Genomic DNA, 1,153,433 nt, shown 5'->3' on the forward strand with positions numbered 1-1,153,433 from the left:
GTATTTTCTAGATCTTAAAACAATTAAAAGAAATCTTCTGCATCTATTTTCTACTAGATTACATTCATCCCCAATCTCAGCTGACTTACTGTCAACCTCCCTCATTTTTTCCACTTGAAAACTGCAGTCCCAGCAGCTTATGGCTTGGTGGGCATGTCAAAACAGGGTCATGTCTTCAAAAATTAGATTTGAAACCTCACTGAGTTCTGAAATATCCTTTGGCAAGGGCATGGCTATAGGATATCCGTCCCCTGAAATTTCAGAAAAGATGTTTATTTTCATCATTAACATTATTCACCTATCCATTCATTCTTACTCGCTTATCAAATACTACATTTATCATGTGCTAGGTACTAAGAATATAGAGATAGAAATATATGCCCTCCGGCTCTCAAACACATGAAAGTTTACTAAAGTCACGGACACAAACAGAGACACACACAGAATTACACCACTGCGTGCTAAGATCTTAATATTTGTAAGCTCAAGTATATGGGGTGGGGGGAACGAGCTTAATTCAGTAGCTTTACATTTTAACACGGCATTTATAATCCATGACAAAGTGCACATTTATCATTTTTATTCCTTTATAAGGTTCTTAAAGTGATTGATTCTTAACAGAAACTATGGACCAGAAATGCAAGAAGGGTTTGGCACAACATGACTGCTGTGATTATTAGCCTAGGTAGAGAAAGTGCCATTTAGAATCTAGTGAGTCAGGGCCCACGGATTCTTATACCACCTGTCACTCTCTCTTAACAGCTCTGATCTTGGTCAACTTCTTAGAATATTATTGCACTCTCTTTCTGTCTCGGCCTGCAGTAGCTTAACACAGTCACTGACACTTTTCTTGCAATCTAAGTTGGTATGGACAAGCATTTTTGAAGGCAGCCTTAAGGCCAAGAACAGTATTTATATCTACTGCCATTCAGAGAATAACTGAGCCAGTAAATCACTTGATAGATTTTGCACTTTTCCCATTATGTTTCTGGGCTTCCTGTGGGTATTCTATGAAAGACTGTGGGTGTTCTTAATCAAGAAAAACAACATATTTCTTCCATCATTCTGTATTTGCTATGTTTTCATTTATACAGATTACATGTCAAGTGATATTGAAGTGTCAAAAATATTTTCTTTATACACTGGAACATGTACAATGGCTCTAATGTATTGGTATTCATTGACCACATTCAATTAACTTTGATAGACTAGGAAATGCTTTGAGGTTTTTCACATAAAAGTTTTCTTCCTTAATACAAGACTACATGAAACTCAGGCATTGCCAATGCAGCTAAAAAAAACAAGTACCTAGTAAAGCTCCAGCATGAATATAACAATCCAACTTTCCTTAAAGTTGAAAACTTGTGGAATGTAGAAATGTCTAAGATGCTATATTAGTTATTGTTAACTGAATTTATTTCAACAGGGAGAACTCTTTATCTCGGAGGCTTCCTGGTACTTGTAAAATCAAGATAGATAGATAGATTTGTTAGATGATAGATAGGTAAAAGAAACAAGGAGAAACTAGATATTGAATCTGCCCATATCTACAGAGTACAAACTATCCACAGAGTTTGATTTAAGCGACTGAAAATACCTTGTACTTAAAGAATTGAGTAAGGAATCCATTACATTCTCATCCATTACACTCTCTCACATCAGCAATGGAAAATAATAGAGGGCTATTGGAGGGGGAATAAGAAATAAAAATGGGCTAACTTATCCAGAATATCATGAAGAGGATCATGCTAAAGAACTCATATCGTTCTACTGCAAAAACCTTTAAATTCATCAATCTGTTATGATATATCCATGATCAGAGCAAACAGTGTTTTATGCGATACTCATTTCTTCCTTTACTTTCATCTCATCTTAAAGTGAAGATTCTGCAACATAGAATTTGATGATTCCTAATAATATTTAGCCTTTCTTGTGATTATTAGATGCCAACTCTACCCTTTAATATATCTAGATCTCACCAGAATCTATAACTGCTGTTTTTACCTACCTTACTCTTCTATTTGCGAAGCTTACGGAAGACAAAGAACTGACCCTGTCTGAATGAGAAAGTTATGTTTTTATTTTTCCTAAGGAATGGAGGTTGCAAGAAAATCCCTTTCTTAATGTCAAACACTTCATTTGGATAATGACTAATTAGATTATGAGGCAAATTGTTTCATATGCTCACATCCTATTCTGAACATTTAAGCAAGTATGACTTAAAATATATGAATTCACAGAAACCACATGCGTTCAGTTACAAGTCACTGCAGCAGTGATAAATCCTTCATACAGGAATTATTTGACTGATGCTCTTCATGGATAGTTGTCAGGAAGATAAGAAGAGGGATAACATTTTCTATATTGGTTTTAGTAAACTGATAAACACACAAGCAACGTGATGAGTGAGCTGCACAATCAAATCTATCAGACTGTAGAAAATTGAAACTACTCTTTAAAAACAGAAGTAAAGATGGAAAATCCTTTTGAGTTTGCTGAATTCAAATATTCCTTTTCATGTTCTCAGACTTGTGAAAATTAAAATATTATTTATTAATCTAGCAACTCTGCTATAGTTTAACTTATTACAAGACTTTCATCCCTAGAAGTAGGTTAATTTTTTAAAAATACAAACATATTAAATATTGCAAGCATGCCACTAAATGGCTTCTCACATAATGAAAAAATTCAAGGTTAACAGAAAAAATAGATTACATAATTTTTTATTGTTGTTTTACTATATTTAAAACATTATGTTTAATGATTGAGTGTGATTCACTGGACCTAGCAACATAAAGAACACAGCATCACCTACAAGTCCTAATTTCGTAGGCTAAAAATCCAAGGTTGTGGAAAGTTCTGGAATCATTTATACATGATATGTACTCATTCACATTGTGTAATTTTTTTTTTTGTCAAATCCTGAATAAAGAATTGCGAAAGATCCTATAGTCAATGCCTTAAAATCACTATGGAAAATTTGAATTCTCTTAACAGAATAATTAGAATTTGAAAACAATTGAAAATATAAGTAATAATGAAAGATGATGGAATGGAGATAATTTAGTTCAGAGAAGCCCAAATTTATGTACCTGAATTTAGCCAACTTCTGTGGGCCAGATGCCACAAACCTAAAAGACAGTAAGAAGAGTGAAGGTAGCCTCTTCATGTAGGATCATGTGCTAAATTGTCGTATACTCTAAGTCTAAAGAGCGGATGCAGGATTAAAGTGAGAAATGGCTAATGCCCAGGAAAAGACAAGAGCCCCAAATAAGGGTCCTTGCCATGTTATTATTAGGATCAGAAGGCTTACAAACATGGTGACAAAGGGACAATGAATCTGTGAACATTAACTTGTGGACCTGAGGGAAAGGGGATCTTGAGGATCTTCGTGGTTAGGGGTTTGGGTTAATACAAAACAAAATCTGGGCACTGAGCAGTCGGGAGGAGGGTTGTTTACAGCAAACATGAGGTGGCATCTCTGTTTATCTCAGCTAGCCTAGTGGATGAGACAGATAGCAGAAATAACCTCGGTGTTGACAAAGCACCTTTTCTTTGTTAACCATCTCCACTCCGGGCTGCTTTGCCAGCAGCGGTCCATAGTCCAATTCACCAATTCACCGACCCTGGCCCTATCCTCCTGTGAAAGCAGCTTTTCTGCTACAGTAGTAAATTGGGGGTGCGTTCACCCTGAACATCTAATCTTGTTTATTTCATATTCCTATGTATTGGGCACCATTGCACCATTTCTATATCAGGCCTTTGCCTCTCCCTATTTTGGGGGCTCTGCACCCCCTTTTTGGGGTGCATTTGCACCTTCCTATTCCTGGCATCTTTGCTCGTCCCTATTCTCCGAGTGGCTTTGCACTCCCCTATTCTTGGTTTACCCAATCTGGTTTACCCAAACTCGGGTGTGAGCATTTTATGACTTTGTAATTCTTTATGCCTTGCTAACCCACTGGTGTAAGCCCTGGGGATTCCGAAGCTTATCTCCCACACTAAATCATCTCTAAACATTTATGGAGGATGCTATATGCATCAAAGTCCATTAGACATCAATGATCCCGGATGCCTTCTTTTTGTCTAAGGAACAGAACACACTCCTTTCTACCTTTCTTGATTTTTTCCCTTAGCTCTTCTGTCCCATAATATCTGCCAAATCCCTCTTTAGTTTTCCTTATGGGCTAGTCATGGTTTCATCCATTTAGCAAATGCTAATTAAGTATCCATACTTTCTGGTCAATGGCAATGCAATATTGAAGAAGGAAACGTCCCTGAGCTTATGCGGCTTACATTCAAGTGGCAGAGTTAAGAAAAAAATGAACAAGTAAATTTATAATGTCAACTTTTGATAAGTGCTATGGAAAAAATGTGGCAAGTTATAGGAATAAAGAGAGAGTGGTGAAGGCATTAGGGCCCTATTTTTAAGGAAGTCTTACTAAGAAGTGGGGAGACCTAGTCCATTTTACTATCTAGAGAAAATATTCTCCTCTTGCTGCATCAGCAAATGCCAGAGGCCTGAGGTGAAAATCAGACTAATGTGGCAGAAACAAAACAGAAAAGAACAAAGCGGTGGTGATGGGATAGTTCAGATCCTAGTGGATCAAAATACTAAATTCAGGTCAGTAACAACTTCACAATCCTACAACAGCCTTCAAATAGAGTGATTTGGCATTTTTCTCTAACCACATAAGAGAACATGCTTTCAAATTAAAATCTAACATTTAAACATAACATCAAAATAATATTTCAGTAACAAATATTATTAATCACAAGAAGAGATCACTAACAACAGTTGTATCATCTTTTCAGGAGATCATATTTTTAAAAAATATTCATTCATTTATTCATTCCGCAAACATGTATCAGGTTTCTCCAATATGAATATGGTAACATTGGCATTGAAAATATAGTGACAGAGGCATAGTTTCTGCTTACAAATTAATTACAGTAGGAACTTTGCTAGATAAATATAAGATATTAAAGAAAAAACAGATATTCCCTGTACTTTCCTTTCACATGAGTATCATATTGCATTGATATTGTTTAGTTATTCCTAACCTCCTCCCTCTCTTATTGTAAGTTTCAGAAGCGAAAATTTTATATGGTTTTTTTTATTGTTGTATCTTTGCCTCAGAACAGTCAGCTTTCAATAATGATTTGTCTCAGGAATAAACAAACGAATAAAGCCAACAAAATCAGCAATCACAATGTGTGGTAAAGGAAGTGGGACACACTTTCCACCAGGGAAGTAATGCAGGAGAGTTCTTTAAAGAAGGCTCCCAGAGGAGATGCTGGCAAAGTTGAATTTTTAGGCACTTGGAAGAGAAACTCAGAGAAGTGAGGGAAAGCATTTGTAAGAGAGAGAACGATTTTTATGAAGACGTATGGTTGAGAGAACATCATCCCAAGGCTTTTCATCCATTCTCTGCTACTCAAGCAAGGAAGATCTATGAAAAAAAAAAAAATGGTTTGTGATGAAAAACAGTCTTATAAGTCATGCTAAATAGTTTGCATTTCACACTAGGTGTGAGAAGAATTGACTAAAGAAATAGTTCATTAGATTGCCATTTAGCAAGATCAATCTAATGGGAATGAGGAGGGGCACCTGGGTGGCTCAGTCGGTTAAGCGTCCGACTTAGGCTCAGATCATGATCTCATGGTTTTTGACTTTGAGCCCCACATCGGGCTCTGCGCTGACAGCTCAAAGTCTGGAGCCTGCTTCGGATTCTGTGTCTCATTCACTCTCTGCCCCTCTCCCCACTTGTGCTTTGTCTCTGTCTCTCAAAAATAAATAAATGTTAATAATAATAATGAGAATGAGGAAGGTATGCTGTCGGTGGAAAGAACAGAGCACAAAAGCCAGTTAGGAAATGTTTGCAGTATTCCAGTTAGAAATAATAAGCACATAGTAAGGGAGGGGATGAGGCAAAAAGAGGATTGAAGATACATATACCAACACATGATTGCATATCGAGAATAAGAGGATAAGAGTTGGTTAGGTTGGCTCAACAACTTTGGGACAGCTCTGAAATTGTCTAGGATTTATCTCTCTCCAAGGGAGAAAATAGACAAATATTCTTTTCTTGATATCTAATTGCCATTTTAAAAAGTCAAAATACCTACCTTCAAAGCCTTAGCTCTACTTTTATGAACAAGTCACTTAACTTCATTTGGTTTTCTATTCATGGAATTGGTTAGAAAATCAATGGCACAATGGATGAGAAAATATTTTAAAAGTTGCAAAAGGTCTAAAAATATGAATGTCATTATTTCATTATTTTTCTCTACTACTTGTACTTTCTATTCTCTTACTTATTTGGTTTTTACTTAAACTTTCCCCTAATCCTCTTCATCTTCTCTATCTTTGTTATTTCTTTTCTCTTTCAACATAATGAAGTAGCTTATTAGTGCCACATTAATTAATTCCTTTTTATTCACAAATGATCTCATTATTAGAGAAACTTCAATAAAACATTACAATATTTCATGTATCAGGGCGCATGCATGGCTCAACTGGTCAAGCATCTGACTCTTGATTTCCGTTCAGGTCATGATCTCATGGTTTATGACTTTGAGGCCCGTATCAGGCTTTCTGCTATCAGCACAAAGCCTGCTTCAGATCCTCTGTCTCCCTCTCTCTGCCCCTCCCCCGCTCACACATGTTCTCATTCCCTCTCTCTCTCTAAAAAATAAATAAACATTTAAAAATAATATTTCATGTATCTAGAATATAAGTATACAAATTCTAAGAGTTACATAGAGTATGTCACAGAACACAAATTTTATTTATTTATTTTTTAATATATGAAATTTATTGTCAAATTGGTTTCCATACAACACCCAGTGCTCATCCCAAAAGGTGCCCTCCTCAATACCCATCATCCACCCTCCCCTCCCTCCCACCCCCCATCAATCCTCAGTTTGTTCTCAGTTTTTAACAGTCTCTTAAAAAAGAGCTGAGAGAACACAAATTTTAATAATGACAATGGTGGCAATAAAAAACTGATATTTTTTAAAGACTTCATGAGCTCCAGATTTACTGAGCTTTGCATGACTTTATTTATTCTTGTTATAATCTTGTGTATAGTTGGCATTATCCAATTTTACCTGGACACTGAGTCTTAAGTAAGAATATGTAGCATACTTAGTATATGAAATTGAAGATCAAATTCATGTAGGTATGTCTCCAAATACTTTGCTCTTGGCATTCACTCTCTCCCACATAAATATACCTGCTGAGTCAAAAATATATTTTTGTCAGGTTACTACCTTCCTCTTTCTAAATTTGTTCATTCTCTAAGCATATATTTGGCATAGTACTGTGTCTGACCTTAGCAAAAAAAAAAACAAAAACAAAAACAAAAACAAAACACAATAACATGCACAGGTAATGTCTGTAAGTATTAAACATATATAGGTATATAAATAAATTATAGTTATTTGTAAATAAATATAAAATGTTCTACACATGAAATTATATTTGAAATTGAGGAATTTGCGAAACAAAGCATAAAAGCATACAAATAGACAACATGTTCAGGAAAAATCAAGTAGCTCAAGGTATCAAGAAAACCAGGGTCTTCACCCAGGAGAATGCAAAGCCTTAAAGGCTTTCTGAGGTAGCAGGGCCTACAGGATTCTAGGTCAGTGGAGGGCTTAATGACACACATATGACCGGGATCTGGGCCCAGAGTTGTTGACCTTCTATGTTGTGCACTTGAAACTAATGTAACATTGTGTGTAGACTATACTTCAATAGAAAAACAAATAAAGGGGCGCCTGGGTGGCGCAGTCGGTTAAGCGTCCGACTTCAGCCAGGTCACGATCTCGCGGTCTGTGAGTTCAAGCCCCGCGTCAGGCTCTGGGCTGATGGCTCAGAGCCTGGAGCCTGTTTCCGATTCTGTGTCTCCCTCTCTCTCTGCCCCTCCCCCGTTCATGCTCTGTCTCTCTCTGTCCCAAAAATAAATAAACGTTGAAAAAAAATTAAAAAAAAAAACAAAAACAAATAAAATGCCAAACCATATTTTTAAAAAAGGTTTTATATGAGAACTTGAGTTTAACATGTTGATATCTAAAACATATTGCAAATTATATTATTTGTAACAAGTTACATTTGTGATAAAAAGAACTTAGCTATTAACTGAAAATGGGCAAGGGATATTACTATTATACAATATTCTTAATATCCTCAAACAAAAAATATAATGTACTCTGGCAAAGACTTTATAAGGGAGGTATAAATGAGGTGTGCATGAGAAGATGTAGAATGAACACTTGGTACAAAACGTGGAGTACTTTAATAATTTGGTAAGCCTTAAATTTTCTGCAAACAGTGGTTTTTGAATTAGGGAGTGACCCTGAATAGGAAAAAGATAACTCTGGCTGCACTGTAATAAATGGGATGGAATAAGTGAGAAACCAGAAGCGACTGAGATGCATTTAGGTGATTATTACAGTAGACAATTATAATATATAGTGCCAACTAAAAATAATGATGGTTTCTTAGTGAAATAGTGATATTAAGGATAAAAAAAAAGGGGGGGTGCCTGGGTGGCTCAGTCAGTTGAGTGTCTGACTGCGGCTCAGGTCATGATCTCGCGGTTTGTGAGTTTAAACCCCGCATCTGGCTCTGTGCTGACAGCTCAGAGCCTGGGGCCTGCTTTGGATTCTGTGTCTCCCTTTCTCTCTGCTCCTCCCCTGCTCACACTCTGTCTCTCTCTCAAAAAATAAAGATTAAAAAAAAAAAACACCCTGGGTGCTGGAGTGGGGGAAATTATGGAGACAAAATGTCCACAAAATGGGGACTGTATGCAAGAAATGAAGTATAGTAGTCCCCCTTTATCTGTGGTTTCATTTTCTGTGGTTTCAGTTACCAGTGGCCAATTATGGTTCTGAAGCAGATGATCCTCCTGACATTTCATGGGCTGGTCATTAGGAGCCTAATGTCATGTCACAATGTCCATGTCATTCATTTCACTTCATCTCATCATGTAGACATTTATCATTTCATATCATCACAAAAAGAAGGGAGAGAGAAACCACATTCGTACAACTTACATTGCAGTGGATTGTTACTATCATCGTTTTTATTATTAGTGTTGTTAATCTCTTACCGTGCCTAGATTATAAATTAAAATTTATCAGGTGTAGGTGTGCATAAGAGAAAACATAGTGTATATAGGGTTTGGTAATATCCGTGGTTTCAGAAGTTCTTGGAACATAGCCTCCACAGATAAGGGTGGACTACTATTGAAGAATCAGTGATGACTCTCAGTAAGCGATGCTCAAATTTCTATCTCTATATCTGTCTTTCTACCTACCTATTATCTATCTGTCTATCTATCTATCTATCTATCTATCTATCATCTATCCATCCCGTCTCCCCCAACCATTTAAATAAGCTTTATGTGTATTTAACTGTCTCCTGGACAATTTAGATATTTTACTAGCACTTCTAGTTCCTGTGCCCCAAAAAGAACTAATTATCTACTCATCACTATACTAATCACTTTCTCTCCAACTCTCATATACTCTTGAAAAGAAGATGCATTCTTTTCTTGTTGGGTAAAGTGTTCTTCAAATGTAAATTAGATCACATTGATTGATGGTGTTTGGCCAGCACTTCTATATTCATTTTATTTTCTGCCTGTTCCACAAATTACTCAAGAGAAGATGTTGATTAGAAAGGCCATATATGGGGGCGCCTGGGTGGCTCAGTCGGTTAAGCGTCCGACTTCAGCCAGGTCACGATCTCGCGGTCCGTGAGTTCGAGCCCCGCGTCAGGCTCTGGGCTGATGGCTCAGAGCCTGGAGCCTGTTTCCGATTCTGTGTCTCCCTCTCTCTCTGCCCCTCCCCCGTTCATGCTCTGTCTCTCTCTGTCCCAAAAAATAAATAAACGTTGAAAAAAAATTAAAAAAAAAAAAGAAAGGCCATATATGAAAAAAAAAAACACAACTAACATCATATTCAGTGGTGAAAAACTGAGAGTTTTTCCCACAGAATCAGGGACAAGACAAGAATGTCCGCTCTCACCACTTTTATTCAACACAGTTTTGGAAGTCCCAGCCACAGCAATCAGATGAGAAAAAGAAATAAGAGACATTCATATTGGTAACAAAGAAGTAAAACTTCCACTATTTTCAGATGACATGATGCCATATATAGAACACCCTAAAGACCACCAAAAAACTACTAGATTCAGTGAGGTTGTAGGATATAAAATCAATGTGAAGAAATCAGTTGCATTTCTATATACTAATAAGGAAGCAGCAGAAATAAATTAAGAAAACAATTCCTTTTACAACTGCACCAAAAATAATAAAATAGGAATAAACTTAACCAAAGAAGTGAAAGACCTGTACTCTGAAAACTAGAAATGAGGAAAGAAATGGAAGATGACACAAATGGAAAAAATATTCCATGCTCATGGACTGGAAGAACAAATATTGTTAAAATGTCTATACTATCCAAAGCAATATGCACATTTAATGCAATCCTTATCAAAATACCAACAGCATTTTTCACAGAACTAGAACAAACAATCCTAAAATTTGTATGGAACCACAAACACCAAAGATTGCCAAAGCAATCTTGAAAAAGAAAAAAACTGGAGAAATCACACCCCAGATTTCAAGATATACTACAAAGCTGTAGCAATCAAGACAGTATGGTATTGGCACAAAAATAGACACATAGGTTGATGAAACAGATTAAGGAACCTAGAAATAAACCCATAATTATATGGTCACTTAACCTTCAACAAAGGAGGCCAGACTTCACAAGTGGAAAACGACGGTCTCTTCAACAAATGGTGTTGGGAGAACTGGAGAGCTACATGCAAAAGAATGAAACTGGGCACTTTCTTATACCATACACAAAAATAAACTAAAAATGAATTAAAGCCCTAACTGTGAGACCTGTAATTAAAAAAAAATCCTAAATGCGTGCACACACTATAATTTATCTGCATTTGATGGTAGCAACATTTTTCTAGGTATGTCTCCTGAAGCAGGGAAATAAAAGCAAAAATAAGCTATTAGGAGTTCATCAAAGTAAAAAGCTGCACAGTGAAGGAAACAATCAACAAAACTAAAAGACAATCTACTGAATGAGAAAAGATATTTGCAAATGACATATCCAATAAAGGATTAGTATCCAAAATATATAAAGAGCTTATACAACAAGTTATACAACAAGTTATACAACAAGTCATACTTATCCCACTGGTGCCTGATCTCAGTTCACATTGTTCAGTCAATTATTTTTTAAGATTGAATAATTTCTGTTGCTCTATATTCAAGTTCACTGTTATTTTTCTCTGTCCTATTTATTACAATAATGAGCTCATCCCGTTATTTTTTCTATTCAGTTATTGTTTGACTTCTAAAAATTTTATCTGGTTCTTTATTATTTTTTCCTTTTCTTTGCTTGGACTTTACATCTGTTTTAAGAGTGTTCAAAATTGCTGGAGGATTTTTATAATAGCTGCTTTAAAATGCTTGTCAGATAGTTCCAACATTGTGTCATCTCACTGGTTTTATTTACTGATATTCTTTTCCCATTAAATTTGAGATTCTCCTTGTTCATGTTCAGGTAAGTACTGTGGATTATATCCTGAACATTTTGGCTGTTATGTTATGAGATTCTGGTTCCTATTTAAATTCTGTACTTTAGTAGGCAGTTAACCTGTTAGAGTCAGGATGTATATCTTGACTCACTTGTGTTGGCTATGGTTTAAATGTCAGTTTAGTTTTCAAAATCTTTGCATGCTATGCTACTCTGCCCTAGTGGTGTGCTACCTACAGGCCAATCAGAAATATGGGTGTTATTTCATAAAGTGGCTCTTTTTGTAAACATTTGCTCTGTTATGCCTGAATAGTTTCACACATGAGCCACACAAATTCCACCAGGACTTCATACACAAAGTTAAAGAATCCTTTTTTCTAGCTCCTTTCTAGATTTTTGTAGCTCCTCCCTATCTGTATTCCTCCATTAATTCTCTAGCTGGGAGCAGTGAGGAGGTAGATCTTTGTTGTTTTTCATTTAACAAAGTCAATAGGGCTCCGTCCCAAGGTCTCTCCAGTGACTGATAGGGATGAGAAGGGAAACAGACTCATTAATGTTGAATGGAAGTAGGTGTCAAGCTTCTACTTATAGTCTCCATGGTCAGAGCACTCAGTGGGGAAACAGAGGGACATGGCTTTTTGCATAATGTTATTCTAGAACGAAGCAGATAGAGTCAAAAAGATCTGTCATGTAGGGCTGCTCTTCTTTTTCCAGGTATTTTTCTTCCCTTTTCAGAGACTTCTTATAGAATATTTGTGTATATAGTCTGGAGTTTTTAGTTGTGATTAGTGGGAAAACAGGATGGAATGTGTTTTTTCCAACTTGTCCAGAACTGGAAATCTCATCTGCTCTTCTTGTATTCCCAAAGAAAATAGAGAACACCAACATCATTCATTAAGTTGGCCATGATCAAGCCAGGAACTGAGTTTGAGACTAAGTCCCACAATCCTCCAGAAGTTATGTTCTCTTCATCACCAATGCCATTGACCTAGTTTAAGTACTATTCATTGTTAATTGTCTTTTTGTACAGGTAACTGAAAATTTTTCATGGATGTACTTTACTTCTAATATTTTTATACTTCCAGTCTATTCTCAATTCTCTAATCAGAATAACCATTCCAAACTGCAAGTCTTACCATATTATTTTACTTAAAAATTTTCATCAGTTTCCATTTCATTTAGGAAAAGTTCTCTGTTTACATGATCGTTTGTCATCTGGACTCTCCTACTTGTTCACTCCTGCTTTTACACATTCTGTTCCAACTACCAGGAGCTGCATTCACTTCCAAACAGGCCATGCTTTTCTTTTTCTGAAAATAGCCTTCCCTTTCACCTGGGTAGCTATAACTCCTCCTCATCACCACCTGCAGAAGAAAACTGTTCCTAAGTGTTTCCTGGTACTGCTCCTTAAAGACCTCAAAAAGTAGCACTTATCACTTAATATTAATCAAGTTTCTGCTTTCTCCAATAGACTATAAGCTTAATGAGAAGTTGTAATTTCAATCTGTTCATCTGCCTATTTCCAGAATCTGACACATTGTGCACTTAAAAAAAAACAGAAACAAAAAGCAAAACAAAAACAACCTTACTGGTTTGAAGTAATGAATGTGTGAATCAAAGTGCTTGAGCCTGGGTGACTGAGAAGATAATGGTGCCATTATCTAAGTTAAGGAACTCAGTAGGAGATCTGGTTTCCTGGCAGATGAATTAGACTAAATCCTCCTTTGAACTTAATGGCTTTGTTGTGGCGATAGCACTTCCGTTCTCACATATATCTAAGTATGAGGGTATGTGGGTGTGCCTGCATGGTGGTTTCCTACCTAAACAAATTGCAGATAGTAATATGTGTAACTAAGTATAATATGTGGAGACAGAAATATTTCAAGCTCACGAGGAAGAAGTGTTTCTGCTAATATAAAGTCTGAACATGTTTAGTTGAGAAATATGTGCTATTATAGAAGAATTGAATATAGACTTGTAGCTGTAAATCCAGGAGAGCAGAGGGAGTTTGCAGAGGTCAATAACACATGAGGAAAGTATAGCCTCTATAAATGACTGGGATTATTGAGTGAGAAGTATTGTTTGTCCTTGGGTCTGAGGTTTCTACAATTCAGTGTTTCTTTAAGGTTATATGTCCAAACCCTAATGTTAACAAAACTTTGCTAGTTCTCGAAATGTAACAAACAGGCATGCGGCATAAAAAACATCTGAGAAACTAATTATTTTTAATGATAGTGTGTAGACATTAAAATACGGCTGCTGGTTCCAGTATTGTCTCTTTTTTGAAATTGATAATGTTCAGCAATTTATGTGGAAAGTGCAGTAATGATAAGAAAAAAAGGACAAATGAGACTTCCAGTATCCATCTGGTATATAAGGAACTTAGAAGTCACAACTCTATCCTAACAAGTGAAAAGATGAACTGAAACATGTTTCAGTTCCCAGAGCCTCAGTTTTCATATCCATAAAGTAGGGTAGAAATACCTCTTCCATAACTATGCCTGGCCTTCAGCTTTATAATACATGTAAAACATTTACTGTATGTCTACGTCAAAGTAATCATAAGCAATCATAGAATTCAAAGAAATCATAAGAAGAAAATCTGAAGGTCTTTTAATGGGCTATGACAAAAGGAGGCAAAATTTCTCTTCTAAAAAGTATGTAGAGAGAGGCAGGACTCATTTTAGGCTTACTTCATTGAGTACTAAATCACTGAAAAGTGTTAAGTCCTGTTCAGAAGGCCCATGTGCCCCTAACAAGCTTTGCATCAAAATGTAAGTAACTCTTATTTTGTTTCTCTTTTCCTTTTTTTCATTCACTTTCTTATTTACAAAGAAATAATTACCCAAACATGAAAATATGCAACAACAGATTCTTTTATATTGTGAATTTCCATTTTTAATAAGCTCACCTCATAGTCATCTAATTCTCTCAAGGGATAAAATATGTGTTTGATGTTTTCAGCCCCATAAACTTAGAAATTAAAATACTGAAAAATGATAAGCTATAATATGTGGCCTATAGAAATGACAATCCTGTAGCTTCTGGTTTTGCTACTCTGTGGAAAATTAACCAATCTTTTAGGTAACTAGGCATTCTTACTTTTGCAGTGTTTCTTTAATGACTTATTTAGACACCTATAAATACGATCTACTGTCTTTCTTCTGGTGCAATAGAGAAAAATTTTGATCTGAGCCAAAACAGAACAAAACAAAACCACTAAACAAAACAAACCCTTTGTATATTTTTTATTTACTCAACTTGTTTCCCACCTTCCCTTTCTTTTAAGTGCTCCTTCCTTCCCTCCTTCTTACCTTCCTTTTTTCCTTTTTTCCTCTTATAGACTCTCTCTCATCTTCCTTTCCGTTCCCTTAAGTACTTCTTTCTTTCTTTTTTCTCTTCCTTTCTTTTTTCTAACTTTACCGATTTTTGCCCAAGCTATAAACTACACTACTACCATTTTTTTTATGCACTAAGAATATTTGTTACCTCAATATAGCCTTACTACCATGCAGCATGAAATGCTTGGAGTTCATGTCATTATCTTTCCTCCAGAAGTAAGTAACAGACAAATATGATGAACTATCCTACTGTATAAATTATGAATATTGATTATATTTATCTTGAAAAAGTAAATTAATGAGATAATCAAGTAACCTGGGAAACAGACTCAGACTGCATACAGAAAGAAGCAAACGGCACTTGTGTAAATTGAGGGAAAAGAATTGAGAAGAGGAAGAATCTGAATTGCAATTTCTTATTTTAGACATTACATATAAATGAAATTATACATAAAAAAAGAATTGATGTTCCAGAAATTGCAAAATAATGAATCTCAGTAGGCACTGAACTTATTTGTTAGGATAGTGGGTTCTTGTATAACCGGTTGAGAATGTGAATATTACACTCCAGAACAGGATGCTACATTAGTGGGGCACCAATTTATTGTAATCCTCAATACAATATCTGAAGTTGCTATCTCACAAATTTGACTCTTTATGTTAGTCTTCTCGGCAATGGCTTTGCCTTAAACTGCATTATGAGGGACAAATGAAAAAAAATGCACAAAATATTAGAAGTGTGTGACTAGTATATAAAATTCAGTGTCCAAAGTCCAAAAACTAAAACAGTAACACAGTCTAAAAACAGAAAACTGACAAAGTGTAAACTAAAAATGTTGCTTTGCTATTAATGACACTCGTAAGAGACACCCACAAATGTGAAATGTTTGTAAACCTAGCTTGGATTGTAAGCTCTAACCCCGTGGTAGAGCAAATTATATAAACCAAGAGCAAAATCATCACCCTCTCTCTTTTTTTTTTAATTTTTTATTTTACTTTTGAGAGAGACAGAGTGTGAGCAGGGGAGGGGCAGAGAGAGTAGGAGACACAGAGTCCGAAGCAGGCTCCAGGTTCTGTCTGAGCTGTCAGCCCAGAGACGGATGCGGGGCTCAAACTCATGAACCCTGAGATCATGACCTGAGCCTAAGTTGGACGCTTAACCGACTGAGCCACCCAGGCGCCCCTCTCTCTCTTTTTTATAGAGTTTTATTGGAACACGTGGCAATTATTAGCATGATCCATAAAACCTAAGATGTTTACTCGCTAGTCCTTGACATATAATGTTTGCTGACTCCGAGTGAAGACTAACGGTTTAAAAGAGCCTCTGCTTTCTCCTGAACCTAGATTAAAATCTTGGAATTCCCACCCTTTTGGTGAGCCACATGATTCAGGAAATAAAAGTACTTTATTTTTCCAATTTAGGCATTGGGGTGCCTGGGTGGCTCAATCTGTTAAGCATCTGACTTTGGCTTAGGTCATGATCTTGCAGTTTGTAGGTTCAAGCCCCGCGTCCAGCTCTGTGCTGACAGCTCAGAACCTGGAACGTGCTTCAGATTCTGTGTCTCCCTTTCTCTCTGTCCCTTCCCCACTCTCACTCTGCCTGTCTCTCTCAAAAATAAATAAACACTAAAAACAATTAAAAAAAAAGTACATTTAGGCATTACAGCCCTCAAGATCTCAACAGAAAACATGGGTCGCTTAAAATCACTTCAAGAGATTCTAGCAATAAAACATTTATTTAAAATAGTGTGGATGTATATGAAGAAACTATAAGGAAAATACAATAACTTTGGAGATGACTGTTACCAACACAAGATCTAGAAATAATGAAGGGAAGGACACAAAGGAAAGAGACTTGTAGAGAAGATTGCCTTTAGAGAAGCAGTAACCTTTGCTCCAGGAACTCAGTAATCCTGAGGTATTTCTCAGGGAAAGAGTCAGAGCAGTAACTCCTTGACATCACTTTCTCCCTTCCTTGAATCTCTTACTGTGATATTCTATTGGGGACCAGAAAGTAGGTCTTTGGTTGTAAACCAGGTCAGCATCTTAGGGCATTGAGCAAAGTGAAGAAGGGTGAAAAATGGATCAAGGAGAAGAAATGAAAAGGCAGAAAATATGGCTAGAATATGGCTAGAATAATATGCATGACTTTTTAAAATAAGTTGGGGCACCTGACCAGCTATTAATAAGAATACACCCATCAGTGACCTTTAATCAGACTAGCAGAGTATACATTTGTGCAAATGTGTGTGTGTGTGAGCGTGTGTGTGTGTGTGAGCGTGTGTGTATAAGAAGAAGACGAGGCAAGAACAGCTGAGGAGTTCACCCCAATGTCTGTATAGGTGCATAGGTACGCAAATTTCAGATATAAAGGGAAATGATAATAGAAGGCATTTAACTATTTCCCCTAAATATGCAAATTGCTAACATGATTTCTTCCAGGTCCTCTAGTTGTTTTAGAAGTTATTGAATACTTTCAGAAAACATCAAGTGTATTGATCCCTTTAGCATGTTTTTGTCAAATCACTATCTATAAATTATTTAATGGAGAAATTTTCAATAGCAACTGTGGCCAAATTCGAACAATGACATCAAGTTTTGGGGAATATCCTCTGTCCAAACTTATGTACAGAGGTTGTAGCAAATACAAATTATATCAGCAATCTTTAAAATTCACCCTCTAATTCTTATATTTGTTCCACAAAATGTATTTAACAATTTAAGTCATTCGTTTGGAAGCATAAGTTTTACCTAATCATCCATCTTATTAGTCATAACACCACAAGTTATTTTTTTTCAGATATTTCTTCTGCAATTTCATAGAGTCAGAGAAATTTGTAATGGGCAAAACTTTGAAAGGGTGCAAAAAAGATCACTGGGTAGCTATCTTTGTCTTTTATTTACTCTGAGACATTTTGCACATCTGTAGATTGTAAAAAAAAAAAGATAAAATATTACAGACAATTTTGTCTGTACGTATGAAAATAAACTCTGTCCAGTGGAAAGTAATCGATTATTCCCTGTGGATATTAACCAGTTTTGTTTCTATTTATAAATTTAGTTCAGCATTACTGAGTTACTTATACATGTGTGGTTATTTGAATTCTCCTTGGAATCAACCGTAACATCTTAATGTTTTCCTCATTAATTATTGATTAAACAAAATCTTTAACTGTGTCTATTTCCTATTTGTATGAGAGTCATGATTTTACCATTACATTTTTTTTTCTCTTTACTGATAGTGTGGCTAGAGCCAAGGGTCATGATTTAAACTGAATAAGGCACATTGGTTTTTCAAGAAGCTTTAAAAGATGTTGCTGATTCCCTAGAGGATGGAAGAAGGATTGCTCAGCAGCAGTTCAAGTAAACATCAATTTAAGCACCATAGGCTTTATGTGTCAAGTTGATAAAGGAAACAACTTAAAAAGACAAACACATACAATGCTTCTTAACTTGATCTGTGATTTTTATGATCAACTACGGTATTTAAAAAGCCTGCTGTGTAGTACGTTGAAAATACCTTAGAGAATGACAGGGTATGATTTCTGTTCTTTTTTATGGCAGAGAAAAAAGTAATTTTATTGTTGTTTGAATATTTTTACACACATCCTTCACGCTTGGGCTCCCTTATCATGAAAATTGTGGGTTTCCTACTGCTGCATACTGTTATCAGGTTAAGGACAAAAGGTTTACATCTCATGCAAGATTAATTAGGTTTTTGCCAATTTTAAAGGTATCATCTATATCCTGTATGCTCAGGGAGAATGTGGCAGCATCGTCAATCACTTCCCAGTTTGCCTGTATACGAGTATATACAAATAACCTTAAGGCAAGCATGCTTTGTGTATAATCACAGAGAGAAATTTTTTTTTCTAAATTTTTCAATTTCATGTAAAGATGAGCCCACAAGTACCGTTGATAATAGTCCAAAGTCTCTACCTATATGAAGTGCCAATGTTAAAGTAAATATATATATAATTTTATTGGTGTTCTTTGGCATGAGAATCAGGCATGGGAATGGCATGGGAATTAGGGAATTAATGCCATAAACTATAGTTATAGGAGCTGAGTAATTAGATATACATACTCTAGGGGCGCCTGGGTGGCTCATTTGGTTAAGCATTGGACTTCAGCTTAGGTATTTCCTGTATTATAGGTATATATCTCTGTATTTCCTGGGTTAAAGCCTCTGCGTTGGACTCTGTGCTGACAGCTCAGAGCCTGATTTGGATTCTGTGTCTCCCTTTCTCTCTGCCCCTCCTCCACTTGCTCTCTGCTCACTCTCTCTCTCTCTCTCTCTCAAAAAATGAATAAACATTAATAAAAAAAAAAAAAAGAAACACAAACTCTATTTAAAGGTTGCTTAGTAAGTGGCACTGTGTTTTTTTTTTAAGTTTATTTATTTTGAGAGAGAGAGAGAGAGAAAGAGCCCATGTTCTTAAGAGTGAGTGAGGGGCAGAGAGAGAGGAAGAGAGAGAATCTTAAGCAGGCTCTGCGTTGTCAGCTCAGAGCCCGAAGCAGGGCGCGATCTCAGGAACCATGAGGTCAAGACTTGAGCCGCAATCAAGAGTGGGTCACTTATCCAAGGAAGCCACCAAGGCACCCCAGGGGCACTATAGTTTAAACAAACAAGATACTAGGCAGTTAGGATTTAGATCTACTAATTGCTTTTGACATATAAGAAAATGTTAAGGGAAAAAGTGTTTGTTAAATGTTAGTGTTAAATCTAGTTAAAAATTACTACAATATGGAGCTAGAGAGTATAATGCTAAGTGAAATAAGTCTGAGAAAGACAAACACTATATGATTTCACTCATATGTGGAATTTAAGAAACAAAACAGGGGCACCTGGGTGGCTCAGTCGGTTAAGTGTCCGACTTCGGCTCAGGTCATGATCTCACAGTTCGTGGGTTCGAGCTCCGCATCAGGCTCTGTGCTGACAGCTCAGAGCCTGGAGCCTGCTTCGATTCTGTGTCTCCCTCTCTCTCTGCCCCACACCTGTTCACACTCTGTCTCCCTCTCTCTCAAAAATAAATAAACATAAAAAATTAAAAAAAAAAAGAAACAGAACAAAAGCGCAAAGGTGAAAAGAGAGTGAGAGAGAGAAAGAGAAAGGGAAACCAAGAAACAGACTCTTAACTATAGAGAACAAATTGATGGTTACCAGAGGGGAGGTGGGTGGGGGGATGGGTGAAATAGGTGATGAGGATTAAGAGTACATTTATCATGAAGAGCACTGAGTAATGTGTAGAACTTTGAATCACTATATCGTACACTTGAAGCTACTATAACGTTATATATATATTTTTTTAATTCCATGATAGAGTTAGACGTTCCTCATTGCTTAGCTCCTAAAATATAGGGTAAAATCCTTTATTCATCTTCATTCCCTACAGACCCTGAAGCTTTGAATTTATTCTTACAGGTTGATGGAAATAAACACAACACCAACACATTTCTTTTAAACAAGTTCTGACTTATTACTACTGACCAAAATAAAAAAAATTTACCATCAAAATATTTTTCTCAGAATAAGACATACCTATTTGTGGTGCTTCAGGATCAATGACCTGTGGTAACTTTTTTGTTATTTGCTATGTTGATTTTAGTCCCAATCAGTCTTGGAATGTAGCCAAGAAAGCATTTCTTTCTATCTTCCCCTTTTCTTTTTTTCTTTCTTTCTTTCTTTCTTTCTTTCTTTCTTTCTTTCTTTCTTATCTTTATTTTTTAGAGAGAGAGAGAGACCAAGAATGGGGGAAAGGGGCAGAGGGGGGAGAGAAAGAGAGAGCCAGAGACATAGAGAGAGAGAATCTTAAACAGTCTCCATGCTCAGTGAGGAGCCCAACGTGGGAACCCAATCCCACAACCCTGGGTTCGTGACCTGAGCCAAAATCAAGAGTCAGATGCTTAATGGACTGAGCCACCTAGGCGCTCCAAAAGTTAAAGTGTTTAGAGCCTGATAAACAGATAGATAACAAACAGATTTATTGACCTTGGTGCTAATTACAAAACAATTTCTTTACTGGGGTCAGATTAATAGTTTCTCTCAAAGTAGAAGACTGTCATTTAAAATGATTACTAGCTATGCGGTAATCCAAATTTACAATGCATATGCTTACTAGTAAACAAGGAGATAGTTACTTCATCAACTACCAATTAGAATTCAGGCAGCAGGGTAAGTCTGTTTCTGCTTATGATACAAATAAACAATTGATCAAGAAGTTAATTTGACCAAAAGTAGAATGATTTAGACTAATGTGCCATTGATTGCTATTATATGTTGACTTATTTCCCCATTATCTTTTTGGACAGATGATGAAGGACAATTTATGGGTTTCTATTCCCAGGGCAAAGTGGATTTGCCTTCATCAGTATTTATAGTGTTAAGATTCTGTGATTTGTGACATCAATAGACTATAAGGCTAACCATAAAATGCAGACATGTTTAATACTACTCTTATTTATCACAGATTTTGTTAACACAAACATACAGATAAAAAGATATAGAACAAATACTGTATAGGTTCTAAAGCTTCAAAAAATAATTTTAGGTTTGAACTCTGTTAGGGCACTCAAAAATTGCATTAGCCTTTTGTGTATTGACCAAACTTTTAGTACAGGACTCTCATACACTTGTTTCACTAATGTACAGTGGTATAATAAAAGTTATTGAGAACTTATACATGCTAATTATGTCAGCTATACACCATGTTGACTTATCCTATGGTCTTAAGGTTACAAAATCTTTGCTCTTTATTCTTACTGTGTTTCTACTTTGCCACTCATAAGAATGGGAGTCCCCTTTTATGAACTGGGTGCTGTTCATCTTAACATAGAAATTTTTTAGAGCATCACCGCTTCCCATCAGCCATGAAATGCCCCAGGAACACCTTGCTTTTCCCAGTAGAAGGTTTAATTCTGCTGTTAAGGAAACCCAATTCCTTGTAGTAAACTATAGTGAAATCAGAAGAAAGTCAGCATATGGGCAAAGCAGATGTGAATCTTGACTGCTGAGGCAGCCAGGTGATATCAGAGAAAAAGTTTGAAATTTTTAATATTACCAACGATCAGCTCTTTTCATTGTACTCTAGAACACCCTTCAGCCAGCTTAACTATATCATGTTTAATAAGGGATTGACCTATAATATTGCCCAACACTCTATATTCATATCCCACATAGTCAAATCCCAAGATGCTATTGTCCCTTTGTGCATAAGGGTGGGGAGGTGGCGAGCACTACTGGTTTAAGGCCCTGAATTTACTTCGAATAGTCCTATTTCACTTCATTCAATTTATTAATAACATTTCCATTACGGCAGGTACAGAATGACAGCTGTGACAATTTTATGTAAGATTGGATTATACTTATCTACAAGTCTTGAAACACATAGAATGAGTGTAAACTAACTATACATTTTTTTAATGTTTATTTATTTTTGAGAGTGAGAGAGACAGAGTGTGAGAGGGGGAGGGGCAGAGAGAGAGGGAGACACAGACTCCGAGGGGGGCTCCAGGCTTGAGCTGTCAGCACAGAGCCGGACGTGGGGCTTGAACTCACGGACCGTGAGATAACGACCTGAGCTGAAGATGGACGACCAACCCACTGAGCCACCCAGGCTCCCCTAGTGTAAACTAAGTGTAAAACAAAAACTTTTATATATTTACTTTAGCATCCAGATCTAATATTCACTGATTAAAAACAAAAAGCAAATCATGGAATTGATATTGTCAGATATTCAGAGCAGTCCACCTGTGCTTTAAATTGTAAAGGAAGCAGTCAAATAGTAAGCACAGATTTTTCTGTGACATTTCATTGCCTGTCCTGCTCATTTCTTCTGATCCTTCTCTTGGGATCATTTACTCCAAGTGTCTATCAGATGAGAACAAGGGGTTTGGGCAGCTCTTCAGAGTGACACGACTTTTTTTTATTTAATGACAAACTGCTCCTCTGCCCTTTCCAAGTTGGGAGATAATACATCTTCTATCACAGACACTGTGATTGAAACTGTTTAATGGCCAGATATTTAACCTCAGCCAATGATTTTCTCCCAAAAGCTATTCCCTATCTGTAACATACAGCATTGCTTTATTTTAGAAGCCTAATAGTTGCAAGCAGATGTTCCCTAAGGTAGGATGCCAGCTACTCCAATTTATACACAGATTATCTGCTGACATCTCTTCTATTCCTCCTCTGAGTAGCTGGGCCAAATGGCAGGGAGGGTCTGATTAATAAAGGGTCTGATCACCAGGTCAAACTCTATTCTCCACCTAAAAAAATTCTTTAAAAATTCTGTAAATGGATTATATTAATATGATAGACTTCATGACTGATGGAAGGATGGATGCTCCCCAAGAGCATCTAGTTAAAAAACAAATTGTCTGTGCTTATAGCAGGCTTATTTCTAAACTTTACATGACTCGCCAAAACTGTAAGTCCACTTGCTAGCATGCTTCTTTCTTTGTTTATAATAATTACACATTTGATGTGATACATCGTCTACATATTGTAAACAGCTCTAAATAGGGATGGGCCTGTGAGCAAGCTATAAGGTATGTCGTATATCTCTATCCACAGAGTCTCTACCATATAGCTCTTTCTTATACTGTCCTCTGTTCTTAAACTCAAAATGCTTCTTCCATGATCCTTATGCTCAAATGATGAACTTCTTTGTTATCCATTAACAATATTAGAGCAAAGTGGAGAAATCTTTCATAACTTCCTATAATCACATCTACTCACCAGCCTGCCTCTGAGTCCATATACTATGCACTTCATCCTATTATTTTAGGTCTGCCTAAAGCTATACATCTAAGTTACTCTCTAAGGCCAAAATTTCCATTGTGCCCTAGTTTTCACTCCTCTTGCTTACTCAGGAACTTTTCATCAGCGAAACTATTGTATATTTTATGCATCACTAATGTTTTCCCTTTCACTGGATTATTCACATCAGCATATAGTCATGGCTTAATTTCTCTCATATTTTGAAAAAAGTCTCTGGACTCCACCTATGCTTCAAATTACCACACCACCCCTCTTATTTCCTCTCAGTCCTGCCTCCAATATAATTCTTTATTCATCTCTAAAACCTCTAAACTCCACTCAAGATTTTTCCCTTGTTATTCTAATGAAATAATTTTCTTCAGAGTTCCAGTTACATGCATATCCTTAAATAGAAGACCATTTATCCACTCTCATCATACTTGACCTATCAGCAGCATTTAACTCAACTTACTTGTCCTTTAAAACTCTTTCTTCACTCAACTGCTAGGATACCATGCTTCTTGGAAAAAAAAAAAAAAAAAAGGATACAGGGCCAAGTATGAGAGTGTGGGAATGTTAGGTAACAGATTTTGAAGGGTCTTACATTTTACATTAAGAAGCTTGAATTTATCTGGTAACCACCTGGAGCCAAAGCAGGATTTCAAGCAGAAGAGTGACCAGTCGGAATTTGTTTTGAAAGTTTGACTCTGAAAAGAATGTTAAAAAACAAACAAACAAACAAACAAACAAACAACACAGGGGATTTTAATATTATTCCCTAAAATTCACCCTCTCCCCTGTAAAATAATTATACATCCATACTCTCTGCCAAAAGAAGCAAAGTATATCTCTTTAGACAGATAATACTCCTATATCCATCTTTATGCTTGGCCATATGACCTACCTCCACCAGTGAAACATAATTAGACTTGAGTCACGTCGTGTTCAAGTAGAAGCTTTGCATGTAATTTTGTCTTTTGCCTTGTCCTATTGTTTTCTTGCCTTCCGCAATGAGAACAACACGTTCCCAGGAATAGTTGGTTCTTTAACCTGGGCCCTAGAAAGGAAAAACACATGGGAGAGAGGCAAGCAGAGCCCAGCAGTCACAGCCAACCCACAGATCTATAAACTAAAAGTGATATTAAGTCATTGCATTAGAGGCCAAGCCTAGGTGTTTCCCAGTGTAAATTCAAAAGATTTTGGTAATTAATAATTTGAAATATAAACGAAGGGGAGTGAAAGAATGTTGTTAGAGTAAGTTTTATTTCAGAAATGTGCAAGCATGGTTAAAGATACAGTCATCTTTCTCCAGAGATTATATTGAAAGCAGAAAATCAATAGAAGCCAGAAAAACAATGACCATGGATATGAGCACTGGCATTCTCAACACAGCGCAAAATTGCGGTGGAGAGGAAAATAAGATGCTTGGATACATATATTTTAATCAACACACTGGTAGTTGCAATAGGAAAAATATTTCAAGAATTATTTCTAAAACAACTCTTAGATTTAGGCTGAATAATAACAACAGTTTCCTGCTAACATTATTGAAGAAATTAAGCAACATTTTTGTTTAAAATTTAGTTAGAATAATATGTAATTTAGGGCTTAAAAATTTGAACTTGTCTTTGGGAATATAGATTGTTCCTCTATAAATGTAATAGCCAAGTATCTAGCTAAACTTATTCATAGAATCTTTTTAACTTTTTCTAAATAATGTGAATGACTGGCTCAATATTAGAAGACAGAATGCAGCTCCTTGAACAGCAATTAAATTATTTCCTTTTTGCCTATTTTTAGAAAGTCAAAATGGGCGCACCTGGGTGGATCGGTCCGATAAAGTGTTCGACTTCGGCTCAGGTCATGTTCTAGCAGTCTCGACCTAGAGATCGAGCCCCATGTCAGGCTCTGTGCTGACAGCTCTGAGCCTGGAGGAGGCTGCTTCGGATTCTGTGTCTCCTTCTCATTCTGTCCTTCCCCCATTCGTGCTCTGTCTCTCTCTCTCTCTCCCTCTCTCTTCTCACAAGAAAAAATAAACATTAAAAAATATTTTTAAAAAGCCAACATGCATAAAGCATATGAACTAAACTTGTTTAAACCTGACAATAACCTTACATTACCTGCTATTCCTCATTCAATCCTCATAACAACAAAAAGTAGATATTATTTTTATTTTTCCCATTATTCAGGTGAGCATAGGTAATTTTCCCAAGCTCACACAATAGGATAGGAAGCTACCCTCAAACCTAGGGATGTTTGCTCACTACACAGATATTCAGCTTCTATGGGAACTATGTAGGCATTTAATCCAAAAAATATTGTAATTTGACATTCATGGATTTTAAATACTACATATTAAAAGAAAAGTAACAAATGTTAAAATTATCATAGATACAGAATTTATCTCAGACTAAGTTGTATATCCATTATTTGGACATTAAAGCACAAAGCAGGAGTTAGTTATTGTGGTAATATGTATGGAATTGCTTAGAGAATAATGTTACCTGACATCCACCCCCAATGTGTGTGTGCAAATATGCATATGTGCACACACACACACGCGCACACACCTTTATCTCATGGCCAATTATTTTTCCATGATTGCATGGTTACCAGACATCTCTCTGTTATTACAATATTATACTACCCATTTGCTCTACATGATTGTTGGTTCCAGGATATGCTAGGCCTATGCGACAATAGAGTATAACCCTTGGATTTTATATATTGAAACTAGACTTGACAAAGTTATTCAATCTCACGTTAGAGCTAAAGTTATAACTTGGAAAACTCAGGGAGTATTATAAGTGGCCATGAGTCATTCAATGACAGACTCAGTTAAAAGAAAATAAAAGCTGAGTGAGGAGTTTAGGAAGATGGAAGAGTAGTAGAACCCTGAGCTTTTTCAATCTTGTTTTAAATTAGCTACCATCCACATCCAAGTCAATAAACTAGAGAGTGATCCAAAGACTAGCAGGAAAAAAATTATACAACTAAATATAAAAAAGAAGCTGCATTAAAAAGGTTGGGAAGGTTTAAAAGGCGAAGGGAGTTGCCCATAGGAAGAAGGGAGATGTGTGCATGGAATGGGCAGAGAAATAGGCCCTTGCACCAGGGAGCTCACAGGGGAAAGACTAATCCCTATAAAGTCTGGCTTCAAAAACCAGAGAAACTGATTTCCATGAGTTTGTAAAACCAGTGGGACTTGAATCTGGAGCTTTAAAAGTCAGTTGACTCAGCACTGGGTGAAATGGATGGTGAGTGAGAGAGTATGTTTGCTTCCCTCAAAAAGACAGCAGCATGTGCAGCTATCTGCTGCATGAAAAGGGAAGTTTACCCAACACAGGTGGCAAATAGGAGACAGATCTGTTCATGATAATTTTGGAGCGTACTGGGAGACTTCTCCAAAACTGGAAAAGCAGGCAGGCACCAGTTTCTCCTGGCCACCTTCATAAATGCAGAGCCACCTGCAGTAGGTGGGGCTACACATACACTTGCTCCAGAACCTGCTAGCAGTGCACCACACTCATGAGTTCTCCTGAAAACTCGTACATTCCAATCCTGCTAGCCTCTGCCCTGGGTTCAGGACAAATTCTCTTAAAGTCATGTATATGCTCTATCCAGTTGCCAGGTGCTCAGCTGCTACTGTGCACCATGCCTAGTTACTACACTGGGCCCAATAACCACTAGCCACAAGAGTGTTTCAGGGGATCTTAGGACTAGTGGCCTAGCACAAACATTTCTAACACTACCGCTTTGCTCCCCAGTTCCCCAGTAGCATGCCTCCGCAGAGCTGGTCTGCCTGGATCCATTAATACAACAGAGAGCAAGCACAGCCCAGAATAGGCAGAGAATCAGTACAGGCAATTGCACTGAAAGGAAAAGTGACTCAGATATAACAGAAGTTCATAGCAACACACATAGGATACTCTCATGAAGTACCAGGTTCTGGTGAACAGGGGACACTACACTGCAAAGCATTCCATGAGCTTTTCTTCATAAAGTCACGCATTTCAAGAGAATATACAGCTGACTTTCTTAACACACAGAAACAGAGAGAGGAAGACAAAATGAGGAGACAGAGAAGTTTATCCCAAATGAAAGAACAGGACATGGCCATAGCCAAAAATCTAAGTCAGACAGATATAACTAACATACTGATGGACAATTTAATCATTTTAAATGTTTATTTATTTTGAGAGAGACAGAGATGGGGAGGGGCAGAGAGAGAGGGAGATTGATGATCCCAGGTAGGCTCCAAACTATCAGCACGAACCCAAAGTGGAGCTCAAATTCATGAACCATGAGATCATGACTTGAGCCAAAAATCAAGAGTCGGATGCTTAACTGATGGAGCCACCCAGGCATCCCTAAAGAAATGATTGTAAGGATACACACTGGACTTAGGAGTGGATGATATGAGTGAGACCTTTAACACAGAGATAAGGAATACCATAGCAGAATTAAAGGGCACAGTAAACAAAATGAGAATCACACTTGATGGAATGAATGGCAGGATGAAAGAAGCAGAGGAATGAATTAATGACCTAGAAGACAGAGTGACAGAATAATCAAGCTGAACAATAGAGAGAGAAAAGAATCATGCAAAACAAGAATAGATTTAGGGAACTCAGTGACTCCATCAAATGTAAAATCATTTGTGTTATAGGAGTCCCAGAAAAAGAGAGAGAAGAGGGGGAAGAAAATATATTTGAAGAAATAATAACCAAAAATTTTCCAGATCTAGAGAAGGAAACAGATATCCAGATCCAGGAGACACAGAGAACCACCAACAAAATAAAAAAAAAAAAAAAAAAAAAGGGACCCACACCAAGCCATTGTAATAACATTGGTAAAATAGACTGATAAAGAAAAAAAAAATTCAAAGCAGCAAGACAAAAGAAGTCCTTAACTTACAATGGAAAACCTATAAGCCTAGCAGGAGATTTTTCAACAGAATCTTTGCAGGCTAGAAGGGAGTGACATGATATATTCAAGGTGCTAAATGGGAAAAATCTGCAACCAAGAATACTCTATCCATAAAGTCAGCAAATTGAGAATAGGAGGAGAGAGAAAGAGTTTCATAAAAAAAGAAAAATTAAGGAGTTCATGACCACTAAATCAGCTCTGCAAAAAAAAGAGATGTTTTTATAATTTTATAATTATGAATTTTATAATTTTATATAAAATTATTTTATCATTGTTATAATTTTAATATTTCCACTTAAAAAATGATGTTTTGAGTGGAAAGGAGGAACCAAAAGTGACACTATAGACCTAGGAAACATAAAAACAGCAATGACAAATATTTCTCTAAAAAATCAGACAAGGCACTCAAAAAGAGCAATTAAATATAATAACATATACCTAAAATGTGGGGAGGAGAGGAGAACAGAATGGGTTCAAACTTAAACAACTTTCAACTTAATATAGAGATATTAATATATAATGTATATAATATATGCAAAAAGGTTATATGCAAACCCAATGGTATCATATATTAAAACCCACTGATAAATATGCAAAGAATAAAACGAAAGAAATCCAAATATATCCCTAAAGAAAGTCAGCAAAAGTTGAAAGAGAGAAATATAAGAAAACATCAGAGGAGATATTCAGAAACAACCACAAAACAAGTAATAAAATGGCACAAAAAAAATACATAATTACCAGTGATTACTTTGGATGTAAATGGGTAAATGCCCAAATCAAAAGACATAGGGTAATGGAATGGATTAAAACAAAATAGCAAGGCTCATCTATATGCTGACCACAAGACACTTATTTTAGACCTGAAGACACCAGCAGATTGAAAGTGAGGAGACTGGAGAAATATCTATCATGCCAGTGGATGTCAAAAGAAAGAGAAGCAATAGTTATATCAGACAAACTTTACTTTAAAACAAAGACTAACAAGAAACAAAGAAGGACACTATATAGCAAAAAAAAGGGGGGCAATACGACAAGAAGATATAACAACTGTAAATATTTATGCACCCGAATACATGAAACAGTTAATAAGATATATAAACAAACAATTTGATAAAATCACAGTAATACTAGATTTTAATATCCATTTATATCAATGGACAGATCATCTAAACAGAAAGTCAATAAAGAAAGAGTGCCTTTGAATGATACACTAGACCAGAGGGATATAACAGATATATACAAAATATTACATCATAAAACAGCAGCATATACATTTTTTACAGGCACACATGAAACATTCTCCAGAATATGTCACATATTAGCTCACAAAACAAGTCTCAACAAATTCAAAAAGATCAAAGTCATACCAGGAATGTTTTCTGAACACAATGTTGTGAAACTAGAAATCAGCCACAAGAAAAAAAAATCTGGAAAGATCAAAGATACATAGAGGTTAAATAACATGCTACTAAACAATGAATGAGTCAACCAGGAAATAGAAGAAGAAATAAAACAGTACATGGAATAAAATGAAAATGAAAACACAATGGTTCAAAACCTCGGCAATACAACAAAAGCAGTTCTAAGAGGGAAGTTTATAGCAATACATGCCTACCTGAAGAAGAAAAAATTCAAACAATTTAACCTTACACCTAAAAGAGTAGAAAAAACATAACAAATGAAATCTAGAACCAGCAGAAGGAAGGAAGGAAATAGTAAAAATTAGAGCAGAAATAAATGATATAGAAACTTAAAAAAGAAAAAAAATAATAGAACAGATCAATGAAACCAGGAGATGGTTCACTGGAAAAAAACAAAACAAAACAAAAAGAAAATTGATAAACCTCTAGCCAGAATTATCAAAACAAAGGGAAGAGGGAGACACAAATAAATAAAGTAACAAATAAGAGAGAAGAAATGACAACCAACACCACAGAAATACAATAGAATATTATGAAAAACTATATGCCAACAAATTGAGACAATCTAGAAGAAATAGATAAATTCCTAGAAACATAAACAACCAAAACTGAAGCAGGAAGAAATAGAAAACTTGAACACAATAACCAGTAAAGAAATTGAATTAGTAATCAATAAACTCCCAACAAAAAAAAATCAAGGCTGGCTTTATAGGCGAATTCTACCTAACATTGAAAGAAAAGCTAATATCTATTCTTCTCAAACTATTCCAAAAAATAGAAAAGGAAACTTCCAAATTCATTCTATGAGACCAGCATTACTCTGACACCAAAACCCAATAAAGTCACCACTAAAATGGAGAACTGTAGGCCAATATCTTTGATGCAAATGGATGCAAAAATTCTCAATATTAACAATATTAGCAATTGAAAATCAATTAAATACATTAAAAAAAACATTCACCACTATCAAGAGGGATTTATTTCTGGGTTGCAAATGTGGTTCAATATTCACAAATGAATCAATGTGATACATCACATCAATAAAAGAAAGAAAAAGAAACATGATTTCAATGGATGCATAAAAAGCATTTGACAAAGTACAACGTCCATTCATGATAAAAATTCTCAACGACGTCAGTTTAGAGGGAACAATCCTCAACATAATAAAGAAAAACCCATAGCTAGTATCATCCTCAATGGGAGAAAACTGGGTTTCTTCTAAGGTCAGAAATAAGACATGGATGTCCACTCTCACCACTTCTATTCTACATAGTACTGGAAGTCATAGCTCCAGCAATCAGATAACACAAAGAAACAAAAGTCATCTAAATTGGTAAGAAAGAAGTAGAATTTTCACAGTCTGCAGATGACATGATACTACATACAGAAAATCCCAGTAACTCCACCAAAAAACTGCTAGAACTGATAAATGAATTCAGTGAAGTCTCAGGATACAAAATCAATGTACAGAAATCTGTTGCACTTCTACACATTAATAATGAAGGAGCAGAAAGAGAAATTTTAAAAAAATCTCATTTACAATTGCACCAAAAGAAAATAGATATCTAGGAACAAACTTAACTAAGGACGTGAAAGACCTGTACTCTAAAAACTGTAAAATACTGGTGAAAGAAATTGAAGACAACATAAAGAAATGGAAATACATTCCATGCTCATGGATTGGAAGAACAAATTGGTAAAATGTCTATACCATCCAAAAGCAATCTACACATGTAATGCAATTCCTATCAAAATACCAATAGCATTTTTCAAAGAAATAGAACAAAAAATCCTAAAATTTTGTATGGAACCACTAAAGAGCCAAAGAAATCTTGAAAAAAGCAAAGCAAAACTGGAGGCATCACAATTCCAGACTTACATATATTATGAAGCTGTAGTAATCAAAACAGTATGGTACCGACTGGCACAGAAATAGACCTATAGATCAATAGAAGAGAAGTTCCAAAAGTAAACCCATAATTACATGGCCAATTAATCTTTGGCAAAGCAAGAGAGAATATCCAATGGGAAAAAAAAGTCTCTTTAATAAATCGTGTTGGGAAAACGAGACAGCTACATGCAAAAGAATGAAATTGGGCTATTTTCTTATACCATGCACAAAAATAAACTTGAAATTGATTAAAAACCTAATGTGAGACCTGAAACCATAAAAATCCTAGAAGAAAACACAGGAAGTAACTTATTTGACATTGGCTGCAGCAACATTTTTCTAGACATATCTAGAAGCAAGGGAAACCAAAGCAAAAATAAACTATTAGGACTACATCAAGATAAAAAAGCTTTTGTACAGTAAAAGTAATGATGAACAATACTAAAAGACAACCTATGGAATGGGAGAATATATTTGCAAATGACATATCTAATAAAGGGTTCCTATTCAATATGTGTAAATAACTTATAAAACTCAACACCAAAAACCAAATAATCCTGTTAAAAAATGGGCGGAAAACATGATCAGACATTTCTACAAAGAAGACCTCCAGATGGCCAACAGGCACATAAAAAGATGCTCACTGTCACCTATCACAGGGAAATACAAATCAAAACTGCACTGTCAAAATGGCGAAAATCAACAACCCAAGAAACAACAGGTGTTGGAGAGGATGTGGACAAAAAGGAACACCTGTGCACGTAGGTAGGCCTATGAACTGGTGCACCCACTCTGGAAAACAATGTGGAGCCTCTTCAAAAAGTTTAAAAATATAGCTATCTTATGATTCAGCAATCACACTCCTGGGTATTTACCCAAATAATGCAAGAACAGTAATTCAAAGGGATCTATGTACCCCAATGTTTATAGCAGCATTATTTAGAATAGCCAAGATAGTGGAGAAACGGGAACCCTCTTGCACTGTTGGTGGGAATGCAAATTGGTGCAGCCGCTCTGGAAAGCAGTGTGGAGGTTCCTCAGAAAATTAAAAATAGACCTACCCTATGACCCAGCAATAGCACTGCTAGGGATACAGGAGTACTGATGCATAGGGGCACTTGTACCCCAATGTTCATAGCAGCACTCTCAACAATAGCCAAATTATGGAAAGAGCCTAAATGTCCATCAACTGATGAATGGATAAAGAAATTGTGGTTTATATACACAATGGAATACTACGTGGCAATGAGAAAAAATGAAATATGGCCTTTTGTAGCAACGTGGATGGAACTGGAGAGTGTGATGCTAAGTGAAATAAGCCAAACAGAGAAAGACAGATACCATATGGTTTCACTCTTATGTGGATCCTGAGAAACTTAACAGGAACCCATGGGGGAGGGGAAGAAAAAAAAAAGCGGTTAGAGTGGGAGAGAGCCAAAGCATAAGAGACTCTTAAAAACTGAGAAAAAACTGAGGGTTGATGGGGGGTGGGAGGGAGGAGAGGGTGGGTGATGGGTATTGAGGAGGGCACCTTTTGGGATGAGCACTGGGTGTTGTATGGAAACCAATTTGACAATAAATTTCATATATTAAAAAAAAATAAAAATAGAATAGCCAAGATAGGGAAGCAGCCCGAGTGTCCATCCATAGATGAACTGATGAAGAAGAGGTGGTTTATGTCTACAATGGAATATTATCCACCCATAAAAAGAATGAAATCTTGTTATTTGCAATGACACAGATGAAATTAGAGAATAAAATGCTAAGCAAAATAAGTCAGTGAGTGACAAATACCATGAGCTCACTCATACGTAGAATTTAAGAAACAAAACAAATGAGCAAAGGGAAAAAAGAGAGCGAGAAATCAATCAACAGATTCTTAATTATAGAGAACTGATGGTTAACAGATAAGTTAAATAGCTGATGGGGATTAAGGAGTATACCTCTTTTTTCTTTCTTTCTTTCTTTCTTTCTTTCTTTCTTTCTTTCTTTCTTTCTTTCTTTCTTTCTTTCTTTTTTGAAGAGGGCACCTGTCTTGATGAGCCACAGGGTGATGTATGCAATTGTTGAATCACTCTATTGTATACCTGAAACTAATATAACACTGTATGTTAACTAACTAGAATTAAAATAAAAAACTGAAAATAAAATTAATACAAATTTTAAAAGTTTTAAATGAGCTGAGCAAATTAAAATGTCTCAACCTGATGAATGCCATATATGACATATTTAATGATAAAATATTGAATTTTCCCTTTATGATAATGAGCATACTAATAATATCTGCCCATACCTATTTCCTGATCCTTGCAACATTTTGAAATGTATAAAAATTGAAGATGAAGTATTTGATGAATAAAGTGATGGACAGATAGAAACTTAACAGGCAAACCTAGCAAATTGCTAATTATAGACTCTAGGTGGTAGGTATGCACATGTTCAGGCTGTATTTCTTTCAACTTACCTATATGCTTGAATATATTCATAAAAAGATGTAGGAGAAAAGATATTCAAAGTCCCACGTTAAAAAAAAAAACTGTTTAACTTTAAAAAAAACAAAAAAGAGAGAAGAAAAAAAGAGCTATTCTGCTTCGGAAAGAGAATGAAACTGACAGGCAGTGAAAAGCAGAGAAAAGACAAGTCCTGGTGAGGGCTCATGTCTCTGGTTCCAGGTCCTGCATCTCCTGTGGTCTGTTCCACAGATACTTAAGATTCCCTGAGGAAATGAATTCTACTTTTTGCTTAAGCTGGTTTGAATTCAGATTCTATCGCCTTTAACCAATGTGGTCCTAACTAAGACAATATTTTAGACAGACTTTATCTTAATTTAACAAAGTTCTTTCTACATTTATTACATACACATTGCAGGGTGGGCTCACAAACTGGAGGACAGAGATAAAGCATTGTGCCTTTCACAATGGAGAGAAGAGAGAAACGATAAGGAGAAGCAAATGGGTCTTCCACAAATGTACAGAAATTACTACAAACAATAATGAACTTTGCATATTTCATCTAGCCAGTGATTAGATTTAACAAAATCCTTGGCATCTTCCAAGGTGAATATGCATCATAATCAAGGATGAATTAGCTTTTTAAAAAAGTCGATTGATGTGAAAACATCATAAAAATGTCAAAATAAAATTCTCCATCACTTACACACAGAAAAGGATAAAATGCCAAACAAGGAGAACTCCCAGGTGCTCAGTCATTGAGGAACAAGAAAATGAAAATGCAACTCAAGCATTTAGCTTGAGGTGATTGGAAATTATTCAAGATTTATCTTCCTTCCATAAACTAAAATTTGAACATATTAAAATATGCATGTATGTGTATATATATACATATATGTGTGAGTGCATGTCTGTATGGATGTTTTATATGCCTATGCTCAATTATAACCACCCTCATTCACAATTTCTTTATATTTTAATTTTTCAGTGAAGCTTAATAAATGAATAAAAAATTCTCCCCCCTCCCCACCCAAGGGAAGGAAAAAAAAATAGTTGCAAACAGAAAGGGAGGCAAACCATAAGAGACTTTTAAATACAGAAAACAGGGGCGCCTGGGTGGCTCCGTCGGTTAAGCGTCCGACTTCGGCTCAGGTCATGATCTCACGGTCCGTGAGTTCGAGCCCCTCGTCGGGCTCTGTGCTGACAGCTCAGAGCCTGGAGCCTGTTTCAGATTCTGTGTCTCCCTCTCTCTCTGCCTCTCCCCCGTTCATGCTCTGTCTCTCTCTGTCCCAAAAATAAATAAACATTAAAAAAAATAAAAAATAAATAAATAAATACAGAAAACAAACTGAGGGTTGATGGGGGCGGGGGGAGGAGACGAGGAAAATGGGTGATGGGCATGGAGGAAGGGCACTTGTTGGGATAAGCCCTGGGTGTTGTATGTAAGTGATGAATCACAGGAATCTACTCCCAAAGCCAAGAGCACACTGTATACACTGTGTGTCAGCTAACTTGACAATAAATTTTATATATATATATATATATATATATATATATATATATATATGTAAGAAATTCTCCACCGATACATTTTTTTTTCTTTTCTGTTCATTGCTGTATCCCTCACAACCAAAAATTATTCCTGACACAGAGTGGGTATCAATAAGGAATTACCAACCTGATAGATTCTATTAACATAAATGATATTAAATAATGGTGAAATGAGATGGGAAGCATAAAGAAGTCATTTCATAATAATTCTGAAACCTAGTTCCGTGGGCACATGCTGGAAATTGTTTGATTAGATTTCAGGAATAGAAATAGCTTTCCATGGCCCAGGCTCTGCCTACTGGGCTTTGGCTTCTCTGAGTCATCCCTTTGCTACTTGCCTCCCCAAAACTAGCATGGGTTTTCAAATGAGTATTTTATAAGCTCACTTTCTTTTAGTAGAATTTTATGGGTCTGATGACCTCTTTTCATTTTGTACTGTTTCTATTCCTTTCTGTTAAAGGTATCATTATTTCCGTGAATATAATTAGCCCAGTATCATTGTGGCTCTTCCATAGATTTTTGAAGATTAATCATGTAGATGTCAAAAGACACAACCACAAGAAGATGGGCTCTTCTCTACATTGGGCTCCTGCTGAGGCTGCTGTGGTAGAACTTTAAGTTTTCTAGATGCATTTTTTTTAATTGAGAAGCTCTGTGACGCACACCCTTTGACCTTAAAGAACCTTTTGTTTAGCACCACCTTCGGCCTTTCTGACATTTTAACAAAAGTTTGTACAGTCACATCTTAAGCTTACTCTCTAGACTATGTTTTCCAATTCTTAATTTTGGCATCAGTTTTCTTTAGGAAAAGTTAAGTATTTTCAAAACCATCAAGTCATGGATTCTTTATGTTTAATAGTCTTTCCCCCAATTTATCTATTTTCACATTTCACTCTAAACAGCATAAAGAAATCAAGTGTCATATTTAACACTCACCTTAGAATCGCCTTTGCTAGATTACGCAGGTAACTGGGCACATTTTCTACTTCATGTTTTAGTGCACACAATAGTGTTACTAATCTCTTTGAAATTACGTCAGATGGATTTGTCTCCCTGCAGTTTCCAGTAACATATTCCTTACCTCCTTTTGTGGCCTCAGTGACACTGTCCTCAATGTCTGTAATTGTATGAACAGTTTATTGAAGGCAATTTAGACTTTTTCTAACGCACTTCTCAAAATTCTTTCAAACTCCACCCACTGCTCAATTCCAAAGCCACTACCACATTTTAGGTATTTGTTATCGCACCACTCAACCTGCCAGTACTTGATTGCTTGCAGTATTTATTTATTGATGCGTAAAAAATACCCCACACCCTAGCAGATTAAAATAAACAAAGAACGACAATGAACAATTATTACCTCATAGATTTTATGGGTTGGGAAACTAGATGTGGCTCAGCTGGTAGCTCTGTGTCAAGGCACAGTGGTCACCCCTTATCTGCAGTTTTACTTCCCATGGTTGCAGTCACCCATGATCTAGAAGCAGGTGGTCTTCCTTCTGACTATTGTCTGAAGGTCAGTATGAGCCTAACACTACATCACGATACCTACATAATTCACTTGTAGGCATTATATCATTTCACATCATCATAAGAAGGCTGAATACAGTATAAGACACTTTGAGAGAGACACCCCACATTCATATAACTTTTATTATAGTATATTGTTATAATTGCCCTATCTTATTATTAGTCACTGTTATTAAACTCTTAATATGCCTAACTTATAAATTAATCTTTATCATAGGTATGTATGTACTATAGTAAGAACATAGTATATACAGGGTTTGGTACTATCTATAGTTGCAAAAGCATCCACTGAGGGTCTTGGAATGTATCCCCCCCCCCCCAGATAAGGGAAGATACTCTATATTCTCAAAGTCTGCAGTGAAAATGTAAATTAGGGCTGTGGTCTCATCAGAAGATTTTATTGAGGGAATATGTGTTTTCAGACTCATTCAGTTGGTTGTTGACAGGATTTAGTTCCTTTTGGACTGTTGAACTGAGAAACTCAACTATTCACCAATAGTTGGCCAGAAGCCTTTCTCAGTTTCTTGCCTTGTAGGCCTCTCCAAAGAACCACCTACAGTTTGGCAGCTGGCTTCATTCAGAACAAGTAATTGAGGAAGAGATAGATAGCATTACATTATAAGAGAGACACCTCAGTCTTTTTGTAATTTAATCTCAGAAGTGATGTCTCATCACATATGCCACATTCTGTTTGTGAGAGGATCCAGTCTATCCTCATAGGGTGAGGAGTACACAGGGCATGAACACTAAGAGATGGGAATCTTTGGGATGTATTTAGAGGCTCCCTAACACAAGGTCCCTGTCTGAAATTTTTCCTCCACACCACATGACAAATTTCTGGTTGCGTTCATTTTGGATCCCTGAGGTAAGATGTAATTGCGGAAATACAACCCACATATGACAATTTTTTTATAATAGTACTGTACAAAATATAATCCATTTTACAATTATACATTAAGGTTTTATGATTAAAAGATGGTAAAAATGCCCAGAGTAGGTTTTCTAAAACTATTAGTGTTAGTCTTCTATTGCTATTTCTATTAGAGTTAGTATTGTTATTTTGAGATTAATTAGAGGCATTTTTAATGGATTCCTCACAGTTTTGCACATCTTATGTGTGAAATAGTAACCATAATTTGTTCCATATTATCTTCTCAATTCTGTTTGTATAACAGATAGCTTTGGAAAGTCTCCCTCCAGAGCAAAAGGCAAATGTATTTATAGCCAATATTTAAATTTTTGATTTCCTAAACTCAATGTTCCTTTTCTATAATAGAACACTGTACATGGAACTTCTCTCTAGCTTTCTTAATGTGGGAATTAGTGCCCAGAGAACAAAAATGCTGATATTCTGGTTATTGCTATGGCTGTGAATAATATATCCTCCTTCATCTCTGACCCAGGAGTCTTGAGTTTTTAACCAGAATCCATGAAACTAATGCAGGCTAACATGTTGCCCTCCAAGTATGGTAAAATCTCAGGACTTGTAGTTGTTTTGAGAATGGTGTTTGTAAGATGTATTAGATTTTTTAAAAGGTCTTTATTATTTATGGGTAATGTTTCATTGTATGGATGTAATTTATTAATCCATTATTTATCTTTAAGCTAATATTCTTTGAAAAATGATATCTGATTTAGTCATTTTAAATTTCAATTGCCTAGAAATAATTGAAATTGCTTCCATTCAATTTTGTCTATTCATGTCATTGAATGCAAAGAAAAACTGAAACTAAGAATTAATGACCATTAGGAAAGTATTCTGTTCACATTATTAGTACCTTTTATTCCACTTGTGTTCCCTTTCCAGAAAATATCACAGAATTTAGATTTATGGAGAAATATCTTAAAGAGAAACAATTATATATTTTCTATTTTTCAGTTTAGAAAAATGCTATTATTTAATTTTCAAAACATCTCAGTCCAAACTGAGGAGCACCTGTTTATCCTGGAGCATAGCCCAAGAGTCACTGCAGAATTCCATGCACCAGAACAATAAACACCTGTGTATTTGGTCATGAAGTTAGTGACCTTATGCCAAGGGAAAGTGAGCTTGGCCAAAAAAAATTCTATTTTCTAGTAAAATCCTGATATATCTTAAGATGGTTATGTTGTTATTCTGTTAGGAAATTCTAAGTAGTAAGTGTTCTATTCACTCAGTTATGTATCCTTTAACTTAACTTTTTTTTAGCACTTTATTAGTAGGATTTAACTATGAAAATAGAAATCATTTTGGGTATTCTGGATGGAAAGGTATTTAAGACTGGGAATTAAATAGCTTTAAAACCACTGGTAGGGTGGGAGAACAAAGTTTGAAATTTTTTTCAGGAAATTCCAAATTACAATGATGACAAGGTAACCATCACTAATAATATCAGCCACTTCCAGCTCTGAAATGGACAATTCTCAAGAAGATGCTTCAAGCTACATATGAAAGTTCATATTTGTTCTCTCTCAAAGCCCACATACCTTCTAACAACAGCATAGTGGTGTCGTCTTTCTTTTATGTCACCAAAATTTTGCTCATTTGCCTCCACAAACACATGTAACTCAAGCTCAATGTCAAGGGAGTCTCAATATTATAGTTTCTAGACTTGACCTCCTTGAAAGACTTAGAAGGGTAGGGATGGTATTATCAATGAATGATATCCAAAAAATGTCCATCCTTTATTACCCTTCTATAGAAAACCAAAAACCCAAACCCAAACAAACAAAAAATGGTGAATTTTGGAAACTATGCTAGAGTACAGATTTGAAGTTTAGAAAGGTCAAAAGATAAATAGAAGATGTAGAGATTGTATGTCATCTAAGAAGTTTTATACAATGTAATTCAAATTCTGATCAAATGAAATAGAATTTTAGGCTCTGTTTCCTTCTTAAAAAAACTTATTTCTTTATTTTGAGAGAGAGAAAGAGAGGGTGCACGAGCATGAGCCAGGGGATAGGGGAAGAGAGAGAAGGAGAGAGAGAATCCCAAGCAGGCTCTGCTTTGTCAGCATGAAGCCTGACCCCATGAACTGTGAGATCGTACCTGAGCCAAAATCAAGAGTCAGATGCTCAATCAGCTGTGTCAAACAGGCGTCCCTGTTTCCTTCTTATTAAGATTAATTTAAAGGTTAACATCCCATTAACCTGGTTCTTTGATTCCTGATCTGTGGAGTCTAGATTTCCAGGGAACATACTGGCACAACACCTTGAATTCATAAAATACTTTCTCCTAGATGATGCTGACCTGTATTTAAATAAGCCATTACTTCATTCTATAAGGTCACCTGTTTCTGTGTGTTAAGGTTCATACTGAAGCTGGAGAATAGCATACCTACTACTCCATTGCCTAATATTTAGCATTCAGAAGCATTGCTGTGTGGAATACTATAATAATGTACAGTAAGTCAAACATATAAGTCTGAAAGAGACATGATTGGCATAGGAATAAAATACAAGTTCTGAATGCATTAATTTAATTGAGTACAAATTACTACCTTTTGCTTTCTGTAAGGATACTTTGCTTAACATCAGGTATCTGGCTAGTTCCACTAAAGTCTGGCTATATTGGAAGCTAAGACAAATTGGGCATCTGGCAGTGCCCAGATCAGACTTGGTGAAGCAAAGACCTTATTTTCGAGCCCGTGTTTGTTTTTCATACTTACCTGTATAGTAGTCAGATAGTTTGAGAAGCCAAATGGTCATGCAATGAGGAGCCAAGGAAAAGTAGATTGACTAAAATATATAGAAAAGTTGATATGGATAATAAACAGCCTTCTTTGTAGTAAGGCCTCTTTGGCAAACATTCCTAAAGGACACACATACTAACTAGGTCTGTTCTGAAAAGTCAATTCACTGTGGTTTTCTATATTTTTTGTTATCGGTCTTCTTATCTGTCCTGCCAAGTGCTCGGTTATCTGAATAACTGTTGGCTCCTCGAATCCAACCATCTCTATTTCTATGAAAAGTGGAAAACAAGATGCCCCAGTTGATCTTTTCACTTGGAAGATTTACTTTCTTCAGGGTCCCTTATAGTCATTCCAAATGGAATTGTAGTATGGTAGTAGACCATTTTTAATATACGCCACCTTACCATCCAGAACATTCTGTAAAAGAAGCTTTTTGTTTCTTATTTAATTTATGGCCTAAACTTACAAACACGTTGAGACAGGTACTGCACTGGCTCCATAGTTGAACTACAGCACATATCAAGAAATTTCTATAGTGTAATTTACTTGTGTCCTAAGTAACTACTAGAGCTAGATATCTTATATGTCAATTCTACTTAATTGAGCACTCTTTAGTTTTAGGACTCTGTGGCTAGATGTATCTGAAGCCACTTGATTCATTTTGGGCAGCTCTGGTCATATGATCAAATGTCACCTAAAAGTCATATATTTACACTCCATCAGATCCTAGTAGAAATCCAAAGAGCTAATTTGTCAAAGATATTACTTTCTGAAGATGGGATGGCTGTGCTTCAAAAGCTAGTATCATTTTCTATGATCTTCTAATGCAGTTTGCCATCATTATTGTTCAGCATCCTAGCTGACCACAGATACCTCAAGCACATAGTATTACTGGGGCACATAGGTGAGTGGAAGAACAACTTATTGTGCAGTGCGGTTACCATCTACATAGCCATTTTTTTCTTTGCATCTCCATAAAATCTGATAAATTTGGGGCCAAAAAGTAAACTAGGTCAAGGCAGAATTCCAAAATGTTACATATTTACTAGTAATAGATTATTCAAATCATTAAAGGCGTTTATCGGGAAACATCAATGTTGATAAATTAGAAAGACAATTATAGTGACAGAATTTGAGACAGAAGAAAGCAAAATATTTAGGAAGTCATTTAGTTAGTCTAAGTAGGATAGACTAAGGTTCATAATAAAGACCATGAAAATAATAGTTGAGAAAATGAGACTCCATTGTTAACATGAAGAATAGTTTGGGTTAGTGACTAATTATGTTAGGAAAGAGAAAGGAGTTGAAACGTTGTCCAGATTTCATGTTTTAGCAATTGGTTGAGTAAAGGTTCCTTAACAAAAATAGAGTATGGAGTAAAGTCTCTGGAAAAGGAATGAAAATGAGAAGAATTAAATTTTTTAACATGCTTACTTTGAGGTGAGGCCTGTTAGATAAGAAAGGCTAAAGGAGAAAATAGAAACTTGAGCAAGTGATTCAGAAGTCATAATATTTGGCTACTGGTAATTAAATCCACTGAGGTTGGTAATTTATCCTTTAAAACTGAAATATAGAGCTGTAGATGCACAGCTACCATTTAGTGACAGTTATTCTTGGCAGTTTCTTGGCTAATCGTTCCATTATTACTATTAACATATTAATTCCCTGATTTTCTTAAAACAATAGTAATTTAAACAGTTAATAAGTATAAACAGTGGCACCTGGGTGGCTCAGTCTGTTAAGCGTCCATCTGGCTCAGGTCATGATCTCACAGTTCATGAGTTCGAGCCCTGCATCAGGCTCTGTGCTGTCAGTGCAGAGCCTGGAGCTTGCTTTGATTCTGTGTCTCCCTCTCTCTCTGCCCCTCCCCCGCTCGTGCTCTGTCTTTCAAAAAGTGAGTAAACATTAATATGTATAAAGATTTTGTGGATTGGGGCGCCTGGGTGGCTCAGTCAGCTAAGCGTCCGACTTCAGCTCAGGTCATGATCTCACAGTTTGTGAGTTCGATCCCAGCGTCGGACTCTGTGCTGACAGCTCAGAGCCTGGAGCCTGCTTCAGATTCTGTGTCTTCTCCTGTCTCTGCCCCTCCCATGCTCATGCTCTGTCTCTCAATAATAAAAATAAACATTAAAAAAATTTTTTTTAATTAAAAAAAAGATTTTGTGGATCAAGGATTTGGGGGGGAGCTTCTATGAGGAGTTCTTGATTAGGATCTCTCATGCAGTTTGGATCAGTTGTTGGCTGGAGCTCCAGCTACCTGAACGTCTGACTGCTGATGTTGAAGATGACTCACTCACATGGTAAAGTTGACCACAGTGCCTACATATGTCCATGTAATGTCTTCTTCACAGCTTATGGCCTCAGGATAGCTAGAATTCTGAAAAATAACTAAAGATTTCAAGTGTGATTATACCAGCACAAAGCAGAGTTCTGGCCAATGGATTTTGATAACCTAGATTCAGACTTAATGCAGCTTCCTTTCTACTGCATTTTGTAGGTAAGAGTAAGTCACAAATGTCACCACAGATGAAAGAGAAGATGACAGAGATGCCTGTCTCAATAGAAGGAAAGTCAAGATTTTTTCAGACATGTTTTAAAACTGCCAAGCTTCCTTGCTAATGGGTTTCCTCTTAGCTTTCTTGTATTAGTTTCCTCTAACTGTTGTAACAAATTACCACCAACACAGTGGCTAACAAAAACACGTATCTATTATATTATTGTTCTAGAGGTCAGAAGTCTGCAACGGGGTCTTATGTGGCCTTAATCAAAGTATGCCTTCATTCTGGAAGTTCTAAGGGAGAATTTGTTTCTTGCTTTTCCTAGCTTCTAGAAGCTGCTTGCATTTCTTGGCTCCTGGCCATATCACTCTGATCTCTGTGTCCATGTATCCCATGTCTTTTTCTGACTCTAGTCATCCTCCTCCATTTTATAAGGACCTCTGTGATTACACCAGGCCTACTGGATAATCCAGGATAATCTTTCCATCTGAAGATCTGTAGCTTAATCACATCTGCACAGTCCCATTACCATGTAAAGTAATAGGGATTAGAAAATGGATATAATTGTGGCCCATCATTAGGCCTTTCACATCTCTTGATGAGAGTTGGAATGTTTACTATATCTTGACACAACAGTTTGAATGCAAACAGAACAGATAGATACGTGGATATTGATCTGGTGGGCACCTCAGTCTACTAAGATCTATAGTTTCAAAACGTATTAATAATTATAAGAGTATGTCAAGATAATTTTGCACAGGACTATAATTTTATAAGTTATAAAGCTAATTTTTCATGAGATTACATAATATATTCTAGCCAACATTGAAAGAAGCATAACTTAATACCTGATTTGCCTGTCTCCTAGGCTAGTGCTTATTTAATTATACTATTTGCCCTGCAAGTTAATAGAAAGCCATAGTCTTGGTGACACTGAGTGCCAAGAAAAACAGTGAAAAGGTATTCAGAAAGAATAAATCAGGGAGAAATAGAAAAACCTGTACAGACTAACAATGAGTAAAGAATGAATAAGTAATCACAACCCATCTCACACAGAAACCCTAGAACCCGATGGCTTTACTGGTGAATTTTACCAAATATGTAAAGAATTAACACTGATTCTTCTCAAGCTCTTCTAAAAAATTGAAAAGGTGGAAACACTTCCAAACATATCCTAGGAGAATAGCATTACCCTGCTATCAAAGCCAGGTAAGGATACTATCAGAAAAGAAAACTTTGGACCAATATCCTTGATGAAGATAGGTGCATAAGTTCTCAACAAAATACTAGCAAACTGAATTTCAAGAACTCATTGAAAGAATTGTACACCATAACCAAGTGGAATTTATCCCTGGGATGTAAGGATCAACATATGCAAAATAATAAATGTAATACATCATTTTAAATGAATGAAAGATAAAAATTGCATGATTTTTGCAATAGACGCAGAAAAACACTAGATAAAATACATCTTCTCATGATAAAAACCTTTAACAGATTTGGTAAAAGTAGTAAAAATTTAAAGCAAAATATTCTTCTAAGATCAGAAACAAGAGAAGAGAACCTACCCTGACCACTCTTATTCAATAGCACTGAAAGTCATAGCTAGGGCAATTAGACAAGACAAAGAAATAAAAGGCATCCGAATCAGAAAGGAAGAAGTAAAATTGTTTTTATTTGTAGGTGATATAATCTTATATAGAAAATCCCAGAGGGTCTCCAAAATGCTGTTGGAACTAATAAATTCAGTAAAGTTGAAGGATATAAAATCAACATACAGAAGTCAGTTGCATTTCTATAATAACAAAACATTTGAAAAAGAAATAAAAACTATCCCATTCATAACAGCATCAAAAACAATAAAATAACTAGGAATATATTTAACTAAGGAAGTGAGAGATCTGTATAATGAAATCTGTAAGACTTTGGTGAAAGAAATTGAAGACATGAAAAAACGTAAAGACTTCCTGTGTTCATGGATCAGAAGAATTAATACTGTTAAAATGTTTATACTGCCCAAAGCAATCTATAGATTTAAGGTAATCCCTATCAAAATCCCAATGGCATTCTCCACAAAAATGGAAATAAAAAGCAATCCGAAAGGTTGTATGGAACCACAAAAGACCCAAAATAGCCAAATCAATCCTGACAAAGACAAACAAAGCTAGAGGCATCACACCTCCTCATTTTAAACTATACTACAAAGCTATAGTAACTAAAGCAGTATGATATTGGCATACAAATAGACACATAGACCAACAGAACAAAACAGACAACCAGGAATTAATATGCATTCCTGCACATATGGTCAACTAATATTCAACAAGGGGACAAAGAATACCCAATGGGAAAAAGACAGTCTTTTCAATAAATGGTGCTGGGAAAACTGGCTAAATGTAGCAAAATGAAATTGGATCTCTGTCTTACATAACTCATAAAAATTAACCAAAAATGGATCAAAAACTTAAACATAAGACCAGAAAACATAAAACCCCTAGAAGAAAACACAGAGAGGAAAGTCTTTGGCATTGATATTGGCAATGCTTTTTTTAAGTGTGACACCAAAAGCTCAAAAACAAAAGCAAAAATCAGTAAGTGACACTACATCATATTTAAAAGCTTCTGAATAGCAAAACAAACAACAAGATGGAAAAAAAAAAAACACAACTTACATAACAGGAGAACATTTTTACAAATCATATTGGATGAGGGATAAATATCCAAAATACATAAGGAACTCTTACAACTCAATAACAACAAAAACAATAAAAAAATTAAAAAATGGACACAGACACTAAATAGACATTTCTCCAGAGAAGAAATCTAAATGACCAATATGTACATGAAATGATGTTCAACATCACTAGTCATCAAAGAAAGGCAAATGAAAGTCAAATTGAGACATTATCTCATACCTGTTAGAATGGCTATCATCAAGAAGATATAGGATAAAAAGTGTTAGCAAAGATATGGAGAAAAGGGAACCCTTGTACACTGTTGGTGGGAAAGTAAATACGTATAGCCACTATAGAAAACAATATAGTGGTTCCTTCAAAAAGTAAAAATAAATCTACCATATGATCTAGCAATTCTACTTGTGTATAGCCAAAGGAAATGAAAACAGGATATCAAAGATACATCTGCACCATTATTCACAATAGCCAAGGCATAAAAACAACCTAAGCAGACCTAAGCGTCTGCCAAAGAATGAATGAATAAAGGATATGCCATATTCATACATACATGCATGCATATAATATATATGACATAAATACGCATATGCACATTCATATACAATGGAATATCATTCAACCACAATAAAGAGAGACATCCTGCCATTTGTGATAACATGGATACACCCTGAGGATATTATGCTAAGTGAGATAAGTCAGAGAAAGACAAACACTAGAAACACTAGTTTATATATGAAATATTAAAAAAAAAAAGCAAACTATAAAAAACAGGAAGTAAAATGGTAGTTATCAAGGGATGGGGTGGGAGGTTAGGACAGATGATTTTTAAGGATTTAAACTTAAAGTTAGTAGTAAATAAACCCCAGAGATCTAAGGCACAGTATCATTAATATAGACAACAATATTGTATTAGCATCCTCAAACATGATAGAGTAGGCAGTTAGATAAGAGCGTAATATGGACTGTTCCACCACTATTGCAGAGGGCAGAAACCACCAACTACCTCCAGAATGCAAACAGCTGGGGAAAACTCCCAGAAACACACATGCACTGTCCCCTATAACTGCTGCCCTAAAGCAACATCCAACTTCATTATAATACATTTACATTGCGGCTTTGACACCCCTCGGGAGGAATGGCTGCCATGACAGTTCCAACAAGGACCACATAAGGCTAAAAACTCACCCCTCCCAATGGGTAAAAGGAGTCCCTTAGATGATTGGGGGCAACCTCAGAGACCCATAATCCTTGCAAGTATAAAAAAAAAAAAAAAAAAAAAAAAGACAACCCTGACCCCAGGGCAGTGGCCCTCTCTGAGCCTGCCTTTTCTCCCATTTTGAGTGTACCTTTGCTTTGACCACTATTAAATGCTTGCTTGCTTAAGAGTTTGGCTCTGAATTCTTTCTTGGTCAAACACAAGAACTGAAACCAGGGAACAGGACTATCTGCTAACAAACATGCTTAGAGAGTACATCTTAATTATTTTAACCACTAAAGAGAAATGATAATTTGGTGACATGATAGAGGTGTTAATCATCACTGCAATGGCGATCTTATTACAATATCTAAATGTATCACATCATTATGTTGTACACCTTAAATTCATACAACATTATATGTTAAAGATATTTCAATTATCTTTTTTACTATAAAAATGTTTTTAATTAAAAAAAAAGTCATTCAGACTCAAGCCTTTCTTATGCTAACTGCATCATGATGAGAAATTGCCATAAAAAGGATGCTCATGATGATGGTACATCTAAAAAGAAAATCACAGGCCCAAAATGGGGTCACCTAGGACAAGTCACCAAATAGAGGCTTACTACCTAACCAAATTGCACTTCCAACCTCCTCCAGAAATGTGGTCTTGACTGGTCAGACAGGCATTTTCTGGTAAGTACCGATGAGGTAATCTGTTCGCCTGGGTCCCTTTCAGCCCCCAAAGGAGGATGAAGTAATCTACATAAGGTCCCCTGCTCTTACCCCTAAGGGAAGCTGATCTTCCTGAAGCAATCCTGTCTTTCCATTTGCTAATAGCTTCTTGCTTCCCCCTCCTCTCTATAAGAACCTTCCATTTCATGTAACTCCTTGGAGTACCCTTCTACTTAGTAGTTAGGATGCTGTCCCAATTCATGAATCATTGCATAGGGCCAATTAGGTCTTCAAATGTATTTGGTTGCATCTTATTTTTCGATAGTACCAAAATTAAAACTAATCACCTATTCCTATGCTCCACCTTGAAACCAAGCTAAATCCTCCATCATTTTACTTATTTGCCACCCCTCCATGGACTTGTTATTTACTTTCAGTCTCTAACAACATATATACATAATTTCACTTTCCATTCTGACTAAACCTAAGTGCCTCAGTGCTTAGAACTGGATATTATCTTTTCACTTTATCTGTACTTATTCCTAAAGGATGAAAGTATTTGCTGAAGCTGAAGAATTCAGTAATACCCTATATTTATTTTAAGTTAGTTTACTGAGTAAACATGCAGGCATGTATTTGTCTTCCTTAAGAAAAGAGACACCTTTATTAATTTATGTTTCTATTAATTCAAAATAATTTTCAATGTTTATGACAGGTGGCTTGGGGACACCAATCATATTTCTGCAAGAACAAGTGACAGATTTAAGTCCCAGTTCAACAACCCACAGAGAGAACTCTTAGGGTAGTTCTTTAACCTCGTCAGGTGGTTGTCCGCATGAATGCACATTATGTTGGAGACACTGGTTTATAAACTGAAAAAAAATGTTACACAAGCACAAGATATTATTTCTATTCCCCCATTCCTTGTCTTTCTTTCAGAGCAGCTATTTTTCCCTGTAAATCAATAGAGCATCACGTTTATCTCTAGGTATAAATAGCACCTTCAGGGATACTGTTAGGGTATGTTTTTAAAACACCAGAAAAATGATTAAGTCATACAGAAGAAAGAGTATGGTTCAAGATCTGAATTAAAAAAAAAAAAGTCTGAATTTACCTGTGTTGAGAACAATGTTTTGAAGGTCATTATCAAGACCATCATAGAGAGTCTAGGCCTGCTTTTTGCCCGCCTGCAGGGTAGAAGCAATTTTTTGCGTATCATTACCTTTAGCAACACTCTACTGTCTTTGTGCCCTCCTCTCACAGTGCCCTTATGTTGTTTTTACCCTGAGGAAAGTGTTGACATTGTTAAATATACAGATTCCTGCCTTCCACTCCTGGAGATTCTTGTGGAGTGGGTTCTGGGTAGGGACCAGGAATCTATATTATTGATGTGCCCCAGCTGATTCCTATGCAGCCAGTAGATGTACCAGGAAACAGAGACCCATTAGAGTCACCCTAGAGTCTGGGCTAGGTAGAGGCACAAAAATAGACCTAAAACTTATTTACAACTCAATTTATGGATTTAGGTCAGTTATGAGACCTAGTTATCTTCATGCAATTCCTACACTACTTTGTGGAATTTGCTGAAGTACTTTCTCTCCCTAAGGGACCTGACTTAAATAGCATTATTACAACTGTTTTTTTTTTTCCAACTTTTATCTCTTCAAAAACCCTCTTTATCTTAGACCCACCGAGTGTGAAGCTCTTATTTACTAAATGTTTCCTTCGTGTTAAGGTAAATGAAAGTAATGAATTTCGAGAAAGTATCTTCTCTTCAAGAAATAGGGTTTTTTTCAACATATAGTTTTTATTTTGCTAGAGTGTCCTCAGCTATGCCGTGGACAGTGGGCTCAGTGTTTACCGTATTCTGTCACGTTCCTGAGGAATTGGCTTTCATTTAGTGTTAGGAGATATATTTGAATGACCTCATTAATGATTTGGGGGAAAAGGTCAAGAAATGTATCTTTTACTTAATCCCTTGGTTTCTTGCACAGAATCCATTCAGTGTACATAACACTGACTTGAGGAGGCATAAGCCACTTGTAATTTACAAAGCATTTTCAATATTAGATCTTGCAATCTTCTCAGAGACAGATATTATTGCCAGTCTCATCTGACGAGGGAGAAACTTGGCTCAAAAGTGATTCTCTTGAAAAGCTCACACAAAATCCTAACCCACCACTTCTCTTATTGATTTTGCCTATAGCGAGCAACATGTTTGGGGATGCAGACTTTGGGGTTAATAGACCTGTGCCTCTTTTTCTCCCTTTGCTTTACTTTCCCTTTTTATGAACCCAGGAAACTCATTTGTAAATACATGTACCCACATTCTGCCATCTAGAAAGGGAAATGATCATATACATGGGAAATTCTCAGCTGAGTTAGGGAAGGCTAAGGCTTTAGCCTTTTAATTTGTCTTAAATATTTTTCCAGGGACACACACACCTGTCTCCATCTTTTCTTCAGCTTTATTCCTCAGTGGTGCCCCCCAAAATAACTACCGTACAACAAATACATAGACTGTGTGGTATTTAAGGATACAAATCTGTATGAGAAGGGACTTTTGGGGCACCAGGGTGGCTCAGTCGATTGAGTGTCCAGCTTTGGCTCAGGTCATGATCTCACGGTTTGTGGGTTCAAGCCCCACGTCAGGCACTGTGCTGACAGCTCAGAGCCTGGAGCCCGCTTTGAATTTTGTGTCTCCCTTTCTCTCTTCTCCTCCCCTGCTCACACTCCATTGCTCTATCCTACGAAAATAAAATAAACATTCGGAAGGGACTTTTGTGCATTTAGTAAGTTGCTGCTTTGCTCACACAAGAATTAATTAAAGGTGTACCACTAGTAGCTATCTGGGTCACTGGGTCATAATTTAGGAATAGAAGAAATCTAATTGAGTTCAAAATATAGTCAAAGAATTATCCATAAAAGAATGGATAAGAAATGTATAATTTGAAATAGGTTAAGTCAAAGTGTGAAATCAATTAAGAACAGTTAAATATTTATAGATTACACTGATTCTTTGAAGTGTCAATAAAAATAAAATACAGTAAAATACACTAAACAAACCAACCAAAAACTGGAGCTTACATTTCCTGAATAAAAACAAACAGTTCTACATTCAAATGATATTGTCGCTTAAATAACGACAAATAAAAGCAGTGCCCACAATCTCTAAATCCCAAACATTTAATAATGGATAGAGTAGAGCTGCCTACCTGGACTAAATTAATCTCTAGTGTATGTTATGACCTTTCCGATCACTTTTTATTATGTGATTGTCCTTAGTGAATTTTTTCTGATGTGCCTATACCTTTCAAACCTCCGGGGGTGGGGGGGGAGAACCTAAAGAGAAAGGTCACAGCACTGCACGGTGTGCAGCTCCAATTTCAAGGGAATATGAAATTCAGATACTGAGTAGCTCTGGATCGCGTCCATGAAGCTGTCAGGAGAAAGCAGCAGCCTTTAATGATCACAGGCCTCTATGTTCAATTGAGTGTGACTAGATGAAGCAAGAATTCAAACGGAGTCTCCGCGGCGAATTGTCTGCTGATTGAGATGTAGCTCTGCGAGAGGAAAATGCTCCCAAGGGACTAGGACTACTGAGAAGGCAGGAGCAAAACCTGGTTTCAGCCAGGGGAGTGTGCTTGGATGTAGGTGCTGGTAGGATTCTAATCCAGTAAATAAGTAAAGAATGGGTTGAAAGTTTTTAAAGTGCTTTCCTTTTTTTTTGTTGTTTTTTTTTTAGATATTCCAGATATTGTTTAGGAAATATTTTTTTTATTTCTCCAAATCTCAATGAAAAATAATTTTTATTTCAGTAAATCATGGCATCTCTATCAGCATCTTCCCCTCCGCTTGTACCTACATTTCCAAATAGCACATATTACTTAAGTCTAAATAGATCAATTTGTATTGAAATAAAAACAGAATAAAAGGGATAATAGTAGGGGCGCCTGGGTGGCTCAGTCGGTTGAGCGTCCAACTTCAGCTCAGGTCACGATCTCACGGTTCGTGAGTTCGAGCCCCGAGTCAGGCTCTGGGCTGATGGCTCAGAGCCTGGAGCCTGCTTCCCATTCTGTGTCTCCCTCTCTCTCTCTAACCCTCCCCCATTCATGCTCTGTCTCTCTCTGTCTCAAAAATAAATAAACATTAAAAAAAAAAAGAAAAAAAAAGGGATGATAGTATCCAACTTATTTTTTGTGCATAGTATTATTTACATGTAATAAAATTACATTTTATCATACAACCTAAGGATTGGGTTACAAAATGCTATGAAGGATGTTTAAAGTAGAAAGGTATAGAGGTCATGTGATCCAACCCATCCATTTTACAGATGAACAAACTGAGAGCTTCTAGTACCTTGTAAGTAACGGGCATATTAACATTTCCAACATACTTCTCTTTCTCTTTCTAATAAGAACTCTCATCTCAAGTTTTAATAATGAATAATTTTGTGATTATTTGACAAAAGCTTTTTGCTTCTTCTAGTGTGAAACTTCAGTGCAAATTTCTCTGATTTTTCAGATCATATTTCTCTGCTTCTTAATATTCACTCTATGGAAAGCATGGCTATATCATGGGTCTTAAATTAGTATTTGTTCTGTTAAGGTACTAGAAAAGACAAAATCTCGTAATTCCAATTTCAAATGATCAGTAAGGAATCTTGCTGGAACACCTAGATTCAGTTTTCATGAAATCCTGCTAGAGGACTGGAAAACATAGTGTAAACATTATTATCAGCATCTCAAGCTTGAAGCCACAAAAGTGGAGCAGTGGGTTTTCATGAATTCAAAATGTACACAAAAAGGAAATTACAAATTTCCTTCTTCAGTATAACTCGCTTGTGATTAGACTTCTTTGTAGACAAAGCTGCTATTTTGTATTATACCCAGACATCAGCACAGTGATTTGCGTGTAGAATGCATTCAGTCAATAATACATTTAGTATTCTAAATTTAAATAAGTAATAGATATTGGAGTTTTAAAAATTGTAAATTTACTTTTATTATCACCTTGTCAAGGTCAATGTCATTACCTTTACTAACATATAAATTAAAAACAAGCTTTTGCACACCTGTAAAAATTTATGTATATTTGTGGATAACTACATAAAATCATTATGTATGGAAGTGTTGAATCACTATATTGTACTTGAAACTAATATTATACTGTTGGTTAACTAAAAAAATGAGTGTATGTATATATATTATATAATTATATATAATTATATAATATATATATCAAAAAAGCAGCATGTTGGAATGTGTATAAAATAAAAAATAAGTTTCTCAAAATAGCTTGCAGATAAAGACATAGATGAAAAATCAGTAGATTGAAGTGCATACAACTTTTGATGCTCAATGTAGATGTAGGACATAAACAATAAAATGTCTTTAAGCTTACAACTGGCCCCTCTTCAGACTATTTATGTTTGTAATTTCTAGTGTTTTTGGCTCAGTGACTTAGAGTAAGAGTTAGCATACTTCTGATTTAGGAGAGAAATAAACTTTAAACCATTTCGTGTTCTTTTTACATAGAATGTATTTTGTTTGCACTTATAGAAATATATTGCTAAGACTGAACTTCTACCCGATATTTAGCAAAGGATGAAATTCATAGGTGACAAAACTTGGGGAAAAAATTCCCCAAGAGTACCTCTCCTGCATCATCGCTTAAGCCTTTTTAATGAAAAACTATGAATTTAAATTAGACAGTTTAATAGATGCAAATTAAGAAAATGAAAATTAAAAGTGCAGGTTAGAACACTGTTGCATAAGTGCTAAAATAGAAGGTGATTAAAAAGGTTTCTTGATATTCCACTATGGATAAAAAGTTGCTCGATTATTCACAGATATCCCTGTAAGCAATGTATATTCTAGTACGATTTAAAGACCTAAACGTCTGTCTTGGGATATACAATGGTACAATACCTAGTTAAATTCCTTTAAACCCAAGCAAATCTCAAAGCTGCATTAATTTTCTGTGATAGCCAATGTATTTGAAAAATGGAATGATTAGGCACTCATTCTCAAGTTGTAAATGTATCAAAAAATAAAATTACACAATTAACATTTCCTGTTATTTAAAATTACTCACTTTTCAGTTCCTTACCTCCAATTTAGGTGATTCGTTTAGTTTAGTTTAGTTTAGTTTAGTTTAGTTTTAATTTCTGAATTAAGACCTCAAAGTTTATTTCTGCGTTAGTTTAAGTCTTAGTTTGGAGTTTTGGGAGTCACAAAATTATATCATATAGCTCAAAAAATCAATATGTGAAGCAGAACTGTCAGGAGGGACATATTGTTACCTATGGCTACCAGATTTGTTTCTCTTCCTAATGATGTGAGCCAGACATTTCATTAGCGACTTTTCATTCCCGGTTAAAACTCAGCAATGTGCATGAACACCCCAAGTCTTAAACTTAACAAAAATCATTAGGTGAGACAGACCCCTACTTTGAGTGTAAAACCATTATTTTTAACATGAACATCTAATATTTATAATTAACAGTCAGTCGTGAAGCTGATAAATGAGTTTCATAAGGGAAAATACAGGATTTTCAAAAAGGCGAAGTTATAACGGTCTTATTTTATGGTTAGGTATAATCATTAGGAGAAATATTAAAAATATTTATATTGAAGAATTTATGTATGATAACATTGGGGCTGAAATGATGGTTTTTTCATAAACATAGTACTAGTTTAAAAAAATAACTCAAAAAACCTTATAAATGGTTTGCCTGGGAATGGAGGGCACTAGGAATGGGGGCTGGGATTAGTACTCAGAAGCAGTCTCAAATATGACCTGATAAAATACAAATTCCCAGTATCTTCCAATATGTTATTGTGTCTGCCACCCACTGATTTCCTTCCAAGGTTCTTGTTCTTTTTACTTTTTCCCTTACTTTAATACTTTTTATTGAAATATACATAAAGTGCACAAATTTTTTTTTAGTATGAAATTTATTGTCAAATTGGTTTCCATACAACACCCAGTGTTCATCCCAACAGGTGCCCTCCTCAATGCCCATCTCCCACCCCCCATCAACCCTCAGTTTCTTCTCAGTTTTTAAGGGTCTCTTATGGTTTGCCTCCCTCCCTCTCTTGTTTTTCCCCTTCCCCTCCCCCATGGTCTTCTGTTAAGTCTCTCAGGATCCACATAAGAGTGAAAACATATGGTATCCGTCTTTCTCTGTATGACTAATCTCACTTAGCATAACACTCTCCAGTTCCATCCACATTGCTACAAAAGGCCATATTTCATTCTTCTCATTAAAGTGCACAAATCTTACGTGTACCTCTTTATACATTTTTACTTGTGAATATACCCGTGTACTTATCACCAAGATCAAAATGTAGACTATTTCCAGAGGGTGCCTTCATTCCCCTTTACCTTGATCCCCCACTTTTCCTCAACTTGAAGGACTTCCATCACTCATGTTGTTAGTTTTGCCTATTTTGGAATATTTTATACATGTGAACTTATAAAGTATACTATTTTTGTCTGACTTTTTTTTGTTCAACATTATGTCTATGAAATTTAGCTATGTTATTGTATCTTTTTTTTTACATTTAAAAATTACATATATGCCAAGGTTTTCTATCCCTTTTGGGGGATGTCATTATTTGTCACATCATCTGATGGATTCAAAAACTCTGGAGATGACACATTTGAACACCACAGATTAGAATACTAACAGAAGGATACCGGTTACTGTTTGTGGCCCAATTCTAAGTCAAGAGCCATGAGTTTCAGGACCACACCTGGAGAACAGATTCCATCTCCACTATGAAGAACTCTCAGAACAAGAGGTGAGGGTATTAGCCAAATTACCTATTATCACAGTTTCTTCATTTTGTTCCCACATCTTCTAATGTTAAAAATTAGAAAAGTCTATAGAAATATAACTACAATAGTCTTCTAAAATGGCACATGTACTGCTTCAGGAGGTTAATGCCATAACTTGGGTTGCTCTGTTTTGAATTGCCATCTGTCCAATCTCAGGACTTTAGGTGAGTAGTTTTATGGACTCACTGGGATTATATATGATCCCTGTCAATGTTGGGCCATAGCATTTAAGATTCTACCCACTTTCCATGAATCTTGTAAAGCCTGATATGAAGATACTAAATGCTAAAATAAAGCTAGCTAGTATATTCTTTGAATGGTTAAGGTTTTAGATAGTGAGTAGAGACTCAGGTTTTCTCTTTCTCAACTTCATCTCTTTTACCCCTTTCTACATTGTAAGCATCTGTTCATTCATATAGTCCATGTAGCAGCCATTTCTTACAACACAGACTGTGTCTATAGCATAGTTCTTTCCTGCTCTGTGCTCCACTCAAAGCTAACTTTCAAGTCATTTAGTAACAGAGGACCAGAGAGGGTTTCTAAGTGTGGAATATACTGAACTTTAGAACCCAAAGAAGCTTGACAGATAATGTTCCTCCTTTTCATGGTGGGAGATTCAAAATGTAATAATTAGCTTTTACTTTAGAGGGCATATATAGACATTCCCCTGACCACTGGACTCCTGGACTTCCAAAAATTATGCATGTGTCCAGGTCACGAATCTACAGAGTTTACTCTTCACCTCTGGAGCACATGTGTCTTACCAATGGCTTCGGTTACTAGCTACCTCTTGCTCAATCTGTACTGTCAATATAATGTCATTAATATAATGGGCTAGTATAATACTGTGCAGGATGTCTAGATAGCCCATATTTTCTTAGACTCTCCTATGCTAGAGGGTAGGAGAGTTAATATAGCTTGGAACAACAACTGCAATTTTTTTTTATTTTTTTTATTTTCCATGTGAGTCTAAAGTGTTTCCTATCATCTTTTCTAGCTGGGATAGAAAATAATTTATCCACCAAATCATTGGCTCATATCACCTACCTCAGGGTCATACAAGACTGCTATAGCAAAAAATACTGTAACTGGCATCACAGCCACAATTGGGGCTACTTTCTTCCTGAGCTCGTAGTAATCAAAAGTAATACTGGTGAAGGTTTTCACAACTGAACTGTCACTTTGTATTGGGCTGTATCCATGCTTCACCTGTTATCATTGATACGCCTTCACTGCAGCCAATGAATAATTCAGTTATAAAACCCCCATCTTAAACATGGTACTGCTATTGGATTGTCTAGAAGCAGGTGCTGAGATAGCTTTGAATGTATGGTGATAGGGAACAGCACCTGTGAAAAGAAAGGGAAGTAAAAAAAAAGCAGCTAAAGTATGATATAAACCTAAAAAAAAAAATTTGGTCAACTTAGTAAAGAGCTCTAGAAAAATTATTGCCAAGAAAATTTTTCCGTTGTAGATAGAGGTGACTTTCCCTTTTCCCTCCACCTTGCTCAGACACAGATATGGACTTTTTTGGGAAGGGTGTAACATTGGACAAAGTGCTTCTCTTCAGGGTAAGCCAAACTCCAAAGGAAGTGTCCACTGAATGTAGTTCTTACTACTGGGCAACAAGTCCTTTCTTGAAGAGAAATCTGGGTGGTGCATGTCTGTGCCTACCACAGATGATAATTTCTGTTCTATGATACCTTCTGAATAGCACATTCATGGATTCCTAGCTCTCTTGAAGAGTGCTGCAGTTAATTTCCACAAAGAAGCGAGCTCAACTGAATCCATTTGCTCAACTCAACGTGATGAGGCATTTAAGTTCATGGAAATATTTATTAAAAGAATTGTATGTATTAGAGTACAAAAAACGAAATATCTTTTCTCAGGTTTGTGGACCATGTCCTCGTCAACGTTTACTTTTTAATTTACTCTTGGGAGGTAAATGATTTTTAAGCAGTAAAACATCCAATCTGTGTAAAGCAAAAAAACCTACACTGTTTAGAATTTCCTTCTTCTCTAACTTGGTCTTCCTTCACCTTGGGAAGCCTGTAGGTATCAAGGCACACGAACACTTCCTTTTCTATACTTCTTGTAGTAAACCTGGTACGGCTAAACTCCCATTTGTTGCAGAAAATGCCACTTCCAATAACAACCTCGACATCAGTTTCTTATCTAAATATACATGCCAACATTGTTCTGCTGATATCAGCTTTCCTCTGGGAACAAGGACCTTTTGTGTGGGGTCCTTTCCAAAATAGCTCATAGTCGACTCTATTTTGCAAGCTCTACGTCTGGCCCCCTGAATCCTTAAGCACCCTTTCTTGATCTTGCCAAGCTAGACATTTCAAAAGTGAATCAGATACCATTCCCTGAACTATCCCATCTCCAAAGCACACACGCCAAAGTCCACAAATAGCTATCTTGAACTATCCTTCACCTAACTTGAAGTGATATAGGTTTATCCAAAAGCACAACAGACAGGCAATTTCTCTGAAATAAATTCATGCTCTTCAATCTCTACAACTTTCAAACAAATCTCATTTATGTTTTGAGCTGGATAATAAACTAAGGGTCACAAACATGTTTCAAAATATTGTATCCAGTATGACTTAGTGGTGCAGCACTCATTTTACCTTTCCACACATCTGGGATCTCTGCCAAGACTTTTAACAATAGGAAAATTCTCATTTACAATACACGTGTATACAGACCACCTTTTCCCAGCCATGGAGAGTCAGCATAATCGTAGTATTGTTCTTCAGCAGAAGAGGAAAAGTCAAGTCAAGATAAGAGAATGGCCTAGGATTTCACAAAGGGAAAATGTCAAAAGAAGTCATTAAATTCCAATATAGATTACATTTAAGTATGTTCATGGTTCTGTATCTCTTTCATAAATGTCTAAATGTACTGTGCCTACTTCATAACACGTGATTTGTTCTATCCAATCCCACATTATCCTTGAAAATGTGGTCCAATAAATACCTCCATTTATTGGATGAGGAAACTAAGGATCCAAGATTTGTTAAGGTTTTCTTGCAAGAAAAATGGTGCATCAAGGTTCAAATTCAAGTCTGTTAGAGTCCAGAGACCAAGCATTTCCAAGGACATTTTTCTAGTCAGTCTTTAGTATGACTGTCAATAAAGAGAGAAGTTAAAGGCCCTGTTTAATCTGCTTACATTTATTTACAGATCTCAGTTATTAGAGCTAATTTTTAGTTTTAATGTAACTACTGTCATGCCAGTAACCAATTTTCACCCGGACAATATAATGTGCTTGCACTGAAAAAAAAATTTATCCAATATTGAAATGGGTACATCAGATCTCAATATTAATGACTCCACAATGCAAGTATTAAATGATAATTAATATTTATGTTAATTGGTGGAATTTAATATACATATGCACGTATATGACATGTATTGATGTGTATTATACAGCAGATATATATTTATTGTACATGTATAGATGTATGTGTGTATATACACATATATACATAGAAAGAAGGAGAAGAGAAGGACAGAGAAAGAAGACTCATTTACATATATAAAAAAGACATTTGCACAAGAAATGAGAGCACAAAACTGAGGATAGACATTATTTAGATTGGTGTAATGAGCAGGAAAGAGGTGTTTATTTAGGCCACCTACAAGTAGCTAGTGATCGTAGCCATAATAAACATGGTTTAGAGACCAACTATATAACAGGTGAATAAAATAGAGACATCCACTGTCTTAATGGAGCTTACACTTCATTGAATTCAGCAACTAAACAAGTTATAATAAGTATGTTGGGTTGAGTGCATGGTGGCTGCCTCCTCAATGCTTATCACTTAACTCATGCCAGTAATTAAAGGTAATTAGCAAACCCTCTGCTTCAAACAATTGTAATTACAGTTGCCTAATGCTTTCCAAAATATTTAGCAATTTGCCTTGTATTGCTTCTTCTATGAAGAGCCAGCCTTAGGTTAGAAAGAATATTCCCTCAGTAGGCAAATGATTCCTTAAGGTGAATCCACAGGCTATGAAATTGATCAATTGATATAACTTAAACACTTGTCGGAACCAAATTATCTTGGAGATTTAGACTAGTGAATATGCTTTGCCTGTCAAGAACTCTTGAATTGCATATCGTAAAAATCTATTTACCATTTGTAAGAAACTTAAAAAAAATCTATCATTTGGATGAGGTCGGATCACTAATTCACATCTTCAGAATATCTTGTTCAGTAGTTACTTTGGCTTGAAACTGAGCATGAGGAGAAGCTGCATGAGGAAAGTTTAAAGTATTTTAGCCTGGACCTAATAAGAACCTAAATATTTTATGTTACTATCCTGCACAAGCTCGAAATGACCAAGAAGCCAGATCATCACTGCTGCTATTATTGCTACAGGTTGAGGAACCCCATGTTGGCAGCACTAATTGCCAAGGCAAGTCCATTGTAGCAGTGCACCAGCCAGAATGGACCCAGGGAAGACCTAGCTTCCCTAGTGACAGCCTGGAGAGGTTTTGATATATAATATGTAGATGCATTATGCCCATGGGGACATTGACTAATGGAATGTAGTTTTTGGCGGAGAGCTTTAGGATAAATTCTTCTTCCTCCTCCTTTACCTAGAAAGGTCCCTTCTAAGACCTGGTACTCCACATGGTCTCTGTAAAGATATACAGGGAATCAGCATTTGGCTACTTCTTGCTAGGATAGCATCTTATAAGACTCTATTTCTTAAAAGTCCCTACTAATTTGGTGAATACTTACCCAGTTTGCCTTAAATAAAAGATGTCCTACCAATTATCCCATAACCAAATTACCCTCTTGTTTATTATTTTTTATTTTACTTAAAAACTGTGGGTAGAGCGCCTACTGCATGCTAATAACTATTTAGGATATAGCATCAAAAATAATTGAAATAGCTTCTGTCACCATGGAGCTTATATTCTAATGTTAGAGACTAAAATAAACAAATGAATACATATACATTTCTGTAGCAATAGCATGTAGCGATACGTGCCACTATGTTTGTAGGGGCATTATTTACAAAAGTCAAATTATGGAAGCAGCCCAAGTGTCCACCAACAGATGAATAGAAGGAAGTTGTGATATATATATATGTGTATATATATATTATATATATATATATATATATATATATATATATATATACATATATGTGTGTGTGTGTAATATTATTCGGCCATAAAAAGGAATTAAAGTTTTATATATGGAATATTATTCATCCATAAAAAAGAATGAAAATTTCTCATTTGCAACAATATGGATGGAGCTAGAGAGTATAATCCTGAGCAAAATAAGTCAGTCAGAAAAAGACAAATACCATATGGTCTCATTCATGTGTGTAATTTAAGAAACAAAACAAATGAGTAATGGAAAAAAAGAGAGAGAGAAAGAAAGAGAAACCAAGAAACAGACTCATAACTATAGAGGACAAACTGATAGTTACCAGAGGGGAGGTGTGTGGGGGAATGGGTAAAACACGTGATAGGGAGTAAGGAGTGAACTTGTGATGAGCACTGGGTGATGTATGGAATTGTTGAATCACTATATGTACACCCGAAACTAAATATACACTATATGTTAAACATACTAGAATTAAAATTTTTAAAAATTAAAAGAACATACTTTGCATTTCACAGGGCCAATGCTATGCTAGCTTCCTTTTGATCATATTTATCCAAATTTAAATATAATGAAAATGTTAATAGCATTATTTTCAGAGTTGTGTTTTTCCCAAGATGTTGTCTCTCCACTTGTCATTCATTCAACATAGGTTTAAAAAGTGCACATTGTGTTCTGTGTACTGAGATTATAAATAAATAAACAGATAAAATATGGTTCGTGTACATTAAATTTGATTAAGTGTGGAGGAGTCATGAACAAATAATTACATTAGAATTTGACACTTCACTGTTTTACCATATTCTTTCATTACATAAATACATTTGGGGGGGTGTAGATTATGATGCAGACTCTGTGGTTAGAAAAATTAAAAAAAAACATGGAATCTATTTACAAGGAACCCATGAAATAAATACTTGAAATATCTTAAGAAGATAATATGGAACTATATTATAAATGCTTCTTAATAATATAGAAGGGAGTGATAGAATTCTCAAAGCATGTGATCAGTCATCAACGGCAGGGAGTTTATCATATAAATGAGCGGGAAGAAAAGCAATCCCAGTAGATGGGGCATCATGAAAAATAACAGAGAAGAAAAAGGGATTATGGAATTCTGGAAATGGCAGGTTTGTCAATAATGGCTGTACACAAGAGTGATTTTCAGCAGGTAAAGATTTTCACTATAGTAGCTGTTGAGTGAATAATTTAGAGGGAGCTTGACTGAAGAAGTGAGATATTGGGAGTAGTTTTTATTAATAATCCAGAGAAAAAGGTAGTGACGCCCTGACTTAATAAAGAAGAAATAAGAAACTAAAAATAAATAAAAAGTTAAGACATAGTAAGATGAAGAGCTGGTTATTCTTGTTGACTGGTAGGGAATAGTAGGTGAGAGAAAGGAGGAATCAAGAAAGACTCCAAGTTTTTAAGAGTAATTTTTGGAAAAACTAGAAGCATAAAAGCATAATTTCCTGAGATGAAATTTCAAAAACAGCACAGAATTTGGATAGACTATATATTCACTTTGGGAGTTTAGAGATAGCTAAACATTAACAGAAGGCAGGAGAGAAAAAAAGTGTGGTCTACCATGTCAAATGCAACAAAAAAGAAAAGTGATAAAAATATTGAAAGTAGCCAGTACATTTCCTAAGTAGGACATTTTTGGTGACTGGGAGAAGGAGTTTCAATGAACTGGTAAAAGAAAATTTATGATTGTAGTGAATCAAACATAACAACTTGCAAAATCTACATTACTTTGTAAGCAAAAGGTTGTAATAGTAAGCAGAAACGTATTTTCTAGATATTTCATTTTCATTTAAATATAGTAGAAATATATTTATTTGCATTGGGGGAAAAAAGAACCAGTATAGATGTGAAGATAAAGACAGAACTAAGAGTGGATGGGGAAGAAGTCTCTAGAGAGATGGAAAATTATTCAAAATATATCATGAGAACACAAAGGAGGAAGCCACCTCTTTCTGGGAGAATAACCAAATGCTTCATGGGTAATGTCTCAGGCTACCTATCACATTTTAAAATAGTAACTTGTGGCATACTCACATCTATGTGCCTTTCCTTCTTTTTTAAATAAAGTTGTAAATTATTACCAGGGTTTCTTTTCTGTAGTCTCTACATAGCACACTGCCATTATCCAAGTCAGTTTATCCAGCCTAAACATATCTATTTCTGGAATAATAAGAGAATGGAAGACCCATGAAATGATTTAAATCTTCTCTGCTCTAAGTTTTACTCGATCAATCTTATTTTCTTTTTAAAGATCACATTGCTAGTAGTATGTGTGTCTGTTTCCACTTTGCTCAAACATATTCAAAGTTTACTAATGGCAAAACGATGGATGAGCCTAAATTGAAGAAAGGAAAAAGGAAAAGATAACATTATTTTTTTCTTTATGGAGTGGGGAAAACATGATCATAGTTTTAGACTTTTGTATGACTAAGCTTGTTCTTAGGAATGCACTGCAGTTCACTCTAATCCCTTTCATTAAGATCACTCTGCTCAAGTAAACTCAGAGTGATACTATGTACTTGAAGGAAGAGCTTCCTCAAGAGCATTTTTTTTTAGAATAATATCCTCAAGATGTTAAGTAGTGTCATCTGAGAGAAAACCATGGGCAAGAAAATGAGACAATTCCAGTTCAACAGATTGCACTGTCTTAAAAATTCGAAGCATCTACATTGGCTTTAACACACATCTGCATATTCTTTGATACTTTCTCATCAAAAGAAGGAGTCTAATTCTCCTTCCTTAAATATGTGCTAGCCTGAACAACTCAATTCCAACCAACAGTATGAGGTGGAAATGATAATGTATGATGTTTGCTAGGTCATAAAAGTTGTTAGATCATGTAGATTTCACTGGCTCTCTCTCTATTCTTAGGACGGTCATCTTTGAAATACAGCCACCATGCTATGCAAAAGCCAAAGAGCCATATGGAAAATCTATTTTTTGGTGTACCAGCAACCTCTCCAAGTGAGGATCCAGCTGACAACTACATGAACTATGAGACATATGATCTAATGAGAGTAGGGGTGGTTCCAGCTCTTACCTCTGCCCAGACCCAGTGAGCTGTCTCTATGAAGCCTTTCTTCAGTTGCAGATTCACAAACAAAATTAATTCATCATAGTTTTAAGCATTGACTTTCAGAGTGGTCATTCAGCAATAGACACTAAAATGTCCTTCCATTAGCTAATGATACAATGGACTTCATGAAAGAAATACACTACATATTGTCTTCTGAAATTATTTTCTCAGGTCTTGTCTCTATAAGCATTGCACAGTAGTGTATGTAGGACCCAATTTGGGCAATGTTTAACATTAGTCTTTACATTTCTCTGAAATTTTTGGATTAATCACTTTTTTTTTAACCATATATCTATGGTTTTTCTTTCAGGAAAATACATACACATATATATGTGTGTGTGTGTATATATATATATATATATCAATATATCTGGTTTTTCTTTCATTAACATACATATATATGTATATATACATCAATATATATGTATATATCAATATATATGTATATATCAATATATATGTATATATCAATATATATACACATATATATCAATATATATGTGTATATATATCTATATATATATATGGTTTTTCTTTAATGATTATCAATAATTAAAAGACAAAAATATTGAATTCTTCCATGGAGCCATCACTGCCATTGAACTGGAAAAAAAAAATATATATATATATATCAGAAATATATATATATATATATATATATCAGAAAAGAATTTATGACCAAAATAATTCAAGAAATTCTCAGACACTATATTTTAAGCAAACACATTCTCAATACAGCTGGCTATTTGAAGTATTTCCATGAAAATGTGTGGTCTATCAAACTATTTTTTTCCATCTATATAAAAGTGCACACCATATTGCCTTATTCATATCATTTCAGTCTTATTCTTCCTTGGTTATCAGCAAGCTTCTACCTTCACATTTATATATTTCCATGAAGGTATATGCTTTCAGGTACTGAATTTTTTCTTCTGCCTCTGCTCTTAAGAAGTACATTTCTTTTGAAAATGGAACACCCATCGCACATTGCCATTTTCCAATTTTGATTTCCATTTCACAAAGTTGCAGTGATGACAGTAAAATTATATTTACTGTTCTGTTTTAGAGTCTCAATTTAAGGTTACTTATTACTCATCCTCACTGTGTTGGTTTACAGATACCGAAATATACTGAAATAATAACATTTTAAGCCATGCTACTGAAATCCAATTTCAACTCACAGATGACATTTTCAAACAAAGATACCTCCTTATAGGTTTTATTTTCTCTTCTGTAGTCCCAAGCCTCTAGAATATTGTGTTATGAAGTTGATAATAGGTTTCATTAGATTTATTGGGTCTTAAATCTAGATATTTAAGACACAGTACTAAAAAACAAACAAAACACCAATATTTATTAACTTTATGCTTTTCTTTCTGTACCTATTTGCCTCCCTACCTGTAGTCAAATGTCATAATTATATCATTTTAGTAGTTTTGTATCGATGCAAATTCTTTATAAATACATATGACAACCCCTTTTAAAAGAGTATCAAACTTAGGCAAAACATTATTGTAATAATAAATGAGGTACTTTTTATCTCCTTGCTGTTTTTTTTGTAGACCATCTATAAATGAGACAAGAACACAACATAGCTGAAGGAACCTAGAACTGATTGTTAAAATCAAGATAGTAAATTAAATTTTTTGATCATTTAATAAATTAGCTGAGTAGATGAGTGAAGGGGAAGATATAATTCTAATAAAACATATATAGTATCCCCAGATAGTATCCAACATTATTTTTATCAGTTTCTAAAACATGTAAAATATTTTCCAGAAGTTATTCTGAAGATAAGAAAATTAATTTAAGAAAAAACAGTTTAAGCAGAGGAGATAGTGAATAGAAAAAAAACCCTTGCCAGCCTTAGAATGCATTCTAACCAAAGCTTCAGAGATTGCATGTGTCAGATGAGGAAACAACATAATTTCAGGAAATTCTAAGTGCTAAGAAAAAAAAATAAGTCAGGAATTAATGAAAAATCATGAACTAGGTTGGCAATTGTACACCTTGGTGGAGGGAGAAATAGACTACTTACAGGATAAATAAAACCTATGGTAAAAAGAATAATAATAGGGTGCTTGGGTGGCTCAGTCAGTTAAGCGTCCAACTTTGGCTCAGGTCATAATCCCATGGTTTGTGAGTTTGAGCCCCGCAACAGGCTCTATATTGACAGCTCAGATCCTGGAGCCTGCTTCAGGTTCTATGTCTCCCTCTCTCTCTGTCCCTCCCCCACTCACGTTCTGTCTTTCTCAAAAATGAATGTTTAAAAAATAATTAAAAAAATAAGAATAATAATAATATTTGAACTTACACTTGAAAAATGTATGAAACCAAGCCATGCAATGACCTGGGACAGTACCATGCTATACAAAGGGAAAGGCTCTTCAGAAGTCTTAGATAAGAGAATAATCTTGAATATTGAAGAAGAGAGCAAGTCTTGGCTGCAGAAGTAGAAGGAAAATAGCTAAACCAAGCATGACAGGGAGCACGGAGCCTGCAGTCAGAAGGTCTCAATTAAATTTTGGCTCCACTATTTCATAACACGAAGCAATTTATTTAGTCCCTCTAAGCTCAGTTATTTAATCTGTCAGTTGGGACTAATAGCACACCTGTCTCCTAGAATCACTGTAAGTATTGAATAACTAATACATCAAAAGTTCTCAGGAGAGACTAGGAGTTGTAGGAGGGTCTCCCTCTGCTGCACTTGTGGTAGATGAGGTCAAAGAGTCAGGTAGGACTAGATTACATCTCACCTTGCAGGCCATATAAAAAGTTTGAGTTTCATTCCAAATGTGAATGGAACACTAGAGAATTTCAAGCAAGTAACAGATGTGAACCGATTTATATTTTTGAAAAAAAATCACTTTTTTTGGTGAAGTATGGCATATGAGCATGAAAGAAAGAAAAGGGACCAGTTAGCAAACTATGTCACTAATCCCAAGCAAAAGAAGGCTGAGCTGAGCTACAGTCAAATTAAAGTACTCTTTAGTTTTGGTTTTCTTTGCCATAATGTGTTTCCAGGCCTGAAAAACTATCTCTAGGACTTCCAGATCTTATGGAACAATAGAAAACCACCAACCTTTAAAGGGGAAACATAAATCTTGATTTTAGTTCTACATCTGCTTTTAGTACATTGTGTTAACTTGAATGATATTTCTAATATCATGTTTACACAACATCAGTCACTAAGCTAGATGATAATGGCTATTACTTCTTGTTCTGAAAGTGATAAATGTTAGAGTTTTGAAAATATCTATATATATTTTTTTAATTTTTTTTCAACGTTTATTTATTTTTGGGACAGAGAGAGACAGAGCATGAACGGGGGAGGGGCAGAGAGAGAGGGAGACACAGAATCGGAAACAGGCTCCAGGCTCTGAGCCATCAGCCCAGAGCCCGACGCGGGGCTCGAACTCACGGACCGCGAGATCGTGACCTGGCTGAAGTCGGATGCTTAACCGACTGCGCCACCCAGGCGCCCCTGAAAATATATTTTAATATGGAAAGAGAGATGTTACATACTATTATATCAAAAAATAATTTAAAATATTGACCCACTTAAATGTAGCTTTTTTTTCAAATGATTTTTTGTTATGTTTGAAATTGAAACTTTTTTATGTCAAATAATTATTTTTAATAACTGAAAGAATTCCTCATTTTTAATAAGACATGCATAATTCCTTAATTTTACAGTGATGGATTAGGATAAAATACTAAACATTTCCAAAATTTGCATTTAATGAATTGTTCCATTATTTTCAGAACTATGCATGATTAGGTCTAAAAATATTTTCAGAATAAAAGCATCTCAAGAGTTCACATGAATATTGATTTCCTCCTGTAGACCACAGTACCTCACTAACATTTATCCTATTTCTGCTTCTGTCAGCTTTTTCTTCCATTTATTTCTCCAACCCTTACATGTTCTTTTCTATAGCCAACAACCTACCTTCTACGTCAGTGCTGTCTTGCTTTTTCTTAAGCATTTCATATGGTCTGTTGAGCATTAAGGCATTTTGTGGAAATATGTGATCACTGCAACATTAGTAATCAAAATACTTTTAAAACTTCTATGTCTTAGAGTTGGAACTCCTTCTGAGGCTTTAAATTTCCAGGTTTTTCTGACTAAGCTTAAATAGTAAGGATATTTTCCACAAAAATATAGCCATTTTTCATTGGTTGTATGTTTTACCCCCCCCCCTTTTTTTCCAAATGGCAACATTAAAAATTTGTTGCTGTAAACCTTTTAGTGTCAGGCACTTCTTATTGAAAATACTGTATCGCCAAGGAACATTTAAATCAGCAAACCTAGTATTAAAGTAAATTAATGTATGCAATAGTTACTTAATAGTAATTTGCCCATGGTTCTATATAAACCACAGAATCCATTTTCTTCCAATGATATCATATATATTGATGGATGCTAGAAAGTACTCAATGGTTGGTTTTACTTCAATATGATGTAAAATTTATTTCATTCTTCTTTTGTCATTTTCATTGCTTTATAAATGATCATGCTAATAATATAGGTAGTTTTTCATTATTATCAAGTACATCTCTAGGTAAACATCCATAAACTTTTAATAATGTGTTTAAACAGAAATGTTCTTGGAGAAAATGCTAGATACTAATACTAAAAAGTGACTGTGAAATACAATTTATGAGGAAAAAAAGGATGAGTGTAGTTTCAAAAACACATTCCAAAAATATCTAAATATCATTAGAATAAATGTTTTTATAATAACAGAAAAAAAATCCACTTTGAAATGGTTCTGAACTAAAATATCATTACTATAGTAGCCCATAGAATATTTGAATTTACATGTTCTTTGAAATTATAACACATTCAAGAAAAAATTACTCAAATGGCATTTACTATCATATTGTCTTGAATATGATGAGGCCATTTTGGTCCTTACCATGAAAATAATATTTCTGTGTATATTAACACTAGTCTTATAATAAGGGGTATGGTTACTCTCCCATTTCATATATTTTCTTTTGCTTTTGTTAAAATAGACTATACAATAGGCAAGAGAAAAGAAGGCTCAGAGCCAATTTTAAGTACTAAAAACAATGGCATCCAAATCTCCCTGGTTTTAGTGATGTGAGGGCATCGGAAACAGCAGAGCAATGCTGGTAGAGCTTAAGGTAGATGCTTGAAAATGAAAGTTAAAAAATAAATAAATGCAGGTTTTATCTAGAAGGGCTGTAAAATATTCTCTTTCAATTATCTTGGACAATTAACTCTAGAGGTCCACCTAATTTGAGAAGTAAAGGAAAACCCGTTAAGATCGTATGTTAGGGTCTTTTTTTTTTCCTGTACAAAATTTCTCTATAAAGTTTCTTACAAATATTCTTTTCCAGGGACACCTGGGTGGCTCAGTCAGTTGAGCATCCGACTTTGTCTCATGTCATGATCTCACCGTTCACGAGTTTGAGCCCCATGTTGGACTCTGTGCAACAGCTCAGAGCCTGGTGACTGCTTTGGATTCTGTGTCTCCCTCTTTCTCTGCTTCTCCACCACTTGCACTCTCTAATAATAAATAAACACTTAATAATCGATTTGAGTTCAGAAACAAAAATGTGAAAAATAATAATACCATGGGAATTGTAAAGAGCACACACCTTGAATTTAAAAACTAAAGTGTAAACTATATTCAAGAAAAACATATCTATAACCTAAGAAACTTCAAATAGGATTTCACTAAAATTTCCAGACTTAAATAAATAATGTTGTTTAGTCAGGTATAAAGAACAATTTACCTATGTGGAAAAACGTTATTGACTTCATCTCCCTCTTACCCTCACGTATTATTACATTTTAGAAGTCATAGTAACAGTGCCCATAAACTTATTAAGCAAAGAAAGTGGTAACCAAGAATTTTATATTTGGACAGACTGACATTTGTGCGTAAGAGCGTCAGGAAACATTTCCAACTTCAGTTCCAATTAAACCTCTCTGAGCTTTCTGGAGGATGAACTTTAGCCAATCAAGGCATGTATGAGAGTAAATATGTAGACAGACTGAAACTGAGTATTGTATCTATTATGATTAAACAACAGCATCTAAATGCTGTGAACTCTACTTACAGTTTTTATGATGTGAATATTAATAGTTAAAACTAAAAGTTAGAAATAAGCTACAAGACAGTGTATACATAATAATTTTCTCATCTTTAATATACGGAAATTTAATAGATAGTCCAATAATAGACTGTTAGTATATTTAAAATACAAACATTTAACCAAATAACTCTTAGTGATGTTTCCTCAGAATAGAGAAAGGAAGGATCAAATATAAAGTTGTTCATTCTCCCTAGGATTTTTTATAAACAATATAATCTCAAAAAGTTCTGGTTATATTTTAAAGAAACAAGCATGTTCTAAAGCTTTTATAGAAAAGAAGAAAAACTAAATTGAAAAAAATAGAAATTTAAGCAATAGGCCTCAATACAGATAAGGATTTTTAAGTGATAAAACTTGAATTTTCATTAAGTGAGTCAACTATACATTATTCAATAAACAATGGCACTCTATGGATTTGCCAAAATAAATTTAGATGGATTAAATATTCACATAATAAAGTACTTGAAGAACAAAGAAAAAACTTTATTTTGTCATTCTCAGAGAAGGAAAGAGTTTTCTAGATAAAACTTAAACCTTAGAAGCCATCAAATAAGAATAAATAATTTCACGTCATAAAATTAAAAAATAGATAGATGGGAAATCATTAACAAACCAAAAACAATTATGGAGAAATATTTTCACCATATATCACAAAACAATATATCACAGAATTTATTTCTTTATAGGTAAAAAAAACTCTACAAAGTCAAAAAAAAAAGAATGAAAAGCAGCAAACAAAAATGGGCAAAAGAACAGACATTTGACTAAATAGCTTTTGAGTAACTGGAAAGTCACTCTATCTCACTATGTCACTTATAATAATAGAAATGAAATGCAAAAAAGCACTAAAGTAAGACAATTTCCACTTTCTACAATGGCAAGATGAAAAATTTTGGAAACATGGAATGGTTACAGGTTTTAGAAAACAGACACTATTGAAAAAGGCTGGTGAATGTGTAAACTGGTAACACCTATGGAGAACAACTTGAGAATTTGTCCCTACACTAAATAAAAAGAAAATACATATATGGCAACCCAGTGATAATTCTTTTAAGACTCTATCATACATATTTATGAGAAATGAAATATGTACATATTAACTTCATTATTTTTGTAATAGCAAGAGACTGAAAAACATCTAAATTTCTAATGACAAGAGTTAAATAATTCATAGTGTCAAATGTTTACTCCCCCCAAAACTATACCAGAATAATCTATCAAGCAAATAAAACCAAGTCAATTAGTTTTAGTCTCCTTATTAAAGATATTATTTTGAACCTTAACTGTATCTCAGATGAAGAAAATTGGGGGGAAATTTATATATTTATAGGCCCTATAGGATTTAGGATATGTAGGATTTGGGTGTTTGGGTTCAAGTGACTTAAAGCAAGTGCTTTAAGGCTGAGATGTGACTGGAACTGGGCAAAGTTGAGATGGCAGAAAGGTCCTCAAATGAAAATTGATGAGTTAACAAGTTATTTACCTGATAAAAAGGATGTTGTCCAGATGAGTGACATTATTTCAAATAGATTGGTTTAAGAAATTTCCTAAGTTGTTTTAATATCTTTATTTTCCTAGCTAAGAATTACCTAAATAGCAAAGTACTTTTGAAAAAAAATGGTCTCATTTTTCAGTCACCAACTTGATGTCCTTTTTCAGTCCATTTCCCTCTAGGGACCTAATCAGCCCACATATATACTATTTGTGATGTTGTCACATATCAAGTTATTGGTGTCAGTTGAGTCAACCTTTATTCAGATCTGATTTTTATCCTCTTAGTCTAGTGACAAACTTTAAATCATTAAATGGGGCTAGCAGCTTCATAAGGACATTTAGGACTGTGGACATCACATGTTTAAATACTAAAAATAAGTGACTATGGAGATAAAAATTATAAAAGTTTTTAGTCCATTTATAAGCCAGGAGCTCAGAATACCCAAATTGAACACAGAGCACAGATACTATCTCTAATCCAAAGAGTCTATAAAACCAGATTTGGGCACATTAGCAAAGTTACCTGAAATTTCATTATTTTTACATTCGGTTCTTAGATTATTTTAGTACATGAAAGTCCCAGGAAAGTACTATACTACTGTAAGTACAACTTTTTTTTTTCCTTCTAAATAGTACATGCCATCTTTATCTCTAATAGCTTGGCTTTGAACCACTAACATTCATGAGTCACATGAAAGTGTATATGAAGTGTTCTATGGCCTTTCTGACATTATTAACATCCCTGGTAATCACTGGTATGGGAATGTCCCAACTTGTGGGCCCTTTTGTGAAATGTGAATTGTAGTTGCCATGAAGATAGATGAAAGCAGACCATAATTTCCCATGGGTAGTTGATTTTTCAGACCTTAAGTCAAGGTCTAGTTTTTATTCTTTTGAAAAAAAAAAGTTATTTAAGGAAGGAAAGCTGGTAGTCTAAAATAAAGCCTGATGGATCCCAGATATTATCTGGAAGGTAGGCACGAGTTTACCAATAGGCACCAGTTTGCCAAAATAACAAAATCTTCTCCATGTTTCAGGTAGGACTCAGTAGCCTTTTTTTTTTAACAGCTTTATTAAAACTCTGGTGGACAGACTCCAAGGTAACCAATAATTCTTTTCTGTTGGTATTCACACATCTGTAGACCCTATCCTCTTGAGTGAGGGCAGTATGTCTTTCCTGCGATTACATTACGTGATGTGAGTCTCCATTTTAGCAGATGGGAGTTAGAGACTCTCTTTGCATGTTTGATGAAGCAAGCATCCACCCTGAAGTCAATATAGCAAGGAAATTTGGGCAGCTTCTAGAAACTGCAAGTGTCCCCTTCTAGGACCTGAAGATGGCAACCTGCAAAAAGCAGGGACCGTCAGTCACACTGCAGATATATGAATTCTACCCAACAACTTAAATGAACCTGGATGTTGATTCTGACCCAATCAAGCCTCAAGATGAGGATACAGGCTGGCTAACACCTTCACTGCAGCTGTACCTAAGATCCTAATCCACAAAAACTAACATGATAAATGTGTGTTGCTTTAAGCCTTTATGTTTTATGTGGTGATAAATAACTAAAACAGAGATATAACTGAAATACGGTAAAGCGAACATACCTAAAGTATACACTTTTATAAGTTATAATGTATGCATACACCTATGAAACCATCACCACAATACATCACACCAAAACTTTCCTTGAGCCTTTGTAATCTCTCCCTACTTTCCCTTTTTGCACCATCCTCAACTCTTCATTGAATTATTAATATAATTTTGATTTTCCAGGACATTATATGAGTGGAATCATCTCCGTACTTTTTTGTTTTGTTTTCTTTTCGATCTGGTTCCTTTCATTTGGCCCAATTATTCTGAGAGCTATCCATCTCGTTACATGCATCAACAGTTCATTCCACCTCATTGCTGAATAATGCTCCGTTGTATGATTATACCAAAATTTATTTGCTGATGCATCTTCTGATGGATATTAGTTGATAGATGACACAGCTGCCACTTTTAGCTATTATAGTTAAAACCCTAAGAAAATTTGTGTGAAAAATATGCTTTCATTTCTTTCAGGTAGGCCTAATAGATTGGCTGGATCATAAGTGGAAAGTTTACTTATTTTTTTAAGAAATCTCCACACTAATTTTCAAGGTGACTATGCTACTCTGTTTATTTTATATTTTGACAGCTTTATTCAAGTATAATTGGTACACAAAAACTGAACATAATGTATACAATTTGGTGAGTTTAGATATATGTACACATATTACCATTATTTATTACCACAATCCAGGTAATAAGTATATATATCATATCCAATAGTTTCCTTGTCTCCCTTTATTGGGGGAAGAGGTATTAGTGGTGAGAAGACAGTATGAGCTTTACCTTCTTAACAAAATTTTAAGTACACAATACATTATTATAAACTATATATGTTGATAACAACTCTATGTTGTTCAGCGGATCTTTGGCACTCACTCATCTTGTGTAACAAACTTCCTACCCATTACCCCTTCTCAATACCCCTTCTTTTATTCCATGGTAATCACCATTTTATTGTCTACTTCTATACCTTTGACTATTTTAGATAACTCATATAAGAGCAATCATGCAAATTTGTCCTGCTGTGACTGATTTATTTCATTTAGTATGCCTTCTACATCCATCCTGGAAGACATTGTTGCAAATGGTGGCATTTCCTTTTACAAGGCTGAGTGATATTCCATTGTGAGTATATGACACACTTCTTTTTCCATCCAACCATCAGTGGACATTTGAGTTGTTTCCATATGTTGGTTATTGTGAATTAACACTGCAATGAGTGTAAGAGTACAGTTATCTCTTCAAGATGCTAATTTCAGTTCTTTTGTGTATTCTGTTATAATTCATTGCATAAAAGAGAAAACTCAACATCAAATTGTTACATAGTGATATTCAAGTCTTCTGTTCCCTTACTGGCTTTCCATTTACTGATTCCATCAATAAATAAGAAATATTGTTAAAATATTCAAAAATAGGGGTTCTTAGGTGGTTCAGTAAGTTAAGCATCCAGCTCTTGATTTCAGCTAAGGTCATAATCTCATGGTTCATGGGATCCAGCCCTGTGTCAGACTCTGTGCTGACAGCACAGATCTTGCTTGTTATTCTCTCTCTCTCTCTCCCTCTCTCTTCCCTTACCTTGCAAGCAAGCACACTCTCAAAATAAATAAAGATTTTTTTTTAATTTTCAAAAATAATTGTGGATTCATCAATTTCTTATTTTTTCTATCAATTTTTGCTTAATTTATTTTTAAGCTTTGTTACTATATATTCATTTATAATTGTTATGCCATTTTGCAGACTGATTTCTTTAGTACTAGAAAATGCCTCAGTTAACTGTTAATATTTGATAATTTTAAGGTTATTCTGACTGATATTAATATAACCTTTTAGTTTTCTTAGAATTAGTGTATATATGATTTGACTTTTGTGTCCTTTTACTTTCAACCTACCTATAAATTTCTTGATATTTAAATGTGTTTCTTTTATACAGCATATATTTGGGTCAAGCTTTGATATACTGTCTGGTAATCTTTTTAAATTAGTGTGTATGGGCCAAAAATATTTAATATATTGGTGATATATTTGGGCTTAAATCTACTAAACAGCTATGGCAGTTTTGTGTGTCTGCTTCACTTAGTGAAGATAGTTACATTATCCAAATCTTTAAGAAACAACCTAGAATCATATATTATTGTCTCTTAGAGTCTGGGCCATGATACTAAGCCCTTTGCTATAGGAAAGCGTTTCAGTAAAAAATGAATAAATAAATAGATTCCTCATCCATACAATCATCTTAATAAATGCAGGAAAAGCATTGGACAAAATACAACATCCTATAATAAAGACTCCCAAGCATAGGCATAGGAAGAATTTACCTCAACATAATAAAGGCTATTTATGAAAACTCACAGCTAACATCATTCTCAACAGAGATTGAAAGCTTTTCCTCTAATATCAGGAAGAGTACAAGAGTGCCCACTTTCACTAGTTTTATTCAACGTACTACTAGAAGCCCTACCTAGAGCAATTAGGTAAGACAAAGAAATAAAAGGCATTCAAATTGGAAAGAAATAAAATTATCATTAATTCAGTAAAGTAGCAGGATACAAAATCAACATATAGAAGTTAGTGGAATTTCTATATACTAATAACAAAATTCCTGAAAAAAAAAGAAAATCATCCCACTCACAATAGATTCAGAAACAAACAAAATACTTTAATGAATGAATTTAATCAAGGGGCTGAAAGATCTGTACAATGAAAAGTACAGGATTTTGATATAAGAAATCAAAGATAACAAACAAATGGAAAGGTATCCTATGTTCATGGACTGGAAGAATTAACATCATTAAAATGTCCATATTACTCCAAACCATCTATAGATTCAATGTAATTCCTATCAAAATCCCAATGTTATTTTTAACGGAAATCAAAATCAATACTAAAATTTGTACAAAATCTTAAAGACCCCAAACAGCAAAAGCACTTGAGAAAGAACAAACCTAAAGGCATCACACTTCCTGGTTTCAAACTACATATCAAAGCTGCAGTAATTAAAACAGTACAGTACTGGCATAAAAGCAGACACACAGAACAATGAAACAGAACACAGAGTCAGATTTGAACACCTGCATGTCCACTAATATTTGACAACGGAGCCAGGAACACACAATGGGGAAAAGATGGTTTCTTCAACAAATGCTGTTGGCTATCCTTGGTAACCACATGCAGAAAAATAAAATTGGATCTCTATCTTACACCATTCATAAAAGTTAACTCAAAATAGATTAAACACATAAAAATAAGACTTGAAACATAAAACTCCTAAAAGAAAACATAAGAGATAAGCTCCTTGACATTGGTCTTGGAAACATTTTTTGGGTAGAACATTGAAAGCACAAGCAACAAAGCAAAAATCAACAAGTAGGACCAAATCAAACTAAAAATCTTCTGGACAGCAAAACAACAATCAACAAAATTAAAAGGCAACCTACAGAATGGGATAAAATATTTGCACACCACATATCAAATAAGGATTAATATCCAAATTATGTAAAGAATTTATACAACAACAAAAAATATGATTTAAAAATGGGCAGAGAAATTAAATACACATTTTCCCAAAGAAGATATCTAAATAGCAAACAGGTACATTAAAAGATGTTTAACATCATTAATCATCAAGCAATGCAAATCAAAACCACAATGCAGTATCACCTCACATTCATTGGAATATTTATCATCAAGAAGATAAGAAAGAAGCATTGGCAAGGATGTGGGAAAAAGTAACCCTTATACACTGTTGGTGGAATCTAAAGTGATATAGCCACTATGGAATAAAGTATGGAGGTTATTCAAAAAATTGAAAATACAACTACCATAGGATCTAGCAATCCCAACTTTGTGTATATATCCAAGGAAATGAAAGCAGGATATCAAAGAGATATCTGCATTTCCATGTTACCTGTAGCATTACTTACAATAGCCAAAACATGGAAACAACCTAAGTGTCCATTAATGGATCACTGGAAAAAGAAGATGTGGTATGTATACACAAAGAAAACCATTCAGCCATGAGAAAGAAAGAAATCCTGCTATTTACAACAACATAGACGGACACTGAAGGAATATGCTAAGTGAAACACGTCAAAGAAAGACAAATACTATATGCTATGACTTATACATGGAGTCTAGAAAAGCAAACTTGTACAAAGTAAATGGTGGTTACTAGTGACTGGGGATAGAGGAATTAGGGAGAAGTTCTTTAAAGGTACAAACGTGCAACCAGTAGATAAATCCTGGAGTTCTACAGCAGAGATAGTAACTATAATCAACAATACTGTATTAGAAATTTCAAAGTTGCTGAGACACCAGATTTTAATGGTGCTCCCCCAAAAAGGAAATGATAATAAAGGATGTGATAGAGGTATTAGCTAATGCTATAGTGGTAATCCTATTTCACAGTGTAAATATCAAATCAACATATTTTATACCTCAAACATGCACAATGCTTTATGACAATTATACCTCAACTAAAAAAAATATATTTACAGGGCAGAGGCCACTGTGCAGACCTGAGTTCACTCCCTTGGGTGTATGCTTTGCTCTGCTTTCTCTGCCAACCAAGTCTGATAAACCCAGTATGGCCGAGATTGAGAAATTCAAGAAGTCAAATTGAAGACGACAGAAATGCAAGAGAAAAATCCACTGCCTTCAAAATAAACGATTGAACAAGAGAAGCAATCAGACAAACCATAATGAGGTGTGCACCGCCAGTATGCACTGTGCACTCCACAAGCATTGCCTTCTCATTTTACTTCTTTTAGCTGTTTAACTTTGTAAGATGCAGAGGTTGGATCAAGTTTAAACAACTGTGCTGCCCCTTTTTACATCAAAGACTCAAGAGCTACTGACAACAAAGGCTGTGCCTGCCTCTCCCACCTGCCTGTTTGGCATGTTGGTGAAGGAAGAAGCTGGCTGGGACCTCAGTGAAATGAAGAATTAAAAAACCAAGCTGGTCCAAGGTGTCCTGCAGGCTGTAAAATGCAGTTTAATCAGGATTCCATTTTGTTTTGTTCAGATGATTTCAATGATTGGAATACACAATTTCTAACATGCAGATATAAAGTTTTAAAACTGGAAAAAAATATTTACTTATCCAACATATGTCTTACTCCTATAATCCAGTATCTCCTCGATCATATACACTGAAGATTTAAAAATCATTTCCGGAGCTCTAATACTCTTACAATTAAGTCTTGGGTTTCATTCTCAGCTTTTCTACCCACAAGTCTTTGTAAATATTGGCCAAATAGTCTTCTCTTTCATATTTGCCTTAAGTTAGTAGTTAATCAACTCTGGCATTTCATTATATTTTTTTTTCTCAAATACATCTAGGGATTCTCAGCAAAAGCCATCTAATTGCATGTTTTTATAATTCATAGTTCTCAATAACTTCCTTAGTCCTTGAGATATGACACATAGCAGTGTATTTTCTTCCACCAATATTCCATCCTGATGCACCCATAATGAACATTTTAAAGATTGTGGCATCTATCCAAATTCTTCCTACCTCCAATGATGGGGCCCTTGTTACCAGTTGGCCCCAGCTGATCCAATTCCAAAATTCTATTATAGAGTCTGCTTCCATGGACCTTTCCACTGGCACCATCCCTGTTAGGTTGGCTTCACTGGAACAGACTCTGAGGCAGGCATCTGTTTGCCAGAAGTGTAGGGGGGGGGGGGCGGGTGTGCAGAGGAGCAGCACTTGTGAGGGACTGAAAGCAGGATTAGCAGATGGGAGAGATGAGGCAACTATAACTCAGTTCCAACAGGAGCTTCCTCTGGTTCTGTGTGGAGCCCTGGAGCTAAGATGACCTTTCAGAGTTGTCCTAAATTCAGGTTAAGGGCTGAGTCTTTGCATCTTCACATTGACAGTCACTGGAATTGGATTACCCCAAGAAAGGACAGAACCTTCCTTGGGTAAGACTTTCCTTCCACTGGGGGAGATGCCTGGGGAGACACTCAACTGTGAGTGATCAGCAGACAATAAAGAGTCCCAGCGGTGGAGGGAAGAAGGATTGTCTCAGTTTTGAAGGTGAGAATATGGGGTTGCATCACAGGCTCCACTTCATTTTCCTAATGGACCAAAGGATAAAGGGGAAAGGGAGAGTTATACAATCATCACCCAGGAAAGCAGGAAAACAGGCTCACTCTGAAGTTATAAGATTAAAAGATTTCATTCAATGATCATTTGAGATTGAAGACCAGATTGCCAAAGTGAGACCAGTGGCTCAAATAAGGGTTTAAGATAGGCAATAGGGTTTCACCAAGGTTCGAGGTTTGCTAGCGTGGAATGAATGAAAAAGAAACAGGCAAGGGAGTCGGGGTAATTGTAGAGGAATGCTAATGATGACTCAAGGAATCTCACAGGATAAGGAGTACATGCAGTAGGGAAATGCGGGAGATACTTTGGGGAAAATGGTGGGACCAGGAAGTACTTGTTAGAGTGTGACAATTATGAACATTTTCTGTCTTCTAATTTTGAATTCACCATTTCTCCCAAATTTCCACGCATTTTATTTCTGCATTCATTTCTATTTTATGCACCAGCAAATTAAGAATGAATGAAGTCAAACTTTTTCAGTGTATACCAATTTCTCTAGACAAATATTAACATAAGTAAAGAAAATTATATTTTAATTTTCCCTGCCCTAAGTTCAGTGGGAGATTTCCAATCACAAATGAAATCTGTAGAAAGAACTTATATTGGAATCTTCGAAGTTTAAAGACAATAAACTAAGACTTTTTTATGATCCTTTGTTAAGTGTACTGAGAAAAATATTTACATGAAAATATATCTCTGTTGCTATAAATACCATTTCATTTTTAATTGGATAACTTGATATTGATTGTATTTAGTATATATTATCCACTTTTTATGTTATGACATGGTAACTTATAATTTATACTGCTTTTGCAGTATTTGTGGAAATTTCCTGTGGAAACCTGTAATCCACAGGTTATTTCCACATTATAATTCTGCTGTCATTGCTAACCTCTTTTTCTGTAGAGAAATCATTTTTGTTTTTTGTTTTTTTTTTTACCCTATGACTCGAAATGTCAGCTATAAGCAAGACAAAGGTTGTTTTCATGAAACTCTTACCATTCAATGCCTCTAGAAACTTCATACAAGAATAGCATTAATTTTTCATGAAAAACTAAAAGCAACTCTGCTTGTTCATTCAAGATTTGGGGCTTTCAGGAAACCATGATTCACAACATTGGTTTCTCTAATTAGGGAAGCAATAGGAAGAACGCATAAATGTGCATATTTTTATTGAATCGTGCGTGTATGTAACATTTCTATGCAGTTTCTAGTTCTTACAAGTTAAGGCAGTGAGCTGGTAATCGGTTTTAATGGAAGAATAATATTTAGCATCTGGTCTTTGACCTCTTATTCTTTCTGAACATTTTCACCTCTTGAACTGGTTACAGTTGACCCTTAACCAATGCAGGTGTTAGTGGCTCCAACCCCCCATAGAGTCGAAAATCCATGCATAACTTGTGACTCCTCAAAAACTTTACTAATAGCTTACTGTGACCAAAGCCTTATTGATAACATAAACTGTCAATTAACACATATTTTGTGCATATATGCTGTATTCTTATAGTAAAGTAAGCTAGAGAAAATAAAGTGTTATCAAGAAAATCATAAAGAAGAGAAAATACCTTTATAGCACTCTAAAAAAATCTACATATAAGTGGACCAATGTAGTTCACCTAAGTTTCTCAGGGGTCAACTGCACAGGTCATGAAGCATGAATCCACAGATGAATAATTAGTATATGATAAGCCTTAGAAATAGTTTGATCTCTCATATAATACACAGTCTATAAGATTTCTATAGTACAAATATTTTGTCGCTAAAGATCAGACCATTTTTAATGTATAGAACCCCTAAGTGCTTTAATTAACCAGGCAAACAAGGTTAATACCAGTTCAGCTTTGTTCATTCTATGCCTACAATGGATTTGTAGTAAGAGATTAATCAAAGTTTAAAGTTCATCCATTAGTCACTGTGTTTCTCTATGTGTTTCCATATGTCTGCAAAGTTGCTTCCTTTCAACTATTTTTCCTACTAACCTCATTTCCTTGCATAAAGGCTATAGGGAGAAAAAAACTCAGATAAGCCTTTGATCAAAATGTACAGCTGTTGAAGAAACTGAAGTTGATTACTCCTAAGGGTGAGGAATCACATTTTTTCCAGCCATAAATGGACAAAAATCATCCCCACCCGCTTCTCTGATCTAGTGCTTTGAATTTTTAATGATGGCAACTAAATAATAAAAGTTCCCAAAGGTAGCAAACACACAGTAACATGCTGGAGGGTCTCTTTAGGCAGATGTGGAGACAAAACACCTGTGAAGTATATTTTTCTTTAATACTATGGAAGATATGACCTTTAAAATGTCAACAAAAGCACATCTTTAGCTACATACTGAGAAATAGAGGGTAGTGTTTACATTGCAAATGCTTCTATTCGCATAAGCAGGAAAAGGTGGGAAAGTCCAGGGTTACCATGACTGGTTACATAAGGTTAAGAATAGTGATTACTTTTAACCATTTCAACATGCTCGTTCTTACATCTATTTGTTGCATAGTTCTGGTCTGGAGAATGATCAACTTGTGGGAGAAAGTAAAGCAAGGGATGATAAGCAGTCAAAGGCTAATGGAAATGACTTAAAATTATAAACTCAAGAACATTAGATAACTGGATATAAAAGTGTGAATTAAAGGGTTTGAATGGTACCTTTTAGAAATAAATATGACTCAAAGACATTTTAACACATTAAACTCAAAAGAAATACATTTTAAAAGCAAAACCTCTTACTATATTTAAAATTACAATGATACCTTAAGGGAAATGTTCCTGACTTTCAAACACTTGACTTTCAAATAACCTGTACTTTCATATATTAAACTTTGATGTCTAAAATTTTCGCATTTATACAAAGGGTTGTTTTTCATACATCACTTGATCAAACATTTTCAACTTGCCTGCCAAACTCTGATGTTGAGGAAAGACTCAGGTCTCATCCAAATCAAAAGATGGCATTTGTCAATTTCCAATGTGCCCTAGGCGCTGTGTCTAGTGTAAGCACCTCTGTATCCGGTACTGGCTGCTATGTGAACCATAATTTTCTATCACGGTTTTAATATAGTTCTGACTCTTCCATATAGAATTACCCTCATGAAATACATCTATAGGTTATTCTTCCGATAGTCAGCGTTTTTTTTTCATAAATGCAGTCAGAAAACCACCTCTACATAGGAAAATAAACCTGAGCTAACTTGATTCATCCTATTATTTATCTTAACAAAGGCATTTCAGGAAATTATTTGTAAACTTCATTAAAAGATTTTCAGTAGAATACGAATCACAATTATTTCCTATACCATGACCTTCTTTTCCTGACTCAATCAGCCTATCATTCATCTGCTCAGTTATGTAATAATATCCATAGAATACACAGAACACCTGTACTGATACTAATAGATGGTACATGATATTTTTTTTTAATTTTTTTTCAACGTTTTTTATTTATTTTTGGGACAGAGAGAGACAGAGCATGAACGGGGGAAGGGCAGAGAGAGAGGGAGACACAGAATCGGAAACAGGCTCCAGGCTCCGAGCCATCAGCCCAGAGCCCAACGCGGGGCTCGAACTCACGGACCTTGAGATCGTGACCTGGCTGAAGTCGGACGCTTAACCGACTGCGCCACCCAGGCGCCCCTGTACATGATATTTTTAAAAATCACAACTCTCTGCTTGAAGCACTAATAAAAACAATGTTTGGCAATTGGTTTCAATTAACAATATCCTTCCTTTGAAATTGATTAATTTTATTTTTTAACGTTTATTTATTATTGAGAGACAGAGAGAGACAGAGCATGAGCATGGGAGGGGCTGGAACTCACAAACCGCAAGATCATAACCTGCGCTGAAATCGTACTCTTAACGGACTAAGCCACCCAGGCGCCCCTGAAATAGATTAATTTTAAAGAATTTTTAATGTTAACACCTCCTCCAGTGTTTCAGAAAGGAAATAGATTTTTATAAAATAGTTCTTTATTATTCTGTTACCTTAATTAGGATGGCTTTGACTCTAAGAACTTTCATTCTTTTCTTCCAGTGTTGAATTCATTTTTTCCCTCTGTCTCTTCTGCCCATAATTTCACTTCAAATACAGAATTGGCATTCTCCAAACCCTTTATAAAATATGGATGTTCTGTCAAACATCACAAATTCCCAGCAACTTGGTAAATTTAATCTGCAATGCTGGATGCCAGAGAAACCAACAATGGGAAATAAGAGTTAATCAACTGTGCCTTGAGCTTTTTGGGAGAAGTTCTACATCTATTTTATTGGTAGGAATTGAGGAGAGGCACAACCAGTTGAGGAGAGAGAAAGAGAAGTGGGGAGAGAAGTTTCTGTATTATGGCTTCCTTCTAAATAAATAACATTAATGATCTAATGTTTAGCCAGTTGATTTGAATCCTGGCTTTGCCAATTCCTAGCTGTGTGACTTGGGACAATTTACCTAAAAATTCTATGCCTTAGTTACTACATCCATGAAATGGTGATGAAATTAGTAACACTGACCTCACAGGGTTGTTCTAAAAATTAGAGTTAATGCTATAGCTATTTAGGATAGTGTCTGGCACATAAGTGCACAATTAATATTAAAGATTATTATCATTTTGTGTGTAAAGTCATGTTGAATTACCACCTATCGATGTCCATGTCAGAAAAGAAGGGACTTTAAGGTCATCTATCATAACCACCCAGCCATGCTTGAATCTTTCCCACAACATTCCTGTCAAGCAATCATTTAATCTCTGCTTCCACCTTTTGTTTTATCCATTTTTCATGTACTTCGAGTTTCATTATCTCAGTCCCTTCTTCTTAACCTCAGTCCACCTGTGAATACCCCTTTAGAAGGTGAGCCTAGAATAAGACAAAAATGCTTTGCTATGAAATATAAAATAACTAACTACTGAGTTCAGTGTTCTAGATACTGCTTCCTTTTTTTTTTTATTTGTGCAGCTTAAGATAAATTATACTCGGGAGCTATAGCACACCATTTACTCCATTCTGCTTTCAATAAATTTTGCCACTTTGACAACTTTTCAACAACTTTGTGATGGACAATATGCCAAGAAGTAGGATTGCAAGTCGATGTCCTTCTGTAAGGAACCCAGTCTGGTATATTAACCACCTAGAAACTCTGTGGTAGGAACTGAAGGAGAAGTCTGATGAAGGAAATCACTAGAGGCATAAAAGTCTATCTTTTTCATTAATGTCATTAAGACATAATCTCACCAAATTGATTTATTCATTATTTTGAGGGACAAATACAAAAGCAGCCTATATTTTGAGTTAATAATTGTGCATGTAGTTAAATGTGATCCATTTATTTTTTCCAGGCTGGCAGAAACTCATCTGTTCATTTGATATGCTATTTCTAATATTTATAAGGTTTAATGTGATCTCTGCCTTCACTCAAGTAATTGATAAAAATACAAACTATTGCAAGGTAGACTCAAGTCTTGCTCCCTTACATACAATTTTTCATTCTGAAGCCAGAGTGATATTTTTTGACAATAGTCTATATCTTTATATAATAGGATATGATAGGAATTTTATATCTTTCCTAGGACTTGGGTCTAAAGACAAGGTACTTAAACTTCAGAGATTCACTGCTACCATCTGGAGCTAGTCAATGTCCTGTAGATGCTAGAACTCACCAATCTACCAACGTTCCACCGTGTTCCAGGCAATAGAGAGGATAGAGAAGTGGGATGGTTGTCAGCCTTGTGGATGAAATGTGCAACATTGTGAGAAGTTATTCTCTTCCTTCTTCAAGGAGGATGCAATAAATAGTTTCCCCTTCAAGTCAACTGAGTGAGGGAGTCTAAGAAAAATCATTCCTTTGGAGGAAGAAAGTGGTATCTCATTCTCCTGCTAGATGTTGCTGATATGCGGAACTTAGAGATCTACCCAAAAGGCACCATAAGAATTCAATGTAATGAGTTCATAGGTGAGCATTCTGAGAGCCTAAGAGAATGGTGGATTGTGTTAGTGAAGAGGAGAGGGATGCTTACTTAACAAAAGATCTCTGAACTTTGGGGCACAAATCAAAACAGTCTCAAAAAGCCTTCTAGTCTAGAGATCTCTGAAGGCAGGTGGGATATCTTTAGTGGTTCATACTAATCCTCTTTTAAAAAAATCCACTTTATCCTTGTTTTTCCTTGCCTCAGGTGATATGCAAAGAGGGTTTTTCATTTTTGTGTCTTTCTCCTAGCCCAGTGAATGGTGGTGGGCTGAAGTAACATATCTATACAGGCAACTACAAAGCCAAGAGATTATTATGCCCATTTTGGAGAAGGGATGAGGTATATATAGCTAAAGAGGACAAAGGGACACATGGGATAACTCTTTAGGAAGAGGAGGTTTGGGGCTAGAAAGAACAAAAACAAAATTTCGCGTATATCCAAGGAACACAAGCACACAAACTCAGAGACTACAGTATAATCAGGGCCACCAACAGTACACAGACACTGACTGAACCAGAGGAAGACCTTGCACTACTTGTCATCGCGTAAGGAGGCATCTGTCATCTGGTATCTCTACCTTGGAACACAAAGGCACTTATGCCTAGAAAAGACAAGAAGCCAGGACTTTGAAGTCTGACCACACCCACTTTCCTCTACTTTAAACAGCAGTAGACACATTAGTAACCATCTCTTGGAAAGAGGTAAGATTAGTTTCAACTGATGTAAGACCAAATTTTGATATAACAAGTCTAAGAATTAAATACTGAAATTATAGTCTCCTAATCAATCAAAGTGACAAGATGATTACAGAATCAGAAAAGAAAAAAAAAAGTGTTGAAGATCCAGGCATCTAGTAGGTGAGAGAAAGGAACAGTACTAAAAGAAATAAAAACAACATACCTAAGACTTACACATCAGCACTTAATGAATGGATTTAATCTAAATGCTCAAAAATGGCAGTCTCTACAAAAGAATTATGGTCACAGAGCCCTGGCCATGGGCGTGAGTATACATTAGGATTTTTCGAAAGAAAACTAACAAGTAGTCAAGTCACAGTATGTACATAATTCCAGAGCACTCATTATTGTATAGATTAGTCTAAACCTTGGAGGGTTTACACTGTAAGCAACATTCCAGTAGAAAACGCCTGTTGCCCCCATATTTATAGGGACCTTGGAAGACAATTTACGCCTCCCTCTTTGTAACAATGGCAACACTGTAGCTGCCCAGGGAGGTGGCTTTATTAGAAAGGGGAGCCTCTGGAGCTCAGGGCTGTCATCAGACAATTCTATCCAGGAATTAACTCAAAGCTCCTGAGCCAAATCCCTGCCTAATTCTCAAAAGGACAAGGGAACCTTGAAACTGTGAGCCCCCCAGGCCAACAGATCTGTCAAAGTCTTTGCCCTCAGGTATTTGCATTCTATTGCTATGCTCTGTTTTCTCTGATCTGCTATTCTGGTAACCTGCCCTAAAAAGAAATGAGGTTAGTTGACATGAATTGCACTTAGTCTGACCATGCTAGGTCTTAATGATTAGGCCTTCCTCTCTTAGGTGCTCACAAATCATCCACTTAATAATTGGATTTAAAATCATTTTGAGAATTGATGTCAAGGTCATAGACATGCAGTTTACATAAGGTACCTGCTTTCCCTTTTGGAGAATCAGAGCAGCCAACTCGCAGACCCTCTCCTGTTTGCCGCAGCTCATGCAGAGCCCTTGCCAATGATCTCCCTGGCGAAATGTTTCAGTGCCCTAGCCAGTCCTTGTCTGAGCCTGGAGAACAGAACTAATTTAAAGTTGCTAAAGGGGTTTTCTTCTAAACTTTTCACCCATCTGAATTCAAATTCATTTTCCCCAATGTTCATTCAAATGTTTTTGTCAGAAATTCATTTTATAAAGAAGAGAGTAAAATCAATGCATTGATATTCCTTTGTTGAATGAGAGTGATTGTACATCTTACATAATCTGCTGATGCAATGAGGCTTGATGCTACTGAATTATGAAATCTTATGCTCTGCTTCTGCATGAAATGTTGCTAATAAATGTACCCTTATTACTTAGCTTTGAGAGATCTAACTCATCCTTTAGGCCCCTGCTGAGGCATATGCAATGTTTAACTTTTTTGTCCTAGTGTGTTTATGTATATATATATACACACACACACACATATATATATATATGTGTCTTTGTGTGTGTGTGTATGTGTGTGTGTAGATATATATATATATATATATATATATATATATGCCAAGTCAGATTTCTAAAATCCGGTTTCAATAGGTGGAAACAAGTCTTAGAAATATTTGTGGCAGGGCACCTGGGTGGTTCAGTTGATTGAGTTCCCGGCTCTTAATTTCAGCTGAGGTCATAATATCAGGGTCATGGGATCAAGCTCTGTGTCAGGCTCCACACTGAGCATGGAGTCTGCTTCAGAATCTCTCTTTCTCCTTCTGTTTCTCTCCTCCCCTCTTGCTCTCTCTCTCTAAATTAAAAGAAAACAAAACAAGAAGAAGAAGAAATATTGGTGGTAAGACAAGCAACGTCTCAGAATCAACTTTTTAAAAAATTGTTTAAATTTGTTTCATTTTTCTTCTAACTCCTCTGAGTATCTCACATTTTCACATGCAAGAGACTGCCTTTAATATAGGTAGGCAACTTTAACTCTATTAAGTGAACTAGTATATTTCATCAACAACCAAAGGCCCTATCGTGTGGGAAAAAATTTAAAAATATATTTTAATTAAAATTGTAGGGGTGTCTGGGTGGCTCAGTCAGTTAAGCACCCAACTCTTTTTTTATTTTTTTAAATTTGTTTTTAATGTTTATTTTTGAGGGAAAAAAAGACAGAGAATGAGCAGGGAAGGGCCAGCGAGAGGAAGACACAGAATCCGGAGCAGGCTCCAGGCTCTGAGCTATCAGCACAGAGCCTGATACAGGGCTCGAACTCACAAATGATGAGTTCATGACCTGAGCCAAAGTCAGATGATTAACTGACTGAGCCACCCAGGTGCCCTATGTTCCCAACTCTTGATCTCACCTCAGTTCTTGATCTCAGGGTTGTGAATCCAAGCCCTCCATGCCCAGCATAGAGCCTACTTAAAAAATATAAATAAATAAATAAATAAATAAATAAATAGTAAAACCCCCTTTTTTTATTTGTAACTCTCATTCTTAGATTTTCTTTACTGTGTACCATAGTTTGTTTGTTTTTACTTATTCTTATGATTCATGCATGTGGTTCTTGTTTTTCTTGGTACAATTTCATGTAATATTTCAAAGTGTAACATACAGTTGGGTTAATGGAATAGTTCATTTTTTGTTGCTTTATTTGGTTTTTTTCTTTAAATTTTTTTTATATTTATTTATTTTTGAGAGAGAGAGAGAGACAGAGCACAAGTGGGGGAGGGGCAGAGAGAGAAGGAGATGCAGAATCCAAAGTAGGCTCCAGGCTCTGAGCTGTCAGCACAGAGCCCAACGTGGGGCTCGAACTCAGAAACCGTGAGATCATGACCTGAGCTGAAGTCAGATGCTTAACTGACTGAGTCACCCAGGCACCCCTAGTTTCTGCTTTATCACATCCAGTGTGGAGTAGATAATGAGAGACTGATTTCCACTCAACTTAATAGAGTTATTGGCAATAATAGTGAAAATCATGGCTCCCTCCTGCCCATACTCTTCCCCACTCTCACCCCCAGGAGTAAGTAAATAGTATTTGTAGGGTAAATATATATTTTTAAGTTATATGTTTAAAATAATAAGTTTCAAAATGCTATTGATTCTAAAGGAATTGCAGTTTTAAAATTTTTCTAAGGTTTATATGATAAACCTGCTGAATATTATTATTGTTGTTTTTGTTGTTGTTGTTGAGGAATAGTCTGGCTTTTCATATTTTTTTTATTTTGTTTAATGTTTATTTATTTTTGAGAGAGACAGAGACAGAGTGTGAATGGGGGAGGGGCAGAGAGAGTTTATGTGAAGCCATGAGATCATGACCTGAGCCGAAATTGGACGCTCAACCGACTGAGCCACCCAAGCGCCCCCATATTTTTTATGGCTTAGAAAATATAACCTAAATTTAAAAACTCAACAAAGTACATAACACTGTACATAACAGATCTTAAGCACCTCAATTAGTCTGAACTACTTTAAAAGTTAAGCAAATAAGACAGATACTAAGCTCATGTACTAATTATAACTTACATGCTTATAATCACCTACAAAGTCAAACATTGTTATCATCTAAAAATACATATGGAAATATGAAAACAACATAAACAACTTGAAAACAAGTGAGACAATGGAATTGAAAGGGTTTTTTTTCCCTAATAATTGGCAGTAATATCTGTCCATCTGTATAATCTGTATCTTTAAACTATACATGAAAAATTCTGTTCATGATTTGTCCAGTATCAGTTCTACAATATCAACCTAATAAAAGACAATTTGTCATTGAACTATACAGGTAGATATTTACAACATCCCAGAATGGAAATTATTTACAATATTGATAAGGATCATATACTACATCATTGAAATTTGCCAGGTGAAATTTTCTGGGACAAAGCAGGAAAAAATGGAAACTTCAAAATTTTACTGAAAGAAAAGCTTCACCCTAAATCATTTATAACATGGTTTATTCCAAAACTCCTTGAGGAAGAGCATGGTGCCATCTTTACATCTTTACAACATAAGGACACATTACTTATGACTGAGTTTGCACCATATGGAAAAAAAAGTTTTCATAAACAGGAGACTGTCAAATAGAAAAAATAAAAAAAATATACTGATTCATTGGGAAGCGTATGAACTTAATACAGTTTCTAGAATTCAAAAAAAGTTACTGATATAAATGGTGCAACGGTATAAAAAGAGTACAGTGATTGCAACTCTCAGAAACATAAATTTTACAGATGTGAACTCCATCATACACAGTCAACTAACATTTAAAAAGGAACCAGGAACATCTAGTGAGAAAGTATGGTCTCTTCAATGAATGTTGCTGGGAAAAATGGATAACTGCATGCAAACAACAACAACAACAAAGCAATTAGACTCCTTTCTTACACCACTCACAAAAATAATTAGCTCAAAATGATCAAAGATTTAAACATAAAGCCTAAAAACTAAAACTCCTAGAAAAAAACATAGGGAAGAAGTTACTTGACATTGGTTTAGGAGATGGTATTTTTAGATATCATCAAAGAACAAGCAACAACAACAAAAAATCAACAAGTGGCACTACATCTAACTTCAAAGCTTCTGCACATCAAGGGAAATCATCAACAAAATGTAAAGACAACTTACATAAAGGGAGAGAATACTTGCAAACCATAAATGTGATAAGGGGTTAATACCCAATATCTATAAGGAACTCCTGCGACTCATCAACAATGAAATACAATTAAAAATAGGCAAAAGAACTAAAAAGCATTTTCCAAAGAAGACATTCAAATCGCCAACAGGCATATGAAAAGTTGCTCGACATCACCCATCATCAGGGAAATGCAAATCAAAACCATGATGGTATATCTCCTCACACCTGTAAGAATAGCTATCATGAAGACAAGAGGTAACAAGTGCTGGTGAGGATGTGGAGAAAAGGGAACCATCATGCACTGTTGGTGGGATTGTAAACTTGTTTAGCCGCTATGGAGAATAGCATGGATGTTTGTAAAAAAATTAAAAAATAGAACAACCATTCTATCCATCAATGCCACGTATGGGCATATATGCAAAGGAAATGAAAACATGATACCAAAGAGACATAGGCAGTATCATTCACAATAGCTAAGGCATGGAAGACACAAGTTGTTTTCTAAGTGTCGATGAATAGATGAATGGGTAAAGAAATGGGGGTAAATAGATATACAATAGAATACTAACCACCCAAGAGGAAAAAAAAGACCTGCCATTTGCAACATGGAAGGAACTTGACTACATTATGTTAAGTGAGACAAGTAACACAGGAAAAGAAGAAAAAGATTATTGTATCTCCCATATGTGATATCTAGTGAAATGGTGGTTTCCAGAGACTGAAGTTTGGAAGAACAGGAGAGATGTTTAAGATTACATACTTGCAAATGGTATATAAATAAGTCCTAGAGACCTCGTACACAGCACAGTAATTACAGACAATAAGATTGTGCTATAAAACTTAAACTTGCTAAGTAACTAGATCTGAATTGTTCTGAACAAGAGAAGAAATGATAATTATGCAACACAACAGCAGTATTAGCTAATGCTGAAATGACAATCATACTGAAATCAATCAATACATTGTATAACTTTAAAATTACACATAATGTTGTATACCAAATACATTTAAATAAAAAGTAATGAGTTGTTTGTCAATAGAAAGGGGATATCTATATTCTAGCAAATTAATTTATTCTGACATAATTGCAGAAGAATTCATTTTTTCTTTACAAAACATCTATGTTTTGTAAAGAGAAAAGCAATCACAAATATATACCGACCAAAATAATGAAACCTACCAGACCAAGTAAAAATAGTATGTTTGAAATTTCAATCAGAAATCACCTTCTGAATCAGTTTATTATTCTCAAAAAAAGCAATAAAATTATTTATGAGTTACCATAGTAATTTCTTATGTTAAATGTGCAAGACATTTTGATTGTTCAAATGACTTGTGTCTAATAAGAATTACTTATTATTCTTAAATGGAAGAAATAATTGCCACACTGAACAGATCTAAAAGTACAATCTAAAATTTATAGGAAGACACACAAAGAAAGTCCCGAAGCATCTGTAAATATAAGTATCACAGAAATATACAGAATAGAGTCACATACATCATTTTGGTTAACATAGGTTTCCCACTTCCCAATTCTAAGTGTTGTAGCATTTATAATTTCTCCTCCACTATAAAATGTGCCAACATAAAAGAACATTTTAGTCTTTAGTTTCTATGGTGTAGTGGTTAGCACATCTGCCTTACACACAGAAGACCCTGGGTTCGATTCCCAGGGGAACCATGAAGTTACCTTGGCTTCCATAAAAGAAATTTTAGGAGGTGCCTGGGTGGCTAAGTCAGTTAAGCATCTGACTTCAGCTCAGGTCATGATCTTGCAGTTCATGAGTTTGAGCCCTGCTTTGGGCTCTGTGCTGACAGCTCAGAGCCTGGAGCCTGCTTCAGATTCTGTGTCTCCCTCACTGTCTGCCCTTCCCCCACTTATTCCCTCTCTCTTTCTCTCAAAAATAAATAAACATTAAAACTTTTTTTAAATAACATTTGAGTCCTACACTGTCTTTTTGTAGTGTAGTCTTAGTCAACAAACCAAACAAATATGTTCTAAAATTTTTACAAACCTAATTTTATATTATTGAAATCAGTAAAAAATGATAACACCTGAAAATAGTTAAATGAAACACAAAATCAATATAAGTGACTTAAATTTTCTTCTAATTTAGTTTATCTATTCAAATATTCTGATATGAATAATCAAGAACTGAGTATATTCTAATAAATAAATAAAAGTCTTCTACACTCTTCATGGAGACATTTACTACAAGAAAATAATTATTAGGATTGTCTTTGGTTTTGTATTGTATATTCCCTACAATTGCTATGATGTTGGAAAAAATGCACATATGTATATAGTGTCTATGTGTGTGTATGTTTTGTTGAGAATTTAAAATTATACCTGCAGATTGCTTAAATTAAAATTTATCCTCTTGAATATTGCTTGAATTAAAATTTCAAATGAAATAATGAGTGTAAAAGTGCCCAACTTAGGGCTTGGCAAGTAGTGAGTATTATGAACATTGCCTGTTCTTATTTTTACCTGTAGATTGGAGGATCTCTGTCTCATATACAAATAGACCAAGAGTAGATAGAGCTCAAGGCTCTATGCCTACACCTTTGTGAACACACAGCAGGAGTAGAGGACTTCAACTCTTTTGTGGATGAGTAAAAAGCAACAGAAGCAATTATGATGAGTAAACAAAAAAATGCATAGTTTATGGAAAATTACAGTGCATGGGAAAAAAAGGACTTTGGTACATGCTGTTCATTCTACCTGGAAAGCTTTTTCACTATATATTCCCATATGTTCCCTTTTCTTATTAAGATGTCACCTTAAATATCACCATCTCAGAAATGCCTTTGTGGATAACCCCATCTTCTGCTTATCTTATCTTTCCCTTATCTTGCTTTATACTTCTTTTCTGCTATTAGTTATGGCTGGTTGGCCATTTTAAACCTATTAGTTATGGCCATCTTGGCTATCTATCTATCTATCATCTATCTATCATTTATCTATCTAGATTTATTTCTTCCCACTAGTACATAAGCCTTTATAGCAGGACTATTTTTTATTGTTCAATGTCTTATTGTATCTTTATTGTTTAATGTCCAATATACAGAAAATCATCTTCACAAGGTAAGTACCATGTAAACATTTCTTTAGTGGATGGATGAATGTATATCATTTGAAAGAAGCATATTATAGTTTCTGTTCCATATTAGTCAAAGGCAAGAGTTACACTTAAGACAAGGCTCTGGCCAATATACACATCATATAGATGTATTTGCAATTAAATATGGCTAACACTTACTAACTATCAAATATAGGACAAATTTTGCATTGTGATTATATTTCTTCACGGTGCCCCAATGACGCAGGTAATGGTTAGATTCCTATTTGGCCACAAGAAAATGAAGCTTAGAGAAGTTAAATAACTTGCCCAGTTAGCAAGTGAAAGAGCCAAGATAAGTATTTTGTGTCCAATTTTATTTCAGAGATAAAGAGATACACAGATGAACAATGCTACAAATCCACCCTACACCAAGAAGAGCGATTAAAAATCACATCCTGCCGTGATGGCTCAATAGCACCATTTTCACATACAAAGACAAAAATATTAGAGAGTGCGCTTGGAATCGTGACCCACTTAATGCCAGATCAAAGAGTTATGTGTATTAGCTAATTAGGAACTAAACAAAGGTCTTTAAATCCTCTAATGTGTTTTAGATAGAAATTAGCAAAGCCATTGCCAAATTCCTGGTTTATTTGCCTGAATGGTCATTTTTTTTTTTGCTATTAATAACCAGTGTACCAAGTATTGAAAGCCTTTAAAAATCAATGACTATTGCTCCTGTGTAATCATCAGGCTGAAGACCATATAGAACTACATCATAGATTTTCAATAAGGTGGTAATTGTGGACAAAACTGTAAAGGCAATTTACTCAGCAGTGATGTATTTCATAATACCTGTGCTCACTGAGAATTCTTACCATCTGCTTTTTTTTTTTTCAAATGTAGGGCTGAAAAATTGGAGATTATTGATTGGAGTTAATAAACTATTAAGATTTTATGATAGTAACCAGCAATAAGTAATTGCCCATTCTATTTAACAAACAGGTATTTCTTATTCAAAATACAACTGGCCAAGAGAAACTGATTATCTGCTTGGCATCTTATGAGTTGAGTGAGAAATTGTTTATTTCTGATCCTCATTGTAAAATATGAAAATTATGAAGTGCAATTATCAATTCCATCATCATATACAGTATGTATGTGTTATCAGTCACTGGGACACATGTATAGTTTCTAGATTGAAATTATCTCTAGAGGAATGGCGCAGATAAGCCAAACATTAAAAGAATGTCAGCTGTGGTTAGAGAGATACCATGTAATTTTAACTATTTTCCTTGTTTTGAAAATACGAGATATGTGGAAATAGTGAATAGATTCAAAAATTAAGTAACTTTTGATCTTTTGAGAAACAGGTTTTCCTTACCAATTATTAACTCTCCTTCCCCCCACTTCCACTTTACTAGCTACCTCTCATTAACTCAAACTAAGCTTCTTGGTTATACCATTTTATCAGCAATTTATAATGTTGGTTACTTACTCCTTCCAAGCATTTCTTTTCACTAGTATTTCTAACACCACACCATACTGATTTTCCTCTTAAAGCTGTAGTTTTCCTCTTCCTCTTTTGAAGTCTTGCCTTTTTTTTTACCAGGTCATTAAATGCTGACATTCCTCAAGCTTGGGTCCTAGAATTACTCTTCATTATATTTAACATTTTCAAGATGCAGGAGTCAACATCTACCTATATATACACTATTCGTGAATGTATATTCTAGCCCAGAAATTTTCTATTAGCACCAGGCTTATATTACAACTTCTCATAGGCAATATATTTTTTTTATTTCAAAAATGAATTTATGGGGCGCCTGGGTGGCTCAGTCAGTTAAGCAGCCGACTTCGGCTCAGGTCATGATCTCGTGGTCTGTGAGTTCGAGCCCCGCGTCGGGCTCTGTGCTGACAGCTCAGAACCTGGAGCCTGTTTCAGATTCTGTGTCGTCCTCTCTCTGACCCTCCCCTGTTCATGCTCTGTCTCTCCCTGTCTCAAAAATAAATAAAATGTTTAAAAAAATTTAAAAAAAAACAAAAAACAAAAATGAATTTATGATATTAGTTCCAAGTCTCATCAATTTCTCGTGATACTCATCTTACTAAGTGGTATCACTCTCAATCCCGTCACTCAGTCTTTCTCTCCTCTAATTCCCCATGTTTGGTGCATCACCAAACAAGGAAATATTCTATCCTACACCTTGATTCTTTTTCATTGATTTCATTTCTATCACAATCATCCTAGCCAGTCTCTCCTCTGATTTATCAAAATAGTCTTCAAGCTATTAGCAGCCATGTCTGCACTGTTCATTCCTCCAAGTTCCTCTCTACAATGCAACTAACATGATTATTCCTGAACTCAGGGCTAACAATGCTAGTACCTTGCTTAACTCCCTTCGATGGCTTCCCAGTAGGCTTTATTCAGGGAAACAGAAAAAGCAATAGGTATTCAAACAGAAATGATTTAATTCAAGAAATTAAAGCTTGCAAACTAGAAGAGCAAACATTGTGATGATCAATAGTTTAGCTACAGGAAAAGGCTACTACATCTAGTATTGGGGACATAAAAGGGAAAAGTATTACAAGACTTTAGGGACTCAGAAGAGGGGTACTACTGGAGTCTTGATCAGATTTCTGACAGGAAGTTTCATGCAGCTGATGCAAAAAGTGCCAGTAGAATTTTGCATCCCACTGCCGCTGCCACAATGCTGATGGAAAACTAGAAAACAGGAGGAAAATCATAACTTTCTTCTTCCTCCCTTCCAATCTCCCTCTAGCCTGCTTTCCTAAGGGCAGAGTTTAATAGAAAGCACTGTGCTCCCAAGAACTATATTGTAGTTTGTTCTGACTGCTGTATCAAAAACAGCACAGACTGGATGGCATATAAACAACAGAAATTTATTTCTCACAATTCTGAAGGCTAAAAATTCCAAGATAAAGTTGCTGAAAGATTCAGTGTCTGGTAAGGGCCTGCTTTCTAGTTCACAGAGTACTGTCTTCCTGGTGTATCCTCACATGATGGAAGGTGCAGAGAAGCTCTCTGGAGTCTCTTTTATTAAGGCACTAACCTCATTCACTTCTCAAAGGATCCACCCCCAAATGCCATTACACTGGGGGTTAGAATTTCAACATATGAATGGGAGAGGGACACAGATACTTAAGTTATAGCATTTCTTCCTTGGATCCTCAAAATTAATGTGCTCCTCCCATGCAAACTACATTCACTCCATCCCAGTAGCCCCCAAATTCTTGACTTATTTCAGCATCAACTCAAAATTCAGAAGTCCAGTCTCATTTAAATATCATTTAAATCAGATAGAGGTGAGAGTCAAGATGCTTTTCATCCTGAGGCAAAATTCCTCTTTACTTGTGAAACTGAACAAGTTATGTGTCTCTAAAACAAAATGGTGGGAAAGGCATAGGAGAGACATTCCCATTAAAAAGGGAAGAAATAGGAAAGAAGAAAGGAGTGAGAGATCCCACACAAGTACAAAACTGAATGCAGCAAACAATATTAAATTGTGAGGCCCAAGTATCATCTTCCTAGGCTCAATGCTCTGCCTTCCAGTGGATTGACAATATCACCCCTTCAGTTCAGCCAGATGGCCTCCCAGTGGTTCTGTGCCCTGCCACAGCTCTTTGTTGGGAGCTTGTGCTCACAATTGTGCCAAGCAACCCTATTCTTTGAAATCTAGCTGCTGGCAGCATACCTCCATAGCCTGTGACCTCAAAGCACTAGCCAAGATTATATTATAAAGATGCCACCAAAGTTTCCTGTATGCACCCTCCTCACAATGGCCCATATTGCACAGGGGCCCTTTAGAGCCCAAACATGAATAACCAAGGAACATGGTACCTGAAACATGAGGTGGCACTGGGCAGAACCAGTCCCACAGATGCCAGCAACCTCTCCTCTGCAACCACTTTGCCCACATCCCCCAATAACCCCATCTGCCCACTCCCCCTCCCACATATACCCCACCCCTACAACACACACATTGTGAACCTGTGATGGGAGCGAAACCCCTGATGGATCTCTAAATTGTCTTCAGGGTCATCCTTGCCCTGTCTTGAAGAATAGCTCCTGGCTTCTGTTGAGGTAATGGATTCACACTAATCTATCAAAAGTTCCTCATTCTTTTCAATATGGCTAGCCTGTGAATTTTCCAAATCTTTAAATTCTTCTTCCTTTTTGATTAATAGTTCCATCTTTAAATCATTTGTCTTCTTGAATTTTACTACAACCAGTCAGAAGGAACGAGATTTCTCCTCAACACTTTGCTTAGACATTTCCTTAGCCAAATATTTCAAGTTCTACCCCACAAAACACTAAGACAGGAACATAACTCCAGCAAGTTCTTCGCCACTTTATAACAAGAATCACATTTCTTCCAGTTTCCAAAAACGTTCCTCATTTCTGTATGAGACATCATCAGAATAGCTTTTACTGTTCATACTTCTGTCAACATTCTGTCCAAGGTCCTTTATTCTCTAAGCAGATGGAGGCTTTCTTTCCAGCTCTCCTCTATTCTTCTGAACTCTACCAGAATCACCTTCATGGTCCATTCACAACAATGCAGACTTTTTTCTAGCATGCACCTCAAAAACTCTTCCAAACTTTATACCCACTACCTAATTCTACAGCCTTTTTTATGTGTTTTATGTATTATCACTGCAATGCCCCACTTCTGGTACCAATTTCTATCTCAGCCTCTTCTGCTTGCTATAGCAAAAATAACAGACTGGGTGCCTTATAAACAACAGAAATTTATTTCTCACAATCCTGGAGGCTAAGGAGTCCAAGATCAAGATGCTGACAGATTCAGTGTCTGGTGAGAGTCCAACTTCCTGGTTCAAAAATTGGTCATCTTACTTTTCTAAAGAAGATATCTATATGGCCAACAGGCACATGAAAAGATGCTCAACGTCCTCCTCATCAGGGAAATACAAATCAAAACCACACTGAGATATCACCTCACGCCAGTCAGAGTGGCTAAAATGAACAAATCAGGAGACTATAGATGCTGGAGAGGATGTGCAGAAAAAGGAACCCTCTTGCACTGTTGGTGGAAATGCAAACTGGTGCAGCCACTCTGGAAAATAGTGTGGAGGTTCCTCAAAAAAATTAAAAATATATCTGCCCTATGACCCAGCAATAGCACTGCTAGGAATTGACCCAAGGGATACAAGAGTGGTGATGCACAGGGGCACTTGTACCCCAATGTTTACAGCAGCACTTTCAACAATAGCCAAATTATGGAAAGAGCCTAAATGTCCATCAACTGACAAATGGATAAAGTAAGATGTGGTTTATATATACAATGGACTACTACTTGGCAATGAGAAAGAATGAAATCTGGCCATTTGTAGCAATTTGGATGGAACTGGAGAGTGTTATGCTAAGTGAAATAAGTCAGGGAGAGAAAGACAGATACAACATGTATTCACTCATATGTGGATCCTGAGAAACTTAACAGAAGACCATGGGGGAGGGGCAGGGGGGAAGTTATAGAGAGGGAAGGAGGAAACCATAAGAGACTCTTAAATGCTGAGAACAAACTGAGGGTTGATGGGGAGTGGGGGAGAGGGGAAAGTGGGTGATGGGCATTGAGGAAGGCACCTGTTGGGATGAGCACTGGGTGTTGTATGGAAACCAATTTGACAATAAATTATATATATAATTATATATTTATTATATAAATTATATAAACTACATTATTATATAATTTATTATATTTTATATATTACATTTATATATTATTATATAAATTATATGTGTGTGTGTGTGTATATATATATATATATATATATAAAGATTGGTCATCTTCTCCCTGAGTTTTCACGTGGTAGGAAGTAGTGAGGGAGCCCTCTGGGAGTCTCTTTAATAAGGGCACTAATTTCAACTTTACACCCATGACCCTTATAATTACCTCCCAAATTCCGTAACTCCAAATATTGTCACGAACCAGACTCCAAGAGTTGACCTTTACCACCCCTCCACCTGCTTGTATGTATATGCAAACCTTTATCCTACATTTTTCCTTAAGCTTTTCTTTCCAGCTTATCTTTCAACTCAAGCCAAAAGACCTGAAAAACACAGCATCCATGATGAAAACTGAAACTACCCTTCCAACAGTAATGACTGCCTGGATGAAGAGCCCCAGCCAGCCCAGACCACCCAGACCAGTTTGAATTTAACTCTCAACTCATGCCTATTCAGATGGACCATGGAGTGTGACCTGTAGAGTGACCAACAGTTACCTTTACCTTATTATTTTACTAAAATCTCTGCCAATGGAGGAGCACAGGCTTATTTACATAACATGCAATGTACGTATAGGCATGTTTCCTTAGGGTGCATGTGCAACGTTATGCCTACCTCTATATATGATGACAAGACTCCCCATTCTAAATGTTCATCCTAACCCCAAATTAAAGGAACCATTCACCTTTGCTCATGGAGTCACAGCTTTGGAAGTTATTCCCTGTTATCTCTTTATGTGCCATAAATAAAGTTTACTTTGTGCAACAACTCCACGTGATGTAGTTTCTCTCTGTGGCTCACAAAGAAGCAAACACAATTCGGTTACAATACCATCACGCTTTTGGATAGTATTTCAACATATAAATTTTGTGTGTAGGGGAAAAGGAAGGAACACATATTCAGTTTTCTGCAGACCCTGATAGGAAACAGTGAGAAACATGTTCCTTTTCCCAAGAATAAATAGCAAACAAAAAACTACCTGTTTATGATTTTGAAAAGAAATTTTAATGAAGCTTTTAAGAGCTGATATTGCACATAAGGAAAAGGAAAAAGTCATATTTGTAGCATTGACCAAAACTACGGTTACCATAGTAACTGCCACCTCTCCGCCTTATCTACCACCAATTTCGGTGATTCCTTTCCCATGTTAACTAAGGGTCAAGTTTGGAAACACTAAGAATCAATCATGTTACTTCCCTTGATGTATTTTTGAATATGATTAAATAACCATCTAGTGCCTTCCAATAAAATAAAATTGAAAATAATGTTTATATATAGGTCTTATTTATGTGGTTGTGTAATTCAGTTTTGCTTTGTCTGGTTCCCACAGGCGAAGGTAAAATTTCTTCACTGAGAGATAAAATGATCACTCTAAATTTCTTGGAGCTGTACTTTAGTGATATATGACAGTTTTCATTAGTGGAAGCAGTGCTTAATAGATATAAAAATTAAACTGTTACAGCCTAAAATTTTCCTTGATATCATGAAAATTTAATTGGAGAAAATTTTAAGTGGGATGAAAGGCAAAATTATGCTGGAGGGTGATATTATTAATAACATTTTCCTCATTAGAAAGCCAGGAAAAAATGTCATAATTATATATTAAAACCAATTTAAAGATGTTCCCTTTCGTTGTACTGCCAAAGTACAAAAAGATATAGAAATTAATTGTACTCAAAGCAAAAAGCAAAGTAGAAAGGTTTGTCAAAAGGAGGTTTATATCTTCAGGACTTATTCAAAAATTTAATGAAGGATTACAACCGGGACTTATAAAAAAATAAAGCACTCTGTGTGGATTTAGCCTGAGAAAAATCATTTTAGGCTGGAACACTGATGACTTAAGGATTTTAGGATTTAAGCTGTTCACTTTTTTATGTGTGTTAAGATTATTTTATAATACCTTTATTAAACTTTGTCTGAACCATTAAAGAATCATTTGCCAAAACAATTTTCCAGTATTGTCCAGCTTTGTAGTGATTTTCCCTTTGATTTTGAAGATTAGAAGTCTCTTCTTCCTTTCACTATAACTGAAAATATTTTCTTTTCAGTTCACCTCACTTTTTTAAAAAATATTAAAGCTGCTAAAGAAATGATTACCTTAATTTTTAATAGACAATTTTTTTTCATGGCACCAACAATCAGTTCACTTAAACATTGCCTGTCTCAGTGACTTATATTAATAACATTGTGGATATCTATTAGGATTCTGATTTTTTTAAAACTGATAAGCACTTTTTACCCTTATTATTTGCTCTTGATTATGTTTGATAAACTTAAATATTTTATTTTAAAAACTAACATTTTTAAAGAAAACGTTTAAATTATTTTCTCGTATGGGTATATAAATGTATATTAGATACTAAGAAAATAAAGAAGAAAAAATTCACTGGTAGAATGAGTGGTTTGGTGGTAAAGTAAAACTTTGGGACCCTCCTAATCTAAGTATTGGATTTAGACTCATAACAGGATTTAATACAAGGACGGAATTTTCCTCTATTTCAATGTAAAAAAACAAGTATTTCATATTTGGTTATTTATGCTATTGTCACTTCTTTAATATCATTGCTTATTAGAAGATGGCACTCAATTTGCATTTAAAAATTTTAAGACTGATTTTCACCAAGTATGAGACATCTGCAGACTCTCTGCTGAGACTGTCAGCATTGCAAACAATCAGAGTAGACATATTATACATCTGCCATCCTTTATAATCTAAACTGCTGCGAGAAGGAAAATGCATTTATATTTCATAATGAAAAGGAAGTGTCTGAATGTCATCTACTACACACAAAAGATTGCTATCAGAGTTGCTAAGCTTGGATTGTTTGACGTTAAATGTTTTAGCAGCTAATTCTTATGAATTATTGATGTTCTCATCATTTAGCAAATGGATCACATCACTATAGTAATTAGCACCCTGCCTCTTCTGCTTATCATAGTTAATGTGTCATGAAAGAGCTTAGTTTAGGCCTTTAAAAAAAGATGAGATTTGTTTATATTCCATTCCTAAACAGAAGATACTTAGTCTAGATCTAAGGGATGACGTTCAACAGGTTAATGGTCTCAACAGGGTATGTGGGGAGCTACTGTTTTTCTTTCAAGTATTGCTTTGGAGGAGTAATACTAATCCGTTCATTTGGGGAAGTTCAACTTTAGCATGTAGCAAAAAAAACTCACATCACTTCTAATCACGCAATTGGTTTCAGTCAGGCAGAGGAAAATTATTTCCAAAACAGTTACCACTTTCTAACCAGGTTTATGTCTATTCTTTATTACTGATAGTTATAACTGAACATATTCTACTTAAAAAATACCTTAAACAATTGTCATATAAATAAATGTTAAATACCGAAAAATAATAGGCATGTTATGGATATTATACTTGTTACAGATATTTATTTTTGGCTTTTAATCCCAATTTATAATGCAGTAATAATATCAAGACTTCATTGTCTTGTTACTATTGTCACTTGGATTACATTTAAGAATTCTCAAGAAGAGAACAATATAGTCTATAGGAATTTAATAATCTTACAGTAATTTTAATAAGGTCCATTTTGTTATCATAAAATGTCTTCTTAATGTACTTAATATTGCAAAACTAATTCAGTTTTTCCAGAAGTCTAGTACCCCAACTTGTCAAGTAATTTTGGTTTCAAGAATTCTCTATTAAGAAAGTCATTTAATCTGGAAAGAAAACACATGTCAGCTTCTCTTTTACCTTGCCTAATTGAACACCAAAAATGAAGATCCAGAATGTCTCACAAATAGCTCTCCAGCAGTTTGTCCATTTCCACTGGCAATAAAATTGGTTCTGATTGTCAGCCAAGTGATTGCATGTTTTTTGAGGTCCTGGGGTTTTAGGAATGTGATGAATCAGAATCCATGAACTATACCCAGAATATATCTCCCTTCTTCCTATTTGCTTTTGACTGTCTATAAAATGATGGAAATTACATTTGCTTTCTATCTATAGTTCCCAGGTACTGGACTGTCAGAACAATAAGAATTGCTGGAGCAGGAAATAGTTTTATTGACTGATACTAATTATATCCCTAATAGCTTGAGGGAGTATGTGTACCTGTAACAGAGCATTACATAGAAATTGCCTTTGCCCTATAAAGTTTGAAATTTAAGGCAGCCAAAGTTGGTCCTGGCAATCACAAAAGATACATACAAATCATGAATACAAATGGTGAGCAAAAAAACAAATCAAGATAAGACATCAAGTGGGAACATTTCAAGGTGTTTTTTTTTTATGGATTAATGATAAGTGCCTTATAAAATTGAAAGCAGTGAATATGAGCTCTGTAACTATAGTTGAAGGGTTTTTATTTTTTTTCAAGAAAGTATTCAGTTATACTACTCAATGCTCTTTGATTTCCCTTGAGACCTCTTTTACATCAACCCTAGAGCACACCTCAGACCTGAAATCATCAAGTCTCTGACTCTCTCTATGGAGACAGCATGTGATTGCACAAAAACAATTCTTCATCATACGTTGGTGTGAAACCTTTAAGCTAGTTTATCTCTCTCTTCTGGAACTTAAAACATGAGCAAATTCACCTAAACTCTATACATTGTAGAAACTCTCTACTGTCACATGGTATTAATTCAAATCATGATATCACCTCCATCATCACCATAACCACATGGAAATCGTATTTTTAGATATTCTTTTTAATAATGAATACTTATTCTGCATCCACAAGTTAAATCAGTACTACTTTATGGGTCTATAAAAAAAAACATCATTTTTCTGTTTGACAACCTTATCCTATAAAATATAGCACAGATGATAGCATCAAAATGTCTTCAATGATCCATGCTACAATCTTTAAAGTCAATAGGTCAATCAAAATATATTTATTGAAGTGTGCTATATGCCATATCATGTGTTGTAGATGGAAAGGATATAATAATGTGTAAGACACAGAGTCTCTGAATTCAAGTAATGATCTTCTTTCTTTATATTCAGAAGACTTGGACAAAAATCACAAAGTAGTATATAAAAGCATTTTTTGGCACTAATGAAAAGATAATATAGGATGTATGATAGAATTTTGGTAAGAGATGGTAGTGGGTGGCATGAGAGTTGAAGTGTTCCTCTAGCCAGTGTAGTATTGAAGGTCTTCTTGAGAAGATGACATCTGAATTGAGAAAAACACAATCATACAGAGACTTTGGAGAACAAATTTTAAGCAGAAAAGAGAACAAGAACGAAAAACATGATATGAGGATTAGTATGTTGTATTGAATGAACAAAAACTGGCAAATACGCCTGGAGCAGAGGTAATCAGGTGCAAAGTAGATAATTAACAAAAGATGGCCAGGGTCCTATAACCATGGGGCAACTGCAAAGTAAGGGGTTGGCGAAGCAGGTTTTGATTGACTCACTGGCCTCAAGCATTTATACAGATATCTCTTCTTTTAAGTTATTTGAGCTGATGAGGTTTAGCTCCTCTAAAAATTTATTGCATTTAAGTATTTAAAAGCGAAATCTTTACCAGAGGAATTTCCTGATAAAGTAGCAAAAAATGAAAATGGTCAATAGTGGTACTGTAATAATTTGGGCTCACCTCTTTTAGATTTATATCCTATTTTCTCCTTAATGCCAAACTATTGTCACTGAGCCTGACTTTTTAGCTCTTCTCTGACACAAAATACCAGACAGAATAGTTGGTAACCACAAGGTAACATGAACACACAGGTCAAAATAACTAGATTTCTAAGAATAAAAACAACACACTTCACAGCATATACCATCTGAAGCAGACTTACAGAAAGAAGAAAAACGTAATTAAAAACACCCCAAAATATACACAAAATGTTAAGGAGGATACTAACAATATGAAATAACACAAAAAAATGCTAATAAAGGACTCAGTGAGATTTGACTGGTCACCAGATGGAGAGTTAGGAGGTCCCAACACTCATCTCCCCCTGAAAAGCATCTACAAACTGACAAAAATAGCTCTGGGAAAGCTCTGGAGTGCCAGGAAGGAATAGCAGAAACTCAGTAAAGCTCAAAAACTAGGGTGGCCACATAGGAAAGTAAAAGAAGCATTTTATCTGTCTCACCTCATATCCCAGTCCGTCCTAAGCAGCTCAGCATCACTAGGGATCCCCTCAGGGAAACTTTACCCCATACGGCTTTACCCCAAAGGGCTCTGTGCCCTTCCGTGGGTTGTTGATGAGGGTTTTGACCCATCATTATTGGGGCAATGGAACCAAAGCTCTGAATCCCACCCCTTAGATACTAACATATAGATTTAATGGTCAATTACTGCTGCTGTTCTGCTACTGTCTCCTGAGGCCAGAGTCGGAGCATGGACTCATCATCCCCTAGATGTGCTGTTACTGCAGCTTGATCTCTGGGACCAAGCCACCATTGTACCCCATTATGCCAGGGCTTACACTGCTGCTGCAACCTTCCCCCAGATGAGTCTTTGCAAAAAACCCAGAGACCTATGCCCTGGTTTCATAGGAGGTCTGCAAATTCTTATACTTGATCCAAGCACTACTGCTGCAACAAGTGCACCTGCGATGAAGGACCTAGATCCTATGTTAGCTCCACACAGGCCTGAATCTAGGACCTGGCTGCCATTGCCAGTGTGTCAGTGTGCTAGGCCTGGCACCAAGAGGGTTTCACCTTGGCTAGAATTTCCTCCAAAGTGCAAACAAGAGCAAAAGGACCCTAGCACCTTTTGACTTTGAGGAATTCAGTAGTCCTGGCCAGCACTGCCACACACAGGACTCCTGCGTTCTTGTGCACGGAAGACCAGTATAGTCTTTGCCATCACTGAACTTTGCTGAGAGCTGCATGGATGTATGACGATGTGGTAAATTAGAAATTAGAGATGGCACTCCCCATCCAGCTACTGCCCTCACAGCCACCTTCAGGTGAAAGTATTTCTCCAAAGAGTCAGTCTGAAATACTGGAAGATGTGACTGATCTCTCAAATTTGTTGACATCAATTCAAAAGCATCACAAACACACATGAAAAAGCAAAGAAACATGATTCCACCAAACAAACGGTATTTTTCCAATAATGGACTCCAAAGAAAAGAGGATCTGGGAATTAACTGAAATAGAATTCAAAGTAATTATTTTAAGGAGACACAGTAGTACTCAAGAGAATACAAACTGACAACCCAATGAACTCATGAAAACAATGCATGAACAAAACAAAATGTTAAAGAAATAGACATATTAAAAATTATGAAAAGATTAGGAGCTGAAAATACAATAAATAAAATGCAGTAAAGAGCTTCAACAACAGATTCAATCAATCAAATTAATCTGTAAACTTTAAGACAGATGTCTAGATATTATGCAATCAGTGGGGATGGGGGAGGAAAAAATTTAAAAGTGAATAAAGCTTATATGAATTATAAAATATCATGAAATGAATCAATATTAACACTATGGAATCCAGGAAAGAATAGAGAGAAAGGGATAGAAACATAAAGAAATTATGTCAGAAAACTTCCTAAATAAAGGTACATGAAACTCAAAATGCCCCAAAGAGATTCAATCCAAAGATATTACCAAAACATATTATAATCAAATACTAAAAAACTAATAATAATTTTAAAATTAGCAAGAGACAAAAAAGACTCATTACATATGAGGAAACTCCAGTTAGTCTTTTAGCAGATATTGTAGCAGAAATTTACAGGCCATGTGAGTGGGATGATATATTCAAAGTACTTAACGAAAAAAAAAAAAAAACAGCCAAACAAAATACTTTGCCAAGCAAAATTTCCCTTCAGAAATGAAGACAAAGGAGTGCTTGGGTGGTTCAGTTGGTTGAGTATCTGACTCTTGATTTCAGCTTAGGTCAGGATCCCAGGGTCATAGGATCTAGACTCCATCAAGTGTAGTAACATTCATATTATAGGAGTTCCAGAAGAGAGAAAAGGGGGGGGGGGCAGAAAATTTATTTGAAGACATAATAGTTGAATTTCCCAGATCTGGGGAAAGAAACAGATATCCATATCCAGGAGGCACAGAGAACCCCTAATAAAATCAACGAAAGCAGAGCCACACCAAGACGTATTGTAATTAAATTGGCAAAATATAGTGACAAAGAAAAAAAATTAGAAGTAATAAAACAAAAGAAGACAGTAACATATAAGGTAAACCCCACACAGCTATCAGGCGATTTTTCACCAGAAACTTCCCAACCTGGAAGGAAATGGCATAATATATACAAAGTGATGAATGGGAAAGTCTGCAGCCAAGCGTAAAGCTATCATTCAGAATAGAAGGAGAAATAAAGAGATTCCTAGACAAACAAAAGTTAAAGGAATTCATCACCACTAAATCCAGACTTACAAGAAATGTAAAAGGGAATTCTATGAGCATAAAGAAAAGGCCATTAATGGGGGTTAAGAAAGAAAAAAAATCACAGATACATATAAACATAATAAAGTAATAGATTAATCACTTATAAAATCGGTATTGAGGCTTAAGCACAAAAACAGTGAAATGATTTATATTTATAAAAATAAGTCAAATGATTCATAAAATAAAAGAATGCAAAATATGACATGCACATAAAATATCAGAGGAGGGTGAAGTAAAATTTAAGTGCTTTCAGGATGGGTTCAAACTTATACAAGCATCGATCTAATATACACTGCTATATGCACAGGATATTATATTTAAGTCTAATGATAACCACAAATCAAAAACTTGTAATAGATGTAAAAAATAGAGAGAAAGAAATTGAAGCATATCATCAAAGAAGGCCATCAAGTTACAAAAAGAAAATAAGTACAAAACTCTCAATAATTACTTTGAATGTAAATAGACTAAATTCTCCACTCAGAAGACAAGGAGTGATTAATGGATAACAAACAAAATCCATTTATATAATGTTGACAAGAAATTCATTTCAAACCTAAAGACACATGCAGATTTAAAGTGAAGGAATAGAAAAACATCTATAATGCAAAAGTAAATGGAAAGAAAGCTGAGGCAGCAATACTAATATTGGAAAAAATAGACTTTAAAAAGACTGTAACAAGACACAAAGAAGGACACTACATAACCAGAAAGGGAACAATCCAACAAGAACATATAACTGTTGTAAATACTTATGTACCTAACATGAAAGCACCCAAATTCATAATTATTAACAAACATAAAGGAAGTAATCAGCAGTAATACAATAACAGGAGGGTACTTTAACACCCCACTTACATCAATACATAGATCACCCAGACAGAAAATCAATAAGGAAACTATGGCTTTGAAAGATACATTAGATCACATGGCCTTAACAGATGTATTCAGAACACTCCATCATAAAAATGCACAATGCACATTCTTTTCAAGTTCACATGAAACATTCTCCAGAATAGATCACATGTTAGGACACAAAACAAGTCTCAACAAATTCAAAAGGTTGAGATTATATTATGCAACTTTTCAAACCACTATGCTACAAAACAAGAAATCAACCACAAGAAAAAGTCTGGAGACAATGCCAATACATGGAGGTTAAATGACATGCTGCTAAATAGTAAATGGGTGAAACAAAAATCAGTAAATCAAAAAATAACTGGAGACAAATGAAAATAAAATCTCAATGGCTTCATATCTTTTGGATGCAGAAAAACTGTTCTAAGAGGAAAGATTATGGCAATAAATGCATATGTCAAGAAACAAGAAAACTCTCAAATAGAACAACTAACCTTAGACCTAAAGGAACTAGAAAAAGAACAACAAACAAAACCTAAAACCAGCAGAAGGAATGAAATAATAAAGATTAAAGCAGAATCAAATGAAATCAATGCAAAAACAAAAACAACAAACACTAGAACAGATCAATGAGACCAGGAACTGATTCTTCAAAAAAATCAACAAAAATGATCCAGCCTTATCCAAAAACAACAGAGAGAGAGAAAAAGAAAGACAGAGACAGAGAGTGCTTAAATAAAATCGGAAATGAAAGAGGAGAAATAACAACCAACACCACAGAAATACAAAGGATTATAAGAGAATGTTATTAAAAATTATATGTCAACAAATTGGACCACATAGAAGAAATGGATAAATTCATAGAAACATAAACATCTCAATATTGAATTAGATAGAAAGAGAAAGTGTTATCAAACCAATTACTATCAATGAAATTCAATAAGTAATAAAAAACTTCCAAGATACAAAAGTCCAGGACCAGATAGCTTCACAGATTAAATCTACCAAACATTTAAAGAAGAGTTAAAACATGGTCTTCTCAAAATATTTCAAAAATTAAAAGAGAAAGGAAAGCTTCCAAATTCATTATATGAGGCCACCATTACCCTGATACCAAACCCAGAAAAAGACATTACAAGAAAAGCAAACAGCAAAGAAACAAAAAGAAACACCACAGGTCAATAGCTCTGATGAACATAGATGCAAAAATTCTCAACAAAGTATTAGCAAACTGAATCCAGTGATACATTAAAAAAATCATTTACCATGATCAGATAGAATTTATTCCAGGAATACAAGGATGGTTCTATTCACAAATAAATCAACATGACATATCACATCAAATAGAGAGGATAAAAGCCATATGATCATTTAAATAGATGCAGAAAAAGTTTTGGACAATATTAAAATACCATATTCATTTATAATAAATGAGAAAATTAAGAAAACAATCTCCATTACATTTGTACCAAAATAATAATATATATAGCAATAAACCTAACCAACAGGTAAAAAGATATGTAAACTGAAAACTATAAAACATTATTGAAATAAATTGAAGATGATATAAACAAATGGGAAGGTATTCCATGCTCATCGATTGAGAGAACAAATATTGCTAAAATGTTCATAATACCGAATGAAATGTATAGATTTAATGCAGTCCTTATCAAAATACCAACAGCATTTTTTACATAACTAAAATAGATAAAACCAAAATTCGGATGGAACCACAAAAGTTCTCAAATGTTAAAGCAATGTTAAAAAACAACAAAACTGGAGATAGCACAATTCCAGATTTCAAACTATACTACGAAGCTATAGTAATCAAAAAGTAAAGTACTGGTACAAAATAAGACACACCAATCTATAGAACAGAATAGAGAGCCCAGAAATAAACTCACATTTACATGGTCAATTAATCTATGACAAAAGAGAGAAGAATATACAATGGAGAAAAGGTAGACTCTTCAAAAAATGGTGTTAACAAAACTGGATGGCTACATGCAAAAGAATGAAACTAGACCACTTTCTTACACCATACACAGAAGTAAACTCAAAATGGATTAAAGACATAAATTTGAGACTAGAAACCATAAAATTCCTAGAATAAAACATAGGCAGTAATATTTTGACATCAGCTGTAGAAACAGTTTTCCAGATATGTTCCCTCAGGCAAGGGAATCAAAAGCAAAATTAGCTATTGGCATTATACCAAATAGAATAAATATATTTTATATACATATATATATATGCACACATATATATAAAATAAATGGAATAAATATATATATTATATATATTTATTATTTATAAAATAATTTATATACATATTTATAAACATATATATATGATATATCCAAAATGTATAAAGAACTTCTACAACTCAACATCAGAAAAACAAACAATCTAATTAAAACAGGGCAGAAAACCAGAATAGATATTTTCCAAAAAAGATACACAGATGGCAACAGACACTTGAAAAGGTGCTTATCATCCCTAGTCATCATGGAAATGCAAATGAAAACCACAGCTTCATACCTGTCAGATTATATAAAATCAAAACAGAAGGAAAAGGTGTTGGTAAGGATTTAGAAAAAAGCAGGGGCGCCTGGGTGGCGCAGTCCGTTAAGCGTCCGACTTCAGCCAGGTCACGATCTCGCGGTCCGTGGGTTCGAGCCCCGCGTCAGGCTCTGGGCTGACGGCTCAGAGCCTGGAGCCTGTTTCCGATTCTGTGTCTCCCTCTCTCTCTGCCCCTCCCCCGTTCATGCTCTGTCTCTCTCTGTCCCAAAAATAAATAAAAGTTAAAAAAAAAAAAGAAAAAAGGAATCCCCATACACTGTTGGTGAGATTTCAAGCTGTGCAATCACTGTGGAAATAGTGTGAAGGTCCCCCCCAAAATTAAAAATATAAACACCACATTGTCCTGTAATTCCACTACTGGGTATTTACACAAAGAATACAAAACACTAATTCAAAAAGATATAGTCATCTCTATATTTATTACCTCATATTAACAGTAGCAAAATATGGAAGAAACCCATGTGTCACTCTATAGATGAATGAATAAAGAAGGTGTAGCATATATGTATGTACGTATGTATATATTTTTGGAATATTTTTCATTCATAAAAAATGGTATCTTGCCATTTGCAACATGTATAGATTTAGCATGCATAATCCAAGTGAAATCAGTCAGAGAATGAAAATACCATATGATCTCATTCATGTGGAATTTAAGAAACAAAGAACAAAGAAAAAAAAAGAAACAAAAAACCAGACTCTTAAAAATAAAGAATAAACTGGTGGTTGCCAGAAAGAAAGTGGGGGGGGGGGATGGGTGAAACAGGTCAAAGGGGATTAAGAATACAAGTATTGTATGAACACTGAGTAATACATAGACTTTTTGAATAGTTATATTGTACACCTGAAATATAACCCTGTATGTTATAACCCTGTATGTTAACCCTGTATGTTATTGGATTAAAAGGTTACTTAAAATTTTTAAAAACTAAATAACCTGATTTAAAGATAGGCAGTGAATTTTTTTTTTAATTGATTTTTCTTATTTTTTTATTTTTTATTTTATTTTATATTTATTTATTTATTTTAATATGAAATTTATTGTCAAATTGGTTTCCTTACAACATCCAGTGCTCATCCCAAAAGGTGCCCTCCTCAATACCCATCACCCTCCCTCCCCTCCCTCCCACCCTCCATCAACCCTCAGTTTGTTCTCAGTTTTTAAGAGTCTCAAGTTTTGGCTCCCTCCCTCTCTAACCTTTTTTTTTCTTCCTTCCCCTCCCCCATGGTCTTCTGTTAAGTTTCTCAGGATCCACATAAGAGTGAAAACATATGGTATCTGTCTTTCTCTGCATGACTCATTTCACTTAGCATAACCCTCTCCAGTTCCATCCACATTGCTACAAAAGGCTATATTTCATTCCTTCTCATTGCCAAGTAGTAGTCCATTGTGTATATAAACCACAATTTCTTTATCCATTCATCAGCTGATGGACATTTAGGCTCTTTCCATAATTTGGCTATTGTTGAAAGTGCTGCTATAAGCATTGGGGTACACGTGCCCCTAACATCAGCACTCCTGTATCCCTTGGGTCAGTTCCTAGCAGTGCTATTGCTGGGTCTTAGGGTAGATCTATTTTTTAATTTTATGAAGAACCTCCACACTGTTTTCCAGAGTGGCTGTACCAGTTTGCGTTCCCACTAAGAGTGCAAGAGGGTTCCCGTTTCTCCACATCGTTGCCAGCATCTATAGTCTCCTGATTTGTTCATTTTAGCTACTCTGACTGGCATGAGGTGGTATCTGAGTGTGGTTTTGTCTTGTGTTTCCCTGATGAGTATCAACGTTGAGCAATTTTTCATTTGCCTGTTGGCCATCTGGATGTCTTCCTTAGAGAAGTGTCTATTCATGTTTTCTGCCCATTTCTTCACTGGATTATTTGTTTCTCTGGTGTGGGATTTGGTGAGTTCTTTATAGATTTTGGATACTAGCCCTTTCTCCGACACGCCATTTACAAATATCTTTTCCCATTCCGTTGGTTGACTTTTAGTTTTGTTGATTGTTTCCTTTGCAGTGCAGAAGATTCTTATCTTCATGAAGTCCCAATAGTTCATTTTTGCATTTAATTCCCTTGCCTTTGGGGATGTGTCAAGTAAGAAATTGCTGCGGCTGAGGTCAGAGAGGTCTTTTCCTGCTTTCTCCTCTAGGGTTTTGATGGTTTCCTGTCTCACATTCAGGTCCTTTATCCACTTTGAGTTTATTTTTGTGAATGGTGTAAGAAAGTGGTCTAGTTTCATCCTTCATGTTGCTGTCCAGTTCTCCCAGTGCCATTTATTAAAAAGACTGTCTTTTTCCCATTGGATGTTCTTTCCTGCTTTGTCAAAGATTAGTTGGCCATACTTTTGTGGGTCTAATTCTGGGGTTTCTATTCTATTCTCTTTGTCTATATGTCTGTTTTTGTGCCAATACCATGCTGTCTTGATGATTACAGCTTTGTAGTAGAGGCTAAAGTCTGGGATTGTGATGCCTCCTTCTTTGGTCTTCATCAAAATTACTTTGGCTATTCTGGGTCTTTTGTGCTTCCATACAAATTTTAGGATTGCTTGTTCTAGATTCAAGAAGAATGCTGGTGGAATTTTGACTGGGATTGCATTGAATGTGTAGACAGCTTTGGGTAGTTGACATTTTAACAATACTTATTCTTCCAATCCATGAGCACAGAATGTTTTTCCATTTCTTTATATTTTCTTCAATTTCCTTCATAAGATTTCTATAGTTTTCAGCATATAGATAGATCTTTTGTATATTTGGTTAGGTTTATTCCTAGGTATTTCATGCTTCTTGGTGCAACTGTGAATGGGATAAGTTTCTTTATTTGACTTTCTGTTGCTTCATTATTAGTGTATAAGAATGCAACTGATTTGTGTACATTGATTTTGTATCCTGCAACTTTGCTAAATTCATGTATCAGTTCTAGCAGACTTTTGGTGGAGTCTATCGGATTTTCCATGTATAATATCATGTCATCTGCAAAAAGTGAAAGCTTGACTTCATCTTTGCCAATTTTGATGTCTTTGATTTCCTTTTGTTGTCTGATTACTGATGCTAGTACTTCCAACACTATGTTAAACAACAGCAGTGAGAGTGCACATCCCTGTCGTGTTCCTGATCTCAGGGTGAAAGCTCTCAGTTTTTCCCCATTGAGGATGATATTATATGTGGGCTTTTCATAAATGGCTTTTATGATGTTTAAGTATGTTCCTTCTATCCCGACCCTCTCGAGGGTTTTTATTAACAAAGGATGCTGAATTTTGTCAAATGATTTTTCTGCATCGATTGCCAGGATCATACAGTCCTTATCTTTTCTTTTATTAATGTGATGTTTCACATTGATTGATTTGTGAATGTTGAACCAGCCCTGCAGCCCAGGAATGAATCCTACTTGATCATGGTGAATAATTCTTTTTATATGCTGTTGAATTCGTTTTGCTAGTATCTTATTGAGAATTTTTGCAACCATATTCATCAGGGATATTGGCCTGTAGTTCTCTTTTTTTCTGGGTCTCTTTCTGGTTTAGGAATCAAAGTAAAGCTGGCTTCATAGAATGAGTCTGGAAGTTTTTCTTCCCTTTCTATTTTTTTTGGAACAGTTTCAGAAGGATAGGTATTATCTCTGCTTTAAATGTCTGGTAGAATTCCCCAGGGAAGCCATCTGGTCCTGGACACTTATTTGTTGGGAGATTTTTGATAACTGATTCAATTTCTTCACCGGTTATGGGTCCGTTCAAGTTTTCTATTTCTTCATGTTCGAGTTTTGAAGTGTGTGGGTGCTTAGGAATTTGTCCATTTCTTCCATGTTGTCCAGTTTGTTGGCATATAATTTTTTACAGTGTTCCATGATAATTGCTTGTATTTCTGAGGGACTGGTTGTAATAATTCCATTTTCATTCATGATTTTATCTATTTGGGTCATCTCCCTTTTCTTTTTGAGAAGCCTGGCTAGAGGTTTATCAATTTTGTTTATTTTTCCAAAAACCCAACTCTTTGTTTCATTGATCTGCCCTACAGTTGTTTTTAGGTTCTATATCATTTATTTCTGCTCTGATCTTTATTATTTCTCTTCTTCTGCTGGGTTTGGGGTGTCTTTGCTGTTCTTCTTCTATTTACTTTAGGTGTGCTGTTAGATTTTGTATTTAGGATTTTTCCTGTTTCCTGAGATAGACCTAGATTGCAATGTATTTTCCTCTCAGGACTGCCTTTGCTGCATCCCAAAGTGTTTGGATTGTTGTATTTTCACTTTCATTTCTTTCCATATATTTTTAAATTTCCTCTCTAATTACCTGGTTGGCCCATTAATTCTGTTACGGTGTTCTTTAACCCCCATGCTTTTGGCGGTTTTCCAGACTTTTTCCTGTGGTTGATTTCAAGTTTCATAACATTGTGGTCTGAAAGTGTGCATGGTATGATCTCAATTCTTTTATATGTATGACGGGCTGTTTTGTGACCCAGTATGTGATCTATCTTGGAAGATGTTCCATGTGCACTCGAGAAGAAAGTATATTCTGTTGCTTTGGGATGCAGAGTTCTAAATATACCTGTCAAGTCCACCTGATCCAATGTATCATTCAGGGCCCTTGTTTCTTTATTGATCCTGTGTCTAGATGATCTATCCATTGTTGTAAGTGGGGTATTAAAGTCCTCTGCATTACCACATTCTTATCCATAAGGTTGCTTATGTTTGTGATTAACTGTTTTATATGTTTGGGGGCTTCTGTATTTGGCACATAAACATTTATAATTGTTAGCTATTCCTGATGGATAGACCCTGTAATTATTATATAGTGCCCTTCTGCATCTTCTGTTACAGCCTTTAATTTAAAGTCTAGTGTGTCTGATATAAGTATGGCTACTCCAGCTTTCTTTTGACTTCCAGTAGCATGATAGATAGTTCTCCATCCCCTTACTTTCAATCTCAACATGTCCTCAGGCCCAAAATTAGTCTCTTGTAGACAACAAATAGATGGGTCTTGTTTTTTTATCCATTCTGATACCCTATGTCTTTTGGTTGGCACATTTAGTCCATTTACAGTCAGTATTATTATAGAAAGATATGGGTTTAGAGTCATTGTGATGTCTGTAGGTTTCATGCTTGTAGTGACGTCTCTGGTACTTTGTGGTCCTTGCAACATTTCACTCACAGAATCCCCCTTAGGATCTCTCGTAGGGCTGGTTTAGTGGTGATGAGTTCCTTCAGTTTTTGTTTGTTTGGGAAAACCTTTATCTCTCCTTCTATTCTGAGTGGCAGACTTGCTGGATAAAGGATTCTCAGCTGCATATTTTTTTCTGTTCATCACATTGAAGATTTCCTGCCATTCCTTTCTGGCTTGCCAAGTTTCAGTAGATAGGTCTGCGACTACTCTTATGGGTCTACATTTGTAAGTTAGAGCCTGTTTATCCCTAGCTGCTTTCAGAATTTTCTCTTTATCTATGTATTTTGCCCATTTCACTATGATATGTCGTGCAGAAGATCAATTCAAGTTACGTCTGAAAGGAGTTCTCTGCGTCTCTTGTATTTCAATGCCTTTTTCCTTCCCCAGATCAGGGAAGCTCTCAGCTATGATTTGTTCAAGTACACCTTCAGTCCCTTTCTCTCTGTCTTCTTCTTCTGGAATTCCTATGGTACAGATATTGTTCCATTTGATTACATCACTTAGTTCTCTAATTCTCCCCTCGTACTCCTGGATTTTTTTTTTTATCTCTCTTTTTCTCAGTTTCCTCTCTTTCCATAATTTTATCTTCTAATTCACCTCTTCTCTCCTCTGCCTCTTCAATCCAAGCTGTGGTCGCCTCCATTTTATTTTGTACCTCATTTATAGCATATTTTTAGCTCCTCATGACTATTTCTTAGTCCCTTGATCTCTATAGCAATAGATTCTCTGCTGTCCTCTATACTTTTTTCAGGCCCAGCGATTAATTTTATGACTATTATTCTAAATTCATGTTCTGTTATATTGCTTAAATCATTTCTGATCAATTCGTTAGCTCTCACTACTTCCTGGAGTTTCTTTTGAGGAGTGTTCTTCAGTTTCATCATTTTGTGTAGTCCCTTGGATGGCACCAACCCTCAAGGCACTTCCCCTGTGTTGTCTGGAGTAACTTGTGTTGGTGGGTGGCTGCAGTCAGATCTGATGTCTACCCCCAGCCCACCGCTGGGGACACAGTCAGACTAGTGTGTATCTTACTTCCCCTCTCCCAGTGGCAGAACTCACTGTGGTGTGGTGTGGCCCCTGTCTGGGCTATTTGCACACTGCCAGGCTTGTGGTGTTGCTTTGAGGAGATCTGGCATATAAGCTGGGGGGGATCCACAAGGTGCACAGGGGCAGGAGGGGCAGGCTCAGCTCAATTTGCTGCTTTGCTGTAGGGTGGTCCCCTGCAGGAGGGGCCCTGGAGCACCAGGAGGGAGGCAGGCAGACCCTTCAGAGGGATGGATCCACAGAAGCACAGCGTTGGGTGTTTTGTGGTGCAAGCAAGTTCGGGGATGGGAACTGGTTACCTTTGGGATTTTGGCTAGGGCATGGGAGATGGAGATGGCACTGGCCAGCGCCTTTTCTTCCTGCTGAGGTGAGCTCTGTCTCCCAGGATTCAACAACTCTCCCTCCCGGTGTCCTCTCACTTTTCCCACTCCCTGAGAGCAGAGCTGTTGGCTACTAACTTTCTAAATATTAAGTCCCACTGGCTGTCAGAACTCACACAGTCCAGCCCCTCCACTTTTACAAGCCAGACTCAGGGGCTCTGCCTTGCTGGGTGGGCTGCCCTTCCACCACCCCAGCTCCCTCCCACCAGTCGTTGTAGTACGCACCTCCTCTCCGCCTTTCCTACCCTCTTCCATGGGCCTCTTGTCTACGCTTGGCTCCAGCGAGTCCATTCTGCTAGTCTTCTGGTGGTTTTCTGGGTTGTTTAGGCAGATGTGGGTGGAATCTAAGTGATCAGCAGGATTAGGTGAACCCAGCATCCTCCTACTCTGCCATCTTCCTCAAAATCCCCAGCAGTGTATTTGAATATACATTTTTTTCAAGAAGACTTACAGACGTCCAACAGAACCATGAGAAGATGCTTAACATCACTAATATCAGATAAAAATAAATCAAAACCACAGTGATATATCATTTCACACCCATCAGATTGGTATTATCACAAATACAAAAATAAGTGTTGATGGGGTGTGGAAAAAAGGGAATCCTTGTAGACTGTAAATGTAAACTGTACAGCCACTATGGAAAACAGTGTGGAGATTCCTCAAAAAATTAATACTGGAAATACATGGATCAAGAACACTATTTCTGGGTATTTACCCAAAGAAAATGAAAATATCAATCCAAAAAGATATGTGCACCCTCTGTTCATGGCAGAATTATTTATAATAACAAAGATACAGAAGCCACATAAGTGTCCATGAATAGATGAATGACTAAAGACAGTGTGGTATATATATATATAACTTTTCAAATTGTTGCCGAACTGTGATGGGTCTTCCAATGAAAGAGATAAATGTCTCTTTGTAACTTACCAAAGAAGTGCTCTGGCTCTCCCACTTCACCTTGTATTGTTTGTCAGCAGCCCTTAGCTTCTCTAAAGGACTTTGATACAACTACACAGTAACCAGTCAACTCTGCTATCTTTGTAGGGACCCTACAAATATATATTTGTATATATACAATATATATACAATATATACAAATACATATATATGGAATATTACTCGGCCATAAAAAAGAACAAAATCTTACCATTTACAACAACACAGGTTGACCTATAGGATATTACGCTACATGAAATAAGAAAGAAAAAGACCTATACTGTATGATTTCATGTTTATGCATCTAAACATACATAAACTAAAATACAAATGAGAAACCAGAAACAGACTGTTTCTTTCATGAGATACCATCCATTCAGTGAAGCGCTTCTCCTAATGACACCTCTAGCTCAAGGACTCAACATTAACCAAACTGAAACTTCCCTGGAATTGTGCTGCAATCCAAGATATTTCCTACTCAATCCTTCCTTTTCTCCCACCTCCTATGGTGTAAAATATGCATCATTGTCTAAAACCCTTGCCTGCTCTCTTCCCCCAAAGTATCTTGTACATACAATCAAACTTTGTGTCTGCTTCTCAGCTGACCTGAACAAATGCAAATGGTACCGAGAGTTGTCTAAAAACATACATTAAAAAGAGAATTTCGACTGGCTCACTCATTGCCAGGAAGGCAAAAAGTACACCATTCTGCGTAGTGGGACACAGACAACCACTCACCTAAAGTGTCAGCCATCTGCAAAAGTTTTTACTTACAGTGATATGGGGAAAGGACAGATGTGGGGGAAGTATGCTCAGACTTCTGTAAGATACCAGAGGAGGGGAATTTGTAGGGTCCCTATAAAGATAGCAGAGTTGACTGGTTACAGTGTAGTTGTATCAGAGTCCTTTAAAGAAGCTAAGGGCTGCTGACAAACAATACAAGGTGAAGCAGGAGAGCCACAGCACTTCTTTGGTAAGTTACAAAGAGACGTTGATCTCCTTCATTGGAAGACCAGTCACATTTGGGCAACAATTTGAAAAGGTAATAGTGGCACAGAGCTACAGACATTTGAACGTTCAGCTAATATTGATGTGTCATGTTAAGTTCAAGGCCCCAGGACCCTGAAATGCCCTATTGAAAGATGGTATATGGCCTCTCCTACTGTGGATTATAATAGGATTAAATACTATCATAATGCAGATGGACATTTACTGGGCTTAGAAAAGGAGAAAAGAAACTGTATATTGAAGAGTTGCAAAAATAAGGTGACAGAGAAGTGGCTCTGGGATTGGTTGATCAAGACACGTGGATACAAGGCTGCATGAGAATCATTCATTGACTTGGGGACACTTTCTAAGCACATGGAGTTTAACAAAGATTGAAAACTTGTCACAGTTGGCATCAGAAAAAAAGATCGTTAATGCTGAGGAAGACATAGCTTCTGGAGGTGTGATGGACATTTATACTACTTTATAAAAGGTGATAAAGATTGCTCTTATCCATGATAAGGCCTAGCACTTGTAATTTACAAAGCTGCCCAAGCATCAAGCCCATCTCTGTGTGCTTGCTTCCATCAGTGATGAGCCTGTATATGCCAAATCAGTGGAGGCCCTTTGTGCTGAGCATCAAATCAACCTCACCAAGGTGGATAACAAGAAACTAGGGGAATAGACAGACTTCTGTAAAACTGACAAAGAGGGAAAATGCTGAAAATGAGCGGTTGCCGTCGTGTGGTGGTCTAGGACTATGGCAGAGTCTTGGACCAAGGATGCCACTGAGAAGAACTTCAAGAAATGAACAAATGAAAACACGTGACTCTTGCTCAGCAAGAAGAACCTAGAACATACAACCGAGCTGACCATACCAGGCTATTTCCTAAATGTCAGTGCTGCTCTTCTCTTTCTCAGTCGTACTTGTATTTGAAAACAAAGAATTAAAATAAATATGCATACAGAAATACATTCAGGCCTGCTTTGGCTAACTCCATTGCTTTTAATTTCAGTGGAAATTTTAAGTCGGATAATGACAACATTGTAATACATTTTTGTGAGTTCTGTCAAACCTCCTCCCACAGCAGATTAGTGGTATTTTTGGTCCACTTTTTGTTATTCCTGAAATATATGGTACCAGTAAAGACAATTACATATTGTTGCAGTAGAAGTTTTTATAAACAAAATAAACGACTGTATTTTTCAATTTGCCTTCCTTTACTTAACATCACGTAGAAAAATATTTTGAATTGCATTTCTAAAATATGTTTCAATTTTTTACAACATGTGTGTGAAGGCAACAAATATAAAATGGCGTGGATAATGTAATACTGAAAATTTAATCAGTTAAAAGTATCATATAGTTGAAGGTCTTCTTTCAGATGACTGGGGGAATAAAAATAGTTGAATGGTTTGCAATCTAGCAGGACCACTTAGACAAATATACATAAAAAAGACCTCACAAAGCTAAGTAAAAAAGGCTGCAGATATAAAACGAGTGCAATAAATAACATAAATTTCAAAGAGAAAGAGGGGCGCCTGCATTGTTCAGTCAGTTAAGCACCTGATTCTATTTCTACTCAGGTCATTATCTCACAGTTCATGTGATCCCAAGAATCCTGCTGGGGATTCTCTCTCTCCCTCTCTCTGCCCCAACCCTGCTCATGCACATGCACACGCACATGCTCTCTTTCTCTCTCTCAAAATAAATAAATAAAACTTTGACATTTCTTTGACAAAGATGGAGTTTGAGCCAGGATCTGGAGATTTTGATAGGCTGAGAAAGAAAAGAACATCATTAACAGGCATGTATATGTGCCTGAAACCCTACACACTTGATATAACTTAATCCTACCACAAGCCAATCAACTGAGGCCCAGACAATTTAACTAAATAGCCATCTTTCACACAGCTACCTATCTGCAGAGTCCTTATCCAAATCCAGATATTGACCTCCAAATCAGTATACTTTCCATTATGCAGTGTTGGAAAGTATATTATTATCTAAAGATAGGCATACAAGGAAACCAAAATTGAGGGAAAGGAAGAGATCAACAGGATTAGAACATCCAGGGTTTATCCAAAATAATTTGGCTAGATCATATGGTTGGTTTGGGAGGAAAAGGCTAAAAGTAACCAAAAGATAAATGGAAGATAAGGCTATAATGGTTGAAATTGCCTTATGCACTGAAAGCAAGCTATGGTCAAAGGAATGAAATTATAAAAACATCGGTTTAAGAAGACGAATGTTAATAGGCCCAAGAGATTGAATGGAAAATAAATTAAAGGTAAGGAGATCCGTTAATTATGGCAACAATAAAGAAAAATCTGACAGAACTTTGGAAACATTTTCTAAGAATCTCAAGATTTGAAGTGTCATAAAAATAAAGGAAAATATTAATGTTCAATTGACTAAAGTGATTTTATTTTTAGGTTGGATAATTACCTTGGAAGCACTTCAAAAATCAATTGGATCACTTTCCTCTTGTGATCATAGCAAGTATAAAACAGTATAAACAAGATGTCCTTTATACCTCTCCAATTTTTGTACCAGCAGTAGAAAATTAATTAAGGTTACATACGTGGAAAATAAAAGTAGTGTATACTTATGTATTGTAACATTTTTAAAATGCTTAAATTCTTTGCCAACTTTACAAATATCTCTTTGTTTAATTCACACAATTTCATGAGTCATGTGCTGTTGTATATATATGTAACAGAGAAGTAAACCTAAAGCACATAAAGGTCAAATAACTTATCCAAGGTAATACACAGGGGATAACAAACCTGGGGGGGAGCACCATTTTAACTTTGTTGACTTCCCATTGCTGCTAATTTAAATGATGGATACAATAATTGTGCTAAGCATATTTTAATTATTTTCAGTCATTATAATTTCTTTCTAAAACACACAACTGGTCTATTATTCAGTAAATGAAAATTTTTTTCTTTAAATTCCATACATGAAGTAATTATCTGTGGTCATAAATATGATTTTCCACATTAGCATAAGGTAATTCTTGATTTTTTAGACTATATAGTTAAGAGTTCAAATTAAAGGAGTGACTAGGGGGCTTAGTCGGTTAAGTATCCAGCTTTGGGTCAGGTCATGGTTCCTGAGTTCGAGCCCTGCATTGAACTGAGAGTGCGAGCCTGCTTTGCATCCTCTGTCTCCCTCTCTGTCTGCGCCTCCCTCATTCATGACCTCTTTTTCAAAAATAAAGCTTTTTAAAAAGAGGTCAAATCATAGAAGTTGCATGGGCAAACTCAAACCTATAGAGAAGGAGGGAATGACCTTGAATGCGAATAAATTCAAATTGACATATTTTGAGCACCTATAATGTGCAAGACATTATGACTGTTGTGTAACATTCAACTTGTGCGTTTAAGGAGATGGCAAAATAGTGGTAGATTAAATAATGGTATAGATATTGATACTGATAATGAGTGCTATGAAGGCAATCAAATTGGAATGAGGGAAAGATCAAGCTGAGGTTGAAGGAATCAGAAAATGCTCTCAGCAGAAGAGTTTTCTAATACAAACTTCAAGAAATGAGTAGAATTTTAGTAAGTTAAAATAATAGATATATTCATCTGGAAAGAAGTAAAAGGATGGGCTGTATGAGTAGGTCAAGATATAAGAGGGTAATGCTTTCATACATACTATACTGAATTAGAGTGTAGCAAAAATGTTACAGAACCTTATATTTCCACATGATACTAGCAAAATGAAGACCTATCGTGCTTTGACTATTTCTTGTCTTAGTACGTATGCCTCAGACTTTCATTAGGACATACTAAATTTAAAACCTGATGAAAGGAATCAAAATATAAGGGGTAGAATATGTAAAAGAATACTTGATATGTCAAGATATGAAAGCTCTAAATTGTTGGGAAAATATTTCTTCCTGTCATAAAAACAGAAAGCCCAGAAAGGTAAGGTTTCAGTGATTTTAACAAAATATATATGGAGTAAGTCAGTATTTTCAGCTAGCCACTAAGACATGATAAAGTGACAGCCCAGGTTCAAAATTTATAGAGGTTTGAGGACTGATACTCTGAGGAACGGGATATAGAATAAATAAAAGTTTCTGAATAACAATGAACTATCAGCTGAGATTAGGTAACATGATTTCCAAATGTATAGGGTAAAGATTTCTCTTTTTTTTTTTACATATAGTATGATTTATTTATATGAAATTCCAAAAAAAAAAAAAAAAAAGAAAGAAAAGAAAAGAAAAACAAAACTATAAAGACAGAAAATAGATTAATAGTTTCCAGGGTCCAGAATTTGGGGTTTAAGGATTAAATGCAAAGCAGCTCAGGAGAAAGTTTGGTTGTGGTAGAAATATTATATATCATGACTATAGGATAAAGATTTCAATACTGCCCAGGGAACTTCAGGACACTGAAATATAAGAAATGAGCTGTTACCTGGATCAGTTGCAAACTTATCAGTTAGACCAATTTAGTCAATATTGGGGGTTGGGTGGGAGGTGGGCTAAACTGGTGATGGGCATGAAGGAGGACACTTGTTTGGATGAGCACTGGGTGTTATATGTAAGCGATGAGTCACTAAATTCTACTCCTGAAACCATTATTTCACTATATATTAACTAACTTGGACTTAACTAAATAAATAAATAAATAAATAAGGTTTTTTTCTATTCTTACTAATTTTGTCTGCATGTTACACCAATTACTGAAAGAGAAGAAATACATATATATATGTATATATACACACACACATATATATATATATATATATATATATATATATATCAACTATAACTGGAATTTGCTTTTGTTTTTCACTTCAGCTAATTTTTGGTTTATGTTTTTTGAACTAAAAAACATAAGTATGGAGTATGGTAAGATATGTAAGTATATGAGCCAGAACAGGAAATTAAGATATAAAGAGGTAATGCAATATGCCCAAAAGGCATACTAATATGGAATGTAACAAAATGTCATGTATAACAACCTAAAGAAAGTTTGAGGTATTTGTACTGAACAGGAAACAATCAAAACCTTACAGATTTTTATTTTTGTTTTCTTGTTTTCTTGGTTTTTTTTTTGTTTTTTTGGGGGGGTTGCTCTGCCTTCTTAACTGATTGACATATTGATCGTTATAAAATGTCCTCCTTTATCCCTGGTGATATTCTTTATGCTGAATTCTATTTTGTATGATAGTAACACGGATATTTTATTTTGTCTTTTTTTTTTGCTGTTAGTGTCTTTATGTATAAAGTATATTTTTATAGGTATCCTCTAAAAATATGTTATAATTTCTAAATATATGATCATCTCTGCTTTTAACTGAAGTGTTGAGAAAATTTATATTTAATGTAATTTTTTATATTTAATCATCCATCTTGACATTTTCTTTTATTTTTCTTATCTGGGTTTTTTTTGTTTGTTTGGTTTTGGTTTTTTGCCCCCTTTTCAGTTGAATACAGGTTTTGAAAGTGTACTATAATATCTCTACCTTTGGTTTATTGGCTATATTATATACCTCTGTTTTTTCTTTTTTTCTTTTTTTATGTGTTTTCTCTAGTACTTAAAGTATCTTATTTTAACACATTTCATTCTATCTTTAAACAACCTTATGTTATTTCACATATATTGTAAAAAACCTCATCAGTGTATTTCTATTTCCCTTTACTTTTATTATTCTGTGTATTTGTATATTTTATTTTCCTTTATTCTGACTTGATTACCTTGATCACTTCTTAATTTTATATACCTTATTTTTCTTTAGTGGTTACAACAGTGGTTAATGACAACACTTAAGAAAATATGGAGCTCTTATAATTAAAGGGCCACAAATCCATTTTCTCCTTGAAAGTGCTTAGTGATTAGGGGAATTTTAATTTATTTTTTTAAATTTTTTAAAAAATTTTTATTTATTTTTGAGAGAGACAGAGACAGAGACAGAGAACAAGCAGGGTAGGAGCAGAGAGAGAGGTGTAGACCCAGAATCCAAAGCAGGCTCCAGACTCTGAGCTGTCAGCACAGAGCCCAACATGTTTGGAGCTGGAACCCAGGAACCATGAGATCATAATCTGAGCCAAAGTCTGATGATTAATCTACTGAGCCACCCAAGCACCCCTTTAATTTCTTTATTAACATTGTGAAATAAGAGAGACAGTAATCAAAGTGTAGTTTGTTTCTTAAGTGGGAAATTTAGCAGGAGTGCATCTCAGAATAAGCTGCATCCCTAAAGTTCCAGTTTGAAGCATGTAAGTATTGCAGACATGTATTGCCCCTAATGCAGAATTAAAAATTTCCCCCCCAGAATTAAACATTTTAATATTTGGGGCATACAACGAAATTCAAACTTTAATATTGATTTAAACATTGCTTGAGATCTATCAGGTACCTGACATGAGTAAATTGGTAACATTCTTTGTAGAAATGTTTTTTACACCTCAATTTTTGGAATTACAAATAATTCCAAAAAATAATTAGACCATATAAAGTGCTCAATTAAAATTACACAAGGCTGAACAAGAGTGGAAGACAAAATTAAAACCACGAGTAAGGACAAAAATAGAAGAAAAAATAACAAATGTCATAGATACAAATCCAACTGTGTCAGCAATCACTTTAAACATCATTGGTATAAATGCACCAATTAAGAGACATAAATTGTCAGAAAGCATCAAAAAAGAAGACCCAACAATATGTTGTCTACAAGAAACCCACCTCCAAGAAGATAAAGCACTACCAAGAGACCACCAATGTGAACTAAAAAGTAGTGGAATTGCAAAGACAGTAAGATGAAGCCACTATTATCATTGGGGACTTCAAACCTCCTCTATCAGAAATGGATAGGTCTAGCAGAAAATCAGTAAGGACATAGTTGAACTCGACATCATCGTCAAGATGGATGTAATATCTATAGAGTACTTCATCTGTCAACAGCAGAATACATAGCCTCAAGATCACGTAAACATTCACCAACATAAACCACATTCTGGGCCATAAAATACGCCTTAATAAAATTAAAAGAACAGAAATAATACAATGTCTGCTCTTGGACCACAATAAAGTTAAACTAGAAGTCAATAATGGAAAGATAACTGAAAAATCTGAATACATGGAGATTAAATAACACATTTCTATACAACACATGGGCCTACAAAAAAGAAATCTTAAAAGTAATTTTAAAATATTTTGAACTAAATGAAAATGAGAATCCAATTTTCCAAAATTTGTGGGATGTAGAAAAAGCAGTTTGTGGAGGGAAATTCATAACGTTGAATTTATATATTTGTGAAGAAAAATATAAAACCAATAATCTAAGTTTCTATTTTAGGAAACTCGAAAGAGAAGAGCATACTAAGTCAAAGAAAGCAGAAGAAAAGTAATAATAATAATTAGAGCCAAAACCAGTGAAATCTAAAAACAGGAAATTAATAGAGAAAATCAGTGAAACTAAAAGCTAGTTCTTTGAAGAGATCAGTAAAGCTGGCTCTTTGAAGAGATCTATAGGCCTCTCTACAGGCTGACTAAGAAAAAGAGGACATAAATTACTAATATCATAAATGAAATAGTGGCATCTGTACAGATCCTATGGACATTAAAAGAAAATAAATAAGTATTAATAACAACTCCATACCCACAAATTTGAAAACCTAGATGAAATGCACTATTTCTTGAAAGACACAAGTGCCAAAACTCAAACAAGAAGCAATATATAATCTGAATAGGCTTATATTAATGAAATTGCATCAATAATTGATAATATTCTAAAACAGAAAGCACTAGAATTCAGTGGTAAATTCCATCAAACACTTAAGGAAGGAATTATACCAATTCTTCACATTCTTTTTCAGAGAATAGCAAGAGTAAATATTTTCTAACTCATTTTATTAGCCTTGAATTATCTTAATACCAAAACCAGAAAAAAATATTACAAGAAAACTACAGACCACTATCAGTCATAAACACAGATGAAAAAATCTTCAATAAAAATTAGCAAATCTTATCCAACGATGTATAAAAAGAATGATACCTCATAACTAATTGGGTATGCAAGGCAGGTTCAACATTCAAAAATAAATTAATGTAATCGTTGACAATGACAAGCTAAAAAGTCGTATATAATCATATCAATGCATGCAGCAAAAGCATTTGACAAATGCCAACACCTATTCATGAAAATTTTTTAGAAATGTCAGTAAACTAGGAGTATATGGAAACATTCTCAACTTTATGAAGAATACCTTAAAAAAAAAAACCAACATCTACCATTATAAGTAATGGTGAGAAATTCAAACTTTTTTCACTGAGATCAGATACAAGGCTGGTGTATTCCCTCTCACCACTCCATTTCAATACTGTACTGCAAGATCTAGCTAGTGCAGTAAGACAAGAAAAGGAAACAAAAGTTATACAAGTTAGGAAAGAAGAAATAAAGGTATATTTATTCACAGATGGCATAATTGTAGAAAATCCAAAAGAATTGACTAAAAATTCCTGAAACTAATAAGTGACTAATAGCAAGGTTGCATGATACAAGGTTAAAATATAAAACCAATCATTTTTCTATATGAGAGTAAGGAACAAATGAAAACTGAAATTTAAAAAATAATACCATTTACATTATATCACCTCCTCAAAAGTGAAAAATTTAAGAATAATTTTTAAAAACTATGTAATTTCTTTATGAGAAAAACTACAAAGTACTGATGAATGAAATGAGTAAGAATTAAACAAATAGAGATTTATTCCATGTTCATGGATGGGAAAACTTAACATTGTCAAGATGTCAGCTCCCAAACTGATCTATTGATTTAATGCAATCTTAATCAAAATTCCAGCAAGGTATTTTGTGTTTATTAACTAACTTATTCTAAAGCTTATATGGAGAGGCAAAAGACCCAGAATAGCCAACACAATATTGAAGAATAATAAATTAAAAAAGTAATGGTACTTAATACCCAGATTTTCTATATAACAATGTGGCATTAATGAAAGAATAGAAAGTAGGCAAATGAAACAGAATATAGTTTTCAGAAATAGAACTTCCTAAATATAGTCAACCGATGTTTTACAAAGGACTGAAGACAACACAATTAGGCAAAGTGAATCTCCTCAACAAATTATACTGGAACAACTGGACATACACATTAAAAATAGAAAAAAAAAAAAGGATCTAGGCAGAGGCCTTACACGCTTCACAAAAATTAATCAAAATGTGTCAGAGACCAAACTATTAAAAAAAAATGTAAAACTCCTAGAATATAGAAGAAAACCTATATTCCCTTGGTTATGGTGATAACATTTTAGATAACAAAACCAAAGAAGAAAACCATGAAAGAAAAAATGGATAAGCTGGATGATATTGACATATTAATTAAAAATGTTCTGCCAAAAAAAATTGTCAAGAAAATGAGAAGAAAAACCACACACTAGGAGAAAATATTTGCAGAACACACATCTGATTGATACCCAAAATATAAAAATAACACCTGAAACTCAACAAAAAACCTAAAGGAAAAAATAAACCAAACTATTGTCAAAAATATAAGAAATAACAAACATTGGGAAGAATGTGGAGAAAAGGGATCCCTTATGTATTGTTGGATGACATGAATGGATTTAAGGGCATTAGGATAGGAGAAATAAGTGAGACAGAGGAATACAAATACTGTATAATATCACTTATCTGCATAATGTAAAAGAAAATGAACTCAATGAAACAGAGAATAGAGTAATGGTTATCAGGGGCTGGTGGGGGTGGGAGGATGGGGAAGATGTTCGTCAAAGGATACAAATTTTCAGTTATAAGATGAATAAGACCTGGGGATCCAATGCCCAGTGTGGTGACTAAAGTCAACAATACTGTGTTATATGCATAAAAAGTGCTAAGAGAATAGATCTTAGATGTTCTCAACACAAAAATAAAGATACTAATTATGTGGTGTGATGGTGGTGTCATCTAATGGTATAACAACAATAATTTTGTAACATGTAAGTATATCAACACATATATACCTTAAACTTACACAATTCTATATGTCATTTGTATCTCAATAAAGCTAATAAATAAATGTCAAAGACATTAACAGATAGACAAAAGAAGACACAAAGATGGCAAATAAGCAAATGAAAAGATGCTCCACATCATATGAAGAAAATGCAAATTATAACATAATACCATTACAAACCTTTTAGGATGGCCAAAATAGAATGCTGCTAGCAAAAAATAACAAAAATAGTTTCTTACAAAACTAAACATACTGTTACCCTACAACACAGCAACTGAGCTCCTTGGTATTTACCTGAAGGAAATAAAAATTTGTGCCTACACAAAAACCTGCACATGGATATTTATAGCAGTTTTATTCATAATTGTCAAAACTTGGAAGCAAACAAGATGTCCTTCAGTTGGTGAGTGAATAAACAAACCATGGTACATCCAGACAATGGAATATTACTCAGCACCAAAAGTAAATGAACTATCAAACTACAAAAGGACATAGAGCCCTTAAATTCATATTACTAAATAAGCCAATCTGAACAAGCTACATACTTCTAATTCTAATTTATGTCATTCTGAAAAAAGTGAAACTCTGGAAACAGTGAAACAATCAGTGGTTTCCAGGGGTTGAGGGCTTAGGGGAAAATAAACAGAGCACAGAGGATTTTGAGACAGTGAATATACACTTTATGAAATCATAATGATGAATATATGTGGTTATAAATTTATCCAAACCCATAGAATGTATAGCACCAAGAATGATCTGTCAAAAAAGTAAGAGATGTAAGGACACCATGATAAGTCCAACATATATTTAATATATTATGACAAAACCTGATTTTGTTTTACAGCTTTGATCTCCTATATTTGTAATCTACATAAAAAATAAAAGTTAATCTATAAAATCCTAATTACAGTATATTTGTAAAATGAATTTCTGCTTATGAAGTTTAAAAATGCAATATGCTTTAATAATTATCAAAGATACAAGTAGCTAATAAATGAGAATCAAATGAAAATTCTTGGCTCCTTGTAAGTAATGAAGTATTTCATTTATTTTTACATCAGTCTAAAAAAGAAATAAGAGTAATAGATCATTTTTGTATACTGTACATAATTTATTATTTATATTCTACACATTTAAAATTTAGCCATATCATATCAATTTTGTCTTTGTTAAATAATTACCCAAAATATTGTGAAATTGTCTTATGATCTTAGGTATTTTGAAGCTACTAATTTCCCTGTATTCTTGAACTAGAATAAAAACATATTGCCAAGTTATATTTTATTTGTATTAAAGCTAGCCAAAGGGAACTTTGTTAAACACAGATAAAAAGAACATTAAAAAAAAATAGAAACAAAATTAAAGCAGAAGAATACCAGAGTAAGAAGAAAGACATCATGAAGAAGACATTGTGAAGACTTTTTTTCAAATCTATTTTAATAATGACCTTAAACGGGGCGCCTGGGTGGTTCAGTCAGTTGAGCGTCCAACTTTAGTTCAGGTCATGATCTTGCGGTCAGTGAGTTCAAGCCCCGCGTCGGGCTCTGTGCTGACAGCTCAGAGCCTGGAGCCTGTTTCAGATTCTGTCTCCTTCTCTCTCTGACCCTCCCCTATTCATGCTCTGATGCTCTGTCTCTCTCTGTCTCAAAAACAAAAATAAAAATAAACGTTAAAAAAATGACCTTAAAAATAGTGCCAAGATAAAATACTATATCTCAATAGGGTGTATTTCTATGACATTTCTGTGGTCCCTCAAAGACTTACACTGGTAGTAGGAACATTAAACAGATATAAGTAACAGATGTGGCCCCAATTAGAGATGTTCCCTAGTTATTTGGTATTTAATAATAAACACAAGTACTGAGATCATAAGGCTTATGACATTGATTATTTCTTATCAATCCAGAAAACAAATCAGAAGTCTCCCAAATGTAATACAGAAAAAAAAAAAAAAAAAAACCACAATTTTTTAACTCCAAAATATATCTGAGCTAAAAATTAACTTCAAAATGGGAGGAAAGGACTATGCCTTCCATTATTTGAAATGTAAAAAAAAAATCATTTAAAAATTTGGAAGGACTTTAATGGCAACAAATATAACATAATCTTTCCAAACTATGAAAGACAGAGTATCTAGCAAAATGTCAAGTTTATGCCAATATAGGAATAAAGGAAAAAGTTACATATTCTTAGATCTCAGCATGGTAGGTATATCCCTAAAAGTCCACATATAACTTTTGACTCCCCAAGAACTTTATTAATAGCCTACTATTTACCAAAAGCCTTACGGATGACATGAACAGTTAAGTAACAAATATTTTGTATTTATATATGTTGTATACTATATTCTTACAATAAAACTAGAAAGAATGTTATAGGAGAATTTTAGGGAAAATATATTTACAGTACTATACTGTATTTATCAAACAAAAATCTATATTTAAGTAGACCTGTGCAGTTCAAGCCTGTTGTTGTTCAAAGGTCAACTGCACAAGTCATAGTCAGAAAACTACTAGTACACTATTTATGTGGATAGGAGACATGGAAAGCATTCCTTGGTTTTTCCTCTATCCCTTCTTCTCTTCTTTTTTTTTGTTATTCGTTATATATTCTGCATCCTTTCATCATTTTGAAGGTTATTATTGTATATTTGTTCAGTTACTATATACTGCTTAGTACTCTCAAGGAAAACCAAAAGTTGTCTATGTATTTGTCAAGAGGATCACATAGTTTAGCAAGTGTGTATGTTGCCTGCACAAGAGATTGTAGGTTTGTTTGGAATTGATGCTGAGTTTTACATGAAGAAAACACATATTCTGCTGCTATAGCATGTAGTATTCTCAAAATATCAACAATTTCAAGTGTGATATTGGTCTTTCTTAGGTCTTGATACCTTTCCTTTTTTATTTTTTTCTACTTATATTGATTAGATACAGGCTTATTAAACTCTCCAGGTATAATTCTGTATTTGTCTATTTCTCCTTTGTATTTTCAAACTCTCATGGTATGTGAACACATACTTAGAATTGTTGTATGTTCTTAATTTGCCCCTTTTCCATATGTAATGTTTCAGAGACAAAGGGGGGCATTACATAAAGGTAAAACTGCTTATCTAGTAGAAAGACATAGCCACCCTTATTGTGAACATATCAAACAGAGCTGAAAATGTGTAAAGCAAAAACTGATAGAACTACAAAGAAAATCAAGAGGGTTGGACACCTCAGCACTCCTCTCTCAACAATTAGTAGAATAACTATACAATGAATGATACACAATTCAATACCATCAACCAAGAAAATATAACTGACAGTCACAAAATACTCTCCTAACAGCAGCAGAATAAACATTCACTTCAATTTCCCACATGTATAAAAAAGACCAAATGCTGATTCATAAAACAAATGTCAACAAACTTACAAGAATTAAAATTAGACTGTGTTCTTTGGACAAAATGGACTCAAACTAGAAATCAATAAGAGAGATAACAGAAAAATCCTCAAAGAGTTGGTATCAACACATCTCTAAAAAAATTCTGGTGTCAAAGAGGTAATCACAAATGAAATTCAAAAAATGTATTGAACTGAATGAAAATGAAAATATCAAACTTGTGGGGCACAGTTGAAACCATGTTGAGAAGAAAATTTATAAAACTATATGTGTGTGTGCATGCGTGTGTGTGAATGTCTACATATATGTGTATATACATATACACATATATATATACACACACATATATACACATACATATATATGTATACATATATATGTATACATACATGTATACATATATATGCATGTGTATATGTGTATATACATATACACATATGTATATGTATATGTCAGAAAAGATCTCAAATCAAGACCATCAAGGACAAAAGAAAAAACAGCCAAAAAAGACCATAAAGAGGAAGGAGATAAAGATATTAGCAGAAGTCAGTAAAATTAAAGAAAAAATACTATATGTATGAAAGAAAAAGTTGTTTATTTTTAAAAATCAATACAATTGTCAAACCCCTACATGATTAACAAAGAAAAAACAAATTAATACTAGGAATAAAAAAAAGACTGCTGTAAACTCTGAAGACATCAAAAAGATAATAAATACTATGAACAACAACTACACACATAAATTTGACAAATTATTTTTAAAAAATCACAGAAAAAAATCACTAGGCACATATGGCTTTATTGGAGAATTCTACCAAATATTTAAAGAAGAACTATCACTCATTCTACAGAATCTTTATGAGAAAACAGATAAGGAAGGAGCATTTCAAATTCATTTTATGAAGATAGTATTACTCTGACATCAAAACTAGACAAAGTTACTAAAACAAATACACACATGCACACACACACACACACACACACACTGCAGACTACTATTTATCAGTAATGTCAATGCAGAAATTCTTAAATATTAGCAAATAGATTTCAGCAATATTATAAAAAAATATACCATGAACAAGCTGAGTTTATACCAGTGATGGAAAGCTGGTTGATATAAAAAAAAATCAATATAATCCTCCATATTAACAGGCTGTAGAAGAAATCACATGGTCATATCATTTGATGCAGTAACAACATTTGACTAAACTCAAAACCCATTCACGTAAAAAAAAAAAAGAACAAAAAAAGCCAATTCCAACATGACAGGAATAAAGGAAGATTTCCTTAAAATTATAAATACCTGTAAATATCCTACAGATACCATTATACTTATGATGAAAGGCTGAGTGCTTTTCCCCTACTATGTGGAAGAGAGCAAGTACTTCTACTCTTATCATTCTTACTCAAAATAGTTCTGGAAGTTCTACTCTTGTTTAATGAGAGAAGGAAAAAAATATAGCACACAGATTGGAATAAAGTAGACTATCTAAATTGCCCCAATATGATTGTGTACATAAAAATTCCAAAGAAGAATCTGCCAAAAAAAAAACTTTAGAAAAGGTGATTTCAACAAGATCACAGAATGCAAGATAAATATAAAAAGATCTATTGGATTTATATATATATATATATATATATATATATATATACACACACACACACACACACACATATATATATATATATATATATATTATCTGAACATGTGGATGCCAAAATTATAAATACAACACCATTAACAATTGCTCAGAAAAATAAAAATCTTAATTATGAATGTAACAATCATTTATACAAGACTCAAATGCTAAAAACTATGCAACACTAATCAAGTCAAAAATCTGAATAAATGGAGAGACAAACCATGTCCCTGAACTGAGGGACTCAATGTAATGAGTCCATGCAATTGTAATGTATATCAATTTGGGGTGAATAGATAAGTTTAATGCATTTTCTTTTAAAAATCCCAACAATACTTTTTATATAGACAAGATTATTCTGAATAGTATATGGCAAGGGAAAACGAAGCAAAAATATTGAGAAAGACTGAAGTAGAAGGAATGATTCTGCATTCTTCTGGATTTCAGTAACTATTATGTGTTATAGTAATAAAGACTATGTGGTTTAAAGGGAGGCATAGACATGTAGATCGATAACAGAAAAAAGAATTCAAAAGACTCCATACAAATGTATTCAATTAATTTCTGACAGTTTCAAAGCTAATTTGATGGAAGAAAGATAGGCTTTTCAAGAACTTCAACTTCAATTTAATACGTCTATAAAAAATGGACTCAATATTGATCATGAAATTAATTATAAAACATAAAATATAAAATTCTCAGAAAAAATTGGAAAATTTGAGGTTCTAGGGCTATATAAGTTCTTAGACAATACCAAAATTTTAATTACTAAAATAAATAAATTTGACTTCATAAAAATTAAAACCATTTGCCCTGTAATCTTAGGAAGAAAAAATAAAAGCCACATAGAGGGAAAAGATAATTACAAACCATCTGTCTGATCAAGTATTAATATTTAGAATATATAAGGAACTCTCAAAGCTCAATGGTTAAAAAAAAAAGCAAACAAAACTTAACAGCAAAAAAAGGGGAATAATCCAAAACTAATACAAAGGACATAAAGAGACATTTTTTTAAAATATGTAGACAGCAGATAGGAAAAAAAAAAAAAAGCCCAGCATCATTAATCAGTGAAAGAATTGAATGATAGCAAGGATAAGAGATACTGCATCACTTACACATTTCTGGTGGAAATGTAAAATGATACAGCCATTTTGAAAAATAATTTGGCAGTTCTTTAAAAACTAAATTAGTATAGAACCCATCAATTTTACTCCTGGGCATTTATTATAGAGGAATTAAGACATATTCATAAGGAAAGGACAAAGTTTATGATCTTATAACCTAAGCAGAAATCTGTGCATGTTGGTTGTTGCTGATTTCTTTAAAATAAACAAAAAGTGGAAACAAACCAGATGTCTGTCAACAGGTAAGTATATTACATTCATACCATAAAATACAGCTCAGCCAGAAAAAAAAAGTGGGGGGGGGAGGGAAAAAAGGAACAAACTACTGTGCGATAATCTGGAGAATTCTCCAAAAATGTATGCAGTGTGAAGAAGACTAACTTTAAAAGGTAACATGATGCATTATTGCACTTATATAATATTCTTGAAATAAAAAAATAAAAGAACTGTACATATTAGTGGTTGTCAGAGATCAAAAAAGGGGCGGGAGCAAGACAGAGAGGATGTGGCCAGAAACATGCAACTTGAGGATCCCTATGCAGATGGAAATATTCTATGTCTTCACTGTGTCTATATCAATACCACACTATAGTTCTACAACTCATTATCATTGAGGAAAACTGAGGAAAAAGAGATGGGATCCCTCAGTATTATTTTTTTAACTGTGTGTGAATTTGGAAATCTGTTAATTATCTCAAAATAAAAACTTTAAAAAATTATTCATCTTAGGAAATTAGAAAAAGAAGAGCAAATTACATGCCAAGTAAGCGTAAGAAATAAGAATTAGAGCAGAAACCAATGAAGTTAACAGCAGGCTATTGATAAATAAAATGTACAAACTGGTTCCTGGAAAAGATCAATAAAATTGATGAACTTCCTGCCACATTAGCTAAGAAAAGAAGAGAGAGGATACACATTAATAATGTCATAAATGAAAGAGAGGACATCACTACATAGGGAATGGACATTAAAAGGACAATAAAAGAATATTAAGAACAACTATGACTACAGATTTGATAACCTACATTAAATGAACCACTCCATGACAAACACAAGCTATTAAAACTCACACAAGATGAAATGTACAATAGAAACAGGTCTATATACCTAAAAAATTGAATCAATAATCATTAACTTTCTAAAACAGAAAGTGCCAGGCTCAGATGGGAAACTAAAAATAGAGGTGAACCTCCGCAAATCAATAAAGAACGTCTACAAAAAAACCTGTAGCTCGCATCATACTTAAGATGAGAAACTGGAAACGTTCCTACTAAGATGAGGTATCAGACAAGGATGTGCACTCAGCATTCCTCCTTTTCAACATTGTGCTGAAAAATCTAGCTAATGCAGTAAGACAAGAAAAGGAAATAATAAGTATACAGATTGGGAAGGAAGAAATACAGTGGTCTTTGTTTATAGGTGGCATGATTGTCTATGTAGAATATCCACATTATTAAACACACATGCATACACACACACACACACACACACACACACACACCATAGAAAATTCTCTAGAATAAATCGCATATCAGGCCACCACACAAGTCTCAACAAAATCAAAAAGTTCAAATCCATACCATGCATCTTTTCTGACCACAACACCATGAACCAAAAAATCAAACACAAGAAAAAAATGTGGAAAGAACCTGAATATATGGAGGTTAAATAACATGCCACTTAATAAATAGGTCAACTAAGAAATCAAAGAAGAAATAAAAATTACACAGAAACAAATGGAAATGAAGACACAATGGTCCAAAATCTTTTGAATGCAGCAAAAGTGGTCCTAAAAGGGAAATTTGTAGAAATACAGGCCTACCTCAAGAAACAAGAAAATCTCAGGTAAATGACATAACTTACATTTAAAATAGCTACAGAGGGAACAGAAAAACCTAAAACCAGAGGAGAGAAGGAAATAATAAAAATTATAGCAGAAATAAACAATATAGATACTAAAAAAAAAAAAAACAATTGAACAGATTAGTGAAACCAAGGGCTGTTTCCTTGAAAGGAAAAAAATCAGTAAAATAGATAAGCCTCTAGCTAAACTCAAGAAACAAAGAGAAAGGACTCAAAATCACAAATGAGAGAAATATCACCCAACACCACAGAAATAGAAATAATTTTAACAGAATATGATGAAAACCCATATGCCAACAAGTTGGAAAACCTAAAATAAATTGATAAATTCCTAGAAACATAACCTACCAAAACTGAATCAAGAAGAAATAGAAAACTCTAATGGACAAATTACCAGCAATAAAACTGAAACAGTAATAATAATTTTTAAAAAAAACCTCCCCACAAATTAAAATCCAGGACCAGAGACCTTCATAGGGGGATTCTGTCAATGACTTAAAGAAGAATTAATGCTTATTCTTCTCAAACTACTCCAAAAAATTCAAAAAGGAAGAGAAACTTCCAAATTCGTTCTATCAGGTCAGCATATACCTGATATCAAAACCAGATAAAGACACCACCAAAAAGGAGAACTACAGGCCAGTACTCTGATTAACACAGATGCAAAAGCCTTCAACAAAATACTAGCAAAGCAAAGCCAACAATACATTAAAAAAATCACTCACCATAATCAAGTGTAATTTATTCCCATGTTGCAAGAATGGTTCAATATTTGCAAATCAGTCAATGTGATACATCACATCAATAAGGGTAAAAACCATATGATCATTTCAATAGATGCAGAAAAAGCATTTGACAAATACAATGCCATTCATGATAAAAAACCTCAACAAAGTAGGTTTAGAAGGAAGTACCTCAACATAATAAAGGCCATCTATGAAAGAATCACAGCTAACATCATACTCAATGGGGAAAAACTGAGAGCTTTTCCCATAAGGTCAGAAATAAGACAAGGATGTCTACCCTCACCGCTTTTATTCAACATAGTATGAGAAGTCAAAGCCATGGAAACCAGACAACAAAAAGCATTAAAAGACATCCAAATTGGCAAGGAAGAAGTAAAACTGTCACTATTTGTAGAGGACATGACACTATATGTAGAAAATCCAAAGACTTCACCAAAAACTACTGGAACTGACAAATTCAGTAAAGTCTCAGCATACAAAATCAGTATACAGAATTTGTTGCATTTCTTCTATACACTAATAATGAAAGAGAAAAAAGAGAAATTAAGAAAGCAACCCTATTTACAATTGCACCAAAAATAAACTACCTAGGAATAAATTTAAGAGGTGAAAAACCTATACTGTGAACACTATAAAACACTGATGAAAGAAACTAAAGAAAACACAAAGAATGGAAAGATATTTCTTGCTCATAGATTGACAGAAAAAAAATATTATTAAAATGTCTATTTATTGCAATTTCTGTGAAAATACCAGCAGTAGTTTTTTTACAGAATTAGAACAAACAATTCTGTTGTTTGTATGGAACCACAAAAGACATCAAATAGCCAAAGTGGTCTTGACAAAAAACAAAGCTGGAGGTATCACAATTCCAGACTTCGAGTTATGTCACAAAACTGTAGTAATCCAAACAGTAAAATACCGGGACAAAAATAGAAACATAGATCAATGCAACAGAATAGAAAACCCAGAAATAAACTCACAATTATATGGTCAATTAGTCTTTGACAAAGCAGGAAAGAATATGCAATGGGAAAAAGACAGTCTCTTCAATAAATGGTATTTGGAAAACTGTATGGCTACATGCAAAAAATGAAACTGGACTACTTTCTTACACTATACACAAAACTCAAAATGAAGTAAAGACCTAAATGTAAGACATAAAACCATAACAATTCTAGAAGAGAGCAAAGGCAGTTACTTCTTTGACTTGGCCAGAGCAGTATTTTTTTAGATGGGCCTCCCAAGGCAGGGGGAATAAGAGCAAAAATAAACTTTCGGGGCTGTATCAAAATAAAACGTGAAGGAAACAATCATCAAAACTAAAAAGCACCCTACAAAATGGGAGAAGATATTTGCAAATGACATGTCTGATAAAGGGTATCCAAAATATGTAAAGAACTGAAACAATTCAACAGCCAAAATGCGAATAATCCAATAAAAATAAGCAGAAGACATGAACAAACATTTCTTCAAAGATGACATCCAGATGGTCAATAGACTATGCTCAACGTCATTTATCATGGGAAATGCAAATCAAAAGTACAATGAGATATCAAATCACATCTGTCAGAATGGCTAAAATCGAAAACACAAGAAATAGCAAATGTTGGTGAGGATGTGGAAAAAAGGAACCCTCTCATGCACTGTTGGTGGCAATGCAAATCAGTGCAGTCTCTGTGGAAAACCAAATATAATCCCTAAAAAATTAAAAATAGTATTATCCTACGATGCAGTAATTCCACTACAGGGTATTTACACAAAGAAAATGAAAATACTAATTTAAGAAGATATATGAATCCTATGTTTATTTCAGTATGATTTACAACAGATAAGATCTGGAAGAAACCCAAGGGTCCATACATAAAAGGATGAACAGATATAGAAGATGTAATCACACACACACACACACACACACACACACACACACACACCACACAAAAATAATAATGAGATCTGGTCATTTGCAACCACATAGATGGACTTAGATGATATAATGCTAAGTGAAATAGGTCAATCAGAGAAAGACTTATACCGTATTTCATTCATGTGTGAAATTTCAGAAACAAATGAATGAAGAAATAATGAGACAAACAAAAACAGACCCTTAATTACAGAGAACTGGTAGATGCCAAAAGACAGGTGGGTGAGGTGAGGGGTAAATAGTTAAAGGAGATAAAGAGTACACTTACCTTGATGTGCACTGAGTACTGCATAGAATTGTTGAATCATATTGTGTACCAGAAACTAATATAACTCTCTAAGTTAATCACACTTCAAAGTATTCTTATTTGCTGAGGAAAAGGTCAGTTATTTGTAATTTGAATCACAAAGTGTTGTTTATTTCCTTGAATATACTCTTTTCTAGGTTTGACTTTCTGTACACAGGAAGAAGACAGGATTTGGAAAAGAAATATGAATAATATTTCTAATTATTTGATAGAGAGGGTAAGAAATCAGAAAAGTTTATGGCAAGGTTAAAAATTGATGCGTGGGAGGCATTAATAATCAATTCACAAAGTGAGAGGGCGGGACCCAGAAAGCAAATAATTCACCTTCAAATAAAGTATGAATGATTCATTTTCTTAGAAAATGAATAACTGGAAATACAATTATAAAGGAGGAGAAGAAAATTGAGAACATTTATGTGACACACTTTTATTTTCTTGTTGAATTGATACATTGGCTTATTTACTGAGAACCACAATGAGCAAGAAGTAACCAATGGGTCCAGATAAATAGTCACAACTAAAGAGCCACAAACTAAAGAGAAGGATAACAAATGCAAAGTGAGAATGATAGAAACTTACACTCTTGGGGTCATTTCAACAAAGAGGACACACAGATTGTTTCCCCCCGAGTCCCTGGTTGTAGCTGATAGGTGCTATTAGGCAAGAAGAAAACCAGAGGTAAGTTGACTGCACTCACCACCCCTTCATAAGGATCCTGATTAAAACAAAACAAAGGGAACCCTGTTATTTCAAAGACCTGTCTTCATTTAATTTGTCAAGCATAAATTGAATTGGTCTTTTGAGTCATCCTTTTCTTCTGTTTTCTCATATAAAATATTATCTGATTATGCAAAGTTGATGCAATATACAGAATGGTGACATTCAGATCAATTAGAAAATGAAATTATATGAACATGAAATAGGTTATTTTCTTTTAGACTGGACATTATTTTATGTTAAGTGTACTAAAATTTCCTCTGGCCAGAGCTCTTTAATGGAAGTCTGTCTGGACAAAGGGGCTCTGAGGTAAGGAAAATGCCCCAATTAGAAAGCCATGGGCCTGGAGGCTACATTCTAAGGAGAAGGAGAAAAAAAAATGCCAGAAGGTGATGGAGGGGATTTCTGGTTTTCAGTTGAAATTGTTTTTCTGCTCTGTGCTGTATTTCCTTCCAGGAAAACTTCATTATACAATAAAACTCAGTGTTGGTCTTATATTAGCTGTGACTAGAGAATAATGAAAGAGATCTGTCAGTGTTTGGGACAGACTGGACCAGAGAGAGCCTAGAACATCCTTTAAGGGCCTTAGTAAATTTCTACATGATTGCAATACAGCTGGACATAGTAGTTAAAATAAGAAGAAATGTGCCACTCAGGGAGGAGCCAAGATGGCGGAACAGCATGGAAGCTTTTTGTGTGTCTCGCCTTCATGAAATACAGCCAGACCAACACTAAACCATCCTGCACACCTAGAAAACCAATCTGAGGATTCACACAACAGTCTACACAACCTGAACCACAGAATTCAGCAGGTACACAGCACAGAGAGGTGAACTGAGGGAGAGAGAAGCTGTGGAGGACAGGGAGCCACTTTTGCATGTGGAGAGAGGGGGGAGAAGAATACAGGAAAAGCACCTCCCCCGAAAGCTGCTGGAGAGAAAGTGGAAAGTGGAAACAGCCACAGGCACTGAACTAAAAAGGGAGAAAGGAGAGGGTTTAAATTCCATTCAGACTATAAACAGGGGGAGCGCAGAGTCTGAAACTCCACAGCTCAATATCTGGCGGCAGTCTGGGGGGAAGGGCGAATCCCCAGGAGCAGAGTGGAGTCCGGGGTTCTTCAGGCTACATAGGGAAAAGTGGTTCCCCTGCTGGAAGGACACCTGGTAGAGGCTGTGTGGGTCCCCCAAAGGCAAGGCCCCACTGGACCCGGGAGAACAACCACATTTGCTGGTGCTGGAACAAGGTCATTAAGGGTGAAGCCTGGTGCCAGATGTGTGTTGTGATTTTCCATATTCCCTGAAATACTGTTGCTACACTATCTCGTGAACTTTTTCTGGGGCGGACTGCCACCCGGCCACAGTCTCTGGACATCAGCAACAGTATGGTTCTACAAACTTTACTGGGTGTGACAACACCCAGCCATTGCTCAGTGAGACCCTCCTGCAGAGGGAAAGAATGGGTCAAAATGCAGCAGTCCCTCAGAAGTAAGGGGTCGGGAAAGAAGCCAGAGACAAAGGACGGGTGCATGATTGCTGATTAGGGAGAACAGTTTCAATACTAGAGACTGGGTAACTGGGTGACGCCATTTTCACCACTCCCCTGCATGCGCATATGCACCTACAAGCACCACAATCCACACCAGTACACTAAGCAGCGCCATCTAGTGGAGAACAAAACCATTACACTAAGCACCACCCAACTGGGCCAACCTTGCTCTTCAGAAACACAAGTCTCTCCACGTGCTTAGTTTATGGACTATACAACACTTCATAGTTTGACTTCTAGGGGAAACCGAAGTAATTTCAGTTGCATTTACATCTGTTTGCTGGTCCATCTATGCAATTTTCTTTCTTCTTTTTTCTTTTTTCTCTTTTTCACTTCTTTTCTTTTCCTGAATACAAAAGAAAAAAAATTCATTTTTATTTTCAATTTTTATTAAAAATATTTTCTTTAATTTTTTTCTACTATATTTTTTACTTTTGTGTAATTTTTTTCAAATTCTATTTTACTTCCATCATTTCATTTTAGTCTACTTCCCTGTATCCATTTTTTCAAAATTTCAAATGATTTCCTTTTTTTTCTTTCCCCTTTTTTCCCTAATCTATCAAGCCCCTTTCAACACCCAAACCAAAACAAACCTAGGATCTAGCATCATTTGTTCGATTTTGTGTGTGTGTGTTTGTTTTTAATTTTTTAATTTTAATATTTTTTATTTTAATATGTTTTTAATTTTAATTTTCTTACCTCATTAATTCCTTTTCTATTCACAATGATGAAACAAAGGAATTCACCCCAGAAGAAAGGGCAGGAAGGAACGACAGCCAGAGATTTAACCAACACAGATCCAAGCAAGATGCCTGAACCAGAATTTAGGATCACGATAATAAGAATACCAGCTGGAGTTAAAAATAGATTAGAATCTCTTTCTGTGGAGATAAAAGAAGTAAAAGCAACTCAGGATGAAATTAAAAATACTATAACTGAGCTGAAATCTCTAATGGAGGCCATGGTGGCAAGGATGGATGAGGCAGAACAGAGAATCAACAATACAGAGGACAAACTTATGAAGAATCATGAACCAGAAGAAAAGAGGGAGATTAAGGCAAAAGAGCACAATTTAAGGATTAGAGAAATCAGTGACTCATTAAAAAGGAACAACATCAAAATCATAGGGGTCCCAGAAAAGGAAGAGAGAGAAATAGGGGTAGAAGGGTTATGTGAGCAAATAATAGCAGAAAACATTCCTAACCTGGGGAAAGATACAGACATCAAAATCCAGGAAGCACAGAGGACTCCCATTAGATTCAACAAAAACTGACCATCAACAAAGCATATCACAGTCAAATTCACAGAATACTCAGGCAAGGAGAGAATCATGAAAGCAGCAAGGGAAAAAAGTCCTTAACCTACAAGGGAAGACAGATCAGGTTTGCAGCAGACCAATCCACAAAAACTTGGCAGGCCAGAAAAGAGTGGCAGGATATATTCAGTGTGCTGAATCAGAAAAATATGCAGCCAAGAATCCTTTACCCAGCAAGGCTGTCATTCAAAATAGAATGAGAGATGAAAAGTTTACCAGACAAACAAAAATTAAAGGGGTTTGTGGCCACTAAACCAGCCCTGCCAGAAATTTTTAGAGGGACTCTGTGAGGGGAGAAAAGATGAATGAATGAATAAATAAATAAATAAATAAATGCCAAAAGCAACAGAGCAAATAAATAAATACCAAAAGGACCAGAGAACACTACCAGAAACTCCAACACTACAAGCATCATAATGGCAATAAATTTATATCTTTCTGTACTCACTCTAAACATTAATAGACTAAATGCTCCAATCAAAAGACAGGGTAACAAAATGGATAAGAAAACTAGATCCATCTATATGCTGTTTACAAGAGACCCACCTTAGACCTAAAGACACCTTCACATTGAAAATAAGGGGCTGGAGAACAATCTGTCATGCTAATGGTCAACAAAAGAAATTCGGAGTAGCCATACTCATATTAAACAATCTAGACTTTGAAATAAAGACTGTATCAAGAGATGAAGAAGGGCATTATATCATAATCACGGGGTCTATCCACCAAAAAGACCTAACAATTTTAAACATTTATGTGCCAAATGTGAGAGCTCCCTAATATAGAAATCAATTAATCACAAACATAAAGCAACTCATTGATAGTAATACCATAATAGTAGGAGACTTCAACACCCACTCACAACAATGGACAGTTCATCAAATCAAAAAATCAAGAAGGAAACAATGGCTTTGAGTGACACACTGGGCCAGATGGAATTAACAGATATATTCAGAGCATTTCATCCTAAAGCAGTGGAATATACATTCTTCTCCAGTACACATGGAACGTTCTCCAGAAGAGACCACACACTGGGACACAAATCAGCCCTCAATAAGTATAAAAAGATCCAGATCATACTGTGCATATTTTCAGACCACAACGCTATGAAACTTGAAATCAACCACAAGAAAAAATTTGGAAAGGTAACAAATACTTGGAGACTAGAGAACATCCTACTAAAGAACAAATGGGCAAACCAAGAAGTTAAAGAGGAAATTTAAAAGTATATGGAAGCCAATGAAAATGATAACCCAAAACCTCTGGGACGCAGCAAATGCGGTTATAAGAGGAAAGTATATAGCAATCTAGTCCTTCCTAAAGAAGGAAGAAAGAGCTCAGATACACAACCTAATCTTACACCTGATAGAGCTGGAAAAATAACAGCAAAAAACCGCCAAAACCAGTAGAAGACAGGAAATAATAGAGATTAGAGCAGAAATTAATGCTATTGAAACCAAAAAACAGTAGAACAGATCAATGAAACTTGAAGCTGGTTCTTTGAAAGAATTAATAAATTTGATAAATCACTAGCCAGCTTGATCAAAAATAAAAAGGAAAGGACCCAAATAAATAAAATCAAGAATGAAAGAGGAGATAGCACAACCAACACAGCAGAAATAAAAACAATAAGAATATTATGAGCAATTATTGGCCAATAAATGGACAATCTGGAAGAAGTGGAAAAATTCCTAGAAATATAAACACTATCAAATTGAAACAGGAAGAAATAGAAAATTTGAAGAGTCCCATAACCAGTAAAGAAATTGAATTAGTAATCAAAAATCTGCCAAAAAACAAGAGACCAGGGCCAGATGGCTTTCCAGGGGGATCCTACCAAACATTTAAGGAAGAGTTAACACCTATTCTCTTGAAGCTGTTCCAAAAAATAGAAATGGATAGAAAACGTCCAAACTCTTTCTATAAAGCCAGCATTACTTTGATTCCAAAACTAGACAAAGACCCCACTAAAAAGGAGAACTATAGACCAATTTCTCTGATAAACATGAATGCAAAAATCCTCAACAAGATATTAGCCAACCATATCCAACAATATATTAAAAAATATATATTCACAATGACCAAGTGAGATTTATACCTTAGATTCGTACCTGCTACACTATCTGCAAAACAATCGATGTGATTCATCACATCAATAAAAGAAAGGACAAGAACCATATAATCCTCTCAATAGATGCAGAGAAAGCATTTGACAAGATACAGCATCCTTTCTTGATAAAAACCCTCAAGAAAGTAGGGATAGAAGGATCATACCTTGAGATCAGAAAAGCCATATATGAATGACCCAACCGTAATATCATCCTCAGTGGGGAAAAACTGAGAGCTTTCCCCCTAAGGTCAGGAACAAAACAGGGGTGTCCATTCTTGCCTATTCTATATTATACTATATTCTATACTATATTATTCAACATAGTATTGGAAGTCTTAGCCTCTGCAATCAGACAACACAAAGAAATAAAAAGCATCCAAATCAGCCAGGAGGATGTCAAACTTTCACTCTTCGCAAATGACAGGATACTCTATATGGAAAATCCTAAAGACTCCACCAAAAAACTTCTAGAACTGATTAATGAATTCAGCAAAGTGGCAGGATATAAAATCAATGCACAGAAATCGGTTGCATACCTCTACACCAACAATGAAGCAACAGAAAGAGAAATTAAGGAATCGATCCCATTTAAAACCACACCAAAAACCATAAAATACCTAGGAATCATTCTAACCAAAGAGGTGAAAAATCTCTATACTGAAAACTATAGAAAGCTGATGGAAGAAATTGAAGACACAAAAAAATGAAAAAAAGATTCCATGCTCCTAGATAGGAAGAACAAATATTGTTAAAACGTTGATACTACCCAAAGCAATCTACATATTCAATGCAACCTCTATCAAAATAACACCAGCATTCTTCACAGAGCTAGAATAAATTATCCTAAAATTTGTATGGAACCAGAAAAGACCCTGAATAGCTAAAGAAATCTCAAAAAAGAAAACAAAAGCAGGAGGCATCACAATCCCGGACTTCAAACTGTATTACAAAGCTGTAATCATCAAGACAGTATGGTACTGGCACAAAAACAGACACTCAGATCAATGGAACAGAATAGAAAACCCAGAAATGGATCCACAAACATATGACCAACTAATCTTTGACAAAGCAGGAAAGAATATCCAGTGGAATAAAGACAGTCTCTTCAGCAAGTGGTGCTGGGAAAACTGGACAGCAACATGTGGAAGAATGAACTTGGACCACTTTCTTACACCATACACAAAAATAAACTCAAAATGGATGAAAGATCTAAAGTAAAACAGGAAGCCATCAAAGTCCTCGAGGAGAAAGCAGGCAAAAACCTCTTTGATCTTGGCCTCAGTAACTTCTTACTCAACATGGCTCTGGAGGCAAGGGAAACAAAAGCAAAAAATGAACTACTGGGACCTCATCAAAATAAAAAGCTTCTGCACAGCAAAGGAAACAATCAGCAAAACTACAAGGCAACCGACAGAATGGGAGAAGATATTTGCAAACGACATATCAGATAAAGGGTTAGTATCCAAAATCTATAAGAAATTATCAAAGTCAACACCCAAAAAACAAATCATCCAGTGAAGAAATGGGCAAAAGACATGAATAGACACTTCTCCAAAGAAGACATCCACATGGCCAACCGACACATGAAAAAATGCTCCACATCACTCATCATCAGGGAAATACAAATCAAAACCACAATGAGATACCAACTTACACCTGTCAGAATGACTAACTTTAACAACTCAGGCAACAACAGATGTTGGCGAGGATGCGGACAAAGAGGATCTCTTTTGCATTGTTGGTGGGAATGCAAGCTGGTGCAGCCACTCTGGAAAACAGTATGAAGGTTCCTCAAAAAAGCTAAAAATAGAACTGCCCTATGACCCAGCAATTGCACTACTAGGCATTTACCCATGGGATACAGGTGTGCTGTTTCAAAGGGATACATGCACCCCCATGTTTATGGAAGCACTATCAACAATAACCAAAGTACGCAAAGAGCCCAAATGTCCATCGATGAATGAATGGATAAAGAAGAGGTGGTATATATATATATATATATATATATATATATATACACACACACACACACACACACACACACACACACACACACACACAATGGAGTATTACTCGGCAATCAAAAAGAATGAAATCTTGCCATTGGTAACTACGTGGATGGAACTGGAGGGTATTATGCTAAGTGAAATTAGTCAGGGAAAGACAATAATCATATGACTTCACTCATATGAGGACTTTAAGAGACAAAACAGATGAACATAAGGGAAGGGAAACAAAAATAATATAAAAACATGGATGGAGATAAAACAGAAGAGACTCATAAATATGGAGGACAAACTGTGGGTTCCTGGAGGAGTTGTGCGGGGGGGGAATGGTCTAAATGGGTAAGGGGTACTAAGGAATCTACTCCTGAAATCATGGTTGCACTATATGCTAATTTGGATGTAAATTTTAAAAAAAATAAAAATTATAAATAAATAAATAAATAAATAAATAAATAAATAAATAAGAGAAGTAATGTGCCACATAGATTATAAACAATCTATACTTAAAAAATCTTCAGAAATAGTTTGGTGGAAACTGAGTTTTTCTATAATCAATTAGCAGTAGACAATCCTATGGTCAATGGTGCAATAGCACCTCTAAAGGAAAGGTAATCTCAAATGGCCATAGGATTTTATGTTATGTTAGAAGTAAAAAAAAAAAAAATAACCCAAAAGGCAATGAACTTGTGACTATATTGCCAATGAATTGAACTTCTCTAATACCTTATAATCAGTGTCAATAAATCAATCTATAATATGTCTAGAATTTAGGTAATTTCCAATGATATTATTCTCTCTAGTGCTTTAGGGAGACTCACATATTCTATTGAGGAAATAGGTTATCATTTGTATAATTACCTGTATATCTAAATTATGTCTTTGAAGGGTGCCTGGGTAGCTCAGTCGGTTAAGCATCTGACTTCAGCTCAGGTGGTGATCTCACAGTCTGTGAGTTGGAGCCGTGCATTGGGCTCTGTGCTAACAGCTCAGAGCCTGGAGCCTGTTTCAGATTCTGTGTCTCCCTCTATCTCTGCTCCTCCCCTGTTCATGCTCTGTCTCTCTCTGTCTCAAAAATAAATAAAGGTTAAAAAAAATTATAAATAAATAAATAAATAAATAAATAAATAAATAAATAAATTATGGTTTTGATATTCCTCTAGAAATGTATGCAAATTCATTTTCAAAAATATCTTAATTTGAAGAGAGCTTTATTAATTGTCCTATAATTGATTATAAGCTTGAGTATAAAATTATATATGATTAAGTCTAACTCAGACCACCTTCAAAATGACCAATTTCATTCCTACTCCAAAAATGCAGTCATTTCTCAAACGGGACACATGATAACTAGTTACTAATCCAATGTGTGAGGAACTTTTTTTTTCCAAATTGGTTTGTACGACAGATAGGAAATTTGAGACCGGATCATAAGACCCAAAAAGGGAGTTAAAACTTAGTATGCTATGGAAATGTATTCCTCAAATGACCATCTGCTCAGTGGGAATTTTACTATTTGGTGAGAAATGTATTATTGTCAATTTATAATTATAGAAGTTTCAAACATTAACTTATTCCAAATGGTAGTCAATAACTTTTAGTGTCTCCGTCCATAAACTTTCTATGGCATTATACCGTAAGTGCTATATAATCAAGAAATCCAAAAACATATTTCTTCAGAGACGTGCTTTTAAAACTTATAGGAGGTGCCTGGGTGGTTCACTCGGTTAAACACCTGACTGGATTCTGGCTCAGGTCATGATCTCGTTGTGCTGAGTTGGAGCCCCATGTCAGTTGTGCTCAGCACTGGTAGTGGTGTGGAAACTGCCTGATATTCTCTGTCTCCCTCTCCCTTTGCCCCTCCCTTGCCCTCACATGTGTGTCCACTCTCTCATGCATGCAAGCCACTGTTTCTAAAACAAAAGAAAACAAAAACCAGGAAGAAAAAATGTCTATCATATAAAACATATGACATAATATAGAGAACACAGGAATCTGTACCAAACTTGGAGTCCCAGTTTACAAGACACTATAATGAATTGTATAAATGGATGTTAATAAAAGCTGCCCTTTATAAAAGCTATAGCATATGGAGATTTTAGTGCAAGAATTTAGGTGTTAGATAGAATTTATGAGGTAATTTCAGAAAGTATAACCATTAGCTCATTGATTCTATCAATATTTTAGATGCCTCCTTTGGTTTAGCCCAAGTACTAGGAACTGGAGGAAAATGTTGAACAAAACCAGATATGATCTCGGCCGCTGTGTAGCATACAATCTTATAAAGTAGACAGATATTGATCAAGTGTTCAGCTACATATGAAATTCTAAATGTGATAAATGCATTGAAAGGATTTCTGATGCCATTAATGCCTCCAAGAGAGGGATCTGACCAAGCCTCACAATTTCTTCTTACATGTTTCAAGACATTAAAAGCTCTAGCAGCTTAACGAGAATTTCTCTCTTTCTCTGCTGTTATATATTTTTCTTTCTTTCTCAACTCTGAATCTAAAAGGCAACATACCATTATACAATCTATTCTATTTTAAAGAGGTTCTTTCTTAAATTTATAATAGTGGTGGATGGATTTCTTTTATGAACCATAGTTGAACATTTACTTAAATTTACCATATCTTTCTTCTCCCCTGTCCATTCTAGCACAAAAATTTCTCCATCTGAGTTACTTTCTCAGAAACATGAAATAAGTACACTTTTCCAACCTATTTGTACTTGTCAGAAGAAAAATGTATTGTTACAAAAATTGTCAGAACAAATTACGTCATAGAAATGTAATAATTCATTTGGGAAATCATGTTGTTCAATTTGCTTCATTTTGTGTAGTTTAACATAATTCAAAAAAAATGCACTCTTTAGGAAATGTATGAACACCAAGAGGAAGACAGTTTTGTGAAAAGCTGTCTCTGGCTAAATGATATATACTTCCAGACATGAAAACAAATAAGTGAACAGTACATTAAAGATTGATGTAAAATTTATTATCTTTGACTGCTATATAAACATCTTAGTAATGTGAAGACTTTAGAAGGTATACTCAATTTCTCTGCCAAGGAAGTTTGTAAGAAAATATGGTTAAATGTATGACACCATAATTCAGTCACAAATTGTACATTCACATTCATCACTAGACAGAAAATATAGTTGCAAGATGAAAAAAAAGGATTATTCAGCCTAATGATTAAATCATTTTCCAATTTCACTGCTCTAGATTACACATTAAGACCTGATAGATTCCTAACTTAGAACCACATACAAGGTGTTAAGGCTATAATACATTATATATTCATATAAACTTTAAGTTGATATTGTCATTAAAAGAAAACAGTCAAAAATGGCATTAGACACATTCTTCGAAATGCTCTAATTTTGTGCTGGTACCTATTAGTTTAGGTGAGAAGAGTTAAGGAGGCAGCAAAAAAGAGTAGATAGAACATAGAAGGGGCAGAAAAACTGGAGTTGAATTCTGCTTTTTCTACTTACTAATAATACTAAAACAAATACAGTCAGTATATTAAGACTAATATAATGAAGCAAGCAACTATACTAACTAGTCAGTTTTAACCCTCCCTGAGCCTCGAAGGAGAAGAGGAAAGAAGAAGAAAGAAGAAGAAGAAGAGGAAGAAGAAGAAGAAGAAGAAGAAGAAGAAGAAGAAGAAGAAGAAGAAGAAGGCGAAGGAGGAGGAGGAGGAGAGCAGTTATCTTTCTGGGCTATGGAAATGTAAAAGATAATACATTTAATGTGCCCAAAACGGAACCCAGTACATTTAAAAAGGCCATCAAAGGCAGATTTTCATTTGTTCAACAATATTATATAAAGGCATTTTGATCAAGATTTGAGTAGTTAAGTCATTTCAGGAATCAGTATTTGAAATTAATGCTGGTGCTGTTATTTAAATATAGGTCACAATCAAAGCAACCATATTTCAAAACATGGAACATTGTATTATTTTCTCCAACATTCTATTACACAAAAATTAAAAAAACATATAGAAAAGTTAAAATAATTTTACAGTAAACACTTACAAACTACAACTTAGATCCTACCATTAACATTTTATTATACTTTGTCATATATTTATCATTTATCTCTCCATCCATGAATGCATCTTGTGTTTTTATGCATTTCAAAATAAGTTCAAGATATCTTTATTTTTCTGAATATCTCAGTAAGCATATTATATAGATATCCATGTTTGTTTACAGTTTTCTTCTTTTCGTATAAAACTTAGGTACAATTAAATGCAAATCTCAAGTGAACATTTACTGAGGTTTTGGAAAATGCATATATCTGTGTATTCCAAACTCCATAAAACACAACCATTATCATCTCATCACAAAGTAAAACACTTTTCAAATACAAGATACTTTAGTCATCTGGTGAATCAAAGTGAAAGAATTATTCATTGATTAAAATTCACATTAGAAATATATAAAAATAAATGAACTAAAGGTCTTGAAATTCTTAGCCATGACAACTGTAAAGGACAGAAAATTGAGACTTGATTGCAAAGAGAAAGCTACATGCAAATATGAGAGTAGGTAAGAAAATCATTCACCTAAGAACCAGAAAGGTACTGACCAAATAGTGCAGGAAGGGATCATTTTAAGCCCAGGAATCAGAATTCAAAGAAGATGAAATCATTGGATAGATTTGCGTAACAAATGACAAAATGCATTCACATTCATGTGTATGTACTCCATACACTTACCTCTCATTTAAAAAGTGAACACTTTGAAAAAAAATTAAAATAAAATAAAAAGTGAATACATTGATTTTATTAAGGAAAAACAATTAGATAAAATGTGTAGTTAGTCCTAGGATGAGAGATAAATACAACTTTTATGACATATGACATAACATTATTGAAATAGGAAAGTTATTATTTCCTGATGTTGAGAGAAAAATTAAAAACAGAGATTCGAGAAACAGATTTTGTTTTCCTTTCCATTCTGAGTTCTCTATTTCTAATCAATTTCAAGAGGCAGGTGGCTACAACCAGACAGCTTTCTAAAGAGTGTTCGTTTTGCAAATTATTATGTTAACTTCTTTCTTTCTAGTTTTCTATATCTAGGACTTTGTCAACTTGATACAAGCTTCAGTGCTTATTTTTGCTTTTTATTATCCATTTATTTATTTTTATACATAGAGCATGTAGGAGCAGAGAAAAGCAGCAGAGAGAGAGAATCTTAAGTAGGCTCCTTGCTCAGGGCAGAGCCCGATGCAGGGCTCTATCTCATGTTACTGGGATCATGACATGAGCCGAAATCACGAGTTTAAAATTCTCGGGCGCACTTGGGTGGCTCAGTCAGTTGAGCATCTGACTCTCGATTTCACCTCCGGTCATGATCCCAGGGTTGTGGAATTGAGTACCGCATTGGGCTCCATATTCAACATGGCGACTACTTGAGATTATCTCTCTCTTGCTCTGTCCCCCTTCCTCTGCCCCTCTTCCCTGCTCATATATGCATTCTCTGTCTAAAAATGTAAATTCATTAATAAATAAAATAAAATAAAATAAAATAAAATAAAATAAAATAAAATATAAAATGAAAAATAGAGCCAGATGCTCAACCAACTGAGCCACCCAGGCAAGCCCCTAAGCTGCAATTCAAAGACTTGAGAGCTGGAGGTTAGGAGGCTAACCAATTGTTGAAAACATTGAAATAAAGGGTAAGCAGAATGTAATCATGGGTGTACAAGACAAAATAGCAGTTAGAGTAGTGTTTCTCATGTAGCTGCAAAATGTTCTGTTGGAATGCCTATCATAAAAAAAAATGACTAAAATAAATAAAGTCATGTGGAATTTGAATGTATAACTAGTTCCAAGGTCATTAATAGATAAATCAGGTTACAACTTGTATAGATTAGCAATCAGAAGAGTGCCATTCTGCATTCATCATATATATAGCTATCCACAAAAATAGCACAGGAAGTAATTTTTAATAGCATGAGTTAATGGCAAAAGTACTCATTGCAATAAATAAAATCATGTGTTTTCTTTGTTCATGTGATAGTCTAGTCTTGTCACTCATTAATAGGCTTCAGTATAATCACATGAATTAAATCCTGATGATATTCCTTCATTTAACATGCCCTATAAACACATACTTGCACATTTATATACACACAATTTTTGACTCAGCTGGTTGAAATAATCTATTTTCAATCCACTCCCTGGTATTGCAAAATCTCATCCCTAGCCTATTTAATTTCTGTATGTTAATGATATTTCCAAAGTGACTAGAAGAGTCTATCTCTTTTTGCTGATCCACCAGTCCCTAAAAGATTGACATTTCCCCTTTCATGCCCCAGATTTCTTCCTATTCTCTGCAAGACCCACATTCTGCCCATCTTCAGAATATGTTGACTGAAACTTGTTTCATAATTGTACTCCATCTATTCTCCGGGTTCCTCCAAACTAAGTACAGCAATACTATTTTCACTTACCCAGGCAGTGGGAAGAAATATGGACCTTCTCTGAACCTCACACCTACAGGCTCCATTTTCCCAGACAAAATCATTTATACTGGTGGGATGCCTCAACTAGAGGGCGTGTGGGTCCGGATACTGTTGCACTGCAGCCCACATATGACGTCTCTCCTTTTGTGATTGTTGTAGTTTTATTGATTTGTGGGAACTTCGATTCTTGTTATCAGAAAATTTGTTCTGAACCCCACGAAGCACTGTTTTAAAAAATCAGTAGCCCAGGCACCACAACTTTTGAAACCCATCTCTTTATAGCATGGCAAATGTATTAAACTTTACAAATATCCCATTTTGAACAGTTTTGTTGGAAACCTTTAAAGTTATTTTTACTGACTAGAATTGTATTAAAATAAATCATTTTGCTTTATGATGTACATTTTCTTTCATCAACATAATTTAGTCATTAATTCATATATTTAAATTTAATATGTTTTTCAGAATTTAAATAGTATAACTTTGTTTATGTGTGTGTGTGGTAGTAGGTACATATGCAGACACAGGCATGCCTGTGTTTAAGTCCCCAAAATATTTGTAGATTGTTATAAAGCTCACAGACTTTGGTTACTGAGTTTATAATACTCAGTGTTTAAAATGCCTTTCCCCAAATTTAGGAAACAAAACAAACAAGCAAAAGAAAAAAAAAAGAGAGAGACAGAGAAAGAAACTAAAAAACAAGCTCTTGACTATAGAGAACAAACAGATGGTTACCAGAGGGGGGATGGGTGAAATAGGTGATGGGTATTAAAGAGGGCACTTGTCATGATGAGCACTGGGTAATGTATACAAGAGTTGAATCACTATATCGTACACTTGAAATTAATATAACAGTGTATGTTAACTACTCTGGAATGAAAATTTTTGAAAAGAAAATTTAAAAAAATCAAATAAACAGATAAAATTTCCTCCCCAGGCCCACCATTGATAACTTGTTGTTCCAGACTTGTCTGCAATAGCTGTAAACAAGAGCAGAATACATGATAATGACACACTCAGCCCATTAACTCATGTTTCATTTACATTTTGCAATATGAACACAAGAACAAAACTCTTAGTGCTTTTCCTCAGCGTGCGTTTTCTCCAAACCATCTATTCCTATTTTTCTCTGAACCTTACCTTCTTTAATTTTTCATAGCTCCAAGTCCCTCTTTTATGTATAACAACCATTTCGTAATTTTGTATCTGGAATCCTCTAGCTCACCTAATCCCTTTATATACAATTTCTACGTAATCTTTTAAAAATTAAATTATTTTTCTATCACAAAGGTAGTATGAAGTCATAATAGAAATTACAGAATACTAGCAGCAAAATTATCTGTACGCTTTTAGTTCATATTTTAAATAGTTCCTATTTTGGTGTATTATCTTTACCTATTTTTGCATTCATATTGCATAAACAAATCTGTATTACTGCTTTTAAAATAATATCACCAGAAACCTGGGTGACTAAGTAGGTTAAGCATCCAACTCTTGATTTTGGCTCGGGTCATGATCTCACAGTTTGTGAGTCCCAGCCCTGCATCAGTCTCTGCACTAACAGTGCAGAGCTTGTTTGGGATTCTCTCTCTCTCCCTCTCTCCTTGTTCCTTCCCTACTTGTGCTCTAAATAAATAAATAAATAAATAAACAGTAAAGATATAAATAGATATCAATCAATCAATCAATCAATAAAATAGTTTTACTGAGTACAAAGGTAACAATTGATCATCATACATATTTTAGGAAATTTAAACACATTAAGTTTTTAGTAAAAACACCCAGGATCCCCTTAACACAACTACTGTTAATAATTTCCTAAATGTTCTTATAGTCTTTCCATGCATGTATTTATATTTTTGATACCCTCTATATGTGTCTTTATAGCACAGTTATCAAAGAAACATTAAGTTTCAAAAGTAATGATTAAAGGAAAGGAACTTATTGAAAACAGCTCCAAGAGAGTGTTTCATTAGTATTTTTCAATTTAAAATACATATTATTGTAGAATTTTAATGAAGGAGAAAATGATTTCTTAGTTTGTTCTTTAAAAAATAAAAGTGTTTTTTTTCTTTTATAAGAATTGCAAACAAATAAATAGCTACCATTTTGTGGAGCATTGATTCATTTCATGAAGCGATGATAGTAGCTACCATTTCGTGAAGGCACACTGTGATCTGGACATTGCTGCTAAGTGTGTGTATGTGTGTGTGTGTGTGTGCACATGTGTGTGTGTGTTTTAATTCACAATAATATAACTATATAATACTTTATCCTGTATTTACAGATGAACATAGTGAGGCAAGAAGAAGTTACATAATATTATTTTTTATTAATTATTTTTTGAATGCTTAGTATGCTAGGCCTTGCATTAATTTCAAAGAGTGGAACAGTAAGAGATACCCCACAATCCTCTGACATTAATGGCAGGCCAGGATTTGAAACCAGTGGGACTCCAGAGCAAAATCGATGCTACCATGTTTTTGCTTTCCAGATTTGTCAATGAATAAAACCAATCTGTTATTTCTTCCAGAGTGTCCTAAATGTACAAATATTTTAGCAATTTTGCAAATTAGTAAAACAGAATATATAAATATTTTATGACCATTAAATGTAGCAACAAGTTTCCTGTGAAATGTGGAGGGAAGGATGTATTTATAGACTATTTGTTATAAAAAAAATTGAAGAATAGGATTACAGAAGAGTTTAGGGCAAGATAACAGATCATACAGGTAGGTTTCTAAATTTGAGGCTTATCTTTATTAAAAGAATATACACAAGGGCAGAGAAAGCAATCTGAGAGATATCTCAATGCCCAAAACTGAAAAATTTGAGCAAAAAGATGAATAGAATTTCAAAGCATTCAAAAAATTCATATCCATACTAATATAAATGAATAACCAAATAGATATAGATAGATAGATAGATAGATAGATAGATAGATAGATGATAGATAGAGCTCTTCTATACAGAAGAATTCAAATTCACAAATGTAGAAGGAATGAAGGAAATAGAAAATTATCATTAGAGCAACTTAGAATAGTTGTTTCATTGTCAAGATTCAATAAAGCAAGCTACAATTAGTGGAAAAGTTTGAGAAGAGATAGGATATTTGCAGGGCACCTGGATGGCTCAGTCAGTTGAGCATCTGACTCTTGATTTCAGCTCAGGCCATAATCCCAGGGTCATGGGATCAAGCCTTGTATTGGGCTCCATGCTCAGCGTGGAGTCTGCTTAGGATTCTCTCTCTCTCTCTCTCTCTCTCTCTCTTTCTCTCTCTCTCTCTCTCTCTCTCTCTCTAATAAAATAAAAAAACAGGGGCGCCTGGGTGGCTCAGTTGGTTGAGCGTCTGACTTTGGCTCAGGTCATGATCTCACAGTCTGTGAGTTCGAGCCCCACGTAGGGCTCTGTGAGGACAGCTCAGAGCTTGGAGCTTGCTTCAGATTCTGTGTCTCCCTCTCTCTCTGCCCCTCCCTGCTCATGCCCTGTCTCTGTCTCTGTCTCTGTCAAAAATAAAAATAAACATTAAAAAAAATTTTTTAAATAAAAATAAAAATAAATAAAAAATAGAATATTTGCAGAATGTATTAGTATCTTACCGAGATATTTTTTGATTAGTTAGAGAAAATGGTTACTTTACAGTGGGGACACCTAGCAGACACCACCTTATGCAATTGACTAAAGTTAATATCATCACTGATAAGACACCAACCTTACTAACCAACCAAATCCAATGATACATTAAAAGTATTATTCACCATGATCAAGTGGAATTTATTCCTGGGCTGCAGGGCTGGTTCAATATCCACATATCAATCAGAATGATACATCACATTAATAAGAGAAAGGATAAGAACCACATGATCCTCTCAACAGATGCAGATAAAGCATTTGACAAAATACATCATCCTTTCTCGATAAAAGCCCTCAAGCAAGTAGGAATAGATGGAACATACCTCAACATCATAAAGGCCATATACGAAAGACCCACAGCTAATATCATCCTCAATGGGGAAAAACTGGGAGCTTTCTCCCTGAGATTAGGAACACAACAGGGATGTCCACTCTCTCTACTGTTGTTTAATACAGTGTTGGAAGTCCTAGCCTCAGCAATCAGACAACAGAAAGAAATAAAAGGCATCTAAATGGGCAAGGAAGAAGTCAAACTTTCACTCTTTGCAGACAATGTGATACTCTACATGGAAAACACAAAAGATTCCACACAAAAAACTGCTAGAACTGATCCATGAATTCAGCAAAGTCTCAGAATATAAAATCAACATACAGAAATTGGTCACATTTCTATATACCAATAATGAAGCAGCAGAAAGAGAAATCAAGGAATTGATCCTATTTACAATTGCACTGGAAACCATAAAATACCTGGGAATAAACCTAACTAGAGGTAAAAGATCTATGTGCTGAAAACTATAGAAAGCTTAGGAAATAAATTGAAGAAGACACAAAGAAATGGAAAAACATTCTATACTCATAGATTAGAAGACATATCAACCTTGCTTACTCTTAGATATGATGAACTTATAGATTCCTCACTTCTGTGGTATTTTTGTCAAAAATAACCTTATTTAAATCTTAAGAAAAATCAGACAAAACTAATTAAGAGATGCCTTTCAAAATAAATAACCAGTACTCTTCAAATGTCATGACTATGAAAGATTGAGGAATGTGACTTCCCCCCACCCCCAGTAGAACCGTGATCTGGCCTGGATACCTAATCCATCAGAACCTTAGTTTACAGACCACTCCATATTCTAACGATTTGTGTGGATTTACAATATTTGTCATTAGATGAATATAAATGTTACATCCTTGAGAATACTGCACTCCAACAAGGCGTGATCCCAATGCTAACTCCTTAGATGAGTCTTTAATAATGTATTTAATGTTCTATTTGGCTGCATCCAAGTGATATAGAAAACAGTGGATTTCATAAAACTTCCTTGAACCAATCCCTTATGAAATCCATTGAAATAGATCTACCATTCTGTAAGATTACTTGGAGAGTGATAAGCCAGTAACATTGTAGGCAGAAGAGGCAAATCCACATCCAACAGAGTTATCAATCCAGTAAGGACTAAATATAGACACCTTCAGATCGGAAAGGTGTGATGTAATCATATCGACACTACATGGCCAAAAGGTCTTCTTAAGGGATGGTGCCATATCAAGGTCTCATCTCCTGTCTCTGTTCTTGGCACGTTGGACAAGCAGCAGCACGAGAAAACTATCAACCTTGGGGAGAAAGAAATGCTGCTAAATTTCTTCACAGCTTCCATCACCGATTCTATTCATGTGCCTGTTACATACACAAGCACTAAGACACAGATATTCTGAAAATCAAACATGTGGTGTATATTTTTACATTCTTATAAACTTGCTATCAAAACACTGATATTTAATTATATTAATATAAAAATATCTTTTCTTATAAAAAAATTTTTGGCTTAATATCAGGATTAGTTCCCGAGGTTCAGAAATTTTCCTTTATTAAATATCAAGAAAGATATCATCCATTATATTGCATTCATTTATTCCAAGAGCTCAGAGGTGAATTTGGTATTCAAATATGGTAATGAAGTTTTATTCAGGTTTTTCATACCCTCCTCCAATTTATTATATGTCTACTGATTGACACATCAATCTATTTTTTTTAATTGCATGTATACAGAGAGTGTGTTATAGAATAATCAGCAATGGAGGGAGCTGAAATATTGGAAATTGAGAGAAGCTTTGCCATGTAATAATTGGTCATAAAGCTCTAATCTCTGTGAAACCTACAATAATAACATATACATATGAAGCTTTTTGGAGAATGAAATAAAATAATCTTTTTTATATAAAGTATAAAAAATTAATACAGTTTGTCATAAATAAAGCAGAAATTCAAATGCCATGTGCATTGAGTTTGCATAATTAGATACAAATTTATGAAAGACATTATATAATTGCCCAAACCTGAAAGCAACCTGCTTATAAAGTGTCAATGAAATAATTTTGTTAAATATATTTTCCAAAATGCTAAAAATTATTAAACATATAATTTTAACGACAGATAAAACAAAACATATAAATTAAACAAAAATCTCACTATTTAACCACCTTTACTTTCTAATAAATGTGAAATTTGCATATATGACAATTATATCTTCAAGAATTGTCTATTCTAATTTACATTTTTATTTTTTTTTATTAAAATTTTTTTTTCAACTTTTATTTATTTTTGGGACAGAGAGAGACAGAGCATGAACGGGGGAGGGGCAGAGAGAGAAGGAGACACAGAATCGGAAACAGGCTCCAGGCTCTGAGCCATCAGCCCAGAGCCTGACGCGGGGCTCCAACTCACGGACCGCGAGATCGTGACCTGGCTGAAGTCGGACGCATAACCGACTGTGCCACCCAGGCGCCCCTCTAATTTACATTTTTAATTTATACTTTCGTCAAACACACTATTATGTTAGTATCGAAAAAGCAATTGAAAATCACTAAATTGGGGTTCCCATGTGGCTGAGTCAATTGAGTGTCCAACTACTAGTTTCAGCTTGGGTCATGATCTCACAGTTTGTGGGTTCAAGCCCCACATCAGGTTCTGCACAGGCAGTGTGGAGCCTGCTTGGGATTCTTTCTCTCTCTCCCTCTCTCTCTGCCCTCTCCACTTACACTGTGTATGTTTCTCTCTCTCAAAATAAATAAACTTAAAAAAAAAAAAAAGAAAGAAAATCACTAAATCAATTAATCAAGCAATAGGAAAAATACACCAAAAACTGAACATAACAGCAAATGCGATTTTATAATTCTTATTACTTGCTAATATGTAATCTAAAATTATATAAAATTGAAGCATCTGGGTGGCTCAGTCGGCTGAGGGTCTGACTCTTGATTTTGGTTCAGGTCATCACGGTTCATGGCATTGAGGCCCACATTGGGCTCTGCACTGACAGCATGGAGCCTGCTTAAGATACTCTCTCTCCCTCTCTCTCTCTCTCTCTCTCTCTGCCCCTCCCCCCTCTCAAAAATAAAGAAATTAAAAAATAAAATTAAATAAAATCATACCTCTCCAATTTCAGGATCATCTAGCTGAGAATTGCAAAATATAATACAGATCATTATTCTAATGCATACAATGAATTGAAATAAAAATTAAATTCAATCATTATAAGTCAAAAATGTTAGTAACCGCTTTTCCGAGCTCTTCCCAGATGAAAACTTTCAGTTTCTTGATAACATTGAACTGTGTTGGTCGTTAAAAATGTAATTGCCCACATTTCAGCAAAATGCACGCTTTTGGCCCTGAACAGAAAATGATTAAACAACATACGTTTAAAACTGAATAACTTGTGACTACAAATATTTCTTCAGGAAGGGTGCAAAGAGTATCTCAAAACTGATCTAAAGGATATGAAAGACCTGTGAATTCTTACAAATTTTGAAATACTCTTGAATTATTTTATAATGGCTTAACAAATACAAACAACAGAAAGAAAAAAATGTTCAACATAGCACCAATATAAACTACTTTCACTCGGTTCTATGGAAATTAGCAGTGAGGTTTTGGGTTTTAAAACATTGACTACAAGTGTGGTAATAAGTAAGTCTGGAAAGTATGACAGGGATTATTGTCTGCAACCCCTTCAGTCTTAGCTTCTGAACATGATCACATCACATGTTTACAAAAGAACTTCGGTTTTGAAGATATAATCATTAATGAACTGAACTACCAGGTTGAAAATTAAATTACTTCCTCAGAAGCAGTATATTTTAACAAATAGGATCTTAGAACTATCAGAGCAATAAATTGCCTCAGATAATTTTAATCAAAATTTAATAACATTTAAATAAAAATCAAATCACTCTGATTATGTCAAAGGATGCATGGCATACGCATGCTTGCATAATTTTATGATCCAGAAAGCTTTATGATTGCAAAAGTACCTGCAAAATAAAAACCTATACTCAAACATTTGAGGCTGTTCATTTTTAATTGCTATATCTAAGATTCCAGAATTCCCAATTTCCCAAGAAAGGCAAATGGATTACAGTATTAATGACTAACATATCAATATCTACCATTTATGTTAAATAAATCAACAGGGATAATAAATGATTTAATGCTTCAATGCATACAGTTATACAAATATTTATTCATGTTCTGTAATAATGTTTTCACAGTTGATCAAAAACTATCTGAAGTGAAAATTTTCTCTTAATTATAAGTTTTCCTTTGGTATCCTTTTGAATTCACATATAATATGTAATATATGTAATTAATATATGTAATTTTTGCATATATAATATATATATTTTTTCCAAAGTTTGGCTTAAATGGTATTGTGATTTCATTCATCTAGACCTAATATGAACTAAAAAATTCACATCATTGGATAATAATAATAACTGAATATCAAGTCAAACTTTATATTTGACCAAAAACATACTTGGCTTTTGATTAACAGTTCAGGATACATTCTATAAAATATACATTAAATTATTATAATCAATATTTACAAATAACTTGGTTATAAAATGTGCTTCTCTGTTAAATTTTAAAGAAATGAGTTAACACAAAAACACTTCTGTTTCTATAGCATTGTCTTCATGTTCTTCCCTTCAGAGCATCAAAATTTAAGTTCAATGAGATCAGGAATTTCTCTTATCTTGTTCTTTGATATATTCCAATCATTAGGAAGAATGCCCAGAAGAAATTAAATGAATCTTCCTCAGAGAGGCTTTAGTGGCAGGGTATCTATCTTTTCTCCAAACTCAGGATTTCATATAAGGTCATAACCTCTGTTCTGACCTTAGGTCTTTATTCCATATCAATCAGTTTGATCACTGGACTGCGAAATATTTTTAAGAAACAAAATTTTTAAAAAACAGAATTTCAAAACATAAAGAGTATACCAGGTTTACAGTCCTTTAAAAGGACTGTGGGCAATGAAAAGTTGTAGAAGAATATGTCCACATTTTAAGTAACCAAAAATCTCGATTAAAAAAATATGAAAGTATTTAAAGAAATCAATACAGCAGCCAGGCTGCTTTATGAAATTGCAGACTTTGAAAGAGCCAAGTATGATGGAATAGCTAGAAACAAAAGGAAAACAAAATTCCAAAATAAACCCAAAATAACATCATGCCAACCCCTGGTTTTATCTCTAAGTTTTTTCACTCACCGTCCCTGCCTCTTTCCCCCTCTTTGCCTAAAGTTAATAAATGTACAAAAATTAAAAGGATAAAATAAAATAAGCCCATAATAATTTTGTCAAAACTATTAAGCACAAAGTATGAATCACCAAGAACTGAGCACATTGTTTTTTCACTTCTGCTTGGAACATGAAAGACATGTGTAACTCTAGTTGGTAGCTAATATGTTAACAGATGACAGGGAAGAAATAAATTCGTGTTTCTCTTTAGCTTCTATATTTCCTGATGAAGAAGTTAATCTTCAACCTGAAAGAACAAAACCACATAAAAAAAGATTTGGAATTAAAATTCAGGTTTGAGGAAGATCTGATGACAGTTTACCATATCCATTTAAATGTAACTTAGGTCTCCTGGCTGAAGTGAGTTAGATCATAGAACCAAAGGTTTGCAAAAATGATCTCGGGTCCAGACAGGGCAATGTATTTAAGGAATCATATGACATGACAAGGTTGACAAAAGATTCAGTGTAGCCAAATATCATGAGTTACCAAAAGAAAAAAATTATAGAATTCAGAAGTAATCGCTAAGATTTATGTCAGTCTACACATTCACATTCTGTTCTAATGTGTATTAAGCCATTATTTAATTAATTTGTGGGGTTACTTAGCAAAGCATAAGTAGATTCTAAATACCAATCATTAAGGCTATAATGATAATCACTTTTTCTTTTTCCATGTTTCTTTTGATGGAAACGTAGAGAATTTATACAAACACACTATGCTACATTTATTTCATTTTTTTGCATAAATAGCTATTGTGCAAGTTGGAAGATTTTGTAGTTAATTATAGATTTACTCAAAGGGTATACCCTAATAATAAGGAATAAAAAATGTATGTAAGTCAAGAAGTCTGTCTCTGGCCCTACCCTGTTCCATATTTCAATTAATTATATCAAAATATAAAATACAGGTTGACCACAATATCACACCTACATTCAGTTGAAAGCATACATTTTGAGGGTAACTGGCAAAGTACCGAATATCCAAAGGTAATGGCTAAGCAGATGAAGGCAAGTAAATGTAATGATTAAACAGAAAAAAAATAAGTATAAAAGAACTTAAAATATCTAGTCCAGAGAAGAAAAAATGGAAATTATCCAAAATCAGGGATATTTAGGTTTAAAAGGGGATATTTTAGACTTAAGATTTTTGAAATCGGTAATCTTTCCTTATCTCTTAATATATGCTAATCCAGAAATACAGATGTGTAAAAAAGTAGCAAGAAAAGGCAGAATGAGTTATGTGTCAAAAAAGAAGAAACTTGGCATAAGATTAGTGTACAGAGCATAGAGTTGCGAGAGTGTTGCCGGATGCTATACAAATAATGAAATACTGGAAATTTAGTCATATGGTTGGGGGCATTGGGTAGAAGAATTTCCCAGATGGAAGAAGAAGCATAGAGAAGACAGCTGTAGAAGCTCACTTTGATAGAGCAAACAGTCACATCGATTAAGGTTTTGCCCATGAGGGGTAAGTGTTTTAGTTTTGTTTTGTTAAAGGGGTGATATCATTACATTTATGCATCAGAAAACATATTTGTCAGTGATAGTGGAGGCAAGATAAAAGATTGCTCTAATGAGATTTGAAGCAAGGCCATAGTGGTGGGAACGGAAAAAAGGAGCCAAATATATCGTTAAGACAGAGTTGACAGAACTTAACAACTAACTCACTGTCAAGGAAGAGAACCCAATAATATAAAATCATATCTCACAAAGGAAGAGGGAAGGGTGCCTGGGTGGCCCAGTCGGTTAAAATCTGACTCTTCATTTTGGCTCAGGTCATGATCTTATGGTTCATTGGATCAAGCCCCGCTCTGTGCTGACAGAGTGGAGCCTGTTTGGAATTCTTTCCCTCTTCTCTCTCTGCCCCTCTGCTGTTAATGTTCTCTCTCTCTCCCTCTCTCTCAAAAATAAACAGTAAATTTAAAAAAAATAAATTAAAAATTAAAAATTAAATACAGTTTAGAGGAATTCAACCAATCTTTAAAAAAAACTGTATAACATACATACATGAAAAAGGCATAATTTCATGCACATACAATTTGATGAATTTACAGTAAAAGAGCTTGTCTGCATAACCAGAACCCAAATCCAGATATAAAACATCTTTATCACCATAGAAGCTTCCACTGAGCTCCCTTTAAGTAAACTGCTCTCCTTCAAGTGTAATCACTATTCCAATTTCAATGCCTTGCTTTTATATTATAGAAATGAACCAATACAGGAGTATCCACTTTTATGTCTTTTTCCTTTTGCTTAAAATTATGTTTATAAGACTTAGCCATATTGCTGTATGCAGTTGAAGAGCTTTTGATTTCGTTGCTATATATGTGTGACTATCATAATTTATCCAATCTCCTCTTGATGACATCTGATGGGTGCTTGATAAATGTTTAGATTTTGTATATTACGAATTATGCTACTATAAACATTATTATATGTGATGTTTGGTAAATATATTATGAATTTCTGTTGGAATTGTACCTTATAACTAAGACAAGAATCACTGGGTCAAAATTATGTATATGTTCAGTTTTAGTAGACAGTACCAGATTTCCAAAGCAGTTACACTGTGTATGTTCCCACAAGCAGTGTTAGAGACTTCTGGTTGTTTGACATTCTCACCAATACTTGAAATAGTTAGAGGTTCTCATTTCAAACATTCCAGTGTATGTGGTGGCATTAATTTACATATCTCTAAAGTAAATGAATTCAAACATCTTTTACATGTTTATGGGTCAGGTATATATTCCATTTAATAAAATGTCTGCTTGAATAATATATTTTCCATATTTTTTTGTCCTTGATCAGTAGTAGTTCTCTACATATTCTGAATGCAGTACATATCTCATGTATGTACTGCAAATATCTTCACTTATTCTGTTGTTTTCCATTTCACCTTTTCCTTGTGACTTTTGATGGAAATTCTTAACAATAACATAATCAAATTATGACATGTTTATTCCTTTAAAATTTGCATTTTTAAAATTATGTTTGAAAAGTCTTGACATATTCCATCATGAAGTTGTTATCTCATATTATCTTCTGAAAACTTTACTGTTTACCCTTTGCATTTAGACCAACACCTACTGATAATTTGTTTTCTGAATGTTGTGAGAATGCAGTCAATACTGGTTTTCAAACATGAATTTTCAGTTATAGAAACTGTTTTTTTCTCACTGTACTACAGGGTCACTCTCATCAAGCATCTAATGTCTTTTATACATATAGGCCTCTGTTTCAAATCCATTCTGTTGCATTGATCTATTTTTCATCTGTGTAACAAGACTGCTGTTTTCATTACTATTCCTTTATATAGGTTTTGAAATGTCATTATAAGATCTACAATTTTGTTCATCAGACTGCCTTGATGTTTCTTAGACATTTGTATTTTATTTCTTTTTCTTTCTTTCTTTCTTTCTTTCTTTCTTTCTTTCTTTCTTTCTTTCTTTCTTTCTTTCTTTCTTTCAGAGAGTGTGTGAGAGTGTAAGAGGGGGAGGCGCAGAGAGAGAGGGAGACAGAATACAAAGCAGGCTCCAGGCTCTGAGCTGTCAGCACAGAGTCTGACGTGGGGCTTGACCTTGTGAACCACGAGATCATGATCTCAGCCCAAGTCAAATGCTTAACAGACTGAGTCACTCAGGCGCCCCTGGACATTTGTATTTTAATATAAGTGTGAGGATCAGCTTGTCAGTTTACTTTTTTTTATCCTTATTGAGGAATAATGGTATAATGTGTGTGTGTGTGTGTGTGTGTGTATATATATATATATATATATGTATTTGAATTTACATACTACATTTTCTTTCTTTATATATTCCCCATCAAGAGATAGTTAGGTTGTTTGCATATCTTTGCTATTGTGAATAATGCTCAATGACCATGGGAATGCAGACATCTGTTCGATATCCTGTATTTTGGGGGGATATGTACCCAGAAGTGGGATTGTTGAATTATATGCTAGTTCTATTTTTAAGTTTTTGGAAAGCTCCATACTGTTTTCTTAATAGACGCACCAATTTACTTTCCCATCAGCAGTGCACAAGGGTTCCCTTTTCTTCACAGCCTCACCAACGTTTGTTACCTCCCTCTTGTCTTTTTGAAAATAGCCTTTCTAACAGTTGTGAGGTTATATTTTACTGTGGTTTTGATTTTCATTACCCTGATTAGTGATGTTGAGTACCTTCTGTGTACCTATTGCCCATTTCTATATCTTCTTTGGAAAAATGTCGATTAGGTCCTTTGCCCATGATTTCGGCAAGGGATTTGGTTGGATTACATGATTTATTGCTATTGACTTGTAGGAGCATTTTATATATTTTGGATATTAACCCTTCTCAGATATAAACTGCAAATATTTTCTTCCATTTAGTATGTTGCTTTTCAACTTATTGTTTCCTTTGCTGTGTAGAATCTCTTTAGTTTGATGTAGTCCCACTTGTTTATTATAGCTTTTGTTGCTTATGCTTTTGTGTCCTATGCAAGAAATCATTGTTGAGACCAATGTCAAAGAGTTTTTTCTCTATTCTTTGTATGTATATAAGTTTTATAGTTTCAAATCTCCATGTAAGTCTTTAATCCATTTTAAGTTCATTTTTGTGAATGGTATGAGTCCAGCTTCATTATTTTGCATGTAGATGTCCAAGTGGTTTTTTTTTTTGTTTTTGTTTTTGTTTTTTTTTTTTGGTGAATGATGATTTTTTGTAATGATATGCTTTGACTTTCTTTTTGTCATTTATGTATCTATTATAGGTTTGTACTTAGTGAGTACCATTAGGCCTACATAATACATCTCATAGTGGTAACAGTGTCTTTTAAGATGATAACAGCTTCAATTGTATAAAAATATTTCTACACATTTACTTGCCGCCTCCACATTTTATGTTACTGATGACTCAATTTACTGATGTTTTATATTTTTCATTTTAGAGAGAGAGAGAGAGCATGAGAAGGGGAGAGAGTGGCAGAGGGGGGAGGGAGTGTGTCTTAAGCAGGCTCTACACTATTAGCACAGAGCCTGATGTGGGACTCTGTCCCATGACCCTGAGATTATGAGTCAGACACTCAACCAATCAAGCCATTCAGGCATCCCTAAATTTACATATTTTTATGTATCTATTAACAAATATTTTAAGTATAGATAACTATAGTAACTATAGATATTTTGGCACTTTTTTCTTTGATCTATAGAGTTCAGAGTGATTTACACGCCACCATTTCACTATTAGGGTATTTTTAATTTGACTATATACTTACCTGTACAGTGAATTTTACACTTTCATATGTTTTCCTGTTCCTAATAGCATCTTTTCATTTCAGCTTGAATAACTCCTCTTAGCACTCCTTTTAAGGCATGTTCACTGGTGATAAATTCGCTCAGTTTTTTTTTAGGAAAGACTTCTCTCTTTACTGGCTAAGATATTCTTGGATAAGTTTTCTTTTTATTTTTTTGGAACATTTTGAATATATCATCCCCCCATTCTCCTGACCCGCGAGGTTTCTGCTGAAAAATCAGCTTATACCTTTCTCAGGGCACCCTTATGTATTTTGAGTCTTTTTTCCCTTTGACAATTGCATAATTCTGCTTTAGTGTCTGAGAATTTGATTTAGTGTGTTTTGGTGAAAACCTCTTTGGTTTGAATCTCAGCACTTTGGTGCCATATCTCTATGACCATACACGCATGACCTTATTTTTCTCCAACTTTGGGATGTCTTCTGTCATTATTTCCTTGAATAAGTCTTCTGTCCTTTTCCCTCTCTCTTCGCTCTCTAGGGCCCTCATAATGTCAATATTGATTCATTTCATACTATCCCATAATTCACATAGGCTTTCTTTACCCTTTTTAATTCTTATTTGTTTTCCCTTCTCTGATAGCATGGTGTTACGAGATCTGTCTTCAAGCTCACACATTCTGTCTTCTGTTTGATTGTTGAAACTCTACTATTGCAGTTTTTATTTCATCTATCTATTCTTCAGCTGCAGAATACTTGTCTGGTTCTTTTGAAGGTTTCTATTTCTTTGTTGAACTTATTTTTTCAAGCATTGGTTTCCTGAGTTCATTGTTGTCTTTCTGTGTTCTCTTGTATCTTACTGACATTTCTTTTTTAAAAAAAGTTTATTTCCTTTGAGAGAGAGAAAGAGTGCATGCAAGTGGGGAAAGGGCAGAGAGAGAGAGAGAGAGAGAGAGAGAGAGAATCCCAAGCAGACTCCATGCTGTCAGCATAGAACCCAATGAGGGGCTCTATCTGATGAACCATGAGATCATGACTTAAGCAGAAACCAAGAGTCAGACACAATCAACTGAGACACCCAGGTGTCCTTAGTGACATTTCTTAAAGTAATTATGTTTAATACTTTCTTTCAGGTAATTTTCAGATATCCATTTATTTGGGGTCAGATACTGGAAAGTTATTGTGTTCTTTTGGTGATGTTAATTTCCCTTGCTTTCTCATATGTCAAATGGCTTTGCACTGACATCTGTGCATTTGGGGGAACAGTTACATCTTTTAGCCTTATCTGACTGGCTTTGGTGCAGAAAGGTTTTCACCAGGTTGTGGCTGTGAGGGCATTGGTCTCTCGCTCCTGGGGTAACACGTTGGCATAATCTTCATGTGTCTCTGTCAGCTGAGGTAAATAATGGATAAGACTTCTAGGTGGGGAAGCGTCTTCTAAGGGCAAGATTATGGAGGTCCCATGTGTAGCAGCAGTGGCTAGTTTTCTTGGGCTTCATGAAGATGAAGACTGCTGTAGTCCTCATTTTCCTTTTTTTCCCCTATGGGGGGAAGTTCTGGCCAAATGGATCTTTTTTGTCACCAGCGTTGGCGTGCTAGCACTCAGAGTAGCAGTGGAGCTGGGATCCTGGGATAAGATGCACATGGAATTACCACAGCTCCTAGGGTCTAGGTGCACTTACTGTGGTATGGCACCAGTGTCTGAAGTGCAAACATGTGCAGATTTCCCATGGAACTGGGATCTCGTTCTTCAGTGTTCACAGAAATGATTCATGCACTGGGTAAGGGATAGGAAAGCAGTAAGCAATAAGCAGTAAGCATCCAAGGGTCTTAGGAAAGACCCTAAGATGACAGGGTCTTTCACTGCTGGAGCAGTGGCTTGACCCTAGGAGGCAGGGTAGAGCAGCAGCACACTCTGGGGATCATGGCCTCAAGCCCCAACTCTAAGAGACAGTACTCATAGACCAGCAGCAGCTTGCCCAGTGATGGCAGGTCACAGCCTCAACTACGAATCCTGGAGTGAGGCACAGAGCCGCGACAGCCAAGTCTCAGTGATGACGGGTCAAAGCCAAGACTTTGGACTTGGGGTTGAGATGCATAGCAGCAACAGCAGCACTGCGGTTATGAGGGATCAAAGCCCCAATGTAAGATGGTGGGGGACAGAGGGCAAAACATGGCAGCTCAGTCTTGGTAAAGAAAGTTCAGAACAAAGACTTGGGACCTAAGGGTGGGGTTCAGAGCAGCAACAGCTCTGGTGTCTCAGAGGATAAGGTACTGTGGTGGTGGCAACCTAGTCGCAGATAGCAGGGCACAGCAGTGACTAAGGAACATGGGCACAGGTCTCACTGCCGTGACATCTCCAGCCTCAGGAGGAAACATAGTAACAGAGACTCCGGGCAGCTCTGTCAGTTGTGTTCAGCACTGGTGAAGATGTGGAGGTCCTCAGTAACAGAAGCTACAGATATTTGTGGCAGTGAAGCTTGCTAGGATTCTCGTGCTCTCCTTTTCCCAATCGGATGAAATCCCTCCAAAAGTATATTTCTTGGCACCATGGTGCTCTGGAATAGGGGATGGGGTGGCATAGGTAATATGCTTCTTATGGTTTTTTTATGTGGCTATCATCAGTTTTTGAACTCCTCAAGATTTACGCCGCACCTGCATTGCAGTTCAGGGCTTTCCCGTGAACTATTTTCATTGCTTTATTATTTATTCATTTTTTCATTGCTCATGTATGGGAGATGATCATTGGAGCCTTCTTGCCCTCCATCTTACATCTTGCTGAAGGAACCTTAGCTTGCAGTTCACACACACATGCACATGCTCACGCACATGCACAGGCTAGGATTTTGATTGTGATTACACTGAATCCAAAGATAAGTTGGAGAGCATTGATGTTTTACAACACTGGGTCTTATTATCCATACACATACAATTATATTTCTTAAGACATTCTTTAATTTCTTCAAATAAAGTGTAAAAATTTTAGTTTTGTAGATGCCTTACATATGTTTTGTTAGATGTGTTTGTAAACATTTCTCTCATTCTCTTCTTTAGAAAACCTTTCTGGTAGTGGAAAAAAATACACCATAGTCCAATATTGTATAGTTTTTGATGTTTTTTATGTTTTATTTCCTTAAAGTCGGGTTCAGTGAACTGTTACTGTAGGTCAGTCTTTAGTTCCCATGACTTATTTCTATAAACTCTTCTTCTTTTGTGGATGCTTTTAGTTCCTTGATATTTTTTTGTAGGATGACAAAAGGTTATGAACTCTACTATTCTCATTATACAGTTAGGTTACAGAGTTCTCTAAACCCCGTGCTGTTCAACAATTCCTTAGGTCAGCAGTTTCTGTCACAATTGTCATCTGCAGGAATGACAACAAAAAAGTAAACCACCTGTATGCATTGTGGCAAGGTCATGGTAACCTTTGTGTTTTCTTCTTTCAGCTATAGAACCTATTTACTTAGATAACAATGGCTAATAATAAGAATATATACTAGCAGATTTATTTTTAATTATTAAAAATAATAATACCAGGAAGTAAATAACCCATAATAATATATAAATAAATGATGATGAATGCTTTGAGAAAAGCAAAGAGTTCCCTAGATATGAAAGTTATCTGTGTAGTACATATTTTTCCTTGAGTAGTCCATCATAATAATAAAGGTATAAATATAAAGTAAGATTATATAGGAGAGTAGAAGAAGGAAAATCAATTGAATCTAAAATACAACCTGTCCCTGCCATCCATTTTGGACACAAGTCTCAATGGAACCTCATGGTGATAAAGCAAGCACATTTGATTTTTTTCACTCAGTCAGGAAAACAGAGTTTTTGTTTTTTGTTTTAAATATAGAGGGTCCACTAAAGAAAATAAATGTTCATGACATAATTAATCCGTAATTATCTCCTAACATGTTCACGAAGAATAACAGTGATAGAGTATAGCCGGAAGGGTATGAATCTTTCACTTTTATAATAAAGATTGGTTTAAGCTGGTAACAAATATGATTATTTAAGTTTAGATAAGATCAAATGCTATGCAACAGAATTCACCTATTCATCCTTTGGTTTTATTTTGATTTTTCTCAAATATTTATCAAGTACATGCTCTGTATGAGAAGAAACAAAAGGGAAGGGGAAGAAAAGGAAAGAAAAGGATGTATGTTTCTTATCTATGAGTTCTCATGCAGAGGACATTAAACATTCTGATTTATGAACGGTGAGTTGATACTGAAAACAAATATAATACTATCATTTTAAAATAAGCTATTGGTTTTTAACAGTGAATATATAATGAGGGTTTGATATGCAAATTTCAGAAGGTAAGAGTGAAAGGATCCACTTAATTGGCATACAAAAAAGCCAATGTTATCAATATTGGCTTTGTAAAATTTTTGGTAATCGTAGAAAATACAAAGAGTGAGCAGTTACCTGAGGCAGGCACCTCTTTCACACAACTGTTGAGTTGCAGATGATCCAGAGTTGAGTAAAGCAGTTATGTTCCTACCTCCATGAAGGCTTCCTGAGTGTTCAAAACTCCCTTCCACAGAGATATATATTTGCCATATTTCTTGTCAAGTGTAATTGCGAAGCTATGTTCTGAAAGAAAGTATACAGTTGTCTTTAAAGAGATAATAATATTCTAGAACACTGGGTAGACAAAAAACTTTCCTAACTGAGAATTATAAACAAAGAAGCAGCAACCTGTTTGCCCTCCACAGTAGCAAATTACTTCACCTTGCAGACTCAAAGGAAACAATAGCAGAAGTAAACTACTGGGACTTCATCAAGATAAAAAGTTTCTGCACACTGAAGGAAAGAATCAAGGAAACTAAAAGGCAACCTTCAGAATGAAAAAAGTTATTTGTAAATGACATATCTGATAAAGGGTTAGTACCAAAACCTATAAAGAACTTATCAGACTCTCCACCCAAAAAACAAATAACCCAGTTAAGAAATGTGCATGTTTTCAGTTAAGAAAACATGAATAGGGGCGCCTGGGTGGCTGAGTCGGTTAAGCGTCTGACTTCGGCTCAGGTCACGATCTCACGGTCTGTGAGTTTGAGCCCCGCATCGGGCTCTGTGCTGACAGCTCAGAGCCTGGAGCCCATTTCAGATTCTGTGTCTCCCTCTCTCTCTGCCCCTCCCTGCTCATGCTCTGTCTCTCTCTGTCTCAAAAATAAATAAAAACATTTAAAAAAAAAAAGAAAACATGAATAGACATTTTTCCAAAGAAGACATGCAGATGGCTAACACGCACATGAAAATATGCTCTATATCACTCAATATCAGGAAAATACAAATCAAAACCATGATGAGCTATCACCTCTACACCTATCAGAATGGCTAAACTTAACAACACAGGAAACAACATATGTTGGCAAGGATGTGGAAAAAGGAGAACTGTCTTATACTGTTGGTGGGAATGCAAACTGGTGCAGCCACTCTGGAAAACAGTATGGAGGTTCCCCAGAAAGTTAAAAATAGAACTACCCTATGACCCAGCAAATGCACTACCAGATATTGACTCAAAGGATACATAAACAGAAAATTGAAAGGTACATGCACCCCGATGTTTGTAGCAGCATTACGTACAATAGCCAAGCTATATAAAAAGCCCAAATATCCATCAATTGGTAAATGGATAAAGAAGAGGTAGCATATGTACACACACACACACACACACACACACACACAGGAATATTACTCAGCCATCAAAAAAAGAATGAAATCTTGCCATTTGCAACAATGTAGAGTATTATGCTAAGCGAAATAAGTCAGTCAAGGAAAGACAAATATTATGGATTTGACTCACATGTGGAATTTAAGAAACAAAACAGATGAACATATGGGAAGGGGAAAAAAGAAAGGGAAACAAACCATAAAAGACTTGTAATAATAGAGAAAAAAAAGGAGAATTGCTGGGGGGGCGGGTAGGGAGACAGGCTAAATGGGTGATGGGCATTAGGAGGGCACTTGTGATGAGCATTGAGTGTTACAGGTATGTGATAAGTCACTAAATTCTACTCCTGTAACCAATAATATACTGGATGTTAATTAACTAGAATTTAAATAAAAGTTGAGAAAAAATGGTGACTTTTAAAAACTTTTTCCTAAGTTATATTTTTTTCTTTCAAATGAAGCAATAAAGGACAGTCAGGGTTATATTAGTTCTTTTTCCTCTTGCTTTGCCCTACGTATCGGTGCTTATTGGTAACGTTATTTCATAAATTAATTCATGAAGTTGTTCTACAACATTTCATTGAACTCTCTGCTTACTTGATTTGGGTGACTTCCTTTTCTAAGTATTTCAGAATAATATTGGTAAAATTCAACAATTTCTGAATGATTTTCATTTAGTGGAAAATAATATTTCAATCATAGTTTCAGAAAGCAAAATCCAAGACTTACTAAGTAATGGCTCTGACATTTCTTTCCATTGATAATTTGTAATTACAGGGAAGAGTTTTTATTTCTTAATTTTTATTTACTTTTTATTATTATTATTATTTTAGGGAGAGAGAGAGAGCATGCAGGTAGGGAAGAGGGGCAGAGGGAGAGAGAAAGAATCTAAAGCAGGCTCCATGCTTAGCGTGAAGCCCAACAAGGACCTCGATCCCTCGACCCTGTGATCATGACCTGAGCCAAAATCAAAAGTCAGATGCTCAACCAACTGAGCCACCGAGGTGCCCCTTAATTTTTATTTTTGAGAACATGGGGGCACCTGGGTGGCTCAGTTGGTTGAGCTTCCGACTTCCGCTCAGGGCATGATCTCACAATTGTGGACTCAAGCCCCACATGGGTCTCTGTGCTGACAGCTGGGAGCCTGGAGCCTGCTTCCGATTCTGTGTCTTCCTCTCTCTCTGCCCATCTCTGGCTTATACTCTGCCTCTCCCTCTCAAAAATAAATAAACATTAATTTTAAAAATAACATTATTTGAGTTGTAGAAATACATACATACATATACATTTATGAAATATAAATATATATATATATTTATAAAAAGAGAACAGAAACTCAAAGAGAAAAAATTGGATCCAGCAGGAGGCTCTAGATAGTACATTTTCACTATAGAAATAAGACAGCTTCTGAAATTTAAAATAAAAAAAAAAAACAGGATACATCAAGAATTCACCCTTACCCATGTGGAATTTATTCTGCTTGATAAACATTTGTTGGGACCAGCAAGAACACTGAACAATTGAAAATGAACTTAAACCGGGGCACCTGGGTGGCGCAGTCGGTTAAGCGTCCGACTTCAGCCAGGTCACGATCTCGCGGTCCGGGAGTTCGAGCCCCGCGTCGGGCTCTGGGCTGATGGCTCAGAGCCTGGAGCCTGTTTCCGATTCTGTGTCTCCCTCTCTCTCTGCCCCTCCCCCGTTCATGCTCTGTCTCTCTCTGTCCCAAAAATAAATAAACATTGAAAAAAAAATTTTTTTTAAAAAGAAAATGAACTTAAACCTATAACAAAATATTCAGTGCCTTATACAACCCAAAATAAAATGATTTCTAACTTTAGCATTGGCACCAATCTACTTGCTTTTAATTTTTTTTTAATTTTATGATCTAGTAAATAAATTCTAGCTGCTAATTGTGAGATACGTGTTAAGGAAAATTGCCGCAATCATTGCCTTGCTTTTTCTTAAATTAATATGTAAAGTACTTCGTTAAGCTACGGTTCTCAAGTGTTGAAATAAATGAGCTTGCTTTGAAAAAAATATATCAACCTAATTATGCAGTCAAAGATTCTGGTAAATCTCTTTAAAATTTTCTTTGAGAACTATTTTTTTTTCATTTAAAAAATATTTTACAAAAAGAGAAGTGCCTATGTGGAAATTTATTTTTTAACATTTTAGCTTTTTTAGGCAAGTAAATAAACTGTATGAATTTACGTCAGTTTACAGTCCAGATTTTCTCTAGAATTTCATTTCTTTTTTAATACGGTAAAATGTGTAGGACATTTATTCATGTATTTGTTTTATCATACAATGACAACATGAGGAATCTATTTTCATAGAACCATTGTTTTCCTATTTATCTGTGGATAGTACACTATTTCCAATGGCTCAAATAGATTTGAATCAATTTGCTGATGCTTACTAATTTTTAACCATTGCTTTTTTATCCATATAACCTTTTCTATAACCAGGTTATTGGAGAAATAAAGCAATATTAAGCTAAAGTTGTAAGTTTCTGTCTCATATCTTTTATGAGAACATAAGGTACATGTGACAGAAAATCCAATTTTCCTTTGGATAAGATGGGTAAAATATAGACTTGATTCTAAGCATGTGCTTCAATCCTTGATGAAACATTAACCTCTAAGTCACCAGTACTCTAAAACCCATATAAATCATACTTGATATCCAAATATTATTTAATAAAAGATATATAATATCCCTTTTCATGTCAGTATTACCCTCCAAAGTACATTTTAATAACCGTTTTTTCATTTTTCTCTTTTCACGTTTGTAGGATATGAATGTTGCACACATAAAGAACTCAACAAATTATGTTAACATGACATTATAAATGTTTTCTGTGTTCTACTATTATGCTTAATAGTTGCATCTACCATTTCTCCCAAATTTATTGTGATTTCTATCAAGTTCAAACTTTCATCCTAGATAGGGAATCATTTAGAAATAAATTTCAGGGGCGCCTGGGTGGCGCAGTTGGTTAAGCGTCCGACTTCAGCCAGGTCACGATCTCGCGGTCCGTGAGTTCGAGCCCCGCGTCGGGCTCTGGGCTGATGGCTCAGAGCCTGGAGCCTGTTTCCCATTCTGTGTCTCCCTCTCTCTGCCCTTCCCCCGTTCATGCTCTGTCTCTCTCTGTCCCAAAAATAAATTTAAAAAGTGGAAAAAAAAATTAAAAAAAAAAAAGAAATAAATTTCATGAGAGAATTAGACACAATGTGCACTTTAAAGAAAATATTTCCATATAAAAAAGTTGACTAGATGATGCATGTGACAGAGTGACACAGCAAAAGTTTTGCTGCCTGTAGTGCAACAAATGGGACACTGACAGTCACCGCAATGAGCATTCGCTGGGTGGCAGTGACCTATGTCAATGCTTCACTTTATTCCATTCAATAAAAACGTGTTTGATTGAAGGATTCTTCTCAGGTAAACCGTAACAGTTACCTCACTAATGATCCCAATTTCAACCAGTGACCCAGAAATGAAACACTACATTTCACAAAACTCCTGGAGTGCGCTATAAACAAGACTTACAAAATGTCATGTCCTTGAAAACATGAAATCCAACACGCTGGTATGTGTCTTTCACTCAAAATTGAGTTCAGAAATAAAATGTTTCATGGGCCACAGAAGGAGGCTAGGTCTAAATTTGAAAAGAAACACAAATCTTTTCTCCTCTAGAAGTTAAACAGCAGAAAATCCGAAATGTGAAGTTATAGTCGTACAAGACTGACCACCCAATTCCTTTCATAACCTCAAGGTGCCATCTCAATATTATTTATAGCTCTGAGGAGACTACACATAGGTTTCATGAAATTTATAAGGCGTTGGCCTGGGAAGGCCTAGAGAATCCAGGTGTGTCCAGACAAAAAACATATTAAATCTATTTCAGCACTAATTGCCTGATTTTTTTTAACCCAAATGATAAGTATGCCGACCCACTTCTTAAACCCTTTGCTTAATAATTTATATCTTGAAATGTTCTATGTTCTTTGATTCTCACAGCCAAAGTACAAGTTTAACTCTAACAAGTACTCAATTTAGGTGCAATATTAATATATACATGAAAATGCATTTGATATCAACCTGTGTAGACATTTTCTTGACTATTTATACACCAAACACTTTTAAATCATAATGCTGCACTTGCTTACCCAAGAAATCAGAGTGACATAAAAGAATTAATTCTGTAATTGTTGATTTGTCAACCACTTTGCATCAGTGATTGCCAAGTGACTGTGGCTAAAGTGTCCTCCAAAGCACTCTTCGACTTTTCACTCCTACCAGCAATATATGTGAGTTCCAGTTACACTGTCTTCTCACCAGGATTTATTATGGCCAGATTCAAAAAATTTTGTAGACATTCTTTATGGTGTGTGTAGATATTGTATGGGTTTTCAATTTGTATTTCCCTGATGAATAATGATGTTGAGCCTCTTTACATGTGCTGATTTGTCACGTGCACATCTTTGTTGACAGGTGTTTTCAAATCTTTTGTCTATTTTCAGATGTTTATCTTTATGACTATTATTCAGTTTTGATAATTTTTATGTATTTGAGAAATGTTTTTTATCATAGATGTGATTTGCAAATATTTTCTTGCATTCTGTGTTTTGTCTCCTTGTTCTCCTAACAATACCTCTTGAAGTCCACCTTATCATTGTTTTCTGTTATGGGTTGTGCTTTTGATATGTTATCTAAGCAGTATTTGCCTAAACTAAAATCACAAACGTTTATAGTTTACTCCAGAAGTTTTATAATTTTTGGTTTAACATTTAGGCCTATAGTGCAATTTGATTTAAAGTTCATATATGGTGTGGTTCATACTGAAGTTCACTTTTTGCATATGGATATCCAGTTGGTACAGCACTATTTACTGAAAAAAATTCACTTTAAGCATTGAATTGCCTTTATATCTTTGCTGGCAAACATATGTTGTCTATTTCCAGATTCTCTATGTAGTTTCATTGATCTACATATCTATGCTTTTCCTTATACCAGGAGTCACCAAACTTTCTGTAAAGGACCATGTAGCAAATATTTTAGACTTTGAAGACATCATATCTTTCTTTTTTGCTTTTATTTAATTTTAGTAAATTTAATTTCAAACCTACATAACGTAGGGTCAGGTTCTACCATTTTGGACAGGGTAGGTCTAGAAAAGGGTAAAAGTCTTACTTTATATTAGTGTTTGATAACTCAAGGATGCATAATATAATCACTACATTAGGCATTAACAGAAAGAAAAAGACACATTTAAATGCTAAGCTTAGTAGGTATAAAGATAGAATGATAGGGACACCTGGGTGGCTCAGTTTGTTAAGTTGCCCCAAACATCCGACTCTTGATTTCAGTTCACGTCATGATCTTACAGTTCATGGGTTCAAGCCCCACATGGGACTCCTCACTGGTGGTGTGAAGTCTGCTTGGGATTTCCTCTCTCCCTCTCTCTCTGCCCTTCCCTCACTCACACTGTCTCTGTCTCTCTCAAAATAAATAAATAAACTTTAAAAAAGATAGAATGATAAAAATATTCATTTAATCTAAAAGAGGGGCCCTGGGTGGCTCAGTTGGTTAAGCATCTGACTCTTGGTTTCAGCTCAGGTCAACATCTCACAGCTGTGAGTCCGAGCTCCACAGCAGGCTCTTCACTGACAGCTCAGAACCTGCTTGAGATTCTCTCTCTCTCTCTCTCTCTCTCTCTCTCTCTCTCTCTCTCTCTCCCCCTCTCCCTCACTCTCTGCCCCTCCCCTGCTTGCTCTCTCTCTCTCTATCAAAACAAATAAAGATGTAAAACAAATAATTAAAGCAAAGAAAAAGTAAGAGAAATAAAATATTTAAATACAAATATATCAGAAATCACATTAAATATATGAAGTAAATGCAACAATAACGGGACAATAGCTGTCTGACTAGATTAGGAAAATGGATGACACAACTAAAATATAAAGAACTGAAAGGAAGAACATGAAAAGAACCAGGAAATCCATGACTAGCTATATTATGAAAGCATTAAACCTAAACAAGGTTGGTTTAGTTATATAATTAGAAAATGCAAATGTTAACATGAAAAATATTACACAGATAGAGACAATCTTTACATTGGTAATGGTTTCAATCTGCCAAGACACTGTAACAATTTTACTTTCATATACCCTAAAATATGAAACAATAAAAATTGACAAAACTAAAACAAATAGATTATTTGACAATCTTGGGGTATCTAGGTGGCTCAGTTAGTTGAGTGCCTACTCTTGATTTCAGCTCAGGTTGTGATCCCGTGGTCATAGGATTGAGCCCAGTGTTGGGCTCTACAGTGAGCATGGAGGCACTTAAGAATCTTTCTTTCTTTCTCTCTCTCTCTCTCTCTCTCTCTCTCTCTATGCTTCTGCCCCTTTCCTCTGCTAGCACTCTCTCTACAAAAATTAAACAAAGAAAATAAAGAGAATTAAACAATCTTATTGCAAGATTTTAACAGATATCTCTCAATAACAGATGATACAAGTAAACTAGTAAGATTATAAATATATAAAAAACATAAACTTTTCCTAAACAACATATGCACGGTATGTACAAAAAAATTGCGGAAAAACATACTTTTCCAATGCACATATTTAAAAATATTTTTTAATTTTTTTTTAATTTAGTTTTGAGAGAGAGAGAGACAGATACAGAGGGCGAATGGGGGAGGAGCAGAGAGAGTGGGAGACACAGAATCCAAAGCAGGCTCCAGGCTCTGAGATGTCAGCACAGAGCCCGACAAGAGGCCTGAACCCAAGAACAACCGGACCATGACCCAAAGTCTGACCTTAACCAATTGAGCCACCCAGGAGCCCCACCACATGATATTTTTTTAAATTACCCTATGTTAGGGAGCATCTTGGTGATTCAGTCAGTTAAGTATTAGACTTCGGCTCAGGTCATGATCTCATGGTTGTTGGGTTAGGGCCCTGTGTCTGGCTGCGTGCTGACACCTTAGAGCCTGGAGCCTACTTCAGATTCTGTGTTTCCGTCTCCCCCGCTCATGCTCTCTCTCTCTCCCTCTGTCTCTCTAAAATAAGTGACCAAAAAAATTAAATTCCCATATGTTAATATGTTAAGCATCTAAAATGTCAAAAATTTTAAAACATATAATATATGCTATCTGACAGCAATGGTTTTATAATAGAAATTAAAAATAAAAGGGTGTCTGGATGGCTGGGTTGGGTAGGCATCTGACTCGATTTTGGCTCAGGTCAGGATTTCATGGTTTATGGGACTGAGTCCTTCACTGGGCTGTGCACTGACAGTGTGGAGTTTGCTTGGGATTCTTCTCTTCCTTTCTTTCTGCCCCTCCCCTGTACCCCCTCTCTCAAAATAAATAAGCAAATATTTAAAAGTTTATGATATTAAAAATAAAAATACTAAAGTAATTCTCAGGTTAATAAATATGGAAATTAATTCTTAATAATCAACAGGTCAAAAACTCACAAAGAGTTAGAAAATATTTGAACTAAATGATTACATACACGTGTAATAATAAAAACACATAAATATAACATTATTATATACCACATATAGTCATTTTAGAATGCAGCTAAATCATAACTAGAAAGAATTCTGCAGCTTTAAATTCACTGTACATATTAAAAGTGTAAGACAGCAAATCTATTTTGAAAACATTCTTCACAAGAAGTTATTTTAAAAGTCAAATGGAAGTCAAAGAAAGAAGCAAAAATGAAAATAACAAAAGTGGTAGTAAACTTTTATGGAATATGTGTGTATGTATATGCATGTGTATATATTATGAACACTGTTATGCCAGTTAATTTCATGATTTAGGTGAAATAATCAAAATTTTAGAAAAATATAACTTTTGGAAACAAGAGGAAATAGAAAATATGAATAGCATATACTTATTAAAGGAAATTTATCTATAATTAAAAAAACTATCTTAAAAAATAATTCCATGACCTGATGTCTTAAGCCATGAATTCTAGCTAAGAATTAAGAAGAAATAATGCACATTTTATTCAAACTTTTCCAGAGACTAGCAGAAAAAGTGAAGACTTTCCCAGCATTTTTTCTTTTACATCATAAACTTGATATCAAAACCTAAGAAGGATATTAACAGACCAGACTAGAAAATTATAGCTTTTGTCATAAACATAGAAGCAAAAATTTTCAAATTAAAATATTAGCAAATCAAATCTAATGAAATAAAAAAGGATAATAGTTCACAACTAAATTAGATTTAATCCAGAAATGCAGTTAGGGTTGCCTCGGTGGCTCCATCAGTTGAGCGTTTGACTTTGGCTCAGGTCATGATCCCAGGGTCATGGGATCCCCAGGTCAGGTTCTGTACTGAGCATGGAGCCTGCTTAAGATTCTCTATTTCCCTCTGCCTCTCTCCCCTGCTCACACACACACCCTCTCTCTCTAAAACAAAACAAAACAAAAAATGAAATAAAATAAAATAAAAAATAAAATAAAATAAAATAAATGCAAAGTTGACTTTAACATTTAAAAACATCAGCTAAGGTAACTCAACTGATAGAGTTGAGTTGAATAAAATAGAAAAATGACATAATCATCATTATAAATGCAGCAATGCCTCAAAATCAACTGATAAAATCACATATAGGTGAAGGTAACTCTTTTAATCTCTAATTGATATTGACAAAATATTTGCAGTAAATCATACTGAATGGTGATGTTTCAAAAGTATTATCTGAATAGATTAAAGACCTAAATGTGAGACAGGCTACCACTAAAATCCTAGAGGAAGAGCACCAAAGTGGCTCAGTTGGTTAAGCATCCAACTTTTGGTTTTAATTCAGGTCATGATCTCACAGTTTTGTGAGTGCAAGCCCCACATGGGTCCCTGTGCTGGCAGTGAGAAGCCTCCATTGAATTCTTTCTCTCTCCCTCTTTCTGCCTCTCTCTCTCTCTCTCTCTCTCAAAATAAATAAATAAATAAATAAATAAATAAATATATATATGTATATATATATATATATAATTTAAAAATAAAGTAAATAGATAAAATAAAAAAATAAAATCCTAGAGGAGAACCCTGTAGTAACCTCTCTGACATTTGCTGTAGCAACTTCTTACTAGATATGTCTCCTGAGGCAAGGGAAACAAAAGCAAAAGTAAACCACTGGGACTTCATTAAAAGGAAAAGCGTCTGCACAGTGAAGGAAACAATCAACAAAATTAAAAGGCAACCTTCAGAATGGGAGATGACATTTGCAAATGACGTATCGGATAAAGGGTTAGTATCCAAAATCTATAAGGAACTTATTAAATTCAACACGGCCCAAAATAACGCAATTTAAAAATAGGCAGAAGACATGAATGGACACTTTTCCAAAGGAAACATACAGATGGCCAGTAGACACATGAAAGGATGCTCAACATCACTCATCATTAGAGAAATACAAATCGAAATTACAACGAGATATCACCTCATACCAGTCAGTATGGCTGAAGTTAACAACACAGGAAACAGGTGTTGGTGAGGATGTGGAGAAAGGGGAACCCTCTTACACTGTTGGTGGGAATGCAAACTGGTGCAACCATTCTGGAAAACAATATGGAGTTTCCTCAAAAAGTTAAAAAAAAGAACTACCTTAATGTCCAGTAATTTCAAGAGTAGGCATTTACCCAACGAATATAAAAATACTGCTTCAAAGAGATACATGCATCTTAATGTTTGTAGCAGCATTATCAATAATAGTCAGATTATGGAAAGAGTCCAAATGTCCTTCAACCGATTAATCAATAAAGAAGATATATAATTTTATATATAAAATTGTATATGTAGTATATATGTTATATGTTTATTATATATTGTTCATATATTTATATACTATGACATATATTGTATATATATTATATATAGTGTATATATTATATATATTATTAAATAATGTATATGTACTATATATTGTATTTATTATTGTATATATTATATATTACATATATACAAAATGAAATATTACTCATCCATAGAAAAGAATGAAATATTGCCATTTGCAGTGCCTGTGTTTTTTCTATATGTGTTTTACTTCAGAATTTTTTAAAGCCAGAAAAGACACAAAAATAGGAGAAGTCTATGAGTTTTTAGATATAGAAGTTTTTTAAATGCAGATCTCCTTGTATTAGTCAGGGTACTCCAGAGAAACAGAACCAATAAGATATGTATGTATAGAGAAAGAATTGTTTTCTAGAATCAGCTCATGCGATTAGGAAGACTGGCAAGCCCAACACCTGCAGAGTGAGCTGGTCTAAAGTCTGCAGGGTGGGCTGGCAGGCTGGAGACTCAGAAAAGAGCAGATGTAGTTCAAAACTGATGGCTGTCTGCTGGCATAAATCTGTCTCACCCAGGGGAGATCAATTTTTTGTTTTGGTCAGGCCTTCAACTAATTAGATGAGGCCCACCTACATATGGAAAGCAATCTGATTAATTCAAAATGTACAAATTTAAGTGTTAATGTCCCAGAAAACATCTTCACAGAAACATCCAGAATGTTGAGCCAAATATCTGGGCACCATAGCCCAGCAAAATTGACATATAAAATTAATTATTATACTCCTTTCCTGAAGCATATTCATATAAAATTCTTCAGTAATTAAAGAAATTGAAATTTTTCAAGAATATAAATGGATATTGTATGCAAATCAGAAAGTGACATGCAAAGGGCTAAAAGCTGTTGCTTTTATTCTTTAAATCTCCCTTTGTTGTCAAAATCCCAAAGGGAACCAGTTCCTGTCAGGGAACTTGCTTGCACCGCACAAACACCCAACTCTGTGCTTCTGTGGATCCATCCCTCTGGCGGGTCTGACTACCTCCCAGTGCCACAGGGACCCACCCGAAGAGGATCCCCAAAGGAAAAGTGAGCTGAGCCTGCCCCTCCCACCGCTGTGCACCTTGCCGATCCACCCCAGTTAATACGCCAGATCCCCAGCACCACAAGCCTAGCAGTGTGCAAGTAGCCCAGACAGGCCATGCCACCCCACAGTGAATCCCGCCCCTAGGAGAGGGGAAGAGAAGGCACACACCGGTCTGACTGTGGCCTCAGCAGTGGGCTGGGGGCAGACATCAGGTCTGACTGTGGCCCCAGCCACCAACAAAAGTTATTCAAGACAGCAAAGGAGAAGTGCCCCGCAGTTCCCCACCACTCCAGGGACTATCCAAAATGACGAAATGGAAGAATTCCCCTCAAAAAAACCTCCAGGAAATAACGACAGCTAACGAACTGATCAAAAACGATTTAAACAATATAACAGAAAGTGAATTTAGTATAATAGTCATAAAATTAATCGCTGGGCTTGAAAACAGTATAAAGGACAGCAGAGAATCTATTGCTACAGAGATAAAAGGACTAAGGAACAACCAGGAGGAGCTAAAAAATGCTATTAATGAGCTGCAAAATAAAATGCAGATGACCACAGCTTGGATTGAAGAGGCAGAGGAGAGAATAGGTGAACTAAAAGATAAAATTATGAAGAAAGAAGAAGCTGAGAAAAAGAGAGATAAAAAAAATCCAGGAGTATGAGGGGAAAATTAGAGAACTAAGTGATGCACTAAAGAGAGATAATATATGCATAATTGGTATTCCAGAGGAGGAAAAGAGAGGGAAAGGTGTGGAAGGTGTACTTGAAGAAATAATAGCTGAGAACTTCCCTGAACTGGGGAAGGAAAAAGGCATTGAAATCCAAGAGGCACAGAGAACTCCCTTCAGACGTAACTTGAATCGATCTTCTGCACGACATATCATAGTGAAACTGGCAAAATACAAGGATAAAGAGAAAATTCTGAAAGCAGCTAGAGATAAACGTGCTCTAACATATAAAGGGAGACCTGTAAGACTCGTGACCGATCTCTCTACTGAAACTTGGCAGGCCAGAAAGGAATGGCAGGAAATCTTCAATGTGATGAACAGAAAAAATATGCAGCCGAGAATCCTCTATCCAGCAAATCTGTCATTTAGAATAAAAGGAAATATAAAGGTCTTCCCAAACAAACAAAAACTGAAGGAATTCATAACCACTAAACCAGCCCTACAAGATATCCTAAGGGAGATCCTGTGAGACAAAGTACCAGAGACATCGCTACAAGCATGAAACCTACAGACATCACAATGACTCTAAACCCATATCTTTCTATAATAACACTGAATGTAAATGGACTAAATGCGCCAACCAAAAGACATAGGGTATCAGAATGGATAAAAAAACAAGACCCATCTATTTGCTGTCTACAAGAGACTCATTTTAGACCTGAGGACACTTTCAGATTGAAAGTGAGGGGATGGAGAACTATTTATCATGCTACTGGAAGTCAAAAGAAAGCTGGACTAGCCATACTTATATCAGACAAACTAGACTTTAAATTAAAGGCTGTAAGAAGAGACAAAGAAGGGCATTACATAATAATTACAGGGTCTATCAATCAAGAAGAACTGACAATGATAAATGTCTATGCGCCAAATACGGAAGCCCCAAATGTATAAAGCAATTATTCATAAACATAAGCAACTTATTGACAAGAATGTGGTAATTGCAGGTGACTTTAATACCCCACTTACAACAATGGATAGATCATCTAGACACATGGTCAATAAAGAAACAAGAGCCCTGAGTGATACATTGGATCAGATGGACTTGACAGATATATTTAGAATTCTGCATTCCAAAGCAACAGAATATACTTTCTTCTCGAGTGCACATGGAACATTCTCCAAGATAGATCACATACTTGGTCACAAAACAGCCCTTCATAAGTATACAAGAATTGAGATCATACCATGAATACTTTCAGACCACAATGCTATGAGGCTTGAAATCAACCACAGGAAAAAGTCTGGAGGAAAACCTCCAAAAGCATGGAGGTTAAAGAAAACCCTATTAAAGAATGAATGGGTCAACCAGGCAATTAGGGAAGAAATTAAAAAATATATGGAAACAAACAAAAATGAAAATATAACAATCCAAACGCGTTGGGACGCAGCGAAGGCAGTCCTGAGAGGAAAATACATTGCAATCCAGGCCTATCTCAAGAAACAAGAAAAATCCCAAATACAAAATCTAACAGCACACCTAAAGGAAACAGAAACAGAACAGCAAAGACAGCCTAAATCCAACAGAAGAAGAGAAATAATAAAGATCAGAGCAGAAATAAACAATATAGAATTTAAAAAAACTGTAGAGCAGATCAATGAAACCAAGAGTTGGTTTTTTGAAAAAATAAACAAAATTGATAAACCTCTAGCCAGGCTTCTCAAAAAGAAAAGGGAGATGACCCAAATAGATAAAATCATGAATGAAAATGGAATTATTACAACCAATCCCTCAGAGATACAAGCAATTATCAGGGAATACAATGAAAAATTATATGCCAACAAACTGGAGAACCTGGAAGAAATGGACAAATTCCTAAACACCCACACACTTCCAAAACTCAATCAGGAGGAAATAGAAAGCTTGAACAGACCCATAACCAGCAAACAAATTGAATCAGTTATCAAAAATCTCCCAACAAATAAGAGTCCAGGACCAGATGGCTTCCCAGGGGAGTTCTACCAGACGTTTAAAGCAGAGATAATACCTATCCTTCTCAAGCTATTCCAAAAAATAGAAAGGGAAGGAAAACTTGCAGACTCATTCTATGAAGCCAGTATTACTTTGATTCCTAAACCAGACAGAGACCCAATAAAAAGAGAACTACAGGCCAATATCCCTGATGAATATGGATGCAAAAATTCTCAATAAGATACTAGCAAATCGAATTCAACTGCTTTAAAAAAGAATTATTCACCATGATCAAGTGGGATTCATTCCTGGGATGCAGGGATGGTTCAACATTTGCAAATCAATCAACGTGATACATCACATTAATAAAGAAAAGATAAGAACCATATGATCCTGTCAATCGATGCAGAAAAAGCATTTCACAAAATTCAGCATCCTTTCTTAATAAAAACCCTCGAGAAAGTCGGGATAGAAGGAACATACTTAAAGATCATAAAAGTCATTTATGAAAAGCCCACAGCTAATATCATCCTCAATGGGGAAAAACTGAGAGCTTTCCCCCTGAGATCAGGAACACGACAGGGATGCCCACTCTCACCGCTGTTGTTTAACATAGTGTTGGAAGTGCTAGCATCAGCAGACAACAAAAGGAAATCAAAGACATCAAAATTGGCAAAGATGAAGTCAAGCTTTCACTTTTTGCAGATGACATGATATTATACATGGAAAATCCGATAGACTCCACCAAAAGTCTGCTAGAACTGATACATGAATTCAGCAAAGTTGCTGGATACAAAATCAATGTTCAGAAATCAGTTGCATTCTTATACATTAATAATGAAGCAACAGAAAGACAAATAAAGAAACTGAGCCCATTCACTATTGTACCAAGAAGCATAAAATACCTAGGAATAAATCTAACCAAAGATGTAAAAGATCTGTATGCTGAAAACTATAGAAAGCTTAGAAGGAAATTGAAGAAGACATAAAGAAATGGAAAAATATTCCGTGCTCATGGGTTGGAAGAATAAATATTGTCAAAATGTCAATACTACCCAAAGCTATCTACACATTCAATGCAATCCCAATCAAAATTGCACCAGCATTCTTCTCGAAACTAGAACAAGCAATCCTTAAATTCATATGGAACCACAAAAGGCCCTGAATAGCCAAAGTAATTTTGAAGAAGACCAAAGAAGGAGGCATCACAATCCCAGACTTTAGCCTCTACTACAAAGCTGTAATCATCAAGACAGCATGGTATTGGCACAAAAACAGACACATAGACCAATGGAATAGATTAGAAACCCCAGAAGTAGACCCACAAAAGTATGACCAACTAATCTTTGACAAAGCAGGAAAGAATATCCAATGGGAAAAAGACAGTCTCTTTAACAAATGGTGCTGGGAGAACTGGAACATGCATAAGAATGAAACTAGACCACTTCTTTACACCATTCACAAAAATAAACTCAAAATGGATAAAGGACCTGAATGTGAGACAGGAAACCATCAAAACCCTAGAGGAGAAAGCAGGAAAAAACCTCTCTGACCTCAGCCGCATCAATTTCTTACTTGACATATCCCCAAAGGCAAGGGAATGAAAAGCAAAAATGAACTATTGGGACCTCATGAAGATAAAAAGCTTCTGCACTACAAAGGAAACAATCAACAAAACTAAAAGGCAACCAATGGAATGGGAAAAGATATTTGCAAATGACATATCGGACAAAGGGCTAGTATCCAAAATCTATAAAGAGCTCACCAAACTCCACACCCAAAAAACAAATAATCCAGTGAAGAAATGGGTAGAAAACATGAATAGACACTTCTCTAAAGAAGACATCCAGATGGCCAACAGGCACATGAAAAGATGCTCAACGTAGCTCCTCATCAGGGAAATACAAATGAAAACCACACTCAGATATCACCTCTTGCCAGTCAGAGTGGCCAAAATGAAGAAATCAGGAGACTACAGATGCTGGCGAGGATGTGGAGAAACGGGAACCCTCTTGCACTGTTGGTGGGAATGCAATCTGGTACAGCCACTCTGGAAAACAGTGTGGCGCTTCCTCAGAAAATTAAAAATAGACCTACCCTATGACCCAGCAATAGCACTGCTAGGAATTTACCCGAGGGATACAGGAGTACTGATGCATAGGGGCACTTGCACCCCAATGTTTATAGCAGCACTCTCAACAATAGCCAAATTATGAAAAGAGACTAAATGTCCATCAACTGATGAATGGATAAAGAAATTGTGGTTTATATACACAATGGAGTACTACATGGCAATGCGAAAAAATGAAATATGGCCTTTTGTAGCAACGTGGATGGAACTGGAGGGTGTGATGTTAAGTGAAATAAGCCGTACAGAGAAAGACAGATACCATATGGTTTCACTCTTATGTGGATCCTGAGAAACTTAACAGAAACCCATGGGGGAGGGGAAGGAAAAAAAAAAGAGGTTAGAGTGGAAGAGAGCCAAAGCATAAGAGACTCTTAAAAACTGAGAACAAACTGAAGGTTGATGGGGGGTGGGAGGGAGCGGAGGGTGGGTGATGGGTATTGAGGAGGGCATCTTTTGGGATGAGCACTGGGTGTTGTATGGAAACCAGTTTGCCAATAAATTTCATATATTAAAAAAAAATCTCCTTTTGCCACCTAACTTTTTCTTTCCTATTTCTCATAAGGGATTTATAGAGACCAATGAAACCAGTATATAGGCAAAGGTAACAGAGAACAGTTTAGTGAACGGAGTATAATCTGGAGAGTACATTTAAAGTCCATGCTACGAGATTTAATTTTGGATAGGGAAAGTTTTGTTAATAGTCAGGAAAACTTATGTTTATCCCACTGTAGTGTAATTGCATAATGGTTTGAAAACTATATATCTTAGAATGCTAAAGTTATATAATCCAAATTCTTGCCTACAAAGCATTCAGTTTTTATTTAGCAGTCACTATGCTGTCTAAGCGTAACACAAAAGGCTTCTTTTAAAAATTCTGTTAGCAAAATGGTTAAGCTTAATAGCAGTTTTCCTGTAAGTTAATTAGAATTCTAAGGATTTACCTTTTGGTTTAGTTTAATATGTCTGTCAGATGGAGTCTTAAATTATATAGTAATCTGTGAAGGTTAAATTCCTTTGTAATGGCATTGTTTCAAGATTTATTATGCTGATTAATCCAAATCTCTAAATGGCTTCTTTATTGTTTATCTGTAAAGCTTGATTCAATTGAGAGAACACTCTGGGTCAATTGTTCTCATCAGTTAGGTAGTGACTTTCCCTCCGTCACTCCCCCCCTCCTAGGCCCCCATTGGAACTTGGCTGTGTTAGTGTGTATTTTTTAATATCATTGTATCTGACATATTTATGAAATCAGAATTGTATGCTCAGAGTTTGAACAAATGAAGTTGATGCGTACCACAGTTAGGAATGTGTTAATGATCTTTTATGCAACCTGTCTTAAGAAATACAAAGATATGACTTATTCCTTAGAGATTTGCAAGTACCTTTTTATAATTTCAATTTCCATGAATTGAGTGGCTTTGTTTTATTTTATTTAGAAAAGTAAGAATATAAACAATCAATAGTCAATTAACACACATCCTAAAATTCTCTCTACGCTTTAGAAGGTACTCACAGTTACCTCCTGCTCTATGATTTCCAGGGTTCTTTGCACACTTCTGCAAACCTTTATCAACCATGACCACTAAAAACACACCATACAAGCAAAGTATTCTATTTGTTCACATGTAATGAGACACCCATTCTTTTTTCATCTGTCTTTTTCCCTTTGCCCTTTTATATCCTTTTATATACTTTCCTTTACTCAAGGTAAAATTGGTTCATAGATTCAGCCCTACCAGGGAAAGAAAGAAGAAAATAAGTTAAAATAGGTTATAAATCAAGTTAAATAAGTGAAACTCATATTTAGAATTTGAATCTGTAAAATAAAGTTGCATAAAAACAAAGGAATAATGTATTCCTGACTTACAGGCATCTTTAGAGAAATCTAGAGTAGTATTTTTTGAAATGTGGACTGTAACCTCTAAGTGACCATCCCTGGGTATCTAACTGAAATATAAATTTCTGAACGCCACCCAAATATATGAACCTGGAGTTGGCAAATCAGGATGGTGTAGGAGGAAAGTGATAAAGCCTAGGAGTCTATATATTCATTCATAATTTTTCTTTACACATAACTAAAAAATCACTGTCCTAAAAGTTTTGACAAATGGGTAGATTTTTATTAAGAGAAATAGTAATATCTGTAAAGAAAGCCTCTTCCAATCACATTCAACTTCAATGAGTTTTCAAAGTAAAAATTATGAGAAGTGACATACAAAAACTGGCTAAGAAAACTTCTTTAGGTCAGTTAAATCTAAAATTCCAGGTCTAGAGAGTTTCCCATCTTGGCACTATTTCCACCTGATAATTCTTCATTGTTTGGGGTCATTGTGGTCTAGATTTAACAACATCTCTGGCCTCTGCCTATTAGATGCCAGTAGCACCCTGACCCCATTTGTGGCACCATAATATTCCTAGACACTGCCAAATGTCTCCTACAGGTAAAATTGCACCCACCCACAGTTGACAAACTAGTCCAGGGAAATGTTTATGGGAAACAGATTTCTTGTTCTTGTGTATTCACTCACAAGTGCTTTATAATTTGATGACAGCGAAATCTAGATAGTTTGAAGAATATTTACCATTGATTTTGTTCATATTTCTAGCTTTTATTACAGTTAGGCTACAAAAGTTGGTCCACTTCTAACAAATTGACTTTTACTAAAAAGACTCATATTCTTTCCTGCTTCCCTGTTTTATTGATCAACTTTTTATTTTACCCAAGCTATATTCTTGTCCTTCACTATTATATTTTAATAATAAATTGAGAGAGAACCTTTTTTCATGGATAGAAGTGGATGTCAGTTTGTAGAGAGTCAAAAGTTATTTCAGAGCAAACTATTTTTTACTATATACGAATGCTCTTTGTCCTTCTTCTTAAAAAGCATGACACCGTGTAACTTTCATTAGCTATATCGCTCATAAATTATTCACTGAGTATAAACACCGGTAAGCACAGTCTAGTAATTTTGCATAAAATCCCTAGTCTTCCATTAACTCAATTTCTTAATTTCTCATTACTGAGGAATTCAGTTTAATGCTACATTGGATGTTCTCCAGTGTTTCAGATCTGCGTGATCAAAAGTTCCCAAGGTCATGCCATTCTCAGTCCCAATGTGAGCTTTGCTGTTCTTGTGATCTACAGAAACAACACCCCATTGACATCACTGGAAGTCACACTGAGGACTATGAGGAACATATGGCCTTTCTATTGCGTCCTTAGGGTCATAATGAAGAACAAGCCCGGAACACATCAAAATTATGCCACGCTGTCAGGAAAATTCTAATCAGTGTAAGCTCAACAGCTTTATTCTCTAGAAACAGTGTTCTGTTTGTAGAGAGCTTCCGATATGGTCATAAAAGTGGAAAAAAGCAGTAGTATATGCATTCCATTAGCTGGAATGTCTCGTGCTTTCCTTAAAACTACTTTCTAATCTATCCCCATGAAGCATGTTATTCTATTTCCAGTAAAATAAATTTAAATTTAAAATTAGTGTCATGAAAAAATAAAAAATAAAAAAATAATAATAATAAAAATAAAATTAGTGTCATGTGCAAAAAAAAAAACTGAGTGTATTTTAAGAATGGTAAGATTTTTTTTTAATTAAAAAGTGTCCCCACTAGTAGCATATCTTGCTGTTCGTATAAGGTTTCAGAAATCACAAGAGGGCACTCTTTTACTAAATACCTCAGGAGAAAGGGCAATGATTTGAGTGACTTTTTAAAATAGTTTTTAATGATATAGTAGTCCTACTCATACACATCTAATACTATTTTTCAATGTTAAATTTAGACTATTTTAAACATGTGATCTTACCCATAAAAAGTCCTTTTTTTTACAAAGGGGATTAAGAGTACACTTAGCATGATGAGCACTGAGTAATGCATAGAATTGTTGAATCACTATATTATACACCTGAAAGTAATATAAAACTGTATGCTAAATATACTGGAATTCAAATGTAAAAAAGTACTTTTTTGCATCAAAAGGTTAGCAAATTAAATTTTGAAATTGTAATACAACAAAAACTTCTCTTGAAAATGAATTAATATTTTGACAGAACAAAAGATTTTGTTGGTTTTTTTTTTAATTTTTTAAAAGTTTACTTATTTTCGAGAGAGAAAGAAAGAGACAGAGTGTGAGCGGGGGAGGGGCAGAGAGAGAGGGAGAAACAGAATCCAAAGCAGATTCCAGGCTCTGAGCTGTCAGCAGCGTCCTAAGCAGAGCTCAAACCCAAGAACCATGAGATCATGACCTGAGCAGAAGTCAGACGCTTAACTGACTGAGTCACCTACGCACCTCAGAACCTAAGTTTTCAAATATTTACTCAAATTTGTTTTCTTAGGCACCGAATATTTTTTTTGAAAAATCATTTTTTCTGTTGATACTAAAAAGAATATTGATGAAGCTACCATTTGTAAATATTCTTTTTGTTGACTAAAATACATTTAATCTTTCCCTGAATTATATATTTGAGGTACTTTAGCAGAGATCAGTAATATATCCTACATTAAAATGAAATTTTATTAATCTCCCTATACTATAATAATGCTATTTTGAGTGTTTCAGGGATGATGATATTTGAAAATAAACACAGGTACATTATTTGCCCTTATGACCATAATTAGAACTGGAAATATTAGATGGTAGGAATGAGAATAAACTAAGTGGGCCACATAAGGACAAAACCAGCATTACACTAAGTAGGAATATAATCTATTACCCTATGATTAACAGAAGTAAAAATAAAAAGTAGAAAAAATTTCAAAAACTGTAACAATCATAGCTTAATTACTTTCTAAGTGAAGAGGATAAGGGTAGTCCAAGATTTATTTAGACTTAAAGTGTTTCAAATAAAAGATTCTAATTAAAGGTAATCCAAGAGATGATAAAAATTATAGATCATAAATATAATCACTTTTTTTTCAAAGAAAATACCGATAATACCTAGAGAAGAGCCTAGAGTAGTTAAAATTTGCTAGAATTAGCAAAAAGCACCCTAACTTCACAATTGGAAACTTTAGCTACATTTTTGGCTGTGTCCTTTTATTAGTTGTGCAGCTGTGGGCAGATCAGTTAACCCCTGGGGTTCTCCATTATTCTGTTGCAACATAAAAAAATAGATTAACTTTTGAGATCCTTCTGTCTCAAGTATCTATGATTTCATTAGTTATCTTTGATCATATTTTTATCTAATATAATAAGCATTCAGTTGCAATTTGTTCAAATAATTAAGGATCAAAAAAGTTGATAAATGAAGCAAAGTACTTAGGCTCAAATATCGGGTTACATGGTGACACATATTCTAAGATTTCAACGACTCTATGTCAAAATTTAATGCAATTTATTTTTATAATAGTTTATATTACAATATATTTAAAATATTTGCAGGATCTAGGCAAGCTTATACCAACAAAGTTATATGAGTTTTGAAAATATACACTGTTAAGCAACCCTGGGGATATGACAGCCCTTATCATAATGAGCCATCATGAAAATCTTTTATGGCTTCTTCTCATTATGTGGAGATTTGCCTTTTAGAATTTATGCAAAATATTATCATATCTTGGTTGCAGTTTTAGATATAAATTTGTATTATATAGATTTTTAAAACTATTACTATTTACTCTTACACCAAGCACTCATTCTGACACGGGATTTAATCATCAAATTTCAACAATATTTGTTGAACTTCGTTCTCAAAAGTGAAGTCGTTTGTGACCATGAGTGTTGTTAGGTAAAGGCTTGGAACTGGAACTCAAGTTTTCTCACTAAAATCTCAGTGTTTTCCCACAATGTCATAGCTACCAAAAATATGTTTTCTGTGCAGGTGACCAAATCTCAGGCTTTAGAATGAAACTAAATTTTAAATATTAATTTAAATTTTGAGTTGGCAGATACTTGAGATGACTATGCTTATCATCATTTGCTTCTAGTAAAAGAAATTTCACTTTAATTACGTGGCTTTCTTAAAGAAAACTGCACTCTCTGAAAAGAAAATCTAAGTTTTCTGTCGATACATTTTAGTAATATTACTGGAGGATATGTCTATATCCTAGTCAAAACTGTTCTCTGTTTTGAAAAAAAAATATGATAATAACGCTTACAAATGGAAGGTAAAAACAACATTAAGGTGGCTGGAGAAGTGTTTACAAGCTCAAGGCATTAGGAAGCAATACACCTTTGTTGTTCATGATACAATCGTTGGATTCATATCTGAATTTCTGAGTAATGCACATGTGCTAGGAATGATAAATTACATTGAGAAAATGTGATTTATATAACTGCACAGTCTCTGTATAATCAAGATTTGAGCCTGAAGCATCTTCATCCTTTCTTTTTTCCGCCCGTTTTTCCCCTTTATCCTTCCCTCTCTCTGTCTTCAGCCCTTCCTTTATCTCTCTTCTCTTACAAGCCATCTTTCTCATTATCCTTCCCAATGCCTTTTCCTAAAAAATATTTCTTTTTTTGAGAATATAATTGTCTTGGGGCGCCTGGCTGGCTCAGTCGGTTAAGCGTCTGACTTCGGCTCAGGTCATGATCTCGCGGTCTGTGAGTTCGAGCCCCGCGTGGGGCTCTGTGCTGACAGCTCGGAGCCCAGAGCTTGTTACAGATTCTGTGTTTCCCTCTCTCTCTGACCCTCCCCCGTTCATGCTCTGTCTCTCTCTGTCTCAAAAATAAATAAACATTAAAAAAAATTAAAAGAATATAATTTTCTAACAACTTTTTCACAGTGCCACATATCTACATTGTCTCAGAGAAAATTTTTTAGCCATGCTAGTGAGAAAATATATGTATTTCTGTTTCCTACATTTCCTTCCCCACTAATGATTCATTCAGAAATTAGTGAGGGGTTAATTCAAACTAGATTTTTATGCCAATGAATGTAACAGTTGGCTGAGTTCTTTCTTTTCCAACACAACTTCTATGTGAGTAGGTGACTCACCAGCTTTCTTTGAAGTATGAGGTTGTGGTTTTTTTCCTGTTAGTAAGCAACAATACTCATTGGGGAAAAAATTCTACAATATAGAAAATCAGAAAGAAGACAAGTCATATTACTATGATTATTTTACTTGATATTATCTTTGTTGTTATATTAGCCTTTTCTTTGTATTAACTTTTATAAATTTGTAATCACACAGTTTGTGCAGTTTCTTTGTCATTGCTATTGTTTTTGTATGCTTTAAAATTTGTTCCAAAATATAATAAATCCCATATTCCTTTAAGATCTTTGGAAATACTTTCAGTTTGCATAATATCCCATTGGTTAATTATCTGGTTATCTCATAATAATTCTCAATTATTTGTTAGGATTGTATAGTGATAAGTCTGCATTTTATCTGAAGCACAGCACTGCTCATACTGTTGACGAGGTTATCCACCCAGTTGTAGCTATAAATGATACTGTAATAAATATTTTTGAGTGTAATAGTTTGCTATTGTTGTTGTTTGACTTCTCTATGGTAGACTAACACAGACGAAATCATTGTCACGAAGGATAGTAAACATTTTAAGATTTTTTTATAATAAATGTCAATACTCTTCTAAAGACTGTGCTTCTTTATTTTCCCATTAGTTACATATGAAACAGCCCATTTGATAGCATCCTCTGTCAGGTTGTCAGTGATTTCCAATGCTGTTTTAATCCACTATAAGGAAAATGAATTCCAGAACTTGCCCTGATGTTCTATTTGATGTTATTTTCCACTCAATGTCAACTAGCACGAAAGGAAGCATCCTTTTTTCAAAATTTTTTAATGTTTCTATATTTTTGAGCAGGAGAGAGAGAAAGAGAGTGCGCTGGGGAGGAGCAGAAAGAGAGGGAGACACAGAATCCGAAGCTGGCTCCAGGCTCTTAGCTGTCAGCACTTCACCAACTTAACCGACCGCTTAACCGACTGAGCCACCGGGTGCCCCTAGAAGCATCCTTTTTTTAAAGCAAAGTTGACTGTATAAGATCTCTGTTCTAATTAATTAAGAAGTTCTTTCTATTAACAAAAGAGTAAGGAAATGCTACCAATATTTTCACAGCTATGTTTCAGCAATCCTTATTGATTAGATGCCCTTTTGAGGATTTTCTTTTTTACTCAATTAATATATCACATTTGTAATGTCATCAGAGGATGACCTCAAGAGTATTTTTCTCAGTGAGACTTCATCTATTTATACAAACTAGAAAGAGCACTACCTAAGGATAGCATAGTGAGCTGTCTGCAGTAAAGGACTTTGATGTTGCTGTATCCCTCCTATGGACACATTGGTCTTTCCTACTGTCCATTTTGGGTTGACCCATATTAACTTAAGTTCCAAGCTGACCTATATCTTAAACTGAGTCTGTATAAAATAGTACCCAAAAATGATTTGAGGGTTTCCATCCTGTTGTATAGCATCATCACATTTTTACTTATCTAAGAGATAGATATTTGGCTCCAAAATTTACAGTCAAACACTAGGCACCAAGGATACACAATTGGTAAAGAATCTTCCTGCCCTTAAGCAGTTTAGATTGCAGAGGGGAATGAGACAGGCAAATAATTAATAAAAATGATTCTTTCATGTTTCATGGGCACTTGGAACATCAGTATAGAAGCAAAGATAGTCACCAAAAGGACCTCAGGAGATTTCAGAGACATTTGAAAGATGATTGGAGGTTTAAAAGGAACTGGTTAGGAAGTGGAAATAACATGTGTTCATGTAAGGAAAACTTTACACATGTATTGTGAAAATTCAAGGAGCAGAGATGTGTAAAGGAAGCAATGCTATTTGTGACCTCAAGGGGAGTCTAGCAGTGTGATATGGGTTGAGTAGAGAAGTGAATAGTGTGTGGAAAGTAGAATGAAATGACATGAAAGATATAGATTAATATGCAGATGGTAAACAGGATTAAGAGAGGTTGGTTTTATTTCTATTTTCATCAGTAACTCACATTAATTGGTCACTTGTTCTTCATCCTAAGTAGTAGAAATGTAGTAGAGAACAGGAAAGAATCTCTATCCTCAAGTTGCTGACTTTCTATTGGGGGTTGGGGGCTACAATATTAACATTTACACAATAAAATAATCTTAGTTACAGATAAATTCAATAAAGAAACCAAACAAGGGAAGAGCTGCTTGGGCTAGGGAGTCATGGAAGACCCTACGTCGAAGGGATATTTCTATTGAGAATTAAATGTTCAACATTCTTGGGACACCTGGGTGGCTGAGTGGCTTAAGGGTCCGACTTCAGCTCAGGTCATGATCTCATGGTCGGTGAGTTCGAGCCCCGTGCCAGGCTCTGTGCTGACAGCCTGCTCTGGATTCTGTGTCTCCTTCTCTACCCCTCCCCCACTTGTCCTCTTTCTCTGCCTCTCAAAAATAAATAAATGTTAAAAAAAATTAAATGTTCAACAATCTCAGTTATGGAGGCAGCCATAAAAAGATTTGGTGGGAGAGGATTCTGAAAAAGACAAGTAAGGGCAAAGACCTTGGAACTATTAAGAGCCTCACTTGTTGGAGGGGCAGAAATTAGGATAATGGGCAGTGAATGAAGGGAAGAGAGGAGAGAACAGAGAGAAAAAGGAGGATTAGCAGGAATGTACTGGAAGGCCAAGCAGAGTGGAGTTAATTGTTTCAATTTGTATTCTAGTTTCAATAGCAACCTATTAAACAGCCTTAAGTTAGGAAGTGACATAATACATACTTTAGGAAAATTGCTCTGCCTGCTCTATTGACTTTCAGAGAGGGGAGAGAAGAGCATGACAATGAGTGGAACCAATAGGAGTTAAATTTGCTGCTAATTAAAGCTGCTGCCTTGGGAGAGAGTTGTATTCTTCTGACAGTGCACTATTTTTTTGAGTATATTACACGCTGTAAAATTGTGCAAGCTACTTGAACTTTATAAGCTTATTAGCCTCCATTTCCTTAACTTTGTAATGGGCTAATAGTAGTAATTTTCCTACTTCTCACCGGTTTGTTGTTTGGAATAAATAGGGACATCTATGGGAAAGCCTTGAGTAAGCTATAAAGCATTTGTCTTGTGTTTTTATGGTCTGTTCTGTTAAATCGTCATTTGGCAAGAACATCTGCTTCCTCAGAATTGATTCTGACATTGAAAAGGCTAAGAAGAAATATAACATACAACAGTTTGCTTTGTGAAGCCCACCAAAAAAGTACATGCCTTTCTGTGAAATACGACTTCATGTTACTGTTTTTGATATTTAGTGACTTATCCAAATTCCCACAGCTATTTAGTAGCAGACCTGCACTAGTTGATTTCTCATGTTCAAATGTATACTCTTTCCTTCAATATTCAGAGATCAAATATTAACATTCCAGCCAGAATAGCTTAATAATAAGATTATGGGGCACATTTAACATAATCAAGTCGAGAAATTTGTCAAGCTATTTGCCTATCCACCTATCTATCTATCTCTCTATCTATCATCTATCTATTCAGGTGGCTGTTATCCTGATTAGGTCCAAAAGAACTCAGAATGGCTGAATCACAAGTTACACACACATTTTGGGAAGCATTCAAGGTTTTTGATCTTCTCACCAATATTGTCTCTATGTCTAATTCAAAAAATTTCGCTTTTAAATTAAATAGTACTTGAAGCTCCAAAGTCACTAATGTTATGTTTGACGTTCAATGTGTTCTAAGTACATTCACCTTTCTGCTTACTAAACTCAAGGATACAAAAAACAATTTAACATCTAAAAGACACTGCAATTTTTTTTAACCTGGCATTTTCCATTTGTTTTGCCAATTATGTGTAAATTTGAATGTCCCATCCTAGGTATTTAGTTGACTTCTTGACCTGTAAGTTTCCAACCAATTCTCAATTTATCATATTGCTCCATTGCATTTGTGAGCAGATTTTTTTTTCTTTTATTGAAACTTTTTACACTCAAATAATTTTGAATTTTTTCAGACTGCAAAAATTGGTCAATAACTCTATAACAAGATTACATACTACATGGAGCGAATCTGTTGTTTTGGAATGAACCAAATTTGAAGCTAACACGTATTCATTTCTTTAAAAATTGGATACAAGCTATGTGCCAGGAATTATTCTTAACACTTGGTTCTTATCAATGGAAAAAGAAATCCCGGAAAACATGGAACTAAGTTCCTACTGTAGGAGACAAACAATAAGCCATAAGCATAGTGTTGAATCAATTATATATTATGTTAGAAGAAAATAAACACTGTGGCAAAAGTCGAGCTGAGTAAGGATTTGGACATCTATTTAAATCATTTTTTTTTTCTGCTAATCCACTTTTACTGAATTGGCAACCTCAACATCAAACTCTGCTTTTACGGTCCCATTTTGGTGTTCAGCCCAGACTGGCAGGAATTTTTCAATTCCATTTCCTAATTCCGATGGGAGGGAATCTGATTGTTACAATCAAGTGAGGGTTCCAGTCAACTGTGGACAAGAGCCAATACATGTCCTATAAATCTACAGTTAGAGGTTCATCCCTGTGTACAGAGAGGGTCTCACAGAAGAGAAATGAGGCCTGGACAACACACAATACATTGCCTTTTTATCCTTCAGTTCATAATCATGAAATGGCTTCCAGGACCACGTTCTCAGAGAATTCATTCAGTGTTTTGAGCTGGAGGCTGGTTGGCCAGTTTGCTAAGACAGTTATACTCCCACGTCTCCTTCTTTCAGGAATGAATGTCTTCTCCTGAAGTGTTGCTTCAGATTTCTCAAATCTCGTCAGTCAAGACTAGGGCACAGGGGTTGAAAAGTTAGTATCTGGCATTTTGATACATTTATTTGAAGGACGGGCCATTGCCAGTAAGGAAACAGTGATAGAAGATTTAGGCAGCCCATGGTATCAACTAGTCTCAGATTACCATACATTTTGATATTCTGCCAATATTTTTACCTTAGCTGCATTTAATTTGTTCTTTACTCCTACTTACCACCTTTGGGGACCAATTTCTCACAATTCTTTCTTTCTCTATCATTATACAAATCAAAGGTGATGTATGAAACAGACATAATGCTAATCCTAGTGGTAGAAAACCTCTTCCCCTTGTGAAATGATCTTAAATATAAGTACAGACAAAAATGCTGTAGAACTGGCTTCTCACTGTGAGACTGTGAGTGATAACCCTCATAAAAGTCATAAAGATGGGGAATTTCTACAACGTTTTACAAGGAAAACTGAGTTAGTGAAAATTTCCAAGAAACATCAGGAAATTCACTCCTTCAAGAAATGTTTGCCCATCTTTAAATTGGATTGTTGGTTTTGTCAGCATTGAGTTGTAGAAGTTCTAATAAAATCCACTTTAAGTGTGCCAATGTCTACTTTGACGTAAATCTAAGGCAAAAACCTAGAGTTTTTAGATAAAGCATATAAGAAATTTTTGCAGAATGAATTTTTCTTGCATTGCTATAGAGCAAAATCTCAAGTCATTCATGTAGAGATAAATATGTTGTTCACAAAGGCATACGTTCTAATTTTTTTTAGTTTGTTTTTTTATTTTTGAGAGGGAGAAAGAGAGAGGCAGAGAGAGAGAGGGAGACAGAGAATACCAAGCAGGTTCCGCACTGTCAACGCAGAGCCCGACGTGGCACACGAACTCATGAACCTGAGCCAAAATCAAGAGTCAGATGCTTAACCTACTGAGCCAGCCAGCTTCCCCAAGGAGATACTTTCTATAATAAAGATGAACGAATATAGTACGGATGTTACTCATTCTCTCATTTAATACATAGTTTTGACTGACAGATACTATTCTCAAGCTTAGGGTGCAATGTTAAATTATTCATGTATTCTGGGTCAGGGATCACAGTCTTCTGATAAATATATTGACATGAAAAAAAATTTAAAGTAAACCTGAAAAGCTCAAATAGAAACATGAACACAAGATATAATATATTCTGGAAGCATGGAGGACGAATATTTAGATTTGCATAGAGGAACAGAGGATGTTTCCAGAAAAGGGGGGCATCTGAGCTGGTCAAAGGAAAAGCATTTTCCTAGACGGTATAAAAGGGAGGGCCTTCAATGGGAAGATATCAACATACACAGAAGCACAGAGGTAACTGCGCATTCAGGAATACCTTAACCTGAGCAAGAGTGGCAATGAGGAAGCAGATGGATAAGAGACTAGTGGTTTAGACACATGGCAGTATATCCTGGGAGCAGGTGAGAAGCCTGCTGTGATGCTGAGCATGGGAAGTTTATTTTGCAAGCCCGGGGAAAACTGCAAAGTCACCAGAAGTGTTGAAAGAGGGATGGTATGAACTAATTTAATTTCTAAGTTATCATCCTGACAACCAGAATGAGATACCATGAAACACCCACCAGATGTCAAAAACTAAAAGGACTAACGACACGAAAAGGTGTCAAAGGTATGGAGCAGTGGGTGCACTCAAACAATTCTGGGGGAAGTGCAAAACGTACCATCACTTTGGAAAACTGTTTGGCAGCTTTTGACAATGTTAAAAGTATATAACATGACCCAGGAATTTACCCCAAGAGAAATGTAAATATATGTTTGCAAAGACGAATGCTCAAGAATTTTCACAGTGACTTTATTCATAATAGCCAAAGTATGGAATTAATCCAAACGTCTGTCAATGGCAGAGCAGATAAACAAACTGTGATGTATTCACAAACTGGAACACGACTCATCCATAAAAACTAATAACCTCCTTTGAAATACAACATGAATAATCTCAAAAAATACTATGCTGAGCAAAAAAGCCATGGAAGAATATCTATAGTCTGAAGCCATTTATATGAAGTTGAAAGAAAGCCAAATTAATCTATTATTATATCAACAACAATAGTGATTTCTAGGAGGGATAGGCTTTACTAGACGGGCTTGAGGACATTTTCTAGAGAGATTAAAGTTTTCCAATTCTTGATTAGTATCATGGTTACACAGAATATGTATTTTTAAAAAACTCATTGAATTAAGATTATCTGAATATCCTTAAGGTTGTTGACTGAGGTAAATGTTACCTTAATTTCCAAAAAGGACAACTTTGACAGCAACATGGAAGTGAACTGCAAAGGGAAGAGGTTGATAACAAAAATGCTTCTGAGGAGAATGATGTCTTATTACAGGTAGAGGTAAAGATTTGAATGCCAACAGTGCCTGTGATGACACATAAGAGAGCAGATTTCATGAGGAAGAGGAACTTCAGAGGAAGGAATGACTGTGTTCATAATATGATGATGGTGACAGTGGTGGGTAGAGAAAAAGAGAAGAAAATAAAGAATGGATCTATTTTGATGTCATTGTTAAAAATACACATTTTTTTAAAAAATTTAATGTTTATTTTGGGGAAAGAGAGAGAGAGAGAGAGACAGAGCCAGAGTCGGGGAGGGTCAGAGAGAAGGGAAGACATAGAATTAGAAGCATGCTCCAGGCTCCGAGCTGTCTGCCCAGAGCTCGATGCAAGGTTTGAACTCATGAACTGTGAGAGCATAGCCTGAGCTGAAGTCGGACACTTAACCAACTGAGCCACCCAAGTGCCCCAGAATATACATATTGAAAGGCAAAAGACTCAGTATAGCTAAAACAATATTGAAGGATAAAGTCAGACTAGATTTCAAGACTTACTTGCTACAGTAAAGCCACAGTAATTTAGACAGTGTGATATTGGTGGGAAAAAATAGACAGGTCAATGGAAAAGAATAGAAAACCCAGAAATAAACCATGCACAGTGATCTTTGACAAAGGAATAAAGGTAATTGAATGCACAAAGGATAAGGTTTTTTTTTCCCAACAAATAAAGCTGGAACAACTCATAAAACAATCTGAAAAAAAAAAAGAAAGAAAGAAAGAAAGAAAGAAAGAAAGAAAGAAAGAAAGAAAGAAAGAAAAAGAAAAAAAAATCTGGGCACAGACTTTAGACCTTTCACGAAAATAAATTAAAATTGATTACAGGACTACATGGAAAATGCAAAACTATAAAATTCCTGGAAGATAACATAAGAGAAAACGTACATGATCTTGAGTTTCATAATGACTTAGATACAATACCAAAAGCAAGAAAATAAAGAAATATGGAAAGGTTGTTAAGGGGATATATGAAAACTAATGATTTCAGTCTGATATGGATTGTTTGGATACATGTTTGATATGCAGGTGGAGAAATATAACAGCAATGACCATATCTTATTGTATGTCAATCTTCAGAAAGAAATGGATATATGTGTAGAGGAAGAAAAAGGATAGAGTCTATGTCAGAAATCTAAGAAGCACCAGGTGGAAGAGCCAGAAAAGAAGAGTGTAAAGGAATAGTTCAGTAAGAGAGGAGAAGAAACAATAGGTTGGTTTCATGTGAGCCAAGGTTGAGTATGTTCTGTCGTGTCAAATGCTGCAAAAAGATACAGTAGTTTATGAATATGAGGAAACATTGTGAAATCTAGGCTACTATTTTTAGTAAAGTGGGAGGACGCAGGCAGGTTTGCAATCAGGTGAATAAAGAAAAGGTTTTGAGAAATAAAGTCACAAGTTCAGAGCAATAATTGAAAAGTGTGATGACAAGAAAGAGGAAAGGCCAACCATCACTCTGTCGTAACTCACTAAGAAAAGTACAAGGCAGCTCTCTTTACTTCACAGGTCCTAAAATGGGGGATCCAGGTCTTTGATGAAGCTGTCTCATAGCTACTGTTGTTGACAGAGCATAAAGCTAGTTAATAGTATTCCAGTGAGTTTTGAAATGTATTCCTACAATGTGATACTCTTATGTAATCTTAACTATAAAAAGGAGAGTCCTCCAGCATATGTTTAGCAACGAATGATTGAATATTTTAACTGATGCTAAATATTCTACTTGGGATATTGAAACAGAATCCTCTGGAAAATTAATGATGGTTTTACAGAATTTCTTGTTTGACCTCTTACCTATGCCTTGTTTTTAAAATTTAAGATAAAGTGTCATTCTGAAAGCGATAGCTGTTATTTTAAAATGATGTATTGGTTAACACAAAGGCATTTCTTTCATTAAAGTTGATTTCCTACGACAATCAGGGTAACCAGGTAGACCATAATAATTCTGATCAACATGAAGGTGATCTGAATGGTATATCCCACTTTGTTTTGTTTAGCATATTTATTCTGCTCTCAAAAATATTTATCAAAGAAATAGCAATAATCATATTAATATAAAGATGATTTAATGAATAAACAATTATTCTTTTAGAAACAGATAAAGTGAAATTTGGGGTTATTTATTTTCTGAAGTGATTTTGGTTTTAATAAGGTAGTTTTTAAGGCTGGGTCTATATTTCCAAAGAACACAACTGTTTTTTTTTTCAAGCAATAATTTATTTTAGTCTAAGTGGGCATTTTGTTCATTGATTTTTACTGAAAAAAATGTAAGTGTTGAAATATATTGTATAACGTATTAAAACAAGTGTGAGTTCTCAAACATTCATACTCTTTAGTTGTGACTATCCATAAATAGTGCAATATGTCAAAAACATTGCCCCCGTCCTCAAAAAAGGTGGTTCATTTGTATTGCTCTTGTATTTGAACATGAAAATTAGACTCCACAACATCTTCAGCAAATAAACCTCAAGAAGGTTGTGGCATTCTTCAAGTTCTCTATTTGTAGCAATTAAATCAATCCCATATGACAACTTTAGAAATTGCTAAGTATTCTATGATAATAAGATCTCTATCAATGAAGTGCTTATCAGGTTGCTATGGTCAATGCAATTAAATTAAGAATGTTGGTTGGCATAAAAATGGTCAGATTGCCACAGGGTAATTAGTAATAATTGTAGAAAATTCCAAAGTTTTTCAATTTTATCTAAGATAAATGGCGATGGAATAAAACAAATTTAATTATGTTAATGTAGCAAAGATTTGCAAGAATTTAGATATATAATAAAAGGTAATTGGTTAATTTGACTATAATGCAATCATTATAGTCAATATTATATGTTAAAGTATTAACTTCATATATTCAATATTATATATTAAAGATGATGTAATGATATAAAAGAGATTAATAATATTTAGGTAAGGGGGTAAATTCAATTTCAGTGCTTTTGGGGTGGGAAGACTAATCACTAGTCCAGAAACAAGTGATGTCCCCCTTGTAGCTTCTTGAGAACTGATTCCAGTCTCACAGTGAGAAGAAGCCAATTCTACAGCATTTCTGTCTGTACTTATATTTAAGATCATTTCACAAGGGGGAAGAGGTTTTCTACCACTGGGATTAGCGTTATGTCTGTTTCATAATAGAGAAAGAAAGAATTGTGAGAAATTGGTCCCCAAAAGTGATATTTTTTTTTCAAATTAAAGTTATAGAAAGTTACATTTGGAAAAAGTCCTAGAAGATATCTAGTCTTATTTGTTATTTTATTAAGAACAGTAAAGGACTGAACAATGACTTATCCTAAGCTGCACCATTGATGGAACATTTGGGGCTAGAGTTCAAGACAGAAGAGTAATTCAAAATTCATCATTGCTTTTATTTTCATTTTTTTAAGTTTATTTATTTTAAGAGAGAGAAAGAGAGAGCATGAGCAGGGGAGAGGCAGAGAGAGAGTGAGACAGATAATCCCAAAGCTGACTCCATGTTTTCAGTGCAGAGCCCAATGTGGGGCTCCATCCCAGGAACCATGAGATCATGACCTGAACCAAATCAAGTCCAGTCCTTAACAGGAGCCACCCAGGTGCCCCCTGTCATAGATTTTAATACCATGAACTTGAAGTTCAAGTTCTATCAGTGTTTGTTTTTGATATTTAAAAGCTATGAAAATTTTTGAATTATTGCTGTCTTGTATTATATTTTACACCTCTCTTAATTTAATCTGACTGCTTTTCTATTGGATTGTAAAATATTTTATTATTGATTTATAATTTTTTGCATAATAAATTAACACTATGTTGTATATGTGTCAAATATATTTTCTGTCAGTTTTTTGTTATTCTTTTGTGTTGTCTGTTTTGCATAACAAGTATTTTCATTTTTATGTGATCAGATTTATCCTTTTTCAAGTTTTTGCTTTCTGGACTATGGTTATGCTTAGTAACATATCCCCCATTTCTAAGATTATGAAGTTAATACTTTTTTTTAAAGATTCTCTTTCTATGATTTAAAATGTTTAATACATCTAAAATACCTTCTAATTTGATGAGTGAGGTATTCTATTTTAGAACCAGTGTTCTGCTGGTTTCTACAATATTTCTTTCTCTCTCAGATAATTTGAATAACTTCAAAAGCATCTGTTTCTAGAAGAAACTTTAATAAACATTCATCTATGTAAGGACCCGAGTCTGGTAATTTTTCTCAAGTCCATTTATGATTTTTAGCACTTTTAGTGTATTTTTTATCTTCTCTGTAGTCAACAAAGGTGATTTATATTTGTACTGAAAATCATTAGTTTGTTCCAAATTTTTAAGTTGATGTGCCCACAATTGAGTAAGACATATTTTTATTATTAACATGTCTGCTCCAAAATATGCGGTTACCTCTCCAATTAGAATGGGACATCATTTGTTTGTTTTGTTTTTCTGGATTGGGTGACTAAATCGTTTTTCATTTTACCCAACTATTTCATCTTACCCACCACATCTTAAATCTTAAAATGTATTTGTCGTTTTTCTTGTTTGATAAACTAGTATTTTAAAAATTTTTTCTTGATTTTTCCATGGGGTTTCCACAGATCGTTTGTTCTTTTTTGTTTGTTTATAACTTTTTTTCTGAAACAAATGCTTAGTTTATTTAGTATAAATGTTTCTATTTTTCAAAGACATACATTCGAGGTTATGGATCACTTCTTCTGACATACCTTTTTTTTTACTAGTCTAAATATTTTACAGGTAGTTCTCCAGCTTTTCTGACTGCAGTCAGAAATCTAATTTGACTGAGATCCCAGTGATGTGGGCCTTGCAGATTTGAAAAGCCTAAATACTTCTAGTCCACAAAAGGAACTAATTACAAATTGCAGTGCAACAGCTGCCTTAGCAGAAATTAAGACTCTCACTTCAAGTCTGTTTCAGATTCTTTCTGAAGATGTTCTCTGCCAACAATAAAATCAAGCCCTCTTTAGAGGCTGTGAGGCCAAATGGTCTCAGGTGATGACCAATACTTATAAGGTCTTTGGGCTTTATTCACTTGTGCATGCAACTGAGAAAAAGCAATAGCTAAGAAATACACTACAATTGGGGAAAGTTCCTTGTCTAGCAAGTAACCTGTGATGGTCATGCCTTGAAACATTCTACTGGGCTCCGAATCTTTTCCAGTACCAGCAACCGCCTTGGTGGTGGCTGTGGAGGATAAGGAACAAGAAGTAATCTGGCCGAGGAAAGAACCTTGGAGGATAACAGACAAGATTTTTTCCCCAGATAAGAGATAAGGATAGTAATATTGACTAATCAAATCAGTTACTCCTTAAGGGAAGAGATCTAGTGCTGGCAATTTCGGATGCACTGACTCCATTGATCAATAACTGCTGTGTTTGTTTCCCTTTACAAATGGGACTTTTTATTTGATTATTCTGTTGTTCATCCTCCATTTTACATTGAAGGTACTGTAGGCAGAAATCATGTCTATTAGCTAATTGCTAGGCTGTGATTAGCTGTATATGAGCTTGATGGAGAGGATGGCTTATTGCCCAGAAGACCTAGGAAGTTGTTTCAGAGAAAGAGAATAGACTCTTTGTTCCTTCCTCACTTCTATTGTTTGAATATGATGTTTAGAACTGTAATAGTCATCTTAACATGAGAGTCACTCCCGTCAAATTCTTTAGAGAGCTTGAAGATATTCAAGTGTCTAATTACTATGGAGTTTCCTGGAAAGACATGCTTATGTCTGGGATTTTATTATGTACTTCTATACGAGTTAGATAAAGACACTGTTAATTTGGATTCCTAGCATACATTTAGTCAAACCTACTCTCAACTGGCATAAAAGTTCTGTCAACTGCTTAAAATTGTATTATTCAGCTTTTTCATATTCCTGTTTGCCAATTTGGGTTAAGAAATACGAGCTAATATTTTGCTATTATTAAATTTCTATTAATTTCTTATGTAAGGTATTTATTATTTAATTTACATATTCAATATGATACAACTTGATACAATTATATGCATATTTATGACAGTGATTCTAATAGCATCAAAAATTCTCAGTCTGAGGCAACCTTCTTAGCTTTGATAATTTAAAAAAAATTTTTTTGAAGCTTATTTATTTATTTTGAGAGACAGAGTAGAGGAGGGAAAGAGAGAGAGGGAGAGAGAGAATCCCAAGCTGGCCCCATGCTATCAGTGCAGAGCTCAAGGAGGGGCTCTAACTCACAAACCGTGAAATCATGACCTGAGCTGAAATCAAGAGCTGGACACTTAACCAACTGAGTCACCCAGGTGCTTCAGCTTTTCATAACTTTTAAAAACTAATTCTCCATTGAATTTGACCATATGCGGTATTACTCTAACAACCTCTGCTTTCTTTCCCTTATATGTACTTGATCTTCACATTTTAATGTGTCAGCCTTTGGAATTACTTTCTGTTTGATAATCTCTTATGTGTTGTTGTAGTTTGATTTCATTTCTTGATTGAATCTAATCATCTTTTTTTTAAAAAAAGCTGAGCAGATCCCATTTACACGTATTTCATAACCAGTAGTTGACCTTAAGCCTATTATATAATTTTAGTGTTTTTTATCATTTATTTTCAAATCACTGTGTTGATATTTCATTTGGTTTCTCTTTTTAATTATATAATCTTTTTTCTTTCCTTTCATAATTGGAAAAGAGACTTTGTTTCTGTTCTTTTAATGGTTACTATTTTAACAGTGAATAATATAGTTAAATGTTTATTTTTTAATTTTCAATTAATGGGTTCAGATGCCATCCCAGTTCAGGGAGGGCAGTGACTTCCAAGAAGTACTCGATCTGGGCCCATCTGTATTCTGCTCTAATCAGTGCTATGACGCAGGGGGAATGGTGACCAGGGAGACTCAGCACTAAGCATGCTTCTCTGAGTCTAGTTTTCATAGGGACAATCTCCAGGAATTTGGGTTGGGGTCTTGGATGAGGATATGGAGTGGGATGGGTATAATATAATTAATAACGTTTAAAGTTTAGACATATGATATGTGGGCCATGATTTGTTCTCTTTTGCCTAGACGACACAAATAATAAGGGCAGGCCTAAATTTAAAAAGCTACCATAGAGAAACATAATTATCATTGAACAATTAAACTAACATTAAATATGTTGAAAAGCTTGTTTCATCCATAAATATTGGGGTTAAGTTAATATGCTTATTATAAATGTAATCAGGAATACTGTGGCTATGAAAGACACAAGCTCTCCCTGTCTCAGAAGCATAAAACCGAATTCCAACCACATCCAAACCCTTCCAATGTGAATCTACCAATTATTTAAGTTATATTCACCTTCTACATAGGAGGGTATTAAATATTCTGTATTTTTTATTTACTCATGATGAATTTTTATGTTCATTGGTCTGGTTTTGTAAACAACCGTGTGTGTGTGTGTGTGTGTGTGTGTGTATGTATATTATATATATATATATATATATATATATATATATATATATGATATATAGAATATATATGTATATATTCTAAATTCGCTGCCTATCACTCTTATATCCCTTTAATCCCTTGAAGCAAATACATTCTTCTGTTGTTTAAATTTAAGGAAATCTTTTTCTTGATTACAATTTGTGAATTCAAAGGACTGCTTTGAGTCAATTACCATCTAAACCAAGATGTAAAAGAAGTCTGATGACACTAGTATAAGAAAAAAGGAGTTATCTGTGATAATGGTACAAATATTAAAAAAAAAACTCACAAGCAGCAGCAGCAGTGAATCATACATGCCTGAAATCTCACGTAGTAGGATATACCTACCTACTTTCTTACCTTTTGGTTGTGATGTTATGTAATTTTAATTGATTATGATCATTCAAATTATCAGTGTGGTTTCTTTTTGCCCTACAGTTCCTTTAGAGGCATTTTAAAAATTTATTTTGAAGAATAGGATTCTCTCTCATAGTAAAGAATTTTCCATGAAATGCATCAGAAAGACGCATTTTACTAAATATCTAATAAAGGTACATTGTCCTGTTTTAAAGTGAGAAAGTTAGGCTTAATTCAGAGCTCATAATATACACTTGGCTAGGACAGACAACACTGGCCTTCTAAGCTTCCCACAATGTGGTCTATGTGAGTTTGTCCTAGTTTTTAAAGCTAAACTGAGATCTCAATTTTAATGTTGACAATGTGAAATATCCAATAGTTTCATAATTATATCTGGAGAATAGAAAGCATTTTCTCTTCCTAAACTAACAAATAGGTTTGGAAGTAATCTAAAACTGAAGACAAAATTTTAACTCAAAACTCTCCAAATGTTTCATTTTATTAAAAATAATTTTCAGTTGACAAAGGGCTTCCAGAAAGGTGGCAACATAAATACAAATGTTAACTTTCACCATCTCCTGAAACCACCATAAAATAAAGATAAATGGATTTTTTTAATTTTTTTTTCAACATTTATTTATTTTTGGGACAGAGAGAGACAGAGCATGAACGGGGGAGGGGCAGAGAGAGAGGGAGACACAGAATCGGAAACAGGCTCCAGGCTCCGAGCCATCAGCCCAGAGCCTGACGCGGGGCTCGAACTCACGGACCGCGAGATCGTGACCTGGCTGAGGTCGGATGCTTAACCGACTGCGCCACCCAGGCGCCCCAGATACATGGATTTTTAAAGATGCATAACACAAGGGAAGAACAGAGCAGATAACATCAACCACAAAATGATGATGGAAGTTAGAAGGTCAAGGGAAAATGATAAGACCCAAGAACACAAAATCATGCAAAGGTAGGTAGGAAAGAAAAACATAAACCATAATGACACTGCAAGAATTCCAGGAGAATCCAAAATTAGCGGTACCTAGTTACTTCTTCACGTTGAGGTAAAAAAGGAGAAGCTTAAACTAAGGAAGACTGATGAAAATCCATTTAAGAAGTAGTCAGACCTATTGTTCCTTTCCCTACTCGAATTTCCCTTCCTTCACCCCTGCAAGAGATGGTGGTTTATTTTCTAGAAATGGTAAAACACATGTTTTCTGATAGAAACTCATCAAGCACAGATGTGTAAAGTGTTGCATCCAAAAGCAGAGAGATTAAGCAAACATAAACATAGTGAACTAAGATACCTCACTCCACCCCAGTCCATTTCATATTACCTTGTTTCCTGCAAATTAGGCTTTTATCTTTTTGCATCCTAAAAGAGTCTCCCCACAAGAATCTGAGGAGCAACAGGGGTAAGTACCAGAGATGATATTAAAGCAGAAAGGGAAACTTTGACATAATATTTGGAGATTACCTTCTCAGATAGAAGGGTATTATTTTCTCTGACAGTAGAGAAAAATACAAAAGATCAATAAAAATGAGCCAAAGACTTAAAAAAAAGTTCAGGAAGTTAAAAACACAAATTAAAGGAGCTCTAGAAAAAGAGAAGCAAGAAAAATAGAAAGAAAAATCACTCATGAAACAAGCCAAGAAAACTTTACATAACCAGGAAAGTGTAGTTTCTAGAATGAGTAAGTACCTAACATAATGGATCAAAGTAGATCTATCTCAAAGAACTTCCTCTGGAGATTTTAGACTATAACGATATATATCTGAAGAAAATAAAATCACATGTAAAGTAATTAGGAATCATCCTGAATTCACATTCAGACAGTAACACTATATAGTAAAAGGCAATGGAGAAATACTTTAAAAATTCTGAATAATAATCATTTTAAAACTAGAAATCTATATCAAGAGAAGTCATCAACCACAGTTGGGGGTGGGATCAACATCTGAAATTTCAAATTGTTTATTTTCCTTGTATACTCATAAGAGAAGTTACTAGATTATGTATTCCACCAAACATAGGCAAACACCAAAAAGAGGAAGACATGGGCATAGGAAATGGAAGATCAATTACAGGAGAGAGGCATCAGGACTCTGCAGAGTGGTGATGAAGGTTAATGTCAGAATGACAGCTGTCTACCTATAGAGAAGACAAACAGTCCAGATGAAAGTAGACAGATGGTTCCAAATCAGATTTCTTCAAAAAGATAAAACTGGTGAAACTATTTTCTCTGGAAAACTTGAGAGAAGATTGAAATAATTGGTGAAAAGTTTTGAAGTGTTAAATATCTTTTAAAAACCTAGAAAATACAATTATTAACTCTAAGAAAACAATTTTGTAAAAAGAAAGAGAGAAGGAAAAGAAAGAAGGAAAGAAAGAAAGAAAGAAAGAAAGAAAGAAAGAAAGAAAGAAAGAAAAAGAAAGAAGCAAGAATGAATTTAGAATTTATTATATGGTTCAACTGTGAAAAGAATTTACTTCATCAGGTTATGGGAAAGCTGTGTATTTGTATAACAAAAATTACAATACACCTATACTGGGATGATGGGAGGATGATAAGAGTGTGTGTGTGTGTGTGTGTGTGTGTGTGTGTGTGTGTGTGTGTTAGAGGGTATGGTAGAGAAAAGCAGGAAACGAGGAAAATCAATAAGAAATACCTAACACTGTAGACATAAAAATAATAAATATAATGTAGAGATGTGGAAATAAAAGCAAAATTAAAAAGCTGAAACATAGAAATAAAAAAATAGATGGGGACAAGGGAGAAAAGTCACTGTTTTCCATAAAAAGCCATGTAGAATGATTTATCTTTTAAAATACAGCATGCATCACTTTGATTAAAGTTTTTAAAAAAGCCAGTTTAATGTTTTTGAAAGTGCATGTCAAACCCATTTGTGAGTTAGGCAATTTATATAAATACTCTCTGCTTTAACAAAGTGAAATACAACTGAAAGAGATAATACAGAAAATATCAAGGTAATATGAATTGTGTTATCTATGCAGTAAAGGTGTGTTGTTTTGTGAAACATGCGTGGGCATGTTTGAATGAGTATGCTATGTGTATACTGTGCCATAATATAAAACGCATCGTTTAGTTATTATTTGAAAATACGTTGCTTAATCTAATTCTCTAGTTATAAAAAGGGAAGGAGGCCCAAAAAAGTGTTTACTTTCACACCAGCAGAAACACCTGAGAACAGAACTCCCCTTACAAGAAAGTTGTTTACAGTATGACATCTTTTTAATGTAATGGAGTGTCCATAGACTATAAAATTCAAAGACCCTGCATTAATACTCCAGCCTTTCCATTTAACTGATTTACCACGTTGTTGGCCTGTACAATTGTTTGGGTGTTGTTGTTTGGATGTTTTTTTGTGTGTGTGCAAATCACTTAAAACATGTTTGTTCCTTTATTATCATTTTTGAGACTTTCTAAGGAACCAGAGATAAATGCACAGACTTAACCCATCATAGTTAAACACAATTCTGTCTAAGCGTTTACTTTTATGTCATGATCAGAAAGAATATACCCCCTGAGGGCTTCTGTTGCTAATCAACTTTTATCATTTGGGATAATATTTATTCTTTGAACTTCAACTTCCTCATCCATTAAACAATGAAGCTGGACTTGTTTCTTTTTGTCTCTAGAACACACATTTTAAAATCTAAGCATTTCCTATGTTTTATAACACATTATTCCTCAACTCCCATTTTTACATTTTTAGAGTCAATATGTCCTATAATTTGTATAACTAATAATGTATCTTACAATTCATGAGGGATTATTTCTATTTTTCAGAAAAACCATGCTAAATCAAAGGTATGTCTTGTCAATTAACAATTTTTCCCTACAAATATCTTTTATACCAATTATTTTTTTCAGCTACTCCCTGACCCCATACAATAACTAAAAAAATTGCCAGTCATCACTCTAAATAGAATCTCTAAATTAGTGTCTCGAAGTAAATGTGGAGAAAGATTGCCATATTTTATGATACTTTTTTGAACGACTTCCTGTTTGAGGAGCTTTTCTGAGTTCTGCCTATCTACAACAGAAGCTAAAACCTTGCTTGTATAGCCTTCTTGAAGTTTGGCTCCTCCAGCCAACACTAAATATTTATTACTTCTCACACTTTCTGTAGATAAAGAATTCAAGACCAGCTGACTAGACAGTTCAGGCTCAGAGACCCTTATAAAGTGGCAGTCAAAGTCTTGGCCAAAACTACAATCATTCAACATCTTAACTGGAGCTACAGCATCCGTTTCAAGGCAGCTCACTCACATACCTGGCAAATTGGTCATGGCTAATTGTAAGGAGCCTCAGTTCTTCTCTATAAAAGATTCTTCAATGTTCTCACCACACGATGGCTAGCTTCCCATAAAACAAATAATCAGACAGACATAGGCAGAGAGAGCCAGAAAGCCAGAAGGAAATTATTCTTTTCATTATCTAGCCTCAGAAGTCACATAGCACTATTGCATCCATATTCTATTTGTAAGACATGAGTCACTAAGTCCAAAACACTTGCAGACATATTTTAAAATCACCATTCCTATCTTTTTGTTCTGCCATCCTCAACAACTGACTTGCATTATGAAGATCTCAAGATGGCTCATGGAGCTCTAGTCATCCAGGTATTTATTTTAGCAGCAGGAAAGAGAATACTTGGCAAAATTGTGCACCTTTTCCCTTTTAAGGACATTTCAAGGAAGTCTCAGTGAATGTTTCTATTTAGGCTTCCATGGGTAGAACTCTGTTGCTCCCTCAGCTGACAAGGAGGCTGAAAAACATAATCTCTTATTATTTATGATAATATATCTAACTAAACATTGGGGTTCTGTTATAAAGAGGGATAATGGAAGTGGACATTAGTGTAGGCAACCATCATTTGCTACTCAGAAAGTCAGTAAATTATTAAAAAAAAAACAATCAAGAGACTACTAGTTCTGATAAAAAATGGGGAAGCCTTATTTCTCCCAATTTCTCCTTCTTTTAGCTGAAAAACTCTGAACATATCTCCAAAAATAATCCTAGGAAGACTCTCATCGGTGGAAATTAGAAGGCAGTTGCCTAGGGACAGCAGATCTTGAGAAAGACCATGTAGATGAGTCCTGGGTTCCTTACTGCTGCCTGTATATCACAGACAAGGCACTACAGAAAGTTCTAACTTGGAATCTTCAATGGGAACAGACAAAAACCCACTCTAAAAATCTTATTCTCCCAAGACCAAGGACTTAGAAAAGGATGGCCTACTAACAGAACATATTTTTTGGCAATAACTGCCCTACTCCAGCCCAACACCAATGCATAACCCTATTCCCTTCAGTTTCACTGTGGAGGTGAGCTTTCACCTGAACAGGCATCAAGAGATTGAGCTAATCAACATCTTCTTGGTGTCAATGGGTTCCAAGGAAGCTGATCTTCCATCCCTACTCTGCAGCAACAAAGAAGTATGAGTGAATCCTCCACCCAATTCTATTCAGATGTCATCCGTGCCCACCATGGAACTCAGCTACTTCTCTCATTTCCACTCCCCACGTTCCAAACTCAGAGGCAATGAGAAGTCTCATTTTTGCTGGGAAGATGTTAGCAGGGACTGAATTTCCAATCCAACCATCTTCAGAGGCAGTATGAATATAAGTCAGTTCCCCATTTTGCAAGTAGTGGTTTTGGCAGGGTCCAAATGGGAAGTTAAACTTATATATCCACCTAACACTGTGGCTATAACTTCATAGGAAACAGCGTACTTAAAAGAATTTAAACTGGAACCAGTCATAACATAACATCCAAAATAAGAAATACACTTAACAGATACAAATATCAAGATAAAATCAGTTGTTTGAACTATCTAACAAGGATTATGAAAGCATAAAAGTGCTTCAGCAAAGAGTTACAAATTCTTTTGAAACAAATGAGAAAATAGAAAATTAAAGAAATAGAAATTATAAAAATAACTATATAGAAATATGAAAATTATAAAGCTGGAAAATGTAACTGAAATAAAAAAAACTCACAATATGGGATAATTGGTAGAATGAGGATGACAGAGAATAGAGTCAGCAAACTTGAGAATCTGTGAACACATCATTTGAATTTCTCTAATCTGAATATCAGAAAATGGACCAAAAAAGTAGACTCTCAGTGATACGTGAAACAAAAGAACTAATATCCACATATTTGCATTAAAGGAAAGGAAAGGACAGAGAAGGAGACACTGACAAATAGGTACTTGAAGAAATAAAGAACACTTCCCAAATATGGTGAAAGACACATACCTACAGATTCAAGAGACTGAGTTAACACTAACTAGGATATATCCAAATAAATCAAATCAATGAATATTTAGAAAGAAGAAAGAAAGAAAGAAAGAAAGAAAGAAAGAAAGAAAGAAAGAAAGAAAAAGAAAGAAAGCAAGCTTGTTTAAAATAAGGCTAGAGAGAGACCACATTACTTATAGAGAACAATTCACATGACGGTGGACATCTGAACCATGGAGGACAGAGGAAAATGACACAGTTTTTAAGTGCTGAATGAAAAGAACCGTCGACCATGAATTCTGTATCTGGTGAAATTATCATTCAGGAATGAAGAGGAAAAAAGACATTCTCAGATGAAAGAAAACTAAAAGCAATTCTCGCTAGCAAAATTATCTTTGAAGTATGGCTAAAAAAACTTTCTGAAGACAAATAAAATGGTAACAAAAGAAGGCTTGGGACTTCAGAAAGAAATAGGAACATTGGAATGGGTTAAAAGGAAGGGTAAACATAATAGACTATTTTTCTCATGAGTTTATTAAATCATATTTGATGGTTGAGGCAAAATTATAACATCACCTAAGTCATACCCTATATATGTGGAGGAAATCCTTAAGACAATTATATTTGAAAGTGGAGAGGGTAATTGAACCTAAATAGAAGCCAGGTTTCTATACTTTGTTGAGATAAAAGGTACAAGAGTTAAAATTTCCATATCAGTAACTGTCATAAGTTAAATATGTATATTGTAATATCTAGAGAAACTAAGATAGATTATATCTTTGGTCATAAAGTAAGTCTCAATAAGTTTAAAAGAACTAAAATCATACAGAGTATATTCTCTGACAATATGGAATAAAATTAGAAATATTTAACAGAAAAAGAATAAGAAAACCTCCAAATCTTTAGAAATTAAACTATACACTTGTAAACAATCTCTGAGTCAAAAAGGACATTTAAAAGGAAATAAAAATTCATGGAACTGAATGGAAATGAACACAACACATTAAAATATGTGAGATGCAGCTAAAGCAGTGCATAGAGGGAAATTTGTAGCATTAAATACTTATAATTAGGAAAGAAGAAAGTTGTCAAATTAATAATCTGATTTCTTTCCTTGCGAAATTAGAAAAAAAGAGCAAAATAAATTCAAATAAGCAGAAGGAAGGAGATAGTGAAGATAAAAGGAGAAATCAATAAAATTGAAAAATAGAGAAGATAAATGAAACAAAAAAGTCATTTCTTCGTAAAACCACTTAAAATTATAAATCGCAGCAAGACTGACAAGGATGGGAAGAAGTCAGAAATCTTAATATCAGGGCTATAACTAAGGATCCTACATCCACGAAAAGGGTAATTGGGGAATATTATAAATGCACACTCATCTGTTTGACTATTTATAAAGAACTTACAAATTCCTTGAAAACTACTATTGACCAGTCTGTAACCATAAGCAAATATACAAACTGAATAGTCTTACTCTAAGTAAAGAAATTAAACTTGTAATTTAATAAGCTCCCAAAAGAAAAAAAAAGTCAACAAAAATGTCTCCATATCTCAGTTCAAAGTACAACGTACACCAAATTGAGCTATATTGTTGATTGTAATCCAGAGCTTCATTAGTACAGCAGATCCTTTTAATTAGTGTTGCTTGTTCCAAAAATAAATAAATAAATAAAAGGAGCAAAAACATTTCTCTACCAAAAAAAAAGTTGCAGTATTGATGTATGATGCTATATTTCTTTATGTTCTAAAAAATAAGTGTTTTCTTGATTCACAGGGGAAATCTCTGTGTATCTGTGAACACTGGAAAGTATTTTATGCAACTAAGTGAGGAATTTTATACTATTGAAATTATATTGAAATACACCTTTAAGATGTATTTTAAGAGGGAATATTTTTTGCTTTGATATTTTTTCTAGATATGGTTGTCCATTCTATTTGTGTCTAAGTAATAGTTTTGATACAGAACAAAACACCTAAAAATGTGATCACCGTGTTATTTCATAGTTCTCTAATTTTACCTGTGTTCTTTCCTCTGAAAGGCATGTTATTTATGTCATACTTCCCCTGGATAATAACTCATCCTTCAAGAGTAATACGTCTTATCCCTTAAATTACCTGTGTCTTTGCTCCCACAGTATCCTCCACAGACCTCTGATGTAAATCTGTTACTTTTGCCATCCTTGACACTGGCATTTTTAAGACCATGCTCTGACCTTCCTTACTTCAGGGAACTAGTCCGTCCTCACCTCACAAATCAAAGATTTGATAGGGTCTGTTGTGTATCACTGCTCCTACTATTACTGGGACCTCCAATATTCCTTGGCACAGGCCTTTGTTCAGGATTGGGTATTTAACCAAGTCAAAACCAATGTGATTCAAAGAGGCAAATGTTGTGCCCAGCCATTTATTAACACCATGAACAAACGTGAATTTGATGGGATAGAGTTTCATATTATTAAGTTGGCTCATGGTGGAGAAACCTGGTCTTCAATAGTTTTGTTTGAGCTATTTGTCTGAGATCAAGTCTATCTCTAAACTTTTTTTTTAAGTTTATTTATTTATTGTTGAGAGAGAGACAGAGAGAAAGCATGACTGAAGGAGGGACAGTAAGAGAGGAGAGAGAGAATCCCCAGCAGGCTCTTCACTGTCAGCGTAATGTCACGAACTGTGATATTCTGACCTGAGCCAAAATCAAGAGTTGGATGCTTAACTGACTGAGACATGTAGGCGCCCCTAAAATTTTGTTTGTATGTGACAGTTCACTGAGTCGTGCTTTTGGTTCAGGAAGATACTTGCTCAACATAATTCCTATCTTAAAACTCATCATACTCGATTTAAATTATTAATTATTTAAATTTAATTATTAATTAATCAATTAATACTTTAATTATTTAAATCAACAAGAGTCTGAGTTCTGGTGGAATGTGATCAAGTAGCAGCTTATTCATATATATTTTTTTGCCACTAGAGAAGTTTTATTTTTCACACATTTTCTTCCCATCATCCATGTCATAAGACCAAAGACATGCCAATCACAGATTCAAAATCTGAGCTCTTTAAAGAAAAAGAGGAATTGTATCAATATAACAAATGATATTCCAAGATAGATAATCATAGTCTTTTATTGATTTTCTTGCCATTCTTGGCAGGAAGTGGTGTCTATTTTTTCTTAAAATAGCTTCCAATTATTTTATTTAATTTATCTATCTGTATATATATATATATATATATATATATATATATATATATATTACATGTACATATATATATTAGATTTTTATTTTAATTCTAGTTAGTTAACATACATTGTTATATTAGTTTCAAGTATACATGACAGTAATTCAACTTCCATTCAACTTTCACTTCCATACACCACTCTGTGCTCATCTTCACAAGTGCATTCCTTACTCCCCATTGTCTATTTAACTCATTCCCTCACCCACAACCCTCTGGTAATCATCAGTTTGTTCTCTATAATTAAGAGTCTCTTTCTTGATTTCTCTCTTCCTCTCTCTCTCTCTCTCTCTCTCTCTCTCTCTCTCTCTCTCTCATACTTTTTCCCCTTTGCTTATTTGTTTTGTTTCTTAAAATCCACATATGAATGAAATCATATGGTATTTATTTTTCTCTGACTTATTTCCTGCAACATTATGCTCTGTAGCTCCATCCATGTCATTGCAAATGGCAAGTTTTCATTCATTTTTATGATGGTGTATATTATATGTATATGTATATGTATATGTATATGTATATGTATATGTATATGTATATGTATATGTATACACCATCTCTTCTTCAACTATCCCTCTATGGATGGACACTTGGGCTGCTTCCATATGTTGGCTATTGTAAGTAGTGCTGCTATCAACATAAGGATGCATATATCCCTTTGAATTAGTGTTCTTATATTCTCTGAGTAAATAGTAGTGTGATTGCTGGATCATAAAGTAGTTCTATTTTTAACTTTTTGAGGAACCTCCATACTATTTTCCACAGTGGGTGAGCCATTTTGCACTCCCACCAACAGTGCACAGGTGTTCCTTTTTCTCTACATCCTCGCCAACACCTGTTGTTTTGTGTGCTGCTGATGTTAGCCATTCTGATAGGTGTGAGGTGATATCTCAGTGTAGTTTTGATTTGCGTTTTCCTGATGATAAGTGATGGTGAGCACGTTCAAGCATATTGCATAGCATTTAGAGAGCAATCAATAAATATTTTTAAGGTAAATAGCAAGAGAACAGCTTTTTAACTTTAAGAGAGGAAGAATTTACATTATTTGTGAATTGTTTCATGTTGTTGTTTAACTTCTAATTAAATACTTCCTTTACTTTCAGCAATCCTATAGAGTACAGGACTCTTGACACACATTATGGACAGTAACAGAGCATTCTCTTTTTTAACACAATTGCTTCTTATGGAGAGAACACCCCATTTATCCAAGAGGACAGAAGTAAGTGTCAAGGTTTTTCAATATCATTTGGAATACTTTTTATCCCCTGAAAATAGGTTACCAGTAATAATGTAATAAAGTGATATATGAAGTCTGTTTTGTATTAGTCAGCTAAAAATAAGTAAATAAACAAAAATTCACAAAAATGAAAATAAACAGTTCTTTGTAGATCTTGATTTAGAAACTCTACAGCCATTTGAGAACAGAATACCACTCCAAATGACATTCTGACTCAACACAAATTCTTATCTAAAGGTTACTATATGAATAATCTGCAGGTCGAACGAATTTAAAAAAAAGTCTGTATTTAATTTCAAGGAAAGAGGTATTTGTAAAAATCGTTTTGACTTGCAGATTTTAAAATTTCATAAATCTAGCATAAGAATGTGTCTTACTGTGTATATGTAGAGTGTATTGTTTAAATATTCTTGTACATTTCATTTTAACCATTTTTGTGTCAGTAGTTTATACCCTTCAATAAAATTTATATTTTTCCTTAAAAATAGTCAAGAAATATATCTCAGTATAAAGTAAAACCAAATTTAATTGCCTTATTGGACACTTTCCAGGATCATCTACTTAGCAATCAATTAATTGAATCAGATTCACCCTCTGGTTTAAATGGTGAAAAATGCATTTTTAAGAATTACAGTAATTGAAATGATTGATGTGCTTCCTATGTTTATTACAGCTTTTAAGTCTGTTTATCTATTCAATGTTTTAGATTAAGTTAAATCACAAGAGGACCTGTTTATCAAATTAGATATCTGATATCTTCTAAGTTTGCTTAAGTGGGGTTGGTCTCCGAGAACAAATGAGCAGACAAACAGCAAAGACCATTATACTATTCTGGCAATTCCATTCTAGTTTTTAAATTTTTTTTTTATTTTTTATGCACCTAATGCAAACCTTAATAATTAGTTCTACTTTCTGTTAAATCAAACACAGATGCTTTATAAGACTTCTAAATTTTCAGTAAATAAAATTCCCAGAATGAGGACATTGAATGCTTCTTCCTGATATGCTTTTATGGTGATGTTGGCAGATCTTTAATTTTCTCCTGAATTTTTAATATCCAGAGTTTGCTTCATTTTTTATACGCTGAATTCAAGCTCATAGTTCATGGATTTGGCATAAGGCACCACTCTAGATAGTTAACTTTTATAGATCGTCATGTTTCCTTCACCTTATAATGAAATATTTCAGACATAGTCAAACTGTGCCTTTAGAATAACTCATCTATCATTAAACCAAACTTCTGGTTACTTCAGATACTCTACAAAGCCCCTTACTGCCCATCTCTCCTTACCTTCCACCAGCTGGCTGTATTGGAAAGGCAAACATTTGTTTCACTGGCATAAGAGATGGAGGCAGTCTTGATTAATTTTCTTTCCAGCCAAGCAGGTAGATTGTCTGCTGGACTCCTGGCTTGATATTGTTGAGACTAGAGGTCTGAGTGAATAAGGTCATTTGAGTAAGGGACTAAGGTATTCCCACTTGAAGTGGAGTGACTTCTGTCTTAGCTTAGCAAGCTCCTTGACTTAACCATCCCCCCATTCTTTGACTACCAAGAGATGAATCCTCACTCTGCCTGAAATTAAGTCAAATGAATGCACAAGTGGAGGAGAGATACAGCGGAAGTAGAACTTAAGAACATAAACACAAGATCCAAACAGAGATATTTCTGTATATAGAAAGACAACCTAGAAGCAATGTAGCATTGTCATTCTTGAGAACTTCACAGCCCCTCAAAAACCCTTCCTTTGTGTTTACTAACCATGGGATCCTGGGCATGCCTGGCACATGGAAGATACAGTGACTTATACCTTTCTATATAGGCTCAGGATAGTTAGGAATAACATGTTTTTATAGTGGCTGAGAAGGAAAGTAACCTATGAAAGACAACTAAGGGATATTTGTGTGTGTGTGTGTGTGTGTGTGTGTGTGTGTGCACGCACGCATGTGTGAATTAAAACATATGGAGTTCCATTAAGGTCTTCATAGATCCCAATCTCAAAGGCGGTTATAAGTGGATTCCTTGTCACCATATACTTAGTATTTATTGTTCTAGAACTATGGCAAATCTAAAAATGAGATTAAGAGAATCTGGAAAAGAAACAGATTTATTATAAAAATAATTTTTATGAAAATCTTGGAAATATTTGGTAACAGATGTTTGATGACTGATTGACTTAATGTTTAGTAAAAGAGTGAAGAGAAGGAAACAAATATAGAGGTTGGCTCAAGCTTGGAGTGGCCTTCATATTGGCTTTTCATAAAGGTACGTGAATAATTATCTGGCATACAGTGACAGAAGTGCCGGTAGAGGAACTGGGAAACTGAAGACATATGGGTTCCACTTTTGTAAAATATGATCTCAAACACAAAACCAAATTCTTGCTCCCTAACTTACTTCTGGCACCAGTGTCTTATTCTGCCCTCTGAGAACACCCCACTCCACTTTGCACTTTTTTAGCTTTCCCAGTTCCCCACAAAAGTTCTCAATAGAACTGGGAAGCAGTCAGTGAGTTATTTTCCTCTGTACCAACTCACCTTGACTTGCAAAGTTCCTACTACTCCTTCCATATTTTACCTCCCACTTAATACTCTTCCTGTATCCTTCCCTGCTGCGTTTTGCTCTCCTGCAAGCTTTCAATTAATCTTCATTGAGGTGTTAACTGATAACCAAGGTGTTAACTGAAGTGTGAATTCTCTCAGGATTATTTAAATTTTGAAAGCAGGCTCTTTGAAGACCCAAACATTCAGTTATATAGAGTAACTGAAGACTTCCCTGTGATTAATACATCAAACTATTACACTTAGTAGACTTTTTTTTCTGACTACTAACTTGCCCAGAAACTTAGCCTTAACAATGGTGCGTGGCTTTGGAAGAAAGGTAGATGTCCAAGGAGCTCTGTGAGGAGTAGTAGTCGATGAACTGAACCCACAAAAATGCACTCGTTCTATCTCTTTTGACTTAACAGCATTCCAAACCTGCAGTTTGTTGGCAAATCCTGTTCTACTGTCAGATATGGAGTTTGATACCCTATTAGAGGCTTTTCTCCAAAGATAGGTACAAGCAGTGAAAACTAGATGCGAAGAGATTCTGTGAGCATGTCAGAGTCAGCAATGAAATGTATGCAGTTTGGGGTAAATGAATATATATGCTATGTTAACATATATAACAGATGCTGACAATGGGGGTGGGGGAGTATTAGAGCATTATCCCTCATCAAATATTTTAGAGCAAAACCATGTCTCTTTATAAAAGGTAGTTTACAAAGGCTAGAAGGTAATTTTCAATTTAAAAATTATTAACTTCTGCTGGGCATCATAGAGTCATCTAAGACATAGTTTTTGTGCCTTTTGCATTAGATTTAAATTAAAAAAAGAATGACTTTTTTTTTAATGTTAAAGTATTCTCATTGAATTAAGAGGAAAATACTTTTTCAAATTTTGAGGTAGAGGGGTTAAGACAGGGCTGTAGGGGGCTGAAGGATGGAATGCAGAAAGAGAGATAGGTGGAAGGTGGACCTCCCAATGGTTATCTAAACGGTGCCCTAAGCAAGAATTAGAATATTCTGAAATACATCACATAGCCAGCTGTGACTAAACTGAAATAAATATCATTGGAGGATTAGTGCACATCAGTGTTTTTAAAGTTATCTGAAGTGATGGGGTGCCTGGGTGGCTCAGAGGGTTATGTGTCTGGCTTCAGCTCAAGTCAGGATCTTGTGGTCCCTGAGTTGGAGCCCCACATTGGTCTCTATGCTGACAGCTCAGGGCCTGGGGCCTGCTTCAGATTTGGTGCCTCTGTCTCTCTCTCTGCCCTTCCCCCACTCATGCTCTCAAAAATGAGTAAACATTAAATTTTTTTTTTAAGTTATCTGATGTGAGTCTACATCAATCAGGGTATCTCTGAATTGCAATTGTAGATTCTTGGTATTTTTTCTCCCCTTCATCAGAGTGAGAACGGTGACAGATGAGGAAAATATCTTTTTTCCTTTCATTTAACTTACATATGATGCATTCATTTTAAATCCTATTATTTACAAAAAATAGAAATCATTGTTAATTATCCTGTTAGATTCCTATTTTGGTATAGTTTGACAAGTGTTACACAAATGTTATATCAGCCGGAAATGGGAAATATGAATGGAACGTGACGCTGCTATTGAACTAGCTCCTGAAGTTTTGGAAACCACATGAAATTTGCAAAGGTCACAGCTTTGAGAGATACAGTTTTAGTTGAAATAACCCCTAATAATTCAGAGATATATAACATTATTGTGGTCTTTTAGCCTCCACAGATCTTCTGATTTACAGATAATATTCACTTCATCTAAATCCTCTAAGTCTGTGGGAGAGATTCTCTTCATCAGAATCCGTTGGGGGAGGGCACTAATTACTAATTTCCTTCCAGTTTATTTTGAATATGTGCAGAAGCAATGAAAAGCCAAGTATTTTGTCATAAATGGAGGTTTGGAGTACACAATTGGTGTGGGGTGTTGAAAATGCTCTTCCATTCTTCAGTAGGGAGACATAGATTAAGATTAAAAAAATTTTGATTCAGGTCCTAGAGCATAAAATGCACTTGTCAATGAGTTTTTAAGGGGCGATAATCTACAGCTTGGGGAAAATTTAGGTGTACTCAAACTTCCTACCCACTCATGATTCTCTGTTTAAAAAAAGAAAAGAACTTCCACTAAAGAGTGAAACGTCTGCCATTTGTCATAATCCAGAAGTTCACGCAAACCTTCCTTAAATTTTCGGTATTAAACACATCTCCCAAGACCCTGCAGCTATGGCTTTGCCTTAGGGTGGAGCTCAGTCCAAGAGGTTTTCAGGACCTAAAGTGCAAGGGATTCTTGGCTTGGTGATGCATAAAGTTTTCTTCAGATCTCATTTCCCACGTCTGAGTGACCAGCTTCGAAATCGCAGAGCCGAGGCAACTAAGAGAGATACAGTATATTTCGTGTTAAATCGGTCCAGGAGCAGAGAGAATGTGCAGGCAGTCTCGCGACCATGAGAACCTCTTCTGGAGGGGAGAGGTTATAAAGCAGATAAGGATTGCTGGGCGAAGAGCTACCGCATCCTCTGCCTTTAGCCGACCGTCGCATCCGGAGTCCACGGCAGCTCGGATCCAGAGAGGAAGGTGGGATAGGAGGAGGTGGAAAAGGGAGAGGAAGGGGAAAAAAAAAAAAAGAAAAAAAAAAAAGAAAAAAAATAAATAAAAAAGGAGCTGGGGGAGGGAGGGGTGAAGCCAAGGGAGTAAGCGAGGGAACAGCGCGCGGGGGGAGGTGGAGATGCGGGGAGCGCGCCTGGCGCAGAGAGCTGAGTGGACCGCTCCAGACAGCGGCGCGTGCAGCAGCTCCTGAAAGCAGCGAGTTGGCAGAGCCGGGCTGCGTTTCCAGCAGGAGCTGCGAGCTCAGTGCGGGCTCACAACAAGGTGATGTGCCTGGAAGCATTCTTTTGCCCCCTCGGGCTGCCGCGGTTGGGGCTTCCTCCCTCATACCCACCTCTCCTCCCCCAGGTCTGCGGGTCTGCGTGTGTGTGAGTGCGCGGGTTGGGGGGTAAAGCCTACGGGGAGGGGGCACTCCGTCCCCGCTCGTCTCCTCCTCCCTCTACCCCTGTCGTCGCTGATGCATGCATTCCCGGGTATCCCGGTCTTCTTACCCCTTCTTTGACACTGCCCCCCCCCGGGCCCCCCGGTTGTGTCTCCTTTCCCAGATGCTCAAGGTGTCAGCCGTATTGTGTGTGTGTGCAGCCGCTTGGTGCAGTCAGGCTCTCGCAGCTGCCGCGGCGGTGGCTGCGGCCGGGGGGCGGTCGGACGGCGGTAATTTTCTGGACGATAAACAATGGCTCACCACGATCTCTCAGTATGACAAGGAAGTCGGACAGTGGAACAAATTCCGAGACGTAAGTGCTGCGCACCCCCGTCCCCGGGCACAAGAGCGCGCTACTCCCAGGCGGGGGCCGCGGCGGCTGGGGATGGGTGGGCAGTGGGCTCGGTTTTCCGAGGCGAGGGCTTTGGGGAGACGCGGCGGCGCTCAGGGTCTGCAGAAGTTGGCAGTTCCGATGCCCCCCTCCTGGCTAGTGCAAGGGGACGGCGAGCTCGCCGGTGCACTGGAGTTCGGGTCTCACCAGGTTCCCGCTCGCCTCCTGCCTCTTCGCTCTCCCACTGTGTCTCCCCACCTCCCTCGGCCCCCAAAGGTTTGCAAAGTGCTGGCTCAACCTTCCCAACTTTTGAATGGTGTTTCTGGCAATAGTAAACACGGCAGATGCGCCTTTGCTGTGCAGTGCTTGCTACTAAAGTAACTAGGATCGATCCCGTTACTAATGGTCCATTAAGGAATTTGAGGGAGGAGGTAGGAAGATGTAAGATTTATAAATGCCGGCTCTCCAAGGGGCGGGAGGTTGTTTGGCCGCGCCCGTCGGCAGAAGTTGAACGGCTCTTGATGACATAAAATTGCTGATCAGATGTGTGCTTCGGCATTAACTTTGACACGGAACATGTTTACAGTGCGTTGGATAACGTTGTATTCCGAATTGAATCACTGCCGTAAAACCCGCCGGGTGAGAGGGTCGCGAAGGGGGAAAGGGACTTCTTCGCAGGGGGTAGCTCTGGAAGGGTTAAACTGTAGACTGCCCTGGGGAGTTTCCTGGAGGCTTGTTAAGACCGAGGCTGGTTTAGGGACGTTCGTTGGCGGCTGAGCCAGTGGCCGCGACTCGCCGGTCAGCGCCCCCCCCCCCCCCATCTGATCTGAATGGAGCCGAGTGAGAGAGCCGCGGGCATCAGGAGCGCGGTTCACCTCCACGCATTCAACTTGGATGTCCCAGTGAGGTCGCTGCCCGGGCAGTGGCAGTCGTTCGCCGCCCCCAGCCCACCCTTTAAAACCCGGAAGGCCCGAAAGGAAGCGAGAGTGATTCACAGACACATCGCCAACCTTTACTGTGACATTTCAGAGAATTTCTCGTGGAGTCCATCTGCACTGCCCTACGTGGAGATGAGTTAACTTCTTTCATCCGCTGTCGCCCGGTCACGATTTGGGAAAATAAATGGAAGCACAGATTAGTTTTCATCTTGGCTCCCCTAACCCCTTCTCCTGACCCCCCCCCCCCAACCTGTGTTAACTGAAAAGCCAAAACACGTAGCTGATTCTGGCAGAGGGATTCCCGAAGAAACGCTCATTTTTACTTCAAAATTAGATGTAGCTCATTGATACTAGGCATGGGTGCTGGGATGAAAAATGGTAATGAGAATGATAATACTTAATGAAGGGTTTTGTCTTATATTCTTTATGAACAAAGCTTAAACATCATTTTATTTCTAAGTGAAATCCCTTACACATTTGTTTTATTTAAGTTTGTGCTAATATTGAATACAATCAAAAAAGCAAGAGAGCAAATGAGGTATTTCTAAACCTGGGGAAGAATTTCTGCTTATCATATTCTCGTTTGGAAAAAAAAAATATTGAAGATTTTTCAGTGTTTGAACAGTGCTTCGCATAATGACATTTTATTTCTTCATGGGTGCTTGAAAATCTTTTAAAATAAATTTTAGGCTTCCTTTTCTAAAATATGTTTTAAAACTTTAATATATTTTCAAACTTAGTATTCTCTGACTTTATTCAAATTACTTTATTGAATTATTTAGAGCCACCAGTTGTACTTGGACAGTTTGTAAATGTGTTTGGTTTAAACTATGGAAGCAAGCTGAGTTGCCTGAAATAATTAAATATTCCAGGAATCATTTAGCCAGCTTCTACAGACAAAGAGTAAAGCATTTTATTGCTGTAGTATTTTCAGTTATTCTTACTTGGTCTCTGGGGAAAAAAATCCATCAAAAGTGTATGTTAAAGTTAAGTAAAATACTTATGGAAATATTTTTAGCAAATACCTGTTTTGAAATACACGCAATACATGAAAATATAATAATTGTCTGTTTAAAATACAGCAAGTTTTAGCATTACCATTTCAGTAAGATCATTATCTTTTTGTAAAGATAACTTCAGGAGGGCATAGAGAAAATAAGTGCTATCTTTTTTTCCCCCTTAACCACCTGTTGCTTATTATTAACATGATAAAATGTATGCCCATGGTGTGACTCAGAATGCATAATATAGAATCCTTACTTCAATACTATATAGAATATAGAATGCAACTCAGAATGCATAATATAGAATCCTTAGACAATCCACCTCACTGCTGATCTACAGATTTTTTTTTTTTTTGCCTTTTTTGGGAATCATGAGCTCACTTACTTTTTTTTTTCTGTATCTTTTAAGGAATTGTTTATTTTTTCATCCATTTTCATCTGGAAGCCCATGTACTGCATGAATCTGCCTTTAAATGTTCTGCATCAGCATTGATGTCTTAAGTAGTTGATTTGCCACTTAGGTTATACGAAGGCAAAGAAACAAGGAAATCATCCAATTTAACCGAAGTACTTTTTTTGTACTTGTTTAGTGCTTTTCTTTCATAAAAATATAGTGAATTTTATTTACAAAAAAAGCTTTGGAATGCCTAAGCATAAGTAATACTAGAATTAACCTTCTTGTTAATTTATACAGTCAACATTATTTTACAAATAATTCCTAAATGGAAGTTGAACTTTTTTAAAAAATGTAATGTTTATTTATTTTTGAGAGAGAGAGAGAGAGAGAGCACGAGTGGGGGAGTGGCAGAGAGAGAGACACACAGAATCAGAAGCAGTCTCCAGGCTCTGACTAAGCTGTCAGCACAGACCCCGACCTGGGGCTTGAACCCATGAACCATGAGATCATGACTGAGCTGAAGTCGGACACTTAATGGACTGAACCACCCAGGCGCCCCTGAACTAACTGTTCTTTTCAATTATATTTGAAAACTACTTTGAATAGTATTTGACAATATAATCCATCATTATATTTTAATTGAATGATTTTTAAGATAAATGTACTTTTCATAGATTATATGTAATAGATACAACTACATGTTATATATATAATTAAGCGTTAAGAATAAGGAACACTGATAGGAAGTATTATGTGAGAATAGATGAACATCGGAAGCACTTCCATTGATGATTCATTTTTCTCAATTTCCTCAATATAAATCACAGAGAAATAATAAACCAAAGGCAAGCTTAACATAGAAGAAACTTCAAATAATTTTGACTACTTTCTACTAGCAGTGCTCTTTGAATAAAGTTTTGTTGCCCTTTAAAGTGTACAGAATGTCATTATATAGACAGAGAACTTTTGTCCTTTTGAAAATCATTAATGTATTTGGTTGTTAGAGTAAAAATTCCTGTGGATATTCTAACTTCTATATTTTAGGGAAAATTAAAGTTTAACTTTTTAAAGGTGTAGAAAAGTCAACTAGTTTGAAAATAAGTATAGTAGATAGAACCAGCATGTAATGTTTAGGGAATAATTATGTGATTTGAAAATAAAGCAAACAACAGAAACTTTCAACAACAGGATATATTTAGAAGATACACTGGTTACAAGGCATTTGCTATTTTTTTTAGTTCTGGAGAGTAGTGGTAAAATCAAGAACACAGGATTCCCCAGTGGGAGAATTGTGGAAATACTAGTTTACCAAGAACAGGTGTAAGGAATTCCCTCACTCCATTCTTGCATATATAATATTTACATGCCTGTTAGGAAAATTGAAAGTCAGGATCATTATAAGAAAACAGAATCATCAGCTCATGAATCAAATGGTCCATATACTGCATATTCAAATATTTATGTTGTATAAGTCAATTAAATTATACCTTTAATCACATAATAAATGAGTATGAAATTTGGAAACCAATGAATTAGTTGATAATGAATGATATAATAAAATAATCATTCTTAAATACTGTTTCACCAAAGTACATATTGTAATTAAGAATGACAGAAAAGATACTCTATGTTGGAAGCAATATAATAAAAATGTAGCATAAGAAGCAATGATGGCCACACTAATTACAAAGAATTCACACAATGAAATCAGATTTGTACCCATACGTTGAAATTCAAATACTTCTAGGTTAGAGTTCTTTTTTGATAAAAATGCCTGGGAGTGGGGGATAGTGGGTAGGAGGAAAGTTGAATAGGTGGAGCACAGATTTCTAGGGCAGTGAAAATACTCTGTGTATTTGTATAATGATGAATACATATCATTATACATTTGTCTGAACCCATAGAAAGTACAGCTCCAAGAGTAAACTAAGGTAAAGTATGGACTTTTGGGTGACTACGATGTGTCAGTGTCCATTCATCTATTGTAACAAATGTAGCACTCTGGTGGGGGATGTTGATAATGAGGGTTATGCTTTTGTGGTAGCATGAGGTATATGGGAAGTCTCGGGACTCTCCTCTCAATTTTTCTGTGAACCTAATCGGCTCGAAAAGAGAGTCTTAAAATCATCACCACAACCTCATTACCTTAAGAAAACAAATAAAAACCTAGGGGTCACACTGAACATTGTTTTAAGAAACGGTTGCCATTCTTATTGCAAAATCCACAGTCAACTTCAGGGTACCCTTATCGCTTAAGTAGTTTTTAATACCCTTCAGATATGTTGAAAGCAATAATAAAGTCTTACAATTTGACTTTAGAAATTCAACCGTAAGTTAAAGGACATGTAAAGTGTGAACATGTAAAATATAGGTTTACATGTCTCAGAGGCACTCAAATTATAAGTTGACTTTCAAAATGCTTGATTTGGATGTGTTGAGTAGGTTGGTAACCTTTCTTAACTTCTTTCTCTTTCTTTTCTCATCTGAGTTGAGGTTTCATTTTAGTAGAATGTACAGATTATTTGAGAGATAATGGCTGATGGGGAGGGATATTTCCTGCCACTTAGTGGCTGTAGCGGAGTAAAGCCCCCTGAGAGTCTATCAACTTTTACTGCTGTTAGTTGGTAAATGAACAATTGGTTTCTAGACCTGCTCCAAAGTATTTCGTTGCTTTAAAAGGCCTTACAATTGAAACAATGAGAACCTTTAAAGAATACTGTCAGTGCTTTCTTTAGATTTGTGATACACTCTCGTATTTCCTGAGAAGCCAGCATACCTTTAGCACTGACGGCTTCTCCTTCGTGGTACCTTTTCCTGAAATTAATTTTCTTAATTGACATATAATTGACAAAAGTTGTGTATATTTAAGGTGTGCATATTTAAGTTGTGTATATTTAAGGTGTATATGATTTCATCTTCATATACATTGTGAAATGAATACTTCTGGGGAATGTTAATAGTCGGAAGGAAAACTTTGCCGTGTGGCTTAACAATATGTAACAAAAACAATTATTAATAATTGGAGAAATCGAACAAATTAAACTGCTGCTCTCTTTGTTCAGGAATACTTTTCAATAATGAACACCTAATTCTGACTTTAAAAAAAGGACATTTTTGGTGTTTTTCACTATGAAACGATATTTTTAACTATGGTAAACATTACCTATATTTTCTCACAGTGCGGCACATAGGCTGTCCTTGGGAATTCTTCACAGTTAATTTGTTGCATTCTCACAAGTGTTTTGCTGGCTTTCTTTTGATCTTTTTTTTTTCTTTTGATCTTTTGATGACTGTGGGCCACACCCTGTTTACAAATCTGTGAAATTGTATGTGGTGTATATATAGTGCACATATTTGCAGAGCAGACTTGGTAAAGACTATAGCATGCAATATTTTTATATTTGACTATTACTCATATTGTTTAAATCATTAGAGGATTTAGTCATTAGAGAGGCAATTGACTGTAAGAGAAGCAATAGGCAGTTTTTGAAGATTATTATGGGGCTACTAGGGCAGCAAAGGGCTAGCTCCATGCAGCATCCTGACCCCTACCCATGTCATCTGGGTCCTAGTCAGGCAATGGTTGTGGTACTGTTGGAAGAATTCTTTACCTCAAAAGCCGGGGCTGGTTGTCTCGCCGCTTTGAAGAATGAAGAATGAAGAGGTGGACACAAAATGAGCAGCAGACAAAAGTGTATTAAAGTGTAAGATCAGAAAGGAAGAATAGTATGAAAGCTCTCTTTTACAGAGAAGGGGCATTGGAAAGTGAATACCCACCACTAGAGGCCAGGGTCTTTGTTTTATAAGGTTCTGGTCAGCACTACCCCTTCGTTCCTTCTCAGGTCCCACCCTTATTGACTTGATGACTCTGGGCACTGGGTTGTCCATTCCTGATTGGCTTGATTCCATTTATGAGGGGTGGTCTAAGGCCACAGATCATTCCTTGGGGATCATAAGTTTTATGGTCTACTACTTATTTTTAGTCAGGTCTTTTGTCCAATTCCTGAAGGGAGACTGATGGGGAATGAGTGGTGTCTGTTACATTCTTAAAAGGAACACTATGCCTGAGGGGGTTTGCTGTGGTCAGACACTCCCAGCATTGTTCTAAACTATGTGTTTTTTCCCACCCAGGGACCGCAGGTCCTAATCTTTCCCTCTATCTTTCCCCTATCCTAGTACAGCCTCCACACCCTATTTCTTAACCTACCCACCCACCCCCACCACCATCACTACCATACTCACCAGTCAGGATTCAAGATTGGTTTTGTCAAGTCAGATGTCACAGGAGGAAGGCAGGGCCAAAAATACCCACTGATTTACTGATTTCTGAAAAAGGACTGTCAGGTACAACCGTATCACCTTATCAGGCAAAATTTAGTTGTTTTGCCATGGGAAATTATAGGGAAGTACACAACACTTTAACTCTCCAGCTCTCATAGTTTCTAGTGAAGAATTAGGAAAGTAGAACCAAGTGAAATGAGAAATAAACTACTGTGTGTGTGTGTGTGTGTGTGTGTGTGTGTATGCGTTACACATTTGTATGCATGTATATACAGGTGTATGCGTAAATATATACGTATTACACATATGCTTTAAGTGTGTATTCCTTCAAATAAGTAATAGATGAAATAATCATAAAACCGAAGTGATTATATATTGCATTATAGATATTTTTACATGCTAATTAGAAAATAGGCACTCCCTCTAAAATGTTGTTAAGACATGTTTTAGGGGTTTTTTTGTTTGTTTTTTCCCCTAGTGAAGTTTTTCCACCTCTCACAATTTACAAACACGATCTCCTTTGCTGTTATATGTGTGGTCACCGTGTGCCTTTCTGGTTCTCATGGGAAGTCAGCAGCTTGTTTGGGATTATATGCTTAAACTTTTTACCTAACATACAAAAAGAACATCATGTACTGCTATGAAGCATCTATTTTCCTACTCTTACAACAAGACTATGATAAGACCGCTTTTAGATCTCATGATTCTGACTCAGACTAACATTTCATGTTCTTATGCAACTTCAGTTTTCATGATCTGGGCTAGAATTATTTTATTATATTTTATGTATTTATTTTCTAAAGTCCGATCTGTGAATTTTCTATACACACCATTCAACTCCTATGAAATCCTAGCGTATTTACATACATTTTCCCCATTTACGAAAATCCTTTCTTTTTTTTTTTTCTACTCTTTCTTCCTTTCTTAGTTTACAGATTCTGCTCCCTATTAGGCTCTGAACTCTCTACAGTTAAAGATTGTAGTCTCTTCCCCCTCAAAAATCCAGCAGTTCACCTAGCATGATCCCTGTGACAGACTCCGACTTAGCGTTAGAAAAATATTAAATAAATAAAGGAACATTATATTAAGTGTGCAATGCCATCTGAACAGTCCTTAAGCAAAGGCTTTTAGAACGGCGTTGTTTTTTATTGACCATTTCCATTTCTGACCACTGTTAGCCCAGTTTTGTAATATGAATGAAAATTGAATTTTATATAAAATATAAGGCTTCAAGTACAAAACTGGTTTAGTCCATAAGTTTCAAAGTGCACTAAAATGGGAATTCTGTGCCAAACTGTCAAGTTCAATTTTAGAGTGGTAACAGTAGATGGTAATTATATGGCTCTTGGCACTCCCTCTGCCAATTCATCCAGTTCTTTTCTGATAGTTTCTCCTTGACCACATAAATTTTTGCTCTAAAGTCTTTAAATATTTTTATCTGCCTACTATGTCATATTAAACACCAATAGCTCCCTCTTTTTCAACTACTGTGCTTCATTAATGGCTGTGTGTGTGTGGCTGGATCCAGATATTTCACAGATAGTCTAGATTTATTTCATTAACTTCTGCCTCAGTTACAATTGCCAATGCCTTGGTTAAAAATAGGTGAAGTTCTTGCTAAATGGAGGCCCTGAAACAACATGCCTGAATTAAGATAGAATTTTATTTCACGACCACGTAAAGGTTGAGATGGGCTTGACGAAATGAGTTTTCCAGGCCTGAACTTTCAGGCTTATTCTTTCAGTGTTCTCTATCATCAGTTATCATTTCCTATCCAGCAGGAAGGGTTTAAGACAAAGTCCAGGACATGCAATTACCCTGTAAGTTACCTGGCAGTTGTTCCACATTACTTCTGTGTGTATCTCACTGACCTGAACTCAGTGACATGGCTATACCTGGCCAAAAGGGAGGCAGGGGAATGTCATATCTAATGGGAAAGGATTAACAATAAAAGAAAGAAGGCACAGCTGGATACTGGAAGGAAAACATTGGCTTCATCCATCTAAATATCTGTTTCATCCATCTAAATATCTCTTGAAATTATTCCCTGTGCCCATGGAAAGGAATTTTTGTCATTTACCATTAATTGTTTGCCTTGCCTTCTGTCTTGTTCCCTCCCTAATTTCAGATTATCCCTCTATCCTCTGTTCAAGATAGAACTGGAGCATCTAGCATTTAAGGTTCTGGATATAGGCCCTTGAGAGAGTAGTAGTCTGCCAATGTCTAGGAGGAAATGTTGGAGGTCAGACCAAAGAAGAGCATCCACATATGTTTTTAAGGAGAGCCTTCATCTGATGGCAAGTCCTACTTCATAGTGAAATCATTTAGCATTGTCTTCTGTGAAACCTTTATCTTTTTTTCTTTTTAAGTTATGGATCTTTGGTCATAGGTCCAGGTAGGTAATGTAATTGGTGGGAAGGAATTAGAATTTGTCACTCCTCTTAGTTGGAAGATAGAATACTCTCTCTACAAGGTTGTATTTACTCTGATGCAGAAAAAAAGAAAAGACAAGTATGGTTGATGCGACGTACCTTTCCCTGGAATAATAGTAGAAATGATGCCATTGCCGAATTCATGCAACTCCTAGTCCTGGAAGCAAAGAAAATAATCTCAGCATTAGCATTTCTGGGAGAGTTAGGAGATAGAAACTGTACCAAGTAAGATTTGCCAGAAAGAGAGTTTGTTTCTTGACATCAGAGAGGGCTGAGCTCCTTGCCTAGATCATAAGTAGAGATAGGGCATCACACTCTTTTGTTAAGTTTATTTATTTATTATTATTATTATTATTATTATTATTATTAAGAGGTCTTTGGGGCACCTGGGTGGCTCAGTCGGTTAAGTGTGGGACTTCAACTCAGGTCATGATCCCGCTGTTTGTGTCTTGGAGCCCTGCACCTGGCTCTTTGCTGACAGCTCAGAGCCTGGAGCCTGCTTCAGATTCTTTGTCTCCCTTTCTCTCTGCCTCTCCCCTGCACTCTCTCATGCACCTGTCTCTCTCTCTCTCTCTCTCTCTCTCTCTCTCAAAAATAAATACCCATTAAAAAAAAAGGAGAGCTTTGAATACTTCTTCATACTTGCAAATTGAAAACTTTGGTACTTATTTTTCTTTCATGTATATAGTTTTAAAAGTAATCGGAAATAAAAAAAATCTTTACAATTTGAGTGAGGTAGACTCCTTTTTATATGTAGTTTATGTGCTTTGTGTACTTTTAATCAGCATTATTGTTCTTATTGTAAAATAGGGATAATTAAATAAAATTCAATATTATGTTTTCATGGTTGCTTCCTTGGAAAAAATACTCATTTTTAAAGTTATACTAGTTAAACATGCAAGAGAAAGTATTAAGTCTCTTGCCATTACAGCAATATGTGATTTTTATTATTTTGTTAGGTTTATTATTTGATAGTTTGGTTTATTAATGACATAAATTAGAAAAGGAACTTAAATTTAGTATATATGTATATATTTCTACACACGGTCACATAGCAAGTAGCAAATAGGTCAGTCTTTCTTTGCCCCATACACTTCTTTTAGGCTCTTTATATTAATTTAGGAATTAACTGTATGATAATGTGCCTTTTTTCAGATGATGGTTTTGGTATTTTCTCAATAATACCATATTTTTATGTTTTCTGAACATACGAGGGAAAATAAACTACATTTAAACTTGGCCAGATTATTTTTTTATAATGGGTATCCTCTATTTTCCTTATTTTATTTTTGAAAACTAACCATTTGTGCTAATTATGTTGAAATTAAAAAAAAAACTTAATGTAATGATTACATCTCTATATCTATCTGTGTGTGTGTGTGTGTGTGTGTGTGTGTGTGTGTGTATGTGTGTGTGTTTGCGTGTATCTCAACTGAAATGCCAAAAATAATGTAAATGAGAAAAAAGATGGCTGGGAAGCGGGGGAGAGAGAGAAGCCCAAGCAGGCTATGAACTTGTGGGCATAGAGCCCACTGTGGGGCTCAACTCACCAACCACAAACAAGATCATGATCTGAGCAGATATCAAGATTTGGATGTTTAGCTGACTGAGTCACCCAGGTGCCCTAGAATATTGTAATTTAATGAATAGGTATTACTCTAAGCCAATGGCTTTTAAATTATTTAAGTGAATAAATTTTTATACCTCATATGAATAAGCTACTCTTAAAATTCTACTCATAAATAGAGGGGGTATAATGGTAAAAATGTACTAATTCAAAATATCAAATGAGGCAAATATTTAAAATAAAATAAATTATAATAAATATATAGTATGGGGTGCCTGGGTGGCTTAGTTGGTTAAGCTTCTGGTTCTTGATTTTGGCACAGGTCATGATCTCACAGTTCTTGAGATCGGGCTCTGCACTGGGCTCTGTGCTGAGTCTGCTTGGGATTCTCTCGCCTTCTCTCTCTGCTTCTCCTGCTAGTGCCGCCTATTTGTTCTTTCAAGAACAAACAAATAAACTTATTTAAATATATATTAAGTAATGACAGATTATTCCTTGTCTAGATATTGATAATAACACAACAATAAGCATTTTCATAGAGTTTATCTGATGCCAGTAGTATTGTAAGTTTTTAGATATTCATTAGTAACAATCCTTCCTATAAGGAAAGCACAATTATTATCTCAGTGTGTAGGTGAGGAAACTGAGGCCCAAAGTTATACAGGCAATAGTATCAGTCGGGTTCTGTCTAGTACTGGCATTTTGGCTCCACAACCTTGTCCTCACATGCAGTCCTGTAATGCATCCTGGGGTATAATACTATTTTCGGGTATCTGTTATAGTCCAGGAATTTTATTTTTTTCAACGTTTATTTATTTTTGGGACAGAGAGAGACAGAGCATGAACGGGGGAGGGGCAGAGAGAGAGGGAGACACAGAATCGGAAACAGGCTCCAGGCTCTGAGCCGTCAGCCCAGAGCCCGACGCGGGGCTCGAACTCACAGACCGCGAGATCGTGACCTGGCTGAAGTGGGATGCTTAACCGACTGCGCCACCCAGGTGCCCCATCTGCATCAGGAATTTTAAATACATAATCCCATTAGTATAATCTTTAAGAAGCAGTTTATTTTTCATTGTAGTAAAAAGGCTTACATAACATTTACTATATCCTTTTTTAAGTACACATTTCAGTAGTGTTAAGTATATCCACCCTTTGTATACCCAATCTTCAGAATGTTTTCATCTTGGAAAACTGAAACTCTACCTATTAAACAACTCCTCATTCTCCCTCTCCCAGCATCTGTCAACCACCATTTTATTTTCTGTTTCTGTTAATTTGACTACTTTAGAGAGCTCATATAAGTGGAATCATATAGTGTTTTTCTTTTTGTGACTGGTTTATTTCACTTAGCATAAAGGCCTCAAGGTTCATCCATGTTGTTGCAAATGGCAGGTTTTCCTTCCTTTTTATAGCTGGATAATATTCCATTGTGCGTACAGATCACATTTGTTTATCCATTCGTCTGTTGATGGACACTCGGATCGCTTCTCCATCTTGTCTATTGTGAAAAAGGCTGCTATGAGCATGAGCGTGTAAATATCTTTTCAAGGCCCTACTTTCAGTTTTTTTTTTTGATATCTCTGAATTGGGATTGCTGGATCAAATCATAATTCTATTTAAATTTTTTTTAGGAACTGCCCATTTTCCAATTGAGTTATTTTTTGGTATAATCTTTTAATAACTTTAAAAGTAGACATTATTAATTTACTTTTATAAATGGGATCACTTAATATCAACAAATTTAATTAATCTGCCCAAGGAATTTGAGTCTACTTTCTTTAGCTCTAAAGATCATGTTTGTTTGTTATTCTTATTTATTAACTCTTGGCCACTTTAAATAAGTCATTTCAGACAACTCCCAATTGTTTCTCTGTCTTTTAAAATGTTATATTTGGTTGTTTTAAATGGTCACAATAATTGTCTTTATTTCCATTTCTGTTAGATAAATAAATTGATAAAGATTTGGAATTTTTATTACGATTATTGAGGGAAGGTCACTTACACAAAATGACAGTGATTTCATTATAATTTGATAATTGTATCTTGACTTCCAGTAGCTTGTCCCTCATTAATTTTAGAGTAAATTACATTAGTGAATGGAAAGCCAGTGGTTGCATAGCACAGTATTGTTCAAAGAATAAGGTTTATTCCAATAGACATACTAAATATGACAATTGCATAGTATTGCATTTTTATTAGTGATTTTTTTTTGATATCACAACGAAATTCTGAATATCTTAGGTAGTCAGAAGTGGCTGTTAAAAGGAATACTAATTGTTCTTACAATAGGTATTGTTTGGCTTATAACTAAAACATCTTTGGAAACTGTTAAGCATCATTGAGCCTAAATTCCACCCATTACAGTTGTGGATTTATTTTCAAAGTAGATAAAAGTAGAAAAGGAAAAGGTATTATTTCTTACAATTGAATACCAAGAATTCACAAATTATTATCATATACAATCAAGTGTAATCAGTATTGAATGGGTGCTGAGGCAGCCTACCAATTTCTGTCCATAGTAGATCACTTATTTTTCTATGTGCTCCATGTTGAATATCAAAGATTGTTGCAATTCTGTTGGCTTAAAAAGAAATGAAATTGCATCATATATAAGATAGATTATTGTGTGTCTAATGTTTAAAATAATTTTGTTGTTTACATATAATCTAGAGACTTTTCGATTTAGAATTCGTTAAATTTATTAAGTATGAACTATTTCACTGAAAGTGGCCTCTTTTGTTTTTAGAGTTTTGTAGTACAAGAGTGAAATTAATTAGATGCCAGACTGAAGAAAATATGGAGTGAGTGAATAAAATTCAGTGATTTCCCTGTTTTGTACCGATTAAAGTTAGGTAATAGTGAACTTATTTGATGCTAAATTTTATACTAAATATTTATGTGAAATAAATGGCCAATTTATATTATAATTAATATTTATGTGAAATATTCTCTGATAAAAAATTAAAATAAATGTATCTGGTCAGTTTTGGAACATGTTCAGTGTTCTAGATATTTCTGTAGGTTTTTTTATTCTTAGCATAAGGAAAGGCCCATTATTTAGCAGGATTGAAAGAAGGAGAGGGACTAAAAATGCAAGAACTTAATTTAAGTGGGTCTCCAAATATATAAAACATTACAGGGCCTTATCTTCCTGAATATGGTAAAATGCTTACTAGCTATAGCTCCTAAATATAGTAATTTGATAGTCTCTACCTCACAGCGCTCTTTTACTTTTCTATCATCAGGCCACTTTGTGACTTTCAAAATATTTACATAGGGTACTCTAGGCAGGATACTCTGAAATATGAGCTTGCTAATTGCTTTGGCACATGGTATTAGCATCTGCTGAAGAACCAGTTTTAGAATATCAGGAGAATATTTATAGGCCTTTCATGGCATACAGTATAGTATGAAATTATAGGCAACCTCCTAGTCTTCCACTAAGATTGTCTAAGGTGCCCTTGACAACATCTGATATTCTCCGCAAATGTCCGGGAGGCAGCCAGATTCATCTAAAAGGAACATTCCTTGAGGCAAAACTTTTCTAGAACATTGTATCAACAAGCATTGGCCTAGGATTACCTAAGAAAATTTTCTTAGACATGAATGTAATTTCTTGGAGCTAAGTGTTATATATTTTATGGTTTTAAATAACTATTGCACCTACTGAAACTACGTGAATCAAGGCATATTTTCACACTGATAACTGAAGAAGTGCTAGTTTGGAAGCTGTGAAGTTTCAAAGTAACCTTAGGCAAAATAATGTTTTTACATACATCAACACATTTTAGTATATTATTCCCAGAATTTCTTGTTGATTAAACATGTCAACTTTGCTGACTGATGTTACTGTCATTTGAAATTCTTTGTTTCAGAATCGAAAGTTTTATGTGTTTTTTAAATTCTACGTATTTTCCTAATTTTTTTTTTTTTTTTTTTTTGTCTTTTAAACGTGGGAACATTGCCAGTGGAAAATGACATGTTTAATTCAAGTAGCAAATTAGTAGTAAGTATAGGGGAAAACACCCCACAACATCTTTAGGGAATAAGACGTACTTGAAAAAGAATTTAATTTTGAATGTATGCCATGCATCAAGTTTTGAATATCATTGAAAACCACAGCATTTATATCAGTGAATGAGATCTGGAAATCTAATTTCAGAATTGCTCTGTTTGCTCTGAATAGCAGAAAGCCACCTGGCTTTTGCCGCCCAGAGTCTTGTGTTTATTCTTAGAATGAGTGTCCCTTTACGCACGCTGTTTGCTCCGATGTGTGGATTTGGGAGAGCACTAAAAGAAGCTTGCCACCAGTCACAAAGGTGACAAAAGTACCTCTGATATTACTCTTGGTACCCTTGGCACCAACATAAGAGTAAGGGTACAACATCAAACATCATCGAAGGCAAAGGTAACGTCCTTGGGAATCTGGGACAGTTATTTGGCTGTTCACACACAGTCATTTCTGAGTTAAAAGCAATTTGCTGACTCCCCCCCCACCCTTTAATGTTTATTTTATTTTTGAGAGACAGGGAGAGGGAGAGAGAGTGCATGTGTGCGCATGGGTCGGGGGAGGGGGGCTGGAGAGAGAAAGGGACAGAGGATCTGAAGCGGGCTCTGCGCTAACAGCAGTGAGCACAATGTGCAGCTTGAATTCAGGAACTGTGAGATCGTGACCTGATCCAAATCCGTACACTTAACCCACTGAGTCACCCAGGTGCCCCACAATTTGCTGACTTCTGATTGATCTGCCTATGTGTCCTTGAATGGCTTTCAAATTTCCTTACTCCATAGCCTGCCATCTTAGACTCCAAAAATAAGTTCTTTGTGAACCGTCCTTGTTAGTGGTAGGTAGTTTTAGGATTGGATAGTCTTAGGTGTAATTAAAACATGTTTATTCTTAATTCTTCCACCTACAGAGGTTTTTTTTTTTTTTTTATTTTTTGTCCTTAGACTAGATTATGATGTTTCTGATTTGCATTATTAATTGAACAAAAGCCCTCCTTTTATTGTGTTTTGTGAGCTTAACTTTTTAAAACTTGAATGAAACTATAAATTTAAATAAATTTCTCCTAGATGGTATGATAAGAATCCCACAATTTAATTTTTACAGTGATACAGCAATATTGGTATTATATAAAACTATCCAATATTTGAAAACATATTGACTGATATTTTAAGTGGACATAATGTGTATGTTCATTACTGAGTTTCTTTCTTTGTTTTTTAATTAATTCATTTGTTTTGAGAGAGGGAAAATGCGTGTATCAGCAGGGGAGAGGCAGAGAGGGAAAGAATCCCAAGCAGGCTCCATGTGGTCAGTGGAGAGCTGATGTGTGACTTGAACCCATGAACCTTGACATCATGACCTGAGCCTAAACTAAGAGTAAGAGGCTTACCTGAATGAGCCACCAGGCACCCCCATGAAGTTTCTTACTGAAAAAGATATTGGCTAAATCACATAGAAACCAAAATGAGCTGTATAAAAAACATGATAATAGAATTATGTGTATTACAGAAATTTGATGTAGCGTATTTCCCAAGCTTTAATATTTTGCTGTATTTTGATTTTTTTAAGTTTACTTCTTTATTTTGAGAGAGAGAGAGAGAGAGCATGGGCTGAGGAGGGGCAGGGAAACAGGGAGATAAAGAATCCCAAGGAAGCTCAGGCTGTCAGTGCAGAGCCTGACTCGGGGCTCGATCTTACAGACAGTGAAATCATGACTTGAGCGGAGATCAAGAGTCAGATGCTTAACCGCCTGAGCCACCCAGGTGCCCCAATATATTATAATTTTTAACTGAAATAACTTTGTATACAAAATTGACCAGCTAGTGAAGGAGATTTAGATTATTTTTAACAAAAGTTTGTTTTTGTTTTGGAATTCAAAGGCTAAAGTAGAAGAAAGGAAAATAAAAGAATAAGCAAAAAAGGCAAAAAAAAAAATAGCATCATAAATTCCATCTCACACTGTTTAACAAATAGATTTTTTTTTTCAACAAAACTTGGCATAGCGGGTTATTTATAATAAGGCAATAATTAGAATAAATCTATATATGTGTATTTAGTTTGGCATCGAAGTTTAATATATTTTTTAAGTTTATTTGTTTATTTTGAGAGAAAGAAAGAGGGAGAGGGAAGGAGGGAGGGGCAGAGAGAGAAAGAAAGAGAATCCTAAGTAGGCTCTGTGCTGCAGGGCAGATCCCGACCTGGGGCTCAACTCATGAACTTTGAGATCATGACCTGAGCCAAAACCAAGAGTCAGATACTTAATCGGCTGAGCCATCCAGATATTCCAAATTTGGCAGACAAATTTAGTCAAATCATGAGTCCTGTTAAGGTCTCTGTAGTACTTTTCAAATCCAGAAATTCACTCAAATTCACTCTTCCTTGGCTCAAATCATTACCTCTCACATAAGCTAGTCTTATATAGGACTTTCATGTGTTCAGGCTCTTCCTTGCCTATGGCATCTAAAGCTTCATTGATAAATGAATTTACTCAAATTAGCTCTGATCTTTTTGCTTCTATGTTCAAAAACGCCCATTCATCCTTTCATTTATTATAGAATAGGACTGCATATAACTGCAAATGTAAATTACCCTGAAAAAGTTTGTGAACAGAATTATGCCCCATGGGATAAATTGTGGAATCCACAATAACGGGTCAGTTCATATGTTTGTAAAGTCATCTTAGAGATGATGTGAGTCCTAAGTCTGTTAGAGTTATCGTAATCTGTTTGAATATCATAAAATATACCTGGGGGAAGACTGTTCATCAGGAGTCTAAAATCAGAAAGGGAGAAATAATTCACCCAGGCAAGCTTTGGCCGCGCTCAGGAGAGAGAGACAACGGTCACTTTAAATGTTTTTCTAATGTTCTGTAACATGTAGATGACAAAAATATTCCCCTGTCTTTGATTCCATGCTCACCTCGCAAACTTCTGATTTTAATGTAGCTCAGCCTCAGGGAGAGAATGTACCAGTCATGCTGACATGTGTTTTCTGCTGACAGAACCAGGTTTCTGAGGCGTCAGGGCTGAAGGCCAGAGCCTGGATGGTGTTAAATTCATCAAGGTAGTATCACAGTGGGAGGTCTTTGGTAGGCACTGGGAGCTTCCTGGTGATAGACACATCTTGCCAGGAGCTTTCTATTTAAATGTCAGTACCAAATAAAATCCAAAAAAAAAAAAAAAAATTTTTTTTTTTCTGTTCTCAAATCCAAAAGCCCTCATGTCCTGTCTCTGAACTTTCTCATCCTTATTTTCTCTTTCATGCACTTTTCACTCTGGTTGAATTGAGTTATCATCTATCTTCCTGCTACACCTTCTGTTTTTTGTGTGGCTTTCTCATAAACTGTCCCTCTGGAATGGAAGTCTGATTTTTTTTTTCTGTTTCCTAGTATTTCTCATTTTTCATGGCACATTTTATATTCCCCTTTATCCTAATATCTTCTGTGATTTCCACAGTCAGAGGCAATATTTCTCTTCCTTAAACTGCTGCAGCACTTTTTGAGAGGCAGTGGTAACAATGGAAAGACCCATGCATCTTTAGAGGTCTTTGCCTTGCAATCCAGGAGTGTAGAAGGAATACTCATAAAACTAATGAAATACATGGATGGGTGAACGAAGATATCACTGGTTCTCTTCAGATCAAATATAGGAGGTAACAGTTAATATAGAGCTAAAAACCCATGTTAATACTATTAGTTGATATCACAACATCTTATCTTATTTTTTCCTAGACGTTTCATTGAGTGTGTCACTTATGGATCCTCTACTCATTCCCAGTTTCTATGCCGTCTTTCTTAAATGTCTGATTTCTGTATTTAAGCTCTCGTTTATCTTACAAGAATGATGTTGATTTTTACCACCAATTGTGAACTATAGTTTAAAAAAAAAGAAGAAAAAGAATATTAACAAGGGTTTGCCATGTCATATATGACACATTTTTGCTTTTCCAAGCAGCCAACTCCTGATCTATAATTACTATGAAAATGTCAACAGTAGGCTGCTGGATTTTTGCCATAAATTGTCACAGAAATTAGCCACCCCACAGCCGGCTTTCAAAGAGAGGAAAAGGACTTTCCCTGCCTGTTTTTGTCTAAACTCAAGCTTTCTAAAAATGAGTATCCTAAGGAAACATTTTAAACTACTGTTAAGACTCAAACGATTGATTCATTCACTGTAGGTAACATTATATAAGAGGGAAATATATAGAGATTTATTTTCTCTGGAAGAGCATCTACTGAAAGTAAACTTCTTAACCTGATTTTATAATAAAAATACAATGTTAAGAACAATCATTTTTGGAAAACACCTTTTGAAAGATACAAATGTTCTGAGATATACTAGGTAGTCTGATGTTTTGCTTTCATAAATTAAAACATAAGATTTTTTAGTATCCCAAATGAAATTTAAGTTACAATTTCTCGCATAAACTTTTCTTTTTTTTCTTGCTTGTAATCTTATCGTCTTATGCATTCAGTTTGGGGGAATCTAAAATACCAATGAAAGTTGTATAATCTATAACATAGATTAAAATTACCTAAGAAAGAAAAGATAACAACTACTGTTTGTAGATATTTCATATCTTAAACTATGTAAAAACAGTAATGACAACATATATGAGACCAAAACCAAGAATTACAATCAGTATCTATTGAGTGTTTTTACACTGTTGTGCTTTCCTATTTTCTGAAAATGTTTTGCAAATTTACATCTTGGAAGACATCCTGAACCCAATTGATGGAAGCAGTGTCTATGCCCTTAAAATTGAAAACAAAAAAGAGGCCTTTGAAAATAATTTGAAAGGTACAAGGCTTGTCTTAGGTGCCCCAAGACAGGTCGATTTCTGCACCTGTCTGCCAGAACCTGAAAAGCTGAGTTCACAGAAGCAGAAAGTAGAATAGTGGTTGCCAGCAGCTGGGGGCCAGGAAATGGGGAGATGCAAGTCAAAGGATACAAACTTTTCAGTTGTAAGAATGAGTTCTGAGCATCAAAGGTCCCCATGATACCTATAGTTAATAGCATGGTATTGTTCACTTAGGAGTTGCTGAGACTAGGGCGTTTGGGTGGTGCAGTCTGGTACCTTAGGACTTGAGCTCTGGTCATGATCTCCTGGTTTGTTTGAGCCCCGCGTAGGGCTCTGTGCTGACAGGTCAGAGCCTGGAGCCTGCTTCAAATTCTGTGTCTCCCTCTCTCTCTCTGCCCCTCTCCTGCTCTCTCTCTCTCTCAAAAATAAATAAACATAAAAAAAAATAAATTAAAAAAAAAAGAAGCTGCTGAGACTGGATCTTAAGCATTACCCCAAGAACAAAAGCAGAGAAAAGTTAACTATGTGGATGGATATGTTTATTATCTTGATCTTGCTAATCATCCCACAATATGTATGTATATCAAATCTTAAGTGTTGTGCACTTAAAATATATGCGATTATATTTGTCAATTTTCCCCAATTACTCTTCAATAAAGTTTAAAAAAAAAGGAAAAAAAAATGCTCATATAGAGGCCTTAAGTGGGTTCGGTCACGTACACAGTCCAGAGGGTCTCAACAGCACATTACTCTCCCAGGCTGCATCTTTCACTTGGCTCCTAGTGTGGGAATAGGGAATAGAGTGTACATTCCAAGGACAGGGGAGGAAATAAGGAACTTTTGATGCCCAGGTCCAGCTCTTGGTTCAACTGGTGGTCACGTCCTTTCGATGACCTCCTCCGACAAATTTGACACTGAAATTGATCGTGGGGAGAAAATTTCTATTTTCCTCATTGTATTTAAATGAAAAGTTCCGGTAATACTATTTACGTTTCAAAGTAAAGCTCTACATTTCTTATTTAGCACTAAATACAGCTGATACTGGTGGAAAAAACTATGACATAAAATTAAAATCTTGCAAATATTGAAGTTTTCCACATTTTTTTGGAGAGTTACTTTTAAACTATCACTTAGAACATGTATTTGGAACATTTTTTTTTAAATGTTTGTATTTATTTTTGAGAGAGACAGAGTGTGAGTGGGACAGGGACAGAGAGAAAGGGAGACAGAGTCCAGAACAGGCTCCAGGCTCTAAACAAGCTGTCAGCACAGAGCTCGACGTGGGGCTGAACTCACAAACCGCGAGATCATGACCTGAGACGAAGTTGGACGTTTAACCCACTGAGCCACCCAGGTGCCCCTAGAACGTATTTTTTAAGATTATCATTAGTGAGGTTAAATGGGATGCAAAAAATGGAGTGAATACTTAACATATCTTCACGTAGCAGAAAAGATTTAACAGTGATTCCAACTTTTTAATAAATTATTGTACATCTATAATAGCAATATCAAAGTAATTTCGAATGCCATTTGACAAAATTTTGTTGCATAAAAATAATCAAATTATAATTAGAAAAGGAGAAGCAAATCAAAATTTTGTGATCTAAGTACTATTCACGAAAAAAAACCCCATCAATTTGGTACTATTTTATAGGTATCAGACATCATGGCAAAATAATAGAAAAATGAACATTTTAGGGGCACCTGAGTGGCTCAGTCCATTAAGCATCTGACTCTTGATCTCAGTTCAGCTTAGGTCTTTCTTCCTTTTTTTTTTTTCCTTTTTAAGTTTATTTTTGAGAGAAACAGAGGCAGCATGACTAGTGGAAGGTCAGAGAGAGGAGACAGAGAATCCCAAGCAGTCTCGGCCCTGTCAGAGCATAGCACAACCTGGGGCTTGAACCCATGAAATTGCCAGATCATGACCTGAGCCGAAACCAAGAAGAGTTGGATGCTGAACTGACCAAATCTCACCTCAGGACTTACTCTCAGGGCTGTGAGCTCAAGCCCTGCATTGGGTTCCACACTGGGCATAGAGCCCAAATAAATAAATAAATAAATAAATAAATAAATAAATCTATTTTAGTTAGATGTGATTTTTTTTTTTCCCTATATGAAAATACCAGAGGCGCCTGGGCGGCTCAGTCAGTTAAGCGTCCAACTTTGGCTCAGGTCATGATCTCACAGTTCCTGAGTTTGAGCCCGAGGTCGGGCTCTGTGCTGACAGCCTTGAGCTGGAGCCTGCTTTGGATTCTGTGTCTCCCTCTCTCTCTGCCCTTCTGTTCACATTCTGTTTCTCTCTCTCTCTGTCTCTCAAAAATGAATAAACATTAAAAAAAAATACCAAATTACTTATTTTCCCATATGCCCTTCAACATGATATGTTAGTTTAAAGGTAGTTGTTTATCGGGGCGCCTGGGTGGCTCAGTCGGTTAAGTGTCCGACTTCAACTCAGGTAACGATCTCGCAGTCCGTGAGTTCGAGCCCCGCGTCGGGCTCTGGGCTGATGGCTCAGAGCATGGAGCCTGCTTCCGATTCTGTGTCTCCTTCTCTCTCTGCCCCTCCCCCGTTCATGCGCTGTCTCTCTCTGTCTCAAAAATACATAAACATTAAAAAAAAAATAAAGGTAGTTGTTTGTTATTACATTGTTAATTGATGCAACCATGTAATTAATGGTTGCAATAGCTATAAATATATTGGCTGTTTATTTTTAATTAGTTATTTTGGAATTGTACCGGTGCTCCTGCTTTCCCTTTGCTGCACCTCATTACGCATGACTCTACGGCACACAGAATGACACCTGCCTTTGCACAAACATAGGAGGAAATTACATATGTAAAAAGCTCATTTTATATCAAGAGTAAAAATAAAAAATAAATAATTATCCTGTGTTAGTGGCTGTATATTTCAAAAAGTTACAGAAGAAAGGCACCGCTATTTCTCTAGCATGGAACTGAGAACCACGGGAGCAACTTTATTATTTACTATGTTATCAAGGAGCATAGACTGACACCATGCTGTCTATGCAAAACCTAAGTGTTTCAAGCACATGCTGCTGAGAGCATTAAAATGACTATAAAAGAACAGCTGGAAAATGCTTAGGTATAGGTTATATTTCAGCATTTTCATTACAGGCAGTGGTAGTAGCCCAACCACATATTCTAAAGTAGTTCTTAAATTCATGCTAAGATGGTTTCCAAACTCATACTATTTGTACTTGTGCTGTATTTTGTCAGACGTTGAAAAAATAATTTCCTGTAATTTTCCAAAATATCTTGACCTTGTGACAAGATTTCTAGGAGCTTAGATTGTAAGAGTTCTACTGACATCATGTAAACGTGTTCACAATATTGTGTTAATTCAATTTTGAAATGATTGTACATGGATTTTGGATTGATTAAGGTTTGTGTTTTATTCTATGATCTGGCCGAAGAAATGTGACCCTTGATTGTTGACTCTCTGATCTCTATCAAATGGTTTACTCATACAGACATAACTTTCACTCTTATTGAAGCAAAGGAATAGGAGAAAATATTGTTTAGCTTAAAATCATTAAAATTTTTCTTGGATCCGGGGTCTTTATCTGTAGTTGAAAGATAAAAGAATAAATCTTAAAAAAAAATCAAAGAGAGACAACAAATAAGTACTAAATTTACTAAGTTTTAATACATTCATTTTCTAACTTTTCAAAGGACATTCCTGAAACTAAAATGAATTTTAAAACGGGTATGTAGGGGCGCCTGGGTGGCTCAGTCGGTTGAGTGTCCGACTTCACTCAGGTCACGATCTCACGGTCCATGAGTTCGAGCCCCGCATCAGGCTCTGTGCTGACAGCTCAGAGCTTGGAGCCTGCTTCAGATTCTGTGTCTCCCTCTCTCTCTGGCCCTCCCCCCATTCATGCTCTGTCTCTCTCTGTCTCAAAAATAAATAAATGTTAAAAAAAATTAAAAAAAAAATAAAACGGGTATGTAGCTATTTATTTATTTATTTATTTATTTATTTTTGAGAGAGAGAGAGAGAGAAAGCACGAGCGAGGGAGGAACAGAGAGAGAGGGAGACACAGGATCCAAAGCAGACTCCAGGCTCTGAACTGTCATCAGAGAGCCCCACTTGGGGTTCGAACTGATGAACCACTAGTTCATGACCTGAGCCGAAGTCGGACTCTTAACCGACTGAGCCACTCAGGTGCCCCTAAAATAGGTATATAGCTTTAATATGACAATGTTTTCTGTTTCATTTTTGTTTCAGAAAACTATTATTAAATAAGTGGAAAGGTAGGAATAATCCTAATATGACTTAAACAAAGAAAAACTGTACCATCATCTTAACTATAATCAAAGCTGGTTTGATTAACTGTACTAAGTTTCCTGTTTAGATTTATAGTTTAACCTCCATTCATTAATTGTCCATTAAGAGACCATTCAAATAAGTAAAAAAAATACAGTGTATGTAATTGGTCTTTGACATGATCTAAGACAATATTAGCAATTGGCTCATTAGATTACATGGACAAATGTTTGCATTTTATTTGAAGAAAGATAATTTGAAATTAGCTATCTCATCTAGGAAAAACAGAGTTGTTCTCCTTTCGTGAGATCATTATTATTTGAAGTGAAGAAGTCATCAACATCAGAAAATGCAGTCTCCCTTAACTGGAGGGGCTATGCATGAAAGCTGGCATGATTCTTGGGGGCTTCTTGGGCTACAAAAAATATTATATATATGTATATGTACATACATATGTGTATATACTTGTATGTGTATATAGCAAAGTTTAGAAAAATGGGAGATAATTTATAAGAAAAAGTAGAGTTTATTTTGTGCTATTTTCTGAAATACTGAGCATACATGAATGAGTCTATTCAGAGATTCCTAGATTCTATTATTCAGAGATTCCTATGGATTTAGGCACCTGTTTCTGAAAGTTCTTCTTAAGTTTTGTATCATTAACATCTTAGGAAAATCAAAGACTGACGTTATTGATCTGACTGCCTGCTGATCTGAGTATATTCAACCAATGTCAAGATAGAAAATGCTTCATTATACTGTAATAGCAAGACCTTATTACAGTCCATAAACATAGTGGAGATGTCATTTATTGAGTTCAATACAACATAATCTTGCTGTTGAATATTGTGAGGTTAATTCTAGCTGCCGCAATGCAAGCATTATAGGATTACTGTCATTTTGCAGCCAGACTCCCTGAGATTGAACCTTGACTTTACCATTTACTGCTAGATTGGTTTGAACTCTGAATCTGCCATTTCCTACTAAGGGACCCTGAGCAAGTTATCCTCTGTCCACATATTCTGGCTCTGCAAAAGGGGGATGGTATTAGCCCCTACTGTATGATATTTTATTGGAGGGTTATGTATTAATACGTATGAAGTTCTTAGTTCACACCGGTATATGCTAAGTACATGGTACATGTAAATCATAAATATTTCTATTGTCATCAATACCTTGTTATTTAAGTTTATAATTCAAGTTGAACTCTTAAGAAAGAATATTCACTGCCCAAGAGTTGAATCACATTTAGGTGAAGCATTTTGTATGAAATATGTAGGAATGAAATATGTTGGAATTTTCCAACCAATCACAGGTGTCTATTCAATCAAATTTGATACTTTTATCAAATATTAAGAGAAAAAACGTGTAGATTAAGAGCATTTTGCACTTAGGTACATGCTCTAGAGATAATCACACAACATTTGTAAGACTCAGCTAGTTAGTAAAATGAAAACAATATTTTCTTTCAGAAAATCAGAGATTGTTATAAATATCAAATGTTCAAATGCACATGCAAACCCTTTGGAAAATAATAAATTGCTAAAGCATGGTATCATTTTGAAGACAAACACTCTTCCTCCATTTATAAATTTGTCTCTCTTTCCTAAATAAACACATTTACTTCTTAAAGTCTTTAAAAACAATTTTTTTTAAATGTTTATTTATTTTTGACGGGGTGCCTGGGTGGCTCAGTCGGTTAAGCATCCGACTTCAGCCAGGTCACGATCTTGTGGTCCGTGAGTTCTAGCCCCGCATCAGGCTCTGGGCTGATGGCTCGGAGCCTGGAGCCTATTTCCGATTCTGTGTCTCCCTCTCTCTCTGCCCCTCCCCAGTTCATGCTCTGGCTCTCTCTGTCCCAAAAATAAATAAAAAACGTTGAAAAAAAATTAAAAAAAAAATAAATGTTTATTTATTTTTGAGAGACAGAGCACAAGAGGGGGAGGGGCACAGAGAGGGAGACAGAATCAGAAGCAGGCTCCAGACTCCGGGCTGTCAGCACAGAGGCCAATGTTGGGCTCGAACTCATGAACTGTGAGATCATGATCTGAGCTGAAGTTGGACACTTTACCAACTGAGCCACCCAGGTGCCCCTATACACATTTACTTTTGATTATTTATAAAATTTATAATCAAAGTTGAGACTAAAAATAAATCAAAACAATGAGAAGAAGACTGTTTTATTTTCAGATAACTATGTGTGCCACTTTTAGCCTAGCCCCCACCCCGCCTACTCCCTGAAGAATCATTTGAATAGTTAAAGTGATTGAGGAGTTGAAGAATGATTGGAATGTATCATGGCAAAGGAAATAAGATAAGCACATGCAAATTATATCTGTAGAGAGAGGTGAGGCAATGAAGTCTTCACAGAGTCAATGACATTTAACCTGGGCTTAATGGAAGAAAGCATATGGAACAGGGATCTGCATGCACAAAGCTATGGAGGTTGGAAAGGCATGCAGGGCAGGATTTATAAATACAAGAATTTAGGTCTGATGTAAATAAAGAGTGAATGATAAGGAATTATTGGAGAGACAAAAGTATTTAGACCAGACTTAACTCTTTAAAATGTTTATTTATTTATTTTGAAAGAGGGAGAGACAGAGAGAGAAAGAGAGAAAGAGAGAGAGAGAGAGAGAGAGAGAGAGAGAATCCCAAGCAGGCACCACTATGTGCTGTCAGGGAAGAGTCCAATGTGGGGCTTGATCAGACACTGAGATCATGACCTAGGCCGAAATTAAGAGTCTGGCACTCAACTGACTGAGCCACCCAGGCACTCCATAGGCTTAAAGGTATTTCTAAAATGTGCTAAAAGATTGTCCTTTTGTTTTTAAGTCTATTTTTATTTATTTTGAGAGAGAGAGCATGAGCCTGCGGGGGGGGGGGGGGGTGGGGAGGGGGGGAGAGGGAGGGAGAGAGAGAGAGAGAGAGAATTCCAAGCAGGCTCTGTGCTGTCAGCCCAAGTCTCTATGCAGGGCTCGATCCCACAAACCGTGCAATCATTACCTGAGCAGAAATCAAGAGTGAGATGCTTAACCGGCTGAGCCACCCAAGTGCCGCAACAGATTGTCCTTTATAGACAATGGAGGGTTCCTACAATTACCACTTAGCAGTCGCTGCTTGACTGATTTTGATGGATGTCCACAGGGTCAGAGTAAAACCTTTGCAGATCTTAATCCTTGAATGGCCTCCTTTACTTCCAATATGAAATTAAACATAAAAATGAGAGTGTGGGATTAGTATAAGGACTTTCAGTCAAGTTTTGCCTATCCTCCTGTGATATCTACTTTGATTGATTTTTTCAGAAAAATTAAAAATGCAAAATTCTTTATCTTTTTCATTTTTTATTGTTTTAGTACCTCTAGTTTGTTAGGGTTCTGAGCACATGCTATATCTCAAGGAGTGCAGCACTAAGTTGTTAGTCTTTCATGTAATGCCTTGTGAATACATTCACATCTTATAGTCTACCTACTTAAGTAGGACTGAAGACTGATATAATTTTGTATCCCAAACCAGACATTAAGAAATCCCTAAAAAAAGCGGGGGAGGGGAGGGGTGGTGGTGGTGGATATTTTGAACATAAGGACTTGTATAGACTTGCAAGGTTTCCTTCTACCCTCCAAGCACATAAAACACAATTTAATTGCCACGCCATTCAGATTGCAAGCTTAAAAATGTTTGCATTAAGTTTCTTTGAAATAGCATTTTTCTTTAAAATTCATATACCTTTTGCGTTCTGTTCTGGTACAAATGACAAACACTACCCATCTATCAAAACCCAGATTAAGCATCATAAGTCAATCACTGTTTCAATTTAAAAGTAATATTTTCAAATACCTACTGCTTGGAAGATGAATGTGTTGGGAGTTTAGAAGGAAAGCACTACTTTTCCAGTGGCAATGAGCATCCTACATACAGCGTGTCACCCAATACGTGGACTTCAGTCTGGTGAGCACAATGTTAAGCCAGAGCTAATTTGACTTTCTCCTTATTGAACTAAACTGCAGATGACCTTCTGGCTTCAGTTGTGGTTGTAGTAGTTGTTGTTTTATAGCAAAGGAGCGAGGAAAATCTGAATCTAACATTTCTGCCTTCCACTGTTATTTGTATATTAAAATGTCAAAGGCAAAATTGAGCTGCTAGTGATTCATTTGCAAAATACAAATAAATAAGTTTTAACTAGTGTATTTATTTTTTAAAAATTATAATGTGCAGGCTGTTGTATTTAATCTTTATAAGCTTTTAATATGACTTCTTTGTTAGGATACTGTTGTAGATCCTTAATTTTTTTTAAATGTTAATTTATTTTTGAGCCTGAGAGAGACAGAGATGAGCGGGGAAAGGGGCAGAGAGAGGAGGAGACGCAGAATCCAAAGCAGGCTCCAGGCTCTGAGCTGTCAGCCCAGAGCCCAACATGGGGCTGGAACCCAGGAACCACAAGATCATGACCTGAGCTGAAGTCAAATACTTAAACGACTGAGCCACCCAGGCGCCCTGATACTGCTTTAGATTCTTATTACTTATAACTGCTATAGGAAAAGAAAGTTTCCTGGAAAAATATGAATAAAATAATCACTGAATAGTGATTTTAATAAGTAAAGGCATGCTAAATTTATATAAATATTTTGTCATATTTTCAAGAAGATCTAAATTGAATGTCATTTACAAGCATGAAGCAGTAATATGTGTTTCCATTGCCAAAAATGTGCTTAGTTGGAAAAGGTATAAGAAGATAAAAAGAAAACAATACAGATTCTAGGTAAATTTGGAAAATAAAGGAGAGAATTTAAGATATTTGCCCAAAGTAACTTACCTGGTAAGATTCAGAGGTCACCTGTTTAACTCTGAAGTCCAAGATCATAGTCACCATTCTCTACTGACTTCCCAAATTAGGTTGAATTTCCCAAAAAGGAAATGACTTGAGTCTCTAACCATTTGGGATGAAATAATAGCTCCAAAATAAAACAGCTACATTTCCTGCTTATAGAAAGGAACAACTATAAATATCACAGCAAACTACAAATAGTAGAAAAACAAGTTACCTCTTGCTATGTATACCTGTTGCTATAACATTTTAATTTCATTTATCATTCAATAAATCTCCATGAAATTGCCCCTCACCCTTTTTTTTTTTCCCTACTGTGTTAGGCAATGATGATTCAAAGATAAATATTTAACAGTTCTGCCTTCCTTCCTTCTTTTCTGGTCTAGAAATGTCTCCTAGTGGCAGTTCCTGTGGTGTAAGTATTGGGAAATGAGAATGTATTTGCCAGGTGCTAGGGATTGAAGTGTGGGGTGGCATTTAACTTAGAGGGAATTGTGAGTAAGAAAATAAAAACGCCAGGAAAGGTCAGAAGGTTATTTACAAATCAGGCCTCCTAGGCTTCACGTTAAGATGTGTTTGCATTCCTTCATCATAAATTAAATGAAAGCAGCATGGCTCAAATTTTACTGACTAGGAGACGCAATCTGGAATCTAATTTTTATTATATAGTTCAAAATATGAGTGATCCCAAACTGATCATTGTACTTTAATTTACTGAAATAGATTTCCATTAGTATTAACCATTGCTCAAAAATGTCTAAAAGTCTTCACAATATTTAAAATGACATATTAAAATAAATATTTTCAATAGGGCTATCGTGGGTTTGTGGGTGATAACTGAGTAATTTTGTTCATTATTGATTTTATATTATGCTCATCACTGATGAAAGTATTTAAAGGTTCACATAAAAAATTATGTGTAACTGTAGTGATTTTAGACCAAATACGTGCCTTATAGTGTCATAATTGAAAGATAATTATTGTTCTACTGTTATTTTCTTATATTAATTTATAGTTTTCTTTAGTAGAAAGCAAAACAATAGTATATTAACATATATTGCATAAATCAAACCACTCAAGCTTTATTGGCTATGTATTTTCACATAATTTCATTTCAGACAATTAAAAATAACTTGAATACAAAATCCATGGAGTATCTTTGAATTGACAGCTGGCCCCTTGGTTATTTCATGTTGATAATTTTCAGCCATGCGACTTGCTCATTAGACTAAAAACAGACCAAAAAGTCAGACACAGAAACAGAACAAAATATATTATAACTTAAAAAAGAAAAGAAAGCTGTTAACAGAAATGTTTAGGTCTTAAAATTGAGTTTGATGATGTCCAATTTGTGCAATATTCTGTTTGAATAAAATAAAATCTTACATGTGTCTTGAAGTATTTATTTTTCCTCAAGACATTTAAGTTACCCAAGCAGACATCTACTTTTGTTGAGGTAATAACAAGGGGAACATCATTCCCCCTGATGAACTTTTTGAAAAACACAATCATTTTAGCTTTTTCTGTAATGTTTGCATTACAGAAAAATGCATATTTTGCATATTTTAAATCAACTGTTACTTAGTAGAATAATTTATTAAGGTTTGCTTGCAGAACTATTTTTTTTTTTTTTCTGAGCGATTTGCGTATTCAACCTGTGTCTGGAGCATGCGTAAATATACATATTTTAAAATATTTTCTGGGGGCGCCTGGGTGGCGCAGTCGGTTAAGCGTCCGACTTCAGCCAGGTCACGATCTCGCGGTCCGTGAGTTCGAGCCCTGCGTCAGGCTCTGGGCTGATGGCTCGGAGCCTGGAGCCTGTTTCCGATTCTGTGTCTCCCTCTCTCTCTGCCCCTCCCCCGTTCATGCTCTGTCTTTCTCTGTCCCAAAAATAAATAAAAAAACGTTGAAAAAATAAAAAAAAAATAAAATAAAAATAAAATACTTTCTGGAATCGTAGGTACATCATGTAAACTTCCGACAGGTAGAAAGCTTAAATGAGTTGATAAATAAAACTTTTTTTTAAAAATATTTAAACTAACTAAAGCTGAGAAAATAAATGCCACTTTTTTGTGTGTTTAGGAATTATTTTCATTAGGATCCAGGGTAGGCAACAGGGGAAAAAAAAAAAAAAAAGAAAAAGAAAAAGACCCAAAAGAAGAGTGATTTTAAACAGGAGATTATTTCTCTCACGTCATCAACCAAAGACAGACATGGTGCCAGCACACGCTGAAGAACAAATTATTCTTTGTTCTCCCCTTCTCTCCCAACACACTTACACCTAGTAGTTCCTGGTGGCATCTCCAGCTGTGCCAGGACATCTTCATTCCAGTCACTGGGAAGGGGAAGGAAGGGAGAAAAGGAGAGCAGAGTTACTTTTTAGCAACCAGCCTCGGAAGTTGTACACAACGATTTCACCGGTATCTCTTTGGCCAATACTTAGTGACTTGAGTTCACGAGATGGAAATACAATCTTTAAACTGTGTGTACATCTAAACTTAGACTTTCTCTTGCTACCACAAGGGGAGAATGAATATTAGGTAGAAACTAGCAGTTTATGTTACAGAAATATTAGAATATATTTATTTGAGAAGGTTTCCATTAAAACATTGCTCACCTTAAATATTATTGTATCTTTTAACAATGCTTTCAATAGCAAGTATCAGGTGATTACATTCTAAGTAGCTTCAACTGTAATTGTAATTGTAATTTCTTACCTTACACAACAAGAGCTGTGATAGAACTGGTTGTTTCAAGTATCAGAAATTTTATAAAAAACTACACAATTTTTCTATGTTTTCATTCCACATCCTCAGCAAGAGTGTCATTCATACTTAGGCACGGTTTTGTCTTCATAGTCACAAGATGGCTGTTGCAGCTCCAGGCATCACTGTCTTAGAAAGACATGTCCAAATGTGGGAAGAGCAGCTTCACCTTATTTCCTCTTTTGGTTCCCTTCCATCTTTCCTTCTGTTCTCATATAGGAAAACCTTTTCTATAATCTCCCAAGTGGATTTCTTTCAGGTTTCAGTGATCAATATCGGGCCACAAATTTTTGCCTTGGTTGCAGGGTCTGTTATATTGTTACTTTCAGCATCTTTATTGTGAAATGTGCTTTACCAGAAAAGAAGATATTTGGAAAAATTGGTTTGGATGGCATCCAAGAGTATTTACCACAATTAGCTTTCACAATTAAAAAAAAAATTAAATGTACATAAGATGTTTAGTTATTCAGTTTAAAAACATTTCTCGGGGCACCTGGGTGGCTCAGTTGGTTGAGCATCCGACTTCGGCTCAGGTCATGATCTCACGGTCGGTAAGTTTGAGCCCCGCGTCGGGCTCTGTTGCTGACAGCTCGGAGCCTGGAGCCTGTTTCAGATTCTGTGTCTTCTTCTCTCTCTGACCCTCCCCCATTCATGCTCTGTCTCTCTCAGTGTCAAAAATATATAAACATTAAAAAAAATTTTTTTAAACATTTTTCTAGAAAGCTCATCTGGCAGTTAATTAAAAAATAGAAGTTTCTGCTTCTTTAATATTAGATTTCTAATAAATACAAATTCTTTGTAACTTTATGTTATTGTCATTGTGATATTCCTAAATTTAGTGATAACTAACAGAATATAGTTTTCAAATAAAATAGTAAAAAAAAATGTGAATAATCGGTAATACCTGAAAGTATTTCTTTCTTGTAAAATAACTATCTAATCTTATCAAGTATTGTATAATTTATTCACATTAAGAATAATTATATGTATCTTTTCTCTTTTATATTCAAGGATATATACTTTTACTTCCTTCTTTGTGCCTTTTCCCATAATTTCTACATTTTCTATAATAAACACATAATCTTATAAATACATATAATTTGTATTTATGTGTAAAAATACCTACTATTTAACTTACAAAGGCATTTAAAAAACAATTAGGAAAAACATAATAATATAATTGGTGGTTATTCTTTGGGCAATGATATTATGAATAATTTCTTTACTTTCCTGGCCTTTTCAAATTCTCTAAAATTAAAAATTATCTTTATTAAAATTAGATTGTGCTGATTTTTGAAATAATGCAAATCAATTTAAAATAGTGCTAGGACAATTGAACATCCATATTTAAAAATATGAACTCAGCTTTCTCATCATACTTTATATAAAAATTACCTCAGGGCTCCTGGGGGCCTCAATCGGTTAAGGGTCCAACTTCCACTCAGCTCATGATCTTCTGGTTCGTGAGTTCAAGCCCTGCATCGGGCTCTGTGCTGACAACACAGAGCCTGCTTTGGATCCTCTCACTTTCTGCCCCTCCTCAACTTGCGCTCTCTCAAAAAATTAAAATAAATATTTAAAAATAAATAAAAATTAGCTCAAAATGGATCACAGATCCAAATGTAAAATATAAAGCTATAACGCTATTTTTATTGGTTTATTTATTTATTTATTTTGAGAGAGAGAGAGAATGAGCTGAGGAGGGGTGGGGGGGGGGAGGGACAGAAGTTGGGAACAAAGCAGGCTCTGTGCTGACAGCAGCAAGCCCGATGGGGGGCTTGAACTCATGAACCATGAGATCATGACCGGAGCCGAAGTCAGACGCTTAACTGACTGAGCCACCCAGGCACCCCTAAAACTATTAAACTTTTAAATAATAAGAGAAAGTCCTTCTTGTCCATATTTTTTTACTTTTACTTATATATACATTGATAGTAATTTTGCTATAACAAAATTATTATTTTAAAGTTTTTATAGAGGAAAAGAGCAGATGCAAGAAAGTTAAATATCTCAAAAGGAATGTTTAAGGGAGAGAAAAAAATCATAATCTTACAAAATCTTCCAATATAGGCCATATGGCCTCATATATCTCTTAATCTATATCTATTGTTTATCTTTGGTTTTGAACTGAGGATGAATGGAAATCAAAAAAGGTAGTCTCCCCAGTTTTGTTCCCTAAATAGTTGTACTCTTTCAGGAATGGTTCTTACATCAAAAGTATGAAAAGACATTATTTCATAGTTGGGAGGGAAACATGCAGATCCCTACTTTTCATAGTTGATATTGACAGTATGCTTTTATTTTTTGCTTTGGAGGCTTGACTTCTATTGAAAGAAACAAAATCATACATGTAAAATGGTTTTTCATTTCTTAGAATCTCACACTCTAAATTTTAAGAAGAGTAACAATAATGTTTCACTAAGTTTTACCCCAGTTCTATTCATTTCAACTATTAATCTTTTTGTGCGCAGTATTTCTGCACCTTAGCTACACAATGAAATCACCTAGAGAGCTTACAAACCACTGTAGACGGTGTCGCATCCCCAGAGATTCTGATTAATTGTTCTAGTAAACAACCTGGGAAGGAGTTGGCAATTTTTAAAAACTCCCCCAGTTATTCTAACAGGAGGCCAAGGCTGAGAATTATTGTTACACCTGTTTTTGGACAGTGTGCTTTTTAAGAGAAGTCTAAAAAATACATTCCATGGCAAATAATGACATTTAGACTATTTGAACAGTTCTGTAGCATAGATGCTAGGATTCCTGTGGTATCTCCAAATGTCCTGATGCATTGGTTGGAAAAAAACCTCAGGTATATCAGGTGTGCTTTTTTTTTGTGTGTGATAAAAAATGTCATGTTTATTTAAAAATTTTTTTAAGTGTTTATTTTATTTTTGAGAGAGAGAGAGAGCGAGTGAGCGTGAGTTGGGGAGGGGCAGAGAGGTAGACACAGAATCCAAAGCAGGCTCCAGGCTCTGAGCTGTCAGCACAGATCCCGACGCAGGGCTCGAACCCACAAACTGTGAGATTGTGACCTGAGCCGAAGCCAGATGCTTAACCGACTGAACCACCCAAGCGCCCCTAAAAATGTCATGTTTATTTAAAATACAAAGCATGACTACTACAACCACCATCAACAACAAAATTTCTTTGTTAAAAACAAGTGAACTAAAACCTTCCAAAATTGTATTTGATTCTTAAAAATCTATTTTTAGAGAACACCATCATGGAACTTCATTTAGGTCAAATAAAAAAGTCAGATAACATTTCTAACTGTCCACAAAATGTGGACTCCCTCCCTCCTCTGGGGACTTAATCTTATCACTACGTATTTCAAAGAGCTCATTGAGAAGATCTTATTTTGCTTTTATTTTATTTCATTTTTATTTTATTTTATTTTATTTTTTATTTTATTTTATTTCATTTTTATTTTATTTTATTTTATTTTTTATTTTATTTTATTTCATTTTTATTTTATTTTATTTTATTTTAGTATCATTAACACACAATGTTACATTCGTTTCTGGTGTACAAATAGTGATTTGACCATTTTATACATACCACTATGTTCACCACGTGTATCTACCTCTCTGTCCCATAACATTGGGACATCTGCCTCTCTGTCCCATAACATTGCTATAACAATATCATTGGCTATTTCCTTATCTTGTCTTTTCATCCCTGTGAGTTACTCATTCCATAACTGGAAGCCTAGATCTCCCTCTCTCCTTCACCCATTTTGCCCAACGGCCCACCCTCCTTCTTTCTGCCAACAATCAGTTTGTTGTATGTATTTATAGGTCTGATGCTGTTTTTGCTTGTTTCATTCATTTGTTCCACTCATAAGTGGAATCGTATGGTATTTGTGTTTCTCTGACTCATTTCACTTAGCATAATACACTGTAGCTCCATCCATGTTGTCTCAAATGGTACAATCTTGTCCTTTTTTATGGCTGCATAGTATTTCCTTATCCTTGTCCATTCTTCTGCTGGTGGACATTTAGGTTGTTTCCTTATGTTGGCTATTGTAAATCATGCTGCAATAAACATAGGGTACATACATATTTTTTCAAATTTGTGTTTTGTTTTCTTTGGGTAAATAACCAGTAGTAGAATTGTTGGATTATATGGTAGCTCTATTTTTTATTTTTTGAGGAAACTCAGTGCACCAATTTACATTCCCAGCAATAGGGAACAAGAGTTCCTTTTTCTCCACTTCCTTGCCAACACTCATTATTTATTGTCTTTTTAATTTTAGCCATTCTAACTAGTGTAAGGTGATATCTCATTGCACATGAAAAGATGTTCAACATCACAAAAATCAGGGAAATGCAAATCAAAACCACAGTGAGCTATTAAGTGTGCTTCTATGTTACCTGCTAACTAATTAAATGGTCATTTTCACAAACCTGACTACATTTTGTGTGCCCTGTGTAAAATGTCATGAATGCAGTCTTCTTTTTTTCTCACATATCCATATCTATATCTTATATCCATCTACATCCATATGCAAATCTATCAGCTAAAAGTATACCCAAACTATAACATCACTTCTGTCAGAATGTTATTTGGTTAGAATAAATAAAGGATTGCAGTTGTTGTTATATAACTGTGTAATTGGAACATGATTTGATGAAAATTACTTGTTTCAAGTGCACAGGCAAGGTATGGCATCTAAGAGGAAAGTTTGAGACTTAATGCAATAATGTATTGAGCATTTGGATTAGGACAACAAGTGGGTTCTGATAATGGTTATGAAATTACAAAATAACATTTACTTCCCTGTGATTTAAAACTTTGGATTTATTTTTGGAAGACAGAATACATTGAGTTGACCAAAAGATCAGTAAATTCTAGTCTATACATTAAATAAAGTTCATAAAGTTGAACAAAGGTGAAGAAAATTATACTCTCATGAGTTTATGATAATGGTATAGGGAACTGAAAAATTGCTCTATAGAAGTAATACTTCTAATAATATCATTAACTGCATTTATTCTGGAAATATCTGCAGGTACAACTCTCAACTTCTTTAGTCAGGGATTGTTAAAAGATATTCTAGTTTAAATATCATTCTACTATATTGCTGACTTTGAATATGTCACATAACAACCAGGTGAAATGTTTGGTTTTAATTTCCAAAATGGGTGAAATAACCCCGTGTTGGTAGTCATTGTTGGACACACACAAAAAAATAACTGAATTCTTCTGTTATAATTCAGAAAACGTGTTTAAATGTGATTATTATGCAAGAATACATTTTTATATTCCACTCACTACATACATTTATACAATTATGTCTTCTAATTAGATAGTATTCCTCTTGCAAAACCAGGCAGTCATTCGTTTGGGCTGTTTATTTTCAGTAATGGTTTTGGATTTCAATTTAAGAAGTACATCAGTTACATTAAGGAAAATATGAGAGGTTTTGTGATCAGTTTTCATATATTTTTTCTTTTCAACTCCCATATATTTTGTATATTTTTTGGATACAGTTTGTTTACTATACATTGTTCTTTTAGATGACCAAGAAAGAGTATCATCATTGTATGAAATAGCTTTTTTTAAATTATTTTTAATGTTTATTCATTTTGAAAGAGAGAGAGAGAGAGAGAGAGAGAGAGAGAGAGAGAGAGAGAGAGAAAGCACAAGTAGGGGAGGGGCAGAGAAACAGGGAGACACAGAATCTGAAGCAGGCTCCAGGTTCTGAGGTGTATGCACAGAGCCCGAAATGGGGCTTGAACTCATAAACCGTGACCTGAGTTAAAGTCAGACACTTAACTGACCGAGACACCCAGGCACCCCTAAAAATACGTTTTAATCCAGTAAAATGATGTAACAAGGAATACTTATGTTCATTACTAGTATTAGAAAAAAAAGACAATACAGGGCACTTGGGTGACTCAGTGGGAACATCCCACTTCAGCTCAGGTCATGATTTCACAATTCATGAGTTCGAGCCCCACATTGGGCTCCCTGCTATCAGCACGGAGCCTGCTGTGGATCCTTGGGTCCCATTCTCTCTTCCCCTGCCCCTCTTGCACTCTCTCTCTCTCAAAAATAAATAAACACTAAAAAAAAAAATTAAAAAGAGAAAACACAATACATGCAATATAGTTTTGATTTTCAAATCTCTTACGTTCTTACTTAATTCTTAAAAGAATGCATTTTTATTTTCTCTTTCTTGGTCTTCTTTTTATACCTTTCCTTTTCCTTTTTTTCTTTCCTTTCTCTCCATAGTGCTACCAAGGAGAAATTGCCAGCATCCCAAGGAGGAAGTTTTATTCAGCTCAATTGTCTCAAAGTTTGATAAGAAGCTTTAATAAACTGTGCAACAAAGTTAAAATTAAGTTGTTTAATTATAGCTGGTGTGTCAGTGCAGGGCCACAGTAGGGTGGCTTTTGCAGAAGGGCTGTGTTTTGGACGAAGTACTATACAGGGTACTATAGAAATAGGATCTATTTTATTTCTTGTCAATGAAAAGTTCTGGGCACTTTTGCTCTTAATAATATAAATAATTTTTTATCTGTTATATTTCATATGAAGTGACTTATAACTCGACAAAATTTCCAGGTTGTTTTTTCTACTCCCAAGGTTAGAAATTAAAAGTTACTGTTGCAGGTTCCCGGGTGGTGGTGAAATCAGCAACTGTAGGAGGCAGCTTGCATCATTTGACCTTTTCTGCTCCTCAGTTTGTGCTCATTATCTGATGACTTTACTATTCATAGCTGTTATCTGTTGTAATATTATATGTGTGTTATTACAGTCAAAATGCTTAAGTATAAAAATCTATGAAAAAGATATTTGTGGAGAATACTCTGCGGTGTATCTGGTGACGGATGGAGTCAATTGCCTTTTCAGTATAGCATCCCCTGCTGTATTTTGCATTTTGTAATTTCAGCCTATGGATTTGGTTGTTAATGAGTGACTATGGCATCCTTAAACAACATAAAGAGCATATTTCATAGTTGCATTGTACCTGTGTCAGTGGAATTGACTAGATTCATTCTTTGTGGTGTTCCTATGTGTTTAAGCAAGGACGAGATAACATTGTATTCCTTTGAATACATAGAAATTTCTAAGCTGATCATCCATTTTAAGCAGGATTTCAATCCATCAAGTAGATGAATCCCCTATGTACCTCCTCCTTTGCCTCCTGAATTTTCAGACAGGCAGTGATTATTGGAAAAGCTTCATTGTGTGCAACCAGTGTACAAATGAACAAATTCCATGCATTGGTACTGATTTGCCTTCTGAAGAAATACTTTCTTGGCTTTATAATAACTACACAAATATCCGAAGGCATTTATTATGTCTTCTCTTTTCCAAGACAAACATTTACTATTAAATATAGACCTTCCATACATTGTATATTTTTTATTTTGCATGGGCTTTTTTATTTTGCATTTTCAGTAATTATGCAGTCATTGTTTCCCTTCTATGTAAAATTTCTCTATAGAGAGATTATTTTTCTTTAAAAATTTTTTTAATGTTTATTTATTATTGAGAGACAGAGAGAGACAGAGTATGAGCATGGGAAGGGCAGGGAGAGGAGGAGACACAGAATCTGAAACAGGCTCCAGGCTTTGAAATGTCAACACAGAGCCTGAGGCAGGGCTCAGACTCACAAACCTCAAGATCACAACCTTAGCTGAAGTCGGACGCTTAACTGATTGAGCCACCCAGGCACCCCAAGATTATTTCTCTTTAAAGCAAAGCTATAAAATACACAGGGTTTAAAATAAAATATATAGTCAGTACAGAAAAGCACAGAGAAGAAAAAATATTGCCTATGATTTCATCATCCTGTGATAACCATGATTGTGTGTGTTGACCCTTAAAGTTATTATATTTTAAAATTTCATACATACTATAATTGGTTGGGTTCCCAGGAGGCAGACTCAGATTTGAGTGCAGGAAGTTTACTGGGGAGTGTTCTTTGTAACATCACCTGTCAGGGAGAAAGGAAACAGGGGAGAGGGGAAGTTGACCTGGAATGAACTTGCAACGGCAGGATTAGTCAATAGTTTGAGGAACTGTGCAACTAAAATGGCCCTTAAGGATTATACCATGTGAGGCAGGGGGCCAAGCCTTTGCTGCTGTGCATTGATTAGTTTTTTGGATATGGACTGGCTCCAGGTATGGGATGTAACCACTGGTTAGGCAGCTGCCTTTGATGGAAGCAGTGTCTGCAGAGGGAGTCCCCTGTAGCCATCTTTAATTTGTTTTTAATGTTTATTTATCTTTAAGAGAGAGCGAGAGAGCGAGAGAGCGAGAGAGAGAGCACTTGAAGGGGGGAGGGGTGGAAAGAAAGGCAAACACAGAATCCTAAGCAGGCTCCAGGCTCTGAGCTGTCGGTACAGAGCCCGATGGAAGGCCTGTGGGGCTGGAACTAATGAACTATGAGATCATGACCTGAGCCCAAGTGGGACGCTAAACAACTGAGCCACCCAGGCACCCCCAACTGTGGCCATCTTTAGCTGACATCTCACAGCTGGGTGGGTGATCAGTGACTGTGTCCAGAAGAGGCACCTCAGCGGCGCACAAAATTATTTAACATTTTGAGAGTCATAACTCCTATTCTTCTTGGATATTTTGTCAACTTAAAAATGATTTCCGTGATTTCATGTATTTAAAATTTCAGGCAACAACAGATCCCATGCCGCCCTCGTTTAACTTGAATGCATTTTCATCTTTTATGATGTTTTTCTGAAGATTCTGTACAAATAATGATTATTTCATGTATTCAAAAATCTACTTGTGGGCAACTCAATATGAAGTATGAGATCTTTTCGGTAAAATGTGAAGGATGTTTTTAGGTACCACCTAATATCTTTTGGGGCCTTCTTAAGTTAAGGCAAGCTTTAGGGCTATATATTTTATAGGCCTGATTAAAGTGGATTGAAATCCCAGGCGCCTGGGTGGCTCAGTCAGTTATGCGTCCGACTGGCTCAGGTCATGATCTCACGGTTTGTGAGCTCGAGCCCCACGTCTGACCGTGCTGATAGCTCAGAGCCTGGAGCCCACCTTGGATTCTGTGTCTCCCTTTCTCTCTGCTCCTCCCCTGCTCATGCTCTGTCTCTCTCTCCTTCAAAAGTAAATAAACATCAACAACAACAACAAAACAGGATTGAAATCTCTTACTTTTGATCCAACTCACTACATGACAGTCATTAACTGATTGAGTTCAGTTTTGTAACCTAAGTATTGACCCTCTAAAGTCTATACTTGAGTGGGCTGCGATCTTCGTTGTCAGATTTCAAGTATGGTTCTTGGAGACTGAACTGGGCCGAGATGAGCTCATTCTAATGAGATGCATAACATGGACCCATACAACATCTAAAAGAGGATCCAATGATACACGAACAGAGAAAAATACAAATAAAAACAAACAGGAAAAACTACTGTCTTCCATAATTATTGACATTATTATGTGAAAATTATATGCAAGGTCCTAATAGTGGATTACGTATTCTACCATTGTATCAATTAAATGCAGACTTTGTTACTTCTGCGTAAAAATCTAAAGACATTTTTGCATTTGGAGATTGGGTCCTCTTATAGATGGTTGTGAACTGATCTGCTTAGAAACATCCATGAATGTTCATTTTTTTAAAAAGCTGTAGGTTCAATGAGGCGAGTTCATTGTTTTCTCCAGAAACTTTTGAGACATCCTCTAGATATCCAAATTACTGGACAGGGCTGTCACTTAGCAGGGTCACAAGCCATTTCAGCACTCTGGTTTGGGAGATGTTGACATGGATTGCCACAGAAATATGTTTTTTTTAAATGTTTTATTTATTTTTGAGAGAGAGAGAGAGAGAGAGAGAGAGAGAGAGAGAGAGATATCAGGTGAGGTGCAGAGAAAGAGTGAGGCAGAGGATCTGAACCAAGCTCTGTGCTGACAACAGAGAGCCCAAAGTAGGGCTTGAACTTGCAAACCGTGAGATCATGACCTGAGTTGAAGTCAGAAGCTCAACCTACTGAACCACCCAGGTGCCCTTGTTACTGCTTTTTAATGCTAAGTAATGAGGATTTTAGAATTGCATTAATGAAGACTGAATGGATCTCAGCCCCATTTTGATATTCTTATTTTCAAGAACAAAATATATTTTTCTAGATCCATATTTCTATAGTTGGCTATAAATATTCCTGATCTGATTACAGTCATATTGGAGGGAATTAAGAATAGCCACACACATTGATTTTTAAAAATGTATAATGTAAAATAAAATAAGCCAAACACAAAGGACTATAAGAGATATTCTTCATTGAGACAAGCTGTATCAGCAACATAGTGAAAGGGTTGCTAAGGGCCCCACAAAGCCACTCACTGATCCGCCTGCAGGCTGAGAGAGCCAGGGGTTAGCATTAAATTCAGGACTTCTGCAGTTTGCATCAGCCCCCTGTGGATGGTAATGGGAGAGCAATGTTTGTTTTAAGGATCAGGATGCTTCTTTGCAAAGGCCTTTTGGGGGCTCACCTCATTTAGCATGCTTATATTTCAAGCACACCCTTGAAATGTAACATGTACATTAAGTGAACTTGGGAATGGAAATAGCCAATTTGTGAATGAAAACTTACGTTCATCATGTTTCTTAATTATTTTCACTTTATTTAAGTGACTTATAAAAATTTATTGCCACTTTGGTTTGATGCTTCTTTTTTCTGATTAAAAGCAATTAAGACATTAGAGTGCAACCTTCAGATAATTTTAAAGAGATTTAACTTTCAAGTGTTTATGTAGAAATATAAAATTAATGAACCATAGATTTCTCACACTTGAATTCCTAATAGTTTATTTTCACTTTCTTTATAAATTCACTTATCTTTAAGTAGTAGTGTAAGATTTCACATATCATAAATTAAGGTGTATAAACTCAAATTAAATTCTTAATTTTATGAGTGTTATGTCTGTTTTGCCTCTAGTATCATTTTTTGATAGCCCTGAGTGTATTCCTAGATCTGTGACAGTAAAATCAATGAATTTATAAAGTTGGACACAATTCTGCCCTTCAATAGGTTTGTAACTTAATTCTACCTCTTTTTTTTATAAACTTTATTTATTTATTTTTGGAGACAGAGAGAGAGAGAGAGAGAATACCAAGCAGGCTCCGTGCTGTGATCATGACCTGAGCTGATAACCAAGAGTCAGATGCTTAACTGACTGAGCCACACAGACGCCCCTTAATTCTACCCTTCTTTTTTTTTTTAAGTTAATTTATTTTTTGAGAAAGACAGAGACAGAGCATGAGCAGGGGAGGAGAAGAGAGAGGGGGAGACACAGAATCCGAAGCAGGCTCCAGGCTCTGAGCTGTCAGCACAGAGCCTGATGTGGGGCTCGAACTGACGAGCTGTGAGATCATGACCTGAGCCAAAGTCTGACACTTAACTGACTGAGCCACCAAGGCACCCCAATTCTACCCTTCTTAAATGGTAAATTGGCAACATGAATGAAAGCCTTAAAAATGTGTGTAACATTTCATCCTAAGGTTCAAGATTTGATTGGGTAAATTATCATGGTTATACAGTGAGCTTACCCAATGGTAGTAGACATACCTTAAGGTAACCTCTAATGAGTCACACCTTTGAATAATCCTCTCCCCTTGAGTACAGGTGGAAACTGTGGTGTGCTTTCTTGCCAGTGATATTTAGAAAAGGTGGTGGAATGTCACTGCTGTGATTAGGTTACATTTTGTGGCAACGTGATGAGATAGTCACTCCTGTGATTACTTACATCATATGTGATTGCACCTTAGCTGATTATAGGGGGAATTCTCCTTCTGGCCCAGAGGAAGTAGGTCGGCAGGTTGTGAGAGGGCCCGTGAGCATCATTGCAGATTATGCTGACAGCCAGTGAATAAGCAAAGACTTCATTCAGTCCTCCAACAGCAAGGGACTGAATTATGCTAGTCACCATTTATACTTGGAAGAGAACCCTGAACACCAGCAAGGATGTATCAGGCCAACACCTTTGATCAGAGTCTTTTGAAACCCTGACTTGAGGACCCAACTAAGCTATGCCCAGACTTCTAACACATGGATACTGTAGGATTAGTAAATGCTTGTTGTTTTAATCTAAGTTGGTAGACAATGTGTTATATAGCAATAGACAATCTAATATATTAAGGATGTTAATTATAGCAGTTTTACATAGTTCAAAAATAAAAGGAACAAAACACAAGCAACTGAAAAGTAAAATAATATTATATATTCTAATCCATATCTGTGTATCGGAGTGCTCAGCTATTAAAAAATATTGTAGATTGGTATGTTTTTAAGTGATTAAGAGGCTGCAAACAGTAGGTTCAATGTGACATAATATTTTTCTTAGGCAAAAATAGTATATATATATGTGTGTGTGTGTGTGTGTGTGTACTACTATTATATATATATATATATATACACACACACACTATTATATATATACTATTATAATGTATACTATATATGTGTGTGTGTGTATATACACACACACATATATGTATATATATATATATATACACACATATAAAATGATAGAGGGGCGCCTGGGTGGCCCAGTTAAGCATCCAACTTCGGCTCAGGTCATGATCTCACAGTTTGTGAGTTCGTGCCCTACATGGGGCTCTGTACTGACAGCTCAGGGCCTGGAGCCTGCTTCTGATTCTGTGTCTCCCTCTCTACCCTCCCCCACTCGTGCTGTCTGTCTTTCTCTGTCACACACACACACACACACACACACACACACACACAAACTAAAAGAAATGATAGAATATACAGTGATGTGGAGAGTAGGTTAATGGTCATTCAAAATTTCTTTCAGCTCATGAATATTTTTAAACATTTATATAATAATAAGCCTGTCATTTGGTTAAGTACTTGGGAATAGAATCATATGATAAGCATATTATTAACTGTGTAAGAAACTGGCAAAGCATTTCCAGAGCAACTTTGATATGTTGTGTTTTAATTTGCACCTAGTTCAAAATGTTCTTTTCTTTTTTAACCATGTGTAAATTACACATGTGTAATTAGACATGCATTATTCATCTTTGAATATTTGGGGATCTTTCTATATGTCTTCCTGTTACTGATTTCTAGTTTAATCTGTTTATGTTCAGAGAAAATATTTTTTATGATTTCCATTCTCTTAAATTTATTGGAACACATTTTATGGTCTAGGATATGTTATATCTTGGTAAATCTTCTCTTTGCACTGAAAAACTATATATATCTTGCTATTTAGGGGTTGAGTTCTCTAATAATATGTTTAAGTGATTGATAGTATTTCAGCACAGGGCAATCTTTTTTCTGTGTCTCACCCTTGCATGGCAATCCACATCTACCTTATATTTGCACTTTATCTAAGGTAAAATAAAGTGTCTTGCATGGCCTGGCCCGGTAAGAATCTTCTGCATCATATCCATGCAGGAACCAGGGTACAAGTAGATGATTTGCTCCTATATTGATGGCAAATGGGATTTGCTTACTATTATTTAAGGTGGGCTGGCTGGCTGATTTCTTTCTCATCTCCCAGAGGCAGCCGTCCTTAGCCTGGTGTCAGGTCAGGGACTGGCTAGAGCGGGTGGTATCCCCAGCCTTTTCTTCAGTAGGAGTCATCTCATGTCCTTCTTCAGAAAGACTATGATCTGACACATAAGCATGTTTCATAGTCCCTCTTCTAGGAGCAGACAGCTCTTTCCTTGTATGAGCACAGAATACAGAGCATGGGCAACTGTTATGGCTGTCCCCTAGTGGTCGTCAGCCAGCACCTTGTACTCATGCCGAATCTGGGGCACGCATGTGCTTCCCCAGATATTTTTTGTTCATGATCAAATTTTGTCAGTCTTTTCATGAAATATCAGGCAAGAACTCTCTCAGGACTCCCTCTGCTCCCTCAGGCTTTTTTTGTGCAGCCAGTGGTGTCCTGGGAAAAAGTGCTGGTGAATGGATATAGAATCATCTTGATGCTGGGACTTTTATTGGTTCGAAACAATCATGCTAATCTACACTTAACCTTTGAAAGTTTGTTAAAATTTGTCTTGTCTTCTTTTTACCCACTTTTACGCCAGCTCCTCTTCTTTGCCTGCTGTCAGAGGGGAAACTGACGGGTATCTTGTCTTTTCTCGAATGCAGTTCTGGTTGCCTTATAATCGCAGAACTCTCTGATGGATTAAAATGTTTGATTTTATAGATTATATGTCTTATTATTACGGGCAGTGGCAGTGCTCTCTTGTGGCTTTCCACGTCCTAAGCACTAGTGGAAATTTATCTCATTTGTCAAAGATTGTTTGATAGAAGGAGAAATGGAGTTGCCTCCTTTATTATGGCTGCAAAGTACTTCATCATTTGGATGTAACATAAGTTTTTTAATCAGTGAAATGTTGCTGGACGTTATAGGCTTTTTCAGATCTTTTTAAATTATAAACAATGCTATTATTGTGTTTATACATTCTTTAGTATCTTTATTAAACAGGAAGGTACTATGTACTATTGTAATAATTTTTCATTTAAAAATCTCTTGATTATGAACTTCCATCTTTATACATATATTATTCTTTGATCAATAATTTTAGAGAAGTGCATCTCTTTTTATCAAATGGTCAAATTAAATGGGCATGAGTTTTATATAATGCTGCTTTGTGTATATTACCATGAATCAGTCTGATATATTAATTACTTACATGAATATCACAATATTTTAATCAGAACATTACATTTAATTCCACTATATAATTCTGAGAAGTTTTTTATGGGATTGCTTGAGGGTAAATCACAAACATAACTAAATGATTATTTTATAAAACAGAAGTCACTCATTCTGGTTTTTTTTTTTTTTTTTTTTGCATATTCTTGATTTAGTTTCATATCAGCCAAACTTCCTACCTAGAATCACCAGGAGATACAAGACAGAGCCTTATGTTAGAATTTAGGGATATTCAACTACCAGTCCAGTGCTGTTTCCTCACAACATCTTTTATAACAAGAATCCTGTTTTTCTTAAGTAAAAATGGAAATTATCTGTAATTCTTGGAGAATTAGTGAATATTTTAAAATCCTACATAGGTAAATATTTTCATCCCTGTGGGAAGAATTGAAAAAATATTCCTTTCTGGGAAACTTTTAAAAACATATTTTAAAAAAAAGCAGCATCATAGATAGCCAGGTACACATGCTTAACAGTTAGGGGTGACCCACTTGACCATATAGACTAGCCAACTCAAATGTTATGAACAGTGGAGTAGAGGAGCAAGTGACTATATAGAAACTTGACTGATCTGTTTATTTGCATGATGAATATTCATTTCTATTGTTCTAAAATGTAAATAAGTATAGAAATCCTGGAAGACCTTGGAATTGCAAGTCAGCAAATAAGCATAGATGTTCCAACTATACGTATCTTTCTTTTAACTCTGTGCTGGGTTCCAAATTTTAATACAATTTGGAAATAAAATTTAAAACACTTAAAACATTAATATGAAAATAATTTCAAGATCTATGTATATATGTGTGTATATGTATGTATATTGGGGCATAGAGACTAAGTTTAGACTGGAATGGAAAGTAGACTATGAAAAAGTATGAGAGAAAAAAATGGAATGTTAGGGTGTTAGATTATGCAGAAAGTGGAGAACACATTAGTTTCATGATTAGGGAAGTAGTATCACGAGAAAAGCACTTAAGAAAGAGCCGTCTGAAAATCAATACTTGCTGATAAAAAAGGAAAAGGAATAAAATGAGGGAGGCCATCTGGCAAATTGTTGTTTGGTAGAAAATAATCCTGGAACCTTAAAGTTCCTTTCTAGAAAGAAACGGCAAAGCTTTGTGCCATTGAATACAGAAGGCAAAATAGAATTGGAGCATGGTGTCCTGGATGCATGGGAAGGTCACCATCATAACTAAGATGGATTTTGTTGGATGCTTTAGGGGCATGAGATGATCTCTGAAACTCTATGAACTGTATTTTTTAAAAATCAATAAGGGGCGCCTGGGTGGCGCAGTCGGTTAAGCGTCCGACTTCAGCCAGGTCACGATCTCGCGGTCCGAGAGTTCGAGCCCCGCGTCAGGCTCTGGGCTGATGGCTCGGAGCCTGGAGCCTGTTTCCGATTCTGTGTCTCCCTCTCTCTCTGCCCCTCCCCCGTTCATGCTCTCTCTCTGTCCCAAAAATAAATAAAAAACGTTGAAAAAAAATAAAAATCAATATAAAGTTATAGAGTTATAATTTATTAGACTATTTTATAATTGTATATTTTATATCCTACAACTGGATCCCTGTCTTGAATAGATTTGTTATAATATGAACACCTACGAGGCGGCTGGGTGGCTCAGTTGGGTAAGCGTCAGAATTCGGCTGAGGTTATGATCTTGTGGTTTGTGGGTTCAAGCTCTGCGTCAGGCTCTCTGCTGTCCATGCAGTGCCCACTTGGGATTCTCTGTCTTTCTCTGTCTCTGTCTCTTCCCTGCTCACGAGCTCTCCTTCTCTCTCTCAAAAATAAACATTTACAAAAAAATAATAATAAAATAAATATGAACAACTAATGATGCAACATGAAAAATGTAAAGCCGGAATATGTATTTTTAAACCTAAAATAAACATTTGGATTTTTTAATTTATATCTTATTTTTATTTTGCATTTATGTTTTCATATGAACATAAGTTGAGTTGTAATATCCATGTCTAAAATTTTATAATTAATTGTTTCATGTGATTTTTATTTTACTGAAGAATACTTATCTTAAAGAGAAGTTTTACATGCTATGGGGGTCTTCTAAATTATTCTTCCATATTTCTCCTTTTCCTAATATTACTATCATATATTTTTATTTTTTAGAGTACTATTGTAAAATAAATCTGAGTAAATGGGGAAACATGGGGTATATGTTATTTTTGAGGATGTACCTATGAAATTTGGAAATACTAAAAAGCATTTAGTTGCCTCTTACTCTAATTAATACAGTAGTGTTGATCAGTGTATGGGTATCCAAACCCTGACGGAAGAAGAGGGAAAGGAAAGATATAACGTGTTTCATTTTTATTTGAAAAGGTACTTTATTATAAAAAGTTAAGAATGGACAAAAACACTATTTTAAAATAATTGATTTTTGGAACACTGAATTCAGTGGTCGTTAATTGTATTTAGATTTACCTTCAGTCAACACATACATTTTTTTCCTACACTATATGTTGTCAGGATCTAAATTCCAATTCGTGTGAAGGGGAAGCTGTCACTATGGAGGACTGCCTCTTCCACACTACTGTTTTAAGCTGAAATATGGAGGTCTTCAACTTATGTTGGTTTTTCTCCTTAGAGGTGCAACTCCCTGCATACTGTATTTTTCTAATCAGCCCAATTATTTGTAGGAGCTGAACCCACACAACAGACGGCATTTACACAGGGAATCTTGACTCATGGCCATGGAGTGGTGGATAAAGAGAAAGGGGAGAGAAGAAGGGCAGAAGAGGCGAACATGAATTAAGGGCTTGACTCATGGCCATGGCAGAGCTCTTGATAATTTAGAGTTGGTTCAGTGGTGGATAAAGAGAAGGGGGAGAAAAGAAGGGCAGAAGAGGCAAACATGAATTAAGGGAGAGGGCTGGAGAGAAGGAGCCACTGTACAGTCAAATGTCTGGGTCTAGGTGAGGCACCTGTTTCCGGGAGAATGAGTGCTCTTGGAAGCCAGGAGAAGATGGCTGATCGACTCATTTATCAAGGGTCGAGGGTGTTACAGTAAAAAGGGAATGTATGACATATTTGTCAGCTGAGTTTAGCCCATCTGTTAATATTTAATTAAAAATGTTTTCCACTCCTTCTGCCTCATTTCAAGTCCTGATGAAAGTCCAATACCTTAAGAAAGTTCTTAAGATTTCTGTGCATTTCCAAGAACTTAACACTGTCATAATCACTGCCACATTTTAGTCTCCTCTTTCTGCTGAATTCATTTAACATATTCACCTGGAGGTAGAACCCAGACATTTGATTTTTAGCCAGCCACAATGCATAAGGCAAGTAAAATATTACTCATACAAAGCTGGTGAACATAGCCAACTTGTTGAAAATATAGAAGGTTTGCATAATACAGACTCAAACGACTTAAAATTGACTGTCAGACATCACTAGAAATAATTTCTATTTCCTTTTCTGCCAAGTAAGTGTCCAGACTCAGCTCTGTCCCTTCATCACCAGGTTGCCATATATTCCATATATAAAGGGCATTAACGATAAATTTTATTCTTTTCCCGAGAAAAAACTAAAATAACTAATTCAGCTTCCAAATGAAGAACATTTTCAAGATTTTTTTTTTCAAATCAGACTATTCTCTTCTAATATGAAATCTAGTGACATCTGTTTTTTCTTTTCTTTTCCTTTTCTTTCTTTTCTTTTCCTTTCTTTTCCTTTCTTCTCTTTTCTTTTCTTCTCCTTTTCTTTTCTTTTCTTTTCTTTTCTTTTCTTTTCTTTTCTTTTCTTTCTTTCTTCTTTTCAAGAACTATGAATTGTGATATAATGGCTAAGAGAATCTGTCAGCCCAATATATTATTCTGGCCTTGTTTTGGCAAAGCTAATACTCATTTCTTTAATCTGTAAGATGGAGATAATAGTAGAATCTGTTTTATAGGGTGGTTATGAGTCTTAAAGGAGAAAATTCTGGTGAAGTGCCTACAGTAGTGTGTGGTTCAGTGGGAATGCTCAGTAAAAATGATCTGTTCTGAATCCTGGATGTATATAGTTTTTTGCTGGATACTGGAGAATGTCAGTTATGATAGGAGGGAATGCTGCATAGCGAGTTTGGAACATTTGAAACACAGATAACCGATGTTCATGCTGTTGGCCCTCTGAATTCCATGAGTTGAAATATGCCACCTAAAACTGAATCGGCTATTTCCAAATTAAGGTTAGTGATATATTCTCTTGTCAGACTAAAGGAATAGCCGATGTTCAAATATATGTATGATGATTCTTTCAGGAAAATAGGCATACGTTTGAGAGGGGATTAATTTCCAAGTCCCTTCAAGTTGAAGTCTCTCTTTAAGAGATATGTTCAATGTGCACATAAAAAGGCTAATTTCTTTCTATATATATATATATATATATATATATATATTTTTTTTTTTTTTTTAACAAGAACAAATGGGAATTTAAGCAAATTACCTTCACGACCCTTTTGATTTATTACCATCTTGGTAACTCATGAGCCATTTGGGCTTCAAATAAATGATCCTGGTATGATATTCAAAAACGTTTTTCAATCACTGTTTTATGACAAACTTTAACAAAAGTTTCTATGTCTAGATACTGCTTCTATATCTTTTCTTCTTTTTTCCAGTGGGCCCTGAGAGTAATGTTAGATTGATTCTAGTAAGCTCTCTTGGCTGAAGACTATTTGCTGGCACTATTATTATAGGCTTTTAGATCATCTCTTATTTACAGTCTAGTAAATTATATGCTTCTCTTCATTACATTTTTCAAAGGCTAACTCTTATTATTATGAGGATTCACTTCTTTTAGGCAAACTATAGTTTTATGTGGCTATTGTATGCACAAATTCTTGGTGGAATAATAAAATCCTAACATTGAATATTACAAGTCTTCCATTCTCTTTATTCCTATTTTGTTTTGTTCAGACTTCTTTGTCATGAAAGCTCTTCAGTATCACATTTTATTCATATTTTTATACGATCATTCATTAGAAATTCTTACTATGCATTATGTTTTCTTTTAAAAAGTGTCATTTTTTCATGCTGTTTCAACCTAAACTTTGGTTGGAAGTCATTTCATACTTTTGTACTTGAGTGAACTTTTTTCTGACTTACCATGAAGAAACCTTTTTTAGGAAGTTTAAAGGAATATTTTGGAAAGAAGATTATATTGGCTTGCTACTGATGCATAGCAAACTACCTCAAAACTCAGTGGCTTGAAACTGTGATCATTTATTCTTCAAATATATGTGGCTTAGCTGGCTTGGGCTTAGCACAGCCTAGCACTTTCTTCAGGCTGCTGTGGCTGGGAGACTTTGCTTGTTACTGTAATTGTGTGGGCTGGGTCGGAGTTGCCCTGTTCCATATAGCCTTCTTTGTTCTTTGACCATCAGAGTAGACAGGGCCAGCTTTAATCGTTGGGATGACCAAGGGTAAAAAAGGACAGTCAAAAACCTGCACAGTTTCTTTGATTCTAATCTCAGAGCTGACACGCTATCACTTCTGCTTCATGCTATTTGTCAAATCAAGTACCTGGCATAGCCTGAAGTGAAGGGCACCTCCTCTTTGTCAATGATAAAGCCACAGAAGGAATGTGAATACAAGAACATGTAGAGGATTGAGATAAATGGCACAATCTACCAAAAAATAAGTAAGAAAGGAAACAAGAACTTTGTTTGACAAGTACTTGTTGGGTGTGTTTTTCATAATGTAGCTTTTCACCCATCAACTTCTTACTCCTTTCAAATATCCTTGAGCATGAGCATGAACAATAGCTATTTGTTTTTTCTTTCTTTTGGCTGCAGAGAACTCCTTTTGGCATTCTTTTATAATATATAAATAAGAGGATATATATATACATATATATCCTCATATATAAATAAGGATATATATAAATATATATATAAATAAGAGAGGATTTATTATATATATAAATAAGAGAGGATTAATATATATATTAATAGATAAATATATATAAATAAGAGAGGATTAAGAGTGTGTGCAATGTATTCTCTAATACTTTGTTAAAAAACATAAAATTTTCCAGAACTTTATGGGTTGTAACTCTGCACAGTAAGTTATTTAGGAAGTCATAAAATGATAAGATAAAACAGAATAGATGAGAAAATTATGAAGTTCTAATTTTTTGCTATGTTTTAATTTACCCAACAGATCTTTACTGAGAATCTGATACACATGTCCTGGGGATACCATGGTGGAAATATTAAATAGTGTCAGGATCTCCTGGGCACGTGGGTGGCTCTGTTGGTTAAGCATCTGACTCCTGATTTTTGCCCAAGTCATGATCTCATGGTCCGCAAGTTTGAGCCCCACATCAGGCTCCGTACTGGCAGTGCTCATGTTCTCTCTCTTTTCTCAAAATAAGTAAATAAACATAAAAAAATTAAAAATATATATATATATTAAGACCCCATGGTACTTACATTCTAGTGGAGGAAGACAAATATAAGCAGAAATGAATTTAACTTGGGTGATTATTACAATAATAATATAGCTTAGAAAAAAAGAATGAAGGAGCCATACAGATATTTCATTGAGTAGCTTTTTAGTTAGAGGACAAAACAAGTGAAAAAGCACTAAGTTGGGAGTATGAGAATTTGAATTACACCAAAGAGGTCTTTGTGACTGTAATGGAGGAAGTGGAAGCAGAAATTGCAGAAGATAAAGTCAGGGAGACATTAAGGAGCTAAATCGTAATATAACCTTATGGCTAAGTCAAGTGTTTTGGGTCACATTATCTTGGAGAGATGGGAGGCTTGGAAGTTTTAAGCAGAGGTATCATTTGATCAAATTGTTCGCAGAACAGACTAAAAGTAGAAACCTGGAGTCAAGCTAGAACATTCTACCAATGGTTTTACAGATGAGGGCTTTGTAGCAACAGAGTTAGTGAGGAATGGTCAGGCTTGGGATATATTTTGGTGGAGGAGTGACATGATTTGCTGACAGGTTCAATGTAAGCCTGGGAAGAAAGAAACCAGATTTACCCGAGGGTTTTTTTTTTTTTTTGTCCCATGTATTTTAAAAAATGGAAGTTGCTTTTTAAACAAGATGGGGAAGTTGCTGAAGAGCAGGCTTATGGGGAAAGTCAAGTTTTCTATTGTGCATGTTAAGTTTAAGATTTGTGGCAGACATCAAAATTTGTCAGCAGGCATTTATTTATTTACTTTTTCAATGTGTATTTTTGAGAGAGAGTATGTGCCTGTGCATGTGCCTATGAGCAGGGGAGGGGCACAGAGAGCAGGAGACAGAGGATCTGAAGTGGGCAGTGTGCTTCTGACAGTAGAGAGCCCCATGCAGGGCTCGGACCCACAAACTGTGAGATCATGACTTGAGCCGAAGCTGGACGCTTAACCGACTGAGACATCCAGGCACCCCATTCAGCAGGCATTTAGATATAAGTACTCATCTGGAGTACTGAGGAGTAAACGGGACAAAGATATAATTTGGGAGCCATAGGCTATAGTTCTTATTGAAAGAAATACATCTAGTTGAGGTCACTCTTAATGAATGAACATTTTATGCATCAGTGCATGATGGATTGGTCTTTTTCAACATGATCCAAGTTATAGTAAACATTTAAATGATGGGGCACCTGGGTGGTTCAATTGGTTGAGCATCCAACTCTTGATTTCGGCGTAGGTCATGATCCCAGGGTCAGGAGATCGACCCTGGTGTCCAGCTCTGCACTGAGTGTGGAGCCTGCTTAAGACTCTCTCTCTCTCTCTCTCTCTCTCTCTCTCTCTCTCTCTCTCTCTCTCTTCTCTTCTCTTCCCCTTTGCCCCTCTTTCCTGCTCCCACTCTCTTGCTGAAATAAATTAAAAAAAAGTGAAAATAAATGGAAAACTTTAAAAGACACCCAAATAATTTTAAGTTAGACAATTTGTACTTTTTCAATTTTTGATGTTGTAGGAACACATCCATCTTTTAACTTTTCAGATGGCTGAAAATTTATCGGTAGCATTTGCTTTTAAAACCAAAATATCATCTCTTATATGGATGTTCTTCTCAAAATTTTAGGTCATATCTTCCTGGATTCAATTTGACATTTATTAAATACCTGTATTGTTGGGCTCATACTCAAAATCTTAACTATTTTTTCCTGTAGCTATAGAATATAAAAAAAAAATCACTAACTAGGTTATTGATCTTTAAAATATAAATGCTGAAATGTCATGATGCCTCATTATTCTGTGCATAAAAATGAGACCTTGATATATAGGCGGCAATATTTCTTGCTTAATAGAACCTACTTACATACTTACAGGAACACAGTCTCAAGGTTCCCTTTATGTTATGTTTTCTCCTCGTGGATAATGATTCTTGAGCTTCTGATAGTGTCTTGACACTAACTCTAGGCTACTGCTCATGCAGACATCCCACTGTCCTGCCTGACCACCACAGCTTCTACTTTGGGGGGCACTCTTCAAAGTTCACCTGCTTCTGTGACCAGCGAGTAAACTCTGAACTGGTGTATCCTCAGTTCTCCTCCTCCTTCTCAATGGCAGGTGCTTAGTTTGTTTTGCGAGGTTGGTTGGAGAACATTCCTTTCTTCTCTGAATGCTTCTACTCTGAAACATCCCAGCTTGGTAAAGTTTCGACCCTGAGTGGTTGCCATTTTCTTCTTTTTTCTTTTCCTTTCTTTTCCTTTCTTTTCCTTTCTTTTCCTTTCCTTTCCTTTCCTTTCCTTTCCTTTCCTTTCCTTTCCTTTCCTTTCTTTTCTTTTCTTTTCTTTTCTTTCTTTTAAATCTCCACTTGGCTCTTTTCTCTCTAAGATGCCCCTAAGGAAGGCGTGTTGAGGTGAAACCATCATGTGGCAGCTCAGAAGCCCCATTCCACTGTAATTGGGTCGCACTTGTTAACTAAATCTCTTCGTGTGGGGTAGAGTCACTCCCAGGAAATCCATGTTCCTTTCTTGTAATATACCTTCCTTTGGAGCTTTAATTCCTCTCCCCTCTGTACGCCCCATGCCAGTTTTATTACCCTTCTTGTGAGTGATTTCTCAGCATGATATTTTGAGTTTCTTTCCAAGAAATCTTATCAGCTTCCATGTAAATCAGTAGATGGAAATAAATTTTAAATGAAGGTAAAGTATGTCTCCTAAGTTCTCCTAACAGACGTATTGAAATTTCAGTTCTGGCATAGTGAGGACACCTGCCTCTTGTACATTGTGAATGAAAAGATCTTGGCTACTATAGTGTACTATCATTCTGATATGCACATAACAAAATGTACAATGTCCATTTCTTTCTCAGGTTAAAAGTACATTAAGTGAAATCAATATAGGTTGTCATGGCTGTTCATTAAATTTTTATATTAAGATTATAAGAAATCCATGCATAATGAATTAGATTAAGAAAATAAAACAGCCATGAATGAAAAAAAAGAAGTGATTTGATTATAAAAAATATTTCCTCTGGGAAATCATTTTAGCAACTCAAAGAGGTTTCTGGGACCAAATTGCCCAGGGACAGAATGGAAAGTAGATTTATACTTGTGTGCCTGCTCTGATAAATTTTTAGAGCCTGCCTCTGATGTTATTTTGAGCACTGCAAACTGGGGACAGGCTCTGCAGCAGAGTCGTGGTACATTGGCCGTGGCCGTCATGAACGTGGTAGAGTGGAGGCTCCAACCAATGCCTTTTCCACCTTGACCCATAGGGCAGAACATAAGGGAAATGGATATCAGTAACAATGGATGGACTCATAGCATCATCAGCATAAGTGCTGGGACCCTAGCCTTGTGTTCCCTTTTTCAGAATCTCAAGGAGTTTGATAAGCTGTCTTGTACAAATAGCAGCAGTATAAATCAGTCATTTAAAAATATCTCACTCATGTGATCCTTAAAATGATTCTGAAAAATAAGTAGTCACAAAGTTTTGAAATTGACATTTAATTTTTTTCAAGTATAATTAGATAAGACATAATTTAAAACATATTGTAAAGATTGACACTTTAAAAATAAAGCTCCGTTTTATAGAAACTTTTAACATTCACAGACTTTTCTATTGGACTGAGTAATGTAACAACTAGTTAAATAACCACTATATCAACCACTCTATATAGAGTCAAAGAGGAACATATATTACTATCTTATTCCAATAGTTGTTAATATTGAAAGGAAGAAAGGATTTGGAACTGGACTCTCAATGAGATAGGAGGGTTCAGTGACTTGATTAAAAGTAATTTCATTGATGACAATATTTTCAATTGCCCTTTGAATGTATACTTAGTTTTTTTCCATCTTGAGGCTATGTTCAATCCACAGTAAGACTAGATAAATGAACATTGTTGTTTAAACAGAAGAATATTATAGTTAAATGGAAGAATGGTTAATGTAAATGTTGTGCTGTGAAACCCTCATCACAGAATACCAATTCTTAAGGTCGCATTAAGAATAGAAGTTTAGGGGCACCTGGGTGGCTCAGTCGGTTAAGTGTCCGATTTCGGCCCAGGTCATGATCTCACGGTTCATGAGTTGGAGCCCCGTGTGGGGCTCTGTGCTGACAGCTCAGAGCCTGGAGCCTGCTTCGGATTCTGTGTCTCCCTCTCTCTTTGCCCCTCCCCCACTCACGTTCTGTCTCTATCTCTCAAATAAATGAATGTTAAAAAAAGAATAGAAGTTTAGGGGCACCTGGGTGGCTCAGTCATTTGAGCCGGTGACTCTCGATTTCTGCACAGATCATGATCCCAGGGTCGTGGGATTGAACCTGCATCAGGCTTCATGCTGAGAGCGGAGCCTACTTAAGATGCTCTCTTTCCCCCTCTGTCCCTGCCCCCCACTCATACTTTCTCTGTCTCTAAAATTTAAAAAAAAAGAAAGAAAAAGGAATATAAGTTTAAAGGTGTGGAAATTGATTTCCGTAAAAGCATCTGTGACAGCAAGCCTCTTGGGATATCTTTGTGGTGAGCTCTGGGCTGGGACCCTAGCATGAGGGTTTTCACCACAGCTGTGGGTTGCTGCTGATTATAGCACAGGGCACAAGGCTTGGAATCTGGAACTCAGCTGCCTGGGTTCCAACCCTACCTTGCACTTAACAGCCCTATGACCTTTGGTGAGTCACTGAAACTTCCTGTGCCTCTGTTTCTTTTTCTGTAATGTGAGGATTAAGAAATGAGAAAGCAGCCTTGATATTTGGGATTATAATTTGAGGCCTTGGTGTTCTATTGAAAATTAAGAAAAAAAATCTCACAGAACACCAACATCAGACATAGTCATTCTGTGACCATGCTGAGGTAAGGCGAGGCAAGAGAGGTTGATCATTTTGTCTAAGGGCATACAAAAGACAAAGTTATAACAAAATACCTGCTGAAATGAGTGACTGCTGCGTCATTAGCCTCATTGTAGTCTGCCCTCCTTCTAAAAAAAGCTTCTTAATATACTCAACCATAGAATTCTCCCTGCTTGCAGACAGCACTCAAAACAGTGAAACCCTGCTTCTGGAACCCTCTTCTGAAATCCCCTCACCAGAGTCCAAATTCTAAGATAAGTCTTTCTGTCACTGTCTGAGGTGCCCCAGGGATCTCCGTGGGTCTCACTTGCCGCAACAGGAATTAAACCCAAATGTGAAACTACAGGTATTCCCCCTGTCGTCTTTGACAAGAGAATGAGGAATAATTGCTCCATAGAGTTTTTTTCTTTTGCTTTATAGGGTTTTATTATAAATTAATTAGTATGTAAAAAGCTCTCAGAACATACCTGACACACTAAAAAGGAAAGGTGCCATTGGCCATCAGTGCCTCATGGCCCTGGTTTCTGGGAATTTGGATCTGCCCCCTTCCAAATGCTTCGCCTGAAGACTCTCTGTCCTCTGCCGTGACCTCACTCTCAGGCTGCTGAGGACACAGATCAATTCCCTATTTACGGGTGTCAGGAAGAGCCCATGAAAACTAGTGCCTTGTTAAATAATTGCCCGTCTAGTTTATTGAAAATGGCGATTTCACCTATTCAGTAGAGTTTAGTTAAAAATTGCCTTGTCAATGCCACAATTTGGCATGTCTTGAAAAACGAGCACCATTTCTCAACTTCATCAGTTCTTTAAGAACCCTCAATGCTGGGGACATGTTGGTGCACAGTTCCAGCCTCTCCATCAATGCTCCTGCAGGCCCATGCACCTGCTCTGTGCAAAGTGGTTGATCTGCAGGGCTTGGCTGGTCCATGCCTCCGCGGACCCCTTGTCTGGGTGCCCACATGCAGCAGCCCTAACTACACTTTTGTGGAAGCTAAGGATTTTTCTGCCTTGTTATGGATAGGTTTATTTCTAATCCATCTGGTTTCAATTTGATACTGCATGTCACACTCATTGCCTAGATTCGGCTGCTCTGTATTTAGGAAACTGGACTGAATATTTTTAAAACCTGGTATTTAACAGCTAGAAGAGATGGAGGCATTACTGTTATGTACAAAGCAGCTATGTTTTTGGACAATAGAGACATATTGACTACAAAAAGTTGCATTCAATTACATAACTTAGGAAAGTTTAGATCAGATGAATTCATTGAAAAGACATACAAAAATTTAAATTCTTAGATGAAATGGATACAGCAATGGTATCCACGCCATTAAATGGCTGGGAAAAGTGAATGAGGAAATTAAGGTGAAGTGCTTATTAGCTGGATGTTTCTGCATCCTCATTGCTCAGTATTATCTGCAAAGTGGCCCCAGCATTGTTCACGTCCCGGTTCTCAGATCCCATGTTTATGTTACTTTATATGGCAAAAGGGATTTGGCAGATAGAGTTAAGTATCTTGATATGGGGAGATTATCCTGAATTGTCCTGTGGACACAGTGGAATCACAAGGGTCATTATGAGAGGGAGGGGACAGGATAAGCATCAGAGAAGAAGATGCAAGCAGAGGTCAGAGTGATGGGGCCAAGCACCAAGGGATACATACAGCCCCCAGAAGCTAGAAAAGGCAAGGGATTGGTTTCCCCTTGGAGCCTCCAGAAGGAATGCAGTTGTGCTGAACCTTGATTTCACTCTACATAGACTTCTGACTTCTGGAAATATAAGCTATGAGTCTGTAGTGTTTAAGCCATTAAATTCTGTTACGAAGCAAAAGGACATTAGTACAATATTGATAGTTTTGTTATTATTAATACTGTTGTACTTGTTTGCTGGGGCTGCTGTAAGAAAATACCGTAAACTGAGTGACTTAGACATAGACACTCACCGTCTGACAGTTCTGAAGCTACAAGTCCAAAATCAAGGTGTTGGCCTAGTTGGTTCCATCTGAGGGCTGTGAGGGGTGTGTTTTCATTTTTTTCTCCTTGCCTTGAAGATGATTGTCTCCTCCCCTGGTATTCACATTGTCTTCCCTCTCTGTGTGTTTCTGTGTCCAAATTTTCCCGTTTTATGAGATTACCATCAGATTGGTTCGAGGTCTACCTTAATGACCTTGATTTAACCTGATTACTTCTGAAATGATCTTAATTTCAAACATCAACCTATATGGTACTGGGGGTTAGGATTTCAACATATTAATTTAGTTGGGGGGGCACAAACAACTCATAATAATTATTACCTGCATTTATTTTATTTTTAAAGTTTATTTAGTTTTTAGTACAGCTAGCATGGGGCTTGAACTCATGACCCCCAGATCAAGAGTTGCGTGTTCTACCAACTGAGTCAGCCAGGCTCCCTTTATTATGTGCATTTAAAATATACTCCTTGGGGAGCCTGGATGGCTCAGTTGGTTAAGCATCTGACTATTGATTTCGGCCTGGGCATGATCTCACAGTTCATGAGTTCAAGTCCCACATTGGGTTCCTTGCTGACAGTGTAGAGCCTGTTTGGGATTTTCTCTCTCTTCCTCTCTCTCTGCCCCTCCCTCACATTCTCTCTCTCTCACAATAAGTAAATACATTTTAAAAATAAAATAAAGTAAAAGAAAAGAAACTCCTAGAATGTGAAAGCTATGACTATACTTTCAGAAACAGACAAAAAAATCAAAGAATTATTTTAACCATAACTTTCATTTGACTAAGGTGGTTCTTTTAAAGGGCAGCATGATTGGGAATTTGCCATGTTGTAAAGGTACTGTGACTTATTGGTTTAATAAGAAGTGGTACCACTGATATGACAACTGGGATACAATCTCAATTATGGGAAATGACAATTTAATAGTTCTAAAAACAACTCCCTTTTATAATTATAGAGAATTTCCTTAGTGGTTTTGGAAGTTCTTTAAGTCATTCAAGTTATCTCATGAGGTTTGCTTAGGGATGTGGTTACTATATCATTTGAGCATCCTCAATAATTCTGCAGGGGGTAGGCAAAAAAAGTATGTTTAATACATATAGTAAGTGGCAGCTACATCATAATATAGAACGAGCAAACCAAATCGTATTTACCACTGGAATCTCACTTTCCTTAGATTTGTCCTGGATCAGTGGGGCTTAAAACTTCAAGGAGTCCTTTGAGGATATATACTACAAAAAAGATTGGTTTCTCCCCAGGAAAGTGCTGTGTGTGTGTGTGGGGGGGGGGGTAAGCGTAAACACAAATTTTGCATAAATGTCAAACTATTTGAAGTTGTTTCAAAGCTTATTTATGAGCCCCTCAAGACCCTACTTTAAAGCCTTTTTTTCTGAGGCAGTTTCTGCTGAAGGTCTCTTGTTTGCTTGAGCCTCATCTCCAAATTCGGCATCTTTATTGGCTTCTAGGGCCACAGCTCAATCCCACAAGCTTTAGGCTCATCTCCTTCGTCTTGGTTCCATGTCAGCACTCACTACCTCATTCTCCCTGGTCCTTGGGAACTTTTCTGAATGCCAAACTTCATAAGCAGTCTCCTTCTTCTTTCATTGTGGAATAGGAGAAATCAGTCGTAAATCGCCGTGCATTTTGGCAAACTATTGCCTAAATTATTTATTTGCTTTAGGGAACTTACTTGCTTTTTTTTATTCCTCAAAACATTAGAGTACATTTGTAGTGCATTTATAACAAATAGTTTTATTCATACCTTGCTTCCCTGAAACATAGAATGTGCTTTAAAATGCATTTTTTCTCGGGGCGCCTGGGTGGCTCAGTCGGTTAAGCGTCTGACTTCGGCTCAGGTCATGATCTTGCAGTCAGTGAGCTCGAGTCCCGTATCGGGCTCTATGCTGACAGCTCAGAGCCTGGAGCCTGCTTCAGATTCTGTGTCTCCCTGTCTCTCTGCTCTTCCCCAACTCACACTGTGTCTGTCTCTCTCAAAGATGAATAAATGTTAAAAAAATGCATATTTTCTCATATGTAGGTAGCATGTATTACTATTTCAAGTCCTTCACTTTCTTATTAACCTTTGGAAAACATAAAATTTGCCATTTATTGAATGAATAAAACAGTTCTTGAATAATAGTAATATCATATGGGACAAATCATATAAAATACATCATATACATTTCGATTACTTTGAAAAGAAGTATCATGTAATTGTATGTTTTATTTGGATTGGCTATTCATTATCTTCTTTCCTAAGGAATGATAAATAAAATAACACTGTATTATTTCCAAAGCTATTAGAAGTAGTAAAAAATTGGGGATGCCTGGATGGCTGAGTTGGGTAAGCATCCAACTTTGGCTCAGGTTGTGATCTCAGTTTGTGGGTTCGAGCCCCATGTCGGGTTCTGTGCTGACAACTCAGAGCCTGGAGCCTGCCGCAGATTCTGCGTGTCTATCGCCCTCTGCCCCTCCCCAGTCTGTGTTCTCTGTCTCTCTCTCAAAAAAAAAAAAAAAAAAATTAAACCTTTAAGAAAAGTAGTAGCAAATCTATGTACTTAAGTGTTGAAAATCAGAGAAAAATTTTCAATCAAAAACAACTTGAAATGACCCATATTGCATATTGCCTTTACTCCAACTGGTTTCTTCTGCCTGGGGTGTCTGGTTGGTCTCTGTTTTCAAGATGAAGCTCCATCCCTGAAGTTTTTCTTGAACCACTCAATCCAGTATGGTTCTCTGAATCTGAACACTTCTGTTTCCACAGTTATCTCATTAGATTATAATCACGAATTGGTTCTTTCTTTTTTATCGGCCTCTCTCACTGTACATCAGATATTTGAAGTCAGAGACGGTCATGATTGGTTTCCCCAGTACCTAGCACAGTGCTGTTTACTTAGTAGTCATTCAGTAAATGCCTGTTGAGTTAACAAAAAGTTAACAAAAAGAAGCTTAAGTCAGTAAAGAAATAATTGGAACAGGGATTAGAGAACTCTTCATATTAAGACGGATTTTTCTTTTTGTCATTGTCACTATAGAATAATTTTAATTTTTTTTTTACGTTTTTATTTTTTATTTTTGAGACAGAGAGAGACAGAGCAAGAACGGGGGAGGGGCAGAGAGAGAGGGAGACACAGAATCGGAAGCAGGCTCCAGGCTCTGAGCCATCAGCCCAGAGCCCGACGCGGGGCTCGAACTCACAGACCGCAAGATCGTGACCTGAGCTGAAGTCGGACGCTTAACCGACTGAGCCACCCAGGCGCCCCAAGAATAATTTTAGATGAAGAAATTCAGTAACAGTATCTAATAAACATCCTTTAAATTCAGAGTAGGGGCTACAAACACTTCATTCAGGAAATTTACAAGGTAGTTGGAAATATAGGCTTCAGTATCAGAAAGAAAAGTTACAAAACGCAAAGAAACTTAAGAATATGTGAGGCAATATTGTGCAAGCTATTTACATATATATTGAGAGGCTGTAATAACAGTGACTGGACTCACTGTGAACGAAAGAGCAGAAAATAATGAAAAGGAAAGATACAGAGATATTTCAGTTTTTGTACTGCCATTTCAGATCATCAAATGGAGTGCCACTAATGCACAGATAAACAAAGTACTTATGGGCATCATTCCCCAGTGAATGAAAGCAGGAAGTCACAAAAATTTAACTAAGGCAAGTGAAACACAAACGTGGCTTACAGCCCTGGATTGCAGGTACCTGGTGCTAATGAAATGATAGAGATGAAAGGAAAATATCGGATTTGCATACGGCTCTGTATATTTCGAGACTAATAAATGTAAAGAATATGAAAAAAACAGGGACAAGGATTCATTCCTGTGATCAGATTTGTCAGATATTTCATATTTAGTATATGAAAAATTATTCAAAATAACTTACTCTTGAAAAAGTATGAGCTCTGAAATCTTGCCACATTCCTTGAAACCTGTGATAAACTGTCAACCAGAGATTTCTTTCCAAAATGAAATGCTTGCATGGGTACCACACACACACACACACACATGTGTACATAGATGTGTGTGTGTGTGTATCTATATCCATATATTATTTTTTAAAACCTCTATTCTAACTTATAACCACTCTATTAAAAGAATTGTGTGTCTAGCTATAACTGGGGCATAATATAAATTAACTGATTTAACTGAATCGAACAAATTGGGGGAAACTAATTTGAAATTATCTTGTGCATTTAGGTAATATGCTTTCTTTGTATCTGTGCATAATGATTTGAGCTCTACAAAGGAAGAAATAATTATTAGGAATCCTCTTTCAATAGATAGGAATGGTTAGTTGTCAGCTTACATAAACGTCATGTTGAGGGGCTTCTTCTCTTACTGAAGATGGCACTATTTTAGAAAGCGGATGTCTCTTAATTGGGTACACATTACCCTGAAAAATGAATTATACTTGCTAATCACTTGTAAATTGACAAACTAAAATTCAGTGACGTTGCTGTCAGAAGGATGACAAATATTAAACCAAAGAAATTTGTAACAATTACCCTGTGAAAAAAATCTGATTACAATAAACGTTGACTCAGGGTAAGGAATACTGCATTTTTTTAAATGTTTATTTTATTTTTGAGAGAAAGAGAGCGCGAGCGCGCGCATGAGTGGAGGAGGGACAAAGAGAGAGACTGGGTGACACAGAATCTGAAACAGGCTCCAGGCTCTGAGCTGTCAGCACACGGGGCTGTAACCCACCAACCGTGAGATCATGACCTGAGCCGAAGTCAGCGCTTAACCGACTGAGCCACCCAGGCACCCCAAGGAATATTGCACTTTGAAACACAGCACATGCTGTACCTCTGTCTTGCTCTCAGTGTCCATCTCCTAGTGCCGTTCTCAACTGATTACTGTTTCAGGGACCCTGAACTGGCCTGCACAGAGGGCCCTGCCTGGAGACTTGCCACAGGCAGTGAACTTTTACTGTACTTCGCATTAGCTTGTCTCCTTTCTTCCCTAAGCCCGGTTAAGTTCACCCTGCTGGATGCTGTCTTAAGTCTGTCCATATCCTCTCTAGTGCCCTTCCTTTCCCCTCAGTTTTCTTCCGTTGCTTTTTAAGCTATTAATTTTTAAATTAACATGTAAAAACGTTTTATTCTGGGTCTATTTATCCCCTTCTTGTTCAATATACATGAGGATAGAAATAAGTGAGCCCAGCACCTGGGTGGCCCAGTAGGTGAAACATTTGACTTCTGCTCAAGTCGTGATCTCATGGTTTGTGAGCTTAAGCCCCGCTTGGAGTAAACATGAGCTTCATTTCAGATGAGCCTGCTTCGATCTCTCTCTTCCACTCTCTGTCTCTCTCTCTCTTTCTGCCCCTCATGGTATTCTGTCAGTCCTTTTCCTTCTGCCCCTAGCTCACTTGCACCCTCTCTCTCTCTCAAAAAAAAAAGGAAAAAAAAAGTGAGCTCTTGAGAAGGATACCTAATAAGGTAAGGGTTTTTTCATATTAAAGAAAATAATGCCATAGATTTAATGCAAAATTAGTTAAAACCTAAAAAGAGTGTCATGAGTTTTCAAAACATTCTTAAATAATTAGGGTCTGCTTTCAGATTGTCCCTCCTGATTCTTTAATTTCCTTTAATTAAAACTATATTGATTTCTCAGGACCTCAAATATTTAACTGAAAATATGAACTTTTGTCCTTTGAATGATGGCCACATTATATTGTTATTATCTATTGTATTTTAATGTTAATATTTCAGCCAACCTCAAGGCCTGATTAAGCCATTGGTGATGAACTTAAGCACCTTTGATGCATTTTTTCCCCATTGGAAAAGCTTCAGGCAAGTACTTAAAAAAATACTTTTGGAAGTCAACCTCTTTCCTATTTGGAGACTTCTGTAATAGACACAGTTAATGACAAATAGGGTACTTCATGCTGTTTAATAGATGTAGTCTTAAAAAGTTTATAGTTTCATTTTTTATCAACCTGTGCATGTTGTGCACCCTTTTAATGTATAACTGGGTATTAAGAAGAATCAAATCATTTGTGAAACAGATGAACTCTCTCTTCCCAACTTATCTACTTAATAAGTCATACTTGTATAGCAAAAGTATTTTAACTGAGAAACTTAGGGAATTGGATGACATGGTCTGTCAAATCATCTCTTGTCAATACGGTTTTTAAAAAAATGCTTGGGGGCGCCTGGGTGGCTCAGTCGTTGAGCGTCCGACTTCGGCTCAGGTCACGATCTCACGGTCCTTGAGTTCTAGCCTCGCGTGGGGTTCTGGGCTGATGGCTCAGAGCCTGGAGCCCATTTCAGATTCTTTGTCTCCCTCTCTCTCTGCCCCTCCCCTGTTCATGCTCTGTCTCTCTCTGTCTCAAAAATAAATAAACGTTAAAAAAATTTAAAAAAAATAAAAAAATAAAAAAATAAAAAAAAATGCTTGGGAATTAATCTCCAGTGGAAAATTTCTGCTTCTTTGTCCCTTGTTGCTTACAAGTTTCTCTTTTTTGTCTTCTTCCTCCCATCCCACTTCCCTTTCTTTTGAAATCATTAACTTCTAGAGCTGATTTGATTTTTTTTCTGGCTATCAGTCAGACCTACTGTTCTGTCTTTTGATTTTCTAACACTGCAAATAGCATAATCTAAAGCTTGAATTTGGCACACCTTCAACAGCTGAAATTTGACTCTTCTTCACTTTGGGGGCTCCTGTCACCTCCATGTTCTGAAATGTGATGTTCCTTTTGGGGTATTTCAGATGATCAATTATTTTGTTTATCAAGTTTTGTTATAAAATGATAAACTTATAAAATCGATAGAAAACAGTAGTTTAAATCTAGGTTGGTAGCCATATTGCCAGAATTCAAAGATAAGCTGTGCCACTTCCTAGTTGTGTGACTCTATCAAAATATTATTAGCTATGTGTGCCTCAGTTTTCTCATCAGTGAAACTGGGGTAATTTGAGAATCATATTGAAGATTTAATGAGTTAATAGAAGTAAAATGCTTAGATCAGTTCCGTTCCTTTGCAATTAATCAGTACATGATTGCTCTCATCATGATCACAACTTGAAAAAGTATGTAGCATATCACGGGCATATATAGCAAAATGCTTGTTGAATGAATCAGTGAATGAATAATGTTTCAATTCAATAATCCCATAAACAGCTGGTGCATTTTTAGAACTTTTGCTTTGACTTACCTAAAGATGTTAGACATTCAAAAACTGTCTTATAGCTTGTAAAATTCAGGTTGTTTATTCTGGAATTTTATGTAGGTCAAATCAATTAGACAGTATCTCTTATTTATATTTAAAATAGTAAAACAGTAGCTTTCATAAATGGTGACCTTGGGTATAAACATGGGAAATGACTAGTCTTTTGAAATGAATTTGAGCCATTTAACTACTATTTTAAAAATGTTATTTATACTGTTTCTTAACATTATTTATGTATGTGTTGAAGGAGAATATGGGCAGTATTTTGAACTTCCAAAGTCTGTAATATTATACATATGGATATATACACAAAATTGAAACTATTTATTGATCAAATAAATTTATTATTCTCAGTCACTGGATACTGGAATAAATGTTCCATGTCTACATTTTTTCCTTCCCTGAATTATTCAAATCAAATCAAATCAAATCAAATCAAATCAAATCAAATGATCTTGTTTTGAATTAGACTCAATTTAACCCTGTTGTAGCTTCTCACTAAATGGATCCTCTGTCATAGAAAATGCAGTTTCATATTTCTTAGCCTGGATTCTTGCACAAAAAAATGTACTGTTATTTTGGTTTCTTAGTCTCCTCCTCATAATAGTGGGAACCACCTTGTACGTTGATGATTTTATCATAGTTTTCCAAAACTATTTTAACAGGTGGATGAAGTTTGACTCAAGATAATTCTGTTGAATTGCAAGGCACTGGCAGAAATAAGTCCCTGCTTTTGAATCATATGTAATAATTAGGAATTGCCCATGGTGGCTGGTGAAAGGAATATTGTTAAAAATTCACTTTCTATTCTCACTACAAAATTCAATCAGCTTTCATAATGGCAAAGGGACTGCTCCCTGGATCCCCACTCAATTCAAAATCATTTACAAGAAATTCAAGTTCAACGTTGTGACTATTACTCTTTGTATACATAGTTCTGGAATTACTGATGATCCATTATACTTCCTTATAATCTAACTGTATTATTTTTAATGAGGAAAGATATAGAAAAAGGGTACTAAAGACCAAGATGGAATTTGCAGGGTAAAGATGAGTGAAATGTTACTTAAGGAGTTTAGGCAGGCCCAGCAAGAAGTAAATAAAATGAGATGTCATGTGAGGCCATTCATACATTCATTTGGGAGTGTTCCATTAACTCATGGAAATACACTGGAACTTTATTTTTTCTTGCTTCTCCAAACATATATAGGACATGGAACTCCATCATAAGTATAATTCATTATGAAAAAAGTCTGTTTTTGTGACCGAAATCATTGGGAAATACTCAGAATAGACCTGCTTTATACTTTATTCCACTATGGAACCAAGGTACAAAAAGACTTGAGTATTTTAAAACCACTGCCATTTTCAAAATCCCACGCATACATTTTTAACAGTTTTCAAAAGAAATATGTAAACTACTGTTCTCCCACTGAGGAATGAAATTAATGATTGGTGGGCTGCATTTCAACAGACCATTTACCCTCCATTGTCATAAATATTAGCTGTCTGACAGGACACTATTAACTAGTCCCCAGGAAACTAATTGCTGAAAAGCTTACAGGTGATTTTATAACGAGAGTTATAAAAATGCAGAAATTCTGACAGGAAGAGCACATGAACTCTTGAGAGCTTAGGAAAAAAAAATCAACATTTTCCAGCTCCTGAGAGATGGATTGGAGTACCAATGTCACTGACAGATCAGTTTACCTTTTAGTGCAGTACAAAGGAAGAGAGTTGTAGGCTGTCAAACACTTCAGCAAGTAAGAAAAATGGTATAGCCTTGAGGTAAAGTTGAAAAGAATTGTGCCTGTTGGATTCTGTGGAACGCTCAGTTATGTTTTAATTTCTTAGAATCCAGTAGACATTGACTTTTTATTTTAGAAGACATTTCATCTGAAATGTTCTATTTTTGTCTGGAGAATATTAAAATAGTACATACATTTTCAGTTTGGAGGATATTAAAATAGTAGACACTTTTTCAATTTTCTACAATATCAAAGAAAATAGTCATTTTGGGTTCAGTAAAATACAAGTTGTATTTATATTAGTAACTTTTTCCCCCAAATTTTCTTTCTCCATAGAATTCCCATTGAACGTGGGTCATGAGTTACTTTGTTTTCTTTGGTTGTCTGTATTGAATAGTAATTTGCCTTTTCTCTTAGAGTGTGTTACTTTCTCTGTATAATGGCATTTAAACCATATAGATTTTTGTAAATCAGTTTCCAGAATTCATTGATTTTACTCTGTCTGTTCGTTGCTTTTGCTAATTATTGGATGAAGATAACTACAGAAAACTTAGTTCTCCTTCAGTTCCCTCAATCTTGAATCTCTATGAGTGGCAGTTTTCCTGACTGTTCCCAAATATGTCTTATTCCTTTAGCACAGGTGTCCTCTCAATTATATCTTTATCCATTGACATTTGTTTGGATTTTTCTTGAATCTCTGAAAACTCCCACTTGTGTGTGCATACAGTATTTTTGGATCTATAATATTTTGTTGTGCTTGACATGTCTCCCTCCCACTACACACTCCATTAGAAAGTCTTTCCTGGGGACACCAAGGTGGCTCAGTGGGTGAAGTGTCTGACTCTTGGTTTCGTGATCATGACCATGAAACCGGGATTTGTGGGTTCGAGCCCCACATTGGTCTCTGAGCTGGCAGTGTAGAGCCTGTTTGAGATTCTCTCTCTCCCTGTCTCTCTGCCCCTGCCCTGCTCACACTATGTCTGTCTTTCTCAAAATAAAATGCACTAAAAAGTCTTTTCTGATTCGTGTTTATATATGGTCTTAAAATAAATATGATACAGCTTACATATTCATTTTATACATTTAATGTAACTATTTTCTAGGAATTTAATTCAACACGGAAAGAATATTAGCTTTTATTTTGTTTCAAATTTGTGTTCCGAAGCCCCATTTGGCCTCATTAATGTTTTGAATCTACATATTTTTACATGTTTTCTTCAAAACCATATATAAAGACTTAGAATAAGTCACTATTTCTCAAGTTTAGGAAATATGGTTGTATTGATTATAAAACCCACATGATTTTTGTATGCATGTAAATATGTTGAAATATTCTGTTAGTTAGAATGTTAATTGTTCTCAATGATGCAAAATGAATCAGTTGTTTGAGAATAGAATTAGTTCATTATAACAATACAGTATATTGCCGTTTCCCATTCCCAATGGAGCATTGAGCTGTTCGTGTTTGAACAAGACAGAATAGTCCTGTTATTTGTGGGATTAATATTCTGAAAAAAATGAGATCCAGAAATTTTAACCTCAAATCCTATGATCTTATTTTTCATTCCAATGCCGCAAATAAAACTTTTAAGACTGCTTCATGTCTGTTTTTTCATAGAATAAATGAGAACTTCTTGTTTTTATAGAGTCTAATAGATTAGCTATAAAATCAGTTACATTACCTAGAAATAACAAACTTTTGTCCAAAGACCTAGTTTATGTTCAGATTTAAGATGTGGGCTCTTTCTGGATCATACTGACTCAAATCTCATACATTGTCCACTTGGGTAATTATCAGCTAATTTGCTGATCAGGATAATCTGGTGTAAGCAACATGTGTTTATGTTATTTTCATGTGTTTTGTTATGTTAAATATTTTCTCATATTTAACATGGTAAGGATTACCTAAAATGTAGGTTTATCAAAAAAAATCCCATTTTTATTTATTTATTTTTTTTAATGTTTATTTATTTTTGAGAGAGAGAGAGTGTGTGCACAATCTGAAGAGGTCTCTGTGCTGACAGCAGAGAGCCTGATGCAGGGTTCAAACTCATGAGCCATGAGATCATGACCTGAGCCAAAGTCTGACGTGTAACCAACTGAGCCACCCAGGCACCCCCAAAAAATCCCATTTTTAATTGCAAGATTCAGATTGACTAGTACAAAAACTGTATTTAAATGAAAAATATAATAAAAAGCCAAGAAAAATATTATATAGTTAATTAATATGATTTAAAAAATATATAGTTAATTAATATGATTTAATTAGATTTTAGCATTTACTATGAAACATAATGAAATATGGAAAAAATATAAATCAGGTATTTATCTTTTATTTAGTAATGATAAAGTGAAAACTGTTACATGTAACCTTACAAAAATTTGAGAGTAAATATAGTTGGTTCATATTGACCATTTGCCACGATATCATGGAATCAGAATGCCATGGTGTCATCCTAGCTCTAGTCCTGCTTGCTAGCATGTGGCTTTGGTCAAGTTCCTTCCTCTTTGTCTAACCCTCTTTTCTCTTTTATTAAATGGAGATATGTAATAATATATGAATATATGCCTTGGAGCAATGCTGTACAGCAGACCTTTCTATCTTGATGGAGATGTTCCATATTCTGTGCTGTTTAATATGGTATTTACTAGAGGCATAGGGCTCTTCGGAACTTGAAATATGGCCAACGTGCTTGAGAAATTAATTTTTAATGTTAATAATTTAAGATTTAGTAACCACACGAGACTAGTGGCTACGTTATTGGAAAGTCTAAACTGGGGGAGTTGTTGTTTAGTTGTTATCTGAGATAATACATGAGTAGTGCTTAAAAGAATGCCCAGCATATGTTATTATAATGCTACTTATCATGGCCCACACATGGTTAAATGTGTGTTGAGCAGGCAGTATTTATTTTAATATAGCAATTATATGAGATAGCCATTACCTTTCAGATGAGAAAAACAGTTTCTTTGGGTTAAATAACTTGCTTCAGGTTATAAAGGATCTAGGTTAATACCAAGGATTATAATGGCTAATGTGACCTTTATTCCTGCTTGTTCCCATGTTTTTGCTAACAAACACCCTCGTTTTACATGCTTGATAGTCAAGTTCAACTAACTTACTAACTTTTTAGAAGTCTGTCTTTATCCTTGTACACATTAACATTTTTCTGGTTGACTACCCTTTCTTCCAATGTGCACGAGTGGATATTTTATCCTTACTGAGATCCTTCCAGGGAAAAAAACAAACATACAATAAGCAAAAATATTTTGATGACTTTTACCGCAGTTATATTTTTTGAAATATCCTAGGTGATATCTGCCTTTCTGAAACATTTGTAAAATAAAGTCAGGTGCAAATATTTGATAATGTTTGTAGATATGATTTTACTCTCCATTTTGTTTCTTGTGTATTTTTTCAAGGAAAACGTTTATTTGAATTGAACTGTGTGAAAAGTAGAATATTCTTTGGCTTTTCTTAATAACTATGACACATCACATTCTGAAAGAATATCACCTGAGAGTTGGCTCATACCTTAGAAGCTCTCAGAGGTTATTTACTTGGCTCAAATAGAATAGTAGCCTGGTAAGGAGAGTGATCTCCTGTGTATAATAACACATCCTGACAAAACTCCACCATATATCAGAATGAAAACAAGAAAGGTGATAGATTGTTGCTGACAAGTTGGTGATGACACCCACTGTATTTCTTACAAATGTGTATGTTCATCCTCCTTTGTTGATTATGCTTAGCATTTTGTTTTAATATATTTCTAGTACTGGAAAGCATTTTTAAATAATTCTGTTTAAAAACACAACAAAAACCCTTCTTGGAAGTGTTGACATGATGAGGGCTCTGTATCTCTGCCATGTGATGCCAATGACTATAGTGTGTTCCCTATTTCCATATTTATAAAAGCAAAAACAAAAAGCATTTCATGTAAGTGTTAAAAAATATGATAAGCTACAACTGGGTAATCTTAGTGATTTTTTCTGTGTTTCCTACAGTCCTTTTCTAGATTCTTCTCTATCTGTAACCAATCATTTCAGCCTCAAATATCTGTGTTAGTACTGGAATATAAAATGCTGTTAGAATATAGTGATTTTACACTTAAAGGTACAGAATTCCAAGGTATTGGTCATTTTAGAGTAAATACTTTAAAATATAGAAAAGAGGATTTGGATTCTTAAGTATCAGAAAATACACAATGGCTTTCACAGGTGGCTCATTATAAAATCTATTACTTTCATGAAAACTTTTCAGTGCATGGAATCATGTGGCACAAAAGAGTACAAACAGAATGAATTGTAGAAGGATTTGGTGAAATATCAGGCAAAATAAAACAACAAAAATAAACTTGGTATATATATGTATATATATGTATATTTATGTATATGTATGTATATATGTATATATGTGTGTATATATGTATATATACATGTATGTATACATATATACATATATGTATACATACATGTATACACACACATATATGCGTGTGTGTATGTATATATGTATGTATACATACACACATATGCATATATATATATATATGCATATACACAGACATAACATACACACAATCAAGATAGTTACTCTAGGGAAACATTTCTAGAAGTGTTCTTTTCAGAACTCTAGTAGTATTTTTACTGATGTGGCATATAAAAGGATTTAAAAATGTAACCTATTAAACATTTATTATGGTATTCTCCAAAACCTTCACTATTTGAAAGTGCTTGGCAAATGTTCAGGAAAAAGGGTAGAATATGTGACATTTCCCAGACATTAATGCCAGAAATAGCACCTCCCCCCATTTTTTTTCTGATGATCAATCTAAGTTATTAAAAGTTTAGGATTTATAGTGTATTATCGGTAAGGGATATTTCTTGTTTTTAATGTTTATTAATTTTTGAGAGACAGCACGAGTGGGGGAGGGGCAGAGAGTGAGGGAGACACAGAAACCGAAGCAGGCTCCAGACTCTGAGCTGTCAGCACAGAGCCTAATGTGGGGTTCAAATTCTGGAACCCTGAGATCATGACACTAAACCAACTGAGCCATCCAGGTGCCTGGTCAAGGAATATTTCTAAAGCCTATTTGAAAATTTTATTTTATTCCTTTGCATGGGTACAAAGTACACAATAAAGTCTGAAGTGGATTTAACTCTTTCTTTTGTTCATATTTTAACTCCCCATTTCCCCAAATCATGATAGGACATGGTACTAAATATTTAGCACACTTAGGAAATCTAACGTACCAATCTTTGTAAAGCTGGTTGTTCTCAAAGATGCAGCAGTTAACTAAACTTTGTAATTTTGTATTTCCCCCCTTTTTTAAATCTCTTTCTTTGATTCACATTTTGTTTCAGAAATTATTAAAGCAGAATTTGAAAAAAAAGTACAACTAGATTTTGAAGGAGTGGTTCTGGAAATTACATTCTCTGCACCACCATTACTCTCTGAGAATAATGCAGTGACAAATGTTTGTGAATAATTCTTTTGCTGGAGATCCTGCATTTTACTCTCAGAATCTCAGATTAACATACAGCACCGTGATGTTTGTTGAAAACTACGGAACATTTTCAGTGAGTGCTTTGAATAGAAAACCAGTGTTTGGCCAAATTCCAGTTCAAGTAATTATATTCTCCTTCCCTGAATCTTACCCTATAATTTTCATTCTTGAATTGTGGAGTAGTCTTAACAATTGGGATCATTTAAATCTTTGCTTCAATTTGAAATTCTTTAGATGTTTTGGATGGGAAGCTCTGGGTACTATAAGTGCTTAAAAATCAGGTTAGTTGGTCATGTTTCTAAGACATTCCTTTGAATAGAATAGAGAAATTATGCAGGCCTTCGTGAGTTACACTATTTTATTTTCATTGTGTTTTTACTTTTGACTAAATCCTGTATTTTACATTCTTTATAATAAAAAACCCTCTTTTATATCTCACAGTTTTTCTCTATCAAGTTGCTCTTGTTCATCTTCTCACATGCCTAAACCACAAAAAGAAGGCTGTTGAACAACCCCCACCCAGCAGGCAACTATTCGTGGTGCAGAAGAAGTAAAGTTACACATGCGTATTTATAAGCACAGATATTTAAGTCATCACGATATAAATGAGGGATGATTTACAAGAAAAGAGTTCTAAGTTACCGACTCAGGGTGTTTTAAAAGATTGAAGCTGGAAATAGGGGACAGAGTCACTATAATTGCACTCTGGTTTCTCGTTAACCATCTCTCTCTATTGACACTGTCCAATATGGTGGTTATTGAGAACCCTGCATGTGGCTGTTATGCTGTACATATATAGTAGAAAATAAATTTGAAGACTTAATGTTAAAATTAATGTAAAATCTATCCATTCTTACGTTGATGAAATATTACGTATTTTTAATATATTGGATTGAGTAGAATATATTATTAAAATTTATTTCACCTGAGTTTAGTTTAGTTTTGTTTGCTTTTGACTTTTTATACACAGCTACTAGAAAATTTAAAATTGTGTATGTGGTTCACACAGTATTGCTATTGGACAGGGATGCTCTATATCTTCCAAATATTCCCGTGGGTTGTATTTTCCCTGCATTTGAGTTTAATTTTTTTGACCTTTTCGAGTCTTTTATATTTGCTTGTTAACAATTCCCTACTTAGTATCTCCTGTCCAATGATTTAAAATTTATTCTGTGAAAGTGGTAAAACTCAAGTGAATTAACAGTGTGTTCGAGGAGTTTTAGATTTTCATGAATTGAAAAGGGATAGATTGTGAGTTGCTTTACACAGCAATTTTATCATATCTCATGTGTTAGGTTTTCTTCCCAGCTTTTGTTATAACTGCAGTGAAAACACTTGGGCATATTGCTTTGTTTTATTTTCTGCATTTTAAGGGACTAGACACAGGATGAAATCATGGAATAAATTATATGCTATTACCAGACACACCATATAATTTCCTGTTATGAGGGTGATAGCCACTTACTTGGATGGACAATTTAACACAGGTATTACATTAAAATAATTTCAAGGTAAAACTTGAGAATACTTGAACACTGCTTGTCTTCCCATCATCACAACTACCAAGCACAAAGAAAGCAGGAGAGATCATATAGCACATTATTGTCTCTGGTTTGCTACATGCCAGTAATTTTACCTAAGGTACATTCGATCAGATTTCGGAGCTGCTATTCTGCAGGGCTGATGTTTCTCAGGCACTGACTCCAATAAAAATGGTATCTTGTAGTGATATCCTCAAAATTTGTAGCAGTTTTGGAACATGAAGATCGATTTATCAAAAAGACACAGGAATGATAGAAATTTTCAATTTTTGTTGAATCCCATGTAATCATAGGCAGGGAAGATTTTTGAAGAGGTCGTGGCAGGATTATAGTACTAAAAATGAATTTTGAACAGACTTTTTTATTCCTCCCTTCTATTGAGGTAATTTGTTTTTTTTTGTTTTTGTTTTTGTTTTTTTTTTTTTTTTGCTCAGTTATTTAATGCTATGATAGCGGCATAAAAATTATTCAATCTTTTAACATGGGAAATAGTTATTTTTTCTTTCCTCTAAATCTCTCATATTGGATCAAAACCCCCATTTTTCTTGTTGCTACACCAAATTCATTTCACATATATGATTTCTGGTGGAGCGTTTGTGTGTTCATAGGACCTAACCCTGATTCCACGATAGGTATCTGACCCATTTGGGCTGCTCAAACTATTTGGGGGGAATTATGGAGTTAAAGCCAGAGAGAATATAATTTTAGTGTAGATGCGCCTGTTTATAAACATTTTTTTTTTGTCACAAGGATCGCTTTGGTGAAATGCATATAGTAAAATACTTGAGATTATAAATAAAACAAATTGTATTGAAATACGATTTATCAAAATATAAAAGAAAGCCCAAAATTTGATATACTATTATATGTGATTCTTAACAGAGACAATGACACTGGCATCGGGAGACTGGGGCAGAAAATAAGAATGAAAACAGATGAGAAATGGAGAGACAGAGTTCTGACAGTGGTAAAAACACTGGTTCTAATTTTTCCCTGAAACCCAGCCATCTTGCTCTCCTCCTCCACCACTGCCCTGCACCGTAAATTGTATTTGTTAGTTGATGACTTTGAAGAGAAAGCTCTTCTTTGTGCTTTGATACTAAGTGTCATCTGAATGCTAATGCTGTAGTAACTGTGTTATAGACATTAAACATGTGAGGAAAATTATTGCTAAAATTTAAAGCTGCAAAGTCAAAGATCATACTGTACTTCCTGACTCCTAAGATTTTTTTTTTATTTTTTTTCTTAAAATTTTTTTTTTAACGTTTATTTATTTTTGAGACAGAGAGAGACACAGCATGAACGGGGGAGGGGCAGAGAGAGAGGGAGACACAGAATCGGAAACAGGCTCCAGGCTCTGAGCCATCAGCCCAGAGCCCGACGCGGGGCTCGAACTCGCGGACCGCGAGATCGTGACCTGAGCCGAAGTCGGGCACTTAACCAACTGAGCCACCCAGGCGCCCCTGACTCCTAAGATTTTTAAGATAATGGTATATAATACTTCCCAGCCGAACTATCTGCAGTGATGAGAATATTTTATATCTGCACTGTCCAATACTGTAGCCATTAGCAATGTGTGGTTATTGGGCACTGGAATGTGACTTGTGTGGCTGAGGAGCTTAATTTTTCAAAGTTTATATTATTTTAATTAATTTTATTTTGACCTCAAATAGTTACATATGGGGCAGCAGAAGCTATAAAAAAGCAATCCGTTTAAATTTATGTAATCGAACAGTTTCCTAAGCAGAAATGTTTCAGGTTAACGGCAAAAGTTCCTCCGGTTAGTCCCATGGGCACTCCATTCATTCCCATTTTTTTTTAGAGGGTTCCCAAGTGCATTGTAGGAAAAGAGCCTCATGTAATGGACAGACCCTTGGTTTAGAAATCAAATAAATGATCTGTGATTCAGTCTAAGCCTAGTCACATACTGTGTGTGAGTTACCAACCTTAAAGCAGTTCTCAAACCTAACTGAACATTAGTTTCATCATCTGTAGAATGGGGATTAGAATATCCCTCTCATGGTGTGATGTGAGAATAAAATTGAATACATTCAGAATGCAGTTAAATATATTGAATGAGTGTAAGACAGTGTCTGTCACTGATGTCACATGTTTGATGTTATTGTTTTTTTTTTCTTTTTTTTTCCTACTTTGGATAATTCTTAAAATATGGTAGAGTTTTATTGTTATAAAACTGCCTTTATCAGAAGATTCCATTTTTGTCTCATACTTGGAACACATTTTGAAAAGCATGCCCTTGTCAGTATTATAAGGTATAAGATATCTTGTCACTCTGGTCACCGTAGTGTTTTGGAAGTATATGACGTTTCATCTCACTGTTATGTTGGAGCTTTCCTACGTTTTGAAAACAGATTCATTCTCTCAAAGTGGAAATTCTGTTCTCAGCTTTCAGTAACGGCTCATATTTATATTTTATTTGACTCTAAGTGTACAGTGATTATTAAAGAAGTTTGAATTTCAGTTTAGTCCAAGTTTAGATGATTTTAAAGTGTTTGAGTGATGCTTTTATCACACAGATGTGTCAGATGGCTATTAGGGAAATTAGCCATCGATGATTCCATTCAACAGTCCTGATTAGTTATACTCTCCGTATCCATCAAGTTGAGAAGTTACTCCATGGTTCATTGTAATATATAAAAAAATATTAGCATTGGCCATATTATCTTATAATGTTATCACCCTTTATCATTTTAGTAGTCTGTATTTATGGGTAATATGACCTATATGCACTGAAATTTATATTTATCTAGCAAATGTTCCACAAGCAGTTTTTTGGACCATTTATATTAATAGCATACTTTAGCTTGATATCTCAAGTTGTGAAATTATTTCTGGATGTCCCATAACTAATGGAAACTTTAGGATATATAGCTCTATCATTACATCATTTTACAATGATGTAAGATATTTGTATTCTTGTCTCAAAATACCTGATCTCACATTCTTTAAATTGTATTGTTCCTCTTTATTGATTTGTACATAGGGCTCCATTATGCATTAAATTTTAAATTCTAAGTAAAAATTAAAGGAACTTGGACCCCTGGGTGGCTCAGTCGGTTAAGTGTCCAATTCTTGATTTTGGCTCAGTTCACAATCTCAGGGTTCGTGAGATCGAGCCCAGTGTTGGGCTCTGCGCTGACAGAGTTCAAAATCAAATCTAGGTCTTTCTGACTGCAGAACTCAAGCTTTTGGCATATGCGTATCTATACCTATGCCTATGCCTATGCCTATGCCTATGCCTATGCCTATGCCTATGCCTATGCCTATACCTATACCTAAATGTGGAATGTTCCCTACATTTAAGAGGCTCATGATTTAATAATAATTTTAATATTTGCTTAGCAGTTTACAATAATCCTTCCTTACATGTGTAGTTTTATTTGATTCCCCCCAAAAGAGAAAACCATATGTGTCCCACAATGGTAGCAGCCATGTGTTAATGAGTAAATACTAATTCACCTAATAAACATTTAGCATTTCCACTTGACTTGAAAATGTTAGTGTATAAATTACTTATTGAAAATTATGTCCTAATGAACAATGTGATGGAGTAGAAGAATCTATATTTTTTCTTCAAAGCATAATTGTTTAAAGTCCATTAAAATGCATCTTTTGACAGATAGTCCCTGTATGAAGATGCCACAGGAATCTTTAATTGTGTGCAACTGAACAGTTTTTAGTCAGAAGCACAGTTCTTTATAGCAAATTGGGATTGCTGAGAAATAAAAATAATAAAAAAGAATGAGGGAATATATTCAGCATGAGGGCAAAGATCATGCCTAACTTATTTTCTGTTGTGTTCTCAGTACTCAGAAAAAACTTTGATCTTAGATGATAAGTATTTGCCACAGAGAGGAAAAAATGACTTGAGAATTAATGCCAGAACTGGATGATATGCAATTGTAATTGTTTCCAATATCTTCTACACCAAAAGCAGTCATTGTTCTCGCAGTCATATGGCCTCGAGTTCTTTTGATTTAATTTTCAATATGTATTTTTAATGCTTAGTGGGTTGAAAAGGACATATCCAGATATGCTTTTTTATAAAGTAGATACTCAAAAGAAGTAGTCAAATTAAATTAATCCTTTCTTCAAAGGGAAATAAATGTTTATTTGGAACTGTTACACAACATATTTTAATTATTTTTAGATGTCCTTTGTTTCTTAAAATGCCATTGTACATTTTTTTAACTTTTCAGAACAAATATATTTTCCTTGTTCACTTTGTCTTGCAAATTATTTTTGATATGCATGAACAACTTTATGAAATTAATTTACTCAGTTTGGTCTCCAGGAACACACTATATTCAAAGGAAAATGCAATTTACTAAGTGATTTCAAAATCTGAAATAAAAAAAAATACACATGTCGCTGGGGGCTCTTGGTTTGTGTCTACACGTACGGATGTGTACATGAGACTGCACGCCGACATGATATTTATAGGGGGCTCAGAGAGACATCAGTATGGTAAGGCTCTGCGGTCAGGGAGTCATTTGTATAGTTTCTTTATATAGAATCATTATGTAGATTCTTCTATTCCATGACATTGCTCATTAAGACATAATTTTCAATATTATCTTGTCCATAGTTCTCATTTAATGATAAAGCAGGAGGGAGGTAGAAGAGTAATAGCTTAAGGTGACAGGTTAAAGTCGATTAGGTTTATTTTGTCATAGTCCCTAAACAACTACGTCTCATTTGTAAACCCTGAGAGTTACTGTGTCTCTGAAGGACCAGGTAGTGGTAGAAGATTCCTTGAGTAAAGGGTTTTTCAATCTCATCACTCTTGCCATACTTGGTCAAATATTTCCTTGCTGTGAGGAGTATTTTAGGGAACTTAGCAGGGCTCCTGGCCCGTACCCACTAGATGCTAGTAGCAACTCCCCTTGCCTGAGTTGTGACAATCGAAACTGTCTCCAGATATTGCCAGATGTCCTCTTGAGGGTAAAATCACTGTTTGGGAGCCATCAGACCACTGCTGAGAGTGATGAAATAGGGGGATGAGGCTTTTGCATCCAAAAGTGCCCTGAAATTGCTCTTTTCAAGATCCCCATGACCTGCAGGTGGTGGTGGTAATTTTTTGGACTTCAGTATATTGATCTATCTGCTGCATTCATCAGTTGATCTTTCTGTCTCCTTAAAAATGTCTTTGTTCACTTGGCTTCCAGGAAACCACACTCTTGATTTTCCTCAGTCCTCGCTAGCCTCTCCACTCGGAGTCCTTTTCTGATTTCTTCTTTTTCTTGGCCTTTAAGCGTCAGAGTAACACACAGACTCTGTCCTGACATCTCTTCTCTTTTCACACATTTTCTGGGTGATCTTATGCAGGCCCATGACTTTTCAAAGACATTTATGTGCTTCCCACGTTTGTATCTTCAGATCTTACGACTAACTTTTATATATCTAATAGCTTAATGATTCCTCCATCTGGATTCCATAATAGGCATCTCAAAATTAATATGTCCAAAGCAGAAATACTGGCCTTCCCACCCTACCAACCTACTTCTTCCAATCTTCTCCATGTCAATAAATTACAACTCTTGTTCTTTGATTTACTCAGATAAAACAAAGAAACAAGCTTGGACCTATCTTTGACTCCTCCGTGTCTTTAACACTGCACGTTTAGTCCATCAGGGAATCACGTTGGCTGTCCCTCCAAGTAAAGCCCGATTTCATCAGTTTCTCTACTACTCTACCACTACCGCCATGGCCATAATATCACTTGCATTAGTTCAGTATCTCACATTTTGAAACATGCAGTTTCTTCTCAACAGCAATTTAACGCTTTTAAAATTTAAATGATCTCGTACCAGTGCTTTGCTCAAAACCCTTCAACGGTTCCCTGCTTCTTTAAGAGTCTTTACTATGCTCGATAACTCTCTACACTGTGGCTGCCTCTGTCCTCTTTTCAATTTGCCTTCTACTCTCTGTCCTAGCGTCCTGTTCTCATGCACATCAGCTTTGGTGCCATATCAGGTCCCTTGCACCTGTTTTTCCTTTTCCCTAAGGTTCTTTTTCCTTAGATCTCAGCATGGCTCTCTTCCTCATATTCCTCTCAAAGAGACCTTCCTTGACCACCATGTTTAATATTGCAGCCTCCCACTTTTCTCTCCATTCCCTACCGGTTTTTCCTTATTATTTATCACCTGTCACCACTTGATGCTGTGTATTAATATTGTCCTTTCCCTACCGTCACATCTTATGCTCCCTCATTATATCCAAGACTTACAGCATTTGTCTGGCCAGTTGTACTTTTAAATATTTGTGAGTGAACAAACACGTGCATGAAATGTAAGTATTGAGCAGTTACATATATTTTTTTCATTAGACATTAAGCATTTGGAATTACTGGAAGATGTTAGTGCATAATTTCACAGAGTATTTTTCCTGTGTTTGGGTAATTGTGCATTATAGTGTAAAGAGTATTTTTAGTCTAGTTGACTCAATTGTTAGGTAATTGTTAGGGTGCTCTTTAGCAACTTATTAATAGGCAAAAGTAGAGAAAGTAGACCATTCAGGACAGTTCCACAGTTTTCGAAATTGAGACTATTGTAAATATCACTGAGAAAAGAGAAAGCTAAAAGCAGGAACACGAGAAGTCTCAAAACAAAAACATGAAGAAAGTAAGTAGCAAGTAATGTTCTGAGGCACAACTACTCTGACTCAGTTGTATTCCTGAGCTTTCCACAGTACCTGAAATATGAGGCATGCACAGTTATTATTTAATATGAGTGATTTGTTGATTACATATTCTCAGTGTCTTTGAACCATTATGAACTCTCTTACCCATCTGGCTTGTTTCATATTATTAACTCTCATATACTACTTCCGTACCCTTGGTCACATCTGTTATTTTGTTGGTTAAATACCTAATTCCTTTGTAGAAAGGAATTGTACACATAAACTAAAGGCTTATTTATACTATTTGGCCTCTTTAATGCTGAAAAAGTTTTTCTTTTGGTAACTGGGGTTTTAATGCCCGAGGTAAGGATATGTCCCAGGGTGAAAAAGTGATGTTTTGGACTTTTTTTTTTTTGTATTACCATATTTCATGGTATCTGAGATGTCAACTTTTATAAGCCAGCCCAATTTCAGAGATGATAAAATGTAAATGATAGGGGCTGGAAATTGTAGGGCACGATTATTTCATATATCCTGAACCCAGTGAAGCTACAGTATATTTCAAACAATAAAATATAACAGTGGCTTGTTTCCTACTGCCTGCCTTGTGTTGTTGAGGCTGAGAGGGAGTGCAAAACAATGACCACTTACTGTTTGCCAGATATGTGTTGAGGGCTTAACTTTTCTATCACTTGATTCCTAACAAGCAATTTAATCACAGTAGGAGACAGATAAAATATCGGATATTCAGAAAGTGAGATCCAAATCCTTGTTTCTCTGAATTCACAATCTATAATCTTTCCACCTCACAAGATGCACGGAGATGTCTGGAGGATAAAAGTATATTTGGTACCTTGCTCTGTTTGCCTGTGATTCTGCAAACCATCAGGAGAGATGCTTGGTCTATTGGACATCACTGATCTAGTGTTTTATTTGTATGCATTATTTATTAACTTATCAAAGTAACACAAGCACATAGTTATAAAGACTCAAATATGCTGAAGGTACATAACAAAAAATACATTTCTCCTTCTCTTTCTTCTCCCTGATTCAACCATGATCTACTTTTTAAACAATCATTCTGACTTTTACACATATATGTGTTTTTAAATAAATGTGAAAACAGCTAATTCCTGGTTCACCAGTTTGTGATATTATGTCTAGACTTCCTGTTTTCATAAATGAGGTTTTGATTGTTTTGCATAGTGTATGCCTTTCCTTGCCTTCCTCCATCTTCCAATATATTTAGTCAACATTTTTATGAAATCACAATAGGTTTATATTATTATGCTTGGACGCTTATTGTTTAGGTCTGAGCATTACTGTGTGCTGTGATCATTTTTCATTCTTACTTTTTCTCCTAAAATTAATAATCAGGTAATTCATTTTCATTTGCTTGATTTTCTTTGTATCCACTGTTAATGTCTCCCACATCTTCCAATAAGCCCTTTGTATAGTTTTCATCATGGTCAATCACATAAAGTAATCTGTCAATTCCATTCTTTTCTTCAAAACATCTCTCCTAAAAATAATCATATTTTTTTTTTCTTTCTGGGTCCTACTGCATGACTGGCATCCTGGGACATATTTTGTTAGCATATCAGAATTCCTTTGTTCCTGTTGCTGATTCTTTTTCCTCATGTCTTGCTCTTTTGATTTACTCAGTCGTTGTAGGGAAGAACAGTTTCCAGTACTTTCATTTTGTTAAAAACATGGTGATGACATGACTGTTGATTCAGGCTTACTGAATGAACTTATTATGCCTTATACACAGTTGGCACCCTGGGATCTCATTTTATTACCATTTTGGAGATCGTCTTGACTCCTCTCTTAAAGAATCTAGTTTTCTTTATCCTGTGGCTGCCTCTTATTTGCTTTATTGTTTAGAGGCCTCTTCCAGTAGCTTCCTGAGAAAGAATATATTAAAAGCAAAGTTTTGAGACTTTGCATGTCTGAAAATACATTATTCTTTTCACTTGGTTGATAGTTTGGGTGAGTAAAAATTTCTAGATTGGAAATAATTTCCATTCAGAAAATGAAGGTATTGTTTCATTGACATCTTCCTTCCAGTGTTGCTATTGAGAAAGCCAAGGTTATTTCAAATCTTATCCTTTGCAAATAAGCTAAATTATTTTATTTCTCTAAGATTGGTGGGTCTTTCCCAAGACACTTACAACCATTGTGTATGTACACAACCATTCTGTTTTTACTTTCAATGCAGTATTCAATAAATTTCATGAGCCATTCAACTCTTTACTATAAAATAGACTTTTTTTTTAGATGACTTTGCCCAAGTGTTGGCTAATGTAAGTCTCCTGAGCACGTTTAAGGTAGGCTAGGCTAAGCTATGATGTTTGGTAGTTTATGCTTATTAAATGCATTTCCAACTTACAATATTTTCAATTTATGATGGGTTTATTGGGAACTAGCACCATCATAAGTCAAAGATAAGTATTTATATATGATTACTTGGCCCTAGTTTTGTTATGATACAGACTCTCAACTGTGCCTGATGTCTCTTCTCACTACTCATGCACAGAGCCTTTGTTTAATCGTCTTCAGTGACTAAAACTTCATACCTTTTCCAGAGTTGGGAGAGTAGCAGGAATCTAGAGATCTAATTGTTCTCAACACATTGAACTCAATCATCTTTATTTTAACCACTTGCTTTATCCCAGGTTGCAAAAGATCCTAGTGCTGCTAATTATTGAGCTTTTGTAGATTCTGTAGTCTGTATCACTTTGGTCTTGGCTTTCCTGCCATGGATTTCAGATATGCCCTTCCTTTGTCTGCTTTCCAGCTCACACAATTTTGTCACTATGTCTCCTCTGGTTTTCCCAGTGTTGAGACTCACAACTTGAAAACTTTCTATTTGCTGTGTTGTCCGTGGGGTTTGGGGAGCAAAATGACATATATCCCAGAACTAAAAATGATTTTTGATGTTAAAAACTCCTAGGCTCATAAGTTGAATCGCTAGGTTTAAAAACATAAAAATAAAGGCATGAATTTACTTAGGTAATAATAATGAAAGCAAAAGCAGCTAACACTTAAGAATATGTGTTATGGATCAAGTGCACTTTATATGCTTTATCTCATTTCAACCTCAGAACATCTATTAGAGATAAATGCTATTAATAGACCATTTGCAAAAGAGGAAGCTGAAAAACACAGAGTGTTCAGCTAATTTGCCCTACTTCACAGATCGAGTATGTGGTGGAGCTCAAATTCAAACTCAAAAGTCTGGTTCCAGACTCCCAGGTTTTTACCCCTTTGTCATACATCCTCACCAAATTATTATACTGAAAAGGAAGAGTTGATTCAGGTGGGGCATGATGAGCCCTGTTAAACATTTGAATTCTGGGGTTGCTGTGACAGAAGAAACCAAAGTGATTTTGATTATGATTAAAAATGTAGGCAGTGTAATTTATTACTTACTGATGTAGATGGAAAGAGTATTGTATATTAGTAAGATCAACCTATAGAGTGAATGCAGTTACTTAATGTTTCTTGATTTTACATTATAGTTTAGTATAGAAAACTGTTCCTATGTATTATCAATAAATTGAAGTATTATCACTTCTTTGTCAATTACCTATTATAGCTATGCATTATTAGGTAAAAAAGGATGTATTTGAAGAAGAATGATAAATTATTTGCTACACATTAAGTGTATATAAGCTATAAGTATCATAAGATTGGTTAGATATAAACTATATTTATTAAGATAACTGTGTATAACATTTTTTTAGTAAAGTTAATATTCCAGAATATTTACACTTGTCACCAACAATGTTCTGGATGATTTGTTGTCTTAAATACATTTGTCAAAGCCTATACACTCATTCAGTGTTGCCCAGGGTATTTGGTGCTAAAAGTAACTGAAGACTAAAGTCAAATTCCAAGTAAATTGATTCATCATCTCATATAAAGAAATCAAAGGAACAATAGCTTCATTTGTTTAATTCAACTAAGTATGTGTCTGAGCACACAGATTCTATCTACTTGTATATTCTGCCATTCTGTGTAGCAACTTTGCAGATTTGAATATGTCATGAGTGTAGACAAGTCCAGGTGTCATACCCAGATATGAGGATGCCTAGGGGAGTGTGAAAGGACTATTTCTGTATCTCTTGGTAAGAATGGGAAAATTGTCACAGAAGACTCTAGCACAAAATTAGTTCGCAGGGCCATAGCTGGGTCATATGGCCTTTTCTAAAATAAAAATTGGTTAGGGTAAGGGTGCTTGGGGGGCTCAATTGATTAAGCATCCAACTTCGGCTCAGGTCATGATCTCATGGTTTGTGAGTTTGAGCCCCTCATCGGACTCTCTGCGTCAGCCCTCTTCAAATCCTCTGTCTCCCTATCTTTCTGCCCATCCCCTGCTCACACTCTGTCTCTCAAAACTAAATAAATATTTAAAAAAATTGGTTAGGGTATTTAAGTACCATGGTATTTAAGTTACCATGACTAACTTAGAATCACTATCTGAAATATGATGTATATAATGAATATGCTATTAGAATTGCCTTTTTAAAATTAAAGTGTAATTAACATACAGTGTTATATTAGTTTCAGGTGTAGTGCATACTGATTCAACAATTCTCTTACTTAGGACTTACCATGATAGGTAGAGTCATCATCTGCCCTAAACAATGTTATTACAATATTATTGACTATATTCCCTATGCTGTACTTTTCATCACTGAATTTATTTATTTTATAACTGGAAGTTTTTACTTCTTAATCTTCTTTATACGTTTCACCTATCCCACCACCATGTACCCTCTGGCAACTATAAGTTTGTTCTTTGTATTTAAGAATCTGGTTTTTAATTTTTTCTTCTCTCCTTGCTTCTTTATTTGTTCATTTGTTTTGGTTTTTAGATTCCACGTATAAGTGAAATTATATGATATTTGTCCTTCTCTGACTTACTTCGCTTAGTATAATATCTTCAGTTCCATCCATGTTGTTGCAAATGGCAAAATCTCATCCTTTTTATGGTTGAAATATATATATATGTTTATCAATCATATCTTCTTTATCCATTCATCGATCAGTGAACACTTGAGTTGTTTCCAAATTTTGAATATTATAAATAATAGTGCAATAAACATGGGTATATATATTTTTTCAAATTAGTGTTTTTGGTTTTTGTTTTGGTAAATAGTAGTGGGATTGCTGGAACATATGGTATTTCTACTTTTAAATATTTGAGGAGACTTCATGCTGTTTTTTTACAGTGGATGCACCAAAATACATTCCCAACACCTTATGAAGGTTCTTATTTCCCTACATCTTCACCAACATTTGGTATTTCTTGTCTTCTCGAGTCTAACCATTCTGAAAGTGTAAAGTGATATCTTATTGTGCTTTTGTTTTGCATTCTATTGATGATTAGTGATGGTGAGCATCTTTTCATGTGTCTGTTATGAATTGCTTTTTAAACATTTAATTGAAATAATTTGTACAATGAAATTTTTTGGAATCACTTAAAGTTTCACAAAAACAATGCTTGTGAAAATATGAGCCATTGATGCTTGTATTAAGAAAATTTAATTTGATCACATTTGTTTGAGAATCCTTATGATCATTATTTTCCATTTTCACATTTAAAGAGAAATAAAAGCAATTTTATGCATTAGAAATGTATCAGTAAATTAATGATCAGCTACTGTGTAACATGTCTTCTCTATTGGTTCACATGTTTCTGTCCTATACAAATGTAATTACAGAGTGGCAATAATTTTAAGTCTATAGCTTTTCTGGAGTTATTTTTTGTGCTTTCCATTAGAATTATTTAATTTCTCATAGAACTTTAAACCATATTTAGAACACATTTATATATGTATCCTTTTTCATTTCTTTCAATATAGTTCATTCGTGCTCGTGTACCAGTTGAGTGAATAACATTCGATGATGGACAAATAAATTATTTTGTAAGTGCCTTCTGAAAGATTGCTTAATACAATAATGTCTAGATTTACACACTCAGCTTTTCATCTGATTTCTTATATGGTTCTAAATGGATCATTAAAGAAGTTAAGCTCTTGTATGGGCTTATAAATGAAGCATGGATTTAGAATTTAAGGACTTCTGGCGCCTAGGTGGTTCAGTCAGTTGAGCCTCCGACTTCAGCTCAGGTCATGATCTCACTGCTGGTCGTTTTGAGCCCCATGTCGGGCTCTGTGCTGACAGCTCAGAGCTTGGAGCCTGCTTCAGATTCTGTTCTCCCTCTCTCTCTGCCCCTTCCCCACTCATGCTCTATCTCTCTCTCTCTCTCTCAAAAATAATTAAACATTAAAAAAACAGAATTTTAGGACTTCTGCTAGAATCCCTGATATTATAGAAAAGTAATTTGGTAGTAAGTTCTCTTTAAAAGTGAGCCTGTTAAGTGAAATTTTCCATACTCTTACCTTCTAACAGAATTTTTTATACTGTAGTCTTGAACATTTTTGTTGTTGAAAATTTAATGAATTAAATTATGTCATATTAATTGAATATCATAGATTTATATTAATACACTCAAGTTACATGATTTTGTTTTCACTTGTTTCCTTTTGCATGACTGACTACTGTAAATATTTGGGAGAGAAAATCTGGGTTAAATATTTCCTTCCAGTATGTTTCTTCTTCATTTTTTCATTTGTTCTTTTCTTTTTTGAAAAAGCAGTAACATCTCCAGAAGTGTCTTACCAAAGCAATTATACTTTTTTCTTAAGGTAACTCTTTATTATGGGTAGGGATGCAGCAAAAGGCAAACACTCATTTTCTTATTTCTTCCAAACGTCTGCTTTTGTGATATGATCCTATTTATATTTTTACTTACTGTGTGCACAACACTGTTTTTCTCACAAGACACGCTTCCGGAGTAGTCTTGAATTATGGTAATGCAAGCAGTCCTTCTTTCCACTGAAATAATGCCATTAAATATCAAGCCTTGAAGAGGAGACAAATGAATCCCTGAATCTAACTATTGCTTTTCAATTACTTCCCAAAGTCTCTGAGCATGTCTCTTCAAAGACAAAATGAATCTTCAATACAGTTTTACTCTTTGTGTAAACAATTCCTGAAGTAATAAGAAAAAGGATCTCATTCACACATAGAAATTCAGTAAATAGGGCTACACGTTAAAGGAAACATTACCAGATGTAATAGAGTCTCAGGTTAACACTTGAATGTTTTCATCGTTTCCTTCCTTCCCTTTTCTACAACCTCTTTCATGCCTGGTCCTGTTAGGTCTGCAGATACTGAAGAGTGGTGAAGAAAACAGGAATGACCTGCAGGGAGCTTACATTCTAATTACCTAAAAATCCCTTGAGAATGGTGACTTCTCAATGAAGCAGTTCTGGGATAATTGGCCACTTCTTGAAAGACAAATTTAGAATATGTTGAATGTCAAAACTAGTATTGAAATAAATTTCAGGTTTTTTTAAAATGTTAAATATTAAAGTGTGATATCATAAATACCTTAACAGAAAAAAATGGCTATTTGTTTTTGGATATCATAATAAAGAAGAATTGCCTTAGCTTAAAAATACTAGAAGATTCACATTAGGACAGATGGATAAATTTGAATACATAAATATGCATACAATATTTTGTATCAAAATATGCATATTTTAATAGACAGTAGTGTAAAAGACTGAACATATTTAAATCAAAATATTTTAGTAGATATTTTTATTGTGTATATATATATATATAATATTTAAAATTGTACCCCTAATCCTTTTATGTGTTCTACATATTATCTGCAATGGCCGTGGCTTAGCTGTATAATCAAAAAATTAAAAAAAAAATTGGAGTACTTTTTGCAAGTGTTAATGATGACTAACAATGAGGTCGGACTACATACAGTATTTGGTAACTAAGATAACCATAGTAAAATTTCATTTCATGTTTTAAATAGCCTATATACACAAAATCAAATTCAATCTAAAAGTTGAATCAATCAAAGTAACAGTAATTTTCAAGTTTTAAATGAAAGAAACAGGTTTTAAAACCTATTTTATCTTTCCACCTTCCTATTAAAGTATTAAAAAGAGAAAAAGGTGCAAAGCTAAGAGTAACATAATCAAATCTAGTATGTCATATTCCACTAATTCATGTCCTTTTATCCACTTAATGCCATGGATGAGAAACACTCAGAGAAAGAAATTGCTTTAAGTATTCATGATTCTTATTTTTACTAAGTGTATTCATGTACACATGTATTTGCTTCAAGATTTTTGGAGGAAATGCAAGTTTCCTTCCTGCCCCATCTAGGTTAGTTTCAGAGAAGACTAACCTAACAGAGAGGAATGAGGATGAGGGGCTCATTTATGGACATTCTATACTATACATAAAAATTACTTATATTAAATATTTGGCAAAATAGCCTATCTGTGAGTCCAGAATAATAATGCTGGATTGTTATATAAACAAAAATGTTAATTTTATGGATGAGAGAATTGAAGTGCCAAGGTGTTAAATGACTTGATCAAGGTTATTCATTCAGCAAACAATTACTAAGCACATACCCTGGGCCAGTCACCTTTCTCAGTAATAGAAACCTACCATTAATATGACGTGAAACCTTCTACTCTTCTGGAACTCACATTCTAATGAAAATGACCAAATTTCCCTAAATGCTATTCCTGTACACATACCATTGTGCAGCACTCCCTTGGCTATTGAAAACTATATGAATATGAGTAAGCACTCATGTTTGGAATTTTTAAAAAATCATAAATGAGATATTTCTCAGCTTTTTTTGCTGCTCAGATCACCTGCAGCAATTCTAACTATGCCAGAAGTACCAGAGATTCAGCAAAAGTAGCTACAATGCTAATCTTAAAAAATATTTGAAAATGAATGGTAGATATTTGTTGTTGCAAACAATCAATACTGGTGATTAAAATGAATGTTAGGACACATGATGGAAATTTACAGAATCTTTGATATGATAATAAATTTCACTTGCTCTCTTCATGACTTTACTTGAGTGCTTTTATTGTCACATTTATTTTATATTTTTACACAAATGTGTATTACATTTTATACAATATATATTATTTTACACAAATATATACAAGATCCACAGAAAAGCTTTAAGAAGATTTTTTTAAACCTTTTTAAATCTTTATTTTTGAGAAAGAGAGAGAGACAGAATATGAGCCGAGGAGGGACAGAGAGAGAGAGAGGGAGACACAGGTTCTGAAGCAGGCTCCAGGCTCTGAGCTGTCAGCACAGAGCCCAATGCGGGGCTGAAACCCACGAACTGTGAGATCATGACCTGAGCAGAAGTCAGATGCTTAATCAACTGAGTCACCCAGTTGCCCCAAGAAGAAATTTAAAGTCACTCATACTCTCATGACTAAGAAGTAATTGGGAAATTATCCTGTGTGTCATCTCTACATTTTTGTTGGATGTATTTATGATCTGTAGAATATGATCTCTGCATATTACGTATTTTTAGATGGTACAGTGTTCAATTTTATATTAATTGTTCAGCCAACATTATAATTATTACATATTATGTTTGTTTTAACTCTAAAAAATATTACCAATATTAACAGACTGATTAATTCAACATACCTCCATATATGCACAATTAAAAATAACAATGAAATGTGTATCTATAAATAGAAAATTTATAATACAAAGCATATAAAATCCATACTGTATAAGTTTAATATATTAACATTTTCATTTATTGTCATTGTTGTCTAGTTAAAATTTCCAATGAGCAAGTATGATAGAGTAGCAAAATTTAATGCATGTTAACTTGATATCATGTGTAGCTTTTACAGATATTTTGGGAAATATGTCATTGGATAACATCAGGGAAATATTAAAGTTTTATGCTTTTGTTCTCAAAAATTAGCAAAAGAGTAAAAAAATTCTATAAAAGTTGAGTATTCTCATCACTTAACACCTACTCACATGGAAATGTGACTGTAGAATGAGGAGAGAATTTGGAAAAAAATAGCTACCTCTAAATTACTTAGGTATAAAAGGAATTGGTATTGTTCACTCTATTCATATCAATACCCCCAAATATAGGCACCTCAGAAAAGTTTTAGAGGCCTGTGATACAACACCATGGAATCTAACTTTGAAAAGTGGGTCTACTATGAAATGTGTAAAAACTATATAAAATACAATTTATACTCTACCCACAATACACTATTGTTAAAGTGTTTACTACTCTGAAGGCATGAAATTAATGGAGGCCTCCCTCCCTAACAATTTCCGAGCCCTGTTCTGCCAAATGTGAAGATGTGGTTCCTCAATCAATACAAGTGTTTCCACAGTACACAGTTCCTTGTTTACTTGATATTTTTACATTCCCGACTTTATAATAGTGTTTCCATTATTAGATGGTAGTTTGGAAATCATGCAGCAAATGAGTTTGTACTGTTTGAGTTGGCAAGAATGCAGTTGTGTGTGTAAAAATACACACACACACACACACACACACTCACATTGAAGTATCTTCGTTTCTTAGTTGGTCATAGAACAGTGGTTCTGAAACTTCAGCATTCATGGGAATCACATGGGAGCTTTGAAAATTCCTGGGCCCTACCACCAGCGTTTCTCAACTTCCTGGTTTTGGGTATAGTTAAGATTTGCTCATCTAATAATATTCCAGGTGATGCTGATGCTGATAATCTTGAAGTCTACACTTTGAGAGCTAGTGCTTTAGAGGGAAAAATATGGGACATAAACACATCTGGACAGTAGCTGAAGGTTGGCATAGTCCTTATATTCCTTGTCTGTTTGTTACTTCAGGAGAATATTTTTTAATTTATATTTAAACAAAATCGTTTATTCCTAATAGGACATTGAAAAAATATGGTTGCTCTTCTTAGCTTATTGATGGATCAAATGAGAGATGGGATGGCACCTAGACCAGCATTATGCACCCTGGAAAATGATTTTTTTTTTCATACAGTCATTCCCATGACATGTATTTATTCAGCAGTAAATCACTAAAATTGGTATTGCAGTCTTTGGCGGATTAAAACAGCCTAACTTAATTTCACGCACATGCATACGAACACACACATTTTATATAGGACAATAAATACATTGATGTGTCTAGGTTGGGGGAAAGAAAGTTGTGAAATATTGCCTGTGTGCCAGGCTTTTGAATTGCCATGAGTTTCTGGTCAATTCTCAATGACATGACTCACATAGTATCTTGGTAGAATGTTATTAAGTGGCTAAGACAAGCAACCTCTCTCCAGTGAGGCTGCTGAAAGATGAGGAAGATTGCAAATACTTGTGATTGAAACTGCTTGAAAATTATTATCTTCCATTGTGGACGATCCCAAGCTATTCTTTTTGATCTGTGCACTCTCTATGAAAAAAAAAAATGGTAAGAACAGGGATTATTTTTTTCCCTTCACCAAATTTTGAAATTGAATATTTTCATATTTTTTAAATTTCCAAATCTTTAGCATATTTTGAATACTAATGACATTAAGCCTTAAAACCAGATATTTTTAATATGTCTATTTTTAATCTTTATAGATTAAATAATAGAATAGAATGAATAACCCTGTCACTTTTCTTCTAGACCTTATTATATTATATTGAGAAAAACTCAAATCAGTATCTAAGAATTAAATATTACATATTTATATAAGTATATTTGAAGCAACAAATGGCTCTTAAAAATATTCCCTTATGTTCTGCCCACAAGTAGAAAGACAAAACAGTGTTGGGAGTCAATCCTTTTCATTTTATGGATCTGTAAACTCTAAATAGAATGAGGCATAAGGTATTAAATAATGCTGACCAAAGCAGTAGGAAAAAGTCAATAAAATGAAATAGAGAAATAATCCAAGTTACTAAGGTAAACTTACCTCGTAGGTATATGCTTTCATATTGCTTTTAAAGAAGTCTAATATAATGAAGCCAAGTGGACAATATAATAACTCAAGGAATATATGCAACAACATAGAATGTTCTAATTAATACTAAATGTAATTTTTGAGTACTTTTGAATATTTGATAACCTCTGAGACAGATATTTTTAACTTTAAAATGGAGGGGTGTCTGGGTGGCTCAGTTGGTTAGGCATCAGGTCATGATCTTGAGGTGCATGAGTTTGAGCCCTGCATTGGGTTCTGTGCTGACAACTCGGAGCCTGAAGTCTGCTTCAGGTTCTGTGTCTCCCTCTCTCTCTGGCTCTGTCCTGCTTGCGCTCTGCCTCTGTCTCTCTCAAAAATAAATAAAAACATTAAAAAAAATTAAAAATGGAAAGTAAAATTTGTGATACATAAATGAAATCTGAAAATTTTAATGTGAAATATATTTATAAAAACTGTAATATGAATAACTCATGCTTGATTTTCATGCTACTAAAATAACATAGGAATAGAAAAATAATAGCAAAAAAATTAAATTGAGACACCAGGTCATTAATATCCATACTTCTTGCCACCTCTTTTCTCCACCAAATACCTTAGTTCTTTTCTTCAAGAAAATGTCAATACAAGGTGTACAAACCATTAAAATTATAAGTCAAGGTATAAAAAATGTAGTACTGGAATCTTGATTATTTACCTTAATTGATCTTATGTTGAAGTAGAAAAATAGATGATTTTTAAAATTTAGCCATCTAATACTTTTCAAATGATTTTGAGTAAATATACCAATTTATCTCCTAGTTTGAAACAGAGATAAGAATTTTAGCACTGGCTTACAAAGAGGGAAGGGACTCATGAGAGTGGCCCCAAACAATGCTGTCCATGAGTTGTGTATCCTCTCATAAGATCAACCACAGCTATATATTTTGGAAGCCAAGGTAAAACAAAATAAAATAAAATTCAGATTCATGATTAAGTTAACATTGAATCCAACTAAAGTAAGATAATTCTTGTGAGTAAAAATAGAATAGAATTTACTTCACTTTTCTCAAATCAGGCAGCCTTAGCAGTAAATTACAGCCATGGAAACTCAGGCTGTGTTCTTGAAGTCATACACACAATTGTGAATATGCCTTAAAAAAAGAAGTTGCATGGTGTATTATTTCCAATGATCTGTAACAAATTGCCTCAAACTTAGTGGTAGAAGACAACACACTTATGATGTTACATTCTAGAAATAGAAGACTGAGATGGTTTTATAAGGCTAAAATCATGGGCTATGTTTTATCTGGATGTTCTAGGGGAGAATCCACTCCTTGTCTTTTCCAGTTGCTAGAGGCTACCTTCATTCCTTGGTTTGTGGCCTCATCACTCTGACGTCTGCCTGAGTAGCAAGCCTCTGACCTTCCTGCCTCATTCTTAGAAGAAAGCTTCTGTTTACATTGGCCTTATCTGGGTAATCCAGGGCAATCTTCCCATCTCAAAATCTTGAACTTGATCATGTCTGCAAAGTCTGGTTTGAATTGTAATGTAACACGTTCCAAGGATTAGAATGTGGATATCTTTAAGGGGTCATTATTTTTCTTACCAAAGACAGGAATATAAATTTTTATGTAATAATAATGCTTAGTTTCTGTGGTCCCCCAAAAGGTATATCTGTGTCAAATCTTTGGAAACTGGATATGTCACTTTATTTGGAAGAAGGAATCTTTGTAAATGTTAAGTCAAAAATCTTGAGAAGAGGCTCCTTATACCCTCCCCTGGCTTTGGAATGTGTGTTTGAACCACTATTCCCATGCTAACAGCCATTTCAAGGATGCAGCCTTGAGAAAGTATTGTTGAGATTATTGAGTAAGGTGTTGTTGAGAGCAAGGTTTTGTTGAGAATAAAGAACTGAACCCTGTTAAGTCATCTATATAAACTTTGAAGATCCTATTGGGAAGGTATGGAAATCTACATGTCTTGGGGCCAACCAAGACAAGCCTCTTATATAAGTTCCTTTGTTTATTAAAACTGCCACCTGCCAATCAGGAATCATCTCTCCCAGCCCTCTGCATATGGAGGCCAGTTTCAGATTTCGTCTGGGGAACCCCCAAGGTTGCAAACCAACATTATAGCAGTCATTGGGAAATAACATCATCTCTCTAAATATAAAAGTTTTTGAAAGACATACTTCAAATTCTAGGAATTTTTCAACAGGAGATTAAAACAACTTTAATAGTCACAAATTTCATATATTGTACATTTATGTTCTTAAAGACATTCATATGGTAGGACACATCTTTAAACAACTATATAGAAATATCATACCTAAAGATATATTCAAAGGGGATTTCTTCTTTTTGATAATTGAAAGATAAATACCTTATCTCTGATACAAAGTGTTATTTCAGGAGTTGAGTAAAAATTTGTGGAAGTAAAAAAAAAGTTTACTGTAGTTTTTTTGTTGATGGGTTAAGCAAAATAAATCTATAAGTCCCTTTCCTTCATATTTGTTGACTAAAAATAATTTGTAAGAAAAGGAATAGATTGTATATGATATTGTTACTCTGAGTACCAAGTATAAGCTTTTAAATAAATTCACAATATGATGAGTCTTCAAAAGGATAGTTGATAGAGTGAGTCATTCTTTATTGGTGTCAGTATTTATATTTCTCATTTCCTACAACTTTTCTTGGAGAGATGTTAGATGGGAAAGTAAATTTCAAATGCTATGACACCTGGCTTCATTAAAATTTTCTAAGGAGAAACCTTATACTTAACTGCTATACTAAATATCATAGGAATATGAATTGCAGGAGATTTTTCTTTGCTATTGAGATTAATACTTTGTGGGCCCTTTTCTGTTACATTTATTATTTCTTTTGAATGTATGTCTTATTTTTTACCCGAGCTTGAGTAATGTCTAAATGGTTTCCAACCCAGAATAGTCACGTGGTGTAGAGGAGTGCAAGAACCAAAAACAACGTGTTTTAAAGCAGAATGGCCTGCAGTTATCAGAGGAATGAGTCTCTTAGAACTGTTGTCTGAACCACTTCTTGTTTTTATTCCGTGGTTTAGAATGTTTTTATATTGATTTGAATCATTTGTGTTTACTATTATTATTTTTAATAATTTGATTTTCAAAGTAGTTTCAAAAACACAAAACTTTAGCCACAAACAATGAAAATAAGTGGCTCTGTCACCCACCATGAGATCTTGTGCAAGTCTCCATGTACAGGTGCGTGCGTGTGTGCATGTAATTGATTTATAACATTTGCAAAATACTTTGGGTCTTAGAATTATTCAAATAATGTAAATCTAGAATATACACTCCATTTTGGGTTTGTTGATTTTTGTCCATCATTAGTTCCAGAGTCTCAAAACTCTGCACGGCATCCGTATTTTTGCTTTAATGAACATAGATATGAATAGACACCTATACCCTGCTTATAGTAATGCTTCCACCTGTAGTTAAATCATCTTTTAAACAAAGATTACATTTTAGTATTTTAAACTATGTTGGGATTTAAAATTTCCTAATGGCATGTTTATGATATAGTACTCTATAATTCAATCATTTTCTTGTAAATCGTATTTTTATCGACTGCAAGACGACACTGATTTTAAGTAGCGTTTCATAGCAGAATGATGTTCCTGCAGAATGTTTTTCCGACTGCTGACTTTTTTTATGTATAAGAATATTGATTTTACACAGATTAATGTGACATTTAGTTGCAAATTTCTGGTGGAAAGGTATTTAAAGTATAAACAGATCCAAATTAAATGTCCCTTTTATTTGAAGTTTCACAAAATTCACCTTAGATTAAAATACTGATAATGAATGTGAACCATCAGAAATGTGTTGTATTATATCTAATGGTTTGATATCTTTGCTTTCTCTATACTGACTTTGCCTCTTATTTCTCATATTCTGTATGTTATTTAGTAGTAGTATATTGGATGCTTTTCCATAGAAAATAAAATAAGGTCCCAAATTTTGATGTCTGATTTAAATAAATTTAATTTTGCTAGTTAAAAACTAAAACAATCTAATGTTTATTTTTGAAAGTCATATTTGGAAATACGCTTTATCCTTAGATTAACTCCAGACATCACTGAAACACCCCGTCACTACTAGATCACTTCCCGAATTTTCAATATGGAAGCCCAAGTGATATGAAACCAAAACCTCACAATGTGAGGTTAAGAAATCTCAGCATAAATTTTAAATAATATATCTATTCTGAATGTCTATGCAATTTAAAATCAATCCTTTCTGTCTTTTCTTTTTTTTTAATTTTTTTTATGTTTATTTATTTTTGAGAGAGAGGGAGAGACAGAGCTTGAGCAGGGGAAGGGTAGAGAGAGGGGGAGACATAGAATCCGAAGCAGACTCCAGGCTCTGAGCTGTCAGCACAGAGCCCAATGTGGGGCTCAAACTCACGAACCGCGAGATCATGACCTGAGCTGAAGTCGGACACTCAGCCGACTGAGCCACCCAGGTGCCCCTGTCTTTACGCCAAATTTATATTTTATTTAGTTTCTTTGGTATTGAAACACATACTTCTAAATTTGCAAATTCTCAAGTCAATATTTATTTACTTATTTTTTTTTAATTTTAGAGACAGAGATCATGTGAGCAGGGGAGGGGGCAGAGGGAGAGAGACAATCCCAAGCTGACTCTCACTCAGCAGGGAACCCAACAGAGGGCTTGATTCCAAGATCCTGGGATCATGACATGAGCTGAAATCAGGAGTCAGACACTTAGAACTGACTGAGCCACTCAGGTGCCCCTTAAGTCCATATTTTAAAGTGTGCTTATTGACTGTGTGTTTTATGATTTTTACATAGCAGTCTGTTCTCTGTTATATTTTAAGAATATCATTATACTTGGAATAACAAAGAAAAGAAGAGGTATTGCATTAAAAAGGTAAGAGAAAGGAAGGGAAGGAAGAAGAAAGAAAGAAAAAACGAATGCTTGGAATTACAAATGGAATAGACCAGGGATGTATAAGGAAGGGGGACTGCTAAAGCACTAAATGGAATAGGGTGAAACCAATGGGGTGAAACACTGGCAAGGGGAGCTGCGGGAACAGAGGAGGACTATGCCTGCCTCCATCAGTGAATAGATGATTGTGGACACATGGAAACCGACAAGAGTGCATTTCCAACAGCATTGCCAAGGGGTGATTCTAGTGAGTCGAGAGCTAGCATGCTGGTACTTAACCCTAGTATTAAACAGTTGTGTTTCACAAACTCAGGCCTACATAAGATTCATATGGTAGGTTAGTTAAAATACAGTGTGCTGGGGCCTGCCCCTAGAGTTTCTAATTCACTGGATCTGGGGCAAGACTTGGGGATTTGTATCTCTAGCATCTTCCTGGGTAATACTGATCATACTGGACTGTAATCCTTTGAGAACTACCACTGTGTACCATTCTCACTCTCATGACCCTCCTACTCTATTAGTTCTTAGGGGACTGATGATAGGGGAAGACAGCCACCAATTAATGGCTATGGATCAGATATTCAATGGGCTTTCAGGGCCATTCCTCAAGAATTCATTTAACCTTTCAGTCTGGGGACACCTGGATGGCTCAGTTGGTTAAGTGTCTGACTTCAGCTCAGGTCATGATCTCGCAGTCCATGCGTTTGAGCCCCGTGTTGGGCCCTGTGCTGACAGCTCAGAGCCTGGAGCCTGCTTCAGATTCTGTGCTTCCCTCTGTCTCTGCCCCTCCCCTTCTCATGCTCTGTCTCTCTCACTCTCAAAAATGAGTAAATGTTAAAAAAAAAAATTAACTTTCCAGTCTGGTGCCCTGATGCATACAATAATCCAGGTAGGTCCAAACATCACACTGAGTCATCCATCCAGGGTGGGTCAGAGGGATGACTGCTAGGATGGAGTAGATGCCCCTGGTAGACCTGGAAGAAGAGATAAAGTAAGTATGCAGAGTAGGTTTCAGATTCTTTCGTGAACAGTGACAGTTGGGAGTAAAACAAGTGTCAGATAGAAATGCACTGCTGGCACAGAATGTAAGAGCCAGAGAGATGGAATTTGAGAAGATGAAAGCCACTACTTTGTTTCACAAAATGGTGAACAGGCATGCCCTAAAAATTCACGTGGAGAAGAATTGGAAGAGAAGTAAGATTTACAAAGTGAATTGTGACAAAGAGTGTCAGTGAGATAAGGGGTGAAAGTGTAGGTTTGGTAAAGGGAACTAACGTTAAGGAATTTTGGTAAAGTGGTCCTGTGGTCCTGGTAGTCCCAAGATGGCTTTGGGCTTCAGAAGGAATGGAAGGGGAAGCAGAGAGCTTTTGAAGATTCTTGAGCATGCAGGGGACAAGCTAGAAGATGTAAATACTTACTGCAGTTTATGGATGGAAGCGTAGCTTGAGCATTTTTATCTGCCCAGAGTAAAGATCTAGTAAAGTGAGAGTCTGATGAGACAGGAGGAAAGGGGTAATTAATTCCAGACTAGGAAGGGGATAATTGATTTTGTAGGTTCCATCAGGAAGTGGGAGGGGTTCAGTGTTCAGAGCAGGAAGGAACTATTAAATGTCAAAAGCTGTTTCTAAGGTCTTTTTTGGGATTATTGTTACAGGTATGTAGTAATTTATTTTGATATTTTCATTTCATCTCCGCTATAATGAGAAGTTAAAGTTTAGAGGAGTTTAGGGGAAATTTTTATTTTCTTCTCAGCTTACTCAAGGCATTGCTATTTATCATCACTTTGTTTTTGTATACTTCCATTAGGTGAATAATTGGTCACCAAGTTAAGAAATTTTCCAACACAGACTTTTTTTTTTGTTTGTTCATTTCTTTTGCCTTTCATTTATTTATTTATTTTTTAAATTTTAAATGTTTATTTTATTTTTGAGAGAGAGACAGAGTGTGAGCAGGGGAGGGGCAGAGAAAGGGAGACACAGAATCTGAAGCAGCTCCAGGCTCTGAGGTGTCAGCACAGAGCCTGACGTGGGGCTCGAACCCACGAACTGTGAGATCATGACCTGAGCCCAAGTGGGATGCTCAACCAACTGAGCCACCCATGTGCTCCTCTGTTGCCTTTTAGTTGGCTTACTTGATTTATTTTTTCTATAATATAAAAAGTAGTCTTAGAAGTACCTCAAAGTACAAAGAAGATCAGTTTGACTGATCAATTAAGTGTGTATGTTTTGTTTGTATAGTTGTATGTTTGTTTTTGCTTTTGTTTTTTGTTTTGGTATCCTATATTTAAATTAGAATATCAAACTTTAAAAAACATCGTGTCTGCTAAAACAATTCATGTAAAAGAAAGTGCTAATACTTGATTGTGGATCAAATCTTAGTTGCAGCCTTCAGGAATACTTTATTGGAGACCTTCATGTCATATTTGCTCTTAATCTGAATTTTTTCTCCTAGAACATAATTAATAAGTAAATAAATTATCTTCAACCACTTGACCATTCTATAGATGGTTCATAGAATTCTGAAGAATCTATCAGCTGGGTATGTCCTGGATGTACCTTGCAGGACAGGGGTGGAATTGCCAGGGAAAGAGAAGAGGTGGGGGATAAATAGGCTCAGATACAGGGCAAGTTTGTTTTTGTTTTGTTTTGTCCCCCCGACCCCAAAACAGTTTGAGACTCTGTAAGGGGGGAAAGTCAAGGGTCAAAGAGAAACCAGAGGCTGAAAATGGAAGTTGGGATAGGATTCCAGTGCTTAGAACAGGTAAAAGCAATTGATTTTTTTGCATGTGTGGTTTTTCGTAAGGATATGCTAACTAGGACTTGGTCATAAGGATGAGAGGCAGACACAAGTCGGCTAGCTGAGGGATAGGGGACTTGAGAAAGCGATTGCTAGCCATTTGAAGGGTGTGTTTTTGAGTATTGCAAGAGTTGGAAACTCATGGAAATGTCAAGTTCATCCATGTGTTAGCATTGAGGTTTCCTTGCAGGCCTTCAGTGGGACTGGATTGACTGGCTTTGTCTCAGGTGCCAATCATAGTGATTAAATGGGACTTGAAGGTAGAAGCTTGGACAAAAACTTTTGCCTGTTATTAGCTACTAAAAACTTCACCTTTTTTTGCTTGTTTGTTTGCTTTTTATCTAAGGATGTCGTAACTAAGAGTAATCTGCATTTCCAGTCTCCTGCTATGGTTAGATTTATTTTGACTAGGTTAGTGTCAGCGGGATATGAATAGAAATATGGTGTCCAACTTCAGGCTTGGGCTGAAGGGAAAGAGGGTCACACCCTCTACTTCTCTTTTCCTTTCCTCTCTCTAACTGAAAATCAGAAACAATAATTGTGAGAGCATCTTAGAGCATGAAATGAGGCCAGTATGTTGAAGACGTTAGAGAAGTATGTTAGAAACAGCATAAGTCATCGGCTCATCAGCACTGCCACAATGAAATGCCAGTTCTATACTGCCTGCTCAGTCATAACATGAAAGAGACAAGGTGGGATTTTGTTTGTTTGTTTGTTTGTTTTGAAATGCTACATTTTGTCTTATTGTTACAGCAGCATATATTCTAATTAGTACATTTCTCAAGATCTCTCATCAACTCATTCAACATACACTTACTCAGTGGTACATGCCAGGCCGTTTTCTAGCAAAAGTAAATAGCAGCACAGAGAAATTCCCTGCCTTCACAGAGGATGAAAAAACTAACCAATAAAAGGCTGAACGAGTGAAATATATAGTTTTTAATTTAGTACTATGGATAAGATACGGTAGGAGTAAGAGAATATTATGGAAACTTATATGGTCACAAATTGGACAGTGTAGATGATATGTATACATTCCTAGAAATATATAAACTACCAAAACTGAAACACGAAAAAATAGAAAATCTGAACTGACCAATTGCCACCAATAAAATTGGATCAGTAATCTAAATATTCCCAACAAACAAAATTCTAAGGCCAGATGGCTTCATAGGCCAATTCTATCAAACATTTAAAGAGGAGTCAGGGGCGCCTGGGTGGCTCAGTCAAGCGTCCGACTTCAGCTCAGGCCATGATCTCTCTGTGGTTTGTGGATTCGAGCCCCGCTTCAGGCTCTGTGCTGACAGCTCAGAGCCTGGAGCCTGCTTTGGATTCTGTGTCTCCCTCTCTCTCTGCCCCTCCCATGCTCATGCTCTGTCTGTCTCTTGATAATACATAAATGTTAAAAAAAAATTAAAGAAGAGTTATTGGATATTTTTCTCAAAATATTTCAAAAAATAGAAAAAAAAAAGAAAATACCCAAATTCAATCTGTGCAGCCTGCATTATCCTGATACCAACCTGATATAACACTAGTAGAAAAAGAAAAATACAGGCTAATATCCCTGTTGAACAGAGATGCAAAACCCTCAATAAAATACTAGCGAACTGAATTCAACAATAAATTTAAAAACTCATTCACCTCAGTCAAGTCGGATTTATTCCTGGGTTGCAAAGGTGTTTTGGTATTCACAGATCAATCGATGTGATACATCACATCAGTAAGAGAAAGGATAAGAACCATGTGATCCTCTCAATAGAAGCAGAAAAAAGCATTTGACAAAGTATGACATCCATTAATGATGCAAACTCTCAACAAAGTAGGTTTAGAGGGAACACACCTCAACATATGAAAATGCCACAGTTAACATCATCTCAGTGTGGAAAAACTGAGAGCTTTTCTCCTAAGGTGAGGAACAAGACAAGGATGTCCACTCTCACCACTTTCATTCAATGTAGTATTGGAAGTCCCATCCACAATAATCAGATAAATAAGTAAATAAACAAATAAATAAATAAATAAATGGCATCCCAATCACTAAGGAAGAAATAAAACTGTCACTATTTGCAGATGACATGGTACTATATACAGAAAACCCAAAAGAGGGGCACCTGGGTGGCTCTGTCAGGTAAGTGTCCATCTTTGCCTCAGGTCGCATTTTCATGGCTTGTGAGTTCCAGCCCAGTGTCAGGCTCTCCACTGAGCGGTGCAGAGACTGCTTGGGATTCTCTGTCTCCCTCTTTTTCCCTGTGTCCCTCCTCCACTTGTGTTCATGCTCTCTCTCTCTCTCTCAAAAATAATAAACATTAAAAATTTTAAAAAATAAGAAAAATACCCCAAAAGATTCCACCAAAAAACTGCTAGAACTGATAAATTAATTCAGTAAAGTTGCAGGAAACAAAAATCAGTGTACATAAATCTATTGGCTTTCCATACACCAATAATAAAGGAGCACAAATAGAAATTAAGAAAACAATCCCATTTACAATTGCTCCAAAAATAATAAGATACCTAGGAATAAACCCAACCAAGGAGGTAAAAGACCTATACTCTGAAAATTATAAACATACTTATATGGTCAGTTAATCTTTGACAAAACTTGAAAGTGGTGGGGGGACAAATGGTGTGGGGAAAACTGGACAGCAACATGCAAAACAAGAAGCTAGATCACTTTCTTAGATCATACACAAAAATAAATTCAAACTGGATTAAAGACCTAAATGTGAGACCTGAAACCATAAAAATCCCAGAAGAGAACACAGGCAGTAACCTCTCTGACATAAGCTGTAGCAACTTCTTTGTAGATATGTCTCTTCAAGCAAAAAACAAGCAAACACACAAACAAATGAAAACCAGCAAAAACAAAGATAAACTATTGGGACTACATCAAAATAGAAAGCTTCTGCACTGGAAAGGAAACAATCAACAAAACTAAAAGGCAACGAATGGAATGAGAGAAGATATTTGCAAATGACATATCTGATGGATATGTCTGAAGGATTAGTACCCAAAATATATAAAGTACTTATAAAAACTCAACACCCCCGAAACAAATAATCCCATTAAGAATTGGCAGAAGGCTTGAACAGACATATCTGCAAAGAAGACATCCAGATGGCCAATAGACATAGGAAAAGACATGAAAGTTCATCATCATCAGGGAAATGCAAATCACACCTATAATAAGATATCACCTCCCACCTGTCAGAATAGCTAAAGGCAACAACACAAGAAACAATAGGTGTTGGTAAGGATGTGGATAAAAAGGAACCCTTGTGCACTTTTGGTGGGAATGCAAACTGGTGTAGCCACTCTGGAAAACAGTATGGAAGTTCCTCAAAAAGTTAAAAATAGAACTACCTTATGATCCAGCAATCACACTACTTGGTATTTACCCCCAAAACATAAGAACACTAATTCAAAGGGATACATGCACACTTATGTTATAGCAGCATTATTGGTAAGAGTCAAGATATGGAAACACCCCGAGTGTCCATGGATTGATGAATGCACAAAGAAGATGTGGTGTATATATAAAATGGAATATTACTCAGCCATAAAACAGATCAAATCTTGCCATTTGCAATACCTGGATGGAGCTAGAGAGTACAATGCTGAATGAGAAAAGTCAGTTAAAGAAAGGCAAATATCATATGACTGCACTCATATGTGGAATTTTATTTTTTTTAAATTTTTTTTTATGTTTGTTTTTGACAGAGAGGGAGAGACAGAGCTTGAGTGGGAGAAGGGCAGAGAGAGAGGAGGACACAGAATCAGAAGCAGGCTCCAGGCTCTGAGCTGTCAGCACAGAGCCCGATGGAGGGCTCAAACTCACGGACTGTGAGATCATGACCTGAGCCAAAGTCGGACACTCAACCAACTGAGCCACCCAGGCGCCCCTCATATGTGGAATTTAAGAAACAAAACAAATGAGCAAAGGGAAAAAAGAGAGAGAGACACACACAGAAACAGACTCTTATTAATGATAGAGAACGAACTAATAGTTACCAGTGGGGGAAGTGGGCTTGGGTTAAATAGGTGATGGGGATTAAGGGTGGAACTTGTCATGATGAACACTGGGTAATATATTGAATTGTTGAATCATTATATTGTCCACCTGAAACTAATGCTGTATGTAAACTAACTGGAATTAAAATAAAACTGAAGGGTGTCTGAGTAGCTCAGTTAATTGAGCGTTTGACTTAGGCTTAGGTCATGATCTCACAGTTTGTGGGTTCGGGCCCCATGTCAAGCTTGTGCTGACAGCTCAGAGCCTGGAGACTGCTTTGGATTCTGTGTCTCCCTCACTCTTTGCCATTCATGCTCCCCCCCTCAAAAATGAATAAACATTAAAAAAATAATAAAATTAAAAACTAAAAAGTGAAAAACAAAACAAAACAAACAAAAAAGACCCCCCCAAAAAAAAACAAAAACAAGGCAAGCAAAAAACAGTATAGTAGGAATAGGAGAGGGACAAATGTTAAATGGTAATCGAATTTTAAGATAACATCGACAGAAAAGACCTCACTGAAAAAGTGATTTTACAGTTAAATCCTGAACTAAGAAAGCAACCATGCAGACATGGGATAGGGAGCGAATATTCTAGGCAGAAGCCCAATGAGTAAGAAGTCTATAAGACCATATTGTGCCTTGTATAGCAGGGGTGAGTGGGGGAGGGAGAGTCTTGATAGATGGGAATAGTGTGATAAGGGGGAGAAATACTATAAATCATGTTAAAAACTATGGATGAAATGTGAAAGCAATGGAGGGCTTCTTTCAGATGACATAATTCAAATTATATTTTAAGAGGATCTCTCTGACAGATTTGCAGAGAGTAGACCGAAAGTTTCAAGAGAAAAGTGGGCAAACCAGTCAGCAATCTGTTAAAAAATGCAGGTGAGAGATGATGCTAAATTGACAGGATATATTTCAAAGGTAGAGTTAGCCATATGGGGGGCATGAGAGAAATAGGTGCATGAAAGATGTTTTCAAAGACTGTGTTATGAGTAACTAGAAGAATAGAATAGAGTTGCCATGAACACAGATGTTAAAAAAAAAGTGATTGCAAGAAGCTGATCTTGGGGGAGGGACCCAGACAATAGCAAAGTTCTGGACAGTTAAGGATGTCTGTTAGATATCCAAGTGAAGAGGCTGAGGACAGAATGATATGCATGTCTGGAGTGTAGGGAGAGTCTGAGATGGAGAAATATTTAAGAAGTCTTCAGCAGGTAGACTATATTTTAATCATAAGTCTGGATGAAGTCCCTGGAGATAGAAAGGTAGAAAGGAAAAGAAGTTCAATGACTAGTCCTGAGGCCTTAGGTAAATCCAACTTTCAAAGGTCAGGGAGATAAGCAGGAAGCAACAAAAGAGAATGAATAAAGTGGATAGAAAGTAAGTAGATAGAAAGGTAAGATGAGCACCAGGTGAGTATGATATCCAGGATTCCCTGAGGAGAAAATGTAATATAAGACATGTCTTCTAGAGCTGTTCTTTTCACACCCTGGTTTAGCCAAACGCACAGTTGACATGAGTAGTATGATCTATCAGGCAAGACACATGTTAATGGGACTGTCATCCCAGCTTAGCATGTCAGAGGTGGATGAAATAGTACATAACCAAGCCTAGAATCATCAAATATCTTGGGACACCTGGTGGCTCAGTCGGTTGAGCATCCGGCTCTTGGTTTTGGCTCAGGTCATGATCTCACGGTTTCATGAGTTCAAGTCCCTTGTCGAGCTCTGTGTTGGCAGCATGGAAGCTGCTTGGGATTCTCTCTCTCTCCCTCTCTCTGCCCCTCCTTAACTTGTGCTGTCTCTGTCTTTCTTAAAATAAATACATAAACTTAAAAAAAATCTCGATTTAGGCAGATAGTTGACAATTTTTGAAGCATGGCTAAGTAGAGCCTAGAGAGGAGAATATCAGAATTGCTGCAGATCTGTTTTAAACTGTAGCTGAGCTCCCAGTGCATTTGACGCCCTGTTTAGAAATGTAGAGCCTAACCTGGATAGCTCGTCAGGTAGAAAGCCTCACCACTCTTTTCAAGAATTTCGTTGTAAAAGTATATTTAAGCCATGATATCTACCCTTACAAAATGATGCTGGACCGTTAACAATACACAGGTACTGATGATAGTCATTAATCTATGAATTCCCATGTCATTCATGTGTAAAATAAGCACTTTTCCTGTCTTTATATTAGAGTATAAATTACCACCTTATTTTTTTCTAATTAAAAAAAATTGTTTATTTTTGAGAGAGAGAGAGAGTGAGCAAGGAGAGAGAGAGAGGAGAGAGGCAGAGAGAGAGGGAGACGCAGAATCCAAAGCAGGCTCCAGGCTCTGAGCTGTAGGCCCAGAGCCTGATGTGGGGCTCAAACTCACGGACCATAACATCGTGACCTGAGCTGAAGTCAGACACTCAGCTGACTGAGCCACCCAGGCTCCCCATAAATTACCACTTTAAATGCTATTTACCTTTTCTATATTACTGTGTTTTGTCTCCCTTATTTGAAGCCATACCTCTTGAAAGACTAGTTTTTAAAATTTTTTATCATGCCCTCTCCACCCCATTCCACCTTCTGTTTGGTTTCACAATACTAGTCGTAATGAGAACATTTTCTGAAAACATTTTGTTGTTGATGTTGTTGTATTTACCATCCCTTTATTTCTTTAAGCTCTAATATGTATATATTTTTGTTGTTATTTGGTAACATAATGTGCTGTTCTATACTACTATTATTTTGAATACATGACAAAGATGTTTGGAAAAAACACTGCAATAGTGGGTAAGTTCTAATGAGTTGACTATTGTTCTTTAGTACTACTGCTGTGAATATATTGAGGATGTATTATTTTTTTATGTTGTCCAGAAATTCTAAAATGAGTTTTTCAATAATTATGAATTTCACCCATATATCTCTTTGCTCTATTTCCTTCATCCTTCAAATGCCAGTTAAAAGAAACAGAGGAAGAATGATTGATATGTGTGAATTTTATGTCAGTGGTGTATTTCACTTGTCTGAATTGCTGATAACCTCACCAGTACAATATGACAATGTTTTCATCCTACCCTGTAGTTTTATAATGTCCACTGAGGTATTCAATTTCTAAAAGAAGCACCTTGACCCCCAATCCATAGGGAGGAACAAGTTAATGGGTGGTCCTTTAAATTCATTTAGTAGGCAATCTACTGGTTAACAAATGTACTCTTGAAAATTATTAATGGGGAATCAAGAATAACAGTTTTCCATGGTTAGGTTCACAAGTTTCTTTTTGTATTATTTTGCATTTATGTGTGCTATGTGACCAATTTTGCATTTCATTCATATTATTTATTCTTAATAGTCACAATATTTTTGTTAAGGATATATGAATTAATATGCTAAAATTGCTTATATTAATATATTTCATAGGGCATGACTTCTTTGTTCCCTCAATTTGTAGGAAATTTCAAATTAACTGAAACAGGATTGTCATTTCAAATCATTCTTATGGCTCCCTGTAGTCAAAATGAAATGGTCCCTTTGGAACAGCAGGCTATTACTGCTATGTCTCTGTTCTCTAAGGAGGAGAAAATGTGGAGTTAGTAGGTGAACATGAATCCTACTGATAACATTTACCCAAGACGAGAAACAAGTAGTCTAAAATTTTGTTATTTGATCACACAAGGCAGGGAATCCTGTCAGTTAAAAAAGTTTGTCCTCCACTATCTCCTTCAGTATTCTCGTCTTATCTCTTACTATTGCTTATCATTTGATTTAACTTAAATGTACAAAAATGAATCTCATCCACATTTTTTTGTTTGTTTGTTTTTTTAGTTTCAATCTGAAAAGAAATCTCTGTGAGGCACTAGCAGATTCTGGCGTCTCTAACCTAGCACCATAGCACAAAACTCAAGGGAAGATACAATGGGGTGCTGACTGCAGGATGACAATTGGCTAAAAGAAATTTCTCTGAGGAAGCAATTATTATTACTCATCTGGTGATCTGATGGGAGAAATATAAGCTATTTACATGAAAAGCGTGTGCTTCCTTAACCTAGAAAGGTCTTGTGCACTAAATGTCAGTATTCTAAAGACCACTTGAAGTATTCATATATTTATACAAATTATATATTGTTTAAATATATTCTTAGATTTAGATATGATATCTTTGGATCATCATTAAATTTAATTAAATTTAAAAAATCCAACTTTGATGAACTCCTCAATATAGCACTATGGATTTTGGGCCTGCATGAGGGAGTACCATTAATCCTACAGAAAGAGGTGTTTTAATATTTTGAAAAAAAAATGACATTTGTTAGAGAAATACATATTTATTACAGAAGTAAATCTTCATACAAACTAAGACATACACAATGCTGAAATTAATTCAAAGGGTAACATTAAAGTTAGTAATTCTAGACTTGATAGGGCATGAGTTTTTTAAATATTTATTTTGAGAAAGAGAGACAGACTGCATGCAGCAGAGGGATGGAGAGAGAGGGAGACAGAATCCCAAGCAGGCACCACACTGAACAGCACAAAGCCCTACCCTGGCGCTCCATCTCACAAACCTTGAGATCATGACCTGAGCCAAAATCAAAAGTTGGGCATTTAACAGACTGGGTCATCCAGGCGCCCCATATAGGGCATGACTTTTAACATAACATAAATGAACCCTTCACATTATTTTTTTCTAAAGGCACTCGTGTCAATGTAATGTAAGTGTAATGTAAATGAATGTAATTATGACCATTTAAAACCATGTTCCCTGTTACATCATGGGATAATACTCATTAAAATGTGTAGCTAATACTAAACTCAGTCACAAATTCTAAATATCAGGGCAAAAAAAATCTGCTTTATTTCTTGATTAGGTGTGCTAACAGAAATTACTATCTACAATACTAAGCCCAAATCTTGAGAGTGACTGAATTATTTGTTTTCAAAAATCATTTTGGCAACTGGTGTCTGATTGTCAAGTCATTGTTATTTTAACAAATAGCCAGACACATCGATAGTCTTTGGATGTAGGTACTAATAATAACAATAATATCTAAAATTTGTATAACCATGCTATGTATCCGATTCTGCTCTTTACAAATATTAACCAATTTAATCCCCCACAACAAACTTCTAACAAAAAATAGTATAATTATCAGCATTTTATACCCAAGAAAATTGAAGCATAGTTGTAATTTACTTTTCCAAAGTCACTCACAGGTAGAAACTGATAGAGTAGGAATCTAAACTAAGGTAGCCTGGCTCCAGAGTCATTCTTGTTAATCACAATACTACAGGGCGTCTTAAAATTAGGTGTAATTTTGAAATTTGCATTTTAATGTGCACAGAAATTTATGCACACATGCTTTAAGACCCTCATTTATAGAAACATAAAGCCTACCGTGTATAAAATTGAAGTGGCAATTTTTTTTGATGTAAGACATTTCAGTGGAAATCATTTAACTTTGTATTTTTATGTAGGTATTTTCATCGGCAAGTAATTTTTCTTTAGTTTCCCTTCCATCCTTCTCTCCTTCCTTCCTTCCTTCCTTCCTTCCTTCCTTCCTTCCTTCCTCTTTCCTTTCTTTCTGTCTGTATTTCCTTTTTTTGTTTGTTTGCTTTTTTTTTTTTGTGACACCTGTAGGATATTGGTAAAAAAAGAAAGTTTGACAGTAGTAGTGATCATACAAGATCATAATCCACATGCCTTCAGGGCTCAGTCAGGTAATAAAAATTATTAAATATATAAGACAATAGGGGATAATGGATACACTGGTAAATCACGGACATAACAGTCCCTTTCCATGCACTTCAAATTCATGGTTTAATGTATGCACAAACAACAAATCTATGATTGATGCCAGCTTCAGGCTTTCACTTTTGCTGCATATTTATGATATATAATTATGTAAGTATTCCTCAGGATGGCTAAATGACTTCAATAGAAATTATTTTAGAAATGTCTATTTCGTTAAATCTCAAGGCATAACATTAACAGGCATTTCCTTTGTTACTCTTTTGACAAATTTTAGTAACCTTTTATTTTCAGATGGTAAAACTAATTTTTAAGGGATAGTAGAAGGAAAACCTAAAAATTTTAGTAACCTTTTATTTTCAGATGGTAAAACTAATTTTTAAGGGATAGTAGAAGGAAAACCTTCTAAAAGACTTTCCTTCTAAGGCCCAGGAATGCTCCAGCCTAAAACATCTGCTCTATCATGCATTTATTAGGAATTCTTTCATATACTCATCCTGTCTTTTTGTCATCAGTCCTTTCCTGTGTATACAGCCATTCTTGGATCATGTCTTTTATGTGTGAGTGTTGGTTAAGGCACTCTTTTCCACCTGTCTTGAAACCTACATTCCCACAAAACCAATAGAAATGTTACTTCTGTTTAACTCCAGGATTGCCATTATAAATCATTCTTTAGACCCTCCATTGTAGAAATAAGATAGTGCTTTTTTTCCCCCTTTTCTGGTTCCGACATAAAATTGCAATGAACTAGGTTTTGTGTATCATAGTTATTTGTGAACTGCTCATTTACTCTGGAGCTGTGGTGAACTTCTCTATTCAGTCTTGACTTCTGGGTTTGTGGATTAATCCAAAGGGCTGAGATTGATGGAAGAGAGACCAGTTAGAGCCTGAAATAATCCAAATACAGGTTAAGAATGACTGGGACCGAGGAGATAATAGAAAAGGAGTGATAAGAATTGGAAAGTTGGTGTGGATTATATTAAACCCCTTCTCATAGATTTGCTATTGACACTTGAGTATTTAGGAAGAAAGTCAGAAAACAGCCCAAAGAAACCAGAATTTCTGTTTCCAGTATTTCTGTTTCCTGAGCAATGAATACCATCTTGTCCTTTTTTTCTGAAAGAAAAAGAACTTAACATACTTGTAAAACAGGACGTAATGCCACTTTGATGATGCTCTTTCAAGAATAACTAGTACATGAAATATGAGCAATTTGTCTATTTAAGATTTAACTAGGATGGCACCTGGTGTTCAGAAGGATTCATTGACATGAATTTTAAAGTTGAAAATGCTACATAAGTAATCATAAAATATAGACATTCAAAGTAAATGAGACAGTCTCTTAAGGTGTAAACTATTCACAGGAACATTTCAACTCTAAAACGACACAGCCTTTTAAAATGAGTAATAGGGGTATTTCTAGGTCTCATTAGAATGAATTTATTTAATTAAGAACAAACTTTAGTGATAAGCATTCTTTAAAATCTAATAGCGGTAGGCAAAAGAAAAGCAAGGAAATAATTATGTTGGATTTATAAGTGATTATGGAGATCCTCTGATAAGAATGCTTTTAAATAAGATACGTGATTCTCATTATGTTATGTAAGCTTTAAAATCCCTTTTAGCAGCTGGATCTAGCTCATTTATATTTTGGATTAATTATAATCATATACACACTAAAAGATACATCACATCCAGATACATTATTCCTCAGCAAAATTCAGAAAGGCTGGCAAATAGGAGACAGTGCATTTTAGTAAGACTTGATTCTCTACTAGTTTCAAATGCTTATACAGTGAGACAAGGAATTTCTCTGAAATTTCTATATTGGCAGCTCCAGAAATCTCTCTATGCTTTACAACCCAATTCTTCGGGATATAGGATTATACTTTGGTCTCCAGCACTTCCCTGGGATTTCCACGATCTCAGAGAGTCCTCCTACCCTCTGCTATGTGCCCAGATTTCAGTTAGTTGCTGCTTTGCCCTTGATGGAAGCCCTGGGCACCTCTGGTGGGACTCTGTCCACTTTCCCGCCATGAACCAAGGTTTTGGCCAGCTCTGGATGCGTAACACTCTGTGCGGGAACTGTGTACCCCAGGGGTGTTTCTCTCAGCTTGGTGCTCTGTCTCTTCCAGTCTTTTGCAGCTTTCTCTGCTTTGCACACTTCAGGCAGATCTTTCAGCACTCTGGCCCAGCTCTCAGCCTTCCCATGCCAACCCAGTGTATTCAGTAAAGGGCCCATGGGAAAGAATTGGCAGTCTGGTGAGGACGCACAATGTGACTGGGGCTTTTCAGAATTCTCCTCCTTAATCCCAGCCTATAAGTGGCAGTTTAAATTGTTATGGGTTCTGCTATCTCTTTTCTTTTTAAGGCAGATTTTCCTCTTGCATTCACTATGGCCATAGAGCTCAGGGTAGGTTTGGGTCACTTTGCCCTAGGAAACATTTGTCCCCACGTGGAATGTAATACTGTGAGCTTTCTTGAAGTCCTAAACTTCTTGAATGGGCTTTAAAACACAAATGTTTTTATAGTTTATCTGACTTGTTCTCATTTTTAAAGTGGAACAATGATCTTTTGCTATTCTCTACATCTTAACTGTACTTGGAAGTACTTCTGTGGAGGCACATTTACATTGTTTCCAATTATTAGAATTACTATTGTAATACATTTTATTCTCTACATCTCTTTTGGTGTGTGTGTGTGTATGTGTGTGTGTGTGTGTGTATGTGTGTGTGTACATGCCTCTTGGGAATATCTTTAGGAATGGAATTCTGCATCATTAGACCATATGTAGGTCATACATTTTAATTTTACATGTATTTTATACTCCATGAGATATTGTTATTGCTCTTACAGTTATAATTTACTTATATTTGCCCACATATTTTTTTTCTTTCCATTACTCAATTCCTTACTGACTTTAGTGTTTTTCTCTGTTATCATATCTTAGTACCAAAAGAAGTACTTTTAGTAATCCTTTCAAATGAGAGCCTACTGCTGATAAATTCACTCAATTTTAGTTTGGTTCGAGATATTTGTTTTTATTCTTCAGGCCAAAAGATATGGGTATATCTGTTTGGCAGTCAGAATCTTTCTCTCTGGAGCTTAAAAGTTATTCCATTGTCTTCTGGCTTCATTATTTGAGTGGATCATAGTTAACTGTCAATTTTATTGCTACTCCATGAATGTTAAACTCATCCCAAATGCCCACCACCCCCAAGCTGCTTTTCAGTTGTGTATTTTTTTTTACTTTATATTTTAATATGCTCAGGTGTCTTGTGCTTTGTTTGCTTTTTTGTATTCCCCGTTTGGCATCTATAGTAATTATCGAATCTGTAGATGCTGTATTTTTCCATTTGTAGAAAATCTCAGTCATTATTTCCTCAAGTATTATGTCCGTGTCACCTGTCTTCTCTTCTTCTTCAGTTACGATTACATAAATTAGACCTTATTCCCTGTACACATATTTTATCTTATTCTTCATTGTTTATTTTCACTTTTTAAAAATTCTTCTGCTGCTTTATTCTGGATACTTTCTCCTGAACTGTGTCCCAGTCATCTGTTCTTCTGTCCCTAATCCATGGATGAGTGACTTTTTTGTAACAGGCTAGATAGTAGATATCTTATGCTTTGTAGGACATACAGACTAGAAAACTCTGCATTGTAACACAAACAGTCATAGGCATTATGTGACTAGGTGGATATGATTGTGTTCCAATAAAAAATCAGTTGCCGAGCATGTCATATGAGAACCATAGTCTGTGATTGGCCAATCCCATGTCTAATATAAACTATAGAGTTCACAATTTTAATTACTATATATTTTTTATGTCCAGAGATTACATTTGGCCATTTTTATAGTCTCTAGTTCTCTGGGGAAATTTAACATAGTGCTAACTATTTTCTGAGCACATTAACTGGCATTGTTTTAACGTTTGTGTCTAATTCCAACATCTGAATCAACTCTGAATTAATTCTGCTTGTTTTTTTCTCTTAGTCATATCTCTTACTATGCCTGTTAACTTTTTATGAAAATGAAGTCTTAATATGAAAAACTATAAAGGCTCTGGATGAGACAGTATCTGCAGCATGTAGTTAGCATAGGGACATATCAACTTACTACCACCCGGGTTAAACTAGATGGAGGCTGAGTGTTAGTGTTTTTAAGACCCGGTGTATTTTTGCTTTTTCCTTACTCCCATGGTTATTTATTTTCAGAGGTCTCAAGTGAAAGTCTCAGGAATTTATTAGGCACCCTCTTCAGTGGCAAGCCTTGTATGCCACATTTTTTCTTCCCTGTGTTCTGTGACTGTTGAAAACTACATTTAAGTCTTCACTTCTTCTCTACTGGATTCTCTATGGTTTTTCTGGCTTATGAACTGGGGAGTGCCTAGAGGAGATGTACAGTGCTCACTTACTTGATCTTTCTTTTTCGGAGAGATCTTGTTATTCAATCTTGGCTGTCTTAGAAGCCCCGGACTTCTGGATTTCAGTTATAAGAAATGGGGAGAAACTCTGTTTAGGTTTTCTGTCTCCTGGTAGCCATTCTGTTCAGCTTCTCAGCTTCTCTTTCTCATCTTAGAAATGGGTATATGCCTTGTGGTGAAGAATGGCATATGGTATCAGGTTCTCCTCGGTGAGATTCTCTCCTCCTGGGATCGTGATCTTGCAAATACTGAGTTACTTGCTAGTTTTTGAATGCCTTTAAATGTTTATTTATTTATTTATTTTGAAAGAGAGAGAGAGCGAGCATGTGAGCAGGGAAGGGCAAAGGGGGAATCCCAAGCAGTCTTCACGCTCAGCGCAGAGCCCAGCTTGATCTCATGACCCAGGAGACCATGACTTGAGCTGAAATCAAAAGTCAGTGGCTCAATCTTTAAATAGCTGTCTGATTTTTGTTGTTTGTTTGCTTGTTTGATCAATTTCTAGCTTCCCTAGTTTCTGTTTTGTTTTGTTGTTGTTGTTGTTGGTGGTGGTGTTGTTTTGAGAGGACACTTTTGTCTACTATATAAGCTATAGTCCACCATTACTGGGGAATGAAAATTCACCTATTAGTTTTTAATCTCTTGAAAACAATTCCCAATATGATAGATTCCCCCCCTTTTTTTTATCACTCTGAGCAGATTATTTTTTGTTTGCTCTATCAAAATCATGCTCTGCATTTTTTAGGGAGATGCTTCAAACTGTATTACCCACACTCCTTTGCAGTCTGGCTTCCTATTGGGTTTGGAGAGTGAGAAGCAACCAACAGGGAATCAAAGCATGGCAGCTGTGAGGCTGAAGCATTCACTTCCTTTCTTCATGGAAAGAGGCATTCTTGAGCTTTGGCCACAGATTCTGTGGGGAGGATGCTCTTTCACAGGTTTAGCTTCCATTTGGTTAGCATGTCACATGCTCTGCCCCTTTCATGTACTTTAGGCCTAAGGATAGGTGATGTGGTTTCCAGCTGTTGCTTGAAACTTGGTGTTTAACCTGACCTTGGTTATTTCCTTAATCCTGCCAATTACCCTTTCAATAGTCCCTTAGTTAAGGTTTTATCAGTTAATCTTTTAAATGTGCCATCTGCTTATACCCTGATTGATACACATTCACATTCCTCACCAAGGAAATTAGAGGGTCTTTTGAGGATATATAGCTAGGATGGTTAAGTTTTTACCCCAAACTATGGAATTTTAACTAATATAGCCTTGTATTGGACAGAGTAAAACCTGAAAGATAATAAATGCGATAATTTCATACAAAGAACTTCCCAAATGCAAGCGTATATTGATATAAATTGTGCAGCTACAAGACACAGGATTAAAAAACAAAATGTGAGTTATTAAGTAGAACAAGATACACAGAGTTGTTAAATAAGACTCTAAGTGGCAATGTACTACAAAGATAAGTCAGTAATTAAAATGCATTGGCCTGGACTAAAATGGGGTGGAAAAAGCTCAACTGGCTTTAGTTTGTCAGTGTCATTGACTTTGAGTATTTTTCATTACTACAACAATTAGTCTAAGATTTGCAGTTCTTCCCTTGACATGCTGACCTTTTCACATTGATTCTTTCTACCTGCTGCTAAGATACGAAATCAATATAATCAAGCAGGCAAATCACTTGATACTGAAATTGCCAGATAATAGAGGAGAAAATCTCGTTACCCTATGTCCTTGGCTCTGCTTCTACATGTATAAAGACAAGCACACAGGCCTGCTTTAAAGTACTTCCTGATTTACATTCAAATATCAAATATATGACCTTTATATTTAAGGGAGTACTGTTGAACAGAATGCAGTGAGCAGACATGTCAGGCTAATTTTCGATGATGCCCTCTCTCGTTGATGACACCATATGGCATTTCTTTCTCTTTTACTTTTAGAGTAGTTTCGTTAGACTTCCTCCAATTCCCATTTCTCTCCTATTGCTGCATTTCATTTGACATAAAGCTAGTGGAGACCAGATCTATAATCGAACACTTTTAAAAGGGTGATACAAAGGGATGGTGGACCCTTACTGTTGTTGTTGTTGTTGTTTTCTTCCCTTTCCATCTTTTCACTCTGTGGGAGACATGCTGGTCTTTCGAAGAATTAACATCAGACCCCTCAAGCCTTGTATTTTTCTTGCCAGAGCCCTGGTTCTTGTTCACAAAAACGCAAAGCAAACTGCTTCTTTGGTAGAGGTACCCTGACAGAATTCCTTAAATCTTAGCGAGTCAGTAGCCATCAATTTATCAATTTAATATACTACTGAACAAGCTGTATAAAAAAAAAAACCTGACTGGAGTACTTGTAACATTTTGGAAAAATCGTTTTTAGATTTTTACACTGCTAAAAAAATTTTTTTTAGTCTAAAAAAATCGTTTTTAGATTGCTCTATTTGGAAGTGTTTACTATTACTTAATGTTTTTCTTCTGAGAAAAGAATCCTATGGGGGATTCATATGATTTAGGTATTTGTTGGAAATTATATTTTATTAAGGTATGTGTTAATAATTTTTTTTAATTTTTTTTAACGTTTATTTATTTTTGAGACAGAGACAGAGCATGAACAGGGGAGGGGCAGAGAGACAAGGAGAATAATTTTCAAGAATGATAAAGCAGATATGCTGATTTAAAATGATAGTACATTTCCTTTTGAATATTTCATCAACGTAAAGTTTTTTAAAGTTACTTTTTAAAATAGTGGCAATATATTTTATTTTATTTATTTATTTATTTTTAAATATATGAAATATATTGTCAAATTGGTTTCCATACAACACCCAGTGCTCATCCCAAAAGGTGCCCTCCTCAATACCCATCACCCACCCTCTCCTCCCTCCCACCCCCCATCAACCCTCAGTTTGTTCTCAGTTTTTAACAGTCTCTTATGCTTTGGCTCTCTTCCACTCTAACCTCTTTTTTTTTTCTTTTTTTTTTCTTTTTTTTTCCTTCCCCTCCCAGTGGCAATATATTTTATAATCCATTGTTCTGTATCTAGGAATCAACCTGGTAACAGGATAATTAAAAAAAAATTAGAACACATTTTTCCCTTTAAAAGCAATCTTCTCATAAGTCATCTATGATAATGATATTCCATATTCTCAAAATGTAATGCCTTAATGTTAACTGGCGGTAAGTTGAGATATTCACTCTTTTTTTATTTAATTTTTTTTAATGTTTATTATTGAGAGATAGAGCGAGACAGAGCATGAACATGGGAGGGGCAGAGAGAGGAGGAGACACACAATTCGAAGGAGGCTTCAGGCTCTGAGCTGTCAGGACATAGCCCAATGCAGGGCTCGAACCCACCAACTGAGAGATCATGACCTGAGCTGAAGTTGGACACCCAACCGACTGATCCACCCAGGCACTCCATGAGATATTCATTCTTAATGTCTGGTTGGAAACTAGTCCCAGATTTTAAAAATTGCTGTTTAAACAATTAAACAAGTCTCATATAGAATAGTGATTTTTATAGCTTATTTGGAATTTATTCCCTGAATAGGACAGATGGGGCTAGTTGGAATCATCATCTAAACTGGTGCCTTTATAATATTTGCTGAGATTATGTCTCATGACTATTATATAAAGACTTATTCTAACTAAAGGCCAGTCATTTATCTCAACTTTTAGTGGAAAAGCAGTAATCGCTGCTGGTGTTTGAATTACGAAAACATTTCAGAATTGAACTACAATTGGAAAATATGTTGTTTTTTTTAAACTTTATTTTTTAGAGTAGTTTAAGCTTCACGACAGATTGGAAGATAGAGATTTCCCATTCATCTCCTGCTGCCACCCATGCGTAGCCTCCTGCATTATCAGTATCACTCACTAGAATAGTTCATTTGTACCAAGGATGAACCTGCCTTGAACATCATAATCACCCAAAGTACAGAATTTATCTTAGGGTTCATGCTTGCTGTCGTACATTCTGTGGGTTTAGACAATCATATAGTGACACGTATCTATTATTCTAATATGATACAGAGTAGTTTCACTGTTTTAACCATTCTCTGTGCTCTGTATATTTATCCCTCCTTCTGCCCCCAACCCCATGACAACCACTGATGTTTTTACTATCTCCATAGGTTCGCTTTCTCCAGAATGGTCCTATGGTTGTCAGCATACAGTGTGTGGCCTTTTCATTCTGGCTTCTTTCACTTAGTAATATGTACTTAAGGTTCTTCCATGTTTTTTCAGGACTTGAGAGCTGATTTCTTTTTAGCGTTGAATAAAGTTCTCTTGTCTAGAGGTACCACAGCTAGTTTCCCATTTACCTGCTGAAGATGAATAGAAACAAAAACAGAAGGGCATCTTCGTTGTTTCCAAGTTTTAGCCCTTGTGAATAGAACTGATTTGAAGATCCATGTGTACGATTTTGTGTGGATATGTGTACAACTTTTTTTTTTAATATTTTTTTAAAGTTTTTATTTATTTTTGAGACAGAGAGAGACAGAGCATGAGCAGGGGAGGGGCAGAGAGAGAGGGAGACACAGAATCTGAAGCAAGCTCCAGGCTCTGAGCTGTCAGCACAGAGCCCGATGCGGGGCTTGAACTCTCGGACTGTGAGCTCATGACCTGAGCTGAAGTCGGACGCTTAACCGACTGAGCCACCCAGGCGCCCCTGTGTACAACTTTTTTGAGGAAATACCAACAAGAGTGATTGTTGGCATTCAATCAGTTAAGAGTGATCAATTAGTATGTTTAGTTTTATAAGAAACTGTCAAACTGTTTTCCAACATGACTGGAACATTTTGTACTCTCAAGAAGACTTCCTATTGCTTCGCATCCTCACCAGCAATTGGTGTTTTCAGTGTTCCAGATTTTAGTAGTTCTATTTGGTGGGTTGTGGTACCTTATGCATTTCTCTGATGACATATGATGTGGAATATTTTTTCATATGCTTCTTTGATATCTGTATATATTTTCAAGGCCTTTGGCACATTGTTTAATTGGGTTCTTTTCTTAATTTATACCTTTGGGAGTTCTTTGTGTATTTTGGATAGCAGTCTTTTATTAGATGTATTTTTTTTTGCAAATATTTTCTCCCAGTCTGTGACTTGTCTTCTAATTCTTTTGACATTGCCTTTCACTGTGCAGAAGGTTTAATTTTAATGAAGTCCAGGTTATCAATTATTTCTTTCATGGATTGTGTCTCATGTTGTATCAAAAAGGCATCACCTTACCATACCAAGATTATCTAGGTTTTCTCCTATGTTGTCTTCTAGGAGTCCTATGATCCATTTTTTGCTTTGCTTAAGAATTATTCTAAGTACATGTTTATATAACCACTTTTTGAAATAAATCCTCATATAAGAGAAAAATGAGTGACACATTGTTTTTATATTAGATTCTATGTAGAATTTTTGACTGTATGAGTGGCCAGTGTCTTATGAAATAAAATGAATTTCCATGCCATTCTGAAACATGGTTACTATAACTACTTAGCAGAGATACTATTGATAATTAATTTTTTAATGAAAAAATGATCTTACCTAGTACAATAAGTTATCTAGTACCACTGATAGCACTGACTGATTCATCTTCATTTGGGGGAAAATTACTAGTGGTTAATAATCTTATGCTGGAACAGTTTTTTAAAGGATTATTTAGTTATTTTAATAACAGTTTCCTGGAATTTTGTGCTATATTTTATAATTTCCTCCTCCTTCCTGCCTATAAATGCATTCATTCAGACATCTGGAAAATTTTATTAAGTACTTCCGTAGACATAAGAAGGGTTTGATGGATGTTTGTATTATGGATAAATGATAGAATACAAATGAGAATGACATGCATTCTTCCTTTGATGAATACTTACCTATCACATTTTATTTTTTGGCTTTCTGATTCTCCATTAATTAAAAGTCTTTCATTTGTAGGCTTTACATGGGAATCTTTACTTGTAAGTTTTAGATACTGAATTCATATAAATAAGAGAGAGTGTCCTTTCTGTATATGCATATTTTTTAAACAAAGTGAGATTTTAAAGGATATTTTTGTGTCCATATCCCTTTCTATCTTAAAAGGGAGAACAAATAGGGTGGCAGGAATTTCTGGAACATCACTTAATTCTTTTAGTTTATTTTCTCTGAGAAATAGGGAAAAATAAGAGGCCATAACCTCAATAAGGAGTGCAGAGGATGTATTGTTAATTTGAGGAGAAGAGGTCTGGCTCAGTCTTCCAGGAATGCAGGAGAGTGAATGGAATGGGAAAAATATATGGGGCACCATTAAATTCCCACTTGTGGTAAGACCCAAATTGTGAGAGAACTCACATGGTATGTGTTTTTCTTTACCTGCATGCATCTTTGTGAATTCAGACCCCAAAGTGGAGGAAATTTGGCCTAAACTAGGATTGTTATCCTTATCCAAGGGAACACTTTGAGTGGAGCAAGCCATAATGGAGTTATGGGTACATGCCTCAAGAAATTAAAACTTACCATAGAATTTAAGCTAGTAATACTAGAAAGGAAGACATAAGGTTGGAGTCATTAGGAACGTTGAAAATGCAGAAGGAATGATGGATTGAAGGTACAAGTGGGTCTGAAGTAGTTTGGAATTGAGGACTGGAGGAAGCAATCTGGAAAGATAAGTGAGGGTGGTTGGCAAGTGGGATATTTCAACTGAGTTCTTAAAGCAGTAACAATTTTTAAACATATAAACATAGGCATGATTTATGTGAGTGACTGAAGTAGGTGGGGAGCAAAACCATTGGAGAAGAGGACATTGAGGAGCAGAGAGACCAGGATCAGAAGTCAATGTGGATAATAAAATTATCAAGACTATTGATGAGGATTGTTATTGTTATAAATCTTCAGGGAATAAGAGGAAAGACAAATGATTAAAAAAATTATAATTAAGGAAGAAGATAGTGAGTAAAACAAGGATGGATAATTTCTCAAGATTATTTTCAAAACCATGAAATTTTAGGAAGAAGGAGGGGAGAGAACATGGTTTTAGAAATGATTAGCAGGTCTTGTGACAATTCCTGAGACCCCAGAAGAACAGCCCCTCCCCACCCCCTGCCATCCAAGCTTTTGTGGGAAGAGTGCAGTGGAGGAAACAGCTACCACTTGAGCGGACTGTAGGGGAAGCAATATCCTTGGTGTAGAGACAGTTTCAATTAGGGGAAAATACTGATGAGGATGTTGAGCTGAGGGTTAGAGATATAAGCAATTTTGGGGCACCTGGGTGGCTCAGTCCATTGAGCATCTGACTCTTGATCTTGGTTCAGGTCATCATTTGTTGCTGGAGATTCTGTCTCTCCCTCTCTTTGCCCCTCCCCTGCTCTCTCTCTCACTCTCTTAAAATAAAGAAATAAACTTAAAAAAAAAAAAGATATAGGCAGTTTTACCAAAGCCTGATCATGAATTTTGAACATCAGTATGCAACAGTTTCAGGAGTTATATGTAAGGGCATTAGAAAACTGAATGGGAATTTGAGACCGATGTTAACATATTTAGAGACTAAATCCTAGAAAGTCATTATGCAAATGTAAGAAACTACAAAGATTTGCTTAATGTTGCAACATGCTCTCTTTCTCAGAAATACATTTTAGAAATAGATCCCATCGGTTACTTGTTTGGAAATAATTTGGTTTGGGAATAAAATGATCTGATTGATGAATATTTTGCCTAACTGAGATCATCTCTTCATAACTTAACAAACATTTAAATAATGAGTATAAAATAAAATAGAAACATTAAAACTGTTTTGAGAATATTTTCATCTTTCTTTATTAGGAGTACATTTGTTGCTTTTTGGTTGATATTTATATCTTTTTATATTCTAATTATTACTGCAGACTTCTGATGTAGAAGGATTGAGACGGATTGGGATGGAGTGATAAGGTTGAATTTACATGAACTCTTTAACCACATCTGAGAAATAATTTCCTGAGAGAGAATGAAGTAGTGTTTGTGTGAGTGTGTGTGAGAGAGAGACAGAGAGAGAGGTAGAGAGGAGGGAGAGAAGCATAAGGAGATATAGCACAGGGATCTTTTGGGATAGTTTTTCATCACTGAGCTAAACAAGCAGTGAGAAAATCCCTTTTAGCAATAGAGAAGAGAAGGTTGGCAGCTACTGAATAGAAGAAGCTGGTTTGAAGAGGTCAGTAGTCAGAGAAAGAGAGAGAGAACATCTAACAATAGCTGCCTAAGTTAAATGGCATTTGAAATTACTGAGATAAGAGACTTCGGTAAAAGTACACCTTGGGTCACATTGTTTATTGATGGAAATAAAATATGTTATAAGAAGTAAGTTGATAGTGGGAATTTGGTATTCGCTACTTTGGAAAGGATAGGCTACTGTTTCAGTAGCACAAGCATAAATTGATAAAAATGTGAGAATAAATGAACTTCTGAACACATCGTAAGACAAAAATTAAGGATTGGGTGATGTTAATTTATACTTATTTTGAGAGCTCAGACCAAATTACATAATTGAGTGCCATGTAGAAAGAAATTAATATGTCAAATTGTTCTTCAATTTTGAAAAGATCTTTAACTATTTTCCTAAGTGATTTTGAATATACTAATACCATTTTCTCTATAAAGTAATATGTGAATTATTCAAAAAGGAAAAAAAAAACATGGGAAGAAAAAAATGTGGGCCCTGGCAGATGTGATTTGAAGTCCATTAAGTGCCATTCAACATTTTTCTATGCTAAAAGAAAAAAGCATTAAGATATAACAATTTTTAATGACCCGTGCTTTTCGCAACACTCTTTGTTGGTTTCAGAGGGCAAGGAAAAGGACAAACTCTGATCAAGGGAAGCTTTAAACTCATTGTGTAAATGAATTGGATAAACATAAAGTAATGTGTGTGAAGTACCAACTCTTTGGCCTTCAGAAAGTTTTGTCAGTAAAATATGCTTGCTTTTCATTGTCTCCAACCTCTGCAGGATTCAGGTTCCATATGCCTCTGATCTGCTAAGGCTTATCACATGTGCATCTGATTTTCAATAACAGAAGCTCTGTTGATACATCTTTTTTGCTGTGGCCTACATTATATGTGTCCTTGTATATTTTTGTGCCTTTACAAATCACTTTAGTAAGAAATCAGGAAATATATGCTATGCCAAGCTTGCAATATTTAATTTCAAGTGCTTTTTAAATATATAAGTAAAAATGAATTAAAAATCATAAACCTATTTACTGACAGTATAAGGAAATATTGAAATTGTTGCCATTTGCCTTGTTTTCAGTACATTAACCAAGAGTCATATTTATAATTGTTTATATTAATTGTGGCAGGATAGATGAATGGGAAAAATTCTCCAAAAAGAATCAAACCAATTATTATATCTTGACTCCTTCAGAACATAATTATTATAGATATTCTATGTGAAGAACTTTACTTGGTGATTTGGAGATTATAAAGATGAATTAGGCAGTGATCCCTGACTTCTAGGTACGTACAACCTAGTAAAAGAAATAATTCATGAGATAAATAAGCATAATATTTGATAGAAAAGGAGCCATGCATTAGAGAGTTATGGATAAAATGTCCTGGGTATTTAGAGAAAAAAAAATGGAGTTTTTTTTTTTTTTTTCTGAGGGATCTGAAAAGACTTCATGACAAATTGCCATGAGGTTGGTCATCAAAGTATAGATAAAATATGGAGTTGGTGGAGTTGGTGATAAAATATGGAGCAAAGGTAAGAATGGACATACCAAGATAGAGACAAGAACATGAATAAATTAAAATTCTGGCACAGGAGGTTCAGCTGAGTCAGAGTGTCAGTGATGTTAGACTGAGTGAAAAATGATGTCGGAAGTTGGCTACCCTTGGTTATTTTCTTCTGCAGGCAGTGAAGAGCTTGAAAGGCTATGAGATGATAAGAGCAGTGTATCAAGATTAGTCCTGTAACTGTCGAATGTTTTAGTAAGCAGGGAATTATTATCCAAAGAGTTAGAAGTAAAAAATTTCTCTAAATAAATACATTTAACTAACTGAATCACAATTTGGATTTTCTTCCCTGGAGCCAGACACCAGTGAGCCATTAACTGGTAGGAACACCCAAATGATAACTGAGACAAATTTCTGGAGATGGCGTGAAGACTAGCATAAAAATGGCCAGACTCCTGAGGGTAGGCTGTCTTAGTGGGAACCAAATGTGTGGTGTAGTTTTACTTAGTTATCCAGAGCATTCTCCATAACCAAGTATTCATCTCAAGGGGAAAAATCTTTACAAAAGCCTCTTCCCATATCCTAGCCTCTGGGATAAGGACATTATCTCTCACTAATGGATACTCTAGCTTGCTTGCATGTTACTCCTGAAGAGAGAAGAAAGGCTCTACTACTGGAGAAACATTTGCGAAAGTCACAGACTAGGGACATAGGCACAGTAAAAGACTAAGATTTAATCATAAGATAATAGAATGCTTTTCTCACTGACATCTTACCAATACACTAATGGGTTTGATACAATGGGAATTAATTATAATAGCTATTATAATAAAAGGGGATGTATCACTGATATGCAAGAAAAGAAAAAAAATGGAATTATTTAAATGCCCAAATAAGACTAGAGAGGGCAGAAAAAAAGGTGTTAAAAAAGAACAAATGCAACAAATAGAAATAATTAGTATAAAATAATATAGAGGGGTGGCTGTGTGCAGTCCGTTAAGTGTCCAACTCGATTTTGGCTCAGTTCATGATCTCAGGGTTCAAGATTGAGCCCCGTGTCGGGCTCTGTGCTCACAGTGCAAAGCCTGCTTCGGATTCTGTCTCTTTGTTTCTCAACCCCTCTCCCGTTCGCATGTGTGTTCTCTCTCTCTCTCTCTCTTTCTCTCAAAATAAATAAATGAACATTAAAAAAATAAAAACATGAAATAGAAACACTAAAACTGTTTTGAGAATATTTCATCTTTCTGTAATAGAAGTAAATGTATTGCTTTTGATACATGCGTGTGTGTGTGTGTGTGTGTGTGTGTGTATACACAATTGATTCTGTAACATTGTGTTTATTCATAGATAAAAATATCATATAAGTAGAAAATCCCAATAAATTGAACATTTCCAGCACTAAAAGCAAAAGTACAAGAAAATACAGCTTACAAGAATAATCCTCTGGCTCTGCCAATTCATCCTTCCTTCCCACTAACCCTGGTCACCCACTGACATTCTTTACTAATTCCATAGTTTTTCTCTTTCCAGAATGCCCTATAGGTGGAGTGATACTGGTTTCAGATTTCAGATTTTCAGATTACTTCTTTCACTTAGTAATATACATTTAAGAGTCTTCCATGTACTTTTATAGCTTGATAACTCATTTCTTTTTAGTGCTAAATAATGTTCAGTTATCTAAATGTACCACAGTTTATATGTTCACCTACTGAAGGTCCTTTTGAGTGATTCTGTTTTGACAATTATGAATGAGTTTTCTGTAAGCATCCGTGCATAGGTTTTGTTGTGGATATAAATATTCAACTCATTTGGGTAAATACCAAGGAGAGGGGTTGCTGGATCATAAGTAAGAATGTATTTAGTTTTATGTAAAACTGCCAAACTATCTTCTAAAGTGTCTATACCATTTTGCATTTCCATCAGCAATGAATGAGAATTCTGTTGCTTCATGTTCTTGCCAGCAACTGATGTTGTCAGTGTTTTGGATTTTGGCCATTCTAATAGATATGTAGTGATATCTTGCATTAATTTGCAATTCCTTGATTACTTGCCATGTGGAGCAGTTTTTCATTTGCTTATTTTTCACCTGTATATCTTGTTTGGTGATGTGTCTATTCAGATCTTTTGCCCATTTTTATATCAGTTTATTTCATACTGAGTTTTAAGAGTTTTTTTCTTTATTTCCCTTTCTTTTTCTTCCTTCCTTCCTTCCTTCTTTCCTTCCTTCCTTCCTTCCATTCTTTCTTTCATTCTTTCTTTCTTCCTTCCTTCTTTTCTTTTCTTTTTTCTTTTCTCTTTTCTTTTCTTTTCTTTTCTTTTCTTTTCTCCTTTTGTATGTTTATGTTTTGGATATAGCCCTTTGTCACATATGTCTTTTGCAAGTATTTTCTCCCAGACTGTGGCTTGTTTTATCATTTTCTTAGGAAAGCTATCTTTTAATATATAGAAAAACTGATTCTAAACTTCTAAACTTTACATATAAGAGTAAAATACTTAGAAGAGTTAACACAATACTGAAGAAGGTAGGGAAACTTGGAAGACTTGCCCTACCACATGAGAGGGATTACAATATTGTTACTGTAATCAAGACAGCAGGAGTGTGGCAAAAACAATAGATATATAGGTATCTTCCTCCACTTAGGTTGCTATAACAAAATACCACAGACTGGGTAGACTATAAACAACAGAAATTTATTTCTTCCAGTTTTGGAGGCTGGAAGTCCAAGATCAAGGTGCCATTCTGGTGAGCACCCTCTTCTAGCTTCACAGCTGGTGCCTTTCTCACCATGTCCTCACATAGTGGAAGAAGGCAAAGGATCTTTCTGGAGCCTCTTCTTGAGGCACTAATCCTATTCATGAGGGTTCCACTTTTATAACCTAAGCAACTCCCAATGTTCCACCTTAAAATAGCATCATCTTTGGGGGTTAGGATTTCAATATATGAATTTTGGGGGTAACAGACATTGAGATCATCACAATAAGTCAAGGCAGCAGAATAAAGAAACCAGAAATAGATCAACGCAAATATAATCAACTGATCTATAACAAAGGAGCAGAGCCAATTTAATGGAGAAAGGAATAATATTTTAACAAATAATGCTGGAGCAATTGGGTGTCTAATTGCAAAAAACAAAAACAAAACAAAAACAAAAAAAGATTTAAATACAGACTTTTCACAAAATTTACTTGAAATGGAACATAAGCATATATGTAAAAGCAAAATCATAAAGCTTCTTAAAGGAAACATAGGAAAAAATACCTTGGACTTGGTGATCAAGTTTTAGAGACACCACAGAAAACATAATCTATGAAAGAAAAAATGATAAACTGGACTTTATTATTATTATCTTTAAAGTTGGTTTATTATTTTTGAGAGAGAGAGAGAGAAAAAAAGTGTGAGTGGGGGAGAGGCAGAAAGGAGAGAGCAAGAATCCCAAGCAGGCTCTGCACCAGTGTGGAGCACGATGTGGGGCTCAACCCAGGAACTGTGAGATAATGACCTGAACCTAAATCAGATGCTTAACTGAGCCACCCTCTAAAGTGCATTTTATGGGGCACCTGAGTGGCTCAGTCATTTGGGCCTCTGACTTTGGCTCAGGTCATGATCTTGCACTCTGTGAGTTCGAGCCCCACGTCGGGCTCTGTGCTGACAGCTCGGAGCCTGGAGCCTGCTTCGGATTCTGTGTCTCCTTCTCTCTCTGCCCCTCCACCTCTCATGCTCTCTCTCTCTCTCTCTCTCTCTCAAAAATAAACATTAAAAAATGAAAAAAAAATAATAAAGTGCATTTTATTAAAAACAAACAAAACATTTTAGCTATCACACTTACTATTAAGAGAAAAAAAGATAAGCCACAAATTAGTAGAAAATATTTGCAAGACAGATATCTACTAAAGGACTTGTATACATAATTAACAAAGACTATTAAAATTCAACAATAAAAAAACAGTTCCATTTGAAAATGGACAAAAATATGAACAGACACCTCGCCAAAAATTATGAAGAGATGTTAATTAATCGTACGAAAAGAAGCTCAACATCATTTGTCAGTAGGTAACTTGAAGTTAAATGAACAATTAAATACCATCTATATACCTATTAGAAGGACTAAAATTTAAAAAAAACTGACATCAACTGTTGGTAGGGTTGCAGAGCTATAGTAATTCTCATTCATTGCTGTTGGGAATGCAAGTCTTACAGTCACTTTAAAAGACAGTTGGGCACGTCTTACTAAGTGAAACATATCATAGGATCCATCAATTACAACCCTATGTATTTATTCAACGTATTTGAAAATTCATATCCACAAACATTGTACATGAATGTTTATGACAGCTTTATTCATAATCTTCAAAAGCCAGAAGTGAACAAGATGTCCTTCAGTAGACAAATGTATAAATACAGAATGTACAAATATATAGGCGAATATTATTCAGCAATAAAGGGAAATTAATCAAACCAAGGAAAGACATAGGTGATTTGAAATGCATACAGCTAAGGCTCTGTAAGATGTTACTAATAGGGGAAACTGGATGTAGGGTATATGGTAACATTCTGTACTGCATTTTCAATTTTCTGTAAATCAAATACTGTTTTATAATACAAATTTTATTTTAATATTTAAACATATTAAACATACAGGCTATCCCAGTATATTTTGGAATCATGAATTAGGGCTAACTGTAGAAATTTCATGATGTGTTGTACTCTGTTTCTCTCAAAATATTAAAATATAAAGAAGAAAGTAAAAACACAAATTAAAGTAATATCCAGATTCTTGGAATCATCACGTTATTGAAATCCCCATATTTTTCAGGCTCATCTGGTGAATTAAGTGGAAAAAACTCATGTAGTTATTAAAGTCTAAGTTTTTCAAGATTGTCAACTTTTCACCGTGTCATGATAGCTTATCTTTCTAAGCAGAATTCTCAGAAGCAGAGCTATCTTAACTATTGAGAGTTTCTTTTTTGCATATTTGCTAAAATCAACAAAAATTCCTTGGTTTCAAATATGTTAAATTGAATTCCCTGATAATTATGCATATATTAATATTACACAGAAACAATTTAAATAAGTACCTCTTATGCCTTCATTATGTACAATATGATAATCTACTAGTTGAATGGATTGGTAGATTTTATTCTTTGAATTCCTGTAATCATATGCTCCAATGATTTAGAATTATAATAGCCCAGATTCATATTTCAGGGCAATAAATATTGCTAATTGTTGCTTTTACTCTGTATTGTCTCTGTTCTGTCAAACACAGTAGTTTACTGGATCCGGTTTATATCTGAGATTTAAAATGAATGGTGACATGGTGTCTTGTGAGTCAATCATTTACATTGATAACGACATCAGTGTTTGTTTTTTTTATGACTGTGTAAAAAGAAGTGCTTTAATTTCTATGGAATTTTAAGGAATTTTGTTAAATTTTTTTTAATTGCACTAATCCTAGAGCTGTTATTAAACAGAATCCAGGAGCTGAAAATTTTATTGTGACTATTGGTTAAATATAGTTTTTCTGATTTTTAAAATTTATCCTATGAACATCATATTCCAAACCCAGGTTTTGCAATTATATTAACAATGTTTGAAGAAAATACATATTTACAAACTATTTTGTTATTATAAGCCTCAGGGTTAAACTTCCTTTTCAACGTGGTATGTTATGTTCTTTACTACTTTTCCTAATAGGTTTTTGTGGAAAAGATTTGAGGAGATATGGAAAAGGTGATAACGCCACCTTGGTTAGTCTGTTTATGATTACATTTGCATATACTGTATAGCTCAAGAAATTCAACACAATTTTTTTTTCACACAAGCCTAGATCAAACTCTTACTTATTTTAAGACTATGGCAAATAAATGTGCATCATTTTGCTTGTGTAAATAATCACTTTTAATTATAATTTACTCTGAGAAAAGGAGAGGTAAAGAGTTCCCCTTTTATGGAAATTGTAATCTCTAGTCTTAAGGGGTTCCCCTGCTTAGTGTCATAAGCAGATCCTCTTTGATATGCCTTGTGGGTACTCTTCTTCTAACTTCATTTTAGTGTAGTCCCAGCCTCCTTCCAGATCCTCACAGACTCCTGCCAAGCATTCTCTTTTTATTTTAATGGCTTCCACTGAGTTATCTCTCCTCAAAATTACTGCATTGATCTGACTTGATAAAATACATTTGAAACTTGCAGTGATTTGGTTTAGATCTTCCTTTTAATTTAGGTAGCTCCTAATTCTTTATGGCAATTGGGCACAGGGACTGCTTGGAGAATAAATTATCAGAATATTCTAAAGACTAACTTTAGCCAGGTCTTTCAATGTCTTTGTCACTATTTTTGTAAACTTCCTGTTCTGTTCTTACAGTGGTAAAGTTCTGTATCTTTTTTATTTCATTTCTCTACACACTGAGGTGGATGCTGATAAGCAGTAAAGTGTCCCAACAGTGAAGAATAATGGAGAGATTTTTTTTTTATTCAAAAGCTTGAGTAGTCTGTACATTTAATAGTCAACGCCTAAAATTATTACCTTTACCAACCCTGAAAATTTGTCCAGTCCACAGTGTGGTCTCGTTTTCAATTTTCATAGTCCTCAGAGTGTCAGGTAAACAGTAGGAGTTTTTCTTGTTTGTGCATTCCAGTTTTTACCTTGCCAAATCATTGGTAAGCTTTATAAAATCTCATATAATAAAAATGATAGAGATATTAAAGAAATTAGTGACCAGGTAATTATGATTCTGCTCAATTATTTCAGTATTTTCCTACTATCAACATCATCCATCTTAACTTATAAAGTAATAAAATTTGGAGATGTTGCCTATCACAATGAGAAAAGGTATTATTTACTTTGTTTTATTGTACCTGCCATTCTGTATCATGATCACATTGTAAATCTTAGGTGGTATACTTTTTGTTTGTTTTGGTGACTTAGTCCAATTTGTGTTGTAAATAATCAGTGAATATTTTAGGCAATAATAATTAATACAATACAATAATATTAAAATAGTACATTCCTTATGTTATGTCTGTTGTATTTTATTACACCCTAAAGGCCAAATAAATATGTAATATAATTTCAGGTATAAATGCTATCTGGAAAATAAAATCAATCTAAATGGGTAAAAAGTGGTGGTCAATTTCAGTACGGGTGAGAGAAAGCACATTCTGAGATAACATTTAGTGTCTGATAAAAGAGTGTAAGGCTCTGGAATATGAACAATTATGATTTGTTCATGAGTGTTGCTAGTGTGGATGAAGAAGAGAATGAATGGCGATGACTTCCAACAGGAAGGCAGAGGTCAGACTATTTAGGCCCTTGTACAAGTGGACCATTCATAGAAACCGTTGAATAATAAAATGGGAGTGGAAACTCCTTGGGTCCAGCTCCAAGTTCTCACATAACATCAAGGATGGTTTCTGGTGAATAGGAATAATTTACAAATGAAATGTTTAGGATGTAAATAAATCAGGAACAATAAATAAAAGGGGGGATAATCCTTGGGAATCATTTCAAGCAAACCCCTTCCCCCACCTGCTGCTGCTGCCCTTCTTTCTCTTCCTCTTCTCCCCTCTTCTCCTTCTCCTTCACGGAAGGAGATGAAAACTCTTGAGGTTTGTTTAACTTGCTTGTAGGTCCTCAAATTGAGTGCACTTTGCAAGGTTTCAAGGAGGTTTCAACTACAACCTCAAATGGAAATTTTTAGTTTGAAAATGCTTTTGGGACCTAAACCTCATGTGATCCCATTCAACACCTCAAAACTCCTTAGTTATTCAAGTCTCCTGATGAATAATTTTTATTTTCATTCATATCGCTATTCTAATGTAGCATACACATCTTCAGGTTTTTCTACTATCCAGGATCTGAGGCACTGGTTTTAATGACTTACCTTAAACATATTTTGCAGATGTTTGAGTGGTTAGAATAGAAGAAGCTTGAAACTTAGATATTTATACTTTTAAAAAATTTTTTATCTCAGAGGACTTTGTCTTAATCTATAACAAGGCTGTCAAAGAACATAAAGAATATGACTGAATAGTGAAGATGTGTTCTAAGTCAGCAATCCCGTATCTGATAGGTGCACATGGGATTCTGTTGCCATTATACAAGCAGCAGTCCTCTCTGCATTCCCAGTCCCCTTTCCCTGCTCTTCTTATTCCTTTATTTTTCGATGTTTTTAAAAAATCGTTATTTATTTATTTTGAGAGCCAGAAAGCATGAATGGGGGAAGGGCAGAAACAGAGGGAGAGAGAGGATCCCAAGCAGGCCCCACGCTGTCTGCACAAAGCCCACAGTGGGGTTCCATCCCACAAACCATGAGATCATGACCTGAGCTGAAATCAAGAGTCAGATGCGTTTAATCGACTGAGCCACCCAGGCGGCCCCCTGCTCTTCTTTTTTATACTATTTATTACATCCTAACATATACCTAACATGATACTCTAATTCAGCTCTTGGAAAAAATTATAATCTGTCTCGCTCCCACCCTAGTATAGGCTCCACAAAGGTAAGCAGTTTTGTCTGTATTGTTCCATGATGTACCCCCTTTTACAAAGGAAGTCTTGGCACTCAGTAGTTACTAGATATTTGGATAAGTGAAAAAGTGAACATATACATGAAATTGGTGCCTGACTTTTCAAATAATAGTGAAAATAAAGAAAACCTTCGTAAATTCTGTATATTTAACTCCAGTAAATAAGTATATTACTAGAATCTGTAATATTTTATATTCTCTACTGTAGTATGGTGAAGTAGTCATTCACTGAAACACTATATATCAATGATAAGAAGTAATAAAAAATATGTATATCATGGGATGTGCATACCATCACATTTAGAAATGGGACAGCATGCATAGCCCTGAAGAATGAGAATTCTACGTCCATATTGACACTTGACATTATCAACATAAAAAAATAAATAAATAAAAGCCAGTTTACTGGGCTTCAAATGTTGTGTCATGTGGTATGTGTTTTCCTGATTCAATAACTTTGAGACTTTTTAAAAAGTTGTGTTTTGACCACTGATGTTTTCTGTTCCCTGAAATGTCTATTTATATGAATTTCACTTATTTTCTGGTTTTGTTCAGTTGCCACTTTAAAAAAAAATTACATATTTTTTTTGTTTTTGTTGATTTTATATGTTGCAAATAATTGCTCTTGCTTGGTTGCTGCTTTTTTAAACTTTTATTTGAGTGACTTTGATGACACGGGTTTGAATTTTTAATGTGTTTAAATTAATAAATATATGCTATTGGTAGGAATTTCATCTCTCTGATTAAAGAAATCTTGCCTAATTTTGAGGTCACAGTGATATTCTTCTAAATGCAGCACAAAATTTTTCAATATTCTGATTTTAATTTTAAAGTTTAGAAAATATTTCGTGCATTTAAAGTATGAGATCATGATCCAATTTGATTTACCTCTTTATGGATTAACCTGTTCTCTTCAGACCATTTATTTATTTATTTATTTATTTAAGTTTATTTTATTGATTTTGAGAGAGATGGAGCCTAACCAGGGGAGATGAAGAGAGAGAGGGACAGAGAGAGAATCTTAAGCAGGTTCTGCACTGTCAGTGTGGAGCCCAACATGGGGTTCAAACTCATGAACCTGAGTCAAAACCACAAGTCAGATGCTTAACCAGCTGAGCCACCCAGGCACCCCTCTCTCAGACATTTATATAATAATGCATTAAAAAGCAATCTTCAATGAACAGCTTGTCTTGAAGTTTCCTTGTATGCATGCATCTGTTTCTAGGCTCTCTAATGTCTTCAGATTATCTATTCACACTAACATCAAACTGCTTAATTATGTGTGTTTATAAATCTCTGTAACAAATCTTGATATCCTTCAAGGTAAATCATTCCCACATTGCCACTTGGTCTTAGATATTCTTGATTTTTTTACTTCCAAAGGTTTTTGGTATCAAATTATCAAATTTTGTTAATAAATCATGTTTGGGCTTTAGTTAAAATTTCCTTGAACTATCAATTTAGAAAGAAATGCTTTATTACTTCAAGTTTTATTTCATCTTCTTTTCCATAAATATATACAGTTATTCATCTATTGAGATGTTCTGAATGGATTCTAATCTACTAATTCTCTCTTTAAGTGTGTCTAATAAATTATTTAACATTCCATTTGATTTTAATATTTACAATTATTTAATTTATTTTAAGAAATTCTTTTGGTTCTTTTTCAAATCTTTTTAACATAGTCCTTTGTTACTTGATTTTTTTATATAATATATTTATCTTTATGTCTAAATACATAGACATTATATATTATTTCTTTTTTAATTTTTTTTCAACGTTTATTTATTTTTGGGACAGAGAGAGACTGAGCATGAACGGGGGAGGGGCAGAGAGAGAGGTAGACACAGAATCGGAAACAGGCTCCAGGCTCTGAGCCATCAGCCCAGAGCCCGACACGGGGCTCGAACTCACGGACTGCGAGATCGTGACCTGGCTGAAGTCGTACGCTTAACCGACTGCGCCACCCAGGCGCCCCAGACATTTTATATTATTAATCTCATAATCTAATGTATGAAATTTTGGGCCTTGAAGACTTAAATTCTTTTTTTTTTAAATTTTTTTTTAACGTTTATTTATATTTGAGACAGAGAGAGACAGAGCATGAACGGGGGAGGGTCAGAGAGAGAGGGAGACACAGAATCTGAAACAGGCTCCAGGCTCTGAGCTGTCAGCACAGAGCCCGACGTGGGGCTAGAACTCACCTACCATGAGATCATGACCTGAGCTGAAGTTGGACACTTAACCGACAGAGCCACCCAGGCGCCCCTTGAAGACTTAAATTCTATTTTTAGTTAGTTGTGTTTCTTTTGTCTTAGTCTTTAAAAAAAATTTTTTTTAATGTTTATTCATTTCTGAGAGAGAGACACACAGAGCATGAGCCAGGGAGGGGCAGAGAGAGGGCTACACAGAATCTGAAGCAAGCTTCAAGCTCTGAGGTGTCAGCACAGAGCCCTACATGAGGTTTGAACCCATGAACTGTGAGATTATGACCTGAGCTAAAGTTGGACACTTAACCAACTGAGCCACCCAGGTGTCCCTCTTTGTCTTAGTCTTGGTCACGTTGGCTTTTTTCTTCATGTTTGGTTACATAAATATGAATTTGTTAAACTTAGTCTTGGGCGTACTGAGGAACTTTCTTTGGTCATGCTTTTATGTTAAAGAAGATTTGCTATCTGAGTCTACCTTAATTAGATATCTCAGTTTAGGGTTTCCTAGAAAGTGTTACTATTGCATATTAATGCATGGGGTGCATGTGAGAGAAAGTCTATGGTTACAAATTATAGCACAGACTATTATTGCCATTGTTAATTTTATTTTTCATAAAGAGGATCTGGTACTGGTTATTTTTGTCTGTACTAGATTTTTTACAGCTCAACCTTTTATTACATGTGATTACTCATTTTAAGTATCTTGACTTTTTTTTTAGAGCCTCTAGCTCAAGCACTCTAAATAATGCAAGCACAGAAATTAGACTACTATACTCCTTATGTGGCTAAAAAATTCTGAGATTTTAGGTTCCTGATACTTGTCATTTCTTCCAAAGTAGCCTAATTTTGTGTTTCCTTCAGTGTATTGCTTTAACATTAAATGTGTCGTGTGTGTGTGTGTGTGTGTGTGTGTGTGTGTGTATGTATGTATCTGCCTTTGGAGATTTCTTGCAAGTTCAGTAATACACTTAATAGTATGTTTGTTATAGTCTATCCAGCAGCTGGATATTTTATGGAGGCAAAGTCTCTCAGACTATCTAGTCTTCTTATGGATATATGCAAGTTTTATGATCTTAACTCCTGTTACCCATCAAAGTGTATGGCTCATAACTGGTAATCAGCGAATGTTTGCTGTAACAGACTAAGTTAAAACTTCTACACACTTTCATGAACTTTTTGTAGACAAAAAAATTTAATTCCTTCTTTTCTTTCTTGCTCTATTATATTATTCTTCAAATTCTTTTTTCCTCTTGTTGTCTGACTATTCTCATTAGAGGGAAAAATGTATGTAATTTCATTTTGTAACTCTTCGGCAAATTATGAGGTTAGAAATTTTTGCTCATAGAACATACATAATTAGAAACTGCGTAAGGAGAAATGGATAGGCGGAAGATTTTCACTGTCTTTACTCTTAGAATTTCAATATTATTTGTCCACAATATTACAAAAATTAGAGTTTTTATGTTATTCTCTATGACCCATAAGAATGAGCATTTGTTTCTGATGGCAGCATTGCATACAACTCACAAAAATTTGTGTCTACTCTTCCATTAAATAAAACTACATCCTAGTGAGGGGTGTGAATTTCCTATTTTTTAATAATATATGAATAGAAATAACATTAATATTTAAGTATCAATATTTAGTTTAGAGAGTGATTTTACATTTTGAATAACCTTGTGAGGTGGATAGTGATGTCAATATTTGAAAAATGAAAAAATCAAGCTCTGCGAGTCACTGTAAGCTTATCACAGGATAAGTAATTTCCATGCTAAATTTCAGTATCTCTGATCATACAGACATTTAATATTTGATTATCAAATAATAACAGTATCTGATTAATCCTTGTAAACAGTTCATTGCCAATAATATACTATTTTTGTGATATTTATATTTATTTTAAACATTTTAGTCATTTAATATGAGTGGAATACATTTTTTATTTGTTGTTTGAGGCAAAAGTAAGTCAGAGAGACTTTCAGGGTCAGCCCCTTAGGGGATAGCTGTAGCATTTTAGTGTGGCATGCTTGAAACACATGATGTTTTTAACTGTCATATTTAATTTTTATAAGTGGCCAAGTATGAAGTAAAAGGAATCAGGAGCATTTTTATGTGGTTGAAGCTGCCTGATTTAGATTAGTTGTTAAAATTTTAAAGGAAGTGATGCTTAATATCTGAGATATATCCTTATTTCTACTGTAACCTTATTTTTATTGCTTAGATCTGAATTATTTGTTGGAACATAATGTTAATTATGAACTTCTTAGTTTTAGATTTTAAAACACTCGGTTTTACTTATAACATAAAATATTGGTTAGTAAAATACCTTACAGAATCCGTATCTATTTATAATTCCTCAGAAATTAGAAAGATTATATGATAAAATGTATTTACCTAGACTTCATCAAGAAAGAGATATAGATGGCAAATAAGCATATGAAAAGTTGGGTGGCTATATTAATCAATATGCAAGTGCAAATTAAAGCTAAAATGAAATACCTTTATATACCATTGAATTCCATTAAATACCAGTATTATTAGAGTAGCAAGGAAGAAAAAATAATCCCAAGTGCTGATGAGGATGCAGAACAATTATAGCTCATATACATTGCTAGCGGGATAGTAAGCTGGTAGAACCGATATGGAAAACAATTTGTCAGTTTCTTATGATGTTAAACCTACATGTGTCATTTGACTCAGCAATCCTACTTGCTCTGAAGTATATATCCTAGAGAAATGAAGACAATTGTCTACACAAAAACATGTCGTAAATATGCATCACAGTTTTATTCATAATTATCCCAAATTGAAAATTACCCAAATGTCACTCAGCTGCTGAATGGATATACTAGTGTTACAAACATACAATTGAATATTAGTCATCAATTAAAAAAAAAAGAGTGACCGCTGACACATGCAATAATATGGATGAATCCTTAAAGTATTATACTAAGGGAAAAATGCCAGAATTGAAAGTTTACATACTCTAGGCTTCCATTTAAATAATATTTTGGAAAAGACAGAATTATAGGGGCAGAACACAGGTCAAGAGGCACCAAGACCTTAGGAAAGGAGACTGACAACAGACGGTCATGAGAGAACGTTTTCAATGACAGGACTGCTCTGGGTCTAGATTGTGGTGGTATTTACATATCTGCGTATACTTGACCAAACTCATTGATCTATATATACACTTAAAAGAATGAACATTATGCATGCACATTATGCCTCAATAAAACTGACAAAATAAAACAGGCATGATTTAATTTTTTAAAAGTCTTATTTGTGGATATAACAATTCCTAAATGTACTGACTGGGTAGAATTAAGGATTATGGGCTGAAGCTGCCAAGACCTTAACTTCAGACTTTGTTTAAAAGGCACGTAAAGTTTCAAAGGTAACCAATCAAAAAATAACTTCTGTATCATGCAAAGGTTAAAGGAATTAGAAAATAATGAAAGAAAACAAAACAAGCCAAACCAAAACCTGATTTTTTTTTCATTCTGTAAAGATTTATTGAGGATTTATAAGGTGCCAGACACTGCTCTAGGCACTGTGGATACAGACAAAAGGCACATTGACTGCCCTCAAGGAATTCGGTATTTACTTGCGGGGGGGGGGGGGGGAACAACTAAATAAACAGTTAAAACACAATGTGATTAAAACCATTCACCATAGAGGATCCCCTTTACTTCAATATTGGAAAAAGAAGCCATTACAATATGACTTTGAAGAACCCTTTAGTCTAATACATCTGAGTTCAAAGCTCAGCTCTATCATGTCTAACATTGTATCTTCAGGCAAATTACTCATTCCTCTAAGCCTCAATTCCCTTATCTGTAAAATGGGGAAAATAACAATTCCTAATTCACTAATGCATACTCTTTTATTTAAAAAAATTTAACGTTTTTTTTATTTATTTTTGAGACAGAGAGAGACAGAGCATGAATGAGGGAGGGGCAGAGAGAGAGGGAGACACAGAATCAGAAGCAGGCTCCAGGCTCTGAGCCATCAGCCCAGAGCCTGATGCGGGGCTTGAACTCACGGACCGTGAGATCATGACCTAAGCCAAAGTCAGACGCTTAACCGACTGAGCCACCCAGGCGCCCCCATACTCTTTTATTTTTATTGAAGTATGATTGCCATACAACATTCCATGAGTTTCATGTGTACAGAACACTGATAAAACATTTGTATACATTGCAAGATGGTTACCGTAAGTCTAGTTGCCATCTGTCACCATGTGAAACTAATACAATAATGTTAACTGTATTCTCCATGCTGTTCTTTATATTGCCATGTCTTATTAATTTTATAACAGGAAGTTTGTACCTCTTGATCCCTTTTACCCATTACAACCTTCCCCTCTGGCAATCACCACTCTGTTCCTGTATCTATGAGTCTGGGTTTTGTTTTCTTTTGTTTGTTTGTTTGTTTGTTTGTTTTTTAATATTCCACATATAAGTGAAATCATGTGATATTTGCCACTACTTGACTTATTTAAAAAGGTCCATCCATGTTGCTACAAGTGGCAAGATTTCATTTATCTTATTTGTTTTAGAAGAAAACATTTATGATGTTTTCCTTGTCCATTCATCTATCAGTGAACACGCAGGTTGGTTCCCTATCTTGGCTATTGTAAATAATGTTGTAATGAACATAAGGATACATATACCTTTTTGAACTAATGTCTGTTTTCTCTGGATAGATATCCAGAAGTGTAATTGCTGGATCATATAGGTAGTTCTAAGTTGATGTTTTTAAAAATCAGGAAAAAAATATTGGAAAACTAAAATTCTAAAAGAAAGATGAAATTCACGGGGTCTTAACTAGTCACTCTCTGTGGAAAGCCTTCTCTAGATTTCCTATCTGAAATTGCAACATCCCAGATGTCTTATTCCCTTTCTGTTCTCTTTATCAGATATGCTATCTCAAATATTCTATTTTAAAGCTATTTTTATTTTTTTTTCAACGTTTATTTATTTCTGGGACAGAGAGAGACAGAGCATGAACGGGCGAGGGGCAGAGAGAGAGGGAGACACAGAATCGGAAACAGGCTCCAGGCTCTGAGCCATCAGCCCAGAGCCCGACGCGGGGCTCGAACTCACGGACCGCGAGATCGTGACCTGGCTGAAGTCGGACGCTTAGCCGACTGCGCCACCCAGGCGCCCCCCTTATTTTTAATCTTTATTATAAACTACACATGAGAAGGTTTTATTTATTATTTTTTCACTCATGTAGCACCAGTACCTAATAACTAAGTACAAATTTAATATGTATTTATTGAGTGAATTAACAAATTATTGAATACAATTAATATTGGTTTTGACATGCCATCAATAACTATAATAAGAAACAATTCATCCTGTAGCATATAAGAATATATTTAAGTGACAAAAACTAAGCCAAATATTTACAACCTGTTTAATAAAACTGTAAGAGCAGTGAAGGTATGAATTATTATCAACTGTAGTTAACAGCTACTCTGAAATAAAAACAAAAACAAAAACAAAACAAAACAAAATAAAAAAACCATGAAGAGTTATGGCTGAATTGACTTAAAAGGGCAAAGGATTTATTCAGATAATATAAATGTTTCAAAGGTCTTATTTGCAAGACAACCTACGTGGTTTCCTTCACGGTTAGAAAAAGTTTTTAAAGTTTGGTGGCCATTCCTCATCAGAGTTCTAAGATTAGATTAAGCTCTAAAATCCAAAAGCAGTGACTCTCAAACTGAAGTCACAGACAGGATCATCAGCGTCACCAGGAAACGCAGAAGAAGTGCAAATTCTCAGGCCCCACTCAGGACCAGTTTAATCTGAACCACTGAGGGTTGGTCCCTGACTTTTGTTATAAAAATCCTCCAGGTGATTTCATTTGAACTTAAGCTTGTGAAGGTCTAAAGGCATCCATTATATGTCAGTTTTTCTGCAACACATTTCAAATGGTACTAGTTATATGTCATCTTTAGGGGAAATTAAGAAAATAGTCATCTTTCTTTTTGCTTCTGAAATATTTCTTCTGGAATAATTTGACTGCTTCTTGAATGACACCATTCAAAAATCCCGTTGGTGTCCATGCGTTCATGGTGTAAAACTATTAGCTTTTGATTCCATAAAAATCTAACAGAAAACAAGAAACAGAAAATAGAAGAAGAGAAAAAAGAAAAAATCTATATTTACATCACTGATTTTATTAAGTGCAGATGTGATAACTAAAAGCATAAAGCTTTCATTTGGATCATAAATAGGCAATGTTCTGAAGCAGTGTGCTCCAGAATTCTATCATGAAACGCCATTTTAGCTTCCTAGTATGTGGAAAGTAAATGAAACATGAGAAAATGAACTATCTTCCATGTCAATAATGGTGTTTACTTTATATATGATAACTTGAAATAAAGTCAATAACCTGGGGCGATTTATGGCAGGAGCAATCTCAGATGGCAGGTGCTCACCATTGAGCAGTTCTAAATGAGACTGAATGGTTCCCAGCATTTATTTTGTGAGAAATGTTGTAAGATTTGTTTAAGCACCTAGGGGAAAAAGAACAGAGATGTTCTTGGGAAAGATTTGTGGATGAAGTATCTTCTGTTGCCACTAGTAGTAGAAAAGGTAAATTTCCTATCAGTAGTTCTTGTAGTAACCTTAATATGTTTATTACAAATGTCAGAAAAATTACAGTCTGTGTTGAAAGGTAGTGACAATACATTTTTTTTGAAATATTACACCATAAATAATGGTTAAGAAAGCAGAAACTGAAGATACTCTGCCTAAATTTGGATTCTGGCTCTGAAACTTATGAACTGTGATATTGGGCATGTTATTTATTTAATCTCTATGTTGCAGTTTTCTCATCTATAGAAAGGATAGTAACACCCATACTTTCTAGGTTTGTTATGATTATTAAATGAATTAAAATATTAAGTTACTTCAAATACTTTTGGATCAGAATATGCATTACATGAGTAATAAATAAAAGTGTGCAAATAAATCAGCTAGGTAATTTAATTTAAGGAAATGTTTCTTAACTATGTACCTATATATGCAGCTAAGTCAAATATATTCTGAATTTTCTGTAACATTATTGTAATCTGTGTAAGTGTATTTCAAAAATGAACATTTATTATGAAACACCCACAATGTGTATCAATTTCTGGGGATGTTAAAAAAGTCATACATGAAATAGTATTTGTTATATCATTTTCTAATTCTGTGGTCAAATATTTCTTAATCAATTGTTTGTGTATGACATTGTGCTAGGGAATGTAGAAAATATGAAAAGTATGGGAGTTTGTCAGTCTGTTTAGGAGCTTTTCAATTCAGTAGAGTAAATTAGATATATATGCAAGATAGCAGATGACTAACACATGTGGAAGGTGAATACTTCCATCTTAAACAGAGGAAAAATAGTGACAATTTTAATGACACTTTCTCAGTGCTTGGGAGAATAAAAGACAATTCATTCTTACAAAAATCCTGTGAAATAAAAGAAAAAAAAAAGATTGCCATTCCCATCTAATAGTTGTAAGCATGACAAATCAGGAACTTTAAGGTAACTTTCCAACTTACAGAGCCTGTCACAGTTGGCAAAACTCAGAACTATATTCCGACTGGTGTGATTCCAAAGCCAGACCCTTTTTTTGTCTATTTCATATATAAAAGGATGACAGAAATAAAATCAATTTAAACTTCACTATGGCATCCTTTGGTTTTAACCTCTGTTATGTCTCATCTGTTGATCTTTCCTGATTGGAGAGTACTGAAGTCTCACTCCAATAAATGAATTTATTGTATGAAACCACGATGTAATTAATGTTGCTCATTTTGCAATAACAAAACAAGAACTGAAATTAAATTCTTCTGATGGGCTATTGTAGTAATGTATCTTATTTCCTATAGTCTTTGAGAAAATATTAAAACCAATGAGCTCAGTATTAATTTTAGTATTTTATTTTATTTGTTAAAGAATAGATAAAATAAGACAAAAGATCACTTAAATATGTTAGTAAAGACATGTAAAAATAAAATTTTTAATGAGAAGTTAAATACTTTCTATTATCCAATTAGGCCAAATACCTTATTCTGTCCTTCCTTTCTGCATTATCATTGTCATCTAAGTAGTGAAAGAAACTAACAATGGATGTTTATTATTAAGCATCTACAATATGTAGCATGTCGTGATGTGTTTGGCATAAATATCTACATCACAATGAGATATAGTTTATGTTCTGGGAATGTAGTGAAAAAAATATATCAGTTTTATGTTGAGGTCGTATGGACATAGCATAATGCCAAAGGAGTTGACGTTTACATGGGGTCTTTAGAAAATGGAGAGTGTCTTCCCAAGTAGAGATGGTAAGAGAATGTATTTTTGGGACCCAATATGGCACAAAGTGAGAGTCCATGATGTGCTGGAATGTGTGTATACAATGGATTCCCCCTTTTTTTTGACAATGACACATCTTCAACCACATCATTTAATTTATTTTTGTAAAGCATAAATTTCATCATATTTCTTTTTTGCCAGTAAGAGAAAAATGGCGTCCAATTAAATAAATAATAATACCTACAGTTTTAGAATTGCAACCATCGTAATATTAGTGTTAAAAGTTTAGAAAATTCTTCCTCATATTAAACAAAAGGTTGGTTTGTAACTCCTGAGAGATCCTAGTTCTGGTCCCTGTATTGATGTGGTGATAGTTATGTCCTCCTCCTCCTCCTCCTCCTCCTCCTCCTCTTCCTCATTTACATATTAAGCAATTTTACTCTCCACCAGGCATTGTAATTGAAATTTTACATAAATTATCCCATTTGATCCTCACCTCAATCTTCCAGGTTGGCTATCACACTTTTCGGCAAATGAGGAAATTGACACAAAGTGATTAAATAGTTGACTTGAGTCAAATCGCTATTAAGTTAGGAAACATGTATTTCAATTTCGAATTGCTTGATTTTAAAACCATCATACATCTTGGAAATGGCCATCTTGGAAAAAAACGTTGAAACTGAATATAGAAGTCTTGGTCTAAATTTAACTCTTGCCTTTTAACAGCCAATATAACCTTTCTGGGTACTTGCCACAATTCTGTCCAGTTTGATAAACAATTTAATAATAAACGAAACTGTCTTTTGAGCTTTTTTCTCTCTCCTTTATTTTTTTTTCCTTTTCTTTTGAAGACCTTTTTTTTCTTTTAAGGTAAGCATCCAAATTCCTATAATCATTCTTCAGAGGACATATTTTCTGGATTCTACAATGAGACCAGAGAAGAAGAAACTGTGGTTATCACTTCCTTTAAAAAAATTTTTTAATGTTTATTTTTGACACAGAGAGAGATGGAGCATGAACAGGGGAGGGTCAGAGGGAGAGGGAGACACAGAATCTGAAGCAGCTCCAGGCTCTGAGTTGTCAGCACAGAGCCAGATGCAGGGCTCGAAATCACAGACCGTGAGATCATGACCTGAGCCGAAGTTGGAGGCTCAACCGACTGAGCCACCCAGGAGCCACAACTTCCTTTAAACTTGACATTTGCTCCTTCACATTAGATGGCATTAAAGTTCTTAATTGAAAGCCTTGTTGGCCATGACACATGGTTGGCTTATATAAGCTTTCAGTCAAATAAACTGATCATCCTGGACCCCCATGGATACAAGTAGGGGAGGGAAGCAAAAAAGGATTCTTTAATTTATAAGGCCCACAGAGACAAACCAAACTTCCAAGGGCTGTTTCTACATACAAGCTATTTGTCATAGGGGTGCCTGGGTGGCTCAGTCAGTTAAGCGTCCTACTTCAGCTCAGGTCATGATCTCATGGTTCATGGGTTCGAGCCCCCCACTGGGCTCTTATGCTCTCAGCTCAGAGCCTGGAGCCTGCTTCAGATTCTGTGTCTCCCTCTCTCTGCCCCTCCCCTGCTCATGCTCTGCCCCCTCTCAGAAAAATGGATAATATTTAAAAAAGTAAAATATAGATATATTTGTCATATAATAGGGTCCTATTTATGATTGTCCTCATCATTGATATATTTATAACTCACCCTGTCACAATTTAACATTTTAGTATGGGACTTTAAGATTTATAATTTCTTGCTGATCATTACTAATAAATGTGTAATTTAAATTTGTCTTTATTCTAACTTTCACCAAAGACACCAAGGTTCAGAGAGAAGTATCAGGAGGGTAGGCACTTGAAGGAACTCCTGTTCTCCTTCAATCTGGGTTACCATAAGATTTCATGCTTCCTATGAAAGGGAATTTAGGACAATTTCAAGACCAAAAGCCATACTAGTAATTATTATGACATTTTTGGCTACACAGTCCACATAGGTAAGGGTAATTATAAAAACAGCTGTCAAGACGATACTTCTAGACTATGCAAGTTCTATGTAGATTTTTGTTGACATCAGTGTACTAACCTCAGGGCTGTTCAGTGACATAGAGTACCATAGCAGGCTTATTCTCAGAGAAGGAAAAAAATATAAAGGAGAGAGACATATAGAAAAGGAAAATATTACAGAGAAAAACAAAAATTGATAGGGGAAGATAAATGTGCAGTAGTTTCTTATGGTAGAACCAATGTTATCTGTCTCTTCCATTGGAGGCCAATAGAGATTGTAATTTCCAACATGTTCAAATAATTCTTTCCAGTATCTTTTTACAACTTTTCTTTAACTGAAGATACAGAAACCTAAGATTGAGTTCTTATGCAAGTGTATTAGCAGCACATGAGACTCGAACCCAATGATCATACCAGGATGACCTTTGTAAGTTCCAAATTCACAAGCAGATTTGTTCTCCATACTTGGAAGTGACCTTGGAAAACAGCTGACTCTCCTGATTAATGGTCTGAAGTTACAGACATATCATAACATTAGAAAACTCAGTCTAACTCACATGATGTGTCACTGTTTAATATTTAATTATTTTAACTGAAAAAATGTAGCAATTTAGGTTTAAATGCCCCACAGTGAAAGAAATTAACTTCTGGCACCCCAGTGTTATAATAACTGATACTCAGAAAAATAAGAACAAAGAAAACCAAGAATTTCTATGAATTTCTATTCCTCTTTTAGGTTATCACTTTCATTCTAAAATTAATCTTAATATACATTTTGTTAATGGATTTTCACATCATTCATGCAGCCTCATTTATACTCTGCTCAGTTGTATAACCCAGTTTGACTAGAGGGTTTCAAGTAGAAAATTTTACTAGCAAAAGTCTTAAGCTGGGCCTGCCCTGAGTGCAAGCATACAATAAATCTGAAATGAAGGGCTATGTCTTATTGTATAAACAAAATGGTGATATACTACTTCCCAAAGTTTAACAGTCTCTGCATACAGAGACCATGTTGTATACTTGGCTATGTCGTAGATAAGAGTACTGGGAAACAAACTGCCAGTGTGTTTCTTCCAGGTACCGTTAGGAACACCAAGAGTTGAACAGGTTGGGATTATTAACCATTATAGCAAGAGAGAATACACACCATGGCAAACTGTGGGGTATTTCAATAAGAGGGTGTTATAAAGATACTGATCAGTTTTGGCTTTTATTGGGTTATCTTAGAAGGGGGCTCAGGAGGAGTGCCTAGGTAGCTCAGTTGGTTAAGCTTCTGACTCTTGATTTTTGCCTCAGATCATGATCTCAAAGTTCATGAGTTCCAGTCCCACATTGGGCTCCTCACTGACAGTGCAGAGCCTGTTTGGGATTCTCTCTGTCTTCCTCTATCTCTGCTCCTCCTTCACTATCTCTGATGGTCTATGAGATGGAGCCCTGTGTCTGGCTCTGTGTTTACAGCCTCAGAACCTGCTTGGGATTCTCTGTGTCTCACTCTCTGCCCCTCCTGTTTTCTTGCTCTCAAAAAAATAAATAAATAAACTTTTAAAAAGAAAGAGTTTAAGGAACTGGAGATACACTTTGGATTGAGTGTTGACAGAAAATAGAGACAACTCTATGGTTGTCTATCTCAACAGATCTTACCTACAGGGAGAATAGTCTACAGGAAGGATAATGCTGTAATTAGTAAGGAAGTAACAGTCATTTATTTAGCAAGAGAGGAGGATGTGTTGTATTTTGTATTTTATACAGTGACTTTGAAGCAGACATTTTATGAAATTGTTAATATCCAACAGAATAACATGACTAAGCTGTAGAACAGAGAAGTTTACAATAATATTTAGTGTTTAGATCAAGACAAAGTCAAATAAGTTCTAGATGTTGGGACTGTCCTTTCTTCTTTTTCCTTCCTTCCTTCCTTCCTTCCTTCCTTCCTTCCTTCCTTCCTTCCTTTCCTTCCCTCCCTCCCTCCCTCCATGCCTCCCTCCCTTGCTTCTTTCTTTCTTTCTTTCTTGCTTTCTTGCTTTCTTGCTTTCTTGCTTTCTTCTCTTTCTTCTCTCCCTCTCTTTCTCTCCTTTTGCTCTGTCTCTGGGGAAAAAAAAAGCCCCCCTAGCCTGTCACATTTTTGGAATTGGTGTTGCTACTGTTAAGACTCATTATAGGGCAAAGAAAAAAAAAGTTACAGAGAGGGAGGGAGGCAAACCATAAAAGACTGTTAGATACTGAGAACAAATTGAGGGTTGATGGGGGGAGGAGGAGAGGGGAAAGTGGGTGATGGGCATTAAGGAGGGCACTTGTTGAGATGAGCACTGGGTGCTGTATGGAAACCAATTTGACAATAAATTATATTAAAAACAAACAAACAAACAAGCTTTAAAGATAAAATAAAATAAATAAGAATATATATTTGTGTAGAAATTTATAATTCTGAGTCATTAGTAGGAAGGATAATAAAATTTTCTACTAAAAAAAGCTCATTATAGGGCAATATGGACCCCTGCTTCCCCAACCTCACCAAGAAGAGAGAACAAGAAAGTCTTAGGCCAAATTCTACCAAATTTGTTAAATTAATTTTAGCAAGCAGGCACAAAAACTCATACAACCTGCTCTTATGTGTTTGAAAACCTTTGAATCCTTAATCCTCAGAATCTGACAAGTGCCTTGCTTGGAAAGATTCACACTGAGGATAACACAGTGATGTAACGCACGGCTCAGAAAACTTTTTCTGTAAAGGCCAGATAGTAGATATATTAGATTTTCTGGGCCATGTAGTCTTTGTTACAACTAAACTGCCATTAAAGTCCCCAAAGAAGCAATAAGACAATATGTAAACAAATGAGCTGTGTTCGAATATAACTTTATTTACAAAACAGTCAGTGGGCCTTTTTCTGGGCTGTGGACTATAGTTTTCAAACCCGGATGAAAAGAAAAGAACAGCCCCAACATCTGGTCATATGGGGCAACTTCCTCTGTGAAAAGAGATGATACAGAACCAAACAGATCTCACAAGGGCTTTATATACGACATATAAATATCTTATGGTAATTAATGGACTATCTTATGTGGATTTTCACCACAAAAGCTGCAATGACTACCTAGCTGTCCCTACAATGTTGATTCTTGTTTAGGGTAATTCAGATACTAACTAATCACCCCCAGGGTTTATACAAAAGTCAAGTTATCTGTGATGCAGACTTTTCTTACCAAAGGATTTTAAAGTAAATGATTCAGATTATTTATCTGCTAGACTTCTGTTTGTTAGGATAGAAATTTCCTCTGGTACCTTAAGTATTAAATACTGGATGTGGAGATGCATGTATTGATAAGAAAGACACACAGGTAGTTCATGGGAGGAGCAAGAACCATACTACATTTTGTCATTAGGAAGTTGGAAAGGAATGCTATTCAGGATGAGACAGGAGCTGGCCAATTGCTTTGTTTTTTTCTTTTTTTCCTCTATCTTTTAATATGACTCAATTGTGCTGTTTCTCTGATCCCACTGCTTCATTTATTCAGTACCTATGTTTTTTTGTTTTTTGTTTTTTTTTTCCTTCAAAACTTTATATTGGCCATAGGTTTTGCTTATGCATCCTTTTGGCTTTCTCCTAACTTTGGCTCTGACATTGCCTCTCTCTTTCCAAGGTATTCCCACTGGCGTTCCTGCTTCCGAATGTTTAGTTGTCCAGACAGTTGCCATTCACATTCTCCAGAGGGAGATTTAATTGGCAGAACATGAAATTGTGGTGAAAGAACTTTTCTGCTCTTGTGGGTTTTATTTAAACAAAACGTTTCGGGGGGAGAGGGAGCTCTAAATGGGACAATGTTGTCTTTTTAAAAATATTAACGATGCATTAACATCTTATGTATTAATACACCAAACTGCAATTACATGGATGAGTGAGTGAGTGAATGAATGAATGAATGAATGAAGAGTTGAAGCTCTGAAAGTATTAACTTTCATTGTCAGGGGAGTGATGACAATTTTTAATGTAGAATTACTTGGGAGTCAAAAGAAAGCAGCAAAGCTTTATGTATTTGAGAGCTCATTAAATGTCAGAAACTGAGGTTGGTAGATTTTCTTGTTCCCTCATTTGATATCCACGAAGCCCTGTAAAGGTGATATTATCCAGAGTTTTTCACTTGAAGAAATTGAAGCTAAAAGTGTATAGCTTTTACAGTGTCTTTAAAAGTTAATTGTAGAACTAGACATTTTATCCATGTCTGTATTATTCCTAAACTTTCTGCTATACCATGTTGCCTCAAAAGCCCGGACAATAGCAAGAACAGGGGTTTATGGGGTGAGCTTCAAAGACTTGCCCCAGACTATGGGGTATCATCATCCACACAAGATAAAAAGTTGGTGTAGAATATAGCAATCACAATGACTCCTTTCGATTTTCCATGTGGGTGCCTCTACCTATCCTCACTGACAGGAAATAATCACAGCTTGTTTTCCAGTGTCAGGTAGGTGGAGGTAAATGATGGGGTTTCATTCCCCAAACCTGAGACAAAATCGCATGGCAGGTGATAGATTTTTGCCATTTCACTTACGCTTCTGTATCTCACACTTAACCCGATCCCCTCAAACTGCACCCTGGATTTCCAAGCACTCTGTTTAGACTTCTTTCCAGGGCTCCGCTTTCCTAAAATCACTTATGACTTTCCCTTGACCTTTATATTTCCCTTTGGTGCCGGGATAGGAGGGAAGGCCATTCTCATTACTGAGAATCTAGTACTAACAATATTCCTATAAGTTGTAAGTTGCTTCTTAGGAATGACTGATTGCGTGCACTCAGGGGACATCTGCAATGTAAAAGGAGAGTTTATCAATCCAAATAACGAATTGCTGGGAACGTTAGAAACTTGTTTGGTGGTGGCATTCCCAGTGTCACTTGACCTCCTTAAACTCTCTCATTTCTGTAGCTCCTAGTACAACAGACCACAAGTCACTACGTTGGGATTATTCTGGCGGGAAACTACCTTTCCCACTTTAGAATGTGGAATGTCTTAGAAGAAGAAATTGATTATTAGAGACAAATATGGTTATCTCTACGGGTGAAAACATGAATAATAGCCAGGTTTAGGAAATTGGAGGAGTGGAGAACATTTGTAAAAGGAGAATTTACCATCGATACACTTTGTAAGAGTTCTTTTAGGTAAGGGATTACCTGCTCCCCCAGATAGATTTTCTTACATTCTCCATTACAGTGATTTTTAACAATTCACTGCTTTTTCAACTGTCTGAATCCTTTTTCTTTATAGCACACCCTGAAACTGGCAGAGTTCTGATCTAATTTAATACCTATATTAGAGTACGTTTTAGGTATCTTATCACCAAGTCCATGAACAACTATGCTAATGTATGAAGTAGCTCAACACTGTTCGAAACACATTGCTGTTGCTAACACCATAAAATCCTATTTACTTTTGCTTAAAAGTGTTTGATATTGAATTTGCTTTCCCCTGGACTGTAATTAACAACATTCTGAACTGCTTACAAGATTCAATTGACTGGCAATATTAATCACACAACACAGAGAAATTGGCTATTGCATTTGATTTTTTTTTTCTTATGTGTTCTTGGCATCTAATCACTGATTAAAACTAAGGAAATGGCTCTTTTCACCATGCTCCATGAACATTTATTTTCTTGGTTTGTTTAATCTATAAAGATTGCCCCCCCCTCCATGTTGGAGCTTGTTTCTAAATTTCTATAGATGTGGAATAAAACCAAGAAACAGTATTTCTTGTCAAGAGGAACAGTTTATTCCAGATAATTAAATCCAAGAATGTTCAAAGAAAACACAGCAAGGACCATAAATTAGGTTCTATCAAGGGATATAGGTCATTCCTCATGAATGGATACTGACAAAACAATTTTGTGGGAAGCTTTGAAAAGTCATTAATAGTTTTGAAACTTAGGAAAACTAGCACATTTTGCAGAAGAAAGCAACAAGGTTTAGTTTTGTGTTTTTGAAATGTACTTAAGACATTCACAGTAGATTTGACAGTATTTTTGAACTTGCATCTAAGATTTCTGCACATATACTCTTATAAAAGCAAGGGCAGGCTTTTTTCCTTTCTTTCTCTTTCTTTCTCTTTCTTTCTTTCTTTCTTTCTTTCTTTCTTTCTTTCTTTCTTTCTTTCTTTCTTTCTTTCTTTCATCTTTCCACTTGCCCAAATGCCACTTAGAGAAACAAATAAAACTAGAATAGAATAAATTTGGAAATTCAAAAGGTATCTTTCCAGTGATTATAGAACCTCTCTGTTATTCACAAACATTATGTAGAACTGTTCCGTGTAATAGCACCAGAGTCAGACTCTAAGCTCCAGAAAGATAATGACACTTTATTTTATTCACTAATTTTACCTTCTTGTTTAGAACTGGAGCATGATAAATAAATCAGGGGGCAAAAATAATTTAGGTTGGAGTTCCTAAATTATTTTGCATAGCAGATTACTACTTGCATTTGGAAATTAACGAAGTTAAAATTCAGGAAAATGAAGCATAATAAAAATGATTAAGAGGACAGACTCCAGAAACAGGGCGTTTGGGTTTGAGTCTTGTATCTGATAGTCCCTGGTCGGGAGACTAGTCACATAGTCTTCCCTCATCTGTAAATTGAGGTAAAGAATTACACCCATATCACAGGGTGATTACAGTGTTTGAAGAGTTACTGGTATATAGAGTAATTACTAAAGGTTGTAGTTAATATTATTGTTATTATTCTATGACTCTGGACTCTGTGTAGGTATTAAGGACTTATGCAAATATACCAATGTCTTAGTGTTTGTAGAAGCCATGTGGCAATCTTAAAACATTTCGACTAGCTTTGAATCTGTAAATCGAGGAAAAAAAATATATCATGCAGTGGCAAGTCCGGTTATGAGTGTGCCTGTTTGCTTAGCAAACTTCCCTGTCACTATACCACCCACCCATCATCATTATTTTCTAACATACCTGCCCCCCCCCGTTTCCCCCACAGAATTATGATCAAGCAATACTGGCACACATGGGTACTTGCTTACAGTAGGATCCCGTATTCTGAACTACTTGTAGTTTGCAAGACTTGACTTCTCTGTGCTTTCTAGTGTCTGCCTACATGTCTTTTAATTTGCTGGTGCTTCTGCGTGAAACATCTCTGCTTGCCATTTTTCAAGCTACAACTATGAACTGTGAGGCTATGTTCTCTGACCCTGAATATATCAGGACGAAGCAGATTTAACACTTTGTATGTAGCTATGCTGTGTTCCTGCCGTGCTGTGTCTTTATAGACTGTAAATTACATGAAAAACATGTCTATGTATTTTCATCTCTAGTGAAAACTAGATATTATTTTTTAAACATTACCATTGAGCCATATTAAAAATTTTTTGTTTTTGAGTACATTTAGAAGGAAAAAGGAAGCAGAATTATATATTCTATATCTCAGATGTGTGAAACTTTCTTTTTTTTCAACTTAAAACACATGTGTTATAGATATTTCTTGCTTTACATTAGATTATTCTAAATGAATCTTGTTTCCTTCAAATCGTTCTGGTAATTCGAGCTACAAAGTGCAATTAGGTGAGAACATCTTGTGCATTTCCTTATGAGTTTCATTTCTGCACTCGAACGATAGTTTTTATGTTTTTCTTTTTTAAGGATAAGAAAACCGTAGTGAGAAATAGTAAGCAATGTAGATTTATTTGCAAATCCAAGGAATTGTGAAAAGTGTATGTTTGTGTACATATTTGCATGCATACTTCTTGAGAATGATTCTCCTTTCAAAATTGATTTCTGTCAAATCATAAAATAAATTACAGAGGAATATCATATTTTATTATTTAAAGTGTATATATTATTTAGTGCCTTGCTTAATATAAAATGAAGTGGGTGAATTTCAACCCTACAACTTTTTGGTTTTTCTTTTGATTTCAAGGGAGGTATTTTAATGCGCTTTTCTGAATATCAACTCAATTCCATGCACACTTCTACATGTAAGTGTCAGATTTTCTTCAGTCTCTTGTGTGGACTTGATATAGCTATGGTAAATACATCTTCACTGGTTTAGTTCTAAAAGGGTGTGAAATAGCGATATAAGTTGTTTAAAAAAACTATAAATTTAAAATGTTTATAATGTTTGGCTGCTGGTATCTAAAGTTACTCTTTTCTGACTTCCTAATTACATATTTTGGCTATTATATTGCCTAACGAAAAAAAAAAAGCCTCACAATGAAGCACAAGTTTAATTAATTAGTGGACACCTCAGAAAAGCAATTTGCACTGGTTTAAAAATTTGTTTATTCTGTAGATTGCTTATTGTAGAAGAGTCTATTAGCATGCATGCAGATTGTAATTTTTGTATTGGTTTCTATCATGTGTCGTTTAAGAGTTATTTAATGTTTTCTATTGTGTGTAGTTTATTTTAATTAGAGCTATAAAGCACACGACTCTTCATAATATTACCTATGTCATAAAATTTTACTCTGATTTATCTTGGTGTATGCTTTAATGCACAAACACATTTTCCCATGGTTAAATTTGTTGACAGTTCTTGAATTTTGATAAGTGTAGTCTAGGGGAAGTGAGAATGAACTGATGTGTGTCCTAAATCACATACCAATTAGAAAAAAATTATTGTTATTGATTTTATTTTTATTATCATAAGGAAAATATTATTTTAATGTAATTTTTACAACTGCCTAATGAGCTAAAATTTTTCAAACTTTTGGAAATGAGACATTTGATTATTCATTGGATTCATACAATTTCATCAGAAAAAACTGCAAACACAGATGCATGAAGTTTGGGAGGCTTGTGTCTAACTGCATCCCCTATATCACATCGATTAGTGTTGCTCAAGGTATGGTCTGCACTTGAATGCTCGTCTGCGACCTGTGTGGAATCAGTACAGAAACAGGGAGTAAAGATTGAAAGAAATGCCAAAGCAGTTTGAGAAAAAAATATATATTGATTAACTCCCATAGTAATGAATTTGGGTTTATGTTTTATGTGTATATTTTATTTCATTTTTCAAACAATTCAATTTATTGTCTTTTTTCCCTTTTTGTCCTTTAAAATTTTTTAAATATAATTTATTGCCAAATCGGCTAACATACAGTGTGTAAAATGTGCTCTTGGTTTTGAGGGTAGATTCCTGTGGTTCATTGCTTACATATGACACCCAGTGCTCATCCCAATAAGTGCCCTCCTCAATGCCCATCAACCCATTTCCCCCTCTCCCCAATGCCCCCATCCACCCTCAGTTTGTTTTCTGTATTTAAGAGTCTCTTATGGTTTTCCTCCCTCCCTCTCTGTTTGTAGCTAATTTTTTCCCCTGCCTTTTGTTCTGCAGTAGATTTGGAAAGATGAAACTGGTTCTTTACCACAGATAGTTTTTGAAACACTGCTATATAGGTAGTACAGGTATACACAGTAGGCTTTTTGAATCCTGAAATTAAAGAAATGAGTGGGATTTGAAATTCCTTTTCTTAAAAATCTTGACAATAGAGTAATGAAGTGTCAAATGAGGAAAAGAGTTTCCAGCACCCCATCTTGGTATTGAACCTCTAAGATGGCCCCTGATGATCCCCACATGTGGTATTCATGCTTTTGTGCTTGCATTTTCTGGACCTAATAACTCACTTCCAAGAAATAGTACAACAGTGGTAGGATACCATTCTGAAATTAGCTTTAAAAAGGCCACATTCTATATTAGACATCTTCTCTCAGTTTCTGACAAGAGTCCTCACTCTAAGGAAAGCCACGTTGAGAGCTGCCCTGCAGAGAGGCCCGTGTGCAAGAACAGGAACCGAGCCAGTGAGGAACTGAACCTCTCAGTGCAAAAGTTAGGAAGGAAAGCAAACTTGGCAAAAAACTATGAAAGATCAGATGATCTTCCCTTGGTCAAGCCTGCAAAAGAGAATGCAACCCTGGCTGGTACCCTGATTGCAGCATTGTGACAGACTTTCAGGCAGAGGCACTCAGCTCAGCATGCCCAGAGTCTTGACCTTTGGAAACTGTCAGAACAAACAGCCACTAAATTGTGGCATAATTTAGTATGCAGCCGTGGACAACTCATCCACCCTTCTTAAAGAGAGAAGGAGGTATCTCATCTACTACCCTGTGCACAGAGAATCAAATGGATCCCTGGCAACTTTTTGTAACCACTATCTTCCGTATAATCTTTTACTACTGATTGTAACTCTCTAGTATCCTGGGCTATTTTAAAAACTACCGTGTTGATGTTTTTGATAGCATTATTGTTCCGTGAGTGTTTTCAGACACCTGGAATCTAAAACTTAAATATTGGGACAGACTCCAAGATATATACATGACTACATTTTTTAATTGAGCAAAGGATCATTTGTAAGGAAAGTTTTCTTATCTCTGTAATTCTGAAAACGAAGGAGAAGAGAATAGCCACAAAGCAAAGCTTGGAGGGCAAGAATAAATTGTACTTTGGGTCAAAGATTTTGCAAACCAGTGAACTATGAACATAAACACTCTTACTGTAGATAATAGCAACTATGCATTAGAATCTCCATGTATACATGATGACATCAAATGATAAAAGTAATGAAAACAAATAAAAAATTGCCTGCAAAACAAAAATGAAAATGCAGTGTGAACAAAACAACTTCCAGTTTGTGTTTAAAAATAGGTATGTTGAAAAAGATAGTCACAGGTATTAGCCATGATAAAAGACCCAGCTGAAAAACTGGAGTTAACTTATAAATATATTCTCCCTACTCCTTAATCTGAAGAGTTTATTTTTTGGTGTTACAGAGGAAAAAAATCACAAAAATACGTTCTTGACTCAATAATTAAATAACTAACACAGTTTTGTTTTTTTAAGATAGCACATCCTAGGGGCGCCTGGGTGGCTCAGTCGGTTAAGCGTCCGACTTCAGCTCAGGTCACGATCTTGGGGTCCATGAGTTCGAGCCCCACGTCGGGCTTGGGCTGACAGCTCGGAGCCTGGAGGCTGCTTCCGATTCTGTGTCTCCCTCCCTCTCTGCCCCTCCCCTGTTCATGCTCTGTCTCTCTCTGTCTCAAAAATAAATAAATGTTAAAAAAAAAAGATAGCACATCCTAAAAATAATAAATATTTTGCTTTCATTTATGATGATTAACATTTTTTTTCATTTTACACAGCATTTAGCTTATATTTTGAATTGTATTCTATTTCACTGACTGTATATGTAAAGATTCATATCAGACTGATAGTATGTGTTTAACATTTTCATATCATATAAATTCATTTTTATTTATATTTGATATGATGAACCATTCTTATATTTGAACTGTACTCAATATTCGGTTACCTAGTTTTTTTTAATGACAAATTATGAAAACACAGGAAATACTGTTATAAATACTAAAGAGATGTGAAATAAATAGGAAAATATTAATATTTCATTACTTATTTGCTACTTACTGTTTTCTATTAATACCTTACAATTTTGCTCCAATAAGCGAACAGTAACTATAGCTTTGATTTACTAATGTGAGAAGTGTCCTAGGATTAGAAAAACTCTTATAATACCTACAGGCATTTTATCTTAATTTATTCCTTGTTTTTCACTTCAAATTGAGGATCATGAGCCCATACAGAGGACACATTTGCAACCTGTTCCTAAAACACTTTTTTTTTGCGTCATAAAGATTTTGAGAATCATCATTCTTAGTTAGTTCAAAATTATGTATCTTGATTTCTTGTGCTGATATTTGAAACACCCATTCGTAGATTATATCCAAAGCTAGATGATAGATTTATGGTCAGAAGGGGGAAATGAAATACTTGGAAAATTTACAAGCTTTATGATTTGAGGATTCAATCACAAAGATACAGAACATTAAACACCTTAAACACGTTTTTCCTTCAAAAAATTTTGTTTCCCTATGTGGAAATAGAGCAGTATTCCATTATTGTTTTCTAATTTTTTTTTTAAATTTTTTTTTCAACGTTTTTATTTTTTATTTTTGGGACAGAGAGAGACAGAGCATGAGCGGGGGAGGGGCAGAGAGAGAGGGAGACATAGAATCGGAAACAGGCTCCAGGCTCTGAGCCATCAGCCCAGAGCCTGACGCGGGGCTCGAACTCACGGACCGTGAGATCGTGACCTGGCTGAAGTTGGACGCTTAACCGACTGCGCCATCCAGGCGCCCCTGTTTTCTAATTTTTAAATAAGTGTTCTTTTATGGGGGGAAGAACAATATAGGATAGTAGTACAGGGGTCTTTCTCAGTATAAGACCAGCTTGGCAGGATTTCAGACTTTTTGGCCTTACGGTCTCGGTCATAACTACTCCACTCTGCCCTGGTAAACACCCAAGCCTACATAGAAGGTATGTAAAAGGATGGGTGTGGCTGTGTTCCAATAACACTTTAGTTATAAAACAGGTGGGGTCTGGCCCACGGGCCGCAGTTGCTGACTTGTGGTATGGCCAAATGTTTAAGCATGCAGGCCCTGGGCCACACTTCTGGGGTTCAAATCCCACCTCTATTTCTAACCTTCCATGCAAGCTTTACCAGATACTTAGTTTTTCCCTGCTTCATCCTCCTCATCTATAAAATAGGAGTGATATTAGAAACCCCTACCTCTTACAGATGTTGAGAGTAAAGTGCTTATAAGGGTTCCTGGTATAGGGTGAGAGAATAGGACTCCAAGCCACTGTTTTTCTCAATTTCTTTGTGTGTATTAATGTTCTTATAAAGAAGATTCCCAGTATTTAAAAGTCCTTATTTTATTTATTAAGACTAAGTATATTTTATGCTTTTCCCTGGTGTTAGTGAATTACAAGTTTTGTTTATCAAAGTAAAAGTGGCCATATATATTCTGAAGGCATTTAACTTCAATTTGCAGAGATTTTCAGAGACAATTGAGGAATTCCCTCAATGGCATTGCCCTTTTGCACAATTCATTTTATTTATGTGTTTAATCTGTGGTAAGTCAGGGAGCAAAAGTGCTTTCTAGAAAATAAAGGGCTCACCAAAGTGTTACAAATGAATTCTTTCAGGGTCCTAGGACATCACTTGGAAAAATGAGTGGTACTTTGATAATAAATGTGACATTTGGGGGCCTGAAGCAGATAGTTTGTCTCGAATAGATAATTCGTTTATATCTAGACAAAGTTTACTCACTCTATCTCGTGATCAAGTCATGTGTTAAGTTTTTCTACACAAGGAAATTTCCTCTTTTGTGGAATTTACTGGCTTAACTATTATACAAGCCACTCTTCCCATAATATGGTGAGATATGTAAATAAGTTTGTCGGAATAGATAACATATTAAAAAAAAAACTATTTCCAATGCTATTTTTTAGCTTACAGAAGTGGCAGTGCCTCACGGTTTAGCTTAGCTTTTGAAGCACAGTAAACAATAAGTGTTAATGTTAGTGGAGAAATTTTGAAGTTTTGTCTGACAGGGTTTGGGGAACATAATCATGAAATACAGAAATCCTAGGAAATTTACCTTCCTACTCCTCAAGTTGGGTTCACACAATTGTCATCATGGTGTTTTTACTTCTGCGTACATATAGAAAGGCTAACCAATAGTGTTTTACTTCTGCATACGTATAGAAAGGCTAACCAGGTTTCTGCCAATAAGTGGAGCAGTTGCTTATTATACTTACCTTTGCTTTGATTCTGGAGATTTGAATCAAGAAACAAAATTGTTGTTGAAAGTTTAAAAATTTGGGATCTTCCTATCTTTTATGTTCCCCCTAAATGTAGACATTTTGCTGGTTTGCTTGCTCCTTGGGAATAAATAGAATCTTTCAGTGTGGGACTTTTGGGCCAATCTTTCCTCCCTTGAAGAGAACAAGGGACCAGAAGAAACACTCTTCATAATTCCTGATGTGCGTGTGTCATCTGAACCTGAACTTCTCCAACTGGGGGTATTTCTTATAGTTGTTTTTGAAATCCCAGGTTGGCTTATTTGTGATCTAAATTGAAGCTTGAGAACAACCAATTTTTACACAAAGCTTTTTGAGACAAAAGAGATTGTGCCTGAATGAACACTTATGTGAAAATACTTTTATCTCTCATTCTGGCAAAATTCCTAAGATTTAATGAGGTGAAACCATTTTCAGGGGAAAAAAAAGCCTAGCGATGTGAGAACACAAAGAAAAATATCTAAAAATAGCTAATAGGCAAACTACTTTGCTTTTCTATGCTGTTTCAGATCCCCACAATGGCCAGACATTGACATTGCCCTTGACTTAACCAAAAGAACTAGGTTCATGTTTCACATTATGATTATAAATCTTTTGATAGCTATGGCTCCAAATTAACCCAACATGACCGTGTTAATCTTTTTTTTTTCCAAGATGTAAATTTCTTATTTGTAAAGCTATCTTGGAAAATGGTGTACTTGAAATAAGATAAAGCCTGTTACTTTTTTATCAAGTTTTTAATTTTAACTCCAGTATAAATAACAGGCAGTGTTATATTAGTTTCAGGTGTATAATACACTGATTGAACAATTCTATACATTACTCAGTGCTCATCATGGTAAATGTATTCTTAATCGCCTTCATCTATTTCACCCATCCCTCCACCCATCTCTTTTCTGGTAACCATCAGTTTGTTCTGTATAGTTAAGAGTCATTTTCTTGGTTTCTCTCTTTTTTTTTTTCTTTGCTCATTTGTTTTGTTTCTTAAATTCCACATATGCATGAAATCATATGGTCTTTGCCTTTCTCTTACTGAGTTATTTTGTTTCATATTATACTCTCTACCTCCATCCATGTTGTAGCAAATGGCAATATTTCATTCTTTTTTATGACTGCCTAATATTTCACTGTGTATATATGCCACATCTTCTTTATCCATTCATCTGTCATTGGACACTTGGGCTGCTTCCGTAATTGGGCAATTGTAAATAGTACTGCAATAAATTAGGGGTGCATATATCGTCTCAAATTAGTGCTTTTGTATTATTTGGATAAATACCCAGGATTGCAATTACTGGATTGTAAGGTAGTTCTATCTTTTAATGTTTCCACAGTGGCTGCACCAATCTGCATTCCTACCAATGGTTCATGAGGGTTCCCTTTTCTTTACATCCTTGTTAACACTTGTGTTTAATAGTTTTGATTTTAGCCATTCTGACAGGTGTGATGACTGTATTATTCTGAGGGAGTTAATTAAATATGGCTGAGGTTTTGCCATGGATATATATATATATATATTATATATATTATATATTTATATATATATAATATATATATTATATATATATTATATATTTATATATATATAATATATATATTATATATATATTATATATATATATTCTCCAATTAATTCCTGCTAATCTGTATAGATGTTGATGATTTCAAACACTGTGTGGCGTCAACATGTTGCTTTCACATTGTTGAGCTTCAGTGCTAATGATGTTAGTCTCACATCTGTTCCTCGTTCTACTTCTCTTTGATATTTTATGGGTGGAGTCACTACTGCAATGAAAACTTACCCACATCTTCTTGGGGGATGTCGCTGATAGCTGTACCACTTTAGATGAGTCTGAGGTGATAGCAGAAAACTTGCCTTCTTGCATTAACTACAATCATAAATGATAGGCTTTAAAAAAGTTCACCGCATCTTACATTTGATATTTGGGAAGGCATGCAGTTTGGACATCACTTTCAAAAATGTTTTGAGGAATTCATGGTCCTTTATAAGAAACCAGAAAAATTAAAGGACTTCGTTAGCAGTAATGAGAGGCTGGCCAATGGTGATGTTGCCCAAACATACCAACAGAAATGAACCTGGCACTTTCGATAAGCAAGTATGCTTCATCACCTCTTTTATGTTACATATTGTACAGATATTTATACTTTTTATAACTAATCCCCACAGCACCTTTGCCATATAGGTAGGTATTTTCCCCCCAACTTTAGTCGCAGGAATCTGAGTTTTACATCATTTTCTAAAATGATGCAGCTAATAAGTGCTAAAGTCAGACTTAAATTAAGTTTTCCTGTCTCCGAATCCACCACTTATTCTCATTGTCTAGTTTTCATTGTATGTTTTGTTTTGTTACGATTCAGGAGAAATTCCAACTCCTCCCCGTGTGTGGAATGACTAGTAGTCATCATCCTCACACACCGAGATGTAATTTAAAAAACAAAAGTTATTAAATGAGTGCATTATGATTCTCAGCCAAAGTTTTGAGACTTGAGTGGAAGAATTTAGTTTGAAAGTTTAATGTCCAAGAATTCTATTATTCTGTAATGGTTTTACAAAGATATTTTAAGAAGGGACTAAGTAATCAATAAGTTTTTAGTTATCCAGTTGTGTGATCTTCCCTTCACCTGATCCTAGATAACTTACTGCAGTACCTACTAATGGAGACAGCCATAATATACCACTGTCTCCACATAACCCTACCTCAATCTGAATATAAGATCGATAGGAATAATTTCTGAAGTTTTCTTTCTTCCTTCTTTGCCTTTCATTTGAAATTGGTAAGGTGGGAAGGTGGTGATGAGTGAGTGATTAGTCACAATAAGGAAAAACTTTTGCAACAGTTTAATATTTTTTAATATTGTAATTTGAAGGAAACTCTAAGCCTGATGTGGGGGCTCAAACTCACAACGCTGAGATCAAGAGTCACGTGCTTTGCCAACTGAGCCAGCTAGGCACCCCTAAAATTTTTGAATAAGTAAAATAGGGAAGTGTATTTATTTCTGTAATTAAAATGTGCAACATTTTCCTCTTTGAACATCGGGGTTATTAGCAAAGAGGTTAGAATGAAGATTCAAAGAATCTCTACTTGACCTTTTTGGATTCCCTGGGTTCTGTAGATTTCCAATGCATTCACTTTAGTATGTTTAAGAGTGTGGAGTTAGGAAATGTTCAATCAAGGAGCCTCACCATGATTTTCTGCTCTTTCTCACAACAGTGACAATAGCTTATTAATTTGAAGAGTTAAAGTGTGTTTTATCTACCATAAATGATGATACAGCTTATTAATTTGCACAGTTAAATATGTTTTATCTACCATAAAATGTGATATGTATGAGGGACATCTACACGGTTCTAAGGGTGGTAAAACAGTAAATACAATAGAGTTAGTCAATGTGCTTTGCTTTTTAAAAAATCTTTTCAGTATACATTGCCCCACATTACTGTTGTATAGTCATAGTCATGTTTACTAAATGTACAGTAAGTATATTGTAATGATTCTTTTCCATATTAGAGATTTCAACTTTAGGCAAGATTTAATTAGGTATGCATTTTTCTTTCAAGCTTCCAATTGCATTTTGATGAACTCTTTAGATATTCAATTATCATGTGACTGATTTGCATAAAATCTACTTATACTGTATGGGCTAGTGCAGACTCACTTGGTATTATTGCTGCTCTATTGATGGTTTCATTTACTATTGTACTAGTGGAAAAATGAAGCTGTATAACTGGAAACTGGTAAGATGCCTTCATAGCTTATTAGCTTAGGGTAATTATCTGCATGTTCTATTGCACATTGAATTGCAACTGAAAGTATTGCATTATATTTAGGTGAAGTGGCAACGAAGAATAATTAAATTATTATACTAAACATTGACTTGCACTGAAAATGAACACATTTATTGAAAAACATTTCTATAACATGTAAACAGTGTGTTCCCTTTTGATAACTATTGTTTCTCTCTTGTTCCTCTTTTTATTTTTTTATTTATTTGTTTTTTTTTTTTTTATAATTTGCTGCTTGCCATTGCAGGAAGTAGAGGTTTGTATTCAGCTTCTGTATTTCATATTTTATTCTATATTTATAATTTACTTACTCGTATACACTCAATTCACATTATTTTCTTCCTTAGGATGATTATTTCCACACTTGGAGTCCAGGAAAGGCCTTCGATCAGGGTAAGAATCTATTTTATTTTTAAATTAAAATCATTACATATTTATAATCAGTGTACTTTAAACATGATATTTATTATTGGTTAGCTTCTTAAAATACTAAATAAGAGAGCTTAGATAATGGGACAATTCATACAAAAATTAATTACAGTAATAAGCAAATTAGGTAACATGATTATGCCAGGATGTCTTTTATGTTTAGATACATATCTTAGATTACTGATTTAGGCTTCTGAACTTTATCGTGCCCATTTTTATTAGTTGATACTAGTCACTTAATCCAGTTTTCAAGTATATTCAAGCACATTCACTAGGATATAGATTTCTTTGTGCAAGATTTCAAAACAGATGACTTTATAGTCTCTGTTTCAGTTAATAAAAACTTCCATTTAAAACAGAGCAGACTTGAGACACCTGGGTGGCTCAGTGGGTTAAACGTTGGACTTTGGCTCAGGTTATGACCTCGTGGTCTGTGAGTTCGAGCCCCGCGTTGGGCTCTGTGCTGTCAGCTCAGAGCCTGGAGCCTGCTTCAGATTCTGTGTCTCCCTCTCTCTCTGCCCCTCCCCTACTCATGCTCTCTCTGTCTCTCAAAAAACGAATAAACGTTAAAAAATAATTAAAAAAACATAAAATAGAGAAGACTGATAATTAGATTCAGCTGGGGTCTTAGTAAGACCCAAAAGGAAAAGCTATATATAACACTAAGGTTCTCCCACATCCACTCACAGTTTGTGCTTCTCTTTATGTACTGGAGAAGGAAAAGCAGGAAATATACATGAGATAGGAAGATGCGCATGAGAATAGAAACACCAAGCTCAATGCAGTCATAAGCTATATAAGTAATTAGATTTGTTTGCTAAATTCTGTAATATTAGAACCAGAGACTCTTCCTTTTAAAGTCTGGAAAAAAAGAAATTTCTGCTTTACATTGACTGAAGTAACCTTATGAAATATATGACTTCCTGAAGGAGTACCATTTAAAAATAGAAATCATTTTTTAAAATTTCTTTTTAACTTTTACTTATTCTTGAGGGAGAGAGAGAGAGAGAGAGAAAGAAAGAGTGTGAGCAGGGGAGGGGGAGAGAGAGAGAGAGGAGAGGGAGACACAGAATCTAGGTAGGCTCCAGGCTCTGAGCTGTCAGCATAGAGCCTGATGTGGGGCTCAAACTCATGGACTGTGAGATCATGACCTGAGCCGAAGTCGGATGCTTAACCAACTGAGCCACCCAGGCACCCCAAAATAGAAATCATTTTTAGGAATGAGTTGTAATGTGTTAGTAGGGGAAGCTTGGGGTACTTGGCTATGTCATTTAATATGTGTAATGAATGATTTCTGAGTGGAAACCAACCTGGGTGGACCTAGCTGGGGACTGTCATCAACATTGATGATAATCTGCAGTGTGAAACACTCATTCATATCCAATCCCCCCTTTAATATTAGTTTGTTTCTCCTATATACTTCATGTAATTTTATTATTATTATTATCCAGAGTGTTTATTTGTAGAGTCTACATTTTATATTCAACAAATTTGTTTTTGGATTTGGTTAACAATATAAGTCAAGCCAACTGTACTCAAAGACAGGCAATTAAAAAGCGTAATGACATGCAGACTGAGTTATATCTGCAAGCTTTCTTGGGAAATGAATTTTTATGATGGACTCATAATCCCTGAAAAATCAGAATTTTCTATGAAATGGATGTTAACACTTAAATTTGCCATACTTGGTGCATCCAATTACAGTAAAGATGCATGTGTGTGTTTGATAACTTGTTGAACTACAGTTTATCGCCCGTTAAGAAAAAAAAAAAAAAGGAGAAGAAGGAAAGATTGCTGTAGGCAGCTGCCAAACCCTGGTAAAATTGATTCAGTTTCATTTTCAAAGAGGTTTTTAGCCTACTAATTTGTCAAAAATATCATATTTATTGGGCAGAGGGAAGCTCATGACATGATAATAGCTAATATTTATAGAGTGTCCTATATCCAGTCACTATTCGAAGTATTCAGTATATTAGTTCATTTAATCTTTGCAACAACCTTGTCAAGTAGATGAAGAAGGTGAAGTACTTATTGAACTCTTACTCAAGATGGTATTCCTGCAAAGTGGCAGAGTCAGGATTTGGATTCAGGCAATCTGACCCCTGAAACCCATGTCCTAATTACTATGTGACACTGTCACTCATATGATAGCATTAAAATGAAATAATGACATACTATTTTGAATACCAGATTTTGAAACAATATTTTGTAGATTATCAGACCCTGGGTTTTGGCTGATTGAACATGCACAGTTGATGTTTTGCATCAAAAGAAAAAAAAAGAAAAATGGAAAAAAGTTAGATTGAGATACATGTATTTGTTTTCTATTTGTTTTGGCTTTCAGTCCTATTAACTAACCTATCTGTAGACCATACTGAGGAGTGACAAAAATTATCCTATTCTCATTTAGCTCTGAGTAAGATAGATAGTTCACATCATTTGGATAGAAGAGCTTGAGATATGCTGATTTCAATGCTTCTTGTTTTTTTATGAGGAAGAGATCTTCTGTTAAGTACTAGTTTCAAAATATGATTGAATTTTTGACATAAAATAATTTATGACTTTTTATGAGTAGTTTTTAAATATATTTCTCATGGTGTATGGACATCAATATCACATCAATATAAGTTGATTTTCTGCAGTTTCCTTTTTGGGAGTGTTTACCTATTTCTTGAATGAAGAAAAAAGTTATCTTAGCATTATATTTTATATGCTGATATTATACCATTTTTACAGTATCTATTTTAAATTATATTTTACTTACTTTTCAATAGACTGGTCCAGAAAATATGCAGAAATTAAAGTACTACTCATGAAAATATTAATATTTCATGACAGAAATGGCATTTCTCATCACCAAACCGTTTCTACATATATGCATAAATATGCACATGCATACATAAATAAGCATACATATATTTGCATATGCATAGATACACATGTATTTGCAGCTACAAGCTTTCTTCTAGGTAAAACTCAGATGGTTGTTCATATATAGCTTATTTATCTTGTGGTTTCACTGTGACAAATTTTCTTTTTTTTAAAGTTTACTTATTTGCTTTGTTGGCGGGGAGGGGCAGAGAGAGCAGGAGAGAGAAACCCAAGCAGATTCCACACTGTCAGTGTGGAACCCTGAGGTGGGGCTCAAACTCAGGAACCATGAGATCGTGACCTGAGGCAAAATCAAGAGTTGGATGCTTAACTGACTGAGCCACCCAGGCGCCCTGACACATTTTTTATCTTGTACATTTCCTTTCACAAGTCAGAATGTTTTTTACATCGATTTCGTTTTACCACTAAAACGGTAAGAGTTTGGGGAAAATGTAATAGTTTCAACTGAATTTAAGTAAAACTATTTTGGTGATGGAAAATTCTGCTTTATAATAAAGTAAAGCATACTGGTGCCAAATATAAATTTCTTTTTATTTCTCCACATGGAATTTTCTGTGCCATTACTTTTTTTTTTAAAGATTATTTATTTATTTTTGAGAGAGAGAGTGAGCACAAGCAGTGGAGTGGCAGAGAGAGAGGGAGGGAGACACAAAATCCAAGGCAGGCTCCAGGCTCTGAACTGTCAGTGTAGAGCCTGACACAGGGCTCAAACCCATGAATGATGAGGTCATGGCCTGAGCCAAAGTCAGATGCTTAACTGACTGAGCCACCCAGGCTCCCCTATGCCATTACTTCTGTTCATTAGTGTGGCTAATCATGAGTTGACAGAATAGAATTGAAAGAAGTTTTAATGAGGATATGTATCTTCTTGAATATGACATGAAAATTTAATGTTTACTGTGACAAACTTAAAGGAGAAATGCATAGATGAACCTAGAAAAACATTTTAAACAATTCAATAAATTCTTTGAATAGATAAGCTAGAGTTGTAAAAAGCCATTTTTTTTTCCTTTCATGCCCTTAACATAAAATTGTTTCTGGTCATGGATTAATTTGTATTTATAATAGATAAGTCACTGAATTTTTTTTACAGGAATTCCTGTCAGTTGCTTAGAGAATCTACTTGTACTAAAGTGTTATATGTACAAGGATCACCTTTTATTAAAAAAATATTTTCTCCAGTATGTGATATCCAGTTGCCCGGAGATAAAATAGTTGGAAGCAAAACATGCTTTGCGTATATTTCCCTAATTTTACTATCTAATCCGGCTTGGAGTTGTTCCTCTTGGTATCCACTATGGCAGCGAATTACAATCAATAGACTAATAATAAAGATGCTGAATTTAAATAGATTGAGAGATTTCAAGACGAATCAGTTTCATGTTGTTGATGTATTTCCCCTGCTCAGACAGATTTCTGGATTATGGAAAGAAGGGTGAGGAGTGTGATTACTGACAGATCAGCGTACTTAAGCCACTTCACAGACCCTTGTCAGGGGCTTTCTTCCTAAATCTGGAACTCTGTGCAAAGGGCAGCCTGAATTCTACTGGCTCATTAGTGGCATGGAAATCAACACAAGTTCCTCCAGAAGTTGTGTGCTAGGATTCCGCTGCTAAACTTAAACTGCTGAGTCTAGGCAGGAGAGACAGATGCGTGAACAGCTAACCTGGTATCTATATAAGCCATTCTTGCAAGGATTGGTGGAAAGTTAGAACAAAGACTCAGCTCTTTCGAAGGACAGTGGGATGCTCAGCCATATACTTATTCATTGTTTCCCTGTTATCAGGATCAGTTATTAGAGTTTCATCTGCTCCCCATAAATTTCCCCATCTTTTGCAAAACATCTCACATATACGAACAGTCACATCCTGACATGTCCCTTTGCAATCAGTCTCTGGCTACAAAGGAAAAGCTGTTGAGATTTCCTCCGGAACTTTTATTCCCTTCGATGAACAGAGCTATTCATTGTATTATGGCTATAATTATTTTTGAAACTGAGAAAGACTAGTGTTTGGAAAATGCACCACCGACTTATCTTTCCCTCCTTAAAATACTCGAGCATACTTTTTAAGGGATAGTATATGTGGATTGCACAATGTAGGTATTGCCTCTCTCCCAGATGACTTTAATTTTCACTTGTTTATATGAGGATCTTTGTTTTTCATTGTCTTAGATGGTATTTATTGATAGTAGTCTGAAACAATAGGTAGGTCTGATCCATGCTTCACAATAGAGGCATGGTAGTACCATAATGCTGCTTTGTTTAAGCACTTGGGGCTTTTGGCATCTTTCTAGTGGAAGAATTGGTGTTCTCAGAATTGGGATTCAGTGGGGACAATATGCAAAGATAATTATATGATCATAATATTTTCTAAAAATGCTTTCAATCGTTTAAAATGTAAATTCCGAACCGTTAATTGATCTGAATCATTATTTGATCAAGTCCCAATAATTGATTTAGTATTTTTGTATCATTTTGGACAAATTACTTGTTAGGTATTCAAGTGCTAATAACCATGTCATTTTACATCATACATTATTTATATTATCCTTGTTGGCAACTTTGGCTTATAGGAGCCCTCTAGAAAACCTGCAGAAAAATAATATTCAACTTAGAAACTAACAGTTCATGTTCATTTGCTCTATGTTGGGTTTAGTACCTAAGAGCTACATAGTGATTCTAAGTGAGAAATGTACTTTCTCTTCCTATCAAATTTTAATGTTTAAATACAAGAATGTTATTTAGCTTGTTTTACCCAACAATCTAGGAAAATAAATATAGGAATATTTCATAAAATATAGGAATCAGAATCGTACATTGCTCTGTTGTGTTAGTATTACTTTATTCATTGGATAATAAGCATTGTGTAAAGGATTATATTTTTAATTTACAAGATAAAATGAAGATTAATAATACTTCATTTGGTTCATATCACAGACGCCTACATACATGTTTAAGAAGGTAAATTATATTTCTTTCCTTTTAATGACCTTATGTGTTACTAAATTATGACTCAAATTTATAGAGCAAGAGATTGATTAAATATACTTAAAAGACTTTAAGAAATAAGATTCTTATCTCAGACCTTGTTAACCTAACAGAGTAATAAGTATTGTGAATATTGAAAAAAACCAGTAGATACATATGGAAGTCATATTGTTCAAAGTTTATTTATTTTGGGAGAGAGATAGAAGGAGAGAGAAAGCATGAGTGGGGGAGGGAGAGAGAGGGAGAGCAAAAGAATCCCAAGCAGGCTCTGCTCTCAGTGCAGAGCCCGACATGGAGCTCTATCCCACGAACCTTGAGATCATGACCTGAGCCGAAAACAAGAGTGGGACACTTAACCAGCTGAGGCACCCAGGCACTCAGGAAGTATATTTAAAAAAAAATTAATGTTTTCATTATTTTTTTTGAGACAGAGAGAGACAGAGCAAGAGCAGGGTAGGGGCAGAAAGAGAAGGAGAAACAGAATCCAAAGCAGGCTCCAGGCTCTGAGCTGTCAGCACAGAGCCTGACAAGAGGCTTGAACTCATGGACTGTGAGATCATGACGTGAGCTGAAGTTGGACACTTAACCGACTGAGCTACCCAGGCGCCCCAGGAAGTCATATTTTTAACAAGAATCTTCCACTGACTAGAGAGGTAATGTTTAGTCCTGCCTACACATGAAAATTACTAAACATTCATGTAAAAAGCATGATCTGGGACTGATCCTGCACACTTTGTGTATGCCTCTGTGTGTGTGTGTGTGTGTGTGTGTGTGTGTGTGTTTTAAATAAAATCTATCCTAATGAGTGTGAATGTGTTTGTCTTTTAAAATATGCATTTTTTGGGGCGCCTGGGTGGCGCAGTCGGTTAAGCGTCCGACTTCAGCCAGGTCACGATCTCGCGCTCCGTGAGTTCGAGCCCCGCGTCAGGCTCTGGGCTGATGGCTCAGGGCCTGGAGCCTGTTTCCGATTCTGTGTCTCCCTCTCTCTCTGCCCCTCCCCCGTTCATGCTCTGTCTCTCTCTGTCCCAAAAATAAATAAACGTTGAAAAAAAAATTAAAAAAAAATAATTAAAATATGCATTTTTTATTTTGTGCAGATACAGTGGGGAATCACAGGGTATAAGTAATTACTTATCAAAATAATTCTTCTCAGTGATTCTGTTTGCAGTACAAAGAGATATTTCTGGTGTTGGTGGTACAGTGGTGAGCATAGCTGCCTTGCAAAGAGATATTTTTGTCCAGATAGCTTTATTTTGAAGGCAACCACAAATGTCAGGGAATTTTAAATAACCTAGTCACCTTTTCAGATCTGGTACCAGAAACAGGTGCTAAAAGGGTTTAGGAATGGGTTTTGGGAATCAAGGAAATCCCCCCAAAATAAAAATCATCATTAACACTGAACAAGTACTTCCTATGTGTCAGATATTATATATGAGGCAATCATTGTACTAATCTTAAAAAGTGGATATACTCTTTAATTTGCAAAAGAAACTGAAGTTGAGAGGGGTTGATAAAGGTAACAAAACTAGTAAGTGTTGTGGCCGGGATTAAAATTTTATTAGTGGATTAGAAGTCTATTTTCTCTTTCAGTATGCAATATGGCTTTAGATTTAGCTCATCCTGTATGCACATTTTTGGTCTGTTTCTCAACTCAGAGATACATCGTTTTCATGCAAAGACATGGTAGGAATGACACAGGGGAACATAGGTAGCTAAAAGGTCACCCATCAGGTACACATTGGATCACATTTAAAATTGCTCCTAACAAGGAAAGGATGCGTTTATAAATTTTATTCTAATTTTCAGAGTGTAGGAATATAGATTTTTATACTCACTTATATAATTGTTATCTAATAAGTACAAGTGTTGTTGCATTGGGGTGTATTTCTATCGCCTGGGAATAACTTGCAGCATATCTGTGAGACAAGAAATTCTTTCAAAGATGTACAAAAGCTTCTGAGGAATTCCTTCTTGGAAGTTACTTTTCATTGATATCCTGGCCACAATTCTCACCCCACTTCCTTATGTGAAATGTGGAAAAGAAGTGTATGCGTTTGTAGCATTGGCATTGAAACTTAGAGGCGGTTTTGTCCAGCCACTCATACGGTTAAGGGACTTTTGCCCTCTTAACTGTTTCCTATGTCCAGCCTTGACTTTCCTCTTGGATATGCCGTTCCATCTTCACAAAACACTTATTATTTGAAAATTGCTTCTTAAACTAAAATCTGTTTTCTTGTGTCCAATTCTTGGCCCTGTACTCTTGATCAAGAGTGAGTAAATTCAGCCTTCTACATGAAAATTATTTGAATATTTGGAAATAGCCAGTATGGTACTCTTTTTAGAAGACTTTAAATTGGTTAATTAATCAATTAATTTTAAAATTAGTGAAAAATTTTTGATTAGAATACTATGTTGCTCATCATAGAGATACATTAGCCACAGTTTCTTTCAGTTCTAACATTTCATAAATACTTTTTTTATAGATTGGCAATTTTGCTATTTAGTCCTAGATATTTTTTTTCTCTCCTCTTAAGCATATTTCTTGATAATTCTACCAGGCTTTCCTCCTTTGTGCATTAATTGCATGACATAGCTGAAGTAAATGGTTGATAGGCAGGAGAGTTGAGTGGGCATTTGACTGGGTTATCTAGACATGAGTGTAAATCACTATTATGGAAATACAGGCTATATTACCTTATGCAAGTAATTTCACCATTATAGAGTTGTTTTCCCTTAATATGAGTAAGTTCCTAATTCACATAGTTGTGAAACTGAATAAAAAATTTTGCAAAACCTATGCATTCAGTAATATGTGAAATGTTCAGTAAGTGCTTTTCCTTCTCTCGCTCCTATTTCTTCTGAATGAAGTAAGTAAGCTTTTACTGCTTTTATGCATTTGAAAACACGTTTTGTCCTAACATAGGAATTTGTTCATTCTATGTAGTATTTCAACAATCAGAATGGCCATATAAATTATTGGACTCAATACTCCTGAACAATAGTTACTTTAAGAGTTTTTATGAAAAATTTATCTTCCTTGACACATTTGAAGGAATTTGTAATTTTTAAGACTTTGAGTGAAACAAACTGTTGCTTTACCATATTAAGTAACATACCTTACAGTTTTGTAATTAACATAATGAGATGTATTAGGCTTGTATGTGGCACATGTGTATGCTGAAAAAGAATACCAGTGGTGGAATCAATAATTCATATTTTGTTTTTCCAGCTTTTCCAATTGTTAATATAAAACTCAATTTTATACAATTAAAAAACAGACTTTGTAAAATAGTAATATCAGAAAGTCTCCTTTGTTTTATTATTATTTTTTAACTTTAAATAATAAAGATATTATTAAGGCTTTTTAAAAATAGACTTCATTTTTCAGGCCATTTTAAATTTATAGCAAAATTGAGCAGAGATTCCCACATACCCCCTTTGCCCGGACACATACACAGTCTTCCCCATTGTCAACATCCTCCACCAGAATGAGGGACCTGCACAGACACATCGTAATCACCTAATGTCCCTAGTTGATGTCATTGTCATGGTGTTATACATTGTATAGGTTTAGACAAATGTAGAAAGACACGAATCTGTCATTACGGTATCATAGAGTGTATTTACTGCTCTAAAATCCTCTGTGCTCTGCCGATTCATCCCTCCCTTCCCCTAACCACTGGCAATCACTGATCATTTTACTGTCTCCGTAGTTGTGCCTTTTCTAGGATGTCATATAGTTGGAGTCATGCCATGTGTAGCCTTTCCAGACTGACTTTGTTCACTCCCAGTATGCATTAAGTTTCCTCCGTGTATTTTCATGGCTCGATAACTCATTTCATTTTAGCATTGAATAATATTCCACACAGTTTATGTATTCATGCACCTACTGAAGGACTTCTTGGTTGCTCCTAAGTTTTGGCAATTATGAATAAAGCTGCTATAATCAACTGTGTGCAGGTTTTTTTTTTTTGTGGACATAAGTTTTCAATTCAATTGGATAAATACCAAGAAGTGTGATTGCTGAAACATATGGTGAGTGTATGTTTATTTATGTAAGAAACTGCCAAACTGTCTACCAAAGTGGCTGTACCGTTTTGCATTCCCTCTAGTAGTAAATGAGAATTCACATCACTTATTTGCATAATTTGCTTGCCCTTTAGGTATTTCAGACCGCAACCCTTTCAAAGCGTCAGGAAATAAACCATCAACTGTTTGCCCATTTTATCTAGAAATTCTGTGTACATGTTCAGAATGACTTGGTTATTTCTGATTATATGCGAGCCCATCTTTTTAATCTTAAGAAAAATATTATTTTACTTTATAGAAGGTGTTTTAAGTATGAAAAACTCTTAAATATGGATTATTTTTCCTTCCACATATTAATTTTGGATATGTTGGTAGATCAGGGATATTATAATCAAGCCACTCCTCAAACTCACCTGGGGAGTATTTTGTGTACCTAACTTCATACCTTGCCCACTGCATTGTCAGCTCAAGGAGTGGATCCCTTCCCTGTACTTCCTACTTCTCACAAACTCTCCAACAAATGCATTCGTTCTCGACCTGTTCTGAGCTTAAGTTAAAAAAAAAAAAGTTATGTAATTCCTTATTCTATTCCTTGTTTTTATTCCCAATGCTACAAGTAGCAAATACATTGCATTATCTGTTACTTTGGGATATTTATTACTACATCTGCTATATCTAATTAAATGACTAAAGAAAAGCCTAATGAGTGGAAGAATGGGAATTTGAGTATGATTTTGTCTCATTCAAATACAAGCAGATGAGTTTGGTTATTTGATACAGTACTGATTTTTGAAGAAGTTATACTTTATTGTGTTTAAGTTATAATTTACATTTATTATTTAGTTTTTTGACGGCAATTTCACTTCTTTAAAGAGCATTTTCCCAGGATTTTCATGTACATTGTTTCATTTGACCTTCACTCACACACAAAATCTTTCAAAGTTTACAAGGGGAGTAAGACTGTTGTTAATTGTAACACACGAAGAAACTGGAAGTAATTTGGGTTTTGTTTGCTCAGGTTACATCAATATTCATAAATGCAATTGAAATTAGTATTCAGATCTAGATACTAATGTTGTTTTCTAACATGTTTTTGTTGTTTCTGTTCATTTATTAATGGTTTAATAACAAAACAGCCTACTAATTTAGCTCACTTTGTTAAAGTGTAATTTTCAAGTGTCTAAAAAAGGCTGCCATTTGTTGAAGACTTACTACATACTGTGAGCATTTAGCTTTTATCTCACCCAATTCTCAATATGAACTTTCATTTTTATTGCTTTTATTTTGCTCCCATTTTTATTCCTTTCCATGCTCCCATTACACCGAGGGAGAAAATTGATGTTTAGTGAATGAAAATAATTTGCCCATGATCATACAGCTATTCAGAGTAAGAACCAGAATTCATATCTATTTCATTTGATTCCAAATTCTGAGGCTTCTCTGAATCGTGACCTGAATCAGCTTTTATGCGGCATGGGGGGGGCGGGGATCTAGCTATTTCCATGATTATTCATCATAACTTCAAGTTAAACTTCTTAAAGAGGTTGCTGTTGCCACTAAAAAGGATTGAATTCCTTCCACTTAGTGTAACTTTGCACAAGATCATTTGATCCAATGCATTTGGCTTCTAATTTCTGATCTTTAAAACGAAAGTTTGCAGGGGTGCCTGGGTGGCTCATTCTGTTAAGTATCCGACTTCGACTTCGGCTCAGGTCCTGATCTTGTGGTTCCTGGGTTCCAGCCCCTCATTAGGCTCTGTGCAGACAGCTCAGAGCCTGAAGCCTGCTTCAGATTCTGCATCTCCCTCTCTGCCCCTCCCCGACTCACAGTCTTTCTCTTTCTCAAAATAAATAAATAAATAAATAAATAAATAAACAAATAAACAAACAAACATTAATAAAAGTTAAAAAAAATAAAATGAGAAGTTTGCAGAGAATGATTTCAAAGCTTTCTTGTAGTCCCTAAGTTTTATTTTTCTGGTATTCTGTAAGTCCTGTTAATGGCATGTTAATGAATACATCTTTGAATGTAAAGGTTGACATGTAACAGTTCTGCCAATAATTTTTATTCATATTACTTTTTAAAAAGAGTAGCAGTTTTTCATTAGAAGGATTAATTTACTTTTCAAGAGAACTTGGCAAAAGTAACATTTTAGAATAATATTTGGAGAAAACGTGGTTAGCAACTTTATCAAATTTATTTTAAAATGCTTTATCATCAGCATATAGCTGGCTGACTGAATATCAGTTAGTTTTTATTAGGTTTGTACGTTTTACAATGTTCTTATATGTTTCATATGATTCAGTTTCATATGATTGGAAGAATGGGGCTTGCTGTTGTTAACTTCATAGTTACTTAACTTTACATCATTTATCACCTAGTCCTGTGCCTTCCCACTACAGTATAAAATTATTACCTACTATTTTTTTTAGAGAGAGAGAGAGAAAGAGAAAGCACCAATAGGGGAAGGGGCAGAGGGAGAGAGACATAGTAGGAGAGAGAGAGAGAATCTTAGACTTCGCCCTCAGCACAGAACCTGATGCAGGACTTGATTCCCCGACCCTGGAATCATGACCTGAGCTGAAATCAAGAGTCGGATATTCAAGTGACTGAGCCACCGAGGGGCCCCTTACTTACTACTTTTAACCATCATTATAAACACAAACTAATTATGGCCATTCTGCAGTGGAGATGGTTGTATATCCAGTTACATACAGAACATTTAGAAGTTAAAATAAATTTTAGTGCAAGATAGGCAACAACATGTTTAAAATTCCAAACTTTAATGCAGGACAGGAGGCAACATTATCTTAGGAAAGTTTTATGGGCTTGGAAATCAAGTAGTATTGGGTTTGAGTCTGGGCTGTACTATTTATAGCCCTTCAAATTTGGATAAGTTAATTAACCCAAGGCCAAAGGTAATGTTTGCAGATTAACATTTAACTTAAACCCTGAAGGCTCTCAAGAGATAGTTAATAAAGAGGCAGGGAAGAGGATATGTAAGAAAACTCATAGGCTGTTGTTTAGGTTCCAAACATCTTAACAGTTTGCATAACACTGTGATATATATATTTCACACATTTAAAAAATATTTTCTCTTTTCTGTGGAATATTAATAACTGGATTTATAGCTAGTTTATAGCTAGTTCGGGTGTATCTTTTAAGAATTTTGCAAACTGTAACTTTTTTTTTCTCAACAACACTCTAAAATGTTAAGAATTCTTATCAAAAAAGAGACAACCCAAAACCAGACTCTTAACTATAGAGAACAAGCTGATGGTTACCAGAGGGGAGGTGGGGGATGGATGAAATCCGTGAAAGGGATTAAGAGAGCACATTTTTCATGAGAGTACTGAGTAGGGTATGAAAGTGTTGACTCACTTTATTGCATACCCGAAACTAATATAGCACTGTATGTTATACAGCGTATGTTAACTATACTGGAATTAAAAAAGGAATTTCCATCAAACAAGGAATGAATGACCATATAAATTCCTGCTTAGTTTTGACACTCTATACTGCAAATTTTGTGTAAATTTTGAGCACTATTTTGTAGTAAATGAAGGTAGGAACCGCACCTATGCATAAATTTATATCCCCAACCCATTTTAAATCGAAAACTTTGAGAAGAAAATAGAGCTTTTATACACACACACACACACACACACACACACACATAATTTTATATGTATATGTATGTGTGTGTGTATGTGTGTGTGTGTGTGTGTGTGTGTGTGTGTGTAATCTGCTGTTAGTCCTAGAAGTAAACTGTTTCTATTAGCAAGGCTCTCATCATTAGATTTTAATGACTATTGTCTCTTAAGCTAAGAGTCAGTAGTATGGGTTGAATTGTGTGCCTCAACAAGATTATGTTGAAAGCCTAGCCCCCTCATACATGTAAATGTGAGCTTATTTGAAAATAGAGTCTTTGTAGCTATAATCAAATTAAGATGACATACTAATTCAGGATGAACAGTAATCCAACATGGCTGAGGTCCTTATAAAAAGAAGAACAAATTAAGAACAAAATAAAAACATTAAAAAAAAATAGGGACGCCTGGGTGGCTCAGTCGGTTAAACGTCTGACTTTGGCTCAGGTCATGATCCCGTGGTCCGTGAGTTCGAGCCTCACGTTGGGCTCTGTGCTGACAGCTCAGAGCCTGGAGCCTGCTTCAGATTCTATGTCTCCCTCTCTTTCTGCCCCTCCCCTGCTCATGCTCTGTCTCTCTCTGTCTCAAAAATAAGTAAAAACATAAAAAAAAAACTAAAAAAAAGAAGAACAAACTAACAGATAGACACATAGGAGAAGGCCATGGGACCCTGGAGCAGAGATTGGAGTTATGTTGCCAGAAACCAAGAAACACCAAGAATTGCCAACAGTCACCAGAAGCTAGGAGACATGTGGAGTAGATTCTCCCTCTGAGTATGCAAGAAAGCACCAGTACTTCTGACACCTTGATTTCAGACTTCAAGCTTTCAGAAATGTGAGAGAATAAATTTCTGTTGTCTTCAGTCACACAGTTTGTGGTACTTTGTGATGGCAGCTCTCAGAAATCAAGACAGTCAGTGTCACCAAAATGATGTTTAAATAATTCCTATAATTACTAAACTTATTTCAGAAGCATAGTGGTTGATGCAAAAATCAACACAGAGTAATGTCTTCCCTTGATCTAAATATTGAAAATAGCATATATTAATTATACCTTTTAACACGTGAATTTTTGAGTACATAACTTTTTATATAAAGAGTATGTGTGTGTGTTGGATGAATGTTCTTCCTTAAGAAATATCTGTTTTTCTGGCTTCGCCATACTGATTTTCTTTTGGAAAAACATACCTCCTTCCCCAAGATTTCAAAGGTTGATATTGCCCCAAACCAGGGAGTGCTTATGTGACCTACATCTGAACAAATACAGTCTTCCTTGTCCCTGTTCTCAGCAACTAGTTTAGGGATGAGAACATGACCCAGATCAGGCTAGATTTAGAGGATGTGCAGGGGGAATTATAAGAAATAGAAGCTCTCTTTTTGCAGGTATAACTATATAATATGACACAAGTTTGGAGATATCCAGAGTGACATTAACAAGAGTCATAAGCACAGTTCAGTTATAAAATGAAGCAAGTAGAACCTAGCTCAGAATAGTTTGGGCATATCTGAAATGGGCTGTGACCATAGGTTCCTTTAACCTTTATTTCTTTTAAGCCAATTTTAATCAATTTGTCTTATGTCCAACTAAAGTATCCACACTACATAGAAACTACTACCTGGAACTGAGTTGTGAGAAATCCTAAATGTTTGTAGTTGGTCGAATTGAGGCAGGGTTCCCAATCTTGTATAAGAAGTTGTCATGCCATGCTTTATCATAGGAAGGCGGTAGCTATTCTGTGGCCTGTTGACTCTGGTGTCTCATAACATGTACCTGTTGAAGCTGGTCTTTTCCTGGACCATGAGTTAACTGTGCTTTTTCCTGGAAAGTCTAGATGTTGATAATACATATGATTGCATATGTCCCAAAGCTTTGCTTCATTTCTATGGCTGCTCTTGTCTTGTGTCAGTAGCTTAAAAAAAAGTAGTTAAAAAAAATAGGACATGAAAAACTTCTGACCTTCATAAAACCTAAAATTTCATATTATGTAATTATATTTGGAGGGAGGTTCAGGAAAATATTTAATATAAGTTCTGTCAAATTAAATACTTGGTGTGAACCAGAGTTTCTTCAAAGGTCAGAGTCACTTCCTCTCATTAGTTTTTCTAGGTGCCACATTAATCTATGGCAGCTTCCTTGTTTCTCTCTCATTGACTCCTTGTGATGGAGAGTTTGAGGGCCTCCTGGGAGCTTGTGCTGGAAGAGTGTGCATACGGAGCTTGACTTATGAAAGCAGTGAGCTCACCTCACTCATGGGCTACCATGCTGAAAAAGCCTGGAGATGTTTCAAAAAGTTCTTGAAGAAGGTTGGACAGTGATAATGTAAAATCTTCTATCTGGATAATTTGGATGAACCACAAGCCAATATCCTTACTTTCTCCCTTGTTTTGAGAAAGAGTGAATTGCTTTGGTGGGGAGCTAAGCAGCAACAGTCTCCAATTCCCATTCCAAAGGTCTCTTCTCTAAGAAATGCCTAATTTACAAACCTAAGTCTTCAGCCTGTATTACCACTTGATAAGCTCTTTCAAGTAGTAATAATAAAATAAGGAACTGGATCCAAAATCTCACCCAGGGAGAAATAAACATTTAGTGTGATCTCTGAGAGTGAAATTACAGAATACCAATGCAATATAGACCTCTCGAAATGCTCTGGTTGTTGGCATAACTGGATAACCGGCATCCATCCCTCTGATCCATATTATTTTTTTAAGCCATAAAATTCTAGAATGTCATTTTTATTAGAATATAGCATATACAAACAATGTATGATTCTATAACTGTGCTTAGCCATTAGTTGTATATTTTCATTGTAATGGATTTTACTTGGGAGACACAAGGGTATAAGAACAAATACAACTTAAGAGTAGATCCTTCTAGTTAAGAAGGTTTGAGTTTCAAAGGATTTGTTTTGAAGGCATTACTACCACCAATCTTGTGTTTGAGAGTCCACTGAATAACCATCTGAAATCATCCCAAATAACCAAATAATTGCATCAGCAAGAACATTTTAAAGTCTTGTGTGTGTGTGTGTGTGTGTGTGTGTGTGTGTGTGTGTGTGTGTGTTTTCTTCTGTACCTGGCTTATAGTAGGACTGAAAAAGTATTTCTGGTTGGAGCTGGGACTCAGCCCAAGACTGCAATAGGGATGAAAATAAATGAGGTCAAGGAAGACAAGTGACATGCTTAAAGAATAAACTGTCAAATGTTAGGTGATTTCCACTTAATTTAGAACACAGAAGAAAAGCAGAAAAAGGCAACTGTGAGGCTGGACAATCAGTCCTAAATATCCAGGGAAATAAGTTTTGGCATATCATAAAGGTATACTAAACAGAACTCAAATAGTTGAGACTATGTGTCTGTCTTATTACAAATGTCATCTTGGGGTGCCTGGGTGGCTCAGTCAGTTAAGTATCTGACTTCAGTTCAGGTCCTGATCTCATGGTTCATGAGGTTGAGCCCTGTATCAGGTTCTGTGCTGATGGCGTGGAGCCTTGGGATTCTCTGTATCTCTCTCTCTCTCTCTCTCTGTGCCCCTCCCTGACTCATGCTTTCTCTCTCTCTCAAAAATAAATAAATAAACTTAAACAAAAACTTAAAAAATAAAAAAGATGAATGTTATCTTCTATCAGTGGGCATCAGTAGGGAGATTCTGACTGAAATATTTTTTACAAGGTATGTTAAATGGTCTTTCATAAAAAAATTAAAATATGAAAGTAAAAACAAGATTATCTAATTGGGAGTTGTATTCAACAGAAAGTCAAATATAATCCTATCTTTAATGATTTTACTTAAGCTGTGGTGAGGAATTTTATCCAGCTCTAGCCTGTAAGAGATGGGGGAGGTGCAGGTTATTAAGGTAGACCCCTTCAACAGGATCGCCTACACAGAATGATGTGGGATCACATAAATATGGGAAAAAATAGTATTTTCAGAACTTCTGATAGTATGCACATGTCTGAAGACAGGACATCTAACCCACGGGGAGGAGAATGAAGATTTGGCTGAATGACACATTCAGTTCTAGAGCCAGGAAACTACAAAGAGTCTCATAATAAGGATTCTGGCAGGGGGAGGAAGAAAAGGGGAATAATTACCGGGACTAAGGAAATTACAGACTAAGTTTCAAGGCCAGAGAGCAGTGTGATATCATCACATGAGAGACACATGATCAGAGGTGAGTATGTAGACATATTTGTATATGATTATTCATAGGAAAAAGTGAAACTGGACCTCTAGGAAAGTGGGTCCTATAGGGACTTCGGCTGAACTGGTTGGCAGGTGAGATTTCTACTTATCCTCTAGGATATTTTTCATCATCTCTTACATTATTTTTTCTGCTAATCATACTTAAACCTGTGCCCCTCCAGTCCAAGTAGGGAGTCACACTTAGGTGTCTTGATAACCATATAGAAATAATGAAAGGCATGTAGCAAAAAATCAAAACCCCAAACAAACGAACAAACATGTACTGATATATCAGGACTATGGGATATTTACAGTCTATGGAAAAAATGTTTTTTTTTGTCCTTTTGACCTTAACCATCAAGACTTTATTCATATTTGTATATATATATATATATACATATTTGTATATATTTGTATATATATATTTGTATATATATTTGTATATATATATATATACACAAATATATATATATATATACATATATATATACATATATATATACATATACATATGTACATATACATATGTATATATATACATATACATATATACATATACATATGTATATATATATACATATATATATACATATACATATATACATATATATATACATATATATATACACAAATATATATATATATATATATACACAAATATATATATTTGTGTATATATATTTGTATATATATTTGTATATATATTTGTATATATTTGTATATATATATATACACGTATATATATGTATATGTATATGTATATATGTATGTATATATATACATATGTATGTATATATATGTATATATATACATGTATATATGTATATATGTGTATATATGTATATATATGTATATGGAAAATATGTATATATGTATATATATGTATAAATGTATATATGTGTATATGTATATATATGTATATATGTGTATATATATATGTATATATGTATATATATGTATATATATATTTATATGGAAATGGCTTGTGCTGAAGCTGACACTTCACCCTCACTTTCTAATCACTAGTTTATTTTTTTTAACCTACATCAAATGGAGTTTAAAACTAATTCATGGAAACAGTATATTTTATCAATGGGTACATGTTAATTTGGAAATTAACACATCGCTCAAAGTATGCCTAAGTACGAATGTATTTGTTGACAAAATAATTGCTTAATATAAGAAATTTCAAGATTTAAAAGTTGTACGTGGAGATAAATTATCTTTTTATTCAAGTTCTCTGACTTTTTTCACCCTGAAAACTACATCATTATTGATTAGTTTCAAATATCTATGCCTTTTCAACCAAATATAGCATTGCTTTACATGCAGTATATTTAACTACAATGATTTTTCTAGCTAGAGCATTATTAGTTTAAGTTAAATTGAAATTGTCACCAGATTTAAATCTCACAGGCCATATTTCATCTTTATTAAAAAGTTTCCTATTGACAGTGTACATGTGAGATCTATAGTTTTAATCACAGAACATGACTTAAGTCTTGCTGAGCTGATAAAAACTGAATCAACATGCTGCCAAGGTAGGTTCCATATTGCAGCCCTGTTTTTAATTAGATGGTTAAATTGCCATCCAACGGTGCTTTAAAACCTTTTCTTTATCTTTCCATTAAGCAAAAGACATTCAGTGACTCATACTGAGAAATACAGGGATTTTTTTTCTTAAATCAGTTATTCCTTTTCCATACCCACTTTCTTTGTTTTTTAGCCTTTCTTTTTTTTTTGATAAAGCTTGAATATTTGGTTTCAAATTTCAGTCTTAATTTCTCAGTTTATCCTTCCTTCTAAGCATGACAAATTAATAAATATTATTTTATATATGAACCATTGTGTCTCCTTAGTCCTTGTTTGACACATTTAAAGGACTTTCTGGAAACCAGGATAATTCAGAGGTTTTTGAGAATCTAGAGATCTTTTAGTTCGCATATTCAGATTCTTTCTTAAAGTTACCACTTTTGGAGGACATTTCAGAAAGAAGAGTGACTACTTCTATTACTAGAAGTAATCTAGTAATTACTAGATCTAGTAATCTACTAGTAATCTACTAGTAATCTAGTAATTTCTTATATTACATGTAACTCCTGCTGGATGGAGGGGAATACTGAAGTCCAGTAATATATAGTCCAGTAGCATATAATACTATTAATAATTGATAATATATAAACACACTTATTGAGATAAAACAGCTGATGAATATGAATGCAATTATCGGAAGAAAACAAATGATTGTAATTTTATAGAGGACAGACTTCATTAAGTAAATGTGAATGGAGAATTAAAATAGTTTACTGATAGCTGCAACCTTCAATTCACCTTAAATTCACATAAATATTTTCAGTAACACTGGGGCAGAGACAGGCATATTCCTTTAGCATCCTTGCCAATATTGTGCTGTTGTGTTGAGAATTACTCTGGGACTTACCATGGATGAAGCATGAGGACCTACATGCCAGGTATTTAATGATTTGGTATAATTCTTTCAGTTATTAAGGGTTTGTTTCTTCCTCCTCAATTTCACCTTCACTTTCCCACCTAAAAATGAGCAATACTTTTTCTCTCCTAAGTCTTGTGTGAGGATTAAATCATATGTTTGAAGACTGTACTTAACCCATATAAACACTTTAATAATAATAACAATAGTAATATAATCATAATATAATGGCTAATTATATAATTATAATGGCTAATAATATATATTATTAGGTAATTATAGCTCTTGGCTTACAATTTTAAAGTACAAGTATACCTTTTCTCTCCCCAAACATGATGTTACTTTGAGCATTTAAAAGTACAAACCCTTAAAAATGCCCATAGGTAAGCTACATTGGCACTAGGCAAAGATTCTTTTTTAGTTTTAAAAAATCATGTATTAATGCTGGCACTACAGATTTCCTACTGCTAAATTAGTAGTAATGTTTACGATGATGATGATGTCATGATACCATAATATGACTAATATATTCTGCCAATGATTCTGAACTAGATTAAATCACGGTGGTAATAATGGGCAATCCTGCTGAGCATCTCTGCTAAGCATGAACAATTAAGAAATAAAATCATTAGTTGCAATTGAAGAATCAATGTTGGTATATAGTAGTTTTTCACAGGAAACTAAAGAAGATGAATCCAAGTAAACCTAAAATAATACAGTAATCAGTCCTCATTGCCTCATTAGCATCTTAAGAGATAATGACAATTGAGCCCTTTAGTGTGTTTTCCAGAGCCTAATTAAAAATGCAATTTATAATTTGTTAGAATTGGATACGGGGTAAGTATTGGACAAAATGTCATTTAAGTTGAGCTCTTTTCTTCTAAGCTTTTTTGTTTTAGTTTTTGTTTCTATGACAGTAAAATTCAGATGAAATAAACGCACGTGTCTTACACTATTTTCCTTCTTTATAAAGCTTGGATGTTTTAGCTATAAACACACAAGTATATTTGTATATGGTAAGGTCTCAACAATCAAGCATTGACAGCCTATAGTATTTGCTGAGGGTGATATAAAATACTTGGTGTGATCTTAGGAATTGCACAAATCAATTATACAGCTTTACTGATGGAGAAGCCAGCGTTCGTTAGTGTTGTCACATGTAAAGCTGGTTGACGTCTAGCCCTGTGTACCATCTTTTCTGATGTCTGGGCAGCTTTCAAGCATCATTCTTCAGATTCTTATTTTCCTTCCCAGTGATAGCCTATTTGCTATGACCATTTTTTCCTCTACAACTCCAACCAATAATTGAATAATACATTTATATTAAATAACTATTTCATGGGGCGCCTGGGTGGCTCAGTCGGTTAAGCGTCCGACTTCAGCTCAGGTCACGATCTCACGGTCCGTGAGTTCGAGCCCCGCGTCAGGCTCTGGGCTGATGGCTCAGAGCCTGGAGCCTGCTTCCGATTCTGTGTCTCCCTCTCTCTCTCTCTGCCCCTTCCCAGTTCATGCTCTGTCTCTCTCTGTCCCAAAAAATAAATAAACGTTAAAAAAATTTTAAATAACTATTTCATGTGTAAAAATGTGACACTTTATGTTTGCTTTGCATACTACCCCCAGCCTAAAAAATAATACCCTGAAGTCTTGATTAGTTAATGGTATTTGTGTTATTGATTTGTCAGGCTTGTAAGTTCGGACTGTTTTTCATCCTTTTCCTCTTGACTCAGATTCGCTATTAAATTGTTGAAATAATTTATCAGTTTCTCCCTCCGCAGTAAGTTTATATAAATTTTGATCTTTTAGTGGCAAGCAAGATAAATCAGCACTGGATAAGTGAAGCAACAAGGTAATTGCTGATGGGACTCGGCATAATCAAAGTAAGAACTAACATCGCCAACTTTATGGGTGGTCCAGATTCAAACTCCTGATAAAGTAGATCTGACTGGTAGAGTTTAGGTTAGATACTCATTTTATGACTCATGTGGTTTCAGTTCTTCCTTCAGAACAGAAACCACACTGACGAGAAGGGAGGATCCTCTGAGGAAGATAAAGGTAGTTCAAAAAGGAGAGAGAATGAATCCTGGCAGATGAATAAAATCCATGCTCTTTCTTTCTTTCTTTCTTTCTTTCTTTTTCTTTCTTTCTTTCTCTTTCTTTCTTTCTTTCTTTCTTTCTTTCTTTCTTTCTTTCTTTCTTTCTTCTTTCTTTCCTTCTTTCCTTCTTTCCTTCTTTCTTCATTCCTAGGTAACAATACTCTACCTCAGATCTAATCTCATTTGTCTCTAGCTCTTTGCTCAAATCTGTAATCCACAGGAAGGGAACAAATATCCTCAGATTAAGATTTCAGTTGTGTAAACTAAATGCCTATTGCTGTCTGTCACACTTTCCCTTAACTGCTTGTGGTTTTCTATGGTCATTTATCACGTATAACATTAATATCATAAATTATTAAATACTTTGATTACAGAAACTATTTTCATAACCTTATAGTGTTATTAGAGAGTAAAATATTTCAGTAAAGTGAAGGCATGTTTATATTTCCTGAAGATGGTAATAAAGTAGATTTATTTCCTTTGTCCTCAGCAAATGTGAATATCCCTTTACTAAGATAGATTATGTCATAGAGTAAAATAATTTCTAATATTTAGAATACAACAAATGTGTTTATTCTTACTCATCCTTGTCTTTTTTATACCTCCATTAGAGGCAGTATCTTTTTTTTCTTTTAATCTTTGTTTATTTTTGAGAGAGAGAGTATGCAGAAAAGGGACAGAAAGAGACAGACAGAGGATCCAAAGAGGGCTCTACACTGACAGCAGAAAGCCCAATGCAGGACTTGAACTCACGAACCATGAGATCATGACCTGAGCCAAAGTCAGACTCTTAACTGACTGAGCCACTCAGGCTCCCTACAGAGGCAATATCTTTCAACAAAATAGGATTCAATAAATATTGAAAGTATTATTAGACTAGATTTTTATCAGATGGATTCTATTAATATGAATATTAAAATATACCAATAGATAAGCACATAGGTAGGAATATATGAATTCATAAAGATAAATAGATAGGAGTACCTAGGTGGCTCAGTCAGTTGAGCATCCGACTTTGGCTCAGGTCATGATCTCATGACTTGTGAGTTCGAGCCCAATGTTGGGCTCTGTGCGGACAGGTCAGAGCGTGGAGCCAGCTTCAGATTCCGTGTCTCCTTCTCTCTCTCTCTATTGTTCCCCCACTCGGTCTCTCTCTCGCTCTCAAAAGTAAGTAAGAATTTATCAAAGAAAAAAAATTAAACAAATAAAGGTGAAAATTAAACTCAAATTAACTTCTTATGATGTTTACTTTTTACATTTCTTTTGTTAATCATGCTTGAAAGATATTATAAATAAAATATGCAAAAAGAAAAAGAAAAAAAAAGCCATGGTTTTGCTGAACACAAGACAAACATCTCATGGATGAAAATGGAGCCATGAGCCTGGTTGAAGCTACCGGCTACTGGACTTTAGGTCTGATATTGTGCAGAGGAAGCCAAGAGTTGAACAGACTGGGGTAATGAATTAAAGGCGCCCTTGCATGGAACTTTATTTAGAACTTAGTATTGCTCTTTGAAAGCAGGGGTACAAATAAGGTTCCTTCCTACATGTCAGGGGGTAGATGGAGGAATTAAGCAGCTATTTGCAATCAACTCATCTTGAAGTTCAGGATGACATAAAGCTGCATATTTAAGCGAGAAAGAGGCTTGTGTCCAGCCTTGGGACAAGGTTTCCATAGGAATACGCTCGGTGATACCACTGAGAGTATCATTGGGTGCAAGTTGGATCACCAATTTTAAGTGCAGTTCCTGTTTGGGAGCCTTGAAAGTCCAAATGGAAGCAATTGCTCAAAGAATAGAGGAAAGCAAGGAAGGAGATGGACAGAATGAGAGAGATGGTTTAGAACCTTCAAAGTTCTAAAAGACAAGTGAAAAAAAATAAAGTGGAGAAACATTAAAAAAGTTAATTAGAAAAATTGTAATAATTAAAAAAGTTACATACTGAAAGATATGCTTCAGAGGAAGAACGAAATAAAATCTAGAAATAGAATAGAATGCAAAATAGATGCAAGTGAATTTGGAAGGATTACCAGAAATTGATAAACTGTGTTGCCAAATTTAATTAACTACGGCTCTCAAAATAAAAGGCCGGAGACTAATTTCATATTGCTCAAATTTTTGAACAAAATGTTAGAAAACAGTAATTAGTTTAAATGTGGGTTGGTGCGTGGTTGGGGAGTGATTAAAGTTGGCTAAGATCCTAGTGGTGTCTTGGAGAACAGTTAACGAAAACTTAAGTTTTTGTTAATGAAAATATAGAGTTCACTCAGTTTGTGAAGTGTGAAATATTGCTCCTTAAAGCCTCTTCTCTGTTACCTAAGCTTCCATGGCAGGGACTCTAGGTGCCCCCTTTTGTTTCTATCATTTTTCCATAGGAGTCGAACCACAAGTCTGCTGGGCACACTGCAACTCCTACTGAAGATTACGTTTCTGAATCTCTTTGGAAGCTAAATATGGCCAGCTGACTAAGCTCCGGCCAAAGGAAAACTCATGAAAAATGTCATATGTGACATTTGGAGATTATATGTAAATAGAACTCAAGAGGTCATCATGGACTAGGAACAGAAAACCAGGTGCCAGGGCTGGCAACACAAGAAAAGTCCTGCTCAAGTCCATGTCACCATGTAGCACCATCATTGTCCAGACTGCTTGGCTTTTTATTTTATGTGAAGAAAAGTAGCTTAGCTGTTTAAGCCACTGTAATTTTTTGTTTCAACCATACATATTCCTAAGTGATACAATTTACTAGTCCAAAAAATTAAAAGGGGGGCGGGGAGGAAGAAAGAGAACCAGTCCAACACATAATAAAGAGAAAAAGAGAGGCAAGGTGAACCAAAGTAAAATAAAAGATAAAGAGTTCCAACATGTCTGTGATCATAGTAAATGTAAATGTGTGTAACCTTGCTGTCACCCTGAAGAACACAGAAAGAGTAACTGAATGTGTAAAAGAAAAACGATGTTATGTTAAAACAAAGCAGCACTTTTTGTAATGGGGGAGTGGAGTATACATCCCAGACCGCTCCCCCCCCAAAAAAAAATCCAAGATGACGAAAATAATTTTGCTCTTAAGAACCATCAAGAGTCTGGGTGTTGCATGCATGAAACCACATACTTTTTACTTTAATATCCACACATTGATAGGATTACTGGGAAAATGAATGAAAGCTACCAGTATGGAAGAAAAATCTGACACGCTTCTATGAGAAGTATTATAGAACAAGTAGGTAATATGTCAAACTGTTAAAAGTGTTATAAAGAAAAATTTCAGGATGTTAAGGGGTCATATAAGAAGGAAATCTGATCTATTCTATCTGACAGAGTTGTAAAAGACTTCCCTGAAGAATGACATTTCAAAAAATATGTCAAGAATAATTAAGATTTAATCACGGTGAGTAGATGGCCAGATTTCAGGCAAAGGGAACATGGAAGGAAAGGTATGGAGACTTCATTATTTGATTAGAGACTGAGGTGAATGAAGTTAAAGAGAATGGAAAATTCTAACAAACTATATTATACAAGGTCTTCTCTGACCCTCTCCAGGGCACCTTGAATGTCACATTGTGGAAAGGAGGATATTCCTCAGTTTATCAGTAAAGGCCAGAAAAGTTGAAGAAGAACAAAAAAACCCTCAAATGCAAGATTTTATTTTTCAATTAGTGCTATACATTTCCAAAAAATAGCAAATTTAAATTTAGTAAAACCAGTGTTAATTATATTCAAAATGCACACAACTTCTAGAGGTAAAAATAGTGTATTGTCATGAGGTATTTTCACCCTTAACAGTTTATAGCAAATCTTATAGTTTAGCCTGTTCTTATGTTATTTTCTTCAATGATAGTAAACAGCTGATTTCAGAATTTAATAATTTGTTTGCTACTCTACAGTGATACTTGTAGTATGTTCAGAGCCATTTTTGGAATTGTTCAGAGGTCTAGTCGAACTGTGTTTATTTGGCAAAAGGCATCAGTCCAATGACCATCCTTTTTCGTCTCAGGCAGAATTTCCAATAGTCAGAAAAATTGCAGATCTTTTTCCTTCCTTATGTTGCTATCTTTAAGAATTTCTTTCAGATATTGTATATCATTCTTAGTAAAGATTACAGCTCCTCTAATATGGAGAATTTCTTGTGAAATATTTATCTACTATATGACACCTAAGAAATTCTAGAAGAAAGTTTTGCCGGAGTCCAGCTCCGGCAGGTCCAGAGGTTCCTGAAGGATGAACATCGCTGGCAAAAAAGTGAAAATAAAATAAAACAAAAGTAAAATGGACACAGACAACAGCAGTGTGTTAGACTGGCCACTTTATTGTAACAAGCGTAGCATTATATTTGTTAGCAAATTCCTTGTAGCATGCATTATCTATGTTTCTCGGCATTACCTGATTCTAAAAATGTTCCTTTGTGTGATCACCCATAAAGGAACAACATAGTTATTTTCTTGTAATATTCCCTCCTACCCTTACAAGGTCATCTAGCTCACAACACCTCAAGTGGAATGTTTTACAAGGACGTGACTTCTAAATTGTTCCTTTGTGTGATTTGAGGCACAAGGAAGAAAAGCATTCGCTTTGGTCGGGGTGCCGGGAGGGAGCCAGGAGGGCCCTGGGAACCCACGCCTTATGTGCTCCCAGAGAGACAATGTATACCTAGGAACTAATAAACCATTCTGTACCTTAACCCACCAGGTCCAGTTATCATCTGCAATGCCTCCTGGGGGCCAAGTGGGCCTAGGGGTTGGAGTAACTTATATCCATAGATACATTCCTTTGTTGCCGGAGTGGGGGTTTCGAACCCATTTGTCCACTTCCTTGGCTGGGAAATATATGGGGCTATCCTTCCTTTAGGTAGAGGAGTCTTTATAGTAGGTGGCAAGGGCTAGATGTAGGGCCGCATAATTTCCCTGCAGACTCTTACTTCTTTCCCCAATGGTTCTTCTCCCGGGCGGGAGGGGGGGGGGGGCGGGTTGCCGTCGTGGGCAATTCCCCAACTGACAATTCCCCAGGTACTTTCATTGGTAGAGGGTGCTGCCCCGACCAACGCTAAGGCCAAATTACATAAAAGCAGGAGTACAAGAAGCTTCACTGTCATTTGGCTGCCATGCAGTCCCCATCTGTCCACCGCCTGGGCCCTGCCATCAGGCTGGTTGGATAGTTCGGCTGGTTGGATAGCAAAGTTTCATTGAATTACCTACATTCAAGAGGCTACATCATCCTGACACGTCTTCCCTTCTCCATAGCTTGTAGTTAGTTAGCCTCACACAGGGCTCCACATATATTTCACATTAATTAAATACTTTATAGTCTATATTATTAAAAAAAATAAGAGAAAAGGTTAAAGAGGTCACTGTAATTTCAAAACATCCTGTGGAGAGCTATCTGGTAGATATTATTTGTAGTGGTTTGGGATCACATACGCTTGGTGTGAAGTTCTGTGATAGTCTCTATGTCTACACTCCTGCCTTTGGTTCCCACAGATGTTACGAACCCGACCGGGAAGAGAAGTTCCTGGATGACCAAATGGGCCTCAGTCAATACTAATGTCAATAGTTTTGTTAATATTTATATACACAGTATTTCTAAATCAAAGTTATGTAAAAATGTCATTAATTTCAAAAAGGCATTGTGTATATTTTATTATATTTAAGGCCATGGGTGTAGTCCATTTTGATCAATTCTACTTGTTTAAGAGGTGGGCATGGCCTGCTGGTTACTGGGGACATTTGGGGCTTGATGTCAGAGTGAAACTTTCTAAAAATAGGCAGAGCTAAGGAGGGATCACTCAGTGGTCAAAGAATTGTTTATACTGGCCAAAAATTAGAGGGTGGCCATGGAGCAGGGGTAGAAAAAAGAGAGCTAGTTTTACTAGGAGAAAAATGGCATATCATATCTACCACCCACTCACATTGTATCTACTCCTAGAGGACTAGCCACATGTTTCCCCCACTATCCTCCTATCTTCAGTTATTCAATCCAAGTTTCTAACCAGACAGAGAAATTTTTATGACACTGGGACCCAGTCTAGGACAATAGTAGTTTACAACTCTACCACTTAAAGGTAAACACGATTCCAAACAATGAAGACGCAAAATAATAAAATAAGATATTCATAAACACAGGATTTTTATTTAAAGAACTGCTTAGTATTTTATTTGATAGATTGTTGGGACATGCCTTAACATATCTAAATTCCCACTAAATGATATTTTTCTTTATATCTTCTGTTTATATATTGTTCAATTATTATTTCAGGATTTATTTCTAGAAATGTAATTATTGGGTTAAAGGGAATTTTTAGGTGGGACATTTCGGTGGCTCTGTTGGTTAAGTGCCTGAGTCTTGATTTTGGCTCAGGTCATGATCTCATGGTTTGTAGGCTGGAGCCCTGTGTCACATCAGGCTCTGTGCTAACAGTGTGGAGCCTGCTTGGGATTCTCTGTCTCTGTCTCTCTCTCTCTCTCTCTCTCTCTCTCTCTCTCTCTCTCTCTGTGCCCCTCCTCTACTCTTGCTCTTTCTCAAAATAAGTAGATAAATGAACCTAAAAAAATCTTAAAAAGGAATTTTGAGGCATTTCATACCAAATTCAATAGATCTCATCAGAAGAAATTTATAAATCATTTCGTGTTGATACTTTTATACTGTCTGAGCTCTTGTTCTCACTTGGAAGAGAAAATAAATTTGAAAATAATTCTAATAATTGAAATTAATATTTATATGTTATTTCTGAACTTTTGAGTTCTTAATTTCCCTTTCTCTGAGCAAACCTTTCATTTTCAGTCAGGAGATGTCAAGAAATGGATTCTACAAATAGACAGCTGAAGAGAGCAGCATTTGAACAATAGAGATCATGCACAAAGGTGTGAGCAATGTTAAGGATCCAACAAAGGATGGTGAAGCACTCAAGAGTCTAGCAGTAGGGAAAGTTGCCACTACTCTCAGGCCTTAAGGGACATAAGGAATCTAGTGAGACTTAGGGCCATTGGAGAGATACTCTCCAACAACTATGTGGCCATAGGTAGAGATTTAAAACATAAAGTGACAGAGATGGAAAAGGGGAAAATAATACCATATTTTGACTTCTCTCATTCTGAGTCACTAACCTCTCTGTAGAGGAGAAGGAAGTTAAGATGGTAAATTTCAAAGAGATCACACAGCATGCAGTAGGATGGAAAAGGGTCTGGATTTGCAATCAAGCATAGCTCACTATCCTTTCCCCTAAGTATATAATCTTGCCTTTAAATTGCCCTTTTCCCCAAGTGGGAAAAACACAGAGTCCTGGTAACCCTGCCGTATCACCGTGGGGAATATTAATTTTTTTCATACTCCTTCCAGAGCCAAAATTGAAGCATTAACCACCATTGGTGCTCTTCATATAAAGTGCCAGAGAAAACAGGAAGAGAAGAAAGTATTAAATATAGCTAGTAAAGTCGCCATCTCCATCACGAAGTCTAGGCTAGTAATTAATCATAACTTCCTACTTCTGGCATCCATTCCATGTTGTCCCACCCTCTCCTCCCCCTCACTTTTTCCCAATAACTTTGAGCTGGTTAGGTGTTCGTTTTCTCCTTCATCCTCCTTTCCCTCTCCCCCTCCCTCCTCATTTTCTTCTTCCTTTCCTTCTTGTTCTCATTATCCTTCTCCTTCTCCTTCTTCCCTGGTGAGGTGACCCAGATCTTAATTCCCATAGGATGTAAATCATTATGCCATCTTGTGTTTTGTGGTTGCAAAATACAATTGACCAGTATATTAGACATTGGAATACTAAAAGGCACTCAAATGGATTTTCTGGCGTTAAGACACAGTCCCCCTGGCCATATATAAGGTCCTTTTCTCTAAGCTTATGAAACATAGTCAAGCAGAAGCATTTTGGGTTCCAAGGGACCAAATGGTCCTCCTGAATAATGGTGCCTTATTGAGACCTCAGCAATGACTTCGGACCCAGCAGTTTCTGCAAATGGTAGTGATAGTAACCAAGTAAGCCTTGTAAGAGGAAGACTGTTAGTCAACATGGACTAAACAGAAACCACTTTAGTCAAAAATTTTCTGGTGTAGTCTCTATACATGTCATCATGGCCATTTTGTATACCTGGGATTCTTGAACAAAAAATGGGAAGGATGGAGGAGACGTCTTGAGGGACTAGAGAAATTGCTGACTGACGTCATAGGATTGAGAGCTCTCTCTGGGTGGCATTTATATGGAACACAAGTATCTATTGCTCTGTGTATTCCTAGGACTATTGATATGTCTCTTCCACTAACCTCTTGTCTCCATTCATTCAGTCTTGTTCTTTCCATATCTGTAATCAGCCACCCAAGCGTATTAACCACAGCCCATGATTCAGTATCTAATTGTGACTCATATTATCTCTCCTCCCACATAAAATGGATAATGTAATGCACTGCTCTACACATTAACTAATGGAATTTATCTTTATCAGTATATTTTAATCCCTGGGGGATATCTATCATATCCTTGAATTGGACCATAATACCCTGGAATTCACTTCTGACCTGTCCATAAACTTGGGCTATACTTGTGGTCTTATCTTCATCACCACTTGAGTCTATAGTTATGGGTTGAAAGAGATTTGGTACAGCAGTAAGACCAAGTATCATGGATATCTGAGTTACTCACTCACTTAGCTTATTTGGTTATCCTACTCTGACCTGCTCTTATATATACTATTTTTAGTTAGTAGTAGCATGTGGCTGCACATTAGAAATTATCCATTTTATAATAGGCCAGCTGACTTACCTAGTTGTTTGTTTGCTTGTTTGTTTGTTTGTTTGTTTTTCTGGTCAGGCCTTGGAGATAAACTATAGAATACTTTTCAAGTGGAGAATGGTTGACAGCAAAAGATTTGCCTACTGTGAAAATCGTAGGGTTTTGTAGTATGATTCTCCTATTTGGTAATCAAGGCTCAAGTAGCAATACTGCTCGCCTCTTCACCTGGATGTGATACAGATCCTCCCTCTGCTCCAGGCTCTATCAGGTCAAGTAGCTTTATGGAATATTCAGTACTTGGACAGGGACAGCACATTCAAATGATGTGGGGATAGCACAACACGCTCCAAACTAATAGAACTCTAAACTTTACCAACGTGACAGGCCCCAGAACTTTGGCAGCATTTATCGCTATGCTCTGGCAAGTATATGAATAGCTAAGGTACAGAGGTAATGTTAGAGTAGTATTCCGGGTATTATTTCTGATTATATATGGTAAAGCTCCTTTATGTGATAAGTGGAGTCCAAGGAAGCATAAGTAGTGAAAATGTCTTTTTTGTATTATTACAAGGTTAAGGAACTATCTAGGCATGTCTGTGTGTCTGAGTATCTGGCAGCCCAAAATTAATTTGATTTGCATCGCTGTTTGATGCCATAAAATTAATGGATCATCCTGGATCATGTGGCTTGCTGATCTACTGGTACAATGGCTGTAATTCTAAGAATCTTCCAGTTAGTTGGTGTCATCTTGATCTGGGGGACTTGAGCTGAGAGAGTAGTGGGGATGTGAGGATTCAACTGCTTCCTGACATTCCCCTGCTTAGGCTTCCCGCCTAAGTTATCTTCCTTGGGTAGGAACTTTGGGCACTCACTTTTGAAAACTTGATTGGGGGGAAATAAGAACATATTGCCTGGAACCATTTATATCTACATTCAAAGGATAGGTAGGTGAGCTATCAGAGATTTTAACGTGATTCTTTTTCTAATATTTTCTCCAATTAGAACCAACTGGCAAGAAATGGCAGCAATGAAATTTGGGTGACTTTTTTAAAAAACTAAATTATTTAATATGACTTAAATAAAAGCTCAATGAATAAGTGTATGTTAATTTTTTATGTTTTTGAGTAGCAAGTGTTTGCCCTAAAAAAACAAAACATTTGATTTATTATTTCAAAAATCCATTGTTTTTTTCTAAATATCTGTCTCAAGATGGATTTTTTCAAGCTCCAACATTCTTACCACGTACACTTCCTGAATTGCTTAGGGTTATATTATTTTATTAATCTAGTTTCTGTGTAACCCAATTTAGCAAATGTTTTTTCAATTACATGCTCAAAACTTGTCATCTAGTTTAACGAATCTAACAAATTGTGATATTTTCAATTAGGATTTGGAACTGACTTTTTCCCTCATTTTAATTCTGGCTCTAGAAACTGATGCATCCCACCTTATTCCAGTCCTTTTCTACCCAATACCAGAACAAATTTTGCTTTCATTATTGGTTTGCCTATATTAGTGATTATTAGAGGTGATATTTTTTCTCAATGGGAAGGAGGGAGGTGATTATTTTTTATGAAAAAGAAAAGTTAAACGATGTTATTGAAAACAGTGTGTCATAAAGTTACTCTTCATATTTTTGCAAACTTGAAGACTGGGATGGGCAGAGAAGCTTTGAATTTACATTGTTATTCTTTTTTGGAAACCTCTTCCAAAAACTTCCCTTAGAGGCTAAGTGGACATTTTATCTACCTTGAAAGTTATAACATATGGCTTCTACAAAATATTTTCCTACTGCGTGACAGGGGTCTCCATTTTTCAAAATGGCTGCATTTCCAAACAACTGTTACTTGACCAGTAAGGCAATGTCACACATTTTAGGTTTGTGTTAGGTTGGCATCCCACTTCAATATATCCAGATCTGTGTCAGGGAGGTTATTCCAGGATTTAGTAACAAAAGATCAGAAAATTAATATCTCCATTCAATTAAAGTTCCACTCATGTAACATCCCAAAGTGTTTCCAGGCTGTAGGGGCTCCAATCAGTGATGTGGGACTTATAAGGATGCAGCTTTGCCCCTTCAGGATTTGATTTTCTAAAACCTTGGGAGATAACCATCATAGTTGAAATGGAAATGCACAATGGAGGACTGTGAATGAGAGATATTTATGGGAGAAGTCTCAAATTGGTACAACATTTTTCCTTTACATTCTACGGGTTAAATTCGGGCACCTGGTTACCATCATTCAGTAAAGAAAAAGAAAAGAATGTGGTTAAATGTTGTGTTCAGGAGAGAAAGAAATGGAATTAGAAAACGGCTAGTATTCCCTAACATATGTATTTTTATATTGGGTTAATAAATAACTTTTCCACCTATAAATACAAAGAGTTGAAGAAAACATGATTTTTTGTTTAATACTTTTATGCTTAAAACATTAGGATAAAAAACTAAATGTAAATAACTTATAACAGAAAACTGCCCATTAGAATATATATATAAAATATGTAATAAAATTATATGCAAAATATATATTTATATGTTATGTAATTGTATACATTTAACATTTTATATAAATGATACACGATTATAAATGTTAATATACAATTTCTACAGATCAAATTTGTATGTATAATAAGTAGAAAAATCACAGAAACCATACATTTGCATCATTTTACCATAATGCTGAAACTTTTGTTTAAGTTTTTTACTCCTAGGTGTAGAGCAAGAGATAGTTTTGTCTCTTGTTGTTTAGCGTTTCATTAGAGGCCTCAAAGGCCAAACAAAATAGAATGGGTAATAAAGACTCAGCAATTTTAAAGTCTAATCCAAGTGTGAGACTGTTTATTTGGGAGGTGCAAAGAGATTATGAAACTGATTTTGTCAACCGCAGTCCTAAATTCTTAATGGAAATGGAAGGTGATCAGAGACAAGAGTTGTATCCCCGTCTAGAATTGTTACCAGGCTGTGGTACATCCTCCTCCACTGCCCCCTGGTGGAGGGAAAGAGAGCTGATTCTTGTCAGTTGTGAAGTGGCTTTCTGATGACAACCTGGAAAGCCTTGAGTCTCATTTATCCTGAAGGACCGGTGTTAATTCGGACCTGAATATTTTAACCGCGAAATCACTGGAAGTTGCTGTTCCTGTTCATCATAGGGTCAAACTGAGGTGGCTCCGCTGAGAAAGGACAGCTCTTCCGTCAGGGCTCATGCTTACATTTGTGGGACACTCTGCCGACAGGGGCCAACAGAAAGGTGTTTCAAAAGAACTAGGCCGGCTGCTGGAAGAGAGGTGGGATTGAAACTGAAAGCCAGGTGATAGGTTTCTGGACTCTCAGGGGTAGATGAGGGAGTCAAAAGTGACTAGACAAAGGGAAGAAAGGGCCCCATGGAGGCATCTGCTGCCAGAGGTGACCTCCGGGAGAATCTCCATGGAAACCACAACAGCAACCATGAGAGGAAGAATCAGCGATTGAACATTTCCCACACGTGTCAGGAGGACTTGTCCTTTCCCACTGTTGTTTTAGTTTGGACCAATGGCTACAGCTGTCAGAAACACATATTAGTGAGTCTGCAGGTGGGTTGGAGGAAACAAGAACTTTCCTTATCCCACTCCAGAATTTCAAAACCGAAGTAGGACCCCAGCTGGAGAATGAATGGGATATGGTGACATTCTAATTGTAGTTAAACTATTAGACATTTCATTATAAAAAACAAACAAACAAAAAACAACTGAAAATACTGCCTGAGGTTTTTTTTTTAACGTTCATAGTTGTCTGAACAACATCCTTATAATAAATGTCTTTATATATGTACACATATCTCCTATTGGTTATGTTTCTCTGGAGAATCCTTTGCATCGGAGTGCTACTTCGGAACTCAGGTGACAAAATTGGGAAGTGATCTATTGTCCTACATTGGTACAAAACCTACTGACACATTGGCGTTCATACTCATGGTAGTCTTAGTGGGACTGAGAGACTTCCCCTTGGCATTCAGTGCACTCTAACACAGGGCATTGTGGGCGGGGGGCATCAGAAACCCGACAGTTTGAAGAGGACGCCTGGTCAGAAGAATTTAAATGGATTTGTTACTGAGATTTAAATACAGGGACACTCAATAATAACTAGCCAAGTCTGTATGTAGTTGTGCAGTATGTGTAGTATCTGTATGTGGTTGTGTAGTATGTAGTTACAATTTGAGTATAAATGTAAATGAGACTTAAGTGCACCCTCTTCAGACATAACAGTTACCTACAATATACTCTTTTTATTGAGGTATAACTGACATACAGCATTACATTAGCTTTAGGTGTACATGATTCAATATTTGTATATATTTTAAAGTCACAAGAAGTCTAGTTAATATCTGTCGGCATGTATAGTTACATATTTTTTTCTTGTGATGAAACTTTCAAGATTTACTTTCTTAGCAACTTTAAAATTTGCAATACTATATTGTTAACTATAGTCACCATGCTGTACATTACACCTCTATGACTTATTTATTTTATTACTGGAATTTTGTACCTTGACCCCTTTTACCCATTTCCCTGTACTCCACCCTCATCCCAGCTTCTGGCAACCACCAATCTGTTCTCTGTATCTCTAAGCTTTTGTTTGTTGGTTGGTTGGTTTGTTGATTTTTAAAATTCCACATATGAATGAGATCATACCATATTTGTCTTTATCTATCTGATTTTATTTTATTTAGCATAATGCCCTCAAGTTTCATCCACGTTGTTGCAAATGGTAAGATTTCATTCTTTTTTATGAAGAGTATTCCATTGCATATCTATCTATCCTTATATTTATAGCTATCTATCTATCTATCATCTATGTATCTATGTATCTATGTATCTATCCATCTATCCATCTATCCATCTATCCATCTATCTATCTAATCTCACATTTTCTTTACCCATTCATCCAACAGTGGAGACTTAAGGTTGTTTCTGTATCTTGACTATTGTGAATAAGTCTGGAATGAACATGGGGGTGCATATATCTTTTTGAGTTAGTACCTTTGTTTTCTTTTAATACCCAGAAATAGAATTGTTAGAATGTATGGTAGTTCTATTTTTAATTTTTAAAGGAACTTCCACACTATTTTCCAGAGTGACTGCACCAATTACATTCCTACCAACATTGTGCAAGAGGTCCCTTTTCTCCACATCCTTGCCAACACTTTTTCTTATCTTTTTGATAATGGCCATTCTAAAAGACGTGGTATGATATCTCATTGTGATTTTGATTTGATTTCCCTAATGAGCAGAGAGTGATGTTGAGCATCTTTTCTTGTACCTGTTGGCCATCAGTATATCTTCTTTGGAAAAATGTCTGTTCATTTTTAGATTGGATTGTTTGGTTTTGTTATTGACTCCTATGAATTCTTTATATATTTTGGATATTAACCCCTTATCAGATATATAATTTGCAAATATTGTTTCACATTCAGCAGATTGCTGTTTCATTTTGTTGGTGGTTTATTTTGTTAGGCAGAAACCTTTTAGTTTGATGTAGTACCACTTCTTAATTTTTGCTTTTGGCATCAGATCCAAAAAAATCATCACCAGGACCAATATCAAGGAGGTTACTACCAATATTTTCTTCTAGGAGTTTTATGGTTGCAGGTCTTATATTCAAGTTTTTAATCCATTTTGAATTAATTTTCATATGATAAGATAGTAGTCCAGTTTCATTCTTTTGCATGTGGCTCTCCAGCTTTCTCCACACCATTTATTGGAGATACTGTCCTTTCCCCATCGGATATTCTTGGCTTTTTTTGTTATAAGTTAATTCACCATATATATGTGCATTTTTTCCTGAGCTTTATATTCTGTTCCATTGATGATCTATGTGTCTGTTTTGTTTGTTTGTTTGTTTTTGGCTTGTTTGTTTAATTTTTTTTTTACATTTACTTATTTTTGAGAGACAGAGAGAGACACAGAGCACAAGTGGGGGAGGGGCAGAGAGAGACTCTGAACTGTCATCACAGAGCCGGATGCGGGGTTCGAACTCACAGACCGTGATCATGACCTGAGCCGAAGGCGGATGCTTAACTGACTGAGCCACCCAGGCGCCCCAAGATTTTATTAAGTCATTTTTACACCCAAAGTGGGACTCAAACTTAGAATCTCAAGATCAAGAGACACGTGCTCCACAGACTGAGCCAGCCAGGCACCCTTATGTGTATGTTTCTATGCTAAAACCATATTATTTTGATTAATGGATTTGTAGTATAGTTTGAAATCAGGGAGCATGATACCTCTGGCTTTGTTCTTTCTTAATATTGCTTTGACTATTTGGGATTTTTTTCTGGTTCCATGCAAATTTTAGGATTGTTTGTTTTATTTATGTGAAATGCCATTGGAATTTTGACAGAGAGTACATAGAATATATAGATTGACTTGAATATTAGTATGGAAATTTTAACAATATTAATTTTTCTCTTCTGATTCATGAGCATGGAATATCTTCCATGTATTTGTGTATTCAATTTTTTCATCAGTGTCTTATTTTTTGGAATGTATGTCTTTTACCTCCTTGGTTAAATATATTTCTAGGTGTTTTATTCTTTTTTGATGTGATTATAAATGATGTTGTTTTCTTAATTTCTTTTTTTTTCAAGTTTGTTATTAGTGTAGAGAAATGCAGCAGATTTCTGCATATTGATTTTGCATCCTGCAACTTTACTGAATTCATGTATTAGTAGAGTTTTAAGGGTTATATATATATAATCTCATGCCATCTAAATTCCAAAACTGAAGTACAATCATGGATGGAGAACGATTCAGCTATGGAGACATTCTAAATTGTATGATGGTTAAAGTGTGCTGGACATTCCACTATGTAAAAAGCTATTAAAATACTGCTTGAGTTCTTATTTGAAAAGAGTAAATTATTAGGTGCAAGGAGCTAATATAACACTTTCTGAGAATTAGATAAAGAATCTGGTTACTTCTTGTACCCTTTAATCCAGGTTGTTCAATATATAACTATATGTCAACATGAAAAGCTGAAACTCAAATGAGTAAAAAATACATATAAACTCTTTAGTCTATATCTGCCATATTCCAAATGACAAAAGTACCTTAATATGTCCCTTAATTAGAAAAAAATGACAAAGTACAACCTAATTCAATAATTAGATAATAATTGGTTAAAATAATTCAATTTAATTCCTTTTGGTTATTAAGTCGGTTATTAAGTTGGTATAATAATTTGGTTATTAAGTTTCTCAGCTGCCTCTTCACTTCTTTTTTTTCTTTCCAAGATAATGTGTACTTGGTCATACGTAGAGAAGGGCACAGTGAAAGATAGATTTGACCTCATCTTATTCCTGTTGGGGGTAGACTCCTAGCTCTCTTAGCCTACATCCATCTCAATGGCCCCACTCTATAACTTTTGTGCCAGAATCACCATGGCAAGCCCTAGCAGCCCTCAAGTTGGTGATCATGCTGCATAAGGACTGAAGGTAGCCTTAAAAGTCCACGGTGACCCTTTGATTGAGTGATTCTCCCAACAGAGTTACTAAGATGTGCCAGTGCCCCAGAATGTTCAAGGACAGTCTTTGAGGTGGTGTTCATGTTCGAAAGATGGGGCAAGGATTGTCAAATGATCCCCTCTGTTTTACTCTCACTCATCTGAACATTGTTCAAAAGTTGGCTTGAAGGAAGCCTAAGAAAAGGGAAATAGAGATTGAGATTTAATTTTTTTTTTTTTTTTTTTTTGCTATCTGTCATTGGTTCTCTTCCTTTTTCCTCTCATTCAATCCCAGAAAGAATAATGGTCTCTTAATTGGTGTGGGCTGCTATAACAAAATACCATAGGCTGGGCAGCTTATAAACAATAGACGTTTTGGAGGCCAGAAGTTTAAGATCAGGTGCCAGCCTGGTGGGCTTCTGGGGAGACCTTCTTCCAGGTTGCAAACTATCATCTTCTCATTTTACCCTCATTGCATTCTTATGTGAGAAGGAAACATAGGGCTCCTAAAGTCTCTGTTATGAGGCACTAATCCCACTTATGAGTATTCCACCATCATGATCTAATTACTTCCTAAGGCCTCACCACTTAATACAGTGGTCTTTCCTTATCCTTGGGGGATATGTTCTGAGATCCACAGTGAATGCCTGAAACCATGGATAGTACAGAAACTTTTACATACTATGTTTTTTGTTTCCTATACCTACGTACCTATGATAAGGTTTGATTTATAAATTAGGCACACAAAGAGACGAGCAACAATAACTACTAGTAAAACAGAATAACTAACTATACACTGTAATTAAAGTTATGTGGATATGGTCCTTTCCCTTTCTCCACATCTTATTCTACTTTCCTCACCTTGTGATGATGTGAGATGATAAAATGGTAAGATGAAGTGTGGTGATTGGCCTGACATTGTAATGTAGCTTTAGGCCACTATCCACCTTCCGATGTGTGGAGTAGGATCACTGCTTCCAGATGGTGGTTGACCACAAGTAGAAACTGCAGAAAGGGTAACCGTGCCTAAGGGGGGACTACTGTACCATTTTGCAGGTGAGCATTTCAACAGATGAATTTTAGGGGGACATACACATTTAGTCCAGAACAAATGAGAAAGCTCTCCTTTCATTCCTCCCTTGTTTTAGAACTTTTCTCTAGTACTTGGTTAGTCTAAAAGAGATCCATTCCATACCACACAATAATCTTATCATTCTAGTCTTTCAGACTCATTGTTAGTTCATATGCTTAAGTAGGGACAGCAATGGTATAATTAGAATCTGGAAAATACTTTTCCCAAACCATTTTCTCATAATATACTTAAATTTGCAAGTTCAGACCGAGTATTTTCTAGGTTCTTCTTACATCTCACAGTGACATATATCAGTTTCTTCATAGGATTAATAATATACAATAGAGTGAAGGTTTTGTATCCAAAAAGGCAATATTGACGCTTTTCAAATTATACTACCTATCATGCACATTTCAGAGTTGAATAATAACATACAACAACACTGGTTCCTTTTTACTTTGACCTTGTTTCCCCACTGATCAGTCATGGAGTCCTTCAGAATTTACCATGTTTCAGTTTTGTCATCACTGTTGCACATGGTATTTTTATAATCATGTTCTTTGTAATAGCCTAGAAAGAAAAAATATACTTTTAATATTTAACATAAAAATACTTATAAAGTTAACATCATAGCCATTTGCATCCACTGGTCCCATCATGTTTGGTAAGGAACCACATCTTGTAATTCTATAGGGCTTTGTTATGTCAGTCGCTAGAATTGGATTCTGCTCTAATGATTTGAGGCGGGCCCTATGGGATCCTATTGCATTGTCAATTTACAACCCCAAGAATATGACTAAAAGTATTTTTGAATATTTTGGATATTTAGACAAATACTTTAGGCAACAAAAATGTCCAGCGTATTTAGGTTTATAAATTTGACAGTTTGTGATATTAAATTTCCAGATGTGGTAAACCATTAATTTGATACATCAATGCTAAAGATGCAGTCCTTTAGTAAATAGCAATTAGAGGTTTCCATTTGCACCAGAGTAAAGTACAGATTAAACTGTTTCACGAAACAAGCTGACTGAAAGGGCCCTATCAGAAAATACACCCTCATTTGATTTAGTCACTTGAGCAAACCAGAGGCTTTAATCTAATCCCACCTAAGTAGGTGGCAGGCAGTGAAAGCTTCATTTAACAGTAGTCAGATCAGTACTTTGCAAAGGATTATTTGGTTTTTTTGTGAGCCATGATATTAATTAGACGTGACAAACTGAAGGCTACGGAAGACCCATAAGGTTTACTTACCTGCCAGGATAATTACCGCCATTGCTTTACTAAGAATGTCTGCCATTGTTGTAACTACAGCTCTGTGCAAGCAGGACCAATCTGCTGAAAGAAGGAATATTTGAAACAATTGGTTAGTCTAATTAGTTTTGTTCCAAAACATTTCATTCATAAAATGTTCTGAAGATTACTATGTATATTTGGAAGTGTTCTTAGTTAGAAATTCTATCAACTGGTTGCTTCAGCCAGTATTATCGTTGGTTTTACGAAATATTAGTCTTTTTTAAACTTTTGGGCATTCTTAAAAGCTCTTTCTGTTTTTAGGACAGTTAAATTCTGGCAGTTACGTCTAAAGTCTTATGTAGACCTTGCCAGTAGGATTTGAATGCACATTTGAGTAAATGAGATCCTGTTCTGCATTCTCTTTCCTATTATGACTTGCTTTTCATTAATTTAACCTATCTGCATTGTGCAGCATTTATTACAAAAGAACATACCCCTTGATGCAGAATTGATTTTTCAGAGGTGAAATTTGCACCTTTGATTTTTGATTGTATGCTCTGCTGCCCTGAGAAGATTGATTGAGAAAGACCTTAAATATTCTCATGGAGGATGGAGACTTCAAAAGATGCCTCAGGAGAAAACAAAACAAAACAAAACAAAAAAAAAACCAAGAATTTTTTTTTTAATTTTTTTTTCAACGTTTATTTATTTTTGGGACAGAGAGAGACAGAGCATGAACGGGGGAGGGGCAGAGAGAGAGGGAGACACAGAATCGGAAACAGGCTCCAGGCTCTGAGCCATCAGCCCAGAGCCCGACGCGGGGCTCGAACTCACAGACCGCGAGATGGTGACCTGGCTGAAGTCGGACGCTTAACCGACTGCGCCACCCAGGCGCCCCTGGAATTTTTTTAATTAATGGATAGTTTACATGCAATAAGATGCAATAGTTGAAAATGTACAGTTTGATTCATTTTGGTGAATGCAGATAATTGAATTAACACTACCTCCTTTAAGATAAAGAACATTTCCATCACTCCAGACATTCCCTGAATTGCATCCTCTGCCCAATGCCCCTGGTTGCCTACCCCCAATCCAGGCAATCACTGTTCTGATTTCTTTCACTTTAATTTACTTTAGCTTGTTCTGTATATAACTTGATACCAATGGAAGTACCTTGCATGTATACTTTCCTTTATGCCATTTTTTCCTATAGTGGTTTTGAGATTTATCTAACAGTATTGCATTTTTCAGGGGTTTGTTTTGTTTTGTTTTATTGCTGTAGCATTGTCTTTGTATGACAACAGTCATCTGTTGATGCATATTTGGGTTAGTTCTTATAAATAAACATTCCATGACTATTTTGTGGTAGTCTTTTTGTGAACATTCAAATATTTTCTTGGATAAATTCAAAGATGTAGTATTGTTTAATTATATAACAAACTGCCGAAATATTTTCCAAAGGGATTGTGAGAGGTATCAATTTACTGACTCTCATCTCTCAATTCCCTTTTCGTTGCCTGTTCTGCAGTGATAGAACAGGATCCTGTAAGCATGTCTTGTAACAAACAGAAATTAAGCGTCGTCAATGTAGGGAACTGCAAGGGCATTGCAGAGTGAAGGACTTCTCTTTCTGGCTCTGGAATACTTCTGTTTGTCCTTCTACTGCAGTGGTGCGTGAAGGAGAGACATGCAGGGGTGCTCTCCCACACCTGCATGTAGAGTATGTATAGTCCCACAGCAGGTTTGCATACCTTGTTTTGGTGGGAACTGAGTACTCCAGGTCTTGCACTTGGAAATGGGCTCCCAATGCCTCAACTCCCTCCATGCACTCCTGCTGGCTTCAGCCCACTTGCATACTGGTTGAGTGTTTCCTGCTCATTCCCAGCTGTGATTCCCTTCCTTTCAGCCTCTGTGCACCTGTACCAGATGGGTGGGGGGAAGAGGTATGGTGTTGCCCACTTTGCCAGTGACTATGGACCAACCAGCTCTGGCCCTGCTAACTAAATAGACTTCTGAGCCATCCGGTGTACTTCAACCTTCTCCAATGAGAATTGAATCCCAAACCTGGGGAGGAGGCACACCTTTCTAGTTTGGCTCTTCCATCGATACTTCATATTATTACTAGAGTATTCTTGAGAGACTTTTTTACTCCTTTTTTTGACAGTTATTCTTTTATTATAATTAATAATTCCTTATTTTATTTATTCTTATTTTTATTTTAGAGAGAGAGAGAGACAAAGAGGAGGGGGGTGGGCTCAGGAGAGAGAGAGAGAGAGAGAGAGAGAGAGAGAGAGAGAGAGAGAATCTTAAGTAGGGTCCACGCTCAGCACAGAGCTGATGTGGGCTCGATCCCACAACCATGAGATGATGACCAGAGACAAAATCAAAAGTTGGATGCTCAACCAACTAAGCCACACAGGAGCCTCAGCAATTCCTTATTTTAAACTTTCCCTATTTGAGGTACTAAGTCTTTTGTCTCCTAATTGTACCTGGACTACTAACAGTAACCTGTACCATTCTATACTGCCCACCAGCTGTGTGTTAGGGTTGGTTGATCTAATTCTGCCCAACACTTCTGTGTTCAGTTTTTTAATTTTAACATTTCTTCTAGCAGTGAGGTGTGCTCACTTACTGTGCCTTTAATTTTGTAGCAAATTGAATAGATGATATCAGGAGAATATCTCCTGATTCACACCCAATTCATACCCAAGGTTAGATGGTCATAAAATCATTCCTTGTTTATACATATACACCTCTCTGTGCATGTAAGTGTGTAAACTATCTAATGGTAGCAATGTTTGACACAACTTTCAGAGGAAACCTATCTGTGCTTAGAAGTCTTGTTTTAGTTCTATGTATGTATGTATGTATGTATGTAGGTAGGTAGGTAGGTATGTATTTATATTTTATATTTGAGAGAGAGAGAGTGAGAGAGAGCTCACAAGCAGGGCACGGGAAGGGTAGAGGGATGGAGACATAATCTGAAACTGGCTCTAGGCTCTAAGCTGTCAGCACAGAGCCTGATGTGGGGCTTAAACTCAGGAGCAGTGAGATCAGGACCTGAACTGAAGTCAGATGCTTAACTGACTGAGCCACCCAGGAGCCCCTAGCCTCATTGTTCTTTAAAAAGAGTTCATGGATTCTGTGTCTCCCTCTCTCTGCCCCCCCCCCACTCATGTGCAGGCATGCGTGCGCACGTGCTCTCTCTCTCAAAAATAGAGAAACTCTCTTAAAAAAAGAGTTCATGTAGATTGTATTTTTACTTTTAAATAGGAAAAATAGAAGAGTAATCTTCATTTAGGAAAATGGTGAGTTTAGAGTCAGTGGCTTTTATTGGACTGAGATAATTCTGTGTCCTAATTGAGGATGGAGAAAAGCAGAGTGGGCCATATATCCTCCTGTAGGATGGTTAGAAGAGCTGTATAGCAAATTATAAGAGATTTTATAAGACCTTAATAACTAGCAACAAAAGTACAAATGATAATGCCAAATATGCTGTTTTCTATATGTCTGGAAATATTTATGCAGAGTTGCATAAACAGTTTTTCAACACAGTGGTAATATATTTTTTAAAGTTTATATATTTATTTTGAGAGAGAGACAGAGAGAGAGAGAGAGAGAGAGAGAGAGAGAGAGAGAGAATGAGCATGAGAAAGAGGGGGAGAGAGAGAATCCCACATCCAAACTGATGTGGGGCTCTATCTCACAAACCATGAGATCATGACCTGAGCTGAAATCAAGAGTCTTATGCTTAACCAACTGAACCATCCAAGTGCCCTCAACTCAGTGTTAATATTTAAAGATATTTCTTCTTTTTTATATAAAAGCTCCCAGGTAAGTTAAGGTATGCAATTATAGAATATGTTATTTTGCATTTTAGAATTAGACCAATCTCTTTCATTTCTAGATGAAAACACTAAGATATAGAATCATCAAGGAACTACAGGTAAACATTATTTCAGTAAGCTAAGACATTATTGCCCTATTAGTAGGGACTTTTTTATGATTTTATTTTAGGCACCCTCTTAGTAAGTATTAACTGAATCATAGATACATTTACCTCAAATATTAGAATGAAAGTCCTAAGTATAAAGCTTTATGATGAGGATTCAGTGTCATCATTTTTATGTACCAAATAATATTTGAGAATGAAAACCTGTAAAAATAATAGGTTTTTACATATAGTCAAGTATTCTGAAATTCATCTCTTTTATAAAAGGAACACTATTAACATTTATCACTTTAAGGAGTGTGGAAGATATGATATCTTGACAAAGTAAAAGAACGACAAAGAATAAAAGATCATGACATTTTTAAATTGTCATTAGTACTTTAATACTAGACTGGATGTTGCACAAAATTCTGCCTTATAATAGCATCTAGAGTTTTTATTATCTTTGAGTTATCAATGTAGTAGTTGCATTTCATACAATTATATAAGATGGGATATTATTGGAATAAATATTGTGATATTTTGATATATATTTACTACAAAAGAAATTAATGCAGCAGTTGCATTCAAATCTGCTGATTGTGTAGATCTCCACATGTAATGTTTGAAATGGGGAGACCAGAGTTACAGTGGAAGGATGTTATATAACTAAAGTAATATTAAGGTTTAAAACTAAGAAAAGTCACTCCAAAGACTTACAGCCACATTTAATCACATTTAGCGCCACAAAATTGGCTGTCAAAAGTCTAATTAACTATCAGGCATTAGCTCTATTTTCCATGCTGCTCACTTGCACTGCGTTTCATTCTAACATCTGGCAAGTTAAAAAAAATTCCCTAGAAAACCACTTCTTCTTATAGTTTTACAGCATAGAGTTTTAGTGAAACGAACTGTTGTTAAAACAACAACAAAAATATATTCAGTGCTTCATTGTTGAACCGTGAAGGTTTTTAAAACATGTTTGAGTTACTGGTCACTTCATTTTATGTGAAAACACACAATTAAGCTCAAAGAGACATTTCACCAAGTGAACGCTGATGGGTATGCATCTTACTTTAATTATATGCCTTTCACTATGTAGTGATGTTGCAATTTTTCCAACAGCTTTCCAAAATTTAATCCAGCTCTCGATGGCACAATTCACCTGCTCTTAAATCATGATGAATGTTTAACTTAAGTTTTTGTTTTATTGATTTTTTTCCTAGTGGCTGAAGCGTTCTTTCATTACCTAAATGTACTTCTGCTACCAGTTGAAATTCAAAGAGAAGGATATATTTGCTGATGTGTTTGCTATAATAGATGGAGATAGGCATTTCACAGCACAGAGTTTTGATGATAAGAAAATATTATAATATCTCAGGGGTAAAGCTGACTGCTTACAGAGAACCGCAGGCTAAAAACAGACTTACTAATTAGTCGCAACTGATGGCAAAATAACATGAAATAATATTTTTATTGTGGCTAGAAAAAAGTAATTATCAAATAAGAATGCCAGACACAGATAAATTATCCTTTAAAATTGATTGGAAAATAAAGACACATTCAGAGAAATATATAAAAGGTATGGCACAAATTGCACATGTTGAAAAAACCATAAAATGATATGCTTCAACAAATAAAATTATATGAGAGGACCCAAAAGGCAGTGTGAACTGCAAGAAACAATTATGGGCAAATAAATTGGTAGACTTGATAAGTTTAAATTAGCTATGTCAGTAAAAATAATAATAGAAATACGGACTCTTTTGGGGTGCCTGGTTGGTTCAGTATGTCTAGTGGTCAACTCTTGATTTTGGCTCAGGTCATGATCTCACAATTCATGAGATCGAGCCCCACATCAGGTTCTACTCTGACAGTGCAGAGCCTGCTTGGGATTCTCTTTCTCCTCCCCCTCAGCCCTGCCACCAATTATGCTCTCTCTCTCAAAATAAATAAATAAATTAAAAAAATTAAAAAAATATTTAAAAAATACTATTTTGCAGTGGTTCTATGGTAAAGTGCAGAGGAACTCATGGAAATTGGTGTGGAAGTTGAAGGTCAAAGATTTGGTGTTAACATGGAACTCTTCAGAAGAAGGGTAATCTACTTATTGTATGGTTATTCTCATCCAGTGATGCTCGATGTGTATGTAAATCCAAAGGAAATCACTAAAAGAGATTGTATAACTTCCAAACTAGCAGAAGGAAGGAGGTACTAAATAAAATATAATTAATACACTATGAGGAAGGAAAGAAGAAAGAAAGATAAGGAAAAAAAGAAACAAAATGTTGCAGAATAGAAAACACAAAAGAAAGCAATAAAGAATAGTGCAATTACATTTAAAAAAAGTCACAGTTGAGGGGCGCCTGGGTGGCTCAGTCAGTTGAGCATCCAACTTCGGCTCAGGTCATGATCTCACAGTCCGTGAGTTCAAGCCCCGATCTCACAGTCCATGAGTTCAGAACATCGGGCTCTGTGCTGACAGCTCGGAGCCTGGAGCCTGTTTCAGATTCTGTGTCTCCCTCTCTCTCTGACCCTCCCCCGTTCATGCTCTCTCTTTGTCTCAAAAATAAATAAACCTTAAAAGTTTTTTTTAAATAAAAAAAAGTCACAGTTGAAACAAAAGAAGAGATAGGTCCCCTTAGACTGTGCTTATAAATCTGCCCAAGAGTTCTTGAGAGCATTGTTAAAATATAAAAATTAAGAATTAAAAATAAAGGAGTTCAGACAAAAGTTAGCTGGGCAAATACTAATCAAAAGAAAATCAGTTGCAGCACTATTCATTACAGAAAAAGGCCACAAATGGTGGAGGTCGGTTGCTAGACATTTATTCAGCTGATTCAGATCCCACTGCCTCAGCCTACCTATTCCAACAGACCATGCTTGACCCTCCCAAAACCATCTTTTATTTTTGCTCTGTAGTCAGCATTGCCCCCATGCCCATCTTCCTTTACAGTGGATTCTTATCCTTTGTCTCCTGGATATTTGTTAGTTTTCTTGTCTTGATCAAAAATTATTCAAAGCGTAACCAAATTTTTGTGAGTGATCTCTTTACCATACAAACCTAAGTATGTCACTCTCCAAATTAAAATCATTCAGTGACATGGCATTACCTATAAGGTAGAACTCCAAAAGGTAAGAAGCTTTCATCCGCTTCTCTAGTGTTGTTTTGCTTTATTTTGGTTTTCCACAATACTTGAAGGCAGTATGTACATTTTGTATTTCATCCCTCCTGAACTATCTGTCATTCCAGGAATAGGGCATCCTTTTATACTTTTATGCATTTATACTGGCTTCTTATACTGGGGTTTTCTTTCATTTTGTTCATTGTATGTATTTCAAAACCTACCTAAGTTTTCATTCATTCTAATTATCCCCCATTCCTTCGCCGGTATGTGTGTACATTTTCACATAGCTAACTATATATACATACACACATATATGTATATAATTTCCACTTGATGCATTCTAATTGCTTTTCCTATATATCTCCTTTCTAATAAGAATGCTGAATGTGTTGAGGGGAGGATCCATTCTACATAGGATTTATGGTGCGAAAAGTGCATGCTGAAATGTACTAACACTCTTTGAAAAACGAATTGAACTTGGAGATCATCTAGTCCAGAAATCTTTACTTTTTAGATGAACCTATCAGACTATATAGAAGTTAGTAGTTTGAAAAATCTGAGTCAGTATTGGGAAAGTTAAGTTTTTACTGTATTTGTCAAGTTTCTAAGAAATATTTTTTTCTGAAATTGACTTAGCTAAGGTGACTGGTTCATCATTAACCCCACTAAAAATAAAATGCAGAATTATTTAAGAGGGCTTTAGCCTAGAATAATTAGGACTTAATTTAAAAATCTAGGCTTTTTGTGGATAAACACTGCTAAATTCTAGAAGTCAGTTTGTACAGATTAAGAGTTCCGATCTTCTCTGTTAAAGTTTATTTCAGTTCTTGACAGTAACAATAAAACCTAGTTTTGCACCTTAATGACACCACTTTCTGCCTTTCCTTTCAATACCACTTGCACAGAATATGAATACTAATGATTTCTCTGCTGAATTGAGAATTCAGCACCTTTCAGTCACTGTCCCCGTTTGTTTTCTTGACCTGCCATCTGCATTGTGTGTCCTTACTTTTCAGTTACCCTTACATAAGGACTTCTTTTCAAGAATTAGATCTTTCTTCATTGACATACCTGTCTACACTTACATTTGTTTTCTGCTCACACCAATCCTTGCTGGTGCAGGCACTTCCTCCCACATTAGCAGCTGGGTCAGGCTAGATATGCCCTAGCTTACTCTGGTCTAGAAATTAGTGGGGGAATCTGGACTAAAAACCGAATATTCTGGAGAAAGAGTGAAGGAAATCCTATATCACAAATGAAATGCAACTACATCATAGATGAAAGTATAAGGCCGTTGTTTAGTATGCAGACTGCTTTGTTTGGAAACAAAACAATACAAAAACAGTATTCGTTAGATCCCCAGGTTAGTTCACATCCATAAGAAAGATTATGAAAGATTAAGACAAAAAGAATATACCCAAATGAATTCAAGTGCACTGACTGAAATCTTTTTTACTGGGTGCTTGGGTTGTTTTACTGGATGCCTGAGAAAAAGTTAAATACAGTAATGTGGAATAGAACAGGAAACGCTAATTGGAATGAGATGGAAAGAAGAGGATAGCACCAGAGGGAGGTGATGAATTTATGCCAGGCTATTTTAAAATACAGGATTAAGTCTAATCCATGGGCTTCAGTCTAGGGGAAGATGGCTATGTTATTGTTGTGATTTCAAGAATAAAATCTCAAGCATCTGTATTTACAGTGTGTGATATTTTATAATTTTTAAGCTGCCAACAATGTATAAGTTCTACTCAAAAATACACATGGTTAAAATCACATGCACAGAGATCTTTTCCTTAGTGCAGATTCTATGTATTTGATTCTTTTGTTCACCTTCTATCATATTTTCCATCTCCTGACACTACTACACTTAAAATTTTTTTTTTAATTTTTATTTGTTTTTGAGAGTGAGACAGAGAGACAAAGTGCAAGTGGAAGAGACACAAAATCTGAAGCAGACTCCAAGCTCAGAGCTGGCAGCACAGAGCCTGACTCAGGGCCTGAACCCACGAACTGTGAGATCATGTCCTGAGCCAAAGCCGGACGCTCAACCTATTGAGCCCATGAGGCACCCCAATACTACTACTCTTTTATTTGATCCTTTATGCAGAATTTTATGTAAAATTTTCATTAAATTTATTTTCATGTGCTATATTTGTTCCAGTAATTTCCTTCTTATTATACACAAATTTTTGAGTTCTGATGTCTTTAATTAGGTAGATGTAATGTAAGAGGTGTAATGGAATTTTAGAAAATTATCTAATGCATGCTGTATAAGGTAAAGAAAACTAGAAAGAATAACTAAAAATAACTATCAATGGTCTGCATTTGGCGTGTAACTAGGTTAGATTAGTCATGATAGTTTCATATGTACCATAGTGTTATATTTCAAAACAAAAACACTCCCCTTTCAGAACAATATGTCATAGGTTAAATATATTCACAATGAGTGTATGACATGTGAATATAAGATACAGTGGTAGGTACAAAGACATTGTTTTGTGTTTTGTTTTAGGCAGAATTATTTAATTTTAATCAACATTTAAAAGTGATATTAACAATTAAACTCAAAATAGACTAACGATTAGAAATAACAATACATTTTAATACCTTCTAAGTTACTGTATGTTTTTCTTTCATGTTGTCTAACAAGAAATCATGCAGTTTTAAGGTACAGTAGTTCAATGAGACAGTTTTCTAATTTGTGATGGTTTAAACTGCTACAGTATAATTAGAATGTTCTAGCAATTTTCATTTGCATGGTGAACAAAGTATATTAAACATTTCATAGAAAATAAAATAGGGGCGCCTGGGTGACTTCAGTCAGTTGAGCATCCGATGTTGGCTCAGGTCATGATCTCATGGTCTGTGGGTTTGAGCCCCACACTGGGCTCTGTGCTGACAGCTCAGAACCTGGAGCCTGTTTAAGATTCTGTGTCTCCCTTTGGGGCGCCTGGGTGGCACAGTCAGTTAGGCGACCGACTTCAGCTCAGGTCATGATCTCACAGTTTGTGAGTTCAAGCCCCGCGTCGGGCTCTGTGCTTGACAACTCAGAGCCTGGAGCCTGCTTCAGGTTCAGTGTCTCCCTCTCTCTCTGCTTCTCCCCTGCTCGTGCTCTGTCTCCCTCTGTCTCTTTCTGTCTCTCTCTCAAAAAGAAATAAACATAAAAAAGGTGAAAAAAAAAGATTCTGAGTCTCTTTTGCTCTCTGCCCCTCCCCTGCTCATGCTCGTGCGTGCTCTCTGTCTCTTAAAAATGAATAAAAAACATTTTAAAAAAGAAAATAAAATAGCTAACATTGTTTATCTTAAATTTTGAAATTATTCATAAATTAAGAGAAGCTATAATTTATCTAATCATTGCCTGTCAAAAACTTTTTTTTTTTTTTTAGTATGGAGGAAATTTAAACATTTGTGTTCCAAATAGATGCCGTTATTGTACTGACCACTTTATTATGGTATAAGATGTCTCTTAGTGAATATCTTACCAACTATATGTGTTAGTATTTTTAATTTGAGTTGAGTATTTGAAATCTCAAGAGTTTAGTTGAAATATATATTTTTAAACAAAGAAAATATGTTTTTATTTTTAATTAATTTATTTAAATTCAATTTGGTTAACATACAATATAATATTGCTTTTTGGAGTAGAATGCAGTGATTCATTACTCATGTATAACACCCAATGCTCATCCCAACAAGTGTCCTCCTTAATGCCCGTCACCCATTTAGCCCATCCCCACACCAATACCCCTCCAGCATCCTCGGTTTGTTCTATGTATTTAAAGGTCTCTTATGGTTTGCTTCCCTCTCTGTTTTTCTTATTTTTCCTTCCCTTTCCCTACGTTCATCTTTTTTTGTTTCTTAAATTCCACATATGAAAGAAATCATGATATTTGCCTTTCTCTGACTGACTAAATGCATCTCTATATAATTTATAACTGCATTTTATTGAAATTGGGTTTATTTATTGGTTATCAAAACGTATTCACTTTCATTAGGTTATTGATTTAACACATTCATAAAGCTAAATTTGATATGTACACCAGATGTTAGCTCTAGTTTACCTTAGGTTTAAGATTTGAAAAGATTGGCTCAAATCCACATTTCATGTTCAGCAAAGAGCTCAGGGCTTTCCCCAAAACTTTTGTATATTCCAAATAAAAATTTTTCAGGTCACTTAGGTTCCACTTTTCTATATGCATTAGAATTTTATTTTCAGCTTTCATCTTGCATGGGTTACTTCTCTCAGTTGTGACATGTACCCAAAGAGGACACTCAGCACCTTTTTCTTATTTGTGCCAACTCCCTCACTGGCTTTCCACCCATGAAAATCACAACAAAATATCATCAGACATCACCAATAATAATTACCAATAGCAGCATTATTCATAATAAACAAAAGGTAGAAACAACCCAAATTCCCCTCAACTCTTGAATGGATAAATAAAATGTGGCATCTCTATATAGAGAAGTGGTATTCAGCAATTTAAAGGAATAAAATAGTGATACATGGTACCATACCGTTGGACCTTGAAAACATAGTTCCAAACAAAGGAAGCCAGTCACAGAAGACCACATATATGTAATTCTATTTACATAAAGAAAGAATAGGCATATGTATAGAGACAGAAATTAGATTAGCCGGTGCTGCTATTCATGGTTGTGAGGGAGCTGGGGGAGTTGGGGCTTGGAGGGTGATGACTAAAGGGTATCCTTTCTTTGAGAAGATAAAAGTGTTCTAAACCGGGGCGCCTGGGTGACTCAGTCGGTTGAGCATTTGACTCTTGATTCAGCTCAGGTCATGATATCAAGGTTTGTGGGATAGAGGCCCCAGTTGGCCTCTGGGCTGACAGTGCAGTCTGCTTAGAATTCTCTCTTTCCCTCTTTCTCTGTCCCTCCCCTGGTCATGCTCTTGCACACACTCTCTCTCTCAAAATAAATAAATTACCATTTAAAAAATACTCTAAAATTGATTATGATAATAGTTGCACAGTTGTGAATATACTGAAAGCCACTGAATTTAAACATTAATAGAATGAATTGTATGCAAATTAAATCTCAGTAAGACTCTTGTTTAAAATATCACCAACAAATCACACACTCTTTGTGTCAGCATCCATCAAGATAGGGGTTTTTTCTAGAGAAATGGGGGTTCAGACATCAGGCACAAGCAATTTAAAAATGAAAATGCAGTATCTCAGTATTATTACCAGGATACACTCAACCAGCCCCCTAGCACAGCTATAGACTCCTCTTGCATATCAAAGGACTCATTAACGCCCACTAGAATCTTTTGGGCTTACTCCCTTAGGTCCACCTACCTGCATCTATCTAGGGAAAGCAAAAGTATAAATTATAATCCTCAACTGACACAAGTATTACAGTAAAATGTCCCAACTTTATTCTGCACCTTACTGCTTAGAAGACAGTAACGACTATTTTGATTATACATTGTTTGGTCATAAGGTTGCATGTATTTTAGCTTCCGAGTAGAATAAGATTAAATTGCAGCCATCTATTAACTCTGAGTTAGTTATATGGGTAAAAATAGAAGTATCTCTTAGAAGAGGAAGAATGTGAAGAAAATTTAGAGATGAACTGCTGTGTAAATTTCTTGATCAAATTGTTTGATGAGATGAGATACCTCCATTTTATTGAAATGTATCTTAATATTTTCTGAACATTTTTTTAGCTTTGGATCCAGCCAAAGATCCATGCTCAAAGATGAAATGTAGTCGGCATAAAGTATGCATTGCTCAAGATTCTCAGACTGCAGTCTGCATTAGTCACCGGAGGCTTACACACAGGTAAACATTATTAAATTAAATTTCACTGATTGAACAGTATTCCTTACTATGAATAACTGCAGAATGTAAATATTTGGCAATGTCTGCTAAGCTTATATCCAGAGTTTTATTGAAACAATTTCAGAAGATTGGTTAATATAATTATGATTCACTTGGGTTAAACGCTAATCAATCAGAATTACTATGGATTATAGAATTTAGGCATATATTATTAAATAAAGAGGAGTTTGTGAAGATTGAAGTACTATATCTGCATACTCACACTTTTTCAACTTTAAGGAGTAAGTACCATTTTGGTACCCTCTAAATATTTATGCTTATGCCTGTTTTCCTCAAAGAAGAATTGGAAACAAAGTTAAAGGGCAAATAATAATAATAATAATAATAATAATAACAACAATAATAAACAAGACAAAGAAAAAATGAAACAAATGATTGATGTTCATTAAAAAAGAAAAAGTCACAGTATAGAGATATGGACCTAGAACCCTTCAGGACACCTTCCTTTAAGGAAGCACTCATACTGGTAGAGTCCTTGTAGTCTGGAAGCTGGCACAAAATTTCAAGAGAAGAAAGAGTTTTAAATATTGTGTTATAATGATATCACTGCTTCTGTCAGATAAGCTCTATTTTGAGAAGGATCAGTAATTTAGAAATAGCCTGTGTAGTTTCATGCTGTCTTAAGTATTGAAACATGGCACAACCAAAAGTGAAATCACAGGTAACTGACTGAAGTAAGCAGGTGTATCTATTCTCTTTATTACTTTTAAAAGAATTCTCTTTATGAGAACACTCTGTTTTGTGACATTGGGACTGTACTGCTTTTACGTCATGAGCAAGGGAATTTCACTGTCTGGGTATGTTCGGAGATTAATTGCATTTTTATTTTAGTGTCCTTACTCTAAAGTCTTTACTCAAACATACCAACAGAGAATAAAAACTTTAGAGAATAAGAATGTAAGTAGAACTTACAAAACTAGAAACTAGAACTAGAAAAAGACAAAATTTAAGTTTTGTTGACTTTTCGTATTAGTTTGAAAGCACATATGCATAAAGCCTTTTATAACCTGCTGAATGGAGTAGAGGAGGAATTTATTCCATAATGCCACATCTATCGTGGGAGATTTCAAATGCCAAGACAGGCTGGCTAATGGAGCCAAGATAAAGAGTTTAGGAATAAGTTCACTTGGGACAAAGAATCATGGCATACCTATAATATACTTGCAGAAGTACGTAAGAGGAAGAAAGACAGCAAGTCTGGGAATGCAAAGTATAAAAGACTTCTAGGAAATAATGTTGCTATAAAGTCAATATACTGTGGGAGGGCACAGCGTGGCAAAGCAGAGTTAACAGCAATATGTTCCACACTCAAGCATGTCTTCTATGTTACCTTTATAAAGAAATACCAAAACATTGGGCCAGAATTTTATTTTTCTATTTATTTCCCTAGGATTCCAAAGTTTCTGAATTGCTTGGACTCACATTAATTAATCACAAAAATTTAGATATTAGTATGCAAATGTATGTATGGAGAGTTAGGAGAGAGTTGATTTTTACTTGAGAAATCGATAGGAGGCTGGTGTTGAAATACATTCATGTGTAATCCCTCACTTAAGTTTCAGAGACTTAGTCAATTTATTTCATAAAAACAAAAACTGTTTTATCACAAGTGTCAGAGACCCTGGGAAAGGTTTTCATTTAACACACAGTTAACACCTCATTGGCCATTTCCTGCCCCCCCTCCCCACCCTCCCCCTGTGCTCCCTGGACCAAGTCAAAGAGCAACTGAAGTCCTCACAGTTCTTCTCATGCCCAGGGCAGAGAGACTCTCTCCTTTCCACAACCGCTGAACACTGAAGCCAGGAGAGGTTAAAGTAACTGATTCAATATCACAAAGCTGCGAATTTTCAGAGCGTTGATTCCAGTCTATGTTTACTGTCACCAAAGTCCATGTTTTTTACAACTATTCTGTCTCACTGCTTCTCTTATTCAACAAAGATATAACTACAGACAAAAAGAAACTTCCTTAATGTGATAAAGACTCAGAACAAAAGCTAGAGTATTTCTTAATATAAACAGGTGCAATGTTTTAAAAGAAGAACCATTGCCAACTCTGCCTTTGGTATAGTGGTAAGCTGGGGCAGTGGGGGAGTCTACTGTGCTTTAAGTAAGTGGACTTCAAAGTGTTTTATGTAAATACTGTTTAGTCCTGTTCTATTTCTGATAAACTATTATAAAATTTTCACTCAGTACACACTATATTCAATAAATAAATAACTAGTTCCAAAGAATTGATTTTAAGATTAATATTTGATATGCTTTATTTGCTTTGAGGATGTAGGTACATAGTGAATGTTTATACAACACTTAGGGAAGGAGAGTTTTGCCAAGAAGTTTGATCAATAAAGGTGGCTGATGTAAATACAGCAAGTCTTAAATCTGGGGTGTGTGCAATTTGGGGATGGGGTATGGGAAACAAGGAAAACAGGCTTAATTAATCAATTTTGATCATTTACATAGTTTAGATTAGAAATTACTATTGTTTTTATTTATAGGAACAACTTTCTTTTTTCTTGATCTCATAAAAGAGAAGATGAAATTTCTTGTTTGCTTCTGGAGGGTGAATGTCATTGTTTAAAGAGGTTTTTCTAATTCTCCCGCCCTCCTCAAACTAGATAAAACATCCATTTTTCCATTACCTTAGAACCCTGCGCTTCTTATTTTTAAATACTCATTACTTTTGTAATAAATTGTGTAACATGAATCTCCCGCAAGTGACAGGAAGCTCATGAAGGTACGGTCTATGTCTTACTTACAATTTTATATGTGACTTGACATACTGGTTAGTATATAGTTCTTTGAATAATGCATGAAAAGAGCTTTTCTTTTTGAATGTTAGAGAGGAAAATTGGGTAGTTTGATCAATTGAACTGGTCAACCTAGATAATCTAAGTCTGAAGTTTTTTTTTTTTTCTGTGCGCCTTGCGAGTATTTGTTGGAGATAGTCTGGGAAGGACATAGGAGCCAATCAACAAATACCTTTAAATAAATTTATTGAGAAAGATGTGTTCAAGAGACAGTGTAGGAAAATCCTGAATTTACCTCTTCTCATGGACACAACAAATTTGCAACTACATATGGAATAATTTCCTCTGAAAAAGACCTAAAAACTGAATGAACAGAGCCTCTACAACAAAGGAGAAAAGGGCATGTTGGGGAAAAAAAAACACAACAGGAACAGCAATCCGTAATCAGGATGGATCTCAAAAATATGGGACTTTTCCCTGAGAAGTGAAGGGTCTGTGCTCTACATCAGGCACCCCAGTGCTTAGATCCTTCACAGGACAGATGATGACCCAAATGCCTTGCCTTGAAAACCATTGGGAATTAATCCAGGAAAACCATAGAACTACAGGGAATGGAGAACACAGAATCCCTTGTCCTGGGGTCCAGCCCAAAAACAACAGTTTGAAAATAACTTAGAACATATGTGAAGAAGACCCAATTACTGATCTTAAAGTATCTGCTGGATAGACAGGAAGTTGCTGGGACTCTCTCTGGGGGACTCAAATAAATAAAATCAGAAATAAAAGAGAAGTTAAAATTGATACCATCGGAATACAAAGGTTCATAAAAATACTACAAATAATTTTATACCAACAAATTGGACAACCTTGACAAAATAGATAAATTTCTAGAAATACACAATACTCTAAGACTGAATTATGAAGAAATAGAAAATATGAATAGACTAATTTCTAGTAAGGAGATTGAATCAGAAACCAAAAATCCCCAACCAGACAAAAGTACAGAACCAGATGAGTTCACTAGTGAATTCTAGCAAATATTCAAGAAGTTAATACCTGCTCTTCTCAAAGTCTTCCAAACAATTGGAGAGGAAAGAATGCTCCCAAACTAATTTTATGAGTCTAGAATTACCTTACTGCCAAAACCAAAGAAAAAACCAGAGAAACACACACATACACACACACACACACACACACACACACACACATATACACGCACATGCACACACACATGCACACACAATATTCTTCATGAGCATAGATGAAAAAATCCTCAACCAAATATTAACAAACCAAATGAAACGATACATTAAAAGGATGTTTCACCATGATCAAGTGGGATTTATTCCTATGTTGCCAGGATGCTTCAACATCCACAGATTAATCAACGTAATACACCACATTAACAAAAAGAACAAAAATCATACGATTATCTCAGTATATGCAAAACGAAATCAAACCATACATTTGTTAACAATCAACATTCACTTATTATAAAAACTCTCAACAAAGCAGATATATAGAGGGAATATGCCTGAACAAAATAAAGGCTATCTATGATAAACCCACAACTCACATCATACTCAATGGTAAAAAACTGAAAGTCTTTCCTTAAGATCAGTAGTAAGACAAGGATTCTTATTCTCACTTTCATTCAACATAGTATTGGAAGTCCTAGCCACGGCAATAAGGCAACAAAAAAGGAAGTAAAAGCAATCCAAATTAGAAGGAAATAAGTAAAAATGTCACTATCTGCAAATGATACAGACTATATATATATATATATATATATATATATATATATATACTCTGAATTTTTTACCAAAAAAATATAGCTAATAAATTTAGTAAAGTTGTAAGATACAAAATCAATATACAGAAATTTGTTGCATTTCTATACACTAATAATAATCTATCAGAAAGAGAAATTAAGAAAATTAAGAAAACAATCTCATTTACAATTGATTTGAAAAGATTACAGTTGGCTAGGAATGAGTTTACCAAGGAAGTGAAAGACCTGTGTTCTGGCAATTGTAAGACACTGATAAAAGAACGTGACAAAGATAGAAAAAATGGAAAGATATCCTGTGCTCATCAAGTGGAATATTTATATTGTTAAATAGCCCATATTATTCTAAACAATCTTCAGGTTTAGTGGAATCCTTATGAAAATTACAATGGCATTTTCACAGAAATGACAATTCTAAAATTTGTATGGTAACACAAAAGACCCCAAATGGTCAAAATAATCTTGAGAAAGAACAAGACTGACGTATTATACTCCCTGATTTCAAGTATACTACAAAGCTATAGTAATCAAAACAGTATAGTATGGACTCACAGATCAATGGAACATAATTGAGGGCCCAGAAATAACCCCCCTCATGTATGAACAATTAATTTACAACAAAGGAGTCAAGAACATAAAACAGAGAATGGATAGTGTCTTTGATAAATGGTACTGGGAAAACTGGAGAACCACATGCAAAAGAATGAAACTAAATGTCTATCTTATACCATATACATAAATTAACTCAAAATAGATTAATGACTTGAATGGAAGAAGTGAAATCATAAAATTCCCACAAGAAAACATGGTGGGAAGTTCCTGGACATTGATCTTAGTGGTGTGTTTGTGGACCTGACTCCAAAGACAGGGGAAACAAAAGCAAAAATAAAGAAATGGGGCGACATCAAAACGAAAAACTTCTGCAAAGCAAAGGAAATCATCACCAAAGTAAAAAGCAGTCTACTGAATGGAAGAAGACATTTGCAAGTCATTTCTCCTATAAGGGATTGATATCTAAAATATATAAAAAACTCACAAAAATAAACAATAAAAAAAGACCTAATTTAAAAATGGGCAGAGGATCTGAATAGAGATTTTTCCAAAGAAGACATACAGATGACCAACAGACATGTGAAGAAATTTTCATCATAACTAGTTATTAGGTAAATGCAAATCAAAATCACAATGAGATATCACCTCACACTTGTTAGAAGGGCTATTATCAAAAACACAAGATAGCAGTGTTGGAGAGGATGTGGAGAAAAGGAAACAGTGGCAATGTCAATGGTTGTTGCCCCTGTGAACACAGTATGGACACTTTTCAATTATTTTTGAAATAATTAAGAGTAGATCTACTGTATGATGTGGCTATTCCACCTCTGGGTATTTATCTGAAGAGTATTAAAACAATAATTTGAAAAGATTGATGCATATCCATGTTCATTGCAGCATTATTACAATAGCCAAAATATAGAAACATCCTAAGTGCCATTGATGGGTAAATGGATAAAAAGGATGTCACGCACATGCACACACACACACACACACACACACACACACACACAGGAACACTATTCAGCCGTTAGATGAATGAAATATTGGCATAATTCTACCATAGCATGGGTGTTATTCTAAGTGAAATAAATCAGATGGAGAAAAATAAATCCCGTATGATTTCACTCATATATAGAATCTTAAAACAAAACAAATGAATAAACAAAACAATACAAAAACAAACTCATACATACAGAGAGCAGATTGATGATTACCTAATAGGGTGAAGGGGACTTACTGTGTGGTGATGAATGGTAACTAGACTTGGTGGTGATTACTTTGTGGTGTATATAGGTATCAATGTATAATTTTGTATATCTGAAAATTATATAATGTTATATCCAAATTTTACTTTTTTTTTTTTAAAATTTTTTTTTTTTTTTTTTCAACGTTTATTTATTTTTGGGACAGAGAGAGACAGAGCATGAACGAGGGAGGGGCAGAGAGAGAGGGAGACACAGAATCGGAAGTAGGCTCCAGGCTCTGAGCCATCAGCCCAGAGCCCGACGCGGGGCTCGAACTCACAGACCGCGAGATCATGACCTGGCTGAAGTCGGACGCTTAACCAACTGCGCCACCCAGGCGCCCCTCCAAATTTTACTTTAATAATAAATTTATTGATTGAATAAACAAATAATTGCCAGCAGAAAAGGGAGAGGAGGATATGAAAATATGAAGGAGAAATGAGACTCTAACAATTAGCTTTAGGAAACTGGTAGACCTTTGCCTTAGGTTTGTAAACAATTGAAATAATTGCTCGTGTTTTAAATCACGATATGTATCTTTGATATCAAAAAATAGACTGATCAGGAGGTTCATGATGTATTTTACACTAACTGTGAACACTATTGCCAGTGTGGAGAAGGTTGTAAACTCTCCAAGTAAGTCATGTTCAAAATCATATATTTGGATATTTGTCTCATGAATTTGTCTCAAGCAACTGTTACCTGTGTTCTTGTGCTGGTTTTGTTACCATTATCATCACCAATTACAACAAAAGAGTGTTATGAATAAGGAGAGAAACTTAAGCTGCAACGTTTTCTAAAATTTAGATGCTTAGTATAAAATATATGATGAGTTTGCCAGGTTTTGAAAATGACCCACTTTATATTGTTATCATGGGGAGCAGCTCTGGGGACGCTTACAGCTGAGAGTCTTTGTTTCCCTGTTTTTGTACACTGTGAGCAAGAAGCCTAGTGTTTTATGCTCCCTTTGCTGCCTGTGCAGCTGCAGATAATTAACACTATTTCTAGATCAGTGTTTCAGGCACCAATCAATGGATGCTGCTGATATTAAAAAAAAAAGTTTTGGCATAACAAAGCAGTAAGGTTGAAGAAGTTATTATAGGACAAATCTAGCCATGTTAATTTCTGCTCATTTACACCAAAGGTTGAGAAAGCATCAAAAAGGAAATCCTTTGGGCCCTATAAAAAGGCATTATATAAAAGAATGATGAAGCTAATATAAAATACTGTTTATTAAAACAGATATCAAAGGAATGTGAGTCCTAAAACTCTTCTATTTTAACTATGCACTTTTAGAACTCATAATGTTAAAGGCCATTTTTAAAAGAAAATCTGAATTTCCTTATATAATTATTAAATATATGATTCGGATATTTATATTTCCATTGTTATAATGTTGAAATATTCATAACGGAAAGATTCAATCACAGGACTTATTTATAGTAGAGTCTCAAAAATGTTTGTTGAATAGAATTGAACTTATAATTATTTTAAAATAATGCTTCTTGTACTTATGTAAGATTTAGCCTGTGGAGTATATAAATGTGTTGATATTGTCCTAGGGAGAATGAAATCCGGCATTATTACACACTTAATGCATGCAAAGTTTTTGCTAAGTCATTTAAATTTATTTATTTTTTTACAACATTCCAAAAATTTTATACTAAAGCCTATTATGGTCCTTCTATAGAATTAAAAAAGGAAGCTCTAAGATTCTGGATATTCTGCTTCAGATTATGTATAGAAAGATGGTAGCTAGCCAGATAAAAGGGACAAATTGAGGATTTGAAATCGTTTATTTTTTTGCATACACATTCCTTTTTATAATTACAAATTATTTATATGTTTACGAACATGTAATTTTTTATACATTTAAGTAGATGTTTATATAACCATTTAAGTACCTCACTACCGATAGATCTTTCAGTTAGTATCTAGAGGTTTTGCAACACTTTTTTTTTTTTTTGTTTTGCAGCAATACTGAGCAAAAGTTACAGAAAATGTCCATATACCCTCTGTCCCCACATTTGCACGAACTCCTCCATTGTCAACATCTCCCACCAGGAAGGTACCTTTGTTATATTTGAGAAACTTACACTGACACATCATTGTCATCCAAAGCCTATAGTTTATATTATTTTTTAATATTAATTGCACTTAAAAAGAGGTAATAGTATTTTAGATAGTGAATTTGTATAACTCTTCTTAAAACACAGATAATACCTAAAGTTAATCATGTTTCATTTATTTCTCAAAGTTTTCTAATGCTATATATATATATATATATGTATATATATATATATACATACACACACATATATATACACATATACATAGGTATATATTAAACAGATGTGTATATATATATGTATGTATATATATATATGTATACATGGACATTTATTCTAGTTATTGAGGTTGCAGAATTTTTTGCTTATTATATTGTAATATTTTTGAAACATAATATTTAGTACTTATAAAACATAGTATGTAAGTGAGACACTCTTCTATACATTTTATAGATGATAAATAATTTTATTACAACTCTATGTATCTTTAAGAAAATTGCTGAGTTACTTTTGCCTAACGTATAATTCCTCAGCATATTTTAATCCACATTCTTTTTTGGCTGAATATGTAATTCTTGGATTCTCTATTCTGATATCACCTTCCAGAGGATATAATCCCTAGAAACTGGAGAACCTCTCATAAGAAGAAAATTTAATTCATTAGACTGAACATTTTTAGCAATCATTATAATGTGGTCAAGTTTTACTTCCAATGTTCTGCATTGCAAAAACAAAAAGCATGTTTCTCAAATATAAAAATAAGACAACAGTGATTATATTTTCAAATACACAGCACAGAATATCATTACTATCATATTATCCCCACTTCTGCTGAAAATCAGGGGCTTGTTGATTACAGTCCAAAATCTTTGGCATAGTCCCTTGTAACAGGACCCAGGCAGCTTTACAGCCTCCTCTGCAAGTCTCTCCTGGTGACACATTGCAGTCTTACCACTGCAGGAAATTCATTGTGTGGAGTGATGTAACAGAACACAGAGGCCAGAACTGGACTGCCAGACCTCAGTCTAGCCCCAATCTGCTAGCTGTGCGATCTTGAGGAGGTCAATTAAATTCTCTGTACTTCAGTTCTCTTTAAAGTAGGAATGATAAAAATGGTATTTTCTGATGCTGATTTAAGGATTAATGAGTTAATATACAAAGCGATTAGAACAGTGTGTGATCCATACTGAGTAGGCATTGTGAAAAGGTTAGTTACTACAATTTTTTTCCTTTAAACATGTTAATATATTTTATAATCATAGACTCTTCTTATGTCTCAGATTTTTTTCCTGGGGAAATGTTCTGTCCATTTATTCCTTTGTTCTGGTAAACACTCCATTAATGAGGAGGCTTTTAGCATGATGGTTACTGGTATGTTACTTGAAATTAGACTGGCTGGCTTTGAAGTTTGTCTCCATCTCTTGGTGGCAGAATGACTTTGAGCATACTAAACTCCCCAAGACTCAGTTTTCTTGTTTATAAAATAGAGATGATAATTGTACTATCTATCTCCCTTTGTTTTGTGAAAATTAAAGGCACAATTTGTGTAAAGCCCTTTTCACAGTGTAAGCACTCAATAAACATTAATTATTGAGAAATCTCTATCCAGCTCTCTCTGACACGTGTCCCAGCACAAGGAAGAATTAAATTCTCCTTTATCATTGTGCCTATGGCACATTCAAAATACTTTTTATCTACCCATATTATAGTAATTTGTTTATATATTTAATAACTTGAGGTTGAGCTGAAGTTGACACAATATTTGGAAAAAATAAATGTTGACTTCTGACTTATAAGAGATGAAATTTCAGGTTACTTTCTTTTTCAAGTACAAAGAGATAATTATACGATTTTGCCAGTTGAGAATGGAGAGAATGGGAACCATATGCCATATTTGTGTTGGGGAAAAATGTGAGAGACAGCTACTTCAGGGAAATAGCAAGGAAATAAACATATTTGCTCTCCTGGAGGTTATTAGGCTATATTTTGAACAAATTCACTCCCTTTAATGATTTTCTAGTTTATATCTTTTACCACTACCCATATCTTTATGCCTAGAGAAGAAGGCTTCAGACCGAATAGTTCAAAATATATGAGAAGTATTCACGTGTACTAAAATGCCTCCTCTAAGACTGTCATTTGTGATTAGTTCTATTACTTTCTGTCTTTTCAGATAGCTCTTATTTCCCCGGTGGGCCCAAAGACTTCTATGCTTCTTCTGTTTAGCTTAGCTTAGCTACTTCTTCTGTTTGAAGGACGGAAAGGCTGGGTCTAAGTGGAGTTTTCCAGCTCTGCATCCCATAATACTGGCGTTAAAGTTTGTAAAGAAGATTTTAATTAATGTACATCTGTGTCTACTTCTAAGTCTCCTGAGACCGAGATTTTAGTTGCGAGAACAGGGTTTGAGTTATGCTGGTTAATAGAGGAGGGCAGTATGAGCAGCCAACCACAAGAAGCCTACACTGGAATGACATGGGGGATAGAAAAAACTCAGTTGATTGCATACTGTGGATGATGATCATCAGGAATTCATTCACAAATAAGCCATTTTCTCTGCCATTCAATTCTTATTTCATGAATATCTGTGAATGGAGGGAAGACAGTAAGATTAGAAAAAAATAACAACAAAGGAAGGTTCAAATATTGTTTAATGAAGTATGGTTTCCAAAATAAACAAGAGGATAGTGGAGACCTTGGAAGAAAGGAAAAACTGGATAATTTATGAAGAAGGTAACATTTAAAGAGGTATTTTAGATAGAACTTAACGTCTCCTACACCAATGTCTTTAAATGATGAAGACTAAAATACTTAGGTTCCAAGTCCAATTATGTTACTTAGATTTCTGATTTATAGCTAGAGAGAGCTAATTACATAGGTTAAATAGATGCTTTTTATATTAAAAGAATATCAGATCCTTTTATCTCTAAGGAGGTTAAAACTAATTGCCTATTAAGAAAAATGATTATACTTTCTCTTCTAAATATAAATATCTTTCTATACTGTTGTAATTTACTATTTTGAAGGAATTGAGGAAAAACATCATTATTTGTTAGCTAAATGTGAAAGGAAGGAAAATATTTTGTAAAGATGCTATAAATGGTATCTATTTTTAAATATTTTCTTTAAAATTTAAAATCTTACAAAAATAATGTGGAGAACAACTAAATGACAGAGAAGGGAGTGCATATTGTGTACCTCCCTCTCCCAGGCCACTCAGTTTCACTCCCACTCTTGCAGAAATTTTCTATAGGCACACATTCATACAAACACAATTACTTCCTAATGGGAGGATTTTATTTGTGTTATTGTGCTTTGTTTTATTAACTTTCTATATTTTTCATGTTTGCAATTTAGCATACAGATTTTATCATATTCTTTTATTTTTCTTAGATTTTTTTTAGAGTTTATTTATTTTGACAGATGAGAGAGAGAGAGAGAGAGAGAGAGAGAGAGAGAGAGAGAGAATCCCAAGTAGGCTCTGTGCTGTCAGCACAGAGCTCCACATGGGGCTTGAACCCATGAACTGTGAGATCATGACCTGAGCTGAAATCAAGAGTCTAATGATTAACCAACTGAGCCACCCAGGCACCCCTATCATACTCCTTTATATAGCCATAAAGGTACTCATTACATGTATGTACAATAATTTATTTAAACAGTGTCTCATTGATGGACATTAAGGTTATTTCTAGGTTTTTATCTTATATGGCTACTTTACAACATTCAACATGCACTTATGCATGTTTGTGTGTCTATTTTTACCAGAAATTCCTAGGAGTTGAGTGGCTAAGTTAAAGGGAGAATGTATTTAAATTTTGATAGTTATTGTCAAATACCCTATAAGAATAATGTGTCAATTTCTCTACTTCAAGCAATGTATCCTGATGCCTGTATGATCACACTTTTACCTTTAAAAATACTGTTTAGATATTAGTAATTTTAAATTATCAACTATTGTGGTTTGTTCTTGTTTTAAAATTGGTATGTGTAAAATCACGTGATCATATCAATAGATGCAGAAAAAGCATTTGGTAAAATCCAGCACCCATTCATGATAAAAATTCTCAGTAAATTAGGAATGGAGGGATCTTTCTCTACTTGATAAAAGATATCTAAAAAACATACAACTAATATCACACTTACTGGTGAGAAACTCAAAGCTTGCCCACCTAAGATAAGGCAAAAGTCAAGGATATCATCCCCCTGTCCCCCTTAACAATCTTTTTCAACATCATATTGCAAGTTCTAACTAATGTAAGAAAAAAATAAAAGGAAATAAACATACACAGCTCAGGAAAAAAGAAATTAAATTGTTTTGTCTGCAAATTAGATGAAGAAAATCTGAAACAACGGACAAACTAACTCCTGGAACTAATAAGCAATGACAGCAGGATATAAGATTAATGTACGAAGGTCAATTGAATTCCAGCATACCAGCCATGAACAAGTGGAGTTTGAAATTCAAAACACAATATCTTTTAACAATATTAATTCTCCCAATAATGGATAGGAAAAATTAATATTGTTAATATGACCACATTACCCAAAGCCATTGAGATATTCAATTCATATTCATCTACCAAATGTTCCACAAGCAGTTTTAACATTTATATTAATAGCATACTTTTAGCTTGATATCTCAAATTGTGAAATTATTTATGGATGTCCCTTAACCAATGGATAGTTTAGGATATATAGCCCTATATTTTACAATAATGTAAGCTATTTGAATTCTTTTTTTCAAAATACCTGATCTCAAATTCTTTAAATTGTATTGTTCCTCTTTATTGACCTGTACTTGGGGCTTCATTATGTATTATATTTTTTAAAAATTTTTTTAATGTTTATTTATTTTTGAGACAGAGAGACAGAGCATGAACAGGGGAGGGGCAGAGAGAGAGGGAGACACAGAATCTGAAACGGGCTCCAGGCTCTGAGCTGTCAGCACAGAGCCCGACGCGGGGCTCGAACTCACGGACCGTGAGATCATGACCTGAGCCGAAGTCGGACGCTTAACCGACTGAGCCACCCAGGCGCCCCAATTATATTTAAATTATAAGTAAAAATTAAAGAAGCTGAGGCACCTGGATGGCTCAGTTGATTAAGCATCTGACTTTTGATTTTGGTTCAGGTCACGATCTCAGGGTTCGTGAGACTGAGCCCTGCACTGAGCTCTGTGCTGACAGCATGAAACCTACCTGAAATTCCCTCTCTCCCTCTCTCTCTCTCTTTGCTCCTCCCCCACTTGCTCTTTTTTTCTCAAAATAAGCAAACTTTAAAAAAAGGGACAGGAGAACTGCATAAACATTTTTTTTTTCAAAGAATACATCCAGATGGCCAAGAAAGAAAGAAAACAATGCTCAACATCACTTAAATCATCCAGGAAGTGCAAATTAAAACCACAGTGAGATATCACCTCACACCTGTTAGAATGGCTGTCATCAAGAAGATAAGAGATAACAAGTGTTGGTGAGAGTGTGGAGAAAAGGGAACCCTGGTCCACTGTTGATGGGGATGTTGATGAGAAGGTGCAGCTACTACTTAAAACAGTATGGAGTTTCCTGAAAAAATTAAAAATAGATCTAGCATATGATGAAGCAATCAAACTCTGGGTATACATCTTAAAGGAAGTATGAACAAGATATTATAAAGATATCTATACTTCCATGTTTATTGAAGCATTATTTACAGTAACCAAAATATGGAAATAACCTATGTCTATCAACAGATAAATAGGTAAAAAAGCTATAATGTGTGTGTATACATATACATATACAATGGAATATTTTTCAGACATGAGAAAGAGGGAAATTCTTCCATTCCTGACAACATGGATGGACTTTGGAAATATCATGCTTATTGAGATAAACCAGGCGGCCAAAGCAAATATTCTATGGTATCACTTATGTATGGAATGTAAAACAGCCAAACTTGTATAAACAGATAGAGGGGCAGTGGTTACCAGGAGCTGGAGGTTGGGGAATTGGGGAGATGTTGTTAAAGGGCATAAACTTGTAACTAGAAGATGAATATGTTTTGAAGATTTAATGTACAGCATAGTAAGTATGGTCAAAAATACTGTATTGTATACCCCAAAGTTGCTAATAAAATAGATCTTAAATGTTGTTACCACAGGGACACCTTGTTGGCTCACTTGGTTTAGTGTTGGACTCTTGATTTCAACTCAGGTCGTGATCTGAAAGTCATGATCTCAAGGTTGTGAGATCAAGCCCTGCCTTGGGCTCTGTGCTGGATGTGAAGCCTGCTTAAGATTCTTTGTCTCCCTCTCCCTCTGCCCCTCTACCCCTCTCAAAAAAAAAAGCATTCTCACCACAAAAAAATAATAATATAAAAATAATTATATGACATGATACAGGTGTTAATTAAATCTGTGGTGGTATTTATATCACAATATAAAAATGCATTAAGTCAATCTATTGTCTACCTTAAACTTACACAATATTATACGTAAATTATATGTTAGTGAAAACAAAACACATTAATATTAACATTAGCATCTCCAAAATGAAATACTAGGGATAAATCTAACAAAATATGTACCACATTTATATAAGGATAACTTAAAAGCTGACGAAAAAAAATCCAAGAATAACTAAATAAATAGAGAAATATTCCATGTTTATGGATAGGAATATTCAGTGTTTTCAATATGTCAATTCTATGGGGATTTAGGACAGTCTGGTGGTTTCTTACATACATAAACATAATCTAACCATATTTTGGCAATCACACTCCTCTGTATTTACCCAATTGAGTTGAAACCATATAGCCACCAAAAAATCTACACACAGATGTTTATGGAAGCTTTATTCATAATTGCTAAAAGTTGGGAACAACCAAGATGCCCCATGGTAGGTGAACGGTTCAATAAACTGTAGTACATCCAGACAATAGAATAGTAGGCAGCACTAAAACACAATGAGGTATCAGCCATGATGAGACATGTAGGGAATTTGAAACGCATATTATTAAGCAAAAGAAGACAGTCAAAAAGGTTTGCATACTGTATAATTCCAACCATACGACATCCCGAAAAAGGCAAAACTATGGTGACTATAGATGAGTTACTTACCAGGGTTTGAGAGAAGGCTCAGGGATGGATAATAGGTGGATCCCAGAGGAATTTTGGGACAAACTACTTTGTATGTTGACATAATGACAGGTGCATGTCATTATACATTTGTTTAAGTGCATAACATTTAAGAGCGAACTATAATGTAAACTATGGAAATTATGTATCAATGCAGGCTCATCAACTGTAACAAATGTACCCCTCTGTTGAGGGATGTTAATAATGGGGTAGGCTATGCAAGGGGTATATGGGAAATCTCTACCTCCCCCTCAATTTTTCTGTGAACCTTAAACTTCTCTAAGGAAATAAAGTTTTAGTAAACAAATTGGAATATATGAATTTCAGCTTTCAGTTTTAAGAATGTGTGTGTGTGTGTGTGTGTGTCTTTAATAATGGTTGTGTTGTATACATAGTGGTGGTGGTTTAATATCAATCATTCTTTCCAAGTTGTAACATGTTGAAACATGATTAGAAAATAGTGGCAAGTTAAAGAAATTTGACTGTGCCAATAACATTTTTGGAGCGGCAACATTTTTATTTTTTCAGACAATAGGATAGTTTTATTACAAGATAAGGAAGTTTAATTAAAGAGTCTTCACAGTAGGAAAGATGTGCTGGATATTTAAATCGTAACAAGATGTGCATAATTTACTTACTCTTCATGATTATTTAGACCTATGATTTTTAAAGCAGTTCATATTTGATAGACAGGTGCTGTGATGAACCTAATTACTGTTTTTACATGTTTTGTTTTTGGTAATCTTCTCATCAAATGAATTTTTCTTGTTCGAAATACTTCCCTCTTGAGGTAATCAATTTTATTTCTTAGCATTTTAGAAAATGTAATATTATTATTCTTAAACTGATTTCTAATGATCAACTCTGATATGAATTCATTTAAATTTAGTCATGACATTTAAAATATTAAACCCAAACTTTCTATTATGAAGTTTTTATTAAGGAATTCAACATTTTGGGTACATTGCAGTTGAACCTTCTGCTAACCAAATGTTGGCAGAAAAACAATAGTATTTCCAGGTAATGGGTATTAAATGCCAGAGCATATAAATGTCTAAAGTTTGTAAAAAGCCTTTTTTCCTATAGTTGACTCATGTGGATAAATAATTATGAAACGTAGGGTCACGTACTGCTATATTTCAGCGAATTATTTGTCTTTCTTTTTCTAGATTCCAGATTTATTTTTATTTATTTCCTTTAAATTTCTTTAAAATATTTTTAAAAACATTTTTAATGTTGGGCCTATCTAGTGTCAAAATATGGAACTTGATACTTTGTATTTACCTCTCTATTCACATTGTGATTCAGAATATGGAATTTACAGTCATTGATACTCACCTACCGGCAGAGCCAGATAGCCATACAACAAAGGATCTTGCCCCGTTTCCACATGGTAAATTTGTTGCTGCAAAGTGGTTTCTAGCCCAGGTACTGCAGGTTTCAGCTGCTCTTCCCACTAGACCTCACTGCTGTGTGAGGTCATGTGACTAGTTCTTGCATGTTGAACCAGAGTAGATGTAATGTTTGTCATTTCAGAGTCCAGATTGTTAAGAAATGGGTGTGGTTTAAAGAATCTACTGGGGACCTCATGTGGATATGATAAAACCTTTCTTGCCACGTAGGTACATGCACATCCCAGAACATGATATGCCCTAGAAATTCCACATAATTTATTCCCAAATGTGGGCGCTGATAAAATTGCAGCACATAAGGCATGAGAAACACTGACTATAATTTCCAGATGATTTTAAAAAATTACTCCAGACTGTGGAGTCTCAGTAAAGTTAGAGGCATTTTACCTGTGTTGTAAAGAAGGTTTTTGCCAATTTTATACTCAAATAGTATATAAGAAGTATTAATTTGAGTCTTCAACCCCAGTTGTAGGCTCAAAACATAATTATTTAAAATACTTATACTGTAATTACAAATGTAAATTACACTTGTGAGAGCCAATGACATTGTTGATCACTTTTCTAGATCCCTTTCTAGATCCCTTCTTGTTTTAGCCTTGGGATCCACTGATATCTATAGGGGGTTAGTAACTAGGATGAAGTCATTTAGGATAGAAAGCTTTTTAGAGATAATTTAATTCAATTCTGCATCCTAAGTATAAGGCAATGATTGTTATGGTTAAGAAAATTATGATGATGAGAATTAAGTCGAGAGTCATGGAAGTAACAATGCCTAAATGTTTATTGCTAACAGATTACTGGGAAACTTGTAGGCACTTCATATGTTACTTCGTTAATACTATCATTAGCCTCATTTTACAGATTAAGGCATTAAAGCTCAGTTGTTTATAGTAATTGCAAACGGCCACACAAATAGTAAGCAATAGAGTCAGGAATTGAGTTTAGCCTGTTGGATGTCAAAGCCTCCACTATTTTCTGCCATAAGAGGTTGCTTGTTAACTTCCCTCCTCAGGGTCACACAGTTCTCTATTCATTCATATACTTAAGGCAAAATCTAGGTTGTCTATATACAGATATTACTATTGAGTCTTGTGTGGCTGTATCTACTTTTAATTAGACCATTCACACTTTCTGGTAATCATTCTGTGCACCCTGAGTCTAATTTTATCACTATTTCTATAACCTGCTGTTGTGAAAGTATCTATTCTTGTTTTACCATTCATATTTCACCATTTTTTTTTTTTGCTCTCATTGGGGGAACTCATTGTCTTGTTCATAAAGGTAATAGAAGCCATCAAATTGTATCTTTTTGGGTTCCCTCAGACTTTCAGTTTTCTAACTTTATTTAATAGTTGTGAGATACACTCAGAACAGTGTTGTTCATCATTATTGTTTTGATTACTATTACCATTATTGTTAGCCTTCATCATTTTTTCTTATGCAATCCTATTCCTTCAACTTGTGTTCTAGACTTTAGACCTACAATTTCCTGTCTCCATTAGCTTTAATAACTATTCTTCGACATAAAATCTTAAATATTTCTATATCTTGCTTAGTTATTGGAGCATATAAACAGATTCAAGTTACTATGACCTGAATAACAAAAGTGGGCAAAAACTCTGTATCTTCTCTTTACCTTCAGTCCCCTTCTAATTCATACTGTGCACTTTCACCGCCATGTGCAGGCAAATATCTTAAAAGTATTTCATTTTTATTCTATTGCCTCTTGTTTCCTCATAAGTAGTACATGGTTATAAAAATCCCTGCAAATTGAATTTTTCTATGCATAGAGACTTTTTTTACTCACAGTTTCTTAACTTATTTAACTTATAGTTTATATGCAGCTAAAGCAATTGGACGACTTTTCCGTAAGGCACTGGTAATTTCTATGTTGCCAATTCATTTTGTTCTTCTCTTATCAGAGTTTTCTACTATATTAATTAATTAATTAATTAATAATCCATTCATCATTGAACATGCATATTGAGCACATACCATGAGCTAGAGGCACTCAGATTACAGAGTTGTAAGGACAGAGAAAACCTGCGCTTTTGTCACTTTCATGTTTCAGAGGTGAAAGACAGAAAACAAAGAAATAAAACAAACTGAGTACAACTTAAGATGGTGATAAATGACAAGGTGAAAACGGAGCTGAGTAGTGGGAGAGACATGTGGTGGAAGGAAGCCTTCTCAGGATAGACAATGGAAAAATTACCCAGGTGAAATCAATCATTTTCAGATACAAGGGAAGAGTGATACAGGCATAGGGAACAAACTTGGCATATGCCCCCCAAACAGCAAAAAGGCCAGTGTGGCTTGAAGAAAGGTAAGATACTAGTTTCAAAAAGTGGACAACTTCTCAAATCTTACACGGCTTTGTAAGCCCCGTAAAGGTTTTGGATTTTATCCTAAGGATAGGTGAACCATGGGAGGACTTTGGTAGAGAGAGGGATAAGAAATGAATTTCCTTTCTAAAGGATCGCTACACATGTCCTGAGAATCAAGAGTGTAAGTGGAGGTCCAGGTAGTTATAAAGTGAGTCCAGGGGTGCCTGGTTGGCTCAGTCGGTTAAGTGTCTGACTTCGGCTCAGGTCACGATCTCACAGTTTGTGAGTTTGAGCCCCATGTGGGGCTCTGTGCTGACAGCTCGGAGCCTGGAGCCTGCTTCGGACTCTATGTATCCTTCTCTCTCTGCCCCTACCCCACTTGTGCTCTGTCTGTCTCTTAAAAATAAATAAATGTTAAAAAAAAAAAAAAAAAAAAGAAAGCGAGTCCAGTAACTTTTGGGAATAGATCCTGGTAATGTGGGGAGGGGAGAGTTGGTAGTTCACAGAGTGTATTAAACGCAACTAAATGAACTTGTGGATCAACTGGATCTTGTTTTGAAGTGTGTGTGTGTGTGTGTGTGTGTGTGTGTGTGTGTGTGTGTGTTGTGAAAGGAAACTGAGAATTTGTGGTAAATAATTACAAATAGCCCTGGATCTGTTGTCATTTCTATGTAAAACTATTGAACAGACCCCCGAATACATCATCACCCAGATGTATTCCATTATTTCTTGGAGATTATCGAGTCCTTTCACTGCAGCTCTAGTTTCCCCAACTCAGTTGCTAGCAGTGATCACAAATTGTGAGCCTGCTTCTGTGAGGATACACAACACATGGTTCACATGCTGTAAAATTTTGAATGAAAGCATTAGAACCTAATCCTGGCTAGGCACAGTTTTCTACGCCATTCGGCATGGCGAGGCTGGTGGAATGCTTTGACTAGGTCGTCTTTGCAGTATTTGCTCCTCGTGTTATGGTTGGGGATCCCACTGGAATCACAAAGAATGTGGGGAGGATAGTTACAAGAAGTGTGTGTGTGTGTGTGTGTGTGTGTGTGTGTGTACGCACGCACTCATACACCTGTGGAAAGAATAAGAGCAAATTATCTATGATCAAAAACCACAGCGGAAAATTAAAAAATAATAATTCTTGAATAAGTGAACATGGTAAAAATTTGACTGAGGTGTTTTATCTTCCCCAGAATTTTAAATTGTTTCCCAGAATTTTACTTCAAATCAGTGAGAATTTATAGGAATGATAAATTTATAAGTTTGAGAAATTAGGAAGAAACAATTTTTAAGTGAAATTATTTCATTTGTAGATTCTCTTTGTGATTCAAAATTCCATAAATTTTGATGCACTGTTACAGAAAAAAAGAGGAAAGGCATGTTAAACTTTTAGAGCCTAGGGAAAGAAAATATAATTTCAGCTTAACCTTTATCTATTCTTTTAGAATGAATGTACAAAACTAACCAGAAATTTTGATATTCTAGTGTTTGTGAGATTAAAATTTTCCATTGAGAGATAAGAAGTATTTTATTTTTCCTTTTAGCTTCATTGAATAAAAGCTAACACTGCAAGTCTTAATAAATTTTATTTAATTTATTTTATTTTTTTAACATTTATTTATTTTTGAGACAGAGAGAGAGAGAGCATGATCAGGGAGGGTCAGAGGAAGAGGGAGACATAGAATCTGAAACAGGCTCCAGGCTCTGAGCTGTCAGCATAGAGCCTGACGCGGGGCTCGAACCCACAGACCGCGAGATCATGACCTGAGCTGAAGTCGCACGCTTAACCGACTGAGCCACCCAGGCGCCCCAAGTCTTATACATTTTAATGTGAAAGTAAAATTTTCTATTTTTCACCTGACTATATTATTCTCATGTTAATCCGAGTGCCAGAAAACATGGTGCATTATGATAATTTTTTTACTCACACACCATATTGAAACTCCAGAGCTTTATAGAATGGTTTCTAAGGATTATGATTATTGTAGGTGTTTTTCCATTTATAAAATTCTAACATTGAGCACAACATTAAGTCCTGAACACTTAGAAAAAAAAAAACAGAAAACTGAGTACACATTGACATGTATTCTGTGACTTTTCATTAAAGGGAGCTGTGACAATGGAAAGTGTCATCCCATTTTAATAAAATGGTTTGATGCAAATGCAAGTTTCACTTGGAAACTCTGTGTTCAAAATCATGAGTCCTGAAGAAGATATAACTTGTTGCCACTTTGCCTGGTCAGACCAGTCTAAATTATAGCAAGCTAATGATCTTTGCAGTTTGCAAGCATTTAAATTTTTTTGATTACGGTTGACACGCAATGTTACATCCGTCTCAGGTGTACACACCATAGTGATTTAGCAAGTTTATACATTATGCTGTGCTCGCCACAAGTGCAGCTACTGTCTGTCACCATAAAATGCTGTTACAATACCAACCACTCCATTCTTATGCGGTGCCTTTCATTCTCATAACTGATTCATTCCATAACTGCAAGCCTACGTCTCTCGTGCCCCTTCACTCATTTTGTCCATCCCTCTGCTCACCTGTCCCCAGAAAGCCATCAGTTATAGGTCTGACTGTGCATTTTATTTGTTTATTTATTTATTTTTTAGATTCCACAGATGAGTGATATCATAAGTATTGGTCTTTCTCAGTCTGACTTATTTCATTTAGCATAATGCCCTCTAGGTCCATCCATGTCACAAATGGCAAAACCTCATCCTTTTTTTTTTTTTTATGACTCAACAATATTCCAATGTGTGTGTATACGTACCACATCTTCCTTATCCATTCATTTATCCATGAACATTTGAGTTGCTTCCATATCTTGGTTATTGTAAATAATGCAGTAAACATAAGGGCATATGTATGTTTCTTGATGCTTGTTTCAGGGTCAGATTCTCATTGTGAAGCATTTATTAGGTCTTTGGTTTCAAACAATCCAGAGATACCCTGTGAGAAAATAGGCTGGAGGATGTTTATTTCTTTCCCAGTCTCAGTAGTGATGCAAAAAGCTAATAAATATAAATAATAATGAAATTGTCAATTATAAAGAATATTATGCCTGCAGCTTCTCTTCTGGAAGATAAAGTAGACAATCTTCACTCTGTATTCTGAATGGCTCCTAGATAATAATTACCTATTTTCTTTGAAGCTAAATGTTTTCTATCCTGCTTCATTTATAAAAACAAGAAGTAGATGTATGTATGCAATGAACTAAAAGCTTGATTATTAAAGATAAAAATTGAAGAGTTCTTACTACAAAACAAAAGTTACGCCAGATGACAAACATCATTTTTTAAATGAAATTTTAACCAAGATACTATTATAGACATTTCATAATCTACAGTTAATTGTATGGAAAAGATAAAATGCCTGCTAAGAAGCTAAAAGGAAGAAACGATTAATTGTTTTTGGTCTTAGACTAGAAAAAGGATCTTAAATATCTAGTCCATCTTTGCATTTTGGAAATGAATTCTTTTACATTGTACCTTTTCATCTAATTTATGCTGTTTTGATGATCAGAAATCTCTCCCTCATGTTGAGCTAATTCTAGCTATACCAGCTATCCTGTTGATCCTTCTACCAAGAGTTTATTTAAATAGGGGAGATAGCTACATTTGTGAGCAAAGCATAATGTATGAACTTGGCTGAATCACTATGTTGTACAGCTGCAACTAATGTAACGTTTTGTGTCTACTATACTCAAATAAAAACATATAAAGAAATAAAAATTAAAGAGGAGGCTGTCAACAAAGTAAAAAAACCTCAGTATTTTATAGTGAATTTAATACAAAGTGTTTTGCATTTACAAGCTCAATTGTGATGTTTGACCAGTTTAGGAGTTGATTAAATTGAACAGCTCTAAGAGGGCCAGAGGGCTACTTATGTTGGAATTGAATTATATAGTTTGCCAAATCATATACCTGAACTTTTCTTAGAATTATTTTCTATAACTTGTAGAAAAGTTTGTCAGAGGATGGTGAAAGCAGTTACTTTCATTAAGAAGTATTTTAGTAACCCAATTGTAGAGTGTGACTTTTGGGGCACAGAGTGGAAATGCTGCCTTGGGGGAGTCTTCTTTATCTGCATCTGCTGAAGAGCCCTGTGTGTTCTTTGATTTGTTTTCATTGTTTTAGATCCCAGTGACCAATCCTTCTCAGATCTTAATGGATCCTTAAGAGCCATTTAAACTTATTGTTCAATCTAGTAAATTATCAAGGGAAACATGAATAAATTATTGAGAAAAATATGAACATAATGATAATCAAAAATGAATTTAAATGCATTTGTAGTATTAGATTTATAAGAAGTATCATTTCCTAGGTAGAAGTACAGCTGCTTCAGTTAGCTTGAATTATTCTTTTTAAATACAATTGTCTGAAGACTGATTAGCATATTGCTGAAAGGAGATACTGTTTCTTAGGTTTTTCTGCAATTTTCCTAAGAGAAATCATCACTGCAGTACAAGTATCTCTGTGATGCAGGGCCTTTTCTTCCTGTTGCTTTATTATATCCAAGTAAATGGAGAAATAGATTTCCAACTCAGTGCATATTTATTAAGCACCTATAAATGTATAAGATATGGTGCTAGCCACTGTTGGGAATCCAAATTAATAATGAAATATACCATGGTCATGACTTCAAGTAGCATTAATTTAATAGAGACATAACCATATAATTCCACAAAGAGGTAAATAGGTTTAAATATAAATGTAAAGCATTTGTGAAAGAATAATTGATATATATTTTAATTTCATATAATCCCATGCTAAGCTATGTATTAGAACCAAATAATGATAATGACCAAGGCAGAAACTGGAAGAAATGAAATTAATGGTCATTACAATAATCTCTTTTCTATTATGCCATTGTTATATTTTATTCTGTTGTGTATAGACTCAATTCCATATGGAAAAAAAACTCCTAAAAGCTAATGATTATATTATCAAAATGGAAATCCATTTTATGTATTTGTAAAACTCTACCTTATTATTTATACTTACTGGATGATTACCTCAGGAAAGAACTTGGGAAAGAGGAGTCAATAAATCATAAATATTGCCAGTTATCTTTGTCAATAATTGGCTACCATTCTGGTTCCTAGGAATGCATTATTTGAATGCAGATATGGGCTCTCTAAATTTAGGGATACCACATTCTTAATAAAATATCTAAAAATAAATATAGCTTAAGTTTTACATCTTACAACTCTGCTCTTTTAACTTTGTAATTCTAGTGACTAAAATTTATAGTTATTCTAGATTGTGAATAGGAAGTTAATCATAATTCCAAACTCCATGTTCTCCAATTAGTATAGTTCAGAGTTGATGAAAAGTCATTTACTTATATGAACCTAAAAGTTGGTATTTTCATCTGACGGATTATTATTTATTGTGTTTTTATTATGTGAGCTTATAAAAAAGGTATTTTGGTTTTCTACATAAATGAGAGAAGAAAAAAAAATCAAATCATGGAAAGACAGCTCCGTATTATCAGTAAACTTTATATTAAGGGCATGGAACATCTTCTACTGCAGTGAGGTCTCATTTGACCTGATGAAACAAATTCTTGGTGATGATAATGGGGGAAGGCTAAAAAAGATACTACTGCATTTGTTTGTTTGTTTGTTTGTTTGTATATTTATTTATTTATTATTCATTCATTCACTCATTTACTCATTCATGTATTCATCCAGCCATCATTTATTATCTGCAACATATCAGTACTTCTTGGTGTGATGCATACACTAGTGAATGAAAGGAATATATATTTTGCCCTTATGAAAGCTAAAATTTAATATGATATTTTTAAAGAATGAGTATGTGAAGACACTATGATATCACTGCTGTGATCAATATGCAATTGGTATGATACCCTAATTGACGGGGACGTGGAGGATTGAATGGAAGTAACCAGGCAAAGTGTAGGAAAAAGAGTGAGGCAGAGGAAACAGTGTATGCAAAGGACCTGAGGAAGGACAGAATGTGACATGTTTGAAAAATTGAAGGGAGGACAGTGCAACTCTCATGGACTAGGAGAGTAGCCAGACATAGATGGAGGGAAGTAGATACAACAGTGATATATTTTGAAGACAGAAACAAGAGAGCTTAATGATTAACTGTACATGGAGAATTAAGGCAATGTAATAATCAACAATGATGTCTGATTTATTGTGTTAATTATCTGGGTAGATTTCGACACCATTTTAAGCATCAGATCAGCCGGGATGGGAGAAGGAACAATAATCTGGAGCTCCATTTGAGCATGTTAAATTTAAAAGGCTAATAAGATAACCAGTAGAGATCTGAAATAAGCAGTTTTAAAAAGTCAGAAAAGTTTGGTGTAGAATTACACTTCAACATATGAATTAATTATAACTCGCAGAAATGGATAGGGAGAGCCTGAAGACAGAGGACAGAAGAGAATAGCTCCCCGGGAAATTCCAATATTTAGAGGTAGGCATTGAGGAAGAGCCTGAGTAGGAGAAACTAATGAAGTAGGAAGAAAAGTAGGGATCCATGGTGAAACAGATGCTAACAGAGAAATTTTTTAGGGGGAGGAAACTGTTGACTGTGTCCCTTCTGCAGAGAGAATGAGTGAGATATTTATAGGAAAGCAACTACTGAATTTGACAATTTGGGGGTGGAATTTGTAGCAGAGTAGATATGGGCGTGCAGGGAAATAAGAAAATAGAAAATATGTTCTGAGGAGAAAATACTAGAAAATTATCACTAAAGAACGAGTGATGGGGTGCCTGGGTGGTTCAGTCAGTTAAGCGTCCAACTCTTGATTTCAGCTCAGGTCGTGAACTCACTCACGGTCGTGACATTCAGCAGTACTTTGGGTTTAGTGCTAAGCGTGGAGCCTGCTTAAAATTCTATTTCTCTCCCTTTGCCTATCCTGGTGGGCACAGGCTCTCTCTCTCTCTCTCTCTCTCTCTCTTTCTCTCTCTTTCTCTCAAAAAGTTCATTATTTAATTAAAAATTTATTTAAAGAAAAACACCAAGGGATTTTTGTACTGTTTTGTTTTGGTTCATATTAAGAGGTTGGAGCTTATAATCAGAGGACTGCTTGGAAGCAATGGGGGAGTTCAGTAAACCAGGATAGATCTTGGGTTTAGGAGAAAGAAAATCAGAGGCTTTGAGAAAATGAGAAGTGAGGGATCCTGTCTGCATGTGAGTGGCTGAGGGTTATTCTGTGTTAGAAAAAGGGACACTTCCTTAGTCTCATCAGAAGCTAAAAAGAAAACGTTTGCAGATGTATGCCAATTTATAAGTTGTAAATTATGGAAGTATTCTCCCTAACGTCTTCTGTGTTCTAAAGGCATCTAAGTAGGTCATTGTAATTCTTAACAACCATAAATATTTGAAAACGGAATTATTATGAGGTTTCTTGTTATTTCCATAAGGATACATTGTCATGTTTCAAGATAAAATATACTAAATTATGTACAGGGGAAAGTCTCCCTCCCAACCTGTCCTATATCACCTACGAATTCCATTTCCTGGACTCAAGTGATGTTTTCAAAGTCTTTTGGATATTTCTAAGAAGATTTTATTCACCTATAAACAGGTGCAGTTTTTAAATTTTTATTTATTTATTTTTGTAAACATAATTTGTCATCAAATTGGCTAACATACAGTGCGTAAAGTGTGGCCTTGGTTTTTGGGGTAGATTCCTGCAGTTCATCACTTACATACAACACCCAGTGCACATCCCAACAAGTGCCCTTTTCAATGCCCATCACCCATTTTCCCCTCTTCCCCACCCCCCCATCCACCCTCAGTTTGTTTTCTGTATTTAAGAGTCTCATGATTTGCCTCCCTCTCTGTTTGTAACTATTTTTTCCCCTTTCCTTCCCCCATGGTCTTCTGGTAAGTTTCTCAAGTTCTACATATGAGTAAAAACATAATGATATCAGTCCTTCTCTGACTGACTTATTTCATTCAGCATAATATCTTCCAGTTCCATCCACATTGCTGCAAATGGTACGATTTCATTCTTTTCCATTGCCAGATAGTATTCCATTATATATATAGATATAGATATAGATATAGATATAGATATAGATATAGATACACACACCACATCTTCTTTATCCATTCAACAGTTGATGAACATTTAGGCTCTTTCCATAATTTGGCTATTGTTGAAAGCGCTGCTATAAACATTGGGGTACACGTGCCCCTATGCATCAGCACTCCTGTATCCCTTGGGTCAATTCCTAGCAGTGCTATTGTTGGGTCATAGGGTAGTTCTATTTTTAATTTTTTGAGGAACCTCCACATTGTATTCCAGAGAAGCTGCACCAGTTTTCATTCCCACCGACTGTGAAAGAGGGTTCCCATTTCTCCACATCCTCTCCAGCATCTGTAGTTTGGTCACAGTGGCTAAAATGAACAACTCGGGAAACAGATGCATTTTTTAATATTTTCTTTTTTCCTTTAGTTTCCCATTATCTTCACTGTATGTGTGTATGTGTATGTGTGTAAATTTCCTTAATAAGGTATTCCAAGATCATTTTGAGTAAACGGAGCTTCTTTCTTTTTTTTTCCTTATACCTACATTCCATAACTTATTACTGTTTTTAAACTGCTTATACATACATGTGATGATTTGTATATGGTATATTATTCTAAATTCAGCACATGGTGAATATATAGTAAATATTATATCAGGAGTAAATATCTCCTTAATTTTCCTGGTATTTTGGAGACATTATGAGACATAATGACATAAATTCATCCATCTTGTTTATTCAGCTTTGTTTTTAATGCTTTGTTCTAATAACTAAGCTCATGTACTGTCTTCAACATAAAATCTTGTCCCATTTATTCTAACCCTTCCCTATTTGACTCTTTAGGACTTTTTCTGCTTTTTATTATCCTTTTTCCCCACTGGAGTTGAACCTCTGTTTGTCCTTTCTTTTATATATAATTATATATAATATAGTTTTTTAAAAAAGATAGTGGAACTAAAGATTTTTGGACAATAAGGTCTTGACTGTCTTAACTTGAAAAACTGCCAGTCCTAATATTATAATGTGGCTCTTGGTCTGCATTAGTGAAAACATTCTTATGATATACTTGATGACAGACTAAGTCAGAAAACCGAGATCAATATCTGCTTCCTCTATAATGGAAGACTCGTCCTTTGTTTCAAAAGAGTCAATGGAGACTTAAGTAGATTGGTAGCAATAACTTTGAATCATCGCTAGACTTGAGTCAAAAGCTTGTGTTACTAATAGGAATCTAAAATCTTTGAGTATATGCATTTGCAGTTTTGCCAAGAGAGAGAAAATTGATGTAATGCCATACTGATTCAAATCTATTTCACATCCTTCTTCTTAAAAGAGAACAGCATTGGCTGTGTTCCCAACTAATGGAAGATTTCCAGAGCAAAAGTTAGTAACTATCAGGATCTGGCTTCGCTATCAATGGAACAATCACTGAGGAGCCATTAAGTTTAAATTACTTACTCCAGAATGTTCACTCAGACATATTCGATACCCAGATCCTCCAAATATCCTTGAAATTATATATTATGAACTTGAAAACATAAGTATTCAGAATCAATCTGTTACACATAACTGTGAAAGTAATAGGAAAAAAAAAACACTGGAATTTCTGTAATTTGAAATGATAGTCATTTTATTTTATTATTTTTTTTAATGTTTATTTATTTTTGAGACAGAGAGAGACAGAGCATGAATGAGGGAGGGTCAGAGAGAGAGGGAGACACAGAATCTGAATCAGGCTCCCGTCTCTGAGCTGTCAGCACAGAGCCCGACGCGGGGCTCGAACTCACGGACTGTGAGATCATGACCTGAGCCGAAGTCGGCCGCTTAACCGACTAAGCCACCCAGGCACCCCGAAATGATAGTCATTTTAAAGATTGACAAAGCAAAAATGACAATATTGCCGGGAAGGCCACGCTTGTCAACTTCTACAAGTCACACACATTCTTTCCTATTTGATCATTATCATAATGAGTCTTTTAAAACATTCATGAGATTTACGACTCTTTGTACATTTTTGGTCTTCATCATTCATTGAAAATTGTCGTAAATGAGATCGAGTATGTATAACTGTGAGTTAGTTTAACTGACTCCATAAAAATAAGACTTTTTAAAACAAATGAATCAACCACTAACTTGTGCACTTCTATTAAATACATGATTCTAAAGAGATTGAAAACCTATAATGTAAAAAAAAAGCTTCAGAATTAATAGAAGGTATGTTTTTAATAAAGTATCTGAAAACAATAAATAACAAGAACAATCTACATTTGAGCTCATTTCAGCAATAGAGAAGCATCTTCAGACACTTTGTTTTATTGTGACAATAAATTTGTTTTGACAACTCATAAGAAGACTTTGGTCTGAATTTATGCTTTGCTTCTGATCAACTGGGGACTTGGGCACATTGCTCAATCTTTCTGAATCTCATTTTTCACAGATAGAAATACTGGCTAATTTTTAATAATAGTTTAAAATTAACTTCAATGGCAAATGCTATAATAAGAGAATTAGACAACACATGGACACCATCTGGGACACATCTTCAGTGAATGCTGGCTTTCTAACATGGCAAGTACAGAGATGGTAAAACCAGTGGTTAAAACATTTAGTGTTTAATGGCTGGAGTGAGCTCTCAAAACTAGAAATAATAGCGCCAGTCTGTGCCTTCAAAAGTTTATTTAGAATTTCTTTGTTTCTTGCTCCTTACTAGTCAGTAGAGCTATATACGAAGTTAGTTTTAAGGATAAAAAGAAAGTAAAGAAAGAGGATAGAGTGTGTTGGTGAGGTGGAGGGAGAGTGTGTCTGAAGTTTAAATAGGGTAGCCAGGAATGGCTGCATTAAGAAAATAAGAACTTAAAGGCAGTGAGAGATTGAGTCATGTTGTGTAGCTAGATCCTAACCTGAATATCAAATTTTAAGTTTTCCAGCAGCAGCAAAATTCACGGTCATGATTAGACTTTGCTTAAGCTTTGCAACTATGCTGAAACCAGAGTGGAAGGGCAAGGGCAGGAGCACGGAGACAAATTGCAGTGATTCAAGTGGGCAATGACAATCATTGAGTCTGTGATTATAGCAGTGTAGGTGGTACATATGGATTAAGCTCTGGAAATATTTCTGTTGTAAAGTCAATGGGGTTTACTAATAGGTTAAACATGTGGTATGAGAGAAAGAGGAGTCAGCGATGCCTATAAAAATTTGGCTTGGGCCACCGGAAGGATGAAATCGCCGTTAAGTGAGATAGGAAGGAAATGGTGGAACAGGTGTTTTTGTTTAGTGGTTAGTTATTTTTTGGTTGGGAAGCAGGGTGTTGTATGTTTGGGATGAATGGAAGTTCACTTTAGGACATATGAAGACCGAGATAACTAAGCAATTCGACACACAAATCTGACATTTAGGGTAGGGGATTATAAGCAAATTGTGCATATAGGCATGTGATTGGATAATAACGTATAATACGTATAGATAGGAGAAAAGTCCCGAGTGTAGAGCAATGGAGAAATCTAACATTGATAGATGGGAACAAAGTAGAAGAGCAAATAAAGGATTCTGGGAGGGAGTAGCAATTACAGTCAAATAAAAACCAAGGAGAATTGTGTGATAGAATCAAGGAAGTGTTTCAGTGAGTAGAGTTTACTGAATTGTGCAAATGTTACTGAACCGTCAGATCAAGGACTGAGAATTTACCATTTGTATTTTAGTAATATGAAAACCATATTTAAGCTCGACAAGGGTGATTTTGGTTTGGTGAAGCTTCAAGAAAACTTGGTAAGAAAGAAGTGGGAATGTAAACTATTTTCAGGAATTTTGCTATAAAGAAAAAGAGAAATGGTACACACATTATGATTTGTTACTAGCTTGTAAACATTAGTTTGTAAATATGTTTTAATTAATCTAAATATGTAATATTCACATAGATGCAGATTATTTGATTATAAAGGAATTTTACATGTTTGTAAAAATTATCTGACATAATGTGATGTTGTTTCAACGTTAATACTTTTTAAGAGATAGAATTACAGCCTTACCACCTTCACCAAACTCCTAATTTCACAATTTTCGTGTACTTAAACACGTATCATAACTAAAAAGTAGACATTGGTGGATATTTGGTTACTGTTTTTAGCGGTTTGCATGACCCAGGTAAAAATTCATAAGTTATTTATTCATAATAATGTTACTTATTTTAAAATTATATGAAGGAATTGCAAAGGCTTTGGTGGGTTTCTTCACAATGACTTTTCAGATTTGACTCCCGAAGAAGACAAGCTGGTAGGCTCTGACTTTGATAATACTTTTCAGTTTACTATTTAACCCATGAATACTTTTTAGGCAATCGTTTCATACTTTAAAGAACTGTTAAATGCGTATGTATAAATAAGCAATTTTTTTCATCAGGTATATTTTCAGCTACAGCTAAATTATTTTTAAAATTACAGCATTTAAAAATATATTTATACAGTTTACATATTCCAAAGGCTTGCATTATGACTTTTCTTTGTAAAAGTTGTTTTATTGGTACTCAAAATTTAAAGATAGCATGCCTTTCCATTGAAGTTATCCCTTTTCACTTTTAAATTTTTTTCAGTGCTAATTAAATAAATGTGATCAAACCACTTTTGTTCTATCTTATTGTCCCATGACAAAATATATAAGACAAATATATTTGCATGAATTTTAATACAGGAATAGTGGGCAAGTATTTTCCTTTACATTACATGGTAATCACATTTTATCAAGTTATTTGATAATGTTTAAGAATTTAATTTAGATAACTTGTCCAAGTGACAACAAACTATAATGAAGTAAATTACTACTTTCTACTTAGGAAAGATGCTTCCCCCCTACCGGTTACAAGTTCTTTATACTGTGGAAGTGTTGAGTGTATTTTGGAGACACTTAAACAGCTGTTGTGTCATGTAAATAATAACGTGTATTTGAAGATGCCCAAGCTATTGTTTTCTTATGATCTTAAAAAAATTATAGAGAGAAAGTGTAGAGGTGAGGGGCAGAGGGAGAGAGAGAGAATCTTAGGCAAGGCTCCACACTCAGTGCTCAGAGTGGAGCCTGATGTGGAGCTCCATGTGGAGCTTGATCCCACAACCCTACTAGCATCATGACCTGAGCTGAAATCAGGAGTCTGACACTGAATAGACTGAGCAACCCAGGTGCCCTAGCCATTGTTTGTTTAAAATAGGGAAAATAGGGGTGCCTGGCTGGCTCATTTGGAAGAGTATGTGACTCTTGTTCTCAGGTTGGTGATTTTGAGCCTCACGTTGGGTATAGAGATTGCTTAAATGAATAAATAAATCAGAAGTTAAAAAAATAAGTACAATAGGGAAAATATACTCTTTTCAGGCAGACCTTACTAAAACAACTGGATTATTTTTAGTGTAATTGAAATAAAATATAATTTGATTCATGTATGAATGTATCACATTTAGCATTTAGTTATTTTATATATTATTATATATTATTAAAACTATTCTACATATTGTTGTATATTTTGAAGTATTTAATATATTTTAATATATTTCTTTTTTATTTTTAAAAAAAATTTTGTTAATGTTTATTTTTGAGAGAGAGAAACAGCATGAGTTGGGGGGGACAGATAGAGAGGGAGACACAGACTCTGAAGCAGGCTCCAGGCTCTGAGTTGTCAGCACAGAGCCTGACGCGGGGCTCAAACCCATGAACTGTGAGATCATGACCTGAGCCGAAGTCAGACGCTTAAAGGACTGAAACAGCCAGGTGCCTCTAGTTTAATATGTTTCTAAGACTTTAGTGTAATTGGTTCCATTGTTGGTCCACAGTTAAAAAATAATAATAAAAACCCATGTGTTCTTGCCTCAAAATAAGCACCTTCAAAAGAATATTGAAGCCTCACTGAGCAAAATTTAGTATGTATCAAATAGGCTATACATTTTTTGAAATAAGATTAAAGAGCTTTTTTAAATTGAGTATAATTAATATACAATATCTTATTTGTTTCAGCTGTACACCATAGTGATGCAATATTTTTATACATTATGAAGCGCCCCACAATAAGTCTTGTTACCATCTGTCACCATGCAAAGTTTATACAGTATTAGTGAAGGGTGTTCCCCATGCTGTGCTGCCCATGACTTATTTATATTATAACTAGATGTTTGTAACTCTTAATCCTTTTCATTTTAATACTGTTTTAGAATTTTAAGAGCTATCAATATGGAAAAATCATCATTTATGCTTTTGTTGTTCCTTCTCAAAGTGTTAGAAATGGTCGATGTTCTTTTGATTTGTCAGTTTTTCTTTATGATGTGCTTGTCAAAACAGGGAGCTAACTTGAGACAGAGTAATCTGAAGCTGCCAACGCTGCTATTTAGAATGTCATCATTTTACATTGTAACGTTGCTGTGTGATGAAGGCCAGCTGGTGCATTTTAGTTGCTTATTGGAAAATCTCATCTGATTTGTTATTGGGATTTGTGGTTTTGTACAGAAACACTTAATCATTCTTCTGTAGCAAGCACTTCTGAGGCTGCTGAAGGCTTTCTCTTTAGCTGAGTAATGTGTGCTGTCAATCTGCTAGTTTGGAAGAGTTTCCAACTTGTATTATCAGTGTTTGTTTGTGCAGGAAGTGATGTACTGCAGAGGCGGAATTTATAGTAATGGTTTGCAATGGACTAATGAGCAGTATTGCGTACTTTATGATGATATTGTTATATAACTTAGATTAGCATAATTATTGTGTACCTATCCAGTCATAATTCTCTTCTGTACCATCTCAAGATCAGGGAATCCTTGTTGTCTTGCAAAGTGGTATTCCTTTATTCTAAAGACATTGAACCTTCATATTTTGGCATGTTTCCTTAGTGGTAGTAATTTAGCACTAATAATTTCACACGGATTACTCCTGCTTTCGTTATCACCAAAAATTGCTTTCATATTTGTGGTCACTTTTGTAAGCTGAAGCTACTGATGTCTAGCATGTTTAAGGAAAATATATACACATAAAATATATTAGTTTTATTGCATTTATGAAATATTAGCTTCATTAATGGGGATTATACTCTTATATATGTCGTGTTTTTGGCTATATCTTTTTCCAGATTCACATCCAGCAGTTTGGGGAAAATGAAAAGGACTCACAGAAAAGTCAAGAATGAACAAAAATGTTCATTGAATGCTTTAATATAGCATTCATTTTTAGTTGATAAGAAAAACTGGTCTTGTGAAAAGATGAAAAGAGAAAATATATGACTCCATCTCTCCATCTTTTTTTTTTAACTAGTTGGGAGAAATAGGGACACTTCAAACACATGAATGAAAGTACAAAATGTCAGGTAATCCCCAAATGCCTGTTAAAGACATTTTTCCTTCTCTTTTCCTCATATCTGCCTCCTAAAATCATCAAGCACTTTATAAACAATTTTTTTTAGGAATCCGCTAAACACCACCAAAATGTTACTGAGGCAGAAGGACAAAGAGGACGAAATATAAATTCACATTAATGAAATTCTTGACACATTTATGAAAAACACTAGGGAAACTATCGGCAGAAATATTATGTATCAAAAAACATATGGATGTTTTACTCTTCTCTGTGTCACATGTCGTAGACACCTCTAGCTCTTTCTTCTGAATTGTGTGAATTGCACACCGAAATCCGATGCTAAAAAGTGTCTATGCCCATGCTCTATTTCAATTTTGCTTTCTTAGTTTAAGAAGTCACATGACTGAAGGTGGGACTGTAGCAAATGACTTTGATATAGTTTATGGGATTAGGATTATGTAACTTTTATGACATACTACAAATTCTCAGGTTCCATATTACTCTATTTTCTGAAATCTTGTTTCTGGGATCTACAGTTATCTGTAGACTTCAGTGAGCATGGCAAGAATTTAAGAGGGTTTAATGGTACGTTAATATTTCAGTCTTACAAGGATTCAAAAGAAGTGTAGACAATCTATAATTAAGTCCCAACCCTAAATATTAAAGAGACCGACATCATGAATGTCAGGCTGAGGATTTGTATAACATAGAACTAACCAGAAAAGGAAAATGCTCACATATACATGAAAAAGGTCAATGAACTCAAACCACATTCCAGCAAGATGATGAAGATGTGTTAGACAACTGTTTTCACATATCAGACCAAGGGTCTAATCCCTGAGAGAGGCGGGATCACATTTGCTCTGCATCAGACAAGTGTATAGGTAGAACCCAGAATAAATTGGTCTGGCTGAGCTGGGGAGGCAACACTCAGAATTTGAGGCTGTGGAGGTGGCTAAAGTTTGAAGATTGGGCTGGGAGAGAGAAGGGAGCTACACAGAGGATGAGCTTCGTAAACCTGCATAGGGATTTTTTTTCCATCTTTGGCCAAATACACAAGACTAACAAGTTTAGAGTAAGATGTGGCTCTTAGGGAGCTGGGAGTTTGAAGATTTTGGAGGTTGCACCATGCTCGTAGGTATCCAACAAGTCAGAATACAGAGACCTTTCTGTGAAATCTGTGGTGGCTCAATTGACACTCTAGGTGAGTCAGGCTTTGGAATTAGGGTAATTTAACTTTTGCTGTACTCTCCAAGTATTAGTCATGAGCTCCTGGGGATCTCTCAGACTGTTCTAGGCGACCAGTGAAGTTAAACTGTTCAGTAGTGATAATAATAATAATAACGCTGCTACTAATATCAGTAACAATAAGTTACTTGCCCCCCCCCCCACCTTTTTCCCCCACCATGTTAACATCAACAGTTACGTTGCCAAAGGATGGTGAGTAAAACTTCAGGTATTTTTGAATGAATGAAGACGGTAGCGACAAACTATGCTAGTAGTTACTTTATTCTTTACTCCCTTGAAACTGCAGTATTAAATAATAATTTGACTTAAGAGTATCCTTGATGAAGTAAGAAAAAAAATTATTAGCTTCCACCTGGGGATGTTTTCTTAAAAATAATCTGTATGATGAAATTGGAAGTATGCATAAAAATTTCTGCTACAAAATGAAGCAAAATGGCTATCTCGTAGGAAAACATTTACATGATGAGTAAAAAAAATAATCACTTGTTTTCACAGAATAACAATTTTATATGAAATAATGACTATCAGAAAACTATGTTACTCTGAGTTAGGTATTCAAAAGATATTCTTTTTTTTTAAATTAAAAAAATTTATATTCATTTTTGAGAGACAGAGACAGAACATGAGCAGGGGAGGGGGGAGGGTCAAAGAGAGAAGGAGACACAGAATCCGAAACAGTCTCCAGGCTCTGAGCTGTCAGCACACAGCCTGATGCGGGGCATGAGCCCACAGACCGCGAGATCATGACCTGAGCCGAAGTTGGATGCTCAACCAACAGCTACCCAGGCGCTCCTAAAAGACATATTCTTAATAATGAATGAAATGTACCTGTTATGTTAATGGAGACACCTGAAAGAAACAGCTGACAAAAACATATTTGAATTAATAGTGGCAAACATTTTCCAGAATTGGTGAAATACAAAACATAACAGATTAGAGAAGTCCAGAAAATGTCCAGCAAGAGAATTATACATCCCGCAAGGGAGAACAATGATATCAATAATGACTAACTTGTCATCAGAAACAATGGAGGCATGAAGACAATGGAATGACATATTTTAAGGGCTCAACAGAAAAAAAAAAAAAAGCCAAGCCAGAAATATCTTGCAAAATTAACCTTTAAAATTAAAAATGAAATAGACATTTTCAGGTAAACAAGAACAGAAATTTCTTTGCCAATGGAAATGTCTCCACAAAAAAAACAAAAGCCCTAAAGGACCTTCTTCAAGTTGAAAGGAATTCCACTACATTAAATTAGGTCTATAGGAAGGAATGGAACACACTTGTATATTACATATGCAGGGTGATTCATGTATATAAATGTATACATTTTCTTAATGTGTTTAAAAAGACATATGAGTTTAAAATATAAATTACAATGTTCATTGTGGAGTTTATACATGTGTGTAATGTGTAACATTTTGGCATATATATATATATATATATATATATATATATATATTAGTTATAGGTAGTTTGGGTTTTAAAGTCTGCCTATTGAAATACTATGTGATGGCATAGAATAAAAATATATGATGAAGACATTAGTTTAAATTGTGTGTTCCCTAATTATTTTTTAATTTGTGTTATTTTTATTTTTTAAAAAATTTTAATATGTATTTGTATTTGAGAAAGAGACAGAGACAGTGCATGAGCAGGGGAGAGGCAGAGAGAGACAGACAGACAGAATCTGAAGCAGACTCCAGGCTCTGAACTGTCAGCACAAAGCCTGACATGGGGCTCGAACTCACAAGCCATGAGATCATGACCAGAGCTGAAGTCGGATGCTCAACCTACTGAGCCACTCAGGTGCCCCTAAATTATTTTAAATTATTATGATTTTGTATTTGTTCTGAGTTGCCGTTTTTCTTTGGATTCAGTAAAAACATGATATACAGAAACAACTACATAGTTGAGACTTCAGAGACCTGATGTCTAAATATCTTTAAATGCCATAGTATTATTTTAGGTTGATCTGTTGTGCTTTAACCTTGCGTTCCTATTTTTAGTTTACTTTTTTTCCTTCTGAAAATATTGACTAACAAATATTGATAGGAAGAGAGAAAATGTTTATGTACAGGCAAGTTCTTAGGATACATTTAAATTATTTAGGAAATAATATGTTTAAGAAGGCAGGCTTATGTTTATTTCTTGATTCATTTATTCATTCAAAATTTATTAGACAACCGAAAAAAGTTTATTGACAACTTAGTGCATATTAACCATAATACAAGGTAGTAGATTTGTTCTCAAAGAATGTACAGTCTAATTTGGACATAGAAAGTAAGGATATAGCGGGTTTGTTATTATGTAAAGGTGAGTGCAGATGTTGTGGAAAAAGAGAGGAACATAACAAATGGACATAATTTTCCATCCTGAGATTCTCATGACAAAAACATTCATTTGTAATTTATTTATTTATTTTTTATATGAAATTTATTGACAAATTGGTTTCCATACAACACCCAGTGCTCATCCCAAAAGGTGCCCTCCTCAGTACCCATCACCCACCCTCTCCTCCCTCCCACCCCCCATCAACCCTCAGTTTGTTCTCAGTTTTTAACAGTCTCTTATGCTTTGGCTCTCTCCCACTCTAACCTCTTTTTTTTTTTCCTTCCCCTCCCCCATGGGTTCCTGTTAAGTTTCTCAGGATCCACATAAGAGTGAAACCACATGGTATCTGTCTTTCTCTGTATGGCTTCTTTCACTTAGCATCACACTCTCCAGTTCCATCCACGTTGCTACAAAAGGCCATATTTCATTTTTTCTCATTGCCACGTAGTATTCCATTGTGTATATAAACCACAATTTCTTTATCCATTCATCAGTTGATGGACATTTAGGCTCTTTCCATAATTTGGCTATTGTTGAGAGTGCTGCTATGAACAGTGGGGTACAAGTGGCCCTATGCATCAGTACTCCTGTATCCCTTGGATAAATTCCTAGCAGTGCTATTGCTGGGTCGTAGGGTAGGTCTATTTTTAATTTTCTGAGGAACCTCCACACTGCTTTCCAGAGCGGCTGCACCAATTTGCATTCCCACCAACAGTGCAAGAGGGTTCCCGTTTCTCCACATCCTCTCCAGCATCTATAGTCTCCTGATTTGTTCATTTTGGCCACTCTGACTGGTGTGAGGTGATACCTGAGTGTGGTTTTGATTTGTATTTCCCTGATAAGGAGCGACGCTGAACATCTTTTCATGTGCCTGTTGGCCATCCGGATGTCTTCTTTAGAGAAGTGTCTATTCATGTTTTCTGCCCATTTCTTCACTGGGTTATTTGTTTTTCGGGTGTGGAGTTTGGTGAGCTCTTTATAGATTTTGGATACTAGCCCTTTGTCCGATATGTCATTTGCGAATATCTTTTCCCATTCCGTTGGTTGCCTTTTAGTTTTGTTGGTTGTTTCATTGCTGTGCAGAAGCTTTTTATCTTCATAAGGTCCCAGTAATTCACTTTTGCTTTTAATTCCCTTGCCTTTGGGGATGTGTCGAGTAAGAGATTGCTACGGCTGAGGTCAGAGAGGTCTTTTCCTGCTTTCTCCTCTAAGGTTTTGATGGTTTCCTGTCTCACATTTAGGTCCTTTATCCATTTTGAGTTTATTTTTGTGAATGGTGTGAGAAAGTGGTCTAGTTTCAACCTTCTGCATGTTGCTGTCCAGTTCTCCCAGCACCATTTGTTAAAGAGACTGTCTTTTTTCCATTGGATGTTCTTTCCTGCTTTGTCAAAGATGAGTTGGTCATACGTTTGTGGGTCTAGTTCTGGGGTTTCTATTCTATTCCATTGGTCTATGTGTCTGTTTTTGTGCCAATACCATGCTGTCTTGATGATGACAGCTTTGTAGTAGAGGCTAAAGTCTGGGATTGTGATGCCTCCTGCTTTGGTCTTCTTCTTCAAAATTCCTTTGGCTATTCGGGGCCTTTTGTGGTTCCATGTGAATTTTAGGATTGCTTGTTTTAGTTTCGAGAAGAATGCTGGTGCAATTTTGATTGGGATTGCATTGAATGTGTAGATAGCTTTGGTTGGAATTGACATTTTGACAATATTTATTTTTCCAATCCATGAGCAGGGAATGTCTTTCCATTTCTTTAAATCTTCTTCAATTTCCTTCATAAGCTTTCTATAGTTTTCAGCATACAGATCCTTTACGTCTTTGGTTAGATTTATCCCTAGGTATTTTATGCTTCTTGGTGCAATTGTGAATGGGATCAGTTTCTTTATTTGTCTTTCTGTTGCTTCATTGTTAGTGTATAAGAATGCAACTGATTTCTGTACGTTGATTTTGTAACCTGCAACTTTGCTGAATTCCTGTATCAGTTCTAGCAGACTTTTGGTGGAGTCTATCGGATTCTCCATGTAGAATATCATGTCATTTGCAAAAAGCGAAAGCTTGACTTCATCTTTGCCAATTTTGATGCCTTTGATTTCCTTTTGTTGTCTGATTGCTGATGCTAGAACTTCCAGCACTATGTTAAACAGCAGCGGTGAGAGTGGCCATCCTTGTCGTGTTCCTGATCTCAGGGAAAAAGCTCTCAGTTTTTCCCCGTTGAGGATGATGTTAGCTGTGGGCTTTTCATAAATGGCTTTTATGATCTTTAAGTATGTTCCTTCTATCCCGACTTTCTCAAGGGTTTTTATTAAGAAAGGGTGCTGGATTTTGTCAAAGGCCTTTTCTGCATCGATTGACAGGATCATATGGTTCTTCTCTTTTTTTTTGTTAATGTGATGTATCACGTTGATTGATTTGCGAATGTTGAACCAGCCCTGCATCCCAGGAATGAATCTCACTTGATCATGGTGAATAATTCTTTTTATATGCCATTGAATTCGATTTGCTAGTATCTTATTGAGAATTTTTGCATCCATATTCATCAGGGATATTGGCCTGTAGTTCTCTTTTTTGACTGGGTCTCTGTCTGGTTTAGGAATCAAAGTAATACTGGCTTCATAGAATGAGTCTGGAAGTTTTCCTCCCCTTTCTATTTCTTGGAATAGCTTGAGAAGGATAGGTATTATCTCTGCTTTAAACGTCTGGTAGAACTCCCCTGGGAAGCCATCTGGTCCTGGACTCTTATTTGTTGGGAGATTTTTGATAACCGATTCAATTTCTTTGCTGGTTATGGGTCTGTTCAAGCTTTCTATTTCCTCCTGATTGAGTTTTGTAAGAGTGTGGGTGTTCAGGAATTTGTCCATTTCTTCCAGGTTGTCCAATTTGTTGGCATATAATTTTTCATAGTATTCCCTGATAATTGCTTGTATCTCTGAGGGATTGGTTGTAATCATTCCATTTTCATTCATGATTTTATCTATTTGGGTCATCTCCCTTTTCTTTTTGAGAAGCCTGGCTAGAGGTTTGTCAATTTTGTTTATTTTTTCAAAAAACCAACTCTTGGTTTCGTTGATCTGCTCTACAGTTTTTTTTAGATTCTATATTGTTTATTTCTGCTCTGATCTTTATTATTTCTCTTCTTCTGCTGGGTTTAGGCTGCCTTTGCTGTTCTGCTTCTAGTTCCTTAAGGTGTGCTGTTAGATTTTGTATTTGGGATTTTTCTTGTTTCTTGAGATAGGCCTGGATTGCAATGTATTTTCCTCTCAGGACTGCCTTCGCTGCGTCCCAAAGCGTTTGGATTGTTGTATTTTCATTTTTGTTTGTTTCCATATATTTTTTAATTTCTTCTCTAATTGCCTGGTTGACCCACTCATTTGTTAGTAGGGTGTTCTTTAACCTCCATGCTTTTGGAGGTTTTCCAGACTTTTTTCTGTGGTTGATTTCAAGCTTCATAGCATTGTGGTCTGAAAGTATGCATGGTATAATTTCAATTCTTGTAAACTTATGAAGGGCTGTTTTGTGACCCAGTATATGATCTATCTTGGAGAATGTTCCATGTGCACTCGAGAAGAAAGTATATTCTGTTGCTTTGGGATGTAGAGTTCTAAATATATCTGTCAAGTCCATCTGATCCAATGTCTCATTCAGGGCCCTTGTTTCTTTATTGACCGTGTGTCTAGATGATCTGTCCATTTCTGTAAGTGGGGTGTTAAAGTCCCCTGCAATTACCACATTCTTATCAATAAGGTTGCTTATGTTTATGAGTAATTGTTTTATATATTTGGGGGCTCCGGTATTCGGCACATAGACATTTATAATTGTTAGCTCTTCCTGATGGATAGACCCTGTAACTATTATATAATGTCCTTCTTCATCTCTTGTTACAGCCTTTACTTTAAAGTCTAGTTTGTCTGATATAAGTATGGCTACTCCAGCTTTCTTTTGGCTTCCAGTCGCATGATAAATAGTTCTCCATCCCCTCACTCTCAATCTAAAGGTGTCCTCAGGTCTAAAATGAGTCTCTTGTAGACAGCAAATAGATGGGTCTTGTTTTTTTATCCATTCTGATACCCTATGTCTTTTGGTTGGCGCATTTAATCCATTTACATTCAGTGTTATTATAGAAAGATACGGGTTGAGAGTCATTGTGATGTCTGTATGTTTTATGCTTGTAGTGATGTCTCTGGGACTTTGTCTCACAGGGTCCCCCTTAGGATCTCTTGTAGGGCTGGTTTAGTGGTGACAAATTCCTTCAGTTTTTGTTTGTTTGGGAAGACCTTTATCTCTCCTTCTATTCTAAATGAGAGACTTGCTGGATGAAGGATTCTTGGCTGCATATTTTTTCTGTCTAGCACCCTGAAAATCTTGTGCCAATTCTTTCTGGCCTGCCAAGTTTCAAAAGAGAGATCAGTCACGAGTCTTATAGGTCTCCCTTTATATGTGAGAGCACGTTTACCCCTTGCTGCTTTCAGAATTTTCTCTTTATCCTTGTATTTTGCCAGTTTCACTATGATATGTCGTGCAGAAGATCGATTCAAGTTACGTCTGAAGGGAGTTCTCTGTGCCTCTTGGATTTCAATGCCTTTTTCCTTCCCCAGTTCAGGGAAGTTCTCAGCTATTATTTCTTCAAGTACCCCTTCAGCACCTTTCCCTCTCTCTTCCTCCTCTGGCATACCAATTATGCGTATATTATTTCTTTTTAGTGTATCACTTAGTTCTTTAATTTTCCCCTCATACTCCTGGATTTTTTTTATCTCTCTTTTTCTCAGCTTCCTCTTTTTCCATAACTTTATCTTCTAGTTCACCTATTCTCTCCTCTGCCTCTTTAAGCCGAGCTGTGGTGGTTTCCATTTTGTTATGCGTTTCGTTTAAAGCGTTTTTCAGCTCCTCGTGACTGTTCCTTAGTCCCTTGATCTCTGTAGCCTGAGATTCTCTGCTGTCCTGTATACTGTTTTCAAGCCCAGTGATTAATTTTATGACTATTATTCTAAATTCACTTTCTGTTATATTATTTAAATCCTTTTTGATCAGCTCATTAGCTGTTGTTATTTCCTGGAGATTCTTCTGAGGGGAATTCTTCCGCTTGGTCATTTTGGATAGTCCCTGTTGTGGTGAGGACCTGCAGGGCACTTCCCCTGTGCTGTGGTGTATAACTGGAGTTGGTGGGTGGGGCCGCAGTCAGACCTGATGTCTGCCCCCAGCCCACCGCTGGGGCCACAGTCAGACTGGTGTGTGCCTTCTCTTCCCCTCTCCTAGGGGCGGGATTCACTGTGGGGTGGCGTGGCCCGTCTGGGCTACTTGCACACTGCCAGGCTTGTGATGCTGGGGATCTGGCGTATTAGCTGGGGTGGGTAGGCAAGGTGCACAGGGGCAGGAGGGGCAGTCTTAGATCGCTTGTCCTTAGGTGATCCACTTCAGGAGGGGCCCTGTGGCAGAGGGAGGGAGTCAGATCCGCTGCCGGAGGTTTGGCTCCGCAGAAGCACAGAGTTGGGTGTTTGCGCGGAGCGAGCAAGTTCCCTGGCAGGAACTGGTTCTCTTTGGGATTTTGGCTGGGGGATGGGCGGGGGAGATGGCGCTGGCGAGCGCCTTTGTTCCCCACCAAACTGAGCTCTGTTGTCAGGGGGCTCAGCAGCTCTCCCTCCCTTTGTCCTCCAGCCTTCCCGCTTACCAAGCAGAGCTGTTAACTTATGACCTCCCAGACGCTAAGTGGCGCTTGCTGTCGGAACACAGTCCGTCAGGCCCCTCTGCTTTTGCAAGCCAGACTCGGGGGCTCTGCTTGGCCGGCGAGCCGCCCCTCTGCCCCGGCTCCCTCCCGCCAGTCTGTGGAGCGCGCACCGCCTCGCCGCCCTTCCTACCCTCTTCCGTGGGCCTCTCGTCTGCGTTTGGCTCCGGCGACTCCGTTCTGCTAATCCTCTGGCAGTTTTCTGGGTTATTTAGGCAGGTGTAGGTGGAATCTAAGTGATCAGCAGGACGTGCGGTGAGCCCAGTGTCCTCCTAAGCCGCCATCTTGCCTCGAGTTCGAGTCTTCTCCATTCATTTGTAATTTAAATCATATCACTAATCAAGACGTTTCATCCAATGACTCATGATATCTAATATTTAATATTATAATGACCCATCTCTCATTTGTGTTTTTGGAAGTCAGGAGAAACAATCCGATATTGGGATAAAAAGCAAGTTTCAAATGTGTCACTGTTATACTCATATTTATTGTCCTTCCACAGAAATATGGTAAATGTTTGCCAAGGATTTTGTGTAAAAAAGGAAATTAACATCTTGTGTCCAGAAAATAGCACATATTAATTTGTTTTTTTTTAATTGAATAAAAACCCTGTCAGTTTAACACAAATCTTAGCTATCCAGCATTATCTCTTAGGGTTTAAATTAATGATTATGAATATTAGAACTTTACGGCTGCCTGAAGACCTTAAAAAAGTCTTAGTGTTACAGGGTGCCTGGGTGGCTCAGTCGGTTAAGTGCCCGACTTTAGCTCAGGTCCTGATCTCTCCGGTCAGAGTTCGAGCCCTGCGTTGGGCTCTGTGCTGACAGCTCAGAACCTAGAGCCTGTTTCAGATTGTCTGTCTCCCTCTCTGTCCACCACTCCCCTGCTTGCTCTTTCTCTCTCAAGGTAAACATTAAAAAAAAAAAATCTTAGTGTTATGATGCTAACACTAAATCTGTTTAATATATTTTATTACCAACAATGATGATTCACGTACAATATTTTGATGGGATATAATGTCAACTTCTTATAATGAGTCCAAAAGACACATCTATGTCACCATGGGGATGTTGACAGTTCAATTTCCAAATACAAGAAGGTAAAAATAAATATCCTTGTTTCTCACATTTCTATTTATCTCTCCAGATCATCTGTATTTTTAGCCACCTTTCAAACATATCAACAAGATGGTCTTGCCTAACCATTTTTAGTAATGATACAAAGGTACAGGACAAAAAATTATGATCGCGGAGAGGGTTGGGAGGTCTTATTTCAAAATGGCATTGAGGTAGTAGAGGTAAGATTTGGAAAAGTCACTTATTAAGATTTGATAATACAGGTTGCTGGGAGAAGAGGTAGGGGTATACACTGAAGACATTTAACTTGCAGCAAAGTGGAGGCAAATTGTGTCCATCATGAAGTAGGCATAAGTGACTGAATGACTAAAGGAATGATATTTATTCATTATGGGACTAAACAGATTAACATATAGCAGATTTTGAAGCCAGCCACACTGAGATGCTTACATGTTGGGATTCCCATGATGTAATGAACTGGTGTTTTTTTATTTTAAAATGAGACTATAGTCATTGGAGTCCTGTGGAGTTTCATCTGGTGATTCAATATGACATTTCCCACAGTTGGGTTTCGACAATTATCTGTTCTTTGATTGGCGAGAGTATGTCATTTTTAACCTAGCGCTGGCCCTCTGTTTCTGGGAGATTCCAGGATCTATGAAAGTCCTGAAAATATTTTCTTACATAATTATCTTAACTTGGAGCATTTTAATGCAGCCCAAGATAGTATCCTCTGATATATATACAAATACAAATAGGTCTCAATCATAACACTTTTCCTCTTACCTTTTCTTTCCTACATCAGTCCTGCCTAAAGGATTCCTGGTTGGAAGTCACATCTGTGTTGCCTCTAAAAGATTCTCTAATGCTGCTGGGAATCATGATGCAAACACTGACCCGAAAAAAGTCATAGTTTAACGTGTCGTAGAAAATGGCAACTATGAAATGTCTAAGAGTTAATGCTAATTGCAAGGACTAGTGGGGCAGAGACAGGAGATGGTTTATTTCTCAAATGATAGCAGTAGCCAGAGTCATATCATTTGTGCAGGTTCCCTGAGCCCTAATTTCTACATGGTGACATCACAAGGGCCACGTGAAACATTTATACACAGTAGTTCCTCTTATAGGAAAGGAAACCTCAGTATCTTATAAGGAGTGATGTGGACAGAACAATGGCTTTCCAAAGATATGTGTATCTGTGAACATGTGAATGTGTCACATTACATATGAAAGCGGAACTACGGTAAGAGATGGAATTAAAGTTGCTGGTTAGCTGACCTTATGATAGTGTGAATTTCCTAGATCATCCAGGTGGGCCCAATGTAATCATAAGAGTCCTTAAATGGGGTCGAGGGAGGCAGAAAAGTCAAGTTGGGAAGTGATGTGATGTCAGAAACACTGCTGGCCATTTCTGGCTTTGAAGAGGGAGTGGTCCACAAACCAATGAATGTGGATAGCCTCTAGTAGCGGGAAGGACAAGGAAACTAATGTTGTCCTAGAGTCTCCAGAAGGAAAGTTCTGTCAACTGTTGACTGACACCCATTTCAGATTTATGATATCCAGAAATGTAACAATAAATTTATGTTGTTTGAAGCCACTTGTTTCTGGTAATTTGTGACAGGAGTAACAGAAAACTAATACGTGAAGACTGTTAGCACATCTGCACAACATTTCCTCCGGAGTGGAAGAACTTTAATAAGTGTTAAATTCTTTATTTCTTTCAAGCTCCCTTTCAATCTCTTCTTGGAATACCTTATTTTCTTATCATCTCTGATAAATCCATATAGGGATTCCACTCTGCTAATATAGCATTGTTCTGGGACACATGCAATGGGGGACACATAATTGAGTTAGGAGCCAGTTAATTTTTCCTAGATCAGTGCTAGTTCTGACCTTGAAGCCCAAGAGTGTGGTTCTACTGATGCTTATTTAGAGATCTAGATTTGGAGTCTAAAAGGTCCACATGATTGTGCTGTGTTTTAAAACTAAGTCTTGCAACAGTATTAGTAACAACAGTAGTGGAGTAATCTGACTCTCCAACTGTCTTAACCTAGTGGCATCACGACTAAGCCTTTTGATTAAATAAGGTTCCAGTGTTCTCTGAACGTTAAGGATGGATGACTGAAGTGGGAAATTTCAGACCCAACACAATGCCATAGAAGCATTTGAACCAGTAATAACAAAATAAATAGATATTATTGTATCAGATAGTGAGTTGGCAAAACAGTCCCTATTGGGAATATTTGCCATCTAGGCATTCTTTCTATAGAACAAACAAATCTACAGAGAAGTTTATTGATAATATTTTGTTCCAGAATATAGATCACCATCAAACTATAGAAAATGTCAAATGTCTGAAGAAAGAATGATATTCCTAAACAGACTAAAGAACTCAAAATAACCTACTACTTCTCACCATCTTGTGCTGAGGCATACTAGTCTACCTTAATATATTCAATGCCTGTTGCCAGATTAATAGCTGTTTTAGTATTATCTACCAGACTGTATGTTGATAAAGTGTAATACAATGTAAGTTTTGTTGTAGTCTGTGTTGTTCATTATTTAGAAGGCATCTAAGTACAACCAGGAACAATCTCATGTTTGTCAGAACAGTAGATAACATTAATTCATGAGTATATACTGAACACAGGTGCAGCAGCAAGCAGTTCTTAATCAGTAATGTAGTGCTCAAAAGCAATCATATGATTCAGAAAAAATTTGGAACTGAGGGGCGCCTGCGTGGCTCAGAGGTTTGAGTATCCGACTCTTGATTTTGGCTCAGGTCATGATCCCACAGTTGTGGGATCAAGCCCCTCATCAGGCTCTAGGCTGAGTATGGAGCCTGCTTAATTAAGATGCTCTCTCTCTAGGGGTGCCGGGTGTCTCAGCCAATTAAGTGTCCGACTTCACCTCAGGTCATGATCTTGCGGTTTGTGGGTTCGAGCCCTGTGCCATGCTCTGTGCTGATAGCTCAGAGCCTGGAGCCTGCTTCAGATTCTGTGTCTCCCTCTATCTGCCCCTCCCCCACTCATTCTCTCTCTCTCTCTCTCTCTCTCTCTCTCTCTCTCTCTCTGTCAAAAACAAATAAACTTAAAAAAATGTAGGTTTTATGGGGTGTCTGGGTGGCTCAGTTGGTTAAGCATCCAACTTCAGCCTAGGTCATGGTCTTGCCATTCCCGAGTTTGAGCCCTGCGTTTGGCTCTGTGCTGACAGCTCAGAGCCTGGAGGCTGTTTCAGATTCTGTGTCTCCCTCTCTCTGCCCCTCTCCTGCTTATGCTGTCTCTGTCTCTAAAATAAATCAACATTAAAATTTTTTTTTTAAAGATTCTCTCTCTGCCCCTCCCCCGCTTGTACTCTTTAAAAAACAAACAAAAAAAACCAAAAACAAAAAACAAACAAACAAACCTGTAACTGAGAAATTTTATAATGAAAGACCTATATTGCTTCCTGGAAATTGTTTTGTAATAATGAAAATAACTGTGAAATGCTTTGTTACACATATGGGTGAACTCCCCTAATGTTCAAAGAAACTGCATGACTTAGGAGACATCACAACTTGCATTTTTCTAGTAAAGAAGGGTTTCTTTTCTTAACAGTTGCTTTATACTTGTTAAAATGATTGGTGTGATTTTTTTTCTTCTTTGATTTTGTTGCTGTTGTTTTCGCTGATTGCAAGTATAGAAACCCTCTGAAACTATCTTTTGAAAGTCTAGGGGAAGATTATCTTTTATAAAGACTAGGGAATAACTCACAGAACTCCAAAAGAAAAAAAAAATTGATCCAAGCCTCAAGAATGAATAAATGTAAGCCAGGGATTTGAACGGCATCAGAACTCTTTGTTTCTGCACATATTTCAATTTTCTTTCTCAAAAAGGAATGACATTCTGTTTCTCTGTCTGTGACTACAAGGTTTACATATATAGAATGTCAAGAAACTGGATGAATGGATCAAATGGAAATACATGTATTTAATTTTTTGTTGTTGTTCAGTTTTTATTTCATAATATTAACCTTAACTCTGCAATCCAGTTAGACATGAAGGGGTACAAGAAAAGTATGGAACCCGTAGAACTGCAGCAACAGCACAAAGATTTTACAATATTTCAAGCAGAAGGGAGTGAAAGCGTTCTCTTCTGAGCTACAGAAGGGATGGTCTGGTGGTGAAGGTAAAACGCAAGTCAAATTATTAGATTTGTCCATGGTCAGCAATGGGGATATTCCTGCTGGTCTTGCCATTCTTGGGCCAAAAGCATTTTATGGCTTCCACGATGCTCATGCTTTCTTTCATCTTGCCAAAAACCACACGCTTGCCTTCCGACCGTTCATTCTTGGCCATGCAGATGAAAAACTGGGAACCATTTGTGTTGGGTGCAGCCTTTGCCATGGGGGAGATGCCAGGACCCTTGTGCTTCAGGATGAAATTCTCGTCTTCACATTTCTCCCCATAGATGGGCTTGGAGTGTGAAGTCACCACTCTGGCACCATAAATCTCAGAATAATCTTATAAAAGCTGGACACTTTATAACCAGATCCTTTCTTCCCAGCGCTCAATGCATGAAAATTTGCTGCTGTCTTTGAAACTTTGTCCGCAAACAGCTCGAAGGAGACTTGGTCCAAAGGCTTCTCATCCATGCCATGTCCCCAAAGCACAGTGGGTTTGACCATGACTAGGTGGGCGGAGGTGTAGGAAAAAACTTCTGTATCCTTAACTGCTGCTAAGTTATTCTCCAAAAGTTCTCTTCAATTAAGTCATAAATCTTTGAGAAGGCCCAATTCTGTACATCTTCATTTAGATTGTATATTTACATTTAAACATTTCTGTTTAAATATTTAGTGTTTACTTATTTTTATTTCACAGGTGCAATTCACATATTTACCAGTTTTTATTTTTAATTTAAAATGTTTATGTTTAAAATGTGGAATTCACGGAGGCAGATGTTATCATTTTACTTTGTATTTGCTGAGGTTGAATTTGTTTTCTTTCTATCTTTTTTTGGCTATTTCTATTTTTCCTTTATCGCCTATTACCATTTGCCTATCTTTGTATTTTGTTCATTTTAAAAATGTATTCTGGATACTATATTTATTATTTCAATACATGCAACCTCTAAATCTACAACTGCCAGAGTAATCATTCTTTGAAACAAGATTGGCCATTTCTATCCCAGTTTTACAACTTTTATTGAATCCAGCTTCCTTCTATGCAAAGAATTCCTCACTCCACCCATCAGTCAGTCTACCATATCGACCCACTTCATTGCAGCTATTGTGCCTCAGACCACTACAGAACTGACCAGACTGGATATCTTAAAGCCCGATCATTCCTGTGCCTTCCCAGTGTTACTGTTTTCCTCCTGCGATTACTTGCACATAAATATTCACACCTGACTCTCCAGTTACTAGTGTTTATCCTATTCTGGATGTAAGCACAGTGTGTCACCCTCTGATCCAAGCATTGATTTAGCTGACCTAGGTAACTGGATAAGACTTCTTTTGTCTTTACAATTCCAAATGCATTTGTCATATTCAGTGAATACGTTGACCTGACAGAGAGGTTCTTTTATTTCTATGGGATTGTTTGAGAAGCTGTCCTCCCCTACTGAAGTCTGCCAAAGCTCTTAAGATTGATTATTTTATACTCCGGAGTAATGAATATTCTGAGATAACAGACTCATATATCCATCCTTCTAAGTAAATCCCAAGTGCTTTATAGTCAGTGAATTTCTTCTGATGTTTCCCACTTCAAGTTATTTCTCCCTATTCTATATCTCATAGAAATTTATATGACCCATTGTGACTTTTCACTATTAAATGAGTGCAACTTGCCATCTGCTAGGGTCTGTAGTTCTCCTTGTCTTTTCTTATTTTTGCATTCTTCACATCAACTTGCACAAAGTCTTGCTCTGATGTTAACGTGTGAAAAAAAGAATATAAACGAAATTGTTAAATGCGTACCCCTTGAGTTTCTAAGGGACTTCATTCTTCAAATCAAACATTTTTATATTGTTTGATAATTTTACCATGAGTATATACTACTTTCATGATCAGAAAAATAAATGAATTTCATGTGAATGTTTAGGTTTGTACTCTAGGAGTAGCTTTATGAGAGTGTTCCAAAATCATTAAATCTAATTAGACTAAAATGTTTCAATTATGATTCTAGTATGTTTTTATTGTGCTTCATTTTGAAGATAACCATAAATGGAAAATAGAATTCTTAATGTCTTTCTGTGCCTGCTCCCTTAATTAAAGTCTGGGTTTGCTTCTTATCATGACCATTTCTTCCACTTTTATTGTGCATTATATACACACTTACAAGATAGATTTAATGTAACTGTAATAGTGCTACTAATAATTAATATCTCTAGACCTATCTCTATAAGGTCTAAAAACTATAGTTACATTACTAAATAAAATGGTGTTTCACATTTTTGTCTAATTGTGTTTCTTCTCCTTGTTCTCTGATAATTCAGCCTCTTTGCCTATTTCCTCAGTTAAGCTATTTTTCTCATTTCTCTCGTAAGCATTAATTAGTTGAAAAAAGTTTTAGGTTCAATTTTCTAACTTATTCATATCTCCTTGATCACTCCATATTTCCTTTTCTATTTTTTGCTTCATTAATTTAACAAGAACCAGGTAAACAATGTCAAATGAGCAAACCATATCTGCAATGAATATAACATTTCACACATTCTAAAATCATTACAAAGTAATGAATGCTGTGCTTAAAGCGTCAGTGGATGCTTGTCCAATTTTCTAAGTGAAAATTAATCTCTTTGTAACTAGTTGTGATTAAATATAAGATGTTATCAAAGATTTAAGTGACATTTTTTTAAGCTGGTGAGTCTCCTCCCCTGCCTCAACTTATTTAATGACTTTTTAAGTTCAAAAAAGGAGAGAGGACATTTTTCTTTTGGTCGTACCTTTCATGCGCCTGTGTGAGTGTCCTTCACAAATATTTGTTGAAGGAATGAATTCCTCGGTTATAGGAATACAGTAATAAACAAAACAGTGATATCTCAGCCTTCATGGGCTTGCCTTTTAGCAGGAGAAAGAAATTAAGCAAAATCAATAAATCTTCACTTTAATATCACCTTCTCAGTCTGGACTCCCATAATCACTATATTTCAATTGCAACCTTTCTCTGTGACCCACTGTACCCTTTCTCCTCTTCCCTAATTATTCTCCATAGCACTCTATAGCTTCTCTATACTGTATTATGTAATTAAGGTAATAGAGGATAACGGTGACTACAGTTGCTTGTTTGAAAAACATCATGGGGTCAGGGATAAGAATCAAGGCAGGAACACTTGTTAGGAAGTGACAGCAGTAATCCAGATGAGAGATGATGTTAGCACAGTCCAGTTTAGTGGTAAGAGAAGTTATGATAAGTGACTGTGTTTGGAATATATTTTGAAGAAAGAGCCAACCACTTTTTTTTAATATATGACATTTATTGTCAGATTGGTTTCCATACAACACCCAGTGCTCATCCCAAAAGATGCCCTCTTCAATACCCATCACCCACCCTCCCCTCCCTCCTACCCACCATCAACCCTCAGTTTGTTCTCAGTTTTTAAGAGTCTCTTATGCTTTGGCTCTCTCCCACTCTAACCTCTTTTTTTTTCTTCCCCTCCCCCATGGGTTTCTGTTAAGTTTCTCAGGATCCACATAAGAGTGAAAACATATGGTATCTGTCTTTCTCTGTATGGCTTATTTCACTTAGCATAACACTCTCCAGTTCCATCCACGTTACTACAAAGGGCCATATTTCATTCTTTCTCATTGCCACGTAGTACTCCATTGTGTATATAAACCACAATTTCTTTATCCATTCATCAGTTGATGGACATTTAGGCTCTTTCCATAATTTGGCTATTGTTGAGAGTGCTGCTATGAACAGTGGGGTACAAGTGGCCCTATGCATCAGTACTCCTGTATCCCTTGGATAAATTCCTAGCAGTGCTACTGCTGGGTCAGAGGGCAGGTCTATTTTTAATTTTTTGAGCAACCTCCACACTGAAGAGCCAACCACTTTTGCTTCAGCTTGTGAGAAATGCAAAGGAGTCAGTGATGACTCCAAAGTTTTTACTTGAGGGATTAGAATGTTAGAGTTGCAATTAGTTGGGGTGGGGAAGATTGAATGAGAGATATGTTTAGGGGTGAAGAAATCAGGAGTTCAGGTTAGGTCATGTATTTAAGCATGATTTTGTCCTTTAAAAAAGAGCAAAGGGTAATGTTCTAGGAAAATACTGTGTGATTTCAGGACCCACTTGAATTTAATAGTCTCTTAGTTTAAAGTCAGATTAAATATTGAGATTGTATGTTTTCTTTCAAACATACAAATCTGCATGGGTGCAAGGGTGGAACTGGGGTTTTGCTATCTGTGTACAATGAAGTGAAAGATTAGAGAGTGATTGTAGTGATAGCTCATGGGCCTTAAACTGGGTGAGAGAAGAAAGGAAGACATAAGCAGGGTGAGGAAGCCTGAGAAGATGATGGTGTGGCAAAAATTGCTGGAATTGAGGTACAGGAAAGACGGAGTTTGGATTTGAGATTGTTGGTAACAGGTAGTAACAGTTACCTTAATAACACAAATGAGTGTATAACTATAGAAGTGAATGGCCAAGGTTGGGTGGAGGAAAAGTTCATTGTCATTAAGTGTATTGAAAATACCATCTGTGTGGATATTAAAGTCACCAAGAATACTGTTGGCTTGAATGACAATGTCCCAGGAGTAAAGACCATTGAGGAATAATTAGGACACGAGTTCAGAGATGACTTTGTAAAAAGCAAATATGGTAAAGTCTTAGGATATGAGATTCAAAACTGGGTGTTTTAGAGGAAGGTAAAAAAGAGTGAGGATCAAGGAAGAAATCTATATTGCTCACAGTATGACTCACATAAAATAATAAAAAAGTTAGAGATGGCTGAAGAAGCAGTGTGTTTAGGGGACACGCAAATTTGCTTACAGCAAGAATTTAAAGGAAATTAATAAAACTGTTCCATATTTGCAAAAGAAAGCTATTCATTACTAATTTATATCTGCATATTTTCGAAAATATTGAGAACTATGTTTATGGGCTACTGAAATGTACTGAAATGTACAGACGTCCATCTATGATGTGGCTGTGAAGCTGTTGAGTCCTTGTTGAAATGGCCTATCAGTAGTGTAGCAAGCAGGCCAAGGAAGTGAATGGGAATACTTGAATAAAGGAAATATAAGAATTATAACAGCCCAGTATTCTTATACAAATCAATATTATTTTCCAGACAAGGAAGATCATATGTGTACATTTTTCTTTTCTGCTCAAAATCACAAATATTAACAAAGGCTTAGGGTATCTGGGTCGTTCAGTTGGTTGAGTGTCCGAGTCTTGATTTTGGCTCAGGTCAAGATTGCAGGGTTGTGGGATTGAGCCCCTCATCAGGCTCTGCACTGATCTTGGAGCCTCCTTGGGATTTTGTATCTTTTTCCTTTTGCCCCTCTCCCTTGTACATGCCCTCTCTCTCTCTTTCTCTTAAATTAAAAAAAAAATTAAACCCAAAGGATTTGCATGTCAATATATATTTTTATCTTTATTTATTTAGTTTGAGAGACAGAAAGAGAGAGAGAGAGAGCAGGGAAGGGTCAGAGGGAGTGGAAGAGATAGAAAATCTAAAGCAGGTTCCACACAGGGCTCGAACTCACAAGCCATGAGATCATGACTTGAGTTGAAATCAAAAGTCAGACACTTAACCAACTGAACCACCCAGGTGTCCTCGCATTCAGTATTTAAAAAAATTTTTGAGAATAAATTTTGTGAATTATGAATTCATATATGAGTGATTTTACTTCATCATTGCTCAGACCAAAATCTTGGTCCATGAGTTCACACTAGCAAATATCACTGTGAACGTACACATCGTAAATGTAAATCTTAACTAGCAGGAAGTAGTAAAGACAACTAGGATGAACGTTACAAATCATTCTAAGTGACAGAACCCAGATTCCAAGGACCACATATTGAGTGATTCCATTTATATCAAATTTCTAGAAAAGCAAAATCTACAGGGATGGGAAATACATGATTGGTTGCCTGGAGCCGGAGTGGGGGTTAGGGAATGACTGCAAATGGCTGCTGAAATTGGACTCCAGTAATGGCTTCCTAATTCTGCAAGTTTGTGAAAGATCATTGAATTGTGTAGTGAAATTAATGAAATTTTAAGTATGTATGTTATGTCTCAGTAAAACTTTTTTTTTAAGAGAAGCCGTACAGAGAGTATTTTAAAATAGAAGTAACAAAACTAAACTAAAAAATAAATACAATGGTGGTTAGTATTAGCAGGAAAAGTAACTATGGCTATTTTCTTTTTGTCAGTGATTTTGTAATTGAGAGAGGAATACATTATACCCCTTGAACCAATGATCTCATTTCTTAGCATATTTTCCAAGAAAACAATGCAAAAGAGGGAAAGCTACATGCACAGCTTTGCTTACAATAAAATTTCCTGCCTAATGTTAGTATTATAAACGTACAGTATCATAATGGATGATCATTCAGTAAAGGATGCAATATTCGTATTGTGGAGTCTTCTGCAACGCGATCACACTAAGAATTTAGAAACTATGTGTGCAGTAGTGAAAAAGGCAGTATGTCCAGTATATTTAACTAATATGTTCATGGCACAAAAACTCAAGAGTTAAAAGCTTAGAAAATTATTGGGGAATTGGGGGCCTACTGGTTGACTCATTTGTATGATGGAAATATCATAGTTTCCTTTTAAAAATAATGCAAAGAAATAGGAGATGAATATATTTGTGGTATATAAATAACAACTTATTTTGAAAGTGTCCGTGAGTTAATATAAGAAGGTAAAAGAGTGAGTACTTCTACTTTCTTTAAAAATTTGGTCTTCATGGTAGAATATCATGTATGATATTCAATGGTGTCTTTAATACATTTTAAAGACACTTGGTATGTTTATATAACTTTACTGATCACAGGTTGAGAAAACTATTGTTTAACTCAAAATATACTGGGACTTTTCCAAGGTGCTATTGGCTGTTTTGTATTAAACATTTTCACTGGTTTCTTCAACAACTCTCTATTGTCCATCTCCTTCATGTCAGGTACTGTTGCACATGTTAGGAGTCTTTGAACACCACAGACATGAAGATTCCTGCCCATGTGGCACTTACAGTGTGGAGAGAAAAGCTGTAATCATTTAAGATGATAAATAAAGTAGAATATTTTTAATGTTTATTTATTTTTGAGAGAGAGAGAGAGAGAGAGAGAGAGAGAGAGAGAGTTAGGGAGGGGCAGAGAATGAGGGAGACACAGAATCCGAAACAGGCTCCAGGCTCCAAGCTGTTAGCACAGAGCCTGACATGGGGCTTGAACTCAAGAACCACAAGATCCTGACCTGAACTGAAGTCGGACGCTTAACTGACTGACCCACCCAGCCTCCCCAGAGAGAATATTTTTTTAAAAGAGCTAAATGCTATAAAAAATGAAAAGTAACATAAGAGGGATGTGGCATGGCAAGGAGAAGGGCAGGTTGTAGCTCTAAGGAGGATGGCCAGGAAAGCTTCGTTGTGAAGGTGGGAATTGAGCCAAGATTTGAAGTAGTGGGAAGCCATCAGTTGGTCCTCTGTTAAAGAGTATTTCCGGCAGGGAGAAAAGCTAGAGCAAAGGACTTAGGACAGCATGTGTTGACATCTGGAACATCTAAGAAGCCAATGGAGCTGGAACAGTGTGAGCCTGGGATCTCAAAGTGGATCAGCTCAGAGATGTAAGAGAGGGCCTGATTATGTAAGACCTGGTATGCTTTGTTAGAATGTTGGCTTTTGCTCTGGAGGAAATGGGTATCCCAGAGTCCTGAGCAGAGAAATAAATGGCTTGGGTTCATTTTGAGATGACTCTGGAAGCTGTGTCAAGAATCTACTGAGAGGGTTGGGAAGAGGAGGGGTGGGGGTAGGAGAACGGTGGAAGTAGAAGCAGGGTCCTGTTAAGAAATTTGGTGGCAATCCAAACATGGCTCAGGTGAAGGTGACGCCATGGACATGGGAGGAACGGGTTCAGTTTTGGACGTGTGTTACAACACATGCAGCAGGGTTTACAAACAGGCAGAACGCATGGTGTGAGAAGATGATACTGAGGATTTTGCTTAAGCATCTTGAGTTGTCCTCACCTAAGGGGAGAAGACTGAAAGAAAAGGAAGGGCAGAATTCAGTTTTTGGCATGCTGAGTTTAAGATTCCTATTTGTTACCTAGGTGAAATTGCCTGGTTGGCATTTAGATATATGAATTTGAAGTTCAGAAGGGAGATCTAGGCTAGAAGGCACACAGTGGACAGGTCTTAGTAGATATGTGGCTCTTTAAGTCCACTAACCTGAAAGAAATCACCTAGCTGTGAGTAAAATAGAAGAAAAGAGTTCCGAGGAGAGGGTCCTGGGGGCAAACTCAGCATTTGAACATATGAGGGAGAAGAAGAGAAACAATTAAATGAGGCTAGGATGGAGAACCAGTAAGGTAGAAGGATAAATTAGGGAGTGTAGGTTTCTGAAAGCCAAAAGAAACAATTGTACCAGGGAGAGGCACGGATCAACTATGTTAGCACTGCTGATAGATCAGGTTATGATGAGTGCGAATTGACCACCGGATTTAGCAATCTGTGCAATCTCTAATTTACTGTCCTAAGTGGAACACATTTACAAACAGAAGGAGGATAACCAAATAAATTAGACGTGTCTGGATAAGCAGGGCATATGGTTAACGTAGTTATTAGTGGTCCTGAGCAATAAATAATTAGTAAGTATATACAAAAAAAAAAGTTTTGGTCATGCGGTAAAGGCTAAAGCCCTGTAGGAATGGGTTTTAGAGAGAATAGGAGACTCTTCCTCCTGGAACACTTGAAAACAACCCAGCCCGAAAGCCTTTGGGAAACCATGCACGATAGGTTTTCGCACCAGGCAAGCCAGCTATGAAGGCCCAGAAAGAGGTACCAGTTCCATGCAGGGTGAGGAGAGCATTTATATGGGATCATGACCGTGTAGGAGGTTTTGGAGCCTGATCAGGAGAAATAGGGTATATTTACCCTGGCACATGTACTGTAGGATGTCTCTTATTTCTGTGGAGTGATGATGGCCTGGAGGGTGTCAAAGCCCAACCAGGGTGAAAATGGCATTAAAACATACTAGTGGTCAGTTGGAATGGGAAGGGTATCCACATGGGACACAAGGTAGTAAGAGCAGGGTGGGGAAGTGTGGATAGCCATGCATTTGTGGGTGGCTGGAGCAAGGAGTGTGTCTGGGTGAGATTGGAGGCAGAGTCTGTGATGAAAAAAAATGGCTATGTTCAGGGGCATTTGTCTTATAGATTTTATGGAGTGAGGTTTCTTTCTGTTAGGACAGAGAGTTACAAATATGGAAAGAGAAAAAATCAGAATAAGTCCTAAAGCATTGGATTAGAATAGAATATCATTGTTCATAGTTTTGAATACCTATAGATAATAATAAAATAAATATAAATTTACTTGTTTAAAATTTTTATTTAAATCCAAGTTAGTTACCCTAGAGTGTTATAATGATTTCAGGAGTAGAATTTAATGATTCATCACTTACATATAACACCCAATGCTCATCCCAACAAGTGTCCTCCTTAAATTTGGATACACACACAGACACACACACAGACACACACACACACACAGATATGACGCCCTTTAACATATATATATGTGTCATATATATATACATACCTATGTATATATATATGACACATATATATGTGGATATATATCATATATATATATATATATATATATATATATATATATATATGTATATGAAGGACCTCCTTTCATGGAGAGGGCCTCAGAGCAGTGACACCTTATTTGTAAAGAGCAAACCCTCCACTTGGTATTGGTTTGTGAATATCATCCTCTGCTAAATACCAAGCCTCCTTGTAGTAATGGTTGATTCCAAGCAGAAAAAAAGAACAAGACCAATCTGAAACATTTTATTGTGCCAGACAGCAAGAAAGGGATCAAAGAGTAGTGGGGATGTGAAGGAGACAGAAGCCAGTTCGAAGGTGTTGTGACAGGCCAACTCTGGGATAATTCAAGCATGCTAAATTATAACCTGTAGAGTAAAATTAGAAATCATGAGAATACAATAATATAAATGGATTGAATAAAACGAAATTTTGATGAGGGATAGGCTACTTAACATAATCTCAAATCGTTTCCACCACAAATACTTATATAGAAAGGTTCAAGTGAACAAGTTAAAATCACTATTAATGGAACAAATTGAAATCATGGGCTGCATAATATGATTTTGCGATGCTCCTGCCAAAGTCGCATAAGTTGAATCTAATCGTGAAGAAATATCAGATAAAACCAAATTGAAAACATTCTACAACACACTAGCCCACAATGTTCAAAGGTGTAGAAGTTATGAAAGCCCAGAAAAGATTGAAGAACTATTTCAGATTGAAGGGGACTTTTTAAAAAATGTTAACTAAATGCAAGAAAGTATAATTCTGGATTGCGTTTAATTACTGAAGAGGAAATTATTGGGACAATTACCAAAACTTGAATGAGTTTTGGGAGTAGGTAGAAGTACTGTGCCAATATTAATTTTTTTTTCATTCAGACAATTGCATTGTTGTTAGGTAGAAAAAATATTTTTATAGCAAATAAACACATGAAAGTACTGAAAGAAATTACAGTGTATCATATCAGCAACGGATGTTCACACCTTTGTACAATCTCTCCTTTTTGATATTGGGAAAAAGTCTCTTCTCGCTTTAAAAGAATATTTTCTAGAACAGAATAGTGAACTGAACTGTCTTTTTGACAATTATACCAGAGTTATTTATATCAATATATAATAATTCTATACATTTTTATGTTAAATTAAAAAATAAAAACGTCATTCATTTTATTTTATACCGTTTTTATTTTAACTATATATAAATTAGATTTAAGAGCTAAAATATTTGTGAAATATAAGAAAAAGTGTACCGCTGTAATTTACTGCTAAGACTTCTCTTTCTTGTTAATCTGAAGATAATTGACTTAACCTTTTTTAATTGATAATTAAAAATTATGAAAGTGCAATTTATATGCTTAATATATGACTACATTTGGTAATAGTCAAAGCAAGACACAAGAAATAAGAGGTACCATTGATTAACATTCTGAAATATTTGAAAATATCTAACATAAGCAAAAAAGAAACACCTGTGACACATTTCAATTTAACTTTGATAAGCACTGTTTCTCCAGTTTTGTCTCTTCACCAAATTGTCAAAAATTGACAAGTTGAGGTTGATCTTAGCCTAATGTTTCTGTGATTTTGTGATGTTTCTTTTTTCTTTTTCTTTTTGTAAAATTTTAATACAATTTTTCCCTAAATGATCTCATTGAGATTCAATACACTCTGACCTTTAATTATAATAAGTCTCTTTCTGACTGGTTCTATGCTTGGAGATCAACTCCCACTGGTCCAAAAATTATGTCTATATTACTACTAGATGTGACTGGCTGGCACTTGATTCTGATTCTTCATTTCACATGTTAATGTCATGCCCTTGAATGGCAAACTTGAAAAAAATTCAAGTAGCAGTTTTTGAAAGTTTTCTTCCTTTTTTTTTTTAAGTAATCTCTACACCCAACATGGGGCTGAATTTTTTTAAAGTTTTATTAAAATCACACTCATGCGCGCGCACACACACACACACACACACACACACACACTCAAACTATTTAAATGGATTGCAATCAATGTTTTCTTCTTCCTTTATATGGAAAAAAATTACGTGCACATATTTTCTCCCAAACTAACTGATATAAACAGCTTCCACGTGTCAGAGTTTTACATAATGATGATTCTAAAATGGCTTAAAATTGCAACAAGTCACTTTCATTAAGCCATGAATATTGAATAGCAATTATTGCTTAATAGGTTTTTTATAAGACACTATTTACAGTACAGCTGCTAAGTTGCTATAAATTCTGCTTGAATGTATCATGCAAATATCAACACCTGTGAAGCCTTCGAAGTATTAAGTCACATTCCATAGGGTATTCTTAGTCTAATCTTTTCTGCATCATAACTTTTGAGAGTTTTGCTTATTTACATCCTTTTTTTTACATTTTGCCTCAATAGAATACAATTGATTTATTGTATAAAGATTATATAGTGGGTTCTATGAATATTGGGGGTTGTTTTGAGGAATGTGATTTCTAAATATTTCAGATCATTATCCCTTTTACATTAACAGGACAATTCATTAATAAAAAATGTATTTCAAGAAATAACAAAATGAATCTAAATTCAAATTATGGATTTATCAACTACATTATAATATGTGGTCATTTTGTTAGAAAGCTTAATTAAATAAGATCATTTAAATATTTTATAAATATCTTAAACATGTCAAATGATGATATTAGTTATTAGGTATACATAACTAATATGTATTAGTTATATTACATTAGCTTCTGTATAGCAAATTATTTGAAAATCGAATGGCATAAACATTCTCTGATTTAAGATCTCAATCGAAAACATTCTCTGATTTAAGATCTCATTAGGTTGCATTCAAGCCCTGAGGTGGAACCATTTCAAGCTTTTCCTGGAGCTGAAAGATCCACTTCCAAGCTCACTCATGTGTTTCTTGGCAGGCTTTCGCAACTCATTGGCTATTAGACCAAAGGCTTCAATTCTTATTACACCATGTGAGCCTCACCATATGACTGACATAATGTGGCAGCTTGCTCCCTTAGCATGAGAGATCCAAGAGAGAGAAAGAGAAAGTGAGCACCCAAGACCGGGCAACCACACTCTTCTTGTAACCTAATCTTGGAAGTGCATCTCTTCACTTTTATTATAATCACTGTTTTAGACTCAAGTCAGTGAGCTTAACCCATACTAAAGGGAAGGCACTATGTGAGCATATGAACCAGGAGGCAAGGATCATTGAGGAATATGGTAGAGGCTGCCTACCCACAGATACTGAAATCTTAAAAGGATAACATGTAGGGGTGCCTGGGCATATCAGTGGGGTAAGCGACCAACTCTTGATCTTGGCTCAGGTCATGATCTCACAGTTCGTGAGTTTGAGCCCTGAATGAGGCTCTGTGCTGACAGTGTGGAGCCTGCTTGGAATTCTCTCTCCCTCTCTCTCTGCTCGTACCCCACTTATGCTCTATCTGTCTCAAAATAAATAAATAAACTTAAAAAATTGTTTTAAAAAGGAGAATATGTATTACAATTCTTCCCCCTCTTTGTGGTAGTTTATCTTTCCCACTATGGGAAGAGTAATGCTTCAACTGGCAGAGAGTGAAAAAGTAACATGTATGGAATCAACCCCTTTCAAATGTTTCTGTTTTTCAGATGTTTTGTGTTGGAGTTAGTAGATGACCTATCTCTTAACTTCCCTTTTGCTAATTCCCAGACAAAATCACAACAAAAAAGAAAACAAGATTTTTCTGTTTCTCTCATTCATAGATTATTATTTCATATTCTCTCTGTGGAGATTGATCAGTTTTCAGTATATTCTCTGGAGGCATAAATTGGTTGCCTAGCTTTTGTCTGTTGTCCATCCTGATTCCATGTTAACTGTGACCAAGCATGACTGCCGGGCCCACATCTGTTTGTGTAGGACAGCCAGGTGGCTGTTTTGAGGATGGGTAAGGGAAGCTATAACGACTGAATCCAACCCAGATCATCTGGCACTTTGGAAGGAAATATAAATATTGTAGTCTGGGCCACACTCAAAAGATGATTCCTGCAGATTATTGTATTATGATGGTCAGAAGGATAACCGAGTCACCAGAACGAAAATTCTCCTTTCTTGAAAATCATTTGTAGGTTGTTTGAGCAGTAGTAGAATAGATGATATTGACCACTCTGACCACTCTCAATGCATGACACGTGCAATTGGCCATTGCATTGTTCCCCCATTTTTCTACTTCTTTGATTAATCTTGTTTTATTTTTTAAGGTTATTTAATTATTTTGAAAGAGAAATAGAGCACAAGTGGGGGAGGGGCAGAAAGGGAGATGGGGAAAGAGAGAATCCCAAGCAGGCTCCACACTGAACCACATGAACCACAAGATCATGACTTGAGCCAAAGTCCGAGGCTTAACTGACTGAGCCACCCAGGTGCCAGGTTAATCTTGTTTTAAAAGTCTTTCCTTTAGAACTACTGAAAATGTAAAAACTTTGTATCATTAAATCACTTACTCCTTTTATATTACCAAATAAAATCTGGACAAAAATAAAATCAACTAAGGGATTGTACCTTATGTATTTGTAGTTCATTGTAATTTCAGTAATTGATAGCCTTCTAACAATAATGGCTTTTACAAGAGAAAATAAATTAAATTGTATTTACCAGTCTTACTGGGAATGTATTTATTGGAACATCCTTTTCCCCTATTAAACATTAAAATAGGGGCACCTGGGTGGCTCAGTCCATTGAGTTTCCAACTTCAGCTCAGGTCATGATCTCATATCTTGTGAGTTCCATCCCCACATCCATCATCCATCAGCCTCACTGTTCTTAGTGCAGAACCCACTTTGGATCCTTTGTCCCCCTCTCTCTTCCTTTCCCCCACTCACACTCTCCCTCTCAAAAATAAATAAAACATTTAAAAATAAAATGGCCTATTATTTAGAATATTGTGATCAAGACTCAGGTTTTAGGATATTCTTAAAAATTGAAGAAATTATATATGAGTAATTTAGAAATAAATTATAATTTATTGAGTTTCCTAATATATGTACTGGAGCCCCCCTCCCCACTAGTCACAAAAAAAGCACATTTTATCTAGTAAATAACTCTTCTTCCTCCATATCCCAGCTCAGGTACCATTTTCTACCATAGAAATATGAATTTCCTTCTTGCACTATCACAGAAATAATTTTACATTGATTTGGCCTTTTTTTTTTGTAAATTCACAATTGCTTCGCACTCTACCATTCTTGTTATTGTTTATGCTTTCATTATTGTTATTGTGTTTATATTGACCTCTTCCATTCCCCATCATATTGCATAGTTCACTTTTCATACATTTATAGAAAAATTAATGAAAAAAAAGAAAGAATCCATACTATAGGTGTGCCATCAACTCCCCAGTACATTTTCCAAGTAAGTTTTTCTGTCTATTTTCATTGTTCCTTAAGTGTAGCAAACTGTAATTTTCAATTATCTTAAGTTACTAAAATCTATCTTTCTAAGGATAGTTTTGATATCAGAAAAGATCCACGTTCCACAACCTACTAAGATTGGATAAGGCATGCCATCTAACTGTAGAGAGCCTTTATCCCTACTTTATAAACAGAGATTATAAATGCCCATATTACATGGTTCTTAGAATTTAGTGAGAAATTCTATCTGTGTGTGTGTGTGTGTGTGTGTGTGTGTGTGTGTGTGTGTGGTGTGACTTTCTTTACCTAATCAAGATATATAGTAGACACTCAAAATGTCTTTGCCCTTTCTTTTGATCAGAGATGTTTGTTATTGCACATTAACACATCCTTTCTTGAAAATCTTTCATTCCTTGACATGTACAATGTTTCATTATATGCTTACTTTCTTTAACTAGAGTGTGACTAGTAATCTATTGTATTTGTTGACTAAATGTTTAGTATATCTTCTTTATTGTCTTCATTTTCTTCCATTTTTCTCTTGTCTCCCATGTATATAAAATTTATACATTATTCGCAGCCTTGATGAAATACCATCATTTCAAAGATTCAGTATGGTAACCCTGGAGAAAAATTATTTTACCAGTTTCTAAGTTTCCAGAAATGTCTTATCTTTTACACTCATTTGATACATACCACTTGATGCTTATTTCAGTTATTTTGAATGCACATATGCTGTGGGATAACCCCTGTGGCTTTGGCTTTGTTAAACACTTTTACTTACCAAGTTATTATGGCTTATATAGTTTATACTAAAAACAAAATAACCTTTCATAGTGAGGTCAAAGCCAGTATCAACTATTTATTCATGGTATGTTCTTTAACAACAGTGAAATTCAAACCAAAATAATTAATATAAAAAAAGTAGAAAATTCCTAAATGTTTAGACATCAAGCAATATTCTTATCAATAATCTATTATCAAAGAAAAACATCACAATTAAAGTTAGAAAATATCTTGAGCTGAACTATGAGAAAATATAAAATATTTTTTAAAAAATTTAGATATTATTTGTTTTTGAGGAAGAGAGAGAATGCAAGTGGGGGAGGCAGGGAGAGAGGGAGACACAGAATCTGAAGCGGGCTGCAGGCGCCAAGCTGTCAGCACAGAGCGTGATGAGAGGCTCAAACTCACAAACTACAAGATCATGACCTGAGCTGAAGTCAGATGCTTAACCAACAGAGCCACCCAGGTGCCCCAAGAAAATACCAAATATTTAAAGAAGACATCCAGATGGCTAACAGGCACATTAAAAGATGTTCAACATCACTCACTATCAGGGAAATAGAAATCAAAACCACAATGAGATACCACCTCACACCTGTCAGAATGGCTAAAATTAATAACTCAGGGAACAATCGATGTTGGTGAGGATGCAGAGAAGGGGAACCCTTTTCACTTCTGGTGCAAATGCAAACTGGTGCAGTCATTCTGGAAAACAGTATGGAGGTTCCTCAAAGAATTAAAAATAGAACTACCCTATGACCCAGCAACTGCACTGCTAGGTATTTATCCAAAGAACACAAAAATGCTGAATCAGAGGGGCACATGCACTTCAATGTTTATAGCAGCACTATCGACAATAGCCAAATTATGGAAAGAACACGGATGTCCATCGACTGACAAATGGATAAAGAAGAAGTGGTATATATATACGATCTATCTATCTATCTATCTATCTGTATATCATATATACCATATCATATATATATATGGAATATTATATTATCATATATATATGGAATATCATATATCATATATATATATGGAATATCATATTATCATATATATATATGGAATATTATATTATCATATATATATATGGAATATTACTCAGTGATCAAAAAGAAGAAAACATTGCCTTTTGCAAAAATGAAGAGGGAACTAGAATGTATTATGCTAAGTGAAATAAGTCAGTCGGAGAAAGACAAATATCATACAATTTCACTAATGTGGAATTTAAACAAAACAAATGACATAAGGGAAGGGAAGAAAAAATAAGATAAAAACAGAGAGGGAGGCAAACCATAAGAGACTCTTAAACACAGAAAACAAACTGAGGGTTGCTGGAAGGGTGTTTTCTGGGGGGATAGCTAAATAGGTGGATGGGCACTAAGGAGGGCACTTGCTGGGATGAGCAGTGGGTGTGATATGTAAGGGATGAATCAATCACTAAAGTCTACTCCCGACATCATTATGTACACTCTATATTAACTAACTTTGGTTTAAATTTAAAAAATTTAAAAAAGTATAGAAAGACTTTTGATATCAACTAAATCTGTGTTAGTGGGGAATGTATAGCCTTAAAAATGGATTTATTGGAAAATTAGAAAGTTTGAAAGTCAACAGTATATGTATTCAACTCAAGAAGTTAGAGCAAGAATTGAAAATTAAAATTGAGAAAGTAGAATATATATAAGGAATTTATATATAAATATAAGGAACATCATGATTGAAATATAAAGTATACAATAGAGAAAACCAACTCGCCTAAAGCTAGTTTTTATTACAACATCTTTTAATAAAGATATTTACCCCTAGCAAGAATGATCAAGAAAAAAGAGAGAAGATACATCTACAATATCAAACATGAAGAAAAGGTACATCATCGGAGATCTCATGGACATGAAAAAGACCATAAGAACATATTAGTAACTATTGTATGTTAATGAATGCGGTACTTTTGATCAATTATACACATTTTTAAATTGTTTATTTCCGTATTTAGAGAGAGACAGATAGAGAATGCAAGCAAGGGGGGGGGGTGGGCAGAGAGAGAGGAAGAGAGAGAATCCCAAGCAGGCTCCATGCTCAGTGCAGAGCCTGATGTAGGGCTTGATCTCACAACTGCAAGATCATGACCTGAACTAATGGAATCAGAGGCTTAACCAACTGAGCTACTCAGGTGCTCCACAAATGTACACATTTTTTAAAAAGACAAGTTATCTAAACATATTCAGTACAAAATAGAAAATGAAATAGTCTTTAAAGAAATCAAAACCATATTTTAAATCCTCATCATAAAAAATATCTAGGCTGAGGTGTTTTCATAATGAATTGTTTCAGGTATTTACAAAAGAAAACCACAAATACTGTATAAACACTTCTGGATACTGGAATTTGAATTTATTCAAATGAATTGTGATTGATTGCACAATGTCAGAAGCTGACAAGAATTAAAAAAAACTAGCTTTGGAGGCTAATATTGTTAATGAACATACTTGCAAAATTTTTCACTCAATATTAACATATTGGGATAATACATCACAGGTAATTATTATTTTTTCTAGGAAAATAAGCAAGATACGATCATCAATGTAATTAACAGAACAAAAGAGATAAACATTACAATCTTCTCGTTAGATAAAATATTTGTTAGAATTCAATACCCATCAATACCCATTCATGATTAAAAACTCTTACCATACTGAGAATGGAAGGAAACTTCCTTAACCTGAACTTTCCAATCCTAATGTTCTTGTAAAGATTCAGTTAATTCTTGTTCCATCCTTTTAATAAGTTATCATGATCTCTTTTATTGTACACCTATATGCAACCTGTCAGAAAATCCTGTTAGCTCTACCTTCGAAATATATCAGAATGCAACTACTTCTCTCCATCTCTGCTGCTAAAACTTTTGTCCAGGCCACCATCGTGTCATACCTGCATTAGTGGAATTGCTTTCTAGCTGTGTGTCTTCCCAGTTCTTCCTTGGCTGATTTCAGTTCACTCTTTGCACAGCCGAAAGCATGATCCTTTTTAACTCCTCACTTTAATTCTTGTGTCCAAACTCTTTAATGGAACTCCTTATCACTCAGGTTAAAAGCCAAACTCTTTACAATGGCTGATAGGACTTGCTCAAGAGCTCTGCAGAGTCTGGGGTTTTACCCTACTTGTAAGCTACAAGGTTAGCCGGCCACTGTGTCATGGATGCTGGCAGAAGACACGAGGCTCATCAGTCAGTGACATGGGACTTTATTACTCACAGCAAAAACAGTAGGCAGAGGCTCATAGTCGTGTTAGTTCTCTATGGCCCTGAAGTCCCTGATCCTGTCATGGATACCAGCTCAGGCAGGGGGCTGCAATACAGGAGACAAACATAAAGCTTGGGATCTCATCACTTTTATAATTTGTGGACAAAAGCCTGCTCATTGTCCAGAAGGAAACATTACTTCATATCTCAACATTACTTGCTTGAAATTCAATCTTAAGAGACAGGCAGAGTAGTGCAGTCATGGTCTATTCTTGGGATACCCAGCAAGAATATTTGGTCACTACCCATGGCGAGTTGCCTCTTCCAGCCAGCTGACAAATCTGGACATCCGTTAAAATTCCGACTGTTCCTTGTGTCCTTTGTACTCCTTGCTTATATGGTTCTTGACTGCCCTATTTGCTTTTCTTCAAGTAAGTCAAGCTCCCTTGCTTTTTTTTTTTTTTTTTTTAACTCAGGGTGACTGTACTTGCAATGTCCTTTACTTGGAACTTCCGTAGTTTACTCCTTTACCTCCTTCAGGTTTTTCTTAAATACTAACATTTCAACTCTTAGCTTCTGATTTAAAACAATAACACAATCACTCTTCCTTCTTTATTTTTCCTGGTAGTACTCATTACCATTTAAACTGTGTCCAGAGGGCACTGACATGGACAGTAGGCATTATGTCTTAGAATTAGAAATTCAATGTCTAGGAATTTATGCTATACAAATAATCAGAATAGATCTCATAGAGGCACATAAAACTGAATTTATCACCATGCTGTCTTAAGTTCTAATAAATTATTATAACAAATAAATATAGATAGAGAAAATTTTCTAATACAGATACATCAGACAGCTGATACTGAGTATCTTTGTTGATGATATGCGTGATTTTTATTTTCTTATCTATGGGGTTTCCTAATTTCTTGGCAGTCCGTATTGTTTTCTACTCATGACATTTTCTTTCAAAGTTTCCTTCATCTTATTGTTATGTTGTACACATTTTTCCTTCCTTTTTATGCATTATTAAGAACTAGAAAAGTTTGAGATTTTATTCCACTTGTAAGTTGACAAATTAGCCTGTCTCACTACCATGGATGCTAAAAGATACCAGACTCCTGAATCAGAGACAAAGAATTTGATTACCCACGACACAGAAAGCAGCATGGAATGTCAGACTACTTTACTTGTCAATTCCTCTTACCCTGATCCCATGGCAGCAACATGGGTGGGACTAGCTACATATATTGCACACAGTATGCATTACATAACAGGAAACAAATTCTGAGCGTAGGTAACCTAAGAGTTTTATAATGAATAGCAAGCCTTCATGAGTTCAGCTCATTATCTCTATTATACTGAACAGTGAACAAATTTGTCCTTTTGTCCATAGGCAGACATATCATTATGTACTAAAGCTTATTACAATAGATTTATTCTTGAAAAGACTGTCTAGAACACAGGACAAATGGAGCTATGTTTGTAATATGGGCAGAAATGGGAGGCTTGTATGGAATTCACTCCCAACATGTTTATGTTGTGTAATAATAATAATAATAATAATTTTGTTTTCTATTTGGAAAGAGAAATGAGATTTGCTGAGACAGAGAGGAAGGGAAGGAGAGAAAGAGAAAGAAACAATTTTCTGAATGGAATCTAACTTCAGTCAGGGTGTAATTCTCCGTAGAAGTGACACTAGAGCTGAGATCCAGAGGATTTGGAAGAGATTTATAGAAATAGATTAATACATTCTTTATGGCTGAGTAATATTCCATATATATATGTATATACATATATATATGTATATATATATATTCCATATATGTATATCCTCTGTGTGTGTGTGTGTGTGTGTGTGTATGTGTGTGTGTGTATATATGTATGTACATAAAGCATGTTGGGAGTGAATTCCATATAAGCCTCCCATTTCTGCCCATCTTACAAACATAGCTCCATTTGTCCTGTGTTCTAGACAGTCTTTTCAAGAATAAATCTATTGTAATCAGCTTTAGTACATAATGATATGTATATATACATATATATGTGTATATATATATATATATATATTTTATACATCAGACAGAAAAAGACAAATACCATATAATTTCACTAATATGTGGAATCTAAAATAGAAAACAAATGAACAACAAACCAAATAAACAGAACAAACTGGTCGTTGCCAGATGGGAGGGGTACAGGAAGATGGATGAAATAAGTGAAGGGGATTAAGAGGTACAAACTTCCATTTATAAAATAAATAAATCATGGAGGTAAAAAGTGCAGCATGAGGGATATAGTCAATGCCAGAACTGAGTGAAGAATGGCTGGGCTGAGGTACCAAGAGCCAGAGGAGAGCAGTGTGACGAGAGGCTGCAGACATGTGAGAGGCAGGCATGTGGTCCTCCAGGCGAGGTGAAGGCCTTTGCTGCTTATCCAAAGATCAGAAGGGAAACATTGAAAATTATGCTTTTTGTTTCTGTTATTTGGTTGTTTGTTATTTGTTTTTTAGTAGGCTCCACACACATCGTGGGGCTTGAACTCATGACCCTGAGATAAAGAGTCACATGCTCTACAGACTGAGCGAATCAGGCACTCCTGTTTTGTTGTTGTTGTTTTTAATCAAAAGAATGACACAACTGGATTTTTGTTTTGAGAATCTCATCTAATGCCAGTGTAGAAAGAGGAGCCAGAAGGGATTGAGAACTTGTTAATGTTTGAAGTATCATAATTTTAATACTAGAGTAATGACATTTATTCATTTCTTAAGTTTGAGTCAAATTTGAGGGTCACACTTACTTTTTGTGTTGCAGAGAGCACCTTTTTACAAATTTATCAATACATGGACTTTTCAGTGCTTTTGTACTTGTCAGTACATTTGGCAACAGGTATAAATGGCTTTTTGTGTTGATTATATCAACCACAGCTCCCTTGCATGACGGATGGAAGGGCACTAGGCACACGGAAAAGCTTCCCCATGTTTGCAGTGAGGCAGTGCTTAATATGATATTGCTTAAAAGCCCTGTATTTCTTAATATGCACAGATGAAAAAGCAGAGTGAGTAAATTCAATGATTAAAAAAAAGCATCTATCTACTGTCATCTATCTATCTATCTATCCATCTATCATCTATCTATCTATTCATCCAACCATCCATCCTTATATAGATCAAACAGACTATTTTATGAGGAAGTTAAATTAATTTAAAAAATTTAACCTAGTTCTTATTTGAAAGAGATCAGTTAATGCCCACTGACATTGACATTTTAGCAGCAGAAGTCTTCCAACATTAACTTTTACTTATAAAACAGCTTCAGCGGAGATCATCTGTGGATGGATTATCTGAAAGAAGCTATATTTAAAAACAATGCTCATACTAAATGTCCATCAACTGATGAATGGATAAAGAAATTGTGGTTTATATACACAATGGAGTACTACACGGCAATGAGAAAGAACGAAATATGGCCCTTTGTAGCAACGTGGATGGAACTGGAGAGTGTGATGCTAAGTGAAAGAAGCCATTCAGAGAAAGACAGATACCATATGTTTTCACTCTTATGTGGATCCTGAGAAACTTAACAGAAACCCATGGAGGAGGGGAAGGAAAAAAAAAAGAGGTTAGAGTGGGAGAGAGCCAAAGCATAAGAGACTCTTAAAAACTGAGAACAAACTGAGGGTTGATGGGGGGTGGGAGGGAGGGAAGGGTGGGTGATGGGTATTGAGGAGGGCATCTTTTGGGATGAGCACTGGGTGTTGTATGGAAACCAATTTGACAATAAATTTCATATATTGAAAAAAATGCTCATATAAAAGATACAATGAATATTTCAATGTATATTGGTTTAATCATATTGTTGCTTATAGTTTTGATTATTCAGAGTTAGTCTGAACTTGACTGAAATTATGTGAGGAATACCTGAACATGTCACAGAAAAAGTGCTCTTCAGAATATGACCAACTATGAATATTCAAGAATATGCACTTTAGGAATTTTTTGATAAAAGAAAAGTAATGGCTTGTCATTTTTATCAAAATAATATAATATTAATTAATAACTCATAGAACATCTTTAATTATATCTTATTGCATAAATTGTGTATATTAAGCATTGATGAGTTAAATAAGTCAATGAGCTACCATGTTTTTAAGTTTATTTCTGTGGTTCAGGGATATATATATGTGAACCCCTATACAATGCATGTCCTATGCAAATTTCCAAAGCAATAATGGTAATGAATGTGAAATTTAAGTTTCTGTCACTACTTACAAAACATCACAATTCAGTATCCTACTCTATACCTCTATATCCACACACCTTAAATGTGCAACATGTATATGAGAAGTGCCAAAAAACGAAGAGAATAAAAGACCTAAGAGACTAACAGAAATTGAGAAGACCCAGTAATAATGGATAAGGTGGATCAAATTCTCCATGAATTTTCCGAGTAAGGCCCATTGAAACCCACTACTGGTTCCTTCTGCTCTTCAAAGGAATGTAAAATATTTAGCTGTATCACCTGTAGCAAATTCAGTATCAGAAAATACATAACAACTAGTTACTATAAGGGAAATAAATTTCTCAATGACAATAAACACAAGCATAAATTAAATACTCTAAACAATGAAACTAGCAGTATTTAGAGAAGAGATACTAATTACTACCAGTTATTCATTTTTTAAATAAATATTTCTGAGCACTTACACGTTAGGTAGTATTCAGTTACAGGGAATATAGAACTGAATAAAATACCTAGAAATATCTGCTCTAAGGGAGTTTATATCTAGTAGAGATAGCCTGATAATAAAATAAAAATTTGTGGATAGATATTTAATATCAGGTAAGCTAATGCAATATAAATTGTTTTTTATGCGCAACACGGATTGTTTTAAAATGGTATTTCAATTGCAGGGCTAAAGGAATTACAAAGTACTCATAGTACATGTGAATATAGAAAGTCCTGTGTGTGTGTATGTGTCTGTGTGTGTGTGCGCGTGCACGTGCATATCTACATAGAACATTAATGGAATCCGTAAAACGGCTCATTTACTCTCTTTGGCAAGTGACAAGTTGACATATTTATATTTTTTAGTGCAAACGTAATTAGAGATTTTAAGAAGTGATCTTAACAAAATCTTATCAAATAAATGATATTTGGGGACAACAATAAATCTCATAGAAGCATGTCTTAGAGGATAATGCATGTTAACTTTCTTGTCTGTACTTCATCTTATGATCACTTGACAGGAAATGCAAATGTTTTCCATAAGTGCCTTCTATGTTAATCTAAGTGTCTGACCTTTTCATAATGCAGTAATTTTTTTTAGTCTTTTCTCTTTGATTTATCTCTCTCATGAAAGGCTGCTTTTCTTTTTTTCATTTTTATGGTGCCAGCAGAATTATTAAAGAGCTGTCAATCGAACGATGGCTGTCATTGTCCCTTTTTACAAGGAGAGAATATTAAACAAGACCATGTCAACTTTGTAAAAATAGCTCCTTTCTGCATGCAATATATATACTTGTTGCTTGTAATAATAAGTACTGTAATTAATGTTGATTTAAAAAATCTACACAAATATAGCATAAATAGTAAATGAGGTATGTTGACAGCTTTTATATATGTAAGCATTTATTACTTTGTGTTTATGGCTCAATCTTTACTGTCTTTTCCCTCCCCTCTACTCCAATTGTTTTGAGAAAAAAAAAACATATTTCCTCCATAATTATATTGCAAACTACTTTACTTTTCAAAAGGCAGTCTTTTTCTGTAAAAATTTTTCTAATGAAAATCACTCACATGTATGTAGCAATAAAAAGATTAAGTCCAAATTTGTAGAATTAAGGAATAAGAGAGCTGGAAATTTATTAGGAAGGGTCCCCAAAGAGCATAATTATAATTTAGCATCGTGGTCCATATTCCTCATTGAAACCTTTTAATAAATCATTGTTTAAATGAAAAGTTCTTAACGGACTCTTGATGTTGGTCAGCCGTCTCTGTGCTTCTGAAATGTGGACATAGGAATGATTATTTTTCTCACTCTGTTGAGTGATGCACACCTTATACATTAAACATTTGCAAATGTTACATTGAAATCTTTTGAGAACTATGTTCTTACATTCACTTAAACTAATAATTTAAGCTGGGTGTGGTTTGACGATCAACTTGAAGGAAAAAGCATACTCCTATGAAATCCCTTATTTTCCAGTTAAGCAAGAGAAGTAGTATAAATCTTGCTATTCTATTTAATGAAGCAATGCATACCAAGAGCTGTCAGGAACTAAACAGATAGTTGAAAAGGAAGGGTTCTTGATTGTATGAAGAAATTACATAGAAATGGCAGTTTTCTAAAGAAAAAATTTGCCAGGATTCACAGCCTTTTTTCCTTCAATCTCTCTTATTAAAATCTTCTAGGGAAGATCCCAGCTCAGAAAAAAAGATCAAAAACAAATTAAGAGTGATTTGATGATATTGATTGGCAATTACCCTGCATCTGTAATGTGGACACAATTAGGAAAGAAAAGAGTCACAGCATACAATTCCTGAAACACTTTGACATTTCTGGGAATAAAATGAATATTTAGAAAATGCACAAAAATCTATTGAATTGCTCACTCTTGCACTGGGAAGGATTAGAAAATTACTTCTAGGCCTGTGCTCTCAGGGCCGCATCCCATCCATTTGAACCAGAACAACCATGAATATGTTTTAAACCTAAAACATTTTATTTAAACATGAAAATAACAGGGGTCGCCTGGGTAGCTCAGTTAATGTAGCAACTGACTTCCACTCAGGTCATGATCTTGCGGTTCCTGGGTTTGAGCCCTGCTTGGGGCTCTATGAGGACAGCTCGGAGGCTGGAGCGTGCTTCAGATTCTGTGTCTCCCTCTCTCTTCCCCTTTCCCGTTCAGACACTTGTCTCTGTCTCTCTCAAAAATAAATAATATTAAAAAATAATAAACATAAAAATAACATTTAAAAATTTAATAAAAGATTGTTCGAGAGAAAGCAATTGATATTCATTGAAATAAATGAATCCTTAACAGAGGTTTGTAAATTCTACTCTTCTATAATATATAAACTAAATGAAAGTTAACTTAATTGTTCCTTAGCATTTGTTCCTTTATATCTAATTATTTGTTTATCCTTCTTTAAATTTTGATTTTGGAATTATTTTTTTAAAGTTGTATTCAGGGGCACCTGGGTGGCTCAGTTGGTTAAGTGTCTTAACCATAGTGTCCTGGGTGGTTATCGCACTGCTGGATAACACAGCAATGCTGTACCATTTTCATTAAGAATCTTTAAGCCCATGATATGAGGTCATTTGTCTTTCAAATGATGTAGGCAAATTTTTTCTCATCGGAACTCGTAATAGTGAAATATGTCCTGGATGCAAATGTGACCCCGTCTGTACAAAGAATTTCAGTTCACCAACATCAATTTACTTCTCATGATCAGGATCTCTTCCTTTAGAATTTTTTTAACTTGATGGCGACGAATGCCTTAGAGGCAATGGAGTTATTGCAAGGCAATATTATATATTGTATATACAACTTGAAATACTGCCATCATTTTTCCAAAATGCTATGACTACCAAAATAAAAAAGTTAGTTTTTGCCATTATATAATCTCTTTGTGAACCCATGTAAAAGTATGACTATCTGAGTCCAACAAGGTTTTTGTTTGTGTCCGTTTTCACTTTATAGGATATTTTTACTAGTCATGGTTGCAAAGCACTCTTACAAAAGAAAGTTTGTGGTATCTTCCTATACTATTTCTGCACATAATGAATCCCACAGTGCCTATCTGAGCCTCTTATGAGACATTCTTTTTTTGTGACTTGCAGCTATGAAATACATATTGGATCTTAGGGAACTTACCACCTACTGCTGCAGGCCACCTTATACCTATTTTAAGGGACTTAAATGCTAAAAAGCTTGAAATGAAGTTATTCCAAATTTTTCTCTTTTCCCATATGATCAGAATGTTCAATCTAGAGATAAGCTAGAAACTTCAAGACAATTAAGAATGATGAGGACAAACAAGATTCTTGACGGGTGTAATGAAATCATCAAGCAGCTTACTAAGACCCAGACTGCAGAGAAGTATATATATATATATATATATATATATATATATATATATATTATAGAATCTATATATAATATAGAACACATATATATAATACATTGCATTACATAAATGCAAAAAAATGAACTATTGGGACTTCATCAAGGTTAAAAGCTTCTACATATCAAAGTAAACAAACAAAACTAAAAGGCAGCCTATAGAATGGGAGAAGATATTTGCAAATGACATATCTGATAAAGGGTTAGTATCCAAAATGTATAAAGAACTCATCAAAGTCAACACCCCCCAAGAAAAAAAAAAAAAACAAGTGATCCAGTTAAGTAATAGGCAGAAGACATGAATATACATTTTTCCAAACAAGACATCCAGATGACTAACAGACACATGAAAAAATGCTCAACATCACTCATCATCAGGGAAATACAAATCAAAACCATAACGAGATACCACCTCACACCAGTCAGAATGCCTAAACTTAACAACACAAGAAACAACAGGTATTGGTGAGGATGCTGAGGAAGGGGAGCACTCTCACGCTGTTGGTGGGAATGCAAACTAGTGCAGCCACTCTGGAGAACAGTATGGAGATTCCTCCAAAAATTAAAAATAGAACTACCTCATGATCCAGTAATTTCACTGGTAGGTATTTACCCAAAGGATACGAAAATACAGATTTGAAGGAATACATGCACCCTCATATTTATAATAGTACTATCAACAATAGCCAAACTCTGGAAAGAGCCCAAATGTCCATCAATGAAGATATGATATATGTACACACACACACACACACACACACACACACAGAGAGAAATGTCTATCTATCTATCTATCTATCTATCTATCATCTATCCATGTATATATATAATATTTTATATATATATTTCATGGTTTCTTTTCTCACATTTAAGTCTTTCACCCATTTTGAACTTATTTTTGTGTGTGAATAAGAAAGTGGTTCAGTTTCATTCTTTTGCATGTAGCTGTCAAGTTTTACCAACACCATTTTTTTGAAGAGACTGTCTTTTTTTCCATTGGATAGTCTTTCCTGCTTTGTCAAAGATTAGTTAACCATATAGTAATTGGCACATTGCTGGGGTTTCTATTCTGTTCCGTTGATCTACATTCCTGTTTTTGTGCCAGTACCACGCTGTCTTGATGACTACAGCTTTGTAGTACAGCTTAAAGTCCAGAATTGTCATGCCTGCAGCTTTGCTTTTCTTTCTCAGGATTGCTTTGGCTATTTGGGGTCTTTTGTGGTTCCACACAAATTTTAGGATTGTTTGTTCTAGCTCTGTGCAAAATGCTGGTGGTATTTTGATAGGGGTTGCATTAAATGTATAGACTGTGGGGCACCTGGGTGGCTCTGTCAGAGCTCCGACTTCAGCTCAGGTCATGATCTCGCAGTCAGTGAGTTCGAGCCCCACATTGGGTTCTGCGCTGATGGCTCAGAGCCTGGAGCCCGCTTCGCATTCTGTGTCTCCCTCTCTTTCTGCTCCTCCCCCACTCATGCTCTGTCTCTCTCTGTCTCTGAAAAATGAATAAATGTTAATCAAATTTTTAAAAAAATGTATAGATTGCTTTGGACAGTATTGATATTTTAACAATGTTTGTTCTTCCAATTAGTGAGCATTTAATGTTTTTCCATTTGTGTCCTGTTCAATGTACTTCATAATTTTTCTATAGTTTTCAGGGGACAGATCTTTTACCTCTTTGGTTAGGGTTATTCCGAAGTATCTTAAGGTTTTTGGTGCAATTGTAAATGAGATCAATTGCTTGATTTCGTTTTCTGCTACTTCATAATTGGTGTTTGAAATGCAACAGATTTCTGTACGTTGATTTTATATTCTATAAGCACTCTAAGTGGAAAATGTAATGTCTTATTAGAACTGTAGTTAAAATTGGAAAAAAATGTACATGTATGTTAAATAGAGCTATTGCCCCTCTAAATAAAATCCAAGAGGGTATTTTTGCAGTTTGAGGGAACAGTTCATTAGTTACTAAATTATTAAAATAGAAGTTCAGAATTATTTTTTGACTGCAAATAATTATGACATAAATGCCTGTTGTTAATTTCTTCTGATGCCAATTTGGGGAAGAGGTCAGAGGGCATAGGGAAAATACAGAAGTTAAAATATCCCTCACCAACCGTTGGGCAGTATGGAAATGAAGGCAGCATTTAAAAATTCTGTCAAGAACAGAAGTCTGAAAGCTAGGTTCAAATAGTTCATTAGAGAGAATAGATCTCAAACCTTCCACTAAAGTTATTTCAAATGATATCTGGAGAAGGTAGCCTGAAGGAAATGCCAGAGGTGACAATTTTCTGTTAAAAGATGTATAATTTTCCTCATATCCTCAAGAAAACTGAAGTTCTGCAGATGTAGCCATGCATGCTGTGTGGCTCCGAGAATGCCGACAGGATTCTAAGAACCCACAGGGTTCTCATGGTTATTGAATGCAAAACTCAATGAATAATTCATAAACTGCATTTTAATTTCTTCGCATGTTCTATATTTAGTAAAGCTTCACCAATTACTCAACATCTGCATTTCATTCCAGTCTAAGGGTTTGTAAAATTTAGCTTCACCAAAGGGATTATTATATCATAATTTATTTTCTCTTGATGACAATGATGGAGATGCTGTTCGAACAATAATCTTCCCATAAAAAATCTCTAAACTTTGAAAAGAAATCTGTCTACTAATCGTTCACTCAAGTGGTTGTGGAAATTTATGTATGTAATTTGGGGAAGAAAAATGTTAGATGATTTCTCAGGAGGATTGAGACATACTTGCACCCTTGCTTAAAGTGAATTATAGAAAAAAAATTTAATGCCTTAAAGTGATTTATATTAGTTATCTTAAAATAGAATGGATTTTGAAACTCTCATCTTGCATATTAGGAAATTCACAAGCATGACATTGACTTCGGTGTATATTTTGCGAAGAATGACATTTCTCCTTTATCTCTTCACACTTTTAAGTCCAGGATTGCAGTTCTAGACTTAGGGAACTTAGAGAAGTTAATAATTGTTTTAAAAAATAAATTGTACTTAGATTGGTTGAGTTGATGTCTGACTTGAAATCAAGAAGATTAGGAATAACTTTCTACCCTTTCTTTGACTATGTTAAAATGAGATGTATTTTAGATATTAATGTCTATATTGCTTTAAATATCTGTTATTAATGACAGATATTACGTTTGGCAGATTTACCTCAAATTTCAGTAGTATGATACAATACAAATTAATTTATTGAACACATATTAAACAAAGCACGGTATTCTTTGGTGAGGGGAAGCTCTCTTCCTTCTGTTGAGGTAGGGATAGAGTCTTACTATAAGCATGCTTATAGAATTCCCTTTCCTACAAAAGCCATAGTAGTACATAAACATAAACATAGATCTTTATTTATATCCATTGAAGTTTGTGGGACAGTATTACTATAAAGGGTGTATTTGGTCTATCATTGGGAAGTAATTAAAGGAACTTAGGAATACTGAAATTTTCACCAAAGGACATGTATGCAAAATAAATATGTAAATCAATTAATACTTATCCCATGCTCGAGCTTCAGCATACAACCCCGATGCTTGCCAATCTTCCGTGCTACAATCCACAGCATAGTTCCTTATCTAAACCTGGATGTCCGGATAATATACCAATAGGATCAAAATAAGCCAAAGGCTTCTTTGCCTATTTACTACCAAATCCTAAGTAATTCAAGTTTTAATTTTATCAAACCAGTGCAAACAAAATAAACAAACGAACAAAACCCAAGGAAATAAACTTCCTGTAAGAAACACAGTGTGCACAAATATTGTTATTTGATCGAAAGTCCACAGCTGAGTTGCAGTAGATTAGGCTCCCCATTTCACCTTCTCTTCAGTATAGAAGGATAGTGGCCGACTTTCAGGAGAGTTTCTTCCAGGCCAGTTTAAGTTAGTCTTGTCATCCTTGTGATCTGACAGCTAAAGATTCACAAACCTTTTGTTCAGCCCAGCAGTTGCACTCTTCAGGCTTTGATCTGTAAAATAACAGTAAACGTGATAAATCATTAGCCATCATTGTAGTCCTTGAAGGCAGCACTAATGGGGGACTTGGGAAATGTAGAGTGCTCTTTGTCTGCTGTGTATTTTATTGCCCTTAAATGGTCCAGAAGAAGAAGAAGAAGAAGAAGAAGAAGAAGAAGAAGAAGAAGAAAAGCTGTCAGAAGCGCAAGAGAGACTGTGGCAAAGTATCTGTCAGAGGAAATTAGCATGAGATTGTAGATTAAATAGATTTTATTATTCTAAAAAGTTAAGTGAGAAAAAAATGCAGTAAATTTGAAATGTTTTTAAGAGTTAAAGTATTATTGAAAAGGAGACGCTATATAAATCACTCTTCGCCATACAGTTGTGAAGAGGAAAGTTGTTCCTTTCCTGATGCTTGCTTCATAGATGATTAGTGGAGAGCATGTTAAAAAAAAAGGGGTCAAGGTGCTTGGGTGGCTCAGTCGGTTGAGTGTCTGAATTGGGCTCAGATCATGATCTTGCAGTCTGTGAGTTCAAGCCCCGCATCGGGCTCTGTGCTGACAGTTCGGAGCCTGGAGCCAATTCCGGATTCTGTGTCTCTCTCTCTCTCTCTCTGCCCCTCCCCCGCTCATGCCCTGTCTCTCTCTGCCAAAAATAAATAAACATTAAAAAAAAAAGTGTTCTCGATAGACTGACCCTGCTGAGGGAAATAATTAAAATGCCCTTGTGGCGTTTCTTTATCCTATAGTATAAAATAATTGGTAGGAAAAATAAGGCTTTTGTTTGAAACCAGAGACAATTTTATTGTTTTATTCTATTCAAATTGACTGGCTTTTTTTTAAGTGTATTTATTTATTTTGAAAGAGAGAGTGTGAGTGAACAGGAGAGGGGCAGAGAGATGGGGGGGATAGAGAATCCTAAGCAGGCTCCGTTCTGTCAGTGCAGAACCTATCTTGGGGCTCAATTTCACAAACCTGGGATCATGACCTGAAATGAAATCAAGTCGGACCATTAACCTCTTAACCGACTGAGCCACCCAGGTACCCCAAATTTACTGGCTTTTTTCCCCAACAGTTCAATCATTTATTTATTTTCTAAATAAATTGTTTTTAATTTAATTTAATTTAATTTAATTTAATTTAATTTATTTAATTTTTTCTCTTCCAAATTTTTATTTAAGTTCTAGTTAGTTAACATATACTGTAATATTGGTTTCAGGAGTAGAATTTAGTGATTCATCACTTACATATAACACCCAGTGCTCATCACAAGTGCCCTGCTTAATGCCCATCACCCATTTAATCTTTCTCCACCATCTCCCTTCCAGTAACCCTCAGTTATTTCTCTATTGTTAAGAGTCTCTTGCACAGTTAGAGTGGCTAAAATGAACAAATCAGGAGACTATAGAATGCTGGAGCGGATGTGGAGATTAAAAATAGATCTACCCTATGACCCAGCAATAACACTGCTAGGAATTGCTGATGCATAGGGGTACTTGTACCCCAATGTTTATAGAAGCACATTCAACAATAGCCAAATTACGGAAAGAGCCTAGATGTCCATTAACTGATGAATGGATAAGTTATTGTGGTTTATATACACAATAGAATACTACTTGGCAATGAGAAAGAATTAAATATGGCCCTTTGTAGCCACATGGATGGAACTGGAGAGTGTTACGCTAAGTGAAATAAACCATACAGAAAAAGACAGATACCATATGTTTTCACTCTTAGGTGGATCCTGAGAAACTTGGCAAAGGACCATGGGGGAGGGGAAGGGGAAAAAAAAGCTAAAGAAGGAGGGAGACAAACCATAAAAGACTCTTAAAACCTGAGAATAAACTGATGGTTGATGGAGGGTGGGAGGGAGGGGAAAGTGTGTGATGAGCATTGAGGAGGGCACCTGTTGGGATGAGCACTGGGTGTTGTATGGAAACCCATTTGACAATAAATTTCATATTGAAAAAATATGAAAAAAAATAATAAAATAAAATATTAAATAAATAAAATAAAACGTTAAAAAAAAGAGTCTCTTGCAGTTTGCTTCCCTCTTCCCCCCCCCATTCCATATCTTCATCTATTTTTTCCCTAAATTCCACATATGAATGAAACCATGTGGTAATTGTCTTTCTCTGACTGACTTACTACACTTAGCATGATACACTCTAGCTCCATCCACGTGTTGCAAATGGCAAGATTTCATTCTTTTTCATGGTTGAGTCATATGGCAAGCCATAATGACTTTTAACAAAGACTTACTTTGCAAATAATTTATAACAAGTTTATCTAGTAAGAAAATAATGCTGTAGAATTTCTGCTTAAGTACAAATAGAGCTAAGATAAGAAAATAGGAACCACGCATAGTGTTCAACCAGGGAGCCCTATTCTCTCTCTCCTAGTTCCTCCCCTGGTCCCTTCCTCCTTTTGTTTTCTTTCTTGTTTGCTTTCTTTCACACACCCAGTCAATGGAATTTACCAATTACTTACTTTGTTTCAGGCTCAGGGAAGCATACTGGAGAAAGAAAGAGGAGTTGTGATTAAAAGGTGAAAAGATTCATGGAAAAAAAAGAGAGCGTTTATAAAATTTTGGAAAAGATAAGCAGAGTAAGAAAAGAGAAAATTATTGGGCCTATAGAACAAAGTCCATGGACCACACTTTCTGACACAGATTCCTGGTACAATGCAATTGCTTCTCTCCTGTGAAACCTGGATGTCATGGGGACTATATTGTTCCCTATCACATGACACTTAGTCCACTTAACTACTATTCTCTTTCAACTTGTCCCCAATGACCACTACTCCTAAATGCAAAAAAAAAAAAAAAAAAAAAAAAAAAAGACATCCCCATTACCTTTATCGCTTGTTCTTCTGCCAATCAAATCGAAGTCAGATGAGGCACGTTGACATGGGACTATTGTTTTTATTGTCTAACTATAAAATGGCAACTTTACCATTTTCCACCCTTCACGACTCGAACACTCAGTTTTCCTAACAAAAATAAAGTGAAAAATTAAAATGGTGGCGTAATTCACTGAGACATAGGGTGAGTTTAAAGTACATAGATTGGGGGGCGCCTGGGTGGCGCAGTCGGTTAAGCGTCCGACTTCAGCCAGGTCACGATCTCGCGGTCCGTGAGTTCGAGCCCCGCGTCAGGCTCTGGGCTGATGGCTCAGAGCCTGGAGCCTGTTTCAGATTCTGTGTCTCCCTCTCTCTCTGCCCCTCCCCCGTTCATGCTCTGTCTCTCTCTGTCCCAAAAATAAACAAACGTTGAAAAAAAATTAAAAATAAATACATAAATAAATAAATAAATAGATAAATAAATAAATAAAGTACATAGATTGGGAAGCCCAGAACTGTTTTCTATTCACGGAAGAACAAGTTCGATCTGAGCGTGTTTCTGTGGTTGAGATGGAGGACATACTTGCAGAGTAACACAGCCTTGTGATAGTTGAAGGACAATATGTAAGTCCCAAGATATTGCCATGGACTATACATTCTTCCTTTAGATGTAAAGGGGCTCATTAGAGTAATCGTAGGACAAAACACACTCTAAGTGTGAATATCTGCATAGGAACGAGTAAGACATCTCTCTAAAGCAGAAACCCCATTACTATAATTCCTTTGTTATGAGAAAGATAAAAATCTCTCCTTGCAAGTATCTTTCCTGTAGTATCCTGAATGGTTGCCACAAAGATATGTTCATATCCTAATTCCCAGAATCTGTATTATCTTTTATGACAAAAGAGTGAATATTACTTTATATGGCAAGAGTTGTGATTAAGTTAAAGATCTTGAGAGGAGGAAATTATCTGAGATTACTGGAGTGGATCTTAAATACAATCAGAATGTGTCCTTTTAAGAGAGAGCCATAGGGAGTTTTGACACAGACCCAAAGGGGAGAAGACCCTGTGTAGAAGGAGCAGAGAGAGATGGGTCAAAAGCCAAGGAATGACAGTTATCACCTAGCGCTTCCCAAGAGAGTCTTGATTTTAGTTCAGGGAAACAGTTTTTGACTTTTGGCATCCATAACTATGAGAGATTAAACTTCTGTTGCTTTACTTTTTAACATTTTTTGAATGTTTATTTATTTTTGTGTGTGTGTATGTGTGTGTGTGAGAGAGAGAGAGAGAGAGAGAGAGAGAGAGAGAGAGAGAAACAGAGCATGAGCTGGGTAGGGACAGAGAGAGGGAGACATGGAATCTGAAGCAGACTCCAGGCTCTGAACTGCCAGCACAGATCCTGATGTGGGGCTCAAACCCACAAACCATGAGATTATGACCTAAGCTGAAGTCAGACACTTAACCGGCTGAGTCACCCAGATGACCCAAACTTCTGTTTTAAACCAGAAAGTTTTTGGTTATTTGTTACAGCAAACATAGGAAACCAATACATTCCACAATTTTGGAGACTCTATTTCTGGAAGCATGATCTAACCAAATGAAAAGCAGGAATGTGATTAAGCGAATTGCACATAGGTCAAAATGTTTTGGTGTGGTGACTCCAGAGGATGCTGTGCTTAAATTCAATTTATATATAATCCCAGCGGCAATGGAGATGACTTCTGTGGCTGCCCAGCTGCTTGCTTGCGAATGGTGGGACCCAACAGAAGTTAGAAGTATTTTTAGCATGAAAGGTAGGCTGTAAGTGGCTCATTATCTCCCAAACTCAGAGCTAGAAGAAATAGCAGAAGCAGGGAAGGAGTGGGTATCAGGTACAAGCATGTTTCGTACTTGATTAGCTGATGTCATGGGGGCAAAATAGAGACTCAGAACTAGGAGAGCATAAGGAAGGTGGGGTTAAATGAGAATGATAAGCATACGGATAGCTGTTAGAATTCAATTAATAAGGGGATGACGGGTTGGCTGAGTCAAGAGAGCTTGCAACTCTTGATCTCACTATTGTGAGTCGAGCCCCACGTTGGGTGTAGAGATTACTTAAATAAATAAACTTGTAAAAAAGAATATAATTGATAAATAAAATGTCTAAGTTACAAAGGGAGCATGTGAGATACCAAACAAGTGGTGAAAGTGTGCTTAGGGAGTCAGAAAATATTTTGACCTCAAAGGTATGACCTCAACGTCAGTAGGAAGTTGCCAGGTAAACTCTAAGTTGTCCGTATTACTTTTTGGAACATAGGAAAACCTCACTGAAAGCTATGATCATCTTTTTTTCTCCAAACAAATTCTGAGCTTCATGAATTCAATGACTCTACCCATCTGGTACCTCCAGATTGTAAAATACTCTCTGGACACATTGTAAGGTATATCCATGAGTAAATCAATAAACAATATTTAGAAGGGTACATAGCTACTATTTATAGGTTAGAGGATGACAAGTTATTGGGTGAGCTAGTGGTAGTGTTGTAATAATGCCTAATTCAGTTCCTAGGGCATGGTAAGTAGCTGTAACTATAAGTAATAATATACATAAAAATGAGTCATTTATGATAACCTTTTTAATGTCATACACATTATTGAGATGCTTCTAGAGGAAAATGTCCTTGTCTGGCATATATTTTAAATTTATTTATTTAGTTTGAGAGAGAGAGAACCAGTGAGCAAGGGGCAGAGAGAGAGAGGGGGACAGAGGATCCAAAGTGAGCTCTGCTGTCAGTGGAGCGCCCGATGGCAGGGCTTGAACTCACGAAGCAAAGATCATTACCTTGCCAAAGTCAGACGCTTAACCAACTGAGCCACCCAGGCACCCCTTCTCTGACATATCTGATTCTATTCCTTATTACATTAGAAGGGTTAACATATGCTTACTAGTACATGCTTTCAGGACAGGAACTGAATGAAATCTGGTAGAGAAAAAAATACTATGGAATCAACAACTCCAAACTTTCTTTTTAATTTTACTAACTACTTAACTTGAAAAATAAGAGCTAATGTAAGAGCTACTGCATAGTGAAGATTTTATACTCTTAACCTTTCTCTCAGCCTATAAATCAGACTCAGGCAAAAAAAAATGGTAGCTTCTTTCTCCTTTCTTATTTCTGTAACTTTCCTTTTCTAATGAAGCTTTAAGCATGGAGGAGGTCAGTATCAATGACTTTCATAAAACTGACACATGAAGAAAAAGCTGTTTTCCTTCCCTGAACTTTGAATGAAATTTAGTGACTATTTTCTTAAACAAAATATGGTATTTAATTGTTAAATGCTTCTGCAAAAGCCATCAGTTCAATTTGTTGAAGAATAGCCAAAAAATATTTCCTTGTGTTTAGAAAAACAAAAAGAATCAAAAGAATTTTTTTCTTAATCAAGACACACTTTTGGTGTTGAGTTGTAGAAGTTCTTTATATATTTTGGTATTAACACCTTATTGGCTATGCCATTTGCAAATATCTTCTCCCATTCAGTAAGCTTCTTTTTTGTTTTGTTGATTGTTTCCTTTGCTGTGAAGACGCTTTCTCTTTTGATATAGTCTCAATAGTATATTTTTGCTTTTGTCTCTCTTGCATTGAGACATATCTTGAAAAATGTGGTTATGACCGATGTCAGAGAAATTACTACGTTTGTTTTGTTCTAGGATTTTTATGGTTTTAAGTCTGATATTCAGCTTTCTCATCCATTTTGAGTTTATATTTGTGTATTATGTCAGAAGGTGGTCCAGTTGAATTCTTTTGCATTCTTTTATCAGCATCATTTATTGAAAAAAATTGTCTTTATTGCATATTTTAGCCTCCTTTGATATAGATTAATTGACCATATAAGGGTGGGTTTATGTCTAGGCTGTCTATTCTGTTCCATTGATCTATGTGTCTATTTTTGTGCCAGTACCATACTGTATCGATTACCACAGCTTTGTAGTATTCCTTGAAATCTAGAATTGTGATACCTCCAGCTTCATTCTTCTTTTTCAAGATTTCATTGGCTGTTTTGCATTTCTTGTAGTTCTAACCAAATTTTAGTATTATTTGGTTTAGGTCTGTAACGAGATGCTGTTGGTATTTTTGATAAGGATTGCATTGAATCTGCAGATTGCTTTGGGTAGTATGGACATTTTAACACTATTAATTCTTCCATTTCATGGGCATAGAATCAAAAACACAAGAAATAACATGCGTTGGTAGAGTGTGGATTAAAAGGAATCCCTATGCAACGTTGGTAGAAATAGTGTTGCTGTAATAGTATTATATGGTGACAGGTGGCAGCTACTGTGGAAAACAGAATAGCGTTCCTCAAAAAATTATATCATATATAATATGATAAAAATGATAATATGATATGATATGATCCCATATCATATGATAATATGATAAAAATATCATATGATCCAGTAATTCCACTACTGGCTATTTACTCAAGGGTAACAGAAACACTAGTTTGAAATGATATATGCACCTCTATGTTTATTGCACCATTATTTACAATAGATAAGATATGCGGGCAACCTAAATCTCCATCAATAGATGAATGGATAAGGAAAATGTGGCACATATACACATACATATATAAACACATGCATGTACATATATATAAATCTCAGGAAGAAAAAAGAAGGAAATCTTGCCAAATACAGTGGAATATTACACGACCATCAAAAAGGATGAGATCTTCCCTTGTGCAACAACATAGACAGACCTAGAGGGTACTATGCTAAGGGAATCAAGTTATACTGAGAAAGACGATACCATATGATTTCACTCATATATGGCGTCTAAAAGAAAAACAAATGGATAAACAAACCAAGAAAAAACAGAGTCTGCCTATAAATACAAAGAACAAACTGATGGTTGCCAGAAGTCTCTATGATAGTGTTGTATGGTGACAGATGAGCACAGCCTAAAGTATAAACTTGTTTAATCACTATGTTGTACACCTAAAACTAATGTAACATTATGTGCCACCTATACTTAAATAAAAAATACAAATGAAAAGAACAAAAACTACATATTTTGCTATATAAAATACATTTTAAATGATCGAACAGTATTTTCTCACGTGTTTTGATAAATGTTGTATTGTTAGTCATTATCTTCTCGTAAAATATTTTTCTCTTTTTAAGTTGCATATCTGTCACTCTTATTTAAAAAGTGTGAATACATTTTTCCCAAATATAAAATTTCCTTGTTCTACAAGAGTCACCCTCTTCTTGTGAACTCCAATCTTCAAACTTTGTTCAGTGCTGACACTATAGAACTACTTGATGTTAAAGTAATAATGTAGTTAATGTTTGAAAGCTTGCTTTATTTATAAAATTTATAATAATTGAAAAAACAAAGGAATTTCTGAATTATTATCTTAACTATATTAAGCTAGACTTAGTCTAGCTCATTCTCATGTCTGGAATGAAATTATGTCCAGACGTTCTCATGTCTGGAATGAAATTATGCCTGTCGATACAATTTAGATAGAACCAATTCATGTATTAATTCATTAATCTTTGTATTGATTCCCTAAATCAGAATCATATATATGGTGGTGTGTTATATATTACTCTGTATAGATTTCAGTTTTAATCAGCCAGATATGTTCTCTAGACAACACTTATTGGTGTAGATCTTTTTTTTTTTTTTAATTTGTTTATTTATTTTAAGGGAAAGAGAGAGAGCAGGGGAAGAGGCACAGAGAGAGGGAGAGAGAGAATCCCAAGCAGGCTCCATGACGTTAGCACAGAGCCTGACATGGGCCTCAATCTCAAGAACGACAAGATCATGACCTGAGCAAAAATCTAGAGGAAAGCTTAACCGACTGAGCCACCCAGGCACCCTGATGTAGATCTTTTTTAAGTACAATTTGAAGTAGTTGTCATTTTTCAGCTGTTAAGTAAAGCTGATCTAGAGATTTGTGAAATACGGGGTTTTCCATGACTTTTGAAACTTTATATGCACATTATGGAAGGGAAAACATTAGTGACAAAGTAAAAAATTGAACACTTGAAGTTCACATCTGTTAATTACAAGCACTAGAAACTTGAGCAAGATAATTAAGCTCTCCCAACCTCCATTTCTAGCTTCAGAATTTGAAGAAAAACACATATTGTATATGATTGCTAAAATAATGAATACTGCAGTATATGTATCTAGCATGTATCCAACCTTTAACTTGTGTCAATAGTTGACTAATTCCTTAAATTATGTTATTTTATTGGTTTCCAAACAAAAAATAACCAGCGTTTCTTCTAATGAATAAATTTACACACACATGTTAATTAGATAATCGGTTTATTATATAAGTTCATGAATTCCCAATCTTTTGAATGTATTTTGCTGACAATAGATTTGTAAACATTTTTAATCCATAATAACTCCCCTAGTGACTAAATCTTACACACTCAAGATCTTTGCAGTTGAATATACCTCTCCATAGTTAAATGGAAAGGGCTTTAGTAATTAAAATGATGTTTGAAATTAATGTGGAAATGGCAAGGATCAAGACCACTACAATCTGAATTTGACATAATCTACATTTTATACATTTTGAGCTTTTAGTAATTCAGCCCATTGGGGGCCAGATTGGAAAAGAGCTTATAAGTGTCATTTATAGTTATAGCTATTTTGAACTTTGTCTTTAATAATCGTGAATATGTTCACTGCCTAATAAAAAATTATTTACTTGAGAGACTGTCATTCAAATATCATTATAACTTGTCCATGATTCAAATCTTGGAATGATTCCATAGCTTTCAAATAAGGTCAGGGAAACATTCTTTGATAGAAAATTAGCCTCACTAATTGGTTTGTTGTGTTAGTAACATCCATGTTCAATTATACTCGTTGTTGTAATAAACCTCACTTAAATTATATTCTACCTAAGTAGCAATATAACTATGCAAAATTATTTTAAGAGTTGTTCAAAGAAGTGTGGGACCTTATAAATTATCCTTGTCTCTTTAAAGTCTAAATTCTGATGTTTAATTTTATTGCTCTGTAAAAAAAATATACTTTCTAAATCACTAATTAACTTGATTTTCTGGCAACATTGCTGAATCATATAAGTTGACTTGGAAGTATGGTTCATAGTGAAATTTATTACTACAATCAATTTTTAGAACGTATTCAATTTATGCAATGCATAGTTCTTAAAGATACATTTTATTAATTATTCCTGTCACTGAATTTTGAAATACATGTACAAGTGAGCTCTTTCTATGAATCTTAGTTCTTTGTAAAATATATGGAGTAAGTGAATTTTCTGTTCATATTGCAAAATAAGCTATACCAACTTATTTTTACATAATATCTGTAGTTTAGTAGCCATAGTTAATAATGTTTTCTAAGATAAATAAATGTTTGTTTTGTATTTGTTGAATATGTCTTTTTACTTAAAATTAAAATTGATTGCTTATGCCTTGCTTCATTCCTTAAATTACTGCTACACACAGTACAAAAATCATAGGATCCCAATAGTTGCAACTACACTTTTAGTAAGTTCTGCATAGGGTTTTCCAGCATTCATGTAACTGTGTTGCCCTAAAAGATAATTTCCTCCACCTTGTTAATACCGTTTGCCTTTTTCTAAGACTCATGACAAAAGAAGTAATAAGAGCAGCCTCATTTTTTTGGAGTTATAACCAATAGGGAAAGAATCATAAGTTGTTAGTCAATGACTTAAGAATTGTTGCACAAGTCTGACAGAACTTAAAATAACTGATTGCCCAAAGGAATTGAAATGTTGGGTGTGTTAACCAGACAGGAAATACATCACATCAGGCTGCCCTCAGTTGAGGTATTCAAGAGTATCTGTTTTATCAGATTATAATAAAATTGTTTTGTTGGAAAAAAGTTAAATTACTGTAAGTGCACATAGAAAGAAGCAAATACACTTAAGAAACTAGGACATAAATGCTGACGATTCCCCTTCTAAGGTAAATATATAATAAATTGGCATTTATTTTGCTTGCATATTTATGGCCAAAGAATTGAGAATTTATAATGTATGATGCCAGGCTTAGGGAATACAGAGCTTTAGAAAAATATATAATTATTTATAGTATAAATACGATATATTATTTTCCTTTATGATTATTGATGTTTTGTGATACTGTAATACAAGTATTATTTGATTCTTGGCTATACTTTCATAGAAATCGTGCCTCTTTAAACACAGCTGTACTTTATCTTCCCTCTTTCATTAGTTATCCCAAGACTGGACTTCCTCCACACCTTTCCTTTGCTACCTTGAAATAGCTGAAGTTTGCAACTTCAGCATTTCTATCTGTCTCTTGGCCTACTCAACATCATCCTTCACACCATAATGATGTATTTGTTTCACTTCATAACACTGTCAAGTCCTAAAATCATAACATATGGCCCGTATGCACTGCCTATGCTTCTAATTTTTGAGTGCCTTTGTATAAGTAATTTTATAAAAGATTTATAGACTCATCGAATGCTCAAGATCAAATGATCCATACTGATGAAGCTTAGTATTGTATAAATGAAGAAATTAAGACCCAGGGAGGTCACTGACTTGTCAAGACTGATTAATGACATGGCCGTGTATAAAAATTAAATCAGATTGGAATGAGATTTTTTTTTTCTACTAACCATTTTGGTAACATCATTTGTGCTCTTTCGAAAATCAATGGAAATCCTAAAACGTGGACATTGTGTTTAAATTATATGGTTAAAATGAGCAAAATGATTAACTAGACAGAAAACCACAGAGACTGTGATTGAATAAACAGATGTAGCAGTAATTAACGTGCTAGTTACTAGAGAAATAAAAGACTGCTGAGCTTTCACGGGTAACCACTGCTTCCAGTCTTACACGAAGACTGGGAGACCAGAGTGAATGGTAGGTAACTCAGGAGCACAGGAGACAGTTCAGGTAATAAATAGTTGATAAAATTTAACTGCCTCAGAATAAGTCATGTAAAGGAGCACTAGCAATAGTATAAATTCTTTTTGGTAGTTTAATTTTCCAGCTACTAGCAACACAATAACAGGTGTATTGGTATGAAACTAACCTAGTGCCTGAATGGTGGAATATTTAAATAAGAAGATTTCAAGAAAAATCCTTGACTTTGTGCATCATAGAGTATCGTTTAATTACTTCATTTATTTGGGTTCAAATATACAAGTTTTTGCTCATTAAGGGGAAGGATTATGGCTATATAGGATGCCATGATAAAGTCAGTAAATAAATTTTTAACTCAAATCTTCAAAAATTGAAGTATCTATTTTGGAAAAATAGTTACCGTAAAGGTAGACCTTTAAGACATTTATTTTAGCAGAGTTGCTATTGGAAGAGTAATTTCTAAATAATTTCAGAATTTTGCAGCCAGCTTGAGCTTGCCCTTCATTAATGGGAGCAAATTTTATTGCCCTACTTGAGAATAGTTCAAAATAATTAACTGCAAGATGCTGGGGGTGACTAATTCAGTTGAATATCTGGCTCTTGATTTTGGCTCAGTTCATGATCTCAAGGCTCGTGAGTTGGAGCCCCTCATCCAGATCTGCACTGACAGCATGGAGCCCGCTCGGGAGTTTCTCTTTCCCTCTCTCTGCCCCTCCCCACCTCACAGAATAATATGCCAGTGATGCTTTTGCTTATGCTGGTTTCTTACCTGTCATTCCTCCTGCCACAGTGCCAGACTCTCATGCCCGTAACCGGAGCCGGCTCTACCTTTTTCTTAGCCCTTCACTTTGCCCATCTTGGTCTGTACATTGAGTGCCATGATTTTGTCTCTCACTTAGGAACATGATTGTTCTTCCTTAAATAGGACCTTCAAACTATAATTAAAAGTCAAACAAACAAACAAAAGAATCTCCACTTACATGTAACTGTATGTTTACATATGACATACACCGCATAGATACCAACTTAAGTCCTAGAAATTTTCGGTTATAACTTCATCTACTTCACGAACTTTCCTAAGAACAAGACACATATTTTAATAAACAAGACTGTGAGTAATGTGAATTCTGAGGAACATTCCTGATGCCAAACCAAAAAAAATTCTAAATCACATGATATCTTTGATAACATAGAGTCAGGGATGCAAAAATGTCTTTCCTGGTGAACAGTGAGTGGAGACACAGCTAGCTGACAGAGTGAGCGCTGCTTAGCACGAAAGGGAACCATATATATGTCCTATCGTGAGATGTCGGCAAAGCCTTGCCCAACTCCTACCTTTAGAAATAATCAGCATTGGGGCGCCTGGGTGGCGCAGTCGGTTAAGCATCTGACTTCAGCCAGGTCACGATCTCGCGGTCCGTGAGTTCGAGCCCTGCGTCAGGCTCTGGGCTGATGGCTCAGAGCCTGGAGCCTGTTTCCGATTCTGTGTCTCTCTCTCTCTCTCTGCCCCTCCCCCGTTCATGCTCTGTCTCTCTCTGTCCCAAAAATAAATAAATGTTGAAAAAAAAATTAAAAAAAAAAAAAAGAAATAATCAGCATTGCTCAACTCCTAAAGCCTTTATTAACAATGCAGTTTATTTGTCCCTGAGTGTTTCCTCTGTTATATCACTTATTTTCATGTGTAAATCCCTTATTATTTCAATTCTAGATGTTTTGATTTTTGAAATAAAGAATTTACATCCCAGAATGTACTGACCCAGAATGACTGGCTGGGTCAGTAGAGTGTATGATTCTTAATCTCGGGGTAGTGAGTTTGAGCCCCCATTTTGGGTGTAGAAATTACTTAAGCATAAAATAATCATTAAAAAACCTTTAAAAATGTACATGCCTTATTTTTGTACATCTGGTGATTCTCATTAGTACATTGTTAATTGATTTTTGAATTTGTAGAAATATTTTTTTTCAAATAAGATTCCTAGAAATTCATTTGTATTTGTACCTTAATTACAATGTGAATCCATGCCTGGAAAACCCCTATTCTATACTGCCCTTTAAAATGTAATTTGTCTTTCTACAGAAAATTAAATAAACAATTAATATTCTTCATGTGTGAGTCACATCAAACAGTTTGAGATGATTTAAGAACACATAAAAACTATAATATTTAGAATTTCAAATTTCAAATTTAGGCTCATGTTTTCTAGACTGTTTTGTTAAATACAAAATTTATTTTATAAAGACGATCTTATGATGACAAAATGCTAAGGGATTTCTTTTGGATATAGTGAGTATAGTAAAATTTTCATGATTCCTTGCTCCTTCTCTATGTGTTATGGTATGAATATATTAAACATGAATTCTGGTTAGCTTATCCCATCTAATGCATTTATTTAAAAGTAAGCATAACTAAATACTCTACTGGCTTAGGAAATGGTAGAGTTTGGCATCAACTCTTATTCAAAATCATGGTGCAAGTGTATGCAATACAATATATAATATTTATAATGTTGATGATACTTGAGCAAATTCTAACCAGGATGAAGTCTAAATAAAAAATATCATTTTTTATGGATGCACATTAGGAATTTGAAAGTGTTTAGTGTTCAGCAATGCTGGCTTTGGAGGAAATAAAGATAACCAAAGTGTGTGTGTGTGTGTGTGTGTGTGTGTGTGTGTGTGTGTGTTTTAACCTCCAAACCTATTTTACAAGTCAATTGCAATTTCACTGATTAAGAAGTCATTACAAGAATTTCTAATAAATCTTTAAATTTTTAAAAAGATTTTACTTCTCTATATATTTATTCTTTGAATTAAATGTGAAAGGTCTCCTAATGAATCATAAAATGTATGTTAATAAAACCAAGTCATTAGTATAACAATCTTTTAGTTTCTATAGTTTATTAGGGTTTTTTTTAAGTTCTCTATGGTATGAATGGAAAATGAGGTGAATTGAAAAGATATAATTTATGTATAGTATATGTATACACACATATGTACATATATCCCAAATCATACAGCTTCTTCTAATAAAATACTTTTTTTTAAACTTTTTTTAATGTTTATTTATTTTTGAGAGAGAGAGAGAGAGGGACAGAGCATGGAGAGTAGAGTGGCAGAGAGGGAGATACAGAATCCGAAGCACGCTCCAGGCTCTGAGCTGTCAGCACAGAGCCTGATGCAGCGCTCAAACTTATGAATCACAAGATCACGACCTAAGCCAAAGTCGGATGCCTAAGGAACTGAACCACCCAGGCGCCCCTAATAAAATAATTTTTATTGATTAGGAACCTGAGCTTGGTAATAATGTCTCCTAAAGTATCTGCATGCATTATTTTGTACTTTATTTTGATTACACAATGTGAAAGAACAATGAAAATAGAATATTCTCCCCCCCGATCCATTTATGTAATTTATAAGTCTTAAAGTGGTATAGAGCAATTTTCCAAGTTTTTCAGCTATTGTTTTAATTCCCATTGGAATTTCATGCCAGCTATTTAATCAGTAATAGTAGCATGGTTAATTTTCCCATTTTATCTCTTATGAGATGAACTCTGTGGCCAGGCAGAATTTTATGGCAGTTTTTTGGAAAAAAAAAAGTGACAAAATTAAAATAAAGAGAAGCGTTTGGAGCTATGATAGCTTCATGAAAAATTTTGAGAGAAGCAAGGTTGTTGGGTGGGGGGAAGAGAGGATAAAAACCTTTTCTCAATGTCCATCCAAATTTTACCAAATTTGAAACACATAGTTTGAACTTCTTTCCCTATAATGGAAACTAGTATCATATTTCTGAATAGTATTTTGGGATTACGTTTGTGTAAGTGTGATTTAATTTGTGAAAACAAGAAAGCAATTGGAAGCAAAATGTTTCTAGTAAAACATCTTTTCTCATCATGATAGACACATGGAATTATTCTCTCTATAAACAATTTTAATGAATAAGAGTTACTACTGATTGACTAAAAGATTTCTAAGTATTAAATATTTTTGCATAAATTCCCTGTTGCTTTGCTTCTTATTTTTAAGCATTTTACCCTCTCTATGTAAATTGTTCACACAAATAGGCAGAGCAATAAGTAGCTTAATCAAAAAGAAAAAACAAGTAATTCTATGTGTAGGTAGCAGAAGAGAATGGGTTTTCCCAAGTTATTCTAGATAAAAGCCTAATGGATCTATTTTGAGGTATTTCTACACAATAAAAAGAGGAGTGGCGATCACTAAACCTACTAATTTGGCATTCTAAATTTTAGTCATTGCTGGAAAAGTTCTTTATTGCTTTTTTCTCTCAAAGTAAGCGGCTCTTATTTTCAGGCACTTTGGGTATACCTGGTGAATTAGGTGTTCTTTTTCTGCTACTGTTCTTAATAGAATAGTTCTTTACTGCCAAACAATTTTCTCTTCTGTTTCTGGGATTATGAAAAACACATCACAGCTATAAGCTACACACACAAATTCTATATGCTGAAACATAACTATTGTCTACACAATATTTTAAAGGAATACCTTCTTATTTATTATGGGAAAATCTTAATATATGACATAGAAGATTATGATGAAGAGTACCATATTAAGTTTACCGATGATAATATATCTTCAGGAGCTGGAATGACAGTGGAGAAAAGACATGATGCTAATGTAAATTTATGTACTTAAAAAACGTACTAAGTGTGGTTATTGTTGCTGTTGTTGTTTTAACAGTGCGAAGGATGCAGGAGTGGGACACAAACAATGGAGGGGTCCCATATCGTCCACCTGCAAGCAGTGCCCAGTGGTCTATACCAACCCAGTGTGTGGTTCAGATGGTCATACCTACTCTTCCCAGGTAAAGGCAATTATAGTCATTTATTATGAAATGCGTAATGTGTATTTATCATTAAGTGAATAAAATTACTAGTTCTCCCATGTGGTCATCCAAATGATTCATTTGTCTTTTAAAAAAGTGCAAATAATCTCATCGGTTTGGAATCTGATTTCATATGTATTTGTTTCTCTTATATCAGACTTTTCAAAGTTTGAAATACTAAAATTGTGAACATTCTGCACACTCAAGTAAAAAAAAAAAAAACAACATATCCTGGGACACCTGTGTGGTTCAGTCGGTTGAGTGTCCCACTCTTGGTTTTGGCTCAGGTCTTGATCCCAGGGTGGTGGGATTGACCCTACATCCGGCACCTCACTAGGTGTGGGGCTCAAGATTCTCTGTCTACCCCCCTCTCCCCTGCTGGCACTCGCTCTAAAAAAAAAGAAAGAAAAAGAAAAAAAAAGAAAAGAAAGTAAAGGGAAGGAAAGGAAAGGAAGGGAGGAGAAGGGAAGGGAAAGAAAGGAAAGGAAAGAAAAAAGAAGGAAAGAAAAGAAAAAAGAAAAGAAAAAGAAAAGCAACATTTCCTTTGTTGCTACTTTGAAAGAGGTCAGAAATGGAAGCATGTCATATGATAATGTTAAAAATTATTATGAGTATAACAACAATAGCAGCTACAATCTGTCATTATCATTAGTTCTTTTATCTCGTTATTTCCTATAGTATTACTTTTAATCCCCCCAAATCCCTTTTAACAAATGAGAAAACTAAAGATCAGAAAGATATGGCAAATTTCACATATTTATTGACATTGAAACCAAGATGTGTTTCCATCTCTGATTCAGTGTCTCTGTTCTCTCTTCTACATTATTCTGCCTCTTGATTTGGTGTCCTGTATTATTTAAATATATAGGAGCTTTTAAGAACTTTACCTAATAAGATACTGATAAGTTTTCTTTGATTATGTGACAGAAGAGAATGTAGGCTCACAAGCTCTTACATGAAACTTTGGGGCCAGGTAAATTTATGAATTTAGATTTTTTAAAAAATATTTTTAAAAAGATAATGTCGCATGTTGTGTTGTGTTCCCCATGGAAACTTGCCCTATAATTTTAAACACAATAATATCTCATTAAGAAACTATATGAATATTCACATTAAAAAGGATACATGAAAAGTGTAAAATAACTTTACCTCAATTCATATCTGAGTTTGCTTACTGTTAAGGGAGCTCCAAAAATTGTTGGCTACCTGAACATTTTGTTTTGTAGATACCTCTTTATGAACCATCCCTTATCATAATATATGTGTCTTCACAACTTAAACTTGCATTTATAATCCTAACCTTAATAATAGCACTGCAGTGTTAAGACGTATTCATTCAGTCAGTAAATAAATACATAGTACTTATTTGGTGCTTACTACTGTGTATCTTGGTGAAGGTGCCATGTGCTTATTTGCTGAAGTTTTATAGGTGTATAATGCTAGGAGAGAACAGAGAATGGTACCGGTTATCTCAATATGACCTTGATCTTGGTGAATTTAGCCTGGTCCAGAATCTCAGCTTTGCAAGTTAAGAAAATTCATGCTTTCAGCACAAGGGAGAATGAATTTATCTCATATTATGTAATCCTACTTGACAATGTAAATCATTATACTGATTTATTCAATGACAATGAAGGCTGAAGATTATAACATTCAGATTGGTGGGTAGAGCTACATGGCAAACAAAGTTTAATCTTAATTGTACTTGATGAACATTGATGGTTGAACAAGTTGAATCAAGGAAGAGATTGGAGTTTCTACTGGCATCTAGCTAGGATAAACTTACGTCTCTCTCGACATTAGAAACATGTGCTGGAGGAACTAGTATGTTTGTGTCCAGGGTGTCCCTAGAGCGTGCTAACATTAATCCACCACCTCGTTGTTTGGGACTGTCTTAGGGATGCTCCTAGTAGATGATAAGTTCTATAATTTAGTTTTACAAAACACAAAGTTACAATCATGAATGATGTCTTCCTTTCGAGACCGTAAGGGAGGACTTGCTTGATGATTTTGGATAAACACAATTATATCCCCACTCAGGATTAAATATACCTATCATAAGTAGGTTAAGTCACATATGCTTCCAATGCCATGAGGTTTCTCCATTGTTCTTTGTACTGAGCACCCTGTGAAGCCTCAACTTACAAATCATTTTCAGTGACTTTATGAATATTGTTAATGAAACCATTGTAATCCATTGAATTGTAACCATTCTGAGTGATCCATTGAATTCTAAACTATTGCATTATTATTTTAATATTTATTTGCATATATATCATTCTAAATACATGCCTTGTTGATACAAGATGAAGTGAAAAGAATGTGGTTCAAATGAATATGAGCTTTTAATAAACCCCAATCACCATCCTCATTTCTGTTGATTCTAATTTAACTTGGTGATTTTTTGCCTATGGACCACCAATACTAATCTTACAGCAATGAGGCTTGGCTGTATAAAACAATGCAAACTAAATGAAGATCTTATCCCAGTAAGACCTAACATTAAATAATCCTTAATAATAATTTTGGGAAGTTTATTGGATTTGAAATTCAAAATAAGGCCTTCATCTTTTAATTTTACTTTTCTGTAAGACAAAGCCCAAAGCTGTTTAGGTACTGGATCAAGAACAAAGACCACAGAGGCTAATGCCTTCTTCAAAAATTAATTTTATTATTTCTCAGCATCTGCTTATCAGGAGATGAAAACAGAAGACTGGTGCAGGGGTCAAAGGATATTTATTTTGGCTCTTGGATCACTCAATTTTGTCAATACACTAAGCAAATTCTGACAGGGGAGCCTTAAACAGCTTTGGGGTAGTTCATAGGCATTGGAACTCACATTAATTATGTTCTCCAAATTCTAGGTTTAGTATGGACCATGAAGCCCCTTGCTTGAGGTTTCTAATCCATCAGCTAAGTATTTCTGATATGTTAAACACTGGTCATTTCTCTGCATCCTCACCAATATTCTATTGTTACCTGAGTTTTTTATTTTACTGTTTATTTATTTTTGAGAGAAGCAGAGGCATAGAATGAGTGGGGAAGAGCAGAGAGAGAGAGAGAGGGAGATACAAAATCTGAAGCAGACTCCAGGCTCTGAGCTATCAGCACACAGCCCAACATAGCTCTAGAACTCATGGACCACACGATCATGACCTGAGCTGAAGATAGATGCTTAACCAACTGAGCCACCCAGGAGCCCCTGAGTTGTTAATTTTAGTCATTCTTCCAGGTGTGAGGTGGTATCTCATTGTGGTTTTGCTTTGTGTTTCCCTGCTGATGAGTGATTTTTTCATGTGTCTGTTAACCATCTGGATGTCTTCTTTGGAAAAGTGACTGTTCATGTCTTTTGCCCATTTCTTCACTGGTTTTTGGGGTGTTGAGTTTGATAAATTCCTTGCATATTTTGAACCTTTTATCTGATATGTCATTTGCAAATATCTTCTTCCATTCCATCAGTTGGCTATTAGTTTTGTTGATTATTTCCTTAACTGTGCAGAAGTTTTTTTTTTTTTTTGTTTTTTGTTTTTTGTTTTTATGTTGATGAGGTCCCAATAGTTCATTTTTGCTTTTGCTTCCCTTGCCACTGGAAACATGTCTAGTAAGAACACGTGGCTGAGGTCAAAGAGATTGTTACCTGTTTTGTCCTCTAGGATTTTGATGGCTTTCTGTCTTACGTTTAGATCTTTCATCCATTTTGAATTTATTTTTGTGTGGAGTGTAAGATTGTGGTCCAGTTTCATTCTTCTGCATGTACAGATTTCCCAACACCATTTGCTGAAGAAACTGTCTTTTTTCCATTATATATTCTTTCCTGCTTTGTCAAAGATTAGTTAGTCATACATTTTGTCCACTTCTGGGTTTTCTGTTCTGTTCCATTAGTCTATATATCTGTTTTCGTGCCAGTACTACACTGTTTTGATGATTACAGCTTTGGAATACAGCTTAAAGTCCAGAATTGTGATGCCTCCAGCTTTGGTTTCTCTTCAACATTGCTTTGGCTATTCAGGGTCTTTTCTAGTTCTGTATAAATTTTGGAATTGCTTGCTATAGCTTTGTGAATAATACTGGTGTTATTTTGATAAGGATTGCATTGGATATGTAAATTCCTTTGGGTAGTATTGACATTTTAATAATATTTGTTCTTCTAATCCATGAACATTGAATGTTTTTCCATTTTTTTGTGTCTTCTTCAATTTCTTTCATAAAGTTTTGCACTGCTGATGGGAATGCACACTGGTGCAGCCACTCTGGAGAACAGTATGGAGGTTCCTCAAAAAATTAAAAATACAGCTCCCCTTTGACCCAGCAATTGCATAAGAAGGTAGTTATCCAAAGGATACAAAGGCACTGATTTGAAGGGGCACATGCACCCCAATGTTTATAGCAGCACTATTCACAATAGTCAAATTATGGAAAGAGCCCAAATGTCCATCAATGGATGAATGGATAAAGAAGATGTGGGTGTGTATGTGTGTGTGTGTGTGTGTGTGTGTGTGTGTGTGTGTGTGTGTGATGGAATATTACTCACTTATCAAAAAGAATGAAATTTTGCAATTTGCAACACGTGGATGAACTAGAGGGTATTATGCTAAGTGAAGTAATTCAGACAAAGATAAATGTCATATGATTTCACTCATATATGAAACTTAAAAAACAAAACATGAACATAGGGGAAGGGAAGGAAAAACAAGATAAATACAGAGAGGGAGGCAAACTATAAGACACTCTTAAATGCAGAAAACAAACTGAGGGTTGCTGGAGGGGTGTTGGATGGGGGGATGGGCTAAATGGATGATGGGCATTAATGAGGGCATTTGTTGGGACCAGCAATGGGTGTTATATGTAAGTGATGAATTGCTAAATTCTACTCCTGAAACCATTACTACACTGTATGTTAACTAGATTGGATTTAAATTAAAAAAAATAATAATACTGACAAGAAGCCAGGTACTATCAGCTCAGGATGTGGGACCCTGAGGATGAAAGCCCAGTGCTGCTTTGCTGGTCTTCTTATGATCTTTCTATATTTTGGTTCCCTTGCATATGGCTGTTTGTTTTATGACTACAAACAATATTCCTTCAGATTCTATTTTGGACCCACAATGCTTCCTCATTAACTTCAGCTCAATTTATGGACAGGAAATTATAAATCATGTTTCCACTCTACAACTTAATTGGAGGTGAGGGCATTACAAAGTATAATAGGTGCAAGTTGGGGGATGGGGTGGGAAAGAGGTTATTACAAGGTGTCCAAAGGAAAACTTCAGTCAAACTAGGGTATAATTTTAGAAAGTGTATCTCATTACACAGTGTGACCAATTTGGAATAATTATTTTATTAGAATTCCAGTTCTGAACTTGTCAGCTTGTCTAGAAATCCTCAGCAGAGTATTTTGAAAATGTATACACAAAAATACAAAGGAACAGATGAACAATTATGAAAAAAATTGATTTGCTTGAAATAATATTGGGACTTTTGTGATTTTTATAAGAAGCATTTTTGTAATACCTGATTTTTTTCCTGTTAAGATGAGCAATTGACACTTTTTATATATGCTTAGTTAAACTTTCATTTTAAAAGAACAAATGTTCTGAATTCTTTTAAATTCAGCAATGCCAGAAAAATCAAAATATAAGTCTGTTCAAGGTTATTTGAGAGGTAACCATTCCTGAATTGACACAAAAGATAAAGTCTTTGTTTCTTTTTTTCAGGCAAAGTCTATTTTGATTGTATCATTTCAGTAAGAACTAGGAATTGTTCTCCCATAAAGCATCTATATTAGACCATGGATATATTTGTAACTGATTTGTATACATTGGATACCACATTTGCTAAGTAGAAGTCAATAAATAATATTAATGTTTTAGAACCTAGCACGCCCTGGGGACAACACACTGAATGATTTTGAACTCTTTTTTTTTTTCATATTTAGTCATACAGTGCTTTGCAATGGAACTTAGTAATGGTGAATTCCTTAGATATTTATAAGAAATTGGGTGTGTGTGTACGTGTGTGTTTTGAGGTAAGACAAGTAGAATACTTAACCATTATATACTGGAGCTCCCAACTCTTGCTACAGACATGCTATTTAAATTGGTTTGGGATGGGATCTTGTGAATCTGAATTTGAAAAGCTCCTCAGGGGATTTTTAAGTGTAGGCATAGTTGAGAACCATTGCTTGCATCCTTTCAAATTATTGTTTTTGAATTCTTATTTTTTAATAAATTAGAACAACAATAGCATTAGTGGGGGAACCATTTGCTTTTCTACTGCAATTTGAGAAAATCCCATTTTGTTTCAACATTCTACTATTACGTCTTCTTTTTCCTTATTTTTTCCATATTTGAAGTATTCTATTACTTCATCTTTGTAACAGTTACTAATTCTAGTAGCTTTATGTACATTTTGAAAGATAAATATTTCTTGATACTTCACCATTTGGATGTGTTATACCTGTTAGTATTTAGAATGTAATTGTCCTGTGTACCTTCCTCTGAATACTTTGTCTGAGCTAATTTTATGCTGGAAGATCAAAATTCAGAAATACATGTGCACTGTTTCTATTTGAACTGCTTTTCAACATAAGCTAGGTTTTACTTTTGGCTTAGGTATGTCAGCTCGATCACGATTACAACTGCATCATATTAACAGAATCATTGACTGGGATAAGCTCTTATGAAATCACTGAACATTGAAGGAAATAGTACGACTAAACTTTATCATAAAATTTCAGGTTTGAAAGGAACTCAATAGGACATATAGTACAGGCTTTTACACAATGCACAAGTGCCTAATAAGATGTGTTCTGTGAGATAAATGTCTATATTTGTGGGGAGCTCTAAATGTCAGAAAACCTTTCTTGTCCCTTGTCCATTGATTCGGTTTCCAATAGTCCTTTTTCCTACCCCCTCAGCATATATTGAGGAACAAAATGCAAACTCTTATATTCAGTTGTTGGGAAAAAAGTGAATTCTTAAATTTTTACTTAAAAAAGAGCAAGAATTTGGGCACCTGGGTGGCTCATTAGGTTTAGCGTCTGACTTCGGCTCAGGTCATGATCTCACAGTTCGGGAGTTTGAGCCCAGTGTCAGGCTCTGTGCTGACAGCTCAGAGCCTGGAGCCTGCTTCAGATCTGTGACTCCTGTTCTCTGCTCCTCCCCTGCTCATGCACTTTCTTTCTCTCAAAAAACAAATAAACATTTTAAAAAATTACAAAAAATAGAACAAGAATCTTTGGGCACCTGGGTGGCTCAGTCAGTTAAGCATCCAACTCTGGTTTTGTCTCAGGTCATGATCTCACGGCTTCCTGGGTTCCAGGCCCACATTGGGCTCTGCTCTGACAGCACGGAGCCTGTTTGGGATTCTCTCTCTCTCCACTCTCTCTGCCTCTCCCCCACTCATGCTGTCTCTCTCTCTCTCCCTCAAAATTAATAAATACACAAAAAATGGAGCAAGAATCTAAAAGACAGATTAATAGATAGAATATTATTTAATTTTTATGAGACTCAATTCCCAGCCTTTGGAATTATTTCATACCTATTTATTTCGATATGAACTTTCTAAAAACTATTCACCTTCATTGAATCTGAGACACTCAACCTGGGTTTCCTAGAAAGCCAACCCTCATTTCTGCACTGATATTTAAATATATTAAATCATATTTAATTAAATTACATAATTATGATATTAATTTATTTGAACAGATTTTAGAAACAAAAGTGAGGTGGTGGTAAGCATAAAACTCAGTTGACAGAAATGAGAAAGTTTGGAGTCATTTATTAGTGTTAAGTGTTTAGCATGGTATAGATATCAGTTATTGCCCTGGACAACAATTGAGGGTGAACTTCCAATGTAATGTTTTCTTGTCAGCCAAAAATTATTTAGGAGAAACTAATTAATATATATCTTTTCTGTAAATATTGCATGTTTGGATTAAATATCATTACCAAGTAAAAGCGAAGTATAATTTTTTAATCAGTTGAACTTGAACAAGTAAAAATAATCACTGTATTTTCATACTGCTTAAATATTTTCTAGGAAAATATTGAGCAAAAATAAATTCTAACTACTTTGCTCTTCAATTCCTGATTTATTTCTTCTCATAATATCCTATATTCTATATTCTAATTGTTGATTATTTAGTGTTTTATAATATGCTAATAAGTTTTAGTGTATTTAAATGCACACATAAAGTTAAGGGAAATAATTTAGAGTGATGAATGATTTTTGTTTTCCAAAAAGAAAAAGGAAAATAAAGAAAATTAAGTTTAAACTTGAAAACTATGTGCCATGTCTATAAAAGGATTGTTACATCAGACTAATTGCTTCCATTGTTAAATATTTGGACAATTCTTCCATCTGTTCAATTATAAATAATGAACAATATGTTATTGGTGTGACAATGGATATTTTGGCCTTGCTTCTAAATTGTTTCACTGACTAAATCATTTTTCTTCAACTTGTATTATATGAAGAAACTTAACTGCATCTTTATTTTCTAATTTAAAACACCTTAGTACCATAATCAGCTTTGGAAGGTGGCTTTTTGAAACTAAGTGAGCACACTGTATTTTTGAGGTTAAAGCTCTCATGTGTATCCATACTCGAAATACCTGCCCCATCTTCTCCAAGAGATTGCATTATGGATTATGTTATATAGAACTCTCTTTCTTTAACCCTAACAGAGACATAGGCTTACTTTCTTGGCTCGTTCAAGACTCTTGAGTTATACATATTGGTAGCTACCATTCAGTGAGTTCAAGACAAAGTTATGACCAATTTTTAAATTTATATGTTGATGTATTTTTGAGATTTTAACCTTTTTACTTTTGTGTTAGTGACCATGTGTTAGCCTTTTCACTAAACTCAACTTGTATTATAGGGTGTGTTTTTTTTTTAATTTTTAAAATTTATTTATTTGTAACTCCTTAGGAAGTTGAAAAATTGGCAAAACTATGTTCCACACATTTGCCTGTGAAATACTGATCATTAATAAAATCTAAATCTAAAAGATTTTGATCCACTGGTATGTGACTGCCTTACCCATTTCAGTGACTGCATAAGCAAGATATGTATTTTCTCACCATCTCTGTATAATCACTATGTGTTGTAATGCTCTTTAATTTCCCTCCACCCTAAATTCTGTCTACCAAGGAAATTAGTCTTGTTATGTGAACTGGCAATGGACTGAATACACTGTTGCACCTGAAGGAAGCCAATTAAACAAAAGCAAACTGTGCCTTTCAGAAAAACAGCACACATATTTCAGAAAATGCTTCATAAAAATGATCCAAAAAAGTAAATAAAGAATATAAAGTAGAATGAAAAGGTATAAACAAATATTCTGAAATATGGAAGGAGAAGCCAAGAATAATAAGGTGAAAAAAATAATAAGAGAAATGGAAAAATTTCCCAAAATGTTGAAAGGCATGAATCCACAATACAGGAAGTATAATGTGTACCAACTAAAATAAATAAGAAATTTAAACATAGACACATTGTAGTAAAATAACAGAGTATCAAAATAAAATCTACTGAAACAAAAAATTAAATATTATGTCATTAGACCAACATAAATTATCTCAACAGGATTAATGAGATTCAGAAAATAGTGGAAATATACAATTTAAATATTGAAAGAAAATTAAAGAAAATTCAAAATAAGTACTTCAGGAGAAAATATCGTCCAAATTTGCTACACAAAAATCTTTGAAAAGATTGTACAGCACAAGCACCCAATGCCTCTGATTGCAAGATGCACAGAAATACCAGTAACCCATGGCGCCCTACCTCCAAACAATATCCCGTCTTTCATTTCCACATCTTTTGACTTCCAGAGAATTTTTCTGTAAGTACACCACTCCATCAACCTTTCCAACTAGTTTGTCTCATGCAGCATTTAATTAAGGTTAATTGCAAGGAAGCTCCAAGCAGAAGAATGAGAGCAACCTGCATACAATGGTGACCTCGACTCAGAGTGCCTGGGTGGCTCAGTCAGTTAAGCATTCTACTTCGTCTCAGGTCATAATCTCATGGTACATGGGTTCAAGCCCCACGTCGGGCTCCCTACTGTCATCTCAGAGCCTGGAGCTTGCTACAGATTCTGGGTCTTCTTTCTCTTCACGCTCTGTCTCTGTGTCTCTAAAAATGAATAAACATTTAAAAAAGGGGGGGAAAAACCCAATATTGACCTCAACAGTTCTCCCTTTCCCACTCCGGGGTCATGACCCAATCACCTGAACAAATGCCTGCTAGGAACAATGTGGTATCATTGATCACTTCACCTAAGATCAGTGACAAATTTGTATCAACTTTTCTAATTGGGTACCTCATGTTGTAGAGAGAAATTCCTGTCAAGGTGCTCATTAAAAAAATGAGTCTGGTATGCCACCTGGAACTGAATAGCCAAGTGTGATTCATTTAGGAGAGATCTCAGTTTTCTGAGAGCCACATGATCCACTGGTGGTGCTTCCTAAAGCAGGTGAAGTTCTCTTAGACCACCGCTGAGGTGCAAATCACCATGTTTTCTATATGGAGGCAAATGAATGCGAGTTTTCCATACAAGATAATAGTTCCAATAGTACACATAGTGTTGTAGAAACAAAATAATGTTAAAACGGGTGTGACCTGCAAGTCACAACTACATTTTTCTGTGGACACAGATTGACAGTGCATCAAAGGTGACCTTCCAGCCCACTAGAAGATCTTTGATTTTCCAGTTGAATTAGCATAATGGATTCTACTCCTTGTTTTTGGAGTGATGCTTGAAAGCAGTCTCTTCAATCTGTCCACTTTTTGAAGCAACCAACTGAATGGCATTCAGCCATCTCACTGAATGGTGGAGAATGGAGATGGGAAAGACTCCTGGCGGTATTGGCAGGTGCCTTGCATGAGAAGTTCAGGATCTGGTGCCATCCCTTTCTCTTTCTGATAGACTTCTCAGTTAGATTAAGCAGAATAGAGAAAAACATATCGAGGGAAAGGAAAATCCAGCAGTTAAATTTAAGGCACTTGTGACACTTTGGGAAAGCCCTACGAGGGCACTTTCCTTGAGGAGGAAAGAAATAAGGGTGGCTCTGAAAGACAAAAGACCATTAAAGTCTCACCCTCTCCCATTTCCCCCAGAGTCTAAGGGTCCCCTCCCTAGGCACTGAGGTTGTTGCTCTCACTCTATAAAGACAAAATTAGCGTGCCCCGATATAAAAATTAAAATTTCCCCTTTCTTCCTATCAGCTCCTAAACACTACACATGAACATTTCATCTACAAGAGTCCACCTGAGGAGGGACAAGGGGAATAGAAGTTAGAGAGAAGCATTTTTGTTTGCAACTTTTAGCTTCATGGACTACTGTCAGGGGACTTAAGTGAGCAGTGTGATCCAGGACCATGTTAATCCAACAAGATAATCCAAGTGGCTGAATCAGAAATAAGCCTGAATTCCCACGATTCCCTTTGAACAGGCTGTCACCTGCAGGATACGGCAACCAAGCCAGCCTGACTTTGCCATTAAGAGAAGGAAAGAAAAAGCCTGAATATTGAAAATAGGTACCTAGAACGTCTTTTCATCTTGTTAGTTACTAAGGACCCACCCGAGAGGCTTAAATTCCCTTTCTGGGAGACAGCAAAATTCAGTGACCAAACTGCTTTACTAAAGTGAAGGAGGCAGTCAGAAACCTCTTTGAGGAGATTTTTGAAGAGACCATGCGAATGCTTACAATATCTGAAACTTGTGGATAGTAAAGGGCATTAGATAACTTACCTGTCACCCTGTTTAGTAATTTTGTGATAAAAGTTTCACAGCTGTCAGACTACACATAATCCAAAAACTCAAACACGTGATGCATGTTTGTTTCAAAGGACAAAAGGACGTGGCCAGAGTCAGTAGATAGTACTGGAATAGCAATAGCATCACCTGAAAAAAATTTCAACAGAGACTTGTAGCTGAAAGAGTCCATTAGGGTTGTGGAGTCCTAAAGATAGGGAGTATGATACAGCATGCTGGACAGCTTCCAAATATGCCTGTTGGTTTAGTTGATATAAAGGAACAAGCAAAATGTCCAGGAGAGGAACATACACGTTTCAAGACTCAAAAAGTCCAGTTAGGTACTGGGACTGCTTTATGGCACTGATGACGAAAGGAATAACAGTTTTCCTTCACTATTGGTGAGACTGAGCATTGTGAATCCACCCAAATAGTCCTAAGAAACTTCACTTAGCAAGCAGACTTGTGAATTTTTTCAGGAGTTTATTCAGCCATCCTTGCTGGTGGAAGTGTAATAATATTACAGTCAGAGTCATTGAGACTGAAGCTTCTGACTTTCCAACAAGTAGGGCATCATCTGTATAGGAAAGTGGCAACAGTGGCAAGGAGGTTTTCCCCCTAGAAAACTCTTGGCTCTTGGCTATATCTTGATAAGGGAGACTTTCCGCTGAGACTTATCAGACAGCAAAGTATAAACGTATAGCACGTTAATACCTGCTATACGTTCAGATGTAGAAGCAACCGCAACATATACTGAGTTGGTCCTAAAAATCCTCACAAGAAAAGTCATGTTGACTTACCTTCCATATTGTAAATGTGCCCAGATGCCACAGTTGAATCCAGGGTCACCTTCCCCAACAGAATCAGGCATGATGGACGGTGCTTGCATCCAACTTAGCCATACACGTTTGAATCTCTTCCCTAGTCCAGCGTTCTTCAGTACATTTGGATGACTGCACACAGCCTTCTGTCTCATTTGGAAATAGAGAACCGTTGAGCCTACTGTCAAGATAGCACCACATTCCTCCTCCTGGCTGGTGGCTAGTAAACAATAACTAGAGCACTATTTAAATAGATTCAGCCAACCTTAGCTCTTGCTGTTCAGGCTCAAAATTTTCAATAACAGATAGAACACTGGATGATCCTTTTTCTACTTTTGGCTCATGACTCAGGTGAGAGCATTCTGAGAGTTCATTACTGGGTGTTGAACAATCTTCTCATAACTTCTAACTGGTCCATGGAGCTTAGTATCCTTTCATTTCCAGAAAACTATACCTCTGTGAGCATCCCATCCTCATTACCAAAAGAACTACGAAAGGTCTGAGATGTTTACCCTACTTGCAAATAGATGCCAGGGTTTATACATGCTAGCAGAAGACCTAAGACTCCTGGGTCAGAGACAAAGTAATTTATTACTTATGACACAAGGAGCATAATGTTTATATTTGTGTCAATTCTCCTTCTCCCATGAGTCCCACAGGCACAATGCAGAGTAACACACACTGGGTTTGTGTCACAGCTAAGGAAATCTGGATATTTCAAAATGGGCTGTAAAGAAGCCTGCTCAAACTTTGCCTTGTGGTGAGACATTATTTTTATTTTACTGGGAAGCAAACAAATCTGCCCTTTCTTCCAGATTAGAGGCAGAATTATCACCGTCTTGCATAGATATTACTATCCAAACAAAATTGAATAGATAATACAAAACAGAAGGCTATCAGTGCCTCTGCTCCTAAGATGTAGGGAAACACAAGAGATCTATAGGGACGTGTTCTCCAATACTACAAAATAATAAGATAGCTCTACAATGTCCGAAAAACTAGATTTCCCAATAAAAGTCGTAACAGATGAAAAGGATTACTACAAAATGATTAACATGTTAATTCACCTAGAAAATCTAATAGAAGAAATCTAATCTTGTAGGTATATAATAAAAATGGTTTCAAGGTATATAACGCAATTTCTACAGGGAGACATTGTCAAATGTCACTCGCACATTGTGAGGTTTCATCTCTCCTCTCCTAATAATTAATGGAGCTATAAGGAGAGAGAGAAAAGAATTAGGTTCCTTCCCTCCCCACCTTGGCTCAGAGTAAGTCAGTGAATCCCCTGCATAGTGGTGAATGGAGAACGGTTGAGCCTTGTAATACAGTATGGCGGTGTGGCTACTTGTGCATTAAGAACATGGCGTAGTTAGTGCGGAATATTCCTGGAATTTCTATGCTGAAGAGATGGCCAGCAAGGTTGTTAGATGGGTTCTGTTGGGCAATTAAGGAAATAGAGGGATCGTATAAGTAAATCCATGTTTTTTATTGTTGGAGAGAGTACTTACAAACATGGAAAAGGGCGGGGCGCCTGGGTGGCGCAGTCAGTTAAGCGTCCGACTTCAGCCGGGTCACGATCTCGCGGTCCGTGAGTTCGAACCCCGCGTCGGGCTCTGGGCTGATGGCTCAGAGCCTGGAGCCTGTTTCCGATTCTGTGTCTCCCTCTCTCACTGCCCCTCCCCCGTTCATGCTCTGTCTCTCTCTGTCCCAAAAATAAATAAACGTTGAAAAAAAAATAAAAAAAAAAAAAAAACAAACATGGAAAAGGGGAGGCTGGACAGAATCTTGAGATGTTGGATTGGAATTGGAGATATCAGTATGAATGCATGTTGAGTTTTTGTATCAGTTAAAAATATATAGACACATTTGGAATTGGTTATAGATGTATTTGTATTGTGTGTATCCTAGAAGAATACTTGTTTATTTATAATACTTAATAAATTATTACCTTCTGAAAGGTTAACTAGTTTGCCACCATTCTACCATCTCTGACTCACCTTATCCTTGTCGGTTTTCCTTTTTATATGCACCTTTCCTACACAAACTGATCCCTCATAACATTTTGGCCACCCCAGTTAGCAGGTACATAGTCTTTTCCATAGTCGGCTTTGCCAGGATTCTTCCTCTCCAAAAGTGTATGATGAGCTGTAGTGGTCTTAGATGCACCTGTATTCCTGTAGTGAGTCAACAGAGGGCCCTCTGGAGGTAGTGTCTTCTCAGGTTACTCCCTCAGGTTTACGCAAGAGGAATTATTACATGGTGGAAAAACTAAGCTTTGTGTGTTTGTATCTTTGTATCCAAACTCATTGCACCAGCTCTTCCCTATCTTTCCCTTTTAGCACATGCCAAAGTATATCACTGCTACCAGTGCATAAAACTGTTTAGATGCTATAGACCATTAAGCCTATATCTTAGTTATAAGAATAGTACATAATTTAAAATAGGTTCTTGATATTTCTTAAGCATAATAAACAAAAAAATATCCTCAAGTTTCATGTCATTGAAATGGTTAAAATAAAAATTTAAGTGCATAAGCCCCATAGACATTGAAATGTATGCCCAAACTACCGCAATTTAGTATTTTTATGTTTGTGTAGCTATTGAAGTCATCAAAATTTTCAGGTCTTCAGAATATTTTCTCTTGTTAGCTAAATTTAATTTTCTGCTCTGAATCCTTCATCTCCTCCTGCGTTCTTTTAAAATGCATCCCTTGTTACTTATTGACATTCTTTTAAAAAAAAATACTCCCATTTATATCTGTTAATGTAATTTCTTCTCTTATATCCTCCTAATTTGGGGGAGTACATAGCACCATGGTCTTCTATTTTCATCCATTTCTTAATTATTTTTAACCACTCCGTACCCTTCTGGAAGAGCCTGAGTTGGTGTCTGTCAAAGTGCATATGAAATACTAACATAAATAATGAAAATAGAAATCAATAGTAAGTTACAAATGATTTCATTACTTTTATGTATATATCAGTCATCAAACAACATGGTTTTAAATAGGTTTTATTTTCAATGAAACTACTGCTGATATTGAAAGCAACATTTGTCTGGAGTAATTTAAATAAGAATCTTAGTTTGATGACAGAATTTAATAAAACCGGTGAGAAGGAAATAATTATAAAATAAACACACTATATTGTTGATACTTAAATTTTTAAAATTATTACCAGATTTTGAATTCTGGGATATCTGTTTACAACGATGGCCTTACAATGATGAAAATGCATAGCTGAATGCTACATTGTGCACACAGATCTCAAAATAAGAGACGCTTGATAATATATGATCTTATAACTCAATTAAATAATTTAGTGATACGAAAAACATATATGTATGTGTTCACAATCTCAACCGAAGTGAGGGAGCAAACAATCCTGACCTTCTAGGGCTACATTGGATTAGGTTGATTTTAAGACAGCCCCCTGTACACCTGTGAACACACTCTGATACTCTTCAAGGAGAAACCATCCCCAAAACAGTATTTCCTCAGTTCTGACTCCATAGTTTATGTGTCAAGTGGTTTTCTCCTTGGCACGTTCTCAGGTTGCACTACAACGTATTGTAAGGTTTGTGCCAAATGATAAATTTCCTTGGGGAATTTTTGTTTAATTTTGGAAGAAAAATATCATAATAATAATTAGAGATATATTAGTTCAAAGAGTATACTACATCTAAGAGGATATGTTCAGTAAAATAAGGATTAAATGTACTATTGTTTTATTTTTTCTCGGCAGCTCTTGGTCAGATAGTCTAGTTGCCAACTGTGCGATATCTTAACTGGCCCATGATTACATGACAGGGATTGTAAATTTATTAACCTGGGTTAAAGCTCCTTTGCTATCCCCATGTCATCTCATCTCAGCTTAAATGCAACTAGTCTTTATAATACCCAACTTCTAGACGTCTGATAGAAACAGTATGAGGTGTAAGGACTAAAGGGAAATTGGCTTCCATATCATTCAGCCTTAAAGATTGCTTAAGTTAAGGACTTTAACATTCTTAGGATCCTGTTGGTCCTTTTCTCATTTTGATTTTGCTTAAATAGCCATCTGTGCTCACATCTCTAGTGTTATCCCTGTAAAGGGACAGATCTGAATAAGCATATGGGAAGACTTTAACCACCTCATGTCATAGGACTCTCACCTTGTGCTGAGGGAGGTATGCTATAACATTTGTATGTAAAAATCAGTTTCCCCAAATAAGGTTTCTGGTGAGAAAAGAAGTTTACTCACAATAAGTGAGGTGTTATTTCTGAAGGAAAAGTATAGTGACAAACAGAAAACAATGGTGTAGTGTCCACTTCAGTGCATAGGGTTGCCACAGATTTTTGCTATGCTTAGCTTCCGCTTGTCATTTATGCTACAGTAATAATGTGTGTAGGTAATTGGTAAATCCCAATGAATGAATGGATTCAAGTCTAAATCAAGTCTTTTTTTTTTCCCTCTGGTTGTCTTTGCATGTGAAACACCAGAGTGGGAATCAGAGAACCTCAAGTGGAGGACATTTACTTGCAGAGGGGTTAGCTATAGCTGCCTATGAGGAATTCTATTCATGAGAGCTCTTAGACATGATATTGGTTGTCTAATGTATTAAAGGTGTGGAATGTAATATATTAGCCAGTCCAAGGTAGATTAAAGCAAATACTAAAAAAAAAAGTGGTTCATGATATTCCAAATTTCCAATTTATTTTTTCACTTTATCAAAATTTTTATCACCACAATAAGAAATAGACATTGTTGCTATTTTTACCTACTGCCAATTATATACTTGTTCTACATGAGAAGCACTATAAAGTAGGCTCAAATCCTATTTTAGCCATGCATCTTTGATCTGTTGCATAAAGTTCTCCAAACTTCACTTGAAAAACGTATTTTAAAAAATATATCTATCCTACCTCATCCATCAGAATATAATGCATCAAAATTGCTTAATACAGTGTTTGACACATAGCGATACCTCAATTAAAGTCGTCATTTATAAACTATGCATTTTGTTGTGTCAGCTGATGTGTATTTTAAATTTAATTTTAAATTTAATTTTAAATTTAAATTCCTGGATAATTTCAATACTTGAAGCCTGTGGTTTATACCATTGCTTTTTATCTTACATGCATTACTTTAATGAATGACCAAAAAGAACATACTAATGAAATATGGAAGGAATCTTGAGTTCAGTTACTTATTCATTGTCTTTTGATTGACTAGCGCTTAAATCGGGGCATTATTGACATTTGAGGTCATATAATGCTTTATTGTGGGGGGCTTATCTGTGCCCTGTAAGATCTTTAGCAGTCTTTCTGGCCTCTGACTAGTAAATGCCAACAGTAATCCCTCCCGCATAATTTTAGCGGTTTTCCCAAAAACCATTTCAAGCTGTCCCCTGGGGCAAAACCACTCCAACTGAAAACCTCCGATTTAAGCCATCCAACAAGCTCACAGTGATTGCATTATCTTAAAAACTGTAATAATAACCTGTCTCAGTGTTTATTACCCTGATGGTTGGGGTCTTTTCTATGAGCAGACTAGATCTCTCCTATAGTAAGATTAAATTTTCTCCTTTGATATATAATTAAGCAAATGATTTTAACTTACTTTCCCTGACAAATGGCAACTTTGACCATGGAAAAATCATTTTGCAGGCTTGCTTTTCACAGAAACTCCTAACTTAAGAATTCTTAATGCTCAGGGTCTTAGATAATCAGGAATGCATTAATCATGTCTTTCTCTACAGAATTTCCATTTTTTTGGTAATTATAAACTAATGAGCATGCCCTTTATGTGATATTTCAGTTCACTTATACCTTTATAAATATTTCAGCTTTGTGATAATTAAGTAAATTGAATGTCATTAATTAGAAATCCAATCAGTAGATGTAGCTAAAAAAATATTTTAAAATAGTGCTTTTAATGTCCTAATATTCTTTGAATAAAATTCTTTATGAAGATATTTTTATTTCAAAATCAATCCATAAGGAAATAAAACTAAATGGCTTTCCAATTACAGGAAGCTAGATTCTTTTTTTTTTTTAATTTTTTTTTAACGTTTATTTATTTTTGAGACAGAGAGAGACAGAGCAGGAACGGGGGAAGGTCAGAGAGAGGGAGGCACAGAATCTGAAACAGGCTCCAGGCTCTGAGCTGTCAGCACAGAGCCCAACGCGGGGCTCGAACTCGCAGACCGCGTAATCATGACCCGCGCCGAAGTCTGCCGCTTAACCTACTGAGCCACCCAGGCGCCCCAGGAAGCTAGATTCTTATAACTATAAACATGGGTGGATTTGCTATCTTTCTATTTCTGTTGGTCTTTGCAGAAATGCATACAGAAAAAAAAAGTTTGGTAAAATCATTCTGAAGAAGAAATTGTTTTATTTATAAAGTAATTCCTTTTCAAAACTATAATTTCATCATATGCAAATTTTAGACAGCTTTGAAGTTTGTGTTATGTCAAAGAAAGTTATCTAAGAGGTAAAACCTTTTTAAACTAACAACTCATGTATTTGTGTTGTTCATTCACTTATTTTTCTGGCTTTCATTTTCTTCAAATAAAAAAAGCACTTTTAAAATAAACCACATTTAGAACGTAAAGGGGTATGGTGTAACACATCTTTGAAGGGAGCTAACATTTTCATATTTTAAAATTCAATATTAGCTATAATTAATATTGACTTTTGGCTTTGTCTGCTCACATTTACAATTGTTCTTGAACTTTTCTTAAATTGTGCCATAAGTCAGAATTTTCATATGACCAGATTCCGAATTCTGAAATATTATGTTAAAAGAAGTTACAGTAAAAAAAAAAATATATATATATATATATATTAATTTGAAGTCTCAAGGTTTTATATAACATCTGGATTTCATTAAAGTGCTCATAATTTTTACTTTTTTCTACTTTTGATTAGCTATTGGGCATTTTAATTATATTTAAAATCCATTGAGATTTTATAAGTCAAAATCATTTCCTTAAATTACTGAAACATTGAACAATAAAAAATAATTTCTTTGAAGGAGTTTATTCCTCTAAAAAAGGCCCACTAAGCCACTACAAATAAATTCCAAGTGTAATAATTTTTACTCATTTGTTGAAAGTCTAGTTTTGAATTTCGCCTGTCCAGTAGAGAGTTATTTGACAAAAAAAAAAAATGTTGTACAGATATGAGTAATCTGATTAGTCATTGGGTGTATTCAGTTCTTCTTCCTATCAGCTGAAGCTGAATTAAATTAGTCACTGGTGCATTTGTCGATTGGAGCCAGAAAGTCTGCCCTATTTAATTTTAAAATAATTTGCACTGAGTAAATTATGGACGTAGCCACTAAAGAAATCACATTACTTCAGAATTAGCAAGATCTATTTCTTTTAAAATAAGAAAGTAATTATTGCCTCTTAAAACATGGAGTAGGCTTACAATTTTTTAAATCATGTCAAATTATGCAGTTATGAAATATTAAGAATGACTTAAGGTACTTAGGCCTAAACTTTTACAAAGAGTAATGTTTACAAAGAAAAGCAAAACAAAACTAAGCTAAACTAAAGTAAAAACGAAACAAAACAAACCCAAAAAATCCTCAGAACTTCATGTGCCATAATAATTTTGATTGTTTGAGTTTAATTTCATTCAGCTTGTGTTACATTTACTGAGAGCTCAGTTCATGGTAACTGTTGTTCTAGGAAAACTACCTATTTGATTTTTCAAACTCAGTAGATTCCATGTTATTATCCCAATTACTCATATGAAAAAAATCGAAGTTCATAACATTTAAGAAATTAGCTCCAGATACCACGGTTAGAAGTTAGAACTTAGAGATTTGAAATCAGGTGTAATGTTCTTCATTCCAAGCTATTCATTTGCCTTTTTCCATAGCATGTGTAATAGAATCAAATAGCATGTGACTTTGTATTGATTTAACTAAATGTATCTAAATAACTATTTTCTTTTCTCTTTGTATGCAGTGCAAACTAGAATATCAGGCATGTGTCTTAGGAAAACAGATCTCAGTCAAATGTGAAGGACGTTGCCCATGTCCTTCAGATAAGTCCACAAGTACAAGCAGAAACGTTAAGAGAGGTAAGTGATTTACATTTGTTTTCTGTGTTAAAATGTTTTGCAATAAATGTTGGCATTCAAGTGAAGTTTACTTCATTTATTACTTCATTTACTTCATTTATTACATTGTAAATGAAGTATTTTTTTTCTTTAGTCTCAATTATTTTAGCAAGTGACATTTTTCTACGGGGATTTCTATTTATCTTGATAGTAACAGTTGGATGCTTCTTTTCTACATGTTCACCATATATAAAAAATCTAAAGAAATGTCTTTTATAAATTACTGTGTCTAAAATGTGTTTGACATTCCTTTTTTCTTTTGGAGCAAGTCAGTGGTAAAGCAGTGAGTGAGAAAAGAGTTTGATCAGATGTGAAACTGGGCAATTAGTAAGAAACTTTTAAAATAAAGAGGTCTACCATAAATATATATATATATATATATATATAAAACATAGTGTGCATGAAATATATATATACATATATAAAGAGATCTACCATAAATATATATATACGTATACATATATTTATGTATACATATATACGTATACATATATATATATACGTATACATATATATGTATACGTATATATGTATACGTATATATATATATACGTATATATATATGTATACATAAATATATATATACATGTGTACATATATATGTGTACATATATATGTACATATATATGTACATATATATGTGTATATATGTATACGTATATATATATGTATACATAAATATATATATACATGTGTACATATATACATAAATATATATGCATATATATGTATATATACATACATACATATATGTATGTATGTGTGTGTGTGTATATATATATATATATATATATATATATATATATACTGTGTGTGTTTGTGAGAAATTTTTCTACAGAATAGTTTAATTAATTAGACTTTCTTTTGATTAGGTCTAGAGTCCTTAAATCTTTATTTTTATTGGTTTGATGTATAATAATAAAATAATGAAATACATTTAACTCCGTATGTGTTATTATATAAAATTTGACCTTTTGCAGATTATTTGTTGTAATTCACACAATATTACTTACATGTTTGAGGTACTGTTTATGCCTTCAAAAATATCTCTATAGCTCCTTGTTTCAGTTCTTGATAACTTTAGATGAGGAAGGGTATGTAGGGAATACATATTCCTTTAAGTGAAAGATTATTTTAAAGAGCATTATCATCAACATTTATCACATTTTTTATCACATATTTTATAAGCATATGAATCTTATAATTTAATAATTATATATTAATAATTTAATAATTATTATTGTGGTTTCTTAATGAAGACCATTGATTTTTGTACTTTTTTCTGAAAAAATCAATAATGGATACATGGACAGGAAATATATTAGTTAAAATGAAGTCCATTTGATACAAATTATGTATTTTCTTTTTTTTAATTTTTTGTTTTTGTTTTTGAGAGAGAAAGAGGAGGGGAAGGGGCAGTTGAGGGGAGCACAGAGGAACTGATCAGACTCTGCACTGTCAGCACAGAGTCCGACGTGGGGCTCAAACTCACAAACCATTACAATCAAGACCTGAGCTGAAGTCAGACACTCAACTGACTAAGCAACTCAGGCACCCCTAAATTATGTATTTTCCTAAACGTGGTATACCACGATAACGATTTTATTATATATAAAATGTTTTGTTTAAATTCCAGTTAGTTGATATATAGTGTAATATTATTTTCAGGTGTACAGTATAGTAATTATAAAACTTTTGAACTTTTATTATACTATTTATATTGGTCATTACTCATTAGGTAATATTTAAGACAATTTAAAAATGAAAACTGGGGCGCCTGGGTGGCTCAGTCAGTTAAGTGTCTATCTTTGGCTCAGATTATGATCTCACAGATCGTGCTGACAGCTCAGAGCCTGAAGTCTGCTTTGGATTCTGTGCCTCCCTCTCTCTCTGCCCCTCCCGTGCTCGTGCTCTCTCTCTCTCTCTCTCTGTCTGTCTTTCCCTCTGTCTCTCTCTCTCTGTCTCAAAAATAAACATTTAAAAAATGAAAACCTATGTTACCATATCACTTTTAATAACACAACTAGGTCAATTTTATTACTCAAAATTAAATTGATTTGCAAATTAATAGTAAGCTAGTGCTCTGACATTAGGCAATGTGCATGAAGACAACAACTGGTGGAAGAAGGAGTGTAAAGCTGCCTCCCAGGAGCCCTGTTCTTGAAGCCTCACCTCTGTTGCCTTACACCAGCCTATGGCCAGCGTCAGAGCATGGTTCCTTCTAGATTCCCCCCCGCCCCATAATCCCAATCCACTCCTTCTAGCATAGTCCAAATAAGGATGTTTAACATGACCTTGAGTAAGTTAATCGACCCCCATGTAATTAAGAGCTAATTATAGTTTTCTTTCAACTGAACTACTTACATATCTCTGTCTTCCTCATACCCACTCCCTGTTGACTTAACTGAATACGTTTTCCTCTGAAACTCGCTTCAAGTACAAAGTAAATCCTACCTTGGTATTCAATATCCATGTCTCATTCTTTTCATTGGAGGCTATTAAGAACACTTGAAAAGGAGTAATCAAAATTAGTGCATACCTCTAATACATCACACCCGTCAGCAAGGTTTCCCTTCAGTAAGATTCCCTGCATGTGAACTTACTTTTGAATGAGAAGATAGGTTTGAGGTTGATCAATTTATCATATTCTCCCACAATCTGCAAAAAAGAACTTAATATGCATTGAATATGGAAGGTAAAATATTTAAGAAAATGATCCTTTGTGAATAAACAATGATTACGTTTCATGTTGCTCAGATTCTCTGTACAACGTCTATATTAGGATGTCAAGAAGGAGCCTTTACTTAAAGCAGTATCTCGGGGAATAAAGATCATTTGTGTTCAAGTGTGTGTGGAAAGAGAGGCAAGAAGAATTTAAAATAATCCTGTTCTGATGGATTGTCAAGGCAAAGCAAGTACAGGATTTTGCTAACTGCTGTGGAAAAGCAGTACAGAAAATTGTGAATGTCATTCCTACACAGTGCCAAAGGCCAAGAGACATGGGAAATGTAAAACTCAGTTCAGTATCATTTCTAATCTTTCAACTGTCATTTACATTAGAAGCATGCCTTTGGTTGACTGACTTAGGAAGTGCAGGAAACTCTATTTAATAGCATCTCTGTTTTAGAAAAAGCAAGGAATAAACTACCAACGATGAACTAGTTTTTAAATCTTTCTGACTTCCTACGTTTGAGGTCAAATTGACAACAGATTATGTTTTCTATGTTAAGAGCCAAATAAATTCTTCAAATCGACTTGTATTATATTAAAACAAACAAAATATATTTCCTTTAGGGACCCCTGGGTGGCTCAGTCAGTTAAATATCTGTCTCTTGATTTTGGCTAAGGTCATGATCTCACGGTTTGTGGGTTTGAGCCCTGCATCAGACTCTGCACTGGCAGTATGGAGCCTGTTTGGGATTCTCTCTCTCTCTCTTTCCCTCTCTTTGCCCTTCTCCTGCCTGCATATTTTCTCTCTCCCTCTCTCTCTCTCTCTCTCTTAAAATAAACTTAAAAACATACATTTCCTTTATATAAGAAAAAAATTAATTTCTCCTCTATTCTCCGAATGTATTCAATAATGGATGTGCATAAATTGGTCCAAGTGTATATATTCAAGAAACCAAAATTAAAAAAAAAAAAAGAAACAGTTTACAGGGGTGCCTGAATGACTCAGCCAGTTAAGCATCCGACTTCAGCTCAGACCATGATCTCACAGTTTGTGGGTTCAAGCCCGTGTCAGGCTCTGAACTGACAGGCCTGAGCCTGGAACCTGCTTCAGATTCTGTGTCTCCCTCTTTTTCTGCCCCTCCCCCACTTACTCTCTGTCTCTCAAAAATGAATAAATGTTAAAAAAATTTAAAAAAACAACAGTTTGCAGTTTTGAAATTCCAGATTCTGAATTTGTATAGGTAAATAAGCATATCTGTCTTTCTTCAATCAGTAACTTAACTGTACATTTTTTTTCTGTTTTCCTAACCCATAAAATCAAAATTACAAAGACCAAATGCTTCTAGGTCCCTGTAGTTTATTACTTTCTCCCCCCTGACCCCCCATTTTTTGAAAGTTTATCATTTGGTCACAAACACAGAATGATTATTTGGAAGGTTGATCAACTTTATTCAAAGACTATTGATTGACATTTTAGATGATTTTTAAAGCTAATATATTTTATATAACCACGTTAATATGAGATTCATAGTTGTGATCATGGACCATGAATAGACCATTTTCCACAGAGTTTGCATGTAATATGTAATGCAATCCCAAATCTTAGAAGGGATTTGCAGGACCAAAGATATAGAGCAATGGAAAGGACCTTAGAAAGTGTTTATTTTGCAGTTGGTAAATCCAAATTCAAAGAAATAGACCCTAGACATATCTTAAATGATTTACACTACAGTGGTCTGTAAGCACAGTGAATTTTAGACCTATGATATGCCATAAGTGCTCCATTAGGTTATTCAGTTGACTGGCTAGATTCAGAAAACCCTTTAAATGGCATTTCCTTTAGGTTTCAAATTTGAGTATTCTAATCCTCCGAATACTTTTTTTTGTAATTATGGGTTTTATATAGCTATTATGGCTTTACTTATCTAATCTCTTAAATTTTTATTAATTAAAAAAAATTTAGTTTATTTTTTGAGAGAGAGAAAGAGAGAGAGCATGGGTGGGCAGAGAGAAAGGAAGAGAGAGTATCCCAAGCAGGCTCCGCACCGCCAGTACAGAGCTTGACGTAGAGCTCGAATTCACAAACTGTGAGATCGTGACCTGAGCCGAATCAAGAGTCAGATGCTTAACTGACTGAGCTGCCCAGGTGCCCCAAAATTTATTAATTTCAAATAATATCACTCTGATTCTGTTTATCCTCACCCCTAAGATGCATCTAAACACACTCACATACCTCCATAATTTGAAATGTTGGATTGGAGTGGAGATAGCAGTACAGATGGAGAAGAACCCATAAAAGATTTCCACATTATCACAGAGGCAAAAGAAAATAACTTGGTGAGGATGTGGATGAAAGGGAACCCTTGTACACTGTTGAGGAATGTAAATTGGTGCAGCCATTATGGAAAATAGTATGGAGTTTCGTCAAAAAACTGAAATCAGAACTACCATACAATCCAGCATTCCACTTATGGGTATATATCCAAGGAAAGAAATCAGTACCTCAAAAAGATATCTGCATTCCCATGCCCACTACAGCATTATTTACAATAGCCAAGATATGGGAATAACCTAAATGTTCACTGATGGACGAGTAGAGAAATAGGGATATTTAATATCCCATTCCGTGTGTATACTAAAAAAGAAGTTTCCCACCAAATTCAGCAACCTGGATGAACCTGGACAACAACACTACGCTAAGTGAAGTAAGCCAGAAAAAGAAAGAAAAACTATGTGATCTCTCTTATATGTGGAATCTAAAAAGTGTTGAACACATAGAATCAGAGAGCAGAAAAGCGGTTACCAAGGGCGAGGAGATGGGGGAAATGGGAAGTGGGGGAAATGGGTCAAAGGGTGCAAAGCTGCAGTTATGAAGGTTGCATTAGAGATCCAAGGTACTGCATGACGACCGTGATTAATAACGTATTGAATATTACAAATTTGCTAAAACAATAATATCAGGTGTTCTCACTACACATAACACACACACAAAATGGAAATTATGTGAGAACCAGAATTATTAATTAGCTTGACTGGGTGACTTACAGAATATTAATAAAAATATGCAAACTGATTTCTGGGGGGCTGTGGTTCATAGTTTCCACTACATCCTCACCTGCATTTTTTTTGTACAACTCAAGTTTTCTTTTATCAGAAGCTGGGAATCATGTAACTCAATCTGTTTCTCATTTTGCTTCATTCTCTAAGAGTATTGGAATTAAATAGATACCCAATTACAGTAACTTAGCCTGCATACTACATTGCTTGCTCCTAATTTTGATTTGTGTGTTTTATGTGTATGTGTGTGTGTGTATGTAACTCTTTTATAGAATTTCTTTCTGTTTTATTGTGTTATTATCCTGTGGAGGCAGCATTATTTATTTGCTAAGAGTATAGATTTTAGAATTACAATTCTGCTCGGGGTATGCAACCTTTGGTATTATATTTAAATTTATGAGTCTCAGTTTTTTCATTGGCAAAATAGAAAAATATATAAATCATATAGATTTATGGATGTATTTCCTCAAATTAAACCATCTTTGAATTTCTCTTTCATTTTAATTGATGATGCTTTTAAATGCTGTTGAATTCTAATAAATTGTAGACTATTTTTCATACATTAAATGTCATTTCAAATTTTACTTTCTATGTGTTTTTTTATCAGATTGGGCACAAAAAATTGGAGTTTTAATTCCTTTATAGTTAATAGTATTTATACACTGCAAATTAGAGTTTGCATTCAGAATTTGACATAACTCTGCAGTAGAATTATGTGGCCTAGAAGCTATTACTGGTTGTTTTCTTTGATAAATCTTTCACATTCATTTCACAGCTACTGGCCTTTGCAGAGTGTGTGTGTGTGTGTGTGTGTGTGTGTGTGTGTGTGTGTGTATCTTTTTGATACAGTTATGTTAATTTATGCTTTCTCAAATAAATGTCTGCTTATTTAGATTTTAAATGTATTAACCTAAGTTATTCAGGATGTTATTTTTGTAACTAAAAACATGCTCTCTGGTCATTTAAGATCTTCAGGAAATATATATATATATATATATATATATATATATGAATATATAAATTATATATATATATGAGTGTATATATGAATATGTATGTGAATATATATATTCACATATATATGAATATATATATGAATATATAAATATTCATATATTTGAATATATATGAATATATATTCATGAACATATATGTATATATATTCATGAACATATATGTATATATGAATATATATATGGATATATAATGATATATTATTATATCACATATATATGAATATATAAATTAAATTTTTATTTAAATTCTGATTAGTTTACATGCAGTGCAATATTGGTTTCAGGAGTAGAATTCAGTGATCCATCACTTACATACAACACCCAGTGTACATCATAACAAATACCCTCATAATGCCTATCACCTATCTAGCCCATCCTCCCACCCACCTCCCTCCATCAACTCCCAGTTTGTTCTCTGTCTTTAAGAGCCTCTTATGGTTTGTTTCGTCTCTCTTTTGTCCTTTATTTCTCCACCCTCCATATGTTCATTTGTTTTGTTTCTTAAATTACATATATATATATATATATATATATATATGTTTCATATATATATATATATATATATATATATATTGCTTTTTTTTTTTGTTTCAGAAGTAGAATTTAGTGATTCATCACTTACATATAACACCCAATGCTGATCCCAACAAGTGTCCTCCTTAATGCCCATCACCCATCTAGCCCACCCCCCACCCACTGCTCCTCCAGCAACCTGCAGTTTCTTCTCTGTATTTAAGAGTCTCTTATGGTTTGCCTCTCTCTCTTTTGATCTTATGTTTTCTTCCCTTCCCCTATGTTCATCTGTTTTGTTTCTTAAATTCCACATCTGAGTGAAATCATATGGTATTCATCTTTCTCTGAATGATGTATTTGGCTTAGTATAATACACTGTAGCTCCATCCATTGCAAATGGCAAGATTTCATTCTTTTTGATTGCCAGGTAATATTCCATCGTATATACATACCACATCTTCTTTTATCCAGTCGTCAGTCGATGGACATTTGAGCTCTTTCCATAATTTGGCTATTGCTGATAGTGCTGCTATAAACAATGGAGTTCATGTGCCCCTTTGAATGAGTACTTTTGTACCCTTTGGATAAATACCTAGAGGTGAAATTGCTAGGGTAGTAGGGTAGTTTTAGTTTTAATTTCTTGAGGAACCTCCATACTGTTTTCCAGAGTGGCTGCACCTGTTTGCATTCCCACCAGCAGTACAAAAGTGTACCCCTTTCTCTTCATCCTTCCCAACATCTTTTATTTCCTGAGTTGTTAATTTTATCCATTCTGACAGGTGTGAGGTGCTATTTCATTGTGGTTTTGATTTGTATTTCCCTGGTAATGAGTGATGTTGAGCATTTTTTCATATGTCTGTTAGCCAATGAACAGGCATCACCTGTGCCTTCATTCCCTCATTGTTTTAGCAATTATAGTTTTGTGGAATTCATTTATTTAAAGACTCTTAAATTCTTCTGTACTTGCCTTTGCTACTTAGTTTATATCAAAATTTATGTGTATTCATGTGATGTTGGCATTATGCTACTAGAAAGTTAGAAGAAAAGTTTTGATTCATATGTTGTTGCCGAAGGTGACACAGAAACATATTTTTCAAACACTGACCCTTGATGTCAGCCACACATTTTTAAGAACAATGGGTTTAACAACAATTACAAGGACATTGTGCTTGCTTTTGTTCTTGTTTGGGATCTGCATCAGGCACAAGGTAGAGAAGGCATTTTTGTGAGTCCCTCTTGTATCAGAGATCATTGGTGCCCACAAAAGTTGTGTGTGGAGTCAGAGATCAACATAAACAAAAAGAGCTCTCCTTTTAATGAAAAACACCTAATCTAAGACTGATTGAAATATTTTTAAACATATTCAGGGAGCTAAAGATTTGTAAAGTCTTTAGTTGTTTATCAGTATGCTAACTAGAAACTTGATAGGTTTTAACCACAAAAAGACAAAATATGGGGATGAATTCTGTGATCTGACACAGCCATTTTTTTCTGTATTCACTTCATTGCTCTGGATCCTGCGGAGCCCTATTAAGAAACATAATTTACTTAATTATTGTGCTCTGATTATAAATGAATGTATTTAAAGAAAGAACATTGAGTAAGAACTTATTTATGCCTTTTTCCAATTGGCAAAAGCATTAGTTTTAACATTTATTTCTCATATGGATTTTTAAAATCCCCTGTATGATGGAATGAATTTTCAATAGGAAACAATGAACATCAGTGAATTAAAATGCTCTTAGAACATGCGTATTTGTCAATGAAAAGTAATATTCATAAATGATAAAAATTTCCCATAACTTTATTAGATTCACAGAAAAATAAAATTAAAGAAAATTATTGAGAAGTGTTAAATGATAATTTATAATAAAAATGAAGCATAATCCTTTGGAATATTTGAAAGACATTTCTGGATTAAAATTAATATTTGTTCAGAAATAGAACATAACCTGGACAGGGATGGTTTTATTTATTTATTTTTAATTGAAATATATTTGATACATAACAAGGCATATACATGTTAACTTGATACATTTATATATTATAACATGATTGCCATTGTAGATGTAATTAACACCAATCATGTTACATAATTATAATTTCTTTTTAGTGGTTAGAATAATTAAGTTCTAGTCTCATAACACATTTGATGATTATAATACAACATTATTTTCTATTTGCTGTACTGTAAATTAGGTCTTTAGGTATTATTTACTATTTATTGCAAGTTTGTACCCCTGAATAACATATGCCCTGTAACCCCACCCCTCATTAACTGGTAACCACCATTTTACTCTGTTTTATGATTTTTTTTTTACCAATAAGTGATAGCATACACTGATGATCATACAGAATTTGTCTTCCTCTGTCTGATTTGTATCACTTGGCATAAAATGCACTCAAGGTCTATCCATGTTGTCACATGTAACAGGATGCCCGCCTTTATTATGGCCGGAAAATATCCCATTGTGCGTATATATGCAATTTCTATTTTTTAGTATAGTTGACAATGTTACGTTAGTTTCAGGTGTACAACATAGTGATTCAACATCTCTATAGTTTATGCTATGCTCAACAAATATGTAGCTCTCCTCTGTCACCATACAGCACCATTACAGTATCTTTGACCGTATTTGGAAAGGGATGGTTTTAAATGTGGAGATTACTGTAGTTCTTCCCTGAAGAAATATTTTTTTGTGTTGCTATTTAGGTGATTGATTTCAGATTTTACACAAATATTTTATTTTCTGTATAAAATTATTGTGTGGTTAATATTTATCTTCCCTGTGAATTCTAGTTAGAAATTTTATATCTTGAGTTTATACAGGTATATGTTTTCAGGTATAAATGTGGGGATAGCCTGTATTAGTTCTTATATTACCAAAGGGCTATTTATACGTAGTCTTCATTTAACTCCTTTCAAGTGTATATCTAATATGTTATTTCGAAATAATTCTTTAAAAAATGTTTATTTATTTATCTTGAGAGACAGAGACCACAAGCAGGGCGAGGGAGGGAGAGAGAGAGGGAGGAAGAGAGAGAGAGAGAGAGAGAGAGAGAGAGAGAGAGAGACAGAGAATCCCAAGCAGGCTCCATTCTTTCATCACAGACCCCAACAATGGGGCTCAATCCCACAAACTGTGAGATCATGACATGAGCCAAAATCAAGAGTCAGATGCTTAACCGAAAGAGCCACCCAGGCTCCCCTATTTGAGAATACTTCTTTACAACATGCAATATAAACACTCCTTCTAAAAGCAGGAGTGATAGTCGCTATTATTTAATAAGTATGGAATGGGTGCCAGAAAATCAGAAATGACACAAATCCAATCAGAATCAATGTCCACTGTGATATGCTCTGCACTTATAGTTGACTTTGGAGACAACAGAAAGAAGTCAGAAACTGAACATTTCTGGATTCAAAATGGATATTTTGAGACTGTTATGAGTTTGATATCAGCCAACCCTTTTCCTGAGATTCCCATGGTAAAATGTGTACATTTCTTGAAAGAACAAATAAAATTACCCTGAACAGAGGGATACTGTTATCTGAACTGTTTCTGCCTTTGAAACTTTATTATACTGGTCTCATCTTTGTACTGTACAGATTTGTATCCTAACCCAGAAACCACATTTCTTTTTTTTTTAAATTTTTTTTTCAACGTTTATTTATTTTTGGGACAGAGAGAGATAGAGCATGAACGGGGGAGGGGCAGAGAGAGAGGGAGACACAGAATCGGAAACAGGCTCCAGGCTCCGAGCCATCAGCCCAGAGCCTGACACGGGGCTCGAATTCACGGACCGCGAGATCGTGACCTGGCTGAAGTCGGACGCTTAACCGACTGCGCCACCCAGGCGCCCCCACATTTCATTCAAGCTTAGTGCCAGGAAGAAAATAAATAGTAATTACATAATCACAAATAAAGTTATAAAATCACACTCTTTCCATTAATACACATGCCCATTGCCCCCCTAGCCACACAATATTTATCTAAAAAAAAGTATATTCTGCCCTATATTAAACAATGCTGTTCTCCAATATTAAAGAGAATGTAAGATTATGACATGTTTGCTATTCCACTTCTAATATAGAATTATAATTTTTCAATAATTTTTCTGAGGCTGCGTGGCTCAGTTGGTTAAGCATCCGACTTTGGCTCAGGTCATGATCTCCTGGTTCATGAGTTCAAGCCCCACATCGGGCTCTGTGTTGATAGCTCCGAACCTGGAGCCTGTTTTGGATTCTGTGTCTACCTCTCTCTCTCTCTCTCTTTCTCTCTCTCTCTCTCTCTCTCCCCCTCCCCTGCTTGCACTCTTTCTCTGCCTCTCTTGAAAATAAATAAACATTAAAAAAAGAATTATAATATTTTTCCAAATGTGAAAGTGAAGCCAATTTTTTGTACTTAAAAGATCTTCTGAGAAGTTTGTTTTTTTTTGAAAATAAAAGAATTATAAAATGTATTTAAAGTTAGCATCACATATTCTGAATAGCCTTTTATAAAAATATTAAATTATAGTTTCTTCGTGTAGCTTTCCAGCTCTTTGCAAAACTTTCAATGAGTTCCCAGGATCCTGATGATAATTTTAAGCCTCAAAATAAGAAAGGAAAGCAAAGTCAATGAAGTATTTGTATAGTTCCATAAAAAATGGATTGGATATTTCAGAAGACAGGAAAAGACTATCAACTTCAGATATATATATTTTGTACAAGAGAGCATGAGCCAGAATGAATTAAAAACAAAATAAACATGAGAATATATTCTCCTTCTGTAATATATATTTAGAATGAGTCCTTTAGTTGAACTTAAGACACTGTATGCATTACCCTATACTTCTTTATTTGGTGATACTACTTTTAACACTTTTGATGAATTACTGTTAATGAGGTTACTGAATGACCAACTTTATCTTAGTAATGTAATATATTCTGTTATTTATGTATCAAATTATTTTTACATGGCAAATTTCTAAAATGAAAAAAGAAAATAATTGTGTGATGCTTTTTTTTTGGTTTCAAGTTTTTATTTACATTCTACTTAGTTAACATGTAGTGTAATATTGGCTTCAGAGTAGAATTTAGTGATTCATCCCTTACATATAACACTCCATGATAAACACAAGTGCTCTCCTTAATGCCCATCAACCCATTTAGCCCATCCCCTGTCCACCTCTCCTCCCGCAAACCTCAGTTTGTTCTCTATAGTAAAGAGTCCCTTATGGTTTCCCTTCCTCTCTATTTTTCTTCCTTCCCTCATTTCATCTACTTTGTTTCTTAAATTCCACATATGACTGAAATCGTATGATATTTGTCTTTCTCTGACTGACTTATTTCACTCAGCATAGTACACCTTAGTTCCATCCATGTCACTGCAAATGGCAAGATTTCATTCTTTTTTTTATAGCTGAGTAATATTTCATTATACACACACACACACACACGTATCACATTTTCTTCATCCTTTCATCAGTTGATGGACATTTGGACTCTTTCCATAATTTGGCTATTGTTGCCAATGCTGCTATAAACATGGGAGGGCATTTGTCTCTTTGAATGAGTTTTTTTGTATCCCTTGGGTAAACACTTATTAGTACATTTGTTGGGTAGTAGGATTCTATTTTTAACTATTTGAGGAAACTCCATAATGTTTTTGGGAGTGGCTGAACCAATCTGTATTCCCAACAACAGTGTAACAGCATTTCCCTTTTTCCATATCCTTGCCAACAACCGTTGCTTTTGCTTTGTTAATGTTAGCCATTCTGAGAGGTGTGAGGTGGTATCTCATTGTAGTTTTGATTTGTATTTCCCTGATGATGAGCGATGTTGAGCATCTTTTCGTGTGTCTGTTAGTCATCTGTATGTCTACATTAGAAAAATGTCTATTCATGTCTTCTGCCCATTTCTTAACTAGATTATTTCTGGGGTGTTGAGTTTCATAAGTTCTTTGTAGGTTTTGGATACTAACCTTTTCTCAAATATGTCATTTGCAAATATCTTCTCCCACTCCATAGGCTGCCTTTTACTTTTGTTGATTATTTAATTTGTAGTGCAGAAGCTTTTTAACTTGATGAAATCCCAGTAGTTCATTTTTGCTTTTGTTTCCCTTGCTTCCGGAGACATGTCTAGTAAGAAGTTGCTACTAGCAAGGTCAAAGAAGTTGCTGCCTGTGTTCCCCTCTAGGATTTTGATGGTTCCTTATTTCACATTTAGGTCTTTCATTCATTTTTAATTTTGAGTATGGTGTAAGAAAGTGATCCAGTTCTTTCTTCTGCATGTGGCTTTCCAGTTTTCCCAACACTGTTGAATAACCTATCTTTTTTTTTCCATTGGATATTCTCTCCTGCTCTGTTGAAGATGAATTGACCATATAGTTGTGGGCATATAGATCCCATTTCTGGGTTTTCTATTCTGTTGCATTGATCTGTGTCTGTTTTTGTGCCAGTAATATACATCTTGATGACTATAGCTTTGTGATATAACTTAAAAGTCCAGAATTGTGATGCTTCAGCTTTGCTTTCTTTTTCAAGATTCCTTTGGCTATTCAGTGTCTTTTGTGGTTTCATACAAATTTTAGAATTGTGTATTCTAGCTTTGTGAAAAATACTGGTAGTACTTTGATATGGATTGCATTAATGTGTGGCTTGCTTTTGGTAGTATAGACATTTTAATAATATAGGTTCTTCCAATCTATGAGCATGGAATGTTTTTCCATTTCTTTGTGTCATCTTCCATTTCCTTCATGAGTTTTCTATAGTTTTCAGAGTACAGATCTTTGGTTGGGTTTATTCCTGGGTAAGTTTTGGTTTTGGCCAGTTGAAATGGGATGTATTCCTTGGTTACTCTTTCTGTTGCTTCATTATTGCTGTATAGAAATGAGACAGATTTTTGTATGTTGATTTTGTATCCTGTGACATGGCTGAATTCATGTGTCAGTTCTAGCGATAATACTAATATTATGTTTTCTGTGAATAGTGAAAGTTTGACTTCTTCCTTGCTGATTTGGATGACTTTTATTTCTTTTTTTTTTGTCTAATTGCTGAAGCTGGGACTTCCAGTACTATGTTAAATAACAATGGTGAGAGTAGACATCCCTGTCTTGTTCTTAACTGTAAAGGAAAAGTTGTCAGTTTTCCCCCATTGAGAATGATATTAGCTATGGGTGTTTTGTATATTGCCTTTATGATGTTGAAGTAGGTTCTCTGTATCCCTACTTTGTTGTTTTGTTTTGTTTTGTTTTGTTTTGTTTTGTTTTTGTCAAGAATGGATCTGGTACTTTGTCAAATGTGGGTTTTAAAAAAAATTCATTTATTGAGAGGATTATATGGTTCTTATCCTTTCTTTTATTAATGTTGTGTATCACATAGATTGATTTGTAAATATTGAACCACCCCTGCAACCCCAGAATAAATACCACTTGATCATGGTGGATGATTCTTTTAATGTATTGTTGGATTTAATTTGCTAGCATCTTGTTGAAAATTTTTCCATTCATGTTCATCAGGGATATTGGCCTATAATTCTCCTTTTTAGTGGGGCCTTTGTCTGGCTTTGTAATCAAGGTAATTCTGGCCTCATAGATGAGTTTATAAGTTTTCCTTCCATTTTTTTATATTTTGGAATAGTTTGAGAAGAATAGATATTAACTCTTCTTTATACAATCAGTAGACCCCTATGGGAAGCCATCTAGCCCTGGATTCTATTTTTTGGGAAATTTTTGATTATTAATTCAATTTCTTTGCTGGTTCTGGGTTGGTTCAAATTCCATATTTCTTCCTGTCAGTTTTGGTAGTTTATATGTTTCTAGAGACTTATACAATTCTTCCAGATTGCCCAATTTGTTGGCATATAATTTCTCACAATATTCTCTTATAAAATTACTATGGTGTTGGCTGTGATCTCTCCTCTTTCATTCATGATTTTATTTATTTGGGTCATTTCTATTTATTTTTGGACAAGTCTGGCTAGCAGTATATTAATTTTATTAATACTTTCAAATAAACAGCTCCTAGTTTCACTTATCTATTCTACTCTTTTTTGTTGTTTCTATATCATTTATTTCTGCTCTACTATTTATTATTTCCCTCCTTCTGGTTTTAGGCCTTATTTTCTGTTCTTTTTCTGGCTCCTTTAGGTAAGGTTACATTGTGTATTTGAGACCTTTCTTGCTTCTTGTTTTAGGCCTGTATTGCTATACACTTTCCTCTTATAGCCTCTTGCTGCATCCCAAAAGGTTTGGACTGTTGTGTTTTCATTTTCATTTGCTTCCGTGTTTTTTTTTTTTTTTTTTATTTCTTCTTCAGTTTCCTGGTTAACCCTTTCATTCTTTAGTAGAATGTTCTTTAACTTCCATGTATTTGTTCTTGTGGTTGACTTCAAGTTTCATAGTATTGTGGTCAGAAAATATGTATGGTATGATCTCAATCTTTTTGTATTTTTTGAGGGCTGATTTGTTACTCAGTATGTGATCTTTTCTTGAGAATGTTCCATGTGCACTTGAAAATATGTATTCTGCTGCTTTAGGATGAAATGTTCTGAATATATCTGTAAGGCCATCTCTTCCAGTGTTTCATTCAAAACCGTAGTTTCTGTATTGATTTTCTGCTTCAATGATCTGTCCGTTGATGTAAGTGGGGTGTTAAAGTTCCCTACTATAATTGTATTATTATGAATGAGTTTCTTCATGTTTATTGATTTATATATTTGGGTGCTTTCAAGTTGGGGAATAAATATTTACAACTATTAGATCTTCTCATTGGATAGACTCCTTTATAATGATATAGTATCCTTTTTCATCTGTTGATACAGTCTTTGGTTTAAAATCTGGTTGGACTGGGGGCACCTGAGTGGCTTAGTTGTTTAAGCATCCGACTCTTGATTTCAGCTCAGGTCATGATCTCACAGTTGGGAGATCGAGCCCCATATTGGGCTCTGCATTGGGCGTGGAGCCTGCTTAAGATTCTCTCTCTCTCTCTCTCTCTCTCTCTCTCACTCTCTCTCTCTCTTTCTCAAAATCAAAAAGAATAAAAAATAAAATCTAGTTTGACTGATACAAGTATGGCTACTCCTACTTTCTTTCAACATTCATTAGCATGATGGGTGGTTCTCCATTTGAATGATAGGTGGTTCACTTTCAATCTGCATGTGTCTTTATATCTAAAATGAGTCACTTGTAGGTGGCATATAGATGCGCCTTGTATGTTGATCCATTCTGATATCCTTTGTCTTTTCATTGGAGAATTTAGTCCATTTATATTCAGAGTGATTATGAATAGATATGAATTTAGTGCCATTGTATTACCTATAAAGTAGTTGTTTCTGGAGATTTCCTCTGTTACTTTACAGTTTTTGTTGCTTTTGGTCTTACTGTACCACTCAAAGAGTCTCTTTAATATTTCTCGCAGGTCTGGGTTAGTGGTTATGAACGCCTTTAGTTTTTGTTTGTCTGACAAACTCTTTATCTCTCCCGTTCTGAATGATAGGCTTGCTGGGTAAAGTATTCTTGACTGCATAGTTTTCAATTAAGTACATTGAATATATCATACCACTCCATTCTGGCCTGCCAAGTTTCTGTGGACAGGTCTGCTGCAAACCTGATCTGTCTTCCCTTGTTAGGAATGTTTTTCCCTTACTTCTCTCAGGATGTTTTACTTATTTCTGTATTTTGCAGTTTTTCCTAGATATGTCTTAGTGTTGGTCTGCTTTTGTTGATTTTGATAGGTGTTCTCTGTGCTTCCTCGATTTAGATGCTTTCAGCTATAATTTGCTCAAATAAACCTTCTGGCCCTTTTTCTCTATTTTCTTCTTCTGGGAGTCCTATGATATGAATGTTATACTTAATGGAGCTGCTAAGTTCCTTAAGTCTACATTTCTGATCCAATATTTTTCTTCCTATCATCTTTTCAGCTTTATTATTTCCATAATTTTATCTTCTGTATCACTTATACATTCCTCTCCTTCCTCCATCCTTGTGGTTGTTACATACAGTCACGTTTGCATCTCAGTTACAACATTTTTTATTACAGGCTGACTAGTATTTAGGTCTTTTTTTCTCTGCATTAAGGGTCTCTGGTTTCTTCAATGCTTTTCTCAAGTCCAGCTAGTATACTTATGATTGTTGTTCAGGTGGGGTGCCTGGATGGCTCAATCAGTTAAACATCTGAGGTCATGATCTTGGGATTTGTGAGTTTGAGTCCCGCATCAGGCTCTGTGCTGACAGCTAGAAGCCTGGAGTCTGCTTTGGATTCTGTCTCCCTCTCTCTCTGCCCCTCTTCGTCTGGTGCACTATCTCTCTCTCTCTCTCTCTCTCTCTCTCTCAAGAATAAATAATCATTAATTAAAAAAAGTAAAATCTGGTTCAGGCATACTATTTATATCTGTTTTGATTAGATCCCTGGCTGTGACCTTGTTCTTTTGGAATGAATTCCCCTGACTTGGCATTTTGCCTAAGTATTTGCTTTCTGTGTGTTAGGAAAACCTGTTATGTTTCCTGTTCCTTAGAATAATGGCTATATTAAGAAGATGTCATATGTAGACCAGAGCCTGGCACTTTGGGAAATGTTCTCTTGTGTATGCTGTGTGCATTCAGCTGTTGTGTTTTGGCTGTTCTTTCACTCAGGTTAGTCCTGTGCAGAGTTAACCTTGCCTGCAGTGGGGAGTGCTTGGACATTGTCAAGTGTGTGGCAAGTTTTAACTAGGTGTCTTTTGGCCTGCTTGTTAAAAAATGGCTAGACCCAATTTGCACTATAGCTGAAAATTTATAGCACTCTATGGTCAGTAGACTTGGTACACGTCAGGGTCTGGTTAGTGCTGGTCTTCTGTGGGAGGGACTCATGCTGCTCTGGCTCTTCAGTACACTTTCCCTCATTCAGAAGCACCTACAGAGGGTAGGAGGTGGGGCTTGGTGTAAGCAGCTCAAGCCTCCACTGTGGGTTCTGTACTACTCACTGAAGTTCAACTGTGCTGATTGGCAGGGGATAAAAATGGTGTCAGCCCACTCTCTGGTCCCCTGAGAGGGAAGTTCATGCCTGCTACTATTTAAGAACCCCTATAGAAGAGTGAACAGTCCCCTCTCATGTGTCCCAGGTATCCCTCAGATCTCTGCCTTCACCCTGTCTATGTCCGAATTGTCTGCCCATCTAGCAGAGCTGTGCTTCTGTGTTCTATCATGGGTGTGTCAGTTGGGTTTCAAAACCACAAATTTAGGGACCTAGAATGGTGCAGACCTGTTCTGGTCCTTTGTGAGAGGGTCTCATCACACTGTGACTGGTGCTGGTTAGTCCCAGAAGGGCAACTGCATGATTACATAGGAGCTGGGAATTTATGGTAAAGCACAGCAAAAGCCAGCATCTAGGTTAGCTGCTCTCAACAGGTGGCTTTGCCCCTATGCTAATGAACAGGGAGGTTCAGTGGCATCCACTGGCTCTCTTGTCCCCTGAGAGGCAGTGTCACTTCTCCCAAATGCAGTCCCAGAAGATGAATTGTCTCTGCCAGTGTGATGCAGGGCATCCTCAGTCCATGCTGTCCACTCCCAGGCTTCTGTCCTCCTTCTCCACAGGACTATCTTATGCTCACTCTGATCCACCCTGGCTATGGCATGGACTTCTAAAACCTCAGACTTTGAGCTCTGTTTCTTATAAAACTTACAATAATCAGCTCTTCTAATTTTCCCAGTCAATAGTTTTGAGGAAGTGTTTTCTTATGCAATCCCCTACACATTGCATGCATGTTCTCTCTCTCTCTCCCCTCTCTCCCCTCTCTCCAAGATCAGGACTCCCTCACTTCTATAGCACTCATGATTCTTTTCACCCACAAATCACGTCTCTGCACCTTCTACCTTCTGTGATGTGGTCTCTTTACTCCTTTTAGTTCTGAAGTTGTTCTCTCAGTCCTGACACCAATTTCTTGGGTGTTCAGAATGATTTGATATTTATCCAGCTATGTTTAAGGGACAAGGCAAGCATAGGGCCCCCCTACTACTCAACCATCTTAACTGTATCCCAAGTGATTGATGTTTATTCACAAGTAAAATAATGTAAAATATACCTACATATTGTTTTCAATTTCAAAATGCTTAGAAAATTAAAATTATATTTCAATATATTTTGTATACCTCCACAACTAATTGTAAAAGTATATTCTGAAGGTCTTCATGGGTTTTGTGGGTTTTTTTTTTGTTACAACACATCTTTTCACTATTAGTTTGATTAGTTTATTTGGCAATCATATTTTAAATGTTTATGAATGATGAATAACAAAGAAATAATATTTTGAGTAAAACTTTGAACAAACCAGTCTACAAAGATCTTCAGTGAATTCAACGTGTAGAAGAGAGGTTATATTTGGATTTTTAACATTTAAATAAGAATGTGTGAAGGTTAAATATGACAGTGCAGGAATGGAACAGCAAGAGAAGTTGGGAGGCTGGCAATAATTGAGGCTTGAGAGGATAGTAATTTAAGTATTAAGGATAAGAAGCAGGTAATGGATTTAAGAAATAGTTCAGATGCAAAATGTCAGAACTTGTTGATTGATTGAATTTAGGGAAGGTGAGGTGGCTGGGAGTCAATGATAACTCCTGAGAAGATTATGATGATAAAACCAAGGTGCACACTTTTTAAAAATATCTAGTTTAGAAAGGAAAATCAGTACGTTCAATATTAGACACAATGTGTTTAAGGAGTCTCTGGTCCATTCAAATGTAGACACATTTGCGTTTACACCTCTGCGGGAGAGAGCTGGTTTGGAAGAAACACGAGATCTACTGATGTGCAAAAAGTGAGACATATGGAAAAGATTGATAGGGACTGGCCCATAAAAAGAAAAGGTATCTATGGAGGGTTTAAAGAGGTGGAAATGAGAAGCAGGAGAAAGCAGTGTCCCAGAAGCTGAGGAATTCTGCCTTGGAAGAATGAACTTGACTCTTAAATTCAGGAAGAATGTCCTGTGATACGAGGCTTAAGAAATGATCACAGACTTTGGCAGTTAGAGTATCCATAGTGGTTATAGAAAGAGCAACTTTAGCATAACGCCAGCTAAATGAAACAATGCAGACAAATTACTTGGTGTATGTAATTTTCATTTAATAAACATTTGTTCCTTCTTCTACCGCTACTCACTTCACATTCCCAACATATAATCCATTCCAGCCAATCTGGTGGGGTTGAGCTAACACAATAAATATATAGAATGTGGAGTAAAATGGCAAAAATAATATATACCTGATATCTATTACGTGCAAGATACTTTGCCTCTGTCATTTCATTTACTCCTCACAACTTGCAGGTATTATTGTTATAGAAGTTGGACACATGAGGAAACTAAAGGTCTTAAAGCTAAAGGATATATCCAGCTTAAAGTATAGCATACCTCATTTTATTGCAGTTTTTTTAAAATTGTGCTTTGTAGATATTACATTTTTTTTTAGATTGAAGGTTTGAGGCAACCCTGCATCAAGCAAGTCTATCAGTGATGTTTTACTAAAATCATTTGTTCACGTCAAGTCTCTATGTCACATTTTGGTCATCCTTGTAATATTCCAAAGTTTTTAATTATTGTTACATGTGTTATGATGATCTGTGTTCAGGGCCTTTGATATTAAATTATTAATTATTACTAAATGTTTTAGGGTGCTACAAATGGCGCCCAAATACCATGGTGAACTTAATTGATAAATGTGTGTTGTCTGACTGCTCCCCTGACTGTCTCCTGTCTGTTTTTCTCCTTGACCCGCCCTCTTTCCTGAGACACGGCAATTTTGAAATTAGGCCAATTAATAACCCTAAGATGGCCTCTAAGTGTTCAAGTAAAAGGAAGGGTCACATGTCTCTTAACTTAAATCAAAATCTAGAAATGATTAAGCTTCATGAAGAAGGCATGTTAAAAGCCAAGACAGGCCAAATGCTAAGCCTTTTGTACCAAACGGTTAACCAAGTTGTGAAGGCAAAGACAATTGTTGAAGGAAACTAAGTGTTCTATTCCAGTGAATACGTGAATGATAAGAAAGAAAAACAACTTTATTGCTAATATGAAAAAAGTTTGAGTGGTCTAGACAGAGGATCAAACGTGCTGCAACATTCACGTAAGCCAAAACCTAATGCAAATCGAGGCCTTAACTCTTCAATTCTAAGAAGGTGGAAAGAAGTGAGGAGGTTGCAGAAGAAATGTTGGAAGCTAGCAGAGGTTGGGTCATGAGGTTTAAGGAAGGAAACTATCTCCATAACAGAAAAGTGCCAGGTAAGGCACCAATTGCTGATGTAGGAGCTGCAGCCAGTTATCCAGAAGATCTAGCTATGATAACTAATGAAGGTGGCCACACTAAGATTTTCAGTATAGATGAAACAACCTTTTATAAGAAGAACATGCCATCTAGGACTTTTATAACTGGAAAGGAGAAGTCACTGCCTGGCTTCAGAACTTGAAAGAACAGGCTGACTGTCTTGTTAGAGGCTAATGCAGCTGGTGACTTAAAGCCATGTTCATGAACCGTTCCAAAAATCTCAGGCCCTTAAGAATTATGCTAAAGCTATTCTACCTATGCTCCATAAATGGAATTGCAAGGCCTGGATGATAACACATCTGTTTACAAGATGTTTACTGAATATTTTAAGGCCACTTTGAAACCTATGGCCCAGAAGAAAAGATCCTTTCCAAATATGACTGCTCATTGACAATGCACCTGATCACCCAAAACCTGATGGAGATGAGCATTATGTTTCCATACCTATTGTTTCCATACCTGTTGATGCTCATTCTGCAGCCCATGGATCATGAAGTAATTTTGACTTTCAAGTCTTATTTTTCAAGAAATGCATTTAAGACCGCAGCTTCCATAGACAGTGATTTCTGTGATGGATCTAGGCAAAGTAAATTGAAACCCTTCTGGAGAGGACTCACCATTCTGGATGCCATTCAGAACTTCTGTGATTCATGTGAAGATGTCAAAATATCAACATGAAAAAAGTTTGAAAGAAGTTGATTCCAATCGTTGTGAATGACTTTGGGGGGTTCAAGACTCCAATGGAGGAAGTAAGTAGAGAAATAGCAAGAGAACAAGAATTGGAAGTGGAGCCTGAAAATGTGACTGAATGATCAATTCATGATCAAATTTCAATAGATGAGGAGTTGCTTCATACAGATGAGCAAAGATATTGTTTTTTTTTTTTTTTGAGATGGAATCTACCCTTGGTGAAGATACTGTGAAGACTGTTGAAATGACAACAAAGAATTTAGAATATTACATAAACTTAGTTGTTAAAGCAGCAGGATTTTAGAGGAGTGACTCCAGTTTTAATTTTTTTTAACGTTTATTTTTGAGACAGAGAGAGACAGAGCATGAACGGGGGAGGGGCAGAAAGAGGGAGACACAGAATCTGAAACAGGCTCCAGGCTCTGAGCTGTCAGCACAGAGCCCTACGCGGGGCTCGAACTCACAGACTGCGAGATCATGACCTGAGCTGAAGTCGGCCGCTTAACCGACTGAGCCACCCAGGCGCCCCGTGACTCCAGTTTTAAAGTTCTACAGTTGGTAAAATGCTGTCACAGCATTGTATCCTACAGCGTGACTATTCATGAAAGACAGAGTCAATTGATGTGTTCAAACTTCAGTGTTGTCTTATTTTAAGGAATTACCACAGCCACCTCAATCTTCAGCAACCACCACGCTGATCGATCAGCAGCCATCCACAATGAAGCAAGACCCTCCAACAACAGAAAGATTATGATTCCCTGAAGCCTTAGATGATGGTTAGCAATTTTTAGTAATAGAGTACATTGGTTTTTAGATATACTATTGCACATCCAATAGACAACAGTATAGTATAAACATATGTTTATGTTCACTAGGAAACCAAAAAATTCATTTGACTCAGTTTATGACAATAGTTGCTTTGTTGCAATGGTCTGGAACCAAACCTGCAATATTGCTGAGGTATGTCTGTAGTTACCATGTGTTTTTTTCTGTCTCCTAAGCCCAAACTCTGCATATTTCTTTCGAAGAATAAAGAAACTAATTTTAACCCAGGTTTTTCACCTTTGTCAACTTTGAATAAATCCCCTGTCTCTTGGGCTTAACTTTTATCAATGCAGGAGTAAAAGCAGTGGACTACTATCACTTAGCCCTCATTAGTATATGCTTGACACTTCAAGCATTATTTCATTTAATCTTCAAAATATCCTATGAAGTGGAATGTGTTTGAATCCTCACTTTAAAGATGATTAATTTGAGGGGCACCTGGGTGGCTCAGTCGGTTGAGCGTCCGAATTCAGCTCAGGTCATGATCTCACGGTTTGTGAGTTCGAGCCCCGTGTCGGGCTCTGTGCTGACAGCTCAGAGTCTGGAGCCGGCTTCTGATTCTGGGTCTCCCTCTCTCTCTGCCCCTCCTCCACTCATGCTCTGTCTCTCTCTGTCTCAGAAATAAACATATATATATATATATATATATATATATATATATATATATATTTAAGATGATTAATTTGAATCACAGAGAAGTACCCAGTCTAAAGTCACATAGTTCCTAAGTGTCAGATTGAGGAATTAAACCTATGCTTGCTGCCCCTTAACTGCACTGTCACTTGTGGTGACTCTTACAGTCTCTTGTCTATGATGGTCATATGACATATGGTCTTTCAATGACAATATGTAAATGTAAAATAACATATAGTATTTGTATTATGTTAAAGTTACCAGGAAAAGATACATAAAGAATGACATTAGATTTTCATAATGAATTCAGTATAAGCAAATGTTTCTGTATTCATTTAAAAGAAGCAATGTTAAATCATTTTACATTGCTTGTTAAAGTCTAAAAATTTATTGCCTAACTTTGCCTATAATCTTAGCCAACTTCTGATAGTGTATATTTTCTGGAGCCAAATTTTCATAAAATATTATATAACAAACGTTCTTAAAAGCCAACCAGGAAGCATGCATCATTTAGGTTTTTTTTTCCCCCCTAGACGTTTTGTTTGTACTTTCTTTGGTAACATTTTTAATATGTTTCCAGGGTGATATGGGAACATAGTTATTTTAGCAATACACAACTTAATCTATTACTAATAAGTCTCTTTTATGCAGTTTATTCTAAAGTGTATTCATGCCAATTTCTTACTTATTGGCAAAAGGATCATTTTTTTCTATTATTTTTACAGAATTACTCTTAAATGGAATGTGGCAACACTTTACTTTCTATTCGCTGTCCTTTTCAGTTTTTCATATTTTTCCGCTGTTTATCCTCATGAAAAAGCTGATAGCAGGTAGCACTTACTTGGTTTAAATTTATGTTAAATTTCCTTAAAATGTATTTATATTAGTTTGTTCTTAGGTTTTCTGATTTTTTTTTCATTAAAAAAGGAGCTCTGATTTTTTTTTCATTAAATCTTTACTGAAAAGGTGACAGTTCTATCACTATAAAAGAAATATTTCAACTCTAATAGCAGAACTCACCCCAAAGAGAAATAAATTATCAAGGAATGTTTAATAATACCAAAGAAAATAGCCACAAAAAGGGTATTTTTTGAAACATAACAAATAAGCTTAAAATATTTATGAAGATTTGGAATGTCCATGTCTATAAGATGATAGTTTTGGCATTTCAAATAATTTAGGTATATGGTAAAATACCAACGTGTACAAAACAGCTTATAATGAGGACAACCGTTTCCTGCCTCATCCCTTAAAATCCTGTTCTACTGATTACAACCACGTTGGAATTTAGTTCATTTAGTTGTTCCTATCATTGCTCTGAATTATGTATCCTTCACTGATGATATATCAGTCATAGACAATACCCACTGTCTATTGTGAAAGATGAAGTTTCACTACCCCAACTGCCACCTCCCAATGATGACAGCCAAATATTTATTACAGTTTTTTTTTCTATTGGCTGGTTTTGGTAACTTGAAATAATAGCAATATGTAAAATTGTTTTCCTCGTCCATCAACTACAGAAAAGTATCACTGGACTCCTTTAATTCCACACCTTCTACTCATTCACCTCAGTTTCTTTCATGTGTATATATTTACGTTTATAACACTTAAATACCGTTTTTGAAAAATGTCTTCTCTTATTTGCCTTCAGTTTGATTCTAACTGTTGAAAATCAACAAATGCTGTTTGTAGTATTATGTCCATAAATAATTTTCACCACAGCGTGATTTGCTATGCTATGGATACATGCCCACCATCAGTACCTAACACTGTAATCCTGTGCCACTAAAATGAGAAGGTCAAGATCAAATAGGTTATTTTTTTCAATATGACAGGTTACTTAAAATAATCTCAAATTTTAGCTAATTTTATAAAGTTTTAGTTAACTTCAGCATAACTCTCTTCCCTGAAGCTCCTGAATAACTTTGTTTTTCTTCCTGAGGAAAGAAAAAAAATTGTAAGAAAATGCCACTCTGGTTTCCAGTGGTTTGGAAAGCGACTCTCCATGGTATTTTTACATGTCTTCAACAATATTTTCAAGGAAACATCCTTGGATCTTAGATGTGGGGTTGCTTCAGTTTGGTGGGCAAATTTATGTAATTATAGGATCTTAAAGCTCCCAGCTTCTGTGAGGAGATTTGCTTACATCCACAGGTCCACTGTGGGCAATGTTCCACTGAGCCTCTATGGGACTTGGTGGGGGTGGAGGGGGAGGGGCAATGATAAACCATGTGAGCAAGAAGCTCGTGTGTCCTCCTGTTCTATGAGTAATGAACTGTCTACATTGCTTTAGAATTGTTTCAATCACTTACTGAATTCATGGAACTATGGCAAGCAACATTCCAGTTTCCTGCAACCACATGCCCTCTGTTTGGCACTTGACTGTTCTGAACCTTTCTGTCAGTCTGCTCCAATCTAGACCTGCTGTTATCTAAGCCTGCAGTAAACCCCAGCCTGTAACTCTTGTAACTTGTACTCCTATGCCTCATCTACAATTGTTTGGATTCATTATCTTCCTTTCTCTCATGTTGTGTCCTTTGCCTTTATTGACTATCTTTTCATATAAAAATGACGTATGGATGGTAGACTTTTTGAGAACTTCATTGTCAGTAGAGTCTTTATTTGATGCATAAATAGTAAAGATGAGGAAAAAATACTGGGTGAAATATCATATTCCCTCGAAAATTGAAGACATTGTTTTTTTTGTTATGTCTTTCTAGTGTTGATGAGAATAGTATTGTTTACATTATTTCAAATGCTGTTTTAATAACTGAAAAGAATATTAGAATTATTAAAGTAGTATGCTAATAACATTAACCATATACTTATAGACCAAAAAACTTGTACCTATCAGAAAATCCAGACCTACATATTAAACTAAACCGGGATTTAACTTCTTCCAAATGTAAATGTTTTGATCATACATAGTTTCTGCCCCTTTGTCTTTTTTTTTTCTAAGTTTGTTTATTTATTTTGAGAAAGAGAGAGAGACAGAGACTGTGAGCAGGGTAAGGGCAGAGAGAGAGGGTGAGAGAATCCCAAGCAGGCTGTGCACTGTCAACGTGGAGCCTGACTCAGGACTTGAACTCATGAACCGTGAGATCATGACCTGAGCCGAAATCCAAGAGTCAGACCCTTAACTGACTGAGCCATCCAGGTGCCCCTGCCCCTTTGTCTTTTAAAGATGCTAGGTATCTTTACCCTTGTTTATCAAAAGTTGTAACCACTGTATCATAATGTTTTATCTTGTTAATGATTTACATACTGTAAGTATGACAAATATTTTTGTATGCCCTTTAAAAAATTATCACTCACTCCTGTATCAGGTAATTTTCTTATAGGTTTTAGCCACATTTAAGCACAACAATCAGTGATAGAGTACAAAATTAATTGTTTAAGAAAAAAATCTTCCATCCTTTGGATATATTAGCAAAAACTTCTAATGTTCTAGTCTATTCATACCAAGTATTGAGATAATAACTAGGTCAGGCAAAATAATTTTTATTAAAATTCTACAATTTTGGGCATTACTTCTTTGAAGAAGGTATTAAATGTGCATCTGGCTTAATTTCTGTCAATTTGTATGTATCTCATGTACCAGATCAAGATCTATAATTTAATTTTTTTAAATGTGAACATTATAAAGTCTTCTATTTAAAAATTAAGTGTCCAGAGAGTCAGTTAATTCTAATGTTTAAACTCTCAGGTGATGTGATCAGACATGTATATGCTTACATTAGTGATCCTGCCACTGACTTGTAGTTTGACCTTGAGAAAATTGGTGTGCTCATTGCTATTGCTTTTGGGCCCTACCTACCAACCATGTATATATCTATATCATCTATATCTATATCTATATCTTTATCTATATCATCTATCTATATCTACATATTCAGATAGTTGGCATGTTAAAGTATCTTACTAGTTTCAGGAGAGGATTTTGTGTTTGCTTGTTTGTTAGTTAGTTTGTTTCTAGTAGATGTTTTAGAGTTTTTTTAATAGCCAGTCATGTTGTCTATGAATAAAGACAGTTTTATTTTTCTGTTTCCCATACACACACTTTTTATTTCCTATTCTTGTCTTATTGCACTAGCTAGGACTTCTAGTGTGCTGTTGAATACAAATGATCAGATAGAATATCCTTTATTGTTTCCAATCCTGGGCAGAAATTGTTCAGTCTGTCATCATTAAATGTGTTAGTTCTAATATATATATAATGAATATATATATATATACACACACATAATCAGAATGAAAAAGTTTGAGTTTTTATCAAAAATAGATTTTAACTATACTCAGTGATTTTAATGCATAATTGATGTAATCACTTTTTTTCTTAAGTCTGTTAATACATTCCATTGATTGATTTATGAATATTTAACCAGCCTTACAATCCTATTTGATTGTGATATATTATCTGATTTTTATTGCTGAATTGAATTTACTAATATTTTATTAAGGATTTTTGCATCTATATTCATGGTAGTTTTCAGTTGGTAATGTTCCTCTAATATCTTTATCTAGTTTTGGTATTAGGGTAATAATTGTCTTATGAAATAAGTGGGGAAGTATTTACTTCTCTTCAAATTTCCAGAAGAGATTATGTAAAATTGGTTATATTTTTTCCTTCAATGTTTGATAAATTTGGCCAGGGAAAGTATCTGAACCTGATATTTTATATTTTGCAGTGTTTTATTAAAAATTCAACTTCCTGGGTGCCTGGGTGCCTCAGTCAGTTGAGTGTCCAACTTGGACTCAGGTCATGATTTCATGGCTCGTGGGTTCTAGGCTTTCATCGAGCTCTGTGCTGACAGCACTGAACCTGGAGCCTGCTTTGGATTCTGTGTCTCCCTCTCTCTAACCCTCCTTTATTCACGGTCTGTCTCTCTGTCTCTCTGTCTCTCTCAAAAATAAATAAGCATTAGAAAAGAATTTAAAAAAATAATTCAACTTCCTTAACAGAGGTAGGGCTATTAAGGTTATAGGTTTCTTTTTGGATGAGTTTCAGTAGTTTTAGTCTGTCAATGAATTGGTCACTTTTGTCTGAATTATCAAATTTATGAGCACAAAGTTGTTAATAACATTCTCTAATTACCCTTTCAATGCCCATGAAAGCAGTAAAAACCTTTCTTTATTTTGTCTTTTCTTCTTGCTTAGCCTATCCAGATATTTATCAATTTTATTAATTTTCTATATTAATTTACTGTTTTTAAAAACGCTCCACTGAGTTTTGCTTTTGTCATTCTTGTTGTTGTTTTCCTTGTTAAAGATTAATTTGCTCTTGTTATTCCAGATTGTTTGGTTTGGTTTGGTTTAAAGTGGAAGCTTAGGTTATCTTCTTTACTACTGTATGCATTTAATTTAATAATTTTTCTCTAAGCAACTCTTTAGATGCATTCCACGAAGTTTGATAAGTTATATTTTCATTTTCATTTTTCTCAAAGTAACTTTTAGTTGCTCTTGAGACTTTGACTCATTGATTGTTTACAGGTATACTTTTTCATTATTGAATATTTGGAAACGTCTAGCTTTTTTTCTGTTACTGATTTTTAGTTCAATTTTTTGTGTTCTGAAAATACACTTGGTAAGTCTATGTCTTATTAAATTTATTAAAGTGTGTCTTCTGGCCCAAATATGGTTGAATATGGTGAGTGTTCCAGGCACACTTTAGAAGAATGTGAATTTTGGATGGAGTATTCTATAAATATTAGTTAGATTGAGAGGATTATTACACTACTGTTTAGGTCCTCTATATCCTTGCTGATCCCCCCCGCCACACACACACACTTTATCTATCAATTGCTGATAAAGGAGCAAAATCTTCTAGTATAATAGTGGATTTGTCTATTTCTTTTTTTGGTTCTATCAGTTTGCCTCATATATTTCGATATTCTCTTGTTAGGTGCATACATTATTAGAATCAAAAATGATTTGAAACTTGATCCTTTTATCATAACTTCATACCTCCTTTTAGTTTCTCATAACCTTAGTTGTTCTGAAGTCTGGTATGTCTGAAACTAAGATTTCTGATCTACCTTTCTTGTGATTAGTGTCAACATGGTATTCTTCCTTTGGCATATTTTTTGAAGTGGACTTCCTATGCAGAGCATATAAGTTGGTCTTGTTTCCCTTCTATCCAATCTGAGACCCTCTTTTCTTAAATTCTACATTTAATTATTTATTTTTAAAGTGATTAGTGATTTAGTTGGATTAACATATATCACCTTTAAATAGTCTCTAGTGATCGTATTTATTTTTGTTTCCTTTCTTTTTTACTCTTTTTCTGTTTTGTTTTCTTTCATTAGCATTAATATAATTCATTTCATGTCTTCTTTTGACATATCCTTTCTACTTCTTTTAGGGACTTTTTAAGATATTGTCCTAAATTCATGTTTAAACACTTTGAGTCAACTTTCAAACATATTATAGCAATTCATGTGCAGTGTTAATAAATACCTGAGAGCAGAGTGTTCTCAATTCTTCCCTCTTACTTTTTGTGACATTAAATTTATTCATTTTCCTTATCCATATACTCTGAATGCCTATTACATTGTTACTTTTATTGCTTTAAACAGACAACTATCATCTGGAAATAAATTGCTTCAGTTTTTATTTGTTGAGAGAGTCTTTATTCTTCTTTACTTTTGAAGGATAGAATTCAAGGTTGGCATTTTTTTCTTTAAATATTTTAAAGGTTTCTCTCCATGGCTTATAGTGTTTCTTATGGGAAGTGAGCTATGATACTTATCCTTATATCTCTGTAGGTGAGCAATCTTCACCCAAGTTTAATATCCTTTGGTATTTTACAGTTTCAATGTGATATGTGTAGGTTTTTTATTTTTGTTTTTGTTTTGTGTTGTGTGTTTGTTTTGTTTGATTTCCCTGAACTTCTTGATCTGTGGTTTGGTATCTGTCATTCATTTTGAAAAGTCTTGACCATTCTTTCTTTAAGTATTTTGCTTTCCTGTTCTCTCCTTCCCCTGGTTTTCTGATTAAGCAAATGTTACATTCTTTTGATATTGCCCCGTGGTTCTTAGATGCTCTGGGTGTTTTGTTATGTCTGAGATGTCAGCACAGAGCCTGATGCAGGGCTCAAACTCACAAATCATGAGATCATGACCTGAGCTGAAGTTGGACGCTTAACCGACCCAGGCACCCCTGGGGACTTTCTTTTGACCTGTCTTCAAACTCACTGATTTTTTACTTGACTGTTTGAAATTTACTGATGGGCCTAATGAAAACATTCTTCATTCCCATGACTGTGATATATATATATATATATATATATATATATAGATAGATATAGATATATACACACACACACACACACATACATATATACATATATAACATATATGTGTATACATTATTTTTACCCTATATATATTATTTCTACCATTTATGTATGTAAATGTATACATTTATGTGTGTAAATGGTAGAAATGTATATACATTTATGTATATAAATGGTAGAAATAATATATATGGTAGAAATAATATATACACATATTATATATATATATATAATTTTACATATAATATATATATTGTTTCTACCATATTCTTTTAATTTCTTATATTGTTTATCTCTGTGCTTATATTAACCACCTAGGTTTTCAGGTCTCCTCTTTTCCATTATAACATTTTGGCATATTAATAATGGGTATTTTAAATTCCCTATCTGATTATTTCAGTACCTAATCAGTTCCTAATCTAATGATAGATTGTTTTGTCTTTTGATACTACTTATTTTTTTTAACTTTACCATGTCTTATAATCTGTTGTTGAAAAATAGAGAGGACATATAGGTTAGTGAGCACTGAGGACATTTTATCTTTAGTATGAGGATTATCTTCATATGGCTGGGATTTGAGCTTCATTCCATGCCTGTGGTAGCTGTAGGTAAGAGTTTTCAAATTCCTCTCATGTCATTGTTTTGTCCTTTCATCTTGGCTTCAGAGCTTCCCTTTGTATGCTCCTCAGCGAGAGTCAGCATCTGGCATTCTTTCACCTGTTATTTACTGTTATTAATATTGGAGTCATGCAAGATTGTTGTTTGGGTGTAGGAGAGAGAGGATTTTCTTTTTTTTTTTTTTACTTTTTTTTAATGTCTACTTTTTGAGAGAGAGAGGGAGACAGACAGAGCATGAGTGGGAAAGGGGCAGAGAGAGAGGGAGACACAGAATCTGAAGGAGGCTCCAGGCTCTGAGCTACCAGCACAGAACCCTACATGGGGCTCAAACTCATGAACCATGAGATTATGACCTGAGCAGAAGTCAGATGCTTAACTGACTGAGCCACTCAGGGGCCCTGAGAGGGAGGATTTTGTAAGTTTCATATTGTCTTTGTCTAGTGGAACTGTGTCTTAGGGAAGTGGTCTTTGAAGTAATTCTGTCCCACCACCAGGCATGAAGAGTTTTTTTCCCACCCTGACCCCTATTCCCTTCTCCATCTGCAGGGTTTCCAGTCTTAGTCCCTAAAACTCTACCCCTGTCAATTATAGCATCTATTTATTTGTTGATCAATTGGGTTGCCTCTTTAGGAAAAATAGGAAGTTTGGAAGAGGCTGGGGGTGGGGGAATTCCCTTCCCCTAGCTGGAACAAGGCTCTGGCACAATATTTTCCTTGGAAAAATAGGTTTTTATTACAGAGAAAGCTCTGGGCTTGTTTCAAAATGTTGGTTCTTTTCTTCCCTAACCAGGGCCAAAAAGTGATAACCCCTTAGGTTCCTAGGAGGAAAATCCACGAAAGTGTGGGTGTTCCCTAGGACTTCAGCCCCTAGGAGTTTCTCATTCTTGATGTTAGTCACTCAGCCTTCAGCATTTTGTCAAATTTTACCATTTATGTGATCCTATCAGTTTATGCTTCCAGCAGCTTCTGCTCTTAGCAAGCACATCCCAACTGTGCCCCTGTTGCTGAAGGACAGCAGGGTTCCATTCCTTGAGTCAGGATGGAGTATCAAACTTGCCCTGTGGTGCAAGTCCTTTTCCCTGGTCCTTGAAGACTAAAACTTTGTAAGGAAGAAGGTCTACAAGACTTCATGACAGCTCCTTCCCCGTACCCCCCTCTGCCCCCCACTATCAGTGTATGTGGAATGTTTTCTTAGATCCTCTCCATGAGAACGTCTTGGGATTCCTGGAAGGAAAGCGTACAAAAGTGTGAGTTGCTCTCCCTTTGACTTCAGTCTCCATGAGGTTCTCACTCAAGCTAGTCCGCCACGCTCAGCCTCCAGCAATAAATCAAAATTCCTATTCTACCTGTTTGTGGCATCCATCAGCTTATGCGTAAAGCAAATACCTCTCAGGTGCTCTATCTCCAGATTTTTCTCAACTCCTCTATTTGAGTGGTGGTTTGCCCTATAACTTCAGTCCTCTGAAGAGTCCAAGAAAAGTAAGTGACATTTAGTTTTATCAGACTTTCTGTGTTTTGTTTTGTTTTGATATAAAGACAGGAATAATGACTTTCAAGTTCTTTCTTTACTTGTTAGATCTAAAGTCTCAAGTCTCTAAGAACACTTTTAAAACATAAATCACACCATCGTTAATGGACTGTAAGTTACTAACACATAATTTATTTGAGTATGATGTTGATTCATTGTCTGTTGAATAAAAGAGTAACACTGTGACTCAGTAGTCAAAAAAAAATATGTGATGATATTTCCTTCCTATAAGTCTTATAGATGTTTGATGTTTGAATGTATTCATCTTCTGACCCAGATTTTCTGGAAACCAATAGCACGAACGTGCAAAGAAAAAAAAAAAAAAAGATCAAAAACAAAAACTGCTCTTGAGTGTTTAGTTTTTAGCTCTCAAAGAGAGGTGGGAGAGCCAAGATCTTCATTCTGCTGGTTTATTAATTGGCCTTATACTTACTACTGTAAGATTTTTGACTCTATAATTTAGCATGTGTTTAACTCTGATTGCTTTAACTCAAAAGACCAAACTATCAGCATTTTAGATTTTGTCAAATGAACAGTCCTGTCTTTCAGCAATTCCTACTGAGCCTGCAAAGATCAAGCACCAGAGAGGCCTCCAGGCATTTGTCAGCCTTTGCTCACTTGAGTCAAATTGAGAGCTCTGCTCCATTAGCGTGGGTGCAGTTTTGTAATTTTCTGAATAATTAATGAAAACACCAACTCACAGTTCTCTCCTCTAACTCAAAATTTTCTTTTGATTTTTCTTAGCAAATAGTCCTTAAAAACTTTATTTAAAAAAATGTAGGCTCAATTATCAAAACTATACATTTCACTAAAGCCAGCCATGAGTAAACATAAAATCACGCCAGGACATAAATCAAGCCAGGACATCATAGCACATAAGATAATAATGGAGATATTTTGTATGGCATCTCTTATGGCCAGAGACCACTTTGCTTGGTGTAGGTAGGTCTTGATTCCAAATAGTATGAGAAATTTCCACTTCGAATAGTGCCCTTGTTCAGCTTTGTTTTGTTGAATTTGGGAAATGGAACCGTACTGATATAGGGTGACTTTGTCAGCAAGGTTATCTTTTTTTTCTGATTTGTAAATAGATAAAAGGATGACTGAGTTTATAACCTAGATTACTATTTCCCAGGGGAAGTTGAGTTTACCATGACCTACTTTATGATCTATATTTGAATAGTATGATCATCCCCTTAAAAGTATTTGGATGTACTTTTTTTTCTTTTTTTCAAATTTTTATTTAAATTCTGGTTAATTAACAGTGAATATTACTTTCAGGTATAGAATTGAGTGATTCATCATTACATATAACCTCCACTACTCATCACAGCAAGTGACCACTGCATATAATAGCCAGTGCTCATCACAACAAGTGCCCTCCTTAATTCAGGTCACCTGTTTAACCCCTCCCCTCCACCCCTCCTCCAGCAACCCTCAGTTTGTAGTTAAGAATCTGTTTTATGGTCTGCCTCTGTCTCTCTCTTCCCATCCCCATGTTCATTTGTTTTGTTTCTTTTTTTTTTTCAGTTTATTTATTTATTTTGAGAGAGACTGAGACAGAGCGAGTGGGGGAGGGGCAGAGAGAGAAGGGAGAAAATCCCAAGCAAGTTCCATCCCCTCAGCCTAGCCCAGTGCGGGGCTTGAACCCAGGAAACCATGAGACCCTGACCTGAGCCGCTGCTGAGCCACCCAGATGCCTGAATTTGTTTTGTTTCTTAAAACAAATGACTGGATGTACATTTTAAGAAAATTTAACTTCATAAACAGAGGCTGTTCCAGGGGATATGCAGTGTGATTTAACTCATGATTTTGCTTCCAGAATGTGTAATTTCAGAATTTCACCAGAAAGTATTCAAAATTATGTAGTAGTTTGCAGTTAACTAATAATTTTCTTAAAATTACAATGGAAATGTAAATACAGCTGTTTAATTTTTCAAATAACATATTTTTTAAATAGTGCCATGTGTTTCTTAAATAAATTATACCATATACATATGTCATAAGCATATAAAATAATAAAATTTAAAACATAGACTTATTTTTACTGGTATATTTATTTTGGCAGTTATGAATGTTTTTGCCTTAACACAAAGCTTTCCTCAAGTTTAGTTGTTAACTTTTACAGATTAGCCCTGTACTACTTAGGATTGTTGATATTAGCATAAAAACACTGTAATACTTTTATGCTCTAATTTATAATTTTTATTATATGGCTACTATTAATGTCTAATTATTTTACTTTTGTTTACCTTAATGTTAGCATATGCTATTCATCTGCTGAAGCTTTAAAACCCTTAAGTAGTTTTCTGTACCTTTAATTAATGATTTCATCTTATGTATTATAGTTCATTGATCAGTAATCACTTAACCATGAACCAGCGCCTTTTTGAAAACCAGGACATTTCATTTCCAATGCATAACACTTATAGAACATTGATCTTAAAATGTGGCTATCATTAAACAATAAATTGGCCTTCTTGTAATAGTTATAGTGGCTGAAACATTACCACGCACGCACACACACACACACATATATATAATGAGATAAATCAGTACATAAAAAAACTATCAATGAATAAGAACAGGATGATTTCTAAAACAACATATTTATGAATTAAATGATTAGTGAATTAAATAAAATAATACCTATTTCAGAAGTATATAAAAATATTAACATGCATACCTATAGGGTAAAGGAAAGGATATAGGGATCTCTGCTTAATGGGAACAATATAATGAAAAAAAGAAAAAGACAGTTTCCATGGTCTGAGGGAGATAGTGTTCCTTGAACTGAGGAATATAATTAACTCTGTTCTCTGCATCAGGAGGCAACAGAAAAGTGAACTGAGTACCCGTCACTGGCTAATAAAATACAAACAGATGAATTAATTTTATGTCAATTTAAAGATATTTGCTTACATGAAAAGTTATATGGTGAACAAAATACCCTGACAAAAATGGGGAGGTGAAAAAGAAAGAAAATACGTGAAATGCTGGATATACCATTAAACCTAAACACAAAATGTATCAATAATTTCAATTAATGTCAATGAACTAAATATTCCACTTAAGAAAGAAAAATTACCAATAGGGTTTAAAACAACTGCTTATAGAGATGCATTTTATATATTCACCCTTTTTCATAAAATTCAAGTTTAAATAACAGAAAAAGATATAACAGGGAATTATTAACCAAAATCAATCTGGTGTGTCTGCATAATTACCACATGAAAAAATGTTAAAGAAAACAACAACAAAAATTGTTTGTGATGAAGAGAATTCGGATGCTAAATAAAAAACCTTAAAGAACCATAAGGAAGAATTTGTAAATTTCTGTACAGCTAGCAAAATAACATCAAAATATACAAAATGAGAGAATTATGACAAGAATTAGGAAAATACTACATGGTGATTTTTACACTTCCTAATAACTAGTGAAACAGAAAATTAGAATATAGACTATTTGCATAATTCTTAGCAATTTTAATATCAATAGTATATATAGAATACCACATCTAATATCAACAAAAATGCACTTTTCTAGCACTCCTAGAACATTTATTAAAAGTGACCACATGTTTATCCACAAAATAAGTCTTAAAAGTTTCAAAGTACAATCTATTCTCATTATTTATGGTAGTCATGTTCTGTAAATGACTGCAGGTACTGAATTAGTGAACACTGCTGAATTAGAAGCATTGCTCCTAAGGGAAACATGTAGGTTCATGCCAAACTCTGGTTACAATATTTTATCAACTGATTAACACATAGCCTTTTTTGTATTTCTTAAAAAAACCCTTATTTAATATATTTTATTGATTTATTGATGTTGAATGCCCCTCGGACATCCCTGTAACTCATGCATGGATGAAGCTTATCTAACATATTTTACCCTTAAGGCCTCACGATCTATTTGTGCTCGTGAACACTAGACAGAGCTTCAGCTCGATGCTTGGGGGCCATTTTAAACAGTGAAATCTCCAATAAAAAGCACAGAATTGCAAAAACGTGATGTTAAATAGACAATGAAAAATACATATATTAATAGTATGAGAGCTGATGGGGCGCCTCTGCGGCTCAATTGGTTGAACATGGGACTTTGGTTCAAGTCGTGATCTCACGGTTTGTGGGTTTGAGCCCCGCCTAGGGCTCTGTGCTGACAGCTCAGAGCCTGGAGCCTGCTTCGAATTCTGTCTCCCCCCTTTCTCTGCCCCTCCCCCGCTCATGCTCTGTCTCTGTCTCTCTCTGTCAAAAATAAATAAACATTAAAATAACTTAAAAAAAAAACAGAAACAGAAAGCCAGAGAATCTCCCTCCTTGATCAATCTCAATTAGGAATATGCATGTTAGGTGACTCAAAATGTTTTTCCCTCTGCACACATCCATGAATGACCTTGAAAGAACCATGAATATTGATTAACAAGTAAGCAAATTTGCAAATACAGAACCTGCTAATAAAGAATATTGTTATAGTTTAGAAATGTGATTTGAACATAACGGAATTACTAATCAAACAATAAATAAAAATATAGATAAATCATGACTTAAATAACGAATATCAGGAAATACTTAAAAAAACTAAAAATAAGGAAAATAATATTATGTATTATTTAACTTGCAGGATGAATATATAGCAGAACTCAGAGGGGGTATTTATAAATATACATACTTATTTTTGTAAAGAAAAAAGGTTAAAAGTGAAAGGGCTAAGAATGGAATTTTACTTAATTTTTTTTAAATGGTAAAAACAATGAATATAAAAGGAAGGGAAACAAGATAAAAAAAATAATGAAATAGAAAAAAAAGAGATAAAACAGGATCAGAAAAAAAAGCTTGTTTATTAGATTAATCACATAAAATGCTATTATTTACCATACCACTTCATAGCATTACATTTGAAAATGTACCTGCGGTGGATCAATTCATAAGAAAATATCAATACTGGCACATAAAGGATTAATGTTATGGGATAGATCCCATAACACTACATAAACTGAATCAGTACTGAAACAACTCACAAAGCAAATGCCATTCACAAATCATTTTGCCAAAGACTCAAAATGCAAGAAACATCGAATTCCAATCTTACCCACAATATTCCAAAGATACCCCCCTTTAAAAGAGGAATCACTCCTAAAATGTTTGAATGATGCAAGACTTAGTTTTGAAACTAGGCATAGTGTGAATAAAAAAGTAATAATTCCATTGTAAATGTAGCTGCAAAATCCCCACACGAAATATTAATTAGCAAACACTTTGAGGTATTAACATAAATTTTGCTGCAAGTACATTTTGAATTTAGCCCAGGAATTCAAGATGCATCTAATATATTAGTTTCTCTACCTGATAGACAGATGTTTAAGAAGACTTGCAAGTTTTATATAGCCTGACACTCCAACCTTTGGGAAGTGGTTTCAATAGCTAAAAGTGTATGGTATTCTTACAGTCTTGATAGATACAAATAAATCTTTGTATATGTGCATTTACAAGGGAAGGGTATGTTGCTCCGTGTAGATTCTCCCCTCATTAAGAACCACTTTCTTCCAGATTTTTATAACTAAAATCAGAATTACACATAGAATAAAGGTACACTATCTTTGCTGACCTACATTTGTTTAATCCTGTAACTAACAAATGAGCCTAGAAGCATCTTTTGGAACCTAAAGTTTCATAGTGAAAGAATTTTTGCTTTGGGATTTAGTTTCTGATATATGAGGCAGCATCACAATTAATGGAAAAGAAAGCTCACCAAACTAAACAATATCTGGATCACCACTGATGTTTTGGGGGGAAAAAGGTGATTTTTATCTCATATTATTAAATTTTTTTTCAACGTTTATTTATTTTTTGGGGGACAGAGACAGAGCATGAACGGGGGAGGGGCAGAGAGAGAGGGAGACACAGAATCTGAAACAGGCTCCAGGCTCTGAGCCGTCAGCCCAGAGCCTGACGCGGGGCTGGAACTCACGGACCGCGAGATCGTGACCTGACTGAAGTCGGACGCTTAACCGACTGCGCCACCCAGGCGCCCCTCATATTATTAAATTTAATGAGGGGTTAAATAAGTATATAAAAAAACATTCTAAACTAGAGGAACATCTAGGTACATTTAAAGCTGATAGCTAGACATAGATATTTTTAAAGATATAAGAACACTTAAAAAATGAAGACATTGTTAACACTCTACCAGGTAATTGTACTGTATCAAATTACCCAAACCACCTTCAAAGGCAAATTAAAAAACAAAACAAAACAAAAAACCACAACATCAACAACAGATATTGCAGACTAAGGAATATCAACAACAAATATTGCAGACTAAGATTTAGCATTTTCAGTATATTAAGGATCACACAGTCATAGAAAACTATCAAATTCTAATAGAAAAATAAAGGATTTATCCAGAAATTTCATGCAGAAACCTGTTCAGCTTCATCAATAATCCAACACAGAAGGAATATGCTATGGTTTGGGACTCTCAAATTAATAAAACTATAATTATAAAATAATAATACCCTGGCTTGGAAAGGTGTGGTGAATGAGAACTCACAGAGATAGAGTGCTATAAAAATATAAAACTTCTGAAAACGAAGTCACATCAGAGGCCTTAAAAATACTCTTAGGTCATTGACTTAGTATTTCCACTTCTGAGCATATATTTAAAAGGATGGTAAAATCAGAATTACTATTGAGCACAAGAGTTCATTGAAGAAAAAAAATATGACATAAAAAATTGGAGAAAATCTAAATGCCCACTAACATAGGGATGGATAAATAAAGCATGTGTAGCTTTTAATGGGCCATTAAATTAAGTTTTAGGAATATTAAATGATATATTTAAGAAAAAAAAGAGTGTAGGGATGCCTGGGTGGCTCAGTCAGTTAAGCATCAGACTTTGACCCAGTTCATGATCTCGTGGTTGGTGAGTTCGAGCCCCATTTCAGGCTCTCTGCTGCCAGCACAGAGCCTGCTTCAGATCCCTTGTCCCCCATCTGTGTCCCTTTCCCATGTGTGAGCACATGCACATGCAAGCACACAGGCATTCTCTCTCTCAAAAATAAATAAATATTAAAAAGTGTATGACATATTTTTTTCTCTAAAACAAGAGAGTATTTTTCTTCTTTATACACTTATGCTTTATCCATATTTTCTGAATCACTATATATTTTTATTTACAAGGGTAAAAATCAATGAGTTAAATTATTTTTAATGAGTTAATAAAGTCAACAGTAGATTTCTAATACTGTACTTTCCGAGTAGACATGCATTTTTTTGTTAAAATGAAGATGAATTTTTTACAAATGTTCCTAATTTTTTTTTAAGTATAAAAGCAGAATTGATGGGGTGCCTGGATGGTTCAGTCAGTTGAGCATCCGACTTCAGATCAGGTCATGATCTCACTGCTTGTGAGTTCAAGCCCCGCGTGGGACTCTGTACTGACAGCTCGGAGCCTGGAGCCTGCTTTGGAATCTGTGTCTCCCTCTCTCTCTACCCCTAACCCACTTGCATTCTCTCTCTGTCTCTCTGAAAAATAAATACACACACACACACACACACAAAAGCAGAATTGAAATGAAATGTACTTCACTATTATAAATCATATAATTTTGTGTGTCTAGTATGTTTCATTAAATTATTCAATATACTTTTTTAAATGTTTTATTTACTTTTGAGAGAGTGCAAGTAAGGGAGGGGCAGAGAGAGAGGGATAGAGGTATCTGAAGCGGGCTCTGGGCTGCCAGCAAAGAGCTGAATGTGGGGCTCAAACTCAGGAACCTTGAGATCATGACCTGAACTGAACGCTTGACCAACTGAGCCACCCAGGTGTCCCCAATATAATTTTTTAAGTTTATTTATTTATTTTGTGAGAGAAAGAGTGTGCAAGTGGAAGAAGGGTAGAGAGAGGGAGAGAGAATCCCAAGCAGGCTTTGGGCTGTCAGCACAGAGCCCTATGGGGGAGCTCAATCTTGGGAACCATGAGATCATGACCTGAGCTGAAATCAAGAGCCGGAAACTTAACTGACTGAGCCACCTAGCCAATCCTATTCAGTATACTTTTCAAACAACACTGCACATACAGCTATACTATTTGACGTTGATTTCTTAATACACTGATTCTCCTAGGAATTCATCTTATATTTATGAATATTCTGCGTTTGTCTTACTAACTTAGCTACAATTATTGATCTGCCTAGTTAATAAAGAAAACTTATAACCAGGATTTTCATAATCAAAAATATTTTACAGTTATCTAGAGATAAGACTTTATTACATTTTATAATTTGATATTTTGCAGTTTTATGACGTAGGAGATAAAATATTACACCCAAAGTTTTTTCTTAATTAAGTGAACAAAAGCTCAAATACTGTATATAAATTGACTAATGCTACATGACTACGTTTTAAAATAAATTTAATCTACATGTCTGGTTCTTAGCCACAGAAACATGCATTAAAATGGAAGAGTACTAATTATGCAAGATTGTACTATCTGTGGCCACAAACTGTAAATGATGATATAAATGGAATCACTTTGTAAACATAAGTCCTGTAGTAGATAAGAGATGGCTACTGAAAGCTTTTAAAAGAAAAGAAATGCTATAAAGATCCAGTTCAACACTCATTTTCACTCGCTTTACCTGCTAGATACAGGGAAACCAGCATTGCCTACAATCAGTAAAAAAGTGATTTAGGTACTATTAATGTAACCATTTTACAGACTTATAATGGCTGCGCAAGGAGATTAAGTGATTTGTTCAATTTTTATGTACCTAACAAGCATAACATATAATTTTAATAGAGAAGTTTTTCGTGTTTCCAGTTGACATTATTTTGTTATATAAGATGTAGACTTAATGCCCCAATGGATTTATAACAAAATTGGCTATTTTCTCTCAATTCTTATTTCTCTTAACTCTCCAAATATCTTATCATTTGTGCATGAACTTGACAGGTATATCCTCTTCATGTTATTTTCCATTTAATTTGCTACATTCAAATATTTTCCTTTGTTTTACTGTCTTTTCTTTTTCTTTTTCTTTTCTTTTTTGCATTTCTAAGACTCTTAACTTTGTTACCTTCAAATATCCCCGGCCACAAAAGACATATAATGTGAGTGGAGTAGGAAATCTACCTCCTACCTGCTTTTTCTAAATTTAATCATTGTACTCATTTTCTAAGCTTCTATTTCTGGCTTTTGAGGGAACCTGATCCAATTCCAACCTACTTGCTGCATGAACTCCTGAAGTTATACACATGTGCAATTTAAGTTGCTGTGCTAAAACAACACTGCTGACTTCTGGGACCAGGGAGAAAACTTAATTTGATTAAACACAGTGTTGAACAAGTGCCATCATTTAGGCTAACTAGGGCATACAATATACATGTCTAGAGGGGGCAAAGGCGGACAGAATGTCAAGGGGAACCTACACCAGATAAGTGTTGAAAAGGTTGATAGCCACTGCCAGAACTAACCTTTGTGCAGACTTTCCTAAGGGTTTCTCGCAATGCTTATTGCAAGGAGAATTTTCAGTTAGGAAAGTCTGCCCAAAGGAGAGCAGACTTCTATCCTACAGAAAGATATTTACAACAGTCACACAGAAACTCCAGTGCAGATGAAAAGTGTGGTTCTGAGGTCAGTACTGCTGGAAAGTACCGTGTACTAGAGCACCATGTTGGAGAAAATCCACAGCATAAACTGCAGAGAAAAGGCAACGGGGATCCCACACTATGAGGAACATTTATTTAACCTTATTTAATCTTAAACAAACTTATTGCTTAAGGCAATTTTGGCCTAATTTTGAAACGTCTATTGAAGGATTTTGCCATTTTAAAAGTGCTGACCTAGAATTTTAAAGTGGAATTCAATAAAGTAGGATTTGCTTTTGCTGAAGTATATCCAGGTGAAAATGTGTTTTGTGTTGCCAGTAAAAGATGTTGAGAAATCATTTTATAATCATTTTATTCTAGACTTTATATTATCCCCAGAAATGACTGAGAATTATCAAACTTGCATTACATAATGATTCTGACACTTTTAATGCAATTAGTTTTTTAAAAAGTATTTTAGGGGCACCTGGGTGGCTCAGTCGGTTAAGCGGCTGACTTCGGCTCAGGTCATGATCTTGCGGTCCGTGAGTTCGAGCCCCGCGTCGGGCTCTGTGCTGACAGCTCAGAGCCTGGAGCCTGTTTCAGATTCTGTGTCTCCCTCTCTCTCTGCCCCTCCCCTGTTCACGCTCTGTCTCTCTCTGTCTCAAAAATAAATAAATGTTAAAATTTTTTTTTAATTTAAAAACATAAAAAAGTATTTTAATGTTTATTTCTGAGACACCGCATGCGTGGGGGAGGGGCGGAGAGAGGAAGAATCTGAACCAGGCTCCAGGCTCTTCAGCAGAGAGCCCGGCACAGGGCCCCAACTCCTGAACTGTGAGGACTGAGCCCAAGTCGGACGCTTACCTGACTGAGCCACCCAGGTGCCCCTTAATGCAATTAATTTAAACATGGAGCTGTATTTTATATATTTATATGAATTGTGTGTGTGTGTATGCGTGTGTGCATTTAGAATGAAGGCCATAAGCGGTTTTTGAAAACTTCAGCTGTTTCCCACTGTACTTTACTGCAACCCTTAGTTGTATGTGGTAGCGAGAAGTATCTCTGAGCTGCTCCTTATCTCCGGTCTTCCTGATTCTGTATTATTGAATGAGCTTCTTTTATGTACACCGAGTTCTTCATAGATTGCTTGCATTCTTCTATCAGAAATTTTACACAAGTTAGGGAGACTTACCAGTTTCTCTGTTTGCAGCACTTAGACGTCCATAATAGTGTTGTTGACGATTTAAGTTCTGTTTTTCTCAGTCCCAGGAATTATTTCTATAACATGATGAATGCAGTTGCTTCCCAAGTAACAGCCCCCGCAAATAGCCCCTCTCTCTTCTGCCCCTTTCTTTTTTTAAAGCTGTGTTCCATGTTTTTTTTTCTCTAGTGGTAGTTTTTGTTTATTTTTTTTATTTTATAATTTTTTTTCAATGTTTATTTATTTTTGGGACAGAGAGAGACAGAGCATGAATGGGGGAGGGGCAGAGAGAGAGGGAGACACAGAATCGGAAACAGGCTCCAGGCTCTGAGCCATCAGCCCAGAGCCTGACGCGGGGCTCGAACTCACGGACCGCGAGATCGTGACCTGGCTGAAGTCAGACGCTTAACCGACTGCGCCACCCAGGCGCCCCAGTTTTTTGTTTATTTTTCTTTAATGTTCATTTATTTTTGAGGGAGAGACAGAGACAGAACGTGAGTGGGGGAAGGGCAAAGAAAAGGAGACACAGAATCCGAAGCAGGCTTCAGGCTCCAAGCTGTGAGCACAGAGCCGATGCAGCGCTGGAACTCACAAACCAGGAGATCATGACCTGAGCCGAAGTCGGACGCTCAACCAGCTGAGGCACCCAGGCGCCCCTTTCTAGTGGTAGTTTGAAAAACTGTTGCTGTCAAATTTCTCCAGCCGTAGAACTTTTGCCTGGCAGATTATTGTACTTGAAAATGCCTCCACCCTAGGGAAGAAGTGATTGGCATTAGGGTAGTTAACAAAGTATCTTAATGTGAACAACACCAATAGCCACGTAGGCATTAGTGCTAGTATGTTATTCAAGGCATAATCTTCCCTGGAGGGTCCTAGAAATGCACTGACAATAGGTCACTCTATTTGACTCCCCACTTCTTAAGGTGAATGCCACCTCATAGACCTGATTTAGGAGGATGCAGAGAATCTGTCACACATTGATGCCTAACTGAATAGATTGCCGTTTTATTAGAATCTCTTATATTCGATTGGCATTTTTACTGAGGTAAATTCTCACTACCTTATTCAGTCTCAATAGATCACACTTGCTCTTCTTGATACGTACTAGTACTTTTTTGTTACTGACACTCATGCGTGTGTAATGCTTTTTCTTGGCAAGTTACTTAAAAAAGTAGGATACTTCCTGCCATGGTTGGCTGTATATGTTTTTACTAGAGTAAGTGTCTTTGGAAAGTGACGTTTTCAAATTTGGTGTCCTGTTTCTGAAGGTGTATCCTAGTTACTACCAGGAAACTCCTGAGTACTAATTATACCGAAAACATTTCCCTTCTGATCTTTTTTCACAAAGGAAAAATAATAGTTTTATTGTATTCTCAAGGCAAAATGGGTAACTTACTCAATTCATAGCAATAATTATATTCCAGTTGGTTCTAAGAAGCATGATTTTTTTTTAACAAAAAAGCTCATATAGCCAGCACAGGTGTATGATTAAAGATATTAAAATGTCACAGCACTAAAATTAGTCACTATTTATCATATGTTGTAAGTACTGTTTGTTAAATATTACATGGGCTTTCCCAGACCAGTCTGTTTTCTTTGCAATTATTGACTAAAGAAGGGTAAATACATTTCTGCAATTTTAGGCTCAAGTGGATTTAATAGAAAGTAATTTCTCTCACAGAGTAGGTGTGGTTAAGATATAAATCTCTGTTAGAGGTAATATTAATGGCTATTTTTCATATCTGAATATGAACACAGGCCATGTGCATGTATCTGTATATAGTGTGTGCGCATGCGTAGGTGTATATAAATTTATTAATGTTCATATTTTTTTAAAAGGCACCAGAGAGCAGGGAGGAAATAATGTACTTATGCATTTCATATTTATTTTAAATAATTTCTTACTTTTTTGCTTATGCAATATACCTGTTGATAGTCCTCTGTCTTCTTATAAAATGTCTAAATTATTCTATTTTCCATTTAAGTAGATGACCATTCATTTCACATAGATTAGGCTTCAGATTAATGTAAAATATTTGCACGGAATTTAAGTCTACCTTTGTTTTATAATTAGTAAAAAAATATTTTATTGAATGCTAAATAATGTTGTCAGATATAGTTTGGAGAAAAATGTAGATTTTTTTTTCTCCTCCAAGAATGTACAGGCTATGTCATCTGTACATAAATACTGTAAGAGGTGTCATAAACAAGATGCAGATTAAATTCTGTGGCAGTTCTGAAGAAATTAGGGAGGGATTAAAAAAGAGTTAGCATCTGACATAAACCAAAGATGACATATTGAGAGAGAAGCATGAAGAACAGAGAGCCAGGAACATGATCAAATTCATAAAGGTAAGATTTCACAAGGAGTTTGGCTCAATAGAGAGACACCCAAATTCTGAGTAGAATGTTTATACTTGACCCTTTCAGACTTTGCCTTCCAGATGTCAACTACTGTGTATTTGGCATTAAATTGGGTCTGCAGTGGCCAGTGGGTGTAATGGAAGAAATCGCATTCAATTAAAAGATATCTATCAAGTGTTTTGCATGCACAGGTATTATGCTAGATGCTATAGGAATAAACATAAGCATATATTTTCCATATGCTCCATAACTATGTTATGAAATGAGCCCTGTTGATGCCGGAATCAAAATATGCTGGCTAACAGCATTGTTACTCCTGGGTTAGTTCTATTTATGGACTGTAGGCTGAAGAGATACATTCCGTTGTAATATCATTCCCAAGGTACATATAAAAAGAGAATATAGTTGTAACAAATGGGATGGTATAGATCACTCTACTTGGTAAAATGGGCTAAAGTCTAGCCATACACAACAAATCCCTAAAGGACTGAGTTTGACACATCTGGAATACAATTCCCACACTACACTTTTTCCTCTGCATATGAATAGATTATTGAAAGACGTTATGTTTGGAGTTACCAACCATAAAAGGAAAGATAGATAGTAATTTTAGCTATGACACTTCTCCAGAAAATTAATTTTTTCTTAGTCTATCAAACTACCTATGATAGGAAATTCAAAATCAACTTCTCAGTTTTCTCCCAAGTTTTACCTCAGCTGCAGGAAAGAAGATTATGCTGAGACTCCTATTTATGGTTGTTTCTTGAATAAGTTTGGGTCCAAAGCATCCCGCACCTCACTAATGAATGGAGAGAAAGTCTAGTTTCACTCCAGACGCATGAAATGTTGAAGTCAGAGGAACAGGAGTTTCTAGCTGGCTCCTGTAGATGCTTTCTGCTCTCAAAATCTGTATCCAAAAGCCTCCGTCTTCTCCCCAGCTGCACCACCCATTTGGTATTGGCTTCTGTACCCACCAATGTGAACTCAGTGCAGAGGTAGGGCCTGAGGCGGGGGACAGTGATGTGTAAGCCATATTTCCTGGGGAATTCAGTTCAGTTCCTGCTGACCTCCGAGTAGAGGACCTGCCATCTGCAGGAGTAAGCTGAAAAACAGAAGAGAGAAATTAAATTCTCAAAATTTTAAAAGACTGGCTTCTGTGTAATATAATTTACCCAATTTAGGGTCAGAGCGTGAAATCAATTCACCTGATTGATTTATTTTACCCTTGACACCTGCCCAGATGTGGCTTCCAGATGATTTAGTGCTTTGTATTTGGTGACTTTAGCAGGCATAGAAATCCGGCCACGGACAGGTAGAATTGGAAAATCAAGCTGCCCGAGAGAAATGGTATTAGAGTGTGTTTGTGAATTCAATTCAGTCAGTTTTCACTGACCTAATAATGGGCAAGCTACTCTATTTACTAATCTCTTCAAGTCTCTTCCCCTAGAATGTAAATTTGGTGAGGAATAGAGCTTTGTCCTTCTTGTCGCTGTAACTCCTAACTCTAGAAGAGTGGTTCTCTGGACCAACAGGATCGGTATCACCTAGGAGATTGTTAGAAACTTGTCAGCATCAGATGTGAAAATTTTCGTGCCCCTCCTGTCGCCTACTCTATCAGAAGCTCTGGAAGTGGGAATACAACACTTTGTGTTATAATAAGTCTTCAGGTGATACAAGACATTCCTGGTACACAGACACAAATACCAACACATGTTAAAGGAGTGAAGCAGCGATAGTGACATGAGAGAGTAAACATTTCAGCTTTTTACCTGCATATGCAAAACACTGATGAAAGATATTTCTCTTACAACATGAATTTTTACAATGTCAATAAGGAATAACCAGACTGATTTATTAAGAAACACAGTTTATACTCATGTGAAAATTCATTAAAATTTCAGAGCCATCAGGAGCTAACTGTAATCCTATGTTATCAATAAAGATCTGTTGCTCGGAGCAAGGATGCAGTTGCTTTGTCCCCCTAGGTGGCCATTCAGCTTCCCTTTCATTCTGTCATATATTAGCGGTGGTTGTCAGCTTTAATTTATTTTGATTTTGCACATGTGTTTTTTTTAATTAAAAACTATGTTGCATATCTCAAACAAAGGTAAAGTTGATAAAGTCTTGTGTGAGAAACACTGCGTGGATGGTCCTGCTGGATATAGGGGAAAGTGTCCTAGCTCTTGGTGATCAACAGCAAGCTGGCCAGTTCTTTAGATGTTGCTTGGTAATCATCCATGCATTTTTGTCAGTTCTGTCAAGGAACTTGTTAACTACATTCAGCTTGTGGTGTCCTCTTTTTTATTGTCATTGCAACTAGAAAAAGAATCTGCCGTGTCTGATACTCTCTGGGCCTCTCTCTACCTTCCCTTCTCCCCCTCCCATTTAAATAGTGGGTTCAACACCATAATTTGATAACATAATTTTTTAGGAGTTACATTCTTAAGCTGCAGGAAAGTAGCATGTAATATTATAAATAGAATGGACAGCCTACACCTACTATTGACAGATATCTTGAAACGGATTGTAGCTGATGGTGAGGCCATGTGTCTTTCATAACGTTTTCTGATAGAGTCGAGAATCCAATTTGTTGAAACTATTTAGGTATTTCTTAATTATTCTGCTCAGTGAACAGAGCTCAGCAAATAGTACCAAACATAATCTGTTAGTTAAATCAGGATTTAGACAATTGAAAATAGATTATATTTGTATTCCAAATCAAACCACGTATTTATTCAGAGCATACGGTGTACAGATTACCATGTTAAAGTGCTGGTGGGAAATTTAATGAGTATCGGAAACCTCTTCTGACCCCAAGAATTGGCACAAAACGTGAATTCAAATACACTGAGAATTCTAACATCCGATGCATTGCTAATATAAGACAGTTCTATTTTTTTTTAAGTTTATTTATCTAAACAATCTCTACACAGACACGGGTGGCTCGAACTCATGTCCCCGAGATCAGTAGTGGCACACTCCTCCCACTGAGCCAGCCAAGCGCCCCAGGACAGTTCTATTTTTGTTTGGAGGGGAAGGGTTTTTTAAAGTATAAGTTCAGGGGCGCCTGGGTGGCTCAGTAGGTTGGGCGTCCGACTTCAGCTCAGGTCATGATCTCGCGGTCCGTGAGTTCCAGCCCCGCGTCAGGCTCTGTGCTGACAGCTCGGAGCCTGGAGCCTGTTTCAGATTCTGTGTCTCCCTCTCTCTGACCCTCCCCCATTCATGCTCTGCCTCTCTCTGTCTCAAAAATAAGTAAAAACGTTAAAAAAATAAAGTGTAAGTTCAACGTATCCATAATGGTTGGCATGCTAGTTAAGAATACCAAATATATTCAATTGGGCTATATGAAATTGTCTTTTTGTAGGTCCAAATCATAGAATATCATTGATTTCATATGGCTCAACATAATAGTGTTTTAAAAGATGGCCTTACATTTTTTGAAATACTATGTCTCCTGTTTAGCTAATGTCTCTATTAATTCTGTGGATTACTTTGAGGAGTCTGCATAATTTCTATTTAGTTGCAGTCTCCACCCCATAATGTCCTTTGAAAACATGAGTGAACACTTGAGGGAGATTTTTAGTGCCTTGTTGCATCACAAATCAATAGTATTGGGTAGCTCTGAAGAGTTGTTTAAGCTTCAAAAAATATATAATCTTCTAAGAGAATGATTTGTCAAATAGTAAAAGTAAATAGCTAGCCCAGAGATTGAGGTTAGAACAAACCTCCCCACATCAGGTCCAAAGAATGTTCCATTAGTTCAGATTTTAGAAGCAGACCATATTTTCTTCACAGTTATATTTTAAAATCCACAATAGGGGCTCCTGGGTGGCTAGGTCAGTGAGGCGTCCAACTTTGGCTCAGGTCATGATCTCGTGGCTCATATTCAAAAATATAATATATTTTTAATATTTAATATGTTTATGCATTTGAGCCCTGCATTGGGGTCTGTGCTGACAGCTCAGAACCTGGAGTCTGCTTCAGATTCTGTGTCTACCTCTCTCTGTGTCCTTCTCCCAATTGCTCTCATGCACTCTCTGTCTCTCAAAAAAAAAAAAAAAAAAAGAAAGAAAGAAAGGAAAGAAAAAATCCACCATAAAATTTAATGATGACAACATTAACTATGTTTTGAATGTTTTGTTTACTTGATTAAATTTCATACAATGCTTCTGTACATCACAGACCTCTTTTCTTTAAAGTCTCTGCTAACTTCCTTTTCCTTAAAATACAGCAAATCATTTTGCTACATATTCAAGGCCTTTCAAATTCCGGCCCCCACCTATCTTGCAACATTACTGCATACAACTTTCATTCCATTCACATGTGTTTATTGTTATTAAAACAGCAAATAAACCACAATGAGGTACCACCTCACATCCATTAGGGTGACTACTGCCAACAAAATAGAAAGTAACAAGTGTTGATGAGGATGTGCGGAAATTGGGAAATTGTTAGCGAGAACACAAAAGTGGCGCAGCTGCTGCGGGCAACATTATGGCAGTTCCTAAAAAAATTAAAAATGGAATTGCTGTGTGATCCGGCAATTTCACTTCTGGGTCTATATCTAAAAGAACTGAAAGCAGAATCTCATAAAGATATTTGAATACCTGTCTTCGTAGCATCATTATTTACAGTAGCCAAAAGGTGGAAGCCACCCAAGTATCTGTTCACAGATGACTGAATACACAAAATGTGATTTTTACAAATACCAAAATGTTACTCATCCTTAAAAAAGATTATGACATGTGCTGCAACACAGATGAATCTTCAAGATACGGGGTAAGTGAGGGGCACCTGGGTGGCTCAGTCGGTTAAGCGTCCGACTTTGGCTCAGGTCATGATCTCCTGGTCTGTGAGTTCGAGCCCCGGGTCGGGCTCTGTGCTGACAGCTCAGACCCTGGAGACTGCTTCCGATTCTGTCTCCCTTTCTTTCTGACCCTTCCCTGCTCACAGTCTGCCTCTCTCTCTCTCAAAAATAAACATTAAAAAAATTTTTTTAAAGATATATGCTAAATGAAATAGCATATCCCAAAAAGACAAATACTGTCTCCACTTACATGAGATGCCTAGAGAAGTCAAATTCAGAGAGACAGAAAGTTAGAATAGTGGTTTGCAGAAGCTGAAGGAAGGTGGGAATGGAGACTTACTTAATGAGTAGAGCGTTTTAGTTTCACAAGATGAAAAAATTGGGAGATCTGTGTCACAATGCCGTGTACTTAACACTATTGAACTGTACATTTAAAGATGGTAAGATGGTGAATTTTAGCTTATGTGTATTTTACCACAATTTAAAAAAAGCAAATGAAGAGATAACTTTTTAATGTTGTTCCTATATCCGAAGTAAGATCTCTTAAAATTCCCTGCTTTTTCATGACGCATTCCCTGAGAAAACAAATATTGAATGATTTTTCTCTAATTGTGCATATTATTTATTAGTGGTTTCTGCAATGGAATGCACATAGCCATCCACTGAAATGTGCAACAAACCGATTTGAAATTTCATTGTTTATTTTTACTAAAAGAAGAACTTAATATATTTTAATTGGTAATATACAAATTTGCATAATTTATATTTGCAACACTTATAAGCACGTATATGGAAACAGGCAGAATGGATACAAAAATTTACTGATGAGGATGCTGGTTAGGTAACAACCCTATAAGACGGACTGTTTACACTGTGTCTCTGTCTTATCTTTGAAAAGTACATGTCACACTTCCAGAACTAAATTATAGTCTCCACAATGACAAGGCTTGTGTTTTAGATACTTATATATTTCTAATTCTATAACTGTGTTTGTGTGAATTTAAGAAAATTGTTAAGGAGAGCCTGGGTGGCTCAGTCAGTTATCGGCATCTGACTTCACAGCTCAGAGCCTGGAGTCTGCTTTGGATTCTGTGTCTCCCTTTCTCTCTGCCCCTCCCCCACTCTCTTGTCTCTCTCTCTCTCTCTCTCTCTCTCTCTCAAAAATAAACATTAAAAATTTTTTTTAAATGTTAATACAAGTTAGCCTCTTACACCATTTCTTGAGTCCTTAAAAAAATGAAGTCTAATCATGTCCATGCTGCTGGTAAATACAGAAGACAAAATACACCGTTCCCCACCGACATGATAAGCTGGGCACCTGGGTGGTTCAGCGAGCCCCTTGTCGGGCTGTGTGCTGACAGTGAGGAGCCTGCTTGCGATTCTCCCTCTCCCTCTCTCTCTACCCCTCCCTTGCTGTCTCTCTCTCTCTCTCTCTCTCTCTGAAAATAAATAAACATAAAATTATTAATAAAACATAAGCATATGATGATACTTGTCATACTCATAGATCCAATTATCCATATAAGCGTATGGAAAGAGTAAGATGTGGGGCTTGGAAAATGAGAGTGACAAAAGAGGATATAAGCAGTAGCATGCAGGGAAGGATAGCACCAGGAACTGTGCCTGTGTCCTCCTCAAAGACCCCCAGCATGCCTGCTCCTGGAATCCCATCAGTGCTCACTGGCACAAGCATCTCCTATTTAAAGTTCCGTACCAAGGAGCGGCAAGTTGAGCCACATTCAATTAGAACACAGGCAGAGTTCAAATGTTAGGTTACTTTTGATCGTCTGGCTGTTTTTGAAGTACTTGTCTCAGGGAGTCAGCCTGGAACACGCAAAGCACATGGCGGCTCACCAAGCAGTTCAAATCAAAGTGCTTTCCCAGTACATCCAGGGAAGGATTTTTATTGACTGGCTCTCTGTTGTATTTTATGTCTCAGAGCATTTCAAAACATCATTCTGTAACAAAAAGAATTCTGTCTGCCTTAGGGCCGACTGATTCAGGATGCTGCAAACTCTGACAGAAAATGGCAAGCCGGTGTTTTAACATTTATTTCCCCTTTTCCTCAAGTGTTCATAACAAGTTCTCGCTCCTTTCCCCAGCCAATACCGGTACACCTGTGCCCTAGTCTTTTGAAGAGTTAATTGATCCAAACTCTACTCTCTATATCAGCAGTTTGTAACTTCCAAGTTTAAATTTTGATCCAAATGAAACACTGAGGTGTATGTAAAATTCAACGTCAATTTCTTTTCTGTATTTATGGGTCTGTTTCTGCTTTTTGTTTGTTCATTTGTTTTGTTTTTTAGATTCCAAATTTAAGTGAAATCACCATATTTTCTTTCTCTGTTTGACTTATTTCTATTACCATAACATCCTGTAGGTCCATCCATGTTGTCACAAATAGTAAGATCTCAGGCTTTCAGTTATGGAACAAATAAGTCAAAGGGATGAAAGGCACAGCATAAGGAATGTAGTGAATGGAATCATGACAGGGTTGTGTGGTGACAGAAGGCAGCTATACTTGTGCTAAGCATAGCATAATGTATGGAGTTTTCCAATCACTATGTTGTACACGTGAAACTAATGTAGCACTGTATGCCAACGATACTTCAGTAAAATAAAATTTAAAAATTAAAAATTAAGTGTGAATAATCAAGGGAATGGTTACTAAAGTTAGTGTGGCATTTATAATGTGCTGTTAGAGCATTGAAGTTTAGATTTCTATGCACAATATTCTTAAACAATTTACTAAAAGCACTATCATCTAATAGTTTGAGTTAATTTTAAGACCTATTGTATGCAGGTCATAGGAAATTTGATTGTGATTTGATTCACGCTATGAATCAGATGGCTCCCATCATTGATTTTAGTAGTTTCATGAAAATGTTCATGGGGTTTAGATAATACAAATATGTCCCAAATTGGACTGCATAAGTAGGAATCACTGAATCATTTTGTGATTGACATATGAGTTATCTAAGCTTTATTGATATTGCTTTTGTTTTTCTTATCTGTTGCCCGTAGAAGAATTTCTGCTTATCAGTCTTTTTGAAGCTGAACTATGCAATGATGACTGGCGTTTAATTATCAAAATAATCTTGAGAATTACAATTTCAAGCTGTAAAAAGTAAACATAAATCATAATTTAAAAAATCTGGCATTCCCCTCTGATATTATGGCTCAATTTCATTCAGAATTGCTCGGCTTTCTGAAAAGTCCAAACAACGTGATTTATGGTGGTTTTTTAAGGAGTAATGATCATAATCTCTAGTTGTTGCCTGCTTCCTGAAAGCACCCTTTTTAAGTATAAATACCTGCATATTCTTGGAGAGGACAGCAATGCTATTTTCCCTCAGACTTTTCAAATTTAGTGAGTTCAAGTATGTCATTATATTTAAACATAATTCTTTAAGATACTGGAGACCCTGAAATATTGAGTCCCTCAGAAAACTTTAATCTGTATGTTATAGGATTGAAGCAGGAAATTCAGTAAATTTTTCAACAAGTTTCCATATCCTAGATATCTGAATAAATCTCTATACTTGCTTCAGCTTCTCTATGGCCTATGAATTGGTAACCTAGCTCGAAAAAGAAACACATCTTTCTTACTCATTCCATCATTACTACAGTGAATTTTGCAGTACAAGATGACATATCAGTTTCCATTTTGATGTAAATGAATGCTTGATTTTTTTTTTCTATGTGATCATTTATGGCTACAGAGATTAGCTTTTTGATTTATAAATCAAAGTTTTCAAATTGCTTACTCAAAAGGCACTACTTACCTACTACTAAGTGATTGATTTGATATAATATATTTTGTGATTTAACTATATTTTATGGACACTTACCTGGGTTGATATTTTTTGTGTGTATTTAATGGCAAATTCAGGTTAGAATCAATATTCTCTTTAAATCATCCATTGTTGAGTTTCATAACAATGTATACACATTCTACATAATAAAGTCTATAATATTCCGTTAGATTACTGATAATTTAAAACTTACCTTGCAAATTACCATAAACCTAAGAAATTAAACCAAAGTGATTAAAATATAAATTTAAAAAATAGAACTAGTACTCTGCAGCCTTAAACTATTATTTTGAGCATTATAGTATACCAATTTCAGGTATGTGAAGGAAAATGAACTAATGAGGAAAAACAACAGTTTTTAAACTATTTTACTATTATTGAGAAAAATATATTATCAATAATGTACTTGTTATGTGCCTAAAATATTAATCACAAGACTCATCATTTTTTCATGCAAATTGGATGATTTATGTATGGTTATTTACTCCACCTTTTTTTTCTCACTGTTAGGATATTTGGATGATGATATTCATAATTAAAATTATAACCTATTATGTGTAAAAATTCAGGGCACCTGGTGGCTCAGTCAGTTGAGCATCCAACACTTGATTTCGTCTCAGGTCATGATCTCATACTTTGTGGGACTGAGCCCCATGTTGGGCTCTGTGCTGACAGCTTGGAGCTTGGATTTCTCTCTCTCTCCCTCACTTCTTGCCCCTCCCTCCTTCACACTCACTCTCTCTCTCTTAAAATAAATAAACCTTAAAAAATAATCTGTAATAATTCAAAATATATATAACATTACTTGTAGTTTTACCACACATCTTTTATAGACTGAACCACCACGAACCTGTAATTCATAAGATGAAAAGTAAAAACTCAATGGACATTTTTATTGTATTTCTGTATATAGAAATATTGCAGATCAGAATATACTGTTAAACAACAGAAGTTTTTGTATACCCAAATCTGGGTATAGTGGCCTAGCTAAATTGATACATAAAATCAAATATCACATACACTATATAAGTGCTGTTTTCTGTGGTCGTTACAAAAATACTATAATGTAGGCATATTACACTCTATATATGAGGGGAAAATGGTGAATAGAAGTCAAACAACTCCTAGATAACAATGGTGGATTTTGAACTCACTTCTCATTCTATTACTTGTGTTTGTTTGTTTGTTTGTTTGTTTGTTTGTTTTGAGAGAGAGACACACACAGCACGAGTGGAGGAGGGGCAGAGAGAGAGAGAGGATCCCAGGCAGGCTCCACGCTGCCAACACAGAGCACAGTGGGGGCTTGAACTCAGAAAACCGTAAGATTATGACCTGAGCTGAAACCAAGAGTCTGATGCTTAACTGACTGAGCCACCCAGGCACCCCATTTTTTTTAATCCAGAGAAACAGAGCATCAATAAGCTTTTGCTGTTAAGTTAACCTCCCCAAAAGTGCCTTAAAGCCACTTGTGGTCTGGGCTGGATAAGCTGCATTCTGCTGACCCACAGTGTGTCTTTGCTGGTTGCTCAGCTGAGGCTGAATGGCCACATTCACATATCTGGCCATTGGCTTGATGCCTCCTGGATCAATGAGGATAAGTAGGCCATGAGTCTCTCATCATCTCACTGACTAGGTCAGCCTTGCACTTGTAGTTGATCTCAGTTTCAAGCTCCAACCTATAAAAGTTGTCCAAGGATCTGTTTGTGTTACCTTTTGCAATGTCCCATTGGCCAAAGCAGCAAGTCACATTGCCAGCTCAATCAAACGGTGGGGAACTGAACCCCACATTAGTGATTTTATCACTGAATAACAAATTTAGTGGCTTGAAACAATACTCATTTATTGTCTCTCAGATTCCATGGATTAGGACTTCACACAACTCTCAGGTGGATCTTTTGCTCAGGGACTCCTAAAACTGCAATCAAATATGGGCCAGGGCCAGGGTTTTATATGAAGTTTTGGGCTCTCTTCCAAACTCACCTGATTGTTGACAGAACTCATTTCTTTGAAGGTATAAAATTCATGGTAGTTTCTTTCTTTAAGCGCAGTAGGAAAGTGCTGCTTTATCTTTTACCTTAACTCTACACCAGTTATTAAAGGGCTCATCATATTAAGTTAGGTCCAACCACATGGTTCTTCCTTTTGATTAATTCAAAGCCAACTCATTAGAGTTCTTAAATATATCTATCTCCAAAATCGTTTTAACTTTGCCATATAATGCAACCTAATCATGAGAGAGATATCCCATAATAGTCACTGGTCCTGGCCATACTCAAGAACAGAGATTGGGTATGGTGGTGGTTATCTTTAAAGTTTGTCTAACATAGATGGGAGGATGTGCAATATCATATTGCAGTAGTATGGATGCAGAAAGGGGAATGCTTGTGGATATTTTTTAAATCTCTCACACTAAAAAATTACACAAATTGAGAAGGGGAATGTTAGTTACAACCCCTAGTCAAAAGTCAGAGCCATCTATCTACAAAGTAGGAAACATAAGAAAGATCGATAGGTTTAAATTTAGAAGTGGTTGGTACCTTTCTTCCTGTGGAACTGTTTTACTTTTGCCTGGGTCTGCATTTAATACCCTTATTAGTTTGTTCTAGCCATACCCTACTGCTATGGCTAATACTTGGCACACCACACCCTACTACTCTTGAAGTGACTGGAGAAAATAGGAGTTGATAGCTGCTCTTAAGTTAAATAACTACCGCTCCATGTTTAAAAGCCTTGCTGTGCTCACAGATTTCTGGTATGCTTACCTTGGTCTCTAATAACTGATGAGGCAAACTCTAGACTCACCATATTTAAGCTTGCCTCTAACATATTTATCCTTTCAATGGCAGCATCTGTTGGCTGTTTTTCATTCAGATGGGTATCTTCCTCTTTTTTTGAGAGGACTCAAAGAATCATTTTAAAATTAATAGAAATGTTCTGCTTCTGGGAAGATACGTTAGACATACCTTTCCCTGTTCCTTCTTTTAAGTACAATTAGAAACAAAATTTATACATAGTATCAGCATAAAAGTATATATGCTTATATATATATATATACACACATATATACATATATGTATACATCTATATATAGTACATATAAAAAGTATATATAAAACCAAATAGGACGACTCTGAAACCTGGAGAGAAGACAGACTGACTAGTGACCTCAGGAACCAAGGAATCACATGTAGGTGAGTTCCCTGGATTTTCTTTTGGCTTCATATATCCAAAACTTAGAGCTGAAGAAACCAGAAAACCTGGAAACACCAAAGGGTGCATACAAAAAAACAAAAGAAAACAAAACAAAAAACAAACTAACAAAAGCCTTTTCTCTCGCTAGCCAAAAAACAGTGAAAAGATCAACCTAGGAAGACCACCTACTTAGATAATAATTGCTGTACTGCAGCTAAATAAGATAAAAAAAAAAAAACTGTAGTCAATCCTCACTTAAACCAGAAAGGGCCAAGTGGGCAGCCTAGACTTTCATCATTGTCTAATGATAATGAAGCACCCCTACCACCTGTGAGAGGACTGGTAGAGAAGCAGAGTAGGGTGCTGTGACTTTCACCCCCAATGAGAGGGGAATGAGACCACATCCTCAACCTTCAAGTAAAATGTCAGTGCAGACCATTCAATGAGCCTAGACTTCTACTCCTACCTACAAATAATGAAACACTCTCCTTCTTCTCACTGGAGTGGCCTAAGAGGAAGCCTAGGTTAAGTCAACTTTCATTATCACCCAATGGTAATGAGACCCCTCCATGTTGTTGTCAGTAGAAGCCACATGAGCAACAGTAATGAGGCACTGGTACCACTCATCAGCGTAGTAGGGAATAGGAACTCCCACACCTACTCAACAGTAACCAGGCAGCATAAACTGTCAGTGACAAACAAACTGAATGATGAAGCTGGACTTCTGACACCATCAGGCATGAGAAAGTGACTCCCTTAGTTCCCCTGCCAATGCAGTGTCAGAAGTAGCTAAAACAAAAAATGAAGATAATATCCATTGCTGATGTTATTATTTCATGACGATAATAATCAAAATGTCTAGGTTTCAGTAGAAAACTGTTCATCATTCGAACAACCAGGAAGTTATCCACCTGAATGAATAAGAACCAATAGATGCTAACATTGAGGGGATAGATGTGTGAGAATTAGATGACAGATATTTTAATCCAGCTATAATAAAAATACTGCAGTAATCAATTACAAACATACTTGAAACAAATAATAGTTTTAGCAAAGAAATGGAATGTCTCAGAAAAAAAAAAGATATAGGGGCACTTGGGTGGTTCAATTAGTTAAGCATCTGACTCTTGATTTCAGCTCATGTCATGATTACACAATCCTTGAAATTAAGCCCTGCATCAGGCTTGGTGCTGACAGCAGGGAGCCTGCTTGGGATTCACTCTCTCTTTCTGCCTCTCCCCTGCTTGTAACCTCTCTCAAAACAGATAAATAAACTTTTAAAAACATATATACAAATAGAAATTCTAGAACTAAAAAATACAACTATCAAAATAAAAACTTCAGTGAATTGACTCAATAGCCTAATGTAGGAAACAGAGGGTAGAATCCATGAACTTGAAGACAGAAAAATAAAAATATGCAGTATAAACAGAAAATATGAACAAAAATAAATAAAAGAAGAGAGGAGATCCTTAGGCCCCTGCAGGTTATAAAAAAAGCTCTAACATTTGAGTCATTAAGTGTTGGAGGAAGAGGAGAAACCCAAGTGAACTTCAAAGATTGAATGTTTAAATAAACCATGTTTCATCTTTATCATGGATTAACACTCAGCAATAAAAAAGCAAAAAAAAAAAAAAAAAAAAGAATTGCTGAAACATGTAACAGTCTGGATGCATCTCTAGAATATTATGCCCAGTGGGAAAAAAAGCCAGTTTCAAAAGATTATACAGGGGCGCCTGGGTGGCTCAGTCGGTTAAGCATCCAACTTTGGCTCAGGTCATGATCTCACAGTCTGTGAGTTTGAGCCCCACGTCGGGATCTGTGCTGACAGCTCAGAGCCTGGAGCCTGTTTCCGATTCTGTGTCTCCCTCTCTCTCTGCCCCTCCCCTATTCATGCTCTGTCTCTCTCTGTCTCAAAAATAAGTAAACATTAAAAAAAATTTTTTAATTAAAAAAAAAGATTGTACAGCATATGATTCTGTTGATATGGCATTTTTAAGTGACAAAATTACACAAAAGAAGAAGAGACTAGGGGTTAAGGAGGGGCTGGGGCTAAGAGGGAAGTGCCCATTCCTGTAAGAGAAAATAGGTGGTGTCCTTATGGTCATGGTAGTGTTCTGTATTTTGATGACCACAGCCAGGATATTGACATTGGTATAGTGTATTCCAGTTTTTCGAGATGCTACAATTTGGGAAAATGGAGTAAAATGTACACAGATCTTTATTACTTCTTGCAACTATGTACGAATCTAAAAGTATCTCAAAATAAAGAGTTAACAAAAATAATGGAAGATGTTTACATACAATATCTTCCAAGGATCAGAAAATACTGAAAGATATGACTTCCATTTAGTATTTTGAAATTTAGTATCTTGAAATAATTTGAAATTGTCTTTGAAATTAAATTGAATTGAATTATGATTTATAATTATTTACATATATAATTATAAATATATTATATATATAATTTATGATTATAAATATCTGTTATAAATAAGTATAGTCCAATGGTATTGGCAGGCTCAGTCTGAAACTGTTCATAAGGGCACTGGCACTAATGAGGTACAATGGTGAAGACCTGTGGGTCTGACATCACATGACTCAGAAAGGAGAGCTGAAAATGGACCTTGTGCAGTCAGCTAGATAGCTACGGGCTCACAGTCTCTAAAGGGGGATGAGCAAAACTCTCTCAGTCTCTTGGAGAAGTAATTATAATGGACAAAGTCTTTTTTGGGTAGTGAGTAAATGAACAGTCATCTGGGTGATACCGCATATTCTCTAACTCTGTAGAGTACTGGATTCAGGCAAAATAGCATAAAAACTGAGACAGAGTTTAGGAATTCCACAAGGCGCTAGAAGAAACGAAGACAAAACCACCCCCACAAGGATACGTCCATCGCCTAAGAAACGTGGAAGACAAAACCTTGGAAAATAAATTTCACTGAAGTAGATTCACAGGGAAAACAAAAAAATTCAAACCACATAAGGAAAAGCGTGTGTCAGCAGATTCAACTGAAATAGTAAATTTCTTCCCAAGATGTGGCAATAACAATACTGTATGGACATTTTAATTTAAGCTCATTTTATGTACTTGCATCTTACGTGAAGTTAGGGAGAGATAATGAAACATGAGCACCCAAATATTTGCAATGTTTTAATATTTTAAAGAATCCTGAATAGAAATGATTAAATGCCAGTAATGTTGAGATCTGAATATATGGCTACTTGTTATGTTTTGCTTACACTAGTTTGTGCTTTAAACTTTTAGAAAAGAAAAACTCAAAGAATTGAGGAAAGCTGGAATGAGCTGGGGTACCTAACTTATGGCACAGTGGGTCTTCCATTCAGCTGCCTTCCTTTATTAGATACAGACAACTTGAGAGCAGAAGAACCAAGAATACAACTTAGAATAAAATCTCACTCTGCTCTGGTTGATGGAGTTAGCATAACAATGCACTTTCCTGAAGGCATCTCAAAGGTTTCAATAATGAAACAGAGCATTCTTTGCAGGAATATTTGTACTGTATCAACAAATTCCTCCGGAGATGAATAAAAAGGACCTACAAACGATAAACAGTGTTTAAAATCCACAAAAGCATAGCTCAGTAAAGCTGAAATATACAACACCATGCAAGATAACTAACAAATTATTAAAGAGTTTGACAGAAAGGGAACAGTGAAAGTTTCCATACAGATAAGTGGAAAATGAAGGCCCAGTTTCACATTGGCTATTCCCTTTTGGCCCTTTTTGAGTAGCTTAAGATATAACATAAAAAAATAGCCTCAAATGATTAAAAATATATATAAAGAATTTGCTTTGTTTCCTTAGATAAGTTTTTTTTAAGTTTTTATTTAAATCCCAGTTAGTTAACACACAGTGTAATATTAGTTTAAGCTTTACAATATAGTGATTCAACACGTCCACACATCACCCATTGCTCATCACAAGTGCCTTTCTTAACCCCATCACCTGTTTCAACCATGTCCCCACAGACTTCACCTCTGATAACCATCAGTTTGTTCTCTACAGCAAAGAATCCATTTCTTGGTTTTCCTCTCTCTTTATTTCCCACTATGGTCGTTTGTTTTGTTTCTTTTTTTTAAATTTTTTAAATGTTTATTTATTTTTGAGAGGCAGAGAGAGACAGAGTGTGAGCAGGGTAGGGGCAGAAAGAGATGGAGACACAGAATCCGAAGCAAGCTCCTGGCTCTGAGCTGTCAGCACAGAGCTGGATGCGAGGTTCATACTCACGAGCTGTGAGATCATGACCTGAGCCGAAGTCAGACGCCTAACAACTGAGCCATCCAGGCACCCCTGTTTTGTTTCTTAAATTCCACATCCTTAGATAACTTTTATGTAAATATTGCCCTTGAATCTGTCCAACAAAATGCTGATGCCATTGTTGACATTATAAAAGTATTCTGGGTTTCATGAATTCAGAAAATGGAATATGCAGAGGGCTTTTTGGACATTATAAATAATATTTAACGGTCAAACAATAGGGAGAGAAAATCTCAATGTCAATAATGTTTAGTGCCTTAGGGCCTAAGATGTAAATTGCCATGCCAATTAGTTCTGAAGCCTTTACTATTCTATAGCTGACAATAATTTTATAGATAAATGCATGATATCATTATTGTTGACAATACTTATGTATATATAATAGCGAATTAACAGAAAAACATTTTAATTGTTAATCTGTTTATACATTGGAAATCCGGATTTGCCATCTTAATGGTAAATCTTCCCAGGTCTAAATCGGAAACAACAAAACTACCCAAATCCTCCCAGGAAAAAGGTTGGGATATTACACACAAAATAGAGGCATGTTCATAGAACTCTTCCTAAGAAATCAAACAGCACAGTAGAGGTGCTGATTGATACAAACACAGTCAAATTTTCCTAATTAACAGAATGATAAAGAGGGAAGGGGGAAAGGATGAGAGAACACTTCAAATCTCTATTCAAAAATTTTCTCAAGCTAAATACAGAATTCTGTCATCATATATTTTTTATAAACAAAAAGATCCATTTCCTAAACCATTTTTTTAAATTTTTTTAACGTTTATTTATTTTTGAGACAGAGAGAGACAGAGCATGAACAGGGGAGGGGCAGAGAGAGAGAGGGAGACACAGAATCTGAAACGGGCTCCAGGCTCTGAGCTGTCAGCACAGAGCCTGATGCGGGGCTCGAACTCACGGACTGCGAGATCATGACCTGAGCCAAAGTCGGACGCTTAACCGACTGAGCCACCCAGGAACCCCCCTAAACCATTTTTTTGTTTGATTATGCGTTTGGTTTTTCTTATCTAATTTCTAATACCATTTACCAAAGCAGGTATTTTGAACATACACTTGGATAAAAGATGCCGAAGAGAAATTCTTAGGCTTATATGAGAAAATAGGACTTGGGCTTCTACATAGGATGTAGAAAAAGTTCCAGAAAAGAGTTGATCCCATTTCAATATTGTCACTTTAACATAGAGAAAAAAAAGCCTAATAATCTAAAAATTTATAATTTTTCTTTTTCTGAAAGTTTTAGTACCAAGAAAATAGACTGAATTCCAGAGAGGCAAGACCTCTCCACTGAGGAGAGGCCACACGAACTGTTTCAGGACATGTGAGAAAAAGCTGCCTTCCAAGCAATAAAAGCCAGGAAATTTTTCTGAGATACTAAACCCCAAGTATTGGAATATGGTCAGTGTGAGACACTTGGGAGCCCCAGACATAAAAGGGGGCTACATTCACTGCTAAGTTCTTGTCCATGGGCTTTCAGGAGATAGGTTTGGGGCAAGGCAAAGACCTTAGAGGCCCTCAGTGGTGCAGGTGTGCAGAAGTGTTAAGTCTATGGGGGAGGCACAACAAACCCTCACACCCCCAAGGAGATACCTTGCTTCTGGGGGAGGGAGGAGTAAAAGCAAAACTCCTTTGCTCTAGGGCACAGGCTGCAAACCATCTAGCGCCTTGCCAGTTTCCTTCTGTAGCTGAGGTAGAAGTAAAATCTCTCTATGGCAGGAAAGGCAGGACCCCTCCACAGCAGAAGAACAGATAGAACTAAATTACCTCTAGAGAAGGGCAAGTGACACTCACATACCCAGGAGCGATCACAGATAGAAGACAGGCTTTGGCCACAACTGAGAGGAGAGACAATGCTCAAGAGGACGTGCCCATGGGCCTAAGAGATATAACTAGTAAGTGATTCATGGAGATAAAATGATACCATAAAACAATTCAGTTCAAAAGCAGAGGAAAAAGAATGGGAAATAGATGGGGCAAATAGAATGCAGCTAACAATGTATTAGGTTTAAATCCAATCATATCAATACTACAATAAAAGCAAATGTAATGAAAAACGTGCACACATCTAACGATAGAACTTTAATAAATGTAAAGGAACACTTGATAAAACTGATAGGAAATATAAACAAATCTACTCTTACAGTTGAATACTTCAATATTTGTCTCTCAGTAATCAATAAAACCAGCAGTCAGAAAATCAGTAAGGTTAGAGAAGACCTGAATAACACTATTAACCAACTTGAAGTAATTGACATTTTTCGAACATACAACCCAACAAGAGCACAATGCACATTCTTCTTAAGGAACCATGGAACATTCACCCAGGTAACCTGTATTCTGGACCATTAAACAAATGTGAACAGAATTGAAATCATATAATGTACATTATCCATCAGCAAAATGATTTAAACTGGAAATTGAGAGCAGAATGACATATGGAACATTTCAGAAATATTTGGAAATGAAACAATAATACACTTCTAAATAAGCCGTAGATCAAAGTGATAGTCACCAGTGAAATTAAAATATATTTCAAATTAAGCAAAAATTAAAATATAATATGTCAAAACTGTGGGGACATCGTTAAGTAGTCATAGAGTAAAATTTATAGGATCAAGGGCTTATATTTTAAAAATATAAGATTTGAATCAATATTCTAAGCTCCTAGTATAAAAACCTAGAAAAAGAAGAGCAAATTAAATACAAAATATTCAGAAGGGAGAGAATATTAAAAATGAGGGTTGAAATAATTTAAAAACAAAAAAAATAGAAACATTAAAGAAATCAAAAGATAGTTTCTTGAAAAGGTCAAGGTAATAGAAAAAACTCTACCCATACTGGTCCAAAAAAAAAAAAAATGAGAAAGAAGACATATGTTACTTTAGACATTATTTAAAAGGAGAATGAATATGTTGTGAGGAATTCATTTAGGGACACCTGGGTGGCTCAGTAGGTTGGGCGTCAGACTTCCACTCAGGTCATGATTTCACAGTTTGTGAGTTCGAGCCCCACGTCGGGCTCTGAGCTAACAGCTCAGAGCCTGGAGCCTGCTTCAGATTCTGTGTCTCCTCCTCTCTTTGCCTCTCCCATGCTCATGCTCATGCTCATGCTCTGTTTCTCAATAAAAAAAAATGTTAAAAACTAGATTAAAAAAAAATTCATTTCAATGAATTTGATAATTTAAAATTAAATAGACAAATTATTTCAAAGACACAGACCTCCAAAACTTAATCTAGAAAAAATGTAGACTCCAAATAGCCCTCTATCCTTTTTTCCTTTATATTTTAAAGTAATTTAATTTATAATGAAAAAACTTTACCACAAAAACAAACTTCAGGCACAGATGACTCCACCAGGAAGATATTCTACCCCAGATCATCCAGATTGTGAAGGAAGAGGAACATATTCCAACTCACTTTATGAGGTTAACATTGTTTTGATAAAATATATCACATTAAATGGAAATAACAAAACATCATGAGTAAAATCCAAAGTTTAAGTGGAGATATGCACCGTGTTAGTGGGTCTGAGGACACCATATTGCTAAAACCCACTGTTTCTTTGCCAAATTACTCAATAGAGTCCACAGAAAAACAAAATGCCCACAGTGTTTTTGTCTGTCTGGTTTGATTTGATTTTGTTTTTGTCTTGGTAGAAGTTTAAAAACTGACTCTAGGGGCGCCTGGGTGGCGCAGTCGGTTAAGCTTCCGACTTCAGCCAGGTCAGGATCTCGCGGTCCGTGAGTTCGAGCCCCGCGTTGGGCTCTGGGCTGATGGCTCGGAGCCTGGAGCCTGTTTCTGATTCTGTGTCTCCCTCTCTCTCTGCCCCTCCCCCGTTCATGCTCTGTCTCTCTCTGTCCCAAAAAAAAATTAAAAAAAAAAAAAAAAAAAAAACTGACTCTAAAAGATGTGAAAAAAAAAAGCAGTTTGAATAGCCAAAATTGAAAAAGAAAAAAAAAAGTTGGAGGATTCATAAGACCTGATTTCAATATTTGAGCTAGCTTTTAATGATATCTGTGTAAACCGATGAAGAAATTACAAAATATTTTTTTTCTTGAGGAAGTTCTCCAGCTCTTTTCACATATTAGTCTGTCCTTGGTCCTAGCCTATTTATCAGTTTCCCTATAACTTAGAAAATATGCTTATCAAATCTGAATATCAAACAAGACTGAGAAGAATGGATCCTTCTACAATAATACGATGAGACTCAGACTTATTAAAATAAGCCATGGAAAAAATTTGAAGGAACAAGCTTTAAGTGAATAGAAACATTTATAAGTCAGAAAGAGAAAGACAAAAATCATACGACTTCACTCATAGGTAGAATTTGAGAAACACAGTGGATGAACATAGGGGAAGGGAAGGAAAAATAAGATAAAAGCAGAGAGGGAGGTGAACCATTAAGAGACTTAAATACAGAAACCAAACTGAAGGTTGCTGGAAGGGAGGTGGGTTGGGGATGGATTGAATGAGTGACGAGCATTAAGGAGGGCACTTTAAGGGATGAGCACTGGGTGTCATTCGTAAGACATGAATCACTGGGTTCTACTCCTGAAACCAAGACTACAGTGTATGTTAACTAACTTGAATTTAAATTAAAAATATAAAAAATTTAAAAAAATAAAAGAAACATTTATTAAGATGTATTTAGATTTCTTTTTAAAAAATCCTTTCATAAATGACAAAATGAGACTAATGTGATTGGAAGCAATTCATGTGAAAAGTAAATTTAGTTTAGTTTCCAATGTGCTAGATAGAGACACCTCGTGGGTTACTATTAATGTATTAATGCAAACGTGTTCAACGGGAATATCCAGATAAAGAGATGCAACCTTGGAACAGACAAGGTGGTGATAGATAATTTTGTCATGTAAAAAAGAAAATGATTTAAGGAATTAAGATAGTTAATCTGAAGTAAGTGAAACATTGCTGGTTCAGAGAGGTGAACATTTTAAAATATGAAGGTTTGTTACATGAAAGAGAAATGAGATTTTTGAAGTTGTCATAAATACAAACTTTCAAATGAAACAGACAACACAACCAGTAGGACAACTCATATTTGTTTAAAGAATTTGAATTTGCAGCAATGACAGAATGTCCTGCCAAGCAGAGAACTTCCACAGATTTTTGGCCCCCCTGTGTCAGACCTTGCATAAGAAAGTGTCTGAGAAGAGTTAATAGGTTAGGGGATCATTCCATAGTCCCAGTACTTTGAAAATGGCCTTTATTTTTTTCATATACAATAAAAAAAAACCTGAATGCAATCAAACTCTTTATTCATATTAAAATATTGATAAATCAAGAAAAAGGGGCCCTTGGGCACTGTTGGTGGGAATGCAAACTGGTGCACCCGCTATGGAAAACAGTACAGAGACTCCTAAAAAAATTGAAAATAGAACTACCATATGATCCAGTAATTGTACTACTGGGTATTTATCCAAAGAATACAAACACACTATTTTGAAAGGATGTTGCACCCATATGTTTATTGCAGCATTATTTATAATAGCCAAATTATGGAAGGAGCCCAAGTGTTTATTCATAGATGAATGGATAATATTCTATCGTGTATTCATACACGATAGAATATTTATTCGGTCATAAAAATGAATGCAACTTTGCCATTTGCGATAACATGGATGGAGCTAGGAAATATAATGCTGAACAAAATAAGTCAGTCAGAGAAAGATAAATACCATCTGATTTCACTCATGTGTGGAATTTAAGGGAAAAAAAAGGAAAGAACGAGAGAGAGAGAGAAAAAAAATCCAAGAAATGTACTCTTAACTACAGAGAACAAACTGATGGTTACCAGATGGGAGGTATGTAAGGAATATGGGTGGACTAGGTGAAAGGGATTAAGAGTACACTTAGCATCATGACCACTGAGTAACAGATAGAATTTTTGAATGTCTGTATTCTACATCTGAAACTAATGTAACACTGTATGTTAACTATACTGGCATTAGAATAAAAAAGCTAAATAAAATATTGATGTTAAAAAACAATATTCCAAAGTTAGAAACTTTATGTTTATATGTTTAGGGAAAAGGGAATTTAAGAGTCCCTTTTCCCTAAACATATAACACATCGAGTCCTGTTTACAAAGAGAAACAAAATGTTAGTGTGTACAAATGTAGTCTGCCATCTGGCTAGTTACGAGTGTTGTCATTATTTACAAAGGTGGTCTTTAGAATTATCTGCTAAACTCTAATTAGGATAAACTCACCTCAAACAAAATGATAACAGTCTTGTTTATACTGAGCCGTATTGATCTGATGTGAATTACACAATCTATATCAAGAGCATCTAATCCATGTGTCTATGTACATTTGTCTATGTGTGTGTGGTGAGAGCATACCATTTCTTTAAAGCCCATTGTTTGGAAACTGGCTACATTAAAAAACAAACAAACAAACAAACAGAGAGTGTCACCTAAGTGAATTGTTTACATTGTCTCATAACTTCCTTGTTCCTTCCCAACATTTTCAGTATTTCAGATAAAAATGCCATTTAATCAGTAAACATACTAGCTGTAACATCAGTCTTTGCAGTGGACATGTGACATCTCAGAACATTTCTCTCTATTGTTTAAAGCAAGACATGTTTCTCTTGAGGAATTCTAGCCTTTTAGTAAAAGCTTGAGTAAAGTGAAGATCAATGGTCAAAGAAACACTCGTTTCTTTGAAACATATTACTTGTAAATTCAGCAGTAAGAGCCACTGAATATATGATATCCCATATTCTGTAGGCATTTTTGTTCCTAATGCATACAAATGAAAACGAAAAGAGAATTTGCCCATATAAGTGTTTATTTTACACTGCCATTATGCAAAACAATCACTTTCCCGCTATCACAATGTCAAGGAAGAAGCTTTTATCCCAGAAATTTGATTAAACCCTGTGATAAGAATAATCTGGGTGCCTTGGGAGATAATACCACACTTACAGAATCCCTGGTGTAAAAGAATAACGGAAAACTTCTTGCCCCCATAATATAAAATATTATACAATATTATCTAATTTCCACATATTGCTGATAATAAATATTTTTCTTCTCTGGAAATAGTCAGATAAAACATGTAAATCTAAGCTAAATTACATATTAAAATAGATATAATTTATGAATTAAATGCAAAGGGAATTTTGAAAAAAATGCAAATCAAAATTATTTACATGTGAAACTATCTTTAACTATTATATATTATGGCCCTAAATTCATAATCTAATAACTAAGCACTCTCTGTATTTTTTCAACGTTTTTTATTTTTATTTTTTTTATTTATTTTTGGGACAGAGAGAGACAGAGCATGAACGGGGGAGGGGCAGAGAGAGAGGGAGACACAGAATCGGAAGCAAGCTCCAGGCCCTGAGCCATCAGCCCAGAGCCCGATGCGGGGCTCGAACTCGCGGACCTGGCTGAAGTCGGACGCTTAACCGACTGCGCCACCCAGGCGCCCCTCTGTATTTTTTAATTTATGAAGAACCAACAATCTCCACTCCAGTTCTACACGATTTAGAATATATATATGTAAGGAAAACATTACAGGACATATAAACCAATAATCTTTAAAAAGCTGAAAACATTGTACTGAATTTCATTCTAAAATTAATTAAGCTTGTGATTATTTTAAACATAAGGGAAAATAATTAGGCTGTTGATAATTATACAGTTTATGTATTTTTCTAAAGTGCCATTTGTTTTATTTTTTTATTTTTTTCTTTGTTTTGAGATAGCGCATGCACACATGCGTATGCACAAGCGGGGGAGGGGCAGAAAGCGAGGGAGAGAATCCCAAGCAGGCTCTGTGCCGTCAGCACTGAGCCTAGTGCAGGGCTTGACCCCATGAACCCTGAGAGCATGACCTGAGTGAAATCAAGACTAGGAAGCTTAATCTACTGAGCCACCCAGGCACCCCAGGTGTTGTTTGTTTTAAATAAAATTTATTTGTTTTAAATAAAAATAATTTAGATTCAATCAGGAAATGTCAATCTTATATTTATGGACTACTAGAAGTTTTTCTTTTTTCAAAAAGAGAGATGCCCTGTGATGTGTTTAGCAATGTATCCTTAAAATGATTTACATTTTGTCATAGAATTTGTTTTCTTTTAGGAGGGAAGTGTGTAGAAGGGCCCCTGTTCTTAGGCTCAAATTCCAAGTGCAAGACAGGCACAAAATGGTGTAATCTATGAGGAAATAGTTGGTTTCAACAATCTTTCCAGATTTGATGCTACTCGGAGCTAGTAACATAGTTGGGAAACAAGCTGGCCACGATGCACACACTTGTTTCTGTAACAACAGGTAAATTAATCCCATTTTTCAGAATACATGCTCCAGAAAAACTCCACTATTGGTAATATTAAAACTAAATAGAAAACACCATCAAAAAAATAAAGTTTGATAGAATATAGAGATTATTAACTGCTTCAAGTCAACATTTTCCTTTAAGCTCTTACAGATAAATAAAGTAGAATAATGTTGTACTTTATTTTTTAATAATCCAAGTTAATTTTAGTTTTGATTTTAGTCTCATCCTTGTTGAATCTCTGTAGGCAAGAAAGACTGGATATTTTGATTTTCTGGCCAGGCCATTTGCCCTCCTCTTGACCTAGCTCTCCCTAAAACGCAGAGATTGTTATGAAATAGAGGATAGTATAGACTTACAGAAAAGAAAGAAACAAAAAAGGAAACCACAAGGACAAAAATTATATTGCAATTAAGGCATGGTGCTTCTAGACAGGGACATTCTTATGTAATCCAGGTTCAAATATAAATTGAAAAAAAATTTATTGGGTGTAACATTGCATATGCCTTTTGACTCACTAACTCTTTTGCTTGAAAATTACTTTCAGTTTATATTCAGAGAGTCCTCCACAAAAATTTTAGTCAGAGATAAAATGGTGATAGCACAGAACAACTAGTTTGGTCATCCTTTTTATTGAGATGATGTCTCTTTCTTGATATTTGAATGAATGATTATTTTTGACTTGGCAATCCGTTACATTGTCATGTTTAATTGAATCAAAGATACACAAATGATGCATCATTATTTTATATGACACTAAGAAGTTACTCCTTTTACTTTTAAAAAGCCTCAATAGCCAATTTTTAAAACATTTTCTGAGAAAAAGATGTGTATCTTATAACTGATGACATACAATAACACAAATAGAGGAGAAAATATAGCTTAGTAGAAGTTTCTGTTTCAGAGACTATTCTTATAGGGAAACAGATGACTTTCTGCAAGTTGTGAAAGATTTTTATTCGACAAGTCTGTCTATTATTTTAAAGACAAATAGAGATAAGTTTTGTAGTAAAGCAGCTTAATAATATGGTTCTAATGCCTTTACTTTGTATTTCAGAAAACAGTGGAAAAGCACTGAAAGCCGTGATAACTGATAGGGCAAAGTCAAATACAATCTTACTTGAAACTTTTATCAAGTAGATGGTGTGCTTAGGTACTTTTTTTAGTCATATACTTGTGACCACTTTTATTTCCATGGGTCGTATGTATTTGAAATCTTCAGCTTTCTTGTGAGCATAAAAGTGTAATGTCCAGAACAATCTTAGAATGAATGAAATCCTTCAAGGCCAAATAATTATCCCATCGTTCTATCTAATTAAATTTGATTACATTCTTGTAAGGAGACTAATATTCATAATATGGTATTTCCCTAGAATAGGTTTCTATGACTTTGTTTTCCATTGGTAATACAACTTGAGTAAAATGTATCCGTTAGGGTAACTTCCTCTGCAAGGATAGAAGTCCAATTTAACTAGGTAGAAAATAATGGGTTTTGTGATCTTCCATAGTAGGTATAGAGGTGGGTGCTGCAGGATTCATGAATTCAGTAAATAATGTCAGTAAAGGCTCAAGTTCTTCTTTTCTAATCTTGCATCCTCAACATTCTTCTCAAGCTAATGGACAACAAAATATGGATCCCCCTGCCCAGTTTTGGGAGTCACCAGGGTCTTGATATCTCCACTGCGGGCTGAGACCTCTTACCTCAAAAGTCTACGGACACCCAACTCAAATTTTTATACATCCAGTTATTCTAGAAGTAGTCCACAAAGCCAGTTTTAGTCATTGACAGCCTGCGTTCTTTGCATATTTCACTGAAACTCACCCAACAGCTGTTAACCTGTTGATAAAATAGACCTTGCTGTTATTAGGCCCTCACCTGCTACTGCCCTTCAGAGTTCTCTGAAATTGAGAATCCCCAGTATGTTGCTCAGTGACATCACCTAGACACTTCAACCACCTCTCCGCAACCCTCTCCTCTCAAGTCCCCTTGCCCTTCTCCCCTTCTAGACGGGGGCCCCTGGACTTGAAGTCTCTTCTAGACAGGCATGCCGTAAGGGAATTCCCCTCTCATACAATCCTCTTCAGGCGCTGCTCGTTTGCTTGGCCAATACAACTTGTCTTTTACTACCTCTCATGGTCATATCTGCTTGATATCCGATTCCTGGAACCCCCTACAGTACGTCAAATAGATTGCCCCCATTTACAACTGCAAACAGACTTGCAACGGTGAGTTGATGAAGTTAAACTCTGATGGCTACCAACCAGCCCAACAGCTGTTTTCCCTTTCTTCTTCCAGACCTGCCGAGCCTCGATCTTATTCCAGAGTTTGCCTTCTCTCTCCAACATGATCGTACCTGACTGGTCTAAGTTAATTTGCTAGTGACATATTTCTGAATGAGCATGTGACTCAATTCAGACCAAAGACATGATAGCAAGTCTACTAGAGAGTTTCTCTGACAGGTTTCTTTGCTGGGGAAAAAAAAAATGAAAAAAAAAATTGAAAAAAAAACCACAGCTCCTAAATCTCAGTGACTTAACAGAATTTATTTCTTGCTAACAGAATACTCTAACAGAAAAAGACTGTACTAAATAATAATAATAAAAAACTGTTATGATATCCAAGAAACAACCTACCTTACCTGCCAGTTCTCAACATGACACAGCAGACATCTTACAATCACAACAACAACAAAAAAACCTCTTAAAGAAATTATGAAATTGCTTCTGAATCTCTACAATTTTAGGCCTGAAAATCTCAGAGATATGTAATAATTGATAAAATATATTGAGTCTTATGATGGTCAAATAGTCTTCACGGTGGTTTGTTTGTGGTAATTCCTTTAATTCCCATTATGACTACATGATAACTACTGACACATTTTTAGATAAGAAAATCGAGAGACAGGAAGATTGAGCAATCTGTCTAAGTTTATTCCAATTGTTATTGGAACAGGAAGGATAAGAAGTTTGACTAGTTTCAGAGCAAATGCCATTCATGATTGTACTGTACAGATTCTCACAAGGAAAATCCAACAAATTCATAATGAGAAAAATATTGATATGATTAATTTGATCATTTAATTCACAATCAAACTTCAGTATTATGTTCATTGTCAGGATCAAATTAGGTGCAAACGGGGCAGACGTATTTCCAAATTGTGCATTTTTTAAAACATTCTAATACTATTCCAGTTTATGCTGGCTAGGTCACTTGTGTATTTTTTCAAACATTGATAACTATGAATTTATTATAAATAAACAACAGATGTCATTGCTGAATACAATCCATTTAATGGATATACAACAATTTTTTTTTTATCTGTTTACCAGTAAAGGATGTTTGGATTCATTCCACTTTGGGGGCCATTATCAAAAATGCTGCTGTGAACATGTCTATACAAGTCCTTGTATTGACATATGCTTTCATTTCTCTAGGAGTGGAATTGCTGATTCTATGGTAAATTTACCTAGCTTTTTAAGAAATTGCCAAATTGATACCCGAAGTGTCCACCATTTTACATTTCCATGAACCACGTATGAGGGTTCCAGTTTCTTTAAAAATTGTCTGTTTTTTGTAGACATCCTAGTGACTGTAAGGTAATATCTGATTATACTTTTAATTTGCATTTATGATTAATGATATTGAGCATCTTTTCATGTTCTTATTGGCCACTTATATAGCTTCTTTAAGAAAACACATATTCCAACCCTTTGTCAATTTGTCATTAGATTACTTGTCATCTTATTGATTTCTAAGATTTCTTTGTATATTCTAGTTACCCTTATGAGAAATAAGATTTGCAAACATTTTCTCTCAGTCTATGACCTATCTTTTTACATTCTTGATGGTGTCTTTTGAAGCACAACAGTTTTTAACTTTAATAAGGTCTAATTTATCAATTGTTTCTTTTGTTACTAGTGTTTTTTTGTGTTCTATAGCTAAGAAGTGATTACCTAACCCAGGTCGCAAAGATTTATTCTTTTTTTTCCCCCAAGTGCTTTATAGTTTTAGTTCTCAAATTTGAGTGCATGGTTCATTTTAGGTAAATGTTTATATTTGGTGAGAGATGGCATGTTTGTCAAAAATCAGTTGACCATAGCAATGCAAACCAAAACCGCAATGAGATTGTAACCACCTTATACCAAACAGAATGGCTAGAATCAAAAAGACAAGAAATAACAACTGTTGGTGAGAATTTGGAGAAAAAGGAACCTGGGTGCATTGTTGGGAGGCAAAAAAATTGGTATAGCCACTATGAAAAACAGTATGGAGCTTCCTCAAAAAATTTAAATTTAAAAATTAAAAATTAAAGGGGCGCCTGGGTGGCTCAGTCGGTTGAGTGGCCGACTTCAGCTCAGGTCATGGTCTCACAGTTCGTGAGTTTGAGCCCCGCGTCAGGCTCTGTGCTAACAAACAGCTCAGAGCCTGGAGCCTGCTTCAGATTCTGTATCTCTCTCTCTCTCCCCCTCCCCTGCTCATGCTCTGCCTCTCCCTGTCTTCGAAAAATAAATAAATGTTAAAAAAAAGAAACTGAAAAAAAATTAAAAATAGAATTGCCATATGATTCAATAATTCCACCACTGGGTATTTACCCAAAGAAAACAAAACACTAGTTTGAAAAGATGTATGCACCTTTATGTTTATTGCAGCATTATTTACAGTAGGCAAGATATGGAAGCACCGAAGTGTCCATTGACAGATGATTGGATAAAGAAGATGTATACATGTATATACACACCATGAAATATTACTCAGCTGTAAGAGAGGATGAGATTTTATCATTTGTGACAACATGGATAGGTCTAAAGGGTATTATGCTAAGTGAAGTAAGACAGAGAAAGATAAATACCATACAATTTCACTTATATGTGGAATCTAAACAAACAAACAAACAAAAAGCAGAATCAGACTTATAAATACAGAGAACAAATTGATGTTTGCCAAGAGGGCAGAGGGGTGCAGGATTGGGAAAATATGTGAAGGTGAGTGGGAGGTACAGGCTTCCAGTTATGGATGAATAAATTATCAAAATAAAAGGTACAGCATAGAGAATATAGTCAATGGTATTGTAATAGCATTGTATGGTGTAATAGCATTCTAACAGATGGTAGCTACACGTTTGGTGAGCACAACATAGTATATGCAGCTGTTGAATCACTGTGTGGTACACCTACCTGGAACTAACGTAACATTGTCAACTCTTCTCAAATACAAGATCAGTTGCTTATAAATATATGGGTTTATACACTAGCGTATATAAGTTCTTATATCTGGACTCTCATTTTTGTTCCATTGATATAAAATGTCTATGTCAATACTATGCTGTTTTGATTGCTGTAGTCTTGTAGGATATTTTGAAATCAGGAAATGTAAGTCTTTTGACTTTGTTTTCTTTCAAAATTATTTTAGCTATTCTAGGTCCTTTGTAGAGTCTGCTTGTCTGTTTGTGAAAAAGAACCTGTTGTTTTTTTGATAGGTATTTTATAGGATCTGTACATGAATTTGGAGAGAATTGCCACTTTTATAGTGTTGAGTATTCCAATGTGTGATGTGGGATTATTTCTCAATTTATCTAGATCTTTCATTTTTTAGCAGTATTTTGTAGTGTCAGCGTGTACTTATTTCCTTAAATTTATTCATAAATATTTCATTATTTTGATACTTTTGTGAATGGAATTGTTTTCTTGATTACATTTTTGGTTTGTCCATCATTAGTCGTATATCAAGTAGTATATCAAGTATATCAGGTAGAATTTTCAAGGTTTGTATATTGAATTCAGGTTCTTGTGACCTTGCTGAACTCCTTTAGTCTAGTAGTTGTGTGTGTAAGTGTGTGTGTGTGTGTGTGTGTGTGTGTGTGTGTTCCTTAAGACATTTTATAAACAGGATCACATTGTCTGCAAATACAGTTTTACTTTTCCAATCCTGATAGTCTTTTTCTTGACTTCTTTCTCTGGCTAAAAGCTCTCACCCAGTGTAGTGTTAAGTGGTAAAAACAGACATCCTCACATTGTTATTCATCTTAGCGGACAAGCTTTCAGATTTTCCTCCTCAATTATGATGTTCCTTGTAGGTGTTTTTGTAGATACCCTTTATCAAGTTGAAGAAGTTTTTTCTTACTCATAGTTTGTTGAATTTTTTTGATGAATTAATGTGTATTGAATTTTTAATTTGGTCAAATGATTTTTTTTTGTATTTGTCGAAATCATGTGTTTTTCTATTCTTCATGGCTGTAATTTTAAACTAACAACAATTAAAGATAAATGAAGATTTGGCTTTCATTCTTTTATTTTTTGCAAATACTAGAAGTATCATGGCATGTGAAAAGTCAATGGAAAATTCACCATTATGTATGCAATGACTGGAATGGACTTTTATATCTCAAATTGTAAAAAGGTCTAGAGACTTTTTAAAAGCAACCCATGTCCTGGTTAAATAATTTTCATTTATAAGTCTCCTTTCGTTATAAAACTAGGGAATTCACTAGGTTCTATTTTAAATCCTGTTGATTGAAAACCATTTTAAGAATCCTATCTATAGTTGCAATAAGATTTAAGCTCAGCTGGCATGTTTTAAAACGAATTTTAGTATGAATATAAGTTTATATGTGCACAACAGAATTTTTAAAAGAAGTATAAGTCTCAGGTGCAATTTTTAAATTTTTTTAAATATTTATTTATTTTTGAGAGAGACAGAGACAGAGTGTGAGTGGGGCAGGGGCAGGGGCAGAAAGAAAGAAAGAAAGGGAGACAAAATCCGAAGCAGGCTCCAGGCTTTGAGCAAGCTGTCGGCACAGAGCCTGACGCGGGGCTCAAACTCACAAACTGTGAGATCGTGACCAGAGCTGAAGTTGGACACTTAACCAACTGAGCCTCCCAGGTGCCCCAACAGGTGCAATTTTTAATAGCAGTTTTTAGCATTAGGTGTGCTAAGTGAAGTATGTGTCTATTGTAATTGGTAACGAGAGAGAGAGAGGAATTTAATGAACATGATGATTCAAGTTTATGTTATATACAAAGCAGTACAACCAATAATTTATGACCCAAATAAAGCCCTACCTAAATCATAACAAATGTAAGTAAAACCCAGTCCTGCCAAGAGAAAAAATGAAATTGTTTCTTTTTAAAAATATAGTTAATTATTTCATAACTCTGATCAAGGTATCTTCACTACAGTTCTACCTACATTAAGGAATGGCACTACCCTAAACAATCATATAATTAGAACTAACATTAATTATAGGCACTTTACTAAGAGATTTGAAAGGTTGGACAAGTTTTCAAAGAAATTACCTGGCAAATAGTATTTATCAACTGTAATTTTGAGCAAACTACTTAACTCGTTGTGCCGTGTCTTATTTTAGTAACCTACTTCATAAGATTGCTGAAATTATTAAAATTTTAAAGAGTTTATAGTAAGACCAGACATGTTACGTGCTCTAACTAAATACTCTCATTTTTTATTTTACAGAAAATAGTATGTTGGTCAATTGTTATGTTTTTTTTGTTATTGTTTTTTGTCAATTGTTATGTTGGTCAATATGTTATGTTTTTTTTTAATCTACTGCTTCTCTTAAAATGCCCTCTCTACCTTCAAGTTGTTTAACCTTTTGTATTCCATTCTGTTGACTCTGTTACTCTGGTTTACTTTTGATTTAAATTCCTTCTTTTCCTTTTTTGTGTCTCTTAATCTTACATAGAGCTTCTCTCTCTAGACATAATGGCTCCAACCTCAGTACAGATAGGAAGGTGTTAACAGGGGACCACTTAGGAGTGGAAAATGTACTTACATTCATTATAATCTGCTTTTCATCCATACTAGACTCTGGTTCCACCCTGATGTTACCCTGTGGTCCTGAACTTCTGCTACTACTATTCTGGGTACAAATCCACATGAGTTGCTCACATTTATGACACCTTATGAATGAAGACACTGAGTAGCCTGGTTCTGGATTGCCTTTTCAAGGATATCTGTATGGTGCACAGCCTTCGAAGAGGGAGAGTGTGTCTGTCTTCCAAGCAAAAGCAGGTTTGCTTACTGGCTTGAAAGATAAGAGTTTATGTTCCCACTCTGGGAAAGGGAAGGTTTGCTTGTAGCCCATTATGAAAGATGCAGGTGTCCTGAGCAGGGATACTATCCTGTAATGCAACACACAGTGTATGGGGTATCACCTGCTTTTGTTGTGTCACTGAATCCTTGCCATGTTGCCCTGTGTGAAGCAGGGCTTGGGGAAATAGCAAGAAAATGATTATACTCTGGCTGTTCCTATGGATGCGTAATAAACTGATCTCTGTTTGTGGCCCAGAGTCTAGGTCTCCTGTCAATATCCATAAAATTGTGAGAGGTTACTGTATAAGTGAAGACCCTCTTCAGTTCTTAACACTGTTCTTCTCTTGTAAAGAGTTGAAGGGATAGGATATGATCCAGCCAGTAAATATTGAGATACTAGGACATTAGATTGCACTTCTAGACCTGGAGCCCCATCCTCTGAGCTGAAGTTTCTGCTTACAGCAAACACAGAGGCCTTCTGTCTCTTAGAAGATCTTGGATAGTGTTTTTCTTAATGGCTTTCATCCATATGTTTCTTACTTCTGTGGTTTCTCCAGGTTTGGTTTGGGGAGAGGAATTAGGATCATGTGCTTTTTCAGCATCTTGTCAGACCATGTAGAATTTCTATGATTTAAAAGTAGTTATGCATTCATCTTAACATAAAGTGTTTGATTTGTATGTAATTTCCTTTCCAATCAACACAGTGAGATTATGTAGCTCCAGAGGAAGCTGCCCTCTCAGAGTGAGAGTGAGAGAAGAAAAAAACCAACACATTTGGCAGACTGGAAAATTGCAGCCTTACAAAGTATACGGGATGCTTTATAAAAATGCTACTTGATGGCAATGAAATTAATTAAAAATCTGCAGGGCCAAGATGTACACACACATAAGAATCATTTTGGCATGAATTAACAGAATGAGTAATGAAGTTTATAGCACCAATTACCCAGGATATATAAAGAAATCTGAGACAGCCTAGAGGAAAAACACATATTAAAATCACATAGGCATACACAGTTAAAATCACATCTTTGAGAAAAGACAATGCATATTTCAAAGCTAGAAAAGAAATTGAAGGATAATAATTTTTAGAAAAATATGGGCTATTTATATGAAAATGGATTTCAATGATTTGAAATGAATTATTTTCATTTTCGAAGAGGAGAGAAAAGGACAACATGAGCTGTAATTAAAGCAGAAATTATTTAAGTTCATTTTCTCGATAAGTATTTTATCTGATTGGAGGGATTATTAAATAGTTCCTCCCAGATTATGCAAGGATTTTTTAATTTTCTATAGTTGTAAGGATGCTACAACATGATAGTAAAAAGAACATGAGTTGTAAAGCCTCAAATCACTGGTTTTGATGCGTAGTTATGGGATTTAGTTGTGTGGATTTGACTTAACTATGTAAATACTCTGGCCTCAGTTTTCTCATCCTTAAAATGGGGATGATGTCTCTCAATGCTGATTAGGTGAGAAAATTATATTGAAAGCCTTTTTAACATTCAGTGTGTGTTAGAAACCTGAAGATGTGCACATCTCCTTATTAGGTCATATTTTATATATGTAAGTTTTTTATGGCAAACCAGCTAATTAATTTAGTTTTTAAGCCAAGACACAGGCATAGTTTGTCATTACTAATCAAGCCGATATCTAAACAACACCCAGTATCATGATACGTTAACTTTTTAAATTTGTTTTTTATCATTAAACAGTTCTGTGCTCATAAGTGTTCTTGTCCTGATAGTTGGTAGGCACAACCTACTCTCTATATCGTGATGCTCTCACTATATAAAGAAAATTGTCACATACAGGAAATGTTTCCACTGCATCAGCTATACTGCAGGAGTTCTGAGGGATAAAAGGGTGAATCATGAAGCTTTTCAAATAAAAAATTTTCCATATTCTCCCTAACATTTTTGTATCAACATGTATATGTGCAATTAAAATATGTCTTCTTATTTATTCAAAATAAAATTGATGTATAACATATTCATATTATATAAGATGATCGTATATTATAATTATCTATATGCATAATGTATTATAAAATGTAATGCATATAATAACGTATTATTCTAATTTATCCCAATCTTAATTTTGGATATGGTCCTTGCTGAAACTAATTCCTCGCTGGAAGAAATTATTATTTCAAAGAATGAATATTTGCGAATAAGCTCCTAATTGCTATGTAGTATTATTTTTAGAGTTATTTGTCTTCAATTTGAAGAAAGCAGAGCAATGATATCATTACATACACATTCCTCAGTGGCTACCCTTTCATTGAGTCTTTCACTTACTGGCTGTTCCATTTCCATCTTCAGATTATTTCCGATTGGAACTCAGCGTGTGACTGATATTTTATGTGAGAATATATTGCAGACACTTTCTAAACCTTACTTGAGTATATATTACTTATACTTAGTCTTTGTCCTGTGGACTGTTAGTGTCTTCCGGTTGTGATGAGACACTCTGATAAGATTTACTTTATGAAAATGTAATTTAACTTAAATCCGTTGAAGGTTTATGATACATTAATCATGGACAGAATGTATGTATGGAATATTAATTTTAAACCATGAGAAGCAGCTGTGTTTTCCTGATTTGATAACTATAGTATTTATATTAATTATCTAATGAAATGGAATCATTGGAATAGAAAATTCATTATGTTTCATTAAATAAAGAGAAAATCAAAATGCTTATATTTATTAATTTTAAAGTATACCCCACTACTCCCATAGCCCCCCAACCAGTAATGCCTTTGATGGAGGCATATGATCAATAAATTAAATAAAACGTAATAGTGCTACTCTATATGTGTTTGCAGGTGGGAACTTGGTTTTTTTTTAATGTTTATTTATTTTTGAGAGAAGGAAAGAGAGAGAGAGCAGGGGAGGGGTAGAGAAGGGGGGAGATACAGAATCCGAAGCAGGCTCCAGGCTCTGAGCTGTCAGCACAGAGCCCGATGCGGGGTGGAACCCATGAACTGTGGAATCCATGACCTGAGCCGAAGGTGGACACCTAACTGACTGAGCCACCCAGGTGCCCCTGCAGGTGGGAACTTTTTAAATGGGAACACTTTAATATTTTTAAATAAAAAAATACATTAAATAAAAAGAAATTCATTCCAGTGAAGAATTATTATGCAATGGGAGCATACCTCAAAATTTAAAAAAAATTAGTATCATACTTTTGATATATTATTTTGAATACTTTAGCTGAACTAGTACAGAAATACAACATAAATAGAGACCATATTTCCAGGAATGGAACATACCACCAGTATCTTTCAAGTTCATTCAGTTGGAATCTCCTCGTACATTGAAAGTAAAAATGTTTGAGATGCCTGAGTGGCTCACTCGATTGCACTGTCTCAGTGTCATGATCCCAGGGTCAAGGTGCCAAAGCACTGCATCAGGTTCTTGACTGAGTGTGGAGCTCACTTGAGATTCTTTCTCTCCTTCTGTCCCTCTCCCCCCAAAATAAAAATAAATAAATAAATAAATATTAAAAAATAGAATAAGAATTCAGATGAACACATGGGATAAAAAAACAGATGAAAACCATAAAACAAACTCTTAACTATAGAGAACAAACTGAGGGTTTCTGGAAGAGAGGTGGGCGGGGCGGGGGGGTAGTGGGAGATGGGTTAAATGGGTGATGGGGATTAGGGAGGTCACTTGCCATGAGCACTGGGAGTTGCATGTAATCAATGAATCACTATACTGTACACTTGAAACTAATATTACACTGCATGTTAACTATACTGGAATTTAAATAAAAACTGAAAAAAAAGAATAGGAGTTCAATTTTCAATGAATATGTTAAATCATGGATGTTGCATAGCAAAATGATTAATATGGGAAAACACCATATTGTTGGGAACTTTAATTAATTAATGTTATGAAATGGTCATTTCTAGATCTTTTAAAATGTTCTGATTAAATATTTTTAAAAATATCAAAATATAAAGCAGATCTTTAATTTAGAAAGTTGACTATGGCTTATTGTCTTTGTGCAATTTTAATAAAATTAGTACTAGATAATTTTATTACCTGATCTGGGAAGTCTCCATTGAAATGATAAAATAAAACATTTTTCTAAATTTCTGTTTCCTTCACGTAGTGATCAGAAAAATGCAGCGATCCTTTGAACTGGTATTTTTCTTTTTAAGTTTCGGTTTGACTTGAAATACGATATGGAATTTTGACCAAAACGTAGATAATTGTATTACTCTTAGTAAGGTTGGAATGTTGTAAATGTCAGTAGCTCTTTCCAGTCATTGCTTTGGGATAGCTGTTTCAAACTCACTATTACACCCCATATTACTAACTTTAATAATCACAAATCTCTTACCTTATAAATCTCTTTGTAGCATTCGACACAACTAACTCCACCACAGTCCTCCCTGAATCATCCATCCTATGCTCTCCAATCATAGTACAATTTAGTTAGAAATCAATATGTAGGATTATATTATAATTCCTTACATGTTTAAGCATTAAAAAAATACCTTTACTGCCACATAGTGTACAGATCAGAGAAGAAATCACAATAGTAGTAAAATGTTACAAAACTAGATGATAATAAAAACAGTAAATATTATAGCTTATGGGATGAAGCTAAGTCAGTTCTTAGAAATCTTTAACTTGAGATATATATATCAAACAAGAAGAAAATGAGAATTATTAATAATCAAACCATCTATCTCAAGAAATTACAAGAGCACATTAAACCAAACAAATAAGGAGGAAATAATAAAGACACACATAAATGAATATAACATAAAATTTTAAAAAATTGAGGAGATTGCAAAAGTTGGGTATTTGTTAATACTAAAACAAATGATAATCTGAAAGGGAAACAGAGTGAATGCATAGGTAAATATCATGAATAAAAGAAGAGACTTTATATCAGCCAACACAAATTAAAAATATAATGAAGTGAACATTTTTCAGTTAATACATTTGAATATTGTTAAATAAGCTTAAGTGGACAAACACTGAAGCAACAACAACAATAACAATGAAAAAAAAACCTCTTACTTAAATTGACAAAAGAAGAGAAGGGAAATTTAAATAATCCAGTCAAAATAAAATCTAAACCCTGATATAAAGGGAAAAATAAAAATACTACTAACTTTATTTATCCACTTTTGGATAAAAGGAAAAAGAAAGTAGCACTCCCCAGTTTATGTGTCCAACAATACCTTGATAAAAAACATGACGAGGAAATTAATAGGTTCTTCTCATTCATGGCCGTAATTATAAAATGCCTAAATCAGTTTTGTTAATAACAATAAAAAAATTAAAATCACATGCTTAAAATTATTTAGTAAAAAATAAAATAAAACTATTCAATTTCAATGTCCACTTATGACAAAAAATTTTCATAAATTGGTGATAAAATTCTCTTCCTTAATCTGATAGGGTTCTTCTATAAAAAGGTCTATCGCACATATTATTAATGGTAAAATATTGAACACATTATTTTTTAGAATGGATACTTGACAAGGATGTGTTATAATGACATACATTCAGTATTTCATCCAACTATCTTAGAAGTACAGTAATTCCACACAGTTAAATAAAAGGAATAATAAGAATGGAAGAAGTTAAACTTCTTTTCTTCACAATGTGAATATGTATTGAAAATGCAAAGGAATCTGGAAGACATCTTTTAAATGAATAATTGAATTTGAGAAAGACTGCTTATATAATTTCAAAGCTAATTTTGGGATAATTTCAAAGCTAATTTTATTTTTATTTATAAGAAATAAAAGAAAAATAAAAGTTTAGGTGTTATCACTTAAATGGTATCGAGAAATATCGGATACCTAGAAATGAATTTTATTAAAAATGTATAAGACCACTGCAGAAAAAACATAAAATAGTGAAAGTAAGAAAAACTGAAATAAGTAGGGGTACATTCTCTGTCTACAAATAGGAAGCATCAAAATGGATCTTTGGAAACAAAACAAACAAACAAAGAAAAAAGGAGACCAATAAAAACCAGACTCTTAACTACAGAGAACAAGCAGATGGTTACCAAAAGGCAAGTGGGTACAAGGGATGGGCTAAATAGGTGAAAGGGATTAAGAGGACACTTATCATGATGAGCACTGTGTAATATATGGAAGTGTTGAATCACTATTTTGTACACCTGAAACGAATATAACACTGTTTGTTGAGTATACTGGAATTGACTTAAAATTTTTTTGTCAACGTTTTTATTTATTTTTGGGACAGAGAGAGACAGAGCATGAATGGGGGAGGGGCAGAGAGAGAGGGAGACACAGAATCGGAAACAGGCTCCAGGCTCTGAGCCATCATCCCAGAGCCTGACGCGGGGCTCGAACTCACGGACCGCGAGATCGTGACCTGGCTGAAGTCGGACGCTTTACCGACTGCGCCACCCAGGCGCCCCTGGAATTAACTTTAAAAAAAAAAATTTGAGGGGCGCCTGGGTGGCTCAGTCGGTTAAGCGGACTTCGGCTCAGGTCACGATCTCGCCGTCCGTGAGTTCGAGCCCCGCGTCGGCCTCTGGGCTGATGGCTCAGAGCCTGGAGCCTACTTCTGATTCTATGTCTCCCTCTCTCTGCCCCTTCCCCACTCATGCTCTGTCTCTCTCTGTCTCTCAAAAATGAATAAATGTTAAAAAAAAATTTGATCTTTGAAATAAATGATACGCTAGTCAAAATCCTAGGTGAGTTTTTATGGAAAATGACAAACTTTTAAAAATTTACATGAACTGCATTGGACCAAGTAACTGAAGAAAACAAGAATCATATGTGGAAATACTTCTAAAAAGTTAGATACTATAAAGCTTTATATAAAATCATAAAATTATATAATTTTATAAATTATGAAATCATCAGTGGGCATGTGATTATTTTCATAGTTTGGATTGTAAATATAAGGATCCCGATTTGTCATTTAAATCTCTAAAATGTCTTAAATCTATTTCATGGCTATAAGTACCCTGCCCCAATACATACACACATTCACAGGTTCTATTAATATCTCCATGACATTGCTGGCAGAAGAGAATATTTGCCTAGTATCTCAACAAGAACCATTCAACACATATACTTGACTGAAATGTGAAGAGAAATTAAATGAAACTAACACTAATGATACATTACCATGTTTTATAAGCTTTATCCCAATGTCAGTTCCCTCTATCAAAAGACTGTCAAGCGCACACGGTTAGTCAAAAAAGTAGGTTCTTTGGCTCATTGCAATAAAGGAGAATGCACTTTTGGACTTGTGTTAAATGGTTTTAGAAAGTATTCTGAAAACTGGGACTTGGCTCTGGATTAGATACTGAGGGAAGAGAACATAATCCCATGTTTGTTTTGCTTCATAATTGTTATCAATAAAATGAGAGGAAGGAAGTAAAACTAAAGTTGTAATTGATAAAACTGTGGCCGTTCTCCATATTACGAAAGGCAGAGACAGTGGGGTATTTGGCCAATTTTGTAGTATGGGGAAATATTTGTTTTTGTGCTCAGACATGGTTATAGAAGTAGTCTCACTTTTTATCTTGCACGGTCATGGTCACAGAGTGGCTTTGTCTGCTGGTGTTCTGTTCTGTGAAAGAACACAGCTTAGTTATAAGGCCATACCAACTCTTAGGAACATCAGTGCCCGGCCGTTGTCAGTTCTTGGGGGCTGCTTTTCTCTTAGTCACAAATTCTGTCAATTGTTCATTACATCAACAAAGTGAGATAATGTTATTCGCTCTATTTTAAGAGTAAGCAATAGCATAAACCCCAGAGAATACTTTGCCTAAAATGAAAGCGGGATTTGAACCTTAACTCTCTGACTCAAAGCATATTCCCTTTCAGCACCCCTCCACATTGGCCATAGTTAAAGTAATAACCATAAATATCTCTCAAAATGCACGTGAAATTCTTTATTATCTTTGTTCTCATATTAGCCGGAGTAGAAAGAACACTGAACACAGGAGAATGTCTAAAGTGACTAGATTAAGAATAAGAACCTAAAAAGAAGATTAAGTTATAGCTGTAACCAAACTCACAGGAGTTCGCCTGTTGGTGAGTTATAGGTATGGACTACAACACGGGCAGTTGTCACCCAAAAGAAACGCGATTTGCAGTAAATAAGAAGATCATGGGAATGATTTCCAATCCATGACTCCCTGAGGGGGGTGAGTGTGTTCCTTTTATTCAGAGTTAGGATGAATATTCAGAAGGAAGTTTTGTTGTCACAGGTAAAGGTAGACAAGGGTTGCAGCAGGCATGTGGACTTAGAAAATGTGTCAAACATATGTCTCATGTTGATGAAGCTTGCATTCTCCCTTGGGTGGAGATTTAAACATAGTGAAGTAGAGGTAATGGACAGACCAGGGGGAGGGGCTAAGGACTTGCTCCAGAGCCAGTATAAACTGGATGGGGTCTTGGGCTCCCTATCTCAGGCAAGGAGTGAAGGGTCTTGCTGACTTCTGAGACAGCCCTGTGAGTTTTACTACTGATTTATTGTCTCTGATTTGGTTAGGCTGTTTCCAGGCCTGGTAGAGATTGTTAGCTTTTTCATTCCCTTTGTTCCCTTAGAATCCTTAACTACTGAGGTTTTTGCATTTCTTTGTAGTTCTGACACCTCCTAGGAAGTTCTGCAAGAAGTGTGCTGGAGCAGGTAGGGCATAGGTCACAGAAAATAGCTGGGAGCCTAAAATGACTTCTCTTGTGTCAAGAATCTGTATCTCCTCTCTCTTTTTCTGAGGACCCCTAACTCTTTTCTGTTACAGGATTGCTTATGCAGTGAAAGGAAGTGGCACTACAGTATATAATCTGTTTAACAAAAGATCTTCATTTTTTCCGATCAGTTGTCCATAATGACATCTTATATTAGCTTGCCTAAGAGTAGTGAAAGGATCAAAAGATGGAAAGAAAGAGGAAAGGGGGGGAGGTCAGGCAGGCAGGCAAAGAATGGAAGAAAGAAAAAGTACACATTTCTTCCCAGGCACAGCAGCCTACTGATGTTCATCCATTTATCCTTCACTATTGAAGGTCATCATAAATGAGGGATGTGTAACAAAATTCCTCTATGAACTTTATTATACTTCATCTAAATGCATTTCAATTCCCATGTTTTCTTGTCGCTCTAGTTTTTTAAACTCGCAGGCTGTATCAAAACAAATTTATATCTATTTACAAATACCAGATATTTGTTAAAAAGGTCATTGAAATCAATAGTCTATTGTACTGATTCTTATGTTAAAGTGAGAACAAAATGACTTTGTTCTATTTGAGGAATAATGAGATTTTCATGTTGCCAAACAGAAATACTTTTAGTCCCAAGAGAACCCATTTTGCCCCTGTCTGTACATGAGGACTTTATAGACGGGCTCAGTTAGAAATACTTGAACCTAGGGGTGCCTGGGTGGCTCAGTGGGTTTAGCAGTCGACTTCAGCTCAGGTCATGATCTCACCATTCCCGAGTTCGAGCCCCATGTTGGGCTCTGTGCTGACAGCTCAGAGCCCAGAGCCTGTTTCAGACGCTGTGTCTCCCTCTCTGTCTTTGCTCCTCCCCCACTCGTGCCTTGTCTCTCTCTCTCTCTCTCTCTCTCTCTCTCTCTCTCTCTCTCTCTCAAATAAATAAACATTTAAGAAAAAAAAAAGAGGGGCGCCTGGGTGGCTCAGTCTGTTGAGCGTCCAACTTCGGCTCAGCTCAGGATCTCATAGTTTGTGAGTTCGAGCCCTGCGGTGGGCTCTGTGCTGACAGCTCAGAGCCTGAAGCCTGTTTCAGATTCTGTGTCTCCTTCTCTCTGCCCCTTCCCCGCTCATGCTCTGTCTCTCCCTCTCTCTCAAAAATGAATAAATGTTAAAAAATTTAACAAAAAGAAATACTTGAACCACTCTAGGTATTTTAAGGTAATATGATATATTGCCGTATCACTGAAAGTGTTGGAGAAATAAAAGTCAAAGAAGGCAGATACTAGATTTGTGTTTTTCTAGCTAGCAGGTAGTGAGATGGTGGGTACCAAAATAAACTAGAGGTGAGTATGATTTTTAGGAAAAAAAAATTCAGAAGGGCAGCTGGGAAACCTCACATGTATCAGCTCTTAAGTTAGCTTGCTCCTACTAGAGGAATAAAAATACCATTACCGTTCCTTTTCTGAATTCCAAATACAGTGGGAGTCTTGGCTGAGTGGAAGCTAGTATGGAAGCATGCTGGTAGGGATTCTGGAAATGCAGTTCAAAGTCTTGCTACACGCTAGAAAATATAGAAGGAAGGAACGGTCCTGAGTTGCCAGCAGTTACAATTCAAGACTAAGAGGTAGGAGAACATCTTAAGAAAATCCTATCAACTTTCATGGAAAGAAAATTTTAGAACAAAGGAAATATTATAAAACTCAAATGCTGTCTGGGATCAAGAGTTAGAAAGTATATACCTTCTGGGAAAGAATACAGATACCAAGAACTTTTTTCCTTCTCATTTGGTGAATATAACAGTTGAAATAGATGATCATTATTTTTTAATTTTTTTTTCATGTTATATGTCCTTCTCAAATGGTAGTACTGGGAAATGAAACTAACAGAAATGCAAGTGTAATCAAACTATATTGTTAAGTATAGTGTTCACTCTGCTTTCTAGCCTCAGTAGTCCTGAGTTCACAGTGATGTTCAAATTAATGAGACCAATAGGTTTAATTTATTATATGTTTACTTTGCTTTAATAAAGGGCACAGGGCAGGCACAACATTCATAGCAGTAGCATGATGGAGCTCTCATAACTCCAGGCATGACTTCTTCTACAATCACTCTGTACCTGGAACAGGCAAGAAACCCCAATAATGAAGATAACAGTATGACCCATCTTACCTCAAGAATCCATCAGCCATGATTTCCTTTCAGTTTTTTTTTTTTTTAATTTTTAATGTGTGTTTATTTTGGAGAGAGAGAGAGAGTAGAAGCCGGGGAGGGGCAGAGAGAGAGAGAGTGGGAGACACAGAATCTGAAGCAGGCTCCAGGCTCCGAGCTGTCAGCACAGAGCCCCACACAGGGCTCGAACCTCCGAACCATGAGATCATGACCTGAGCCGGAGTTGGATGCTTAACCGAATGAGCCACCCAGGCACCCCTCCTTTCAGTTGTTATGCATAATCACAATCCTGTGGCTAGTCATGAAGCACCTTGAGAGTTTTGTGACTTCCTTCCATTCTCCAAGGAACTGGTGTCACCTACAATAAGTTGTTTATTATTTGAAACACTCAACAATGAAGTACAGATGCTTGGTCTGGCACATGGCTGGATTCTCATTAATTTCCAAATCTGATATAGATATACTGCTAAAACTTGCTTTAGTTAGTGTTGCAAGCATTTGAAACAATCATAGTAATGTATACTTTGAGATAAATAAATCATAATAAAAGATGCTGATAATCCAAATAATCATATATTTTTAAATTTTAATAAAATTTTTCATACCTGATACAGTCATGTATTTGATACAAATAGGATTAATGGTGTTTAAGGGTATTTAAATAATATTTTATTTTATCAGAAATATTTCTTTGAAAGTCATGCAAATAGCCTTTCAGTTTCACCATTGTATAACTTAGCTCATTTGCATGCAAAATAGAAGCATCATCCTCCATCTGGTGGAAACTCCTCTCAATTATGGGTAAAGTGCCTAAGAAATAAACAATCTCCAAGGAGATGACCTTTTTGAAACAAAATTATTCACTTATGGCAAAATGCAAAAAAGAAGCTTTCAAATGTGTAGCATTACACAGTGCTGATAATCAAAAGATTTAAGTTATTTAATATTGTGGTCACAACAAAGCCTGGAGACTTATAAAGTACTTTAAGATATTTATATAAGGACATTTTCTAATTTGTGGATTCAAATTATATTGAAGTTAAATACATTTAACTGTTCCATATTTCTTATATACATACTATTTAAGTAGAAATAAGATAGTAGTTAAGAAAAATATACATACATGCTAACAATATTGCATTATTTAACCATTTTTATCAACATTACTTTCAAATAACACTACTTTTCTACAAGTCTCAATTACCTTTGAATCTAGGATAGGGAGTACCGATGTATTAATGTTTTATTGTGCTTTCCTACGAACAGCAATTGCATCATAATGCAGTATTAGATGATATATTTTGCTATATGTGAAAGAAAATTGGTTACACCATTTAAATAGTGTTTATTGTAAGGGATTTTCTGAAACATGTAGGGTTTTGTAAACTTAAAACTTCTTCCACTTGTTTCATATTTATATATGTTGCTCTTGCTAAGCCCGTTAGTTTTTATTATTTCAGATGATTGCTGAGTATACCAACCTTTGTGGTTATGACTTCACTTTTACCCTACAGTAATTCTCTTAATGGCTACTAGAATTGATTGTAATAGCAGGCATGCCTTCTATTAATATTATGCAAGAGTAAAAGCAGTTCTTGGCAGGTTCCTAAATGGAATTCATCTGTTTAAATATGCATTTTTTGATTACTGTCTAACCTTCTACAACCTTTAATGTCTATCTTTGCCATTAAAGATTAATCCATTAGTCTGTCAGATAAAATAATAATATGAATGGATCTGCATTACCTCACCTCATCTATCAAATCAGATAGCACTATTGTTTTTACTATTTGTAGATCTATATGTGAACATAAATTATCATCCAAAAGGAAAGAAAACCCAGTATAATGTAATATTATGTTTCCAAAATGTATGTACTGTCAAATATATTTTATGAATACTCAAAATTTCCAGACCTACAAAAGAAGAATCTCAAAGAAAATTAACAAAAATGGAATAGCGCGATAGCTTCCGTTTATGTACCTAATTATCCATCCATCTATCCAACCAATAATTTTTGAAGTCCAATTTATTATCATATTTATTAATTGTGCTTTGCAGAAGATTAGGCATTCATGTAAAAGATAAGATAGATATAATTCTATTTACCTTTTATTAAGGTAAATTTATTATCTATATTCACATCTATGTATATCTCTATGTATATGTATTTGTATATCTCTGTCTCTATCTCTATCTCTATCTCTATCTCTATCTCTATCTCTATCTCTATCTATCTGTATCTATTTAGATTTATATCTTCATAGAACATTTTTGCCCAGAAGAAAATGTGGCTCTGGTAAATAAATAAATTTTTGGTAGTGCAATGCATTTTATCACTCTTAGAGATACATGCTGGTTGAGAGCATAAGCAAATTCTTTTTTAAAAAAATATTTAATTGGGGCGCCTGGGTGGCGCAGTCGGTTAAGCGTCCGACTTCAACCAGGTCACGATCTTGCGGTCAGGAGTTCGAGCCCCGCATCAGGCTCTGGGCTGATGGCTCGGAGCCTGGAGCCTGTTTGCACTTCTGTGTCTCCCTCTCTCTCTGCCCCTCCCCCATTCAAGCTCTGTCTCTCTCTGTCCCAAAAATAAATAAACGTTGAAAAAAAAATTAAAAAAAATGTATTTAATTATTTTTGGGAAGAGTGCAAGTGGGGGAGAGGTAGAGAGAGAGGGGCAGAGGATCTGAAGCAGGCTCTGTGCTGACAGGCTGACAGCAATGAACCCAATGTGAAGCTCGAACTCAGAAACTGCATCATGACCTGAGCCAAAGTCTTATGCTTAAGCGACTGAGCCACCCCGAGGCCCCAGAGAATAATCAAATTCTTGATGAATTATGCAGAAAATAAATACATTTAAAATTTTTGCAGCTCTGTGTTTAACTCTTTTCACCATGGAATCCTTTTTCATGAAACGAAATGTAACAAAAAATGTGATCTGTGAGGCATGGGGAAAGCGCTGTAGTAGAATACACTGTTTAATCAGTGTATTTTTCTCATGCTGGCAGTGATTAGAAATCAATTTGGAAACAAATGGGGAAGGTATGCTCTCTTTTCTTATCGCTTTCTTCAGTATACAATTGTGAGTGATACTTTTAAATGCAGAACTGTAGAGAGATTTTAAATATACTGGTAAACATGTATTTGAGAAGAGCTTTTTAACCTCCACCGTGGGAGTTTTCGGTATTTGAATTATTTTCTGTGGCACTGTGATAATGTGCCGTCAGCTCAATGCATGTCTACTGTTACAATCTGAATTGTGTCCCTCAGAATTCATGAATGTAGAAGTCCTAGTTCCCAGTTCCTGAGAATATGACTGTATTTGGGGATAGAGTCTTTAAAGAGCTGATTAAGGCGAAATAAAGTCAGATTGGTAGGTCCTGATCCTATGTGACCAATGTCCTTATAAGAAGAGAAGATGAAGACACAGTTTGCACAGACTGAGGGATGACCATGTGGGGACGCAGTGAGAAGGCAGCCATCTGCAAGCCAAGGAGAGATGCCTTCTGTTAGAAGGAACCAAATCTGTCAACACCTTGATTTGGATTCTGTCATCCAAAACTATGAGAAAATAAATTTATGTTGTTTAAGCCACCCAGTCTATAATATTTTGTTATAGCAGCCCTGGAAAACCAGTATACCTACTAAGCATTTTCTTTAAGTCATATGATCTGATGGAGTCCTAAATCCAACAGAAGATAACAGTGGGGTGCTATAACCACCCATTACCAGTGAGAATAATCTTAAAACTCCCTCATCCCACAGAAGCTGCTAGTGAAACCCATTTTCCCTTCAGTTTTATAGAATACTTCATGGTCTGTGGTTTTCAAATAAATATGGGATAGTTATCAAAGTTAGTTAAGGCTTTTTCACTCTGATGAACTCTTCAGTTAATCTGCATTTAATAAAAGAATAGAAATGATTCTTTATATATTTAGATGAGTGACATAAATATCTCACTGTTCCCTCCAGAAATATAAATTAATAACTCTAGTCATGGAATAATAATAGCCTTTTGGTTATATTATTATTAAATATCAAAGATCAGTTTATGCATTGGTGTAATGTTCCGTTAATAGAAACTATCAGCTAAAAAATAGAAAATATCAGCAGATATTTGAAGTCTCAAATACATTGGTTCAAATGCTTTAGTTTCAAAAGTGTTGACACAACTTGATATTTATTCTCCTCCTCGCCCAACAGAAATGGATTTATCCATGTTGTATGGGACATTAAATATTCCAACAAAGTTTGTCATCTTTAAGACATCTGCCTAGAATGCTACTGTGTTGCTTGATCCTGTCCCTTGTTGTTCCTGCTATTCAGAGAGCCCTTTTTATAACCCTAAATGCCACTGACTGTCAGCAGGTAATGAATCATGTATTACTACTGCCCAAATGCCTGCTTGGAGACTCATCCATTCAATATGTGCCCTCTAATGTCTGAACAGAATGCCTCTCAGAATAAAACACCTCAATCCTTAGGCTACTTCTTAAAAAGAAAATTATTTATGAATCAGAAAGTTTCACATACACTTGTGGACATCAATATTCTTTAATGGCTGTAGAAATTGTAGTTCATGTTTTAATAAAACTGTGTGATTTATCACAATGTTGAAGACTCATGGTTTCCCTTTTGTAATTTATCACTTACAAATTTCAGTAGGGCTTTATCGCACCCCTCACACAGACTGAAATAATCCTTGGTAAGGAATCATTCTCTAAGATGTATATGGGCGGGTGCTTGTGTATGTTTGTGTTTGTCAGAGAGGATTTGGAGGGCAACTTACCTGATTTTTTACTTTTGTCTAAGAGGATCTCCCCTAATCCTTCTGTCTCTCTGTGACAGTGCTTGGAGGAAATTTTAACTGAGCTTTTTAATAAAGGCATAATTTAAAATTGGACCCTGCTCTAAATGTGACTTATCTGCATTCTATTCTATAATTAGGCATTTGTGTGTATATGTGTACGTTTCTATTTACATATATGTTCTCTTTTAAATTTCAGTTCCTCTTTATTTAAGGCAAAGGTTCCAGATTTTCTTTGATGAGGCATCCTCCTTTTTTTCAAAATGTCAGAGACATGCTGATCTTTTTCTGAGTTCGTGCTATTCTTGTCCTTTCTTTCTCTAACATCTTCAGTCTCTCTGCTTTTAAATTTTCTCATACGGTTTTGAACTATTGATTCTTGAAGAAAACATTCTAAAACACCTGCAAGGTGTCCGGCATCATTTACTTATTAGCCAGGACATGTTCTCTTTTTCTCTAACTTATATTTTCTCTAATTTAGACGTCCTTTTAAAAAATTTTAATGTTTATTTTTGAGAGAGAGAGACAGAGACAGAGCGTGCAAACGGGAGAGGGGCAGGTAGAAAAGGAGACATAGAATCCAAAGCATGCTCTACGCTCAGAGGTATCAGCACAGAGCCCGAAGCAGGACTCGAACTCATGAATCATGAGATCATGACTTGAGCCAAAGTTGGACATTTAACCGACTGAGCCACCCAGGCACCCCTCTAATTTAGACGCTCTTTGTGTTTCCTGTATGTATTGTCTCCCTGGAGGCAGTAATGCATATATTTTTACATTCTGTCTTCGGAATAGCTTTCTGACCAGACTTCAGGTTAAAAACATAATTAACAATTGAACAGAATGTAGAAACTGCCATTTACTTTGAAGCTTAATGAACATATTCCTGGGAGGTATTCAGGGATCTTCTATCCTTTCGTTCACTGTGTGATGTAAGTTCTTCTATAGACTATGCATGCTATATTCATTTGAGTTAGATTGTCCTAGATAAGTATCTTAACTCAAGCCACTTTTGTGCTGGAGAACTCTTCCAACCTTCATTAAGTTTGTGTAAATCACTACATATCTATACTACTTCATTTCTCAAAAATTAAAATATAAATTAATTAATTAATACTAAAACAGTGCACATTTTAAATATGATTACAGTGTTTTGTGAGGCTAAGTTTGTGTTTTACAGAAATAAGTAGTCTGTATGTACCAAAAGCCATTAAATATTCATATTCTATGACCCAGTAACTCCATTTCTAAGATTTTTTAAAGGAAATAAGAAAAGATGGCAATAATTTGTTAAATAAAAGTTTATCCTCTTTTTTTTATGCACACAAATTAGAATATTGTATTCCTTACATACAAAATTTATTTGTGGGAATTTTAAACGTTATATATTCATATAATGGAATTTTTGCATCTACAATATATTTTGCTGTCAGATGTTTTAATAACCTAACAAAACTATCATTTTATATGCAATACAAAGGAGTAAGATTTCAAATTATTTTTCTGACATAGTCCAAGCTATGCAAAATTTACATAGCAGATAAGCAAAGTAAATATTGCAACATTGACTACCTATTGGTGGTGGTGTTAAATATATGGCTTTATGTTTATTCTTATTAAGATACATTATAAAATGTATATGTTTACAAAATTGGCATCTCTTTGGTAATCAAAAATGGATTTTTCATGCTGCTGTAAAAATTACTTTATAAAAAAGTAAAAAATAAAAGTGTTTTCATCATCACATAATATGAACTAGAGTTTAAATTCTCTAACAACTAGATAGTTCATAAATGGCTTTTCAAAATCTAGCATGAAACAGTCATTATGAAGGGTGACTGGAACTCAGAAAAAGATGATGGAGATTCTGAAAGGATATAAGCTATATGTCATGCACACACACAAACACTGAAAGACTTTTCAAAGTTATGCAATTTCATTTTGTTTACATATTTGAAGTCATCTTTGTCTGAATGTGGATTGAAAAAAAAAAGATCAAATAAAGCAAATATATAAGGTTTTGTGATAAAACCATCAGAAATGTGGAAATCTGTGTCATTTATTCATCAAATATTTGTTAATTATGTCTTTATGTGCTGGCACAGCTAGATATAAAAAACAAGGATAATTCAAGGATAGATTATCCATACTCAAATAACTAAAAGTGGAGTTCAACAAGAAGTAAACTCCCCCTACTCTTCTTTAAGCATTTAGTTTCCATTATCCATTTTTCTTTTCATTTTGTATTTTAGGGCCAATAAATATTTTCTCAAGTCTCAAACACTTTCATAGGCTTTAAACATTATGCACGTTGGAGCCTTTTCTCTTACATAATCTCTTTCACATCTTCAAGACACCATGGCCTATGGTATGGGAGTACGGGAGTTGATGTTGAGAGACATCGGTCATGACGTTGGCTGGACTTCTCTTTGTGAAGTAGACCTGGTCTTATAAGGAAATATTCAGCTCAAGTCAAACTTAGATCCTTTTCCCTTTAGAATAATTGTTTTCTGCGGGTGTTCACAGTACCACATTCACAGTTGCACTTCAACCTAGTGCCATCAAGGAGATGATTAGAATCACTTACACTTTCAAATGTTTGGAAGGGGAGATGGCAAATCATTTTATTTACCAGCAGTAAGTGCGGTGGTGTATCATTTCTTCACTTCGTAGAAAATCAGAGACTTAGGAAAAACTCTTCTTAACCAAAAGCACACAGTGTGAGAGGGTGGGGGTGGGGGAAGGTACCAAATATGTTTGAGTCCTTTTGTGAATATTTTTTATTTTTTTAGTTTTTTTTTATGTATATATATTTTAATGTTTATTTATTTTTGAGACAGAGAGAGACAGAGCATGAATGGGGGAGGGGCAAAGAGAGAGGGAGACACAGAATCTGAAACAGGCTCCAGGATCTGAGCTGTCAGCACACAGCCTGCCGCGGGGCTCGAACTCACGGACTATGAGATCATGACCTGAGCCGAAGTCGGACGCTTAAACGACTGAGCCACCCAGGCGCTCCGTGATTATTTTTTAATATTTAGCAAGAATGAATGATGACTGAGAGCGATTATTTAAAGCATAATGAGTCAAGCCTAATAGAGACAGATAACAATCAGTTTGCTAAACCTACAATTGGAACAAAACTGGTAACATTCTCTGGAAGTTAGAACACAGTTGCAGTGTGGACTTCACTACCAATCTGAATCCTCCCAGGGCCTCCTCTCTGCCTGCAAGTCTGTATGTAGATCTGAGATTCTTATTACATAACAGTGTTTCCATGAACAACAGCTCATAGTGACAGGCACCATTACTCTTTCTTTATAAATGATGACCTGACTAATTACTTAAGTATATCACAGCGTAAGCATATCAAGAGCACTTTAGCATTTTTTTTTTGGTAAAAGTCAGAGTGTGGTACCTACGAAAATATAAGAGCCTATGAAAGTGGGAAAAAAAAAAGAAAGAAAGAAAGAAAGATAGAAAGTGTTTGAGACTTGAGAAAATATTTATTGTCCCTAAAATACAAAATGAAAAGAAAAATGAATAATGAAAACTAAAATGTTGAATAGTTATAAACATGTCAACCTCATTAAATTTAAAATTTTACATTTATAAAATTAAAAATTTTACATTTATAAAATTTAAAATTTTACATTTATAAAATACACTTAAATTTCAGGAAGTATGTGGTTTTTAATTTGGCAAGAATTCTTGCTTTGCCCAATGCTTTCAGATAAATCATTGCCAAGTTTAAATTAAATGAGTTCATTGTTGGCAAAAGAAAATCAACCTGCAAAATTATAAAAATATTTGCAAAGACTTCATAACTAAAATATTATTTTTAATGTATGCTGCTGGTTAGGGCCTCCAAAAGGAAATGTCTTGGACTTCTGGAAGGCACTGAAATGTTCTGAATATCTTTCCATCAATACTCACTAAATGTGATTTTCTCTGGTAATGTCACAAACCTAAAATGTTGAATACACAGTATCCTTGAGTAGATCTGTCACTGATATCTTCTATTGTTTATTGGCAGAGAAGAGATGCTTGTTGGACATCATAGAAATTGTTCTGAATTAGAAGTACCGGCTTTGCCACCAAATAACTATGATTTGAAATGAGGCAACAAATCCTCTAACCTAACAGGTGTTATAAAGGAAACTAATACCTCGATGTTTGATTTAATAAGTATGATTGATAAATGTTAATTGTCCCCCTTCAGCTCTTATGCCCACAATATGCATTTAGTATTGCCCAGCAGTTTCCATGAAGGAGAGAGACAATGCAGGAAGGGGAGGGACCCTCTCTTACTGGTTAAAGAGGCAATAGGTATGGAAGGGATTATAAGGAAAGTCAACAATCAACTTCCTGCCCTACTTCTCATCCCCACCTCTGGGTCATAGAGCTAACCATTTTTAAGCCTTGCTGGTTTTCCCCATCTGGTGATTAGCTCATTTGGGAAATGGCTATTTATCAACTTCAAACATTACCTTTAGGTTCTCTGCTTTGATAAATGAGAATATATTTCATTTCCCTCCTACTTTCCAAAATAATTACGTGACTATTCCTAGTGTTGCACTGATTACAATTTAAACAGCAAAAAATATTAGCAAAAAACCAAAAACATTTAACCACCTGTTTCCAATTCCATAGGAACGTCTTGTCTCCTCATGTTGTAAAACGAGGACATTAGCATCACTGTGCCTCCCTTTCTGTGTCTTCATTCCCCGCCCCCCCCCCCCCCACTCTCTCTGGTGTCTATCATTGGAGTATTCATTGCCAAAGTTGATATCACTTGAATTAATTTCTCTAACAATTGTTAAGTCTTCTGCAAATTCTTTATAAGAGTCAATTTGTATACCAGCAATTTTTACAGCATCATGATGATGTAAATATTGTTCACTGCAAGTGATAATTTATGGTAGGATATATAGGATAATAATGCATTCTTTTTTATCTCAAGGGAGAATATGACTAGCATCAATTTTAAATGTAGTCTACCATTTTACATCCCAACTGCCTGTGTCATGACTATGATAACTTTTCACAAGTTGTCAATTAGAGACTCTTTTGTCAAATCATACTCTGCCTCTCACTGTCCATCAGCTCTGTTCTGTCTTTAGATGCACTATGCAAGTAGTTTCAGTAGTATGCTTCTAAGTGTTTCTTGAGTGGAGTGCCTCTTTTGTGAACCTCATGTCCTTTTCTTAATGTCCTCTCATTTTGCTGAGGCCCATTCTCATGGTGGCATGGGATGCAAAAATCCCTGAGTTCTTGCATATCTGAAAATGCCTTTATTATGTCTTATTTTCTTACTAATAACAGATATGAGATACTACATTAAAATCCATTGTTCTTAAAACTTTGAAGGCTTGTTTCACATTTGCCTATAATCCATTATTGCTAATGATTTTGGGGATACTGATTCTTGGCCTGTGGTAATAACCTTTTGCTCGCTTTTTGTTTATTTTTGTTTTCTTTTGAAAGCTCTTAGAATCTTTTTTATATTTCATATTCTAAATTTTAAAAGATGACTTGGTGTTTATATATGTGTATGTTTAATTCATTCACCTAAGAGCTCAGCAGTCCCCCTTTCTCTGAAAACTTCTCTCTTTCTGTTATAGGAAGTATTTTCTATATTTTAAAATGATTTTCTCAGTTTCAAATTCTGTTTTCTCTTTAAATAACTTCTGTAAGTCAAATATGGAACTAATCCTCCATACCTTCTATTCTTTCTTTTATGTTCTTCCTCTTTAATCTCTATTGTTTTTATTTTACACTATTGCATTGTTTTTGGTTTTATCTCCACCCATTCTATTAAATATTTTGTCTTGCTAAATATGTGATTATGTGTGTGACTGCAAATAAATACATGTATAACTTAAATTTCCAAGATCTCTTAACTTTCTTCTTGTTTTTTTTCTATATGTAATACCATGTTCTAATTAATAATTTGGCACAACTGAAGAACATTACATTGAAACTTAAATTTTCTCTTATTCAAATTTAGTTTAGGGGTGCCTGGGTGGCTCAGTTGGTTAAGCATCTGACTCTTAGTTTCAGTTCAAGTCATGATCTCGTAGTTAGTGGGATCGAGCCCCATGTTGAGCTCTGCACTGACAGCGTGGAGCCTGCTTGGAATTCTCTCTCTCCCTGTCTGCCCACAACCCCCTAAAATAAATAAATAAAGTTAAAAAATTTTAGTTTAAAGCTATGTTTATTATGATTTATTATTCTGTTTTTGATTCCTGACTACAAATACAATTATATCAGTGAGTTCCAAGTACTGTTTCAGTTCACTATTGGCTATAATAGTCAATACGCTTTATTGGCTATAATAGTCAATATGCTTTATTGGCTATATATCTCAGTTTCCATAGCAGTAAAAAAACTATCATAACCCGTTACCTAATCATCCAGGCTTGATAGTAAAATCAAATGTAAAACCTCATTAAAGGCATTTCATGCTGTATAAATGCAAGATATTATCTCTAGAAAGAGAATCCATGTAGTAGAACTGTTGGAGAATATGAAGAAAAGACATCAATTGACTCCTTGTGGGAAACAACAGTAGTAAATCACTGACAACTTTTAGACACTTCAACAGTGAGATCTGACTGGTCCTGCTTCAGTTGGAACATGTCTGCCTCAAAGATTTGGTAGCCAGTAAAGTAGAAATGTCATTCTATAAATAAAGCTATATTTATATATTGTTTAAACTAGCCATTTCCTTTTTGTGTGTGTGACAAGGACAGTTTGACTCATGACATAAAAAATAATGGCGCTGTTAGCTTCTCTAAGAAAATATGAAGAAGAAGAAATAGAAGAAGGAGGAGGAGGAGGAGGAGGAGAGGAAGAGGAAGAGAAGGGAAGTCTTACTGACTAGCCTCTATTTGGGGCTCTTGTTAACTACTCCAGAATATGTAGTAGCATAAACTGTAGGTTATTGTTCAGTGAAATCTCTGTGACTTTTTTTTTGGCATTAAAAATTGGACTTAGGGGCGCCTGGGTGGCTCAGTCAGTCAGGCATCTGACTTCAGCTCAGGTCATGATCTCACGGCTCATGGGTTCGAGCCCCCCATCGGGCTCTGTGTGAAAGGTTCGGAGCCTGCAGCCTGCTTCAGATTCAGTCTTCCTCTGTCTCTGCTTCTCCCCCACTTGTGCTCTGTCTCTATCAAAATTAAATAAACATTAAATTTTTTTTTAAAAAGACTGGACTTGAAGTCATGTGATTCCTTTAAAGTCAAGAAGATATATTTACATAGGTTTTGTGTTACTTACTGTCTTCTAAAAATAAGTTTCGCTAACATCATATATGTTATATAATGTCTATACAATGATGATCATCTCACATCACTACAATCATAACTTCCCGAAATGGAAATGTATACGCTTTGAGTGAAGAAATGCTTGACTTGTTTTTCTAAGTTGGAGTATACTACTTTCTTGCTGTTATTATTATTGGTTTGCTATAAGGATTAAACCTTGGACACTGAATTCCATATTTTTGAATTCATAACTTGGCTCTGCCACTTACCTGTCTGACCTCAGGCAAGTTAGTTCTACAGCTCTCAATGCCTCAATTTCGTAACACTTAAAAGGACACAATACCAATATAATCATAGAATTTCTATAAGGATTAAACATGGTAATAAATTTAATCATAGCAGTAAGTATGCATTGCTAGCTGCTATTATCATTGTTATATTTTATAATTTATATTATATTATTTGTTATTACTATAATTATTACTGCAGGATTCTTAAGTCCTAAAATATTTCATTACAATATATGCATAACCTTATATTGAAATTTAAGCTAAGGGACACCTGGGCAGACTCAGTTGGATAAGCATCTGACTCCTGATTTCGGCTCAGGTCATGATCTCATGGTTTGTGAGTTCAAGCCCCATGTTGGACTCTGCATTGACAGTGTGGAGCCTGCTTGAGATTCTCTCTCTCCCCTCTCTCTCTCTCTCTCTGCCCCTATCCTGCTCACTCTCACTCTCTCAAAAAAAAATAAACAAAAAATAAAAAATAAAAAGAAAGAAACAAGTTAAGGTGTGTGTGATACACAATAAATATATATGATGTTTCATATTTGGGTAAAATTTTTAAAGTGCTGTACTAATACTATATTAATGCTATAATAAGTGCTATATTTACAAACACAAGAAAAGAAAATATATACCAATCTGTTCAAACTTAATCATTCTTTAGCAGGTATTTTATTGGATAAAGCTTTGCTCTTTGCTGGGTCCAGTATGGGAGAAAAAAACATAAGATAGACCAAGGAAATAAAGAACTAAATTTCATCTTTAAATCTTCATTTGCTTAAAGTAGGTAATGAATTAATATGCTGTAACTCTTAAAAATATGAATGTACATATATTGTTGTATCCCAGAAATCTATGACCCTACCATCCAATTCTCATTGCAGAGGTGACAATGTTTCAATCTCTTATGTGTATTTCCAGAGATATTTTAGATATATATCAACAAATGCACTTTTCCTACCTTTTTATGCAAATGGAAGCATACTAAATATACTTTTCTTCCTTATGTTTTTGTTTTGTTTGTTTTGTTTTTATAAAAAAACAGCTATATTGTGGTTGAGGTCTATATGAGTACATAATGACCTTCTAAACATTATTAATGATTTATAAAGCTGCCTTGGATGGATGTACCTGAATAATCTCACCAGGCCACTGCTGATTGACAGTTTTGTTAACACACTTGCTATTGTAAGAGAGCTGGTAAAATAATATGGTAGAATTTAAGTTAGTTGGTATATATGTAGTATACTGTATGATAATTTTTAAGAAAAGGAATTGCTAGGTAAAGCATTAATTCATGGTCATTAATTTTTACAGAAATTTGAATTTGAATTTGAATATTAATACAGCTATATAGACACAAATCAAAAGGGAAAAATATGAATGGTAAAAATAAGACTCTCTTACACCACTTCCCTATATTCATCTGGTTCCTCTAACTAGAGATAATTAGTCTTGGTCACTTTCTGTATATTCTTCCAGACAGATATGTGATGCATACATGCATATGAAGAAGAATCCTTCTTTTTCAGTGGGCTTTTTTTTTCTTTAGTGTGACAGTTTATAGCAGGAGACTGTTGCCTAGATGTTTAGTTAAACAGAGATACCAGGCTAGAGTGTAAATAATCATATTAGGAGTGTACTATATACTATCTTATCACTGAGTCTCAGCCATTGTAGATCCTATCTATAAAGTGACGTCTTCTGGGACATTCACTATAACTCACTGTTTTCCCCGGATGAAAGGATAGCGGTGAATTCTTTACATTGCTCTGCCCTTGACCAAGGATTTTCAAACCTACTACCATCTGCCTCTACACTTGGCACAACACGTGCATTCTGGGACTCTACCATTACCCTAAAAATCCCTTCCCCCACCCCCCCCCACCTCTTAAATCTTTTATTTCCTGTGTCTTGACCATCCTCTTTCTTGGTTCTCTGTCTGGTGTATCACATCCTCCAGTAGCTTCCTAAAGAAAGATTTTTTTTAATCTCGTAAATTAGAAGATCTCTCTAGTTTATTCTCTCACCTGATTTTCCTGGAAATGGGATTCTCAGTTTAAAATACAAAGCAATTTTTCAATTGTTTTTCTGACTGCCAATGCCACTAATGAAAAATTAAGACATTCTGAATCCTTGTTTCTTGTATATGACAATGTTTATTCCTCTTCCCTTTGGCAGCTTGTGGGATCTCATTTTTGCCTCCATTGTTCTAAAATATCGCAATGCTTTGCTGGTATGAATCAGCCACCCTACTAGGTACTTGGAAGGTCCTACTAATCTGGAATTTTATTCTCTTTAATACTAAGAAATGGTCTTAAATTATATTGCATTATATTATACTATATTTTTTGTATTTTATTACAAATGGTCCATTATATATAATACACATAGTGGTATAATGTATATAGTTTATAGTAAATGTAATGTAACATTTATAAATCAGCATGTAAATTACTTATTTTTAACAAACGAACAAGAGTACTATTAAAGAATGCTTGTCAGTTCAGGAAATTGCAGAGGAGTTAGACCCACAGTAACAATGCCCTCTAAACAATGTAAATAAGTATTTCATATATTTTCAAAATATTTTGGCAACAAATGACTAAATTTGACATACCATATTTTGGCATTAATATCTCACATACACAATCACACACATACACATAGATGCACACATAGATAACATAAATAACATATTCTACTACCCTTTATTATAGAGACTATTCTAAAGAATATAATTATTGGCAGATAACAGTATTTTTTTAAAAAATAGGAATTAATTTAAGTTCCAAATGTCAAAGTTTGCTAACCCCTTATTCTTAAAGTAGAAATTTATATCATTTTGTTAAATATTTTACCATCTTTCCTAATGTCGAATAAGATAGCTTTTCTTTTTCTATGCTTAAAAATACATGTAGAATTAACCGAATAGAGACAGCATACATTTATAAATGATAATTCCTACACATATTTAATATGCCAATGCATATTTATTAATCATAACAAATTATAATAGCTATGGCCAATAATAAATGTGTAAGTATGCACTTTGAATATTCAACCTTTTATTTCCCCAGATCATCTACCATGTTACCGTGACAAATGTGTTTGGCACAGAAATATTTAAACTGAATTTATGTGATATTAATAATAAGAACATTCAATCAAGTGCTATATTCCACTGAGTGGAAATAGAATTCCGTGAATAATTTTCCTTTATTGAATAAAATGTTATCATCATATTACACCTTGTTATGTTTGAAACATGTATTTTTCATTTTTAAGAAGTTGAAACATACTTAAACATTGTGTTATATTTCTTTTTTTACTCATTGTTACTTTTCATTTATTGGGATAATTTGAGAACTAGCACTGGCATTGTGCTAAGTTATTACTCAAGATTTGTGTTGGTTCTTTCTGTTTTCAGCATGCAGTGACCTGGAGTTCAGGGAAGTGGCAAACAGACTGCGGGACTGGTTCAAGGCCCTTCATGAAAGTGGAAGCCAAAACAAGAAGACAAAAGCCTTACTACGGCCTGAGAGAAGCAGTAAGATTTCTAAATTTGATATGTGCCATTGTCTTTGATATGGGATTTCCTTTCCAATGAATCACCTAGATCAAAACACATATTTCAAAATTTATTCTTTGCTTAGGTGCTGAACAAATATCAGAACATTGTTATTACTTCCAAGCACACTCAGAGTATTTTGCAAGGAAATAAAACATTTTGTGACAACCCTTATTGGTAAAAAATAAATATCCCCACAGAGACAACATTAACTTCCAGCTGAAGTGAAAGAGTAGGAATATTTGTCAGCGTTTTGATAGGAGTGGTAAAGAATGAAACAACACAGGAAATGAAAGTAAGAATGTTAGAGTACTTAGATTTTTACAGACACAATTAGCCCCCGTGCTTCCCACGGGTTGCCCTTCTCATGATGGCTTTGCAGACATTTCTACTTTGACCCAACAAAATCAGTAGACAAAAAGGATACCTTCAATGACACACTGCAAATCAGATTCATAAAAAAGAAGAAAGCAAGAGCCATTTGAACATTATACGATTTTTTTTATCATCTGTGGAATTTCCTCAGCGTGTTTTCTAATCCCTCAGCAATAAGAAATGGAAATTGAAAGAAGTACTTGTTATGAATAATTTTGTGAACTTTTCATTTTATATTTTTTATTTATAAAATATTTATTACATATTTAATACATGTAAAAGAAAGATATTGAAATATGAGCTTAATTTGGGGAACTTATCAAAGTTGAAATATTTGCTCTTTTTTTTAATTTTTTTTTAATTTTTTTCAACGTTTTTTATTTATTTTTGGGACAGAGAGAGACAGAGCATGAATGGGGGAGGGGCAGAGAGAGAGGGAGACACAGAATTGGAAACAGGCTCCAGGCTCTGAGCCATCAGCCCAGAGCCCGACGTGGGGCTCGAACTCACTGACCGCGAGATCATGACCTGGCTGAAGTCGGACGCTTAACCGACTGCGCCACCCAGGCGCCCCAAAATATTTGCTCTTAAATACAAGAAGTGATAGGTCAGTGATTAGAAGCAGCACCTTGTAGTTGACAAAGTCCCAAGTGTGTGCCCTTCTTTGCTCATGGTGACATGACCCATTCAGTCTCCCTTGCAATCCTGAAATAGCAGTTTCTGACAAAATAACATCATAGATGGCATGATTATCCATAATTTTATTTCCTAAAATGCCTTATTTTTTTTCTTTTCATCAAGGAATTTTTCCACAGTCCCAACCTTTTCTATTTATGAGTCTTCTATATGTTCTTAAATAATTCAATAATTCTTTTTAATTAAACTAATGAAGCTATCACTGATAGACATAATAATTTTATCTGAATGTGTGATGACTGTCTATGTTTCTTCTTATGAACTTCAGAAAGAAATTATAGTATTTTCCCTACTCATTAAGAGTGTTCTTCAGGTTTGTCTTTGGAATTATTGATTACATTTTTGGCAGATGTCAACTTTTTGGATGACTTCAGTGTAAGCAAAATGACAAGTCTTAATAGAAACAACAGAATACATTAGTCTTTATATTCATGAAGTAAACATAACTGAGGTGGGGTAACCACCCCATAACTGAGTTTATTTCAGATGCTTACATATTGATCTTTTAAAATTCATGTCTACACCTATCCTACCAATTCTCATGCTTAAGTTACTGCTTGCTCTCAAATTTCTCCTTTGAACTTGAGTTCAGACTAGTGATCTCACCCATATTTGGAGATGGATAAAAGGAGAGCTTGTAGGGGAGCCTGGGTGGCTCAGTCGGTTAAGCCTCCTACTTAAGCTCAAGTCATGATCTCACTGTCCACGAGTTCAAGCCCCGCTTCCAGCTCTGTGCTGACAACTCAGAGCCCAGAGCCTACTTCAGATTCTGTGTCTCCCTCTCTCTCTGCCCCTCCCCTGCTCATGCTCTGTCTCTCTCTGTCTCAAAAATATATTTAAAAAAATTTTTTAAAAAAAAGGAGAGCTTGTAGAACTCAGCACAGTGCCTGGTTAAATGTACACATTTATAAATATTATTTCTCATTCCAGCTTCTTATTTCAAAAAATTACACACTCTTAATATAGTGGGTTAATTACAAGAACCTCTTAGGTAGTTGAATATCTTTGGAAAGTAAATGAAATAGTGGCGGCCCTAAGATTAGTTACACTACTTGAAATGGTCAGAGGCCAACTAGGAGTAAACTTCCAAAAGGAAGTAATCCATTAAAACACATAAGACAAATCATTAGAAGAAAAATGGCTGACTCCCTCAATTCCTCAGATCTGTACATCATCCAAGTGAGTTTTCTCCTGATTTAATCATATTTAATTTGTGAACCAATCCACTCATATTATGTTTCCTGTTTTCTTTCTATTTTTATTTTTCCTTCATAGCATTTCTCGCTACCATAGTAATAATCTACTTATTTATTTGTTCTCTCTCTCTCTCTCTCTCTCTCCCCCTCCCACTAGATGACTGTGAACTCAATGAAGGCAAAGATCTTTATTTACCAATGTATTATCAGAGTACAGACTAGTTTGACACATAGTACTAACTAAATAAAAATGAATAGAATTAATGAATGGAAGAAACAGAGAAGAAGTCAAAATACTACATTGTCTATGTATACCACAATTTAATCAATCAAGTTTTCTCCTAAGAATAGTTTTGTACTGTTTCCATTATTTTCTGCATGACAATCAATTCTGCAATTGATTGTTATGCTTTTATTTCTAAGAAAGATTCCAAGAAGTGGAGGCGTTGGGTCAAAATGTGCATGCATTTCAAATGATAAATCATAATAGACGTTGCTAGGATGCTTTGCAAAAATCTTAGGGTATTTATAATTTCTTTTTTTAAGTTTACTTATTTATTTTGAGAGAGATAGTGAGAGAGAGAGAGAAAGAGAATGAGAGAGAGAATGAGAGAGAGAGAGAGAGAGAGCATAAGTTGGGGAGGGGACAGAAGATCTGAAGTGGGGCTTGAACTTGTGAGATCATTACTTGAACCTAATTCTGCCAATCAACTGACTGGCCACCCAGGCACCCTGGTATTTCTAATTTCTAACAGCAAAACCTGAGAGTTCACTTTTGCCTTTATCCCTAGCAGCAAAAAAATATTACCATTCTTTTTAACTTTTCCGTTTTGCTTAGCATGCTATTTTATTTCATTGTAAATCTAATTTTCATTTCCGTAATTAGCAGTGAATTTGAAAACAAAATATTAGTGGGGGGGAACTTTTATACAGCAAAACAAAATAAAATTACTTATTCAACTCAGGCTACTATATTAAGATACTATCTATGGGCTAGGTGGATCAAATAATAGATATTTCTCAAATTCGGGATGCTGGGAAGTCCTACATCAAGGTGCTAGCAGACTGGATTCTTGGTGAGGGCCATCTTCCTGGTTGGTAGACAGACATCTTCTCCCGTGGCAGAGTGAGAGAGAGATCTCTCTAGGGTCTCTTCTTATTAGGGTGCTAATCCCATCATTTAGGCTCCACCTTCATGACCTAATTACTTCTCAAAAACACCATCTCCAAATGCCATCAAATTGGGGGAAAGGAGTTCATCGTATGAATTTTGGGAGAACACAATTCAGTCCATAGCACAAAACAAAACAAAACAGCCCCTCCAAAAATAAAAAAATAAAATAAGTAAATAAAAAACAACTCTAAGTTATGTCAATTTATATGTTTAATTCTAAGAAAGATATATTAGTGGCTTTTATTATAAGCGTATTTAATAACTCCTTCTAGTATTTGGGGGTGTTTTTCTCTGTGTTTGCTACTCTATTTTTTAGATTCTATAGATTTATATTTATTATAACCATTAATAAATTATGCTTCTTATCACTTTGTGACACTATATTCTACTTACTGCTTTTTAGCACAGATTCACCAAATCTGATAGTAATATATCATTCCTACATTTAATTTTATGTAGCCTGATACACTTGCTAACATTTTATTGTCAATCTTTCTTTATTACATAGACTTAAATGTCTTTCGTGTAAGTATCCATAGTTGAGCTTTGAGTTTTTAATATGACAGTGAGAAAACTTTGTGTTTTTTATAGTTAAGTATAATAATAAAGTCAACATAAAGCACAGAAAAATATTCTGATAAGACAGAGAATGTTTGCCATTTAGGAGATTATACAGAAGACAAAGAAAAACTTATTTTCACAATTTAGGAGCAGACCATTAATCTAAGAAAATTTGTCATTTTAAAATAGAAACAAAATCAAATTTTAACTTTGCATCTGTATAATATTTGATACTGATTTGAAAAATCTTATATGATAAATCTTTTAAATGTTAGCAAGCACTGACCATGACGAATACTATTTTGGGGGATTCTTTTATAATTTTTTGTACTTAGAGATTTCATCTTATACATTTTTGGAAGAATGAATAATCTTATTTTAGAATAAAACTGTTTTTTAACAAAATCATATCTTGCATACCTTGCATATCAAGTCGCTTATATAATTATTTTTACTAGTGGAGTATTACATATTTAGATCCTATAGGTTTAAATTTTATTTTATATAGAAAACGATGAGGTAGGTAATTTTACTGTTGCATTAGTGTTTTTTAGTAGATTAACAGAATTTTTGAATATATATATTTTATACTTCTTTATAGCCATACCAATTTTTATGTGTAACTTTTTAAGTGGCAAAAATGAACATGTTTATTAACAGACCCGAATATATAAAACTTAAACTATAAACTATAAAATTGTTTGATTACACAAACTCGAGGCAAAAAGTTTATAAATTTAAAAACATGCTTTAGTATTTTTTTTAGAAATAATATAGATATATAATAAATATACATTAAGTAATTTAGCATAAATCAAAGATTTTAATTTACTAAATGAACTTGAAAATTGTTTTTAAATTTCAAGTTGGCTTTTATAAAATAAAAATTTATCATAATAATGATTTTACTTGTTAAAAACAAATATATATTTTTTATAATCTTAAACATGTAGTAGATGTAATGCTAACTCCTTTAATCAGTATACCTATATAAGTTCAGGACAAACATGTTCAAATAGAATAAAAATGTATGCTCGTATTATCTTTACTGCTGGTAATTCTGAAGATATAGCCATTTTATTAAATAAACAATATTAAACTATTTTCTTTTACAAACATTTACGTAAATTGTGAGAATTGAATTTTTAAAGCATTTGGGTTATTATGTTTTATGAATGCATTTTTTATTTAAGTATAGTTGACACACAATGTTACAGTAATTTCAGGTGTACAACAGAGTGATTCAACTTCTCTATACATTAAACTATGTTATCTTCTGTCACCATACAATGCTATTACGATGTCATGGACTGTATTTCATATGCTGTACCTCTTAGTCCCATGACTTACTCATTCCATACCTGAAAGCTCATTCCCTCACCCTTTTTGTCCAATCTCTCATGCCCCACTCCTCTGGAAACCATCAGTTTATTTTCCGTTTTTATAGATCTGATTCTGCTTTTTGTTTGTTTTATTCTTTTTTAAATATACTCCACATGTGAGTGAAATCTTGTGGTATTTGTCTTACTCAGAATATATATTGTATATACATACATTTATACATAGTAAATAATGCTACAATCAACATAGGGGTGCATATATCTCTTTGAATTGGTGTTTTGTTTACTTTGGGTAAATAATAGTGGAATTATTGGATCATATGATACTTCTATTTTTAAGTTTTTGAGGAATGTCCATACTGTTTTCCACAGTGACTGTACCAATTTACATTCCTACCACCAGTGTGCAGGGGTTCTTTTTCTCTATATCCTCACCAACACTTGTTGTTTCTTATCTTGTTAATTTTAGCCATACTGACAAGTGTGAGGTGATATCTTACTGTGGTTTTGATTTGCATTTTCCGTACAATGAGTGATGTTGGGCTTTTTTTCATGTGTCTATGGTCATCTGTATGTCTTTTTTGGAAAAACAATGTCTATTCAGATACTTTGGCCATTTTTTAATCAGATTGTTTCTTTTTTTTTATGATGTTGAGCTTTATAAGTTATTTATGTACATGAGTATTTTGGAGATAAACCCCTGTCAGATATATCATTTGCAAATATCTTCTCCCATTCAGTAGGTTGCTTTTTTGTTGACAGTTTCCTTTGTTGTGCAAAAGTTTTTGTTTTTTTTTTTTAATTTTGATGTTGTCCCAATAGTTTATTTTTGCTTTAGTTTTCCTTACCTTAGGAGACATACCTAGAAAAATGTTGCTGTGGCCAATGTTAGAGAAATTACTGCTTATGCTCTCTTCTAAAATTTTCATGGTTTCAGGTCTCCGATTTAGGTCTTTAATCCATTTGTGTGTGGTGATAAAAGCTAGTAATTCAGTTTCATTCTTTTGCAAGTAACTGTACAGTTTTCCCAGCACCATTTATTGAAGAAATTGCCTTTTTAAACCATTAAGTTTATTAGAAGGTTATTTTTTTATTTCTGGAAATTTTAGGAATATGTAATTTATATGAGCACTTATTATTCCTAAGCCAATCACAATAGAGCTTTCTTAAGAGATTTTACAATCTAATTTGGTAGTGCCATCTGAAGATAGGGGAAAAAAGTACACACACACACACACACACACACACACACACAGATACCTGCCCATACATGCACAGATGTACACAGGTAGAGAGTTTATAGTTTTTATATTTTAGTCTTGAGTCATGTACAAGCATTTCTATTGCTTCGCAGTGGCAATTTTCTCTACAATTCACCCAGGGGATTACTTAGCTGGGAAATTTTGGTTTTGGTTTTTTGGTCTAGAAAATATTTTTGTATACTTTTTTTATGGGTTTACTCTTAAATGTGTGTGTGTGTGTGTGTGTGTGTGTGTGTGTGTGTGTGTGCTTGTGTATGTTTTAAATTTAAGTACATGGCCTCTTCTCTTATTTATTCAACTCAACATGTAATTGATTTTTCTCTCTTGGCTAGTTGGGACCTTAAGATATGAGGTGGTTTTCCCGTATTCACTGGGCCCCAGTCTATTTGGTGACATCCCTTTATTGGCAATAATCTCACGTGGGATGGAAAACAGTCTCATAGTGGCTTTGTCTCAAAGCTTCGGGAAGGCCACTGGTTCCCTGAACCATGGAGGAAATTACATTATTCTTGTATCTCCTAGACTCCCAATATAGCTCCTAGGAGGTAGTAGATATTGACCTTCTCCCCAGGAGTCTGTAGTTTTCTGTGAGTCAGGCTCTTCTCAGGGTTTCTCAATTCTCTCAGTTACTCCACCCTTGATATCCACTTTCTGTTCTCCATCACCCACCCAGCTTATGGGGGGGGGAGGAACGCTATGCCATGTTGCACTCATTTGTCTTTAGACTCCAACTCTCTGAAGAGAGTAATAGTAGATTGAAGATGATCATGGAGAAGGAGCTTGCTGCATTCGGGTGCTCAGAAAACCTTTCCTAATGCTTTATTAACAAATTTAAAATTTAATATAAAAAACTTGAGGAACAATTTAGAGAGAAATTCTTGTTTGTATTTAAATATCAAAATCATAATGGTAGGGGTAAATATATAAGAGAGAGACATAGTGTATATTTTTCTGGTTGTTCAAAGAAGAATGTTGAAATGCCAATATTTATCATTTAATGTATTACCTTTGAGCTAGACATTTGGCTTTTGATGGATCTGTATCTTTGGTGACACTTAAATTGATATAATTATTTTAAAAGATGCTCAATTTTTACTTTACTATCTGGAAGTATCACAGTTTACTTTCTATGGTTTTAGAATATTTGTGAATAGGGTATTTAGTTTCTTGCAAAATAATTCGCAACAGTAACATCTGCTTGAGCTGACTTATAGACTCATATATAGTAAAAAGTTAATGAGTGAGTTAAAGGGGTGAATCTGATTTGGCACTGAACTGGTTGGTATGCAGGAGGAGAGTGGAGAAAGGATGTTAGCCCATGTCTTCTATGCTAGTACTTGCGTGCTTAAGTAATCTGAAAAATCCAACACTGCTCACTTCATACAAAGCCTTAAGATATGTGCTGCTTTCAACCAAACAGCACATATACAACATATACAACATATGTTTCAACAACCTATACAACAATAAAGGCTCATAGGAACAATACAAGAATCTGGCTCTAAATATGGTCTGAAAGAAGAAACAGTGCCTTGTCCAACATCGTTGAGCATGAATGCATATGTTAGTTTGAGCCAAATGCAATTACCAATTTTGGAATCACAAAACAATAGTTTTCAAAGGGTCCATGGAAGAAAAAGCATCTGAAAATTCACTACTTTACCCTATTTTTACTCATATTTACTCACCTCTTTTTATATGTAGGTTAATCTGTATACTTTAGTAGTCTAAATTATTTTCTTTTCCCGGGTAATACAAAACTTTTGTCTATTTAATTTTTGCTGCAGTGTTATAATGAGTAAAAATACAAATTAAGACACAACATGTTGTGTTTTCCCTTAATCATACTCTCATAACCCAGCCTCATTATATATGAACTACATAGCTGCTAATGATCCTGAAACTGAATGAAGAATGTGTAATATATTCTCTAGCTTCATTTTGTTTTCTTATTCAGAAGCCAGATTGCTGAAGACAATTTGTACAAATTGCTCTTGTGGCCTAACCATTGCCTGCTGAACTCTCTTGTGGCTTTTAGGAGGTGTTATGGGATTTTCGATTAATGCAATTCCTCAGAGTAGAGAAATTGCTTCATATTTGCAGTTTGGGGGAGCCCCAGAACACCTTTCACCCAGGTATCTGTACTCTCTCACTTCATTCGGCTTGTTGCTTAAATATCTGGCATAAGATACCCTCCCTTCTACCACATGTGAAATCGCAACACTGGCACCGAACATTTCCCTAAGCATTACGCTACTTTGCTTTTCTTTACAGTGTGTGTCACTACCTGATTTGACAATGTTTACTAGTTTATTTTCTCACTCTTCCAAATAAAATGTAAGTGCTATGAGGCCAGGAATTTTCTGCTGTGGAATCTTCAGCTACTAGAAACAGCCCTGGCATGTTATAAGGACTCAGTGACAATGAATAATAAAGTAATATGCAGCTGCTTTCTTATTGCTGAATGACATCCAGGTTCCAGGAGGACAAATCTCAAACAGTGAGAGGATTGAAATAAAAGAGTCAAGTCTTGGGGCCCCCTGGGGGGGGTTCGTTGGTTAAACACCAGACTCTTGATCTCTGCTCAGGTCATGTTCTCACAGTTGGTGAGACGGAGCCCCACATGGGGATCTGCACTGACAGGGCGGAGCCTGCTTGGAATTCTCTCTCTCCTCTTTCTCTGCCTAGCTCACGCAGTCCCTCTTTCTCAAAATAAATAAATGAACTTTTTAAAAAAATATAAAAAAAGCCAAGAGTCAAGGCTTGATGAAATTTAAATGAGAAGATATTCTACTTTTTATAAGGCGATGAATTTTGAGTGTGGACTATGGCTTCATTAAAAAAAGGAAAACTTGCTAGCCTCATAAATGGCTACCAAATTAATAGTGTCATATATTTTATGTTAGTTAAACATCTTGTTACACTGTCAGAAGTATTTTAAGGTATGGTGGGAAATGGTAGGGATTTTTCCTAGTGGGTATTCTAATAGTTATTCTTAATTCTCTAACACAATAGGATACTAACCTGAGTTTTTCACTGACCAAATTTTAGCACAGCCATTACATAGAGCATAGCATTGCTATTACCTAAGAAGAAATGATTGTTGATCTGAATCTTGGCTAGTGTAAATATTTCATAGTTAAATGTTTTCAGTTGACAAAGATCAATAATATTACAGCTTTTTTAAAAAGAAATTAAGCAAGCTCGTAAAGATTGCCGTTATGTTTTAGCAACCTACATCTACTTTGTATACAACATCAGGTGTCTTGGATTTTTTCTTTGGATATATTTTAGAGATATCACTGACTAATGATTAACTATCGAAAAAGCAACTAAGATGATAAAATTTTTAAATGTACTTTATAATAAGAAGATGAAGGAAATCGAGCTATTTAGCTGCTGATTTTATTATCTTTCTATCATAAACATAGTTGTTTGAGGCTTTTTTCAGGAAGCCTTTTATTATTTAAATCTCCAAAAAGTTGGGGCGCCTGGGTGGTGCAGTCGGTTAAGCGTCCGACTTCAGCCAGGTCACGATCTCCCGGTCCGTGAGTTCGAGCCCCGCATCAGGCTCTAGGCTGATGGCTAGGAGCCTGGAGCCTGCTTCCTGATTCTGTGTCTCCCTCTCTCTCTGCCCCTCCCCCGTTCATGCTCTGTCTCTCTCTGTCCCAAAAATAAATAAAAAACGTTGAAAAAAAATTAAAAAAAAATAAATCTCCAAAAAGTTAAGAGCAGAAATACTATGCACATATTTTTTGTTTTTGTTTTTGGTTTTTATAGTTGCAGTTGAGTGGGGGTGGGAGAGGGGTATCCTTCGTTGAAAGAGTACTGTATTAATTTTATTTTTGTCAATTTGGAAAGCATCAGGACATCAGAATCTACGTAAAATCCTCAGATTAACAGTCTAACTCAGATTAAGATAATGTTTCATTTTTCCTTTCCTAGATACCAAATGCTCTCCTCAGTCAGAGAAAATTATAGAATTACTTAAAGCCCTAGGGTAAATGAATACAGTTTCTTACCAAAACATTGTTCACTTTATGTCATGCTGCCTTCACATTGAGAGGAAGATTGAATTCGGAATCAGATGACTTAAAAACAATGCCCTATTTTAATGCAAGTAGGAGCTTTTTAGGTATTGCTGCAAAGTTTATCTTTTGAAAACAAAGATTTGTAAAGTTGGTAGATAAGTGTTCTCTTATTTCAAGTAATAAAATGAAAGATCCAGATCATTGCTTATTTTGTTTGTTCTCATTATTGAAACATATGGCATTTTCTTCTTTTATTTTGTAGACACAATAACTCTATCATAAAATTTAATTGTGCACTTTAGTATTACCATGATATTATCTTAATATTTAGATACTGTAATTTGATAGAAATTTATTTCATACTTAGCAAAATTAATGTAATTCTAAATAAATTAAAACTATAGCTATAAGTTAAAGACACTGAGTGAATGATGTCTTATGATAAAATTGTTTTGTCACAATCATTGTCTCCTGGGAAATTTTCCAGTTGGATTTGTTAGGCACCAAACTTTTGGTGGAGTCTAGTCCTTAGGAAGTTTATTATTAGCTTTGTCCATTTGGAATCATTAACAAGTGGTTGCTTCTCACAGGGTGAATGACATATTGTCAATTTTATTACATTTTGTTTTTAACAAAATGAATACCTCATTTTAAAATATAATCACATTGGATGTTCAGAGAGCATATTTAACTGGTAGTTTGAACTATTAGAACCTAGTAAAAAATGAAATAACACCTTCTTCCCAAAAAGACTATAACAAAGAGATCTAAAACAATCTATGCAGAAAAATAAATAAAATATAATTTAATACAGTGTTTCATATATAGTCAGTCGTTTGTAACAAGAGCATTATTTCTGTTGAATTTTGTTGCAATGCCAGTTGTGGTACACACAAAAACCTGGAATATGTGCATAATAGGCGTCTTAAAAGCATCAGGGAGTGATAGCTAAAACAAAGGGGAAAAGTATAAATAAAAAGGAAATAAAATTGCTCAAAAGCATAACTATCTGGGGTAATTTAATGCAGAAAAAAAATGGTTGTATACACCACAGCAGTCCTTGGACCATATGCTAGCCAATAAAAAAGCAATTAATTTTATGAGGATTCCTTTGAAACACTAATTGAGTGTTAAATTATTTTAACATATCATGGATATGAAGGAAAAATATATATAACATTGTATTTTTCTATTTCTTCAATTCTTTATTCCATATATTTTAGTTATACATGTAATACATGACTTTTTTTTAAAGGACATGTGATGGTATATGAAGAGAATTAATATCCTTTCACCAAACCAATCTATTCCTTCCATCATGAGGTAAAAAATTGTTAGGAGCCTCAAATATATATATATATATATATATATATATATATATATATATACACACACACACACATATATATGTATATACATATATTGTATATATATATACACAATTCTACTTTACTCTCATATAATATATATATTCACATAAACATTTTTGTGAAGTATGAGTTCATACTATATGAAGTGTGTGACATCTTATTATGCATTATTAACCTTTTAATTGTTTATTGTATTGCAAATACTTTCTTACGACATCTTCTCTATTTTGATTTTAGAGTTCTTAGATTGTGTTCCTTAAGAATGTTCTCTCATAAAAAAATTGCTCTGGATATTCCTCTACTGTATAGATTTTTGCATTTAAATTTTGAAGCCATCCAAAATTCATTGGTGTGAAATGGGATTCTGGCAATGGATCATATTTCCTCGCTGAATTAAAGCAATTTCTTTGCAATTATTTAATCCATGTTTATGTCTGTGTTTTCTGTTTAAGTTCTCTGTATATTCTTTGTTCTTTCTGTTGTTAATTTCTATTATAATTTTGTTATGTTATGGTATATTTTGTATGATTTCAGTTCTTTCAAATTTGTTATGATCTGTTTTATGGCTCAAAATATGTTTCATATGCACTTGAAAGGAACTGGCATTCTGCTATTGTTTGTTTCAGTGTTTCATCCATGTAAATTATTCCAAGTTTATTGATAATGTTGTTCAGATTTTCTAATACCCTTACTCCTTACTGTTTTTCTGTCCACCTGCTCTATTGATTATTTACAGAGTAGTGTTGAGGTCTCCAGATAAAGTTGGGAATTTGTCTATTCCTCTGGTCAGTTCTATTAGTTTTGTTTTTTCCTCATGAATTTTAAACCTTCATTTTAGAGACAGATACATTCAGGGTTGTTATGTCTTCTTAATGAAATATTTATCATTATGGAACATCCCTTTTTATTGTGGTAACGTTCCTTATTCTGAGGTCAAATATATTATTAGTATTGTCAGTCTGATTTTTTTTTCCATTAGTGTTTGCCTGGTATACTTTCCCAGCCTGTTAATTTCAACCTACTGTGACATTTTATTTCGTTTCCTTTCAAAATAATTAGAGTCTGAGTTGGGTTTGTGTGTGTGTATCTTAATATTTATTTTGTATTTTAATTGATATACTCAGCTCACTTACGTTTAATATAGTCATTGATTTGGTTTCATAATAATATACTTTCTTGCTAATTTTCTGTATTTTCCATCTCTTCTTGGTCCAGTTTTTCTTCTTATGATGCTTTCTTTTGGACTAAGTAAGCATTTGTATGATTTCATTTTATTTCTACTCTTGGTTTATTATTTTTATCTCCTTTTGAAAGTTTTTTAATGGTTACACTAGGATTTACAAGATACAAATGTAATGTGTCACAGTCTACCTTCATATTTGCCATATTATATATATTAGAAGTACTTATAATTCTCAATTTATCCCATCTTTTATGCTATTTTAACATATGTTTTGCTTTAATATATGCTTCAAACACACATTGCTAATAACTTTAGATAGACATTCAATGATTTTTTTAATTGAGGTAAAAATAACATATCATATTGTTTCAAGTGTGGAACATATTGATGCAACAATCTTATATATTATAGTGTCAGTCTCACCATAAGTGCCATCGTCACCTGTGACCATGCTACAGTATTAAAATATTACTGACTATATTCCCTATGCTGTATTTACCATCTCTGTGACTTATTTATTTTATAACTGGAATTTGTGCTTCTTAATCCCCTTTATCTACTTCACCCAGCCACCCACCCACCTCCCCTCTGACAACCACCAGTTTCTTCTCTGTATTTAACAGTCTGTGTTAATTTTGTAAGAGTCTCTATTTTCTCTGGGTAAAGAATTTTTGGTGTAGAGCTCTATTTTTCTTTCAGCACATCACAGATGTCTTTCCATCATATTCTGGCTTGTATGTTTTCAGCTTAGAAGTCTGCCATCAATCTCTTTTCTTTGTTCCTCTGTAGAAAAATGCATTTGCCTCTAGATGCTTTACAGATTTTTCTGCTTATTAATTGTTTTTGAGCAGTTTGGCACTGATGTCTGTTGATTTTGTTCCTTTCTTTATTTGCCTGGTTGGTATTTACCTTTTTTGGGTTTCTTAAAGATAAGGATCTCTGTGATTTAATGTGTTTCACTAATTTTGGAAAATTCTCCATTAAGTCTTGAAATATTTCTTCTACTCTGTTTTCTCTCTCTTCTTCTAACAATTTCAATTACTTTTCTGTTGAACTGTTTAACAATGATATGCAGCTCTTGTATGTTCTGTTTTTCTTCTTTTCTCTTCCCCCTCTTCTTCCTTTGTTTTTCTTTTTTACGTTTATTTTTGAGAGACAAAGTGCATGTATGTGTGCTTGTGCCGTGGGGCTGGTGCAGAGGGAGAGGCAGAAAGAGAGAGAGGAACTGAAGTGGACTCTGTGATGATAGCAGTGAACCGGATGTGGGGCTAAACTCATGAACTATGAGATCATGACCTGAGCCAAAGTTAGATGCTCCCTCTTCTGACCCTCCTCCCTCTCTTTCTGGCTTGTCTGTTTGTTTCTTCTAGTTCCCACCTACAGTTCCAATGCAAGTTTTGCTTTTATACTTTAGCCTTTCACTTATTAGTCATATTAATTTCAAATTATTTCTCTGATAGTTGCTATATCTGCCATATCTGATTTTGATTCTATTGAATGCTTGGTCTCTTGGAAGTGTTTTTTTTTTTCCTAAATATTTTTCCTTCTTCATTTGTGTGTCTTTGTTTCTTTGCTCAAAACTGAACATATTATATTGGATGGTAGAGACTGAGATAAATAGTATGAATGCCTAAAAATAAAGATGCTTCTTTTTTTACTTGGCATTTAGTAACATGATTGAGTCGATTAGTCATATATTGAACTAGGTTTTGGTTTTGGCCTATTATTGTTAGCCTCAATGCCTCTGTGTTGGTCTTGTGCTTCTGGTGAGGCTGATTTGCCATCCTCTTTTTCTCCACATGCTTCTTTACGTTTTTCTTTGCAACGGAGTCGCAAAGAGGGTCCTTCACCACAATCTCACCCCTCGACTATTGGTAGACTATTGGTATTATCCTTGGTACCCGGATAATAGGAGCATTCCTTCATATTCTTGTTAAGTGATAGCCTCAGGCAGGTGCTACACACTTGTATGCCAGGATCTCAGAGGTGGAATCTTCTGAGATCCTATCCCAGCTTTAATGCAGGGATTCCCTGATGATCTATACTCAGGACATTGTCCTGCCTCTTACTGCGAGACAACTGGTGTGTTTTATTTCTTTTTCTTTTCCAATCTCCTGGGTGCAGCATATCCTCACCTGTATCCACAGGGTGACAGAGTATTTATCTTGTCCCTAGTAACTTAAAGCTTTGTTCCAAAACGGATATAGGAACATAGGGTAAAGCTGCACACTCACACCTTTCTCACAGCAGCTTCTGTTTCTTAGATGGCTTTATTAGCTCTCTTATCCTACACTAAATCTTCCTTAAAAGTGCTTGCTGAGGTTTTTTGAATAAAATCTGTCAATGGTTATTGATTCCTCTGCCTTTTGTGGCTTCTAAGGGTTGTTTAATGTCATGCTAAACTATACACAGCCTTTAGCAATCCATTGAAGACTTTAGCTGAATTCTCCTTGTTAGCTTATACAGTGTTCCATGGCTGTCTCACCATCTCTTCTTGGAAGCAGATGCCTGTTTTTAGACCATGGGTTATTGCATTGTACAGGGACACAGAGTCCCTCATGGGTTCCAAATAATTGTGGTTTCGTAAATTATTCATATATTTCTTATCGTTAGGGTGAGAGCAGTACTCCTCCAACTATACAATTTCTGCTCAGATGCCAGACTTTAATTGAATCCTTGTTTAATTGCGATATGTCATTTTCTTCCTCCTGATTTCAAGTTTGGTGTTTATCTTTAGGTCTTAAGAGTTTGGCTAGAAATGGCCTTTTTTGGTGTGTTTATTTTGCTTGAGGATCATTGTAATCTTTTAAACTGGAAATTTAGATGTTTAAGCATAATTTCTTTCATTATCTTCTCAAGTTATTTTTTTGCACCATTGTCTTTCTCTTCTCCTCTGGGGGATTGATTCAATTACATGTGCGGTACCCCATGTATTATCCAACGGTTTCCTTAGGCACTGTTCATTTCTTTCCTTGCTCTTCCTCACATTAGTTCATTGTAACTGATCTTTATTCAAGTTTATTTTTTTCTCGATGAACTCAGTTCTGCTGTTGAATCCATCTAGTGATTTTTTTTTATGTTTTATAAGCTGCTTCATTATTTTGTTCCTGAATTTCCATTTTGTTCTTTCTTATAATCTCTATTTCTCTACTAATAGTTCCTGTCATTGTAATAAGAAGCGTATTGTATTCTTTTCATTAAAGACAGCTATTTTGGTTGCTTTAGAATCTTGTCTGCTAATTCCAACAACTGTATCCTATATCAGATTCGTTCTCAATTGTTTGTCTTTTCTTTTAAGAACATGTCTTTTTTCCCTGGTGCTTCACACATCTCATAAATCTGGATGTTGTTCCAGATGTCACATATACTAAATTGTGGAATGCTTTATGTTATTTCAGTCCAATGAGTATTTTTTTTTTATTTTAGGAGATAATTAATTTTGTTGGACTCAGAATGAAAACTGCATTTCTTGAAATCCAGCTCTAATCTCAATTCAGATGTGTAGACTCTAGTGTAGGTGATTGGAATCTACAGTGTGTATGTGAGTGTGATTGATGGGTCATCAGAATCTAGGGCAGATATCTGGCTCTCTGATTCTTTTCTTGCCTGGATTTCTCCTTTGATTTTCAGCGGTTATACACAATTTTCTAATTTTTTTAGGCTGGAATGTGTGTATTTTTCCACGAGTGTCCCTCCCATCTTCTTCCAGGCCAACTCTGTTAGCTCCCAGGCTGAAAAACAGCAAAAATTGAGAATTCACTCCATATAACTTCCTTTTACAAAATGTAGGCTATCCACCAGAATCTGCCAGCTTCTTAATCACTCTTAAATTCCTTCCTATTTTTTTTTTAATTTGTGCAGAGTTTAATGATTTATGAGTAGGAGCATCAGTCCAGTAAATGTTACTCAGCCATTACTGGAAACAGAATCTAAAATAACTATTTCAATGACATGTTGGAGAGAAGATTTTTGTCTTACTTGTCTTTGGATCTAGAAGACCTAGGAGCATAGCGTGTATTGAAGCCAGTATGGGAAAAATGCTACTTTACTTCTCATTGCCTACTCCTGTGTGACCTCACTCCTTTCCCAAATCAGTCTTTTAATTAATTAATTTATTTTTGGTGCTATGGTACTTTTTAAATTTGTAAACCTTCAAGAGTGAGCACAGTCCTTCAGTCACTTTGAATATGTTTTGAAATCTACATTTCCTGGGATTTCTGCTTTCATTTGAATGGCTTTACATTGATTTATGTTAATCTAAATTATGCTAAAATATTTGCTGAATAAGCAAATGCAATCGTTAATATAGGCTTGCTATTTCATAAGATTAGGAAGTGAATTCCTTTGTGTCTGCATTCTAGAAGTGAATAACCTAATTTTCTACTATAGCATATACATTTAGGGGATATTGATCGATGTTTTTCAGTTATAAAACTGTGTCTGATAGCTTTTGCCTTTCAGAAATTTTTGACACATCTTTGAAGAGAAAAGACATCAGCATATGTTTCTTAAGTGATTTTAGATGTTTCATGGGGATTATAGTGATCTCCAAAGGATTGTAAGAACTAGTGAGTGTAGGAGGAAAAAGAGCAAAGTGATTTTACCCATTACTGAGTACAATGTGGTGGTTTGCACCTAGATGTTGTAATCTAGCACCAGTCCTGTAGGGTTCAGTCACAAAAAACAATCATTTATATTATCTTGTGTAGTCCCTTGCAAAGTGGATTTATTTGTCCCTCTTTAAGAGTTGAGGAAGGTTAAGAAGTAAAACCTAAAGTCACACAATTAGTAAGTGGTAAAGGGATTTGAATACAGATTGTATAGACCCTGAACTTAATGAACTTACGTTCTTTGACTTATCACGTAATCTTCCAAAGGATCGCTCAGAATGCAAGTACTATCTAGTCAGTTCAAGTATGTAATTCATCTGGATTGTGGTAACTGCCTCTCATATACTTGTACACACAAAGGGGATATTTTCCTGTTTCATTTTGGCTAAAGATTGTAGAAATGTTTCCAAAAATTAGTAACTATTATTTGGCCTTGATTTTAATATCTCTGAATGAATTTTTTCCTTTGTGTAAAAATAAGTAACATATAGAGTGAGGCTAATACATGTATTTAAAGCTTTCTTGAATTATATCGATAATCTATACCAACTTCCAAGAGAGAGATTTTTAGTTATTAAGTTATTTCTATGTCAGATTTACTTATATTCATTAGCCTTAGGGCTAAATTTGAAAATTTACTCAGGTTTTAGTATCTTGAAACTTGATCTTTAAAACCATGTTTATAATATGTATATAATATAAATATCATTCATCATCTATTTGATAACTAAATATTGGTAGTTCCCTGGACTTCATATTTTTTCTTCTAGTTGTAATAATAAATAAATATTAATAAATAAATATTTATTTTATACTACTAATAATAAATATTTTCATAAATACCAACATTTATTTTAATGCATAATAAAAACATATGCCTTTAACTGACTATGAAGATGTTTAAGTAGATTCTTTTCATACACTAAACCATTTGTTTCGATAATGTTTTATATCTTTAACTGAAGATTTCCTTATGCTACATATTCTATAAGTCATGAAATAAATAAGTGGTTGCAAAATTCAGATAGTGCCAGATAGTGATTCTTTTTCCTTTTCCATGTGAAGGATACTGTTTTATCTTTCTGGAACCATTCATGATTATGCATAGGATATTGATCTTTTTGCTCAAGTGAGTTTTTGAGTGAGTTTTTCTCAGTGTTTCCTTTCCTAGACTCCTTTCTTGAGCTATTAATGAACGATTTGTACTGTTTTGAGCTACATTTCCTTAAATGCATTCACTACCTCAAAACAAACATTTTTTATTGTCCAACGTTTTAATGTTCTCTAAGAAGATGATAAATTCACTGACTAGTCTTCCAGGGTTTTTTTTGTTTTTTGTTTTTTGGTTTTTTTGTTTGTTTGTTTGTTTAGTAATAAAACTTTTCTATGAAACCAACATAAAATTACTCACCTTTATATTTTTTTTTCCTGCATCTAATTTCCCTCCAACACAAAGTACTGTTATTGAATCAATTCTTTTTTGATTCTCAAATCTCACCTCAGGTGTTAAATCCTTTTGTTTTACCTTGCTGGCACTTCTTACTATTTTCTATGCTCTTATATAGCTCTAGGGCTCAGCTCTTTTTTATGTTGCTTTTTAAGTGTATATTTGTATCTGTTCCATATTTTGTCTCCTTTATGTATGTGTGTATACTGCCTGTATAGTATTTGATATGTACTTACCACTTAATTCATTTAATCATCATTTATGGGGTCTTTTTGAGTACATACTATTTGCCAAACATTGACCCAGGCATTTAGGATATAGCAGTGAATAAAAATATCACATTTATTTCATGAGCCACTCTTTCTGAATGTCTTTTTCTGATAATTCATCATCTATTTGATAACTAAATATTGGCAGTCCTCTAGACTTATTATTTTTTTCTTCTAGCTATACTAATTATTATTATGGTTTTGCTTAGTATCTTGTTCAAATATAAAATGTATACAGATGATTCCCCAAATCACATTTCTAGCCTTGATACCCATAATCATATATTCAACTTCCCATTAAAATCTTCTCTGAAAGTTTGACAAGCATTTCAATATTAACATTGCCAACATCCAATTTAAATGCCACATACAACTTCTGTTTTTGTGTCTTCATCAACTCAGTAAATGTTAAGTTCATTACTTCAGTAGGTTAAGCTTATCACCTCAGAGCCATCCTTGAGAAAAAAAAATAGAGACAGAGATGGGAAGATCTCCCAGTAAAAACAAAGTCTTTATTGTGACTCATGTGAGTGAACAGACCATTAATTCTCTGACTTCATTTCTTACAGCTCTCTCCTCATTCACTCAACTCCAGTAAAATTGGTTCTTTCTCTTCTACAGTGGCATCAGGCACGGCTTGACCTTAGATACTTTTGGCTGGCTATTTCTGACACCTGTTATACCCCTCACCCCCAGAACCCAGATTATTCATACCTTCACTTTTTTTGTATTTCTGCTAGGAGATTCTGCCTTTAGAGACGTTGTGGTAGGATGAATTCTATAGCCCTTCTAGGATTCCACACTCCTGGTTATTCAAACAAACACTAATCTAGGTATTATTATAAGAGGATTATATAGTTGTAAGTCAATAGGCCTTCAAACATTGATCCAAAGAAGGATCTAGAAGAGTAAACACAGCAAAGATGGCAGCAACATTATGAATGGGTTTCTTTGGAAAGTGTTATACTATGATTTCACCGCTCGTCTAAGAAAATGAGAGTGCTTCCTTTTATTTCAAGTTGAGAAAGAGATTTAAACAGAACCACTGTTTTAAATGTGTTTCCAGACAAGTGGATAATGGTCTGAATGTCACCAGGAAAGTATGCAAGCAGGAAACAGTCATGAGCTGCTAACTTGTTTGATGTCGAAGCAAAGGAAAGTTACTGCTGCTTTGAAATTTTATTTGTGGAAAGGAGATGCAAAGATATCTACTGTGGACAATATCTGAGGCATATGAGTAGCAATGTAAATTCTGCCCATGAGAGATGTTTTGAACACTGAGTAAATGCTGAGAGAAAAAATGGATCACCAGACAGATCCAGGGGCTAATCGCAAGGGGGGCAGCCAGAGGAAAATATCACATATCACAAGAAATACAGTTAGACATTCACATTGGGAAACCCTGGAAAATCTAAGAAAGGATCTAGAAGAAAAATAGATTCAAAAACCTAATAGGCCTATACAGCATAATGCCTTCCTAAGCTAGTCATCAGTTTTGGGATTTTTTTGCTGCATGATTTTATTACTTTTTTTACTTTTTTAATTTAGTTAGTTAGCATATAGTGCAATAATGATTTTAGAAGTAGATTCCAGTGATTCATCCCCTATGTGTAACACCTAGTGCTCATCCCATCAGGTGTCTTACTTTAGCCTCCTTACCCATTTAGGCCATCCCCTCTCCCACAACCCTTCCAACAACCTTCAGTTTGTTCTCTGTATTTAAGAGTCTCTTATGTTTTGTCCCCCTCCTTGTTTTTATATTATTTTTGCTTCTTTTCCTTTATGTTCATCTGTTTTGTGTGAGTGAAGTCGTATGATATTTGCCTTTCTCTGACTGACTAATTTCGCTTAGTATAATACCCTCTAGTTCCATCCATGGAGTTGCATATGGCAAGATTTCATTCTTTTTGATTTCCGAGTAGTATTCCATTATATATATATATATATATATATATATATATATATATATACACCACATCTTCTTTATCCATTCACCCATCGATGGACATTTAGGCTCTTTTCCTATTTTGGCTACTGCAAAAGCACTGCTATAAGCATTGGGGTGCATGTACCCCTTCAAAACAGCACTCCTGTATTCCTTGGATAAAACCCTAGTAGTGCAATTGCTAGGTTGTAGGGTAGTTCTATTTTTAACCTTTTAAGGAAGCTCTATACTGTTTTCCAGAGTGGCTGCACCAGTTTGCATTCCCACCAACAGTGCAAAAGAGATACTCTTTCTCTGCATCCTCGCCAACATCCATTGTTGCCTGAGTTGTTAATGTTAGCCACTCTGACAGGTGTGAGGTAGTGTCTCATTGTGGCTTTAATTTTTTATTTCCCTGATGATGAGTAATGTTGAGCACTTTTTTTTTGTGCCTGTTAGCCATCTGGATGTCTTTTTGGGAAAAGTGTCTATTCGTGTCTTGTAAGAACCTCTCTGCCTGCACTTATGTATCCTTCATCCACTTATGCCAAAACTGGAGGTAATCATAAAAGAGATGGGAAAGGAGTGTTGGAAGAAAAATGGAGAATTAAGGAAACATCATACTCCCTTACTTGAGTTTGCATTTGCAAAATCCCCAGCTAGGGAAAGGAAGAATCAGTTTAGAGTTGTGATCATTATATGAAATTAGACATTTTGAAATACCAATTAACCCACATGTGTTGCAGTCTTTTAATATGGTAATTATTAAATGGCAACTTTAAAAGGACAATGCAATTTTTTTTTTACCTGAAGCTGAGATGAAGAAATCATGGGACCACCTGAGTTTTCCCAAAGAGTTTTCTCAAGGAGAAAACTTCCACAATGAATGTATATTTACAAAGAATCAGAGAAAAAAATAAAAGTGAATTCAGATTATATCCTATGAATACTACTTGTCTAAGATATGTGTGTATGTGCATTATATAATCAATGTACTAGTTAAAATATAATGTATGTGAACCTGTGCTTATATGTATGTAGTATCATGCTCAAAAAGGTAGGTAGACTGGTCATACAGATAGTGAACTGTGAATGATGTTGGTTAAACAATATAAGTGAATGATTACCTCAAGATGACTAGTGTGGACTAAATTAAAAAAAAATCATCTGAGAATGAATGTTAAGAAGAGCAATATTTAAGAGATGGGTAAAGGAATAACAAATGAAGACGACTGAAAAAAATGAATAAATAAATAGGAGAGTATGTTGTAAAATGTCTTAAGAATCAAGCTTTGTCTTCTTCTACAAGGTACACTGTGATTTATTTTCAACACAATGCAAAGTAGCTCCAAATCCTGAAATCCTGTCAGTGACTGCTTAAAATAATCTAAATGCCAAAAATTAATTAATTGAATAACACTACAAAATAAATTATCACCATTTTTAAGTAATCTTTGATAGAGTCTCATAACATGATAAAAATGTTACTTTAAATGTTAAAAGTATTTTAAGATAATGACAGTTTTATAATATAGATAAATTACAAAGGCTTTAAATTTATTTGAAATATTTCAACCATCAGTAAAATAAAACAGAGGAAGACAAATGCCTTATGATCTCACTTATATGTTGAATCTAAAAATTAAAAAATAAACACAATGATAACAGCAACAAAACAAAATAAACAAAAATCCACAAACTTATAGCAACAAAGAACAGATTGGTGTTTCCCAAAGGTGAGGGATTGGCAGGGGGTGTGGTCTGGGTAGGGGTGGGACATGTAAAAATGAGTAAAAATGGTCAAAAGATAAAAAGCTCAAGTTATAAGATAAACACGATCTGGGATGTAATGTAGAGCATGGTGACTCTAGTTAACAATTCTTTATTGTATATTCATAAGTTGCTAAGAGAGTAGATCTTAAAGTTCTTATCATAAGAAAAAATATATATAATGATGTGAGGTGATGGCTGTTAATTAAACTTACTCTGGTAACCATTTTGTAATATATAATTTATATTGATATAATCTATACAATGCATATATAAAATCACTATGTTGTATCACTTAGACTAATACAATGTTTTAAGTAAATTATATGTATCTCGATAAAACTGAGGGAGGGGGGAACAGAGTAAATGAGTCAATCTCAGTCATTCTAAATATAGGTTTCAATCCTTGTCAATATATAAACATGGTGATTTTATGATTTTTTAAAAAAATTTTTTAACGTTTATTTATTTTTGAGACAGAGAGAGACAGAGACAGAGCATGAACGGGGGAGGGTCAGAGAGAGGGAGACACAGAATCTGAAACAGGCTCCAGGCTCTGAGCTGTCAGCACAGAGCCTGATGCGGGGCTTGAACTCACGGACTGCGAGATCATGACCTGAGCTGAAGTCGGCTGTTTAACCGACTGAGCTACCCAGGTGCCCTATAATTTTATGATTTTTTAACTTAATTGTTTGCACATACTACTCTTTCCACATTGATTTCACCCATATATTTATTATTTTTAACACCACTAAAAATATGTATGTCCCAAACATTACATTAATTATAATATTGAGCTCTGTGTTACCTCTATTTAGATAACTACCATAACATTTTATGAAAATATTAATATTCAAGAGAGGAGAACCTTGTAAAAACAGTCATTCAAGAGGGGTGCCTGGGTGGCTCAGTGGGTTAAGCGTCCAACTTCGGCCCAGGTCATGATCTCATTCTGTGAGTTCGAGCCCTGCATTGGGCTCTGTGCCGACAGCTTAGAGCCTGGATCCTGCTTCAAATTCTGTGTGTCCCTCTCTCTCTGTTCCTCCCCGTCATGCTCTGTCTCTCTCTCCTTCAAAAAAAAAAAACATTAAAATTATTCAAGAAACAACTTTAATAATGTCAAGGGATGTCAAAGTCCTTAAGTTCACCCAACAAGAGTGAATCCACTCATAATTTTTACACAACTGCATATTATTTCCAAATTTGCAAGAAGATAATTTTAAGCAATATTCAGACTCTGAAAGTTAGTTTTGAGTATTCCATTGTATCAAATCCCTATTATCATATTTCAAATGATAAATGTAGATTTCCCCTTAGTTATTTTTCTCTCTCATCTTGCATTGATAAGCTATCAGATTTGATCATATATGATGACTATTGGAGAGCATTTCATATATAGATCCTCTACACATACACATACACATACACATACACATAATGTCCTCATTGCCAAACTTAGGGGTCATATTGTAATTCAGACACAACATAGATGCAATTATAATAGTGAAGAGAAAAATGAAGAATGTGGCATTCTTACTGAAATACTGAAAGTAGGCATATCCCATGCTTTATAAAATTCACTTTATGTACTTTCTGTTCATTTAGTATTCTGCTGTGTCATTTAATGTTACCACCTAACAATTAAGATGGGTTCTAACATTCTAAAATGTGAAAAAATAAAAGGTTCATAATAATTTAAGTCTCTTTATGAGTAATTTTTAGATATGCAGTGTTACGTTTATACTAATTTTAAAGTTAACTATAAAAAGATGGGACCACATAGTAACTCATACATATACTAATGTTGCATGATTTTCTTCAAAAACTTGGGATTTTTTGGATTGATTTTGACTGACTATACTTGATTCCAGTTCTCAAGGTCTTGATCAGTGGGAACCTGGGAGGAAGGTGGATATACTGGATTAGTGGGAAATGCCCATTTGCTTGTGGTTTTCACATTAAGAATGCACAGCTTCCGGAACAATAGTCTTGGTGATGACTAGATTAAAAATGGGACAAGCAGCAGCCGGAGGACACAGTGACCGGCCTGTGTACTTTCTCCTGAGTTCTGTAATAGAGAGAGAATCTGGGTGAACCAAGCAGGGAGACCGGAGTATAGTATCTACTTCAGCCATTCCCTTCGAAGAAACTGTCATGAGCAGCATGTCCCTGTAATCACTGAACTCAACATTGCACCTGTGCCCTGTGTCTTATAATGTGTCAACACATGACTCTCAACGTTGCACCTGTGCCCTGTGTCCTATAATGTGTCAACACATGACTCGCCAGTGTATGCAAAGCTCAAGGGAACATACAAAGAAATTAAAAACACTGACTTTGCTCTTGGTTGAAATTTGACTGTAGTTCTCTTTCTCCCAGAAGTGGGATAAAGATGGCCTCAGCATTTATTTTTGTCCAGATGGAGGAGTAGACAAAAGAAAACCCCAAAGCATCATTTACCTGAACTAAAAATCAGTTTGCCTTGATGGAAAGCCTAAGGTCATAAAACTTATAGAGGGAAATATAAGAATAAATATATCTAACCTTTGGTTACCAGACATTTCTTAGATATGACACATAAAAGGAACAAATGATAAATCAAACTTCATCTATATAGATATATAGAGATCTATATAGATCTATCTATATATATAGTTTTTAAAAAATTTCTGCTTTAAAATGAAAAGACAAGACACACACTGAGAGAAAACATTGCCAAATACATACCTAATAAAGGTCTTGAATCCAAAAAATATATATAAATAATACTAATCTCAATAATTGTCAAACAATTTACCTGAAAAGTGGGTAAAGATCTGTACACTTGCACAAAGCAGATTTGTGATGTAAATTAACATATGAAAATATTGACATCAGTCAGTATTCGGGAAATGCTGAATTCAATCACAGTGAGATGCCTCTTATACGCTTATTAAAGTGGTAATAAATAAATAAATAACATACCATGAAGTGCTGGTGCGTATGAAAGCAGTTGAATCTCTAATAACTGGCTAATAGGAACTCAAAATGGGACAGACTCTTTGAAAAACAGTTTTATAAAATGAAACATAACTTACCATATAACCCAGAAATCTCATTTCAGGATATTTATCTTAAAGAAATTTAGGATATTGAAGATATCCTAGATTGAAGAAAAATCTAGGATATTTATCTCAGAGAAATTATAACATATGATTACATAAAACATATATGTGGATATTTATCACAACTGTATAATTACAAAACTGGTGACTACCTAAATGCCCTTCAAGTGGTGAATGGTTAAACAACTATTGTATATCCATATAGTGAATGGGATACACATTGTTGGTGGGCTAAATTAATCCCAGAATAAAGCTCTGTTCTGTGCCTGCCATACAAAGCTTAAAACTATCCTTAAAAGAATCAAGTTGATGCACAGGTTATTTAATTTCATGCTGGAACAAAATATAACATTGTAGAGAAATATTACAAAATCCGCCAACCAATAATTTAAAATTCATAATGTTCAGATCAAATTAAAATTTATCAAGGATGCCAAGAAGTGCAAAAATATGGTCCATAATATGGAGACATCATAATCTTGAAAATATACTCAGAAATTATAATGATGATGAGATTAATATATAAAGATTATAAAATAACCATAAACTTATTGATATGCACAGTAGTATAAAGGTAAATAGGAACATCAATTACAAAAAAGGATACGTGAATAAAACACCCAAATAGGATGTCTAAAGATGAAACACACAATAAATGAAACGAAAACATGTTGAGTGAGAATACAAAGACATTGAACTGAGCAGCAGGGAGGGAAAAATGAACCTGAAGGTATATGATAGAAACTATCTAAATTAAAGCACATTGAAGAAAACAGAAACTGAAAAAAAAAAATCTGTGTTTTAGTGAACCGTGGGACAATGTAGAGGGGATTAATATATGAGTAACTGAAGTCTCAAAAGAATACTAAAAGTGTAGAGCCTCAGAAAATTATATGATTAAATAATGGTTAAAAACTTTCTGGATTTTACTAATATAATAAACCCACACATGCAAGAAATACCATAAACATTAAGCAACAGAAACAAAGAAAACCAAGCCAACGTGTACCATAAGAAGGGGCGCCTGGGTGGCTCAGTTGGTTGGGTGTCCAACTTCGGCTCAGGTCATGATCTCACAGTCTGTGGGTTTGAGTCCCAAGTCGGGCTCTGTGCTGACAGCTCGGAGCCTGGAGCCTGCTTCGGATTCTGTGTCTCCCTCTCTCTTCCCCTCCCCTGCTCATGTTCTGTCTCTCTCTGTCTCAAAAATAAATAAAAACATTAAAAAAATTAAAAAAGCAATGTGTACCATAAGTAAATTGCTAAAAGGCAGTATTGAAAAGCAAATATTAAAAGCAACCAGAGGTGGGGGGAAAAAAGAAAGGAAAAAAATTGTTCAGAGGAGCAAAGCTCAGCATGTCAGCTAGCTTCCCCTCAACACTACTCACAATACAGTGGAACATTTTTAAGGTGTTAAAAGAAAGTCTCTGACAAAAATGTTTCTTCAAAAATTAAGCCAAAAAAAAAAGCCAGAAAAAGAAAAAAAAAACCTTTTCAATAATCAAAAGCTGAGAAATTTCAAGAAATATTAAATGAGTTTATTGACACAAAAGGTAATTATACAACACAGAAATTTGAATCTATATTTAGGAATGTAGAAAGCCAGAAATGCTTAACATGGGGGGAAATATGTTTGACAAAATAAGAAATCTGTATTTGGTCTCTGCCCCTGGTTCCTGACACGGAACTTCTAAACTCTTGTAACTTTCTGAGTAATGAGGATATTAGGAGCATCTTACATAGAGCACCTAAATCCCTTGGAATATCCTGGGTGATATGAACATCTTTTGTTCTAATGAGGTGACTCTCGGCGGGCTCCTGGATAGCTTCAGGATGATGGCTGGTTACTATAAAGACCAAACTGTGATTAGAAGTCTGGCACTGTCAGCCCCACCCTCCATCCTCTGGAGAGGGGAGAGAGGCTGACTATTGAGTTAATAATCCATCATGCCTACTAGATGAAGCCTCTGTAAAAATCCCTAAGCTAAGGGGTTCAGGTTCAGAGGGTTGCTGAATTGGTGAATGCATCCATGTGCTGACAGAGTGGTCCACCCCAACTCCATAGGAACAGAAGTTCCTGCATTTGGGACCCTTCCATATCTCACCCTGTGTATCTCTTCATCTGGGTATTTTTTTCTATTCTTTATAATTTCCTTTACAATAAACTGACAAACATAAACTGTTTCCCTAAGATCTGTGAGTTGTCATAACGAATTATGGAACCTGAGGAAGGGGTCATGGGAACCCACTAATCTGTAGTCAAGTTGAAAGAAGTGTGAATAGCTAGGAACCCACTACATGATATTGGTATCTGAAGTAAGGGTGCATTCTGTGGGACTGAGCCCTTAACGTGCTGGATCTGTACTAACTCAGTGGATAATGTCAGAATTGAATTAAATTGTAGGACACCTAGTTGGTGTCCACAGAGTATTAGAGAATTGCCTTGTGTTGAAAACCCATATTTGGTGTCAGAAGTGTTTACACAGGGAAAAAAAATTCCTTTAATATAAAGGATTTTTTTCACATTTTTTAATCACTTGGAAAACCTTGTTCAGAGCAAACATCATAACAATGTACTGTGAAATTTGCAACATATATAGAATTAAAATGGGTAACACTCATAGCAAAATAATGTGAGAAAAGGTAAAGGATTTAAGTATACCCTGGCAAATTTCTTACCACATATGTGAAGTGGTACAGTATTATTTGAAGGAAGATTGTGATTAAGCTAATGATGTATACTGTAAAGCTGTGGACATCCTCAGCTGACAACCATCAAAAAGCAAATATATTTCATAAACTACATTAGTTTTCTATTATGAATGTAACAGATTACCACAAAAATTAGTAGCTTAAGCAACACAAATTCATTATTTTATAGCCCTGTAAGTCAGAGGTCCAACACAGGTCTCCTCACGTTAAATCAAGGTGTTTGAAGGGCTCTAGGAGAGGATCCATTTGTTTAATCAGTAGGGTTGTTGTCAAAATTTATTTTCTTGAAGTTATAGGAGTATTCCAGTCCTTGTTGGCTTTTCCCAGATGTAGACACTACCCACTTTCCTAGACTTATGGTCTCCTTCTTCCATGTTCAAGGCCATTTTTTCTCTGTCTCATTTCTATTAGCTATGAAAAGCTTATGGTTTCACTTTATGGTTTCATTCTAAAGGATTTATGTAATTATATCGGGTTTATCCAGATAATCCACAATTATCTCCAAATTTTAAAGTCAACTGATTAGCCAATTTAATTCCATCTGCAAACTTAAGTCCTTTTAGCAATGTAATATCACAGGGGTCTAGGGATTAGAATGTGGATATCTTTGAGGGGTTATTATTTTGCCTACCACATAAACTAATAGTGGAGATTAAATAAGAATATTAAAAATATTAAAAAAGAATATTTCATCAAAAAAGAAAAGAGAAACAGAAAGAACAATTAATAAAGATGAAAAATAAAATAATACTAACATGAAGCTTTAAAAACAACCATATTGAAATAATATTAAATGTACGTGGTCTAAACCCTTTAATCAATAGGCAGAGATTTTCAGACTTGGACAAAATGTGAGACTCAATATTGTGCTCTCTCTAAGACACATTTAGTATAAAAGTATAAATTAGTTACAAGTATAATAATAGAAATTCTAGTTATAAAAAAGTTGAAATGACTATATTTATGTAAGACAAAATAGACTTCAGAAATTGGGCAAAAGCTGTAAGTTTTACTGTGACAGAAATCAGCTCTCTGTCTAAATCTAGCAATTTTTTTCATGTTACAATGATCTTGAAGCATATAACAAGAATATTACATATATACATAGTAAAAATAATGCATAGAATACATATATATATAGTATTTGTACTATGTTATATATCGTGACTCTGTTATCCAAGAACTCTCAAACTCGTCAAATAGTTTGTATTGTTCCAAAAGTTCAAGATAAGTCAGAAAACAATTTTTTCAATTTTATTTCATTTTATATTTGTAGCATCAACTGAATTGAATTATATTGAAAGTATATATTTAATTTAGAATATTAAAATAATTTTGTCTACTCCTTTTCTGTTACTTATGATTCTGATTAACCTTATAACACAATTTTGTGTATAAATGTATTATTAAAATTATATAAACTCACTGTATTTTTTATCTTCAAGGTAACAGAGATCAGGTTTGAAAAATCCCCACATTATCTGGATATGGGCATTAAAGTCTAGATATAGTAATATAACCATGCAAGGTAATGCCAGGGCACAGGCCAGTGACCTGAATACAAATCAGATACCTTGACATTTTTTATCTAAAACATTATTGCACATCACCAAATTGATCATTCAATAAACATGTACTATGTAAGAATTTCATTTCTTTGTAGCATAAAGAGTAAACTCTTGTGTTTAAAATTTATTAAATATCTGTACATGTTACATTTTCAGAAATGTTATATTATGTGAGTGTCTGTACTGTATAATAAGTTCACAAAATAGAGCTTCAAAAATTATTGAAAGTTTAGGGCTACTTTTGTTTCATTGTTATTGAAAAACTAAGAAGAAATAAGGTGTTGAAATTGACAAGGGTGTTTGCATGGTACATCATAAAATCTGGGCAGAGATAATTTTAAAAATTATTTTGCAGATTTTTAACATAAAATGCAAACAAATGGTTACCAGAGGGGAGGTGTACGGGGGGATGGATGAAATAATTGAAAGGGATTAAGAGTACACTTATCATGATAAGCACTGAGTAACGTATAAAATTGTTGAATCACTATATTGTACATCTGAACTTAATTCAATACAATATATTAATTATACTGGAATTAAAATTAGAAATATAAAAATTAAATTGAACTCAAAAATAAAGTAAAATTTATGTCTTAATCGTTGATGATTGGTCAATGGGAACTCAAGCAATTGTGAAGATGTGATATGAACAATCCTCAAAAATCTCTCATATGGGCTATTCCAGTTACTCCCTACTGGCATCCCAATTTCCACACTTGCTCCCATATAATTCACACGGCAGAAAGTGTTTCCTTTTAAAACAAAATTCAGATGGTGTCACACTCTCTTCTAACATTTCAGTCATTCTTTATTGTACTAAAAAGACAGGCCAGAGTATGTGCACTAGAATTGAATGCTCTGTTATCTCACTGCTGATTCTTCACCGCCTGTCGCTAAATAGCATTCATGAGATGATGAATCTCTAACAGCTGGCCTTCTCTTCACTTTCTATGGACAATTTCTTATATCTCACCTACCCTTGCATCCCAAACACTGAGAGAGAGCCTTCAGTCTTTGGTTAAATCCCAGATAGTCTTTGCCTTTTATCTGCACAGATGTTATACCCACTGTCTTTCCCCAGTGCTCTTTCCCCAGTTTGACCAGGACTAGTCACAAGGTAGATAAGCAGATATTCACCTGGAAATCAGATGTTTAGCTCTCCTTCTTGCAGACACTTGTGGACTTTACTAGGGCTCTCAATGAGACCTTCATGCTAAGCATTAGGAAACTAGCCAGTTGAGTCCTCTATTCTCAATAAGTAGGTGAAGGGAGAGGATAATGTCTCTTTACTAACTCTTACTGTTCACCAAAGGGTAATAGCTCTTCTGTATTCTTTCCATATCTTTTATTCATAAAAGCAGAATTGCACCATTGGGTTTCTCCATTGTACTAGAAGATGAGATGAGAGAGAGGGTGTGGCTCAAAGGCATATCAGAAATCTCACACCAAGAACTTCATTCCTTTGAATACTTTTGCAGTGGTTAGTATATTATGCTGTGGGTTCCTTTCTTCATGTGATCACTGAGCATTTGACAATTTCTGGCAGTAAGGAACAGTTCCAACCAATATCTCAAGCCATGCTGTTTTAAAAATAAGCTCCAAGAGAATAATGGCCTTATCTATATTTTCAACCCTGTATTTGCAGAACCAAGGTTAAGACCCGAAAAGTAAATAGGAAATGAGAAACTCATGAGTGCTTGTAGTTTGTTTGTTTGAGTGGGAGAATTCTGTTTTTATTCTACAAACAATTTTACAAAGAAAAATACAAATAATAAAAAAATTACTGGATTTTTTTCTCTATGCTTTTATGAAAGAGTCACAAATACCTCTTTTTACCTTTGGAAACCCATGGATAGAAAGCATGGTGATTCATGGACAGAAAGCACAATATGTTCTGATACATGAATAGAATAAATTCCAAAAAGGTGTTTAAAATGAGAATTTCTTAAGTCCCAAATCTCCCAGTCAGGACTTATTTAATGTAATACTATTTATCCTAAAAATGCTAAATAGGATTTAAAAACTAAATCCTAAATGTGTATGTCTTTATTTTCAATTACCTGTACACCTTGGAGTATAAAAATTAAATAAAAGGTACATATTAAAATAGATTATGTACAACTAGAACATAAAATTAACTGCAGCGGAGAGAGAATTTCATTCATAAATGGTTAAACTACTCTTCAACCCCTGCTATTGAAGGTTAAACCCTTTGGATATTCAGCTTTCCGAAAGTCTCCACAAGTCCAAATGCATCCTCTTTTTCATGCCAGTTAACTGAGTTATTATTTTACTTTCACTTATAATGAGTGGAAAAGAGCAAATAAAAAAGAAACTGTGTTACCAAAATATCTGTTAAAGATCATTTAAGCCTGACAAAGAATAATTGAAAGTAAATTTTTAAATTATGCTTCAAAACACTGACATTGTATCTGATGCTATTTAGGACATGGAGTGTTAGCAGGGCCTGAAGTTTATCCAGAGAAACCCAAATTTTGATAGATTGTACCTTGGATGCAAACCCATTTCCATTATTTCTCTATACCTGTGTCCATCCAGCTCCCCCCACCATCTCCCATTTCAGCATATTTGCAATTGTAAAAATTGCCTTAAGAAAACCAAAAGACAGAGTACCCGTATAAATCACATGATGGTTATTCTTTCTCTGGACATGTATGACTTATAAAATCGCCATGGTTCCACAAAGATACGGAGCATTAATGAAATTCTTCCTTATTATGTGTTAAATTTTACTTTTGTTAAAATTTTACTTTTTGTAAAATTTCTTTGAATGGGAATGAATTTTATTTCTTTATTAATAGGACATTATTATTCAATAATACATTCATAATGACAACCTATTTATTAAGAAACAGTTTGAAGAATGGTAAATATATCTAACATAATTACAAAAATAAGTGCCATTGAATAATGCCTAATCGTACTAGATGCTTTATATTCTTGTTAATTAATTCTCACAACTGTCCCGAAAGGTAGGTATTACTATCCCCATTTTACGTTGAAATTAATTACCCAAGATGAATTTAAAGCCTTAACGTCTGACTGTTGAGTGGGTGCTCTAACAGGAACCAACTATTATTTTCCTTTATTTTGCTTATTGCTGATGGTGACTTTCAGATTTCGCTAATCATTTTCTGCCTTTGCCTTTAGGATTTGATACCAGTATTTTGCCGATCTGCAAGGATTCGCTTGGCTGGATGTTTAATAGACTTGATACAAACTATGACCTGCTACTGGATCAGTCAGAGCTGGGAAGCATTTACCTTGATAAGAATGAACAGTGTACCAAGGCGTTCTTCAATTCTTGTGACACATACAAGGACAGTTTGATATCGAACAATGAATGGTGCTACTGCTTCCAGAGACAGCAAGGTAAAAGATGAGACACATACTGATGCAGATAGTTGACCTGCATGTCAAATTTTATCTATTTCTTCATGATTAAAAAAAAAAAAGTACATCTTATCCCATTCATTTTAGTAGATATTTTTCTCATTAGAGTGCTTAATAAAAGAGCAAATAAGCAGCATGTTAAACAATATAACTCGGCTAGGGATACAAAACATGCTAAACAAGATGAAAAATAGTAATTAGTATTTTATATTAATGCACTTCATTATAGTTTCCATTATGAACCACCAAGAAGCACAGAGAGATAGGAGAACATAGATATTAAAAGCAATCATTAAAATTAATTTGCTATCTGCTTTGCTCACGGTGTAAAATAAATGGGTTTTTTATCACTATACTGTGGAGTTTTAATGTTCTATTTTGTGATCTTATTAAATGTGCCGAATGAACCACTGCATTCACCATAAAGTTATTTTTTACTCGTTTGATTTTAAAATGTCTTGGCCTTTCAAACTTTTAAAACTAACTTAGCTTCGTACAAATTCACTAGCAAAGAAAGTGTCTCTTGATTCTCTGGAAGAGGCGAGTTTCCTGGGAGAGCTGGTATGATGCTAGTTCCTTAGGCATTCTTCTTTACTGGGAAATGCAATGTAACAGTGAAACCATACTTATATAATCAATCTAATGGCAATTGAAATTAAGTAGGTAACAAAAAAAGATCCAAAACCTCACTTTATGATGAAGTTTGGGGAAACTAAAGAAACAGTGGTGTGTGTAATTTTGAGGCTAATTTTATTTTTATTATTTTATTTTATTTTATTTTAATCCAAGTTAGTTTATATATAGTGTAATAATGGAGTAATTCAGAAGTAGAATTTAGTGATTCATCACTTACCTATAACACCCAGTGTTCATCTCAATAAGTGCCCTCCTCAGTACCCATCACCCATTTAACCCATCCCCCTACTCAACACCCCTCCAGCAACCCTCAATTTGTTCTCTGTATTTAAGTCTCTTACGGTTTGCCTCCCTCTCTGTTTTTTTCTTATTTTTCCATCCTTTCTCCTATGTTCATCTGTTTTGTTTTTTAAATTCCACATATGAGTGAAATCATTTGATACTTGTCCTTCTCTGACTGATTTATTTCACTTAGCGTAATATATTCTAGATCCATCCATGTTTCAGATGTCAAGATTTTATTCTTTTTGATACCTGAGTAATATTCCATTGTATACATTTACCACATCATCTTTCTCCATTCATCACTTGATGGACATTTGGGCTCTTTCCATATTTTGGCTATTGTTGATAGTGCTACTACAAACATTGGGGTGCACATGCCCCTTTGGATCAGCATTTTTGTATCCTTTGGATAAATACCTAGTAGTGTAATTACTGGAACATGGGATAGCTCCATTTTTATTTTTTTGAGGAACCTCCGTTCTGTTTTCCAGAGTGGCTGCACCAGTTTGCATTCCCACTGACAGTGCAAAACTGTTCTCTCCACATCGTCGCCAACATCTGTGGTTTCCTGAGTTGTGAATTTTAGGCATTCTGACTGGTTGATCCTAATTTAAAAAAACAAACAGGGAATTAGTCTAATGTGATACACCTGCTATTGTCACCTTATTTTAATTCTTGACAGCTAAGAGAATGTACAATCTACTTAAAGGTGTATTAATTTTACTCAGCTTTTCATATGAAACACTAATACCTTATGTAGGGACTTCTACTTCCTCAAATACTTTTTAATGTATTAGTAATAGTTTAGTAATTAGGAATGAAATGATTACCCACAAATTGATTAGTAGTGAGTCAACAGCAGGAATTTTAGAGTAGTTTAACTATTTATAAATCACTTTAAACAAAACAGATTTTCTTTATTAAAATATTCCAAACCTTACACCCTCACACATGTACTCTGTTGATTTTATTACTGTATTTCTGCTTTCTAGGTAATTGCACACTTCTAAAATGCTACATGATAGTTTTAATGACTAGTATACATTTAAAGCATTTAAAGAATAGAAAAATCAATGCTGGTAATCCACCATAAAAAGAGATCTGGTCTTTTCTATGATCTTATTTTAGTTAAAATTTTTAGTGTTATGATAGCATGTTTGCAAAAAAAAATTATGAAAAACTCAGTGTTTCTTCTATAGAAATAAATAGTTTTATATTAAAACATTTGTGGATTTTGCAGTAATATTTGTAGAACTGAAAGGTTCCCAAAGAAAAATTTTGCTTTAAATACTTTTCATCTATTAAGCAGTATTCAGCCAAAGTGTTAAAATCTTTATACTCACATGAAGATTTTCTCTGAGATTATTTAATACACGGTAGATATAATTTAATAAATGGTACCTGAGTGGGTGAAAGGATTTATACATCTTCCCCAAAGCTTAGGAGAGTTGGCTAATTATTTTTATTACCTTAATATGCTAGAAAATGTTAGAAAAAGCTCTATCAGGGTAATTGATACTAAGAATAACAATAAGAATTAGTTTATTAAGTAATCTAATGAAAAAGAATAACCATTTATTTAAAAGCATGCTTTCAAATGTTTCACCTTATAAAAGAATGTATTTTTCCTCACTATTCAATAAAACAAAAATTATTATTTACTGTAATTAAAGTAATATGTAATATATTTGGCTATATATTAGAGTAATATATAAAATATAATATATAAATAAGTTTTATATATATAGATATATAGATATATATATATGTAGTATACCCATGTTAAAGACCAGACAGAATTGCCTTACAAATAATAGGAGAAATACTTCAGAATTAAATATGTATAGATGAACAGCTGAATCTTGTACAGTGTACTCGTGAAATCTTAAATTGCTCCTTTATACAAAGTTTGTGGGACTGGTACTCATGTTTATTCAGTGAGGTCACTAATCGAGAGAATCAAATGTATATGGATTTTCAGGCAATGTCATAGCAAACATATACAAATATTATTTTTACTTTGCAATAACTAGTCCATAGTAATTAGAAAAAACGCCTTCAATATGATATTGAAACTTCAGCTCAAAAATTTCCTCTGGCTTCTATTATATTTGGAAGGAGTAAAATTTTAAATGTCCATTCTATAAGCCCATGTTGCATAACTTGATACATTACTCAGTGTTCATCATAAGTGTACTCTTAATCCCCTTCACCTATTTTTCTCATCACCCTCTCCCTCCCCCAGCATGCCCCCACCCTCTGGTAACCATCAGTTTGTTGTCTATAGTTAAGAGTCTGTTTCTTGTATAGTCTCTCTCTCTGTCTTTGAAAAAAATTACTTTTTCTTCACATTAGATTTCCCAAGGAAAAAGACTTGTTTGGCTTATATATATTAAACTATAAAATGTATATTGGGGTGCCTGGTGGCTCATTCAATTAAGCGTCTGACTTTGGCTCAGGTCATGATCTCACAGTTCTGTGCTGACAGCTCAGAGCCTGGAACCTGCTTAGGATTCTGTGTCTCCCTCTCTCTCTGCCCCTCCTCTGCTCTCACTTGTGCTCTCTCTCTCTCTCTCTCAAAAATAATAAATAAACATTAAAAAATTAAATATATACATATATTAATCACTTTGTCTCATTTCCTCATTACACTTTGTTACCTACATGAAAATTTAATAACTGAATATTGTCAAATTCATATAATATTTTTACATTATTTGAATTGATCAATACCCTGCCTTTTCCCTAAAATGTTGTAGTATGGGAAAGTAGGTACTAGTTCCTATTGGCTTTCTGCTTCAATAATTGAAGATGCCTTTTTTTATAGAAGGTTTTTAGAATATGAGCATAAAATACGTTGAACTGTTTGAATATCATAAATTAGAAAATATATTTATTACATAAAATATATGTCATAATATATAATAATAATATAAGCCAAGCTATATTGTGTCCATTTAGAATTTTATATTTATCTGAAAATGTTCTCCTTTAAGTGGTTGAGTTCGAAAAGAAAGGCGATTCTTTATTTCTAAATTTGCTTAATTTTTAAAAGATGGCTTATCAGAAATTATTTTAAAATATGTCCTGTTTCCACACTGCATATATACTTGAAGTATCTGGATAAAACTAAAAAGACCAAAGCCTGTCAGCATTTTTCAGTATCAAAACTTATAATAGTGTGTCTGATATAAGCTGAAAGAGCATTGACTTTTTTTAGAGATTACTTTTTTAATGCAAAGCTATTCCTCAATATCTTACAGCCTGTTTTAAATAAAGGGAAAACATAATCAGTTAATTGTTTTGACACCAGTCAAACAATATTGCTGAGTTGATTGACCGTTTAAAAGTAAACGATAAGAACCATTTTCCATCATATAAGTATTTCATATCATTCTCTGCGTTTTTCTATACAATTTGGTCTGTCTGCGAAAAATCAAGATAATCTAATACCAATAATTAGGAAAGCCTTTCTCTCTCTGTCTCTTCCCCCCTGCCTCTGTTTCTGCCTCCAAGTATGCATATAGATACACATACATTCATCTTATAGGTACATACTCCATAAAAAAGAAATAATACATCATATGTGTCTTTTAAAGCCGTGTAAAGACCAGATGAGGTTTGATATCATAGAAATTATTCTTTTTTTTATTTAACTATAATCCTTGAAGTAACACTTTTAATGTCATTGCAGACCCACCTTGCCAGACGGAGCTCAGCAATATTCAGAAGCGGCAAGGGGTAAAGAAGCTCCTAGGTGAGTAATAGATCATTCTTCTGAAGCCTTTATTGCTTACATAAATAACCCCAGGGAAACAGCAACATAAAATCAATATTAATCCAACAAAGATAGACGACACTAAATTTCAGTAACAAAATTTATGAAGTTTTTGAAAGCCATTAAACTTACTTTTATTATCTTACCTATTGAAAGATATTATGTCTGTTTTATTACCCTAATATAATGTTCATTTTGAAAGTTATTAAGTGAAAAAAGAGATTTAAACAATGCTAAAGTTAAAGGATCAGCAGAAACTTTCATTCTAATTCTGTGGCTAACAATTCAAGAATAATGGTGCACACATGCATATAATAATCTAATACATATAAAATAATCTAATATATTTATATATTCTAATCTATCTATAATAATGTGTAATATTTATATGATCTATATATATTCTAATATATAATCTAATATGCCTACAATAATCTAATATCTAATATATGATATATAATATGTAATATGTAATATATAATATATATGTATTAGTATCTATAATAATCTAACATGTATAAAGTAATATGAGAGAGAGAGATGGGTGAAAGCATGCTGTAGTACCTCAAAGAAACTTGAATAAACTTTCTAGTGTTTTTCATCACCACTTTTTACTAACTTACTTTTAGCAAGTAAATATATGTATTAGATAGATGATAGATAGATAGATAACAAAATTCACCGAAAGTCTTGAAACATCAGAGTGCTTGACTATCAAGAAATTACTAAACTATTATGTGTGATTATTTTGTTTATACTTCTAGACATAAAATTTTAAAATAAACTCTTTTGAATAATTTTAAAGAAATTTTACAAAGATTAGTACATAGTTTACATATGGCCTTTACTCGACCTCCCCCAGAGTTACCATCTTATTATGTACCAAATAACCATTGTCTGTTTGTCAATTCTAAGAAATTAACATTGCTATAATTCTATTAGTTAAAACTTAGACTTTATTTGGATTTTACCAGTTTTTCCACTGATGTCCTTTTTCTGTTTTAGGATCCAATGCAGAATACCACATATGCAATGTTTTTTGTTTTGTCTTTTCCATGTATATTAATGCTCTTGAGTATTTAATAGAACACAATTTTTAATATTTTTGAATATCATTGATTTATTATGTCACGCTATCTTCGTAATTATAATATTGCATGTTTAAATGAGTTTTTTATAAATTACTTGAAAATCCATACTTCAAAATGAAAAGGCTATTTTTTTTTGTAATAAAGCACTTTTAGATATAAAGAATTACTAATGATAAGACTACAATGTGTTATGTTTCTTTTGGCTCTGTTAAAAAATGCATACTACACCACAGCTCAAAAATGAAATAATACAGTCATACATAGGTTTCTTTGTTTCCACAAAACAAAGTTTATCCATGTACAATGGGAAAAGCCATTGAAATTCAACTGAAAAATATTTTAGACTTACCAAAATTCAGAATTTGATTATTCGTAGTTTAAAAAAAATGAAAACATATTTAGTACCTTTTGAAGGAGTAACTTTTATTCTTTTTACATAATGAAAATAGAAATCATTATTAGAGAATGAATGCCCTAAATAGTTCTTTTTTTTGGAAGTATAACAGTACTTACCTGAAAAGTTATCAGTTGTTATATAGAGATAGTGCTCCATAGTGACATTAAAGATAAATTAATGGTTACACTAACTCTACATCATAACACTTTCATGCCAAAGATGTCAAGTTATGATAGCTTTTTAAAAGATGGAGGTAAAAATGTGAAAAAAGTGCTCTAATTTTTGCTGGTCTTAAATCTACAGACGGCGTTTTCAAGTTTTCTATATTGGTAATAATCTGTCTACTTCACTGATAGTCTCATACTCCAAATCTTTCACGTGAATTACAATTTTAAAATTAAACTATTTATTGATCAGAATTTTGAAACTTTATTTAAAGAGGTAATATTATGATCCAGTATGGTTACAAGACTAAGTAAATTGAAAGAATTTCATGTTCTATTGATTTATTCAGCAGTTGCTTCTCTCTCTCTCTCTCTCTCTCTCTCTCTCTCTCTCTCTCACTAGATAACTAGAGTGTGTCTTGTCACTGAGAGAATAGAATAGTCAGGGAAGACAAGAAAATTTTCTAATTTCCTAAGCCTTACTTCGTTGTGTTGGCATAAACATTTAAGAAAGTGAATTCACTTCTAAGTTATCAATTAAACATTTATCATTAGCCATGTGCCAGGTACTATGTTAGATATTATAGATGTGAACATAAATGTCTGTCTTTCCCACTTGATTAAGAGTTGTTAATATAATACTCAAAACAAAGAGAATGCAAAATTCCCAATAGAGAGGATATCACATTATAGTGGTGAAAGCACGTAATAATAAACCACACACACACACACACACACACACACACACACACACACCATGTTATAAGAAGCATATGAGAAATCTTCCAGTTTAAGAGAGGGGTGCATATTAGGGGTCACATTTAAGTCAAGTATTAAAATGTAAGAGGGAGGGAAGGAAGGAGGGAGGGATTCCAGATGAGAAACAGATAAATACAGAGATGAAGCAGTAGTGAATTTGGGCAAAACAGTTTGATGTGGAAAAAGCTTGGAATATATGAAGGAAAATTTGGAGGAAAGAAAATAGAAAGTAGGCAGTGATGATGGTAGGGGGTCTGGTGTGCCATTCTAAGTGGTCTGGATGATGTAATACACACGGCATTACCCAGGTTCTAATTCTGTATTATACCTGTGAGAACAGAGTACCCTTTGCAGAATGAGAAGGAGTAATAATAAATTTGCTTAACAAAAGAAACATAAAGTAGTTCATTATGTAAATAGCCTGCCCCATGACAGCAGTAACCTTACCTATTTTGTTCTACATATATCACTAGTTCACAGCCTGGAGGAGGAACTCCATGTGTGTATATCTTGAGTGAATTAATGCATAGGTGCTGACCATCAAATAGAAACACAACTTATTTATAATTGTGCGTGTGTGTGTGTGTGTGTGTTTCACAGGACAGTACATCCCCCTCTGTGATGAAGATGGTTACTACAAGCCAGCACAGTGCCATGGCAGTGTTGGACAGTGCTGGTGTGTTGACAGATATGGAAATGAAGTAATGGGATCCAGAACAAATGGTGTTGCAGATTGTGGTAAGAATAAGAATTACTTATTTAATAATTTCTCAAGCACAAGATGAGTTCTTAAGAATCTCATTAATTTGCCCAAGCATTTAAGGAGGACATACTCTATGCAAAAATGTAGAATATATTGGGGAGGGAGGGGTGACAAAAAGGGTCACTCCTAGCATATGAAAACTTTGTGTAAATAATAAATAGAATGCATTACTTAAGTATTTGAAGGGAGAAGAATTAAAAGGTGAGTTCCTTTTACTACTTCATATACAGAAATGTTAAATACCTCCTGTTTTCCTCTCAAGTACAGCATATTCTTGTCATCCACTCTATTCCAAGTTTGCTAACTCCAGTGTGTGCCTTGTCCCCATATGGAAACCTTTTGTCTGCATAAGGTTTTGGAGAAATTGACCTAGGGAGTATGTGGGCTCATTCACAAAAGAAAAGCTAACGTGTTTGAAGGAAAGGTCCACAAATTGCAGCTATAAGAGCATATATCCTTATATTTGGGTAGGAAAAATATAGTTTAAATGTTTTAAAGGTAATTATAATTAATATATATAATTATATATATATAATTAATATTCTCATTCTTTTCATGAAGGTGACTTTTTTATGTGTAAATCTAAAAATAATATTAGAGTTAAGTTGCACATCATGCACATGTATTTTAAACTTTTAAATGTGGTATCTTTTTGCCTCATAAATTTTTTTTAGAATGAAAGTTTCAAATGAGTATTTTTGTTTGTATGAAGAGTTTTCATTACAAAACTCATTTAGCTATACACACACACACACACACACACACACACACAAACACACAAACACAACATGCACACTCCCATGTTCATGCACACATATATACTAGGAATTAATGGATTGTATCTCAATATGCATGGCCAAAAATGAAAATAAAGTACTTGGTCAATCTTGTATTTTAGATAATGTCTAGTTGTCTCTTTTAAGTGGTATTTATTTATTTTCTTTCCAGATTTATTTAAATTCAAATTACTTTAGTTTCAGGAGTAGAATTTAGTGATTCATCACTTACATATAACATTCTTCCCAACAACTGCACTCCTTAATGCCCATCACCCATTTAGCCCATCTCTCTCATCCACCTCCCCTCCAACAACCCTGTTTGTTCTCTCTAGCTAAGAGTTTCTTATGGATTGCCTCCCTCTCTGTTTTTATCTTATTTTATCTTTCTTTCCCCTCCCCTATGTTCCTCTGTTTTGATTCTTAAATGCCATATATGAGTGAAATCATATGGTACTTGTCCTTCTCTGACGGGTTTATTTTGCTTTGCATAATACATTCTGGTTCCATCCACGACACTGCAAATGGCAAGATTTCATTCTTTTTGGTAGCTGAGTAATATTCCATTGTATGTACATACACATACATATATATGCACATACATATACATATACACATATATGCCACTTCTTTATCCATTTGTCAGTCAATGGACATTTGAGCTCTTCCCGTAACTTGGTTATTGTTGATAATGCTGCTACTTTATGCAATTTTTAAACTGATAGACCGTGATCATTTAAAAAATATAAATGGTAAACTATATAAAGGTAATGACATCTAGTGCTTAAGTGCCTCTTCTGCATGTATTTATCCCATAATATTTTTGATAGCTTGGTTTTAGTTTTCTAGCCAACATTATTAGAATTAAGTGAGATAAAGTAGTATTAAGTAGATGCCTAACATACCTTTAACATGTAAAGAGCATATCTTTGTAATATGTAGTTTAAAATGGCTGCATTATTAATTACACCAATTGTCAGTGATGCCAATTATCAGTGATGAAAATAAAAATTATATGGGGATGAATTCAATGAGTGAACAAAGAAACTGTTTTGAGAACATGACTTCTGAGTTTTCTTAGCATCTTGAAATTATTAACAAGAGACATTGTGTAGGAGGATATAAATAACATTATCTTCACATAAGATATGAATTTTAATGTGTTGTATTATAAAATCAATTTATAAACAATGGATTACATTAGTAAGATTTGTTTTAATTAGCTACCTCAAAATTTTAAGACTAAAATATTTAAAAAGGTAGAAAACAAATGCACACTAACATAGGGTTGAAAAATAAACATTATGAGATATATGTACAATTTGGTCTCTATAAATAGTAATGAATAAATCCAAATATTTTTTAAAGTACTGACTACTTATGTTAGTTTTCTGTTGCCATTGTAACAAATTTCCATGAATTTATTTATTTTTTAACATTTGTTTATTTTGAGAGACAAAGAGAGACAGAGCATGAGCGGGGGAGGGTCAGAGACAGAGGAAGACACAGAATCTGATGCAGGCTCCAGGATCCAAGTTGTCAGCATGGAGCCCGATGTAGGGCTCACACCCATGACCATGAACTCATGACCTAAGCTGAAGTAGTACGCTTAACCAACTGAGCCACCCAGGTGCCCCAACACATTTCCATAAATTTAGTGGCTTAAACTACACAAATGTATTATCTTAACAGTTTTGTGTGTCCAAAGTCCAACGTTGGCCTTCTTGAACTAAACATCTGAGGGTCATCAGTGCTGCATACCTTCTAGAGGATCTAGGGGACAATCTGTTTCCTTGCCTTTTTCACCTTCTGTAGTCTGCTCATATTTTTTAGCTCATGGACCCTTTCCTCCGAGTTCAAAGCTAGCAACGTTGCCTCTCTCTTACTATTCTCCCTAGTCACAACTCCCTCCGACTCAATATGGAAAGGTTCTTTGATTTTAAGGATGCGGGCAATCATCTGAGCCTATCTGAATAATCCAGCATAATCTCCCCATCTCCAGGTCCTTAACTTAATCAGATCTGCAAAGTCGCTTTTTTTTACCATTTAAAGTCACATTCACAGGTTTTAGCGATTAGGAGGTGAAGGCCTTAAAGGAGCAATTATTTTGCCTACCACACTAATTGGAGAAATTTAAAATTCTTCGTAAAATTCAAAGTTTGACATGAGCCTCTATAAAAACTGGGCTGAGATCAATATTACTGAACTGGAAACCTTGCATATCAGATCTCCTTACTGATTCAGCTTTTTAGGACACAAATTTCAACAAATGATAGAGCGTGGATTTTTCCTTACCTTTGTTAAATAAGTTAAAGGTCAAAGTAAAATTGTACTAATTTGCTTAATTTTCATCAGAACTTTATGTATCTCAGGAAATTATCCCATTACTCAATCAAATGACATTAATAATAATGTTTACTTTTTTCCCTAAGCTATTGATTTTGAGATCTCTGGAGATTTTGCAAGTGGAGATTTCCATGAATGGACTGACGATGAAGATGATGAAGACGATATTATGAATGATGAAGATGAAATTGAAGATGATGATGAAGACGAAGGGGATGACGATGATGATGGTGATGACCATGATGGGTACATCTGATTAACGAGAGCTGAGACCTATAAATTCTACATTTCTATTATTTACAAAGTGATAACCTATTGAGAATTATCTTCTTGCCCTAAAACAAAAGGATTCTAAAACTCACATATATTTTGTATAATTATTTCAAATATTGCAGCTAATGTCATAGGACTTTATGTTTAAATAAGAATCATTTATCTTGAGTTTTTATATGCCTTAGAGAAAAAGAAAATGCATATGGAGTCTAGCCAGAGGGGAAAAAACATTAGGAAGAGCTACTGATATAAACAAATTTTCATAAGAACCAACTATGTCAATCTCCCACAAGCAAAACAACAACCAGGACTTGAGGTTGTATATGTTATTTTTCTGAGAGATATTCTAAGTTAAATTTACAATAACTTATTAGTGGCCTGGGTCCCAAGTATTTTATAAAACTAAGCATGACCTTAATTGCTATTCCAAGGTAGCATCTTCCTAGATTTACATTGAGTGAGGGGATACCGACGGGTAAGAAAAACGGTAACAAGTGTAGAGTCCTCCATTGTGTTTTCATTAATAGTGATGTTTTCAATGATGAAATTATTCTGGATATGCTAGGATATTTTACAAAATGGCAAGTACGGAAAACCATGGATTCTGAAAGTTAAAAACTTCGTTGTCCTTTCTAATTTTTATTTTAAGTTGGATAGCATTCTCATGTAGACTTTTTTTATATTCTAAAACAGCATGATTTCTTTACCTTTCTCGATTTCTTTATCTTTCTGACCAGCGATTTAGGGTGCAGAATTTAAAGTAGGAAGACAAAAGGAAAGATTAATTTAAACTACATTTTCACAAAAGGTTTGTCATTTGCCTCAATGTCAAATTTAAAAGTCTTAATTCTTATTTTATTTCTTATTCAGATAAAATTTTGCATTTAATCCTAGAATTATGCCATTTTTATTACTAGTGTCGCAACTTAGAGACCGTATTGTATGGTGCCTTGCAAAATAGAAATAGAAAGGTTTTAGCATGCATACCAATATAGGATATTAGGCAATATATAAGCACACCTAATTAACAAATTAATACCAGTAAAGGTACTGCTGCTGGAATGAAGAAAATGGAAAATGTTTCTTTCTTTTTTTCTATTGTTACATAATTGCCATGTGGACTTGTTTATGATTATTGTGTAGAGTAGCATTTAAGATTTAACTGTAACAAAAATTACTTTAATTGCTGTATTTAAGTTAGCATGTTAATTAATTGTGTAGACATTTTGGCAAACCATCACTTTTAAGTATATCAGACCTATGGTTTTGTGCCCATAATACAAATGGAAAAACCTATTGAATTTTATGCATTGGTATCATAATTTAAGCAGTGGGTCAACTTTTCTCCCAATATACAATTCATCGAAGGTAAAATTGGTGAATTATTTCCATTTGATTTATACACACTAAAAAAGAAACTTTAATGTTGATTTTATGTAATATTTAAAGTACAATGCATTTTCTTTTTTACTGTTTATGTATAGTTTGCAAAATAAAGAATCTTGTAACCAAATTAAACCGTTTCTGAATGATTTTCTGGGTTATAGATAGCACAATGGATTCTTAATGTTTTCATTGATTTTTTAAAAATGAACACATCGCAAACTAGCTAGGAAAGTTTTTTGAAAATTTTGAATTTCAAAATCAGAATCCTTGGCATCTTGGATATTCGTTTCCTGCATACATTAACAATTATTTTTATTTGTTGATTTGTTTTGTTTATTTCATTTGTCAGAGAATTCCGAAGTAGATCATTTTTTTTGTTGATGGTGTTATTTTTAAACCCATTTTTGTGATAGCATATTTAAAATACTAAGCTAAATTTCTATAGCAACAGCAATTTTGAAGAGTGATAGATTAATTTTATCTATTTGATACATGTATAGGAATTATAAAATATAAGTTATGGATAGTTATAAGAAGACAAAAAAGATCCCACAAATTCTAAGTAGAGGTTTAATAAATGGACTTAAAGTAACAAAGCAACCAATTCAATAGCAAATATAAAATTGAAAATATTTACATTATTAAACTTATGTAATGTATATGTTTGTATACAATATCTATTTGTATATCTGTGTATAAATATTCTATTTGTGGTGTATATTAGATCTCTTGATCATCACTTAATTCATCTCGTATCTTTTAACTCAATACAACTATACTTATTTATTTACCCCCAAAATACCAACATTCAGCACTTACTCTAATCCAGGCACAATTTTAGGCACTATAAATTCACTGGTGAACAAAATAATCATGAAATTAATATTCTACTGTGGAAAATAGGCAATAAATTTATTCCTAGCCTATAACATAATGTAATTGCATTGAGAATTAGAAAAAAATCAAACAAGCTATTTCCTAGACTTCATTTGTATTAAAAATGATGTATTTTACTCAGGTATCACTTCACGCCAGTCAGAGTGGCCAAAATGAACAAATCAGGAGACTATAGATGCTGGAGAGGATGTGGAGAAACAGGAACCCTCTTGCACTGTTGGTGGGAATGCAAATTGGTGCAGCCGCTCTGGAAAGCAGTGTGGAGGTTCCTCAGAAAATTAAAAATAGACCTACCCTATGACCCAGCAATAGCACTGCTAAGAATTTATCCAAGGGATACAGGAGTACTGATGCATAGGGCCACTTGTACCCCACTGTTCATAGCAGCACTCTCAACAATAGCCAAATTATGGAAAGAGCCTAAATGTCCATCAACTGATGAATGGATAAAGAAATTGTGGTTTATATACACAATGGAATACTACGTGGCAATGAGAAAAAATGAAATATGGCCTTTTGTAGCAACGTGGATGGAACTGGAGAGTGTGATGCTAAGTGAAATAAGCCATACAGAGAAAGACAGATACCATATGGTTTCACTCTTATGTGGATCCTGAGAAACTTAACAGGAACCCATGGGGGAGGGGAAGGGAAAAAAAAAAAAAAAGAGGTTAGAGTGGGAGAGAGCCAAAGCATAAGAGACTGTTAAAAACTGAGAACAAACTGAGGGTTGATGGGGGGTGGGAGGGAGGAGAGGGTGGGTGATGGGTATTGAGGAGGGCACCTTTTGGGATGAGCACTGGGTGTTGTATGGAAACCAATTTGTCAATAAATTTCATATATAAAAAAAAATGATGTATTTTAAAAACTTAAGAGTCTTTGATACAAAATCAAAATTTTAAGGAAGCATTTTTTTGTTAAAGAGAATCAAATTACCTTAACATTTTGTGGTTTTGTATATTATAGGCAGCACATGTGCAAGTTAAAAATTACAAGAGAGTCAGAATCATGACAAACTAATATTTAAAGTTATTAGAAGAAAAGAGTAGAAACATACAAATAACATATCAAAAATTCTGTCTTGTCAAAAATCTAATGTGGAAATTCATAAATACATTTTGCTGTGCATATCTACAATGGAAATTTGGATATGTTACATAACACTATCAGGGAAACAAGACAAATTAAAAACAATAGAAAACATTTTAATATTAATCAAAAGAACATGTAAAACAAACCTTGTGCTTCTGCTAATCTTTTAATAAAATAAAATCAATCAAGCCCAAATATCAAAATCATTAGAATTTTCTGATTAATTGATAAAACAGGTAGTGAGTTGTTTTCTGTATAAATATTTACATATTTTCATTTTATCTGAAGCTCAAAAGAATATGAAAAGTAACTCAATATAAACATTGATTCGTATAGCTTGTTCATAGTTTATTTAGAGTGGACTTAGAAATTTTATAAAAAGCATTTGTTTTGAAATAAATATTTTGATGACCTGTTTTGTATACCATGAATGATACTGTGGCTGTATGCAGTGGGTAATTCAGGGCCCCATGCTTAATCCATTTGTGAGACCCCTAATAAATACGTGGGGAAGAAGTGGAGAAAGAAAACAAACAAACAGAATCATCATCATTAATGCATTTGTTTTGTCTGATACACAAAAGTACCTGCATGCACACACATACACATGCACAATTAACAACATTTTTGTCTTTGATTTAAAAAGACCTAGCAATAGCTAGGTCAATTCACATTTATTTCTCTTCTTGCTTGTTCATGATGAAGGAAATATACTGCAGCATATTTTATTTCTCAGATGAAATAAGAAAACACTAAAATCTATAACCTACCATGGTACAAATATATAAATAAATAATAATATGAGCCTCCTGCAGTTTATTTTATTTAACGTTATAGCTGATATTGAGGTTAATATAATGGAAAAAACATTTTCATTCATACTGGTATGCATTTTGATATGAAATAATATCAACTTTTTACTTCTGTTTTAAAATATTTCATAAATTATTACTTGAATTTATCAAACTTTTATCAATGATTGAATCAAAAAACACTTCCAAAAAGAAAATTTTAGTGTTAGCTGTAAACAATATTGTAAACAATATGTCATCTCTCCTGGGGCAAGGCAATTTGGAATAGTCTTTTTGAATAATCCCTATTTTCTCTCCTCAAATGTATAGGAATTTCTGCATCTTTGTGTTACCTAAGGCCTGTTTTCCCTATTTGCCTCATGCCTCAGTAAAAAGCTAACAAGTAAAGAATATAAATCAATACATCATGAAACATAATTTAAAATGACAAAAAGAAAAACTGTAGGTGACAAACATAAAAATTTCATCAACCTGTATATCTCATCATACCCATATTCAACTCTTCAGACATCCTTGAGAAATTTATTTTAATATATTTTTAAATGATGAATCACCCTCTAAATCTTTAAACACATAAATACACACATACACAAACCTGGGTTTGAAATCTATATCTCACATTTCTTGTCGGTCAAATGTGGTTTAGTGTTGTTGATGCAAGAAAAATGGCATGAACGTCATATGAAAAATTCATTTAAAGTAGGAGCATCATGTCTGTCGTATAGTAAGTGCCCATTCAAAGTTAATATTTTTCTGTCAAGTTTTAAACTGGGAGAGCACTAGACCTACTAAAGTTTTCAAAATACATTGACAGAATTAGCTTATCTTTTTAAAGCTTTTTCCACATCCATTTAAACAAATGATCCGTTTTATAATATTTTCATATTACTAAATACAGGTATAATAGTGCTTACATCATAAGGTCGTTGTAAGCATTAAGATCAATTCACGCATGTATACCTGGGGCACAGTAAACACCAAATAATTGCAATTATTATTATTACTATAGGGGCATGGCAGAGCAAAAACACACTAAAAATTTAAAAAAAAATTCCAAGCCCAAATATCTGAGCTAGTTGGCTTTCCTAAGTATTTCTTCATTTTCAAGTAGGTATTTTTAAGAGTAATATTGCCTAGTATATGTGTACAGGTACTGCACGTACCATATATTAAACGCCAAATGCATTAAATCCATACAGTAAGCTAGGAGAAGGGCACTATATTTTTATGTTAGAGGTGAAGAAAGATATCATAGAAATCACTAGTACTCACCATACCCTGTGTACATGAGGCGTCTTCCCTTTTCTTTTTCCTTGCAGTCAAGTTGGAACCATGTGACCAGTTCCGGCCAACTGACAGTGACCCACAGTAACGTGTGATGCTTAACAGGACAGGTGTCATCTATTTTACAGGCAGCTGAGATGACACAGTGATGGAGCTATAACTTCCACCTACGTTTCCCATTTTCACTGGCCATTTCTCCATGTCATTCCACATTTCAATCTGCAACAATTATCCAAACTAATGCCATAATATTATGCAAAATATAACATATTTTAAAAATATCTCAAATCCCTCTAAAGTAAAGCAGAGCATTGATGAACTAATTCAGTTGATTAATGACATGTATTCGTACAGTATATGGTGGTACAGGAAATGCAGCTTCTATAAAGTCAGGATTCCTGAGCTCTTTCTGGTAGTACTTAGTGACATTGGGCAAGCTGTTAACTTTGCTGTAACTCGGTTTCTTCTCCTGTGAAATAATAAAAATAACGTTGGAATTTACTTGCTAAAGCTATGATGGAACTTCAGTGAGAATCCTAGTAAAATATCAATCTCCAAAAATTAACTACTATAAATAAAAGAAGAGTATGCAGAATGGTAAAAAGCATGTATCCTATAGCCTAACTGATAGGTCTTGAATCCTGGTTCCACTGCTCACTGGCTGGGTGATGTTAGGCAAGTTATTTAACATCTGTGGCTCAGTTTTCTCATCAGTGAAATAGGTATGATATTAATTCTCACTTCAAAGGGTTTCGAAGGAGGGTTACGTGCGTTAACATTTTTAAAGCATTTAGAACAGTATTTGGCACTTAGCACTAAATAATAGTCACTCTTAAGAAGAGGAGAAAGAAGAAAAGTAAAATCAATATACTAGTTTCTATTTTTTTGATACATCACATGTTTGTTTCAAGATGGAAATACAGACATAATTGTTTTTGTGTTTTCTTTTAGGAAGCGTCTAGTCCAGAAAAATTAGGTGACCTCTCAACATGACCCAGGACATCAATATGGAAACTAAATCATGAATTTGGGTATCAGTTTAGCGCAGTCTAATAGTAACTTCTTTTGTAATTTCATCATGCTCATTCTTAAAATGTACTTTCTATTTAAGGACTAACCTTTTCAAAACATTCATCATCCAGAGTTTAAGATGTCCTATCCAAAAGAGTGGTTATTTACAGAACCATTTCAATATAGTGTTCCCTTAATTTTTAATCCTTTTAATTGAGATATTAAATATTGCCAAATTTCGTGTTTTTTAAGTCCCTCTGGGGTAATATTTAGAAGCTCCAGAGTTGAAAGAGAAGCAGTAATTAGATGCTATAAATCTGTTATAGGGCTTAACAGCAGTTGCAGCAAGGTGCCATTTTGAATTTATTAGACATAAAAGCCAAAATTTGTGAACAGCATTATGTACACTTTTAAAAACTTTAGTGTTTGGGGAGGAAAAAGTAGAGATGGAACCATGAGAAACATGAATGGGGCAATTTGACATAGCTTCAGAAAGAGTATGAATCTGAGACATGAATCATTTACATTCGCCCCATATTTGCAAACTCTCATTTTTCATGTACATAGATATCAGCATGAAAATAGGCATTGTTGGTAAACTATTTCTTAGTTTATTTGAACCGGATAGCTTTTCCTGATATGACAGATAAAACTTAAAACATTTTTCTCTTAGGATAATGTGTTCTAGGTGCTCATCATTTCGCTGCAAACAACAGATACTTTTTCTGAACTAATTTGACCATTTGGAAAAAGACAGATCAAAATGAGGAGAAAGTGCGCTTTACTGTGTGGGGACATTAGCAAAAATAAGATTCAACTCTGGGCCTCACATTCTTATAAAATAAAATGACAGCAAAATAAGTGGCACATATGTTATATCTTGCCAAAATAACACATAATTTTATCTCAGGGTTGGTCTGGTTAGTCATGTGAATTGTGGACTATTGAGAGCACCGATTTATAAATTAAGATGTATATTCATATCAGCTGCATAATTATAGGAGCAGTGAGTGTCTACATCAATCTCAGGTTAGTTTCTAAAGTTTGTGATCATTTGAATAAATGTTTATTTTCATGTCAATGTATGTGTGTCTCTGGTCTAATTGTTTTTAATTGGGGCTTTCTGGAAGGACCACTATTTAAAATAAAACCATCCTAGCCTCTTAAAGTGAGGAAGAACAGACGAGATTTGATAAGGTTAAGCATTTCCTACATTAATTATTATATACACTTGGAATTTATGGATTTAGCGTTCAACATTTGAAGCATTCCATGACCATGCAGGCATTTTTAACTTGATTCCTCACGCTCCCAGGCACGTGCGATACATAGCTCTTGATCTGTCATTCACCCAGCATCCAATGACCAAATAGTTTTACAAGAGCTACCTCTTCTTTTCTGAGAAATTCTCATTTATGTTTCAATCCCATTTTATGGAAAAAAATTGCAAACCGTAGAGTGTCAAGGAATCTTTGGCAAATATCCCTGAAGAGGGGTGAGTGGGTACCAACCACCTGCCAATAGTTGCTAGATGTGTTTATAATCATCCCGGATAAGAAGTGACTTCACGACTGGTGTTGACTATATTATAACTTATTCTCTAGTTTGATTATGGAACAGTTGTGCCAGCATCTGGTCTAGAATCTTGCAGAAGGAAAACAATTGATACGGCAGTTCAGTTGTATTCTTCCACCGGTGGCTTCAACCTGAGCCTCTTTAATGCCAAGAAAGACGTTGTCATGCCTTATCAGCAAAAACCACCTCACTATGTCCATGTAGTGCCTCAGGCAGGCTAATTTTAGCTCTGGACTTTGATGAAGTTCCTCTCAAAGAGCTGTTTGTTTAAACCATGGTCTAGGATATACTGTAAGGGAAAGCTCTCAATGTTTATAAATATCACAGTCTCTATTTTAATTCTTCCTACTGAAAAAAAAGACAAATAATTAAGTCTAAAATGACAATTAAACTTTTATAATAGCTGCTGTATTCTATTGCAGTGGTACTCAGTTAAAAATGTAGCATCTCTACTAATCACTTTCAAAGGGCATTCCTAAGGCACTATTTAGGCATGGGTTATTATGGATATTATAATTATATAATAATAATAATGCAATTCTTTTTGACTCTCATTCCTTTGACTCCTGTTTCTGACTTCTGGGAATGAAAATGATACATTAAGAAAGAAAAACACAAGTTAGTTTGTCTTACGCAGGTCAGTGCCCAAACAAGAAGAGGTCAATATTAATTGATACATTTAATCTGGGGTAATTATTATATTGGATTGTCATGCTTCTAATAATCTCTGTGCCCCAATAGCATATATCTTCAAACAAATGATGATTATAAATGGAACTCTACGTGTAGGACACATGCCATTAAACAGCAAGTCTTCGTGGGAAGGGATTCAGTGAATACTGACATCTCTTTAAAAGAAAGAGAAAGTAGCTGAGCCCCTGGGGCCAGAGACGAGCAACAAACGGAAGTTCTCAACAGTTACCAAAATAAATAAAATCAGTCATGTGATTAATATGACATGTTAGAGAGCCTTTTTTCTTCTTTTTTCAACTTTAGCCAAAATACGGCCCCAGCCATCAAAAATCTCACTTTTTGCCAGCGTGTTTCACATCAATCATACATCTCTAGCCATATAGTTATTCTGTGACACTAGACACAATTCAAAGTAAATAAAATTGTGACCACTTGTTCTTTAATTGATCACCACCCATTTCTCGCCAATACCACAGGGCAACGTGGTGGCTGGTGCAGGTGTGGTTACCAGGTGAAGCCTTGATTTTAGAAGCTTCAGCAGCAATAATAATTCCTTAACTTTTCTTTTCACCAGCAGAGAGGCAAAATGGCTAGAGATTATCTTGTTTCATGGTAGTGTCCACGCAGAAGGCCTCCACATGGATATTTACAGCTGGCAGCAAGAGAATTGATTGCTCAGCTTCATCCTCCCTCATATATCTGCCAAACGTGCCGGTTCATTCTTTTCCAGCTGCCTCACGAATGGCTGAAGGTAGACATACTTCCCTCTCATTTACCTTTATTGTCTCTTTTCTATTTCTCTCTCTTGGCAAAGTGTTAGAATATATGAGTTGGGGGGTGCCGGGTGGCTCAGTCAGTTAACTTGATTTCCGTTCAGGTCATGATCTCAGGGTCATGAGATCAAGTCCCATGTTGGGCTCCACACTGAGTGTGAAACCTGCTTAAGATTCTCCTTCTTTCCCTCTCTCTGCCCCTCCCCCACATTCATGTGCGTGTTCACGCATTCACACATGCGTGCTTGCTCGCTCTTTAATAAAAAAATAAATAAAATTTTAAAAAGAAAATATGAGTCAATATCCAGTGTGTGCATACACATATGCATATACATGCATACACACATACACACACAAACACACACACCTTTTCTCACACTCACACAAACTAAAGAGAAAGAAGATACACATTATTTTTTTTAATCAGAGAACTTACATTAAAACATTCTTGAGTTCTCATTTCTTCTTCCACAGTATGCATAATGTGAAACACATAGGAATATAATTACACTTGGAAAGATGTTTACCGGCTTTAACATGCTAAAAACTAATTATGCTATAGGTTCTATCAAAGTTGTGCTGGTATTGATGGAGCTTTTAATGATGTCTTCCTTGCATGAACAGACCATAAACAAATTGCTGCTGCCTTGCAAGCACATTAATTTCTAATGTAGGAGGAAGTTTCTTTTTTGACAGAACTGAGTTTGCAGTCCAAGCATTACCACCTGCTTCATCATAAAAGCATATGATGTGATATAATTGGGTTCTAAGTTAACTCCTTTATAAAATTAATGAGTAGGTAAGTGATTGGGTATTAAAGTAAAATACTGAGTGATTATTTTATATTCCTACATTAGTGCCTATGAAGTAAAACTATTGGTAAATTATCTACTAAACCTATGTAACAGTTGTTCTGGAATAATAATGCGAATTGTTTGCCTTCTACAATAACTCACATTATAAGGACAAGTGTTTCACTGAAACTCTTAGTGTACTTAACATAAAGCCATAGAGAACTTGAAGTCTATTTTCATGGAGAAGAGCATTTGGCAAATTTATGAAGAATAATATTTAATCATTTTCTTAGGGAAGGTAGAAGCCTTGGGGAAGGCATGAAAAAATAAAAATTTTAAGCAAATAAAATAAATAAAATCTCAGCCCAAATAGCATCTTAGCTATGATGTCTATCTCAAGAGTTGCCACCTCCTTTAGACTGAGTTAATCTGCTCTTTAGCTATATTTCCATGGTGAGTTATAACATCCCTCTCTCACAAAACTTACTATATTGGAATGTAACTATTATTGGCATATCGATCTCTCAAACCCTGTAAGATATTTTAGTAGCTTGCTCTTTTTTAGATCCCAGCAATAAACACAACTATAGTTGATGCTTAAAACTTTTTAGGGAAAAGATTGGTAGGCAGAAAGCAAAGAGCTCAGACTGCAGAAGGGATAACAGAAGAGAGACGATAAGGTGGGATGGAGCTAGAGCGTGGGTTGGGCGGAGGAGGCTGGAAATTGAACCAATTATAGAAAGGCAAGTCTGATCGTTGCTGGGCTTTGGAAGTACTTTTGCAGAGAGCTGCTGTAAAGATGGTCCAAGTTTTGCGAGTTAGAAAAATTTTAAAGAGAAACAGAATTTGCTAAAATGCAAGTGTGCTTTGAAAAATAAAGAGTGTTAACGGCCATTCCATAAATAGAGTTTTGGCAAATATGAATGTAATTATATGCTCTGTGGAACACACCAAACCCTAAACAGGTTTCCTCCAAAATATTTTGATAAACCTAAATATGTCTTAATGCTAATTCACTGGAAGAATCAATTGTCACTCCCACGTGGATACTCCTGCATCTGTTGACAGCTATGATACTTTTTATTCATTACAAGTCTCAGGGATAAAAATCTGATCATTGGCTTCAGGACCATTCCTTTATCCTTTGAAACCTAACGAGAAGGAACTGAACTAAAACAAACCATTTAAATGAAGGAAATATTATGATTGTGCCTATATTATTTTCACATTACTAAAGAGTCATCCTAAGGTCATGATAACTTCTGAAAGAATATTGTATTAATTTGATTATTTATACTGAAAGTGAAAGCAACCAAACTCAAACTACTATGAACAAAATGAGAAGTGTTGCATCTTCTCATGAGAAATTCATGCTGTGCCAGTCAACAGGCACAGCTTAATCTAAGCATTTACCCACCCATTAAGGCACTGTTTCTCTCTCTTTCAATTATTCTGCTTTTCTTTCTATTTGCCTGGTGGTAAAGTGAGGTTGCCTTGTGTTGCTGCAAATATGTCATCAACAGTTTTAGCTAACAGTATGTGGTTAGCTTAATAACCAAGCAGTAAGAGAGAGCCTTTCCACAATAAGTTTCTAAAGAAAAAAAAAAAAAACAGACAAGAATTAACCCTGGTTGGCCTTGGTTGGGTACTACGCGGTTTTTGAAACCATAACTTAGACCTGGGTAATGTGGCATTCTCTTTGATTCCACCTCAGTTATGTGTCGAACTGTGACACCAGAGAGTGTGGTCAACCTATCTACATGGATGGAAAATAACATGGCTCTGTAATAAAGAAAATTTTGCTTGCCTGGGGAATGGAGACATTGCAGATATTAAAAATAGAGGTAAGATACATAAATAACATTTTGTGCTGTCTTTTTCCATGACACTGTAGAGTACAAAGGAAATGTATAAGACATTATTATAGTTAATGCTTATTAGTCTTGTGTTCTTGCCTTTCTGTACACACCTCCACACAGAGCACTATATTCCTGGGTCCTGAACTCTTGAATCCTCCTCCCAACTCTTGCCCTTATGGACTCCTTAACAAGATGTCAGCTTTTCTACCCTAATGCAAAATTCTATTAAATGCAACATATTCTAATTACGAGGCTATGAGGAAACAGGCACTTGGATACGTCACTGGTGGGAATGCAAACTGGTACAATCTTTCTCGTAGGAATTTTGCATTACCTAACAAAACACATGCCCATTTACTGTCTAACCAGCAATCCCACATCTAAGAATCTACCCTGAAGACAACTTCAAAAAATCCAAAAATACATATGTACAAGATTCTCTATAACTGCAAAACACTGGAAGCAATCTAAATGTTCATATATAGGAGAATGGATGAATAAACTAAGGTATTTCTGCACAGTGGAATATTTTCAGGTTTAAAAGAAATGAATGGGGGTGATCTCTTTGAAGTTATGTGAAACGACTTCCGGGATATATTTTTAAATGAAAAAAAAAAAAAGCAAAGGAGTCTCAGTACCTTATGCAGTTACTTATTTTAATTCCACAGATAAAAGAGTAGTAACTTTATAGTGGGTAAGTATGGCAGACACCATCTTAGCTAAGAAGACAGATTCTCAGTAATATGATATTATATATACCTTGATGTACGCCACAGAGAAGGCCAGCATGTCGCTTCTGTGATTTTTTTTTGCAAAAATTATAATAACAACAATTTAATCACAAGGAAACATTAAACAATTTGAATGAGAGGTATCCTATAAAATAGCTGGCCTGGACTCTTCAAGATCCTCAAAGTCATGGAAGACAAAGAAAGATATGAAGCTGTAACAGATTGAAGGAAACTAAGAAACATGACAACTAAATTCAGTAAGAGATGTGAATTATATTCTGGATCCGAAAAAGTTTCGTAGTAGGAAACGTTGCAAAATTTGAACAGTTACAGGCAAGGTAGTGGTGTCACATTGATGTTAATTTTGGGGCTCGGGTCCTTTTACTATGGTTAAGTAAATTGACAAGCTGAAGGAAGGGCATAAGGGAGCTCACTATACTCTTCTGTAACTTTTATGTAAGTTTAAAATAATTTCAAAGTAAAAAGTTAAAAAGAGTAAAAAAAAATCTACAGAATTTGTATATAAGAGTTGATCATGAACATCTAAGAATTGGCCATAGTCTTTCAGAGCCGTTGACTTACTTCAAACAACCCAGATGAGGTGTGTTAGTTTTCTATGGATGCCATGATAAATTATCACCAACCTAGTGGCTTACACAACAGAAATTTATTGTCCCTCAATTCTGGAGGCTAGAAGGTAGAGATCAAGGTTTGTGTAGGGCTGGTTCCTTCTGAGGCCTGTCTCCCAGCTTCTGGTAGTTTCTTTGTGACAACATAACTCCAATCTTCATGTAGTGTTCTTGTGTGCATGCCTGTGTCCATATGCCGTTTTTTTTTTTTTTTTAAAGAATATCAGTTGTACTGGTTTAGTGCCCCACCCTACTTCAAGTTCACCTTATGTTAACTAAAGGCAGCTGTAACAATCCAGTTTCAAATAAGTTTACATTCTGAAGTACACTGCTGGGAATTAGGAAAACAATATTCTTTTTTCCATGTGATAGGAGATTGGTGCAGTGAACAGAAGACACGATGCAACCTGTAACACAAAGATGTCTGGTCCAACTCCCAGCTCCCTACCTACTCTAAGAAGGATTTTGTCAGAGGTTATGTTCATTTGTAATTGTATGCAAATATTTCAAAATGTTAATGATAAAACATGGTATTATACAAAAAAATCATGTTATACAATAAGTCATGATGCCTGATTTCAAGATCTCACTCCACCATTTACAAACTGTGAGTACCAAGAGTGTGATTATTCAGTACTTCCTTATAGTATCTGAAAAATAAGTTTAATATAAGGTGTTGAGAGAGAAGTTTCTGGCACTTGCAAGTAACATGATGATGAGAACATCATCATAATGGGTAAGATGATGAGAACACCCAACGTTATTTTTGGAAACTAATAAATGTCTGGACATGTTCTATCATATGTTAAGTGTTCCCATAAAACTACTCTTAGGAAAATAATGTGATCATTGCAAGTATAAAGAAAATTGGCTAGAAAAAAGAAATAGATCCAAAAAGATATAAGAATTAAATATGTTAAAAAGACGTACAAAATTAGTAGGGCAAGAATCCATAAATCAAGTAATTAATAAGCCTTCTAGGAGAAAATGTAGGATCCGTATCTTAACTAATACATATGTTTAGATAAGTTAATATATGTCAAACATTTAAAAAAGGAAATCACAAAAGTTCTAGAAGAAAAATTTAGGCTTATTTATATGATCTTTGCACAGAGGAAGACCTTCCAAAGTCTTGATATTTCCAAAATCTGAATCTCAAAAGAAAATATTGGTAGATATATCATTATATTAAAATATTATAACTATTTTTAGTTTTTACGAACTGTTTACCTATTTTACAAACTAAACACTGTTTACCTATTTTAAATACAATCAACAAATTTCAGCAAATATTTGCAGTAACAAAATCCACATAGGGCTAAAACCCTAATTAAATAAATATTCTTTGATTATATAAATAATAGACATGTTTCAAAAATTCTATTTTTAAGTTTATTTATTTATTTTGTGAGAGAGACAGAGAGAGAGAGAGAGTCCCAAGCAGGCTCCACATGAGCAGCGCAAGCCCCACACAGGCTCGAACTACTGAAACTGTGAGATCATGACATGAGTGGAAACCAAGAGTCAGGAGCTTAATGGACTGAGACACCCAGGTGTTCCTCAATGAGTCTATTTTTAAAGTAAAACACACACATACACACAGACACCTATAATAACAATAAAATTCCAGTAAGGTGATGGTCCTCTACTGTAAAGGTAAGATAAAAAAGAATTAAGGACAATTTGGCAACTTTCACCTATTTGTAATGTAGACAATCGAAAACAATCCTAATACAGAGAAAGTGTTAAATCAGTTCTGTTGCCACAGGAACAGATGAAAAAGGAGTATCATGTAACCAATATAAATGGGAGCTTTAGAAAAATACCTGAGGGCATATATAATTGTCCATAAATGAAATAAATACATATATATATATAAGGAGTAATATTTTTCTATATTATATATAGAATGATTTTATGTATACATTAGAATAAATGCACATTTTCTATATATACATATTTAGAATATATGGCTTTTCAATATGTTGAATATATAAATAATTTTCATATATAAATAAATATATATAACACACCTATAAGATTATAATACATAAATATATGTATACACATATAGAGGTATATGTATACAAAAATATGTATAAGAGTATACATCATAAAAATAGTATTCTATAAAAATAAAATATGCATATGCACATACATAGATATACATATTTGCATCTGTAAATATCTATAGACAGCACAATTTATTTTCACTTACTATTTAGAACAGTTATATGTGTGCTTATAGTGGTGAAATTTGAAATGGTTTTTCTTTTCCGTTTTCCATTATTCTGTACCACTTAATATATTCTAAATTTTTATTAATATTCTCTGAACTTACTACAAACTTGTGTTTATTAATTTCAGATTGGGTAAACGACTGGGTATCAAAAGCTATAGACTTACTTCTTTTTTTTTAATTGTTTAATGTTTTTATTTATTTTTGAGACAGAGAGAGATAGAGCATGAACAGGGGAGGGGCAGAGAGAGGGAGACACAGAATCTGAAGCAGGCTCCAGGCTCTGAGCTGTCAGCACAGAGACTGACACGGGGCTCGAACTCATGGACTGCGAGATCATGACCTGAGCTGAAGTCAGATACTTAACCAACTGAGCCACTCAGGTGCCCCTAGACTTACTTCTTTACTGCAGTTGGTTGATTCTTTCTGTAGTTGTTGTGTCAGTGGAACCATTTATTCTTGATTGTGTCTGTTGAAGAAGAGCACATAACTTTTTTTTTTTTACCCATAGTTCCTTTTGAACATTTTAATGTAGCAGGTTTTCACTCACACGTAAAAGACAGCCAGTGACGTGGAAAATCCGTTTTCCTTTGTAATTCCTTATGGTGGAGGCCCCTGGCTCTTGATTTCTCAACGTGCTGATGTATATGGTTCTAGTCCCATACTTCAGACTACCATTTTGACATTTTCACAGTTCATACCATTTGGGCATATGATTTAGCTTTCTGCTTCCTTTGGTTTTGAGTTTTGTTTATTCCTTTCCTACTACTCTCTCTTTCCATTTTGGTGAAACGCTCTATTTTTTTGCCCCGGACAGTCTAACCAGACCACTTACAATATTGAAAATATATTTTGAACACCCCCCTTTAAGAACTAACAAAAATAATAAAAATATTTTACTTCTCTGTTTTAAATTGGTTGAATCAATTATGCTATAAAAATATGTAGTGAGCTCCACGCTGACAGCACATAGCCTGCTTAGGATTCTCTCTCTCCGTCTCTCCCTGCCCCATTCTCTCTCTCCCTCTCTCTCTCTCTCTCTCAAAAGTAAATAAATGAACTTTAAAAAATATTTATCAAAAGATCTTTAAATTTGTTAAAATATCATATGTTGCTGAATAGATGATGATTCCTATGAATTCCGATACTGTTTATTTTATAACTTTGGTCTCCCGTGTTGATTTCACCAGATTTTTATAAAGCACATCGATACATATGAGAATACAAATATGCTCTTAAAATAGATTTTACACAGGAGTTTTGTAGTATATAAAACTGGAAAGAACATTTTTGGATACTTATTACTGATTTTATCACAAACTTACAAAGACTTCTAACACGAGGGCCACATTCCAGTTTTCCTCAATCTCTAGATCAAAATGTAGCCATTAGTGTACCCACTTACAAACTTAAAACTGCCTTTTCCCCACAAGCTTGGATGATATTAATGTCAATTCCCATTATTTATTTCCTTTGAAAAACCAAAGCACGCAGATATGCTGAAGGTCTGAGATCTAGAAAGTTGAAAGAAGACAATATGGCAGCCTCTGGGTTTTGTTGTTGTTGTTGTTGTTGTTATTGTTTTTTTTTTAATTTACAAATTCTCTGTGATCAGATGCTACCTAAAATTTTGTTAGAGTGTCCTGGGGTCACAACTCTTTTATTTTGTAAAAAATGCTCTTACATATGAATAGGGATGACACTCCTCTAACCTTACTTTCCAAGATCCAGGGTGGAGAGGGGTGGGAATTAAGATTCCTTTGGCAACCTCTCCCCTTGTTATTTTTCAAGATCATAGTCTCTCATTTTTCATCACAGTTTAAAATGATACAATGATTGTACAGGGCAGTTAATAATGATAATATGTCACAGAAATGGCAATGATAGTAATTTGCTGTGCAAACAAAAGTCACAATGACCTTTTTCCAAAGACTTAATTTACCTCAGCTGAATCATTTTCTCTACATCCTTATGTGGGAAACTTGAAATTGTATTAAAGGTAAATTACCTGGAACTGCTCATAAGGCAGTCAGTAAAAACTGAAACAGAATAAGAAAACTAGATCTTTCTTGTGGCCCTCCTCTCCTCTGTTCACACAATGTCTTCCATGGCTCTATCCCTTAAAACCTTTTACCAAGATTGTTGTAAATGTCTCTTAACAGACCACTGTTCTTCCAGAACCCCCAGGGCTCATCTTCTACCAAGAGCTTCTTTGAACACCTGTGGCATCCTCTTACAATATTGTCCTTTCAGTTTGGAATGATTTAATGATTTCCTATCAGTTCCAAACCCCTTGGGATGGCCCCTTCAAACTACCCAGCCATCTACCCAGTCATAAATCTGTCCACACACTCCATGTTCCAATTCAGCCAGAATAAATGACTATGATCTCATTTGCCTCTGTGTCTTTGTGTAATATCTGAAAGTTTTATTCCTTCCCCATCTATGTAATTCCAACTCATCCTGTTAGTCTCCATACAAGTCAAGGTTGAATTTCGTCCACCAGTATACAACGTCCCTCCTTGAAGACACTGTTCCCGTGGCCCTCCTTGAAGACACTGTTCCCGTGGGAGGATTACAAATGTCCAGCCTGCTTAACTCAAATGAAACTTTGTTACTTGTTTTGCCGAATGTGATGTATGCAGAAGTGACATGAAGCTTAAGAGCATGTGCACCTCATTTTCTTTTTTCCGTACCATGAACCCAAGAACAATCCAGATAAAGGTTGCTCTATCAGCTTGTATACCTGAGTGAAGGTGATGTAGAACAGATCCGTGACTGGCCTGTGACGGACAGGTAGTGCTGATGTTACTAAGATTTTATAGTCCTTTGTTAGCATAGCATAAACTAACCTATCATGACAGATGCATTGTCTGTTTCTACATTGTAATTGCTAGTTTTGTTTTTCTTTTGGATTATGTTTCTCTCACTAGCCTTTGACGTCTTCAAAGAAAGGCATTGCGATTTTCAACTTTTGTTTCCTTTAGCAAATAATAAAAGACATTGTCCATAAAAGGAAGGAAATAATTGTTTGTTGATAAAAGAAATGAGAATGACGATTTGTTGTAAAAATAGAAGTCAACCACCCCATACTAGCTCAAGGATTCAGATAAAGGCATAAACAATTATACACTTAAGCAATAAATCAACATTTTGATACTTTGTAACTAGTTCATTTGAATTAGACAGAGACTAAATAGACACATATAAGCACACACATTTGCTCCATTTTTTTTTCAACAGTGACTTATTGTGTGCCTAGCATATGCTTGGTACGTGCTGGGCATTTCAGTACCGAGGAACAATCCTGTCCTCAAGGAGGGGAGGATTCTAGAGACACTTGAAATATGGCAGCATATAAACAAAACACTCAAGAATAGCTAAGATTTAATTACAAAGAGCAGGGCAGGCATGTTAGGTAGAGGAAGGAGGAGGTATAAATGCAGAATCTAGAATCAAAAGAAAGCAGTGAGAATGAGGTATAACATTATAGTTGATGAGTAGAATGTCAGGCAATGAGTGGAAAGAACAGGACTGAAACAGTATTTAGGCCGATCATGAGGCACTGCCATGCTACAATAGGGAGGCTAGACTTTATCACAAAACCTGTGGGGAGTGCGTTGAAAAACTTTTATTAAAGAAATGACAAGAGCAAATTAGTGATACAGAAGTTGCAGTCTAGAGGCACCTGGGTGGCTCAGTCAGTTAAGCATCCAACTTCAGCTCAGGTCATTATCTCACAGTTTGTGAGTTCGAGCCCCGTGTCGGGCTCTGGGCTGACAACTGAGAGTTCTGGAGCCTGCTTCAGATTCTGTGTCTCCTTCTCTCTCTGCCCCTCCCTGGCTCCTGCTCGGTCTGTCTGTCTCTCTCAAAACTAAATAAAACGTATTTTTTTTTTTAAGTTGCAGTCTACAAGTATGTGGAGAATAGATGGCGGTGGCGAGGGTGGTGAAACTAAAGACACGGCCAAAGTTTTTTAAATGGTGGTCTTGTGTCAAAACGATGAGCTGGGGCAAGCATATCTTCATTCTCAGGAATTTAAGAAATTAAAAGAATTTACCAGTAACTGCAAGCTATTAATGAGGAAAGGTGGTGATGGCAACCAAACTCATGAGCAGAGACTCAGTGAAGATTAGAGACAAATAGACATCTGCTGGAGTAAGGAGAAATGGATAATGAATGATTCATGTCAACAATGGAGCATTAGAGTGGAAATACACAAACCTGGGTCTTAGGTGTCTAAATCGGCCTTAGCTCCAGCTTTGGCTCCCATGAGCTCTGCCTCTACCATAGGTTCTCTGTTTGGCTTCAGACAACATGTCCATCTCCTATACTGCTCCCCATGTGTCCTTAAAATTATCCACTCATTTTTGGACTTAAGAGTTTCTGCTCTATAAATAGAGGACCTTAACAGGTAATAGATTGATAGCCATATGTTATCAACAATAGCTCCCATGAACTTCATGCAAGCAATCATACAGCAGAAGGAATGGCCTATGGGATATATAGCTTGCCAGGGAGGGTGAAATGACCTAAAGGAACAGGCAATTTGTTTTAAAGTTACCTGTTCTGAAACAAATATATACTTCAGCTATTGGGAAATTAATCAATATGTCTCTATATTTCAGTATAGGAAAGTGATTCAAATTGCACAGCTTGGAAAAATCACCTTGGGGTATTTCCAGATGAAAGATGCTATCTTACTGTAAAAGGCTATTTTTCACTCCTTGGTATTATATATTTCTCTTTTAATAAGTTTACCAGCTTCAGGGCAATAACATTTTGTTACATGTTGCAAAGTGTTTTGATGTGTATCCAGATTCCTGTTGAACATTTTCTCTTATTTGAGATCCCACTGCACACAATTATTTTGGGCCAGGGGGAAAAAGGATCTTGGGTGACAGATGACAAATTGAAATATTTGACAATCTTCTTGCAGGTTTTGGTCCCACTGGGATCTGATGTCAGTAAACTTGTGATGATCCAATTTCTGGCACAATGAACTACATCAGCAGAATAGTCTCAGATTGCCTGGGAAGTGTAGTTGCCAGTCAGTGACACATTAGAAATACTATTTTTTCCAGGCGCCTGGGTTGCTCAGTTGGGTAAGCGTCTGACTTCGGCTCAGGTCATGATCTAGCAGTTTGTGAGATCAAGTCTCGCATGGGGCTCTGTGCTGACAGCTCAGAGCCTGGAGCCTGTTTCAGATTCTGTGTCTCCCTCTCTCTCTGCCCCTCCCCTCTCACACTCTGTCTATGTCTCTCTCTCAAAAATAAACATTAATTTTTTTTTAAAGAAGTACTTTTTTTTTCTATTTACTATGATAATAGGGAATGAAGAATTTGATGAAGACATGAAGGGTAAAAGGAGGGGATCTTTTCTGCAAAGCTTTATGATCTAGGTCAGACTGTGGGCAGTCACAGTGGTTGTTACTCCCAGAGGACAATGTAGACCAAAGGTTAAGCACTAGACTAGAAATCAGAACATCTGTTCACACACTTGGCTATAGGAATCTCATCATTGATCTTTAGTTTCTCCATTTTTTTATATAAAACCATAGCCTTGCTCTCATATGTCAGGAATTACTATGATTATGACTGAAGCAAATAGAGATATTTCTTAAGAGTTGTTAACTGAAAGAGTATTGTAATAACAAAGCAAAGCTCTGAAATAAGAGGTTACCATCTCTTCAAGTATATTTGACAGGATGTGCCAGACCTAGATTATAAGATACTAAATTTCAAGTTACTGGCTACCACTTTAAGGAATCACTTGTCACACATTTCTAAACACACTTCTAAACAGCACTATTCTAAACACACAACAAACATAAACACTGAAACTGTATAGCGAATATTGATTATTCAGATGTTCTTAAGAGGCTTATACATACATATATACGTATATACATATAATATATATGTATATACATACATATATACATATAATACATATAATAATCTATACAATATTTGCTAATTTAGACAATATATTAATATAAATTATATAAATATAAATATATAAATATAAATTATATGCCATATATATGTATATAATATACTATATAGTAATGTATAATTACATATTAATTTATTTTCATATATATTAGATAATCATAAAATGAAAGAATAGGATATTTTAATTGGTATTTATCGATTTTAATGGATCATTTAACTATAACTTGATGCAGAGAATAGTGAAATTCCAGTAGCAAACTGGTAAATTCTGGAAAATATTTGTGGGCCCAAGTTAGAACTGTCCTGAAGAGTATTTGGAATGGGCGCTCGCTGCCAATATTTGACTTGATGGCCTTCATTTGACTGAAATACTCTATAGAACAATATGTTTACAAATCTTACTGATCTTTCTGGGAGCTAGTCAGTCTTTTCAGATATGTGTATTTACTGTTTTAATCAATTTATTTTCAATTTTATTATTTTTAAAATTTTAACTTTCTCTCCAAGTTTGGAGAGACACTCTAACTTTGACTATGTGGATTACTAGGAATTACAATGGACAAAAGGACTGTGAGCGTCCTCTGTATATCCATGGAGATCGTACAATGTCTTTCTCCCAAACTGTGAAACGGATACCTCAAGTTCTGTTGCTTTTCTCTGCCCCAAGTGGAATAGCATTCAAACAACCAGGAAGAAGAATTATCCAAACTTGCCTTAAAATTAAAATGCCAAGTCTGTTTTGTGGTTTGTTATCAAATCTGTGCTGTCTAATACGATGGTTAATTCTAGAAACTATGTTGTCCATTTTTTTGAATTTGTTATTTTAATTCTAGTTAGTGCACAGTGTAATATTAGTTTCAGTTATGCAATTCAACACTTCCATACAACACCAGGTGCTCATCAAAAGTGCCCCCCTTAATCCCCATCACCTATTTCACCCCCCCCCCACACACACACACACACTTCTCCTGTGGTAACTATCCATTTGTTCTCTTCAGTTTGGGATCTGTTTCTTGGTTTGCCTCTCTCTCTCTGTTTCTCTCTTTCTCTCTCTCTTTCCTTTGCTCATTTGTTTGGTTTCTTAAATTCCACATATGAGTGAAATCATATGGCATTTGTCTTTCTCTGACCTATTTTGTTTAGCATAGTATTCTCTAGCCCCATCCATGTCATTGCAAATGGCAAGATTTGTAACTAACCAACGTGATTTTTGAGCACTTGAAAGGAGGCTAATGCATCCAAGAAACAACTGAATTACTGAATTTTTTGTTTTGAATAATTTAAACGTTAAAACTGAAGTAGTGTGAAACATTTTTGGGCTAAACACAACTTTAGTGTTCTCACGGAGTACATCTCACTTTAAACATTTATTATGCAAGATATGTTTCATTGTGGTGAGTATTTGGGACATATATGCCATTTCCAGCTTGCATGATTACATAGAGGAAACGACATAAACTTTAAACAAAGAAATAATACTAATTCAAAAATCAATTGAATATACAGAAACTAATATTGTTATAAAAAAGAGTGGAGAGAGAATATGCTTTGTACATTTAATGATTAAAGACAGTTATAATCTGGTGGAGAGAACAGAATAGAAAAGTTGTGTGTTATGTAAAACAAATATGTTAAGGCTGACAAAAGAGACACTATTAAGAGATATTTTTAGAAAATAGATAATGGATTAGACAAGGATTTTTCCTCTCAACACTGAAAAACTGTCAACAAGACTAGTTGTCTAGAATCAAAATTAATTTTAACAACAAAAGAATTTAAAGACTTTTTAAATAGGCTATCAGCCTGTAAATTTAGACTGCTAAATATGGTTGGCATTCTTGCATGCTTACACACGCACACACACACACACACACACACACACACACACACTCACAGAAACTATTTAGTAGAGTAAAAGACAACTTTTATTTTAGCTATGAAAATTTTGATAAAAACTGAAAAAATATTTTACAAGACCAAATGAGCTTCAATTTAGCCCCCCAAATAATATTTTACAGAATATGAAATCTTTCTAAATGTCAAAGGTTAATTGACTCAATATTTGAAAATACTATTCTTTGGGCACCAGGGTGGCTCAGTCAGTTAAGCATCCGACTTTGGCTCAGGTCATGATCTCATTGTTTGTGAGTTCAAGCCCCGTGTTGGGCTTTGTGCTGACTGCTCAGAGCCTGGAGCCTACTTTGGATTCTGTATCTCTCTGCCCCTCCCCTGCTCAAGCTCTCTCTCTCTCTCTCTCTCAAAAAAATAAATAAACATTAAAAAAATACTATTCTTTTACTTTAGGTGAATCATACAAGAGGCATTGCTTAATTGATGTATTGGTCTGTTTGTCTCAAAGGGCTTCCAAATTTACAAAGAAATGTCATTTTGCAGACTAAATAATTAAGTTTAAGGAAGAGATACTTTTATTTTTTTTTTTAATTTTTTTCAACGTTTATTTATTTTTGGGACAGAGAGAGACAGAGCATGAATGGGGGAGGGGCAGAGAGAGAGGGAGACACAGAATCGGAAACAGGCTCCAGGCTCTGAGCCATCAGCCCAGAGCCCGACGCAGGGCTCGAACTCACCGACCGCAAGATCGTGACCTGGCTGAAGTCGGACGCTTAACCGCCTGCGCCACCCAGGCGCCCCTTTTTTTTTTTTAATTTTTTTTCAACGTTTATTTATTTTTGGGACAGAAGGAAGAGATACTTTTAATACATTACATACATTAAAGAATACTTTCAGCTACAAATGAAAAAAAAAGTTTTCTAGCACAGTGATGGTATTCTAGCTATGTTAGATAAAAAATCAGGGTTATTAGAATTCAAAATAAAAGACAACTTCAAAGTCAAATCAGTTCTCAAAAAGATGAATCAGTTTTTTCATTGTGTATACAAATGCTAAGGGAGAACTTTTAAGTATGTTTGGAACAGAATCAACATGTGAGTCTAATGTTTCAACTGTAAATTTCAGCAACTTAATATAAACAAAGCATTTCTGAAAAAATAGCATAAATGGATATAAGTATAAAATATACATCAGATTTTGAAGTTTGAGTTCAAAAAATGTTAAATATTCATTGATGACTTTTTACATTGATTACATATTAAAATAACATTATTTTGGATATACTGAGTTATATACCATATTAGTTAAATTAGTTGCATTTGTTTTCTAGTTTACATTTTTTAAAAAGTTGGTACTAAAAAGTTCATTACATATGTGGACAACATTGATCTAGATGTTCAGAAATTTTATAGATCAAATGTTTTTGCTGCTCTTGTGTCTTAAGTTTCTCCTAAAATTTAAAATATGCCATAGGTTAGCTTTCAACATATCCTGTAAGGCTAAACAAAACATTTTAGTTTGTTTTGCAACTATTTGATTTGATTTGATTAAAAAATTGTTTTGAATATAGTTGAAAAATAGTATTACATTGGTTTCAGGTATCCGATGTAGTGATTCATCTTCTCTATACGTTATGCTGTGCTCACTCTAAGTGTAGTTACCACCTGTCACCATACAACGCTAGTACAATATCATTGACTATATTCCCACTGCTGTGTTCTTCATTCCTATGACTTATTCCTTCCAAAAACCTGTATTTCCAACAAGCCTTTACCCATTTTTTTTCCACCTCTGTCCCTCCCCTCTGGCCACCATTAGCATGTTGTCTGTATTTATAAGTCTGATTCTGCTTTCTGTTTGATTGTGTATTCATTAATTTTGTTTTTTTGTATAAGTGAAATTTTGTATAAGTGAAATCATATGACATTTGTCTTTCTCTGTCTGACTTACTTCATTTAGCATAACACCCTCTAAGTTCACCCCTGTTGTTGCAAATGGCATATCTCATTTTTATGGCTGTGTGGTATTCCATTGTAAATGTGTACCACATCTTCCTTATCCATTTGTCTCTTGATGAACACTTAGGTGGCTTCTCTATCTTGGCTATTATAAATAATGCTGCAATAAGCAGAGGGTGCATGTATCTTTTCAAATTAGTGTTTTCATTTTCTTTGGGTCAATATCCAGTAGCGGACTTATTGGGTCATATGGTATTACAAAGCAATCCTTATCAAAATACCAACAACATTTTTCACAGAATTAGAACAATAATACTAAAATTTGTATGGAACCACAAAATACCCTGTATTACCAAAGCAATCTTAGAAAGAAAACCAAAGTGAATGTATCACAATTCCAGATTTCAAGATGTACAAAACGGTAGTAATCAAAACACTATGGTGTCTGCATAAAAATAGACACATAGCTCAATAGAACAGAATAGAGAGCCAGAAATAAACCCATGTTTATATGGTCGCTTAATCAATGACAGAAGAGACAAGAGTAGGAAATGTGGAAAGGCAGTCTCTTCAAAAAATTGTTCTGGGAAAACTGGACAACTATATGCAAAAGAATGAAACTGGACCATTTTCTAACACCATGCATGAAATACCCTCAAAATGAACTAAAAGCTTAAAGGTGAACCTGAAACCATAAAAATCGTAGAAGAGAACATAGGCAGTAATTTCTCTGACACTGGCCATAGCAGATATGTCTTCTAAGATAAGGGAAACCAAAGCAAAAATAAACTATTTTTATTTTGGTGTATAATACACCAAAATAAAAAGCTTTGCATAATGATAGAAACCACCAACAAAGCAAAAGGCAATCTACTGAATGGAAGAAGATATATGCAAACGATATATCTGCTAAAGAATAGATATACAGGGGCGCCTGGGTGGCTCAGTTGGTTAAGTGCCCGACTTCAGCTCAGGTCAAGATCTCGCGGTCCGCGAGTTCGAGCCCCGCGTCGGGCTCTGGGCTGATGGCTCAGAGCCTGGAGCTTGCTTCCGATTCTGTGTCTCCCTCTCTCTCTGCCCCTCCCCCGTTCATGCTGTGTCTCTCTCTGTCTCAAAAATAAATAAATGTTAAAAAAAATTAAAAAAAAAAAAGAAGAATAGATATACAAAATATATGAAGGACTTATACAACTCCAGAAAAACACAAACAAACAAACAAACAAAAAAACCACTACTACCACCAACAAAAACAGTCTGATTAAAAAATGGGCAGAGGATTTGAATATACATATTTTCAAAGAAGAAATACAGATGGCTAGCAGACCCATGAGAAGATGTTCAACCTCACTTATCTTCAGGGAGTTGCAAATCAAATCCACAATGAGAGATGAGCTTACTCCAATCAGAATGGTTAAAATAAAAAAGACAAGGAATAACCCATGTTAGCATGGACATGGAGAAAAAAGAACCTTTGTGCACTGTTAGTGAGAATATAAATTGGTGCAGCTACTGTGGAAAATAGTATGAAGCTTCCTCAAAAAATGTAATGATTTTACTTGAAAAATCTAAATTGTTTATAATAATTGTGTGTTATAGGAATAAAATGTTTCTATGATATGAAATGGATTAGAACATCAATAAAACTACAAATATTACATATAATAAAGTATGTGGAAGTTAAGTTCCATGTTTTGGGCAGCCGATAAATTAGAGCAAACATGCCAAAGTTTAACATTTTTATTCATTGAAAAGTGGCCTGAAATACAGTTCTTTTTTAAGATTCCTGAATGGCCCAGATTATGTGAGTGTCATACAATATTTTCTAATTTTATATTGAGAAAGTAAGGTATAAATATAGTAAGTGAATCAAGGTTCTGATAGCCATCGGGAGGAAATCCAGAAGCATGTTGATAGCTTTACCTGCAATCCATTATGCTTGTCTGCTAGGATTCACATTTTCCATTTCAAAATGAAACTTGCCTTCTAACCCTTTAGTTAATGTGAAATTTGGAATTTTAGCAAAAGAACAATCAAATTAATTTTTTTAGTTGTTTAATTTGTATATTTTTCCCTGGTGAGTCTGTGGATTCATTCACTAATTGAAAATTATTTGTAATTCCATTTTTTTAAAAAATCCTTTAATGTTTATTTTTAAGAGAGAGAAACAAAGCATGAGTAGGGGAGGTGCAGAGAAGGAGACACAGAATCCAAAGCAGGCTCCAGGATCTGAGCTGTTAGCCCAGAGCCCTACGCGGGGCTCAAACCCATGCACTCTGAGATCATGACCCAAGCTGACTGAGCCACCCAGGTGCCCATTATAAATCCATTTTTATATTTACTCTCCAAATCTCCTCCCACTCCAAATATAGTGACATCATGCTAAAAGCTTGAAGTTTGTCATAATTGGAGTATTCATGTCACGTTAATGGCAGAAACTATAAATCAAGTTTTTTAAAATTTTCTTCACTGATATCTTGTTGTAAATTACTTACAGCACAGCCCAATGAAGATATCAACTTTTCCAGAGTACTATTCTTTGCAACACTCTAAGCATGACTATTAACCTCCATCTTGAAAATTAAATAGGCTCAGTGGGCTTTTGTGCTTTAAGAATAACATGCTCATATGCAAAGACTAATGAAAGGGTGACTACTAGTCTAGTGTCTATTCTTTATTCTTTAGAGTGGTGCATGGAAATCAAAGGATTGAAACAATCTTCATGTATCTTTTAAGAGGTACTGACACACAAATGCTATTCTCTATCAACAGGAGCATTTGGACATTTCCAGCACATCCATTTTGTATCTTCATGCAGAGGCTCATTTCCACAACTGAAATGCTCATCTCTCTTCTGATTTCCAGTTAATTCCTAGCTCTTCATGCTTCTTGATTCAGCTCAAGAGTCCAGATTGAATTGAAGACTCTTGGCTTCCGTACTACCCCAAGGTTACCTCTACCATGGCATTTACCACACTGTTCAGAAAGATGTTTATTTTTCTACTGTCCCCACAGCACAGCATGAACCTGGACAGCCAAAATGTGTCATTTTCAGGTTCGTATTCCCATGGACTAGTATATTGTGCAGCACTAAGTTGAGCACTAATAAATGCTTGTTGAAGTATTAAGCTGCTTAGTAAAGCTCTGGATTTGGACAGTTTGTTTAAACAAGCCCTTCTTCATAATAACGTCAGACTCTCTGTAAATTACATTGACTGCCTCTATTCCCCAGTTATCACTGGAAGTAATCTCAGTGGGATTATTTTAGTCAGTTTTCATCCATGTAAATGTTGGAATGCCAAAAGTGACATATTCAGCTCATTAGCTGGCAATTTGGTACAGAATTTAAGACTGATCTTTTTCCTTTTGAGGACAATATATTCCTAAATACCTTCATATGAGATCTAAAAACATCCAGTCAATTATAAAATTGGCATAACTTGTTTTTCTGACAAAGATATAAACATTCAATCAATAGTAATTTACAGTATGATCATTAACATGCAAGATTAGTCATTTCAGAATTAATTGTATGAAATATAAAATAATGAGAATCAGTCCACTAAAGGCATATTTTAATTATTTAATGACTTATAGACAAAGATCCTGCCAGTTGCTAGGGCTCTTCACTTCCTTTGCAGTGCAAAATGACAAATTAATGAAGGTCTTCTTATCAGATATTTCTACTGAGCACTCTATACACAAGGAAAGTTAATGTCTTTGTGTTACCTGGATGTAGATGTAAAGATAATTCCCAAACTACACAGATATGGAAAGAACTGCTGCCCACAAGCAGCAGATTTTATTGCCCTAAGAAAGTTGCCCTTGGGTGGGGCGCCTGGGTGGCGCAGTCGGTTGAGCGTCCGACTTCAGCCAGGTCACGATCTCGCGGTCCGTGAGTTCGAGCCCCGCGTCAGGCTCTGGGCTGATGGCTCAGAGCCTGGAGCCTGTTTCCGATTCTGTGTCTCCCTCTCTCTCTGCCCGTCCCCCGTTCATGCTCTGTCTCTCTCTGTCCCAAAAATAAATAAACGTTGAAAAAAAAATTAAAAAAAAAAAGAAAGTTGCCCTTGGGGAAGGCAGTGTGTGTCTGTGTGTGTGTGCGTGTGCATGCATGTGCGTGTGTGTGTGTGTATGATATAAAAGACAGAAAGGTTGTTTAGAACAGAATGTTGTAGTACTAGAATAATAATCAAGAGGCACAAAATTTAATCAAAGATTCACCACAATTTGCTTTTCTGAAAACTGCAAGGTCCACAGTGATTTCCAAATTTGGGATGAAATTTGAAATCGAAGTGTTCTCACAGTTCCACATGCACTGTCAACTGATGTTCAGGCCCATGCAATCATCAAACCACAGGATCTGGACACGCTCTGTCCACACCCACTTCCTCATGTGCTCAATTCAACGTCTTTAAATGTGTTTCCTTCTTTCTCCCCTCTTTCTTTGCCTTTGTTTCAAAAATATTTGTTGAGTACCTATTATGAACCAAGTCTTTCATTATGTACTGGGAATATACAGGTAATCAAATCAGTTTTATTCGTGCTTTCACAGCGCTTGGAGTCTTGTGACTCAAACGGACGTTAAGCAGATGATTCCTCAAATAAGCATACAGCATTTCCTCCTTATCCATGGTTTCGCTTTCCATGGTTTCAGTTACTCCATGGTCAACTGCAGTCCGCAGAAGATGATCCTCCTTCTGACCTATTGTCAGGCCAATAGTAGCCTAAAGCTGTGTTGCACTGCTTATGACATTCACTTCATCTCACCACACAGGCATTTTGTAATCTAACATCATCATCACAAGAAGGGTAAGCACAGCACAATAAGATATTTTGAGAGAGAGAGAAGGGGACCACATTCACACAATTATTACCACATATTGTTATAATTGTTCTATTTTACAATCAGCTATTGTTACTCTCTTACTGTGCCTACTTTATAAATTGAACATTATTGTAAGTATGCATTCGTAGGAAAAACTTTGTTCATAGGGCTTCATATTATCCATAGTTTCAGGCATCCAATGGGTCTTCGGATGTATCCCCTGTGGTTAAAGGTGGGGGGGCACTACTGTAATCACAAAAATGAAATAGGTATTACAAAAGAGAGATACAGATATTGTAAAAATATAATATCATGTAACTCTGAGAAAACTATTTCGCTCCAGAGCGAAATAGAAAATGTCTTCCCTCATAGTCATTTGATCTGAGATTAAAAAGATAAATAAAATCTAATTAAGTAAAGAAGAGGGGAAAGAAAACTTCTTGGTACTGCCTCAGAATGTGCAGACCATGAAGTGCAAGAAAGCATGATGTGTACCAGTACATGAGAAAACTGTAGCTGAGACTGGCTTCAGAGAATGAAGGAGATATTGGTGTAAATTAAGACTGGAAAAGGAAGTACTCACTTCCATTGCTCATACACTGTGTTAGAGATGTACGTGGTTTTATGGAATATAAATGTATATTGCAGACTACACTGAAGACATTCATAATTAATTTATTAGCAATGGGAATAAATTAAAGACTTAAGATGAGGAGACTTCAACAAGAAAAATTTACTTTTTTAAAAAGACCAGTCACGGTGGTTTGGAGAAAGATTGAGTACATGTGTGGCAAGCAAAAAGGAACTATTTATAATCACTTAGAGGAGAAATGACAGCAGCTTGGATTAGTATGGTAATGGTAAAGATAGAAATAAGCTGTCATATTGGATTCAGGAAATATAATCAATAAGAAATACACATGGGGGGGTGACTGGGGGGTCAGTAGCTTGAGCCTCTGACTTTGGCTCAGGTCATGATCTCATAGCTCATGAGTTCGAGTCCCACGTCAGGCTCTGTGCTGATGGCTCAGAGCCTGGAGCCTGCTTCAGATTTGGATTCTGCATCTCCCTCTCTCTCTGCCCCTCCCTCACTCATGCTCTCTCTCTCTCTCAAAAATAAATAAACATTAAAAAAATTTTTAAATACGAAATACATACAGGGAATGAGAGCTCTGAAGATACCAAGTGATAATTTATTGATAGTAATATTACATTTTTTCCCTATAGAAAGATCTAATTAAAAAGGTAAGGCAAGATAATTATATTACATGACTTAGAATTAGGATCCCTAGAAGTTGCAGGAAAAAGGAAAGTATTCCATTATTTAAAAAAAGAAATAGAAATGTTGTGGAGAAGAGGTTGGCAAACATTGATGGCAAAAAAATATTCCTCTTTATTATTTATGAGATAAAGATATTTGATTTTTATCTGGTAGAAATTATACGTTTTGTCTATTGAGGTAAAAATTCAATCTAGAAAGAATATAATAAAGATGTATTTAGGACTTATTTGAGCTCCTATATAGATGTGTTTTATACAGTATAATCTGTAATGTAACTTTGATGGTCAAGCAAATCACTGCTTATTCCTTGTTAGAGGAAGAAATGCTTTGATTCGTGAGTTGATAGCCTCTGCCTTAATCTCAACAATGCAAGATTGACCCAATTTTGTTAAGATAGGATCAAGATCTCCTCTTAGGCACAGAATTGTAGTGCGCCAATCAAAATTCCCATACATTTTTTTTTTTTTAATGTATCAGATGGGATTATCACAAGCATGGCTCTGAAAGAACTAGAACAAGGGTAGAATTGGGGCCTTTTCCCCCTTACCTCGCACAGGAAAAATAAAAAAGAGGGAAACAGGAGTGTGAGACCTGTTGTTTGGCACTTTGCCTTTTTGTCATGGACTAACAAAGAAACAGTAATAGCCCCAGCAGCAATTTGTTCATGGACACATGAGGATGCAGCAAGAATAATTCTCTTCGAATTCAGAGGCCTAGATGACCTACAGAGCTTCATTAAAATTACCTTTTAATCCACTTAAGAGGATTTACTCCTGACATAGAAGCTTTGACCACCAGAAATATATGGTAGGTATCAGAACCTCCTCCAGGGTTTGTCAGTATTACTGTCTGTGAGTGTATCTTTCCCACTTCTGTACTCTTGGTCCCTTATTAGACTAAGTGGCTGTCACTTAATACTGCAAATCATTCTTACTAGGGACTTACTTCAGTCTTCATCTGGTGCTTCAACCAGGGAATTATTTTGCCTAACAGTACTTTGCCTTTCTTAATGATTTAAATAGTTGACCTAAAATTCGAATGCCATATACGGGTGTTAGCACTTACATATACATATGTAAGCAGGAAGTGTGCTGACTACTAAGTGATACAGCTAATTAAAGGGAGAGATTACTCGGGAGTTTTATAGCCCGAAATTATTCCTCACCACATTACCCCACTCCCCATAAACATGATGCCAAAAGGATTATGTTATGGAAAGGATCAATACTTTCACTGTAAGATTGGTACTACTTGGATCTTTTTTTTTTTTCTTTTTTAAGCACTTGAGACTGCAGTCCTTTCTTTGTTATGGCCCTTACCCAATTTCACATACTTTATGCCATATCTGCCATGACTGGGACCTTCTCAGTCTTACACAAAACCCCCAGGGAAGATAACATTCTTATTAAAATGAACTATCACTTGCTGAATCAACTGCCTGCATTTCCAAGCATTTGCTGTTTATACATAAGACATGTGCTCTTTCTTCAGGTGTATGAGGCGTGTAATTGGCAGCAGATTTTTATCACCAGCCATTTGATTCATTTTTTTTTGTTAACTTTAGATTTACATATATTGTTTCTCAAGGCTGACTGGGAGGAGCGTGAATGACAAATAAATGACTTAACATTCTTTAAGAGAGGGATCTGCTTCCATTTGGGCAATCTTGGAGAGATACAAGGTAGATTACTTAAAATTTGAAAGTAAATCTTATATATATATATGAAAATAAACATAAATATGAAAATTAAATTAATTCATATATATTCTAAAAAAATTTATTTCTAGTCTCATTAATGTTGGTAAAAGAAATAATAACCTCTTATGGTTGTAATTTGATGGGAACACCATAGTTATGTTTCCAAGCAAACTGATAACCGGTTTAAGCATTTGACTGCATTGGAAAAATATTCAATATAATTTTGGCCAGAGAGCAGGGTGACTAGATTCAATTGTAATTCTATCTACGTGGTTTTCATATTCAGTTATATTTTTCTGGCTACCTGTATGTAATTTTTACATGTGCATAATATATGTGTACTTTAATAATAGAAGCAAATTGGGCTAAGTTACATAGTCATTGTGTGTGCCTTCTGTGTCTTTAAAACTTTTAGTTTTTAGTGTTGTGTGCATGTGTGTGTATGTATATATACATATGCATGTTGTTAAGAGTGAGGACAGAAGAAAGAGATTAGGATAGTAAACACTGATATGGAGAGAATAAAAATATATTTACTGTGAACATTTTTTTTCAAAGTTTATTTATTTATTTTGAGAGATAGAGAGAAAGAGAGAGAGAGAATCTCCTAGGGAAAGTCAGAGAAAGAGGGGAAAAAGGATCCAAATGATAGCAGAGAACCCCAAGCAGGGTTCTGATTCATAAACCCTGAGATCCTGACCTGAGCCAAAGCCGAAGGTTAACTGACTGAGCCAACCAGGAGCCCCTACGCACTGTGAAACCCTAACAGGGAGAGAAGAATACAAATCCCCAATTATCGCACCTTTATTATTGTGGGAATTGTTACTTCCACATATGAGGTCTTCTTTGACCTCATCACAAGCCTATGATTGATTACACATTTTACACATTTATGAGGAAACTGAGGCTCAAAGAGTGTCTTTCTGGACTATGGAATGAATAGTGAGGTAGGATTTAAATCCACGTTCGCCTGTCTCCTTAATTTCATGCCCAGTGTATTTATACTATTATGCTATTGCTAGTTTCAAGGGTTTGAGGTAAGTTACGTTATATTATCTTGGAATGATACCTCAAAATCCAAACACTTGTTTGTTGATAATAATATAAATTTCATTTTGGATCAGTCTGAACAGAAAAGCAAAAAATAAAAAAATCAGTGTGTTTATTTTTTTCAAATTTCTTCAGGGGAAAAAAAATACAACTGTGTCATAAGAAAAAAGTATAGGCAGTTTGTAGGCTATTGGGGTCAGTAATTATTTCTAAGAATTTTCTTCTTTGTTTTTTCAAATGTGGCTTTTCATCCATAAGATAATGAATTTAACACAATTAAGAGAAACTAATTTGAAATGGCAGCTTGTTTCTAAAAGAAAATCAGAACAGAAATGGAATCAATGATAAGTGTAAAGATTGTGGTGCTTAGCTTTTAAGAATATTTTAGGTTTGCAAATAATAACTAATGTGCTTTGCAAAATTTAAGGATGTGTTTTTATTCTGAAAAAGAATATACTTTTCCAGAATCCCAAAGAGAGGTAACAACCCAAGATGACTTTAAATTTAGGGTTCTAACAATCTCTTCTTTTTACTGAGCAGAACTAAAATGTTGAAATACTTGTTTCTTTTATAAATGTGAAAACATTTAAGTGCATTTAATATTTTAAAGTGTATTTCTATCATCCGTACAAGAATGTAATCATTCAGCCTAGGGTAATAAAAAGCAAACAAGACTACAGCCTTGAGGGCAATAACTTTGAAGAATATTACAAATTTAATTTAAAATAATGGTGCTATATTTCTTATTGACATTATTTTATAAGCACTGTGAATGATCCTTCTTTCAAGTCCTTTGCTGCTTATTGACCTTCCATTTTGTTTGTGTGCTTAAATTCTTGCTACCAAAGATGGCTGAGTTTGTCATGAATTCAAAAAGATGTGAGGAAAATTGGCCCTGGAAGTTGTTAGTATGTTTTGTAAAAAATGAAGAAGCATACTAATCCATCAGTGACCCATGCTTTCCAAACTAATATGCCCCTGAAGAATATAAGAAACACATTGAGTTGCTTGAAGACTATGTCCATAAATGGCATAACTATTCTGTTTAACACTTTTGCAAAGTCTTCTGGAATTGAAGAACCAAGGAGATTTTTATGTCTCCTAATCATTTTAACAAGCACTTCGGAGTCGGACAGCACAATCTGGAAGAACAACCCCAGGTTGAAACAGTTGCAACACCGAAAGTCCGAAAAGACCGGAGAGTCAGAGGTAGGATTGAGGTCAGGGTTACAGATCTGTTTTTGCAGCTGAGTCCAGAAGTGGTACCGCAAATGGACAGGTCACTGGGGAGAGGTAGGAGGGTATAGGAAGGTGCATGGGATCTCTAGGAAGAGCCCCAGACAAGTGAGGGAGTTTAATTTGTTTCCTCCCAAAATAGGAGAGGATGAGATTGTGGATAAGAACATACTTTTGTTTCACATCAACAATGAGTAAGAATAATAAATCTTTTTTTTTCGTTTTTAATGTTTATTTATTTTTGAGGCAGAGACAGAACTTGAGTGGGGGAGGGGTAGAGAGAGAGAGAGGGAGACACAGAATTTGAAGCAGGCTCCAGGCTCTGAGCTGCCAGCACAGAGCCTGATGCGGGGCTCGAACCCACAAGCCATGAGATCATGACCCGAGCTGAAGATGGATGCCCAACTGACTTAGCCACCCAGATGACCCAAGAACTGTAAATCTTTAACCATATTCTGTGAAAGTTTAAGATACCCCACACTGAAGAAACCATCCTATTACATGGCTATTCTCCATCCTCTTTTCTTTCTAGGCTCGACTTTTCCCTTGATGGTTTTAGGTTTTGGGGTTTGTTGGTTGGTTTTCTTTTCCTTTGTTCCTTTTTTTTCTTTTCTTAAGATTCAAGGAATTAGCTTGAGAAATTACAGGCAACTGCACATCCAAGACATAAGGAATCAGAGAAGTATGATTTTGAGTCACTCCATTACTTTCCCACTACATTTGTGTACAAATCTCAGCGATATTATTTTTTTATTATTTTATTAAATTTTTAATAATTTTTTTTTATTTTTGAGAGAGAGAGAGAGAGAGAGAGAGACAGAGTAGAAGTGAGGCAGGGGAAGAGAGAGAGGGAGACACAGAATCCAAAGCAGGCTCCAGGCTCTGAGCTGTCAGCACAGAGCCCGACATGGGGCTTGAACTCATGGAACTCGATCACGACCTGATCTGAAGTCGGACCCTTAACTGACTGAGCCACCCAGGCTCACCTCAGAGATATTCTGAACCAAGATCTGTGATAACTAGTTCACCTTGCTGGATTGCACTTGTTGAATCTGGAGGCATGGCGGTGCTCTCAAAAATGAATATTCAGTCTTAAATTGGGGAGAGGCAAACTTCTTCCTCATGTAATCAGAAAACTTAACTGTTCAGTGGAAATGGTTTATTTATTTTGAATTTTCCAACTCAAATTTCTAGACACATATCCCCCATTACACCCTAATAGTTTTTTTTTCTTCTTTTTTGCTCTTTTAGCTCTGAGACTGTGGATTGAGAAAAAAAAATTGTTTTCAATTTTATTATGTTGGGGTTTTTTTTATTATTTAAAAAATTTTAATTTGACTATAGTTAACATACAGTGTGATATTAGTTTCATATATACGATATAGTGATTCACCAAGTCTTTATATTACTCAGTGCTCATCAGGATAACTGTACTCTTAATCCCCATCACCTATTTCACCAATCCCCTTACCAATTCCGTCCCCTCTGATAACCATCTGTTTGTTCTCTATAGTTAAGAGTCTGTCCTTTTGTTTCTTAAATTCCACATATGTGTGAAATCATATGGTATTTGTCTTTCTCTGATTGGCTTGTTTAGCTTAGCATTATCCTCTCTAGCTCCATGCCTGTTGTTGCAAATGGCACTTTGGTTATGCTTTGCTCCCTTTATCATGTGGCTCTGTATGAACTCTTTTTCCAATGCTAGCTATCCAAAGAAAGCATCTAGCATGAAACTTTTAATTTTGATGTCTTTATCCTTTGTACACCAAATTCCTTCTTTTAACCTGTAATTCCTACCCTACAGTCCTTAAACAAACTTGAAGGGGATCTGTAAATTCATTGATGTAGTACGTGAAATTTTATTCGGTATTTATGCAATGGATATTAATTAGTTCACTACACTTGGTTTCAAATAATGGCACACCTATTTTTTTTGTAAATCCAATTAAATATGAATTTGGTCCTAAGTGCCTGATTGATAGAATATCTAATTTCCTATGTTTAGTGGTTCCTCTCCACATATACAAGATATTTGCTGAGAAGACAATCCTTAGAAAGGGATTTATTTCAGGATATTAACATCTTATAGAATGCTTGAGAGGGCAATAGAGACAGACTCCAGTGTGAGTGTTCAATTTGGTTCCCTGGGTGGGCCACCAAAGGAGCCTCTGAATTGGCAAACTGTCACTCCAGTTAGGTTTAGCATAGTTTTAGAACTACATAGTTATACTTTTAGAACCATACACCATGTTGCCTCTCAGGAATTCTCCACATTCAGGAAGTTTCTACCAGTGCCTCCTGCTCCAAAACCATTATCTTGCACATCAGAAAAATGACTGCCCGCAATAGGCCTGTGTCAATAGTGCAGTAAAACAATTAAAGCCTGTAGATAAAGCTGGGCTTGCATGGATGAGTAGCAGAAGTTTCTACGAGAAAGAGCATAGTTCTATGCTCCTCCAGGAGTATGATTGCATCTGATTGGATGAGAATAGGAGCCTCATTCTGAGCTCCCTGTGGAATGATTAGCCTTCCCAGTGTTCCGTACTAGAAGGCATACTCAGAGAAGACTGGTATATATGCTGAATTTCAAACCATACTATCCATCATATTCTCCTTTCCTTTCTTATTGTTCAAGAATCTGGCAGATGATCAAAAACATAAAAAAAATGTCAAAGACCTCTGATCAGTTTTGTATAGTCCCTAATGAAATATTCATTTCCAAGCCTGTGTGGACAGCACTATTATGCCAAGTTTTAAAGAATCGTTTACCCAAATGGGCTTTAATTTCAGGTCCCTGGTATAGGTGCAATTGCCCTCATCCATAGTCCTGCCATTTCAGGATTTACTCACTGGTACTTGGAAACTACTCAACTGTCTTCTAAGTCTCTGGGATCCTAACTCTTTCTGTGAGGTTTAGCTTTGTTTTTACTTTCTTTTAGAGACAGGGGGAGCATGCACAGGGGAGGGGGGTGAGAGAGAGAGAGAGAGAGAGAGAGAGAGAGAGAGAGAGAGAGAATCCCAAGCAGTCTCCATGCTCAAGGTGTAGCCCCACAAGAAGCTTGATCCCGATAGTGAGATCATGATCGCAGCGGAAATCAAGATTCTGCACTCAACTGACTGAGCCACCCAGATACCCCTCCATGAGTTTTTATCAAACTTTTAATTCAAAACTTAAAAGCTTACTTTCCCTCCCACTCTGAGACAATTTAACTTAATCCTCTTTTGGAGACTGAAACTATTAGAGGCCCCAAACCCTGAAAACCAAAAGATTCCTGAACTGAAAGAAAAAACTTACAATTTAATTTATACTGCTTCTTCTCTGGTAAATGGAGTGAAGTGAAAAGGCAAGATAGTAATTAATTTGCAATAACTCAAACTGTTATAATTCCATGTGCATTTTGAAGGTGGAGCAGGTGGGCAATGGCCCATAGCTTTCTTTGCATTGTTGAATGAAGTCTGTGAATGCAAGATATTAAACCTACTGCGTTAGATGATGCAATTCAAATCTATGAATAATTCTTTATGCTTCTATCTCAGTCTATAGGTTCTTCCAAAAACATCTCATAAAAGACTGGCACACCGTGTATTATGTAGCCTCCATTGTTCATTTTAGACTTACTTTGACAAACTCCCTTTTATACTTTGGCCTATTGGTATTGCCTGTTACAAAACCCTAGGGTTTTTTCTTTCTGTGTGCCCATAACCTTCAAATTTCTGATTTCTTATAATTTCCTCAACTCCCTTGTTTGGAACTTAGATTCCAGATCTCCCACCCAGCCTCAGATCCTGAAAGCCCAGACTTGGGCAACACCCATCTCCCAGTGGTTTTCTGCTTGCTTGAATGGGAGAAAAAAAAGTAACCTGCTGCTAAATATATTATGTATATGAGACTTGCAGCTTTTAAAGTTAATATCAATCAAATATGAATAAGTAGATTGACTATATGAAATTGATTCAACTTTATTTTATATTTATATATGATAATATGTTACACATTAGTTTAAAATCATCATTGTACTATGTTATTAACACATGATCTTAAAAAAAAATTAAACAGGGGCGTCTGGGTGGCTCAGTCAGTTAAGTGTCTGACTTCAGCCCAGGTTACAATTTCATGGTTTGTGAGTTTGAGCCCCGCATCGCAGGGGTCCACTTAGGATCCTCTGTACCCCCCTCTCTGTGCCCCTCCCCTGCTCACGCTCTCTCTCTCAGAAATGAATAAACATTAAAAAAATGTAAAACATATGACATTAAAAATCCATTGAAAAGGAATAAGTGATATTGCCATACTAGCTGTGAGACTGTATGGTAGGGGTCATATGTCCAAGATTGATCCCTTGCAGATTGGTCTTCCAGAAAAGAAGTTCATCTGCTATAATGCTCCCATAAACCAGCTATGGTGGAGTGCTTAAAGCATTTAATAGCAACCAAACATAAAGCTTGCAATTCACCCACTGATCATGCTAGTGGAGGGGTTTGTCCTTTTCCAACCATGAAGGCTGATGTGGCAAATCCTGACAGTAGCTTGCAGTGCAATGTAGCTGCAACCACAAGTTTTGGAGCCAGATCTAATCATTTCAAGCAAAGGTCTGGTAAAAAGAAATAAAGACTCTCTTCTTTGTAGAAGAAAATCTCTTGGGGCACCTGGGTGGCTCAGTCGGTTGAGTGTCCGACTTCGGCTCAGGTCATGATCTTGCGGCCCGTGGGTTCGAGCCCTGTGTCAGGCTCTGTGCTGGAACCTGGAGCCTGCCTTGGAATCTGTGTCTCCCTCTCTCTCTCTCTTCCCCTCCCCCACTCCTGCTCTGTTTCTCTCTCTCCCTCTCTCTGTCAAAAATAAATAAACATTAAAAAATTTATTTAAAAAAAAACAAGAAAATCTCCCCAACTACACTTCTGTTTACATACCTGCTATTGTTTTAAATTATGATTATCCGCATTGTTTTACCTACCTAGAATTCTTTTTCCTTCCCCTGAGATTTCACACTCATTGGATACACACACTACACAATTCAAGGAGGCATTTTACCATATATTGGGTGAAAGTCCCATCTATTTTATCAGTTAAACTTTGTTTACAGAAAGAAGGTCGTGTCTCTCACTGTAAGATGGAGACAAGGATTTACTTTAACCTGAAATATTTGAAAGAAAAAGAAAATGTTTGGCCTTAAATGTTATTTGGGGTAGGGATTTGGCGCCCTTGAGAACATCATTTTATTAAATGTCCTTATGTTGATTGACATTAGGCAGATATCCTTGGGTGAATTCAAATTGTTTGGTAGGAGGGGAAATTCCATTACAAGAGCCTTGGGAGAGCAGGTTGGAACGTTGTATGTTTTGCTCCCTGTCTTCTGCCTAGCAGGGAATCATCGTCTGATGATGTTGCTTGTTTACTGTGCCCTCACGGGGGCACCTTTGAACATTTGCCACTTGAAAAAAGAAAGCTGTCAATCCATCTTGATTTGTTTGGGAATCTCCTTGGGAAATGAACATTTCTTTGTGGTTAAAAGGCTCGAAAAACACGCAACCCAGATGGCCACTATCTGAACTACACATCTTTCCTCCCCTTCAGGTTATTATCTGCAGTAATATTTATTACAACTACATGTTTTCTGTCAGTTGATATTTTGCCATTATTGGCTTAAGCTGATAGAAATCTTAGCAGTGCTCCTTTTCTTTGCATGCAGAACAACTGGGGATTAAAAAGATATAAACTAGCAGGGTATTAAGTAGATTGCCCTTCTAGCAAAGCAGAGGGATTTTAAATAAGCTGAATTTGAAGCTTTATTTTTTTGTTTTCTATTACTCTATAAGCCTTATCTTTTAAATTAGTTCAATTCATGGTAATTAGTCATATATTTAAACACATGTATAATTTACATACACATATATTCATACATACCTAAAAATCAACTTTACTGAGGTATAATTTACATTTAACAAAATGAACCATGTTTAACCGTACATTTGAATGAGATTGGAAAAATGTATACACCTCCATAGCCACAAGAAAAATCAACTTTCCTGCATGGTCCTTCCCAGTCACGTATACACACATCTACCCTCAGATAACGACTGGTCTGCTTTCTTTCACTAAAGATTACTTTGTCTTTTCAGTAGTTTCATGTTGAATGTGTATATTCTTTGTGTCTGACATCTGTCTCTCAGCTTAATGGTTTTGAGATTCATCCATGTTGCTACTTGATTAGTAGTTAATTTCTTTTTACTGGTGAGTAGTATTCCAAAATAACTATGCCCCACATCTCATTTAAAGGACATTGGGGTTGTTTCCAGTATTTACCTACTATGTTAAAAAGCTGCTATAAACTCTTGTGAAGAAATACATTGACATTTTTCTTGAGTAAATATCTAGGAATGGGAGTGCTATGTAAACTATATGTTTAACTTTATAAGAAACTGCCAAACTGTTTCTAAAATGATCGTGCCATTTTGTATCACACCAGCAATAGAAGAGAGTCCCAGTTTTAAGCCCTGTTTTAAAATGAATATTTATATTTAAATATATCATAAAAAAGTGTACAAATCATAACCCTATAGCTCTTTAGAAGTCTTTCTCAGCCCTTCTTCTGGTCATGACAATGCAATGGCAATCATTATTCTGGTTTGGACTGCTTTAGAATAGTTTTGTCCAATTTGAAGTATACATACATAGAATCACACACTGAATATATTTTCATATCTGTCTTATTTTTTCAATACTGTGCTTTTGAGATTCACATGTACGTGTTGCATACTTCAGTGGTTTATTTTTCAGTGCTGTGTAATATTCCATCATGTAAACATTATATAGTTTTGTTTTTTATTCTACTATTGATAGAGATGTTGCGCTTTGTTTTCTTTTTTCCAATTTGTGATATTACAAATAATGCTATTATAGTCACCCTAGTCACCTAGAACATGTCTTTTGGTACACATATGTGCATTTTTAAATTACAATAAAACCTTGGTTTACAAGCATAATTTGTTCTGGAAACATGCTTGTAATCCAAAACACTTGTATATCAAAGCAAATTTCTTTTTTTTTTTTTAATTTTTGTTTATTTATTTTGAGAGAGAGAGTGCACAAGTGGGGCAGGGTCAGAAAGAGAGGGAGATAAAGAATCCCAAGCAGGCTCCACACAGTCAGTGCAGAGCCCTAGATGGGGCTCAGACCCACAAACGGTGAGATTATGACCTGAACCTAGATCAAGAGTCAGATGCTGTACTGACTGAGTCACCCAGGCACCCCTCAAAGCAAATTTCAAGAACCACTGGCTCAGCTGTGATCATGTGACATTCAGTGTCATGTACCACTACTCATATTGCAAGACATCACTTGTTTACCAAGTTAAAATTTATTAGAAATGTTTGTTTGTCATGTAGAACACTCACAGAACAAGTTACTCACAATCCAAGGTTTTACTGTATTTTAATGGGTGTACAACTAGCAGCAGAATATTGAATTTTAGGAAGAGCATTATCCAGTTTTAGTAGATACCAGTGATTTGTCAAAAAAATTGTACCAATTTAAAAAACCAATAGTAGCCTGTGAAAATTAACATACTGTATATGTTTGCCAGCATTTGATGTTATCAATTTTATTGTTTATAATTTTGATATCCTGATCTATAGGAATTAATGTTATCTAATTATTATTATATTTTCACTTTTTAAATCATTATTATATATCTTATTTGTGGAGATACTGCTCAAGTAATTTTCCCATTAATTTATTAACTTTTCTATATTTTTCTTATTGGTATTTCAGAGTTTCTCTCCACATTACAGATACAGTTCTTTATTGACTAAATGTTTTGGAAATGTTCTTTTATTTGTCTTCTATTTAAACTCTCTTGAAGGTTTATTTTGATCAAGAAAAGCTCACAATCTTTTTTTTAATTTTAAAATGTTTTTAATGTGTTTATTTATTTTTGAGAAAGAGAAAGAGAGAGCATGAGCAGGGGAGGGGCAGAGAGAGAGGGAGACACAGAAGCAGACTCCAGGCTCTGAGCTCTCAGGACAGAGCCTGATGTGGAGCTTGAACTCATGGACAGTGAGATCATGACCTGAGCTGAAGTTGGACGCTTAACCTGCTGAGCCACCCAGGCGCCCCCTCACAATCTTTTTTTAAAGTTTATTTATTTTGAGTGAAGGAGAGGGGCAAGGAAAGAGAGGAGAGAGAATCCCAAGCAGGCTCCATGTTGACAGTACAAAGCTCAGTCCTAGGAACCATGAGATCACGACCTGAGCCAAAATCAACATTTGGCTGCTCAACCTACGGAGCCACTCAGGTGCCTCAGGAAGTTCATAATCTTAATGAAATATAATTTATCAACCTTTCACGGCTAGCACTTTTTGAATCTAATTTAGAAAATATGTACCAATGCCAAGATCATGAAGATATTCTTCACTGTGATATTCTAGAAACTTTAGTGCTTTAACATTTACATTTCAAATATATTTGAAATTGGTATTATGCATGATATAAGATAAAGGCAAGTTTATTATTTACATGTGGACATCAATTGATCCAGCACCATTTATTGATTAGATGATACCATCATGACTCTTGCTGCAGTACTCCTTTGTTGTAAAGCAGGTAAAAGATATATAAATATATGTTTTGAGGCTCTCAAGTAGCTTTCATTTATCTATTTGTCTATCCTTAAAATAGTACTATACCATTTAAATTACTATAGCGTTCTAAGAAGCCATGATATCTGAAGCAGTAAGCCTTGCAAGGTGTCTCACTTCTTTAAGATTGCTTTGGCTCTCCTGAGCACTTTGCACTTCCATGTAAATTTAATATAAACTTGTGAATAATCACCAAAAGTGTATACAATTTTTACTGAAATTTCATTGAAATGATAGAAATTGGGGATCATTTGAACTTTTAAAATATTGAGCCCAACAATCATGAATAACCTAGTCTTCCAATTATTTAGGTTAACTTTATTCTATTTTATAGTTTTGACATTTTCTGAGTAAAGTTCTTACTGAAGTTTTTCATAAATTGAATCATAAACAATTGCCCTGTTGAATATTTTATTTGCTAACTTTTTATTACTACTATACATTTCATTTTTTATGTTAACATTGAATTCAGTAGTCTTGGTAAATTTATTTAATTTGTAAATTTTTTAATTTCTATGTAAACAATGAAACCATTTTTAAATTGTATTTTGTTCTGTTATAGACACACACACACATGAACATAAATTACATATACATGTGTATATATATATATATATATATATATATATTTACACACACACACACACACACACACACACAGTTTAGTGTACTTGCTAGGTGACCTAGTACAATGTTAAATAAAAATAGAAGAAGTAGATAACCTGGCTTCTTTTCCAAATTAGGATAAGGACTTTCAATATTTCACCATTAATCATTAGACTAACTGCACATTTTTCTAGACACTTTATGCCATGTTAAGGAATTTTCAATTTCTACTTTCCTAAGACGTGTTATTTTATTTATTTATTTACTAAAAATTTTCAATTTTTTAATTTATATTTGAGAGGGAGACAGAGAGAGAAAGAGAGTGACAGAGCTTGGGTGGGATAGGGGCAGAGAGACAGAGACAGAATCTGAAGCACGCTCCAGGTTTCAAGCTGCCAGCACAGAACCCTATGGGGAGCTCAAACCCATGAGCAGTGGAATCAACCTGAGCTGAAGTTGGATGCTTAGTGAACTGAGCCACCCAGGTGCCCCTAAATTTTTTTAATGTTTATTATTTTGAGAGAGAGACAGAATGCAAGCAGGGTAGGGGCAGAGAGAGGGAGACACAGAATCCAAAACAGGCTCTAGGCTCTGAGTTGTCAGCACAGAGCCTGATGCAGGGCTCAAATTTACAGTCCAGGCCATGAGATCATGACCTGAGCAGTAGTTGGTCGCTTAGCCAAATGAGCCACCCAGGCTCCCCAAGAGGTGTTATTTTAAATATTTTATATATATATGTATTTATATATATATATGTTTTAATATATAGTTTCAATATATAATAATTATATTATATTAATACTATAATATTAATTATATAGTTAATATTAATCACACTATGTATTATATAGCAATATATTATAAATTAATATATTAATTACTATATATTAATATATAGTAATTAGTTATAATTAATAATGTAATATTAATTATAATAATTATAATATGAAATATTATATATATAACAACAGTTAACACTGTTTGTTGTTAGTTCTTTATTATGTTAATTATGTGAATTATATTAATTGATTTCTCAATGTTCAACCAACCAAATCTTCCTGGAATAAACCCAACTTATTCTATATATTAATTGTCTTATATTATTGAATTTTATTATTATTTGCACTCAGATTTTTGTGTTTGGTTCTGTAAGTTTGACCCATACTTTTCTTTCCTTAAAATGTGCTTGTGAGGTTTTGACATAAAACTAACAGTAACATCGCAATTTAAAATTTTACCCATTTTAACATTTTATAGAAGGAGATTCTTTAAATTTAATGTTATTTTTAAATAAATCTTTCATAGAATTCAGCATATACAATAATTTATCTGAGCATGGAGTTTTCTTGGTGGAATTGTTTTCAGTATTTATAAAGCTCCCTGTGTTTATTTGGTCAAATGATCTTGTGCAAAACTAATGTAGTTATTGCATATGCTTATTAAAATTATTAACAAAAGTATTCACAGCATGTTATTGCTATCTTTTAAATTCCTATACAATTTATAGTCATGTTTCTTGTGTTTTTTAATGTTTATTTATTTATTTTTGAGAGAGAGAGAGAGAGAGCACAAGTGAGGGAGGGGCAGAGAGCAAGAGAGAGGGAGATGCACAATCTAAAGCAGGCTCCAGGTTCTGAGCTATCAGTACGAGCCCAAGGCGGGGCTGAAACCCATGAATTGTGAAATCATGACCTAAGTTCAAGTTGGACGCTTAACTGACTGAGCCACCCAGGTGCCCTCTTGTTTTATTTCATGTAAATGTACAACTCCACATACATTATTGTTGTTTTTGCAAGCAATCAATGTTATTTTGTATTTTCTCTCATATTTACAGTTTCCACAACTCTTCGTATTTTGTAATAACATGCTTCTATCTGAGAACATTTTCAATGTGCCTGAAAAACTCCTTAAAATATATTTTGGATCTTTTTTGCTTGCCACAAAAATCTGTTAGTTTTTAACACTCTGAAAAATATTATTTTGCTCCCATTTCTGAAGGTTAATTTGTCTGAATATAGAATTTTATATTCACTAGTAATTTGATGACATCATGCCATTGTCATTGGCATCATGCCATTGACATCAGTCCATTGTCTTTGGACTTCCATAATTTTGTATGGGAAGTCAGTTGTTAGTCTTACTGATACACTGATGGCAATTTGACATTTTCTTTCCACTGCTTTAAAGACTTTTTGTCTCTCATTTTTAGAAGTTTTAACATAGTGTTTGTAAGTATGTCAGTGATAATTTTAGATCTCTTGTTTGTTCTCTTTCATCAGTTTTGAAAGTCTTTCATCATTAGCCCTTCCAGTGCTGCTTTGCCCCATTTTCTCTTGCTTTACTCCTGTTATTCTAATTACCTGGATGTAAGATCTTTTCTTTTTTTAAGTTTTTATTCATTTTTGAGAGAGAGAGACAGAGCGTGAGTAGGGGAGGGCAGAGAGAGGGAGACACAGAATCCAAAGCAGGCTCCAGGCTCTGAGCTGTCAGCACAGAGCCTGATGCTGGGCTCAAACTCACAAACTACGAGATCATGAGCTGAATCAAAGTGGGACGTTTAACCGACTGAGCCACCCAGGTGCCCCAATTCGAATCAGAATTTTAAGAAATAGTCTACAAATTCTTTGATACTCTTCTCCTAAAGAGGATATTTCTGTACCCCTAATTGAATCTGAATAGAATTTAGTGACTCACTTATATTCAATAAAATACAGTGAAAATGACACCGTGTAGAACTTGAGGCTTGGTTAGAAATGGTGATAAAATTTCTATCCGGTTTCCTCAGCGTAATAACTTATCTTCAAACTTTCAGTCACCATGTAAGTATGTCAAACACCCCAAGACAGTCATGCACCAAGAAAACACAAAATAGGCCACATGAAGACTACATTGTGAACTCTGAATCAGGGTTGAGACAGCGACAAGAGACAAGAGAGATGTTTAAGTAAATAAGTTACAAAAGCATTCACTCTTAGGGTCCTGCAAGTGGAAGTTAGGTCTTACAAAAAGTACCTATTTAAATTTTCTGTTCTAGATGTCTTACACCTGACGAAACACTCTCAGGATCTTGGAAGTGTCAAACCTGTACTTATATCATCCTGGGACTAAGTTCCTCTTTAAATTTTGTATGCTAAGCACCTCTCTCTGGGTCTAGTCTTACTCTGAGTCTATTTAAAGAGAGAGAAATACACAGCCAGCCCCCAGTTGCTTTAGCCCACACTTTGTAGCTCCATCAATATTTAAACTGCAATTGTGTAAAATACCTTAATGTTAGAAATCCTTACATTACCTGCTAACCCACAGAACTATTGTGGATAATAAAATGCCTGTGGTTGTTTTAAGCCACCAATTTGAGATAATCTCTTAAGTAATAATTGATAACCAAACAATTCTAATTACATTTCTGATAGTTTTCTGGTTGAATGTTAGGCATCGTTTATGAAACCATTCAGGATCTTAAGATCATATTTTATTCATCCAGAGAAAATTTATTTTTTCTGAAAGACAAAATTCTACTTAATCAAAAGATAAAAATAATTTCAGGCTGAATTTCAATTTAATCTATTCTTATTTACAAGAAATCTAAGGGTCTTAAGAGAAAAAAAATAGTAGAGGAAGGTTCAACTGATTTTCCATCTGATTGAGGTAGGACATCATTCTTCTCCTGCCTTCAGTGCTTCTGGTTCTGAGACCTTTAGACCCAGACTGGAATCTACACCATTGGTTCTCTGAGTCTGAGGCCTTCAAACTATGGCACCAGGCTTCTTGGAACTTCAGCTTGCAGACAACAGATTATAGGACTTCTCAGGCTCCATAACTTCATATCTTCGAATAAAGCTTTTTATATGTATATGTAACTCCTATTGGCTCTGTTTCTCTGGTGGACCTTGCCAAGTACACCCTCTTTTCTGAAATGTCCTAAACTCTATTTGTGCGTGTGTGTGTTCTTGAGTCAGTAAGATGGACAAAAGCTCAGGCATCTTGTTTAATCTCTTCGTGGGATGTTTCTACTGTGTTTCTTCTTCTCTTGAACAGAGCAATCTGAGATTCACCAAATGCCTTAAGGACAAACCTGATCAAAATATCCAGTTCACTTCTCCAAAGACCTGTCTTGTCTACACTTTTGTCCCAAGTCTGCTTTCTTGGTGGTCCTAAATTTCCTTTTTGCCTCTCCCCTAGCAGAGTTGCTACAAACTCAGTGTCAGTTTCAGTTAAGGAACTAGGGACCGAGACAAATAATGGCAAATTCACCAGACAGAAAAAAACTCATATACATGAGTTTACATTTTCTATCAAACCCTTTTCCGTATTCATGCCAAATCTTAGCTATCTCAGTTGCCCTGCAGTATAACAAAAAGCTGTTTTTATATTTCATCCAATTTTTATACTTCCTGCTGAGTTATAAATAGAAACCTCTTCAAGCCTTTTTGCAGTTTGACACAATGGAAAAGTGATTTCTATTAATCAACCCATGCTGATATTTTCTAATGTATTCTAATTAGATTCAAATAATAAATGTGTATGTTTGAATACTTACTATATAGCTGTCATTTTTATAGCAATCACAAAATATATTCCTTGTCGCTAAAGACTTTAAACCTTAGGGATGATGTTGAACCATATTGCCAGAAGCTCTAATTCCAGGTACAGTAATATCTATTGATGGGAAATATTAATGATAGTTTTGGGATTTTCTCAGTGCTGTATTACTTGTAGTTTTACCTCCTGGTCTAAGGGCCACGTCCTCCACATATTCTAAATATTAAAATCTTATAGTCATCTGTTTGTAACTTGTGTCTGAGTGTGGCAGCCACGGTGCCATCTGTTATATTTCTTGTATGATGGCTGTTGCCCTCATTATAGGTTATTGCGTGTCTCCAAGGGCTAGAATCTCTTTGCCTTTGAGCCATTTTCTAGCAAAATAAAAATGGCTTGCATTTCCTCCTGTCACTGCACAGGCTGTATTGTAAAGATTGCCTCAATTACAGCATCGCTTATGTTATCTTAAGCAGAATTGATTTTGTCTTCATGTTGTAGGGATGAAAGTTGGATTAGCAAAAGCTTCTGTAAGTACTATGTTGCCGTGGCTGAATCTTCACATTATTCTGATTTTGCATAATGATAATGACATTATTTAGTATTTATTTTGGATATTTAGATAGAAAAACCTTTTGAGATTCAATCTACCATCTGTATACTATAGGAAGAAGACATTCTTTAGAGTTCATTTTTACAAAATTAAAATAACAAGGAAGTTCTTTCCATTTAGCATTAAGACACTAGTGTCATTTATCTTCTATTATCATGACCAAAGCCAACAATTTTTATAGTAGAATAAATAAATATTCTCACTCATCTTTTACACCCTTATAGATAATGGGAGAGGCATATTATCTGTTTCATCTTTCTTCTTCTTCACAAAGATACAGCTAAAGTATATTTAACTTGCTAAAAGCCTAATGCCAGATCCTGAATACCTTTAGAATCTGATAACATAACATCACTGTGCACCTTTACTATCAGTCTTAGCTCTTGTTTTTGTTTGTTTGTTTGTTTGTTTTTGTTGTTATTTCTGGAATAACCCTGAACTGAATGTTGGTAACTTCTCATCAATTTTAGCAAAAATGGCATTTATCATTAAAAATATGGGGAAACAGAAAGTACAGCATAATGAATAAAACACAAACTATAATCTGAGAACTCTAAATTCTACTTTTGGTTCTGCACTGTAACATATGATCATTGAAAATCACTTGATCTAACTTAAGATACCCTCATTTGTAATGTAGGTAAAATATATGTGATAAGCTGTGTTTCCTTCCCTTGAACCATGCAAGGACTTTATGACAGTTGACATAGTCCTGGTTACTTTTAAACCATCTCAGACAAATGCTTTCTTACCCTATTCTTATTTTTCCAGCTCAGAGTACACATTTTTCTTCAAATGTTTATACGTTAAAAAATAATTTTATTTATTTAAGTTATAAGTTGTTTCTTTTCTTTTTACCAGACTTAATGTTCTTGAAGTTTTTATATTAAGATCTATATTCCAGACCTTTTATAATTTTTGTTATTGTTTTCTAAAACATGTATAATTCTCTGATTCCTAGGTTTATGTCAACATGTCTCAACTTTTTCTGTGTTTGGAGAATTCAAATCTTGTACAAGGGAACATTTTGTAATCGAAGCAGGTTAACTTCTGTGTAATGTTAAATTACTTTTAATGTTTAGTAAAGAAAGTACAAGTTTCAAATCACCTGCATCTGTGAATATAGATATTACAAATATAGAGAAGTATTTAACTCAGTATTAAAAAAGGGAATAAGTGGAATAAAAACCATGATATGCATATTTGCTTACACAAAGCTAAATACTAGGTAGAATTTAAATAGTAGCAACTAATGAACAACTGATGTTGTATGTACATATTTTTGGTCAATATCATAGATCTCAATACCCCCCAAAAATGTTTTCACTTACAGCCACAAGAAACAATGTACTGAGAATTATATTAATAGAAAAAAGACTAATTCAAAGAATTTTCAAGTAAAATTTTAGAAATATGAAAATAATCACCAAAAATATCTGTTTCATGTTTCCACAGCTAAGCAAATATTAAATATATTTTCAGACCAGAAGTGTGCTACTCCTTCTAGATCAACTAGCCCAAGAAGAGCTCTTAGCAGACATAATGATTCCTAAAACAAGTGACAAAAGAGTTTTTTATTAACTTTTGTTGTTCTAATACTAAAGATATTATTAAGTTAACATGTCCTCATGATTTCACCATTTATCTCGTTCCTTATGTATTTCTATGTGTCTGTCTATGTATCTTTGTATCTATCCTAAAAAGATACAAACTTTCCACTATCTCTAGCACAGGTTACCTAGCCAAATATCCAAAGACATTCTTCCCTATCACTCAATTTGGCAATTTTTTCCCTATAATTTTCCCCCAATAATACTTGTGTACGGATCATCTAATAACTGGTGAAATTACCCTATGTCTTTAAAATTTCGCTTCTTGTTGGGTAATACATGCACCAACTTATGGGTTTTAATTGAGGATGCAATTAGAGAAACATGTAAAATGCTAATTACAATGCCCCTTTCCCCCTCTTTTCTTTTAGATAAACTGATGCTGTACATGATTATCAGATGCTTGCCTTTTAGTAATTTTGATATATTGTTTTCCAATATTTTGCTCTTCTAAATAACGTCTCATTGAACATGCTTGCATGTATATCTTTATACATTTGTACAATTTAAACTTTAATAACTATTTTCAAATCGCCCTTGAAAATGATCGTAACAAATAAATTTTACCAATAGTGTATATTTTGACATCATTCAACATCTTAATCTTGTAAAACTCTTTTGATGGGTATATATATATATATATATAATTGGTGTTTTTTCATTTCCCTGACAAATCTAGAAAATAATAACCTTACATTAACCCTATGCATTTATTAATTGGGTTGCCCATCTTTTTTTTTGCTTTTTTATTAGAGTGGTATAAGTAATTGACATATAACATTATATGAGTTATATGTTATTATATTATATATCTTTTTTTACTATTACTTTGTAGGAGCTATTTGTATATTAGGACCATTAGCTATTGGTTAATTTTTCATGTTGTAAATATATTTTTCCATTTTTCATTTTTACCTTGAAAATGTTATATCTTATTTTTACAGATTTAAATTGAACTTCCATGATGTTTGTTCTTCCCTTTATTGTAGTTCTTTGTGATTTCTGAGTTTCTGGTCTTCCTTAGGAAGTCCTCCTCCTCCTGGTTAGGTTGGGTGAAAGTCTTAGCAGTTCGTTCATGTCTCTTCCACAATCTATAACAGTAAAACTGATTTTCTTTATGTTCCTAGTAAACCAGAATAGCACTTTCCCCTTCAGACTTCGATTATGACTGTGGATGGAAGTGGATGTTCCTGCAATAACAATCAACCTTTGATAGGGAAAAAGTGTGGAAGCAAAGATGATTGCTTTGTAGGAATGAAAGCTTTTGTAAAAATCGTCATTTTATTTTATTTTATTTTATTTTTTTAACTGTTTGAAAGTTTTTTTTTATATATGAAATTTGTTGTCAAATTGGTTTCCATACAACAACCAGTGCCTATCCTAAAGATGCCCTCTTCAATACCCATCACCTACTCTCCCCTCCCTCCCACCACCCATCAACCCTCAGTTTGTTCTCAGTTTTTAAGAGTCTCTTATGCTTTGGCTCTCTCCCACTCTAACCTCTTTTGTTTTTCCTTCCCCTCCCCCATGGGTTTCTGTTAAGTTTCTCAGGATCCACATAAGAGTGAAACCATATGGTATCTGTCTTTCTCTGTATGGCTTATTTCACTTAGCATCACACTCTCCAGTTCCATCCACGATGCTACAAAGGGCCATATTTCATTCTTTCTCATTGCCACGTAGTTCTCCATTGTGTATATAAACCACAATTTCTTTATCCATTAATCAGTTGTAAAAATCGTCATTTTAAAGAGAGAACATATACTGATGGGAAAGACAGTTCTGTTCCAGGGCATTTTATACAGACTATTTTAAAGATATAATCTTCTTTGCTCAAATCACATGAGATTGAGAATTTTGTAGTTAATACATTTGAAAACAATTTAGTCTTAATCTGAACTCAATCTTAACTCCTCCCCAGTCTTCACTACTATATTATTGCCTATTTTTCCAGTGTTCATTTGTCATTTTCCCTTCCATAAGGATAATGGAAAGAGAAGCATATGTTGTCACTACCATTTTCAATAATTTATTGATTGGATTTCTTGTGAATTATTTCAATTACATAAAGTGTATAAGTGTATATGCATGTTATTGATACAATAACAATATGAGAAAAGTTACATCTCAGTGATAAGCAAATAAATTCAAATTAGAACAATGAAAAATTACTTTAATCTAGAAGATTGACAAAATGAATGATAAAATGCACAGTTGTCAATGATGGTAAGGAATAAACATTCTTAAGCATTGGGAATGTAAATCATTATAATATCAGAGAACAATTTTAAAATATTAATATATGCATGCTCTTTTATCAGAACAATTTCACCTCTGAGAATTTATCCTAAAGACCTCAGCCGCAGCAATTTCTTACTTGACACGTCTCCAAAGGCAAGGGAATTAAAAGCAAAAATGAACTATTGGGACCTCATGAAGATAAAAAGCTTCTGCACTGCAAAGGAAACAATCAACAAAACTAAAAGGCAACCAACGGAATGGGAAAAGATATTTGCAAATGACATATCAGACAAAGGGCTGGTATCCAAAATCTATAAAGAGCTCACCAAACTCCACACCCAAAAAACAAATAATGCAGTGAAGAAATGGGCAGAAAACATGAATAGACACTTCTCTAAAGAAGACATCCAGATGGCCAACAGGCACATGAAAAGATGCTCAACGTCGTTCCTCATCAGGGAAATACGAATGGAAACCACAATGAGATACCACCTCACACCAGTGAGAGCGGCTCATATGAACAAATCAGGAGACTATAGACGCTGGCGAGGATGTGGAGAAACGGAAACCCTCTTGCACTGTTGGTGGGAATGAAAACTGGTGCAGCCACTCTGGAAAACAGTGTGGAGGTTCCTCAAAAAATTACAAATAGATCTACCCTATGACCCAGAAATAGCTCTGCTAGGAATTGACCCAAGGGATACAGGAGTGCTGATGCCTAGGGGCACTTGTACCCCAATGTTTATAGCAGCACTGTCAACAATAACCAAATTATGGAAAGAGCCTAAATGTCCATCCACTGACGAGTGGGTAAAGAAATTGTGTTTTATATACACAGTGGAATACTACATGGCAATGAGAAAGAATGAAATCTGGCCTTTTGTAGCAATGTGGATGGAACTGGAGAGTGTTATGCTAAGTGAAATAAGCCATACAGAGAAAGACAGATACAGTATGTTTTCACTCTTATGTGGATCTTGAGAAACTTGACAGAACACCATGGGGGAGGGGAAGGGGGGAAAAGTTAGAGAGGGAGGGAGGCAAACCATAAGAGACTCTTAAAGACTGAGAATAAACTGAGGGTTGATGGAGGGTGGGAGGGAGGGGAAAATGGGTGATGGGCATTGAGAAGGGCACCTGTTGGGATGAGCACTGGGTGTTGTATGGAAACCAATACGACAATAAATTTCATATTTAAAAAAAAGACGTAATCAGATGATACCATCAAATACACATGCATTATTTTTAAAAATAAAATCTTTGAAACAATCTAAAATCTATCCTCTACTTGCTGCTATGTAACAAATCAACTCAAAACACAATGACTTACAATACCAACTACTAGTTTATTATTTCTCATCATTCTGGAGATAGACTGGATTCAATTAGGCATTTCTCACTCAGAATCTCATATGGTGGCATTCAGATTGTGATTAGTACTAATACCATTTAACAGCTCATACACATATCTGGCATATGTGGGAAACCTCAAAGAGAAGGGGTCTTCTCAGCCAGTCTTTTACACTCTCTGCAACTTCCTTCTGTGATGTTTCCAGGTAGGCAGCTTCTGGAAAGCCCTACTTCCAACATGTGACTCAAGACTCCAAAGTCACCATCTAGAGACAACCAGAGGGAGAGAGATTTTTTTTTCCTTTTGCTCACTTGTTTTGTTTCTTAAATTCCACATATGAGTGAGACCATATGTCTTTCTCTGACTATTTCACTTAGCATTATACTCAGTACCTCCATTGATGTTGTCAAAGATGGCAAAATTTCATTCTTTTTTTTTAAGTTTATTTATTTATTGAACGAGAGAGAGACAGAGAGAGAGAGAGAGAACGAGCAGGAAAGGGGCAGAGAGAGAAGGAGAGAGAATCCAAAGCAGTCTCCCCTTTGTCAGTGCAGAGCCCTACTTGAGGCTCAATGTTACAAGCCATGAGATCACGACCTGTGCCGAAATCAAGAACCGGTTGCTCAACTGACTGAGCCACCCAGAAGCCCCTAGAGTTCATCTTTTTTTATGGCTGAATAATATTCCATTGTGTGTTATACATATATATATATATATATATATATATACAAACATATATATAAAAAACATATTTTTTCATTCGTCTATCAATGGACACTTGGGCTGTTTACATAGTTTGGCTATTGTAAATAATGCTGCAATAAATATACGGGTGCATGTGTCCCTTCAAATTAGTGTTCTTGTTTTTGTTTTGGTAAATACCCAGTAGTGTGATTACTGAATCGTAGGGTAGTTCTATTTTGAACTTTTTGAGGAAACTCCGTACTGTGTTCCACAATGGCTGCGCCACTTTGCATTTCCACCAACAGTGCAAAAGGGTTCCTTTTTTCTCCACATCCTTGGCAACACTTGTTGTTTCTTGTGTTTTTGGTTTTAAATATTCTGTCACGTGTGAGGTAATATCTCAATGTATTTGAATTTCTGGATGATGAGTGATGTTGTGCATATTTTAATATGTCTGTTGGCCATCTGGATATCTTCTTTGGAAAAATGTCTGCTCATGTCTTCTGCCCATTTTATAATTGGATTATTTGTGGGTTTTTTGGTATTGAATTGTATCAGTTCTTTATATATTTTGGATACCAACCCTTTATCAGATATGTCATTTGCGAATATCTTTTCCAGTCTCTGCCTTTTAGTTTTGTTTATTGTTTCCTTTGCTGTGCAGAACTTTTTATTTTGATGTAGTTCCAATAGTTTATATTTGCTTTTATTTCCTTTGCCTCAGGAGATAAATCTAGAAAAATGTTATGGTCGTTTCAGAGAGATTACTGCCTATACTCTTTCAGGTCTCACACTTAGGGCTTTAATCCATTTTGAGTTCATTTCTGTATATGGTGAAAGAAAGTACTCCAGTTTAATTGTTTCACATATTGTCCAGTTTTCCCAACACCATTTGTTGAAGAGACTGTCTTTTCCTCATTGGGTATTTATTTCTCTCTTGTCAAAGATTAATTGACCATATAATTGTGAGTTGATTTCTGGGTTTTCTATTCTATTCCATTGATCTATGTTTCTATTTTTATGCCAGTACCATACTCTTTTAATTACTATCACTTTGTAATATAACATGAAGCCTGGAATTGTGAATGCTCCAGTTTTGTTTTTCTTTTTCAATATTCCCTCAGCTATTTGAGGTCCTTTAGGGCTACATACAAATTTTAGGATTGTTTGTTCTAGTTCTGTGAAAAATGCTAGTAATATTTTGATAGGGATTTCATTAAATGTGTAGCTTTCTTTGGGTAATATAGACATTTAAATGATATTTGTTCATCTAACCCATGATCGTGGAATGGCTTTCCATTTTTATGTGCCATCTTGAATTTATTTTATCAATATTTTATAATTTTCAGAGTGCAGTCCTTTCACTTCTTTGGTTGAGTTTTCTTATCATTATTCCTAGATATTTCTTTTTTTATAGTGCAATAGTAAAGGAGATTGTTTTCTTAATTTAACTTTCTGTTGCTTCATTATTAGTGTATAGGACACAACAGACTTCTGTACATTGATTTTATCACCATTCTTAAACAGTTTTATTCTTTCATGCATTTCCAGTTTTACATATAGGATCATCAACCCTCTACCTAAAGATATCTTTAGAATTTCCTTTCTATTGTTCTTTTTCTGAAAATAATATTTTTTACTATAATTTTTGAAAGACTTTGGTGGGAAATATAGATTTTAAAGACAGAAGTTATATTCAGTCAGTACATTAAAAATATTTCTTATCTTAATTTCTTTTACTTCTCACTGTAGATACTGAGAATAATTCTTTAAAGATTTTTATCTTATTCTTTTTTTGTTGCATAAAGAGTTTTTTGTTTGTGTCTTTTTTTTCCTATTTTCTGATTTTTTTTTTTTAGGCATGAATTTCTTTCATTCATGCTGTGTGAATTTTGTTAGACATCTTTAGTCTTTGGATTATTGCCTCTTGTCATTTTTTGAAAACCTGAGGCATTATTTCTTCAAATATTACTTCTGTCTATTCCCCATATTTTATCCTAGTGGAACTGCAACTAACAGTTTTAGTATTTCTGACTTTATTTTCTCTATCTTTTCTCTTATTTATTAGTTTCAATCACTTGAAGCTCCCTCTTGGACTCTTCGGATTTATCCTTCATGTATTTAGTTCTCTTCTCAGCTTTATCTAATTCAGAGTTTAATAATTGTGTGAGTTTTCTAGCACAGTCATAATACAACTATATAGCTTGGGAAAACATATTTATTATCTCACAGTTCTGGACATCAGAAGTCTAAAAGCAAGGTGTTGGCTGGGTTATGCTCCCTCTGAAGGTGCTAGGTAAAGATCAGTTTTAAGCTTTTCTGTTAACTTCTGATAGCCTGTGGCATTCCTTAGTCAATAGGTGGTTCTCTTCTCCCTGTATCTCTTACATTGTATTCCTCTGTATAATTTTCATCTCTGTGTCTATTTTTTTCCATTTTAAGAACATTAGTCATATCGAATCAGGACCCACTTAAATGACTATATTTTAACTTGATTAGATCTGTTTCCTTTGGAAAGATCTGTTTCCAAACAACTCACACCCTGAGTACTGTTGATGAGGACTTCACCATATCTATTTTAGAGGACACAATTCAATCCATAACACCCATCCACTGAGTTCTTAAATTTGGTTACTTTCCTTTTTTTTAATCCAGAATTTCAATTTGGTTCTTTCAAAAAATCTGTCATTTTACTCTTTATAATTTCTAGTTTTCAATCAAAATTTTCCAGTTTTAACTTAGTTGCCTGAACATCATAAGCATAGTTACTTATAGTCTGTCTACTAAATTTTAATATCAAGAGTCATTTTTGGCTATTTTTCCCTGACTTCCTTTTTCTGTTAGTTCTTATTTATTTCGTCTCTATTTTCTCTTATCCCTAGTTAACATTGCCTGTGCCCAAATAATTTGAGAGGATTAATATTTTCTTTTTCCCTAGAGGATTTTTACATGATTCTAAATTTTCTAATTGATATATACTGATACAAGTAATCAGGTATAGTCTCAACCTAATTTCCAACAGAAAAAAATAAACCTTATATACAATATATGTATAGGATGCTGCTGCTGCTGCTGCTGATGATGATGATTTATTTGCTTTATATTTGCTCTGGTGATTCAATTATTCAAGGGTGTGATTCAAAGCACAAAGGAGTTTATTGGGACTGCTGCTCAGAATGGGCCATGGATTTCATTCAACTCTCTTACAATAGTCTGCCAGGTTTACCAAGGAATTGCTCAAAACTTTGTTTTCTGTTTTGTCATTCAAGCCAAAAATGGCCCAAATACTGCGCTTAATTCTCTAGTTAACCAAGCATTATGAAAGTCAGGCCTAAAAGGTTGATATACATGCAAAGGTTGGGGTTAGAATATGCTAAAAGACCAAATGAAATAAAGGATGGTAAGTATCCATGAGATTCAGCAACAGAGAATTGCTCTTGAATTTGTTAAGAGCATTTTGAATGACATACTGGACCAGATTATTATAAAAGTTAAAAGTTGGAAAACTAGAGCTAAATATTTAAAATCCTTTTGCTTTTCAGAAGGAATATCAAGACATATCTCAACTTTAAGTTTTTATTAAATTAAATATGTTTTAGAGTAAACATTTTAAAATGGAGATTAAAAAGGCAGAATAAGAAAAACAAAAAATTATCTTAACATTAAAAAGGCAATTACATAAGAGAACAAAGAAAATGTGGGAAAGTTATAAGAATTATAAAAACAAGTCCAAATATATCTATAAAGAAATAAATTAATTACATGCAACAAATGATTCAAGTATTCTTTAAAAAAAACTAAATTGCATGTTTTTTGCAAGTAATACACTAAAGTTTTAATGACATGGAAAGTTGTATATACACGATACACACATAGATATACGTACATTCATTCACATATGCACATGTACATACAAAAAGAAATTTAGTGTAGATATTTAAGTGTAAGACAAACACCAGACTATAAGAAAAATGAATTGTTATTAGGGATAGAGAAGATTTCTAACTAATTTTAAAAGCGTCTGTTGAGGGGTGCCTGAGTGGCTCAGTGGGTTGAGTGTCTGACTCTTGATTTTGGCTCAGGTCATGATCCCAGGGTAATAGAATCAAGCCCTGTGTCAGGGTCCTCTCCCTCTGCCCATCTTCCCTGTTAGCACCTTCTCTCTCTCTCTAAAAAAAAATAAAATAAAACAAAATTTTAAAAGAGCATCAGGTGAACAACAAGATTTAGCAATTTAAAACATGCATATTCCTAATAGCATATGGAATAAAAAGTATTGAACTGGTAAGATAAATTGACAAATATACTTTTACAGTAGGATATTTTACCAAAACTCTTTTCATTATTGATAGGTCAAGAGACAAAAACAATCACTAGTTATAGAATATTTGAAAATTCACAAGCTTAATCTCATGAACATATAAAAAGCATTAATATGAATAATTAGAGAGTGCATGTTCTTGAGAATGTTTGGAACATCTATAAAAAATAATAATACCATAAATCGCTAAGAAAATCTCAACAAAGTTGAGAAAACAAAGAACAGTTTTCATACAGATGGTGGTAATTTTCAAAATGTTTAACAACATTTGGCTGATCAATTTAAAAAGACGCTTGACCAGTCAGATTTAAAGCTTGACTAGTAGTAATAAGTGCAGATGGTCATGTGGTACTGACTAAATGTCAATCCTAATAGAACTATGTTCTTTGATTATTAGGTTATTACATTGATAGTAATGAAGAAACTCTTGTATACTTGGAAACTTGCAAACATATTCTACGTAATTCATTATTCAAAGAAAAAATAAGAGATTTAGTAATTACTTAGAACAGAATAGAAAAATTAAAATTCAGTATCAAATTTTGGTATTCAGAGGATATCTGTTTCTATTTATAATGAAGGAGCTTATGACAGACAGTGACTATTTATTTCCTCTTCCAAACACTTTCTTCATTTTGTGTCTGGGACAACACTCTTACCTAGGTTTTTTTGTTTGGTTCGGTTTTTACTTCTGTAGTTGCCTTATTAATCTTACTTGCTAGATTTCTTATTATATTTCCTACATATTGGACTTCTCCAGGTTTCTGTTTTTAGACCTCATTTCTTTCTCTCTTAGGGATTTCATCCAACCTCAAAATATTAAATATTAGCTATGGGCTAGACTCCCAAATTTATGGCTTTTCTGCCCTGAACACCAGATCCGTACATCAACTATCTACTTGGTATCTTCCAATGAATTGTCTAAATCTAATACTTCCCAAACCTAACATCCCCTAAAGTGAGCTTCTGATATTCAATTGCCAATCTGTTGAGTTGATATTTGAATCTATTTGCCTGTGCTGTTCTCAAAATTTCAAAAACATAATCCAGTATTTCCATGAGCACCAAAGAACCACATCACTGGAAACGTGCTTTAAAGAATGGGAAATTCATAACTAAAATTGTTACTTAGAAAAAAATGGGTTTGCTTCAAGTATAGGTTACGACACACACCAAATACAGCTTAAGATAAACATGTGGAGCAGAAGGCCAAAGTCCGTCACACCTGGAACCACTCCAATTGCCTTGACAACAGCAGGCCAGCATCGCTAACTAAAATCCCTACCATGGAGGCCCACTGTTGGAATGTCACATGACTCAACTTGCGGCTGCTTTTGTTAAATGGTTTTAACAAAAAAATTAGATTATTCTTTTCTGAGAAAGAACTTGGGGAAAAGTGATAATTAAAATTTCAATACCAGCAAGGTTTAATTTTGTCATTTAAATCTTTGAGACAGGGCCTCAAAATAAATTAGTTCTGCCTTGTATTATTTCAGGTCAAGAAGATTGGCTACATGACAGCTTAAAAAGAACAGTTAAAAGAGAGACAACCATTTATTTCCATTAAACTAGAAAAAGATGCATATTAATCCATAGTTTTAGCTTAAAGGAAAATTATCCAGAACTCATACTATCTATTTATCTGACCTCATTGCTTCTTGGTCTAAATATTCTATTTTTCTCAGCAATATTATAAACTAACATCACTCAAACCTGACTTCTAAACATTAATTACTATTGACTAGCATTGACTGTCTTTGGGCAGAATTGAAAGTGTTCATTTCATAATCACCCCTGTGAATTAGCCCTTGGTCCTGAAATAATTTAATTCAGCTAAGGCAGTTTCCTTTGGTATCTTTTTTTTTTTTACTCAGCTCCATAGTGAGATAGAAGTAACATATAAGTATTTGTATCCGTATTATCACTGTCTTATCACTAGTGCTCTATAAGCACAGCCTGAGACAGAAATTCAAAGGCACATGATTTATTGGAGAGGTTAAGTTTTCATGATTTCACCAAGGAAAGAAGAAAAAAAATGAAAGAAATTAAGAACCTGTTAAGGGAGTGAGTAAAGCAAGATAGAGAAAGTGAACATGCTGAATAAGATTGTAGCCTCTATTCTGGCATCAGACTGACCCATTGGAATAGGGATGGGTTTCTAAGGCTCACTTGTCCTACATTTAGTCAAGAGGTTTGAGTCTATACCCGTTTATCAGTCAGACAAGAGCTGCTCTGCAGTTAAAAGTTGTAACCCCCCCGGGGTGGTCTCTGGTGCCGTTGGTCCCCTTCTGCCAAGGCAAGTGTTTCCAAGAAGTCACAGAGAGAAACCATTAGCCATTGCACTGGTAGCCACTGAGGAATGGGTGTACCAACTGGAAAATGGGAACTGGAAAGGTCATCAACAGCATCTACAAGTAGTCCTTTTCTTGTACTTGTGTTAAAGTCCCTACATCTGGGCACCATCTAGCCAGGATTCTAGGTGTTCAAAATTTATTTTTGGGGATTATTGGACTTAGTGGAATAAGCTACAGCATAAGTGCTAAGGTTATTCCTAGGACTGTAGTTTATATTTATCATCTCCTCTACTACTCATTTGATTTCCCTCACCCTTGGTGAGGTAATTCTACGGTATTTGTGCCTACCTTGGTAGTGTGACCTAAACCCACCTCCTTGAGAGGTCTGAGCCCCTGGTTTCACTGCATTTAACTGGCTTGGTCACTGTACTTGCAAATTTACATTTAACAATGGATGTAGGAATACCAAGAGATGCTCAGTGGATCATATGAATGTCAAACATTCTTCCCTGACCCCATTATGGAGTACCAGTATTCCTACCTCCTTATGATAGTCAGCTTGCATTACCCCTGCAAATGATGTAACTCCTTTTTGGGCTTTCTGGGCTACTGACATAAAAACCTAAATTACCTAGTCATTGGCTGTTGCTTTAATTTCATGAGACTTGTCAGGGCACCTGAGTGCCTCAGTCAGTTAAGCATCTGACTTCAGCTTAGGTCATGATCTCTCAGTTTGTGGGTTCAAGCCCCACTTGGGGCTCTGAGCTGACAGCTCAGAGTTTGGAACCTGCTTCAGATTCTGTGTCTCCCTCTCGCTGCTCCTCCCCACCTCTGTCTCTCAAAAGTAAACATTAAAAAATAATAAACTGAATAAAATTATTGAGACTTGTCATATTTCTTGATGGAATTTCCCCTTCTCTGGAAACCAGGCCGTCTAGTTTAGTGGAATGAGGGAACCTGGATAGCTCAGTTGGTTAAGCATCTGACCTTTGATTTTGGCTCAGGTCATTCTCTCATGGTTTGTGAGATGGAGCCCCAAGTGGAGATGTGTGTTGTTAGCCTAGAATCTGTGGGATTCTCTCCCTCCCTCCCCCTCTCCCCCTCCCTCGCTCTCTTGCTATCTCTCAAAATAAATAAGTAAACATTAAAAGTTAAAAAAAAATAAAGCTGTGGAATGAGAAGTATAAGTTCCCACAAGAGTTAGATGTTAGAATTACTTCCACCTCTAGCCAATGGTTGCCAGATTCATGAATTCTTCTAATAGGGAACAAATAATGATATGATGGTCATTGGCCTACACTATATTCTGTATCCTGAAACATACCCCATTCTCCAAGGTATCATTTCCAAGTTGGTTATTTGGCTGTGTCAACAGTCCTTTTCACCATTTTATTAAGCCAATCATTTCTGGGTGTGCATTTTATAATAGGTACATTCTAGTTGTAACAGGACAACATAGTTAAAAGGTCACCACCAAATTATTGTTATTTTATTATGCAGGTTCCAGAGTTGTAGCAAAGATACTCTGTAAGCCTTTGAAAAGTGATGTTTGCTGAGGTACCACAGGTAAGCTATGTATGTACACACTAAGGGTAGATACCAATTCTGGTCAGGATGTGTCATTGGCATTTTTTGAATGGGATGGATTCTCTGTAATTAACTTACCATCAGAGGGATTTTTGTCTCTTTGATACAGAGTACTATATCTGGGATTTTCCTCAATATCTTTTGGTGACAAGTTTTAACAAAGGCAGTGAGTAGATCAGAATTTATGAGAGTAATCTGTGGTGTTTGGCCCATGAATATCTAATATCTAATGACAGAGCACATGGCTATTCCATTCATGAGCCTACCCTATAATTGCGATGGAGGCTGAGGATAGAAACTGGCTGATGTCTACTGGCTGCGTCATCCTAGCCACGTGGATGTTTAGTGTTATAGAATGAATGATCTCAAATGGGAAGAATGGCTAACATGAACAACTCAGGCAACAACAGATGTTTGTGAGGATGTGGAGAAAGAGGCTTTCTTTTGCACTGCTGTTGGGAATGCAAAATGGTGCAGCCACTCTGGAAAACAGTATGGAAGTTCCCTCCAAAATTAAAAATAGAACTACCTTCCTACCCAGCAATTGCACTACTAGGTATTTATCCAAAGGATACAGGTAGCTGTTTCGAAGGGACACATGCACCCCAATGTCTATAGCAGCACTATCAACAATAGCCAAAGTATGGAAAGAGCCCAAATGTCCATAGATGGATGAGTGGATGAGTGGATAACGAACAAGTGGTATATATATACAATGGAATATTACTTGGCAATCAAAAAGAAAGAGATATTGCCATTTGCAACTACATGGATGGAACTACAGGGTATTATGCTAAGCAAAATCAGTCAGAGAAAGACAAATACCATGTGACTTTACTCATATGAGGACTTTAAGACACACAACAGATGAACACAAGGGAAGGGAAGCAAAAATAATATAAAAACAGGGAGGGGGGCAAAACATAAGAGACTCTTAAATATGGAGAACAAACAGGGCTACTGGAGAGCTTGTCGGAGGGGAGATGGGCTAAATGGGTAAGGGGCTTTAAGGAATCTACTCCTGAAATCATTGTGGCACTATATGCTAATTAACTTGGATGAAAATTTAAAAAAATTAAAAAATAAAAAATCTCCTCATGTAAAAATCATTCCATTTTGTACCCAAGCTTTATACCCATCCTATTCTGACACCTCTCTCCCAGACTTCCACGTTTCAACTAATCTTAAAATCTCACTCTTTATACATCCCAGAACAATCATCTAAACTATCAGCTACTCTTTCTCCACATACCAACCTCAGGTAATTTCTCTCACTCTCAAAGTGAATGGACCATGTGGACCACCTGAAACGCTACTCTATTGGGATGATTTCCACACTAATTTGTCCCTAAAGTAAAGGATTGTTTTGCAGACAAATTTTGTACTGCGACAGTTTAAGGTATTATTTGATACTACAAAATGGCCATTCTGGCTTTAGCAGATCTTATGCTTATGATTCTCAAAATTCAATCATTCTCTGGGCATTGTCTCTGAATTTGGTGGTCTAGACTTTGTGTATCTGTAATTCTCCATAGATTTTCACCTTTTTTTTTTTGTTTTGACTGGTAAGAACACCTTTTATATACACTTTAGTTGGAGCCACCTGTTTCAGATGAAAATATGTTAAAGTACTTTCTAAAGTATTTCTATATATTTATATGATATTTCTAAAGTAAATCTATACTGTTTACAGTATATGAAATGAGTTCTTACAGTATCTTATTTATTGTAAATTCTACCTTTTTGACAGCAATTATCTCAGAAGCCATCAAGAAATCAAGTGATTCATGTAGTTTCTCATTTTTAAATGGTACCTGATAAATTTGAGAGGCTTCTTGGTTTCTATATTATTTTGAAGAAGTAAATTCTTCTAAAATCAAAACTGTTGTGGGTGTATATATTTACTATTTAATTTCTGGTAGTTTGACATGCCCTAAAAGTGTCATAGTTTGGCTCAATTTAACCTTTTGTAAGGAAGTAGATTCTACAGTAGAGATTAGACTATTTGGTGAACACTGATATTTTGCCTTTATAAGTTTAATATAAAAGCCTCTAAACCAATCTTATTAAGTCAGATTTTGGTTTTTGAGTGTCCAAAATTTCTGTTCTGTCTATGAACAATTCTTTAATTACAGATATATACATGTAATTTACCTTCAGGAATGGTAAAGGTTTACTAGATTAAGAGTGGCACCAGAAGATAGTAATATTAATAGTAATATTAATAAATAGTAATAAAATTAATAAATAGTAATATTAGTAAATCAATAGTAAATGATTAATAATTTGTTAATTAGTAGAAAAATATTGGGTGGTTTCTTTTAGGAATATGAAATTCCACTATATGTAGTGACATCAGATTTAAAGATGATGTTAGTACAAAACCTCAAGATATTTTGACTAATTTGAATGAAACTTGAACTTTTTGGAAAGAAGAAATTTAAAATTTAGCTAATTAATCAAAAATAGGCTCATTAGATGTGTAACAATTTGCTGAGAGAACATTCCCAGTACATGTCCTAATCTCTTCATGTTCGCACAAAATATTTTTTGATAATCTGAACTCTTTTGTGCACTATTTCAATTAATCTGCTTATATCTGTAGTCTTTTGACCATAAGATTCTGGGACAATAGCCAATTTTTTTGGTAATTTATCAAGTTATGCATGATATAGGTATATTGTATAAAAGCAAATTAAAATGGAGTCCCTTAAATCAGGGACAAAGTGGAGTTGACCAAAGCAGGCACATGAAAGAAAATGAAACTTCACCTTACCTAATATAAGTTGTAGGAAATTACAGCTTTCCTCAGAAATGATGCTAGCCAATCCCAAACACCAAGTTTATTCATACCACCTCTGGACCTCCTTTTCCACCTGACCCAGCTACCTTGACCCAGATAAAGAAGAGCATTAGCATTAGGTCAAAACCTTTGCCATAAATTCATTTTTATGCTTTGTTTACTTGGGATACAGAATTTGTTTTTTCACACTGATATCTAGACATTCACAATGATAGAATCATGCCTAGGGGTTGCATAGTATACTTTCTATAAAAGTAGATCTTTCTTTTATATTTGTAGTAATGTGTCGCTGAAAATAAAGAAGTATTCTTTTTTTAAATTCTTATTTGTTCTTGAAGAAGAGAGAGAGAGAGAGAAAACAAGGAGGAGAGGGGCAGAGAGAGGGAGGAGACACAGAATCTGAAGCATGTTCCAGGCTCTGAGCTGTCAGCGCAGACCCCTACCCATTAACTGTGAGATCATGATCTGAGCCAAAGTCAGATGCCCAACTGACTGAGCCACCCGGGCACCCTGAAACTAAAGAAGTATTCTTATAATGAAACCAAGATATCAGAGTTTGGTGCTTTGTAAAGGACATAAGGTAGGTGAGAAATTCTCAATAACTGAGTTGCTCCAGTAAACCAAAGTAAATAAAGTTAATTTCCTGCCCACCACCTACAATTTCCTAGACTACTAGCCTGTCTTTCTTTATCTTCCTTCATAATCAGTTATACAATCGTTTTAATTTAATCAAAAATAATCTTTCTCTTACTATAAGTTGATTTGCCCTCTATCTTGCTTTTCAGAAAAATTTATACTTTACTCTGAGAGATTTGATATTCTGTAGTGCTGGGATTAGTGGTCGATATAGTGATATTCATAGCAACAAGAAAGCTTCCTTGTCCATATATAATCATAGACAATTCCTCTTGAGAATTTAGATGAGACAGAAGAGAATTTCAAGATGCAATGTTTCCCTTTAAGCAACTTTATTGAACACAGTTTAGAAGTTATCTTTGTTTCTCAGCCATCATGGGACATTGGTTCCTTTAATGGCCTTTCTGTTCAAAATATTTACAGATGTCCTTGACTGTAGACGCCCAATTCTTAAAGCACAGAGAATCTCTTGTTCTTTTTTTTTAACCAATAGAGAGGTTATTTTGTCTAGAGAGCCACAAGTTCTATAAATTATGAGTTTGCTTATTTCCTAAATCTTTCTGAAAGTGTTCATACACACACACTGAATGTGATTTAAATTTATCTTACTTTATTCTTTTACTAAGAATGAAAATTCAGATTTACAAAGAGAAAAGATATAGCATCTTTACTTCAGCTGTTGGGTCTGCCCAGAATACTGAAAATTTTAGTGTTTGAAAATTTTTGGTGACTATTATTTATTTATTTTTAGTTACAACTTTGAATTTTTATTTAATCTCAGAAATTTCTGAAGTTACCTTATGTAGGATATTTTATTTTTATTATTCTCTCAAATCAATTATTTTTTAAATTTAATACAGATGTATTATTTAAATATTCTTTACACTTATGTCTTCTAAGAATGTTTGCCATATGAGGAGAAACAAATTGGAACAAATGGAACAAATTGGTAAAGAACTATGGACTAGGACAAATATCTAACAGAATTGCGAATTGTGCAGCAAAATTTTACCTGTAACTCTGAGGTTTTAGGAAAATCCTCAATAATAGAGATACTTTGGCTCTAGACCCAGACTTATTCAAATTCTGTAGGTCTGCTTTCTGGCCTAGAATTTTAAAAAACGTGACTGTTATCTTCCTGTGCAAACTCTAAAGAAAGGGTATCATTTAAAAGATCAGAGAAAGGAACAGAGGAATAGAATGAAAAAAAGCTTCTTGGCATTGCTCTTGGTGATGATTTTTGGAGATGATACAAGTACAGACAGCAAAAGCAAAAATAAACAAGTGGGACTACATCAAACTAAAAGGCTTCTGCCCAGAAAAGAAAACAATCAACAAAATGAAAAAAGCTACCTGTGAAATTGGAGAAAATATTTTTAAGTTATGTATCTCATAAGTGGTTAATATCTAAAATATATAAGCAACTCATGTAACTCAATAGCAAAAAACAAAAACTCATTTAAAAATGGGCAAAAGACTTGAACAGATTTTCTTCAAAGGAAAGATATAAGTAGCCATCATATGAAAAGATACTCTACATTACTGATCATCAGAGAAATGCAACACAAGACCGCAATGAGATATCACGTTGCATCTGTTATGATGGCTATTATTAAAAAAAAAATAGATACCAGATGTTGGGGAAGTGTAGAGAAAAGGGAACCTTAGTACACTGTTCGTGTGGATGTGGTACAGCCATTATGGAAAAAAGTATGAGGTTTCCTCAAAAAAATAAAAATGGAACTGGAGAGTGTGATGCTAAGTGAAATAAGTCCTACAGAGAAAGACAGATACCATATGTTTTCACTCTTATGTGGATTCTGAGAAACTTGACAGAACACCATGGGGGAGGGGAAGGGGAAAAAAAAGTTAGAGAGGGAGGGAGCCAACCATAAGAGACTCTTAAAAACTGAGAACAAACTGAGGGTTGATTGGGGGTGGGAGGGAGGGGAGGGTGGTTGATGGGTATTGAGGGGGCACCTTTTGGGATGAGCACTGGGTGTTGTATGGAAACCAACTTGACAATATATTTCATATATTGAAAAAAAAAACTGAGAATAAGCTGAGGGTTAATGGGGGGTGGAAGGGAGGGGAAAGTGGGTGATGGGCATTGAGGAGGGCACCTGTTGAGATGAGCTCTGGGTGTTGTATGGAAACTATGGTGACAACAAATTTCATACAAAAAAAAATAGAACTACCATATGATCCAGCAATTCCATTTCTTGGTATACATCTAGAGGGACTGAAGGAATATCTGCACTCCCATGTTCATGGCAGCATTATTCACAAGCCAAGATGTGGAAACAACCTAGTGTCCATCAACAGATGAATAGATAAAGAAATGTATACACAATGGAATATTATCCAGCCTTAGAAAAGAAGGAAATTCTGCCATTTGTGACAACATGGATGGACCCGGAGGGCACTGTGCTAATGAAATAAGCTAGACACAAAAAGTCTGTGTGATCTCGCTTGTATGTCGAGTTTAAAATAGATTCCTAGAAACAAAGAGAATGGTGATATCCAGAGGCTGTGGGCAGGGAGAAATGGAAAGGTGACAATGAAAGCATACAAATCTTGGAGCACCTGGGTGGCTCAATCGGTTGAGCGTCCGACTTCGGCTCAGGTCATGATCTCGCGGTCTGTGAGTTCAACCCCGCATCGGGCTCTGTGCTGACAGCTCAGAGCCTGGAGCCTAGAGCCTGCTTCGGAGTCTGTGTCTCCCTCTCTCTCTGCCCCTCCCCTGCTCATGCTCTGTCTCTTTCTCTCTCTGTCAAAAATAAATATTAAAAAAAATTAAAAAATAAGAAAGTGTACAAATCTCATTTATGCAAGATAAGTAAAATAAATAAGTTCTGGAGTTTGTTTATAGTGCCTATCTAATAATAATGTATCATATATTTAAAATTTGCTACAGGGTGGAGTATTCTTATAACACTCTATAATCATCATAATAATCATAATCATAATATAGGAGGTGGAATGCAACTTTGGGAAATAATGGATATGTTTATGACCTTGATATTGTTGGTGGTTTCATAGATATATACACTTCTCCTCAAACTCATTGAGTTATAAACATTAAATATATAGAGATTTTCATAAGTGAATCGTACCTGAATGAAGTGGTTAAGAAAAAAATAAAAAATAAATCAGTCATAAAGGACCACATATTGTATGATTTCATTCATATGAAATGTCCAGAGAAGGCAAATCTACAAAGAAAGAAAGTATACACATGGTTGTCAGAGGCTAAGGGGACAAGGATGATGGCCAATGGATCAGAATTTCTTTTAAGGATAATGAAAATGTTCTAAAATTGTTAGTGGAAGTGGATGCAAAATTCTGTGAATATACCAAAAACTATAGAATAGTACACTTTAAATGTCATGGTATATGAATTCCATAAAAATAAAGTAGTTAAAAAATGAATTCTATTTCTGTATTACTTTATTTGAAATAAAACATAAAATTTACACTTTTTCCCAAAGTTACAAGAATTTCTGTAAAGTAATACCCTAAACTGTAATAAACTTTTCAAGCTTACACAATATTTCTAGAGCTGTTACGTCATTATGTTTACATTCAAAATGCATGGGATTTGTAGATTAGCTTCTTCTCAAAAGAAATTCACTAACAGTTCCCTACAAACTGAAGGAAAAAAATTGTTGATTAGTTACATAAGATTATATTATAAATTAAATTATATGGTTGTAGTTAGAATTTTTTATAATTAAATACGGACTTACATTATTGAGATTGTGCTAATATTGGAATATTAGCCATCAATGATTTTGTTTATTATGCTATTGACCACATAAAAGGAAGCTCTCTGTTATCATATGTAAGTGTTAAAAATCTCTATATGCACGCTCTAAGTCAAAAGACTAAAATAGTCTCTGCAAGGAAACCACAAGAATTGGTCTAGTCAGTCACATTTGCTAAAATCCATGCATTTATTTAACTTCCACAGGTATAGCTTTCTTATTTTGAAAATGCTTTTTCTGAACTAAATAAACTGTAGCATTATATTTCTTCACATGGTTTTGACCATTTAATCCTTTCTCGCTTTCACCTGTATTAGAGTTATATATAGAGTCATAGTTAGCTTAGTTCCTGAAACACAGGAAATACAATTATTAGTAAAGATAGATATTTATGATTACAAAATTTTTAAATGTTTGTTTATTTTTGAGAGAGAGAGAGAAAGAGAGAGAGAGAGAGAGAGCACTTGAGGGGGGAGGGGCAGAGAGAGGGAGACACAGAATCTGAAGCAAGCTCCAGGCTCTGAGCTGTAAGTACAGCCACCCGGTGTTCCTGGATATTTATGATTTTATGTTAGATTCCAAAGGAAGAATGTCTGGCTAAATTAACTGACATTATAATACTACCAAAATTTTTATAGAACTTTATAATTTTCAAAGTGATTTCACATGTATTATCATTATTTTAATAATTGTTTTGAGCATGGTTATGTGATTCATTATGTTTAATGAACCAAACAGAAAAATAGTTGTGTACTTGTGCGACATCTACTTACATTTTAATGAGGTACACTGACAATAAGTAATATAATAAGAAAATACATTTCATATCATATACTGACAAGTATAATGGAAAAAAATAAGGCAAGGAAGGGAGAAAAGAATATGGGGATGGTTGCAATTATAAATATGGTGTCAGGTAAAGATTCTATGCAATACAGGAAACCAGGGGAGCGTTGGAGCAGTTAAGTGTCAAGGTCTGATTTAAACTATAGGTGAGTCTAAAGAGGAGTTAAATGTTTATGTAATAATGTAAAGGAAAAAGGATAATGGCTTGGATACAGGTGGTGTCAGAGGGCATAGTGATATTTTTTTTGGAAACAAACAAACAAACCAATAATATGATTGTCTCCTGGACTGGATGGGGTGTGATTGAAAGAGATTAATCAAAAATGACTCTCAACTTTGACCACAGTAACTGGAAGATTAAATTTGGCCAAGAACTAAGAAAGGGAAATCTGCAGGAACTACGTATTTTGGGGAGAGATAAGAAATTTATTTTTGAATGTGTTCAGCTGAGATAGCCAACATGTAAGTGGATACTTTGAGAAAAAGTAGGTATGTTTGCCTGGAATTTTGTGGAGATGATCAGGCTGGAAATTTAGTTTGGCAATTCATTAGCATATAAATGGCATTTAAAGCTTTGGGGTAGGATGATGACAGAAAATAGAAAAGGATAGAGATCTGAGAACTGAGCTTTGGGGCACTTCAGTGTTTAGCAGATTGGCAGGGGGTGGCGGCAAGTAAGAAAGAATAAGTAAAAGAACAAGAGAAAGAGGGATCTTGTAATAGGAACAATCAGAAGAGCAGATTTTCTGGAATCAAAGTGGAAAAATATTTCAAGGAGGAAAAGGTCAAACATATGAATGTAAATGAAGATTCAAGTAGGTTAGATGGGTCATTTATCAATGTGGAGATCATTGGTGATTTTGCAAGGGTCAGTTCAGTGGCAAGATCTGACTGGAGTAGGTTCAAGAGTAAAAGGAGGAGTAGGTTCAAGAGTAAAAGGGGGAGTTAAAGAGTCTGAATTTGGCTCAGGTCATGATCTCTCTGTTCCTGGGTTCAAGCCCCGCATTGGGCTCTGGGTTGACAGCTCAGAGCCTGGAGCCTGTTTCAGATTCTGCGTCTCCTCTCTCTCTGCCCCTCCCTCGCTTGAGTTCTGTCTCAAAAATAATAAATAAACATTTAAACAAATTAAAAAAAAGAAAAGTAAATAGGAAAGAAAGTAGTTGAAGACACTGAAAAATGATAACTCTTTAGGCAAGAAAGGAAAAGGGACAGGAATGTGGGTTTTAATAGTCATGAAATAGGAGACAGGTCTCGGGATACAGGGGCTGATAGGTTGTGTATATATGGTGGAAGAAGACTGTGGGAATCTCTGATTGTTTGTATCTTCTCAGTGAACCGAATGCCAAGTCCCTGAGGGTAAGGATGGGTTTAGGGGTGCTAAAGATTTGAGAAGAGACACATATGAAATCATCATCCACATTAGGGGAAAAGTGAGTGGCCTCGTAGCTTGCAGTGAAATTATTGGACAGTAATAATGGTTGATTCAAGGTTAGAGGTCCTGCATTTAAAGAGAGCATGTTTGTATATTTTTCTCCAATTACATTTGCCTGCATAGGTGTAGGCGTGGGCTGGGAGAAGAATGCATTTTAAGCACAGTTTTGGCTGGCATGAGACAGAGACAGAGAACCTAAAGCAAAATAGCTTCCAGGGCATATGAGAGGACTTTTGGAATTTAATTGTTTATGTAGGAGAGTGAGACTATGAGGGAACAGTGAAAATACATTAGCATCAATGATTTATAAATACCAGTTGGGTCCAAAGCTCATAAATAATTGTGTATGTGTGAGGGGGTATGTATAATTTCTATTTTTAAATGACAAAACTGGGCACAGAACTTTTAGATGAGATGTCTGTGCAGCTGGCTCATAATCAAGGACAAAACTGGAGACACTTCTGACCCACACTCACTGTTTTTCCACAAGGTTAAGCCTAATTCCTCTGCAATAATAATGAAAAATGCCTTCTGAAAACATTTGACTTTTAAAAGATCACCATTTTGGTATCTTCTACAATGATAAACTCAGGCACTGTTTTAGTAAACATCTACTTTTGAACAGACATCTGTTGACTTGATAATCTCTCAGTTGAGTGAGTGCCTTTATACACAATCCTCAATGTCTCTGAACTTTTTACCTTATCCTAAACATGGCTAAAAAAATTAAAAGCATTAGACTTTTAATAACATGACCTTGTTTGGCTTGTATTGAGCACATTATCAATGTCTCATGCCAACTGAACTTGCTTGGCTAACCTTGTGTTTCTCTTTAACCATCTGGCCATTTAAAAAATTAGATTTATCACTGGTAAAATGCAACACTGATTTATTGTTATACACGAACATTTGTTAGGCTTCTATTTACCCAGTCTCACAAACTCGAAACTAATTGACAGTAAGGACTTGGAAATAAGGATTTGTTAGCTAAAATAGAATTAGCTTCTCGGGCTATCTATTCCTCGCCCAACGGCCAGAGATAGATTGGTCTAGAGTGGAAAGGAGCACGTATCCAGTGAAACTAATTGGAAAATGGGACAGCAGGAAAGGAAAAAATGTAATAATTTAAAATGGTTCTGCATGGTGGTTTTTATAAGAACCACTGTTCCAAGAACCTCTCCATGCTCCAAGCCTGCAGCCTGGCACAATAGGATCTGTGATTCATGATGGGGAAACTTCATTATCAGCATGTTTTTAAAGTAATAATTTGGCATAATAGTCATTAATTTATTACAAATGCAAAAAATGAATTATGCTTTCTAAAGTTATATTTTACCACGCTATGTAAAATTGCATGCTATGCTACAGTGGAAATCATACAGATCCGGAGATTTTACAGCTACATTTCCAGTATGGCTATTTGTCCAACAGCTTTGGTCCCTCAGGTAAGTCATTTCACTTCTGAGCCTCAATTTACTCATCTGTACAGTACGGTTTTCATTACAGTAAGAGTAGGCCTACCTATCGCACAAGGCTGTTTTAAGAATCAGATAAGGATGGGGCGCCTGGGTAGCTCAGTCGGTTGGGCGTCCGACTTCGGCTCCGGTCATGATCTCACAGTCCCTGAGTTCAAGCCCCGTGTCGGGCTCTGGGCTGACAGCTCAGAGTCTGGAGCCTGCTTCTGATCCTGTGTCTCCCTCTCTCTCTGCCGCTCCCCCGCTCATGCTCTGTCTCTCTCTCTCTCTCAAAAATGAATAAATGTTAAAAAAATTAAAAAAATCAGATAAGGAGTTGCCTGGTTGACTAGGTCTGTTAAGCATCTGACTCTTGATTTAGGCTCAGGTCATGATCTCACAGTTTGGGAATTTGAGCACCGCATCAAGCTCCACACTGGCAGCACGGAGCTTGCTTGGGATCCTTTCTCTCTCTCCTCCCTCTGCCCCTCCCCTGTTTGTTCTTTCTCTCTCTCTCTCTCTCCTTCAAAATAAGTAAACTCTTAAAAAAAGAAATCAAATGAAGTAATTTATACACAAGAGAGGTTTTGCAGAAAATCTTTTCTATGAGCAATGACTTCTGCATGAAGCACATGTCATATACATGGGAAGCAAATTATCTTAATCTCTTAACATGTGAAATTCACTGGTGATAATTATTAGGTCAAGATTACAAAATGAAGAGGCCCACGCCTGTCTGATGAAATGATGGGCATCGTCTACTGCAGTTTATAAGCTATGACAGTAAATTGGTGACAGAGATACTGCTATGGGTCTTATTGTTCCTTTTTGTCTGTGATTAATCCCCTGTTTTTCCTAGGATTAATGCTTTGGAAGGCATACTTGGAGTTAGTGTGTATTGTTAACTGCATATATGCAGTCAGATAACTGCAAGCATGTGTCCACTTAGGGTACAGTTGGAAGAAGCCATTAGGAGTGGTCAAAAGGTTGATTTTGATTTATTTATTTTGTTAATGTTTATTTTTGAGAGAGAGTGAGCAGGGGAGGGAGCAGAGAGAGAGAGAGAGAGAAAGAATCTGAAGCAGGCTCCAGGCTTTGAGTATTGGGCACAGAACCCCGCCTGGGGCTCGAACTTACAAACTAGAAGGTCATGAACTGAGCCAAAGTTGGATGCTTAACCGAATGACCCACCCACATGGCTCCAAAAGGTTGAGTAAAAAGCTTCACATGTAGAATTCAAATTATTATGAAACCATTAGAAAGTATTTATTTTTTTTTTAATTTTTTTTTCAACGTTTATTTATTTTTGGGACAGAGAGAGACAGAGCATGAACGGGGGAGGGGCAGAGAGAGAGGGAGACACAGAATCGGAAACAGGCTCCAGGCTCCGAGCCATCAGCCCAGAGCCCGATGCGGGGCTCGAACTCACAGACCGCGAGATCGTGACCTGGCTGAAGTCGGACGCCTAACCGACTGCGCCACCCAGGCGCCCCTAGAAAGTATTTAAAGCAATAGCTGTCTTTGAAAAAGATAAAGGAGATCAATTATATTAACTATGTGACTATTCTAGGTAATTCTAAGTCCATTTTGATGTTCAGATTAGGCCTTCAATTTAGCTGTTTACATAGTCTAAAGCTTTATGAGGATGCATGTTTTCCCTCTTTTTATGTTAAGTAGGAATAAAAGGAAGGATATCTTAGTCTAACATGTTTTTGTTTCCTCTTTTTTAATGTTTACAAAGATTATGTTAGAACCTCAAGTGAGAACACATATTTTAAAATATTTTTAACTCATAATGCATAAATAGGAGTATGTAAAAAGATTAAAATGATTTAGTTTTTGACTATCGTGTAATATCCAAGATGTCCATAACGATTATGATTTATAATCCCACTTACTATTTTCTTCACTACAGTGTGAAATAGATTCAAAAGGCATAAACTTCTTTATATCTATACATCCAAACAATTCCAATTGCTAGCATTATTCAGAGATAATCGAATACATAATTTCAGATTTATATTTAAAGTTACGCTTGCATAATAATTTGAAATGTTTTTTAGAATTATAGGAATATAAATGCCTACAAGTAAGTATTTGATATAGAGTACTACACAAAAAATGTCTATGTATATATCTATACACACACACACACACACACACACATATACACACACGCACGCACAATGATCAGAAATAATAATAGTGGCTCTTTTTCCCGGTGGTGGAATCACAGGAGATGTTGAAAATTTCTGTATGCCTTGCAGTAAGGTATGACTTTTCTTTTTATATGTATAACTTTTATAATTAAAAGAGAAACTAGTCAGAAAAAAATATCAATGTTTCACTGTAAAAAAAGTACTTAGATGGCTCTCTCCAGAATTCTTTTTTTATTCTACAAACTTTCATTATTCAAAGCTTGGAATAGAACATTAAGTACAAGGCCATTTCCTAAGAGCTATCAGAAGAGAAGTATGTTTAGCAAAATTACTGCCATTCCAAATAAGCACACAACCCAAAGAAAAGGGATTTTCTTTGGTTTCTCATCATCACAGCTTTAAATTAAATTCTTTCTCTCTTTTGTTTCTCTCTTTTTTTAAATATCTGTTTTGTTTCTGAGTGGCTTAGAAGAGGATCATTTTGTGTGAAAGTCTCATCTCTATGGGAACTCTAAGAAAATAGAGAAAGAATGGGCAAAGTTGGAACAAAAACAAACAAAATTCATTCCTTTAGTCCTTTTGTTGACTGTAATTGTCTAGCCCATCTATATTTTTTCTTGTTCTTATGCTGAAATTCTTCACCTTCCCCGTTTTTATTGCCTCTGCCACCTGTGAGACAGATTGTCCTTCTTAGACCCTCATTGTGAGGAGAAAAGGATCTGCTATCACAGATAATAGTACCAGCAGGAAAGTTGTTTTCATTTTTGCTGATATGTATGGGAATCTGAGATAAAGGAAGTGATGACTCTGTTGTAGTGCTTTGGTTTATTTCTTTCCTTTCTCCTTGATTAAAATGAAAGTTCTTTTTTTAATTTTTTTAACATTTATTCATCTTTTGAGAGACAGAGCGTGAGTTGGAGAGGGGCAGAGAGAGAGGGAGCCGAAGCAGGCTCCAGGCTCTGAGCTGTCAGCACAGAGCCCAAAGAGAAACTTGAACTCATGAACCACTAGATCATGACCTGAGCCAGTTAGATGCTTACCCGACTAAGCCACCCAGGTGCCCCGAAACTAAAGTTCTGTAAGTGGCTACTTAGTTCTTAAGTGGCTACTTTTCTACTGATCTTCAAATAAGAGCTCTTAACCGTGCAACCTTTCTGTGGATGATGTTAACACTAACATTCATACAGATAGTCGCTGACTTACAATTGTTTGGATTACAATTTTTCAACTTTACGTGGTGTAAAAGTGATATGAATTCAGTAGCAAATGTATTTCAGATTTTGAATTTTGATCTTTTCTAGGTGTAGTGCTGTGCGATGTGATGTCTCTCATGATGCTGGGCAATGGCTGAGAGCTGCAGGTCCAAGTCAGCCATGCAATCATGTGGGTGAACAATCAACACATTTACCAACATTCTGTACCCATACAGTCATTCTGTTTTTCACTTTCAGTATAGTATTCAATAAATTGCATGAGATATTCAACATTTTATTATAGAATAAGCTTTGTGGTAAATGACTTTACCCTACTCTAGGCAAATGTAACTGTTCTGAGACCATTTAAGACCGGCTAGGCTAAACTATGATATTCTGTAGGTTGTGTGTATTAGATACATTTTCACCTTATATTTATTGAAATGTAACCCTATCATAGGTCAAGGAATATCTGTAGATAAATAAATGTATAGATATAGGTATAGATGATATAGGTACAGATATAGATAGATACAGATATAGGGATAGGGATAGATATCACATACACACACACACACACACACACACACACACATTCTGCTTCAAGATGGGCTTCTCAACATGAAATTATTTGATACACCATTTCCCAAAATATGTACTTTAAAAATTATACAGAAAAATGGTAGCTGAAAAAATCCACAGACACAATAATAGATATAAGAGATCAACAAGATAATGGATATAAGTTCAATATATAGAGAGAAAACCAGAATAAAACAATACAATAGCATTGTTATATATCAACAACAACAACAACAAAAAAAACCAAACAAACAAAACAGCCAAGACCATGTTGAAATTGTAGACCTGTGTAGAAAAGGAGACGTGTCAGTGAGCCCTCTTGCTCAACTATAGGCTCCAACAGTTACCATGACTGAAACCTGATAGCAACAGAATTCCTAGAAGACTATACCTCACATGTCCCCTTCTCTCCCCATGATTGTGGAGTGGACTGAACACATACTGACCCCCACCTTTGATCGCATGCTCTCTGCCTGCTGTCTTGCATGTATGCTCTGAATCTCTCCCTACACACTCTGGAAGTTCATCTTGCAGGTGGAGAGGTCAGTTGTTGAGGCTTGGGTCTGCCATATCCCCTGGCTTCCAGCACCCAAAATAAATTTTCCCCTTTCTTTTTATCAAACCCTTGTATCTTGACGTATTGACTTATCTTGCGATGAGTTTAGTTTATCCAAGTTTCTTCAGCAACATTGTTGGCCAACCCCCCCCTCCCCGGAGCCGTGCTTCTGATTTGTCCAGTCCCCTTGGGATCCCCTGGCTTGGAACAGCTGGCTGTAGCGGTGTGCCAAGGCCTACCCATTTTTTTTTCCTGAGTTAGCAACTGTGATAGATCATTTAGTAACATGTATTTAGGAAACCTTAGGATTTGTATAGGATTATTAGTTGCAGCATCCTAAGTGATAAAATAAATAATAAACTGCTAATAAAAATTAGCAATAGTGTTTTTTTAGGGAGCTAAGATGGTGGTGTAGTAGGAGGACCCTAGGTGTATCTCCTCCCTCAAGCATAACTAGATAACTATCACATCATTTTGAACACCCAAGACACCAACCTGAGGACTGACAGAGCAAACTTCTCAACTAGATGCAAAGAGGAGGCCACACTGAGGAAGGCAGGAAATGTGGAGATGTGGTTTGGGGAGAAACAGTTTGCAGGTGCTCTGGGGGGCAGAGGGGAGGAGCTTGGTCACAGAAAGAGGCAAGAGAGAGTGGAGCACATAGGGATATACACAAGGAGAACACTTCCCCCAGACCCACTGATGGGGAAAATGAGAGGTGTTGATTTTCATGAATTTTTGCAACTGGTGGGTCTTGAACACTGGAGTTTTAAAGCTGGGTAGGCTTGGCTGAGACAGAGACTTGAGGGCACTACCCTACTCCTGGAAAGAAAGCAGGCAAACAACCCCGGGGTAGATGGTGCAATCTGAGGATTGCCTAAGGTGCACTGGGGAGAGATTTCGCTCTTCCTGGAGAACATCTGTGAGAGGTGGCATTTGCAAAGTCACCTCTCAGCGGACAAAAGAGCTGGTGGGCATCATTTCCCTCTCAGCCCCTCAGCATAGATGCAGAGCCGGATGCCAACGGCAGATCAGCCTGACACTGGCTGCCTAGCCCGCTTGCTCCCAGTTGGGCACACAACCCTGTGCTCTGGCAAAGCTGCCTTATTGGTCAAACCTGTATGAGAACCTCCCCCAGAAGACCAGAACAGGCCCTGGTGCACACCACAACATTTTTAAAGCCTGGAGTTTTAAAGGTCAGCAGGCTTCGTTGGGATAGAGCCTGGGATAGACACCATGCTGCTCCTAGAGAGAAGACGGGCACACAACCCGGAGGCAGACAGCATGAAAATGGTGATCTGAAAAATGCCTGGGATGCAGAGAAGGGAGATTATTTGCATTTCTGGAAGTGCTTCCCTGAGAGCAGCCAGCACAGGCACCCCTCTCTGGGAACAAAGGAGGACTCTGGGTCTATTTCCCTCTCTGGCAGTTCAGCAGGATTGCCTTCAGTAAACAGCACAGCGCCAACACTGGTTGCCTAACCTGCTTACACCAAGTCCTGCACCCTTACACTCTGCTTTTCTCTAGCAACTATGCCTCAGAACTAGCACAGTGGGCCCCTCCCCCAGAAGCCCGGCACAAACCCCTACACAGACGATGTCTTTCTACTAGAGAGTTCTGCAAAGCTTTAGTTCTAGTAGAAGTAGCATTAGGTCTCATTTAATAAGCTGGCCAGAGCATATCTAGTTAAAACTCATACTCTGGCCAAGGTCCAAACACTGCCCACTGCTGGCAAGGAGAGGATCTGCAGATCCTGTCATCCTGCAGATGACTGCCTTGAAGGATAGAGCAGCCAAAACACAGCAGCAGAGGGCATGCAGCACCCACCAGACAACTCCCTGAAGCACCAGGCTGGGGACCTTATGTGACCTATTCATAAAGTCGTTCCTCTCAGGAGCAGGAAACATAACAGGCTTTGCTAACACAGGGAAGACAGAGATTTAGACAACATGCCAAGATGGAAGAATTCATCCCAAATGAAATAACAAAATAAGGTCACGGCCATAGATCTAACTGAAAGAGATATAAATAATATGACTGATGGAGAATTTAAAGCAACAATCAAAAGGATACTCACTGGAATTGAGAAAAGAATCAAAGACTTCATGGAGGCCCTTACTGCAGAGCTAAAAGAGTTAAAAAACAATCAGTCAGAAATGAGATATACAAGAACTGAAATTTGAAACAGACTGGATGCAATGAACACAAGGATGGAAAAAGCAGAAAACAAATAAGTGATATAGAAAATAAAACAATGGAAAATAATGAAGTAGAACAAAAGAGAGAAAGAATTATGGAACACAAGAATAGACTTAGAGAATTTAGTGACTCCATCAAATCTAATAATGTTTGTGTTATAGGAGTCCCAGAAGAAGAAGAGAGAGAAAAAGGGGTAGAAAATTTATTTGAGAAAATAATCGCTGAAAACTTCTCTAATCTGGGGAAGGAAACAGGCATCCAAATACAAGAGGCACAGATAAATTTCTCCAAAATCAACAAAAGTGGGCCAATTCCAGGACATACTGTAATTAATTTTGCAAAATATAACAATAAAGGAAAAATCCTAAGGGCAACAAGATAAAAGAAGTCCCTAACTTACAAAGAAAGATCCATAGGCTACATGCACATTTTTCAACAGAACCTTGGGAAGCCAGAAGGGAATGGCATGATATATTCAACATGATGAATGGGGAAAAAAAAGCTGCAGCCAAGAATACTCTATCCAGCAAGGCTATCATTCAAAATAGGAGAGATAAAGAGTTTCCCAGACAAACAAAAACTAAAGGAGTTCATGACCAATAAACCAGCCCTGCAAGAAATATTAAAGGGGACTCTTTGAATGCAAAGGAGAGACCAGAATTGACAAAGATAAGAAAGGATCAGAGAAAATATCCAGAAACAACAACAAAAAAGTAACAGAATGGCAATAAATATATATATATATATATATCTACTAATAATCTAAATGTAAATGGACTAAATATTCCAATTAAAAGACATAAGGTGTCAGAATGGATTAAAAAAAAACAAGACCTATCTATATGCTGCCTATAAGAGACTTATTTTAGACCTAAAGACACCTGCAGATTGAAAGTGAGGGGGCAGAGAAACACTTATCACACAAAGTGATGTCAAAAGAAAGTCAGAGTCACAATACTTATATTGGATAAACTAGGCTTTAAAACAAAGGCTGTAAAAAGAGATGAAGAGGGGCACTATATCATAATAAAGGGAAATATCTAACAAGAATATCTAACGATTGTACATAATTATTCCCTCAATTTGAAAGCACCCAAATATCTAAAACAAATAACAATAAACATAAAGTAACTAGTTAATAATGATAAAATAATAATAGGGAATTTTAAAACCCCCCACACATAAATGGACAGATTATCAAAGCAAAAAATCAACAAGGGAACAGTGGCTTTGAAGGACATACTGGACCAGATGGACTCAACAGATATATTCAGAACAATTCATCCTAAGCAGCAGAATACACATTCTTTTCAAGTATACATGGGACATTCTCCAGAATAGAACACATAATAGGTCACAAATCAGGCATCAACTAGTACAAAAAGACTGAGATTATACAATGCATATTTACTGACCACAATGCTATAAAACTTGAAGTCAACCACAAGAAAAAATTTGGAAAGACCAAAAGTACATAGATGTTAAAGAACATGCTACTAAAGAATGAATGGGTCAACCGGGAAATCAAAGAAGAAATAAAAATATACATGGATATGAAAATTAAAATATAAATGAAAATATAATGGTCCAAAACCTTTGGGATGCAGCAAAAGTGGTCATAAGAAGTATATAGCAACTCAGGTCTACCTCAAGAACCAAGAAAAATCTCAAATAAGCAAACTAATCTAATACCTAAAAGGGAAAAAAAAAACAACAAATGAAGGCGAAGGCCAGTAAAAGGGAAATAATAAAGATTCGAACAGAAATAAATGATACAGAAACAAAGAAACAAAAAACCATTAAAGAGATCAATGAAACCAGGGGCTAGTTCTTTGTTAAAATTAATAAATTGATAAATCCCTAACCAGACTTATCAAAAAGAAAAGAGAAAGGACTCAAATAAATAAAATCACAAAATAACAACCAACACCACAGAAATACAAACAATTATGAGAATATTATGAAAAACTATATGCCAACAAATTGCACAACCTGGAAAAGATGGATGAATTCCTAGAAACATACAAACTACCAAAAGTGAAACAGAAAGAAATACAAAACTTGAACAGATCACTAACCAACAAAGAAATTGAATCAGTAAGCAAAGATCTCCCAACAAACTAGTCTAGAATCAGATTGCTTAACAGGGAATTCTACCAATTATTTAAAAAATAATACCTATTTTTCTCAAACTATTCCAAAAAATAGAAATGGAAGGAAAACTTCCAACTCATTTTATGAGGTCAGAATTACCTCGATTCCAAAACCAGACAAAGACTCTACTAAAAAAGAGAATTATAGGCCAAGGGCCCATGTTGAACATGGATGCAAAAATTCTCAACAAGACACTAGCAAATCCAATCCAATAGTACATTAAAAGAATCATTCATCATGATCAAGTTTTTTTCAGGTATTTTAGTGTAGTGAACTGCCTTAGAAGTTAGAGATGGTATCTCTCTCCAGAAGCTTTCTGTTTATTAGAAAGCAGTAAGGTTTCTAATTTCAGTGTTTCTCTCTACCCACTAGAGGTGCAGGAGTCACCTGGATCTCTTCAAATTGTCTTGTGAATGATGAGGCTTAGGAAACAGACACAAGAGGATGTGATAGTTATTCTGGACTCTGCAACTGCTGAGATTAATAACATCCTTTGTCTCTGATCCAAGAGTCTCATGTCTACAGCACTTATGAAACTTTTGCAGGTTGACTTGTAAGCTTGCAAATAGTGTAAACTCTCAAATGCCTCATAAATCTTGACATATACAGAAAAAAAATAAAAATTAAAGCCACAGATATTAAGAACAAATTATATAATATATTGTAGAGTGAAATAAGCACTTCATATGCAATATAATTGTTTATATAAAGTTTTAAAGTAGGAAAAAATTACTATATATGTTTTACATGTGTATATACATATATGGTGAATGTATAAAATTATTCAGGCATGTGATAGACACCCAAGGCCAAAGACAGATGGGGCAGGTTCAGAAATTTTTAATTCATTTTTAATAGTTTTTAAGAAAGAACAAATTTGGGGGTGCCTGGTGGCTCAGTTGGTTGAACATCTGATTCCTGATTTCAGCTCAGGTCATGATTTCAAGGTATGTGAGGTCAAGCCCCTTGTTGGGCTCTGTGCTGTCAATGTGGAACCTGCTTGGGATTCTCTCTCTCCCTCTTTTCTGCCCCTTCACCCCCTTATCTCTCTCTCTCTCTCTCTCTCTCTCTCTCTCTCTCTCTCTCTCAATAAATGAGTAAACTTTATAAAACAAATAGAAAGAATAAATCTGGAAGACTTTGGTTTCTAGTCTGACATGTAGAGCGATTGGAAGCCATCATTCTTACCCCGCCACAGGAAAAAGCTGAACAAATGGAAAATCCACAATTCATCTTAGATCTTTCAGAAAATTGATGTCACAGGAAAAACTGCTACCACAAAAATTGGAGAGACAGGCGTATAGAGAGAATCACAGTTTGTTTGGAACAGAAGTGCAGGAGCAGAAGACTGCTACTGGAGACAGCGCTAGAAGGAACACTTAAACTATAATTGATGAATTGCTAGATGCTTAGTGACCTGGATAGTTAAAACTGGAGAGGCTAGTCTTAGGGAGCGAGTCATTGGAAGCGCTCAAAATATCTTTTTGAATGACCAAAATTTTTCAACACCAAATGGAGAGGATTCATAGCAACAAGAATGCTCATTCATTACTGGTAGGAATGCAATTTGATCCAGCCACTCTAGAAGATAATTCAGTGGTTTCTTAAAAACTAAACATATTCTTACCATATGATCCAACAATGGGCTCCTTGGTATTCACCTTAAAGAACATTTCCACACAAAAAACTGCCAATGTGTATTGATAGCAGTTTTATTCATAAGTGCTAAAATTTGGAAGCAACCAAGATGCCCTTTTGTAGTGAATGAATAAACTGTGGTACATCCAAACAATGGAAGAGTATTCAAGGTTAAAAAGAAATGAGGAACTGGAGAGTGTGATGCTAAGTGAAAGAAGCCATACAGAGAAAGACAGATACCATATGGTTTCACTCTTATGTGGATCCTGAGAAACTTAACAGAAACCCATGGAGGAGGGGAAGGAAAAAAAAAAAGAGGTTAGAGTGGGAGCGAGCCAAAGCATAAAAGACTCTTAAAAACTGAGAACAAACTGAGGGTTGATGGGGGGTGGGAGGGAGGGGAGGGTAGGTGATGGGTACTGAAGAGGGCATCTTTTGGGATGAGCACTGGGTGTTGTATGGAAACAAATTTGACAATAAATTTCATATATTAAGAAAAAAGAAATGAGCTCTCAAGCTATGAAAACATATATTAGAAATACCAGTGCATTTGATTGAGAGATGCCAATCTAAAAAGGCTACATATGATTCTATGATTCTAGCTATAAGACATTCTAGGAAAAGAAAACTATGGAGACTGTAAAAGATTAATGGGCTGCCAGGATGGGAGGTGGTGTATAAACAGACAGAGCATAGAGGATTTTTAAGGCAATGAAAAATTCTAATATTATAATAGTGGATACATGCCATTCCATATTTGTCCAAACCCATCGAATGTATACCACCAAGAGTGAACCCGAATGTAAACTATGGACTTTGGGTAATTTTGATGTGCCAAAGTAGTTTCATCAGTTGTAACAAGGGTGCCATTCTTTGGGGGTGGGATGGGATGTTGATGATGAAGGAGGATACGCACGGGTGGAGCAGAAGAACTTTGGGAACTCTGTACTTTCCACTCAATCTCCTGGGTACATGAAACTGATCTAAATAACATCAATTGAAAACAAACTGAAGCCTGTGGTGCTGGGATACCTCTTCATAGTCACAGAATAAAGAAACGAGGTTGTATTTTTGAACATCCACAGTGACAAGTATCGGACACAGATAGACTCTGAGAAGCTGTCTAATTTGGGGCGAAGTAGCGTCTTCTAATCACTGGCATTTTTAAGCAGGGAGGGGGTGGCTAACAGCATTTCTCGCTGGGCTGTAGGCATTTTAGTCTATTGGACAGGCACACCATAGTCCCCGTTGTAATATGTTTTCTTTATTTTAGGAAGTGCTTTGGAATTAAAAAAAAAAAAAAAAAAGGACCTTCAACTTGTATTCCACATGAAAAAGAAAATTTAATACTTACATAATATTGTTGTCCATTCCACAAGTATTTGTTGAGCCTAACAGGCATCGTGCTGCCCAATTTTCAAATATTCACCACGTGCATTATTGCTATTTTGTTACATTAGAACTTATTGGGATAAAATAGCTTCAGAGCAAACTAAAGAAAAAAAAAGTTCTTTATGCGCTGATGACACGTTTTACTTTATATTAATGAGAAGGTGTGAAGATAATGGCCATGAGAATTTTTCTAGTGATTTTCTTAATCACTCTTTACTTTATGTTCATGAATTTTAAAGGTAGTCTTTTTTTTTTTAAGTCACACATTCTTTCTAAAAAATTTTCCTGTTATCTTTTTTGTTGTTTTTTGTTGTTGTCAAGAGGGACATGCTGACCTTATGGACTTATATTCTCACTCCCCCCCCCCCCCCCCCCCCCCCCCCGCCACACACACACACAAAAGGAAAAAAAAATGTGGAGGAGACACTATTTGCAACTCAGTTGGCGAGTCATGACTGTCGGGAATCAGACCTTGCTGTGGCAACAAACCCTTTCCTTTTTACTGTACTTGATACCAGGCTGGGTTTGTTCTCCACTTGGTCTGTGTGATACAATGTCCTGCTGATTTTGGTGCAGCTATTATTGCTTTAAAAGACAGCAATTGTGTATTTAATCTCAGTGTGTTCAATTGTGTTCTTGGTATGTCCACAGTCCGAGATACTTAAAGATGTATTTTGGAGCTGTGGCTTTGGAAGTTTGAAAGAACTTATCTGGTGTTTTTATGTGGAACTAACCAATTTATTTAGCCTATGAAGATATTGCCCCAAATTTGAAGTGATTCTATTTAATTTATGTTTAGCTTATTACGAATTAATGGTAGAGACGTGGATTTCATGCAAAATTCATGGATATTTTTATTCTGAAACTACTTCTCTTAAAGGATGATGAAACTCTATTTTTAAAACATTCTGGCTGACGTAATTGACTCTTTTAAAAATGGGATCTAATTAGCCTAGAAAAGAGGGAAAGTTGAGAGAGATTCTGAATGTGACCAAGGGCACTGTGTCTATGCTAAATTCACTTGCAATTTGTCTAAATAGAGTAATGTGTGTAGCAGGAGGAATTTAGCTCAGGTTCTACTTAGAGATTCATTATTGCAATTTAATAATACTCAATAAAAAATCTTCAAACTATACAAAAGTTTATGTTAAAAAAGAAAACTCATGATGCCTCCTCAGTCATTTTTATGGTTATTTACTATTAAAAATTTGGTCTGTATCAGCACACAATATTTTATAATACATACCTGTGTGCCTATGTTTGTCAATGTATTTTCTGATTTAGAATGGGATATATAATTTTCTTCTTCAACTCAAAATTTTCATTTCATATTATATGGTGAGCTCATATCCATGTTCTTTTAAATGGCTGTATATTTTACACAGTGATTTATATATTCCTTTTTGGTTGTTTTATTAATTTATTCAATATTTGTATACTACTTTATGCTTAGCACTGACTGTGGAGCTGGTAAACTAGACACAATAATCTCTGGCTCTGCCTTCACAGAGTTTCTATAAAGAGGAAACATATGACAAATAAATTTTAAAATATATATTAATGGATGTAAATGTTGTTTTTGATTTCTCCCTATTACAAACAATGCTACAATAAATAAAAGTATCAATTTCATCCACATGCATGTAAATACCTGCAAAATGAATTCTTAGAATTGCTGGAAACATTTTAGAGATAAAATATTTTCAGAAAACAGTCAAGTAACATCTTCATTAATGCATTCTACAAGAATTTTTTAAAGGTTTTTGCCTTTAAGAATATTTTTAAATGTATAATTTGTTTAGTGACAACTAGTTTCTTGAAAGTATTTTCCCACTGGGATAACAGTTTGGTGAGAACATTTTTCTAATTTTTAAATGGTAAATAAAGATAAGATAGAATATGCTACTTTTAAATTATTTTAATGTAAAGGTTAATGATAAACAGATTTCACCTGATGTAAATTCATGTGAGTTAGCCTGGAAAGAGGTGTATAAAGTAGTACCCTTCAAGGATGCAAATATTGTAATATTTAGCAACATATTTTGAAGAGCAAAGAGCTCATCGGTAACTTTATTGATAAGGAAATCAAGATCTGGTTATACATTTAGTTATTCCTTAAATCAAAATGATCTTTTCTTAGATTGTAGTTTGAGATCTGAATCACTTCAGTTAAAGTCAGCAAGTTAGTATTAATGCTTTGTGGTTTTAGAGAACTGAAATGGATGACTATAAGTAGAATAATAATAACAAAATTTGAAGAAAAAATGGTAATTTTCTTCAGAGGGCCCAAGGAAAGCACACATTGCTCCATAAATGCTCCCTCACTGGTCTAAAATGTGAAATTTGATTTTCACTATGAGAGACACTTTTTATTCAGTGGTGATTTTCAAAGATAAGGCTCTTTTTCTAACTATCCATATATTACATAACATATAGATATTTCTACTATTCTGAAAAAAATATCAAAATAATATCAAATGCCAGATCATTTTTAGGAGAACAGATTTTGGTGGATGCAAAAAAGAAAGAAAGAAAGAAAGAAAGAAAGAAAGAAAGAAAGAAAGAAAGAATAAAGAAAAATAAGAGAGCTGTGAATACTTAAGGTGAAGAGATTAAAAGGCAGAAAAATTATGACATAAAGGAAAACCCTTATCAAAGATAGACATCAATTATTTTATAATTTGACTATATCATCCTTGATTAGAGAAAAAAGGAAACCATCTGAATGTTGAACAACATCATGGAAATCATTAACAGCCTGCCTTTTGATTCCTCTGGGACTCATTGTCAGTTTATGTCAGTTGACTCAAGAAACACTAGAGTTGAAGTCACCATCCAACTATGACCTTGTTACTCTCATCAGGTTCTGTTTATCACTCTTCTATTGCTAGTTTCTACCTACTCCCAATTCCTAGAACTTTTCTCATGTTCCTTCTGAAAGTCATAGTCTATCATCAGCAAAAGTCCCTGTGTCTTGAAACGCATTTCTGAATTTTCCAACCTCATGCTCCAATGGACAAAATCTCATTTCTCACAAAGCACACCGCCTCTCTTACAGTCTTTGTACAAGGAAACTATTTTTCCTAGACAGAGGGTGAATGTCATCTCTATACATCATTCTCCCCTTGCTTAAAACCTTCAGTGTTAACTATCATGTGATAAGATTATACCACACAGTACTCTTTATTTTGTATTCCTATTCCCAAATAACACTATTTATTGGGAAATTGGTGACTATTCTCACTTTAAATTTTTGTCCATGGACCTCAAGTGGCCCTAATGCTGTCTTGCAATCAGCATCAGTCAATTTTTTTTCATACTCTCAGGATGATAATTTTACTGTCTTCTCCAACTTATAGGATCTCTTCCATCATCCTCACTCTTGGATTGCGATGTTGCTTTAGGTTCACAGAGAAATTTGAAGCAATCATGAGAGGTGGAAACTCTAAGAAAGCACAACAACAAAATTCTAGAAATCGCAAACACTGTAATAGGAGTGAAAACTGCCTTCAAGGTGCTTATTGGTAGACTTGATATAGCTAAGAAAAGAATCAGAGATCATGCAAGTAAATCAACAGAAATTCCCCAAACTAAAGGCAATGAGAAAAAAATATATAATGAATAAATAACAAACAAACCAATAAGACAAAACATCCACAAAATCCAAGAAGTAAAAGATGGCTCTGAAAAATTGTTCCCCATCCCCGAAAATGTACGGAAATGTTCTGAGTTTATTTCACAATGGCTACTTTTTCTCTTCTCTTGTCAGACACATAATAATAGAATCATTTTCAGCTTTTTATCCTGGCTTTCTAGTAGGGTTCCCGGAGTTCAAACTCACTAAAGTGTGAGGGACCTCTTCTCTCAAGCTATTCCACACTCAGACTCCAGAAACTTAGCAAAATGACCATGTAAGTGTTTCTCCAAGTTCAAGCTCCAGGTGAGCAGACCTCAGTTGTATCTCTTTGAATGAGCCCGTCTCTGGATTTCAGGGAGGCACACTGCTCTGGCAACTCATTTTACTGTTCAGTCTAAGAAAAAGCATTGATTTTCAGTTTAGGCAGCTTTTTCTTGTTCTAACAATAGGAATGTCAACCTCGAAACTCTTCACATGTCGAACTGAAACCAGAAGTCCAATACTCTTATTGTTTTCTTTCTCTATACATATGGAGTCAAAAGCGATTAAAAAAAAACAATATAGCAAAATACTGGGTGAGTTTCTGATGACTGCAGAAAAATTGGCCTTTTTCTTGAGGGCTATCTGATTTCTGAAAACAGTATTTTATTCTTGGCCTTTTTATGACATAGTTGTATTAGTTTATCATTGCTGCTGTGATGCATTGCCACAAGGTAGGTGTCTTAACCTATGCAAATTTACTATCTTACTATTGTGTAGTCAGAAGTCTGATTCCGTCCCACTAGGCTAAAATCCAAGCGTTGCCAATGCTGCATTCCTTTCTGGAGGCTCTACGGAGAATCTGTTCCTTTGCTTTTCCCTGTTTTTTGAGGCCAATCACATACAATGTCTCTTGGCCCCTTTCCTCCATCTTCAAAGCTAGCAATGATGAATTGATGTGAAGTCCTTCTCACATCACATCTGTCCTCCCTCTTCCTCTTTTATGGATTCTTGTTGATAATATTGGATACACCTTCATAATTCAAGATAATCACCTTAGCTAAACTTCACTAGTACAGTCATCTTAATTCTATCTGCAATATTAATTCCCCTTTACATGGAAGTTAAAATGTGCACAGGTTCCAGGGATTAGGTTGTGAATATCACTGAAAAGCCATTATTCTGCCTACCACATATATACATTTTAATTATTTAGGAACAATAAAAGGAACCTGCAGTAAGAACAACCATATGAGGGGCTACTTTAATGTTTCTAAGGCTGCTCCGAGTTATTCCATAAAAAAACAACTGTTTTCATTAGTTGTTTTAATATTTTAAATTTTTTGCTCATTTAGCTGAGATGACATTATCTTGGAAAACACTGTGATCCTTGGATTGCCAATTTTCTCCTTTCCTAAACAGTTTCAGGGGTGCCTGTGTGGCTCAGCCGGTGAAGCTTCTGACTTTGGCTCAGGTCATGATCTCTCAGAGCCTGGAGACTGCTTCAGATTCTGTGTCTCCCTCTCTTTCTGCACCCATCCCCCCATGCTCTGTCTCTCAAAAATAAATAAACATTAAAAATGTTTTATAGGGAAGCCTGAGTGGCTCAGTCAGTTAAGTGTCTGACTTCAGCTCAGGTCATGATCTCACGGTTCGTGAGTTTGAGCCCCACGTCAGGCTCTATGCTGACAGTTCAGAGCCTGGAGCTGCTTCAGATTCTGTCTCCTTCTCTCTCTGCCCCTCCTCCACTCACACTCTGTGTCTCTCAAGAATAAATAAACATTAAAATTTTTTTTAAAAAATGTTTTTTTAAACAGTTTCAATGGATTGTAAAAAAAAAACACAGCACTGTATAGGAGATTGGGGATGGGGTTCAAATCCCAGCAATACAAAATATTTATTTAGGAACCATTTTCTTACTAAGATGTAGATTTTTAAGCTAAGGGCAACTGATTATTCCTGTTACATTATCATGCCATACAGATAATAAACATGTACATATTGGTTCTTATCCTCCATTTATAATAAAATAATTATACACTTTGATTTTGACATGGCCATTTAAAAAGTATCTTTCTTCATAAATTATTTTCTACAACTGTGTTTGAGGTTTATTGTTGCTAGTAGTTTGTCTTGTGGAAGTTGTGTAAGATGTGCAGTTGTGCATTAATGAAATGTCAAATCTCTAAGGACCTTGCTCTGCGATATGAGAGAAAAGTGGATGCCCCCCAAATTTACAGTGTTTTGGCATTTTTAATCTTTTTCCAATATGCAGAGACAAATCAGTTGTGTTGCCGTGGTAACTTTTCCACACATCCCTTCATCCATTTAATAGCTCAAAGGTGACATTGATACCCACTACTATACTTGAGAAATGAAAAATTATAACTCTTAATGTGAAGGGAAAGAGTAGAATAGGAATATTATTATTAAAAATAAACTTTTAAACTCATATAACAAATATTGGGTAAAATCTAAGTATTACGAATTATTTTCTATGACTGACACTATCATATTTATATTTCTAACAAAAGGCCCCAAATGTTGAAATTGATATTTATTAGACAAAGATAAACTTACATTTTTAATGCTTTGTGGATTATAGATAAATAATTTACTACAAACAAATATGGGTAATTCAGTCATTCAAAAAATACTTATTTTGCATTCTAAGTGGTAAAAAAATCATCATTCATTGTGTTTGTATTCTGATTAATGGTTAATATTAAAGATTTATACAATATTAACAATGATATGTCAAGGAAACATTCAACTATAACTTCGCTTTTCTATACTTACATTTGCAAACTGATTTGAAACTAAAATTCATCAAATGCCAAATTTAAAATTTACAGTGAGTGGATTTTTCCTTCCTGTAATGAGTATTTTGTTCCTATTGGACCAGTCATCCTATAGAAAACATCTATGACTAGTGAAAAAATTATGAAAAATTAACTTTCTGAAAGCATTGGGGTTTGACCAAGCCCACCAAACAAGGCCAATGAAATTCAGTGGGGTCCTCCTCTGCCATTCATATTAGGGAATAAAGAATTTGAGATAAGCCAATTTAACTGCTTGCTACAGCAAAAAAACAAAACAAAACAAAATTAATATCAGTATAAAGGAAACAACAACAACAATAAAAGATCCTTCAGATAAACGTTTCACACTCCAGTGCCTCCACAACAACATATCGTGTATTAATGTCCAGAATAGGCTGCAAAATTACTAGCCATCAAAATTAACAGGAAAATGTAAATCATACATAAAAGAAAAGCCAATCAATAGAAATGGAAACTGAAGGACAGTGATAATGAGTATAAAGCATCTGTAATAACTGTGCTCAAAGAGGTATAGGGTAATGTACTTGTAACATGTTTTTTAAAGAAAATATTGGCAGAAGAAAAAAAATAGAAACTCCAGAAAGATCCAGGTAGAAGTATAAGGTAAGACATAAAGAGTGCTGTATCAGAAATAGAAATAGTATCAGATGGAGTTAAGAGCAATTTAGAGATGATAGAAGAAACAGTAAAATTGATAAGTAAGTAGAAATTCTCCAGTTGGGAAAACAGGAAGAAAAGAAAAGTTTTAAAATTGGACACAGTCAAGTTCAGCGGCTATAGGACAACATCAAATGGTATTGGAATGCCAGAAAGAGAAGAAAACCAACAGAAAAAAAATGAAACAATAATATTTGAAAATTGCCCATACTTGGTGAGCTGAGTCCTGCCAAGAAACACATGACTGAGTTTGGACATGAATCTTCCCACCAGTAAATCTTCCTGATAAAACCATAGCCCCAGCCAACAGCCAGACTGTAGTTGCATGAAGCGTCCACTATGCTATGCCTGGAATTCTAACACTTTAAAAATAATAATTTTTTTAAGATGAAAAATTGGGGGGGGGGGATTCATTACAGGCAATATTTGACTAACATATGTATTACAGTTGAAAGTAAAAGGATGATGTGCTCAATTTGGTTCGTATAATTTTCCAGATCCACTCCACCATGGATTTTTCTGCTTAATGTTACTGATGAATCTCTGGGAAGATCATATAGAACCAACAGCATTTTTTAGCTCACAGAAGGTATGATTTACTCTTAATCACGTGTTTTGTGATGAATTCTGTTTTGGCATGGTCCCATATTATGTTTCCTAATATTATATAATTTTAGTTCTTACACAATTTTTATTTACAGGCTTATTTTATCAGAGGGGATTTATGTTCATTTTGGCAATTGTGTGACTTTGTAGTTGGCTACCTGGGCTTTTATTCCTACATTCCAACATGAAACAGTCAGGGATAGTTCAGTGCTGTGCACTGACCTCATTTGGTACATTGTTTTGTTTCTGGTCTGTAAACTCTATCTGCATCTTCTCACCTGGGCTTCCTTTCTCAATTGAGGTCTGACAGTGTCTAAATTTAAGTACTGAATATAATTCCACTTTCCTGTTTCTCATGGAGCATTCTCTCTGCTTTACAGCACCTGAATTCAACACTAATTTTGCAGTTTCCCAGAGTAGCCACATACTGTATCTACCAAACCAGCCTACTTTTAGGAATAAAAAGAGGCATTACTAATGTGTGTTTTTTTTTAATTTTTTTTCAACGTTTTTATTTATTTTTGGGACAGAGAGAGACAGAGCATGAATGGGGGAGGAGCAGAGAGAGAGGGAGACACAGAATCGGAAACAGCTCCAGGCTCTGAGCCATCAGCCCAGAGCCTGATGCGGGGCTCGAACTCACGGACCGGGAGACCGTGACCTGGCTGAAGTCGGACGCTTAACTGACTGCGCCACCCAGGCGCCCCTAATGTGTTTTTTAAAAAAAAGTGTAAAAGAAAGTTTTTTTCCTGACTCACATTCAGGTCCTTTATCCATTTTGAGTTTATTTTTGTCAATGGTGTAAGAAAGTGGTCTAGTTTCATTCTTCTGCATGTTGCTGTCCAGTTCTCCCAGCACCATTTGTTAAAGAGACTGTCTTTTTCCCATTGGATATTCTTTCCTGCTTTGTCAAAGATTAGTTGCCCATACTTTTGTGGGTCTAATTCTGGGGTTTCTATTCTATTCTATTGGTCTATGTCCTTTCTGACCCCAGCTGCAGCAATTTCTTACTTGACACATCTCCAAAGCCAAGGGAATTAAAAGCAAAAATGAACTATTGGGATTTCATGAAGATAAAAAGCTTCTGCACTGCAAAGGAAACAATCAACAAAACTAAAAGGCAACCAATGGAATGGGAAAAGATATTTGCAAATGATATATCAGACAAAGGGCTGGTATCCAAAATCTATAAAGTGCTCACCAAACTCCACACCCTAAAAACAAATAATCCAGTGAAGAAATGGGCAGAAAACATGAATAGACACTTCTCTAAAGAAGACATCCAGATGGCCAACAGACACATGAAAAGATGCTCAACGTCGCTCCTTATCAGGGAAATACAAATCAAAACCACACTCAGATACCACCTCACGCTGGTCAGAGCGGCTAAAATGAACAAATCAGGAGACTATAGATGCTGGAGAGGATGCGGAGAAACGGGAACCCTCTTACACTATTGGTGGGAATGCAAACTGGTGCAGCTGCTTTGGAAAGCAGTGTGGAGGTTCCTCAAAAAATTAAAAATAGACCTACCCTATAACCCAGCAGTAGCACTGCTAGGAATTGACCCAAGGGATACAGGAGTGCTGATGCATAGGGGCACTTGTACCCCAATGTTTATAACAGCACTCTCAACAATAGCCAAATTATGGAAAGAGCCTAAATGTCCATCCTCTGATGAATGGATAAATTGTGGTTTATATACACAATGGAATACTATGTGGCAATGAGAAAGAATGAAATATGGCCCTTTGTAGCAACATGGATGGAACTGGACAGTGTTATGCTAAGTGAAATAAATCCTACAGAGAAAGACAGATACTATATGTTTTCACTCTTACGTGGATCCTGAGAAACTTAACAGAAGACCATGGGGAAAGGGAAGGAAAAAAAAAGGTTAGAGAGGGAGGCAATCAAAACATAAGAGACTCTTAAAAACTGAGAACAAACTGAGGGTTGATGGGGAGTGGGAGGGAGGGTGGGTGGGTGATGGGTATTGAGGAGGGCACCTTTTGGGATGAACAATGGGTGTTGTATGGAAACCAATTTGACAATAAATTTCATATTAAAACAAAAGAGTGTAAAAGAAAACTCTAGCACTTGGTTTACCTGAACTGGAGTCTATGGATAAGCACAAATTGCACATAGTTTCAAAACCTCACTCTGTATCCTTGACTCATTCTATCTATTTTGTTTTCCTTTACATGATTTCCCTCCATCCTTATATATAGGAGCGACAAGGCCATATCAAACTTGACTGACCATGAAGTTAAACCACTTTTCAATCTGACTTTATACCTTCAAATTTTATGAACTCTCTATTATTGCACTAATTTCAACTGGACTTCACATATTGCCATGTGAGTTTCTCAGGTCCACATTTGGCAATTCTTGTCACAATGTATCAGAAACTAAAAGTCAAAAGCCATTAGTACCTTTAAGTCACAATTCGTATCATTAAAATATAGTTTAATAGACTTTGCCTATAGTGGTATTTTCTTCAATCTACTTTAAATTTTGTTAGAATTGGTAGTTTCTCTCATATTTTTGAAAATAATTTCTATCAGTTCAGCACTCAGGGAATTGAGAGTAAGTCTAAAGAATTCTCATGTAAATTCTATTTCTAGGGGTGCCTGGTGACTCACTCAGGTGAACATCTAACTCTTGATCTTGGCTCAGGCCATGATCGAAGGGTCCTGGGATCAAGCCTGTGCATAGGGCTTGGTGTTGAGCATGGAGCCTGCTTAAGATTCTCTCTCTCTCTCTCTCTCTCTCTCTCTCTCTCTCTCTATCATTGTCTCCTTCTGCCCCTCAACCCCTCTCACACTGTCAAAATAAAAATATAAATAAATAAATAAATTCTATATCTGCTTTTTCCTCCTTTTTTGATCACTTATGTGATTTTATGACATTATAATGCAACTGCCTGGATGTTATCATGGAGTAATTTCCATATCACCCTATTTATCTGTGTCTATCTATTAATCTATCTATTCACCCATCCATCCATCTATCTGTTTTTGAGAGCACATTATCTGTCAGCTTTATTATAAGATTTGCAAGGGCAATAACCATATATTATTATTTTCTAAATCCTCCCTAGAGCCTTTGCATTTTAGTGGTTTTAAGGACTTATTAAAGAGAAAAAAATTGAATTGTCACAACCATTTAAAATTCATGAATACTTCTTAGATTAACATCATGAAGACCTATTAATCCTACTTTATAAAATAACATTAAGAATCATCCCAAAAAATATGAAATAAGCCTTCAGGGTGTATAAAAGATTTTAAGCAGACTTAAACAAATCTTCTTTTTTAACTCCAGATTTCTTTGAACTGATGTAAGCATTAATGCTTGAATTTTGGCAGGGAGTTAATAATTCACATATTAGTTAAATCAAGTAAAGTTTATTCCTCCTTTCCTTTCCTTTCCTTTCCTTTCCTTTCCTTTCCTTTCCTTTCCTTTCCTTTCCTCCCCTCCCCTCCCCTCCCCTCCCCTTTCCTCTCCTCTCCTCTCCTCTCCTCTCCTCTCCTCTCCTCTCCTCTCCTCTATAGGTAGGACACAAGTCAGGTGTCTTGTTTTTCTGCCGATTGGTATCTTTCACAAAAATTAATAGGGAGCAGAAAATAGCAAGATGTTTTGGAAGGTTCTTAATTTTTACCAAATGAGAATTTCTATGTGAAGTATTCATTTTAGCAAGATATTTTGGAAGGTTCTTAATTCTTACCAAATGAGAATTTCTATGCAAAGTATTCATTTTACATATAATATCAAAAATAATTTTGGTACTAAAAGTGAAATTATTTTTAAAAAAGGAACAGTAGAAAGTCTGATGGAAAAATTGTTGAATTATTTTGTCAATCTCAGTGAGAGAGTACTAAATGTTTAATGGCATTAAAATGAGGATAAGCTTAGAATGAAATTGTTCCAGCAGGATTAATGCCTCCAGAGAATACTTAATGTATTTTTAAAATGTCATGTGGGTGGGATTTACATAGATAGAGATATTAGACACACATATAGATTTTAACTAATATTTGCTTTGGTTTGACAATTATATGTTACTGTAAGTATATGACAAGACCCAGAACAATAGATTAAAACACTTTATACAGCCAATTGAAGACTCTGGCTAACTAGTTCCCACTGGGTTTTTTTCTTTTTTTTTTTAATTTTTTTTTTCAACGTTTTATTTTATTTTGGGGACAGAGAGAGACAGAGCATGAACGGGGGAGGGGCAGAGAGAGAGGGAGACACAGAATCGGAAACAGGCTCCAGGCTCCGAGCCGTCAGCCCAGAGCCTGATGCGGGGCTCAAACTCACGGACTGTGAGATCGTGACCTGGCTGAAGTCGGACGCTTAACCGACTGCGCCACCCAGGCGCCCCCCACTGGGTTTTTTTTAAATGTGTATTTATTTTTAGAGAGAGAGAGAGAGAGAGAGAGAGAACGATTAGGAGAGGGGCAGAGAAAGAGGGAGAACGAGGATCCCAAGTGGGCCCTGTGTTGACAGCAGAGAGCCTGATGTGGGGCTCAAACTCACCATCTGAACCATAGGATCATGACCTGAGCTGGAGTCACATGCTTAACTGACTGAGTCACCCAGGTGTCCCATCACTGGACTTTTAATTGGAAAATTGCTGACTAGACCTTGGTGTGCTAATATTTTAAATTTTTGCTTTTCTATATCAGACAATTTAAATAAATTGAGGATACAAGAGAGAAGAAGCAGATATTTCAATGTTTCATATTTTTTAATTACATAAAGAGGATGGTCAGATATTCCACAACTAGGCCACACCTTATCCTCAGAAAAACAAGTACTATCATGCAATTCTGTTCTTTTGTTCATATGGAACTTTACAATTGCCTGTAAACCAAGTTTAACTCTCCTCCTTTGCTATAAGTTTCATGTCTGTGAATAAGCAGTAGGAATAACATCCAGGAGCCAAGTTAAAAATATTCCATCCAGAGGAGAGCCTAGTTGGCTCAGTTGGTTGACCGACTTTGGCTCAGGTCATGGTCTCATGGTTCATGGGTTTGAGCCTGGCATCAGGAAGCCTACTTTGGATCCTCTTCCCCCTCTCTTCCTGCCCATCCCCCACTTGCACTCTTTCGAAAATGAATAAATATTAAAAGAAAAAAAATTAAACATCCCATCTAGAAAACTGTAATAAATGCCCCTGGAGTTTTATGTAGGAAACAAAAAATCCCTCCATAATCACAAGCTCTTGCCTATTTAATAAAGCACATTGTATCTCTTCTTGGTAATGAAACTTTTAGTTGTTTCAAACCATTGCTCTTATCCAATCCCTAATAAAATGTCAAATAACCCAGTTGAATTAGGAGAAATCTTGACTAGCAAAGGAATCCATTTTCTTTGCTATGATGGAACTCTAGGTAACAATAATTGACAGAGAAATGTGCTTTTCTGGACTGTGTGACCACAGCTAATTGCAGTTTCCTTTCTTTCTCATGTATTTATATACAGGCATTCATTTCACAATTATTCTATTTATTTTTTAAATGAAGTTTTATATAGATTATAAAAGCTGGTGCACATATTGAGGTCCCCAAAGCTGGAACAGGATATTCAGTTTGTGAAAATGATCGTATCACAAAACTTTAGCAAAGTTCTTCATATTTCAGCCTTACTAGCTCCTCATCGACTATATACATTTTAATAATGCAAGACCCAAAATAAAACAGAAGCTGGGAACTCACTGCTTGCTTTGATTTGAAGAATTTATTATCAAAACAGCATTTTAAATATTTAACAAAGAAGGGTGAAACCACAGAAACCCTCTAACTCTTCTGGGCTATAACTGTCAATTTCTGCTAGTTAGTTTTATTTTTAGCACTGGCTTGCAAACACTATTTCAGAATTAATATGTTTGTCTATTAAAGACAACTAATTATTTGAACAGTGTCTGAGAAGGATCCAGGGCACTCTTCTGTTATTGACATCATTACAGACAAAACAAAAAGCTAACAAAGCACCGTGGATGTTAAGTTATTCTTGGCCTATGGATTGATCAGATCAGTTTTTATGTGGAAGTTGCTGGGAATGAGTGTCTGTGATTCTATTCACATAGCAAATTCAGGACACCTGTACGCTCTGTACAAGATTTCCTAGAGAGAGCAAAGGCAAACTGTGTTACCAAATACTTCAAAGTGGTCTTCTGGCCATGTGGATTTGGCAACAAGGAAAACACTAAGCCAGATGTTACCTAGAGCCCAGGACCACTGCAGGTCCCAATGCCAATTTTGTCCCTACACACTGGCCACCTAATAAAAAGTATTGATCTTTAGTGCCAACCAAGGTTCCCAGCAAATAGCAAATGCTCAGTTAATATTGTTGAATGGATAAGTGAATACCACACTCCTGACAATGAAAGACAAGTCCAAGTCTATAGCAGAGAGCCAGAGAAGAGAAAAAATTGTTTGTCTGCTCATCTGCTAAATCCCATCCCTATAAAATGTGAAAGAGTCAGTGATGTTGATTTTGCATTAAAACACACACACACACACACACACACACACACACACAAAACTAACCACAAAAAAGTTTTTCATGGGCGTACATATGAGGGGAGGCATATTAGTCCGTTCTGGGCTGTTGTGCCAATAAAGCAAAGACTAATACTTTATAAACAACAGGTATATATTTCTTAGAGTTCTGAAGGCTGGATATCCAAGACTAAAGTGCCAGCATGGTTGGGTGAGGGCCCAACATGATCAGTTGCACAGCTATATATCCTCTATGTGGCAGGGGGGCTAGGGAGCTCTGGGGGTCTCTTTTAAGTGCTCTTTTAAGACACTAATCCCATTCATAAGGGCTCCAGTCTCGTGACTTAAGCACCTTCTAAAGGACCCACCTCCTAATACCCAGGATTTCAACATGAATTTTGGGAGGACACAAACATAGTATGGGGGAATGTGAAAATCATTGGGCCATACTTTTTAGTTATTGTTCTTTTTATTTCTATTTAATAGGATGAATCTAAAAGCAAGACGTGTGGTCAACCAGGATTATTATTTTTTTTTAATTAATACACTTTATTTTTAGAGTATTTTCATGTTTATAGAAAAATTGAGGGGAAAATACAGAGAATTTCCATAGACTTCTCCCTTAACCTCTCCCATCATAAGCAGCTTCCACCTGTGTGGTACATTTGCTGCAATCTATGAACCAAATATTGACACATGATTATTAATTAAAGTCCACAGTTTACATTCATGCTCACCCTTTCTGTTGAGTGCTTTGTGAATTTTCATAAATGTATAATAACCTGTATCTACTATTATCATATAGATCATCATACAGAGTACTTTCACTGGCCTGAAATTTTCCTGCGCTCTACCTTCCTCCTTTTCTCTGTCCAAACTCCTGGAAATCATTGATTTTACTAATCCATACCTTTACCTTTTTCAAAATGTCGTTTAATTGTAATCACAGAGTATGTAGCCTTTTTAGATTGGCTTCTTTCACTTGGTAATATGCATTCAAAGTCCTTTCAAGTATCTTCATGGTTTAATTGTTCACATCTTTATTTCAATGAATAATATTTCAATGAATGGCTATATCCTCTTTTATTCATGCACTCACCTACTGAAGGGCATCTTGGTTGCTTCTAAGTTTTGGAAATTATGACTAAAGCTACTATAAATAGTTGTGTGCATGTTTTGTGGACATATATTTGTAATTCATTTGGATAAATACTAAGGAGTGCACTCGCTAGGGTGTTTGGTTAGACTATTTTTAGCCTTGTGAGAAACAGCTAAACTGTCTTCCAAAGTGGCTGTACCATTTTGCATTCCCACCGACAGTGAATAGGAGTTTCTGTTGCTTCACATCCTCCCCAGCAGTTGGTGTTGTAAATGTTTTGGATTTTACAATTCTAATGGGTTTATAATGATATCACATAATTTTTTAATTTGAAATTCCCTGATGACATACGATGTTGACTATCTTTTCATACTCTTATTTATCAGTTGAATTTTTTGATAAGTTTTTAACTCTTAGACTTGATTACACTGAGCCTCCAGAAATCAATAAATTATGGTTCAGATTTTCCTTCCCTGGCATTGATTCTTGTGGTTTCCACTTATGAGTCTCTGCCTAGATATTTTCCTTCTCCTATGTGGAATGACAGAGTGGAATGGAGCTATGTATTTTCCTTCGCCCAGGTCAGTTAAACACTGGTAAAATCCCAATAGGTTAGTCTCTGCTAAAACAGTTTCTCTTGAGGGCAAGTCTTGCTAAGAAGAACAAAGTGCTCTATCATATTTCAAAATGAAAGTCCCCCTGCCCCATTCTGATGGAAGTATGAGAGGATTTTCTCCAGTCTCACTGTGAGAAGTTAGTAGGGCCTCTAGAGGTAACAGTCAAAAAGGTGTGTGTCATTCCCTAAGATTGGGACCCCTGAGGTTTTAAACTCTTAAACTTGTCTACACTGATCATCTAGCAATTCACCATCAACAGCTTCGGTTTTCCTAGTGGATACTGCTTCTTCTAGAAGCTTCAACTTGTGGTTTTCTGCTCAGGTAAGTTGTAATTCTTTATATCTGCCTGTCTGTCTTTCCAATTTGGGGTGGAGGGCAGCCACTTTCCCTGTAAAAGAATTAAAGGAATATTGTACCCAAAGAGGCTCAGGGCTTCTTCTCAAAGCTTTACTTTAACCTTCCTGGGACTTGGGTTAGTCTTGTCTTTAAGTTACGAAAGCTCAACAAAACTTTGATGTGACCCTTATCCTGCGGTGATAATTAAAACCTAATCCAATATCTACTCCCATTTGGGAGCCAGACCTGAGGGATTTCCACGCTAAACTTGTGTTCTCCTGGTGACTATCAATTTTACTTCCTTTACTCTGACTGTAATGATACAACCTTTCTTACAGGTGAAGATATTCTTAACATGTCATTAAGCTCTTAGTAGATGACTAGAGTCTTCTAAGTGGTTAAATTTGCTTTTCTTGGTTTTCATGTAGTTTTTAATTTCCAAAGTTCTGATGATTGTAAGACAAAAGTTGTTAATCAAATTTCTATAAATTGATCATTGTGCTTAAATGACTTTCTCTCAAGGAATTTTTTAATGTTTATTTATTTGAGAGAGAGAGAGAGAGGGAGAATGAGCATGAGCAGGAAAGGGGCAGAGAGATAAGGAGACAGAGGATCTGAAGCAGGCTCTGCACTGACAGCAGAAACCCCAATGTGGAGCTCGAACCCATGCACTGTGAGATCATGACTTGAGCCAAATTGGACACGTAACTAACTGAGCCACCCAGGTGCCCTGAGGAATTTTTTAAGAGCAGTTTCTTGGATGGTTTTATGCAAAAAATATTCTTACATCCCCAAATTTTAATATAATCAGATAGTATCCTATTCTCAACATATTTTTTAGCAATGCTTATTTCCAGAAAATTATCCCACTTTTCAAAAGAGTAGATAGTTGTGCCAATAAATTTAGCTTTTTAGATCATATTGGAGCGTGATAGTAGCACTGCAAAATAGTGATATTCAAATATGAAAATCTCACTTAAGGCAGTGAATGACAAGCTTATGTATGGATAAATTTCTTGGTGCTAAATATAGTACATTAGATTTTGACTTGAGTTATTGATTATTGTTGCTTATTATATACTAGTGTAATAGGCCAAGGTGTTACAAGTTGATATGATTTTTTCAATGACAATTTTATAAATATAATTTTTAAAGCTTTACAAATGTAGTTTTGTTAGAGTTAGTTCACCCTTCATCCTCTTTATGCCCAGGAGCTGTACATAGCAAGTAAAAGCTGAGTAGAAACATGTGCAAATAATGCAAGAAACCTTGAAAACATAACTACGTAGGCTGGATGTTATGAACTCCATGGTAGACAAGGGTATGTTAAAAACTGGTTGTCTTGGAGATGAGATGTTCAGGGCCACATAGGAAGACAATTCAGACCACTTAGTTAGCAAGGCCTTACAAACAACACTATTGTAAAATGACACAACCTGTAAACACTCTATTGCTAAGCACTATAACTGAGTGCTTCTTTCATTGAATTTTTGTTTATGTAACCTATTATTAGTGAAGATATTGAACCACTTGGAAATTTTCAAGTTACTCTTGTTTAACATGGAAATTGAGAAATGTTAGGTGACTTTATAAGACACTTAAAATATGTTAGTAGATTGAAGAACACATCTATTTTCCCCTCACTTATTCTTCTCAAAAAGATCGATATTTTTATTGTAAGATTTAAATGGTGCACTGAGACCAGAATCTTTTTAGAATTTTTCTTCCCTCAGCCAATAACATACTCAGGTAATAGTGTTATACAACTGCAAATAACCGAGGAGTCCTAACTTCTCTTGTCAAACACTAGTTAACCAGCTGATTCCAGATATAGGAAAGAAACTTCCCACTAGAGAGAATGTAACTTGCAAAGGCAAAGTTCATTTTACGTTACCTGGCAAAGCTCAACATACACTACCTCCCAGAATACTCAATATTGCAGTCTGAAGAAGGCAGGATTTCTCTCAGTAAATTTATGTATTGCATAAATACATAAATTCAATATGTATTGCAATGATCCATTAAAAAACAAACAAACAAACAAACAAACCCCCCGATACCTATTCTTCATTATGCCATCATGTATCCTTTGAATATGTAAAATGTATTTCTTATTACTCACAGCTCAATTCAGCAGCACACATACTAAAATTGGAACAATTATTCCTTGTTACTGAAGCGTGGTCAAATGAAAAAAAATGCATAAGCTCTGTTGGAAAATTATTTAAAGATTAATCTTAGCACAGATTTATAAAACTATTACTAATAGTATTTGTTTAGCAACTGCTGTGTAGCAGACATTCTCTCAAGATCCTTACGTTTATTAACTTATTTTACACCCTCAAACTGTATTTTCTTGAACTGTCCTATATTTGCCTAGTATCATAATGCTTTTCTAGACCTTATTTATCCCAGCAAGAGAATTCAACTTGACCCCAGGATAAAGCTATTATCAATAAATAACAATACATACATAACTTTTCTCAAGCAAACAAATCTAGGTATTTTTTTCCTTGATCTCATAAATTAATAGACTGATTTGATGGAATTTATTGAAATTGTACTTGGGTCTCCATCCTCAGAACTTCTGCTCTTCTCAAAAAGTCTCCATACGTCCCCTAATTCTCCAACAAATCCCATAAAATCCCTTCCCTGTTTATTGTTTAGATGCAATTTCTTCAAGGTTTTTCTCCTTGCTTCATGGCAATAATAAAGGGAAATCTTTAATTTCTTTTGATTACGGTGTTTAACAATTCTCAGAACAATTATATTATTGCCACTTTTCATTTGGGAATCTGACTTGGAGTCACACAGTTGGAAAATAGGTAAACCAAGATTCCAGCCCAGGCATTCCGGCTCCAGAGGACCAACACCCCCCCCCCGCCCCCGCCACCTCCCATAGACACACACACACACGCGCACACACACACACACACACACACACCTTCTCCCATCTCTATTCCCCTAAACATACAAACTCTTAACCACAGTATTCTGTACCATTATTTCAAGTTCTTCATTTCAAATTGGTTAGTTAAGGAAATTATAAAGACCTTTATATTGCTTTCTTCCTTAATCGTTTCTTTGAAAAAAATTACTTTCCATTTAAAAGTTACATGTATAGTAAAATGGATTTATAGTCTTTTCTCATTATAAATAGGCAAATTTTATGTATTTATAAATGATGTAGATTTTTATCCATTCGGTTGGTGTACTATAAACTTAACTACTTAAATAGCTTTCTATACAGTATTTTAATGTCAGTCAGAACGGACGATACTTAAGCAAAATTCTTACATGTTGATGCTTCCAATAGAGTTGAATTTAAAAATGATTTCAGTGATCCCGTGGACCACTTGATACTCATCAAATTCAGAGATAGCATAAAAGGAAAACAAGAAACTGACCTACATTAAGAATCTGAAATTTCACTGCTTTCTGTTAAGGGGAATTAAGGGGAATGTATGTAACATAGTATATATATACAAGTATATACGTATATATATATACATATATACGTATATACATATATACATATATATATATACATATATATATACATATCCACAGTCTAGAAAAATGACAAATAAATATAAAAGGTGCTTTTTCGATGTGAAAGAGTTATGGAGAATCTTGTTTGATACTTAATCACAGAACTTTAACTGTGAGGCCATTTCTCTGTGATTATACTATAACATACTTTCTATGTTATAGTAAGATGAGCGATACTATTTTATTATTTAAAATTAATTGACTTTTGGCACAGAAATAACAAATGAAGAGGATTTTTCCTGGAAACAAAAAGTAAGCAAATATAAGAATTTTATAGAGTACCTAAATCGATTTATCCTTTGTGTCTATATTCATTACTCCACTCTGCTATTTTATTCTCTCCCATTCTATTTCACAACAATATTTATGTATAATCTTAAAAAATTGTCTTTATGCTATCCATCTGTTAGCCAGTTGTCTAACATAAAATCAGCATGTTCAGAAATGTTAATGACAACAAAATGGTCCAATATTCCTTTGCCTTCATAGCTACTGAAAGAACATTTATCAGCTCATCTCTCTATGTGCACATTAAAAAAATTAAAAAGCTTGCTATGTGATCTCTACAAATCTGGTCTTTTGGCACAATGTTCATGATAGTAAAAACTGTAGCATTTGAATATTTCCACTGTTTAAATATTCTCCAATTTTTATTAAAATTTCAAGTTACTTTAAAGCTTTTGGATAATGAGAGATTCATAGTGAAGATGTGTATACTTTTGGTGGTAAAGCAGAAAGTTAATTAAAGTCAATCTACTTGTGCTAACAATGGGAAATCCCCAAATTTAAAAAGATAGCACAAGGCACCCTAAATTGAATTGAAATATAAATTTATAAAATGCATTAACACACAAAAACATACTACATGGCATTATTGAATGATAAATTTTAAAATATAGACTCTTTAATAGATTAAATGAGCTACTAAAACATTCGATAAAAACTCAGTACTCTTTACTAATGGAGTTAAAATAATAGAGGTAAACATGTTTTACAACATATGAACATATGTCAAATTAAAATTTTTTTTAAGAAAAGTAACTGTAACATTCTCATTAAAATCACTAGCAAAATGATTCTGCTGTCACCATTATCTGTTATTGTTTATACATTTCTGACCAGTGCACTCAGATATAGAATAAAAACAAAAAATTTAGTTAAAGATCAAAGAAAAGAAGTGAAAATATTATGAACATATGACTTGATTGATATCTAAAAAATGCAAACATTTATACTAAAATTTATGAGGAATTTTATCACAAAATGAGGATTCGGTGTTAGGTGCTTCCTGTTTTGGAACACCAGACAGTTTCTTGACATCAGGTATAATGTTTCAACAGTAAAAGTTACAGAGTAGCTATTTGTGACTTAGTTATATACCTTAGCATACTATATTCCTTGAAAAACTCCATGAATTGTAATTATCCATAAGTAAGAAAATATAATGTTTTAATAAATGGTGAACGTAAGTTTAACACAGAACTCTCTGGCCATGTCCTTGTCATTGTAATAGTCTAATCTTAATACAACTGGAAAATGTTCATTCTGCAAATAACAAATTAAATTAATGAATGTGTTAATTAATGAATAAAAGTGAAATAAACAGGGGAACCTGAGTGGCTCAGTCAGTTAAGCATTGGACTGTTGATTTTGGCTCAAGTCATGATTTCCTGGTCATGAGACATAGTAGTCCCAAGTAGGGCTCCTCACTGGGCATGGAACCTGCTTAACATTCTCTCTCTCTCTTTCTCTCTCTCCCTCTCTGCCTCTCCTGTGCTTGTGTGTGCACATGCATTCTCTCTCTCTCTCTCTCTCTCTCTCTCTCTCTCTCCTCTCTTAATCTCAAATAAAGGAAAAGGGAAAGAAACAAACAGTTTATGACAAATCTTGCAGGGGAACCTTTTGTTGTTGACCAGATTTCAATTGAATTTGACATTATCCATGTTGCATATAAGTGGAATTTCAAAAAAAAACACTTCATGTTAACATTCATAGAAAAAAAAAAGTAAATGACGTAGCTTCCATCAAATATATTTTTAAAAAGCAAGCATTCTAACATTATATCAGGGTACTATAGAAAACATATTTTTTCCAAGATTTATATTAAAGTATCTAACCACCTATAGGGTATGGACACCAACAAATGAAAGCATATGGTGGCAATAAACCGAGAGCAGGATCCTGGGATCCCCACTGGGCCAAGGTAGATGGGGGGTTGGTATATGGTGGTGGTGGTTGTGTGAGTATCAGCCCTGATGATAAAGCCAGCACATGACTGCCCATCAAAGAGTCCACCATTTTCTCCTAACTTTCTAAGACCCCCTTGGTCTGAAAATGAAGAATATTACAAAACTACTCAAGGTGTTCTCCTTTAATACAGAAACCAGAATAAGAAAAAAGAAAATAATAGTAATTAGGTAATTAATAATAGAAAATTAGCTACTCTGAATCACAGCAAATTTTTTCCATTTGTCAACAAATTCTCATTAGTATTCTAGGAAAAACAGTCAACTATATGGTAAGAGTCCAAACTCATTGAAAAGTTCTTTCAAAGTCTGAAATTATTAGTGGATGTTAGGTTTTGTAAACATTTTACATAGTACGTAGTAAGCCAATTAATTTACATACTAGGAAATTTTGAATTATTAATATTTATTTGTACAAGAAACAATCACCCTACTTGTAAGAAGATTTTCAAATTAACAATATTTTAATTATACTAAGACTATTTTCCTTTATTTGAAGACGGCAATCAGTTTAATTCATTTTTGTTGTGCAGGTTGTAAAAATAGATCTGGAATTATCTCTGATGATTTAAAGTAATAGTCTTTAGAAATTGTTAACATTCCAAAAAAATAGTTGAAAAGATTTTACTTAGATATTCCAAGATGATGTTATACTATTATTAAATATGGCTCTGATCCTCCAAAAGTTAGCTAGAAAAATAACTATTTTAAATTTCTAGGAAAAGAGAATAATAATGAAAAGACACTCTAGAAAAATCTAACATTTTTTGTATCATTATTTAGCATTAGCAAACCATTCATTTAGCTTTCCAAAGGTATCTCATTTCTAGTCTTAACCCACTGAGGGGAAATTAAAAACTTTCCTCTTAAGATTTAAAAAATTGCAATTAATTTGAAGATATAAATATGAATTTAAATATATATCACATAAATTTTAATCTCTTTTAAAAAATACACAGAGGCAAATAAGTTTTATTAAAATAGTCTATAGGGACACCTGGGTGGCTCAGTTGGTTAAGCGTCCAACTTCGATTCAGGTCATGATCTCACAGTTCCTGGGTTTGAGTCCACAATGTCTCAGAGCCTGGAGCCTGCTTCAGATTCTGTGTCTTCCTCTCTCTCTGCGCCTCCCTGGCTCATGCTCTGTCTCTCTCTCTCTCAAAGTAAGCATTTAAAAAAAGATAGCCTGTAAATAGTGGTGCCTGGGTGGTTCAGTCAGTTTAGCATGGGACTCGGTTTCAAATCAGGTCATGATCTCTCAGGTTGTGATATCAAGCTCCCAGTCGAACCTCTTGTCAGCACAGAACCTGCTTGGGATTCTCCCTCTCTGCTTCTCCTTTGCTTGTGTTCTCTCTCTCTCTCTCTCTCTCTCTCTCTTTCTCAAAATAAATATGTAAACTTTCAAAAACTGCCTATAATTGGCCTGTTTATATATTTAAATAATTTAAAATATTTATATATTTATATGTACATATATATGTACCTATGTAGAAGTGCATGCATATGTATATATGTAATGTGTATTATCAAATATATTAAATAAATATACAAATTATAAAAAGTTATCTTTAATAATAAAACAAATTATATTTAATAATTTTAAGTATATATGTATTTACACTTATATACATACATATTTAAAACTGACACAGACCAGGTTATTAAGAGTACTTCAGTATGATGCTATTTACATAAAGTTTAAAAGCATACAAAACTGTTCAATGGTGTTAGAATATGGTGTCTCTTCCTTGAGAGCAGTGGGAAGGGGTCAGTAGCTTACTGAAAAGGACTACACAAGTATTTCTGGGATTTTGGCTATATTGTGTTTGTGTGCACATCACACAGGTACTTTTACTTTGTGAAAATTATCTGAACTTCAAAAACACAATTTACGTTATTTATGTATGCATGTTTTATATTTCATATACCGACCAATAGTGACCAGGACTTCCTTTTCTGTTGGCAGCATGGGACTCTCTGAAATGCCCTGCAGAACTCAACTGCCAGCTGTGTGCTATCTTCCCTAGTCATTGGATCAGAGAGCCTTGCCAGATCAGTGCCCTGGATCTCAAACCTTTCAAATCTTCCACTTTGAAACCGAATGAAGGACCAAAAGTAATGTGATGGATTTCCATACATAGTCTGAGAAATCCATTCGGTGGGCAATCAAAGGACATACAAAAACCTAGGCAAGATGATCTAAAATATTATCTTTATCAAAATTAGAATAATCTATTCACTCATTCAACAAAACTTTACTGGGTGCCTCTTATGTCTTAGGCACTGGTCATAAAATAGAGCATAAGATAGTCAAAAATGTCTACAAATCTGAAACTTATATTCAAATGGAACATCCTGCTCAAGACAGGAAATTAAGACTAATTTTGAACTAACTCTAACATGTTATATGAAAAAGAAACAAGGCTACAATTATAAATTATAATAAAAAATAAAGGTAAATCATCCATTCTTCTAAATTTTTTCTGTTTAATAATTTACCCTAAGTGTGGTCCAAATATAGGTATCCACAGCACTTTAACAACTTTCATGGAAGTCTGGAGGTCACTGAGAGATAACATGTGCAGTTTCCATGGTCACATGAAGTGTCAGCCTTTTTCTTCTCCTGCAATTGGTTTGTAAATCTTCATGTTTAAGAAAAAACAAAACAAAACAAAGCTCATTTTCTGTGCTTCTGTTCCAGAGTTCTAAAATTTGCTTGAAAAAAATCTACAAATGGAAGATGGTTGGTAGATTAACTATCACTTCATGCTTGTGTTAGTTTACTATTACTGACATAACAAATTGTGTCAATTACAACAAATTTAGTGTCTTAAACAATACAAATCTATTATGTTACCTTCTACAGATTAGAATCCAACATGGTTCATGCTGAGCTAAAATCAATGTCAGCAGAACTGTGTTCCTTTCTGGATGCTCTAGGAAATATGTTTTCTTGCCTTTTCCACCCTTTAAAGAACGTTCACATTTCTTGCTCCTTATCCTTTTACTCATCTTCAAAGTCTGCAATGTTGCATCTTTCCATAGTCACATCTCTAACTGACTCAAGACAGGAAAAGTTCTTTACTTTGCAAGATCCATGTGATTACATTAAACCCTCCTGGATAATCCAGGATAATCTTCAAATCTAAAGGTCTTTAACCTTAACCTATAAATCCCCTTTTGCTATGGTAGGCAACACAGTCACAGATTCCAAGGTTTAGGACATGGCCCACAATGTTCTTCAAGTATCATAGGGTCCTCCCTAGAACTCAAATCGTTTTGATTAAATTTAATTTAATAAGTTAAATAATTTAATTTTAATCTAATTTGGTTTCTTTCTTTCTTTCTTTCTTTCTTTCTTTCTTGGTTTGTTTCTTTCTATGACTTTTTTCTTTATAGCAGTTTTAGGTTCACAGCAAATTGAGCAAAAGTACAGAGATTTCCTGGATACTTTCTTCTCCTAAACATGGGTAGCTTCTCCCATTATCAATACCCTCCCCTCCCATAGTGATATATTTGTTACAATTGATGGACTTACATTGACACATCCTTATCATCCAGGTTCCATAATTTATATTAGAGTTCATTCTTTGGGTTGTACATTCTTATGGATTTGGGTACATATATAATGGCATAAATTCACCATTATAGTATCATACAGAGTACTTTCACTCCCCTAAAATCCTCTACGGTCCATTTATTCATCTCTCAACCCTACACCTCGCAACCAATGATTTTTTACTGTCTCTATAGTTTTGCCTTTTCCAGAATGTCATATACTTGGAATCATACAGTAGGTAGACTTTTCAGATTAGCTTCTTTCACTTAGTAATATGAATTTAAAGTTCTTCCACACCTTTTCATGACTTGATAGCTCATTTCTTTTTAACACCAAATAATCTTCCATTGCCTGGATATATCACAGTTTATCCATTTACCCAGTGAAAGATATCTTGGCTGCTTCCAAGTTTTGACAATCATGAATGAAGCTGCTATACCTATCCATGGTTTTTGTGTGGACATAAAATTTCAATTTCTTTTGATAAGTAAAAAGGAGGATGATTTCTGGATCATATGATAAGGATATGTTTAGTTTTTATGAGAAGCTGTCAACTTATTTTCTAACATAGCTATACCATTTTGCATCCCCACCAACAATGAATGAGAATTCCCATTGCTTCACATCCTCACAAGCATTTGGCATTGTCAGTGTTCTGGATTTTGATCATCCTGATATTTTTCCAGTGCTATCTCATTGTTTTAATTTGCATTTCCCTGATGACATATGATGTCTAAACTAGACTATTTTCACTACCTTGTGTAGTTGGAACAACTGTGGGTTTGGGTAAAACTAACTTTCTTAATAATTAGAAAGGCTGTACAATTAGAGCTTTGAAGAAGTATTATTTTTACATGTTCATAAAGCGATTTATCTGTATGAAAGAGTTCCTATAATATTTCTAAGAAATGGAAGTTTTTTGGGATAAGTTATTTGTTTTGGATTAAAATTAAGTCTATGTCTTCTGCCTGATTTTATCACAATGGGAAAATAGTGGTTGATTAGATTTTTGTTTGCACAAGATATGCATTTAATTTCTCATATTTCAAAATCTTTTAATTACCAACAGTACTTTTATGACCCAATAGCTCTAAGGTAATTTATCACTGTTTTTATGTATTGTTTAAATTATGAAATATAAAATTATGTTTAATTAGATTAAAGTTTAATATTGGATATATTTTAAACGGCTTAAAAGGTTTTTCTTATGATATCTGATAATGTTAGAAATCACAAGATATTGATGTCCTGGCTTAAATTATAACTTCCAGGTTTGATCAACTTTAAGAACTTAGATTAATGTTGAATTTATAAATTAATAAATAAATGTTCCTTGGGTACATTTACAATCTAAGTTAGACAAAGACATTGTATTATTAACTAACCATAGGTTAAATGATCATTTTACCCAGAGGTTTGCAAGATGGCGGCTTAGGAGGACGCTGGGCTCACCGCACGTCCTGCTGATCAATTAGATTCCACCTACACCTGCCTAAATAACCCAGAAAACCGCCAGAACGGAGCAGAACGGAGTCGCCAGAGCCAAAAGCAGACGAGAGGCCCAGGGAAGAGGGTAGGAAGGGCGGCGAGGCGGTGCGCGCTCCACGGACTGGCGGGAGGGAGCCGGGGCGGAGGAGCGGCTCGCCGGCCAAGCAGAGCCCCCGAGTCTGGCTGGCAAAAGCAGAGGGGCCTGACGGACTGTGTTCCCACAACAAGCGCGACTTAGCGTCTGGGAGGTGATAAGTTAACAGCTCTGCTCGGAAAGCGGGAAGGCTGGAGGACAAAGGGAGGGAGAGCTGCTGAGCCCCCTGACGACAGAGCTCAGTTTGGTGGGGAACAAAGGCGCTCACCAGCGCCATCTCCCCCGCCCATCCCCCAGGCAAAATCCCAAAGGGAGCCAGTTCCTGCCAGGGAACTTGCTCGCTCCGCACAAACACCCAACTCTGTGCTTCTGCGGAGCCAAACCTCCGGCAGCGGATCTGACTCCCTCCCGCTGCCACAGGGCCCCTCCTGAAGTGGATCACCTAAGGAGAAGCGATCTAAGCCTGCCCCTCCTGCCCCTGTGCACCTTGCCTACCCACCCCAGCTAATACGCCAGATCCCCAGCATCAAAGCCTGGCAGTGTGCAAGTAGCCCAGATGGGCCACACCACCCCACAGTGAATCCCGCCCCCAGGAGAGGGGAAGAGAAGGCACACACCAGTCTGACTGTGGCCCCAGCGGTGGGCTGGGGGCAGACATCAGGTCTGACTGCGGCCCCGCCCACCAAGTCCAGTTATACACCACAGCACAGGGGAAGTGCCCTGCAGGTCCTCACCATGCCAGGGACTATCCAAAATGACCAATCGGAAGAATTCCCCTCAGAAGAATCTCCAGGAAATAACAACAGCTAATGAGCTGATCAAAAAGGATTTAAATAATATAACAGAAAGTGAATTTAGAATAATAGTCATAAAATTAATCGCTGGGCTTGAAAACAGTATACAGGACAGCAGAGAATCTCTTGCTACAGAGATCAAGGGACTAAGGAACAGTCACGAGGAGCTGAAAAACGCTTTAAACGAAATGCATAACAAAATGGAAACCACCACAGCTCGGCTTGAAGAGGCAGAGGAGAGAATAGGTGAACTAGAAGATAAAGTTATGGAAAAAGAGGAAGCTGAGAAAAAGAGAGATAAAAAAATCCAGGAGTATGAGGGGAAAATTAGAGAACTAAGTGATACACTAAAAAGAAATAATCTACGTATAATTGGTATCCCAGAGGAGGAAGAGAGAGGGAAAGGTGCTGAAGGGGTACTTGAAGAAATAATAGCTGAGAACTTCCCAGATCTGGGGAAGGAAAAAGGCATTGAAATCCAAGAGGCACAGAGAACTCCCTTCAGACGTAACTTGAATCGATCTTCTGCACGACATATCCTAGTGAAACTGGCAAAATACAAGGATAAAGAGAAAATTCTGAAAGCAGCAAGGGGTAAACGTGTCCTCACATATAAAGGGAGACCTATAAGACTCGTGACTGATCTCTCTTTTGAAACTTGGCAGGCCAGAAAGAATTGGCACGAGATTTTCAGGGTGCTAGACAGAAAAAATATGCAGCCAAGAATCCTTTATCCAGCAAGTCTCTCATTTAGAATAGAAGGAGAGATAAAGGTCTTCCCAAACAAACAAAAACTGAAGGAATTTGTCACCACTAAACCAGCCCTACAAGAGATCCTAAGGGGGACCCTGTGAGACAAAGTCCCAGAGACATCACTACAAGCATAAAACATACAGACATCACAATGACTCTAAACCCGTATCTTTCTATAATAACACTGAATGTAAATGGATTAAATGCGCCAACCAAAAGACATAGGGTATCAGAATGGATAAAAAAACAAGACCCATCTATTTGCTGTCTACAAGAGACTCATTTTAGACCTGAGGACACCTTTAGATTGAGAGTGAGGGGATGGAGAACTATTTATCATGCTACTGGAAGCCAAAAGAAAGCTGGAGTAGCCATACTTATATCAGACAAACTAGACTTTAAATTAAAGGCTGTAACAAGAGATGAAGAAGGACATTATATAATAGTTACAGGGTCTATCCATCAGGAAGAGCTAACAATTATAAATGTCTATGCGCCGAATACTGGAGCCCCCAAATATATAAAACAATTACTCATAAACATAAGCAACCTTATTGATAAGAATGTGGTAATTGCAGGGGACTTTAACACCCCACTTACAGAAATGGATAGATCATCTAGACACACGGTCAATAAAGAAACAAGGGCCCTGAATGAGACATTGGATCAGATGGACTTGACAGATATATTTAGAACTCTACATCCCAAAGCAACAGAATATACTTTCTTCTCGAGTGCACATGGAACATTCTCCAAGATAGATCATATACTGGGTCACAAAACAGCCCTTCATAAGTTTACCAGAATTGAAATTATACCATGCATACTTTCAGACCACAATGCTATGAAGCTTGAAATCAACCAGAGAAAAAAGTCTGGAAAACCTCCAAAGGCATGGAGGTTAAAGAACACCCTACTAACGAATGAGTGGGTCAACCAGGCAATTAGAGAAGAAATTAAAAAATATATGGAAACAAACGAAAATGAAAATACAACAATCCAAACGCTTTGGGATGCAGCGAAGGCAGTCCTGAGAGGAAATACATTGCAATCCAGGCCAATCCAAGAAACAAGAAAAATCCCAAATACAAAATCTAACAACACACCTAAAGGAACTAGAAGAACAGCAAAGGCAGCCTAAACCCAGCAGAAGAAGAGAAATAATAAAGATCAGAGCAGAAATAAACAATATAGAATCTAAAAAAACTGTAGAGCAGATCAACGAAACCAAGAGTTGGTTTTTTGAAAAAATAAACAAACTTGACAAACCTCTAGCCAGGCTTCTCAAAAAGAAAAGGGAGATGACCCAAATAGATAAAATCATGAATGAAAATGGAATTATTACAACCAATCCCTCAGAGATACAAACAATTATCAGGGAATACTATGAAAAATTATATGCCAACAAATTGGACAACCTGGAAGAAATGGACAAATTCCTGAACACCCACACTCTTCCAAAATTCAACCAGGAGGAAATAGAAAGCTTGATCAGACCCATAACCAGCGAAGAAATTGAATCGGTTATCAAAAATCTCCCAACAAATAAGAGTCCAGGACCAGATGGCTTCCCAGGGGAGTTCTACCAGACGTTTAAAGCAGAGATAATACCTATCCTTCTCAAGCTATTCCAAGAAATAGAAAGGGAAGGAAAACTTCCAGACTCATTCTATGAAGCCAGTATTACTTTGATTCCTAAACCAGACAGAGACCCAGTAAAAAAAGAGAACTACAGGCCAATATCCCTGATGAATATGGGTGCAAAAATTCTCAATAAGATACTAGCAAATCGAATTCAATGGCATATAAAAAGAATTATTCACCATGATCAAGTGGGATTCATTCCTGGGATGCAGGGCTGGTTCAACATTCGCAAATCAATCAACGTGATACATCACATTAACAAAAAAAAAAGAGAAGAACCATATGATCCTGTCAATCGATGCAGAAAAGGCCTTTGACAAAATCCAGCACCCTTTCTTAATAAAAACCCTTGAGAAAGTCGGGATAGAAGGAACATACTTAAAGATCATAAAAGCCATTTATGAAAAGCCCACAGCTAACATCATCCTCAACGGGGAAAAACTGAGAGCTTTTTCCCTGAGATCAGGAACACGACAAGGATGCCCACTCTCACCGCTGCTGTTTAACATAGTGCTGGAAGTTCTAGCATCAGCAATCAGACAACAAAAGGAAATCAAAGGCATCAAAATTGGCAAAGATGAAGTCAAGCTTTCGCTTTTTGCAGATGACATGATATTATACATGGAAAATCCGATAGACTCCACCAAAAGTCTGCTAGAACTGATACAGCAATTCAGCAAAGTTGCAGGATACAAAATCAATGTACAGAAATCAGTTGCATTCTTATACACTAACAATGAAGCAACAGAAAGACAAATAAAGAAACTGATCCCATTCACAATTGCACCAAGAAGCATAAAATACCTAGGAATAAATCTAACCAAAGATGTAAAGGATCTGTATGCTGAAAACTATAGAAAGCTTATGAAGGAAATTGAAGAAGATTTAAAGAAATGGAAAGACATTCCCTGCTCATGGATTGGAAAAATAAATATTGTCAAAATGTCAATACTACCCAAAGCTATCTACACATTCAATGCAATCCCAATCAAAACTGCACCAGCATTCTTCTCGAAACTAGAACAAGCAATCCTAAAATTCATATGGAACCACAAAAGGCCCCGAATAGCCAAAGGAATTTTGAAGAAGAAGAAGACCAAAGCAGGAGGCATCACAATCCCAGACTTTAGCCTCTACTACAAAGCTGTCATCATCAAGACAGCATGGTATTGGCACAAAAACAGACACATAGACCAATGGAATAGAATAGAAACCCCAGAACTAGACCCACAAACGTATGGCCAACTCATCTTTGACAAAGCAGGAAAGAACATCCAATGGAAAAAAGACAGCCTCTTTAACAAATGGTGCTGGGAGAACTGGACAGCAACATGCAGAAGGTTGAAACTAGACCACTTTCTCACACCATTCACAAAAATAAACTCCAAATGGATAAAGGACCTAAATGTGAGACAGGAAACCATCCAAACCTTAGAGGAGAAAGCAGGAAAAGACCTCTCTGACCTCAGCCGTAGCAATCTCTTACTCGACACATCCCCAAAGGCAAGGGAATTAAAAGCAAAAGTGAATTACTGGGACCTTATGAAGATAAAAAGCTTCTGCACAGCAAAGGAAACAACCAACAAAACTAAAAGGCAACCAACGGAATGGGAAAAGATATTCGCAAATGATATATCGGACAAAGGGCTAGTATCCAAAATCTATAAAGAGTTCGCCAAACTCCACACCCGAAAAACAAATAACCCAGTGAAGAAATGGGCAGAGAACATGAATAGACACTTCTCTAAAGAAGACATCCGGATGGCCAACAGGCACATGAAAAGATGTTCAGCGTCGCTCCTTATCAGGGAAATACAAATCAAAACCACACTCAGGTATCACCTCACGCCAGTCAGAGTGGCCAAAATGAACAAATCAGGAGACTCTAGATGCTGGAGAGGATGTGGAGAAACGGGAACCCTCTTGCACTATTGGTGGGAATGCAAATTGGTGCAGCCGCTCTGGAAAGCAGTGTGGAGGTTCCTCAGAAAATTAAAAATAGACCTACCCTATGACCCAGCAATAGCACTGCTAGGAATTTATCCAAGGGATACAGGAGTACTTATATAGGGCCACTTGTACCCCAATGTTCACAGCAGCACTCTCAACAATAGCCAAATTATGGAAAGAGCCTAAATGTCCATCAACTGATGAATGGATAAAGAAATTGTGGTTTATATACACAATGGAATATTACGTGGCAATGAGAAAAAATGAAATATGGCCTTTTGTAGCCACGTGGATGGAACTGGAGAGTGTGATGCTAAGTGAAATAAGCCATACAGAGAAAGACAGATACCATATGGTTTCACTCTTATGTGGATCCTGAGAAACTTAACAGGAACCCATGGGGGAGGGGAAGGAAAAAAAAAAAAGAGGTTAGAGTGGGAGAGAGCCAAAGCATAAGAGACTCTTAAAAACTGAGAACAAACTGAGGGTTGATGGGGGGTGGGTGATGGGTATTGAGGAGGGCACCTTTTGGGATGAGCACTGGGTGTTGTATGGAAACCAATTTGTCAATAAATTTATATATAAAAATAAATAAATAAATAAATAAATAAAATAAAAAATAAAAAATAAAAAGAAACTAACTAACTAAATAAATAAATGATCATTTTTCCTATTTTATAGAAAAATAACTATAAATTAAAAGAATGCACGCACACACACACACACACACACACATATAATCATCCAAAATTTGTTAAACTGTTATTAAATACTTTCTATGGAGAAAAAAAAATCAAAATAGCTAGATCTTTATTTCTTCCTTCAGTTTTATCTTGTGCGCAAACAAAAGTTAAACAGCTTCCATCAAGTAAGTGTTTTAAAACGATTCTTGGAAAGAAGAAACATATAACCAACTATATAAAGTACAGTTTGTTATTTTTTTTCCTTAAGAGTATTTTAAAAATGTATTTTAAGCTTATTTATTTTGAGAAAGAGACAGAGTGAGTGCCTGGGAGGGGCAGAGAGAAAGGGAGGGAGAGAGAGAGGGAGAGAGAGAGAGAGAGAATCCAAAGCAGGCTCCTTGCTGTCAAAGCACAGCCCCACGTGGGGCTCTATCTCATGACCCTAAGGTCATGACCTGAACTGAAATCAAGAGTTGGTTGCTTAACCAACTGAGCCCCCCAGGTGCTCCTCTGAAGAGATTTTGCACATGCATACAATTTTATATGATGATAAAATTAATTATAATTTAATTCCAAAATGGCAAGCTTGCTTTAATTTTATTATTGATTTGCATGTTGCATATGTATTAATTTAAAATATTTATTAAAATTTTAAAAAGATAATAGAAGGCAAATTTGAGATCACACTAAAAATGTCATGGATATGAAGACGCTGCACTTGGACTCCCTGGCTTGTTATCCTTATGGATTGTGAATATAAAGGAAAAAATAAACCGTGTTGAAGTTTTATAAAGTAGAATTAATGTTAATGGAGTTATTTATGGAGGAGAATATTTATGAATGGTTTACCCAATATTGCTACATGGAGGATATATAAAAAGCAGAACTAGTGTTTTCTTTCTGTAAAATAATCAAATTAGTCTGTGTCCAGATAAGTAACTTCTTTGTATTACCAAAATATGTACTTAATTCTCTGAAATATTTATTGCAATTTTGATAAATTTTTCTTATTATTGAAAAAAGAATTAATTTCCTAATATTCATGGTTAATTTTTGTTGTGTGTTCTCTTTTTTGTTGTTGTGTGTTTTCAAAGTAGTTTCTATAACCACTTCCTTTTTTAGCTATTAAAACTTTGTTAATATTTGTCTCTTTTGACAAACATTATTTTAGAGACCGCAGGCCAGGGCTCTTAAGATGTTTCCAGTCAGTTTTTGAGGGTACATAACCCTTATCCCAAAACATTGATGAAGATGATGACAGTATAGAGGAGACGGTTTCTCTATACAATTCAGAAAACAAGCTTCAACTGGTTAGAGTCATTGATTGTCATGTTTTAATCTGCTTACATTTGTTCTTTTCTTTCATTATTATTTTCTTTCATCTTCACTTATGTAAGGATTTAGATTAGTAAAAGAATTCAAACCTCTTATCTATGATGTCTATAAGGTTCCTATCCTTAATTCTACTTTGTATGTGTTTTTGATCAAAATATACATCCAATGTAATTATTGTTTATGCTTACATTCCTTTGGCTGACAACCAGCTTGCTCTGGGGACTAGCGTGTTTCAGTAAGAATGATGATTTTTTTGTGCACTTTGCATCAAGCACTAAGTGTGTTTCAGGTGACAAATTAAACAATGAGTCAGATGGCCAGAAAAATAAAACCCCCGCTGACTTTAGATGTGACGGTATCTGTTTTAACAATAATAAAACCTGGCAATTTTCCTAAGAATTGTTTTTGTAGTCAAACTTTCACAGAAATAGTGCTTGAACACTCTTAGTTCCTCCTTAAAATATGACTACAAATCCCAAATCATATCATTCTCTTAGTATTCTATGTTTCCATGCTCAAACGTGCACCTTCAAAGGGTGATTAATTGCTGTGTGGACATTGTTGCTTCAAGTGATCCAACAAATGATCTTCCGGCAAAATGAATAAAAAATCTGAAACTAATAGATGTTGGAGAAACTACCAGCAGAGCCTTTTTATATGTCCACAACACAGCAAAAAGTAATGAAATTTTAAATTGATTATATTCACAGACAATGGTGTTGTCAAGTGACTTAAGCAAAGAGGGCCTGAAAGTTTAAACCAATGTAATTTTCCTCCTCGATGAAAAATACAGCTGCAGGATATTTTCCTATTACTGTGTTAAGACTGAAAAAAATGAAAAATATCTTAGAATCTTCTCTATGAAATTCTTATGTCCAGAAGATAAAATGTAAATCAACTAACACCCCTGAATTATCAAGACAAACATAACAGCCGGTTGATCAAAACTTGGTTTAAGCTTTTGTCTCACTATGACCTTTAGTCTCAAACTGTTATGTTTTACACAGTGCCAAGCAGTTCCCAGCCTTGTAAAACTTGTATTAAAATCCATCATCCAGCCAAATCCTAAAAACCCCATCATTCTTTACTCTCCCTTTTGGAGGTGCTGTTTAATTTCTGCCAAGGTGTTTCTCTTCTTATTTCAATGAATCCAACAAAGTAGGCTTTGCTCGCTCAACAGGTTTTCTTGATGGTGTTCCACTAAGCTGAAAGTTGACAAAAGCTATAAACACACAAATCAATAGTTTACCTGTGGATATTAAAACATACCTAGAAATAGAAAGAAACAATTACTTCCACAATAGATACAATAACAATAAAATGCTTGGAAACGATGCCCACCGCAAAGGCACAGGACCTATAGAAATAAAACAATCAAACCATATTGAAAGACATAATAGAAAATGGAAACAGAATGAAAAAGTGCACCACACATTTGAATGGGAAGATTCAACAGAATAAAACTGTCAATTTCTTGCACTGTTGGTGGTAATGCATACTGGGGCAGCCACTGTGGAAAACAGTATGGAGGTTCCTCAAAAAGTTAAAGATAGAACTACCCTATGATTCAGTAACTGCACTATTTACCCCCCAAATTCAAAAGCACTAATTGAAGGGGGTACATGCACCCTTATGTTTATAACAGCATTATTTACAATAGTCAAACGAGATGAGTAGTGCAAGTGTCCATCGATAGATGAAGAAGATGTGGATCGATAAAGATGTGTCCATCGATAAAGAAGATGTGGAATATACATACAAAAGAATATTATTCATCCACAAAAAAGAATAAAATCTTGCCATTTGCAATGACATGGATGGAGCTAAAGAGTATGACGCTAAGTGGGACAAACTAGAAAAAAAAAATACCACACGATTTCACGCCTAAATGCAATTTAAGAAACAAAACAAATGAACAAAGGGAAAAAGAGAGAGAAACCAAGAAACAGACTTTTAACTGTAGAGAACAAGTACCAGAAGGGAGGTGGAGGGGAGGAACGGGTGAAATGTCTGATGGGACTAAGGAGTGCAGTCATTGTGATGAGCAGCAGGTGATGACCTGTGGACGTGCTGAATCACTATGTTTTGTACACCTGAAACTAACATAACATTTTATGTGAACTAAGTGGAATTTAAATAGAAACTAAGAAAATTAAGTTAAATCTTAAGAATAAAATATAATATAACATAATAAATAAAAATAAATAAAAAATACCAATTTCTCCCAAACTGTCACAAAAGTTATATGATCTTAAAGAACCATAATAGTTTCTTTTTAAAATTCTTGCTGGAAGTTAGTATGAAAAATATAAAAAAGAAAAAGAAAAACTGTGAGCTACATTTTTCCTACTAGATATTAGCATACTACAAAAGCACTGTAATTAAATCCAGATCTATAGTGCTGGATATGGGAAAAAGAGTAATCTCACAAATTACTGGTGGATATGTATATTGTTACAATATACCATTTGAAAACCAATATGTAAATTGTTATAATCTCCCGTTTGGAAAGCAATTTGGTAAATATCTATTAAAATTAAAAATGCATATACTCTCTAGCTCAGCAATTCTGCTGGGAATCTTTCTCACAGAAATAAAAGCATTATGGTTATAAGAACATACTTATTTCAGGGATTTTCATAGTAGGAAAACCTAGAAAACCTCAGTAATATGCGATAAGAAATGCTTAGATAAATGAAGTCACATCTAATCAAGAATACCATTGAAAAGAACGCCATTGCAAAGAATATGCTAGAACAAGGAAACTTGTTCCATGAAACCCTATTGAATACATATAATATAGATAGATAGATAGATAGATAGATGATAGATAGATAGGTAGATGTCATACAATCCTGTCATTCAATAACCAAAAAAATTATTTTATATATATATATATTACATATGCACAAGTATGTTTGTGTAAAGTTAAGGAATAAAAGGAGAAAATTTATGTTGGGTTTTTATAGGGGTTTAGGGATATTAAGGGAAGGTGTTGTGTGTGGAGGTAAAGAATAAAGAGGAAAGGGAAGAAAGATATTTTAAAAGAGCACAAAATTTAAAATATATCTGTTTACGTATACTTATATATGTGTAGGTGTTCAGTATTTATGCAAAGAAATTGAAATCTTTCCCAAACTGAGAAAAAACATATTTAAAAAGCAAACATTTTAAAACCATCTCTATACCCATCCCACCCCCAAACTCACATGTCAAGAAGACTATTTGAGAACTTTCTCTGTATACATCGGCTTGCTCTTCGGTTTCGTGAGCTTGATTTGAGTATTATTCAATGAGGATTTTACTAGTAGATCTTAAATATCCCAAGACAAAGATTTTTTATTTGCAACTATACATGTATTCTTCAGAAAAAAAAAAATTCTCACTTTTTTGCCCAGGGAATTTTGAGGGATGGAGCTTGGAATTGGCATCTGGCTTCTGGACATTATTTGTTAAAGGCTTGGTGCAGCAGGGCGAGGATGTTGAAAGTGAGCTTGGTCCAGCATATATTAGAAGGAAAACAAACTTTGCCAATAGAATACTGCGATATAGAATAGTAATGTAGATAGTATTATCGATAGTTGTGCATGTGCACTGGTATACAACAAGCTCCTTTACGTTTCCCAGCATCCCTTGCAATTATTTTGGGACCAAGCAAGGAATCTAGCCAGTGAAAACTGTGCAGACGTAATATGTCTCTTTGGGGTTGAGATGACATGCCTGCTTCATTTTTCTCTATGTAGTAAACTTGGAGGCCGTGCATTTGTTCCAGACGAAACAAATACAGGATAGAGGGTGACCATGCAAACCAAGGCACGCAAATTTGACTAGATCTACCATGACTAAGATACAAGTTACTATCCTTTTTTTAAATGTTTATTTACTTATTTTGAAAGAGAGAAAGAGAGCATGAGAGTGCATACAGGAACAAGAGGGGCAGAGGGAGGAAGGGAGAAAATATATATACATACATATATATATATATATTTTTTTTTTTTTTTTTTGAGAGAGAGAGAGAGAAAGAACACAAGCGGGGCGGGGGGGAGGAAGAGAGAGAAGGAGACACAAAATCCAAAGCAGGCTCCATGCTCTGAGTTGACAGCACAGAGCATGACCTGGGACTGGAACTTGTGAACCAAGAGATCATGACCTGAACCAAAGTCAGACCCTTAATCAACTGAGCCACCCAGGCCCCCAGAGAGAGAGAGAGAGTATCTCAAGCAGACTTGATGCTCGGTGCAGAGCCCTATGTGGTGCTTGGTCCCATGACACTGGAATCATGACCCCAGTTGAAACCACAAGTCCAAAGCTCAAAGAAGTTGCTATCTTGAATTGGGGTGCTTCTTTAGAAAAACAAAAAGAGATTTTTAGGGGCAATAAGTGAGAGACAATAAGAATTTTTATTGGAAAGGGATATGAGCTTTATTCAGGAGGCTGGCCATCTGGGGAGAAGGCAGACTCTTGTCCAAAAGCCAACTCTGACGTTTCTGCTTGGCCCAGAGATTTTTTAAGGGGTTTAATCAGTTAAGGGAGTGCAGCGGTCTGTGACATTTCTTGATTACTTGAAGACTTGATTATGTCATATACAGAGTTGTCGTGGTGCCTGGAGGTTGTGCAAGAAATTCTAGTTCCTTGGTGCCCAGGTGGTGTTGTGCAAGAAGGTCTGGTTCCTTGGTACATGGAGGTTGCACAAGAGTACTCTGTTATTTCTGCAAATGAGGGCAAGTTCTACAGGTGTGCAAAGAGAGGTCAGTGAAGTAATTTGTGTGACCTTAAAAAGAAAAACCATGTAGTAAAATATTGCTGAGCTAATCAGAAAGCCAAGTTGACTTCAAACAGACTTTCCGGCATCTGTAGACTGAGAAAGTTCTGGTCGTTCAGTCCCCAAGACCAGTGGTCTGCAAATCTCAGAAAGCAAACTAGTTTTGTTACAGATCAAGGACCTTAGCTCAGCAAGCAAGGAGTGTGTTAACTTGAAGCAAGTTAACCCTTACGACCTGCCGGAATGCTGTTACATTAAGACTTTTTCTCAGTAAAACAAAAACAAAAACAAACAAAAACAAAAACAAAAACAAAAACAAAACAAAACAAAACTTGAATGCACTTAATGGCATATAGGAGTGACTGGAAGCCACAGAAAAATTCTTGAGTGAACCATAGTGCCAGAGAAATCACAAACATGGATTAAAAAAAAAGAAAAAAAACTTTGACTTTACTATCCTTAAAACATTATTTAAGCATTTATACTTTTCAGTAGGACTGGGCTGTGAAAGCTGAGTAGCCCTCAAGGAGGTGTATTCCCCCAAACCCACTTCACATACAAACACAGAAGAAATAGCAAAGGAAGGACAAAGGGATTATTCTAGAGAACAGGTTCAGATTCTAATCAAACACATCTCCTACACTTCAAGGGTAGCAAGCTTTGCTAATACATGCCCAATGAGATTTTAGAATTGCCAAGAACCAGTGATTTCTGTGCCTTATACCTTTTTCTTTTCCCAAATAAAGTGATTATTGCTATTTTCCAGTTCACGTTTCATCATTTGATTTTGAGCATATCTTGTGGAGAAGGGGAAATAATGTGCTTTTTCATACCTTTTTTTTTTTTTTGACTGAAAGAAGAAAATTATGGTGGTGAGTAAGAGGCTACTGTGTGCTATTTAGAAATCCTCTATGTTCAGATAAATGCATTGATAAGAAGAGACTTTGAGTGGTTTCTCCCAGAAAAGGAAGGGGCATTGTTGGAATGGGAAGAAAAGAACAAAGGAATATTTGGTGACCAGTGAGACAGATTGCCTGAATTAACTCTCAGTGATTATCTATGAGTAATTTTGCATATTGCAGCACACTTTTTTGAGTTAGGAATGAGGCTAGTTTGGATCAATGGATTGAAAGTGGAAGTAATCTGAGTTACTTCTGGGTTCTAGCAAATACGAATCAGCATGACCCCTCCATCACTCTTCTTCTTCTGCAGTGACCATGAAGCTGTGGCTTCCACGTGACGATGATTCAAGAGGAGGGATGTCTATCTTGCATTAGAGCTTGGGTGTCTGGGAAATAAGCTTTCTTTGTGTAAGGCCACTGAGACTTTGGGGTTTTGCTGTTGCAGTGGGCAGCTTACAATATGCTAGTTGGTACACTGAAGAGACTGACGTAGTGTAGAGGCTTGAGGAAGGCTTCCTGGGAAATCAATATGTGAATGAGCTCTGAAGGACCTATAGGCATTTAGGAGGCAGACTGTTTCCTGGGAAGGGGAAGAGGGAAACATATAAAGACGTTGTGATCCTTGGTATTGAGCAACAGCCTCTCCGCATATGACAAATGCAAATAAATAAATTTAATAAGAATACAGGGGCACCTCTGTCACTCAGGATACAGAGATTTGTACTGACCTGTGGCAACCCATGACCCCAGCTACTCATCCTCATGACCCACCTGGATCATGTCAGGGAAACTTCACGTTTCGTTCACTATGTGCTTGAAGTAGATGACTTTGTCTGAATACTGTGAAGGTTTGCAGAATTTTTTTGCTGCCAATGTCAGGGACAGATGTAAGTTTGTAGTGCAGTCAAGATTTGATTGGTGGGGGCTCTTAGGTGAGTGAAAAGACAAATTTATTAACTTGTCAAACTCTTCCTCTCAGATAGCAAGAATGTAATAGATTCTTACATAATGAATTATTCTTCCTCAGTAGTGCTGACAGTCTATTTTCTTGTGTGTGTGTGTGTGTGTGTGTGTGTGTGTGTGTGTGTGTGTTTCACATTCCAACATGTGCTTCTGGGTTTCTTATGAATTAGCACTGCATTCATACTGATTGTAAATGGTGACTGAAGAACATTTTCCAATATTAAGTAACTAAAATAATTTGTAAGTGTATAACTTTAGATGAAATATGAGTGAAGTGTTAAATAGGTATTTTATTTTGGCAACTAAAAGGAAATTCAATATAGATTTGCATTTGTTTGATTCTTGTAAAAATAACTAATAATATTTAATTACATTTTCAAAAACATTGAAGTCCAGCTTACTTTAAGTAATTCTGATTTAATTTTTAAATATTTTTCTTTATAACCTGTGTTTTAATTTTAATAGGTAATTTTGATGAAATTTAATTATTATTGGACAAGCTTAAATGTTCTATTGGAAGCAAAGGGGTGGTTAAATGGAACATTTCTGGAAGGCATACCTTATAACCTTTTCTTACCTTCATTTTAGCAAAATCACTGCTTTCAAAAAAATTTTAATGTTTATTTAGTTTTGAGAGAGAGAGAGACAGACAGAGTGTGTGCAGGGGAGGGGCAGAGAGACAGGGAGACCCAGAATCCGAAGCAGGCTCCGGGCTCTGAGCTGTCAGCACAGAGCCCGACCCTGGGGCTCAAACCCACAGACTGTGAGATCATGACCTGAACTGAAGTTGGACGCTTAACCAACTGAGCCACCCCAGGTGCACCAATAGACTACTTTAAGGAAGCTAATTTGCCTCTGTGTGATTAAAAAGTGATTAAAATTACATGATACATATTCAAATTCATATTTATACCTTCAAATTAATTGCAAACCTTTAAGTTTAAAGAGGAAAGTTTTTAATTTTCCCTCAGTGGGTTAGGACTAGAAATGAGATATTTTTTAAAAAGAAAATATTTTTAGATGTTTATTTATTTTTAAGAGAGGGACAGAGACAGAGAATGAGTGGGGAATGGGCAGAGAGAGAGGAAGACACAGAATCCGAAGCAGGCTCCAGGCTCTGAGCTGTCAGCACAGAGCCCGATGCAGGGCTCAAACTCAGGAACCGTGAGAACATGACCTGAGCTGAGGTCAGACATTCAACTGCCTGAGCCACCCAGACACCCTATCACTGCTTTCAAATATTCATATAAATATCACTTTTCCTTTAACAAAACTCCCAAACTTGTGCAATGATACATTTAGTCGTCAATAAATTTATATTTGGCTAATTTCAAATTTCAAATTTTCAGCTGTTTTCAATTATTCACTAATAAAAAATTCTTCATTTAGATGCTTACTCACATATCCTTATGAATAGAAATATTCCTGGATATTTAATTGTATAATTGAATTGTATTTGATAGACTGAATAATGCTCTTTTCTCCTACTCCCAAGATGTCCCTGTCCTAATCTCTCAAGCCTGTGAATGTTACTTCACGTGGCAAAAGGGAATTTGCAAATGTGATTAAGTTAAGAGTCTTGGGTGGGGAGATTATTTTGGATTACTTCCTAGGTGGAATCACAATCCTTTGGATTTGTCCTAAGTGGAATCGCAATAATCTTCATAAGAGGGTGCTAAAACCAACAGTAACATATAATATTATCATATACCTTCCTTATGATAAGATGAGAAGGGCATCTAATGTGCATGTTACTATAGTCCAAACCCCATAGTGCCATCTCATGAGAAAACATCAGACAAGCCCCAAATTGAGGGACTGTCTACAAAATGTCTAACCAGCACTCTTAAACTGTGAAGATTCTAAAAAACACAGAAACACTAAGAAAGTGTTACAGAATCGGAGATGACTAAAAAGACATGATCCTAAATTGCATGTATACTGGAATGAATCCTGGATTGAAAAAAAGGATATTAATGGGAAAACTGATGAAATCCACATAAAGGCAATAGTTCCGTTAACAGTATCATGTCTAGGTTAATTTCTAAGCTGTGACCAATATGCCATGTAAAACAAGTGAGAAGAATATATACATACTAATATTAGAGAAAGCTAGCTAAAGGATATAGAAGAACTTGATAGTATCTTTGCAACTCTTCTAAAATTATTCCAAAGAGAAATTAAAAAAAATAGCCACAAAAATTTAGTCAGGTGCCAAAAGTATTATGGCAAAATACTATCAAAATTTAATGATGTCAACCTTTTTCTTTAGCATAGAAACCAAACAATCACATAGCTTCAGTCTTTTGTTTCTTACGTGTCGTTCTGACTACCGTTTACCTCTTGGAACCATTGGGGGAAAGATTTCTTAGAGTACGGAATATAAAGACCATAGTATTATTGAAATAGAGATTAAATTTTCCATTTTGTTTAAAGTGATATTTTTTCCTGATAATGACTAAGTCTACTAATTTATATGTAAAAATACTCACTGCATTATTTTACCACTGTTACTTTCTCTTTATAAACTTCTACTTTAATGGTTCTTTTTAGATTCTGCAAATCCTGCTGAGATTAGTTTAGTGGATATTAAATTTTTCTCCATGATTGAAGGAACATACAGTACTCAAGTGTAAGGTACTATTAAATTCTCTATGCTAGGGCCTGTGGATTTTTTCCCAAAATACTATAGCCTAATAGCAAAGCAGAAATTTTTCATGTTGCCACAAATTTCAAAAGTGGTTTCATGAAAGCAACGAGTTTTCAATTCTACCCTTTTCATTCGATCTAAAAGCTAAACACAATACCTTTGAAAAAAAATGTTAAGAGAATTGAAGATCTCCCATGGACTTAAATACCTGACTGCTGTCATTATGACCTGTAGGAGTGAGGACAAATCTCAAAACATTGCCCACATCAGAGGAAGTATTTAAAACACTGAACTTTACAGATTCTGTAGTTTTCCCTAAAATGTATTGTTAAACTAGGTGGCAGCTAAGTCTTAGAATTCTATCCTTTCATCTTGCCTTAAGATCTCAACCTGGGTCTAGGCTTCTTCCCCTGTCCCCCTCCCTCTATTATGGTCGTGAGTACCCTCTTCTATTTTTATGATATTGATACTATGTTCTAGACCTCAAAGAATTTTAACCCATAATGTATCTTACTTGTTTATCCAATTTTATAAAGTTTTTGAGCAAAAATTAAGCTTCTCACTGATCAATTCTGATAGTTTGATTGGCTGAAGTTGGAGAAAGTGAATACAAAATATCTGATTTTTTTTAAGCCACACATAGACATGGATAGTCATTCCTAAATAAATGTTTCATCATTCCCTAGTCGTCTGTTACAAATAAGACTAAGACTATAAGATTAATTCTCTGCAAGTTATTTACTGTCACTGTCTTTTATACTTTTTTTGTCACTAAATAATTATTGACAATATCTTAGGAACTTAACAGTGTACAAAAATAAAGGGGTGGTTACTGGCAAAAAGTTGCTTATGCTCTGAAGATCTTAAGTTGCCAGTCTTTTAAAAAATATGTTTAACTCTTTTTGGGGGTGCCTGGGTGACTCAGTCGGTTAAACATCTGACATGATCTCACAGTTTGTGAGTTTAAACCCCATGTAGGGCTCTGCATTAATCCTGCAGAGCCTGCAAAGGATTATCTCTCTCTGCCCCCTTCCCCCACTTGTGGTCACTCTCTTTCTCTCAAAAATAAATAAATAAATACTTAAAAAATGTTTACCTTTTTATTTTCAGAGAGAGATTAAGAGAGAGAATGAGCTCAAGTGGGAAAAGGGGGTGGAGGGAGAGGCAGAGAGAGAGAGATGGAGAGAAAGAATCCCAAGCAGGCTCCACACTCAGCGTGGAGCCAATGCAGGGCTCGATCCCTCCACCATGAGATCACTACCTAAGCCGTATCACGACTAGGATACTCAGGGCTACTTGGGTGGCTCAGTGGGTTAAGCATCCAACTTCGGCTCAGGTCATGATCTCACGGTTCATGGGCTCCAACCCCGCATAAGGCTCTGTGCAGACAGCTCAGAGCCTGGAGCTTGTTTCAGATTCTGTGTCTCCCTCTCTGCTCCCATCCCACTCATGCTCTGTCTCTGTCTCTCAAAAGTAAATAAATGTTCAGAAAATTTTTAAATAAATAAATAAATAAATAAGTAAATAAATAAGACTAGTACACTCAACTGACTGAGCCATCCAGGCACCTCCTTAAGTTGCTAATCTATCTTACATGTCATTAATAGTGCTCATAAAAAACATTTGTAATTTTCTGTAAAAATTTAACACAAGGAAACAAAAAGTCTATGCTAAAATGTTATATGTGACTTGACTAATACAAAAAAAGTTAAGAAGTAAATGCTTTATGAACAAAGATTTATAATTTGTTTCTTACCATTTATTTTTATTCTTGCATAACAATGACATGACATCATTAATATTTTCCTATGTGCTAGGTGCTTACCTAAGTTAGGTCCATGGTTTTAGGAGGCAAAGTTCTTACTTATCGATTGTTTAAAGTTTTTTTATTGAGGTATAATTGGCAAAATTGTATATATTTAAACTGAATAACATGATTTGGTATACATATATGTTGTGAAATAATTACCATAATCAAATTAATTAACATATGTATCACCTCACATAATTACCTTTTGTGTGTGTGAGAATGCTTAAGGTCTACCTTCTTAGCAAATTTTAATTATACAACATATTGTTGTTAACAATAGTTGCCCATGCTTTGTTTAGATACTCAGAACCTATTCGTCTTATAACTGGAAGTTTGTAGCCTTTGACTGACATCTCTTCATTTCCCCCAAGCCCCAAGCTCTGGCAAATACCTTTCTACACCCCATTATATGAGTTCCCTCCCCTTTTTTTTCTTACATGCATACATACAGTATTTATACTTCTCTGCCTAACTTGTTAGCATGATGTCCTCAAGATCAGTCAATGTTGTTACAAATAGCTGGATTTCCTGGTTTTTTTTTTCTTTATTATGGCAGAATAATATTTTGGGGGCAGGACAGAGGCAGAGAGAGGGTGAGCATACCTGTGTTTCACATTGTCTTTAGCCACTCATCCAATGATGGAAACTTAGGTTGTTTCTGTGTCTTGACTTGTGAAAAATGTTACAATGAACGTGGGTGGGAATACAGATATCTCTTTGAGATACTGATTTTTACTTCCTTTGGCTATATACCCAGAAGCGGAATTGCTAGTTATGGCAGTTCTATTTTTAAGTTTTTGAGGAAGCTTCATACTGTTTTCCATGATGGCTGTACCAACTTACATTCCCATCAACAGTGCACAAGAGTTTCCTTTTCTCCCAATCCTCACCAACCTTTGTTACCCTTGTTGGTTTGATGATAACCACTGTAAATGATGTGAGGTAATATTTCATTGTGATTTTGATTTGTATTTCCCTAACGACTAGTGATGTTGAGCAAATTTTCATGTACCTATTGACCATTTATGTATCTTCTTTGAGAAAATGTCTATTCAGGTGTTTTAGAGGCCAATTTGCATCCATTCTAATGTTAAGTTCAGAGGCATAACTAAAACCAAACTCAGACAGCCCATAAGTGGTGAACTTGAATTCAAAAGCAGGCCTGGCTAGCTATGATGCTTCTCTCTTTATTTAAAACAATTTTTTAATGTTTATTTATTTTTGAGAGAGAGAGAGAGACAGAGAATGAGTGGGGAAGGGGCAGAGAGAGAGGGAGACACAGAATCCAAAGCAAGCTCCAGGCTCTGAGCTGTCAGCACAGAGCCCAGCCCGGGGTTCAAACCCATGAACTGTGAGATCATGACCTGAGTTGTAGTCAGACGCTTAACCAACTGAGCCACTCAGGTCCCTTGTGATGCTTATTTCTTAAGCACTCTGGAACATGACTTTTCTCCTGTCTCCTTTTTTAAACATGAAATTGTAAATATAAAAATTATTTTAATTTTATTGTAAGTTTACTTCTGTTTTAAGACGTGATCACAAAAGTAATATTCACTAAAAGCCCATTACGGGGTGGATACTCTTAGGCATTGTACATATATTTATTTTTGTCATCTTAAGAATAACTGTGTAAAAATTAATATGATTGTCACTTCATTTTACAGACAAGAAAACTGAGACTCAGAGAGATTATGCAGTTTCTCAAGATCACAAATCTAAATGGGGGAACAGGAAGACCCATACATTCTTTTTTTTAGATACACTGCTCTTAACTTGTGTGCTCTAGGAATCACAGCAATATTTCACAATACGAAAGAAACAGAAAGTTAGGTCTTATGCTTTTTGGTTTATCAGAGTTGTTAATGTATACCCATTATTATGTGTTGGAGTCTTGGAATCTGTGATAATGTTACATGTATAAGAATTGAAATTGTAAACCAAACCATTCAACAAATCTTTTTAAAGATGTTTTGTGGTTTAATTATTCACATTTCAATGATGCATGTAAATCTCTTAAAATAATGTATTCAAAGATTCTGTGGAGGTTTATATTACACAGTTATAAAAATTTCATGGCATTTACAAAATACAAACTTAAAGGTCCTCACTATAAACTGATGAAAAATATGAGAATATTAGGAAACTAGATGTTCACACTATGCAATACTTTATAATAAGGATATTTTATATTCTAAAAGTAAAAATTAAATTTTCATGTATATAATTCACTTGTTAGGCCCAGAGTGTTATTTTGTACCAGGTAAAGTAAATGCAATACAAATTCTGGACCTGAAGAAATTCAGACTTATTTTTGGAGAGACTGAAGGGAATTTGAATTTCAAAACAGACCGTAATTGACTAAATGGCATGTAGCAATATTTCTGTCACTATTTTGATTGGGAGACTTTCCCTTTACATATTTTTCCTAGAGACAGTGGTTGGGTCTGTTTTATTTGCCTGAATCAGAAGAATCAGATGTGTTGAAAATGTGTAAGTGCTGATCTTCTGAAGCATAGGGGCAAGGCCTTATGAACAGATTTTAGTATATAGAGGTTTTCATCACACACGGTGCTAAGTCAACAATTTCCAGTAAACTAGACAATTATCATTTGCTTCCATTACACCATGTTGTGATTAGACAGAACCAAATACATTTAAGTGTAGAAATCACATTATGGGTCATTAGATTTAGTCTCTTAATAAATGAACCTCATGGATAAAAACAGTAATCTTATTTGGATTCATTTACCTAAAAATAATAGCTTGTAAGTGTTGAGTGCTTGACGTGTGCCAGGCATCAGCATAAAGTTTAAATGCATTATCCATTTTTTGTGTGTATAATTGTAACAAAAAAGTTGGATATTAATGTTTAATTTTCCATTTTCATGTAAATTGCTAGAGCTATGGAGAATGGAAGAATTAAGTTATTGTACCACCTAATTCAGGAAAATGGGTAATAATTGTGCATTTGGTGCAAAAGTACATTATCCAGTGGGCACATTCTGATACTATGATATTGGACCAAATTCACAATTCATCTAAAATCAACCCAGGACAAGCATCCCTGCGCATGAAAACCTGTGCAGGTATCTCTCACACCAAAATAATATTTTCTTTTTTTTTAATGTTTGTTTATTTTTGAGAGAGAGATACAGAGTGTGAGCGGGGAAGGGGCAGAGAGAGAGAGAGAGGGAGACACAGAATCCGAAGCAAGCTCCAGGCTCTGAGCTATCAGCACAGAGCCCAATGCCGGTTTCGAACTCGCGAACCGTGAGATCATGACCTGAGCCAAAGTCAGACGCTTAACCGACCTAGCCATCAGGTGGTCCAAACTAATCTTTCTTTACGTGACCTTGCTAACGTGGGAATAAGGATGAGTGTCCCAGTATGTGTCTAACAGAAATATTTAAAGTAATGTTTTTGAAAAGATAAGTATAAATTTGAATATATGCATTTTGAAGAAAAATCACTTTGTTAATTATACATCTTTTAAGATAGGCTTAATATTAGATGGTTTAATAAATCCTTGAAAGTATGTATCAAGTCTGATCAGAATGACATTTGACAGGAAAACATGTTAGAAAGTAACAACGCTGATTATTTAAGACACTGCTAAGGTACTGAATCAGATTATGTTTACTGTTTAGCAGTTGCCAAGAAGTCATTCCATTGACAAGGCTGGCCCAATGCTTTAAAATGAAATCTGTCTTGGATAAATTGATTTTCACAACATTTCCTCCAAATGAAACTCATCATAGAAATGTTTTTACTTATTTCAAAATTTATCTTCCATTATTATCTTGCTTTCATCAAAATCAGGCTTGTAAGACATGTTCTGATCCGAGTTTATAGCTTAGCAAACAAGAGGTCACTTTAAAATTATATAATTCCTTGACCTAGCAGGATGCCTAGATTCTTGAATTCTATCAAGACCTCCTGAATTCTAACTTACAAATCTCTTGTTCCTAGGAGTTAATGTAGTATATGTCACATAAAAGAACATCAATAAAAACTTACGGAATTAATGTTTTTACAAACACAGGAAAATGCAGATCTCTTTTTCACTTTTATATGACACTTTCATTTATTTTAATGTCACGTACAGCAAATTTAGAACAATTCATAAACTACATTCTACACTATTAAAAAAAAAAACCTACCAGCATAACCACTATTAATAGGAGGATCTATCAATCAGAGACCTCATCAGGACTGAGTCAGAGAAATTACTATCTGTGGGTGTGGGTGATGCTATAGATGGGGTTGATGAAAATAAGGGTCTTGTTTTTTCAGCTTAATTGAGATAAAATCGACATGTAGCATTATATAAGTTTGAGGTGCACAATGGGATGATTTGATACACTTATAGATTGTGAAAGGATTACCACAGTAGGTTAGCTAACACCTCCATTACTTCACATAATTACCATTTGTTTTTTTGTGGGGACAACATTTCAGATCTACTCTCTTAGCAACTTTCAGATATATATAATACAGTACTGTTGCCTATAATCACCACACTGTACATGAGATTCTCAGAGTTTATTCATCTTGTAATGGGAAGTTTGTACCCTTGATCAATATCTCCCCTTCTCCCAACCTCCTACCCCTGGTAGCCACCGTTCTACTCTCTGTTTCTATGAGTCAAGCTTTTTTGGCTAGATCCTATTACAGAAGACGTTCAAGAGACACTTTAAACCAAGTTATAATTGAAGATGTTTTTCCCCAGTGTGGTCTTTTACAATCCAAATTATTTTAATGTTTTGCAAGTTGATTTTTTGTTTTTTACTGATATTATTCCATTTCTATATAGCTACATTCCATGATATCAACACTTCATTTGTGAATTCTAATAATTGCAGCTTAAATAACTGATGATACTTTGGCATAAATATATTGTATTTTGTAATCATATTTTATTTGCTTTATGCAAAGTTTTATCCTCCGGATTTTCACTTTCTCATTTTTGGGGTATCTGTGATTTTATCTTACAAATTAATAAACTGGGATTGTTGAAAATCATTTCCCTTGGTTTTACATTTAAAACACATTCCATTATTTTTAAATAAGGAAAGGGTTAAATGATGATATATAAAATGTATTCCAAGAACTTCAAGGAAGTGTTATCCTTGTTCCCTTTAGCAGTAACAACAACCAAAAGCATCCATCAGAGCCAATTTTACATAGACATTTGTATATATTTGTTTAAAGGGTAAATAAACCCTTTTCCTTGTAGCATGAATATCTGCCAGTCAATCTCTCTAGTTCTCTTCCGGAAATCTAGTACGAACCAACTTCTTCTAAAGACACTGATTATGAAACAACTAACCCCTGATTGGTATATTGCATCTGTATGAGGAGGAATGATCAATGAATTGCAAATACTTGATTGGAAATCATGGCTTGGGTTTCTCCCAAGACAGTAACTGTTGGATTGGCTTGTCATTGTGGAGCACTGAAGGTAAGCCTGTGGACTATTACAAGACATAATTGGCCCTGTGTGAGATGAGGCTTCTGAGACATTGTGAACTCGGAATCTGGGCTGTCATCAGGGGAGAAAATAGCTCCTGGAGGGCTGTATCTTGTGCTGCAAAGTTTCCTGCTAAAAGACACCTCGTGCTGCCCTTCTGGAAGCAGTGATTTGTGACTCTAATCTCATATTCTTCAGCTTAGAGAGTGCCAGGCATGGCCTGTGATAACTTCACAAGTCAGAATGTTTAGTTGGACACAAAAAGAATCTCCAACCTACAATGTAGGGGAAGCAACATTAGAGGCCACACACCAGCAATATATTAAAAATGTCATAAATTATGCTTTACCTTCCTGGCTTATGTTTGAATCCTTTCTGTTCCCAGGGGTTGGGGTAAGAATCTCTTAAACTAAAACAAAATCTATTTGAGAAAAACAAATATTTGACAAGTATGAGAATATTACAGATCATTTCCAAATATTTATTAGATTATGCAGATCCAAGAGCTAAATCATTCCGTGAATTTTTCACTTTTCTTTCAGTTATAGATCTTTTTTAAATGACCCAAGATGCTCTTGTTGCTAACCTACATAATGCCTGGATATTTTTAATGAGTAAATCAAAATTCAGAAAGGTAAGTGAATGAATATGTGCGTGTGTTCGTGTATTCATTAAAACGTTCAAATTTGCACTGAAATATTTAGACTCAAGACCAGTGGATACATTAACTCTTGCTCTAAAGGAGATTTTTTTTTAAGTTTTCAATATTAAACTGCTATGATTATTGTGCTTACCATTTCAGCTGAACAAAGATATCACAGGTTGAGAATACAATTGTGTACTTAAAAAACACAAACACCTTACGGCTATTGTTCATGATAACAAGAGGGTGTGCATCAGGATCAGCCAGGGGAAAGATACAGGAGGCAGAGTTTGTACGGTCGGGGGATGGAAGAGGTGAAGGAAACTCAGCAGGACACATTTCTTTCTCCAGCAATAATTGTGATGTCCGTAATCAAATTTCAGTATTTCTCTATTAATGAAACAATTGCTCAAATAATGGGATACGAAGAAAGTCATCTTTAAAACTGTATATCAGAGAAGAAATAGCTCATTAAATTAATTTATAACATAAGAAGTAACTGCATTAGTAATTAGACATTGATCAAAGCTGTATGACAACTGCAAAGAATTCGCCCAACACCGTTGAGGAAGAGACAAGAAGTAATAACAGTGTTTCTCAGTATTATTTGCCCTTTACAAAGTTGAAATGCTTTTTAAAAATTCATGACTTTACCTATATCTCGGAACCATTACTCAGTGATTATCATTATGATGCATCACTATCCACTCTGAAAATCACAGAAAATGAATTCTTTCTAAGACACTCATTTTAACCATCTTCGACTTCTTTTCATTAGATCAACACAAAACCTTTCCATTCTTTCACCTCATTGTCATCCATCTTTGAAATCCGCACACATTTCTGAGGTTTTCTGAGACAAGAAAAGCTTAAAGAGAAGAGTCAAGCCAATAAGTCACTGCATTGTCTTCTATGCCCTATGCTTGTGAATTGGCAGTGATTTCTGATATTTTCCACATCTTGAGTTTAGTTTCCCGGTAGTGACTTTTTCTTCACACCTTTAATGTGTGCTGAGTTTTTACCACGGAAAATACTGCTTTTAAATAAAATCCATTCTCTCCTTTGAAATCTTTCAGAAATGTTTGGCCTTGTGTGAGCAAAAGAACATAAACCACGTAGAACAAATTGAAACTATAATACCTGAACTGTGTTGCTCCACAAAGAAAGAAACAAGCTTTAGAACCAAAATTTGGACTATAATAAAAATAAAGCTGAGGGTCACAGAAGGATCTAGCAGTAAAATTAAAAGAAACTTTTTTAGCACAGGAAATCAAACAATCAAGTTGTAGATAATTCAGGGACACCTGGGTGGCTCAGTTGGTTAAGCGCTGAACTCTTGATTTCGGCTCAGGTCATGATCTCAGGGTTGGTGAGATGGAGCCCCCGCACTGGGCCCCTGCTGACAGTGCAGTGCCTGCTTGGGATTTTCTCTCTCCCTCTCTCTCTCTCTCTCTCTCTCTGCCCCTAGTCCCTCTCAAAATTAATAAATAAACATAAAAAATGTAGATAATTTAAATGTGCGTCTCAAATTATTTCAGTGTGAAATATAGAATAGTTTGTTTAAAGACGCTATTTAAAAAAAATAAAGACGCTATTTTTATTTAGACAAACATCTTGATGTTAAATACAAGTGAAAGATATTAAAAAATTATAAGTGCACTAAAATGATGGGATATCCATAGTCTGAAAAATTCTTGGTTTTTATGTTGCCTACATTTAAATAAAAAAGTTCACTGGAAATCCAGAACTAAAACTGAATTTCACCCAAGGAAATATTCAAGGGTAAAAAGAAAAATCTGATGTATCAATTGGCAAATGCGGGCTATTTAAAATTGTTGTCACTGGGGGTACTTGGGTAGCTCAGTCAGTTAAGGGTCCAACTTCGTCTCAGGTAATGATCTCACTGTTTGTGAGCTCAAGCTCCATGTTGGGCTCTGTGCTGACAGCTCAGAGCCTGGAGCCTGCTTCGGATTCTGTGTCTCCCTCTCTCTCTGTACCTTCCCTGCTCAGGCTCTGTCTTTGTCTCTGTCTCTTTCTCTCTGTCTCAAGAATAAATGAAAGTTAAAAGTAAAATAAAGTAAAATAAACTGCTGTCACTGAATATGACACTTTTTTGCATGAATAAGTATTAAATTGCCTCATAAAGCTATGTGAAAAACAAAACAACCCTCCAAGTAAATGGTTTCATGTCCATTTTGCAGCATTAAAATTAAAAAACAAAGGAAATAAATATTAAAAAAAAGAAAAGAAAGAAACTACAAAAACACACTGTCGGAGAGAAGACTAGAAGTATCCAGATCTTTGTTTAAATAGCGTGTTGTTTCAGTATCTGCTCTGGTTATTACATTCAGCCTTTTAAATAGTTTCAGCTTTGTCACCGGCATGCCAACTTCTACTTCAGTGCCATTACTGTGTCACCAGAGTTGGGTCATTGAATTTTACTAACAAGTTTCTGCTATCAAGTTTCAGTGTTGGGAACATACAAAAAAATGGAGTTCAGGAGATCATAGGAGAAAATTGTACGGCCTTCCACAAAATAGTCTTACAGGATGAGCATGGATACTTTCAAGTGCCAGTGCTGTTGCTGGTTCAGATTCGAAGATGTGAGTTCAAAAACAGAGATTATTGAAGAGCAAAAATGAATATATTAGCATTGGTATATAATTAGTCCTCAGTCCCCACTGCATTCCCATAACACCCACTAATAGGCAACCATGAACGAGTAAATTAAACAAACAAACAAACAAACAAACAAACAATAAAACCACCGCATGCCATGTTTTCTCCCCCACAGCATTTTCTCCCTTAGGTAGCTACAAATTTATCTCTACAATTATACCCCAGTAGCAATGGCACTTAAAAGAAATACAGGTCAAAACCTTGGACTGCGAGTAACTTGTGCTAAGAGTGTTTTGCAAGATGAGCAAACGTTTCTAATAAATTTTAACTTGATAAAAGAGCGATGTCGTGCAAGATGAGTAGTACGTCTCGCTGAACATCACTGAATCACAACTGAGCCAATGGTTCTTGAAATTCGCTTTGATATACAAGTGCTTTGGATTACAAGTATGCTTCTGGAATTAATTATGCTCTCAAACCAAGGTTTTACTTAGAAGCAGTCTGATTCCCCCCTCCCCAATTAACAGAATGCATCCTCAAAGGGTCAACAGAGTTTAATAAAAAGGCCATTTACCAAGATGTGGTAGGGTTTAAGGAAAGAGTGGAGAGTTCTGTGTTCCCAAGGTTTTGGCTGTGGAAGAAGGCCTGCTTGCAGCAGTAGTGGTCTAGGGAGAGTAAGGCAGCCCTCACCACATCTGTACCCAGGTAGGTGGAAGACTACATATCCTGGTGTCTCTCACCTTATAGCCTCTGATATGCTAAACTTAACTGGAAGCCAAGAAGCAAGGGAGTCTGGGTAACATGCTACTCAGGGATTGGCTTCCACTGGGAAAGGGCACTACAGAAATGAGTAGAAGGAGGAGGAGAGGGAGGAAAAAAAAAGAGTATCCAACACAACTAAATATTGTGAATATGCTTCTTCCATCCAAGAATGACTTAAACATTTTCAGTCCTGTGCCTTCAAACAAAAGTCTTGTCAAAAGTAAAATGTCTGAAATGGAAGTAATTGTGTTGAATGTGAGTATTCCTGAGTATTTCGGAATTTGTTATTTTCTCAGAGTCACTCATTTGGTATTTGAGTATTACCTAACATAACATGCTTGGTAAAGCATGTCTAGGCAGAATAACAAGAAACTGGATAGAGGTTGAAACCAAAGGTCAGGACCAGATCCAGGATCACCTGCTTTTCACCACCAGGGAATTAAAATATATCAAGAAGAGTTGAGCCAGGTGCTCATATTTTAATATGTATGTATATTACAGATGCATATATAATTTGATTTTTATTTTCACAGCAATAATTTATTATTCTATTCTATATTCTTCAACAGAGTCTATGATGCTAATTGTAAGGAAAAGTAAATGACAACTATGTTTATAGACTGCATCATTTTTGTTGTTTTTTATCTGTCTTACTTGCTTTTTATATATTATCTCATTTAATCTTACAACAATCTTGAGAAGTATAGTCTATTTTCCCCTTTTTAAAAAAATTTTTTTTCCAACGTTTATTTATTTTTGGGACAGAGAGAGACAGAGCATGGACGGGGGAGGGGCAGAGAGAGAGGGAGACACAGAATCGGAAACAGGCTCCAGGCTCTGAGCCATCAGGCCAGAGCCTGACGCGGGGCTCGAACTCACGGACCGGACCGCGAGATCGTGATCTGGCTGAAGTCGGACGCTTAACTGACTGCGCCACCCAGGCGCCCCTATTTTCCCCTTTTTCAAAGGATAGTAGGTACAGAAAAATTTTGTAATGTATCCAAGATCACATTACAACTAAAATTTCTGAGGGTGCCTGGGTGGCTCAGTCAGTTAAGTGTCAGACTCTTGATTTCAACTCAGGTCCATTATCTCATGGTTCCTGAGATTGAGCCCCGGGTGGGGCTCTGTGTTGATAGCACAGAGCCTGCTTGGTATTCTCTCTCACTCTCTTTATTATTTATTAAATAAATACTATTTATATTTATTTATTTAAATATTGTTTAATATTTTATAAAAATAAAATACTAAAAAAACAAGTAAAATTTCTCATTTTATCTTAGTGTTTCTAAGTCTGAAACCCATGCGTTTTTGTTTCTCATACATACACTAAAAAAAAAAAAAAAAAGGAGAGGAACAAAAGAACTTCTTTTATTATATCAGTTTTAAGTAGACATTTAGACTTTAAAATAAGATAAAAAAATTATCAACCTACATGGATCACCGCCTTATGCCATTTAAATGGTGTCTTTAGTCCAATCAGATGTTTTATATGACATAAGTATAAATACTGCTGCTCTCTGTTGGTTTGTTTGTGTGGAATATCTTTTTCTATTCATTCACTTTTGTCCTATGCGAGTCCTTAAATCTAAAGTGAGTCTCATGTAGAGGCGCACCTGGGAAGATGAATCCGCTAAGTGTCCAACTCTTGATTTCCGCTCAGGTCATTATCTCATGGTTCATGGGATCAAGGCCCCTGTTAGCTCAGAGTCTCCATGGGATTCTCTCTCTCCCTCTCTCCCTGCCTTTCCCCAACTCTCTATAGCTCTCTCTCTCAAAATAAATAAATATAGTATAAAAATAAATAATAAAAGAGTGAAGTGATTCTCATGGAGACAACATATATTTGGGTCTTTTATTTTTTTAATCAATTCATCACTCTATAGCTTTTGATTGGACAATTCAGTGTATTAACAGGTTACCTAAGGACTTACTATTGTCATCTTGTTAACTGTTTCCTGGCTGTTTTATAGTTCTTTTCTTCCTTTCTTCAACTTGTACTGTCTTCCTTTGTGATTTGATGATTTTTATGGTAACAACTTTTAATTCCTGTCTCTTTCTCTTTTTTTTGTACCTACTACAAGTTTTTTTCTTTGTGGTGTCATGGGGCTTAAATAAAACATCTTATAGTTGTATCCATCAGTTTTGTGCTTATAGGAACTTAGCTGACCCCATACAAAAACACTACATTTTAACTTTTCTTTTCCCATTTTATGTTATTGATGTTATAATTTCATTATTTTCTATGTATCTGCTCACAAATTAATATACCTATAGTTATGTTTAGTATTTTTATGCTATAACTTTTATTCTAGAGTTAAAAATGATTTACTACCACCATTCTATTATTACAGTGTTCTGAAGTTGACCATATGCTTACCATTAGATTGAGTTTTAATACTTCTTATGTTGGTTTTCCTGTTGTTAGTTATGTTCTTTCAACTTGAAAATTTTCAACTTTAAAAATTCCCTTTAGCATTTCTTATAAGGGCAGTTCAAGTGGTGATGAACTCCATTAGCATTGGTTATCTAGGAAAATCTTTTTCTGTCCATTTCTGAAGGGCAGTTTTTCTAGTTATAATATCCTTGGTTGGTAGTTACTTTTCTTTCAGCTTATTAAATATATCACCCTACTGTCTCATGGCCTGCAAGATTTCTGCTGAGAAATCTTCTTATGGTCTTACGGGGGTTCCCCTATGTGTGGTAAGTTACTTTTTTTTTATTGATGCTTTCAAAAGTCTGTTTCTCTTCCCTTTTAAGAAGATGGTTATAATGTGTTTTGATATCTCTTTATGTTTAATTTATTTTGTGTTCTTTGAGATTCATGGATCAGAATGTTTATTTTTGTCCCCAAATTTGGGGAGTTTTCTCTCATTATTTCTTTTAACAAGTTTTCTGCCATTTTCTCTCTGCTTCTTCTAGGAATCCCATAATGTGCATACTGATTCATTAAACAATGTCTCATAGGCCCTACAAGTTTTCTTAATTCTTTTGATAATTTTTTGTTGTTAATCTGACTGTTAAAATTCAAATGATGTGTGTTCAGGCTTATTCTTCCCTTTAATTGTATTTTTGCTATTGAAACTCTCTATTGAATTTTCAGTTCAGTTGTTATGTTCTTTAGCTCCAGAATTTCTTTTTGATTTGTTTGTTTGTTTTCTATCTCTTTTTAAGCTTCTTTTTTGTTCATATATTATATTCCTGATTTTTTTTTAGTTATCTATTTATGTTCTCTTATAGTTCACTGAGCTTCTTTTAGATACTTATTTTGAATTCTTTGTCAGGCAATTTGTGGAACTCCATTTCTTTAGGGTCAGTTACTAGTGCTTCATAGTGCTTCACTTTGTTCCTTTGGTGGTATCATATTTCCCTGATTAGTTGTGATCCCTGTGGCTTACACTGATGTCCACACATTAGACATGTGGACAATTTTTCCAGTCTTTGCAGTCTGGATTTGGCAGGAAAAGCTCTCCACCAGTCAAGCCATCTAAGATTTTGCGTGGACAAGCTGGTGGGGCCATTGGGCAGGCTTGCTGTTGACCTCTTCAGGTGTGCTGACATGAAGTCTAAGTCCACTGGGGCGGTCTTAGAGCTTGGATCCACAGGCATGGGCCTAGTCCCTGGGCCTGCAAGTACAGTGTTTTATCCTGGTTTGTGAGGACTGGTCTGGCACTGTGGTACACTGGGTTGAGACCAGTGACTGCATCTGCCAGGACAGACCTAAAGTCTGGATCTATAAAGCTCTTCCTGATGCTTGGGTCCATGGAGGGTCTGTTTGGTAATGTGATGGGCCTTGAGAGGAGTCACTGGGGCCCAGCCTGGCCCTAGGGCAGGTCTGGCAACTATGGTCACAGAACTAGCTTGGTCCTGAGTTTATGGGGACTAGCCCAGCACTGGGGTCCACTGGGATGAGCCAATGACTAATACTGTTGGAGTAGGCTGTTGCCTGTGTCTGCAGGGGCAAACCTGGACCCTGGGTCCACAGGGCAGGATCTGGAGCCTGGATCTGCAGGGGTTAGTCTGGTGTTATAGTACCCTGGCTTGGGCTTGGTGCTGCAGATCATGATGGTCATGATGGCAGGTCTGGTGCTTAGGGTCATGGGAGCTGGGCTAGTGCTGAATCAGCAGGAGAAAACCTGGAGCATGAGACTGAGGGAATGGGTATGTGTCCTGGATCCACATGAACAGGCTGAGTTCCCAATAGTGGGGTCCCCTTTGACTCTGGGGTAGGCCAGATCCTGGAGCTGTGTGGGTCAGTCTGGTGCTTGGTGGAGTCTGGAGTCTAGTTCCCCAGGAGTCATCCTGGAGGCTGGGTTTGCAGGTGCTAGCCTGGGGCCAGCCACAGGGTGGGCCTGGTGCCTGGTACCACCAATGCTGTCTGGTGCTATGGCAACACTGGGGCTTAGAGCTGCAGGAGACCACTCCATATGGGGGGTGAGCTAGGGCCTGGGTTTGGGAAGCCAGTCTGAGGCCTAAGGTCATGGGAAACAATTTGTCTTTGGAGTTTACTGTGGTGGTGGCCTCATTCTGGGGTCCATAGCAAATTCAGGTGTTCAGTCTTGTTCTCCCAAGCAGAGGATATCTTTCTCTGTACTGCATTGCATGGTGACACAGATAATGTGAAACCATCCTTCCTAACCTCTTCAGTGTGCCTTTTCTTATTTCTGTGCTCCGCCCAGGTGCTATAATCCCTCACTAGGATTTCTTAACTCTCTCTAAGGTATTTGAAGTGTGGATAATTATTCAAATTGACATTTCTTTGAGAGGATGGACACTGGAAAGTTCTATTCTGCCATCTTGCTCAACAATAACATATTTTCAAATAATTTAGTGTATGGCAATTTTGGAGAATATATTCTAATAATATAATGATAAAATATTTAAAACATACACTTTATATTTGAATGGGAACATAATTCAAGTGATTTATTTAAACTGTTACCTATTATAATCTGTTGTTTCTGGAATTTTTAAGTTTTTATTAAAGTTATTATGTGCATTGTTTATGTTTTTGACTTTAATCAATGTTTCTTATGTAAATAAAATTATTAAATATGTAATCTACAACAAGAAGATGTTTTAACAGTGGTTGTTTTTCATAATTTATACACATAGCTTTCTTTTGGCACTTAATTTTGTTTCATGATATTATTTGCCTCTAGTTAGCCCAAATGTAAGTAAGGACATAGTTTTCCAAAAGTAAGACTTTTTTCTTCTTTCTTGTAGCAACTACCATCTATGATTCCCTGATTATCATACATTAAATTGCATTCAATTGAAAAATATTGCTAAAGTAAGTTTTCCCTCTTTTGCTTAATGGAAAAAAAAAGAATTACTTAGTGTTCTTTTAAGTGAACTTCTTGCTACTATTCAGGTCACATACAATTATGTTTTTAAATGGAAAAATACAGTGCAATTTTATATTTTCAAATCTTTTACATTTTTCTCGATTTTAAAATTTTAGGTCCTCCTTTTTAATACATATGTAGTATAGCAAGCACTTGTTTTTTTTTTAAACTACCATTAAGCTTTCTGTTTTAGAGACTAAAACATTGGTTGTCATGGTGCTGCACTTGTTTAAAAATATAGTTCTCAATAGTATTCTTTTACTTTAAAAAATAGCAAGCTGCTACCTGGCTGAATTAGCAAAGGAAGCTGTGAGAGCTGAAAACTAAGGTATTATAAAAATATGAATAAATTCACTGCTGTTTTTTGAAATATCATTGAAGGACCATGGTAATGGATAGAATTTCTTCAAACCATGAGAATTCTCATGTGATATGCATAGCTACCACACAATAAATAATTAAACATGGTCTTTTTTTTCACATTCTAATGTGAAAATCCAATGCTTATCATGGAGAATTTGGTTTAATTCTATTAATTCAAGTTCCAGTTTAGGCCTTTATCTTATGTGACATAACATTACACTGTTCTCATTTTCTCCTGATGAAGCATTTTCTTTACCTGATGGGACAGATTGCAAAGAATTGTCACAAATGATTTGCAGGTCTCTATAAAAGAGTGAGTTTCAATTTTCAGATTTCTTAATCTGCTGTTGACCCATAGCATGAATCCTGAGCCTATGTCTCAAGAAACTTTGCAGAGTTTCTATAATGGAAAGTTTTACCATGGGGACAAGCTCAAGCTGGCTTCCCAAAGGACAGAAGACCTTGCGAATGGAGGACTCAGTCACCCCATGCTTCCCAGCTGAAGGTCCAGACATGTCAGTGAAACCGGGTAATTTTAAGAGGAGCAAAAACAGACCATCCCTCCAGAGACTAGCCCATCTTGTCAGCCCACTGAATCATGAATAAATAAATATATATTTTGAAGCCAATAAGTTATTAGACATGTTGGTCATACAACAATATATATTTAATACACTTGTCTTTCAGAACACCTTATCTTGGTTTTCCTTAAAACTCTGTGTTCATTACTTCTTAGTCTCTTTTGTTGATTATTCCTTATTTCTCTTTTTTGATGGGTAGTCTTCTCTATCAGTGTCTTTATAATCTCAAATGCCCTTAAATGTGAAATACCATCAATACATCAACGTGCTGATAACTTTCTTTGTCTCTTTGTCTTTGTCTTCCTCTCTCTCACTCTCTCTCTGTATCTCTCTCTCTCTCTTCTTAGAAGAACTTTCTAGATTATCTCTCTCTCTTCTTAGAAGAACTTTCTAGATCTTTCTAGATTCATATAACAAATGTCTACTTATTTCCACTTAGATATCTAATAGGCATCCAAGTTTCACACGACTGATACCATACTCCCATTTTCTCACCTAGTCTGATTTTCCATGAGTTTTGCTCATCTAACGATTGTGGCAACTCCATTGTACTAATTCCTCAGGCCAAAACGCTTAGTGCCTTTTTTGACTGCTCTTTTCCTCTCACACTCCACATTCAATCCATCAACCAATCCTATTGTTTCTATCATAAAATTATCCTCTACAATCTTGTGACTTCTCATTACTTCCAACCTACCACCCTGATTCAAGCCACCATCATTCTCTCACCTGCAATAACCCTGTAGATGATCTCTCAATTTACTTGCTGGTGGCGCAACCCCCTTCTGGGTATAAGTCGTCAACCTATTCAACAAAAAATTCAGTATCATTCTGTTAAAATCTAAGTCAGATTGTGTCACTGATCTCCTTAAAACCTTCCACTAGTTTGCAAGGCTCTCCATCAATCCCCTCCCACAATTCTTCAACCTCACCTGCTCTTACTTTCATTTTTCCTAGCTGTACTCCATCTTCAATGTACTTCTTTCCTCTTCCAGAAATCAGCAATAACAATTCCAACTTGATGTTTCTCCTGCTGAAGACAATTTTCCCATACTATGATCATGAATCACATGCTCACTGTTTTCCATTTTCCAGTCTTTGCTTAAGTGTTCTTGTCTCAGTGAGATTCTTTGCCCACTTTATCTGAAAGTGCATTGCATTCATCATTTAAGCCTGTAAATCTCTCTTTTCTGCTTTATTTATTCTCATGCCATTTATGACTTTGTAATTTACTATATTAGATAGATAAATAGATACATAGATGGAAAGATTGTTTCAAATATTTTTCTTGTTTGTAGGTTTGATGAGAACTGAAATTTTTGTCCTTTTTGTTCACTGTTCTGTCCCTAACACTCAGAATAATATAATTGTCTAATAATTATAATATATTTATATATTTATATTTATATTTAATATATAAATATATATATTTATATATATATGTAAAATATATATTTATATATATTTATATATATTTATATTTATATATATATATTTATATTTATTTATATATATATTTATATATATTTATATTTATATTATATATATATTATATATATATATTTTATATATTTTATATTTTATATATTTTTATATATTTTATATATTTTATATATTTTATATATTTATATATATATTTATATATTTTATATATTTATATATTTATATATTTATATATTTATATATTTATATATATATATTTATATATATATTTTGTTTTATATATATATATATATAAATATATATAAAATATATAAATTATATATAAAATATATAAATATATAAATATATATATATTTATATATATATATTTTTTTATTTTATATATATATTATATATATATATTTATATATATATATTTATATATTTATATATATATATTTATATATATATATTTATATATATATAAAATATATATATATATTATATATATATATTTTATATATTTATATATATATTTATATATATATATTTTATATATTTTATATATTTTATATATTTTATATATTTTATATATTTTATATATTTTTATATATTTTATATTTTATATTTTATATATATTATATTATATATATTTATATTTAAATATAATATAATATAATATATTTAATATATTATAAATATAATATATATATATATATTATAATAATATATATATTAATATAATATAATATATTAAATATAATATATTTAAATATAATTATTGCTATATATATATTTTATATATTTTATATTTTATATATATATTATATTATATATATTTATATTTAAATATAATATAATATATTTAAATATAATTATTGCTTAGTATATCTTAAGTAAATGTATTAATAAAATTACCTTGGATTATAAATAGAGATAAATCTGTAAAAAGTGATCAGAGTTATTCAAGGTGATTTTAAAAATTATATGGTCATACTAATGGCTGAAATAAATTAGAATGCTGATGAACTTATTGTCTAAGTACTTGTCACTAAAATACTTGAAAACTGATTTTTAATTTCATGTGGCGCTTTTGTTTTCACCTTTTGGTTTTGCCTTATTATCATTACTTAATATGCTCTCTTAACTTAGTCTGTGTATGAAATTTTCTCCCCTGTATCAAAGATATCGTCCCTTTGGGCTAAAGCGTATGGGCAGTTCTATTACAGAAAGATTGAAGAGCATTCCATCTTCTGACATTGTATATGGTAACTTCAACCTCAAACATAACTATGTTATTTGGATTTTTGTTGTTTTACATTCTATTTAAAACAAAATCACAATATAATGTTAAGAAAGGAAATCGTGGGGCACCTGGGTGGCTCAGTTGGTAAGCATCTGACTTCAACTCAGGTCATGATCTCATGGCTCATGAGTTTGAGCCCCACGTCAAGCTCTGTGTTGACAGCTCAGAGCCTGGAGCCTGTTTCAGATTTCTGTGTTTCCCTCTCTCCCCCTCCCCCATTTGCGCTCTCTCTTTTTCTCCCAAAAATAAAATAAACATTAAAAACATTAAAAAAGAATAAAACAAATCTTGGAGGCAGACCCAGCATTGTTAAAATCTTGGTGTCAAAAAAACATTAGCTCTAACACTCTGTTTTTCTAATACATAAAAAAGGAAGAATGATAGTATTTACTTTATAAAGTTCCTGTGAGGATTAAGGGGCACATGGGTGTCTCAGTTGGTTAAGCATCTGACTTCATCTCAGATGATAATCTCATGGCTCTTGGGATGGAGCCCCACCTCAGGCTGTGTGCTGACAGAGCCTGGAGCCTGCTTTGGATTCTGTGTCTCCCTCTCTGCCCCTCCCTCACTAGTACTCTGTCTCTGTCACTCTCTCTCAAAAATAAATTAAAACGTTAACAAAAATTAAAAAATAAAATCCTTTATTGTGAGGATTATAAGAGAAAGAATATTGGTGGTATGAATATTAATTGCACAAAAAGTTGTTCTGTTGGTTTTTTTGATGTTTTTATAGGTTACGATGTCAAATGAGAAATAAAAATATTTTGTCACAGCAATTAAAAAATATATTATTGAAATATAAACGGTTAAAAACTCATGAAGAAGGAAAAGGTCATGCAAATGGTAATGAATAATTCCAAAAGAAAGGAAATATTAAAGGCTTAGAAAGGGACCAAAAAGAGGTATTGAGATCAGGAACAGAACGTATTCACGTACTAAGATCAAAAGAGGGAGCACAAGTGAAGAGGGTCTCAATGCCTAACTGAAACTTGCAGTTTCCTACACTCTCCTGAGTAAGTAACGCCTCTCCTCCTCTAATCTATTTACCTATTAAAGTTCTGAGAAAGTTCAGCATCCCTAAGTAAATGTATTATACAAATATTAACGGGAATCAGAGTAAATTATCTGATTATACAAGGAGAATCTAGACTGGTAGCAGAATCAAGGGATCAGAATACTCATGATCTATAATAAGATAGCTTAGATCATGTAACACCCTAGGAAAAAACTTAGTACCAGAGCTATAAGTTATCTCCCAACTAGATTGTTTCCAGTTTGGAAATATTATAAATACTACCTCTATGGATATTACCATACAAGTCTTTGTGTGGACATATGTTCATTCCTCTTGATATAAATATTTAGAAGTAGAATTGCAGCATCATACAAGAATGATACGGTTAGATTTTAAGAAACTGCTAAGCTGTTTTGCAAAGTGGCCATACTGTTTGAATTTTCACCAGAAATGTTTGGGAGTTGCAGTTCAACTACATTTATTTACCAGGTATAGGTCTTTTCAGATTTTTAATTTCCATTTTCAACAATTTTAGTTTTCATTTGTTTCTAGGAATTTGTCCATTTCACCTAATTTTGTCAATTCTTAGCAACATTTAAAAAACAATATTTGCTTATGACTTTTCAAAATGTATGCAGTTCCTGTAATGTCCTCTTTCATTCTTCATTCTTGATTTCTGTAATTGTTTTCTTATAATTACAATTTATTATTTATTATTTGTTATTTATTATTTGTTATTTATTATTTTTTTAGTCAGGGTACCTAAAAATTTGTCAATTTTGATGATCTCAGTTGTCACAACTGGCATTGCCTCTTTTGCACCTGAGCCGATTTGTCTTTTCTGGTCATCTTAAGTATTTTGTAAAGGCATATTTGCAGAGTAATATTTCTGGAACTTTAATGCAGTGGATAAATTCAGTGAAAAATCAGTGGGCAGGAAAGCATACTTTCCCTCCCTCTGAGGTTGCCAAGAAATGGTTTTCTATGGGGTGGCTGGGCCACCTGGGTGGCTCAGTCGGTTGAGTGATTGACTCTTGATTTTGGCTCAGTTCATGGTCTCACAGTTTGTGAGTTTGAGCCCTGCGTTGACTCTGCACTGACAGTGGGGAGCCTGCTTGGTATTCTCACTCCATCTCTCTCTCTCTCTCTCTCTCTCTCTCTCTCTCAAAATTAAAAAAAAAATTTAAAAAATGGTTTTCTATGGTGTAAGAAATGGACTTCCAATGTTTGCATTCCCCATTCATGCGTCTCACTGTATTGATGACTGATTTGAAAACTGGCTTTGCTTTTTTTGCTTGTTCATTGGTTTTGTTCATAAGGAAAGAAAGAATGAATTGGGTTTCAGTTTCCCCAAGTGAGAAAAGTTTGATTTCTCCATATTTTTAATACCTCCCTAAGATGGTATTGGAGATTAAAATTCCTCTCCTCCTTTACTCTTAACCTTTAAAATTAACCCTTAACTTTCTCTTCTTAGATTCTAGACAACTAAACACCTTGGACCTGTGTGCTTCAAGTACATGGTGAGGTCCTATGGTAATTTATAGTCTGTTGAATAATCATCTGAAATCACTTACTATACTATTTCCTCATAATGAGAGGAAGCATTTCTTTTCAAATTGCCAAAGTTTAAGTAAACCAAAAAGCAGAGAACATATTGATTAAAATGTAATTGTAAACTTTTTCCCTTCCTTTTATTTAAATGTAGGAAAATTGACCCACAATGCATTCAACGGAAGTTATAATTTGAATGAGTCCTGCACATCCATTGAACGTACTTACTGCTTTATCATCATAAAGAAAATAATCTTCCCCCTTTGACTTAATAGTAAAATAATGCTGTTGATTCACAACACATGATAAATTTCAGTTCCAAATAATGTATGATAATTACAATGCACAAAATAGACTTTTTGGTCTGACCCAAGAAGTACTGAGAATAGGAAATCGTATAATTTATCACTTTCTGATATGAAAGACTTTTCTCTTCTTGGCTATTGCTTGTTTACAGTTATCAGCAGGTGAGGACACAGAAGCAACTCACGGCCTGCTCTGTTTCAAATTGATTTATATAATTCTCAGCAAAGTAGACAATATATATGATGGATGTGCCGTTTAATTAGACTGGTGTAAAAGCTGTAATTACATCTACTTAGTGAACTTTTATGTCTGCATACATAAGCAATTTCAAGAAATGTCAATTCTACTCAAGGCATTGTCTGGGCTTCTGGAATTGGTTTTTGGGTATATGTGTGTTATCTTCCAGGCTTTTACTTTGTAATCAATAATGACTTCTAAATAAAATAATCTATTCATAAATAGACTTAGAAAATGGAGAAGACAATGAAAGTACTAAAAACAAGGAGATTTTTAAAATGAATGATGGCTTTTTGGACACAAATATTATGTGTTCCACAAGTTGAATTAAGCCACTTAAAAACCTCCATTTTTAACATAAAAAAAAGATCTGATACCCCAATCTGTTGAACAGTTTATACACATATTAGCAGTGAAGTCTAAAGAACTAATGGTGTTCACTATATTCAATTTAGACTAACATTTGTGTCATGTTCTTATCCTTTTTGTGATCCATTAGTGAAATGGCTTTGCCTTATTGCGTAGAATAAAAGTGATTTATTTTAAGGTTGCTATTAGTCTTTGGACTCATGCTGTATCTTCAGCTGTTAGAGAGCTATTGTAGCCAATAGAAATGCATTCTACATCTGAGACTGATGAAAAACATTTGCCATAAGGCAAAATAAAATCGACTTGAGCAATTCAGAGATTCTATGCAAATGAACCACTGTTGTTTTATTGTTCTTATTTTCAAATTTTCTTTTGCATTGCAGTCTATCAATAACACAGGTAGACAAACTATGTATGCAGTGCTATCAAACTTTTAAAAAAATTGTTTTCAAAAGATTATAATTTTTACTATTTAAACAGAAGGTATTTATAAATAGAAATATTATTACCTAATAGGCCTGGCTAATTGCACTTATTTGAAACCAAACAAAATAATTAAAAACTCAGAGAAACCTCCATCTGGAGACCTACTTTGTATTACCTGAGTTATTGTTTCTATGAAGTCTTTTAATATTGGCCTCTGGCTCCAACTTCAACCTCCCTTGTCAAACATTGCATTTTATCTTGAACCAGGCCAGAGTTACCTGCCGTCAGGTTGTTGAAACCTCCTACCAAGAGGCTTTGAAGTCAGTATTTTTGACAATTTTTATATCAATAAGGACAAAGTTATGAACTGATTTACATTGTTATGCATTAATAGGAGTAACTGTTGAATCTGTAAATATTGATAGCAGCCCTCTCCCTCCAAATTAATTGTATTTTACTATGTTCACTTAAGTTTCTTCGCTCTAAATATTATTACAAGGAGAATAGCTTAGTAGTAGAACATAAAAAGTAGATGAACTTGACATACTTCATTCTTACACAGGTGACCCTTGAACCACACGGTCTGGAACTATGCTGGTCAACGTATACACAGATTTTTTACAGTAAAGTACCTCAAATGCATTTTCTCTCTCTTATGCCTTATTTTTGACTTGAGAGAGAGAGAGAGACAGCAAGGGAGGAGCAGAAAGACAGGGAGAGAGAAAATCTTAAACAGGCTCCTTGTTGAGCACAGAGCACAATGCGGGGCTTGATCTCATGACTGTGTGAACATGACCTGAGCTGAAATCAAGAGTCACATGGTCAACCCACTGAGCCGCCCAGGCTCCCCTCTTATGAATTTCTTAACACCATTTTCTTTCCTCTAGCTTACTTTATTATAAGAATACAGCATATAATATATGTAACAAACAAAATACGTGTTCATTGAAAATTTATATTAGGGTAAGTCTCCAGTCAACAGTAGGCTATTAGTAGTTAAGTTTCCGGAGAGTCCAAAGTTATATGCTGATTTTTAAGTGCACAGGGCTCAGCCTCACTAACTCTTGTGTTGGTCTAGTGTCAAGTGTATATCCCAGGTCTCTGCCACTGTCATTCTTCATAGGTACTGATACCCAGTTTGAGAAATGATGAACTATATAGATAAAAATTTTTGTATAACCAGTAAGTATAGATTTTTCTTTCATATTTTAATTTGATTTGGTGACATTGTCTTATGCACAGAAGCTTGAGTTTGAAATAGCTTTATAAAAATTAAAAACTCTTCATCCAAAGTGTTGTTAAAATGTAATGCCTTTTGAAAATTATAAAATACCTTGTTGTTTTAGATACTTTTTATCTATATGATTTCCCAAGTCCTTGCTTAAGCATCAAATAATTATGACCAAGGTGATTTTAGAAGGATATCTCACAAAATAAAAATCTTCAAAACTAATTTACAATAAAACGTTTATAAATCCGCTTATTTACTTTTAGTTCTTAACCTCACGATCAATGTAGTGTGGAAAGCAGTATGGTTTCGTAATTCACTATGGCTTAGGTGGCTTTTGAAAACCAAATTTTCTTGGTTCAAATTTTTTATTATAAGAATTATTATTTGTGTGATCTTGAGCAACATGAGCTTTCTAAGATTAGTTTGTGAAATAAGAAGTAAAGATGAAAAGATTGCTTTCATAATGTTCATGTCCTAGTTATAGTAAGTGTTTTATAAAATGGTACCCGCTATTAGCTGCAAAGTAGAGATGTTATTATAAGACATATAATTCTCAGAATTACATTTATATCTTTGTCCTTCTGTAATTTCTTTCTTTAAGAGCATCATACTAGTTTATCTGGTATTTCCAGTATTTGTTAAGCACCTACTCTGAGCCAGACACACTGTTCTATACGGTGAGGAAGCAGCACTACAGAAAATGGGGGGGAAATATTGGCTTTTCAATGAACTAATGGCAATGATGAATCATGGGCGCCTGGAGACCTGAGGATAAAAGAGCAGAAGTGTTATTTTTCTCAAGCCCTAGCAAGAGCCAAATTGCTTAGCAGAGGGCTCGCCACATAGTAAGTGCTCACTAAATATTAGTTCCTACTATTTACTGTGTGTCCCTTTTGTAAATAGCATTATGATCATAAATTTTCTATGATTTAAAGATGACATTTCGTGGGGCGCCTGGGTGGCTCAGTCCGTTAAGCGGCCGACTTCGGCTCAGGTCATGATCTCGCGGTCCGTGAGTTCGAGCCCTGCATCGGGCTCTCTGCTGACAGCTCAGAGCCTGGAGCCTGTTTCAGATTCTGTGTCTCCCTCTATCTGACCCTCCCCCGTTCATGCTCTGTCTCTCTCTGTCTCAAAAATAAATAAATGTTGGGGCGCTTGGGTGGCGCAGTCGGTTAAGCGTCCGACTTCAGCCAGGTCACGATCTCACGGTCCGTGAGTTCGAGCCCCGCATCAGGCTCTGGGCTGATGGCTCGGAGCCTGGAGCCTGCTTCCGATTCTGTGTCTCCCTCTCTCTCTGCCCCTCCCCCGTTCATGCTCTGTCTCTCTCTGTCCCAAAAAAAAAAATAAATAAAAACGTTGAAAAAAAAATTAAAAAAAATAAAATAAAATAAATAAATGTTAAAAAAAATAAAGATGACATTTCTGTAATTATTAGATTTAATTTCCATCATTCCTGTAACCTAGCTACACTAAAGTTAGACTTCTTTTCCTTCCTTCTTTGTCTGATATCCAAGAGAATGATATAAATGTGATCTTTCCCCTCCCACGTTTTTCCTGCATTTCTTTTGAATCTCCATTTCCCCCCCCCCCCCAGAGCTAACCTTTAACAAAGTGAGCTTCCACAAACAGAGTTCTTTGTCAGAGATGAATGTTTTTGTAGAAAGAATGATAGGTATCTAGATATACCCTAGAGTATTTACATTTTACTTGCATTCCACTATTGAAACTAACATTATTTCTATTCTTTGTTCTCAATCAAAAGCTATGTAGTTAAACTGAAGTCTAACTCAGAAATAAAATATTCCAGAGATGTCTTGTTAACGCAATCACAGTCTTCCTATACCTGACCAAGATACACCATGAAATTTATTGTCATGTTTTAGCATTTATAATATGACTGTGGCTTATTTCCTGAAGGGAAAAACAACAACTAAACACTCTTTTAGATTTAACCAATAACCCTCAATTAGTTAGAAGAGTATACATTATGTGTTAGTTTTGGCTTTAGGAGGAGCACGTGTGAGAACAGGAGCCATGGGAAACAAGCTGGAGGGCATTTCCAACAGGATTAAGTGAGTTTGGTCTTCAGAGACTTCTCAGAAACCCAGTTTATCTTTTTTTCCATGTTCTCCCTGCTCACAATGGGCAGTCCTTACAAAATAACACAGAGACACAGAAGAGTTTAGACTATGATTATTGTGTTTTAACGTTCTGTGAAATTGAGGGGAATGCTGATATTTCCGGGACAGTTGGAGCTAGGCATGGCAAGTCACCTGTCTTCTTCATATATTATAAAAAATAGCAAACAGAAAAAAAAAGATTTTAACTAAAAACATTATTTAACATTTAAATGAGCTTTGCTGGGACATCTATGAATGGAAGACATATTTTTTTTTCATTAAAACACCTATTTTAATATATTTTCACAGTAAAAATATATCTTACATATCCCCCCCCCACACCATGAAAAACATCACTGAAGAAAGTCAAAGATATTATTTCTCATTGTAGGAAGAAGATCTAACCAATCACGAGAAATATATCGATTAGCAGATGTCAGCAATCATATGAGATTGAGCTCTTATAATATTCACAGTTCAAAGTAGGAAGAAAGAATAGAGAGGTGTCCACATTTATTGAACACATGATGTGCTAGAATCTTTGTAGCTGCATTGACAATTTTATCCATTATTAATGGAGATATGATTATTTTTTGCTCAGCATTGAGTGAATTATCTGAGGGATCAGCCCTTTTTCTTTTCTCACATTTAGCATACCAAAATTGGAATAAACAATGTGAAAACAGTTCATGCCTTCGTGGAACTGAGAATCCAGTGGGAATTCTTAATCTATTATTTAGTAATATAGCTTCAAGATTGGTCAGTGTTTTCATTAAAAGGTTGATAACTTTTGGGGCACCTGGGTGGCTCAGGCAGTTAAGCATCTGACTCTTGATTTTGGTTCAGGTCATGGTCTCATGGCTTGTGGGACTGAGCCCCAGGTCAGGCTCTGTGTTGGCAGCACAGAGCCTGCTTGGGATTCTCTTGCCCCCTCTCTGCCTCTCACCTGTGCATGTGCATGAGCTCTCTCTCAGTTTTGTCCACGTGTTCTAACTTTAAGACCCACACCAGCCCCAGACCCTTTTGTGGCTGTTGCTGTGTGGAATAATGTTTGCAGAAACTTGTAGAGCAGAAAGCAGATGTCAGATCATTTAAAAGCAACCTATAATTCAACTTTTCACCATTACTACCTATATGATCATTCTGAACTTCAGGATGATTCACCTGTGTTCTCAGAATAAAAATAATATCACAATAAATTAAAACTTTTTAATTTTAAATATATTTCCCTAAGTTATTTGGGATTAGTTGAGTCTTTCTTTTTGAGAACCATTTTGACATAACCCAAACTTGCACTTCTATGCACGTCAATCTTGCATTTCTATGTTAATATAACAGCAAATTTTGAAGTCTTTTTTTTCCTTTCTTTTCTTTTTTTAAATTATTCTCCAAGAAACTAAACCACATAGAGTTACCATTCACTAGGTTCAGGAAATATGATAAAAGGGAATTAAAGTATAAAACCTTAGTTTTCTTGAGATAAGCTGCCAAATTGAGTTGTTTCATCAGAAGCAAATTTACTTGTTTATTACTGCTGGAATATTAATACACCTTATAAGCACAAATGAGTTTATTGGTATACATACATATTATCTAGCATAATCTTCTGTCATCCAGAAAGATAAGTAGTTTAGTAGCTCTGACAGGAAAACTCTTCGCCTCCTGATGATTATGAATCCCTGTAACATTCTGAACACTTTATTTTAATGAATTTTTTTTGTCCCCCTTGCCCTACTTCTGTGTTGATTGACAGTGACCTACAGAGCACAAAGCCGAAGCTCTGATAGAATGATGAAGGGCTGTTCTCTTTCCTTTTCCAACACAGCGTCTTTTCATCTTTTTTTTCTATTCTCTGCTCATTGTTCATCTTTGGCATCATTAGTCACCGTGCAGTAGGGTTTACAAATACGGGTGTGACAGAGGAAAAAAATTGTCAGTCCGATAATATAGAGTCTATCAAATACCTGCCAGGCTGCTGCTTGAAACTCCTTCTTTCAGCCTCAGTAAGAACCAGATTAGGACTTAGATAACAGTTTTTCTTAAAAAAGCAAATAGGTTTTTTTCCCCACTCTCTTTGATGACTTATCCTGAGTGAGATGGTCTATTCAAGACTCTGATCTTCTTATGTTGGACGGAGGATGATCAAATTCTGAGAAGCAATAAAGAGAAAGCCTGTGACACCTGGGTTTCTCTTTGTTAGAGCACGGATGCACAGGACCCACAAAGAAAACTCACATAAATACTTGGCTTTTAGAAAAATACAGTCAAATGGCAACTACTAAAATAATAAATAAATAGATAGATAGATAAAATAAATGCATTTTGGAGTATGGTATTTTTAAGAACTTGCAGAATTTGATCCATAGAGTTGAGTGAAATCATTGCAACAGCAAATTTTCAGTTTTAGAAATGTTTTTCATTGCTGTGATTAATTTATTTCTATCAGAAAAGTAGATTCAACTTTGATTGAAATAAAATTTAATTTGGCATTCATTCACTTTTATTTTATATGTCTTTATAGATTTTTACTGAAAAACTAGGCAACATAAGGGGCGCCTGGGTGGCGCAGTCGGTTAAGCGTCCGACTTCAGCCAGGTCACGATCTCGCTGTCCGTGAGTTCGAGCCCCGCGTCAGGCTCTGGGCTGATGGCTCGGAGCCTGGAGCCTGTTTCCGATTCTGTGTCTCCCTCTCTCTCTGCCCCTCCCCCGTTCATGCTCTGTCTCCCTCTGTCCCAAAAATAAAAATAAACGCTGAAAAAAAAATTTAAAAAAAAACAAACAAACAAAAAAACTAGGCAACATAAGTTTAAAAATAGGAATAATGCCACACATTTTAGAGAATTGTACAAAGCAAGCAAAATAATGTGTGAATGTGCTCTTACTCAGGTTCTGGAACACTATGGATCCTCAATTTAGAGTAACAATTTTTGTTATGATTTTATTATTATTCCTATCACAAGACATTATAAATTTATTAAAGTGTAAATAAATTTGTAAATATCATCCATGCAAAATAAATGCACAGTGAAACTAATATGTTAATGTCAATTATAAGCAATAGAAAATTAATGTGCATATGTAAGCTGTTTTCATAAAGATTTACATCTAAATAACATGATTCAGTCAGCAAAGGTAGAATGAATCAGTATTTCTAGAGTTAATTAGTAATATCTGATTGGTATTGCTCTAGATATAGAACTAGAAGAATTTAACAGGTAAGAGGGGTCCTGCTGTCCCAGTTTTGAGAACAATATGATCAAATCTGATATAATAGGAAATTTTTAATTTTAATATAGGAGAAAGCTGAATCAGAGAATTATATTTTTCTCTGATAAATTTCTAAAATAAATCATTATAGTTAAACTTGTGAACAAACATAAAAAGAAAAAGCTCTTCCATGATGGATTAAGTAAAAAAAAAAAAAAGTCTGAACCGAACATCCATCTGAATGTCCATTAATTTACTAATTTATTCACTCACATAGCAAAGGTTTACTTAGTGATTGTAGCAGGCACTGGGATTTAGGAAGAAGATACAAGGATAACTAAGGCAGAGTAGTGCGATTTTATGAGTCTGTTCCAGCTTTGCTTATTAATAGTCTTGAAGAGCATAGCTCAGGATATGGTAGGCCCTGGCACTGAGATCTCACATGAGTGCTATTAACCCAGCAGTACAAAAACCAAGGAAGTAAAGTTATTATGAAACATTCATGCAGCAAAAACGTTGCGTATCTGGAACTGGATGAGACCATCAAAGTTTAGGCTGTTCTTTACCAGGAAAGTACCTGGGAGACTCAACCACTTGTTTTATCTCTACCTATGGTCTTCCATGTATCCTTTGCTTTGATTGTTACTTAGTGTAAATGAAACAGGAGATGTAATCTCCAATCATGAGAGCTGGCCAGGTTTTCATGCCTACACACATTCTGATTCCAGCAATGCTTTTGATAAAATTGAACCATATCTTTTCTTATCGCAAAATACAGGGAAAAAATTGCTATAATGGATCTGTAGCTTATCAAGCAACTCTCTCCAAGGAAATTCAATAACGTTTACAGTCAAATTTGGCAGAGGTTTCCAGAAGCAGACTGCAGATTCTTCTATCGTCAGCTTTAGATCACTTTGTGTTTGTAATCGACAGCTCAATTAAGTCATAAAGGGTGTAAGTACTAACTCTGAAAGTGACATAAAGAGACCCTGAAAAAAAACGGAAGCAAAATTTTGGAACAAGACTTCAGCCTTCCGAAATGATGGATTAACATAATTATAGAGCATTGGACTTAGTTTAAATAACAAGTACACTTCAGAAGATCTAGATTGAGGTCTAATCAGGTATAGCAGTTTTTAGTGTGACAAAGCCATAGGGTTAGCTAACCCACACTGTGCTCTGAAGTGATCTGATCTCGTGTGAAATATATGATGTTCTGGGTATGACATTTTCGAACATTTTTTAATGAATGTTCTTCCACTTAAATGTTTAAAAGGAAGTTTTCTAAGTGTCAGAAAATCTGAAAATCGCACCATAGAACAACAATGTGTGGGGAAATCTACAATTCAACTTGAAAAAGAACCTGAGTGAGGAAATCATGGTTTCATTCAGCTACAGTGTGAAAAGTATCAAAGAACAGAATTAAGACCAATGCTTGATTATTATGAGGATTTGGACTCAACATAAATAAGCACATTTTAAATTTAAAGGCATGGATGGTTTTTCTACTGAAATGGCTAAGAGGTTCTACTTGATCCACCTTCTGACAGACAACAGTAAATTCTAGATGAAATGTAAAATCAATTAGCTGAAGGCACTGAAGAGTGAACAGAAGTAGACTGAACAAATAAAGACTGAACCTGTAAAGACTGACTCTTGAAAGAAGAGAGCAGTATGTTAGTGTGGGGTTGACCCTGGACATCTCAACAAGGACTCAAGTTAGATGAGAAATCTGTAGTTCTACTTGCCAGACAACTAGGGACAGGTGTGCTAATTTGCTAATGCTTTCCTGACAAGTTGTCAAAAGTTTGGTGGATTAAAACGATGCAAATTTATGCATTGAACAAATTACTCTCATTTGTAGGTGAAGATACTGAGGGTGAGGAAAATGGAGCAGCTCCTAGAAGTCACAGATTTGGTAAGTGGGGGACTCCCATGGCCTTTAAACAAGTCTGTTTGGTTCTTCGTGGTGGTCTTGCATTGGGAGACTCACATGGTGAACTTCAGTCTCCACATCAAGAAGCTAATGATAGTAAGAGTGGTTGTAATATTTACGCTTAATAAGATGAAAATAGAGTCATATATTAGCCCATGTCTTTGCTGTTGATGTTGTCTGATATGTGTGTGTGTGTATGTATGTATATGTATGCATATATATGTATATATATATGCATATATAAGCTGAGTTCAGAAAAAAATTCTACTTTAAAGTTTGTTTCTCCTCATAATTCATACATATGTTCTTCTTAAAGTTTCTCCATCTTGAAATATTTTAATTATTTTATAGTACTCCCTAATAGGTCTGTCATATCTTCAAAATTCATTCTGATATGGTTTGACACTGTTTCTCTGGTCTGTTTACGTGAAAGCTTGCAAAACTTACGTTTGTAAACAGTAGAATGGAAAAGAAAACGACACAGTTATGAAGAAGAAGAAGAAGAAGAAGAAGAAGAAGAAGAAGAAGAAGAAGCAGTAGCAGCTGCTGTTTATGGAAAACCAGTTAATTTAGTTTTGCCTTTAAAGTTACCTAGCAATACTTTGAGACTGAGATTAAAGGCAAGTGCAAAGAAAAAAAAAAGAGTTAAAAATCAAACCATTTTATCTACAGGAGAAAAATCTGAGTCTAGCAATTCTATTCTTTAGGTAAGAGTAAAAATCCATCGTTGAGAAGGTGCCTGGTGGCTCAGTCGGTTAAGTGTCTGACTTCAGCTGAGGTCATAAGCTCACGGTTCGTGGATTCGAGTTCTGTGTCGGGTCCTCTGCTGTCAGTGCAGAGCCCACATCAGATCCTCTGCCCCACTTTCTCTCTGCCCCCCCCACCCCAACTCGGGCTTGCTCTCTCTCAAGTAAATTAAAAAAAAAAATTAAAAAACAATTTTTTTAAATCTATGATGGAGAGGCAAGTGGACTTATATTATCCTCTATCCAAGAAAGAACAAATGAAAATGCGGTACTATCCCAGTAGGGCCATTTTAGTTAGACATAAGAACAGCTCACCATGTCTATGGACTTTTAAAGCTTCCCATAGAGTAAGACTTGCAGAATTGCAGCGTCTAAAGACCTTGGGTAGCAGAAAAGCACAAGAATATTACTCCAATACATTTATGACCTTTAGTATCAGGTAGAGCTCTATTCTACGCTGCCATCTCTCTCAACTTCCCTGGTCAATTCGCTTTTCCAGGGTTTTTTTTTCAAATATCTGTCACTTTTAAAAGTCACCAACTCTTTACTCCACAGTAAATGACCTCCCGCCCTCGCTTCATAGATAATGTCAGATAGCATCTCTCTGACTTTTCAATCATGAAATTGGCTAAAAACAAAATTTCATAGACAAATTTATCTGAAGCACTTATCAAATGTTATTAACTTGCAGCAAGGAAAACAGAATGCAACCAAAATTTTCCCATTTCAAGAAATTATATGAAAAAAGGTGCCACTTCTAAGAGGGTGTGAAAAGTGAAACATTTCACTTATGTAAGTAAGCAGCTAGATTTTTTTTATTTTTAAGTAAGAAATTTGTAGTTCTATTTCACAAATGTAAAATTATATGTGTGTATGTATGTGTATGCATATTATATATCCATAAAAGTTCTCACAAAGAGTGTCTCTGGCCAGATGGTACAAAATGATAACTGTATCTTCTACAGGAAGATAAACAGCACAAAGAACAAGCTAATGTTAAAGACACATCTGTATATGAAGTTGGAATTTCAAAGTTTCATATCGTAGCATTAGTAGAAGACAGAGACAGCTAATAAAGAAAGCATGAAAGGAGATCAGACAGAAATCAGAGGCAGAACACCGGGCAGTAACATCTCATTGTACACAAGCTGCCATTAAAGATATGTTTTACGCAAAGAAGATGCCAGATACAGTTTGCGGATTTCTTATGTGTATTGCAAACTTTCCTTTGGCAATCCTTTTCCCTTGCTCAAAGATTTATTCTTCTTTGTAATTAACAGCAGTGGAAGTCAGTTTCCCTCTTTCCTTTAAACACGCATACTTCCCTCACCTTTTATCCCTGAAATCTCATGAATCTGCTTCATGTACAGAGTTAAAATAATCGGTGCTTACACATACCCAACTTTCTTCTGAATCAAACAACACCCACCCTGGGCTTTTTGGTCCCTCCAACTCCTGGCTTGCTTCTCCCCTTGAATTTGCAGCCGATTATTGAAGGTGCTCTCTGTACATACACTCAGTGTACACGCACTTTCCTATGTCATTGCTAATATCTCTTTGCTAATATACATATATATCTTCGTAGTTACAGATGTAGAGATACAGATTATATGTACATAATTTCAATCTTTCTATTACTTGAAAAGTAATTAGCATTCATAATAATAATGTCAAGCCTCTCTTTCTTTAGTACTAGTAATCCCTCATCAAAACTGCAGTAATTCCTCAATCTCTAAATGATGTGGTTGATAAACTTGCATTCATCCCCACCCCTCCTTTCTCACCCAGGTACTTCCTCGCCATCCCTTCTTCTTGTGATGTCTTTTTTCCCCCTTTCTATAAAGACTTTATTTTCTCACACAACAAGAGAGATGGGCTCCAATTGTTCCCTTGCTATACCACCAGCAAGGGACTTCCTTTCCAGTCTTAGTTCTAGAGTGAACACACTGGGAAACTATTCTAATATGATAGCCTCAGCTCAGATGCCTGTTCTTGTGATTTACACAGGCAGAAAACAATGACTGTCAACCTTCGTTAGAACCATAACAGGAAGGATCATTTCCTGATTTCCAGAAGAATAAAGACAGCTGCTTGTAGGAAATAACAGATCCCCACTGCAATACCTAACATGATTTCTGTGTCAGCACTTCAATCTCTGATGCTCACTCCACTTTCTCTTTGCGTCCTCTAGAATTTTTTTCCTGACACCAAAGGTAAAATTAAGTATCTCATCTTGGGGCACCTGAGTGGCTCAGTTGGTTAAGCATCTGACTTCGGCTCAGGCCGTGATCTCATGGTTCTTGAGTCGGAGCCCCTCATGGGGCTCTTTGCTGTCAGTGCAGAGACCACTTTGGATCCTTTGTCTTCCTCTCTCTGCCCCTCCTCCACTCATGCTCTCTCTGTCTCTCTCTCAAAAATAAACATTTTTTTTTAAAAAGAAAAAAGAAATTAATGATCTCATCTATTTCTCTGATGACAACCTCTTCTAACCTCAGTTTTAAAACTTTTTACATTACCTATGTATTTGTGAGTTTTGTTATCTACATATGTTCCATTGAATTAAGAGGTATGAAGATGAGGGACAAGACATCTCTACATTGTTCTTTGCTGGCAAACATTGACATTGACCATTGCTCTGGTATAGTGCTTAGCATATAGTAATTGCTCAGTATTCGTTTAATAAAGAAAGGAGTAAATTAGTGGATAAACTCTGAGTCTTGGTATGGCTTTTCAAAATTAATCTACATACTGTTTATGCTCAGTTCTAGTCACTTTCCTTTTAAATCTCTCTGTCTTACTTCATTGACTTCATGCAAATTGTAGCTTTGTCACCTGTACAGACTCACAGGTTTCTATTTCTAAACTTTTAAATATTTGTATATTGCCGATATGTTCTTTGAGTTCTGACTCATACAATTAATTTTTGGTTGCATCTCAAACACATCACAGCCATCTGGGTTCTTGATCTTCCCACCCTATAATTTCCTCTATGTAGACCTTAAGCTGGTTATTTTCTGGGGCTTTCCATTACAGGTAACAGCATCACCAACTATGAACTTAAACAGTCTATAAACCTTGGAGTCATTCATGACAACTCCTTTTGTCTTCCCACATAAACATTCCAAAATAATATCTTATCAATTCATCTCCAAAATATTATCTTCATATTCTCTAACTCCACTTTAATCCAAACTATTTTCAATGAACTTGGGCTATTGCAACAGTTTACTTTTTGTTCTACGTCATCGTCTCTGACTCAAATGTGTTGTCCACAGAACTGCAAGATTAACCCTTTATAAATGCAAACCTGAGCATACCATTCTTCTTCTTAAACAGGTTGATATATGTGTGGTGGTGTTTTAAAACGTGCCCACAATCTGTCTGCTATGCTTCCTTGTCAAGGGGTAGAGCCTAATTCCTCTTCTCATAAATGGGGGCTAATCTTAGTGAATCACTTCTAAGAATAAAATAAAATGCAAATGATAATGTGCAAATTTGAAGACTAGATCACAAGAGTCACTGCTGCTTCCCAGTTAGTCTTTCCTGGATCACTTGCTTGGGGTAAGTGAGCTGCCATATCATGAGGATATACAAGCAGCTTCTGGGAAAGTTCACATGGCAAGGAAGTAAGATCTCCTGCCAATAGCAGATCACATCGACAGGAGCTCCTCCAGTCCTCAAGAAACCTTTCTCTGACCACAGCCCTTGATGACATCCTGTCTGCAACTATAGAAGAGACCCTGACCCAGAGGCTCCCAAATGCCTCATTAACAGAGTCTCTTTCTTAAGCCGCTGAGTTTTGTTATGAAGCACATGATAGCGATTACAGCAATAATAATTAAACTTTTTAGCATTAACTTAAAATCTCTGCAGCTTGGTCTCTGTTACCTTTGCAGCCTCTCTGTGTGCTTTGCTACCCACCTCTGCACACTCCAGCCACAATGGCTTTCCTTTAATCCCAAGTATTTTCTGTAACTCCTACTATCACGAGACATCCCCCCCCCACATTGTATTCCCTCTTTTAAAATGTTTTTCTTATCTCATTATTACCATAGGAACACCGACTCATCTTTTAAAATCCAGCTCAAACACCGTTTTTTTCCAGAGCTTTCTTGGATGTTTCTATTACTCCTTTTACTGTACCTGCATGTCTTTATAGTGTTTTTCATATTATGATTTTATCAGTGTTTGTGTCGTATTTGATTGCTATAACTAACAGTAATAGTGGGTTCGGCTTTTGGTTTTGTCCAGCAAAGCCAAGGACAGCAGAAAGGATTACTCAAGACTCCATGCAAGTCAAGAGAGGTGAGATGGAGGCTAAAGAAGTCTCCCTTAGCTGCTCTCAAGCTCCCATACATACTGAGCACACATGCAGCGAAACAATGTGCATTAGGTCAGTGGGTTGCATGCCAGTAAGAATGCATTGAAAACGTGCAGGAAAACAAGTTAAGGTAGGATAAAAAAAAGTTAAGGTAGTCCTTAAGGTCTAAGGACTTTATGAGCATAAGCGGACCTAACCCCTAGATATACATTAACTAGAGAAGCAAAGCACGGCCCACTGTTTTCGGCAAGGCCAGAAAGCGGTGTTCTGCTTTGCAACGCCTTCTCTATAACCTCCTAACCCCGGATAGAGCTCTTTGGTTTCCCACACGTAATAGTAAATTCCATGACTTTGTGCCAACCATTATATTCTGAGGGTCTACTCTCGTGCTGGACACTATAAATAAGTCAATGGATGACGAATATCAAGACTCAGTACTATAAATAGACAACAGACATTTTGATATTGCATTTTGGTGTGTTTAGTCCAGTTATATGGTGCAAGTAGTCAGTTCCTTCAGAAATATATTTGTTCGTATGGACTTCAAATTCTTCAAAATAGCTGAAAATGAAGGAGCATAAAATACCTACTCTTAAAAACTGAAATAACTAGTTTGATTAATGTGGTTACTTAAATTTATGATTGACTGTATTCATCAAATCACACAATTGTTTCAACATCTTTAGACACATACACAGTATAAAGTATGTCTTCATGAATCTGTAGAAGAAAGCTTTGCAAAAAGCACTCTTGCTGAAACCCTCACTTACACATTTCAAAGTGATGGCAGTAAAACTGCCTATAGAACTCCCATTAATGTCAATGATAATCACTGACAAATTCCCAAGCAATACTTCCAAAACATCTTCATTGTTGCCTTGGGGCTATTGCTAATGCTGTGCACAAACAAGATTTAGCTCTTAAAGAGACAATTGCTTTTCTGCTGCTGAGCCTGTATCTTCACTGATACTAAAACAGAAATGGTAAGACGAGAATACATCGTCACTTATCTGAAAGGCATTATTACGGTCTTTCTCAACTGTGTCCCGATTTAGAACAATCAAAACAAATCTTTCACAAAATAAAGCTGCAATATGCTTAAATAGGGATGGTTTAATTTTTTTCAAATACTTCCATTACAAAATTCTACTCAGTCACCCTATTGGTGAACCAGTCGCTGAAAATTTTCTTTAGATACACAAAACAACTACCGACTAAAATTGATTTACTGTTCTTACAATTCAAAACCATATGTTATCTTTATTTTTGATCCAAACATTAGATTGTAAAGTTAGAAGGCTAAAAAAGAAAAAAAAAATACATTTATGTACTCTCTAGAACTCTGATATTTAGTTATGGTATTTTAAGGAGATATTTCTATATTGCTAAAAACAAATTTTCAACTTCTAGATGCTTGAATCTTGAGTGCACATGTATAAAGCATTTAAATGAGAAAGAAGCAATTGAAAATGGACGTTCAGGAAAACTTTAAATAGCGTGAGTGACTATTGCATTTTGCTTTGCCATTTCTCCCATAATTGTTTTCTGGGCTTTCAATTTACTGTTGGGAAATGAGGATTTTGAAAATAAGCAGACCTGCATTTTCTAACTGATTAAATGGAGTAGAAAGGGAGAGAGACTGGTTGTTCATCAACAGAAATCAATGAAAACCCTTAGTAACTTCAAAAGAGTGTTGGTCTGTTTATCAGTTGGTCTTTTTATCTTAATTTTATTTACATTTGTTAACATTCAAACAATTAGATTTCTATTTTAGTGATAGTATACAGTGCTCCCTGCGTTTAATCCAAACAGAATATACTCAAATGGCCCGTTCAATGCATTCAGTGGAAAAGCAGCTGGGCAAAAGGTGGACGGTATTGAGTGACTAAGATGGGGACAGGGACAATTAAACTGTACCACATGGTTTATGGATGCTGCAAAACTGACAGTAAGCCTGCTTTCGTTGTCATCTCGCTTTCTGTATAATAAGGAGAGAACTGGCAAGCAACTTTGGCTTGAAAGAGAATTCTGGAGCATTTCTACAAAATATTTCTCCACCAACTTGTTCTTGGACAATATTTTTGAGTTCTTGGCGATAGCATTCCTGTAGTACAAAATAGTATGGCATCATGCCACTGGGATTCTGTTTCTTGCAATAATATTTAACTCGTCCTCTATTCTCATTTCCAGTATAACTAACACAGTAATATATAGTCACTTTTACATGTATTTTTAATGTCTGTCTAAGTTTACCATTTTCTCATTTCCATTTGAGGATAGCACTTTCTTCAGTAGTGGGCATTGACTCTGGTGGCCTCTGTATACTAAAGGCAAAATATCAAATGACCATATTATTTTTTTATTAAAATGTTTCGCTTTTGTAGAAATAGCAGATGAATTTCTCTGTTTCATAGTTTCTCCCTAAAAATAAATTCCATAATTCAGTTTATGAATCATCTTGAGAAAAACCGCATTGTTTCTAATTCTGCTTGTGGTTCTAGCTGGTTGGCCCAATCTTACTGACCTTTGTAGGCCTGGAGGAAAACTCCAGTGGTGGACTGAGTTTGCTTCAGTACCTGGAGAGGAGAAAGAACTTGTACGAACACAGTAAGTGCCAAGGACAGAAATTCTGTCTATTGTTCAGCATCATGGTTGTCAACCATTTCATGGCAGGCCTCAAATCAGAAAATGTTGTACCTTCCACCTCTTTTTGTCTGCCTCCATTCCAAAGGACCTTAGAGTTTAACCTGTAGAGTTTCAAGGGGAACACAAAACCATGAATGGGTAAAGAAACTAATTTCATTGAAGGCTCTATAAGCAAGGGAAGACACTACACTGATTTTCTCACATAGTTGCTATAAATTACAAGTGTTGGATGAGAAAAGTCAAGTTTAACAATTAAATCACTAGACTTCCATTTTTTTTTTTTTTTGTGAACAACACAACCCACAATGCTCTTGTCAAAAATAGCTTATGTGGATGGAAGTGGATGGTATTATGTTAAGTGAAATTAGTCAGTCAGAGAAAGACAAAAATTATATGACTTCACTCATATGAGGACTTTAAGAGACAAAACAAATGAACATAAGGGAAAGGAAACAAAAATAATATACAAACAGGGAGGGGACAAAACCGAAGAGACTCATAAATATGGAGGAAAAACTGAGGGGTTGTGGGAAAGGGAATGGGCTAAATGGGTAAGGGGCACTAAGGAATCTACTCCTGAAATAATTGTTGCACTATATGCTAACTAATTTGGATGTAACTTAAAAAAAAAATAAAAAATAAACAAGTTAAAAAAACAAAAAACAAAAAAATAGCTTAAATATATTGGATGAAGGGCACCTGGGTGGCTCAGTCAGTTAAGCACCTGACTTTTCATTTTGGCTCAGGTCATGATCTTGCACTCATGGGACTGAGCCCCACATTGAGTTTCATGCTTAACGTGGAGCCTGCTTGGGAATCTCTCCCTCCCTCTCTCTCTCCCTGCACTCCCCCCAAATAAATAACAATTTAAAAAATATACTGGATGAGCTATTACATCTATAAATGCAGAAGAAAATAAGATAAATCTCAACCAACCAAAGTGATGCTGATGGGGAATTGTAACTGAGTTCTTTATATAAAGCTAAATTTATTCTCCATAAAAGGTAGTCAAGACAAAAAAATCAGAACCCTGGAAGAGTCAGATGTAATGAGAACATGTCTTTCTTAACTTGAGCTGCTTGAAATTTCACAATCACAGTTATGGCCTCAATCTGTGATGTGAATGTATATTACTGACTTGCTCAGGAAACTCTGCATTGAATAAATAACACATAAAGTAGTCCTAAGGCAGAAAGAGTCTTTGACACTTGGAAAAAGCAAATGCAAAATTGATTTGGACAGACACACCCTCAATCCAGTTTACATAAGATTCAAAAAGATGATGTAGAATCAGAAAATAACCAAAAATAATCTCCCATGAGCAATAGACATCACATATAATGAACCAATATGGATTTCAGATAACAGAATAATTAAATGAACACTATAAAATAAATACATTTAAAATGCTAAAGACAAAATAGTAAAAATGGAGACCTAAGAAGAAAACAAGACAGTGTTTTTAAAAGATCAACTTGAAAAGGAGATGAATATTTCTTGACATTAAAAATAGTAATTGAAGCAATAATATCAGTGAATGGTTTAAACAACAGATCAGATATGACTACGAGAATTAGTATAGCTGACAATTATTAGCTTAAAATGCAATACTGTGTAATAGCGTTGGAGTATATGGAAAAGAGCTTAAGAGGCAGTAGAGAATAAGAAAATCAATGTATGTCTGATAGAATTTGTAGAAAGAACAAAAACAAAAGGAATGTAGGTAACTTTCAAAGAAATAATGAGTGAACTTTTTGTTAAAACCTGATGAAAGATATGATATTCACAATATGTAGCATGAGTACAGAGTTTTTAAGCTATTTCCATCCCCAGGTACATTGTAAAACTATAAAAATGCACTGTTATTGAATATCTGCAAGTAATTCAGAAATAAGTGAAAGTTCTTAAAAAATGGATGGAAATTGGTTGTCTGACAGAGGACTTCTTAACAATAAGCATATGTCAGAAGAAAATAGAATATCTTCCAAAAGTGGAGAAAGAACTATTATCTATCATCCATATATATAGTGTATATTATGTGTATATATATATATATATATATATATATATACATATATATATGCTATATCTGCATATACTATTATCATTCAAATATATATCACAAACATTATTATTCACGATCTCTCTATATTATTATATACTATATACTATCATTCAAAATGACATCAAGAGAGGTGCCTGGGTGGCTCAGTCGGTTGAGCATTGGATTCTTGATTTCAGCTCAGGTCATGATCCCAGGATTGTGGGACTGAGCCCCTCAATGGGGCTCTGTCCTGAGTGTGGAGTCTGGTTAAGTTTCTCTCTCTCTTCCTTGCCCCACTCCCCAACTCACACTCTCTCTCTCTCTCCAAAAAACAAACAAAACAAAATAAAACAAAACAAAAACATTGAGTGGTTTGCAGAATTTTACTTTTTTTCCCCACTCCTCAATCCATTGAATACCAGATTCTAACCATACCACTTCTCAGAAATCCTTCTCAGGGTCAGCTCAAACCACATTGTTCTTACCAATGTCAGTTTAACCTTTTAAAACCATAACTTATTTAACAGGATTCCACCATTATACACTACTGATATTTCTTCTTTGAAATATTATCCTCCACTGTTTTCTGTGACATCACGTGCTCATGATGCTACCCCAAGTCTCATTGTCTTTTTTCTCAACATGTTGTGAAAATGTGAACATTCTCCAAAGAGCTGTACCCTAAAATCTATCCTATCCTTCCCTTTGATTCTTTTTGGCTTCTCCGAGGTTGCGTGTAATTTATACATTTTTTTTACAGTCTCTTGGCAGAGCCTGCCCTTTTGTTTTTTCCACTTCCTATGTATATGGGGACTGAGTTTATGCATACATATATTTTTTAATTTTTCTATTTTGTTTTTATTTTAGAGAGAGAGAGATAGAACAAACGGGAGAGAGGGGCAGAGGGAGAGAGAGTGAAAGAGAGGGAAAGAATCTTAACCAGGCTCCACGTGCAGTGCTCCCATAACCCTGGGATCATGACCTGAGCCAAAATCAAGAGCTGGATGCTCAACCAACTGAGCCACCCAAGCACCCCTATGTATACATATTTCTTTATTATGTCCTTTGGCATTAGAGCTCATGGTACGTGTCTAAATTCTCTCCCCGGGCTGCTTTGTGCTGCTAGTTCCCAAATCTTTACTCTCATGCCACACTTCTCTGCTGAGCTCTTGACACATATACTCAACTTACTCTTAGATACATCCTTCTCACAGTGCCTTGGATACTTCACCTACTATGTCTAAAACTGAAGTCTTTATCTCCAAATCTGCTTCTCTCCATCCTCCTCAGAATACATTTTAGCATTATCTTTCTTATTCTTTAATATATGACTTTGAACATGATCCTTTATTCTTCCATCCTCCCCCAGCCAACATTTATCCAGTCCTAGCGTTCCTTCATCTCAACATCCATCAATCTTCTCCCTTGCATCTCTGCCGTCTCTGTGGAAGTATGAGCATTTCTCAGCTATATTACCTCAGCTGCCTCTTAATTACCTTCATCTCTCCAATATTCCATTATGGATACTAGCCCCAAAGAGACGCTTCAAAAATGCAAACCTCATCACGTCTTTCCCCAGCTTAATATCGCTCAGTTGTTTTGCATTGTCTATAGAATAATGTGTAAGCACCATAATGTAGTTTACAAGGTTTCTAATGAGGTTATTTCTGCTTACTTCTTCAGGCTTAACTCCAAGAACTGCTTCCACACATCTACTACATTCCAACCTGTTTAATTACATTATTCATTACAAAGCTGTCTAATATCTGAAGCAAAGTTTTTCCCTTTGTCTTTTGCCTACAGTTAGGTTTATTCCTTCTCCGATAACTGAGTAAAAAATGAAACTCCTTTAAGGAAACATGTCTGCAGATTCATTTATAAGGTTTTACAAATGAGGTTATAGGGAAAAAATTAAACTCAGGATTTTTTTAATTTCAGATTTTTTATTTTTTATTTTATTTTATTTTCTCTGTTACAGCATTATTTTATTTAGTTAGTTTTTTATATTTATTTATTTATTTTATTTTATTATTTTTTTTCCAATATATGAAATTTATTGTCAAATTGGTTTCCATACAACACCCAGTGCTCATCCCAGTGCCCTCCTCAATACCCATCACTCACCCTCCCCTCCCTCCCACCCACCATCAGCCCTTAGTTTGTTCTCAGTTTTTAAGAGTCTCTTATGTTTTGATTCCCTCCCTCTCTAACCTTTTTTTTTTTCCTTCCCCTTCCCCATGGTCTTCTGTTAAGTTTCTCAGGATCCACGTAAGAGTGAAAACATATAGTATCTGTCTTTCTCTGTATGACTTATTTCACTTAGCATAACACTCTCCAGTTCCATCCACGTCACTACAAAGGGCCATATTTCATTCTTTCTCATTGCCACGTAGTATTCCATTGTGTATATAAACCACAATTTCTTTATCCATTCATCAGTTGATGGACATTTGGGCTCTTTCCATAATGTGGCTATTGTTGAGAGTGCTGCTATAAACTTTGGGGTACAAGGGCCCCTATGCATCAGTACTCCTGTATCCCTTGGGTAAATTCCTAGCAGTACTATTTCTGGGTCACAGGGTAGATCTGTTTTTAATTTTTTGAGGAGCCTCCACACTGTTTTCCAGAGTGGCTGCACCAGTTCATTCCCACCAACAGTGCAAGAGGGTTCCTGTTTCTCCACATCCTCTCCAGCATCTATAGTCTCCTGATTTGTTCATTTTGGCCACTCTGACTGGCATAAGGTGATAACTCAGTGTGGTTTTGATTTGTATTTCCCAAACTCAGGATTTTTTATATTTGGCTTGAGCGCCCACCTGCCACATAAAGGTCACATTTTTCCATGTTTACTAGTGAATCCTGAAGTTCATAAAATGCAGAGTAAACAAATAAAATATTTAGCTAAATACCACCAGGAACTTATCTATAGTACAACAACAAATATTTCTCTGTAACAAAGTGGGAGTAGGCTCCAGGCTCTGAGCTGTCAGCACAGAGCCGGATGCGGCGCTTGAACCCACTAACCATGAGATCATGGCCTGAGCTGAGGTCAGACACTTAACTCACAGCCACCCAGGCGCCCCAAAAGTAGATTTTTATTTTCATGTACAGAATTAAAATTGCTTTATACTATTCCTTTTGGGAAGTTAGAATTGGTGTATTTATCAAACTCCATCTTGCATTATCTTCTTGTTTGTACAGTATGATTCATCTATAAACAATGATAATTGTTATGCTGATGGCACCTGCACACTAAAGGAAATCCAGAAACCTCTGGGTTTGTGCAGAGAGGATCAGCCAAAATTATTCTCCCCTGGCAACTTAAAAAATAAAAATAAAACACAACAACAACCGAAAAAATTAGGCAATAATTGTTAGAAGCTCCAGTTAAAAGATCATGACTACTGTCTGGACTGGAGAGACTGCCTTGGGAGAATAAACTAAAAAAGAACAGGCAATGAAGCTAATTGGTAGCAAGAAAAATTAGGTATACGAGGTATAACTGAGAGTCAGCATTTACCACATTTTTTCTTTCTCAAAAGAGGGAATTGGAGATCATATAAGGACAAAAAATAAATGAAGGTTGTAAGCCTTCCTAATAGTGATCATTCAGTCCTCTTCTATGTCAAATGTGACTGCAATAACTGATAAAGAGGGATGGAGAAAGAGATCCTTTTGGAATGTAATTATAATGCTCACAGAATCTTTGTGAAAGTATTCCTATGAGTGGGACTTGTTCTGGGGCATTGCTAAATACCACGGTGTGGTGTGGAGAACACTATGAGACCAATTCTAGGATTCTGCTTTCTATTAGGTTCTGCAACCATAGAGGCCAGAGCACAGAGCAAGGGCTGAGAAGTGGATCAGCAGGTAGTGTGCCAGACCCTGCAAAGACCCCGGTTATCCATAAAACAGGCATATTGATTAAATTCTTATTTGGTTCCATGAACATGCCATTCTTGAAGCTTTTGTACTTTTTCTTTTGTACCTTGAGCGGTTTTCTCCCCTCTTCTTCTACAGATAAAACCTACTTGTGTTTTAGGCTGCATGTTCTCTTTGGTAATTTTGTCCTTGGCTATCATGATTACTTTCTATGCCTTCAGGACCTTAGGGTTTGCTTATCAGATCCTTGGTGTCATTTATTGTGATGGTTTCATTATCTGTCTCTCCATTGTTAGAATCAGAGTTCAGTGGAGGTAGGAAAGGCCTCAGTCTTGCTCAGTGTTATTTATTCTGCAGTAAATGTCATGACTGGTTCACGATAGGTGCTCAATAAACAATTGTTCAATCAAATTGTTAGTGAAATATATAGGATATAGCCTGGCCTATATTTAGTAAGTGGGAATATGTGTTTCCTCCTCTTCCTCTTCTATGTGTCAGTAACATGTCAATAACATTTGTTCATTTGATTTTGCTCAACTGTTCTATTTATTGACTTATTTTTATTTTTTTGATGTCTTATTTATATCTGAGAGACAAAGAGACTGAGCGCGAGTGGGGGAGGGGCATAGAGAGAGGGGGACACAGAATCGGAAGCAGGCTCCAGGTTCCAAGCTGTCAGCACAGAGCCCCACGCAGGCCTTGAACTCACGAGCTGTGAGATCATGACATGAGCCGAAGTCGGATGCTCAACTGGCTAGATTACCCAGGTGCCCGGTTCAACCGTTTTAAAAAGGCATACTATGTGCTAAACATTTTGCTGGGTACTTAGATATGATGTAAGCCCTGACCTAAACGTGACCTTGGTGCCCCAGGGATTTCTGGTGGCTGCCGAGAAGCAGAATAGCAGTGTAATGCCATAGAGTATACACTTTGCTGGGAGAAAGCTCGGTTGTTATGGAAACACGTAAGAATGTTTTGAGGCAGACTTGTTTGTGAGAAAAAGCACACTTAAACTAGCACAAGGAAAGGAGTGTTTACTGTAAAGCCACACAAGAAATCATAAGGGAATCTCTGAAAGGCAAAAACAGGAATGGTAATACAGATGTCAATACAGCAGTGGTTAAGAGTGTAGATTTTCCAAAAAGACTGCGTGGATCGGATTCATGGTGGCACCATTTGTTAACTGCATGGCCTCGAGGAACTTTATTTAACCTTTCTGTATCTTGGTTTTCCCATATTTAGATGGGGATAATTGTAGCACCAATCTCTCAAGGTTTCGGAGAAGATAAAATGAGTTCATCCTTGTGAACCACTTAGAATATTACCTGACCCAGGATTCACTTTTATTAGTTGTTGATTTTAACAGCCTAGTGCTGTTTATTGAGTTGAGTTCAGAAGGCGGCTGCATATGTAGCACAAATCTGGCCAACTCAAAATGTGGTGAATGCTGACTCTCAGTTATACCTCGTATACCTAATTTTTCTTGCTACCAATTAGCTTCACTGCCTGTTCTTTTTTATTCTCCCAAGGCAGTCTCTCCAGTCCAGACAGTAGTCATGATCTTTTAACTGGAGCTTCTAACAATTATTGCCTAATTTTTTCGGTTGTTGTTGTGTTTTATTTTTATTTTTTAAGTTGCCAGGGGAGAATAATTTTGGCTGATCCTCTCTGCACAAACCCAGAGGTTTCTGGATTTCCTTTAGTGTGCAGGTGCCATCAGCATAACAATTATCATTGTTTATAGATGAATCATACTATACAAACAAGAAGATAATGCAAGATGGAGTTTGATAAATACACCAATTCTAACTTCCCAAAAGGAATAGTATAAAGCAATTTTAATTCTGTACATGAAAATAAAAATCTACTTTTGGGGCGCCTGGGTGGCTGTCAGTTAAGTGTCTGACCTCAGCTCAGGCCACGATCTCATGGTTAGTGGGTTCAAGCGCCGCATCCGGCTCTGTGCTGACAGCTCAGAGCCTGGAGCCTACTTCAGATTCTGTGTCTTCCTTGCTCTCTGCCCCTCCCCCACTTGCTCTCTGTTTCTCTCTTTCTCAAAAATAAACATTAAAAAAAATCTATTTTTAAATGTATCTCTTAGCTAAGAAGAAAGCAAAGAAAATCACTATATGTCCAAAACTGAATGAAAGCAGCAATCCATAGAGGTAAGTGAACTCTGGCTCTCTGAGGACTCTTTGCACTCTTTACTGACTCTAAACTTCTGTTTTAAAGTCTGTAAAGTGTGTGGGGATGGAAAAAAGCCCAGTGTTTGCTTGAGATCCCACCTTAAAAACTTGGCAGGAGGACCAGCTCAGCATTGAGTGACAGGAAATATTAAATCTCACCTAAGAATTGATAAAAGTTTTGCGTAAATTTCAGCCTCATATAAATTTGGGACCTACTGAGTGGCCCTCCAAACTCCAAGTAGATATGTGTTTATTTTAATTTATTTTTTAAATTTTTGTTTTAATATTTATTTATTTTTGAAAGAGAGAGAGAGAGAAAGAGAGTGAGCAGGGAAGGGGCAAAGGAAGAGGGAAACACAGAATCTGAAGCAGGCTCCAGGCTCCGAGCTGTCAGCACAGAGCCAGATGCGGGCTCAGACCCACAAACCATGAGATCATGACCTGAACTAAAGTCGGACACTTAACTGACTGAGTCACCCAGGTACCCCGATAGATGTTTATTTTAAAGTGAGTGTCCTAGAGTAGGTAGTGCTTGTGAACATAAAAAATAAATGCTTGTGAAGGGAAATATTAACCCATGTAGGACAGCATACTTAGTGATGACAATTTTCAGTATCTCAGAGAATAATGAAACCCATTTTACATATCCTGACAAGTATTTGTATTTTATATTTTCAATCATTTTTAAAGTCTTTTTTGCTTGTTTGTTTTTGTTTTTTTTTAATTTTTTTTAATGTTTTATTTATTTTTGAGACAGAGAGAGACAGAGCATGAATGGGGGAGGGTCAGAGAGAGAGGGAGACACAGAATCCGAAGCAGGCTCCAGGCTCTGAGCTGTCAATACAGAGCCCAATACGGGGCTCGAATTCACGGACTGTGATATCATGACCTGAGCCGGAGTAGGACGCTTAACCGACTGAGCCACCCAGGTGCCCCTGCTTGTTTATTTTGAGAGACAGAGAGAGATAAAAAGAGTGGGCATGCAGCTTTGTTAAGGGGTGGAGGGGGCAGAGAGAGAGGGAAAGAGCGAATCCCAAGCAGGCTCTGTACTGTCAATGCAGAGGCAGATGTGGGGCTTGATCTCATGAACTGTGAGATCATGACCTGAGCAGAGATCAAGAGTCAGATGTTTAACCGACTGAGCCCCCCAGGGACTCCATTATATATTCAAACACTTTTATATTGATATTCATAACATTTATTTAAAAGCAAAGTTTTGGTTATCCAGTCTCAATGTTCATGGTTACTACTTTTATGGGAAAATTACTTAATACTGAGCTATTTGATTTCTCACTCAAATTCTGTTTCCTGAATTCCATTTATATGTGTGTATAAATGTGTGTGTGTGTGTGTGTGTGTGTGTGTGTGTGTGTGAATGTGTATGTATTCAGTTTTAGGAAAAGCAGTGAGGTGGCACACTGTTTGAGTTTTCATATACCAAAGCATGTCCTTCTGTTTTAGGAACTAAAATACAATATAACAGAGTATATTATTTTTGAGTCCCAGCATATTTGCTAAAGCCCTCTGCCATTGCTCTGCATTTTTAGTACTTACTGTTTCTGCGTAAAGCATGACTTTTGTTGTTTTGTAGGAAACTGTTTTTTCAAGCATGTTTCCAACAAACTTATCTCTGCAATTCAAACTTGTCAGATTAATTCTAGGGTTTTAGGTTCTCTTTCAGATTTTAAACTGGACAGCAGATTGAAAATAGCAGTCCTTGATTGTTTTCTTAAGAGAAAGTTTTATTGCAGGATATCTCAGGCATTGTTCTACATCCGGAATCACTGAATCAAGGGTGTTAACTCCAAAAGTGGACTGCAACTTAGCTCTTCCTCAGGCAACTCCTTTTTGTAGCTGCCTTCTCATCCCTACATGTAAGCCAGCCATGTAGATGTATAAGGAAAGATGTTGATCAGTGTATGAAATAACATACATCGTACTACCTATAAGAATAATATGCAAAGACACATTCTTTATTCCTCTCCCATGTTATATTGACTTTGGTAATTTTCTATCTTCTATAGTATCTAGCTAATCATATACACTTCTGTATTGTCATCTATGAATTAAGAAGAATGTTAATTATATTCAAGGATTCATCTTAATTCATTTTTAGGTGCTACTCATTATTTCTGAAAGAAGACAAAATATGAACATATTATAATTCACATTACACATATTTTCCATCTTTATCATTAACATTGTTCCTGAGAATCTGACTCCAACATGCTTTAGGCAGTGAATTTGGTAAAAAAAAAATAATAAAAAATAAATAAAAATAAATTTAAAAAACTTAAAAAAGGAGATAAAAAAAAGGAAGGAAGGAAAGAAGGAAGGAAGGAGGGAAGGAAGGAGGGATGGAAGGAAGAACGGAAGAGAAAGGAGGGAAGGAACTCTAAAGACAAGCTAGTTCACTAAGGATAACTACCTTGGATGTGATGAGAGTTGCCAATACTTTATCGCTCATTGCATTGAAGTGGTCTTATCACTTATGCCTTCAACAACAGATCGGCATTTTTGTCCATAGAATTTATTTTTTCTGTATGTAAAATTCAAATGAAATTCAAGTTCAAAGGGAATAAATGAAAATTGTGAAGCATTAATTACACTCTCTGTCTTCTTTTTCTTCAGTAAACCACTAAAATGAGGTTGCAAAAACCCACTTCTCATAAAAAAAGATCTTGCATGTAGGTAGTGCCTATTTTTGTGTAAGGTTTCTTTCTACCACTCCAGCACAGAACATAATGCACTATTCCTGCTGTTAATCAGTATTAGTTATTTTAGATATAGTTTATCACCATGAAATGATTGAAAAATAAGCTTATTTTCCTCTTATCTTTATTTTTTTGTAATTTTTTTTAACGTTTATTTATTTTTGAGACAGAGACAGAGCATGAACGGGGAAGGGGCAGAGAGAGAGGGAGACACAGAATCGGAGGCAGGCTCCAGGCTCTCAGCCATCAGCTCAGAGCCCGAGGCGGGGCTCGAACTCCCGGACCGTGAGATCGTGACCTGAGCTGAAGTCGGAGGCTTAACCGACTGAGCCACCCAGGTGCCCCTCCTCTTATCTTTATTATAAACCATTGCAGCTCACTGAACTGTTATCTTAGTGAAGAATAGTTTAGTGTTTGCATCTTTTTGTAATCTTCTTAAAACAAGAAAATGAGTTTTACCAATGTCAGTGCTGAGTCTGCTATGTAGTCACCTAACGCTATGCTCAATGTTTAATCTTTTCCTCATTAATAGCTTCAGTAAACATATGGTGATATCCAGCTGAGGTCAAATGTAAGTAGATCTCTCTTATCAATTCTATAGAGAATCAGTTTAACACTTTGAAATTCTCCTTTGAGAAAAACATTGACATTTATTCTTACTCACAAATGAACTTCATAAATCCTTCACTTCTAGATTGAACTGTCATCTGGCATGACTTAAATCAGTTTAAGTGATAACCATTATAGTCTCTTATATGGTCAGTGAACTTGATCTGATGGATTTTCCAAAGGATCTACCCTGACTTTATACAAATAATCTTCAAAAGTTTTATCCTGTCTCATCTTTCTCTCTTTTTGGTTTTATAGTCTCCTCATACACCAACCTAAAAATTTCTGGTTCACATTTTGCACTGTTTTCCACTTGACCTTGTTCTCTTATAACAGAGATCATTAATTAGGAGTATGTTAAGGGGAAGGAGTGCCAAGTTGAAAAGGATAACTGAATCTTTATTTTATTTCTTTTTTCCTACAGTTACCAAGAATTCACTTCTCTATTGAGTTCATGCCCCATCCATTTGATTGACGTGTCCTCTACTATACCTTCAGACAGTAAAGCTCATAAATTGTGGAGCAAATCTAGAATATTAAGTGCCAATGTTACTTAACATGAGCAATTAGATGAGATCGGGGCAAAGAAAACACATTTAGGGTGACAATTGGTTTTACCACGAGTCCTGCAACTTTACTACAAAACAAAACAAAACACTGAACATTCACAGGTCACGATGACCACATGTAGAAGTGGAGGGGAGAATCTTTAAAAATAAAATATAATAAATTGAAATTAATAAAATGATAATTGTTGGTATTAATATTCTTAAAATTCTTACAGAGGATATGATTCTATTATATGTTTCAAGATAACCTTGAGGGATAAATGGTAGTGTACAGTTTTCAAAATGTTTGGTCTCAGGACATAGTTGAGCTGTTAAAATTTTTGAGGGACTGAATGGACTTTTGTTTATGTGTAGGTGGACTATTAATTGCATTAGAAATTAAAATTAAGACATGATTAAAACATGTATGTATTAATGTATCTCATAATAAAAATAAATCCATTTAGCATAATAAAAATAGCACATTTTTATTAATGTGATTATATTTTGCCAAAATGTGATAAAATCAGCCTTGTGTTTCCTTCATCAAATCTCTGTACTGTCTAACTTAATGGAAGAGATCTACATTCTCATATCTGCCTCTACGTTCAATCTATTGGATTGAATCTATGGTATTACCTTTCATATAGTTTCTGGAAAACCCTACTGTACACACTTGGAAAAGACATATATCATCTTTGTATTATTAGGAAAATAACTTGATCATCGTGCACTCCTTAAAGGGGTCTCCAGGAAATCTTATGGTCATTTGACCTGTTCGTGATCAGTCATTTTAGGAAAATTGTAGTTTTAAATGATAGTTTTGATTTGTCCTATACAACCATAATAACAAGCTGTGGTGTCCTCTTTGTAATCAACAGGTTTCCATGTGTATATAAAACAAAGTCCTTTCCCTTAAAGAAAAAAAAAGCCACAAAAATAACCAAAAAGAAAATAATAAGAGGAAAATAAAAGGAGATAGTCATTTGAAAGTAATTGAGTAAATAATGACTTCCTTCATAATGGTGTTTGTTCAGGGTGCCTGGGTGGCTCTGTCCGTGAAGCATCCGACTTCAGCTCAGGTCATAATCTCATGAACTGTGAGTTTGAGCCCCACATCGGGCTGTGTGCTGACAGCTCAGAGCCTGGAGCCCGCTTCAGAGTCTGTGTCTCCCTCTCTCTCTGCCCCTCTCCTGCTCATGCTCTGTCTCTCTCGCTCTCAACAATAAACAAACATTAAAAAAAATTTTTCGAAAAACTGGTGTTCGTTTGGTGTAAGACACAATCTCAATACTCCTCTTACCATATATTTTCTAAACTTCTAGGTAAGAAAACAAAAGTAGTTTTGTGTCTCAGCAAATTAAGTAGTGATGCCGTGATTATAGATGTTTGAAATATTTATCACTAGAAGCATTGTAAAAGCATGTAAAATGTAGCATAATTAGTTTATTTCTTAAGTAGGAGTAAAATAAAAGCTATAAATTGCAAAGGTTAAGCATATAGCAATTATGTCTATTACTGTAATTAAGCAAAATTTACAAAAGAGCCAAGCTGATATATGGGTCCAAGGCTCGTAATGATTATTGCATAGAATGTTAATTAAGCAGAGAACAAATTTTCTTAAATGTTGACTTCACATATATGGACATAATTATTATAATTATATGTTTAATGTTTAATTTAAATAAATGTTTATTTTTTATTCTTCCTGATTTATTTTTCCATCTATAAATGGCATGTTTTCAGTAGTTTGGTGTATGTGTGTGTGGTAAGAACACAATATGAGAACTAATCTCTTAAAACGTATTTGTGTATAGTATAGTTTTGTCAACTACAGGAACAGAGTTAGACAGCAGATCTCTAGAACTTATTAATCTTGTTTAGCTGGAATTTTATACCTCTTTATACCTACTCCCCCCTTCCCCTAACCCCTGGCGATCACTATTCAACTCTCTGTTTCTATGGGTTTGACTATTTTAGATACCTCAAAAAGAGGAATCATGCAGTAGTTTTTTATTTTGGAAATTATTATTTGTGCAGTTAAAAAACACCAGAAATCTTGTTCTTACACAAATGGATTCCCAGCAGCCAAAATTCCTAGGCATCTAGTGCATTCCTCCTTTATCTTCTCTCATACTTTTTGTGTGAATTTTCTGTTCAACATGTGCTACCCCTCTTGCCCATCCACACCTTGAACCGCTACCCACATGGGTGATCCATCTCAGGGGTTGTGAATGCTTCAAAGCATAAGGTAGTGGAGATGCTGGCTCATAAATTTGCACAGAACTTAGGGAAGAGGTGTTTTTTGTTCAGGATCTTCATTCATTGTTCCTTACTGACCATAGATGACAGTGAAAACACGAACATAATTATTTGATAGACTTGTGCTGATCTCATGGAGAAAGGTTAGAGATATGCATTTGAAGCATATAGGTGGACACCAAACCTCAGAGAGACATGAGAGAAAGAATTAAAAACAGGCAAACAGGGAAAGCTACTAAATCTGTTTCTGATAGATTCCATGATTCTTTTGTATCTGGAAATTTTCTCCTCCATCCCAAGACAATCTAGAAAAAGGCTCCAGGAGACTTAGCACAGGCAAATTGGTCACAAGTAATTTTATAACCCCAGATGAATGAATTTTTTGAAGAAGAAGAGGGTTGTGGGGAGGAGAGAGAGAGAGAGAGAGAGAGAGAGAGAGAGAGAAACCATAATCTTCTCTTTTAGACATCCTAAATGGATTGTTTCAATCTTACCTTCTAGTTCAAGCTTATGAGTAGGTTGTTACTTATTATGATTCTGGAAACTTCACATGCCTCAAATTATACATTCTACATTTACTTGCTGACCCATGAAATTATTTTAACACAGGTCATTGGCTTTACTTCTATAATCAAAATGTAAAAAATTAAAAGATAATGGCCTAGCCATAGGAGGGAAAAGCACATTGATGGTGAACACTCTTAAGTACCTTACATCTTTCTTGAAACTGACTGATTCGTTGCAGTAGAGAAAAGGGAGAGAGAGAGAGAGGAGAGAGAGAGAGAGAGAGAGAGAGAGAGAGGGAGAGAGAATTTAAGATTATATAAGTGAAATTCAGGTAAGAGATGGGAAAATAAATCTCAGAGAGAGTAGTGAAGACAAAAATGCAAGTATCTTACATCAATCACATTTATTTAACATTGGTAAATACATTTAGAAAGGTCTATAACACAGGTTTCCTGGGTTGCCTAGAATAATGGCAGCTACAGAAATCAGAATCATTTCCCATATCTTCAAAATAACAACAACAAAAACATATAGATCAACAAGGAAAATAAATTTTAAGAAGCCCAAAACACAAACTGTACCTTCAGCATAATCAGGAAACAGAATAACATGTACTGTAAGTTTCTCATAAATAGAGAACTAAACACCAAGCTCCCATCTCCTTCATGTTCATGGAGGGGAAAGGAGAGCTTAACACCGCGAGAGCACAGAAAAAATCAACACCAGTAAAAGTCCTACACCGAGTACAAGATGTCAACAACATCCTGAGACCTGATAGATCAAAGCACTATTACAAGAAAGGGAATTATGAGTGTATGGGATGCATTAAGAAATTTCTCAAAAATTGTGAATAAGGCAAAAAGATAGATTTTGATATCATAACTATTACTACTAATAAGCTAATGATGGGTCATTTGACTAAGGAAATATAACTTTTTTTTTACTCTTCACTGTTAATTAGAATATAGATATTGATAATTGTGTGGTTAGATGTTAATTTGCAGAACAATTTTAGGATGTAAATCAATCCATTCGATGGATATGCAAATAATTCCTGTCTCTTACAGAATAAAGATTATGGAGTATTGTCCTGTAAGATATTTAATTGGCACTTTTGTACCAACCTATTCAACTTACTCCAGATTTTGTTTGTTTGCTTCTTATATAATATATAATTATATATAAAATATACGCATTTTAGTTTCTCATATGCTATTTGAAAGGTCATTATGTTATTGTTACCTGTTACTCTACTAGTTTCACTGTTAATGTAGGAAAATAAACATTGACATAGGAATCACTGTGTATTAATATTATAATTATGGTTTTAATATTTTGCAAATTATACTTTGACAGACCTAAGACTTAGTCTTGGGAAGGTATTGTTTCTAACAGAAAATGTCTTAACTAGGAAGGAAAGAAGTGTATGAGATTTGGTGGTTGAAGAAATCTGCTTCAAGAAATTGGGTTATGTGATTATGGAGGCTACAAATCTGGAATCTGTGAGGTGGGCCAGCAGATTGAAAACTTGGGCTGGAGCTGATGTTGCAATCTTAATGCAGAGTTTCTTCTTCCTCAAGAAAACTATAATTTTGCTCTTAAGGCCTTACAACTGGTTGGATGAGGCCAACTCACCTTATCAAGATAATCCCCTTTACCTAAAGAAAACTGATTATGCATATTAACCACACCTACAAAATGATTTCACAGCAACCCCTATATTATTGCTTGCTTGAATAACGGGGTACTGGAGCCTAACCAGCTAACATGTAAAAATAACCATAAGAATGGTAAAGGGAAATAAAAAAGTAAAAGGAGAAATGAAAGGTCCATAAAAAGCAAAACAAAACAAAACAAAAAACTAACTAAATAAAAGGATACACTAAGACTCCCCAAACCCCTGAAAACAATTCTATTCAAAAATGTAATGCTTTCCTATACAGCCATAAGTAAACACTCTTGAATTGGGAATTTTATAAGCTACCCAAAATCCTAACTCTCATCTTCATACAACCATACAACCATTGAGAAGCCATATTATGGACACAAATATTCCATATTCAGACACAGCAAATATATGAAGGAAACGGCTGATTAAAATTCTTCCAAAACACAAACATGAGGCAGAAAAAAATTACAAAAAGTAAGAATTTTTAAGTATTAAAAAAGAAGTCAAAGTCTTGTGATTATATTATTAGTGTGGCTTCTCACAGTAGGAAAAGAGAAACAAAATAGGAAAATATGGGATGAGACTTAACCAAATACAGAAGAGAAACAGATGGTTTTAAATCTGAGGAAGTACAAGCAGGAGTCAAGAGGTAATAGATGTGATTATACTGTATGTAGAGTATATGTAGAGATGTAGAATAAAAGCCTGAATGGAGAATAAAATGTAATAAAGAAAAAATAATTAGAGAAATCATATAAAATATATTCAATACATGCATATTTGGAATCACTAGATTAAAAAACCCCAAAAGGACCAATCATGCACATAGAAATATTATCTCTAACTTGAGACTCACCAGAATTCCCAGTTAGGAAAATAAAAACAAACAAACAAACAAACAAACAAAAAAACCTTCATTACACATTAAGACAATAAAAATCACTAAGATCTTCAAGTCGCTTTCAAAGAAAATAAATAAGTTAGTGTCAGAATTATTGAGATTCACATAAAAAAGCATCAAGTGAGTTACATGAAGTTAAAACATTTCCAAAGATTCTAATCTCTGATTTTAATGCAATTTATTTATTTATTTATTTTTTTTTTTTTTTTAATTTTTTTTTCAACGTTTACTTATTTTTGAGACAGAGAGAGAGAGCATGAACAGGGGAGGAGCAGAGAGAGAGGGAGACACAGAATCTGAAACAGGCTGCAGGCTCTGAGGGGTCAGCACAGAGCCCAATGTGGGGCTCGAACTCAGGGGCCATGAGATCATGACCTGAGCCGAAGTCGGACGCTTAACCGACCAAGCCACCCAGGTGCCCCAATGCAATAAATTTAAAACTAACAAAAAATTCATAAAGCAGACCATTCTACTGAAAAAAAAATACTCTTTTATTAATCTATTGCTTAATTTAAAAAAAAAAGCCCAAAATTGAATGGCTTAACACAAATGGGTTTTTTTTTATGATACCGAAGTACAAGTAGCAAATGTAAAAATTAAGTACGTAGGAACAAAAGGCAAGAGATTTATACAATCTGAAGAGAAGCCAATTAAGCCAAATGAGCAAAACTTTCTCTAGCTTAACTCATGAATGTCAGCAAAACTTAAGTTATTTACTATGCCTCTGAAAATCATAAGCAAAACCTAAGTTGCCTTCCCAAAATTGTATAAGATAATCATGTTTAACTACTTCCCTGCCATCTGGAAGCCTTTACTGTAATTACTAACCATTCTCAATTTACAAGCCATCTTGTAATAACACGCCCCTGAGTTTCCTACCGCTTTCAGGCTTGAAGTCTCCATGTTTGAGAACAGTTTGTTTCTCACCAAATAAAGTATTCATGTAAGTAATAGAAATGAGTTTTTCAAAAATTGGGAGTATATCATACTAAAAACCATCTGTATAGCAAAAAGAACAATCAACAAAATGAAAAGACTACTGAATAGAAGAAAATATTTGCAAACCATATATCTGATAAGGGAATAATATCCAAACTATATAAGAAACTCATTAACCGTGATAGCAAAACCCCAATAACCTGGTTAAAAAATGGCAATGGTCATGAATAGACTTTTTGCAAAGAAGATATTCAAAAGGCCAACAGGTATGGCAAAAGATAATCAACAACACTAATCATCAGGGAAATGCCAATCAAAACCACCATGGGATATCACTTTGTATTTGTTAAGAAGACTGTTATCAAAAACAAAACAAGACAAAATGAGATAACAAGTGTTGGTGAGGATATGGAGAAAAGGGAACTCATAGGCACTGTTGGTGGGAATGTAAATTATTAGCACAGTCACTATGGAAAACAGTATGGAGGTTTCTCAAGAAATTAAAAATAAAACTGCCATATGGTCCTGCAAACCCATATCTGAGTATATACCTAAAGGAAATGAAATTATTATCTTGAAGCAGTATCTGCACCCTCATTTTCATTGTAGCATTATTCATGATAACTAAGACATGGAAAAAACCTAAGTGCCCATTGATGAATATGGATGTGAAAATGTGGTCTATCATTTGGAGGAATATCATTCAGCCATATGTATAAGTACAAAGTAAATCTTGTCATTTACAGCATAGATTAAACTATAAGATATTACACTATATGAAATAAGCCAGAGAAAGGCAAATACAGTATGATCTCACTTATATGTGGATCTATAAAAATCGAACTCATAGCATAGCGGTTGCTAGGGCTCAAGAGTAGAGGATGGGGAGATGTTGGTTAAAGGGTACAAATTTCCAGCTACAACTAAATAAGTCCTGATGACACAATGTGCAGCAGGGTGACTACAGTTAATGGTACTTAATACTTGCAACTTACTAAGAGGGTAGATCATTCTCAACACAAATAAAAAAATAAAACAGCATTATATGAGATGATGATGGCATTAACTAACCTTACGGTGGGAATCATTTTGAAATACATGTGTTCATCAAATCATCAGCACAGCATACACTTGCACAATATTATATAACAATTATACTGTATCTCAAAAAAGCTGGTAGAAAGCTGGGAAGACAGAAAAAATATGGCATGTACTGACCAAGGAACTGTGGTCACAGATTCATTTTAAAATTATAGAAATAAAACAGTGATAGCATAAAAAAAGGAGGATATGTTCATTTTAATGAGAAAATGTTAACATATAACAGTAAAACTTATTCTATCAAAATATATTAAATTATATGAATTCAACAGTTTCAGAATTTTAAATATTTTATTCACATAAGGAAAAAAAATACATCAAATGTTTACATTGTTTTTACATTTTATATTATATACTTTATGTTATATTATATTATTACATATTATTTTTTAATAAGGTTGAAGAATATGTCTACTATCTTGAAGTGACCCCAAATTGATCCATATGACACTTCACACTTATATTTATATATGAGTTTTGTGGAACCTGCTAGTGATTTCACTATGTCTAGAGATTCTTATAAAATATGAATGATTATGTGGCACTACCATTAACCAATTTCAGTTTGGCTACTTGTGAATTAAAGATTATGAAAATAGGAGTAGAGATGAAATCCTAGAAACACAGATCCTTTTTAATGATTTGCTTATGAGAGATGAAAACAAATCAATCCACATCAAATTATGTGTAAAACTCTGCAATACCAGTGAAATAATGATCAATTTAGCTACTTTTCTATTTTAAGATATTTAATGTTAATGTAATATTTTGCAAAGTCTGTATTTGTAAAAATTTGAACTTTGAATACTATATTATTTATGACAAGATTGGCTTGTTCAAGTGTCTTTGATTTGAGTTTCAAATTTCTCACTCAGGAGTGGAATGATGTTATTAAAAATTAATCTAGAAGCATATTTAAAATTTAAATGTTTTATACATTAAATATAGATATTTGTATAATTATGCCTCAGAAATAGAGAAAGGGAGGGGCGCCTGGGTGGCTCAGTCCCTTAGGTATCCGACTTCAGCTCAAGTCATACATATCTCGGTGTTTATGAGTTCGAGCCCCAGGTCGGGCTCTGTGCTGGGAGCCTGGAGCCTGCTTCGGATTCTGTGTCTTCCTCTCTCTCTCTGCCTCTCCCTGACTTTCTGTCTGTCTCTCTTTCACATGTCTACTTCCGGAAATAAACAAACCTTACTGTTGTTTTTATTTGGGTTATACTAAATTTATAGATTGCTGGAGAATTGAGATCGAGATAATATTCAGATATCTAATCGAAAAGAAAAATATACTTTTATATTCATATCATACAATTGATTTTGAATATTAGGCTTGCATCCTACAAACTTGCTGAACTTGTTTGTTAGTTCTAACACGTGTTCAGTGAATTCCTTAGAATATTCCATATACAACTCCATGTCTTTTGCAAATAGAGATAGTTTAATTCTTGAAGCTTTTTATTTCTTTTTTCTTGCCTAGTTGAACTGACTATAACCTCCAAGACAATGCAGAAGAGAAAGATGACAACAATATTCTTATTCCTGATCTTTGGGGAAAGCATTCTATATTTTATCATCAACTATTATCTACAGGTTTTTCATACATGACCTTTACCATATTGAGGATGAGAAAATTCTCTTGCTACATTGGTAAGTGTTTTTATCATGAAAGTATGTTGGATTTTGTCAAATGATTTTTCGGCATCTGAGAAGATTAGGCAGTTTCTGATCTTTATCCTATTAATATGCTATATTACATGGATTGAATTTTGCAGATTTTGTTAAACCAAGTTTACATTCCTGGGATGTATCTCACTTAGTCATGGTGAATACCCTCTTTGTATTGCTAGGTTTTGTTTGCTTATATTTTGCAGAAAGTTTTCACACCTATGTTCATACTGGCATCATAGAATAGTTGGGAAGTGTTATTCTCTCTTCTATACTGAGTTAAAGTTTTTGGAGGATTAGTGTTGATTCATTTTTTAAAATTTTTTGTTAATTTATTTTTGAGAAAGAGAACAAGTGGGAGAAGGGCACAGAGAGAGGGACACACAGAATCTGAAGCAGACTCCAGGCTCTGACCTGTCAGCACAGAGTCTGATATGGGGCTGGAACTCATGAACCATGAAATCATGACCTGAGAGGAAGTCTGACGCTCAACCAACTGAACCACCCAGGTGCCCCATAGTGTTGATTTTTAATTAAACACTTGGTAGAATTCACCCACAAAGTAATCTGAGAAATTTCCTTTGGAACTTGAACCCACAAACCATGAGATCATGTCCTGAGCCAAAATCAAGAGTTGGTCTCTTAATTGACTGAGGCTCCAAGACGTCCCCTCTTTTGAAAGTCTTTAAATTACAAACTTATTCACACTGTTTGCTATTGGTCTATTCAAATTTTCTCTTTAATTTTTTTTAATTCTACCAATTTTTGTTTAATGTATTGTGAAATTCAGTTATTAGGCAACAATGCTTTTATGATTACATTGCCTTTCTGATTAATGGAACCTTTTATCATTATTAAACAATTTCCTTTATTTTAATGATACAATCTTTTTCTAAAAATGTATTTAATCTGATATTGAACTAATCCTTCTATCCTTCTGCTTACTACTTACATAATATGTCTTCTTCCATCAATGTTATTTCAATATTTTTTTCATCTTCAAAATGCATATCTTCTAGACAGTACATAGTTAGGTCTTGATTTTCACCTTATCCATTCTGAAAAACTCTGTGAATTGAATATTTACTAAATTATTAATACAATGGGGCTTGAATTTATTATTTTATTTGCTTTCTATTTGACTTGTTGTTGTTTCTCTTCACTTTATTTTTTTAGATCATTTGACTATATTTAGAACCCTACTTTAATTTTACTATTCCTCTTTTTTTGGTTGTCTAGGAAATTTCAATAGAAATCCTTACCTGTTTGGTTAGGTTACTGGTAATGTTGTACAACTACATATAAAATATGGAGATCTTGCAGCCACAAGTCCAGCATTGCTTTTCTGTCTTTCATACAAGAGTGTTTATAAATAGGACACCTGGGTGGCTCAGTCAGTTAAGCATCTTATTCTTGATTTCAGCTCAGGTCTGTACTGACAGCGCAGAGCCTGCTTGAGATTCTCTCTCTCTCTAGCTCTCTCTCTCTCTCTTCCCCTCACCCATTTATGTGAGCTGTCTCTCCCTCTCTCTCAAAATTAACTTAAAAAAATAATGCTCACATGTATCACATTTACATACACTGTAACCATATAAAATGATTCTATACAGTTAGCTTTAAACAAATTCATATAAAAATGAGCAAAATAATAAAAGAATTATTTTGTCTTTACCCAGATATTTATAATTCCTATGCTCTCCATTCCTTCCAAGCATCCCTGTTTTCATACTTCCACGACCCATCAAATCTACCTTCTTATATTCACATTTCACTGCTTTTCCTATAGCTACCTTTATATCATGTCCAAGTTTTATAGCTGTTTTCTCCTAACAGGGTTGGAGACCTGTGTAGTAGACTTCTCAACAATCACTAATGGAAATCTGAGTCAATGAATTTAAAGGTCTTTTTATATTACTAAAGTTTATGACCGCAAAGCTATGGTTCTCATTTTGGAATATCATACTTTGCAAATAGCAGTCGTTATGAAAGGGTTAATATGCACGTGCATGCATGAAACTCTCAACTACCTATCTGGGAATCCTGAAAAAAAATATTTCCCTAAAACAATCTGTTATAAAAGCATTATCTGCTCTAGTCCTAACAACAACATATAATTTAAACCTCAGAGCAAATCTGTGGAGCAAGTATTTATAATACAGATTTTACAGCTAGAGCACACTGAAGTTTAATAACATGTTTGACTTTGCAACTGTCTGGCTCTAAGACCTACGATTTTTCCAGCACACCGTGCTGTGGCGATTGTGTATGGAGGTCCATCCAATGGAAAAATAGGTAAGCAGCCATAAGAAAGGGACTTGCCTTTTATTCCAGAAGCAATTCTGAACCTGAAACTTAGAATGTTCTGATTCATTGAGCCCATTGCTTGCATCTTGATGCAGGGCACATTTTATTCATTGTCTGTGGGAGATGAAAGAATATCTTTTTCAAACAAATAAAGGGGCTTGCTATGTGTTTCATATTACCATTTATTTAAGATGTCTTGCCAGTTAATTTTTTCCACGAGTTTACAGCCCAAATATTATAAATTGTTTTACATGAAATTAAAGTGTCTCCCAAATGTAGATACATGGATTACCTACAACAGAAACAATTTGGAGACATCTAAAGTATATAGATTTTGGGCTACTAAGACCAGATGGTCTAACTTAGTAGGTCTACAATAGGTTCTGCCAGTTTGTATCTTTAAAATTTTTTTTCAACGTTTTTTATTTATTTTTGGGACAGAGAGAGACAGAGCATGAACGGGGGAGGGGCACAGAGAGAGGGGGACACAGAATCGGAAACAGGCTCCAGGCTCCGAGCCATCAGCCCAGAGCCTGACGCGGGGCTCGAACTCACGGACCGCGAGATCGTGACCTGGCTGAAGTCGGACGCTTAACCGACTGCGCCACCCAAGCGCCCTGAGCCAGTTTGTATCTTTAAAAGCTTGCCCAAGTGATTCTGATGAATAGTGAATTTTATAACGAATTGGAATAGAGGATCTTGAAATAGAGGGTATAATAAAAAAGGAGGAGATTTTTGTTTGTTCTTTTAAAAAATAAGGCATTCATTCCCTCCTTTGAAGAGTATTTGCATTTTATTAATTAGATGAGTCTGATTCAAGAAGAGGATGCTAAATTTCTGAAATTACAGTAAATTGAAAAACTGGCAAAAAAATTAGATAGCTGAACAAGCAAATATCTTAGCCTTGTCTTGGGTCTATTATAGAATCTCCCTTTGTGGTTAGAAAAACAAAAAGCTTAACGCAGCTTTCACACAGTTCTTGTACCGTTTGTTTCAATATGAGACACATGATCTGAGGTCATCCTTTAGGTGACAGAAATAAAAGATTTCACCGGGGCTTGTGTGCACTGGGGGTTACCTCTTCTAGAAGTAATTTAGGAAGACGTACATGCTTCAGGCTTCTGCTAGAAACAATAACCAGGTAAACAATTAATTATTTATCTGTATTCTTTTCAACAACAAACCTAAATAGGTAAGGTTTCTCCTCTCCTCCTGAGCTGTCAGGTGGCCCTTTTGATACTTTTCAAAGTTGAGAAGGAAGCCAGTGGTATTTAACTTTATTTATCCTGTATTAAAATGCTGAAATCAATGAGGTTGAATAAGACTGTATAGGTTTCATTGAACACCAAATTATTGTAGTTAAGGCCTTCAAGTCTATTCTCATATAAAGCAAAGTGATAAAATTGTATTGCTAGAAATGATTCCCAAAAGCAATAAATCATATGCGGAACACTGGGATTAATCAATCAGTCTCTTTGCTAACAAGGAATTGAGAGTTGAATCGATTTTATGGTTAAGACTACAGCCTGTATTGTGATTTAATTCAAGTGAAAAAATAAAAATGAAAATGATAGATAATTGTGTTTATTGAGAAATAGTCTTAGAGTCAGAAATTTTAAGAGTCAAGTAAGCATGCATAATATGTGAGAAATGTGGTATTCAGAATCTTAGGCAACACAGAAGAAATTGAAGAAATAGTTTGTAACTTTAATGACATAAGCTAGCTGAGGATCAACTACCAAATATAATTTTAGAAACCTATTACTTAAAAAAACAGAGGAAAATAAAGTTGTTAACAATTCTCCATGAAAGGAAGCAAGTGTATATGGTGGATGTCTGAATCGTCATTCATACAAGTAACTTGATGGCAGACAGTTCATTCTAACCCCTCAACATTAAGTGTTTCCTCTAAAACCATGATGATATATACTTCATATGGGTTATTTGAAGGGTTTAAAATAATCTAGCTAGCACATAATCCTTTGTAGACATACACCATAACTGTTACTACTCTTTCTTTATTTACCATCATATGAGACCCATGATGTTTGGAGAAAAGAAAAAGCAATGAACTAGAAGTCAGATGTCTTCCCTGTAGTCACTGTCTATCTACTGTCTATGTTCTTGGGAAATCACTAGAGATTCTTTATTCTTCAACTTCTGTTGAATAGATTTCATACCAATTGCTGTAACCACCACTTATATTTGCTTTTAAAAAGCCTAAAACACCATGGAAATATGCTATTATTATTAAATGGAAAGTTGAGGAAGAAAAACAGGATATTTTGATGTCAAAAGAAACAAAAGCAACCTGTATTTTAGTCTAAATGATCCAGACTCACTGCCCATTTTGATTGCACTTACCGGGAATGAAATGTTCTGTACTTCCATTCACATTGAATGGTGCAGCCATGGAGTTTGAATGTGAAGTGCAGCCATTGGTTTGATAGAAGTGCAGCCATGGAGTTTGAATGTGAAGAAAGGAGAAAAAGATATGAGACTACATCAGAATTCCCTGGAGTGTTTAAATGTACGTGTATGTATGTCTAAGCTCTGAGCTGGATTTCTACTCTTTTGTGAAGTTGTTAGATTTAAATAGATCACCACAGTGAGTGTTTGAGTTATAATCTAAATGCCTTTGTTTTTACTCACATTGAAGAATTATTCAGATTATGAATTTTATGGCTTCAGGTCCTGGCAATTACACATTTAGAATACCAAATAAGGTTTTTGGGATTTTTGTTTTGTTTTTAATAGCATCGAATAGGAAATTTCTGCTAAAAATTCCAGCCTCAGACAGGTGCCATATGAAAGACCTAACTCATAGTTGTATGCATATTTTTCTTAGGACTCAGTACCTTCAAAAATATAAACTATAGGTAGGAAAAATGCTGATATTATGTAAAGCATTAAACTGCTTTCAATTTGAAAGTGAGTTGAACGATATAATACATTGTTTGGATTGGTCAAAATCACCTGTCCACTACTACTGTCTTTCATTGACCCCCTTATTTAATTCAAGATTTCATTGTAGGTGCTGTAGGGAACATAAAGATGAATGAGTAAATATGAAACTCACCATTAAGAACTTAGATTGGATTCAAAGAGACAAATATGTATATACCTAATATTAATTTAAATGAAGAGGTACTATGTGCTCTCGAGGGTACACAAGTAATATGGAATTTCAGAAAGGGAAGGAGAGAGCAGGTTTCTGAGTATAGAGGAAACTTTCAGAAGAAGTTGATATTTAAGCTCTGTCTTGAAAGATGGCTAACTATTGACAAGGGCAGAATATGCCTTTAAAATACAGATCATTATGTAAATATGACTCTGATACATATAACTCAGGGAGGATAATAAACTACTTTAGAGTATTTTTTTCCTGATTTCTTTCTTAATTACCCTGCCATGTAGAGGAATATAATGTACAGTGATGCAGTATTAATGGTATCTATTCAATTTTAAACTAGAGATTAAAAACATAAATAAATAAAATGAAATAAATTATAGGACCACGTTTGACAGTCCTGATTTGGGGTAGATGCTGAGCTGATGCTGATCTGACCTAAACAAATACACTTTGACACAACAGTCCTGTCTCTTCCACAGCACTTCCATATTACTAAGGCCTATGACTGTCTCTGAGATTTTGAAGTGTCCTGGGATGTTTAAAACCATGGTATTCATGCAATATAAAACACTTTGCAAACAAGCAAATTCTTAGAACTTAGATGAGTGCCATTTCTGTTGGATAATTAATAAGCAATGTGCTATTTTAGAAAGGAGAATGTCATCTAATTGTACCAAGGGCAGCTAGCATGGCTTTTATACTTAAGGGATGTATAATGGGAAGGAGGCTGAAGAGGTTAGGTACTGACAGGGCTCTGGAATAGGTCCTGGGAGTGAGTGCTCCATCTAGTGGGGAATGGGTGGCTTCTACTCTACTCTGCTTCATTCTGCAAAATTCAACCATCTAACCCAAACCTCTGTAATGCCTCCCTTATCATATCAACCTAGTCATGGCTAGGAAGAACCTTACTCTGACTCATCAAGCTTTTCCATGCCCTTGATTTCACTGAGGGTTTAGCACTTTCAAATTTTAAAACCTTTTGTCTATTTCACAGAAGTAATGAATATCATCTGATTTGAGAAAGGTAGAGAAGGGAATGATCAGAAATTAATACAACAAACAAATAAAAAACTGAGAGAGTGTTTGGGGACCAAGATGATGGCACAGGAGGCTTCTGATTTCCCTTTTCCTATGGGCACCTTGATATATACCTTTGCGCAGAGCAATTCCATCTGAAAGAAATCCAGAAACTAGGTAAGTGACTCCTACACTTCAGGTGAAAACGACTATATCAAAATGGATAGGAGAGGCTGAAACATACTCTACTGATAAACTTCACTCCCAGTAGAGTGCCATACAATCAAGAGGAAAACCCCAATTCTCAGCTTCTCCCTGAAGAGCAAAGGATTTGGATAATACATCTAGTGTCTTGATCTTTGGGGCTGCTATCTGAGGGAACAGCCTCCAAATTACCTTGCTCTCTGATAACCAATAATGCTTGCAGTCACAAGTGCTATAAGGTAAGAAGCAATTTTTAAAAAAAAATGCAGGGTCACCGTTTATAGCTATAAAACCAATATCGGCATAAAAGGAGACAAAAATTCCCACTCCTGTTTTTCTCCCTGGAAAGGGCTTGAATGCATACTTTTCCAACTGTTTCCTGAGTTCTAATCAGCCCTGGATTCTAATCATCCCTGCATCTAGGCAATAATTGTGTCCCTCCCTTTAGGACACTGATGGGTCTTGGGACACCATCAACTAGTGGGAGCCACTAAGAAAAAGAAGGTGGTTTGGGCATTCACAAAGGTTTCAGAGACAACTATGAGTTTAGATTGGGATAATTAACAAGTTTCATTACCTACATGCTACCAACAAGTCAAGAGTGGGAGCATGACTGTTTTATCTAATGCACAGAAACCAACACTAAGAAGAAAGAAAAATGAAGAAACAGGGAAATATGTTGCAAATAGAAGAACAAGATAAGCCCTCAGAAATGTATCTTAATGAAATGGAGATAAGTGATTCACCTGATAGAGAGTTCAAAATGATGGTCATGTTTCTCTCAACAAGGTCAGGAAAACAACACATGATGAAGTAAGAATTTCAAAAATTCTTAGAACAAAAAGAAATAGAAAAAAAGAAAATACAAACAAATAAAAAATATAAATAAGGAGACAATATAAACTAGTACCAATCAGGAATCATAATGCTGAAGAATACAATATTTATACTGAAAAAAATTCAATAGAGGATTTCAATAACAGACTAGATCAAAAGGAAGAAAGGATTAATGAACTCAAAGACAGGGCAGTGAAATTCATCCAATCATAGGAGCAAAAAGAAAAAAGATAAAAAAGAGTCAAGATAATTTAAAGGACTTATGCAACACTATCAAACAGATCAATATAGACACTATAGAGGTCCCAGAAAGAGAAAAGGGGTAGAGGACAATTTTATTCAAAGTAATAACTGCTAAAAATTTTCCCAACTTGGGGAAAGAAACAGATATTCAGAACCAGGAAGCCAAAAAATGTCCCAAAAAAGTGAAACCAGAGACCCACAATAAGCCACAGTATAATTAAATTGTCAAAAATTAAAGGCAAAGAAGATTAAAAGCAGCAGGAGAAAAGAAAATTGTTATGAACAAGAAAACCCCACAAGACTATCACTGGAATTTTCAGCAGAAATCTTGCAGATCAGAAAGGATGGCGGGGTGCCTGGGTGGCTCAGCCGGTTAAGCATGCAACTCTTGATTTTGGCTCGGGTCATGATCTGACAAATCGAATGTGGCATCAGGCTCTGTGGGAGCAGTATGGAGCCTGCTTGGAATTATCTCTCCCTCTCTTTTCTCTCCCTCCCCTGCTCATGTTATCTCTATCTATCTATCTATCTATCTCTCCTCTATCTCTATCTCTATCTCTATCTCTCAAAATAAATAAATAAACTTAAAAAAAAGAAAGGAGTGGAGTGATGCATTCAAAGTGCTAAAAACAAACAAAGAAAAAGAAACAAACAAAAACCCTGCTAACCAACAACAATCTATTAACAAAGTTGTCCTTCAGAATTAAAAGAGAATTAGAGAGTTTCCCCAACAAACAAAATCTAAAGAGTTCATCACCACTAGACCAGCCTTACAAAAATGTTAAAGGGACTTCTTTAAGCTGAAATTAAAAGACACTGATTAGTAACATGAAAATACATGAATGTTGGGGCATATAGGTGGCTTAGTCAGTTAAGCATCTGACTTTAGCTCAGGTCATGATCTCACAGTTTGTGAGTTCGAACCCCACATCCAACTCTGTGCTGACAGCTCAGAGTATGGAGACTGCTTCTGATTCTCTCTCTCTCTCTCTCTCTCTCTCTCTCTCTCTCTCTTTCTCTCTCTCTCTGCCTCTACATCTCTCAAAAATAAATAAACATTAAAAAATATATGAATGTATGAATCTCTCTGGTACAGATAATATATTGTTAAATTCTATGTATTCTAGTGTTGTAATAATGATGGGTAATTAGGGGCACCGGGTGGCTCAGTTAAGGGCCCCACTCTTGGTTTCAGCTCAGGTCATAATCTCATGGTTCATAAGTTCGAGCCCCACATGGGGCTCTACGCTGGCACGTGAAACCTCCTTGGGATTCTCTCTCTGCTTTTCTAACCCTCCTCTTCTTTCATGCACGCTCTCCCTCTCTTTCTCTCTCTTAAAATAAATAAATAAACTTTAAACAAAAATAATGAGTAAACAACTTATAACTCTAGTATGAGAGTGAAAAGACAAAATGATTAAAAGTAACTACAGTAATAATAATTTGTTAATGGGTATGCAATATGAAAAGTTGTAAATAGTGACATAAGGAACATAAAATATGGGAGAGGGAAGTGTAGAAATATAGTGCATCAGCATGCATTTGAAGTTAACTGTTATTAACTGAAAATAGATTGTTAAGCTATAAGATATTTTATGTAAGCTTCATGGTAGCCGCAAAGCAAAACCTGTAGTAGATACACAAAAGAGAAAGAAAAAAGAATCAAAGCGTATGATTACAAAAATAATTAAATCACAAAGGAAGAGAGGCATAAAGGAAAAAAGGAACAAGAGGTTTACAAAACAGCCATAAAACAATTAACAAAATGGCAATAGTAAGTCCATACCTATCATTTATTTCTTTAACGGAAGTGGACCAGACTCTCCAAACAAAACACATAGAGTGACTGAATGAATTAAAACACACACAAGACACAGACAAACTATAATATGTTGCCTATAGGAGATTTGTTTGGCTTTAAGGACACGCATAAGCTGAAAGTCAAGGGATAGAAAAAGATATATCATATAAGTGAAAACCAAGCACGATCAGGGATAGCTATACATATATTAGACAAAATCGAAAGTAAGACAAAAATTATAATGGCACGTGAAAATACATAAAGCAAATACAAATGTATCTGAAGAGAGAAATGGACATTATAATAATAGGAGATTTTGATATCTCACTTTCAACAGTGGATAGAACATCGAGACGTAAAATGAGTGAGGAAATACTGCACTTAAAGCTACATACTAGACAAGAGTAATGTAAGAGACATATATAGAGGATCCACCCAGAGCAACAGAATGCTCATTCTTCTCAAGCATACATGAAACATTCTCTAGGACAGACCATATGTTAGGCCACCAAACACGTCTCAAGTTTAAGATGATTGATATTTTATCAAGTAACCTTTCTGATCACAATGGTATACAACTAGAAACCAATTATAAGAGGAAAACTGGGAAACTCACAAATATGTACAAAATACGTACAAGCTCCTGAACGACCAATAGGGCAAAAAAGAAATCAAAGGAGAAATAAAAAAATCTTGAAATAAGTAAAAATGGAAACACAACATGCCAAAACTTACGAGATGCAGCAAATCAATTCTCAGGGGGATGTTTATGGCAACAGATGATTATGTTTTTTTTTAAAAAGATGTCAAATGAACACTTAACTGTATATTTTGAAAAAAAACTAGAAAAAGTAGAACAAACTAAACTCAAAGCTAGCTAGAGAAAGGAAACAAAGATCATAATGGAAATAAATAAAATAGAAACTGGGAAGATTTATTTTATTCTTTTCTGTAAAAGATCATTAAAACTAAGAATTAGCTTTTTGAAAAGCTAAAAAAAAAATTAAATCTTTTTAATGTTTATTTTTGGGAGAGAGAGTGCGCAAGCAGGGGAGGTGCAGAGAGAGAGGGAAACATAATCCAAAGCAGGCTCTAGGCTCTGAGCTGTCAGCACAGAGCCTTATGTGGGACTCAGACTCACAGATTGTGAAATCATGACCTGAGTTAAGTCAGAGGCTTAACTGACTGAGCCACCCAGGCACCCCTAAAAGACAAACAAAACCGACAAAGTTTTAGCTAAACTGAGAAAAAAAGAGAGAAGTCTCAAAAATAAAATCAGAAATTAAAGAGAAGACATTATAACTGATAATACAGAAATATCAAGGATCACAAAAAACTACCATGAACCATTAAATGGCAATAAATTAGGTAATCTGGCAGAAATAGATAATTGCCTAGCAACTTACAACCTACGAAGACTAAATCATGAAGAAATAGAAAATATGAACCGACAAATAATGAGTAAAGGGATTAAATCAGTAATCAAAAACCTCCCAACGGAGAAAAGTCTAGGACCCGATGGTTTAACTGGTGAATTCTATCAACCATTTAAAAAACAAATAACACCAATTCTTCATAAACTTTTTCAAAGAACTGAAGGGAAGGGAACACTTACCCATTTTATTTTATGAAGCCAGCATTCCCCTGATAAAAAAGCCAGACAAGGACACTACAAGAAAAGAAAATTACAAGCCAATATCCCTGATAAACCTAGACACAAAATCCTCAAAAAAAAATATTAGCAAATCAAATTCAACAACACATAAAAAAGAATCAAGCACCATGATCAAGTGAGATTTATTCTTGGGATGCAAGGATAATCCACACATGCAATCAATAAACATGATATACCACATAAATAAAATGAAGGATAAAAACCTATACAATCATCGCAGACATGCAGAAAAAAAAAGTGATAAAACAATATCTTTTAGGATAAAAAATCCTAACAAATTGGGAATAAAAGGAAAGAACCTCGGTATAACAAAGGCCATACACGACAAGCTTGTAGCTAACATCACACTTAGTGAAAAACTGAAAGATTTTCCTCTAGACCAAGAATAAAACAAGGAGGTTAGCTCTCACCACTTTTGTTCAGTATAGTGCTGGAAATTCTAGTCAGAGGATTTGATAATAAATAAATAAATAAATAAATAAACAAATAAATAAAAGATAAATAAATGAGACATCTATATCAGAAAGAAATACAATTATTTCTATTTGCAGGTGACATGATATGATATATAGAAATACCTAAAGATGCCACCAAAAATCTGTTAACACTAATACATAAGTTCAGTCAATGTGCAGAATACAAAATCAGTATACAAATATCAAATCCAAACTCAAAGATACAGAGAACAGACTGGTGGTTGCCAGAAGGGGAAGACATTGGGGATGGGGGGGAATGGGTGGAGGGGATTAAGAAGTACAAACTTCCAGCTGTAAAATAAATATGTCATGGGCATGCAATGTAGAGCTGGGAATGCAGTCAAAAAGAATGCATTAACTTTAAGACGACAGACAATAATTAGACTCATTGTGGTGACCATTTCTCAATGTGTACAAATATCAAATCACTATGGTATACACCTGAAACTAATAAAATATCGTGTTAATTATACCTCAATTGAAAAAAATCACTAGTATTTCTATATGCTAAGAACAAATTATATCAGAGAAATTAGGAAAACGACACCATTTAAAATGTCATCAAAAAAGGGGCGCCTGAGTGGCTCAGACAGTTAAATGTCAGACTCTGGGTTTCGGCTCAGGTCATGACATCACAGTTTCCTGAGTTCGAGTCCCATGTCAGGCTCTGTGCTGAGGAGCCTGTGGAGCCTGCTTGGGATTCACTGCCTCCCTCTATCTCTGCCCCTCCTCCACTTGCACTGTCTCTGTCTCTCTCAAAATAAATAAACTTTCAAAAATTGTTTTAAAAGATGAAAAAAAGTAAAATGTCATCAAAAGAGTAAAATCTCTAGCAATAAATTATCCGAAAATGTGAAAAAGGTGCACACTGAAAACTAGAAAACATTGAGGGAAGATGTTGAAGACACTAATGAAAAGATAACCTGTGACGATGGATTGGACGAATTATTATTGTTAAAAAGTCTAGGGGCGCCTGGTGGCTCAGTTGGTTGAGCATCTGACTTCAGCTCAGGTCATGATCTCAAGGTTGGTGAGTTGGAGCTGCGCGTCGGGCTCTGTGCTGACAGCTAGGATCCTGGAGTCTGCTTCAGATTCAATGTCTTCCTCTGTCTCTGTCCTTCCCCCACTCGTTCTCTCTCTCTCTCTCTCTCTCTCTCTCTCTCTCTCTCTCTCAAAAATAAACATTAAAAATTTTTAAGTTGATACTACTGAAAGTAATCTACACATTCAATGCAATCTCTATCAAAATTCCAATGGTATTTTTCACAGCAATAGACAATACAATCCTAAAATTTGTGTGGAACCACGAAAGACTTTGAATAGCCACAGCAATCCTGAAAAAGAGAAAGAAAAAAAATCCGGAGGTATCACAGTTCTTGCTCTCAAGCTCTACTGCAAAGTGATAGTAATCAAAACAGTATGGGTTAGCATAAAAACAAATACATGGATCAATAGAACAAAATAGGCATCCCAGTAATAAATCCATACATGTATGGTCATTTAAATTGTGATAAAGCAGCCAGGAATACACAATGGAGAGAGGATAATCTCTTCAATAAATGGTATTGGAAAAACTGAACATCCACATGCAAAAAAAAAAATGAAACTGGACCTTACTTACACCATTCGCAAAAATAAAATCAAAATGGATTAAATTATTTAATGTAAGACTTAAATTATGATGGATGATAATCTCCTTCACATTGATCTTTAGAATGAATGTTTTGGTTTGATACCAAAAGCTAAGGCAACAAAAGCAAAAATAAACAACTGGGACTATGTTAATCTAAAATCTTCCTCACAGCAAAGGAATCCATCATCAAAATGAAAAGGCAATTTATAGAATAGGAGAAAATTTTTACAGCCTACATATCAAATAAGGGATTAATACACAAAATATATAAGGAACTGAAGGTGAGGTGATGATTGTGTGAATTAACTCAAAGTTGAGAATCCTTTTACAAGGTGTATGTAAATCAAATCATAATTTTGTACATTTTAAATATATTAACATTTTATTTGTTCATCGTTATCTAAAAAAACTGATTTTAAAAATTGGGAAGGCTGGGGCCCCTGGGTGGCGCAGTCGGTTAAGCGTCCGACTTCAGCCAGGTCACGATCTCGCGGTCCGTGAGTTCGAGCCCCGCGTCGGGCTCTGGGCTGATGGCTCGGAGCCTGGAGCCTGTTTCCGATTCTGTGTCTCCCTCTCTCTCTGCCCCTCCCCTGTTCATGCTCTGTCTCTCTCTGTCCCAAAAATAAATAAACGTTAAAAAAAATTAAAAAAAAATTGGGAAGGATAAGACTCAGTTTATATTTCCCAAAATATTGTTCCATCACAATTATCCCAGAGTTGTCTTTGCTATCCTCAACATTATATGGAATGAAACTGACAGTTTCCTTTTGTTTGCTTTTCACTACAAATTTCATATCCTGAGGGGGTAAAAAAAAAACTAAAGCAATACAGAGATGTAGAGAGCACATTTAAGCATTCTGTCACCTATTTTATTTTTAAAATGTCTGTCTCAGAACGGGAGTCAGTTACAGAACAAGCTTCCCTCTTCATCTTAAAGCTGTGACCAAAGCTATGATGTTGGAGCAAATATTGATCAAAAAAAGGTGAGTTTGGGGCAGCTGGATGGTGGTTGACTGTCCTACTCTTGATATCTGCTCAGGTCATGATCCCAGGGTTGTGGGATTGAGCCCTGCATTGAGCTCCATGCTGAATGTGGAGCCTGCTTGAGATTCTCTCCCTCTCTCTCTCTCTTTCTCTCCCTTTACCCATCTCCCTGACTTGCACATACTCTCTCTCTAAAAATAAAAAAAATAAAAATAAAAACAGGTAAGTTTGAAAAACAGGTTGAGCAAAGGAGAGAAAAATAACACGCCCACAGAGTTTTGATTAAGTCCCAAATATATTGGTTTCTCAAAGGCAGAGTTGGCCAGTACAAAAATGGTGGGAGATTTATTTTTGACAGTTCTGATTACGGCCTCTGAATTCTGACATACTAATTCCAACATACTTTAATTAAATCAGCATAAACTGAAGCCCCTTTGGAAGTACATTAAACTTTAGGGGTGAGAAAAACTTATGTACATCCAACCACTGGACATAATGAGTGACTAAGTTGTATCTAATGAGATGGAAAGATAGATTAATCACGAATAAGAAGCATTAATATTATTTCTGGCTTGCATCTTTTCATAAGCACCAAAGCTCACATTGAACATTTATTTCTTAAGGTTTCAGCTTTTGGCATTCTGGAATGCAAACATGTGAGTATGGATGTGATCTACATTTGCATTTATTCAATCTCTTTAAAATGGTGACATTAACAGTAACCAGCATTAAGTTATAAATCATGTTATTTTTGCATCTGTAAGTTCAGGTGTAATTCTAATACATATTTCACTCATTACATGTGAAATCTTAGTTTATGATACTTATAAGGGCTTCTTTAAATACCCACGAATCAGGGCCTTCTGTAAGTCAAATGCAGCAGAACTTTAGTAACGGGAAAGGTCTACAAATGTAGTTGGAATAAAAATTTTTTTTTTGCTAACCCTGGTTCATGCCATGAAAACATGGCAAGTCTGGCTGCTGTTACATATTGAGCATCTTTTCCTGCACATCCATTTTGATAGTCAATTATCCAAAACTGAAGATTTGGTCATTTACTTCTTGCATCCTGTATCTAAAGGCTACGAAGAGGGTAAATTATGTGAGTTAACGCAGGTTTAGTTGTGACAGAAATAAGTTATAAAGCTGGTAGTAATGGTCACTTTGACCATGAGGTCAAATTTTGCAGGCCAGAATATTTATTATTAGGAGACTCTCTGTTATATAATCTAATTCTTCTGCAGTTTTGATGTAAGTAGAGGGTTGCCCCTAAATGCCCTTTCCTTCCTAAGTACAGCAGGGAAATCGGGTGCTGAAATGATTGTCTGATAAGTTTTATTTCAGCAAGCAACAAAATCAATCAAGGATGTTCAATGGAAACCACAAAGAGGAGAGGATTAATGCATTATTTAGGGAAAAGAAGTCTTTCTACTTCAAGCCTGTGCCACACGTGTGAATATAATGAATGGCTGCCTGGATTCGTCTTTTGTTTGCACTCTGCTTTCACTTAGGTTATTTTTCATTACAGAGATTCCCAGAGGGTTTATTTTCATCTCAACTGATTTTTTTTTAAAGCGCCACAAAGGCAACTTCTAACTCACATTGATTTTAGGAAAAGGGTATTTCTCCGTTCATTCACAGGATGGAAATCAAGTTTAAGTGTATAAGTTGCACGTGATACGAAAAAGATGTTTTTCAGAGGTTTTCTTCTTACTGTTTCAGGTTTGAGAAAGTTTGCTCAACGTGTCGTAACAGTTAGAACCATCTGGGGGTTATTTTATCGTTTGCAAAGGCTTCAATAAAAAAATAAATAAACATTCTCATATGTGATGGATTGCTGTATTTACACAGCTTCCCTGTATCACCTTCGGGTGTCCCAAACTGCACCTGTTTTGTTTTGCTAGTAGCTCACCCCACTGTTTGTTTTAGACATGTATGCTAAAAAGCAGCCTTTGTGGGCCATCTGATTCTGTCTACACATTAATACTTCCCACATACTGTATTGGAAACCCATTCCCTTGTTTTGCAAAATTAATTTGATGAAAACCAAGGGACCACATTTGAATAACTTTTCTCATATCCTATTAAAGTTATACGCTTGACTTAAATGTGTTCTATTATAGTAGTTAATTATTTAGCTGCATGGGTTTTCTGCTATCATTTTATCCATTCATAATATTTCTACTGGTTACTCGATATACACTAACCCCAGTACTAGGCACTGATAAGCATTTCATTACATGCTTTATTATATTTTATTATATTATATGAGTCTCATAACACATTCAGTACCGTAAAACCTTTTCATAGAATGCATGAAGGGATTTAAAAACGTGAGCCTTATAGTTATGGAAATATAGGGAAAAATTACCGATTCTGTTTGTGAGAAGGGCCTTTGAGTTAGAAGATAATCTGAGTTAGGTCTGTAAGAGTGAGCAGTCCTTATAAGGACAAACAGCAGGGTAAGTGTGTAACAGCACGGATTCGTTAAAAATTTGCAATAATTTCTCTTTGTGTATGAATTTGAGGAAGGGAATGGGGAATGAGTCAGCATGAGCATGAAAAGTATGCAGGAGTCAGATTATGATTGACTGTGTTTGTATATCTTATTTGTCCAACAGCATTTAACTCCTAGGTGTCCATGTTTCTTAAGATGGTTTATGTTAATTCTTGGTTGACGGACAACACAAATTCCATAGGCAAATATGTTTCTTAAATTATTTTTTCTTATGGGAAATAGACCAAAGCAAGCAAGATTTGTAGGTTTTCTAAAGACATAAGCTTTATCAAATATAACATTATGGAAACAATGGAGTTTTCAGTTTCACAGGAAAATGGTTTAACTAGAATAATAAAACAGAAGTATTATAATACAATGTATGTATATAAGAATGTATGTATTAAGCATATATTTACAGACAAGAATTTCATTTTGAATTTTTAAAAATATTTTATTTATTTTTAAGATAGAGAGAGACAGAGCATGAGTGGGGATGGGTCAGAGAGAGAGGGAGACACAGAATCTGAAACAGGCTCCAGGCTCTGAGCTGTCAACACAGAGCTCGCCGCGGGGGCTCGACCTCACGAACTGTGAGATCATGACCTGAGCCGAAGTCGGACGCTCAACCGACTGAGCCACCCAGGCGCCCTGATGAGCCACCCAGGCGCCCTGAGAATTTCACTTTGAAATTTCATATGATAATTGTAAAACACTTCCTCATTCAATAATATATTTTGTGAGTTACTTTGTTTCTCTGGATAGTAATAAACAATATTGCTTGTATCATTTACTCTTGCTATGTATCAAAACACTGCAAAAGTTAAAGGCTTAAAACAATAATAATTTATTATTTCTCATGATCCTGTGGGCTGATGGACAGTTCTTCAGCTGGTCTCACTGGGGCCCCCTGGCCTCTGTACTCAGCTGGTGTTTGTACTGGAGTTGTTGACACAATTTCCTTGATTCTCTTCCACAGAGAGTGTCTTCATGGGTTTAGCTCGGACTTCAAATATGTTAGCTCAGGGTTCCCAAAGTATGAGCAACTTCTGAAAGCTTGGTCTGGAACTGGCATAGCGTCAGTTCTTTCACATTTTATGGGTCAAACAAGTAACTAAGCCAGCCCAGATTTAAGAGATGGGAAAATAGTCCCTATCTCTTTATAAGAGAAGTATCTTGTACAAATAAGACTGGAAAACATTGTTTTCCTTAATGTGAAATTATTTCTTGATCCCTAAACAGTAATTCTTGCACACTGAAAGTATTCAACAGTTATAGACACAGATAGAAAATCAAGCAACGCTTCACAGTATTCTGAGAAAAGTTACATAGATTTGTTGTAAATTCCAGCATGCTTACATAGATAGCATCAAATTCTAGTCCGGTTCCTTGTCTCAGGTGATGGCCTCATGTGCACTGAGGAGGTCCCAGTGGCCTAGACCAAGCCTGTCAGCTTGGGTCACCCTGTGTCTCAAAGCCCCTGGGACGCTGATTTGATCCCAGAAGCAGGTTTGCAGCACATGTGTTCAAGCTCCTTGTAGACGCCAGATTGCATTGAGGGTACAGCAGCGTCCTTTCTGAGAGCATGTTGTGAACATCAGTCCAACTGAGCTATGAGGATTTTGTATCAAGATCTTTCCTCAGCCACTGACATTTTTCTTCTTTTCAAGAATACTGACATCTAAGCCTTTCTTAGATAGATGTGCACTTGAAAAGGCAAATACATGGGTGTCTGGGTGACTCAGTCAGTTAGGCATCCAGCTCTTGATCTTGGCTCAGGTCTTGATCTCACAGTTCATGAGATCCAGCCCCATGTGGGGCTCTGCACGGACAGTGTGGAGCCTGCTAGGGATTCTCTCTCTCCCTCTCTCTCTCTGTCCCTTCCACCCTTGCAGTCTCTCTCTCAAAATAAGTAAATAATATTAAAAATTTAAAGAAAAAAAGCCAAATACATTAAATATTGATACATGGAATCATGGTTCCCCTGGAGTCTAAAACTCCAACATCAGTTTTCTTCTTCTCCTTTATTTTCCCCTCAAATTGGAAAATATTTTTGATGGACACCTTTGGAGGCAATCTATTATTATATCACTAGGGTCTCTTCCATTCTTTTCTTGAAAAATTTAGCAGTTTGGAAATGATAATATGCAAAATACAAATATAAATGAAAAATAACATGATCACATTAATTTGCTCAACCCAAATTTGTGATTCTCAAGCCTATAATGCTGAAAAAAAAAGTACTTTTTGATACGAAGGAGGAGAAAGTCTTGTCAGTAAAGGATATAACTTGTAAACTAAGTTCTTTCTGCTGATATCATTGATTTCCCATGCAATCACTATTATTTTTTTTATGCTTACTTTGGGGCTATTTCCTCTTGTTTTAAGTTCAGAGCAGAAAAGCCTAGGTCATTTATTTAACATCCTTCTTCTTTTCTAATATAGGCATTTAGTGCAATGAATTGCCCTTAAATACTGCTTTATTGACAGCACGCCCCCAGTTTTGCTATGTTGGGTTTTTATTTTCATTCCATTCAAAATAAAGGTTAATGTTCTTTTGATTTAACTTTTAATATATGGTTTATTTAGAATAGTGACATATATAAAATGTAAATGTATATTAGTATATATTAATGTATATTAATTATATTTATATAAATATAAAATATATTATAAAATATAAATATATATTAATACAATAGTTATATATTTATATATTTATATATTTATATTAATATTTTAAGTGCATATTAATGTATATTAATATCCATTTATATTTTATAATATATTTTATATTTATATTTTCTATTATATTTTAATATATATTTATATAGTATATAAATATATATCCTATATATTTATATATTTGATATGATTTATATTAATATATATTTTATTTAATATATAATCTGTACATATTAAAATACAAATATAATTAAATATATATATAAAATAGTGCCTTGATCCTACATACCATGACCTGAGCTGAAGTCGAGTCTGATTCCAACTGATTGAACCACCCAAGTCCCTCTTCACTACCTTTTTAAGAGGTTTTAAAATTTTTTTTAATGTTTATTTATTTTTGAGACAGAACGGGGGGAGGGGGGGTGCAGAGAGGGAGGGAGACAGAGTGAGAAGCAGGCTCCAGGCTCTGAGCTGTCAGCACAGAGCCCCGCGCGGAGCTCGAACCCACAGACCCTAAGATCATGACCTGAGCCGAAGTCGGAAGCTCAGCCACCTGAGCCACTTAAGAGGTTTAACTGTGAAGGAAATAAGATTTCTTTATATGTATTCCTGTATTTGTTATTTCAGTACTCTGCACTTCCACTGGTAGATGCAGGTCTTCTGGTAATGAAGCCTTTGTAAATGTTAAAAAGTCTGTATTTAATTTGCTTTGAAAGGCACTTTCTCTAGATAAGGAATCGTGTTGGATGTTTTATTTTTCTTTTAGTACTCTATAAAGAGCTTGCCTTGATTCTGACAAGTCTGTTGTCATGCGTTTCTCTGTTGCTCTGCGTGCCCTGTCTTTTTTCTTTGGCTGCTTTTATTGATTATAAACAATTTTATTATCTTTTTTGTGTGTAGTTTTCTTCATGTTTCTTGTGGTTGTAGTTACTGAGTGTCTTGAATTTGTGGGTTTATAATTGTCATAAGACATAGTTTTTCAAAAATGTATCTGCCTCTCCCCCGCTTTGAAGGCTCCCTTTATTTTTGTGTAAGGCCAAGTGAAGTTGTTCCGGGTCTCACTCCTGGCCTGTTTTGTCTTTTTTTTCCCCCAGTGTTTTTTAATCTCTGTGTGGTTTTTTTTTGTTTGTTTGTTTGTTTTCTCAACGTTTTTTTAATTTATTTTTGGGACAGAGAGAGAGAGCATGAATGGGGGAAGGGCAGAGAGAGAGGGAGACACAGAATCGGAAACAGGCTCCAGGCTCCGAGCCATCAGCCCAGAGCCTGACCCGGGGCTCGAACTCACGGACCGTGAGATCGTGACCTGGCTGAAGTCGGACGCTTAACCGACTGCGCCACCCAGGCGCCCCTTAATCTCTGTTTTATTTTGGTTAGTGTCTAATGCTGCATCTTCAAGTTCACTGAAGTTTTTTTTTCTAATATCTAACTTGTGTTCAGTCCCATCTAGTGAATTTTTTACCTCACATACTGTAGTGTTTTTCTTCTCTCAAGTCCTAACTGCTCTGTTATGAAATTCAACACGTGTCCTCAGCGCAGTGAGACTTGAGCTTTCTGCTCTGAATCTATTCAATTCGTGGGTTGCAAACCCCCTACAGGAAAATGCTGGCATGAATGTGGGGTTCTTTTGGAGCGCTTTCACTTCTCGGGCATTACTTTCCAATGCCTTCAAATGATTGCTGTGCTTTGTCCAATTTTTATGCTGGTCTTCAGTAGGAGGATTAAACTGATAGAAACTTCTCAGAAAGGGCAGAATCAGATGTACATAGCTGAAGAACTTAGAAAAAGATAACACGGGCAGTTAGGACATTCTAGAAAATCATATAAATGCTAAAATAAGGTTTACACATTAGTAATTTCAGTAAATGTATTCATTAAATGGTGAGCCATAGATTAGTTTTGGAAGATAAAATAATAGAATTATTTTAAGTATCAGAATAAAAATATGCAGAGGTGGACATTTTAAGCCTATAAAGAGATTCTGTTATGAAATTCAGAATACCTAACACATGAATATTAAGAGATTCAAATGAAGTAAAGGAACTGCCACAGTTAAAAATCAAATAATGATCCTATAAATAATAAAATCCAACAAATCACACACTGGACTGATAAGAAAGACATACATCTTAATACATCTACAGGTAAGATTTTTAACCTCCAAGGATAAAAAGAAATCATCATAAGCTTCTAAACAGAAAAAAACAAGTTGTTCTTTAAGTCAGATTGGCAGTGGTTCTGGACCAGTGAAAACTAGAAACAAACAAACAAACAAACAAAAAAACAAATATTGAGAGAAAAAGATTATTCCAAAAATTTATATCCTTGTAATATGTTATTTAAAGGTTATGATAAAAATATATATTGATAAATATGGAAAAATATACAGAGTATATTAGCTTAGCACACAGCTAATAGTCTACTTTTGAACTAATTAAAACTTTTTGACTAATTAAAACTAGTTAGTTAATGATCTATATACATATGAAAATGTATAGGTTCTACTTAGATATGTGAGACTCGTTCTATAAATATATAATAATTTAGGTTGATTAAATATAGCATTTAACTCTTCTGTTTTCATTGTGTTTTGTCTAATTCTAAAGAGATATTTTGAAGTCTTCCACTGTATATGATATTTTTAATAAAGTTATTCTTGCGATCTAATAGTTTTTGTTTTATGCTTTTGGCTACTATGTTTCATATATATATTTTGTAATGGTTTTCGCTTTTAATTTACATTTTGTTAATGTTTACTTGTATTCTGTTTATTGACTTTAGTTTACATGTATCTACAATAGCTATGCTAAATTCTTTATTTTCTACTTTCCTTTTTCATTTTAAAATTTTTTTTGAGGTACCTGAGTGGCTCAGTTGGTTGAGTGTCTGACTTTTGATTTTAGCTCAGGTCATGACCCCAGGGTTGTGTGATCAAGTCCCGTGTTGGGGTTCACGCTGAGTGTGGAGCTTGCTTAAGAGTCTCTCTTAAAAAAAAAAAAAGATTTTTTGTTTGCAACTCCTGGTTCACCCAGTGGGTCGAGGGCTGACTTTTGGTTTTGGCTCAGGTCATGATCTCACAGTTCATGAGTTGCAACCCCAGGTTGGGCTCCATGCTGACCAGACTGTGCCTTCTTGAGCTTCTCTTTCTCCTTCTCTCTCTACCTCTCCCCAACTCATGCCTGCTCTCTTGCTCTGTCTCTCAAAATAAATACATAAACTTTAAAAAAAAAGAATTTTTGTTGTTTAGCAGTTTTATCAGAATCTGTCTTGTAATGGGAATTTCTAGTTTATTCACATTTAATATATGGCAGGTATATTTTATTTTTACGCTTTGCAACTTACATTGTTTCCTTCATTTTTAAAAATTATTTTGATATGACCGAGGTTTTTTGCACTGTATTTTCCCTTGAGTTAGTTTATGAGATCTTCTCTCCTTTTCTAGTCCCTTTAAATTTAGTTTTCTCTATCACACTTATTTATAAGATAAATTCAACTTAGAATACTTTTTAACTGGAAATTTAGGCAGGAAATTCATGCACTGGGAACCGTAGGCATGCTTCCTTTTAGATGAATGTCGCTTATAACATTTAAAGGTAAATTTAACAATTCCTACTCAACCATGATATACCTTTCCATTTACTTTTATTTCTGCATCATGGGGAAAGATGAAAGATGAATTTTGGCTCTTGAGGTATTATCCTGACAAAATGGTTGCCATCTGTGTTTACAATACAGAGCATTGCCTATGCAGTAGATTTATAATAAATGTTCTACCTCTATGCTTTAGCTATCACCACCTTAATCCATTCTTATAGGTCAAACAACATGTTAGAGACTGTAACTGGTTAAAACACATGCGACTCTCCCAAACGTGAAGTTGACATAACAGAGAACATTAATAAAATTACATGTTGACCTATTTTTAAAGTCCCCATTTAGAACTGCGTCACTTTCAAAGGTTTCAAAGGATCTGCCCTATATATTTTTAGGTCAGAATAGCAGTGGAAGTAAAGGTTCTCCTGATGGATGAGCTAATTTTACATTTCACTAAAACACAGTTATAAATAGTTACTAATGATTTTTTAGAGGCTTTGATGGCTTCTAGCACACTATACATATTAATTACCTAATCATTCTAAGCTCTTTGATTTTTCTCAAGAGGAAGATGCTACAGGAAGTCAAAGAATTTATAGCTTGAGTCTGCAGATGCATTAAGTAGATACAAAGCATGGATCACATGGGTCATACGGGTCACGTGTGACAGGCAAAGCCATACAATGGTGTGCAGCAATTGTGATAACCACACTGTGTTAATCCAGGTTTCTTGGAAGCTTGGGTAAACAAAACAAAACAAAACAAAAACATACATTTTAAAACTGTGTTGCCATTCCAGAACTATAGAAGGAACGCTACAAGGTCTTGAGGCAGAGAGAGAAGAAAATGTGAATGTATTCACCAGGACAAACCAGGTTATGCTGTGGTAACAAGCAATCCCTAAATCTCAGTGCCTTCTAATGGAAGGTATTCTTTGTTTCTTTTCTTTTCTTTTTTTCTCACACTGGTTCAGTGCAAATTGCTCAACTGTCATTGACATCGTGGTAACTTGAAGTCCTGGGTTAGTGTAATAGCCACTTTGGATATTGGATATTGGATATTGACTGTTGCCTTGTCAGAAATAAGAGATTTCTGGAGAGTCTCACACTAGTAAGTGAACGCCCCACTCATATCCACATGTTATCAACTTACAACTCTTTGGCCAGAAATGTCCATGTGACTCTACCAACTCAAGAGTCATAAAGTGCAATTCTTTGGCGATTAACACTATCTCAAAGCATATTGCACAAGCTGTGTTGCCTTTATATTTGCCTCATGAATTTCCTTTGAACTTTCTGATATGCACTATCAGTGTTAGGTCCTTTTTTCATGAAGATTTTGTAGCAGATTACAGGTCAAATACAACCAAGTCAATCATGACCAGTGCATGCACGGTAAAGGCCATAAGATGTTTCCTTAAATTCATCTGAGGTAAATTATATGTTTGATTAATATATGACAAGGAACTTTAGGACTTTATGAAAACACATCTTTTGGTAGAAAAGGAAAACAAAAAACATTGACTAAAGTAAAACTAAGTGTAATAAAAAAAATAAACATACCCTGTATATTTCCCTTTTTTCTATGTTAATAAAGTAGTTTATAGCTGTATAATATTTCATTTAATAGAAGTGTCATGATTTGTTACCTTTTTCCTATTTTGAACCTTTTATGTTTCATATTTTCAATGTTATAAACATCATGAAAATGGATATGTACATACAAAGTGTTTTTTTTTCTGAATTTTTGGTTATTCATGTAAGACAAATAGAAATGAGGTTACTGAGACAAATATTAATATGTTCAAAGCTCTTTGCCAAATTACTTAGCTGTTGAAATGTTTATTTATTCAAAAATATTTATGGTAGACAACACCATGTGCCAGTCACTTTCCTAGTTGACCATGTGGTCAAGTACACACACACACACACACACACGCACACAAACAAATGAATATTCTCTGGTGTTAAAAATTTCTATTCTAGTAGGGTAAAACTAATAATTAGAGAGTAGATTAACAAAATATTTTCAGACAACCAAAAGTGCAGTGAAAACAGTGCACAAAGATACTATGACAGAGACTGGGAGCCTCTTTAGGAAACGGGGACAGGAGCGCCTGGGTGGCTCAGTTGGCTGAGCGTCTGACTTCGGCTCAGGTCAGGATCTCACAGATCGTGAGTTGGAGCCCCGTGTTGGGCTCTGTGCTGACAGCTCAGAGCTTGGAGCCTGCTTTGGATTCTTTGTCTCCCTCTCTCCCCCTCCCCTGCTCATGCTGTCTCTCGAAAATGAATAAGCGTTAAAAAAATTTTTAAAAGAAGGAAATGGGGACAGAAAACTCTCTAAGGAAGGTTTATTTGAGTCAATGATGAACTGTAGTATTGAGAGGAGCTGTCAAAGTAACATGTTTTTGTAAGATCCTTCATAAGAATTCCAGTTTCATTGTGTAAGGGCAGCTATAATTATTCTTAGTTATTTAACTTTGTAGATTTTTTAAACAAAAATGTTTATTTATTTAGAGAGAGCATGAGGGAGGGCAGAAAGAGAAGGAGAGAGAGAATCCCAAGCAGGCTCCATGCTGTCAGTGCAGAGCCTGACTTGGGGGTTAGATCTCAGGAATGGTGAGAATATGACCTGAGCAGAAATCAAGAGTTGGACATTAACCGACTGAGCCTCCCAGGCGCCCCTAACTTTGTAGATCCTATAGATGAAAATTTGTGCATGATTTTATTCTCATTTGAAATGTAAGTAGTCCTAAGAGGGAATGTACATCAAATGATCAGTCTTAGTGTAAAGTGACATATCAAGTCCTAAAAGGAAGGACAGGCAAACTGAGATTCTGCTGATAGAGTAGGCTTGGAACATGTGAGATGTGCCTGGAAAAGACCAGATGGAAAATTACAAGCTCATGAAAAGAGATCTGAACCACAGCAAGGAGTGACTATAGGGATAGGTGAGTAAGAAATGGTTATCTAGGGCGCCTGGGTGGCGCAGTCGGTTAGGCGTCCGACTTCAGCCAGGTCACGATCTCGCGGTCCGTGAGTTCGAGCCCCGCGTCAAGCTCTGGGCTGATGGCTCGGAGCCTGGAGCCTGTTTCCGATTCTGTGTCTCCTTCTCTCTCTGCCCCTCCCCCGTTCATGCTCTGTCTCTCTCTGCCCCAAAAATAAATAAACGTTAAAAAAAAAGTTTAAAAAAAGAAATGGTTATCTATTCTCCTCTTTACATTTCAGCGAAAAAGAAGCCTTCCACATAACCGGTTTCTTTTATTCTTTGTCAGTTTCTCTTTTTGCACTTATCTGGTCATCTTTCCCCCTCATTTCATCGATATTACATTTTTTTTCCTTTGGTTAAAATGCACTAAAAACACATCATTATCACTCTGCTTGATTATTAAATTGTTTTTCCACCAATCCACAAACATCCACCAAAGCAATTGTCCTCAGATGAATAAGCAATGGTGACATTCCAAGACTGAGAATTTAATACAGGATTTCTTTAAGTGCCTGAATAGTTTCTGGATATCTCTTATTTACCAATTACATTAAGTTATCCGGATGCCTGATTGAACTGAAAACTATCTTTCTCTCCATGTACACAATTTAATGAACTGATATACCATGGTGAAATTTAGCCAATATTTCTTCTTTGGAGAAGTCACCCATCATTTTTCCAGAGAAGACATGTTTCTCACACTTTCAGAACTCATAAGCAGAGGTATTGCATATAGAAGCACTGCCCACGAATCCATATAAGGCTTTTCATTATAGAGACGTGAGTGTGAGGCTCTCCCAGGGTCAAAAATATACACAGATTTCCTGTCTGTATCACAAAAACAATGATTCCATTGTTAAAATTGAATGTATTGAATAGTTAAGATAAAAAAAATTTAAAAAATGGCTAATATAGGCATTAAACTGCTTAAGATAGACATCAAAACTATAGTAAGTTTGTTTATTTTTTTAGAAATAATTTTTATTTTATTTTATTTTATTTTATTTTAGAGAGAGAGAAAGCACACACAGTGGGGGAGGGGCAGAGGGAGAGAGAATCTTAAGCAGGTTCCACACTAGGAGCCCGACATGGCGCTCAATCTCACTACTGTAAGATCATGACCTGAGCTGAAATCAAGAGTTGGTCACTTAACCGGCTGAGCCACTGAGGCACCCCTACAAACAATTTTCACATCAAGAGGGCTATGTATATGGATTGAGTAATTGTATACCTCTGTTTGGTACCTAAAATATTTAAAAATAAGATGTACTTGGTGGAATTCAATGTATAAAGTAAACACCACATCTTGGAGAAGACCCCTTGAGAATCAGATATCTTCTGTACATTTAAGTTGTCATTTCCTCAAAATAGATCAAACCCAACATCTAAAGAGCATTCAGTCTCCTTACCCAAAATAAACTCTTGTGTCTTATGTACCCCATCGTCCCAATTCCCTGAAATACCCTTAGTAACCATTGAGTTCTTGTTCCTAAAACAGCACATTCAGCTGGCTACTTTTCTGTAAATCTTACCCTTTTAGTATGTCTAAAGTAAATATATTCAATGTAAACAAATCCACTGATTATTTTTTTACCATGCAGATATTCTGCTTAACATTTATTTGCTTTTGTCTTTATCTCTCCTGTTTCTTTGCTGAGACTTTCTATCTTTTCATTCACTTCAAAAGTGAGAAGGAATGTATTAAATATATAGATTTTTCCTCTCCTTGTGAATTTTAAATCTATGATAGATAGATGATAGATAGATAGATAGATAGATACATTGATAACAATGTCTGAAGGAATTTTTAATATGAGTGTGGGTATATAATATTCAGTTGACAACTCAAACAAAAAGGGATAAAGTAAAGGAATTTCTAAGGTGGAAAGTTTCCTACATCCTATTTAAAGTGGTACAACGTTCCTTCTAAGTAGATGGTGAAATTATGTACCTGTATTGTAGTTCCTAGAATCAATATTGTAGCTACTGTATAACAAAAGTTGCAGCAACAACCAACAGAGACAAAAAGTCACTATGGAAAATGGTGAAGTAAAAAATACGATAGATACATTAACATGGATTACCAGAAACCATTCAAATGACTCAAAATAAGACAGGAAAGTGAAAAGTTTTGGTCAAAAAGCAAAAGAAACAAAGAGAAAACAGCAATAAAATGCTAGCCTTAAATCCAAACGTATCAGTAACTCCATAAAATGTAACTGGCTCAAGTACACCAGTTTAAAGAAAGAGATTGTTATAAAGGATTTAAAATATGAACCAATTCTATTTTGTTGACAAGAAATTCAATGGTAATATAATAAAGTTAAAGGATGGTAAAAAGATATACCATGTGAATTAGTCTTGGCTTTCTAAAATTTTTTTAATGTTTATTTATTTTTGAGAAAGATTGAGAAAGAGAGAGAGAGAGAGCACACGAGTGAGTGGGGGAGAGTTAGAGAGAGATGGAGACACAATCTAAGCAGGCTCCAAGCTCTGAGCTGTCAGCACAGAGCCCGATGCAGGGCTCAAACTCATGAACCACGAGATCATGACCTGAGTTGAAGACAGACACTTAACTGACTGAGCCTCCCAGGCGCCCCAGTCTTGGCTTTCTAGTGATATAGATACAGAACCAACAGAAAATCTCCCTTTCTCTATAGATAGATAGATAGATAGATAGATGATAGATAGATAGATAGATAGATGATAGATAGGTAGATGATAGATATCAGATACAGATATATCTGGAGAGAGAGAGAGAGATTGATTATATCTATTGTTCGATAAACTGATCAGTAAATAGTTACATATTATAAGGAATTGGTTCATGCAATTATGAAGGCTGAGAAGACCCACAATCTCCAGTTAGCGAGCTGGAGACCTAGGAGAGAGCCTATGGTATAGTTCCCATCTGAGTTCAAAGGTCTAAGAACCAGGAAAGTCGACTCGTATGTATACCTTTCCATCCAAGCCACAGTCTGAATATAGGAGAAGGCCCATGTTCCAGATCAAAATAAAGTGAGAGAGAGAATTCTTCCTAACTCAGACATTTTTCTAATTAGATTTTCAAGATTGGATGAGACCCCTCACATTAGGGATGGCAATGTTTTACTGTCTACTAATTCAGAGGTTAATTTCATCCCAAAACACCCTCACAGACACAGCAAGAATATTATTTAACCAAATATCTGGGCCCAGATATCTTGGCCTAATGAAGCTGATAAATAAAATTAACCATCACACTATGCAAATTCTAATGAAATGTAAACTGGAGTGTTACAATAATGTCATACAAAACAGATTTCAGAGCAAGGGAAATCACTAGGAATAAAGAGGAACATTGCATTACAAAATGATAAAAAGTGAAATATTTGAGAAGACATACCAATCTTAAACATACATACAACTAACAATAATGGTTCAAATACATGAAACAAAGACTGACAAAAATGAAAGAAGAAACTAGATGAATCCACAATTAGAGATGGAAGCCTTAACACCTCCCTCTCAGAAATGGATAGAATTAGCATAGAGAAAAATCAGCAAAAATATAGAACTGAATAATACTATCAACAGGATCCAAATGACATTATTAACAGACATTTATAAGGCACACCATCTAACAACAGAATAACATATATTCTTTCAAGTAAACATAAAACATTCCCCATGATGGATTATTCCCTTATTCATAAACCAAATTTCAACACACATAACATAATTAAATTATAAAGAGTGTATTCTCTCACAATAATGAAATTAAACTAGAAACCTATAATACAAAGATAATATGAAAATCTCAAAAATAAGGAAATTTTATCTATCTATCTATCTATCTATCTATCTATCTATCTATCTATCATCTACCTATCTATTTTAGAGAGAGAGCATAAGTGGGAGAGAGGGGCAGAGGGAGAGAGAGACAGAGAATCTTAGGCTCCACACTCAGTGCAGAGCCCTACAAGGGCTCGATCCCATGATCCTGGGATCATGACCTGAGCCAAAATGAAGAGTCCAGTGCTCAACCAGAAGAACCACACAGGCGCCCCTCAAAAATAAAGAAATTAAACAACAGCTTTAAATGATCCATTGTCAAAATAGCCTGAAAGGAAATTAATAAATATTATAAATTGAACAAAAATTACAACGCAGCACATCCAAGTCTATGGGATGCAGTGAAAGTCGTGATTAGAATAAAGCTTTTATCATTAAATGCTTGTAGTAGAAAAGTTTAAAGTCTACAATTAATAATACAAATTTCCACCTTAGTAAACTAGAAAGTGCCAGATAAATTCAAAGCAAGGAGAAGAGAGGAAATACTAAAATAAATGTAGAAATTGACGAAATTTAGAACTGGGAAACAATAGAGAAAATCAAAGAAACCAGTAGCAAGTTCTTTAAAAAGAACAATAAAATAGTTAAACCTCAAGCAAGAGTTAGAAAGATAAAAAGAGAAGACACAAATTACCAATATTCTTAATAAAGACAATATCACTTCAGACCTTTTGGACATGAGAAAGGTAACCACAGACAACATAATTGTCCTTGTAGAAATCCCAAGAAATTTACAAATAAACAAAAAACATACATGCACACACACACGCACACACACATACACACACACACACATCTCTCCTACAACTAGTAAATGAGTTTATCAGGGTTATAGGATAAAAGGTTATCACATGAAGATTAATTTTATTTTTATACATAAAATTGGAATAAAAATAAAAAAGTACATTGTTTTAACTGTTAAGTCTAGGTGGTCACTAGACTGTTGGCGATCATAATTGCAATGTATACAAGTGTCAAACTACTGTGTTGTACACATGAAACTAAGAGAATATTTTATTTCAGTTATACTTAAATAAAAAATTAAAATAAAGAATACATTAAAATATGAGTAAGGGAAAACCATTAGTTTATGGTGTCCGCACTTTCAATGTCGAATTCTTCACTTTTTATGATACCATTTCCCCCATCAGTTTTAGCAACATTGCCAGCAGTAATAAGTGGAAGTGAAGGCGTATGCAGTAACAGGAAGTAATAAAAAAAATAGACAACAAAATCCAGATAACTTTAGTCTATAGTCCGTGATACTGGAGAGAGAAAGGTCCTCGAGTTAAGGCCGCAAAGTGGTGGAGTAGAGTCACTGTCCTCTTATTATCTGCAAAAGAGATGGCTGGGCCTAGGATTTTGCCTGGAAGTGACTCTGGCTTTGGGGCAGGAAGTGCAGGTTCCTGGGAATTTTGCTGGTCTAGAGTTTATGTCCCTTTTGCTTTGACCATCTAAATACAACCTTCATGGGGGCACCTGGGTGGCTCAGTAGGCTAAGCGACCAACTTCAGCATAGGTAATGATCTCACAGGTTCGTGGGTTCAAGCCCCGCTTTGGGTTCTGTGCTGACAGCTGGGAACCTGGAGCCTGCTTCAGGTTCTGTGTCTCCCTCTGTCTGCCCATTCTCCATTGGCTCTCTCTCTCTCTCTCTCTCTCTCTCTGTCTCTCTAAATAAACATTAAAAAATTTTAAATACAACCTTTATGAAAAGTGTATTAAACAAGACAAAACATGACTGGTATCTGTATTTTGCCTCAAGAATTCCTGATTTCTCCTGTTCTTTGATACCCATCACATGTTAATTTCTTTAAATTCTCCTTCCCTATTTAATGTCTGCTTTTCAGCAGAAGGTTTCTTGTCTCTTTGGTGAGGTGGAGCCCCTGTAATTCACTCACCACTAAGGCTCTCATACTATCTTGGAAGAGATCTGATGAATCCAGATAATCAAATATCCATTTTAATTAATGACATACTAATCAGTAATATTCACATTCTTATCTATAATGCTGATCCTATAGCACTGAGGGGAAGTTTACAGCAGAAAAAAGAAACATGTACATTTAGCAATTATGGAACTTAATACTATTAAGGATAAATTATGGAACTTTATCCTCTATAAATCATCAAGGAAAAAGCAAAACTTTCAATCTTTCTTTTGAAACAGAGTGAGTAATTTCCTACATAGTAAAAGAAACATGGAATTAGGAATTATGCAAACACGTATTTAAATATAAATGTTGCGGGGCGCCTGGGTGGCTCAGTCCGTTAAGCGTCTCCTTTCAGCTCAGGTCATGATCTCACCGTTCATGAATTCAAGCCTGGCCTCCGTCTCTCTGCTGTCCATGCAACACAAGTTTCAAATCATCTGTCCCCCTCTCTCTCTGCCCTTCCCCTGCTCATGTTCTCTCTGTCAAAAATAAAAGTCAATAAAAACTTTTTAAAAAGTTATTAAAAATAATAAATAAATAAATCAATAAATAAATCAATAACTATAAATGTTGCCTTTCACTTGCTGTATGGTTTTGGAAAACTTTTTAACTTTTAAGAGTCTCAATCGCTTCATAATACCATAATAGCAACCACATTATAGAATTTATATAAGGATTAAGAGAGATAATAATTTTAGTAGAGAATCTTGAACAGTTTGAGGACCAGGTGAGTTGCAAACTATTGTAATTATCATTTTTCTATGGGATTTACGAAGCACTTTTCAATTCTGTGCTCTGTGTGTCATTTTATCTAAACAAATTATATTGCCTCAATTAATTGATACAGGAATATATTGGACCTATCCATTTACAGTCCTGAGTATTGATAAAAGTATGATAGAAAATTCCCTAGAGGTTTTTTGCCATTTATAAAAGTAAAAAGCAATAAAAGCTCTCAGGCATCTACATAAACCAATTACTTTGTAAAGCTATACATGTAGTCTAAACTTTTTATTTGTGGCGTGTTTTATTGTGTTCAACTGAGCAGTCCTGTTTGCTTTCCAACTGATGGATTAGATTTGTGCCTACGCTTTTAAAAATAAGTGATTAGTTCTGTCCTATTTAATAGCATTAAGATAGAAAGGAGGGAAAGCTTATAGTAAAAAGAGGAAAAGTGTACATATAGTAATTATGGAACTTAAGACTTGAAGTGGTTGAAGAGTTCAAATTTTAATCAACTTTCTATCATATTGCTTAACTTACCTGCTCATGGTATTATTGACCTGATCATGTGGATAGGATATAAAGTATTTATATATATATATATATATATATATATATATAATATACATATTATATATATAATATTATTATTGTATAATAATAATTATTATATAATAATATAATAATATAATATATATTATATAATTATAATAATATTTATATTAATATATATTATATATTATATATATAGTCTACAGTATATATATATATATAGTCTACAGTATATATATATATATATATATATATATATAGTCTACAGTAAACACACCTAAAAGAATAGACTTACAAAATTCACAAGAGGACAAATTGTTAAGGAGACCACATTAGATATAAAGTAGGAGATGAAGGCCTTCTGTGCCATGCCACCATATCTCATATTAATTAACATTTGCTGAGGATTTAGCTCTGTGCAAAGAGGCTTATGTACCTCGTAAAATTTAATTTTCACAAAATCTAATGAGACAGCTATAATTATTACCCACCTTTTGCAAACATTTCTAAGGATTTTCAGATAGCAATGACAAAGCTGGGGTCTTGAGACCCCATGCCTGGCCTTGAACAAGATGATACAGCCATACACTACCTCTTACCCCTTTTGAATCCCAGAAAAGTAGTTGCCTACCTTAAAAGCTGGAAAGTACCCGTACAAGATGTTCTATAATTCTGCAAATGTCCACTACTTATATAAAATTTCCTGTTCATTTGGACATTTGTTAACGTTTCTGTTTTGCTCTTTTTTTAATGCTTTTTTTTGACATTTATTTTTGAGAGACAGAGTGTGAGTGGGGAAGGGGCAGAGAGAGAGAGGGAGACACAGAATCCAAAGCAGGCTCCAGGCTCTGAGCTATCAGCACAGCGCCCCACAAGGGGCTTGAACCTACAAATTGTGAGACCATGACCTGAGCTAAAGTCGGATGCTCAACTGACCGAGCCACCCAGATGCCCCTCTGTTTTGCTCCTTCTAAAATTATTTGGCAATTTGAGCAGTTCCTCAGAGTAATGAAGGATGCACTAAAATATTTCAGAGGCAATCATTTATGCACTGCGAGAATCTGTCTCAATGTATCTGTGTACGATTTAGTGGAGAACCATTTTACTTCTTTAACACTTTTATGATCATAAAAACTATATGTTAGATGTAGTTACAAAGATAAGTTACTACAGGTATAAAATAAATACCATATAAAATAGCAGTGTTCCTGCTTCAATTGATAGGGATAGATTCTCTTGCCATCTTTTCTTGTAATCTTCTTTCTTTCTCTTTAAAGCCTTGTCACTATAATTCAACCGTGTGGTAACATTCATGGTGCCCATAATTCCACTGGGATGTGAGAATCCCATAATGTGTGAACTGGGACAGTTCTATCATATTGCCTTGGGCACTGTATATCTTTTAGTCTGAGTTTATAGAAATAACTCTAACTCTGCTTTCTGTGTAAGACAGAGGTGAAATATTCTATGTTCTGAATAGTGGATTGAGAAAAGGGCTTAAATTTTGCTGTTGTTGTTGACAGTAACTTTCTACCTTAATCAAAAATTATCAGGTGATACTAAGTTATCGTGGGAGTTATTTACTTTTTTCATATTTTTATTTTTTGGGGGGAGTGGTTTTTATTTTTGAAATGATTTTGTCAATTCATACTGTATACACTTGGACAGTGAACTATGGTGGGAATAATCAGACATAAAAATATGGCCCCAGCCAGCAAGAGGTTCATACCTGAGGTTGATAAATTGCATGAACAAGAAATAAATTTGATATTATCATAACTGTTTAATGATAGAAAGGAGATAGAATAAGTATATGGCATAGATAAGGGAAAATTACCATAGATCTCACTGGAAATTTTGCTTCTGAGTGGTGGGATTTAACTAAGTCTTAGAATGCTTAAGGAAAGTAGCAGCAAAAAAGCTGTATTTTGAAAAAATGCATAAATTGCAGCAGAAAATATCTAGGAGGTCAACAGGTTTTTGTTGCTGTTGTTGTTTGCTTTGTTAGCATAACATAACTCTGCCTCCCTCTTCAGTTGTGGTCTCTACCCTGTCATCTGGAATACTTGACAAGGAAGACATAACGAACCAAATAGATTATTTTCTAATTATCATTTTCAGCAGTGCAGCCTACCAGATCCTCCACAATATTAGATCTTTGATTAATTAAATGTTTTCATTCTTTCAACACTGTTCTAATAATGATCTGGGAATAGAACGGAAGAGTAAATTCTTTGCTTATATATAGTCTAATGGAAGAATCAAGTAGCCACAATAAATCAAATCTCCTACAGATACTGAAAGAAATGTCACTACATACAATGGTAAGACACAAACAGAATGCATAAAGAAGAATATATAAATACCTTTTTAAATATAGGGAAATTATCAATTATAACAAATTTTTCCTTTCTCCCCGACTCCATTTATGATAATAATAATAAATAATAATAATACAAACATTTTCTCCATTTTGGGGGCAAATATTTTGAAAGTTTTCACAAAGGGAAGTAAGATTCCCTAAGAGATATGCTTTCAAGTAAAAGTACATAATTCCTAAACTACTTTAAAACAAACAATGCCAGGGGCGCCTGGGTGGCTCAGTCTATCAAGCGTCCGACTTCAGCTCAGTTTGAGCCCCCGCTTCGGGCTCTGTGCTGACAGCTCAGAGCCTGGAGCCTGCTTCAGATTCTGTGTCTCCTTCTCTCTCTGCCCCTCCCCTGCTCATGCTCTGTCTCTCTCTGTCTCAAAAATAAATTAAAAAATTAAATAAACAAACAGACAAACAATGGCAGTAAAACTCATGGCTTTTGGTCTGTTAACTGGGTGTACTTGTGCAGAGAGAAATGAATCAGTCTGAACCACAAAGAGATCTTTTACTTTTAAATGCTGGTTATTTTTTTAAAGTTTGGTTATGTATTTTGAGACAGAGAGAGATCGAGAGAGAGAGAGAGAGAGAGAGAGAACAAGCAGAGGGGCAGACAGAGAGGGAGAGAGAAAATCCCAGACTCCATGCGGTCAGCACAGAGCCTGACACAAGGCTTGGAGAGATTTTTTAGAGGAAATGTCTTCTGAGGGGTAAGTTTGAATAGAAAAGCAAAGCAAATCTTTCAGTTGAGAGAGGCTTGAAAAGAGAAGTCTACGGATGCATATTTAAAATTTTAAATTTAGCATATTTTGCACATAAATCATTCTCCCCTCAATCCTAGAGAAACTTCAGCACCTTTTTCTTTGATTCTCTTTTGGGATAGACTTGCTTCCGGTGAGAAGAATAAATTTAGAGCCAAATCCTGCCTTAGGGCTAGCACAGGTCAAATCAGGGGTTGTCCACAGAAGGTTATGTAAATTATGTAAAGTAAAGGGTGCTTCAAATTAAAGCACCCCATTGTACTGCTGCTGTGTTTAGAGAAAGAAAAGAAAAAAGTGAGTTTATTTGATTGAGTTACACCTTAACGTGGCCAAATTCTTTTCTTATAAGGTAACTTAATGGTTGTAGATTATTTTAAAGAAAATTGAAGTTTTATTGGAAAAGCTAGATTGAAGTGCAACAAATTAGTTAAACATACCAGTTTAAGCATGAAATGTAGAGCCCGTATAACAAAAATGGTTCTTTAGATTTGTTAAGAAATAGACAATTCAAGACAATTATTGCCTTCTCTTAAAATAAGAATTTAACTCTCATATAAGGAGACATGCAATTCTCAAAGTGTTCTTAAAAATAGGTTTCTTCAGGCTAAATGATGATAATTATTAATTTACAGACTCTCTTGCTACTCCTAATTATTAAATTAGTTCATTATATCCGTTTTTACAGGGGGCTTATCTTTAGGTACACTATTTCCACAAGTCATATTTTATATGAATTCATATATATTTAATATATATGTCTAAAATCAACAACAAAACTTATATTGAAAAATTAGTCCCTAAATTGGTTTTAAAGAAGTCATATATCATACATAAATTCATTTTTTTCTTCTGAATGAATTTCATGTCGCACCTTAAAAATTGATATTACATAGTATATGACTACTCAAGAGATAACTTTCAAGTAGATTATAAAATTTATTTTTTTTTAATTTTTTTAAGATTTATTTTTCAAGGAAAGAGATACAGAGCGTGAGTGTGGGAGGGACAGAGAGAGAGGGAGACAGAATCTGAAGCAGCCTCCAGGCTCTGAGCTGTCAGCCCAGAGCTCCATGCAGAGCTCAAATTCAAGAACAGTGAGAACGTGACCTGAGCTGAAGTCAGATGCTTAACCTACTGAGCCACCCCAGTGCCCCAAAGTAGATTATAAAATTTCTATTAATTCTCCAAATGTCTAAGATATAAGAAATTGACATTAGATATTAAACTGTTAAAATGTCAGTGGATTTGTCTCAAGTAACAAATCAATTGTTTAAAGCAATAACTGATATATTTGATTTCCTATTTGCAATATATAAATCAGTTTATAGCTTTTATATCTCAATACATATCCAGTGACCCTACAGAAAAAAAAATAAGAGCACAAGTTTTCTATTTAAATTGTAGCAGTGTTGACTTACAAATACATAAAGAGTTGAGATCAGTTAACAATAATACCATAATTCAAACCAGAAAGATATTTCTGAATAAGTATAAAGGACAAAGTATTTTGGAAGGACTTTTTTTTAATGTCTATTTATTTTTGAGAGAGACAGAGACAGAATATGAGTGGGTTAGGGGCAGAGAGAGAGACATACACAGAATCCAAAGCAGGCTCCAGGCTCCCAGCTGTCAGCACAGAGTCCGACGCGGGGCTCAAACTCACGGGCTGTGAGATCATGACCTGAGCTAAAGTCCGACCCTCAACCAACTGAGCCACCCAGGCACCCAAGAACAAAGTATTTTGATTCAAACCCTTTAAGAGGCCAACTCCCTTACAAGGAAAGTTTTCAGGAACACTTTGTGATTTGAGAATAAACATGTATTAATTATTCACTGTTAAATAATAATGAATAACAAAATTTAGAGTAAAGAGAATTAAAGTTCACTTTAGATAATGTTCAATATACTCTGGAAAGATTTTTGGACCACTGTGAGTGTTGATTTCCATGAAGTTATTTGCAGCGTATGAACTCGAGAAAGTTTTAGAATCTGTCATGGGAATGATTCTTTGCGCAGTTATCTGAAACAGTACCAATTTGTAAATGCCAAAAAAATGTCTCAGCGTAAACTGTAAAGAAAATATTCTATTGACAACTTTACCTTAAAGAAACTCATGTATGCACAGAGATTTTAATGTTAAAGGCTATTATTTTTCTTGATGCTTCCCCTTGGTGTGGGACCTGAATGGAGAGTATAGAACCATGCTTTGTCTTCTGTTTCATCTAGACCATAAAAAGGTGCAATGTAATTATGAACACCTCTCTAACAAGTGAATTAATTTATTTCACTTAAGATTATTCTTACCAAAGCCTACCCACTGTCCATAAGAGGGCTCTTGCAAGGTTTGCTTTATCTGTCTTAGAAGAGAATCAAGTAACAATAGACCTTCAATGAACTAAGTAACTCTCAGACCCTAAGAAATCCAATCCAATCCGTTCTAAGTATTGCAGCCCCGAGACCTGATAACTTCATATTGGCTCCTTAAGCACATTAGCACAGAATGAGTTAGGACCCAGGGAGAATAGACCTACTTTTCTTCTTATTAGAATACATATTAAAGTTTATTCAGTTCCTTGATTAGTACATGCTTCTTTCTCACCCCACCTTCTCCCTGCTCACCTGGACAAATATACTTGTGCTTCAAATCTCAGCTTAGATATTTCTTCTTTCTCTTGTAGTTTCTCTTGTAGTTTTCCCGGGACTCTGAAATTGGGTTACATGCCTAACGTATGTTCCCACAGCACCCTGTAATTATCATACTTGCTTACACTTTCCTGTTTCTTTGTCTATAGCTTTCTTCCACCAAACTATAAAGTCAAGGTTACTGCTAGATACTCAACATCAAGCACTCTGCCTAGTATCACAGGAATCAATACCCATTGAAGTAATATTCACTTGAGGGAATTTATAATGATTTGTAATCATTTGAGAGATGGAATAATTGAATTATCTGGATTGCTAAAACTCATGCCATCCTTACTAGATACACTAGCTTATTTAATTGTCTTCCTTACCCCGTAATATGTGATATGCCCAGAACTAAGCATGTGATTGAAGCTTATTATCTTCTCCAACAGTTAGTGAATGTATACATCAAGGAACAAATGAATAACTATTGCTGGGAAGCTAAAAAAAATCATATTTATGTCTTTTTTGTAGTCTTTTTTAAAAAATTTTTAACGTTTATTTATTTTTGAGACAGAGAGAGACAGAGCATGAACGGGGGAGGGTCAGAGAGAGGGAGACACAGAATCTGAAACAGGCTCCAGGCTCTGAGCTGTCAGCACAGAGCCTGACGCGGGGCTCGAACTCATGGACCGCGAGATCATGACCTGAGCCGAAGTTGGCCGCTTAACCGACTGAGCCTCCCAGGCACCCCTTTTTATAGTCTTTATGGTTTGTTTGCCATGTAAGCATTTGTAGGGTGTAGACTCAGAAGACAATATTTCTGGCTGAGGAAGAATTTAGAAAAAGGCACTATTTGTTCTGGAAAGATAAAACAGCTAGTTTTTTTTAATGGGATCTTATTGGTTTCAGGTTTTTAATTTTTTTACACAGCACTTTTTTTAACATTTATTTATTTATTTTTGAGAGAGAGAGTGTGTGTGAGTGGGAAGGAGGCAGAGAGAGAGAGAGAGAGAGAGAGAGAGAGAGAGAGAGAATCTCAGGCAGGCTCCCCTCTGTCATCAGAGACCCAGACGAGGGGCTCGATCTCATGAACTGAGATCACTTAACCAAATGAGCCATCAAGTCACCTCTGCCCAGCACTTTTCTTTTTGATATCTAATAAATGTAACTAAAACATTTATTGACAATGATTTAACTTGCAATATTAAATGGACACAGATCATATATTTGTTTTTAAAGAATAATCTACAGACATATAGACACTCTGATGTTATTTCTCAGCTTCTCTTGAGTATTTCCTTTCAGTGAATGAATTGGTACAGTACTTGTAAGAAATGTCTGTGTTCTTAGGGTGCCTGGATGGCTCAGTCGGTTAAACGTCCAACTTCGGCTCAGGTCACTTTTCACGGTTTGTGAATTAGAGCCTCGTGGGTTGGGATCTGTGCTGACAGCTCAGAGCCTGGAGCCTGCTTCAGATTCTGTGTCTCCCTCTCTGTCTGCCCCTCCCCTGCTTATGGTCTCTCTCTCTCTCTCTCTCTCTCTCTCTCTCTCTCTCTGTCAATATAAATATTTAAACTTTTTTTTTAAAAAGGACACTTCTGTATTCTTTTGCTTTTTCGTTTTCTGGTTCTGTGGGGTCTGTTTGGGGATGACCACTTCTTTCTATAGGTATAAATTATAACCCCGGGTTTTAGGAGCTGAAGAGGATGGGTTTTTGAAAAGGTAAATCCAATTAGTGAATATGTATACAGAGTAGGCATCAAGCCTATGAACAAAAGAACAAAGCTGTGAAAGGAGCAAATGAGAGCGTGGTAGAAAATGGAAGGCCAGAGTCCAAAAGAAACAAAGCCAAGGAAGAGGTCTGAAATGGTAGCTTTGATGAGTGCTCCCAATGTTTCTTGTTTCACTTATAAATGTCTCCTGTACCTAGAGTTTTGCATTGAATATGGAGTCTCTTAGGAATTTCATACTTCCAAGTTTTTCAAGAAGTTGATAGAAGGGAGGTGAAGATTCCACAGCTTTTTTCTCTTGTCTTTGGATCCTTTCGAATGACTGATATCATACTGGACTAAACTTTACTCTTCCTCTTCAATAATGACCAATTATATTTTACTAAATTTGTATCATCCCAATTCTCCAGCCCCTTGTCACTGAAGTAAGTAGATCTTGCTAAATTTGATCCTCTGTTCCTTCAGGAGGGAAGGTATGAACTAAGGCATGGTCCAAATCTATCTTTCTACATGTTTTGTAAATAGTTTCATTGGCATATGACAATATCCATTTCTTTACACATTATCTATGTCCTCTTTTACCAAGATACAGTTGAGTAGTCGAATAGAGACTATATGATGCAAAACACCTAACCTATTTACTCTCAGCCCTTTACAGAAAAGTCTCAAGGTGTAGCCTTTACACCAAGTTAAATTCAGATTATAAAAGATCGCTATTAAGGGTGCCTGGGTGATTCAGTCCGTTAAGTGCCTGACTTCAGCTCACGTCATCATCTCAGGGTTCATGAGTTCAAGCCCCACATCCAGCTCTGTGCTGACATCACAGAGCCTGCTTCAGATCTTCTGTCTCCCTCTCTGTGTTCCTCCCTTGCTTGCACTCTCTCTCAAATTTAAATAAAACATTAAAAAAAATCTCTCTTGAAGGCAGCCTCTTTATTTTTCCTTGATGTTACTTTATCTGTTAATCTTCAGACAAGAATAAAATTAAGAATTGGTTAAGTTTAATTGCTACTAGTGCACCCATACCTGACTAATGAACCCATGATTAGTATGACATTATTGACAATTTTTCCTTTATAGTATTTTCATTATATGAACCCAAACTTTATCTTGAAAGTAATGCAAACTTGTAAGAAGTACCAGGACTGTACCACTAATAGCTTTTTACAGAGGAATGCCTTTTCATTTCTTTAAGCAATTTATAGTCTGTAATTTTATTTAATTGCATATGTGCCATTAACAGTTGACAGCTGTCAGACAAGGTCGGATAAAATGACTCATTAAAGTCATGTTTAAAAAAAACGTCTGACCAACTGTTTTGTTTCCTATAGTTAGTTACTGACTAACCATTTTGGCAAGAATTTTCTCTTTTAGCTTCATGGGTTCACAGAGCATACAAATACTCATGTGATATTGATTTAGTCACACCAGTGAAATTTTTAGAATCCAAAGTTAAAATAAGCATAATTTGGATTGATTTTGTAAGTGTGTGTGTGGGGGGGGGTATGCACATGTGCATACAAAAGGGAGATATGCACATGATTTTGTCAACTTTGAACTGCAGAATTTTGATTGCAACATTTAGTTGATTTCCATCCAGTTCAGTTCCCTTTATGTAAGAATTCATTATGGATAATTTAATTTATTAATTAGGTGTTTAATGAAAAAAATTTAGATAAGAATGACTACAATGACATTTTGGTACGAGATCGGTATTCATTTAATGGTGTGGTATTTCTTCCTTAAGAATTAGGGATAATACTTAACTTGTGTTAATAAGAAAATTTCCTCTAAATGTATCTAACTTACAAGCTTTTTGGTGTGTGCCAGAATATATTTGATCCTATTAATACACCTTTTTCTTAATCGTATGACCTTAACATTAATAGCAGAATTTAAAGATTTTGCATTATGTACTCATTCAAAGTTGTCTTTACTTACCATATCTTTTATTAATACAGTCTCTATATTAGTCCTTTAAGCTGTCATAGCAAAATATCATAGCCTGGGTGACTTAAACAACAAAAATTCATTTTCTCACAGTTCTGGAAACTATAAATCCAAGATCAAGGTTCTGGCTAATTCAATGTCTGGTGAAAACTCTCTTCCTAGTTTGTATATAAGTGGCTACCTTTTTCTTCTGTGTCCTCACCATGGCCTTTCCTCAGTGCAAGAAAGAGAATGAGTACTCTGGTGTCTCTCCTTATGAGGACACTACATTTGTTGAATAATTGACCTACCCTCATGACCTCATTTAACCTTCATTATTTCCTGAGAGGCCCCATTTCCAAATGAGGGCTTCAATGTTGGAATTTTGAAAGAATACAGACATTTATTCTATAGTAGTCCCATATGAGGGGCACCTGATGGCTCAGACTTGAGCATTTAACTCTTGATTTTGGCTCAGGTCATGATCTCATGGTTCATTGGTTCTAGCCCCACATTGGGGCACTCTCAGCGTGGAGCTTGTTTGGGATTCTCTCTGTCTTCCTCCCTCTCTCTGCCCGTTCCCTGCTTGTACTCTCTCTCTCTCTCAAAATAAATAAACTTAAAAAAATAGTCCCATATGAATTCTTGTTTCGTTCAATTTGTTCTGCAAAATTGGAATCAATTGCTCTGCTTGCTAAAGGAGTTTCTTTTGTTCTTTTGCTCTAATCCTCATGGAGGATTTGCTATTTGACCTCTTTGACAGATGCTTTTGTGTCAAGGGTCAAAGTTTTGATGAGCTTATAGAAATAGAAAGGGCATCTGAAATATTCATAACTAAGGATGTGTTGCCTGAGGTGTAAGATGAAAGCAGATATCCAACTATAAAACACTAAGCCACTTCCTTGGTGTAATATTAAATTACCTACTGGAAGAAATGTCTTGAAGAATTTATTCCCTAAAACATCTTATTACCCCCAAAATTACACTTAATGCATTCCAAGCTCTTATAAACCAAAGGTCAAAGATAATACTATACCATATTTCTGGAATAAAATGTAAGATTCTATCATTCTTTAGGTTAAGAGTCTTATGTCTTTGTAAAATAATGCAAATACTTGTGTCGTGAAATATGTTCAGAAATTGTGAACGACAAATGAAATTAGATTTATCTGTGGAAGTTTCAGAACTGTGAGCATTTTTTATGGGGATAAAACTGTTTACCAGTAGAATAATCACATATGAAGACAAATAACTTTCAAGTGTTCTCCTTGGTCACCGGAAAATAAAATTCTATGCCATTGAGGGGATGAAAACAGTTTTTAAACTTCTCAAATCACAACTGCATTTGGCTTCATGTAGGATCTCAAAGATCTTCAGCTGGATAAATAACACTTTGGCCAAAAAATAGTTGTCAATTCCAAGACTTTCTGAGGAATCTTGTACAAATGATTTGACTCAACACATATCACCACCTAGGGGTGCCCGGGGGGCTCAGCCGGTTAAAGCGTCTGACATCGGGTCGCGTCTGATCTCACGGTCTGTGATTTCGAGCCTTGCATTGGCTTCTGTGCTGACAGCTCAGAGCCTGGAGCCTGCTTCGGATTCTGTGTCTTCCTCTCTCTGCCCTCCCCCATTCACACTCTCTCTCTGCCTCTCAAAAATGAATAAACGTTAAAAATTTTTTTTGAATAAAAATTAAAAAAAAATAAAAAAGACATATTATCACCTAGAAAATGGGAATGAGAATATTTATTTCAGGGTGATAGAAATAAAGCCAGATAAACAATACCTAAGGGTATTGTGAGCTATAATATGCACCTCTTCACAAACAGCTGGTGCTGTTCATTTTATTTCAATCAAAATAAATAATATATAGATCCCAATCTGTCTGCCACAGTTCAGGTTTTAGAGTGTTCATTCTCTTTGGCTTTAGCTTGTCAATTTTTTTTTTTTAATTTGGGGAATACTATCTCTCTTGAATAATATTTTCTTCCTTTAGGTAAGAAAACAAAAAGGACCTAAAATTCTAAATTTAAATTTTCAATGGCAATAGAGGAAATGACTCATTAGATATTTTTCAAATATGAGAATTTCTTCAAAACCACAAATGAAGTCTTCTATTTAATGTGCTAACTTTTCACTTCTTAAAACATACATTTTCCCCCAGATATAATAAGAAACTAATAATAACATGCTTTTCCTTCCTTTTGTAAAATCTTCACTTTGTGAACTAAGATGTAGTTTTATTAAAATGTAATCAAAGGTATCTGAATCCAAACCTAGAATTTATATAGTTGAAGGTAATCCTGTTGAGCAGGTGAAATATGCTTTACCTAATGGATAAATATGTCTGCTAAGGGTTTATTCTTAGATTTGTGAATAAAAAGAGAAATTCAAACTTGGATAATTGCAAAAATGCCTCACATTGGTACTCTAATTTTAGCGATAAAAGAAAAAATGTATTCTGAGTAAAAATGGAAATCATTCCTAGTTTACTAGCCTATTAATTATTTTGACTGATTTTCACTTGCCAACTTAGAAATGAATTAAAATATTTAGGGGTGCCTTGGTGGCTCAGTTGGTTAAGCGTCTGAATTTGGCTCAGGTCATGATCTCTCAGCTTGTGGGTTTGGGCCCCGTGTCAGGCTCTGTGTAGACAGCTCAGAGACTATAGCTTGTTTCACATTCTGTGTCTCCCTCTCTATCTGCTCCTCCCCCACTCACGCTCTGTCTCTCTCTTTCAAAAATAAATGCATGTTAAAAACTTTTTAAAAAATGTTTAAAATATTTATGTAGGGGCACCTGGGTGGCTCAGTCTGTTGAGCATCTGACTCTTGATTTTGGCTCAGGTCATGATCCCAGGATCCTGGGACTGAGCCCTGTGTTGGGCTCTGCACTGAGTGTGGATTCTCATTCTCTCTCTCTCTCTCTCTCTCTCTCTCTCTCTCTCTTTCTGCCCTTCTCCTTATCATGCCCTTTCTTTCTAAAAATTAAAATTAAAAATAAAATAAAATATTTATACAAAATACAAAGTGAAAACCAAATCATAGGCAAAGAAAGGTAGAAATGTTTGAATGAATTCCAAATATTAAGAAAATATCAATGAATAAAAAAAATTTAATGACATCACCATACAGTGACATACATCATACATCATATTTATAAGAAATAATAAATGTAATGTTAGAGAAATGACCTAAGATTGTGTGCATGGGATCTACAGGGAAACATGAATGGAATTTTTTCTAGGGGAAACACGTTCAAAAAAACATATGAAGCATTAAAAATATGCTCAGGGGCACTTATAAAGTGTTGATATGACAGTGAATATGTGAATTAAATCCCCACAGTGGGACACTAATTCGTAATTTTTAGATATTGAAATGTCCAAATGGTAAGTTTATAAAAGAAATGTCACATGTAATTTAGCTTTTTTGTTAAATTAAAAAAAACAACTTTAGAAATTAAATTAAAAATTTAACCTCTATAAAACTTTCCTTGAACAATAATTGATATTTGATATGAAAGATATTATACTTTTACTTATTCTCACCTTTCTTTCTGTTCTGTGTAGCTGTTGGTGACTCTATCAGTAGTAAAATAATCTAACTTATTTTTAAAGCCATGAGTAAATTGTAATGAAAATAAACATTATAAATCACACTCAAAATGGAAGGATACAATTCATATTCATTTTCCATGGAAGTTTGCTAAGTGTCATATATCAAACATATGTATGTAGAATGCTCTGGGGAAAATCTGAAAGCAGAAACAAATCATGACATTTATAACCATTTACTAACACTTGGCTAGATTATTTCAGGCTGTCGTAAATTTGTAGAGAGTCACCATCTGTGTCTCCTTAAAATTTATAACAGTAGAGAAAGAATATATCTCAAGACTTCAAGAGTTTACTTCTCAGATTGCCTGGCTGGTTCAGTTGGACGAGCAAGTGACTCTTGATCTCAAGGTCATGCATTCAAGCCTCCACTTGGGTACAGAGATTACTAAAAAAATAAATAAATGTTAATTTTTTTTTAAAGTGTACGTCTCTACATAGGTTTAAATCATCTGTCTTTTGCCCTAAACCCAGAAACTCTGTGTGTGTGTGTGTGTGTGTGTGTGTGTGTGTGTGTGTGTGTTTTGCAGGGGAGGGCCAGAGGGAGCAGGAGAGAGAGAATCTTAAGCAGTCTTCATAACCCAGCGCCAGCCTGACATAGGATAGATTTCTTGACTGTGAGATCATGACCTGAGCCATAATCACAAACTTACTGAGCCACCCAGGTGCCCCAAACCCAGAGACTGTATGCTTGTGATTTTTCCCTACTTGCCTGTCAATTACTACTAAAAACCAATGTAGCTCTCTTATAGTACAGAATCTGTTTTTACATACAGTCTCTATTTGACAATGTAGAAATTATCTTACCTTTCTGTTATTTTATTATTCTCTTTAGTATGAATGTTCTCTTATTTCTCCATAAGACTGTATGCTTATAAGAAAAATTTAATTGCAACTAGTCAGTAAGAGGTACCCAGTGGGTTTTAACAAACTATTTGATATGGCTCATATACTTTTTAGTTCTCACTACTTTGAGGAACTTGTTTTATCATAAATGAAGTTTTAAGTCACTTAAATTGGAAATGACAGTGATAATAGTTTGAAAACTCTTAATTTTAACCATACTATTTCAGTACATAAAATGAAAGTACAGAGATGGAGAAAGAGGGAAGATTTTCTATTTTCTTTTAAACAATTTATCACTCATATTATTTTCTTAATGCTCTTATTACTTGTGAAGTACTTCTGAAGTGAAAAATGTCTCCTATGAAATGGGTAAAGTAGTTAGGTACTTGTGTCTATGCTGAAGAAATGAGCTTTTCAAAGGTCAGTAATTTGAGGTTAGCATTAGAGGATTATCTGTATTTTATCTTTCTTTATTTTTGATTTCTGTATAATTGCATTACTGGAATAATTCAAGGGAAGTCATATTCTATAGCGCCTAGCACTTTACTTCCAACTTAGTGATTAGTTGCTTAGCAACTAGGTGGTTGATGAGAGCTATCAGATCTGATGTCTCTGTCTCTTCAGAAATTGTCAGAAACTAGACGAAGTAGATTAGATTTTTCAAAATATTTTAGCATTTCACAGTCTCTGAAGGATTAGTAAGTAGTTTTATTTTCCAATAGATTTTATTTTTGTTCTTGAAACCCAATCTTTTTTTTTTTACTCCCATTATTTGGAAGTTCAGTATAACTTTATACTCTACCTTTAAGAGATATTATTCTTAATGTTTTAAGAATTTTTTCATATATTAGTTTCTAGAGAAACTGATCCATCTTTGTAACCAATCAATCAAATTATTTTAATTGAACATTTGCTATGTTCAAAATATAATGCTGGATTATTTGGTGGAGGTAAGAATGATTTCTACTTCCACCAAAGAGGTTTAAAATGTGTTTGGAATCACACATATTAATACTGCAATTGACAATAGAAAGCAGTGTTTGATAAGTGACCAACAAGTATAGAAAACAAATGAGTTAAGGGAAGGAAGCAAAAATCATATCTTTGGATGTTATTCAAGAAAGGATAATTATGATAGAGTTCTTTGGATGGTGAAGATGGATGGGAAAATGAAGAATTTTCTAGATCAGGAAAATACAACTTTCCTGAATGCCTCTTAGATGAATAGCAATAAATAAAAATGACAGCATTTGCAACAACATTAATATTTTTCTACTAAGCCATTGTAATGCAATTAGTATATAATTTAAAAGAAAATTGCTATCTTTTGCATTCATTATATCATTAATGAAATAGCCAAAATGGATGGTTTATCTCATCAAATAATACAGAGTTGAGATATCTACAGAAAAAAAAGTACTAATGTTATAGTTAGAGACAGATATTTTCTACAAAGACAGAATGTGATAATTTATATTCTGAGTTAAATTATTGTATTCATTCATGAAACAAATATTTATTAAGTACATGTTATTTACAAAAATTGGTGCAGGCCCTGAAGTGAGAAGGAACAGGTACAGCAATGTGTTTGGCATATTTAATACTCTCTGGTAATTGCATAATTTTACCTTTCACTTGGACATCTGGAATATATTGGGCATTAATTGTTTGTTAGGTTTCAAAACATAGTTTTTCCATGTACTGATCCAATTAACCCGGAACCACTTTTGAAAAGTCACTTTTTCCAATGCACTGAACCCTTTGTTTGTGTGTGTTTCTTTGTAAATTCTCCCTTCTGCTCCCTTAGTTGATTTTTCTACACTTGTATCAATTTTGCCACCATGCTATTTATTTTATAATGAGTCTTAATGTATGATAATGTAAGTCCTCCAAAATGTTCTTCTTGCTCAAGATTACCTTGGATATGCTAAGCTCTTTGAATTATCATATGATTTTAGAGTGAGTCTGATAATTTACACAATTTCTACTGGGATTTTGATTAAGATTATACTACATCTATATATTAGTTTGGGAAAACTGATATATTCACAAACTGAATTTTTTATTTTCATTTATTGTATTTTTCCCAAATTTTTATTTACATTCCAGTTACATAACATACAGTGTAACATTAATTTCAGGTATAGAATTTAGTGATTCGTCACTTACATACAACACCTGGTGCTCATCAAAAGTGCCCCCCTTAACGCCCATCACCCATTTAACCCATCCCCTCACCTACCTACCCTCCAGCAACCCTCAGTTTGTTCTCTATCGTTGAGCATCTCTTTTATGGTTTGCTTCTCTGTCCCCCCCCCATGTTCATCTGCCTCATTTCTTAAATTCCAAATATGAGTGAAATCATATGGCATTTGTCTTGTTCTTACTGACTTATTTCACTTAGCATTATACATTCTAGCTCCATTCATGTCCTTCCAAATGGCAAGATTTCATTATTTTTGATGGCTGAGTAATATTCCATTTTATATATAACATTACCACTTCTTTATCCATTCATCAATCAATGAGCATTTGAGTTCCTCCATAATTTGGCATGTGTCCTTTTGAATCAAGATTTTTTTTATCCTTTGGGTAAATACCAAGTAGTGTAGTTGCTGGATCTTCTGGTAGTTTTATTTTTAACTTTTAGAGGAACGGTTTTCCAGAGTAGCATCACCAGTCGGCATTCCCACCAACAGGGTAAAAGTGTTCCCCTTTATTTGCATTCTCACCACTGCCTGTTGTTTCCTGTATTGTTTATTTTAGCCATTCCGACACATATGAGGTGATATCTCATTGTAGTTTGGACTTGTATTTCCCTGATGAAGAGTGACATTGAACATCTTTTCCTGTGTCTGTTAGCCATCTGGATATCTTCTTTAGAAGAGTGTCTATTCATGCGTTCTGTCCATTTCTTAACTGGATTGTTTGTTTGGGTGTCAAGACTGATAAATTCTTTATAGATTTTGGATACTAACCCTTTATCCAATGCATGATTTGCAAATGTCTTGTCCCATTCTGTAGGTTGCCTTTCAGTCTTGTTAATTGATTACTTCCCTGTACAGAAGCTTTTTATATAAGCTTTTTATTATAGTCCCTATAATTTATTTTTGCTTTTATTCTCCTTGCCTCAGGAGACATATCTAGAAACATGTTGCTATGGCTAATGTCCAAGACACTGCCTGTGTTCTCTTCCAGGATTTTTATGGTTTCAGGTCTCACATTTATATGTTTAATCCATTTTGAGTTTATTTTTGTGTATTGTGTAAGAAACTAATCCAGTTTCATTCTTTTGCATGGAGCTGACCTGTTTTCCCAACACCATTTATTGAAGAGACTGTCTTTTTCCCACTGGATATTTTTTTCTTCTTTATCAAATATCAATTGACCATATTATTGTGAGTTTATTTCTGAGTCGTTTATTGTATTCTATAGATCTATGTGTATATTTTTGTGCGGTACCATACTGTTGATCACTACAGCTTTGTAATATAATTTGAAGTTTGGAATTATGAGGCATCCAGCTTTGCTTTTCTTTTTCAAAATTGCTTTGGCTATTTAGGGTCTTTATGGTTCCATATAAATTTTGCAATTTTTTGTTCTAGTTTTGTCCTATGTATTTTTAATATGATAAAAATTATATTAAACTGCTATTGGTTTATTCGTTCTTAATAATAAACCACTCCTGCCTTTGTGGCAAAAACCCCACTTAATCTTTTCCAATGATAATATATTTTGACTTTCCTGGAATAAACTCCACTTATGATTACCTTCCAATCCAATGCACTAATATTTAATTATTTTTGTCTACATTATGAGAACACTTAAAAATTTCCTTTTCAGATTCTGATATCAAGTTATATTCAAGCCTCATAAAAAGAGTGGAGAGAATATTGCTGTTTATTGGAAGCATTTGGTCTCTTGTAAACAGCATAGAAGTATTTTATTTTTCTGTTTTGTTTTGTTTTGATTCAATGTGGTTAATTTAGCACTTATACATTTAAAATAATTATGTTATATTGGACAAATACCTTTCATTTTACCGAATGTTTTCTCTTTTTTCTCCCCTCATTGTTTTGGAGTGAACAAATATTTTTTAAAATTCATTTACTTTTTATTCTGTCATTTCATGCATTCTTTTGCTGATTACCTTTGGGATTAAACATGTTTCCTTACCTTATTTGAATCTAATGAAAACGATTGCTTTTGCTAATTTCCAGACATTTCTTGCTATTAAAATCTTTAATTCCACTTACTCCATTCCATTTTTGCATTCCTGTTGTAGTGAATTGTAACTCTATTTTTTAACTCCACAAAACATTACTATCGTTACATTGTCAGTCAACAATTATTTCTAAATATTTACACTTTTTACCTTTTCTGTTACATTTTTATCATTTTACCTTTACCTTTTCTTTTTTTTTTTACTTTTTTTTAATAAAATTTATTGACAAATTGGTTTCCATACAACACCCAGTGCTCATCCCAAAAGGTGCCCTCCTCAATACCCATCACCCACTCTCTCCTCCCTCCCACCCCCCATCAACCCTCAGTTTGTTCTCAGTTTTTAACAGTCTCTTATGCTTTGGCTCTCTCCCACTCTAACCTCTCTTTTTTTTTACCTTTACCTTTTCTAGTGACATTTACATATTTCCTTTGGTCTTACTTTTCTTTTTCCCAAGTTACACCATTTAGTATTTCTTTTAGAGTAGATCTGCTAAAAATAAATGGGCAGTGTTTGCTTGCATGAAAACATTTGTTTCCACCTTCATTTTTGAAGAATATTTTTACTTGGCTAGTAGATATCTTGTGTGTGTGTGTGTACTTACAATGTTTCATTCTGTGTACTCTAGAAGGCACTTCTTTGAAGTTTCTCATTTTCCACAGTTTCACTATAATATTTTCTAGTGGGCTTTTAATTTTTTTTTGTTATAGTCACTTTTTTATTGTTTATTTATATATGTATGTGTGTTTTTCTTCTATTGAAGTTTAATAAGTTTCTTGAACCTGTAGAACTTTAGTGTGATGCTTTTCACTATTCCTGGGAAAATTTGTCCAATATCTTTTTTAGTACTTCTGCTCCATTTTTCTCTTCTCTCATCCTGGTGATAGATAGATGATAGATAAATAGATGGTTGATAGAGAGGTATGTAGATGATAGATAGATAGATAGACTGATAGATAGATAGATATCAAGGCTCACATGATTTTCATACCCTACATTTTTCTTGTTGCTTTAAAATATCTTTATAAGCATAGAGTTAACTTCACAGGTAAAATGGGAAAGCCCTTATCATTCTCTCTGGGGAAAACTGAAAGGCTGGTGACAGTCCTGTGGTCAAGATAAGGATGAGTGAGATATACTAGCTAGTAATTTATAATGTGCTTTAAAGTTGAAAACTTCCATGCAAACATTTTATACTAGCTTGTGTACATTGTACAGGGAGAAATGGGTTGTTGGTTTGCAGGCGGTATAAACAATTACGTAGCGTGGTTTTAGCCAAACAGGAATAGTAGAGAAAAGAAGACACTCCAGTAATCTTGTGTTCAGATTTCACTGTAACTATGATAGTGTGCATATATATAGATGGTTCTTAATTCAGTGAAGTGCATCCTGTAAAATTTGGAAAGGACCCTTGAAAGGCTTGACCTGGAAGTTGTTGTAACCATCAATTGTTACTTGCCATTTCTTTCTCCTGCTGCACTAGCAGCCTTATCTTTCTATGAATAAGCTATATGGAGGTTTTTGTGAGTCCTTTCACAAAACAGAGAAGGTCATAGTGCTGTACTTTGGTTTACATCTTTTCTATTGACCTGTTTAGAAGTTTAGTTCACCGATCCCGTCTTCTGCCCTGTCCAGTATGCCGTTATAGCTAGCCATTGAGTTTTTTAATTTAGGTATTGTATATTTTAATTTTGAATGACTCTTAAAATTACTTAACGGATTCCTTTTTTTTTTTCATTTTGTACATCTATCTTAAAAGTGTCAACAACTAATATTTTACAGTTCTTGTATTCCAAGACCAATATTGTAATAATCACTCTCTTGGTGCTTCACATGTCTAGAATTTTTTATTAAATGTCAGATTTTTTATGTATAAATACACACACAAACACACACACACACAAACACACACACACACAAACACACACACACACACGCACAGTTAAGAAACCCTCAATGATGTTTTTTTTTTCTACCAGAGATGGTTCCCTCTTTCTTCTGCAAGCCATGTGGAATGATCAGCAGGCTTGACACAGATCAGGGTGGATCAGAGACTAAGCTAACATGGATTGAGGTTGTGTAAGACTTAGTCTATGTCTCTATTCCTAGAGCATGTCTATTCCTAGACATGGCCCTCCAGGTGTCCCACTTACTGTAATTTTTTTCTATCCCTTTCTCTCTGCTTTCTTTAAATTTAGTCACAGCTCATGGGTTCAAGCCCCATGTCAGACTCTGTGCTGACAGCTCACATCCTGGAGGCGGCTTCAGATTCTATGTCTCCTTCTCTCTCTGCCCCTCCCCTGCTCGCTCTCTCTCTCTCTCTCTCTCTCAAAAATGAATAAATGTTAAACATAATTTTAAAAAATAATAAAAAAATTAGGTCCATTTGACTTGTCTTGGACTGATAATTGTGTTTTAAATTAATCTAGAATTGGTATAATTTTTGTTTCTACTTATTTATCCCCAATTTCTCATCATTCCTGCTTTACATAAGAAAGTTTCTGTGTTACTTTGTGGATAGATATAAACTCTTGCAGCTTTACTGTAATCTGTTGGCTTTAGCATTATATAATGATCTTCTTTGTATCACAGGAACTCTTTTTAGCTTGAATTCTATCGTGTCTTTTATTGAGATTCCATCCTGTGCGAGGTCAAAGGTTGAATTGACAAATTATATTCACACAAATAATAGGTTTGTCCACAACCAGATTGTTCTAATGATTCAAAAGATGCAGGGAATCACAAGCCACGATTTAAACATCATTTTCTTGGAGAAACTAATACTCCCCCACTAATGTCCCTTTTTTCCCCACAATAGGATATGTAGTGGTTTCATATGATTTATGCATGTGGAACATTCCACAAAGAGAGCCACTTTTGTTATGGAGTACCTCTAATTTATACACCATCAAGTAGACAACTTGATTCACTGTTCTTCTTTCTCCTGCCAACCTTGACCCGTAAATCCACAAGATCCAGTTTTATTCATTATAGGTAGTCTGTGACACCAGGAATTTCCTGCTATAATGCTATGACATATGGGTTAAAGTTCTTATATTACAAATTGATAAGAAAATCGAATGGGCATTTCAGTTGAGAAAGATGATCATGTTTTTTCAATGTTTTTTTTTTTATTATTTTTGAGACAGAGAGAGACAGAGCATGAGCAGGGAAGGGGCAGAGAGAGAGGGAGACACAGAATCTGAAGCAGGCTCCAGGCTCTGAGCTGTCAGCACAGAGCCCGACGCGGGGGTCGAACTAATGGACCGTGAGATCATGACCTGAGCCAAAGTCGGATGCTCCACCGACTGAGCCACCCAGGCGCCCCAAGATGATCATTTTTAAACTAAGTACTCAGTAAATACTGATATCACTGATATATAAAGAGATTGAGAATGGAATCCTGTTTGGGCTTTTAAAGCTCGAGAATACAGATATGGTTAAAAATATAAGCACATTGTACTCCAAAGATAATAACAAAAAGGGACTGGAAAATTTGAGCTTTAACAAAAATACATATTTTGTTGATTCCAAATGTTTATACCTAAATATAACTGATTGTAATTCATAAATATGCATTGATTTCCTTTTAAAATCTGAACTTAAGTTCATTCTGTACTGTAATCTTATGTCCATTAAGAGCAGGACATCCCAACTTTTCTTTGGCATGTACCACACACACACACACACACACACACACACACACGCAGATTTCAAAATAAGAATGATCATTTACATATAACATTAAAGAATTATTCTCACAAATTTTGTTGTCGATGTTAGTAAAAATAAAGGGTATAATATTAAGTCACTTTGAAACCCGGCCTTCTATTTTTAATGTAATAACCATAAATATTTTAATTTACATCCAATATCTTCATCTTGTTTTTTAAATAACATTCGCATTCAGAAGAACAATATCTTTATTATAAGTTTTCCAGTGAGAAAGGGCAACTGATTTTTTTGTGTGTTGAATTTGTACCTTTGACTTTGGAGAATTCATTTATCAATTTGATCAGTTCTTTTGCTAATTTTTTTTAGAGTTCACATAAAAGATTTCGTCATCTCTGAAAAGAGATCATTTTACTTCTTTCTTTCCTATTTGAATGCCTTGATGTTATTATGTTATTTTAAAATATCATTATTTAAAGTATTATGTCATTTAATTGATCATTAAGACTTATATGCAAGTCTAAGACTATCACAGGGTAGCAAGAAAGAGAGAATATTTGTATTTAGACTTAACATGATATAACTTGAGAAAACAAGTTATAATGTCAAGTTATTTTACCAATCAATCAAATTGAACGCATGAACCTATTTCCTGAAATGGTTTTTAATTGATCATATAAATAAGAAATCTCTACATGTTACCAATCTATGTAAGATGATCTTAGCCACCCTCCTGCTTCAAACACAAACGTTTAAGTTGAAGCAGCCCTCAACCATCATGATTCTGGTTATATTCGATGTGGGACAGCCAACCTAGACTGCATCACTTCATATTTCTAAAAAATATCCAAAAAGGACTAAATGCAGTGCTTTGGAATTGGATATTTTCTTCCTGTTCCAATTCAGGGCCAGATATTCCCTAACTAAAATTTATAAACATTTAGAACCTTAGGTAGGGCATTTGCCAAATGGTAACACAGAAATGAACCTATATTTTCTACATATGCTTTATCAGGGGATAAAATAGTAGTTTTCTCTTATCCTTAAAATTATATATAATTTTCATCATATACTTTCGTGACTATTTTACCAAGTAATATTCTTTAGTTTATGATACTTATGCCTTTGATACATGAGAAGTAGATGCTAAATAAATGGTAAATTTGGACTTGCAAAACCTTTTCCCATGAAGCCTTTTTAATGTGTGCAAAAGATGATATGTAGAACACAGCTAACTAGCAACATAAATTAATTCAGTCTGGATGTATTTACATTTTCCATTAATTTGATTTTCAGTAATTTTTCCTATAGGTACAATGGCACAAGCATGCAAAAGTATATTTATATTTGTATTTAAATTTATATTTATATTTATAAAGGATTTCTCTGCAACTTTAAGATACTGAAATTTTCAAACTGCCTAATAAACAAATATTAAATGGTCATTAATAATAAATTAACATATATGTATAAAATAAAATATTAGTTATGTATTCAGAAAAAGTATGCAATATTGTTCATTTTAAAACGGGTGAGAAAATATGCATTTCCAAAAAACATATGTGTTTTTGTTCATGTAAATACATTTATGTTAATATCCAAGATATTACATTTAATGTGATTATGTCTCAGGAAGAGTTTCAGTGTGGAAATATTCAGAGCAGTTTTGTAATTAAAATTATATAAAAAATGTAATAACTTAAATGTAGCTTTTTAATAAATTTTCTCTCTGCTGCTGCTGATGCCATATATGGAGACAGAACCTAAATCTTATCCCTATATACAGGTATAAATATAAATGTACTCAGAATGAATTCCAAAGCAGTTATTAAAAATATTTACTATTCCATACTGATGCAGTTTGTGAATAAGTTTCACCTAAGAAATATATTCTGAGGCAGCTAGTGTGGCATTTTTTTTTTTAAGTAACACATTACAAAAGCAATTGTACCATGAAAAAGTTTACATCAGGTCTCTGCTCTACCCTGGATTTAAAAGGATCATTAACTTCTTTGCAAATTTTTAAGCAGGTGGTATGCATCAAGGATAAACATTCTGAAATATATGGGTCCATTGAGGGTTCTCATGTAAACATTGCGACCAAGGAGCTAGAAAAGTAAACACAGTTATTTGCTTTGAGTGTGCACCAAGCCGAGTGGTGCATCTAGAACTTCGGCCCTGAAAGACTGGGTTTTGCACCTACCTCCTAAGTGACATGGGAAGTGAGAGGACAGCCTCACGCTTCCTGCTTGGGGATCCCTCGCGAGGATCTTCACATGCTTTCTCTCTCAGGGCCCTAAGACAAGTTGTCACCTTTGTAGTCTCGTTTGAGGAGCACCTTTAGTTGTAATTTTGCTACAGTTTAAGTTGTGGAGTGTTGGGGAGGAGGGTGGAGGTCTCGAGGAGTCCTGATTTATAGTGTTGGCTGATTTCTGTGTTGAATATGCTCCCACAATGGCTGATTTCGAGGGACTGATGTGAAGTCACTGAAAGAACACGGAGATGGAAAAAGATGTGAAACATTGGCTCATAGCAGCCATTGCAAGCCAGCTCCAGCATATTGCTGATTAAAGCCACATTTGGTTTCTCTTTGTTTCTTTATAGACGCCGAAAGTATTGTCTTGTTAGATTTTTACAATGATGCTTTACTATACACTCTATGTGTATAATGCATGTGTATATGTTTGTATGAGTATGTAAATATGTATGCTTATGTGTCTGTTCATGTGTATGTATGTAAAGACATCTATTTTCTCATTCTTGCCCTAGGCCGTAAGCGCATGGTGACTGGTATTAGTCCAGGAAGAGGCTGCTGAAAAAGCATCGGTCCCTAAGAGAAGAAGACATGGAGTAGGACCACAGCTAGCCACTGTGGACTGTGTTATGAACACAAACCAAGCTTTTGTTGTTGCAAAAGCTTTTGCTGTTGTTATATTTTATCACATTATACCTAATCTCCAGGGCTAAAACAAATTTATTACCAGACTTCTTTAAGCACTTGTTCAGGATAACTATGCATGTAATTATAGACAAAATATATACAGAGAAATGTATATAATATAGAAAATTACACACATGTACGTAGATTCCTCTCCTGCTGTCAAAGGCAAAAGTCTGAGGAAGGATTTGAGCATAGCCTTTGCACTATATGAGGGCACTTGAAATAGTCCCGACCATGCCAGATGGTCATTGTGACCTAGCAAACTATCCTGGGGAAGAACGACAGCCTGACAATAAGATTAGGGTTAAAATTTCCTGCTGGGAGAAAAATAATCTTTCCAAAATTGGCTTGTAGCACGTCTTGCAGTGTGGTTCCTCATGTTTTGAACTGCACCTTTCTCCTTGTTAAATAACTGAGAATTAGAAATAACAGTGACAGCTTACAGTATCTTTTTAAGTAGATAAGAAGTTATTCCCATAAAGGGTTTTACAACACAATCCCAGCTCAAGTAAAATTTTATTAACAAATCAGATAACCTTGATTTTCTCTCTAAAGCATCTCTGAATGAGATATGATATAAGATCTTTACTTAAGTTACCATAATCCCTTTTACAACAGGAAGAGTAATGCATGAAATAGACTTAAATGCACTGCTGATCTTTCGCTGAGACAAGCCTTAAAAGAATTACTCTGATGTCGGCACTCCTCAACTACTTTCTCTTATAAAAAGCTAGGATTGGTCTTCCACTGGCCACCATTCCCAGTATTAACCTAGCTTTTGGTGACTTTAGTGTGGTTGGCGGTAGGGAAGGTATTGTAGACCTTGCTAGATTTCAAAAGGAGTCACGAAGTCTTGCTAAAACACCTCAAAACCCTATCAGAAATAAATATGAAAGTATACACACAGGCACATTGGGCTAGACTCCTCCATATTCCTTTATGTCACCCCGTTCTCAAAAGTCCCCAATGTCCCCATGTGCTTCACATTTTCCTTTGGCTGATTCCTAGTGAGTAATTTTCTTTTTCAGGGTGAACATTTTTATTTGATTTTCTTTTTAAATTTCCTTTCAATTTACTTCTCCTTTCTTCCATTTATTGGGATATAATTGACATATAGAATTGTGTGAGGTACAACATGATGATTTCATATATGTGTGTATTACAAAATGATTTACTGTTTTGCTCCTTTCAGGTAGACAATACAGTATTTTAACGATGCTGACCATGCTGCACATTACGTTCCCAGGACTTGATTTATATCATAACTAGAAGTTTGTACCCTTTGACTGGTTTCACTCATCCTCCCCCTGCCCTGCAACCACCAGTCTGTTCTCCATTTCTGTGAGTTTGGTGCGTTAGATTTCAATATATGAGTGAGATAATACAATATTTTGTCTTTCTCTATCTGACCTATTTCACTGAGCATAATGACCTTGAACATCCAAGTTATCGCAGATGGCAGAATTTTTTTTCTTTGTGGCTAAATAATATTTCATTTCATGCATATATGCCACATTTTCTTTGATCATTCATTCATTAGTGGACACAGAATGTTCCTGTGTTTTGGCTGTTATAAATAATTCTGCAAGACATCTCTTCAAGTTAGTGATTTAATTTTCTTTGAATACATACTCAGAATTGCTGGATTTTATAATAGTTATATTTTTAATTTTTTGAGGAACTTCATACTGTTTTCATAGTGGCTGAACCAATTTACATTCCCACCAACAATGCACAAAGTTTCCCTTTTCTACACATTCTTGTCAAAACTTGCCGTCTTTTTTTTCTTTTTCAGTGAAAGCCATTCTAAGAGTGAGTTGATATCTCATTGTGGTTTTGATTTGCGTTTTCCTGATGATTAGTGATACCGAACATTTTTCACGTACCTGTTGGCCATTTAAAATCTTCTTTGGAGGGGCGCCTGGGTGGCGCAGTCGGTTAAGCATCCGACTTCAGCCAGGTCACAATCTCGCGGTCCGTGAGTTCGAGCCCCGCGTCGGGCTCTGGGCTGATGGCTCAGAGCCTGGAGCCTGTTTCCGATTCTGTGTCTCCCTCTCTCTCTGCCCCTCCCCCGTTCATGCTCTGTCTCTCTCTGTCCCCAAAAAAATAAATAAACGTTGAAAAAAAATTAAAATCTTCTTTGGAAAAGTATCTATTTAGATTACTTACCCATTTTAACCGGATCATTTATTTTTTTACTATTGAGTTCTATGAGTTCCCTATATATTTTGGATATTAATCCCTTATCAGATATATGATTTTTAAATCATTTTTTTTCAATTCAGTAAATTTCCTTTTCAATTTGTTGATCATTTCTTTCTCCATGCAGAAGATTTTTTAGTTTGGGATAGCCCCACTTGTTTTTGCTTGCTTGTTTGTTTGGTTGCCTTTTTGTTTGTTTGTTTTGTTTTGTTTGTTTTGGTTTTGGTTTTGATTTTGCTTTAAGTGTAGTGATTTTTTTTCTTTAACCTTGTATACATTTAATTTTTTGAGTCGTTCTCTCTTCATATCTATGAAATCTTTAGTTCAATAGTTATAAAAATAAGAAGGGACAGTAAAACTCACCTGGGGATCTTTATTTAATTATAAGAATCTTTAAAAACTTCCCACATCATGGGGTGCCTGGGTGGCTCAGTCAGTTAAGCATCTGACTTGAGCTCAGGTCATGATCTTGTGGCTTGTGGGTTCAAGCCCTACATTGGGCTCTGTGCTGATAACTGGGAGCCTGGAGCCTGATTCTGATTCTGTGTCTCCTTCTCTCTCTGCCCCTTCCCCACTTGTGCTGTGTCTCTCTCTACCAAAAATAAGTAAGCATAATAAAATTTTTACAACTTCCCACATCTGAAATGTCATCACTACACCTAAAACTTACTAGGTGTAGGTAAGGTATTAGATAAAATTTAAACACCTCCCGAATAATGTCTGTATGCCCCCTTATTAAGCCACTCTATTCTCCAGTCCTTGTACCCTTTGGAAATTACTATTATTCCAGATAGGTAGTTCCCAAACCTAGTTACATCAAAAATCACATGAAGAGGTTTTTGTTTTGTTTTGTTTTGTTTACTTATTTTTAATATTTAGGCTCATCCTGATCTGAGAAGATCAGAATCTCTGAATTTGGGCTGGAAATCTGGAATTTTAAAAGCTTACAATTAATTCTGATACAGATTCACTACTTTAGATTATTACTCTGTCCCCAGGAAGACAACTGCTGTTGGATATAATCTCATACTCTGCTTTCTTTGACTAAAGTCTTGTGAGATCTGCCATTCAATACCGTGGTAGGAATCATTTCTAATTAGGTCTGCCAGATACCGCTAGTAGCTAGATTATTTTCCCTGACAAATACTGAGTCCTGGTATACTAGGATCAATGAACTACATATATTTCCAAATATATGAATAGGGTATCTACTACTTTATCTGATTATGTTAATGTATCAAAAATATGAACAATTCCAAAGTCTACAAGTCAATCCTGAATGTTGAACATCACAGTCTTGTAGAGACTTTAGAGTATCCAAAGCAAATTTGTTAGCACTTAGACCTAAATTTGAGTACAGTTCTCTCTACAGGTAGTTTCCAATAAAATTCATCTTGCCCAATATTTTCTATATATGTCTTTATCCATCAAGTAGATTATTCCTCACAATATGAAGATTATTGTGCCTCTTATGTGGCCATATTCAGTAACTCATCATATAACACTAATAATCACCCATTCCTCTACATAGTGTTTTTAAAAGGTCTTTTGACACAATGATACCGCTCCTTGGGAGACCCTTCAATCAGTTTCATGCTCCCTTCTACCACTTTTCAAGTTCCACCTCTACCTAAATGACACCTTTTTATCTTGTTTTTATTTTTTAAGACTATTTAAGAGAGACTATTTAAGACTTAAGACTATTTAAGACTATTTGAGAGAAATAGAGACAGCCAAGTTGGGGAGGGGCAAAAAGAGAGGGAAAGAGAAAGAATCCCAAGTAGGTCCCGTGCTGCCAGTGCAGAGCCCAACTCGGGGCTCGAACTCTCCAAACTGTGACATCATAACCTGAACTGAAACCAAAAGTCAGATGCCTAACTTATTGAGCCACCCAAAATCAAGGAATAGAGCTATATTACTAACTATATCACTAACATGTAAATGCTGAAGCCCACTGACTCCTCTGAAATTAGTGTCTGTCTTTTGGTCAATCATGTAATAAAAAGTACTAAAGACAAATGAATCTTCTCTAACCTACCTGAAAGTCATTATTGCACATACTGAAAGTTACAAATTTATGCCAGGTATGTGAAAGTAGAAGAAAGTTAAAATGTTCTAACTCCATGCTCTCTTTATCTAGTAGAAAACTACATTTTTCTTTCAACAAAATCATGGAGTGAATTTTATCTTAAAAAGAAAAACATAGAGTATTTGTCTTTCAACTAGAAATGATGTAACCAGCCAGTATCTCAGGACACTCCTCCCTCTTCTTTCTGCCTCAGGGTAGAAAGGTATATAAATGAATCAAACAAGGTATTGCTTCATAAAGTGGGGGGGGGGGGGGTATTTAAGTTATGAAATCTCTTCAGACAGTTAATAACTCACGTGATACTATCCTAGGAAATATGCTTCATAAATACAAAGACATTATGTATTTATTATAACCAATCTTTACCCAGAGACGTCTTGTTAAGGACTTTTTATAGGTAAGGACATTCTTCCTATAAAACTACCATTAGTCTACTTAAGTGGAGTTCAAGTTATTTTGTTAACAAATAACATTAGCTGGATTGCCAAACTTCTTTTTCTTTACTTTGAACATCACCTCCCTGCTGCACCCACTCAACAACAACACCAAAAATGTGAAGTGCCAAAGGTTATATGCTTTAACTCCTTCCTCTCTGTATGAATTTCCTGTTGCTGCTGTAACAAAATTACTACAAACTTAGTGACTCAAGACAACATGAAGTTATTATCCCACAGTTTTGTAATTAGAAGTCTGACATAAATTTCACAGGGAGGCTATCAAGACTTTAAAATGGTTGGTAAATTTGAAGACATACAATAAACCATCTAAAATAAAATACAGGAGAAAATAACAGCTGAAGAAAAAATTACCAGTCTACTTTAGATGTAACTGTCCCAGAAGGAGAGAAGAAAAGAGGGAGGGAGAATGTGTTGACCAACGTTGGAGCAATGAATGGCTAAAAATTTTCCAAATTTGGTATTATAAATTCACAGATTATGAAAGTGAGTAAACCCCAAGCAAAGAAACATAAAGAAAAATACACAAAGGCACCACATAATCAAGTTGTTGATATCATTGATAAAAGAACATCTTAAATATATCCAGAAAAAAAAAAACAGTGTGTAGCATCTGATTCCTGGTGTCAGCTCAGGAGGTGATGTCGTGGTTCATGGGATTGAGCCCCACACTGGGCTCCACAGGGAGCATGGAAACTGGTTGGGATTCTCTCTCTCCCTCTCTCTCTCTGCCCTGCTCATGCTGTCTTTCCTCTCTCAAAATAAACATTTTAAAAAATTAAAAAAAAAGAAAATATGAATGACAGAAAACAATAGAACTATTAGAAGGGAACCCCTCCAAAAATTGTGAACCTAGAATTATATACCCAGAAAAAATTAAGCTTAATTCAAAACTTTTCTCACAACAATAAAAACTGGCTTTATTTATTTTCAAAAAAATAGAAAACTATATTAATATCTGACAAAATAGACTTCAAGGTAATAACCTATTATTATGGAGACTGGATACCTGATGATTAAATATTTTTTAAAAAACAGGAAAACAAGCAATGATAAACATAATATAACTGAGCTTTTGCCTTGGGTAAGTGGAAGGTTGGCACTGTGATCTTTGTATTGAGAAAAGCTACAGGATGCACAGGTTTAGAGAGTGAGATCAGAAGTCGATTTATGACAATGTTAACTATGAGATATATTTAGACATCCAAGTGGAGACATTATGTAGGCACCTGGATATATGAGTTTGAAGTTTTAAGAAAACATTCTGGGCTGGAGACCTGTATTTACAAGCAGCTGTCATGTAGATGGTATACACAGGCTTGGGAGAATATGAGATCAACAAAAGAGTGAGAATAGATAGAGAAAAGGACCAAAGACTGAGATTTGGGGTACTTGCATGAAAAGAAGTGAGGTAAAAGAGGTGGGTGTAATAAATGAGATTTGGACTGAGGGGCCAAATAAATAGAAAAACCAGACTGTGATGCCTTGAAAGCCAAGTGAAGAAAATATTTCTAGGAGGAGAGAAAGACCAGTTGTTTTGTACTGGTGACAGGCCAAGTGGGTGAGGTCTGAGAAGTAACCATTGCATTTAACAATCACATTAATTGTGACATTGACACAGTCACAGTGGAATGGTAGGAGAATTGGGTTGAAATTGGTGTAAAAGAATGGAAAGAGATAAGTTAGGAGCAGAAAGTGTAAACATCTCTTTCAAGAAGTTTGAGGATGAAAATAATTTTTTAAAGGTAGTATTTATAGCATGATTATACCTAATGGGCAAAATACAGTTGAGAGGAAAATTAATAGTGAAGGAATTAAATGGGACAGTTGCTGGGGCAGAATCATGTAAGATAGAGGAGAGACAGCATAACTAAAACTATCGCCTTTGTATAATCCATACATTTCATTTTTTTGTTTCAAATTTTTATTTAAATGTTAATTAATATACAGTGTAATATTAGTTTCAGAAATAGGACTTAGTGACTCATCACTTACTTATAACACCCAGTATTCATCACAAGTGCCCTCATTAATGCCCCTCACCCCCTGCCTATATCTCCCCTCCAGCAACCCTCTGTTTATTCTCTATAGTTAAGAGTCTAATTTTATATTTTGTTTCTCTCTCTTTTTTCTTTCCCCTATGTTCATCTGTTTAGTTTAAGTTCCTCATATGAATGAAATCATATGGTATTTTTCTTTCTCTGACTAATTTTTCTTAGCATAATACACTGTAGCTCCATCCATGTCCTTGCAAATGGCAAGATTTATTCTTTTTTTATGGCCGGGTAATATTCCTGTGTGTGTGTGTGTGTGTGTGTGTGTATGCACATTACTTTTTCTTTATCCATTCATCAGCCAATGGAAATTTGGGTTCTTTCCACAATTTGGCTATTGATAGGGCTGCTATAAACATCAGGGTGCGTGTGCCCCTTCAAATTAGTATCTTTGTATCCTTTGGGTAAATACATAGTAGTACAATTACTGGGTCATAGGGTATCTCTAACTATTTGAGGAAACTCCATACTGTTTTCCAGAGCGGCTGCACCAGTTTGCATTCCCACCAACCCATACATTTCATCTTAATAAAAGGAAAGATGGCTAAATTTTTAGTACAGATTGTTGCCATGTGGATAAATGTAGTGGTAAGAATCTGCAGCAGTTGCCTTCTTACCGTTTATAGTAAAGAGGAAAACACATTCATTAGCTAACAGTGAAGATGGGGAGAAATGTTGGAAATTTAAGGACAGAAGCGATGATGTGAAATAATTGCTTAGAGAAGGAAACATAACATGATTGCTATACAGCCTTAATGCTCAGTTTATATTCCTAGTCATAATTTAAAGTGGGGCTAATCAGTGTCATCTTCTGTTTGTGTCAAATCACATTCAGCTACAGGCAGATGATGATAAGCCTCGGATAAAGAGTTGAATTTAATCAAGGTTACAGGTACTCCATGGTCACATCCATAATATGTAGAACAAAGAGTACTCAGGGCCATTCCTCTTTCTGACTCCATTTTCTAGCTCACTTATTTGAGCCTGGAGTAAATGAACATATATTTAGGACCAGCAAGTGCTTTCAGTATAGTAAGATAGAAATATCTTGGAAGCAATAGAAAAGTATTTCATTGTGAGCTAGGCCTCATACTCCTGTCACTTATTCAAAATCCACCGAGCTGAAAGTAACAGAAATTGGATTACTATTGAAAATTGAGAAAATAATATAGTATTCCAAAAGCAGTATACAGCTCTTAGCTATATATATTTTTCTGACAAAGTGTTTAAAACAGATAGAAATTTTCCGTCAAGAGTTTATTGTGCTGCAGTGTAGTTTTATTAGGCAGATGGCCAGCAATAAAAAGCAGCTATAGAATATATTCTACAAAGTCAAAATACACTGTACTGCTTTGTCAATGTTCTTCCTATGGTCAAATAATTCATTATTATGTTTTCAAGTGGTGAGAAATTGCATCAAAAAGTTATAAAAATAGATAACAGAAACCTGTAACTTTCTTCTTCTTTTCTTTCCCTATCTTGTCTCACTCATTATTCAATCATTATTAAATCCCTTTTCTTTCCATTATATCCATATTTTAAAAAAACCCTTTGCCCTAAACTAGTGTTATGATCCTCTTCTGAATTTTTTTAATTGAAGCCTATCCCTGATGCTTCCAATTTAGCAGCATCGTGTCCCTTCCAAAGACATACAAACAGTGGGTAGTTACAACTCCTTTCTGCACAGTAGATATGGTTACCATGGCAACAGTGGACAACAGAGAATAGCAGCACACCAGTAAGTTCCTTGCACTTTAATAAATGGATCCATTTTATCTACTGCTGTATTCATAGCCTATGCAGAATTTAAAATCAACAGGATGCTAAAATCTGCGACTCTCATATAATAGCACAGGAAAACGTCATTCTCTTTTCCCTCAACTTTTTATATATCCTTCACAATAAGTGCTTTTCAGTATGCCAATGACTCATGGCTCTACAATATCATGATTTGCTAAAATAGAAGAGTGGTAAACAGATAGCAATATAAACTGAGCAAAAGCCTCACTATTTTATGTTTAGCTTTTGTGAGTATATATGTGTGGGCACAGATCTCTTTCCCTGAAATTCATATGGATAGAGTCAAGACTCCAACTTCATCAGTTATTTCTTTTTTCCTTTCAGACTCATTTTTTTTTTGTTCCCACCCACATCATATAGGACTTCCAGTCCTCTGAGAGTCTCACTATTGTTTCTGGAGGTATCCAAGAAGGAGGGTCACATGTACGAAACCACTTTTTTGTTCTTTTTCCACCACAGTAACGACAACAGTGACCCACAGTGCAATGCACTCTTGGAACCTACTCCAGCCCAGATCCTCAGGCATGCTCGATTTGGTCTCATTTACTTCTTTCAGTGCTGCACAAGGTCTGATGTGGTTCTGTCTCTGTCCTGCCTTACACCTTTGTCCTTATTTCTGTACATCTTCTCAGTAGTGACATACGTGTGGTTTTCAAGTGTTACCATGCTGATCTCTCTTCCCAGGATGGTGTTTCTGCGCTTGCAAGCTTGGGACAATTTTTGTCTGTTTAAGAGATCATCCAACACCTCATCCAGGAGTCCTTTCCTCACCCACGGAACCCCTGACCTGAGAGTGGACACTACGCTTTTGGGATCTTTTTTTTTAAAGTTTATTTATTTCGAGAAAGACAGAGAAAGCGAGAATGGGAGGAAGGCAGAGAGAGAAGGAGACAGAGAATCCCAAGCAGGCTCCATGCTGCCAGCACAGATCCCAACACAGGGCTTGAACTCTCGAAACCCTTAGATCATGACCTGAGCCAAAACCAAGAGTCTGATGTTCAACTGTCTGAGCCACCCAGGTGCACGAGGCTCATTTTTAATGAGATTTGGAACCACATAACCTAAGGCAAGTGCTCAGTATCATTGTCCTTGATTATGTGATTGCTTTGGCCAGAATTCTACCCAGTACAATTTTGAATAGAAGTGATGAGAATGGACATCCACTTTTTGTTGCTGATCTTAGGGCAAAGCATCTACTCTTTCACCATTTAGTATGATGCTGCCTATCTGTGGGTTTTCATAAATGCCCTTCACCAGGTTGAAGAAATTCCTTTCTATTCCTAGTTTGTTCAATGGTATTTTGTTATTTCTGTTGTTCGGTGTTTTTATCACAAAAGTCTGTTGGATTTTGTCAAATGGTTTTTCTGTGTCTATTCAGATTATCATGTTATCTTTTTTTTGTTTTAATTTTACTGACATGATGTATTACATTGATTATGATTTCAAGATGTTAAGAGTGGCACATCCCTGGGATAAATTCCATGTGGTCATACTCTATAATTATATATATATATATATATATATATATATATATATATATATAGTGAGTATATTATTGAGGATGTTTGTGTCCATATTAACAAGAGCTATTCATCTGTAGTTTTTTTTATTCCTTGTGCTATCTTAATCTGCTTTTGGTTTTAGGGAAATACTTCAGTTCCATGCTTTGTTGCTAATGAGGTCAGTTCCTTTGGGAAGAGATTAGGAGCTATATGTTCTGTGACCTGCATCTTTCCCCAGCTAAATCTCTAATTCAAGGCTCTAAATCTATTTCTGGGGACAACAGTAAGCTTCTCTCTGAGTGATATTTTCACTTAAATAACCAAGTGCTGGGTGAGGGAATACAGGAGCCTGTGTTCTTCTTGGTGTGGATTCACCTAGTTAGAAGTTTAGAGAAGTGCTGTTGCGTCCTCGGTATTCTCAACATGCCATGCCATACACAGAGCCTGCATTCTGTAAGCGGGAATGGGGTCGAAAAAGAGAGGCTTCACTTGTCACCAGCACTCATCTGGGAATTAGCCTTAGCAACATGTATCTGGGGACAGGATGAGTAATGTTGGAGTCTTGCCCCTCCTGCAAAGAAAGCCCACTGGCTGGGAGCTGGTCGGGGAAGAATTTCTTGTTCATGGCTGTAGCAATCTAGAGTGGAGGTACCACCTCATGGAACCACGTGGGTGGAGTGAGAGAGCCGACGTCATGCAAATATCACAGATGCTTGCTTTTCTTACTGAAGTTTTGTAGATATTCTTTGAGATATATATATTTTTTTATTTGTCATTTGACCTTAGGACCATTTCCAAAGACTTTAAGTGTTTTTGTTTCTTTGTTTTTATATTTGTTTTAATAATTTTTGCATTTTCACTGTTAAAACGCCTCATGTTGCCATATGGGAAGTCCATTTGAAATTAACAGCAGAAGGTTAAACAAAACTATTCTAAATGAGATATGCTAATGTCTCATTTTAAAATAATTCTTAGTCAAAGAGATATCACAACTGCAAATATGGACTTTTTACAAAGAAATAAGAAAGGAGTATAAATTATGGGAAGTAGCAAAAAGACATAGGGCAGTGAAATAGGGTTTTCTAGGATTAAATTCTTATTTTTAAACTCACTTGTTTTGTAAAATTTGGTAAGTTAATATATCTCCCTAAGCCTTAGTTTGTATAATTATAAACCATAATAATAATAATAATAACAACGTCTTAGTGATAATTTTGTCTGGATTCATTGAGATGTAGAAGCAAAGCACTTAGTATGGTGTCTGGCAAAAGTAAAGTTTTTATAAATATTACGTACAAATATTTTTTGCAAGAGTACAACCATAGCTTTAGTCAAAGGTACACTTATAGAATTAAATATTACTAAGTAAATTATTAAGTTAAGAAGAAAAACTCAACTTGTTCTACTCCAGAAGGATGACTACTTTAGAAAAGCAAAAGAATCAATGAAAGATTAACCTGAAATTAATCACTAGATTTTTTTAAAATGTAGATAAATCAGGAGGTGGCTCAGGAGGTTAGGTGTCCAACTTCACCTCAGGTCATGATCTCAGGGTTCATGGGTTCAAGCCCCACATCAGGCTCTGTGTTGACAGCTCAGAGCCTGGAGCCTGCTTGAAATTGTGTGTGTGTGTGTCTCTCTCTCTCTGCCCTTCCCCCACTCACGCTCTGTCTCTCTCTCTCTGTCTCAAAAATAAATTAACATTTAAAAAATGTAGATAGGGGCGCCTGAGTGGCTCGGTCGGTTAAGTGTCCGACTTCGGCTCAGGTCATGATCTCGCGGTCCGTGAGTTCGAGCCCCGCGTCGGGCTCTGTGCTGACAGCTCGGAGCCTGGAGCCTGTTCCGGATTCTGTGTCTCCCTCTCTCTCTGCCCCTCCCCTGTTCATGCTCTGTCTCTCTCTGTCTCAAAAATAAATAAACATTAAAAAAAATTTAAATAAATAAATAAATAAATAAAAATTAAAAATGTAGATAAATCAGCAAGGTGTGACAGATCTACAAATATGGAGAATGAATACTCAAAATTATGAATGACACAATGAAATTATTGACCACTTCATATATAGAGATATTTCTGCTGAGGCATAATGCAAAACAGCTATTGGGAATAGAAGGAAAAATCATTCATAGATAGTAGCCAGTAACTCTTAACCCCTTACACCTGAGTATAGTGTATTGGGACCTTTCCTAACTTTGATCCTAAAAAGTAGAATGACCCAGAAAGGGTTTGGGGAAAGTTACATGCATTCTCCTGTTGGATGTTGCCTCTTCATCAAGGGAAAAGTGCTTTATGAAGACAAAGAGCACTAACTGCATTAGTTGGCAGATAGAGCAAAAGTTTGGCTGACTGCTTTCCGGAAAATCCAAAACCAAGAATGAGAGACTGGCTGACCGCTCTGCTCACAGTCAACGAGATTGCCAGACTGAGAGTAGCTTATATTTCCCGAGTTTGTCAGGACAAAGAATGAGTGTTGCCTGAGGACCAGATACGAGCTACACATCAAAGAGAGCTGCTATTGTACAACCTGTGGGAAAAGGCTGCCTACATGGGACACATATCCATGATCAAAAAGAAGATGGAATTATTGGATATCACTGTGGCCTGAGAAGAAAATAGTTACTAGAAAAAATAAATAAATAAATTTACTCATGTCAAGGAGGCTGCAGTTGAGAGATCCCCAGCAGGGGAAAAGATTTCTTCAAAAGACTCCTGAAGATATCCAGGATTAAAAGAGTCTTGCTGCAAGCCTATCAATTTCAGGGAATCCCAAGGTTAAAACTGTAAGTTTGCTCATCAAAAAAGCAAATATCCACTCATTTCATGTATCTTGCTTCTAAGCCTCAATCTTGGCAGGGTCAGAAACTAAGGTTAAGTGGATCAAGTAAGCAATGGTAGCAGTAGATGAAGAGAAAAAAGAAACCCATTATATGTCCTTAGTAGTAGACCCCTTCCTATAGTAGTAGGCTTCAACTTGATAAGAAGGGAGGAAGGATAAGTTTGCAAGAATGAAGATGGAAACCATCTTTTCTAAGGGACGAGGCCAGAACCAGACAAAGAGCTCTAAGTAAGGCTGACTCCTGGATTATAGAATATTTACTAACTATAGATAGTAGCTCTCAACAAGAAATAGGTGGCCTATAAAAACACACGTAGAGAAGATTAAAAGTTGCGAGACTGTAACAAACAACTTTATGCCCACATAACTGTCATTCATTTTAGATGATAAGACTATTCGATTAGGAAAATAGGCACTCAATATATATTTTGATTTAAGCATTAAATAAACAAAGAACCTTTAGTGAGGTGGTCCCATATCAAATAAATCAATTAATTTAAAATATAGTTACTAATTACAACTATCTTAAAAATATAAAACCACAAATTTGAAACATGACCAACAAAATATCTAGCTTTAAAACAAAAGAGAAATCCTCCGCAAAACCCATAGGAATAATATCACAGCATACATTTTTACAAGAAAGGGAAAAGCTGAATAGAATGAAGCTTCAAGATCATGTTCCGGGGCGGGGGGTGGGGGGGGGGATAAACTAATGTTACTCCTTCATTCTCATTTCATTTCATTCATATGTGGTTGACTGACATAGAAGAGCAATTAAAATCAACATCTTAAAGGAATTCTTTAACTTGACAAAATTAGTCCACTTAATCTGGAATTTAAAAACCGCATAGAAAAAGTCAACAAAATACTTTAAATTTATCTAATAAGGTAACTAAGTAAAATGTAGACATCATTTTTAAACGTATAAAAATTAAAAGAAAATAGTTTCAATGTGAAAAAATGATATAGTTACTGTGACAGAAAATTCAGAGATACAGAAAGTCACATATATTTATATATAATTATATAATGAAAAAATAATATTTCCAATGCAGTTATTAGGCAAATTCTTCCGGAGTAACTTGTTAAATAGTATATTCAGAAAAATAATATAGATAGAATAAAGACTAAAGAGAGAAAGACACATCTCATAAAATGGCAAATTAAGTTCCAAAAAGAATGTAAGAATAAGACAGGAGGGGCGCCTGGGTGGCGCAGTCAGTTAAGCGTCCGACTTCAGCCAGGTCACGATCCAGCTGTCCGTGAGTTCGAGCCCCGCGTCGGGCTCTGTGCTGATGGCTCAGAGCCTGGAGCCTGTTTCCGATTCTGTGTCTCCCTCTCTCTCTGCCCCTCCCCCGTTCATGCTCTGTCTCTCTCTGTCCCAAAAATAAATAAAAACGTTGAAAAAAAAAAAGATTAAGACAGGAAAGAAAGACAAGTACACACTTCTTTGATTTTAAGGCATGGAAGAATTTTTTTTTGCCGGAAAAACTGTGAAAGAAACAGTGAAGGAAAAATTGGGAAAATTAACGACAGTCAACTTTTTAAATTCTTCAACTTAAAATTCTGCATGATAAAACAATTACCATGAATAATACCAAGACAGGTAAAGTTAAGGAAAAAAAGGGTACATTTTTGTAACATATATGATAAACAACAGATTATAACATTAATATTCAAAGAAATCTAATAAAACTAAAAACAGAAATGGCCTCAAGATATAGAAATGTGTCTTTCAGAATAAAAATGTACAACATGAAAAGATATTCAGCCTCATTACTCATAAAAATACTTCATTGTTATTGGAGTAAGCAAGCTAGGTGTTACAACAGACAAAGAAATCTCAGAAGCTTAACAGAATGAAAAGTATATTTTTATCTCACTTTATAGTCTATGTTGCATATCAGTTTCCTAGGGCTACCATGACAAAGTACCAGACTGGGTAGCTTAAACAAAAATGTATATTCTTCCAATTCTGGAGCCCAAAAGTCCACAATCAAGATGTTGACATGGTTGGTTTCTTCTGAGGCCTCTCTCCTTGGCTTGTAGATGACCTTCTTATCCCTGTGTGTTCACATGGTCTACTCTCTATGTGGACATGTCTTAATCTTCTCTTCTTCCCAAAATACCAGTAATATTGGATTAGGGCCTACCCTAATGACCTAAATTTAGCTTAATTACTTCCCTAAAGACCCAGTCTCTAAGGACAGTCACACTGGGGGTTAAGGATTCAACATGCGAATTTGGGGAGAACACAATTCATGCACATAACATGCAGTAGGTCAGCAGTTCCTTCCCCATCTTGCAGCTAAACCACCTGGACTCTATGACCTTCAAGGATAATATGGTGGACACTGAACATGGCCTTTGCCACATGCTATTAGGTGGAATCCATTTCAGGAAATCAACTTAAAGAAATAATAAGAGACAAATCCCCAGTAAATAAACACAGGAGTATTTAGTACAAAATCATAGCATTTAAACTTTATAAATGGCTTATATTAAGGAGAGGGAGTGGCTAATTCTATCAAATTTGGTTGATCACTATGCAACAGTTTGAAATCCTATTTTATTTTATTTTGTTTGGGGGGGCAGGAGAGGAGGTAAAGAGAGAGATAGTGCACTTGGGCTGCCCAAGTGGAGTGGGGGAAGGGCAGAAGGAGAGAAACTTAAACAGGCTCCATGCTGCAGCAGCCTGACATGGGGAAGTGGCTCCAGGGCTCGATCCCACAACCCTGGGATCATGACCTGACCCCAAATCAAGAGCTGGATTATTAGCTAAATGAGGTACCCAGGTGACCCTGAAATCCTATTTTAAAAGAACATATTATGGGACACCTGGGTGGCTCAGTCGGTTAATCATCTAACTTTGCCTCAGATCATGATGTCGCAGTTCCTGAGTTCGAGTTCCAGTTCAAGCCCCATGTCCTGTTCTGCACTGACAGCGTGCAGTCTGCTTTGTATTCTCTGTCTCCCTCTCTCTCTCTGCCTCTTCTTGTTCATAGTCTCTCTTTCTCTCTCTCAAAAATAAATAAATAAACATTACAAATAAAAATAAAAAATATAAGAAGTGGAAATGTTCATGCTATAGCAGACATGAAATAAAAACAGAACAATTTTATGATGTGTTAGATGCCAATATGGTTTTTTAAGGAAACGTCTGTATCATACAGATAGGAATAGAAAACAGAAATAGATATTAGCACTTTTAAAATGGCTGAATGTGAGTAATGAATATTTTAGGTGGCTTTACGTTATTCTTTATAAACTTCTGTCCTTAACAATTTTCCCTTGCTGAGATCTTAATAGCTGGAAATTACAGAAATCTATTCTAAAACCATGAGCATCTTTAAAACAACAGTATTAAGGTGTAACTTGCTTATCATAAAATTTGTACACTTAAAGTGTACAAATAATCATTGTTGGTAAATTTGCCAAGTTGTGCCATCACCACCCCCTCCAGATTTAGAGCTTTGTCATCAACTAACAAATTCCCTCAGACCCATTCATAATCAATCCTCCTTCCCATTTCTTGCCCAAGGCAAACACTGATTCATTTTCTGTCTCTTCTGGACATTGCATATAATTAGAATCATACAATATGTAGATTTATGTGTCTGATTTCTTTGATTTAGCATAATCTGTTCATCTGTGATGACAAACTCATCAGTTTGATTGGAAGAGGGGAAAATTGGGGGTTTGCCAAGACAAAGCAAAGTTCCTCTTCTGAAGAGCTCAACATTCTCGTCTACGTACACAATGTTGTTCCTATTGTTATGTTATAGAGTGTGTTTCTGAAGAGTATGTTTCATTTTAGAGACTGTATTTGTTTGTTGTTTTTTTGTTTGTTTTGTTTTGTTCCCATAGAAAGAATTGATTTAAGGATGGTTAAGTTATAGCATGAATAGCTGTCCTTGATAGTCTCGAATTATGTCTTCCAGTTCCCTACACTATCTATATTCAGATGACTTAGGGATTACATGTATAGTGGGAAACTTAGCATTTTACCCAACACCTACAGCTAATCTTGGGAAATCAGACTTACTTTTCTTGCTATATTTGGATTAATACATTTCTCTCTTTGGACATGACCCCAAAGTCTTTATTCTTTAAGTTAAAATGGACTGCCAAAGGTGAAGTAGCTTTACTTAATTTGGGGGGTGGCACAGTGTGTTACACCTTTATGCCCCATAGCCAAAAGCTACATGTTGAGGTTAAGACATTCAAATGTTGAAACTTTACCCATCATCACTTCCTCCATGGAATCTTTTGGGGAGATCATGCCTTCAACCATGTTAATGGGGCCATTCTATCTCAATGAACTCCTTTCATCTCTACTTCTCTTAAGATTTTATTTCATTATGCTAAGAAAAGCATTATACACACTGAATGCAGAATATATGCTAGCATTTGTTTTGGGGGCTTTGGTGTTGCTACCTTTTGCTGCCATGATTTGTTAAACATTACATGTTACTAAACAAAAATATTTTTTTAGACCTTGTGAGTAATTCTGATGTCACCATCCTAAAATACTTCTTTCCCTTTCTCTGTCTCTATCTTTCTCTTAATCTCCTTCACAGGCATGCTGGAAGTTAGACTAGTTGTTTATTATACATATATATAGCAAAAATGCATTATTTTTAGAATCAGAAAACTGTTCGTTTAATTGTGCCAAATAAGAATACTATAGAATAAAGCTGTATAAAATGAAGCCATCAATTGAAACATCTTTAGAGGAAAAAAAAAATGACATGAATTCCTCCTGCCTCTTCAGGTTAGTTATTCCCAAATCAGTTCCCACTCCGAATGGGGTAAGCACAAAAGATCTCTAGCTACTTTTTTGCTGGTTGCAGTCTTGAGGTCAGAGCAATATCATCTTGCAGACTAATTGCCTCTGGTCACATGAAATTAGGTTGAGGCCCTGAGGACCCCTCCCCCCACCATCTATGTTCTAAACTTTTGCTGAACCTTTTCTTTTTCCCAGAAGCTATTGATGTTCATTCTTGACCTTATTTCTTAGTTTTAAAAACAGTGTATCACATTTTACTGCATGCAAATAAAAGGAGTGTTTCAGAATTAATGTCAGTAACAAAATGTCCTAAAATTATTTTATCTTAATTTTTGAATGAAGTTATCCACTGTAAAAAATCCAAACAGAAAATAGGTTAAAAAAGGCCATACATTAATGTGATGAAATAGTAATATTTTTGAGTTGATGAGAAAAGTATAAGCACAGGTTAAGTGAGAACCACAATAGATTTGTGTTAAAATATATAAAAGTCATAATATCATTACTTTTACCAAAGATTTCAGATGTAATTTTTAAAATTTCAGATAAAATTACTTATTATTATAGTAAAAACAGCTCATATGATTATCATATATCTATTTTTGTTATATTCAGAAATTTTACTTCTATAGCAAATATTAATCTAATATTAATTTATAACATTATTGAACATATGTGCAATATTGATCACAATATCATCTGTATCTTTTTTTATCATTCCATATTAATCAAAACACTGTTAAAGTCAGGGGCGCCTGGGTGGCCCAGTCAGTTGAGTGTCCAGCTTCGGCTCAGGTCATGACCTCCTGGTTCATGGGTTTGAGTCCCGCGTCGGGCTCTGGGCTGACAGCTCAGAGCCTGGAGCATACTTCAGATTCTGTGTCTGCCTCTCTCTCTGCCCCTCCCCAGTCACACTCTGACCCTCAAAAATGAATAAACATTAAAAAAAATCAAAAAAATAAGAATAAAAAGCACTGTAAAGTCAAATGATCCCAGTCTGGTTTTCTACATTTGTGACCATATTCTATGCCCTATGCGAACTTTGGCAATTCCCATTTTCAAGGAGAAAGTTTAACCTCACAAGATATAAATGAAGCATTATATTTTGCTCTGAGAGACTTCTCCCCAAAAGCTTACCAGTACAATTTAATGAATCCAATGTTAAAGAAGTCAGGTTATGCTATTTAAGACTTTCCTTTTATATTTTTTATAGAATGTATACATAAAAGCTTTTTTGAAAATACATAATTATAAATTATCCTTTCAAAAGTGTGAGTGATGGGTAAAATAATGCGTCAGTCATCTGAGATATTTCTTGTTTTGACAAGTAGATCAGTAATTCAAATAGATTACAATTTATAATAGTTATTCTGAGAAGCTTTGACTTGTACATAGGATAAGTGCATGTTAAGCTTTGAGTTGAAAAGTTTACTTGAACTTCAAAATAAAAATATTCTGCTCTTCCAAAGTAGCAGATTCATAGCCTCTCCACATCAGCAAGGACCTTAGAGATTTGCTTAGAGGAAACCTATTTACTGAATTCCCTTACAGACCTGTTTAAGCTTTAGGTGAATTTTTGATAGGATTCTTTCATTATTCTGAGCACAAATGCATCTACCGCTTGGTGCTGCCCTCTGGAGGTACACAGAAGAAATATAACCCATGTGACAACGTTTTGACAATCTGAAAGCAACTATTGTTATGTATACCCTATAACATACCTTCAATATTTTTGTCATTCCTGATTTGTTGTTTTCAGTGCCCTTTTTATACCATGCTTCCTCACCTTCAGATAGGCTCCCATTTATTACTGAAGTCTTTCACAACAAATTGAATATTACAGGAATAGACAAAATGGACCAGAGTAAGATTTATTTTTTTCCTCATATTTTATTTTCCACTAAAACACTGACTGTGATAATTCCATTTACTCTGTGGCAATAAAGTACAAATTACATCAACCTAAAAATCTGCACAGAAAAGTAAAGTATCAACAAAATAAAAAGGCAGCCTCCTGAGTGGGAGAAAATATGTGCAAATCGTATATCTGATAAGGGGTTAACATCCAAAATATACAGGGAATTCATACAACTCAAGCAAAAACAAACAAGCCAATTAAAAAATGGGCAGAAGATCTAAATAGGCCTTTTTCCAGAAAAGACATAACATACGGGCAACACTAATCATCAGAGAAATGCAAATCAAAACCACAGTGAGATACCACCTCACATCTGTTTGAATGGTTATCATCAAAAACACAAGAGTTAAGTGTTGGTGAGTATGTGGAGAAAAGGGAACCTTTGTGCACTGTTGGTCGGAATGTAAATTGATGCAGCCACTATGGAAAACAGTGTGGAAGTTCCTCAAAAAATTAAAATTAAAACTGCTATATTATCCGGTAATTGCACTTTTGTGTATTTATCCAAAGAAAATTAAAACACAACTTGAAAAAATACATGCACCCTCTTGTTCATTGCAATATTATTTAGAATAGTCAAAATTTGGAAACGACTTAATTGTCCATCAATGGATGAATGAAAAGAAAATGACACACACACACACACACACACACACACACACACTGGAATATTATTCAACCATTAAAAAAAGGAATAAAATCTTGCCATTTGCAACAACATGGATGGACCTTGAGGGCATTATTTCACATGAAATAAATCAGATAGAAAAAAACAAATACCAGATGACCTCACTTATACGTGGAGTCTAAATTTTTTTTTTAAGTTAAAGATAAGCTCATAGATACAGAAAATAGATTAGTGGTTGCCAGCGGTGTAGGTTGGTGGAGTGGGTGAAATGGGTGAAGGGGTTCCAGGTGTGAAGTAAATAATTTCTGGGAATGTAATGCACATCATGGTGAGTTTAGTTTAACAATACTGTGTTGCATATTTCAAAATTACTAAGATCTTAAAAGTTGTCATCACAAGAAAAAATTGTGTAATTATGTATGGTGACAGATATTAACTAGACTTATTGTGCTGATTAGTTCATAATGTATACAGATATGAAATAACAGCATTATTGACTTGAAACTAATATAATGAGGTATAATGTTTGTCAGTTATACCTCAGTAAAAAAAAAGAGAGAATTGACTGTGATAATTTCATTTACATTTACTGTGAAAAGACTAATTCATAATAATCCCAAATGTAGAATGTAGAGTGCAGTTTAAGACCACTGAAAACTCATATAAACAGAGGTGAATTTGGTGCTGATGAGTGAAGTTAATGAAAGCTGAAATTATATAAAAATTACTTTTAACATTTTGTAATTGTGCTTTGGAATATTTTGATTTGTAGGAATAATCTTTTGATAAGCTCCTATTCTAAACTGTAAATAATATGTTGTAGTAGAATAGATTGGCATTCAGAAGACCCACTGATTTGCAGATTTTTTTTCCTAGGCATAACTTTATTTTTATCAATTTCACACATATCAAAAATGGAGTATTTTATGTGAGGACACATAAAAACTTACTCTGATAAGTGTTTTATGCTTTTAGAATCCAATTCTTAAAAAGGAGTCAAACATACTGTATATTCTAGTATAATTCTTTCATAATATAAAAAATGTGTCAAACCACAAAACTTCCACTTTTAGTGAAAATGTAATTTCTGTAAAACGTACCACTGAATAAACTTTCAAGTGGGTATTCATTTATCAAACATTTGATTTCCTATTGATTAAATTTTTTTCCAACTATTTACAAATAGAGGACACACATACAGAGTTGAAGTCAGATGCAACATTATAGTCATGAGTATAGACACCATGTATGACAATTTTTCTCTTGTGAAAATATTTGTTGAAGAAAGATATTCTGAATAGAAGTAAGATTCAATGAATTTATAATTTATCAAATATAAAAATCCAAGTTTAATATTACATTTTATTTAAACATTTGAAAATAATAAAACTGTATTTAAAATTCTCTCTTCAGTGGTGCCTGGATGGCTCAGTTGATTAAACGTCCAACTTCAGCTCAGGTCATGATCTCACAGTCTGTGAGTTCGAGCCCCGCATCAGGCTCTGTGCTGACACCTTGGAAGCCTGGAAACTGCTTTGGATTCTGTGTCCCTCTCTATCTCTGCCCCTCCCCCACTTGCATTCTGTGTGTGTCTCTCTCCCTTTCTCTCTCTCTCTCTCTCTCAAAAAATAAACACTAAAAACATTTTTTTTTAAATAAGAAAAAAGAAATCTCCATATTCAGTTGGCAAATTATGCTATCACTCTATCTGTAGACCAAATATTATATTTAACTTAGACTTTTATTCTAATCTTTATTTTTATTGTTTTTTCTAATGTTGATTTATTTTTGAGAGAAAGAGACAGAGTGTGAGAGGGGTAAGGGGTAGAGAGAGAAGGATACACAGAATGAGAAACAGCCTCCAGGTTCTGAATTGCCAGCACAGAGCCCAATGCAGGGCTCAAATTCACAAACTGCAAGATCATGACCTGAATTGAAGTTGGACACTTAACACATTGAGCCGCCCAGGTGCCCCTCATTCTAATCACTAAAAAGAAATACTGTTACAGCAAGTTTGAACAAACTTGTGATACTGGTTTGCTTGTTCTTTGCCTCATCTCTTGGCTACTGTCCAACTCACATGCAGCAATTCAAATAGTAAATATCTATCAATTCAATGGCACAAGTTAAACACATGAAATAAACCACTAGGCATGTAGCAGACTTTTTGTACATTGATAGAGAACTAAATGCATATTAATGATGGCTTGGGGAAAATTTGGGTTGAAATAATGAAGAAAATAAGACATGATAAAGACCACGGTATTAGCTTGAAATGGTATATGTTAATTTTAAGATTATTGTAATGTTTGAGCATTCCTTTTGCTAAATATATCATTGAGGATTACAGAGTATTAAAAAAAATTAGTTTAAAGTCAACAGATTTTACTTTGACAATTAAGGGCTCTGGTAACCTCTGTGTGAGATAAGTCTGGTGCATTAGCCAGCATAATCATTCAGAGCAGACCATTATATCAACTCAAACCCTGCTTAGAATCCTATAAACACTCTTCCTGGATTTGAACAGCAAACTAACCACAGGTTTTAATGTAGTCATTTAAATATTTTCTTCTTTAAAACACCTTTTATATAATTTTAGGCCCTTGTTTTTCTCGTTGAGCAATAAGGAAATTCATTCCACTCAACTAATTTAGTGCAATTCATTTTCTTAGCATTTCATTATATTTCACGGTGTAGACTTGCCAAGATTTATACATCCAGTTCCTTACTGGTGTACATTCATATGTTGCCAGCTTTTAGCTGCTACTATGAACAATGCTACAATAAATATGCTTTAACCTATGCACTTATGTACTTTTTATTTCTATGAGATGGAATCCAAGAATTAAATTGCTAAGTTGAACATATGCCTTTTTCTATTTCATTTTAATCGAATTTGCCCGATTACTTTTCAAAAAGCACAAAACACATTCACATTACCATCTTGTGGTACATAAAAAATATTTTTTTGATACATAAAAACACTTTTTCTCCAAAACCCACTATCAGTTGGAGTTTCTTAAACTTTTTCAATATCAAGATCCTATGGTATTACATTTATACCTCAATTTAAATTTCTTATTTTTTTTAAAGTTCATTTTATTTACTTTGAGAGAGAGGGAGAGAGAGAGCAGGAGAGGGGCAGAGAGAGGAGAGAGAGAATCTCAAGTCAGGCTCCACACTGTTAGTGCAGAGCCCAATGTAGGGCTAAATTTCTTCTACTAATAGTGAATTTGGTAGTATTTTGTATATAATAACATACAGGCAACCCAATTTGATACTTTACTATCTCTTTATTCACATACTTGGCACAGTTTTCATGTACTTTGGCTTTTTTGTTGTTGCTACAAAAGCTTTGCAAAATAAAAAATATTAGCACTTTTTCTTCTCCATTACAAATATATTTTCCACACTATATCATTTTATGTTCACTTTGTTTATGTGTTTCTGAAAGATTTAAATTATACATATAATATATGTAGCCAGATATAAAAATATATTCACATATATAAACAATGCATATATATTTTCTATATATAAAATAGTTTTCTGATTTATCTACCTAAATATATCTATATAAAACATATATAGCAAGATGTAAAATTTTATTACTTCTATTTTAGTCCCGTAAGTTATATAAAGTCTCTAGGTTTTACCTCAAATTTTATCTTCGTAGTTAGTTATGTAATTGATAAGGGCTTTATATGGAATATGGTATAATGCCTCCTTTCATTTTGTAGAGAACAACAAAAGCTATCATGATTTGTTAAATCATTCATCCATTTCTCTCTGATTTGGACTCATGGTTTTCTCATGAATTCATTCTCATATCCATATGGATCAATTTCTCAAGTTTTTTCTGCATCTTTGATTGATTAGTATATTTTCTTTAAAAAAAAGATAGATTTTCATTCCACTATGCAGTTTCTTTTCATTTATTTTTCTGAACATTTATTCTTCTAAATAAACTTCTCAATAATATTATATAATTGGAAGATACACCCTACTATAATGTTTTTATTTAAAAAATATTTTAAATGTTTATTTATTTTTGAGAGAGAGAGAAAGCAGTGGAGGGCAGATAGAGGGAGACACAGAATCCCAAGCAAGCTCCACGCTCTGAGGGGGCAGCAGAGAGCCCGATGTGGGGCTCGAACTCATGAACCATGAGATCATGACCTGAGCCGAAGTTGGGTACTTAATCAACTGAGCCGCCCAGGCACCCCACACCTTACTAGATTTTTAACTGAAACTGAATTAAGTTTAAATATTAATTTTCAAATAATTGACATTTCCATGATGTCAGTGCAAAACATGCAAAAACATGGAATGTTTTCATCTCATGTTTTAAGTATTCAGTAGGACTTTACACTTTTTAAAGTAAGTCCTGAGTCTTTATTACTAAATGTAATAGTAAATGGATAATCTTTTTAATTGATTTATTATGTGGAATACAATTTCCTTTTCCATTTTTGTTGCTTTTTGTGTAACGCTAAAAAATTGTATATTTATTTTATATTTAGTACCTTCCAAATTCTCTCATTCTAATGTTTTTTTTAATAAATTCTCTTGGGCTTTCAATATTTTACAATATTTGTCATTACCTCATATTATTGTCTTTCTATATTTATTAGGAATTCAAAGAAAATGTTTAAAAATTATGGTAATAATCTTGTACAGCTCCTGTTGGAACTGATTTTTTTTTGGTTCTGTCTTCTTTGAAATGTATGTATTAGTGATAGACTTGCTTCATGATAATAATTAGGGAAGTGCTTTCATTTTCTATTATCTGGATAATGTATAGAAAATGCGAAAAACCCGATCTTTGTAATTTTGGTAGAGTTCCCTTGTGAATCCTTCTGAGTCTGGTCCTCCTAGTAGAGGTATGTGTCTGACACTTTTCTATATTTATTGTATGCGAATAAGTTTATTTAAGCTTGATACCTTTGGTAGGATCGGTATTACCATTTTGTACTTCTTATTCAAATCTCAATTGTTCTGGTGTTTTGTTTTGCATTTTTGCATAGAATTACACAAATTGACCTTATATGATATCATTTTAAAAATATTTTGCACGAAGCCTGGGTGACTCAGTCAGTTACACATCTTGATTTGGGCTCAGGTCATGATCTCACAGATCGTATATCAAAGAAATTTCAAGAATCATTGGCTCAGTTGTGATCATGTGACATTTAGCATCAGGTACTACTTCTATTGCAAGACATGGCTCGTTTTTCAAGTTAAAATTTATTAGAAATGTTTGCTCGTCTTGTGGAACACTGGCAGAACAAGGTCCTCACAATCCAAGGTTTTAATGTATTGTTTAGAGAGTAAACCAGTATTCTTAATTATTTTATAATAAATACACTTTACTGTAATGCTAGTTCCTACCATTGTAATTTTTTTTTGTTTTTTGTTTTTTCTAGAGATTTATTTATTGGGGCACTTGGGTGGCTCAGTTGGTTAGGCAACCGACTTTGGCTCAGGTCATGATCTCGTGGTTTGTGAGTTCAAGCCCTGTGTCGGGCTCTGTGCTGACAGCTCAGAGCCTGGAGCCTGCTTTGGATTCTGTGTCTCTCCCCTCTCTCTACCCCTCTCCTGCTCATGTTCTGTGTCTCTCTGTCTCTCAATAATAAATAAACGTTAAAAAATAAATAAATAAATAAATAAATAAATAAATAAATAAATAAATAAAATGTTTATTTTGAGAAAGAGAGAGAGAGAACACAAGCAGGGGAGAGGAGAGAAAGAAAGAGAGAAAGAACACAAGCAGTCTTCATGCAGTTAGGGCAGAGCTGGATGCAAGTTTCGAACCCACAAACTGTGAGATAATGACCTGAGCCCAAATCAAGAGTCCGATGTTCAATTGACTGAGCCACCCAGGCTCACTGTAAAGTATTTTGAGTTAAATTCCCATACATCGCATCATAGATTTATAACTACCTTTCTGTAACAAAGAGATGCATTGCACAATCAGAAGTCTCAAAATATAAATGTTACTAGGATTTAATTTCTGCCAAGATGTCAAACCACATTCTTGAACAAAACTTTTTGATATACCTAGAATAGCTGAAAAAAAAAAAATTGTCGCCTGCAGAGGCCAGACTGTCAAGAAAATGCTCATTCATAGGGAAAAAACACACTTGTAGATGGCATTTGCCCTGTGGTATTACTGACGTCTGATGGCCTAGAGCCTGAATTTTAATAAACCATATGCCAGCAACAGGAGCCTGGTGAAAAATCATACTAAAGACTTCTGCACTACACTATAATATCTGAAGGGGAATCTTAATAGTTAAACTAAAGAAGGGGGGGAAAACCCATCCTGCAGAATGAAAGTTGCCTTTTTCTCCTTTGACTCTGCATAAAGTAGAGTAAAAGACAAACTACCCGCTCAGAGTTTCTTAACACAAACTTCTATCCACGTGTGTTTGGGACTGTAATTCACACTATGTGTATATTTTGAAAAACTCCCTACCTCTATATCATCCTATATTCTTGATATTCATTCAAATATAGTCACATTTCTAAAATGTGTCAACATTACCTAGACAGCATCACCTAATAAGAACCACTACTGGGGCACCTGGGTGGCTCAGTCAGTTAAGTGGCCGACTTTGGCTCAGGTCATGATCTCGCAGTCCGTGAGTTCGAGCCCCACGTCGGGCTCTGTGCTGACTGCTCAGAGCCTGGAGCCTGTTTCAGATTCTGTGTCTCCCTTTCTTTCTGCCCCTCCCCCATTCATGCTCTGTCTCTCTCTGTCTCAAAAATAAATAAACGTTAAAAAAAATAAAAAAAAAGAACCACTACATTTACAGTTCTTGATACCAAATCCTCAGATGTATTTGGAAATGTATGAATATATTTCGGGTTGTCACAATGATGAGTGCGTGTGTGGCAGGAGGAGGTGGGGGGTATTCCCTGAGCCTGTAATAAGTATATTCAATAGCATGCTATGTACAGCATAGATCTGCCCAAATGAAAAACGATCCTATCAATGGGTCAATAACACCCATATTGTGGAGTTTAGCCCACTGATACATCAATGAAATTCAATATCAACCAATATCATCTTTTGTTCATATATTCACTCACATATATTTTATCATATTTTATATTCCAAGCATTTAATTATTCAGTGATAATAAGAGATGGGAAAAGTTTTCCTTATTCTGAAGAGACTAAGTATTTGTAAGAGTAGACAGTAGATGAAACAAATTAGCTTATATATTAATTTCTCTTCCCAATAAGAATGATTTAGGCACAATTTTCCTCTCTTTGAAGTCTTGCAGTCTTTTTGGTATGTGTATCAGTGCATGTGAAGGTAACTAGGTATGCACGAAAATGTTATTATTTTTAAAAATTTTTTAACATTTATTTATTTTGTGAGAGACAGTGAGAGACAGAGTGGGAGCGGGAGAAAGGCAGAGAGAGAGAGGGAGACACAGAATCCAAAGCCGGCTCCAGGCTCTGAGCTGTCAGCACAGAGCCCGACAAGGGGCTTGACCCCACGAACTGTGAGATCATGACCTAAGCTGAAGTCAGACGCTTAACCGACTGAGCTACACACAGGAATCCCTACACGAAAATATTATTAACACATATCCTTTTTACTGCTTGCATCCACCAATCCTTAATTCCAGACTCTCACCTAATAAAGTAACACATTTTTATCCCTCCTACTCTGTTCAGAAAGATAAGTTTGGAGTACTTTCATTCTGTTATTTTGAGACCAAAATAGTTGGATTTTCCTTCCAGATTGAGATTATTAAGAGCACACCAAACAGTGTTTTGGATGATAGACCGTAATGATCTAAAGACACGACTACATCATAGTGATTGTTTTTTTCTTAGGGACAGATATCACCTCCTAGAGGAATATAAAATAGTATCTACATGCAATAAATACATTTTTTAGCAACTCATTTGTGCCACACAGAATTCTTAAGATGGATCAAGAGTCATGTCCCTGGGATTCATATCCTGTGTAATTTCCTCTCCTAGAGAGTTAAGAATTGGATGGAATTTCATTCCCTTGATAGCTTAGGTTATATGGAAAAAGTAAAGGGATTTTTCAAATATAATTAAGGCCACTAATCAATAATTTTAGACTAATCAAAAGGGATATTAACCTGGGTGGAAGTCCTGCCCTATCAGATATGTACCTTATTTTTAATACTATATTAATATTTTAATATATTAAATTTTAATTTTACTGTAGTAAGATTTTTAACATGAGATCTACCTACTGGATAAATCAAGTCATCCAGTTTGGGCAGAGTTTCTAGCAAGTAGTAGCTAATCTCCATTCTCTCTCCATTGTTCCATGTAGCAAGCATTAAAGTATGTGCAACCCCCACCAGTTATGGAGCATATATCTTCTAAACTTTTCCTTATCATGCTCCTTTTCAACATTCCTTTTAGAATTTGTAGAAGTTCTGTACTAGTGGACCTAAGACTCTCAGAGGCTTAGACTTTTGACAGGAATGCACTACATTGTTACTATTAGGTTGGATAAAGGGTATTGGTGCAACATTATATACTTAAACTAAACTAAATACCTTTCAGTTGTGAATAAATTGATAAATACAGGACCTAACTATGACAAGGACTTTGGCAAAATAGAGAAATAGAATTAAAAAAAATACAGATAAAATTCATAGGATGTGCTTAGTATACTTTTACCGACCTCTCCATAGCATTCTATGTGTTAAAGCCTATTGACTTCATTTCCACCCTTTTCATTTGTTTCAATAAATCAAATATCCTGTACTTCTCTTGTAAGTCACTGTTCTGGCTACTGCAGTTGCAAAAACAAGACAGACACAATCCCTGCCTACGTGAATCCTCAGCTGTGTTTGAAAGACATTTTTAGGGGCACCTGGGTGGCTCAGTAGGTTAAACAATTGACTCTTGATTTCAGCTCAGGTTGTGATCTCATGGTTTGTGAGACAGAGCCCAGCATCGGGCTCTGCTTTCAATGCAGAGCCTGCTTGGGATTCTCTGTCTCTCTCTCTCTGCCCCTCCCCTGCTCATGCACATGCTCTCTCTCTCTCTCTGTCTCTCTGTCTCTCTTTCTCTCTCAATAAATAAATAAATATATCTTTTAAAGAAGATACATCTTTTATTTTTATAAAAGATACCAGGCAATAAAATGATTACATATAATTAAAAATTGTAAAAAGTCCTATGAATGACATAAAGGAGATGAGCTGAAGAATAAAGTGGAATGTTATTTTAGATAAGGACGTCAAGAAAGATCCATTCAAAGATGCAGTTTTTCAGCTGAAACCCTTAGGATAAGGAAGAGCTGCATGCAAAGCGATGTAAGGAATAGCATCTTCAGTGAAGGAAACATCATGTGGAAAGGAAGGGATGTGGGGAAGTACTTGCTCTATCAAGCAGACAGGCCAGTGTGGCTGAAGAATGGTAATACTCAAAGAAAATGCAATACTTATGTATTTAATATGTATGTATTTAATACTCAAAGAAAATGCAAACTCGTCTAACCTTATATCTACCAAATATTGCTGAAACACAGTGATCTATCAAAATCACCATTGAGTCATGAATATAATATCCAAAGCAGCATCAGTGGCAACAATAACAAAATGCACATGGTTCCTGACCTCATATATTCTGATACAAACCTCTGGGGCAGAGGAAGGACACACTAGAACAATTATCCTTACACATGGGACATGCTGAGAAACAAACAAAGGAGCTATCTACGTGAGTTTAATATTAAATATCTACAGGGTTAGTAAATTACGAGCTGTTGTGGGAGGTGAAAGAATCAACAAGCTGATTATTTTCTTAGCACTGTCAGAGCTTTGGTCAAATAGACTACCTAAGTTTTATATATAAATATGGCCTGCGTAATTTAAAATAAATACGGAAAATTTGAAAAGTTCAGTGAAAAGACACAACTCCAAAGAATGATTGAAGAGAAACATAATGTCTGCTCTGGAAAGGTTTATATTCTGGACAGGAGAATTGTTTTCTTCAATAGTTTGGGAACTTGGTACCTGATGACACTGAGAATTTCAATGCTAGGGAAGCTGATTTGATATACTTATTGTTTCACCTTTTTTCAGTTGTAACTGTAATAATAATTATTAACCTATCGTTAGCTCTTCCTGAGGTCTAAAAGAAGTCTTAGGATTGGAACTTATTAAAGGTTAAGGGTGAGCTACAGTTCCTAAATTCTCAGTAGGCCCTCGTGGTTTCTTTTTTTCCTTTGTCGCACAGTCTCCACCCCATCAATGTATTCTGCGTATCATGGAAACCTGGAAAGAATGCACCTTTCTAGAAATACTTTAAACACTGTTTAAAAGCCGTAAACCAATGTTCTAGAAGATATTTATTTATGCCAGGCTCAGGAAATCAACTGAAAATTGCCAAATGCCTTTAGCATAAATATTCTCACACACAACATTGCCATTTCACTGCATGAAGTTTGGGAATGTGAAACCAGCATCATTAGTCGGTACCTTGTCCTCACCTGTGATGATGGGGACAGGTATCATGTAGGAGATGTTTCAGTGTATATAAGACCTGTTAGTTGTTTACCACGTGAATAGAAGTGTTTTCATTCTGTGACAGCTCCACTAAGCTCTTTATTTTAAATATTCTACCCAAAGAACAACCTAAAGGATGTTTACATTAAGATTTCCTCCCAACAACTTAGTAACAAATCTAGTAAGAGCTTTTGTAGTTTATCACTTTTACTTTAATGTGGATGCCAAATACCGTTGCCATAGAATATGTGTTTAAAAATGAATATAAACACACAATACACACACATACACAACATAGTATTTAAATCTTAAACATCCATTGGAGACATAATACATATACAGTTATATCCATGTATAATTTGTTAACCATAGAAGGAAACAAAAAGTACTTATAATGCTACCACTGAAAAATAACCATAGTTAACAATTTGCTGTGCTACTCAGTCTTTTATGTAGGCATATTGATGTATACATATATTGGTAGTATGCTTTAGATAATCAAATTAATTTGCACAGACATCGATGACATTGCATATTCTTGGAGAGAATACATTTAAAGGAATACAGTATATTTATCAAGCAAGCTGTCTATCTAAATCTAATACCTACGTAAGTAAATATTTAATTATTTATTTCCTATTCCATTGTTACTTTTTTAACACTGAGATTGTTTATTAACTGTGGGCACCCTAAATCTTCTTGCTCTGTTTTTTATTTAATGTTAAGTATGCAGATTCTTAAGTTTACTTCTTCGAAATACTGTTATCAACACTCACACACTAAAAAAGACACCTTGCTGGTTATATTTTCTGCACCTCAGTTCTGTCATTTGCAAAGTACGGAAAACTGTAGTATTATATCATACAGTTTGCATGCTATTCAAATGAGAATACCTAGGAAGATATTATCACAGTGTTTGGCCTGTAGTGCTCAGCAAAAAGTTACTTTACAGTTGATGGTATTATTGTCATCAAAGATTTTTACTCTCATCTGTTAATTACATCCAAATAATACATTCTTGGATGTGGTATTACGAGGACCAAAAGCAGAATACTTTCTACAGCTTATTCTAGATGGTGCTAAATGGACATCCTGTGGCAATTTATGATTTTTATTTTCTGTTATAAATGCACTGTACTTCTTTTCAAGCCACTCTTTCTGATGTCTGCCTTGCAACTTTTGGCAAGTCCATTTTTTTCTTTCCTTTTTGAACCCTTTTGTCTAGAATGTTCCTTTGACGAGACACATGGAGAGAAGTTAGAAAGCGGAAGCTAGGAGACAAAAGAGATGACATATTAGAGAGAAGGCATTTAAAAAGAAGTTAGCTCCCATGATGGAAACTGCAGGAACAGAAACTCGGAGTAGTGGTGATTGGAAGGCTGGAGGACTGACATAGCAGAGCAGGGGGTTGGCTGCTGACAGAACTGCAAAGAGGGGTGAGGCTGGAGATGCCCAAAATTCTGAAACAAGCCACATTCTCTGTGAACAGGGGTTGTTTGGTAGCTCAGACCATTCTCTGTGTCCCTACTTTCACTGAAAAGAAACTCCTATTATCTAAGGTAATCCGATTGTGTTTGTTTCCTGCTACTTGAAAGAAACCTAAGTCAGCCAGCCTGCACAAGGCAGCAGCAGGATATTAGCCAGGCTGATGATAAATAAACACAAACGGCTTTTGTCAATACTATAAAGCACAGATCACATTCCGCCCGCCTTGCGAAGACTTGTACTACTTTAAGCAGGAGACTGATGTGGCAAGATAAGTGGCTCCGTCTGTTTTTTTTTTTTTTTTATTATTATAGATAAACATACAGGCAATGAAAGACAGAAATATAAAGGGGTGATAAAATCAGAAAGAAAAAAAAATCAGCAAGAGAATCCATCAGAGAGAGGTTTAAGGGTTGGAATGATCCAAAAGTTGAGACTGAGTAACGTCAAAATTAATCCTCTGGTTTCAGGCCTGCAGGGTCATACAATACACCTGGACTTGGAAGAGGAGGAACAGTGGACCCCAGGGCTGGAAATGAGTGTGGATAAGAAGGGAAGGTTCAGCTTTGGCATGCTGAGTTTGAGGCATGTCAGGGACACAGTGGCATTCCTGTCTTCCAGACACGTGGCTATTCGGAGCATAGTAAAAAGGTCCTTCCCAGAGTTACGGTTTGCGAGCCGTAAGTCTTTAAGCATGAATAGAAACCGTGACCTCGTTCGCTGAGAAGGTACAGTGGTTTTCGCAGCCACATAGATCCTACACCATATCTAAGCATCTTGAATATGCTCATGAGATGAAATAAATCACCAGGGCACATCTTGGGGAAGGAAAAACTACAAAAGCATTTCTAAAAAAGAACACCAAAGCGCAGTCTAAAATTTTCAAAATGTGGTTTTCTGAATCTCAGGGGGGAAAAGAAAGCAACTTGTTGCAAGTGTTCAATATTCATTTTATGTAAATAACTTTTAGTTGCTGAATAAAAAAAAAAAAAAAAAAAACAATTCTGCTCAGACAGGAAAGCAATGAACTGTATTGTCTACATGTCTGCAGTTTACATATTCAGTCCGAAAGTAGTGCCTGCCATTGACGGGGCCACTTTTTAAAAATGGTTGATTTTAATGGGGCACATTTCTCCTAAAAACCAAAAAGTTAGTTGCTATGTAAGAAAAGTCAGGTATCAAAAAGGTTGTAACATTGCATAATCTTTATAAATTCAGAGTATGATTATAAAAATAATTTCCAAAGGTAGTTATTTTTTATATACTTCTTTCTTTGTACCTTTCATTTCATAGAAATGAAAATGCTTATGAAAAAGCATCACTTCTATCATAAAACATACTATTCATTCTAATAAATATTTTGTATAAATGTTACCCTTATACCGAGATATTATTGTTAATTAAGTAAACTTCATGGTTCCAAGGCCATAAGACAAATGATATCGAAAATACTAGAAGGAAAACCAAGGGTCCTCAAAAGAATTTCTTTAAGAATCTAAAGGGATCAAGAAACCACTTAAACACTAAAATAAAGCCAGGTCAACACAAATCATCTTTTTTTCAATAGAATTAATTGTAGAATGTAGTATGTGAAGAGCTTAAAACTAACTTTACATTGGGCTCAAATTGGCAGAGATTAAACTTAGCTGAATGGGTATGACACAAGCCACTTGGGTTTCCACATCTATTTACTTGGGCTTTGCTTGAAAATCATTTTATTTAAATAACAAGTCCCTCCTTCTGGTCATCAGAACAGTCCATCTTCTATCTTAATTAAATTCACAAAAATAAAACAAGAACAAGGATATAATAACCATTTTGCACAATATTCAATTTAAGACGAAAATATTGTTATGTCAAACAAAATGCACTATGCCTCACATTCCTGGAAAGAACAGATTTTCTTTTGTGATGGAAAAAGTGCTGATAGATAGAACACTGTGGAGGCATCATCCACAGAGAACAATAACTTTAGAAAAATATGTAAACCTTTGCTACAGTGATTTTCTAGGATCTATGATTATATGACAAAAGACTATCTTTTGTGTGTAGCCAAATTATGAAAAACAGAGACTTATCACTAGCCTAAATACATTTTTAGAACAAGGAGGAAAACTAAAGCAATATCAAATGAATAAAACAAAACAAAATTCATGAAAATTCTAATGAAAGTAGTTAAATGAAGGTTAAACCAGAGATGAAAACACTAAAAGGCATTTCCACCAAGATCAAGAACAAGGCAAGTATGCCCACTCCTATTATTCATTATTATTATTATTATTATTATTATTACTACTACTGTTATTATGGAACATTTTACTGGCAGTAGTAAACGATACAATTAGAAAGCAAAATCAGGGGTGCCTGGGTGGCTCAGTTGGTTAAGCGTCTGACTCTTGATTTCTGTTCAGGTCTTGATCTCACTGTTCATGGAATTGAGCCCCACATAGGGCTCTGTGCTGACAGTGTGGAGCCTGCTTGGGATTTTCTCTCAGGGATTTGCCCTGTTTCTCTGTCCCTCCCTGCTCACGCGTGAGCGCTCTCTCTCTCTCTCTCTCAATAATAAATAAAATAAACACTTACAAAAAAACAGAATCAATTAGAAATTAATGTGTAAAGAGGGGTTAAAACGATCTCTACTTGCAGATGGTATGATCACAAATCTGGTCTGTTTCAGACAATTGATGATAAATAAAGTAAAAAAATAACAATTCAGTGAAGTAGTAGAATAAAATTTTGATGTGCAAAGGTCAATTCCATTCATATACACAAAAAACAAACACCTAGAGATCATAAAGATTAAAACCATCCTTATAATAGCATCAGAAAAGATTTACTACTTGGGAAGGGGTTAACAAGAAATGTGCAAAAAATATTTTTTGTACTGTGTTTTCCAATATGAGGAAACATTTTAAAACATTCTTGGAAGACAGCAAAGTAAACTTAAGCAGGTGGAAACATAACCCCTCCTCCTGGATAGAAAAATTCAACATTATAATTAAGTGAATTCTTTCCTACTTAATTTATAAATTTAATCCAATAATGTCTAAAATGCGATTTTTATTTATTTTTTTAAGTAATTTATTTTGAGAGAGAGAGAGAGCATGAGGGGGAGTGGAGCAGAAAGAAAGGGAAAGAGAGAGAATCCTAAGTAGACTCTGCACTGTCATCACAGAGCCGGATGTGGGGCTTGAACTGACGAACCAAAAGATCCTGACCTGAGCTGAAAGCAAGAGTCAGGCGCTTAACTGACTGAGCCACCCAGGCACCCCATAAAAACCTTTTTTTTAAAAAATATGATACAGAAGTTTATGCAGAAGAAAAAATAAGCAAAAATGGTTAGAACAAAGAAAACTGGAAGAAAAAAACTACAGAGTAAATTACTAACACATGCTTTGATGACTGTTGTTGAACCAGCGTGGTACTGGGTCATGTATAGATATATCACAGAATAGCTGCAGAAGTCCAAAATTAGACCTAAATACATACCAAAATTTAGTATGTGACATGATGACATCTTACGTCTAAGGTAAAGATGCAGATTTAAAAAATTTTGTGTGTGTATTTATTTTTGAGAGACAGAGAGAGAGGGAGCACGAGCAGAGGAGGGGCAGAGAGAGAGGGGGAGACACAGAATCTGATGCAGGTTCTAGGCTCTGAGCTGTCAGCACAGAGCCCGACACGGGGCTTGAACTCACAGACTGTGAGATCATGACCTGGGCCGAAGTCGGACGCTTAACCGACTGAGCCACCCAGGCACCCCAAGATGGACTTTTTAATCAACTGTTATGGGACAACTGATTGTTTTGGAAAATATCAATTAAAACCATCTTGTATCATACACAAGAACAAATTTCAAATAAATTTTGGATCTAAATGTTGAAAATGAAACTTATACATCCTATAAGAGGTTAAAAATAAATGTCTCTTTAATCAGGATTTAGGGAAAGGCTTTCAAACTCTGACTCAAATCTGAAGGCAAGAAAAAAAAAGGTTAATAAATTTGACTACATAATATTTTTCTAAACTTGATGCAAATCACCGTCAAAAGGGCAAAAGATAACTAACAAAATGGGGAGAAAATAATTGCAGCACCTAACACAAGGAGCTAACGACATACAGTAGTCACCCCTCCTTCACAGTTTTCTGTGGTTTCAGTTACCCGCGGTCAACAGTGGCCCTTATGTCAGAAGGTCTCCAATAGCCGAATAGCAAGTCACTGCCTGTGCCATTAATCTCACTTCATCTCACCACGTAGGCCTTGTATCATCTCACATCATTACAAGAAGGGTAAGTACGGTACAATAAGATATTTTGAGAGAGGGAAACCACATTCACAAAACTTTACGGTATTCTATTCTAATTGTTTTATTTGAGTAGTACTTACTGTTAATCTCTTACTGTCCCTAATTTATAAATTCAGCTTTATCACAGGTATGTACATATAGAAAAATCATGGTACATAGGGGGTTCAGTATTACCTGCAGTGTCAGAAACCATTGGGAATCTTGGAATGTATCCTTTGTGGATAAGGGGGGGACTACACATCAGGATATCTTTAGAATTGAAAGTCAAAGCACCAAAAACCCAAGAGAAAAATGGCAAAATACATTAAAAGGCAAATCAATAGAGAGGTCTAAAAAGTGCTGTCAAATATATAAAAATACGTTAGCGTTCACTCATAGAGAAATGCAAATGGAAAATTGAGATACTATTTCTAATCTACCAGACTGGCAAAATTTTTTAAATAATGTAATACATCCTTTTACCAAGATTTCGGGGAAATAGTCACTCTCACATGTTTTGGGTGGGAATCCAAATCGAAACCTCCTTCTGGAGGGAAAGTTGGCAATAACAAACAGAAGTACACAGTCCAGCACTTACATTTCACCTCTAGGAATCTACCTTAAAGATATACCTTCAAAAATATGAAAATGCACGTGTCCAAGTTACTGCCTTGCAGCAATTATGTTTGCAATTATAAACCATTGGAAACAATTTAAATGTCTGTGCAGAGGAGAATGGTTAAATAGCTATTGAGGATCTAGACACTGGAGTACTATGCAACTATCAAAACAAATGAGAATATATCTACAACCTACTATGAAATGATTTCTAGACCATACTGTTCAGTGAAAAAGATCGAATAATAAAACAATATTTATAGTATAAACTTCCCTCCATTTCAGAAAAATGAGATATAAAAAAGCACATGTTTTTGCTCATTAGTACATTGGAATTACAGGAGAAATAAATCAGAAACTAAAGAAACTGTTTGCCCACAAGAAGTAGGTGGGGAGAGGGTGGAGGAGAGGGTAAAATGGTATCAGGGTATAGCAAGGATAAGGGCATCACTTCTCTGAGTACATTGTTTGTATTGTTCTGATTTTCAAAACCATAGTAATGTTGCACATGCTTCCCCCAAATAAGCAAACATTAAAACCAATCAAATGCAGAGAAAATATTAGGTGGAATAAAATGCTAACAAATGAACCTAACTGTACTGGAAAGAATAATCATACTGAAGGTGATAGGAAAGTATAAAAATTGACCTCCATAACCTCCAATAACTTGACTGACTACCGTAAGACTAGAGACAAAAATAATTGCACATAAATGCTGCAATTGAGTTAGTAAATGTGTCATTCAAAGGGGAATTAGCAATTTTTAACTGCTAATTGTTAGCGATTGTAAAACTATATTAGGTATACAGTAGAATTGAACGAGTAAATATTATATTGTTGATAATGAGTGCATTTATTCACTGTTGGAGAAAAAATACAAATAAGGAAAGAGGAAAAGCTAAAATGAGTGCAGTGGTATTGAATGGGAATCAGGATCAGTATGAATTTATGATAGGATCCACACACACATGCAAATACACACATATACACACAGATGCAGACACACAGACATGCATACAGGCATAGTTAGCACACTTACATATGTTTCCTAGTTTTTTTTCTACTGGGATGGCATAGAAGCAATGATACCTCACTAGCAAGGAGCCCATGGAACACTCAGATCTTGGTTTTAAATATGATTCTCTAATAAAAAACCCAGGATTCTTTGAACCTGGCTGAGACAGGGAAAATGCAAGATGACCATGAGATTTCTTCTTATGCCATAAAATATCCAATTCATTAAGCACACGATGCAGAGGCCAACTTGAAGATGTTCCCAGTGGCCAAATCCAATATGAATTGCACAAGAAAATAAATAATAACATTTATGATAATTCCTACAATAACATATACAACCATGGATTAATGTTGAAATACATACATACATACATACATACATCATACATAAATGGAAAGGAGCAGCTCTCCCTTCTAGAATCCCAGATAATAAGTATAAAGGAAAGAGGGTAATATAAAATCTCCATGATCATGAAGGCAAACACACCATGATCATTGTTTTAGGCAAGATCCCAAAATGGATGTTAAAAGTACCTGGTGAAAATTTGAGGAAAAATAGTGTTCGCCTGGTTTGAAATATTTTGCCCCAACATATAGGCATCAATTACAAAGGAAAATGTAGAATTGTACAGCAAAGAAACCCAACATATCCTAATCTGTTTGATTAAGATATCAATCTTAATCAAATGATGGAGGTTAATGTATGTCCTCATCATAAAACCCTCAATTCAATGTACTAGGGTGGAACATTATTTGTATGGTATTCTTGACAAAAACGTGTAATCTCACAACAATGAGATACATCAGGCAAACCTAGACTGAAGGCATTTTGGAAAATAATGTATCCGTAGTCTCCAACAATGTCAATGTTATAAAAAACAAAAGGGAAAAATTGAGGAATTCTCACAGAGGAGACTAAGGAAAATAACAAGAAAATGAATCATGGGATCTTAGAATTTTCGAATAGACAAAGGACAATAGTGAAAATACTGGTGAATTTTGAATAAGACTTTGGTTTAGTTCATAGGATTTTACTATATTAATATTAATTATTAATTATTAATATATTAATGTTAATATATTATATATACTAACGTATACTATATATATTACTATTAGTTCCTTGGTCTTGATAATTGTACTATGGTTAATGTAACACTTGTAACATTAGGGGTAGCTGAGGGATAAACAGGAACTCTGAATGCTATATTTGTAACTTTTCTATAAGTGTAAACTTAGTTCAAAATATAACATTAAAAACAGAACCAAAAAAATGAAAGCATGTTGAATGCTTTATCTTCATACTTTCATGAGCACATTGCACATATCGACCTCTTTCATAAGTGCCAAATAAATACATTACTGAGTAAATCATTGTTTCATTTATTTTTAATGATTTATATATTTATTTTTTAGAGACATAGTGCAAGCAGGGGAGGGACAGAGAGGGAGGGAGACAGAGAATGGGTAGCAGGCTCCAGGCTCCGAGCTATCAGCACAGAGCCCGACGTGGGGCTCGAACTGACTGAACTTTGAGATCATGACGAGTCAAAGTCAGACGCTTATCTGACTGAGTCACTGAGGTACCCCTAAATCATTGTTTTATACATGAACTATACCTTAATATTAAACATTTTATAAATATCATAATTTTAATTGTATTACAGTCAGGGAAAATAATTTTGTTCCACTCCTTTGTTTGTTCATTCCAAATATTATATATTTGTTCATTCCAAAACCTATTATTTCCCAGGCATTCTGCTAAGTGCTGTAACTACATTGTTGATCAAAATTAAAAAATAATTTTTTCACAGACCCTACTTTTAGTGGAGAATAAAGACATTGATCAAGTTATCACACAACAAATGTAGATTATAACTACTATAAATGAGAGGAAAAAAACATGATTTTATAAAGGTATATATGAAGATTTGATCTTGTCAAATAATTGAGTGATGAAGACACCCCCCCCCCGAAGGAAGTGTCACAACTTTGTAAAGGTAATTAATTTTTTAAGTGTAAAAAAAATAAAAATATGATTTTTCTGTATGCAAAATTTAAAGAAATCTTCTATTACTTTTTTTAAATCAGGGATATCCTGTAAGTATTTTTCTCCTGCTACAGACACTGATGAAATCCTTGATGATTAGCCAAGAAATAAATGACAGTGAAACTTTTTATTATACTTCAAAACCAACTCCTGATAAAAAATTCAAAATCGTACCAAAAACTTAAACACACCTTGTACGCTAATAGCTTTCCTTTTGTCTGATGTTCCTCCTGCACTTTTTTTCTGTAAAGAAAAAGTAAAGTTTATTAAGTTAGTTTTGACGTTAAATCACCCATGCTTTCCTGAAGTAAGCCTCATTTTATAAGTCAGGCATTATTCTTTTTATATATCACTTTAATAGAGGTGCTAATTTTGGGGGCGGATTGTATGTATATTATTATAAAAGCAGTTTGTCTGTAATTTAGTTTTGCTGTCTTTTTCAGGTTTGGGTAGCAAGATTATTATACTGCCCTCCTAAAAAATATATTTGGGAAGTGTTTTCTCTGTTTTTATTCTTTGGAAGGTTTTACTCAAGAATGGAGGCATCTCTTCCTTAAAAAAGAAAAATCACTAATTGACCTGTGGTTTCCTTTTCGGGCAAGTTTTACTAATGTGTTCTTTTTTCTCTAATGGATATACAACTGTTCAAATTTTCTATTTCTTTTACTGTCATCCTTGTTATTTGGCATTTTAAAGGAATTTGTCTATTACACCCAAGCTGTCATATTTGTTGGCATAAAGTTACTCATAATATCTGTGACTGTTCCCTGATATGGATTATCAGAAGCCAAATTTATCCTCTCTAATTAAAGAATTAGAAAACCAGATACTGTGTCCGAAACAGTGTTTTTTAGACATTGACTAACAGGCAGAGCGGAGCTGTGGTCTCTGAGAGGGGAATAAAGCAGGAAAGCGCTCCCTCATTCCAGCTTATTGTAAGAAGGCCGTTCCTAGGCACAGTACAGGAGGGAAAACCAAATGGAGCCTAATTATTGTGCCGATTTGAGAAGGAAGAGGTGGGGCAGATTCCAGTGCTAGAATTTGCCCAGAAGAGAAGCAGAGAGGAGGCGGACAGTACTCTCGTGGTCTGCAGACATCTCTTGGAGTCTTTGGCTGAGTCTCACTTTGTGTATGAATGAAAGGACACTACCTAAGACCCAGGAAAGCACCACCAGTAAATGTAGTAGCAGTGTGTAATTGCTGTCTTTTGCAAAAGCATTGGCAATATATTGAAATAAAAACAAAGCAAAACAAAACATCAAAATGGCAACCTAGCCCTTTACAACAGATGTTTTAAAAACACAATCCTTGTCGTGAAGAAAAAGCATAACGTTACTTATTTTCTTTAAGGGTTTACTACGTGCCAGACATTACGCAGTTGTTCCTCACATGACCCTGTTCGAACAGATGAGGCAGAGGCTGGTGTTCAAAGAAGGGTATTTGTTTGACTGAAGCACTTCTTTGTTCTGTCTCCACGGAACGTAGAAAAAGGAATAACTTCAGCACTATGTAGAATAACATTATTTACAAATGTATATATTAAAACGGTGCTATATAAATAAATATGTTGGCTAAAACCTGGAAGAATGCCTGGGTGTACTATTTAAATTGAATTTCTTCAGCTTTCCTTAAATTAAATCATTTTTCTTTAGCGTCTTTCTGATAATCCAAAACTTTCCTTGTTACTTGAAGAAAATCTTGAAGAATATATTCCCTGGGAAAATTCATGGTAATGCTTGTTATTTTAAGGTGTTGGATCCACGGGCATAAACACTGACATCTGTCAACGACACAGCCCTAACCTTTGGAACATTGCAATTATCCAATTCTTTTTTTTTAATTCTTTTTTTAAATTTGTATTTAATTTTGAGAGAGAGACAGATCACAAGCAGGGGAGGGGCAGAGAGAGGGAGACACAGAATCCGAAGCAGGCTCCAGGCTCTGAGCTGTCAGCACAGAGCCTGACGCGGGGCCTGAACTCCTGAACCATGAGATCATGATCTAAGCTAAAGTTGGACTCTTAACGTACTGAGCCACACAGGCGCTCCAGCAATTATCCAATTCTTGATTGATTTCCTCAGACTTTTGCCAGGATATCTATTCCTTGAAATAGGCAAGAGAAACTGTTTTTCCTAACATGTTCTTGTATGATGTCAAATTGCATTTATTCTTCCAACCTAATACATCTCAGTGTGACCCAAGAGTAAATATGTGATTTAAAGAAAACAAAAGCAAACATAATGTAGAACAGCGTTTTCACTTTATAGAATTATATGTGTGCCACATCTTGGGATATTTTGAAACAAATGAAAAATGTTAATACTTTAAATTTATTTTCATAATAGAGGCAAACTGTTTCCAAGCCACTGTATAGGACTCAGAATACACATTTTACCATTGGGTAACATTTCTCAAAACCAAGTACAAAAGAATGTTTTTGACAAGGTTTAATTGCCCAGTTAAAAAAATGTAATGTGTAAGTGGGTTTGATATGCTCATTTTCTATGCAGAGTCATTTCTGTAATGATAAATAGTTATACTACATGCTTTTGGATTTTTCTTACTGAAATGATTACTTCTTTGAAGTTGCATAAGGTTGGATGATTTGTTCTCAGAAATGCTTTCTGACAGGAGATAAAAGATATTGTTCTTTGCAGTGTTTTTCATGCTGAAGTGCAATTTTTTGTCCTGGTGCATTTATTCTTAAAGAACTTGTGAAGTTTAACTGTGATATTCCATGCAGCTAAGTAAAAACCCTGAGATCTGCACCTGAAAGTCTGTGGATATCTCTGCTTGCCTGCATCTCCTTTTCCTACTTCATGTGTCTTTATCTTTCTTAAAACTTGAAGATAGAATTTTCTATGGCATCCATGTGAGTTCTCTCTTAGTGGCTTGTGATTCCTTTCAGTTATCTGACCGTGTACCATTGCCACATAAACTTCTTTGCAGGATATGATTGGGCAGATTGCTGAGACTTCACTGAGCTTACAGAGAAGGTTTTATAAATTAGGTTGCATCTGCTAATAATTGTATTATGCTTGCTACTATATTGCTTGCTAATCTACTAATGACTGACAAATCTATATCTAACACACAAATCATTTCCTTTTGAAAAGAAAGCTTACTGAAAACCTTCACTTGGATGTCCTAGACAAATCTCACATTCAATATGTCAGAAACTCACCTCTCAAAAACTTCCCTTGAGTATATATTCCTGTGGCTCTCCGTTTCTAGAATGTTTCTTAAAAGTAGTATCTAGGAGCACCTGAGAACCATCCATAATTACACTCAGAGACCCAATGAATTTTTTTTTTATTCTGAGAGAGAGAGAGACAAAGAGAGAGAGAGAGAGAGAGAGCAGGGGAGGGGCAGAGAGTGAGAGAGAGAGAATCCCAGGCAGGTTCTGCACTGCCATCGTGGAGCCCAATGCAGGACTCAAACCCACAAACTTCAAGATCATGACCTGAGCTGAAATTGAGTCCTACGCCAAACTGACTAAGCCACGCAGGCACCCCAACACCCAACGACTTTTACTCCTCCATCCACTCACCAGGTCTTGGCACCACCTTATTTTAGGTCCTCAATCACGGAAGAGCTTGATTACTTTGTATGTCTAGACTATTGTTCAGCTGATTGCTTCCAAGTCAACCCAGGTCACAGCCACAAAGGATATTTTTTGTATGGAGTAGTCTAGTAGCTCTTTCCATATGACCCACAAACACCAGAGCAGTGATTACTCTCCATTTCAGACAAAACAGCATGATTATTTATAAAGTATTCACAACAGTCCTTCCAAGCCTCTGAGAGGGTTCATCCTCTCTGGCACACATCTTCTTAAAATCAGGTAAAGAAACAACTTTATTCTCTAGCATGACATCTCTTCTATTTAGAAAACTGTGGCTCTAGAGTCGAACACATTTGGCCCCACTGCTTTATCTACCAGTGTAATCCTGGATAATTTACATCATCCTCATAGTCTGCTTCTCATTTACAAACCTGAATTAAATGATATAAAATACCTCAGAAAGTTAATGCGATGAATAAATGATTTTCTATTTATTGATAAGCACAGAGAAATCTTGTGATAAATTATATATGAGTTTATTTTAATTACCACAACCAAAAGAATGCTCATTCCTACTCCAATTAACTACTCAACATTTTCTAAACATCTCTGAGCGCCTAGTGCTATCCTCTAAACCATATGACCCTGCCTTCATATTCAAGTTAATTTCAGTCCTTAACTATCAGAGTGTACCAACCTCTTCTGTAACGAAAAGCACTTGTCAATATACTACATTTAGCATTGTATAGTAATTTAGCTTCCCAAACATGTATAGCCTCCATATTCCTCCTTTAATTGTGAACTCCTCTAGGACAGGGAACTGGCTTCTATTACTTTATCTTCGCCTACTTAAATGTTTAGAAACAACTGTTCAAAATGTTGAATTTTTTAAATTATCAACACTGTATTGGATAGTTAGCAAGATGAAATAGCAGATTTTGAGATAGCATAGAAAAAAAAACTAGTAAAGGTAACCTGTCTAAAACAAGACTAAACATGAGAAACTCAAAGCCAAAATTACCAAGAAGTTATTGCATTTATTCATTTATTTATTTATTTATTTATTTATTTATTGCTTTTTAGCTTCCCATTTTGGAATAATTACAGAATAACGAAAAGTCTCAAAACTCAGAAAAACAGTTACCCATACACTTCACGCAATTTCCTCAAATGTTAATATCTTATATGACCATAATGAAATTATCAAAAATAGGAAATTGACATTGATGTAATACTAGGAACTAACCTGCAGACTTTGTTGAACCCACTAATTGTTCCACTAAAGCTCTTTTTCAGGTGTGGGATCCAACACTGCATTTAGTTTCATGTCTCCTTCCAATCAGAAAGAGATTTGTCTTTCATGATCTTGACATGTTTGAATAGTACTGGCCACTGATTCTGTAGATGTTCCTGAATTTGGGTTTGTTCCATATGTTTTCATGCATCAACTTTGTATAAGCTACCATAAGTATGACAATGACATTGAATCCTTCTCAGTGCACAGTATCAACCTATGGATTATACTGACAGTTCTCATTATCAGTGAGATTAACCTTGATCATTTGGTCAATGTGAGCTCTGGACAGGTATCTCTAGATGACTTTTTTCTTTGAAATTAATACATATTTTTTGAAAGAGAGCCTGAGGCTATATAAATAAACTATTTCTTATCATGCTTCACTCATTAATTTTAGCATCCATTCTTGCCTTCAGCAAATATTAGTGGGCTATGCACCAAATGTTGATTTTTTATTTCCATCATTCCGTCTCTATGTATTAATTGAAATTTTACTGTATTGAGGAACTGTCCTTTCGCTCCCATTCATTTATTTATTTTCATATATAAGTATAAACTCATGGATATTTCTAGGGCCATAAGACTTAAAATTAATTAATTAATTAATTAGTTAGTTAGTTAAATTAAAATCTTAGTTGCTGCACACCTTGATTTACAATAAATAATATTTTTTTTATTTTAAAAATAAAAATTTATAATAAAAAATAAAATATCTTAGTTGACTCAGTTTGTTAAGCTTCTGACTTTGGCTCAGGTCATGATCTCATGGTTGTCGAGTTCGAGCCCCACGTTGGGCTCTGTGCTGACACCTCAGAGCCTGGAGCTTGCTTCAGATTCTGTGGCTCCCTCTCTCTCTACCCCTCACCCACTTGCACTCTGTCTCTCCCTCTCAAAAACAAATAAACATTAAAAAAATTAAAAATAAAATATTTTAAACAAATAATGACAATTATAATGATAATAGATATAATCTGCCATGTTTTTATGCAAAAGGTAATAGTAGATATCAATGGAATATAGTAAATGACCATAAATATAAGAGAAAATAAGTTACTAGGGGCGCCTGGGTGGCGCAGTTGGTTAAGCGTCCGACTTCAGCCAGGTCACGATCTCGCGGTCAGTGAGTTCGAGCCCCGCGTCGGGCTCTGGGCTGATGGCTCAGAGCCTGGAATCTGTTTCAGATTCTGTGTCTCCCTCTCTCTCTGACCCTCCCCCGTTCATGCTCTGTCTCTCTCTGTCTCAAAAATAAATAAACGTTAAAAAAAATAAAAAAAAATAAAAGCATGTATTAAAAAAAAGAAGAAGAAAAGAAGTTACTAAACATTTCACATTCTGCATGATCTTATTTCCCTCCACTATCACTCAGAGATTGGACAAGATTTGTATTTAACGTGACCCTCACCCATTTGTCATTTCCAGGTTTACTTTCTCACAAATGATATACTCTTTTTCTCATCACGATTTAACTACTTTCCCTCCATCACGTTCCTAACAATTTTTTTCAGTTATCTTTAGAACGCTATCATATAAAAATATAATATAAAAAGATCCAATATCTTTTTTAATTAATGAAAAATAATGACCTCGATTAAGAATCATAATGACATTTACAATAGGAATGTTATTGTAGAAAGGTCTATATTTAATCTAAGTTCTTGTTTTATAGCAAAGGGATTGAGTTCACACACTCTCAGCTAGCTCAAGCCGTAAAACAACAAAACTCAAAGTCTTCAACTTGAATGCTATTTCCAGCACCTGCAGGCTTTCTCCATGCTGTGTGTACTAAGTTAATTTAAAAAAATATATAACATAAAAGAAATTCATGGTAAGACATGATTGTGGAATAAAACTGGAAAATGAGAAAACCCACCTAAAATCTGAGATACCTACCCAAGGGGCTATAAAATTGAAGTTTCTTTGTGACTATAATTCAAAAACTTTCAAAGACATAAAATAGTTGGATGAAACTAAAATAATATGCATAATAATTGTATATTCTGAACTTAAAATTCTCATTTCTCCATAGCTTTTAAATTTGTCATTCACTTTCAAAGTATTCTTGATTGTCTTGTTTAATAAAAGACAAATGAGGAAATATATATAAAAAATAAAAAGATAACTGTTATTAACAATAATACATACCTCAGCACATTTATTATACTATAAATATGAACATAATGATTAAATGCTCAGATTCTAGAGGGAGAGAGACTGATTCAAAGCCAAATCAGAGACTGATTTCAAAGTACTTAGCTGTGAGGTACTGAGTATGTTTTTAAATTTTCTGTGCCCCTCTTTCCTCATCTGCAAAATGAGGGTAACAAGAGTAGCAAATTGATAAATTTGTTGAGAACATCAGAAGAGATCAGGCATTTGCCCTTGTAACTACTGGTCATTATTATTGTAATCGAACCTATTAAAATACAGCTATTCATTTTCTAAGAGACCTCTTTCCCTTTAAAAATGAGTTAAGATAATACTTCTTCAACCTTTTCTTAAGATACAAAAATAGATATAGATAGAATAATAATCATGACTTTGACTGGAATCAAAAGCCACGTCAGAATCACTTAAAAACATTTTTTTTTAAACCAAGGTGAATGGACCAATGACACCTGAGTCACACACATTGCCTGGCACAGAAATTTATTGTAAGCACTCTGATCTAAGGCCCCACTGAGTACCAGACCCATGTTGGCACTTAATAAATGTTTGATTAAAGGGCCAGACTATTTTGCATTTCAAACATTTATTTCTAGAACTTTGTGTTCTTTCATTTCAGCTACAGGCACTTATTTCTACCCTCTGCATACATATTAAGTTTCAAAAATGCAAGGATTGGCAGTAGGTACTTCATGAATGGTATTATCAAAACTCTTTTAAGAAATCCAGATATAAAGAGAGAATTGCAACACGAGAAAAGACTTGCAAGCCGTATGGGTGAAATTAAAGTGTAGAGAACATTCCCAGCCAGTTTTTCGTGTGAAATGAAGATTTAAAAAAAGTGAAATGTGCATTCACTAACCAGGTGAATATTTGTAATTCGTAGTTATTATTAAAGATTATATACAAGCTTGTTGTATGCTATCATGGTCCTTTTCTACTCAAGCTGTTTGTGTTTTAAAGAAAATATAATTCTCCTGTAAGCTGAGCATCTAGTAAATCTTACACCTAAGGAAATTCCAAGACTGACGAAAATAGCTGGACCGGGTATTGCCCAAATAATTTGTTTTCAGGTTTCTTTGTTGATGACTTCAAAATTAAAGCCTTCTCCAATGTGTTTATTAAAGGAAATTAACTGTTTTGTTGTGGGTTTTTATTTGTTTGTTTGTTTTGCTTGTTGTTTTGTATTAGGATACAAGCCTACCCAGATAGATAACAATGATTTAAGAAGGTGATTTTTCAAGGCTCTGATACTGCAATTCAATGCTGAAAGCCTTCTACAACATGGCTGACAGGCATTCGATTTCTTTTTGAACATTTTGAGCCTTAATAAACCACCACTGATTTCTAGTCAAAACTAAATTAGTTAAATGGAGGCCTTTTGAAGCATTTAAGAGAGTCTGTGAAACTAAACTAAAAGCACTAGAAACCTGGTTTTACACAAGTTAGACAATTTTTATTACTATAACATTGTAATAATTAGAAGTAATGCATTTTTTTGCCATTTTATTTTAACAGACCAGAAGCTCAGCCACATCCAGATTGAGAAACTAAAAAATTGAAAATGTGGCAATTATTTTTAATTGCCAGGTTCAGGGCAAAGCAATTTAAAATTACTAGAGCTTCCATTCTGTTTCCAGCTCTTTAACTTGGAACTGTGTCAAGTAATTCTCTACTATGGCAATCTAAATTACATTAAACCAATTTACAAATGGAACATTTTAAGAATCATAGATGAGGAAAAGGCCATTAAAATAAATAAAAATGGATATATAAGACTATTGGAGTGTAACTATTCTGGACTGGGAGCAAGGATGTATTCATATTTTTTTTAACATATGATACAGAAAGAGAAAAATCTTGTGTAAACTCTAGTCTTTCCTGGTAAAACCATACTCTAAGAATCATGTTCATTAATGGGTATTATAATTTAAGGAGGTGCCAATCTACAGCACATAGGGAGAACAGGTTGGATCATCAAAAGATTCAAAATGCTTTATATGTTAAATAAACTGATATGATCCGTGTGATTTAGTTAAGAAAAAAGAAGACCAGTAAAGAAATTGCAACTGTTTGAGAAGTTCTTGAGTAACTGTGAGGTCCGATGAGGATGCCTGTCAATTTCTGGGGAAGAACTGGATTAAACTGGAACTAAGGAACGCATGTGACCAGAGGGTATATTTGTAATTAGAAAAAATAATTTTGCCATTAATTAAATTTAGACACACGTGGTTAAAATTAGAGGTTTCCGTCACCAAAACTATGCCTGTGAAGCCTAGTAGATTAAATTTTATCAAAGTGGTAAAGAAGGTTATGCATCAAGCAGAATGATATATTAGACACATTACAAAATTACAATTTGCCTGACAAAAGAAACATAAATGGAGACTCAGAAGCCAGAAATTCGATTTCCTTTCTCCTGGCATAGTAGTTTGATACCTAGTCTTATCTTTTCATAGGAAGTTACAAATTAATATACATGATCCTTTTCTCTAAATTCAAAACCAAACCTGAAATTGGAATCAAATGTTAGAAAAATTATCCCCTACTTCTTCTTACTGCTTCATATCCTTCCATCAAGAACATAAAATTCAGGGCCACCTGGGTGGCTCAGTCGGTTGGGCGTCTGACTTCAGCTCAGGTCATGGTCTCACCCTCTGTGAGTTCGAGCCCCGCGTGGGACTCTGTGCTGACAGCTCAGAGCCTGGAGCTTGCTTCGGATTCTGTGTCTCCCTCTCTCTCTGCTCCTCCCCTGCTCATGCTCTGTCTCTCTCTGTCTCAAAAATAAATAAAAACATTTAAAATATTAAAAAAAAGAATATAAAATTCAACTTAACAACATGCCTGAGCAAAGACTAAAAAAAACTTTTTATCGTAAACAGTCTTTCTCAAATATTTTCACTTGAAATAAGCTTAGTATCAGAGGCACGTCAGTATGTACCCCAGGTCTTGGTGTTCTAGTTTGAAATTCCCAATTCAAGTAAAAATATTTCTTTGACGTCTCACTGTGGGCCTTTGAAATGCATTTTAGTGTTTCACTCTAGTAGAATAAAATTGTTAAGAATGTTATATAAAGTTTTCCCAAAGCTTTTTTTGGCACAATTGATACTTTAGAAAACTGTTTATTTAATACGCCGTGTGCATACCTGCCCTTATAGAAAAACCCAGTCTACAGTTTGAGAAAGATGACATAAAGATATCAAATATATATCATAGGTCATCTTGACTTTTATTTTAAATTACAATACAACTGATGATATTCGAATGTTATTACCCTTTTTTAAAGTTACTATAATCAAAACAACCTTTATTTAAGCTAATAAAGACAAATGAAAAAATATATAATTGTTGGAAAGCTATGAATGTGAAGGAGAAATGTGCTAGCTTTTTTCTAAAAGCAATAGTTAAAACTATTTTATATGAAGTGGTCTCATCATTTATTTTCATTTAAAAAATGTAAAGCATTTCAATTCCAATTACTTTAAATTAGCATGAGAGCTTTCTAAAATTGAGTCATTATAGTTTAGACCATTGGTCTAAAGAGCTACTTAAGGGTTTGAAATGAAAAGTAAGACGATGACAAATAGGTTTCATTGCTCCCTGCTGCCCGAGCAACCAAGTGGAAGATGTGCTTCCAATAAAATATGATGAAATAATATAAGTGACAGAATTCTCCATCCAGCAGAATGAACCTTAAAAGTTACTTCATAGTCGTAAAACTTAAATATTAGAAAATAGTCACTGCGTTGAGAAACAGAAAGCTACTGAGTATTGCACTGCCCTGTTTCCCAAATATGGCAGAATCAGCAGAGGGGCCATGAAGAGCTTTTTGCTGTCTGGTTCAACAAATTTTTCTTAATACACTAAAAAAGTGAAGAATGCAACTGACATGATCTTTCTTTAGAAAGATTAACTGGCTAGAAATTTTAAATAAGAATACAGGGACAAGATTAGAGATAGACAACATGGAAGTTTTTAGGTTAAAAAAGTGAACAATATGGAGAGTAGGAAGAGTTTTTACAAGATAGTAAGTGAATATAAATGGAGATTCTGATAGTCTGTTTGATGTGGAGAGCTGGAAAAGATGAAGACACCCAGAAAAAAAAAAAAAACCTAAATGGTTAGAGTGGCCGCATAAAAGGGGATGGTATTTTTTTTGAGAGAGAGAGAGAGAGAGAGATCCTAAAGAGAAAAGGGCGTCATTTTGCAGAGAAGGGGAAATTAAATAAACAATGCGTTTGGATATGGATTTGTAGAATTTGAGATGTGTATTAAATATTTGAGAGAAGATGCTCAGGACAAAAATTAGAAATATTAGGGGCGCCTGGGTGGCGCAGTTGGTTAAGCGTCCGACTTCAGCCAGGTCACAATCTTGCGGTCCCGGAGTTCGAGCCCCGCATCGGGCTCTGGGCTGATGGCTCAGAGCCTGGAGCCTGTTTCCGATTCTGTGTCTCCCTCTCTCTCTGCCCCTCCCCCGTTCATGCTCTGTCTCTCTCTGTCCCAAAAATAAATAAAAATTTAAAAAAAAATTAAAAAAAAAAAAAGAAATATCAATCTGCGGCTCATGAAAGAGATTTGAACTGGAGATAAGGATTTTCATGTCATCAATTTTAGATAAGATCTGAGTCCGAAGACCTAGGAGATATGTCCAAAGTTAGCTTGTAGAGTATATTTTAGAGTATGGGGATCCAAGGATGGAAACTAAAAAACAAAACAAAACAAAACAAAACAAAACAAAGCCATCATTAAATGATGTTTCACAAACAGAATATAAAAGTCAGAAGAAAGTGTTGGGGCCCCTGGGTGTCTCAGTCGGTTAAGCGTCCAACTTCAGCTCAGGTCATGGTCTCACGGCTTGTGGGCTCGAACCCCCGCATCAGGCTCTGTGCTGACAACTCAGAGCCGGGAGCCTGTTTCAGATTATGTGTGTGTGTGTGTCTCTCTCTCTGCCCCTCTTCCACTAGTACTCTGTCTCTCTTTGTCTTTCAAAAATAAATAAATGTTAAAAAAAATTTTTTTTAAGGGACACCTGGGTGGTTCAGTCGGTTGAGTGTCCAACTTTGGCTCAGGTCACAATCTCACAGTTTGTGGGTTTGAGCCCTACATCAGGCTCTGTGCTGACCACTTGCTCAGAGCTTGGAGCCTGCTTCAGATTCTGTGTCACCTTCTCTCTCTGCTCACGCTTTGTCTCACTCTGTTTCTCAAAAAATAGATAAATGTTGAAAAAAATTTTTTAAAGGAATAAAGTGTCAAGTGAAAAATGAGGAAGCTTTAAGAATATTCATGTATTGAACACTTTCATAAGCCGAATAAATTAAGAGCTGTGTATACATTTCCTGTTGGATTTGGTAATGGGATGGAATTTTGGGTTAATGACTCTAATTTGGGGTGTGGGGAAGCCAGGTTGCTTAGAGTGAAGTAATACAGAAATTCTATGTTAGCTCCTGTCTCAAAAATCTTAAGAGATAAGAGAGAAAGTAGGACCTTAGTATCTCTAGAAAAATATGGACTGTAGGGAAGGCTTTATCAGAAGAAGAGATTTTAAGATGTTTGTAGCCATAGTAGAACAAGTTAATATACAAGTACAGCAGAACCTAGGCAAGAAAATACAAAGTCAAGAAATGAGATCTTTGTAAGTTTTGGAAGGAATATCGGTGAGTTATTGGAGGAATTAGGAGGAAAGAAAACCTTCCCTTTTACAATTTCAAAACATGCAGATATAAGCATTTGTAGTTTAGCTTCATCTGGTACCAGTTAACCAGCTCTTCTTTTCACCATTAGGGAGATGCAGTCTGAGATGTTTCTCTGATTTTTCCATGAGGGTCTAAGGTTAGTTGTGTCCGTTCAGAGGGCGATGCTGAAGCCCAGATCCTATCCCTCCTGTTTGTGTGGCGTAGGAAGGAAACCAGAGGCAGGCTGGGAATGAAAAGACATTAAAAGATAGCTTTGGTCCCGCCTGCTTCCTGTTTTCAAACCCACTGTGGAGGCGCGTGCAGAGAGGATCTGTTGATCTGCCTACCGCTGATACTTGTCCCTATTCGCTACCCTCAGGCCCCTTGATACCGTTGCCCTTACTGTCTGCACCGAGATGCTGATCCTGCTGCGTTCCGTTGCCCAGGCGACTCAGCAGGCGATGCTCCTCCCAAGAAAACGTGGACAGCAGGAAAAGTGCTTTTGCTAAAATCTTCGATTCCAAAATATTTCGCATTTGTAAAACTTTCGCCTCTCTTCCTTTATGTCAAAATTTTCCCCATTCCTTGTGACCCAATCACCTTTCATCAGCCACCAACTACCTGAGATTTTATGCTGGATTTTTCAGACTCATCATCTTCTTTTTTAGTTCTGTGGCACCCTATCAGAAGAAAATGTCAGTTTAGGTAGTTTACCCTTGTTATCAGGAACCAGTAGACCTATGTCATTCTTTTTTTACCTGTGGAACATAATTGTGAGGATAGGAATATTTCCTGTATAAGTATATTATATTAGTATATTATACGTACAGTATATAATACAGTATATTATAAGTATATCTTAAGTATATTACTGTCTTTGGGGGAACATTATTTTCTATTCAGTCCTGTCCTCCCAGATCTGATCCCCAGAGCACAGATATGTTAAAAGAAACATACTTTGTCAGGTCATCCAATGCAAAATATCTGTTCATTGTCTTGTATTCACAAATAAAGCTAAGTATCTGAAAATATGGAGTCAGGGTCATTTGAAAACTTATATTCATTAGCATGGGAGAGTTATCTTGATTTTTTAGGCCAGTTTGATATGCAGGTTTTAATTTTATACTGTGTAAGATTGAAGGCATTTCTTCCTGATATTGGATATATATTTTTGTAATAATTTTGTGTACCACATATCTGTGCCTAAATGTACATTCTTAGGCTCATCTCTAGACCAATGAGTCAGAATCTTTATTTTAACAAGTTTAACTGTGAATCTTTCTCTATTCTCTATTTCTCTAGGCCATCATTAAATTGCAACAAACAACTGACATTAAATAGGCCATGTTCTATGACCAACTTATAATTAGGTTAGATACATAAGGTCAAATGTAACAAAATAATCTATATGTTTGTGAATTTTAAATCAGCTCAAAATAACTGATGGGGCATGAATGAAATTGAAATGTAAAGTTAAAATGCTTGAAAAATAAAATGAAATAGGGGCGCCTGGGTGGCTCAGTCAGTTAAGCGACTGACCTCAGCTCAGGTCATGATCTAGCTGTTTGTGAGTTTGAGCCCTGCGTCGAGCTCTGTGCTGACAGCTCAGAGCTTGGAGCCTCTTCGGATTCTGTGTCTCCCTCGCTCTCCACCCCTCTCCCGATCATGCTCTGTCTCTCTCTGTCTCTCAAAAATAAAAAAAATTTTTTTAAAATTAATAAAAAATAAAATGAGATGAAATAAAATGCTTAAGAGTAAGTAAAATACCACATATGATAATTTAGGGATCAACTAAAAAATATTTAGAAAGATTATACAACAATTCATGTTTATATTAGAAAATATGGAAAACTGAGTATAATATTCAACTTAAGATATTAAGAAAATATAATCAGAATAAACAGGAAAATGAGATGAAGGGGTAATAATGATAGACCTGGAAATAAATGGAAAATGGGGAAAATGTGATAAAGAAGATTAAAAAACAGAGGAAAGTCCTTCCAAATACTGATAAAATAAAGATATACCAGATTGATTTTTTTAATGTTTATTTATTTTTTAGACAGAGAGAGACAAACAGACTATGAGCAGGGGAGGGGCAGAAAGAGATGGAGAAACAGAACCCGAAGCAGGCTCCAGGTTTTGAGCTGTCAGTACAGAGTCCAACATGGAGCTTGAACTCAGACTGCGAGATCGTGACTTGAGCCAAAGTCAGATGCTTAACCAACTGAGCAACCCAGGCGCCCCAGGAAATAACATTTTTGAATTCCAAATTCTATATTTAGTACCAATCAATTCAACATTAATACTGATTCAACATCCACAACAATATTGAAAAGTAACTTGTTTTGTAGTGTCATATTTTTATTATTTGTGAGGATTTGGAGTTAAGTGTTCATGCCAACTTCAGGTTGTTTTATAGATGATGAGAGTAATGTCAGTAGAAACAAAAAGATATCAACTATAACAAGTGTGCATTTTTAAAAATTATATCTATTGAGATAAAATTTGTTGGTGGGTAAAGTTCACTCTTTTTAGATGTACAGTTCAAAGAATACGGCAAATGTATTGGGAACCACTTCCACAGTTGAGATATGGAAAATTTCTTCAACCCACAGTTTTTATGGCCCTTTGTAACTTGTTTCTGGCTGTATTCACTTGAGTCAAATTTATGCATTCATTTTGCCAATATTATGCTGTCTTTATTACTGGGATTTGACAGTAAGTCTTGAAATCAGCTGGAGTGACTCCCCCAACTTTTTCTTCTCTTTTCTAAATAGTTTTGAGTACTCTGGCTAACTTGCTATTCAATGTAAATTTGAGAATAATTTTGTTTATTTCTTCTCCCCAAAACATTTTGTTATAATTTGATTGGGATTGTATTGAATCTATAGATCAGTCTGGGGAGAAGTGACTCCTTAACAATACGGAGTCTTCCAAATTAGGAACATGGTATATATATATATATATATATATATATATATACACACACACACACACACACACACACACACACACACACACAATTCTGTAGGTCTCATTTGGTTTTTCTCATCAATGTTGTGAAGTTTCCAGTAAAAACAAAAAAAATGCATGTGTGTTTTAGAGAAATTATTTTTGAATATTGACCTTATATATAATGCTGCTATACTTATTTATTCTAGTAGATTTATATGTATGTATCATTTACAATATTCTTCATTTTTTTATCTATATTCAGATTAACATGTCATGCCATTTTCCAACAGTCTGGAGAACTTCTTATATTATTTTCTTGTATTGTATATGTGTTGCTGATGATTCAGTCAGCTTTCATTTACCTGAAGTTTTCTTTGTTTTACTCTCATTTTTCATGGATTTTTTAAGAGAATATAGAATTCTGCCTAACAGATTCTTTTTTAGTCTAGCATTTAAAATATATCCATATTTTTTGGACATCCATTATTTCTCATAGGAAATCAATCACCACTTACATTGTTTTCTATATAAACATTTTCTTTTTGTCTGGATTTTTTAAGAACTCCCTCTTCAACTTCAGTTTCTATCATTTTTTACTGGATTAGCTGGGCTTATATTCCAGGGCATTAGCCTCATTTTTAGGCATGGATTTTGTTTTCATGGGTCTCCACTCAATATATGAGCTGCTGAGTGAAAAGTCTTCTTTCTGGCTAGGCCAGAATTTCAACATTTCAAGCATTAAATGTCCTCCTGGCATCTCAGCCTTTTACATTTTCCAAAGTGCATAGGGGAATCTAATGAAGACTTCTGCTCCCTCTTCCCAACTTCTTTCCAGACCCTTTTCTCTGATAAATTACTCTCTAAAGTTCAGTTGCCTTCACAACCTGGAATGGATTATCTGTACTTCCTCAGTGAGACATCTGCTTCTTTGGGCTATGTCCCCCTGTGTTGTGACAAGAAGGGACCCCAAGTAGGAAACCAAGGCAATCGTGGGATCCACCTCTTAGTTTTTTATTTTCACAAATATTACAATATTATACTGCCTATTTTTTAGAACCTAAATGTTTACCTCATATGCTTTGTCTATCCTTAAAATTGCTTTTGTCAGGCAAGCAAGTCTCTTACTCTATATTAGGGTTCTTGCTGATATATCAGCAAGAAGCCAAAGTCTATTCCAAGACATATGTATTTTTTAAAATTTGACTATTAAGCAAGCCATTAGCTCTAGTTTTTGTTTGTTTGTTTGTGTGTGTGTGTGGGGGGGTACATGTTCTTTATTAATCAGAGGATGTTTTCTTTAATTCTTAGTTTGATCATGGATTGACAGACTGAGTACTGTTAAGATGTAAAATTTCTCCAAATTAATCTGTAGATTCTTTAAAATCACTTGCAAAATCACTTCACCAAAGCTTAATAAATGGTGACACTAACTCTAAAATGTATCTGGAAATACAAAAGATCTAGAATAGCCAAAATGATCTTTAAAAAGATCAGTGAAGTTGGCAGACTTGATCTAAATTCCAAAATAAAGACAATGCAATATAACTTTGGTCTAGTTAATGCGTAATGATCAACAGGACAAAGTTGAAAATCCAGAAATAAACGAATCAAAGTTTGGCCAATTGATTGATTTACAAAGCTGACAGCATTGGGGAGCCTGGGTGGCTCAGTTGGATAAGCGTCTGACTTTTGGTTTCAACTCAGATCATGATCTTACAGTTCGTGAGTTCAAGCCCTGCATCGGGCTTTGTGCAGAGGGTGCAGAGCCTGCTTGGGATTCTCTCTCTCCCTCTCTCTCTCTCTGTCCCTCTCCCCAGAGAGAGAAAGAGAGCTTGCACTTCTTTGCTCTCTCAAAATAAATAAATAAAAACTAAAAAAAAAAAATAAACAACAGAGCTAAATTTAAAAAAATGAAACAGGAGAGTACTCTTATATAAGAGTCTTCTTATATAAGAATACATTCTGTGTGATTTATTTTGTATAAAGTCTAAAAACAGATAAAATTAAACTATGGTGATAGAAATCAGAACACTGGCTTCCTATGAGGAGCAGAGATTGCTAGAAAGAAGCACTGAGGAAATACCTGACGTGGTAAAAATGTTCTTTCTAGGTTTCGATTTTGATATTGGTTATATCAGTTTATATATTTCTCAAATATTATCAAATTGGCTCTTCCTGTAAGCGACCTAAGGTGATCTCTGAAAATAGTTCACTGTTCACTTGACCCACAAAACCCTTCAAAGTCATGCAAATCAAGAGGTTCAAATCTTCATGTTCAGTTTAAGAGCACATGTGAAATTGTCCAGGCTCTCAAAGATATGCATCTGAAAGCCACCAGGTATCTGAAGAATGTCACTTTGCAGAAGCAATGTGTGCCATTCTGTCACAACAGTAGTGGAATTTGTTGGTGTGCCTCAACCAAACACTGGGACTGGGCACAGGGTAGGTGGCCCAAAAAGAGTGTTGAATTTTTATTGCACATACTTAAATATACAGAAAGTAATGCTGAATTTAAGGGTTTAGAAGTAGGTTCTCTGGTCATTAAGAACCTACTTCTAAACTTTCACATCCGGGTGAACAAGGCCCCCCAAGATACAGTGTCGAATTTACAGGGCTCATAGCCAGATTAATCCATACATGAGATCGTTCTACCACATTGGGATGAGACTTAACTGAAAAAGAGTAGATTGTTCCTAAATCAGAAGAGGCTGCACAGAAGAAAGAAGATATCATAGCAGAAATTGAAAAGACAGAAAGTATGGCCCAGGAGTATACTGCATAAAGTAAATGCAAATAAAAGTTTAAAAAAAAAGCCCTCATCAAATCGTACACTTAAGATCTTAAGTAACCTTAATCTATAAGGTTATTAAGGTATATATTAAGTACCTTAATCTATATCTAGATTTTACCTCAAAATAAATAACTAAATACACACATATTCACACTCACATTCACACACACACACACATTCAAATTCATTCATTCAAAAATATATGTAATTAAATAAGAAATGATAGTTTCAGGGGGCCTGGATGACTCAGTTGTTAAGCAACCAATTCTTGATTTCAGCTCAGGTAATGATCTCATAGTCGTGAGTCGGAGCCCTGCGTTAGGCTCTGCACTGACAGTGTGGAGCCTGCTGGGGATCTTCTCTCTCCACCTCTCTCTCTGCTTGTGTGCTCTCTCTCTGTCTTTCAAAGTAAATAAACATTTTTAAAGTTTCTTAAAAACAGTGATAGTTTCTTTTCATTTCAGTTCTTTCTGATAAAATCAGACATTGTTAAATTTCAAGTTGAATAAATGACCCAGAATTTTTTAAAAGTTATGAGTATAAGCTGCTTCTCTTATTGTCCATCCCTTTTCCCCTCCATACTTTCCCTTCCTTCCTTCTGTCCTTTTTTCCTTCCTCCCTCTTGCCTTCCCTCCCTCCTTCCATCTCTCCCTTTTTCTCTCCCTCACTTCTTTTCTTTCTTTTCTTTTTTCCTGTTCACTGTAAAGTTTACAGAAAACATGATCCTTTAAGAAACTGGCCATTTTAATTAAGACCTTCTTGCAAATGAATTTCAGAAGAAACTAATGAACGACAAAAGAAAAAGGTTTTATTTATTTATTTATCTATTTATTTATTTATTTATTTATGCCCTGTTAACAAATGCTTTTCTGAGAGAGAAGTTGCTTTTTTGAAAATTCCCTTCATAACAGGGATAGAATATTATATGAAATACATTTTTAGTACATGCAATTGTATACTAAATAACACACACAGGGGCGCCTGGGTGGTTCAGTCAGTTAAATGTCTGACTATTGACTGGCTCATGTCATATCTCACAGTTTGTGAGTTCGTTCCCCACTTCCGGCTCTGCACTGACAGTGGGGATCCTGCTTGGGATTCTGTCTCCTCTGTCTCTGCCCCACCCATGCTTGCTCTCTCTCTTTCTCTTGATAAATAAAAATAAACTTAAAAAAATTAAATCAATAAATGGCACACACAAAATGTCTCCAGTGGTTATTTTCCAAGTAACTTTCCCTGTCTTCATTTCTCACAGTTCACTGAAAGTGTTCGCTTTCAAAATTAAGGTATAAAGTTTGTAGTTGAGCTAGCTAGGTAGTAAACTTGTAAGTTATGTTTGAATTGGAAATATTTCATAATTCAGAAAAGACATATGCTGTTAATTCAAGACTAGAAAACCCATATAGATGGAATGCTTTCTTCCCTAATTTATACCAGATTAATGAAGTATTAATTTTCATAGCATCTGAAAAAGTCAAACATGAAAGAAAAAAACATGGGGTGACTCCCACCAAATAGCTAACTGGACAGGTAACTTTATGCTACTTGTCAGTTGGTGCCAAATTTATTCATGTAAAACAAAACTTGGTTTTTATATAGTATAAATTGAGTGATTTGTACTCGGGTGGCTTGATGGCCGAATAGTAACCAAATGTTAACCAAATAGTGAAAGAAAGACAATGAAAGTTCTGAGTAAATGTTAAAGCAAATACAAAATGAATAGTAAATGATATATGAATATATGTTTAAACAGCAAAATTAAAGGATGTAAGGAAGTAAAAAAGATAATGAACTTCATAGTCTCTGATTTGTGTGTGTGTACATATTTAATATTACGTTTGTATATTATATAATATTATGCAAAATATATGATAGTATTGTCTTTTATATTTAGTATATATTATAATTTGTATTATGTATTACATATAATATTATACATTATTATATATACATATATGTAACATTGTATCATTGTAAGAAAAAAATCACAATAGAAAATAGTTGGAATTGTAGGGCACAATAACTTATTAAATGTCCAAACCATTTTTAACCCAGAAAAGAAAGTCACAGGCTATAAACTTGTCCAACACTCTAATTTGGTCGGAAAGCTTAGGAAATGAAATAAGGGCTGGCAGTAGTTGAATTATGCTCTAAATACTCTATTCTTTTTGTGCACAGAAGCTTAGGAGCCTTGAGATTTATATAATGTGCTTTCTGTATTATAGCTATAAATAAAAGGTATAGTCATTGAATGATAAACACTTACACTGTTCAGTCCCTGGAAATAAAGAAGCACCCATTTCAATTTCTGTACAAAGATAAAAATATATCTTTTAAAAATGTCTCTTCAGGGGCACCTGGGTGGCTCAGTCAGTTGTGTCAGACTTTGGCTAAGGTCATGATTTCCTAGTCCGTGAGTTTGCCCCATGTTAGGTTCTGTGCTGACAGCTCAGAGCCTAGAGCCTGCTTCAGATTCTCCCTCTCTCTCTGCCCCTCTCCCGCACGCACACACACACTCTCTCTCTCTCAAAAATAAACATTTTCAAAAAAAGTTTTTAAATTCTCTTCCAATAAGTGTCACTAAAAAGCTCGTATTTACTATTTTAATTAAATTATATACAAACTGCATTAATATATAAAGGTCATTTGACTCTTACTGCATAGCCCACCAATATTAAACTAAATTATCAAGGAAAGAACAAGTTATCTCAAGAACTCAAGTTCCCCAGAAAAATGTAATACTGTTACTGGTGGAAGAGTCTGCATTGTGTAAATGGAGGTCTAAATCTTTGCATTCCCCACAAAAATATTTACTGAGGATCCACACTCAAATATAGACAAGGAAATATAAAAAGGAAAGTACCAAGCACAGTGTCATTTGCTAAAGGGAAAGCACACTCTCAAGGTAGGAAAGCAGGTAGGTTCTGGGAAGTGGAGCCCCCTGTTATTTTGGGATTGGCTATTTGTTGCCTCTCTCTCAGGACTGAAGGAGCTGTGACATAAAGTGGGTGGTCTCTAATGAGGCTGCTTCCAATCCTTTGGGAAAGTCCTCCCACAGATTGGGAGGAGGAGTTTTTGAGCCTAAGAAGTTTGTACCTGAACCATCATGGCAGCCTTTCTCCATGGGAGGGGGGTAGTGTACCCCCAACATAAAGGCATTATAATGAATCTAGGGGTTACCCTGGGGCAGAGGTGGAAGAGGAGAGCACATACATGTGCCCTATCTGTGGTTCTTGATCTGTCAGGTCCAAGGTCTTGGGAGCCACAAGGTGAGGATGTTGTGCCCTTGGGTCTTTAATGTGGCTTATTTTTCACCGTCCTTGCTTCCAGCTCACGTCTCTAACATTCCCCTTCAAGGACTTGAGACTCGGCCTCTGGGCATTCCTTCCACTGCTCTTGTCTAGTTTCTAGCTAACATCTTTTTTGTTGTTGTGGCTTTCTGCAATCTGATAACCACCCCTTTAAGGTAATTTTAGAGAGAAGCAATATTAACAATTGTCTTAAAATCCTCAAATGTCTGTAGTAGACTAACCCTCCCCTGGTTGCACTAATGTTAATTTGGTTCAGAAAGATATCCTTCTTTATGAATGTAAATAGCTTCATTTAAAATCTATAAACTTGTAAGTCTAGCATTTTAATTAGAAAACAAAACGGTTGCCCCACAGTTTTTAAAGTGAACTCTTGCTTTGATTGTAAGTCAGGAATAAGAGCAGCTATAAAATTATGTTCTTACTTTTGTAACAACAACAATCAGTCAAATTGATTCAAACTGCCTGCTTTGTACTGAGCTGTGAACTAGGGTCAACAAGATCTTAATGAGAAAAAGGATGTGTTAACTTGCTTCAAATGGCCAACCGTTTCAACAAACGGAAAACCCATCAAATTATAATTATTTTAAAGTTTTAGTACGTTTAGCCATAAAACATTCAATTTACCAATATTCAAGCTTGGCTTAGTCTAAACCATAGACGGCAACATATCTGTGATTAAAATGAACAAGCCTTATTAACATCATTTTATTCAACGTGTCTTCCCAGAAGACCTGTTGTGAAGTGTTTTATATTATTTACATTGCCTTGATTTGTATTTTAATTTATTGAAGTTTTTTTTTGCTCTCTGTGAGTTTTTGAATTGTTTTGCTGGCATCATTTGATGAGTAGTTAATGATTGGATCTCAACTATAAATCTCTTTATAAATTTGCTGCTACCCTTTTTACAGGTTAATTGCTACCTCACCTCATAAAGTGGCTTATTTTCTTTTTCCTATCTAACTTTCATTCTCATTAGCACTGAAAATCTACCACCAAGAAAATGAGTTTTACTGTAATCCTAAAGAAAAAAAATTGCCAGTATAACTGAAAGATCAAGTTGGATTAACAAACAATTGTTTTTACTAAATTGAATTTTGTCCTCAAATACGAGACTACGTTTCAGAGACACAATCAAAATAAAGCATGCCTTAACATGCATTGTTAAAGTCAGAATTTTGTTTATGGGGAAATTTTTTTTTCTCTAATGTGTCAGCTTAAGTTTACCACAGACCAGGATGGACACAAATATTATTTCAGATAGGAATCATCACAGAAAATACAGATAGAGACTTCGGGTTAACTAAGCCATATGGGAATATATTGGAATCATATCACTTAGGGAATCACAAAATCAACGAAAGACCAGAGGACAAACATCAGAAAATGCTTACAAACTAAGAGTTCATTGAAAAGCTGGGCCTAAGAAAGCCGAGAAGACTTTCCCCAAAAGTTTCAGTCCACTTGGCTCTCACCTCTTATATTTTGTTTTTATTTGTATGTCTAGAGCATTCACATTTAAAATGGTTACTGATAGAGTTGTGCCATCTATTATCAGAACATCTATTTTGTTTGTAATTTTTTTTTTTTTTGAGAGAGAGAGAGAGAGCACATTCTCTTGCCAGTCAGGAAGGGGCAGAGACAGAATCCCAAGCAGGTTCCAAGCTGCCATCACCGGAGCCAGAAGAGGGGCTTGAATTCAAGAATCCCGAGATAGTCATGACCTGAGCTGCAATCTAGAGGTGGATGCCTAACCGACTGAGCCACCCAGGTGCCCCAGCTTGTAATTATTTTCAATCCAATGCATTGTTGTTATTTTTATCTCTTTATTTTAAGTATGAAATTAAGCTATGATGTACCTGCAAAATGTCACTTATTTTTGAAAGAGAGAGAGAGAGAGAGCACACAAGCAAGCATGGGGAGGGCAGTGAGAGAGGGAGAGAGAGAATCCCAAACAGACTCCCCCATTGAGGGTAGGGCTCAAACTCAGGAACCATTAGATTATGACCTGAGCCAAAGTCAGATGCTTAACCACTGTGCCACTTGGGCGCCCCATTCTCTCTCTTGTTTTCTGCCTTCTTTGGTTTAAAGTTAAATCTTTATACAGTTTTACGTGATTCCATTTCTCTCTTCAAATATCAATTATGCTTTCTTTTTAAAGTTTACAACATGTACTTTTAAGTACCCATTCCACTCTCAGATAGCCCTATTCTGCTTCACGGGTAGCACAGTTTTCTTAAAACAGAGTACTCCCTATTCTTCCCTTCCATCCTTATAACATTGCTGTAAGTCTCTTCACCTATCCATAAGCTTTTATCACCCAGGGCATTGTTACTTATATTACACGAATAAGTTATCTATTAGATCAATGAATAAGAAAAAACAACCAGATTTTATTTATTTTCATTTATTTCTTCTCCAGAATTCTTTCTTTCATTACCTTTCAGATTGGAGTCTCTGACCATCCTAATCTGCCTGGGTTGCTATAACAAAATATTACAGACTAGGTGATTTAAACAACAGAAATTTATGTTTTCACCACTCTGGAAGCTAGGAAGTCAAACAGTAAGGGGCCAGTAGCTCAGATTCTGGTGAAGATCCACTTCCTGGCATCTGAATAATCACCTACTTGCTGTGTGCTCATGTGGTCTTTCCTTGATATGGACTAATGGGGAAGAGAGAGAGCAATCACACATGTCCTTTTCTTCTCACAAGGGCACTAATGCCATCTTGATGGAACCACCCTCATGACCGTACGTAAACCTAATTACCCAGCAAAGACTCCAATTCCATATACTATCACATTGGGGGTTAGGACTTCAAATATGAATTTGGAAGGAACACAGATATTCAACCCATAATATTTGCCTCTTTAACATTTTTTTCTCCCTGAGGTACTACTCTTCACATTCGTTTTATGTCAGGTGTACTAGTGATAAATTCATTCAGCTTATTTGTACCACAATGCCTTTATTTCTCCACCACCTCTGAAGGAAAATATTAATAGTGAATAGAGAATTCTAGGCTTTTCTCTTTCAACACATTAAATATTTCACTTAACTCTCTTACTTGCATGGTTTCTGATAAGTCTAATGCAATTCTTATCCTTGCTCCTTATAGGCAAGGTGTTTGTTGTTGTTGTTGTTGTTGTTGTTCCTCTTCTGAATTCTTTCAATATTATCCCATTGTTTTTGGTTTTCTGCAGTTTGAATATGACATTCCTACATGTAGATTCTTGGATGTTCATCCTGCTTGGTACTCTTTGAGCTTCCTGCATCTATAAACGGTATCTGTCGTTACTTTTATAAAATGTATAGCCATTATTACTCCAATTATTTCTTATGCTTCATTCTTTCTTTCTTTGTCTTCCGGTATTTCACATATATATGCTATGTTTCTTAAAACTGGCCTATGATTCCTAGATATTTTGTTCTTTCTTCTTTTAATTTCTTCTTCTCTTTGCATTTCAGTTAGGGAATTTTCTACTGGTATATTCTCAAATTTACTGATTCTTTCCTCCGCTGGAACCAGTCTGCTGGTGAGCCAATCAGAGGCATTCTTCATCTGCTCTGTTGTTTTTGATTTGTGGTCTGCCCTGTAGCACTTGGAGCTAAAATCCACTCTTACTACAGTGGAGCCCCGTTGGCATGGTGGTAAAGTGTTCTATAAGTTCTGATAAAATGTCAGTATTTCAGTGAGCCCGTATCTCATTTGTGACTTTCACAAGTGTTTTCTCCAGGTGGTGAGATGTGGTATAATATTAGATTATTTTCACATCAGAGCCAGCAGGATTGGCTGGTACTTTGGATGACTGGTATGAGAAGTAGGGAAGGAGTTAAAGATGACTCCAGTGTTTTTAGCCTGACCCTGGGAAGGATCTGGTTGCTTCTAAGTGAGATGGAAGCACTGAGGAAGAAGCCAGTTAGAGGGATCAAGAGTTAATTTTTTTTTAATGTTACACAAATTTAACATTCTTAGTTATCCAAAAGGCCAATAAAAAAGATATAGCAGACATTAGAATTATCTATGAGGTACATTATAAATATTGGATATATAAGTAAATATTTAACCATGATATTTCTTTCATCTAAATAACCATCTGGTTTGGTAATACTACAAGAAGAGAGTAGTTACTCTACCTGAAGGTAAAAAAAGCTGCTGAGGGTATTTTATTATTTTTCTATAAATATTCAAGTGCAATCTTGCATATAAGAAATTCTGTAAACTAGGGACAAACAAGGTCACCATAGTGCCCCTGAAGGTGACATACATTTCTAGACCTTTTTCTTAGCTCAAATCATCTTGAAAAGCAAGTATACGCAAGATTACTACAGCTTTAATTATAAGACTTGAAAGTTACTTAAAACTTGCTAATTTGGCTGAAGCAGAACTGTTTTTGTGAAAGATGAAGATAGGAAAATTAATTATTTCCATTGTCTTAGCTTCCAATAATGTATGACAACGCCAGAGAAAAGTTCCAGTAAGAGGTCACTCTTTCCTTGTCCAGGATAATGCTATTATTAATTTAGCTATCACAGAATGTACAAATTAATTTAAAGTGTCATCGCCAGAAACTCCTGTACACCTTAATTGCTTCTGTATTGTTTATAAACTACACTGCAAAGAAAGAGAGATTTGAGAAACTGGAAACTATAAGGCTATTGTGTGTTACAGAAGACTAGCAGAAAGAATTTGGTGTGGAGGCATTTATTTCTTTAACAAATATTGATGAGTACCTACAATGTGCCAAATAACATTGCAAAAGAAATGCAATTAAGGAATACAAAGCAATTTTCTTGACTAAACTCTGCAGACAGAATTATTTTATTTTTTTGTTTTAGTTGTACCACTAGCAGCTATAAATCATTTGATGATTCAGATTCCTCTAATACTTAATCAACCCATGGAACAAATTTGGAAAGTGAATTCACTATTTCGATCTATTCAACGTTTCTCAGAAGGTTGAAAGACAGCTCACTTGGTCTTTGGGATTTGTCCATTAAAATTTACAATTAGTCCAATACAATTTGAATACAATTAGCACAACCACAAACATTCTTAAACAGGTCCCTTGAGGGAACTGAATGACCCCTGATGGGTTGTACCTGGTTGATCTCTTAATATTAAGCTGAGGGTGAATCTGATTAAAAATAAGTTGACACATAAAGTTATTATTAATACATTACTATACCCAGTACACTAACCTAATCAAAGCCACATTTACTAGATTTCCACTTCACTTAGGTGGCTGGAGAGATATTTAAGATTCATAATCCTTTGGACTTCAATGATATACTCTGTGCCTAACTCCAGTTGTAGATCTGGTCCATCTTGTTCTTTTCTCTGGGATTACTTTGGGCCATAAAATTACTGCTAATTAAAGAGGCTGGATACCTGGCTCAGTCAGTTAAGCGTCGGACTTTTGATTTTGGCTCAGGTCATGATTTCGTGGTTGGTGAGTCCAAGGCCCCCATTGGGCTCCATGCTGACAGTGCAGAGCTTGCTTGGGATTCTCTCTACCCATCCCTGTGTGCACGCTATCTCTCTCTCAGAATAAACAAATAAGCTTAAAATATATATATATATAAAGGGGCAAATCCATGTAAACTTTATCTTTTAAACAATGCCTTCATTCTACCTTAAACCACACCCTGTTCTTTAACAACACCTTTGTTATTAAATTAGGAAGCAAAAGATTTGTTTTTTCCAACTTCCTTTTTTATAATCGTATAAAACTTGTATACATTGTATAAAATTATAACTCTGTATAATAACATTTATCTATCCTATTCTATAAAGCCAATTACTTCTTATTTTTCTGTAAATTCATTATATCCACATTTGTTAGGTTTGAGCACTCCTTCTCCAGAATCTTACATCATGGTCTCTACTGGCAACTTCTTGACTTTTTGACATATGCATGAGTACTCTAAGTATTTCTCTTCCTTGCCTGTGACAATGTAGGGTGTAGTTCAGCCTTCTCCACTTGTTTGCTATCCAATCCTTCCTTCATCACTTTATTTTGTCCACAGTAATAATCCAATAGTATTGCTGGTTTCCTTCTGTTTAACGTGAGACTAATTAATAAATGCAGTAACCAGTCCTTGTTGTTCAGTGTGTTTGTTTGTTTGTTTCCAACTCTTTGACACCGTTCTCAGCTTTCATTCAATTGACCCATTTATTTTCAGATTGCCACTATAGGAATGAAGCCTTATTGGGAAATGAAACCCTACAATAAAGATGGAATCAACCCTATATATAGAGTTGGAAAAATAAATATGAATTCATAATCTCAAGTAGCACACATTCTCGCCTCTACAACCTAGAAGTGGTCCAGAGTAGCAGCACTTTCACTTATCGCCAGTGCTTATCCAGGACCAGCATTATGGTTTATGCTATTACTCAACCTAAGCCAACTAGACCCTTTGCAAGGCAGCTCTTCCCATGTCTTGAGTCAGGAACCAGCATTCGCGCATATAATGGAATAGTATTCAATAGTGTGTTTCAAGATGATGCATTAGTTAAATGCCCTAACACGTGGAACTAAAGGCACAGGTACCTCCTTATCTCCTAGAGCTTGATATACCTGTGCATAAGATTAGTAAGGCACTTGTAATTTTTGAAACAACGATAATAAGTCAGGTAGCTGCATCATCACAATAAATAAATTGGTTATGCAAACAACATGATGTGATGATCTAAAGCTTAAATAAAAGGATTAGATTTATGAGTCTTACTCATCTAACAAGGGAAGTTTACCATAAAAAGGAAGCTAAACTTGATAACATGAATTAGACACAAAATATTTAGGGTCAGTGATAAATAAGAATAAGTTGATTCATAACCTTATCTGGCCTGAAAGTATTTTTTTTTCCAAAAGGAGATTGGATGGGGAGGAGTGGTGCTTTAAGATTATTATAACCCTGGAAAATATCATGTAAATATTGCAATAGTTCTTAAAAGGCATAAAATACAAAACAGAAAAAATAATGGCATGGATAAAAGCCCTGATGTTATAGTTTAGGATGGATTTAAATTTAAGTATATTTCTATGTTTAAATTGTTTATATTGTTTAAAATATCGGGAAAATTTTAAACATCAGACAAAATAAATATGTTATTGCATATTTAAATTTTAAGAGAATTTAATGAATTCAATTTGTGATCAGTGTTGTTCAAATAGTTTTATTAAAACAAGTTTTGTATATAATGTATGTAAATTTACTAAATTGAGCATGTAACATATTATAGATAGTAGAAAATGAAATTAAAAGCTCCGGTGCAATAGCAAATATAATTAATCCAATGATGCAAAAAAATACTAATATTCTTCTATCTTTTTAATTGTATTGGCATTTTGCTTTTATGGTATCTTTTTACTTCACACATATTTTCAGCTAACTATAATTTTTTTTTCTATTTCAACTCACTAAGTATAAAAATAAACACACCATTTTCTCCTACAGGAAAAAAAGTTCTCTCTGCGTATATATTTTAGGTACCTATTTCTAGAGTAAAAATGCAAAACTTGAAGCCATTTTAGCTCATCTCTTTACTTTACACTTAATACTCGATCAAGCATAAATTGTTATTTTTAAATAAATATCTCTGACAGGGGCACCTAGGTGACTCAGTAGGTTAAGTTTCTGACTCTCGATTTTTGACTCAAGTCATGATCTCATATGGAACCTAGTGCTTCCCCCCATACCCCCAGGCTCTGTGCTGACAGCTAGGAGCCTGCTTGGGATCCTCTCTCTCCCTCTCTGCACCCCCCCCCCCACTCGCACTCTCTTTCTATAAATAAATAAATAAATAAATAAATAAATAAACTTTTTAAAAAATCTCTGGGGCGCCTGGGTGGCTCAGTCAGTTAAGCGTCTGACTGCGGTTCGGGTCATGATCTCATCGCTCATGAGTTCTAGCCCCACGTGGGACTCTGTACTGACAGCTAGGAGCCTGAAACCTGCTTTAGATTCTGTCTCCATGTCTCTCTGACCTTCCCTCTCTCTCTCTCAAATATAAATAAAAACGTTTAAAATTTTTTTAAAATATATCTAACGTCTGTGTCTGCCTTCGTATTTCCACTGCCACCATTATATTAAAAGTTCCTATCACTAAACAGAGGTTCCTAACTGGTACTTCTCTCTGTCTCTTTTTTTTCTTCTTAGTTTTATTGAGATATAATTGACAAATAATATATTATAAGTTTAAGGTGTATAACATGATGATTCAATATATGTATATAATGCAAAATGATTACCACAATGTTAGTTAACACACCTCTCACCTCACATAGTTATAATTTTTTGTGCATGTGGTAAAAACTTTTAAAATCTACTGTCTTAGCAACTTCAAATATATAATACAATATTGTTAACTATATTCACCATGTTGTGCATTACAACCCCAGGATGTACTTATCTTATAACTGGAAGTGTGTACTCTTTGACCAGTATCTCCCCCATACCCTTCCAGCTCCCCCTGGGAAACACACATGTTTTCTGTTTCTATGAGTTCTGTTTTTATGGATTCCACATATAAGCAAGATCATACAGTATTTGTCATTTTGTCTAACTTGTTTCACTTAGTATGATGAACTCAAATTTCATTCATGTTGTTGCAAATGGCAGGATGTCTTTCTTTTTCAAGCCTGAGTTATATTCCATTATATATACACATATATATATATGTGTATATATATATATGTATATATGTATATATATATATGTATATATGTGTGTATATATATATGTATATATGTATATATATATGTATATATGTGTGTATATATATATGTATATATGTATATATATATGTATATATGTGTGTATATACATATATACACACACACACACATATATATCACATCTTATTTATCCATTCATCTGTTAATGGACACTCAGGTTGTTCCCATATCTTGGCTATTGTACATAATAATACAATGAACATGGGGTTGCAGATATCTATTCAATATAGCTATTTCATTTCCTTCAAATATAAATCTAGAAGTGGAATTGATGTATCACTGATAGTTATACATATATATATATTTTTTTGAGGAACCTCCATACTATTATTTTTTTATACTGACTGTATCCATTTAGATTCCCACCAACAATGCACAAGGGTTCCCTTTTCTCCACATCCTGACCAATATTGGTTACACCTTGTCTTCTTGATAATAGCCATTCTAACAGAGGTAAGATGCTATCACTCATTTTAATTGCTGATCGCTAATAATATTCATACACACTGTGATCAAGTCAGCTTTTTCTTGCATGCCTGTATCATATAAAATGTCTCAACTTCCAGTCTATTGCCTACAAATTCAGTGCTGTGCTTATTTGTTTGGCCTTCAAGAACATCCATCACCATTATCCTTAATCAGACTGTTTTCTATCTTCCCCCTCTCCAACTTGAATTACCCACTTAATCCAAAGTGGTCTCACCACTAGCCTTTGGGTTTATCATTATATTCACAGAGACTATCCATACTAGTTTAGAACATACTATGTACTCAGTACAAGTTTATTTAATTGATCTTAGTGTGTTTTTCAAATGCCATGCTTAGGAATGAACATTCTGAACATTCTCCTTGGAACATGCTCCTTATATTCCTACACGTGTACATTCTCTACTCAGTCAACTAATTTCCTGCTGATCTATGGCACATTCCCATATGGTTATGCACTATTATCTCTTCTTCACAACATTTTTCCGCTGAGAATATTGTACCATGAGCTTTAGCTGTTTATACAAGTGTATTATAGCCTCCCTAAAGAAGATACATTCTCATGTTTTATGCATTCACTATAATATCCACCAGATTGCTGAGCATTAATCGATAATTAATAAATTACACAACTATATACTCATCGATAGATAATTTTATACAGTAATTACTTCAGAAAATATTTATTAAGTAGCTTTTCAATGACATACCTGCCTATATTCAATGTGTATATACAATGAAAATAATGGACCCTTTTAAAGTCTCTTACTTAAGCACTTTGCAGTGGGGAAACAAAGACAGTTTCAATGGAGTAGGAAGAAAACACACACTGTTTGCAATTGGGAATATAAAGAAAGCAAGAGAAACGGAATTTCCAGGAAGATGGTCTTGCCTGTACAAAATATTAAGAAAGTAATACAGAAGACATATATAGCCTTGCACTAGGCTATTCTTTATTTTTTTTATTTGGTGGTTTATTTGTTTAGTGTTAATATCCCAAACTAAAATGCAAATTCTATGAGAAAACAAAGTATCTGCAGCCAGCTCTCTATTATATCTCTAAAAAACATATTGCCTTGCATATGATATCTCTAAATGTTTACTGAACTATGAATAGAAGATATTTCCAATGACTTTGTTAATTGTCTTTTATGTGTCTGTGAGTGGTGAGGCATAGGCAGTAGGGAAGAGAGAAAGTTTAAAATAACTTATACATATAAATATTTTTACTCTATTCTGAGGACAAAGATAACCCACAGAAATAGAGAAGGTAAGAGAAGTTACCATAATCAGATGTGTCTTTTGGAATGATCATTCTGGTACTGGTATGGGTGGTATGATATTAATTAGAAGAGATAAGCTGGAATACTGAAAAACCTACTTGGAGGTCACTGCATCCATAATTTAGGACCTAAACAAAATCAACAATAATGAGATGGAAATAAGGGTAGGATTCCAGAAATATTTAAGTGACAGGGATGTAGACTGAGGGATTCATTCTGAAAAACATCCTGGCACACTCATGGATCATAATTTATACTCCTAGGTATATATCACATAAAAATGCTTAGTTACATAAGTACAGATGTACTAGAATACTGTCATAGTATCATATCTGGCAGGCAGATATTTTAGGCAACGTTGTTGTCTATGATTGGCAGAACAGATAAGTAAAATGTGATGTACGCACACCATAAAATATTAGCAAACATTATTAAGCAACAGATTAGGGGTGCCTGGGTTGCTCAGTTGGTTGAGCATCTGACTTTGGCTCAGGTCATGATCTCATGGTTTGTGGGTTTGAGCCCCGCCTCGGGCTCTGTGCTGATAGCTCTGGGCCTGGAGCCTTCTTCAGATTCTGTCTCCCTCTCTCTCTGCCCCTCCCCTGCTCGTTCTCTGTCTCTCTCTTTCTCAAAAATAAATAAACTTTAATTTTTTTTTAAAGCAACAGATTAAATGTATAGAAAGCAAAACATGGATGGATCATTAAAATAGAGTGCTCACCTTAAGTGAGGTAAAAGATGCAATATTAAGAAAATTACATTCGCGGGGTGCCTGGGTGGCTCAGTCAGTTAAGCGACTGACTTCATCTCAGGTCATGATCTCATGGTTTGTGAATTGGAGCCCCGCATCAAGCTCTGTGCTGACAGCTCAGAGCCTGGAGCCTGTTTTGGATTCTGTGTCTCCCTCTCTCTCTGACCCTCCCCCACTCATGCTCTGTCTCTCTCTGTCTCAAAAATAAATAGACGTTAAAAAAATAAAAAAAAAGAAAATTACATTCGCAAAAGAATATACATGAACATGAACAAAAGAATATACATGAATACATCCCAATCTGCAATAAACAAAACAAACAAAATATACAGTTAAGTACAAGAAAATAATCCTGGCTTATTTCATGAAAAAAAAATCTGTTGTTATTTTTACTGGCATTGTGGCCAATCTATATATTTCCATGAGTAGAATTGACACTATGATGTTTAGCATTCTTAACGCAAAAGCAATAATACAAATAATCATTTGTTCAAATCTACTCTTGTCTTAAAAGTTAAAATTTGAAGGCAACAAAAATAAGGAGGCATCATAAATGGTGCTTATTGGAATAAATATCTTGTTGCCCTTATGGGGACAAATATTGAATTACCTGTATTGTGGGTTGCTATTCATTTCCCGTTATAACTTTGCCAAGTGATTAAGGAGGATGGCTAATCGATAAAGTTTTTCCCAAACCTTCCCTCTTCAGAAAAGGTGAAGAAGGAGCACTGGAAATGCTTACCTGTGCCTCCTTTACATCTGGATTTTGATGCTGTTATAGGTCTTATTCCACTGAACAAAGTCCTATTGTACACAGTCAAAGACTGTTTCAGATATTCCTGACCAACCTGATAGATGCTGAGACTTTGACATTCAGCGTATTACACACTAATCGAGTTTAAATAACCATGTAAAGAAAAACTACACTAATGAAAAAGACCAGGTTTTACTTTGAAAAAAAAAAAACTATAATTCATGCTTAGAAACCTTATGCCAATTGTTAACACTTGTCTAAGTGAAATTGTTGATGCAGACTTAGCTTCCTTTCTTCCATTCTATCATTATCTCAGAAATTAAGAGGTAATTACTCAGGTTAAGTGGTTCTCATTGTGACTATGCTTTAACTCTCTGTCTCTATTGATTATCGATTGTGTCACCGCATTGAAGGTGAAACTTTTTCATTCAAATGATCCCATAATGATGTGTATATCCTCCTGATGACCCTTGAACTAGCTCATTCTTGACAGAATGTTGCAGGGCATGAATAATCATTGAAGTGCTTCAGGCTTTGGTCTTTATGCAGCTACTCAACACTTCCTTAGCTAAGTATTAATGAGCGTCCACTTCCTCAGTTATTCTAGTTATTCTTTATTTTAAATTCATTTTGAAAATGTAATAGAAATTTCCTTTCAAAAGAGTAACAGAATTTACAAATAATTTCACTGACACAGTTTTCATTTATATTTTTATTGTAGAGCAGTTTAAAAATATATATAAATTATAATCTGCTTGTTAGAGATGCTATCATTTTTAATTTCTTTGAAAAATTAGAGAGAACTCATCACTAAATTCTCCAAGTTCAAGTTCCTTGAGAAGCAACACATAGTCCATGGGACAACTGAGCTGGCATTTAGTGGTGCCCTTTCTAATTATAAAACATTGTTCAGGTTACTTAAACTCCTTTAAATCAGCTCTCTTGTACATTAAATGAGAATAATACTGTCCACTTCGTTACTAGTCAGATTTCTCTAGAAAATAGAGCCAATGCCTTTGTAGCAACGTGGATGGAACTGGAGAGTGTTATGCTAAGTGAAATAAGCCATACAGAGAAAAACAGATACCATATGTGTTCACTCTTATGTGGATCCTGAGAAACTTAACAGAAACCCATGGGGGAGGGGAAGGAAAAAAAAAAGAGGTTAGAGTGGGAGAGAGCCAAAGCATAAGAGACTGTTAAAAACTGAGAACAAACTGAGGGTTGATGGGGGGTGGGAGGGAGGGGAGGGTGGGTGATGGTATTGAGGAGGGCACCTTTTGGGATGAGCACTGGGTATGGAAACAAATCTGACAATAAATTTCATATATTGAAAAAAAAATAGAGCCAATGGAATACAAAGAAAGGTATATTGAAATAAGTTTATTATGAAAGATTGGCTCACATAATTTTGGAAGCTGAGAAGTTCCATGGTCTGCCATATGCAAGCTGGGGCCCCAGGAAAGCCTGTGCTATAGCTCCAGTCCAAACCTGGAGGCCTAAGAACCAAGGAGGCCATTGCCTAAATCTCGGTCTCAGCCCAAATGCCTAAGAACCAAGAGTGCCAATGTCTAAGGGCAGGAGAAGACAAATGTCCCAGTTGAAGCAGTGATTAAATTCACCCCTTATCCGCCTTTTGGTATTATTATTCAGTCCTTGAAAGATTCAATGGTGCCCATGAAGATTGGTGGGCATAATCTTCTTTACTTAGTCAACAATTCAAATGCTAATCTCTTTCAGAAACACCTTCAAAAATACACCTAGAAATATTTTTAGTAGCTCTCTAGGCATCCGTTCGCCCAATCAAGTTAACACATAAAACTAACCATCACAGTCTTATAGGTGGTATAGATTATAAGTCATAAATAGAAGGTGATTGGCCAGTGTAGGCACTTAATACCTAGTGGATAAGATTACTTACAATGGTTAAGGGACACCTGGGTGGCTCAGTCATTTGGACGTCTGACTCTTGATTTCAGCTCAGGTCATGATCCTAGGGTCATGGGATTGAGCCCCGTGTTGGGTTCCCTGCTGAACATGGAACCTGCTTAAAATTCTCTCTGTCTCCCTCTCCCACTCTGTTCCTCTCCCCTGCTTGTTCTCTCTCTTTTAAAAAAAAGTTACAATGATTTAAATATAAAATAGTGTAGTATATATAAGGGACATGGATTTTACAGCCTGTCACAGATGGATTCAAATCTTAGTATTGACATATAAGTAATTTAATTCTTCTGAGGATCATTTCCTTCTCAGTAGTGTGTGTGTGTGTGTGTGTGTGTGTGTGTGTGTGTGTGCGTGTGTACATGCCTCGTTAAAAGAGATCCATTTATAGGTCTTTATTAATATTTTGTTGGAGAAGAAATGGGAAGCTCCAAGTTATGATTCTTTATGCATTGCTGTTTTAACTGAATATCTTATTATCCTATTAGTGACTAAGAGCTGTTTACAATTTCCAACATTCCTTCCAAAAAGATTAAGCCTTTCCTATGCCTCTTTACATTTCTGGTTTTGGGTGCTCTTACAGGTTTTGTTCTAATAGACACCAATTACAGATCATCAATAAATATTTCAGTTATATCCGACCACAAAAACCTGCATGGTGCATTCTCTTCCTAGTAATAAAAATCTCACCTCTGCTCATGGTTCTGCTGTTTTTAGCATCCTATCCTCATTACTTGCAGGTAGGAAGTCAGTGGCAGTAATTTGAGATGTGTGTTTTCAAGCTATTTTCAAGACTAGTTGGAAATTTACAAATAGGAGCACAAAACCATCCTAATTGCCATTAGCTTTATGTCATAGAATAATCATACATCCAGCGATTTTTACCAAGTATTGTGCCTACTTCATGCAGCAATTAAGACCAGCAAAGGATGGCTGCCAACAAACGATCTCTGAAATATAACACAGGAGGAAGAATAGATTATTACCTCTGAAAACACTTTAATGAACAGCCAAGATATAAATTTTCCACTTTTATGAGTAAATGTAATCAAATTTGGAGGTTTCAGATTTAGTCTTATTTTATACTTGAAAATAAAATATACATTGCCTCATTGTTTCACATTAATTTAAAGCAAATTATCATGACTGTTGATTACAATACACATAAAAGGCCATATTTGTATAGTGGAAGATGTACAGCTTTTTAGAGCAGATGTATATATGTACTGTTGCTGTCAATTAGTATATGTAAACATGCTGGAAGGAGGAAGTTAGGTTCAAGGGAACGCCACAGAGTCTGTTATCATCTGTAATGTTTCCTTCATACCGATGTCCTCATGTTATCAGTTGGTAGCACCTTTCTGGACTTCTGTAAATGTGATTTCTTTATTTTTTCCCCGCACCTCTTTATGTAACTTCAGGCTAGCCAAATCCATGGTAGAACAAAGCCTGATTTTCTGACAGGGATCAGCAAGTGTTAATGTGTTTATGTAGCTGAACACATTCAACTTTGCGAGGGCTACAAAAAGTCTGTTAACACAGCATTGTGTGTTTACGTCCAAGCACGTTTCCCCCAAGTGTTTGCGTTTGAATTTATTCGATGACCTTGTGGAGGTGGATGGTCATTTTGGACTTAAAATATGTGAAATTGCTTACTTAACTTCAGTTCAAATAACTCCTCCAGCTCCACAACCAATTAGAGCTCATCAAAAATCCTACTTCCATTACTCACCTCCTGGCTGGGAATACTGTGAAGTCTCAGACCACTTAGTAAAATTGTCCATGGTAATTATAATGTCGATAGGCTAAAGAAGATAAATTATTTTAAAGGACATTTTTCTCCTATGTATCTACCATATATACATTGGCTGCTAATACAAATGTTAGGGCATTTTGGAGCTTGTGTGATATTTCCTGATACTTGGATTTATTAAAAAGACAAGTAATACTCTATTAATATCTGTTTCAAATTTAAAACATATTTCTTTCACCTTTTATCTAACAAAAACCTGTAGTAACTATGAAGGACAAACATTCAGGATAAGCAGATTGACAGATTTGACCTTTGACTCCGTCAACATGGAAGTCTCAGTTGTGCTACTTATTAACAAGCTATTTATTAACAGGCAATCTGTCATTGGACAGTTCCAGAGAGTTCATCTGTCATAATGATGATCTATGGTATATTTACCTCAAAATCTCACCACTGCGTATTTCTCCAGGGAACATTCATTGAAGGAAGGCTTTAGTTGCCCTGTGGCCGATGTTCCTTTATGGGCTGTCATTGCCCTTATAATAAAGAGAACCGTTTCTTACTAGAAAATAAGCTGGTAGCGGTTCGTGCCATCTCAAACTCAGCATGGTGCTCACATGTTCAGTTTGGCCTCTCAGTGTTATGCTCATCCTGGAACTTTTTAATTAGTTTCCTGACATGTCCAAGCAGCTGTCTTCTGGATGAATTTCAACTACCTACAGTTTTTCCCTCGACTGACTGAGAGCAACACAATGCAATTATGATTATTATAACATATATTAACTACCACTGATGGTAGTAAGTCTCCATCCAATTCCCCTAGTACTTCGTGGCCATACAAATTTAAGCCAACTCCATTTCTCTGGAAGACATTTCTTAGACTTTGCTTATATTCATTAATTAATTAATTTATTTATTTTTTATTTATTTTTGGGACAGAGAGAGACACAGCATGAACGGGGGAGGGGCAGAGCGAGAGGGACAGAATCGGAAACAGGCTCCAGGCTCCGAGCCATCAGCCCAGAGCCTGACGCGGGGCTCGAACTCACGGACCGCGAGATGGTGACCTGGCTGAAGTCGGACGCTTAACCGACTGCGCCACCCAGGCGCCCCTATATTCATTAATTTAAACAACTGTCTTCAAACATGTATAATAACACTAATGTTAGCAAAGAGTCTAAAATTAGTATCTTGTTACACAATATTTTTTTATATTTTATTTTATTTCCTTTAGTATTTAAAAAATACTAAAAAGTATTAAAAAGTACACATTACATAGAAAATAATGGAACAAAAATAAATAACAGATTAAGACAAGGAACTGGACTTTGAAAAAGTTACAATATGAATGTGGCCAATTATTGCTATTCCTATTATTCACATTACATTGTTTTTCTCTTATGATTTCGTGTTTATTAAGTAGAATAAGGTAAAAGGAAGCCATTCTGCATTTTTTTTTTGTGATATTGGCACCAAGTTTCATTATTCAGTTGGGAAAGATGTTTATTTTTTTACTAAGTTGGTAACATTAAGGTTAAAAGAAAAGTAGCTTGGTTTATCGTGCACAACATGCTACAGATACTGAGGAATAATTGTTCAATAAGAAAATCAGAGCTCTTTAGGACCTCCCTTTCTCCTTGTGGTATTGATGTGTAGGAAGGAATAAGAGGTATGCAATAGAGAAACAGCATGTGGATATAGAAAAGGGAAGTACGTACGAATGAGTAAATATTGGGCTGCACAAACTGCTGGGGACAAGCAGTTGAAACTGTTGTCAATTTATACCTTCCTGATACTGGAAGCTTATAAAATGGAAGTATAAATAAACAATAAAATTTGTTCATTAATACTTCAAGTAGGATTCTCCTTTTCCATTATTTAGCTCAACATTGTTCACTAGAGTTCAGTCTTGTCTCGATCATATTCACTAATGTTTCCCTCATGGCTGGTAGCCCACATTGTGATGAAAAATAAAACTCTTATCTCTAACAGCTATTAGCAAAACCTGTAGTGAAAGTAAATTTGAAGAAAGAAGTAGAGATGCTCTCTCAACCATACACACAATTTATTGACTGTCCTTAGGACATTGACCTTCTTTTTGATTTTTAAATGACAGGATTATTTTTCCTCTTTGCTTGGAATAAGACCTCCCAATCTTTTCAAAGCTGTCTCCTTCACATCAGTAAGTTTCTATGCTCTGTATCTGAAATTCCTGCTCCATCAATCTTAGTCCAATTATTCTGTTTTATAGTCTTCATTGTAGATATTGTTATGTACAACTAATTTACTTATCAGTTTACTTGTTTATATACTGTTTCTCCCACATGAGAATATAATCCCCTAAGAACAGCAGTATTATCTATTTTCTACACTGCTTTCCCTCCAGAACCTTCATACTTTCAACCAGGGTTTGGGTTCCTCTGTCTATTACAGAAACCCCCATGGCTATTAAATATATGTTACTGAAAAATAACTCTGATGCCTATAATTAAGGCAAATTGCCAGCACTTATTACGACTAAAATATATTACAGATAAACTCCAATAGTAATCCAATGCATACAACGCAAAAAGTTAAAGGAATGTGGTCAAAATTTTGTTGTGGTTCAAGCTTCCTGGCAGTTGAGGATTCATAATATGATAATGTATTTTAAATTCATTGGCCAATGTTTCCTGTGTTATTGAATAACATTTACCTAGGGCTCTCAGGTGCCTTTTTTATAAAGAGGAACTAGAAGCAGGTAAGAAATTTCAGCTACAGTTGTTAGCCGATTTTTCTGCATGAAATGGTCTATAGAGTAATCATTCAGTGAAAAATGAGACAATAGACATATCTGGAGCTTAGCAATAAATCAATTACCATTGCCTATGTTGCAATTCTTGTAAATTTGTTACAGAAATAATTGGTTTGTCTAAGGCATATCCTCGTTATTAAGTATTCCAGTATATGGCTGATGTAGTGCCAAAAAATCCATGAGAAACTATAATATGGACAATAGGAAATAGGAGAAAGTATATAAGGTGAGTCTTTGCATAATATTGTTCTTTAAACATGTCTGAGTGACAGACAGTAAGGCTGTTTTTTCCCCTTATTATGAATAGATCTGATAACGTTTAGTACAAACTTCCACCCTAGGAGTGGCGTGAACTTATATATACGTAGATTTGGGGTTAAAATGAGACGATTTTACCTTATTCTAAAATTTGTTTTAAAAATATTGTAAACCAAAGGTAGTCTTACCCATGGCAGTAGTTACCTTACAGATTGTGAAAAAAAAATGATTTTATTTTGCATGGAAGTTCTTTGGCGGCTTGTAGTTTACTTCAATGGCTGAGGATATATTACTTATTAGTCAAGCAAGGTATTCAATTTTATTTTTATTTAAGCCAAAAACATCTATTTCAATAAACTACTCTGCAAATGGAGACAAAAAGACACAAGGATAAATTCAAAATGGATTAAGGACCTAAATGTGAAATGTGAAACTATAAAAATTCTAGAAGAGAACACAGGCAGTAATGTCTCCGACATTGGCTGTAGCAACACTTTTCTAGATATGTCTCCTGATGCAAGGGAAAAAGGGCAAAAACAAACTATTGGGACTACATCAAAATAAAAAGCTTCTGCACAGCACAGGAAACAACCAACAAAACTAAAAGATGACCTACTGAAGGGGAGAAGATACTTGCAAATGACTTCTCTGATAAAGACTTAGTATTCAAAATATACCAAAAACAAAACAAAACAAAACAAAAAACCCAAACACTTTTTTAAACAAAAGGTCTTCTGTTTTTTGGTTCTGGAACTTTAATAAGAGGCTGACTATGCCTCTTTGAATATTACTTAATCATTTTTACAGTAATAAAACAACCATCGTATAACCTACCTTGTCAGAGCCACATTCTCTCTTAGTTTTAACATGATTTGGAATCATTCTCTCTTGCTTTATACATCACTTTTTTTTTTCTTGTAACCCTTCCCCATATCGTTATGCCCTTCCATCTTCTCTGTATTGATTTTGCATAACCCTACCAATGTACAATATGTAAAAGTGATTATTACTCATATTTTCATTTATCAATTGTTATACAAAAATCTATCACAAAACTTAGTGACTTATATCAGGCTTCTCAGTTACAATTTGGCTCCGAAGGGTGAACTTCTGTCTACTCCACGGGCCTCAAGTGAGGGCTACAATTTAGTTACCCTAATGTTAGTTCTTGGTTGAGACCATAGAGAGGACTGCGGCCAAACACCATTCAGTAGTTTCTGCATGTGGCTGTTTGGCTCCCTCACAACACGGTGACTGGGTTCTAAGCAAGTGATCCACGTCCCATAAGAACCAGGCAGATCAGGCAGATGCTACTTGCCTCTTACGACGCAGACTCAGAAGGCATGCAGTGGGATTTCTACCACATTCTATCATTGCACTACTACATTGTTTGAATTGGACTGCACTAGCAGATAAAGTTGCTTCTGCCACTAAGATTTTTCATCCATGATTTTTTTCATGTAATAATAAAACAGTGTTCATTGCATCATAAAATAGAAAGATGTCATTAAATACTAAGAGTATATCAAAGGTAGTAATTGTGCACTCAAACTATTTTACAAATGTGCTCTCTTGCATCTTTAAAAGATCTATTATTCTGTAAGCCTGAAGCTACTTACTCTAGTTAATAGTGACTTTTTAAATGATGGATGTTTAATTTTAAAACTTACCAGAAATTTAATCTAGATGTTGGTACCCTTTAGTAAAAAATTCTTATCCTTTTTATCTGAACAGGAAAAATAATTTTTTTTAATTTTCTTTAAAGATTACTTTAGGGGAAACCGGGTGGCTCAGTCGGTTAAGCGTCGGACTTCAGCTCAGGTAATGATCTCACAGTTTGTGAGTTCAAGCTCTGTCGGTGACAGCTCAGAGCCTGGAGCCTGCTTCAGATTCTGTGTCTCCCTCCCGCTCCCTCTGTCTCTCCCCCACTTGTGCTCTCTCTCTGTCTCACAAAAGTAAATAAACATTAAAAAAATTCAAAGATTACTTACTGGTAAACATTACAGAAGTAGTTCCTAAATTCCACTGCTTTCCAATTATTTTCAATTCTTCTCTCTTTTCTTTTTTAATCTATAATAATTACTTTCTTGGCCCTTCCTTTTACTATGATTAATTTCACAACAAAGTTTCCCTCATAATGTCTAAATACAAATCCCCATAATTCTATGGAATAAGATACTATTTTCATAAAACAGGAATTTGGAAGTCACTCCTCTGTCACTTCAGGCTATTTTTCTCTATTTCTATTTTATATTAAACTATGTTCTGTGCATTTTCTCTTGATTGAAGCCCTGTCTGTGAACTGAATATCACAAATGGCATGAAATTAAATAAAATAAAGGAAATAACTATTTCATTATTCATGAATTCACTAAACAAATATTTAATAAAAACTCATAGTGGATGGAGAGAAGCTACTCTTTCTTCAAGGCAGTATTTAATTAAATCATCATCTTATAGCAAAAGTCAGATGCTAAAAAGAAAACAAAAGTAGAATAATAAAGGATAAAATAAAGAAAGTTCACAATAGAAAGTATTAATCAAATACAATTCCCTATTGATTCATCTATTTTAACAACCATTTCAGAAACAGGTTTGTTTTGAAAAAATTGTTTTTACTAGTCATTACTTTTTCCCGTATTATTCTTTCTTGTAGCATGCAATAAATATAAGTTCTTGAAATATTGATATAATTTTCTGAAAATATTAAAGTATATTAATAAAACTGGAAGGCTGAGTTTTAGCTTTCTTACTATGACTTTTAAATTTAATAATTCCAATTGACTTGACGAGGCACAAGTAAATCAGCTTAACTGACTCTTGACTGTAATATGTATGTAAATGTTTTTTGCATTCGAATTGTGAAAGGATCAGAAACTGATGTGGCCAGAGTTGAATATTCTAATTCTCTGAGGGATTGCTTGGAATGAATAAGGCATGCAATGAAATTTTGTAAAACATGTTGGAAGCCCAGTGATCTGAGTGTCCTGCATCTCAAATGTGTAGATGAAAACAAAAACAAAAACAAAAACAAAACAAAACTTAGATTTTTGCAGTAAGCGGTATGATGATATCTGTCATCTTCCTATGATCAAGGCTGTATATGTAATTATTAAGTTTAGAATATTGAATATTATGATGTTGGTGACCTTTTCCTGATGCACAGATATCCTCAGCGTATGATAATGCTGGGGGCAGGGGGCATTCTAAATATTATTTATTTTACTTTACTTTTATTTTATTTTATTTTAATCTGTCACTGTATTCTCAAAGAGAATAACCTCTTCTTTATGTCCACAGGATGAAGTGAGGAGTAAAAAATATGTTTGCTCCATTTGAATGCTACTATTAAAAGTGTTGGAAAAAGTGGACCCTTCTTTTTATTTTTAAGTGGCTGATGTTGGTGCATTTATTTTTTTAATTGAAATATATATACTTCATATATATTAAGTATATATATATGAAGTATATATATGTATATATACTTAATATACAGTGTTATATTGGTTTCAGGTGTATAATAAAATCATTCAGTATTTCTATACATTACTCAGTGCTCAATATGATAATTGCACTCTTAATCCCGTTTGTCTATTTCACCCATCCCCTCACCTATCTCCCTTCTGCCAGTTACCAGTTTGTCCTCTTTTTAAGAGTCTGGTTTTTTTTCCTCTTGCCTCTTTTTTTCTTTGTTTTGCTTCTCAAATTCCACATATGTGTGAAATCATATGGTATTTGTCTTTCTCTGTTGGACTTAAAAATGGACACTTCTTACACTATGGTGGCAATTGGTAAGTCATTTCAATGGAGAAATTCATATCCACATCATTTAAATATATATGTCTTCTGATCTAAAAATTTAATTTCCAATAAAAAGAAAATATTATTGGAAAAGATAGCAGTGTTGCACACTTTTTAATGTAGAGTATTCATTATTAAAAGAAAGTAATACTCGTTATAGTATTGTTTATATTTGAAAATGTCAAATAGAAGATTCAATAAATAAATCCACACGATGGGAAACTTGAAAGCCACACAGTGGTTGTAGATTAACATATAATATATCACATGGAATTATTTAAAATATAGTAACATATTAAATATATAGCAAATAACAAATGAGTTAATAAATTATAATAATATAATTAATATTTAATAATAGAGGAAATATGTATGTGATGTTGATAAATTGTTAACTGGGAGATGATTACAAAATTTTATTTTGCTGTTTCAGAGTGGCAATGTGTATATTTATGTACTCCTTACTAATGAAGTGAAACAAAAAAGACTTCTGCAATATCCATCACACAGTTAACAGCAGTATCTATGTTTTTATGAGGACACAGATGCATTTGGTATTTTTCTGTTTTTTTTTTAATTTTCTATAACAAACTTCTTAAGAATCAAACCAGTACATGTCCTTTGTATAAAAGAGGAAAAACGCTGTGCCATAAACAAATCCTGGAATGGAAATTACTAGAACGAAGTTCATCTTCACAATGAACCTCAAGTGGGTCATAAATTTGTTAAATTCTCCAAGCAACTGTTAAAGCTGGATTATTTAATATATAACATTTTCTTGTTCATGCGCCCGGTATTCTCTATATTGGTGAGATCCTATTAAAAGTCGAAATGTGTTGCTTATAAGGCAAAACAAACAAACAAACAAACAAATGCATTGCCTGTGACATAATGTTAATATTTGAAACAAAGTTTACTTTGAGTTTGCAGCCTGTTTCCTGCTCACATCCATAACCTCCATTACTTTGTGCTCCAAAACTAGAATGCAAGGAGCTGTAATTCTATTTCTGCTTTTGATACTTAGATTCCTATGCAAAATTCCTTTAACATTTTTTTACCATTTAGTCACTCATGTAATATAGTGCAATTAGCACTACTTAAAATGTTTAAGAAGAGGTCAAGTAATTTTTCCAAGGTCACATAGTAGATTTCGGAGCCATTCATACAACGAGAGTGAAGGGAAAACGCGGCAAAGAAAAGTGATTTTGGATTTGAAAAACAATGATTTGATACCTGCTACATTTAACTCTTTTGGCACATAGTTTTCTTAAGCATTTTTCTACACATGTGGCTCCATTTCAGGGAATCAGTATTGGTCTCTGGCGTTGACAAATAAGAGACCAAGCAACATTAACTGAATCATCTTGGAAAAGGGAAGTCCACGTTTTTGAGTTCATGTATAACCTCCATTTCGACCACCATGGGAATTTTGTTTATGGGCCTATTGAGGGATGGCTAGGAAATGAGGCTGACTGATATCCACAGAGCACATCATTTTTTCCCTCCTGATTAAGAGCCTCCTTTGCAGTGGATACCTGTGGTGCACATTTACATGGGATACAGTATCTTCATACTCTTTCCCCTGACAGGTTTATCCTCTCTGCCCTAGACTTCCTTGTCGCCAATCTTGTGATGGTATTCCTCCCAAGTCCTGAACATCCACCCAAACTGTTTGTAATTGCCAATGAACCTTGGTAGATCTGCACTTCTGCCCATCTCTCCCTTCAGACAAAGTAAACGCCCAATGCACTGCTTAAAGTTTTGCTCACTGGGAATATTTCATATATAAGACTTTCCTTGGGCTCCTGGGTGGTTTAGTCATGAAGCATCTGACTTCGACTCAGGTCATGATCTCACAGATCTTGAGTTCGAGTCCCACACTGATGAGCTCCAGTCCTGCTTCGAGTAAACTCAAGCCCCTTGGGTAAAACATGAGCTTAAATGATTCCCTTCTTTCTCTGTCCTTTGCTCACTTGCACCAAATCCGTTAAAAACACAAACAAAAACAAAAAACAAACAAACAAAAAAAAAACAAAACTCATCTCAGGTAAAAGCTATATTGAAACAAAACAAAACAAACAAAACAAACAAAAAAGCAGCCTACTAATATGGAAAACAAAAGGCAGACTTGTCTGTTTTGGCTTATGCTCTGAGTTGGAATAATCATTATCCATATCTATGGGTCTCTGCATTGGAGTTTTGAATTGTATTTTTACTATTCTTGAGATTAGGAACTCAGAATGAAAGATATTAATCAGTTAATGGCAATACCACTGGATTTCTTACAACTACCAAATCCAAACCTTTATTGGATGGATATGACCTCTGTGCAGATCAAATACTATTTCCACAGATTAAGCTCAGTTGAATATGGGTTAACCTGTCAAAATTATATAAAAAAAAAAAATAACAATGGGGAAAAATCCATTATGAATGAGTTTCAGTTGGCAAAAAAGTCATAGTGTTGGAACCCTCTCATCCTCCTTAACTTTAGATACTAGAATAGTTAGACCCTAATTTACCTGTTTGATATTACTAAAGATATAAAAAGCTCAAGTGCATAAAATTAAGAGGTTTTAAAAAGTGAAAAAATAGTTTTGAAAAGAGAACCAATTCACAACTTATATAAATAGAAATTGTTTTCATTCAAAATAAATGAGGCCCTGAATGCACAGCATAAGAAGTAAATTATACACATTGAAGAAAAAATAATTAACAAAATATAGTTCTGAAAAATATTTATAATACACCATAGAGAAATTAAAAAAAAAACAAATTAGGAACAAAATTAGTCAAAAAATTAGTCAAAATTAGTCACTGAGGGTAGAATTGGGATTATGCTATACTTTCAGAAGGTATTTCAGATAAAGGAAATAGAGAATGGGAAAGAAATACAATTCAAACAGACTGTAATTTTGAGAACTTTTAAGAATCAATTGGGGAGCCTGGGTGGCTCAGTCGGTTAAGCGTCCGACTTCAGCTCAGGTCATGATCTCACGATCTCGCCATCTCGCCATCTCTACATCTCGCCGTTCGTGAGTTTGAGCCCCGCGTCAGGCTCGGGACTGATGGCTCAGAGCTTGGAGCCTGCTTCTGATTCTGTGTCTCCCTCTCTTTCTGCTCCTCCCCCGTTCATGCTCTGTCTCTCTGTCTCAAAAATAAATAAACAAAAAAAACCAACACATTAAAAAAAAAAAAGAATCAATGGAAGAAACATATTCTCATTATGAAGAGTCATAATGAGCCCTGAACAAGATGCAAATAAATGCATACTCTGATATGTGGTATTGGAATCACACCTCGATGCCAAAGACAATCATCTGCGCATTTTATAAATTCTCACCCTCCACCTCAGAGAGTGGCAGTTCTGGCCCCTGCACACACTGCTGTTGGGTTTCAGTTCCCTGTTCCCTGTTTAGTAACTACTTTCTTGTAAACTCAGTTACCGTTTTAGATGATGTAGGACATTTTAATATTTTAGTGTGTCAGTAAAAACTTTTGAGGTAATTCGAATCCAGCATATCGCCAAAAATCCAGAATATTAATCACCTATTATGGATTGAACATTCTATCATTTACTTCCTACAATACTTAGTACTTATTTATTTCTAGATTTTTGTCTCTCCCATCCTACTATTATGTGGTAATGCATTTTGCGGTAATGCATTTTGTCGCCTCTTCATTACTGTATCCTCAGCCCATAGAAGAATACTAGACACTTAAGACTGATTTTTTGGTAAATGTATAATTAAAAAATGAGTTCAGAAACTTGTTGTTAACCTAATAATTCCCAAATTATTGAAATCATTGTGAAATAATAATCTATAGTTCACCCTCAATTCTTACACCTGTCCATTAAATACAAGCTGCAAAACACTAGAATCTTCCATTTTTTTTTAAGTTTTATTTAAATTCCAGTTAGTTAACATACAGTGTAGTGTCAAGTGTATTAAATTTATTTTCATACATCATCTAGTACTCATCACATGTGCCTCCTTAATCCCCATCACCTATTTCTCTAACCCCAGCACCCCTCTGGGGACAAGCAGTTTGTTCTCTATAGTTAAGAGTCTGTTTCTTGGTTTGCCTCTCTTTTCTTCCCCTTATGTTTCTTTTGTTTCTTAAATTCCACGTATGAGTGAAATCATATGAAGAATCTTTCAGTTTTCCTCCTACTTATCATATACCAGCTTTTCTGTAAGTAAATGGAGAGATGTCAAATTTTTGTCTTCAGAGAATCCTTCCTTTGATATTCATATTTCTGGAAGCCAAAACTCATGAAAAAAAATTTTTTTTCAACTGTGTTACTCACAAAAACTTATCCCTCAAACCTTAGTAAAAAGCATTATAATAATCTAGCGAGAGATGATGGAGAAGATAAGTTATCTTATTAGTTTAATTACTCATTTCCCCGGGACAAACTTACATCCCACTGGGCTATTCTTCTGACACACTTTCATTTCCCTCCTCAATTACTAATTATTTACATCTGCCAAAATTCATTTTCTCCATGAAAACTCTCCTAGTGTTCTAAGAACATAAATATGGAATATGGTGGGGTAAAGTCAGCATGGCCACAAGAACTGAGAACAATACCTCATAGGACAGAGTTTAATAGTCTCATAGGTGGCAGAGAGAGGATCACCACATGCCATATAGTGCCATGGGGGAAGCACCAGATTTGATTAGGTGGGAGAAGACAGGAGGTGAGGAAAGGCTGAGCCAGAGTTAATTGGAGTTTCCAATGGAGAAACAAGGCAGGGAGAGTAAACAGTTTAGGACTGCCTAGTTTGAGTAATTCCAGCAGGTTTTTGGCTACATGGGTGGCCTCTGGTTGACGGGTACCTCTGGCCCAAAGATGATTTAGGGGCGGGGGAAATATTGGTGTGGTGTGCGAGAGCTAGATAAGGAAGTGATTGGAACTAGACTCTGGATTGGTTAGTTTGCATATGAAAGAGGCGTTCTGTGACCTCTGCTCTAAGAAATGGCTACCCTGGGAAGAGGCAGTCTCCTCCCAGCCGGCAAGCATTTTCAGAGTCGAAACATCATAATATACAGAATTTTAAAAAGTGATTAATACACCTCAACTTAATTTCACAGTATTCTGCCAAAAAAAGTGTGAAAACCTCATTCTCTGAGCCAAGTTCATAAGTAGAAAAAGAAAACCGCAGATGAGTTTGCACAGCTTTCAAATTGGATTTTAATCCAAGTTGCAACATTGAACACCGTGAAAGAGGTCAGAACTTTACTAGTCAGAAAATAGGGGGAAAAAAATGTGTACAGATATTTTCTTGGAAGGCATAGTTCTTATTACTGGTTCTTATTACATAGTTCTTAAGATTATTATTATCTTAAGATTTGAATCAGATACAATCGTTAAATGGTTCTGCCTGATTTAGGTCATAGTTTAATGCTGAATTAATTAATTCCCCCAGTAGTCATTTTCCTGTAACAACAACAACAAAATAATAATAATAAGCAGAAAGTTCTCCAAATGGCACTACTCAATTTATAAGATATTTTGAAACCTTCAGATGGAGGAGGCTGCCTGCCAATGTTGCAACACACTGCCAGGTCGTGAGGTGCCGACCAACTCTCTCTCCCTGTCTTTCTCCTGTGTATCTTAACCTTCTACTGAAAATCTCTCAGTACATGCTCAAGAGCTAATTAACATGTTCAGAGGGCTCACTGTTTATCACCCTGCCCCTTTCCCCCAAAAACAAAATACCCGATTCTTTTCCTATTATCCCCATCTTGATTTCCATCCTATCACACTTTGCATGCTTTTTGATCACCAGTTCCCCCATGCATCTTATACTATGTCTTGATTCCTTTAACTCATTCTCATCTCTAATGTCACTACCTCAACTCATGCCATTACTATCTCTCGCCTGGTTTAACTGGGTCCCTGACTCTAGTTTGTTTTTCTTTCCCTCTATTGCAGGCAGCGTGGTCTTCTTAAAGTGAAAAAAATTTCTACCTGCTTGAAATTCTTCATTGTCAGGTCCTGCAAGGTCCTTCTTGATCCAGATCTCATTTAGCCATTTATCCCACGTATTAAGCTCAACAGTGCTGACCGGTGTTCAGATTATCAGAATGGCCATGCTCTATCCAAACTGTCACCTGATACACTCTGTTCCCTCTATTTCAAGGCTTCTTCCTCACTCCCCAGAAAAGACAGGCCTGATTTTCCTCATAACAAGATGAAGTCATATGCTTTTCCTAAGTACTTTAGATTTTTAGAATTAGGCCCAGGGTGGCCATTATCATACTGCTTAATTGACTCTTTCATTTCAATGTAAGCTAATCGGTATCTTTTTAAGTAAGCAATCAACAAAATAACAACATAAATGTTATAATACATATTTATGTAAATGTGTATCCTTTGCAACTTCTTACAGCATTTTTTAAAAGGAACCCATAAATATTTCTGAAACTTTTAGGAGAACTGACTAGAAAATGGTTTCCAATTAAAGCATCACTTAAGAGACTCTGACGATGAAAATGGCTGCCATTTTGTTACAATATAAATAAAAGAACTATTTTAAAATATTAGTTGCCTATTAGCGACAGTAATGTAATATGCCTTCCTTTGAAAAACAGGGTCTATGTTGCCTCCCTTTGAATCTTGTGAATATTTTGACAGAGTTGACAGAAGTGGCTGTTTGAGACTTTTACGATTAGGTAATAAAGGGCTTTTTCCACTGAAATATTCATTTTTCATTGAATATTCACGGAACATTCATTCATTCATTGGAGTCCTGAGTCTTAGTGAAGAAGTTCAGCTACTCAGAAGTTGTCATGCTGGGAGGAAACGCAACCCACATGGAGAGGCACAAGGTGGGCATTTTGATTATCAGGCTTAAGAGAATCCACTCTCTAAGCCATCCCATGCACAAATATGTGGCTGAAAGTCTCCGGTTGACTCTAGTCCCCAGGTGTTCCAGTGGCCCTAAATATCTGAAACTTTCAACCTTAGCTCCCATTCGTCAGGGAATAAAGACATGAATCTGTGAAGTCAGAATCTAGAAACAGTGTAATGATTTTTGTTTAATACCACTAACTTTGGGGGCAGCTTTTTGTGCAGCAGTAGAAAATTGAAACATGTATACGTGTATATAGGTAACTATTTCTATATGTATATTTATATAATAATTTTGTATATTATTATACTTACATTATATATATATATATATATATTTTCTTTTTTTTCCAACGTTTATTTATTTTTTGGGACAGAGAGAGACAGAGCATGAATGGGGGAGGGGCAGAGAGAGAGGGAGACACAGAATCAGAAACAGGCTCCAGGCTCTGAGCCATCAGCCCAGAGCCTGACGCGGGGCTCGAACTCACGGACCGCGAGATCGTGACCTGGCTGAAGTCGGACGCTTAACCAACTGTGCCACCCAGGCGCCCCTATATTTTCTTTATATATTCAGTCGAGTAATAGAGTAACCTTAATAGGAGATACAAGGTAAAAGGGTTAAGTGATGTAGATTGCAGTCCCAGGTGTATACGGGCTAGTCCTCGCTGTGCGGAAGTCAGTTAACCCCTTAGCATCAAGTTTTGCATTTTTAAAGTAAGGGAAATGATGTGTCTGCAAAGTTCCTACACTGCCAGCATCAAATCATATGGTATGTGTGAAAGTCCTTTTCAAATGGAAAGACTGATTGGAAGAAGCTATGTTCTTCCAAAGCAAACATGTAACTTAAAAAAAAGTCATGGTATCAGGCAGGTGCCAAATTAGTGCCTATGTAACAGTTATTTCTGCAGCTTTGCAGATTGAGAAATGCATATGATGTCATGGACTATGATTATAATCTGCCACTCAGATGCACTGCCGAGAACTGTAAAACACTAACCAAATCTATATGTTTCTTGTGCCTAAGTTGAAACTAAGTTTAAGAACTACACTTATTTGAATGTTTTATTAAAGTACTATTCAGGAATATAAACTGCTGTTTCGAAAATATTTTTTAAGTTTATTTGTTTATTTTAAGAGAGAGAAGTTGGGGGGGGGCAGAGAGAGGGAGAAAGAGATTCTCAAGCATGGAGACCAACACGGGTCTTGATCTCAGGAAAATGTGAGATCACAACCTGAGCCAAAATTGAGTCTGATGTTTAACCAACTGAGCCACCCAGGCGCTCCTAAAATACTTTTTTGAGAGAAAGCTCTACATGCTTGCTATGAGGATGTCACTCCTCTAGCTTCCACTTTTCACCTGCACAGCTCTGGAGGGGGTCTGAAAGATCATTTTTTCCTATCTCAAAACATTAACGGCCTTTCCACTGATGTCTCCCTTGACCACCAAGGCATTCCCACCCTTCCCAATTTAGTCTCCTTGCAGTCTTGTCTCAGTTAATAGAAAAGAGCCCTCACCTTCCATTTGCACAGGTCCAAACTCAGAATTTCCCATGAGTCATTTATTTCTCGCATAAATCACAGCCACGTCCATTCCTTAAACAAATCCTATTGGTGCTACTGGCAAACATATACAGGATCTGACCATTTCTCACTAACTCTATTAGTATCCCTTTGGCCTAAGCCATCATCTTCTGCATTTTTAAATAACCAAATAACTGTTCTAGTAACATCCTTACTTTCCTTTATAGTGATGCTTTTGAAATATCAGTCAGGGTGCCTGGGTGCCTCAATAAGTTGAGCCTCTTACAATTGACTTTGGCTCAGGTCCTGATCCCAGTATCATGGAATCGAGCCCCATATCTGACTCTGTGCTTGAGCATGGAGCCTGCTTAGGATTCTCTCTCTCTCTTTCCCTCTGCCTCTTCCTGCTCTCTCTCTCTCAAAAATAAAAAAAATAAATAAAAATAAAGTATATGGGGCGCCTGGGTGGCTCAATTGGTTGAGCGTCCGACTTCGGCTCAGGTCATGATCTTGCGGTTCGTGAGTTCAAGCCCCACGTCAGGCTCTGTGCTGATGGCTCAGAGCCTGGAGCTTGTTTCAGATTCTGTGTCTCCCTCTCTCTCTGACCCTCCCCCGTTTGTGCTCTGCCTCTCTCTGTCTCAAAAATAAATAAACATTAAAAAAAATTTAAAAATACATACATAATATAAATCAGATTACAGTATTCTGTGCTTAAACTCTCCAATGGATTTCAATCTTACTCATGGGGAAATTCTTATCATTACCTACATATATGGCTTCCTGCTTCTTAAATAATGTCATTTCCTGATATTCTCAACTTCTGTCATTCCACTCTAACAACACCACATCTTGAATCTTCCAAGCATGCAATAATTTCAAGAGTTTGTAATTGTTATTCCTCCATGTGGATAGTTCAACTCATTTAGTTCTTCATTCTTTTTTTTAAAGTTTATTAGTTTATTTTGAGAGGCAGAGAGAGAGAGACCATGAGCAGTGGGGGAGCACAGAGAGAGGGAGAGAGAATCTCAAGCAGGCTCCACACCCAGCTCAGAGTGGAGGTGGGGCTCGATCTCACAACCTTGAGATCATTACTTGAGCCAAAGTCAAATTGAGAGTCAGACGCTTAACCGACTGAGCCAGCCAGGTGTCTCTTTAGTTTGTCATGTTAATGTTATTTTCTCAGAGAAATATTTTGTGAGTACTTTTATTTAACTTATGAAAATTTTCAAGCATTTACAGAAGCAGAGAACATATTATGAACCACCATGCACATATTATACAGGTATAAAAATTACAAACTCATAATCAATCTTATTTCATCTGTATTTGCTTCAATTTCCCTGAGTTGGACTGAAAATTATTGTCAAGAATATGCCAGACATCATATCATTTCATTCATAAGTATGAGTGTATACCATCATATTTATTCCACACTACTTAAATGTATATATCCCACCTTAGGCAACATCCATTTCCTTTTCTTGCTTTATTTTTCTCCAGATCACTTATCTTTATCTAATAGTCTATATCAGTCTTCATTCAGTTTATTTTCTCTCTCCAATCTCATTAGAATATATGCTCCATGAGGAGTTTTATATCGTTTGTTCACTGTTGTATCTACAGTGATTGTTTTGATATTATTGGCATATTTGGTGTTCAAAAAACATTTGATGAATAAGAAAGTTTATTTTCTGGTGCTCAAAAATATAATATTATGTGACTGGTCTTTAATAAATACACATTGTCCCTCATAGCTGCATGTAAAATGCAGCATACTCCCAAATGACGAATCTAGGACTTGAGGGATAAAATTACACACTGGTGAGGAATGGGGTTTATTTTTCACTTTTCTTACAAAGAGGGTGAACCACACAGCATTTATTTTCTACCATTCTTGAAGGTAAGATTAAAATGCTTTAAAAACATTCAATTTACATTTCTGAAAAAGGAACTATCAATCACATATTCAATTTAACAATACATGCATGCACCTGTCAACAAACAAATACATTCATTAAGCCTATAGAGGGATGTATGCATGTGGAAACAATACTGCATTCACATCACTGAAAAACGAAAGAAATTTTTTTTATACAAATGTGCCCACTGGTATTAGCACTGAATACTAATAACATATCAGTACCCTGAAGTGACTAAATATATGCCAAAGTGTGCTTGCTATTTCAATCACTTTAAATAATTTCAACAAATGCAAGTATTTCATAATTCATCTTTTATTCAGAGAGGTATTCTGCATAGTCTCCTTGGGGATGCATTTAGGACTAGCTTTTCTTTATTATACTTTGCACACAGCCTTGAGCTTATTGTGAATTTTCATGGTTGGTTTTATTTTATATGAATGCCAGGATCATATACTTTCATTTCAATTCATTATTTCTGGCCTTAGCATGACCTTTTGGTTTTATTTTTATTGCCCTTTTCTCAATCATCAACAATCTTGGTTTTATTGAAAAAGTTCAGTCATCTTAGTAACTTTGGAAGAATAAGGTAATTGAGACCCATTTTAGTTGTGACATAAGTACTTTGAACCACAAAGTTAGGGTGCTTTGCAAAGCATTTGAGTGTTCAATGGTCATATGTAAAAATGAATCTGTGAAGACAAAATTATAGACAATATTATCCCTGACCTCTGTTTCTGTTCAGAATAGAGGGCATCCTTGACTCTCTCTTCAACAGCCAACTGTGTAATTGATAGCATTTAGGTTCCCTGCATCCTATGTTCCCAAAGCAGAAGATGACAATCAAACCTTTGAGCATCCTCTTTATAAATATTTATATATAATAGTTACATTACCTTTAGATCTTGATCAAAGGATTTATTGCTCTAGAAAATGGCTGCATTTATAGCTTTCATTCTTTTCATTTCTTACTTTAAGGAATTAACAGAAGAGAGAGAGAGGGAAGGAGGGAGGGAGAGACTTACACAAGAAATAAGGGGGGAAGGAGAAACAGAGAAAGGGAAAATACAGTAACCTAAAAAAAGTCATCTTAGTACAGTTTGAAAAGAGATAAATTAATCAGGAGAGCTCAGAGATCAAAAATAAATGAATAAAACCTGGGCGCTTAGGTGGCTCAGTTGGTTAACGTCCGACTCTTGGTTTTGGCTCAGATCATGACCTCCTAGTTGGTGAGTTTGAGCCCCACACATGTCTCCACACTGACAGTGTAGAGCCTGCTTGGAATTCTCTCTCCCTCTCTCTTTCTGCCCCTTCCCTGCCCATGTTCTCTCTCTCTCAAAATAAGTAAAATAAAAAATAAAATAAATTATACTATTAGATTAAAATAGAAACTTCAGTGTGGTCAAAAACAATAGACTTAAAATAATATCAAAGTTGGCTAAATCTCTGAAGTTTTGGGCATTTGTGGAGACATCAGGCATAGTTCTAAATGATGAATGAAAGAGAAAATTTTACTAAATGGAAATGTTAATATTCTATGAAGTTATATTTCCAAATGTTATGACTTAAAGAGTTGATTTTATTATAGGTACTTTGTGTGTATGGATTCAAATCACAAAGCAAAGAAGAAAATTTAAAACTCATAACCAAACAAGTGGGAGTAAATCCATCAAATCCAATATTTGTAACAGGGACATTTGAATTAAAACATGTCTCCAAAGAGTACTCAATTAAGCAAGTTTTATTATATTAATCCACAAGTATTCATTAAGCATCTAAAATAAGCCCACCACTGTGACAAGCGATAGGAATCTAGTAAATTAAAAAAATAAAGTGTGTTATAGCCTACATTCTTCAAATGAAAGGAGAGAACCGTAAATACCATTTTTCAATAAAATGAGTCAAAAGAAGTAATGGAAAGAACAATGGAGATAATGAACACAATTGTGCAGTTTGGAGGGGAACAATTAAAATCTTCAGAAAAAGAACATAGATGACTGAAGTTTAAAGTTTAAGCAGAGTCCATTATGTCATTTGAAAGGAAAGAAACATTCTAGTTGTAGGGAAAAGCATGAATAGTAAATCCAGAAGAAGTAAGAAGTCTAAGGAAATACATTTCAAAGTACTGCTTATGTAAATAATATGTCAAAAAACATCTTTGTGACTGAATTTTATTATTTACTAAGAACAGACTCCTCAAATTAAATACTGACTTAAGGGGTATAGACATTTGTAAGACTTATTAATATTATACTTACCACTATTGATATTGCGTATTGTTTTCCATGACCCTTGAATTACAGACCTTTTTGTGAAAACAATATTCAGATGACACAGTTTTTTTGTTGGTTGAGCTTTCAAACTGCAGATGAAAAAATTATTAACATAATTCTTTCCCTTTGACAGAAATCTGTTCTCTGCCTATGGAAATTTGTAAAATTTCCTTTGTATCTTTTATGATTATTAATATATGTAATCCATGCCTTTTTTATTTGTATTCCTTGAGATCCAGCGAGACTTTTAAATTAAGATCAACATGTTTCAGTTTAGAGAAACATTAAAATTATTTCTTACATTATTAATTAAGAGCTTTCTGGAAAATTTCCTTGAATTCACTAATTATTTTTCACTGTTTACATTACTTTCTCTTTTCTGTAATCTATGACTTATTTTTTTCACTCAGATTCTTCACTTTTGTATTGTTATTATTTTCTTAGATAATTTTTTTGGAATATAAATAAGTTTCTGAAAAAAATGTTTTTACTTTTTTTAATGTTTATGTGCTTTTGAGAGAGACGGAGTGTGAGCAGGGGAGGCCAGAGAGAGGGAGACGCAGAATCTAAATTAGACTCCAGGTTCTAAGCTGTCCATACAGAACCCCATGTGGGGCTCAAACTCAGGAACCATAAGGTCATGACCTGAGCCAGTCAGACACTCAACCCACTGAGTCACGCAGGTGCCCTGAAAATTTGTTGTTTTTTTTAAAGTTCCAGCCTTTCAGTCCCATTATTGCTGTTTCAACAGTATCCTTCTTTGCTAATTTTCAATTTGTTTTTTCCTCATTTCTTTGCTGAATTTCTTTACTCCTTACTCGTTCATTGATATTTTTTCATTAAACAACTTGACATATCCGTAGAAGTCAGGAGTTCTTGGTCAGGAACAGATTAGCTACATAGGAATGTATTACTTTCTGATCTTATTGACAAAATTGAAAGTTTAATAAATTAGTACCTATCTGAGGAGGCTTGTGTAGAAAACCTCTATTTCCAGAGTCCTCAGTGTGAAACTAGTGTTTCCTGTGATCTTCTTGAACTGATAAGATTTAAGCCAGGCCCACAACTCATCTGGAGCAAAGAGTCCTGTCCACGGCTTTTGATTTGCAGTGGTTCCTCAGCTACCATTCAGTGCAGGGATTAATGGGTTTTTATATTTATATACATTTTTGGTTTTTGAGATCTTCTAAGAATTCAGTCTCTTCATATGGATCTTCAGGCTCCACATTCTGACCTTTATTTGTTGCCTTGTTGCAAAAGGTGAGTAGGGAAGAACCAAAAATAAGACCAAGTTCTGTTTAAATGAGATTAACAATTTGATATTTCATGTTTCATTTCTTTTCCTTTCCTCTTTACTCTCTGTTGTAGGGTTAAGAATAATCAAGCATATGATGAGATACAATTGGGAAAAGACACCAAAAGATTGGGTATAATGGCTTCCATGGAATGAATCTATCAGTGGTTATTGCCTTACAGAGGTCGGTTGCCTGTAATGGCAAACAAAGTGATCAACGCTGGTCATCAATTACCTTTTTCTGAGTTTTGTAAATTGCTCACCAGTATAATTAATGATAGCCACTGTCCTCAACTAATTTAAAATAAGGTATCAATTTCAATAATGATAATAAAAGAAATCAATATAAATCCAATATGTTTATTTCTTATTGCTACAAATCTATAATGCAGCTGCAAGTTATTGCTTATCATAACCTCTTGGTTATTATCCTTATAACCCTCTTTGGTGTTTTGTTTCAACAATAAGAATTTATGCAAAAATACACAATTTCTTCATTTACAAATAAAACTGAAATGCTTTCATAACTAGAAAAATAGTTGAAATGGGAACAATAATCAAAATGAGACTGACATATATTGAAACAAATAATAACTAAAATGTAAACTAGTTGGTGCAATTTAAAACACTGGTTACATAAGGAACGGAAAATAATAAAGAGAGTTATAAAAAGGAAAATAATCAAGGCTCAGGAAGAGTAGCTTCTCCTTATTTCAAGAAAATTGTTTGACTTTACATTTTATGTTTCCATTTATTGAATAACATAAACATTCACATACATATCTATTAACGCTCTTATACAATTTTTAATTGTTTTTAATGTTTATTTATTTTTGAGAGAGAGAGAGAGAGAGCAAGGGAGGGCCAGAGACAGAGGGAGACACAGAATCCAAAGCAGGCTCTAGGCGCTGAGCTGTCAGCACAGAGCCCGACGTGGGGCTTGAACTCATGAACCATGAGATCATGACCTGAGCCAAAGTCAGCCACTTAACCAACTGAACCTCCCCGGTGCCCCAAGCTCTTATACAACTTTTAAGTTGAAGGTTTTTCTTGGTTTTCTATTAAATAAATCATGTTGAGACTTATTATTTAAGTTCTGAATGGGCATTGAGAGAAAAAAAATGCAATGTTTACCAGAGCTGCATAAATTATGTGGAATGCTTCCTCTGAATGTTGAAAATCAAGAATTAGACAGTTGGAGGTTTGGCCTTTAATCAAAGTGTCCTTTTGATCAGTAAACACATATGGACAGGTCATACGTGTTCTGTATATGAGATTTTTCTATAATATTACACCAGACTAAAATATGGTATAGCTCAATTTACAATATTACAAACCAAAAAAGAAAATATAACAGGTAACTTGTGAGATGGAAGTTAATCCTTCTCTCTAACGTCAATCTTGTAAACAAGGTGCTATTTATAATTACTGTATTTTATATTACGTATCATATTATATTGTCAAATACTTAAAGTACCTTGCAGATAATATTTAATCTGATAATCTGATAACATTTAATCTGATAAATTTTGATGTGATACATTTAAATATTTAAATTTTGCTCTTCAGAACAAGATGAAATATTATACAATTATGGTTAGCGACTGAATGTAATATAAATGGGAAGCCAGCACCTTTAAATATTGAGTCATACATTAAATATTTGGTTAGGGTTTGAGCAGTGGGGTTTGCATGTGAATGAAACATTTGCACCAACATTTGAACAACTGCCCAACACTCTGCCCTTAAGCATAGTCTTTAGGGAAATTCTGTTGATGAGATTTGGCCTAGAGAAAATGCCCCAATGTACAAAATAAGATCCTACAAAATAAGTGAAGAAAGAAATTTCGGAGTTAAAAGCAAATGTCAAGGACACACTGTAGCACAACTTGGAGAAGCATCACAAGTTTCTGCAACTGAGTTATAAATCATCCCCTACAGATTGCAAAGCCTACCCTGCTGTAGTGAAGAAGGGGGTGGGGTAGTTAAAATGGAACAAAAAGGAAAAAAAGTAAATTGAGTCGAGAAGAGTGGTGTTAGCAAGATGGCTAAAAAGGAGTTTCCAGTGCCTGTTCTCCCAAAGAAACATTATTTGAACAATTATTCATTCACAAAAATGCCTTCCCAAGAGCGAAGGAACCAGCTAGCACCTAGATGGAGCACAAAAATAAGAAGGTAGGAAGGTAGAAAGGGCACTTCCACATTATCCAGGTCATTCCTTCCCTAAGCCCAGGCAGTACACTCCAGAGAGAGATATCCAACTCATGGGGGAAGAAGAGAGATGCGAGCACCCAAATTTACCTCAGACCCAAGCACCAGTCCTGTCCCAGTGAATCTAGTGCCAGGGTGACTCCCACATCCCCAAGTTCCAAGTCTGCTCAATGCCAGACCAGACCCTGCAGACCCAGACTCCAGGAACCCCCAACACCAAACTGGCCCCTATAGCCCAGATTCTGGGCTCACCTCATTACTAGCTAGTGTCCACAAACCCAAAATTCAGAATTTCAGAAAGGAATTGAAGTATACCATTACAAAACATCATGAAATCATTAAGGAAGAGAGTAAGAGAGGGAAAGAGGAACAACGGAACTAAAAAATAGAATACAACAAATGGCAACCATAAATCCTAATTTATCAGTGATTAAATGTACATGAATTAAATTCTCCAATCAAAATACATACAGTAACTGAATTAAAAAATAATTTTAAAAAACAGGATCCAACTGTATGCTGCCTAAAAGACTCTTTTTAACTTTACAGACACACATAGGCTAAAAGCAAAGGGATGGAAAAGCATATTCCAAGTAAATGATAACCAAAATAGAACAGAGGAAGTGATATTTATATCCAACAAAATAGACTTTAATTCAAAAACTTCCAAAAGAGACAAAGAAGGACATTATATCATAACAAAGGGTCAATTCATTAAAAAGATATTAAAAATTGTAAATATACATGCACTCATCATTGGAGCACTCAAATATAAAGCAAATATAAGCAGAACTAAAGGAAGGAATAGGTAGCAATAAAATAATAGTAGGGGATTTCAATACCCCACTTTCAACAATGGATAGATCATCCAAACAGAATAACAATAAGGAAATGGCAAACTTGAAGCACGATGTATACCGAATGTACCTAACTGACATATAGAGAACATTCTATCTAGCAGCTGTAGAATACTCACTTTTTTCAAGCACATACAGAACATTCTCTGGGCTACATCATATGTTAGGCCACAGAACAAGCCATCACCAGGGGCACCTGGGTGGCTCAGTCAGTTAAGCACGAACTTCAGTTCAGTCATGATCTTGCAGTTTGTACGTTCAAGTCCCACTTTGGGCTCTGCACTGACAGCTCAGAGCCTGGAACCTGCTTCGGATTCTGTGTCTCCCTCTCTCTCTGTCCCTGCTGCTCCCCTTTCTCAAAAATAAACATTAAAGAAAATTTAAAAAGCAAGTATTCACCAATGTAAGGTTCTATGTCAAGAACCCCTAACAATTACAATGATGTAAAACTAAAAATTAATAACACAAAGAAAACTAGAAAACTCACAAATATGTGAAAATGAATCAACACCCCTCTGAACAACCAATAGGTCAAAGAGGCAATCAAAAAAAATTTTTTTTAAAGTATCTTGAGACAAACAAAAATGGAAAGACAACACATTCAAAACCTATTGGATGCAGCAAAGGCAAATCTAAAAGAGAAGTTTGTAGTGATAAAAGGCTACATTAAGGAAAAAGAAACTCAAATACACAATGTAACTTTATACCTCAAGGAACTGGGGGAGATGGGGTGGGAAACTAAGTCTATAGCAGAAGGAAGGGAATAACAAGGATCAGAATGGAAATAAATGAAACAGACCAGAAAAACAATAGAAAAAATCAATGAGAGTTGTTGTTTCGAAAAGAATAAAGTTGACAAACATTTAGCTAGGCTAACTAATAAAAAAAGCCAGGACTGATAGATAAAATTATAAATGAAACAGACATTAGAACTGAAACCACAGAAATACAGGGACCATAAAACACTACTATGAACAATTATATGTCAACAAATTTAATGACCTAGAAGAAATGGACAAATCCATAGAAATAACAAACCTATGGAGACTGAAGCATAAGGAAATGGAAAAATTGAGCAGACGAATGTTGAGTAAAGAGATTAGAGCAGTAATAAAAAACAAACAAACAAACAAACAACCTCCCAACAAAGAAAAATCCCAGGACCAGATGGTCTCACTGATGAATTTTAGCAAAGTTTTAAGGAAGAATTAACACTAATCTTTATCATAATGCTCCAAAAAATTGAAGAGGAAGGAATACTCCCAAATAGATTTTGTGAGGCCAGAATTACTCAGATACTAAAACCAGAAAAGGACACTATAAGAAAAGAAAATTACAGGCCAATATCACTGATGAACAGATTCCTAATGCAGAAATTCTCAAGAAAATACTAGACAACCAAATTTAACAGCATATTAAAAAGATCATATACCATGACCAAGTGAAATTTCTTTCTTAAATCCGAGGATGGCTCAAAACATACTAATCAATAAATGTGATACATCACATTAGCATGATGATGGAAAAAATTATATTGTCATCTCAATAGATGAAAAAAAAAACATTTAACAAAATTTAACATCCTTTTGTGATAAAACCTGTCAACAAATGAGATATAGAAAAAATGTCATAATAAAGGCCATATAATACAAGTCCACAGCTGACATCAAATTCAATGGTAAAAAGTTGATTTTTTTCTCCAAAATTAGGAACAAAAAAAAAAAGATGCTCACTAACCTCATCTTAATATCATACTCCAAGTCCTAGCCAGAGCAATTAGGCAAGAAAAAGAAATAAAATATATTCAAATCAGAAAGAAGTAAGACTGTCCTTTTTTCAGATTACAAATCTTATCAACAGAAAATGCCAGACACTCCACCAAAAAAACTATTAAAACTACCTAACACATTCAGAATGTTGCAGGATACAAAATCAATATACAAAAGTCAGTAGCATGTCTATACACTAATACTGAACTATCAAAAAAAAAAAAAAAAGAAATTGAGAAAACAATCCCATGTCCAAATAGCATCAATAAAAAATAAAATACTTAGAAACAAATTAATGAAGGAGGCAATATATCTGCACCCTTAAAACTAGAAAACATTGATTAAAGACATTAAAGAAGACACAAATAAATGGAAAGCTATCTTGTATTTATAGATTGGAAGAATTAATATTATTGAAATGTCCATACTACCTAAAGCAATCTACAAATTCAGTGCAATTCGTATAAAAATTTCAATGGCATTTTCACAGAGAGGGAAAAAAATCCTAATATTCATACCAACTTGCAAGGATCCCAAATAACCAAAGCAATCTTGAATAAGAAAAGAAACTTGGAAGTAGCACAATACCTGATTTCAAACTATCTTACAAAGCTCTAATAATCAAAACAGCATGGTACTAGAATAAACAATATAGACCAAAGTAACAGAATAGAGCCTAGAAATAAATACACACATTTATAGTCAATTGATCTTTGATAGTGGTGCCAAGTGCACACCATAAATAAAGGACAGGCTCTTCAATAAATATGACTGGGAAAACTGGATAGCCACATGCAGAAGGATGGAATTAGACTCTTATACCATATATAAAAATCAACTCAAAATGGATAAGACCTGAAAACATAAAACTACTAAAATAAACGATAGGGGGAAAGTTTCTTGACATTAGTTTGATCAATGACTCTTTCTATACGGCAACAAAAGCAAAGGCACCAAAAGCAAAAACAGACCAGTGAGACTGCATCAAACTGAAAAGTTTCTCCACAGCGAAAGTCTATAGGAAAATCTACAGCTCCTCTTATGTTTCCTTTCACTACTCACACAGAACACTTCACTTCTGACAATGCTGTCACCTAATGCGTGAGGTTTGTTTTTGTTTTTGTTTTTGTTTACCTACACCAAGCAATTATCTGATACCAGCTGGATGTCCTACAGTCTTACTCAATTCTCGCAACATCTTACCTTGACACAATATCAAATCCCACAGGTTAAGGGTTCAGTCCCATAAGACTGCCATCCCCTTTCAGATGTCAACTGCAAGTCTCAGATTGTCACCTGTAATTCTTACTGATTGTATATAAATCAGAGTTCCCATGGTCCCCTGCTTGGGTTCAATCATTTGTTACAATGGCTCACAGAACTCAAGGAAACATTTACATTTACCAGTCTATTCTAAAAGGATATACTTAAGGCTCCTGATAAACATGCAGATGAAAAAAAAAAAAAACACATAGGACAAGTTTTATGTGAAGGGTACAGAGCTTCTGTGCCCTCTCTGGGTACAACATTCTCACAGCACCTCTATATATTCATCAACCTAGAAGCTCGCTGAACCCCATACTATTGTGATTTTTCCGGAGGTTTCATGATGTAGGTATCATCAATTATTAACTCCATTTTCAGCCTCTCTTCCATCTGCAAAGAAAGTTCCCATCCTGAAGCTATCCAGGTGCTCACCAAGAGTTGCCTCATTAGTACAAAAAACACTGTTATTACCTAAGAAATTCCACGGGAGCTCTGTCAGTAATCAGTGTTAAAAACAAAATATTAAACAGATATTATATAAATATAATATAAACATATAAATAAATTTCCTATTATTTCATAAAAGGAAACGAAGTGAAGAGAAAACCTACAAATTGGAAAATATTTGCAAACCATTCATCTGATAAGAAGTTTATATCCAAAATCTATAAGGAACTGAAACAGTTGATACTAAGAAAGTGAGTGATCTGATTTTCTTTTAAATGGGCAAAAAAAAAGAATATAAATATTTTCCAAAAGATATACAAATGGCCAGAAAATATATGAAAAATGCTCAACATCACTAATCATCAGAGAAATGCAAATCAAAACTGCAGTACATCTCCTTATACCAGTTAGAATGACTATCATCAAAAGGACAGAAGATGACAAGTGTTGGCAAGGATGTGTAGAAGAAGGAACCTTAGGACAATATTGGTGGGAATGCAGAGCCATTAAGGAAAACGGTATGATGACTCCTCAAAACATTCAATAAAACTACATTATAATCCAGCAATCTCACTTCGGAGTATATATATATCCAAAGGAGCTAAAATCAATACCTCAAAGAGATATCTACATCCATGTTCAATTCAGTATTATGAATAATAGGCAAGACATGGATTTCATCTAAGTGTCCATTGTTGATTGAATGGATAAAGAAGATGTGACCTATATATAAATGGAATATTTTTCAGCTTTAGAAAGAAGAAAGTCTTTTCATTTGCAACAACATGGATGAACCTAAGGGACATGATGCTAAGTGAAATAAGTTAGGCACAAAAGACAAATACTACATTATCTCATTTGGAACTTTAAAAAATCAAATTCACGGAAACAGAGAGTAGAATGGTGGTTTTCAGAGGCTAGGAGTATAGCCACTACATAAATATAAGCTTAAAAACCACAGCATTCATGCTCAAATCTGCTAAATATGGCCTTAGAAAAGAAGTCTAAAGAATTACACAATAGAATTTTCTAGACACCTTCTCTGTAATCCAGATAAAAAATTTTAAAGTGTCTGTAAAAACAATCAAAAAAAACCAGTAACCCCCCAAACCCAATGATCTATGGTATTGCTACATTAGCTTAGATTTAATTTTTTTTTAATTTTTTTTTCAACGTTTTTTATTTATTTTTGGGACAGAGAGAGACAGAGCATGAACGGGGGAGGGGCAGAGAGAGAGGGAGACACAGAATCAGAAGCAGGCTTCAGGCTCTGAGCCATCAGCCCAGAGCCCGATGCGGGACTCGAACTCACGGACCGAGAGATCATGACCTGGCTGAAGTCGGACGCTTAACCGACTGCGCCACCCAAGCGCCCCAGATTTAATTTTTTAAAGGAAAGACAAAACGTGTGTGTGTGTGTGTGTGTGTGCATACATCATCTTTTTTGGTGGCCTAACACTCTAGATTTTAAAAATCCAGAATGATTTCCATTCTTGAAAATCATCAAAACAATATTTTAAATGTAAAACATCAGTTAAAACATATATTCAAATATAGAAGAATAAATATAATTGCAATTCTGTCATGATTGATTATTTTTCAAAAATCATTCCATTTTGTAATATTTTGTAGTAATCTTTAAATTGTTCTAATAGTTTGCAAAATACATTGCATGCCAAATACTTGATTAAATTAAATAATTTTAAAATCTAAGTTAATGATTAAAAATTATGTAATGTGAATTCTTTTACTTAAAATTTGCCTGAAGTGGTCATTTTAAGTTTCTGAGGTCATAACAATATTATAATCATATCTGAAATTATTATATCTCTAAGTATCCACTCAGCTCCCATATGAAGAGATTTGGAAGTTGTCAAACCTATTCTCAAAATAAGGAAAACTTAATAAATGAAAATTAATAACTTTTCTTGGATCTCTCTAATATTTGAGGTTTCATGGCAAACTATCAACCTAAAATCCAGAGAGACAGGATAATTCAGATAGTTGCAGTTGAAATCTGCTTATAGAGCAAAAAACTCCTAGAACTGTAAATTAGTAGAAACAATTAAATAACTTACCACGTTATGGAACTTGAATGTGCACTAGCTTAAGAGTGAAAAACTCCTGGGGCTCACTTTCAGAAGAGTCCTTGTACTTTGATAATTTGTAACTCCAAAAACCCTATGAGGTTTTCATAGTAAAGGGCCAAGAAAGACCCCCTTATGGTTCTGGCAGTGGGAAGGCAAGAGTAACCCTTGTGAAATACACCAAGAGCATTCTTCGTACAACTGGTTATATACTTCAGGAGTAACGACTTTACCACAGTAATACTGTACCCAAAAAGGGACATTTCTTCCACTCCAGAACTCTCTAGTCTTTCTGTCTCAGCTAATGGAGAAAAAGACTAAAAATACTTGTGAAGATCACAGCCCAAGAACTAGCCTTCTAAATACTGAGATTTAATCATAAGATTATACAGTGGCACCCCTCCACGATGTCTTATCACTATAACAACACAGCTCCAGTAAACAGTGTATTAAAGCTGAAAGAACCGAAATATAAAGACTCTTTAGGGGAGAGGAAATCGAAGTCTCTGCACCTACAGCTACAACAAAGATTAAATACAAGCCAATCCTTAGGAAAGGTAATGTAAAACCACATACAAAATGCCTATTTAAATCAGCTCCTATTACCTGATACGTTATGTATAACTTTGAACAAAAACTTAGAAGGCACGTTAAAAGGCAAGGAGAAAAATAAATAATCCGAAGAGATAAGGCAAGCATCAGAACCAGACAGATAATGCAATAAGGTATTGGAGTTATCAGAGAGGTATTGTAAAATAACAATGATTAATATGTTAAGGGGGTTAAGAAAAAGTAAATACATATATATAATATACATATTATATATAATACATATATAATATGTATATATATATATGTATATATATGTATTATATATAATATGTATATTATACATATAATACATATATAATATATATTATATGTGTGTTATATGTATAATATACATATTATATATATGTGTTATATATATAATATATATTATATATATATACATTTAGATAATATGTATATATATATATATATGAGTAATATAAGAAGAGAGATGGAAACTCTAAGAGAATCAAAAGGAAATGTTAGAAATAAGAAACAACAGAAATGAAGGAAGCCTCCAATGGGCTCATAAGATTAATAATAACATAGAGACATGGCCCAACTACAATGCTGACATTTTAGGTGGGTGATTGAATGCTTCCCTTACTCCACACCTTACCACCATGTGGACAGAAATCCACTATAATAGTGGATTACAGCTGAGCCTTCTGCAAAGAAAAACTACACATCAAAAACAATAAAACAGAAATGAAGAATGTCTTTGACAGCTCATAAGACTGGATATGGGTAAGGACATAATAAATAAACTTAAAGACCAGTTTAAACTTCCCAAACTAAAAATGAAAAATGAAAAAAATATAGAACAGATTATCCAAAAACTCCAGGACAGTTTTGAAAGATGTATCATCCATCTAACACATAATTTGAACACCAGAAGAGCGAACAGAGTAGAAGAAATATTTGAAATAATAATGACCTAGAATTTTCCAAAAGTAATGACAGACAAACCACAGATCCAGGAAGCTCAGAGAACATCAAAAAGGATAAATACAAAACAAACAAACAAAAAAAGATAGGTATATAATATTCAAAGTATGAAAAGAGTAAATCTTGAAAGAAGCCAGAAATCTTTAAATTTATTCTGCCTATAGAGAAACAAGAATTAGAATTACAGTGGACATCTTGTGAGGAATTATATAGACAAAAAGGAAGTGAAGTATAGTATTTAAAATGTTGAGAGAAAAATACCACCAACTGAGAGTTCCTTATTGAGGAAAATCGTCCTTCAAAAGTGGAGAAATAAAAGCTTTCTCAGACAAAAATTGAGGGAATCCTTTGCTAGCAGACCCACCTTTCAAAAAATGTTAAAAGAAGTTTTTCAGGGTGAAAGAAAATTATATACATCAGAAACTCAGATCTACATAGGGAACGAAGAGCAATGAAAAAAGAAAAAGTTAAGGTTAAATAAAATATTTTATTTTTCTCATTTTTAATTTATCCAAAAGATGACTATTTAAAGTAACAAATATATTGGTGATTAAAGTATATGGAAAAATAGAACAAACGACAGCAATATATAGGGATGGGAAAAATAAATTTATAATATTCCGTTACAAGGTAACTGAGCTACATGAGAAATGATGTAGTGTTATATAAAAGATTTAAATTAGTGAAAAGTACATATGGAAAATTCTAGGGAAGTAGATAAAAAATATTTTAGAAATAAGTATAATATACTAAGAGAAGACAGAAACAGAATCATATAAGAAGCTTAATTAAAACCAAGAAGGTTTATCAGCAAATCTGATAAGCAGAACACAATTTAAAATGTAGTAGATATTAATCCAACTTTATCAATCATCACTTTAAATGTGAATAATACAATTGGTAAAACGGAGATTGTCAGAATGCACAAAACAAACATGGCCCAACTGTATGCTATCTATAAGAAACCCATTTTAAATATGAAGACACAGATAGATTAAAAGTAAAGTGATAGGAAATGATGTATTATGTTAAAAAGAATCAAAAGAAAGCTGGAGTAGCTATATTAATTCCATAAAAAATGGACTTCAGAACAAGGACAATTATGAGGGGGAAAGGAGCATTACATATTGATAAGTGGGTCAATTTTCTAAGAAGATATAACAATACTAAATGTGTGTATATCTAAAAAAAATCATCAAAATATAAGAAGCAAAAACAGAACTGATAAAGGTAAAGATAAATCTACTACCATAGTTGGCAACTTACTATTCTGCTCTCTGTAATTGATAGCTCAAGCAGGCAGAAAAATCAATAAGGATATAGTTGACCTGAGCAGTGCCATCAGTCTAGCTGATCTAATTGACATTTATAGACTACTCCAGCCAGCAACAGCAGATTACGGATTCTTCTCAAACTAACATGGAGTATTTAACAATATAAACCATGTTTTGGGGTCTGAAATAAACCTTAACAAATTAAAAATAATAGAAATTATACAAAATATGCCCTCAGAATACAGTGAAATTAAACTAGAAACAAATAATAGAAAGATAGCTGGAAAATCTCAAAATATTTAGAGATTGAAAAACACACTTCTAAGTAAGATGGATCAAAACAATTATCTCAAGAGATATTAAAACATGTATTGAACTACTTAAATAAAAGTTGAAATCAACTTATAAAAGTTTTGAGAATACAGCTAAAGGGTGCTTAGGGAAAGTGTAGAGCACGAAAGGTGTATATTAAAGAAACAAGATCTAAAATAATAATCTAAGTTTCTACCTTAGGAAACTAGACAAAAAGAGCAATTTAAGCCTGTACAAATTAGAGCAGATATCAATGAATTTGAAAACAATAAAATCAGCTGAACAAAAAGGTTTTTATAGGAAAAGAGTAATTAAAATGATAAACCTTTAGGCAAGCTAACCGGAAAAAAGACAGAAGACACAAATACCATTATAAGTAGAGGGGTCATCAGTTCTAAACCCACTGACATTTTATGGATAATAGAGGAACACTACAAACAAATGTATGCTTATCAACTTGATAACATAGATTAAATAGACAAATTCCTTGAAAGACACAAACTACAAAACACAGAAAAACTAGATACCTTGAATAGGTCTATATACCTCTTAAAAAATTGAATAAATATTGAATAGCAAAAAGCACCAGGTCTGGATAGTTTTACCAGTGAATTCTACCAAATATTTAAGTAAGTATGGTATCATTTCTCCAAAAGTCTCTTCTAAAAAACACTTCCTTAATCATCCTATGAAATCAGGATTACAAAAGTAGCTAAAGACTTTTTTAAAAGTATAACTATAGACCAATATTTCTCACACACATAAATGCAAAATCTTCAACAAAATATTAGCAAATTGATTCCAACAATGTATAAAAAAAATTATACACCAAAACCAACTGGGACTCATTGCAGGTATACAAGCCTAGTTTACCGTTCAAAATTTAATCTGCCACATCAACAGGTTAAAAAAGAAAAATCATATCACATTAATTGATGTAGACAGCTAACAAAATTCAACTTGTAATAGTAAAATCTCTCATTGAACTAGGAATAGAGGGGATCTTCCTCAAATATATATATACATATATATATATATGTATATATGTATATATATACATATATATGTATATATAAAATTGTTAAAATGAGGAAATAAGGTTGAGTGCAGTTGATTAATGTCAAATTCATGCTTTAGGATCTAGCATTTACTATTAACACTGATATAATTTGATACAGGCAAAATAACTGTTTATTTCATCTGCATTTATTATGTACTTGAGGAGATGACAGTGAACATTTGTTGGTGTCTTCTTCAGAATATATTTCTCTCTTCTTATTCTTGTATACCCTATTTTCTTTGGGAATTCTGCCCTTTCCCAGGGATGTGGTTATAATAGGGTTGGTCATGACTCTGGTCCTAATTCAAGAACTGGATCCTGTAGATTTTTGCTACCCATAGACTTCAAGGACTGAACCCATTTATTATACCAATAAATGTACATGGTATGATGTGATGTTTTAAAGTCTAAAACTGCTGCAGCTATTTTGGTGGCAAAATATAAGAGCTTAGAGCTACCATGGGCCACTGAGTCAAGCCAGAAGATAATCTCAATATTGATGAAAGTTTGGGTGAATACAAAGAAAAACCAGATTCTTGGTAAAGTATGTTGATTTAATGGTTGAAACAAACTTCGTTTGAACTTAGATCTTTTTCTTGACTTTCCAGCTATTTGATTTATTTGTTTTTATTTTTTTATTAGCCAAATTGGCTTGTGCTTCCCACAGTTGCATCATGAAGTCTTAAATGATGCAATTGTCTTTATAGTTTTATTAGTTCATCAAGAAACACATACCTAAATATTTATAAAGGTACTTGATAACTATTATTCAAAACAGAAATAAAATGAAAATGAAGACTTCATTTCAAGTGACAATTTGTGGTGTAAACAGAGAATAGAATAAGACTTCCCTGAGATATTCAACATAATCCGATTCCCATAAAAGAGATATTAATTGTATTTGTCATTTAATTTTTTTAATCTTTATTTTTATTTATTTTTTAGAAAGAGAGTGTGTGTATGTGTGGGAGGGGCAGAGGAGAGGGAGGGAGAGACTCTCAAGCATGGTATACACCATCAGTGCAGAGCCCAACACAGGACTCGATCTCACAAACTGTGAGAATATGACCTGCACCGGTCATTTAACCAACTGAGCCACCCAGCCACCCCTTATTTATTTATTTATTTATTTATTTATTTATTTATTTGAGAGATAGAGAGCACAAGTGGAGGGGAGGGGTAGAAAGAGAGAGAATCTTCAGCAGACTCCACACTCAGCACGAAGCCCCACACAGGGCTCCATCCCATGGCCTTGGCATCGTGCCCTGAGCCAAATTCAAGAGTCAGGCACTTAACCGACTGAGCCCCCCAGAAGCCCCTTTACAGTTTCATTTTATCATTTTAAACCAATAAATGCTAATATCAACAATAGCAATACTAATAAATTAGTTAATATATATGAGAAGTTATTTTTGACCAATCGCTTTTCTGGCAGTCTTATATGTGGGGTGGCCATATAATTTAGTTCCGAGAATGAAAGGATGTTGCTATGAAAATTTACATCTGGGACCTGAGACCACCAAGATATTTTATTTACAATATTTATTTAATTTAATTCCTACAAAACTCCTGAGAGGAATGTGCTATTATTATCTTCATTTTGTATGTGAGGAAACTGAGACAGGGGACAGTTAAGTAACTTGTTACGGATCATCTGACTGGTAAGTGATACAGAGAGGATTTGAATATAGGATCCTGACCCCAGAAAACTGGGCTATTAATCTGCTCTTTGCTGTCTATACAGAGAAGCATATATGTCCCATATATATTGAAGACGAAGCTTCATAGGTCACACTTCTTACTGAAATTTTGGGGAAAAACTCACATATAAATTTCCTTACCCTGTGCATATGAAAACATAATTACATAAATGTTCTAGCTAGCTATCTGTTTGTAATCCCTACTATAAGTTGACTTTACCAAAGTATTAAGTTAATGATATAGCTCTTCTAAACATGCTCTTACATTGATCACTATGAAAATGAGGTTTAGGGCACCTGGGTGGCTCATTCAGTTAAGCATCCGACTCTTGGTTTCAGCTCAGGTCATGATCTCCTGGTTCCTCGGTTCAAGCCCCACGTCGGACTCTGAATTGAATGCATGAGGCCTGCTTGGGATTCTCTCTCTCCCTCTCTCTCTGTTCCTAACCTCCTCTCTTTCAAAATGAATAAATAAGCATTAAGAGAATGAGGTTTAAAAAGTGGCAACATTTAGTAAGTTAACAAAATATGTGGTTAAAAATAAAAGTAAGTAATAAAGAATTCTTATCTATACCTCCAAGTCTTCTAGGATTCCTGATCACTTTTTCCTTTACTATACAAATTAAATGTTGTAGGAGCTGTGGGAGGTTCAGCAGGAAGACACCTCCACTCTTACTCCATACATAACTACCTTCCACTTGTGTATTTGTCAAGGAACAGCCTTGTTTCTAGTTCACCTCTGAACTAGGCAATTTCTTGCCTTCACCTGCTTAACAAACCATTTTTCATCTCCTGAACCCATGCCTTCTTTCTGCACACCACTATACCTTGAATACCAACATTTCCTTTACTCTTTCAACTGCCAGTAATGAGATGAGGGTGTGTTGTGTACATGTATGTGTGTTAGACTTTAACTGAAGATTTTATCTGATAGAGATACGTCTCAAACAGGAAAATCTTACAGAATTGATTCCACTTCTGCCTTGCTCTCCAGTCTCAACATCTTCCCTCTCCCTTAAGTCCACTTTTTTTTCCAGCTGTCACCTGGTTTCACTTAGGCTGCCACCCCTATACCCCAAATTCCTATTATTTAGCATACACAGAAAGTTTTGTCTAAACCACTCCTCTCTAAATCACAAACTTCAATCAATCTGTTTCCCAAATAATAGATCCATGGCTAAAACAAATGAGACTTCCTGCCTTGGAATACAGAAAAGAGCAATGTCTAGTGTTTTATGGGCTATTTTTTTAATTCCCATTACAATTCCTAGGGAAAAACAGAGTGTAATGACGGGGTCCACTTTCGTGTGTTTTCTTTTTTTTTTTTAATTTTTTTTCAACGTTTTTTATTTATTTTTGGGACAGAGAGAGACAGAGCATGAACGGGGGAGGGGCAGAGAGAGAGGGAGACACAGAGTCGGAAACAGGCTCCAGGCTCTGAGCCGTCAGCCCAGAGCCGGACGCGGGGCTCGAACTCACCGACCGCGAGATCGTGACCTGGCTGAAGTCGGACGCTTAACTTACTGCGCCACCCAGGCGCCCCTTTCGTGTGTTTTCAACATGAAATTTGAGCATTAATTTCATTAATTTCAACATTAATTTTTTTAATGTTGAACATTTCAACATTAAACTTTTGGAGTGTGGCAAAAAATGAATTCATCACCACAAAAAACAAAACAAAACAAAGCACACAAAAACAAGAGTTATATATGCTGTTACCCAAACCAAAATACCTTAACATTAGGAAACTAACCAAGAAACATATCATTCCGCAGCTATTGGTTAGCATTCCTGTATTTGCCAAGATAGGGTTAACTATGCCATAGACTCAAAAAGCAAGTTTACTCCTGGCTCATATAAGAGTCCAACATGGGTCAGAAAGCTTTTCTCTACAGGTCTCCTGCCACGCAGAAAGCAGCCAGTGTCTCTGTCGAAACAGCAGCACCTTAGAGCACTTTGCTTGAAGCCAAAATGGAGAGAATATCCTGAAAACTCACACCATCTCACACAGTCCCAATCTAACGTAAGGAAGGCTGGAAAAAATCTCTTGTGTACCTCTAGGAAGAGGACACAGGCCAGTAAGTGGCAGTGGTTCTTCTCCAATTGCCATTCCTAACAAATGAACATTCCAACTTACTCTGAAATATTACAATATTTCAAGTGTTTGATCTGTGGCACTTTACTTAATATGAATTTTTGAAGTGTTAAGGTGTAAGATCTAAGCAAAACTTCCTCTACAGCCAAGAAACTAAATTTAGAATGATTTCAACACTATTACCTGGAAGGTATTATTAATTCTGACTAGTGAGTGTGACAGAGTGCATAAACAGAATGTTACTTCATAACTGAACATTTCATGGCATTTAAAGTACTCATCAAGGATTTTTGTACTAACTATAAATTTTAGAGTTCCTAAAAGTCTATGCAATTATTCTTTCTACCCATCAGCAATTTATATACATCAGATATTAAAGCCAGCCTCAGCATATTGCCTTTTTATAGGTTTTAGCATCTGAATTGTCCTCATTAAATTAATCTTCCTAAGCATTTTTACATTTGATTATCCTATATAGATATACAAAAAGTTTCTTTGACTATCAGCCTTTTTATATTATTTATAACAACTATAATAGTCCTCCCTTCTGTGAGATTCTTTTTTTCTAAAACTACGTTTTTATGTTGTTTGATCTATCAAGTAGCTTTTTTTCCTTAAAAAAAAATAAATGTTTTCCTCTCTAACCAGACATAATCCTTTTTCATTATAGAAAATAGAGACCAGGAGAAGAAAATGATCATTATGTATGATCTCTCACATAAAAATATCCAGCATTGCCATTTTCCTTATATCCTACCAATCACATATGACTGTGTGTGTATACACATATTTGAAACATATGCAATGTTTGTTTTTGCAAAAATTCATAATAATATACCTCCGCTGCCCTTCTTCAAAAGCTAAGCTTTTAAGACACAAAATATCTGGTGGAAAAGGAGGAGGAGGAATGAAACAGTGTGATATATTTAAACAGTGTTCAAATAGACAACCCTCAGTCCAACATATGCAGGGCTAATATTCTTTAGGAATAATTAATACAATTTAGGGAATATTCAAAAATTTAATTGTGCAATTTTGATGATAGATGTTGAAGGAAATACTCATAGAATTGAGAAACTGTCATTATGTACTTATTTTTAAGAGAAAATGTTTATCTAACTGAATTTACAAACATTTAGACCTCTTTCTATTCTTCCTACCATCACATCATCACCCTGTCAAATCCTTGACAAAAAAATTGATAGTGTGTTCTCTATTAATAAACTTTCTAGAGAATGACAAAATAACTGATACCATTATCTCATTTTGAACTTCTCTAACTTGCGGGCATATAAATTGAAAACTGACTTGTTTTGCAATTCTTTAGGAAATATCAAATATAGAGAGTGAGTTTTGTTTTTAATTGCACTAGTATTCAAATATTATTACAAAATTCTAAGATATAGCCTCTCACAATTTTCATTCATTTTGTTCCACATAGATGCAACCACTAACATATAAGATATACGTATTATATGTTATCTGCTATATATGTGTGATACATATACACTCATGTCTTATATAATTATTATCAGTCCAACTGATAATAAAGGTGAGTAAGTAAAGCATAAAAATCAGGATGCTTAGCATTCAACTTCTAGTTCTACAGCCAATTTGCTTTGTGTACCTAAATAAACACTTTCCATGCTAACAAAATTCCATTGAACGTACATTTCTCTGATATTCCTTTGGGCAACAAGAGATTTTTATGTTTCATTCTTTGAACTTTTAAGTTAATACTTCATGTAACCTTAATATTGTTTACAGCACAGCTGAATTGAAGACTACAGAAATTGATACCCTTTGCATCTCCACGTGCTGTGAGAAATGACTGCTCCAAATAAGACTTTTATAAATCCTACCATGAACTGAAATCATTCTGCTTTATTCATCTCCCTCTGAGGCAGAAATTATTCACATATTGTATTGCCAGCTGTGTTTTACAAGATTCTCAGTTCTGTTGTATAACTTTTAATTGTGTCCTGGGAGATAAAGGTCTACGAACCACAAAAGTCATATTGTTTTCTATTCCCTTATTTCAATTATCTCTACTCATCATTTGGGTTTTTCATAATCTCCTTATGATAACCAATTTAGAGCACAGTATGATCATTTTCATACGTGAACATTTAACTCTTTTCATCAGCAATGCTTAATCAGAAAAGTAACGAATAGAATCATTCAAGAGACCCTCTCTTTATTAAAAAAAAAATGATGGACACTGGTTATTTGAAAGTCATTTTGCAGAATAATATTAGCTTATAGTTTCTGTTTCTTTCCACCATACTTACCGAGTCACTTTCTAAATATATAAACTTAAAATGTCTTCTATTTTTATAATTTTCTTAAAAAATGATTCATTCTCACAACAATTTTGTGGTCATAGTGTATTTAATACAGGGCACTAGAAGTAGAAGATTATAAGTAGGGGAAAATATATATCACTTGGTAGATTACATTAAAATCTAGAAAGTTGATTCAAGTTTACTGATTAAAAAAAGAATTTTATTGGGGTGCCTGGGTGGCTCAGTCAGTTAAGCACCTGACTTCAGCTCAGGTCGTGATCCCGCAGTTTTTGGGTTCGAGCCCTGCATCGGTCTCTGTGCTGACAGCTCAGAGCCTGCTTCAGATCCTCAGTCTCCCTCTCTGCCCTTCCCCCACTAATTCTCTCCCTCTGTCTCTCTCTCTCTCTCTCTCTCTCTCTCTCTCTCTCTCTTAAAGATGAACATTTAAAAATTTAAAAAAATAATTTTATTGACTGAAAATATCAGTCATTACAAAGAAACTGAGACTTTCATTCTTTTCACCTAGTGAAGAGATAGCTACTGTTTTTAATCAAAATTATTTTGAGTGTTATTGACACAAAGATTCAAAAGAAAAAAAAAGACATGTCTGTCTTTTAAGAGAAACTAGTGAATACACTTATCAAGAATTTTAGAGTAATTTGCTGAAAATTTTTCCAAAGTAGAAAAAATGCATGTTAACATTTTGATTACATTTCAACTTCTTGACCGCCTATTCCTCATTTTTTAAATTATTTTATTATTAGACCTCTATCACTTCAGTTTGCAAGGAACAATATTTCATGGCAAATTACTTGTATATCTGATATATTTAATGGCACATTATTCTGTTATTATGAATCAGCTAAATGTTTCCTCGTTGATGAAAGCAATAGATGTTCCACAAAAGTAGTAAAGTGCACATGTTTAATTACCCAAACATACTTAGCTATGCATTGGCATATTCAGATAGCAGAATGACTAGAACCCTGAATTTTGAGTAGTAAGAAACTTTAAAGAACAATTTTATTCAGTTCGCTTATTCATCAATAAAGAGATGGCAAGAGGGGCCCCTGGGTGGTTGAGTAGGTTAAGCTTTCGGCTTCAGCTCAGGTCATGTTCTCACTGTTTGTGAGCTGAGCTCCACGTCAGGCTCTGTGCTGACAGCTCAGAGCCTGGAGCCTGCTTTGGATTCTGTGTCTCCCTCTCTCTCTCTCTGTCCCTCCCCTGCTCACACTCTGTCTCTCTCTCTCAAAAATAAATAAACATTAAAAAATAAAAAGAGGGGCGCCTGGGTGGCGCAGTCGGTTGAGCGTCCGACTTCAGCCAGGTCACGATCTCGGGGTCCGAGAGTTCGAGCCCCGCATCGGGCTCTGTGCTGATGGCTCAGAGCCTGGAGCCTGTTTCAGATTCTGTGTCTCCCTCTCTCTCTGCCCCTCCCCCATTCATGCTCTGTCTCTCTCTGTCCCAAAAATAAATAAACGTTGAAAAAAAATAAAAAGAGATGGCAAGATTTAGTCGTTAATCACATGTGATTTTGGTTTTAAAGATCCATATAGCCAATCAAATTTTGCTTCTCTTATTTTTCTCTGACTTTTGAATTCCCTTCCTTGCACATGCCACAGTGAAATGTAAGAGAAAAGAAAAAAGCATTCTACCTTTACTCCAAAATTGCCATTTCCCCTTTTATTATTTCCTCAAGTCCAATAGTTATAATATCTCTTAATATCTCTTTCTTGGTTTTAAAGTATCAGTTACTTACATGCATTATAGAATTATGTCTCTTTCTTTACTCTAGAACAAAGTTGTCCATTTTGCATTACATATATCTTGCAGATACTGTCTTTCTTTTTTCTTTTATAACTATCGCCTTAACCCTAGTTCCATTAATGATGCATTTACACTGTGTCAGCCAGTCTCCCTAACAAAGTCTCCTTCAAAGTCCATTTGCCCATCTAAAAAGCAAGATCATCAGATTTTATTTGCAAAACATTGCAATTAATTCTTTTCAATTACTCTGAAATAAAATTGAAATACCAAAATTTGAACAGTCTTTCTAAGAAGGAATTATAGTCTTTAATGGTAACCTTGATGATGAAATTTAATTCTTTATTTAAAAAATAATGTTCTTGGGGCACCTGGGTGGCTCAGTCGGTTAAGCGTCCGACTTCAGCTCAGGTCATGATCTCGCGGTCCGTGAGTTCGAGCCCCGCGTCGGGCTCTGTGCTGACAGCTCAGAGCCTGGAGCCTGTTTCAGATTCTGTGTCTCCCTCTCTCTAACCCCCCCTGTTCATGCTCTGTCTCTCTCTGTCTCAAAAATAAATAAACGTTTAAAAAAATTAAAAAAAAAATAATAATGTTCTTATATCTCCTAGTGCCTCCCAATGGCTTCAAATTTGTGACGAGCCATTTCAGGAAAAGCAGACTATGCTTCAGATTATATGAAACTTTTTGTGCATCCTCCAATGTGCCTGCTTCTTTGTGCAGACCATTGCTTTTTTTTTTTTTTTTTTTTTTCTGAAGATCTTTTCCTCCTTATTTTGACTGATTCCTGTGCATCCTTCAAAATCCAACTCAAGTCACTTCAGGGTGGAAACCTTTCCTAACTTCCAGATGCCATCCTACATGCTTTTTTCTTATTCCCCAGGCAGTCTCCTCCAGGAGACATGAGGGCTGTCTTTTTTTCATGGACATTCTTTCAGAGCCTGGATAGCCTGCTACATAACATTTATTTGATCTTCAGTAAGTGTTTAAACAAATGATAATATATGAGTTATATTATTCAGAGTAAGCTACGAGTGCCTAGCCAAAGAGCTCTCTAAACTTTTTGACTAGGGCCTGTATTTTTCCAGACTCTATTTCAACTCATTTCATTCTAACAGTGCTCATAAAGTAATCAGTTTCTCCGAGTACCTTAGTTTCTTCCTATGCTGGTTTTGTTTGTTTTGTATTCATATAAACATATTTGCATTCATTATACTGATTTAATTCTCCCATATCCTAAATAAACCCAACTAAACTGGACAATAAAATCATGATAACCAAACCTTAGCACTGGGTGTAACAAATTTTTTATTTTTATTTTTCATATTGGTGTATTAATTATTTTATTTGTGTTTGATTAAACTCTACATTTTTCTCAGGATGTAGGCTTAGAAAACTATATTGCAGAACTTACAGTGAAAAACACCTTAAATGAGCATAGATCTCTGTTTTAATAATATATTCCAAGCTTTCATTATTTTAGTGGTTTTATTGTTTATAGTACTAAAAGCAGTAAAAGATGTCTTCATTATTATGTTTCTGGGTCAACCCTATTCTTTGTCAAACTAAACCTAGAACTGCATCAGAACCAGACTGACATTTAACTGCTTAGTGTAACATTTAACTGCTTGTTCCAGTCTCCTAACCTGATACAGATCAGAAGTTTAATCTTCCCTCATTTCTAAATGTTATACTTATAGCCAAATAGTGGTCTTTATTTGAAGTACCAACGGTCGGTATTTTCTGGGAGATCACACTAAAAAAACATTTTATTTTATTTTATTTTATTTTATTTTATTTTATTCATTTTATTTTAAAGTTTACTTATTTTGAGAGAGAAAGTATGAGAGGGGGAGGAGCAGAGACAGAGAAAGAGAGAGAGAGAGAGAGTGAATCCCACGCCGGCTCCATGCTGTTAGCACAGAGCCCTACGTGGGGCTCAATCTCACGAATCATGAGATCGTTACCTGAACCTAAATTAAGAGTCAAATGCTTAACCAACTGAGCCACCCAGGCATCTTGAGAAAACATTTATTTTAAACAACAAATAACTAACATCTTTTTACTCTTACTTTGATAACAAGGATTGACCATTCAATAGTATTAATGTAATTGTGTTATCCAACAAGGTCACAAATAGTCTAATTTGTCAATTAATTATTGTTCTTTTATTGAATTAAACATTGTCCCATTTGTACAAAGTGAGGTAAATACGAAAACTGTGAAGGAATGGGAGAAAAGATTACAGGACACAATTAATACAACGGCGCCGATGCACGGTTTAGCACTGAGTTTCAATAATACCTAAATCATCTATTAACATTGTTGTTTGTTTTACTACCAGCTAACAGTAGGCATTATCAAAATGATACAAGAGTATTAACAAACATTTTTCCAAACTTTAATAAAAATGTTAGCCATACTTTTATGGAGAGTTCATATTGTTTTTCATTGAATTCAGATTTAAAATATAATCACCACAATGGTGAAACATTATAAACTCAGTATAGCATTTTCCTTAGAAAAATTCTGAGATTCATGACAAGATTCATGATTCACTGGCAAAATGAAATTCATTAAACTTTTTTTATTAAAATGTAGTGTTCAATTAAGGAGAGTGATTCTGGAAAACCAGCATTCTATAACCCAGATACATGATGAGATTATTCTTGTTAAACTGGTAAAGATTCAGGCATGAATTTTGACTCATACATAACCAACACAAAACTAATCATGAAAATATTCAACCTGCGTTTAGTTATGGATTTGAGCATCTAACATTCACAAAGAACATTAATCTTTTGATTTTTTATGTTATTATTAAAAATATTTTATTTGACCTTTAATTACATAAATTTTGTATTAATATGCAAAGAATAAATTAACATAACTGTGATATTAAAAACATAATGGAAGTTATTCCTTTTACAATTTCTTTTATTCTTTCTAATAAAGGAGAGCGTATCACTTTGTTGCTTGCCTCATCAAGCATGTATGATCAAGAGATGATAATTTTCAGGGCACCTGTGTGGCTCAGTTGGTTAAGCATCTGACTTCAACTCAGGTCTTGATCTCAGAGTTGGTGGGTTTGAGCCCCATATCGGGCTCTGTGCTGACAGCTCGGAGCCTGGAGCCTGCCTTGGATTCTGTGTCTTCCTCTCTGCCCCTCAGTCCCTTGCACTCTGTCTCTCTCTCTCTCTCAAAAATAAATAAACATTAAAATACTTTTTTAAAAGAAGAGATGATAATTTTCTTTTTAATAAGGAAAAGCTAGGCTTTATACTCAAAATGCCTACCTAAAATAAAATTGTCCTATTTTGCTTCCCTTACCGCATTACTTAATAGTTATTTCTGTTTATTTCTAGTCATTCTGAATTTCATCTATAAGCAAGCTGTAAGTAAGCATATAAGTAAGTTGACAAGTCTAAAAAAAAGAACATTTAATATAAAGAAAAGTATTAGTCAGTAGTTATAGAGGTGACGTGCAGGGGTGGTGAAAGTTATGGCAACATTTGTTAATGGTGTTTGATACTATTATTAGAAAAGGCTGATTAGTGAGTATTATAGTAAATGGTATGAATTTTAAGAGAAATACTTTATACATAGGAACAGATGACAACAATTTGGGTGAGTAAAACAAACTTTTGTTGTACACACTTTTATTTGTGAAGTTTCTATTATCATGATATAACAGTATGTTCCATTTAGCAAGAAAATCTTTCACATCTTAAGTGGCATAAGAATAACCTGGGCTTGGAGCGCCCGGGTGGCTCAGTTGGTTAAATGTCCGACTCTTGATTTCGGCTCAGGTCATGATCTTGTGGCTCCTGGGATCAGGCTCCATGTTAGGCTCTGATCATTGACTAGAAGAGATATTTTACTTTTTTTAAAGTATATTTATTTTGAGAGAGAGAGAAGGCTTGCACATGTGGAGGAAAGGCAAAGAAAGGTCAAGAGAGAGAGGGAGAGAGGTTAAAAGATAGGGAGAGAGAGAGACAGAGAGAGACAGAGAGAGGATCCCAACCAGACGCTGCATTGTCTGCACAGAGCCCAATGAAGGGCTCGAACCATGAATTGTGAGATCAGGACCTGAGCCACAATCAAGAATTGGCTGCTTAACTGACTGAGTGGCCCAGGTGCCCCATAATTTACTTTTTTATCATGATTTCAGACATGATTCCTTATTTGATTGGAAAATATGGAGACCTTATTCTTTTTCAGAATAATGACTAGAATTGAGATTAAAGAACTGGACTTTTAATGTATTAAGTTGATATAAAAATACATTTTCTACATCAACATACTCATTAACTATTGAAAAGCATGACCTGGAACTATAATTATGCTTTAAGACTCTCTGTTTTCTCTGATAGTAATTTATAGAAATAATTCAGTCCATCAAGCAATGTATGATTTTTGGCTAAGAAATCAGCCGTTTAGAAAGGATCTAGTAATTACCAATGAGAATTTTCAAAATATATATTTATGCTAATCCACAAATAATTGAAGCTGAAGGAAATGAGTTAAAATGTTATTTTTGGAAACACTAATATGTGCTACGGAAGATGTGTTATGGCCTGTTTTCATGGTGCTGGCTTCTTTTGTTAGATTTACTCATTTACAATTCAGATATCCTTCGGGACAAGTATTTTTGTTATTTTTTTCTTTCAGTATTAAAAGTTCTAACTATAATTCTTAAATAAATTAGCATGCAAATATCCTGATAGGAGTATAGTAGTGCAATGCTGATTTTCTTACAAAATATTTTTACTTTATATTAAATCATGTGATCTTTTTCATTATATTGCCAGTATATTTTAGGAAATAATGTTACATAGAATAAATCAGTCAAAGACTACGGTGTACAACAATTCAAATAAATTACATCCGATTAAATAGTGTTTATTTCTTAACTGGAAGTAGATGAACATACCTATTTTTTGATTTTGTTCCCACATTGTCAGTTTTAGAAAAACCAGCTTCAGGGAGTAGAAATTACTAAGGTAAATAAAAATAATTAATGGGAAAATAAAAATTGGATTATGAAAATCATCCCAGATCAAAACTAATGTAAGGAGTTATTAGCATTTGTTCATTGACTGTTCTGAAGTCATTGAAAAGTAATTGCTTTTAACTGGCATTATCTAACTTAATCTTTGCAATAACCCATACAGATGGCCATAAATGTTGACATTTTACATTCATGGAAAGGTAAGATTCAAAGTGTTAGTGTCTTGACTAATACTTACTAATACCACAAAAGTAAGTGGTATTACTTACCAGTAATTACCAGTATTACCAGTAAGTGGTAAGTCAAATATTTGAAATTGAATCACATGACTCCAATTTCTGTGTATATTTTTGTCAGTTTCTGTCACCTGCTAGACTCCAAGACTTGACCTTTACTGCCCACCTGCTTGTACTCACTGACCTTGGTTTTACATTTTTCCTTAAGCTCTTCTTTCCAACTTATCTCTTAACTCACGCAAATAAAACCCCAAATCACCCCTTAGGTGATGGGACTGCCCTGACAAGGACCTTTCACTAGCCCAGAGCACCCAGACCATTTGAACTAAACCCCTGACTCAACCCCGTGCAGATGGACTGTGGAGTGACCCCTGGAATGACCAGCAATTATGTTTACCTCATTATTACACTAAAATCTCTGTCAAAGAAGGAGACTCAACCTCATTTACGTAACATACAATGTATGCGTAGGCACGTTTCCTTAAGGTGCATGTGTGACCTTCTGCTGCCTTATACATATGATGACAAGGCTTCCCTAAGTATTCATCCTAAGCCTAAACAAAAGGTACCCATTCACATTCTATTGGGAAGTCACGGCTTTGGAAATCATTCCAAGTTCTCTCCTTGTTTGCTACAAATAAAGTTTTCTTCGTACAACAACTCACCTGGTGCGGTTCCTGACTCACCAAGGAGCAAACTAATTCTGGTTCAGTTACATTTCTAACTCTGTATTTCTCATCTATTTTTTTGTTTATATTTTGACTGTGATGCTCTTTCTGGGATGGTGTTATGCACGATGCAATAAAACAGTATAAAGTGCACCATTTAACACAGTTCCAGTCAAGAAGAAACTAGGATAAGATAATAATAAATGAACCATCAAGGGAAAAAAGCCAATGCAAATGGTTTTAAAAGCATTTTGCCATTTCACTTAGTTGAGATTGGAAATTGAAACAAGCAATGTTCTCCTATCAGAAGGCTAAAACATGTGAGACACATCCAGTTTATATATACTTGGATAAAAACCTCATATTCTACAATTCTTCTGGAAATCTACAAGATAGGTTTATACAAATAGTTGTGAAAGGTCTTTGGCTTTAGTGGACTAAAGTTGCTCCTACAAAACTTGCTTTTATTGGGCCCAGAACTGTAAAAAACCTGATTTCACTGGAGTGCTTTATCTTCAAACATATTCAACGGTGCACGGAAATAAGAAAGTCATCTCAGGGATTTGAGAGCATGCTAAGTAATTTGCATGCATATGAGTTCTCCATATTTTTTTTTACAATGAATTAGAAACCATCCCTGGTGGAGATACCACAAAACAATGTAGTAAGTCTTATTGAGCAGCTCATATTTGCACTGCTCTACTCTCTTATTCAATCTCTCACCCACCCTGTGAACAATGAAATGAGAGACCTAGAATCTCAGACACAAGGCAAAAGGCCATTTACTGAAGCGAGAACAGAATCTTACCTACCAAGACTTCGTTGCTACTAATGGAGTCTAGAAAATGTCACAAATATGAAGTAGAAAGGGTAAGGCATCCTGAGCCAGATAACATGGCTTCACATCTGACATTTCTCCAGTATCTATCCTCCATTTCTATTAATACCCACTAGGGCCTTGTAATTCGGCTTCCTTCCCTCCGACCTCACTGGAAAAGTGCATTTCTTGCTGGATTGTTGGTCATGAGTTTACTTTGGCTTCACTTCAACTTTCACCAACGTACCATTAGTAAGGCATCACCATTAGTATTTCTTCTCCCTTTACTAGGGAGATTTCCATGAAGTGCCTCTAGATAATCCAACAATTCTTATTGCTGAAGTCCATCTGCCATATCATCCAAATTTTAAACTAAATCACATATTCTGCCATGTCTTTGAATAACATATCCCTGTGCATTGGCAATGACCCATTTCTACTAATTTATGTTCAGTAATCAAACATAATTTTTCATTTGCTTCTGAAAATACATTCTGGGGAGGACAAACTCATTTTCAGAAAGTAGATTCCTTTCAAATTCACAGACTGTGGTCCTATTTTGCCATTGGTCTAAGAAACTTATGGTATTCTACTTTTCATATTCATAAATGCCATAGTTGTCTCCAAATTAACAACCCTATAGAGTGAAGTCATTTCAATCTCAAAGTTGTATGCCTGAAAATACAACATGGTTGGGTAAAAACCCTGATAGAGGAAAAGAAGAAAATGGTGTTTAGAAAACAAAACAATCATTCACTATAACAGGATAAGGGGACTATTTTAAAAGTCCACACACGTGTTTACAACCAATCTTTCAAAACCCAACCATAATTATTGTTAAAGCATACATCCATCATCAACCAATGAGGCCAAAGAGAACAGGGAGAATACAACAACTCTAATATTTGGGAAGGCAAAAGTAGGTGCAATTGATATAAACCAGCAGAGAGCACTGATACATATGCTGACAGCCTGGGAAGCCCAGAAGCAAGATGGCTGGTACAGAGATCACCCACGGTGTCAGAATCTTCAAGACATGATACTTCCCAAAAGAAAAGACAGGTGGAACTCCAGAAAAAGCAGTGTGGCCTGTCTTTCTCCCAGATCTTCTTTCTCTTCCAATATGCCTGGCTAACTCCCTCTCCCATAATCCTAGCAGAGGATTAAAAATTTCACTTCTGGGAGAAGTTGAACCCCATTCCCTCTAAACTCTGCAACAGCAAGCTCATTGCCAGTGGTGGCCCTGGAGCTGATAGAGGATTCAGTAAACAGTCTGTATACTAAGCAGTGAGATTCCCATTCTCAAATTTTCACTTGGCTCTACCAAATTTTGGCAATTAGTTTTACAACCTTCATCCAGGAAATTGGAGAATTTCTCTCCACTAAAATTAGCAAACCCAAGGCAAGAAGCTCAAAAGCCCTGAAAGTTGGGATTTCCCACACAAAAAAGCAATCAATCTGATCACACTGCAGTGCAGCTCAACAGACTTTTAGCATCTATATAATTCATATAAGGTAATGGAAAGAGAGGAGGAAAATGAAATAATCATACATTTTAATTTTATATGCGTGTTTAAAGCAGGTATTTGAAAATTACATTTGGTAAAATTGATGAGTTTACTATTTTGGATGAGTGTGTGTGGTTTTTGTTTCCATGAGCCTACTTAATTTTCTTACCCCTTTCATTTCTCCATGGTCATTGCTATTTCAAAATGGTATTAAATCTTTTTGGGTCCAGATGGCTATTAGCATCATCAAAAAAGTTCACTATAATTAGAGTAGTATAATGCGACCTTTATTTTAACAAGTCACGCAAAACTAATATTCGCAAAACTGCAAGATAACTATTAGTAAATTCAATATTTAGGTTCTTTTGATAAAGGTCAAGGATTTAATATGATAGCCTATTGCTAAATAGAAATCTTCTATTATTTTTACTTTTCCTTTAAGAAATTTGTTAGTTTCATGCTCTATTCAACATCACGTCTACTCCCCTAAAAAAGAAAAAGACAAAGGAAACGCAATATAAACCCAGAGGGGTAAAGATATTGACTTTTGTTATTCTTTGACCCAGAAAGAAAACATCCTTGGCTTTGAATGTCTCTAGAGGTATCACTGTCTTTCTTGGGTTCCCATTCTGAATATTTATTTATAAAATTTTATTCCAAATAATGAATATTATGTTCCTTCCCTCTCTTGCTGTGTATGAGCCAAGTACATCTTTTTGCATGTTCTTTTGGAGGATCTTTAAAGTGTTTGGTATACATTTATGATTTGATTCTCAGTCTTATTTTCTTTGTAAGTGGTATGCAACTTAGAACATTTAATATTCTCTCACACATGAGTTTTTTATAAAGGAAGAAAAAACATCTCCACTTTTGAAATGTATACACCAATGAACATAATAAATGACAATTACGTACTTTTCAGTGAAAGGGCATTCTACACAAAGTAGAAAAGCTAAATTTCTTCTTCTTTGGTGACAAGTATTTTTTTTCCTCAGAGACAAAGCTTACGTTTCCAGATTGTTGTCCAAATACCATTATACTTTCCTTTTCACCTACCACACTTTCCCCACACCAGACTTTGCTCATCCCAACATTTAAAATGTGACTTTACTTTTCAGATGGTCACTAACTTATATATTCAGTGATGAATACTCAAAAAATAATTATAGACTCTTGCCATAAAAATAATTATCGCCAGGGCAACTGGGAGGGTCAGTTGGTTAAGTGTCTGTCTCCCAGTTTCAGCAGGTCATGATCTCCCAGTTCGTGAGTTCTGGCCCTGCATAGGGCTCTGTGCTGACAGGTGGATGCTGCTTGGTATTCTCTCTCTCCTCTCTCTGTCCCTCTCCTGCTTATGTTCTCTCTCTCTCTCTCAAATTAAATAATAAAATAAAACTTAAAAAAATTATCGCCAAGGGGCGCCTGGGTGGCTCGGTTAAGCGTCTGACTTCGACTCAGGTCATGTTCTCACAGTTTGTGAGTTCGAACCCTGCTCTGTCTCTCTGTCTCTCTCTCAAAAATAAAGATTAATTTTTTAATTATCCCCAATAAATCCCACAGCACATTTTTATAAATATATAATTTAGCATTTCTTATTTAATTTAGATAATGTATCTTTGATTCTAGAAATATACGATCCTTTCAGAGTTAATAGATCATTGTTAATAGATCACTGTTTTATTCCCTAGAAGAATTTCCCAGGATCAAGCTTGGCCCAACAGAGAGATTTTTCTAGGAGAAAAGAAAACCAGTGCATATTTTAGCAGTTATATTTAGTAGGACTTGCATGATTTTTTTGGAAACTTGAGGAGTCACATATATGGAAATGACTTTTCCCTCATGAAATATTTATTGAATTCTAGGTGGTATATGAAGCTAGGTATTGAACAGAAGCTGAATGGAAGTGTGCAACCCCCAGTTTCATGGCACCTACAAGAAAATATCCTATTAGAGGAAATGAGCCTAACACAAACACAAGCCAGGCTCTTCCTCAAAGCATTTCCAGGATTATGATGCCATTCAAGGCTAAAAGTTAAAAAGCCATGGGGTGCATGGGTGGCTCAGTCAGTTGGGCTTCTGACTTTGGCTCAAGTCATGATCTCACAGTTCATGGGTTCGAACGCCATGTCGAACTCTGGGCTGACAGCTCAGAGCCTGGAGCCTGCTTTGGATTCTGTGTCTCCCTCCCTCTCTATCCCTCACCTGCTCGCACTCTGTCTCTCCCTTTCTCAAAAATAAATAAAACGTTTTAAAAAAATTAGGGGTGCCTGGGTGGCTCAGTTGGTTAAGCGGCCGACTACAGCTCAGGTCGTGATATCATGGTTGGTGAGTTCGAGCCCCCTGTCAGGTTCTGTGCTGACAGCTCAGAGCCTGGAGCCTGCTTCGGATTCTGTGGCTCCCTCTCTCTCTGCCCCTCCTCTACTCACGCTCTGTCTTTCAAAACTGAATAAACGTTAACATTTTTTAAAATAAATAAATACAGGGGCGCCTGGGTGGCGCAGTCGGTTAAGCATCCGACTTCAGCCAGGTCATGATCTCACGGTCCGTGAGTTCGAGCCCCGCGTCAGGCTCTGGGCTGATGGCTCAGAGCCTGGAGCCTGTTTCCGATTCTGTGTCTCCCTCTCTCTCTGCCCCTCCCCCGTTCATGCTCTGTCTCTCTCTGTCCCAAAAATAAATAAACGTTGAAAAAAAAATTTAAAAAAATAAAATAAATAAATACATACATACGTGAAAATTTTGAAAATTAAAAAATAAAAAGCCAAACTCAACCCTTCTGAAGGGTATACCTGACTCCTGCATACTGTAGCCATTCAGGGCAGAAAGAACAGAAACTCACCAGGCTGGAAACCAAGCTCAGGAGATACCGAGCTTTTTCTCCCCATGTATCTTTGATGGAATAATACCTATGACTAGAACAAGTTTGGTTCTGCATAAATTTTATTTTTATTTATATTTTTATTTTATAAGAGGTGATTGCTGCGGTACATTGTCCATATAGATAAGTGGGTAGGAATTTAAAATTATTTTATGATAAGAGTGTCATACAACTCTTTGATACCCTTGACCTGAAAAATCTGAATAGGGATCTGATACTAAATACTATTTTTTATGATTAGCTATCACCTTTTTATCCCATTCTTCTTCCACCTATTGAAAGATAAAAGAATTGGAAACCACTAAGTTGCTAAGTGTTCAGTACCTGGTCATTAGAGTTGTTCATTTCTGAACACCTATAGCAATACTTTGAATTGTGGCTCCATAAGTATACCAGAGGTTTATTCACCCAGGCAATGCACGATAGTAAGATCCAGACTGTATGATAGGTATGTCATCCTTTCTAAAGAATGGAAAGAAGAAGCTTATGAAAGGTTACACTCAGAGGGAAGTTCTTAGGAATAAAAATTCCTGAGTTCTCAGAGGGAAGTTCTCAGGAATAAAAATTTTAGGTAATAGTGCTATGGAAATTTTAAAAATGCAACTTGGGTCCTATACTATACATGTCCCAGTGACCTTGTAAAATCTGTCTGTATTCCTAGAGGGAATCTGTATGGCATTTTTTAAGTCATTGATAAAGGATAACAACATTTGCAAGATGAGCAGATGAAGAACCTGAGAAAGAGGGGAAAGATAGAAGGGCAGTTAGCAAAACACAGTCATGGTGTAAAAGTGACAAAGAAGCAAAGTAAAACAGGAAGCGAAAAGTCCCCTCCAAAGTCCCTACCTGATATGGCTCATTGGCCACTTGGAGCCTCATTATGGGCCCCTATTCTACTCTCACCTTTGCTCACTCTGCTCCAGCCCTTGTTTCAGGAAAATGTCAGGTTCATTGCACATGTTCTTTGCACATGTTCGGGATCTTTGAACATGTTCATCTCCCTGCCAGGAGTGAGATTCTTGTCCTGTTCACTTCATTCATCCTTTCCCTGACCAATTTATAATCATGTTTTAGCCTTAATATCATGTCCTTAAGACAGTTCTCCAAACTCACATATGTCCCCTTTTATCTACACTCAAGCGCCCATGTTATCCTTCCATTTTGGAACTTATCACAACTCATAATTTATGTATTTATGAGTCTAACTGTCTCTATTCATTGTTAAATTTTGTGAGCTCATGGCAATAGATTCATGTGAACCCTGTGCACTGATATATTGCTAACAATTACTGATAAATATATATAAAGTGTGTTATATATAAAATCATACATATGTATAATATATATGATATTCATATAAGAGGAATTTAAGTAGTAGTAATTTTTAAAAGAAATATGTACGTGCTCACTGTCCGGCCTTCAGGCCTAAGTAAGAGAACATTAATAAATTCTTTTTTTTTTAATTTTTTTCACATTTATTCATTTTTGAGACAGAGAGAGACAGAGCATGAATGGGGGAAGGTCAGAGAGAGAGGGAGACACAGAATCTGAAACAGGCTCCAGGCTCTGAGCTGTCAGCACAGAACTGATGTGGTTCTCGAACCCATGAACCGTGAGATCATGACCTGAGCCGAAGTCAGATGCTTAACTGACTGAGCCACCCAGGCGCCCCCATTAATAAATTCTTTAAACCGCATAAGTAGGAAGTCAAAAATTTGGTTGTAAAATGGATGACAGTTGAGTACAGTTCAAATCCCGATGGGGCAACGAGTGAAAGAAAAGGAAAGAACAAGGAAAAAAAGAAAAAAGAAAAAGAGAACATAAAGAAAGTATATGAGCAGAATTAGCCCCAAACACAAGAAACCTACTTCTTCCAGGATAGTAGGCCAGAAGGTGGGCATAGGTATATTGAAGATATGTCAACCTGATGGCTGGAAGTTTGGAGATTTTTCTCTAATTGCAATTTTAGATTGTTTTGTGAAGTATGAATAAGGCTTTTTTCTAAGGACAAAAGTCACTTCTTGTTCATTGACCAAATGTTCAAGAAATGTATTTTGAATTAGTAAAAAATTATGAAACAATTTTTGGGATCATATATTTATACTGGCATCAACCTAGAAATTACATGTACAGCTAAGATGTTTCCCTTTACAATGCAATGCCTATAAAACTTTCTAGTATCAGAATCCAGTTTATCCTGCATATGTCCATTTCTCTCTTTATATATATAATATACTTATTCATGTTGAGAGAAACTGTTTGTTTCCGTCATTGAGCTTAAGGGTGCAAAGAAGCTGGCTTTTTGGAGCTATAGCACAGTAATCACAACCACACTGGAATGCATTGCTTTGGAATGGGTAATGTGCCCTCTGGCATCCAGGCTGAGAGTCTGGTGGCACAGGATAGCTGTCTTCGGAAGAGCTGCCTACTTTCGGATAGTGTTGCCTCAGAGGATGGTGTCTGCAACTTGGTACCTTGGGGCCATGTTCTTTGCACATGTCACTGATACAGAGCATGGTCCTGTCATACGACTTCTCTCAGAGAGGATGATCATCCCTTGTCCTTAGTGTTCTTATTCTATCCACAGGGAGCTGTGGGAAATAAGATTTCCATGAAGCAGAACGCTTCGAGAAGCTCTCACAACCACTGGCCTTATAAACATGAGAGCCCCTCAGGTTTGGGGCAATGCTGACTTTCCTTTTCTTACATTCAAATATCTGCAATTATTTGTAAATAATTCAATGTTTAATTTATTTCAACATAAAGCAAAGAGTTCTTATACCACAACTGCTCTGTCCTTAAGATATTCTGATGGAATTTGTTTCTAAAAAGAATATGATGTTCCCACTGGTTTTCTCGGAATCATGCTTTGTAAGTACAGGTATACCTCAGAGATATTGTGGGTTCGGTTCTAGACTACTGCAATAAGATGAATATCAAAATAAAGTGAATCAAATGAATTTTTTGGTTTCCCAGTGCATGTAAAAGTTTATACTATACTGCAATATATGAAGTGTGCAATAGCAATATATCTTAAAAAGCAATGTATATCCCTTAATTTAAAAATGTTTTGTTGCTGAAAAATATTAACGGTCCTCACAGCTTTCAGCAAGTCGTATGTTTCGCTGGTGAAGGATCTTGCTTCAGTTGATGCCTGTTGATCCATGAGGATGATAGTTACTGAAGGCTGGGGTGTCTGTGGCAATTTCATAAAATAAGACAATATAGTTTGCTGTATCAATTGACTCTTCCTTTCACAAATGATTTATCTTTTTTTTCCAACGTTTATTTATTTATTTTTGGGACAGAGAGAGACAGAGCATGAACGGGGGAGGGGCAGAGAGAGAGGGAGACACAGAATCGGAAACAGGCTCCAGGCTCTGAGCCATCAGCCCAGAGCCTGACGCGGGGCTCGAACTCACGGACCGTGAGATAGTGACCTGGCTGAAGTCTGACGCTTAACCGACTGCGCCACCCAGGTGCCCCACAAATTATTTATCTTTAGCATAAGATGCTGTTTGATTGCATTTTACCCACAGTGGAACTTCTTTCAAAATTGGAGTCAATCCTCTCAAACCCGCCAACTAACTTTATGGTATTCTAAATACTTCATCGTCATTTCAACAATCTCCACAGCATCTTCTTCAGGAGTAGATTCCATCTCAAGAAGCCACTTTCTTTGCTCATCCATGAGAAGCACCTCCTCATCTGTTCAAGTTTGATCATGAGATTCCAGTAATACAGTCCCATCTTTAGACTCCACTTCTAATTCCAGTTCTCTGGCTTTTTCCACCACAACTGTGGTTACTTCCTCCACTAAAGTCTTGAACCATCCTTGAGGGTTGGAATCTACTCCTTCCAAACTCCTATTAATGCTGGTATTTTGACCTCTTCTAATGAATCACAAAAGTTACTAATAGCATCTGGAATAGTGAATCCTTTCCAGAACTTTCCAACTTACTTTGTTTTGCCCACGTCCCTCAGAGGAATCACTATCTATGGCACCTTATAACCTTATGAAGTGTATTCCTTAAATAATAAAACTTAAAAGTTGAAAATATTCCTTGACCCATGGGCTATAAAATGGATGCTATGTTAGCAGTCATGAAAACCACATGAATCTCATTGTTCATCTCAATCAGAGCTCTGGATGATCAAATGCATTATCAATGAGCAGTAATATTTTGAAAGAATTTTTTTTTGTCTGAGCAGTAGGCCTCAACAGGCTTAAAATATTCAGTAAACCAATGTTGTAAACAGATGTACTGTCCTCTAGGCTTTGTTTTTCCATTTAGAGAACATAAGCAGAGTAGATTTAGCATAATTCTTAAGAACAATAGGATTTTTGAAATGGTAAATGAGCATTGTTTACAACTTAAAGTCACCAGCTGCGTTAGCCCCTAATAAAAAAGTCAGCTGTCCTTTGAAGTTTTGAAGCCAGGCATTGACTTCTCCTTTTTGGTTAGGAAAATCCTAGATGGCATCTTCTTCCAAAAGAAAGTTGTTTCATGGACATTGAAAATCCATTGTTTAGTGTAACCATATTCATTATTTATCTGAGCTAGATCTTCTGAATAACTTGCTTCAGATTCTATTTCAGAACTTCCTGTTTCACCTTGTGCTTTCTGTTATAGAGACACCTTCTTCCCTGAAACCTCATGAACCGACCTCTGCTAGCTTCAACCTTTCTGCTGCAGCTTCCTCCCCTTTCTCAGCCTTCCTGGAAATGAACAGAGTTATGGCCTTGCTCTGGATTAGGCTGTGGCTTAAGGGAATGTTGTGGTTGCTTTGATCTTCTATCCAGACTCCTCAAACTTCTCCAAATCAACAATATGACTGCTTTGTTTTCTTATCATCCATTTGCTCACTGGAGCAACACTTTTAATTTCCTTCAACAATTTTTCTGTTGCAATCACAAGTTAGCTAACTGTCTCAGCAGAAAACTGTTGTGCCTATCTTGGCTTTGCACAGACCTTCCTCACTAAACTTAATCATTTCTAGATTTTGATTCAAGGTGAGAGTTGTGTGAATCTTCTTTCACTATAATACTAGAGGTAATTATAGGGGTGTTAACTGACCTAATTTTAATATTGTTGTGTCTCAGGGCATTGGGAGGCCTGAAGAGAGAGAGATGGGGGGACAGCTGGTCGGTGTAGCAGTCAGAACACATACAACATTTATTCATTAAGTTCAGTCATATGGGTGTGGTTTGTGGTACCCCAAAACAATTACAATAATAACATCAAAGATCACTGATCACAGATCACCATATCAAACATAATAATATCGAAAAATTTTAACAATTGTGAGAATTACCAAAATGTGATATAGAGACATAAACCAAACAAATGCTCTTGGAAAACGGTGCTGATAGATTTTTGCAATGCAGGGTTGTCACAAAACTTTCATTTGTGAAAAACAAAATATCTGCAAAGCACAATAAAACAAAGAAAGCATAATAAAAGGACGTATGCCTGCAACGTTTTTCTTGAAGATGCAGAAAAATGCACACATCATAATAGTCCAGCTTAATACATTTTTAGTGATCACATTTGTGTAAATACCGCCTGTAAACACATTACTCAAAAAATTGCGACTACCCGAAAGCAATGAATCAGGTAACTGTTATCTTGACTTCCAACGTCATAGGTAAGTTTTACCTGTTGTTTTACTTTCGACAAATGGAATCACAGAGTATGTATTGTTGTGTATTTGCTCCTTTTGCTTAACTCATTCCTTGAGAAAACTACCTACATTTTAGCATGTAGTAGTACCTAAATTTTTGTTACCTTGTAATATCCCATGGAAGGGATATATTATAATTTATTTATCCATCTTATTCTTGATGAATTTGGATTGCTTCCATTTTATGACTATTATCAAGTAATTGTGGTTTCAATCTTTTTCACATCTTTTATTGCACAAATGTAAACATTTCTGTTTAATATATACCTAGGAATAGATATATTCAATTCTACATAGCTGAATACATATATTCAGATATATTTTTTCCTGATACGACCAAGCAAATTTTCAACATGTTTGTACTATTTACAACTATAAGAAATAAATGAAATTTCCAAGGTATGAACTCCTTGTTATATTTGTTATACTTGCCACCAATGCTAATTAACAAAGAATAAAGTGGCGAAGACTGACCCTTAAGCTTTGATGTGGCATTATTTGTTGAGACTAGACAGCCACTAGATGTTAATCCAATTCAGCAGATTCCTTCTATTCTGGGTGCTCAACAACTTGTCTTTATTAGATTCAGTATGTACTCTTGATATGGGTTGGTCTTTCCAGCACCGCTGTCCACGTGTTTATAGAATGCTTGACCTACTGACATGGGGTCCCACATAATATCATCATTTCAGTTCAACGGACCCATTTAATTTCAAGGCAGTGTGACAATGGGTGTATGCCCATGAGAATTCTCTGGCTTATTAGGGATAAGCTTATCAGGCTTATTTGGCAGTCACCAGAAGTAGCTGAACTAATAGAATGCTATAATGACTTTTATATCTCCTATAGACTCATCTAAGGCATCATTTTAGGGACAACACTCTCTGAGATCATGGAATGTCCTTCAGAATAAGATGTATGCAGTGATATACATATGAGTGATCTATAATGCTCACTCTATAACAATCTATGATAATCTACCCACATCTATAATAATGGTGACTGACCGCTCCCATCAACACTTCCTTTGATCTACTTGTAAAATCTAAATTTTCTCATTCTGCAAACTTAAACTCTGCTAAATTACAGTACTTGATTCCCAGCGGGAAAGCTTTCTTCCAGGAATCATTGTAAAATTTCACTGGACTTCAAGTTTCAACCATAAGACACTTGAGCTCCTCAAGTCAGTAGACTACGAGGCAGATGATGGAGCCACTGTGTAGGCTGAGATAATCAACTCTAATAACCATGAGAAGCTAGGGTGGCTGCTTCATTATTAGGAAGGAGAAGCACTTGTCTTAAACCAAAGAGATTCACTGAGTCATCTTTGGTGTTCTTAGTCTAATGATAATAAATATATTGTCTTACTAATTCTGAGACACCTTACTTTCTAATATGAGAGTCTAGAGCAGTGCTTTGGGCCTGAAAGACTACCTGTCTTCATAATTTTATTTCTAGTGGAGACTATCCTCCTCCAAGGTGAGGCACTGGAGTTACTTTTTGCTTATTTATTTTTCTGCTCAATGTCATAAGCCTCCAGGAAGAGAAACTGGATGAAATGCAACTCACTTCTGGCATGTGTTCTAAGTATGAACAATTCTATGGTAAGTATTATTTTTGAGGAGTTTAATGACTAAATACCTACTATATTTCTGAATAAAGGCCTTAGAAAAAATCTGAGGCAAGAAAATATTCATTCACAAAAATTTTTGGCTATAAAATGTTTTTTAATTTTTTTAAATGTTTATTTATTTTGAGAGAGAGAGAGAGAGAGAGAGAGAGAGAGAGAGAGAATCCCAAGTAGGCTCCACCCTATCAGCACAGAGACCCACACAGGGCTGGATCTCACCAACCATCAGATGATGACTTGAGCCAAAATCAAGAGTTGGATGCTTAATCAACTGAGCCACCCAAGCACCCTAGAATTCTATTCTTTTGTACACCAAAATATATATTCATTCATACATACATACATACACCTGTCTGCCTAGGGGATACATTTGAAATATTTATCAACCTATTGACTTTCCATTCCTTCTATCCCCTTGGTTGCTAGATTACAGGACGTTCTAAGTATGCTGAGGGATGGGTCAGGTGATCAGAGTAGAAGGAAATAACTAAGAGAATTGAAAGATAGTTTGATTTCAATATTTTACCAATTATAATGGGTGCATCAGTGCAAACCAACTGAGCAAACCAACTGCTCATCCTTCATCTATTCAATTGGTAAACACTTTTTCTACTGCTTCTATGTGCTGTGCTCCTGACCACTCCAAGCATTCTTGATTTGTGGTGGTGACAATAGGATAAATAATTCCATTATAGTGTCAGAAGTTTTAATAAATGAATGATTTAAGTATCCAAAGAGAATAGAGCAAAGTTACCAAATGAAAGATATTGGAATTTTTTAATGATTAAAAATAAATCCATAGAGTCATTTTCTTGAAACTTTTTTTTGAGATATATAAATCTCCCATCCCCAAGATACTAACATTTCAAACTCAAGGACATCCTTTCCTAGAAGACTACACCCAACACAAGCACCCCATTTCTGACTTCACTTCCTTCTCAAGTCAGCCTAAATGTCAGAACTGTAACTTCCATTACTCCTTCACCATTAAAAAAATTTCCTGGTCTTTTTTTGGCCCATTACCTTTGCCTTCTTAAGCTCAGATCACTGGACTTCTAACCAGTCACATGGATGTTGAGTACAATGGGACCATTAAAACTGTGTGAATCAGTAGCATTCAAACCCATCTCTCCAAGGTCAACACAGGAATTCTTTTCTGTGATAATTTAGCTGTCTCTCCCATATTGCTTCAATGGTCACTTAAACTGCCATTTGTTTTCTCATACCCTTTACTAACTTACTTCCTAATTCACTCCAACTTCATATAGAAAGATAATCTATTGGATCAGAACAGTAGCCACTGCCTTTCCATATCACATGCCCTGATATTGTCATCTATTTTAGCCTTGTTAGTTGTGATGGTTAGTTTTATGTGTTGACTTGGCTGAGCCAGAGGACCCAAATATTTGGTCAAACATTATTTCAGATATATCTATGAAGGTGTTTTTCAATGATATTAACATTTAAATTGGTGGACTTTAAAGTAGATTTGTCTCCATAATATCTCCATAATGCCTCATCCAATCAATTTAAGGCTGAATAGAACAAATAAGTGACCTATCATAGGCAAGAAAGATTCCACCAGCAGATGACCTACAGACTTGAAGCACAACATGGCCTCTTCTTTGGGTGGAAATTAACACTTAAAGGTGTAAACTTTGAGTAAAGCTGACTACCCTCTGTAATGAAGGTGGCTTAATCCAATCATATGAAGGCCTTAGTGGAACAAAGATTTTTCTCAAAGAAGGAATTCTGCCATCAGAGTGCATTTGGATTCAGACTCCAACTCTTCCCTGGATCTCCACCCTGCTGGCCTTCTCTAAACATTTTAGATTTGAACCTTCACAATTACATGAGCCATTTCCCTAAAATAAATCTTTCTCCCTCTCAACAGATTAGATAGATAGATAGATAGATAAACAAATAGATGATAGATACAGAGAGATAGAGATACAAAAACAGAACTATATGTATATATCATACATGCATCCTTTTGGTTCTACTTCTATGGAGAACCCTGAGTAATACCTTGGTCTTACCTTCCTGTCTAGGGTCTTAGGTTCTTTCCTCTCCCATAACAACAAGGAATTCACTTTTTCATTTCTACTACCTTTTCAACTATTTCATCTCTCCCTCTACATTTTGTTTTCAGCAAATATATATGTTCTGTACTCCCTTTAAAATAACCAACAACAGAATCTTCCCTCCCATCCATATGCCATCTCTCTTGTGCACTAAAGTTTATTTATATTGTCTCCACTATTTACCCCTGTTGTTTCACAAACACCCAATTCTCAATCCACTGTAGTCTTGCATCTACTCATTTCATCAGAGCCACTGATATTTAGGCGGTGTGTTTTGTAAAGTGAAACATCACAGCCTTACCTCAAAATAAGTTTCATAATAAAAGAAGGTGCTTTGCTGATGTCAGCTGAAAAGTAGCGGTAATCAATATCAATATCAATATCCAGTATTGGTACCTCAGTAAATACCATCTTTAGTAGGGCACAACCTGTGCAACTTTACACAGCAGCACAGCATCCACAGAAAACTGTTCTGTAAGGTTGAACAGTATCTCTTCAGTTTTTTGCCTTTTAATTCTTGTTTATCCCTCTTTGATGATCTCCCCACCCCTAGGTTCTTTGACCCCATGGCCTTCTTTTTCCTTACTTTTCTTTTAAAAGATATCTCATATCTCAGAGCCCTGCTCTCACCATCCTCCACAAAGAGAAAAAAAAAATCAATGTTCTTTTTAGTCTATATTTCTCCCTGGGTGGCCTGACACACAAATATTGGCTTGGCTGAATCCATGACTCATACTCTGAGAAACACTAAATCTCTATCACCAGCCTTGACCTCTGGGCTGAATGCCAGATATGTTATCTCACATCGCTTTCTCCATTTATTTAATAAATATTTATAGAGGGTCCACCAGGTGCCAGGAAAAGTGCAGTGGCTAAACATACAATGGTGAGCAAAAACAGATGTGGAGAATCTAACTTCATGCAGAGCATCTGTACCTGAACGTCCAGTATGCTTCAGGATCAACATGTTTAATATAAATTTCACAATCTTTTTCCCTCAAACTGCTTCCTCATATAACTCATAATCTTAGTAAAGGATAACACAGTTCCCCGATTTACTCAAACTAGAGACACACTGTTTTTGTTGTTCTATAATCTTTAATTCAGTTCTCAGAATCTTATACTCCATTATCACTTCTCAGCAGCAAGAGTCAGTTTGCACTCTACATTGTATCACTGGTGACTTGTATATAGTAGAATTCTTTATAAAATGATTTAATGAATATAACTGAATGAAGGAGTAAACAGAGAATGAGGTAGGGAAATATAAGCAGAGAGAAGTACAGTGTGAAAGCATGTATGCATTTGCAAAGGCATACAATTATAAAGCGGTATATTCAGAAAATGGTAGAATTTTCAATATTTTAAAAGGATGGAGCAAATAGATTTACTGCATGAATTCACTTGAACATATAGACTGAGGATAAATTTTGAAGGTTTTATAATCCTTGGTAATGTTATTTTTCTAATAGGATTCAAAAGGGAGAGATATTTAAACAAAGCTGTTACATAAAGTACACTAAGGCACCTCTGCTATATATCAAAATTTCGTACCTGTATGTTTCTAGCTGCTCTGTTCTGTCTCATTGGTCTGTTTTCCATCCCTGAACCATGACCAAACTGTCTTAACTACTATAGTTTTATAGCAAATCTTTTTAAAAATTTCTTTTAATGTTTATTTATTTTTGAGAAAGAGAGAGACAGAGTGTGAGCAGGAGAGGGGCAGAGAGAGAGGGAGACACAGAATCTGAAGCAGGCTCCAGGCTCCCAGCTGTCAGCAAAGAGCCTGATGTGGAACTTGAACTCATGAGAAAGACCTGAGCAGAAGTCGGACACTTAACCAACTGAGCCACCCAGGCACCCATATTTCAAATCTTTAATATGTGATAAAGAAAATCTCCCAGTCCTCATTCTTCTAAGTGTCTTTCAAAAAAGGATTTCAAGCTTCTTGGCAGTAAAAAAGAATACTTTTCAAAAAAGGAAATTAGATATAGTCAGCATATTATCTCACATCTGAATAAAAATAATATCTATCTGTATATATATGTATAGGTATATATTGATCATATATATATATAATATATATGAGCTATATCAAGAAGCAGAAAATTATTACATATTAAGCAGGAGATAATTCACTGAATAAAAATGACTGCAGAAATATTCAAGATGAATTAATGTGAAAGTTTTAAATATCTTCTATAAATATTCATTTAAGAATATAGTGAAAATAAAATTAAAAGATTTAAAAGAGAACCAAATGAGTCTCTAGAGTGGACAAATACATTATATGCAATAAAAAATTCATTGAATGGTCTAAGGACATATTAGTGCAAAAGAAAAGAATTAGTGAACTTGAAGACAGACAAAGAAACCATGCAATCTGAAACACAAACTATGCAGACAGAAAGAAAAGACAGTGAAAAAGTAAACAGAACCTCGGTGTCTTCAAAAACAATGGCAGGCAATCTAGTGTATGTTCAATTTGATTCTCAGGAGGACTAAGACACAATAAAAATATAAAAATTATTACAAAAAAATCTTTCCAAGTTTGATTAAAGACTATAAACCTATGAATCCAAGTAGCTCAAAGAATTCCAAGCGGGATAAACACCATGAAAACCAAAGTAAAATTGATAAAAGCCAATGTAAAAATTTTTTAAAGAAACCAAGGTAAAGGGAAAAAATATATGTCACGTTAAAATAAAAATATGAGTCACTCCTGATATTTCATAAAACAACAATTCAATGCACAAGGCAATGAATCAACATTTTTAAAATACTGATAGAAAAAGAGTATCTGTCACTTGTATTCTATATCTACAAAAAAGTCATTCAAAAATGAAGATGAAATGAAAACATTTTTAGGCCAACAAAAGTTGAGAGACATTTTGTCAGAATGAGAAAAACTGAATTACAAAAGAAGTTAATTAATTTTTTTTAGAATGGAAAAAAGAAAATGTTACCTGGTAGGAATTTGTGTCTAGACAAGGAAATAAAAAGAACCATAAATGGAAAATATGTACCTAAATATTAAAAAATCAGAGTTTCATTGTTATATCAGATATATCTTTCAAAGTCTTAAGGAAAAGTTATCTGTGTAAGAGAATACAAAAATAATCTGTTTAAGCCTGTTTAAGGCCAAATTAAGCTATCATTGGAAGAATGTATTCATCTGGGGCGATGATCCAAGAATGGACTAGAAATGGGCATGAGAGAGTTCTCTCTGGTGATGAGAATGTTTTATACCTTGATGAAGATATCACTTACACAGATGTATGCATTTCAACAAATGTACCTTTAATCAGTGTGCATTAATTTTAAGTAAATTTACCCCAAAGAAAATATCTGTAAAACAAATGTTGAACTACTGAAGTAATAGGAAATGTCCTGGAGTTTGCAATTTAGTTTGAAATGTATCAGAAAGTAAGATGGATATTTCAATGAACAGATAAACTAACAGATAAATAATTATGTGATAAATCAAATATAGTAAAATATTGATGTTAGAATCTAGGTAATGGGCATACAGGAATTCACTGTAGACTTTTTCACTTTTTAATGTTTAAATATTTTCATAATACAATGTTTAAATTAGGTAATTGACTGTAAAAAGAAAAAAAAATCACCGCTATTATTTTTATTTCTTCATATGCTATGTAGAAGTAAACTATATGAAAACAATATCTACAAAGGACAGAGGTGAAAATACAAGTATACTATTTTAACTTTCTTATATTAAACAAGAAATTATACTACTTAAAAATATACTGTAAGTTTTAAAATATGAAATTTAGAAATATTAGACACATTAGAAACATTGGAAAACATTAGAAAAATTTAAAAAGAGATGTAGCTTATATGTCAACAGTGGACATAATAAATCCACACAGACAGGAAAGAAGAAATAAAGAAGAAAGAATCAATAACAGAGAGGAAGGTGCTAAACACTAGTAGAAATAATAAGTGAATTTACTAGGGTTGTGAAACTTAAGACCAATATAAAAACCAATTGTATTTTCTATGTACTAGCAGTGACAAAAAATAAATTTAAAGTAACACTACCATTTAAAACAGTATCACAAATGAAATACTTGTGGACGTAATTAACAAGGTGCATTCATGAACTATAACACTGTAAACCAAAAAGCAAGGCTAAGAGAAATTAAAACAAAGAAAGAGATATAAAGATGAGTAAAAATTAATAAAATAGAAAATTGACAGAAAAATGCTAATAGAGCCAAAGCTGATTTCTTGAAAATTTCAATAAAACTAATAGAAATCTAGCCAGATTAAGTCAAGGCAAAAACAAAAAAGGAAGGGAGAAAACATATATTGTCAATATCAGGAATGAAAGAAAGAACATCACAACAAATCTTATAAATATTAAAGAGATAATGAGGGAATATTAGGAATAGCATTATGACAAAATTGGAAAGCAACTTGGAAATCATAAAAAATACAGAAAATTATTCTTTAAAAGACACAGATTTTTTAAGCGGATACAAGAAGAAATGTAATACATGAAGAGTCTTATGTTTCTAAAGAAGTTTTATGTGAAATTAAAAATCTTCCAGGCCAAATGATGACATTGGTGCATTCTTTCAAATAGGTAAGTCAAAACACAAATCTCATAACATTTAATTCAGAAAATGGAAGACAGGAAATACTTCCTACTCGATACAGAGGGAAAACATAAATCCCTATCAAAACCCTGTACGATTTTAAAACCAAGGAAAGTACAGGTCAATATTCTTTCATACACAGAAACAAAAATTCTTAAAGGCAATGTTAAAAAGTGAAATCAAGCAATCTACAAAATAATACTATATTAGAAGCAAGTAAATCTCAGGTATAAAAGGTACCACATGGGGAATATAGTCCATGGTATTGTAATAGTATGGTATGATGACAGATGCCATCGACACTTGTGGTGAGCACAGCGTAAGATATAGACTTGTCAGATCACCGGGATGTACACCTAAAACTAATGTTACATTGTGTGTCAGCTATACCTCAATGTAAAAAAACAAACGTAAAAAATATGCAAGTTGGATTAAGTGTGTGAGAATCAATCAATGGATTTTACTACATCCGTAGCAGAAGACAGAAAATAAAATATATGAACCTGTCACTGGCATAAGAGAAAATAAAACAATGTATTTGATGGGTCTTATGTGGTAAAAATATTTTTACAAACAAGGCAGTCGGAATTGCTATGAAAATAATTTTTCTCAAGTATTCATCAATTATAATATCAAAAGAAAGAACTGAGAATATCCTCCATTGACTAGAACGTCTTCTGATATTATCTTGGACTCATACAGAGAGTATATCAATTAAAACTGGTGTTGTCTACAGAAAAGCATCTATTATAGGTGTCAAAATTTGAAATGTATGACTTGTAGAAAACAACTTTGAAGTATTTGAAGGCAACTTTATGAAAATTAAAATGGTAAGTTGATGCTAAAAAAAAACATTCTTTAGAAAAATAACTAAAGGTATGGTATTTACAGACAGAAACCATTAAGAAAATGGTTATAATATGAGCATTTACCAATAACAATGTTCTGCTTTTGTTATTTTATAATATTGGAATTATCCTTATAAGTTATTTGCTTGACTTCACAAAATTTTATTAAGTTTCAAAAGAAAAATTTTTTGTTTATTTATTTATTTTGAGAGAGAGAGAGAGAGAGAGAGAGAGAGAGAGAGAGAGAGGAGGAGTGGGGGAGGGGCAGAGAGAGAGGGAGATAGAATCCCAAACAGGCTCCACACTGCCAGTGTAGAGCCAGATCCAGGACTCAAACTCACCAACCGTGAGACCTGAGCCCAAACCAAGAGTCCAGCATGTAACAGACTGAGCCACCCAGGTGCTCCTCAAAAGAAATCCTTTTAAAAATAGTTTTGAATATTAACAATATTATGGGTGTAACGATAACAAAATCAATTCAAATATTTTGAAAAATTCTATTATTTTAGGCCTTTCTTCTCTCAAAATAACTCCTTTTTGGAGACACATTATGTGCTCACTCAAGCCTTACAAACTATGGATTTTATTTGGATATTTGGATTTGGGTTCCTTCGTAGGCTGTTCCTTCATATTCTTACATCTTCACAGAACTTACATAACATAGGTCACAATATTAGTACTGCAAAGGTCCTTGAGGTCCAAAGACCTCAATTTACAGAGAACAGGACATATAGAAAAGCGTATGACTTGCCAAGGTCACAGAGGTTTCTATTTTCAGATTTGGGCATAAAAGACAGGAATCTCTTATTTATTTTTTGTTCTTTATTTTGAATGATGTGTTGTTGTTGTTGTTGTTAAAGTGTAAAACAAATGCATTTGATATGAAATACAGAAAGACACAGTGGAAGCAAAAACATGTCTCCTTAAAATCCAGATCTACTTTCCAGATGTAAACAAAGCTCATACCTTATTTTAATATACAATCTTTTAAACAAAAGATAAAGAATGTAGAATATTTCAAATCATTGTGGAAGAGCTGTCCCAGTGTACTTTTCCCTAGCCCAAATGAATCATTCTGGTTGTCGGTGCTTCAGTCTCCAGTAGGGAGGAGCACAGACCCAGAGCAGGGGAGCCTGGTCCTTCCCAGGAATTGTCAGAATGCCTCCTCTGGACGGATCCTCAGTCCCTGTGAAGCAGCCCCACACCAGGGCACTGGGGGAGCGGAGCCTGAGCTAGATTCTGGCCACACTTGATGGAACGTGTCTCCATGTTAAGTACGTCTGGGTAGAGCACAGAATGCACCTGGGTGCGGGAGGCCAAGAAAAGGAGACCCTATTTTTGATGGATGTATATGGGAGTTTTGTTTGCAAGGTGCAACATAGCACCATCCAAATGACACATTGTAAATAGTTGTGTTAATGGCCCCATGGCTCAAAGTCTTGGCCATGATTCTGTATTACTTTTTTCTTTTTCTTCTTTTTCCCCCTCTCTTTGTTCCTCCTTGATTCCTTCTTTCCTCTTTCCATCCTTCTTTTTTTTGAGAAAAGAGACTGTCCAATTTCTTTCTGACACTAATTTCTTAGCAAATGTCATGGAAAACAAAACTATCAAATAAAAATCTCAAGTGAGAGAAATCAAAGTAGAAAAAACCGGCAAAGATAGAGAAAAATTGGTTCTAAGTTTGGGACAACAAAAACAGGTTTCTGATTAGGTAAAATCCTCAAAATACCAATAGTCTTATTATTGAAAAGTTTCTAGAGATAGTAAATAATCAGTTTCACCATCAATGAATCATGTAGACAAGGAATGTAATCTCAGTTTTTATATAGTGTCAAAATATTGCCTAGAATAGAAAATAAACTTCAGGATATTTATAACATTTTTATGCATTCTATACCTATTCAACATTTAGCTATTGACATGTTTGAGGTGGGGAGGGGAGGGGAGAAAAAACAAACCGAGTTTTTCCAAATAATTAGTTATGCCTAAGATAAGGTTAACTTGTTTTCCACACTCTAGCATCGGTTAGATATGGAATCCAAATTAACTCATACATATTAAAATTACAGGCTTAAGGAAAGAATGTTACTTGATGCATAACCTATCTTGAAGTATTAAGCTAATGCAAAATTTGCAGCTAAAATGTTGCTAGTCTGTGGAAGCCGTTCTCTAGAAACAGCACCCATGAGACCTATAGAAGGCAATGCATGTCTTAGGACACATTTACTGCAGGGGAGTACCTTCTCTATCCCGCGCCTACCACCAGTGCTATTGATAAATACCTCCTTCATATATGTCAACATTTTCCTCAAGTGTCAGTACTGAATTTTCTAAAACATTAGTCAAAGGATAACAGGAAAACAAAAACATTTACCTTAATTGTAGATGTTTTGTTTTGATTGTCTTTTATAAAAATACTTTATAGCATATTTACTGTGTTTTCCATCACAATGTCTGTCATATAGTGAGTACTACCCAGTAAGCCCTTTTTGAAAAAAATGAATGAGTAAATTATATACTTACAATCATTTGCTGAAATGTGCTTAAACATGCATATTTTTGATAATTCTATATAAGAATAACTAATTAGAAAATCTAATGCACAGATATATATTTTTGTTAAAGTTTTGAAGCTTCTTAGACTCAATAACTCTGTCAGATTGCTATAAAATAAGAAAAATATGTATTGTATTTAGGAAGCTAATAATTTTGAGTAGTTTGCAACACATGACATGCTTTAAATTTAAGAAAATTGTGAGAAGTATTTGCACGGCCAGAAGTTTTATTTTAATTATTTTTATTCATCAGTGGAAAAGTATTTTACTGGTTTCTATCTGCAGAAAGATAACATTTTACTGCCCTACATTTTGAAGTGCTTTACCACTGGATGCAAAGCTTAATGAATAATCAAGTGTTATTTTTGTCATGCCATTTCAATTTGAGGCCATAAGTCTGTCTTGTAAGATAGTTTAAAATACAATGCTCTTGGAATTCTCTTCACTGCTTAACCTGACTTTTGGTGATGAATTTTCTGTTGTGCTATATGAGTCCCATCTGTTTTTAAGTATCAGCTCATCAGCTAGTTATTAATTTAAATCCCACTGAAAATTGCTGGAAGCTGACCAGTGTATTCACAGCATGACACTGAAACAGATCAAAATGACACACGTTGCAATAATTCTGGGAACTAATGTCCACAGCCAACAACTATAATTGTTCTTCACACTAGCAGACATTTTCCCTTTCTCGGGAGAATATTCTTAACATATGCATTTTAATTGCCTTTAAGAAATGGTATAATGATGTCGAAGATGGCAGTGAATCTTTTGGACTACGACATTGCACGTGCAGCTATGTGAGCTAATGCTTTGAGGGTAAGGTGAACTAATGGTGTTTTATGAATGAGCTTTAATTCATTAATGATAAATGACACATCAATTAGAAATGCATCCATTAAAACTGACCATTCAAAATTAAAGATCTAAGATCTATCATTAAATAATAACATAATAAAAAAATTACAGTAAAATGTATCCCTCTGAAATTATCTCTTCAAACAATATGGTAATTCTATTTTTTAAATGAGAAAACATCAACAATCAAAAATTTGATTTTACCAATTATGTTTCTTGACTTTTCTATATATATATCCTTCAGATGATTCACTGCAATCAAGTCATCTGATTATCGTGCTAAATGAAATTCTAGAAATGACATAATTACTGTAACTATTTTAAAAAGGAATTACACATTTCTAAACTCCTCAATGCATTAGGGAAAATAATTACAATTTGATGAATTGCTAGCTCTTTCTCCACTACCTCTCCTACATTGTATATCCTCCTACATTGTATATTTGACCCGCAACTCCTTGCTCAGTTTTTATAATCCATATTGTCTTGTGATTTATATGTTGGTTTAATTGTGGACCTAGAATAAATGAAGTTTAGACAATGTGTTTTGTTTTACTTATTTTTTCCAGCTTTATTAAAGGGTAATTGACAAGTTTGGGCCATTTATTCTGAGACTATTTACACATTAATTCATATGAGTCATAGTGAAATGAAGTAATTTGAACTTTTTAAGTAACGCGTGGGCATTAGCCAATAGGCAGAGATGACCCATGTTTAGGGAAAGAATTTCCAAAATCTCTGCATGCTTAGTGATTGACCCCCAATGAAAACCCTGGAAACGAACGCTCAAATAAGGTTCCCAGGTAGCAACACATCACACATGTTATCACAGATTGTTGTTGGGGGAATTAAATGCGTTCCTGTATGACTCCATGGGGATGAAACACCTGGAAGTTTGTGCCCAGTTTCTCTTAGATTTCAACCTTTATGTCGATTGTGCTGGTTTTAATTGTATCCTTTTGCTGCAACAAACCATAAATGTAAATATAACAACTTTTCTGAGTTCTGCAATTCCTTCTAGCAAATCTTTGAGCCTGAGGATGGTCTTGGGGATCCTGACATAGTAAGATACCTTTAAATATGTCCTCTCTTTACTACACAAGTAACTTCAGTTCACTACCCAAATCACACCTCGTAACTTCTCCAATAGTCAATGAATGTGAGTTGCATCAAGGGGTGAAGGAAGTGAATTAGTAATTTTCAAACTTATTTTAGCTGTCATGCCATATATTCAAGAGATATCAGAATTTCTTCCATTGGAGATGGTTGGAATTGGCAAGTGAAGACTCTTCTTTGTAGACATGGACCTCTCAGGCATCTACACGGAACTTTTAGAACTCCACAATCTTATTTTTAAAGCCAATAAAAGATGTAAAAATAACTAACATATCAAACCAACATATCTAAAGTTTACACAACCAATAAAAATATAACAAAAAATGCATGCCAGCTTATCCTTAACTGGATGGAATTGTATCACACACTATATATAAGTAATGCAGAAACTCAGGATTGTAAAGTTTAAAAGAATCTCCTAAACGTAAAAAGTATGATCCTCCATTATATCTCTTTATCACCAATAACTTCCAACATTGAAAGAAAAGATCATAAAAAGATACATATTTTCCTATATAAAAGAGAAAAACCTCTAAAATCTTTTGAATTCATAAAGAGTTCAGGTATCCATCAGCAAAATTGTTTGATCTGGTATGAAGCAATGTTGAATTACCCATGGATGTGCTAATATGTTAAAGGCACTAGAGAGGGAAGAGCCACTTTTCAATATAAATGTTGCAACTAAAAGCTCCATGTGCCATAAAAATAATGACATAACTCTGACAACAGCCCCTTTGGCTAAAAGACGGTCATGTTTTCTCGGAAACAAAACTGAAAACCAAAGATATGCTATAATAGATTAAATTTGCTATGTGTTCCCTAGGAAAAAAAAGGCTTTGGGAATATGTTCATACATTAGCAAAATATTTTAAAAGAAAAAACGTTTCTCATCTTTCTCTCCCATAAGCAGTGCTAAAATAATTTTAATGTATGACTTTGTTGTGCAGAATAGGACTAGAATTAAATTTTTCTTGTCATACAGTTTATAATAAAGCCGATTAAGTTAAAAAAAATGATTACCTGGTTACAAATAGTGAATTCCAACTCAGACTTAGAAAAATATTTATGGATAGACACTACCATTCATGCCCTTCCCTATATCTCTCAGTTGTTATATATACCAAAGAGAAAGAGAGTAATTTTTGAACAGACTATTCACTTAGAAAGTTTCTAAGTATAAATGGTTATCACACCATTTATGTAATAAATGGTTTTATTACATAAAAAAAATCATTACAGTTTATAAACTTACGACAAAGGAAAAAAAAAACACCACATAAAGAAATTTGCAGAATGTTTTATCTCATAATTTGGGTGTATTTTTGTTAAGGGATCTTTGGTCTGTAAGTTTCTGGAAGTCAATAAACAAAACATCTCCTACCCTCATGAAATTCATATTCACGTAATTTTATTTTAACATAATTAATCATTTTATAAATTGCATATAAGCTCTCTATATATTTAGATAGCTCTCATAAGTAGAAAAGAATAAATGTCACCATAAAAAGGAAAAACTGTTTAGTGATAAAAATTATTAGATTACAAGTGAATATTACTGTACAATTCAAACAAATAAGACCTATCCTCTCATGGTAGAATAGAGATACCTAATATTTGTTCATATTTTTGAAAATTGTCTCTAAGGTGCCTGGGTGGCTCAATCAGTTAATCAACCAACTCTTGATTGTAGCTTGGGTCATGATATCACTGTTGATGAATTCAAGCCCGGCACTGGGCTCTGTGCTGGCAGCACAGATTCTCTCTCTCCCTTTCTCTCTCTGCCTCTCCCCACTCACATTCTCTCCCTCAAAAATAAATAAATATATTAAAAAATTGTCCTTTGCAACCCTGCCTCTTGACGTTTTGTAACAATGCCTCTTCTAACAATGATTATGTGGAAGAAGGAAAGTGATGGCAAGCAGGAGGTCAGGTGTACAGAAGTGTGATGGGAGAGAACAGGAGACATCTCAGGAGCTGAGAACATTCTTTAGTCTGGGTCTTCATAAGACCCTCACATTATCTGTGGTTGTCCCCTAAAGCTATAAAACACTGCCTTTAAATATTAAATTTCTATGTTAACAATATATTTAAACATTCACACTAAGAAAAAGAAAGCGTTAGGGAAACTAAAGTATAAACAGATAATCTTAAAAAAAAAAAAAAAAAAAAAAACAAAGTTCTGATTCCTAGTTTAACAACCAGGGAGTCTTTTCACTGGAAAGTGAACTTTCCCATTTCAACTTTTGCATCCCAAAATTCAAGATAGTGAAAATAGGAAGATTACAAATATTTCAAATTATATCTTTTCTTAAAGGGGAAACATTTTCTCATTTTTTTCCAGATAAGAAGTAATCATAAACATTGCAGTCAGTAGGAAGACCTATGAAAAGAAAAGATTCTAAAGATACACAGAAATTTAAACAAGAAGATCTCGTTGCTTAAAATATGCACGTTTTGGTAGAATACTTCCTTCATGTAAAGTAGGTATCAAAGTAGCACAAATGTAATTATTTTCAAAATTAAATTTACTTGCTGCCATAATTCAGCATTCCGAGGAAACGACAACATTAGAAAGGAAAGCATACACTAACTTACAGTGTATGTATAGATTGAGTATGATATAGAGTTTTTATTACTCTAAAAATTGTACAAGAACAGTCAATCACATGGGCTTCTCAAATTAACATGTTTAACTTGTCTTGTGTCTCCTATTTCCCTCCATGGTGCCAGCTGACGCTCATGAAGGCTGTCATTTTGCATGTGCATGCAAGAACATAAAGTGGTTGTACTTCTCTGACCAGTTGTTTATATTTATTTTCAAAAATGTGGGGGCGCCTGGGTGGCTCAGTCGGTTGAGCGTCCGACTTCAGCTCAGGTCACGATCTCGCGGTCCGTGAGTTCGAGCCCCGCGTCAGGCTCTGGGCTGATGGCTCAGAGCCTGGAGCCTGTTTCCGATTCTGTGTCTCCCTCTCTCTCTGCCCCTCCCCCATTCGTGCTCTGTCTCTCTCTGTCTCAAAAATAAACATTAAAAATTTTTTTTAAAAAATGTACTTATTGCTTTGAGGGCCAAATTTTGTTTATTCATTATTTTCCATTGTGGGGGCTGGGGCAGAAGGTAATATTGAAGGCAAGATACCATGATACAGTCCAAGAACACAAGGAAGACAAAAAGGAACCTTAAGGGGAACAGCAACAGAGATAAAGGAATCAACTACCAGCATTGAGCAGAGAAGTGGAAAGAATAAATGATTGAGGTCTACATAGAAAAGGAAAGGGAATATCTTCAATGTTCCAAGATAATATCTTGGGGACAAATACATAATTAAAAGTGCTTTTTCTTGTTATCTAATTTGCCATCCTTTTATTTATAAATAATATTAATATTATATTAATGTGATCAAGTACACAATACATTTTCTAATGTAAATATGCTTAATCTCTAAGTTATTACTTGGTCATGGCATATTTATTTTAATAACGTACTGCATATGATATGATAATATCTAGTTTGGAATTGCTATTTTATTCTTGATGAAAATAGTCTATAGAATTTTTACTATGTCAACTTTTATTACAAAAGTAATAGTTAATGCTAAATTAATGTATTTATCTTCTTCAGAAAACAAACACAACAACAAAAGATGTTATGATTCATTATTTGGTTATTTATTCTCCTGAGAGAACCATAAACTCAGTACTGATAAGTTAGAATAAAGATCACAGACATTTCACAGGATGACATAAGACTATTTAAAAGTGTTCAGTGAGGGGCGCCTGGGTGGTGCAATCGGTTAAGCGTCCGACTTCAGCCAGGTCACGATCTCGCGGTCCGTGAGTTCGAGCCCCGCGTCGGGCTCTGGGCTGATGGCTCAGAGCCTGGAGCCTGTTTCCGATTCTGTGTCTCCCTCTCTCTCTGCCCCTCTCCCGTTCATGCTCTGTCTCTCTCTGTCCCAAAAATAAAAATAAAAACGTTGAAAAAAAAATTAAAAAAAATAAAAGTGTTCAGTGATTGGGGCGCCTGGATGGCTCAGTCAGTTAAGTGTCTGACTTCGGCTCAGGTCATGATCTCATGGTTTGTAACTTCAAGCCCTGAGTCAGGCTCTGTGCTGTCAGCTCAGAGCCTGGAGCCTGCTTCGTATTCTGTGTCTCCTTCACTCTCTTCCCCTCCCCCACTTGTGCTGTCTCTGTCTCTCAAAAATGAGTAAACGTACACTTGTGCTGTCTCTGTCTCTCAAAAATGAGTAAACGTAAAAAAAAAAAAAAAGGGGGGGGTGCCTGGGTGGCTCAGTCAGTTGAGCGTCCGACTTCAGTTCAGGTCATGATCTCACGGTCTGTGAGTTCGGCCTGCATCTGACTCTGTGCTGACAGCTTGGAGCCTGGAGCCTGCTTCGGATTCTATGTCTCCCTCTCTCTCTGCCCCTCCCCTGCTTGCTCTCTATCTCTCTCTGTCTCAAAAATAAATTTAAAAAAAATTTTTTTTAATTTTTAAAAAAGTGTTCAGTGATTATTTACCTCCCTTTACTGAAATTAAAATCTGTCTATTCAAATAATTGTATATTCTATGACCTTAAAAATTAAATTATACATCACTTGATTAAGCTTATTATCATTCCAATCATGTGAAGAGATTTGCATATGTTTCGGATTTAGTGTCAGTTATAAGTTATTTCCTAAATCACTGACTGGATTTATATAATTAAAAAATACAATCTCTGGCTTTTACATAAAAGCCAATTATCAAATAAAACAATATTTTATTACTATTGAAGTTTATAAATATACCAGTCTTAAAAAAAAAATCTTTAGTTTTAAGTTTCATTAACTTCACCAAACTAATATAGAATGTGAATTGAGGGGAATCCATATTTGACCGAATATACATGCTTAACCTCTTCACCTTGCTAAATCCTTGCTGAAGTGACTAAATCAGTATAAAAAAAAAAAAAAAATTTTTAAGTCCTAGAATCTGCAAAGCCACCCCAGAGATGTATCCTGAACTTGAACTTAACAAAGATGGTACCAGTAGAATAACTTGGATCAAAGAGTCAGACCTGGGGCGCCTGGGTGGCTGGGTCGGTTAAGCTTCTGACTTCAGCTCAGGTCAGGATCTTGCAGTTCATGAGTTCAAGCCCTGCATCGGGCTGACAGCTCAAAGCCTGGAGCCTGCTTCGCATTCTGTGTCTCCCTCTCTTTCTCTGCCCCTCCCCCTGGCTGGTGCTCTCTCTCTCTCTCTCTCTCTCTCTCTTTCTTTCTCTCTCTCTCTCTCTCTTTCTCAAAAAAATAAATATTAAAAAATTAAAAAAAAAACATTTAAAAAAGAACAGATTCAGACCTAGTAGTAAGGACAAAGGGAGACTCCCTGTTGTTAACTTCTGGAACTTGGCAAAACCCCATCCTCACCAGCTCTGGAAGCACACCTGCAGAAAAGCCCTTCTATCTATTGCATTTGATGAGAAACCTGACAACAGAAGACCTAAGCTATTTGCTGCACGTAAGACAGAGATGGGAAATTGTTCCACGCCCCGTGCCAATATTAGGAAATGTGACTGTAGGCCCACCACTATCATGCCTATGCATGGGAATCCTGGACATACTCTTTCTTTCCAAACAAAGGAGAAACCTCTTTGCTGGCCCTTGCAACCTACCAGCGTGCCTTGTGGAGGATGATGCCTGCTGGTCCATTTCTGACCAGTCACTATGGAGTTGGGCTAACCACTGACTTCACTCATTCCATAGCTTAAGGCTTCTTAATAGGCAGATTAAGAATTGAAATTACATAAATGATTGTATCCCATGTTCATGTAAATATTCTACAATCTGTATCTTCATTTATAAGGCTTGTTTAAAAAAAATTCAACAGTGTAAGATACTTGGAACAAATATCTCAAGAGTGAAGCCAAACTGAGCAAAATACTAATAGTTAACAGTAATTAAGTGCTTATAATTTGCCAGGCACTGTATTAAGTGCAATTACATCTATTAGTTCATTTACTCTTTCCAAGAAGTCTAGTTCATGAATTAGTTTAAATAACTTGCCCAATGTCATGAGCTAGGAAGACATTTAGCTGAAATTTCAATCCATACGCTCTGACCCTAGAACCTAACCTCTTAACCACAAAGCTGATTGGTCTCCTCCTAATTGCACATGATAATTACCAGGGGTAGTAGTTAATAAATTTTTTTTAAGTTTTCATATAAAAATACCCCCAACCTCCAACCTCAGACACTCTATGGACAGGACTTTAAATAAGAAATTTCCTAAGCTTGTAAGATGATTCTAATGAGAGGCCAATGTTGAGAATCCACTGAACTCGTGCTTGTATTGTGCAGGTTAGATGGATTTTACTGAAAAAGAAAAATATGAGAAACAAAAGGGACTTAATGTTGTATTATGTCCATATTTTCATCAAGAGTCAAGAATACATTAGGGCAGTGGATGTTTGTTGTTTTTTTCTTGGAATTTATTCTACTTTCTTGGTATTGTGATTGTGCTTTGAAGAAACACTTCTCTAATCAGGCTATAATGATTCAGTTATAGAGGATGGTATTCCTTCTCCTAGCCAAGGAGTGGACATCCATTCAGAAAGAGTCCAACCAGGCACTATTTCTCTTTCAGAACTTTTAATCTTGACTGAATGACATGAAAAGAGAAATAAGTTGGAGCTAATTTACTTAACAATGGGTTTGTCCACGAGCCTGTTCTATAAAGACCATGGGTTTCTATGACCTGTTCAAAGAATGTTGATTATCTTTCCTTACATGCACACACACACGTATATGTCTATATTTATGCATATGTATATGTACATATACATATTTTTTCACTTGTGTATTATTCTGAGTCACTTTCTCTTTCTTGGAAACAATAAATTTTAGTTGCAACAGATTTTCAAAACATAGAATTAATTGAAGGTCATAAATCTACAGAGAAACTAAAAGTTTAATTAGCTATATTGCAATGGAATATTAGGAGTAGAATGTGATATTGACTTATAAACACTATGTATGAACAAACACTCATAGCTATTTGCCTCATGTCAACCATGTACTCACTTAACATGATTATTTTAAGTGGAGATTTAAAAATGACAAGAAATCTTGAACTGTGTCTTATGTTGGCTACATTTATAGCATCATATAAATTAAAACAAAAGAAAAAAAGGAGCCCAACTGTCTTTTGAGCAGGTAATGGGAATGATACATTAACCTTGTATTCCTTTACCCCTAGAGCTGAGATCACTAAAATGAATGTTATCATTGCATCTAAGGGTTGCTAAATTTCACAGCCTATGAATCTACAGTATGAATAAATCCGTTATATAAAAGATCCATTCTTAATATTATATTTAAAAAATGAAATGCTAACAAATGAAAAAGGGAGGACATGCAAATAACTAATAAATATCACGCAATTATTTTTTTAAATAATGTTTATTGAATTTCCATAAAAGACCACTGAATATTGAAAATGTAATATACAAAAGTGATGGTGAGATATTAGAAGTTATAAAATGAACTCTGAAAGATAGAGGAGTAAATGAAAGAAAAATATATAAAACAATTTCAAGTGCAATATTGGAAAGATTAATGGAAGAATAAAATTAGTGGAAATCGTGAGGAAAGATCTAGAAAATAAAATAATAAAAAGATTGAAATACCTATGAGAAAAGAGTTAAAATAAGTTAAAGGCAAAATAAGAATATTGAAGTTAGAATGGATCCAATATGCATCTAGTTAATTTTCCAGGAGAAGGTAGACAGAATAACAAAACAAAGCAACTACTTAAAGTATAATAAAAGAAAAATTTTCTAAAATAAAAAAGATAACTTCATACTAAAGGAAAAAAGAATTATTTAAGGAAAAATGTCCCAGGACATTAAACACCAAGATATATTGTCATAAAATTACTGGTCCTGAAGATAAATACAAACACTTTAATAGGTATTTTCTTTTAGTTAACCATATTGATAATAAATATACAGTATTGATATCAAAATTGAGCAAAGATTGAACAAAATTTTAAAATACAAGCAAATCAAGCTTATACAATTTAGCAAATTATATAAACTGTGCAAGCCTACATTTAAGACATTTTTTAAATTCCTAAAGAACACTGTCAAATTTTTAGAAAACTAATCATAAAAAATCATGAAAAAAATCATAAAAATGTTTCTGAAAAAATCATAAAAATGTTAATCTTCCACAAGCTAATTTATAAATTAATTTTAAACCCTAAAATTAATATACATTTTATTTTCAGAACAAAGCATTCTAAACTTCATTGGGAAAAGATAAGTAAGAAAACTTATTACAAAGTAAATCAATGATGTGGTATTAACTTTATTAGGTGTTAAAATATGGTAGAAAGTTTTAGTAATTAAAATATTAAAGGAAGAGGGGAAAAAGAGCTAGAACTTGAGGCTGCTTCGCCAAGAAAATGAAAGATTTCTCCTGAATAGAAAGAAAAAAAAGTCTTTTCACTAAAGAATATTACTATTATTTTGACTGATTTTGAATTAGATATGCTTATTAGATGGAGAAGTTGAACCCATGCTAAATATATCATTGCTTCCATCTCATAACGTTTCCTTTATTCAAGTTTTTTTATGTCTTTTATTAAAGTTTTATACATTTCCACATAAAGTTCTCGCGCACATTTTATAATGTTTATCCCTATTTATTTTATAACCTCTTCTTTTTCAATTTATTTTCCTATTACATTTTCTCATGGTTTATTGGCGAGATAAGGTAACACTATGAGTACATATGTATCTTATATCTTGTTAACCTAAGCAAAAAAAAATTATGCTTTTTAATACTATTTAAGTCACATCAAACTAAAGTCTGAACTAGTTGGAAACCATTCAGGTACCAGCTCTACCTAAATCTACAGAACAATGAACTCAAGATGTACCACCGAATAATTTTCTATACCATTGATCTGAAAGATTTAAGTAGAGCAATGTCACATGCTCAAGTGATGTGGGGGTGGGTGGGAAAGAGGTCGTTAAATTTTTTCTTGTCTGAATTCTACATCCTGGACCCTCATGCAATCAACAAAATCTGCTGCCCTTGCAAGGAGAGTATTTGCTTTGACCAGGTTCTGTACCTCAAACATGGCACATAAAATTTCAAAGTGGGTTCAAATCTTTCATAGAAGAGTGTTTCTTTTAAAAAATCCTTTCCACTTAACCAAGCATGAAGCTGTAGAAAACCATTTCCTCTGTAGTTAGAGTTTTCAATTCGCTTGTTTGTACTGATGCTGAGAAGTTGTCCAGGAGACAGTGAATTGCATTTGCTCACAAACGAAGATTTCATGTCTCAGCAGATACTAAAATAGGAAATAATTTTCTCAGAGGAATTATAAAAATTATATATAATAAATATGCTTGAAATCAAAACTTTTTTGGTATCTGATTAGGAAAAAAAAATTTTTCTTTTTCATATAAGAATATTAATTTGGAGAAAAGTTTCAGTATATGCTATAAGCAGTCCTGAACTATGCAAATTTGCCTCCAAATATTATAGTCTTGCACAAAAGAATTTACTTTGAAGCTGTATATCAGTACATTAGCATATATTCTATATACAATAAATAAATATTAACCATCCAAAAGTAAAAATAAAGTATGAAATTGTTTCACCCTATGCTAAATTTCAGCATTCATATTAGATATCATCTTAATACATAACCATAAGTACATAAGGGCAAACCTATTAACATGCTTATTATTTCCAAAGAAGCAAATAAATCAACAAAAATCATATTAGTTTAAAACCAATCAGCTAAAAATTAGTCAAAAAATGATCCCCTTCTTAGATTTGCGTCATTCGTCAAATTTCATTGTTTTGTTACAAAATATAGTTTGCTTCTCCTTGTCATGCTACTGCATCATTATATACTCTCCAAGTAGAAGGCCAAAATACCTTACCTTGAAGAACCTTAGCAATCACGATTCTACACACAGATATTATGTAGTATTAGGTAAATGACAGAAAAATAGTACAATAAGAGAAAGAAAAGAAATAAAACTACCAGAAAGTATTTATATTTCTTCTTTTCAACCTATTATAATCTGCAAATGTAAAAGCAAAATATAAAATCGAGATGCTACATAAATGAGTGGCTATTTTAATAAAATTTAAGTGTATTTTTCAGAATGTTTTAATGTCTATTTATTTTTGAGAGAGACACAGCACGAGCAGGGGAGGGTCAGAGAGAGAGGGAGACACAGAATCCGAAGCAGGCTCCAGGCTCTGAGCTGTCGGCACAGAGCCCGACGTGGGCTTGGACTCATGAACTGAGAGATCATGACCCGAGCTGAAGTCGGATGCTTAATCAACTGAGCCACTGAGGCGCCCCTATTTTTCAGAATTTGAGGGGAAAAACAAAACAAAACAAAACAGAAGTGCTTCACAGCTTTATTGTTCTTGTTCAATGTGGAGGGTTCAGGTAGGGGTCTCTTTAGCTAATTAACTGTAAATTTATTCAAATCTGGAAATGATGCAGAAAATAAGAACCGAAATTAAAAGGAAAAAAAATTATACGAAAAATGGCATACAAACAAAAATAAGAACTCAGGTCTGGAAAAATTATTATTAAAATATTTGACAAAGGGGCGACTGGGTGGCTTGGTCAGTTAAGCTCTGGACTTCAGTTACGATCTTACTGTTCGGAGTTTGAGCCCTGCATCGGGCGGGCTCTGTGCTGACAGCTCAGAGCCTGGAGCCCATTTCAGATTCTGTATCTCCCTCTCTCTCTCTGTGCCTCCCCCACTCATGCTCTCTCTCTCAAAAATAAATAAACGTTAAACATTTTTACATATTTAACAGAAACTTAACATATATTAACAGGATGAAAAATATAGATTTGATTGTACTGCCTTATAATTACTAAACTAAGGGTCATCCCTAAAATCAGTCTATTCTTATGAAAATAAATAGTATCAGATGGGTGTTAGGGATATAGAAGTAACTCTCCATAAGACACTAGCAATTGAAAGTGGGCTTTAATAAAGTACCTTAGTTGTTCTGAAAACAGATCCTTCAAATTTTGTTTACTTAGAGTTTTCATCAGTGACACTTGGTTTCACTGGCAGATATTACATTGTTATTTCTGATATAGCAAATGACAGAATGCTAGCGCAGAAACTTTCCTACTAAGAGTACTTAGAAATACTACCTACTTGATGAAAAATAACAAAAATAAAAAATTTCTTTCATATATTTATAAAGAAAGGCTTTTAATAAGGTTAAAGTTATGTGTAGAAATGTAAAGGCAACGTGCTAATTAAATAAATTTTTCATAAACCTTATTTGTTTGTCTTTTAGAAAATTTCCCAAAATATATGACATTTTAATCTGAAATTTCTAATAATATTTTATATTTTAATATAATAATATTTAATATTATAATATTTAATATAATTATATATTTTAATATTTTATATTTAAAATATCTATAGCAATGTATAGTCTATTCACAACTGTAGCATTTAATATACCTCTATTTTTCAAAGTTAAAGAGGTAGGAGGTAACATGTATTTTTAGGACATATGAATTATTTTAATATTGAAATTCTTCAAAGTGGCCAAGAGCAATTCTTAAGAATAGTGAACCAATTCAATAAATATTTTTACACTCCTATTACAACAGAAAAAGAAGCAAGAACATAGTTGCTTTGTACTATTGAGAATTATTTCATATTGCAAAGATCACTGTATTGATTAAGCAAAGTGTGGAAACATCTAGAAAGCACAAGGCACAGGTCAGGATTCTATCTTGCCCAGCACGAAAGGTTGGAATGGATAATGAGAAAAAGTAAATGAAAGTTAATTCTTAAGAGATACTTTAACAACTCATTTTTTATCTCAGGTACCTAAAGAAAAAGAATAGTGGCTACTAAAGATGAGCTCACATAGACATGAAACATTACAAACACATATGATAGGTTATTAAAATAGAAGCTTAGGGTAAGACACAACTATAATACATATAAAATGGACTGAGAAAGGTTTCCAAATGCTGAATTTACCATGGAAATGATTATCCAACCAGAGCAAAGATAAATAAAGGGTCAGACTGTGTTCAAAGAAGAGGAACTTTGATAAAAGTTGTGGGTTTTTTGTTGGTGGTGGTGGTGTTGTTTTTTAGACAGCATTTGCCAAACAATGAGACCTCCTCATCACTATAAGGTAAAAGAGAACATTCAGTAATACAAGACATTAGAATGCAATCTAAAAAACTAGTAGAAAATAAATGTTTGAAATGGTTGAGGAACATTTTAAGAGTATAGAGAAACCATGAAAAAAAAATAAGATAGTGTGAAAAATAGAATGTATCATAAATGCTGATTACAGAATAATGTATGTAATGTTCTAATTAAACATTCAATAAACCACAATTAGCTTTTTCTTATTGGATTTAATGGCAAATGGGACAATGGAGGAAATAAAAGATATTTTATGCTATGGTGCTTTGTTATAAACATTTAAAAGAAACATCTTATTAAATACATTATACTTTTGACCAGGAGATCATTTTTCCCCACATTTTGTTAGTTATGCAGCTAATAGCCATTTGGAATGAAGGTAGACATGTAGTTTCTAATTTAAGTAGAATCTCTAAGTACCTACCAATTCCAATCACTCTTAGTTCTAAGTTTATTATCTACCAAAATTCATTGTCAATAATGTTAGTTAGCTCTCATCGCGGAAGACAGCAAAAACTGAATTGTGCAAAACTTGTATTCTCATTGCTTCCTCAACTTGACAGTTTCCAAATACCCAGTGAAAGCAATAGCCTTCGGGAGATGATTTTGACTATTAGCTTTATATACTGTCTTCGGTATATGTTAGCTTCAAAGCAGTTTTATATCAGTTGCATAAATCATAGCCATTCTCATAAACTAGAAGGGAAGAAAATATACCACCTGACTGCACTACAAAAGCAATTGTAAGTCTTCAGAAATACGACCAAATACTTCACAAATTTAACCAAATAAAACATGCATAAATCTAAGCTTTCTGAGTTTCCTCAGGGTGTATGTAAAAAGATAAGGCTCTGAATTGTGCATAAGCAGCTTTATTTCATTTTAAAGAGTTCTTTTCTGAATCAACTATTTTATACACCGTCAGGAAAATAGTTATGATAAATTTGAAGAGCAGTTTGAAAGTCATTTAAAAAAAGGCAATTCTTATTAGCATGCTTTAGTATTTGCTAATAAAATAATTAGAGCACAAAGTAAACTGATAGAACTTATGTGCATTTTAAATAAATATTGTAAAAAAAATAGGGGAAAAATTACTATAAAAACCATGAATTCCACTCTATTTTACCAGAAGCTAAGATCAATTTTTCATGCTTTTACTCCAACTATTAATTTGAAAAATGTTTACTTCCATTTTCCTAAGTGTCCAAATACATAAGTAATACAGTGATCTGCAACCAGAATGTTTTCCCATAGTGGATTTTGTGGGACACATGTACCACAAGATAGTTCGTTAAAAAAGGATTTTGTAGTCATTTATGTTTGTAAACACAAATTGAGAGACAGGAGTGCCTGGGTGGCTCAGTCGGTTAAATATCTAACTCTTGGTTTTGGCTCAGGTCATGATCTCATGGCTTTGTGGGTTCGAACTCCGCATCGGGCTATGTACTAGCAGTGTGGAGCCCGCTGCGGATTCTTTCTCTCTCCCTCTCTCTGCCCCTCCCCCACTCATGCTGTCTCTGTCTCTCTCAAAATAAATAAACTTAAAAAAAAATTGCAAGGCAAATTAGTGGTTACAAGGACAGGTTCTGGGGACCAATTGGCTGGATTGGAATGGCCATTTCCTAGTTCCTGAACTTTGTGTAAGTTTTTAAATATCAGGAGTCTCAGTTTCCTGAGTAAAATGGAGATAATAATTGTACAATACTTAGGGAAGTGTTCTTAAAATTAAATGAATTAATATGTGAGCAACTACAACAGATACCTGGTACAATGGCTAACATGTGGCAATCTTGGTAATTCTGTCATGTAATATTTGAAATGTTATTTCTCAGAGAAAATAATATCGTTATGTGTTCAGATGAAGAATATAAACCAGCATTCTGCCAAGTTTATTCTTTCTAGAATAAAAATGGAGACAATGGATATATATATATACATATATATATATATATATATATATATATATATCCTCTGATTCTTTCTTAAATGTTTTAGACTCCCCTAACTCCCGAATTCATGTTAATACAAATCCTTAAAGGAGACTTTCTATAAGAAAACCTATTATTCATTTATTGACTATTAGTTTTTAGATCCTCTCATATCTTGTTTTCTCAGATCTCCCTCTCTCTATTTCTGGAATCATCATTACCTTATTTTGAAAGTTAATGGTGATTTTAATAACATAGTTAAAATCAAAAGGATTAGTATTTAATAGAATTTGTCACTTTGAATTATAATGATGAAAAATATGGAAAGATATCAAAGATACATGATATGGTCTTACAGTAAGTTCCTATGTAAAAATGCATTTTTCTAATTTATTCCATTTATTGGCCTTAAAACCTAAACATCAAGTTCAAAGTAATCTACAGTCAATGTCTTTTATTGAGATGAACCATGGAAGAAGTGACTCAAAAAATCTGATAATCGATAGCAACAACTTATTGGGGGTAAGAGGCAGCTATTTACCTATCAACAAATTCACTTTTGTAATCCATGGAATTCAAAATATAATGCATGCACATTTATGTTTAGTTTCCCTCAGATAGGTAGTATAGGACAAGTAACTTTCCTTTTGGCTCTTTCCTCAAGCCCTAAGACAAAAAACTGCACTGACCCCAAATCTCATAACGTAGTCCAAAGCTAAAAATCATTCATGGTGTGTAGGCAAACGAACAAGGGTGAAGGATCTTTGTCATCCGTCCTCCCCAAAAGAGGGTGTTTCTTCTACCTACACAGCCCACTGATACAACAGAGTGGATTTATTTCAACAGATGTGGGTCAGGTGTATTATTACAAGAATAAAAAATTATGCTAGAATGGTCTGCTGTCATATTTGAGTTTACAAAAGCTCATATCAGGGCACCTGGATGGCTCAGTCAGTTAAGTGTCCGACTTCAGCTCAGGTCATGATTCCCTGGTTCATGAGTTCAAGCCCCATGTCAAGTTCTGTGCTGACAGCTCAGAGCCTGGAGCTTGCTTCAGATTCTGTGACTCCCTTTCTCTCTGCCCCACTCCTGCTCACTCTCTGTCTCTCTCTCTGTCTCTCAAAAAATAAATAAACGTTAAAAAGGAAAACTTAAAAGCTCATATCAAGAAATGCAATAAGGTAAAATTGTGGAAAAGCTTGTCTTTACTTAAGGTAATTAGAATTTTGGAAATCTATGGAAAAGATCAAAATGCACCAGAAACAGGAAAACAACTTGACGTAGCTCAAAATTCTTAATATTGTCCGTGTGGCAAACATTTTATTTCAACGAAGATTCTTAATTTATGATCTCCTATTGTTCTCCAGTATCTGAAAATGAATGATATATGACTTTTTTAAAAAAGATAAAGAAAAGATAGCTGAATTATTTACCTTATTACCTCCCCCTTTTGTGCTTGAATTTTCATGTTTCTTTTGATCTGGAAAAATATAATCATTTTCAGTATGACAAAAATTTAGAAGTAAAATTCAATGCAAGAGACTGCAAGTATTAATGATAGAATTTTACACTATTATGCGTTATATGTTCTTAAATTATGAAGTGATTTTAGATTTGCACAGAATATGCATAACCATTTATACTTTTATTTTCGCTCATATTTCAAAAATTACATGTTTATATACAACATGGTTTGAAATTCTTACTGCTGAAAATGAGTGATGAAAAATTAGAAAATTACCTTATTGCTTGATTATTGTTCCATACATAGATTTATTTTTCATTTGCAAAAGCAATATCTGGATACCAAGATGCAGATTTTGGGGGGCATCATTTTCAGTCAAAACCAAGCAAATAAACCAAACCCTCCAAAAAGTTTTGTTTTACTTTAAGCAGAAATCAGTGACACATTTTAAATAAATTATTTTAGCTTTGCAAAAGAATTTTATCATTTTTTTAATTATCCAGTAGTTAATTCCCTTAAGTACATTATAATATAATTATACCTATGGAAAAATTATGTATAACATTTCACAAAGGGATACAAACTGTAGGCTTATAGAATATGAAAGCAGAAGGGGGTATAACAAAGGGTACGGTTGACTTTTTCATCCGACTTATCCATGGTCATGTGGCATGTAAATATTAAATTGAATCCCCATCCTGCATGTTTCTGCTAAACTGAATAACAGATCTTTTGATGATGATTCATGGAATTAAATAGATTATACATACCACAATTTATGCAAAATTAATCTAAGAAGTTTCAAAAACACTTATTTGATCACAAGAGCAACTTCCTTGAAATCAAAGTTTGTACTTTGTCAGTTTTTTTTTTTAATAAAGTGTCCCCTTAGAGTGTCTAATATAAAATCAATTGTATTTTCTTTATTGTTCTTAAGGTTTTTAACTATTATCTTTTGGTACTACATAATTTATTTTTATAACTTGCGTATTTAAATATGTTCTTTTGCCACAACCAAATTTAAAATTCATTGCATTCAGTACAATTACTACCTATGTTTTCCACAATACTGAACTATTTATTTGAACAAGAACATTTTAAAGAAGTTCAATTTTGTTCATTGTATCTTGAGGTATAATTATGCAAGTCACTGAATTTTATAGTTTGTCTGTTTTACAATAAGACTCAATGGTCTGGCAAAAACACTGATATAAAAAGGCCATCAATTATCTCCTTTATTACAAACTACATTTTTAGTGTTCAGAGAGTTAACTATGAATGTCAGAATTCACTGGGTTTTACTTTTTTATGCTGAATAATGATAATCATCAAATAATCTGATCTATCTTGAGAATTAGATTTTCCAATAGGAGGTAAGAGAGAAAAGATGACCTTTGATAAGACCACTGATGGATGGAGGAATCAAATAAAATACTGGGTGTGGCACTTCTACTTTCTATAAAAACAAAACCTGAGTGCTTTGAATGCACTCGGAACTGATCTCACTTTATTTAACGGTCACTGTCTTAAATAATAATATTCTTACTGTTTCTCATATTTACAAATTAAATAGAGAATATAAGTGCTGTGATCTGAAACACTATAAGTCATAAAATTGGTGTAAACATTGTTAAGAAGATAATATGGACATCAATTTCAGTCCAGGTCAGATCTCTCTCAAAAAAGCCATTGGTCTGTGAAATAAGCAAAATATATTTCAGAGTCAGCAAATATCCCAAACATCTTAATTTCAACAATTATAATCATTTCAAAGCAAAATGGTCTACTTAATGTTTAAATTATGTCAAGTTCTATATCAAAGATGACTTCTGAAGATCATATATCAACATTCAAAAACTAAGTGTCACCTAAAAGGGATTAAGATCATCATGAAAACCATTGTAATTATAATTATAGGTGGAAATTGAAATTTTAAATTGAAGCCCCTCTACTATACTTTTTCTAGCATTATAGTAGAATAACCTCCACTCAGCTGACTTTGCCAGATGACCTGGAAATTAATTACCAACACTCCTCCTCTCCATTTTAACTATTTCAACAGATTAATACATTTTAACAGGCTTTATTCTCTCAGGCACGTATGAAGAATGCAAAGGGGAGGTTTAGTCTTCTCAAGATCTGCAACTGGCATTTTCTAATTCTATAACATGTCCTTCTTTAATTCATAATCTCCGTATCATTTGTTCTTCTATTCCCCATCCTACTCTTTCTTTTATTCACTATTTTTCACTATTTCACCATTTTTCTCATTGTTTTTTCTCCCTAGCCTCTCAGCCTATTAAACAATCATATTGAGTGGCCCTTTGAAACACAGTCACTGACCTAGATTTTGGCTAGTGGTTAAGAGTAAAAGTCTATTTGACTTTGGATATATATTTTAATAACTTTTAACCTGAGTTTATTTCTTCCTAAACTAGTTTACAATTTTTTTTGTGAATATTAGTTAAGTATGTAAATTCTGCATCAAATAGATGGCAGATTATAAACACTCAAAAAAAAGACATTATCACTAGTGGAAATAGTAATCGTAGTAGCAATAATATAATAATAGCTAATGCTTACTATTTCACCATTTCCTGATGATTTCTAGTCTGTGTTTTACATATATTAACTCATTTAGTCCAATAATAACTGTATGACATAGATGCTATTCTTTCTTTTAATGTTTATTTATTTGTAGAGAGAGTGTGAGCAAGTGGGAGACAGGCAGAGAGAAAGGGAGAGAGAAAATCCCAAGCAGGCTCCACATTGTCAATGCAGAACCCAAGACAGGGCTCAATCCCAGAAACCATGAGATCCTGACCTGAGCCAAAATCAAGAGTTGGAGGCTTAACTAGCTGAACCACCTAGACACCCTCATAGGTGCTATTATTATCTCCATTTTATAGATGATAAAAACTGAGGCTCAGAAAGGTTATATAAATTGTCAGAGCATCTGGGAGGATTTTTGAGCCCAGGTCCTTTTGTTAAGAGGACGTGGCCTTAACCACACATTATTAATAATAGCAAATGTCATTTTATCCAATGTGATATAACCTATTTTGTTTTTGTTTTGATTATTATTTTCTCTTTGAATTTTCCTGAGTGATTTTGTTATTTATAACGGCTAAAATTCAGTATTTATTTGACATATATATATATATATATATATATATATATATATACATATATATATAATTTAATCATTTGCATATAAAATATGTATCTTGAAATATACATCAGTGATAAAAAAAAAGAACTTTTGTATATGTAGTAAGAAATTCTGGATTATTTCCCTCTCATATTTTAGAGGAGGTAAAACAAAACCCAAATATTTTCCCTTGGGTTTATGGAGATCCTTGATCTAAGCGAATACTGCCTCCACCTAGCTGATCGCTAAAAGACTACAACCGCTCCGGGAGGGGCCAAAATGGCAGAACTGCATGGAAGATTTTTTTGCATCTCTCATCCCTGAAATGCAGCCCAATCAAACTAAAACATCTTACACACCTAGAAAACTGATTTGAGGATTAACACAACAATCTGCATAACCTCAACTGCAGAAGTCAGCAGGTACATGGTGAAGAGAGGTGAATTGGGGTAGACAGAAACTGTAGAGGGCAGGGAGCTTTTTCTGCCTGTGGAGAGAGAATGGAGACAGGGAGATAGTATGGGGAAAGCACCCCCCCTCAAAGCAGCTGGAGAGAAAGTGGAAGAATGGAAATAGCCACAGGGGACTGAACAAAAAAGGGAGAAAGGAGAGGATTTAAATTCCATTAAGAGTCTATAAACAGGGCAAGCACAGAGTCTGAAACTCTGCAGCTGGATACCTGATAGTGCTCTGGTGGGAAGATGAATTCCCAGAAACAGAGAGCAAGGCCTGAGGCATCCTCAGGCCATACAAGGAGTGGCTGTTTCCCTGCTGGGAGGACATTTGATAGAGGCTGTGTGGCCTCCCCACAGGCAAAGGTCCCAGTGGACCTCAGAGAACAACCACATTCACTGGTGTTGGAACAAGGACGCTAAGGGTTAAGCCTGGTGCCAGATGTGTGTTGTGATTTGCATAAACCCTGAAACACTGTTGCTACATGATCATGTGAATTTTTCTGGGGAGCACTAGCACCCAGCTGTGGTCTCTAGGCATCTGTAGCAGCCTGGTCTCCCAAGCATTGCTGGGGGTGGGCTGACACCTGGCCATTACTCAGCGAGACCCCCCACCAAGGTTCAGAACAGGTCAAAACCGCAGTCCCTCAGAAGTGGGGGGTCAGGAAACAGAGCCCCATTTCAGATAAAATTCAGGAAGGAGGTGCCTGACAGTTTAGTCATGGACAATGTAGAAGCAGGGAGTGGATGGAAGCTGAAGACTAGGAAGGGTGCTTGATTGCTGTAGGTGAGAGCCCAGAGTTCTGATACTAGAAACTGGATAGCTGTGTGATGCCATTTTCAACCCTCCCGCACATGCACATACATGCCTACAAGTGCCACAATAATCCACCCCAGTAAGCTAAGGAATACCATCTAGTGGAAAATGGAGCTGTTGCACTAAGCCCCACCCAACAGGGCCAGCCACTTTCTTGAGGAATACCCCAAGTCTCTCTGCCTGCTTGGTTGAAGGACTATAAAGTGCTTCATTTTTGATTTCTAGGGAAAAACAGATACAATTACAATTGTATTTCATTCTTTTTGTTAGTCCATCTCTCTATTTTTTTTCCTTTTCTTTTCTTATTCTTGAATACAGAGAGAGAAAAAAATATTTTTATTTTCCATTTTTATTAAAAAAGTTTTTCTTTCATTTTTTCTATTATATTTTTTATTTTTTTGTAAATGTTTAAAATATATTTTACTTTCATCATTTCATGTTATTCTATTTTATCATATTCATTGTTTCAAATTTTCAAATGTTGTCCTTTTTTTCCCTTTACTGTTATTTTCTTATCTTTCCTTTATTTCTCTATCTCTAATCTATCAAGCTTTTTTTAACAACCAGACCAAAACACACGTAGAATCTAGCATCATTTATTTGATTTTTTGAGTTGCTTTACATTTTTAATTTTTTTTAACTTTATTAATTCCTTTTCTTTCTTCAAAACAACAAAACAAAGGAATTCACTCCAAAAGAAAGAACAGGAAGAAATCACAGCCAAGGACTTAATCAACACAGATACAAACAAGATGTCTGAGCCAGAATTTAGGATCATGATAATAAGAATACTAGCTGGGGTTGAAAATAGATTAGAATCCCTTTATGCAGGGATGAAAGAAGTAAAAGCTAGCCAGGATGAAATAAAAAATGCTATAACTGAGCTGCAATCTCTAATGACAGCGGCAAGGATGGAGGAAGCAGAGCAGCAAATCAGAAATATAGAGGACAAACTTATGGAGAATAATGAAGCAGAAAAAAAAGAGGGAGACTAAAGCAAAAAAGCACAATATAAGAATTAGAGAATTAAGTGACTCATTAAAAAGGAATAACATCAGAATCATACGGGTCCCAGAAGATGAAGAGAAAGAAAAAGGGTAGAACATTTATGTCAGCAAATCATAGCAGAAAACTTTCCTAACCTGGGGAAAGACACAGACATCAAAATCCAGGTTACACAGAAAACTCCCATTAGATTCAACAAAAATCAACCATCAACAAGGCATATCATTGTCAAATTCACAAAATACTCAGGCAAGGAAAGAATCATGAAAGCAGCAAGGGGGAAAAAAGTCCTTAATCTACAAGGGAAGACAGATCAGGTTCATAGCAGACCTATCCACAGAAACTTGGCAGGCCAGAAAGGAGTGGCAGGATATATTCAATGTGATGAACTGGAAAAATATGCAGCCAAGAATTCTTTTTTTTTTTCAATATATGAAGTTTATTGTCAAATTGGTTTCCATACAACACCCAGTGCTCATCCCAAAATGTGCCCTCCTCAATACCCATCACCCACCCTCCCCTCCCTCCCACCCCCCATCAACCCTCAGTTTGTTCTCAGTTTTTAAGAGTCTCTTATGCTTGCAGCCAAGAATTCTTTATCCAGCAAGGTTGTCATTCAAAATAGAAGAAGAGATAAAAAGTTTCCCAGACAAACAAAAATTAAAGGAGTTCATGACCACTAAACCAGCCCTGCAAGAAATTTTATGGAGGACTCTCTGAGGGGAGAAAAGATAGGGGAAACACACAGACACACAGACACACACACACACACACACACACACACACACACCAGAAATGACCAAAAGCAAAGAAGCCTAGAAAGGACCAGAGAACACCACCAGAAACTCCAACTCTAAGGGCAACATAGTGGCAATAAATTCATAACTTTCAGTACTCACTATAAATGTCAATGGGCTAATGCTCCGATCAAAAGACATAGGGTAACAGAATGGAAAAAGAAAACAAGATCCATCTATATGCTGTTTATAAGAAACCCATTTTAGACTTAAAGACACCTTCAAATTAAAAGAAAACCACCTATAATGCTAATGGTCACCAAAAGAAAGCTGAAGTAGCCATACTTATATCAGACAATCTACTTTTTAAAATAAAGACTGTAACAAGAGATAAAGAAGGACATTATATCGTAATTAAGGGATCTATACACCAAGACTTAACAATTGTAAACATTTGCGCTCCAAATGTGGAATGCACAAATATATAAATCAATTAATCACAAACATAAAGAAACTCATTGATAATAATACCCTAATGGTGGGGTACTTCAACACCCCACTTACAGCAATGGTCAGATCATCTAAACACCAAATCAACAAGGAAACAATGGCTTTGAAGGATACACTGGACTGGATGGACTTAACAGATATATTCAGAATATTTCATCCTAACACAGCAGAATACACATTCTTCTCAAGCGCACATGGGACATTCTCCAGAATAGATCACATACTGGGACAAAAATCAACCCTCAACAAGTACAAAAAGATCGAGATCATACCATGCATATTTTCAGAAAATAATCTATGAAACTCGACATCAACTACTGAAAAAAATTTGGAAAGACAACAAATACTTGGAGACTAAAGAGCATTCTACTAAAGAATGAATGGGCTAACCAAGAAGTTAAAGAGGAAATTAAAGACTACATGGAAGCCAATGAAAATGATAACACCTCAGCCCCAAACCTCTTAAATGCAGCAAAGACAGTCATAAGAGGGAAGTATATAGCAATCCAGGCATTCCTAAATAAGGAAGAAAGTTCTCAGATACACAACCTAACCTTATACATTAAAGAGCTGGAAAAAGAACAAGAAATAAAACCCAAAAACAGGAGAAGGCAGGAAATAATAAAGATTAGAGCAGCAATCAATGCTATCGAAACCAAAAACACACAAAAAAGCAAACAAGAAAAACAGCAACAGTAGAACAGATCAATGAAACTAGGAGCTGGTTCCTTGAAAGAATTAACAAAATTGATAAACCATTAGCCAGTTTGAACAAAAAGAAAAAGGAAAGGACCCGATAAATAAAATCAAGAATGAAAGAAGAGAGATCACAACCAACACACAATAATACAGAAATACAAACAATAATAAGAGAATATTATGAGCAATTATATGCCAATAAATTGGGCAAAGTGGAAGAAATGGAAAAATTCCTAGAAACATATGTAAACTACCAAACCTGAAACAGGAAGAAATAGAAAACTTGAACAGATCCATAACCAGAAATCAAATTAGTAATAAAAATTTCCACCCACCCCTAAAAAAAAAAGAGTCCAGGGCCAGTTGGCTTTCCAGGGGAATTCTACTAAACGTTTAAAGAAGAGTTAAAGCCTATTCTTTTGAAGCTGTTCCAAAAAATAGAAATGGAAGGAAAACTTCCAAACTCATTTTATGAAGTCAGCATTACCTTGATTCCAAAACCAGATAAAGACCTCCACTAAAAAGGAGAACTATAGACCAATTTCCCTGATGAACATGGAGGCAAAAATCCTCGATAAGATACTAGCCGGGGCGCCTGGGTGGCGCAGTCGGTTGGGCGTCCGACTTCAGCCAGGTCACGATCTTGCAGTCCGTGAGTTCGAGCCCCGCGTCGGGCTCTGGGCTGATGGCTCAGAGCCTGGAGCCTGTTTCCGATTCTGTGTCTCCCTCTCTCTCTGCCCCTTGCCTGTTCATGCTCTGTCTCTCTCTGTCCCAAAAATAAATAAACGTTGAAAAAACAATTAAAAAAAAAAAAAAAGATACTAGCCAATGGGGCCTAACAATACATTAAAAAATTATTCACCACAAATAAGTGGGATTTATACCGGGGACACAGGACTGGTTCAATATCCACAAAACGATCAATGTTATACATCACATCAATAAAAGAAAGGACAAGAACCACATGATCTTCTCAATAGATGCAGAGAAAGCATTTCACAAAATACAGCATTCTTTCCTGATAAAAACCCTCAAGAAAGTAGGGCTAGAAGGATCATACCTTAAGATCAAAAAAGCCATATACAAAAGACCCACCACTAATATCATACTCAATGGGGAAAAACTAAGAGCTTTCCCCATAAGGTCAGGAACATGAGAGGGATATCCACTATCACTACTGTTATTCCACATAGTATTAGAGGTCTTAGTCTCAGCAATCAGACAACACAAAGGAATAAAAGGCATCCAGATTGGCCAGAAGGATGTCAAACTTTCACTTTTCACAGATGACATGATACTCTATATGGAAAACTCAAAACATTCCACCGAAAAACTGCTAGAACTAATCCATGAATTCAGCAAAGTCGCAGGATATAAAATCATTGCACAGAAACCAGTTGCATTCCTATACACCAGTAATGAAACAACAGAAAGAGGAATCAAGGAATTGATCCCATTTACAATTGCACCAAAACCATAAAATACCTAGGATTGAACTTAGCCAAAGAGATGAAGAATCTATACACTGAAAACTATAGAAAGCTTATGAAAGAAATTGAAGGAGACACATAAAAAAAGGGAAAAATATTCCATGCTCCTGGATAGGAAGAACAAACATTGTTAAAATGTTGATACTACCCAAAGCAGCCTACATATTCAATTAAATCCCTATCAAAACATCACCAGCATTCTTCACAGAGCTAGAACAAACAATCCTAAAATTTGTATGGAACCGGAAAAGACTCCCAATAACCAAAGCAATATTGAAAAAGAAAATCAAAGCTGGAGGCATCACAATACACAGACTTCAAGATGTATTACAAAGCTCTAATCATCCAGATAGTATGGTACTGGCACAAAAACAGACACTCATATCAATGGAACCCAATAGAGAACCCAGAAATGGACCCAGAAACATATGGCCAACTAATCTTTGACAAAGCAGGAAAGAATATCCAATGGAATAAAGACAGTCTCTTCAGCAAGTGGTGCTGGGAAAACTGGACAGTGAACAGCGACATGCAGACGAATGAACCTGGGCCACTTTCTTACACCATACACAAAAATAAACTCAAAATGGATGAAAGACCTCAATGTAAGACAAGAAGCCATCAAAATCCTCAAGGAGAAAGCAGGCAAAAACCTGTTTGATCTTGGCCACAGCAACTTCTTACTCAACATGTCTCTGGAAGCAAGAGAAACAAAAGCAAAAATGAACTACTGGGACCTCATCAAAATAAAAAGCTTCTGCACAGTGAAGGAAACAATCAGCAAAACTAAAAGGCAACCGACAGAATGAGAGAAGATATTTGCAAACGACGTATCAGATAAAGAGTTAGTATCCAAAATCTATAAAGAACTTATCAAACTCAACACCCAAAAAACCAATAACCCAATGAAGAAATGGGCAAAAGACATGGACACTTCTCCAAAGAAGACATCCAGATGGCCAACCGACACAAGAAAAAATACTCAACATTACTCATCATCAGGGAAATATAAATCAAAACCAGAATGAGATACCACCTCACGCCTGTCAGAATGGCTCACATTAACAACTCAGGTAACAACAGATGTTGGCAAGGATGCAGAGAAAGAGGATCTCTTGCATTGCTGGTGAGAATGCAAGCTGGTGCAGCCACTCTGGAAAACAGTATGGAGGTTCCACCAAAAATTAAAAATAGAACTACCCTATATCCCAGAAATTGCACTACAAGATATTTATTCAAGAAATACAGGTGTGCTGTTTCAAAGGGGCACATGTATCCCGATGTTTGTAGCAGTGCTATCGACAATAGCCAAAATATGGAAAGAGCCTAAATGTCCAACGACAGATGAATGGATAAAGAAGATGTCATGCGTGCGCGCGCGCGCGCGCACACACACAATGGAGTATTACTTGGCAATCAAAAAGAATGAAATCTTGACATTTGCAACTACGTGGATAGAACTGGAGGGTATTATGCTAAATGAAATTAGTCAGTTAAAGACAAATATCATAAGAGTTCACTCATATGAGGAATTTAAGATACAAAACAGATGAACATAAGGGAAGGGAAGCAAAAATAATATAAAAACAGGGAGGGGGAGAAACATAAGAGACTCAAATATAGAGCTCAAACAGAGGGTTGTTGGAGGGGTTGTGGGAGGGGGGAATGGACTAAATGGGTAAGGTGTATTAACGAATCTATTTCTGAAATCATGTTGCACTATATTCTAACTAACGTGGGTATACATTAAAAAATTAATTAATTTAAGAAATATATAAAAATTAAATAAAATGCCATGTTAAAAAAAAAGACTATACCTCTCTAAGTCAGTAGCCTGTTTTATAATGTACTTTGATATATAGACGGTGCGAAAGATGGAAGCTTTGAAATACATCTACAATTATTTAGAAAAATTATTGTGTATGTGCATGTGTTCATGTGTATGTATGTAGTAAATATAGAAGGCAATCAAAACCATGTCTAGAAATAAACTTTATATTAAATTAACACAGATTTGTTACCAAATTTATGTTTAATATTTGGAAAATAGCAAATGTTTTAAGATATTTAAAACAAGTAAAAAGCTGGATTAATCATTTATTGCTGGAAATTAAATTATGAAATCTAAACTTATATTGATATCTAAATAAATATAAGGGTAGACATAAATTATTTCTCTGGTATAAGGGAAAGGTATAGAATGAAAAATATTACATAGAGACAAGAGACAGGACAGGGAGAAAGATTATACATGTCAATTAAAATAAAGGTAAACATAATGTTTCTCCATATTCAATACAAAAGTACAATGAGTAAAGGAATTTCAGATTTTTGTTGGTTATGTTTTTTTTCTTTTTTTTAATAACTGAGCTTGATCTGATAAAACCACTTTGGGTGGAAAACATTTAAAGACATATTACAAAAAATGTTAAAAGTTTGAAACTGACATTTGTTGAGCACTTATGTGATAGACATTGTAGCCCTATGTATTTTTAGTCAGGTCTTTTGTCAAATTTCTGAGGGAAAGCTGAAGGGGAGTCAGTGGGGTCTGTTACATTCTTAAGAGGAACCTTACCCCCAAAGGGGTTTGCTGTGGTCAGATGCTCCCAGCATTGTTCCAAAATTTGTGTTTTTCCCCACATAGGAACCTCAGGTACTAATCTCTCCCTCTCTACCTACTGAAACCTATCTCTTCCTATCATATTCCCCCCCTCCAAACACATGACTCCTAACTGCCATTAGTAATTCCAACCTGATCTTACGTGCTTCCTGCTGAAGGGGGGCAATGACAGGGGAATGGCAGTCAGGGTAGGTTCAGAGGTCAGTCCAGAGGTCTGATATAAAGGGAGAGTGTTTGGAACATCTGGAACTTTCCTGGATGTCTTATTTTTCTGCATATGTGATGACATCTATGAATGACGTATAAAAAGAGTATCAGACCTACAAGTGTTAAAATTCCAAATGCAATGTCTCCTAGGGAAGGAGCCACACCATTGGAAGGAAAGTCACATTGTAGCCATCCAAAACATCCCTGGCATGTCTAATCATATTTTTTAATCAACTTAACCATAGTTCTTCCTCCCTCCTCCATATTTTTTTGGATCTGGTGATACTGTTTATTGGAAAAATTAAGCACCTGAACTAGTTTTTGGTTCTCAATCCTCAATTTCTCCTTTGACCATCCAGTTTCCATAGGAACAATTCCATGAGGCGATTCTACCTCAAGGAATGATTGATCTTCCATAGCCAGATTACTATAAATTTTGTTAATCTGTCCTGGAGCTAGTAGCATTATAGTCCCTAATTCAGTTGTAATGTCTCTTTCTAACAAGGAAGTGGGGCTCTCCAGCATTATGAAAAGAGAGTGTGAAAGACCAAGTCTTCCCATATTCTGCCCAGTGGCTGAGAGAAAAATTTAGTCATAAGCTTTCTGGAGATGCCTCTAATCATTACACAGCATTTCGATAGTTGGCTGGGAGTGGAAAGGAAGACAGACAAGGTGGCTCTAGTGTCAAAAAGGAAATCAACCACTTTTCCTTCTATATCCAGAGTTTACTTTTGGCTCTGGGTTTCCAATAGGCAGCTGGTTTGGGGGAGCCACTGTAAAGACCCCCAGGCCTGGTCAGTCCCTGTCAGGGACATTGGTTGTCTGAGCTCTCATTGATTGAGGTCCCTGAGGGCATTCAGATTTCCAGTGATTATCTCCACACAAGAGGCATGGCTTAGCAGGTTTCAACTTTGGACATCCCCTCTGAGGCTATTCTCCTTTCCAGGGTCCTGAATGGCCTCATAAATGGCACTTGGTGCCAAGACCTTGGGAAGTCTGGTCTGACATTGTATGTAAGGCTATAACTAAGGCCTCAGATTTTTTTTTCTTAAGACTCCTTTTCTGTTTGTTTCTTATTTTCCTCTTGATCTCAGTTGTAATATACCCAATTGGCAGCTTATAAGAGCTCCTCCAGGGTCCCTTCTGGGCTAACAGCTAATTCCTCTGAATATCTGGGGCCAAGTGACAAATTTTTCCTTTAGAATTGTCTTGACCTCAGGGGCATTAGGGGAGATAGCCATATGTTTAATGGGAGCCCCCCCCCTTAACCTTTCTAGGAAAGCCACTGAGGTTTCATCCTGTGTCTATTAGATACAGGCTAATTTAGCATAATTTAAGGCTTATCCTTAGTTCTTTTTAATCCTTCCAAAATACCGGTTTGGAAATGGTGGTGACACCATTCCCCAATGGGATTATCATAGTCCCAATTAGGATCTTGGGGTGGGACTTCCTGGGCCCCAGGAGGGAACTGGAAGTTCCCTACAGGAGCTCTAGTCCCATGATAATTAATGAGTTGCTTGTCCTATATCTGTTAGCCCCTGAAGAACCCCATGCTTCTCTGTCTCATTAAGAGTCTGAGTCAACAAAAGCATTATATCTTTCCAGGTCAATTCAGAAACATATGTAATATTCCAAAAAGCATCTAAATACTAATCCAGATCATCAGAAAATTTACCTAGATCTCCTTTTCTCTGTCTTAAATCTTGTAATGAAACTGGTACTTGTAATCTTATCATAGTGGCGCCTCCTTGCATCCCTCCTCCTGGGACTCCAGCTTCTTGTAGGGAAACAAATATATTATGCGGTGGGCCTGGATAAGGTGGGCAGCAGGGAGCAGAAGTGCATGTTTTAAGTCTGGATATATAGACGGAGGACCCGAGAAGGAAGAGGTTGAGGTGGGAGACTTCCCTTCCTCCCTCTCTAGGTCGGCTTTGGGTACAAGCAAGGGGCCCTTAATTGTTTCCCTTCCTGATGGCTGGACTTTAGAAAGGACTGACATTAAATCAGGATTGACCTCACATTGCTTACACGCATCTCGATTTTTTCTTAAGGCCCCAAAACACTGAACATAAGAGACTTCTCCCCATTTCTCTCATGTTTGCAAAACAAGCCCAATTGTAGGGTAGTACCATAATTGATATTTCCCTCTGGCGACCAGGTTTTCTCCTCCAATTTGTATTGGGGCCAAGCCTCAGTGCAAAAGAAAATGAGTCACTTTTTCTTTAGGGTTTGTGGATCAAAATCATCCCAACTTTTTTAGAATGCGTCCCAAAGGAGTACTGCTCTTTGTTGGAGAATTGCTCATCTATAGGAAAAAGAGGAAAAGGTGTCCCTCATCTTAATTTCCTATAGCTGGCCAGGAGAAACCTCATCTCCTGATCCCAGTTGTTGGGCAGGAGAGTCCCTCTTGGTTGGGTATGCTACTGGCAGCTAAAAGCCAAAAGCCCTGTCAGTCTCACGAGGTGCTGGGAGTAGTCGCTCTTACCCAGGCTTGATTCCACCTCCAAGAGCTGACCTTGTCTTTCTTGATTTCCCCTACCCTTTCTGCTTCCCGCCTGTGGGGCTCTGGGGGTATCTACTGTGACCAAACAAGACTCCCCCTGGTTGTCAAGGGATGTACTAGCTTTATTGTGTCTTGGCAGTAATTTACATATTGGTCATTGGCCACCTTGAGGAGGGCAAAAAGGGCCAGAGTCAAGGTCTACTCTTCTGCCTTTTTCAGCAATGCCCACATAAATATATTCCAGCCATGTAGGTGTCCATTTTAAGGTCTTTAGATTGGTATAAGTCATATACACTGTGTTAAGTGTAGCAAAATGGGTCCCATGTATCCTGATAAAAGCCCTTCAGATATCACAGTCCTCCATCCCTCATATGGCACAGGAAAGCATTCCTCTGCCTCACGGAAACAACACAAATGTGGAACCTTTGGAGGCTGGCAGCCAAAGACATGCCATCATTTTCCCAGCCTTTGGATCAAAGCAGGGGCAATTTTAGTCAGAGCCTGAGCAAAACAACTCAAAAGGGCATGCTGTCCTGCCCTTTTGGTTAAAATCATACATTTTTTCATCTTTCTTTTCCAAGGCCAGTAAGTACGAAGAAGGGGTCCTGTATATTCTCTCCTGTATATCCATCAAATGTACGGTAAACCAGCATTTTGAAATTGATGCTAAAACACAAATTAAGAGACAGAAAGAGGAGAATTCTAATGAATACTCAAAGGGAAGGTCAGGGATCAGGTTCTGCTAACAGCCTTCAGGCATCCACCGAAGAGTAGCCTTGGTCAGGACCCTTCAATTGCTGTTTGGCGTGCCCTGAGTCCCATGCATCTAGGGGCTCTTCTTGAAAGGAAATTAGGGTTCCATCACACCAAGTTCCCAACTATGTTGGGGGATCAGATGAGAAGAAACACGAGGAGCCTGTCATGAAGACTTGAGAATGGCAGCCAGGCTATTCTCTCTCAACTGGCTGATGGGTGCCCATTGTTTGGTCTGAAAATTTTATTTAGGATAGAAAGAAAAGAGAGGATATCGGCTGCTCTTTATTAATGGTTAGAAAATGTTGATATCCTCGGACGAGCACCCAAAGAAATGTTGCAGAATTTTTACCTCAATACCTGGAGTTTGTTGCCTCACTGCTTTCAAGAAAAGGTGGACACAAAATAAGCACCAGGCAAAAGTTTATTAGAGTATAAGAAAGGAAGAGTAGTATGAAAGCTGTCTTAGCAGAGAGGAGCTTTCGAAGGTGAAAACCTGTGACTACAGGCAAGGGCCTTGTTTTATAAGGTTCTGGTTGCCCCCCCTTCCCTTATCCATTGTTCCTTGATAACTCTAGGTGCTGGGTTGTCTATTCCCGATTGGCTCGATTCCATTGTGGGAGGAGTCGACTATCGGTCATATTGTCCCTTGTATAACATAAGTTTTATGGTTTACTTCTTTTAGTAGCTATTCTGATTGTCAAATTCCTGAGGGGAACCTGAGGGTGAGTAGATGGTATCTCTTACATTCTTACACCATTGGGGTTTTGCTGTGGTCAACGGCTCAGAGAATTGTTCCAATATATGTGTTTTTTTCCCCACCCAAGGGATGCAGGTCCTAACCTTTCCCCTCTGCCTATTTTATCCTATCTTTTCCCTATTATATTAATAGGATAAACTTGAATCCACTATTCGTTACTTCAAGAACCACCTACGTCAGACCCTTTTGGTAGTTACTCACAGTTTTCCTACCCTATTTTTTTTCTTTTTTGTCTCTCTTTAGAGAGGCTAAACATGTCTGATATTTTATTTCTCGAATTCCTTTGCAGCTAAAGGCACCCAGGTGATTCAGTTCTGGACAATGGGACATGCCAGAAAGTCTCCTGGAATAGTAAGAAAACTATTTTCTTCTCTGATCAATTAAAGGAAGGAAGAGGAGAGGAAGGAAAAAAGAGGAAAGAGAGAAAACGTTGCCCACATTCTTTCATTTTTACATGGATGTGAGAGAATCGGATGCAGATTGCTCAAGTAGTCAAATTGTGACCATGAGAGCAAAAGTCAGTAGAATCAAACAGACCCCATTACTCCTACCAGAACCTTCTGAAGAACCCAGGAATTATCCACTTCTAGCTATGTTATACGAAACACTACTGATAGTGATACTCTTGGCTAGTTGTACCTGAGGCGCTCACCTGGGCCCATATTTACTCATAGCAACCCGCACAGACATCCCCACCACCACCATTAGTGTAGCAGGATTCTTGCACAGAGAGTGGTGACACAGAGGCTTTCATGCTAGGAGGCAACCTTATTCGTGCCACCACGGGTTCAGTTGGGTGGGTCATTAATCCCCGAAAAACTGAGCTTCAAATGCTGCATGGTGCAACCTTTTATGCATTTCCTACTTCGTCTCCAATATATATGAGTAACGGATAGACATACAGTCTGACTGGGTGGTCTCATGTTACAAGGTCTTGATGGATGTCAGGTACAGACACACAGAGTCACGAGGGATGTCGCAAACGCACATAGCTAGGTTGCCTTCACTTATCTTGAGGTTTCTTTTCTCCCACATTCCTTAGCAACGGAACCCTAACACATTAGGGCCAATGTTGTAGCTAAATGGGCTCTTGTGGTTTTTATTGTGATTGCAAGGACATACCTCAGCAAAACCATCAGAGATCTTTGCAGAACAAGATTCATTATTCACAAGTCCTAGGTCCCACACAGCAAGGTCCCACATGGATAAAGAAAGAGAGAGTATGGACCTGGAGCTCTGCCTTCATAGGGTCTAATGATGATGTGCTCAAGGTTTCACAGATTCACTGTATTTTGGCAAATTTAATGCATTAGAGCGGGAATTAATGGTAAAGGAGAAACAGAGTCACTAAATCAGTCAGTTATCCAGGTTACCCATGGCTTTCTAAAAGAGGAACTTCAAGGGTGGGGGTGGCCTGGTTTATTATCTAATTGTTTTTCTAATAGCTGTGTCATACAGCTGGCAATGTTTATTCCAGATGGATGTCTTTGAGATAGTTGGGTTAGCAATCAACAACTTAATGTCCATCAATTACAATATAATCAGAAAGCTTAATGTCAGGCACTTACATAACACTGGGCAACAGTTGTGGCATCCAGCAGGAGGACATGTGACTTTCTCCTCAAATTGGGTCAAGGTCTTACGGGAATATTCCACTGCCTAAAGCCCACATTGTAAAGTTAAGAACCAATCACAATGCATGCTTTTATCAGGGGAAGGAGGAGAAAGGAAATAATAAATTAATCGAGATATATTTACGAGAGGAGTATGTGATCATTCAGAAATAAAACGCACAGAGCCATCATAGTCTTTGTTCATGTAATTAGCCATGAGGCCTTGGTTGAAATTTATAACTATTGTTTTGTTCCTACACTTCACACATTTCCTTTTGCCATAACCCCTTGAAACAAATATTTCTGCATAAATGCAAGTCACTCGTTTCTGCTTCATGATAAGTTTTTTCTTTCAAATTCTTTTGTTATTCCTGTGCATTACTTGATTGTTCAAAAGATTTTCATATTTTTATAGACATGATAAAAAGAATGTTTCCATAGAAAACTAAAATAAGTTTTCTATGCAAAAATGTACTAATATTAACATTGTATTTCACTGTGTTCTGTTAAGAATCAAGAATGCAAAATATTTTTGTCCAAAGCCATATGTAAGAGATGATTCTGGGAACTTTTGTCTAATAATTATAGTTAACAGTATAATAACTATTGTATTTTAAGTGTGATTATGTTGCAGGCTATATATAAAACCATTAAACTTGATGGTTCTAGCTACAAAAATGAGTTAAGAAAAAGAAATAAAAGACACACATTGGACAGAAAGAAATAAAACTATCTCTTTCATAGATGACATCTTAGGAAAACCTAAGCAATCCACTAAAAACTATTAGAGCAAAAAGCTAGCTCAGCAACTTATAGGATACAATATGATTATACAAAAATCAATTGTATTTCTATATACAGGCAATGAACAATCCAAATTCAGGAAACAATCCATTTAATACAGCATAAAGAAGGATAAAATATTCAGGAATAAATTAAATAGAAGTGCAAGTCTGCACACTAAAAACTATAAAATATTGTTGAAAATACTTAAAGATCTAAATGAATAGTCAGTTTTGAAGACTTAATATTGTTAAAATTCCCTAGACTGATCTATGGGTTTAATACAGCATTTATCAAAGTTCCAGCTGACTTCTTTTCAGAAACTGACAAGCTGATCCTAAAATTCATATGGACATCCAAAGGATCTGGAGTAGCCAAAAATATATTGAAAAACAACAACAACAAAAAGAAATTGGAAGATCACAATTTCCTATTTCAAAACATATTGCAATTATCAAGACTGCATGGCACTGGCATAAGGTTAGTTATATAGGTTAGTAGAATTGAACTGAAAGTCCAGAAATAGGCCCTTACAGTAAATTGCTTTCGACAAGGTTGCCAAGACACTAAATAGTGAAAGAATGCCACTCAAAAAATGGTGCAGGTACCGCTGAATATCTACATGCAAAGGAATAAAGCCAGACCCCTACTTAACACCACAATTTGCTCACAGTGGAACACGGAGTTAAATGTAAATGCTAAAACTAGAGGCTCTGGGTGGCTCAGTCAGTTGAGCATTTAATGGCTCAGAGATCATGATTCCAGAGTCCTGGGATTGAGCCCTGCTTAAGGTTCCATGTTGGGTGTGGAACATGCTTAAGATGCTCTCTCTCTCTCTTCCTCTGCCCCTCTCCCCAGCTCTCTCTCTCTCTCTCTCTCTCTCTCTCTGCTTCTCTCTCTCTCTCAAAAAACAAAAACAAAAACAAAAATAAAAAATGAAAACAAAAATAAAAATAAAACTATAAAACTTGGAAGAAAAGAGAGTAGTAAACATATATAATCTTTGTTTCTTAGAAATGACACCAAAGTACAAGGGAGAAAAGAAAAAAATTTGAGTTGGACTTCACCCAAAGTAAGATCTTTGGAGGTTCAAAGGATAGTGTCAAAAACATGAAAAGAAAATATTCAGAATGGAAGAAAATATTTGAAAATCTTACTTATGATAAGGGACTATATAAGAATATCTAAAGAAGTCTTACAACTCAGCAATTAAAGAAAAATAACCCTATTAAATATTGACAAAAGACTTTAACATATATTTCTCCAAAGAAGATACACACATGTCCAATAAACACATGTAAAGATGTCCAACATTTCAGCCGTTAGAGAAATGCAAATAAAAATCACAGTGAAATACCTCTCTGCATTTAACTAGGGTTGCTAAAATAAAATGTCAGACAATAACAAGAATTGAAAAGGATATGGAAAGGGGTGCCTGGGTGGCTCAGTTGGTTAAGCATCCAACTTTGGCTCAGGTCATGATCTCGCGTTTCCTAGGTTTAAGCACCACATCAAGCTCTGTGATGACAGCTCAGAGCCTGGAGCGCTCTCTCTCTGCCCCTTTCCTGCTTATGCTCTGTCTCTGTCTCTCAAAAAGTGAATAAAGGTTAAAAAAATTTAAAAAAGAGAAAATGATATGGAGAAATTGAAACTATCCTACATTGCTGATGGTGGCAATATGGTGCCACCATTTTGGAAAACAATCTGTTAGTTCTTCAAACTGTTAAACATACACTTACCATATGACCCAGAAAGTCAACTGTTAGGTAGATATACAAAAGTGAAAACACATACCCCACAAAACATAATACATGAATATCAGCATTATTCATAGTAACCAAAAAGTAGAAACAATCTAAACATCCATTGATCCATGAATGATAAACAAAATGTGGTATATTCATACAGTGAAATAGTTGCTTGGCAATAAAAAAGAATGATGTTCTGACAGCAGGTTCAATATGGATGAACCTCAAAATATTATGCTAAGTGAATGATGCCAGTCATAAAAGTTGACACACTGTTATGATTCCATTTATATTAATTAACCAGAATAGACAAATTCCTAGAGGCAGAAAGTAGATTCATGGTTGCCACGGGTATTTGGGGTGGGAGGGCAAGAAAAACATGAAATGACTGAGAGAGTATGTAGTCTTTATTTGGGGTGATGAAAATATTTTCAAATTTGGGGTGATGTTTACACAACTCTAGGAATATGCTAAAAAACCACTTAATTCCACATTTTAAAATATAAATATTGGGCACCTGGGGGGCTCAGTTGGTTAAGCATCTGATCTTTGATTTTGGCTCCAGTCATGATCTCAGGGTTCATGAGATCTGTGCTGACAGTGCAGATCCTTCTTAGAATTCTCTCTCCCCCTTTCTTCTCTCTGCCTCTATCCTGCTGGCACGTGTGCATTCTCTCTCCCTCAAAATAAATAAATTAATTTTTAAAAGGTTAATGTTACGTTATGTCAACATATGTTGACAACAACAAATATGTTATAAATTTGTTATATATAAATATGTTATAAATTTTATATATAAATTATAAATGTTATAAATTTTATATATAAATATGTTATAAATTTTTTAAAATTATTATAAGCCCATTTAATGCAGCCCAGATGTTAATGAATTCCAGGGCAATAAGTAAAAGGAAGTTTTATCAGCTTTCACCCTTCTGGCTATGAAACTTGTTAGAAAGGAAGCATGATAATTCCCTTCATCTCTGTGATGACTTGCTCTGCCAGAATGATACACTGCTCTAATATTATATGAAACTGGAGAGAGGGAACCTTGAGTTTAAGTTTGAAATCATGTATATTTGTTTTAATTTATCTATTCAATTGATTAGATCTTTCACTCCTATTTACCTTGTCAGGTAGCAAAACCAAACTATGTTTTCTCACTACTTAACCTGTCTTAATGGAAGCATGTAATGGTTTTACTGCATTTCATTATCTATGCCATTTTACTGATGTGTAAAATAGACTTAATGGTGGTTTTAAACATAACATTTTTAGTGGCTTTGGGGGAATGAAGACAGTGTGCAACATTAAGTTTTTGACATTAAGATTTGCTGTATGATTTCTTTATGATCAGATTCAGTGCTTTCTAAGGAAGCATTTACATCTATAAAACACCCTTAAAGGTAAAAATATAGTGTTGTTAATGTATTAGAACTCAGAGAACTAGCTCTGTTTAGATTTTAAAAAAAGCAAATATAAAGTTGTGACAGGTTTCCAATAAATCTGGTTCATATAAATTCCACAAACCTATTCACAGCCCATGTTGTGTAGTTAGTTTTTGGTTCATCTGTTGTTACTGAATGATCTGGATAGTGAACCCATTTCTCCTTTGCCTATGAGAAAAAAAGACAGGATAAGCGTAATAGTAGCCAAATTTTATTTTGAAAATCTCATCCAACTTTATTTTTTCAAGGTAATATGACAACATAATGATTTTTAGAAAAGATTTAATATGTATTCAATATCTAATTCATTATTTTAAGCCAAGGTGGTTCAATGCATCCCCTTAAAATTTTAGTATTCTTTTTTTTTTTTAATTTTTTTTTTCAATGTTTATTTATTTTTTGGGACAGAGAGAGACAGAGCATGAACGGGGGTGGGGCAGAGAGAGGAAGACACAGAATCAGAAACAGGCTCCAGGCTCCGAGCCATCAGCCCAGAGCCCGACACGGGTCTCGAACTCACAGACCGCGAGATCGTGACCTGGCTGAAGTCGGACGCTTAACCGACTGCGCCACCCAGGCGCCCCGAAATTTTAGTATTCTTAACAGGTGTAATAGACTGTATGGGTTTTTTTTTCCCCTTTATCTTCAAAGGTCACAGTTTCAAAAAGGCAAAAAAAAAATACAAAAATTGATTTTATGAAATATATAGTAATAAGTAGATAGTGAATCCTGTATCAATTTTTCAATATTCCTTGGCATTTGCAACATCTACTAACTTCTTTATCCTCCCTCCCATCAATGTCCCGAAGTCACTCAAGTCTATTTTGCAACAGAAGCCACAACGACCAGTTTTGTATGACTTTTTATTCTATGAACAATATCCTACACACATGGACACATGCTTTTAAAAACATACAGTGGTGGAAAATGTACACACAATTCTAATTCTTTACTTTTTCTAATTATTACTTTTTTCATCTAACAATATCTTCTATTATATCCATACACAAAATCTCAATTTTATAACCATTATTGTTTTATGTATGATGTATAACAATTTACTTTTAAGTACATCCTACCAATGGACACTTTGTTTCTTATATTTTGGTATTTAAAACAATTGTATTTCACAAATATGCATTTGAAACTGAAGAAAAAGTTCTTAGAAGGGAAATTTCCAGGTCAAAGTATATTTGACTCAAATGTTCTTAACATCTTTTAGGTGAATTTTTTTTTTCAAATTTGAAACGTTCACGAATAACTCCAGGTTTATCAATTTACATTCCATTCCAATAAAAAATGAACA

General features: G+C 35.2%; 1 protein-coding gene, 1 long non-coding RNA gene and 1 other non-coding gene across 6 annotated transcripts; 2 read left to right on the forward strand and 1 right to left on the reverse strand.

Annotated features, from left to right (window-relative positions):
* Positions 1 to 92,470: 92,470 nt before the first annotated feature.
* Positions 92,471 to 92,543, forward strand: TRNAV-UAC. Its single transcript has one exon. It is a non-coding gene; the product is annotated as a tRNA-Val (tRNA).
* A 136,000-nt stretch (positions 92,544 to 228,543) lies between these two features.
* Positions 228,544 to 717,251, forward strand: SPOCK3 (SPARC (osteonectin), cwcv and kazal like domains proteoglycan 3). Of its 4 annotated transcripts, none has more exons than XM_023252691.2 (12): positions 228,544 to 228,690; positions 229,266 to 229,454; positions 393,492 to 393,500; positions 393,592 to 393,637; positions 447,214 to 447,328; positions 544,080 to 544,203; positions 564,771 to 564,885; positions 670,319 to 670,438; positions 704,223 to 704,444; positions 709,081 to 709,143; positions 712,176 to 712,313; positions 715,547 to 717,251. In XM_023252691.2, exons 2-12 carry the CDS (start codon positions 229,266 to 229,268, stop codon positions 715,714 to 715,716), a joined length of 1,311 nt encoding a protein of 436 aa, XP_023108459.1. In that variant the 5' UTR covers positions 228,544 to 228,690; the 3' UTR covers positions 715,717 to 717,251. The 4 variants fall into 4 exon arrangements, with proteins under 4 accessions (XP_023108459.1, XP_023108461.1, XP_023108458.1 ...); XM_023252690.2 differs by lacking the exon at positions 228,544 to 228,690 and adding an exon at positions 228,828 to 228,984; XM_023252692.2 differs by lacking the exons at positions 228,544 to 228,690; positions 393,492 to 393,500 and adding an exon at positions 228,828 to 228,984.
* Positions 230,281 to 258,254, reverse strand: LOC123384885. Its single transcript, XR_006596600.1, has 4 exons — positions 257,998 to 258,254; positions 238,624 to 238,681; positions 236,054 to 236,148; positions 230,281 to 230,564 (listed from the first exon to the last, which is right to left on the reverse strand). It is a non-coding gene; the product is annotated as an uncharacterized LOC123384885 (long non-coding RNA).
* Positions 717,252 to 1,153,433: the final 436,182 nt, after the last annotated feature.

The sequence above is a fragment of the Felis catus genome, chromosome B1 (assembly GCF_018350175.1).
Source record: "Felis catus isolate Fca126 chromosome B1, F.catus_Fca126_mat1.0, whole genome shotgun sequence".
NCBI lineage: Eukaryota > Metazoa > Chordata > Mammalia > Carnivora > Felidae > Felis > Felis catus.

Coding starts and splice junctions, on each gene's coding strand:
- SPOCK3 (XM_023252691.2), top strand. CDS start 229,266: ATGCTCAAGGTGTCAGCCGTATTGTGTGTGTGTGCAGCCGCTTGGTGC. Junction 447,329..544,079: donor CACCGGAGGCTTACACACAG/GTAAACATTATT, acceptor TTGTTTTAACAG/TGCGAAGGATGCAGGAGTGG. Junction 704,445..709,080: donor CTGCTTCCAGAGACAGCAAG/GTAAAAGATGAG, acceptor ATGTCATTGCAG/ACCCACCTTGCCAGACGGAG.